Source organism: Achroia grisella, unplaced genomic scaffold (assembly GCF_030625045.1).
Source record: "Achroia grisella isolate CSIRO2021 unplaced genomic scaffold, CSIRO_AGI_Agris_v1 utg1433, whole genome shotgun sequence".
Taxonomy (NCBI): Eukaryota; Metazoa; Arthropoda; class Insecta; order Lepidoptera; family Pyralidae; genus Achroia; species Achroia grisella.
In genome coordinates this window covers 260662-1123135 of record NW_026712632.1, presented here as the reverse complement: position 1 = coordinate 1123135, position 862474 = coordinate 260662, and the positions used below count along the sequence as shown (strand labels likewise).

Below are 862474 nucleotides of genomic sequence, written 5' to 3'. Positions count from 1 at the left end.
ACACAAAGTATTACCTGGTATAAAAATTTTCCCGAATTTAGGGTATTTTTTGAGATAGGTCCTAAAAAGTGGGAAAATATTTTTTGGACATTTCAAACAAAAAGAATGATGAAAATCTGTCAAAAACAATCCCTTTATTGATTTTAGGTGGTTTTTGTCAGAATTATCTGGCAACACCTTACATCAGTTTTTCTTAGAGAATAGTACTAGAAGGAGTCACCAGAGGCTCTATACAATGTATGTACGAAATGTTTCTGTCACTATGGTGAATATGTCAAAAGTATTAAAAAGTAAAAATCTAAGATGGCGGCCGAGTTATGGTACTTAATTTATGTCGACATTTTTAGGGACTTTTTAAAATTCAATTTTGGGGTACCATTAATCTTTGCAGCGACTGACAGTTGACTTTTATGGAGCAGTGGGAACTCTCGATGGGAAATATTACCTGGTCTAAAAATTCTGATTTTAGTAGTTTCGGAGAAAAAAATTAAAAAACGTGGGAATTTTTTTTTCGTTAAGTTGAACAAAACAGTTATGACCGTTGGTCCAAAATCATCCCCCAAAGGGTCCTAGGTAGGTTTTTGTCAAAATCAGCTGGCAACACCATAACTCGATTTTCATAGTAAACCGTACTCAAGAACTACTAAGTGTAACATGGGCTCTGTACAATGTATACATGAAGTGTTTCTGTCACCAAAATGTATGTGTTAAAGGTATTTAAAAAGGAAAAATCCAAGATGGCGGCCGAATTAGATCTATGATGACAGTTATAAGAACTTTTAAAATTCAGTTTGTGGCACCTATCATCCCTGCAGCGAATTGACTTGTATTGAGGAATGGAAACTCTCGGTGCGAAGTATTAACTAATTTTCATAATAAACAGTACTAAGGAACTACAAGAAGAAGTCACCTTACCTCTGTACAATGTATGGACAAAATGTTTCTGTCACCAAAGTGGATAAGTTAAAAGTACTTAAAAAAGGAAAAATTTGAGTATTTTATCTCTGGTGATAAATTTAGGAATATATTTTGGGGTACCTGGCTTCCTGCAGCGAGTCGACCTTTATTGAGCCATGGCAGATTTCGGTTTGAAATATTATCTAGGCTACAAATTTTCCCTGATTTTTGGGTAATTTTGCAAACCCAAAAATGTGGGAATTTTTTTTCGACATTCTAACATAAGAGTGACGGGGATCTATAATAAATCTCATCTTAATAGTTTCATGCGATTTTTTTGCAAAATTAGGTGGCATGACCAAGCATACATTTCTGTATACTAATACAGAATGGTAGGTAATGTGAGGTTCTATATTGTGATCATTGCAATAAAAATTAAAGCCACAGGTCCAAATGGTATACAGAAAGGTAGGTTAAGTTAGGTTTTGTATTGCGACTCTTACAGTAGAAATTATGGCCTCAGAATAATATAGTAAACAAAAAGGTAGGTTAGGTTAGGTTTCGTATTATGATCTCTACATTAAAAACTTTGACCCCAGACTAATATATACAGAAAGGTAGGTTAGGTTAGGTTTTGTATTGTGACCATTACAATACAATGTTTCGCCACAGGATGGTACACGATACGTACATGGAACAGAAAACCGTCTTCACAAAAAAAATCAAAGACAACGCCTCGCGGGCCTCTTGAGGCCCGCGCACACACGCACCCGCTAGTCTATAATATATAAAGCTGCATTACGGTGACTCACTCACTGATTGACATAGTTGTTCTCCCAGAAGGAGCGTCCGGGGGTCGAGACGATGTATGGGGAAAATGTTCCTTTGGCTAGGGTGACCACGAGAAAATTCCGAAATTTGGGAAAATCCAAGATGGCGGACAAAGATGGCGGCTAACTTTTACAGTTTCGCTCGGATCGATTCCGTTCAAAGAGTGATTTGGCACGTCTCGGCGGGACCCAGAATATGGCGTAGAAACAAAAAAATAAAATCCAAGATGGCGGCGAAAAAATTGCCAAAAACTGGTTGAAAATTTTCTAGGGTTTCAAAAACCGAAATTCCCAGGGTAGTTGCGGGGGTGCTGGCGACTCCGATTGTGTGGCTTAGGAAACTCGAAGGACCCGGCCTCTAGGGAAAATTATGAAATTTCGAAAATCCAAGATGGTCGCCGAGTTGGGGGCGTGTGAATTTGGTCCTAAAAATCCGGATTATTTTCAAAATCATTTTTTTGGTACAGGGCAACCCCGCAACGAGTCGGCTTCTATGGGGCGATGATGGGTCTCGGTAAGAAGTATTGCCAGCGCTAAAAAGAATTCCCGAATTTGGGGTAATTTGGGAGAAATGGTCCAAAAAGTGGGAAAATTTTTTTTCGACATTTTTGACAAAAGAGGCATCAAGGCCTATCGAGAAACATTCCCTAAAGGGTTTTAGGTGGGTTTTGTTGGAATTTGCTGGCAACACCCATACATGGTTTGACCAAAATAGAAATTGGGGTGTCTCTCTCAAAAACTGAAATTCCTAGGGTACTTGCGGGGATACTACCGATCCCTATTGTAGGGCAGTGGGAGGCTGAAAGACCCGGCCTCTAGGGAAAATTATGAAACTTCAGAAATCCAAGATGGCGGCCAAGCTATGGGAGATTTAGTTTTTTGGAAAAATTTTGGGATATTTTCAATCGCGTTTTTGCTGCACATGGCAACCCCGTAACTAAACGCCACCTACTGACATGGGTAAGTCTCAGTAAGAAGATTTGCCAGGGCTAAAAATTTTCCCCGATTTTGGGTTAAATTTGGAGAAAAGTCCCATAAAGTGGGAAAAATTTTTTTCGACATTTTAAATGAAAAAGTCTTGTTGGTCTACCAAAAATCGTCCCCTGAAGGGGTTTAGGTGGATTTTGTCAGAATTTGCTGGCAACACCCATACATCATGGGACAAATTTTGAAATTGAGGTCTAGCTTTAAAAACTGAAATTGATAGGGTACCTACGAGTGTGCTAGCTCAACGCACTGTGCGGCGTCGGATAGCCGAAGGACCCGGCCTCTAGGGAAAATTATGAAATTTTAGAAATCCAAGATGGCGGCACAGATAGGGGAGTTTTGCTTTTCGGATAAAATTTGGGACATTTTTAAATGTTGTTTTAGGACACATGGCAACCCCGCAGCGAGTCGACTTCTATGGAGAGATGATGTGTCTCAACACAAAGTATTACCTGGTATAAAAATTTTCCCCGATTTTAGGGTAATTGTTGAGATAGGTCCTAAAAAGTGGGAAAAATTTTTTTGGTTATTTCAAACAAAAGAATGATGAAAATCTGTCAAAAACAATCCCCCTATTGATTTTAGGTGGTTTTTGTCAGAATTATCTGGCAACACCTTACATCAGTATTCTTAGAGAATAGTACTAGAAGGAGTCACCGAGGCTCTATACAATGTATGAACGAAATGTTTCTGTCACTAAGGTGAATACGTCAAAAGTATTAAAAAGTAAAAATCTAAGATGGCGGCAGAGATAGGGGAGTTTTGCTTTTCGGAGAAAATTTGGGATACTTTTAAATGTAGTTTTAGGACACTTGCCAACCCCACAGCCAGTCGACTTCTATGGAGAGATGATGTGTCTCAACACAAAGTATTACCTGGTATAAAAATTTTCCACAATTTTAGGGTAATTTTTGAGATAAGTCCTAAAAAGTGGGACAATAATTTTTGGACATTTCAAACAAAAGAATGATGAAAATCTGACAAAAACACTGCCCTCTATTGATTTTAGGTGGTTTTTGTCAGAATTATCTGGCAACACCTTACATCAGTTTTCTTAGAGAATAGTACTAGAAGGAGTCACCGAGGCTCTATACAATGTATGAACGAAATGTTTCTGTCACTAGGGTGAATATGTCAAAAGTATTAAAAAGTAAAAATCTAAGATGGCGGCCGAGTTGGGGTACTTAATTTATGTTGACATTTTTAGGGACTTTTAAAAATTCAATTTTGAGGTACCACTAAACCTTGTAGCGAGTTGACTTCTATAGAGCAATGGAAACTCTCGGTGGGAAATATTACCTGGTCTAAAAAAATTTCCCGTTTTTGGGGTAATTTCGAAGAAAAGTAAAAAAACGTGGGAATTTTTTTTTTTTTCGTTAAGTTGAACAAAACAGTTATGAGCGTTGGTCCAAAATCATCCCCCAAAGGGTCCTAGGTGGTTTTGTCAAAATCTCCTGGCAACACCATACATCGATTTTCATACTAAACCGTACCAAGGAACTCCTAGGTGTATGTAACCTGGGCTCTGTGTATATGTTAAAAATATTTAAATATGAAAAATCCAAGATGGCGGCCGAGTGAGGACACTTTATCTATGATGACAATTTTAAGAACTTTTTAAAATTCAGTTTTGTGGCACCTATCATCCCTGCAACGAATTAACTTGTACTGAGGAATGGAAACTCTCGGTGCGAAGTATTAACTAATTCTCATAGTAAACAGTACTAAGGAACTACTAGAAGGAGTCACCTTAGCTCTGTACAATGTATGGACAAAATGTTTCTGTCACCAAAGTGGATAAGTTAAAAATATTCAAAAAGGAAAAATCCAAGATGACGGCCGAGTTTAAGTAATTTATCTCTGATGATAAATTTAGGAATATATTTTAGTGTACCTGGCTTCCCTGCAGCGAGTCGACCTTTATTGAGTCATGGTAGATTTCGGTTCGAAATATTATCTAGGCTACAAATATTCCCCGATTTTTGGGTAATTTTGCAAACCCATAATGTGGGAATTTTGACTAAGGACCGTGTTTCTGTACAATATATGGACGAAAACGGAAAAACGGTATGAAAATTTTTCCCGTTTTTAGGGTAATTTAGAAGACAAGTCCAAAAAAGTGGGAATTTTTTTCGATATGTCAAACAAAATAATGATGGATATCTGTCAAAAATCATCCCCTTATGGGTTTTACGTGATTTTTATCAGAATTATTTGGTAACACCTTAGATTAGTTTTCTTAGGGAATAGTACAAGAAGAAGTCATCGAAGCTCTATATAATGTATGGACGAAATGTTTCTGTTACTACGGTGAATACGTCAAAAGTATTAAGAAGTAAAAATCCAAGATGGCGGCCGAGTTAGGGTACTTTTTTAAATTCAGTTTTCAGGTACCCATCGTCACTGCAGCGAGTTGACTTTTATGGAACAGTGGAAACTCTCGATACGAAGCACTATCTGCTCTAAAAATTTTCCCTGATTTTAGGGTAATATCGGAGAGAAGTAAAAAAAACGTGGGATTTTTTTTTCATCATTTTAGACCAAACAATGATGACGATCTGTCAAAAATAATCCCCAAGGGGTCTTAGGTGGTTTTTGTCAAAATGAGCTGGCAACACCATACATCGATTTCCATTGTAAACAGTACTTAGGAACTACTAGAAGGAGTTACCTTGGCTCTGTACAATGTATGGACGAAATGTTTCTCACCAAGGTGTATATATTAAAACTATTTAAAATGGAATCATTCAAGATGGCGGCCGAGTTAGGGTACTTTATTTCCGATGACAAGTTTAGGGACGTTTTAAAACTCATTTTTGGGGTACTATTTTATTCCTTACAGCAAGTTACTTCTATGGAGCAAAGACGTGAAGTATTATATAGGCTACAATTTTTCCCCGATTTTTGGGTAATTTTGCAAACCTTAAATGTGGGAAATTATTTTTCGACATTTTTAAACATAAAAGTGACGGGGATCTATAATAAATCTCATCTTAATAGTTTTATGCAATTTTTTGTAAAATTAGGTGGCAACACCAAGCATAGATTTTCGTAGAAAGTAATATTTACTAAGGACCCACTAAAAGGACCGTGTCTCTGTACAATATATGGACGAAATATATTTGTCGTCATGTAATATATGTCAGAAGTATCAAAATGGAAAAATCTAAGATGGCCGCCGAGGTTGACTTTGAACAAAATTTGGAAGATATTTTATTTTGGTACATGGTTACCATGCAGCGAGTCCTCTTTTATGGGATGGCATTGAATCTCAGTATTGCCAGCGCTAAAAACTTTCCCCGATTTTAATATTTATGATATTTTAAAAGAGTGTTGAGTGGTTATTATTTATCATAGGTCCTTTACCTACGATAAATAATAACTAAGGCTTTTATCAAAATTATTTGGAAAACTTTACTATGAAAACCGATGTAAGTTGTTACAACGGTTTTCATAGTAAACTATTAGAAGAAGTTGACAATGTATGGACGAAATGGTTTTGTCACCCGGGTAGCTAAACCAAAATAAAAAAAAATAAAAAGTCGAAATGGTATATAGAAAGGTAGGTTAGGTTAGGTTTTGTATTGCGACTCTTACAGTAGAAATTATGGCCTCAGAATAATATAGTAAACAAAAAGGTACTTTAGGTTAGGTTTTGTATTGCGACTCTTACAGTAGAAATTATGGCCTCAGAATAATATAGTAAACAAAAAGGTAGGTTAGGTTAGGTTTTGTATTGCGACTCTTACAGTAGAAATTATGGCCTCAGAATAATATAGTAAACAAAAAGGTACTTTAGGTTAGGTTTTGTATTGCGACTCTTACAGTAGAAATTATGGCCTCAGAATAATATAGTAAACAAAAAGGTAGGTTAGGTTAGGTTTTGTATTATGATCTCTACATTAGAAACTGTGAACCCAAATTAATATAGTATACAGAAAGGTAGGTAATGTGAGGTTTTGTATTGTGACCATGCAATAAAAATTAAAGCCACAGGTCGAAATGGTATATAGAAAGGTAGGTTAGGTTAGGTTTTGTATTGCGACTCTTACAGTAGAAATTATGCCCTCAGAATAATATAGTAAACAAAAAGGTAGGTTAGGTTAGGTTTCGTATTATGATCTCTACATTAAAAACTTTGACCCCAGACTAATATAGTATACAGAAAGGTAGGTTAGGTTAGGTTTTGTATTGTGACCATTACAATACAATGTTTCGCCACAGGATGGTACACGATACGTACATGGAACAGAAAACCGTCTTCACAAAAAAAATCACCGACAACGCCTCGCGGGCCTCTTGAGGCCCGCGCACACACGCACCCTCTAGTCTATAATATATAAAGCTGCATTACGGTCACTGACTGATTGACATAGTTGTTCTCCCAGAAGGAGTGCCGGGGGGTCGTGACGATGTATGGGGGGAGTGTACCTCTCGCTAGGGTGACCACGAGAAAATTCCGAAATTTGGGAAAATCCAAGATGGCGGACCAAGATGGCGACTGAACTTTGTCAATTTCCATCGGATCGATTTCTTTCAAGCGGTAGTTCGTAGCGGGCCGCAAACGGTTGTATTTCAGGTTAAAAGAAAAAAATAAAATCCAAGATGGCGGCGTGAAAATGAAAATGAAAATTGTAATTTTTCGAGGGTTTCAAAAACCGAAATTCCCAGGGTAGTTGCGGGGGTGCTGGCGACTCCGATTGTGTGACTTAGGAAACTCGAAGGATCCGGCCTCTAGGGAAAATTATGAAATTTGGAAAATCCAAGATGGCCGCCGAGTTGGGGGCGTGTGAATTTGGTCCTAAAAATCCGGATTATTTTCAAAGTCATTTTTTAGATATAGGGCAACCCCGCAGCGAGTCGGCTTCTATGGGGCGATGATGGGTCTCGGTAAGAAGTATTGCCAGCGATAAAAATAATTTCCGAATTTGGGGTAATTTGGGAGAAATGTCCCAAAAAGTGGGAAAAAATTTTTTCGGCATTTTTGACAAAAGAAGCATCAAGACCTATCGAGAAACATCCCCTAAAGGGTTTAAGGTGGGTTTTGTTGGAATTTGCTGGCAACACCCATACATGGTTTGACCAAAATAGAAATTGGGGTGTCTCTCCAAAAACTGAAATTCCTAGGGTACTTGCGGGGATACTAACGATCCCTATTGTAGGGCATTGGGAGGCTGAAAGACCCGGCCTCTAGGGAAAATTATGAAATTTCAGAAATCCAAGATGGCGGCCAAGCTATGGGAGATTAAGTTTTTGGAAAAAATTTGGGATATTTTCAATCGCGTTTTTGATGCACATGGCAACCTCGAAGCTTGTCTCTTCCTACGGACTTGGATAACTCTAAGTAGGAAGGTGTATCAAGCCTAAAAAATTTCCCCGATTTTGGGTTAATTTTGGAAAAAAGTCCCAAAAAGTGGGAAAAATTTTTTTCGACATTTTAAATGAAGTAGCATTGGTGATCTAACGAAAATCGTCCCCCGAAGGGGTTTAGGTGGATTTTATCGATATTTGCTGGCAACACCCATACAACATGGTACAAATTTTGAAATTGAGATGTAGCTTCAAAAACTGAAATTGATAGGGTACCTACGAGTGTGCTAGCTCAACACACTGTGCGGCGTCGGATAGCCAAAGGACCCGGCCTCTAGGGAAAATTATGAAATTTTAGAAATCCAAGATGGCGGCACAGATAGGGGAGTTTTGCTTTTCGGAGAAAATTTGGGACATTTTTAAATGTTGTTTTAGGACACATGGCAACACCGCAGCGAGTCGACTTCTACGGAGAGATGATGTCTCTTGACACAAAGTATTACCTGGTATGAAAATTTTCCCCGATTTTGGGGTATTTTTTGAGACAGGTCCTAAAAAGTGGAAAAATTTTTTTTCGACATTTCAAACTAAAGAATGATAAAAATCTGTCAAAAGTCATCCCCTTAAGGATTTTTGGTGGTTTTTGTCAAAATTATCTGGCAACACCTCAGATCAGTTTTCTTAGGGAATAGTACAAGAAGAAGTCACCGAGGCTCTACATAATGTATGGACGAAATGTTTCTGTTACTAAGGTGAATACGTCAAAAGTATTAAGAAGTAAAAATCCAAAATGGCGGCAGAGATAGGGGAGTTTTGCTTTTCGGAGAAAATTTGGGATATTTTTAAATGTAGTTTTAGGACACTTGGCAACCCCACAGCCAGTCGACTTCTATGGAGAGATGATGTGTCTCAACACAAAGTATTACCTGGTATAAAAATTTTCCCCAATTTTAGGGTAATTTTTGAGATAAGTCCTAAAAAGTGGGACAATAATTTTCGGACATTTCAAACAAAAGAATGATGAAAATCTGTCAAAAACATTCCCCCTATTGATTTTAGGTGGTTTTTGTCAGAATTATCTGGCAACACCTTACATCAGTTTTCTTAGAGAATAGTACTAGGAGTCACCGAGGCTCTATACAATGTATATACGAAATGTTTCTGTCACTAGGGTGAATATGTCAAAAGTATTTAAAAGTAAAAATCTAAGATGGCGGCCGAGTTAGGGTACTTAATTTATGTTGACATTTTTAGGGACTTTTAAAAATTCAATTTTGGGGTACCACTAAACCTTGCAGCGAGTTGACTTCTATAGAGCAATGGAAATTCTCGGTGGGAAATATTACCTGGTCCAAAAAATTTTCCCGATTTTGGGGTAATTTCGAAGAAAAGTAAAAAAACGTGGAATTTTTTTTCGTCAATTTGAACAAAACAGTGATGAGCATTGGTCCAAAATTATCCCTCAAAGGGCCCTAGGTGGTTTTTGTCAAAATCTCCTGGCAACACCATACATCGATTTTCATAATAAACCGTACTAAGGAACTCCTAGGTGTATGTAACCTGGGTTCTGTACAATATATGGATGAAATGTTTCTATCACCAGTGTATATGTTAAAAGTATTTAAAAAGAAAAAATCCAAGATGGCGGCCGAATTAGGATACTTTATCTATGATGACAATTTTAAGAACTTTTTAAAATTCAGTTTTGTGGCATCATCCCTGCAACGAATTGACTTGTATTGAGGAATGGAAACTCTCGGTGCGAAGTATTAACTAATTTTCATAGTAAACATATATAGGAACTACTAGGAGTCACCTTAGCTCTGTACAATGTATGGACAAAATGTTTCAATCGCCAAATGGATAAGTTAAAAGTATTCAAAAAGGAAAAATCCAAGATGGCGGCCGAGTTCGAGTATTTTATCGCTGATGATAAATTTAGGAATACATTTTGGGGTACCTGGCTTCCCTAAGCGATCGGTCTTTACAATATATGGTAGATTTCGGTTTGAAATTATGGCTACAAATTTTCCCCGATTTTTAGGTAATTTTGCAAACCCAAAATGTGGGATTTTTTTTTCGACATTCTAACATAAGACGGGGATCTATGATAAATCTCATCTTAATAGTTTCATGCGATTTTTTTGTAAAATTAGGTGGCAACAGTTTCTGTATACTAATACAGAAAGGTAGGTAATGTGAGGTTTTGTATTGTGACCATTGCAATAAAAATTAAAGCCACAGAATAATATAGTAAACAAAAAGGTAGGTTAGGTTAAAATTAATCTTACAAAAAACTTTGACCCCAGACTAATATAGTATACAGAAAGGTAGGTTAGGTTAGGTTTTGTATTGTGACCATTGCAATAAAATAATAATAAATTAAAGCCACAGGTCGAAATGGTATACAGAAAAGTAGGTTAAGTTAGGTATGGTATTGCGACTCTTACAGTAGAAATTATGCCCCCAGAATAATACAGTAAACAAAAAGGTAGGTTAGGTTAGGTTTCGTATTATGATCTCTACATTAATAACTTTGACCCCAGACTAATATAGTATACAGAAAGGTAGGTTAGGTTAGGTTTTGTATTGTGACCATTACAATACAAAGTTTCGTCACAGGATAGTACACGTGAAACAAAAATTCACTGTTACAATAGGAAGTCATCTAATCGTATCAAAACAGACAACTCTACTTGCCAACCAAGTCTATTCGAAAAGAAAACCGTCTTCACAAAATAAGTTTAGTGACGTTTTAAAACTCATTTTTGGGGTACTATTTTATTCCTTACAGCAAGTTACTTCTATGGAGCAAAGACGTGAAGTATTATATAGGCTACAAATTTTCCCCGATTTTTGGGTAATTTTGCAAACCTTAAATGTGGGAAATTTTTTTTCGAAATTTAAACATAAAAGTGACGGGTATCTATAATAAATCTCATCTTAATAGTTTTATGCAAATTTTTGTAAAATTAGGTGGCAACACCATGCATAGATTTTCGTAGAAAGTAATATTCACTAAGGACCGACCGAATTTTTAAAAGGACCGTGTCTCTGTACAACATATGGACGAAATATATCTGTCGTCATGTAATATATATGTCAGAAGTATCAAAGTGGAAAAATCCAAGATGGCCGCCGAGGTTGACTTTGAACAAAATTTGGAAGATTTTTTTATTTTGGTACATGGTAACCATGCAGCGAGTCCGCTTTTATGGGATGGCATTGAATCTTAGTATTGCCAGCGCTAAAAACTTTCTCCGATTTTAATATTTATGATATTTTAATTAAAAGAGTGTTGAGTGGTTATTATTTATCACAGGTCATTTACCTACGATAAATAATAACCCTAAGGCTTTTATCAAAATTATTTGGAAAACTCTATGAAAACCGATGTAAGTTGTTACAACGGTTTTCATAGTAAACTACTAGAAGGAGTTGACGAAATGTTTTTGTCACCCGGGTAGCTAAGTCAAAATAAAAAAAAATAATAAGTCGAAATGGTATATAGAATGGTATAGTAAACAAAAAGGTAGTAACCTACCTAACGGTTAGGTTTCGTATTATGATTTCTACATTAAAAACTGTGAACCCAAATTAATATAGTATACAGAAAGGTAGGTAATGTGAGGTTTTGTATTGTGACCATTGCAATAAAAATTAAAGCCACAGGTCGAAATGGTATACAGAAAGGTAGGTTAAGTTAGGTTTTGTATTGCGACTCTTACAGTAGAAATTATGGCCTCAGAATAATATAGTAAACAAAAAGGTAGGTTAGGTTAGGTTTCGTATTATGATCTCTACATTAAAAACTTTGACCCCAGACTAATATAGTATACAGAAAGGTAGGTTAGGTTAGGTTTTGTATTGTGAACATTACAACACAAAGTTTCGCCACAGGATAGTACATGTGAAACAAAAATTCACTGTTACAATAGGAAGTCACCTAATCGTATCAAAACAGACAACTCTACTTTCCAACCAAGTCTATTCGAAAAGAAAACCGTCTTCACAAAAAAAATCAGCGACAACGCCTCGCGGGCCTCTTGAGGCCCGCGCACACACGCACCCTCTAGTCTATAATATATAAAGCTGCATTACGGTCACTGACTGATTGACATAGTTGTTCTCCCAGAAGGAGTGCCGGGGGGTCGTGACGATGTATGGGGGAAGTGTACCTCTCGCTAGGGTGACCACGAGAAAATTCCGAAATTTGGGAAAATCCAAGATGGCGGACCAAGATGGCGACTGAACTTTGTCAATTTCCATCGGATCGATTTCTTTCAAGCGGTAGTTCGTAGCGGGCCGCAAACGGTTGTATTTCAGGTTAAAAGAAAAAAATAAAATCCAAGATGGCGGCGTGAAAATGAAAATGAAAATTGTAATTTTTCGAGGGTTTCAAAAACCGAAATTCCCAGGGTAGTTGCGGGGGTGCTGGCGACTCCGATTGTGTGACTTAGGACACTCGAAGGATCCGGCCTCTAGGGAAAATTATGAAATTTGGAAAATCCAAGATGGCCGCCGAGTTGGGGGCGTGTGAATTTGGTCCTAAAAATCCGGATTATTTTCAAAGTCATTTTTTAGATATAGGGCAACCCCGCAGCGAGTCGGCTTCTATGGGGCGATGATGGGTCTCGGTAAGAAGTATTGCCAGCGATAAAAATAATTTCCGAATTTGGGGTAATTTGGGAGAAATGTCCCAAAAAGTGGGAAGAAATTTTTTCGGCATTTTTGACAAAAGAAGCATCAAGACCTATCGAGAAACATCCCCTAAAGGGTTTAAGGTGGGTTTTGTTGGAATTTGCTGGCAACACCCATACATGGTTTGACCAAAATAGAAATTGGGGTGTCTCTCCAAAAACTGAAATTCCTAGGGTACTTGCGGGGATACTAACGATCCCTATTGTAGGGCATTGGGAGGCTGAAAGACCCGGCCTCTAGGGAAAATTATGAAATTTCAGAAATCCAAGATGGCGGCCAAGCTATGGGAGATTAAGTTTTTGGAAAAAATTTGGGATATTTTCAATCGCGTTTTTGATGCACATGGCAACCTCGAAGCTTGTCTCTTCCTACGGACTTGGATAACTCTAAGTAGGAAGGTTTATAAAGCCTAAAAAATTTCCCCGATTTTGGGTTAATTTTGGAAAAAAGTCCCAAAAAGTGGGAAAAATTTTTTTCGACATTTTAAATGAAGAAGCCTTGGTGATCTAACGAAAATCGTCCCCCGAAGGGGTTTAGGTGGATTTTATCGATATTTGCTGGCAACACCCATACAACATGGTACAAATTTTGAAATTGAGATGTAGCTTCAAAAACTGAAATTGATAGGGTACCTACGAGTGTGCTAGCTCAACACACTGTGCGGCGTCGGATAGCCAAAGGACCCGGCCTCTAGGGAAAATTATGAAATTTTAGAAATCCAAGATGGCGGCACAGATAGGGGATTTTTGCTTTTCGGAGAAAATTTGGGACATTTTTAAATGTTGTTTTAGGACACATGGCAACACCGCAGCGAGTCGACTTCTACGGAGAGATGATGTCTCTTGACACAAAGTATTACCTGGTATGAAAATTTTCCCCGATTTTGGGGTATTTTTTGAGACAGGTCCTAAAAAGTGGAAAAAATTTTTTTCGACATTTCAAACTAAAGAATGATAAAAATCTGTCAAAAGTCATCCCCTTAAGGATTTTTGGTGGTTTTTGTCAAAATTATCTGGCAACACCTCAGATCAGTTTTCTTAGGGAATAGTACAAGAAGAAGTCACCGAGGCTCTACATAATGTATGGACGAAATGTTTCTGTTACTAAGGTGAATACGTCAAAAGTATTAAGAAGTAAAAATCCAAAATGGCGGCAGAGATAGGGGAGTTTTGCTTTTCGGAGAAAATTTGGGATATTTTTAAATGTAGTTTTAGGACACTTGGCAACCCCACAGCCAGTCGACTTCTATGGAGAGATGATGTGTCTCAACACAAAGTATTACCTGGTATAAAAATTTTCCCCAATTTTAGGGTAATTTTTGAGATAAGTCCTAAAAAGTGGGACAATAATTTTCGGACATTTCAAACAAAAGAATGATGAAAATCTGTCAAAAACAATCCCCCTATTGATTTTAGGTGGTTTTTGTCAGAATTATCTGGCAACACCTTACATCAGTTTTCTTAGAGAATAGTACTAGGAGTCACCGAGGCTCTATACAATGTATGAACGAAATGTTTCTGTCACTAGGGTGAATATGTCAAAAGTATTTAAAAGTAAAAATCTAAGATGGCGGCCGAGTTAGGGTACTTAATTTATGTTGACATTTTTAGGGACTTTTAAAAATTCAATTTTGGGGTACCACTAAACCTTGCAGCGAGTTGACTTCTATAGAGCAATGGAAATTCTCGGTGGGAAATATTACCTGGTCCAAAAAATTTTCCCGATTTTGGGGTAATTTCGAAGAAAAGTAAAAAAACGTGGAATTTTTTTTCGTCAATTTGAACAAAACAGTGATGAGCATTGTTCCAAAATTATCCCTCAAAGGGCCCTAGGTGGTTTTTGTCAAAATCTCCTGGCAACACCATACATCGATTTTCATAGTAAACCGTACTAAGGAACTCCTAGGTGTAGTAACCTGGGCTCTGTACAATATATGGATGAAATGTTTCTATCACCAGTGTATATGTTAAAAGTATTTAAAAAGAAAAAATCCAAGATGGCGGCCGAATTAGGATACTTTATCTATGATGACAATTTTAAGAACTTTTTAAAATTCAGTTTTGTGGCATCATCCCTGCAACGAATTGACTTGTATTGAGGAATGGAAACTCTCGGTGCGAAGTATTAACTAATTTTCATAGTAAACAGTACTAAGGAACTACTAGGAGTCACCTTAGCTCTGTACAATGTATGGACAAAATGTTTCAATCGCCAAAGTGGATAAGTTAAAAGTATTCAAAAAGGAAAAATCCAAGATGGCGGCCGAGTTCGAGTATTTTATCTCTGATGATAAATTTAGGAATACATTTTGGGGTACCTGGCTTCCCTGCAGCGAGTCGGCCTTTATTGAGCCATGGTAGATTTCGGTTTGAATATTATCTAGGCTACAAATTTTCCCCGATTTTTAGGTAATTTTGCAAACCCAAAATGTGGGATTTTTTTTTTCGACATTCTAACATAAGACGGGGATCTATAATAAATCTCATCTTAATAGTTTCATGCGATTTTTTTGTAAAATTAGGTGGCAACACTAAGCATACATTTCTGTATACTAATACAGAAAGGTAGGTAATGTGAGGTTTTGTATTGTGACCATTGCAATAAAAATTAAAGCCACAGAATAATATAGTAAACAAAAAGGTAGGTTAGGTTAGGTTTCGTATTATGATCTCTACATTAAAAACTTTGACCCCAGACTAATATAGTATACAGAAAGGTAGGTTAGGTTAGGTTTTGTATTGTGACCATTGCAATAAAATAATAATAAATTAAAGCCACAGGTCGAAATGGTATACAGAAAGGTAGGTTAAGTTAGGTATGGTATTGCGACTCTTACAGTAGAAATTATGGCCTCAGAATAATATAGTAAACAAAAAGGTAGGTTAGGTTAGGTTTCGTATTATGATCTCTACATTAAAAACTTTGACCCCAGACTAATATAGTATACAGAAAGGTAGGTTAGGTTAGGTTTTGTATTGTGACCATTACAATACAAAGTTTCGTCACAGGATAGTACACGTGAAACAAAAATTCACTGTTACAATAGGAAGTCATCTAATCGTATCAAAACAGACAACTCTACTTGCCAACCAAGTCTATTCGAAAAGAAAACCGTCTTCACAAAATAAGTTTAGTGACGTTTTAAAACTCATTTTTGGGGTACTATTTTATTCCTTACAGCAAGTTACTTCTATGGAGCAAAGACGTGAAGTATTATATAGGCTACAAATTTTCCCCGATTTTTGGGTAATTTTGCAAACCTTAAATGTGGGAAATTTTTTTTCGAAATTTAAACATAAAAGTGACGGGTATCTATAATAAATCTCATCTTAATAGTTTTATGCAAATTTTTGTAAAATTAGGTGGCAACACCATGCATAGATTTTCGTAGAAAGTAATATTCACTAAGGACCCACTAAAAGGACCGTGTCTCTGTACAACATATGGACGAAATATATCTGTCGTCATGTAATATATATGTCAGAAGTATCAAAGTGGAAAAATCCAAGATGGCCGCCGAGGTTGACTTTGAACAAAATTTGGAAGATTTTTTTATTTTGGTACATGGTAACCATGCAGCGAGTCCGCTTTTATGGGATGGCATTGAATCTTAGTATTGCCAGCGCTAAAAACTTTCTCCGATTTTAATATTTATGATATTTTAATTAAAAGAGTGTTGAGTGGTTATTATTTATCACAGGTCATTTACCTACGATAAATAATAACCCTAAGGCTTTTATCAAAATTATTTGGAAAACTTTACTATGAAAACCGATGTAAGTTGTTACAACGGTTTTCATAGTAAACTACTAGAAGGAGTTGACGAAATGTTTTTGTCACCCGGGTAGCTAAGTCAAAATAAAAAAAAATTAAAAGTCGAAATGGTATATAGAATGGTATAGTAAACAAAAAGGTAGTAACCTACCTAACGGTTAGGTTTCGTATTATGATTTCTACATTAAAAACTGTGAACCCAAATTAATATAGTATACAGAAAGGTAGGTAATGTGAGGTTTTGTATTGTGACCATTGCAATAAAATAATAATAAATTAAAGCCACAGGTCGAAATGGTATACAGAAAGGTAGGTTAAGTTAGGTATGGTATTGCGACTCTTACAGTAGAAATTATGGCCTCAGAATAATATAGTAAACAAAAAAGGTTAGGTTAGGTTTCGTATTATGATCTCTACATTAAAAACTTTGACCCCAGACTAATATAGTATACAGAAAGGTAGGTTAGGTTAGGTTTTGTATTGTGACCATTACAATACAAAGTTTCGCCACAGGATAGTACACGTGAAACAAAAATTCACTGTTACAATAGGAAGTCACCTAATCGTATCAAAACAGACAACTCTACTTGCCAACCAAGTCTATTCGAAAAGAAAACCGTCTTCACAAAAAAAATCAGCGACAACGCCTCGCGGGCCTCTTGAGGCCCGCGCACACACGCACCCTCTAGTCTTATATATAAAATTCTCGTGTCACAGTTTTCGTTCCCATACTCTTCCGAAACGGCTTGACCGATTCTCATGAAATTTTGTGAGCGTATTGAGTAGGTCTGAGAATCGGCCAACATCTATTTTTTATCCCCCTAAATGTTAGGGGTAGTCCACCCCTAATTTTTTTTTTAATTTTTTAGACAAAATTTTTAGTTTCTATTTTTTTATGATACAACATACAAAATACATACAATCCTAAATTTTCGATAAGAGCAGACCAGTTCCTACAAGCAGCACCCGTTCACGAATATGACGGAAGAGCCAGCCATCACTGCACTGGACAATATTTTAGGGAGCCCAATGACTCGGCCCACCACGCCGCCACATGTCTGGTCATTTTAGTGAGCATGACTACTAATTCCACTCGACCACGTTAAAGCTACAAAAATTACTATATGGTAGTTACAGTATTCGCACTTTACATGAGGATGCATGCGGCAATCAATACAAAAGCCGCTACGCTATCAAAGGGCAATTTTACTTCGCCATCGGACCTTACGACCAGGGGTCCCTATAGATTATAGTACAGTCGTGTTCAACAACTATAACTGCATTAGTGTAGTAGTAGATTGATAACGCCGCAAGAAGTTAAGTCGGTCATATGTATAGAACTTATGTGTGACGGCCTCGGTGGTCTAGCACACCGCTTTACGTCCGATGGTCGCGGGTTCGATTCCTCGCACGCCACAAACATTTGTATTCATGAGTATGATTGTTTGTATCGGTCTGGGTGTTTTCTATGTATAATATGTGTGTATTTACGAAAAAAAAACATATCTGTGTATTTGTATCAGTTGTACCCATAACACAAGCTTTAGGTAGCTTAATTTGGGTCTAGATGGCGCTGTGTGAATTGTCCTGAGATTATTTATTTATGTGTGTGCATTGATGTTAAATAAATAAAATAAATATCATTTGGATATTATATCCCCACTCTATATTATTAAAATCATAAAACTTACATAACATTTGACCCAGTCTTGCCCCGAACATGTGACTTTGGGCATCTGCTTGTCGAACTGCGTTACCTCTTTTGCGAAAGGGTCCAGCTGTGGGATATCACAGCCTGTACCTTTATCCAATTTTAATTCTTCTTGTAATCTATTTTCAATATACCTGTAAATATAGAGTTATAATTAAAATCATTCTTTCTAATATTATAAACGCGAAAGTTTGCGAGTATGGATGGATGTTTGTTACAGTTTCACGCAAAATTGCTGAACAGATTTTGATGAAACTTTACAATAATTAATTTAAAAGATATTACGTAAATTGAGCGAAATATAAAGTAAGTGCGATGCAGACGAAGTTGCGTGGGTCAGCTAGTGCATGTGTATATATATCACGACATTTCATACGGTTAGTGAGAACCATTGTCCACCTCAGTTTTTTAAACGACAATTATGTGACACACAACAAGATAACAAACAGACAGATATATTTTTAAACAAAACATTTTAAATTATGCAACTACAATAAACTATTGACAAAAACCAAATGTTCATGCAACTTACAGAATTACTAGTAAATGGTATACCACACAAGAGACTGAACCATTATCATAAACAAATAAAGCTTAAATTTGATTGACGATAAATTTTGAACTTTCCGTACTAAATTGGTATACCAATTCCATAACACAGGAAACTGAACCATTAGTACAAACAAACAAAGCTCAAAATTGATTGATATAAATCTATGAATTTTCCGTACTAAATTGATCACGTGGCCAATTTAGTACGGAAAGTTCAAACGCGGTTATATAAAGGTTAAAATGAACAATTTTAATATCTACTTTGCTTTATTTTTTTATGCATGATAATGAATTGGTGCACCGTATGCGCTAAGAGTTCACGCTGGCGGGACACCAGTGTAGGGTAAGATGAGCATGAGATCAGGTCAGTTAGCAAATTGTGACCAATTTATTAGAGCACAGCTAGTACCTGTGCCCACGACTTCGTCCGCAAGGAATAGAGGACGAACGAGGAATTTCCCTTTCATCCCTATTTTATTTTACCCCCTTATGGGTAAAATTCGGACAAACTTTTAATGTCATATTGATAGTCAAAAGATTAAAATATAAGTTTCAAGCTTCGAGCTTTAAAAATAACGATACTTAAATAGAACGTTTCATCTCCTCTTTCAACCCCTTACAACCCTTTCTTTGCATTAAAAAGTAGCCTATGTCCTTTCACGGGGTCTAGACAATCTGTATACCATTTCATTTAAATGGGTGCAGAAGTTTTGGCGAAAAAGCGAGACAGAAAGACAGACAGTTACTTTCGCATTTGTAATATTAGTAAGGATTTATCACAATGGTTTCCAGAGGGAACCGCGTGGAGGATAACTTGATATAGCACTTTGCTAGCAGTGGGGTTATTAATCCACATTACTAAGAATCCTGATTCCCCTACTTTGCTTTACTGGGACAGGTGTTCGGTTCCTTGAATTGAATCAATGACGTTCATCCGTCATACTCGTGAACGAGTGCTGCTTGTAGGGACTGGTCTGCTCTTAACACTACGACTGATTTAATCTTATTGTGTTTTTATATTTGAGCCTAAATAAATTAGTGCTGGTTGGTAGTTTGTATTCACACGTTTCGACTTGTAAAATGTGAACTTACAAGGATTGTTTAAAAGAGCAACACGCAAGTGTTAACTATCGTGTGACGCACCATTAATTAAAAATGGTAAAGTCAATAATCATGTAACCTGAAACGGAACGTCAGAGGCCAGAGCCAAAGTAATCTATGTGACATTGACAAGTGGATGACGGATGATTGAACGGAGGCAGCAGGAGTTTTGGAGCGAAAGTGTTGATATTATTATAAAAACAAATAAGAGATAGATAATTGTGAATATTGTAGGCATTGAGGTGTTTCTCTCCCTGACTAATCGGCATTACGCCTAAGTCGTCAGGATACTAGTGATTTTAAAAGTTCAGAAGCGGTACCAATCCCGCCTACAAATTCGACTGTAAGGTAATTCTGACTAGAAGTTGTGGTAAGTGAATTTACGTTAATAACACGCATACCATTAAACGCAGTTTCTCACTTGTTTTATTGAACTTTTGGATGAATTGCTTTCTACATATTAAATAGATTTAGTATGTACGATAACTTGCGAGAGTAATGACATGACATGTAGCACGATATTGAGGTATACAATATACCTAAGAAAGAAGTATTATGAATACATTAAGTATAGAACAACATGGCTATCTAATTAGTTTAAAATACAGAGTAACTATTGTTATGTTATTAATGCCTATGATAGAGTATGATAGGATATCAACAGATTAGAAACAGTTACATTAACTATGTTGACATACAGGTTGAACATGAGAACACATACCATGTTATACATATAAACAGTGTAATGGTATTGCTGAGTTTGTTGCTAATTCACAGTAAATTAGTCTAACTTACTGTTCAGTTTTGTGTGTTTGTTCTACGTGAATTGAATTGAAGAATTGTTATTATTTCTTTACATAGGTACACATATATGTTTGATGATCCCATTTCAGATAAATGACAATCACAGGCATAGTCCAGGTATATGTCTTGATGGTGGTTATATTCCCAAATTGAGACACTGTCATATGTATATATATTATATTGGTTGATATTTTGATATGTGTTTATTAATGAATTAATAAAGCATATTAATATAGATAGACACAGTACATTGTTGACATAAACTGATACCAGCAACATAACATGTTATATTTCATAATATTAGATATTAAAGACATTTTAGATGCTATCTCTTGATTAGCTGTGAAGCTCTCAGTGAAAATAGTACTTAACTCTGATAGTACAATTATTATATTTATTTCTTGCTGTGTTTTGAATTTTATATATATAGCAATGGCTAACAATTGGTAGTAAACTCCAATGTTAAAAAACCGAATAACTGTAAACTATTATTATTAATAGTTCCTTATTTAATCATTATTTAGTATAAAATCCAATTGAGATCTATTAGGATCCTCAAGGTTATCATAATCATATGATATTGATTATTAATGTGTTGAAAAAGCACCTAGAAATGATATCAGATTCCTCAAAGGTGTCATATTATGCTGGAATTATATATTATATGTATGCTCAGATTGAATGTATTATATGTTTGAGCAATTGGTTCACTTCTTTGATGCTTCTCTTGAAATTCATTAGAATGGCCCTTAGCAGCCATTGTTGATCAATAAAGGTACTTAAAGGTCCTGTGCAGGTACCTGTAGCTATGTACATTTGTCATTTGAGACAATGTTTAGTAAGTGAGTGTTGGAATTTATAAGCACCACATTAATATGTGACATGTTAGAAAGTGATAGATTACAGGTAAGACTATTCTTACATGGTTCAGTTTTATAATTTATGAAGTTGTCTTTTAACCTAAAGAAAAGCTTTTGGTAACTCCAGAAATGAATGTTGTTGGCTCTTGATTGTATTATTGATTGTACAAGAAACCTGTTGAATTTTCTAAACAATACTTGAGCAACAAGCTTGTCTTTAAATTTACTATTAGTGTTATGAATATGAATAAAAGTTTTTGGAAATAAGTTAATATTTGTGTACATACAGAATGTTTGGATATATATATTGAGTCGCAACAGTGAGAGTATTTGCCTTTTGATGAGTTATAACTCTCCATACAGTAAATTGCACAAAATGTCATGATTTTATAATATGAATATGCACAACATACGACAATTGTTATCACAATAATGAAAATAGACTATTGTAATATATTGCAATGTATTGCTATATTGTCCAATCTTGTGTAGTGCATAAGCTAATGAACTGAAGATTTGCTGCAAGGATCTGAGCTTAAGTTATCCATTGAGTTTTATTATTTAGTGTCATTTGTAGAATGACAGTACTAAGAAACTATAAAGTGGACAGATTCATTGTTAAATCTGTATTGGAATTGAAATGTGAACCAAGGAGGAAATCATTGTTTAAATTCAAATTGTATTATATATTTGTGAAGTACAGATAATAAAAAAAAAAACAAGTAGAGTATATTATTGAATATTAATATAAATAAATGTATATCAGAAGATAATAACTGATTTAAAGCATTCATGAGTTAATAATGAACTCATCTTGAAGTTAGCACATGGATTGTGTCAAACAGTGTGGTCTAGAATTGTGAAATTTGGATAATAAACTTTATAATTCAGATATTATGGCAGGAAAATGGAAATAAATGAGTGCATAGCACTCTTTTGTTGTATATAGGTATGGACAGATGGGAGAGAATTAAGTGAATACATGTAAACTGTGATATGGTGAAATAGAGGAGAAAGGAAAAATTGGATACTATTTTTAAATGGTTTATGTAACTTACCTTCTATGTATTTGTAGACTACAGGATTATAAAATATTTTATGATTTGACTAATGAAGTTTCTGTATATTAATTAGTTATTATTAAATAGTCTCTGTGGGAGGCAATGTTAAGATATTCAAAGTACATAAGCTTTAAAATTATTATAGAGGAATATTATGAGACACAGACAGACAAGATTGTTAGGAAAGTAAAGAGATATGGATATTCTAGAAAACTTTGCTGATGACCTTGGTAATGTGGTTATTAATAGGCTGCATAATTGTCCATGCATGGAAATTCGTTCCCATTCTATACAACCGTTATATATTTATGAGAATTCCTGATTGTTGGTGTTTTATGCTATGCCTTTATAAGCATGTCGTTTGTTTTATTTAATATAACTTTATTACCAAAGAGGATGAGACTGAAGTTAGTCGGTTTTATGAAGATAGCACTTCTATACTGTGGCAAGCTTCCAATTATCTTCTGTGAATCTACTGTACTGTAGAGGACAGTGCATGGTGATTTCGGTATAGCTATGACAGGAATATATAAGTAAAAAAAAAAAAAAAGAATAGGAAAAATCCTCAATATCTTGTGAACACAAGTTAATCACTGCAAATGTAACTTAGATTGAAAGTGAGATGTTGGTATCCGTTGGGATGAACAGTGATTCACAAGCACAGTATCAGTATAATTTATAGAAGAAAAAAATATATAAATAGTAATGATTCAAAAGAAAATTGTATCATATGTACAGGTATAAATACATATAGTAATGCCTATTTAACATTTAAATAGTATTGTGATTGATTGGATTGTAGGACGCCATATAATGAAATGAAAAATTTATAAGCCATATATATATATATATATATAAGAAAATGGCAGAGACGACAGACAAAAGAAACGTAGGACAGCAGAAAAAAAGATAAGCAGATGACATAAGAAAAAAAAAGGAAACAGCAGGAGAAGACTGGATGCAAACTTCCATAGAGAGAGACATGGATAGTCAGTATGGACGAGCTGGTTTATGAATATGGATACTGGCGTAATTTATGAGATTTTTATATGGTTTACTGATGGATAATAAACTACTTTATGAATAGCATATATGTAGAATGAAAAATAAATACTGCATGGTCTAAGTTGTAAGTTTTACATGTTATAGAGAATTATTTGTTGAGAAAATGTTTGCGAGCTGAGCCATTGTTCTTTAATTATAATGGTATTATAGTGAATACAAATTTAAGAAGCACAGGTAGTTAAAAGAAAAACAAAAACAAAAGGACAATTGATTGTTGTTAAATGTATGAGCATTAAAGTTTTGAAAAGTGTACATGGGTATACTAGATTTAAGTTGAAAGGATCCTATTGAACCTATAACTGTTTTAAGAGACCTTTATATCCAATGCAAATAAAATGAGAGACAATATAAGTTGTGGAAGTAAGGCTATATCTGTCAATTTAATCCCAGGAATATATAAGAAAAGTTACTAGAGGATATAAATGAAAGTTAAGATATAAGAAAGTTAAATATTGTTAACAATAGATTACAGTTTACAGTTATAAATTACTGTTGTAGATGGTTTTGCCAATTTTATTAATTTCTAGTTAACCTTTGTTAAATCTTGAGATATTGTATCTATTAAGATTTTAATTGGTTGAAAAAAAAAAAAGAGTATAATCGAAGCGTATAATGCTAAATTAACGAGCATGTAAGAATTGTTGGTATACATGTTGACTCAATTGACTGGAATATGAGATTGGATGTGTTGTATTTAGACCATTGTCACTTTTGACATAACTGTTGAGTTGAAGTAAAATAAAAGTGTTAACTAAGGCTTTTAATAGTAAACTCATCAACATATAAGAATTGATGTTGTCACTTGCATAGCATACGAGAACGGATGTATTAAATAAGTGAGGGTGTTTTAATGTTGAATTGTACAAAATTACAGGTGTAGAGATATTGGAAGTTTATAATAATAACGGTGATGTTGTTTTCAAATATTTGGTTGATATTGATCAGATAAATAAGATTGAATTAAATTTAAAGCGTTGTCTTTGACGACGACGGAAGTTAAAATTTTTATAAGTAATGATCAACGCAATCAAATGCTGGGCATTTGATTGCGTTGATTTGCCTTTGGAGAAATCGGATTGACTATTGTACTAACTAAATAGTTTAAATTGAAATTAATCCTTTCAGAATTGATTTTATGTGTCTGTTGTAATTAATGGGAAATTAGAAGAGGTGCTAATTTATAGAACCCAGACACCGTATACAGACACTTTAGAAATATTATGAATAAAGCGCTCGAGGTGTACAAGATAGTTACACTGCAAGATTGTAGTAAGGACGATCACAAGGTAAAATTTGATACACCTCTATGGAAAATAGTCGGTAAATATACGCGGTGAAGAGTTGTACATGAACGAATAGATCTGAAAGATTAAGGAATGCTAGTGATACAATGATGAGTTACAATCGATGACAAGCTGAATTATGAGCAAAATGGCTAATAGAACGGGCGGTTGATATGACAATGAAAAATGATTTGCAATACTTTGATGAAATTATGAGATTAATATAATAATCATATGACTATGAATACGATTTATGGATTTTAAGGTAAATGATGGTGATTTAGATTTGATGATATACTGATGAGATGATTGCGCTGAGATCGCGGCTGATGGTTCCGTATACGTTAGTTCACGGAGAAAATGGGGATCCGCGTGTGCTCAATGCGACGTACAACGACCGACTCGCTTTTTGTTGATGCTACTCAAGATTTGGTAGATACTAGATATATATCAACCAGATATATAATTCGAATTTGGTACATAATTAAATTGAATTAACTTATGATTAAATGTTATAAAGTCCTTTAAAGCGTTGGAGAAATAGTAAAATGGAACCAGGAAATCCAGTTCTTAAAGATATGTAATAGAATAAAAAGTAATAGTAAATTTTGATGGGAGTGCATATAACCCATAGTTGAGTTGCAATGTAGAGCACTTGAGGCTGAAGTAAAAATAGCATAGTACCATAAAGAATATGACTAGTTGGAGGCCGTAACTCCTTGCGTGCGCAAGCGGTGAATGCCTCATTGAGAAAATGACCAGTTGTTAAATATTTGATGTGTTTCAGTTGGAGGCCGTAGTTCCTTGTGGCGGCAAGCAGTGGCTGAGTCTAATGAGAATCTGACCAGTTTGAGGCCGTAGCTCCTTGTGTGGGCAAGCGATGGCTGAGTCTAATGAGAATTTGACCAGTTTGAGGCCGTAGCTCCTTGTGCGGGCAAGCGGTGGCTGAGTCTAATAAAATCCAGATCTGTTGAGACCGTAGTCATAGTGGGCAAGCGGTGGCATTTTTTTAATGTTTTGTTTTAACAGGTATTTCACTAATTAGCTAGGCAGCCGTGTTTGCAGAGATGCTGACTAGTACCTGGTGTGAAAAATTAAGTGATACAACTTAAGGCGGAAAAATATAACAAAGACTGAATTCATGATGTTGAAATGTAATGTGTAGTTGTCAGTGGCAACTTTCATATTTTAAGTATGTAAAGTATCTCAAACTAAATTTTATATGATTTTAATTTTATTATATTACCCGATGTTAACTGTTATGATAATATCGAATGAGGCCCTTCGATAACGTTGGATGGCCGAAGTGGCTACGAATACCATCGATAAAATATAAAGTGAATAGTAGGCTTACTAAACTCACGTTCGTTTGACGAAAGTTAGTAATTCGTTTTATGGAAATTGCGCAAGGTTTTACAACAAACTCCCAGAGTCTGTACTCAATTTGCCAGAAAAAGAAATCAAATGTGTCATAAAATATTTTCTTTGAAAAAAAAAAAGCTTATTATAAAATTGAAAAATTTATAAATGTCATCATTTATAAATCAGTGTTTTTTTTTAGAAAATATCTAACTTGAAATTCATAGCGCTGTCAATGTTGTCTGATTGAACGGAGATTAAGTGCGTAGTGGTTTTTATGTTGATTGCCGCACGCCTAATCCTTGTTGTTAATTAAATATAAGTAAATCAATATTTATTTACAAGAGCAACACACAGGTTTCTTGTTTGTTCTTCTTGTGATGAATCTGCGTTCCGAATCAGCGATAGATTCAAAAATCTTGACTACTCAAAAGTGCTTATATTAAGTTTGTTTGAATAAAGATTATTTCTATTTCACATTAATCTGGAACAGTGGGTTTTGGTTTATGTTAAACTGGTGTTGTAAAGAAAATTGAGATCAGTATCTACAATCATTTATAGTTCCCTAAATGTACAGGGTTCAAAGGGTGCAATAGATTACTTGACCAGTGAGCTGATGGTATTGTTAAGTAAATCATAACTGAAATTCAATGAATTATGTTACATATATTAAAATAATTCTCTGGTAAATCAAGAGTATCGTCGAAGTAAAATAGTAGTAGTAGTATTGAGGGTATTAGATCCACTTGAATAATATTGACCTGTTATTTTCTATTGGTGAGGTGAAGGCAGGCAGCGATTTTGTTCTAATTTTATGTCACGAGAATAATACTTTCTCTTTATATTTTTTTCTCTATATATGTAGGTAATTAAGTTTTACCTTTTGTAATGTGATATGTTAAATTTATCCGTTAAAATATTCATGATGAGAAATGTCAAGTTCTATTTTGGAGGTATAAAAAAAAAAAATGCAATGTTCATCGGATCGGAAACTTACATTGTGATGGTGATATGTTACAGTCTGACTCATAGAAGTCAATCACCGCCAAATAATTGTTTGTTACTCTAAAAGGTTGTTCATGTTTTTGGGTGATTTGGATTATGTAAATTAATATATGTTATGTGATATTTTGTGCATTCTGAATGCATGCCGAAACTTAGCTCTGTTAGTATTGATTTTAGATTGTAAACCTTTGACAGTATACTAAGATAGTCAATGTTATGAAAGTAATGTGTATCTTTAGTTTATTTAGTTAAGTATTTGTTATATGATCCTGTAGACACTATATCTTTTGATAAGCATGACTACGCTCATCAGTTACCTATGTGTCTGGGCCAGACACTATTGCAGGATGGCCGACTGTTAACTATCGTGTGACGCACCATTAATTAAAAATGGTAAAGTCAATAATCATGTAACCTGAAACGGAACGTCAGAGGCCAAAGCCAAAGTAATCTATGTGACATTGACAAGTGGATGACGGATGATTGAACGGAGGCAGCGGGAGTTTTGGAGCGAAAGTGTTGATATTATTATAAAAACAAATAAGAGATAGATAATTGTGAATATTGTAGGCATTGAGGTGTTTCTCTCCCTGACTAACCGGGATTACGCCTAAGTCGTCAGGATACTAGTGATTTTAAAACAAGTTTCTTGCTTATTCTTCTTGTGATGAGACAGCTTTCGCCTTATTGTAACGATATATGTGTCCTTTGTTATATTGTTTGTGCTTCTTCTTTACTGTACGTTGCAAATAAAGTATGTATATTCTATCTATCTATTCTATCTTTCCGAATAAGCGGTAGATTTAAAAAAATGTTGACTATTCAAAACTGCTTAAACTAAGTTTATTTGAATAAATGATTTTCTATTCTACTCTATTCTATTCTATTCTATTCGTTTACCAACGCTAACCCTGTGTAATAGGGGGAAAGGGGATTGTTAGTAATGTAGACTGATGATCTTATTGCTAGCAATGTACCATGTCAGGTTGACCTCCACGCGGTTCCCCCTGGAAACCATCGTGATAAATTCTTGGTGAATTTGTCACGATGAGCTAACTGACCTGACCTCATGCTCATCTTATCATCTACTAGAGCCCCGCCAGCGTAAACCGTTAGCGCAGGCGGGTGCACAATTCCATTATCATCCTTTAAAAAAAACCCTGTGTAATAATGTACAACTGGGGACAGGGGCGGATCGTGAATTTGTTGGGCCCTGGGGTAAATCTACTTAGAGCCCTACCTAATTAGATTACTCAACTAAAAAAATACACTGATCAAAAACAAACGACTAGAAATTTCCCGTTCCTTTCAATAGACACTTGCACGTAGATAGATAGATAGATAGATAGATCGTTTATTTGTTTGTTACTAATCACACACAACATGTTCATAAGAATATAAAATACATAATACAACATAAGATTTATAAAATTGTGTTATTATGTGTGATCTGTAGCAATACAAAAGGGTCGAAGCTCAGCGTGGAACATTGTTCAGGGAATGTATGTGAACATGTGTTGATTGATCTCAGGGTTGCCAATCTTATCATAGGTTTTTTAACATTCTAGATATTTTTTTATATTCTAAATATCGTTTCAGTGGGGACTGGGGGCCCTTTGTATCCTCGGGGCTTGGGCTGCAGCCCACAGAGCCCTTAGATGGATCCTCCCCTGATTGGGGAGAAGAGGATTGTTAGTAATGTAGACTAATAACCATTGCTAGCAATGTAAGGTACAAGGTCAGGTTGACCTCCACGTGGTTCCCTGGAAACCACCGTGATAAATTCACTGTGAATGTACCACAATGGGCTGAGATGACCCCAAAATTCAAAAATCATTTATTCATGTAGGACATTTTAGCCGCTTATGAACTTTAAATTTTTACATTATCGTTTTAATTTTTTCCCTACCATCTTTACCCCCATCATGCTCATGTTGTCATCCTCTACTGGTGCCCCGCCAGCGTAAACCGTTATCGCAGGCGAGTGCACCACACCATTATCATATCATTCATTAAAAAAATGTACACCTTAATACTAATCTATACTAAATAAGCAATAACAAAACTACTTACTGAATAATGGACTCTCTGAAAAGCAAAATAAAGAACAATCTCATTAAATCTCAATTACAAAGAACACTACTATTAGAATGCATGCAAAATATTGCAAACTATTTTAACTAAGCAAAACATACAGGGTACATACCATGCTACTGTTACATATATATGCGTATGTGTATATGTGTAAATATTTATTTAATATTATGTATTATATATAATTATTTTAAAGAGGGTATGACATATGAATGTGGATGGTTATAAGAGTGGAGAGAGGAAGATCGAAAAAGAGATGGATGGACTGTGTGAAAAATATGGTAAGAAAGGGAGTAAAAAATGAAATGGTTGCGAACAGAGATGAATGGAAGAGAAAAACATATTACGACAACCGCAAATAAATGTGATAAGGAAGAAGCAGATAATGATGTATTATATGTATATGATTATGAACTAAATCTGAATCATAGTTTTTTTTACATAGTTATTTTAAGTAATATACATATATTTTTTTAAGTGCTGGTTGACTAGGAGAAAATGCTTCAAGGGTCCGCCATACGCATTTATATTTGTGTAATTGTGCATTAGTTTTAATGATATATATAGTTTTATGGAAAAAATTGTGTTAATACTGGCAATTACATACAGCAAGGTGGCAACACATAAGTAGATTGATGGAAAGAGTTTTAAAAGTTTAATTCCAATTACAGTAAAAAAGTTTTTTCTAATGTAATTTTAATGCCAAATAAGCTTACGGCCTATCTGATGGTAAGTGGTAACAGTGAAGATAAACAGCATTATGGACATCACGTTATCATGTGATATCGACGATACCAATCATGTTAATGCTATTTTTTTAAATACATGATGGTGATAAATAAAAAAAATTAAATATTAGGACCCCAAGATACCACAGTCAATTTAAAAAAATATTTGATTGGTGGATTTTGCCACCACCATGAAGATGAAGTCACGTCAGTTAACCCATCATGACAAATTCACCGTAAAAAGTCCGGTAAAATCCGATATACAAGTAATTTAAGCTGTATATTTACAATTATGCATTTGCAATCCACTCATTCCTGGGGTGTCCTGAATTATAAAAAACCAATCTATAATAATCTTAAAAAATAATAAGAAGTGTTTGTTGGTAATTTTAAATTAACAGCTTTTCACTAAATGCATATGAAAGTATATACAGTACTTACCTACATCGAAAAATGTATGACTGTTTGTTCTTGTTAATCTCTGAAACCAATTTTGATGGGACTTTCACTCGCAGATAGTTAATGATATAAGATGTAAGTCAAACTAATTTTATTTAAGAAATTTTAATTATTTTCATAAAAAAAAATCAAATTCCAGACAGAGATAGACAATTCAGCTAGTTTTATAATAATGATTGTAAACAAGCAAGAGTAAAAGCTGAGTTTCTTGTCAGTTCTTCTCACCTCGATAGCACTTTGAACTGACGGTAGATTTAACATATCAAACGTCTGTAATAGACTTACATGAATAAAGATATTTTAATTTGATTTTTTATTTGATAATTGACAAATCAGCCCTTATAAAATTCCTTTCATAAGCCACCTTTGAAGCTATATTTTTTTATTTATTTTAATCATTGTTACTCAGGACACCCTTCAATACCAGAATATGAATCCATTACCTGTTCAGTTTGGTCGGTTCTAAAATATTAGAGATGTGTTGTCCAACAATTCTACGAAGACTAACATTCCCAAGCTTTGCTTTGCTGGACAGAGTTAAAACAATACAATGCAAAAAAAAAACAGTGTAAAAATAGCTTGCGTTAATCGAATAAGTTATTTAATTTAGAAAATATATGATTAGACTATAACCAATAAAGTTTAGAGAAAAAACATTGATTATTGGTTAAAATGAATAAAACATAAATGTTACTGAAAAACAAAGGAAAAAGGAAAACGTTAGAGAAAAAACATTTTTTCAATGTTAAAATTATTAAATAATAAATGTTATTTCTCTTATGTTTTTCTTCTTTTTTTTTCGGGCAATATTTTATTATAAGCGCATTTTTTTCAGTAAAATAAATATCTTTACTTAATATAAAATGAAGTCGCTTCCGCTATTTGTTCACTTAGATCTTTTCAACGACGCAACGGATTTTAATGCAGTTTTTAGCAATAGATAGAGTGCTTACGGAGATAGGTTTATATAACATATACACCCATGCGTAGTCGGGATGGACAGCTAGTTTATTATATATTCTAAATATCTAACCTTTATTTAGAACTATTATAGTAGTACAATTATTGTAAAACAATTCACAATTAGTTCATTTATCTATTAAAAAAACTATGTTTCGAATAACTACGTTATTTTAGTTTATATTAAAGGAAAACTGTTCAATTAGTAATGTTGGTGCCCACCACCAATAAAAAGCATAAAAAGCGGTAATTCTCAAAAAAAAAGTATATGACTACACAAAAGTGCTTATAATATGTTTATTTGAATAAAAACTATTTCTACTTCTTAATTTAATGTAAAGAGTAGATAGATGATGTACAAAAAACTGGAATTCGAATTTGTCGGTTTGTTTGTTTCCTTAATTAAATACTTGTTATACATATTCCAAACACTAGGGTATTAATTTTATTTATTTGTTATATTATATTATAATATACGATTTACATACAGTATATTTGAACGTCCCTTTGCATCTTGTTCTTTGTCTCCAAAATTTTAATTAAAAAAATAAAAATCATTTTTAACATGCCTGCAATATTCTTATAAATAATTCGAATTCCATTTTTTTTTCTATTCAACAACAAAAACAAACAACATCTATTTATTTATCAAAACAACAACAGAATCATGCACATGATAAACAATGTCAATGAGAAAATCGGCTTTTAATAAAAAATATATATATATATATTGTATATATATTTAAAAAATATCTTTCGCTGATTTTATTTTTAATTTATTGTTCTGCTTTTTAAAGATATAATTTCTAAAAACATGTTTTAAACGAAATAATTTTAAAATTTAAATAAAAAATTTCGATATTAGTCATTTCAGTATTTAAAAAAAAATCGTTAAAGTAATATTCGTTTATAAGGGCTAGGAAATATTCATAAAACTGTTTTTGGGATGTTCAAACATTACTTCGCTTGTGTGAACTACGCCTTATGGGCATGGTATTCATAGGGCCATCTGGCAAATGATAAGCTGAGCAGTAGGTACCAATATAGAATAAAAAATAGAGATGTATGCATTATCAATGTTTTTTTTATAAATTGAATATATCCACTCTCATCAAGTGCATGATAAGCTCATGGGTCAAATTAGACTAACACCCTAATACGAATAAATAAAATAGATTTCTTTCGGACTACTCTAATGCTGTTGGCCGCAGCTGGCCTTTACAGCTTCACCGGACGATAGGGGGCGAGTGCAGATGGCACTCCAAACCAAAGGAAGGAGTTATGAAGCGGCTGAAGGCCAACTCCCGCCTGACGGATACGACGCCAGTCTGAGGGCTCCGCTAGGGGTTTTAACCTCGGCTCGGGCCGAATTTCGATCCCCGTTTGAATTCGATGGGACGAATGTCTTTTTGTAATTTCAAATTAACAGCTATTCACTAAATGCATATGAAGACATGTACGGTATAAATGAATATTTATTTTGAATATTAATTAATTATTATAATTTTACTGTACATCGTTCTAATAATGACGCTATTGAGTATCACGTGTCTTATGTTCTTATTTTTATGAAAAACCGTTATCATGAACAATATTTTTCATTTTTATTTAAATTAAATTATATTAAATCAAATCAAATCTAATCAATACAAATCAAATCAAATAAAACAAATCAATTTAAAATAAAGTAGCAAAACCATTGCGGTCTGGGTGATACCTTCTGGTGATGTCAAGATCGGCTTCCCTTGAAGGTCATTGTGCAAGCTAACGTACACAATCAGCCCCACTATACAAATGATGATGAAGACCTGATTTCTTCGCGACCTGTACCATCGCTTACTTCTTGCCCCCATCCGGAAACTGAAACGAATAAATATTGCATGTAATCTATACATATAAATAAAATTGGAGTGTCTGTTTGTAATATTGAAATAACCGTTTTTTACTACATGCATATGAATATAAATACGGTACAATACGCCAAAATAACATTTTTTTAAATTTTGTCTGTTTGTTTGTTCCGGATAATCTCTGAATTGGCTGGACTGATTTTGACATTGACATTCAATATTAGACACCTATATAAATGTACAATGTAAATAAACTGGCTTTTAAAAAAATATAAAAATCCATTGAGTTTCTTGCCAGTTTTCCTCAATTGAATCTCCATACTGAACTGGACGGCAAAAATATTTATACAAAAACTTGATGTTCAATAAGTACTACTGTACTTTACAACACAAGTGCGGGACTGAATAACAGTTAAAATAAAATATCATAGTATCAGAGAAAATAATCCATTATTTAGATAAAAAAATTGCAAATTGAGACTGCTCCTATTTGAAACCGGTTGAAGAAACTTTAGTACAAAAACATATTGCCTTGAATAATAAGCACTAGTCCTGTGTAGTTAACTAACTGAATAGTTCGGAAGTGAGTCGAACTACGTGAACTAGTGCGCAGAATCTTTGAGTTTAGTTCATTTCGTGAAAAAATATAAGCGTACCAAAAAATAATACAACATTGACGTTACGAAAAAATACTTCAATCCCATTATGGATTATGGATTATGGATATCAAATTGTTGAGAAACTATTTTGATATTAATATATTTAAAGTTTTCTTCTATTCTTTAATCAAAACTAAAAAAAAAATATGTATTATGTCCTTTCACTGTCTACCATCTTACCATTAAATACATTTTCCCAGTCATAAATAGTTCTACTACATATTTCTACAACACAAATACTCAAAAATATTCCCAGATCTTGATCAAATGTATATGAACCCAGATGAGAAGTACTAACTTGCAAACACAAGCAGAATTGTTAAAATAGGTTAAAATCTTTTTAAGATTATGTACTTTACATTTATTATATAGTGTATAGGAGACATTTTTGACATTTGAATTATAATATTATGAGGTCCTGTTGTATATGAATATATATATATATATATATATATATATAATATAGGTATGTTGTGTCATATTGCCATGCCCTTTCAGGGCGTCACAAACAATTGAAAAAACTTAACCACACTCTGTATGCATGTGCTTAAAAATATATCTTATCATACTGCAATAAATAAATAAAAAAATCTAAAATAGTTACGATAAATTTAAAAATACCGAGTCGTATCGAAAATCCCTTTTTTATAATCGCTTGAAAAACCAAGAATATTATTAAAACAAGGCTATTTGCGAGCTAAAAACATGACTACACATTTGTTGCCTAAATAATAAGACCATATTTTTATTCACAGCCTAAACAATTTAAGTACACATATTTACAGGTCGGCCAAGACTCAGACTTGTAAGGCCTATGTCATCAAATTCAAATTCAAAATATCTTTATTCGTGTAGGTCTATTACAGACTCTTATGATATGTCAAATCTACCGTCAGTTCGGAATGATTTCGAGGTGAGAAGAACTGACAAGAAACTCAGCTCATATTTTCTTTAATGTTGAATCATGGCTTAAAACAACGTGAACATTATTAAAACAAGACTATTTGCGAGCTAAAAAATATGACTATACATTTGTTGCCTAAATAATGACATTACATTTTTATTCGCAGCCTCAAGAACTCAGGCCTTACAAGTCGGCCAATCTTTCCCGACTGGTCGGTTGCAAACGAACTAATAGACATAAGAGCTACGAACTAACTTGACCGTTCTGAATCGCGAACTATTAAGCACAACGCTCAGCAGTAACAAATTCAGAATTCTATTGTTTATGTAGCATATGTATATAACTGAAGTAACTCATGCATAATACTGTTATGCTTATTATGTGGTGTGAAGAGGAAAACTTAGATACAAAGTGGAATGCTATTTTACACTCTATAATCTTTGACGAAAATAACGAAGTAGTTACATAGATAGATTGTACCTTATGCTAAATTTTGATTTTTAAAAGCATATATTGTTTAATGCTTTTTTTAAACTTTTTTTCAGTCATGTGCCGCCTACTTTATTCTTAGCAATACTCTCTTTCTCTATGGTTGTCTGGAGGATTAATACTTTTTTTTAACTTTTTTTCAGTCATTTGTCGCCTACTTTATTTTTAGCAATACTCTCTTTCTCTATGGTTGTCTGGAAGAGATTGTGTTGAGGACAGTTTCTGCACTTGCTTCTTTTTTTATTTTATTTCTCAATGTATCTACTTTCAATATCGGTGCAATAACAGTATTATAAATAAATACATAAAATTGACTTTGCTTATATGGACAGATACATATAAACATTTTACATGGTATTCTTTAAAAGAGCAAATTATAAATATAAAAAAATCAAATACAAATATGTAAAGCTTCCATTTATAACCTAGCTTCCCTCCAATTTGTTTATATGTCTACCAAAGTGATGCAAAAAGGCAGTAACTCAGTGTTTTGACTGCTCAGGGAGACAAACCAAAGGTCTTCAATTACAAAAATTATAAGGAGCATAATGTAAGTAACATTATGCTCCTTATAATTTTTTGCATTCTAAACTTTGGATAATAAAATATAAAGCTACAATTAAATACCATAATATGAAAATTCATATATGTTCATATAAGTTAAGCGACACACAAAACTAAATAAGACTGTCTACCATTATTATTACTATTTGTTGATAATTTTGCCTAAAAAAATTTTGCCCTTTTATATATATTGTGATATAAATCTAAAATATTATTTATATTACTTATTATTACTCCTGTGCTCACCACCTCTCAAGTCTAAAGCTCATAGTTTTTTATAGGTGGATATGGTAGGGATATAGGGGAAATAATAACCAAATAATAATATTTTGTAAGAAACAAAATATTATTATTTGGTTAATTGATATAAAATTGATATAAATAAATACATCATCAACATGAATTGCCTTTATCCCATTATTGGGTTGGCTAAGTATGTCATCCTTTACCACTAATCTCTATTGGCCATCATATCAGAGTATACTCTCATTTTACACCTAACATCTTTCACACAATCCATATATTTTATTTGGTTGTCCCCTTACTTTCTATTGTTAAAAATAAATATTTAAAACGAAGAATAACATAATATGTACATGAATGAAGTATTAATAATTGAGATACAGAAGATCTGTTTATGTAGATAAAATTGCAAGTGAAGGGCCTTCTGACAGTAAGTGTGTTTCTGACAGTAATTTATGGTACTCCTTATGAATTGCCATTCCGGAATAATCCAATGTTGAACCCTCAATATTATATGTATCAGGTTAGGTTGACCACACACTCTTATCACTGGAAGTCATAGTGATATATTCCCGATTTATTTTCCAGGGTGAGTGAACAGACCTGACCTCGTATTCATCTGATCAACCTACTGGTGCCCCAGTGTAAACCTTAGCGGGTGCACCATTCCATTACCATCCATAAAAAATTACATTATTCTAAATAATTAAATTCAATAAATGTAAAAAGATAGGAATTATTCGCTGGATAATTTTAATTATTTGTATATTGTAAAAAGCGATTTCGTTTAGTTGTGAAATGATAAAAAATAAATAAACATACCGACACTTTCGCATATAAATTAGTAATGACAAATATGTTACGTACTTTAATGAAAAAATTGTAATATTAATATAACAAGGAAACAAGAAATTAATAATAAACATATTTTTTTACTTTCCTGTTAGTCAAGGTAAATAATATACTTTCAATAATTATTATAATTTCTAGAAAATAATACAAATAAATTTGTTCTTACCGCCAAATGTATATATGGAATAAAACAAACGTAAGCGGCGGATGATTTGTCTATATGCGATTAAACTGTTTATCAAGCATTGACAAAATAAACGAAAAATTAGAAATTATTTATACTTATCACATTCCTGACTGACTGAACTGAAGTAGAGTTCACTGATGTCTGACTGACTGAAAGTGTTGCCAATCCCAAAAAAACTAAAAATAAACGTTGGTCAATAAAAAAAAACAGAGGAAAATAGTAGCTAAAATAAAAAACGGTAACTTCCTCGCATTTGGGAATGTTGCAGTGTATCTCTAGTAAGTTTACTAATATTATAAACGCTAATGATTGTGAGTATTGTAGTAGTAGTGAGGCTGGATTGATGTTTGTTCCTCTTTCACGCAAAAACTACTGAACTAATATTTATGAAACTTTACAGTAATATAGCTTATGCATCAGAATAATATATAGGCTATAAATTTTACGTGGGTGAACTAGTCTTATATATAAAATTTTTGTGTCACAATGTTAGTTTCCATACTCCTCCAAAACGCCTTGACCCATTTTTATGAAATTTTACATGCATATTCAGTAGGTCTGAGAAGAGGCTACTATCTATGTTTTCTACCCCTAAGTGATAATAGTTGTCCACCTGTAATATTTTATTTTTGGTAATTTTTTTTATAATGTGGTAATAAAAAATATATACAACCGTAAATTTTTACATCTTTATCACCAAACCCCTATTTTTAATAGCGATTTTAATTGATATGTCAAAACAACGTTTGCGGGATCAGCTAGTAATCCTCTAGTATTGTTTAAACAAATTTAATCATAAACCGCGATCGCTGTTCGCAATTTACAATGGCAGAGTCTCTTTCATTTCCTGCCCAATTCACTCGCTTTAACAATGGGTAAATACGTCATGTTTCATTGAAACGTTGTAGGTGAACTTACATTATACTAGCTGACCCATGCAACTTCGCCTGCATCACGCATACTTAACATTTATCGTTATATTTTGCCCAATTTACATAATATCTTTTTTAAATTATAGCCTATATGTTATTCTGATATATAAGCTATATTACTGTTAAGTTTCATCAAAATCCCTTCAGTAGTTTTTGCGTGAAAGAGTAACAAACATCCATCCATACTAACAAACATTCGTCTTTATAATATTAGAAAGATAGCATAGCATCACATAATGTAATTGATATGCGGAGAGAAAGTCATTGGAATGTAATTTTGTAAAACCTTCATACAAGTGGGTGTGCTTCATCAATTCAATACGAAAAGTTCAACACTTATTTTCACATTTCTTTCGTAACTTATATCGGTATCATTTGACCATTAGTATTCTGTCTGACTTTCGGCTTGGTATAACACTAACCCTGTGTACAAAACTCACAAAGGTATCAGTGTAGAGGTTTAATACACTTTTGATAAATATATTGAAATACAAAAGTAAAATATATATATAATTGGTTAAAAGTAAAAGGCTTACAACATATCAACAGGAAAATTTACAAACAATAGAAGGCACCGAATACACTGTTTCTAAATATAAATATAAATAAGCCAAAGAAGCATATAGCCAAATAAGCAAAAGAAAAAAAAATGAAACAAAAATAAAATTGAACTTATGTCTTCTATTAATAAAGGCCAGATGTAAATTTAACACAGTTCCAATATTGAACAACTAAGCAAAGCCAGGACAGGCCAAGTCTGTCGATAAACGGGATTGTTTCAGAAATGGAACCTAGTGCTTTCTAAACCATCGTGCGTCGAGGTTAATTCCCTATGATTTCGCGCCAAACATCCCATCTTGGCGCGAAATCACAGGGAATTTACCAATTAACAATTAACTTAATCCTAACATCCCCCACTAATGTCCAACGTAGGTATACAGTTAACGCAGGCATATGCGCCATTTTATTATCAACCATTAACAAAAGTCTATAAAGAGAAATGGCCCTATCAAAAAAATAGTGAATACTTGCTCATAGCTTAATGTACATAAACATATTAAACTCATTATATAATCAATTCTCAAGTCACGCCCGGTAGGTATATTAAGCAGGTAGCTTATTACATCATCATCGACATTCACAATTCACATGTGAGCCAGTGAACCGGACCGACGCTCCGACGAGCAGTGTACAATTTACCTTCGAAAAATACAATTCAATGTTTTGTTTAACAATCTGTGATATTATGTGACTGTATATTTTTATTCCTGTGCCTACAGCTTTTTTATTACGGTAAGTTTAAAACAATATTTTGCTTTTTAATTGCATTTAAAAAATAATTGATTAAGTTGCAGGTAAAGGCACAGAGTAATTAACACATAAAGTTTGCACCGCCTTTTTATAAAGAATTAAACCTAACCTGTTAGGTTAGTCTGTTCGCTTATATCTTTTAAATTTTGCAACGGATTTTTATGCAGTTTTCAGCAATAGATAGAGTGATTCAAAAGGTTTATATGTATAACACATGCTTGTTATAACATAGAACAAGTCGAGAACTTCAATGATTTGTAATGCTGGATGTAATAAGCACAACAAGCCAACAAGAAATTCAATTATTTGTAATGGAGGGGTCGCTTGTTTATATATGTAACAACCCGTACTGGTTTTAAAAATATGACTTACACAATTTCACACAAATATTGTTTTATTGAGACAGGCATTGTTTTGTTTTAATGAAACATGCAGACAAAACCAAGTATACTGTATATGTAAATAAATAACTCCTTCTAAGCAGCTTTATCGATGTTTATGACATTTTTTGTGCATTTCGGCTAGGTTTGGGAATCGACCAACATATATTTTCATATCCAATATTTTATTTACTTATCTAATATTTTTTAAAAATCAATCTGACCCTAAATTTTTACCCCTCTACCTTAACCACTATTTTTATAAGCGATTTTAAAATATATGGCAAAACAACATTTGTGGGGTCAACTATGTAGAAACGGGGGGAAGGGGATTATTAGTAATGGGGACTCATGACCCCATTACTAGCAATGTACCATGTCAGGTTGACCTCCACGCGGTTCCCCCTGGAAACCATCGTGATAAATTCTTGGCGAATTTGTCACGATGGGCCAACTGACCTGACCTCATGATCATCTTATCATCCTCCACTGGTGCCCCGCCAGCGTAAACCGTTAGCGCAGGCGGGTGCACTATTCCATTATCATCCACATAAAAAAAAAACTATGTAGTATACAATCTATACATATAAATAAAATTGGGTGTTTGTTTGTAATATTGAAATAACCGTTTTTACTACATGCATATGATTATAAGTATGGTAACACCAAAACAAAATATTTTGTCTGTCTGTCTATTTGTTCCGGCTAATCTCTGAAACCGCTGGATCGACTTTAACGGGACTTTTATTGGCAGGTAGCTGATGTAATAAGGAGTAACATAGGATACTTTTTAGAAATATACAGTTGAATTCCACGCAGACGAAGTCGTGGGAACAGCTAGTTTATATATATATCTACATTGATACAAACTTAACTTATTTTCTCTTAGTCAGATGATTTTTTGCTAGATATTAAACAACAAACACGTATTTTTATTAACAGCCTAACTACATTACAAGCATACGGTTCGCCGTGTATTTCGATATAATAACTTGTTTGTTGCTCATTATCACAACATATACCTACACTACTTATTAAACACTAGCGACCCATCCCGGCTTCGTGCATAATGCATCTCTCATTACAAATTTTTAAATGTCTTGGCGCCGGAGTGATTTTTACTTTATAGTATAGAAAACTTCGGCGCCGATTGTACATATGTATATGTACACATGTATTATACATATAAACTATCCTCTTGAATCACTCTATCTATTGTAGAAAATATATTGCATTATAACCCGTTGTGTAATTTAAAAGATATAAGCGAACAGACAGCGGCGACTTTGTTTTATATTTTTTTTTTTTCTTTTATTTTTTTTTTTTTTGGGATTTTTGTACACATAATGTGACGATGACAATCCCATCGTACCTATACTAAATAACAAAAATAAACTAAAAAACTTAATCTAATATGATACCATCCAGAACAATAACTTGGCTGCATCGGAAGCTGGTTCTGCCAATATTTCATGAAATGAAATATGTTTTATATTATGTAAAGAAACACATACATCACGACTATTTACACGGATAGGGTAGTCAGAGGCATTGTCCAAAGACCTTAGGATGAACGCAACACTAAACGTATCCACATTACATATATTTAGAATATAATAATTTATCCGGGACTGAGCCTATCAACGTCTCTTGTAATAATTTTTGATTATATTAACGGTGTTTCTTTCACTGGAAAGTTAGTCAGAAACATAAATTAACACACAAAGTTTATTATGGTTTCGACCAGATTTGAACCCTGAACTCACGGCGTAGAGTTTAAGTGAGGTATAGATGACGGTTATGATTTAATTCCGTCTTATAGTCTTGATGCTGACCCAAAAACATAATGAAGTGTTAATTACATTAAATTGAAAGAAACCAATCTGGGAAGTATTGTGAAATATTCGTATAGACTGATTCCATATATATCAAATTCAAATTCAAAAATTCAAATTCACAAATTCAAATATTCAAAATTATTTTATTACATTCTACAGTAGTTGAAGCATAAAGATGCCTGAGAGCCTCCACTCTTCCATATCACACATCAAACATTTGTAAAATGTTTCTTGTACAATTCCATATATATCTTCCACTTTTTGTTATTCTTATGTATAAGCAGTATTATTATATATATTACTGTAAAGTTTCATCTAAATATATTCAGTGACTTTTGCGTGAATAGAAATACAGAAATAGAAATAATCTTTATTCAACTAAACTCATTACAAGCACTTTTGAATGGTCATATTCGGAATGCAGATTCATCACAAGAAGAATGAGCAAGAAACTTATGTGTTGCTCTTTTTAATAGATGTTTTTTTATATAAATAATTACAGTATAACAAGTAAGAGGCATGCGATAATCAACATGAATGAGTAACAAACATCCATTCATCCATACTTACACACTTTCGCGTTTCTAATATTACTAAAATTGAAATTATGAAACAAAACCATTAAGGAAAATTTCAACATTTCAGGAGATGAAGTTACTGCTTCTACTGCTGGGCTGCATCATCTCGACATCGGCTAAGAAATGCAACGGTGTACTCTTCGACCAAAGATATTACGAGCCAGAAATACTGAAAGACGGTCTCAATAAAGTTAGACAACTTGTATATAGTAGGAAAGATAACACCGTCTACTTCCTATTCAATCAAGGAGTTTTAGCTTACGATGGTTCTGTAGGTTATATTAATTTAGATAACAGATTATCCGGTTATTATAAAGGTATTAGAAACGCAACCAGTATTTCTATAGATGATAAGAAGAATAGAATTTATATAGGCAGTATAGATGGACTGTACGCTATAGGTGATAGGAGGATACCTGAGAAATTTCCACTATACGAACCTATACAGCATTTGTTTTTTAAAAACGTTTTATACTTTACAAACATGAGAAATAGGATGTATAGTTTCGACAGTGATGGCGTAAAAGTGGTTGATGATATGAGGGATTATGTAGCAGAAACGTTTGTTGTCGATAATGATGGGAATATGCTGTTTACAAATGGAAAGAAATTGTACAAACTAAAATTAGGTACAAGATCTTCCGCGTTCGAGATTATAACACGGTCGATAACGGCGTTGTCCAATGATTTAGAGGACAGATTGTTTGCAGCGTCCTTGGATGGTATATTCGTGTACAATAAATACAAGTATGCACTAGACAAAATGTCAAATTTACATGAGATTAAAGCTTTAACTTTTAATAATATGCTAGATCCTATCTATGTAGTATTTGATTTGTTAGTCAAACTTAAGAATCCTGTGAATTGTGTTGAGGATGATTTCTTTTTGTGATATTTGAATGTATTAAAATTATATTTATTTGATTATTATCTTTTATTATAAAGGAGTTAAACAGAAATAGAAATTCCTAAATGTATGTGTTTACAAAAACTATTTATTGTAATTTTATTGAAATTATTAAAGCGAAAATGTGTGAATATGGATGCTTCGATGTTTGTTACTCTTTTTCTTTAAACTAGGATTTTCATAAAGCTATAAGGGCATAGCAATCCGACAATATCAGAATAAAACAGTAGGTGTATATTTGTTAAGTTGGACTAAAAAGGACATGCATCTACAGCCGTAAAACATATTAATAAAAAAAAAACTCAGGCTATAATTTCGTGAGGGTGAATACGCTAGGTTTAGTATTGATATGGTGCTATATCTTAATTTGTATTCAAAGAAAACCTTAAAATATAAAGTTGAACAACATTTATTTTAAAGAGAGTTTGTATAACATGTTCCAATCTGTTCAGATGTTCAAACCTTTGACACATGTCTTAATCCAATGAATATACAAATAAGGTTTATGAAGCTACTAGTTGTTAAAAAAACTGTTATCAAAATAGGTACGTGGACCTATTCAGAATATGTAAACTATTAGATGTAAAAGATAAAAATAAATTATTAACATTATTGGAGCATTTTAAGAATAATATATTTAAAATGTTATTCATAAATTACACGTAAAGTTCAAAATAATGAATATATTGTACCTGTAATTATTCCGGAATAAGAACTAGAAAATATTTAGTTCCAAAATATTATAATATGTTACCAAAAAATATAAGACTATTAGATAATGTAACGAAAAAATTATTCAAAATTAATTATTAAACTTTTTTGTGAACAAATCATCAAATTAGGACATAAAATGTCTGGTTTTACAGTAAGGTTTTTCTAAAAATATACTTGTATGTGGATATGTGTCTATATGTACATTATAAGTCCGCGTTAAGCGCTTTTGCAGACAAACTGCTTAGCAGTTTTACGACTTGATATTTATATTTTCTGTTTTTGTATTAATGAGTGTGTAAATAAACAAATAAAATGAAAATAAAAGTATCTTCTTTTACATATTCAGTCCATAATATTATTAAATATTACTCCTTTTTAGTCAGCAGCTGAGTAAATAATAGGGTTTCAAAAAATAGATCATATAATGAGAGTATAGGATCATAGTGCAGAGGCGCCATCTGTTATTAACTATCATTGGAGATAATTACGATAATACTATACAGGCAAAAATACTAATATTTCTGTAACAATAATCAGTCATAAATACAAACTACAATTAAAAGAGTTGTATCTAATATTAATTCAAGAATTCTAAACTCTAGATTATATTCCTTTACTAAATTAATTATTGCCATAACGAAAAATATCGTACGTCAGTCTTGGTCATTCAAGTTATCATATATATGTCTGTGTGCCAATATGAGTCATATTTATTGTACCCACACTTCTTTAATTAACTGTTTAAAAAAATTGGTAAATATATTTGTTTGTTTTGTAATCTTGTGTTATAATGCCTTTGTAACTTGAAAACAATAGTGCGTCGTGATGTTTACTATTTAAACATTGTAATCTAAACAATTCGGTAAATATAAATTACAAACATGTGAATTATACAGTGTAATGTTGTTTCGTTATTCCTTATTCTAATATCACTTAGAATCATATCACATTATGAATAATAGCTTCTCAAATAAGTTTCAAATCATTCATACATTAAATCTTGTCTGTGGGCTGACCACAGAATTAAAGTTTCCAAACATTTATGAGACTTCTTAATAAAGCTGTAAAGTGCTAATCGAACTAATTTACGCAATCGATTTTTAGCAAAATCACAGTTAATTAAGCCTAATATAATTTTTCACATAAAATACGAAGCCGAAAATCAAAGGATGACTTTAACACAATTAAATTATTAAATATAAGAGTATTAATAATATTCTCTTGTGTTCATGAAAAATTAGCGCCATCTGTGCATTAGTTTATGTATTAAAATCACAATTGCTTCAGGAAAGTTTAATGTTAAAGTCAGGCCAATCCCACTAAATTTGTTTAGAATCTGCTTACTATGCTGTAGCACTAAAAGACATGGAATAGAAAGGGAGGAAGCCAAGGCAAAACCTGTTTATTGCTCTTTACTGCCTCCTATCAGATTTAATGTTACACATTAAATCATTAACTAGCGCCATCTATTAAATACTTCTTGAACTTAAACACTGACCTATCAAAGGAACTGAAGGATAACATATTATCGCTATAAAATCTTATATTACGAATTAAATAAGTACCAGACAATGAAACTTTTATAGATAATGCTAAATTAGTCTCGAAGTTTATACCAGAGAAATGATATCGGACGTCCTTGATGGTCTAGCGGTTTAGCACACCGGCTTTCTTCCGATGGTTGCGGGCTCGAAACCTGTGACCAACATCTGTACTGCGCGGTACAGACATTGGTATTCATGAGTATGATTATATTGATATGGGTGTTTCTATATAAAAAATGAATTTAAGAATATCTATGGAGTAACACAGGCTCTGCTTAGATTGGGAATAGATGGCGCTGTGTGAATTATCTGTGTTATTATTATGTCACATTAATGAAACAACATCCACATAGAAATAAAGTGGAAATATGGGTATAAATTAAAAAAAAAGTCGACCTGCAAAAATTTTGCTGAACAAAACTTTCTTTTTCTAGGCAACGACTGAAGGGGCACAAGAAACTAGTGATATGACGACAGCATCCGAAGGCATTTACATCGATGGAGTCCTGTATGAGAAGGAGATACTGAAAGCAGATCTTATTCGTCCATCTTTGTTAACTGTCGACCGCAATACCAATATGTTATACTTCAGTTTCCTTTCTGATGACGAAAATGAATGCAACTATAAATCAGCTAAAATAGATCTTAATACTAAACAATTTACTATCACAGATGTTATAAAAGAAGGGTATGCTCACGCAATAGATCAGAAAACGGGACAAGTATATGTAGGTTCTGATGATGGTATTTACAAATATGATCCAATAACAAAAAATACTGAACTCATAGGTGCAAAAGGGTGTAATATTTTGAGCATTTACTATAAAGATTTATTATATTTCACAAAACTTGACAAATTGCGTTTTTGCATACAATCACGGACGGCGAAACATCTAGATATGATGAATTGCAAGATTTGGAGGTGGAGAATTTCCTTATAGATAATGAAGATGTGATGTTTTTCGTTAATGAAAATGGTCTCTATAGTCAAAAGAAAGGTACATGTAATGCAACTTTATATGAGGGAATACCTGACTGCACTCCAGAAAGTCTAGCAATTGACATGAACGGTGTTGTACATGTATGTTATAGGGAAAGTATTTTTAAGGTTAACAAAGAAACTGCCAGTATAGAACTATTAGTGGATTTAGGAAGAGATTTTATAGCAACTGCGGCGTTTGATAAGAATAATAATATTGTATACGCAGAAGGTACAAGAGTTGTACGACTGGTGCCTAGTGCCGATAGAAATGGTGGCATCTAATGGTGAATCTGAATGGTGGCAAAGAGTATAAGATTAAAACGGGCAAAGGACGTTTGATGCTTCGTGGATCAGATTTCATCTAGGAGGTTCAGATTGTTGTTTTTTTTTGTTATTTTCTATCTGCTGTTGCTATTTCATTGTCAGACTATTAAGTATGTTATATGATATGTATATGGTATATTTAGGTATGTATTTTATACCTATTTATCTATAGCTTTATATATACTATATGTATGTTTACATGTACTTACGTTTAGTAAATATATATTATTTATGACACGGGTATTATTTAATTATTTTTCATATTGATTACATTTGCACCGCCTACAGTTTCCCTGCACAACCTGTGGTTGACTGGTAGAAAATGCCGTAAGGCGTTAAGTCCGCCATATTTACCTTGGTATTTTGTGCATTGAAGTTATATAAATAAAAATAAATAAATTGAAGCGGTCAAAGCACATTTGATGCTTTGATGAAACTACTTAAAGTGATTAAAAAAAGTAATAAAAATAATAAATAAAGTATCTCTTGTCTATTATTGGCGAAACCAATGAAATATTACCTCTTATTGTTATTGAAAAATGCATGATATTGAAAAATGATGCATGCATGCAAAAATACCATTTTGTTAAGGGATGATAATAGAATGGTGCACTCGTCTGCGCTAAAGGTATACGCTGGCGAGGCACCAGTGGAGGATGATAAGATGAGTATGAGGTTAGGTCAGTTTTTTTTTTAAGGATTTAATGGGACGGTGCACCCGCCTGCGCTAACGGTTTACGCTGGTGCCCCGGTGGAGGATGATAAGATGAACATGAGGTCAGGTCAGTTAGCTCATCGTGACAAATTCTCCAAGAATTTATCACGATGGTTTCAAGGGCAAACCCCGAGGAGGACCACCTGACGTGGTACATTGCTAGTAATGTTAGGTTATTAAGTCCACATTACTAACAATTTTACCCCATTCCCCCCGGACAGGTCAGTTAGCCCAACGTGGCTAAATTCACCAGAAATTTAACATGATGATTTCCATGGGAACCGCGTGTAAACCTGACCTGGTACATTACTAGCAATTAATCCACATTACTATCAATCTCCTTTAGGGGGATGGGGATTGTTAGTAATGGTATGTAATATTATATTATCTGTGATAATGGGAACTAGTAATCCCTATTGCTAGCAATGTACCATGTTAGGTCGACCTCCGCGCGGTTCCTCCTGAAAACCATCTAATAAATTCATAGTCATTTTATCACGATGAGCTAACTGATCTGACCTCATATGCATCTTGTCATCCTCCTGAGAATGACATACTGCGCCGACCCCAAATAATAGGATAAAGGCAAGGCAATGATGATGACATGTACCAACTCTTAATAAAATGCCCTCCGATCGATCCCCCGATCAATTCAAACGGGGACCGATGTTACGACGGCCTGAACCGAGGTACGAAACCCTAGCGGTGCCCTCAGACTAAAGTCGTATCCGTCAGGCAGGAGTTGTCCTTCAGCCGCTCCATAAGTCCTTCCTTTGGTTTGGAGTGCCATCTGCACTCGCCCCCTATCGTCCGGTGAAGCTGTAAAGGCCAGCTGCGGCCAACAGCATTAGAGTAGTCCGAAAAAAACTTAATTAATAAAAATATCATTCTATTCTCAATATTTAGAAATTCATAAAGCAAGGTTTTTTTGTATTAAATGTTTATTTCTCGTATAAAAAGTAATACTAGTACAAAAACTCTTATTTACCTAAATTAGAAATGTACACGCAGTTCATACATTTGGCTTGAAATTTAAGGGAATCATACATTACTTCACATCAATCAAATTATCTCAACTTACAATATAACATAATAATATGTTCTATTATTTTTCTAATAAATGAATGAGTCTTTTAATATTTATACTTTGTTTCCATAATGGATTCAAATTTGGAATTGATTTGTAATTTAAATTTAGACACAAATTTGCTATTAAACATTTAAAAATAGAACAATCTTAAATTTATTTATGTAATAACGGATTTAAAAGAAAATTTACATTAGAGGCACATTTTCAAACATAAATTACATTTCAAAAATAGAACAATAACTGTCCAAATTTTAAAATTTCTATTGTGTTCCAAAATCTGTTTCTGATATTAATTTTGTTGTCATTTGTATGTCTGTTTGAAACTTCCCTAATATCAGAGATACATTTTCATTTGAACACAGATACATTTTTGAAATTCTAATTTATTTTAAAAATAGAACAAATATGTGTTCTATTTTTAAAATCTATATTGTGTTCCAAAATCTGTCTCTGATACTAAATTTGTCGTCATTTGTTCAAGTCTGTTTGAAACTTCCAAGCCATTCGATGACAATATATTCAACATTTCTTTGCTCGCAAATAAACTAGGTCATAATTAGTCTATGGTTGTTTCGTGGTGGTGAATCAATGGTAGCCTGGTGGTCCGTACGCTGTCGACGGTCTATACCCAGAGTTCCCGTTGTGGAAGCCAGTTAAGGAACCGCTGAAATCACTTGGAGCGTTGTAGTTGTAACCTGAAATAAATTAAATTAAATAATACAGTTACTGTAATTTTTTTTCTTCAAGATTACTCTCACAGAGCCATCTAGTCCCAAGCTGGAGTTTCCTCCGTGTACACTTAGATTGTGGAATGAACATGGCTTTTCAAGAAGGGTATATTAAGGTTTCTTAAGAGTCTGTAACGCGCACGTGATACCCCTGGTGTATCAGGCGTCCATAGGCTACGGTAACTGTTTACCATGATGAATTTACCGAGATGGGCCGTATGCTTTGCTACCTACGTAGTATAAAAAAAGCTAAGCAGAGCTTGTGTTATGGGTGATAACTGATACAAATACGTACATAATATACATAAAAAGCATGCAGACCGATAGACAGACAAAAATTGTAAAAAATGTTATTTTGGTTTATGTACCGTATTTATATTCATATGCAAGTAGGGAAAAATTGTTATTTTAATATTACAAACAGACACTCCAATTTTATTTATAGACTCGGCAAACATTGTTTTGCCATATAAATTAATAACGCTATAAAAAAATAGGGGTTGATGATAGAAGGGTGAAAATTTTGGATTGTATGTATTTTTGTATGTTGTATAAAAAAATTGAAATTAAAAATTTTGCTTAAAAAAAAAAAATTAGGGGTGGACTACCCCTAACATTTAGGGGGATGAAAAATAGATGTTGGCCGATTCTCAGACCTACTCAATACGCTCACAAAATTTCATGAGAATCGGTAAAGCCGTTTCGGAGGAGTATGGGAACGAAAACTGTGACACGAGAATTTTATATATAAGATATAAATTATGTTATCTGTGATATACGTAAGAAAGTTCATACTCGAGGTAAGGTATCGGGCATAGTTTGCCAGTTAATTTGTAATATAATGCGAAAAAATAATATTAATGAATTATTACTGAAATTGTAAAATTGTAATGTAAGTTTATATAATACTTTAATTCTAAGTTTGTTTAATTATTATATTATCTGTGCTACTTACATAATATTTTAGTCAATTTGCCAGAAAAAAAATTCAATAGTGTCGTAAAATATTTTCGTTGTAAAAAAGCTTATTATAAAATTGAAGAATTTATAAATGATAATAATGTTTTTGTAGAAAATATCTAACTTAAAATTCATAGCGCTGACAATGTTATCTGATTGAACAGAGATTAAGTGCGTAGCGGTTTCTATGTTGATTGTCGCATGCCTAATTCTTGTTGTTAATTAAATATATGTAAATCAATACTTATTTAAAACAGCAGCACACAAGTTTCTTGCTTATTCTTCTTGTGATGAATCTGCATTCCGAATAAGCGGTAGAATAAAAAAACTTGACTATTCAAAAGTGCTTATATTAAGTTTATATTAGTTTTTGAATAAAGATTATTTCTATTTCTATTTAGTCTGCGCCCCACCCTGAGCCCACGGCTGGTTATATTTGTGGCTATGTTTGTATTGAGCAAAACTATACTATACCTTGTTGAACGTTGTGGGTAGGTTCAGGATATCTCGCCTCACCCTCGTACCTGACGTCAGCGTGGAAACCAGTCTTCCAGTCGGCGTGGTACGTCACTGAAATCACAATACAGTTTCAATACTCCCAAAATGGATAAGAACAATGTAGTAGCTCATATAATTTAGTTTGGCATTTAGTTCGTCATACTCGTGAACGGGTGCTGCTTGTGGGACTGGTCTGTTCGGGTTACGAACACTGATTAAACTATTTACTTTCGTAGCATATGCTGGTGGTCACTCTATTAATTCTATTAATATTCTCCCAAATATTAATTCAAAAATGAATGTATATTATTGTAAACATGTACAACATTTATTTGAAAAGAATACAAGTTGACTTGTCAGTTCTTCTCATCTCAAAAGCATTCCGAACTGACGGTAGATTTGACATATCATAACAGTCTGTAATAAACCTACATGACTACAGATATTTTTACTTTGATTTTTTTTAATCTGCAATGGCCTTGGTGTGAAAATATTCACGTACCTATCGTAATTGGTCATATCTGCCTACCCTGTTTTGGGAGTGGCGTGAAGATATACGTACCTATCTGTGTGCGTCCATCAGGAAGTTGTACCCTGTACTCCCCACGTACTACGTTACCATCCGAGGTCTCTCGTCGGTCGTAATCATTACCAGAATGAGCATCCTTCACGGAATACCCGAATTCATACGATTTTGGCTGAAAAAATGAAATTTATGTAATAACTAGCTGCACGCGCGACTTTGTCCGCGTGGAATTTAACTTTATTTTTTAAAATAAAAGTAGTAAATAAGTAGCACCTTATTAAATAAGCTACGGCTACAGTTATTAAATGAGATACATAATATCTTTTTAAATTATAACATAAGTAGAAGGGGATTGTAGACTAATAATCCCATTTGCTAGCAATGTACCATACTTTGCTAGTCAGGTTGACCTCCACGCGGTTTCCCCTGGAAACTATCGTGATAAATTCCTGATAAATTTATTCTGATATCCATAACGAGTAACAATCCATATGCCCAATTTACACTCAGCCCGAGTGGGCAGGGAAGTGAGTACGGAAGTGAGCAGTGCGAGAGTGTAAACACGAGTGGAAACACTTCTCATGCCATTGCCGCTGCCACTCGCGCTGCCCGGCGCTCTCTGGATTGTCGGATTTTCGTGCGCGAGTCAAAGGACTGGCAGCGCGAGTAGCAGCGTGTTTTTACATTCAGCCCTCTCGCTCAGTTGTCGCCCGGCAATATTTCCGGCAGCGCGAGTGGCAGGGGAAGCGGTTGAATGTAAACGTAGCTTATATACATCCATCCAACCATACTCACGAACTTTCGCGTTTATAATATTAATAAGATCTATTGCCCTCTGTGACTTTTATCGGCGCCAGCGCTGATTAAAACGAGACGCGTGTACATTGATAATTTTTTTTTACATTTTTTTATCCGCGAATAGAACATTCGCGCATCTTGGTGCCTCATCACTGTGGTCACAGCATATACTCAAACGACAATTACAGATAAATTCATCTTTATATAGTGAGCTGTACTTGCGTCTTAGTCTGCGTGGCAATTAACTTTATTTTTCTAAAATAAAAGTAGCATAAGTTACCTTATTACATCAGCTACCTGTCAAAATCGGTCGATTCAGAGTCCATTTCAGAGATTAGGCGGAACAAACAGACAGACAGACAGACAAATATTTAAAAAAATGTAATTCTGGTGTATATAACATACCATATGCACGTAATTAATAACAGTTATTTAAATATTAACAGACACACCAATTTTATTTATATGTATAATAATAATAATTCTTTATTGCGCATAGACAAACAAAGAACAATAAAAATAAAGATAAAGAACAATATAAATAGTATATATGAAGTCGCTTCTGATTTTTTTTCGGACTACTCTAATGCTGTTGGCTGCAGCTGGCCTTTACAGCTTCACCGAAAAGGGGGCGAGTGCAGATAGCACTCCAACGCAAAAGAAGGCTGAAGGCAAACTCCCGCCTGACGGATACGACGCCAGTCTGAGGGCACCAATAGGATCTAGGTGTAGTCTAGGGCTAGGTTCGAACCTCGGCTCAGGCCGTCGTAATTTCGATCCCCGTTTGAATTGGAAGGGGGTCGGTCGGAGTGGTTCCGCAAAAAAATATTTTATGTCAAAAAGTAATCTGGAAAGGGGTGAAATGGGGGATGAAATTTTCATGTAGACGACCTATATAACACTTGAATATGGAATAACTCTACTAAATTGTTCCGACACTGAAAGTGGCGCCAGTGTCGGAGATTCCGAAAAGTAATCATCTGTTATGGGCATGTAATGCGTAGAAATGAAGAGAACATATTAAAGAAAGTATTACATACTAACTTTTACCTGCGGCTTCGCTCGCATTGAATAAAAATATTTGTTTTATTCAATAAAAAATACCCTATGTTCATTCTAATATATTCTTTTTGCGTGAAAGCGTAACAAACATCTCTACTTTCACATTTCTAATATTGTTAAGGATTAAGGATGAATGTGGATGGTTATAAGGGCAGAGGAAAACCGAAAAAGAGATGGATGGATTGAGTGAAAGATGATATAGCAAGAAAGGTACAATGAGATGACTGCGAACAGGGATAAAAAGAAGAGAAAAACATATTACGCCGACACCAAATGGCAGAAGAAATAATCAGATCATGATAAACTCTACTAAATCCTATAATATAATTAAATACTTATAAAATTCATATTAAGCACTGTATTAAATATGTATAATTGTTTTAATATAATATTGATAACCTATAGATATCGCCCGCACGTAGCCAGACTGGAACAGAGAAACCGTAGAGTCGATTTCATACTAACTATTACCTTGACGTCTGCTTTTTTCTATAAAACTATACATATTTAGTGGATGGACTCACTACCCCCTCTGAGTTTTAGACCGTTTTGTCTCGTTCATTGCTTTTAAATTTTATTATTACATAAGCAATTGTATTCCATTTTATTTGAGACAAATAAAGATTATTTTATTATTATATAACTCTATATATACAACTCATCTTCATGTCAGATTTCATGATGCATTCAGCCGTTTAGTCATGAAAAGGTAACAAAACAAGCGAACTTTTCTATTTATTACAATAAATTACGTCATACCATAATTTCAGTAATCCAATAAACTTAGTTTGGAACGATATTTATATAGACCTGTGGTTAAAAAATCGGATGAAATGACAGTTTACAACTTTTCGAAGATCGTGACCTAACCCTAACAAAAATAATTATTTCATGCGCTTTATTCCCTTTCTTTGCCTATATAATGACGCATATTCAATGACTTATTCTAAATATTACAATGAATTCCTAATTCCTTTGACCGTTTTTAAGTAAAACCGTAAGACACAAATAAACAGTTTTACAATTCTACTGTATGTAATGATGAACAAAGTTGTGTTCACTAAAAAACAAATAGAACATATAAAATATGACTACTCCATTGCACTGTTTCATCCAAAAACGAGTACATTATCTGGTCTATTGGAATGTTTGTTATTTTAGTCTTCAAAAGGCTACAGTTAGACGCGGTAAGTTGAAATTAATTTTATTTATGAATTGCATTTTTTTTTTGTAATAATAAATATTTCACAAATTGTATTAGTAATGTAATCTAGTATTTGTTAGATAGATAGATAAGAATTATTATTTGTGTCTTAGTATATACATACAGGTTCAATTACTGGCAGTACATTACAGAATATTTGGGCTAGACAATTCATCATTACTTCATTACATTGCAAGTATATGCATATATATACAGACGGCCTCGGTTAAGCAAACCGCAACACAAAAAAAATGAATTATCAGTTATCTAGTACCCATAACACAAGCTTTAGCTAGCTTAACTTGGATCTAGATGGCGCTGTGCGAATTGTCCTAGAATATAAGTATCTATAAGTACATATATAATATATAGGAGACTATATTTTCGATAAATTGTTCAAATTCGCCTATCATAATGCTGATTGATTGATTGATTAACTGTATGTTAGTCAATCAATCAGTCATCATTATGATGAAACAGGAACTAAAATGAGCACCTACTTATATATACAATCGTTTATCAGTAATATAAATAGTTTTGCTGTAGCGTGCTGTATCATTGTCATTATCATCGACTTCACGTGCTTCCCTCTAGTCATTAAGAACTAGTTATCCGCCCCGACTTTCCACGGGTACATTAATAAAGAAAATGAGACTAAATCGTGTCTTTTTTACATCACAGTGGTGATAAATCAACACGCAACCCATCTGATGGTAAATGGTAGTTGCCAAAAATTTAGGGATGACATGAGCGTAAAACCCTTTTGAAAAACCCTATACTGCCTATAGAGTAAACCTCAGCAGGTAAATAATTCCACACTCTGAAATGCTCACGTTAATAGCTAAACGTTGATATATATTTTTTTTTAAATACAATTTTTTCACACAAATCTAATCGTCCTAAAAAAATCCTGTTTACAGATAACAATGAAACTAATCCTCGCACTGTGTACTCTGGTCATCGTGCAGGCTGGTGTTATAAAGGAAGACGGTCCTTGCGACGGTACCATAATCAATGGTATCTACCACGAAGCTGAAGTCCTGAAAACAGATCTGGATAGACCATACTTACTAGCCGTAGATCTCAGTACTAACACACTATACTTCAGCTATAGTGAATCGAAAGACGACGATGTCTTCAAATCTGCAAGATTAGATCTTAATACAAAGCAATATGGTACTATAGACGATGTCACCAATGGTTTCGCTCAAACAGTGGACCAGAAAACTCATGAGGTCTATATAGGAGGAAATGATGGTATTTACAAATATGATCCAGCTTCGAATAAGGCTGAGTTTATTGCTGAAAGAGGAACAAATATTTGGACACTTTACTACAAAGATGTGTTGTATTTCTCAGTATTTCCATCGCAGTTTTTGTACACACTCTCAAATGGTGAATCATCTAGATTTTCAGATTTGCAAGACACAAAAGTAGATCATTTTATAATTGATAACGATAATATCATGTTCTTTACTAACGCAACAGGATTGTACAGTCAAGAGAAAGGTACAAATAATGCCATTTTATATGAAGGGTTGCCAGAGAATGGAGCTAGAGGTATAACAACAGATGTAGACGGCAATGTTCATGTTTGTTATCAGGAAGGCATATTTAAAGTGAACAAAGAAACATCCAGCTTAGAGAAACTTGTGGGTTTGGATGATTCATTCGGAGTGGCGTTTGACAGTGACAATAACATTATATATGCGGACGCAACGAGAGTGGTGCGACTGAAACCTAACAAAAATAAAACTTGTTAATTTTACATATATATATAAATTCCTGTCTGTACTTAGCATACTTGAGGATACTCAAGTACGATTGGATTGCCCTGATTCGAATCGATCTCCGTCATATGTTACGATCTTACAATTTTTGACTCTATTAAAATTAATATTACTAAAATATATTTTTTTATTTGTTTTACTATTTTCTATTTATTCAAATATATCATCTTCAGTATTAATTGGATTCTCTAAATTAGTTGTAATTCTCAAGTTCTCAGTTTTTATTTACGTGGGAGATTATATTTTTTTATATATCTGTTACTCATCTAGTTTGGCATGGTTGTACGAATTTGATAGATTATAACACGTACTTTTTATTAGATAGGCAGCGTTGTGGCCTATATTTATTCATCTAGCTTATTATAATTGTATGTGTATATGTCGCTGATTAAATGCCAAAGGGCCACTGCCACTACGCAAAAAAAACTAAAACTATTTTTTTTTCAGAAATGAAATCAATCGTTATAAGTTTTATATTAAAAAAAGTGAACATGACAGTGAAAATTTTTATGAGCTCTCTTGTAAAATTTACCATTTGCGTCCTGTGGCCCTTTGACATTTAATCAGCGATACATATATTATAAGATGTATCTGATAAAGGTCTTTCATTTCCAAGGAATATAAAAAACAAAATATTGATACTTGAAGATATAACTTTTCTAAGTGTCTTCCTTTCCTGTAATTTAATCTCACACAAGAATAATTCGTTTTCCAAGTCAATAAAGAAAATAATTGTTATATCTTTCCTATTCAGTGTAGATGATGTTACAGACATCTCTACAGAGTTAACATTTGTACTATTAGAGGAATTGATTTGTATATAGACTATGGTCGAGTGACCTCCAAAGTTGTTTGTTACAATATCACACTAACCACAATACGAAGATGCGCAACAAAACACTGCTCAAATAACAAACATTATTAATCTTATTATTATCACGCAATAAGTTCATAATTGAACGGCACTCAACTCGGCGGACGCAGATAAAATAAGGTTGTGTCATTTGATGATTCTATATTATCAACACATCAATTAAATCAAACGCGATTCAGTAGCTATCGTGTGGGAACGAACGCAACGTGTGTGTATCTTAAAAACTAATATGTCAAAAACTATCAAAAATATATTCCTGATCATTATGTTGAGTGGCGAAATCAAAATGGAGACATACAAAACTGATAGTCCCGTAGAACGGATCGGAGGAAGATTTTACAAGAAGGTATTACTGACAGACCAATTTGCCGCTCCAAAAGAGTTGTGTTACGACTCGTCGAGTAGAAACCTATTTTTTATGTACATGGATGACGTGATACAGAATTCGGGTAGAGCTTCCATTAACGTGGTAACAAAAGAAGCTGTAAAAATCAAGGGCATAGAAAGAAATAAAGCTACAGCTGTGGATCCAGACACTGGTGAAGTTTATTTCGGATCTGATAATGGACTTTATAAATACGATCCCATAGATAAAAAAGCTGTAAATATAGGCTTGTACAATGTGAATATAATGAAAATTGTAATTAGGAATAACGAAATGTATTTAATTGATGCAAATAATCATAAACTTTATAAAGTGTACGATGAAGGTACAAGAACAATTTCGGTTGGTAATTACAAAACTGTGATGAATTTTGAAGTGGACAGTGTTGGACACTTGCATTTTGTTACAATGTGTGGTTTATTCTGTGCAATTAACAGAGGACTTGCAGTGAAAAATAAAGATTTGCCAACGGCGCACCATTTGATAGTGGGTGAAGATAAAACATATGCGGTCTATAATGACGGGTTGTACAATGTTGATTGTGTTAATGGTACCGCAGAGAGAGTTGCTGATCTTAATTTCGATGCGAGGAGTATCGTGTTTGGTGATTACGGTGATGTGTTTTATGCGGAAGATGATAACATATACGTGTTGAAACCTATACGATCATATCTATTATTTTGGAGGAAATCTCCATGAAAAACATGGGATAGTATATGAGATAAATATATTTATTAAAAAAGTAATAACATATATATTTATTGCGCTCCATAAAATCTATATATATATATAACTCAAAGGTGACTGACATAGTGATCTATCAACGTACAGCCCAAACCACTGGACGGATAGGGCTGAAATTTCTTCTATGATTAAAAGATTTTTGGATTATGATTTAATGTAGGATTTTGCTAAGCAAAAAGAAACGCCACTACAAATTCTATGTGGTTGTAGTTCACTCATGCACAAACGAAATATTTTCATCTCTCCTGATCCTCTCTCAAGAATATCCTTCAATTCTTGTCCCTGAGAGGTCTATAAAAGTCTATAAATTTTGTAAGGTATTATTCAGGTCGTTACGTGTCAAATTTATTACAATTAATAGACCCCCCCCCCCCCTTGTCAAAAAGATTCAGATGGAAATTAAAAGTAAGCAAAATTCTAACCCCGTCCCCCCGTGCTTACGTAAACATTTTTCAATTAAGGCATTGTTTTTTTAGCAAAGACAATGTGAGGGTTGCCATTCGTGAAAAAAGACTAGGCTCCCCTACCCAAAATAAGGATCTAGGTAGCGAACTCCGAAAAATGTCGAGCACAATAGGTCGCAGTGTTACAGATCTTACCTGACAATAGACCAAAACCAAAATGTCGTTGCACAATAGGTGAAGTGAAGAAGACAATAGACCAAAACCCAATTTCATATGGTTCATATGTAATTTTTTTTTTTTAATTTATTTTGGTACAAACAGTCATTACAATTATAATTACAAATATATATATATATATATATAGATAGTTGATAGACAACGAGTACCGAAAAGTATTTAGTAGTATTATATTAATAAGTAGTGTTGACATAATGAGCCTAGATATTAAGGTTAGAATTTTTTTTTTTTTTACATTTTATATTTTACTATTATGTAGGGTATTTATGTAATATTATACTATCTGTGGTATTACTTACAACTTCGTTGTCGTGGTGGTGACCATGGGAGTCCCCGTGGCCGTGGTCGTACGAGTCGTGGCCGGAACCAAGCGAATTAGGCGGTAAGTAGTTATTACTCGGTGCTGTAAAACCTGCAAATTCAACAAATTCATCTTTATATTGAACTGTTCATCTGCGTGGTATTAAACTTTTTTTTGTTAAAATAAATATAATAAATCGGTCCAGTCGTTTCAGATATAAGCAAAAACATACAGATTTTTTTTATTTTAATTCGTTGATGTAAAAACTATTTATATCCATATGTTTATTTCTATTTCTCTATTGCTGTTATTACTTACCATCAGGTAACATTCTTATCACATGAACAGTTTTTTTATATTTACACTAGCTACTCGCCTCGACTTCGCACGGATGTGAAACGAAGTCGCTGTTCCTTCCTCTTGAATCACTTTATCTATTAAAAAAAACCGCTTCTAAATCCCTTGCGTCGTTTAAAGATTTAAGCATACATAGGGACGGACAGACAGCGACAGCGACTTTGTTTTATACTATGTAATGATATAAAAATGGCCAGATCAAATAAGCAGATTCATAACTACGAATATTTGTATTGTGCAGCAATCGAACCCGAGACTATATAAAATAAGGCAGTATGCTAAACATCTAGACCACCGAGGTCGTCATGTAGTAAACAAAATTACCTGTGTTTGGAGGGAGGTAACTGTTGCTAGGGGTGTTGTAATTATTAGTGTGGTAGTTATTTTGGGGAGGTTGGTAGTTGTAAGACACTGGTGGCTCGCTGCTCACCATCGTGGCCAATACAGCGATACTCAGAACCTGAAGAAAAAAAAAATAATTAGGACATTTTTTTTAAGTTAAAATTATAAATACCTTAAGGCAGTACTTTGACTATGAATAGAATGAACCACGCAATAAAAAATCTAGTAAAGTGAAAAGCACTTTACTAATTACGGTACTGACATGAAAAAATGTTGAAATAATGTTTATTCTTCCTAATCTTAATTTAGAGTTCCTTAGGCTACTTATATTCTAGAATTATAATTTATTTTATAAATTAAACGTTTAAAACCTCTAGTCTGTCTGTCAGTCTCAAATCTCTGAAACGGTAGTACCCATTTTGACGGTATTTTCATTGGCAGATAGCTAATGTTACAAGAAGTAACTTAGGCTACTTTTTTTACATGATTTGATTTAAATCCACGTACGATAACTAGCAAGTTTAAAATAAAAAACTGGGCGATCACTAGTATAAATATAAATGTAAATGTAAATCTAAATATGTATATATAACTCAAAGGCGACTGACGTAGTGATCTATCAACGCACAGCCCAAACGACTGGAAGGATCGGGCTGAAATTTGGCATGCAGGTACATGTTATGACGCGGACGTAGGCATTCGCTAAGAAAGGATTTTGATAAATTCCACCCCTAAGGGGATTAATTAACGCGAGCGAAGCCGCGGGCAAAAGCTAGTGTAAATATAAATATAAATATCACAGATAACATAATTGTAAATATAAAAGATAATAATAATATTTATTTATTGCCAGAAAAAACACCTAAATAGACATTTGTACCTACACTGTTTACTTAAAGAAATCAAAACAGAAATAAACCTTATTTAAATTATTAACCGGGACTTAACACGAATAATTTTATGGCAAATAATATGAAATAGTAAGCCAAAAATAGCCGTGGTCACTAGCTAGTGTAACCTAGTCGAAACGTCGAGAGAGGTAAATAACTTTATTTGCCATAAAATTATTCGGTTAATAATATAAATAGTGTATACTAAACACAAAAGTTTAAAAAGAAATAAACCTAATAAAAACCAACCAGAAACCTCTATTTACCTAAACTGAAATTTATACTTAATTAGTAACAAGATAGGGTTCAAAACCAGTTTGAGAATGAGATTAAACAGTAATCAGGCACCTGACCAGTTCCCTGTTGTTATCTGATACAATTATGTTATTACGGCGCCATTTCTCACGTTTAATTAAGTCATTCCCATGAGGTTACGTATGCCTAAAACTGGGACACAAGCACTGAATCATTGGCAAGAAATGCCAGGATTAACACATTCAAAAGCCCTAATATCGGGCTACTCGAACAAATACTCCAATAGACTACTGCTATTGAGTAAAAACAACATATGCATGATGACTAGGGCCCTCACAGGACACTGCTAATTAAACAAGCATATGGCTAAACTAGGCCTATGCACGACAAGAATCTGCAGATTCTGCCAAATTGAAGAGGAAACGCCGCTTCACATCCTATGTGGTTGTAGTCCACTCATGCATAAACGAAATATCTCCTTTGGAAAGTTTACACTCTTTCCCGAGGAGATAAAAACCATCGCTACTAAGAATATCCTTCAATTCTTGTCCCTGACGGGTCTAGGTAGCGAACTTTGAAAAAGGGCGAGTACAATAGATCTATGTAGGTCGCAGTGCTACAGTGCTACAAACATCAGACAATAGCCCAAACATCCCAATAAAAAAAATGGGGTTACGTACTGGATTGCAATACCATAATGCCTTAACTGAATAGCCAGCCGCTAGAACTACCTAGATAAAGATAAATACATGCCGTTTTTTTATCTACATATTAATACGTAAAGCAAAAACTTTGTACTTCCCGAAGATTGACTGGTAGATAGATATAAGTCCGCCTCTTGTACCATAACTTATTGGTCAACTAGCTACTCGCCGCGCCGCGGCTTCGCACATGTTTATACATATAAACCTTCCTCTTGAATCACTCTGTCTATTAAAAAAACCGCTTCAAAATCCGTTGTGTAGTTTTAAAGATTTAAGCTTACATTGGGACAGACAGTGACTGCCACTTTGTTTTATACTATGTAATGAAAAAGTTTAAATAAATAAATATACAAATTTTATAGGCAAAAATATCACTCTAGTATTTTTATTTATGTATGCGAGTTTTAGTTTACTAATAATAGCTAATACCTACTAGCTTTGCCCGCGGTTTCATCCTATATGTTATTCTGATGTACAAGCTATATTACTGTAAGGTTTCGTCAAAATCCGTTCAGTAGTTTTTGCGTGAAAGAGTAATAAACATTCATCCATACTCACAAACTTTCGCGTTTATTATAGATTATCTTATCAGTACTAGTAACTAAACTCATGTATGTAAGTACCCCTCCGATCCCCCGTCCAATTCAAACGGGGATCGAAATTACGACGAGCCGAGGTTCGAACCCTAGGTGCCCTCAGACTAAAGTCGTATCCGTCAGGCGGGAGTTGGCCTTCAGCCGCTCCATAGTCCGTCCTTTAGTTTGGAGTGCCATCTGCACTCGCCCCCTATCGTCCGGTGAAGCTGTAATACTACGTTTATTCAGCGGCTTCCCCTGCCACTCTCGCTGCCGGAAATATTGCCGGGCGACAACTGAGCGAGAGGGCTGAATGTAACAACACGCTGCCACTCGCGCTGCCAGTTCTTTGACTCGCGCACGAAAAACCGACAATCGAGGGAGCACTGGAAAGCGCCAATGGCATGGGAAGTGTTTCCACTCATGTTTACACTCTGGCGCTGCTCACTTCCCTGCCCACTCGGGCTGAGTGTAATGCCCAATTTACACTCAGCCCGAGTAGCGTTACAGTAAAAAAAAAGTATATAAGTACAATAGTTGTCAATAAGTAGCGTGACTTTTAATTTACAAAATGTTAACTTACGTTTAAAAAATGTAAAAAATGTGTGTTTCAAATCCATTGTTATAGAATTTAATGATTATTATCAGATATATAAAAAATTGTTGATTTGCATTTTTATTTAAATTAACAACGGATGTTACAGTAACAAGGTACTATTTAATCCATTTATCCGGGATTATTGTTAATGTGAACTTCTAAACCCACACAAATAAATATTTTGTTCGGACCCAATGCTAGCTAGCAATGTACCATGTCAGCTTGACCTACACGTGGTTCCTCCTTAATACAATTGTAAAAATAAATAAAAAAATATTGTAATAAATTCCTCTTAATCTGCTGCGATGGGCTAACTGACCTGACCTCATGTTCATCTTATCATCCTCCACTGGTGCCCCGCCAGCGTAAACCGTTAGCGCAGGCGGGTGCACCAATAATATTAATAATAATAATAAATGATAATATAAAGATATGGTTTTTAATTTTTAAATGTTATACTAAAGCAGAGCGCAGTGACAGATGTGTGTAACAAAGCAATACATGAAAAGAATGCTCATATTTTAAACTAGCTTTTGCCCGCGGCTTTGCTCGCGTTAATTTATTCCCTTAGGGGGGGAATTTATCAAAATCTTTTCTTAGAGGATGCCTACGTTATAGTAACTTTATGCATGCAAAGCCTCAGCCGGATCGGTTTAAAATTGACAAAGTTTCGTACAAACTTTCACCCCCTATTTTATCCCCTTGGTGGTAGAATTAATCAAAATCCTTTCTTAGCGGATGCCTACGTCATAACATCTACCTGCATGCCAAATTTCACCACGATCCGTCCAGTGGTTTCGGCTGTGCGTTGATAGATTACTATGTCAGTCACCTTTGAGTTATATTTATTTAGATATGGATAAACGAATATAAAAAACTGCCAGTGATTCTCACTGTATGTCTAACGATGGTTAATAAAAAAACTATATGGGGGTTGTTAGTAATGTCATATTATGTTATCTGTGGTAATGTGAACTAATCACCCCTTTGCTAATGTTGCTACCAATCAGAGGTACAAAATCACATTTATTAGGCTGGGTCGCAGTTTTAATATTTATTTTTAAATCTTAATTGATAATAGATCATTACTAATATTATAAATGCGAAAGTAAATCTGTCTGTTTTGTCAGTCTCTATTTCACGCCAAAACAACTGAGTGAACTGAACCGATTTAAATGAAATTTGGTACACACATAGTGTAGACCCTGAGGACTTACGGACATACGGGCTACTTTTTAATGCGAAAAAAGGCTTACAAGGGGTTGTAAGGGGAGATGAAAGTTTGTATGGATATATCGTAATTTTTAAAGCTAGATGCTTGAAACTTATTATTAAGACTGTTGATTAAATATAAATAAAAATAACAAAAATGAAAGATTTTATAGAAATTCGTTATTTTTATAAACAAGACTGATTAAATTTTTAATTTGGAATTTTATAATTAACCTAAATAATTTAAAATGCCATCAAATTACTATTCCACGCACAGGCACAGCTAGTATATTATAAATAGTACCATTTTCATGGCCCTGTTCCGAGTAACTCATAGATGTGTACTCGTATGTTACTACAACTTCAAGGACTACCTTTATTTGTACAATCTACTATGGGATCTGCATATAATTATTACACAATATTGTTATTATCTTGTCGATAGCCTTCGAGCCTACCATAATGCTTTGACTATAGCAATTTAGACTTTCTTACAGCTTTATATAAAGGTTCATTTGCAATGAAAGCGTTTAGATATTAGGATTGCAGTCACAAACAAATAGAACGTTGAATAGAAATGGTATTAGATGTTGTGCTTGTTTGTTATAGGGATTGGTTCACATGGCGCGTATAAGAATATATCAGGACAAAACCCGGGTAGAGTACATATAAAACTGAATCATATGCACTAAGAAATAAAGTCGTAATAAGAATTTTACATTAGCTGTGCCCGCATGAAATTTATAGCCTATATGTTATTCTGGTGTGTAAGCTATTACTTTAAAGTTACATCAAAATCCGTTCAGTTGTTTTTGCGAGAAATATCAGGTAGAGTTCGCAGTTCCACCTAGAAAGCATGTTAAATTCGTAATACCACGATGGGCTAACTGACCTGACCTCATGCTAAGATGAGCATGAGGTCAGGTTCCTCCTCTGATGGGGGATCAGCAGCAGCATCAGCATCAGTTGACCCATCGTGGCATCAGGAATTTAACATGATGGTTTCCTGACGGTACCGCATGGAGCTCATACTGATATTTCTCGCAAAAACAAAAAACAGTAAGTATAAAAAAAATAGGAACTATAAATAAATTTTATTTCTGTTTTTGGGAAACGTGACGCAGACAAAGTTACGCAGGTTAGCAATATGTCAAATCAAATCAAATAATAATATCTTTATTCATGTAGGTCTATTACAGACTCTTATCTATACATCTATACATATAAATAGTGTCTGTTTGTAATATTGAAATAACCGTTTTTTACTACATGCATATGAATATAAATACGGTACATACACTAAAATAACATTTTTACAATTTTTGTCTGTCTGTCTGCCTGTTTGTTTCGGCTAATCTTTGAAATGGCTGGACCGATTTGGACGGAACTTTTTTTGGCAGGTAGCTGATGTAATAAGAAGTAACTTAGACTTCTTTTATTTAAAAAAAATGAAGAAAATTTAATCTAGTATATCTAGTATTAAAAATGGATGGTATGGAAAACATATGAATAAAAATATACTTTCATTAGCGGCCAACTTGTCCTACATGAATAAATGATTTTTGATTTGACTTGATATGACATGTCAAATCTACCGTCAATGTGGGGAAAGGGCATTGTTAGAAATCTGGACTGATGACACCATTGCTCCTCTACGGGGTTCCCCCTGGAAACCATCGTGATAAATTCTTGGTGAATTTGTCACGATGGGCTAACTGACCTGACCTCATGCTCATGTTATCATCCATTGGAAGGATCAGGTTCCCTTGCGTCAAGTTAATATGATGGCAAAGAATAGAATAGAATAGAATAGAATAGAAAATCATTTATTCAAATAAACTTAATTTAAGCACTTTTGAATAGTCATAACAATTTGTTTTTTATCTACCACTCATTCGGAAAGCTGTCTCATCACAAGAAGAACGAGCAAGAAACTTGTGTGTTGCTCTTTAAATAATTCTTGTAAGTTTACATTTACAAGTCGAAACGTGTGAATACAAACTACCAACAAGCACTAACTACTACTACTTTTTTGGGTCAAATATAATCATGCAATAAGATTAAATCAGTCGTAGTGATAAGAGCAGACCAGTCCCTACAAGCAGCACTCGTTCACGAGTATGACGGATGAGCCAGCCATCACTGCGCTCGACCATATTTTAGGGAGCCCATTGACCCGGCCCATCACGCCGCCACATGTCTGGACATTTTAGTGAGCATGACTAGTCATTCCACTCGACCACGTCACAGCTACAAAAATTACTATATGGTAGTTACAGTATATTTACATAAGGATGCATGCGGCAATCAATACAAAAGCCGCTACGCTATCATATATCAAGAAAGCAGTATGAAAATTAAAATTATAACGTTGTCCGCAATTTTACAAAATATTGCAATAAACTTATTCTTGCTATATATTGCTATCATCTATAAATTCATCTATCTTATAATAGGCTTTTTTACATAACATTTGTTTAATATAAGATTTGAATTGCCTCTCTGTAAGATTTAGCGTAGACTCTGGCAGTTTATTATAGAATCTTACGCAATTACCATAAAATGAATTACTAACTTTGTGTAGACGGCATTTCGGTAAAATTAGCTTATTTTTATTGCGTAAGTTTCTACTTGTACAGTCTTTAAGTTTCTTGAAACTATCTAAGTTTTTCCTGGTATACATAATATTTTCATAAATGTACTGTGAGGCAACGGTGAGGATATTTGATTGTTTAAAGCATTGACGTAATGACTCTCTAGAACCCATACCATAAATAGAACGTATGGCTCTCTTTTGTAAAATAAATATAGTATTTATATCGTCAGCTTTACCCCATAGCAGTATGCCATATGACATAATGCTATGGAAATAACTAAAATATACAAGTTTTGCCGTCGCCACGTCTGTTAATTGCCTTATCCTTCTAACTGCATAAGCAGCAGAACTAAGTCTACTGGCTAATTTTGAAATATGGGGCCCGCATTGTAACTTCGAGTTCACTGTTATTCCTAAAAAAACTGTATCATTAACAAAATTTACTATTTCATCATTAAGCAATAGCTGCGTATTTACTTGTTTTACATTAGGCAGCGTGAATTTAATGCACTTAGTTTTATTGGAGTTCAATAATAGATTATTACATGTGAACCAATTTAGTATAGCAGAGATATATTTCATATTTACATCGTCTAATTGATTACATTGGCGATCAATTTTAAACACTAACGAAGTATCATCCGCAAATAACACTATATCTGCAACTTTCTCTACCATGTAGGGAAGGTCATTTATATAAATTAAAAAGAGAAATGGGCCTAATATTGCAAAATTCAAACTCGTCAAGGAAAGTGGCTGGGCACTGCTCGCATTTTTGCATTTCGCTATGAGTCTAAAGTAAATATTTATTGACATGAATTATAAATAAATTTAATGTATTTATAATTTATGTAAATTTAAAAATACCGACTCTTATGATATGTCAAATCTACCGTCAGATCGGGGTGCTTTCAAGCTAAGAGGAACTGACAAGAAAGGGGCCGTTCAAGTATTACGTAAGCAGATTTATTACAATTATTTACCCCCCATCTCCCTTGTCAGCAAAAGATAAAAAGCTCTTACACCCTCCCCCATGATTACGTAACATTTTGGAATTAATGTATTGTTTTTGTAGCAAAGACAAAGCAAGGGTTGCCATTCGTGTAAAAAAGTAACTATAATATATAATAACTACCGATGACGGAATCATTATCTAGACTCGCGTATCCCCCATGTCATCCAAAATAAGCAAAGTAAAGACCCAAGTAAACACGAATGGCAACCCTCGTATTGTCTTTGCTAACAAAACAGCCGTAGATAGGGCGTACTTACTTCAACGGCCCCAATTTTTTTTAACGTAATATCTTGGAAACTTTACCCTCTTTCCCGAGGAGATAAAAACCATCGCTCCTAAGAATATCCTTCAATTCTTGTCCCTGACGGATCTAGGTAGCGAACTCTGAAAAAGGGCGAGCACAATAGATCTATGTATGAAAATCGATGCAGGTGCTACAGTCACCTGACAATAGCCCAAACCCAATAAAAAATAAGGCCCCAAACTTAGCTCTTATTTTTTTCGCATGTGCTTGTATATGATTAAAAAGATTCGTTTGTATAATATGTAGATGTAATACATATCTACATATTTATTATCTCTTTAAACATGCGCGTTCTAACGCCATATACGCTTTGTTCCTGCTGTTTAATCGCATCATTCTTGTGAAAGTAATTCGTAGCTGCATGTAAAACTGTCCTAAATCCATAAATTCACGAGCTACACAGCACTGAGCTGTATTAATATGCAACTTTAATCATGTAGGTGTTATGTTGCATCATATAGATTGGATATGTAGCCTATTTTATCTGTGGCGAACACTGTTGCCTAGTTAAAACCACTAGTTCTGGTGACTTAGGCCCTGTTGCCGGTCACCGATGGTTCAGGGAGAGACCCCAAGTAGTACCCGAGACTTGTGACACGGGTGTGGGTTTAAAGGGCCCTTTTAAATGCAATAACACTCATCACTACTTATGGTACCCTCCTAGTCCCAACTAATAAACCTCCAAATGCCTACAATATTCACAATTACATATCTCTTATTTGTTTCATAATAATAAACACTCCAACCTTTCGCTCCAAACTCCCGCTACGTCAGTTCCATCCATCCATCAATCTACTTGTCAATGTCACAAAGATTACTTTGGCTCTGGCCTCTGCCGTTACGTTGCAGGTTACTTTGAATGCCTTCCATAAAGGAACATGATTGTTAGTTTTTTATTTAATGATGCCTCACACGATAGTTAAATACATCCTCACACCGAACAAGAATATATCCTCTCATCTGCAAAGGAGCCAATTATTGGACTTGGACACTAGCGTATACAGCATTGACTCCGGAAGCAACAACCTCCGCGTGGCTGGATTGAAGCGCTTAAAGCGAGTATAAAATTAAGAACAACTTAACCTAACATACATTGGGGAGGGGATGGTCAGTAATACCAGTTCGACCTCCACGCGGTTTCCCCTGGAAACCAACGTGGAAAATTTTCATTTGCCAAGATGGGATAGCTTATCTAACTTCATGCTCATTTTATCATCCTCCACTGTGGTGCCCCTCCAGCGTAAATTGTTAGCGCAGGCGGGTGCATAATTCCATTATCCTTACTAATATTATGAATGGAAAAGTAACTCTGTCTGTCTATCTGTCTCGCTTTCACGCTAAAAGTACTAAAACGATCTAAATAAAATGTGGTATCCAGATAGTCTAACCTCTGAGAAAGGACATAGTTTTTAATGCGAAAAAGGGATTGTAAGGGGTTAAGAGATGAAGGATTATTAGGAAATATCATTATTTTTAAAGCGAAACTTATTTTTTAGGCTGTTGATTAAATATAAATAAACATTTTGCTTTATTTCGTCAAGATCACTATATTATTATTGGTAGGGGGGGGGGACGGTTATGGATGATAATGGAATGGTGCACCCGCCTGCGCTAACGGTTTACGCTGGCGGGGCAACAGTTGATAGGCACGGAGGATGATAAGATGAGCATGAGGTCATGTCAGTTAGCCCATCGTGACAAATTCACCAGGAATATAACACGATGGTTTCCAGGGGGAACCGCGTGGAGGTCGACCTGACATGGTACATTGCTAGCAATGGGGTCATGAGTCCACATTACTAACAATCTCCTTCCCCCCCCCCCCCCCCTGGGGTTTGGACTATTGTCAGGTGCTAAGACCGATCTGTATAGATCTTGTCATCCATAAATTAACAATCCCATCTTCCCTGAAGCTGGGGTTATCTCCTCAGACCGGTAGTTGACATTGACCGTAGGTTACAAAAGACCAATTACATGACTGCACAACCACCATCAACAATGTTGGTTAATATATAATAGCCAATATGAATAGCAGTGAAGTAGAGCAATTGCGCAATATTATTAATATCAGTACAATGTATTTTTATTATCTGTATTGCGGTTTGCGTGTAATGAATGGAAACAGAACTAGGTTCTTCATGAAGGTTATTTTATATAATTAAATAATAATAAAATAAAAACCAAGAATAGAATAGAAAATCATTTACCTGCATCATATTTTGATGGTATGTCTTCGTAATGCATCTAAAAGAGAATATACCAAGCTTTAAAGTTAAATATTGTTTTTTTTTATTGGGAAGTTTGGGCTATCATATACCTGCACCTGTAGCACTGCGACCTACATAGATCTATTGTGCTCGCTCTATTCAAAGTTCGCTACTAGACCCGTCAGGGACAAGAATTGAAGGATATTCTTAGGAGCGATGGTTTTTATCTCTTCGGGAAAGAGTGTAAACTTTCCAAAGGAGATATTTCGTTTATGCATGAGTGGGCTACAACCACATAGGATGTGTAGTGGCGTTTCCTAAAGTTAAATAGATTAGACATAGGAATATTTAATTAAATATTGGAAGAACCAGCTTCTGATGCAGCCAAGTTGTTGTTCTGGATGCTATCATATTAGTTTTAGTTTAGTTTATTTTAGTTATTTAGTACAGGTACGATGGGATCGTCATCATCATCATGACATATCATTGTAATGATATATTTTATTTTGAAAGTAACAAATTTGTTACAAATTATTATATGACGGGAGGTAATTTTTATCTTCCTAAAAAACAAAAAAAGACTATTGCTAGTTTACTAGCGTATAACATTTATGATATTATAAGTAGTATAACGGATTTAATTAGTAATATTAGTAATTATACTAATAATGTGACATGTGTTAATTTAAACTAACATCTACGACATTGGTTAAGCCACAGGATATGGTCATTATTCATCAAAATATTCGTGGCTTCTCCAGCAAAGAATTAGAATTAAGTCTTTTCTTAGAATCTAACAATGTACGGGTGTTATGTCTGACAGAACATTGGCTTAAACAATATGAAATAATTTGTCCTTTTGAACATTATAATATAGCTAGTTTTTTGCTAGGAACAATGCCATTCATGGCGGGTCAATTATTATTTTAAAAAATGATGTAGAATATAAAAACCGTCAAGACATTGTAAATATTTCTATTGAGCAAACAATTGAACTATCTTGCGTAGAATTAGTTACTTGTATAATAATTTGCGTTTATCGTCCGCCATCGGCTTGTTTTGATTCTTTTGAACTGGCTATGGAGGAAGCATTGAGACGAGTCGCACGGAGGAATAAAACATTATTTGTATGTGGCGATTTTAATGTTGATTTATTATCGGAATGCTCAATAAGCTTAAGATTGATTAACTTATTTAAATCATTTAATTTTCACAATCTTTTTTTAGAACCCACTAGGGTCGCAGGAAATTCTGCCACTTGTATAGATAATGTTTTTTGTAATTGTGAAGTAAAGGTGAAAATGAATTTCGACTGTCTTGGATCTGATCATTATGGACAAAAAGTTATAATTGAAACTAAGGGATCCAAAGGGACTCAAACAATTACATGCAGACAAATAACACAAAAGAATTTGGCACGTTTTAAAAATAAAATTGAACATAAAATATCTAGTGTCATAGTACCTCAATATGACCCGGACATTGTATGTGAACATATTTTTAATTTAATTGAACATGAAGCTAGCAGTGAATTTAAAACAAAAACCTTTTCAACTAGTGTTAAATCAAAGTTTTGTGACTGGGCCACGTTTGGTATTTATAAGTCTAGGGCTAATCTTTACGAACTTTACGAAAAACGAAGCTATATATCCGATCCCTTATTTCATGAACATGTAAAATCTTATTCGAAAATATTTAAAAAGGTTTGTCATACAGCTAAGTCTCTCTATTTAGGTAAAATAATAACTAAATCTAAAGATAAAATAAAAGCCACTTGGAAAGTAATAAATAGCGAAACTGGAAAAGTTAATTTTCAAAATAGCAAAATAGCTTTAAATATTAATAACAAATTGGTAAATTCCGACACAGAGGTCGCGGATACATTCGAATCTTATTTCACTAATATTCCATTAATTACGACACAGGCTCTAAAATCTTCCCCGTCTGCTGCTGAAACTTTACTAACAGACAATGTTAGCAAGTCATCAGCTGTATTTAACTTTAGACATACATCATCAGTAGAAATAATGAAAATATTCAAACAGCTTAATAATAAAAAAACAGAGGATCTATGGGGTATATCTGTTAAAATACTGGATAGTATAATGGAAATTATTGCGCCCTCTCTTGCTTTTATTTTCAATAAATGTATAGATGAAGGTAAATTTCCTAACATAATGAAAATTAGTAAAATCATACCGCTTTTTAAATCTGGAGATAGGAGTGACCCAATAAATTATAGACCTATATCTATACTCCCAGCACTCAGTAAAATTTTTGAAAAAATAATCCTTATGCAGCTTGTCAGTTATTTCAATTTAAATAATTTAATCCACAATAGTCAATTCGGTTTTTCCAAAGGTCGTTCAACTACAGACGCAGGTGCAGAGTTGCTTAGACACGTATTTGCTGCATGGGAAACTAAAATGGATGCGATAGGTGTTTTTTGTGACCTTTCTAAGGCTTTTGATTGCGTTGATCATAATACATTGCTAAAAAAACTTGCTTTTTATGGCGTCAAAGACAATGCTTTAAATTTAATAAAATCTTATCTATCTGATAGAATACAGAAAGTGAAGGTTAGCAACGCTACGTCTGACGGGTCACTTGTGCAAATGGGTGTACCTCAAGGATCTATTCTCGGTCCATTTTTATTCCTAGTTTACATTAATGATCTCCCATATACCATGCAGGATAGATGCGGCATAGTATTATTTGCAGACGATACTTCATTGATTTTTAAAGTTAATAGAATGACTAATAATTATGACGATGTAAATAGTGCTTTGCGGCGTCTCCTGCACTGGTTTACAACTAACAATCTTATGTTAAACGCTAAAAAAACAAAATGTGTTAATTTCTCTCTGTCTAAAAGTTTTAATACTAATTGCAATATTAAATTAAATGACGAATCTCTCGAATTTATAGAATCTACTGTCTTTCTAGGAATCACACTAGATAATAAAACACAATGGGGTGCACAAATTCAAAGCCTTGCAGCGAAATTAAGTTCAGCAGCTTTTGCCGTGCGTAAGGTTAGACAGTACACCGATACTGATACTGCTAGATTAGTCTATTTTAGTTATTTTCATAGTTTACTTTCTTATGGAATATTACTATGGGGAAAAGCGGCAGATATTAAAAATATATTCATATTACAAAAACGTGCCGTTCGAGCGATCTACTGTATGAAGAGTCGTGACTCATTAAGAGAGAAATTCAAAGAGGCAAATATTCTCACCGTTGCTTCTCAATTTATATATTCAAATATCCTATATGTTCATAAAAATCTTGACTTATTTCCAAAAAACAGCAATATTCATAATATTAATACAAGATTTAAAGACAAACTTGCTGTCCCCAAGTATCGTTTAGAAAAAGTTAATAGGTCTTTTATGGGAATAGGTATAAAAATTTACAATAAGATACCAAAGGATATGTTGGAATTACCCTTAAATAAATTCAAAACATCTGTTAAATCATATTTACTGAGCAAAGCCTATTACTCACTAAACGATTACTTGAATGACGAGTGTGCATGGCAATAGTTGTTCATGCACTGAATTTTCATTTAATGTTAGACATAGACACCTATATAAATATACATTGTAAATAAACTGGCTTTAAAAAAAAAAAGTAATTCAATTGAGTTTCTTGCCAGTTCTTCTCAATTGGATCTATATACCGAACTGGACGGTAGGGAAAAAAATAAAATTATAATGTAAAAATTTGACGTTCATAAGCGGCTAAAATGTCCTACATGAATAAATGATTTTTGAATTTGAATTTGAATTTGAATTTGAATCAAATTTTGTGTACAAAAATCCCAAAAAATAAAGAGAAAAAGAATAAAAGAAAATCATTTATTCAAATAAACTTCATTTAAGCACATCTGAATAGTCATTATCATTTTTTTAATCTACCGCTCATTCGGATAGCTGTCTCATCACAAGAAGAACGAGCAAGAAACTTGCGTGTTGCTCTTTTAATAACCATTGTAATTTTACATTTCCAATTCGAAACGTGCGAATACAAACCACCAACTAGCACTAGTTTATTAGCTTCAGATAACAAGTACATAATAAGATTAAAACTCATTTATTCATGTAGGACATTTTAGCCGCTTATGAACATCGAATATTTTTTACTAGTTCATCTGCTTGTTTCAGTTGCGTTAAATTTCAATAAAAATACATCCTATGTGTTATTCTAATACGTAAGTTATATTACTGTAGAGTTTCATCAAAATGAACGGATTTTAATGAAACTCTACAGTAATATAAATAGTTAGTGTAGTAGTTTTTGTGTGAAAGAGTTACGAACATCCATCTATACTCACAAACTTTCGCGTTTTTTTTTTTTTATTTATTTTATTTGTTTCACTGACATTATTATTATTATTTTTTTAATAACATGTATTGACTTCAGCTGCGATTTGATACAGCAGAAGTTTTCGTAGGGCTAGTTGTGTTTCACTAGGTGTTTATCATATATATTTAAATAGATGACACACATACATATTTACAAACTTTCGCGTTTATAATATTAATAAGATATTGAACATTTCCAATAAAAATAAAACAACGGTTCACCATTTTATACACTGAGAGCTCTTTTGGGGTTGCACTTCTACAGTAATGTTCCTAGCTGACTAATATATATATAACACAAGGTTCACTTAAATTTTTTGTTTGTTTTATACCAATCATTTCTGTAAGTTTGCAAGCGCCAAATTCAAAAACGGCTAAACCAAATTGGATGAGGTTTCCACTAGTACATTGTGGTAAGCTTTACATAAAATTTTGTGTTTATTTTATACCAATCAGTGTACAAACGAAAAAGTTATATGAGCACGAAGCCGCGAGCTCAGCTAGTGCCTACTATAATTTGAAACAATCAGCTGATTATGCAACTGTGCTCATACCGTGACATTGCTTATTATGTCAGCGTAATGAGATGATCTAATGATATCATAATATACGAAGATGGCATTAAGTAAGACAAATAAAAAATTCTATATTATAGGTTACAATATATGGACGACGGTATGTTGACGACCGCGGTGGTTTAGCGGTTCAGTACACCACTTTAATCCCAATGGTTCCGGGTTCAATTCCTCGCATGGTCCAAATATATGTTGTACATTCATGATTATGATTGTTTGTATCAGTTTGGGTGTTTTCTATGTATAATGTGGCTGTATTTACAAAAAATATTTAACTAATTTTTACAATTGTCTAGTACCCATAACACAAGTTCTACTTAGCTTGGATTAGATGGCGCTGTGTGAATTGTCCAGGGTTGTTATTTCTATAACATTATGGGATTGTAAAAATATAGATGATAATGGAATTATTAATAATAAATAATAATAATATTCTCAGGACAATTCACACAGCGCCGTCTAGACCCAAGTTAAGATACAAATACATAGATCTTTTTTTTCGTAAATACATACATATTATACATAGAAAACACCCAGACCGATACAAACAACCATACTCATGAGTACAAATGTTTGTGCCGTGCGAGGAATCGAACCCGCGACCATCGGACATAAAACTGTGTGCTAAACCGCTAGACCACCGAGGTCGACCAAATCGTTGTCAATAAATTATTAAAATAAATTAATTAATTAATAATAAACTACGTATTAAAATTAATCAATTAATAATATACTAAAAAATTAATCAATTGATTAACAATAAAGTATTAAAATTAATCTATTAATTAATAATAAATTACTCCATCTGATTTAATCATTCAAATGACCTAAAAGCCCATGTCCATGCTCATATTACATCGTCTTTTTCGGTCGGTTTAGCAGTGACGTATGATGGACAGACGGATACACTCATTTACAATATTGATTTAAATTAAAATACCTGTGAAAATATTAAAAATTACAAACTGACTGGGAAAACTTGTTGACTGGGAAACGTTCATCAACCACAATTTTTTTAAAAACAATATTAATTTATATAAATTAATATTGGTGGTCAACAAACATGGTCCACATTTTTGATGGTCAAATGGTGCTAATTTCGGGTTGTATTTATTATTTATTAGCGGATCATTAAAAAAAAATATTCCACCCTTATCACTTATGTGTATGAAAAATATTTTACTTCCTAATCTCAGATCTATTGACTACACACACAAAATCTCATAAGAATCGGTTAAGCCGTTTCGGAGGAGTTTTGTTACAAATACCGTGAGTAGATAATTTTTTATATTAGTTTTACCTTGTAATACACCGTCATGATGATGTCCAGAATGTCCTGAAAAAGAAAAATATTGTTAACATCAATATGTACATACATGATACTTACATACGACCTCGGTGGTCTAGCGGTCTAGCACACTGCTTTACGTCCAATGGTCGCGGGTTCGATACCTCGCACGGTACAAACATTTGTATTCATGAGTATGGTTGTTTGTATCGGTCTGGGTCTTTTCTATGTATAATATGTAGGAAAAAAATATCTATGTATTTGTATCTTAACTTGGGTCTAGATGGCGCTGTGTGAATTGTCCTGAGATTATAATTATATTAATTATTAAAAAATACATTGGACCTTCGAGTATAACGTAGTATAACATACGTACAATAACCTTAATAGACCTTAGGCATTTAGTCCGCCTTGCAAGGGCAGATCCCACTTTGGCGCCAGGAGGGGATCACACAGTCGTAGTCAAGTCAAGAACTTATAATTTAATTTTGATAACATACATTGTACATAAGTACATTTATAAAATACCTACTTTTTACTTGTGTCTACTAAGAAAGAATAAATATTTTTAGGTACTGTACTTATGTACAGTACCTAAAAATATTTATTATTTATTGTACACTTGAAAAACTTAATACATAATAACTAGTATATATTGCCATCTTCTCTTGAAGACATCCAGAGAAGCACTATTTAAACATAATTAATTAATATGGAAGGGATGTAGTTACATAAAATCTGTATGGTGACTTAATATATGAATAAAATCATTATGTTCAATTAGTGGTTCACCTAAGTCCTGGGCTCAGGGGGGTCATGACCCCCTCCCCCCTGGATCCGCCATGTATACAATTTTGCATGCAAAAGATTAAATAAATAAATCTAGGATGGATATGAAATATTAATTAATGAATCTTGATCTGTTCTTTGTCAACGTATATCGTCACACAAAAATCACATAATAATTTGATTGGCTGTATGGGAGTACTTCCTTTTGCCTTTCCTTTAAAGGATAAATGAAACAAAAAAAAAAATTACTAAATATATTCCTTTTTTCTATACACTGGTACATAAGAAATTAAACAGATGGTGTGAAAGATGGTGACAATCATACTCATGAATACAAATGTTAGCACCATGCGAGGAATTGAACCCGCGAATATCGGAATTAAAGCGAAAGCTAAACCGCTTGACCACCGAGGCCGCGAAAAAGTTCTCTGATTACTGCTGCAGTATGGAATGGATGGAAAGAAGTCCGATGATAATGCTGATGATGAAGCAGCCAGTACCACATTATTACAACAGATTCATCCCGTGAGACACAAGCAGATGCAAATTACATTAATTAACAACAAACAATTTTCATGTTACATCACCGAGATTGTATCTTGGACTTTCCTCTCGTGAGAAAATCGTCCACAATTGTGGACTATTTGATTTCTGCGCTGATAAACGGACGCCGTCCACATGAATCTATTCGCGTAGCTGTGTACAGAACTGGCGGGTTTTGATGACTCTTTTTTTACCCATTAGACCCACTTGATGGTAAGTGTTACTTTTTGTAATGGATGATAATAGAATAATGCACCAAACTGATACCAGTTTGGTGAATTATTCTATTGGTGCCAGACACCAGCCCCGCCAAAATTATACCATTAGCAATGATAAGTAAGAGGTCAGGTCATTTAGCCCACCGTGGCAAATTCATCACGAATTTGCCACCACCATCATGGTTTCCATTAGACTCTGCCTAATCTACACCCCACAACCGAAACACAGCTTAACGAGGGGTAAAAAAATTTGTTAGTAATGTGGATTGATAACTCCATTGCTAGCAATGGACCAAATCAGGTTGACCTCCACGCGGTTCACTAAGAATTTATCACGATGGTTTTCAGGGGGCTAACTGACCTGACCTCATGCTCATCTTATCATCCTCCACTGGTGCCCCGCCAGCGTACATAAACCGTTAGCGCAGGCGGGTGCACCATTCCATTATCATCCATAAAAAAAACTGCTTACCAAGCCAGCTGCTTGGCGACTCAAATAGCCGAGACTGGGGTACACACGCAGACGACTTTTTACAAAGTCTACCAAAGTGTATTAGTTATAGATTTCCAACATATACATATAGTACGCACCCGTCCAAAACCGAGAAGATATATAATAATAATCATATTTATTTGTCTCAAACAAAAACACAGCTGTTGCCCATACAATAGTTAAATTTAAAAGTAATGAAGAGAAAATAATAATAATAATATCCCAGGACAATTCACACAGCGCCATCTAGTTACAAGCTAAGCAGAGCTTGTGTTATGGGTACTAGACAACTGATATAAATACAAGGATACATTTTTTTTGTAAATAAATACATATTATACATAGAAAACACCCAGAGAAATACAAACAATCATCACATATTCATGAGGAATACAAATGTTTGTACCGTGCGAGGAATCGAACCCACGACTATCGTATAGTAAAGCAGTGTGCTAAACCACTAGACCACCGAGGCTGTCAAGGTAAGAATAAAAAGTAAAGATCGCTTATTATTAGTAAAAAAATATTTTTAATTAACCATTTACTATCATTATTACATAGTATAAAACAAAGTCGTTGTCGCTGTCTGTCCGTCCCTATGTATGCTTAAATCATTAAAACTACGCAACGGATTTTGAAGCGGTTTTTTTAATAGATAGAGTGATTCAAGAGGAAGGTTTATATATATTATACATGTACACCCGTGCGAAGCCAGGGAGAGTAGCTGGTAAATAGATAAAAAAAACGCATGTGTTGATCTTTATCTAGATAGATTAAGCGACTGGCTATTAATTATGGTATTGCAATCCAGTACGTAACACCATGGGAATATATAATATATGTACATCCGTGCGAACCCGGAGCAAGTAGCTAGTAATCTATATATTAATATGTGCAGCAAAAAGTTTGTGTTTGTGTATCTCAAAGGTGGCTGACGTAGTGATCTATCAACGCACAGCCCAAACCACTGGACGGATCGGGCTGAAATTTGGCATGCAGGTAGATGTTATGACGTAGGCATCCGCTAAGAAAGGATTTTGATTAATTCTACCCACAAGGGGATAAAATAGGGGATGAAACTTTGTCAATTTTAAACCGATTGGGCTGACTTTGCATGCATAAATCTACTATGACGTATGCATCCTCTAAGAAAGGATTTTGATAAATTCCACCCCTAAGGGGATAAATTAACGAGAGCGAAGCCGCGGGCAAAAGCTATTAGTTTATATAGAGGAGGACTGCAGAATGTTAATATTTATTAAAATTATGATAAATTATACTTATACATTAAATTAATTAAAAACATTACACTCTCTACCAGGGTTGTCATGGATAAGAAATTTCGAATACGGATAGGTTTCGGATATAGGAAAGATAATTATACCAGGTACGGATACGGATACGGATATGAAATTATTTCGGATTATCTGTTAGTTTCGGATAATTTCGATTACTGATATTAATGTTTTAAGAAATTTCAAAAGTAAAATACAAATAGCTAATAAAATGGTTACATAATGTGTCTCAATTAGGCTCCGCTCCTATCCGATATTGTCCGGAACTTTTATTTCGTATTCGGTTACGGTTACGGATATTTTTACATCGGATATCCGATAGTTTCGCTTACGGTTACGAAGCTCCTTAACATCCCTGCTCTCTACCATGTATTTGACACACACACACACATATATACTCTTATATTTATTGTTATAGTATATGGTCAAACTATGAATATATTAAAATTGTTTGTCTTTAATATTATTTGGCAACAGAATCTCGGTATCGTTTAATTTGAATTATGTACGAATTTCGACATGTATAATATATGTTGCTGACTGTACACGGTGATTAGAGCTGCTTATTGTAGAGGTAACGAATCCACCAAGATTCATCTTAGACATCGCGTAGTCTTCCGTACATACAAAGTTTCTTGTTCGTTCTTCTTAACTCTCTTCTCTTCTTAACTCTCCGAATGTGTAGTAGATTAAGAAAAGTGTGACTGTTATAAAGTGCTTAAATTTAAGTTTATTTTAGTAATATAAAAAAAAAGATATATACGTACTATAGCAAAAACTTACAGGACATAGTTTTTTTTCGGACTACTCTAATATTTGACACATACATATATATGGCACTCCAAACCAAAGTTTATGGAGCGGCTGAAGGCCAACTCCCGCCTGACGGATACGACTTTAGTCTGAGGGCACCGCTAGGGGTTCGAACCTCGGCTCAAGCCGTCGTAACATCGGTCCCGGTTTGATTTGGACGAGGGATCGATCAGAAGGGAGGAAACTGTCTTGTGATAAAGGAACTTGTATTTAAATTTAATTATGATCTCAATAATAAAATACGAAAAAAATTACTTTTTTGTAACTAAGAACCATATTGATCACGTCATCATCCAAAATAAGTGCTAGGTGTGATTATGGGGTGTTACAAGTGTGTCTGTCTCTGATATCGTATCTCCTAAACCAATGGATTCATTTTTTGTCTGTATCTTAGAATAATTGTCACATTTATAAAAATAAATGTAACCATTCATTTCATAAATGCATTTTTTGCATGACTTCATAATAAAGTTATTGGAATTAATGAAGAATGATTGTAGAAATACAGTTGTTACTTACTCTAAGAACTGCATTTCTACAACCATTCTATATACAATATAGAAATAGAAATAGGAATAGTAATAATCTTTATTCAAATAAACTTAATATACGCACTTTTGAATAGTCATATTTCATTATTCGGAACGCAGACTCATCAAAAAAACTTGCGTGTTGCTCTTTCAACTAAATATAGTTCATAATTACAGTCCTAAGATTTATGTATGAGTTTTTAAGTTTCAAATATTTCATTTCATTTCAATACATTTCAATTATTTTGGTACTGCAATTCCTGTATATTGTGCAGATTTGAAATATATATCAATTTAAAAATATCTGTTGATTTACTTTTGCTACTGATGCTGACTATGGATTTAACATAGGTATAAAGTTGTCTTTAAGAAATCATTTTAGGAATAAGACTGCCTTTTGTATCTTCACACAACATATATATGTTGTTTGTTATATGTTTATAGGTGCAGTAAAAAGTAACAAATAAATAAATCAATAAATATATTGTTATATTCTGTTTCATTTGTTTATTATTATTCAATAATTAATGTCCAGTAATTCATGAAATTCTTAATTTTACTACTCGTACAATAGTAATGTTTTTTATAAATTAGTTTTAATTATTAATTTTGTTTTTCTTTATTTGTTTTCTGTGGTATATTATGTATTACCCGGCTTCGCACGGGTGTACATGTATTATATATATAAACCTTCCTCTTGAATCACTCTATCTATTAAAAAAACGCTTCAAAATCCATTGCGTAATTTTTAAGATTTAAGCATACATAGGAACGGACAGACAGCGACAGCGACTTTGTTTTATACTATGTAATGATATACAAAAAGCAAGTGCATACTCATGATGTAGTAAAAGCTCAGATAAGACAATATGTATTGTAATGTTAACAATAATACAAGTTCTGGACCTAAAACAGAGTGACACATTCTATTCTCGTACTAAATTATGCTTGAACTTAGATTTCGGCGTGTATTAATTTAATTTTAAAGTTAATTCAAATATATCTAAATAAGATATTAATCTACTATGACATGATATTATTCTCATTTTGACGTTCAATTAGCTATTGTTTAAAAATGTAAAAAAATATGAGTATCTCTGCACTCCCTAAGGTTGGCTGGTAGAGAATGCTATTAGCATTAAGCCCGGCTATTGTACAAAATCAATAAAGTTTTAAATAAATAAATAAATATAAAAATATCGTATAAAATTATATTTAAAAGTAAAACAATAATATTATTGCTACATCTTGTAACTAGCTACTGACCCCAGCTTCGCCCGGAGGTACATGCATTAACATATAAACCTTCCTCTAGAATCACTCTATCTATTAAAAAAACCGCTTCAAAATCCGTTTCGTAGTTTTAAAGATTTAAGCATATATAGGAATGGCCAGACCAACAGCGACTTTATTTTATACTATGTAATGATATCGCACACTTATTATAATAATGGCTTATCTCAAAAATTACAAATTTGGTAAAGTCCACTTTGTAACTGTGATGTTAAAGTCGAATTTCAAATTTCTGAATTACACCAGTATTGTACTATATATGCGATATAGTATATTTGGCTCACTGATTGATAAAACATTGAATAAATACACATAAAAATAACCAACCTCCTTATAAAAAATAGATTCACACAAATTTTTTGTTTTAAATAAAAAATAAACACCGATAACTTTTTTTCAAACACACGAATTTTGGCGCGCAAACTCGTTCGAAAACCGCAAACGCACTGCTCTAGTTTTACGGACGCACTGTGATACATTTCGCCAGGTGATGTTTATATAGACCACTGATGGCGGGCACATCTCTCTGCTGCCCATTGTGGTGTTTTTTTTTTTTTAACATTACTGGTTAATGACCTCAATGGGGTTACGACATAAATATGTATTCTGCCATAAAGTATGCATTTATAAATTATTGTTACAAGCAGATATTGCAAATTACAACTAAAATTGCATTTGCCATATTAGGTTTGACAGATGTACACACAATAAGATTTTAAATGGCACTTTTGATATTATTGTACAGCTGTTGCATTTTCTAAACTAATATACCAAAAAGGGAATATTTTATGTTGTGTTTGTAATAGATAAATAAAGTACACTCAAACGATTTCAAAACCTAGCAAATATGGCTGCATGTTATTTAAAAAAAAACTGCAGTATTCTCAACCATATATGAAAGTCACTCTTATTTAAGAAAATAAAGATATATGACATGACGGCCTCGGTGGTCTAGCGGTTTAGCACATCGCTTTACTTTCGATGGTCGCGGGTTCGATTCCTCGCACGGTGCAAATTCATTAGTATGATTGTTTGTATCGGACTACGTGTTTTCTATGTATATTATATGTATGTATTTACAAAAAAAATATCTAAGTATTTATATGAGTTGTCTAGTACCCATAACACAAGTTCTGCTTAGCTTGGGACTAGGTGGCGTTGTGTGAATTGTCCCGAGATATATAATATTAATATTTTTTAATAAAGTATAAGTTAATAATGTGTCTGTAACTAGGAAATGAAAATCATAGACTTGTCAAAAATCCTTCCTATATGTATAAGTGATTTTTTACTTCGAATATATATTCCAAACCGCAGATAAGTAAATATTACATATTCTAAATTAACTCCATATTTACGTTTCGTATCCTGTTGGCAAAATATTTAAAAAAAAATATGACCAAAAATCTTTTTCTTAGAAAGTGAAATAAAAAATACAAAGCTATCTTTACGAACCTATATTACAGGATTCCGTATACGAATATTTTTTTATAATTTGCAGAATTTTTTTTTAATTGATTGTAATGTTGCCAAGTTGGAGAATAATAGTGCTATGATGGCCCAAACTGCGAACCTAGATGGGCAGGTACAACTTGGTATAATGGGTTGTCTCTTCAAGGGAAGCTTGTGACTGCGGAGCACCAACCCAGACTATAGCCCACCTATTGTCCTGTCCTTTGTGCCCAGCATCCTGCACAAAGGAAGATCTGCAGAATGCGCAAAAATCTTCGCAACATTCTTGGGAAAGTTGGTTGCCGTTGAAATGAAAGAAGTGCCCATGACGCCATGAAGTCAAGTTAGCCAGCCCATTATGACGATTTCGTCATTAATTTATCATGTAGACGAGTTTGTATATTGGTAATTGGAGTAGACTTTGTCACGAGACTACAGCATGAGGTTTTTAAGAAAACCCTATTGCTGTAGTTTCTTAAAAGACGGCAACACGCAGGCGACTCCCCTGGTGTTTCAGGCGTTCTTAGGCTACGGTAACCATTTACCATCAGATGGGATGTAGAAGTATAAAAAAAGGTCACAAAAAAAATATTAATACAAAAAACTTGATGTTCATAAGCGGCATATAATAAAATGTACTACATGAAAAAAATATTTTGGATTTTGAAGTTCCGTTTCAGGAACCCTACCCTAAAGGTAAAGTGATTTTCTTACCTCTTCGTCAGTACACTGATTTCATCTACATAAGGATCATGATGGCAAAAGACACCGAAACGGCAGCGGATTACGATAACACGATCGTGTTTGTATTACTTCTTGTTAAGTGTTAGACACTCATTGTGTACAGTCAATCCCGTAAATAAGTAGGTGCATAAAACAAACGAAGTAGATGAACTGTGAGTAGGTGTGTACCTAAGATAGAATCAGAGCAGTGCCTAAAGCGCGAAATATTGCTGTAGTTATTTTATATATAGAAAACTTTTTTAACTATTTTTTTTACAGGTGCACTTATAGAGCAGTGCCTCGCGACTGCGCGCGTAGTTATTTTTTTTTTTTAATCAACTTATAATGCACTGCGCGCGTATTAAGTTATTTTTTCTATTTTTTTTACAGTTCGCTATTTATCTGATAAATATAAAGTTACTTAGGTAGTTATTACATTATATTTTTTAAGCTTTTTAATTTTAGGTTGTAGTTGTACAAATAAAAATTCAATAGTAAATACAGAAAGCGAAATATTGTTAGTTCGCCAAGAAAATATAAATAGATGTAGGTGTCACATAGACGGCGATAAATCGTTTATGTCGACGCAAAAAATATTTTTTTTAAATCGATTCTATATGTACCTATATATGTATATATTCGTATGTATATGTATTCTATTCGTATATGTATATATTTAACTGACTGTACACGAGTAATTGAAGTTCAACGACCCGTTTACTGCTCATATTTTGTTTGTTTTTGTCATTTTTATAACGCAGAAACACTCCACAACTTGTTTAATGGACATCTTTCAAAGAATCATAAATCTGTATTTACTAGGAATATTCTAATAATAAATGCTAAAATGAGTTTGTTTGTCCCGCTTTTACGACTAAATTGTTCCGATAGATCCCCTGTTCTAATCCAACGGGGATCGGAATTAAGACAATGTGAGTCGAAGTTCGACTCCTAGCTGTGCTCTCTGTATCTGTCTGTGTCTGAATTCGTAACTTTTAGGAAAAACTTGGTCTAAAGCCACTCCATAAGTCCTTTCCAGTTTGGAGTGCCCTCGTTAGTAAAGTTACGGAGTGCTTCCATAAACGGAGTATGCTGGAGTGGAGGATGATAGGATGAGCATGAGGTCAGGTCAGTTAGTCCACCATTCACAAATTCGCCAGGAATTTGAGTAGAGTATATTGATGCTCCATTGGTAAAATGTTAAAAAAACCAAAAAAAATATTTCCATTCTCGTATCTTTCCGAATGAGAACAATAGGTGTAACTATTCCTATATTAAAAGTGCCTATATTAGGTTTTTTTTGTTTACTAGCTGTACCCGCGACATCGTCCGCGTGTAATTTAACTGTATTTCTATAAAAAATAAGTACCCTATATTACTTCCTTATTACATTAGCTACCTGCCAAAAAAAGTTCCGTCAAAATTGGTCCAGCCATTTCTGATATTAGCCGTAACAAACAGACAGACAGACAAAGTTGCTAAAAAAAAAATTTTGGTGTATGTACGGTATTTATATTCAAATCCATGTAGTAAAATACGGTTATTTCAATATTACAAAACACTCTAATTTGATTTATATGTATACATAAATGCATAGATAAGTCTACATTTCGATGTCCATCTTTAATTAATCTGACAATCGCGGATTATCTGCTAATGAGCGAGTGGCGGGGACGCGCGGGTGGATGGGTGACCGTTGAGTGATTCCAATTCGATAAGCAGATTCGACGTCACTTAGTACATTATTTTACAGTTTTATACATTTCATTGCTATACTTTTATTTGTTTAATAAACAATTTATTTCTAAACTTCATAATAAAAAAGTTTCAACACCTGACTAAAGAAAACATTACAAACAGAAAATGAAATGAAAAAATGTTTATTTCTTTAAAAAACAATTCGATTATAATAACAGTGTTGGGATGACTATGATTGGGATGAGTAAGCATAGAAATGTCTGTGTCAGGTACATCCCGCTCTTCCATATACTTTATCATATGTGTTTGTTTTTTTTTATATTATTTAAGACATTAGATACCTAATATAATAAATTAAAGTAAAAATTACTTATTAGAAAATAAATATAAAAAAAAATTACAAGCGGTATGTTTGTATTAATATCCATGTCATCATCATCATATCAGCCCGGAAGACGTCAACTGCTGGACATAGGCCTCCCCCAAAGATCTCCACGACGATCGATCCTGCGCTGCTCGCATCCAATGCCTTCCAGCGATCTTGACCAGATCGTCGGTCCACCTTGCTGGAGGCCTTCCCACGCTGCGTCTTCCGGTCCGTGGTCGCCACTCGAGGACTTTACTGCCCCAACGGCCATCTGTCCTACGAGCTACGTGCCCTGCCCATTGCCACTTCAGAGTCGCAATTCTTCGCAATATCCTTGTAATAACAGAACGCGTCAGTCGACCTCCACGCGGTTCCCCTGGAAAGTTGACCTCATGCTCATCTTACCATCGTCCACTGGTGCCCCGCCAAAAAATATAAACATACTTTTAAATAATAATGTATTTCTAATAATTGTCTTCCAAAGGGATATAGAGAATTATATATCTATCCATAGAGAATAATTACACTGCAACCTTGTACTGGTTAACTTACTTGTCTTTGATGCGACTATAGGCGTTCTCAACCTTTTTGGTCTTGACTTTCGTACATAATTATTAGTTTACCTACGCTGTTATATGCTTTTTGTTTGTACCTAAGCACATATTTACTACATATTACCACCTTGTTCTCTGGTTCTAACTACCTACATATAATATGATATTTTCTATTTTTATATTTTACTAGCTGACCCTGAAAACGTTGTTTTGCCATATAAATTAAAATCATTATTAAAAAATTGGTTTCATGCTAGAAGGGTGAAAATTTAGAATTGTATGTATTTTTTAATCCGAATATATGTCGAACAAATAAAAAAAATATATTTTGGGATGGATATCCCTTACCTTAGTGGTATGAAATGTAGATAGTAGCCGATTCTCAGACTTACTTAATATGCATATAAAATTTCATAAAAATCCATCAAGCCGTTTGGGAGGAGTATGGTAACTAACATTGTGACACGAGAATTTTATATAATGTTACTAGCTGTTCCGGCAAACGTTGTTTTGCCATATAAATTAATAACGCTATAAAAAAATAGGGGTTGATGATAGAAGGGTGAAAATTTAGGATTGTATGTATTTTTGTATGTTGTATCATAATAAAATTACAATCAAAAATTTTTGTCTAAAAAATAAAAATAAAAAATTTAGGGGTGGACTACCCCTAACATTTAGGGGGATGAAAAATAGATGTTGGCCGATTCTCAGACCTACTCAATACGCTCACAAAATTTCATGAGAATCGGTCAAGCCGTTTCGGAGGAGTATGGGAACGAAAACTATGACACGAGATTTTTATATATAAGATGATGGTACATAAATAACAAAGATTTCTCATTGGGTGTGTGCGTACGTACGTAGATAACATACTAATGTTTTTCCTCGCAATAAAATCAAATATAAATGTTAATCCTTGACTTTTCAATAATCTCGCCTTTGAAAAAGTAATAAAAGTTTCATATCTATACATATAAATAAAACTGGGGTATCTAGTTGTATTATTGAAATAACTGTTTTTTACTACATTTATATGAATATAAATACGGTACATACACCAAAATAACATTTTTTATAATTTTTGTCCGTCTGTCTGTTTATTCCGGCTAATCTCTAAAATGGCTGGACCGATTTAGACGGGACTTTTATTGGCAGGTAGCTGATGTAATAAGGAGTAACGTAGGCTACTTTTATTTTAGAAAAATAGAGTCATATTCGACGCGGACGAAGTCGCGGGTATAGCTAATGTAATATAATGTTACCTGTAGTTTAACTGTGCTGCGACTTCTTATATATCGTACACGAATTAACAATATCAGTAATAATATAATTATTAACATAGATAATAATTTAATACGAAATAGTGATAATCAAAATATAAAATAATATATTCATGTAGGACATTTTAGTCAGTTATGAACGTCAAATTATATTTATCATAATTTTTACCCTACCCTACCAGTTCAGTATATTATTTTTATTTATTCTGTTTTTTCTTTAAGTTTTATTTTAGAAGAGTTTTTTTTAAGAATTTTAGTAAAATAAAGTAAAATTCCACAAATTCAAATTTTTTCAAATTCAAATTCAAAAATCATTTATTCATGTAGGACATTTTAGCCGCTTATGAACGTCAAATTTTTACATTATAATTTTATTTTTTCCCTACCGTCCAGTTCGGTATATAGATCCAATTGAGAAGAACTGGCAAGAAACTCAATTGAATTACTTTTTTTTTAAAGCCAGTTTATTTACAATGTTTATTTATATAGGTGTCTATGTCTAACATTAAATGAAAATTCAGTGCATGAACAACTATTGCCATGCACACTGGTCATTCGACCACACGGACGCAATCTCGAGTGTAACTAGTAAAAATATAAATAAAACTTCTTAAAAGGTTGCCGACCACTGTCCATTCTCATAATAAATCATATGTTCGACATACGAACAATACCCATGGAGCCCTAACTTTAACACGGTCTACTGTTGTTTTGTAATTTTATAATTACTCTAACGTAAGACTGTATCTATCTTGTTTATAAAATTTAATACTTTTTTGATGATTATTTTTACAATTAATAAAATAACTAGAGATATAGATACTTCCGGTTTTTTGTTGGTACATATTTCGCTGTAACATTAATCTATAGGGAAGGGAATTACTAATAATAATTGTTATGAAAACAGCTAACGTAAAATTTTGAATTCAGCTGTCTTTAGTGGACTGTATTTACGACAATTGGTTAGTTAAGAAATCTATATAAAATAATTTAGTTAAGAAATCTATATAAAATATCGACAATTACGACAACACACTTACGACAGCGATCATCAGACACACTTTTTTCGACAACGACAAAAGGCGAAACGACTCACACAGCCTCTAGACCCAAGTAATCTCTTTTTATCTTTTTACTTTTTTTTTTTTCGTATTATTTACGGCATTGGATATCATCAATAATGTTTGTGCCGTGCGTATTATTGTGAATAGTGAACAATAATAATAATTATGATATAACACCAGTCACACCAGGCACACAATAAGTACACACACACTCACGCATGCATACACGCGCATACACACATACACACACTCTGCACTTACTTGGTTTCGGTCCGTAAGTGTGGAGAAAACCCACAAAAGCTGAGAAAAAAAAAAAAAAAATCTCAGGACAATTCACACAGCGCCATCTAGACCCAAGTTAAGCTAACTAAACCTTGTGTTATGGGTACTAGACAACAAGCCGATACTTACTAGGTCTAAGATTAAGAATTCTGAGCTTGAACGAGCAACTGTAATTGTTACACATCCGGACTACAGTATGTATGTATGTATGTATTACGCATAATATATCTATAATGAGTTTAACGAAGTGTTAAATCTTTAACGACCCGATTGTTGTATCGTGCGATAGGCCTTGAAACTTTCGCTGTTTCTGTACAAAACACCATCGTTTAGAAATAATGAATACCATTGACGTAACTGCGGTAGACTTTATACAAAGTCTTATGTCTCACCTATTTCAACGCCCAGCTGTTTCCATTGTGAGATGCCGATTTAATGTTGAGATAAGGTAGGCGAATTACCGTGTACTGACATGGGTGAGTGGGCATGCCATCTTAATGCATAGAAATCAACGCATGAGTTGTATTGTTAATGGCTGCAAAAATACCTTTATTTTGTTAAATTAATTAATTATTCTAATACTTCATAATACCTCTTAATGAATAGTGGTCCACCACAATGCGCGTTTCTAGAAACAATTGCCACGCACAAACATATCGTGGAATCACCTTCCAGCAATAATATTTCCAAACCTATATTGAAACCTTCATGTAAAGAGTTTATTCCTTCTTAAAAGGCCGGCAACGCACTTGCAATTCCGTTGGTGTTGCGGGTGCTCATGGGCGGCGGTAATCACTTACCATCAGGTGACGTGCATGCTCGTTTGTCCCCTGTGCTATAAAAAAAATGGCTCACCCCCGCCCTGTCATATATCGCATACACTAGCTAGTCACACAATTGACAATATCTGTCTACCCCATCTGGGGTAACAGTCATGATAATAGAATAGAATAGAATAGAAAATCATTTATTCAAATAAACTTACATTGAAGCATTTTTGAATAGTCATTACATTTTTTAATCTACCGCTCGTTCGGAAAGCTGTCTCATCACAAGAAGAACGAGCAAGAAACTTGCGTGTTGCTCTTTTAAATAATTTTATTATTACTTTACATTTTTAAGTTCAAGTGTGTGAATACAAACCACTAAGTCATGATAATTTATTTATTTATTTATTTATTTATAAACTCTTTATTGCACCAATCGAATTAATACATAAGAGAATTAGACAGAAAAGAGATATGGAAGTACAAAAGGTCTTATCGCAAGAAGTAATCTCTTACAAGCAACCTTTAGGTAGAGAAAATACAACAAAAGTGGTAGGTGGCGCATGAATAGAATGGAAGAATATATATATAAAGGTAATAATAGGGATAGGATAATAATACCAATAAATATTAGAAAATAACACACATTATATATACTATATATAAAATATATACATACATAGATATAAAAATATAAATTTACAAAAATTACAAGCAATATATACATACATATATAAATATATAAATACAAGTACAAAACAACAATGTCATATGCAAAGAAATAAGATAATATATTATGATTACTCTAATATAGCTGACCACTGTACTGTATACATACATACTCATCATCAGCTGCTTTTTCCTTATCCCATTGGTCGTTGTAATATGTTTTTCTTCCATTCTTCCCTGTTCACAGTCATCTCGTTATTTACTCCATTTCTTACTATATCATCTTTCACACAGTCCATCCATCTCTTTTTCGGTCTTACTCTACCCTTATAACCATCCACATTCATATGTAACACCTTCCTTAAAACATTATCATCATTCCTACGTATTATTGTACATACATACATACTATATATAGAAAATACCGGAACGAATACAAACAATCATACTTATGACTACAAATATTTGTGTCGTGCGAGGAATTGTACCCGCGACTGTTAGAAATGTAGCATTGTGTTACCGCTACGCCACCGAGACTGTCAAATGTTTTTAAATAGAATTAGTAATGTAATATTCTCTTATCTGTGATAGAAGAAAACTCCGTATTTTATTTTATTTTATTTTATTACCTTATTTAAATACGGAACTATAACGCGTTAGCTACTTACTTACACGCCTCATATATTTACCTATGTACGTAACGTTTTTACTTATTATTTACGTCCCTAACAACCAGGGCCGGAATCACCATCAGCAGAGTAGACAACAGCTTAGGGGCCCCGCGACGGTTAGGGGCCTCGTACAAAAGACTAGAAAATATTTCAAAGACAGAAAAAATGTATCCCTAATCCCACCTGCGTTAATGGTTTACGCTGGCGGGGCACCAGTGGAGGATAATAAGATGGGCATGAGGTCAGGTCAGTTAGTCCATCGTGGCAGTAATTTGTCACGATGGTTTCCAGGGGGTAAACTGACATGGTACTTTGCCAGCAATTAGGTTATTAGTCCACATTACTAATAATCTCCTTTCTTGACTAGAATATTATTGCTTTATTTATTTGTTTCGAACGACTTTATGGCTAAATCTATATATATAAATCAAAGGTGACTGACATCAATTCCTCACATGGTGCAAACATAAGTACATACTACATTCATAAGTCTCATTGTTTGAATCGGTATGAGTGTTTTCTCTCGAACCCTAGACCATCTATATATATATATAACTCAAAGGTGACTGACATAGTGATCTATCAACGCACAGCCCAAACCACTGGACGGATCGGGCTGAAATTTGGCATGCAGGTAGATGTTATGACGTAGGCATTCGCTAAGAAAGGATTTTGATTAATTCTACCCCCACGGGCATAAAATAGGGGATGAAAGTTTGTATGAAACTTTGTCAATTTTAAACCGATCGGGCTGAGACTTTGCATGCATAAAGCTACTATGACGTAGGCATCCGCTAAGAAAGGATTTTGATAAATTCCACCTCTAAGGGGATAAATTAACGCGAGCGAAGCCGCGGGCAAAAGCTAGTATAATATATACCCTGAAGAGGCATCGAACGGCAGATCTAATAATACGTGTTACGTACCATATACCATTTGGATATCATTCTAGAATAATCTAAACTCAAGAATTATTATTATTCCATAATCTAGAACATGCTAAAATGAAACTAAATGCTAAAAGATCATGATAAAATGATGCCTAATTGATAAACAGATGTGAGTATTTAAAAAAATGGAGGTGATGATATTTTTTAATACTTTTTTTTAAAGCGAAGGCAAAGAATTGTTTTGCCTATGGTCCCTGCGAAGTAAATCCGGCCCTGTCAACATAACCGCATTCCATTTTAATTTTTTTAAAGCTCCTTCACTAGCTACGACCGTAAAATCGGATGTAATTTAAATGCGAATGGCAACATTTGTATGTAGCTGCATAGTTGTGTAATTATGATATTTAGTTTACGTCACGTAACTACAATTATAATTTATGAATATTAAAAATCCGATTGTCTATGGTAATTGGAACACTGCGGTTTGGGACCGCAACAAAGATGCGTTAGCGACTTTACTTTGTACGACAAAGTAAATAAAATAGAAATAGAAATAATCGTTATTCAAATAAACATTATTCAAATAGTCTATGGCAATACTATAAAAAAAATATGGTGCATTGAGCGCCATATTTTTTTTATAGTATTGTAATTCGTAAATTTGTTCATACTGAAGATTTGGCAAAAGAATCTCTGGTGCCTGTTCATAAAGGGTTTGGTATCAGATAAGGTGATCCATACATCCAGCCTTATATTATAAATGCGTGAGTGAGTCTCTCTGTTTCTCACCTTTTACGGCTGACGATTAATGAAATTTCATATAGCATTTTTGTTATCTAAAACAGAGGAAGTCGTCCGTAATCTATACATCTATATCTATACATATAAATAAAATTGGATTGTCTGTTTGTAATATTGAAATAACCGTTTTTTACTACATGCATATGAATATAAATACGGTACCTACATAGATAACATTGTTGACAATTTTTGTCTGTCTGTCTGTTTGTTCCGGATAATCTCTGAAATGACTGGACCGATTTTGGCGAGACTTTTTTTGGCAGGTAGCTGATGTAATAAAAAGTAACTTAGGCTACTTTTATTTTAGAAAAATAAAGTTAATCTCCACGCGGACGAAGTCTGGATACAGCAAGTAAATAATAAATCCTAGTATTTTGAATCAATACACATTACATAGCACTAAATGATAAAGCCATCAATATGAGTATGAAGCTCCGTTTAATTTTAAATTAGTTGTAATGTAATTACTGCACTATTGTTTGTGTTTGCACAAAGTTTTAATTTGAGTATACTAGTCCCGTACAAGTTTGGAAAAAAAAATCTTATAGTTTCTAGTGCCATAATATACCTAAACCAAAATATATTTCATCATTACCTTTACCAACCTATACAACGTACAATCATAACCAAAAGCTGTTGTTAATATCAATGCCAATATGAAAACCGCACGAATGATACTCATGCGTGTTTTATGCCAATTAAAAAAAATAAAATTGCTACTCCAATTGTGAAACTCTAGCCCTCGACAGCACGAGCCTAATCTTCAGCCATTAGCCGCCATAATTTAATCCACTATTCAAATCTGCTCTGATTGCTGATAATTCATTAATCTTATCGTCCAATTTGTGCAATGCAAATCATAGACTATGTATTCTTGTTTATTACCCCCTTACCATGTACCCAGTTATAAAAGACACATCAGTGAACCACGGATTTGTATGCAATAAAGGAATCATCGGAGGTCTGAATAAACTTGCCGCGTAAACTATTTTATTACTACTCCCATACATGGTGAGTACTCGAGAACAAAGCAATAGATTTGTAGCAGCCAACATCTCTCTACCAAGGACCAGTGAAACACGACCGTTCGAATTTCAAACAATTAAGCGCGAACGCGTTCGGAATTTCGAAATTTGAGTAATGGATGTTTTTATTTTTTATGAACGCAAATTTAAGGTATGTGTTATTAAAAAAAAACGAACATGGATGTTCGGTTGCTAGCATTTTTTTTTTTAGACAGATTGAGGCTAAGCGCAGTTTATCATGTGTGAGATGTAACAGATAATAATCGAATTTTTACAATATTTGTGTATTGAAATATAAATTTAGAAATATACATCCTTAATGTATATTATCTATTATGTATATTTCTAAATTTATATTTCACCTATTCACTTTTGATTTTTATGATAGTATTTTAGATTTTATAATAATTTAACTTTTACTTTTATTTCTATATTAGTTGTAGTTGTACTATTGTTATTGAACTAGCCCATTGTGTTTTCAAATTAAAAAATTCAAATAAAATTATTCAAATAATCTAGTGTTGCGGGGTGGGGTGGGTGGGGGGAGAAGAATATTGTAAGTAATGTGGACAAATGACCCCATTGCTAGTAATGTACCATGTCATGTTGACTCCATGCTGTCACCCCTGGAAACCATCGCGATAAATTCAGGAATTAAAAAATAACCTCTGACTGACCTGATTACCAGGCTGGGTGGCCTACCTTTAGTACAACAGTGGGAACTTTGAATTTTCATCTCATAAATCTATAACTTCTGTATTAATAAAGATATGTACATGATTTTTTTTCCTGATAATCTTAAATATATATACTTTTAAATAATGTATGCTTTGTGAGTAAAAAAATATTTCTAATAGTTATAAATAATTTAGGAATACAAGAAATATAGAATTTGTAGACTTACATTTATGTCCTAAGAAGTTTATACAGAAATAAGTAAAAGTATCAGAGTAAAAAACCAAAATTCTTATAAAGATAGCTTACAAGTCACTCAAGACCTCCTTTTCTTCATCAAAAAGAACTAAATATTTTTAATTGGAAGGTTTTCTTAAACTTGTTATGTATGGGTCAGAGGTATATAAAAATGTGTAGAACATCTTTGTTAGAGGCTACCCTCGAACATTGTCTTGCATGATGAAGCCTGAACTGTTTATAGTCTTTGTTCCGTGACTCTTCATCTTAAAGTTGCCCGAGAGGCAAGACAGAAAATGACGTGTCACACGTTCACATTTCATTTCATAACATAAAACAGTTTTATTAATTCCTCATATATACTAGTAATTTCTGATGCACAACGATAATATTGGAAAAATCTTGTGGCTGTATTGCCGTCATTAGTGTTGCCACTAACTTGTTTCGGTTTATCTATATTTAATCCAAGTTCTTCTCTGAACCTTCTTTGTACATAAACCTTCTTTTGCTTTTTTAAATTTTTATTTTCTGTTGTTGTGGCAGACCATTTTTATTGATTTGTATTTTAATTGTAAGATAAATGTAAAATAAGTTCCACGAATGCAAAGTTGAAAGGCCATATTGATAGGAAGTTTCATCGACAGGTTTATTTTGTACTTTTTCTAAATTGTTCATCTCTGTGGGTTTTGCACTGCAAATGGTACATACATTTGATCTGCTTTAACGTTAGTAATTTCTGTACATAATTTTGGCGGATAGCACGATTCTTTAGCTTCACGAATCAACCTGTATGATGGAAACAATAAGTAATTCTTTGCTATCAAACAACTTCATATTTTCGTACTGTGCCTTGTTCAGATCCAATTTTATAAAAATGCTAAAAGCTTAATGTTTTGAATATGCTGTTATATATGCCGGTTCATTAATAAGATTATTCATTAAGATTGCTCAATTCATTCTAGTTTTCTGGTGGCAATGCTCGTAAAATATCAATGATGAAAAAACCCTGTACATATGAGTTCAGTATGAAGTCCACAAGTATCAAGCAAGCCTTGTTTTTTCGTTTCTTTGTCCGAACTTCGTACCTTTTTTTTTCTTTTTTCTGTCGAAGTAGGAGGTTCAGGTTCGCATGTACTTTTTTCTAGATTTACAGTGAAAATACCATCCTATAAATTGCTATTTTATTTAAAAACTGTTCTTTCTTTCGACCACATTTCGTATAGCGTTGACGAAAAGTTTATGAAGAACTGTAATATTTCATATGCAAATACATACACTATTTTATACTTAATAATATATATTACGTGTGCAAAATTACTTGATAAAAAATATTTAACATTATGCGGTATAGAATAGGTCTGTATGGGAATGGGAACTATATACTGTGTGAAATAGTTGATAAAATTAAGGCAAAAGATAAAATATATAGTAATAATTGTCCAAAAAGTATTTTTTTAAGTATTCAGACAGAAAATCTCATATATTTAATATACGTACTTAGAAAAAACAAACCTCACCATGATATTATACTCGATTTAAATATTTTACGCAGTGAAACTGCAAAAAAAAATGTTATGCCATCAAATTACATTATATTTCCTAATAAATAAAACCAAATTTAGAACTTCGGCAAAACTAATCTCCAGTGAAAGTCTGAGAAAAGAAAATAGTACATATAACGATATATGGATTTTTAGTTAAATAATATTCAACTAAAATAAATATATTTTCATTTTATAGTAAAGTACACATTCTAAGCATTCTAAAATGGTATCACACTATATGACTTGATATTGTTTTGATACTATAAATTTATACCAAACAAATTTAAGTTACAAAATTATTTTTGTATTTTTTTCATTCCTTGACTTTAGAGGCTCCATTCTATGAAGTATGAATAGTCAGAGATTTGAATCATATTTATAATGATAGAGTAACTCTTTGGCTACAATTTGAGGTATTTGATATCCACGGAGTTTTAGAAAAAGTATTTATGAGATGGCTTTCTTAGGCGAGTTCCCACTGTGCACCGCCTTACTTCTGATGGTCGCAGGTTCGATTCCTCGCACAGCACAAACATTTATATTCATGAGTATAATTGTTTGTATCGGATGTTTTCTATGTATAAAATATATCAAAATATATATATGTATTTGTATCCGTTATCTAGTCCCCATAGCACAGGCTTTAGTTAGTTTAATTTAGGTCTAGATGGCGCTGTGTGTCCTGAGATGATTATTGTTATTTTATATAACCGTCGTGAGAGTATATTTGAAGCCATAATGCGTAAAAGAGCTGCATCACTGATGTCTAGAATTCGGGGGAGCTCAAACAGCATCCTAAAAACTGTTGCGAATATACCTGATTGTCCGCTCCAGAGGCACTGGATAACGTTGCATTGTGGACCCAGTGCTTCTGGACGTGGACACAGATATATGAATTAAATATATCTACGTATATGTATATTATAAGTTACTAACATAGTTTTATAAGTTTTTACTAACACAATATGGATGTAATCCGAATTAAAATTAAATAAAAATATCATTAGAAATCAAACAGATCGTTAACAGTTTCAATGGATTCCTCACAATGACTATTATTTGATATTGATTATGTTCTCCGCCAATACAATGATCGTTGATGATCATTAATATCTGTGCATACTCTCACGACAAACTTGGGCAATGGTCCTTCAATGTAAAAGGAAAGATTCACATAAAAAAAACGTTGACTTAGGCTCCACTCACACTGCGAAGCGGAGTTCGTGGGTTCGATCCTCGAATAATATAATCATTTTGTTCTTTGTTTTGTTTATTTTAGCGTCATTGATTGATTAGTAAAACTTTTTGTATATTTTTTTTTTATCAATGTACTTTATTACAAAACTCAAAAGTAAAGTAATTTATTATTAAACTAACTTTGTAGTTTTTTTGTTAAATCCCATGGATTAAAGTAAATACGAAATTTTAATTGTAAATAAAAAATTAAGTAAAGCTTACATCAGTGTAAACCGTATTGATCATTATCATTTCCATTGAATGTGCACCCGCCTGCGCTAACGGTTTACGCTGGCGGGGCAACATGAGGTCAGGTCAGTTAGTCCATCATGATAAATTCACCAAGGATTTATCTCGATTTCCAGGGGGAACCGCGTGGAGGTCGACCTAACATGGTACATTGCTAGCAATGTACTAGTTCCCATTACTAACAATCCAATTCCCCCCACCGATAGCTGTTTATAACAGAACACAAAGGTAAACAAGTTTATTGTTAAACTAACTTAAAAGTTTTTTGTTAGTACGTTATATAAACTAACGTACTAACAAAAAACTTCGTATGGATTAAAATAAACACGAAATTAATATAGTAAAACTTACAATAATGCATAAGTGAAAATTGCGCCCAAATAACCATGACTATTTCTGTGATTAGGGCGCACAATATCATAGACGTACATACAAAAATTCTAACAATCTATGTTCTGGGTTCTATAATAATATAATAATAACAAAGTGGCAAATAAATAAAATTTAAATGTCTGTATGAAATTTCAAGTTACACAACAGATTTTTCACTGAATGTTTATGAGAGAGTATATGGCACATTAATTTAATAAAATCTGTCTGGTTGTTTGTTCTTACGCCATATATATATTTGTTTACAAACTTTAAATGTCATATTTATTTATATTCAACAAGCAGTCTCTAAAATAAATTTCAAGCTTCAATCTTTTGAAAAGACAATACATACCAACTTTCATCTGCCCTTTCAACCCCTTACAACCCTTATTTCGCATTAAAAAGTAGCCTTCTCAGGGTTTAGACTATCTGTGTACCAAATTTTATTGAAATCGATTCAGTAGTTTTGGTGTGAACGCGAGACAGACAGACAGACAGAGTTACTTTCGCATTTATAATATTAGTAAGGATTTCCCAACGTTTTACCAATGTAAACTATACCTAAACGAATGGCCATTTGTGTTAGATGGTAAAGATGATGCCAGACGTAAGATTGGCCAAATCTGTTCATACGATCCCCTACATAGAGATAAGACGAGACAATGTTTCTACCACAATGCAGACACAATGGTCCATTTCAGTTAGAAATGGATTTAAACAACGTATATATATATATTTGCCAAGCAGTAAGATTTAAAAAAAAAAGCATATATATATCACGCTTACAAAACACCCAGAGAATTACAATACATATATTTTCCAAGCGGATAATTTAAAAAAAAACATATATATTATACTTAGAAAACACCCAGACCGATACAAACAGATTCTGAGGGATTGTTCGGATTAATACCAGCTGCTGAGTTTCACCACCGTACCACCCGCCAGAAACTAAAATACCATCCTGATCATCTGGATGAATGGCCTCCACAGTGCAGTTTTCTAGAAACTTCTTCAACGTACAACCACATTGTGGAATCTCCTGTCAGCAATGGTGTTTCCGAACCGATACGCTATTGAAACCTTTAAGAAAAGAGCTCATTCCTTTTTAAAAGGCCGGCAACGTACTTGCAATTCCCCTGGTGTCGCGAGTGCTCATGGGCGGCGGTAATCACTTACATCAGGTGAGCCGCATGCTCGTTTGTCCTCTGTGCTATATAAAAAAAACAATCATATTTATATGAATACAAATTTTTGTACCGTGCAAAGAATCGAACCTGCGATCATCGGAAGTAACACGGCGCTAAACCACTAGACCGCCGTGGTCGTCAAAGTATAAAAACACAGATCATCTCTCAATGATGATGAATTATCATGCGCGACGTAAGACTAACATTTTTACAAAAGTTTGTACCGCGCGAGGAATCGAACCCACGGCTATCTGAAATAACGCAGTGGCAAACCGCTAGACCACCGAGGCGGTCAAAGCATAAAACATAAATTAACAATCATAGATGCATTTTCACATTCGAACTCACGACCACTCTGAGTAACTACTAGACCATATGCCAATATGATATGCGTCGGGGGCGGTACAGCAAACCTCATCACTTCCTTCACAATGGCAGGAAGACTGCACAAACAATAGTATTAATAAATTTAATTTCAACTTGCCATGTCATTAAGAATAAAAAATATTAGTAGCATCTGTGGACCAAGAACAAATCTCCGAAAAACATAGGTCATCTCTCAATGATGATGAATTCCAGTCGAATGTATGTATTTTTTTTTAAACAATGCACGACGTAAGACTAACTGGACGTACTCTCATGAATACAAAAGTTTGTACCGCGCGAGGAATCGAACCTACGACTATCTAATGTAAGAAATGTTAAACCACTAGACCATTCTACCGCGCGAGGAATCAAACCCACGACTATCTGAAATAACGCAGTGGCAAACCGCTAGACCACCGAGGCCGTCAAAGCATAAAACATAAATTAACAATCATAGATGCATTTTTATTCAGCCAGATTCGAACTCACGACCTCTCAGAGCAGTAGGAAGCCGCTAGACCAATGTGGTCGTCAAAGCATTAAACATAAATTAACAATCATAGATGCATTTTTATTCAGCCAGATTCGAACTCACGACTTCTCAGCGCAGTAGGAAGCCGCTAGACCAATGTGGTCGTCAAAGCATTAAACATAAATTAACAATCATAGATGCATTTTTATTCAGCCAGATTCGAACTCACGACTTCTCAGCGCAGTAGGAAGCCGCTAGACCAATGTGGTCGTCAAAGCATTAAACATAAATTAACAATCATAGATGCATTTTTATTCAGCCAGATTCGAACTCACGACTTCTCAGCGCAGTGGCAAACCGCTAGACCACCGAGGCCGTCAAAGCATAAAACATAAATTAACAATCATAGATGCATTTTTATTCAGCCAGATTCGAACTCACGACCTCTCAGAGTAACTACTAGACCATATGCAAATATGATATGCGTCGGGGGCGGTACAGCAAACCTCATCATTTCCTTCACAATGGCAGGAAGACTACACAAACAATAGTATTAATAAATTTAATTTCAACTTGCTATTGAGAACAAACGAACATACATACATCATTTGTGTGGTCATAATGTAACAATTAAAATGTCTTCCTCTCCACAAGGATAAGGTCAAAATCATATACTAAACTAGCTGTTCCCGCGACTTCGTCCGCATGGAATTTAACTTTATTTTTCTAAAATAAAAGTAGCCTAAGTTACTCCTTAGTACATCAGCTACCTGCCAAAAATGGTTGGTTGGTTTATGTGCCGTATTTATATTCATATGCATGTAGTAAGAAACGGTTATTTCAATATTACAAACAGACACTCCGATTTTATTTATATGTATAGATCCGTGACAAGTAAATCGCTGGAATTGAGCAGCCAAAGCATCATCTGTCTGTTTGTTTCGGTAAATCTCTGAAAGAGCTGGATCGATTTTGACGAGATATTTTTTCGCAGGTACTTAGCTCATCAGCTAGGATTTACTCCTTATTACATCTAATAAGGAGTAACTTAGGCTACTTTTATTTTTGAAAAATAAAGTTAAATTCCACTCGGACGAAGTCGCAGGAACAGCTAGTAAAAATATTATAAAGATGCTATAGATGAAAATACCCCTCCCATCGATCCCCCATCCAAATTAAACGGGGATCGATATTACGACGGCCTGAGCCGAGGTTCGAACCCCTAGCGGTGCTCTCAGACTAAAGTCGTATCCGTCAGGCAGGAGTTGGCCTTCAGCCGCTCTGCTCTAGCCATCTGCACTCGCCCCCCATCGTCCGTTGAAGCTGTAAAAGCCAACTGCGGCCAACAGCATTAGAGTAGTCCGAAAAAAAAGTTGAAAATAGTTATTCATATATATATATACATACATATATATATATATATATATATATATATATCTTAATTTAAAATGCAAACACGATAATGTACTAAGACAAGGATGTATTGTGAAAATCCAGTATGTTGTCTGTACACAACTGACATATACAGGATGGTCTTTGTTCTATAATACAATATTCCTATTACAAACTATATGCAACACGTCCTTGCTTTCTTCAATAAATCTGTACATCTAAAGATGTCAAGTTACACGTACCATCACAAGAACACACTTGGAAACAATAAACAAAACGTTTATTGTATGTTTTGATCCGTATCTGTGGTCCATGTCATGGGAAACGAGCGGGGAATTAATGAAGTGTAACATTCTAGTATTGTCCACCTAATAATGAAAACTCTACTAATAACGCTAGCCATCAAAAAAATAAAAATTGTTTGTTTCTTTCGATTTTTTCCGTTTCTACCTCGAATTAATGCGTATTTTTTTAATATAACAGCAATACTTCCATCATAGCTTTTGTTTTTGAGTTCCAGCTAACTCACCTCATTTTCTATGTTCAACTTAGACTGCGTTTTTTATATGACTTCGTCGATAAGATGTTGTGTAATGAATCCCGATTGTTTTTGCTATATTGTGGTAAATATGTGTACGTAAAATATCGGAAACCTATATCAAACTCGATGTTTTTTCGTCAAAATGTTAAATGTAAAAAACTGTTGTTGTTAAATATAAAAAATTTAAGCTATTAGCTGATCTCCCAGTATTTTCTTCATAATGTACCTCATTAAATTAAGGACCAAAAAACAGACATCAAAAATTACAGGTCAACAAAACTTTGTTGATTTTTTTTGTTGTCCCTGGTGTTTGCTGTTTTTATGCCCCGAGTATGAAGAAAATACTGGGATATATAATGTACCTAACCCAAACGAAATTGTCAAACTTTACTAAGAAACCTGAAATAAGCCACAGCTACAAATTACACTGTATATCTCAAACCATGACATTGGCAAAATCACCCATCAAAATTGGTGGCGGCCATTTAAAATAAAGAAGAAGTGTAACATTATTGATTTTTTTTCTTCGGATTACCTCAATGCTGTTGGCCAGCTTTTACAGCTTCAAAATAACTGATACATGTTGCATACTCTGTGTCAATTTCATTATTGATTTTATATTATATTGTTCAACCAGTTATTGTGTATTCAATATTTTTTCTATTTAATTATTTTATTGAATTAGTGCTAATCGGTAGTTTGTAACACACACTTAAACTTAAATTATAAAGTAAGAATAAAATTATTTAAAAGAGCAACACACAAGTTTCATGCTCGTTCTTCTTGTGAATGAGCGGTAGATTAAAAAAGTGTGATGACTATTCGAAAGTGCTTCAATGTAAGTTTATTTGAATAAATGATTTCTATTCTGATGAGCTTATGCATATTATTGTAAAGTTTCATCAAAATCCGTTCAGTAGTTTTTGTGTGAAAGTATAACAATATTCATCTATCCATTCATACTCATTCATGACAAATTTCCTCATTCATGATATTCATCATCATCATCATCATCCTCAGCTACGAGTACAAAATGATCATTTATTTTTTATATCTCTTTTTTAACTATTGCACACACAGTAACAGTAATATTATAAAAGTTTACCTCTAAAAAGAGATTTCTTCCAACAAACCTAGAAAACGTTACAGAATAGTATGTCAACTGGATCAGCCATGCGAGTACATACGTATACCAAAAAAAGAACTGACTGACACATCAACGCACAGCCCAAACCACTAAACGGATCGGGCTGAAATTTTGCAAGCAGGTAGATGTTATGACGTAGGCATCCGCTAAGAAAGGATTTTGATTAATTCTACTCCCAAGGGGATAAAATAGGGGATGAAAGTTTATATGAAACTTTGTCAGTTTTAAACCGATCGGGCTGAGAGTTTGCATGCATAAAGCTACTATAACGTAGGCATCCTCTAAGAAAGGATTTTGATAAATTCCACCCTTACGGGGACAAAAAAACGCAAGCGAAGCCGCAGGCAAAAGCTAGTAAATAATAAACATTCAAGCCGATAAACAGACCACAAGTCCACTGAGACCGTCATAAAAGATTGAAGTTCCGCTTCCGCTGCCGCCTGTGGCCTGCACCGCGACCACCATCGTCGATCTCCGGACACAATCGGTATATAATTGCGGCCGACCTTGCTCCACATCTCATCTCGTACTACATTTCGTAGATTGAACAATGAATACGCATCCGCAGACATGTCAAATGTACTTAAGTGCCTAATCGCACATCTAATACAAAAATAAAAAAAGGAATTCTTTAGAATGGTAACATTAGAGTCTAATTTTGAAATTTGAATTTTTTCCTATATATTGTTTTTGTACAGCACGAAGGTGGTAAGTAGTTGTGCGATATGTAATGTCTCTTTAAATGAACTAGCTACTAACTCGATGAGCCAACGACTTTCTAGTTTCCTACTTACGAGCTGGAAACCAGGTAGACGTTGGTGTAACTCTGTGTTTTTATAAAGTTATTGGAATAAGACGAATACTAAATTATGGCCAAGCTTGCCTCAATATATCAGTTATAATTGCACACAAATCGATTATAGAAAATGGTAAATACTCATAATGAAGGTACAAACAGGCAAAAAATATAACAATTCTAAAACTGTGAAACAAATGCAAAATACATTCAAAATTGGTACAAAAATATAAATATGTGCAAAGAGTTTGCAACAAGCATAGATTTGAGTTCTATTACATTTTACAATTATATTTTTCTCACAAATCATCCCCGTACATATATATGTATATATATAAATTTTGTTATATGTAGAGACGATGCGCAATGGTACTTAATGCCAGGCAGTCTTGCGCTAGTGGATGATAATTATACAAGGATAAACAAAATGAATTCACTTACTACATTCAAATACTCCAATAGACTATTGCTACTGAGTAAAAACATCATGCATGATGACTAGGGCCCTAACAGGTGTTAGCTTCAATACATAAAGAACACTCGGTTGACTAATTTGTTACTTACATTTCATTCATTTAAAGCCATAGTGAGTCACGTGATGTTGGTGGCGTCACGAGTATGCCGCCACCAATAGTAATAGAGATAAAGAGGCCGGGAACAAGGAGGGCGCGGGCTGTTCTCTCTTTGTTCGAGGCGACGCGCGACGGAGATGACCAGACGTGAATGTACAGCGACGCAATTTATGTGGAGTGTAATTTGAAGAAAGGACTAACTAAAAGTACTGCTGGATCGACGTATCATTTCTGAAACTTCCCAATACGGGTTACTGCAAATTAAATAAGCATATGGCAAAACTAGGCCTATGCACGACAAAAATCTGCAGATTCTGCCAAACTGAAGAGGAAACGCCACTACACATCCTATGTGGTTGTAGCCCAATTATGCATATATCTCCTTTGTAAACTTTACATTCTTTCCCGAGGAGATAAAACCATCGCTCCTAAGAATATCCTTCAATTCTTGTCCCTGACGGGTCTAGGTAGCGAACTCTGAAAAAGGGCGAGCACAATAGATCTATGTAGGTCGCAGTGACAGTCTACAAACACCAGTCAATAGCCCAAACAAAAAAAATAGGCACTAAATATTAAATTAATGAAGTAACCCGTCTGTAACATATTTATCATTCTAAATCAACATATTCTATGATTAATATAAATATTGTAATGGAAGATCACATGCATTAACTGAGATAACTATAGGGGCGTGTAAGCTTTCAATACTTACATGTAATCTGACAATCATAATCTTTGTTACAAAATATTTTGATTATATTATTTTGAGAAACTTGCCGTCTTCAAGTGCGACTGAGTGTAGCCCTTTTATATTTTTAATAACAATAATAATACACTGATACAGTTACACAATTATTATTTGTGTATCTGTCTCTCTCGATATGGTTATGGTTATGATTATGGTATGGGTTCCAGGAGTCACTGCGAGAGTGTTTTAATCCTCACCGTTGCTTCTCAATACATTTATGAAAATATCATCTATGCCAGAAGGAATATAGACAGTTTCAAAAGAGTTAGTGATTGCACTAATAAAAGCTTACGTAACAATAACAAACTGATTTTACCTAAATTTCGTTTGGCTAAAGTTAGTAATTCGTTTTATGGCAATTGCGTAAGGTTTTACAATAAAATACCAGAGTATGTTATAAATCTGCCAGAAAAAAGATTTAAATGTCAAATAAAACAGTTCTTGCAAAAAAGCTTACTATAAAATTGAAGAATTCGTTAACGATAATAATGTTTTTATAGAAAAACTTTAAATCCATAGCACTGACAATATTATCTGATTACATTAATAATGAGTGCGTAGCGACTTCTATGTTGATTATCGCATGCCTCTTACTTGTTATACTGTAATTATTTATATAAAAAAAAACATCTATTAAAAAGAGCAACACACAAGTTTCTTGCTCGTTCTTCTTGTGATGAATCTGCATTCCGAATGAGTTGTAGAATCAAAATATGACTATTCAAAAGTGCTCTCTCTCGATTTCGATATGTTATTTGAGTAAAATAAAAACTTGACCACGGTAAACAGAGCTTGTGTTATGAGTACTAGACAACTGATATAAATACATAGATACATTTTTATCTAAATAGTCGCCTACAAGTAACTGGTCAGAAAAAATTGTTTCGGTTTAGTATGTACTACCATTTTATTACAATTATTTTTATTCGAATATATTGTTGGGGGAAAGTTGGAAAAATTAATTCAATTTTAGAAATGCTTGACAGGTCGGATGATATTTTTTAGGGGTTGTAAGCGGCCGGCGGGTAGCGTGTTGCTTATGTAGGACATTTTAGCCGCTTATGAACGTCGACTTTTTGTACCTATTAATATTTTTCCTTACCATCCAAACTAAAGTCGTATCCATCTGGAGTTTGCATTCAGATTCTTCATAAATCCTTGCACGGTTTTTGAGTACCCTCTGCACTTGCCTCTACTTTAGTCCATTAAAGCTGTAAAGGCTTGTAAAGTTGCGGGCAAATAGAATACGTAAAGCTCTAATAAAAAAAAAAACCTAATGCAGGGGTGCCTCTTTTGTAACTGGCATCTAATCGAGTTTCCACGGTCGCCTTCCGTGTGGACTGTATTCACTATAAATTAGAGAAGGCAGCAAAGTGTATGTTTCCATTGTCGTCATTTGTCCGTGATTTTTAGATTAAAAAAGAGTGGGAGGGAGGGGGATCTGTGTAAGAACCGCCACTACAATAGTTTGCAGAAAGAGCCGCGAGGAGTTTTTTTTTTATTTAATTCATCAATTAATAATATGTAATGCAATTTGAACGAAATACTGCAATATTGTTATAACTAAATAATTAGACAAAAGACAAAACATATGATTAAATAAAAAAATAAATATTACATTTCAAACAGTGGAGTTTAACATTATTCATTTCGGGCGATGCGGCTAAGGCAATTTGTTCACTGGTGAGGTAATGGAGTGATTGGTTTTAGGGTACAATGGGACTGACATGTACTTAGATGGTACAAAAGTCCCTAAATTTAAAAAGAAATAAAAAGAAACATTATTAATAGTGATACGAATCAGTTTTTACCAGGTGGGATATAAGAGAGGGCTTTGTTAATAATGGGAATTAATGACTCCATTTCTAGCAATATCGTATCCGGTTGACCTCCACAAGGTATCATGCAGATTCTGCCAAACTGTCACATCCTATCCCTCATGTAAAATATCTCCTGGAAAGTTTAATTTGAGGAGATAAAAACCATCGCTCCTAAGAATATCCTTCAATGGACTCTATCTGAAAAGGGCCTAACATCATTTTATCATGCAATAGCCAAACAACCCAATAAAAAAAAAGCATCATTTTGTGTAAATCCCCCATGGAAATCATCATGTACAATTCCTGGTGAATTTGCCGCAATGAACCTTCTGACCTCATCATTTTATCAAGCAGACGGATGGACCATTCTATTATCATTTATTATAAAAAAAATATCTATATAGACACAGACCAATACAAACAAACATAATCGTGAATATAAATATTTGTGTTAAGCGAGAATCAAATTCGCGGCCATGGGAAATAAAGTGATACCTATGCTAATCTACTAGACAACCGACGCCGACTTATCCGAGCGTGTTTAATCTTTTAAATCGTGTCGTACACAACAATGGAAACACACAAAGATGATAATCGTGCTTTACATAATTGTTCCACTTACGCATTATCAAGATGCTCAGATCGAAACAAAACATAAAACATTGCGAACCCGTAACTAGCTCTTAATTAATTCTATCTAATAATTTTGCAAGAGTTTAAGAGCTCTCGAAACTTTGATCTGGATGGTCTTTCTGTGATGGGGAGGGATTTTTTTTAATGTATGATAATGATACACCCGCCTGCGCTAGCGGTTTACGCTGGCGGTGCACCAGTGGAGGATGATGAGGTCAGGTCAGTTTGCCCATCGTGATTAAATAACCAGAAATTAACCACGATGGTTTCCAGGGGGAACCGCGTGGAAGTCGACCTAACATGGTACATTGCTAGCAATGGGGCCACTAGACTAGACTTAGACTAATAACCCCATTGTTGCAATGTAACAGGTTGTCCTCCACGTACCCCCTGGAAACCATCGGGATAAATTCATAATGAATTTACCACGATTAATTAACTGACCTGATCTCATACTCATCTTATCATCCTCCACTGATGACTGGCGCCCTGCCACTGAAGACTATTCAAGACTAAAAGCACAGATAACATGCTAAAAGTATTTTCTAAATCAAACCAGTACCTGGAGTAGTACCACATCGAAATCTCACGAATAGGTCTTTATAAATATTACTATAGCTTTTTAATGTAGAGATGTTGACACATCTCAGACGTTATCACATCATCAGAAGTTACTAACTTCAGTTGCGGTGAATTCGGCCAACTCGAGTTGCAACAATTCAACTGGTAAATGAACGAATCAAGTGAAAGAGCGAGAACATGATTCTGTCGTCGAACCGACAATGACATGAAATTTTCCTATCATTTCATATCATACAATTTTTACTCGTCACAAATGTTTCAATATTGGTTTGAAGTCGTTATCAGTTTTTTTTTCGCATTTTCGTCCGGTTATGTTATAATTAAAATGATTATGCGTTCCATAAGTCCTTCCGCGGCTTTGAAGTGCCATTTCTACTCGCCCCCAATGATTCGGTGAAGCTTTCAAGGCTAGCTGCGGCCAAAAAGTCGAGTCAACTCGAGTTACCTGAAAATAGTTATGTTTATTACGAGTTAGCACATCTCTATTTTAATGCACGCCATCTAGCGAAAAAACTGAGAAAAAAGCGGTACTATCATCGAGAAACTTTACACGTGTCGTTTTTTCCTTTGACTAGCGCCGCGGTCTTTGTCGCTCTAGGCGGCTTTTCCTTTGGACACACGCCGAAAGTACCGAAAACCACGCCGTGCCGAACCCACTGCGCCGGACGAGAAAACAGTGACACAATGTAGGTGGTCACAAATTATAAAAAATATATATAATGTACATTAATACGTGAAGTAAAAACTTTATAGGTACATTATGAAAAGTGTGAGATACTTTACCATTGATGTAATACGTGCCCACATTTGTTATTTTAATACTCCAATAAAGCTTATTATGTGTATAATAAATAAGTAGGTGATAATTGAAGAATTCGTTAATAATAATAATGTTTTTATAGAAAAACTTTAAATCCATAGCACTGACAATATTATCTAATTACGCTAATAATGAGTGTGTAGCGATTTCTATGTTGATTTCGCATGTCTCTTACTTGCTATTGTGTAATTATTTATATAAAATAAACATTTATTAAAAAGAGCAACACAAGTTTCTTGTGATGAATCTGCATTTCGAATGAGTGGTAGAATCAAAATATGACTATTCAAAAGTGCTTGTAATGAGTTTATGTGAATAAAGATTATTTCTACTTCTAAAATTATCTTGTCATTTATGGTGTTTTTGTATATAAACAAATAAACTTTATTCATTACAAGCACTTTTAAATAGTCGTATTTTGTTGGACTACCACCCTTTCGGAACGCAATTTGCTCATTACAAGGAGAATGAGAAAACTTGTGTGTTGCTCTTTTGAATAGATGTTATTAAAAATAATTAATTACACAATAGCAAGTAAGAGGCATGCGATAATCAACATAGAAACGCATTAATACTGAGTGTAATCAGATAATATTGATAGCGCTATGATATTGAAGTTTTTCTACAAAAACATTATCATGTACAAACTGTTCAATTTTAGAAGAGGTGTTTTTAAATTAAATTTAATTATTTAATGAAAATAATCTTTAATGCAATTTTCATTGAACTAAAAGCTGTAATATATATCTTATTATAATTAAATAATTTGATACAAGACAAAATATATAATAAATTAAAAATTCCTTTTTTTTTTCATTTGACCTAATTCGCTCCACTGGGACTCCGCTTTAATATCGCCGACTACATAATTTTCGCACCGATATATTTTTATTTTTAAATTCATTTCATATTCGGCAGCCGAACTGAATACTTGTGCATATTTTTTTGACTATTAAATAAATACATTGTGTAATTTTACAATATTATTTAGATAATATATTTAATTATTCATATTGCGTGTTATTAAAAATCATTACCAATGGTAAGTATAACTAATTTGTGTAGGTATACCCTATTTACAAAATACAGTTCTCCATACATTTCTATTATATTCAGATCCTTGAATAAATTATTAATTGTTAATCATAAGTCCACGTGTTTACTAAATAAAAGTATTTCTTTCATTTTGGAATATGTCGCAGTTTTGCGACTGTATTCCCCTCTTCTTAGTGACTCCTTTTAATTTTAATGTGTTACAAAAAATATTCAATATCCCGTTTATATATGTACAATTATTAAATATATGATATACTGATATATTTTTTGTAGAATGTATTTATTTACGGAGCGTAATTAATTTTGCGTAGTAACTACGTCACTTCCTTTATTTCATTCATAAAAAAATATATTTAATGCCGGAACGGAAATGCACGGCTGGTGAATTGAGAATTGAAAAAATCAATTACGTAAACATTAGGGAAAATGGATTTTAAGTTATACGCATGTAATTTAATATGATATTGTTGTGAATTTCAGTTGAAAATGTTCCCGTCCAAACCTGTGGTTGACTATATGGACGAAATTTTTAGATTATTTCCAAGGACAACAGAAAATGGTAAGTTACTCATTCGAATAACATTAATTATCTTATCTGTAGTGAGTAAAAAAATCTAGTTCTTTTGTTTGGTTAGAAATAAAAAAAAATAAAGCCAAAAACAAAGAGGTCCAGTTATTATTCGCACAAAAAAATCCCAATAAACATGTATCTCTCAAACCCTACTTCGGATGAAAATATCATTTCACCGAATTATCGTCACGCTAGATTACATAAAGTGGTATATGTTGATTTTCCAGTATAATAGTCTTTTCTTGGATACTATCTGTTAGCCCCAACGCCACTCGCATAGAAATATCTCGTACTGCAGTATCATATAATTATTCGTAACTCATTAAAACATAACTTGCGATACATTCCGATGTTTTTCATATAATTTATTTGCTACAATTTTTTTTTTTTAATTTTAATTTTCCCAACTAAAAGTTATGTTTTCTCTAAACACCACATATTGCATAAGCAGCCAGGGACATATTATTAACATATAAAATGTTCTCTATCTGGATGTCTTTCACATATTTATTAAATAATTTTATAGCCAAATACATGTTGTTTATGTATACTAAGTTTTACTTTAAGGGATGAGTCTACTTGTGTTCTAACTGGGTGCTTAAAATACAGGTAGTATCTATGGCATGCATGGCTGTTTCGGTATTGTCTTTGATTATAGTTTATAAAAATTAAAGAAAAAATTAATCAAGGCAGAGTTAGTACTTTGTATCCTGAACAACTGATAAATTATATTTAAATATATTATCTTCATAGGAAAATACCTTGAACAATACAAATAAGCATGCTCAAATTTTAAATTCTAAATTCAATAATAATTTATTCATTTATGACATTTTAGCTGCTTATTGATGTCAAGTTTTTTGTAATATTTTTTCCCTACCATCCAGTCCAGTATATGGATGCAATTGAGAAAAACCAACAAGAAACTCAAGTTTTTAAAACCGAGTCTATGTATGTCTAACATTATATAAAAAGCCTGCATGGACAATTATGTTATGCACATTTGTTATTTAAGTTTTAAGTATTTGTAATCTGTTACATGTCTTAATTTATTTTTCAGACTTACTCTCATCACCACCCACATACAGTACCAGCTTTCTATCTTCTCCAATAAGCTCAGGCGCTGTCAACAGATCTTCCAGTTCAGCTGATTCCACATCCCCCGAATCATTTCCCCATATTTCCAATTATCAATCACCTGACTTAACAATTGCACATCAAAGCACATCCCCTGATACTCCATTTATACCAAGATACCGTCCTATTGTTGGTAGAAAATACCCAAATACCAAACAGCCAGCCTATCATGATGTAGTGGATACACCTGCATATCCCAACACATGGGACAGAGACCAGGAACTGGCTATCTGGCAAAACGATGAATTCACATTCTCCCAAACACCACCAAATAATCCCATGTTTCATGAGCTAAGGAATGTCACACCGAATACATACTATGAACTTTTTCCACCAGAGAAAAAATTCGAGAATAAAACTCCTGTCAAATCTAGACATCCAGTCAGTTCTTGTAATACATCACCAAATTTCTCCCAAATGAGTGAGATGTCTCCTCGTCGTTCTCCCATCATTCCAAGTCCAATACGATCCAATGCCATTGCTATTTCACCAATGTACAGTGTGGCTCGCTCATCAAATTCTCCCTCAGGCGATACAAAAGTGTGCACATTTTGCCGGAAAAATGGGGAAACTCCGGTCGTGTATATGACGCATACTGTTAAGGAGAAAATTGGGAATACCTTTATTGTAACCTGTCCCATTTTAAGATCACATGTTTGCTCAACTTGTGGTGGTACAGGGGATAATGCTCATACTATGTAAGTTAATAACAATCATTATTTCATTTATAAATGTGAAAGCAACTGTCTGTCTGTCGCGCTTACACGCCAAAACTACTGACTCGCTTAAATGAAATTTGGTATACAGACTCTCTAAACCCTGAGAAACACTTTTTTTTTCATTAAAAAGCCTATAATGATATAGGCTTTTTAATGAAAAAAAAAAGTGTATACCGATGTGTATGTGTAAAATAAAATAGAGAATTAAAGTTTATATAGATATTTTTTAAACTAGAATGATTAAACTTTTATTTGGTCAAGGAACTATTCTACGTGGACGAAGTCGCGGGCACAGCTAGTTAAAATTATAATAGGTATGCAGTCACGACTGTTATCCCCGATGGGGTAGTTAGAGCCATTGTCAATTGTTGACATTATGGTGAACGCAAAGTTATGCCCAAATTTAACTGGGTATATTTGAATGCAGCGTAGCAGGTGGTCATGCTACGCCCATCTCTTGGAATATAATTGCATATTATCCTAGTTTCCTTCACTGGAAAATTGATTATCTTTTATGCATTATAATGGAATGGTGTACAGTCTACGCTGGTGGGCCACCAGTAGACGATGATGAAAATGAGGTCAAGTCGGCTTGAAGTTTCTGGTTCATCCTTTGTAGCTGAATCTGCATTAAGTATAGGAATTGAATAAACAAATGACTATTCAAAAGCTCTCATATCATGTTTATTTGAATAAATATTTTATTTATAATATAATAATATGAATAACCAACATATATATATAAAAAATATATTGAAATGTGCAGAATAAACGCTTTATCTTTGTGTGTTAAAGTTATAATAATAAATAAATAACTAATACACTAATTCTATTTAATTATATTACAGAACCTACTGTCCAGTGCTTCGCAATAGAAACAACGGACAACCACTACAGTCCACCACCATAACGCTGAAAAACACACGCATCAAGAGCAACGGTAGAAAAAGATATTAATTTTATTGTCTATGACAGCTTATACAATTAATTTACTAACTGCATACTCTATATCCAAAGATTATATTATGTGCCAAGAATGTCATTGCATCTAAGGGACCGTTCAAGTATTACATAAGCACTAACCCCCGGTGGGGGTAAAGAGCCCCCACCGGGGGTTAGTGCTATGTAATACTTGAACTTTTGCTTATTTTGGATAACATGGGGTGTAGGGGAGTCTAGATGATGATTATATCATCGGTAGTTAGTTACTTTTTTACACGAATGGCAACCCTCACATAGTCCTTGCTAAAAAAAGCAATACATTAATTGAAAAATGTTTACGTACTCATGGGGGAGGGGGTAAGAGTTTTGCTTACTTTTGCTGACAAGGGGGATGGGGGGTAAATAATTGTAATAAATCTGCTTACGTAATACTTTAACGGCCTTTAAAGTCTTAACTTATCAATTCTAAGTAGATAAGTTCTATTCACGTATATAACTGGACCTAAAGGGTATACCAAGCCTCAAGGTATACAATTAATGAAAATGAAACTGCACAATCTTCCTCAAAAAAATCGAGTGTAATATGTTTTTTTTATATTTATACAAATTGCGAAATTACAGGATTAATTTAGACTTTACATAAAACTTAAAACAAAGTCACAGCTGCCTGTCTGTACGTTTAGATCTTCTAAATTATACAGCTGGGTTTAATGTGTTTTAACAATAAATATCATTCAAGAGTAAGGTAGACAAAAACAGCCAAAAAAATGTTTGTATTGCACCCATTCGAAACCGGAACAGATCACTAATCATTACATAGTATAAAACAAAGTCGCTGTTGCTATCTCTCTGTCCCTATGTATGCTTAAAACTTAGAAACTACGCAACGGATTTATATATACATATAATATATGTACACCAGTGCGAAACCGGGACGAGTAGCCAGTAATATTATAAAGAGGTAAACACTGAGTTTGTATGTTAAGAGTAATCCTCGGGAGTACTGAACCACTTGGAATAATCTTTTTTTTTTGTTAGATCTCTTATTTACCTAGTATAGTAATGAAGCTGCTATAAAATGTTGCTAAAATGATCGGCTAGTAATAAATTCAATTCAAATACATATATATATATATATTTATGTCATATTTCCACTTTGTTTCTGGATGTTAGTTTCTTAGTTAGTCTACCTTTGACTTGGTATACCATTAACAACTATAAATATATTGTCAAAAAAATATGACTAAAAGATGAGTTCAGTCTGAAATATAATGTATAAATATTACAGAAATTAATTAAATAATGTGTTCCAAAAATGATCTACGATTCTAAGCTTATCTATATGCAATAACAGAATGAAATAGTGCTTAATACAGTATTATTGGCATGTAATACTAACATTCAAATACTATACTAATGATTTTCTAAAACATACTAGCATTGTTATATCAGATTGAAGTTGACTTTGCTTTTATAATGAGTACAAAATTTCATTATGAAAAAAAATATCATCTTGGTTTTAATAGTCAGTATAAATTTCAAAATATAGGCTTAAAATTGGCTATATAATATGATCATCACCGTGATGTTGATGATCTAATATGATATTTGTCAATAATGATAATTATAATATAGATATTTTGATCTGTGGCTATATCAAAAGTTGACATTAATTACTTTATTATTATATTGAGTACAAAATTTTCATTAAAACAATCGACTTGATTTTATAGTCAGTATAAATTTGAAAATATATGTGTTTAATTGGCTATAGTATATAGTATATTTGACAATAATTATAATTATAATTTAGGTATTTTGATCTGTGGCATTGAAATTAATGACTTTATTTTTATTGACTACAAATTGTCATTACGAAAATAAACATCTTGGTTTTATGGGCAGTATAAATATGGAAATATATGCATAACAATTTATATATAATATGATATTTGACTTTAGGTCATTATTCATTTAGTTATTTTGATCTGGGACTATATCAATGTTTAAAGTTAATGACTTTATTTTTATATTGACTACAAAATCTTCATTATATTAAAATCTACTTGGTTTTATAGTCTGAATAAAATCTTAATATATTTGTATAACAATTTATGTATAATGTGATATTTGACAATAATGATAATTATTATTTAGGTATTTTGATCTGGGACTATATCAATAGCTGAAGTTAGTGACTTTTTTATAGCGACTACAAAATTGTCATTACGAAAAATAAATCATGGTTTTATGGACAGTATAAATTTGAAAATATTTGCGTAACATTTTATACACAATATACATTTGACAATAATGATAATTATAATTTAGTTGTGTAGTTATATAAATGATATTTATATGTTTTAAATAATTTATGTTCTAAAAATTTTACATGGTTGCAACCATGTAAAAATTTTGACATGGTTTTATGGAAATATAATTATTTTCGATTCATACAGTTTTATGCTAAGAATAGAATATAAGTTTCATATTACTGACTTTATGTATAATTTTACGTTACTAGTTAGAACTTTGACAAAGTAGTATTTATATACTAACTAGGTTACTTTTTTTGTGTTAAGAATAGAATATAAGTTTTTATGACTAACTTTTTATGTATAATTTTACGTTACTAGTTAGAACTTTGACAAAGTAGTATTTATATACTAACTAGGTTACTTTTTTATGTTAAGAATAGAATATAAGTTTTATATGACTAACTTTTTATATATAATTTTACATGTTACTAATTAGAACTCTGACAAGATAGTATTTATACAACTAGGTTGCTCATGAATGATCAAAACAGGGTATTACAAATAATTGGAACTAACTTGACTTCAAATATATAGGTAAGACATTTCACTTACTTTATATACAATTTTTATATCATGTATACTATAGCCTCATGAGTAATGTGCCTTATAGTTTATTATTTTTATTTTATTCCTTGACAATTATGACAATAATAATCATATTTTTATATTACCATTTTTTTATTCTTTTGATTTGACGATTATTAAATTTATTCTATTGACAATTTTTATTTTTATGAATCTTGACCACATGTTAGTTATAAGATTTTATGTACAATTATGACTGTTTTGCGAAACTTTTTATTTTATACTTTATGGACCATGGGGAAGAACAATTTTAAATCATGTTTTCTATATGACGAATAGTTTCTATCACATTTAATCCGAACATTACCACAAAAATAAGACTTGTTTGATTGTAAATAGTTATAATAAACATACTTTTGTTGATATTTAATTATATCTCTAAAATTAATAAATAAATATTACCAATTTTAGAAATCATTTCATAGAATTGCATTTTAGAACTTTTATTCTTTATTTTTACTTATTATTTTGATAATGTTTTTGTTCTTTTTACTAGTAAATCTAAACAGAAAGTATATTAGAGGGATTGGTCTATTCTTTATGTACATACTAGAATACTACTAATACATGGAAATATGGACAAAGCCTACGGCTATAGTATTGCCTACATTCTTGTTACTGCATGACGTGTATAACAAAATAAAACTTAATTTTAATGTAATTGAGGTAAGATTAGGTAAAAGACGATTTCTTATATAGCTTGTAACTGTTTCTTCGAAATTAAATAGAATAACGCCATCTGTTGTGAAGCTTGAGCAAACGTCGAGTCAAGTTGTTAATTTTGATGATGTATGTTTTAAATAATATTTGTTCAGCTATTAATTCATTAACCTGTTAACCGAGCGGTACGTATTAATACGTCAAAACACTTGCGTATACGTAGGAGCTATGAATACCTACATTTTTTAAATTTATAATCTCAATGTAGGTACAACAAAGATTTTGTATATTCCCTTATTGCTTATAAATAAAGGAAAACATGTTTCATATTAAATCACTACATAGTATAAAATAAAGCCGCTGTCTATCCGTCCCTATGTATGCTTAAATCTTTAAAACTAGGCAACGGATTTTGAAGCGGTTTTTTTTAATAGGTTTATATATATGCATGTAGACCCGTGCGAAGTCTGGGCGAGTAGCTAGTATATATATATATGAAATTATATTGTTCTGTGACGTACTAGCACGTCTTAGTGAAAGTCAATGCCCGTTATATGTTGCGTAATTACTAAATTCCCAGTTAACAGGTTAATTTTATAGTTAGACGAAACACTAATGTTTGTGTCTATTTTAAAGATAATTCTACTTTCGTACGTTGTATTACACTCGAGATTCTGTATGAAATTGTAACGCTTCAATTAATAATATCAGTATGAAATAATTATAATGTGAATTAAAATTATGGTTGATTAGAAAGAAAGAAAATAATGTTTTAGTTTGATTATTTCTCGATTATTAATTATTCTAAATTTGTTGGATTACTTTAAATGTTTTGTACACTGAGTACTTTTTATATTGCATTTGTATTGCATAATTTGATATAATATATTGTGTTTATTCTTATGTTTTTTTTTTCATTTTATTTTGAATTATTTTATGTATGATAATGGAATGGTACAGCCGCTTGCGCTGGTGGGGCACCAGAAGAGGATGATAAGATGAACATGAGGTCAGGCCAGTTAGCCCATCGTGACAAATTCACCAAGAAATCACGACGTTTTTCTGGGGGAATCGCGTGGAAATCTACCTGACATATACATCGCTAGCAATAAGATCATCAGTAAACATTACTAATTTATTTAGTATCTACATTATTAGTGTCAGTTGTCAGGCTTACTTTTAATTGACGTTCATTAATAATACCCTTTACCGGATAGGCTAAATATATTTATGCCAGCTATATATTAAATTCAACGACAAATAAGTCTAATAATAATATCTCAGGACAATTCACACAGCGCCATCTAGACCCAAGTTAGTTAAAGCTTATGTTATGGGTACTAGATAACTGATACATATACATAGATATTTTTTTTGTAAATACATACACATTATACATATAAAACACCCAGACCGATACAAACAATCATACTCATGAATACAATTGTCTGTGCCGTGCGAGGAATCGAACCCGCGACCATCGGTTGTAAAGCGGTGTGCTAGACCGCTAGACCAATTATATAATTGAAGGAGTACTACGGCAGACGTTTTCTATTTTTAGGACTAGTCCATGGTCAAATCATCACAAGCTATTTTCATCTAGTGTAAACGCACGCACGTGCTATTTTCTTTTGTTTCTCTTGAAAATATCTATCCAATTTTTAGTATACAAAATATCCAAGTAATATCCCATTGTGATAAATCAAAATGGCGCCATACGATTGGCCCGTGGATAGCGAAAATTTACCTGTTATGAAAATAGTGACTCCTCGTAATGTGTTAATGTGTGGCATTTATGGAATGTGAGTAATTATTTATTTTACTTTACAGTTAGTTATTCAATCTATTTAATAGTTTCCTAATTTTTGATTTATTATTCTCAAGCTCTACAGAACCTGTACAATTTAAATTTAAATTATCGCGCTGGTCACGAGACACGTTTATAAAGCCTGATTATAGTCTGAGTATACAGAATATTAATAGTTACGTGAATACTGAAAAGTGAAACCATATTATATTAATCATATTTAGAACAACCATGTCTATATTAATATATACAATTATTGAGTAAATAATAACATTAATATTACTTTCTCCGTAGTCTTAAATAAAATAATCAGTCACAGTCTTCGTAAACTGGACACTTTAACAGTATGTCAATCGCATGAATGTAATGTCAGTATCACTTCAATCGCTCAGTTAACTATCATTCTCATCTTATTCTTACTGTCAATCTGTCTGTTTTCTATCTATAATTTTCATTTATAGTTCATTTTTACATTTCAAATTATATCAAATTCTCGGTTCATAAAATACATACATATTTGTTATGGCATAACAAAATTTTAATAAGTTAAAAAAAAATAGTTAAATATACAAAAGACATGAGTTCCAAAAGTGTCGCTTTGTCTAAAACCACGGTACAGAGTGAGAATGCGGGAAATACGAATGAAGATAGTACAAGTCCAGATTTTATTTACGGTGGTCCCTTTATAAAAGTGGACAAACCGGACCCTTTTTTTGATACTGCGACTCCCATAAACTTGCTTCTTCAAGGCACATTCAAGAAGTATGTAATATTTATTACTCTACAATTGATAATTAGTTCTTCAACTTGAATATGGTAACTAACTGATCTGACTGACTTCCTCGTCATACCATCACCTTCCACTAGTGTTCCGCTAGCATATACCTGCCTTTAAGGCAGATAGGAGCATTTTATATAATAAATAACTTGTCATAATTGACTATATGACCAGAAACCTATACCAAGTTTTCTGATCATCCTCCTTTATCAATAATTTTTATGTAGTGAAAAGATCGGGCTGATATTAGTATTATATAATTGATTTATATTTATATATATAATATGAATATCAATTTAAAGTTTACATGTGTATTTTCTTCCATGAATATTTAATTTTTTATATGTTACACCTAAGTAAAGATTTAATTGTGTCAAACATCCTTTGTTTTCAATAATAAAATATATTGATTTATTTGTATCAGTTATCTAGTACCCATAACACAAGTTTTAGCTAGGTTAACTTGGGTCTAGATGGCGCTGTGTGAATTGTCCTGAGATTATTATTTTATATATGTTTTATATATCTCCCTTTTTACGGGGGTTATTATTATTGTTGTTTTTTAACCTTCACCATTTAATTAGTTCATCATTTTTTGTCATTCATTCCCTGCTTGGTAGGTTACCTCACTGAATATTTTTTGCATAATAATTAGTGATAATTGTTATCAACACAGTACTTCTTATCATGTTTATTTACGACCAGCATTAAAAAAATAATATGGAAAACTTTATGACTTATTTACCTACTGTTCATCTGTGTCTATACCTAAAGTATATTGGTATTAGTAATCAGGTAGTAAAATTGCAGGATTGTTCAGGTAGTCCATTTTAAAAAAAGCTATTTATTTACTGTATTAATAGACTCATCTAATCTATGACTCCTTTCTATGTGACATAGACAGGAGGCTGTCAAAAGTTACATTTTCCCATTTTTGCAATATTTTTCTGCTCCATTGCTATTGCTAATAGTGTGATGTTATATAAACTTAATTTTCTAATGAGACATCCTACAATAAAATAATAATTCAATTAAACCAGTATTTCCTGAGACTAGCATTTTCAAAACAAACAAACTTTCTAATAATATAGATTAAATTTACCATCTTACCGTGCCCTGTCTGTGTTACCAGTATAGTCTATTATCTCTAGGACTTAATTTACATTTACACCTGTCAATCTACCCTCAGTGATTAAAAAACAGATTACAATGTCTAGTGCAACATATGTTTTTTTATAATAAAATTTGAGCACATTTTTCCATAATCTCACCTGATGTTATGTAATGATGTGGTCTAAGCTGTGATATGCAAGCTCAGACTGCCTATTCACACTTGACACTTGAAAGACCCAATATTGTAAAAGGCAAGAAAAATAGTTCCTCTGCACTCTATAAGAAATAATATTTATTACCATGTTATTATGGATTAAAATACGTTTAGATTTTAGAATCAGGTTTTTAATATGACAGCTTGTATTGAGGCTTACATAGAATTTAAGTACCGTACATATTTTACTTTTTTGATATAAACTTATATTGAGGGTGACAATGAAAGACACACACAATTATTGTTATATTGTTATACAGCACATGTTTAATACTATATTTCAATTTGTTTTCCAGGAGTTTTGCATATTATTCATTGAAGGAAAGACTGCCAATTATATTAACTAAAATTATAGACTACTTATCTAGAGAAGGTAGTAAAATTAAATCCACACATAAAGCTGTAAGTATTATATGATACTCATTTAATTTACATTCATTTATTACACACATCATAACATATAACAATGTTAAAGCTCACAACAGCATATAAATTGTTATATCATATAAATTGTATTAAATCTGCTCATAACACTTTAAGTATTAAATGATTTAATAAATTAATTAACTTAATTTATTACACAATATATAATGTTATTTATATAATTTAACTTAATTACAACACATATATAACTGTGATAAAGTTCGCAACAGTATATAAATTAAAAAATAAAATTAATATATTGATTTGATAATAAAAAAAAGCGCAATATTGTTTGTCTCTAAGAGATTGCTTTAAGGGATAAGTGTAGTAACTCCTTGATTGATTTTTATATTATTTTGGAATTTATTATCATATAATCTTGATCTATGTTTTTTACATTCTTTTTTTTCTTTTACATTATACAATAAGTCTTCCAGACTGCAAACAGATTTGTTTGTAACATTCTATTATATATTGCTGTCGTATTAGTCGTATTTTCTTTTATCTCCACATTTACCCTCATAAATCCTCAATACCTCTTACTCATCAGGTACATCAGATATCTCCGCTTCAAATGTAATGTTTGTAAAGATTTTTCTGTCTGCAATAATGAGTTATATTTTTAAAGCTAATATATATATCACATTATTTAGCAGGTATACATTTCTGTTTTCAGAATGACGAGGACATAAGGGGTTTCATACAATATATAACAAAGCTCAAGAATGACTTGGTCACCAACAAAAAGTACGACCTCCTCACGGTCGACACGCCGGAAGCCAACAGGTGGAACGAATGGATCAAGGAATCAGAGAGTCCCTACTACTTCACGAATACTTGGGTGTTCTCCGAATGTTATGTGTATAGGAGGCTGCGGGAAGGTTGTGAGTTGAGGTAAATATTTTTTTTAATGGATAATAATGGATTTTTCGACGCCGCCGAACGCCGACGAGGCACCAGTAGATGACCCTGTACAAAATGTGGAACGCGCTATTAAGTGTCTTATCTTTACATATAGAGCAAGAGCCCACGACGGCCAGACATACGTCTTATTAGTAAATGTTAAAGTTTTTGTATGTGTGTCCCCAACAAAGGTAAGAACGATCCTCAAACAGAAACTTGAATCGTGGTTGCTTTTGGTGGTAACAGGTGACAAAGGTGTAAAAATTTTCATATCAAATTAATTATTTTAAGAAACTAAATTTTTTTCATATACTGTTCGTAGCATTATTATAACTTGCGCTGCTCATTGCCAGACACTTAGTATGGTTCCAACCCCCGCCGGACTCTCAAATTATATTATTTTATAAACTTAATTTTAATAAAGCTGAAATTTATATATATTATTCAGAGTACATGCGAAGCTGAGGCAGGTCGCTAGTATATATATAAAACCTTCACAAAACAATGTAAGCTGTTAACAATTGTTTATTTTCTTTACAGCAAAAGTTTGCAAAACTTCGACCCGTTTGATGCTCAAAAGGAACAAGCACTAATGAGCAGCTTTGAGCCGAAGTGTGTGGTTGCAGACAAGTTAGTCACCATGCTGCCCACTGGCGATAAAGAGAAGAGGAAATCCGATTTCATCACATTATTAAAGGTACAAGGTTTTAGACATTTGACGACCTCAGTGGTCCCTCCCTAAAATATGGTCGAACGCAGTGATGGCTGGCTCATACGTCATACTCGTGAACGAGCGCTGCTTGTAGGGACTGGTCTGCGACTACGACTACGACTGTTTTAATCCTATTATGTACTTAATATTTGAAGGTAATAAACTAGTGCTAGTTGGTGGTTTGTATTTGTGCACGTTTCAAATTGGAAATGTAAAGTTCCAATGATTATTTAAAAGAGCAACACGCAAACTTCTTGCTCGTTCTTCTTGTGATGAGACAGCTTTCCGAATCAAAAGTGCTTAAATTAAGTTTGACTAAATACTTTATTGTATACTAAGCGATTAGCACTGATGGAGATATTTAGTAGTTATGCAACAGTAAATACAATTTTTTCTTGATTTCATCAGGCGCACGCAAGACATGACTGTTACTTAACAACGAGAACTCTAATTTCAAATGTGATCTGATAATCATACTCATAAATACAAATGTTTGTAACATGCAAGGAATGGAACCCGCGAGCATTGGAAGTTAAACGGCGTGCAAAACCACTAAACCATCGACTCCGTAATATAAGTTTTATCAATCTTGGATTTGGGTCCTATTTCGTTAATAAAGTTCCGCAATTGTAGTATTTCTCATATAAATATTTATCAAGTAGATAGATATTAATTTAATTTTTATTATGTACTATAATAAACCTATGTGTTATTCTTTTGCATAAAGCTATATTACTGTAAAGTTTCATCAAAATCCGCTCAGTAGTTTTTGCGTGAAAGAGTAACAAACATCTATACTTACAAACTTTCACGTTTATAATATTATTAAGATAAGATGGATATATTTTCCACAGCCTAATTCACGTAGATGTAGTATAATCATTTCTATTTCTCAGATTTGTCTATGGTCAAACAAATGCGACCTCTCGCTGTCTGTGGGCGAGCCGGTATCATTGTCGGGTGGAAATACAACAAAAAGTCAAACTGAAGTAGTTGCGCCTGTAATAGATCCGTTTCAAATGGTTATAGACCTAAAAGATAAGGTAAGGAAGTATTAATTGCTAAATCCATAATTTATCTCCTTTTTACTTATCTCATTTATTTGTGGTCGTCGTAATGTTTTTCTCTTCCATTCATCCCTGTTCGCAGTCATCCGTTATTTACTCCCTTTCTTATCATGTCATCTTTCACACAGTCCATCCATCTCTATTTCGGCATTCCTCTGCTCTTATAACCGTCCAAATTTTTAGAATATCCATATCAAATCGAATCATATAGAACCTTTTTTCTTACTAGCTTTGCCCGCGACTTCGTCCGCGTTGAATCACTATTCAATGTCAATGTCACTACATTCGATAGCTTTTTATTATACCCTCTTAAAGGTAAAGTTTTTACAAACTTCGAATGTCATATTTATTTATATTTAATCAACAGCATAAAAACAAGTTTCAAGCTTCTTGGTTTAAAAATGACGATAATTTCATACAACTTTTCATCCCCCCTTTCAACCCCTTACAACCCTTTTTCGCATTAAAGTAGCAAGTGTAATTTTATTTAAATTGGTTGAGTAGTTTTGGCGTGAAAGCGCGACAAACAGACAGACAGAGTAACTAACTGTCCTATTTATAATATTAGTAAGAATTTTAATGACTGCGAACAGAGATGAATGGAAGAGAAAAATATATTACGCCTACCCCAAATAAATGGGATAAGGAAGAAGCAGATGATGAGTAAGAATTTTAATCGATAAACAAGTAGGTGTAATATAAAGTAATTCTTCAAAATGATTTATCACACTTATTATCACTATTTCAGTTGCTGGCAGACGATTCAGCGAAAGTAGCGGATCAAGTTATAGCCAAGGCTGAGAACATGGCGAAAACCATTGAAGGGGTCAGTATTTTCTTTATTTTTTTCATCACCATATATTTTTTTATTTACAGTACAATCGATCGATTAAATAGAAAAAATTTTCAAAATTAGAATCTAGAATTGCCTCCTTTTATATAAGTCAATTAAATTAACCACGCCGTCTTAATCATTAAAAGGATATATAATATTTTTGTGTAAATTTAAAACTTTAAAGGAAAAAGTAATTTAAATACATTTTAAATATTTAAATGCTTGTCTACAAGACAGCTACCTACGTGGTATAAAAAAAAACTGAGCATACTCTCCTTCTATAGATATCATCTTTCACACAATCCATTCATCTTTATTTCAGTGGTCCTCTCTCTTTCTATCCACGTCCATGCTATATACTTTATTTGCATCTATTTCAGTCGGTCTCTCTCTCTCTTTCTAACCATCCGCGTTCATGTTATATACTATACTAGCTACTCGCCCCGGTTTCGCATGGGTGTACATGTATTATATATACAAATCTTCCTCTTGAATAACTCGTATCTATTAAAAAAAAACCGCTTCAAAATTCGTTGCGTAGTTTTAAAGATTTAAGCATAAATAGGGACGGACAGACAGCGACAGCGACTTTGTTTTATACTATGTAATGATTTAAGACTCGGTCCTCCATGTAATTACAGAATACAATATTCAAATACCAGTGCAGTTGCCACAGACTGGCAACACTGGCGGGGATGCCGTTGCAAAAAGAGGTGCACTGTAGTTCAGTCAGTAGTTAGATAGTAGATAGAGTAATGATTTTGTGACTCGTGAAAACAGCAATTTTATGAACGGCCTTGGTGGTCTATCGATTTAGCACACCACTTTACTTCTGAAGTAGCGGGTTCGATTCCTCGTACAGTGCAAACATTTTCATTAATATGATTGTTTGTAGGTCTTGGTGCTTTCTATAGTCAGTTTTTTAATCCCGGAGACTAGTGACAGGTGTAAATGTCAAATTTTCAAATAATGTTACCGCCTATAGCGGGGTAGTGCTGTACCTCCGATACCGATTTGTTTAATCGGAAAATTTTATTTTATCATGGTAGTTTTTGATGACGTTTCCACAGTAGATCCATTACTGTCATTGTAATATACAATGTAAAAATACATTTCTGTGGTTTTCCGTACATATAGAAATTGTTTATAGTATTAAACTAGAAACCAACAATTTTTTTCTGTTAGAAAGCTAAATATTTGTAATAGATGTATATTTTATAATATATAACAAAAAACCAAGGTCATTTGTTGTTATTTTAGTGAAAAATAAATCTATTAATCTAAAAAATATATCTATTATCTATACAAAGAATACTTATTAGAAAAACAAATTTTAGGCATTCCACAGAAATTTCTTGGCTTTGTAATCTCCGGTAAAGGTTCTTAAAAAAAAAAAAAAAAAATGTTTTTTATTTCTCTATGTTACTCTTATTAATATTTTCTTTTTTTTTTCTTTTTTGATAATTGCCACTTACCACTCAGTTAAAATTATATCAAATTATACTCTGAACTATTTACATTATTTTTATTATAAACACACCACACAGACAATCCAATAATATTGCTCTTTTTATTTTATATTTATTTTAATTATTATTTTCACGTACCCTCAAATGGGTTGAAGCTGAAAATCAGTGTTTTGTTCCCTGAACAATGTTCCACGCTGAGCATCGACCTTTTTGTATTGCTACAGATCACACATAAAACACAATTTTATAAATCTTATGTTGTATTATGTATTTTTATATTCTTATGAACATGTTATGTGTGTGACTAGTAACAAACAAATAAACGATATATCTATCTATCTAACTATCTATCTATCTATTTTGATACAAACCTATATTTATTAATGTAACTGTATCTTGTGACTTCGTCTACACAAACTTTCATCTGTAACGTTATCCCAATCCAGATTATTGCCTTACTAATATTATAAATGTGCAAAAACTACTGAACCGATCATCATGAAATTATGTACACATGTTCTTGGAGGCATTAGAATGAACATAGGGTACTTTTTATTTAAAAAAAAAACATTTTTTATAAAAAAAAAACAAAAAATCAAAATATCAACATTTTACTACTTCAGCGCCGTCTAGCAGCCAGTAATGAAGTTACTTATTGTAATGATCTCCAATACTTATTTGTCGGTTTCAATGCGAGCGAAACCGCGAGTAAAAGCTAATCTTATATAAATAATTCAAATAGAATGTTATTTATTCAATTAGAGTGAGCTCATGATGGATCAGTAATTCATATAGAAATGATTCAAATTCTGAATCCTATTATCATAACATTTCCAGCCGCCGCCACAACCATCCAGCAAGAAGGGTTCACCCACTGGCAGCACGAGAGGTTCCCCCGTCCCTTCTCCAGCAGAACTTGAGGATGGCGTGGAACAACCGAAAGTACCCTGCCCTGCCAAGATGACTGTACCTCAAGCCGCAATATTTGGTAAGACAATACACTAATGGTTATTACAAATTAGCTACCCCCTCGACCTTACGACCTTGATACGAAATTAGACCTCGGCCTCAGCCGAGGTTCGAACCCCTAGCGGTGCTGTCAGACTGGCGTCGCATCTAAAAAAAATATCTAAGTATTAATATCAGTTGTCTAGTACCTATAACACAAGCTCTGTTTATCCTGTGACTAGATGGCGCTGTGTTAATTCTCCAGGGTTATTTATTTATGATTAATTTGTTATATTAAGTGTTGTAGTAATAAGAAAAAAGACTTCGTAAAAGGGAGAAAATATATTAATAATAGAGAACTAACATATAGACAACAGAAAGAATGAATTGAAGTATCAAAAACAAGAATGTAATATAAAAGAACTACAAATTCAAATACAAATTTAGAATATAAAATACATATCTGATTAGCCAGTTACAACATTAAGTATATACGTTGTCCCCAGATATCGTATGCGATAATTCTGCCTACGAGTTGTACACAGACTTGTGTTTGGCGCATTTCCTAGTCTCCCAGAAAATTGTACAAAAGGTAAATAGTTTTATTAAAGAAAATCTTAATAAATCTTAATAATCTTAATAATAATTTCTTAATAGTTTTAAATGAACTACGCATATACACAGATGGCTTCAAAACACATAACGGTTCAGGAGCAGGAGCACACTCCCTTGACCTCAACATGAACTTATACATACCACTCGGCCCACACAGTTCGAATTTCCAATGTGAATGCGTTGCCCTGACTGAGGCAGCACGAACAGTGCAAAAGTTAGGTGTCAATAATTTCAACATAAAATTTATATCGGACAGTGCTGCCGTGCTAAAAGCACTACAGAACAGGAAATCAAACAACACATTAATAATCGAATGTCACAATATCATGGACAAAGTGGCAGAGCACAACGGTGTAACCATCCAGTGGATAAAAGGGCATAGTGGATCATATGGAAATGATGCCGCGGACGAATTGGCAAGAAGAGGATCAGGCATGACGGTAGCAGGCCCCCATCCGTTTCTGTCAATACCATTCTCACAATTTCGATCCTGGATTCGCCAAAGATCCACTGAGGTACAAAACAAAAGATGGAAACAAACCACCGATTGCAAACAATCAAAAGTGGCAATTCCTAGAACAAATCAAAGAATGACAAAACGCCTAATAAATCTGGACAGGCATAACATAAAAACAATGATAGGGACAATGACGGGCCACTGTCCCTTAAACAGACATTTGTACACAATAGGTGCTACAGACAGTCCTCTATGCCGGGGCTGCTTTGTAGCCGAGGAAACGGCCGCTCACGTAATCCTGGAGTGCGAAGCAGTGACCACACAGCGAAATCAAATCCTCGGAACGGTGAGGTCGCTCCGAAAAGCCTGCGAAGACACCAGGAGACTTCTGCGCTTCTGGGAGGAGCTTGGCTGGCTACATTAGTAGCCTGGCTCTACACGCACAACGGCCCGAATGAGAGGCCAATTGCGGAAAATGGAGTCCAACCTACACTACACTACACTAATAGTTTTAAATTGTAATGACTGCAAAACTATTATTTGCGTAAAATGTATAATTATATACCCTCAATTACGTTCAGATATATATAGGCGCTTATTCTCTCTCTTTCACATACTCATACAAACACACATGCACGCACGCACGCACGCATATACGCATGCGCGGATCAACTAGTGTGTAATATATTTCTTCCGCTAGTTATATATATAAACTGGCTGTACCCGCGACTTCGTCCGGTACTAGATATAAAAGTAGCCTAAGTTACTACTTATTACATCAGCTACCTGCCAAAAAAAGTCCCGTCAAAATCGGTCCAGCCATTTCAGAGATTAGCCGGAACAAACAGACAGACAGACAAAAATTGTAAAAAATGTTATTTCGGTGTATGTACCGTATTCATATTCATATGCATGTAGTAAAAACGGTTGTTTCAATATTACAAACAGATACTACAATTTCTTTTTTATATGTATATATACTTATGTATAGATTAAACCAGTTCACGACTTTAAATCTATAAACTGATCGTATATTCAGAGACATTTTAATTGTGACACTCATATATGTCACTCACAACATGGAGTATTGTCACAGTATGTCAAGAGTTTGATATCTTTGTTTTCAGGTCAGATTTCATGTGAAAAAAATACCCTGGTTCGTGTCGGACGTCACGCCTAGGGATTTCAAGTGAGTATAGAATGAACTTTATGGAATTGACAATACCAATTCACACAGCGCCATCTAGATCCAAATTAAACTAGCTAAAAGCTTGTATTATGGGAACTAGAAAAATATGATTTTTTTCGTAAATACATACATAGAAAACACCCAGACCGATAAAAACAATCCTACTCATGAATATAAATGTTTGTGCAGGGTATCGTATCCCCTCCCGTCGAAAGTAAAACTGTGTGCTCAACCGCTAGACTATAGAGAAAATAATAAGAAGGCAAATAATAATCTCTGTTTACCTCATGGTCGACTGGGAGAAAATGCCTTATGGTGTTAAGTCCGCCATTTGCACCTTTATATTTTGTACTAGCTGTTCCCGTGACTTCGTCCGCGTGGAATTTAACTTTATTTTTATAAAATAAAAGTAGCCTAAGTTACTCCTTATTACATTAGCTACCTACCAAAAAAAGTCCTGTAAAATCGACCCAGCCATTTCAAAGATTAACCGGAACAAACAGACCGACAGACAGACAAAAATTGTAAAAAATGTTATTTTGGTGTATGTACTGTATTTATATTCATATGCATGTAGTAAAAAACGGTTATTTCAATATTACAAACAGACACTCCAATTTTATTTATATGTATAGATGTATAGATTTGTGCATTAAAGTTTTAATACATAAATAAATAAAATAAAATAATGGAATGATGCATTAGTAGTAGTTGTTTTGCGTGTTTTTGTAACAAACAATTTCCGTCCATCCATCCATCCATACATCCATACAAAATTTCGCATTTATAATATTAGTAAAATGAATGTTTTGTTAGTTTTTTTTGTCACATATCCATATTATTATCTCTGCTATGTTATGAAAATAAGAAAAACGGTAGGGGAAAAATATCAATACAAAAAACTTGAAGTTCAGAAGCGGCTAAAATAATCTGCACGAATAAATTATTTTTGATTTTGATTTTGTATACCTATGCAATAAGATATTTAATATTTATTATTAATTAATATCTCTTTTCAGGTATTTAATACAACAATGCAAAAATGCTACTTACAAGAGAGAAGTGCCATCGCAGCCAAACCCAGGTAAATTGATGTAGCAAGTTTTTTATGTAATCAGAATAGCAACGAAGCTGACGGTCCACTAGATGGTAAATGGCAATTGGCGTCGCCAACATGATAATCTTGGTACCACTTATACATTGCTATTATAATAATAATTATATCTCAGGACAATTAAAACAGCGCCATATAGTTCTAAGCTAAATAGATCTTGTGTAATGGGTACTAGACAACTGATATAAATACATAGTTAAGTTTTTTTGCAAATAGATACGTAATCATTACATAGTATAAAACAAAGTCGCTGTCGCTGTCTGTCCGTCCCTATATATGCTTAAAACTACACAACGGATTTTGAAGCGGTGTTTTTAATAGATAGTGATTCTAGAGGAAGGTTTATATATATAATACATGTACACTCGTGCAAAGCCGGGCGAGTAGCTAGTTTATAAATATACGGTTTCGGCTAACTTATTGGCTAAGTAAAGCAGTGTGCTTTACTTCCGATGGTCTAGGGTTCGATAAAAAACACTCATACCGATACAACCAATGATACTTATGAATGTAGTATGTACTTGTACTGTGTGAGGAATTGAACCACTGACATTATGAAGTAAAGCAGTGTGCTAAACTGCTAGACCACCGAGTTCTGTTATTTTATCATTTAAAATGTTATGTTTTTCGTATTCCAGAGAGTGCTGAAGGTGCAGATGATTCTCCTCGAGTCGTTTCAGCAGACAACCTCCGGGCGGTCGCGCAACAGTGGCAACAGTACGTCAATGACGGCACCTTCCTCGTTCAGGTATAACAAGCAACTTAATATATATTCAAATTTAAAATATCTTTATTCATGTAGGTCTATTACAGACTCTTATGATATGTAAAATCTACCGACCGATCCGATCTACCTACTCTATATAAACTATCCACCAATTAGGTATATATAAAGGATAGCTGAAAAGTAATTTTATTTATTATATAATAACCTAAAAATTTGCAACTGGAGCCTTGAAAACAATAAGCAATAAAAACAAGTAAATGGTAATATTTACGTACGAACAAAATAAATGTTAATAATAAAAAGAAATTGAAACATATATAGAGATAAAAAAAATCTCAATGAAGAGATTCGCTTAATCACAAAATAGAAGTATGGCGATGCAATTGATAATACTGTTTAAAAAAAAAGTTAATAATAAAAAAAAAAAAACAAATAACCTAAAAATATTTCCATACCTGTATACTTCATTAGTTTGTTTTACAAAAACTTGTGATATCGTTTTTATATTTCCAATAATTGCCTCGTATTCATGTCTAACAATTTTGTCACTGTCTGTACCGTCCAGTTCGACTAACTACTTCAGTTGAGATCTGAAAAAAAATTATACTTCCTTTTATATATGTAAATTTTGTTACCTATCATTTTCTTTATTATCCCACTAGCTGTCCCCGTGTCTTCATCCATGTAAAATGACGATACTTACATATAAACTTTCATCCCCTTTCAACCTCATACAACCCTTTTTTTGCATTGTAAAGTAGCCTATGTCCTTTGCCAAAGTCTAGACTTTCTGTGTACCAAATTTCTTTTAAATCGGTTCAGTGGTTTCGGCGTGAAAGCGAGACAGACAGACAGACAGAGTTATTTTCGCATTTATAATATTAGTAAGTATTTATAATATTTGTGGTCGGCGTAATATGTTTTTCTCTTCCATTCATCCCTGTTAGCAGTTTCACAGTTTCATACAGTCCATCCGGACCGCAGCAGACATCTCGTTGTTTACTCCCTTTCTTACCATATCATCTTTCACACAGTCCATCCATCTCTTTTTTGGCACTTATAACCATCCACATTTATATGTAACACCCTAAAAAAAGAAACCTCTGTTATATATGTATATATAGAATTGTGTTATATAAATGATAAAAAGTTTTCAGGTAGTCCTAGCAGAAGACTTTACAGTCTACCTCTAGTCAAAATGATTTAATCAATGAATTCAATCCAAAACTCTATTTATTTATTCATAACAATAATTGGGAAAAATGGGGGAAAATGTTGGGGCACTTGATACGACACGAAACTAATTAACAACATTATAGAAGGAAAAATAGATGGAAAGAGAGGAAGGGGAAGACAGACACAGTTATATCAAGCAAGTTTTGGAGTCATCAACAGCTAAAGGGACTGACAGAAGATCGTGGAAGGTGGCGGACCCACCGACAAGAGCACAGCTCTTAAATTATGAATGAATGAATCATCATCTGCTTCTTCCTTATCCCATTTATTTGGGGTCGTCGTAATATGTTTTTTGCTTCCATTCCTCCCTGTTCGCAGTCATCGCGTTATTTACTTACCATATCATCTTTCACACAGTCCATCCATCTCTTTTTTGGCCTTCCTCTGCCCTTATAACCATCCACATTCATATGTAACATCTTACTTAAAATATTCTCTTCGTTCCTACGCATTACATGTCCATACCATGATAGAAATTATGAATGAATGAATGAACAATAATTATTCTGTCGAATTTCAAAGTACAAAATGAAGTAATCTAAAATAAAAATGTCAAAATAATAATAATAACATGAAAATCAATAATATATTTCCCTTTATATATTTTCTATGGTTTATTCAATATTTGTTTATGTTCTAGTGCGACGATTTCTGGACATCTCCGCATGTTTACAAAGACATGAAGAAATATGACTATAATGTGTACAGAAAGTTGCAATTCGCCGTCGCAGTATTGTTCAAGGGCGATTTGAACTACAGAAAGCTATTAGGAGAGAAGAACTGGAATCCTACCACTGGATTCGAAACGGCATTACAAGGTAACATTTTGTTATTGGAATGAACATAATACCTTTTACAATTTACACAGCACCATCTAGTCCCACGGTGTTAGCGGTATGTTTATGGGCTTTATTTATATGCCAGTTTTGGTTGTATAGAAGTAGTTTATTAAAATAATAGTAAATTTCGAACATATATAGTTATATAGAAGAGTTTAAGATAAGTAGTGATCAGAAGTACGATAGTTGAAAAAGTTTTTTTAAATAGTTTTTTCCCGCGCAAACGCAACGCGCCACAGATTCAAAATATACGGCGACGCGCAGCCGCAGTAGGACGATAAGCGCATTATGGCAGTATGCGCGATGTTAATACTATGAGTATTAACACACGTAAAGGTACTAGACAACTGATATATACACTTAGATTTTTTTTGTAAATCTAAATATATATAACTCAAAGGTGACTGACATAGTGATCTATCAACGCACAGCCCAAACCACTGGACGGATCAGGGTGAAATTTGGCATGGAGGTAGATGTTATGATGTAGGCATCCGCTAAGAAAGGATTTTGATTAATTCCACCCCTAAGGGATAAATTAACGCTAGCGAAGCCGCGGGCAAAAGCTAGTACAAAATATACATAGAAAACACTCAGTACAAACAATCATACTCATGAATACAAATGTTTATACTGTTCAAGGATGGACGACCAAGATTTTAGAAATATAATTAAGGGTAGATAAAACTGTTTTTGACTCCTGAAACATACTGGAAAATTAATTATGACGTTATGGTTTCTTCAAAGTTTGGAGACCCCTAGTCTAGTGAGCTGTGTTATGGGTACTAGATAACTGGTATAAATACTTAATTAGTTTTGTAAATACATACATAATATATATAAGAAACACCTAGATGAATACAAAACAATCATATCAATGAATACAAATATTTATACTACGCGAGGTTGGACTAATTTCAAAAGATTATCTAATCTCTAGAAATATAGCTAGGGGGAAAAAAATTAAAATTGTTTTTGGTATAATATATACACAAGAAACATCCAGATGAATACAATACAATCATAGCAATGAATACAAATGTTTGTACTATGCGAGGACAATAAATATCGAGAAATATAGCTAAGGACACAACAATTTAATTTAATTTTAACTGTTTCAGTGAACACAATGTTTTTTTCTTCAAAAACTGAAACAGATGAATACATATTTATGTACATAAAATACCAGATTGTTTAAATCTTTTAAATGTCAAATAAAACACTCCTTTGCAAAAAAGCATATAAAATTGAAGAATTCGTTAACGATAATAATGTTTTTGTAGAAAAATTTTAAATACATAGCGATATTATCTGATTAACTAATATATTAAAAGATTTCTATGTTGATTGTTTTTACTTGTTACACTGTAATTATTTATATAAAAAAAACATCTATCAAAAAGAGCAACACACAAGTTTCTTGCTCATTCTTCTTGTGATGAATCTGCATTCCGAATGAATAGAATCAAAATATGACTATTCAAAAGTGCTTGTAATGAGTTTATTTGAATATTTGAATAAAGATTATTTCTATTTCTATTTCTATTTCTATGTGACCGCTTAGTCTAGTGAGCTTGTGTTATGGGTACTAGACAACTGATGCTTAAATCCAAATACTTAAATCCTTTTTTTTTTCCAAACAGATGAATACAAACATGATTGTTTAAATCATGAATGTTAGAATTCACATCATTATTGTAGAAATATTCCGATATTTTAAAAATATATTAAAAGAAGCTAGTTTTTAGTACTAATGGCTTCAAAGCTTCAGTCGTCCATCATAAGTAGTGCTTCTTACATGAATACAAATGTTTAATGTGATGTTATTGTATTCTTTCAGGTTTCATACCAGCGCCTGTCATAGCGCTGAGGACAGTGAAGGCAGACTTAATATGTGGACTACCCAAAGGGAAATATGAACAGCTGACGAAGGTCGATGAGAAGTGGATGCAGAGCGGAGACTATGGGTAATTCTTTGTTTTTTCTAGCTAAGCAGAGCTTGTGTTGTATGTGTATTAGACAACTGATATAAATACATCGACAGATATTTTTGTTGTAAATACATACAGAGTACACATAGAAAATAAACAGACGGATACAAGCAATCATCAAACGAGGATACAAATGTTTGTATAGTGCGAGGACTCGAACCCGCAACCATCGAAAGTAAGGCGGTATGTTAAACTGCTAGAACACCGAGCCCTTCATCATCGTCAACTTGCATAGAGGATTAAGTTATTAATACACTGCCATATCTCACCCTTCAACCCAAATACTGTTTTCAAAGCAAGGTATTTAGTAAGCTGAAATACGAGGAATCGAACCTACGACCATCGGAACTAAGGCGGTGTGCTATATACCGCTAGACCACCGTATAATTATTTAATAGCTCCCGATATTGCGACGTTGCTACAAACGTCTCGGTTTTTATTATATACTATCTGTAAATGGGATTTCGTCCGCGTCGAAATTAACTTTATTTTTCTAAAATAAAAGAGTCCCCCAAAATCGGTGCAGCCATTTCAGAATTAGTCGGAACAAACAGACAGACAGACCAAATATTTAAAAAATGTTATCTTGGTGTATATACCATATTTATATTCATATGCCTGTAGTAAAAAACGGTTGTTTCAATATTACAAACACTCCAATTTTATTTATATGTATAGATAAAGATACAAATACTGTCTACTAAAAGAATATTCTCCAAATTATTAATATAATTATTAATTCCAGACTGATCCAGTTCTGTCCCAAATCTGAACCGCTGAAGGCGGACGAGAAGCCATGCCCGGACTACGGCGACTCATGCTTCGGGACTGTGTGTCCCACACACGCAGATCTATGATAGACGATTATTACTTCTAAACCAAATGGCCAACAGCACTTGTCTATGGTACTGTCCATAGACAAGAATAATACCGTATTTATGCCACTAAGAACCCGACTTTGATCGTAAAAAGTGTCCTATTTATATCGCTGTAATTATAAGAATGCGTTACTCCTTCTGGATGAAGTTTGCAGCAAGTAAATGAAGATATATATATATGTCTTATCCAATTAGATGTTATTTTGCAGAGGTACTCAACTAAAAATTAACTCCATCAAATGTTATTGAGACCTAAAAGAAACACCATCTTTCAAATAAAAGAAATAATTATTAGAACCGATTTTATTTATAGTTTTCTATTTGCAATGTAGAATTTTTTAAGATTAACCTATACATGTATAAAGAATGACAGACAAATTAACTACTGAATTAAAAAAAAGAAAGTTCTAAGTATGGCGTTTAACGTTCTTGTTCTGATGAGTCTGCTTTTCTGTGATAGAATATAAAATATTATATAATTAGTCAAAAGTGCTTGGTATTATGTTTATTTAAATAAATATTATTTCTATTTTTGTAACTTTTTCTACAAAGAAAAACTTCAGGACAATTCACACAGCGTCATCTAGTCCCAAGCTAAGCAGAGCTTGCACTATGTGTACTAGACAACTGATATAAATACTTACATACATTTTAAATACCTACATAACATATATATAGAAAACACCCAGACCGATACGAACAATCATACTCATGAATATAAAAATCTTTTCTTTTCTACCTGAATCGATTTTGATAATTATATTTTTATTAGAATGTTGGTGCCTCACGTGTGGTCTTATATAAATTTGATGAAGGTTTTTGAGTTATCCATAAAGAACTACCATTGTAGTAGCTTTTTTTCGTGTAAATACGGTATTATTTTGAAGTTCTTCGAAAAAGTTAGATAATACAATTATATCATATTTATAAGAAAAATCAAATGTACAACTACTTTATTTGTGTTTATGATATTAATACTATACTGATAAGAAATAAGCAAGAAATTATTTGGGAACCAATGATGCACATGTACATAAATCTAGATGTTATCCGCGACTTCGTTCACATGGAATTTAACTTTATTTTTATTGAAATAAATAATTTTTCTAAAATAAAAGTGCTTAAATTACTCCTTATAACTTTTGCTATGTGCGAGTGGCTACCAAACGACTGGGAGAAGGGGATTACTAGTAATGGGAACTAGTAACCGCCATTGCTAGCAATGTCCCATGGTAGGTCGACTTCCACGCGGTTTTTCCTAGAAACCATCGTGATGAATTTCTAGTGAATTTTCACTATGGGCTAACTGACATGACCTCGTGGTCATCTTATTATCCTCTACTGGTGCCCCGTCAGCGTAAACAATTAGAACAGGCGGGTGCACCATTTCATTATAATCCCATAAAAAATAAATACCAGTCAGCTATTCCTACTTGAATTATATCGCTCGGGCTATGGGACCGCGAGGCATTCGCCCAAAACATTAGCACAACGCTAGATTTACCGTTTTTTTAATGCATGAGGTCAGGTCAGTTAGCCCATAGTGACACATTCACCAAGAATTTATCACGATGATTTCCAGGGGGAACCGCGTGGAGGTCAACCTGACATGGTACATTGCTAACTATATGATCATCAATCCACATTATTAACAATCCTAAATCTACCTAGATCTACCGTTTGCTCTGCGATATCGTAAGAGTTGTAGGGATATAGTATGAACTAGCGAAATTAACAAAAAAATATATACAAAATCTATCACAATACTTCTAAGGAATAATTATACAAATTTAAACATAGAATAGAAGTAATTTATTAAAATAAACTTACATTAAAGCACTTTTTCATACTAATCACATTTTTTTAATCTACCGCTTCGGAAAGCTGTCTCATCACAAGAAGAACGAGCAAGAAACTTGCGTGTTGCACTTTTAAATAATTTTATTGTTACTTGACATTTTAAGTTGATCTGTGTGAATAAACTACCAACATATAACATGTTTTAATTACTCAGGAGTATCTTAGTGATAAACTCTTTACTGATGCAAATACAAAATTAATTGCAGAGAGAGATAATCGTAGTTTCGGTCCATGTTATAGTGGGCATGTGAAATGATTACCACGAAGTCTTGGCCATCTCAGCTAGAATAAGTCTTAGTATAGCATAATACTTACTAGATGGCGCTATAAGTAATAAATTCAGTTCAAATTATTTCCTATGCAGATCCAATAGATGGCACTGTACAAAATGTAAAACGCGATATAAAGTTGCTTTCGCATCTTGTTACCTACGTGGCTCGGAATATTGCTCGTCAGCTTGTTTGCCATTCAATAATTATTGAATGATAATTATATAAACTTTTTGGAACTCGGTATTGCACTGGGTTTTATTAAATTCGATGATTATTTGATTAAATAAATTTAACAATGGTATTAAAAATGCTTTTGTTTTACGCAACCTACACTACAGGGTTAGTTTTAACCAACCCTGTACTGTAGGGTCAATAAGAGAACAATAAAAATAACAAATGAATTTATAAAGTAATTATAAAACTGTATACAGTTTATAATTACTTATTTACATATTTTTATAAAAAATATGCTTATATATTAACATTATATTAAGACGTTAAGAAACAGTTTTTACCCATTTCAACTTGAAAATTGCGTAGAAGGAGGATATCGCATATTTATGGTTTGTATATAATAATTTTTTTTTTTTAAATACTTGTAAAAATATTTTAAATCAATAAAACTGACATTACACCTTATTTTTTTTAATTGTTAAACATTATGCTGTGTTATTGAAAATTATTTAAATGGCTCAACAATTCGAATCTATCTATGTATATTGTTATCTCTTTTTATTTCTTAAAAATAATATATCTCTAATTAAATAATTATGTATTTTATTTTTAGAATTAAACGTTTAATGCAAATGGCTCGTAAAAAACAAACTACCTGATTTTCTTAGCTTGAATAATAATTATATTATGTTGTAAGTAATTCCATTTTGTACATTGTTTAATCAATATATTTCCGTTCAATTATAGAAAAGAAATAAAAATAATCTTTATTCAAATATATCATAAACACTTTCCAATAGTCCTATTTTTTATTCTATTCTGATTTGGAAATGAGTTAATTACTCATAGCACGGGGGTTCACTGGAAGCATGGCGGTCGACCAGACATCGTAAATTGTTAGCAATTTCCCTACTACTACTGTTCCCTATTACCTATTACTATGTAATATTATATTATCTGTGCTATTACTAACAATCCTTTCAGCCCTGTGTGAAAGACTAACAAACATCTATCCATCCACGCACGCTCAAACTTCCGCTTTATAAAAGCGGATGTAGGTATATTAGCACAGATAATAATAAGGCTGGGTAATGTGGCCTATTTATGACTGCTACTCCAGTCAATGATACAACGATTTCATTCCAAGAATTATCACGAGAGACGGCCGCGGCGCGACGGTAGGCTCAATTCTACCACGTTAAACATTGAAAACGTACAGACCAAGATGTGGGAATATCAAATTTAATACTGCGATCTCCATTTGACTAAGGAGGGAACGGAATTGTTAGTAATGTACTAACTACACATGGTTAACCTTCACGGTTCTCTCTGAAAACCATCATGATAAATTCCTGGTGAATTTGTTAGGATGTGCTAACTGATCTCATGTTCATCATATCATCCTTTACTAAAGCCCAACCTAGCCGGCGTAAACCGTTAGCGCAGATGGGTGTACCATACCATTATAATCTATTAAAAAATACTTCTGACTACCACATATAGGATTATAGTCGCGACGGTATGTTGTATGTACGTGTTGAGTTCGTAGTCTAGTACCTAGAAACTTCAGAAATTTGTGGCCGATTTAAATATGCATCGATAAGTATTAATGTACCTACATAGCTTACTATGTCATTATTATGATGTGCATGTGAATTTTGTGAGATTTTTTTAGTGTGTAACTTGGTACTATGAGCTGTATCAGGATTATATTTATGTATCAAATAAAATTGCAGAGGCAACGTATATGTAATTTAATTTTCTAAGAGACCACAGATTAACAACTATCAGTTGCGCGCGCAGCTTCATATGCGCGCTGCCTATGCAATGTGTTTATATGAATAATACGTGATTAAAAAAAACGCTACGAACGACGAATCTGAAACCTTAGAGATCGAATAAAAAATTCAAAACAGTTTAAATTGTCATGAAACACATAAATTTAAAGATTTTTTTGCTGAACCGTATACTACTATTTATAAGATTTTATTATTGACATTTGACACAATCACACGATTGTTGCTGTCAATGTCAAACAAAAATTTGTTTACTGGACCGCGCTCATATAACCTAACAAATTGTTTATTTTTCAACTTAATATTTATTATGAAAATCTAGTTTTTATTCTGTAAAATGTTTCAGTCAGCGATTAAACGAATTATTACAACATATAATTATAAGACTCTTAGGATGATAATGCCGTTACAAGTTAAACAAATACATCTAACGTCAGGTGAAAAAAAGTTTCATGAATTTTCTTTTAATTGTGCTGTTTTGAGGCAATAATTACGTATTTTACAGGTTTATGGCATGGAGAATATGAGTGGCAGGATCCCAAATCAGAAGACGAAATGTAAGTAATTTTTACGTAAATTCTTTCATATATCTTTTTGAAACTTTTTATTTTATATAAGTTTAAACTATCAGATAACTTATCTAAATAGAAACCCACTGCCATAAACTTTGTATATTATATTGTTTTATTTTTAAATTTGTATATTTGATATGTAAACAAATGTAACCTCTATTTTGCAGAGTAAATGTTGTGTACATAGATAAAGATGGCAAAAAGACGAATGTTAGAGGCAAAGTCGGAGACAATATTCTATATTTAGCTCATAGATACGGTATAGAAATGGAAGGTAATGAAGTCAAGATGTGTTATTAAATATTTTTTCATAAAATCCAACATATAATGTATTTACAAGACTAATTTAATTTGTACATGAATTGAATTGAATAGAAAATTATTTATTGAAATAAACTTAAGCACTTTTGAATAGTCATAGTTGCCTTTTTTATTATCTTCCACTCATTCAGAAAGCTGTCTCAATAATTTTTACTGTTATTGTGTATTTAAAGTATTATATTTGTAACTAGCTGTTCCCGTGACTTAATCCTTATAACATCAGCTACCTGCCAATAAAAGTCCCGTCAAAATTGGTCCAGCCATTACAGGAACAAACAAACAGACAGACCAGAATTGTAAAAAAAATTATATTGTGTATGTACCATATTTATATTCATATGCATGTAGTAAAAAACGGTTAATTCAATATTACAAACAGACATTCCAACTTTATTTATATGTATAGATTACACTATTAACCCAACAAATAAATAATTTTCAGGTGCCTGCGAGGCATCATTGGCATGTACAACCTGTCATGTGTATGTAAATCATGATTACCTTGACAAGTTACCACCATCTGAGGAAAAGGAGGATGATCTATTAGATATGGCGCCATTTTTAAAAGAAAATTCTAGATTAGGTAAATGATATTATGTTCAATTTCATTATAATTGTTATTGTATACCTAATAAGTGAAAGATTTAGAAACTAGGAAATAAGTTTTAAATTTTAACATTAGACACATTTGTTTTATATTGGCAATTGTATAAAATTTCATGTGTTAGTAACATTAGAAAGATTTATGAAACAAACAATTTTGGTTTTGTGTATGCTTGCCAGCCACCCTTTAGACCTAAGAACTATGAAACTAAAACCTACAACTAAACAATTGATAGAAACATTTTTTTTTATGAATGCATATGTAATATACATATCACACAGCCAGATCAAACAATCATACAAATATTTGTATTACTTTAGAAATCGAACCTACAACCATTGGAAAGAAGGTGGTGTGCTATTCCATTAGACTACCAATGATCAAATTAGCAGATTTCTTATCAATGTATCTTGTGAATACAAAGACTAATATTGTAATTTTTTTTATTAGGATTTTAAATAAATGTATATAATATAATGTACTCAAATCGTAAATGTTTTTTATTCCAGGTTGTCAAATAGTGCTTACAAAAGAACTAGAGGGCATAGAGCTAACTTTACCAAAGGCAACTCGTAACTTCTATGTAGATGGACACAAGCCTACACCACACTAAGAACAAAGTTATCTGTTGTTCTAATTTAAGTGTTGATTTTGTTTCACGTTAGATCCCATAACAACTATTAGTCTTGCATAGTTTGCAAACTAACTAGTCCGGAAGAATGATCCTAATTGTTTCAATTGAAGGTTTTGGGCTATTGGCCGGTGTTAAGACTTGTAGCACTGACCACACATAGATCTGCTCACCCTTTTTCAGAGTTCACTAGGACCAGTCAGGAACAAGAATTGAAGGATATTCTTAGGAGTGATGGTTTTTATCACCTCAGGATATAGTGTATACTTTCCAAAGGATATCTCTTAATGACTAAGTTCATGTATTTGTGAGTCTTCAGTTTCTAAGTTCATTTTAAACATACACCTGTTGAGAAATTGTAGTTTTTTTCGTATTATACTTGAGGAACAGTGTATTTTGAGCCCAAAAAAAGGAACATTTTGTAGTCTAGTTGCAAGATTAGGAACTCTGTAATAGGTATGTGTCTGAGATATTGTAGTTTTTTCCTTATGTGTTATAAGGAAAAAACTACAATAAGGAACAAATAGTGTATTTTAGCCTAAAAGAAGAAACACTTGTAAGTCTAGTTGCAAGATTATGAACTCTGTAATAGGTATGTAGATCTAACTACAATTACAGTAGTTGTAGTCAGTGGTGGATTAAACCAGACTGGGTGCTGTAGTTAATACCTTAAATAAACAATGGTATTGTTTTAGTTTTTTTAAAACAACAAAATCTTTTATTCTGTTTAGACTATCTACAAACTAAAGTTTTTTTAATACTGCTTATTGGTAATCTGTTTATTTTTTAACAATAATCCAATCTGATTTTCTTTTTAAATTATATTGTATTGTGTCCGTTCAATTAATGAGTTTCATCCAATAAATCGGCTCTTAGGCACTGTTTGGGAATTTTTACACTAAAAAACATTACTAAAATAACTTTTTGTTGTATTATGTAGAGAAAATAGTGAGTATGCAGGATCTATTATTGCACGGGTCCATAGCATTGACTATTAGGGTCATCCGGCACTGATTGCAGTTAGGATCTGAAGTCACTGGAACTTATTACTTTATTTATATTCTTTATTGTATGACATACAGAAAATAATAGATATATATGAACTGATATAAAAGACAATCTTATGGCTAAGCTCAGACTCTTCCAGACCACCTTTGGTACAGTAATGATAAGAAAAGAATGAGTGATCTGTGATATATTGGCATATTGCATATGAGATGAGGTGATAATCAAAACCAAAAGACTACAGTTGTATCAAACAACAGGTACATAAGGGCCATGATAAATTCTAGAAGATGCTAGAATGAAGCCAGGGTACAGAAAATTTAAAGTGCATTAGAATAAACTCCATAGACAAAATGATAATGGTGATAATGTCAATATTGGTAATGAACAGCTGTTCTAATATACATATATATTACATACTATGTAAGGAAATGAAGGAAAAGTAGGTATATATAAAATACAGTTGGCATATACTTTTTTCCCTCCACAATTAAATAACTGACCTGGAAATATAAATATGGACTCCCTATAAATTTGTAAAATAACATTAGTTTTTCAGTATTTATTAAAGTCTCATACTCCAATCTGTAACCCTAACTTCCTTTCCTATTTATTTTCAATTGTTCACCTTCAGATTTTTTTAAAAATATGTTCACCTTATTTGACATAGCGGATTTTTGTGATATGCTTCTTGAGTGATTCTCCACTGTAAGCTATGAGCTATTTTGTATTTCCGTGGCACAAACATGCAAGTTTACTAATATTCTATTGCATTCTGTAATTTATACAGCTTATATTAGTCTAACAAATCAAAATAAAGTATCTATAAACTGTTATAACAGATTTAATGATATAAAATCTGAGTGTATCTGCGAATATTTTATGTAAATAGTTGTTTATATTTTAAGGATTACAAATTAGATTATAGATAGCAATAAAACACTTTATTGTATATTAATATACAGTAAGTATTTCATTTATTACCCTACAATAATGGAATTAATGTAATTTTTGTTCTTATAGTAGAAACTAGCTGTGTCCCCATGAATTTTATAGCCTATGTGATGCAATATTATTGCAAAGTTTCATCAATTAATTTAGGCATCGGTTTGATTAAATATTACTGAAACTACAGATATAGCTTATACATCAGAATAACTCATATAACTATAATTTTCACGGGGAAACTGCGGGCTAGCTAGCTAGCTGAGGAATGATAAAAATTCACAGGCCACCTGATGGTAATTGATAACAGAATCATATATGCAACGTGACTCACGTTGTTACTTTCGCTTTGCTATTCCATAGGACTAAAATATGGTTTTCTACCCTGTAACTTCACTTCCATATCTCACCCTTTGAACTAAAACAGCATAGAGTCAGCCGGCAAGGTTAGAAAAGCTTTTCGGCTATCGGTATCCACGTAGTAACTATACTATAACTATACTATACTATAGTTAAAGTACGCCCTTTATTACCTATATGAACTGAAAAAACACACTAATTTTGTCTTAAAGATCAGATATTTTCGATACTTCGTTATCCGTAAGTATATTAAACTACTCTTTTTGTAACTTTCAATTCCTAAATTTTGTTTAATTTATACATTTGTCCCTCAAAGAGTTCCGTTCAAAATGTTCGTTACATATTACTTTTAATTCCACATCGCAATCGTTAGACATTTTAATAAAATTTAATAATAAATGTATTAAGACGATCTAAAAAAAAGTCAACAATAAACAAATCAGCTGATTTTGTGACAATTGACAGTCAAATGACATTTTAGTTCATTCACCCGTTGTTCCGTTCCGTTTACAAGGATTCAAAGAAAAATAATTATAGAGTCTAAGATTTACTCAGGACGATACAGATATTATAGAGAGTGTCAGAAAAATATCAATTAATAAATTGTAATTTGCTACATTCTATGTAATTGTAATAATATAAAAAATAATTAATCATATTTGTATCTGTGGTTTTACATCGCCCCGCCTCCGCCCGCGCGTCTACTCACTCATTCACGGCTTGTTTCTTTTTCATTCGTTCAATCAGTCTGCTCGCGACCGTCGTCGAAAGTGGTATACTAGTTTTGTACTCCGCGAAACGCGTTTCGGTGTGATTTGTGTTTTGTTTTGTGGTGCACGATGGCTTACAACGGTAGTGGTGGCAAGAGACTGTGTACTACGACCGATATCGACGTTGAAAGGGTGAGTTCAACAATATATATTGCAACCATCGAAACATTGAACAGACCTAGACCCGACGAAAATGGCCGTGTTTTTGTCCAATTCCTTTACGTGTTTCGCATCAAATTCGCGAAATATCCATCTAATCTTTACTGTGACTATGTTAGAAGTAATATTAAAGGTTTCTGAGTATAAATAATAGTCGCTCGGCAGGTATGTTGTCATTTCCACGTTTCGATGTTATTTTTGTTAATTTTGAGGTTACATTTTGTTGACATGCGAATAAATTTTTATACTCGGTACCGTTAGCTTTTTAAACGGTATAATTGTGTGCTTTTTCTATATTTTTTAGTTGCCATAGCGTGTGCTTTCCAAAATAGTTTTCTGTCTGTCTGGGCAGACGCTGTCAATTATCGTGATTGACTGACGTCCCTCGGTTGTGTATACGCGGGAAATACCAATGTTTTCAGGTCGCGAACAATATCTGCTCGATTATAACCTGAAGTATTATTATTATTGTACTTTCCACTTACCGGTAAAGTGATTCTAAATTTTACACGTCCAAATTATTAATTTTCTTATCAGATTAAAGACGAATGTTTTTATGACTATTTTTGTTTTAAAAAAATGCAATATACCACAGATAAGCATTAAGTATTTGTCCATAGTTGTTCTCTATGATAAATATTGAAGGAAAAAATAAGGCACAAAATGCCAATTTCCATAAATAAAAAATAAAAAAAAGTACTTTATTATTATCAGATATAATTTAATTGCAGTGTATCTATTATATTGGAAAAATAATCATATGATATAAGTTTTTTCGCTGGGCTAACACAGAGTATGGTAAATTTCTATCTGTGTTATGACAATATACCTAATTATGCCTATAAAAAAACTGATAACTTTAGCCATTTCTCTTATAAAAAGATACATTATATTTACCTGAATATTGGAATATTTCAGTAAATTATTAATAGTTAAAGTATACATATTATTCTTTATTTAATGTGTATTAATAATATTTTTTAAATGACATCTATGGGAACCCATTAGTTCCACTTAATGTAGTTTTACTGATATATTTAAAAATATAAAACTCTGCTCTTTGACATTATCTACAGCTGTTGCTACTAATTTTGATCAAAGCATTACGGAGACAATTCCAAACAAATTTAGTACTCATTATAAACTTTAGACGTACAATGGTGTTTTTTTTTTAATTCAGTGGAAGGCAAAGACATTAAATTGTCTGTGGACAGTGAAGACATGATTAATTTAAAGGTTAATGGGGTAGAAATTAATTTGCTTTATGGTTGACATGTGTCTTTGTAAGTGATTTGTTTTACAACATGTTAATTCTAAACTTCCAAGCTGTATTCTTTGATGATAGTTCGAATTTAATAATAAAGTTTTCTTCTAATTGAAACTTGACTTTTATTGTTTTAGGTTTATAATACTTTTATGAGGGATAACTACATTGCAAGTCTTCGGTTTGTTGAGTATGCATGTGTTGTACAGGCATATTAATGTTATACTTGTTATTACACTTGGAACCTAATATAGTTAAGTATAAAGTTAAAAGTTTGTTCAACTTATAAAAAGCAGACTAATATATCTTTACTCTTCCTCACCAGTTACACTATATGCTATAGAGTATGTGTAAAGTGGCTCAAAAATCTTACATTAATAAATACTTTTTAATATTGTAGCACAGTATTATAGGTATATATTGGTTTAGGTTAGTGCAGAAAGATATTTTATCTTCGCATATCTGAACAAAAAGTTCAGATATGCTGATTCTGATTCTTTTCTTTCTTTTTTTTCTTTCTTTAATGAGACTTGCCATCCATGGGTTCATCATGCGGGTGCCGAGTCCGTCGTGTGGCAGAAAGGAAAACTTCGAGCGAGGACTCGTGACCCGGGTGTAGGTTTAATGGTTTTTGGCGACGTATTCAAATCTCACCTTCATCGCTCGTGTTTTTCTGGCAGGACTCCGCTAATGCAGCTTTAGTGTAAAACGTTCTAGTGTAAAACTTATTGCAGTTCACGACAGGCCAAGATCTTTCAGGAGATTGTACAGAAATACCTCTCGTTCCCACTTCGACCGCATATCAATTAACCATAAAGTAATTTGTCGTTAATTCGATTAATATTTCGTACTCAAATGCAATTTAAATCGTGTAAATAAGCACATAGTGTAGATGCAGCTGTGTTATGTTTGCATTCATCTTGTGGTCACGATTCAGCAATTATTCCTGAATGCTAGACGTTATGTCTGTTGCAATTGTGGTTCATGTGACACTCGACTTGGCCACATTTCCAGGATGGCGTATTAGAGAACAATATGGCGTTTACACAGGGTTGCTATCAAATTGCGAGTATATTTAATAGAATTAGGTGTTACTTTATTCTTTTGTTTAATTCCGCTACAATTAACTTGTGTGAGATCACAAATATTCTGTGTCGAAACTTGACTACCGTTACGACCTTCTCTAATGGCGATCAAATTCCGACGATTATATATAGCCTGTTACACAAGGATAATGCAACATCCTAAAGGTGAAATATTTTTGAAATCGATCCAACAGTTTTTAAGTTTATTCGTAACAAACATACAAAATTACGAATCTTTGCTATTTATAATATTGCTGTAGATAATTCAGCAAATAGGCCTTAACACAATAACCGGGTTGATGCAAACAATTCTAAAAATCGCACGGTTTGTAAACGCGCGTCAAAGTAAGACAAATTCGGTGTAATCCAGAAATGGCAGCCCTACATAACCTATATTTACACTAACCTATATTCTCTATAGAAGCAGGTAATGCTGTTACAAGTCCATCAGCATACGGTTACATCTGTGGTTAATTCTCGTGAATTCAACATGTCGGTCCGGGGGGGAAGGGCATTGTTAGTAATGTGGACTGATGATCCCATTGCTAGCAATGTACCATGTCAGGTCACCTCCACGCGGTTCCCCCTGGAAACCATCGTGATAAATTCCTGCTGAATTTGTCACGATAGTCTAACTGACCTGACTTCATCCTCATCGATTTATCCCTAAAAACCACATATATACCATATTTTTGAGCAGTAATGAGTGAGAAAGCGAGCGTTAAATAAGCGGTTAAAATGTCCTATATGAATAAATGATTTTTGAATTTATTAGATAGTAATAAATATTAATTTAATTTCACTTGTGCCCTGCCAGCGTATATCATTAGCGCTAACGAGTTCACCATTCAGATTTGTTTTAGACCTCTTAAAAGTTTATAGGGTAAGGTACTACACCTTTAGTATAGTATGAATTCTAGTTAGACATATTTTTTATGCCACAGATTATATAGGGTCATCATTTCCCGCCAACTCGCCACCTAGTAGCACTCCTGTATTTCCGCTTTCATTGATTTAAGTTTTTAGGGTAAGGTAAGTATTACAGCTTTAGTATAGTATGAATTCTAGTTAGACTTATTTTTGTGCCACAGATTAGATAAGGCCACTGATATTTCCCGTCAACTCGCGACTCAGTAGCAGTCCTGTATTCCCGCCATTATTGATTTAAGTTTTTGGGGTAAGGTACTACAGCTTTAGTATAGTATGAATTCTAGTTAGACTTATTTTTGTGCCACAGATTAGATAAGGCCACTGATATTTCCCGTCAACTCGCGACTCAGTAGCAGTCCTGTATTCCCGCCATTATTGATTTAAGTTTTTGGGGTAAGGTACTACAGCTTTAGTATAGTATGAATTCTAGTTAGACTTATTTTTGTGCCACAGATTAGATAATGCAACTGATATTTCCCGCCAATTCGCGACTCAGTAGCAGTCCTGTATTCCCGCCTTTATTGATTCAAGTTTTTATTTAGACTTATTTTTTGTGCCACAGATTCGATATGGCCACCGATATTTCCCGCCAACTGGCGACCAATTCGCACTCCTGTATTCCCGCTTTTATCGATTAAATTTTTTTGGGGTAAGGTTTAGTATAGTGTGAATTCTAATTAGACTTATTTTTTGTGCCAAAGTTTAGATAAGACCGCTCGTATTTCCCGCCAACTCGCGACCCAGTAGCACGCCTGTATTCCCGTCATTATTGATTTATGAAACTTTGTGTTAATACTATTCATAACATGAGAATAATATTAGTTAGTAGTATTCTCACCTCATGAATAACATTGTTAGTTAGTCCGAGCACGCATTGTTGATTGTTGTAAACCAGAGACTATATTTCTTTTTTTTTTATTCTGTCACTTAAAATAGGCAATGAACATAGGCGATTCTGCTTAGTCTTAGTAGTAGTGCTTGTAATGATTAGACCAATAATATCTTAACTATAATATGTTTAAAAAAATCTGAAATATAAAATTAACAGACAGACAAACTCGCTATTTGCGATTCTGTTTTGTCTTCTTGACTCAGAATCCTTAAAATAACAATGAAAAGTATTTTTTTTGTAATTGTCGCCTATATACATAAACAATATCACCCTTTATGCATTGTCAATTTGGAGGACTAAGGTACCATGCATGTACAGCTTTCAAAGCAAGATAATTGGCGGCTAAAATTATTATAGTAAAGTAAAACCCACGGAGACGAAAAATTTGAGATAGACTGCTTTTAATTATTTATACCCTTCAGATTTGTCAGGCCAGTATGGCCAGACAAACGTGACCACTCGTTGTCTATGGGTGCGTCGGTGTCGTAAAACTTCCATATATAGTCAAGGGTATATTAAGATTTCTTATGGGTTAACAACGCGGACTTGACACCACGGGTTTTTCAGGCGTCCATAGGCTACGGTAACCGTTTACCGTCAGATGGACCGTATCCTTGTTTGCCACCATCGTAGTATAAAAAAATATGCTGACATATCAGTTACAATTTTATGACTGTAATATCTGTGGCCGTATCCACAGCATCTAAGCAATTCATCGGATCTGTAATTAGCAGTGCAATTTAATTTCAATTCCCCGTCCAGATGTGCGCATCAATTTGTGGTGGAACTTGGTGGAGCCATCTGTTACCGTAATGAATGTTATTTCAACTTACTTGTTTTCGCTCGCAATCTTAGGTGGATATCCAAAGGTTCTTGTTCAAATGGAACTGTCGTTATAAATTTAAAAAGGGTGGTTGCAAACTTGGGAATCTCTTTTATATAAGAGCGTACTGGCCTAGTAATTTACTACCCTGAAGAGGTGAGGTCAAATCTGGATGGCACCAGAAAAACTGTTATATTTCTGATTGATTGTTCGGTGCATAAAAGAATGGTTGGATGGACTGTGAAAGATGATATGGTAAGAAAGGGAGTAAGTAACGAGATGATTGTGGACAGGGATGAATGAAGAGAAAAACATATTACTCCGACCCCAAATAAATGGAATAAAGAAGACGCAGAAGTAGATGTTCGTGTAGGAAACGACGATGCTAAACCAAAAATTATCTTAAAGGTAGGCTCGTTGAATTTAAATATACTGACTAAATTGTAGGCTGTTAAATGTTGCGTTCTCCAATATCGACTGTTGACAATACCTCTAACTATCTACCCCATCTGGTATGACAGTGCTTACGATTGTTTTTGTTTTCTAATAATCTTTTGGAACAGACCGGTTCTGATAGTCATATACTTACTACTATTACTCAGGGGGAAAGTGGATTCTTAGTAATTTGAACTGTTGACCCCATTGCTAGCAATCATGTCAAGTTATCCCTGGAAACTATCATGACAAATTCTTGGAGATTTGTCAAGATGAGCTAAGTCACTTGACTTCTTGCTCATGTTATCATGGTCCACTGGTGCCCCGCTAGCGTTAATCGTTAGCGCAGACTGGAGCATCATTCTATTATCATCCATAAACAAACTACGTCTACTCTAGTACTAATTCTGCTTTAAATACTAGTTCAGATTTAATGACTTGATTGCTCCGTTTCGCAGCACTTTATACTGTTTAATTATACACTAGCTATATTTTAATTACATACTTCGTGTTCAATGAAAGACTAAATGACATTGTTATCTATCGATGTATCTATTCGAGTAAATAAAATTGAGGTATCTGTATGTAATTTTAAATTAACAGCCTTCCACTAAATGTATATGAAAGTATATACGGTGCATACGTAAATAAAAATCTGTCTGTCTGGATTTCACTTCTGAATTTCTCTCGCAGATGGCTAATGTTATAAGACGTAACTTAAACTAGCTAGCTTTAGAAATATTATTTATTTTAATAAATAAGTTAAATTCTACGTAAGTGAAGACGCAAGTACGAGCTGGTTTAAAATAAACATATCCATGTCTATTACATACATCATAACTAAATTTTCCTCTATAATATTATCACTTTGTATTACTTGGTCTTTTAAAAAGTATGTCTCATGATTTCTCATTAACCGACCTCCAGTTGCTGGTAATCGATGTAGAATTTCCTTTGTTCAAGTTTCTAGCATCAAGATATCTAGAGTTTGACCCACAAACCCATTTGTTGATACCCGAGGTTATTTCCGTCGAACCCGAGCAAAAATCATAGATAGGTTATAGGTAGCTGGAAATAGATGTTCTAACTTGTCTAACGGCACGTTATTGTATTGTGAATATTTAATAATGTCTGTCTCTGGAGTCTGTATGTCTTTGGAGATCTCTTGTTTATTCATTGGATTATTTTCGTATTTAGGTTCCGCACTTTCCATCTATTGTATAGTAGGGCACTGTGTTAAGAAGATAGACTATTGACGGCAAATATCTGACGGCCTCGGTGGTATAGCGGTTTAGCACACCGCCCTACATGGTCGCGTGCTCCATTCCTCGCACGTTGCAAACATTTGTATTCATGAGTATGATTGTTTGTAGACCAATACAAAATGAGGTGTTTTCTATGTATATCATGTATGTATTTATAAAAAATGTATTTATATACTTAAATACATTTCTGTTAGTTGTATAATACATATAACACCAAGCTCAGCTTAGCGCTGGAGTAGATGACGCTGTTTGATTTGTCCTATGTTATCATTATTAATACAAAAGGCAGTCATCGCTGTAAGAAATCTTTTACAGCATCCTGTGAATATGAATCGGTCAGAGGAATAATGTCTACATCATCAAAATCATCATTTCAGCCAGGAAGACGTCCAATGATAAACAAAGGCCTCTCCCAAAATTCTCCACGACGATCGGTCCTGCACTGCCTCGTATAACGTCTTGCTCCTCTGGAATGCAGCGCATGAGGACTATCACAAACATCGCGTAATGATGTGATCTCCGTGTTGTTATTGACGTATATAGATGACGGTTGATAAGTACTTACCATCAGGTGGCCGTCAGCGTGTCTGGCGTTCCAATTACAAAAAAAAAAATCATAATAGCGTAAACATGTCCCCAATAAAAACAATTGGCTTTTGTACTCAGCTAAGATATGTGTTCAGATGTATTTGGGAAAAGGCCAAGCAATAACTAGCGATTAGTGAAACTCTTAGGCTACTCCTCGGGAGAGATATGCGAGACAGATGATCGGTGAATCAGGAGCATTCTAATTTCTGACGCGTTACGTTGTAGCGTACACAAAGTATATATCTTTTATCACGTACGTAGATCATTTAATTTAAAAAGTTTGAATATATTTTTTGAACTTTAAACGAATATGTTTTGAGCGATGATTCAACTTGCAGACGAAATGACATATTGACTTCTTGAATAACATAAAAAAATGGACCAGTTGAGTTTTTTGCCAGTCGTTCTCAACTGAAATATCTAGCGGAATTGGACGGATAGAGGTAGTGATAAAAATATGATTTAGGGTCGACAATGCGCACGTGACACCTCTGGTGTTTCAGGCGTCATAGGCTTCGGTAACCGTTTACAATCAGATTGGCCGTATGCTTTATTGTTACCTATATAGCATAAAAAAACTTGTTAAATGGCTGTAGGTATCCTTGAGTGAATAATTACACTTTGATTTTGACTGACACCTATCCAAGAAGGGCCATCAAACTGTAACAGAAGTAGGTATATGTGATGGCCCTAATATTGTTATTGTCTAGTGAAATAATTATTACTATTAGGTAAGACGACACAAGTGAATCTCGTCATAGCGGTCGTCTTCAGGGATGTCAACCGTAGGAAGACTATAGAGATTTTTGGCTTTCAGTATCACGACTTTTCATCCTTGTCGTACAAGATTTTGACCTACAAATAACGGTCAAAATTCTATGACGTAAACAGGTTGGAGAGCCAAATTGAGCGGGATATGGATTTTGTCAAATTGATTTTTGGTCTTAACACATTATGATTTGTACGAGGTATATATATTTTTCCCTTGTGTCATTTAAAATTACTTATTTTAAACGGGTACTAATATTCTTCGAACGTGTCTACTACCTTATAAGTGGCAATACGCTTATAAGTGGCAATCCTCGGAACGGGTACAAATACTTGCCCCGCTCATAATGTGTTAAGGTTGGCAACCCTGGTCATCTGTCAAAACGCTGGAGACCGATCAACTGACATTTCCGAATGATTCACTCGCACACCATGCCAAGAGGGCGTGGTTCTTGTACTACGAGCCAGAGGATCCCGTCATCCCATTGGTCAGTAATAATGTTTAAACATCAGTTACGCCCTTTCGTCGGTTGTGCGTTGCGTAGAGCATTTTGGAAATTGTTGGGATGCTCGAGCTATGAGTGAGCTTGCTGACCGGGGAGTTCCGATGGTGATTACACTCTTATTTTCGTCTGTTGGCAACAATGACCACACATGTTTCCTGATATTTTATTGTGTAAGACTTAATTGCTTTGTAATTAATTACAATTAAAAATATTTTGTTTATATATATATAAGTAATTGTAATTTGTTGACAAACCCCATAAAAGGGTTTACACGAAAAAGTGACCTCAACTATCTGTTTGTATATTTGAATTAAAGAACTTAAAATATCATCACGGGTAGATTAGTCTTTGATAATGTTTAACGTCAGTTTATTCCCTTTCGTCGTTTGTGCGTTCCGTAGGGCATTTTGGAAAATGCTGAGATGTTCAAGCATGACCGGGAAGTTCCGATAGTCTTATTTCATCTGTTGGCAAGAAGGACAGCACTTGTTTACTGATATTTTATTATATAAGACTTAATTGCTTTGTAATTCATTATAATTACAAATATTCTGTTTATATTATTAATTGTATTGCACTGTAATTTGTTGACAACTCTCATAAAAGGGTTTACACGAAAAGTAGTATCAACCGTCTTTTTTTTTTGAGAAATGATAATGGAACAGTGCCTTTGACTGCGCTAACGGTATACGCTGACGGGGCACCAGTGAAGGATGATAAGGTGACTATGAGGTCAGGTTAGCCCATCGTGACAAATTCTCCAGGAATTTAACATGACGGTTTCCAGGAGGAATGGCGTGGAGGTCAACCTAACATGGTACATTGCTAGCAATGGGGTTATTAATCCACATTATTAACAACAACTGTCTGTTTGTCTACACGGTAATGTAGCCTTACACAGCAAGCTGGAGCTGCAGTTTAGAATCACAGCTTACAAAGCAAGCTTACTTCTGCTTTAAGGCAGAAATACGCAGAATTTACAAAATGTATCTCGGATATTTAGTCCAATGTTCAAAAGAATCTTTTATCGTATCTAAAACACAACAATTAGGTTATTAAACTTCACAGAATATGTCCTTCAGTTGATAAACAACTGATAGGATGAATCATCAACATCGAAACATTACTGTGAAAATGAAAATACACATATTATTACAAATGTAATTATCGTAAGTTTACAAACGAGTTTGGATGATATGCAAAATCTGTGAACGGCTTTTGGGGTTTCGGCTGTGGTCAGGTGCTTAGACCTGTAGCACTGCGATCTACATAGATCTATTGTGCTAGCCCTTTTTCTGAGTTTGCTGCCTAGACCTTTCGGGAATAAGAATTGAAGGATATTCTTAGGTTTGTGTCTCCTCAGGATAGAGCGTACTTTCCAAAGGAGATATTTCGTTTATACATGGATGGGTTATAACCACATAGGATGTGTAGTGTCGTTTCGTCTTAAGCTTGGCAACACATGCAGATTTTTGTTAAGCACAATCCTAAGTGTGCCACGTGTTTATTCAGCTTGCAGTGCAAAACGGCTTACACATGACTCTTTATACTTTTGGCGGCCTCGGTCTTGCCGATTAGCGCGCCTTACTTCTGATGATCGCGTGTTCGATTTCTCGCACGATGCAAAAGTTTGTATTAATGAGTATTTTTGTGTGTTTGATAATGTATAATGATACCCCTTCCCTAACAGCTAATTAGGCACTGGTGGAGGATGATATATATCTATACATATAAATAAAATTGGAGTGTCTGTTTGTAATATAGAAATAACCGTTTCTTACTACATGCATGTGAATATAAATACGGTACATACACCAAAATAACATTTTTTACAATTTTTGTCTGTCTGTTTGTTCCGGTTAATCTCCGAAATGTTTGGACCGATTTTGACGAGACTTTTTGGCAGGTAGCTGATGTAATACGGAGTAACTTAGGCTATTTTTATTTTAAAAAATAACGTTAAATTCCACGCGGACGAAGTTGCGGGTACAGCTACTATATAATATAATCCGGACTGAAGCACGATTGTTTTCATGGGGAATCCCGTGGAGGTCAAATTCAAATTCAAAATATCTTTATTCATGTAGCTCTATTACAGACTTATGATGGGATTGTCATCGTCACATTTTGTGTACAAAGATCCCAAAAAAAATCTGCCGTCAGTTCGGAATGATTAGAAATGAAATGAAATGATATTTATTCAGTAGAAAAAAAAAACTAAAACACACATTAAAAAACAAAAAAAAAGAATGACAAACAGTGCGACAATTACAAAAAAAAAAAAGAAAAAAAAAACAGTACACAAATTTCGTGTATGCGCGTGTGCGTGTATGTGTATGTCTGTCGAAGCATCTACTGAATAGGTCCGTGCTCAGCATATCGAGATGAGAAGAACTGACAAGATACTCAGCTTTGAGGACGACCAGTTATGGTATATTGCTAGCTATGCGGTCACTATTCCCCATTACGATCAATCTCCTTTCCCTGTTGAATTTGAAAGGTACACTATGAGTGATATGGACTATGTATTCTATGAATATGTACAAAACTTACAAAGTTTAGTTGATGTTTATAAGCTAACAGAAAAAGTTGTGGCTTTGCTTCGAGTGCCAATACAGGGCAGTTAACTATTGAGTAAGTCGATTGGTTACTCCAATCCAGTTGTATTTCTACGTTCGTTTAAATTAAACAACTCCATAAAATACATTAGTGCAGGAATGCACTATCTATACATCTTTGTACAGTATCTACAGTTGTATATTTATTGCGACCTATTCAGTTATTTATAATATGGACTTCTCGATTGACGACTTAATTTTTCTGAAGCAATAACATTGATTGATGTTTGTTTATTTAATCTACGCATAAATCTTGCTAGTTTGTATCATCTCAAGGCACCAAATGAATGTATTTAACTGTAATTAACCCAAATTATATCGGTGTACATGATGAATTCACCAGATAACTGAAACATCAAAGCAACTAATTGATTTTAATAGTTTATGGATGATGTCAAATTGAATTACTTGGTGTAACTCATATTTGAATCATTGTTAATAATGGGTTTTAAATGTAATAATAGTTTTAAAGTAAAGACGAAAGACGACTGCATGCAACTGAAATGCGAATGTTGAGGTGGATGTGTGGTGTGATAAGAATGGATAAGATAAAGAATGAATACATCAGAGGAAGTATGAAAGTGGCACCGGTGTCGGAGAGGTTGAAGAGTCGTCTATCGTGGTATGGACATGTAATGAAGATAATATTTTAAGAAAGGTGTTACATATGAATGTGGATGGTTTTTAGTGTATGATAATGGAATGATGCACCCGCCCGCGCTAACGGTTTACGCTGGCGGGGCTATCGTGGAGGATGATGGATGAAGTCATGTAAACGTGACAAATTCACCGGTAATTTATCACGATGGTTTCCAAACCGCTTGTGTTACACATATGAATGTGGATGGTTATAAAGGCCGAAAAAGAGATGGATGGACTGTGTGAAAGATGATATGATAAGAAAGGGAGTAAATAACGAGATGCGAACAGAGATGAATGGAATAGAAAAACATATTACGCCGACCACAAATAAATGGGATAAGGAAGACATAGGTGATGATTTTGTACACATTATTTATGAAGTCCCTGACTTTTGGGGTATATAGAAAGAGTAGTTTCCCAAACAACATGTGTTTCAGGATACTGTCGTCTTCTGTATTATGGTGTACATATAATAATAATAATCACAGGACAATTCACACAGCACCATCTAGACCAGAGGTTCCCAAACTTTTTTGTGTCGTAAACCCCTTGCTATATTTCGGTTACGGGTGGACTCGCCATTCTTACCTGGTATGGATTTTTTGTAAATTTCTAACTGTAGTAAAGTTTGTTAAAAACATAAAGTAAAAACAACAAGATGACCGCTGTCGTAGAACCCTTGCAGATTGTCATAGACCACTTGGGGTCGATATAGACCACTTTGGGAATCACTGATCTAGACCAAACTTAAGCTAGCTTTATGGGCAGTAGATTTACATTAGAGGTTGTTAAACATTTATAAATTACTTGTGGAATTAAAAGGTGTGCTCTAAAAGTTCAATTACACAAAGCAAATTAAAAATTGTTTATTAAAGAAATGATTTAAATAAACTTACTGCAAACCATATATAAAATATATATTTTAACAAATAAGATTTCACTTTCGTCATCAAAAGAGTGTATGTGGTCGAGATTCGATAAATTTGGTTGTTTACCTACAAATTTGTGGTCGTATCACACGTGGTCAAATATCAATACATCAAAGACAGATCCCGGTCGGTGGGCGATAGTTTTGAGTGAAGCCAGCAGTGGATGTGTCAGGATCGCTATTTTTACCACGCGGCCACCACGTGTCGTTAACCGTTTGCGGTTTAGTTGCGATAACTAATACGATCTTGGTAAGGTTTACCTTATGCGGTAGGTATATATGTACTCATCTACATTTTTAATGTACTATTTTTATAACGGGAATATCATTACATAGTATAAAACAAAGTCCCTCCCCCGTTCCTTCCCCGTCCCTTCCCCGTCGCCTTCATGTATGCTTAAATCTTTAAAACTACGCAATTTTGAAGCGTTTTTTTTTAATAGATAGAGTGATTCAAGAGTACATGTATACCCGTGCGAGGTCGGGGTGGGTAGCTAGTATATATATGTGTGTGTGAGAAAAGGACTGTATTAAACTTGTTTAAAATGACATACTTTCCTAGGTGAGGTAAAGTATGTATATTCAGCTAGCTAGCAAAACGTAAAGACAAGGAATATGGTGTTAGAAATCAATCGGTCTATGAAAACAGAACGTCAAAATATACAATTCAAAAATATATAAAAAAACTTTAAAAAACATATCAAAAAGTTGACCAAAAATTTTTTTGATTGTTTATATATATTTTTTTGAATCCTAGACAATTATCACAGTACCATCTAGTCCCACAGTAAACAGAGTTTGTGTTATGGGTACTAGACAATTGATATAAATACTTAGATTTTTAAATACATACTTATGTATGTATTTAAAAATCTAAGTATTAAAATGCCAGACGGACATAAACAATCATACTCATCAATACAAATGTTTGTGCCGCAATCGAACCGGCGACCATCGGAAGCAAAGCAGTGTGCTAAACCACTAGACCACCGAGGTTGAAGAGGCATATATATAATAATAATAATAATAATCTCAGGACAATTCACACAGCGCCATTTAGTCCCAAGTTAAGCTATCTAAAGCTTGTGTTATGGGTACTAGATAACTGATACAAATACATAGATTATTTTTTTTTCGTAAATACATACATATCTTCATTTAATGTACAAATGTTTGTGCCGTGCGACTATTTTAATAACCACCGGATATATGAATGGATTTAACTATGTTTTTTTGTAGTAACAATTGAAGTCGTTTTGACTGTTTCAGCTGTCAAGTGGTTTGCCTTGTAAGATGTTTCGGTTATAGTGAAATTATTGCGTATTACATATCTATTCATCAGTTATACATAGATGTAATTGGTAATTACATTACTTTATAATAATTCTAATAACTTAGAACGCTATTGTAAGTACCTATTATTATCTATATATAAAAATGAATTGCTGTTCGTTAGTCACGCTAAAACTCGAGAACGGCTGAACCGATTTGGCTAATTTTAGTTTTGAAATGTTCGTGAAAGTCCAGGGAAGATTTAAACGGTTATAAAACATGAATGAAATGAAATGAACAAAAATAATAAAAAAGTAATTTTATTTTCCCATACAAATTGTTGAATGAATGAATGAAACTATTGTTCCTCTCACAGAAAATACAGTTTTTGACTGTTTCAGCTGCCAAGTGGTTTGTCTAGTAAGATGTTTCGGTTGTAATTAAATTACAGAATATTACAGAGATCTTAGTAATCTGATATGACTGTAGACTTTGTATATAGTCGTATCGTCGTTGTGAGTACCTCAGTCCCTTTTTCAAACGTCAACCTGTTTTTATTTTATTGAGGGGTTAACCACATTGTACCAAGTCAGGTTGAACACGCGGTTACACCTGGAAACCATCATGATAAATTCCTAGTAAGTTTATCACAATGAGCTAACTGACCTGACCTGGTGGTTTTATCATCCTCCACTGGTGCCTTGCCAGCGTAAAATGATTATCTCAGGCGCATGCACCATTCATATTCATACATTAAAAAAATCTTTGTAATGGCAGAAAGGAATTGTTAGTAATGTGGACTGTTGACCACATTGCTAGCTATATACCATGTCAGGTTGACCACGCCCGTTGCCCTTGGAAACCATCATGATAAATTCCTAGCGAGTTTGTTACGATGGGCTAATAGACATGACCTCATGTTCGTCACATCATCCTCCACTGGTGCCCCGCTAGTGTAAAACATTTGCGTAAACGGGTGCCCCGCTGATTTTCATACATTAAAAAAATCTTTATAATGCGAGAAAGGAATTGTTAGTAACATAAACTTCGTACTAAGAATTCTTTTTTGAAAATCAATGGGGAAATCGTGGTTGATACCATGGCTAGCAATGTACCGCGCGGTTACACCTGGAAACTATCATGATAAATTCCAAGTAAGTTGGTCACGTTGGTGACGACGGCGAATTGACCTGACCTCATGTTCATCTTATCATCCACGATGCCCCGCTAGCATAAAACGATGATATGTTCCTAGTAAGTTTGTCACAATGTGCTGACCTCCTGGTTATCTTATGCTCCACTGGTGCCCCGCCAGCGTAAACCGGCAGCACAGGCGGGTGCACCATTCCATTATCTGTCATGTTCTGTTTATAATATTGAAATAGCTTAATTTCTGAATTTTTTTTACTATATACATATAAATATAAATACGGTACATATACCAAAATAACATTTTTTATAATTTTTGTCTGTCTGCTCCGGCTAATCTCTGATATGGCTGGAACGATTTTAACGGGACTTTTATTTTAGAAGAATAAAGTTAAATTCCACGCGGACGAAGTCGCAGGAACAACTAGTTATATATAAAAGAATACACGTTGAACTGTCCACGTGTGTGGTCAGAAATGAGTGTTCAAAATACCATCGCGTCGATTTCCAATTTAACAATGTGCTACATGTGATATAACAGTATTGAACTAAACATATTATCGAGTATTTTTAATCGACTAGCGACCGACTCCGGTTTTGCATGTATCTAATTATTGTAGATGTTTTTGTTGTGAGTATAATATGTATATTTTTTTTATGGATGATATTGGAATGGTGCACCCGCCTGCGCTAACGGTTTACGCTGGCGGGTTCACGATGGTTTCCAGGGGGAACCGCGTGGAGGTCAACCTGACATGGTACATTATTAGCAATAGGATTATAATTCCACATTTTTTTTTTGTGGATGATAATGGAATGGTGCACCCGCCTGCGCTAACGGTTTACGCTGACCAAGGATGATATGAGCATGAGGTCAGGTCAATTAGCCCATCGTGACAAATTCACCAGGAATTTAACACGGTGGTTTCCAGGGGGAACCGCGTGGAGGTCCACCTGACATGGTACATTACTAACAATCCCCTTCCCCCCACCCATATAGATTGACTTTTTACATATCACCTATGTAAATTTTAAATAATTCACATAGTACCCATAACACAAGCTTTAGTTAGCTTAACTTGGGTCTAGATGGCGCTGTGTGAATTGTCCTGAGATTATTATTATTATTTGTTTTAATATAATACAGCTGTTGTTATGTAGTCATTATATTTTATCGAATCAGAATTTCACTAGTTAATTGATTTATATTATTTTGTTGAATAGCGCTGCAATTAGCATGTGTGAGATTATATAGCTTACAGTTTGGTAAATATGTATATATAGGTGTAGGACAGATGGCCGTTGGGGCAGTAAAGTCCTCGAGTGGCGATCACAGACCGGAAGACGCAGCGTGGGAAGGCCTCCAGCAAGGTGGACCGACGATCTGGTCAAGATCGCGCGAGCAGCGCAGGACCGATCGTCGTGGAGATCTTTGGGGGAGGCCTATGTCCAGCAGTGGACGTCTTCCGGGCTGCGATGATGATGATGATGATAGGTGTATATAAATTTCCTCTTATTCCTACCTAAATATAGTACATCTATACATATAAATAAAATTGGAGTGTCTGTTTGTAATATTGAAATAAACGTTTTTTGAAACATGCATATGAATATAGATACAGTACAAATATAAATAGTAATAACATTTTTTACAATTTCTGTCTGTCTGTTTGTTCCGGCTAATCTCCGAAGTGGCTAGGCCGATTTTGACGGAACTTTTTTCGGCAGGTAGCTGATGTAATAAAGAGTAACTATAAAATTAAATTCCACTCGGACGAAGTCGCGTGTACAGCTAGTTTGTGTATATAATGTAATGTAAATGTAAGGTTATATATTTATGTATATAAAATGTATGCTTCTCTAAACATGTTCCACCTTCTCTCTCTATCTAATTCTCATCTCATCCGGATTGTTTGTAAGAGATTGTTTATAGCGTTAAGAACGCCTTCTGTAGTCCACTTTTGAATTTTTTTCTTTGTTTTTTGTTCCGAGTTATTCTTCTTATTTTTTTTATTTATAGCCACAAAGTTTAATTAATTCTTGCATTATTCGTAAAACATACAATTATAAACTATGTACATATAGATTTATCAATTATACATACATGTAATTATACATTACTTTGTAATAATTCTACTAATTTAGAACTCAATAGTAAGTACCTATTATTATTATATATATAAAATAGCTTTATTGTGTTTATGAATTATTGTCTTGTTGTTGCCCGAGTGTACATGTATTATATATATAATAAACATTTCTCTAGAGTCACTCTATTAAAAAAAATCGCTTCAAAATCCGTAGTTTTAAAGATACATAGGGACGGACAGACAGCGACAGCGACTTTATTTTATACCATGTAATAATGATTATTGCCAATAAAATATTCCTTTCCATCTTTACATTGTAATATTCACACTATCCACCTGCAAAGCTTTATTTTTAAAAGCGCGCGTGCTTCGCGTCTCTTGACACTGGATCGTAAAAGCTCGGCTGTCACTTAAAAACGCATCATGTTCTGTTATGATCTATTTGATTTACAGCGATACCGAGTTGTGTATGGCTATGTACATGTTCCGACATGTGATGAATAAATTATACCGTATTATTATTGTACCGTATCGTGATTATATTGATACGATCTGAAATTGTTTTTATAGGTAGCTGTTATTTAGTAGCCGGGATTTCGTTGGTTTTTTTTTTTGAGGTATATAAAAAATTGTGTCTGTTGTGATATTGAGGGGAAAATAGAAGGAAAGAGGGGGAGGGGAAGACCAAGGAATAGCTACATCAAACAAATTGAGGACAAAATGGGAGTCGTGTCGTATCAAGAATTAAAGAGCATGATGGAAGATCGCGGAAGGTGGCAAGAGCTGGACAAGAGCTCTTTAAATTATGAATGAATGAATGAATGTGATATTGAAAGGAAATTGATTGGAAACTAACGTATATTATTAGTTACCAATCAATTTACTTCTAAATTGATTGGTAACTAATAATATACATTTTTCAAATTGCTACAAAATTACACTTGTACATTATTAATCAAAACATGTGTAATATTTATTTGAAAATAATACGAGCTCAGTTTCTTGTCAGTCTTTCTCATATCGAAATCATTCCGAACTGACGTTAGATGTGTGATATAAGATTCTGTAATAGACCTACATGAATAATGATATTTTGAATTTGAAGTAATCGGCAATGTGGTCTACACTCAGTACTCAGTATACGCTGTGACAGCTTATTGTCACAGCGCTGTTATTCTGTGTAGGCCATAGGTGACCACACGGACGGCGGATGACCATAAGCTTGAAAGATAGAAAGAAAATGAAAGAAGAATATAATATATATACCAGTAAACATGGTTACGACCCCTACAAATATTCTCGTGTCATAAATTCGAATTGAAAATTCTTCCAAACATTTTATATAAACAGACAGACATACATGTATCATTTATAATTATAGTCCGTAGTATGTTCATAATTGTGCCATCAAAATTGAACAGATTTTCTGATTGTACTATATTCAGATAATACGTTAAATTTTTATGTCACAATTATGAATTGTTAAAACTGTTTTATATCAGATTCGAACTTATTACTTTTAGTATTTGTTCGGCACAGTGAACCACTAGGTAACTATACTCTCAATATTATTCTGGATTTCATAATTTTTGATAGAAATAATTTTCGATCCATCCAAACGGGTCGGTCACGTGATCGATACAGTATGAATGGACCCATAATGTGTTATTCAGCACATGTCAATTTACAGGGCTAACGAAACGACACTGTTATCGGGTACGGACAAAATGGCGTATAAATAAAGGTGCGTTTGTCGCGGGAAGCCGCCCATTAGGGCGTAATAAGCTCGCAGCACGCCAACCCCACACGTCACATGTATATTTGGTACTACATAAAAAAAATAGCATCTCTGACTTAGTACCATGTATATTTGTTACTACATAAAAAAGAGCATCTCTGTACAGAAGAATTGGTACTAAATTAATTCACGTAAGTGCGGTTTGATGAAAGTACTTGTTATGTTGTAATGTTTTTTTATATAAATTATAAAAAAACATCCCCTAAGAAAGGATTTTGATAAATTCCACCCCTAAGGGGATAAATTAACGCGAGCGAAGCCGCGGGCAAAAGCTAGTCTACTATAAAACCATCCACTGTATGTCTGTTTGTTACATAAACAAATATCAGTTTCATCTCAATCGTAACGTACAAACAAGAAACAATAAATGTTGTGCAACACATTTCGCATGTGCATCGATATTGAATAACAACTCTAGTTATACAATATGTTATTTAATACATGCAACATAACACATGTATCCCCACGACTGCAGTCACAGGTGGGGTAGACAGAGGCAATTAAAGTTTAATCAGATTGACGGTAAACGCAATATCACAGTGAGCGCAGTGATGGTTGACTCATCTGTCATGAATGAGTGCTGCTTGTAGGGACTGGTCTGCTCTAATCACTACGACTGATTTACTTCTTTTTGTGTAGTGAATATTTTGACTGGCTCTAATGAGTTAGTGCTAATTGGTAGTTCGTGTTCACACATTAGAACTTAAAAATGTAAAGTTACAATTATTTGAAAGAGCAACACGCAAGGTGCTTGTTCGTTTGTGATGAAACAGATTTCCCAATGAGCGGTAGATTAAATTATGTATGACTATTCAAAAGTGCTTAAACTTAAGTATGTTTGAGTGAAGAACTTTCTCTTCTCTTCTATTCTTTGAATCCAACGAGGCTGGGGCAACACTAACATTTTGTCATAGATCCATCGGAGAGTAAGATATGCAATTTCTGTTTCTGGTAACCAGATTTCAACTCTCTTAAGGGTCTATAAATTACAGTACTAAGGCCGCGACACTCAAAAATGTTGCTATAATTCCTGTAACGCGGCCAAGTAACGCAGTGAGAGATATTAATAACTTGTTATAGCATTGTGTACCAGGGTTGCCCAACCTTAAATTATTTTGATTTTTAATTAATTTTGGCTCTCCAACTTCCTATATTGTTATATTTCCCTGTCCGATCGGTCTCCTTTTACAAGGTTACCTTAAATCTTTTTGTTTTTGGCTTAATTTGACTCTTCATTTTCCTACACCGTTATATTTTCCTGTCCGATCGGTCTCCTATATTTACTAGGTTACCTTAAATCTTTTTGTTTTTTTGGCATAATTTGACTCTTCCTATACCGTCACGATTACCGTTACGACTGGTTCTCCAACTCAAAGTCGCTCATCGAGCTATGGAAAGTGCTGTGCTTGGAGTTTCATTGAGGGATAAAATCCGAAACGGAGTAATTCGCCAGAGAACTAAGGACACCGACATAGCTCTTCGTATCTGTAAGTTAAAATGGCAGTGGGCAGATCATATCTGTCACAGAACCTACGATCGCTGGAGTAGACGTATTCTACAGAGGAGATCGCGAATTCTCAATCGTAGCGTAGGACGCCCCGTAGCCAGGTGGAAGGACGACATAAGTAGGGTTGCGGAAAATAACTGGATGAGAAGTGCTGAAGATCGTGCCCAGTGGCGGGCCTTGGGAGAGGCCTATGTCCAGCAGTGGACTGCAGTGCTGATGATGATGATGACACCGTTATATTTCCTCGTCTGATCGGTATCCTAAATTTACTTATAAATAAAGATGTACAAGGATGATAGCCTAGTCCCTCATACCAATAATTTCTTATCAGTACGAGATTCTCCATTGCGGTGGCAACCCTACTGTGAACCCACACAATTGCAGATGCACCGCTATTTATAATATTGAAGCGGAACGTTCAATGTTTATATTCATTAGAAGCATTTTGTAAATGTTTGCGCAATTATTTATAATTAAATTGTGGAAACATCCTGTATACCACTAAGTGGTACATTGTAGTTATTTGCATCTATCTGTCTGTTTATCTGAGTATAGTCATACAAGGCACCTGCCCTGGCTTTGCACATATTATACTAGCTACCCAATCCGGCTTCGCACGGGTGTACATGTATTATATAAACCTTCCTCTTGAATCACTCTATCTAGTAAAAAAAAACCGTTTCAAAATCTGTTGCGTAGTTTTAAAGATTTAAGCATGCATAGGGACGGACAGATAGCGACAGCGACTTTGTTTTATACTATGTAATGATATATAAACCTTCCTCTTGAATCAATCTATCTATTCCTAAAAACTATATTAAAATCCATTGCGTAGTTTAAAAATTGTCAGCGAAGAGACAGCGAAAGCGACTTCATTGTATGCTATGTAAAGATATAGTTCATCCGTCATACTCGTGAACGGATGCTGCTTGTGAGGACTGATCCGTTAGGTTTACGGAGTTTCTTGTCAGTTCTTAGCTTGAAATCAATCCAAACTGACGGTAGATTTGACATATCATAAGAGTCTGTACCAGACCTGCATGAATAAAGATATTTTCATTTTGATTTAGATTTTTATGACATTCATGACTTTAATCCTAAATGAGATAGCCAGAAGCATTGTCAAGTTTATACATTGTATTTAACACAATACTTGACAAGCCCACATTTCGCTCAGTAGATTATTTGAATCTAGAGGTGAGTCTTTAGGTGTGTGTTTAATAGTGTTTACATTACTGGAGAGTTATTAAGAAATTTGAAGTAATACCGTTTTTTGGTGTTTTAGTAGCCTCGGTGGTCTAGCGGTTTACACACCGCCTTATTAACGATGATTGCGGGTTCGATTCCTTGGACGGTATAAACTTTTTTATTCATGAATATGATTGTTTGTATCAGTCTGGGTGTTTTCTATGTATGAGTTTACAATCCACTGTTACACATAACATAAGCTCTTGATTATCTTTGGACTATATTAGACAATATTCAGTATTATATTATTATTATTATTTTTGGTGTCGGCCAGATTCGAACCCTGAGTGTAAGTCGAATGAACCGAAGTGAAACCATCCATCCCAATTAGTAATTGTATCACAAATTCTCCACTGAATGCAATTACTTGTTTTTATACAGTTTCCCTTTGTCCAGTAAATATTTAGAAAAAAAAATATTTTCCCGCCGACTGTTCATTTCAACAGCAATAAATCAAGCGTCGACGGTCACTGTTGACAGTCCATGACTGATGTGACGGTATTTGCGAATAGAAATAGATATAAGTATTTTAAAAATATGTAAGGTTTAAATGCCATAGGATGTGTCATAACCATTTACTGATAGATACTATTTTAACTGAACTTCAAATTTAGTTTTTCTGTTGGTTGACATGACTCTACATTTTACATATCTTATATATAAAATTCTCGTGTCACAGTTTTCGTTCCTATACTCCTCCGAAACGGCTTGACCGATTCTCATGAAATTTTGTGAGCGTATTGAGTAGGTCTGAGAATCGGCCAACATCTATTTTTCATCCCCCTAAATGTTAGGGGTAGTCTACCCCTAATTTTTTTTCGCACAGCACAAACATTTGTATTCATGAGTATGATTGTTTGTATCGGCCTGGGTGTTTTCTATGTCTAATATGTATGTATATATAAAAAAATATATCTATGTATATGTATATATATGTATATCTAGTACCCATAACACAGACTTTAGCTAGCTTAACTTGGGTCTAGATGGCGCTGTGTGAATTGTCCTGAGATTATTATTATTATTACCCACTAAACGATTACTTGAATCACAAGCGTGCATGGCAATAGTTGTTCATGCACGGGATTTTCATTTAATGTTAGACATAGACGCCTATATAAATAAAATAACTTTAAAAAAATAAGAAATTCAATTGAGTTTCCTGCCAGTTCTTCTCAATTGGTTCTATATACTGAACTGGAGGGTAGCGAAAAAAATATAATATAAAAAATTTACGTTCATAAGCGGCTAAAATGTCCTACATGAATAAATGAGTTTTGAATTTGAATTTGTTGGTAGAATAAAATGACATTTAATTTGACTACATACTCAATTATTTGATAAAACAGTGATTGCGAGTACTGATAGCATAAATTGATTGGCATTTTCATATTTGATCCCCACAATTACATGCTGTTTGTGATTTTCATAACGAACCGCGTTCAAATGAAACTATTTGTTTATGTAGTGTGCATATATGTAGTTTAAACATCACTTGTAGAAATGCCAGTTATAGAAATCTGCCTGAAAAAAGATTTCAATCTAAATATATATCTTAAAGGTGACTGACTGATATGACTGATCTATCAACGCACAGCCCAAACCACTGGACTGATCGGGCTGAGACTTTGCATGCATAAAGCTACTATGACGGAGGCATCCCCTAAGAAAGGATTTTGATAAATTTCACCCCTAAGGGGATAGGGGATGAAAGTTTGTATAACTCTTTAGATTTTCGACTTTGAACTGAAATTAAAGATTGGAGCTACTATGCTAAAGATTGTATCAGTTATCTAGATAACTGATACAAATATATAGATATGTATTTTTTTCGTATATACGTACATATTATATAGTAAATACCTAGACGGATACAAATAATCATACACTTGAATACAAATGTTTTTACCATGGGAGGAATTGAACCCGCGACCATAGGAAATAAAGCCGAGGCCGTAATATTAAAACTGGTAAACAACCCCATTTAATGGTAAATGGTTATCGTAGTTCTATGTGTTGCACTTTAGTTTTTGACAAGGTGATAAATAGACAATCAAACGCATTCTTATCTATACATATAATCAAAATTGAAGTGTCTGTTTGTAATATTGAAATAACCGTTTTTACTACATGCATATGAATATAAATACGATATAGACACCAAAATATCATTTTTTACAATTTTTGTCTGTCTGTCTGTTAATTCCGGTTAATCTCTGAAATGGCTGGACCGATTTTGACGGAACTTTTTTAGAATGTAGCTGATGTAATATATATTTCTGTTAGCTTGTTTGTTTCAGACTATCAGTAATCAAAGTTAGGTATTATGAAATGGCAAACTTTAACGTTTAACATCTAAGTAAACAAGAGGATTAGTGGATTTCCCACAGTAGAGTGGCGTCATTCAGTTCATTATGCGAGTGCCGGTGCTGGATGTAAACTATTATTAATTACAGACTTCGCAGCGGCTTTAGGCTGTTTACAGCGGCTTAGTTAGATTTAGTAGGTACGCGGCGGCCATTTGTTAAATTTCGTAAACACTTTTTAACAATCAAATAGAAATCGTATGTATTTTTAACACGTTGGAGACCGGAATGACAAATCTTATTTCTCACATAGGGATCGACATTTTTTTTTATAGTTTATTTTTTAAATATCAGCAGATACGTTGCTGTGGCTAAGGTTCTTCATTAAAATAATATTGCGACTATAAATTGTGATGTAAGCTATCTTGGATCAAATTGCACACAATGTGCAAATCAAATTTGTAATCGGTTCAGTAGTTTAGAAGAAACAACGTGACAACAAAATACAACAACAACAAAACACTTTAAAAAGAACAACATTGAAATTTCCTGTCAGTCCAAGTTTCAGTTTTATTTAAAAAAAATTGAGAAACTGAAATGAATGATGATGAAATGAATAACTGAAACATGAACCAGAAAGCTTTTACACTTGTTCTATACAAGTGTAAAAGCTTTCTAGTTCAAGTTTGACCTTCGCAAAATTAGTTTAGTAACAATGAGATAGTGGCTTATCATAGCCGTAATCTCGTTATCCCAATGTCCTGCACGGACAAATCCATTCCGATCCTACCAAACATGGCCTCCCGAAATATAATAATGTCGATCTTACCAAAATATCTCGGTAATAACTAGAGTTGCCACATTTTTTTCAGCCTAAAAGGGGCTTAAATAGGCAAAAATCTACGGGAAGTTGTCTTTTGATTTTTCCCGTTTAATAATTTCTCCCGGGTAAAAAACTATTTTACAGATTACTTTTAGACATTATCAAAAGACAAATTGCCTAGCGTATCGATTTGATCTGATTCTGTATCGATGATCGATCGATTTAATAATAAAAAACGGAGCACGATTCGAATATAGGAGTCAGTCCCGCCGGGACATTTTAAACTAACCCTAAAATACGGGACGTCCCGGGAAATGCGGGACGTCTGCAACGCTAGTAATAACCATTCAAAAACTCCCAGAGCCGGGTCGGTAATAGCCTATTATCAGACGTCACATAAAAAAGCTAGGTTCATCCCAGTACCGAAAGATTTGGCTACATCAAAGGCCTCTAATGAAACCGTACCTCGGGTATCCTGAACATCAACGGGTTCTAATTAATGTATTGCTGTTAATGCCCCTAAGGGTTTAATAATGGATATTGTTTGGCAGAACAAAAGGGTTGTTTGCTCGGAGGGTTGTATTGAGATTGAATCGTGGAATGCCAAATCGTGAGTGGTAATGTTAATATCTTTATTGCCGTTATGACAATCTGTTATTGTCCCACTGCTGGGCTTAGTGCTCACTATTTTGGATTAATCTAAAAGGCATGGAGTTCGAAACTGGCTGATAGTAAAACTTTTTAATGACTTTATTTAAAAAATTATCACAATTGTTTCTGTTATTTTATTTTTTTTAGTTTAATTGGAAAGGTAAACAAATCGTTGGCCTATCTGATGTTTTTAATGACTGAGGTTTCTAAAGACTGTATACTTTATATTTTATTTTTAGTTACGAGAGAAATTACGGTCGCTAATGATAACAGACAGTGCTAACCGTAGCGTCTATATATGAACAGTACATACATATGTAGATATCACTTCATGGTGAGCTCGTGGCACAACTCATGGCACACTCATCAGCCTTTCTGGGGAACTAATAGGGAATTAATAACCAATTAGTTCACATATGAACACAGATTTAATCAATACTGTGTAAGATATTTTTCACATTAGTCATCTTAATTAAGAGACACACATTTCATTCATAATTTAAGAGCTATGCTCTTGTCGGTGGAGCTCTTGCCACTTTCCGCTATCTTCCATCATACTCTTTAATTCTTGATACGACACGACTCCCATTTTGTCCTCAATTTGTTTTATGTAGCTATGCCTTGGTCTTCCCCTCCCCCTCTTTCCTTCTATTTTCCCTTCAATAATAATTTTCATGAAATCATCGTACCGTAACAAGTGTCCTAACATTTTTGCTCGTCTATTTTATATTGTGTTCAACATCTGCCTTTTTTCTTTTACCCTGTGTAGTACACTTCTTCCTGTGTAGTACCCTTCTTCGCTTTTTACTTGAACTTAACTTAAGAGACACACATGAGTCTAAAACAGTCCAATACATTAATTAAGTTAGTATGGATTGTTTTAACACATATGATGTACAGTCACGGTGGTCCAGCGGTTTAGCGCACCGTCTCACTTCCGATGGCCGCGGGTTTGATCCCTTGGTCGATGCTAACATATGTATTTACGAGTACGGTTGTTAGTATCGATCTGGATGTTTTCTATGTATTTTTAAAAAATTAGTCTATGTATTTACATCAGTTGTGTGTAGTACCCATAATATAGTCTCTGCTTAGCTTGTGACTGTTGTCGTTGTGTGAACTGTCCAGGGCTATTGACATTATATATTCCCAAATTTCATATCTTCTTTCTTACATATCCATAGACTTTCCACAAATTTTATGTGAAAATGTCAAATTTAGTGCGGAGTCGATAAGTTCTTCTTTCCTTAAAATAGTCTAAAATTGACACTCGGAATATTTGCAGTTACGACATTTCATATCTATATATGTGCACTTTTATAGCACATTACAAACAACCCTATGTATATGTACGTACATTCAACCGAGTATGTTTATCACAATCCCGTTTAATGTGGACGTTGTGAGCAAAACTTCTTATCGGGGGGATGCACTCGCTATATAGGGTTGTACAGCTTTAGATTATAGTTACGATATCATGCAGCTGTAACTCTGTAGTGTGTTATGTTCGGTGCAATCTCAGTAAAGGGACTCAGATAAATGTACTTTTTTATACAGATTACTAACTGCTACCCGCAGTATTACATGCTTGTAAGGCGGTATGTTTAATCGCTAGATCACCGAGGCCGTCAAATATGTACACTTAAATATATAATAATAAAAAAGAAAAAGAGAAAATATCTCGACCTGGCTCACGAGATGACCGAAATGTGGGGGGTGATGTCCACCGAAATCATTCCAATCGTTATGTCGGTGAACGGTCTTATCCCAACCAGTTTGGAACAACATCTCAGACGGTTGGGATTCCGGGGCGGCTCACTCCCGGGAAAGATGCAGAATGCGGTGCTGTTAGATTCTGCCCGTATTGTACGCCGGTTTCTCTCCCTGGGGCCCTGAACCCCGGACGACTGTGCTTCTGCCGGGGTATGTTACCATCTCCTCTCCTTAAGAGGGGAGCTGAGAATTTTTGGAAAAAAAAAAATAATAATCATTTATTCAGCATAAAAAATAGTATAGAGTAAAAAAGAAAATTTAAAAACTAATAATCGCCTATGCTGAAAAGGCTTCCACTCAACTGGTGCCGCAGCGTGTCTCTACAGCGGTGATTTTCAGTGGAGCCACTTGAAAAAAAAAGAAATAGCATTCGTGATGAATTTAAATATCTAAAATGAAGAATCAGTTATTATATATAAATGTACTGTGTCCTCAGACTAAAGTCGTTATCTGTCAGGCTTGACTTGGCCTTCAGTCGCTCCATAGTCCTTACGAGGGTTTGATTGCCTTCTGCACTCTTCGATATTTTCGTTCGGTGAAGCTATAATATTGACAACAATAAATATCTAATATCTAGCGACAATAAGGATCAATTTTCTGTGCTATATTCAAAACTAGTGTTACTTGTGCATTCAAGGAAGCACGCACAAAAGATGTTTTGTTTATTTTCAAATTGATTTGTCTAAGACAAACTAATAAGCTCTTTTTAAGTTGCTAGTAACATCTAGCAGGCGAGTAATGTAGCGCAGTTTTAAAACAGAGATTTAGAAAAAAGGAATCTGATTGATCCCCCGTCCAATTCAAATGGGAATCGAAAATATTACGGCCTGAGCCGAGGTTCGAACCCTTAGCGGTGCCTTCAGAAAAAAGTGTGCGTCAGGCGGGAGATCGCCTTCAGTCGCCCCGTAAGTCCTTCCGCGGGTTTGGTGTGCCATCTGCACTCGCCCCCTATCTGAAGCTGTAAAGGCCAGCTGCGGCCAGTATTACAATAGTCCGAAAAAAAAAGAGTTCTACTGCTTTGAACTGCTTTCAAAAGAATGAAGAGATTTTTATTTGTTGTGTTTTTCTAATGTTTTATATCAGAATTTTTTTACGTGATTTTAGTAAAAGTAGTAAAAGTTCAGTAAAGTAAAAGAAAAATAGCTGTGGTCGAGCATAGTACGAAAAAACCGGGTATATGCATCTTCTTGTGAACACAATCGATATTTTTTTAGTTTAATGTAAAATTGCCGAAACAAATATTAACCCCAGTTAAAATGATGTTTTTATCTGAACTGTCACGCAGTTAAAGGTTTCGGTTTGCGTGTACAATCGATAATGTCGCTTGATTAACGATTTTCCGCCTGTCGTACCGACCGCACCTTCGATTCGCAAATATGTAAACGAGCTGTGTCATTATACTTCTTTTTACCCTATTGCTATCAGGAATGATGTTTTTCAGGTGTATTTTCCTGGGTCCTAATTATGTTATTAACAGTTTTTACATGTTCATCCTATTATTTTTTAATAGCTCAAACGGAGGTTGATATTACGATGGCCTGAGCCGAGATTCGAACCCCTAGCGGTGCCCTCAGATCGTATCCGTCAGGCGGGAGTTGGCCTTCAGCTGCTCCATAAGTTTTTCCTTTCGTTTGGAGTGAAGCTGTAAAGGACAGCTGCGGCCAACAGCATTAGAATAGTCCAAAAAAAAAATCTTTAATTCTACTAGGACTAGTTGTCCTGAGAAATTATTTGTTACAATTTTGTTGGTTCAAGCTATACCTATATAATATATAATTTTATAAGCGTTCTTTTGTAACCTCGTGTAACCTTGGTCTGAGGTCTGAATTGTCTTGGTTCTAAATAATTAATTATAAATGTTTGTAATACTGTACATCTCATCTTATTTATTTATTATATGTTTTGTATGCTTTAAATAAATATATTTTCTTTCTAAATTTCAAGTTTAAATAGAAAATGAATAATATCCTTCCACAAACTAACGTCTCGAATGTCATAATGAAAACGTCAATGCGACAACCGAGTCACTGGCGACAAACTAAAATCGACTATAATTAGTGTCACATAAAGTACAGATTGCGGATTTTGTAAATCTAATGCGTTGTTGTAGAAACAAAAATAGACTTTAATTAGTGCATTATTAAGTCGAGATTCCGGATTGTACAGGGTAGCGGGCGTTGATTTTAGCTCACCATCCGCGCTCATTTGTCTTATTAATGGTCAGTCACTTGATGCCTGTCCGTCTTGCGTCTACACGCTCTCGTCTATATTATGGCATCGGGTTAGGGCTAAGGTTATAGGAGACAGCGGAATGTCACCACTCGTTGTCAATCTATATATATAAAAATTAACTGCTGTTCGTTAGTCTCGCTAAAACTCAAGAACCGTTCAACCGATTTGGCTCATTTTATTCTTGAATTTTCGTGGAAGTCCAGAGAAGGTTTAAATGGTAATAAAATATGAAGAAATTGCATGTAAAAACAATTTTATTTTCCCATACAAATTGCTGATACCTGTCAAACAGGGTGTGCTCAGAAATTTATAGCTAACTAAAAAACGTTTGACATATTTAATTTTGCGGCGGAACGCAGTTCGAGGGGTTAGATAGTTTAAAAATATATATATTATAGGACCATTTTAGTATGATACGCCGACCACAAATAAATGGCATAGTGAAGAAGCAGATGATGATTTTAGTATGATAAACATAATAATAATACTTGAACATAATAATTACTTGCAAGGAACATTCAAAGTAATGGATAGGTCATCCAGGATAAATTGACTGAGTCCAGATTACGTTGGTACGGCCACGTCATGAGCACAGAAGACCATATGACCCAAAAGATACTAAACGTCAATACGAAACAGAAGAAGCGTGGAAGACCTCGACTTACATGGATAGCCGCCATCAAAAAAGACCTAACGCGTGAAAATTTAGACCCAATGACGATCCAGACACGTGTCTCTGGTGAAGGATGATTAGAAGAGTCTACCCCAATTAAGATGTGATAAGGCCGGGATAGAGAGGGAGAATCATAATAATAATAACTTAGTTTTAACATATTTTGTACAAAGTATTTATGAAGTCACACATTACTTTCTCTTCTCTTCTATTCTCTGAATCCAACGAGGCTGGGGCAAGTCTAAATAAATAAACATATTTATTAACCCACCTTGTGCTGTGATGGTATAGCTATGTATAAAATACCAGACAATTATTTTACTTATATATTACGATAATATATGCCTTCTGTAACATACTATTTAAACAATCAATGCGACGCGTATGACGTAGGAAAGAACGGCTAAGCACATTTTTTACTCAGATCTTGAGGAAGGCAAGGAAGGTATGGCGGACAACTCCTCAGGTACATAGATATGCTGAAGCAGTGCGACATCAATCCTTCGCTGTGGGAGCAGCAGGCTGCCTGACGGAGTGGAGAGCGCTTGTTAAATCTAGCTTCAAACCCTTTGAAAACCGGCGGCTCCTTGAGCTGGATGCCAGACGCGACGAGCTGAAAGCCCGACCACCTGCGGCTATTAGCTATAATTAAGTGAACGGTGTGCTCTCATACCCGCAATCTGCGAGGATTTTTATAAACAAAATTGGCTACATAAGTCACATGCGAACACATCAACGGCAAAAACGGAGTTGAAGACAGTCGCCGTGGATGAAATCGGCCGGGATTACATCATCATCATCATCATCATCATCATCATCGTCGTCATCATCATCGTCGTCATCATCATCGTCGTCATCATCATCATCATTTAAACAATCAACAGTTAATGGCGCTAATTAGGTTGCGTTACCTCTAACACGATGTTATACACTGTCAGGTTGACCTACATACGGTGCTCTTAAAAAAAAGGAATCTTAGAGGCGACAAAATTATTATACTAAAACTAGCTGTCCTGGCAAACGTTGTTTTGCCATATAAATTAATAGCGCTATAAAAAATAGAGGTTGGTGATAGAAGGGTGAAAATTTAGGGTTGTATGTGTTTTTATTGACACATAATGAACATTTAGCCAAAAAAAAAATGTTAGGGGTGGACAACCCTTATCACTTAGGGGTATAAATGAATTTTATAAAAATCGGTCAAGCCGTTTCAGAGGAGTATGGTAAGTAAGATTGTGACACGAGAATATTATATATAAGATAACACGCTGTTACCTTGGCCACACCCCGAACTCTCAGCTGTTCAACATAACACTGAGTGGGCCGGCGTTACACTCACGTTTTACGTGGACGCGACTCGTGTAGGGTTTATTATAAATGCGTGGGGTGTTTTTAATTAGTCTCTTAAGCTTTTTGCCCGCTCATACTGCGTAGTGGATGCGTTATCTATATATATAAATAAAATTGGAGTGTCTGTTTGTAATATTGAAATAACCGGTTTTTACTACATGCGTATGAATATAAATACGGTACATATACCAATACAACAATTTTTACAATTTTCTCTGTCTGTCTATTTGTTCCGAATAATCTCTGAAATGGCTGGACCGATTTTGATAGAATTTTTTTTAGCAGGTAGCTGATGTAATAAGGAGTAACTTAGGCTACTTTTATTTTAGAAAAATAACGTTAAATTCCACGCGATCGAAGTCGCGGGTACAGCTAGTTTTAAATATAAATAAAGTTAAAATTGGCGGTAAATGAAATGAGTTGTCTAACTTTCTTGTTTACCTGAAATGTAAGTGGTCCTTCCGATGGTCGCGGGTTCGATTACTCGCACGGTTCAAAAATTGAAATATTTTAGAGTTGATTGTTAGTATAGGTCTAGGTGTTGTTTTCCTTGTATGTATTTTTTATGGATGATAAAGGAATGGTGCAGTCGACTGTGCGCTTACGGAGTACCAATAGAGGATGATAAAATGAGCATGAAGTCAAACCATCTTGGCAATTTACCATTATGGTTTCCAAAGGGTTAACGTGACATGGTACAGTGCTAGCAATGGGGTTATCAGACCACAGTACTAACAATTCACTTTCCCTTACATATTATGTATGTATTTGAAAAATAATATATTTAACTATTTCTATCAGTTGTCTAGTCCCAATAACACAAGGTCTGCTTAGTTTGGGACTAGATGGCGTTGTGTGAATTATTCAGAAAATTGAAAAATCATTTATTCACGTAGGTAATTTTAGTTTTTTGTACTATTACTTTTTTCCCTACTGTCTAATTAAGGCTACATGTTGATTAAGGGGACGGTTGCCACGTACCATCAGGCTGGCCGTAAGCTGAATTAAATAAATTCCCATTACAATTACTTAAGTAACATAAATATTTCGGATATTTATCTTATTTTTTAAGTATTTGAAATTTTGTTTAGTTTTGAAAATTGAGTTATTAGATGTGTGTTTATTTTTTTTTAATAACTGTTACTAATGTTTGTTTTCTTTTTTTTTCAGGTAAAGGCCGTTTGATCTCACGTAATGGATGCAGTTTTCATGTCACGGTATTTTCTATTAATGGAGAGTTAGTTGGAAATGTAAATGACGTTTAAAATTGTTGGTGTCGGGCCAAATTCGAACTCGCAACCATAACACCTGTGGAGTTTATGAGTCGCAGTGGTAAACCGCTGAGTACCAACGCTTCGCTTTAGTCAAAAGTGGTAATGACGTTGAAGTTTAGCAAGTTTCTTGCTCGGTCTTCTTGTGATGAGTCTTCGTTTCGTATGAGTGGCAGAATAAAAAAATTGTGATGACTATTCAAAAGTGTTTAAATTAAGTTTATTTGACTAAAGGATTTTATATTCTATACTAATCTTTTCCTAATATTAAAATAAAAAAGTATGACTATTTAAAATTGTTTAAATTAAGTTTATTTGAATAAAGGATTTTCTCTTCTAAAAGTAACTGCAACATCAATCAATCAATACTTATTCAGTAATACTTCTGTTTTCAATCAATTATTCGAATTCAATCCACAATCGGATTTGGTATCAATAAGCACTCGATTCATTTTTAAACTAAATCCCCCTTGCATAGGGTTGCCATCAGTCCGGGTTTCTCCGGATTTGTCCTAGTTTAGAGGGCACCCGAGAATCGCCCGGGGTAAGGTAAGGTAAGTAATTTTTTAGGTTTAATATTAAAGGTACAAAAAAGAAATAGAACTGATTATTAAAATGTTTTGTAACAAACTGTAATAAGATTCTGTATTGTTAGGTACATATAAATAATAATAAAAAATTTCTACATTTAATTTTAAGGTCTGAAAATAAATAAAAACGTGATTTATGACATTTTTAATTGTTTTTTTATATTACACTGACTATGTTAAAAAACCTGTTGACACGTTCGGGTTCTGGACTCTATAATTCGGAGTTTAGACGAGTCTTGTCCTGGTTTCCAAATTTTCAAGATGGTAACCCTACACTTGCGTAATGTAACTAGGGTTGCCAACTTTTTTTCCAGTTAAAGTACAATGGTTATTATAGAAAATATTATAAGAAAAAAAGAGCATAGTTTCAAAATAAAGTACAATTTGTTTTTCTTTATTATTACGTTTAAAAACATATTTTTATTGCTTATTGCAGTTTGTATCAAATTAGTATATCTGTTAAATAATTTCACAGCATCTTTATGGTATATATTTAAATTAAAATAAATATTCATTATTTATTTTAACTTCGATAAAGTCAGCACCAATCAATAAACTTCGCTTAATGAAAAGATACATACGACTAAACTTTTCAAATGAAATCATGCGAAATAAGGTATTTCCGTGTACTTTATTTATTATTACATAGTATAAAACAAAGTCGCTGTCGCTGTCTGTCCGTCCCTATGTATGCTTAAATTTACAACTACGCAACGGATTTTGAAGCGGTTTTTTTAATAGATTTAAGTGATTCAAGAGGAAGGTTTATATATACATATATATAATATAATACAATAAATATATGTATCATACATGTACACCCGGGTGAAGCCGGGGCGAGTACTCACTTAAAGTATAAAGTACAATTACGTACAGTACCTGAAATTACGTACAGTATTTACCCCAAAAGTACGGGTGGCAACCCTAAATGTAACCGGATGGATACGAGTATGGATTGTATCAAACGAGATGCTACTGTACATCAATTATTTTACGTATGCCTGTACAGGATTGGAATATTTCTCAATCGTTACTTCAAACTGAAAGATAATTGTGTAATCATAGATGTAGGAGATTTGATGGCTTTGGTGATAGGTTTAGTACCGTTTTACTTCCAATGGTCGGGGATTGGTACTCGCACGGTGCAAACATTTGTATTCATGAGTATGATTGTTTTTATCGGTCTGAGTGTATATAATAATAATAATAATCTCCAGACAATTCACACAGCGCCATCTAGACCCAAGTTAAGCTAGCTAAAGCTTGTGTTATGGGTACTAGATAACTGATACAAATACATAGATATTTTTTTTCCGTAAATATATACATATTATATATAGAAAATACCCAGACCGATACAAACAATCATACTTATGAATACAAATGTTTGTGACGTGCGAGGAATCGAACCCGCGACCATCGGTCGTAAAGCGGTGTGCTAGACCGCTAGAGCACCGAGGCCGTCGAATATATCAGTTGTCTAGTACCCATAACACAATGTGTACATCAATCGATCGAACGTTAATTAATCGGCCGATCGCGGGTAACCTGCGAATAAGAGGTGGGGACGCGTGGATGGATGGGTGACCGTTGAGTCATTCCAATTCGATAATCATATTCGACGTCACGTAGCCTATTTTTTCACAATTTCAAATGTACGTATCATTGCGCTAGAGGGCGCCGCATAGTAAACATTGGCTCCGCGTTAATTATCTTTATAAAATACAAACCAAGCTTATTTAATCAAAATTTATTAAATATAACTTAACAAGTTAGTTATTAACTATAATTGGATATTATTTTTGAATGTAAATTGTGGATCGAAGTGCCAAACAAAAAACAACATACGAAGTACCGGATGAGTGAATAAAAGGACACTTACTTGAATCGTAGTGAGTACTATGCATCCATATAAACACTAAAATAAACCTGTATTAATCACATAATAACAGTGAAAATAATCTGCACAAATAAAAAATAACACTACAAACTATCTCCATACGCAGAATATTTAAATACCGTCAATAGTACTCACAACTAACAGAACACGATAAACTGACCTTTGGACTTTAATACGATTCCATTAGAGAGGAGTGTAACGACAAGAAATTGTAACTCAATACAAAGGAATCGGTATTTTTACTGCTTATGATTATACATTGTTGGTTCAGTTTATAACTGGCACGAAAAAACTTTTGCGCCGAGAGGTCGTGCGTTCGAATCCCAACCAGGCGTTATAGAAAAAATAATTATTTGTTCATATAATGGACAGAAATTCAAAGCAAACATCACATGTATCTTCGGTTATTGAAACGCGTATGCTAAAGCGTCTACAAAATAATACAATTAACGAATTAGAAAAACAAATAGAGGATAAAAACGATAGTATTAGGACATACGAGAAATTAATATGTAATATTGACATAAAATTGAAGGAAAAGGAAAGATTAGTACAAACATTAGTAGAGGAACAGGAACAGAATAGTATAGAATTTGAAAAGATATGTAAAGAAAATCAACTTTTAAAGAAATGTTTGGCAGACAAAGAAGCCGTTATTATAAACTTACAAAATGATCTCATTACTATGGAAACATTCAACAATAAAGTAAATGACGACTACGAGGAAGCCGTGAACATAAACAACAAGATATTAACTCCCTATAAAAAACAATTAAATGATATAAATGTTCAAAATAGATTACTACAGATTAAATTGAACCAAATCACAGAGAGTTATAACAACCTTAAGACCAATTTGGAATCCAGGAAGACGCCAATTACAAGTTTTATAGGCAGTAAACTACATAAAAACAGAAAACTTTTTAAAAAAATTAGACGGCAGGCTAAACTTATCAAAAAGATACATAAAGAATATACAAAATTAAAAAGAGGATCAGCCCACCCAAACCTAATTATAACAAATAATCCAAAAATAAGAAATATTCAAAATAAATATATAGACAAAATAGACATTGATATTAATAATTTAAACAATCGGAAACAAGGAAAACTTTTAATTTTCTCTGATGAAACAGGACGAGGAGTAGGCGAGTATTTTAAGCGAAACTGTCCCGAATTTGACGTCACTAACATATGTAAACCCTATGCTAGTACTGATAAAATATTGGAAAACTTTAGGAAATATGTTTTGGGTTACGGAAAAAATGACTTGGTTATTATATTGATTGACGAATTCAGTACGAATAAAAATATAACTAAATATCCTCAACTTTTGAGTAATATCTTACATACTGATAGCTCCCGTGAATATGGAATAATGTTTGTAAGTTTAAAGTATAATAAAAGGAACGACTTACATATATATGATATTAATAAAAAGTTATATTCTTTAGCTACCAATTATAATAAAATAAAATACATTGAATCAAATGATGATAATGAGGGTATCCTTCCACGTAACAGGAAGCTTCTGATAATATCAAATATGATCAACAATAAGTTTCAAAATTCATCTTCACTCAGCTTTCTCAAGTATCATAGTGAAGAATACAACCCTGAAACCCAAAATTTTACAATGCTGCCTCCACTAAGGATGAAGAAATAATAATTTTACATTCTAATGTACAAAGCATGAATAATAAAATAGAAGACATTGAATTATTAACAAACAGTATGAATTGTGATGTGATGTGTTTAAGTGAAACTTGGGTGTCCGAGTTGCAAATTAATATAATAAATATTAATAACTTTCAATTAGGGTCATATTTTTGCAGAAGAAAAAATAAGCATGGCGGTGTTGCCATATATGTCAGAAATGAAATGAAATATCGCACTAGAAATGATATAGGACGTTTATCTGAAGAGTTACACTGCGAATTAACAGCAATTGAACTGAAGTCATCAAATACTATAATTGTTTGTATATACCGGGCAAATTATGACATAAATATATTTTACGACACGATTTCTAAAGTTTTAAATAAAATCAGTAAAGAAAATAAACAAATAGTTTTGTTAGGTGACTTCAATTTAGACTTCCAACTTAAAAGTAAACATTTAACAGACTTTAAAATAATACTAAATAATTTCGGCATGAAACACGTTCTTATCAAAGAGCCTAATCGTGTTACAGAATGTACTGCATCTTGTATAGATAATTTTGTAACTAATTTTCATGACAAATCTGTGAAAAGCAGAGTTCTAGACTATAAAATATCAGATCATAATGTTATTAAACTTAGTTATACATGTAAATCAAAACATAATGGTAAAAAGGATGTTAATAATATTTTTATAGGACGTAATTTCTCTAAAAGTAACTGTTATTATTTTCACTATCTAGTAAACACTGACAAACATTTTTATGATGAAGTAGATAATTGTATTGACTCAAACAAAAAAGCTGAGATTTTTATACTTGGATTAAAATATTTTTATGATATCGCATTCCCTAAGAAGAAAATGTATGTAAGAAAAAACCAATCTAGATGGGAAACCAAAGGAATACTCAAATCAAAGGACACTTTAAATAAACTCGAATTATTACAATGCATTTACCCATGCAATAGACGAAAACAAAAAATTAATAAATTCAAAAAATGTTTAAAAAAAGTAATGGTAACTGCGAAAAAAATACAGATATCATATAAAATTAAACAATCCAATAACAAGATAAAAGAATGCTGGAATATAATTTCTAAGTTGACGCGAAACAATGGAAAACAATTCTCAAAAGGTACGATTGACAAAATTAAAACAGAAAATGGAACAGTTGCTACAAACCCGATTTTAATCGCAAATTTTTTAAATAATTTTTACTGTAATGTTGGAGAAAAAATAAGCAATACTGTAAAGATGGACAAAATAAAATGCTCGAAATTTCTATCCATGATAAAAAAACCATGTACATCACTAACTTTTCATGGAATTACTTTACAAGAATTGGAATATATTATGCGCTCTATAAAGTCTAAAAAATCTAAAGATATTTATGACATGGATTATAGAATAATTGAATTAATATTAAATAATGACAAATTAATTAATTTATTACTTATTGTTGTAAATTCATGTATTGACGAAGGAGTATTCCCGGATGTTTTCAAATTTGGTAAGATTATCCCAGTATTTAAAAAAGGTGACGCTGAAGAACCTACAAATTATCGTCCAATATGTATTTTGCCTGTACTTTCTAAAATTATGGAAACAATATTAAAGAAATATATGGTGCAGTATTTCGAGGAAAATAATCTCTTCACTGACAAACAATATGGTTTTAGATCAGGAAGGTCGACAGGTATGGCAATTACTAACACCATGGAATTTATACTGGAATCTCTTGATAAATCTATGAAATGCGGTAGCATTTTTTGTGACCTCACTAAAGCCTTTGACTGTTTGAGACATGACATATTATTTGATAAATTAGATTACTATGGACTTAGACATAATGCTATTAAAATAATGAAATCATATTTAAATAACAGAAAACAGATAGTATCGTTAAATGACAATACAGTATCAGAAATGCAGAACATTAGTATTGGTATTCCTCAAGGTTCCATCCTTGGACCTATTCTTTTTCTTATATATGTAAACGACCTGCCAGCTAATTTACCAGAAGAGGCGTTTGTAACTTTATTTGCAGATGATACGCATGTAGGAATAAGAAATACAAATAAAACGGAACTAGATAGAATGATGACTAACACTGTAGAAACGCTGCATGAGTGGTTTCAATCGAATGGTATCGTATTAAATGCCGCTAAAAGTATTTTAATGTCTTACTCCACCAGACGTAAGAAGCAAAATTCTGTCTGTTCTGACAACACATATAGTCAAAGTACCACATTTTTAGGATACACTATTGATAGTACAGTAAGTCATGCATCACATATCGAAAGATTATGTAATAAATTAGCATCAGCCAATTATGCTTTGAATAAACTGAAGCAAGTATTATCAAAAAAAGTACTGAAAACTGTGTACTTCGCATATTTTCAGTCTTCATTGTCATATGGTATTACAGTCTGGGGTAATGCAAGTCTCATAGCAAAAGTCCTGAGGCAACAAAAAAGAGCTATCAGAATTATATGCGGAATCCATAGACGCACCTCTGTGAGACCGTATTTCATTGAACAGCGTATAATGACAGTTACATCATTGTTCATATACTATTCCTTGTTAGACATACACGAAAAGAGCAAAACACTGCGTAAAAAGGCGGATAACCATAATTACATGACACGAAATGGACATAAATTAGAATTACCAAGATTACGACTTACAAAAACAATAAAACAAGGTATTTACTTAAAAATAAAAATGTACAATAAACTATCAAATAAAACAATGCAATTAACATCAACAGAATTTAAGAACAAAATAAAATCATATTTCGAACAACATCCTTTTTACAATGTGACGGAATATCTGAATTCCAATGTACAATTATGACATTTTCCATTAAGTGACTTTTATTACTATGTTTTATATTATTTAATTTATTATTTTGAATACTTAAAATTGTAATTGTGACATAATTATCTTGAAAATGTAATTACTATTGACATGCTGTTGTGTAACGAGATTTGTTACATTTGTGAATAAAGTAATATGAATATGAATATTTGACCCTAATAAATTAGTGCTAGTTGGTAGTTTGTATTCACACGTTTCGACTTAAAAATGTAAACTTACAACAATTATTTCAAAGAGCAACACACGTTTCATGCTCTTCTATTGATGAGACAGCTTTCCGAATGTGCGGTAGATTAAAAATATGTTATGATTATTCAAAAGTGTTTAAATTAAGTTTACTAGAATAAAGTATTTTCTATTCTGTGAACGCAAATAAAGCTTCTAGATCTAGCCTCGTCTGGAGTAACGGTGTACCGACCTTTACGCAGGTATTTCAACCGGTAATATTTATAGAGCGCCTGAAAAATGTACGTATACGTAGCACGTGCGTTGGCGCTGACGACTGTGACGAAACGTACGCGGAGCCGTGGAATGGAGTTGTTTTGTTATCATTTTTTTTAAAGCAAGCTGACTACTCTTGTACTAGCGCGTGCTACTATGAAAATTTTCTACAATAACTAATGAAACTCGATGAAATTTTGTTCATATCATAAGGCCACCAATATCGACATATTGGTGGATTTATACGTTTTCAGTTGATATACCTAGCCTTATGATATGGACTAAATTTTCTGGCCACCAATATGATCAGCATATTGGCGGCCTTATAAATTTTCAGTTGATATTAGTGGCGTGATTAAAAAAAATTTTAGCACGCGTTTTAGAATTACGCACTGAAAATCTTATTTTAACTAAAAGAAGAATAGGTTATATTTTTAGTTAAAATATGATAGTTTTGTATTACAGCAATATTCATAATATTAATACTAAATTTAAAGACAAACTTGCTGTCCCCAAGTATCGTTTAGAAAAAGTTAATAGGTCTTTTATGGGAATAGGTATAAAAATGTACAATAAGATACCAAAGAATATGTTAGAATTACCCTTAAATAAATTCAAAACATCTGTTAAATCATATTTACTGAGCAAAGCCAATTACTCACTAAACGATTACTTGAATGACGAGTGTGCATGGCAATAGTTGTTCATGCACTGAATTTTCATTTAATGTTAGACATAGACACCTATATAAAAATACATTGTAAATAAAATGGCCTATAAAAAAAAGTAATTCAATTAAATTTCTTGCCAGTACTTCTCAATTGGATCTATGTACCGAACTGGACGGTAGGGAAAAAATAAAATTATAATGTAAAAATTTGACGTTCATAAGCGGCTAAAATGTCCTACTACTATGAATAAATGATTCTTGAATTTTGAATTATGTATTTTGAATTCACATTAGTCAAATTTTCTTTAAACAAGTTAGTTTTAGGATTGCTCTTACAGAAAAAATCTAATTTAACCAAAAATGATCTTTAGTTCATTCATATGGACAATCCAAGTTTAAAACTTTGAAATAATCGGCAAGACATTGGAATTATTAGTATTGGGACATTAGTAAGGTAAGGTAAGTAGTTTTTTAGGTTTAATATTAATGTATATTAATAAATTGTGTTTAATTTTAGGTACAAAAAAGAAATAGAACTGATTATTAAAACGTTTTGTAACAAACTGTACTAAGATTCTATATTGTTAGGTACATTTAAAATAATGATAAAAAATTTCTACATTTAATTTTAAGGTCTGAAAATAAATAAAAACGTGATTTATGACATTTTTAACTGTTTTTTTATATTACACTGACTATGTTAAAAAACATGTTGACACGTTCGGGTTCTGGACTCTATAATTCGGAGTTTAGACGAGTCTTGTCCTGGTTTCCTAATTTTCAAGATGGCAACCCTACACTTGCGTAATGTAACTAGGGTTGCCAACTTTTTTTTGCAGTTAAACTACATTGGTTATTATAGAAAATATTATAAAATCTAATTTAACCAAAAAGATCTTTAGCTCATTCATATGGACAATCCAAGTTTAAAACTTTGAAATAATCGGCAAGACATTAGAATTGTATTAAATTTTCATAATAACGGAAAAAATACCTTTATATTTACTGTAACCATAGCGGAGCAGAACGGGTCGTAAATATTTACGACAAGATTTCGATCGAAAGTATTGCTTATCACGCTTCGGTGAGGGAGACGCAAGGTCTCTGAATATGGATAGAAAGAATACCTACAATGTAATTTTTTTTGAGTGTATAAATATAAAAGTATATATATTGATTAAGTATGAGTATAAAACCTTCTTGGACATCTTTTTTTTTACTTACACAATGATTCGAAATTTGAAATTTGTTAATTATAAAAGTTTGATACCGTAACATGGCGTATTAAGAATTAATTTTTATTTTGTAAATTACTCAATATTAAACACTAGTAAATAAGAAAGTGATATTATTTTTAGGATCCGTTAATCAGTCTCTGAATATACTGTAGATAGAAGGAATGCTGAAGAATATCTACAAGGTAATTTTTGTGAATGTATAAATATGCTTTTAATGAATGAATATGAGAAATGATCTGATGTTATAGGTATACTCTGGTGAGGTAACAGTGGACGATGATATGATAATGGTAGAAATAGCTATTTAGCAATAAGCCCATTGTTTACTCTATATTGTAATTATGAAGTTTCTTTTCTATTTGGTATATCTTCATTACATGGTATAAAACAAAGTCGCTGTCTGTCCGTCCCTATGTATGCTTAAATCTTTCGTTTTTTTGATAGATAGAGTGATTCAAAAGGAAGGTTTATATATATAATACATGTACACCCGTGCGAAGCCGGGGTGAGTAGCTAGTCTATCTATAAAAATGAATTGCTGTTCGTTAGTTTCGCTAAAGCTTGAGAACAGCTGAATCTATTTGACTAATATTAATCTCAAAATATTTGTGAAAATCCAGGGAGGGTTTAAACGGTGATAAAATATAAAGAAGTCGCATAGAAAATAGTAATAACAACAATTTTATTTTCCCATACAAACTGTTCGTGCCTATCAAACAAGGTTCGTTCAGAAATTTATTGGTTTAGTAAACTTAAAAAAAAAAACAATAATTCTGAGACGGAATGGAGTTCGCGGGGTCAGCTAACAACAACGACCTCGGTGGTCTAGTGGTCTAGCACACCGCTCTACGTCCGATGGTCGCCGGTTCGATTCCTCGCACGGCACAAACATTTGTATTCATGAGTATGATTGTTTGTATCGGTCTGGCTATTTTCTATGTATAATATGTATGTATTTACGAAAAAAAAAAAAATCTATGTATTTGTATCAGTTTTCTAGTACCCATAACACAAGCTTTAGCTAGCTTAACTTGGGTCTAGATGGCGCTGTGTGAATTGTCCTGAGATTATTATTAATTGTTATTTTAATTCTGTGAGCGGAACAATAAAGAGTTTTTAATTTAATTTCATAATGTTTAATTAGTTGAGTTAAGTCAAACATAAATTATCCAGGAATTGATCATAGTGGTTTCCATCCGTGTGAACGTCATTTTGACCTCATACATCATCTATAAAAAATAGGGCCACTAGTTAATGATTACCATCATGCTCATCTTATCATCCTTACTAGTAACTTCCTTACTGATAACTTGCCGTCTCAAGTGTTGCATTCACCATAACATCAAAAATTGATAATGTCTCTGACTACCCCATCACAGAGAACGGTCAGCATGGTATATTGTTGTTAACTCGTACATAACAATCACCGTTCATTCAATAATACTTAACTTCGCTGATCGACTAAGGTTAAAATGGTGAAATGGCCTGCGAATTGTGTCTAGACTGTGTCTAATAATATACGGCTTCATTTGGGTTCAACTTAAATAACTCAGCCCCTTATATTAAGGTTATTCTCATAACTTGACACCTCTATTTTTGTATACTTGATAACTTTTATTTACTTATACGATATTGAAACCTTCAAGAAAAGAATGTACTTGTTATTTTCCTACATATGGTCTAGCGGTTTAGCACGCCACCTTACGTTCTATGGTCGCGGATTCGTTTTCACGCACGGTTTTCATTTGATTTATTAAGTATGATTGTTTGAGTGTATTCTATTTATGCTTTCATAAAAAAATGTGTTTAAGTATTTATATCAATTGTCTAATATAATGATAATATCTCAGGACAATTTACACAATGCCATGTACTCCTAAGCTAAGCAGAGCTTGTGTTATGGATACTAGACCAATGTGATAAATACATGATTTTTTTTATAAATAAATACTTACTATACATAGATAACACCCAGACCGATACAAACGATCATATTCATGAATACAAATGTTTGTACCGTGCGAGGAATCGAACCCACGACCATCGGATAGTAAAGTGGTAAGCTACACTACTAAACCACCGAGGCTGTCTAATACCCATAACACAAGCTCTGCTTAGTTTGGGACTAGATGACGCTGTGTGAATTGTCCAGGCTTACTATTATTATATGTATTTAATCAGAATTGTAATATGTTGATTTTTTTAATACGAATAATAATTTTCTTCAATACAGATGTAATTGTATAGTCTTATAATGAAATTCCATTATTCAAGTAATAAATGAATGAATGAATGAAACTCTTTATTGTTCCTCTCACAGAAAATACAGTTACATACACAATTATAATGATAATAATAATGATAAAATGATAATAAAAAAAACAATAATAAACAAGACAAAGAGATAACAATTGGAGGTCTTATCGCTAAACAGCGATCTCTTCCAGGTAATCTTAGGATGGATAGAAGTGATTAGATTTGCTTCTGGTGGAGGTGTAACGATGGTAACAATATTGGAAGCAATGTTATTAATATAATCTAAATATATATAACTCAAAGGTGACTGACATAGTGATCTATCAACGCACAGCCCAAACCACTGGACGGATCGGGCTGAAATTTGGCATGCAGGTATTGTGGCAGGTGTTATGACGTAGGCTAAGAAAGGATTTTGATTAATTCTACCCCCAGGGGGATAAAATAGGGGATGAAAATATAAACTTTGTCAATTTTAAACCGATCGGGCTGAGACTTTGCATACATAAAGCTACTATGACGTAGGCATCCTTTAAAAAAGGATTTTGATAAATTCCAACCCTAAGGGGATAAATTAACGCGAGCGAAGCCGCGTGCAAAAGCTAGTTATATATATAACTTAACACAATACAAAGTGATTTCACGCTTAAACCAACAAAGGAGCTATAAAACATGTTTTCACATAATGGAATAACGATATGACCTCATATGTTCCAATGTATGTATTTACGGGGACCGTGGATGGGGAAACTGAAAAAATAACTGCCTGGCTAACGTGATTTATCATTCTGTACATCGTCGCGGGGCATGAAATACTCATAGTGAAAAATGAGTTACGTATACTACGTGGAAATTGATACACGATACAGCCTCTTTGATGTATCTTTACGGTGCTCTTTATCAGGTTGTTCCAAATAGATGATTTATTATTATGGCTAGACCGTCCATGGTATTATTGTATACTAGTGGCTCGCCGCAGCGTCGTCCTGGTATTTTTCTTGGAGTGCTTTGGGCTATCAGGTGTTTAGACCTGTGGTACTACGACTTAAATAGATCTATTGTGCTCGCCCTTCGTCCAGGTAGTAATAAAGTTTTATAGATCAGTAGCTACTCACCCCAGGTCAACATGTATTATACATATAAACCTGCTTCTAGAATCACTCTATCTAATAAAAAAAAAAACAGCTTCAGAATCTGTTGCGTAGTTTAAAAGATTTAAGCATACATAGGGACGGACAGACTGGGATCGCGACTTTGTTTTATACTGTGTAATGATATGTTATGATGATTTCGGTGGTCTATCGGTGCGCTACATAAACTTTGCTTCCAACGTTGGCGTGTTCGATTCCTGATGCAACCACTTGTATTCATTAGTATGTAGTAGAGATGGTTGTTCCTGACAGCCTGCATAAATTTAAAGATAAAGAACAATAATTATGTCTTGAAATCTTAAAAAACTTTATTATTCTATCTTGCTGTTAATGTAAAAATATATATAAACAATTGAATGTGTTGTAGTAATAAGAAAAATACTAGGTAAAAACGGAGAAAATATTTTAATATAGACTACTGACAATTAGGAATAGAAAGAAGGAATTGAAGTATCAAAAACAAGATTGTAATATAAAAGAATTATAAAATCAAATACAAATTTAGAATATAAAATACATATCTGATTAGCCAGTTACAACAGAATGTTCGCAATCATAAGCTAGATTTTCAATATTCGTGAAATTACCTCATAAGAGGCATGACGTCTTAATCCTCCAGAATCGTAACGCCTGAGTTCATGTTGATAGGCGACGCTTAGCCTTTCATATTGATACCATACCAAAATAAAAAAATACATAGATTTCCTTTCTTTTATTTTATCTGTTGCCCTTTCGCTTCTATTTAGTTGGATCTGTGTGCAATACAGGTTACTTAAGACTATTATATTCATAAGCTTTATATTTCGAATACCAAATTCTTGATTGTTACTTTTTTCTATTGTTCTTTTCGGTTTCCCTTCCTGGGTCTAGTATGTAGGTGTAATTTTTAGTAATGATGACGTGGTCGAGTGGATTGAGTAGTTACGCTCACTAAAATGTCCAGACATGTAGCGGCGTGATGGGCCGGGTCATTGGGCTCCTAAAAATATGGTCGAGCGCGGTGATAGCTGGCTCATACGTCACATTCGTGAACGAGGGCTGCTTGTAGGGACTGGTCTGCTCTAATCATTACGACTGGTTTAATCCTATTGTGTATTTAATAGCTCACCTAATGAATTAGTGCTAGTTGGTGGTTTGTATTCGCACGTTTCGAATTTGAAATGTAAACTTACAATGATTATTTAAAAGAGCAACACGCAAGTTTCTTGCTCGTTCTTTTTGAGATGAGACAGCTTTCCGAATGAGCAGCAGATTAAAAGAATGATTACTATGACCATTCAAAAGTGTTTAAATTAAGTTTATTTGAATAAATGATTTTATATTCTTTGATAACATAATATACATGTTACGTCAATTCCTTGATTTCCTTTATCGCCCACATTATGTTTACCTTACACAAACTCCTCAAGGTTTCTAAAGGTATGCTGACACACCTCGTTCCTATGTCGTATGTCTAGGCAGAAAGTATTTAGTGTTATTTTTAAAGGCATGACTGACAGACATCTACACGTGCCTGACCAATTATTTTCAGCATTCTTCGATTTTTTTGTTCGTCACCGAAGCATTGTCGGTCGCTCACTAGACATTCGGTAATTGGCGTCATTATTGGATGTTTACTTTTGTTTCGTCCGTCCTCCAAGTGTCGCCACAAAAATTGTAATAAAACCATGCGCGTGGGACACCGCAGTTGTAAACACTACTGTAGCTATCCACGTTTCACCGGAATTAAACTTTTCATGTTGTTTATGTTTAGACTATAAATCTTCTATCATTAATGATGTTGTTATACATTTAGCTTTCAGCAGCCATTAATCAATTGAAGGTGTTTCGTTTTACTTAAACATCCGCTAAATTATTTTATCGTATGGCTTTATCAGGTTTTGTTTTTCGTTTTTTAACTATTGTCACGAATTAAAGTTGTTGAAACGAATTAACAAAAATTGCTGTGGTTAATTTATATGCGGTCCGATAGGACGCGAGAGGTATACCAGCGAATTTTCTCTACAATCTTCTTAAAGATTTTGCTCTGTGTGATTTCTAGAATTGCAGTAAGTTCTATACTATACGTGTACCAAAAGCTACTCCCACAAGATTTGGCTGTTCAGGGACTATACAATCCATCTATTTCTTTATACGTCCTCTGCCTTTTCTTTCATTCACTTCGTGTTAAAGACTTCATATATTCTTTATTGAATTTTTATGTGCTAAATTGAAATAAATGTTAGAAATTGTTAGCAAAGGAGGACTTGTCTCTAAAATAGATCACTTTCAGACAACCCAAAACACCGTGACACACGAAGTGGAGCGTGGGTCACAGTAGTGCAAATTATAATCATAAGAAAAGACAAAGGTAAAGTAATTCAAATCATAATATCTTTATTCATGTAGGTCTATTACAGACTCTTATGATATGTCAAATCTACCGTCAATTCGGAATGCTTTCAAGATGAGAAGAACTGACAACAAACTCAGCTCGTACTCGTTTCAAATATTGTTTACAATAATACACATTCATTTTAAATCCACATTTGGGAGCTTGCAAATTTGGATTTAAAAATGAATCTGATGAAGAAATGGAAAAGAAAATGGTTTTGTTCATTGTTTTGGTATTAAAATTCATGGTATTTAAGTACTTTTGTTATCTAGCCATGTGACGTATCGATTATGCTAAACGCGAATTACAAGGTCAGCAGTGGTTGATATGGTTACTGAAAATATTGCGACCTCACCTTGGGATCGTATTTCTCGATTGTGATGTCAATATTGTATTGGAATTCGGAATGGAAAATTAATATGATAACGAAATGTGGAATGTTTTAAAAGAATTCAATCCAGCTTATTGTCAGTTCGACTAGATTGAAAATGTTTGCTGAGTTTGATAAAGAAACAACAAGCAGTGAATTAATTGGACATTATGGTGTCGGTTATGTGTATTGGCAACACCATGAATATTATTTCGTTTTATCATTACCGTCTTAGTAGCTGTCATGAGTGTGGGATTGTTAGTAATGTACCATGTGAAATCGACCTTCACGCGCAGTTCTTGGAACCACTATGGTTAAATTTTAGTGAATTCGCTAGGAGAGGTTAACAGATTTGTACCTATACTCAGGAGGACGATGGGAATTATCCTCCGATGATGTTCCGCCAGCGTATATCGTTAGCGCAGGCAGGTGCATCATTCCATTATCACCCAGTTAAAAAATCTCAACTCTTACTACCATTATAAACGCGAAAGTTTGCGAGTATGAATGCATGGATGTTACTGTTTCACGCAAAAACTACTGAACGGATTTTGATGAAACTTTACAATAACAGGCTATAAATTACATGCGGTTGAAACCGCGGGTATAGCTAGTAGTTAATACACAGCTCGATATGTACAAAATTTCCCTCGATGTAAATATTGACTTGCAAAAGTCGGATGTTAACAGCCGGTGCCGGGTGTCGAGACCGTGCACAAAGGAGTCCCCCTTATTTTTCGTCGTCTTTTATACAATTAATTTGTGAATGTCATTTGTTGAACTTCAAACGATTTCACGGAATCTAATTTGGCTCCTCTCTTCATGGATGAAGGACGCCACAATATAAATCAAGTTTATTATTTTTACACAATATGTCTAACTTCTGATTGGGATTAGATTCTTTACTGTTATATTAATACACTACAAAGATTTAATTTTTTATTTGTAAAAATTGTGGACCGGTTTTAAACAGAATGTTCATCTGTAAACACTTCCGGTTTTTCGAGAGTAGTGGGGCAAAAGATGGCGGCGTATGAACAGTGACTTGGATAAAGAACGCATTTTACGAGCAACCCTCTACCAACCCATGGCCATTCCAACCTCTCGGTTATACTGGCCGAATCTACGGGGAATGCGCTCTGAAAAGCACGCATTTTCTTGACCCTACAAATTATTTCTACTCGTGTCCCTTTCGCCCTTCTGGGGCAGCGGACGAAACATGCACGGCTTCGGTGCGGGGCAGCAGTTCTTCAGCGGCGGGGGGAAAGAGATTGTTAGTAATGTGGATTGATAACCCCATTGCTAGCAATGTAACATATCAGGTTGACCTCCACGCGGTTCCCCCTGGAAACCATCGTGTTAATTTCCTGGTGAATTTGTCACGTTGGGCTAACTGACCTGACCTCATGCTCATCTTATCATCCTCCACTGGTGCCCCGTCAGCGTAAACCGTTAGCGCAGGCGGGTGCACCATTCCATTATCATCCACAAAAAAAAAAAGTTCTTCAGCGGCATTCTCTCTTGAACGCGTACCACCCATTATACGAGCAGACGGCAAATGGAACGGACAAGTTCTACGCGTGTCGAATGTTTAACATATTTACTTTCATATCCCTTATTTAAATAAAAGTAATAGCAATTCCAGTAGCGGCCAAATCTCCGCACTGAATATCTGTGGTCCCACACATACTAGTAGTAGCGGTATTAAACAAAATAACATCTTACTTACTACTATTATAAACACGAAAATTTGGTAGTATGGATGGTATGTCTCTTTCACGCAAATCTACTGAACGGATTTTGATGAAATTTTACAATAATATAGCTTATATAAAAAACACATAGTCTATAATTTAAAAAGATATTATGTAAATTGGGCGAAATATAATAATAAATGTCAAGTAAGTGTGAAGAAGACTAAATTGCACAGGTCAGCTAGTAAATCAATAAATCTAAATATATATAACTCAAAGGTGACTGACATAGTGATCTATCAACGCACAGCCCAAACCACTGGACGGATCGGGCTGAAATTTGCCATGCAGGTAGATGTTATGACGTAGGCATCCCCTAAGAAAGGATTTTGATTATTTCTACCCCCAAAGAGATATAATAGGGGATGAAAGTTTATATGAAACTTTGTCAATTTTAAACTGATCGGGCTGAGATTTTGCATGCACAAAGCTACTTAGACGTAGGCATCCTCTAAGAAAGGATTTTGATAAATTCCACACCTAAAGGATGCATTAATGCGAGCGAAGCCGCGGGCAAAAGCTAGTGATATGATTAATTTTTTAATTCGGATAATTCCTAATGAAAATTATAATAAGGATTTTTTTCTCACAACATGCTATTGGCCTTTATCTATTTCCGGAGAAGGAATTTCAGGAATGTGGCTTATTAAACTATCGACCTATTGTTTTTTCAATAACATATTATATATAGCGTGCGCTAACAAGAATATCAGATAATAAAGTACTTGCCTGGCTTTCAAACAGAAATCTGTGACCTAAAAATATGTCAGAATCTAATTGGGACAGATCTGCTCTGATCACTACGACTGATTTAATCTTATAGAGTATTTAATAGTTACTCTGGTAGTTTGTATTCACACATTTCAGCTTATAAATGTAAAGTTACAATTATTTTAAAAGAGCAACACGCAAGTTTCTTGCTCGTTCTTCTTGTGATAAGACACTTTCCGAATGAGCGGTAGATTAAAGAAAAATAAGTATGACTGTTCAAAACTGCTTCAGTTTATTTTAAATAAAGAATTTTCTATTCTATTCTATAATTTATATTTAAAAAGTGCTTCACTGTCTACCAACAGTGGAAGATAATATGATGATAAAGGCAGAAAGATCTGATCGACTTCATCCTCGTCTTATCATCATCCAGTTCAGTTAGCTTATCCTTAGATATTACCCCTTGGATATCCCACGGGAAAGACTATTTAGCTGTAGATTAAAGATAAGTAAGTATGACTATTCAAAAGTTCTTAAATTTAAGTTTATTTAAATAAATTATTTTATATTCTTTTAATGTACATCTAGATTCTATAATTTATATCTAGAAAGTGCGTCAGTTTTGTATAATAAATAGTATGGGAACTATATATATACATAGTAATATTACAAACACTAAAAAATAACCTAATTTATATGCACAAAGTATAGCAATACTAAGAAATGGAGCCAGAACAAATTGCCCCAAAATCCGTTGCAAATAAAAGCGCGCGGCGACCTGTCGCTCAAAGCCACTCAGCTCAACGAGTCGTATTGCGTTTAAAATGAAATAATCTTGTATGAATCAACACAGAGCGGCCCGCCGAGGTATGCACAGTATCAAACCTTGGACCAGCGCCAGGAGTGGGCTTTCAGCCGTAGGACCATAACAAACTGTCGACTTTTTGGAAGCGCCTGATTTGTGTAATCTCTTATATGAAATTGTATTAGCGGTGTTTCCTGTTTGGGAGATGTAGATAGATAGATAGGTTAACCAATTGTTTATGCAATATTGCGTTAGCGAACCGGTTCACAGCATTCTCCTGTGATTTTTTTGCATAGTTACTTTTAGTTGATTTAATATTTAGTTTAGGGTCGGCAACGCGCACGTGACACCCCTGGTGTTTCAGACGTCCGTAGTCTACGGTAAACGTTTACCATCAGTCGGGCCGTATGCTTATTTGCTAATAGAATAGCATAAAAAAAAGTTCATAATATATGAACTAATTTTATTAAACTTTTAAGATTACAATGACCATATTATTTTATATTCTGTATTGCACTCGGAAAATACAGTAATAAAATAATTTTGGGACATCATGAAACAATTTTTTCACTTTAATAAGACATGCAGGATGCCTGCTAGGTTACTATACTAGGATGCTACAACTCTTTGCTAATAGAATGTTTCAGAAACAGCGGTATTTGAAGCGTTCTGTAGCTCCTACTCCTCTAAAGACTACATTCTTTGCACTTAAAGGAACATTAATAACTTCTTTTAATTTTTATTAATGATTTATTGTTGCAAAATTCTGTGATAATTTGTTTGATAACAATAAATTTGTAGTCTTAATAAATTCAAACTGTTAAAGCGATTCCCTAGGGATTTGTATTCTGAGAGATATTTTCCTTCGACTAGACTGTCATCACAGATCACGATTCGGGCTAAGTAAGGAGTTAAGAGCGTACCTGGATTCTGCTATGGCGGCTGCTGAAGAAACCTATTAACTGGTCACCACACAACACGCGCGGCGGAATTAGTGTATACGAGTATACACCTTGAACATTACACGCTACCACTACATAATTCGATAGTTTATATTAAATCTCAGTGATTCAATTATTATAAAACGTAATTATGTGCAAGCGGCGTTTCTCAGACACGAGCGGGAAGAACAGAAATCGCCATCTTTTTTCCCAGCAACGGCGCGGGTGTACTCGGCTCCTTTCGGCCGTAGATCGTGAAGTATGTCTGTCCTTATCTATTACACGAGATGTGCATTTAAACCCATTGTGGCCCTCGTGTATGCGATCGCAAATAGCCATTTAATATATTTATAAATAAAATTATAAAATTCAAATTTGTAACGTATGCATGGAACATCGATGTTGTTTTGTTTATATACAATGTTTCACTTCTTCTCGAACATTCTGTGGCATATTAAATTCTGTCTACAATACATTAACCTTAATTAATATTACTAACCATTTTTTATTTCATTAATTCAATAAATTAAACATTGCAATATTTCACCAGCAGACACCTAGAAGAAATTATAGTCACTCTTTCAGACTGGAGCGTTTTGTAGCTCTTATTCTATATTCATTCATTCCTAATTTAAGAGCTGTGCTCTTGCCGGTGGAGCTCCCGCCATCTGCCACGATCTTCTATCAGTCCTTGTAGCTGTTGATACGACACGACTCCAACTTTTTCTTTAACTTGCTTGATATAGCTGTGTCTTGGTCTTCCCTTTTCTCTCTTTCCATCTATTTTTCCTTCTATAATGTTGTTAATTAGTTCATCGTGTCGTATCAAGTGCCCCAACATTTTTCCCCGCCTATTCTCAATAATATCTATGATCTGTCTCGTTTATCCTCTCAAGCACTTCTTCATTCCTTATTTTAACTTTCCATTCTATATATACATCACATAAAGATTAGACTCTTTGCATATGCAGCAATATGACTAGCTTTCTTTAATTTTTATTGATGAGTTTTCCTACCGATATTTTGCTATAAAACCCATAAACTAAATGTCAGTCTGAACGAAAACTCGGGATACGAACTAATTTGTTTGATAGCAGTAAAAGTTCCCGTACAACTTTGAATCACTATTTGTAGCTTCAATAAAATCAAACTAACCTACTTGAAAATAAAAGGGTTTTTATTTCTACAAAGGTACATGCAATTTGGACCGCAGTTACTGAAGGTATATGTTGATGTACGCAATACAATAGTCTTGTATCTAATAGTTCACGATTCGGCAGAGCGCTCAGTTTAGTTCATAGCTCTTTGCGAATTAGTTCGTTCGCTCTCGATTCGAGATAAAAAGTAATGGCTAAATAAGCTTACTTTGTTGTTCAGTTTTCTTCTAAATATTTCTGTGACATGATTTAATAATTTCTTACCATAAACACAACATATTTCTTCTAAATTCAAGTTCAATGCTACCCGAAATATCTTGGAATCGGTTATTGTTCCTTGGGCAGCTCACAAAATCTGTCACATACAGAATTAGCACCTGTAATGTATTGTGTAACGTTTATCGCGTGTACTCGTTTATTTTATTTTTGTTATATATTTTATTTTATACTAGCTGTACCCGCGACTACGTCCGTGTGGAATATAACGTTATTTTTCTAAAATGAAAGTAGCTTAAGTTACTCCTTATTACATCATTTGCAGGTAGCGCCAAAAATCAGTCCAGCCATTTCAGAGATTAGCCGGAACAAACAGACAGACAGACAAAAATTATAAAAAATATTATTTTGATGTATGTAGCGTATTTATATTCATATGCATGTAGTATACACGGTTATTTCAATATTACAAACAGACACTCCAATTTAATTATATGTATAGATTATATATGTATGCTAAATATGCAAATAAATAATTTACCTCACTATTTACTATCTACTAGTCTTTCTTATTTCTTTTTGCTATCGCAAATATGGTCTAGTTTTTTTAGAACTCAAATGTATATCGTTCTTGTTTTTTTATGATATTCCAATTTTGTATTTTTTGTTTTAACAAGACCTCGATGATTTTTCCTTATTCGCGTAAGAAAGAAAGATCTCCGAACTAGTGAGTTTAGTTCGTAGTTAGGAGCGCTCTTCTGAATCAGTTCGTTCAGGAACTACACAATTCCTACAATACAATGGTAACAGAACGGCCGCTCGTCTGTTTTTATGTGCATCGGACCTGGTCTCCCGAGGATACGATTGTGATGCCCCACGATCCGGTATTGTTTACTGCAGGGTTTTAAGTGTTATTGAATTCGGTTCATTACGGTTATGTTGGTTTATTGTTTGGATTGTACGGTTGTTGATCCCCGTTAGAATGGTGTGAGTTTTGTAATATTAATTAAGTAGTTGAGTTAGTGTTTATATGAATGTAGACGGCCTCGGTGGTGTAGTGGTTTAGCACCGCCTTACTACAGGTCGCGGGTTCGATTCCTCGCATGCCACAAACATTTGTATACATGTGTATGACTGTTTGTCTAGGTGTTTTTTATGTATGTAAATACATGCATATTATAATGTATGTATTTACAAAAAAAAATCTATGTATTTGTATCAGTTATTTAGTACCATAACACCAGCTTTAGTTAGTTTAACTTGGGTCTAGATGGCGCTGTGTGTTGTCCGGTGATAATTATTATTATTATGAGTAGATTTTTTTATACATAAACAATATATATATAGAAAACACCCAGACCTATACAAACAAGCATACTCATGAATACAAATGTTTGTATCGTGCGAGGAATCGAACCCGCGACCATCGGACGTAAAGCGGGGTGCTAAACTACTAAGCCACCGAAGTTGGCAATATATCGTAGAATTTTCTAGATTAATCGGAGGATGAAATCAAAAGATAAATACAAAATGTTGTATGTTCAAGTTTGTTGCTGTCCTTTCATGAATGTGACTAGTTGAACGGAACACGTGCTTGAGTCTCCCACGCCCGGTAATTGTCAATGCCAATTCACTAGAATGCATCTTGAAATGTGTTATGTTTTGTTGACAAACCGCTGTGATTCACCTAATGCTGTTTCATAGATTGTTAGAGAATATCTTTATGAGCTTGAAAGATGAATGATGCAAAACGCGAGAAAAAAAAATGCGAGAAAAAGTGAACGCAAAAAAATTGTGAAATGCATTCCGTCCCGATTGTCCCCTCCAATCGATGCCCCGTCCAATTCAAACAAATTTTTCAAAACGACCTCGGTGGTCTAGCCGCTAGCACACTGCTTTACGACCGATGGTCCCGGGTTCGATTCCTCGCACGGCACATTTGTATTCATGAGTATGATTGTTTGTGTCGGTCTGGGTGTTTTCTATGTATAATATGTATGTATTTACAAAAAAAATAAAGAAGAATAAAAATAACACAAGCTTTAGCTACCTTGACTTGGGTCTATATGGCGCTGTGTGAATTGTCCTGAGTTTATTATATTATGTATTAAAAAAATATAAGTATTTTAGAAAGGCTACGGTTACTTCCCAAAACATGTCATGTAAGTTTGTTACGTGAACGTTTAAATTTTTTTATAATAAATATACATGTGTGCCTTAGCATTTCTAAAAATTTTAAAGCTATGTATCTGGGTGTTCTCCAAAATACCCCGACCTGACAAATAAAACAGTAAAAATAAGGTTTAAGAAATTTTAGAAATGTTAAGGCACAAAAAATGAACGGAATAGAAAATCATTTATTCAAATAAACTTAATTTAAGCTCTTTTGAATAGTCATAACAATTTTTTTATCTACCGCTCGTTCTGAAAGCTGTCTCATCACAAGAACGAGCAAGACACTTGTGTGTTGCTCTTTTAAATAATCCTTGTAAGTTTACATTTACAAGTCGAGACGTGTGAATACAAACTACCAACCAGCACTAATTTTTTTTGATCAAATATACAATAAGATTAAATCAGTCGTAGTGATAAGAGCAGACCAGTCCCTACAAGCAGCACTCGTTGACTAGTATGACGGATGAGCCAGCCATCACTGCGCTCGACCATATTTTAGGGAGCCCAATGAATGGTTGGGAAACACAGATTCAGGATATACCAGTGTTACATTTCGCATATCATACGAATTGCATATGTCAATTTTGAAGCGGAAAGTATGGAACAACATGGCCCAAATTCTACATCAAAGAAGCCAAAAACAACAAGTTTCGTATTAAACCGCAACACAAATAGTGACAGATATATTTCGTTCATGCAGTAAGCATTTGGCATATCTGCGAGCTCGGTGAATTAATCACCAACACTCACCAAGAGCAACATTGCTGCTACTTGAATTTCAGCGTTTCACTCTTGCGTATAGGATCGGTAATTATTATAACATAAATATATATATAGTTATTAATTTACATCATCATCTGCTTCTTCCTTATCCTATTTATTTGTGGTCGGCGTAATATGTTTTTCTCTTCCATTCATCTTGTTATTTACTCCCTCACATCCCTCACATTCTTATATAACGTCTACCTTAAGATATTATCTTCATTCCTATTAATTTTTTTTACATCAGCATATGATATATTTTATGATATGTTATATTTTACAATATAATAAACATTTGTAGAAAGAGATATGTTATCATAATCAGTATCAAGACACTGTATGGGCAGCCCGCGAATGGGACGCAAAAGTCTTGAAGGGGGCGGGGGATTATAGATTAAAAAAATTACCATAGGGCAATTTTTTTATTTCTTTTAAAATTTAGGGACTTTTGTATAATCTAAAAGTACATACCCATTGTACCCTAAAACTAACTACTCCGTTACCTCACACCTGAACAGATTGCCTTAGGCGTACTATCTGAAGCATCGGCTATATGCTTTGTATAGCATCAACATCCAATTTATTCTATGGTCTGACGTTATTCTATGTCAGAGGTTCCCAAACTTTTTTGTGTCGTAAACCCCTTGACAATAGTAGTCGTAGTAAAGTTTAGTGTTAAATACATATAGTAAAACCAACAAGACATAACCCATGGGGGTCGATATAGACCATTTTGGGAATGTCATGATTTGCTATAAATACTGCCTTAATAATGGAATAAATTGTGGGTTGTTGCCGCTATCGTAAGAAAGATGATAGAGGGCGCCACTGTGTTATGCCGTGTAGATAGCAACGCCATATTCTCCAGACTACCTTCCTAGAATGAATACCTGTGCCTGTGGCTAGTCTCATGCATGCCATGTCACATTGGTGGTGGGGCAATAGCGACTACTGGGGAGAGAATACATCTGAGAGGACACTTAGGTCTTGATAGTCGAGTAGTGAACAACTAATTAGGACCATTTACAGTTAATATAATAGGAAGCACTGTTCTATGTCGTAGGCCAAGGTTCTTAAACCCGTGGCTCACCTATGTGTTTTCTGCGGCCCGCCAACAGCGTAGGCCTCTCAATAACGTAATAAAAAGTAACTTTAATATAAAATTTAAAAATCCTTATAAAAATAACTATGGTGCGGAACCCGCTGTGCAGAAAAAAAATTCTTTGGCCCTTGATTTGTAAAACGTTGAAGATCGCTGTCGTAGACTGTCGAGTGCAAAAGTTGATTTTTATGTTTTCCTGCTATGGACGAGGTATTGAGCCAACTGCTGCTCTTCCATCATCCCGCGTTGACAAGCGCAGTGGCGTCAAATTTTTATGTTTCTTATAACACCCGGCGGGCCTATCGCAACGCTTCGCAAACAATAAATTGTTCTTTTTATTATTGTAAAAAGTCAAACTGCCATGATCAGAGGCTTATTATGAGATGCTCAGGGCATAGTGTTTATTTTAACGGCTGGTGTGGCTATAAAATACAATCACGCGTGCCGTTTCTAATAGGGTTGCCGATCATGTAACTTTTTGTCTCATATATAGTCCTTTATATTTATAATGAACTGCCAGAATCTGCACTAAATCTGACAGAGAGCCAATTCAAATCTTATATTAAACGATTTTTGTGTAAGAAAGCCTATTACAGGATAGACGAATTCATAGATGACAACATATCAAGTAAATAATTTGTTTATTAGCATACAATCTTATAATTTGGTTATCTCATTACTTTCTTGATTTCATTATTTTAGAAATATGAAAGCGTAGCGGTTTTTGAAATCATTGCCGCATGCATTCTTATGTAAAATGTGAATACTATAACTATCAGATGGCAATTGTAGGTAGATATGACGTGGTCTAGTGTTTTGAGTAGTCATGTTCATTAAAATGTCCAGATTTGTAGCGGCGTGGTGGGCCGGGTCATTGGCCTCCCTAAAATATGGTCGAGCGCAGTGATGGCTGGCTCATCCGTCATACTCGTGAACGGGTGCTGCTAGTAGGGACTGGTCTGCTCTAATCACTATGACTGTTTCCTCTTATTAATTGTTTAACCAGTTGGTTATAATTTATTTTTGGTTTTTATATACATATTGGTTTAATTGAATATTTTTTCTATTTGAGTATTTAATTGAATTAGTGCTAATTGGTAGTTTGTATTCACACACTTAAACTTAAAAATGTAAAGTAATAGTAAAATTATTTAAAAGAGCAACACGCAAGTTTCTTACTCGTTCTTCTTGTGATGAGACAGCTTTCCGAATAAGCGGTAGATTAAAAAAATGTAATGACTATTCAAAAGTGCTTTTATTACTTATATTATATATATAGTATTCTTTAAAAAACTCGTACATTAGCTTTCCAACTTCCAATGATATGGAGATATATTTTATTTAATTAGCATCAGACGGTCTTTCTAATGTAACCATCGCCTAGGTGTATGAAAGTACCATGACATGTGACCTTAGCAATTAGTACCTCACAATTTCTTCAGTTCCCGTGATCATAGCGCTTGTAACACTGCCGAAATCTGGAACTCGTTAAAAATAAAACGTGGTAATATCCCGAGATTTACTAATTATACGTATAAATAATGATCGCGTAAAATTTAAAACAACATACAACTGACCAAGCCATGCTGCAGGATATAATTGTGATAGAGACTGTACAAATGTAATGCTAGGCAAAGTGTTTTTACAGTTATTTTCATTATATATTTTTTACTTTGTGACTCGCGCGAATTGTGTATTCATGTTTATATCATTTACTAAAAAATACTGGTTGTAGTGTAAAAATAGTCATAAATTTCTGTAGCTCAAAATCACGTACAAAAGTCTACGAGCGGAAAATCAAAAAGCTGATACTCTATCTGAATTCTCGCACGGTTGACAACCCTATTTCTAATCTATTAATGACATCGCTGTATAGACTCGCGGATCTTGTAGTGTAACTAGTTTCTGCTCTCTTGTTTCTTTTGTATCTGTGACTAATACGTTTCAATTGTATTTTTAATTTTTAATATTAGTTTCAGCCAAATAATAAAGATTACAAGTAATTCGTTGGCTAGTTGACTCATACAACATTTTTTGATTGGCGTCAATTTTCATACGTTTATCACTAGGGTTTTTATAATAGTTTAATTAGTCACTCAGAGTTCTTCTGGATGCTTATATTTTTGTGCATTTTGTATATCGTTATTTTTAAACTTTGGTGTTTAATATACATTATTTATATTATTAATGAGCTGACTACTTGTGACCACGGCTAGTGCAACCTAGTCGACACGTCGAGAGAGGTAAATGCCTAATATGTTAAATCTACCGTCAGTTCGAAATCATTTCGAGATGAGAAGAACTGACAAGAAACTCAGCTCGTATTCTTTTCAAATAAATATCTACATGTTTATAATAATGCAGATTCAATTTTAAATTCAAATTTGGGAGAATAGAGTGCCCATAGCACAGTTGCAGATAGTATTAGTTGGACCTACAAGTCTATATTACATGTTTTTTTTTGCTACAATGGTGGTAAATAAACTACTGTAAATAAATTAGAAGAGTGTTTTATAACTATATACGAGAATTTTGTGTATTTACTATGATATAAAATTTTATATGTGCTATAAGTTTTAAATATTAAATATAATAAAAAAAATAGTATACAATTTGTAAATAACTCTAGACATGTCTTTTGTTAATTCTTGACTTAAATCTGAAATCTGGCGGTATGACAGATGAACATAATATTAGTTGTTTCTATAAGCAAACAAGCAAATGTAAATGGATTAGAAGATTATTTTATGCATGGGAATGTAATGGATCTACTGTGTTTTCGACTACTATGAATTCTTAAAAAGATTTGTGCAAAATGAAGAAGTTTTAAGAAGAATAGAAGAAGTGAAATTCAATACGATGTTACCACTGATCAGTTTAGTGTAAAACAATGAAAATCCTTTAAAAGCAACCGGAAACGAGTAAGGAAAGCTCAATAAATTTAACTTAGAATGACAGATTAGCTCGGCCGAAAGGCGTTGGAATAAAACATTGTTTAGTTAATTTATTAGCTCACCAATTTGTTATAGAGTTTGAGTATAAATTTGTTAAGAAATTATAACTAAATATAATGAAATGAAATGAAATGAAATGAATATTTATTGCTTAAAATGTGGTACATGTGTGGTTTTTAAGATCTTTAGAACTAGTTTCACACATTTTGTCATTTCTGACATGCAACAGACAAAACAGATGTCAATTTTGGTTATTATTCGTTAGTCAATATTAAGTACGTACATTATTTATAATATGAGTATGTTAACTTCGTATTAATGAAATATTTATAAATTGTAACAATAAATATATTATATATTATATATATATTAATTGTAACAATAAATTTTACTCGCAGTTTTCGGGCAACGTCCACGTGACACCCCTGGTGTTTCAGGCGTCCATAGACTACGGTAACCGTTCATCATCAGATGTAGTGTAAAGAAAAAACATAATATTATAAACGCGACGTTTGCTACTCTATCACACAAAAAGTACTGAACGGAATTTGATGAAACTTTACAGTAATATAGCTTTATACATCAGAATAACGTATAGGCTTTAAATTTCATGCGTGTGAAATCACAAGCACAGCTATTTTGTATGGTATAGGTAAAGGTTTATATAGTGTAGGTGAATAAGAGTATTGTAAGTCGCTAAGCAAAAATGCAATTTTTATTTAAAATTTGAATATATATTTATACTTCCTTTTATTGTACATCAAATATATATAACTCAAAGGTGACTGACTGACATAGTGATCTAACAACGCACAGCCCAAACCACTGGACGGATCGGGCTGAAATTTGGCATGCAGGTAGATGCTATGACGTAGGCATCCGCTAAGAAAGGATTTTGATTATTTCTGCCCCCAAGAGGATAAATTAGGGGATGAAAGGATGAAATTTTGTTAATTTTAAACCGATCGGGCTGAGATTTTGCATAAGAATTTTGATAAATTCCACCCCTAAGGGGATAAATTAACGCTAGTTTTATATAATTAAATCTATTCTGTCAATAGTTTTCCCAATACTTGCGTAATATGCATACAATCCCATACACCCAAATTGCGCAAATGAACATGTTGGTACTTGTTTAATGTAATGACGTTGATGTTTTTTTAAAGCTTAGGTTACAAGCTTTCAAATGACTTATTATTTCTATTTAAATGTTGTATAGTTTTAGAACAATGTTTGAATGTAGAGGTAGCGCTTGAGTCTATTTGGTTGCTCGCGAGTGTAAGGTAAAACGAAAAGACTAGACTTTTCGTTTTACCTATACACGTATGTTAGAGTTCTCATCAATATTGAAGAAAAAATCCGATTGAAAAGATATTAAATGAAGGTAGTTTGTGTTTAGTACTAATGAAGTACCCAATGTAAAGATTATTACAAATGTTGTAAATAGCGCCATCTAGTATTTATAGACCGACTTACTACACTGACTTCGGTCTATAAATACAGTGGTCGGTAGTTGAATAATCCTCTTTCGTTGGGTGAGCCGTGGCATTCAGTCGACGAACGCAGGGCGTGCCAGTTGTTTTGAATACTAAAGTGAATTGTATTAGAAATGGGTTTATCCCGGTCTGTTGGACCTGGGGGAAGCTGCAAGTAGTGAAGGTGAGTGTTAATGCATTCTAAAAGGGCCTTTTAAACATACACCCGTGTCACAAGTCACGGGCGCTACTTGGGGTTTTACTTGCGGTAGCCGGCAGTCAAAGTCTAAATCGTCATCATTATTAGTGCTTCTTACACGTATAAGATAAAACTACACCAAAGAGTAAATGCTTCTCACAGTTAGCATGTGGCTCATCTTCAAGGTGATTGTGGAACTATAAATTAAAGGAGCCACTGAGTTTCCGGAGCCGAGCAATTATTGGTGGTCTGCTATTAATAACCTACCTCAATATCAAAGTTTCAAACTTCTTGAATTACTCTAACTTCGCGTCTTGTATTATTTATTGGATTATGATGTTTATCTAGATTATTATTGCAAAGAGGAAAGATTTGGTATTTTGGATGACTGTTTGTAATGACCAACAAATGTCATCTATACATCTATATATATAAATAAAATTGGAGTTACAAACAGACTGTAATATTGAAATAACCGTTTTTTACTATATACATATGAATATATATATAAACCAAAATATTATTTTTTATAATTTTTGTCTGTCTGTCTGTTTGTTCTGGCTAATCTCTGAAATGGCTGAACCGATTTTGACGGGACTTTTTTGGCAGATAGCTGATGTAATAGCAGTCAATTGGCCTACTTTTATTTTAGAGAAATAAAGTTAAATTCCACGCGGACGAAGTCGCAGCCAATAAAAGTTTCAATTGAAAACACAAATTCGCACTACTCTAGACCATTTACAAGATAATGAAAAACCAGTAAAACACATGTTCGTACAAAACTGGCATCCACAGCTGAATTATTGACATATGTATACCATCAAACATGAGCCATTACCCAATAAACTTTGTACGGAGAATCTCAAAGACTAAATTCGAATGTAATCTCGTTTTCTCTGAACATATATTGGTTTATTTCAGTCTTTCATACTACTGTAACTGTGATGGACGGTATTGTCCGTTTTGCAGCAGTAACCATCCGATTTAGACGTTTATTGGACGTTCAATATCGTATATTTTCCATACAGACGTAGAAATTAGTTTTAGTCAGGGTTGCTATTTTGTACGAAGATTTTTTTTTTAAACTACGAAATGGTACTAACGTGGGTTAGAGCCAGTTACCGCAACCTGTGATAATCATTACATAGTATAAAACAAAGTCTCTGTAGCTGTCTGTCCGTCCCTATGTATGCTTAAATCTTTAAAACTACGCACAATTTTTTTAAATAAATAGAGTGATTTAAAAGGAAGTGTTTATATGTATATTACATGCACATTCGTGCGAAGCCGGGTTGGGTAGCTAGTATTATAAATGTGAAAGTATTGATGTTTGTTACGTTTACACGCAAAAACTACTGAACCGGTCATCATGAAATTTTGTACACATATTCTTCAAAAAGGAGATGTGAAACTGTGAAAGTTTGATTGTTTTATTGTTATCTTCATAAGATTTGTTTCGATTTTTAGGCTGTCTCATCCGTCATACTCGTGAACGAGTGCTGCTTGTAGGGACTGGTCTGCTCTAATCATGCATGTATTCACACGTTTAGACTTGTAAAATGTGAACTTACAAGGATTGTTTAAAAGAGCAACACACAAGTTTCTTGCTTATTCTTCTTGTGATGAGACAGCTGTTCGAACGAGCGGTAGATTTAAAAAAAAATTGTTACTATACTGTTTTAAATTTGACGCGGTCATTATTTATACGTATAATTAGTAAAAATCACGGGATCTTACCGGGAAGAAATATCGGGAACTCAGCAAATAAATATAAAACGTGGTAAGATCCTGTGATTTTTACTAATTATACGTATAAAATTGTTACTATTCAAAAGTGCTTAAATTAAGTTTATTTGAATAAATGATGAACGGTAGGGAAAAAAAAATTCTAAAGTAAAAACTTGACGTTCATAAGCGGCTAAAATATCCTACATGAATAAATGATTTTTGAATTTTGAATTTCTATTCTATTCTATTCTAAAATAACAAAGAGGCGGAGTCTCGTACATAATTCTTTATATTGTTTTAATAGTTTCTACATAATAAATAAATTCAGAGGCGTACACTTAGATTGTGGAATGATGCCGAGGATTTTCGAGAGACTACAGCATGGGGTTTTTCAAGAGGTATTTTAAGGTTTCTTAAGGGTCGGCAACGCGCATGTGACACCCCTGGTGTTTCAGGCGTCCATAGGCTACGGTAACTGTTTACCATCAGATGGGCCGTATGCTTGTTTGCCACCTACATGGTATAAAAAAAATGTAAAAGTTTTATTCCTATTTTAGTACTGCGATAATTACTTTTTATTATGTAAAGTCGTGTTTTGGAACAAAATCGAAAACATTAATTGATTAATTATCTGCAAACGTGATAAATGATCTGCATCGCATACATAAGAGTTCACACGGTTCGTTTGGGTGGCTTCCAAATTATGAGTTCCGTTTTCCATTGATTGTTCCTTTCATCTATTTCAGTTCGCCTGTATTTATTGACAGATACCTCGGTTATGGTGGTCCAGAATTTCATATAGTTAATATCTTGTATAATGGTAGACAAACTTGTTAAACCGTCATACTCGTGAACGGGGAAGTTGTGGGGTGTCATTTTTTCCGATTACGGCCACTGATTAATCTATTTCCTTATCGATAACAAAGTAATAGCATATGCTGCTCAGGCTATTATTCTTAATTTAATTAAAAAATGATGTATTTTGTAATCATGTTCAAGATCATTTGAAGAGAATAAGAGCGTAGCTTATTGTCAGTTCTTCTTAGCTCGATAGCGATCTGAACTGACGGTAGATTTGACATATCATAAGAGTCTGTTATAGAATTAATAATATTGTCTTCCTGTTTAGAAATTAAAAAGGAAACCATCTTCTTTATGGAGGATTATGCCACTATGCCACACTGTAAGGTTAGTCAACCTAACAGTGTGGCATAGGCATCTTTATGCCCAATTTACACTCGGCCCGGGTGGGTAGGGAAGTGAGCAGCGCGAGAGTGGAAACACGAGTGGAAACACTTCCCATGCCATTGGCGCTGCCACTCGCGCTGTTCGGCACTCCCTCGAGTGTCGGTTTTTCGTCGAGTCTGGAGTAAGGACTGGCAGCGTGTTTTTACATTCAGCCCTCTTGCTCAGTTGTCGCCCGGCAATATTTCCGGCAGCGCAAGTGGTTCATATCCATAACATCCCTGTGTGTTACTACTAATGTAAACAATTCAGTTTCCATTTTCGTTTTATTGGAATATTTGTTTCGTCATCCTATCATCCAACATTCTCGCCGTATGCCAGAATCAACGTAGCTGTTTTATAGCAACACTTAATAATTTACAATACTGTTATTACCTTGTTACTGAATGGTATGCTAGCCTTGAACGGTATAATATAAGATCAAGAACATAATAAATTGTTTGTAACGTCTGTTTCTTCCATGTCTTTCCATGTCCAGACAATTTGTTGATTTCCTATTTTGAACTTTTGGATTTCAGACTTGTACTGAGATCTTTAAGAAGCCATCAATAAATTTCGTCATACATTTAGGGTTTTACAAAATATACTTAGATATTTTTTTGTATTTTTTTTTGTATACCACTTAGGTGGCAAACAAGCATACGGTCCATCTGATGGTAAACGGTTACCGTAGCCTATGGACGTCTGAAACACCAGGGGTGTCACATACGCGTAGCCGACCCTTAAGAAACTTTAATATACCCTTCTTGAAAAACCCCATGCTGTAGTCTCTCGAGAAAACCTCGGCAGGTAGTAGTAAGTAGTAGTATTAAATACACAAAATAAATGCTTCTTATTGATGAGTTTGTATATGATAATAATGGTTTGGTAGAAAAAAAAATATATTTAACTGATTACACTGAGAAAGAATTCGTAGCGTGTTTTTATGTTGATTATCCGAAGCCTCTTGTTATTGTGTAATTCTCTATTTAAAGTTACATACTCGTATATTCAAAAGAGCAAAAGACAAGTTTCATGCTCATACTTCTTGTAATAGAAATAGAAATAATCTTTACTCAAATAATATAATGAGTCTGCGTTCCGAATGAGTGGTTGAATAAAAAAATATGACTATTCGAAAGTGCTTGTATTGAGTTTATTTGAATAAAGATTATTTCTATTTCTGTTTCAGATATATAATATACATAAAAAACACCAAAATCAACAACAGTAACTTCACTGTCGATGAAAATAGTACATTTTAATCCGGTTCACAATTTGCAAAGTTAGCTTCTGGCATCAGAAGTAGGTGACTCAATAATAGCCTCTGAGACAACTTTATAAAGTTCAGTTTCAGATTCGATTAGTGTCTATAACATGAATTGTTGCAATTTGTGATCTATTTGCAGCTCAATCTAAGTTGCATCTTAAACAACAGCCCCAGCAGACGAGTGCCTGGAATAAACATTTGACAAATTCGAGCGAGTGACTTTGTACCCATATAACTTTTTTGTTTTTAATCCGATTGGGATGAAATAAACATACAATTTTAAGTGATGCATACTATAATACATTAGTGTAATCCTCACACAAATTGATTAAGCCGTTTTTTAGATTAGCTCACACAAATGCACAGATAAAGAGCCAAAAATTTTAATATTTGTTGTTTAGGGCTATATTCCATTGATCAAGTTCTCCAATTATAAAGTTTTTTAATGTCTTTTTTTTTTAAACTTACGTTCTATTTGCACTAATATTTTTAAATTATGCATACAGATATTTAAAGAGCTTATTAGTGAGCTTATTAGTAAGTACCGGGAACAGCTAAGAGTTTTCCTCTCTTGCTACACAATGGACCGGTTCCCGCACGGTGTATCCATGGAATGCTTAAAAGTTTGTTTCCACTTTTGTTTATCGTGACAAATGTTATGTCATATTTTATGCATAGTTATCGATTAGATCAGTGATTCCTAAAGTGATCTATATCGACCCCCAGGGGTCTACGACAGCGGTCATCTTGTTTTACTTTATGTTTTAACACTAAATTTTACTACAGTTAGAAATTTACAAAAAATCAATACCAGATAAGAATGGGGGTCTAGCCAAAACCGAAAAATACTGCACGGGGCCTACGATTTTTTTAAAAGTTTGGGTACCTCTGGATTAGATAGATAGATAAATTTATCTATATGATTATTACAAATCGCATTCAATTACACTAGTTAGATTACATTTTTAATTTATGCTTGGATAATGAATCGATATTTACAGCATACGTGAGACAGAACGAGACAGCAACGTGTGACCTTTTGTTCTTTCTCGCCCTCGATTATTATCCACTTATCTTTAAAATCGACTAACTTTAATTGAGGTTGTACTATTTATACAGTAAATTATCTAGTATTTTAACGTAAAGTATAGTAATCGAGACTTCATTAGAAATTTAAAGGTTTGTTTTATATTTATTTTTGTATATTTTTTATTTTTGACGTTGGGTTAGCGCTTGGGCGCCTTTACAATTGATAGAAAAACTTGGATGTCGCGATATTACCTATAAATATTTGATGTCGTATTAGTATTTTTTTTTTAAGTATTTCTAGTGATAATCTAGGCCATCTGATGGTAAACGATAACCTATCTGCCGTCTAAGTTTATAAACAGGATCACGCTCATCACGTTAGCATATAATGCACGTGGAACCTTCATTGTGCGTTGCTAATTCCGCAGAGCTCAGACGTTACGCCTCCATACCTCATCCGAAACATCTTACAAAGCAAGCTGCTTGAGGTGTTCACGCAGAAGACATCGTATAAATTTATTTATTTATAAAATTACATGCTCTCAGTGAGTATTACAGTACAATACCAATGCAATTAATAATAATAATGATGATAACAATATGGTTATAAAAAAAAACAAAATTACGAAAATAAAAACAGCAACTATTCAAATTACAATAATATTAATAATCTAGAAATATAGTAATACTGTAACTGCACAAAACTTGTTACTATTTAACTGATAGTCATAAAAACTGTGCATCTCTGATAGTCATAATAACATTCATATGAATTAGAGTTTGTGTGCTTGCAATAGTCAAATTCCCTGCTACAAGAACTTATCTCACAAATGTAACGACTATCAAAAGTTTTTAACTGAGACTCGAGTAGTATCTTTTGGATGAACGTCTCAACATTATGACCCACTTAAAATATCTAAGCGCTACACTTTTATATCCACTACAACTTAGGTTTCATTGTCAACAGCTCTAAAACTTCTCAAACCAAGTGGAGTCTTATCGGATCGTGTTCGGGAAATTAATTAAACGTAGCTCCATAAAGCGGGCCACGCTTTGTTCCCAGAAAACTTGGCTATACCCCGCGTTTCGTTCATAACTGCCATTGTTTAAAATATTTAACCTCAATTCCCGAATATAAATTTGATTGGTTATTCAAAACTGGCTTTTGAGTAATCTATAGATACAATAGGTAATTGCTTTATGGTTACTGTGTACGATGCACCTCTTTGTATATTATTTACATATTTTGTCTATTATCTATATCTATATATATAAATAAAATTGGAGTATCTGTTTGTAATATTGAAATAACATACACAAAATGTCATTTCACATTTTCTACAATTTTTGTCTGTTTGTTCCGGCTAATCTCTGAAATGGCTGGTCCGATTTTAACTGGACTTTTATTGGCAGGTAGCTAATGTAATAAGGAGTAACTTAGGCTACTTTCATTAAAAATTCCATGCGAACGAAGTCGCGGGAACAGCTAGTTTTATATAGAAAAATATGTACGTCATTGCCATTCTTCTTCTGCTATTTTACTTTTGTACATAATATTGTACTATTTGTTTCTAAAACCCGTGTTTATATAATTATATCTACCAGCCCTATATATATATATATATATACAGTCCTTCGTTCACATTTACCTTTCTGTACCACACAGTGAATATTCTTTTAGGATAATTGATTCTCTTCGAAGACATGTAACATCTCTATGCCTACCTTCCATCGTATAAATTCTAAGAAATTGTGTGGACCCACAATCTGCCTCTAATTTAAGTGAAATGTTTTCTCGAACATCTGATGTATCCCGATCCTTCACTTTGCGCTTTTAGAAAAACTTTTTTCCACATAGATCTAAACTTCCAGCGGAAGTACTTAGATATACACCGCGTATAAATCGTTAAGTAAAGTGCTTATATCTACTTCCTATTTTACAAAAAGTCCAATGGGAATTTATTTATAGTTGCATGTGCGATGGTACGGTAATATCTTACCATCAAGTCTTAATTCTTTGTTGCAATAAGTGGAAATAATTAAAGAATTGCAATAAATACGTGATAATGGAACGTTCTTCATTGAGGGGAAAAGGAATTGTTAGTAGTATGGAATGATAATCCCATTGTTAACAATGTGTGTACAAATGCAGTTTCTCTTGGTAACCATCGTGATAAATTCCTGGTCAATTTGTCAGGATGTTCTAACTGACTTGACCTGATGTTCATCTTGTCATCTACTGGTGTGCTGCCAGCGTAATCTGTTGGGGCAGTCGGATGCACCATTCTAATATCTCCTTTTTGGAATGTGTCAAAAATTAACATGATTTGTAATCAATACAGTCCTTCAGATTGAGAAATACACTGTAATAATATTTTTCAAGTATTTATCTCTGCGACAACAACTTTACTGGTTGGCTGCAAACTTTTAACTTTTAAGTCTCAGCTCGCGCCTTGTGCCGGCTTATTGGTGTTCCTTCCTGAGATACCAATCTTTAATTCTCATTTAATGCCGGACTACGCTCTAATAAGTTCCAGGCCTTTACTTGAAGAAGTTTGCAGTCGGCTGCATAACTTGGTTGTACTTGTTGATTTATTTTTTTTCGAATATTTATAGCGTTCTTGGAAAACAAGCTGATTTAAACTACTAAAGTGGATATAGGTAGTAATAGAAGACTAGACTGACCTATCATGATCAGATCGTTCGTGTAATCTCTAGGAAAAGAAATGAAAGCTACTGGATCAGGTGTTTGTATCAGAAAGAAGATTTTGCTAATGCTCATCAGTCTTTGTTTCCTTTGTTGATGGTGATAAGGTTTGGTGCGCCAAATGATTCACACATGCCAGTAATAACGGTAATAAATTAAATAATAGTGCGTTACCTACCAGTTCATTACTCAGTACTGAGTCAGTACAAGTTTCAGTCAACCTGGGATTGTCTGTAAAAGATTGCTTTTAGCGATTAGACAGCCTTTTATATAGCACATTTATACGAAGTTCTTTTCATTGTAAATAGTTTTCTATGTACAATAAAGAGTTATATTATTACTACTCGGATTTATATTATTTTGTTTAATTCCGCTACAATTAACATGTGTGAGACTACGAATATTCGGTGTGGAAACCTGACCAGCGCTACGACCTTCTCCAGTGGCGATCAAATTCCGACCGTTATTGAGTCTACACCCATATCGCGACACGTGTTTCGCCTCTGAACGAGGCATCATCAGGCGTTAAATAGAGTTCGGGTACAGCTCGATCACACACCGAATATTCGTAGTCTCACACATGTTAATTGTAGCGGAATTAAACAAAATAATATAAATCCATGGAGTAATGAAATGGACTTCCGCCTAGCACACCGCTTTACGTCCGATGGTCGCGGGTTCGATTCCTCGCACGACACAAACATTTGTATTCATGTGTATGATTGTTTGTATCGGTCTGGGTGTTTTCTATGTATAACATGTATGTATTTACGAAAAACATATATCTATGTATTTGTATCAGTTGTCTAGTACCCATAACACAAGCTTTAGCTAGCTTAACTTGGGTATAGGTGTCACTGTGTGTATTGTTCCGAGATTATTATTATTATTTTTACAGCTCTTGCTGGTTTTTTTACGCTTTATAGCGTATATTTATTTATTATTGTTATCTTATTTAAGAGTCTGAGTCTGAAACTGTAGACGCTATACTTATGCAAAGTAACACTCGATTCAACTCAACTTCTTTATGATAAATCTATGGACTACAATACATAGTGAACACAGTATGTGTAACGTATAGAATTGTAAATTCATTTAAGCCAGCTCCGAGATATATTTTCAATAGACTTTTACTTTACAGCGCCCGAGGCACGAGATAGCCGAGTTGTAAAATTGCAGTAAACGACGAAACCACTAAATCTTGAATCACTACCCTCCCGGGTGCACCTGAATATTTACCATCTTCGACACAGCTTTCCACCTGTAATAAGCTTTTGCACAACTTCATTGGATGCTGTGTAACTTGAGATAGCATTGTAAAATAAATTGTAAGGAACTGAAACTTAAGATGTTTAACTGCAGGGTTGCCAGACGTCTCGTGTGAGATTTTGAGTGGCGTACTCCACCGTTTGACCTATGGAGAAATATTATTAATAATAATAATTACGCACTACACTAATCTCGTTTCGTGCCTTAAGTGTGGTATACGCCACAAAGCGTAAAAAACCAGCAAAAGTTGTGAAAATAAAGCGTACAAATAATAATGTTTTTGGACAAATCACACAGTGCCATCTAGTCCCAAGTTAAGCAGAGCTTGTGTTATGGGTATTAGACTACTGATATAAAACTATACATACTTTTTTAAAGATATAGGTAACACCCAGACCATACAATCATACTCATAAATACAAATGTTTGTTTCGTACGAAGTATCAAAGCCGCGATCATCGGAGATAATGCTAGGTGAGTTATGGTTTAAAAATCATTAAAAAAAGTCAGCACGTCTAAGTAGTATATCTAACCTTTAAAGAAATAATAATTGTAGACACTGTAATGAGTAAACAATATAACTGATTTTGTAATTGAAGTCGGAGGTTTTTTAAGGATATATTAAGGTTTCTTAACATGTTAAAGATCGCATGTCTACCGGTGAGTCACTGCGCGACGAAAAGTAGTAAATTTACACGCTAGGACCGGGTGATCACTTTAATTTAAATAAATCTAGGTGTTAAATTATGTCTACCTCAAACTATTGTACATGGTAAACTCACAGTCAAAATGTGACGTCCTGAGAGGTTGGAAAGTATCAAGATTTTTTGGTTTTAAATTTTAAATGTTGCCAACCCTGGTTCACTATCAAAACCCGTAACGTCTGCTTTATCTTATTACTTAAAAAGTGCTTTTGTAGCAAACTAGAACATTAGTCATGCTATTTATATTATATTTCTATACCTTCTGTATCATTTAACTATAGGCAAAACAGTTATATGTGGCGAGCAAGTAATAACTTCAATAGATTAAGTAGGGTGTTAGATATTGATTTGTTTTCCGATAGAATATCTTTAGCGAAGGCCGTGATGAGCAGGCAATTCTTTGAGTTATAAGTATTGAATTTAATGTTACTTATATGCATTTCCATTATTCAAAAATGTTTGTTTGTTAATTTCAGCATATGTTTTAATTTAGTGGATTGTTATTGTTTGATATATGATTTTATGAGTATTTATGACACAAACACGCCTCTCGTGTTAGTACTGTAATTTATTTTATATTACGTTTCTATCCGTGAAAACCTATAAGTGGCCGTTATCATTTAATTATGTTTATAACTATGTTTGTAAATAGCCTTGCTTTTCCGAAAATAAATAAATAAATATATATTATTATCATTTAATTGTGTTGATGGTAAAAAAGTATTTGGCGTCTATGAATCGCAGAGAGCAATAGAATATACGTAGTTTATATGATTAATATCATATATTATATAGTGGACCCACGATCTGGTCAAGATCGCTGGAAGGCGTTGAAGGCGAGCAGCGCAGGACCGATCGTCGTGGAGATCTTTGGGGGAGGCCTTTGTGCAGCAGTAGACGTCTTCCGGACTGAGATGAATGAATGAATTATAAACCTTGTTAATAATAATAATATGTGTATGGACTACCAGGGTTATCCCTGGATAGTCAAAACAGCGCCATCTAGACCCAAGCTAAGAAAAGCTTGTGTTATGAGTATCAGACAACTAATATTTATTGTAAATACATACACAATCTCAACATCATACTTTTGAATACGATAGTTTGTATCGTGCAAGGAATCGAACTTGCGACCGTTGGAAGTAAAGCGGTATGCAAAACCGCTAGACCATTGAGGCCGTCAAAAATACAGATATTGCTTAATTTTTGTGATAAAACCTCTTTTCTATTAGATCATTATAAGTCAGTACCTGACAGTAAGCAAAATGGCTATTCTGTTCCGAATGGAGGACGTTATTTTTACGGAATAAAGTTTATTTTTATCTCTCACAGTTGCATGACAGTTTATTACATTTATAACATCTATAACATTGTTGTTTTTAATTTTCAATCTATAAACGGACCAGGAAGCTTTTCCAATACACTTCCAGCGCGGACTATCACAGTCTGCTCCCAATTTACGGCGTTAGCAAACCAGTCACTATTTATGGTCCCCTGGTAGCTATAACGTTGGCTACTAATATTATTTATTTTTCATATCCTCACGATGTTTCCCCTGTGGGACAGGCAGAGCAATGCAGGCGGAATTTATTACCCCATCATAGTAATTTTATTTCATACAAGTCTCTGGACATTTTGTCTGAGAACATATGCCAGTGTTTTCAAGTCTATACTATTTTTATAAGCATAGCAGTTTTGCTGTATGAAATGAAAATTCTCGATTGTTCTCCTTTCAGAAATAAAAATAAACATTTCTATACACTATCGCGACGACCTCGCGGTCGTCGGCCGATGGCCGCAGGTTCGATTCCTCATACTGTACATACATTTGTATTCATGAGTATGATTGTTTGTATCTGGGTATTTTCTATGCATACTATGTACGTATTTACGGGATAAAAATTATCTGTGTGTTTGTATCCGTTATATAGTAGTAGTCCATAACACAAGCTTTAGCTAGCTTAACTTGGGTCCTGATGGCGCTGTGTGAATTGTCCTGCGTTTATTATTATTATTATTATGAGTACTATTCAAAATTTGAAAAAATCACACTTTCTTTATTCATGTAGATCTATTACAGACTCTTATCAGAGAGGAATCGAACGTAAAGCATCATCGGACGTAAAGCAGTGTGCTAGACCGCTAGACCACCGAGGTCGTCTAATATGTATAATCATACAACAATGAGCAAGAGAAAGACGCAACAATGGGCGGCCTTATAGCTGAAAAGCGATTTCTTGAACCTTAGTATGTAGAGGAACGGTTAGACTTGTGTCTGGTCGAGGTGTAACAATAATAATCAATATAGTTAGAATTCATGTTAAAATAACTGTATATGCGAATTACATATATCGAATACACACATATGTACAAAAGAATCTGTCACGTTTGAGGACAAATATAATAAACAATAAAAAGAGAAGAATGGGGAATGAAATTTATCTATACATATAAATAACATTGAAGTGTCTGTTTGTAATATTGAAATAACCGTTTTTTACTACATGCATATGAATGTAAATACGGTATATACACCAAACTAACATTTTATACAATTTTTGTCTGTCTGTCTGTATGTTCCGGATAAACTCTGAAATGGCTGGACGATGTTAACGGGACTTTTATTGCCAGGTTGCCGATGCAATAAGGAGTAAATTAGCCTAATTTTATTTTAGAAAAATTTTATTTATTTGAAATATAAAGTTAAATTCCACGGCTAGATTTATATACATGTGCAAATTTACCAAGAATTTATCACGATAGTTTCCAGGGGGAACCGCGTGGAGGTCAACCTACCATGGTACATTGCTAGTAATAAGATCATCAGTTCACATTACTAAGAATAATATTGTATTTTATACCGGTATAATAGTACGTTTATATATTTGCATATAATAATATATATAATGTTATTTTTCTGTATTTATACATTAATTGTTAAATTGCACCGCCTTATTATTATCTCTGATCAACGCGACTGTTGACTGGTAGAGAATGCCATCAGGCATTAAGTCCGCCATGTATACATTTTTGTGTGCAAAAGAATAAATATATATACATATAACTACATACAATAATTAATAATTATATAAACAATTGATAATTTAATTAACTAAAAATTTGTACGCTTGATATAAGCAGATTTTGCAAGGGCCATGTTTTTGTATAACATCATATATGTATGTACCCAAAATCTATTGCAAATAAATTTATTATTATTATTATTATTATTATTATTATTATTATTATAAATAAATAAATAAATGCCCTCCCCCAATAATCGGTGTTATGTTAATCATACATTCTTTCCACATAACCCGTTCACCTTGCTCGCCCTTCGCTGTTTTCCACATGTTGAATACTCGACCCAAATATTTATAACAATGAATTTCATCTTGTTACAGGTACGTATGATGGTGTGGTTAGAATCAAAGAACAGCTTGAAATTGTGTGGTGACGTCAACGGTGCTGGGAATATTTTGTAAGTAAATCATCACACGATATCTCAGATACGGCTGCTCAACGCCGGTACAGTGGGTTACATTTTAATTTTATATCAAATCATATTTATTTGTGTTAAACGTAGATTTAAATTGGTTGTCATTGTAGAATATAATGTCTCATTATGTTTTGGCTTATTAGGTATTGTGCACGACGCACCTTTTTAGACTTTTATTATATTTTTTATATATACATTCTAAATATTTTATGTTTTGTTCCATTTTATTTATATAGTTCTGCCGCTTACGCGGTAAGAAGAATTAGACAATTAACAGACGTGGCAACGGCTAAACTTGTCTATTTTAGCTATTTCCATAGCATTATGTCGTATGGTATTTTGTTATGGGGCAAAGCAGCTGATATAAATACAATATTTACTTTACAAAAGAGGGCCATTCTCTCCATTTAAGGTATGGGTTCCAGGGAGTCATTGCGAGAGTGTTTTAAGGAATCAAATATCCTCACCGTTGCTTCTCAATACATTTATGAAAATATCATCTATGCCAGAATGAATATAGACAGTTTCAAAAGAGTTAGCAGATTGCACTAATAAAAGTAACAATAACAAACTGATTTTACCTAAATGTCGTTTGACTAAAGTTAGTAATTCGTTTTATGGCAATTGCATAAGGTTTTACAATAAAATACCAGAGTCTGTTATAAATCTGCCAGAAAAAAGATTTAAATGTCAAATAAAACAGTTCCTTTGCAAAAAAGCATACTATAAAATTGAAGAATTCGTTAACGATAATAATGTTTTTATAGAAAAACTTTAAATCCATAGCACTGACAATATTATCTGATTACATTAATAATGAGTGCGTAGCGACTTCTATGTTGATTATCGCATGCCTCTTACTTGTTATACTGTATTAATTTATATAAAAAAAACATCTATTAAAAAGAGCAACACACAAGTTTCTTGCTCATTCTTCTTGTGATGAATCTGCATTCCGAATGAGTGGTAGAATCAAAATATGACTATTCAAAAGTGCTTGTAATGAGTTTATTTGAATAAAGATTATTTCTATTTTTTTCTATTGTCAATTTGAAATATGTCTTTTACCATCAGCGACCGTAGTTTCTCTTAAAACTAAAATTAAAATATATATTAAAAATACAGTCCTTAGAAACATTAATAATTAAAAGGTATGCAATATTTAAAATTATTTAATACTAGTTTTTGCTCGCGGCTTCGCTCGCGTTAATTTATCCCCTTAGGGGTGGAATTTATCAAAATCCTTTTTTAGGGGATGCCTACGTCATAGTAGCTTTATGCATGCAAAGCAGCCCGATCGGTTTAAAATTGATAAAGTTTCATATAAACTTTCATCCCCTATTTTATCCCTTTGGGGGTAGAATTAATCAAAATCCTTTCTTAGCGGATGCCTACGTCAAAACATCTACCTGTATGCCAAATTTCAGCCCGAACCGTCCAGAGGTTTGGGCTGAGCGTTGATAGATCATTATGTCAGTCACCTTTGAGTTATATATATTTAATATTTTATACAATTTTTGTCTGTCTGTCTGTTTGCTCAGGCTAATCTCTGAAATGGCTGGACCGATTTTGACGGGACTTTTATTGGCAGGTAGCTGATGTAATAAAAAGTAACTTAGGCTACTTTTATTTTAGAAAAATAATGTTTAATTCCACGTGGACGAAGTCGCGGGAACAGCTAGTCTATACATATAAATAAAATTGGAGTGTCTTTTGTAATATTGAAATAACCGTTTTTTACTACATGTATATGAATATAAATACGGTACATTTTGCAAAAAAAAATTTTTTTACAATATTTGTCTGTCTGTTTGATCCGGCTAATCTCTGAAATGGTTGGACCGATTTTGACGGGACTTTTTTTGGCAGGTAGCTGATGTAATAAACAGTAACTTAGGCTACTTTTATTTTGAAACATTCTTTTATATTAGAAAAATAAAGTTAAACTCCACAGCGGGAACAGCTAGTAAATAATAAAAATGAATTATTTTAGATTAAGTATATACTCGTACTAGCTTTTACCCGGAGCTTCGCTCGCGTTATGTATAATGACTAATTCCACGCGGATGTAGTCGCGTGTACGGCTAGTATAACATGTTAAAGGTTTCTTTGATTATTACTTATATAAAAATAACTTTATTTATTGCGACTGAAATTTTAAATGTCTAACGACGGGGTTGCTTGGTTGTTTAGAATATACGTCTCTAACTTTACTTAGTTGGAATTAAATTACAGTTTGCAAAAGTTTTGCAAATAAGTTATCCCACAGAGGTTTCTTCATCAGTTTAAGCCATATTGTATTGTAATGTCTAGTTTTTAGGGTTTCATATGTTTTGATTAAGTAAATTAATTGTATATACTGAAGTTGGTTTGCTTTTGCAATAGCACGTGCTGGTGGTCACTATATTCTCGCAAATTTGAATTTAAAAATGAATCCGTATTATTGTAAATATGTATAAAGAAAACGAGTTTCTTGTCAATTCTTCTCATCTCGAAATCGTTCCGAATTGACGGTAGATTTGACATATCATAAGAGTCTGTTATAGATCTACCTTTTTTTCCTGAATAAAAGGATTTGTTTTTTAATTTACTAGCTACTCTCTCCGGCTTCGCTCGGGTGTACATGTATTATATATATAAACCTTCCTCTAGAATCACTCTATTTAAAAAAAAACCGCTGCAAAATCCGTTACGGAGTTTTAAAAATTTAAGCATATATAGGGACGGACAGACAGCGACCGCAACTTTGTTTTATACTATGTAATGATTATCATAATCAATTTGGTCAAGGTTACTATTCCATACGGATGAAACGCGGGTACAGTTAGTTTACTATAAGTTCTTAAACGAATCTACAAGTACAATAATATTCACATAGAGTATTTATTTCATAACACTGCACAACTGATACTAAAATTTGCAAAATAAACGAAACGTGTTAATCCAGTGTCACAAATACAAGCTTGTCAAAATGTATACGAACATGAATGAACGGAACAAACAACTAAAAACCACAATATAACACTGCGTCGCTGCATTTTTTTAGAAAAAAAATAAAATCACAAGAGTACATAGCTACCTCATTTAGGATGGATTATTTGTCCTATTTGGGACAGTTCAAGTATTAGGTAAGCACTATAGGGATTTTATAACAGTTTTTTAATAGACAGAGTGATTCAAGAGGAAGGTTTATATATATATAGTATAGTATATATATATAATTTCTTATCATATATATATATTATTATTTCTTAATTACAATTTTAACTTATGTTATGAGGTATATAACTTTCCCATTGACATAGATAATGTAATAAACACTAAAGAAACTTATTCTAAATTATATATATTGTAATTTAAATAATGTAAATTACATATTGTAATGGATGAAAACTGTGATTGGTACAGTTTATGCTGTAAATAATATAAATGACATAGTGGAGTGACTTGAAACAGTCATGCTCGCTATAAAGAGTTTCATTCCAGTTATTCTTAACTATAGCAGCTATCTAAATTTCAAGATAAGGTAATAGTAATAAACTCTAAAAAAGGGCGAGCACAATAGATCTATGTAGGTCGCAGTGCTACAGGTGCTACAAACATCTGACAACAGCCCAAACAACCCAATAATAAAAAAAAAATGTAATAAAAAATTGCCATGCTAAAGTGGTGAATGTCCTTTATCAATGAATGTTTTTAACTCTGTAACTATTTGTAGAACTGATTGTTACATACTTACGTATTGATAGTTGCGTTGGCGATAGAAGATAAGTTTTATGACCGTATAAAACGTCCAAGTTTAGTTTTAATAATCTTTTTACGACTTCAATAATGTGTCAGTAATTATAATAGTGTTTTACCACTACTCAAGTTGTACTATGATTGTGGAATGTACTACAGCATGGGTTTTCAAGGACATTGAGGTTTCTTAACACGTTGAAGATCGCATGTCCACCGGTGGGTCACTCCGCAAGGAAAGTAAATTTACATATTGGGACCGGGTGATCACCTGTGGGCACTTTAATTTAAATAAATCTAGGGATTGAATAATGTCTACCTCAAATTATTGTACGCTAAAAATACAACTTGGGGTTTTACAAGAAGGACATATTAAGGTTTCATAACACGGTAAAGACCGCATGCCCACCGGTGGGTCACTTCGCAACGAAAGTAAATTTACACGTTGGGACCGGGTGATCACTCGTGGGCACTTTAATTTAAATAAATCTAGGGGTTAAATAATGTCTACCTCAAATTATCGTACACAAAAAACAGATTTAAAAAAGAATATATTAACAATAAAAATGTCGGTCCCTATATGAGAACTAAGATTTTTCAATGCGATCTTCAGCAACGACAACGCGCACGGGACACCTTTGGTGTCTTTGGCGTTCAGACTACGGAAACAGTTTACCATCAGATGGGCCTTATGCTTGTTTGCCACCATCGTAGTATAAAAAAATAAAAACATTCTTTAGTAGTAGTTATTCAACGATCGCATTTAATGACTGAAATGCACGAGATGATTCAAATTCCAAAATCATTTATTCATGTAGGACATTTTAGCCGCTTATGAACGTCAAGTTTTTATATTAGAATTTTTTTCCCTACCGTCCAGTTCGGTATATAGATCCAATTGAGAAGAACTGGCAAGAAACTCAATTGAATTACTTTTTTTTTTAAATCAGTTTATTTACAATGCATAGGTATTTATATAGGTGTCTATGTCTAACATTAAATGAAAATCCCGAACATGAAAAGTATTGCCATGCACGCTCGTCATTCAAGTAATCGTTTAGTGAGTAATAGGCCTTGCTCAGTAAATATGATTTAACAGATGTTTTGAATTTATTTAAGGGTAATTCCAATATATCCTTTGGTATCTTATTGTAAAATTTTATACCTATTCCCATAAAAGACCTATTGACTTTTTCTAAACGATACTTGGGGACAGCAAGTTTGTCTTTAAATCTAGTATTAATTAGATTCGGTTACCCATCCTAAAAATGCCGGAGTTAACGTTGCTTGACCTCGTAGATTGACGAATATTAATTAAATCGGTGTAGTAGTTTCTAGACTGGTGCACTAATTCATAATAATCCAGTAAAAAAAAATATATCTGCACGCTTGAATAGAAAACTAAGCACCAATATTGACCAAAGATAAATTGCCCGCTCCCAAAGCCGAGATCGTAAACATGGAAAACATGGCCGATATTAAATTCCACGATGTGAAATATCGTCGACACAGGAGCGATTTAAAATTGCAACATGCACATTATGGCCGTATGCACATGTGGGCGGTACATTTAACAAAACCTGCACACTTGATAGTGCCTCTAGATTCATCTGGTTTAATAGTCGTTACGCCTCTAGACTCGTCTGGTTTAATAGTAGTTACCCCTCTAGACTCGTCTGGTTTAATAGTAACTGATTGTATATCTAATATATTGACTGTAATGAATTTGTACTAGTTGGTAGTTTGTATTTATACATTTATATGTACCAACAAATGTAGGAGCTATCAGTGAACTCTTTATTTTTAGTAATTCTTTATTTATTATACGCATTCTTCATATCTCAGATTAATTATTTATCAGTATATTGCATTAAGTGTCCTAGTGTAATATTATATTATTTGTATAAAGAATTTTCTTTTCAATTTAACGTTTATACCATGCGAGGAATGGAAACCGCGACCATCGGCAGCAAAGAGGTTTGCTAAACCGCTGGTCCACCGAGGCTGTCAATCTATGTACATATTTAAGCTGAGCAGTACATGAACAGTGTCAAACCTCACGTCATACATACATATGTACACATTTTTACCTCTATATTGTAATTATGTTTTTTTTTAATATTTGGTATATGTATATATGATTTATGTAATTGTTATTTTCATTTATCATTCCGGAGAATTAAGATACCATACCGGTGGTAACTAATGAATTAATTAATAAAAACTATATTGTTCCTCTCACTGAAGGAAGTACATATACCAAATATTAAAAAAAAACAACAATTACAATATAGAGGTACATATTACAATGGGCGGCCTTATCGCTAAATAGGTATTACTTCCAGGCAACCGTAGGATTAAATGTTCACTAGAAAAACTCCGATATAAAGTTATTGGCTTTCATTTTTCTTTGACACATATTTTACTTGGACATTGGGTATTAATTGATTAAATCGAGCTCTCCCATAGGAGTCGTGCCGTATCGTTAGCAATGAATTAATAAATGTGTAGCAGTTAATTAAATTATTACCATTCGCAAAAGGGTAAATATAATTTTAATTATATTAAGTTTTCATATTATTAATTGAATGGTAAACGAAGGTAACTTTTTTTCTAACACCATCTGCTGTTATTAAAGTGACTAAATTTATACATATAATTAGTGAAAATCATGGGATTTTAACATGTTTTATTTTTGTTGAGTGTCCGATATTTCAGCTGTGTTTCAGTCGTCATCGGTTGGAGGTTGAAATACTGCCTAAGTAGCGGTTTTGATCGATTTTTTTTCGCTACCATAAACCGTTAGCGCATTGGATCATTCCATTATCATCATCTGCTTCTTCCTTATCCCATTTATTTGGGTTCGGCGTAACAATATAATGTATCATTCCATTATAATCCTATAAAAATAGAAATAGAAGAATCACAGACTAATTTAATAGAATTGAAATTAGGTGAAATTACCACGATTCCCTAGTTTTTTTTTCTGATAACTCTAATGCCGTTGGCCGCAGCTGGCCTTTACAGCTTCACCGAACGATAGGGTGCGAGTGCAGTTGGCATTCCAAACCAAAGGAAGGACTTATGGAGCGGCTGAAGGCCAACTTACACCTGACAGATACGATGCCAGTCTGAGGGTACCGCTAGGGGTTCGAACCTCAGCTCATGCCGTCGTAATTTCGATCCCCGTTTGAATTGGACGGGGGATCGATCGGAGATATTTCACAAATTGTTCACATCACAGCATAACATTTACTCTGATTTATATCACTGAGACATTACAAATAAAAGCTTTTTGACGTTTGTTATAAAAACAAAGGAACGTCGGCAGAAATAGCGCAATATATTTGAATTTAAATGGCGTACAAATGAATACACGTGTAGATGCGTTGATGAAAGAAAGACGGGTCGACCGGTCTAGTTATTTATTTATTCTTTTGCACACAAAATTGTATACATGGCGGACTTAATGCCTGATGGCATTCTCTACCAGTCAACCGACGCGTTGATCAGAGATAGTATAGCGGTGCAATTTTACAAGTATTAAATAGATTAATACAGAAAAAATATGTATATAGGTGTATATATATATATATATATATATATATATAAACGTACAAATATACTTCTAAAATTATATAATTACATAAATAAAGCGAAATATATAAGCTTAATAATTATCATACAATTTAAATATAATATTAAACTATAATAAATATACAATATATATGATTTCATGACATATATCTTGAGACAGTGGTTTGTATGAATATTGCTATAAGAATTTCGAGTAGTTAGTCTGGTGCTTAGTCATAAATATAGACAAAAATATCTTTATTTATGTAGATCTATCACAGACTCTTATGACATGTCAAATCTATCGTCAGTTCGGAACGCTTTCGAGCTAAGAACTGACGAGAACGTCACAGCTTCTCTTTTCAAATGAGCTGGTACATGTTTACAAGTAGATAGATTCATTTTTAAATTCGATTAGGGATACACTAGCTTGTGCAATACTAGCTACTCGTCCCGGCTTCGCACGGGTGTACATGTATTATGTATAAACCTTCCTCTAGAATCACTATTAAATACTATTGTGTGTGTGGTCGAGTAGTCATGCTCACTAAAATGTCCAGACATGTGGCGGCGTGGTGGGCCGGGTCATTGGGCTCCCTAAAATATGGTCGAGCGCAGTGATGGCTGGCTCATCCGTTATACTCGTGAACGAGTGCTGCTTGTAGGGACTGGTCTGCTCTTATCACTACGACTGATTTAATCTTATTGTGTTTTTATATTTGACCCTAATAAATTAGTGCTGGTTGGTAGTTTGTATTCACACGTTTCGACTTGTAAAATGTGAACTTACAAGGATTCTTTAAAAGAGCAACACACAAGTTTCTTGCTTATTCTTCTTGTGATGAGACAGCTTTCCGAATAAGCGGTAGATTTAAAAAAATGTTGACTATTCAAAAGTGCTTAAATTAAGTTTATTTGAATAAATGATTTTCTATTCTATTCTATTCTATTAAAAAGAACCGCTTCAAAATCCGTTGCGTAGTTTTATCTATAAAAAAGTAACATGTCTATCATTTATTACACATACACTACATTATTTTATTTACTACAAAGTCGCCACCGCTGTTCGTCCGTCCGTCCGTCTGTTCGTTTAAATCTTTTAAATTTATTTTACTTTTAATGCACTTTACAGCAATATATAGAGTGATTCAAGAGGAATGTTTATATGTATAATACATGCATGTTATAGTATAGAACAAACCGAGAAATTCAAAGATTTGTAATACATACATGCGAAGCTGGAACGGATCGCTATTTAATAAAAATAATCTTTATTAAAATATAATAATACTCTTCTAATAGAAATAAAAATAATCTTTATTCAAATAAACTTAATATAAGCACTTTTGAATAGTCACATATGTTTGATTCTAGAAAGCAGACTCATCACAAGAATAAGCAAGAAACTTGTGTGTTGCTCTTTTAAATAAATACTGTTTAAATAGATTTACTATTATTTTATTTATTAATTATATTATATTTTCTTAGCATACGAACAAATTAAAAGCAGTAAGAATTGACCTGTAATTAATTTATTTAGGTAACAAACAGTAAGCAGGCACGTTGGCGCCGGGTCCAAGATCGCTTGCCAAATGGCCAGCCCAGTAATCTGTAGTCTTAATTGAATTTACAATCTATATCAGAAAACAGGACCGATTGTAGTGAACATTTTTGGGGGAGGCCTTTGTTCATAAAAAAAACAGATCTTACAAAAGTCATGTGTAAATAATTCTCTAATAGTACATAGCTATGCTGTATCGACATTATATTGTGTGTGTAGATACAATATTACTTATAGATGTATTCGTCTGTTTTTCGGTACTAAAAAGTATATACCCCTAATTATTCAGAAAGAAAGAAAAATATTTTATTCAGTGCTTTTCACCATTGTTACAATATAAAGACAAACAAACAAAAAATGAAATCAAATAAAATATATATGTTATATAATTAAATACTTACATACGTTTCTCCCTTCTATATACTTATACATATAATATATATATATATATATGTCGTATCACGTTGTTTGTCCGCAATGGACTCCTAAACTACTGAACCGATTGCAAATTTGATTTGCATATTGTGTGCAATTTGATCCAACTTGAAAGATAGGATAGCTTACATCTCAATTTATAGTCGCAATATTATTTTATTCAAGAACCTTAGCCACAGCAACGCGTGGCCGGGTCTGATAGTATATATATTGGTTTTTGAAAAAAAATATTTACTGACATTCGTAAACCGATTGGAATGAAACGAAAATGTTAGCAGAAGCATACCCCAATAATGTTGTAACCACAATAGTGTGGTATAAAACCGCAACCAAATTATTTAAAGTGTTTCTGAGATTAGCGCAAATACAAAGACAAATAAACAGACAAATATTTATTATCTATTATTGTGTTATATAAATATCAGGGAAGTTAGTGACCTCCGTAACCGTAACCGAAACTATCCGATATCCGAAATAAAAAAATATTCGTAACCGTAACCGAAATAAAAAATTCGGATAATATCGGATAGGGGCGGAGCCTAATAGAGACACGTTATGTAACCATTTTATTAGCTCTTTGTAATTTACTTTTGAAATTTCTTAAAAAATAATATTCGTAACCGTAATTATCCGAAACTAACAGATAATCCGGAATAATTTCTAATCCGCATCCATATCCGTATCCGGTATAATAATCATTCCTATATCCGAAACCTATCCGTTTCCGAAACTTCATATCCATAACATCCCTGATAAATACACAAAAGAATGTAATACAATTCAGTGGAGCACATGCACTATTGCGAATTAATTTGTCTAACTAATATTAAAAACTGTTTATTTTGAATTTTTCACTAAGCATTGTGAATTTTACATCATACCTCAAAGTTGCTACGGAGAATAGACTGCTTCTAGTCCATGAGGATGGACGAAATCGCGGTCACGAACTAGTGTAGTATAAATTGCAATTTGTGAACATTACATAATTTTGGTCAGCCACAAACGTTATCAGTCACAATTCAGACCTTATCGTGTAGAGAATAAGTCTGAGTTATGCTTGTTGACCTGCCTCTATGGTTGGAGTGAACGCAGGTGGCTCATCACGATTGCAGTCACGTGTTTCAACTCTTATTTACTGCTTTATTATTGAATCTTTGCGGCCCGAATACGGGCCGGGTACCCTACTGCTAGGGTTGTCAAAACCGAATTGTAGGATTTATTAGTTTAGGACATTATGACTACTTATGCACGGTTATTTTTTTTTGAGACAAATTTTCAGATGTCCCAAAAGCTGTTTTGACATTCCTATTATATAAAGAAAAATGACCACATCAAACAAAACCCAAAATGACAGAAGACCAATACGTCTGATTAATTTAGTTTTATAACTGTATTTCCATCACTGGAGAGTTAATTAGAAATATTAATTGACACACAACCGTGTAGGTTCAAACTTAGTACTTTTCGGGTAAGATGGTGGGCCACTGCGATACATCTAATTCTCTATTTTTTTTTAATTTCTATATTAAAATATACAAATTTACATAACTGTTTCTAAACCCAATAACCTAATTTTAATTTTTTTTTAATTATCCTATATTCTAACATACATATTTACATAACCGTTTCTCATCAGCGACAACCCTGACAAAGGATACTACATAAATCCAAAGAGATATAGACTAATAAATATTGGGAAGGGACATTTGATAATAAAAAAAACATTTGTAGTGGCCGTACGGTATGAACGGTGTGTAAAATATGTTTATGATTCAAATGAATGTTTATATGTTCACCATTGACCTTCTACCAGTAGGGTACATGCTCGAATAACCGTCACCGCAGGCGATCCAGATGGAATTAATAATAATAATAATAGTAAATAAAATACGACAATAGTGAAAATAATCATAATAAATAACGTACTTGAACGTAATACCACTGTGAAAAGGGATATATATATAAATAATAATAATAATAAATAAACCTGGACAATTAACACAGTGTCATCTAGTCCCACGGTAAGCAGAGTTTATGTTATGGATACTAGATAACTGATATAAAAAAGAGGATTGTTAGTAATGTGGACTGATCATCATATTGCTAGCAATATTGACCTCCACACGGTTCCCCCTGGAAACCATCGTGATAAATTCCTGATGAATTTGTCACGATTGCCTAACTGACCGGAACTCATGCTCATCTTATCTTCCTCCACTGGAGCCCCGCCAGCGTAAACCGTTAGCGCAGGTGCGTGCACCATTCCATTATCATAAAAAAAATAGTCATGACTTGCAACGGATGATGTGTACAAATTCAAGCTGAGAAATTCAAACATTTGTAATGCTATCTTGAGACGGGACGAGTCGCTAGTTATGTATAAATGTATATACATCTAGGCATCTACAATCATACTAAAGTCAGTCTAAAGTCAGACTCATGGGCGACGGTAATCACTTACCATCAGGTGAGCCGGATGCTCGTTTGTCTCCTGTGTTATAAAAAAAAGTATATCATATCTGTTATTATATTAGCTATATCTTCCAAACAAACTGCTCTGCAGACTGGCGAGTTACTGGTTTTTAAAAACCATCACCATCAGGTGAGCCGGATGCTCGTTTGTCATTTGTGTTATAAAAAAACAGAGTATATCATATTTGTTATTATATTAGCTATATCTTGCAAACAAACTGTTCTGCAGACTGGCGAGTTATTGGTTTAAAAAAAAATGTTCACCATCAGATGAGCCGGATGCTCGTTTGTCCCCTATGTTATAAAAAAAGTAGATCATATCTGTTATTATATTAGATATATCTTGCAAGCAAACTGCTCTGCAGACTGGCGAGTTATTGGATTAAAAAAAATGGTTAACATCAGATGAGCCGGATGCTCGTTTGTCTCCTGTATTATAAAAAAAAGTATATCATATCTGTTATTATATTAGCTATATCTTGCAAATAAACTGCTCTGCAGACTGGCGAGTTGTGGTTTAAAAAAAAATGGTCGTCTGCTCCAAGACATGTACCCAATGCTCGTTTTTTTGGTACCTTGCCGTCGCCATTTTTTAATTCAGCCAACCCTTTATCACTGTTATTTATAGTTATTATTTAATTATCCGTGTTTTAATTATATCAGCCCGTCTGGATACCGCGCGCAGACGTACCAACTTTTTAATTAACAACCCTTAAGTGAAGGCACGTTACTTTATGGAGTCGAAATTAAATGAAAAGTCCCAAAACCGACATCCGTAAATAAACGACGAATTATGAAATATTCAAAATAAGTATCGATTAGTTTTGAAACGAATTATTTTTGAAATTAGAATGTTTATTTTTTTTTCTTGTAATCGAAATATATATAACTCAAAGGTGACTGACGTAGTGATCTATCAACGCACAGCTCAAACCACGGGACGAATCGGGCTGAAATTTGGCATGCAGGTAGATGTTATGACGTAGGCATCCGCAAAGAAAGGATTTTGATTAATTCTACCCCCAAGGGGATAGAATAGGGGATGAATGTTTCTATGAAACTTTGTCAATTTTAAACCGATCGGGCTGAGATTTTGCATACATAAAGCTACTATGACATAGGCATCCCCAAAGAAAGGATTTTTATAAATTCCACCCTTAAGGGGACAAATTAACGCGAGCGAAGCCGCGTGCAAAAGCTAGTACATATATTGTTTATTTTTTTTCGAGATAATTTTACAGCATCATTTAGTATCCAGTCTCAAACTAAGCAAATTTTTGTCTTACACGGGTACTAGATAACTAAATACTTAGACATATTTTTTGTAAATACATTCGTAAATAGAAATATAATACTCGTTAATAGAAATGTTTGAATCCTGCGGGAATCGAACTGGCGATCAACGAAAGCAAGGCGGTGTGCTAAATCGCTAGGCTAACGTTGGACTCAACTTTTGTAAATTAATTTACGAGATCACTGTCAGACTGGACTGTTTATAGGTGAACCATTGCTACACCATATCTGATGGAGTTGTGCAGCAATGGCTCAAGTAGAGTCTGATTTTGTTATCTAATTATTTTTTTTATTTCACTAAGATTAACTGTAAGAAATAGTTACTAAAATATTGATAAATATGGCCTGAATTAAAAAAAAAATAACAAACAAAGTTCGACGACGGCCTCGGTGGTCCAGCGGTTGAGTACACCATCTTACTTCCGATGGTCGGAGGTTCGATTTCCCGCACGGTACAAACATTTGTATTCATGAGTATGATTTGCGTCGGTCTGGGTGTCTTCTATGTATATTATGTATGTATAAAAAAATATCTATGTATTTGTATCAGTTGTCTAGTACCCATAACACAAGCTTTACTTTAGACTAGATGTCGCTGTGTGAATTGTTCTGAGATTATTTATTTATTTAAAGTACAATCGAATAACTCGGTTTAGTAAATAAAAAAGTGACTGTACATTTGTATTCGCATCACTAAGCTCTGCCTCCCGCCACCTTCCGCTCTGTCCGTGTTTACTGAGGACGCGGCCAGACCACGCGGTCCGCATTACGGAGCTTATCTCCGGATCTAAGGCGAACTTATAATTTTCCTCCAATTCTGTTTAGAGGTTAAACAATGGAGCGAGATGGATTATATCATTACTCCTATGATAGTATACATTTTATTTCTTCAGCCAGTTCAATTAATATCTTATATATAAAATTCTCGTGTCACAGATTTCGTGTTTTTATATGTACATTCAGTAGGTCTGAGAATAGGTCTATAATTAACGTTTATACCCTTAAGTCTTAAGGGCTCACCCCAAAATATTTTTTCAACAATTTTTTTATTTCTGTGTTATTATAATTTGGCTTTAAAAATACATACAACCCTAAACTTTCACCCTTATAGCACCATCCCCCATTTTTTAACAGCGATTTTAATTTATGTGGCAAAACGTTTGCTGGGACAGCTAGTCTTAAATATAAAATTCTCGTGTCACAATGTTGGTTACTATACCTCCGAAATGGTTGGACCAATTTTTATGAAATTTTATATGCATATTCAGTAGTAGGTCTGAGAATCGGCTACTATTTTTCAGACCTTAGTAATAAGGGTTGTTGCAACATTTCTTTATTTTTTTTATAATGTGGCATTAAAATTACAGCCTTAAAGTTTCACCCTTTTATCACCAGCCTCTAGAATATATACATTTAGTAAGATCCTAACCTGTACCATGTAGCAAGCAATTAAGCAAATTATTGTTATTGTTATAAATCACTTTTTTGTATGGCACGCCGGGAATTTTGTTTTTTTTAAGGGATGATAATGGATTGTTGCTTCCGCTTACGCTGGCGGGGCACCAGCGGAGGATGATAAGATAAGCATGAGGTCAGGTCAGTTAGCCCATCGTGACAAATTTACCTGGAATTTATCACGATGGTTTCCAGGGGGAACCGCGTGAAGGTCAACCTAACATGGTACATTGCTAGTAATGGAGTCATGAGTCCACATTACTAACAATCCACTTCCCCCCGCCGCCCCCCGCCGCCCCCCGTCGCCAGGAATTGGGTAAACGAGAACATTGCGACGTTGATCTTAATACCAATTAATCACATGTAATCTATCAATCAGAAGCTCTGGCTGTGATGGATTAGTTTGAAATTTATTTTTTCCTTGGATACACCCTGCGTTGCTTCATGTAAAAAATGTCCTATGTGTTCATTTGGAATAGAAGTGTACATATACATCCGGGTGTACATATATATAACATCCTCTAGTATCTAGAAAATAACTAACTATTAAACTAAATTTTAATTTAAATGAAATAGTATTATTGTAAATATGTACTACATTAAAAAAAAATACGAGCTGAGTTTCTTGTCAGTTCTTCTTATCTCGAAATCATTCCGAACTGACGGTAGATTTGACATATCATAAGAGTCTGTAATAGACCTAACATGAATAAAGATATTTTGAATTTCAATTTATTAAAAAAAACCGCTTCAAAATCTATTGCGTAGTTTTAAAGGTTTAAGCATTCATAGGGACAGATAGTGACAGCGACTTTATTTTATACTATGCAATGAAAATTACGTGATCAAGTTGTTAGTCCGCGATGGACTCCTAAACTACTGAACCGATTGCAAATTTGATTTGCACATTGTGTGCAATTTGATCCAACTTGAAAGATAGGATAGCTTACATCTCAATTTATAGTCGCAATATTATTTTATTCAAGAACCTTAGACACTGCAACGCGTGGCCGGGTCTGCTAGTAGAATATATTATAAAAATTACAAAAAGTATGTACTGAAATATGATATAATATTTATTTAACAAATATAATATTTTAGATCACCTATATGTCCGGTGACTCGTAACTGAGGAGTTTACAAAGATAAACTAAACTATAGTTTGTAATATTTTTGACCCGTATACTTAATTGTTACCATCGTGGTATAAAAAAACATTTGACACACCAACATTTAGTTCAACACGCCATCTCTCGGATTAAATTGTTTTAACGGCATTTTGTAACACTGGTGAGTCAGAAGTCTTATCTCATTAAGTCAAAGATTTTTTTTCCTGAAAGGCTAATTGCGGAAAATAGAGTCCAATTATTACATTACAAGTCAAAGTTTTTTGGTTTTGACCACATTCGATTTATGATCATTAGAACTCTAAAAGAGTGCGTATTAATCCATTAAGCCACGATATTCTCTAAACGCCTGCAATGTTATCTGATGCTAATCTATAAATGGAAAATCAAACAAGTAACATAATCCCAGCATTACAGGAGGTGCGCAATGTTTATCTTGCTACGGAATTCCGAGTAAACCCACTCGAACCCGGATCGGCGAGTCAAAACATCGATTACTAAAAGCAGTATCCAATATGCCAATGTACCGATGATAAACAAATCGTACATCTTTATCGATTGATCGGAATCGGTATCGAATGATTGCTATTCGATTCCAACATTCCAGATGTTTTTTTCCCAGCTAATCTGGATGCCGATGATTGGTGAATTGACAGGACAGGTAAACGTTACTGATCATTACACGAAGGGTTATGTCTATCATCATGGGAACTGTCAGATTACCAGCATTATTAGCAGACAAGGTAAAAAAAAACTAAAGTAGATAAATTGTAAAAACTTGTCTGCATGGGTAACTCAGTCGCACCAACTTCAATCGCCAAATAGCATATTTTGTAAGATGATGAGTTGGTGAGTGAAATGCGCTGAAATTACGACAAAGCTGGTAACTAGCATGACATGGCAATCCTTAGAATAAGTGATATTCAAATTAAAAAATCATTTATTCGTGTAGGACATTTTAGCCGCTTATGAACGTCTAATTTTTACAATCTTTTTTAATTTTTTCCCTACCGTCCAGTTCTGTATATAGATCCAATTGAGAAGAACTGGTAAGAAACTCAATTGAATTAATTTTTTTTAAAGCCAGTTGATTTATAATGTTTATTTACATATATTGATGTCTATGTCTAACATTAAATGAAAATTCACTGCATGAACAACTATTGCCATGCACACTCGTCATTCAAGTAATCGTTTAGTGAGTAATAGGTTTGCTCAGTAAATATGATTTAACAGATGTTTTGAATTTATTTAAGGGTAATTCCAACATATTCTTTGGTATCTTATTGTGAATTTTTATATCTATTCCCATAAAAGACCTATTAACTTTTTCTAAACGATACTTGGGGACAGCAAGTTTGTCTTTAAATCTAGTATTAATATTACGAATATTGCTGTTATTTGGAAATAAGTCAATATCACGGGTGTCATGATAACGTGGTATCTATAGTGCTCTTCAAGTATATAAGGAATTGTGATTCCACAATGTGTTTATGCGTGACAAAAAGTTTGTTCATAAACATACGGTAGAGTAATTCAACCGAAATGATCACGATGGTATTTTAGTGTCCCGCGGGAAGTGCGATCGTGAAATTCAGCAGCTGGTAATAATACAAACAATTCCTCAGAACATTCTCCCGTAATATGCGGTAGAAAATGTACAGTCATGCAAAGTCTATGCGTGGAGTCTGTTAAAAAGACGTTGACTACTGATTCTGGCTGCTCGGTTCTGATGCGGTCGATTGCGGTAGCTGGTATTGTATGCTCCCGCCCAGAGATGAGAATAGTATTCCATATGCGGCCGGATCTGTTCCTTGTATAGTTGCGACGGCTGGCCGTGAAATACCGTCTCACTCTACTGATGTTTTTTGGCTTCCTTTGTGATATAAAAAGAAGGTTATTAAACTATTCATATGTATATAATAGGAAATTTTGTATTCAATAAGGTTGGCGTGGAACGTAATTGACGCCCACGTCTCTCTCAGTAATCCTTCACTAATAGAGTTTGTTCAGCGACTGTTCATAATGTAACGTAAAATGTAGAAGAAGTAAAGGTATTTTATTAAATAAATGGTACATGATAGGAATACGAACTATATGTATTTATTATGTACAGCTAGCTACCGCCCAATAAAAGTGCCGTCAAAATCGGTCCAGCCATTTCAGAGAGCCGGAACAAACAGACAGACAGACAAAAAATGTCAAAAATGTTATTTTAGCGTATGTACCATACCGTATATTCATATGTATGTAGTAAAAAACGGTTATTTCAATATTACATACAGACACTCCAATTTTATTTATATGTATAGATTCTCACCTCACGCATTTTTTTTTAATATAAGAAATAAACTAAACCGTAATGCTGTAATCTGTTTTTATCGCTGTTTTTAATATTAACTACATATAATATACATATACATTTTCTAATATATATTTCTTTTCTTTACAGGTAAATATCCAATAGCACGTGCATACGCAAGGTATTGAGGCATCTAAGGCAATGGTACTAAGATTGCAAATACTATGAAATCGCAAGAAGCGACTTTTTTTATGTTACAAGTTTCATGTTACAAGTGTATGTTCCTATACGCATACTTACAACGTTTTTTTTTTTCAAATTATATTTATATATTTTGTATGATAAATGATTACAATTTATTATAAATGACTGATTTGATATTGGTTGGTTAAAATATGTACCATGACATTTAATCAGTCGTTCTCAAAGTTCTCTAGACCCATTTTTGGGTAGGTACACTTTTCAGGGAAGCTACATATATATATATGTATTGTACAGTATGTAATGTGGTACATTTCGTCAGTTATATATATATACTACCTGTCCCGGCAAACGTTGTTTTGCCATATAAATTAATAACGCTATAAAAAAAATAGAGGTTGATGATAGAAGGGTGAAAATTTAGGATTGTATGTATTTTTGTATGTTGTATCATAAAAAAATAATAACTAAAAATTTTGTCAAAAAAATAAAAATAAAAAATTTTGGTGTGGACTACCCCTAACATTTAAGGGGATGAAAAATAGATGTTGGCCGATTCTCAGACCTACTCAATACGCTCACAAAATTTCATGAGAATGAGCCGTTTCGGAGGAATATGGGAACGAAAACTGTGACACGAGAATTCTATATATAAGATATATTTTTAACATTATCCGCAAATATATTTCACAGAAACATAATTGCCGTCAGGTTAGGCTTACACCAAACTGTAATAACTGCGCATGCCGCGTACACTTTAAAAATGCATTTAATCGACGAGACCGAAGCCCACGTCCTTATCTTCTGATTCAGACTCTTCCTTGTCGGTTTCCTTATCTTCTTTCTTTTCCTCATATGCTTTTGTTTGTTATGACGTTGATTTATTTCTTATTTATATATTAGTGTTACACTTTATTTCTCTATAAATAAAGTGTTTATGAAGGAAGGAGGCGTTGCGTAAACTATAAGCCTACCTACTAAAACTAAATCTATACATCTATACATATAAATAAAATTGGAGTGTCTGTATGTAATATTGAAATAATCGTTTTTTATTACATGCATATGAATATAAATAGGGTACATACACCGAAATAACATTTTTTTAAATTTTTGTCTGTCTGTCTGTCTGTTTGTTCCGCCTAATCTCTGAAATGGCTGGACCGATTTTAAGGGGACTTTTTTTAGCAGGTAGCCGATGTAATAAGTAACTTGGCCACTTTTATTTTAGAAAAATAAAGTTAAATTACACGCGCGCACATTATTCTAAACACGCATTAAAGAAAAGCAATGTCTGAATGACGTTTGTTAATTGTAATTTTGTTCTTTACTAACAAAATAATTTACCAGAATAAGACATCCTAGTATTAAACCCTGTACCAGGATTTGAGAGATAGTTGGTTGATTGTAAAAAAGAATTTTATTAAATAAAAGCAATTTCTCAATAACGTTTGTTAATTGTAATTTTATTCTTTATTAACACAATAATATAACAGAATAAGACATCCTAGTATTAAATCCTGTACCAGGATTTGAGATATGTTTGGTTGATTTTTAAAATGAATTTTATTAAATAAAAGCAATTTCTCAATAACGTTTCAATAAACGTTATACGTTAACGTTAATTTTATTTTTGTTCTTTTTTAACTTATTTATTATAACTTACCGGCATAGTACATTTAGGCGGCCAGTTACAATTTTTTAATATAGAATTGGAAACTTAGCAACCAAGTTATTTGACCTAAACACTGTCGATGTTGAGGGGGTCTCACTGAATTCTTATTTAGCCCAAACTCTATCCAAGTGAGGGGTCCCACCGGTGGTAGGTTTGAGAATCTTTGCTTTAGACAAATGATAATTTTCATGCTCGCTTCGAATGACTAACGTTATGCAAATGATGTTGTTTTTAATATTCGTGGAGATGTCACGATCTTTTCTATTTGTAATGGAATTTGTTATGCATGTTTTTTATTTACTTAGCATCATGCCGGATCATCAGGCTTCATTTGATGCTGGCGGAGTCGCGGTGGACTGTTATTGCGATTCCTTAGCTCTGGCAATAGTAGCTTCAATACCTTGGAGTTTTTAATGAGTGGGATTCTCACAGTACCGTTACAGTTTACCACTCTAAGTAAAAAAGTAGTCCCCCCATTGAATAGGACCTTTAAAACTAGTCCTTTATGGTAGAGGTAGCGAATTCATCGTCATAACCACATACTCATTACTAGTGGACGCCCGCAACTTCGTCTGCATCATACTTACTACTGCTTACTAGAACTAACGTATTGTCCATATTTATAATAGTGTAATTGTGCGAAGAATTGAACCCGCACCTATTTATAGTAAGGCGGTGTGATAAACCGCTAGACCACCGAGACCGTCAGACATTTCAGTGCTTAACAATTGTAACTTATTCCTGTATTGGAATGTTTATTCATTATTATTGGAAAGCTATATTTACGGACGTTTTCAATAGAGCTTACAAAAGCTCAAGTTTTAGAGTCAAGTAAGCTTAGTACCCATTTGAATTGTACATTTATTGCGCGTTGGATAGCTTGTTGACACCGGTTGCCATGGCGACCGACCAGAGTAAGAGGCTGCAGGGATCATTGTGTAGCCGTGATGCTATAATTAACAAAACAGAATGGCTGTTATAATAGATAGCAAATAAAATTGTTAGGAATGTAGGAAATGATTTGATTTGATAAATTAATCGTTACATAGTATAAGACAAAGTCGCTGTCGCTGTTTTTCCGTCCCTATGTATGCTTAAATCTTTTAAACTACGCAACGGATTTTGAAGCGGTTTTTTTAATAGAGTGATTCATGAGGAATGTTTATATATATGACTAGCTTTACACGCGACTTCGTCCGCGTGGAATTTACCTTCATTTTTCTAAAATAAAAGTAGCCTAAGTTACTCCTTATTACATCAACTACGTGCCAAGAAAATTTCCGTCAAAATCGGTCCAGCCATTTCAGAGATTAGCCGGAACAAACAGACAGACAGAAAGACAGACAAAAATTGTAAAAAATATGACCATATTTATATTCATATGCATGTAATAAAAACTTATTATTTCAATATTATAAACAGACATTACAATTTTATTTAAATGTATAGATATATATATGTATATACTAGCTGTCCCGGCAAACATAGTTTTGCCTTAAAGTAAAAAAAAAAATTTAGGGGTGGACTACCCCTAACATTTAGAGGGATGAAAAATAGATCTTAGCCGATTCTCAGACCTACTCAATACACTCACAAAATTTTATGAGAATCGATCAAGCCGTTTCGGAGGAGTATGGGAACGAAAACTGTGACACGAGAATTTTGTATATAAGATACATATATATTTATTTATTTATATAACTTTAATGCACACAGTACAAAAGTAACAGTGCATTTGGCGGACTTAACACCATGCGGTATTTTCTACCAGTCAACCATAGGCAGTACAGAGAAAAATTGTTGGTGGTGCAAAAATAAACATAACAAAAAAAAAATTATATATATATATAATAATATATAGGTATAGTGTAAGGGGTTACTAACCCCGTTAATGTCCCAGTTACTCGTGCATACTCATACGAGACGCAAGGCATCTTAGAATTTAATATAACACACCATGTTACATCTTATGAACATTTTAATGACCGGTTGTTTGACGTCAGGATTTATCGCGACTAGGGTTGCCAACTATTTTTGACAATAAAACATACAAACAGATTTGGATAGGAAATAAAGTTTGTATGTTTGTAATACTTGTGTGGTGTGACAAGAATGGATAAGATAAAGAATGAATACGTTAGAGGAAGTATGAAAGTGGCGCCGGTGTCAGAGAGGTTGAAGAGTAATCGTCTATCATGGTATGGACATGTAATGCGTAGGAACGAGGATAATATTTTAAGAAAGGTGTTACATATGAATGTGGATGGTTATAAGGGCAGAGGAAGGCCGAAAAAGAGATGGATGGACTGTGTGAAAGATGATATGGTAAGAAAGGGAGTAAATAACGCGATGACTGCGAACAGGGATGAATGGAAGAGAAAAACATATTACGCCGACCACAAATAAATGGGATAAGGAAGAAGCAGATGATGATGTTTGTAATACTTTATTGTACAATAATATTATAAATAAAAGGACACAATTGACTTAAAAAAATAAGTGCGTACAATGGCGTAATAAAGTCATCATCATCTGCTTCTTCCTTATCCCGTTTATTTGGGGTCGGCGTAATATGTTTTATAGCGTAATAAAGTATTAGGAAAAAAAATTTTGCAAATTTTTTTTTGCATTCAGTTCATATTTTGTGTGCTTTTAACACTAGAGCTGTGACAATTGTCACAACTCACAATTGATATCTAACATTTCGTTCAGTATTATAAATCGTTAAGTACCCATAATGAGTATTTTGTTTTACGCATCACAGTAAAGGTTGGAAATAAAGTATTTTCGCATACTAAAGTATAAAGTATAATTACCAAAAATAAATTAAGATCGCCAGGATGATCGCCAACCTCCGGTAGAAGACGGCACATAGAAAAAGAAGAAAGTAGGATATGTTATTATAAAGTATGGTTGGCAACCCTAATCGCGACCAACCTTACTTACCCTGAGTTCTAGATTTAATTAATACTACCTCCTAGCCCCTTTACACTACTACTACTTTCACAAGTACTTTAAATTTTGTTATGAATGGTTTGGAATATTATAACATGGCAAATAGGACATATTATATAATACGATACATTATATAATCCGATGTGACATTGAAACCATCAAGAAGGGATATTATTCCTTCTAAAAGCCGGTAATGCAATTGCTGTACCCCTAGTGTTGTGGGTGCACATGGGAGACGGTAATCACTTAACAATTGTTCAGGGCTGTCCCTGGATATTATCCAGGGACAGCGCCATTTACTCCCACGGTAAGCAGAGCTTGTGTTATGCGTACTAGACAACTGATATAAATACTTAGATGTATATTTTTTTGTAAATACAATACAAAATGTATACATTTTTGTGTGAAAAGAATAAATAAATAAATAAATAAAATGTACACAAAAAACACCCAGACCGATACAAATAATTATACTCATGAATACAAGTGTTTGCACCATGCGTGGAATCAAACCTGCGATAATTGGAAGTAAAGCGGTGTGGTAAAACGTTAGACCACCGAGGTCGTCAATATCCGCATATTGAGTAGGTATTTACAAAAAAACATGTATTTATATCAGTTAACTTGTAACGTATAACAGAGGGTCTACGTGGCGCTGTGTAAATAACCCACTGTTATTATTATTCTATTATTTTGTTTTTTAGAAAAATAATAAACACGACTAATGAGTCCAATATTTACAATCTGTACACTAGAATGCGGTAATACGAGTCACGGGCTTTTGCCTTGGCAGAAATAGTTTAATTGGAATCGAGGAGTTCCTAAAACAATACCCTGAGGCACTCCCGACAATTTACAAACACACTCAAGAGCCTGCACGCAACAGGCGGAGTTGGAAAACAAAACGAGCCAATTTGGCAAAGGACGCGAAAACATACGTATTTTTGTACAAAGTTATCGCAAACATGGATTTTATATATTGAGTTTTGTTTAAACAAGTGTTAAATTTCGATAAACAAATTAGGTGCACAAACTAAGAAGTAAGAATACGTTAAGAACGTTTAATTTTTTATGTTTTGGAGATGTAAAAAAAATGTGTTTATTTTCTGACAGCTCTTAAACTGTATTTAGTTCTTAATTTACTGTATTTTTTGTTAGCAGATACTTTTGATCAATAAAATGAATATATCATCATGACTCGGTAGAAATTTCTCCATCTGGAATTATAGCGCAAAGAGTTAGTCAAAAGCATTCTTAACTGTCGATTTTGTGGTGATGGTAGTCAACGTTTTGCTGAGCAAATTTTAATATAACGTCGCAGGAGCTAACAACTAATCTATGTCCTTCAAATTCGTTTAGTCTGTTACAAATGTTTCCGTTCTTGAAGGGTCAGAAGGATCAGAAGGGTATACAATTGGATTCGTCGTGTTGGTGTCGTCGTTGTGTCGGCAAACTTAATCGTTACTGTGTAGTCTATATTGTCCGAAACAGATGTGAAAACATGTGACATATTAATACAATTATTGGCGTTTTGACAATAGTATGTTTATAGAAAAGAATATACAAAATAGATAACTCGATAGTTTTATATTATTTTTTTAAGTCCTCTATCATTAGCATCTGTGAGATCAAATATTCAATGTGGAAACTTGACCACCGCTATTGAAAGTATTACGACCTTCGCTATTGGTGATCAAATTTCGACCGTTATAGAGTCTGATAATTGTAGCGGAATTAAACAACATAATATAAATCCATGAAATAGACTTCCACAAAATAATACCTAATTTGATAAAATATTTAGGTATAGATATAACAATACCCAAAATTTTAACCTGGAAGATAAGTCTAAGTTGTTTGGGTCATCTTATGTTGGACAATCTAGTGACGGTAGTTGAAAAAAATGTTGATATTTACCTATATTAAAAAAATATCGAAATGTTGTAGGTATCAGCTAGTTAAATGATAAAACCTGATTAACTAACATTAATAAATAATGTCTACTAATCGCGAAAGTTCTTTAGTAACATCACTAGTTGAGTACTATTATTATATTTCCAGCCTTCTCTCAGCCATAATACGTAATGCGGATTTATTTCTAGATTTCGCACCTGATCAGAATAGGAATGTTGTTTTTTCTATGTTTGGACTATCAATGGCTTTTATAGACTCCGGAATCCTAGTTTTATGATCGCGTCTTCACGGCGCAACATGTTCCCCGTCGTAAAGTAGGTTATTATGCTGCCATTTGTAGTATAATAGTGAAAAATCTCTTTTGTTCTTTTAGGTGGGATTATATGCGTAGTTTCATTTTGGAAAAGAAACTAGTTTTTGACGGTACAATTGGATCATCCTTAATAAAGTAGGATACCGATTTCGGTAGCCGCAGGTTCTTTGCCTCACGGCAAACTGAAGTCTCTTTGAGGATCAACTATGACGACATCGGTATGTTGTTTTGTGATGTTACGTATGTGTATTGTTTGGTAGTTTGTATTCTTAAGGGGTTACATGGGTTTCCTCGGGCAAAAAACGGCCTTTTTTCAATAATTTTTTTTACATATAAAAAATGAAATATTTTAATGATTTTTTTTTTATTTAAAAGATACATATTTAATAAACATTTTGCAAAATTGTCAAAAAAAAAAAATCAAAATGGCGGTCATTACGACGCCATTTCCGGTAGTCCCTCGAAAAAAAGGTGCCTCCGCGTTGTCAGCAGAACTTCTTTCAGGATCATCTGAAATAAAAATAAAAAATACGTGTTTTAGTAAAGACAATAAACTAGGTATTGGACGAAGGAAAAAAAAAATAAATGAAAATTGGATTTTTGGCAGACGTTTTTATAAAAAAATGCAAATTTCGATGAAAATTTCTCGACATTTTTTTTTTTTAAATAGTTGTAATTAAAATAAAAAAAAATCCTTCGTTCAAGACCTTGTAAATGATATCTCGAAGACCTGTGTAAAATTTCATCAAGATCGGTTGAGTAGTTCGCGAGAAATCTTGACAACCGTCTTTGAAAACATAGTTTTGAGAAAAACGCGTTTAAAGTTTTAAGAGACAATAAAAGTGGGAATTTTTGTTTTTTTTAACTTACATTGAATCAGGCCATAAAGTAGAGAACCTGCTGCACCTGTATTGTCCAGGGCATCCTTTTGCTCCAGTCTATGACGAATCCTGGCTTCACGAGTCTCGCTGGTAGATTTCTTTTCGGCTGCGGTCACCCGGTTTTCATCCATATTTCGGGCATATTCATGGGAATTTGGGCCAAGTTTTAGGTCCATACCGTGCATAATTAATAATAATGCTGATACGAATACCTTCCGTTATCTGAGTTATAGACACTTTAAACGGCATTTTTTATCGAATAAAATTCACAACAAACACTTATAACCTCAAAATGAACTTCGTAGTTTAACGAGAAATCACCAAATGAAATATTTTCCAGTAGTTTACCTTATATAAAGAAAAAAGGGACAAGAATTACAGCTAACAAACAATAGATGAGCTGCAGCTGCGTTTTACCTACTGCGCCCTCAGCCTATACCTGACCTCGAGCGTCCACCTTTTCAAGGCTGTATCTCCGAAACTATTAGTCGGATCAACTTGAAAATTTAGGACAATATTCTAGAGATGTTATAGAATTTAATAAGACAAAAAAAAATTTTTCGTTTTTATGAATTCGTGAAACCTATGTAACCCCTTAAAACAATATTAACTTTATGTTTGCTTAAAAATAAAAATCAAATATTAACCATTCTTCTTTTCTGAATCTGCATTTTGACTTCAGCGATAGAATGAGTACTCAATAAACTAAATGTACGTTTAGTTTATTCTATCGAATTTAATCAGTAGCAAGAATTTGGACCTGTCCACCAGGAGCAGGCGAAATGTTTACGTAAGGAATACTTTATTAATAACCGTATTAAAAAAGTAAATGTGCAACAGATTGAAGACGTATTCTTTGAAGTTTTTAAGATTTATTAATATCGCAATATCTTTGATGACAAACGAAAGTTGTATGTCTAATTTATTCGACTTTTTGCCTTTGTGTTGATCTTAATTCCAAAATGTCGACGTTACTCGGTCATTGCATCTTGCGTTTTGGACGCTGAATCATTGGCTATTATTATTAGTGTTGTCAGATACACAGAAATAACAAATTTCAGTCTCGGAATAAAATCCCTAAGAGGAAAACATTGTATATGATTATAATCGTTTGAATATTTTCTAGGTTTAGGAAAAAATGTATTTCAATATTTATATCAGTTGTGTAGTAACATAATGCAAGCTCTGCTTAGCTTGCGACTAAAGTACGCTGTGTGTTATTTTTCTATCCGACTTCTAAAAGGAGGAGTTTTTCAATAATCTGCTCAAATTCAAATTCAAATTAAAAAATCATTTATTCATGTAGGACATTTTAGCCGCTTATGAACGTCAAATTTTTACATTCTAATTTTAAATTTTTTCCCTACCGTCCAGTTCGGTATATAGATCCAATTGAGAAGAATTGGCAAGAAACTCAATTGAATTACTTCTTTTTTAAAGCCAGTTTATTTTCAATGTATATTTATATAGGTGTCTATGTCTAACATTAAACTAAATTAAACTAATTGAATTGCTCCTTTTATACAACGAACTTGTCCCTGACGGGCCTAGGTAGGGAACGTTGAAAAAGGGCGAGCACAATAGATCTATGTAGGTCGCAATGTTACAAGTCTTAACCCTGACAATACCACCAGCGTATACTGTTAGCTAAGACGGGTGTCCCATTCCATTATCATACAAAAAAAAACATCTGACATTAGCCCAAAACCTGTAATAAAAAAAATACCAATAGAACTTTCCAAAATACAGTTAATGATGAAAATAAAAAAACGTAATACAAGTCCAAATTAGTCGCCGTGTAGGGCCTGCGTGCCCGTAATGATGACGTCAGTATCCAGTATGGCGGACACGCTTGGAAACGGCTGGGTTGTAAAGTTTGATGAGCACAGTAAACGGACGGTTTGCAAAATGAAAATGTCCCCGGCCCTGTTACGTACGAACATTCTTAATTCACCTGCAACATTGGATAACCTCCACTAACAAATAATAATAATAAATGTATAAAAGAAGAAAAAAAAAAATAATCTTAGGACAATTCACACAGAGCCATCTAGCCCAAGTTAAGCTAGCTAAAGCTTGTGTTATGAGTACTAGATAACCGATACATACATACATATTATACATAGAAAATACCCAGACCGATACAAACAATCATACTCATGAATACAAATGTTTGTGCCGTGCGAGGAATCGAACCCGCGACCATCGGTCGTAAAGCGGTGTGCTAGTTCGCTGGACCACCGAGGTCGTCGCGAAATATATACAGACTTGCCCAAAAGTATTAGGCACCCCAGAAAAATCTACAATACATGTTTACCAATTGAACAACGAATAAGTGCCTATATTAGATATCATGCCGGGGTCACAATTGGTCTTTTTGATTGACAATTTGTAAATTTGTGTAAAAAAAAAATCCTTGTATAGGGCGTAGTGTTACATGTAGAGGGATAGAGGGAATTTCGCGTTTTTAATGTCCTTAAATTTTACATCTTTAGGTACATAGTATAAAACAAAATCATAGCAGCTGTCTGTTCGCTTATATAAGTTACGCAACGGATCTTAATGCAGTTTTTAGTAATACATAGAGTGATTCAACAGGAAGGTTTATATAAGACAGGTAATGCTAGACTAGCTACCAATTACGAAGCCGGCTAATTAGATGTCACCAGCGTCTATGTTAAGGTATGTGCACATGCACACGTGTCCCGATATCACGCCGCGCTAATTACGGACGGTTCGACAGCGGCTCTAATTAGCGAGGACCCTTAATACACCACCGTTGATTGGAGCGATGTGTCAGTTTTAGATAGGGTTGCCACTTTAATTTCACTCTAGCATAGTATATATAGCACATAGTATAGCCGTAGTAGGGCTGTGCCTTGCAACAATGACAAGTAAATGAGAGCTCAGGACAATTCACATAGCGCCATATATTCTGAAGCTAAGTAGAGCTTGTGTTATGGGTACATGGGTGGTTACAACTGATACAAAAACTTATTTTTTTTTTAATATACATAATATACATAGGAAAGGTCCGGACTTATATAAGCACTTATATTCATGAATACAAATATTTGAATCGTACCTGCGATCTTCGGAAATAAAGCGGTGCGAAAAGAATGTAGATCACTGTGGATGGAGATATTTGTTTGTATCGGGTCTGGGTGTATTCTATATATATTACATATGTAATTGAAGTATTTATATGAGTTGTCTAGTACCCATAACACAAGTTCTCACCTCCGATCGATCCCCCGTTCAATTCAAACGGGGATCGTAATTACGACGGCCTGAGCCGTGGTTCGAACCCCTAGCGGTGCCCTCAGACTGGCGTCGTATCCGTCAGGCGGGAGTCCGCCTTCAGCCGCTCCATAAGTCCTTCCTTTGGTTTGGAGTGCCATCTGCACTCGCCCTCTATCGTCCGGTGAAGCTATAAAGGCCAGCTGCGGCCAACAGCATTAGAGTAGTCCGAAAAAAAAAACACAAGTTCTGCTTATCGTGGGACTAGATGGCGCTGTGTGCATTGTCCAGGATTATTTATTTATTATTACTTTGTTTGATCTTCCAGTCACATGAATAAAATATTGTATTTTTTAAGAGTAAATAGTCGTATTATTTATAAAATTCAAAATTCAAATTCAAAATTCAAAAATAATTTATTCATGTAGGACATTTTAGCCGCTTATGAACGTCAAATTTTTACATTATAATTTTATTTTTTCCCTACCGTCCAGTTCGGTATATAGATCCAATTGAGTAGAACTGGCAAGAAACTCAATTGTTTTTACTTTTTTTTTTAAAGCCAGTTTATTTACAATGTATATTTATATAGGTGTCTATGTCTAACATTAAATGAAAATTAACTGCATGAACAACTATTGCCATGCACACTCGTCATTCAAGTAATCGTTTAGTGAGTAATAGGCTTTGCTCAGTAAATATGATTTAACAGATGTTTTGAATTTATTTAAGGGTAATTCCAACATATCCTTTGGTATCTTATTGTAAATTTTTATACCTATTCCCATAAAAGACCTATTAACTTTTTCTAAACGATACTTGGGGACAGCAAGTTTGTCTTTAAATCTAGTATTAATATTATGAATATTGCTGTTTTTTGGAAATAAGTCAAGATTATATAAATGTATTGAAAATGAGTTAATCAAACTGACATTTCAAAGAGTAATTCTATTACTATTTAAATGTTCTTTAATCAAATTGAAGACTTATACCATAGAGTTAGAAATTAAATTAGCAGTTATGAGTATTTGATATCGGCTACACATGCTTGAATCGCTTAATCAGAACCCAGGAATCCCTCAATCAGGATCCCTGGCATATAGGATCGACCCGCCGTATTCCAGATGCAAATAGCAATTCCACTGGTGTTATATATTAACACAGATGTTTGATGTCCTAGAAATGGCTTACTTTCGTGAAAAAGCAATGTATCAATTCGATGACACTTTGGGAGATCCAATGTAAAACGATCACACACGCCAGTCTTTGTGTAGACTTACATATCATATTCCATAGGCAACGGTAACCATTTGCCATCAGATGGGCCGTAAGCTTCTTTGCCACGATAGTAGTATAAAAAAAAATCGTCAACTTCGGATGTTCCCTTGAAGAGCCAGGGGTCGATTCTCCCTTGTTGCGATTTACTCTTCTGGTATCTGGTATCACTTCGGATTTGCTGTCCACGTCAGGTTACACTACTGTATGAAAGGTTCATAGGGTTCTTTGGGTTATATTAGTTAAATTTGGATTTTATGAAACTCAGCTACGTTGCATCGAATAGAGAGATACTTCGGAAAGTTGTCACGTGATCAGCCGATTGGTGTTACGATTGGCTATAGTACGACGAAACCGGTCAGTGATTGGTCATTTCAATTCACTTAAACTGCGTGTGCGAATCGTTTTAATCTATACGTATAAATAAAATTGGCAGACACTCCAATTTTATTTATATGTATAGATTTAAACGATTCGCACACGCAGTCTAAGTGAATTGAACATAGGTTACTTTTATTTTAGAAAAATAAAGTTAAATACCACGCGGACGAGGTCATGGGAACAGCTAGTGGTATGTAATTTTATACCGAATGAAGTCCAAAAACTGTCGCCAAATACAAAAACATAGTAACTTCAGTAAAAGACTGCATCTATTATAAGATAAGATCATATTTTGGCCAAAATAACAGAAAGTCCTGTATTTTTAGTATATTAGTTATTTCAACATTATAAACAGACTCCAATTTTATTTATATGTATAGATTTGTGTAATTATAAAATAGGCTATAACGTAACAATTAAGTTTATTATCCTTTTTTTTACCTCCTAGTTACGTTAACTGGTAACTCGGCGCTCGGGAAGTGAACCCGGTGAGGCGTGAAATGCGATTAGCTGTCGCATATCTTTTGATGCAAGTTGAGTAGCTAATTCTTTTTCAATCTAGTTCAAAGCTCCATTTTTATCCTGGGCCTTCTGTATCGCTATAGGGATTACGCTCTTGTGAATGCACACGACTGTTTTTTTTTTAATATCTTTTTAATATTAAAAATGATGTTGTTAAGGGATTATTAATAATGATGTCTATGGATGTCCTATTTTGAAAAATTATTTACTGTTAGATAGCTCATTTTTATAGAAAGGATTTAGGGTAAATATAAAAGCGGAGCTGCAATGTAATATGTTGTAAAAACGGGGAAAATGCAGATGCAGCGCGGGTGAACGTAGGCATAAAATTTTTTTTTTTTTGTATAAATTGTCTTTTAAAAAGAGCTGTTGACTGGGATCGAAATTACGACGGTCTCAGCCGAGGTTCGAACCCCTAGCAGTGCCCTCAGACTAAAGAAGTCATATCCGTCAGGCGTTTAAAAAGAGCTGTTCACTGGGATCGATATTGCGACGGCCTGAGTCTAGGTTCGAATCTCTAGCGGTACCCTCAGACTAAAGTTGTATCCGTCAGAGTATGGCCTTCAGCCGCTCTATAACTCCTTCCTTTGGTTTTGAGCGCCATCTGCACTGGCCCCCCTATCGTCTGATGAAACTGTAAAGTCCGGCTGCGTTGGAGTAGTCCGAAAAAAGCTGGTTAATTTGTAAAAAAATATCTCTATAAGAAAATTTAATGCGTTTATTTGAACTATTACAGCGCTAAGAGGTAACGAACTTTCTTGTTTATAATATTAGTTAATATTACCTAGTATAATAAGGTTCCATCGGGATTTCATGACAGAGAGAATGACGGAGTATGTGTGTGTGGGAAGGAGATAAAATGTCGTTTCCATTTAATGTAAATCAGTGTCAACCCTTAATTAAGTAGGACGGTGGTAACGACCCCTTATGTTTGCGCAGCCCTACACGGCCTAATGTGTAATTATTGAATGAATCTTTGAAGTACAGTCTAATATTTGCATGACTGCGAGATATAGAGATTTTTTATTTTGTGTATTTGGAATTTAGACAAATTCAAATTCAAAATCTCTTTATTCATGTAGGTCTACTAACTTTTGCCCATGGCTTCGCTAATTTATCTCCTTAGGGGTGGAATTTATCAAAATCCTTTCTTAGGGAATGCCTACGTCATAGTAGCTTTATGCATGCAAAGTCTCAGCCCGATCGGTTTAAAATTGACAAAATTTCATACAAACTTTCATTCCCTATTGGGAATGAAAACGTCATTACATCTACCTGCATGCCAAATTTCAGCCCAATCCGTCCAGTGGTTTGGGCTGAGCGTTGATAGATCACTATGTCAGTCACCCTTGAGTTATATATATATATAGATATAGATTACAGACTCTTATGATATGACAAATCTACCGTCAGTTCGGAATGATTTCGAGATGAGAACTGTGTTATAACCACCACAGTCATTAAACCTTCCCATTAGGTAAGCCGTTAGCTTATTTACCATTTCAAATGTATAAAAAAACCTTACCGTCAAAGAAAGATACGGAACACTGCAACAATTAAATTGGTTTATTACACAGTTGACGTTTTTATGATGGACGAGAGTTGTAACTTTTATTTCCCTGAGAAATTAGAAAAAAACTACCGCTTTCCTAGCGCCATCTTTCGACTTGATGGATTATGGACTCCTAAAGTTGGCTCCCGAAACGCGGGTGGTAATAACACTCGGATGTTATCATTTTGTGGTAATTTTAAACCTCGGTTTTTATACTCTATAACGCATTTACTGTTATTGCCACATTGCAACTTTGTCGTGATATACTTCCAATACATACATATGAACACTGGTTACGACGGCTTGTTTGGGTGTATGATTGGATGGGTTTTTGTTCTTGTTTCGGCAATAATTACTGAACGGATTTTGATGAAAATTTACAGTAATATAGTTCACTAGCTTTGCCTTAACCAAATAAAGAAAGAATATTTAAAATCTAATTTAAAAAAGCCAAAATAAAAGGTTTCATCGTAGTAGCTTCTAAAATAACGAATATCTATATAAACTTTAATCCCCTTTATTTTATCCCGCAAGGGTAAATTTTTTACAAAAGTTGAATATATTTAGAAAACAGCTAAAAAATAAGTTTCAGGCTTCTAAATTTAAATTTAATTGACGATACTTATACAACCTGTTGTATCTCCTTTCAACCCTTTACAAATGGGTAAAATTTTTACAATGGTTGAATATATTTAATGAACAGTTTAAAAAATAAGTTTCAAGCTTCTAGTTTTAAAAATGATGATAATTCCATACAAACTTTCATCTCCTCCTTTCAACCCCTTACAACCTTTTTTCGCAATAAAAGGTAACCTATTCATTTCTCAGGTTCTAAACTAATTGTGCACTAAACTTCATTTAAATAGGTTTTGGCGTGAAAGGCTTTCGAATTTGTACTATTAGTAAGGATTTAGCAGTATAACAGTTAGGATATCTTCTGCTTAATACGAGTATATATAACTCAAAGGTGACTGACATAGTGATCTATCAACACACAGCCCAAACCACTGGACGGATTGGGCTGAAATTTGGCATGCAGGTAGATGTTATGACGTAGGCATCCGCTAAGAAAGGATTTTTATTAATTCTACCCCCAAGGGGATGAAATAGGGGATGAAAGTTTGTATGAAACTTTGTCAATTTTAAACCGATCGGGCTGAGACTTTGCATGCATAAATCTACTATGACGTAGGCATCCCCTAAGAAATGATTTTGATAAATTCCACCCCTAAGGGGATAACGCGAGCGAAGCCGCAGTCAAAAGCTAGTGGTTTATAAAGATGTTGCATTAATCAACAATGTTACAGCTACCATTATTTGATATACATATATTTTTCTAGAAAGTGTTATAGTCAACTTTTATTAGTTTCGCTTTTTATTAACGTGTATTGACACTGTGTACTCAGCATCCCGCATCCCTGTCAGTTCCTACCTCGCTTACGACGGGAGAGAGTGACAAGAGAGATTGGCGTCGACTGCGTCGTCCCGAATTATCATACATAGCTAATTCGAGTGTAAATTGTATCGAATTGGATTTATTGTATCACACTCGTCCACAATACCCGTGTATGGATAGGTTTATGTATTTTTTTTATAGAATAGAATAGAATAGAAGATGCTTTATTCAAATAAACTCACATTTAAGCACTTTTGAACAGGCATTACTTACTTTTTTAAACTATTGCTCATTCGGAAAGCTGTCTCATCGCAATAACGAGCAAGACTCTTGCGTGTTGCTCTTTTAAATATTTATTGTAACTTTACATTATTAAGTTGAAATGGATGAATAGAAACTATCGTTATATTTTGTAATAAACGATAATGGAATGGTGCACCCATCTGCGCTAACGGTTTACGCTGGCTGGGCCCTAGTGGAGGATGATAAGATGAGCATAAGGTCAGGTCAGTTAGCCCATCGTGACAAATTCACCAGGAATTTTAATATTCATTTAGTGAAATTACAAACCGACACTTCAATTTTATTTATTATCACCTGCTTCTTCCTTATCCCATTTATTTGTGGTCGGCGTAATGTTTTTCTCTTCCATTCATTCCTGTTCGCAATCATATTTACACCCTTTCTTACCATGTCATCTTTCACACAATCCATCGATCTCTTTTTCGGTCTTACTCTACCCTTATAACCATCCACATTCATATGTAACAACTTCCATAAGATATGATCATTCCTACCAATTTTATTTATTTGTATAAATATATAACATAGAAAAGCTCACAGTTTGTTACATTTCTTTTCTACTAGGTTTTCTGAGTCGTCATTTTGCAGAATAAGATCTTCTGCAAGACATGCCACTTGCCACTTTTACAGCCAAAAAATGACATGGACTGTGGGTGTGGCGCTAACAAGCCTCCGAAACGATGTTGTTACACTGTGCGTATGTCTGTAAAACGGTTTCTACTGAAGTTTACTGAATCAGCAAAACGTGATTTAAGTGATTGATAACTACTGACAATGTACTTTTAGATAGGTGTACACTCTCGAGCAAAAGTATGGAATCACTTACTTGGAATTGATTCCGCGCGATCTTGTGCTTAATAACTGGTTAAGAATAATAAAACCTTTTGAAAGGTAAAACTGTTCAAAATTCAAAATATCTTTATTCATGTAGGTCTATTACAGACTCTTATGATACATCAAATCTACCGTCAGTTCGGAATGATTTCGAGATGAAAAAACTGACAAGCAACTCGGCTCGTATTCTTTTCAAATAAATGTTGAACATGTTTATAATAATACAGATTCATTTAAATTCAAATTTGGGAGAATAGAGTGACCACCAGCATATGCTATTGCAAAAAACAAAAATCTAATCAGTGTTCGCAACCTGAACAGACCAGTTCCCACAAGCAGCACCCGTTAACTTTAAATTAATACCAAATTCATTTAAATCACGTCATTATTTAAGAAGTTATCCCGGATTATTTGGAGAAGTAGGGAAAGTGCAACCGACCGAGTTGACCTATTGAAGGTCTCAACTCGTCACGTATCAAAAAATTGTAACATTTCTTTTTCCTTACTTTAAATTCCAAGTAAATGATTCCATACTTTTGCTCGCGAGTGTAGTGTTTTCATTAAAGTTTTGTCATCATTCAGCACAGATTTTAATGATTCTTTTTATAATCGATAAAATATAAATGAGTTTTAAAATGTGTTTATGTAACTGGAATGGAAAATTAAGTGATAACCGCTGATTATACGGACATCATTTTATGGTCTCAACTCGTGACGTATCAAAAAATTGAAACATTTTCCTTACTTTCAATACCAAGTATGTGATTCCATACTTTTGTTCGCGAGTGCAGTATATTTTGCATTAAAGTTTTATCTAAGGACCGATTTTAATGATTCTTTTTGTAATGGATAGTATATAAATGAGTTTTAAAATGTGTTTATGTAACTGGAATGGAAAATTAAGTGATAACCGCTGATTATACGGACATCATTTTATGATCTATTATATTGTATATTGTTCAATTAAAATATAAAAAACCGCTGAATTTGACCCGCTTGACATTTATATTGATTGATTATTTATATAGCCTATGTGTTATAAGTGTGTGATTACTGTAAAGTTTCATCAAAATCCGTTTAGTAGTTTTTGCGTGAAAGAGTAACAAACATCCATCCATTATCACAAACTTTCGCGTTTATAATATTAGTAAGATAAAATAACTTAATCTAGGGTGCTAAGAAATTCTAATTTGTTTTAAACTAGATTAATTTAAAAATTTTAAGATAGGACTTGGTTAATATTAAAATTTTTATGAATAGTTTTTTTTATTCTATTACTTTGTTTTTTTTAATAAACGTTAAATAAACAAAGTTGATTATTTAATTATTTTTTACAGAAATAAACAAGATTGATCCAGGTTTGATTATATTCTGTTTCTAAATTATCGCAGAGGTAAATAAATTACTGATTATAAATATAAACTTTCGTGTTTAATATACATTATTTAAATTATTAACCGGGTCTTAACACGAATAATTTTATGGCAAATAAAGGTATATACGGAATTTCGCGACTATTACCCACGAATGGTCCGGGAGGCGATTGAAATTAAAAACATCCCAATTTCAACAGAGAGGATGGCTTAAAATTATCATCTGCGTGGAATCCAGTCATAAATAAATTCAAGCAAAGTTCAGTAGCATCAATAGTCAATAAGTGTACGGATACCGTGAGTGCTGTGTGTCGCGAACTTTCGTTAAACAATCTAGTGACGGTAGATGAAGAAAAAACTGCTGTCACCTATCTACATTGACATCGCTGTTACTCCAGTCAGCTCGTGACCACGGCTAGTGCAACTTAGTCGAAACGTCGAGAGAGGTAAATACCTTTATTTGCCATAAAATTATTCGTGTTAAGACCCGGTTAATAATTTAAATAATGTATAAATATAAACTCATTATTTACCACATGTAAGAGATTCGAAACATTACTAAGTAAAAGTTAATAGTGTTTTTATGGGTATCGGTCGAAAGATATATTGCGTAGACTATATAAAACTGTATGAGTAACGCTTATTACTCACTAAATAATAATTTACTAGCCGTACGCTCAACTTCGTCCGCGAGGAAGTTAACTTTATTTTTCTAAACTAAATGTAGCCTAAGTTACTCCTTATTACATCAGCTGCCAATGAAAGTCCCGTCAAAATCGGTCCAGCCATTTCAGAGATTAGCCAGTACAAACTTACTGAAAGACAAAAATTGTAAAAAATGTTACTTTGGTGTATGTACCGTATTTATTCATATGTATGTAGTAAAAAACGGTTATTTCAATATTACAAATAGACACTCCAATTTTATTTATATGTATGTATAGGTATACAACATGTTGATATATATATAAACATAAACAAACTTAAGTAATTTGAACATATTTTACTGGCAGGATTTTTTACTAGTTGCCGATTAAGAGAATGACCAGATAATGTTTTTCGAATAATATATTTCTGGATTTTATGAATATACATTCACAGATTCATCATCATTGCCTTGCCTTTATCCCATTATTTGGGGTCAGCGCAGTATGTCATTCTCTTCCACTGCTCTCTATCTGTCGTGATATCTGAACATACTCTTCTTTTATTCATATCATCTTTCACACAATCCATCCATCTTTTCTTAGAGCGTTCCCTCCCTTAACATCCATCCACATTCAGATTATGAAATGAAAATAATATATTTGTTTAAAATGTATAATAAATAATAAAATGATGGATTGTTAGTTTAACGAAATAGTCCACATATTTAGAGATTGTTTTGACGACCTCGGTGGTCTAGCGGTCTAGCACACCGCTTTACGTCCGATGGTCGCGGGTTCGATTCCTCGCACGGCACAAACATTTGTATTGATGTGTATGATTGTTTGTATCGGAAATACCCAGAGTATTTTCTATGTATAATATGCATGTATTTACGATTTACGATTTACGAAAAAAAAATTATCTATATATTTGTACCAGTTGTCTAGTACCCATAACACAAGCTTTACCTAGCTTAACTTGGGTCTAGATGGCGCTGTGTGAATTGTCCTGAGATTATATGTTTTGGCATGCGAAATTTTAAGAAATAAACTATACATTTAAATGTCTTAAGTTGTTAGGTCATAGGTAAGAATCGAAACTAAGACCCCATCTTCACTGTCCGCTAGTTCAGTGACCAAAGCTGTTCTTTTATCATAGAAATATTCATTATCTGCGAGAAATATGGCGGAACATTTAAAAAAAATGTAGTACCCGCAATGATTACACTCGTGCGAAATCGGGACGGGTCACTAGTAATGTATACGCCTCTACTCGTAATAACGACGGTACTTCTGTTCTAGGGTACACGCTCCATGTTTCCAGCGTCGCCTCGCACCTCCCCCTGTCGAAATAAATCCACTTCGGACAAGGGTTCCGTTGAATCAACAAAATGTAATACTAATTCCAATCCAATCGTACATTTTGAGAGAGCAACAGTTTTGGTGCAGTTACCTTGTTTGAAACATTCATTTTGCACTCGGCTGGATTGCACCAATTGCAGTATAAACAAGTTCAAGGAAACTGAGTTCAGTGTAAACTCGAAAAACATGTCGATGTTGATCTCGTTTTACTTTAAATGGAATTCACCAGAATTATACAGATAGCGTTTACTAAAATCTAGTTTAAATTTTCATTAGTTCACAGTGTTACACGCTAATAAAATAATATTTGATGCAATGGGTGATTTAACTAAAATAATATTAAGAAATATTTGTAATTAAATCATGTGATAATTAGGATAAGTCTTTTAGTTTTTAATTTAATACGTACTGTTGACTACAAAATATATAACCACGACCTTTACCTATAAACAAGGTAAAACATTATTTTATTGAGGATTTTTTCTTCACTACTGGCAATTTTATTTTCATTTCCGATATTATATTGTCAAAATTTTTATTGATAAAAAGATAAGCTGCTTTAAATACGTTTAAAGAGTTAATCGTTGGAAATCGGGCGTTCAGAATTTGTAAACGTGTTTAGCGAAAACTAGTCCAGTTTGTAGCGGTGAAATGCAAAATGAAACTTTGAACTCGTTTAAACGTTTTACTAAACGCGATCAGTTTCCTTGGTGAAATCCGGCCTAAAGCTTTAAATGGATAAATAGTACTTTGTCATAGTGACATTGTTGTTGGTTCTCGACGTTTTTAAACAGTGTTAGTGGAGTGTTATTGTGACAAGGTACAAAGCGTTTATTTGTTAGAAGTTTAACACCATTCAGCCGAGTCTACTTGTTGGCTATTATATAGAAAGTTTTCAGTCACATAAAAAATTTGTTTAGTAATTTTTTAATGTATTGGGAACAGTCTGAGCACCTACGTAATCACGTAAATAGTTACCGTTGCCTGAGCTAGTATTGCTCGTAGCTATTATAAACTAGCTTACCCGCCAAACTTTGTCTGCATCACACTTACTTCACATTTATCATTATACTAGCTACTCGCCCCGGCTTCGCCCGGGTGTACATATATTATATGTATAAACCTTTCTCTAGAATTACTCTATCTATTAAACCGCTTCAAAATCCGTTGCGTAGTTTTAAAGATTTAAACATACATAGGGACAGACAGCGACAGCGACTTTATTTTGTACTATGTAATGATTTCGATTTAATACATACTAAATTACATATAAATAAAATTGGAGTGTCTGTTTGTAACATTGAAATAACCGTTTTTTATTACATGCATATGAATATAAATACGGTACATACACCAAAATAACATTTTACACTTTTTGTCTGTCTGTTTTTCTGTTTGTTCCGGCTAATCTCTGAAATGGTAGACTGATTTTGACGGAACTTTTATTGGCAGGTAGCTGATGTAATAAAGAGTAACTTAGGCTACTTTTATTTTAGAAAAATTATCTAATTAACTTTTTTTGTTAAATTACACGTGGACGAAGTCGCGGATACGGCTAGTTATATTTATAAAAGATAAGGGTAGTTTATTTGTTTAATCTGAATATCATTCCACATGTATCTGAGTGACGCCAGTTCCCGCCAGAACATTTGTGAGTCCCTTAAGTGTAGGGTTGCCAATATCAATTTTAATTTTTACCTTATTTATTTCAGGCAAGTAATAGCTCATATAATAAATACCTTACATACTAATATATATATGTAATAATAAATATATATAAACATATAAATCGTCTGTGTGGTCGCGGCACATAATATATAATTCTATAATATAATTTATCTCATATCGTTGAAACAATGTTATATTTCCAGTGTAGGTAAATAAGCTTTGAATTACAGAAAGAGTCGGTAAAATCGGTTTGCAGCAGTTTAATAAACTTTCGCATTTAGTTCATATTATTAATATAGTTAATTGAAAGCCTGGTCGACACGCCTAGAGAGGTAAATACCTCATTTACGGTAAAATTATTCGTGTTAAAATACGATTAAGTATATTTTCTTGTGATGATGACTGTGCATTCCGAATGAATGGTGGAATAAAAAAATATGGCTATTCAAAGAGTTTATATTAAGTTAATTTGAATAAAGATTATTTATATTAAGTATATTATAATAATAAGATCGGTTCAGTATGTTTTAAAAAACGTTATGGTATGAAACGTACGTATATATATATATATTGGTAAGGACATGTGATGCGTAGGAATGAAGTTAATATTTTAAGGAAGGTGTTACATATGAATGTGGATGGTTATAAGATCAGAGGAAGTCCGAAGAGATGGACGGACCGTGTGAAAGATGAAATGGTAAGAAAGGAAGTAAATAACGAGATGACTGCGAACAGAGATGAATGGAAGAGAAAACATATTACGACGACCACAAACAAATGGGATAAGGAAGAAGCAGATGATGATGAGTATGTTTTAATAGTATTAGTTAAATAGAAAGAAATACCGTAACAAAAATCCCTTAAGCAAAGTAGAGATGCAAAAATAATTATAGTTTTCTTTATATTCTGTTTTTTAGACTTCCTGGATGTAGAAATGATATTCCGGGTTTATAGTTAGTCGAGAGGTATTATATTAATAAAGTTAAGATCGGTTCAGTATGTTTTAAAGGAATTAGGTAAAAAGAAATACGTACGGTAACATGAAATATGTAGTAAAAATACCTTTATAAGCAGCGAAGTAGAGTTGCAAAAATACTTATAGTTTTCTTTATATTCTGTTTTTTTAGACTTCCTGGATTACGGCCTGTAGAAATGATATTCTGACTTTACAGATAGCTTGGGAGATAGGAGTTCAAGATTTATACTTTAATATTTATTTTTACACTAGTGGTGCCTTCGTCTTTATTCGCGTATAGATTTGTGTCACAATTTGACTTCGTTTGCGTCACAATTTCTATGCGCTGTGTGAATTGTCCAGGGATATATATTATTTTTTTATTATATTATATGTAAAATAACATTCATATGAAATAATTATATAAATATCATTGCATAGTATAAAACAGTCGCTGTCTGTCCATCTCTATGTATGTTTAAATCTTTAAAACTACGCAACAGATTTTAAAGCGGTTTTTTTTAATAGATAGAGTGTTTCAAGAGGAAGGTTTATATGTATAATACATGTACACCCGGGTGAAGCCAGGGCGAGTCGCTAGTGGGTTTATAAGGTATTTTTAATATGATCCATTAGTCTGAAATAGAATAGAATAGAAAATCATTTATTCAAATAAACTTAATTTAAGCACTTTTGAATAGTCAACATTTTTTTAAATCTACCGCTTATTCAGAAAGTCTCATCACAAGAAGAATAAGCAAGAAACTTGTGTGTTGCTCTTTTAAACAATACTTGTAAATAATAAATAAATATAAGGAGTAAAAGATTGTCAACCCTGTTTAGTGCCTTAGTCACCACTCGGGGACTCCGCGACACGATTAAATCGTTGCCAGTAAATCTACCTCGTTTAACTCCTCTGTACCATTACTTTCCTAGTTTTAACATAGACAACTATTTACAGAGTGCAAGCCTGTGTTTGTAATAAAAGCCACTGGAGTAATGTCAAAATAATGTATTGGTCATTTTTGTATATTTCACCACTATACAAAAATAAAACTATGAAACAAAAATATAAAACAGCATCACGTTTGTTTTTTAATATAATTAGCTAACCCAACATATGTTGTTCTGTCTAACTATGAATATTGAGCTTGCAATTGACTGTTCTAACGAACCCTGTAATTTTCTGGTTTTTTTTTTCATAACCTTTTTCTAACAATAACAAACTAGGATTAGGGAAATAGGTCCAGCCGTTCCGTGATCAAAAAAAATACGGGTTGGTGATAGAAGGGTGAAAATTTAGTGTTGTATGTATTTTTTAATGCCACGTAATTTTTTTTGTCAACAAAATGAATTTTTTTTTTGTTGAGCCACCCTTAACACTTAGGGGTGTAAAAATTAATTATAAACCAGAATATACATGTATAGTTTCATAAAAATCGGTCGAGCCGTTTCGGAAGAGTATAAACGCGAAACCTTTTATATATAAATAAATAATTTAACGAGTACAGAACCCGAATAAATTTACGTGACGTACGATCATAACAATTGTAGTGAAAACAAAATAATACATCACCCGACATTCGGAACCAATTAAGATTATTGTTTTAACCGTAACTAGGCCAAAACGGCTGCCCATGAAACGGTCGTAAATCAAACGAACATTATTAACTTATGAAAAGCGTTACATGTTACTATTCGCGGATATACGGGCTTCGTTTAAAGTTAAGAGGTCTGTGTACAGAAACGGTTATTTATATATTAGTGGTCGCTAAGTTAATTTGATTTAATGGACATTAAATCAAAAGGAAAGAGATAAACTGGAGGCTTTTGAAATGTGGTGTTGGAGGAGGATGGAAAGAATTAGCTGGAAGGATAAAGTAAGAAACGAAGAAGTACTACACAGAGTAAAAGAAAAAAGACAAATATTGAACACCATAGAAAATAGACGAGGAAAAATGTTAGGGCACTTGATACGGCACGATGATTTCATGAAAATTATTATTGAGGGGAAAATAGAAGGAAAGAGGGGGAGGGGAAGACCAAGGAATAGCTACATCAAACAAATTGAGGACAAAATGGGAGTCGTGGCGTATCAAGAATTAAAGAGCATGATGGAAGATCGCGGAAAGTGGCAAGAGCTCCACCGACAAGAGCGTAGCTCTTAAATTATGAATGAATGAATGAATGAAGTTAATTTAAAACCCATCAAAAACATAACTGTGAAATGAGAGCCAAGTTCAATATTATGATATATGCCTTGGTTGTTGACTTTCACGACAAAAGAAGTGAGATAAATTTACCAGTTTCTGATTTATTTCTTTGTATTCATCTAATTACCTATCTGCATGCCAAATTTCAACTTTCTAGGTCATATGGAACCGGATTTTAATTTTGATCTATAGTTGAGTCAGTGATAAACTGATATCAAAGAGATCAAAAATAAAACGCAAAAATGATGATTTTTGGACGTTAATATCTAAATAACCGTTTGCGATGTGTTTCTGAAATTTAGAGCACATATGTATCTTGCAAGTCCCAATATATGAGCCAAATTTGACACGTCTCAATTTATGTGAAAGAGTTTTTGATTTATGAGGGGTCGAAAGTAGCTCCAAATGGTTCGTGTAAAATTACACACGGTGCTGCTCGCCAGTTCTCTTACTTGAACTTGGTTTTGACACGCTACCGTGTCTAGTATTGTAAGTTTGAACATTATTAAGGTTCTATTGTCAAAGACTATACTTCTATGTGTGTGTCAAATACATGGTGTTGTTTTACGGATTTTATGTATACTTTTAATAAAATACTAGCATTCTGCACTCCTCCTCTATCTATACATATAAATAAAATTGGAGTGTCTGTTTGTAATATTGAAATAACCGTTATTTACTACATGCATATGAATATATATATGGTACATATACCAAAATAACATTTATTATAATTTTTGTCTGTCTGTCTGTCGGTCTGTTTGTTCCGGCTAATCTCTGAAATGGCTGGACCGATTTTGATGGGACTTTTTTTGGCAGGTAGCTGATGTAATAAGGAGTATCTTAGGTTACTTTTATTTTAGAAATATTCTTTTATTTTAGAAATATAAAGTTTAAATCCACGCGGACGAAATCGCGTGTACAGCTTATACGTAAGCGAGTCTTTCATCACGTAATTAATGAACCGCCAGTGAAATGCAATTGTTCGCTGTTTTAACTATTAAATTAACGGGAATTGATTTTATTTTCGTCCGCAGTTTGAGGCGCTGAACGAACCTTGATTACGTCCTTTGTTTTCACCATTATATGTTTTTTTTTCGGACTACTCTAATGCTGTTGGCCGCAGCTGACCTTTACAGCTTCACCGGACAATAGGGGGCGAGTGCAGATGGCACTCCAAACCAAAGGAAGGACTTATGGAGCGGCTGAAGGCCAACTCCCGCCTGACGAATACGACTTTAGTCTTAGGGCACCGCTAGAGTTTCGAACTTAGGCTCACAATACATTTATATATAAAAAAATCTATTATTCACTCTTAAAAAATACAATATTTTATTTATGTGACTAGAAGATCAAACAAGGTAATAATAAATAAATAATCCTGGACAATGCACACAGCGCCATCTAGTCCCACGATAAGCAGAACTTGGTGTTTTTTTTCGGACTACTCTAATGCTGTTGGCCGCAGCTGGCCTTTACAGTTTCAACGTACGATAGGGGGCGAGTATAGATGGCACTCCAAACCGTAGACAAACTTATGGAGCGGCTGAAGGCCAACTCCCGCCTGACGAATACGACTTTAGTCTTAGGGCACTAGGGTCTTAGGGCTAGAGTTTCGAACCTCGGCTCAGGCCGTCGTAATATTGATCCCCGTTTGACTTGGACGGGGGATCGATCGGAGGGGACCATTATATGTATGTATATTCTGTTCACAGCCCATTCGGTTTTTATGGCCCGCTTTAAAATATAGTACTGTGAAACGTTTAGTTTTGAAGTAAACGGTTTACCTTTATAACTAACTGTTACCCTCGAGTTTTTCCAGGTGGAGTTTAGCTTATTATTTTTAATAAAATATTGTTTGTACTATCGTTTTGTTCTTGTGAAAATAAAACAAATATTTTGTACTAATGTAATGGATTTGTATTTTCCCTCCATTGATTTAGCTCAGAATGACAAATTTAAAATTAGAGTGTTGTGTTCTTTTTTTTAAAAGTAATATATTGCAATGTAATAATAATAATAATAAAAAAAAATAATAAACTCAGGACAATTCACACAGCGCCATCTAGTCCCAAGTTAAGCTATCTAAAGCTTGTGTTACGGGTATTAGATAACTGATACAAATACACAGATTTTTTTTTTCGTAAATACATACATATTATACATAGAAAACACCCAGACCCACACAAACAATCATCATGAATACAAAATGTTTGTGCCGTGCGAGGAATCGAACCCGCGACCATCGGACGTAAAGCGGTGTGCTAGACCGCTAGACCACCGAGGTCGCGCTGTGTGAATTGTCCTGAGATTATTATTATTATTTTTTTTTATATATATATCTCCCTTTGATGGGGTAATAGACTGATCATTGCGGGTAAAAATCACCAAACACTGACAGTATAAATTATGGATAATTTTAATTAGGATGGATTATGGAATTTAATTATTATTACTATTATTATTATTAGTATAATAGGATCTCTCCAGTCGACCTTATATATTGTTAAAAAAATCCTTTAAACTGTAAAATTCCTTAATTTTCAACGATTCTCGTAATGTCTTCTATTCATAAGTTATAAAAAACGTAATTAAACAGTGAAATCGGACATTTAGACATATCTGTGGAGCCCACAACCGATGTTGAGGGGCGCCACGATGCCCGTAATTCGAGGTACCACTTAATGAACCCGCGCCCCAATCTCCGATTTACGTCTTCTGAACTGGCGAATAAACAAAATTGGGCCGAACTAATGATCGGCCATTGCTCTCGCGCCGAGTTAATACTCACCCCCTGTTTGCTCTTGACGTCCACATTTGTCTTGTGGATGAGGTTTCTAATGATTTTTTGACAATTCTATTGGTATGAGTATTTTTTTTTTATAACACGGGACAAACGATCATGCGGCTCACCTGATGGTAAGTGATTACCGCCGCCCATGAGCACCCGCAACACCAGCGGAATTGCAAGTACGTTGTCGGCCTTTTAAAAAGAGGCCGACAACAGGAATATGCTCTTTTCTTGAAGGTTTCAATATCGTATCGGACATATCAGTGCTGGAAGGTGATTCCACATGTGGTTGTGCGAGGCAAAAAGTTTCTAGAAAACCGTACTGTGGAAGACCGCCATTCATCCAGATGATCAGGATGGTATTTCAGTTTCTGACGGCCGGTGGTAAAACTCAGCAGCTGGTATTAATCTGAACAATTCCTCAGAACACTCCCCGTGATATATGCGGTAGAAAATGCACAGAGATACAATATCTCGCCGCAAAGCCAATGGGTCGAGTCTGTCACATAGACGTTGATTACCAATGATTCTGGCTGCTCGGTTCTGAATGCGGTCAAATGGAAGTAGCTGGTATTGTGGTGCTCCCGCCCAGAGATGAGAACAGTATTCCATGTGCGGCCGGATCTGCGCCTTGTCTCGCTCTACTGAGCACACCAAGCTTTTTTGAGGCTATTTTAGCCTTGTTCTCCAAATGACCGCAAAACTGAACGTCACTGGATATATCAACGCCAAGGACCTCGAGATTTGGCTTCACATCAAGGAGAGTGTCTTGAAACTGATGAGATACCATGAATGGAATCTTTTTAGCGGTTATTTGACGGCCTAGGTCGTTAGCGGTTTAGTACACCAGCGTGGTCGCGGATCGTTCCTCGAGCACAGACATTTGTATTCATAAGTATGATTGTTTATATTGGTCTGTGTTTGGGAAACTACTCTGCTACCAAAATGTTAGGGAATTTACTTTTATTTTAAAGGTGGAAGCGTCAGTCACGTAACTGTACGGTTCTGCGGATTTCTTGGGCTTCTGGGTCTCGAAGATATCTTCGCTAGCTTTCACACACTTTCACAATAGGTTTAACACAGTAGGTTTCACAGTTCTAATTTATTTTAATTCACAACACAATGCGCGCGCGTCATGGCCGCTGTACAGTCTGTTCGTACTAGTTAGGGAGGGGAAGGGAACGCACGGGAACAGAAAACTAACGGACCCTAATATAATATAATATCTGTGCTTACGATGATACAGGGTAGATTTTGAACAGTCTGTATTTTTTTTTTATTCTTGGTCTTTTTTTTTATTTATTTGACTGCCTCGGTGGTCTAGCGGTTAAGCACCGCCTTACTTCCTATGGTCGCAAGTCGGTTCTGTGAGCTCAGACATTTGTATTCATGACTATGATTGTTTCTATCGGTCTGGGTATTTTATATGTATAATATGTATGTATTTACGCAAGAACTAATGAACAGATTTTAATGAAACTTTACAGTAATATAGGTTATACATCAGAATAATACATAGGCAATAATTTAATAAGATATTATGTAAATTTGCGAAATATAATGACAAATATACATACACCAAAATAAAATTGTGAAAAATGTTATTTTGGTGTGTGTACCGTATTTATATTCATATGCATGTAGTAAAAAACGGTTATTTCAATATTACAAATACATACTCCAATTTTATTTACATGTATAGATAAAGGTTACACTAGCCGTGGCCACGTGCTGACCTCAACCTAGTCGATACGTCGAGAGAGGTAAATACCTTTATTTGCCATAAAATTATTCGAGTTAAGACCCGGTTAATAATTCAAATAATGTATATTAAACATATCAGTTTAAAAATGAATAAATAATAATAATAATAATAATCTCAGGACAATTCACACAGAACCATCTAGACCCAAGTTAAGCTAGCTAGAGCTTGTGTTATGGGTACTAGATAACTGATACATATACATAGATATTTTTTTTTGTAAATACATACATATTATACATAGAAAACACCCAGACCGATACAAACAATCATACTCATAGAAATGTTTGTGCCGTGCGAGGAATCGAACCCGCGACCATCGGACGTAAAGCGGTGTGCTTGACCGCTAGACCACCGAGGTCGTCAAATATATATATAGATAAATGAATATAGTAATGTTCTCGGTATGATAAAATAATGTTTTCCCTAAACCGTTTGTATTTGCGTCTGTCCCAATAAACACCGGAACGGTCCCATATATGCCACACTAGCAATTTCCCGTCCTTTGGACGACGAAATAAACCGTAATGAAGCTCCATTCATGCAGAGCTGCCGAGTGTACCTATATACTATACTAGTACTCTCCCGCAGGTTTGTTTAATTTTTTTTTTTAGAATTGTAATGGTTGGTATTTGCAAGTTGAAGTGGCAGTGGGCAGGTCATATATGTTGCAGAACCTATTCAAAATTTAAAAATTATTAATCATGTATATTTTAGCCGCTTATGAACATCAAATTTTTTCCCTTATTGTCGTAACAATGAAAATTCAGCATTTCCGCAATCAGCTTCTGATCTGGGCCATTGCATGTGTACGACATACATGCAATATATATATCGACGACCTCGGTGGTCTAGCGGTGTAGCACAGTTCCTTACTTCCGAGATACTTATCATTTATCGCGGGTTCGATTCCTCGCACGGAACAAGCATATATATATATGACGTGTACAACGGGCCGAAAGGTTTTGTTTGTTGAGAGCGCGGACTGTAGGTTCCTGATGATAAAAACACCTTTGCTGGACCAAACTAATTATATTTAAATTATACAATAACTTACTTACACTGAGCAGCATATAACATATGTTAGATAATATCGTGGAAGCAAGTGAGTTAAAAAGGAAGTCAATGGTGCCACCCTCAAAAATATATAATGATTATTTGTTGCTAGCAACAATGTTAATAAATAATAAATAAGTTTTAAGTTTAAAAAAATGGGACAAATCACTATATCAGCACCTTCACACTCTCCAATCATAATCCACTGCTGCCCTGCCAATGTGTACCGCAGACAGGATATCCATTCCATCATCATCGGTTAGAAAAACTGAGCTTTCTTATGCCTTCAATTACTTCTTGGAGGCTGTGTACAAATCCCGTAATCTTTTCATCCGGTAACTCAACATTCTACTATTTCCCTACTCTGCACCGTGGCTTACGTGCCGGGATTTTCCTGTAGGGGTCGTAATTTATTTAATGATAAGGAAAAACGAATTAAATTAACTTAACAGCGAAGGGACAGTTACTTTCTCCTGTAACATTGTAGTTATAAACACGGATGCTTATGTAAATATACTACCTGCTCGCCCCGGATTCGCACGGGTGTACGTATATCTATACATCTATACATTGGAGTGTCTGTTTGTAATATTGAAATAACCGTTTTGTACTACATGCATATGAATATAATTACGGTACATACATCAAAATAACATTTTTACAATTTTTGTCTGTTTGTTAATCTGTCTGGTTAATCTCTGAAATGGCTCGACCGATTTTGACGGGACTTTAAGTTCCACGCGGACGAAGTCGCGAGAACAGCTAGTTATATATATATAAACCTTCCTCTTGAATCACTCTATCTATCTGAAATGGCTGGACCAATTTTGACGGGACTTTTCCACGTGGACGACGTCGTGGGATCAGCTAATTATATATATACCTAAACCTTCCTCTTGAATCACTCTATCTATTAAAAAAACGGCTTCAAAATCCGTTGTAAATCTACCTAACTAATCGACGTCTCTGGATACCTTATTTAGGATTACATTACCCGGAACACAAGCTCTGCTTACCGTGAGACTAGATGTCTTTTTATTAATGTCCAAGGATAATTATTTTATCTTTTGTTGGTTTTTATTTCTATTATAAATAAAAAGCACTGAATAAATATTTTTCTTTCTTTCTCTGATTACCCTATTTAAGATTACGGTCGTGAATATATATGACTATATCTTTTAGATATTTGATGCTTACGCTAAAGTAGTTATTATGAAGAAAAATTTATGTTATCCCATCCTAATATAATAGAAAAAACAGTTTATTCGAGCACTCGTTGATAGTATAATGTCTATATATTTGTCACTCCTCGAATTGATAAAAGCTTGTCTTTTATATTATAAAAATGATGTTATCGTGGCCATCGATCTTAACCACTAAATATAACAGTCAGCGTCGAGAACATTCAGATATAAATATTACATGTTAAATATTGAAATGTATTTTTATGTTTCCTTTACGATGTGTGATGTGTGTTCTTGTCTGTTTGTTTGTTATAACGGTTTGTTGATGATTCACTGTAGAATCTGTTTAGTAGATTTGGCGTGAAAGCGAGGCGGACAGACAGACAGTTACTTTCGTTTAGGTGTCTCCACTTAAGATGGGAATGTTAGGTTTTGTTTAATCTTATATATATAGATATAAACGAGAATGAGAGGGTGAAAACTGTGATTGGTTGGTGTTATGCTGTAAATAATATAAATGACGTAGTGGAGTAACTTGAAACAGTCATGCTCGCTATAAAGTTCAAACTTGTGGCGGCGTGGTGGGCCGGGTCGATGTGCTCCCTCTAATATGGTTGAGTGCAATGATGGCTGGCTCATCCGTCATACTCGTGAACGGGTGCTGCTTGTGGGGACTGGTCTGTTCAGGTTGCGAACACTGATTAGATTTTTTGATTTTTTTTATATAGCATATGCTGGTGGTCACTCTATTCTCCCAAATTTGAATTTAAATGAAATAGTATTATTGTAAATATGTACAACATTAAAAAAAAATAAGAGCTGAGTTTCTTGTCAGTTCTTCTCATCTCGAAATCATTCCGAACTGACGGTAGATTTGACATATCATAAGAGTCTGTAATAGACCTACATGAATAAAGATATTTTGAATTTGAATTGAATTTGAATTTGAAGAATGTTTGTGTGTATGGATGCATGTTTATTACACTTTCACACAAATGCTACTGAACAGATTTTGATAAAACTTTACATAAATATAGCTTATACATCAGAATAACACATAGCTTATATTTTGTATTAAAATTTAACGCGAATGAAACCGCGGGCATAACTAGTGTGCTAATAATTCTCAGTTGTCTTGTAATAAAACTTCTTTCGTTTCAATGGCAACTAAATGTATTTTCCCGAGAATGTTGAGACGACTGTAATAAAACTATAAACGACATAATTATTACAGTTAATTGTTTTGTTTTAAGTAGCTGAATTGACATTTTTATATATAGTTGGGATGTGGTCAACATTGGTGGCGATAAAGCTTACGGACCATCTGACGGTAAACGGTAGCCAACGGCCCTATAGACACCTGAAACAGGCGTATCACGTGCCGAACCTAAAGTAACCTTAATATAAATAAAATAAATAAAATAAAAAAAATAAAAAAGCCTTTTATTTCCTAAAATGACAAGAATATTACATGCACTTACTAACTATTTATAAACATATCATGTTATTGATCTTTTTTAACCTTAATATACCCTTCTTAAAAACCACGCTGTCTCAGTCTCTAGAGATAACATAACTTCTCATATGGAAACAATACCTCGAGTAACAGCTGCTTCGTTGTAAAAAACAAACGGTTATCAGTTTTCGATATTTTTCCAATTCTAATTATCGTTATTTTACAACGTGGAGGACCACTGTCTGACTGTTACTGTCCGCTCACATAAAAGTTGTTAAAACTATTTCAATGCGTCACCAATGTGTACTACTCAAGTCACAGACAAATATATAAACAGTAGTGTAACTACAAACAAATCTTTGATATTAAAAATCTTTATTAAGCTCACTTCGTATATTATGAAATTAACTACAGTATTTGCAATAAATAATATTTACTATTAAATAATTCCTTATTGAACTAGGAATATAATTTACAGAGCAGTAAAGTACAGAAGGGAGTGTAATCGCCCGAGCCATCTCTTCATGAGAATAAAACTGAGACGTGAAATGCATTATAAATCTTTGAATTTGTCGACTTGCTCTATACTATAACATGCGTGTATTATACATATAAACCTTCCTCTTGAATCACAATATCCATTATATATAACGTCAAGTCCGCGATCCTAAAACTAAAGAAACCTTAATATACCCTTCTTGAAAATCACACGATGTAGTCTGTAGAGAAGACATAACTTCTCATATGGAAACAATACCTCGAGTAACAGCTGCTTCGTTGTAAAAAACAAACGGTTATCAGTTTTCGATATTTTTCCAATTCTAATTATCGTTATTTTACAACCTGGAGGACCACTGTCTGAGTGTTACTGTCCGATCACATAAAAGTTGTTAAAACTATTTCAATGCGTCACCAATTTGTACTACTCAAGTCACAGACAAATATACAAACAGTAGTGTAACTAGAAACACAATAGCGACAGCTGGTCGACAAGTTAGTTTTTTTTTTCGGACTACTCTAATGCTTTTGGCCGCAGCTGGCCTTTACAGCTTCACCGGACGATAGGGGGCGAGTGCAGATGGCACTCCAAACCAAAGGAAGGTGTTATGAAGTGGCTGAAGGCTAACTCCCGCCTGACGGATACGACTTTAGTCTGAGGTCACCGCTAGGGGTTCGACTCTCAGCTCAGGCTAATAATCGATCCCCGAACGAATTGGGGGACCGATCGGAGGGGCGACGAGATAGTATTGAGTCGCGATCCTCAGCAGTGAGTGAACGATTAAGAGAGAGGAAGTAATTCCAAACAAAACATTAAGCTTAAAAATCTTTATTAAGCTCACTTTGTATATACTGAAATTAACTACTGTATTTCAAAATGCAATGAAGAATATATATTATTTAAGAAGGCTTTATTCAACAAGGAATATAATTTACAGAGTAATAAAGTACAGAAGTGAGTGGTGTAATCGCCCAAGCAATCTTTTTATGAGAATAAAAATGAGTCGTGAAATCAGAAAAGATTAAGATATCTTAAAAAAAATTTGCTTATTTAAACAAATCTATAGAGTAATTCTAGATTCTATAAATTAGTTGCGATGGGATTATTAAAGAAGACATATGTTTCTTTTGACAGTAAACGATAATTTACGAATTTTATGTGTCACAGAAAGATCACTTGGGCGCTGTACCCACGTGAGATTTCCTATGATATCTTTATGTGGTCTATCGACCGTTGCTATATATCTGACTAATTTCAAACCGAATTCAGTATGAGCACTGTAAAAATGTTTGTTTATTTATTTATATGTTTTATAGACCAATAAAATAAGGTACAAATGGAATGCTATAGCATTCTCTTCGAGTCAATCTTTTGGGAAATAAAGAGATACAGTTAAATATACATACATACATTAATAATGTTAAGTACCTATCAACAGATTAGTTTCTGATTTAATCTTATTTAGATACTAAAATTAATAATTTATTAATTTATATAACAGAACCAAGTAATCGTTCAAATAATTTCAGTATATACATATAAATAAATAAATATAAATAAACACTACGTTATCTAGTCCCATGGTATGTAGAGCTTATGCTAGATAATAGATATAAATACGTTGTTTTTTTTTAATACGAATATTTGCACCGTGCGAGGAATCGAACCCGCGACCATCGGACGTAAAGCGGTGTGCTAGACCGCTAGACCACCGAGGTCGTCAAATATGCATACAGTGTGTATAAATACAACGTTTCAATATAAATATATATGTATATATACTTCGTAAGTCTGTTCGTACTTCAACTACTGCGTAGTGTTGTCTACACTGTGGTCCAATAGTAAAAATGTCGTCACATTGTAAAACGACTATTTTAGCATACGTCTGCAATCAGCGTGTAACTTTGCCAACAACTGCCATAACATTTAGTTGGATAATAGTTTTATTTAAATTAGGTAATACTTTTCACTCATGTCACAAATTACAGTCGGCAGACTGTTAATTCAAATTCAAGTTGAAAATATCTTTATTCATGTAGGTCTATTACAGACTCTTATGGTATGTCAAATCTACCGTCAGTTCAGAATGATTTCGAGGTGAGAAGAACTGACAAAAACTCAGCTCGTATTCAAAATATCTTTATTCATGTAGGTCTATTACAGACTCTTATGGTATGTCAAATCTACCATCAGTTCGAAATGATTTCGAGGTGAGAAGAACTGACAAAAACTCAGCTCGTATTCAAAATATCTTTATTCATGTAGGTCTATTACAGACTCTTATGGTATGTCAAATCTACCATCAGTTCGAAATGATTTCGAGGTGAGAAGAACTGACAAAAACTCAGCTCGTATTCAAAATATCTTTATTCATGTAGGTCTATTACAGACTCTTATGGTATGTCAAATCTACCGTCAGTTAGGAATAATTTCGAGATGAGAAGAATCCAGCTGAGGTGATTAGCCGTCGGAGCTGCGGAAGCATTCTCGTGTACACCAGTAGCTTTGGCATTAAGTGGTAAGGTACACTTTGGGGTTTTAGGAAGGAGTCCGGCAGTCCGTTCCAGAGGTAACGGGAGGGTCACCATGACGGATTTCCCCGAGAAAAAAAAGGTGATGTATTTATATCAGTTATCTAGTACCCATAGCTTAACTTGGGTCTAGATGGCGCTGTGTGAATTGTCCTGAAATCATTATTATTAAATGTTAAAACTATTTTAACTTTACATTTTTAAGTCGAAACGTGTGAGTACAAACTACCAACTAGCACTAATTAGGGTCAAATATTAAATACACAATAAGGTTAAATCAGTCGTAGTGATTAGAGCTGACCAGTCCATACCTATGTTTATATAATACACGTGTGTTTTACATATAATTGTTATAGTACAGAACAAGTAATGAAATATAAAGTTTTGTATTGCATGACTCGTGACGGATTACTAGTTAAAATTAAATTCTGTTATTTTATACATGTAGGATTTTAAACTTGGCGGTATGAATGAATGAAACGAAAGAGTATGAATGAATGGAAATGAAAAAGTGAATGGAAAGGAATGATTGTGAAAAGGCAATGGTCACCACTCTCTTCTTCGTGGACTGCTATATAGTGATTGTTTTATCTTAATTTTTTTTTCTATTTATTTTTATCTATTTTTTTTTTTATTTAAATAAAATGATTTCTTGCAAAAATCATAATCCTATTAATTTAGGATACTCATTCCGATATCTATACATATAAATAAATTAGAGTGTCTGTTTGTAATATTGAAATAATTGTTTTTTTACTACAAGCATATGAATATAAATACGGTACATACACCAAAATATTTTTTTTACAATTTTTGTCTGTCTTTCTGTTTGTTCCGGCTAATATCTGAAATGGCTGGATCGATTTTGACGGGACTTTTTTTGGCAGGTAGCTGATGTAATAAGGAGTAACTTAAGCTACTTTTGTTTTGGAAAAATAAAGTTAAATTCCACGCGGACGAAGTCGCGGGTACAACTAGTTTTTTTTTCGGACTACTCTAATGCTGTTGGCCGTAGCTGGCCTTTACAGCTTCACCGGATGTTAGGGGCGAGTGCAGATGGCACTCCAATCCCGCGGAAGGACTTATGGAGCGGCTGAAGGCCAACTCCTGCCTGACGGATACGACTTTAGTCTGAGGGCACCGCTAGGGTTCGAACCTCGGCTCAGGCCGTCGTGGGTACAGCTAGTACATTATACGAGTATTATTATATATATATATATATATACATTACAGCTAGTACATTATACGAGTAGTGTAAAACAGTGTTTTTAGACCAGTGCGGTTGAAATAAGCTACCGATTTGAACCAGTTACGTAATTACTTATTGTAATCGATATTTTACATTTTAATAATTGCTTCCTTATTGGCGCAAGTTATAAGCTTTTACTGTTGCTTACTAATATTACAAACACGGAAGTTTTTAGTGTGGATGGATGAATGGCTGGTTGTTTATTACACTTTCACGCAAAATGCTGAATGGATTTTAATGAAACTTTCACAATATATTATATACGTATATTTACATGGGTGAAACCTCGCGCATAGTAGTATTATCATATTTCTTAATGGAAGGAACTGCATGGTGGTCGATCTGATATTGTACTTTGCTGCCAATGGGGTCATTAGTCACATTAGAATATAGTAGAATAGAATAGAAAATCCTTTATTCAAACAAATTTAATTTAAGCAATTTTGAATAGTCATAATATTTTTTTTTAATATACCGCTCATTCGGAAATCTGTCTCATCACAAGAAGAACGTGCAAGAAACTTATGTATTGCTCTTTTGAATAATCTCTGCGAGTTTCCATTTACAAGTCGAAATGTTTTACTAACAACCCTTCCTTTTTTTACTGTATGTTACATATAAAGTATAGTTTATCTAATTATCTAATATTAGAATGGATTATCGAGATTGTAGCAGGTAGATTCTGTGATGTAAATTTTTTTTCTAGCTGCAATAGCTCGTGATTTGCAACAGAGCGTACCCAGAGCGGTGTCTTGTATTCATGATGATGTCATTGTTGCAGGTTCTATGATGTAACATTTATATTTTTTTTAGTACATTCGCTCGTGATTTGCACCAGAGTGTAACCAGAGCGGTGTCTTGTATTCCCGACGATGTGATTGTTGCAGGTAGGTTCTATGATGTAACATTTTTATTTTTTTTTAGTTACAATCGCTCGTGATTTGCACCAAAGTGTACCCAGAGCGGTGTCTTGTATTCACGATGATGAGATTGTTGCAGGTAGGTTCTGTGATGTAACATTTTTATTTTTTTGCTGCGTTCGCTCGTGATTCGCACCAGAGAATACCCGAAGCGGTGTCTTGGATTCACGATGATGAATATTCATACAGCGTCGCCTTATTACGTTTGCTCGGCATTATAACTAATTGTTTGTTGCAATTAATTCTGCCCAAGTGTACGCATTTACAACGCTCTCTCGTCTGTCTTACATTCGCGGCGTACACTGGCAATACTGGTTTTAAGAGGGGGGGGGGGAGGCAGGTTCAGGGTGTGGGAAAATTGGAAACTTTCGGAACCAGTGACTTTTGCTAATAACCAGCTGGTACCCGCGACTTTGTCTGCGAATTTAATTTTTGCTCTATTTTATTTATAACGCAAAACATTAATTCTAGCAGTCAGCCATAAGTGTCGAGAATGATGCAAAGAATAAATTAAAATAATATGCCATAAAGGGTTATAATGATCAATTCACAGAAATATATCAAGAAATAGATATTAAACTTCAGTGTGCAAATAGTGACGGAGTGGAAACAAGATCACAACAAGCAGCACTCAAAACAAGTACAGTAAATGAATGACTCGACACTCGCCCGGAGACACCTCGGCCTGTCGCAGTGTACACACACGCGTGTACGCAGCCTCTGACAACTGCAGTGCTTCAATGCAATTGTATTTGTATTCTATTTTGTGTGGAATGTTACGTGAATTGATGGATTTATTGGGAACACTACATTTTGCGACAGTAATAGGTATTTAAAAAAATTGTAAGTAGAGTTATGTTTATCCTTATAAAATTAGCTATCTACCAGTGACGGGTCCCGTCAAAATCGGTCTAGCAGTTTTAAAGATAAGCAAGAACAAAAGACACAAAAATAATTTAAATTCCTTTTTAGGTAGCAAGTATAAAAACAGACAGGTAGACACAATTTCTATTACAATTGCACATAAAACAAAAGGTAATACTGCCTTTGGCGGAGTTACTCCGTACGCCGTTATTTCTAGCAGTCAGCCATGGATGTCGAAAATGATGCGAACATAATAAATTAAAAATAATATGCCATAAAGGGTTATAATGATCATTTCGCAAGAAATAGATATTAAGGACCATGTGTATATTATTAAATTCAGTGTGCAAATAGTGACAGAGTGGGAACAAGATCACAACAAGCAGCACTCAAAACAAGTCGAGTAAATGGATGCGAACATAATAAATTAAAAATAATATGCCATAAAGGGTTATAATGATCATTTCGCAAGAAATATATCAAGAAATAGATATTAAACTTCAGTGTGCAAATAGTGACGGAGTGGAAACAAGATCACAACAAGCAGCACTCAAAACAAGTCAAGCAAATGAATGACTCGACACTCGAACGGAGACACCTCGGCCTGTCGCAGTGTACACACACGCGTGTTCGCAGCCTCTGACAATTGCAGTGTTTCAATTCAATTGTATTTGAATACATTTTCATGTGCAATTTTACGTGAATTGGTGGATTTATTGGGAAAAGTACCTTTTGTGACAGCATTTCAGGTAAAGTGTCTTGAGTCTTTGCGTTTGAGAAATTGTATTCATATTTTGATATTGAATTTTGAATGATTTGCGTTGATTTAAAAAACTATGTGCAAAACGAAGTACATATATTTTTGTCGAATATTTCTGTAGAGAGTATGATACGAATTATGAAACTTTTTTAGCTTCATCATCATCATCTACTTCTTTCTTATCTCATTTTTACTTCAAATCAAATAAAAAATCATTATCAAGTTAAAACGTTTTAGCCGTTTATTAAGAACAAGTTGAGTGACCACCAGCATATGCTATAGCAAAGACAAAAGTCAAATCAGTGTTCGTAATCCGAACAGACCAGTCCCCACAAGCAGCACCCAACAAAAAAAAATCACTACTTGATGGAATTATATTATTTTGTTTAATTCCGCTACAATTAGCATGTGAGACTGCAAATATTCGGTGTGGAAACTTGACCACCGTTACGACCTTCTCTAATGGCGATCAAGTTCCGACCGTTACTGAGTCTACACCCATATCGCGACATGTGTTTCGCCTCTGAACGATGCATCATCAGACGTTGAATAGAGTTCGAATATTCGTAGTCTCACACATGTTAATTGTAGCGGAATTAAACAAAATAATAGAAATCTATCATGTAGTGAAATGGACTTCCGCAAAATAACACCTAAATCGATTCGATATATATTAAAAAAAAATCGCACTACTGCCTGTAAATGATACTGTGACGCGTTTAACACGGCAACTTCACGCTGATTTATCGGTCGGCGCACGGACGTTTAATTGCAGCGGCCGTACGTTTATTTTGATTTATTGTATGACGATAGTCTAATGTCGGTCTATTTGTGTACGCATTACTCAGTACTTTATTGTTGAGATTTCTGACGGAGTCAGTAATAAAAGGAAAAGTAAGTTTTTGTTGTGAATAAAATTGAAGCGTGTGTCCTTTGGACGTTTGAATATATCCTTCTAATATTCGTAATGCGAGTAACTGTCTGTCTCGCTTTCAATCCAAAACTACTGAACCGATTACAATGAAATGTAGTACATATATAGTCTAGACCCTGAGAAAGGACATAGGCTACTTTTTAATGCGAAAAAAGGGTTGTAAGGGGTTGAAAGGGGATATGCAAGGTTGTATGGAAGAATCGTCATTTTTAAAGCTTGAAACTTTTATTTAAGTCGTTACGTAAATATAAATAAATGACACGTGCAATTATATTTTTGTATAAGTATATTATATTACGCATTGTGTTCTGAAGAATTTGTTGGTATGATGCCTACGGCTATCTTTTGCTATCTCACACGCTAGAACCTATGTGGTCTCGGACAGTGCGGTTTCATAGGAGCTCTTTTTTTACTAGATTGTAGAATGAGTTACCTGCCGAGGTTTTCTCGAGAGACTAAAGCATGGGGTTTTTCAAGAAAGTTTTATTAAGGTTTCTCAAGAGTCGGTAACGCGTACGTGACACCCCTAGGTGGCGGTAACCGTTTACCATCAGATAGGTCGAGTGCTTGTTTGTCACCATCGTAGTATAAAAACATTCTTTAGTAGTTATCTAGCGATCGCATTCAATGATTGAAACGGTCGAGGTATGACTCGGTCACCCATCCTGAAAATGACCGGTGCCAACGTTGCTTGACCCCGTTGATTGACGAATATTAATTAAATCGGTGTAGTAATATATTAATTATAATATCTTTAATGTGAATATTTCTATTGTTAACAGAGTAATGGCAACAATTATATGGCTGGTGAGCCGCGGCGCAAGCGCGAACTACCAGCGCGGCCCAACCACATACTACTCTACACCATCATAAACCCGGCATATCCCATCACTGTGGTAAGTACAACGAAATATATACTGTATTATAACGGAATTGAAGAGAAAATTGCCAATCAACAATAAGTACGAATAAATACTAATAGGTATGTTCTATACTACTGCAAAGTTTATTTAAAATCCGTTTGGTAGTTATTGCGTAAAAGAGTAACAAACATTCATCCATACTCACAAACTTTCGCGTTCAAATTCATATTCAAATTATCTTTATTCATGTAGGTCTATTACAGACTCTTATGATATGTCAAATCTACCGTCAGTTCGGAATGATTTCGAGATGAGTAGAACTGACAAGAAAGTCAGCTCGTATTTTTTTTTTAATGTTGTACATATTTGTTAATGCATAAATTAAATGTTTAATGTGTATATGTTGTTCATAATAATGACTAGCTTATACCCGCGGCTTCGCTCCCATTGAATCCATTAAGTATCGGAGATCATTGAAATATACATGATTGAATATGCTTTGTAACAAAAAGTTGATATCTTATTATTTTTTTCATAATAAATATTTGTTTTTTTTTTAATAAAAAGTATCCTATGTTTATTTTAATATCTCCAAGAACATGTGTACAAAATTACATGATGATCGGTTCAGTAGTTTTTGTGTGAAAGCGTAACAAACATATCTACTTTCACATTTATTATATTAGTAAGGACTTATCTACAAATTGTGGTTTATTGGATTGGGTAAGCTGTTAAAACATGTAGGCTAAACATATATAAACTATCAATTTCATATATATTATATTAATTACAAATTAATCAATTTACAGCTGACTGATAGAGCTATAAATCAGCTGGCATATAATGAAAATATAGAAATAAATACTAGTATAGAAGCAAACAAAATCCATTTCGAAATAGCTCGGACTTGGTTTGCATGCAACAGGTTGGCTGGCAGATGTGATGTTAGCTTGTTATATATATGGAACATTAGCTTCGTGGTAATGTAATAACTAAATTGTAATTTAAAATGTATTGTAGAGAATTATTAGTTACTACCTGTGCCTGCGGTTTCACCGTCACGTTAAATCCTTACTTCTTACTAATATTATAAATGCGAAACTAACTCTCTGTCTGTCTGTCTCGCTTTCACGCCAAAACTACTGCACTGATTTAAATAATATTTGGTATACAGATAGTACAGACCCTGAGAAAGGACACAGACTACTTTTTAGTACGAAGAAGGGTTGTAAGGGGTTGAAATGGGAGATGAAACGTTCTATTCGTCATTTTTAAAGCTAGAGGCTTAAAACTTATTTTTTATGCTTTTGACTATCAATATGACATTCAAAGTTATTTACCCTTAGGGGGTAAAATAAATAGGGGATGAAATGGAAATTTCTCATTCGCCCTCTATTCCTTACAAACGAAGTCGCGGGCATAAATATGAATAAAATATTTTCTTTCTTTCTTTCTTTCTTTCTTTCTTTCTTTCTTTCTTTCTTTCTTTCTTTCTTTCTTTCTTTCTTTCTTTCTTTCTTTCTTTCTTTCTTTCTTTCTTTCTTTCTTTCTTTCTTTCAACTAGTTTCAATATAAAATATAGCCTGTGTTAGTCTGATTCATAACTATATATACTGTAAAGTTTTAAAAAATCCGTTTAGTAGTTTTTGCGTGAAAGAGTAACAAACATCCATCTTTACAAACTTCGCGTTTATAATATTATTAATATTACAGATGTAACAGTAACATAATCTTTCTCTTATATATATATATAAAATTCTCGTGTCACAGTGTTAGTTACCATACTCATCCGAAACGACTTGACTGATGAAATTTTATATGCATATTCAGTATGTCTGAGAAGCGGCTACTATCTATTTTTCATACTCCTAGTTGATAAGGGTTGTCCACCCCTAATATTTATTTTTCTTTTTTTTTGTACATATATAGGCAGACAAAGAGACACGTATGTATATAAGGTACAGATCAATACAAATCGTCATATAAATGATCACAAAAGTTTATATTCTGCGGGAATCGAACCCCATCATAAGTTATGTGGTAAACCTACACCACCGAGGTCTTATTTGTTTTTATGGCGTGTGAGTGAAGTCAAACGTAAGCAGATTCAATCTTATTAATCAAGTGCCCCAGGGAGAGCTTGCTCTAACCCCTACAAATGGATCCCCATTTATCTCGTACGCAAACGGTTTTGTTATTGTGTTTATTTAGTTAAAATATACTCATAAAACTCATATGTAAATATTTAAGTAGCTTTGTATAAAAATAGATTGATTTCTAAAGTTAATAATACTAAGCTTAACATTTTTGTTATATATCTTACGTATCTATTTTGGGTATTTTTATGGTGTTTTAAAAATGGTAACGTCATAAACACAATTTCTAAAGTTAATAGTACATATTTTGGAAAAAAGTACTGTTATTTTCACATGAAAAAAATTACACCTTGGATAAAAAAAACATCACACAGCACTGGTTTTTTGTAATTTATAAATATTGTTTAGAATTCAAATTTCATTTCGAAAATATTTTTGAATTTAGAATGCTTTTGTCTTAGAATTATTAAAAAAAATTATAATAATGATATGCAATGTTTATTATCCGGAGAAAATATTTACAGAAAAAAAAGAACTTCATATAAATATGCTAAACAAAATGCGACCTTATAGCCTAAAGCAATCTCTTACAGATGATCTGGTAATGCATTCGAAATTTTGAAAAATATTTTAAAATACGAATTAGACTTTTATAAATGAAAAGTTTTGCTTAAAAATCTGTTCTGTGCTCCACTTAGGTAGGTATCAAATATTGGATATCGTCCATAAAAGAAATGGAAAATTCCGATATAAAACTGTAAAGCCAAATAGCACGCTTGATGGGACTTCATCTGTGTCTATCTGCCGTCTGATAGCCAAGTCTGAAGTTGAAATGTAGTCAGCCAGTGTTACAAAAGAAGTGCTAACTCCAATAGCACGGTCGATAGAACTCTATCTACGGATATAATGTGTCATACGGCCAGTCCGAATGCTGAGATGGGTGTAGTGGGCGCGATCTGAGATGCGCGGAGAGAGAACAGTTCGCGGGTTCGATTCCTCGCACGGCACAATCATTTGTATTCATGAGTATTGTTTGTATCTATCTGGGTGTTTATTATGTATATTATATATGTATTTTCGAAAAAAATCTATGTGTTTGTATCAGTTATCTAGTACCAATAACACAAGATTAAGCTAGCTTAACTTAGGTGTAGATGGCGCTGTGTGAATTGTCCTGAGACTATTATTATTAGTTACGTCGCCTATATACTCGTATATACATGAACAGTACTAGGGCTTTTTTTTAATATTCTAATGCTGTTGGCCGCAGCTGATCTTTACAGCATCACTGAACGAAAGACGACTTTTTACAAAGTGATCGCAGTATGATCGTACCGGTTTCACCAATGTTTTGAAAGTCATTTAATTTAATTTTGTTTCCATGATAATGTGTATTTTTTTATTTTTTTTATTTTATTTAATACTGATACTACATTACATTACTGGTGCACAAACATTTATTTTTATTCAATGACTCGCTAAACTGCAACACAGTTTGTTGGCAAGATATATCTCAGATTTTTAGATACCTCAATTTATACAGACATAAAATAATTTACTAAGTTTTTTTTTAACTTTAGTACTGATCTGATCTAGTTTGAATTTTGTTGATTCCATCTAAATTGTTATATAAATTTCGAACCCATTACCCCGTTCTACCTGTACCTAATTACCGTCGAAACCAATATTCTTTCGTCGTAATAATTAATAGATCTCTGTTGAACAAATTTACTCTAATATGGTATTTCTAGTATCTAAATATATATAACTCAAATGTGACTGACGTAGTGATCTATCAACGCAGAGCCCAAACCACTGGACGGATCGGCCTGAAATTTGACATGCAGGTAGATGTTATGATGTAGGTATCCGCTAAGAAAAAATTTTGATTAATTCTACCCCCAAAGGAATAAAATAAGGGATGAAAGTTTATATGAAACTTTGCCAATTTTAAACCGATCGGGCTGAGCATTATTACATGCATAAAGCTTCTATGATGTTGGCATCTCCTAAGAAAGGATTTTGATAAATTCCACCCCTAAGAACGGCGAGCGAAGCCGCGGGCAAAAGCTAGTTGTTATATAATTTTGGAACCCAAAACCCCGTTCTATCCGTACCCAATTACAATCGAAACCAATTGAACAAATTTACTCTATATGATATTTCTAGTGTTATAAATATTTTTTAATACAATTTTGTGAAAAACCTAATTTATGCTATATGGTTATTAAGCTTAATAATCTGCGAAATCTGAACATCTTTACTATTCGTGACATTTGGCATCCAAAATCGCTACAGCGAGAATAAGTGACCGCATCCCAACCCCCGCCGCTGACTCACTGGGGCTTCATAGGGCGTGAAATGTGATATACGCTCGACATGTAAACTTAAAATTGTATTCCGCCTTTGTGCATTGTTTGCAAGTTGTTATTACGTTCTGAAAATACCAGCCCGTGTTAGAATGTTTGGAGTGGTGCGTCCAGGGTTGTCACATGTCCGATATTGTGTCGGTGTCGTTCAGTATTGAGCATTGTTTTAATGAAAGTAGTGATGTGTTGAAACCATAATTAAATTATTGTATTGCATATTTATATGCAATATATAAATTCAATAATTAATGCATGTTTATATAAATTCCATAATTACGGAAACGTAACGTAGTAATGATTGAAATGATTGAACAGTCATTAGATGGGTTCACATAACGCTAAATGACTAAAATACGAGTTCAGTGTAATCTATACATATAAATAAAATTGGAGTGTCTGTTTGTAATATTGAAATGACAGTTTTTTACTACATGCATATGAATATAAATACCGTACATATACCAAAATATTTTTTTTTACAATTTTTGTCTGTCTGTCTGTTTGTTCCGGCTAATCTCTGAAATGGCTGGATCGACTTTGACGGGACCATTTTTGGCAGGTAGCTGATGCAATAAGGAGTAACTTAGGCTACTTTATTTTAGAAAAATTCCTTTATTTAAAAAAAAATAAAGATAAATTACACGCGGATATAATCGCGGGAACAGCTAGTATATTACTAAAAGAGTAAAAAGGGAATAAGAAAGAAAGATTTTTATTCTTTATTTGATGTTTTTTTTTAAAGACCTGGCAACCCTGTGCGTATCTCGAAGACGTAATACTCGTTGTGGAGGGATGTCTTTGGTCCTCTGTAATCGGATAAGGAACTTTGCTGGGCTTTTATCTTGAACGGGGTCCTAGCTTGCAATTCAATGATTATTGCCGACCACGTAGGCACGTGAGTATTGTATTGTACAGGAGATATATATATATATATGTATGTATGTATGTGGGATAATAAAATCGTCTTTACACCGTCTCACGTCGTTCTGTCAACTCCTTCAATTGTTTATTTAAAAATAAAACTATATTTGAAATAAAACGCATAAACCTTTCCACATATTCTACATAATTATATACTAACCCGGCAAACGTTGCTTTGCCCTATATATTAATATCCCAATTAAAAAATAGGAGTCGGTGATAGTACGTGAAAAATTTAAGGGTGTGAGTATTTTTTATGCCACATAAAAAAATCAAAATAAAACTTTTTATCGAAAAAATGAATTCGTCTGCATCACACTTCTTGACTTTTTTTATTATATTTGTTGTAACTGGCTAATGAAGAAACGTTTTATATTCTAAAATTGTATTTAAATTTATAGTTTTTTTATATTACATTCTTGTTTTGTTACTTTCTTTCTTTTCTGTTTTATGTTATTTTTCCAAGTCTTTTTTTCATTATCTATACATAAATAAAATAAAACTACTACAATATTTCGCCAAATTTACATAATATGTTATTAAATTATAGCCTATCTCTTATTATAAGCTATATTAATGTTATTATTGACGACCTCGGTGGTCTAGCGGTCTAGTCTACCGCTTTACGACCGATGGTCGCGGGTTCGATTCCTCGCACGGCACAAACATTTGTATTCATGAGTATGATTGTTTGTATCGGTCTGGGTATTTTCTATGTATAATATGTATGTATTTACGAAAGAAAAATTATCTGTGTATTTGTATCAGTTGTCTAGGACCCATAATACAAGCTTTAGCTAGCTTAACTTGGGTCTAGATGGCGCTGTGTGAATTGTCCTGAGATTATTATTATATTATTAGTAAAGTATCATCAAGATCCATTAAGTATTGTTTACGTAAAAGATTAACAAACATCCATTTATAATTTAAGAACCACGATCTTATCATCCAAAGATCCATCCAAGAATATTAGTAATATCATAAATGCGAAAGTATGTGAGTATGGATGGGTGTTTGTTACTCTTTCACGCAAAAACAACTGAATCTATTTTGATGAAACTTTACGGTAATATAGCTTAGCTTATACGTAAGAATAACACATAGGCTACAATTTAAAAAAATATTTTGGGCTATGAAATAAGCTGAAACAAAATAAGAAATGTAACCCGTATAATGTTAAATTACTGTGAAAATGCAACGTTATTTTACGTTTTTTTCTGTATTTCAATGAAGAAAATTTTATATAAAAAAATACGATAAGACTTGGAAAGAAAATGTACGCGACAGATCCGTGAAAAATAGATCCCAAACAAAAGGAATGGAATGCTTTGTCATTTTTATAAACGTTCACCGGAGAATATATTTTGGAAACATTTTCCATGGCCTCGGTGGTCCAGTGGTTTAGCACACCGTCTTAATTCCGATGGTCGCGGGTTCGATTCCTCGCACGGCAAAAACATGAGTATAATTGTTTCTATCGGTCAGGATGTTTACTATGTATATATGTGTGTATTTACAAAAAAAATATCTAAGTTATCTAGTACCCATAACACAAACTTTAGCTTAACTTGGGTCTAGATGGCGCTGTGTGAATTGTCCTTAGATTAGTATTATTATTTTGTAAGATTCTGTATATTATATCTTCCACCTATTTTGGCCTTTGTAAAAATGAATTTAAAAAAATAACACATTTTCTTGTGGAAAACATCACCGTGCGGTCGCCGGGTCTATACAATGGCAAAGTGGGAAACTCCGAACAGTTCCCGGGATATGGACCCGGGTGTAGGTTTTAGATGTCCCAAAGAGGGTAACTCCGAACAGTTCCCGGGACTTGTGACCCGGGTGTAGGTTTAAGGTGTCCCATTTTTCACGCCGTTTTTGGGCCGTTATGGCCCAAATGAGAGTGTTCAAAATCTACCCTGTAACATCGTAAGCACAGATTATTATATTAGAGCCCGTTAGTTTCTGTTCCCGCGCGTTCCCTTCCCCTTCCTTACCTAGTACTGAACTGACCGTACAGCGGCCTTGACGCGCGCGTGCATTGTGTTGTGAATTAAAATAAATTAGAACTGTGTTAAACCTACTGTGAAACTGGAAAGCTAGCGAAGATACCTTCGAGACCCTGAAACCCAAGAAATCCGCAGAACCATACAGGTACGAGACAGACGCTTCCACCTATTTTTCCCTATATATATACATAGTAAATTCCCTAACATTTTGGTAGCAGAGTACTTTCCCTAACAGAGAGACTGATTGCGGAAAATGAAGTTCAATATACACTACAAGGTGTCCCATGCCGACGTATGTACGTCAACACTCACCTTCACGGCTCGTGTTTCTCTCCCTGCCCATACGAAACTGGTAGGAACCCGGTGATGCAGCTTTAGCTACACGATCAGTAGTCTGTTTTTTATTGACACCACTTAAGTGAAAAATATATTATTTTTACATTTGTGAAAAATAATATATTTTTCACAATTTTGGTACAGTATACCTATACTTTATTAATTTTAGCTGATTTTATGATAAAACGTTTTATAAACAAACACCCACATATTATTTATTTAGTAAATTAAAATACCCTAATTAAAAATTGCAAAAACCCCGTAATGTCAAAATTGTCTCCGAGATTAAAAAAACAGACTGTAGCATAAAAATTACTGCAGTTGTAGATAGGCCAAGATTTTTATACTATGTAGGTATTTCTGCGATTTGATTAGTACAGTAATGCTTACTTTGGGACTAGATTGCGGTGTGAATTATCCAATGTTATTATTGTTAGAGTTCACATCGATATTGTAGAAAAATCCGATATTTTAAAAATATATTAAAAGAAGGTAGTTTGTTTTTAGTACTAAGAAGTACCCAATGTAAAGATTATTACGAATATTGTAAATAACGCCATCTAGTATTTATAGACCAATCTACCACACTGACTTTGGTCTATAAATAGGTAGGTCGGTAGTTGAATAATCCTCTTTCGTTGGGTGGGCCACGGCATTCAGTCGACGAGCGCAGAGCGTGCCGGTTGTGTTTTGAATACTAAAGTGAATTGTATTAGAAATGGGTTTATCCCGGTCTTAGTTGGGCCTGAGGGGAAGCTGCAAGTAGTGAAGGTGAGTGTTAATGCATTCTAAAAGGGCCTTTTAAACATACACTCGTGTCACAAGTCACGGGCTCTACTTGGGGTTTCCCTTACGGTAGCCGGCTTCAAAGCCTAACTCGTCATCATTTATTAGTGCTTCTTACATTATTATTTCATAGTATTGATCGTATAACGACTTTTTAAAGAACAATTCTCATCCTGTCGTCCAACTTCATAACATGTGTGCTATTGGCAAACTTTCTCCATACTAGACCATTAAACTCGGCTTCCCGATGTCTCACATAACTTTCATTCGACTTTGATATTTTCCCGGCGATCGCTTTTTTCTCCGTTTCCACTAAATGTGAATTAATTCTATTATATTACTTCTTCTTCGTGCGATATTGCCGGCGACGGATGGAGTGTCTGATTTGAATTTATATAAGGCATTATAATTGTACGCTTTGTCTTTGGAAATGCGGAGGCAATTACGGAGTCTTTGGTGCATTAATTTAATGTTTCACTCAGTTTTGCTATTATATATATCGTCTTTACCCAAAGTGGGGTTCTTGGTAACTAAATATATGTAAATATACAAATACATATTAGTAACAAATAGATAAATAATAATAACTATGTATAGTAAATAATAATAAAAATACTTACGGTCTTATTCCAACCAGTCTGGAACAACATCTCGGACGGTTGGGATTCCGAGGCGGCTCACTCTCGGGAAAGATGCAGAAAGCGGTGCTCTTAGATTCTGCCCGCATTATACGCCGGTTTCTCTCCTTGGGGCCCTGAACCCCGGCCGACTGTGCTTCTGCCGGGGGTAAGTTGCCATCTCCTCTCCTTAAGAGGGGAGATGAGAATTTTTGTAAAATACTTGAATAATTATAAATTAACAAGTAGTGATAAATATATATTTCTAAGTTACTAACACCATAATTTTGTAATAAGCAAAAGCAAAAGACTTTTTTTTATTTTTTTTTATTTTATTTATTTTAATTTATATCGTCATATCGGTCGGTCTGTAATAGATTTTAAACACGAGTAAACTTTGTCGTGTATCTACAATCTATTATTATTTTAGCGAGGTAGACAGACTTTGTAAGTCTTCGGCGTAAGTATCTCACTCTCAATGATTTCAACTGCCAAACAACTTTGCAAGATTTATTTCGTTGGTAGGCTTCAGTTTAATTATACATATAGGTAATTAATTTTATAGCCTAACAATAATAGAATTTCAAAAACGTGCTGCTTGTAGGGACTGGTCTGCTCTGATCACTACGACTGATTTAATCTTATTGTATACTAGCTGTTCCCGCGACTTCGTCCGCGTGGAATTTAACTTTATTTTTTCTAAAACGAAAGAAGTATTCTAAAATAAAAATAGCCTAAGTTACTCCTTATTACATCAGCTGCCTGCCAAAAAAGTCCCGTCAAAATCGGTCCAGCCATTTCAGAGATTAGCCGGAACAAATAGACCGATAGACAGACAGACAAAAATGATAAATATCATTTTGGTGTACCCTATATATGTATGTAGTAAAAAACTATTATTTCAGTGTTACAAACAGATTATTTATATGTATAGATTTAATATTTGATACTAATAAATTAGTGCTAGTTGGTAGTTTGTATTCACGCATTTCGTAAGTCGAAATGCGTGAATACATACGTGAATAAGAGAGCAACACAGATTTCTTGCTCGATCTTCTTGTGATGAGACAGCTTTCCTATTGAGCGGTAGATTAAAAGAAGACTAACTGTGACTATTCAAAAGTGCTCAAAGTAAGTTTATTTGAATAAATGTTTGTGCGAAATGTGCATAGCTAGTAATTAATACCGTCCACGTGTATATAATATAGGACTGGCTTGTATGTGAAGTTTTAATGTGTATTTGAACAGCCCTAGATGTTATATGTTGTAATGGGCTATTTAGATATAGTGTACGGACGGTGTGGCGAATTGTAGTGTGGTAAACCGCACCATGTCATTCGTGTTGATTGTCCTGTAACGCTTTGGTAAATGGATTCGGTGACTATTGTCCGATATTGTCCGACATTGTCCGATAATGGTCAGTGCCTATTTCAGGCTGTTTCAGTAACTATTACTGTAGTTTAAAGTTATATATGGAATGTATGATAGACGGCTTCTGTGATTTATCGGTTTAGCACAACTGACCTTCTGATGCCTGCGGGTTTGATTCCTGGCGCGGTGCAAACATTTGTATTAATGAATGTTGTGTTGAATATCCTGTAACGCTTTGTAAGTGGTTTCGGTGACTATTGTCCGATATTGTCCGACATTGTCCGATAATGGTCAGTGCCTATTTCAGGCAGTTTCAGTAACTATTACTGTAGTTTAAACTGATATATGGAATGTATGATAGACGGCCTCTGAGAACAACTGATCTTGTGATGCTCGCGGGTTCGAATCCTGGCGCGGTGCAAGTATTTGTATTAATGAATGTCGTGTTGAATGTCCTGTAATGTTTTGTTAAATGGCTACAGGGACTATTGTCCGACATTGTCCGATAATGGTCAGTGCCTATTTCAGGCAGTTTCAGTAACTATTACTGTAGTTTAAACTGATATATGGAATGTATGATAGACGGTTTCAGTGGTTTACCACACGGTTTTACATCCGATGGTTGCGAGTTCGATTCCTCGCAGGGTGCAAGCATTTGTATTCGTGTGTATGACTGTTTGTATCAGCCTAGGTATTTTCTATGTACATTATGGATGTATATGCAAAACAAATAAAACCTAATCTTAATAAATATTCATGAATGTTATGACGTAGGCATCCGCTAAGAAAGTATTTTGATAAATTCCACCCCTAAGGGGATAAATTAGGGGTTGATACATTTGTATTTTCTAGTATGATTGTTTGTATTGGGTGTTTTATATGTATTATAATATGCATAGAAAACACCCGTATGTATGTATTTACAACGTGTGCTAACCTCACCGAGAATTCAATAGGAGTAAACTTGGAGTTTAAGTCGAAAACTGTACAGCATCTGTAGTACTGTTTTAAATATATTGTAAATACTGCACTAAGGAATTGGTGCCTGTTGTTTTAGTGATTATTATGTCATGTTTATTTTATACATAATAGATTTAAGTTAGTTCTATTTACAAAAACATAGTCCATCCGTTACTGGAAACCGAATTTCAATCATCCGATAATTCGGTGGTGATTGAGTGATCCGGGAGAGTCATTAAGACGCCATGACACGTTAAGTTCCCTGCGGCTTCCCAAAAGTTGGTATGACAAATTGAACCTTGAATTAGAAGGCATAAATCGATTAAGTTACGTACGGCCAGAGTAATGTCACGTGACAGGCCGATGATTGTTACTAATGGGAAATAGTGGTCTACCAGTTTCCCCTCCGATCGATGGACGGGGTCCAATAGAATAGAATAGAAAATCATTTATTCAAGTAAACTTACATTGAAGCACTTTTGAATAGACATCATATTTTTTTTAATCTACCGCTCATTCGGAAAGCTGTATCATCACAAGAAGAACGAGCAAGACTGCGTGTTGCTCTTTTAAATAATTATATTGTTACTTTATGTTTTAAGTTGAAGTGTGTGAATACAAACTACCAATTAACACTAATTCAATTCAGCACAAGAATATATATACCACCAACATATATACATGAACGGCAAGCACCACGGTCAGCATGAAAAGCAACTCATCGAGACAACCTAAGCAATAATATTGTTATATTATATTGTTAGTGAAGTGAGTGGAAATACTCAAATAGTTAAATCAGTTGAGTATTAAATATTTTTCTAATTGGTTAAGCAACTAAATAGGAGTAAATCAATCGTAGTGAGAGCAGTTAGAGCAGACCAGTCCCTACAAGCAGCACTTTATCACGAGTATGAGCCAGTCATCACTGCGCCCGACCATATTTTAGGGACCCCAATGACCCGGCCCACCACGCCGACACATGTCTAAAACCACGTTTTATTTATTTATATTGTGTTACCGATATTTTAGTTTTAACCAAATTATCCGTTATCATGGTTGAGACACTGCCGAAATATCGAAAACTCAATCAAAATGAAACGTGGTAAGTGATTTTTACTAATTATACGTATAAATAATGATTCAATTAAATTTAAAACAATTGTCTTTAACATTTAAATTTTTATAGCATTTGATTATTTTATATGTTATTTTCCACGTTATCAGTCTGTAACTATTTAATAGATTGCATAGTGATTTAAAAGATGCAATTTATAAAAACAATTTGAAAATTAAACTTAAAAAATATTTATTAAAAAAATGCTTTTACTCTGTAGACGAATTTTTGATGAATGACCGTTACTGTGGCTCAATTTGGAAATTATTATTGGTTTATTATTATTATTACTATTACTGATTTTATTGTTATTGGTATTATTATTTTGACATTGTTATTTTAGATTTAGATTTAATTTTGTACTTTGAAATTCGACACAATAATTATTGTTATGAATAAATAAATATGCCATCTAGGCTAAACAGGCCGGACAAATACGTTCTATATATAACATTTCTTTAAGTATTCACGCATGTTTTACAAATAAATTTAATCTTGACGGCTTCATCAGTCCACAGTACTAACAATAACCTTCCCTCCTCAACGATACGATTGGCAGGTAAAAAATTAGACTTTGAATTGGCTGCCTTTACAGAAGTGGGATCACAATAAGCAACAGCAGTAGCAACAAATAAGGAAACTGGGGCAGTAAAAGGATAAAATACAAAGAGAAACATATCCAAGTAACAATATTGTGACAAAACGGTCGCGGTGCGGTGGCGGGCGCTGTGACAATAAAACATAAATTGTGACAATTGTGGCTTAGGGGGTGTGTGGTGTGATATGTTTCTAGCTAGAGGTGGGGTGTGAAGGGATTTTAGATTTTTAGAAAAAGTATTCGCAAATTAATGGAATGTTATTTGTAGTGGTTATAATTTTTTTTTGGTAATATTGATTATCTATAGTCTTACTGATTATTAAATTAATAACGGTTGATTTTAGACTACTGTGTGACCATTGGTTAAAATCAGTCCGTCAAACCAGTACAGGTGTATGACAATAGTTGTTCATGCACGAGATTTTCTTTTAATGTTAGACATAGATACCTATATAGTATACATATGAATAAGATGGCTTCTAAAAAAACTACATAGGAATACAATGTAAATAAACTGGCTTTTAAAAAAAAGAAATACAGTTGAAGACCTTGCCAGTTCTTCTCAATTGAATCTGTACAGTGAACTGGAAAAAGAAATTTAGTTGAGTTACTTGTGTTCTGTTTTAAGTTTCACGCGGTCATTATTTATAAGTATAATTAGTAAATCACGAGATATTGCATCTCTGTGCATCTTCTACCGCATATATCACGGGGAGTGTTCTGAGGAATTGTTCGGATTAATACCAGCTGCTGAGTTTCAACACCGTACCACCCGCCAGAAACTGAAATACCATCCTGATCATCTGGATGAATGGCGGTCTTCCACAGCACGGTTTTCTAGAAACTTTTTGCCTCGCACAACCACATTGTGGAATCACCTTCCAGCAATGGTATTTCCGAACCGATACGATATTGAAACCTTCAAGAAAAGAGCTTATTCCTTTTTAAAAGGCCGACAACGTACTTGCAATTCCCCTGGTGTTGCGGGTGCTCATGGGCGGCGGTAATCACTTACCATCAGGTGAGCCGCATGCACGTTTGTCCCCTGTGTTATACAAAAAAAAAATTAACCACGTTTTATTTTTGAGTTCCCGATATTTCGGCAGTATTTATATATCGGGAACTCAACACAAATAAAACGATACTTACTTGTGTTCTTCTCAATTGCATCTGTAGCCTGACCTACATAAAACTATAGGATAAAAAATAAATATTAATACAAAAAACTTGACGTTCATAAGCAACTACAATGTTCTACATGAATAAATGATTTCTGATTTGATGAGAGTAAGTTATCAAAACGTTAAAGTTGTAATAACATAGTAGTGTGGGTACGGGACCGGTGGAGCAAATCAAATAAACCACAGTGAGACAGTAATAAAACTAAAGCCAAACTTTCCGGACGTAATCCAATAATAACTTGTACCACTTGAAACTTGTGCCGGCCTTAAATTGAAAACGGCCGCATGAAAATAATCGTGGACACGGCCGTTTAGTGTTATTGTTTGTAACTACTATTGTAGAAATATAAATTATTTAATGTTTATATAAATAAACTTAATATAAGCACTTTGAATAATCAGACAATTGTCTGTTGCATGTCAGAAATGACTAAATCTGCTCTGATTCAAAATATCACACTCAATGTATGCTACAATCATTTTATGCAATAAAATTTCATTTTATATTTTTGCATTCTACCACTTTTTGCGAAAGCAGATTCATCACAAGAAGAATGATCAGGAGAGATGCGTGTTGGAAACCTACTCTTTTAAATAAATGTTTAATATATTCTTTATTGCATGTAATACATTAGAAATAGAAATAATCTTTATTTAAATAAACTTAATATAAGAACTTTTGAATAGTCAAGTTTTTTTATTCTACCGCTCATTCGGAATGCAGACGCATCACAAGAAGAATGAGCAAGAAACTTGTGTGTTGCTCTTTTAAATAAATATTGATTTACTTATATTTAATTAACAACAAGGATTAGGCAAGCGACAATCAACATAGAAACCGCTACGCACTTAATCTCTGTTCAATCAGATAACATTGTCAGCGTTATGAATTTTAAGTTAGATATTTTCTACAAAAACATTATTATCATTTATAAATTCTTCAATTTTATATAAAGAAAATATTTTATAACACATTTGAATTTTTTTTTCTGGCAAATTGAGCATGGCAATTCAATGACAATGGCATTCATATTATAATTTAGAGACAAAGTGAGCAAGTGGATTTACCACTAGAATAGATCTCTTGACAGTAGCATAGGTGGTATTGAGTGGGTAATGACTGGTGCAAAACTTGTAGTGTTGCTTATATTATAACTGTATTATATTCTAGAAATAGAAATCTAAATAATGTTTATATAAATAAATTTAATATAATCACTTTTGCATAATCATATTTTTTATTCTACCACTCATTTGGAACGCAGACCCGTCACAAGCATGAGCAGGAAACTTGCGAGTGTTGCTTCTAAATAAATGTTGTTCAGGATTTTTTTTTTAAGAATTTTGCTTGAATACAAACTGCCAAATAGCAAAGTTGATATAAATAAATAGTTACTTGAGTAACAAAATAAATGAGTCATAGTATTCAGAGCAGGTATTATTACCTATCAACATTTGACATTCACTGTTACTCCAGTCAGCTTATGACCACAGCTAATGCAACCTAATCGAAAGCCGAGAGTGGTAAATACTTTTATTTACCATAAAATTATTGATGTTAAAACCAGTTTAACTATATTAATAATTTTATACTTATCAACATTTGACATTCACTGTTACTCCAGTCAGCTCATGACCACAGCTAATGCAACCTAATCGAAAGCCGAGAGTGGTAAATACCTTTATTTACCATAAAATTATTGATGTTAAAACCAGTTTAACTATATTAATAATTTTATACTTATCAACATTTTACATTCACTGTTACTCCAGTCAGCTCATGACCACAGCTAATGCAACCTAATCGAAAGTCGAGAGAGGTAAATACTTTTATTTACCATAAAATTATTCGTATTAAAACCTATTTAACTATATTAATAATATGTACTGAACGCGGAATTTTGAAAATAAGTAATAAAGTAATTGTATTTCAATTACTATAATATTGTTTTTTTTTATGGCAAGAATACATGTAGTATGTTTATAATAAGGTGCTTAAATTTATTATTATAATCGATATACTGTGAGGAGCTAGTCTCTGAAATAGGTATAAACTGTACAATTAACTGAGACATCTGTAGTAGTCTCCAATATTTAATTATTTCTATTGTATTTCTATTCTGGTCTGAGTACCCCATTTTGGACTTATAGGCGTGAACCCTTGAGGCACTATGTGGTATCATTGATGGAATTGCTAAAGTTTCCAGGAATAAGGAGCCAATCAAATAATCCTTACCGACTTCAATAAAGTCCACATATTTTGTGTGTACAACTTTGTCACGAGGGGTTGAATTCGTGTTGGGGGAACTTTTGAGGGAAGTTTGATTACGCCCCAATTGTGGGGGATGGGTCGTAGAGAAATATGAAAATAGTTATAAAATGACAGGGCTGTTTTTATGTAATTTTATTAATATTTTCATTAGTCAGATCTTAGGCTACATTATATTATCCTAAGTTATAAGAAATGATATTTTATATTGTTATAAATACATTTCAGGACAGACCATTGAACTTGGCACCCATTTAGATCTCACCTCTTTTGTTGTAGAAGTCAACAATCAAGGCATATATCATAATATTAAACTCGGCTATCATTTCACATTTATGTTTTTGATGGGATATATATAACTCAAAGGTGACTGACGTAGTGATCTATCAATGCACAGCCCAAACCACTGGACGGATCGGGCTGAAATTTGGCATGCAGGTAGATGTTATGACGTAGGCATCGGCCAAGAAAGGATTTTGATAAATTCTACCCCTAAGGGGATAAATTAATGCGAGCGAAGCTGCTGGCAAAAGCTAGTACTAGTATATACCTAATCTAAAATAATTCATTTTTATTATTTACTAGCTGTTCCTGCGACTTCGTCCGCGTGGAGTTTAATTTTATTTTTCTAATATAAAAGAATCTTTCAAAATAAAAGTAGCCTAATTTACTCCTTATTACATCAGCTACCTGCCAAAAATAGACTCGTTAAAATAGGTCCAGCCATTTCAGAGATTAGCCGGAACAAACAGACCGACAGACAGACAGACAGACAAGAATTGTAAAAAGTGGTTTTTTGGTATATGTACCGTATTTATATTCATATGCATGTAGTAAAAAACTGTTATTTCAATATTACAAACAGATACTCCAATTTTATTTATATGTATATATATATTGTTACACACAACGTTGTGTTACAAACAACGATTCTATACTTATGTAAATAATAATACACAATTGTATTGAGGAAAATATTTGTTTTCTTTGTTGCATAATGAAATATGGGAAATGTGATAGGTTTCCAGAATTCATCTATACATATAAATAAAATTGGAGTGTCTGTTTGTAATATTGGTATAACCGTTTTTTACTACATGCATATGAATATAAATACGGTATATACACCAAAATAACATTTTTTACAATTTTTGTCTGTCTGTCTGTCTGTTTGTTCCGGCTAATCTCTGAAATGGCTGGACCGATTTTGACGGGACTTTTATTGGCAGGTAGCTGATTTAATAAGGAGTAACTTAGGCTAATTTTATTTTAGAAAAATGAAGTTAAATTCCACGCGAACGAAGTCGCGGGAATAGTTATCTATTTTATATAACATGAGCCGTTTTAAGTTGAGAATATTATTTTTATACAATTCCAGGAAACGTTAAGCGCACAGCAAGCTTTGAAAGCCAATATTTGTTGATTTGTTTTCGACTTGTAACGTATGTATGAAATTAAAACGGATATTTTGTGTTTTTTTCTATACGATCGCTAAGTTAATGATTTCTCGATGTGTCTCTGTGTAACAATTTTTTCAAGAGGGAGCACTGCAATATATATATTTGACGACCTCGGTGGTCTAGTGGTCTAGCACACCGCTTTACGACCGATGGTCGCGGGTTCGATTCCTCGCACGGCACAAACATTTGTATTCATGAGTATGATTGTTTGTATCTGTCTGGGTGTTTTCTATATATATAAAATAGTCATGTATTTGTCACAGATGTTTAGTACTCATAACACAAGCTGTGCTTTGCTTGATAGCGCTCTGTGATTTACTTGTTTAAATTATATTTTATAAATGTACCTTTGAAATGATCAAAAAGAGACGTCAGAATTGTTAAATAATTTATGTTATGTTAATTTATAGAATTACAAAAACATAAATTGCAGTGAAGAATCATGTCGCTTACGTCAGCTTTTAAACAAATTAAACAGCTTCAGAATTAGTTCATTTAGGAGCTGCAATGACATTACTCACAATCCCCATTCCCACCGCCTTAGATGTCAAGATCACTATATGTACATTTGTATACTGTATTTGTGCATTAAATAGAATAGAATAGAATAGAAAATAATTTATTCATAAACTTACATTGAAGCACTTTTGAATAGCCATATTGCGTGTTGCTCTTTTAAATAATTTTTGAATAGAAATAGAATAGAATTATTACTTTACATTTTTAAGTTTAAGTGTATAAATAAAATTACAAACAACAACAAATCTTAAATGAACACGGAAACGAGTGTACACAATAGGTAACTAATTCATTCCGTTGTCGCACGATATTGGTACAACGATGCGGTTGTGTAGTCGCGCGTCGCGTCGTGTCGCGCGACAACGCAGAGGAACAGCGCGACAAATAGTACGGCGTCGCTCAATATTGCGGCTTGTGAACTGTTTGTCTAGCACATACGTAGAATAGAATAGAATAGTAACAATGTTTGTTTAAATTAAATTGATAATGGTTTAGCACCGCCTTACTGCCGATGGTCGCGGTTACGATTCCTCGCACGGTACAAACATTTGTATTCATGAGTACGATTGTTTGTATCTGGGTGTTTTCTATGTATATAAAATAGTTATGTATTTGTCACAGATGTTTAGTACTCATAACACAAGCTGTGCTTTGCTTGATAGCGCTCTGTGATTTGTTCTAAAATTTATTATTACTAAAATACCATCCCGATCGTCTGGATCTGGATCAGAATCCATCCAGAGAGAGAGAGAGTCTTCCACCGTACGTTTTTCTAGAAACTTGGTACGCATTGTGGAATCAGCTTCCAGCACTGGTATTTCGAACCGTTAAGATATCGAAACCTTCAAGAAAGACTCCTTCTTAAGGGGCCGGCAACGCACTTGCAAGTCCCTAACTAAAAATGTACAAAGTAGAATGGAATAGAAAATTCTTTATTCAAATAAACTTAAATTTAAACAGTCTTGAATTGTTATATTTATATTTTTAATCTACCGCTTATACGGAAAGCTGTCTCATCCAAAAAGAACGAGCGAGAAACTAGCGTGTTTCTCTTTTAAATAATTGTTGTAACTTAACATTTTTAGGTTGAATTGCGTAAATAGAAACTAGCAAATAGCACTAATTCATTAGACTCAAAATATAAAGAAGAAGATTGATTTATTTTCTTCTTTGCTGTTTATCTAATTTAAAAGAAATTACTTAGTTAAAGAAAACAGTGTATTAATAAATAGTATCATAAGAGTGAAAGTACTCGTAAATGCTTGTAAAGTATTCAACTTTTAAATTTTTTAACATTTTTCTCGGTTCGTGCATTCGGTTCATTGTCTCTTACTATCGGTAGTTGATATCTAAAAGTCTTTTATTTGATACAAACCTATCTTTTCGTATTTATATAATATTAATTTCTTTATACGTACTACGTTTTCAGTCAACAATAAGTTTTATAATGAAAGTAAAAGGTTTCGCACGGGTGTACATGTAAACCTTCCGCTTGAATCACGATCTATTAAAAAAACCGCTTCAAAATCCGTTGAGTAGTTTTGTTTTTTACTATTTAATGATATGGTGAGAATGATTCGAGTTCCAATAGTTAGATACGTAATCAGGTGGCGTACTGCAAGACTGTTTATCGGCTTTTGTTCGAGATGCCTTTGTCTCAATTGCAGCTACAGCGTCGAGCTATCTCATTTTAAGATAACTAGAAATATACTTGTTGATATATACATCTGTTGTGTTTCATGCACTTAGTGAATCAAATAATGTTTTTATAAAGTAAATCTCACTGAAGTTGTAACGTCTCAATCAATCTTTGTGAAATTTTTACTAGTTTAACTCATATTTGTATAGAACGATGATAATCGTAATTTGGTATCCACGCAGACAACTTATTACAATATACCACCTAGGTAATTTTGCATTATCCAACAAATAAACAAGCAACTTGTTAGGATTTATAATATTGCAAATGTAGTGTAGCATATGTGGGAAAGAGAAGAAAGTATTATGTCGTCTCTTGTGCACACTGCTGGCGTCTTGTGACATTACGCTGCAACCAGTGAGTGACAACAGTGAGAGACGATAATTAGGAAGACAAACTATACATGTATTGTTTATAAAATATGTAACTAACATTGTCCATTAAATTTGTAGTGGACGAAGTTTCGTCCCAGTTGTGGGACATCAAACTATTTACAATTTTTATTATCCAACCATTTCCATAACAATATATCCTTTGTGCATTGTACTTTTAGTCGGAGGACCGACTTTCCAATTAACTACTGCCGCAGATAATCTCGGTCTTAACTAGTCACATTGCAATCCATTATTTATCTGACTGCGGTTGGTTATAATTAAAACTGTTTCAAATTAAACATTCTATTATTTATGTAATTAATCGGGTCTTTATAGTAAATACAGGTATTTAACTCTGATGTTTCGACTAGTTTTAACTAGTCGTGGTCATGAGTTGACTGGAGTAGAGATGTCAATGTCCAATCATGGTAGTTTGATAAATAAAATTTAGCGGATTTTATTAACTGGTAATGTAAGCTATATACCATGGGTGAAAAATTAGAATAAAATGGATTATAATGTAATACATGTACTACTATTAAATGTACTTACAACTTATTTGAATAAATTGGTCATCACAAAAAGAAAAAAACATGAAATGTTGCTCTCTCTTTAACAAATATTGTAACTTTACATTTTTATGCTAAAATATATGTGAATAGAAACTTAATAGCACTAATTTATTGTTTTTATTATTATGCTCAAACACAAAGGTGCCCTTGTGATTTAGTTTATATAGTGGTATTGCCAGTGTAAAAAATAGCTAAAGTTAAAGTTCTAAAATAAAGTAAATATAAAATGACAATAAGTTTGTTTCAATAACTAAATATATTTATATTAAAATTTGTCATGTATTAATAATAATCTCAGGACAATTCACACAGCGCCATCAAGTCTCAAGTTGAGCTAGCTAAAGCTTGTATTATGGGTACTGGATAACTGATACAAATACATAGATATATATTTTTTTTCGTAAATACATACATATTATACGTAGAAAAAATCCAGACCAACACAAACAAACATACTCATGAATACAAAATATTTGTGCAGAGCGAGGAATCGAACCCGCGACCATCGGAAGTAAGGCGGTGTTAAACCGCTAGACCACCGAGGCCGTCAGATAGATTATCTTAGTTTATCCATTTTAATCAATCAACTTTCATTTTTGTAAATATTCAATGTTCCGGATTGTTGTATGGTTTATTGACGTATCAATTTCGATATCAAAAAGGAATGTATTTTCACAAAACTGTCATATTTTCCCTCCATAATAGTTTTACTGATAGATTTTCAATTTATCCCAGTCACGTTTTTTCAAGAGCCCTTATTTGAAGAGGATTTTTTAATAAAAGACGTGAATTGGTATGGATGGGGTGGTAAACTGATATGATATTATAATACTGAATGGTATATAATCAATAATACATATAGTCTCCAAGGACTCAAATATATTTGGTCGGCGTCGTCGATCACACGTACTGCATTTCGAGTATGTCTATGTTTCGAGTATACTTATAACATACTAGCTTTTCCTCGCGGCGTCGCTCGCGTTAATTTATCCCCTTGGAATGGTGGAATTTAAGAAAATCCTTTCTTAGGAGATGTCTACGTTATAATAGTTTTATGCCTGCAAAATCTCAGCCCGATCTATTTAAAATTGACGATAATATATATTGACGATAAAAATTTATGATAAAATTAGCGAAGTCTCATACAAACTTTCATCCCCTATTTTATCCTCTTGGGAGAATTAATCAAAATCCTTTCTTAGTCGTCATAACATCTACCTGCATGCCAAATTTCAGCCCGATCCGTCCAGTGGTTTGGGCTGTGCGTTGATAGATCACTATGTCAGTCAGTCACCTTTGAGTTATATATATTTAGACTAGCGAAAACATGTCTGTCTGTTTGTTATCTATTAGCAACTAAACTGCTGAATAAAATGAACATAGTTTGAACACAATGACAGAAGCTTGTAAATCTTACGTCGTACTATGTATTATCTATATTTAAGAATATGTAATTGTATTTGATTAGCAACGATCAAATAAACGATATATCTATATTTGATCTCAAAAACGAATCTGGAAATGGGTGTAATAGAGAGAGAAAGCTTCTGTAGACGAAGTTATGGTTAACACTTAATTTTTCATTCGCAATTGTTATACTCGAGGAGTATCTGTATTTTACATATCTCTGCTTTTTGAAACAGCTTGCTTTGAAGCTGTTTTCTTTTTACTAGGCTGTGGTGTACTGTATAATAATCATTTCACATCATTACTATCATTTATAAACTCTTCAATTTTATTATAAGCTTTTTTACAAAGCAAATATTTTCTAGCAAATTGAGTACAGACTCTTGGAGTTTGTTGTAAAACCTTACGCGATTTCCATGATGACTATTCAAAAGTGCTTTAATGTAAGTGTATTTGAATAAATTATATTCTATTCTAATTTGTTAGAAGAGATAAAAAGCAAGTAGGCCGTATTATACTGTTTTTTGTTTAACGTTATACAGAAGTCCTGTGAATAATATTTGATCTCATACAAACTGGAATGGAAACTCCTCGGCCCCGTAATGGGTTAAATTTACGTGTACCCAGAAACACGTGCTTCATTGTGTTGTGGTTTATATGTACCGAGTTGAAAATTTATAGAAATTTCTCGTTTGTTTTCCTCCTTGTAAATTATAAAGGCTTCGCTAATAATTTTGCCGGTTTTATATGTGTTGTAACATGTTTTAATCAAACGTCGTAAACAAACTTCACGTTGCGATGCAGAAAGATCAGTCCACTTAACTAACTTCAGTTATTTAAACTTCAGTTATATATATATAAAGTATAATCAACATCATTATCATTACATAGTATACAATAAAGTTGCTATCGTTGTCGCTGTCTGTCCCTATGTATGTTTAAATCTTGAAAACTACGCAACGGATTTTGAGGCGGTTTTTTAATAGATAGAGTGTTTCAAGTGGAAGGTTTATATGTATATAATACATACACCCGTGCGAAGCCGGGATGGGTAGCTAGTACACTAATAATATATATTCGGTCGGTACTTGGTACGGTCTTGGTAGTCTAGCGGTTTAGCACTTTACTTCCGATAATCGCGGGTTCGTTTCCACGCATGGTACGAATATTGATATACATATGTATGATTGTTTGTATGGCTGTTTATATGTCTGTTTGGTCTTTTATTGTCTACGGAATATGGAATTACTGTGTTGCAATAATATAACTGCGAAACTGAAGTGACAATAGGTAGGGCACATAGCTCGTAGGACAGATGGCCGTTGGGGCAATAAAGTTCTCCAATGGCGACCGCGGACCGAAAGACGCAACGTGGGAAGGGCTCCAGCAAGGTGGACCGACGATCTGGTCAAGATCGCTGGAAGGCGTTGGATGCGAGCAGCGCAGGACCGATAGTCATGCTGATCTTTGGGGGAGGCCTTTGTTCAGCAGTGGACGTCTTCCAGATGATGAATTGTATAATTTAGGAATACAAAAAGTTCAGTTAAAAGGCGCAATCTAATGCCGTAGGATCGGAATTATTTATAAAGAACCGCAGAACGTGATCCTCTCCCTTATTTGCCGAGTCGAGCGATCTCTTTGATTAATGCCAATATGTGGGTGCGACTAACCCGACTGGCTTATTCTAGTGGCAGTTCTTAAGTAGATAACAGATGAAGCAGCTCTGCACTCTCTAAAAAAAAATACAAAATTGTTCAAAATCTACCCTGTATCATCGTAAGCACAGATTATTATATTAGAGTCCGTTAGTTTTCTGTTCCCGCGCTTTCACTTCCCCTCCCTTACCTAGTACTGAACCGACTGTACGGCGGCCATGACGCGCGCGCATTGTGTTGTGAATTAAAATAAATTAGAACTGTGAAACCTACTGTGAAACCTACTGTGAAACTGGAAAGCTAGCGAAGATATCTTCGAGACCTTAAAGCCCAAGAAATCCGCAGAACCATACAGGTACGTGACTGACGCTTCCACTCATTTTTCACTATATATATACAGAGAGTAAATTCCCTAACATTTTGGTAGCAGAGTAGTTTCCCAAACAAAATTAAAGAATCATTTATTTCATGTAGGACATTTTAGCCGTTACTATGAACGGTAGATGTGTGATGAATGCTATTAGCATTAAGCCCGCATATTGTACAAAGTTTAATAAAGTTTTAAATCAATAAATAAATGAACAATTTGGTTGCCAGCAGATTTTCAGTTTTCTACAATTTTGGAAATTTCTGCCGGTATATTTATTTGTACTAGTGGTATTGGGTTGGCCCAATGGTCGAAATTATAATTTAAAAAATTTGACGTTCATAACCGGCTAAAGTGTCCTACACGAATAAATGATTTTTTAATTTGCAGTTTGACCATTATTAACTTTAATTATAAGTTTTAACATTATTAACCTTCTATTGTCAAATACATATCTTCTATACATATGTGTCAAATACATGGTAGTGTGTAATATATTTTTTATGTATAATTAAAATTAGCGTGTAGAATACACGCCTTCTCTATATAAACATTTTATCTATCTATCTATAAAATATAATTGTGCGTTTCATACTCTTCCGTCCGCGCAATTTTCATAATAAACGGGTACAAAGATTTTGCATCACGTATTAACATATTGATAACTCTTTAAACAGAGTCCATGTGTGTTTTTAATTTATTTGTATGGCTAGCTGTACCCGCGGCTTCGCTCGCTTGAGATTTTTAGCCTATATATTATTCTAATGGTAAGCTATGTTACTGTAAAGTTTCAATAAAATCCGTTCAGTAGTTTTTGCGTGAAACATTAACAAACATCCATACTCACTGTTTATAGCCATGCAAATAAAAAAAAAAGTTTGTTATGATCTCACGCAAAAACTACTGAACCGATCATCATGAAGTTTTGTACACATGTTCTTGGAAGTATAAGAATGAACATAGGATACTTTATATTAAAAAAAAATTATAAAGAAGATTCAATACGAGCGAAGCCGCGGGTAAAAGCTAGTATATCGGTGTGAACGGAAGTAGGTCGATAGTTATGAATAAGGGGTTTAGCATAAAGATGATAATATTCGCGTCTCTAAACGTTCACAAACAGCCTAAAATCTTGAAACATGAGTGTACTTAACCCTAGATAGCAAAACGGCGGAGTTTCCGCGTCGAGTTATTGATAAGCCCATCGTGTTGAAGACGTCATCAAGCTCTCGTTATTTGCAAACCGTAAAGCTTATCCGTCCGGAATATCCGGATTCGTATCTGTCTCCCTATCTTTCTACCGTACGATGATCTAGATGAGGGGGGTATGGTAACGCCGTAGTAGAAAATTGTGAGGGGAGTATGTTATGCCGTAGTATAGTAGGGTGATATTAGGTCACGTTGCTTATCTTTTATATGACTTGGTGTTTGGTAAACATCGTTTAATGGACCCCTGAACGTTTTAATCCCATTTAAGACGGGATGCGGGGGTCTGCCGTGTCGTTTGTTATGTGAGTGTGCGGTGAGTTATAACTTAATCTCTTTGTAGGAATGGATTGGGAGCAAAAACTACTATATTGTTTTTTTATTACACTTCAAAGAGTAATGAGTTAGTTACACAATTATTATTTTCAATTTGGAAAGTTTTAATCATAGCAATTAAATTTTATTACTAATTTATTTATTTATTTATCTATTTATTCTTTTGCACACAAAAATGTATGCATGGCAGACTTAATGCCTGATGGCATTCTCTACCAGTCAACCGTCGCGTTGATCAGAGATAATAAGGCGGTGCACTTTAATAATTAATTAAAAGAAACAAGAAGGAAAATTATAACAAATAGATACAGAAAAATGTATATGCAAATATATAAAAAAATACTAATTGTACCTTGTCTTAGATACTCGTGAGTTAAAAAATCAGCGACATGGTGACCATAAATGACGAAAGAAGCTCTGGTTGGAAGAGCTTACGGTTTTTTTAAATGAAGCGAAATGGCTAAAGTCCTCAAATCTTAAAGTTGCCGGTGACTGTTTATAAAATACATGTATATGTTAAAAAGAAATACTATTTCAATAATAAAAAATGAATGGCTTAATATTCTAAATTAATAAATAGTTTTAATTTTTATTGGATTGCGGATTATTAGTTCGAAAGTGCGAAACTCTAGAACTATATGATATTTTGAATTTTATATATTTTTAGTTTAATGGCTTGATAGATCCTTTCTCAGGATATATATTAATATTCGATATTACAACATGTACTACCTTAAAGAGTAAAAGGAAGTATAATCTCCAAGCGAAAACGACATTGCGGACCGAAGTCGGTAGCTCTTCCTTTAAATTAAGACTGTTCATGAAAACGCGGGACGTAGGTACATCATGTACATTACTAATATATAAAGCCTAAGGCACTCCATCGAGCCATGAATATTGCAACCACTTAACAGCCCTTGTGAAACAGCGCACCCCTTTTGTCCGCTGTGAATGTGCCGACTCACTCACAAGCGTGTTACGTGGACGCGTATGAGTCAACACCTGTGCCCCAAATCGTGTAATCGATTACGTTCGCCCGTGACGGCTACATAAAGGCCCGTATCTGGATAATCCGCCATTGTGTTGCCGCAGATGTAAATACAACTAGAATTGATGTGACAAATGAATGAAAGTTGACGTTAAATCGCAAATCGAATTAAAATTTAATTAATTTAAAAAACTATTGATGTATCAAACTATATGTCGTGCAATCTATAAAATGGATTTTAGGTACAGGTTGCGGCTCATCTGATCGTGATTACCACCGAATTGCAAGTGCGTTGCCGGGCTTTTAAGAAGGAAAAAACTCTTTACTTGAAGCTTTCAATATCGTATCGGTCCGGAAATACCATTGCGGGAAGGTAATTCTACAATATGGTTGTGCATGGCAAAAAGTTTCTAAAAAACCGCACTGTAGAGGACCGCCATTCACCCAGACGATAAATATAGTATTTTAGTTTTTTGCAGGTGATACGGTAGTGAAACTCAGCGGCTGGTATTAATCCGAACAATTCCTCAGAACACTCACCGTGATATATGCGGTAGAAAATGCACAGAGATACAATATCTCGCCGCAGAGCCAATGAGTCCAGCCATAATGCATAAAGATCTTAAGTAACTTCTTCCACCCATGAATATTTCAAACACCTGTTTCACAAGATGCTGCATATAAAACAGCGCAATCCTTTTGTCTTCTGTGACTGTGCCGACTCACGAGTGTGTTACGTTGACGCGAATGAGTCCACACCTGTGTCCAAATTATGTAATCGACTGCATTTGCTCGTGTCGGCCGCCCGTATCTAGATAATTCGAAATTGTGACGTCGCAGATGTAAATTCAACTAGAATTGATATTTCAATAAGCGACAATGTTCACCCATTCATTATTTTATATCATCCAGGAACAATTCCTAGGTAGGGTCATCAGAGGCAATATAAATTTTTGACGTTATGGAGAACACAATACTTAACATACCCAAACTTTACTATTAACCATATTGGTTGTTGAACAAAGAGTTGAATCCATTCATCCATTTAAAATTTTTTAGTACGCAATAGTGGTGCCAATGAAGCATGCGGCCCATCTGATGGTAAACAGCTACCATAGCCTATAGACGCCTGAAACATCAGAAGTGTATTATACCTATTCACAGGGTAGATTTTCATCGAACGTGGCTAGGACCATATCTTTTAATGCACAATAGTGGTGCCAATGAAGGGTGCGGCCCATCTGATGGTAAACAGTTACCATGGCCTATAGACGCCTGAAACATCAGGAGTGTATTATACCTATTCACAGGGTAGATTTTCATCGAACGTGGCTAGGACCATATCTTTTAATGCACAATAGTGGTGCCAATGAAGGGTGCGGCCCATCTGATGGTAAACAGTTACCATGGCCTATAGACGCCTGAAACATCAGGAGTGTATTATACCTTTTCACGGGGTAGTTTTGTATCGAACGTGGCTAGGACCATATTTTTTAATACACAACAGTGGTGCCAATGAAGCATGCGGCCCATCTGATGGTAAACAGTTACCATAGCCTATAGACGCCTGAAACATCAGGAGTGTATTATACCTTTTCACGGGGTAGTTTTGTATCGAACGTGGCTAGGACCATATTTTTTAATACACAACAGTGGTGCCAATGAAGCATGCGGCCCATCTGATGGTAAACAGTTACCATAGCCTATAGACGCCTGAAACATCAGGAGTGTATTATACCTATTCACAGGGTAGATTTTCATCGAACGTGGCTAGGACAATATTTTTTAATACATAATAGTGGTGCCAATGAAGCATGCGGCCCATCTGATGGTAAACAGCTACCATAGCCTATAGACGCCTGAAACATCAGAAGTGTATATACGCGTAGCCAACCTTTAAGAGTGAAGTGTAAGAATACAAATGCATAAATACCTTCAGCTGTAGTCTCTATTTATATAGAGCTTATTTTCTGATGTAAACCAGGACTTAGGATTTTTCAGCAATAACAGACCCGGAATATTTTCATCGTGGATATTTAATAGTATTCAATGCCATAAAAAATAATAACATCTCCAAGAGTTCATTTCGACTTCCTTTTCGCCTTACACACCGTATTATTAAGGTCGTAAGAATTTAGGGGCCCCTTTTGTTTTTGTTATACTCGTGCCTAACGTCCACAAATGACGGCCAAATGTACAAAAGCAGATATATATTTTTTTTTCACATAAATATTTCGTTATGACTGTTCTCCCAGGTGGGGTGGTCAGAGACGCAACGCTAGACATGTGCAGATTTCGCTGAGTATGTTTGAATCTAACGTGATGTACGGTTTAGGTATTGATCTTATTACATCTTGTGACTACCTTTTACCGTTTTAGTTAAAAACTATATGTACATCTCGCATCTTCGCCCATATCGGAGCTTATTTCTTCACATTTCCACCCATTGTACAAACTTCATTTCTAGCTCATTCGCCATTCAGTCAATTAAACATTGGAATGCAGAAACTTGACATTAAATCTATTAAAAATAAATCTCATTTTAAAGCCAAATTACGGGTTAATTTTCTTTGCTACGTACGTAATCATAATAAAAATGTTTTGATTCTCCTTTTTCTTTTTCTTCTTTAAAGAGAGAGTGAGATCTTAGTTTTTGAGATAATGAGATTGATTCTCCTGACTTACCTTTTTTCTTTTTCTTGTGTAAAGAAAGAATGAGATCTCAGTTTTTGATGAGAGATTTTGAGATAATGAGATCTTAGTCGAGAGGTTTTTAAATGTGATTAAGCAAATCGCATTGAGAGTGTAGGAAGTTCTAGAAGCTTGGATAGAGAAGGAGTTAGAATAAAATGTGGAGGAATGAGCAAGGATACTTAAATACTAATTAGCTAATGATTTATAAACGTCTCAAATAAGTCGGTTCTGGTCTTGATTTATCTCCGCGTCACCACCATCGGAGGCTGTGAAGTCTAGATACGGTACGTGGCCGTTAATAATGATTGTTATTGCAGATCGAGCGCTCCGCTCTCTTGCTGATAAACGCTAATGGTCGCAGACTGGCGTTACTTGATACGGAGTTACATGTAGGTTGTGCGAGACTAATTAATATAGCTATCATTCAGATTGTGCGCGACAGTAGTTAGTTGCAGTTACTATGTGAACATATAACGATTTGTGTGCTCCCTCTAATATGGTTGAGTGCAATGATGGCTGGCTCATACGTCATACTCATGAACGAGTGCTGCATGTTCAGGTTACAAACACTGATTAGACTATTTGCTTTTGCAATAGCATATGCTGGTGGTCACTCTATTCTCCCAAATTTGAATTTAAATATGAATCTGTATTATTGTAAACATGTAAAACATTTGTTAGAAGAGAATACGAGCTGAGTTTCTTGTCAGTTCTTCTCATCTCGAAATAATTCCGAACCGACGGTATATTTTGCATATCATAAGAGTCTGTAATAGACCTACATGAATAAAGATATTTTGAATTTGAATTCGCATGTTTGCAGGAGTCATCTGGGGTAGATGGTAGATAGTCAGAGGCATTGTCAGCTGTCGGTGTTGTAGTGTACATAACACTTAACATGCCCACATTTCGCTCGTATATTTTGATAAAGGTAATTCCGTGAAGCCTATGAAGCCAGCAGGAGCTTCTGCGCTTCCATGTACTGAAGTACAGAATTATGACACGCTATTCCTCAGGAAAATAATGCTCTAGGTGTCTCCAGGAAGTCACATGATGACGTTCAATTATGTATAAGTTTTAGGACCTAAGTTTAAAGATTAATACGTTTGACACATCAGGTGGGCGGCCAATAGAATAGAATAGAAAATCATTTATTGAAATAAACTAATTTTGAGTACTTTTGAATAGTCATAGTTATCATTCTTTTAATGTAGCGCTCATTCGGAAAGCTGTCTCGTCATAAGAATAATGAGCAAGAAATTTACCTTTTGTTCTTTTAAATAATCATTGTAACTTAAAAACTCTTTTCAAGGTGAGAAATTTTATGTTTTAACTTGTTGAAGTACCTAGTATACAGAATAAAGGATATTCTGCAATATCCTAGGATTAGTATGAGGATTCGATATTGAGCCGATTTCGCAGCGCTATATGTTAGATCGACGCTTGAGATTACAGAGTTTATCGTACGAAATAATCTCCTCCAATGAGATCGTTATACCGTCGTTATTAAAGTCGGGGTACATAGGTAGCTACGCGATGCAGCTTTTTTTTCAGCCTACTTTAATGTTGGCCGCAGCTGGCATTTACAGTTTTACCGGGGCGAGTGCAGATGACACTCCAAACCAAAGGTTAGAGAGCGGCTGAAGGCCAACTCCCGCCTGACGGATACGACTTTAGTCTGAGGGCACCGCTAGGGGTTCGAACCTAGACTCACGCTGTCATAATTTCGATCCCAGTTGATTTTGTTGGAATTGATCCCAGTTTGAATTGGACGGGGGATCGCTCGGACGCGACGGAGCGTAGGCAGAGATTAAGATTCGACGCGGTGTGGACTCGAGAAGAGAGACGGGTACTTAGTCGTCTGCGTGAGTTGTTATCAATTTGTCTCTTCGCCAGCTGTTTGTTTTGCCTTGCCTAAAGGGACTTTTAATAATATATTTTAGTTATTATATTATATTTTTTAAGGTTTTTAATTTTAGGTTCTCTGTGTATAATTAAGTTATGTATATATAGTATGATTTGTTTCAAATTGTCTATTGTAATGTACTAGTGTTGTTAATTTAAGGGTATGTACTATACATGAAGTTACAAAAAATATATGTTTTTAGATATATATATATTTGGTGCCCATAGTATAAGGTCTAGTTAGTTTGAAATTAAAAAGCGACTAATATCTTATTGTTTCCTAACAGAATAAAAAAAGAAAAATATATAAGTTCGCTCAGTTTAAGTGTATCATTATATAGTATAAAACAAAGTCGCTGTCGCTGTCTGTCCGTCCGTATGTATGCTTAAATCTTTAAAACTATGCAACGGATTTTGAAGCGGTTTTTTTAATAGATAGAGTTCAATAGATTTGAGAGGAAGGTTTATATTTATAATACATGTACACCCGGGCGCAGCCAGGGCGAGCAGCTAGTATTATATAGAGAAGGAAATCACCTGTTTTTTAATATTCAAAATAAATTAAAATATATACTCATTTGTTATTGAATATCGGAGATATTAGCTGAACAGCTTCCAAAACAAACTGCTACTATGTTTTTCCTAAGACTCGAAAGAAAATAAATAAGTATTTTTTTTTATTGCTTGTGAATTGGTTTTTCATTTATTTTGTTATGTACTGAAGCTATTTGCGCTACTCTACGCTACTTCCGTGATATATTTTAGTGTGCGCCTAACTTTAAGGGATATTGGGAACATTATTATGTGAATTTATAAGAGTTGTAACTTCTGATAACCATTACAATGATGACCCCACCTCCGCCCGCGGACGGAACTTCTTTGTTGCTCACCTGATTGTCCGTTGTTCGTCCGTTGTTGATTGAAATAACCGTTTCTTACTACTTGCACATGAATATAAATACGGTGCATACACCATAATAATATTTTTTACAATTTTTGTCTGTCTGTCTGTTTGTTCCGGATAATCTCGGAAAGGCCGGGACCGATTTTGACGGGACTTTTTTTGGCAGGTAGCTGATGTAATAAAGAGTAACTATATTAGAGATACCTACGTGTTTTTTTAGATTTTAGAAGATACTAATTAGTATTTATTTTGACGGTCTCAGTGGTCAAGGGGTTTAGCACACCGCTACCAGTGAAGGATGATAAGATGAGCATGAGGTCAGGTCAGTTAGCTAGCACATCGTGACAAATTCATCAGGTACTTAATATGGTGGTTTCCCGCGGACCCGTGTGAAGGTCAACCTGACATCGCTAGCAATGGGATATTGCGAACATTATTATGTGAATTTATAAGAGTTGTAACTTCTGATAACCATTACAATGATGACCCCCGCCTCCGCCCGCGGACGGAACTTCTTTGTTGCTCACCTGATTGTCCGTTGTTCCCAAGTTTTTGTATGCAAATAATTTTAAATAACTTTGCCTTTATACCGTTGGTTCGTGAAACAAAAGCTTTAAATAGCGAAGTGTTATAATGATTTCCTTTTGAAATTACTTTTATAGTTGTTACGGAAGGAAGGAAGGACTGTATTAAGGCTGGTTAAAAATGAGACACGTTCCTAGGTGAGGTAAAATAGGTGTAATCAGCTCGCTAGCAAAAATATATAGACAATATGGCATAAGAAAACAAACGGTATATAAAAACAGAACGTCAAAATATAAAATTCAAATATATATAAAAAACATAAAAACTATCAAAAAGGTTGCCATCGGCAACAATAGTCTTTGTTATATACTTTGTTATTTATAGTCGCTTAGTATGTAGAATTTGCATATTTAAGGTCATAGAATGACCAAAGATGAATAACAAAAGAGTATATACTTTTATTTATTTTGAAAATTATGATTTATTTATTTATTTACGTTGCGTTACACAATTATGGTATAACAATGAATTATTTATTAATTATTATAATATATTATTAATGTGTATTATTAATATATTATAACATGCATGCTTTTAGGCACTGCAACGTGGAAGTGAGGAGGACGTTTTAAATATAATACTAATCAAAATCTTGGAAGTATTCTTCAATTTTGTAATAAGCGTTATTTGACAACATTTGTTTTAATTGGATAATAAATTTATTGTATCTATTCTAATTTTTTATAGTATTAGATAATTTATTGTATACTTTTATTGCCATGGAATAGGGGCCAGAAATATGTACTTTTAATTTTGATACGGGTTGTACTAAATCGTTTTTATGACGTGATTCCTAACGGCGGGGTATTTCACTCAATGTTTTGAAAAAATTTGGGTAATTTCTTACAAATTTGCATGTTTCCAAAATATATATATTTCCTTTTATATAATACTAGCTGCTTGCCCCGGCTTCGCCCGGGTATAAATGTATTATACATATAAACCTTCCTCTTGAATCTCTCTATCTGATAAAACCGCTTCAAAATCCGTTGCGTAGTTTTAAAGAGCTAAGCATACATTGGGACGGACAGCGACAGCGACTTTGTTTTATACTATGTAATGATACACTTAAACTGAGCGAACTTATTTATTTTTCTTTTTTTATTCTGTTAGGAAACAATAAGATATTAGTCGCTTTTTAATTTCAAACTAACTAGATCTTATACTATGGGCACCAAATATATATATATCTAAAAACATATATTTTTTGTAACTTCATGTATAGTACATACCCTTAAATTAACAACACTAGTACATTACAATAGACAATTTGAAACAAATCATACTATATATACATAACTTAATTATACACAGAGAACCTAAAATTAAAAACCTTAAAAAATATAATATAATAACTAAAATATGTTATTAAAAGTCCCTTTAGGCAAGGCAAAACAAACTGCTGGCGAAGAGACAAATTGATAACAACTCACGCAGACGACTAAGTACCCGTCTCTCTTCTCGAGTCCACACCGCGTCGAATCTTAATCTCTGCCTACGCTCCGTCGCGTCCGATCGATCTCCCGTCCAATTCAAACTGGGATCGAAATTACGACAGCGTGAGTCGAGGTTCGAACCCCTAGCCTTAAAAACTATAATATAATTAAAAAGAGTCCCTTTAGGCAAAGTTCCGAAGATACTAGTACATATTAAATAACGCCCCGTCCAAAAATAACATCATACATGTGTGATTGAATGGTGAATGTAAAATATTTATCCCATCAAAAACATAAATGTGAAATGATAGCCGAGTTTAATATTATGATATATGCCTTGATTGTTGACTTCTACGACAAAAGAGATGAGATCTAAATGGGTGCCAAGTTCAATGGTCTGTCCTGAAATGTATTTATAACAATATAAAATATCATTTCTTCTTATAACTTAGGATAATATACTGTAGCCTAAGATCTAACTTGGCCAGTTCTCATATACCAATTATTACTTTCGATTGCTAGTTACTATTAATATTAAAATAGGAACCGACAAGTAACATGTTTAGAACTTGCGAAGGCTACAGTATATTTCGTCCTATTTCCTTTATATTCACCTAATTACCTATCTGCATACCAAATTTGAACTTCCTAGGTCATCTGGAAGTGGGTTATAATTTTGATCTATAGTTGATCAGTGATAAAAATGACGATTTTTGGACATTAATATCTAAATAACCGTTTGAGATATGTTTATGAAATTTGGAACACATATTTATCTCGCAAGTCTCAATATATGAACCAAATTTGACAGGTTTGTGTGAAAGAGTTTTTGAGTTATGAGGGGGTCAAAAGTGGCTCCAAATGGTTCGTGTAAATATACACACGGTGCTGCAAGCCAGTTTACTTCAAACTCGGCTTGACACGCTGCCGCGTGTCTAGATGTTGTACTGACATCGAATCTTCAACCATAGCAAAGTGAGCCAATATAACCGCCAAACCGTCGAGGTCATAAAAAATATTTCAACCAACCAATCGCCCTATTAAATCGTAAAAAATGTATCAACTTGATAATTTTAACGCCTCCTTTCAACTTGCCGTAAAACTGTAGCAGTGCACTAAATCATTTACGACGTCCTGTTGTCATTACGACGGTAGATTGCGTGAATTATGACATTTTTACAGGCTGTAAAATATTCGCGGTAGTGGAACGAGTGAACACTAATAAGTAGAAAGAAAAATATTGATTGACAACCATTATTGATATAAATATATATATACACATTTAAATTACATATTACATACATATATATATATATATATATATATATATATATATATATATATGTTTTGCGTGTATATGTGTGTGTACACATACACACGCAAAACAATTACAAAAAACATCTATGCATACATTTAAAAAGAATTGGAGTGTATGTTTGTAATATTGAAATAACCGTTTTTTACTACATGCATATGAATATAAATACGGTGCATACACCAAAATAATATTTTTTACAACTTTTGTCTGTCTGTCTGTTTGTTCAGGATTATGTCTGAAAGGGCGGGACCGATTTTGACGGGACTTTTTTTGGCAGGTAGCTGATGTAATAAAGAGTAACTTAGGCTACTTTATATTTTAGAAAAATAAAGTTAAAAACCACGCGGACGATGTCGCGGGAACAGCTACTGTATAATATATTAGAGATACCTACGTGTTTTTTTTAGATTTTAGAAGATACTAATCAGTATTTTTTTTGACGGCCTCGGTGGTCAAGGGGTTTGCACACCGCTACCAGTGAAGGATGATAAGATGAGCATGAGGTCAGGTCAGTTAGCACATCGTGACAAATTCATCAGGTACTTAACATGGTTTCCCACGGACCCGTGTGGAGGTCAATCTGACATCGCTAGCAATGGGTTCATTGGTCCACATTACTATCAATGGGTGGTCTAGGGGTTTAGCACCGATGTTTGTTTTAGTTCCGATGGTCGCGGGTTCGATTCCTCGCACGGTGCAAACATTTGCACTCATGAGTATGATTGTTTGTATTGCTCTGGGTGTTGTGTAAGTATGTTATGTATGTATTTACAAAAAATGTATATCTATTTATTTATCCGTTATAATAGTAATAATAATAATAAGTACACACACACACACACATACATACACACACTCTGCACTTACTTGGTTTCGGCCCGTAAGTATGGAGAAAACCAGCAAAAGCTGAGAAAAAATAAAAAATATTTATTTGCTTGCTACATGGTAATTTTGATCTTACAATATAACATAAGTACACGACACGCAGAACCCCGTAGGGGTATGCAAATATTGAAATTGATATCATAATTATTTTAATACTTTAATGTTTTAATATAATATTATAACCATCGCCTAATTTTATTTATTTATTTATTAAAACTTTAATGCAGAAATAAAAAAAAAAAATGGCGGACTTAACACCATAAGGCATTTTCTCCCAGTCGACCATGAGGTAAACAGAGATTAGTGGGCGGTGCATTATTAAGAAAATAACATGAAAATAAATACAAGTAAGTAGGAATAAATAAAGTAAATATATATATCCAACTACATACATACTTATATATCATGCATAATATATCTTCTGTAATATAAAAATGAATTGCTGTTCGTTAGTCTCGCTAAAACTCGAGAACGGCTGAACCGATTTGGCAAATTTTAGTCTTAAAATATTCGTGGAAATCCATGGAAAGTTTAAACGGTGAGAAATTATGAAGAAATTGTATGTAAAATAGCAAAAACAACAATTATATTTTCCCATACAATCTGTTGATATCTGTCAAACAGAGTGCGTTCAGAAATTTATTGTGTAGTTACGCATACTTTGTTTACGTAAACTTCAAAAAACCTTTGACATGTTTAATTTTGAGGCGTAACGAAGTTCGCGGAGTCAGCTAGTAAATATATAAATTTATACACAAATACATACATACTAAAAAAAAAACATCAACAATGAATAGTCCGGTAAAAGCAAGAGATTACTTTGACAATTTTATATATATGAACACTACGACGTCACGTTAACATGTAACAACTGTGATTCCACTCATGCATTCCAGAAGACTAAGACATCATGCCTCTTGACCTGTAATTTCTCTGCCTAACTACTGACCCTATAACTGAAACACAACTTACAAAGTTGCTTAGTGGTTTAATGAAATTTATATGTCATTACATTTCATTAAAACATTATAATAAATAAATAAATAATCTCTGTACAATTCACACAGCACCATCTAGATCCAAATTAAGCTACCTAAAGCTTGCGTTATGGGTACTTGACAACTGATACAAATACATAGATATGTTTTTTTTTTTCGTAAATACATACATATTATACATAGAAAATACCCAGACCGATACAAACAATCATACTCATGAATACAAATGTTTGTGCCGTGCGAGGAATCGAACCCGCGACCATCGGGCGTAAAGCGGTGTGCTTGACCGCTAGACCACCGAGGTCGTCAATGTAATAGATACCACAATAAAATAAATGTTACAATATTCCACTAATGTCAATATTATTAAAACTATAATTAGTGATGTCGGCGCACAACACTAGCGATCGGCTCGCTGTAGGTCCAATCCGGTTGAGGTTGGCTCGCCTGTACCCTTTTCGACGTCCACTACATATGACGTGCGCATAAACTTTATTTATAATCATTTAAAATTGGAGTCAGATTATTATTCATATCCACCTCGGAACATTGTGATTCCGACGTGCTGTAAAGTATATCTGTCCATTGATGGAGCCATCCGAGGAGACTTCATTGGAAGCCGATGCTTCCAAGGCCCCAGAGAATGTCGGCGCACAACATTAGCGATCGGCTCGCTGTAAGTCCAATCCGGTTGAGGTTGGCTCGCCTGTACCCTTTTCGACGTGCGCATAAAGTTTATTTGTAATTTTTTTAAATATAATCATTTAAAATTGGAGTTAGATTATTATTCATATCCATTTCGAAACAAGTGAAGTCAAAGTTTGTTATCTAGTATCCATAACACAAGTCCTGCTTATTGTGGAACTAGATGGCTATAATTGTCCAGGGTTATTATTATAGTATGACCACATTTCCAATTTTCGCAGTCAACTCAGGTGGCTTCCCATTCGTCTTCGCAGGAATTTTCATATAATATCCCTCCTTTACTCTATTCTTTTCCACCCCTCCACCCCTGAATATCTAAAAACCAAGTTCCAATTTCATATTAAATCCCCCGGTTCTGCTTTGCGCAGTACCAGAAGCCTATGTTTGACGATCTCTGCTCACTCCTCCACATATTATTCCAACTCCTTCACTGTCCAAGCCATTCGCCTCTGGAAGTCTCTACCACTCTCCATTCGATCAGCTCAAACACATGCATCATTTAAAAATAGACTAAGATCTCATTATCTCACTTCATAGTACATTCTTTTAATTTTATTTTTTTTCTCATTTCTTCCAATATGTAGTATATATGTATATATGTAGGTTTATATATTTATCCCTAATGTAAGTATGTATATCTAGTAGTATAATAAATAGTGTCTTATGTGTGCCACTTACCCTATTCTATGTACATAAGTCCTCTCTTCTGGGTTGTCAGTAAGAGATTGCATTTAGCGATAAGACCGCCTTTTGTTATTATTTTACTATTTACTGTATTTTCTCATTATTTTATGTGTACACAATAAAGAGTTTTAGTATTAGTATTAGTAGTAGTAGTAGTAGTAGTTATTTATTTAGTAATTGCCAATGTAAACGGGCCTCGTATATGTTCAAGATGCTTGTCAAGTTCAGATGCTGTAAAGTATATAAAAATAGTTTTCCGGTTTAGTTTTATTAACATTGTATCACACACAATATCTTCCACACCTGTCAGTTGTGTACTGTTGTGCCGCGCAGATCTATAACTTGTTACAATCCAATAAGATCCATTGTAGCAACTGGTGGAGTTGAAATTTTTGATGTCTCGCCATTTCAAGATCTCGGTAGCAATAAATAGGAATTAGGGCAAGTTTTTCGGGATGCCTGGCTCGTATATCAGGCGTTTTATTGTTAAACCGCCATGTTTTATTTTAGACTTTAGCTTCTGGTTGGGAATAGCTTTTAATGGATCATAAGAATAGAATAGAATAGAATAGAAAATCATTTATTCAAATAAACTTACATTGAAGCACTTTTGAATAAATTTTTGTTCTCTTTCCTCAAAGTGCTTTAGGTAGTGTAATCTCGAGATGGTTAATTCGGTAATTAGCTAACGTCGGATAATGTTTTATTTAACGAAGTTGACCTCGCTATTGGTAAGACAACATTTAGTTGAAAAGAATACGAGCTGAGTTTCTAGTCATATCTCATATCGAATTTATTCCAAACTGACGGTAGATTTAACATATCATAAGAGTCTGTAATAGATAGACCAAATAAACCTTCATGGACGATTACTGTAAGGTAAAGCGACTGGGCTACCGGGGAGGATTATGGAAAGAAGCTCAAAGAAGGTCAGACAGGTCATAAAAAACTGAAGCCAATACCTCTCGTAATATGAATTTCAGTGAACAAATTGATGAAGAGTTTGTAATAGACCTACAGGAATAAAGATATGAATTTCAATTTGAAGAATGTACGATGGAACAAATTTATGCTATTTTTTTTATTATTTTATATTGAATTGACTCTATGGTGTAGAGATACCATAGAGTCAATTAAATTTATATTTTACATAGGGATGTAAGTACGTATGTGACAAACAAGCATAAGATAGATAGATGAATAGATGTTTATTACTCATTTACGCAAAAATGGATTTTAATGAAACTTGACAATAATGTAGATTATACATCAGAATATAGACTATAAATTTCACGTGGATAAAACTACGGGCACAACTAGTAATTTCATGTTTTGCTTACAGTATACACATAGGTAAGAATAGAATAGAATAGAAAATTATTCAAATAAACTTACATTGAAGCACTTTTGAATAGTCATCACATTTTTTTTAATCTACCGCTCATTAGGAAGCGATCTTATTTCTATTTAATATGATTATTTATTACAATTATATTTAAAAAATATTAATTTATTAAAACCAAACCTAAGTTAATCTACCGCTCATTAGGAAGCGATCTTATTTCTATTTAATATGATTATTTATTACAATTATATTTAAAAAATATTAATTTATTAAAACCAAACCTAAGTTAATCTACCGCTCATTAGGAAGCGATCTTATTTCTATTTAATATGATTATTTATTACAATTATATTTAAAAAATATTAATTTATTAAAACCAAACCGCCTACGAGTATATCCGCACTCCTTAAGGTTGGCTGGTAAAGAATGCTATTAGCATATAAAATACAATAAAATTTTAAATAAAAAAAAAATAGCATAGAAACAAGATGGTGGAAGCGCGCGAACAAGTTTTCGATGGCACAAAAGGGAAGGAAGCATACTTAATAATGTACTCTATAACTTGTTATCGTTAATATTAACGAATAACGTAATTTTCAGACGTGTCCCTGCCTGTGTACACGTTACGTTAAATAAACAGGAGCGCGGAGCGCAGTAACTTGTTGACTTGGATAACGTTATTTTACGCGGATACATAAAACATCGTTACCATTAAAATGTCATTATGTAACTAAGGGGTAGTAAGGTAAGGGTGGTACAGCGGGTCGGGAGCACAGTTTAGTTACCTAAATATATATAACTCAAAGGTGACTGACATAGTGATCTACCAACGCACAGCCCAAAGCACTGGACGGATCGGGCTGAAATTTGGCATGCAGGTAGATGTTATGACGTAGACATCCGCTAAGAAAGGATTTTGATTAATTCTACCCCCAAGGGGATAAAATAGTGGAGGAAGGTTTGTATGAAACTTCGTCAATTTTAAACCGATCGAGCTGAGACTTTGTTTGCATAAAGCTACTATGACCAATAAGATAGGATTTTAATAAATTCCACCCCTAAAGGGATAAATTAACGCGAGCGAAGCCGCGAGCAAAAGCTAGTCTTGTATATAAAAGGACCTGCCCTTAAACATACGAAAACTGCACTCGACGAAATTGAAGAGGTTTTTTTTAATAGAACGGATTTAATATCGCAAAAATTTTATAAAATATTATTATTTTTATAAATAAAACCAGTCTTCAATATTATATATAACTTGCTTACCGGCACAAGACATATCATTATATTTTGTCGAATTTCCACAATATGTTTTTAAATTATAGCCTATGTGTTGGGGAGCATTATGGATTTCTCAGTTGGTTATTATGGTGATTGTAATAAAACTAGATAATTGTGGATAAATGAAATTAATTTGCTTCCGTATATTGTGAAAAGATCAAATGCAATGAAAAAACAAAAGAAGAACAGTGACAGGAACATTAAAAAGTATATGGCCATAAAAAAGTATTAACAAGGAGGTTTTAATCTCCAACACTATGTGACCCTGGTGATAGCCTGACGTATAAGATTTTTTACTGTAAAATTGCATCTAAAGCCGTTCAGTAATTTTTACGTGAAATAGTAACATCCATCCAATCTTACTAATAACATAAAAAGTTTGTGAGTATTCACAAACTTTTTATGTTATTAGTAACATTCCGAAGAATGTATATTTGTTGCTCTTTTATCACTATGACTGATTTCCTCTTATTAATTGTTTAACCAGTTGGTTATATATTCAATATTTTTCCTATTTGAGTATTTAATTGAATTAGTGCTAATTGGTGATTTGTATTCACACACTTAAACCTAAAAATGTAAAGTAATAATAAAATTATTTAAAAGAGCAACACGCAAGTTTCTTGCTCGTTTTACTTGTGATGAGACAGCTTTTCGAATGAGCGGTAGATTAAAAAATGTGGTGACTATTCAAAAGTGCTTTAATGTAAGTTTATTTGAATAAAAGATTTTCTATTCTATTCTTTAACGTAGAACCGGCTGAAAATGTCTTAATAAAAATTTTGCATAGAGAAGTACAATATGTACTTCTTTTATCAAAAATTAACAGAGAAAATTCACAAAAAGAATCATCTCAGATATCTAGTACAATAAAGATAAATGAGATCGCCATAAGCACATCAATTTTGACATATCGAAATAGTTTCCCGCCACTATCAAAGCCACAGATTAAACCAGGTATAAATTCCTAACTACGCGCATTGTGAATTACCACCGTGCCACGTGGCAGTAGGGGGTTAATGGGGGGTGGACAGGGGGATGTTTAGGGACACTCGTGACGTCAGAGTGGGGTCGCGAAGAATTCTCCCGTAATGTTATTAGTGATTTATTGTCGCGTCTAGTGACGTGTTAACATGTTGAAACGTGTTAAATATTGTGTGTTTGGAATTCTTTCGGAAGTCTACAGAAATAGCTTTCTATATCTTCACGACGTTTTTATTAGAAGGGGCAGTCAACTTACTTATTAAAAATAATGCACAAATACGTAAATATAGATGCATATGGCAGATTTACCGTAGAAATTTACGTATTCTATGTACTCTATACTCCATTTTATACGATCCAAATTCTCCTGATTATATTAAGAGTAAATTTCACTTCCATGGGGACAACACCAATCACGGTATTCGCTCAACTAGAAAATTTTTACTTCATATCCCGGCTCATTTATCCGGTTTCGTCCACTATTCTTTCGCCGTTCAGGCTATCAAACTTTGGAATGACTTACCTCTTGATATCAAAACCGCTACGAATAAAATTTCTTTTAAACATAAACTACGGGAACATTATCTCAATTTGTAACTTTTTACTACTCTCTTCTATTTCTCTTTCTTTCACTATTTTTCCATTCTACTCTCTATGGTTCTGTGACTGTCAGACTATTGAGTATCTAGTATATATTTATTTTATATATATATATATATATATGTATATAATTATTTGTATATATGTATAATATAATATTTGCATATATTTATGTAATTTATGATTGTATTCCTTAGATATATATTGTATTTATCATTCTGTTTATATTTTGTTGCTTTTTATTTATCATTTATTATATTTACACCGCCAACATTTACTCTCTGCACCACCAATGGTCGACTGGTAGAAAATGCCGCATGGTGTTAAGTCCGCCAAATGTACTTTACTATATTTTGTATATTATGTGCATTGAAGTTAAATAAATAAAAATAAATAAAAATTTAGCACCTGGACGTATTTTCTCCTTATGGTAATATAGATATTTTCCATTGAACATTGCTCTAGTTCCGGAGATAGGTGAAGTTCCACCGTATTAGTTTCGTCTCCACATACCATAGATTTAAGTTAAAAGTAAAGTCAGTTCACGTCCCGACTTCGCGTTGAATGTACGCGTTACTAATAAGCCATTTAGCACACTATCAAATAAACTTTAATAATGTAGTTCAATTATTACACATGTACACTCATTACACAGATACTACAAGAAAGAAATAAATTAAGTAGTGACACCTAATCACATCATATATAGCGTTATATATGAGTGATGAAGTGATAACCATCGCCCTACACCTGCGGGTAACTGGAAGGGAAGGGCTGAAGATCGTACCCAATTGTGTGCCTTGGGAGAGGCCCATGTCTAGTAGTGGACTGCAGTGGGCTGATGATGATGATAATAATGATGATGACGACGATGATATAGTTGATGATGATGATACCTTTTCAGAATAATTAAGCGTAAAAGCTAAATAGAACGGTAGAGATGTTGTAAAATACGAAAAACGTGGTTGTAATTAAACAAGCATCAGTGTATTTAATCAATGGCACCTGAATTCCCGTATAATTTAATTCGTCCGTCTCTTATTTGTAGCGCTGCCAGTAACTAATTGCTTTCTTCCAATTTGAGCCTGATAATGGGTAACGGCTGGCCCAGGTGACAAGCGGAGCGTGTTGAAATATTCCAAGCAACATAATAATTATGAACACATATCTATAAGTGATATATATTCACTTAAATTTGTAACGTCATTTAACAAGTTTTAAAGTTGGTAAGACACGCGGAGCTTGTAATCAACTGAAAAATTCCAAGAGAGAAAATATTTATGAACACTTACATTACATTGTCATTTAACATAATAAACAAGTCTCAAAGTCGTAGTAAATTTTACAATATTGAAAATAACGTGAAAATGCCCTCTAAATTTATTAATTATATTTTTAGAATCTATATACCATCAATTTTAAAGACTTCTGAATTCATGCCAATTTTCATTAGGATCCGTTCAGACGTTTAGTAATAAATAAACATACACATTTGTAATGCTAGATATAATTCACGACTTCGTCTATATCGACTTTCATTCTTTATTTCACCCCTCTATTGCAACTTTTTATATAGCAACACTAAAATAAAATTTATATTTTATGTAATATGGCAACATTATTTTCTTCTTCTCGCCGCTATATCGGAGACAATACAGTGCTGTGAACAAATTTGGATTTTTTTTTAAATATCACCATCTCATCACGCCAGCTTCCTTCAAAGCACCCACAAAATTCCGCTGCTGCTCACCTCACAGAATAGTTTTGGGTGAAATGATAGCCTTTGATATAAGTTTTGTTCGACGTCGAGATACTGTTTTAATTAGTATTCGTTCAGCTATATAGCCGTGAAAATGTAGTAAACATACAGACAGATAATTTTGTATCTTACTAATAATATAAAAGCGAAAATTTGGAAGTACGGATGGAGGGATGTTTGTTACTCTTTCACGCTAAAACTACCGAACCACCCCTCCACCTCCAAGGGGATCAAATAGGGGATGAAAGTTTGTATGAAACTTTGTCAATTTTAAACCGATTGGGCTGAGACTTAGCATGCGTAAAGCTACTAAGACGTAGGCATCCCCTAAGAATGGATTTTGATAAATTCCATCCCTAAGGGGATAAATTAACGCCAGCGAAGCCGCGGGCAAAAGCTAGTCTTGTATATAAAAGGACCTGCCCTTAAACATACGAAAACTGCACTCGACGAAATTGAAGAGGTTTTTGTTTTGTCATGGATGTAACTCTGATAATGATGTAATTAATTAAATAGCACGTTACACGCGAGTTCCGCTATCGCTCCACACTTGCGCCGCGCTCATTATTTCGCCAGTTTTCCTTAGACACCGCCGCGGTTTTCTTGTCGCGCCCTGTGTTTTATAGTGCGCTTTAATTAAATTCATCCCTTGCCGGCCGGCCGTCCATTTTTCATGTTATAAATTTTATTACGCGTCCCAATCAAATTATTTATTGTCAAGCGAACGGACCGGTGCTGTATTCGTGTGTAATGAGAGCAATGTTGCCATTTGACGACCTCGGTGGTCTAGCGGTGTTAGCACACCGCTTTACGTCCGATGGTCGCGGGTTCGATTCCTCGCACGGCACAAACATTTGTATTCACGATTATGATTGTTTGTATCGGTCTGGGTGTTTTCTATGTATAATATGTATGTATTTACGAAAAAAAAATATCTATGTATTTGTATCAGTTATCTAGTACCCGTAACACAAGCTTTTAGCTAGCTTAACTTGGGTCTAGATGGCGCTGTGTGAATTGTCCTGAGATTATTATTATTATTTTATAAATTTTACGGCCGAAATTGGTAGTTTTGGATTCAGTTTGGTGGGCACATATTGTTTAATTAAAACTTTGAAAGTACTTAAGAAATTTAAAAATATATGTTGTGAATTTGTGTAATTCTTTTGTATTATTTTGAACTGTATTATCTAATTTAAGTTTCCGATGATTAATAAACTTAAAAAATGAATACGTTAAAGATGTTGTATGATATTTATATTATAAGTTATAAGGTGTTTTTTTTTAATGACTTTCAACATACGTTGTTCGTGATAAGTGTAATACAGTGGATTAAACACTATATTAAAATTATAGAATTCGTTAACGTAATATTAAAAATGTGGTTGTTTTAATCGTTTTAAAAGGATCAGATAACTTGCTCAGAACGCAATGGCAACACTGGATCGGGTGATTTCGTTTCGCGCGCTGGCTTTATTAAATATCGGCTTTTATCATTGCAGTCCACATGAATTTTAAATCAATGGTTTTTCCTTTTAACTCAATAAAGAATCCCTCATACGAGGTAGCTATATACCAGTAAATTAATTTCAGTCCAACCTTTGTTGAGTGTGTGTTTTTTTATGGAAGACTAGCTGTTCCCACGACTTGTCCGCGTGTAATTTACCTTTATTTTAACTAACATAAAAGAATTTTTATAATAAAAGTAGTCTAAGTTACTCCTTATAAATCAGCTACCTGGCAAAAAAAGTCCCGTCAAAATCGGTCCAGCCATTTCAGAGATTATTCGGAACAAACAGACAGACAGACAGACAAAAATTGTAAAAAATGTTATTTTGGTGCATGTTCCGTATTTATATTCATATGCATGTAGTAAATAACGGTTATTTCAATATTACAAACAGGCACTCCAATTTTATTTATATGTATGTATAATTGAATAGAAATAGAAATAATCTTTATTCAAATAAACTTTACAAGCACTTTTGAATAGTCATATTTTTTATTCTACCACTCATTCGGAACGTAGATTCATCACAAGAAGAATGAGCAAGAAACTTGTGTATAGCTCTTTTGAATAGATGTGTTTTTTTATATAAATAATTACTGGCTACTCGCCCCGGCTTCGCCCGGGTGTAGATGTATTATATATATAAACCTACCTCTTGAATCACTCTATCTATTAAAAAAAATCGCTTCAAAATCCGTCACGTAGTTTTAAAGATTTAAGCATACATAGAGACAGCTACTTTGTTTTATTCTATGTAATGAAGAGAACAGAGGAGAAGAGAATCTATATCTAGTTATATATATATAAGAAAGATAGAAAAGATACTTTTCTTTATTATCTTTCTTACTCCTAATGATGATGATGTGTCATTTGAAATGTCTACCCGCAGGGGTATAACCTTAATTGCCGATATTAAATTCACATGCGACGATAACCGGTAGTGATAGCGTCGATTTACGATCGCAGCAATTAATGTTATCGTCAGTACAGTATCTGTCCCGGGGGTGAAATTCAATATTATACATGATAATGTTACAGCCGGATTTCTAAATATACTCCCTTCTAAAAATCTAAAGAAGTGTTTCTATTGACGATCTCGGTGGTCTAGCGGTCTAGCACACCGCTTTACGTCCGATGGTCGCGGGTTCGATTCCTCGCAGGACACAAACTTTTGTATTCATGATTGTTTGTATCGGTCTGGGTATTTTCTATGTATAATATGTATGTATTTACGAAAAAAATATCTGTGTACTTGTATCAGTTATCTAGTACCCGTAATACAAGCTCTGGCTAGCTTAACTTGGGTATAGATGGCGCTGTGTGAATTGTCCCGAGATTATTATTATTAGTATTTACGATGAGTGAAATTTGTAGCTTATATGTTAATAGCTACTCGCCCCGGCTTTGCCCGGGCTTACATCTATTATACATATAAGCAATCTTCTTGAATCACTCTATCTATTAAAAAAAAACCGCTTTAAAATCCGTCGCGTAGTTTTAAAGATTTAAGCATACATAGGGACAGACAGACAGCGACTTTGTTTTATACTATGTAATGATTCTGATGTAGAAGCTATATTACTGTGAAGTTTGCGTGAAAGCGTAAGAAACACCCATGTATACTCACAAACTTTCGCGTTTATAAAATTACTAGCTTTGCCCGCGGTTTCACCCGCATTAAATTTCAATAAAGAATATAGCCTATGTATTATTCTGATGCATGAGCTATATTACTGCAAAGTTTCATCAAAATCTGTTCAGTAGCTTTGGCGTGAAAGAGTAACAAACATACATCTATACTCACAAACTGTCGCGTTTATAATATTATTAATATAGAACTTACGATGAGCTCGTAGCTACTTTATTTAATTGGTTTTATTTTGAATTAAAAATCCTATTATGAGATAACTAGCCGAAGTGATAAAAAAAATTACATGCGTAAGAGACAAATTTATTAACGCACGCATATGCGAATATGAAATTTTGACTGTGATTTTGAAAAAGATTCTCCAGCTTATTAATTATTTTTACTATTTAAAAAGTATGTTATATTATTTCATACACACATATTTTAAAATTGTTTTTATTTATTTTACAGGTAAGTAGCACAGTTCGTTCGTACTGATAAGCAGAAGATTTCACTTGCGTATAGGTAAGTATAAAAATTAACGAAACAATTACATATTAATAGCTTAAAACTTTTTATATTGCTTTACTTTAAAGAAAGCATAAAACACTAGTTTTTATCCGCGTCCCCATTTGTGTTTTTGACTTATATATAGGTAGCATTTGTCCTCATGAAAAAATAACTTAATCATCATCACGTCAAATCGTTTTAAAATACTTTCAGCCGTTCAGTATGATAAAAGTAGGTGACAAATAGACAGACAGATATAATTCGCATTTGTTATATTACTGTGGTTGGATTCATCTTCTAAATGACATATTCGTTCGGAGAAAGCCGCGGGAAACAGCTTGTATTTAATACCTACAATGATAAGGTTATTCAAACAGTCGCGTTGCTCATTAAGAAAAATAAATAACAGGGAAATGGCTCCTCGCGCCGCGACAAAAGGATGGAAAAAGTTAAACAAGTAAACAGTTTCTCACTGTAATGACTTCATATTTCATTGCAACGCGGAATTGCATCTCGTATACTAGAGAGAAGAAAGAAAGAATAGAAATTTGTCCGCCATATTTGAGAACGAGTGCTGCTTCTGCGAACTGGTCTTCTCTAATCACTAATGATTTATGCTTCTTAGTTACTGGACCAGTTCGGTTGTGTATTTATTATTTTGACTCATTTGTTTTTCGGACTACACTACTGCTGTTGGCAGTTTTGGTCTTTACAGCTTCACCGGACGATAGGGAGCGAGTGCATGGCACTTCAAACCAAAGGAAGGACTTATGGAGCGGCTGAGGGCTAACGCCCGTCTGACGGATGCAAATTTATTCTGAGGGCACCGCTAGGGGTTCGAACCGCGACTCACTTGCCGCAGCCGCCTGCGCTAACGGTCTACGCTGGCGAGGCACCGGTGAGGATGATAAGATGAGCATGAGGTCAGGTCAGTTAGCACTATTGTAAAAAAATATTAACAACACGTATTGGTAGACATTAGTGAAAATTGTAATACAAGAAGTAGAGTGACGATCGACGTCAAAATATTATAAACCATAAGCACATCGTGGCAAAAAGACCAAAAATTTATCACGATGGATTCTAGGGGGAACAACGTGAAGATCAACTTGACATGGCACATTGCTAGCAATAATATCATCAGTCCACGTAGTAACGTGGATAAATTTGGCATGCAGGTAGATGTTATGACGTAGGCATCCGCTAAGAAAGGATTTTGATTACTTCTACCCCCAAAGGGATAAAATAGGGGATGAAAATTTATATGAAACTTTGTCAATTTCAAACCGATCGGGCATGCATAAAGCTACTATGACGTAGGCATCCCCTAAGAAAGGGTTTTGATAAATTCGACCCTTATGGGGATAAATTAACGTGAGCGAAGCCGCAGGCAAAAGCTAGTTATTAATATTTTTCTAATATGAACTAGGGTGTGCTTATGAGATTGGGTATATGGGCTGAAAGATATTTCTTCCAACCAACCCAACGCTGTCTTCGTAGTTCCATCATCGCGAATCAAAAATATAAGTATATAAACCGTGAGAGGAAAGGGGATTATCAGTAGATAATCCCCTTTCCTCTCACGCAGACGTTTTTTTGTAATGGATGATAATGGAATGGTGCACCTGCGTGCGCTAACAGTTTACGCTGGCGGGGCACCAGTGGAGGATGATAAGATGAGCATGAGGTCAGGTCAGTTAGCCCATCGTGACAAACTCACCAGGAATTTATCATAATGGTTTCCAGGGGGAACCGCGTTGAGGTCAACCTGATATGATACATTGCTAGTAATGGGGTCAAGAGTCCACATTACTAACAATCCCCTTCCCCCCTCGCTCAGACGTGGCCCGAGTCTGATAGGTCATTAAGTAATATAGTTATTATAGAAGGTAAACATTATAAATGTGAAGTATCAGCAGAGTACGGGACAGTTATATTAATGAGGGCCCATAATTTTAAGCTGGATGTCGCGATGGCAAGAGTGGCCCATTAATTATCGCGCACGTGTAATAATTAAAACCATCAGTCGTGTACCGACCCGCCCCGCGTTCCTGCAGCACCCTTCTCACGCGGAAAACTTTTTTTAATGGAAGGCCAAACAAGCTGACGTCATCAGATAGGCATCTGATTAAGTGGCAACCGTCGACTATAGAAGGAATGAGAGAGTCATCATCATCATCATCATCAGTCTTCAGCAGTCCACTGCTGGAAGTAGACCTAGGCACGCCACTGGACACGATCTTCAGGACTTCTCTTCCAGTTATTACTCGCAACCCTACATATGTTGTCGCTCCACCAAGATGCTGGGAGATTGTTAGTAATGTGGATTTATGAACCCATTGCTAGCAATGTACATGTCAGGTTGAGCGTCACACGGTTTGCCCTGGAAACCAACGTGATAAATTCTTGGTGAATTTGTCACGATGGGATGACCTGAGCTCATGCTCATTTTATAATCCACTGGTGACCGCCAGCGTGAACTGTTAGGGCAGGTGGATATACCATTCCATTATCATCCATCATCATCATCATCATCACCTTCGTTATTTACTCCCTTTCTAATCATATCAACTTTCACACAGTCCATCCATCTCTTTTTCGGCCGTCCTATACCCTTATAACCATCCACATTCATATGTACACCGTCCTTACGTTATTTATCTTATATATAAAATTCTCGTGTCACAGTTTACGTTCGCATACTCCTCCGAAGCGGCTTGACCGATTCTCATGAAATTTTGTGAGCGTATTGAGTAGGTCTGAGAATCGGCCAACATCTATTTTTCATCCCCCTAAATGTTAGGGGTAGTCCACCCCTAATTTTTTTTTTAGTTTAAGGCAAAACAACTTTTGCCGGGTTAGCTAGTTTAAATTATATAAACATATAGTTGAATTTGACCATTGGGTGACCACTACAAATAATATTAATATTTTCAATTCTTCGTTATCCCTTCTCTTTAAGCAAAATTCTAATTTAAGTAGACCGGTACTGAAGTCGAAATTAAAAAGAGCACTTTTAGATAAAGTTTAAAAAATAAATTGTAACTAGATTATTGCTAAATTTCTGTAATAACGTGTATTTATGTGTATAGATGTATATAGGTGGGTAAGTATTAAGATAACTGAGCTATCTTGCCAACAAACTGTTTTGCAGTTTGAGGAGTCAGTGTGTAAAATAAATATACTTATCTTTATTAAATAAAGTAATAATATATATATATAAAATTATATTAGTCTAGACGTATGCTTCTTGCATAGTTTTCCACTCTTCCTGATGTCATCACACCGTCTCTTCTTTCTCTTCGGTGTTTAACTTCGTTACGGTCTGTAATTAGTTAATTAAATATGAACTCCATTGAAATCGAGGTTCATATTTTCAAAGTAACAATGTTAAGTCGTTTAAAAATAGTGTTTCATCTCGCATATTAGTCGGCATCGCGTAACATCCTACACAGGCGGATGCAAGCCGTCGGACAGGCCGTGTCAAGATTGACACGCCCGGCGCGCGGAGTCTGTTCTGTAGTTTTTTCTTGTTAACTGTACTCTATTCTTGGATAGTTTCGTACTTGGCCATGTAGTTAATATTTGCACTATTTTTAGTGATGGACAGCATTGTATGTAGTGTCAGGTAGACTTCATGGAAACCAATCACTACGCGTCGAAAAATTTCAAGTTTTATTTGACATTGCTAAGTGTACATAAAAATAATGAATGCAATATTCTCTTTGTATATAAAATCTATTTAAATAAAAATGAATTGCTGTTCGTTAGTTTCGATAAAACTCAAGAACGTCTGAAATGGCTAATTTTAGCCTTGAAATATTCGTGGAAGTCCAGAGAAGGTTTAAACGGTGATAAAATATGAATTGCATCGAGAATAGTAATAGCAAGAATTTTATTTTACAATAGAAACTGGCAATTTATTGCGTAATTGATCACAGCCGGCTGCTGAAAAGTAGTAGGCTTCCGGCCTGCCGTAAACGAACGACGCTGGGGTGGTTCACCCCAGCAGCTCGGACAATGAGCTTAGGCTCGAGGCCCGCCCAGTGGTCCATAACGGACCAGCAGACGACCAAAGTCAGCGTGACTAAATTTCAAAAAATCTTTAACATATTTAATTTTGCGGCGGCGGAACCGTGCACGCGGCACGGGTTTGTTCTGCCGTAGTTGTTTCTTGTTAACTATACTCTATTTCTGGACATTTATGTACTTGCCCATGTAGATAATATTTGCACTATTTTTAGTGATGGGTAACATTGATCTGAACAGTACGTTCAGGTCTACCTCATGGAAACCATCCACTACACTTCGATATATTTCAAGTTTTGTTTGACATTGATAATTGTACATAACAATAATAAATAATAGAAATTTTTATTTCATTTGAAATTAAAAAGCTGATCCATACCTTTTTTTTTTAATAAATATTTAAAAAAAATTGTTTACACAAATAATACTGTTTTATAAAGTAGTAGGGTTATTAATATCGTTAGTCAAATGTTAAAATAAAAAAAAATAAATTATTTACCTCACTTGATATTTGGGTGCTAATATTATTTTTTAAATTTCGTGTTGTAATTTTTTTTTTAAATATTACTAAGTATTAGTCATACCTACCTATGAACTTTTGCTACTTTTAGCGCATAATCTAAATTATCTCCCATTAGTTCTACAATATCAATAACCTGGCGTCTGTCGAGTGTGGCGAGTTGTTAATAGCCGTGAAACGAACTTTTGATCTACTCAACCGTCGGCGCTTCTCGTATAAAAAACGTATATATTATATTTGTACATATATATATTGTCTGTTGGCTTGCTTCGTCAAAGAGGGTTTCGATTTTATGTCAAACAGAACTGAACAGATTGTGATGAATTTATATCTATATATATCAATAAATTTGGAGTGTCTGTTTGTAATATTGAAATAACACGTTTTTTCACTACATGCATATGAATATAAATACGGTACATACACAAAAATAACATTTTTTATAATTTTTGTCTGTCTGTCGGTCTGTTTGTTTAGGCTAATCTCTGAAATGGGTGGACCGATTTTGACGGGACTTTTTTCGTTAGGTAGTTGATGAATTAAGACGTAACTTAGGCTACTTTTATTTTAGATTTTTTTTTATTTTAGGAAATTAAGTATAAAAATAAATTCCACGCGGACGAAGTCGCGGTAACAGCTAGTTTTATATACAATTTTGCATTCCTAGAAAATTCCGTGGCGTCATTATTAAAATCTGTGTACAATATATTCTAATTATTATATTTATTACAATTAAAACAAATTAAACATTCCGATATTCCTCCAGCAAACAGCTAAAGATGAATAATTTTCCTCAAGAACTCACACAGCGCCGTTTAGTCAGTGAATAAGGCATGAAATAATTGATATATTATAAATATGTTAGACAAACACTATTTGATGGCTTTTGGTATTATTTTATTCGAATACATGATAAAAAAATCATGTATTAAGTTTTTTATATAATGGTTTTTAATTACTAATGGGGGCTGCCTGAAAACCAAGTTCTTTTTATACTATGTTGGTGGCAAACTACAGCTTTGAAACTCGTTTTGTAACTCGATTCCAGCTGCGTCACCCTCAATGTCAGATTACTTTTGGTCCGGATATAGTCCACAATGTCCTGTTCCTTAGTGGCGTAGTGTAGGCGGGACAGGTACATATACATTTTAGAATAGAATAGAAATTCAAATAAACTTAATTTAAGCACTTTTGAATAGTCATAGCAATGTTTTTTTTTTGTAATCTACCGCTCATTCGGAAAGCAGTCTCATCACAAGAAGAACGAGCAAGAAACTTGTGTGTTACTCTTTTAAACAATCCTTGTAAGTTCACATTTACAAGTCGAAACGTGTGAATACAAACTTCCAACCAGCACTAATTTATTAGGGTCAAATATAAATATACAATAAGATTAAATCAGTCGTAGTGATAAGAGCAGACCAGTCCCTTCAAGCAGCACTCGTTTAGCGACCTCCTGTGTTGAAATGTCAATTATTTTAATTGCACATAATCGAACTGGCTATATCGCTTCATTTTCGAACTTATGAGATTAATATGACCATCACAATGCGATTAAAACTCAATTCATTTTGTTAATCGCATTATCATGAAACCGATATCGCGTAAATCGATTTTATGCAATTTCATATTGCAAAATTATTGCAAAATCAGATTTTTTATTTTAGTAACATAGAATATACTTTTTTTTTACACTACGATAATGGCAAACAAGCATACGGCCCATCTGATGGTGAATGGATTACCGTAGCCTACAGCATACAGTAAAAAAGGCATGAACAATATATTAAATGACACATGTATAGTTACAATAAGGCGGCCTTATTGCTGAAAGCAGTTTTAGACAGCTCAGTTGTGTAATACCATTATGCAATAGCAAATTCAGGGTTCTCATTTCAGTAACATAGAATGTACTTTATTTATACCATACAGTAAAGAAAGGCGTAAACAATATATTAAAGAACACATATATAGTTACAATAAGGCGGTCTTATTGCTGAAAGCAGTGTAGATAACTGATAAAAATCAATTGTCTAATACCCATAATAAAAATGTGTATAAGTATTTATATGCTTTGATTTTTTTTGAGGTAATTACATAATATACTAGCTGTCCCGGCAAACGTTGTTTTGCTATATAAATTAATAACGCTATAAAAAATAGGGGTTGATGATAGAAGGGTGAAAATTTAGGATTGTATGTATTTTTGTATGTTGTATCATAAAACAATAGAAACTAAAAATTTTGTCTAAAAAATAAAAAAAAAATATAGAGGTGGACTACCCATAGATGTTGGCCGATTCTCAGACCTACTCAATACGCTCAGAAAATTTCATGAGAATCGGACAAGCCGTTTCGGAGGAGTATGGGAACGAAAACTGTGACACGAGGATTTTATATATAAGATATAGAAAACCCAGACCAATACAAACAATCACACTTATGAATACAAATATTTGTACTGTGAGAATCGAACCCGCGACCATCGGAAGAAGGCGGTGTGCTAAACCACTAGATCACCAACTCATGTATATAAATATTTGTACAATTAATATGTGCTAAGAATTGAACCCGCGATCAACGGAATTAAGGCGGCGTGCCAACCACTAAACCACGGAGGCAGTTTATATGAACACATTCATATAAATTCTTTTAAAGAACATTTAAAGAAACTTGAATCCGGTTATGGCTAGACATGGGTGCGGTTTTAAAAAAAAAATGGCATTAAAAATGCAGTCATAGATTACAAAATCTGTTATAAATAGATGTAGCATTCCTAAAACGCTTTCGTAATATTGTCACGAATTTATTAGTTTTTTTTTTTAATAAAGTTATTCGGTTTAAACCCCAAACTAAACGGTATTTTTTTTTATACTACGATAGTGGCAATCTAGCATACGGCCCATCTGATGGTAAATGGTTACCGTAGCCTATGACCGCCTGAAACACCAGGGGTATCACTTGTGCGTTTAAGAAACCTTAATATACCCTTCTTGAAAAACCCCATGCTGTAGTCTCGTGGGAAAACCTCTGCAGGAAGTTTCATTCCACAATCTAAGTGTACGCGGGAGGAAACTCCTCTGAAACCGTATCCCAAACAACAACTAAAGCAGATGTAGCAGTTACGTGACCTACGGGAACGGCTGTCCGAATTTCAATAAATATAGGTTTAAACTGGATATAATTTCACCATTGTAAGTTAAAATCGTTGTATAGTTTTATATAATTACATAGTATAAAACAAAGTCGCTGTCGCTATCTGTCTGTCCCTATCTATGCTTAAATCTTTAAAACTTAACGGATTTTGACACGTTTTTTTAATCGATTTAGGGATTCTAGAGGAAGGTTTATATGTATAATACATGTACAACCGCGCGAAGCCGGGGCGAGTAGCTGGTTACTAATATTATAAATGCCAAAGTTTGTGAGTATGAACGGATAGATGGAAGGTGTTACATATGAATGTGAATATAAGGACAGAGGAAGTCCGAAAAAGAAATGGATGGACTGTGTGAAAGATGATATGGTAAGAAAGGGAGTAAATAACACGATGACTGCGAACAGAGATGAATGGAAGAGAATAACATATTATGACGACCACAAATAAATAGGATAAGGAAGATGATGATGATGATGATGATGATGATGATGGATGGATGTTTGTTAGTCTTTCACGCTAAAACTACTGAACAGATTTTGTTTAAACTTTACAGTAATATAGCGTATACATCAGAATAACACATAGGCTATTTTATGCGGGTAAAACCGTGGGCACATCTAGTTAAACAAAGTATAACAATTATAGAATAGAATAGAATAGAATAGAATAGAAAATCATTTATTCAAATAAACTTACATTGAAGCATTTTTGAATAGTCATTACATTTTTTAATCTACCGCTCGTTCGGAAAGCTGTCTCATCACAAGAAGAACGAGCAAGAAACTTGCGTGTTGCTCTTTTAAATAATTTTATTATTACTTTACATTTAGATCGGAGCTGAAGTTCTTAATATATCATTACATAGTATAAAACAAAGTTGCTGTCGCTGTCTGTGCGTCCCTAAGTATGCTTCAATCTTCAAAACGCAACGGATTTTGAAGCTATTTTTTTAATAGATAGAGTGATACAAGAAGAAGGTTTATATGTATAATACATGCGTGTTATAGTACAGAGCAAGCCGAGAAAGTCAACGTACAGACGGCGCTGGTTACTTCTTTTTATACTATATAAATATGTAGACGAAGTTCTGAATAGGTTAGTTTAATATCAGAATAGTATATATATATATATATGTATATATATATATATATATATATATATATAATATCCCCTTGGGCACTTTGTGGCTCAGACGTGCCGTATAGGTAGTTTTTTGTTGATCCTTTTTCACTTGTTGATCCGGAGGCCTTTTGTTGATCTAATGCCAGCTGACCATATATAAATGTTGATCCGTTTTGAGCCACAACTGTCACGACGAGTAATAATAATAATTAAGCGATTTATACACGATTTTATACAAATCCACCTTTTTGGCATACGAGCAGTTCTTGATCCAATTTAAACGGGCCAATCAGGGTGCAGCATTTGCCAAGGGCTTCCTCATTGGCACGTTTGGGCTACTACATTATGGCTACAGTAACTTAATAATGTCTAGCTAGTATTTCAAAAATAATAGTCTACCTAATCTAAATATTTATAGAAATCAGTCTGGAGTAACGTGACTCCAGATCAAACCTCAATACTTGTTATTTTTTTGATGGGAATCTTTTCTTTTGTAACAACGTTACTGAGCGAATAAAGAGAAGACGCAACGGCGGATCCAGGGGGGAGCGTCATGGAGGTCATGGGAGTCATGGGGGCGTCATGACTCTCCCCCCCCCTTAGCCCAGAACTTAGGTAGACCACTAATTGAACTAAAAAATAATGAAACAGCAAATTTTTTTTGCACGATCGTAGTGTTGGTGCAGTAGTATTAATTATAATTAAACATTGTTACTTAAAACATAACAGTTAAAGTACTATAACACTAAAAGCAAAATAGGTATTTTCAAAATACTTTTTCAAAATAAATTACCCTTTGAGTTTTTGTTCAAACCTCAGATATTATATTTATTTTAGGTATATCAATCAATACATAGTATAGCATAGTACAGTCTGTCTGTCTGTCTGTTTGTTCCGGCTAATCTCTGAAATAGCTGGACCGATTTTGACGGGACTTTTTTTGGCAAGTAGCTGATGTAATAAGGAGTAACTTACGCTACTGTTATTTTAGAAAAATAAAATAAAATTTCACGCGGACGAAGTCGCTGGGGCCAGCTAGTCTATAGATATACCGAGATTTAATGTTTAAGTTGCTATTATGTTATTGACAAAATTTTACTGTAATGTTACTATTACGTTATCCTACACAATTTGTATTATTTTGGATGAATAAATAAATAAATAAATAATAATCTATACATCTATACATTTAATAAAAATTGGAGTGTCTGTTTGTAATATTGAAAAAACCGTTTTTTACTACATGCATATGAATATATATAAGGTACATATACCAAAATAACTATTTTTATAATTTTAGTCTGTCTGTCTGTCTGTCTGTTTGTTCCGGCTAATCTCTGAAATGGCTGGACCGATTTTGACGGTACTTTTTTTTGGCAGGTAGCTGATTTATAAGGAGTAACTTAGGTTACTTTTATTTTAGAAAAATAAAGTTAAATTCCACGCGGACGAAGTCGCGGGAACACCTTGTTTTTAATAAAAACATCTTTTTTATGGTACTTGAGAATGTTGAAGCCTGTTGTTTGTAATATTGAAATAACCGTTTTTTACTACTTGCATATGAATATAAATACGGTACATACACCAAAATAACATATTTTACAATTTTTGTCTGTCTGTCTGTTTGTTCCGGCTAATCTCTGAAATGGCTGGACCGATTTTGACGGGACTTTTTTTGGTAGGTAGCTGATGTAATAAGGAGTAACTTAGGCTACTTTTATTTTAGAAAAATAAAGTTAAAAACCACGTGGACGAAGTCGCGGGAACAGCTAGTGTATAATATATTAGAGATACCTACGTGTTTTTTTATTGATGACTAGCTGTACACGGGATTTCGTCCGTGTTGAATTTAACTTTATTTTTCTAAAATATAAGAAGTTAAATTCCACGCGGACGAAGTCGCGTGTACAGCTAGTTGTCGGTAGTCTAGCGATTTATCTAGCACACCGCTTTGATTCCTGCTTGGTAGTCGAGGGTTCGATTCCTCGGACGCTGCAAACATTTGTATTCATGAGTATGATTGTTTGTAACGGTCTGGGTGTTTTCTATGTATAGATAATATATATGTATTTACGAAAAAAAACTTTGTATTTATATCAGTTGTCTAGTACCCATAACATAATCTTCAGCTAGCTTAACTTGGGTCTAGATGAAGCTGTGTGAATTGTCCTGAGATTACTATTATTACTATAATAAATCTTTTCAAATCAGCCGATGTTTATTTTTGCCATAATACGTGCTGTTACCATGTGATAATATTACGTACGTACTTATTAAACTATTAACTTATTATTAAATTGTTTGTAACGGTCTGGGTGTTTTCTATGTATAGATAATATATATGTATTTACGAAAAAAATCTTTGTATTTATATCAGTACCCATAACATAATCTTCAGCTAGCTTAACTTGGGTCTAGATGAAGCTGTATGAATTGTCCTGAGATTACTATTATTATTAATTGGTACACAGGTAAACTACTAACTAGGCCATATTGGTGTTGTTTGTTATGGTGAAAAAACTAGTAGGTATATATATAAGTTACACGTACAATTTCAAAGACTTATTTCTTGAAAACTACTGGCTATTCTGAAATAAAACTTTAGTGTTTGTATATGTAATGTTTGCATATAAAATATGATTAAAGGTTACCAGTGTATTTACACTTTTACTGAACAAACAGAGTTGTTTAATACTGAAAATATTGTGTGGAAGGCATCAATTACTTTCAGTGCATGTATAGCTTTTCTCTTTTCCTAATTATTATTATTATTAAGTTTAAAGTGGTTGAATTTTACGTAAGGGGTTTTTATACATTATTTCTAATGTACCATTTATTTTAAGTTTTTTAAACTCTATTCATCGAGACCTATCTAATGAGTCCAAACATGATATTTCTGCTGTAAGTTTTCGAAGAGTATGTTCATCATCTGATAATACTGGTGCCAGCATGAAGTCAAGGTTAACAGATAACTAATTACTTTTATTTCGTCAAAATCTTTAGATTACGTATAATAAATTCATAATATCGCTACCTATTCAAATCAAAACAAGTATTAGGTACTTCATGTACTAGTATATAAATTCATCAACACACAAGTAAATGATTTTTAAATATATTCAGAGCCAAAAAATCTTTGTGCATTTAAAAAAAATGCCGATACGGATTCACTATTGCAGGAAATTGTTGAAAAAATATATATCGAGTATAGGTATCTACTACTATCGACGAATACATTTGGCAACAACGCATGGTCTCGGTCGGAACGGCAACATCGCATATTAGAATACAAAGATAGTGGTAGAACGCGGAACGGCAACATGTTGCCGTTCCGCCACGCTACCGTTATAGGGGTAGAAAGAGAGAGACAGTGGAATCAGCAATATCTACGGATCGTGGCTGGATCAACTAAGTGTGCAAATGTAAGTATATATATATATATACTTACATTTGTCTTTAATTCAAAGGAAATATAAATAATGAACGCATCACATTTAAAACAGTAATAAGTACGTACGTAATATTATCACATGGTAACAGCACGTATTATGGCAAAAATAAACATCGGCTGATTTGAAAAGATTTATTATAGTAATAATAGTAATCTCAGGACAATTCACACAGCTTCATCTAGACCCAAGTTAAGCTAGCTGAAGATTATGTTATGGGTACTGATATAAATACAAAGATTTTTTTTCGTAAATACATATATATTATCTATACATAGAAAACACCCAGACCGTTACAAACAATCATACTCATGAATACAAATGTTTGCAGCGTGCGAGGAATCGAACCCTCGACCACCAAGCAGGAATCAAAGCAGTGTGCTAGCTAAATCGCTAGACTACCGACAACTAGCTGTACACTCGACTTCGTCCGCGTGGAATTTAACTTCTTATATTTTAGAAAAATAAAGTTAAATTCAACACGGACGAAATCCCGTGTACAGCTAGTCATCAATAAAAAAACACGTAGGTATCTCTAATATATTATACACTAGCTGTTCCCGCGACTTCGTCCACGTGGTTTTTAACTTTATTTTTCTAAAATAAAAGTAGCCTAAGTTACTCCTTATTACATCAGCTACCTGCCAAAAAAAGTCCCGTCAAAATCGGTCCAGCCATTTCAGAGATTAGCCGGAACAAACAGACAGACAGACAAAAATTGTAAAATATTTTATTTTGGTGTATGTACCGTATTTATATTCATATGCATGTAGTAAAAAACGGTTTTTTCTATATTACAAACAGACACTCCAATTTTTATTAAATGTATAGATGTATAGATTATTATTTATTTATTTATTTATTCATCCAAAATAATACAAATTGTGTAGGATAACGTAATAGTAACATTACAGTAAAATTTTGTCAACAACATAATAGCAACTTAAACATTAAATCTCGGTATATCTATAGACTAACTGGCCCCAGCGACTTCGTCCGCGTGAAATTTTATTTTATTTTTCTAAAATAACAGTAGCGTAAGTTACTCCTTATTACATCAGCTACTTGCCAAAAAAAGTCCCGTCAAAATCGGTCCAGCTATTTCAGAGATTAGCCGGAACAAACAGACAGACAGACAGACAAAACTTGTAAAATATGTTATTTTGGTGTATGTACCGTATTTATATTCATATGCAAGTAGTAAAAAACGGTTATTTCAATATTACAAACAGACACTCCAATTTTATTTACATGTATAGATGTATAGATTAAAAAAAAAGTAACAGTCATAAGGCTAGTCGTATGCCTAATATATATAATAATGTAATAAATTCATTTAAACAGAAATTGCGGGAACATTATTTAAATTTGTAACTTTTTTACTGTCCTTCTCCTTTTTTCACATCTTTCTGTTATATCCATATAGTTCTCTCTATATTTTCTGATTTTCTTACTTTCAATTTGAGACTGTACTTATAATTTGATTATCGGATCATTATGTATTTACTTATATATAATATTTATACATTTATGGGTTATATTTAGATATATATTTATGTATGTATATTGTTATTTTTTTATAGAAATGTATATTTTGCTTATCTTTATTATCTTTATAAATCTTTTTTTGACATTTCTTATTTATATTAGTGCACCGCCAATAATCTTTCGCTGCACCACTCATGGTTGCCTGGTAAATAACGCGGCAAATATTAAGTCCGCCACATGTACAAATTTTTTTGTGCATTAAAGTTAAAGAAATAAAAAAATACAATACTGTTTAATGAAAATGCGTGTTGTCTAGTGCTTTGAGATGTATCAAAATAAGGTCAACAAAAAAGTCCGTGATGGTATATGTCTATCTCTTAAGGATAACCAACAATAACCATTTTTTATCTTTTACATTTTACGGGATTTTTTTTTATCGTATGTTTCCCTTAAAATCATGTAAACTATGTTATTATGTCATAATCTAAAGAAATAATAATATTTTATAGTGACATATCCACTATAAAATACCAAAAAATAGCAATGTAATTCGTTACGCGCGAATCAGGTGTTATAAGGTCAAAGGTCGGTGCACCCCGCGTATTTGATAAATAGTGCTTCTCTGGATGTCTTTAAGAGAAAATGGCAGTATGTACGTGTATATGTACAAGTCCTTAAGTGTTAAGTTTTTCAAATGTACATACAGTAAAGAATAAATATTTTTAAGTACAGTACTTACGTACATTAATATAATACCTACTTTTTACTTGTATCTATTGTTATCAAAATTAAATTATAAGTTCTTAACTTGACCACGACTATGTGACCCTCTCTTGGCGCCAAAACGAGTGAAAAAATGAACAGCATACGACGACGACGCAGTACCTATAGAGTGGAGCAACTGCTTATTCAGTTTTATTCAACTATTTAGTCCCTCCACCGTTACAATGAATGGAGGCGGATATTACAATGTACGTAGCATTGCGAATATAAAATATCTAGATTAGGTATAATAAATTCATAATTCATAGGCCGTTACGGTATCAGAGCCAAAGTCTTCTTTCTTTGTTTATGTACTGTTAGATGCGACAGCGACTTTGTTTTTATATTACTATGTAATGATTGATATACCTAAAATAAATAAAATATCTGAGGTTTGGACAAAAATTCAAAAGGTACTTAATTTTTAAAAAGTATTTTGAAAATACCTATTTTGCATTTAGTATTTGAAATACAAAACACAAAACTATTTTTGTTTTTAGAGTGACATTTCTATGAATTCACTGTCGATAGCGAGCGGTGCGATGGAAAAAGATAACCGTTTATAAAAATATAATAAATAACCCTGGACAATTAACACAGACTGATACTGAACTGATATAAATAGATATTTTTATTTTGTAAATACATATATAATATACATATAAAACACCCAGACCGATGAAAACAATCGATGACCGATGAGTACAAATGTTTGCATCGTGCGAGAAATCGAACCCGCGGCCATCGGATGTAAAGCGGTGTGACCACCGAGGCAGTCGAAATATATAAATAATCTTATGAATTTAATTTATTCTAATTTGTTTATGTGCGCGGGGTGCGGTGTACGGTGCTCCCCCTGCCTCCACCGTTGCTGGAGCTTGCATGTATGGAGCATTGCGAATATAAAATATCTAGATTAGTAAATTCATAATTGATAGACCGTTACGGTATCTATATATATTCGGATTAAAATAAGTATCGCAGTAAGGACCAGTATATAAAGTGATCAACACAATTAACTGATTTTTGAAATATATATACAGAGCCAAAAAGTCTTTGTGTATTCAAAAAATATCTAATTTGTTTGTGTGCGCGGGGTGCGGTGTACGGTGCAGGGGGACCCTGCCTCCACCGTTGCTGGAGCTTGCATGTATGGAGCATTGCGAATATAAAATATCTACATTAGTAAATTAATAAAGTCATAATTGATAGACCGTTACGGTATCTATATATATTCGGATGAAAGTAAGTATCGCAGTAAGGACGAGTATATAAAGTGATCAACATAATTAATTGATTTTTGGAATATATTCAGAGCCAAAAAGTCTTTGTGTATACCAAAAATTTAGCCGTTCGGAGCCATTCAGTCACGAATTATTTATATATATATTATATATTAATATATTTTTTTATTTTTCTTTAAATATTTCCGTGTCTTCTACATATAATTGTCTATATTATATATATATATATATATATATTAGATATATATGCGAAAATTTGCGTGCGTGATGCGTAAGATTTAATTTATAACTTTTATTTTCTTATCTTTGTGTGTATACTTTTAAGGAAATAAAGATAGTTTTATCTATGTACATCTATGTCGCATATCTATCTTTTAAAGTTGACAGCAAAAGTTAAAAATAATGATTGCAACTCGTTCGATCTATGTCTCGGTTTAGTTTCAGTCTCAAGTTTTGAGATAGTTACTTAGCAAGTTAAGTTTACTCAGTTGAGTAGTCGAGAACATACCTGCCGTTATTGTACTCAATAGATACTCCTATCTATCTACATTTTATAGATAGACATATAATCTATACAAATAAAATTGGAGTGTCTGTTTGTAATATTTAAATAACCGTTTTTTACTACATGCATATAAATATAAATAGGGTACACACACCAAAATAACATTTTTTACAATTTTGTCTGTCTGTCTGTTTGTTCGGGCTAATCTCTGAAATGGCTGGACCGATTTTGACGAGACTTTTTTGGCAGGTAGCTGATATAATAAGGAGTAACTAACGTACGTAAAGTACCCTAACTTTTATTTCAGAAAAGTTCTTTTAAATTAGAAAAATAAAGTTAAAGTCCACAGACGAGGTCGCGTGTATAGCTGGTATGTAATATACTTTATTATTACATCAGCTACCTGTGAAATAAAATCCAGTCAAAATCGATCCAGCCATTTCAGAGATTAGCCGGAACAGATAGACAGACAAATGTGACAAAAATCGTAAAAAATGTTATTTTGGTGTATGTACCGTATTTATACTCATATACATGTAGTAAAAAGTGGTTATTTCAATATTACAAACAGACAAACCAATTTTATTTATATGTATAGATTACTGAAGCCAAACCACACAATATCTGATGAAACTGAATTCAACTTACCTTTGTAGTGTTGCAATTGTGTTCGTATTGGATGGTAGTGATCGAATTTAAGACGATTTAGGAGAAATTGAAATACTCACTACCACTTCAAACGTGAAGCAATGCATTTAATTGTATATGGAATAGGTCAATAATAATTCAATTCAATTCAATTCAATTCAATAGGTAAATAATAATAAACGATTGTTATTTCAGACGAATCATTACATAGTATAAAACAAAGTCGCTGTCGCTGTCTATCCGTCCCTATGTATGCTTAAATCTTTAAAACTACGCAACGAACTTTGAAGAGGTTTTTTTAATAGATAGAGTGATTCAAGAGGAAGGTTTATATGTATAATACATGTACACCCATGTAAAACCGGGGCGTGTAGCTAGTTACATAGTATAAAACAAAGTCGATGTCGCTGTCTGTCCGTCCCTATGTATGCTTAACCCTTTAAAACTATGAAACTGATTTCAAAGCGGTTTTTTTTAAATAGATAGAGTGATTCAAGAGGATGGTTTATATATATATGTATATATATATATATATATATATATATATATATATATATATATATATATATATATATATATATATATATATATATATATATATAAACACCTCTTTGGGCACTTTGTTGATCACGCCACAACCTAAACACTTGCTGATTCCACCTTTTGCACTGAATAACTTGACTCCTATTGCGTATATCTCAGGCGGTATGGCAACGTCGCATTCTATTTTGCGATGTGGCCATATATATTCGTCGATAGTACGATATACTCGACACTTTTTTTACTAATAATTCGTGACTGACTGGCTCCGAACGGCTAAATTTTTGGTATACACAAAGACTTTTTGGCTCTGAATATATTTCAAAAATCAATTAATTATGTTGATCACTTTATATACTCGTCCTTACTGCAATACTTACTTTCATCCGAATATATACAGATACCGTAACGGTCTATCAATTATGAATTTATTAATTTACTAATGTAGATATTTTATATTCGCAATGCTCCATACATAGTAACTCCACCGTTGCAGGGGGGAGCACCGTACACCGCACCCCGCGCACACAAACAAATTAGATATTTTTTGAATACACAAAGACTTTTTGGCTCTGTATATATATTTCAAAAATCAATTAATTGTGTTGATCACTTTATATACTGGTCCTTACTGCGATACTTATTTTAATCCGAATATATATAGATACCGTAACGGTCTATCAATTATGAATTTACTAATCTAGATATTTTATATTCGCAATGCTCCATACATGCAAGCTCCAGCAACGGTGGAGGCAGGGGGGAGCACCGTACACCGCACCCCGCGCACAAAAACAAATTAGAATAAATTAAATTCATAAGATTATTTATATATTTCGACTGCCTCGGTGGTCACACCGCTTTACATCCGATGGTCGCGGGTTCGATTTCTCGCACGGTGCAAACATTTGTACTCATCGGTCATCGATTGTTTTCATCGGTCTGGGTGTTTTATATGTATATTATATATGTATTTACAAAATAAAAATATCTATTTATATCAGTTCAGTATCAGTCTGTGTTAATTGTCCAGGGCTATTTATTATATTTTTATAAACGGTTATCTTTTTCCATCGCACCGCTCGCTATCGACAGTGAATTCATAGAAATGTCACTCTAAAAACAAAAATAGTTTTGTGTTTTGTATTTCAAATACTAAATGCAAAATAGGTATTTTCAAAATACTTTTTCAAAATAAAGTACCTTTTGAATTTTTGTCTAAACCTCAGATATTTTATTTATTTTAGGTATATCAATCATTACATAGTGTAGTATAAAACAAAGTCGATGTCGCATCTAACAGTACATAAATAAAGAAAGAAGACTTTTTGGCTCTGATACCGTAACGGCCTATCAATTATGAATTTATTATACCTAATCTAGATATTTTATATTCGCAATGCTACATACATTGTAATATCCGCCTCCATTCATTGTAACGGTGGAGGGACTAAATAGTTGAATAAAACTGAATAAGCACTTGCTCCACTCTATAGGTACTGCGTCGTCGTCGTATGCTGTTCATTTTTTTACTCGTTTTGGCGCCAAGAGAGGGTCACATAGTCGTGGTCAAGTTAAGAACTTATAATTTAATTTTGATAACAATAGATACAAGTAAAAAGTAGGCATTATATTAATGTACGTAAGTACTGAACTTAAAAATATTTATTCTTTATTGTACATTTGAAAAACTTAACACTTAAGGACTTGTACATATACACGTACATACTGCCATTTTCTCTTAAAGACATCCAGAGAAGCACTATTTATCAAATACGCGGGGTGCACCGACCTTTGACCTTATAACAACTGATTCGCGCGTAACGAATTACATTGCTACTTTTTGGTATTTTATAGTGGATATGTCACTATAAAATATTATTATTTCTTTAGATTATGACATAATAACATAGTTTACATGATTTTAAGGGAAACATACGATAAAAAAAATTCTCGTAAAATGTAAAAGATAAAAAATGGTTATTGTTGGTTATCCTTAAGAGATAGACATATACCATCATGGACTTTTTTGTTGACCTTATTTTGATACATCTCTAAGCACTAGACAATACGCATTTTCATTAAACAGTATTGTATTTTTTTTATTTCTTTAACTTTAATGCACAAACAAATTTGTACATGTGGCGGACTTAATATTTTGCCGCGTTATTTACCAGGCAACCATGAGTGGTGCAGCGAAAGATTATTGGCGGTGCACTAATATAAATAAGAAATGTCAAAAAAAGATATATAAATACAAAGCAAAATATACATTTCTATAAAAAAATAACAATATACATACATAAATATATAACCCATAAATGTATAAATAAATACATAATGATCCGATAATCAAATTATAAGTACAGTCTCAAATTGAAAGTAAGAAAAACAGAAAATATAGAGAGAACTATAGGGATATAACAGAAAGATGTGAAAAAAGGAGAAGGACAGTAAAAAAGTTACAAATTTAAATAATGTTGCCGCAATTTCTGTTTAAATGAATTTATTACATTATTATATATATTAGGCATACGACTAGCCTTATGACTGTTACTTTTTTTTTAATCTATACATCTATACATGTAAATAAAATTGGAGTGTCTGTTTGTAATATTGAAATAACCGTTTTTTACTACTTGCATATGAATATAAATACGGTACATACACCAAAATAACATATTTTACAAGTTTTGTCTGTCTGTCTGTCTGTTTGTTCCGGCTAATCTCTGAAATAGCTGGACCGATTTTGACGGGACTTTTTTTGGCAAGTAGCTGATGTAATAAGGAGTAACTTACGCTACTGTTATTTTAGAAAAATAAAATAAAATTTCACGCGGACGAAGTCGCTGGGGCCAGCTAGTCTATAGATATACCAAGATTTAATATTTAAGTTGCTATTATGTTGGTGACAAAATTATACTGTAATGTTACTATTACGTTATCCTACACAATTTGTATTATTTTGGATGAATAAATAAATAAATAATAATAATCTATACATCTATACATTTAATAAAAATTGGAGTGTCTTTTTGTAATATTGAAAAAACCGTTTTTTACTACATGCATATGAATATATATAAGGTACATATACCAAAATAACAATTTTTATAATTTTTGTCTGTCTGTCTGTCGGTCTGTTTGTTCCGGCTAATCTCTGAAATGGCTGGACCGATTTTGACGGTACTTTTTTTGGCAGGTAGCTGATTTATAAGGAGTAACTTAGGCTACTTTTATTTTAGAAAAATAAAGTTAAATTCCACGCGGACGAAGTCGCTGTTCCCAGCTTGTTTTTACTAAAAACGGTTTATTTGATAGAAAAAACATCTTTTTTGTGGTACTTGAGAATGTTGAAGCCTGTTGTTTGTAATATTGAAATAACCGTTTTTTACTACTTGCATATGAATATAAATACGGTACATATACTAAAATTTATTTTTATACAATTTTTGTCTGTCTGTCTGTCTGTTTGTTCCGGCTAATCTCTGAAATAGCTGGACCGATTTTAATGGGATCTTTTTTGACAGGTAGCTGATGTAATAAGGAGTAACTTAGGCTACTTTTATTTTAGAAAAATAAAGTTAACAACCACGCGGACGAAGTCGCGGGAATAGCTAGTGTATAATATATTAGAGATACCTACGTGTTTTTTTTTTATTGATGACTAGCTGTACACGGGATTTCGTCCGTGTGTAATTTAACTTTATTTTACTAAAATATAAGAAGTTACATTCCACGCGAACGAAGTCGCGTGTACAGCTAGTTGTCGGTAGTCTAGCGATTTAGCTAGTACACCGCTTTGATTCCTGCTTGGTGGTCGAGGGTTCGATTCCTCGCACGCTGCAAACATTTGTATTCATGAGTATGATTGTTTGTAACGGTCTGGGTGTTTTCTATGTATAGATAATATATATTAATTTACGAAAAAAATCTTTGTATTTGTATCAGTTATCTGGTACCCATAACACAATGTTCAGCTAGCTTAACTTGGGTCTAGATGAAGCTGTGTGAATTGTCCTGAGATTACTATTATTACTATAATAAATCTTTTCAAATCAGCCGATGTTTATTTTTGCCATAATACGTGCTGTTACCATGTAATAATATTACGTAGTTACTGTTTGATAATGTGATAATATTACGTACTTATTACTGTTTTAAATGTGATGTGTTCATTATTTATATTTCCTTTGAATTAAAGACAAGTGTATATATATATATATACGCGCACTTAGTTGTACACTTTGTTGATCCAGCCACGACCCGTAGATACATTTGCTGGTTCCACTGTCTATCTCTTTCTACCACTATAACGGTATCGTGGCGGAACGGCAACATGTTGCCGTTCCGCGTTCCCGCGTGTTCCCTAGATAAAGTATTCGTCGATAGTACCTGTACTCGATATATATTTTTTCAACAATTTCCTGCAATAGTGACTCCGTATCAGCAAATTTTTTTAAATGCACAAAAACTTTTTGGCTCTGAATATATTTAAAAAATCATTTACTTGTGTGTTGATGAATTTATATACTAGTACATGAAGTACCTAAAATACTTGTTTTGATTCGAATAGGTAGCGATATTATGAATTTATTGTACGTAATCTAAAGATTTTGACGAAATAAGAGAGTTTAAAAAACTTAAAATAAATGGTAAATTAGAAATAACGTATAAAAACACTCTACGCAAAATTCAACCACTTTAAAACTTAATAATAATAATTAGGAAAAGATCAAAGCTATAAGTGCACTGAAAGTAATTGATGGCTTCCACACAATATTTTCAGTACTAAACAACTCTGTTTGTTCAGTAAAAGTGTAAATACACTGGTAACCTTTAATCATATTTTATATGCAAACATTACATATACAAACCCTAAAGTTTTATTTCAAGTAAATAACTAGTTTATTAGCATACAACGTTATAATTTAATTTTCTCATTGCTTTCTTGATTTAATTGATTGATTTTAGAAACATGAAAGCGTAGCGGTTTTTGTATTGATTGCCGCATGCATTCTTATGTAAAATGTGAATACTATAACTATCAGATGGCAATTGTAAGTAGCTTTGACGTAGTCTAGTGTTTTGAGTAGTCATGCTCACTAAAATGTCCAGACTTGTGGCGGCGTGGTGGGCCGGGTCATTGGGCTCCCTAAAATATGGTCGAGCGCAGTGATGGCTGGCTCATCCGTCATACTCGTGAACGGGTGCTGCTTGTAGGGACTGGTCTGCTCTAATCACTATGACTGATTTTCTCTTATTAATTGTTTAACCAGTTGGTTATATATTCAATATTTTTTCTATTTGAGTATTTAATTGAATTAGTGCTAATTGTTGGTTTGTATTCACACACTTAAACTTAAAAATGTAAAGTAATAATAAAATTATTTAAAAGAGCAACACGCAAGTTTCTTGCTCGTTCTTCTTGTGATGAGACAGCTTTCCGAACGAGCGGTAGATTAAAAAATGTAATGACTATTCAAAAGTGCTTCAATGTAAGTTTATTTGAATAAATGATTTTCTATTTCTATTTCAGAATGGCCAGTAGTTTTCAAGAAATAAGTCTTTGAAATTGTACGTGTAACTTATATATATACTAGTTTTTTCACCACAGCAAACAACACCAATATGGCCTATTTAGTAGTGTACCTGTTTACCAATTTACCACATAGATACTCCGAGTTCGAATCCTACACTTTTTTTTCATTATTTATTTTTTTGTTTTTTTTTTATTTTATATTTTAATAATTAATTTATGATTATATACGATTATGAATTTATAATAAAAACGTAGTTAAGTATTAAATTAATTTTACTAGTTAGGAGTGTACCTGTGTACCAACTTACCACACAGACACCCCGGGTTCGATTCCCACCATTGACTATTGTTATTTACTCCTTTTTGTTTTTTTTTAATTTAATATTTTAATAATTAAATTAATTTATACGAGAAAAACGTAGTTAAGTATTAAATTAATTTTACTAGTTAGGAGTGTACCTGTGTACCAACTTACCACACAGACATCCCGGGTTCGATTCCCACCATTGACTATTGTTATTTACTTCTTTTTGTTTTTTTTTTTTTATTTATTATTTGAATAATTAAATTAATTTATACGAGAAAAACGTAGTTAAGTATTAAATTAATTTTACTAGTTAGGAGTGTACCTGTGTACCAACTTACCACACAGACACCCCGGGTTCGATTCCCACCATTGACTTTTTTTTTTGTTTTTTTTTTAAAGTAATATTTAAAATTAACTATTTTAATAATTAAATGAATTTAATCGATAAAAACGTTGTTTAATATTAAATAAATTTTAAGTGACATTAACTATTATAGCATGCACAAAAAATATTTTGTAATAATAAAGAAAATACATTTGAAATGTTGTTGTGTTCATTATTTATAAGATCTTACTATAATTGTTAGCTGCTTTACAATTTAGAAAGTATAATAGTTAATGTAAATTAAAATTAATTTAATACTTGACAACTTTTTGTTCGATTAAATTCATTTAATTATTAAAATAGTTAATTTAAAATATAACATAAAGTCAGAACAAAAAAAATTCTATGGCGGGAATCGAACCTTGAGCGTCCGTTTGGTAAGTTGATTTGAAATTCAAAGGCTTATTTCTTCGAAATTACTGGTCATTTTGTAATAATACTTAGGGTTCGCATACCCTTATCGGATAATACTAATACACGGAGTTTCGTCACAATAAAATATCTAGGTTAGGTATAATAAATTCATAATTAATAGACCGTTACGGTATCTGTATATATTCGGATCAAAACAAGTACTATGATATAAGAAAGAGTATATAAATTGATTAACACAAGTAAATGATTTTTGAAATATATTCAGAGCCAAAAAGTCTTCTTTCTTTATTTATGTACTTGTTAGATGCGACAGCGACTTTTTTTTATACTATACTATGTAATGATTGATATACCTAAAATAAATAAAATATCTGAGGTTTGGACAAAAACTCAAAGGGTAATTTATTTTGAAAAAGTATTTTGAAAATACCTATTTTGCTTTTAGTGTTATAGTACTTTAACTGTTATGTTTTAAGTAACAATGTTTAATTATAATTAATACTACTGCACCAACATTCCGATCGTGCAAAAAAATTTGCTGTTTCATTATTTTTTAGTTCAATTAGTGGTCTACCTAAGTCCTGGGCTAGGGGGGGAAAGTCATGACGCCCCCATGACTCCCATGACCTCCATGACGCTCCCCCTGGATCCGCCGTTGCGTCTTCTTTTTATTCGCTCAGTAACGTTGTTACAAAAGAAAAGATTCCCGTCCAAAAAATAACAAGTATTGAGGTTTGATCTGGAGTCACGTTACTCCAGACTGATTTCTATAAATATTTAGATTAGATAGACTATTATTCTTGAAATACTAGCTAGACATTATTAAGTTACTGTAGCCATAATGTAGTAGCCCAAACGTGCCAATGAGGAAGCCCTTGGCAAATGCTGCATCCTGATTGGCCCGTTTGAATTGGATCAAGAAGTGGTCGTATGCCAAAAAGGTGGATTTGTATAAAATCGTGTATAAATCGCTTAATTATTATTATTACTCGTCTTGACAGTTGTGGCTCAAAACGGATCAACATTTATATATGGTCATCTGGCATTAGATCAACAAAAGGCCTCCGGATCAACAAGTGAAAAAGGATCAACAAAAAACTACCTATACGGCACGTCTGAGCCACAAAGTGCCCAAGGGGATATTTATATATATATATATATATATATATAAACACCTCTTTGGGCACTTTGTTGATCACGCCACAAGCCAAACACTTGCTGATTCCACCTTTTGCACTGAATAACTTGACTCCTATCGCGTATATCTCAGGCGGTATGGCAACGTCGCATTCTATTTTGCGATGCGGCCATATATATTCGTCGATAGTACGATATACTCGACACTTTTTTTACTAATAATTCGTGACTGAATGGCTCCGAACGGCTAAATTTTTGGTATACACAAAGACTTTTTGGCTCTGAATATATTCCAAAAATCAATTAATTATGTTGATCACTTTATATACTCGTCCTTACTGCGATACTTACTTTCATCCGAATATATATAGATACCGTAACGGTCTATCAATTATGACTTTATTAATTTACTAATGTAGATATTTTATATTCGCAATGCTCCATACATGCAAGCTCCAGCAACGGTGGAGGCAGGGTCCCCCCTGCACCGTACACCGCACCCCGCGCACACAAACAAATTAGATATTTTTTGAATACACAAAGACTTTTTGGCTCTGTATATATATTTCAAAAATCAGTTAATTGTGTTGATCACTTTATATACTGGTCCTTACTGCGATACTTATTTTAATCCGAATATATATAGATACCGTAACGGTCTATCAATTATGAATTTACTAATCTAGATATTTTATATTCGCAATGCTCCATACATGCAAGCTCCAGCAACGGTGGAGGCAGGGGGGAGCACCGTACACCGCACCCCGCGCACATAAACAAATTAGAATAAATTAAATTCATAAGATTATTTATATATTTCGACTGCCTCGGTGGTCACACCGCTTTACATCCGATGGTCGCGGGTTCGATTTCTCGCACGATGCAAACATTTGTACTCATCGGTCATCGATTGTTTTCATCGGTCTGGGTGTTTTATATGTATATTATATATGTATTTACAAAATAAAAATATCTATTTATATCAGTTCAGTATCAGTCTGTGTTAACTGTCCAGGGTTATTTATTATATTTTTATAAACGGTTATCTTTTTCCATCGCACCGCTCGCTATCGACAGTGAATTCATAGAAATGTCACTCTAAAAACAAAAATAGTTTTGTGTTTTGTATTTCAAATACTAAATGCAAAATAGGTATTTTCAAAATACTTTTTAAAAATTAAGTACCTTTTGAATTTTTGTCCAAACCTCAGATATTTTATTTATTTTAGGTATATCAATCATTACATAGTAATATAAAAACAAAGTCGCTGTCGCATCTAACAGTACATAAACAAAGAAAGAAGACTTTGGCTCTGATACCGTAACGGCCTATGAATTATGAATTTATTATACCTAATCTAGATATTTTATATTCGCAATGCTACGTACATTGTAATATCCGCCTCCATTCATTGTAACGGTGGAGGGACTAAATAGTTGAATAAAACTGAATAAGCAGTTGCTCCACTCTATAGGTACTGCGTCGTCGTCGTATGCTGTTCATTTTTTCACTCGTTTTGGCGCCAAGAGAGGGTCACATAGTCGTGGTCAAGTTAAGAACTTATAATTTAATTTTGATAACAATAGATACAAGTAAAAAGTAGGTATTATATTAATGTACGTAAGTACTGTACTTAAAAATATTTATTCTTTACTGTATGTACATTTGAAAAACTTAACACTTAAGGACTTGTACATATACACGTACATACTGCCATTTTCTCTTAAAGACATCCAGAGAAGCACTATTTATCAAATACGCGGGGTGCACCGACCTTTGACCTTATAACACCTGATTCGCGCGTAACGAATTACATTGCTACTTTTTGGTATTTTATAGTGGATATGTCACTATAAAATATTATTATTTCTTTAGATTATGACATAATAACATAGTTTACATGATTTTAAGGGAAACATACGATAAAAAAAAATCCCGTAAAATGTAAAAGATAAAAAATGGTTATTGTTGGTTATCCTTAAGAGATAGACATATACCATCACGGACTTTTTTGTTGACCTTATTTTGATACATCTCAAAGCACTAGACAACACGCATTTTCATTAAACAGTATTGTATTTTTTTATTTCTTTAACTTTAATGCACAAAAAAATTTGTACATGTGGCGGACTTAATATTTTGCCGCGTTATTTATCAGGCAACCATGAGTGGTGCAGCGAAAGATTATTGGCGGTGCACTAATATAAATAAGAAATGTCAAAAAAAGATTTATAAAGATAATAAAGATAAGCAAAATATACATTTCTATAAAAAAATAACAATATACATACATAAATATATATCTAAATATAACCCATAAATGTATAAATATTATATATAAGTAAATACATAATGATCCGATAATCAAATTATAAGTACAGTCTCAAATTGAAAGTAAGAAAATCAGAAAATATAGAGAGAACTTTATGGATATAACAGAAAGATGTGAAAAAAGGAGAAGGACAGTAAAAAAGTTACAAATTTAAATAATGTTCCCGCAATTTCTGTTTAAATGAATTTATTACATTATTATATATATTAGGCATACGACTAGCCTTATGACTGTTACTTTTTTTTTAATCTATACATCTATACATGTAAATAAAATTGGAGTGTCTGTTTGTAATATTGAAATAACCGTTTTTTACTACTTGCATATGAATATAAATACGGTACATACACCAAAATAACATATTTTACAAGTTTTGTCTGTCTGACTGTCTGTTTGTTCCGGCCAATCTCTGAAATAGCTGGACCGATTTTGACGGGACTTTTTTTGGCAAGTAGCTGATGTAATAAGGAGTAACTTACGCTACTGTTATTTTAGAAAAATAAAATAAAATTTCACGCGGACGAAGTCGCTGGGGCCAGCTAGTCTATAGATATACCGAGATTTAATGTTTAAGTTGCTATTATGTTGTTGACAAAATTTTACTGTAATGTTACTATTACGTTATCCTACACAATTTGTATTATTTTGGATGAATAAATAAATAAATAAATAATAATCTATACATTTAATAAAAATTGGAGTGTCTGTTTGTAATATAGAAAAAACCGTTTTTTACTACATGCATATGAATATATATAAGGTACATATACCAAAATAACAATTTTTATAATTTTTGTCTGTCTGTCTGTCGGTCTGTTTGTTCCGGCTAATCTCTGAAATGGCTGGACCGATTTTGACGGTACTTTTTTTGGCAGGTAGCTGATTTATAAGGAGTAACTTAGGCTACTTTTATTTTAGAAAAATAAAGTTAAAAACCACGTGGACGAAGTCGCGGGAACAGCTAGTGTATAATATATTAGAGATACCTACGTGTTTTTTTATTGATGACTAGCTGTACACGGGATTTCGTCCGTGTTGAATTTAACTTTATTTTTCTAAAATATAAGAAGTTAAATTCCACGCGGACGAAGTCGGGTGTACAGCTAGTTGTCGGTAGTCTAGCGATTTAGCTAGCACACTGCTTTGATTCCTGCTTGGTGGTCGAGGGTTCGATTCCTCGCACGCTGCAAACATTTGTATTCATGAGTATGATTGTTTGTAACGGTCTGGGTGTTTTCTATGTATAGATAATATATATGTATTTACGAAAAAAAATCTTTGTATTTATATCAGTACCCATAACATAATCTTCAGCTAGCTTAACTTTGGTCTAGATGAAGCTGTGTGAATTGTCCTGAGATTACTATTATTACTATAATAAATCTTTTCAAATCAGCCGATGTTTATTTTTGCCATAATACATGCTGTTACCATGTGATAATATTACGTACGTACTTATTAAACTATTAACTTATTATTAAATTGTTTGTAACGGTCTGAGTGTTTTCTATGTATAGATAATATATATGTATTTACGAAAAATATCTTTGTATTTATATCAGTACCCATAACATAATCTTCAGCTAGCTTAACTTGGGTGTAGATGAAGGTGTGTGAATTGTCCTGAGATTACTATTATTATTAATTGGTACACAGGTAAACTACTAACTAGGCCATATTGGTGTTGTTTGTTATGGTGAAAAAACTAGTAGGTATATATATAAGTTACACGTACAATTTCGAAGACTTATTTCTTGAAAACTACTGGCTATTCTGAAATAAAACTTTAGTGTTTGTATATGTAATGTTTGCATATAAAATATGATTAAAGGTTACCAGTGTATTTACACTTTTACTGAACAAACAGAGTTGTTTAATACTGAAAATATTGTGTGGAAGGCATCAATTACTTTCAGTGCATGTATAGCTTTTCTCTTTTCCTAATTATTATTATTATTAAGTTTAAAGTGGTTGAATTTTACGTAAGGGGTTTTTATACATTATTTCTAATGTACCATTTATTTTAAGTTTTTTAAACTCTATTCATCGAGACCTATCTAATGAGTCCAAACACGATATTTCTGCTGTAAGTTTTCGAAGAGTATGTTCATCATCTGATAATACTGGTGCCAGCATGAAGTCAAGGTTAACAGATAACTAATTACTTTTATTTCGTCAAAATCTTTAGATTACGTATAATAAATTCATAATATCGCTACCTATTCAAATCAAAACAAGTATTAGGTACTTCATGTACTAGTATATAAATTCATCAACACACAAGTAAATGATTTTTAAATATATTCAGAGCCAAAAAAATCTTTGTGCATTTAAAAAAAATGCCGATACGGATTCACTATTGCAGGAAATTGTTGAAAAAATATATATCGAGTATAAGTATCTACTACTATCGACGAATACATTTGGCAACAACGCATGGTCTCGGCCGGAACGGCAACATCGCATATTAGAATACAAAGATAGTGATAGAAAGAGAGAGACAGTGGATCAGCAATATCTACGGATCGTGGCTGGATCAAATAAGTGTGCAAGTGTATATAAATATATATATATATATATATATACATTTGTCTTTAATTCAAAGGAAATATAAATAATGAACGCATCACATTTAAAACAGTATAAATAGTTAATAATTTAATAATAAGTTAATAGTTTAATAAGTACGTACGTAATATTATCACATGGTAACAGCATGTATTATGGCAAAAATAAACATCGGCTGATTTGAAAAGATTTATTATAGTAATAATAGTAATCTCAGGACAATTCACACAGCTTCATCTAGACCAAAGTTAAGCTAGCTGAAGATTATGTTATGGGTACTGATATAAATACAAAGATTTTTTTTCGTAAATACATATATATTATCTATACATAGAAAACACCCAGACCGTTACAAACAATCATACTCATGAATACAAATGTTTGCAGCGTGCGAGGAATCGAACCCTCGACCACCAAGCAGGAATCAAAGCAGTGTGCTAGCTAAATCGCTAGACTACCGACAACTAGCTGTACACGCGACTTCGTCCGCGTGGAATTTAACTTCTTATATTTTAGAAAAATAAAGTTAAATTCAACACGGACGAAATCCCGTGTACAGCTAGTCATCAATAAAAAAACACGTAGGTATCTCTAATATATTATACACTAGCTGTTCCCGCGACTTCGTCCACGTGGTTTTTAACTTTATTTTTCTAAAATAAAAGTAGCCTAAATTACTCCTTATTACATGAGCTACCTGCCAAAAAAAAGTCCCGTCAAAATCGGTCCAGCCATTTCAGAGATTAGCCGGAACAAACAGACAGACAGACAATAAATGACAACAGTATTATTTTGGTGTATGTACCGTATTTATATTCATATGCAAGTAGTAAAAAACGGTTATTTCAATATTACAAACAACAGGCTTCAACATTCTCAAGTACCACAAAAAAGATGTTTTTATTAAAAACAAGGTGTTCCCGCGACTTCGTCCGCGTGGAATTTAACTTTATTTTTCTAAAATAAAAGTAACCTAAGTTACTCCTTATAAATCAGCTACCTGCCAAAAAAAGTACCGTCAAAATCGGTCCAGCCATTTCAGAGATTAGCCGGAACAAACAGACAGACAGACAGACAGACTAAAATTATAAAAATAGTTATTTTGGTATATGTACCTTATATATATTCATAGGCATGTAGTAAAAAACGGTTATTTCAATATTACAAACAGACACTCCAATTTTTATTAAATGTATAGATGTATAGATTATTATTTATTTATTCATCCAAAATAATACAAATTGTGTAGGATAACGTAATAGTAACATTACAGTAAAATTTTGTCAATAACATAATAGCAACTTAAACATTAAATCTCGGTATATCTATAGACTAGCTGGCCCCAGCGACTTCGTCCGCGTGAAATTTTATTTTATTTTTCTAAAATAACAGTAGCGTAAGTTACTCCTTATTACATCAGCTACTTGCCAAAAAAAGTCCCGTCAAAATCGGTCCAGCTATTTCAGAGATTAGCCGCAACAAACAGACAGACAGACAGACTGTACTATGCTATACTATGTATTGATTGATATACCTAAAATAAATATAATATCTGAGGTTTGAACAAAAACTCAAAGGGTAATTTATTTTGAAAAAGTATTTTGAAAATACCTATTTTGCTTTTAGTGTTATAGTACTTTAACTGTTATGTTTTAAGTAACAATGTTTAATTATAATTAATACTACTGCACCAACACTCCGATCGTGCAAAAAATTTAGCTGTTTCATTATTTTTTAGTTCAATTAGTGGTCTACCTAAGTCCTGGGCTAAGGGGGGGGAGAGTCATGACCCCCCATGACTCCCAAGACCTCCATGACGCTCGGATCCGCCGTTACGTCTTCTCTTCATTCGCTCAGTAACGTTGTTACAAAAGGAAAAATTCCCGTCCAAAAAATAACAAGTATTGAGGTTTGATCTGGAGTCACGTTACTCCAGACTGATTTCTATAAATATTTAGATTAGATAGACTATTATTTTTGAAATACTAGCTAGACATTATTAAGTTACTGTAGCCATAATGTAGTAGCCCAAACGTGCCAATGAGGAAGCCCTTGGCAAATGCTGCACCCTGATTGGCCCGTTTGAATTGGATCAAGAAGTGGTCGTATGCCAAAAAGGTGGATTTGTATAAAATCGTGTATAAATCGCTTAATTATTATTATTACTCGTCGTGACAGTTGTGGCTCAAAACGGATCAACATTTATATATGGTCATCTGGCATTAGATCAACAAAAGGCCTCCGGATCAACAAGTGAAAAAGGATCAACAAAAAACTACCTATACGGCACGTCTGAGCCACAAAGTGCCCAAGGGGATATTTATATATATATATATATATATATATATATATATTTATATTCCATAATGCGAATTGAGTCGACACTTTAATGTTTAAAAATAGCATTAAATATATGCTGGGGATTTCGTTTAAATTGGTCCAGCTCATCTGGCCGGATATTACTTCAATATTGAATGACGATCCATCTGTCCATTGCGGGAGGTATACATATATATAATCGACCTCGGTGGTCTAGCGGTCTGGCATACTGCTTTGCATCCGATGGTCGCGGGTTCGATTCCTCGCACGGCACAAACATTTGTATTCATGAGTATGATTGTTTGTTTCGGTCTGGGTGTTTTCTATGTATAATATGTATATATTTACAAAAAATATATGTATATATCAGTTATCTAGTACCCATAACACAAGCTTTAGCTAGCTTAACTTGGGATTAGATGGCGCTGTGTGAATTGTCCTGAGATTATTATTATTATAATATAATAAATATATAACTAATAGCTTTCCGTACATCTATAGATATGTAGAACAAAGTCCCCTGCCGCATCTGTCTGTATGTTTAGTATAGTCTCAAGAACTAGTGATATGGATGTTGATTCGCTTATGTGTTCTAATTAATGAAGAAGATTTAAGAGATATAGATCTCTTAAGTGTAAATATCCATACTGTTTTATTTTACACTAGCTACCCCGTGCAACTGTGTCTGTATCACATTTGATATCTATTATTATATACTTCTCGCAAAAATTAAGAGAACAGAAAAATAATCCAAATTTTATTTTCCAAATCACCATCCTAGATCTGTTTATATCAATTCCCTTGGATAAAACAAGCTTTATTTCTCTTAAATTCCTCGAGGCGACTAATTGAGGTGAAACTTTGAGAAAGGATTTACCAGTATTATTACACGTAGTCATCATTTTTAATGGATAGAGTGATTCAAGAGGAATGTTTATATATATAATACATGAGACCTCGGTGGTATAGCGGTCTAGCACACCGCTTTACATCCGATGGTCGCGGGTTCGATTCCCCGTACGGCACAAACATTTGTATTCATGAGTATGATTGTTTGTATACATCTGGGTCTATGTATAATATGTATTTACGGAATAAAAATCTATGTATTTGTATCAGTTATCTAGTACCTATAACACAAGCTTCAGCTAGCATAACTTGGGTCTAGATGGCGCTGTGTGAATTGTCCGGAGATTTTTTTTGTTTGACAATTCACACAGCGCCATCTAGTCCCAAGTTAAGCTATCTAAAGCTTGTGTTATGGGTACTAGATAACTGATACAAGTACATAGATATTATTTTTTTCGTAAATACATACATATCATACATAGAAAACACCCAGACCGATACAAACAATCATACTCATGAATACAAATGTTTGTGCCGTGGGAGGAATCGAACCCGCGACCATCGGTCGTAAAGCGGTAGACTAGACCGCTAGACCACCGAGGTCGTCTAATATATGGTCGTCTATTATTATAGTACATTACATTTTTATTTATATTTCTACTCCTCCACTCTCGGCCTGGAGCACGAGAACGACAGAACATAGGGAATGTTTCACCAGTACTACTGATTTCATAATAAACCCTGAACAAACAAAAACAACGGTAATTAATCAGACAATAAACTTCCAGAGTTCGAATCGCTAGACAAAGCAGGATCATTACATGTAATAATATTAGTAAATCCTTTCATAAAATTTCACCTCAATTAGCTTAGTCGCCTCGATGAATTTAAGAGAAATAAAGCTGTTGTATCTAAGTGAATTGATACTCACATAGATCTAGGCCCTTTGTAATACTAAACACGAATCTGTTGATTAGACTTGTATAAGATAAACTAGCTACTCGCCCCGTCTTCGCCTGGGTACACATGTATTATATATATAAACCTACCTCTTGAATCACTCTATCTATTAATAAATATCGCTTCAAAATTCGTTGCGTAGTTTTAAAGATTTAAGCATACATAGGGACGGACAGACTGCGACAGCGACTTTGTTTTAGACTATATAATGATAATGATATGGAGTTAATTCAAATAAAAAAAAAGATACTAACAAATATTTTCCACAGACTCTTTTAAACCAAACATAGTACATTAGATCTGTTTAATTAGGGAATTTTCTATAATTCCAATGAAAAATTGTAATCAATATACTTCTTTATTTTGAAGCCTTAAATACTTGTACTGTAGGTACTTTCAACCATTATATCACTTAAAAAAACTTTTAAAACTGTATTTCAGTAATAAATACGACAATATATATATTTTCTCTATAGTTCGCTTATGGTCTCTATATTATTATGTATTTTTTTACATTTTGGCGCCAAAGTTATTTCACCTTTTTAAAAGCAACGGAACAAACCCAAACAGCTATAATAGTGAGACAATATTCAAAGTGGGATATTTAACAAGATCTTTATTTATTTTTCCACTCCACGCTTGGCCGCGAGCACGACAACGACAGAACATTCCCCATCAGTACTACTGATTTCATAACAAACCCTGAACGAACAAAAACAACGGCAATTAATCAGACAATAAACTTCCAGAGAGTTCGAATCGCTAGACAAAGCAGGATCATTACATGTAATAATATTAGTAAATCCTTTCATAAAATTTCACCTCAATTAGCTTAGTTGCCTCGAGAAATTTAAGAGAAATAAAATTGTATCTAAGTGAATTGATACAAACAGATCTATGATAGAAACAGATCTTGTTCCGGCTAATCTCATGTAATAAGGAGTAACTTAGGCTACTTTTATTTTAGAAAAATAAAGTTAAATTCCACGCGGACGCAGTCGCGCGAACAGCTAGTATTATATATACCTCAAAGACTAACATATATTGAAAATAGTGAAATATATAATGGAGACTTTGTAGAAAGTCATCTGCGTCACTTTGTCTTTGTCTCACCTATTTCAGCCAAGCAGCTTGCTTTGTAAGATGTATGACGGTTGAAACACATAAGTTTTGAGATAAATAGTGAAGTCTCAGGATAATAGGCAAGACATGATATCATGATACCGTTCAGCAAAGGACTACGATGTCTTGCCTATATCATGATATCACGTTATCAATTAAACCCATGGATTTAATTGATAACGTGATGACATGATATCGTTCAGCAAAGAACTACGATGTCTTGCCTATATCAATTAAACCCATAGGTTTAATTGATAACGTGATATCTGTAGTACTTTTGATGTTTTAATTGTTTGTCGTTACATTAAAAAGTGTAAACGAGGATATTATGGAAGTATTCATGAAAGAAACACTTGCGAATAAAGAGGAAACATATAGAAAGAACATAAGTGTCTAATTTAATTAAATATTTCCGTTCCTGTTTTGGGAGGCTTCGAAATAAAATGGGATGGCCATTTTAGCCGTCTGTTTGTAGAGCTTTACAGGCGTGGACTTGTAAATATTTTCAACGATATTGTTCATTCAGATACACTTGCCCGTTTTTAACGGATTTGGCTAATGCTTTTGTAAACAAAGTGTTTTTTAAGTTAATTCTGGTGTTAAGGCAATGATTTTGAGGCTTAGGCTTTTTTAAATAATTAATCTTGGAACGTGTCAAATAAAGCGATAAATCTAAATATATATAACTCAAAGGTGACTGACTGACATAGTGGTCTATCAACACACAGCTCAAACCACTGGATGGATCGGGCTGAAATTTGGCATGCAGGTAAATGGGTGCTGCTTGTTGCTTGGGACCGGTCTGTTCAGATTGCGAACACTGATTAGACTTTTTGCTTTTGCAATAGCATATGCTTGTGGACACTCTATCCTCCCAAATTTGAATGAAACTGTATTATTATATGAATAAAGATGTTTTTAATTTGAACTTTGTTTTATGCGTCCTTAAGGGATTGCTCTACCAAGATATGGGTGGTGTACAGGGAGTTATTAGGGGTAGTTCTTGTTATATTTTTAAAAACATCTAGTTAACTATTACTAAAATCTATATACTGTAATGGTCGTCAGTTCGGAATCTGACCATTACCTTAATTTTTTGTGTCTCTGCTAGCTAGTGTTATACAGACTCTTATGATTTATGGAATCTACTGTCACTTTGGAAGAAGAAATCAGCTCTTATTTTACATTAAAGCTGAGTGGAGCCATTTCAGTGCATTTTTGGATGTAAAAAATGATTATTTTATGTTTATTTTTAAGTATCTACATGGTAAATTAAGTTTAATTGTATGTACATTTTATTTGCTCTTTTTTTTTCGTTTGTTGTTTATATTGTATTTTTTACATTGCACTGAAGAAAATATTTTTCTTTCTTCTTCTTCTTTCTATGTTTTCAAATGAGTTTGTACATGGTTATAAAAATAGAAATTCATTTTTAAATTCAAGTTTGGGAGGACAGAGTAACCACCAGCGTATACTATTGTTAATATAATATAATAATCTCAGGACCATTCACACAGCGCCACCTAGACCCAAGTTAAGCTAACTAAAGCTTGTGTTATGGGTACTAGAAAACTGATACAAATACGTATATTTTTTTTCGTAAATACATTCATATTATACATAGAAAATACCCAGACGTATACAAACAGTCATAATACTCAAGAATACAAATGTTTGTTCCGCGCGAGGAATCGAACCCGCGACCATCAGAAGTAAGGCGGTGTGCTACACCGTACATTACCTTATCTTATACTAATACTAAACGCATTCTCTACCAGTCTTTGGGATCAACAGAAATTCATGGTACTTTTAACAGAGTTTCTATTCCATTAGATTTCTTTTCGATTGCGCGGAAAAGTGAGTGGGCTGTTTTTTATTACTTTTTGTTTTTATTGTCTGTATACATGATGTTGCCAAAATATCTGTAGGTAATCCCTGATTGTCTCGGGCTCTTTCTTATCCCATTTATTGGGGGTCGGCTTACCATCTTTACACAGACCATCTATCTCTTTTTCAGTCTTCCTCTGCCCTTATAACCATCCACGTTCATATGTAACACCTTCTTTAACGTCCGGTGAAGCTGTAAAGGCCAGCTGCGGCCAACAGCATTAGAGTAGTCCGAAAATAATAAAATAACTTGATAAATTCTTTAAGATATCATCTTCATTGCTGACACATTACATGCGCATATCACAACAGACGATTACTCTCTAACCTCTCCGACACCGGCGCCACTTTCGTACTTCCTCTTTAGTATTCATTCTTTATCTTAACATTGTCCTAATATAATATACATCGAATATATTAGTCCGGTGAAGCTGTAAATGCCAGCTACGACCAACAGGATCAGTATAATTCTAAAAAAATACTCTACCAGGATTTGAGAACAGCCTGTATAAGGTGTGTGGCGCAAGTCTCAGTTAATATAAATAAACTGTATCTATTTACACAATCATCCCCGAAGTAGGGTAATGAAAACAAGAGGGAAGTACTCTTGTTTTGATTACCCTATCTCCCATTGCGGGATATGACACACAGCATTAGAATAATTCTAAAAAAATACTCTACCAGGCAATATAGATTTTGAGAACAGCCTGTATAAGGTGTGTGGCGCAAGTCTCAGTCAATATAAATAAACTGTATATACTTTACACAATCTTCCCCGAAGCAGGGTATCACTCTTGTTGTCATTACCCCATCTCCCATAGCGGGGTATGACATGTTAAATATAAAAATAACGTTATCCGAAAAATGTTTATTGTTACCCGCCTCCCGAGTGGTACTTTGTGTTATTAAATGCTTAGCAATTTATACCCGGATGTAGAATTAAATAGATGTCGCAACTGCTTAGTAGCCTTATCGTTGTTACCTGTACTTCAGGAATCAATTGCAATTTCGATTTCAATAACAATTGCAATTTCAAATTCAATTGTAATTTAATTTCAATTGCAATTGCAATTGCAATTTCAATTTCAATTGCAATTTCGATTTCAATAACAATTGCAATTTCAAATTCAATTGTAATTTAATTTCAATTGCAATTGCAATTGCAATTTCAATTTCAATTGCAATTTATTTCAGGCGGTCGCTGGTTCGATTTTTGACCCGATACAAACATTGTATTCACGAGATTGATTGTTTGTATTGGTCTACTATGTACATTATGTATGTATTTACAAAATAATGTATTGAAGTATTTTATCAGTTATTTAGTTGCTATAACACGAGCTGTGCTTAGCTTGGAATTAGACATACGAATGAGTTTTACATAAGAATGAATGAATGAATGAATGAAAACAGTTTATTGTTCCTCTCACAGAAAGATATAACAATTACATAAATTAATATGAACATTAAATATAAAAAGAAAAATAACACAATTATAATATAGAGGTAACAATGGGCGGCCTTATCGCTAAATAGCGATTTCTTCCAGGCATCCTTAGGATGGAGAGGAGTGATTAGACTGTGTCTGGTCGAGGTGTAATAATTAGTTATTTACTGTTTTAAATTTGACACGGTCATCTATATATATAACTCAAAGGTGACTGACATAGTGATCTATCAACGCACAGCCCAAACCACTGGATGGATCGGGGTAAAATTTGGCATGCAGGTAGATGTCATGACGTAGGCATCCGCTAAGAAAGGATTTTGATTAATTGTATCCCCAAGGGGATAAAATATGGGATGAAAGTTTGTATGAAATATGTCAATTTCAAACCGATCGGGTTGAGACTTTGCATGCATAAAGCTAATATGACTTAGGCATGCCTTAAGAAAGGATTTTGATGAATTCCACCCCTAAGAAGATAAATTAACGCGAGCGAAGCCGCGGGCAAAAGCTAGTTATTTATACGTATAATTAGTAAAAATCACAGGATCTTACAACGTTGTATATTGATTTATTGAGTTCCCGATATTTCGGCAGTGTTTCAACCACCATGATAACAGGTAAACTAAACTAAACGAGTTTACCCGTGATGATGGCTGTTGAAACATTGTCGAATAGTATAATAAAATTAATAATAATCTCAGGACAAATCACACAGCGCCATCTAGACCCAAGTTAAGCTAACTAAAGCTTGTGTTATGGGTCCTAGACAACTGATACAAATACATAGATAATTTTTTTTCGTAAATACATACATATTATACATAGAAAATACCCAGACTGATACAAACAATCATACTCATGAATACAAATGTTTGTGCCGTGCGAGGAATCGAACCCGCGACCATCGGACGTAAAGCGGTGTGCTAGACCGCTAGACCACCGAGGTCGTCAAGTGTAAATAACTTGTTGATTTAAGTTGCAAGGTTGATGTAGCATTTTCTGTCTGTTTCTATGTCCGTGTCTCTGTCCCAGTGCGTCCCAGTGTAATACATAGTCGTAAATCTGTCGTCGCTGCAAAGTGTCTCGCGTGCTTTGTACCTCGTTTACATAATGGACCACGCCGGGGGGAAGGGAATTGTTAGTAATGTGGATTGATAACCCCATTGCTAGCAATGTACCATGTCAGGTCGACCTCCACGCGGTTCCCCCTGGAAACCATCGTGATAAATTACATGTGAATTTGTCACGATGGGCTACTGACCTGACCTCATGCTCATCTTATCATCCTCCACTGGTGCCCCGCCAGCGTAAACCGTGAGCGCAGGCGGGTGCACCATTCCATTATCATCCACAAAAAAAAATGGACCACGCCGGTCCGCGACTCGTGGCGCATGACTGTAGCCTATAGGGACAGGTATGTTATAAACGGAAAGTGTTATAAAAATGAATGAAAATGTAGCAAGTTCACTGTGTTACCAGTCAGAGATTGTTATATTAATCATTACATAGTATAAAATAAAGTCGTTGTCTCTGTCTGTTCGTCCCTATGTATGCTTAAATTTTTACTACGCAACGGATTTTGAAGTTATTTCTTTTAATAGATAGAGTGATTCATGAGGAAGGTTTATATATATAATACATGTACACCCGTGCGAAGCCGGGGCGAGTAGCTAGTATATATATAAAGAAATTCTTCATAATAATATAATTTATTATTATTATTATTATATTAAATATTTCAACAATTCAAATTTTGCTGCGTTACGCGCTGTTGATTGCAAGGTGTGTCAAAAGAAGCTGGCAGTAGATATGAATAAAAATGGATCGTGTATGTGTGTATGTATGATAAATAAGTGTGCGTGAATAAGGTTATATAAAATATATTATAAAAAGACAGTAATAGTTGAATAATAGTTGTAATAAACTTTAAATGTCGTTTCTTTATTTACAAGTGAGTTATATGTGTGATTCATTATTTGAGTGTTAAATAATTGTAGTGTTTTAAAATTAAATAAAACATTTCTTTGTTTACAGAGAAACAAATTCTAGTTTATTTTATAAAGAAATCCTAAAAATATCATTATATATATAATATATAAAACAAGAAACGTATGCTGTTGGTAGTAACTGTTATATTTTACCGTAGAGTGATATAATCATGCAATTAATTGCATGGTATTTGATACACTTTCGCTTCGTTGATCGGCGCATGCGTGTTCACAGCAATTTGATCATGCTCACGCTATTTCCGGACTGTTGTAGCTATTTACTACATATACCGGATATGAGTGGGGATTGTTTGTAATGGGGTATCGAGAAATAATATATAGAGGCCTCGGTGTCTAGCGGTTAACCACGCGTTATTTCCTGTGGTCGCGGGTTCGATCCTCGCACGATGCAAATATTTGTAATATAAATTATGTCTATTTGACGGCCTCGGTGGTCTAGCGGTTTAGCATACCGCCATGCTTCCCATGGTCGCAGATTCGATTCCTCGCACGGTGCAATTTGTATTCATGAATATAATTGTATCGGTTTGGCTGTTTTCTATGTATATTATGTATGTATTTACGAAAAAAATGTATCTATATGTTTGTATTAGTTATCTAGTACCCATAACACAAGCTTAAGCTAGCTTAACTAGTGAATTCGAATCTAGTCAAGGCCAAACAAAACTTTGTGTGTAATTTCTGTCTCTGATCGACTCTCCGGTGATGGAAACACCGGCAACTTGTAAATGTAAACTTACAAGGATTATTTAAAAGAGCAACACACAAGTTTCTTGCTCGTTCTTCTTGTGATGAGACAGCTTTCCGAACGAGCGGTAGATTAAAAAAACAATTATGACTATTCAAAAGTGCTTAAATTAAGTTGATTTGAATAAATGATTTTCTATTCTATTCTATTTGATTAATTTACCCCATCTAGGATTAAAGGCGTGAAGTACCAATTCTGGTTCCGTTGTCATCTCGCTAGATGACAACACACGTTCATGCTCTTCATAAAAATACGCTCTCACAGTAAAAGGACATTTCAGAAAATTTATACAACGCAGATTTGCCGTTCCGACATTTTTTATATAGTGTGTTTTATTGGCAGATTTTTATTTACTTCCTTCCGGTTCGTTGGGCGATCGATTTTGCGTTACTCTAGTTTCTTACATCTTATCTGAGAGCGTTGTGGATAAAGGATTTTCATAGGAATAAATTATTTTAGGTCGGACTATAAATGAGATTACTGCTCTGTCGTATTCGGAATTTATTTGCGGATACTAGTGGACTTCTATTACTGATGTAGGCTGTCATATAACATATGTATACTAGCTGTGCACGCGACTTTGTCCGCGTGTTTGATCTTGACAAAATATAGAAAATATATTTAATAAATCTAACCCAATAAGAGCAAAGATAAAAAGATTCCTCGTTATGTTTTCAAAAATGACGATTTTCTATACAAACTTTCATCCCCTATTTTTTACCCCCTTAATGGTAACAATTTTACAAACTTAGTCATATTTATTTACATTTAATGAACAGCCTAGAAAATAAGTTTCAAGATTCTAGTTTTAAGAATGCTGATACTTCCATATAACCCTTCATCTCCTCTTTCAACCCCTTACAACCCTTTATTCCAATTAAAAAGTAGCCTATGTCCTTTCTCAGGGTCTAGACTATCTGTGTACCAAATTTCATTTATCTCTGTCTGTCTCGCTTTCACGCCAAAACTACTGAACCAATTTAAATAAAATTTAGTAAACAGATAGTCTAGACTGTGAGAAAGGACATAGGCTACTTAATTTAACTGTTTCTTTTATATTATGAATTATGCTTATTATCTATTACTTAATCGTATATAAAATCATAATCGTATGTATTATACTAAAAAACGACCCTAAATGATACAAGTGATAGATAAAAATCCAATAAACCGTAAACGATACGATTTTCATCATTCGAGTGATACTTACCGCGTGATCGAATCCACCTTAATAACGCCAGTTATGCATGCCCCCGCCCGTGATGTATAAACACGTAGCTGAGATTTATACTGCTTGCATAAACGCTTATCGGTGCCCGTCGCCAGTTTTCAGCTGCCGTCGTACGTTGTAACGACATATTGAACGACTTATCTCCCAAGTCAGCGAGGCTAGGCTAGTTGCATAACGTTCTTTTTGAGTGTTTTCAACCTCGTGTTTGAGAAGTAGAAAGACGTTTATATTGTATGCTATTCAAGATTTCAAGGATTATAGATGGCGATGTTGTATTGTCCTAACTTAATAAGTCTGTAGTTTTAAGTTAGGCAGAGCTTGTATTTTTTTATACCACGTAGGTGGCAAACAATGATATTGCCCTATGAGAAGTTCGTATATAATGTTTCATAACAATAATAATTAATTTTCAAACAACATGATCCATACAGACTGATTTAATCTTATTGCATGATTATATTTGACCCAAAAATTAGTGCTTGTTGGTAGTTTGTATTCACACGTTTCGACTTGTAAATGTAAACTTACAAGGATTATTTAAAAGAGCAACACACAAGTTTCTTGCTCGTTCTTCTTGTGCTGAGACAGCTTTCCGAACCAGTGGTAGATAAAAAAAAATTGTTATGACTATTCAAAAGTGCTTAAATTAAGTTTATTTGAATAAATGATTTTCTATTCTATTCTATTCTATTCATATTGTTAGTTTGTTATTAACATAACAAACGTATAACATTTATTTGAAAAGAACATACTCTTAGCTTAGCTCTTAGCTCATAAGTTTCTTGTCAGTTCTTCTTATCTCGAAATCATTGCAAATGCAGCAGATATACAAGTTCTAAAGCTACATAAAGGATCAGTTCGAATAATCAATGGTATATATATAAGGGGCATTATTTATATGCCAGTTTTGGTTGTATATAAGAAGTTTATTAAAATAATAGTAAATTTCGAACATATATAGTTATATAGAAGAGTATAAGATAATTAGTGATCAGAAGTATCGATAGTTGAAAAAGTAATTTTTTTAAATAGTTTTTTCCCGCGCTAACGCAACGCACCACAGATTCAAAATATACGGACGGCGCGCAGTCGCAGTAGGATGATGAGCGCATTATGGCAGTATGCGTGATGTTAATACTATGAGTATTAACATAGGCAAAAGTCAACGAACATCAGTTTTATATGTATATTACGCATGTATTTACGAAAAAATGTATCTATGTGTTTGTATCAGTTATCTAGTACCTATAACACAAGCTTAAGCTAGCTTAACTAGTGAATTCGAATCTAGTCAAGGCCAAAGAAAAATTTTGTGTGTAATTTCTGTCTCTGACTGACTCTCCGGTGATGGAAACACCGGCAACAAATCCAATTAATTTGACAGACGGCGATAATTAAGTCTCCTGTCATATTGGATTTAAATATAGCGAAATGTGACTCTAAAGAAAGATTTTGTGTCGATTTATATTTCTGATTGACTCTCAAGTGATGGAAACATCGATAACAAGACCAAGTAACTTGAAAGATGGTAGTGGTTACGCTTCCTGTCATATTGGATTAAAGTCAATATGTTAAGAAATGATAAAAATACTATTGCAAATTCAAATTCAAAAATCATATTCATGTAGGAAATTTTAGCCGCTTATAAACGTCAAATGCAACGCGCCACAGATTCAAAATATACGGACGGCGCGCAGTCGCAGTAGGAATGATGAGCGTTTTATGGCAGTATGCGCGATTTTAATACTATGAGTATTAACATAGGTAAAAGTCAGCGAACATTAGCTAGAAAATATTTTGTGATAAATAAAATTATGATGGTGGTGTCACTCTTTATATTTCATTTATTAGAATAGAATAGAATAGAAAATCATTTATTCAAATAAACTTAATTTAAGCACTTTTGAATAGTCATAACAATTTGTTTTTTATCTACCACTCGTTCGGAAAGCTGTCTCATCACAAGAAGAACGAGCAAGAAACTTGTGTGTTGCTCTTTTAAATAATCCTTGTAAGTTTACATACATATTATATTGTATTGTTATACATACACAAAAACAAGGAGAATCTGAAACAAAACCGAGATAAACATAATTATAACACACGATAGAAAAAGAAACTTGTCATTCCAAAAAAAAGACTAGCAAAATCTATGAAGCAGGGACACCCATTAAAGATAATATTGTACAATAAATTGCAAATAAAGAAAGAAGTAGCCGATTTACTAATTTTAAAATTTTGAAAGAACTACGAGTATAAAGTCATTTTTTAAAATAATCCATTTTATCACACAAATGAATTTATGTCAAAATCAAATTTAAATTTATGTCAATGATTAATGTTGGTTGAAGCGGATGTATCTAATGTGTCTGATGAGTGAGAGGTGCTGAGGGTGAATGAGGAAAATACGGAGATAAAATAAAATGAGTCTAATATGACAGCGATATGTAATAGAAAGTAACAATATATGTCAAAAAATGACGATTATAAAATTAAAAAATAATATAAAAACCTATCTGTCATCTGATACTGTAATTATTTATATAAAAAAACATCTATTAAAAAGAGCAACACACAAGTTTCTTGCTCATTCTTCTTGTGACAAAAAATCATTCCGAACTGACGATAGATTTGACATATAAGAGTCTGTATGAATAAAGATATTTTGAATTGAACTAACTTATCCTATGTTAGTACTAAAATCCTTACTGCCTTACTAATATTATAAATGCGAAAGTAACTAAGCATACATTGGGACGGACAGACAGCGACAGCGACTTTATTTTATACTACGTAATGATACACTACGAACAGATTTCATCAAAATATGGATATAATATCCTTACTTATATTATAAATGCGAAAGCAACTCAGACAGAGTTGCTGTCTCGCTTTCACGCCTAAACCACCTTCGCGTTTATAATATTAGTAGCTGTGCCCGCGACTTCGTCCGCGTATTATAGTAACCTTGACCAAATAAAAAAAAAATCAATAATGTAACCCAAAAATCCCAAAGCAAAATTTCATCTTCTCTTTCAGCGCCTTATAACCCTTTTTACATATTAAAAAGTAGCCTGTGTCCTTTCTCAGAGTCTAGACTATCTGTTTACTAAATTTCATTTAAATTGGTTCAGTAGTTTTGGCGTGAAAGCGAGACAGACAGAGATAAATGAAATTTGGCACACAGATAGTCTAGACCCTGACAAAGGACATAGGCTACTTTTTAATATGAAAATGGGGTTGCAAGGGGTTGAAGGGGTATATGAAAGGTTCTATGGCAGTATCGTCATTTTACGCGGACGAAGCTAGTATAAAATAAATATGGAGCATATACTTTTGTTTATGACAATAATTGTTCACAACTCTCGCCATATCTCTATTAAAAGCGCATTCGTGAACAATTTCATGAAACGTCACGTCGCGGCGTGTTGTCTGTAAACATATTGTGATGGGAAACCATTATGGTGGATCGATCGTAGCGTATAAACACGTAGCTGGAATGTATGGAGTTTGCGTGTATATAAAAATGTATAATTTTTTTTGTAGTGTGTTATCTAAATATATGTAACGCAAAGGTGACTGACTGACATAGTGATCTATCAACGCACAGCTCAAACCACTGGATGGATCGGGCTGAAATTTGGCATGCAGGTAGATGTTATGACGTAGGCATCCGTTAAGAAAGGATTTTGATTAATTATACCCCCGAGGGGATAAAATAGGGGATGAAAGTTTCAGCAATTTTAAACCGATCGGGCTGAGACTTTGTTTGCATAATGCTACTATGACGTAGGCTAAGAAAGGATTTTGATAAATTCCACTCCTAAAGGATAAAGTAACGCGAGCGAAGCCGCGAGCAAAAGCTAGTTTTATATAGTTTTGACGACCTCGGTAGTCTAGCGGTCTAGCACACCGCTTTACGACCGATGGTCATTGGTTCGATTCCTCGCAAGGCACAAACATTTTGATGAATACAAAATGAGAATGATTGTTTGTATCGGTCTGGGTATTTTCTATGTATAATATGTATGGATTTACAAAAAATATATATCTATGTATATCAGTACCCACTATCAGTTATCTAGTACCCATAACACAAACTTTAGCTAGCTTAACTTGGGTGTAGTTGGCGCTGTGTGAATTGTCCTGAGATTATTATTATTATTATTATTATAAGTCCCTATGATGATTGTATACTATGATAGATAGATAATAGTTTTTATTTGTATGGACATTTTACTTTATTTGTATGCACGCTTATGTCGAATATCTATATTCCCTGTTGCTTAGATACAAACATATGTGTTAACATTAATTATCATTATTTAATAATATTTAATTATTAATTAATTAATTATTTTAATAATAATAAAAACTAAATTATTAATTTAATTCCAATTTCTACTATGAATAATAGCAGACGTCAGCTGTCATTTATCAAAACGTAATATTTGCAATCAGTAAGAACTGAAGTCGTGACGTGAAGAAAATTGAAATATACTAACTCCCCGCTCCGGCTTTGCACGGATGTACATATATTATACATACAAACCTTCCTCTTGAATCTACTAGAAACTGCATACTGCTCGATACCGCCAGAGAGATTGAGATCATCGACAATTCTCATTGCACGTCTTAGTCTTTGGTCGAATTTCCTCATTTCGGATCATGTCCTTAGAGAAACTCCGAGACACTATCGCCCTCTGTGTAACTTTTAATTTATGAATTAGGCCTAAATGTATGAATACGTAACTGATTTACGCTGTTCATTGCAGATAAGCAAACAATATTTACGTGTGCCCCTGGACGTTAGCCTAAGATAACGTAGGGATGATATCTCCAGGGGCATAGGGATGAAATCTCCTAATATTTTATACGTTTATTACAAAACTCACTTACTGTAGTTACAGTAATAATTATGTTAAGGAATAAATAATAAGTTGCATTATTAAGAGCGAGTGAGGATTTTGTTTGTTTGTATGTGAAGAGCTCCGTAAAAATGGCATCTATTAGAATAGTTGTTTCAACTAGAAATGTATTTGATGATCTCGGTGGTCTATCCGTTTAGCACATAGCTTTATTTCCGATAGTTACGGGTTTGATACATGGCACGGTGTAAACGTTTGTATTCATGAGTATGATTGTTGGTATCTGTCTGGGTGTTTTCTATGTATAATATGTATTTTTTTTTATTCTTACATTTATTTAGGGACTTTTATCATAATATGATAGATAGATAGATAGATAAGATAGATAATTGATTTATTACCAACATAACACAAATAATACAATTTACAATAAGACACAAAACAAGAAATAAATAATAACATGGAAGTTGGCAATAGGAGCTGCCTCAGCTGTTGCTGATATAAGCACAACCTTAGTGAGGTGCACCTATACAGCGCTGGTTTTCAGGCAGCCCCCATTACTCATAAAAAAAAACTAAGATGCGGATTTTTTACTACATACAGATACATATAATTTAAACACAAAAAAAAATATATTAAATAAGATCTAGGATACACAAATATAAATATATATAGAACGAATTACAATATTCAATGATAATGCCAGTCCCATCGTATCTTATTACTAATCTTATCTTCTACTGCACAATGAAAATAAAAATGTTGCTGGCGATGATACAGAATCAGATAGTACCGTGGTACATACCAACATCAAGCCGATTCAGTCCAAATTTTTTCAAAAACAATTCCCTTTTAACAGCGTCTCGGACACACTCCATTAATATGTGATGCAGATCTTCTATAGTATTGCATGTTTCGCAGTTGGGGAATTTGATTTATGCATTAAAAAGGCAAATGAATTTAATGGATAATATCCGGATAATATGTTCATAATATTATATCTAAGTATATATATAAGTTGTTAAGTACCCATAACACAAGCTCTGCTTACCGTGGGACTGGATGGCGCTGTGTTAAGTCTTCAGGTTTATTAGGGTTATTTATTTATTTTTTTTAATTGGACGTAAAAGATATACATATATATCTATCTTAATATATATATATATAGTCGTTTAGTAGTCACTATATATATATATACTAAATTTAGTAAAAAAAAGTATTAAAATAAGAAAAAAGAATCATTAACTTTGTTCTACATGTATTTGTAATATTTTTAAAAGGAGTATGCCCACCGGGGGATGATTTAGCCGTCGCTTCAAGTTACGTGTAAAATTAGGGTTGCAGTTAACGACTGAACTTGGCCGAGTCATTCAAGTTTTAACCCCGCTTCAAACGAGCTTTTAATGTATTATTTTTTTTGTTTGTGTAAGCTTTCGTTCTTTGTAATTTAAAAGTATATTAACTTTGTTATACTAATGTACTTTTATTATAAAGTTTGTTAGAACGTTCTTGTTGTTAAATTAAAAATATAACATTGTTTTTAAACCAATCGGGTTATGGTTCGTAATATGTTATTCATATTAAACGGGAATGTTTGTGAAAGTTTGCAAAAACTACTGAACGGATTTTGATAAAACTTTACAGGAATATAGCCTATATATCAGAATAACATATAGTCTATGATTTAAAAGGATATTTTGAAAATTGGGCGAAGTATAATGATAAGTGTTGCAGCAAAGTTACGCGTGTTAGCTAGATTTATATAGTTAAATTTTTTTTATTTTATTTGCACTATATGTATATATGTATAATAAAAATAATAATTGTTTATTTAGTGTAAGAAATTTAATTTTTGAACAGCAGAAGCACACTTTCAATTTCAGCTTAGCTTTTGGCTAGATGGCATAACACATTGTTCTGGGCACTAGACAACTGATATAAATAATTAGATATTTTTAGTTATTAGATATTTGTAAATATGTATATAGACCGATACAAACAATCATACCCATGAATATAAAATGTTTGTATCGTGCGAGGGATCGAACCCGCGGCCATCGGAAGTAAGTGTGCTAACCCACTAGACCACCGAGGCCGTCTACAGAAAATCCAATTCGGATTACGTGAAGAGTGAATCTAATATTCGGCAGTGAGTAATATCCTGACAATTGTCTCGAATAACGAGTATCGAGTGATTTCTCGTTTAAATTCCCCGTGACGAGGGTCGGACACGTGTCGGCAGGTGTATTACCTGTTCACTAATACGTGCAACGTACGCTATTGATGGGTCACGTTGGTCACTTGCGTACCCAGTTTTACATTCTAGACTTTTTAGAAACATTACGTATCAGTATCACCTATTTTAGCAGCCAAACACCCATCCGATCGATCCCTCGTCCAATTAAAATGGGGATCGAAATTACGACGGCCTAGCCTAGGTTCGAACCCCTAGCGGTCAGACTAAAGTTGTATCCGTCAGGCGAGAGTTGGCCTTCAGTCGCTCCGTAAGTTTTTCTGCGGGTTTGGAGTGCATCTGCACTCGCTCCCTGTCGTCCGGTGAAGCTGTAAAGGCCAGCTGCGGCTAACAGCATTAGAGTAGTCGGAAAAATGCGGCCAAACAGGTTTCTTACAAGAAACACAAGTTTCTTGCTAGTTTTTCTCGTAATGAGACAGCTTTCCGATTGAGCGATAGATTCATAAAATGAGTTTTACTATACATAAGTGCTTAGATTTAAGTATATTTGAATACAATATTTTCTGTCCTCTATATTTGACGGCCTCGGTGATCTAGCGGTTTAGCACTCCGCTTTACTTCGGATGGACGCGGGTTTGGTTGTGATCCTCGCACGGTTCAAACATTTGTATTGAGGAGTATGATTGTATGTATTAATTTGGGCGTTTTGTATGTATATACTTACGAAAAACTATATATGTATGAATGTATTTATATCAGTTGTCTAGTACCCATAACACAAGGTAAATAAAAACAAATAAACGGTGAAAATTTCCTACATGAATAAATTATTTTTCATTTTATTGGAATTGATGACGCTGTGTGAATTGTCTTGAGATATTTATTCATTTTATTGTATTATATATTTTTTTAAACTGGTATGGTGGCAAACAATCATACGGCCCATCTGATGGTAAATGGTTTCCGTAGCCTATGGACGCCTGAAACACCAGAGCTGTTACGTGCGCATTGCCGACCATTAAAAAACCTTAACATAAATATTCTTTATTGCACTTAAATACATTTGTAAGTATATTAATTACAATAATGTTAACAAAGGAGGACATATTTCTAAAAGAGATCTCTTCCAGTCAACCCAATAGAGCGTGGCATAGGAAGTATACCCTTCATATAAAAACCCAAGCTGTAGTCTCGTGAGAAAACTTCAGCAGGTAGTTCATTCCACAATGTAAGTGTACGCGGGAGGATATCCACGGTACATTGCTAGTAATATACTGCTAGATGCAATGTAACCAGACTAGTTATTATAACTAAACAACAGGTTTACTTAACTTAACCCGGCATTGAATTAAGCACGCACCGCTAACTTGCCAGTGTAAGGTATCTCGAAACTAATTTAACTTTAACCACAAGCGTTATCCGCTACATCTGTTAATAAACGTGATATATACGACACTGAATCTTACAGATATCACGTTTGCAGGTGCGTACGATTGGTAAACTTACAGTTAACTACCTGATGGATTTATTTTATTTTGTTTAATTCCGCTACAATTAGCATTTATGAGACTACAAATATTCGGTGTGGAAACTTAACTACCGTTGCGACATTCTCTAATGGCGATCAAATTCTGTCCGTTATTGAGTCTACACCGACTTCCTCGACACGTGTTTCGCCTCTGAACGAGGCATCAGCAGGCATTGAATAGTGCGGATGTAGCTTGAAAGCCTAGTGTTAACTCTTCAGCGACCAAACCGCGACTTGGTAGTCGACGACTCTTCGGTAGTCTCACACATGATAATTGTAGCGGAATTAAATAAAATCATATAAATCCATCAAGTAGTGAAATGGACATCCGCAAAATAACACCTAATTCTATTAAATATTTACAGTTAACTACTTATGAGATATGACCTCTTTGGTGGTTGGAATGGCAACAAGTGAGTGGAATCATAGGTTACAAATGTCCGTCGTGCTATGCATGTATCTATCTAACTAGATACATATCTAACTATATATATATACACGCCTATTTGTTGTTGTTATTTAATTATCATTAATAGATAGTATCTTCAAAAGTTGATGTTACTATTTCACAACATTTTGATATTGACATGGCATTGTGACAAATTATGTCCTCACACCAACATAGAGAGTGCATTATTGATTAACAACTACCGAATGAAATATTACAAGTTTATCTTTATGCCACCGAAAATTTGATTCGCCAAATCTACAGCCGTGGCCTTCCAAATCGCAAGGGAGAGACCCACGCAGCTCAGAAATTCATGTTGTTTTTGCAATTTCATGAGTCGAAAATGTAACTGGGATTTCTCTGATTGATTTGACCTCCCAATGGAGGTAAGTGCACGTTACCAATACCTTGGGTCTTCAGTTGAGGGTTGCCACGTGGGTTCTCGTATAAGTTTTAGATTTTTGACCTTCTGGACGAAGAGATTTATAACCTCGTACAAGGTTGTAAGAGATATTACTATTCGAACAATTTTTGTACGACAATTAGTCAATTTATATTGTATAAGTTGTAGGAGCTTTTACTATTCGAACAATTTTTTGTACTGCCGTTACCAATACCTTGGGTCTTCAATTTAGGGATGCCGCGAGGGTTCTCGTATAAATACGAGATATTTCTATTTTTGTACAAAGAGATTTTCAACCTCGTACAAGGTTCTAAGAGATATTACTATTCGGACAATTTTTTGTATGGAAATCGATCTATATTATTTACGAGGTCAGAGAGGAAAATGGATATAATGTACTCCTCGAATAAATACGATATTTTATCTTCTGTACGAGGAGATTTTTAGCCTCGTACTAGATTTTAAGAGCTTTTACTATTCGAATATTTTTTTGTACGTAAATCGGTCAATATGATTGACGAGGTTAGAGAGCTAAATTGAGCTAATGTACGACATTTTATTACATATTTTATATATATATGCATTTATAAAAAACAACCTAAATATTTATATCAATTGTCTAGTACCCTTAAACATAAGCTGTGCTTACCGCAGGATTAGATAACATCGTGTGAATTATCCAGGGTAATAATTGTTATTTTAATCTTGCTTGCTGGTCTAAATGTTTTAAGGTGGCCAACCCTGTTTTTGTTACAAGTAAAATCAAACCATTTTTGCTTTATCTGACAACGCTATCGTTCTCTGGGTAATGTTACATATTTTAATCGACAAAGATCTTGTTTTGTTTTGATGAACATGAAGCATCACTTTATGGTTTTCCGGAATGATACGATGTCCGCCCTCCAGTTCATGTAAATAAGCGACGGTTACTATTTACCATCAGAAGAGCCGTATCTGTTTCCCACAACTATGGTATAATAATCATAAAAATATATTTGTCTATGTTAAATTAACGGTTTGTTTATGGGATTCGAAGGGGTTATTTCATGTTCAGTAGCTTTCAATTCTGATGATGATCTTTTGATTCCCTCTTCTCGAGAATTTCATTGTCATCATTATTGCGACTATTATAAGATATAAGATGTGTCGTTAAATACATAATACAGATAAGAATTATATGTTCCTATAAAGCAGACAAAACATTAATAAAGTTAGTAGTTCAGTAGCTATGAGAATGAGTAGTTATGCTCATTAAAATATCCAGACATGAGGCGGCGTGGGCTGGGTCATTGAGCTCCCTAAAATATGGTCGAGCGCAGTGATGGCTGGATCATCCGTTATACTCGTGAACGAGTGCTGCTTGTAGGGACAGATCTGCTCTTATCACTACGACTGATTTAATCTTATTGTATATTTATATTTGATCCAAATAAATTTGTGCTGGTTGGTAGTTTGTATTCACACGTTTCGACTTGTAAATCTAAACTTACAAGGATTATTTAAAAGAGCAACAGACAAGTTTCTTTCTCGTTCTTCATGTGATGAGACAGCTTTCTGAACGAGCGGTAGATAAAAAAAAATATTATGACTATTCAAAAGTGCTTAAATTAAGTTTATTTGAATAAATGATTTTCTATTCTATTCAACGAAACATATTAATAACTACAAATCTTCAAACTAGGAAACTCCAGTCTAAACTACCCCTCATAAGCCCTTAAATATATAATAATTGACATAATGAAAGTTCTACAAAGTGACTAAGGCTCTATTCTCCATATGTCGCAATCAAAGGACTCTGAAATTAAGTCGTAATTTACAGAAAATCGTTGCGAAGCGGCTGCTCAAGTTCCACACAATCTTGTTAGTGAAGTTTTGGAATGCGTTGCTTTTAATGTTCTCAAGTTCTTAGTTGTTGATATGAAGCGCTTGTTAGTTTAATATCTCTATCTCTTAATGGTATTTAGAATATAATGAGACTAGTGTATTGTACAATAGATAATAATCATCGATTGTATGTAATAACTAGCTGTACTTTGTCCGCTTGGAATTTAACAAAAAAGTTTATTTACTTATTTTTTGGTTTTGGAAGAATTTTTCTAAAATAAAAGTAGCCTAAGTTACTCCTTATTACATCAGCTACCTGCCAATAAAAGTTCTGTCAAAATCGGTTCAACCATTTCAGAGATTAGCCGGAACAAACAGACAGACAGATAGAGAGACAAAAATAAAAAATAAATGTTATTTTGGCATATGTACCGTATTTATATTCATATGTATGTTCTGTTATGTAATTTTCCAAACAAACACTCCAATTTTATTTATATGTATGGATGTATGTTTGTTAAGCAATATTTTTCATATAATTACAAATTGACGGTAGTCTAGCTTTCGTTTCTAATGGTCGCGTATTCGATTCCTCGAACGATGCAAACATTTGTATTCATATGTATTGATCAGTGTTTGTATGTTTTTAAATATGTCTAGTGCCCATAACACAAGCTCTGCTTAGCTTAGGTTTGATGACATGAGAATTGTCCAGTATTATTATTATTTTTAGTTGTGATGATATGTCCCGTAATTAAAAATAGTTAGCACTTATCATTACGTTACTTGAACAGCTTCGAAGATCCTTTAGATAAATTGTGACGCCCTTCCTGCATTGGCATTCCTGAAGACAGAAAATTGTTCTCCTCCTCCCCTCCTCCACATCCGTCCTCAATTCGTTTTCCTGGTTCCTGAGGATCGTAACAGCCTCCCAAATTTACTTTCTCTCTGACTACATCCTCCTTCTGTATCGGTCTTTTGCGTAATAGAGGTCATCGTTGAATGTGGTGTCCAGAAATGAACGGATTTGGTCAGACCATCTTTTGGGCGCCCTCTAGGGCGTTTGCCATCCACCCTGCCAGTCACCGTCAACTGTTACATGTTCTGACCTACTTTCCAGGGGATGTGACAAAAACTGTCTAATATTTTACGAACACGGAGAAATCAATCAAAATATCTTTATTTATATAAGTTTACTATAGAATTCTTCTGTCATTTCGAAGTGCCCTTATTCGTTTCAAATAAGCTTGCACATGTGGTCATTGTTACACAGATCTGTATGACCATTTAAACCGGAAAGCTAAATTGTAACGGTAGAAATAGGTGTAATTTATATGACCGTTGGTTTTCCTGGGAATTTACACCGGACACCACCGCACGTGCCGTTGGTGTGGTTAGCTGTACAGATGTACAGATGCGGAATATGCAGTGCTTAGAGTTGTGGTAAAGTCTTACTTAGGATTATCCGTATAATAGCACAAAACACCTGAATTATGTAAGTGTCGCTGAAGCTAAAAGTTTGGAAAATTCGCTGAAAGCCTTTGAATGGCCCAAAGTTTTTTTGCTATAAGCGGTTTGCCACTTCGTCCGCAAGAGTTTTTTGATGATATATCTTAAAGTATATGAAAAAGGAAGTTGTTGTTAATTAAATATAATTAAATCAATATTTATTTAAAAGAGAAACACACAAGTTTTTTGCTTATTCTTCTTGTGTTGAATCTGCATTCCGAATATGCGGTAGAATAAAAATAACTTAACTATTCAAAAGTGCTTCATCATCATCATCATCGCAGCCCGGATGACGTCCACTGCTGGACATAGGCCTCCCCCAAAGATTTCCATGACCATCGGTCCTGCGCTACTCGCATCCAATGCCTTCCAGCGATCTTGACCAGATCGTCGGTCCACCTTGCTGGAGGCTTTCCGACGCTGCGTCTTCCGGTCCGTGGTCGCCACTCGAGGACTTTACTGCCCCAACGGCCATCTGTCTAATTCAAAAGTGCTTATTTAAGTTTATTTGAATAAAGATTATTTCTATTTCTGTATTGGATAAATCGGAAAAATATTGACTTCATGTTGGAAATGTATTTATCTTAATAGACATCTGATAGTGTTATAAGCATGTAATTTACGCTGGCAAGGCTTCTAGGTCTGCAATACATAGTTGCAGTTTTATACTTATACTTATAGTTGCATATTAATATTAACAAACCATACTTATTGTTTCAGGTAAGTTGCGTGGAACGTGAAATTACTGAAGAGTATTCGTCTTAATGAAATGGAAACGAAATAAATGGCTATACTTTAGGTGAATATTATCCAAAGTCGTCTTCGTTGGATCTCTGTCTAGTATATTTTTGCCACGAGAAACTGCCATAACGTGAGTTGTATATTGTTATTTTTTTTAATCTTTCATGTTTATTACACAAAATTTTGTATTGTTAACGGGGTTTTGACACGAATAATTTTGTGATCTTCTCTCAACGTCTGCTGCTGTCACCTACCAACACTTACATTGCTGTTACTCCAGTCAGCTCGTGATTACGGCTGGTGCAAACTAGTCTAAACTTGAGAGAAGTAAATACCTTTATCTATACATATGAATAAAATTGGACTGTCTTTAAATAACATTTTGTAATATTTAAATAACATTTTTTTACTACATGCATATCAATGTAAATACGGTATCTACACCAAAAATTTTTTTTTTTAAATTTTTGTCTGTCTGTTTGTTTCGGCTAATCTCTGAAATGGCTGATCCGATTTTGACTTTGACGAGACTTTTTTTGGCAGGTAGCTGATGTAATAAGGAGATAACTTAGGCTACTTTTATTTTAGAAAAATGAAGTTAAATTCCACGCGGACGAAATCGCGGGAACAGCTAGTTTACTATAAAATTGTTCGTATTAGACCCGGTTAACAATATACATAATGGGTTATGTATCACTTAATTTTTTTAACAAATTCAAACATTGGGACTCTGGGCATACGGACTAAATCGCTTGTCGCTACTATAATAATTATGTGACATTTCTCAGCCACTTTTCATACAACCAAACTCGTTAAACAGTTAGCTGAATTTCGAATTAACGACCACAACTCGCAACTAACTCGCTGCCGCTTAAAATATAAACTTTATGATAAATGTCTAGTTTCGGTAGCTGTTTCCGGTACTCTGCAATTATATCCAAATAGAAGCGAGCTGCATTATTAAAACAGTAGCGTCAAGTCGCTCGGACTTGACAAATTGCAGCGACGAGTTTTGTTGTTTTCCAACGAGTGCTTTTACTGTACATTTCAGATGACTCTTTCGTATGGATGATTTATATTAATTTAATCCACAATCCACTCAAGATTGGACTTGTCAGATCATTGTCTATCTTATTCTTTATATAACTAGAATCAATATTCCGTAATACCGTAGTAGACTTTGTTGAAAATCGTCTGCGTGCGTACCGCTGTCTTTTTATCTGTTACCGGCTTCGGTGGTCTAGCTGTTTAGGTCATCGCTTTATTTCCGATGATAGAGGGTTCGATTCCTCGCACGGTAGTTTTGTATTCATGTGGTATGATTGTTGGTATCGGTCTGAGTGTTTTCGATGTAGATTTTATTTGTATCAGATCTAGCACGCATAACACAAGCTCTGCTTAACTTGGGACTAGATGATTCTGTGTGAATTGTACTGAAATGTTATTATTATTTAATCGAATTAGGTGTTATTTTGCGGAAGTCCATTTCACTACTCGATAGATTTTTATTATTTTGTTTAAATCCGCTACAATTAACATGTGTGAGACTACGAATATCCGGTGTGGAAACCTGACCAGCGCTACGACCTTCTCCAGTGGTGATCAAATTCCGACCGCTATTGAGTCTACACCCATATCGCGACACGTGTTTCGCCTCTGAACGAGGCATCATCAGGCGTTAATTAGAGTTCAGATACAGCTCGGAAGCCTAGTGTTGACTCATCGGCGACCAAACCGCGACTCATCGGAAACCAAACCGCGACTCAGTTAATTGTAGCGGAATTAAACAAAATAATATAAATCCATCGAGTAGTTATTATTATTATTATATCATTCGGCAAACTGCTTGCTTTGCTGCGGCAAACTTATTTCCATAGTAGGGATTTTTTCGAACTATTTTAAAACTGTTAGCCGCATCCATACTTTACAGCTTCACCGAACGATAAAGTGCGAGTGCAGGTGACACTCCAAACCCGCAGGACTTATGGAGCGGCTGAAAACCAAATCCCGTCTGTCGGATACAAATTTAGTCTGAGGGAACCACTAAGTGTTTGAAACTTGGCTCGGCCCGTCGTCATTTCGACCCCCGTTTGAATTGGACGGGGTACCAATAGAAGGGGTTTGGTAGGGTTCAGATTTGGCAGTAAAATTTCAGGATTTTTTTTAATCTACCGCTCATTCGGAAAGCTATCTCATGACAAGAAGAACGAGCAAGAAACTTGCGTGTTGCTCTTTTAAATAATCCTTATAGGTTCGTTTTTGTAATCTTGTATATATTGTTTATCCATGCATCCATGTTATCCTGTTGTCAGTGTAATTAACTATAATCTGTGACAATTAATTAAATGGATGTCATTATGTGATTAGTACAAATTGGGTGTCTGTCTTGTTATTTCTGTCAATATCTCGTAAATCTCCCATTGCTCGTAAAGTGCCTATGTAAATATTGATTTGATTTATCTCCCGTGCAGTATAGGTGGCGTGGTATCTTTGATTGGATGTTTGGAAACTTTGTGTTAGGCTTGTTTAATTGGAACTCGTACTTGGAATTACACTATGTGTTCTGTGATGGCACAGCTTTTAGTCGTTTGAACACACACACAGTTTTTATTTCGATGGTCGTGATTTCGGTACCTCGCACGGTACAAGCATTTGTATTCATGAGTACGATTCTTTGTATCTGCGTGTTTTGTATGTATTTATTTATTTATTCTTTTGCACACAAAAATGTATGAATGGCGGACTTGATGCCTGATGGCATTCTCTACCAGGCAACAGTCGCGTTGATCAGAGATAATAAGTGTGTTATATATAATAATGTATGTTAGTATTTGCAATACAACTTTATATTAGTGTTTTGGAATTCATTTGCATTATATTTGGAATTAATTTGGTTTTGGATTAGCACACCGCTTTACTTCGTATGGTCGCGACTTCGAGTCCTCGCACGATGCGAGCATTTGTATTTATGAGTATGATCGATATAAGATCTGGATGTTTTGTATGTATGTTAGGTATGTATCTACAAAAAATGTATCTAAATACATTGTTATATCAGTTGTTTGTACTCATAACACAAGCTTGGTAGTGATCTAGTAAAGTATTTTTTTTCTAAGAATATTCTAGGATGGGCGAGCAATTTATTAGGAAGAAATAGGTCGCCCTAACAATGATGGGGCCTGTCCTACACCATCTACAAGGCAGCCCAACGCCACCGGAGTTACGGTAGAATGCCAATACGACCTCGCGACTCCAGCAATGAAACCCACACACAATCTCATTTCATCTCCTATGGAGTACTGTATTTTGATTCTGACCCTGACAATAATGCTCGTGTACCTAACCGTGTTGTTCTAGAGTGGGTAAGAACCCCACATACAACCTCATCTCAGCTCTGATAGGGGACAGCCTTTTGAAGTTTTTTCACGCGATAACAAAAAGGATGGGCGCGCTACCGTTAGGAGCGCCTCTGAAAATGCATCATAACATTTCTTGACAAATTATTTAAAGTTGCACGGAAGTTGTACCACCGCGAAATTTTGTGCAACGGATTTGTTTCAAAGTAGTTGCAGCTCGCTCCAACTTGTCTAAGTTTTAAGATTTAGAACGCCTAGCTGACACTTGGAGCACATACTCGTTACAAGTAACAGGATACTGCGTTCAGTAACGACCTCAATAACCGCAACTTTGATTGCCACTTTTTATTAGGTAAATCGTAAATGGACTAATTTCTGTCGCACTTTCAATAAATGATTAACTTAATTTAAGCACTTATAAATAGTTATACTTCTTCTTCTTCTGTCGTTCAGTAAGACTGAACGACTTTTTTGATGGTATCTATTCGTATATCGAGTATATTACCAACGGATTTGTTTCAAAGTACTTGCAGCGCGCTCCAACTTGTCTAAGTTTTAAGATTTAGAACGCCTAGCTGACACTTGGAGCACATACTCGTTACAAGTAACAGGATACTGCGTTCAGTAACGACCTCAATAACCGCAACTTTGATTGCCGCTTTTTATTTGGTAAATCGTAAATGGACTAATTTCTGTCGCACTTTCTATGTCATTTGAACCATTTTTTTTTATTAAATTTGGCGACTTTTTTGATGGAGAATCTTTATAAATCAGCGGTGTTCTGGGCATGACAGCATAAATATTTGTCATACTCGTGAACGGGTGCTGCTTGTGGCGACGTATTTGAACATTTTTTTTTATGAAAGTTGGCGAATAAATTAGCGATTTACTTGATAGAATTTTTTTATAAATCAGCGGTGTTCTGGGCATTACGGTATAAATTTTTGTCATACTCGTGAACGGATGCTGCTCGTGGCGACGTATTTGAACATTGTTTTTTTATTAAAGTTGGCGAATAATATAGCGACTTACTTGATAGAGATTTTTATAAATCAGCGGTGTTGTGGGTATTACAGAACAAATATTTGTCATACTCGTGAACGGATGCTGCTTGTGGCGACGTATTTGAACATTGTTTTTTTATTAAAGTTGGCGAATAATTTGGCGACTTGATGGAGAATGTTTGTACATTGACGGCGTTATAGGTATTACAGAATAAATATCCGTCATACTCGTGAACGGGTGCTGCTTGTCGCCACAAGACCAGTCGCCGACTGGTCTGTTCCAGTTACGGCCATTGATTAGATTATTCCCTTTTGACAAAAATACTTCGTGATCACTCAATTCTCCTAGACTTGAATTTAATAATGAACCTGTATTTTATAAGCTCGTTTCGTCTCAGTTCTTTTAGTCAGTCTCAGTTTTTACATATATTCTAGAATTACATAAATATGTTTTATTTTAATTCTCTTTTTAAGTAAATTGGTCGCCCGTGACACTACTTATTCGTTGCCATTCGTGAGGAAGCACTTGTTAAACACACAAAATAAAAACAAATGCTCCTTCTAATGAATACTTAATTATTTTTGGTGGGATATCGTTGGCACGAACAAGACAGATCTGTATCTATTTTGTATATTTATATTTGACCCTAATAAATTAGTGTTATTTGGTAGTTTCTATTCCCACGTTTCGACTTAAAAATGAGAACTTCAACGTTTATTTAAAAGAGCAACACACGTTTCTTGCTCGTTCTTCTTGCGATGAGACAGCTTTCGGAACGAGCGGTAGATTAAAAATTGTGATGACTTTTCAAAAGTGTTTAAATTAAGTTTATTTGAATAAAGGATTTTCTATTCTATTCTATCAAGTTTTGGCTGTAATTTATTCACAGTAGACCCTAAATGATACCGACTAAACAATTTGAAATTTGCACATACAATTTATGTTGAAAATAGTTTAGACGATTGATCAAAACTTAATTACTGATGGTATTTTAATGCAGAAAGGGTTTGTTGTTAAGTAATATGTTTTGTAAGTTTAAGACAAATAGGGCTGACAGGTTTAGTGTTAATTTAAATTGTTGCATAAACCTTTTTTTGTACAACATACTCATCATGTTTGCAACCTACGTGGTATAAAAAAACCTATTTATAAAGAAGAAAACTTATCACTTAAATCTATCTATCACAAAAAATATCACGATGATGAAAAAATATATTTAGAAAGAACATAAAAATATTGAAATCAAAATGTAAACCATATTATCGAAAAAAACCAAATTGTTGCGGATCAGTCGATCATCACACACACTTTCTTATTAAGCGGTACATCGTTGCATGAACCACTTTCATAAATATGACGTATTCTTCTCGAAATCTAATAATAAAGAAGAATAAGTAGTAACGATATCTTATTACTATATAAACAATCAGATAATGAGAAAAAACTATTAAGAGATACAATAAAAATACTGGATTCAAAATGTAAACAAACATATCGAGAAAATATGAGATCAGTCAGTTGTCAGTCTGGCACATTTCTATATACTGAACTGGACGGGAAGGAAAGGAAGGAAGCGTGGGAAGGCCTCCAGCAAGGTGGACCGACGATCTGGTCAAGATCGCTGGAAGGCATTGGATGCGAGCAGCGCAGGACCGATCGTCGTGGAGATCTTTGGGGGAGGCCTATATCCAGCAGTGGACGTCTTCCGGGCTGCGATGATGATGATGATGATGATGAACTGGACGGTAGGGAAAAAATTGTAATATAAAAAATTAGTTCATAAGCGGCTAAGATGTCCTACATGAAGAAATAATTTTTGAATTTGAATTTTATTTCGTATAATTTATGGTCGATTTTCGACCACCGAGCGATCGCTAGTATATGTAAATATTGCATCGTAAGTAAAGATCTTTCGCTATCTTTCTTCTTGCCCTGAAATATGCCACGCAAATATATCGAACTGTCCGTGGAATATTGTACGACAGGCACAAAGGATATGGTAATAAAGTTACCATCTATCAACTCGCCCGTGATCCGCATGTTTTCATGCATGTTTTACTGCTGCTGCATCATGGTCCATTCATGCATGGATGCAGCATCACAGTCCACTATTTTTTTTTTATTGGGTTGTTTGGGCTATTGTCAGATGTTTGTAGCACCTGTAGCACTGCGACCTACATAGATCTATTGTGCTCGACCTTTTTCAAAGTTCACTACCTAGAACCGTCAGGGACAAGAATTGAAGGATTAGGAGCGATGGTTTTTATCTCCTCGGCAAAAGAGTGTAAACTTTCCAAAGGAGATATTTCGTTTATGCATGAGTGGGCTGCAACCACATAGGATGTGAAGTATGGCTCTATTAATTAATTATCTGACGGCCTCAGTGGTCTATCGGTTAGCATACTGCCTTACTTCCGATGGTGTGGGTTCGATTCGTCGCACGGTACAAACGTTTGTTTTGTTGAGTATGACTGTTTGTATTGGTCTGGATGTTTTCTAAGTCTAATATAGCCATACATAGTCCAGTAAATTATTACAGTAGTGCTAATTATAGTAGTCATATATATTTTTGTTCATTACACGCGCCACCTAAACTACTCTTATTTTTATTTCTCCATCCATCCAAAGGTAGTCTGGAAGAGATTGCTTAGCGATAAGACCGCCTTTTGTATGACTCAATGTATATTTTCTATTTAATTTTTTTTGTTTTGTAATTGGTGCAATAATGAGTATAAATAAATAAATAAATTTTATTTCTGCTGTCCTTCCTTACTACCAAATTATCTCTTTCTTAATTGCGTATTTTAATAATGTTTTTTTTACATTTTTTACATTATTTTAAGATGGAGTCATAAATTAAATAAAATGGTTTGTTTTAGATTAGCTGACGTTTTAATTGCATATTTTGTATTCCTAATAAGTTTTCTTCATTAAGTTTTTATTTCTATGAGTCTTAAAAGAAGTTAATGTAATTACTTAATTTTGTGCTATAGGCCATTATGTATTCAACAGTAGACAGAAGAAAGAATTAATTATCTGACGGCCTCAGTGGTCTATCGGTTAGCACACTGCCTTACTTCCGATGGTGCGGGTTCGTCTCAGACGGTTGGGATTCCGAGGCGGCTTACTCCCGGGAAAGATGCAGAAAGCGGTGCTCTTAGATTCTGACCGCATTGTACGCCGGTTTCTTTCCCTGGGGCCCTGAACCCCGGCCGACTGTGCTTCTGCCGGGGGTAAGTTGCCATCTCCTCTCCTTAAGAGGGGAGATGAGAATTTTTGTATAATAATAATAATAACACCCCATCAAAGGGAGGATATATAATATACATAAAAAATAACAATAATGTTTATAGTAATAATAATAAAAACCAGCAAAAGCTGAGAGAGTGAAACGATGATAGTAATAAAAAAAACTCTTTATTGAACATAAAAAAAAAAAATTACAAAAAAAAGAAAGAAAAATATGTGAACAAAAGGCAGCCTCAAAGCGATCTCTTACAGACAACCTGGGAGATAAAAGTATTGGGTAAGGGAAAGATAGGTGGCGCAGTATAAAAAGAGAGTTAAATGTTATATGAATACTAAATACATATACTTGGGGCTGTTCAAGTATTACGTAAGCAGATTTATCACAATTATTTACCCCTCAACCCCCGTTGTCAGCAAAAGTAAGCAAAGCTCTTACCCCTCCCCCCAGGCTTACGTAAACATTTCTCAATTAATGTATTGTTTTTTTAAAAAATACAATGTGAGGGTTGCCATTCGTGTAAAAAAGTAAATTACGACCGATGACGAAATCATCATACACACTCCCCCACCCCCATGTCATCCAAAATAAGCAAAGAAAAGACCCCCCGCCCCCCTTTAGTGCTTACGTAATACTTGAACGGCCCCCTTACATATATTTTTAGTATACTCAAAAAATTGTCGCATGCATTCTTATATAAAATGTGAATACTATAACTATCAAATGGCAATTGTGAGTAGCTATGACGCGGTCTGGTGTTTTGAGTAGTCATGCTCACAAAAATGTTCAGACTTGTGGCGCCGTGGTGGGCCGGGTCATTTGGCTCCCTAAAATATGGTCGAGCGCAGTGACGGCTGGCTCATCCGTCATACTCGTGAACGGGTGCTACTTGTCTGGTCTGGTACTGGTCTGCTCTAATCACTATGACTCATTTCCTCTTATTAATTGTTTATCCAGTTGTTGTGTATTCAATATTTTTTCTATTTGATTATTTAATTGAACTAGTGCTAATCGGTAAGAATAAAATTATTTAAAAGAGCAACACGCAAGTTTCTTGCTCGTTCTTCGTGTGATGAGACAGCATTCCGAATGAGCGGTAGATTAAAACAAAACAATATGATGACTATTCAAAGTGCTTCAATGTAAGTTTATTTGAATAAATGATTTTCTATTCTATTCTATTCTACTCAAAAAATTGTCTGAAGTACATATCGCCATAGTATATTATTTTATTAATTCTATACATATGCAAACATATTATAATAGCTAACAAGAATTTATTAAAACACCCTTGTGAGCTGCGAACGTATCAAATTTACACATAATACCTTTATATGATAATATAATTATTCTAAACCTTAATGTAATAATGTATTCATTTCTATTTTCGTATATTTTGATGTGTTGATAAATAAATATTTAATTTTATGATACCTCTATGATGTGAAACCAGTGTTCAGGTTTGTTTAATCTTAACCGCAACATTGTAGAGGGTGAGATGATCGTTTTCAGGAGTAACCGCGTGGAGGTCAACCTGATATGGTACATATATACAACATATATACAGTACATAATTAATCTGTTATCTTTATCATTACATAGTATAAAGCAAAGTCGCTGTCACTGTCTCTCCGTGTTCTATGTATGCTTAAATTTTTAAAACTACGCAACGGATTTTGAAGCGGTTCTTTTTAATCGATAGAGTGATTCAAGAGGAAGGTTTATATGTACAATATATGTACACCCGTGCGAAGCCGGGGCGAGTAGCTAGTATAGTATAAAATGAAGTAGATTCCGCGATCTGTTCGCTTAGATCTTTAAAACTACGCAAAGGATTTTAATGCAGTTTTTAGAAATAGATAGAGTGATTCAAGAGCAAGGTTTATATATATAATAATACATGTACACACGTGAGAAGCCGGGGCGGGTAGCTAGTTGTAAATGAAGTAGATAAGAGATACAAAATAAAAATGCATATTATAAACCCATCGGCGTAACATCAAAACCGTATTAAAAATAACATCCCCCGCCACATTAAATGATATCAACGGGGGGTGACTATAAAAACTGACCCATTTACGGGCACGCGACGGTCCGGGGTGAATTATTCAAAAGGCATCGCCTTTTAGAAATTCAACAAGTATTGTAAGCGGTGCCACCCCGCGCGTAATACAAACAAACAGGACCCGTGCAAGGGGTGAGCGGGGAAACAATTAGGGGTTGCGTTTTTAAGGTCACTTGCCACGAATTATAGTTTTCTCTATATTCAAATTCAAAATATTTTTTTTATGTTGGACATTTTAGTCGTTTGTGAATGTATTTTTTTCATGTTATAATTTTTTTCCTGACAAGAGGTGTTAACTATTTTATATTCACTACTACCGACTCGTCCCAGGTTCGCACGTATCTTTTACAAATCTTTGAAACTCACGGCTTTTTCTGTACTGTAACACGTATAAATTTTATATAGCTATAAGTATTATAATTGTAAACCTGTTTATGATCGTAAATAAATAAATAAATTTTCGAGCCACTTGACGGTAAGAGGTAACCGTTGTGTATGTAGGTAAACAGTGCTACGAACATCATAGAAATAGAAATAATCGTTATTCAAATAATCTCAGTACAAGCACTTTTATTATAATAGTCATATTTTTATTGTACCACTCATTCGGAACGCAGACTCATCACAAGAAGTATGACCAAGAAACTTGTATCTTGCTCTTTTGAATAGATAATTTTTTTTTGATAAATAATTACACAATAACAGGTAAGAGGCATGCGATAATCATAGAAACCGTTAGCACTCATTCTTAGTCACGTTCTTAGACGTCACGTTATCACGTGCCCTTGGTGTAGCCATTCGATAGGAATGTGATGTTATTCCGTACTAAGCAATTTTAGATAGATAGATAAATTCTTTATTCAACAATTACAGACAACAACATACATGAGATAAAAAAAAACATGAGTTAATAAAAGAAATCTTGGTGATTGTTTTTTACTGTCTTTCTCTGACACTGATACTTTAACTCCACCCCGACCACACTTTTACACACACACACGACACCGTCCTCGCCGGCGAAGACGACGACCTCAAACACACAATATCGCGCATTCAACCGGGCGCCTGCGTGCGCCCGGGCGCTCCACACCGGCCCCCCGGGCGCCCCTCCGATCGATCCCCCGTCCAATTCAAACGGGGATCGAAATTACGACGGCCTGAGCCGAGGTTCGAACCCCTAGTGGTGCCCTCAGACTAAAGTCGTATCCGTCAGGCAGGAGTTGGTCTTCAGCCGCTCCATAAGTCCTTCCGCGGGTTTGGAGTGCCATCTGCACTCGCCCCTAACGTCCGGTGAAGCTGTAAAGGCCAGCTACGGCCATCAGCATTAGAGTAGTCCGAAAAAAAAACTGACACTTTAACTGAAACACAGCTTACAAAGTAATCCTTTCGGAGGTATATGACATCAATCATCTGATATGGTTGTTCATTGCGTGCAAATAGTTAAATAGCTGAATATTTTTCAGGAACAAAGAGAATCCAGTGCATTGTGACAGGCCTCGTTTAGTAGAGAAATGGCACGGAAACAACGCCGTTTTGCAACGAAATAAAAAGTCGCACGTGTGTTTCATGAGGCCAGATGTAACGTACGAACGAAAAAAATACGGATTTGCTGATTTTAAATTTAAATATGAACGATAAAAAACTGAGTTGTTTCTGTGTAATATTCAATAGTTTAATTGTTTATTATTATTTACTAGCTTTTCCCGCGACTTCGCAAGCGTGAAATTTATAGCCTATATGTTATTTTGAAGTATAAGCTATATTACTGTGTTGTACATCAAAATCCGTTCAGTAGTTTTTGCGTGAAAGAGTCACAAACATCCATCCATATTCACAAAGTTTCGCGTTCAAAATGTTTACTAGCTACTCTCCCCGGCTTCGCCCGTGTGTACGTGTATTATATATATATATACCTTCCTCTTGAGTCTATCTATTTAAAAAAAACAATTCAAAATCCGTTGCCAAGTTTTAAAGAATTAAGCATATATAGGGACGGACAGACAGCGACCGCGACTTTGTTTTATACTATGTAGTGATAGTTGATCATATCCTAAGGAAGGTGTTACATATGAATGTGGATAGTTATAAGGGTAGAGGAAGACCGAAAAAGAGATGGATGGACTGTGTGAAAGATGATATGGTAAGAAAGGAAGTAAATAACGAGATGACTGCGAATAGGTTTAATAAAAAACGAGATGAATGGAAGAGTAAAACATATTACGCCGACCACAAATAAATGGGATAAGGAAGAAGCAGATGATGATTTGACCACACTTAAGTGATTGGTCGCTTCCACATAATTCTTACTCATTCCAGATGCCCAGATGTCAATTTCCAGGTTTCCTACTTTTTCATTTACACATACACAGATGGATGGACTGTGTGAAAGATGATATGGTAAGAAAGGGAGTAAATAACGAGACTAAATGACTGTGAACAGAGATGAATGGAAGAGTAAAACATATTACGCCGACCACAAATAAATGGGATAAGGAAGAAGCAGATGATGATGATGATATGTAGTGATAGTTCAATTGTTTATTTTTATTATTTATTAGTTGTGCTCGCGGTTTCACCCACGTTAATTTTATAGCCTATATGTTATTCTGATGTATAAGCTTTAGTACTGTGAATCTCATCAATGGATTCATCGTTAATTAGCTGCACTTAGGATATGTTTAACCCTTATTATGCACCCTATTACAGTTTATTTGTTATATTTAATATAATAATAATAATCAGGACAATTCACACAGAGCCATCTAGACCCAAGTTAAGCTAGCTAGAGCTGGTGTTATGGGTACTAGATAACTGATACATATACATAGATATTTTTTTTTGTAAATACATACAGATTATATATAGAAAACACCCAGACCGATACAAACAATCATACTCATGAATACAAATGTTTGTGCCGTGCGAGGAATCGAACCCGCGACCATCGGTCGTAAAGCGGTGTGCTTGACCGCTAGACCACCGAGGTCGTCGATATTTAATAGAATTATTTTGTTTAATTTCGCTACAATTAACATGTGTGAGACTACGAATATTGGGTGTGGAAACCTGACCAGCGCTACGACCTTCTCCAGTGGCGATCAATTTCCGACCGTTACTGAGTCTACACCCATGTCGCGACACGTGTTTCGCCTCTGAACGAGGCATCAGCAGACGTTAATTAGAGTTCGGGTACAGCTCGGAAGCCTAGTGTTGACTCATCGGCGACCAAACTGCGACTAAAGTTTATTTGTTAGTTAATTATTAATCATTTTTTAAACGTCATATTATCTTACCCATAAATGTTGTACGTTCAAATAAAAGTATTAAGTAATAATCGTTAAATCCACCCCACAACTAAACCTTAAACGTTAAGTTGTCGGCTTATAAAACGGTAGAATGACCACGTAATCTGTCGTGGTGACAAGTAGATGGTATCGGTTCAACACCGCCACTGGTTAACAGTTGCTCCTGTCGGCACTGATTAGGATTTTAGATTAGACGTTAATTGTTAATGTTTCAGTTACGGTGTTATGATTGACGATAGTGGGTAGGGGAGTGGGATAGTGGTACCATATTTGTTGTATAATGACAGACTCGACCCATTGGCTTTCAAAATCTAATCAAAATATCTTTATTCATGTCTGTAATAACTAAACTGAACTTCGAAGTTTTATACGATCGTAAAACTTATCTTCCATTACCAATGCAACTATCAAATTCAAAATATCTTTATTCATGTAAGTCTATTACAGAGTCTTATGATATGTCAAATTTATCGTCAGTTGCGAATGATTTCGAGATGAGAAGAACTAACAAGAAACTCAGCTCGTAATCTTTTCAAATCTGTTTGTATGTTTACGATTATAAAGTCTAATTGCTGTTCGTAACCCGAATAGAGCAGTTAACCAACTTTACCAAAAATAGTAATAGATAGATAATAGTTTTTATTTGTATCTTAGTACATACATATAGGCCTAATTAGAACATCACATGACAAGTACCTATAATATAACAATTCAAATAAGCGTTAACCTGCGTGTGTGTGGTACAGCAATACAAAATTGGTAGCTCAGTGTGGAGAATCACTCAAGGAGCACAACACTGATTTTCAGCTTTGTCCTCGAGGGTGAATAATGTACTTTTACTAAATGAAATATACTATATTATCAGAGAAGAAGAAATATTCTTGAAAACCAAGTTTTTTATTTCTATTACTCCTTTGAATAAAGAAAGTCTCTGTTGTAAAAAACGCAGAGCTTGCACTTTTGTGATATTTTTTTTAATTATGCTACATTGCTAATAAAAACAAATATAAGTGTAATATTATATTCTTGTAGTGCTAAATGAATATAACGAAGCATATATTGCCACGTTTAATTTTTCCCACCACAAAATGTCCCATTTATTTATATATATATATTTATTGTACTGGATACAAAAAATATTAATAAATTTACATAAACTGAAACAATAGTGTTATTAGTCAAGAAATCTCGTCCAGACTACCAATCTATTTGTTACACCAACACATTTTTCTCTATCGCCACAAAAAGTCCCCCAAAGTGAGTGAAACCTTCTATCTGGCAATTTTTATACGACTTCATACACAATACTATAAGAACGCTATAGATGTAATTAATAGTTGATTTATATTTGTAGAATGTAATTGTTTGGCTGAAAGGAGATTTCCAGGGCCGTAAAATACTTAATAAAAAAAAAGTAATAGGTTTTACTACGTCCATGTGCTTGTTAAAGCCAGTTCGATCATTACAAACGCGTGTTTGTAATTAAAACAAATTAATCGTATGCATTTCTGTTTGTCGCGTCCGGCTTTTGCTGTCAGATTGAGTGTACTATGTAATAATATAGTTTTAGTTGAATTGGTTTGGTTTACGTTGCTTTTTCGATGAGAAAGCATTTTTTTCTTTTATTTAAATTGCATTGTATGATATGACGGTAGGGGAAAGACATATTAATTACAAAACACTTGTCGTTATAAACTGTTAAAACTCCTACATGTATAAATAACTGTTTAATTTACAGTTTTGATATTTCAGTTTTAAATTTTGCATATTGTATTTTGAATTTTAAATTTTGTATTTTGAACTTTGAATTTGATATATTTCAACAATTTTATGAAACGTTCAGTATCTCGGTCCATTGATTTTATATTTACGGTTTGATAAAAATGCAATAGAGTAAGCGAAAGAATGAGTAGAGTTTCTTTTCAGTACTTCCTCAACCACAATCCGACGGTACATTTGCTTATACACTTACGAGTATGCAATAGTAGGTCTATAAATGAGTATTTTGATTTGTTTTTAATTTTTACAAAAAAAAAAACAACTAACACTGCATTTTTTTATTTAATAACTGTAAGATTTTGTTTAAAAAAGCATCTACTGCTTACACACAAAGTAGGAACACAAAGAGAATATTAAAAGGGAAACCATAAGATGTGAAATGTGACCGCGAGGCGCTTCCGAGTCGGCTGTGGTGTTACTACTTATAAGACAGAGATTTATGCATTAATTTTTTTTTATTTAACACGAAACCAGTCGACTCTATAGACGTTGTTGTTCTGTCTTAGTAAATGAACTGTCAAACTAGAGTTAAGCTTGAAGTGAAAAATTTTAAGTAAGTAGTGCAAATGTTAATTGCAGGGCAAATGCTATAATTAAAATATATATAAAAATACATTAAATCAATAAAAAAAAACACACTCGACACACGAATGTATACTATTTTGTTTATGGTTAATGTCTGTGGTCGAATTGAGAATAATTTTACTAAATGTCAAATATAACCATAATAAATTCACTGAGAACAATATATCTAAATATCTATTATGATCGAATTTCGAAGCACTAAGCGATCACTAGTACAAATAAATAAGTATATATGCAACTAAAAACGCTTCTTGCTGGCATAAAGACATCAAACTCAATCATTTACGGCACCTCAAAAAGAGGTTGAGAACTTGAGACTGAACGTCGACTCTCAGAGAGCGTGCCTGAGGCGCTAGCAAACCTTGCAACTATGATATGAGTAAAAATGTATACGTATAGTCTAGTCTAGTCCTACGGTAAGCAGAGTTTGTGTTATGGGTACTAGACAACTCATATAAATACAAAAATTTTTTTTGTAAATATGCATAATATACAATATAAAATATCTAATAAAATTCTCGTATATTAGGTCAATTTAGATAATTTAGGGAGCTCCCTAACCTCGTAAAAATACATCGTCGGTTAAATAGAAAAATGGCAGTATTCAAAATGTACATTTTTACAAGACAAGCATTTTAAGTTTTTAAATTTATTTAATTTATTGTTTTTTCCTTTAAAGTTTAAATAAAAATTTACGCAAGTATTATATACATTTTAAAAGTATTTAGATAATGATTAAGACGGCGTAGTTAATTTAATTGACATATATAAAAGGAGGTGAATCTAGAATTACCTCTAATTAAATTACTTATATAATTATTATATAAGTTAATTTTGAAAAATGTAATTTTTCTATTTTATCAACGATACGTGATGACTATTCAAAAATGTTTTAATACAAGTTTATCTTAATAAATAATGTTTTTTTCTTTAGTGAGAAGAGAGTCGTTGATGGTGTAATGAAAATCGGAGATTCCTGGCTAGTTGTTTAATTTAATGAAAATGGTTTACAATGTGGTTGCGTGGATAATGACGACCTCGGTGGTCTAGTGGTCTAGCACACCGATTTACGTCCGATGGTCGCGGGTTCGATTCCTCGCACGGCACAAACATTTGTATTCATGAGTATGATTGTTTGTATCGGTCTGGGTGTTTTCTACGTATAATATGTATGTATTTACAAAAAAAAATATCTATGTATTTGTATCAGTTATCTAGGACCCATAACACAAGCTTTAGCTAGCTTAACTTGGGTCTAGATGGCGCTGTGTGAATTGTCCTGAGACTATTATTATTATTATTATGGATGAATGGATGATAATGCGTATGCGATCATTGACATATTTTGAATATGAACGTGTAACGGTTAACATATTGTCTCTGGCCCGCTGAAAACTCGACGTTGCAGGGTTGCTATATTAAAATAATATATTTGACCAAATATTCATACAACCGCGCCTAAACATTATATTCTATTGTAGATACTGTTTGTTCGCGCGTCTTCTAAAACCATAAAAAAATAATAATAATAATAAGTTGGTAAGCTGCCACACTGCTTTTTCCCGCCCCACCTTCCCCTGCACAATATGGACAATTCATTATTCGCCGCCATCTAACAAGTGAAACAACCACCGCATGCATCAATTTTAATTAATCAAGGAGCTCCTTAAATATTATAACAAACTGTATTTGTGTCGCGAGTGTAAGAAAGAAAGAAAGAAAGAAAAATATTTTATTCAGTGCAATGTAAAAAATACAATATAAACAACAAACGGAAAAAAAAGAGCAAATAAAATGTACATATAATTAAACTTAATTTACCATAATTAAAAAATAAACATTTTTTACATCCAATAATGTGTGGTGTATTGTTATTGAAAACTTCAAGTGCTTCACGTCGCCGACGCAGATCATCTATACTATAAATTGTGCAATTTGGGTGAATTCCTTAATTTCCCTTTTCCTAAGATCATTGCAGTGTGGCTAAAAAATACACCACTGTTATTGTTTACCATCAGGTAGGCCGTCACCTTGTTTACCATTCGTTTTGTTGTTTATCATTCAATTACATAAAAAAATCTAGTCCACGCCGTTTCTTCGCCCGCTTTATCGCTAAATCTCTTGGACAATTAACACCCGTTATTTTCGGGTGGCAGCGGAAAAAAAACAATACGACCGCAATAAGGAAATTCTCCGTTTAGATAACAATCGTTTGTAATGACCCGACGAAACGTCCGGGGGGTGAATTAGTGTAAACCCCCAGTTTATTGTGCAAATGATTTATTATAAACTGGTGTTAAAAAAAAAAATATTTCAATTGAGTTTCTTGCCAGTTCTTCTCAATTGCTGCTTGTAGGGACTGGTCTGCTCTAATCACTATGACTGATTTCCTCTTATTAATTGTTTAACCAGTTGGTTATATACTCAATATTTTTTCTATTTGAGTATTTAATTGAATTAGTGCTAATTGGTGGTTTGTATTCACACACTTAAACTTAAAAATGTAAAGTAATAATAAAATTATTTAAAAGAGCAACACGCAAGTTTCTTGCTCGTTCTTCTTGTGATGAGACAGCTTTCCGAACGAGCGGTAGATTAAAAAATGTAATGACTATTCAAAAGTGCTTCAATGTAAGTTTATTTGAATAAATGATTTTCTATTCTATTCTATTCTATTGTATCTATATACCGAACTGGACGGTAGGGAAAAAATAAAATGATAATGTAAAAATTAGACGTTCATAAGCGGCTAAAATGTCCTACATGAATAAATGATTTTTGAATTTGAATTAAGCGGCTCTAATTAAACTTGTAACGGTAATGATATAGCTTGTATAAAATGGTACTCCCATGTCGGCTCAATACAAATATATATAATGAAATACCGCAGGTAATTCGAGGGATGAAAACCTGTAAGATTTATACTATGAACTAGCTGTTCCTGCGACTTCGTTTGCATGGATTTAACTTTATTTTTCTAAAATAAAAGTAGGCTTAAAGGACCAAAAATTATTTTGTTCGTCTTAATTTTTTCGATTAATTAGGTACTGATAGGTTTAAACTAATACATTTACATCCTGCATTATCCCTTATTTTATCCCCTTAGGGATGGAATTTATCAAAATCCTTTCTTAGGGGATGCCTACGTCATAGTATCTTTATGCATGCAAAGTCTCAGCCCGATCGGTTTATAATTGACAAAGTTGCATACAAACTTTCATGCCCTATTTTATCCCCTTGTGGTAGAATTAATCAAAATCCTTTCTTAGCGGATGCCTACGTCATAACATCTACCTGGATGCCAAATTTCAGCCCGATCCGTCCAGTGGTTTGGGCTGTGCGTTGATAGATCACTACGTCAGTCACCTTTGAGTTATATATATTTAGATGTTCAAGCAAATAAATCGTCTTATCTTTTAAGTTGGGACTAAATGGAGCTGTGGATTGTACTAAGATATTTTAAATATTATAATAATGATACAGTGGTAGATTAAGTACAAAAGAATAGTGTTTGTGAATTCCATCATCTATAGAAAATATTATCTGAGAGTTAATCTGGGAGCGTATATATATATTATTGTTATTTTAAATATACAAAACTCACTAAGCTATGAACATCCGGACAAGACCGCTAGTTGTTGATAAAGACGATTATATTCTGTGTCCAAAAGCTAGAAAGTTCTAGATAGATGTGCAGAACAAGCCAGTGCTTTCCAAACTGTCCAAACAATGAACGGACGCTAATAACCGTGGCGGCGGGTGGTCACAGCACTCCACAGTTTCGAATGCACTGTCTCAGCCTGAATTAAACTTCAGTAAGTTTAATTCATTCAGTTGCATTTATGTCAGAAATGAAACCACGCGTGTTTCAGACGTCTATAAGCTACGGTAATTATTTACCATCAGACAGGCCGTATGTATGCTTGTTTGCCACCATCGTAGTAATAAAGTAACTGGTGTTTAGTTTTGTCTGTATGTACGTCACGTGATGTATATTTTTATGTGACAGTTATGGCTAATAATCTGACGGCTCGCCGTATGGGAAGTGGTAAGCGTTTATATACATGATTAGTTTGTACAAACATAAAAACAAACAAATCTATTTAGGTCTAAGCTAAAGTTTGTCTGTCTGTCTGTTTGACATCTATTCAAACCTGCTGAAATCGTAACTCCGCCCTTACCTCAGTCGGGTAAATCAACACAAATACAATACAATTTGTGAACATGCTGAACGGTAAAAAAATACTGTAATAAAAAAAATTTAGTCTTTTTTTCTTAGAGTATTTTTTTCATATCAATTACTATAAAACAAAAACTGTTTTTCTTTATTATAGTTTTTTTTCTAACGTCCAGCTCAGCGTCTTCGCAAATCGTATTTATAACTACAAAGATGTATGTAGTAATTTACACAGTACAGTTGGCAACATGTACAAGCAAATAATATATATGTATCTTGTACAGTCATGATCGCATCGTGAGCTACTAGTTGGAGCGTTAGCAAATTACAGCATTTTAGCCAGCTGCAGCCAACCGCGGGTCGCATGCACGTAATAATAAATAAAATAAATAATAATAATAAATAAGCCTGGACAATTAACAGAGCGCCATCTAGTCCGATGGTAAGCAGAGCTTGTATTATGGGTACTAGACAACTTATATAATAATAATAATAATAATCTCAGGACAATTCACACAGCGCCATCTAGACCCAAGTTAAGCTAGCTAAAGCTTGTGTTATGGGAACTAGACAACTGATACAAATAAATAGATATTTTATTAATAGATTTATATTATACATAGAAAACACCCAGATCCATACAAACAATCATACTCATGAATATAAATGTTTGTGCCGTGCGAGGAATCGAAACCGCGACCATCGGACGTAAAGCGGTGTGCCAGACCGCTAGACCACCGAGGTCGTCACAATATAGATAACGGAGGATGATAAAAAGACCATGAAGTCAGGTCCTTTATGCTCTTTTTATCATCCACCACTGGTGTCCTGCCTGTGTGGGTGCATCACACCATTCCAATCTCATCCATAAAAAAAAATATTGCTACCTCCAGTCGGTCGATAGTTGAAAATCAGGGTTTTCTTAAATTTAAAGTAAGACAAATCATATTTGACAGCCTCGGTGGTTTAGTGGTTTAGCACACCGCTTTACTTCCGATGGTCGTGGGTTCGATTCCTCGCACGCTACAAACATTAGTATTCATAAATATAATTATTTGTATCGGTCTGGGTGTTTTCTATGTATAATATGTATTTATTTATAAAAAAAATGTATCCATGTATTTATATATCAGTTGTTTAGTACCCATAACACAATCTCTGCTTAGCTTGGGACTAGATAGCGCTGTGTGAATTGTCCTGAGATATTATATTATATTGTTATATGATATGCAATAAAACTCTAAAAATATCAGCATTAACTATTGTATACTCTGAATTTTTTAGATTGTTATTATATGTATAACATACTAGCTTGCCCACACAACTTCGTCTTCATCACACTTGCTTGACATTTATTATTATATTTCGTTCAATTTACATAATATCTTTTTAAATTATAGCCCATGTGTTATTCTGACCTATAACCTATTATTGCTGTAGTTTCGTCAAAATTCGTTTAGTAGTTTTTGCGTGAAAGAGTAATAAATATCCATCCATAGTCACAAACTTTCGCATTTATAATATTAATAAAAGTAAATATTGCTTAATGAAGTCGGTTGGACTATAGCGGGCCATGCGATGTATAAGTTGACAACACCTGCGGTCTGAATGCAACGTCTAATGTCATAAACGATTCCCTTGGGTACGTTATATACATATATTAAGTAAATACGTACGTCTGTATATGTATATTACAGGTCACAATACAGATTTATAATATACTAGCTGTCCCGGCAAATGTTGTTTTGCCTTAAAATAAAAAAAAATTAGGGGTGGACTACCCCTAACATTTAGGGGGATGAAAAATAGATGTTGGCCGATTCTCAGATCTACTCAATACGCTCACAAAATTTTATGAGAATCGGTCAAGCCGTTTCGGAGGAGTATGGGAACGAAAACTGTGACACGAGAATTTTATATATAAGATAGAGCGTCTCGTAGAATTTTCTTTACGTAAAATGTGTTTACGTACAATGTTATGTGAATATGCTAGTGCCGATTTTTTAAAAAATTAATAATGATGGAATAGTACACACCCTCCTGCGCTAAGGGTATACGCTGACGTGGCACCAGTGGAGGATGATAAGATGAGTATGAGGTCAGGTCAGTTAGCACATCGTGGTATTTATAAGGAATTTATCACCATGTATTTCTGGGGGAGGTTAAATCCGTGTGGAAGTCAACCTGACATGGTACATTGCTAGTAATGGAGTTATTAGTCCACATAACTATATATACCCAATCCCCTTCTCTTCTAATAGGACTCCGTTCATACATACCCGTTTGTCGACTTTACTTTCTGATGACGCTTTATGAAATTTTATTTTGTGAGTTTTATAATTTAGGGTGTTGCATTAATTATTAGTGAACTTTTAAATTAGAACTGATGCCGTCCACTGGGGCTATCACGAAAGTGACCAGACATCCCGTTTTGGACGGGACTGTCCCTTTTTATAATTAGGAGTTCCGGTGTCCCCAAAGTCAATTCTGGCGGCACCCAGAATTGTTGTTTTCGCAAACTCGAGTGTGTAGCTGAGTCGAGTTGTGATGGTGATTTCAGATTTCAGGTTTATTTATTTGCCATGTAAAACAGGTTACATTTAGCTTATCAGTTACAAAATTATAATTGCTTGCTTACGGCTGCTTCTTTTGGCAATTTATTGTTGATAATTAAAGTGAAGAGCCAAAAGTTTCAGTCATACTTAAAAGCTTCACTAGCTATCATCATCTCAGCCTGGAAGACGACCACTGCTGAACAAAGGCCTCCCCCAAAGATCTCCACGACGATCGGTCCTGCGCTGCTCGCATCCTATGCCTTCCATTGATCGATCCATTACTACATTTATTAAAAAAAATTTGTTCATCCAATAATACTTAACTTTTAAGCTAACTTTTTCTGAATAAATAGCTTAAGGAAATTGTTTTTTCATTGCCTGTCTATTAATGGACTTAAATAAACCAATGTCCCGATTTGAAGCAAATAATAAATGGTCACATTAAGTATCACCCTTCAAATGCCGGACATAATCTAACTCGGCAGGTCGGGTTTGTCCGGCAAATTTCCCAAAGGACAATGCCGAGTGTAAAATTTCCGCGGTACATCAAGTTGGAACAAAAAAAAAACATCGGCTAATGACGGCCTCGGTTTCGCAGGTCTTACTTCCGATGGTCGCGTGTTCGGTTCCTCGCGCGGTACAAATATAGTACTATATTATTGACTATGATTGTTTATATCGGTCTGGGTGTTTACAAAAGAATGTGTATACGTTTTTGTATTACTTGTTTAGTATCAATAACATAAACCCTGCTTACCTTGAAGTTAGAAGGCACTGTGTGAAGTGTCTCCAAGGTTTCATTCCGGAGGTCATGCCAGCACTGTGTGAAGTGTCTCCAAGGTTTCATTCCGGAGGTCATGCCAGCACTGTGTGAAGTGTCTCCAAGGTTTCATTCCGGAGGTCATGCCAGCACTGTGTGAAGTGTCTCCAAGGTTTCATTCCGGAGGTCATGCCAGCACTGTGTGAAGTGTCTCCAAGGTTTCATTCCGGAGGTCATGCCAGCACTGTGTGAAGTGTCTCCAAGGTTTCATTCCGGAGGTCATGCCAGCACTGTGTGAAGTGTCTCCAAGGTTTCGTTCCGGAGGTCATGCCAACACTGTGTGAAGTGTCTTCAAGGTTTCATTCCGGAGGTCATGCCAGCACTGTGTGAAGTGTCTCCAAGGTTTCATTCCGGAGGTCATGCCAGCACTGTGTGAAGTGTCTCCAAGGTTTCATTTTGGAGGTCATGCCAGCACTGTGTGAAGTGTCTCCAAGGTTTCATTCCGGAGGTCATGCCAGCACTGTGTGAAGTGTCTCCAAGGTTTCATTCCGGAGGTCATGCCAGCACTGTGTGAAGTGTCTCCAAGGTTTCATTCCGGAGGTCATGCCAGCACTGTGGGAAGTGTCTCCAAGGTTTCATTCCGGAGGTCATGCCAACACTGTATGAAGTGTCTCCAAGGTTTCATTCCGGAGGTCATGCCAGCACTGTGTGAAGTGTCTCCAAGGTTTCATTCCGGAGGTCAAGCCAGCACTGTGGGAAGTGTCTCCAAGGTTTCATTCCGGAGGTCATGTCAGCACTGTGTGAAGTGTCTCCAAGGTTTCATTCCGGAGGTCATGCCAGCACTGTGTGAAGTGTCTCCAAGGTTTCATTCCGGAGGTCATGCCTCTTATACTGTAATTGTACTGCCTCGCTGTACAAACTGCTGATGAAATTTTACCAAGTCAACCTCGGTAAATCTAAATATATATTTAATACACTAACTACTCGCCCCGGCTTTACACGGTTGTACATGTATTATACATATAAAGCTTACTCTAGAATCACTCTACCTATGAAAAAAAACCGCGTCAAAATCCGTTGCATAGTTTTAAAGATTTAAGCGTACATAGGGACGGACAGACAGCGACAGCGACTTTGTTTTATACTATGTAATGATGTACACCCGTGCGAAGCCGGCGAGTAGATAGTCTTTTATAAATGTTTGTAGCGCACGAAGAATCGAACCCGCGAACAAAGGTAGTAAAGCGTTGCGCTATAACACCGAGTCTATCGATAGTTACAAATAAAACACAACAAGAAGTTGAATTTATGTATGAAAATTGTAGAAATGTATAGTAAAACTATTTATGATTAGAAAAATGTACTTAAATGGTGCGATGGTAGACAGTGAAGTAACATAATATGTAATTTTGTTTTTATAGTTTTGATCATAGAATAAAAGAAAACTTTAAATATATTAATATCAAAAGAGTTTCTCAACATCATATCCACCCGTAATCTAAATATATATAATTCAAAGGTGACTGACGTAGTGATCTATCAACTCACAGCCCAAACCACTGAACGGATCGGGCTGAAATTTGGTATGCAGATAGATGTTATGACGTAGGCATCCGTTAAGAAAGGAATTTGATTCATTCTACCTCCAAGGGGATAAAATAGGGGATGAAAGTTTGTGTGAAACAAAAGCTAGTCAAAATATATTTTTGATTATAGAGTACAAGAAAAATGACCTCGTTTGGTCTACTGTGAAACCATAGGCCACATTGATCATTTTACTACACGACAATAACTAATTACAACAATTAACTAAACTCCCACGGGTGCAGTAATTAAGATGTATTCTCCTGACCGTTCCCGGGGGCGTAAGTTTCAGGCTTATCGCTAAAAGGTTGTAATATAGTAATATTTATTTGTGTAACACGATATATTCCCATCGGGCTATCCCGAGATCGCAAAGCGTCACTTATCTTCTTTTAAGCATATTTATGAAGCAGGAGAGCGTAGCCTAGTGACTTATTATCATGATTTATCCATGATTATATTATAAACTAGCTGTACATGCGACTTCGTCCGCATGGAATTTAACTTTATTTTTCTAATATAAAAGACTTTTTCTAAAATAAAAGTAACCTAAGTTACTCCTTCAGCTACCTGCCCCAAAAAGTTACGTCAAAATCGGTTCAGCCATTTCAGAGATTATCCGGAACAAACAGACCGACAAAAATTGTATAAAATGTGATTATGGTGTATGTACCGTATTTATATTCGTATGTATGTAGTAAAAACGGTTATTTCAATATTACAAACAGACACTCCAATTTTATTTATATGATCTTTACAAATAACATATTCGCAAATAATTTCATTGTGTTTAGAAGAAATTTGATTATCATGAAAAGTTGATAGTAAGTTAACCTTAAAAGATACGTTGTCGCAGTTGTAATACATGATTTTCTTTAAACGCCTTTTAGTGAGAAGAGAATGGTGTAATCAAACTCGGAGTTTCTTGGCTAGTTTTTTAATTACTTGAAAATAGGTTACAGTGGTTGCGTGTGATAATGCGTATATGATCGTTAACGAATTTCGATTATGAACTGTAACGGTTAACATGTCTATGGCCCGCTGAAATACCGTCGTTCCAGGGTTGCTATAGTAAAATAATATATTGGGCCAAATATAGTACAATCGCGCCTGAACACATACTATATTTATTCTGGTTGTATTTGTATATGTGTTTTACGCGAATATATATAAATATCTTAAACAATTCATATGACCTGAACAATGCCAACATATATTTGGAACCAATTCCTGTATTCAATATTGGGATATGGCGTATCATACCTTTTACCTTTTCATACCTTTGAATTCTATACTAGTAACATATTAGTAACATATTCATATTCATTGAATAAACTAACCGATATAGTAATCGAATTATTCAGTTCACTCTTCATTGCGTTTCGAAGGAAGGCTACAGCAAAAATCGTATTGAAATCGATATTGAAATTAGATTCAACTGTCATCCATATCATCACTTCAGCTCGGAAGACGTCTATTGCTGGAAGGTCTCCCTCAAAAATCTCCACTGCGATCGGTTTTGCACTGCTCGTATCCAACGCTTTCGACCAGATCGTCGGTCCATCTTTGGCCTTCCCACAATGCGTCTTCCGGTCCGCGGTTGAACTCGAGGACTTACTGCCTCAATGGCCATCTGTCCGTTTGTGATTCAATTGTAGATCTGATGAACTGAGGTTGGCTATGGGCTCGAAGTGGGAGCGAAACATCTCTCTCTACAATTTAAAAGATTTTGACCTATTTTCTGGACCGGAAGACGCAGCGTGGGAAGGCCTCCAGCAAGGGGGACCGACGATCTGGTTAAGATCGCTGGAAGGCATTAGATGCGAGAAGCGCAGGACCGATCGTCGTGGAGATCTTTGGGGGAGGCCTTTGTTCAGCAGTGAACGTCTTCCGGGCTGAGATGATGATGATGATGACCTGTACAGAACTGATGTAAGTTCTATACTAGAACGTGTATCTAAAGCTGCATTGGCAGGCTCCTACCTGAAGGAGAGTGTTTATGTACGTCGCTAAAGGGAGACTATACACCTACACCCAGGTCAAAAGTCTCGGGAACTGCTTGGAGTTTCTCTCTCTGCCACTCTGGACCCCGTCTTCGCGCTGTGAATGCTAAGAAATTCTCTCTCATAAAAAATGGCATGTATATGTATGCGGCTATCAGTATGCTATCATCCCCATAATTGTGCATCGTTGACGTAAGCGGGTGCACCATACCGTTATCCATAGAGAAATTCAGTGAATTTAGAATCGCATTAGAAAGAGTAAGACGGCGGATATTGCCGTCCTTTTCCTTTTCATTTGTACTGTAGTCGATTTGTTATTAATGATTCGTTTGTCTAGGCCCTCTGAATGGATTGTTTTTTAAATCGAAACGATTTACTCAACCCTATTTGGGTCCATAGATACTGAAAGTCAATAGTTCTGTTTTGTTAAAACATAAATAATATCGTCATTAGTATCCGTCTGTATGTCATTATATCATAATTCTTGCAGTTGACATCTAACGTTTATTAGTTTCGTTTCTTGGCAGCACAGTATATCTATATTTTGTCTATGACAACTTGACTAACGGTCATAAATGGTTCTCTATCTTGAGAAGTAACACGTTGGATATTCACACGTTTCGCCTTTTTTCTCAGTGATAACTGTTAATATTAGTTATTAGGACAGGATTGTTAGTAATGTGGATGAACGCATTGTTAACCTACACGAGGTTCCATCTGGAAACCATCGTGATAAGTTCCTGATGAATTTGCCACGATGCGCTAACTGACCTGACCTCATGATCGTCTTATCGTCCACTGTTTGCCTGCCAGTGTAAAGCGTTAGCTCATGCGGATGTCCCATTCCATTGTTATAAATCATAAGAAAATGTTTTTAATAAATATTTTTATTGTTTCAGGTAAGTCACGGATATTCCTGAAAGTAATTTCATCGCAATCAAGGTGATTATTGTAATAGTGATATTGTGTTACGTGAAAGTTCACTGCTTCATGACGGTTTCGGAGATCTGGCGACTTGAACGCCGGTCTACCGATGAAATTAAATCAAGTCAAAAATTCATGTAGAACATTTTAGCCGCAGTTATTTAACGCAATTTTTTATATTTATATTTTTTCCCGCTATTATGTAACGCTATTTTATTTATTTCAATTAGTTCAGTATACAGATTCTGCGAATAACTGGTAGGGAAAACAACTGAATTTCTTTTTTTTAAAAGCCAGTTTATTTACAATGTACATTTGTTCTAACATTAAATGAAAATCTCGTGCATGAACAACTATTGCCATGCACGTTTGTCATTTTGAGTAATACAAAAAAGTTTTTAAATATTTTTATAAGTTGGCATGGTACAAGAGCACCTAAGTTGGAACTAGATGGCGTTGTGTGAATTGTTCAGGGTTGTTATTATATTTAAGATTGTACAACTAATATAGTTTTTTTTTATTTGGGGTTTTGGGCTATTGTCTGGAGTTTTACCTGTGACACTGCGACCTGTATAGATCTATTGTGCTCGCCCTTTTTCAAAGTTCGCTAACTAGACCCGTAGGCGACAAGAATTGAAGGATATTCTTAGGAGCGATGGTTTTTATCTTCTCAGGATAGAGGGAGATATTTTATGTATACGTTTATGCATGAGTGGGCTACAACCATATAGGATGTGTAGTGGCGTTTCCTCTTCTGCTTGGCAAAATTTGCAGATTGCTCTTAATCTAAGGCCTAATTTCGACATATGTTCATTAAATGTTCAGTGTCCAGTTAGGGCCTAATCACCATGCATATGTTATATGCATATGTATTATGTCGTAAATGTTTGCTTTGTGTTGTCCGCCTGGATTTATGTATGTATGTGTATTATTATTATTATTTTATTATATTTATTGTATATAAGGTGTCCGCTGAAAACCAGCGACGTGGCACCCCGTCACGACATATGCTGAGCGGAGACCTAGTTGGTACTCCAATTATTAATATAAAATGTAAATTTAATTTTAAAAATTATTTTCAGTGTACCAATTAAACAATTTTCTTCTTTCTTTATATGCATATGTTTTACTCAATAGTCTATTGAACTGATATAGTAAGCAAAGTCAAGGTATTGTGTTAGTATTAGCCGTGATATCATTTCCGTCTGTTCGCCCACGAGAATGGAACTCAGTCAACCCTTCAAATTCTCGCAGGGTATCACAATCGGAATATTTACTGTACCGTAATATTGGGACAGGACTGTTCCTGGGTATTGGGTAAAATAAATGCGTATTTATAGACGGTTACATCCGTGCCAACGATCACGGGTTCTATTCCCGATGCAAGATATTTGTTTGGTAACGTTGATTTGTTTTTAAATCGAATATATTTTGAGACCTCGATAGTTCAGCGGTTTAACATTTTAACTTTGAGCGAAGGGGATTGTTAGTAATTTAGACTAATGATCCCATTACTAGCAATGTCAGGTTGACCACCACGCGGTTCCCCCTGTAATCCATCGTGACCTGGTGTATTTGTCACAATGTCAAGTGACCTGACCTCATGCTCAACTTATCATACCCCACTGGTGCCCCGCCAGCGTAAACCGTTAGCACAGGTGGATGCGTAGCGCATCATCATCCATAGAATAAAAATTAACTTACTTGCGATTGACTGGTTCGATTCTTGCGCAATGCAAGCATTTTTGTATTGTTTTATGTTTGTATTGGTCTGTATATTTTGCTATACAATTTTATTATTATGAATAACTAACTCTCTCTCGTATCTATTTCTGGCACTTAACAGCGTATTTTATAAGATGTTTTTTTTTAATAGAATAAATATACATAAAGTATGACACTTTAGTCCTCCAGAATAGCAACGGGTGGTACCCGAGTGTGGCATAATGACGTCATGTCCACTTCGCTATTCATGTATACTATTGCCTCGGTGGGCTAGCGGTTGGTCGCAGGTTCGATCCTCGGTCAAAAAAAATTGTATTCATGAGTATGATTGTTTGTATCGGTCTGGGTATTTTCTATGTATATTATGTATGTATTTACAAAAAAAATCTATGTATTTATATAAGTTGTCTAGTACCCATAACACAAGCTCTGCTTATCGTGGAACTAGATGGCACTGTGTTATCCTTATTAATATTATAAATGCGAAAGTAACTCTGTATGTCTGTCTCGCTTTCACGCCAAAACTACTGAATCGATTTAAATGAAATTTGTTACACAAATAATGTAGAACCTGAGAAAGAACATAGAGTACTTTTTAATCCAAAAAAAAAGAGGGTTGTAAGGTGTTGAAGGGGAAGATGAAAGCTTATATGGAAGTATCAACAATTTACGCGGACGAAATGGCGGGCACATCTAGTTTATTATATATGCGACGGTTGCAACTTACCATCAGGCGAGCCAGTTCGTTTGCTATTCTATTTACATAGCATTGACTTTGTATTTATAGCAATAGTTGAAACTTTGACACAAGTTTCGCAGTCGTGTGACGGTAACGTAATGGACGGTGAATACCACGGGATGGTACCGTCGCGTGAGACTGTTTTAGAAGGTAAATCAGCGCAGACTGGTGGTAGGTATCTATCGGAATAGTTCTAAAGTTTAACAGTAACAGTGTATGTACGAAATCAAGTCAAAAAGATATTATTTATTTATTTATTTATTTTTCCACACTTACATCTATTTTTACAGGTCTTAGCCTAATACAATAGTGCAGCAAACATTATTTTTTAAATTAATTATAACTTAGTGATCTTCTACCACTGACGCAGGTGTAGCGCTGATAACACATATTTTCCAATCATGTGAACTCATTCAGAGAACAAGAAAATAGATCTATTTGCTCCGTTATATGATTTAATGTACGCAGTGCTCTTGTGACCGGTGCTTTGCCTAGTAAGTTAGAAATAGAAAGTAATTTTCCTAAATAGATGTACAAAGTTACTGCTTCACGTATTAATATATAGATATAACTTATGAGCAATGTTTACTTGTATAATATTACATTCAAAGCGTATTCTTGTATAAACTCTAATTAATTTTTTTTTTCAAAATTTATATGGCCATAAGTTTTTATTGGTGGCCAGTATTATTTATTTATTTATTTAAAACTTTATTGATTTTGTACAATAGGCGGGCTTAATGCTAATAGCATTCTCTACCAGCCAACCTTAGGGAGTGCAGAGATACTCGAAGGCGGTTTAGTTTTAAGAAATTAAATGTAATTATATTAAATAGATATAAGATCATACATATACATGATAATATACTACATACAAACAAATTATGAGCATACATACATACATATTTATATATATTATAAACATAATAATAATAATAATAATAAAAGTCTTTATTGTGTAAACATAAAATAATAAGAAAATACAATAAATAGTAAAATAATTACAAAAGGCGATCTTATCGCTAAATGCAATCTCTTACTGACAACCTAGAAGAGAGGACTTATGTACATAGAATAGGGTAGGTGGCACACATAAGACACTATTTATTATACTACTAGATATACATACTTATATTAGGGATACACATACTACACATATAAATAAGATAATGATGATGATGAATTTTGCAGTTCTATGTTAGACTTTTTAAAAGGTAAGCATTAACTCTTTTTTTAAAACTATGTTTCGTAGGAAGTGTACGAATGTCTTATTATCTTATCTTATTATTACCGAACGATCTTTACTCTAGTAAGCAGTAGTTGAACAGTACAAAACATCTGCTTACAGGATATTCTGTTATAATATATATATGTATATATAAATTATGTATGTGCAATATATCACAATCGCGCCCCACAAGTAGCAGGCAATAAATCAATATCGGACGTTTTACTTAACGTCTAGTTCGGTTATCACATCGCGCCCGCCCCGTGCCCGAATCCGCAGACAGACAAAACGTGCGTATCTCAGAAAACAACAATTTTTATTTCGTTCATTCATTCTTGACGACCTCGCTGGTTTAGTTTCGCACATTTAACACATCGCCTCATTTCCGATGGACGCGGATTCGATTCCTAGCAAGGCATAAATATTCGTATGAGTTCATGAGTATGATTGTTGTCTGAGTGTTATCTATGTGTATTATGTATGTATTTACGAAAAAGAAAATATCTATGTATTTCTATTATTTATCAAACATTAGTTAGCTTAACTAAGCACTATATGGCGCTGTGTGAATTGTCCTGAGATTATTATTATTATTATATAGCAAACAAAATCACTGCCTTCCTCCTTACTTCTTACTCACTTAGATTGTGGAATAAACTATCTGCCGATGTTTTACCTAGAGACAACAGTATAGAGTTTTTTAGGAAGGTTATAATAAGATTTCTTATGTCTCAGGCAACATACATGTTACGCCCCTGGTGTTTCAGACGTCCTTACGATAAGGTAATCGTCTACCATCAGATAGTATGTCACCGACGTAGTATAAAAAAATTGCTTCTACTTATAATCATCATCATTGCATAGTACAAAACAAAGTCGCTGTCGCTGTCTGTCCCTATGTGTGCTTAAATCTTTAAAACTACGCAACGGATTTTGAAGCGGTTTTTTTAATAGATAGAATGATTCAAGAGGGAGGTTTATATATATAATACATGTATAAGCGAGCGAAGCCGGGGCTAGCTAATTAGTTAGTAGTTAGCAAGAGAAGCTAGTTGATTAAATAAAAAAGATAAAATTTTGAAAATGACTTACACCACTTCTCTCAGTGGGTCGCAGTTACAAGGGGAAAAATATCCTTTTTCCTGTCCTGCTTAAGGCTGTTGAAAGTTGGAGACAATGATTAGGGGACTCACCCCCGGACGGCGGAAATAGATTTTTTTTTACCGTCTTCATATTAATACTTATAGGATTATGTTATTATTTAGATGACGTAATTTACATTTAAAATACAAAATTAGTAGTCAACTGTCTGTTTAAACCTGGTCGAGGATTTGAGGAATTGTTCATAGATTTTAAAATATATTTATGATATAAAAATGCAATTTTGCGTTTATGTCTGTTAATTTGAATTTTTTTTTTAACTTTATATTTTATTATGTTTTACGGACACAGCAACGCATATATTAAAGGCTGCCAGTTACAATTTAGTATTTACTAGCCACTCGCTTTGCAGGGTGTACATGTATTATATGTATAAACTTTCCTCTGGAATCACTCTATCTATTAAAAAAAATCGCATCAAAATCCGTTGCGTAGTTTTAAAGATTTAAACATACATAGGGACAGACAGACAGCGACAGCGACTTTGTTTTATACTATGTAATGAAAATACAATGTTGTGTATTTTCAATGTTATATTGTTTAATGTCTGTTAATTTTTTTTTAACTTTACTTTTTACTAGTTGTACCCGCGAATTTGTCCCCGTGGAAATTAACTTAATAAAAGACTTTTTTTAAAATAACAGTACCCTAAGTTACTCCTTATTACATCAGCTACCTGCCAAAAAAGCCCAGTCAAAATCGGTCCAGCCATTTTAGAGATTAGTCGGAACAAACAGACAAAAATTGTAAAAAACGTTATTTTGGCGTATGTACCGTATTTATATTCATAACCATGTAGTAAAAAATGGTTATTTCAATATTACAAACAGACACTCCAATTAGATTTATATGTATAGGTTATGTTTTAGGGACATAGTAACGCACATATTACAAGGCTGCCAGTTCCAATGTAGTATATGTATATAGAACTGTACACTGTATACATTTGCTCGTTGATTTTATACTAGCCACCCAGCTTTCCATGGTTTCAATTATTGCCTGCTTTGCCATTCCATTCACGACACCAATAAAAACGCGTAACAAAAAGACCGTAGGACAAATAAATTTCAAGTAATTTAAATTAAAACATTTCCCGAAATGACACTTGGCAACACTATGTATTTGCTTCTTTGCCTCTAAGACTATTGACATTTCGCGCACGCCGTCGTGTGGGTCGCGAGATTGGACCTCCCGGTGTATTTGCAGTTTACACGATCCCTTGAACAGGCACGGACTATTATTAAATCGATATATTATATTAACTGTCATCATCATCATCATCATCGCAGCCCGGAAGACGTCCACTGCTGGACATAGGCCTCCCCCAAAGATCTCCACGATCGGTCCTGCGCTGCTCGCATCCAATGCCTTCCAGCGATCTTGACCAGATCGTCGGTCCACCTTGCTGGAGCAAGGTATATTAACTGTAAATGGTACTAATTAATTGTTCACTACTCGAATATCAAGACCTAAGTGTCTTCTCAGATGTATTCTCTCCCCAGCAGTCGTTATTCCCCCACCACCAATATGACATGGCATGCCATAGACTAGCCGCAGGCACAGGTATTCATTCTAGAAAGGTAGTCTGGAGAATATGGCGCTAATGTCTACACGGCATAACATAGTGGCGCCCTCTATCAACTTTCTTACGATTGCGGCAACAACCCACATTTTATTCCATTAATAATGGAGGCAGTATTTATAGCAAATCATGACAGATATTTACGGGGGCTAATATTTTTAAGTTAAGTTTAAAGTGTATTTGCAGTTTGCACGATCCCTTAAACAGGCGCAGAGTTTTATTTAATCTATATTTACGGGGGCTAATATTTTTAAGTTAAGTTTTAGTTAAGTTTAAATATGATGGCTGATAGCCGTCAGCGACCACGAGAGGTCAGCTCGTGACCACGGCTAGTGCAACCCAGTCGAAACGTCGAGACCCGATTAATAATATAAATAATGTAAATATATTAAACACGAAAGTTTTAAAAAAACTTTAGCTCTTTATCATATTAGTATAGATACAATATTAATTATTATTCTGGATCCTAAGTCTAAGTTCTGAATAAGTCGTTTTTGAAATTTTACACTGATTTTTTATTTCACCACGAATTTACGGTATGGGCCCCACTAATCGGCCCTTTAGTTCAGCTCTGTACAGTCAATAAGATCTGAAGCTAAGCTCCGACCCGGACTTTTGCCCAATATTTACACTTGGCGACCAAGAGCCAATACAATTTTATAGTTTTTTAATTACTTCCTACCTTTGTGGTGTTCTCTGTAGTCAATCTGACTACAACTCTTTTAAAGTTGGTACCTGGCAGTTTGAGATCCACTAGTTTTTTTTTTATTTTAATACCTTTATTTCCCATAAAATTGGTTCGTGTTAAGACCCGGTTAATAATATAAATAATGTATAGTAAACACGAAAGTTTAATAATAGTGATACTTATTTTTTTTAATCTGCCGCTCATTCAAAAAGCTGTCTCGTTCTTACAAGGAAAACTAGTTAGAGACTTGCCTGTTTTGGATTATTTTTTTTAATATTTAAATACATTTTTCCACAGACATATTCGTCCGTGCCTTTTTTAATTTACTTTAATATTATAATATTTATTTAATTTCCATTTTTGTACAACTCCAGCCGAGATGTTACAATTTGCCTAACAGTGACACCGAGGCAGACCTTATCCGTCTGGCCCAGAACCACCGCTGGCCGGCCGGGTGAGTTGACAACATGCAGTGTCACCCATATTTATTTGGAAGATTAGATTTATCAATATGCATATACAATTATATAAATCTTACACTACTACTAATTTCACAGTTTTCATTACATTGTGCAATGTAAGAATTCATAATGTAACAATACACATTATGAATTCTTACACTGCATATACAATTATATGAATTCTTATTTTAACACTATTTTCAAAGTTCACTATTTGTTATAGTCCAGGTTTTGTTTAATTATTGATTGTTTAATTTCACAGTTCACTTTTTGTGGTAATTCGGCAATTTTTTTTTTTTTCCCTTTTTCACTTCCCTTTCCCCTTTTTTCCTTTCTTCCTTCCCTTTTCCCTTTCCTTCCTTTTTCCTTTTTTTTTTTATACTTTTAGCGAGCATGTTCCGGCCTTTCCAGTCCAAAGCGCCCCGACGATGCATTAGCTGTTCTGGCTTGGCCTGTTTTGGATTATGAAAGATACCACTGATATATATATAGATAATATTAAAAATATAAATACAAAATTTGTATGGAATCGCTACATTGTTTCCTATCTAGGAACCTTTTTTTTATACTACAATGTGGCAAAGAAGCATACGGCCCGTCTGATGTTATATGGTTACCGTAACCTATGGACGCCTGAAACATCACGGGTATCACGTGCGCGTTGCCGACCCTTAAGAATCCTTAATATACCCTTCTTGAAAAACCCCATGCTGTAGTCTCGTGAGAAAACCTCGACAGTACAATCTAAGTGTACGGATGCTGTACAAAAATAACTCACAGCTGTATGGATTTTTTATAATTTCCTCATATTTTTGACAATTAAATTAAATTTACAGTCTATTAAACTGTGCAGATGTCACAGTTTATTGGAAAATCGTAGTCATACGGAATACGGCATATTTACAACCGGGCCCGGGTTTCGCTGGCCATTACGAGCACCCGGTTGATATTGTTTTTTTTTTTTACTTGATTAGAACAGAATTGAATTCGAACAAGAGTTTATAGTGGTAAGGATCGCTATTTTTATTTGAATTTCAAAATGAATCTGTATTGTAAACTTGTACGACATTAATTTGAAAAGAATACGAGCTGAGTTTCTTGTCAGTTCAATACTCAATACTCAATATTTATTGCATTCCATAATATTACAATGAAAGATGTTTATGATTCGTTTTCGATCATTATGGACCTTGTTAGGGCACGCAAACATAACATTATTATTACTATTAATATAACTAGTTATAACATATAATTTAATATTATTCATATTCATGTTTATGTTCTTCTCATCTCAAAAGCATTCCGAACTGACGTGACGGTAAATTTGACATATTATAAGAATCTGTTCTAGACCTACATGAATAAAGATATTTTGAATTTGAATTGAATTTTATATATTTCAGTGCGGCTCATCGAGGTTACTTGTGACCTGAGAGCTGGTAGCTACTTTGCCCAAAGGCTAAGTATGGCCATTCAAAGAGGCAACGCTGCCAGTATCTTGGGTACGCTGCCTCGATGTGCCGCGTTGGATAACAATGATTGTTTTTTGTTATTGTTTGTTTTAATATATAATGTTAATATAAATATAGATATATAAACTAGCTGTGCCCGCGACTTCGTCCGCGTGGAATAGACCTTGATCAAATATAGAAATATTTAATAATCTAACCCAAAATGGGAACGATTTCTTTCCAACAAAAGATTCCTTGTTATAGCTTCAAAAATGACGATTTTCTATACGAACTTTCATCCCCTATTTTTTACCCCCTTAAGGATAACAATTTTACCAACTTAGTCATGTTTATTTATATGTAATGAACAACCTTAAAAATAAGTTTCAAGCTTCTAGTTTTGAAAATGACGATACTTTCATAGAACCCTTTATCTCCCTTTTCAACCCTTTATTCGCATTAAAAAGTATGTCCCTGTCTATGTCCTTTGTCAGGGTCTAGACTATCTGTGTACCAAATTTCATTGAAATCGGTTCAGTAGTTGTGGCGTAAAAGCGAGACAGACAAACAGACAGACAGAGTTACTTTCGCATTTATCATATTAGTAAGGATATATATTGAATTTTTGAATTTGAAAAATACTTATCTTAATATACAGGAACAATAGTTGAGTTTCAACCAACTGCTATCAAATTCTCCAAAACTTAGACATAGCAAGTTATGTCTTAACAAGTTACGTCCGTTTATTTAGTACCTATTTCGTTCTAAGAGTAAGTGAGGAGCCCCGGTCCGCTCGAAGTGGCCTGAACAAACTCGCCTTGTTAACTTGCGGGTATAACTTTGTGTTAAGCGTTCGCACAGTTAACACGGGCCGCTGAAAAATGATTTATGTGAGCCGACAGTATAGAGCTTTGGGCAACGGAGCTTTTTCCAATGTAAGTAATATGGATTTTGTTAGTTTTCTATTACTAATTTTGAATTAAGCTTTTTTTCTTTTTTTATGACGTTAAAAAATTATATTTAATATTTGTGATTTTTTTTGAGGATGTGTTTTTTTTTGTTTTTGGATTTGTAATCTGTACGTAATGTTTTATTACAGTTATTCATGTAAACTTTCATCCCCTATTTTATCCCTTTGGGGGTAGAATTAATCAAAATTTATGCTTAAAAGGAGGTTTCAATAACTGGTTATAATTAAGTAAAACTATATTATCCAATAAAGTATTATGAATGTTTTTAAATATAATATTTGTATTATATAATAATAATAATTTCAGGACAATTCACACAGCGCCATCTAGACCCAAGTTAAAGCTAAAGCTTGTGTTATGGGTATTAGATACTGATACAAATACGTAGATTTTTTTTCGTAAATATATAAATATTGTACAACAATCATACTTATGAATACAAATGTTTGTGCCGTGCGTGGAATCGAACCCGCGACCATCGGTACGGCGGTGTGTTAAACCGCTAGACCATCGAGTCCATCATATAGAAACTATTAGTCGATTTTTCAAATTCTTTCACTTATAAATAACTATATACACAACTAGTAATTACTGAAGCAGCGTTACAGAAGACAGTTAGACTGGCCATAAACTGTGCAGGTGCTCTCCTGAGACGCATCATTGCCTCACGCAAGGATTTAGCGAACTAATTAATTCAAAGCACGCACCATAATTAGTTTGTGTTCAGATAATGTCGCTCCATCTCCTTATACTGGTTATTCGGTCGTCTGGGAGGGTGGAGTTGTTGATAACGGTGTCTATGAACCCCATTGGTAAGTAACCAGTGTTCTGGTATGTTAGATGGAACTCTGCAGGTTTTTTGTTTTGTGGATGATAATGGAATGGTGCACTCGCCAGCCCTAACGGTTTACGCTGGCGGGGCACCAGTGGAGGATGAAAAAACAAATTCACCAAGAATTTAACACGATGGTTTCCAAGGAGAACCGCGTGGAGGTCGACCTGACATGGTACATTGCTAGCAATGGGGTTATCAATCCACATTACTAACAATCCCCTTCCCCCCACTCTGCAGGGTTCATAGTCATCGGCAATGCGCACTTGACACCCTCTTTCAGGCGTCAATAGGCTACGGTAGCCGATTACCATCAGATGGGCTTGTTTTTTGCCAGTATGCTTGTTTGTTTGCCACCATTTATATATATATAAATGAATTGCTGTTCGTTAGTCTCACTAAACTCGAGAACGGCTGAACCGATTTGGCTAATTTTAGTCTTAAAGTATTCGTCCAGGTCCAATATAGTAAAGCGGTGTGACCACTGACCACTAGACCACGGAGGCTGTCTAATAATTAAATAATGAAAAATATTTACTTTTTCATAACGATTTTCGTTTTATAATATTAAAGTATAGATTAGAATGAATCTTTATTTACAACTTTTAACACCATTGGTAACGGGGAAGAAGATGGGAAGAAGTAGAGAGCTAAGTAAGCTGATACATTTGTAAGTAAAATAAAATTATTAATCTCATTTCGAGGGTAGGTACATTGGCGTGAATATTTCAATCGGTGCAGTTACACTGGCAATTCGAAATGGAATGACTGCCATAACTGTAAAAGCTTGCAAACATCTTGTAAAATGAAGTTTTTCAATTTCATTCGCGCCCGAGTTGCGCTCGGTCGATTGCTCCCCAAACTAAATGCCAATTGGTAAGGGAAAGCGTATTTATTATATAGTTTTATACTCTCGTTGGTAAACAGTATAAACATCTTCAAATTCGTGTTGACTATGACTCGGTGGTTTAGCGATTTAGCGGACAGCTTTACTTCTGATGGTCGCGGGTTCGATTCCACGTACGTTAGAGTCATTTGGATTTGTCAGTATGATTGTTTGTTCATATCGATCTGTGTGTTTTATATATATTTTACTAACTGATTTTACCTAAATGTCGTTTGGCTAAAGTTAGTAATTCGTTTTATGGCAATTGCGTAAGGTTTTACAATAAAATACCAGAGTCTGTTATAAATCTGCCAGAAAAAAGATTTAAATGTCAAATAAAACACTTCCTTTGCAAAAAAGCTTACTATAAAATTGAAGAATTCGTTAACGATAATAATGTTTTTCTAGAAAAATTTTAAATACATAGCACTGACAATATTATCTGATTACACTAATAATGAGTGCGTAGCGATTTCTATGTTGATTGTCGCATGCCTCTTACTTGTTACACTGTAATTATTTATATAAAAAAAAAAACATCTATTAAAAAGAGCAACACACAAGTTTCTTGCTCATTCTTCTTGTGATGAATCTGCATTCCGAATGAGTGGTAGAATCAAAATATGACTATTCAAAAGTGCTTGTAATGAGTTTATTTGAATAAAGATTATTTCTATTTCTATTTCTATTTCTATTTCTAGCCGAGCCCGCGGTTTATTTAAAATTTATAGCCTTTCTGTTATTCTGATGTTTAAAACCATTTTTGTATAAAAGTATTTAAAGAGCATTATAAACCAATTGAAATATACTCTTAAGTGTCAACAGACAACAGTCTTTGATTTAAATAATGTATAATATATATATATAAAGTACTGGCAGTTACGTACAGCAGCTATATTACTGTAAAGTTTCATCAAAAACCTTTCAGTAGTTTTTGCAAAAATGAGTAACAAACATCCATCCATACTCACATACTTTCGCGTTTATAATATTAATAAGATGTAGTTTTAGATACTCGTTGGTAAACACTATAGAATTGTCATATACATATTATGTCCATATAGGTTTCAGTGGTCTAGCGACTTAGCATACAGCTTTACTTCTAATTGTCGCGGGTTCGATTACTCGCACGGTACAAACATTTGAATTCATGAGTATGATTGTTTGTATCGGTCTGTGTGTTCTCTATGTATGAATAAGTAAATAATAATAATAAATAACCTCTGGACAATTAACACAGCACCATCTAGTCCCACGGAAAACATAGCTTGTGTTATGGGTACTAGACAATTGATATAAATACATAGACTGTTTTGTGTAAATACATATATAATTTCCTTTGCAAAAAAGCCTACTATAAAATTGAAGAATTCGTTAACGACAATAATGTTTTATAGAAAAACTTAAAATCCATTCCACTGACAATATTATCTGATTACACTAATAATAAGTGCGTAGCGATTTCTATGTTGATTATCGCATGTCTCTTACTTGTTATACTGTAATAATTATATAAAAAAAACATCTATTCAAAAGAGCACCACACAAGTTTCTTGCTCATTCTTCTTCTGATGAATCTGCATTCCGAATGAGTGGTAGAATCAAAATATGACTATTCAAAAGTGCTGGTAATGAGTTAATTTGAATAAAGATTATTTCTATTACTATACTAGCTTTTGCCCGCGGCGTTGCTCGCGGTAATTTATCCTCTGCGGGGTGGAATTTATCAAAATCCTTTCTTAGGGAATGCCTATGTCATAGTAGCTTTATGCATGCAAACTCTCAGCCCGTTCTGTTTAAAATTGACAAAGTTTCATATAAACTTTCATCCCCTATTTTATCTTTTTGGGGGTAGAATTAATCAAAATCCTTTCTTAGCGGATTCCCACGGTATACCATCTACCTGCATGCCAAATTTCAGCCCGATCCGTCCAGTGGTTTGGGCTGTGCGTTGATAGATCACTACGTCAGTGACCTTTGAGTTATATATATTTAGATTTCAAACCTAAATTCAGCTTTTAAAGCTGCTTAGCGTTGGATAGAGTTGGGAGTTGTGTGAGACAGAGATACCCACGCAGTGTAGGGTACGCCACCAACAAAGTTTGGCTCTGGTAATTATTACAAAACTTATTAAGACTCACGCCTACTTATGAAAATCTGTTAAAGGCAAATTTCTGAAATAGATTGGTTTTATATCTGTGTGTATTATCATATATATATATATATATATATATATATATATATATATATACTATATATACATATATACTATATATACATATTTATAAATAAAATTGGAGTATCTGTTTGCAATAATGAAATAACCATTGTTTATATGAATATGTGGTTAGGTTGGCGTGTTGATATACAGGAGTGATATTAATAAAAGATTGAATATATGACGGTGTATATAATATCAGAATTAAAAATAACAAATAATAATTAATTTAACAACTTATTTAGATCAGTAATTTGCAAGCGAATGAATTTGACATTTCGACAATATATTTTTTATTAAATGTATCTGTGTTATATGGCCAGTTTATGCAAGGAGGTTGATAGCCTACAAATATAAATAAGGTGGTACATACACCATAATAACATTTCAAAATTTTTCTCTGTCTGTCTGTCTGTTTGTTTCGGCTAATTTTTGAAATGGCTGGACCGATTTTGACTGGAATTTTTTTGGCAGGTAGCTGACATAATAAGCAGAAACTTAGGTTACATTAATTTAAAATAAAATAAGGTTATATTCCAAGCGGACAAAGTTGCTGGTACAGCTAGTCATATCATATGCATATAATAATAGTCTCAGGACAATTCACACAGCGCCATCTAGACGCAAGTTAAGTAACCTAAAGCTTATGTTATGGGTACTAGATAACTAATACACTTTTTCGTAAATACATACATATTATACATAGAAAACACACAGATCGATACAAACAATTATACTCATGAATACAAATGTTTGTGCCGTGCGAGGAATCGAACCCGCGACCATCGGAATTAAGGTGGCATACCACCGAGGCCTATTCCAGACAATTAATAGTAGAAATACGATAATTTAAGATGGTATTTTTACCGAATAATGCAAAACAAACGTAATCCTGATTGCACGCCAACCGTAAATACGGATCGGTGTACTGCACCGATTCGATCCGATTAATTCCGATACCGGTATCGGATTGGGGCTTAATTCCCGGACGGTGATGCTGCGCGGCTGATTAACTGCGCCCCGGATTAACGTCCAACGTTGGGATTGTGGTGGTGGTCAGTGCTGGGCTTTTGTCAACTTGGATTTTTATGTAAATGGAATTGTATATGTGTACTCTTATATTTGTATCTTTTTAATATATTAGGCGGACGCGGTGGTGTAGTGGTTTAGCACACCGACTTACTTCCGATGGTCCCGGGTTCGATTTCGAAAGCACAAACATTTGTATTCATGAGTGTCATTGTTTGTATCGGGTGTCTCTGTAAGCGAAATGTTTAGTTGTTTACATAGATTTTCTACACTCATGACTGTAAAATGATTAGGATGAAAACAAATTCAAATTCAAAATATCTTTATTCATATAGGTATATTACAGACTCTTATGATATGTCAAGTCTACCGTCAGTTCGGAATGATTTCGAGATGAGAACTGAGAAGAAACTCAGCTCGTATTTTCTTTTTAAATGTTGTACATATTTACAATAATACTATTTCATTTAATTTCAAATTTGGGAGAATAAAGTGACCATTACCATATACTATTGCAAAAATAAAAAAAATTAATCAATATTCGCAACCAGAACAGACCAGTCCCCACAAGCAGCACCCGTTCACGAGTATGACGGATGAGCCAGCCATCATTGCACTCAACCATATTAGAGGGAGCACATCGACCCGGCCCACCACGCCGCCACAAGTTTGAACTTTATAGCGAGCATGACTGTTTCAAGTTACTCCACTACGTCATTTATATTATTTACAGCATAAACTGTACCAATCACAGTTTTCACCCATTACAATATTTAATGTACATTATGTCATTACTAGATTTGTAATAAGTTTCTTTAATGTTATTACATTATCTATATCAATGGGAAAATTATATACCTCATAGCAAAAGTTAAAATTGTAATTAAGTCCACGCATTGTAATAATTCTAAATATTATATATATTAGAATATATATCTTTAGTGTTTTTTTTTTAATAAATTTACATACGAAAAGAAAGTTTTTCCTTCTTTTTATTCTGACATTATTCGCATATTTTTATTACTTACGTATTGCATTCAATTGAAGAGGGAAAATAATGTTACGTTGTGTACACGCGATACGATCTTGTTCCCTATGGCTATCGACTTATGTGTCATATTTGCTCGTATGAAACTAGAAGTCGCGGTTTAATGAAATACGTGGGAAGACGAGCGCCCCGGTGAAAGTTTCTGCGTTTACAGAAAAAACCTGTGATGGGTGTATGGTGTAAGTTATGGGAATTAGCGATTTAAAAGCGTTATCTGATTAGGTGTGTAATAACGCCAATACGCGAATCGTAACGTAAGATTTGTTTCGGACGCGCTGGAGTCCGTCTTCTAGTTATATTAAAAAACTCAATCTTAATAGCTCTAAAAATATGTTGAATTTATCATTTGATAGAAGAACAGCCGCAGTGTGAAAGCACTCAGCGCGGATAAGGGTTCGAGTCCTGTCGGATCAAGATGTTGGAAGGTTAAATTTATTAATATTTAAGGAATCCTGAAAGAAAGGCATGCATTTTAGAACTTTTTCAAATATTCCTAGGTGTGTAATAACGCCAATACGCGAATCGTAACGTAAGATTTGTTTCGGACGCGCTGGAGTCCGTCTTTTAAAGTGGACTGTTTTTAAATATATTTTTTTTTTATTTATACACAAACCAGTAATAATATAAGGAAGCGGCAAGCTTTGATATTTGAAGACAGCTTAGAGTGGAATCTTCTTTCTCTTAACGCTCACCTACTATGCCGAGACGTGATGTGGTGTTTCAAATAAAATATATATGATGTCATTTTTATGTACACACCCAAAAATTATGATATTAGATATATTGCGTAATAAACGCGATTTTTTAAACTCTGTGAGCGTCTCATTGATGTCTCTTCAATGCGATCCATCGCAAAACAAAGATGGCTCGGGAAGCAACAATGGAATTGGTGTATAAGAATAGGATATTGCGTTAAATTTGTGATTATTTAATTGAATTAGTGCTAATCGGTGGTTTGTATTCACACACTTAAACTTAAAAATGTAAAGTAAGAATAAAATTATTTAAAAGAGCAACACACAAGTTTCTTGCTCGTTCTTCTTGTGATGAGACAGCTTTCCGAATGAGCGGTAGATTAAAAAAAATATATTTAAATAAATGATTTCTATTCTATTCTATTCTTTCGATAGATGGCGTATAGTACAGGCTCGCTATAACTCCTACTTTAATAAAACTTTTATATTAACAGTGTAATGTTAAAACTTATTACGCCGACCCCAAATAAATGGGATAAGGAAGAACTAGGAACTCAAGAACTATTTATTTACTTATACAACTTACTAAATTCTTAAAAATGTTCTAAATTCTAAATTCTTAAAAATGTCTTCAGAACATCATTTAGTTAAAAGAACAACACGCAAGTTTCTTGTCCATTCTTCTTGTGATATGTGAGTTTCGAAGTGGTATAATAAATAAATATGACTACTGAAATGTTGATTTCAATAAAGATTACATAATTTACAAAGAAAAACACTCAAACAGACACAAACAATGCATCAGAAGAATCAAGAAGCAAATAATGATGTTCATGATGAGGATAATGTTAACACAATAGTTAATCGGCAATTCTATATATATAATGTATATTATATGTTTAAAAAGAAATCAGAAATCAATATAAATGTATGGAAACCGATGTGACATATTCCAAAATTAATAATTTATGTGAAGAACACTGTTCGCGCCATTTATAAACATATCAAGTGGTACGGTATTATTCCCCATATCCTAATCCCTTTCCCGCGCACAGTATGTCAACTGAGGTCGCCCGACGACCTCGTCTACTAACGTGAATGGTGACATCTCGTCCCAACCGCTCCGCTTTAAATTAATTAATATAATATTGACATTAACAATAAGTAACTTTGTGTGCGAGCCTGTGTTAAACTTAGTATTCATCGAGTGCAGCAGCTGTGCAAGAATAAACCCGCTCTGCAGTCGCAGGTACGTACTGTGCGCCCCCTTTATTTCATTTCCATACAGTCCACTTACCATACCCGCTACCCCCCATTTCTCCAAACACCATTGTAGTTTCAAAACTAACTCGCTATATGCAATGACTTGTACCACACTGAACCGTCTGGCGCATCGAGTCGGGTTGGTTGTATGTGTTAACATTTCTTGCATGAGTTACGCCAATCTTGTGTATGTAATGATTGCTACGGATTATTATTTTATACAGTGCGTTATATCATGGCACAGTGTTGCCAGATACAGCTATTTTAATATTAATTTCCCGATTTTGTAAAACTAATGCTGCAATTTTGTGGTTGAACTTGTGGTTTCACTTTTCACTTGTTTTAGTCAATTTATTTTCCTCTATGTTTGTCATTTGCTTCAATCCTTATCCCATTCATTTGTGGTCGGCGCAATGTTTTTCTCTTTCATTCATCTCTGTTCGCAGTTATCTTGTTATTTTATTGATATTAATAATATATTATTTATAACTGTAGTAACTCAAATGGATACAATTTTGGAAATTAATAATGATAATATAATAATCTCAGGACAATTCACACAGCGCCATCTAGTCCCAAGTTAAGCTAGCTAAAGCTTGTGTTATGGGTACTAGATAACTGATACAAATACATAGAAAAATGTATACATAGAATATTATACGTAGAAAATACCCAGACCGATACAAACAATCATACTCGTGAATTCAAATGTTTGTGCCGTGCGAGGAATCGAACCCGCGACCATTGGACATAAAGCGGTGTGCTGGACCGCTATACCACCAAGGTCGTCAACCTTAATATAAAGCATTATAGTTGAAATTCCGTAATTTGTATATTCTGAGTTAATGCAGTTATTATTAAGAGTGCGATTTATTTTATTTTATTTGCTTAATGGTGCTTCCACCTGAGCTAAGGCACCAGTGGAGGATGATAACATGAGCATGAGGTCAGGTGAGTCAGCCCATCTTGGCAAATGGCAATTTACCTCGATATTTCCAGGGGCAACCGCATGGAGGTCAGCTATATTGCTAGCAATACTAGTCCGCATTACTAATAATCGCATTCCCACAGCGTAATTTTTTTTTATTGGGGTGTTATCAGGTTCAATGACCTGTAACACTGCGACCTGTATAGATCTATTGTGCTCGCCCTTTTTCAAGGTGCAATATTATCTAAAGAGATTTGAATAAAATGTAGTGAAACTTAAACGTAGAGGGTGCTGTATTCACCCCCCTGTACATTGTTAACATCATAACACCCCCAGATCAGCGGCAGTCGAGTAAATAAAGCAACAAGCCAATTTTCAACATCGTTTCCTGTTACGATCTGGAGTTTACGAGCGCCCACTAAGGATGTGAAGAAATAACGATTTTTTTTCTAATCGATTTTTATGATTCAAAACTATTTTTTGAATGAAAAGTATTTTGTGGACCTATGTTTTAGCTTAGTGGTCAAAACAAAGTCGCTATGTTTGCTTAAATCTTTAAAACTACGCAACGGCTATTGAAGCGCTTTTTTTTTTAATATATAGAGTGATTCATGATTGAGATATTGACATATATAGCTGTAAATATAATTTACTTTCGTTCCGATCGCAGTTGCACGTTACATACAAACTGTTACTCAGCAACAATACTTATTTTAAATGTGATGGATTATGCTTATTCTTTTTAAATCAATGTGCCTAATACGGTCCCTTAATCCATTACATTTAAGACACTCTACATCTCTACATTTAAATAACATACATAATATAAAACAATATACAAAAGAGTAAACAATAGAACAATAGTAGAAAAAACATATCCAAAATTAAATCTGTTAAAATACTAATTACTGTTGGACCTATACCGCCCCCTTAACAGAATAATTTTGTAATATTTGAGTCACAACTACCTTTAACTTCGGACCTGATACACATTGATAGAGATATTGAGTGGGTTATATATATAGCAGTAAATATAATTTACTTTCGTTCCGATCGCAGTTGCACGTTACATACAAACTGTTACTTAGCAACAATACTTATTTTAAATGTGATGGATTATACTTTTTCTACTTCAATCAATGTGCCTAATAATTCAAGAGGTAGGTTTATATATATAATACATGTACACCCATGCGAAGCCGGGGCGAGTAGCTAGTTCATTCATAATTTAAGAGATGCTCGCTTGTCGGTGGAGCTCTTGTTATTTTCCATGATCTTCCATCAACCTCTTTAGTTGTTCTATACAATACGACTTCATTTTTTCCCTAACCTGCTTGATGTAGCAGCGTATAAATTATAGGTCTTAAAAAAAATTATATATCAGCATATATGAGTGCTATATCAATAAAAAAAAAATATATAAATGATTACCTAAATGAACGTACAGTTCACGGGGTCCAAATATGATGGTCTTAGAATAGAATAGAATAGAATAGAAATAGAAAATCATTTATTCAAATAAACTTAATTTAAGCACTTTTGAGATCTTTGGGGGAGGCCTATGTCCAGCAGTGGACGTCTTCCGGGCTGCGATGATGATGATGATGATGTTACTATTCTCATCATCATCATTTCTTAATCTACCGCACATTCGGAAAGCTGTCTCATCACAAGAAGAACGAGCAAGAAACTTGTGTGTTGCTCTTTCTTTCTTAGAATCTCGATTGTTGTTTAATAAAATCTACTTTTATTTAATCGATTACTAACGTGATACTAACACTCGATTTTTATCGACATTGCAACATCCCTAGTACTCACTAACTGCTCTTGTATTCAGCCCTAAAAAGTATTCTAAGTATTGTATAAGAAGCGTAACACACAATTTAACTTTACACGGTACAAATTGTGCCGTCCCTTACAGAATTAGTAATATAATTATTTCCAACAAAACTGTGTTTCGAAGTACTTCAGTATTTGTTACTACGTGTAAATTATTTTTACTTACATTTGTATTCCATTTAAAGTAAAGACATTTTCTAACTATCTTATATACGAGATATTATAAACGAGAAAGTTTTTGAGTATAGATGGATGTTTGGTACGATCTCACGCAAACACTACTGCACGAATTTTGATGTAACTTTACAGTAATATACCTTATACATCAGAATCATTACATAGTATAAAACAAAGTCGCTATCGCTGTCTGTCCGTCCCTATATATGCTTCAATCTTTAAAACTACGCAACGGATTTTGACGCGGCTTTTTTTTAATAGATAGAGTGATTCAAGAGGAAGGTTTATATGTATAATACATGTATACCCGTGCGAAGCCGGGGTGGGTAGCTAGTGACATGTAACACTGTGCACTATTAACATTGTTATAATTAGTAAAAATCACAGAATCTTACCACGTTTTATATTTATTTATTGAGTTACCGATATTTCGGCTGTGTTTTAACCACCATTATCACGGGTAAACTGTTTTTTTATACCACGATGGTGGCAATCAAGCTTACGGCCCATCTGATGGTAAATGGTTACCGTAGCCTATGAACGCCTGAAACACCAGGGGTTTATAGGCTACCCGTTATAGGTTGTTTACCCGTGATCAGTAAATAAATATAAAACGTAGTAAGATCCCGTGATTTATACTAATTATACGAATAAATAATGACCGCGTCAAATATAAAACAGTATATTAACATTCGGTTTATATACTATATAATTTTTCTTTTAGTTTATCTAAAAGATTAGATTATATATATGCAGTCTGCTGTCTGTATCGTTGTTGACCTGGATACAGTGAACTAATTGTGTTCTGTACGAGCGCCGCAAATGAATCAGATTAACTTATAGCTATGTTCTCTTTGTTTCAGGTGAGTTTACTCGACGGCTCGTTAATCTGCGCCCATCAAGCCAATGCTGGTATTACAGTCCTAAGTAAAAGGTTTTTTTAAGTATAGTTGAAGTGATGCCACCAGTCAATGCTAAGGGAATACCCTGGTGAAGCATCATTGGACAATAATAATAATAAATTCAAAAATCATTTTTTCATGTAGGACATTTAGCCGCTTATGAACGTGAAATATTTTATTTTTATTTATTTATTCTTTAATGCACAATATAACTTGTACAACGGCGAGCTTAATGCCTTTTTTTAAAAATTAAACATCCTTCCATTGTCATGTATGTATATTAAAGACATTTGTATATTTGTAAGGGAACATACTGACTATTTTAAGAAATTAACAGACACAACACTGCGAGTAACGAGACCTAATGATTATATACACGACTACGACTATACACACCAATGTGTCGATTAGACTTACATAAGAGAAATGTATACTGTATGGCAATCAAAGTGTACAACAATCTTCCAAGAGAGATTAAAGAACTGGGGTCTCATACGTTATTTAAACGCAAACTAAAGAATTGGCTGTCACTTGGTAATTCTTACAGTGTCCAAGAATATTTAAGTAACACAAACACCTTTTCGTATACATGCCTGTATGGTAAATATTGCTGATCAATCAATTTCATGTAACATCATATTAATTATAATGAAGAGTAATCGTCTATCATGGTATGGACATGTAATGCGTAGGAACGAGGATAATATTTTAAGAAAGATGTTACAAATGAATGTGGATGGTTATAAGGGCAGAGGAAGGCCAAAAAAGAGATGGATGGACTGTGTGAAAGATGATATGGTAAGAAAGGAAGTAAATAACGCGATGACTGCGAACAGGGATGAATGGAAGCGAAAAACATATTACGCCGACCCCAAATAAATGGGATAAGGATGAAGCAGATGATGATGATGATGATGATGACCAATATTTCGCAAATAAATTATTTCATTTCATTTCATATGGAATTCTCCACCAGCTAACCTTTAGGTATACAGAAACCGTTGTGGGAGAGTTATGACGACAAGTGTTTCTAATGCAAATAAATATATAGATATAATAATATATATTATATACCTGATATTATATAATGTCATACATTAATGTCAAATATAGATAAATATATTTATTTTTTTATTTATTAATTTATTAAAGGAAAACCAAGGCTATTCAAGTATATCTTAAATAAATAATATAATACCAATACAATGCAATACAGTTATAAATCATTTTGGTGATTCAAAAGATAATTAAATAATTTCTATTTTACATTATTATTTTAATTTTCCAGTTCGGTATATAGATCCAATTGAGAAGAACTGGCAAGAAAATCAATTGATTATTTTATTTATTATTGTTAAAAGCCAGTTTATTTATAATATACATATATATGTGTCTATGTCTAACATCTGCATGAACAACTATTGCCATGCACACTCGTCATTCAAGTAATCGTTTAGTGAGTAATAGGCTTTACTCAGTAAATATGATTAAACAGTTGTTTTGAATTTATTTAAGGATAAAAACTACCGTACTCAGATACTACTACCGAAAACTACTGTAATCAGAACATATTGTTCTCTCCAACTCGCTTACATAGCCGGCTGGTTCAAGAAATGCGCTTAATGTACAAGATTTCATCTCCCCGGATGCAGGCGGTATCAAATATGTCATTTCTCTAAAGCATTGAAATATTTACTTACATATGAGAAAACTAATACTAAAATTTATATTAGAATATGCCCCATATTCTAATATAAATTTTAGTATTAGTTATAATTTTAGTAAGTTTTAGCTTGTTTTATTATTATAAATCTTAACATATATTAGATTTCTCCTTCAGTCTGAGTTCAACCCCCTCCGATTTATCCCCCATGCAATTATAACAGGGATCGAAATTACGACGGCCTGAACCGAGGTTCGAACCCCTAGTCCTAATCCTCAGACTAAGATAAGTTGGCCTTCAGCCGCTCCATAAGTCCTTCCTTTGGTTTGGAGTGCCATCTGCACTCGTCCCTAATCGTCCGGTGAAGCTGTAAAGGCCAGCTGCGGCCAACAGCATTAGAGTAGTCCGAAAAATGTCTGAGTCTCATTCAGTTCACATAAAAAATTGTACCAGTTGTATTTAACGCCAATTCTTACCATCCGAGGTATAACATATTTAGACATAGCATAAGTGTTTATGTGAATAAACTAGCTGTTCCCGCGACTTAGTCCGCGTGGAATTAAACTTTACTTTTCTCATATAAAAAATTTTTCTCAAATAAAAGTAGCCTAAGTTACTCCTTATTACATCAGCTACCTGCCCAAAAAAAGTCCCATCAATATCGGTCCAGCCATTTCAGAGATTAGCCGGAACAAACAGGTCGACAGACAGACAGACAAAAGTTGTAAAAAAATGTTATTTTGGTGTATGTATATTTGTATTCATATGCATGTAGTAAAAAACGGTTATTTCAATATTACAAACAGACACTCCAATTTTATTTATATATATAGATGTATGTTTGTTAAGCATTATTTTTCATAATAATTACAAATTGACGGTATTCTAGCATTGGTTTAGTAAAACACTAGTTCTGATGGTCGCGTATTCGATTCCTCGGACGATGCAATTTTAAGTTTGAAGCAACATGAGAGCTTGTAACCTGTTCTTACTACGGTATCTATGTTATTTGTAAAATGCATATGTTAGTAACAAATGAATTCGCAACAGCTCATAATTCGCACTACATCTCGACAACAATGCAGCGTTCCATCCACACGAGTAGCAAACAAAGTGCACGTTCAATCTGCCTAATGGAGGGAACTGATAAACTAGCCGCCATTACGGTCACTCTTTTATGAGATCTCTAACAGTTTTGTATATAAGCAACACAGGTGCGGATATAAGAATGTGAAGAACCTCATTAACTCGCATCATGGAATAGAAAATAATTAAATCAAATAAACTTACATTGAAGCACTTTTGAATAGTCATCACATTTTTTTTTAATCTACCGCTGTTTCGGTAAGCTTTCTCATCACAAGAAGAACGAGCAAAAAACTTGCGTGTTGCTCTTTTAAATAATTTTATTCTTACTTTACAATTTAGGTTTAAGTGTGTGAATATAATCTCAAGTAATACCTAGATGATAATCTATAATCTAAATATATATAACTCAAAGGTGACTGACGTAGTGATCTATCAACGCACAGCCCAAACCACTGGACGGATCGGGCTGAAATAGTATGCAGGTAGATGTTATGACGTAGACATCCGCTAAGAAAGGATATTGATTAATTCTACCCCCAAGGGGATAAAATAAAAAAGTTTGTATGAAAATTTGTTAATTTTAAACCGATCGGGCTGAGACTTTGCATAAAGCTACTTTGACGTAGGCATCCCCTAAGAAAGGATTTTGATAAATTCCACCCCTAAGAGGATAAATCAACGCGAGCGACGCCGCAGGCAAAAGCTAGTAATAATAATATTCTAGAATATTTCACACAGCGCCATCTAGTCCCAAGTTAAGCTTGTGTTATGGATACTAGACTATTGATATAAAAACATAGATACCTTTTTTGTAAGTACATACATAATATACATAGAACGCACTGAGAAAGATACAAACGATCATACTCATGAATACAAATGTTTGTGCCGTGCAATCAATCGAACCCACGACCATCGGATGTAAAGCGGTGTGCTAAACCACTAGACCACCCAATCCGTCTAGATTCATTGTTACATTCATCTTGTGATGAGTCAGAAAAATATGACTATTAAAAACAACTTGGGTTTTTTTAAATAAAGAAATTTCTATTTATATTTCTAAGTTTCAAAGGTAATATTTAACTTTGGCTACATTTTATATTAGAAAAATAAATATTAGTTAAATTCCACGCGGACGAAAATTATTACCAAATAATTAGGATTGCCATATCATTTAAAATTGCCGGATTATATTATCAGTGATGGAAAATACTGAGAATTTAATATATGCAATCAAATTAATCTCACGGGCATGTTGAATTAAAATATTTGCGGTGAAATGACGACCTCGGTGGTCTAGCGGTTGAGCACACCGCTTTACGTCCGATGGTCGCGGGTTTAATTCCTCGCACGGCACAAACATTTGTATTCATGAGTATGATTGTTTGTATCGGTCTGGGTGTTTTCTATGTATGTATTTACAAAAAAAATGTATGTATCTGTATCAGTTTTCCAGTGCCCATAAGACAAGCTTTAGCTAGTCTAACTTGGGTCTAGATGGCGCTGTGTGAATTGTCCTGAGATTATTATTATTTACACTACATTTTTCCAGCTTACGGTTGCTTGCTGGTTTATTTACCGCACTTACGGGCCAAAACCAAGTAAGTGCTGTGTGTGTATGTGTGTTATTATTATTATTTACACTACATTTTTCCAGCTTACGGTTGCTTGCTGGTTTATTTACCGCACTTACGGGCCAAAACCAAGTAAGTGCTGTGTGTGTATGTATGTATGATTGTGTTATTATTATTATTTACACTACATTTTCTCAGCCTTTGCTGGTTGTCTACGCTTTATAGCGTATACCACAATTATTACTATTAAATTTGGTCATACTTGACATGTGTTGCGTTCAAAACAACGTTGTTAATAATGCATCTGACTATACCATTTGATATAACAGTCATGAAGATATGCAAACGTGTTGCTTCTTACAGAACATAATGGAAAAAATAGATCGCTACATATGTAAGACATTTTTTTTTCAATTCAGTTCAATTCAAAATATCTGCATTCATGTAGGTCTATTACAGATTTTATGATATGTCAAATCTACCGTCAGTTCGGAATGATTTCGAGATCAGAAGAACTGAAAAGAAACTCAGCTCGTATTCTTTTCAGATATATGTTTACAAAAATACAGATTCGTTTAAATTCAAATTCCTATTCGTATTGTTAACCTGATTTCAATTTAAAAGGTTAAGTTAACACGAAAGTTTAAATATAATATACTTCATGAGATGGTGAGCGATGCTGGTGGCACGAGAAATGTCAGTATATAAGATATGTATTGTGTTTAGTTGAAATTATTGTTACAACATTATTTATTTTTTTATCTTAATGTTGTATAATACTCGCCCCGGCTTCGCACGTGTGTACATGTATTATAAATATAATCCTTCCTCTTGAATCACTCTATTAAAAAAAACCACTTCAAAATCCGTTGCGTAGTTTTAAAGATATATATATGTAGCATACATAGGCACGGACAGACAGTGACAGCGACTTTGTTATATACTATGTAATGATTATAAACGCGAAACTTTGTGAGTATGGATGGTTCTTTTACTCTTTCACACAAAAACTACTAAACGGATTTTGATGACACTACAGTAGCTGACGCATTTGAAACGCACGTAGGCTATGTTTTTATTGAAATTTAACGCGGGTGAAATCATAGGCATAGCTAGTATAGTACAAAAGTCGATACCTCTGTCTGTACGCTTTGATCTTTTAAGTTACACAACTCATTTTACTGCAGTTTTCAGCAATAGATAGAGTGATTCAAGAGAATGGTTTAAATGTATAATACATGCGTGTTATAGTATAGGACAGGCCGAGAAATCTTAGATTAGTAATGCATCCGAGCGAAACCAGGGCGCGTAGCTAAAATACCTATAAATATAGGTCCTTCATTGTAACATTACTTTCCTTTACCATAAATGACACGATATTTATCTAAATAGCTTTGGAAAATAAAGTTTAAGTCGATTTAGATAAAGTTACATTTTAAGTGGCTGATATGATTATACTAAAGACAAAGTAAATTGACTTATTCACGGCTTAACTGCCGGCTGCGGCTGCCTAGTCTCAAGTTTTAAAGAAATGAAATGAAATGAAATGAAATGAAAATGAAAATGAAAATGAAATGATATTTATTCAGTAGAAAACTAAAACACACATTAAACAAACAAATAGAATAACAAATAGTGCGAACAATTACATACAAATAACAGTACACAAATTACGTATGTGCGAGTGTGCGTGCATGTGTATGTCTGTCGAAGCATCCACTGAATAGGTCCGTGCTCAGCATAATGCTGCAGCGGCTGGAGCGCTGCAACGCTGTTTTTCAGCACAAGACCTGGGGTGGTGTATTGCCGTGTTGTACACGATTTATGATATGATACAATACTTAATATATAATAAATTGATATAAATTAATATACATAAATACACATTTAGCTAAAATAGAGATAGTACACAAATGACAAGGCGATAATAGATATTAATACAGTCAAATAAAAGAGATACAGGAGAGGGTATATAAAGATACAGATATATAAATTGGTAATGTATTTTTGCCTAGATTGATTTTTGTACCTGCATGAAGTATTTTTTTAGGTGTCGTTTAAAAGTGTGAATTGATTTGAGATCTTGAATAGGTGGTGGTATGTTATTCCAGCAGTGAGTGGCGGCATATTTAAAACTTCCCCTAAATGCAGCTGTATTATGACTTGGAATTTTAAGTATATTAACATTTAATCGTATCACGTATTGGTAACAGTTTTGCCTCCAGGTTAATTTATGGTACAGATAATGAGGCTGATTGGATGCCATTATACCGAACAGCAAAGTGGCCAGGTGGAGATTTCTCCTAGCGGTCATTTTGAGAATGTCATTATTATTCAAATATGGTGTTATGTGACTTCTGGGCGGTATTCTAAAACAGAAGCGAGCACAAGCGTTTTGGACTCGTTGAATTAAACGTTCTGTTCTTGATAACAAACATGGTCCATATGCTACATCTCCGTAATTTAATTTTGACAAAACCAGTGAATCCACTAAGCGTTTACGTAACTCCACTGATAGAAAATCGCGCATTTTATACAGGACTTTGAGTCTATAAAAACATTTCTGTACAGTGTTATTAATATGATCCTCGAACCGAAGTCCCGGGTCCATTTTTAAGCCCAAAACACGCACTGTGTCTACACGTTCTATCGTCTCGTCCATTATTTTGACAACTGGTTTACCTGACATTATTTTGGTAATTTGTTTCTTGCTACCCAAAATTACAAATTGAGATTTTAGCGGGTTTAAGACCAGTGAATTCAATTCTGACCATTTAGAAATTCTATTTAGATCTTCATTTATATGTTGAATAGCAGTAGATGTCTCACTAGGCATAAATGATATATACAGCTGCAAATCGTCAGCATATAATTGGTACTGACAGTAATGTATGCACTTAACAATATCCGCCGTATATATTATGAACAGCAATGGTCCCAGAATCGAGCCCTGAGGAACACCCCTACGTATTGCAAGTGGCTGTGACGATAAAATAGTTCCGTCCTCTTTTGTAATTTCAACAATTTGTTTTCTTTTTGAAAAGTAACTGTGAAACCAGTTTACCGTAACAGTGTCAAAGCCGTAATAAGCCAACTTAGAAAGAAGCAGTTGCACTTGAATAGCATCGAATGCTCGAGAATAATCCAAAAGAGACAATAGCGTACCCCTACCAACGTCTCGTGCTTCCAGGATGTTACCTATCACGTCTAATAAAGCTGTGCTTGTACTACGTTTCTTCCTGAAGCCAGACTGCAAGTCAGGCAATATAGCATTTGTCTCTAAGTATTCTACCACCTGCGAATGTACCACACGCTCAATAACTTTGGACAGACAAGGCAATATACTTATAGGGCGAAGATCTTTAAATTCAGTGGGATTATTATTTTTGGGAATTGGCCGCACTACAGCCATTTGCCAAGCTTCCGGAAAGCAACCACTTATAATGGATTTATTTATAATAGCCGTGATTGCTTCCAGCGAGTAAGGCAGAGTTAACTTTACCATTTCTAGGGTAATGCCATCATTCCCCTGCGCATTAGATTTAAGGTTATTTATAATTTTGAGTACGGCTGCCTGACTAATTGGTTTAAGGGTAAAAGTACAAGTACCATATCGATTGAACTCATAGAAAGTTAAATAAGATACACTGCTTATATTATGATCACCTGGAATATTTAAAAATGATTTATTAATTTTATCTGGGTCATCAAAAAATGAAGGTAATTCATGTTCATTAGCTAAAGGCAAAAGATCATTTTTAATATTCTGCCACAACTTCTTTGAGTTGTTTATATTATTATTTATGTATTGATTGTAATAAGCTTTTTTTTCAGTATGTAAAGGACCGTTTAAATGTATTTTGCAGTGCTTAACTCTATTGAATTAGAAATGCACGTATAATCTATAGAGATCTTTTTCATGTAGTTTCAATGATAAACAAACTGACGGTATATCTGATGGTAAGTGGTAACCGTCGTCGTCTATATACATGAATCATTACCCATGCGATGGAGCGACCAAGTCAGCAGCAGTAGGCGGTCTACTCCACGAGTATACTAAGTTTGAAACGTGTGTGTTGTTTACGCACCAGCTAACATGTGGAGTCAGCGGAGCGCGTATATTCTTTTCCGACATGCTAAGTCTACGGCAACCTTTATGACCGACCGAATTTAATCGAGTGGTAATCGATGTAGACCCGAACATATTACGCCGACCCCAAATAAATGGGATAAGGAAGAAGCAGATGATGATGACGATCGATGTAAGCCCGAAGGTAGATCTGCGATGAAATTTTGGTCTCGATAGGTCAAGCCGTTTCGGTGGAGTATCGTTACAGTGCAAATATGATCTCTAAGATGCTTCGCGCTCCTCTCAACCAAATATGGAAGACAAGAGGGAGAAAAGTGAGCTGTCGCAAGGCGGATAGCATCACCATCTTACCCCACTACATAAAGACCACGACTGTTCTGTCAAGAACGTATCGAATAAAAAGAATAAATACAAACGGTACGATGGATATCACGTTGTCCGCAAAACACAGCTTACAAAAGCAAACTGCTTGGCAGCCTAAGTAGATGAGACTGAGCAATATGCAGTCTGTGAGGGAAGTTGCCACTTTAATGGAGTAACAACTGGTGTACAAGTAAATATCGTAGAATAACAGATGAACAAAAATATATTTCCGAGCAAGATAATATTATATAGTGCAGATACATTAATATGAAGGGAGACAAGATGTCACATCGTCTGGCATACCAGCCGGTGTGATTATCGATTGCTAACCTCTTTCTAACACCGACGATTTTTCACAGTCTCAACTAGTAGGTACTGTTTGTAAAATTTACATTCTTTACATTTTTTTTTGTAATTCTTGAATGCATCTATTTTATTTATATCGCTTAGAATAAATTTTACCTCGTTGCAATTTTATTCATCGCCATCTCATCATCTGCATTTTCCTTATTCCATTTATTTGGGGTCGGCTTAAAGTTTTCTCTTCCATTCATCCCTGTTCGCAGTCATCTCGTTATTTACTCCCTTTCTTACCATATCATCTTTACACAATTCATCGCCATCTATTGGTACAATAATAAAATATTATATATATTTTTTATATCTTAATATCTAAAATCTTATCTGTTTTTATATCTTAATATCTATTATTAATTACACCGCCTTATTATCTCTGTTCAGCGCGACGATTGACTTGTAGAGAATGTAATGTAAAGCTATCAGATTTTAAGTCCACCTTGTACACAATTTTGGATGTAAAGTTAGAAAAGTGTAGAAAATTTGTGATCCAACTTTAAGTTAGTTTATTAAAATTGGATGTCCAATTATAATCATTATTATGTACGTTCGTGTTTGTACCCAAGTGCCCAAAAGGTAGCGACGGCCGGACCAATTCTGAACGTGATAATATCTTAATACAACCAATTAAATTTTGTTTACTCGACAGCTCCAAGGGATTATTAATTTACTCTCATTCGTCTATTATAATTACATTAGCCGTTTAAATGAGTTTGCTGTTTTTTATGTCACCGTTGTATCAACTGGGCTTTATTTACTTACTTTTATACTTTCGCGTTCAGTAATAATTTTTAATGTATTTTTTAGGGTCTTAATATTAATAATGTTTTCATAGTATAAAATATAGTCACCGCTGCTGTCTTTACGTTTAGATATTTAAATTACGAAACGGATTTAAAACAGTTTTCAATAATAGATAGAGAAATTCAATCATTTATAATGCACCTGTGCGAAGTCAGGCAATTCCTATTTTATTGAGAAAATATTTACCTTACTTGACGTTTCAGCTACGAATACTACGTAAGGTTAAGTTGAAGTAAATCAGACATAAAGATTTTGTTGCAATTAAAATAACTCTTTATTTTATACATAAGTGTATACGGTTGACCTTATCAAGGGGAAACGATAAACCAAAATAAGACTCACTTATCAGGAATTGTTATCTGTTTACTTTAGTTATCAGTTCCACTGCTTGAAGTATTCGCTCTGCAGTATTCAGTATACAAATACAATTAGAGAGAGATACATGGATTTTACGGGGAAGGTGGCATTAGTGACAGGAGGGAGCTCAGGTATAGGAGCTGCCTCCGCCAAGATACTCGCCACTCATGGAGCACAAATCGCTTTAGTCGGAAGAAACGAGCAAAGACTAAATGAAGTTGCCAAGTTATGCTACAACGCCAAAGGTTTGACGCCTCTGCAATTGAGACTAGATCTGACAGAAGAGGGGAATTGTCAAAAAGCTGTTGAAAAAACGGTTCAGAAATTTGGAAGACTAGATGTTTTAGTAAATTCAGCCGGAAAATACGCTGTGGGATCTCTGCTAGATGAGACAACTGAAGTGTTTGATGAACTGACGAAATTAAACCTTGGAGCGACGTACAAAATGACGCATTTTGCTATACCACATTTGATCAAAACAAAAGGCAATATAGTCGTGGTTGCAGCAGCTCAGTACGAGAAGATTAGACATGGTTTTGTAGCATTTTCAACTATAAATGCTGCACTGACTAAATTCACTAAAATCGCTGCAATCGAGTTGGCCACATTGGGAGTTAGAATCAATTCTGTGGCTATAACAGTGACCAGAACTAACATTTTATCCAATATTAATATTGAAAGTCAAGAAGAGCGAGAATCAATATACAGGGTGATCGAAAGTCATAATAATATGAAAATACTGGATCCTGAAGAAGTTGCTAAGATGGTTGTTTTCATTGCTAGTAACTTGTGCCCAAGTATGAATGGTGCTAATGTTTGTATTGATAGTGCTGCGACGTCCAGGTAGTAGACGTTACTATAAGGAGACATTACGTGCCAATGCATTTTGCTTTACTGTCATGACTATTTGTGTTTTCATTAGTAAGTACTGATATTCCTTACTGATTATCCTATTTTTTATTTTTTAATTCAAAACGATCCCACCAATAGGTATCATAGTTAGTACATAGTAGTATTTAAATGGAACTTAAATATCGTAGTTACATAAATGCTGCTACTATATTATAGGCCACTTCGTACGCTTATCACACGATACTCTTATCATACGATCTTTGTACTTACGTGTAGGTAAAGCATTGACAGTTTTTTAACAAATTTTGTTAAGTTTTACCATTAAATAAATATTTACTATGGATGTTATATTCACATTTTGAGATGACCCGTAAATATATGAAAATAAATATTATTTCTTCAAGTTACAATTTTGCATTAACATGTTGAATCAAGTAAATGTTAATTATGAAATGTTACTGGACTATCTACGTAGTATCAATTCCAAACAATAATACACGCATTCCTTCCACGGCTACAATATGCACAGCGGTGATAGCTGTGATGGTATTTGGTAGTTGTAACTATATGTGTTGTAGCCTTTATATAACCTTAAATGACTAGCCTTATCAATACAAAACGATAAGCCAAAATAGAACTCCTATGTAAGGAAAGGTATTATCTATGTACAAATGTTATCTAAGGAATTAGTTTCACGCCTTCACACTTTTGATGGCAGTAAGAAAACAACATTGAAGAGCGCAACATGGATTTTAGTGGTAAGGTCGCTCTTGTAACCGGAGGTAGTTCTGGTATAGGAGCCGCTTGCGCCAAGTTATTAGCTATTCATGGAGCACATGTGGCTTTGGTTGGAAGAAACGAGGAAAGACTCAATGAAAGTGCGATGGTATGTCACCACGCTAGTGGCAGTCAACCTCTGCAATTGAAAATGGATCTAACAGAAAACGGCAAATGCCAAGAAGCTGTTGAGAGAACTATAGAGAAATTTGGGAAGCTTGATATTTTAGTGAATTCAGCAGGAAAATGTACAGTCGGATCACTTCTAGATGATACAACGGATGTGTTCGACGAACTAACAAAATTGAATCTAGGTGTGACTTACAAAATCACACATTACGCTATACCACATTTGGCCAAGACGAAGGGCAACATAGTGATTGTTGTAGCAGCGCCATTTCAGAAAATCAGACATGGTTTCGGAGCATTTTCCATGATGAATGCCGCTCTTATTAAATTCACCAATATCGCTGCAGTGGAGTTGGCAAATTTGGGAGTGAGAATAAATTCTGTAGGTGTAACGGTCACAAGAACTAATATACTATCCAATATTAATATTCACAGTGAGGACGAAAGAGAAATGGCATATAAAATAATTGAAAGAGACAATAAAATGAAGATATTGGACCCCGAGGAAGTTGCTAAAATGGTCGTTTTTATTTCTAGCAATTTGTGTCCTAATATGAATGGAGCTAATGTATGTATAGATAGTGCGGCGACGTCTAGATAGCGGACTTTTAATTTATAAATAAATATATGCGATACAAGACTCATTTTGTTATCTAAGTTGATAAATAAATACAAAATTCGAAACACGATTCAAAATGTATTTTGATTTATTTAAACATGCAAAGTGGTTGATGATTATGGAAATTCTAATTCTAGTTTCAATAATACTTATAGTATATTTGCAATGAGTAATATTTCAAACTACTTTAAATTTCAAAGACACTTCATTAATAGTTGCTTTTTGACACAGAACTTACATTTTTATCTCTTATCCAAATGAATTGTTCGCCATGACCATTACGATAATACAATAAATGTATGAATGCATATTGTATATTACCATTTTTAAGGTTTTGAAACAAACAAATAAGGTTTTTGTTACAAACAAAAAATAAGTACATTAAATAAATTAACGTTTGTCCTTAAGCATTTGTTTCAAAACCTTAAAAATGGTATCTCACATGTTTAAAACTACGCAATGGATTTTGAAGCGGTTATTTTAATAGATAGAGTGATTCAAGGGGAAGGTTTATATGTATAATACATGTACATTTGGGCGAAGCCGGGATGGGTAGCTAGTGTTTAATATTTTTCACCCTTAGTATTATGAGAAAAGTAAATTTAGTTTAGGTAAAGTGGTTCCCGACCAATGCATCAATTTCAAATGAATTGTTGATTTTCTAGTTGTTAGGCAATAAAGTCATCACTTGCGGATATCATTCGAGTCCAGGCCAATGTCCAGATTAGATAGTAACCTTATAAAATTTTTAGGAGCTGTAAGATTTATCTATTAATTATAATTGGTATTAGCAGGCCCGAGTAACTTCGTCTGCGTCAGTTGCCCCGTTTTTGAAACATTTTTCATTAATGCTCCACTAGCATTATTAGCCGTATCGTGATCATAGTCTTCCACGATAAATGGGTTCTCCAATGTTTGAAGAATATTTCAATATGAAGCAGTACTTAGTTGGAAAATCTATAACGGACGTTGACGAATTTCTTAGAATTTGCTCATGTCATCCTTGTCAACTCATGCAGTTCCCGGGACTTATGACCCCGGTATAGATTTAAGGGGCGCCTTTAACGACTTGTTCTCGTGGTACCTTTTTTTCTTATATACTATCTGTACACGCGACTTCGTCTGCGTGGAATTTAACTTTATGTTTTCTAAAACAAAAGTAACGTAAGTTACTCCTTATTACATCAGCTACATGTCAATAAAAGTCCCGTCAAAATCGGTCCAGCCATTTCAGAGTTTAGCCCTAACAAACAGACATAAAAATTGTAAAAAAATATTTTTGGTGTATGTACCGTATTTATGTTCATATGCATGTAATAAAAAACTGTTCTCTCAATATTGCAAACAGACACTCCAATTTTATTTATGAAAATTAATTAAGATCCGTTAAAGTGTTTTTACGTATAATCAAGAAAGAGACAATTCGCAATTATAATATATTTTTGATTCAGTTGCTGACCATCATTAATGGAAGGTCACTTGGCTGACCTCTATTATCACCACAGAGTTCATTCTTCTTAGTGAATGATCTTGGGGAACGCTTGCGACACTCTGATTTTATTTCTTCAATAACTGCATATGGTTGTAGGTACTAATTGTATATTTATTTATTTAACAGCTCATGGTAACATAAATTATTTATTAATTTTATTACGATTAGTTGTTAATTTCATTTACAATACTCAATAAATTTATTAATGATATCATTGGAAATATCAACCTCTGGCCGCTCAGAAGCCAAACCATTGAGCAAGCAACGATTAGGCTTTCTTCTTTCTCCCTCTGCAATTCCTGTAATAATTTGAAAGTTGATTTTAAATAATATAAGACACATGTTTGTTGCTGATAATATAGCTTTATATATGTGAATATTTTTTTTAATTTCTTCATTATATTCGAGTAATAAACTCAAACATACTGAAGAAATTCAAAAAACATTTTTCCGTAGATCGTAAGGTTAATTTTTTTTAGCCAGGTTATTTATATTGTACACTTATATAAGTGCTTATGTCTAACATTAAATGAAAATCCCGTGCACGAACAACTGTTACCATGCACGTATGTTGTTTAAGTAAAATAATAACATATAACAATATGTTGTTTGTTATAATACATATTACGATTTTACAAGTCAATGCTGATAGTAGTCGAGGATTGTGTTGTTGTTATATATACGATAAACTATCTGTGGTCATTAAGTTTTTTTTTCTATCTCTGGAATGGTAAACAAGTTGACGACGCCCACTTTTTTATTTTTATTATTTTTATCAAACTTAATATTATAACACCTAAAATTTGTAGATTGTGATGAAATGTTTACTCATACATTTTTGTTGGTCGTTCATTAAAAATTCGTATAAGATTATACGAGACTGATCATGTTTTCTATTCTATTCTATTATTTATTCATTTATCATTATCAGCATCACCATCATCATCATCACCATCATCATCAGCCCGCTGCAGTCCACTGCTGGACATAGGCCTCTCCCATTCATTACGTTCGGTATATTTAACTTGCCCTCTTCCATCATGTTTTGAAATAATTTGATTTCTTAACGGTGTTCCATCACCAGAGAGTCAGTAAGAAAAATGAATTCAGATAATTTTTTTGGTCCCACTCAAATTAAAACTCACGATCCTTTAATCTATATAGTTTGCTTATTGATAGTTTGCTTGCTTGCTTGGATGTATGCATGCTTGCATGCATGCTTTTTGGTTACCGCATCTGAGATCAGTCGTTTATTAACTTTTATACCTCTTACCGCTCGTTTATAACCTTTATCGAGTGGAGGGAAAGAGTATTGTTAGTGATGTATATTGATGATCTTATTACTAGCAATGTTCCATGTCAGCTTGACCTCCACTCGTTTTCCTGGAAACCAAACCATCGTGATAAATTCTTGGTGAATTTGTCACGATGGTTTCCATGGGGAACTGCGTTATCCTGACATGGTATATTGCTAGCAAGGGGGTTATTAATCCACATTACTAATATTTCAATTGTCCCCTATGCCTACGGTTTGAATGAAGCGGGTGTACCATTCATTGTCGGTAGAGCTCTTGCCACTTTCTACGATCTTCCATCCTATGATCCATCCTTCAATCCTCTTTAAACCTTGATGTGACTCGACTCCTAACCTGTCCTCATGTTTTCTTATCATCCTTCACTGGTAGACCGTTAGCGCAGGCGGGGTGCACCATTCCATTATCATCCATAAAAAAAATTCCTTTATCAAGTTGTACACCTATATCCTTTTAAAGTATTAAACGTATAAATATTGCTATATCATTGTGACTGCTGATTTTCCTCGTGCGCTATCGTCACAGTTAACGGTATGGACGGTTAGTACCTAACACGCTAATACTACTTGTAGTATGACGACACTGAATAAACAAATGTTTATTTATAATCTCACTAGCTGACCCGCGCTACTTCGTTTGCATCACACTTGGCTTGACAATATATATATATATTTTTATTGAATATATATTTGGGGCCGTTCAAGTATTACGTAAGCAAATTTATTGCAATTATTTAACCCCCCCCCCCATCTCCCATCCCCCTTTATCAGCAAAAGTAAGCAAAGCTCTAACCCCCTCCCCTCATGATTACGTAAACATTTTTCAATTAATATATTGTTTTAGCAAAGACAATGCGAGGGTTGCCATTCGTGAAAAAAGTAAATAATTACCGATGACATAATCATCATCTAGACTCCCTACCCCCCACGTCATCTCAGCAAAAGTATTGTTAGAATTTTTGTCACTTTGTGTGTGTGTTTTTATGCAATAATCTCCGACACGGCGTAACCAATTTGTGTGAGGTTTAAACAAAGGTATCGTGGTAAACTTTAAATGGCACGGAGTCTTGGGGATTACTTGTTACCCAATAAACAACAAATGATGACGTCAGTGATAAAAATAAACACGTTGTTTTGTACAAAACAAGTTCTATTCTTGACTAATTCAAAGATTTTTTATTGAATCGTGGTTTTGTATAGAGAATTTTTTATCACGATTTCTTTATACTGCATGTATTTATAGTAGATTATTAGAATTATAATCTTTACTTCAAATGAGTAACCATTTTATCACACCGTCTTTGTATTCATGAGTATGATTGTTTGTATGGTCTGGATGATTTCTATATATATGAGGTATGTGTTTACAAAAACAAAAGTATATTTATGTATTTATATCAGTTGTCTAGTAACTATAACCCGAGCTCTGCTTAGCTTGGGACTAGATGGCTGTGTGAATTATCCTCAAATACTATTATTATTAAACTACATTAACGAACGTGCATCCATCTTAGTTCTTCAACATGCGCATGTAACACAAGTAACGTTACATTGACCCGTCAACTACAGCGCGATAACAGAGGTGAAGGTCAGTACGAGCCTTCTACTAGTACCATTATGTAATTACCGTAACAAACAGGTTCTATTCACACAGACTCAAATTTCTCAGTTTTGCATCACAGTACAGCGTCCAACTCTGAGGACAGTAGACGTGCGCGCGTTCACAAAATGGATTTCACTGGAAAAGTTGTCGTCGTGACGGGAAGCAGCTCTGGTATAGGTGCGGCTACTGCGAAATTGTTTGCAGAACACGGAGCACTGCTGACTATAGTCGGCAGGAATGAAACGAGACTGCTATCTGTGGCAGATGTCTGCGAACAGGCTAAAGGAAATAGACCGTTATGTCTGCTATTAGACTTGACTCAAGAAAACAGTTGCGAGGAAGTTATAAGGAAAACGGCTGAGATGTACAAACGGATCGATGTGGTGGTCAATTGCGCTGGTTCAGCAACAGTGACTTCTCTATTCGATACCACGATGGATGTTTTCGATGAATTAATAGCTCTGAATTTACGAGTCCCGTACAGACTTACTCAACTATGTTTGCCGTATCTGAAAATTACTAAAGGCAGTATTATCAATGTATACGGTGCTCCATTGAGGACCAGACCCGGCTTTTTAGCCGTAGCCATGATCAGGGATGCTCTCGAGAGATTCACGAAGTCTGGAGCAGTAGAGTTGGCATCGGAAGGTATACGAATGAATGCTGTACGCCCGGGGATTACCAGGACAAATTTTTTGGAGAATTTAAACGTGGATCACGAAGCAATGGATCGGGCCTACGCAGCTATTTCGTCGCTAGTGCCCAATCAAGTTATAATAGAACCGGATGAAATAGCCAGAATGATTCTGTTCACTGCAAGCGACGTGTGTCCCAATCTAAACGCCGCTAGTTTGATAGTTGATGCAGCGTCATCTAGTTATTGATGATGATGATGATGATTTCATATTTATATATTGATGGTAAACATCATTGGAGTATGCGATGAAGATATAAGACTGTTTAGTGTATAAGTTGGTTTTGTTTTTGTATATTTTAATAAAGGAAGTATTAAATGACAGTGGTTTTAGTTTTTGTTCGTATAGTGATGGAGTAAGATGCAATATGTCATATATATGAAAAATGATTTTTTCCTTTAGCCTGGGAGAAAGGGACAGATTTACGTTTGTAAGATATTCAATACAGATAGAATTTTATCATGATATTTTTGAAAGTAAAGTAACAAATGAAGGAAACAATGTTTATTCAGTGCTTTTCAACAGTGTTACAATATAAATAAAATCAAGATAAATTTATATAAAATATTATATTACTTAACTAGTTTTTGCCCGCGGCTCCGCTCGCGTTTATTTATTCCGTTAGGGGTAGAACTTATCAAAATCCTTTCTTAGGGGATGCTTACGTCATATTAGTTTTATGCATGCAAAGTCTCAGCTCGATCGGTTTAAAATTGACAAACTTTCATCCCCTATTTTATCCCCTTGGAGGTACAATTAATCAAAATCCTTTCTTAGCAGATGCCTACGTCATAACATCTACCTGCATGCCAAATTTCAGCCCGATCCGTCCAGTGGTTTGGACTGTGCGTTGATAGATCACTATGTCAGTCACCCTTGAGTTATTTATATATAGATTTAACATTTAGATAATTAAAAATAAACATTTTAGCTTAATTGTACCTATGTTCTATGTGAATTCACCACTGGTTTTCAGATGTAAGCCTACGCTTGATATATTTATGTATTTGTTATATAGGATACCTGTATCCATTTAAATATATTTAAAATATACAATACCTGCTCGTGGCGTCGCTCATGTGTTACCATTACTGAAGAGTGTCTGTATGGTGTCATTTCTTCATGCTTTATTATTTTGTGGCCACATTATCCCTTTCAAATGGGTATACATCTTACATAGCAGGCTGGATAGCTTAGATGTAGAAGTTGGTTAGATTAGGATCAATACAGACATTATCTTATCTTATTAATATTATAAACGACGAATGTTTGTGAGTATGGATCTGTTACTCAAAAACTACTGAACTGATTTTAATTAAACTTTACAGTAATATAGCTTATACATCTAAGTGACGACCTCGGTGGTCTAGTGGTCTAGCACACCGCTTTACGACCGATGGTCGCGGGTTCGATTCCTCGCACGGCATAAACATTTGTATTCATGAGTATGATTGTTTGTATCGGTCTGGGTGTTTTCTATGTATAATATGTATGTATTTACAAAAAAAAAATATCTATGTATATGTATCAGTTATCTAGTACCCATAACACAAGCTTTAGCTAGCTTAACTTGGGTCATCTAGACCCAAGTTAAGCTCTCATGAATACAAAATGTTTGTTCCCTGCGAGGAATCGAACCCGCGACCATCGGTCGTAGAGCAGTGTGCTGGACCGCTAGACCATTGAGGTCGTTCAAATTGACTGAATTGGCCTCCAAATTAGGCAAAAAACTTAACTATCATAAACGACTAATGTCCTATATGAATATGATTTTTACTTTGATTTCAGTACATTAAAGAAAAAACGGGTTTTGGTAAACATAAGGTCTCTTTGCCACTGTTGGGTCAAATAATCCGAGGCAAATATGGATTTGTATAAATAGATGCAATAACTACTTCAACCTTCACACATTAGTAACATCTATATATTTTTTATCTATTTTCTTTCTCCATACACACAATGACCTATTTATTTAGCTATATACAGTATTTTTTTGGCTTACGATAATAATGCGGTGTGTGAATTGTCCTGAGATTATTATTATTATTATTAAGTAACATATAGGCTATAATTTTAGAAGATTTTATGTTAATTGGGCCCAATATAATGATAAATGTCAAGAAAGTGTAATACAGATGAAGTTGCGCAGATCAGCTAGTTATACATAATGAGGTATGTCGATATATAAGCATTTGCTTATCTTTAACATATTGTTTATATGAAATCACTAAGTATAATTTGCTGTTGTTATATTTATATTATTATTATATACAAGCTGTTCACGACGAAGATACATAATGAGGTATGTCGATATATAAGCATATGCTTATGTTTAACATATTGTTTATATGAAATCACTAAGCATAATTTGCTATTGTTATATTTATATTATTATTATATACAAGCTGTTCACGCGACTTCGTCCGCGTGGAATTTAACTTTATTTTTCAAATATAAAAGTAGCCTAAGTTACTCCTTATTACATTAGCTACCTGCCAAAAAAAGTCCCGTCAAAATCGGTCCAACCATTTCAGAGATTAGCCGGAACAAACAGACCGACAGACAGACAGACAAAAATTATATATAAATGTTATTTTGGTATATGTACCGTATATTCATATGCATGTAGTAAAAAACGGTTATTACAATATTACAAACAGATACTCAAATTTTATTTATATGTATATATTAGAGGAACAGTTGAGGAAAATATGTTTCTACTAATAGATTGAATGCGAAGGAGTCCTAGCACAGGTCTGTTGTTTTTGTTTGATAACACCTTGTCATTCCAAGGGCAATTTTGTTATATAAATAGTCTAGTTGACACGCGCAACATCGTCTGAATCACACTTACTTGACATTTATCATTATACTACCGTTTGCCCGCGGCTTCGCTCGTGTTAATTTATCCCCTTAGGGGTGGAGTTTATCAAAATCCTTTCTTAAGGGATGCCTACGTCATATTAGCTTTATGGATGTAAAGTCTCAGCCCGATCGGTTTAAATTTGACAAACTTTCATCCCCTATTTTATCCCCTCGGGGGTAGAATTAATCAAAATCCTTTCTTAGCGGATGCCTACATCATAACATCTACCTGCATGCTAAATTTCAGCCCGATCCGTCCAGTGGTTTGGGCTGTGCGTTGATAGATCACTATGTCGGTCACCTTTGAGTTATATATATATATGGATTTAGTCCAATTTACACAATATATTTTTAAATTACATCCTATGTGTTATTCTGATGCAAAGTTTCATTAAAATCTATTCAGTAGTTTTTGTGTGAAAGAGTAACAAACATCCATCCATTCATACTCACAAATTTCAGCGTTTACAGTAATCCTCCTAGAGCTTCGTACCTTCACTACCCTGAATTACACCAGAGAGGTCGCGAATTCATATTCACAAACATCCGTGTTTATAATAATCACGGGGAGTGTTCTGAGGAATTGTTCGGATTAATACCAGCTGCTGAGTTTCACCACCGTACCACCCGCCAGAAACTGAAATACCATCCTGATCATCTGGATGAATGGCGGTCCTCCACAGTGCAGTTTTCTACAAACTATTTACTACGCACAACCACGTTGTGGAATCACCTTCCAGCAATGGTATTTCCGAACCGATACGATATTGATACCTTCAAGAAAAGAGCTTATTCCTTTTTAAAAGGCTGATAACGTACTTGCAATTGCCCTGGTATTGCGGTGCTCATGGGCGGCGGTAATCACTTACCATCAGGTGAGCCGCATGCTCGTATGTCCCCTGTGTTATTAAAAAAAATCCTCTAAGAGCGTCGTAGCCTATACTACCCTAAATTATACCCGAGAGGTCGTGAATTCATATCAGGCAGACACAAAAATAAACTTTGAGTATATATACACAAAGTTTATTTTTGTGTAACATAATCATTGCTTATATAAGCAATGATTATGTTAATACAAAAACTTAGTATTAATATAATCATTGGAATAGTTCGAAATAAAAACCACGGATATTTCGTGGTTATTTGAGGACCGAGGTACCGTGTATGTATGTATAATAATAATAATCTCAGGACAATAAATACAGCGCCATCTAGACCCAAGTTAAGCTAGCTAAAGGTTGTATCATGGGTAAATAACATTTGTAGCATAAAAATATATAGATATATTTGTTTTTTCGTAAATAATAATAATAATAATCTCAGGACAATTCACACAGCGCCATCTAGACCCATTTTAAGCTAGCTAAAGCTTGTGTTATGGGTACTAGATAACTGATACAAATACATAGATAATTTTTTTTTCCGTAAATACATACATATTATACACAGAAAACATCCAGACTGATACACACAATCATACTCATGAATACAAACGTTTCTGCCGTGGGAGGTGTCTTGCGTTGTGAGGATAGCCGCTTGGGTTTTATATAAAATAATAAAGACGGACGACGACGATTGTATGTTCTTTATTCGAGCACCGGAAACGGACGACAACATTAGAAAAATAATCTAAGCACAGAGTACATCATAATAAAATAACTTTTTCTAAATATTAAGTATTTGGATACTCTAACAGGAGGAATCGAACCCGCGACTATCGGAAGTAAGGCAGTGTGCTAAGCCACTAGACCACCGCGGCTGTCATTATGTAAGTATGTATGTATGATAATTATTATTGCCCAATACGATATAAAAAATATAATGAACCAAGAGTGTCGTGATAATTACTGTAACTACAGTTCAAGGTCACGTCCAGTTGTGATAAACAGACGTACAGACATACAAACAAGTTGGATTTGAAATTGTTAGATTTAGTTTGGAAATGTATGAGAAATTTAACTTGACGGTAGGGAAAAAAAATTATAGCGTGGAAACTTGAAGTTCACAAGTGGCTAAAATGTCCTACATGAATAAATGATTTTTGAATTTGAATTTAATTGAATTTAATCCTATTAGGTGCGCTCAATGTCTTGCTAGTTTTAGAGTATTAGAAAATGTAATTTTCTTTCCTTTTTGTTCTACATTTCATTTTCTTATATTCCCTTTCTTTTCTTCAACCTTCCATGAGACGTGTATTCTTATGTTTATGTATGTTATGCTAGATATATTGTATTCTATGTATTTTGTTATGTCGTCAAATTTATATGGGAATACATGAGAAGCACAAGATTTTAATAAAAAAATTTGACATCAAAATGTTTTTTTTTTACTGTAAAAAACTATTTTTTCTTCATAGCTGACGTAGTATTCTGATACCCAGAATGACGTGATATTGAGGATTGACTACGTTTTTTTAAGGCGGTTGAAAATGATAATAATCCGGGTTTTTCTAATATACAAAACAACGGTGCTGTAAATTTGTGGACGTCGCGAGAAATGTGAAAACTGTGATGTTTTAAACGTTGAGTTTTTATATATTTGAGAAGAATAAAAAAATAATCATCAAAATTGTTTTTTTTTAAGTTGGTTGAAAATTATAATTATATATATGAAAAGCACACGATTTTAAATAAAAAAATAATCATCAAAATCGTTTTTTTTGACGCAACTTTTTTTACATAGTTACGTTTTTGTACGTATTTTACGTAGTATAACTAATATACATTAAAAAAACATGATATTGAGAATAGACTGCATTTTTTTAAGTCGGTTGAAAATTATAATTATCCGTTTTTTTTTTCTAATTTACAAAACAACGTCGCGAGAAATGTCAAAACTGTGTATGTTTTAAACGTTGATAAATACAGGCCCCTTTCACTTTTAATATCATGCTCCCGTGCTTCGTGATCTCCCGCTACTGTTATTATTCTTTGGGCCTTGCTTCTCTGGATGGTTTTCCATATTTTCCGTCTCCTAAGATTTTCTTTTGTCTCGTTTTGTTTTATATATCCATAGCGATGTTATATCATTTTTATTTAATGTATTATGTAATAAAAAGTACGTAAAAATTAAGAAAAAAAGGAAGAAATTAATGGAAAAAGATGAAGGGGAAGCCAAGACAGATACATACACTATGTATATGAGGGAGATGAAAGAAAAAGTTGGAGTCGTGTCGTATCAACAACTAAAGAGGTTGATGATAAATTGTGGATAATGGTAAGAGCTCCATCGAAAAGAGCGCGGCTCTTTAATTGTTAATGAATATAAATGCGAAAGTGTGTCTGTCTGTATATTTGTTAACTTTATACGACAACACGGCTGAATAGATATCAATGAAATTTGATATGAACTTAGATTTTATAAAGATACTGATAACAGCTAATATTCTAAATACAAGAGTGTATATGTCTGTCTGTCTATCTTCTGAAGAAATCTTAATGAGATTTGACAAGAAGTAGATTGTGTCTGAAGCAGAGAAAATTTTATTTAAAAGGCAGACGAAATTACGAGTTACTGCTAGTGTAATATGGATGAAAGTAAAACGCAGTAACAACTTATTATTGTTTAATATCAGAATCTTACTACGTTTTACGGTCGTTTTCGGGTTATCGATATTAACAAAGTATTATACTATACGTATATCTTGTTATCACTTATCTATTATACTTTGTGTTAAACGAGGAAAGCAGATGATATTGGTCTGTTTTTATAATATTGATTTGTATAAATAACAAATTTAATACAAGATTACAGTAAGAAAATGTACACGACCAAATTATCTACACTGATAAACACGAACTTATCAGTGTTTGTGTGGCTATGCTTGAAGGCAGACATATACAGTGAATTGCTAATAAAATCTGCCAAGCAGCCAACATAACTCATATAGATTTACCTTCTGATATGTGTAGTGATAAGATTTAACGTACACAAAATGGACTATATAGACTTCAAGGAAAAGGTGGTGATTGTAACGGGTGCCAGCTCGGGTATTGGAGCGAACGCGGCGAAGGCTTTTGCAGTTTATGGAGCGAAACTAACGCTAATAGGAAGAGATGAGTGCAGGCTGCTAGCTGTTGCGAAGCACTGCGAAGCTTGGAGCAAAACGGAACCTCTTTGCTTACTCCTAGACTTGACGCAACCGGGAAGTTGCGAGATCGTCATAGAGAAGACCATACAAACATTCGGAAAGATCAATGTTCTTGTCAACTGCGCAGGGAAACGCATAAAATCATCAATGTTTGATACCTCAATGGAATCTTTCGATGAACAAATGAATATAAACGTAAGGGTACCAGTGTTTTTGACGAAATTGGCGTTACCACATTTGGTGAAGACGAAAGGCAACGTCGTAAACATTGTATCGTCTTTTACGAAACGTTACAAAGAAGATTACGTGCCGTATACAGTAGCGAAGAGTGCTCTGAAAAAGTTTACAAATATAGCAGCCCCTGAATTAATGCCACATGGTGTTAGAATCAACGCGGTTAGTCCAGGGATCACCAAGGAGAGTCTAGCCAATGATATGGTTATTAGAAGCGAGGTCACTAATACCTTTGAGACATTAGAATCACAGCTACCTTCTGGAGCGGCGTTAGAAATGAAAGATGTTGTACTAATGATAGTAATGGTAGCCAGCGATATTTTCCCAAACATGAATGGCTCCAATACGTGCATAGATGGCGCTACGTGTATGATGTAATCTGTTATTCAAAATTATCTCCTTTGTTTATATATGTTTAAGTCTACTTTTGTAATTAAATAAATAAACATGTTACTATCTTATTTATTTATAGTAATTGCGCAATTGTTGTTGTTTTAGATAGTGTTATGGATATAAACATAAACTGAAGGTTTACGTGTGACACCTAAGATTTGGAATGGATAATTGATCACCATATTAAAGGATCTTTTGAAGTAGAAAGATATTTGTTTGTGGTTACGTATGCTGTAACATTACAAATATTTAATACGAAGCCGATTATTAAGAACTAGCTTTTGTTAGTGACTTTGTCTGTGTGATCATGATTAATTAGAATAAACAGTCGATGTATGTGTTCTCCATTACAAATTAAACTTATATACTAAACTAGCTACTCGCCCCGTCTTCGCACAGTTATCCATGTATTATATATATATATAAACCTTCATCTAGAATCACTCCTATTAAAAAAAACCGCTTCAAAATCCGTTGCGTAGTTTTAATGATTTAAACATATATAGGGACGGACAGACAGCGACAGCGACTTTGTTTTATACTATGTAATGATGATTAGTAAGTCGTTGTACGATGTCTTTAGCATGACTGTCTATTGCTTTGTAAGAGATGTCTCGTTTTGTGGTATGAGATAGTGAAATTACAGGATAATGTAGGCATACCATAGTAGTTTATAAGATCTAACCGAACAGACAGCAATCATCAACATAAACAGCATATCAACGCACAGCCCAAATCACTGGACGGATCGGGCTGAAATTTGGCATGCAGGTAGATGTTATGACGTAGGCAACCGCTAAGAAAGGATTTTGATTAATTCCACCCCCAAGGGGACGAAAGTTTGGATGAAACTTTGTCAATTTTAAACCGATCGGGCTGAGATTTGCATACATAAAGCTACCATGACATAGGCATCACCTAAGAAAGGATTTTGATAAATTTCACCCCTAAGGGGATAAAATAGAACACACTTTCATCACTTATTTTGGTGATGAAAGTACTGTAAATCCGCAAAAACTATGCCTAATAATACTTCTTAACGAGAGCGAAGCCGAGGCCAAAAGCTAGTGTTATATAAAGATATATGGTACGTCCTGGAATATTAGTAAATTTAATATGTTTATAAACAAAGATTGTGATCGATAAAATATTAGCTTTGCCTTGTTGAATTATATATCTTTCGATTAGAAATTATTATCGTAAGCCAAAAAAATACTGAAAATAGCTAAATAAGTAGGTCATTGTGTGTATGGAGAAAGAAAATAGATAAAAAATATATAGATGTTACTAATGTGTGAAGGTTGAAGTAGTTATTGCATCTATTTATACAAATCCATATTTGCCTCGGATTATTTGACCCAACAGTGGCAAAGAGACCTTATGTTTACCAAAACCTGTTTTTTTTAAATGTACTGAAATCAAAGTAAAAATCATATTCATATAGTACATTCGTCGCTTATGAAAGTTACGTTTTTTGCCTAATTTGGAGGCCAATTCAGTCAATTTGACGACCTCAATGGTCTAGCGATCTAGCACACTGCTCTACGACCGATGGTCGCGGGTTCGATTCCTCGCACGGCACAAACATTTTGTATTCATGAGTATGATTGTTTGTATCGGTCTGGGTGTTTTCTATGTATAATATGTATGTATTTACAAAAAAAAACTATGTATATGTATCAGTTATCTAGTACCCATAACACAAGCTTTAGCTAGCTTAACTTGGGTCTAGATGGCGCTGTGTTAATTGTCCTGAGATGATTATTATTATTATTATTAATAGATTCAACTGAGAATAACTGTCAACGAATATAAGGGTATTTTTTTAATGTGTTAATATTCTTTATGTCGTAGGTTGATGATGGGGAAATATTTCACCTTCAGAGACGAGAATGTTCTTTGGTTACAATTGATTAGGTGGCTACCGTAACTTATTCAGCGATACATAAGTGTATCGCTGAATAAGTGTGAGATTTGAGGCCAATCATAGGTTTCCGCTCCTATTGATCGTCGAGTAATGTCATCATTAGGTTATGGATCTATATTATTTTGTATAAATTTGCTAGTATTAGAATAGAATAGAAAATCATTATGCTATACATGAGAATAACATAGGCTATAATTTAAAAAGATATTTTGTAAATTGGCCGAAATATAACAATAAATGTTAAGTGACACAGACGAAGTTGCCTGGTTCAGCTAGTATTTTCATATGGCAATATAATAGAATATAAATCATTTATTCAAATAAACTTACATTGAAGCACTTTTGAATAGTCATCACATTTTTTTTAATGTACCGCTCGTTCGGAAATCTTTCTCATCACAAGAAGAACAAACTAGAAACTTGCGTATTGCTCTTTTAAATAATTTTATTCTTACTTTACATTTTTAAGTTTAAATGTGTGAATACAAACTACCAATTCAATTAAATACTCAAATAGAAAAAATATTGAATATACAACCAACTGATTAAACAATTAATAAGAAAAAATCAGTCATAGTGATTAGAGCAGACCAGCCCCTACAAGCAGCACCCGTTCACGAGTATGACGGATGAGCCAGCCATCACTGCGCTCGACTTATTATTTAATACAACCAACAGTCACCAATAGACTTTCAACCTACTTAATCTAAACTCTACATTCCCTGACGGTACCTCGTTTAGAAGCGGAACACGTCTCGCAATGTACACAGATCTGATAACGGTCGGATTTTGATCACGAGTGGGGTAGGTCGTAATGCTTCCAGTAGCATTGGTCAGGTTTCTGCACTGAATGTCTGTGGTCTCACACATCCTGATAGTAGCAGAAATAAACAAAATAATATTAATCAATTAAGTAATTAAAATGGTATTTTATGGAATATATATTTTTTACACAGAGCGCCATCTAGTCCCATGCTAAGCAGAGCTTGTGTTATAGGTACTAGACAATTGATATAAATACATGGATACATTTTTTTGGTAAATCATATTATACATAGAAAACACCCAGACCGATACAAACATACTCATACAAATGTTTGTACTGTGCGAGGAATTGAACCCACGACCATCGGATAGCAAAGCGGTGTGCTAAACTACAAGACCACCGAGGCTGTTAATATATAATGTTATGTCGCCTAAAACCTTTTTAGATAAATTAACCGTTCGGTTTTTTCGGACTACTCTAATGCTGATGGCAGTAGCTGACCTTACAGCTTTACCGGATGATAGGGGGCGAGTGCAGATGGCACTCCGAACCAAAAGGAAGGACTTATGGAGCGGCTGAATACCAACTCCCGCCTGACGGAGCTGTAGAGCTCATTGAAACATTCAGAGCTCATTAGAACATTGGAGTAGTTCGAAAATATATCAATAAATGGATATATTATTTATATAATAACCAATTTATTACAACAAAATCTTACTTGTTGCTTTCTGTGTTTGATTTCTCTTATTTCTCCATTGCTTATATCACATTTCCTGTTACTTATCGCAATGAATTTAAAAATTAAAACCTTTACCTAAGATTATCACGTTTAATCAATCAAACAAACCATTCAGTTTTATAATATTAGTATAGATAGGGAGTTGATATTACGATAACAGCAAAACTGACCTTAACAATTGTCTGAGTGTTCCTTAAGTATCAGTTACATTATACGAGTACGCTACCTTCCTTGTTTTGTGGACTACTCTGATGCTGTTGGCCGCAGCTGGCCTTTACAGCTTCACCGGACGATAGGGGGCGAATGTAGATAGCACTCCGAACCCGCGGAAGGACTTATGGATCGGCGACGGATACAACATTAGTCTGAGGGCACCGCTAGGGGTTCGAACCTCGGCTAAAGCCTTCGTAACATTGGCCTCCGTTTGAATTGGATGGGGCGTCGATCGGAGGGGACGCTTTCTCCCGCGTACACTTACATTGTGAAATGAAATACCTGCCGAAGTTTTCTCGCGAGGCTACAGCATGGGGGTTTTCAAGATATTTTCAGGGTATATTAAAGTTTCTTAAAAATCTGCCTGATACCCCGGTATTTCAGGCGTCCATAGTCTAGGGTAATCGTTTACCATCGGATGAGACGTATGCTTTTTGCCACTGTAGCGCGGTGGTTATCACCTCACTACTGTAGCGTTATATATGATGTGATGAGGATACAGGTGAAGGAAGGATACAGGTGAAATTATTGTATGTACATTAGTTAGTAAGTTTATTTGGTAGTGTGCTACATGGCTTATCAGTAACGCGTACATTCGACGCGGAGTCGGGACGTAGGCTAACTTTAGACTCAATTTAAAATTATCTGGAGAGGTACTTATGAAAGGGTCTCAAGTGTTAACAGAAATAGTACAATGGTAGGCACAACACCATAGTTGTATAAAAAACAGTGAAGCTACTGTGTAGCAGACACCGTGAGGCGGTGGAATTCGATCGTCTGCCACACTCTGGTATCACTGCAGAAGCGATCACAATAAATAAGAAGGATACGTGCACTTCTTGGATGGAGTCTTGTGCGACGTTCTGGTTTTACCTTAATTCCAACGAGATGCTTCGAAGAGTATTCTCCTGGAGTTATCCTGGTCAAGCCAAGTGCATGCGTGGGTTCACCGCGCAAACCAACGATTGTGAAAGCGAATAAATAAAATAATTTAACATAATTTAATTAACCGCGACGATGATGGCTTCGTCGTGGTACAAAAGAAGAGGCGCACAAACAGGGTCAATAGGAATCATTGTGGCACTGCACTCAATGGGCCCAACTTTCTGCTGCGTGCTGCTACACCGACCACGACAATGTACCTGTCCCGTCTACATTACGCCACTAAGGAGCAGGACATTGTCGATTATATTCGTATCAAGAGTAACCTGACATTGAGGGTAACGCAGCTGAAGTCGAGTCACAACGCGAGTTTCAAAGCGTTTGTGGCCCTGGTCCCCACCGACTTGCTGCCCACCTTCATGAAAGAGGACTACTGGCCGAAAGGTGTGGTGTATCGGCGCTACCGTGGCAGATTTCCGTCTTCAGTGCCGTGATCACACAGACAATATCGTTGTATTGGTTTTTAAATATTATATTATATGTATATTAGTCTATAAGGTATTTATAATATGGGCCTAGTTGCCTGAAATAAATGAATAAATAAATAAATAAAGTAAATAATTAATAGATAACTGTTAAGAGTACAAATGAAGTGGGGGTAATTAATGAGTGAGTATTATATGTTTATTAAAATATTAGTCGATAGTAAATTTCAATATTGACAATATTATCTCTTATCTATGAAGTTTTTATAGCAAAAATCTGAAACAAATACAACTGATAAACCGGTATTGTTATGTAAACATGACTGGAAAATTGTGATGTTGCTTAGTAACATAGTATTGAGTATTTTAAATAAATTGTCTAATATTATAAGTTTTACACACGGCATAAGAATTTGTGGGGCACCAGTGGTTGATAAGATGAGCATGCGGTCAGGTCAGTTACCCCATCGTGACTAACAGTTCACCAGGAATTTGTCACGATTGTTTCCAGGGAATGGCGTGGTATACCTGACATGGTACATTGTAGCCTTCACCTGCGACTTCACTCGCATTTTTTTTTTTAAATAATAAGTATACTATTTTCATTTAATACCTCTAAGAACATGTGTACAAAATTTCATGATGATCAGTTCAGTAGTTTTTCCGTGAAAGAGTAACAAACATCACTTTCACATTTATTGTTAGTAAGGATTAGTATTCAGTAACCATACGTCCATCATCATCATCATCATATCAGACCGGAAGACGTCCACTACTGAACAAAGGCCTCCCCTAAAGATCTCCACGAAGATCGATCCTGCGCTGCTCAATCTTGACCAGATCGTCGGTCCACCTTGTTGAAGGCATTCCTACGCTGCGTCTTCCGGTCCGCTGTCGCTACTCGAGGACTTTATAGCCTCAACGGCCATCTATCCTACGAGCTATATGCCGTAGCCATTGCCACTTCAGTTTCGCAATTCTTTGGGCTATGTCGATCACTCTGGTTCTTCTGCGGATCGCCTCGTTTCTGATTCGATCACGCATTGAAAGTACAAGCATAGCCCTCTCCATTGCCCTCTGAGTAACTCTGAGCGTATTCATGAGGCCCATAGTTAGCGACCACGTCTCTGTGCCGTAAGTCGCCACTGGCAACACACATCTTAACGTTAATGAATATAGTTTGTATCGGCTCCACTGTGGGACTACTATGTTGCTAATGAGTGTTCATAAACCTATCGTTTCGAGATAAACTACCAAATGCCCCAGTTAGCTGTTGCAATCCCATAAATAATCGCAATCCACTAGTTACTATGTTGCAACGCAGTAATGTTATGGGAATATTCAACAGCCGGCCTCTCGAGTACGTCGTAATCTATCTTTTTACGATAGGAAATGTTCGTACAGAACCGCCATTTTAAGATACTGTGAAATTCTTACACACTCAGCAATCTGCAGATTTGGCCAAGCTAAAGAGGAACGCCACTACATATCCTATGTGGTTGTAGCCCACTTATGCATAAACTAAATATCTTCGCTGGTAAGTATACAATATATCCCAAGGAGATAAGGCTATAGACTGTTGGCCGCAGCTATCCTTTACAGCTTCATCGAACGACAGGGGGAGAGTGCAGATAGCACTCCAAACCAAAGGAAGAACTTCTCTTCTTCTTAGTCGGTACACTCATGTCAGAGTGGTCGTGGTCAACATTTTGAATCACCATGTGTGGGGTTTTTGGTAATACGGCGCCATTCGTCACGGACTGTAGCTTTCCGGGTACATTCGTAAACTGAGCACTTAGTTGCGGCCTTGATCTGGTCTGTCCATCTCATTGGTGATCTACCACGTGGCCTGGTGCCTTCCGGGAAGAACTTATAGAGCGGCTGATAGGCAACTCCCGTCTGATGGATACGAGTCTAGTCCAGTCTAATATAAGTTTAGTCTGAGTGCACCGCTAGGGGTTCGAACCTCGGCTCAGGCTGTCGTAATTTCGATCCCGTTTGAATCGGACGGGGTATCGATCGGAGGGGGCCTTATTGCTCTCATGTGATACCATTTAATAGAATTAAGGTGTCGTGCTTACATGCCCTTTAATTTCACTATCGAAACTCACCCTTAAAACCGGAACACAGCACGTGAGCAAGCTGATTAGTGGCAAATGATGAGATGAGCATTTCAGACGACATCTTGTGATTTATGATGGAGTCTCTCTTCTATGAAACAATGCAGCCACACGATCCTAGTAGGGTGACTACACGTTTAGTAGTCTGTGAGATTTTCAATTTATTTTCGACTCATGTTGTTGTATCATCTTGATCTTAATAATATTATAAACGCGAAAGTTTGTGAGTATGAATGTATGTTTGTTACTCTTTCACGCAAAAACTACAGAACGGATTTTGATGAAACTTTACAGTAATATAGCTTATACATCAGAATAACATATAGGTTATAAATATCACGCGAGTGAAACTGCAGGCTCAAAGCAAAAGCTTTGAAAACAGAACATAATAATAATAATAAAGGTAAGAAAGGGAGTAAATAACGAGATGACTGCGAACAGGTATGAATGGAAGAGAAAAACATATTACGACGACCACAAATAAATGGGATAAGGAAGAAGCAGATGATGATGATGATGATGATGATGATGATGATAACAGGATCAAAATTTTTTTTTATATTACATGGTCACCCTATGGGTAGTTATTTGTGAATTTACTTTGAGCGGTGTATTTGTCTCGGCGTTTAACCACTTAGTAATATGTGTCTGTATGTATATTGTATGTATGTATACACATACATATTGGATGATTTATGAGGTGCTCCAAGCCACTTTTGGGTTGAAACGCTCCTACAGTATGAAGTAGAGTGATGTAAGATTACGTTTTGGGTTATGAGCCCCTTTTGTTGTAATGTCGAAGTGTAATTGATTCTTAACCGACTTTATTCAAATTCAAATTCAAATTCAAATTTTCAAATTCAAATATCATTTCTTCATGTAGGACATTTCAGCCGCTTATGAACGTCAAGTTTTTACATTATAATTTTTTTTCCCTATCATCCAGTTCGGTATATAGATCCAATTGAGAAGAGCTGGCAAGAAACTCGATTGAATTACTTTTTTTTTTAAATCCAGTTTATTTACAATGCATAGGTATTTATATAGGTGTCTATATCTAACATTAAATGAAAATCCCGAACATGAAAACTATTGCCATGCACGCTCGTCATTCAAGTAATCGTTTAGTGAGTAATAATAGGCTTTGCTCAGTAAATATGATTTAACAGATGTTTTGAATTTATTTAAGGATAATTCCAATATATTCTTTGGTATGTTATTGTAAAATTTTATACCTATTCCCATAAAAGACCTATTGACTTTTTCTAAGCGATACTTGTAAAAAAATGTATGAACAATTCGTAAAAAAAAAAGATTTAAATGTATGAATATATATAGCTTATGAGCTCTGCTCGCGATTTCGACCGCATGAACTTTATAGCCTATATTATTCTGATGTATAAGCTGTATTACTGTAAAGTTTGTAAACTTATGAGTAACAAACATTTTATATATAGTATATATAATGTGTGTTATTTTCTAATATTTATTGGTATTATTATCCTATCCCTATTATTACCTTTATATATATATTCTTCCATTCTATTCATGCGCCACCTACCACTTTTGTTGTATTTTCTCTACCTAAAGGTTGTCTGGAAGAGATTGCTTCTAGCGATAAGACCGCCTTTTGTACTTCCATATCTCTTTTCTGTATAATTCTTATGTATTAATTCTATTGGTGCAATAAAGAGTTTATAAATATAAATAAATAAATAAACATACATCCATTCTCACAACTTTGACGTTTATAATATTAACTAGCTACTGACCCCGACTTCGTACAAGTATTATACATATAACATATATATTATACATGTATTATACATATAACATAAATGTATCATATACGAATGGCAGCTCGATTTCGGTCCCAAACGATATCGCATTCATCTTTGCTGTAATTAAATGTCAGAGAGTACTACAAGCGTGAACTATCTAAGTTTTTCCATAAATGATCAATACATATATTGTATATAATGACTCTCTAGAACGTATGGCTCTCTTTTGTAAAATAAATATAGTATTTATATCGGCAGCTTTACCCCATAGCAGTATGCCATATGACATAATGCTATGGAAATAACTAAAATATACAAGTTTTGCCGTCGCCACGTCTGTTAATTGCCTTATCCTTCTAATTGCATAAGCAGCAGAACTAAGTCTACTGGCTAATTTTGAAATATGGGGCCCCCATTGTAACTTCGCCTAAAAAAACTGTATCATTAACATATATATCATTAAGCAATAGCTGCGTATATTGTTTTACATTAGGCCTGAATTTAATGCACTTAGTTTTCTGGAGTTAATATAGTTATTACATGTGAACCAATTTAGTATAGCAGAGATAGCAAATTTACATCGTCTAATTGATTACATTGGCGACCAATTTTAAACACTGGAAGTATCATCATATATGCATATATAAATTAAAAAGAGAAACGGGCCTAATATTGAACCTTGAGGAACGCCCATTTTTATATTAGTTCCCTTAGACTTTACACCATCAATATCTACAATTTGCACCCTATCCTCTAGATAAGTTTTCATTAGACTTAGGTCATTTTCTCTAATACCATAATGTTTGAGCTACAAAAGTGTTTCATGATCTACGCAATCAATATAAAAAACGCCGATATGAGTTTTCCCATGATTCGAATATATGTGTAATAAGCGCTACGCCTATCAGTAGTAGACTTGCCGGCAGTTATTGCTGACTGTTTAAGTTATATATAACATTTGGTTAAACATAATCTTTTCACTTTACTTAAATTTCAATATATATATTATATTTTGCCTACGTGTTATTCTGACTTATATGTATACTAGCTACTCGCTCTGGCTTCGCATATAACCCTTCCTCTTGAATCACTCTATCTATTAAAAAAAATCCGCTTCAAAATCCGTTGCGTAGTTTTAAAGATTTAAGTATATATTTTATATATCTATGTAATGATAAGAATTATTTTTAGTATTTTTCTAGATATATCTTTATTTTTAATAATTACTTGTGCAAATGAAGCACCTGGCATATAACATTAACTGCTACGGTAAATTTCAGAAATCTGGCTAAAATAACTATTTCATTTAATCACATTATATTTTTAGCGGCTATGATGGAGCAGCTATTATTTATGTATTGAGTTTTCATCTGTTACTTGAAATGATGAGTCCAGTTGTAGTTATGTACACATTTATATTCATGAAATATCTACAACTAACTGTACTCTAAAATAAAGATTTTTCTAAAATAAAGGTAGCCTAAGTTACTCCTTATTATATCAGCTACTATCTAAAAAAGTCTCATCAAAATCGGTCCAGCCATTTCAGAGATTAGCCGGAACAAACAAACAGACAGACAGACAAAATTGTAAAAAATGTTATTTCGGTGTATATACCGTATTTATATTCATATGCATGTAGTAAAAAACGGTTATTTCAATATTACACACACAGGCACTCCAATTTTATTTATATGTATAGATTATTCTGCACAGTTATCAAATAGGTTTATTAAAAAGTTCCACAAACAGTAGTGTATCGGACGAACATAGTAGAAAAAATGAACAGTGGCTCGACAAACGTGCGAGTCAGACAATCTGGTCGCTTGGTGTGCCAAGGAACGTAACGGGACAATGGAGACGCGTGTCCCTATTTTTAGATTAATAACCCGTACAAATCATAGCTGTGAAGCGTGGAGCAATAAAATTAATCAGAATAAAGTAATGTGATGAATTTAATAGACAGCCTGTTGGCGCGTCGTAATGAAGATTGTTATGTAAGAACGTAGTCGAGGCATTGGAAATGATACTCTGTGACAATACAGCAGAAGGATAAGATTTATTTTAATAACAATAATAATCTCAGGACAATTCACACAGCGCCATCCAGACCCAAGTTAAGCTAGGTAAAGCCTGTGTTATGGGTACTAGATAACTGATACTTATATATAGATATTTTTTTTATAAATACATACATATTATACATAGATATAGATAAGATTTATTTAATTTATTAAAACTATTAAAACAAATACATAAATGAAAGTGCACATGGCGGAGTTAACACCTTGAGGCATTTTCTCCCAGTCGACCATAGGGCAAATAGAGGTACATGTAGGCCGTGCATTAACAAAATTTGAAATTCAAATGTATAAAAAGAAAATAATTTTAATTTATTAAATATGCGAATATACTTATATATTATCATACATAATATTACTAAATAATTACACATATATAAGTACTAGCCCAAGACTTCGTCCGTGTGTTATAGTGGACCTTGACCAAATATAGAAAAAATATTTAATAATCTAACCCAAAAAGGTAAAGACCAAAGATTCCTCATTATAGATTAAATTATTTAATGAAATTTGGTACTCAGATAGTCTAGATCCTGAGAAAGGACATAGGCTACTTTTTAATGCGAATAAAGGGTTGTAAGGGGTTCAAAGGGGAGATGAAGGTTTGTATAGAAGTATCGTCATATTTCAAACTAGAATCTTGAAACTTATTTTTTATGCTGTTCATTAAATAATTGTTACTCTTAAGGGGGTAAAAGTAGGGGATAAAAGTTTGTTTAGAAAATCGGCATTTTTAATCAGCAATGAGGAATCTTTTTTCTTACACACGTGCGAAATCGGGGCAGGTAGCTAGGTAAAAGGTAATGTTGGCAAAACAGTGAAATAGATATTTTAGTTTAATAAGAATAGATTTATATTAATGTATGTCATTTGTAACATTACGACAAGATTAGATATGATTTGACACGTTTAGTAGTAACATAAATTGAGGTACTCACACCGTCTATCTCTATCTATAGATACGATTCAGCCCCATTGTCCAACCGTACAAAGCTTGATTACAATTTAACACGGGGACATAATGATCGACGATTTCCGTAATTGTGTTAGCACTCCCATCATGTATAATAACCATTATTGCTACGCTAAAACCGATTATAATTGTACGCATATATGACTGGTATTTGTTTATCTTTACGCAAGATCTGTTATAGGATAGACAGAGTGAAATAGATATTTAAATAAGGAAAATTAACCGACTCTATTTTGCCGTTTTCTACTCTAACTCACTCAACTCATCCACTTAAAAAAGAAAATTAACTCACTCTATTTTGCCGTCTAGTTCTAGTTGTTTTCTACCTTAACTCACTCGACTCATTCACTTATACAAAGAAAATTAACAGACTGTATTTTGCCGTCACGGTCTAGTTGTTTTCAATCCTAACTCACTCAACTCATCCACTTAAACAATGAGAATTAACCGACTCTATTTTGCCGTCGGGGATTAGTTGTTTACTGCTTTTACTCGCTCAACTCACCCAGAGGTAATGAGTTATTTATAAAACTGTGTCAGTTTATATTTCTGATTGACTCTCCATCTAAACAAACTGCTTATTCTTCTTATTTATTTAAAAGAACAACACACAGTTTCTTTCTCAATCTTTTTGTGATGAGTCTGCGTTCCGAATGAGTGGTGGAATAAAAAAATATGATTACTCAAGTATGCTTACAAATTATTTTATTTATATAAAGATTACTTCTATTTCCCCAAAGAAAATTAATCCATTTATTATGGGTGGGCCTAGTGGTTTACTAACCTAACTTTCACTCAGAAGTCGCAAGTTCAAATCTGGCAGATTGTCAAAAAATAAAAAAAAATACAAATCTGTGTAAATTATTTTATAAAATAAACTTATTTGCTTTTATATTAAATTAAAACATATTAATGTTTATGTTCATTACGTGCACTACCTACTCTTTTCTTATCTTAATGTTATTTTCTGTATCTGGTGCAATATAATAAGTAAGACCCAGGAGAAGGAATATCTGGTCTATCAGAATCAACAACTATAACGAAGACAGCGGAGGATACTCGAGCTGATGATATGTTAGTTACAGAAGCAGTGCCCAATGTTATAAATAGAGGCCGTAATCCAATAAGATCCACTAGAAACAAAAAAGTTAATTATAAGTATTAGTTTTAAAATGTAATTTGTTGTAAAAAAAAAACATTTTGTATTATTTTCAAATAATTGGGGGAGGGATTGTAGTATATATAGTCTTTGGCATAATTAATATTCTTCATAACGTACTCTGTGCAGTTGACAGAGCCTGATTGTAAAAATGGCGGGAACGGCCTAATTAAATGTGAAGCGCAATTTAGCATTTTATTTATTTAAATATTTAAATACAGTACAAGTATATAAAAATAAATCAAATAAATATAAACGAAATATTTAAATAAAATATTAATGAAATGACTATAAATTAATAAATGAAATAAAAGTAAAAGTATTTAATTATACGAATTTATAATTTGATAAACAAGTTTCTAACTAACAAACAATCAAACTTCATCCAGATGAAATAGTTATCGTTCTAATTTATATCAGCACAATATTTCCTGCAGCAAGTCGATGCGATAGTATCTGACAATATTAAATTAGTTTCATTTCCTAACTGCACTACACGTCCGCTCACGTCCGTATACGACGCGCGAATGCAGTGTGACGGGAATTCACGGAAACAGTGCTGCCAGATAATATTTTCACTTTTTCGACAAATGTTGCCAAAATTCTGACTGAATCTGATTTTGAAGAAATCTTAATACAGTTTGTGTTAGTAGTATTATAATATATGAACGTGTAAATATTAAAAAAACTATACAAAAATAACCTTGAAAGATCAATTGTTGTTATTGTCTTTTACAATGTTACTTAATTTTTTTTATGTATCGTTAAACAATTCACGGCTCTAGTTTCTCAGTAATCAGCCAACCATCTGTTTGTTGTGTTATTATTTTTTTTGCATTTCTGGTGTCTTCACAAAATCTCCCACTTGGTGTCAATACAGTTAAAATACCTATAAAATTCTACTACATGGTAAAAGTATGACGAGATACTTACCAGCTATCGTCATCTGGCAACCTTTCAAGAAAACTTTTATACCAAAATCGCGTCACAGCAAATAGGGTCGTATACGTACGTGATAAAGTTATGAATTTATTCTCCAGTTGACGTGCGGTTATATTTATTGCTGTTTGATAGTTTAGCGAGGTTTCAGCAAGTTGGTGACGTGATGCGGGAAGATGGAGCGGGTTATGATTTAAACTGTTGAATCTGAATTATTTCCGGGGTTTGTTTCGGCACGAGTGGATCAGCTCGGATTTTGCTCGGTTGCACGTAACTTTGTGATTTTTGTAGAATAGAATAGAATAGAAAATCATTTATTCAAATAAACTTACATTGAAGCACTTTTGAATAGTCATTACATTTTTTTTTTAATCTACCGCTATTTGTATTATGTATTATCATAATGTGTAGCCTATATACCTGCGCTGAAAATTATATTTTCAGCATTATGCTGAGTTAGACAACATGCATATATTGTTTATATTATTATTTTATTTTAGTTTTTTTTTTCATTAATGTTAATAATATAAACGTGAAAGTTTGTTAGTATGGATGTTTGTTACCCTTTCACGCAGAAACTGTTGAACGGATTTTGATGAAACTTTACAGTAATATAGATTATACAATTCAGAAAACATATGTTTTCATCGATAAGCTAATATATGTATGTTATACAAGTTTTTTTTCTATTTTGAAAGTTAATTATGATATATGTATATTTATAATATTGTTACCATCGTTACACCTATACCAGACGCAAATCTAATCACTTCTGTCCATCCTAATGTTGCCTGGAAGAGATCGCTTTTTAGCGATGAGGCCGCCCATTGTTACCTCTTTGTCTTATTTTTTTTTATCATTTTATACATAATTGTATATTCTGTGAGAGGAACAATAAAGAGTTTCATTCGAATGAATGAAACTCTTTATTGTTCCTCTCACGAGTATGAATGGATATTCATTCTTGTTTGTTAATAAAATATTAAATTGTATTTTTTTTTTGTTTACAGGTAAGTTATCGACTTTATTCAATGTAAACCACATCGAAGTTGGAGGTATGTGAATTATGTTAAATAATATAATTTTATAGTAAAGTTTGTGAGTATAGATCGGATAATTGTTACTGTTTCAAACAAAACGTACTGAACGGATTTTGATGAAACTTTACAGTAATATAGCTTATACAATATAGTAAACATCTATACGTAGCATAAAATGAAGTCGCTTTCGCTGTCTGTTCGCTTAGATCTTTTAAACTACGCAATGGGTTTTAATACAGAGTTTAGCTGTAGATAGAGTGATTCAAGAGGAAGGTTTATATGTATAATAAATGTATACAGGTGCGAAGCTGGGGCGGGTATCTAGTAGGCAAAAGTGTAAAAAGCCATACGATTTTAATTAAAAAAAATTAAGATTTTAATCAATCTAAAAGGTGACTGACATAGTGATCTATCAACGTACAACCCAAACCACTGGACGGATCGGGCTGAAAATTGGCATGCAGGTAGCTGTTATGACGTAGGCATCCGCTAAGAAAGGATTTTGATTAATTCTACCCCCAAGGGGATAAAATAGGGGATGAAAGTTTGTATGAAACATTGTCAATTTTAAACCAATCGGGCTGAGATTTTGCATGCATAAAGCTACTGTCATGTAGGCATCCCCTAAGAAAGGATTTTGATAAATTCCACCCGTAAGGGGATAAATTAACGCGAGCGAAGCCGCGAACAAAAGGTAGGTTTCGTATAAAAGTATCAAACGAATAGAGATTTATGAAGTAAAGATGTGAATTACCTTATCCAGATGACCTTTCTATAACTAGTAGTTGTGATTGAGTAAATAAATATGCGAATTCCTCTAAAAAACATTTTAGTATCAACGTTCCCACAAAAGTATCAGCGAGTAGAGATTTATGAAGTGAAGGTGTGAATTGGCCTTATCCAGATGTGGAAATTCGCGGGCTGCTGTTTTAATTTGTTTTGTAATCTTCACAGAACGATTCTCTTACAATGTAATACAATTATTGTTGTTTCATTTGCTTTTACGCATATTGAGTAATCTTTACAGAACTCTCCTCGTACAATGGAATATAAATATTATTATTTTATATGCTTTTACGCATATTTATATCAACGTATCAGTTACGTTAAGTCTATACATATATTGTAACTTTATATAAAATTCAGCAAATTTGCATGTTTATTTCCATAAACAAAGAGATTTATGTTAAGGTGTGAAGTGCCCTGTCATGTTTATAAAAAATGTTATTCCGATTCTTTAAAAGATATGTTGAGAACGTCGAACATTTTGCCGCATCATTTCATCGCAGTTTTGCAACACAAGCATATGAATTCATGATTGATTTTTTATGTGAATTCATATAAAAAAATATTTTGTGAAAATATTAATTAATATAAAAATATGTATATACAATGAGATTTATGTTAAATGGTGTGAAGATGACTGATGGCGACTGTCCAGATGTTGCAGACCATCCCCGACAAGAGTTTTGCAGGACACTTGTAAACATTTTTATCTAAATAAATAATCTCAGAACAATTCACACAGCGCTATCTAGACCCAAGTTAAGCTATTTAATTAAGATATGATTTTTTTTTCTTATTCTGATTACAGGGATACAAACAATCACATTCATGAAGATTTTATTTCGGATCTATATATTTTATTTATCTATATATTATAATTGTATTTGCGACCTACCGGAAATAAATTGAGAAGTGCTGCCCCAAAGAAAATTGCACGGAATATTAAATGTCAAGTTAGGACATTATCATAAAATCGTGGTTTTTAAGAGCTTAATGCTCTGAAGGTATTTCTGTGTTAAATAGCATCGAGATTTCGCGGCTACAAAAATATCTGTTTGTATAACATTTTACTTGTTTCATGACTAAATAACAGACGTTGTTCCGTGTTCTGACCTCCTTAGTCTAAGCTAAGGTTGTGTCACGGGCTTGCTTACTGTAGCAAAGAGTACTTGTTAATACTGGCTAGTAAATAATAATAGCTAAGGACTATATGGCGCTATGTAAATTGTCCTGGGTTTTTTACTACATGCATATGAATATAAATAAGGCCAAAAAAGAGATGGATGGACTGTGTGAAAGATGATATGGTAAGAAAGGAAGTAAATAACGCGATGACTGTGAACAGGGATGAATGGAAACGAAAAACACATTACGACGACCACAAATAAATGGGATAAGGAAGAAGCAGATGATGACATACACCAAAATAACATTTTCTACAATTTTTATCCGTCTGCCTGTTGGTTCCGGCTAATCTCTGAAATGGCTGGACCGATTTTGATGGGACTTTTTTGGTAGGTAGCTGATGTAATAAGGAGTAACTTAGGCTACTTGTATTGTAGAAAAAATAATATATACGCGTATATATATATTTAATTGGTCTGTCACTTCGTCATACCTAGCAATACTTAGACACTCGACGCTCTCTTTTTCAAAGTACAAAGAATTTTATGTCGTCTCTGGAATGAAAATTTCATGAGCATATTAATTACTGGATTTTAATTAAAACTGAAAAGGAATTCGATTTAAAAGCGGCGTAATAAAAATTAATTAAAGATATCATTAGTCAACGTAGAATTGTGATATTTTACTAGCTTTTGTCCGTCACTTCGTTCGCGTGACCATGGTGACCGTGTCAAAAGCCTCTGAAGATCTATCTAGGGTAGAACTCCCTGTACATTTGAGCTAGAGCATTTTTTAGGTGGAATAATTTTTAACATTGTTTAAGTAAGGTTTTTATAATATTTGAAGAAAGGTGTTACATATGAATGTGGATGGTTATAAGGGCAGAGGAAGGCCGAAAAAGAGATGGATGGACTGTGTGAAAGATGATATGGTAAGAAAGGAAGTAAATAACGAGATGACTGCGAACAGAGATGAATGGAAGCGAAAAACATATTACGACGACCACAAATAAATGGGATAAGGAAGAAGCAGGTAATGATTGTTTAAGTAAGTTTTTGGTATTTAACCATAACAAACAAACGTATATAAAGTCAAATCTTTCTTTTTTATTATATTATACATAGATATTGGTACCTGTAGTATATATTTTTTCCAGAAACTTCTGTAAATTTATTTCAATTGGCATACGTACTTACTATTAATTAGGCAACATGGGGTTCAAAGCTGTCATTGATCATGTTATAAGCAAATCATAGTTAGTCACAAAGTATATTATTTATCAATATTTCTGTGACACCTTTTACCCATCTTCCTCTTCTTAGCACTGTCTCACTTTATTTGTGGTCGGCTCTCCTAATTTTGCGACGCCAGAACCATCTGCCCTGGCTTGTCGAAGCGGGAAATTTTTCCATCTCGATGAGATGGAAGATTTTTAGATGTATTAGTTTGTATTGATTTTTTATATGTGAGTTTTGTTTTGAATACATACATACTACATTATTTATAATGTTAACAAGAATAGAATAGAATAGAAAATCATTTATTCAAATAAACTTATATTGAGCACTTTTGAATAGTCATCACATTTTTTCAATCTACCGCTCATTCGGAAAGCTGTCTCATCACAAGAAGAACGAGCAAGAAATTTGCGTGTTGCTATTTTAAATAATTTTATTCTTACTTTACAATTTAAGTTTAAGTGTGTGAATACAAACCACCGAGCACTAATTCAAAGAAATAACCGGGTCTTAACCCGAATTTGTTATGTATAATACCTGTATTATAACAGGTTATTCGATACATATTTTGTTTTCTAAACATTTATAGAGTACTAGCTGTCCCGGCAAACGTTGTTTTGCCTTAAAATAAAAAAAATTTTGGTGTGGACTACCCCTGACATTTAGGGGGATGAAAAATAGATGTTGGCCGATTCTCAGACCTACTCAATACGCTCACAAAATTTCATGAGAATCGGTCAAGCTGTTTCGGAGGAGTATGGGAACGAAAACTGTTACACGAGAATTTTATATAAATGATAAGTCGAGGTTTCTAAATAAATTTATTCCCCAAAATAAAGACGTTACTCATTAACATAAATTGAATTCAAAATGCCTTATTTGTGGTGGCTGTGTCGCCTCCCGTTAAGTATTTTTGCATGTTTTCACTCACTGAATAGAATTAATGACAATAGCACAGTCCTAATTATTGTTTTGCGTGCTTCCATCTTAATTTTGTCCCGGAATGATTTATGAAAATGTCCCATTGTCGTAGTGATGGGACTCATTATGAAATTTAACGATAAAATTAATTTATATTTAATGTCAAACTAGCTACTCGCACGGCTGTACATGTAATATACATATAAACCTTCTTCTTGAATCACTCTATCGATTAAAAAAAACGCTTCAAAATCCGACGCGTAGTTTTAAAGATTTAAGCATACATAAGGACGGACAGCGACAGCGACTTTGTTTTATACTGTGTACTGATGTAATGTAATAAAATTATTTATTTTGCCTGTTTTTTTACTCACTGAATAGAATTAATGACAATAACATTAATTATTGTTTTGCATGCTTCCATCTTAATTTTGTCCCGGAATGATTTATGAAATTCGTCCCATTGTCGTAGTGATGTGACCCGTATTGAAACTTAATGATTTTTTTTATGTAATGTCTAATTTAGTAAATTCAATTTATATGTTTTACATCGACTTATTATTGTTTATTTTTTCTGTTTTTTATGTGTAAAATGGTACGCAATTGCTTTATGCGTTTAACGGCATTTGTCTATTATGTTGAATAAGTTCATGATTTTTAATTTCACAGACGAATTAGAATTTAATAATATGAAGTATATTATTAGATTCATATTTTTTTACTTATCTTCGAATATGAACGAATTACATGTCTCATAATCTATAGCAATGATTAAACTCAATGTAAAATAGGTTTGTTTTAATTCAAATGTATAAACAAAATTTGAAAATTCGATTACCCTCAGTAAATTTCGTTAATTTTGAACTTACAATCGTTTGGATTAAATATATCACTAAATTTTAACATATACCCTCAACAAATTTTAACATATTTAAACTTGTGACCGTTTGTGTGTAAGTCGGGATGGTAAACTATCATGACATGATATGCTGACTGCATAATGATATCGAATTTATTTCGATACGTTTGTCGATATCGAATTTATTTCGATATCGACAAGACCTGTTGTAGCACACGCCATCACTAGCATTTATACATTGCACATTTTCAACAGTATTGTTAAATAAGTTTGTTTTAATGCAAATGTATGTTTATAAACAGAATTTGAAAATTCGAACACCATTCAGTAAATTTCGTAAATTTTTTTTTTATATTAATGATGGGATTGCACTTGGTCTTACCTCATCTGATGGTAAATGATGACAAGACCTAGGATGTAGCGCATGTATTACTAAATTTTAACATATTTAAACCCTAAACAAATTTTAACACATTTGAACTTGCGACCGTTTGTGTGTAAGGCGGGATGGTAACTACTATGACATGATGTGCCGTCTACATAATGATATCGAATTAATTTCGATATCGACAAATGTGTAGCACACGACATCACTAGCAACGCCGTCGGTTTGGGGTTGTTTAAGTTGATTCCTCCGGTAATTAGGTTGGTGATGATTTATTCTATGAATATTTACTTACTGTTTACATTAGTATAATTCATTTCCGAGCGGCCGCTGATGAATCTTAGAATCTTAAGTATTATGATGAAAATTCACGCGGTCTCGAATAGAATATAAAGTGGCATAGTTTAGTAGATTGTAATGAAGCCTTTGGCAAAAGAATTATGTGATTCTCTGTCAATTTAAATGTAGATGGAAAATTCAATGTCTATTTTTTTTTAATCAATTGATTACAATATTTAATATCATGAAAGTTCAGAGTCACTCGGAGGGCAATGGAGAGGGCTATGCTCGGAGTTTCAATGCGTGATCGAATCAGAAATGAGGAGATTCGCAGAAGCAGAGTGATCGACATAACCCGAAGAATTGCGACACTGAAGTAGCAATGGGCAGGGCACATAGCTCGTAGTACAGATGGCCGTTGGGGCAAGACGCAGCGTGGGAAGGCCTCCAGCAAGGTAGACCGACGATCTGGTCAAGATCACTGGAGAGCATTGGATGCGAGCAGCGCAGGACCAATAGTCGTAGAGATCTTTGGTGGAGGTCTATGTCCAGCAGTGGACGTCTCTGGGCTGCGATGATGATGATGATGAATATCATGAAATACGGTATAAATTAGATGTTTCAGATTGTATAGTAGTAATATACTGCTTTGCGTTTCGATAGTTGTAGGTTCAATCCTTTTTCAATTTTGAATGTATTTTCTTTACAGTTTTTTGAATTGTTATTTTTTTATTGTCAATTTTGCCTTGTTACTGTTTGTATTATAAGTATGTATTTATCATTTTAAATGCATTATTTGATCAATATCTCACATACAGTACATTATGTCCATCGCCCACGAATACAATAATCCATGAAGTGTTTCTGTACAATCGACCGAGATAGTATTCGTTATCCTTAGTTTTAAAACTAAACCACTAGATGGCGTTAATAAGTTTCATTAATTTTTGTACATCTCGATGTCAAGATTTCCGCGAGTCTCTGTATAAGTATTTCGTTAATTGTTTAATACAAAGCAGGATTTTGCCTTCAGCCGCTCAGAAGTCCTTGCTTTGGTTTGGAGTGCCATCTCCACTCGCCCCCTATCGTCCGGTGAAGCTGTAAAGGCTGCGGCCAGCTGCGGCCAACAGCATTAGAGTAGTCCGAAAAAAAGGGTAATACAATGAAAAAAGACAGCATCCAGTTTGGAATGATTTTTGAAGTTTAATTTATTAACTACCCTTAGTACTCTCTTGGACATCAGTGGATAAGCTTATTAAAATCTATACATACAAATAAAATTGGAGTGTCTGTTTGTAATATTGAAATAACCGTTTTTTACTACAGACATATGAATGTAAATATACAACATACACCGAAATATTTTTTTTTCATTTTTGTCTGTCTGTCTGTTTGTTCCGGCTAATCTCTGAAATGGCTGAGCCGATTTTGACGGGACTATTTTTGATAGGTAGCTGATGTGATAAGAAGTAACTTAGGCTACTTTTATTTTAGAAAAAATAAAGTTAAATTTCACATGGACGAAGTCGCGGGTACAGCTATAAAAAAAATTGTGGAATCTCGACGTGGATAAGTGGTTCTCAAAGTCGCGATACGTCGTGATCGGTAAATAAAACCATTAGTGCTGTGACTCAGTCGAGTGACAGATATCAAGATATCGATAATTTTTCACGGAGCCCACTCTGTCGTCGACAGACTCCCGGTCTATTCATACGATCTGAGGTATTGAAGATACTTTTTAGATAAATAACAGTTGGAAGTCGATCCGTGGAATAACAGTTTCTGTTAGTTTCGTGAACTATACAAATGTGTTTTAGTTATTTCTTGAGTTTTTTGTACATACGTATGTATGTATGTGTTTGTTATGGTACTGGAAGAAGCAGGAAATGGATGGTGAAAGGATGAAACCAGTGGTGGTTATTTGTATGTAAATATGTATATTTCTTAAAGTATTTACAAGTTAATAATAATAATAATCTCAGGACAATTCATACAGCGCCATCTAGACCCAAATTAAGTTAGCTAAAACTTGTGTTATGGGTACTAAATAACTGATACAAATACATAGATATATTTTTTTCGTAAATATGTATATATATATATATATAATATACATAGAAAACATCCAGACCGACAGAAAGAATCATACTCATTAATACAAATGTTTGTGCCGTACCAGGAATCGAACCTGCGACCGTCGGAAGTCAGGCGGTGTGTTAAACCGCTAGACCACCGAGGCCGTCGAGTTATTTAGGGTTGTCGCGTCCAGCGAAAATAAAAAAACCATGTTTATAATTTCATTGCCGACCTCGGTGGTCTAGCGGTCTAGTCTACCGCTTTACGACCGATGGTCGCGGGTTCGATTCCTCGCACGGCACAAACATTTTATTCATGAGTATGATTGTTTGTATCGGTCTGGGTATTTTCTATGTATGATATGTATGTATTTACGAAAAAAAAAAATATGTATGTATTTGTATCAGTTGTCTAGGACCCATAACACAAGCTTTAGCTAGCTTAACTTGGGTCTAGATGGCGCTGTGTGAATTGTCCTGAGATTATTATTATTATTATTATTATTGCCATTCTTATTATCAAAACTCTTGTACTATTCTATTCTACCGCCAAAACCCCCTATTACTAATTTTGATTCCTGTAGAATATCCAGTGCAATTAAAAGTATAGTGAGTATTTATACCATTATACATATAAATTTAATCTTTATTAAAATAAACTCAATATAAGCTACTTTTAAATAGTCATATGGTTTTACTCTACCACTGATTCTGAACGCAGAGTTAACACAAGAAGAGCGTACAGTAATAAGTGTGAGGCATGCGATAATTAACATAGAAATCGCTGCGCACTCATTCTTTATGCAATCAGATAATATTGTCAGCGCTATGAATTTTAAGTTTTTTCTACAAAAACATTGTCACTTACAAACTCTTAAATTTTATAATAAGTTATTTTATACCATTATAATTTAGGAGATATATGTACTATGATATAACAGATACACATACATCGTAAAATATACAAATTTTATAATGAGCTTTTTTATACCTATAAAGGTATAAAAAAGCTACTAGCATAAACTAAAACTAAAACAAATTATAAAATTTGTTTTAGTTTTAGTTTTAGTTTATGCTATCTCCTAAACTGTATATAAATACAGTTTAGGAGATATACTAGGATAGAACAGATACACATACATCGCTAAAACGTCAACGCACCGCAGTAAGGGGTAATTAAACCTCATTAATATGCCTATCTTAGCTCGTGTGTGATACGGCTGGATTTATGCGTTTCCTGAGAGACGACGGCCGAGACGGACGGACAGATAGCCGCGGGTAATGTCCCCAGTTCGGTTCCGGGCCGTTGACATTATTTATTGCCGTGTAATTACTTTAATTATGTAGTACGTTTGAATTTTAGTGATACTGGCATTAGACGTAGTGTCAAATGCAGTAGAAAGTAGAATATATGTGGAACTAGATGTGCCCGCGACTTCGTCCGCGTAAATTGTTGATATTTCCATACAACCTTTCAACTTCCCTTTCAACCCCTTACAACCCTTTTTTCGAATTAAAAAGTAACCTATGTCCTTTCTCAGGTTCTAGACTATCTGCACCAAATTTAAACTTTCACTTAAATCGGTTGCGTAGTTTTGGCGGGAAAGCGAGACAGACAGACAGACAGAGTTGCTTTCGCATTTATAATATTAGTAAGGATATATTATATCCATATTTTGATGGAATCTCTTCGTAGTGTATTATTACGTAGTATAAAATAAAGTCGCTGTCGCTGTCTGTCCGTCCCTATGTATGCTGAAATCTTTAAAACTACGCAACGGATTTTAAAGCGGTTTATTTTAATAGATAGACAGATTCTAGAGGAAGGTTTATATATATAACACATGTATACCTGTGCAAAGCCGGGGCGAGTAGCTAGTTTAATAATATCATCCAAGCTCTAAAGTTAAATTGTTTTTTTTATTGGGTTGTTTGGGGTATTGTCAGATGTTTTTTTTTTTATGTGGATGATAATGGAATAGTGCACCCGCCTGCGCTAACGGTTTACGCTGGCGGGGCACCAGTGGAGGATGATAAGATGAGCATGAGATCAGGTCAGTTAGCCCATCGTGACAAATTCGCCAGGAATTTATCACGATGGTTTCCAGGGGGAACCGCGTGGAGGTCAACCTGACATGGTACATTGCTAGTAATGGGGTCATGAGTCCACATTACTAATAATCCCCTTCCCCCCTATTGTCAGATGTTTGTAGCACCTGTAGCACTGCGACCTACATAGATCTATTGTGCTCGCCCTTTTTCAGAGTTCGCTACCTAGACCCGTCAGGGACAAGAATTGAAGGATGTTCTTAGGAGCGATGGTTTTTTTTATATACAAGCATAGTGGCAATCTTTACAGTAATATAGCTTATACATGTGAATAACACATAGGCCATAATTTAAAACGATATTTTGTAAATTGGCCGAAATATAACAATAAATGTTAAGTGACGCAGACGAAGTTACGTGGATCAGCTAGTATTTTCATATGACAATATACATACATTGAAGCACTTTTGAATAGTCAATACATTTTTTTAATCTACCGCTCATTCGGAAAGCTGTCTCATCACAAGAAGAACGAGGAAGAAACTTGCGTGTTGCTCTTTTAAATAATTTTATTATTACTTTACATTTTTAAGTTTAAGTGTGTGAATGCAAACCACCAATTAGAACTAATTCAATTAAATCTCAATCTAATGTTGATTACCGCTAGTCTACTTAAGTTATAAACTTAAAGATATCCACTTATAGTCGCAAATCGTTTATTATTCAGTACTCCGCTATTCCAGTTTCCGGGATATATTTTAAAGTTGATTTACATATGAAAATAGCTGCAAATAAAAGAATGTGATAACGGAGTCTTCGTGACTGGACGCTGAAGCGACTGCAATTTTTTTTTTCAAGTTACGACTTGTTTTTCAAATAGTAACTGGGAAATATTGTAGCATTTTCTTTTGTGTATTTGTTGATTTTATGTTAATGATTACGATAATTAAATTACTATTAGGAAGAGAAAACATTCGATTATCTATACATATAAATAAAGTTGGAGTATGTATTTGTAATATTGAAATAATCGTTTTTTACTACATGCATATGAATATATATACGGTACATATACCAAAATAACATTTTTTATAATTTTTGTCTGTCTGTTTGTTTGCTAACCTCTGAAATGGCTGGACCGATTTTGACGGTACTTTTTTTGGCAGGCAGCTGATGTAATAAAGGGTAACTTATGTTACTTATATTTTAGAAAAATAAAGTTTAATAACCACGCGGACGAAGTCGCGGGAACATCTAGTTTGTTCATATAATTAGTCAAATAAACATAATGTAAGACTTTTGAATCATATACTCATTGGGAATGCAGACTCATCACAAGAAACTTGCGTGTTGCTCTTTAAATAATTGTGACTCATTAATGTATGATGGATGAACACCTTGACGTTTTTACACATATACTTTGTATTAAGGACCGTATTGAAATCTCTTGCACCGTTTAAAAGTAAATAATTAAATAAATAACTCTGGACAATTAACATAGCGCCATCTGGTCCCACGGTAAACAGAGCTTTTGTTATACGTACTAAACAACTGATATAAATACTTTGATATTTTTATTTGTGATTTCCTCTTATTAATTGATTAACCAGTTGGTTGTATATTCAATATTTTTTCTATTTGATTATCTAATTGAATTAGTGCTAATTGGTGGTTTGTATTCACACACACTTAAACTTAAAAATGTAAATGTAGGGACTGTGAGTTGAATAATCGTAGCTCTGTCATAAACATTCGCTTTGTATAGAATAGAATAGAAAATCATTTATTCAAATAAACTTACATTGAAGCACTTTTGAATAGTCATCACATTTTTTTAATCTACCGCTCATTCGGAAAGCTGTCTCATCACAAGAAGAACGAGCAAGAAGCTTACGTATTGCTCTTTTAAATAATTTTATTGTTACTTTACAATTTAAGTTTAAATGTGTGAATAGAAACAACCGATTAGCACTAATTCAATTAAATAATCAAATAGAAAAAATATTGAATACACAACAACTGGTTAAACAATTAACAAGAGGAAATCAGTCATAGTGTTTAGAGCAGACCAGTTCCTAGAAGCAGCACCCGTTCACGAGTATGAATAAAATAAACTCTTAAACTATTCATAAATAAAATATTAAATAGTTACCACTACTACTGCACTCGTACAAAAACATACGTCTACAATAAATATCACAAGATCAATAATATTGATTTTCCTAAAAAAAACACTATCAATTAGTCGTACACAAACAGAATATCTTCACAAAGCGATTGTACAAACATGATGGAATGTAATTAGCACAACAAAGAAGCCCCCTCGATGTGTTATGAAAGCACAATGAACGGTGAGATATCAAAAAGCTAATTGGACGATACAGGCCCAGGGGAGTCAGGCCAGGGGACTCCAGTCGCCCAGGGGAGTGACGGCTTAATGTCGACTTTACTAATAACACGCCAAATCGTTTACACAGGCTACGTTGTTTCAGTAAAGTGAATCTTTTATTTTTGCAAGCATTTCGGGTGAATAGATAAATAAAAGAACCTTGGACAATTAACACAGCGCCATCTAGCCCCACGGTGAGCAGAGCTTGTGTTGTAGATACTAGATATGGGACACAGTTAGTTAGATACATAAAAAAAATAATTGCATTTAATAATGCCTAGTAAGACACATCCAATATTGTGTACTAAGCACTGCTGTGTCTAAACTGTGTCACCCCACCTTACATTTTCCTATTGTCATTTAGTATATAAGATCAATATTTTTATGTATATATTGTCAGTATATTATCATCTGTAATATACATCGTCTCAACCAACAACATCGTATCATTTACCCGCAACACAAGACAACTGATATAAACAGTTAGATATATTTTTAGTAAATACACAGAAAACACCCAGACCGATACAAACAATCATACTTATGAATACAAATGTTTGCACCGTGCGAGGAATCGAACCCGCGACCATCGGAAGCAAAGCGGTATGCTATACCGCCAGACCACTGAATCTGTCTATTAAAGACTATACGAATGGACAAACATATAAATAAGTACAAATTTAAAATATGTTTTAAACTTAATAAAAGAAAACAATATTTTACACAATGCCGAGTGCATAAAAAAATGTGATGACTATTCAAAAGTGCTTCAATGTAAGTTTTCTATTATCCTTCTATTCTATTCTATTCTATTTATACTCTTTATAGCATCAATTAGAGAACAAAAAAACAATTAAAATAGAAAATGTACATTGAGTGATACAAAAGGCGGTCTTATCGCTAGGCAATCACTTCCAGACTATCTTTGTGTGGATAGAGAAATAAAAATATGAAGAGGATAGGTGGCGCATGTAATGAACAAAAATAAATATATAGAAGCTGTGGAAATCGGTCAGAATATTTATGTATGTATTTTATTACCACTAATACGGGTATATTCAGGACAGGGGATTGTTACTGATGTGAACTGATGACAGCATGGTACAATATGGTACCTGGAAACAATCATGATGAATTAGTTATGATGGCTAAACTTACTTGATCTCATGTTCATCTTATCATCCTCCACTAGTGCCAGCCAGTTCACTGTTCCGTTAAAAAGAACATAGAAAATAGTTTAAATAATTTGAGTGTTTGAGTAATAATTACTGATATATTTGAGTCGTTACATAAATTAAAAATGCATTGATGTATGAGATTCGAGAGTCAAATGTAATATGTAATGTAAATGAGATAAATGTAATAAATATACGAGATTTTATCTAATTTTTTATTACTCTATGCATGCCTAAATATTATAAGTTTGAATAAATACTCCAATAGACTATTGCTATTGAGTAAAACAACATATGCATGATGATTAGCCCTCAGAGGACGCTGCAAATTGAATAAAGATATAGCAAACCTAGGTCTAGGCACAACAAAAATTTGCAGATTTTGCCAAACTGAAGAGGAAACGCTACTACACATCCTATGTGGTTGTAGCCCACTCATTCATAAACGTAATATCTCCTTTGTAAAGTTTACACTATATCCTGAGGCGATAAAAACCATCGCTCCTAGGAATATCCTTCAATTCTTGTCCCAGATGGGTCTAGGCAGCGAATTCTGAAAACGGGCGAGCACAATAGATCTATGTAAGTCGCAGTGCTATAGGTCAAAGCATTGACAGTAGCCCAAATACCCCAATAGGTAAAATAGGTAAGTATGATTGCTAACCCTATTAACAAGTGCGTACGTTTAAATTCCAGTCATCATCGTCATCATGATGATCCCCAATAAATAAAAATATAAATTTGATTACTAACCTTGTTAACAAGTGCGTATGTTCTAATTCCAGTCATCATCAACATCATCGTCATCATGATGATCCCCAATAAATAAAAATATAAAATTGATTGCTAACCTTGTTAACAAGTGCGTATGTTCTAATTCCAGTCATCATCAACATCATCGTCATCATGATGATCCCCAATAAATAAAAATATAAAATTGATTGCTAACCCTGTTAACAAGTGCGTATGTTTAAACTCCAGTATCTATTAAATTCTCGGCAATATTACCCAATAGCATACGGTCGGACGCCTAGTCGGATTTCCCTTCGAAGGCGCCTCGCCTCAATTTCCTGAGCTGGCCTGCTTTGGTATAGACACGCTCGTGATCGATCGATGTCGGTGTGACCTGAATGATAGAGCAGTATATTATCCTTAAAGTCAAACTCCTCGGTGGTCTAGCGCTTAAGCTTTACTTACGACGGTCGCGAGGTCAATTCCTCGTACGGTACAAATATTTGTATTCATGAGTATGATTGTTTGTATCAGTTTAGGTGTTTTCTATATATGTATCAACAAAAATTTAATGTATAAGTATTTATGTCAGTTGTGTAGTACCCATAACGTAAGTCTGTTAATTGTGCAGGACAGAGTTCTCTATGTGGAAATTATTAACTAAATTATTAATGAGGTTTTAATAACTATTTTTGTTGTTTCCAACATCCACGGCGAGTGTGTAACTATAAATAGGTATAGTTATACGAACCTAGGTATGTACCCGTAACAGTCTCGATTACCAATATTAACGGAGGAAACTGGTAGAGAATGGCATATGGCATTAAGCTCGCCTCTTGTACACTCTTTATAGTGCAATAAAGAATAAATAATTAAAAAATTAAATAAAAAAAGAAATTTCCAAACGTATATCATTGTCCCATGATATCCCTAACAAGCACGGCCGTGTGTACGTATAAATACACACGTCAAATGTATTTTTTTTATATATTTGTCTATGCTTTTTCTATTGTTTATCTTTCTTATTATCAGTTCTTAGATACACGCTACTGTTCTCACTCGCGTTGACGGCAGCTGTGTGCGATAGAGAGGACTATACTTCCTTCTCTTTCCCACATATACTATGCATTTGTTACTTGTTGGGGGAAGTGTATTGTACAATTTCTCCTTGTGGGGGTAAAGTGGATTGCTAGTGTTGTGAATTGATGCATTGCAAGCAATGTACCATGTCAGGTAGACCTCCATGCAGTTTCTCCTGGAAACCATCGAGAGTTCTTTAGGAACGTGTATTATCCCGAATGCGGCTTTACAACATTACACTATGCACATTGAAAATATGTGGCAAAAACAAAATGCAACAGTAGGTATAGGTATACGAACCTAAGGGGTATGTACAGGGGGGAAAGGGGTTGTTAGTAATGTGGACTGATGATCCCATTGCTAGCAATGTACCATGTCAGGTCGACCCCCACGCCGTTCCCCCTGGAACTAATAGTGATAAATTACTGGTGAATTTGTCACGTTGGGCTAACTGATCTAGACTTCATGTTCATCCTATCATCCTCCATTGGTGCCCCGCCAGCGTAAACCGTCAGCGCAGGCGGGTGCACCATTCCATTATCATCCTCTAAAAAAAAGGGGTATGTACACGTAACAAACTCTATTACCAACATTAAAAGCAGGAAACTTATTTCCAAAAGGATATCATTGTCCCACGATATCCCTAACATGCATTTTTATATGTACACACGGCAATATCGTCGAGGCAATATAAGCCAGAGGCACCGATAATTTCCGTATCCTTACACGGCAACAATGCCCTGCCTATAACGCTCATACGTGTACACTCCCCTGTCTATAACGAACAGGACGCGTACCGTCCCCTGTCCTTCACGCGACACTAAATTGCGAGATTCGGAGTTGGGGTGACCGCACGCTATGTGAGACATCTGGATAATTAGCTTACTTTATACTGTAAAACTAGTTTATGTATTCGATTTCTGGTGTGTTTTGTTGATTCTTTATGTAGTTAAAAAAGTGTATTTTTTTTATATAAGATCAAGTTTGGCGATCTAATAATATTGATACATTTTATTTAGCTACTAAGATAAGTCTTTATCGCGATTTATTTCGTTTAACTGATTTTAAAAGTACATGAAAATTAAATATTTTTTTAAATAAATTTAATGTAAGCAATTTCGAATAGTCATATATATATATATTTCTTATTCTACTGCTTATTGGGAAAGCGGATTCTTGAGAAGAAGAACGAGCAAGAGAGTTGCGTGTTGTTCTTTTGAGTTAATGTTGTTCAGCATTACATATTTAGATATTTGTGCGAATACGAACTGCCAAATAGCAAGATTGACAAATGTAAATAAATATAATAGTTACTTGAGTAACAGATTGGTCACGGTAGGGAAATAAAAATTACAATGTAAAACTTAACGTTCATAAGCGGCTAAAATGTCCTACATGAATAAATGATGTTTGAATTTGAATAGAATAGAATAGAATAGAAAATCATTTATTCAAATAAACTTAATTTAAGCACTTTTGAATAGTCATAACAATTTGTTTTTTATCTACCACTCGTTCGGAAAGCTGTCTCATCACAAGAAGAACGAGCAAGACACTTGTGTGTTGCTCTTTTAAATAATCCTTGTAAGTTTACATTTACAAGTCGAAACGTGTGAATACAAACTACCAACAAGCACTAATTTTTTGGGTCAAATATAATCATGCAATAAGATTAAATCAGTCGTAGTGATAAGAGCAGACCAGTCCCTACAAGCAGCACTCGTTTACGAGTATGACGGATGAGCCAGCCATCACTGCGCTCGACCATATTTTAGGGAGCCCACTGACCCGGCCTACCACGCCGCCACATGTCTGGACATTTTAGTGAGCATGACTACTCATTCCACACGACCACGTCACAGAATAGTTATAATGTCAGATCAGTCCCTACAAGCAACGCCGTTTGCCGAGTGTATAAATATACATATAAATGTTTACAGAAAACTAACTTAAATAGCAAATCTCACGATTATTGGTTACTCTGTTAAAGTCTGAAGAGGTAACCAACACACAAACACATTTTACATTTTGTTCCTACAACTAACTTTCCCCCGTAAGTTCATCCGCGTGACTTTTATTGTCCGGAACAAAGAGTATATCGGTCTCCAGCCCAGCATGCTTTTAATATCGTAGAGTTAAGCTGATCACAGCTTACCCATAAGAGTATCGAACAAACTTACTCTCTCGTTTATAATATTAGTTTAAATTTTAATGTGTGCAACTACCACGTGCCACGCCGGATTTAACGGATAACCCTTGGTTTAATATCTTAGTTTAAATCTGCTCACTAAACCCTGCTTAGTCATAATTTATGGCTGGGAAAGCTTATGGCAATTTTAATTGCTAAAATAGTAAGTAGTATAATACAAGTAAAGCCGGTCACTGTTATCTCTTTGTCTAACTCATTGTTTTGATGTATTTTTATCCTTTTTATATAGTTAGTTAAGTCCACGCTTTTTCGCATCGTTCTGACTGCTTTTTTATTTTGGTTGTCTATTGTAGGAAAAAGTATGTTATTAAGTACGTTATACCATCGTTCTTAGGCATTATATAGCTCGCAATCTATAAACATTGTATTGCCATATAAATTAAGTCTTTGTATAACCCTTATAACCTAGGTATATGAAAAACAGCCTACGACGTATTTTCAAGCATACACAAAATATATCCAGCAGTGGACGTCGTCCGGGCTGCGATGATGATGATGATGATGATGACAAAATAATTCATAAAATTGGTTGTTGTTTCGGAGGGGTTCGGTAACAAACAATGTGACACGAGATAGTTGACCATTATGATCAGCTGCGTCCTTAGCCTTGCCATTTCAATTAAATAAAAAAAAAACAAAAGATCACACCTCAAGCCGAAACACAAAATACAAAGCTTTCTGTTAAAAAGCCAAAATTGGTGCACAAATGTAACTCACGCAGATCACTTTGTAGAAAGTCTACTCAGTCAAATGGGAATAGTGTTTGCCTGATATAGCTTAACAACGAAATGGTAACTGGAAAACAGTGTACGGGATGAGTGTACCCCATTCCCCTGGCTCCGAAAGTTCCCCTGCTATTAACCGGCTTAATGCAACTTAGTAACAACTTAACGGTTTTTTGTTGACCGCAACCTACTCCCGGCTTTTGTTGCTTAATCTCTTTTGAATGGAGGACTTTGGACATGTCGACTACTCGCATTGTGTTTTTGTCAATTGTATTTTTTTTATTCATAGCCTCAATGTTTGTTTATGCTTTTTGTATTGTGTGTCTTCCTAATTATCCGCTCTTAAACGTACGCCACTGTTCTCACTCGCCGTTCACATCTTAAAGGCTCTGTGATGACAGCTGTGTGCGATAGAGACTACTATGTTTCCTTCTCTTTCCCACCTATACTACACTTTTGTTACTCGTTCGGGGAAGGAAGACAGAACAAAGGGAGAACAAAGTAAATTGCCAGTTTTGTGGCCTGATGACCCCATCATTGCTAGCCATGTCAGGTAGACCTCCATGCGGTTTCTCCTGGAAACCATCGTGATAGAAAGGTATATTATCCCCGAGTGTTATAGGCTATATAACATCACGCAACGAACAATGAATATAAGTTATTTGGTTTTTTATTCAAATTGTATACAATGCTCTGGAGATGGGCGCAAATAATTGCAACACAGTTTTTGTATACTAATGTAGTTGTTTACGTTTAACAAGTTATTGTTATAACTTTGTTTTTGGTTTAAATAAATTCTTTAATTCTTTAAAAAAAAATATGTGGGAAAAATATTAATTTTAAGTGCTTCTGCTGCGTGCGCTTCTTAAACGGTTAATGTTACGCCAAAAATGTATATGACAGATTTGTGTGTATAACAAATATAGGGCCCGTGAGAAGGCGGGTGGGGCTTGCTTATAGTCATCCATAAAGAAAAAAATACTGCTCGACTAAATTATATATAGATAATATTTTGTAAACTGGATATGGTCCACACTGTTGCGTAACTGGTTTCAAACCGATATGTAATTGGATGCTAATGTACGGACAGTCAAGTATTAAATGGCACAAAGAAAACACAATATCATATTTAGCGTCACGTTCAACAAACGGAATCACATGATTGCGCTGTACACAATCTCTGGCACTGATTCAAACGATAATAACGTCTTTATTAAAGCTTTTACCAGAGGTAAATTTCTGTTCGGACTATTCTAGTCCTCGTGACCGAAGATGGCTATTACAGCTTCACCGGACGATAGTAGACAGGTGCAGATGGCACTATATACCGCGGAAGAACTTACGCAGCGGCTGAAGGCGAACACTCGGTTGACGGGTATGTCTTTAGTCTGAGAGGACTGCTAGAGGTTCGAACCTCGGCTCAAGCCGTCATAATGGCACTCCAAATAAAGGAAGAACTTAATGAGCGGCTGAAAGTGAACTTTCGGTTGACGGATATGTCTTTAGCCTGAGGGCACTGCAAGGAGTTCGAACCTCGGCTCAGGTCGTCATAATGGCACTCCAAATAAAGGAAGAACTTACGCAGCGGCTGAAGGCGAACACTCGGTTGACGGGTATGTCTTTAGTCTGAGAGGACTGCTAGAGGTTCGAACCTCGGCTCAAGCCGTCATAATGGCACTCCAAATAAAGGAAGAACTTAATGAGCGGCTGAAAGTGAACTTTCGGTTGACGGATATGACTCTCGGTTCACGGATACGACTTTAGTCTGAGAGCACTGCTAGGTGTTCGAACCTCGGCTCAAGCCGTTATAATGGCACTCCAAATAAAGGAAGAACTTATGGAGCGGCTGAAGGCGAACTCTCGGTTGACAGATACGACTTTAGTCTGAGAGCACTGCTAGGTGTTCGAACCTCGGCTCGAGCCGTTATAATGGCACTCCAAATAAAGGAAGAACTTATGGAGCGGCTGAAGGCGAACTTCCGCATGACGGATACAACTTTAGTCTGAGGGCACCGCTAGGTGTTCGAAGCTCGGCTCCGGCCGTCGTAATTTCAATCCCCGTTTAAATTGGATAGGGAATCGATAGAGGCTAACGTCCATACTACGTTTGAAAACATCGGTTCCGTCCGGTAAGGAGATATCCATAGAGCTTCTCTTGTATATAGGCGACGGCTACACTTACCACCACTGGCGTTACACGCATGAAATAACTATCCTTGTTGCTAATGAAGATATGTATGTATTTGGAGTTCGTTATCAGTGTTTCTATCGTCGTACAGTGAGTAATAATTGCTATTGGAATTTAAGGCCAGATTGAAGTCACTACCCTCAACTCAGAATTGGGGTAGTAAACCACTATGTCAAGAGGACTATGAAGAATTTGTACGTCTACAAATACAGTACTTACCATTTGACAGCGCTTTATGTTAAACTTCGAACAATAGCGACCGTTGCAATCGTGCTCGTGTTCGGAGCGCCACTCGAACGAGATTTAAATTTAGAACAGCAATCCGTTCGAAATTCAAATCGGGAGTCTGTCGGATTACGAGCACAGAACTACGAGTATGTTATGTTTCAATGTGGTAACTAGTTTGTTCTTACAAATATTCTTAATTCAAAATTTTAAATATATATCCTAAAATGTTGTTTCGAAGTCAACGAGGTCGGTGAATTTGAACGACCACAAAATAGAATAGAAAATTCTTTAATTCAAATAAACTTAATTTAAGCACTTTTGAATAGTCATAAAACCAATAAAATCCCAAGACTTCAGAACGATCTTATTATTATAATACGAGTAAACGTGAAAGACTGTGAGTATGGATGGATCTAGACACGCGGTAGCGTGTCAAGCCGAGTTTCAAGTAAGAGAACTGGCGAGCAGCACCGTGTGTATATTTACACGAACCATTTGGAGCCACTTTTGACCCCCTCATAACTCAAAAACTCTTTCACATAAACCTGTCAAATTTGGTTCATATATTAAGACTTGTGAGATAAATATGTATTCCAAATTTCATAAACATATCGCAAACGGTTATTTAGATATTAACGTCCAAATATCGTCATTTTTAAACTATTTCAAATCAAGCCAAGTCAGACCTTAGGCTACAATATATTATCCTAAGTTATAAGAAGAAATGATATTTTATATTGTTATAAATACATTTCAGGACAGACCATTGAACTTGGCACCCATTTAGATCTCACCTGTTTTGTCGTAGAAGTCAATAATCAAGGCATATATCATAATATTAAACTCGGCTATCATTGCACATTTATGTTATTGATGGGATGTTTGTTACTGTTTCACGCGAAAACTACCGAACGGAGTTTAATGATACTTTCAGTAATATAGGTTATACATCAGAATAACACATCATTACATAATATAAAACAAAGTCGCTGTCGCTGTCTGTCCCTATGTATGCTTAAATGTTTAAAACTACGCAACGGATTTTGTAGCGGTTCTTTTTTATATACAGTGATTCAAGAGGAAGGTTTATATATATCTAATACATGTGTCCGTGTGAAGCCGGGGCGAGTAGCTAGTAGGCTATAATTTGAAAAGATATTATGTTAATTGGGTGAAATATAATGATAAATATTAAGTAAGTGTGATCAGACGAAGTTGCGCGTGGCAGCTAGTATTTTATAATTAATTGAATATAATAACTAGTATTAAGTAATGTTTAGAAAAAAAAACACAATACAACCAATATTGATCGTTCGAGCAAGCACAGAAATCATAAATTATTAAAATATTGTATCATTACATAGTATAAAACAAAGTCGCTGTCGCTGTCTGTCCCTATGTATGTATGTTTAAATATTTAAAACTACGCAACGAATTTTGAACCGGTTTATTGTAATAGATAGAGTGATTCAAGAGAAAGGTTAATATATAAAATACATGTACACCCGTGTGAAGCCGGGGCGAGTAGATAGTTTTATAAATTTCAATTTATGAAATATAGGATAATAATTTAAATAATAGTTTACACTTTTTGACGCTAGATGGCATTAGTGAACATTTTAAAATACACCATTTTTTTTTTTGTAATTTTGTAAGCTGTATTACGTACTGTAAAGTTTTAATAAAACTTCGTTTAGTAGTTTTTGCGTGATAGAGTAACAAACATCCATCTATATACTTGTCTATACTCACAAACTTTCGTGTTATATTATTGTATGATTATTCGTGGACTGTTAACATTTTTTATATGTAAGATGAAAGCGTAAATTCCGTGATGTAATCATGATATATATCAGCTAAACGGGCTCCAGGGCGCGGTCACGTAGATCCCGCTCGGATGCTGCGCGGCGTGTATCTCTATGTACCCGTATTATATACCTAAACGTGACATTTCTAATTTCCTGTATTAAAAAAAAACACTTTCTATAAAGTAGACCTGTTTACCTTTTTTTATGTAAGTGGTATGTAATTTTTTATCTATCTATCTATCTACATATTTGCTTATATATTTGTTTTTTTTTTTATTATTATTTTGCTTACGTAAAATTAACCTGGACGGATGGCTACTCTATATATATAACAACTGCCTAATCCCAACGTTTGAAACTTACAGAGCTTACAAAGAGCTTCCAAACTGCTTTGTGGCTGAAACAGGTGAGACGGTAACCTACGACCTTTTTACACTATACTCATCATCATCTGCTTCTTCCTTATCCCATTTGTTTGTGGTCGTCGTAATATGTTTTTCTCTTCCACTCATCTCTGTTCGCAATCATCTCGTTATGTACTCCCTTCCTTATCATATTATCTTTTTACACTATACTATTTGTGTAATATTTTTATGCAGCTCTGTGGTAGGTAACAGTACAGTCAGTCACGTACTGTCTCTCGACCGTTGATCCCGCGGAATTTCGCGAACGTGCGAGTTCCCATCACTAGATATATGTATATGTAAAGTTTTAGGGTTCCTAAAGCAAATATCCGAAATGATCACAAAATATATTTATATACTAGCTGTGCATACCACACCTTTTTATATGATTACTATATTTTTTTTATATATATATTTAAATATTTTATGTTTCGTTCCATTTTTATTGTCAATTTGAAATATATGTCGTTACCTTCAGTGACCGTAGTTTCTCTTTAAACTAAAATTAAAATATATTAAAAATACAGTCCTTAGAAACCTTAGTAATTAGAACTAGCTGTTCCCGCGAATTCGTACGCGTGGAATTTAACTTCATTATTCTAAAATAAAAGAATTGTTCTAAAATAAAAGTAATCTAAATTACTCCTTATTACATCAGCTACCAGCCAAAAAAGTCCCGTCAGAAGCGGTCCAGCCATTTCAGATATTAGCCGGAACAAACAGACAGACAGACAAAAATCGTAAAAAAAATTATTTTAATGTATGTGTCATATTTATATTCATATGCATGTAGTAAAAAACGGTTATTTCAATATTACAAACAGACACTCCAATTTTATTTATATGTATAACATTTATTCAAAAGAACAACACATGTCTGTCAGCGTACAATTACGTTCCGTTTTACCAGAAAACTGAAAAGATCAAAAATAATATTAGTTCAAAGAAAAATGTACAAACTAATAATAAATTTATTTCTATTTATCTAGGTCTTCATTATAACTATTTCATTAATAATATTTATTAATGTACTATTAAGCTGAAAATCAGTTTTGAATTACAAGTACGAGTCCTATACGGAGAAAAGGAACGGCGAGATATTTTTATTGGATCGATTCGAATGGGTGACTATTTCAAAGTCAAATGAGTGAAAAAATAACAAATAACGTCTTTTATATATTTTTATTGTCGTAAAATTTGCTTTAAATATTTTTAGTTAATATATTTTTAATTTAGTTAAAATATTTTTCCAAAAACTACAACTTACAATAGAATTTTTAAAATGGAGTTTGACTTTTTGCATTTAGACCACTGTTAAACTAGGGGCATCGCAGGTCTAACTTTAGACCATAGACGAATCACGATTTAGAGATAAACTTCATTTTATAATAAGGAATACATTTATGAATGGTTTATTACTAGTGCTATACCAGGTTTATGAGTCTCATGGCATGCAGTCGCTTACCGCTGGAAACCATCGTGATAAATTCCTGGTGAATTTGACACGATGGGCTAACTGACCTGACCTCATGTTCTTATCATCCACCACTGGTGCCCCGCCAGCGTAAACCGTTAGCGCAGGTGGATGCATCATTCTATTATCATCCATAACCCTCTAGGGGCGGAATCGCAAAGGATAAACCATTCATTTCTATAAATTAAATCGGAGACTCGATATATCATACTATCGTTAAATCAGATTTCGAATTGCAACTATATATATATATATTATGTTATATATATACTGGACGGTTGCAAACAGTGCACCTGTCCGGATGCCCCCACGGAATATAAATCAGCTGATCGGCCAGCGGATCCAAATGGATGCTGCAATAGGGTTGGCACGTTATTTGTTCAAGTTATTATTTTTTGTATACTAGTTATAGTCGAGTGTTCGAAATTGAGCCATAATTTCTGTATCTTTGAAAGTTATTAAGAATAGAATAGAAAATAATTTATTCAAATAAACTTACTTTGAAGAAATTTTGAATAGTCATACATTTTTTTTAATCTACCGCTCATTCGGAAAGCTCGTCACAAGAACGAGCAAGAAACTCGCGCGTTGCGCTTTTAAATAATTTTATTGTTACTTTACATTTTAAATTGAAATGTGTGAATTGTACCACCGTACCACCCGTCAGAAACTAAAATACCATCATCATCATCTGGATGAATGGCGGTCCTCACCAGTGCGGTTTTCTAGAAACGCATAACCACATTGTGGAATCACCTTCTATAATATAAACCTTCAAGAAAAGAGCTTAATCCTTTTCAATTCCCCTGGTGTTGAGGGTGCTCATGGGCGGCGGTAATCACTTACCATCAGGTGAGCCGCATGCTCGTTTGTCCCTGGTGTTATAAAAAAAATACTAATACTTTTTTATAATATAGCTTAAAACATACATTAAAGTAATACATAAAAACATATACTCACTATGCATTAGATATCCAAACACATGGACATATTATATATACATTTAGTCTTAGACAATAACGGTCTTATTACAAAAAATCTGTTAAAACTCGGACGAAACGTGGTCTAAATGGTCGTGGTTTAAACCATTCCTAAAGTTAATACTTGGAATAAACCTAACATTATTACGAATCCAGATCTAACAGAGGACTACTTAGTACTACAGTTAAATCGTTCATTATGTATTCCATACAGAAATCAGTCACTCATGTCTGTTAGCGTAAAATTACGTTCCGTTTTACCAGAAATATGAAAAGATCAATAATAACATAATTTGAAATAAAAATGTATAAACTAAAAATAAATTTATTTCTATTTATCTATGTCTTCATTATAACTATTTCATTAATATATAATATTTGTTAATGTACTATTAGGCTGAAAATCAGTTTTAAATTACAAGTAGGAGTCCTATACGGAGAAAAGGAACGGCGGGATATTTTTATTGGATCGATTCGAATGGTGACTATTTCAAAGTCAAATGAGTGAAAAAATAACAAATAACGTCTTTTATATATTTTTATTATCGTAAAATTTGCTTTAAATATTTTTAGTTAATATATTTTTAATTTAGTTAAAATATTTTTCCAAAAACTACAACTTACAATAGAATTTTTAAAATGGAGTTTGTATTTTTGCATTTAGACCACTGTTAAACTAGGGGCATCGCAGGTCTAACTTTAGACCATAGACGAATCACGATTTAGAGATAAACTTCATTTTGTAATAAGGAATACATTGGTGAATGGTTTATTACTAGTGCTAAACCAGGTTTATCTTTTTGTAATAAGGCCGTAAAAGTTTAACACAATTTTTTTTATTACACAGGGGACGAACGAGCGTGCGAAATGCATGCAAATTTTTAATCATATTTTTTCTTTTTCATGCTATTTTATTTATTGTTTAGTTAGTTCAATTTGTGGCAACCCTACGTTGTCGCAATGCCCTTACCGGGAACGAGCATTATGCTGATGCAGAATATGTATTGTGTTAAGCTTTGATCTGGGTATCTGATTGTACTCAGAGCTGCACCGTACTACTGTAGTATACCTTTGTGTGATTTAAGACTTTAATATGTATTAAAACAGTATATTAATATGTATGGATGGGATGTATGTTTATATATATGTGGACGACCTCGGTGGTCTAGCTGTCTAGCACACCGCTTTACGACCGATGGTCGCGGGTTCGATTCCTCGCACGGCGCAAACATTTGTATTCATGAGTATGATTGTTTGTATCGGTCTGGGTGTTTTCTATGTATAATATGTATGTATTTACAGAAAAATATCTATGTATATGTATCAGTTATCTAGTACCCATAACACAAGCTTTAGCTAGCTTAACTTGGGTTTAGATTTTACTCTTTCACGTAAAACTACTGAACGGATTTGAATGAAACTTTACAGTAATATAGCTTATACATCAGAATAACACATAAGCTGTATTTTATATTGAAATTTAACGCGAGTAAAAGTGCGAGCACAGCTAGTTTATATCATCATTACATAGTATAAAACAAAGTCGCTGTCGCTGTCTGTTCGTTCCTATGTATGCTTAAATCTTGAAAACTTCGCAACGGATTTTGAAGCGGTTTTTTTTATAGATAGAGTGATTCAAGAGGAAGGTTTATATGCAAAGCCGGGGCGAGTAGCTAGTATACACATATGTCAGAATAACACGTAGGCAAAATATAATCTATATATTGAAATTTAACGCGAGTGAAAGTGCGTGCAGACCTAGTATATACATATATGTATTGATCGGTACAGTTCACGCTTGGTCACTCTCTGACATTTAATTACAGCAAAGATGAATGCGATATCGTTTGGGACCGAAATCGAGCTGCCATTCGTATATGATACATTTATGTTATGGCAATATGTTGCGATATAAAGTTCTTGGCGGTCGCAGTGGTCTAGCGGTTTAGAATGAATAGAAAGTGTGAGGAATCAAACCCGCGACCATGGGAAGAAAAGCGGTATCCTATACCGCTAGACCACCGAGGCCGTTAATTTATATATTGTAACAAATGATATTCTATTATATTGTAACTTATAAATATTGGAGCGTCTGTTTGTAATATTGAAGTAACAGTTTTTTACGACATGCATATGAGTATAAATAAGGTATATATACCAAAATAACATTTTTTACAATTTCTGTCTGTCTGTCTGTCTGCCTATTTGTTCCGGCTAATCTCTGAAATGGCTGGACCGATTTTGACGGGACTTCTATTGGCAGGTAGCTGATGTAATAAGGTTACTCCTTAGGCTACATGCGGACGAAGTCGCGGATACAGCTAGTATATATATATATATATATATATGGGTGAAACGTAGGTCCATACGCATACGATTTTATACAAGGTCTATCTCAGTAAATAATACTAACAATCTTATATATATATATTTTAAGATCGTGTATCTGTAGTTAATTTAAATGTATTTATTATGCAATAAAGTGTTACAATAAAAAAAAAACAATATCTCGGGACAGGTCACACAACGCCATCTAGTCGCAAGCTAAGCAGAGTTTGTGTTATGGGCACTAGACTACTGATATAAAGACATAGATTTTTTTTTGTAAATACATACATTATATACATAGAAACCCCCAGACAGACAGACAAACATACATCATACTAATCAATACAAATGTTTGTATCGTGCGAGGAATCGAAGCCGCGACTATTGGATGTAAAGCGGTGTGCTAAACCACTAAGCCACAGGCCGTCAAAATCAGGCAAAAGCAGGTTAATGCTATTAGCTGTAGCTTGGGCGCTATGTGAATTGTCCAAGCACATTATTATTATTATTATTATTAACCTAAAATTAAAAACCTTAATAATATAATATAATAACTAAAATATATTATTAAAAGGACTCCCTTTAGGCAAGGTTCCGAAGATACTGGCAGCGTTCACTCTTTGAATAGCTAGACTAATTCTTTGTCCGAGGTAGCTGCCAGCTCTTCGGTCTTCTGTGATGTCGACTTACCTTTTTGTTATTTCCTTAAAGTAAATTAATTATTTATTTTAGGAGAACATGTGCTAAGTAAGATGCACTCACGTCTCCTTCTATGTAGGTAACGTTTCTTAGATAATCGGCTTTTCTTCTATAACACCGTCTGTTCTGCAGTGCTCCGTGCAATAGGTTGTTCTTGGAATCACCTTCTATAATATAAACCTTCAAGAAAAGAGCTTATTCCTTTTTAAAAGGCTGAAAACCTACTTGCAATTCTCCTGGTGTTGCGGGTGCTCATCGGCGACGGTAATCACTTACCATCAGGTGAGCCGCATGCTCGTTTGTCCCCTGTGTTATAAAAAAAACTACTTTTTTATAATATAGCTTAAAACATACATAAAAACATATACTCACTATGCATTTGATATACAAACACATGGACATATCATATATATTGCAATATGAAAATTAAATTATTAGAAAATTAAATAAATTGAAATGCATCCAAATTTTTGATCATATTTTTTCTTTTTCATTTTATTTTATTTATTGTTTAGTTAGTTCAACTTGTAAGAGGCACTTACATCTCTTAGGTAGGTAACGTTTCTTAGATAATCGGCTTTTCTTCTATAGCACCGTCAGTTCTGCAATGCTCCGTGCATCAGGTTATCCTTGGAATACTAAGCAGTCATAATTACCATTATCTGGCGCATGTACCTTGCGAATTGTTTTCTTCTCTATACAAATACTAGTTTCAAAAAGATCGCCCTGGTTTCGCTCGGGTAACTGTCTGTCTGTAATCGCTACGACTGATTTAATCTTATTGTGTACTACTCATCCCGAGACTTCATCCTTTACTTTATTTTCTAATTTAAAAGAATACTCTAAAATAAAAGTTGCCTTTCTTAGATTTAACGAATTCTTCGTAATCTTTTATAGATTTAGATATATACTAGCTGTTCCCGCGACTCCGTTCGCGTGGAATTTAACTTTATTTTTCTAAAATAAAAGTGGCCTAAGTTACTCCTTATTACATCAGCTACCTGCCAATAAAAGTCCCGTCAAAATCAGAGATTAGCCGAAACAAACAGGCCGACAGACGGACAGACAGAAATTGTAAAAAATGTTATTTTGGTGTATACCGTATTTATATTCATGTGCATGTAGTAAAAAACGGTTATTTCAATATTACAAACAGACACTCCAATTTTATTTATATGTATAGATTTATATTTGACCCTAATAAATTAGTGCTAGTTGGTAGTTTGTATTCACACGTTTAAAATGTAAACTTAAAAATGTAAACTTACAACGATTATTTAAAAGAGCAACACGCAAATTTCTTTATAATTCTTCTTGTGATAAGACAGCTTTCCGAATGAGCGGTATTTTAAAAAAAAAAATTATAGTGACATCAAACCATTTCGATTGTTGTAGAGTATTAATAAATTGTTTCTTTTGTTTCAGGTAAGTTGATAAAATCAAATATATTTGATAGCTATGGTTACTACAATAAAAAAAAACAGGTATTTATACCTATATGTATCATTGTCTGCTTCTTCCTTATCCCATTTGTTTGTGGTCGGCGTAATATGTTTTTCTCTTCCATTCATCTCTGTTTGCAGTCATCGCGTTATTTTCTCACCATATCATCTTTTACACAGTCCATCCATCTCTTTTTCGGGCATCCTCTACTCTTATAACCATCCACATTCATATGTAACACCGTCCTTAGGATATGATCTTCATTCCTACGCATTACATGTCCATACCATGATAGACGATTACTCTTCAACCTCTCTGACATCGGCGCCACTTTCATACTTCCTCTGATGTATTCATTCTTTATCTTGTCTATCCTCGTCACACCACACATCCATCTCAACATTCGCATTTCAGTTGCATGCAGTCGTCTCTATACTTATACTCTATACTTCTCGTCTTTATACCTATATGTATATTGTAAGATATATTGAACTATATTTAAGGGTACATATGCAAGAATAATGTAAATATTAATTGTTTGTGTGGTCGTGGCATTGACGATGGCAACGGTAGCGCCGATACACCAGCATGTTGGTGGGGACCCGGGTCACCATTTGTGACCCGTGAAACTCGCTTTGTAACTTGACTCCATCTGCGTCACCTTCAATAATAATAATAATAATAATCTCAGGACAATTCGCACAGCGCAATCTAGACCCAAGTTAAGCTAATTAAAGCTTGTGTTATTGGTACTAGACAACTGATACAAGTACATAGATATTTTTTTTCGTAAATACATATCATACATAGAAAACACCCAGACCGATACAAACAATCATACTCATGAATACAAATGTTTGTGCCGTGCGAGGAATCGAATCCGCGACCATCGGGCGTAAATCGGTGTGCCAGACCGCTAGACCACCGAGGTCTTCATCAATATCTGGTTACTGTTGATTTGTGTTGATTTATATATGAGTCGATGATGTCGTGCAGGTCATGTGTTTTTTTATTCATAATTTATCGCTACTAAGCATGGGGACCCAGGCTACGAACACCAGACTCCAGCTGCGTCACCCCCAATGTAAGTTTACTCCTGGTTCGTATGTAGTCGACGATGTCACAAGTTTTTTTTGTAATAATAATTCACACCTCATCTTGAACATGCAAAGCAAGCTTCCCAGAGGCGGAAATAGGTGACGACTCAACTCGGTATTACGTTTATTAATTTAAATAATTAATCAATTGTCTGCGAAGGAAACTTTGTTACAGTTTGTTTGTTGCGAACTCTTATAACTCAGCTCGGTTTGAATTTAATTAATTCTACCTTGCACTCATCTCGCGTGCATCTCGCGAACTGTTTTAAAGTCTCGTTTTGTTGGTAAGAGCATAAGTATAACTATCTGTCTGATAGTTGTTAGGAACTTAACTTTTATAACGTCGAGGTAGAATGAACTAAGATGCGGGTTGAATTTTTATTCGATAATATAAATATATATAACTCAAAGGTGACTGACATAGTGATCTATCAACGCACAGACAAAACCACTGGACGGATCGGGCTGAAAGTTGGCATGCAGGTAGATTTTATGACGTAGGCATCCGCTAAGAAAGGATTTTGATTAATTCTACCCCCAAGGGGATAAAATAGGGGATGAAAGTTTGTATGAAACTTTGTCAATTTTAAACCGATCGGGCTGAGACTTTGCATGCATAAAGCTACTATTACGTAGCATCCCCTAAGAAAGGATTTTGATAAATTCCATCCTTAAGGGGATAAATTAACGCGAGCGAAGCCGCGGGCAAAAGCTTGTATAGAATAAATAGCGAGTGGTTAGCAAGGTAGGCTTAAGACTCGTCTGAGTCGATATTGGATGCCTTTTCTCTCTTAACTCAATCACCAACTAGTCTGCGTGCTGCGTCGATACTAGATATCTATTTTCTCTTGTCTCAGCTATCAATCAGCTTGCTTTGGTTGAAGGGTGAGAAGTGGTAGTGAAATTACAGGGTGAGAAGGGATGACATCTTAGGATAGAGTCCTAAGATGTCATGATGAAATTGAATACACTACTACTACGAGGTACTAAAGTACTGGATATTCGTGTTTGTATCGTATATATCTATGCATATAGACCTCGGTGGTCTAGCGGTCTAGCACACCGCTTTACGGCGGATGGTCGCGGGTTCGATTCCTCGCACGGCACAAACAATTTTATTCATGAGTATGATTGTTTGTATCGGTCTGGGTGTTTTCTATGTATATTATGTATGTTTTTATACAAAAAATCTATGTATACGTATCAGTTGTCTAATACCCATAACACAAGCTTTAGCTAGCTTAACTTGGGTGTAGGTGGCGCTGTGTGAATTGTCCTGAGATTATTTTTTTTTTGTGCAATTTTTTTAATAATTAGTACAAACAATAACAAAAAACAATCATTATAATCCAACGCGGTACATCGAGGCAGCGTACCCAAGATACTGGCAGCGTTGCCTCTTTGAATGGCCATACTTAGCCTTTGGGCAAAGTAGCTACCAGCTCTCAGGTCACAAGTATCCTTTTTAGTATTATTATTATTATTATATAGTATATATATATACATATATGAATATAGTATGTAAATGCTATAATTGTTAAGGAATATTTATCAGTCTTTCTTCTATAAATCTGTCTCGGAAAAATAAAAAGTATCGCGAAGGAAAATAACAGTTCAATAGCGGAATAGGCTTTATTAAACGGTTTTATGAATAAGACGGTATATAAACACGTAATTTGATTTCCTCGTACTTAAATAAAAGAGGTTTCGCCACGTTTTATTGTCAACAGTTAACAAAGGACGAAAGGGATGGTCTGCCAACTCGGCTAAATTGAAAACGACGGTCGTAAGTTGGGAACTTTATTGCAAAGTCTACTTCGGACACGGTCTGGTCAAGTTGGCAGAGTATTTCGGTCAGCAGTAAATACATATATAGTCATCAACATCGCGCTGTGTTAGAATTACATGTCACATAATACTCAATTCTTTTTATTTAACACTGAGCTGAGTTACATTTAGTCATCGCGTAATACTCAATTATTTTTATTTAAAATTGATCTGAGTTATTTTTTTTATTTAACACTGAGCTGAGTTCAATTTACTCATCACGTAACTCTCAATTCTTTTTATTTAACACTGAGCTGAGTTACATTTAGTCATCGCGTAATACTCAATTATTTTTATTTAACATTAAGCTGAGTTAGATTTACTCATCACGTAACACTCAATTCATTTTATTTAACACTGAGCTGAGTTACATTTACTCATCATGTAACACTCAATTATTTTTATTTAAAATTGAACTGAGTTAGATTTACTCGTCACGTAACACTCGATTCTTTTTGGTAAACATTGCACTGAGTTAAATTTGCATTTCACGTACCAATCAGTTCACATTGCTTAACATTGAGCTGAGTTAGACTTACACGTCATGTAGCACTAAATTATTTTTATTTAACATTGAGTTCAGTCATATTTACACGTTACATAACACTCGACTCTGTTATTTAACACTGCGCTGAGTTATATTTACATGTCACATGACACTCAGTTTTTATTGTTAAAAATAGTAAACGGGAAGGAATGAGAGTATTCAGTAATGGCTTAAAGTAGATAATAATAATAATAATAATAATAACACACACTACTTACTTGGTTTCGGTCCGTAAATGTGTTATATGCCACAAAGCGTAACAAACAAGTAAAAGCTGAGAAAATGTAGAGAAATAATAATAACCTTAGAGAATTCACACGATGTCGAGCTAAGCAGGGCTTATGAGTACAGACAAGTTATATAAATACTTAGTTACATTTTGTTTTGTAAATACATATTCGTACATGATGTACATAAAAAACACCATCGATCCGTTCTCTATGTATATTATATATCAATTGTCTAGAACCATAACAAGCTCTGCTTACCATGGGACTAGATGGCGCTGTGAAAATTGTTCAGGATTATTATTATTATTATCTAAATATATATAACTCAAAATTGACTGACTCATTGACATCACTATGTGTATGCGTTGATAGATCACTATCTATCAACGCACAACCCAAACCACTGAACGTATCGGGCTGAAATTTGGCATGCAGGTAGATGTTATGACGTAGGCATACGCTAAGAAAGGATTTTGATTAATTCTACCCCCAAGGGGATAAAATAGGGGATGAAAGTTTGTATGAAAATTTGTCAATTTTAAACCGATCGGGCTGAGACTTTGCATGCATGAAGATACTATAACGTAGGTGTCTCCTGAGAAAAAATAATACTTCTTAACGCGAGCAAAGCTGCAGGCAAAAGCAAGTAATTTTATATATGTATTATATGTCTCCCTTTTTACAGGTGTAATACGCACAAACACGCGGGCCTTAGCCAAGCGTGGATGAGTTTAAAAGTTATATGACGATAATAAAGTGATGACGAAAGAAATTTCCTATTATTATTGTTTACACTATTGTCGCATTTTTTCATCTTTTGCTGGTTTTTACCACACTTAGGGGCCGAAATATGTATGAGTGTTGTTTGTGTGAGTGTTTATTATTATTATTCTTATTTACACAACATTTTCTCATCTTTTGCTGGTTTTCTACTACTTATTATTATTAATATTTACTCGGACGGTAGGAAAAAATATTAATACAAAAAACTTGACTTTCATAACCTGCTAAAATGTCCTACATGATTTTTTATTTGACTTGATTCATTTAATTTATTGAGGACCTCGGTGGTCTAGCGGTCTAGCACACTGCTTTACGACTGATGGTCGTGGGTTAGATTCGGCACAAACATTTGTATTCATGAGTATATGATTGTTGTATGTGTGTATGAATGTGTATGAATGTTTTCTATGTATAATATGTATATAAATAGAAAAAAAATTAGCTTAACTTAGGCCCTGAGATTATTATTATTTATCGACTGTTATTTATCTACAATCGCTTTGTGAATCTCTCCCTTTCCGATGTCGGTCGAGAAATGCCTACGTTGTTCGCATGCGATATAAATATAATTTTATACTTTTATGTGCAAATATTTGATGTTATATGTCATAAAATATATGGTCCATTTTTATTATGCCCCCACAAATCATATATTTTTGCTGATTTTTATCACCCTCCCATAATACTCTCGGCTGATTTTATTTAGATACGGTAGCCATTGCGTTGACGAGTTAATGGTGGCCATAAATATTGTGCAATATACCTACTTGGTTTTACTGTTATAGCTATTTTTTTTAATTATTACCATACGCTTGTTATGGTATCCAACTGTGGTATTTATCAATAGGCAGTGATTACAGATTACTTAAAAGTTTATGCTATTCATATGCGTGGTAAAATACCACTCTTCAGATTTTTTGTTTTTTTCCACTTAGGTAGCAAACAAGCATACGGTTATGGTTGGTTGTATATAATGGTTATATCTTAATAAAATTACAAACGTGAAAGTTTGTGAGTAGGGATGTATGTTTGTTACTCTTTCACGCAAAAACTACCGTACGGGTTTTGATGAAACTTTACAGTGATATTGCTTATACATCACAATAAATATAGGCATGCATTTCACCCGCATGAAATTTATATTTCATACTGGTGAAACCGTAGGCACAGCTAGTATGTACAACAATTTTTCGGATAGTTACTACTCATTTAGCGCCACCTAGTCCCAACCTAAGTGGAACTTGTATTGTGGTTACTAGACAACTATATATACATAGATACATTATTTGTAAATACACACATAATATACGTAGAAAACACCCAGACCAATACAAACATTCATACTGAATATAAAATATTCATACTGCTAGGAATCGAACCCGTGACTATCGGAGCTAAAACGGAGTGCTGGACATTTTAGTGAGCATGAGTTCTCAAAATAGTAGTATGAAATCAATAATCATTTATTAATGTAGGACATTTTAGTCGCTTATGAACGTCAGGTTGTTCAGTATTCATAAAACGGTTTTACCGTCACAAAGCACCATTACACCATCAACTTAGAATTAACAACGACTATTGATGTACGTACGTACAAAAATAGTATCTCTATATTATTCATCGCCAACATTTTGTGCGATCGAAACTATATGATTGGTTTGGTATCGATCAATGAGGTTAAGCAGTGCAGTCACCTTTTGGATGGATAGCCTAACCATAGCGGGAAGCAGAAAAAGCAAACAGTGTCCACATAAGGTTGACGGCCTCGGTGATCTAGCGGTTTAGTACACCGCTTTATTTCCAATGGTCGCGGGTTCGATCTAAATAATATAGTAATAAAGTCTACAGAGAGAACCTGAGTATCGGCTGTCTATACTTGCATTTCATCTCGTCATTCAATGACGAGATGAAATGCATGTATATTTTTTTTAATCGTAGTCTTCAGAAGAAAAGTTGTAAAAAGTTGTCTGTAGAGAGGAAACCTCAATCTCGCCTATTTGTTGCTAGTAAAGTAATGAGATGAAATGCATGTACCTATATGTTGGTAACTAAATAAGAAAATCATCATCATCTGCTTCTTCCTTATCCCATTTATTTGGGGTCGGCGTAATATGTTTTTCGCTTCCATTCATCCCTGTTCGCAGTCATCGCGTTATTTACTTCCTTTCTTACCATATCATCTTTCACACAGTCCATCCATCTCTTTTTTGGCCTTCCTCTGCCCTTATAACCATCCACATTCATATGTAACACCTTTCTTAAAATATTATCCTCGTTCCTACGCATTACATGTCCATACCATGATAGACGATTACTCTTCAACCTCTCTGACACTTTCATACTTCCTCTAATGTATTCATTCTTTATCTGTATTTGTATAACTAAATAAGAAAATATGAGCAAATAAAGCGGTTAAACATTTAACTAATAGTTATACTACGTATTATGTTCAGTGGGAGCTCTCAGCAGTGGAACGTTGATAGCTTCCGTGTCGCCACAGAATAAACTTGCACAACAGTAGCTCAACGTTTTAATTTTAAGTTCGATTTCAAATGATCGATCAAATTCCGTGTATCTAAAGCTGCACTAGCAGGCTGTCTCCCTGCCCAGAGAAATAGGGTAGACCGTATTTCTCTGGGCAGGGAGAGGAACGAAGCCGTCAAGACTCACTTTCACTGCTCGCGTGACAGTGAGTTTGAAGTATTTCGGCATAGCCCTTAAACGTACACCCGAGGACCTGCTCGGAGTTTCCCTCTCATTTATGGAATGCTAAGAAATCTGTCTCATCTAACAATGACTACTCCATAAAGGATATGGCGTAAAGATAGATAGATAGTAAACTACAATAATTGAGGCCGTCAGGGAGCCGAGGCAAATATTCAAAATTCAAAATATCTTTATTCATGTAGGTCTATTACAAACTCTTATGATATGTCAAATCTACCGTCAGTTCGGAATGATTTCGAGATGAGAAGAACCGACAAGAAATCAGCTCGTATTCTTTTACATGTATATGATAATACAGATTCATTTTTAAATTCAAATTTGGGAGAATAGAGTGACTTTGATCGAGATGAAAAGTAGCGTACCGTCTTCATACGAAATACAACGTATGTTATGATCATTATTACTGTTGTGGACTTTATAGTATATTGCTGGCCACTTAAAAGCCACTTTTTTTACGTTTAAAAAGTATTGTAGAAATTTAAGTAGTTAATTGTGTGACATAAGAAAAATATATGATTTTATTTTACTCTTTTTTGCATCGATTTATTTTACGTAATTATAGAGTAGATGCAATAGCTTTCTGCACATAAAGAACCGTCATAACAAACAATACATATAATATTATCCACCACAATTACTATTATATTATAATTGTTTAAGCAGGCGTTGTAACGTAGTAAATAGGCAAACATAAAACTGTCTGTAACTCATAGTACCGCCGGCATCGTAATATTTTATATGTATTTATCTTATATATAAAATTCTCGTGTCACAATGTTAGTTACCACACTCCTCCCAAACGGCTTGATCGATTTTTATTAAATTTTATATATATATTCAGTATGTCTGACAATCGACTACTATCTATTTTTCATACCCTTAAGTGTTAAGAGATATCCACCCCTAAATATATTTTTTTATTTAGGATTAAAAAATACATAGAACTCAAAATTTTCACCCTTCTAGCGTGAACCCCAATTTTTTAAATGCGATTTTAATTTATATGGCAAAACAACGTTTGCGTCAGCTAGTATTCACATAAAAATATCAACGACCTTATTTAAGTTACTCCAGTTGGGTCTTACTTTTGTTATATTCACGAAATGTTTGATAATAATATTGTTTTTTGCAGAGTGGTTACTTTATCTTAGTCTTGACTAGTTGTGCTCGTGGTTTTTTCCGCATATTTATAGCCTATGTGTTATTCTGATATGTAAGTTATGTTCTCGGTGAGGTACAAATGAACACACGTCTAAAAACACCTACCCATATATCCTCGTTCTATACTACATCCTCGTTCTATGCTACATACAATACTACATCCTCGTTCTATGCTACATCCTCGTAACTATCCTCGTTCTATGCTACATCCTCGTTCTATGCTACATCCTCGTTCTATGCTACATCCTCGTATGCTACATCCTCGTTCTATACTACATCCTCGTTCTATGCTATTATATACTATTCTATTTCCTCGTTCTATACTACATCCTCGTTCTATGCTACGTCCTCGTTCTATACTACGTCCTCGTTCTATACTACGTCCTCGTTCTATACTACGTCCTCGTTCTATACTACGTCCTCGTTCTATACTACGTCCTCGTTCTATACTACGTCCTCGTTCTATACTACGTCCTCGTTCTATACTACGTCCTCGTTCTATACTACGTTTTCGTTCTATACTACGTCCTCGTTCTATACTACGTCCTCGTTCTATACTTATATATATATACGTCCTCGTTCTATACTACGTCCTCGTTCTATACTACGTCCTCGTTCTATACTACGTCCTCGTTCTATATACGTCCTCGTTCTATACTACGTCCTCGTTCTATACTACGTCCTCGTTCTATACTACGTCCTCGTTCTATACTACGTCCTCGTTCTATACTACGTCCTCGTTCTATACTACGTCCTCGTTCTATACTACGTCCTCGTTCTATACTATTTATTCTATACTACGTCCTCGTTCTATACTACGTCCTCGTTCTATACTACGTCCTCGTTCTATATATATATACGTCCTCGTTCTATACTACGTCCTCGTTCTATACTACGTCCTCGTTCTATACTACGTCCTCGTTCTATACTACGTCCTCGTTCTATACTACGTCCTCGTTCTATACTACGTCCTCGTTCTATACTACGTCCTCGTTCTATACTACGTCCTCGTTCTATACTACGTCCTCGTTCTATACTACGTCCTCGTTCTATACTACGTCCTCGTTCTATACTATATATACTACGTCCTCGTTCTATACTATACTACATCCTTTTCTGTACTGGCTGTTCGTTTGTGGAACTCACTTTCATCGTCTATTCGTAGCGCACCATCACTGTCTGGTCTCAAGAACTCTATTTAATGTCACTATCTCTCCAACTAAACTTTTCATATTCTGTCGTCCTTCATTAACTCGGCTTTCTCCAAATTGCGTGTAACATAATTAGTTGGTACTTGACACTCTTGTGTATTATGTATTTATAATAATAATAATAATCTTAGGCCATCTAGACCCAAGTTAAGCTAGCTAAAGTTTGTGTTATGGGTATTAGACAACTGATACAAATACATAGATATATTTTGTTTCTTTTTTGTAAATACATACATATTATATACATACGTGAATAGAAATGTTTGTGCCGTGCGAGGAATCGAACCCGCGACCATCGCTCGTAAAGCGGTGCACTAGACCGCTGGACCACCAAGGTCGTCTTTATTATATTTATATATAATATGTATATATATGTAAGTAGTATATGTAAATTATTATTACTTAGTTTTTAGTATTGCTATGACTTTTTTATTTCTACCATCTACCATCCTACCAGCGCCATCTACCACTTTTTATCTTCTCTTCTCTACCCAAAGGTTGTCTGGAAGAGATTGCTTATGCGATGAGATCGCTTTATTAGTTATTATGTACTTATGTACTTTGTAATATACTTCTGGTGCAATAAAGAGTAAATAAATAAATAAATTCCTGTAAATTTTTACTGAAATACATTCAGTATCCTAAAGTTTTGCGTGAAAGAGTCCATCATCATCCATCCACCCATACTCATCATCATCATCATCGTCCATCCATCCATATTCACAAACTTTAGCGTTTATAATATTAGTAATGTTAATCTCTAACGATGTCTGACTCTAATGATGTCTGGAGCTACTGCCAACAAATACACTGTGACGTCGGCATATTGCATCCTAACTAATGGTTTGAAACGGTGCTAAATTTTCCCGCTGGCATTTAATACTAGTACATTGTATATATTGGCATCATGAACAATTCCATCACACTCGCTGTCTGTTTGTGTTGTGTCATTGTTCTTTATACGTGATGATTTATTATGAGTTGCATCGTTTCTAGCGAAGTCGTTAGATGGTATACTCCTTTCACTTTACAAAAAGGTAGTAGGCACAATTTGAAATGAAATCTAATTAGTAGTGTTGGGGTTCATATCGATATTGGAGAAAAATCCGATTCAGGATTTCCCAGGACATGTCAACAACTAGGACATGTCCTGGGAAAACAGGACGGTTGGCAACTCTACCGTAACCTATGAACGTCTGTAATAACAATCATATAAAGATGAATCTTAAATATATAAATAAAATTTTGACGCCTTCGGTGGTCTAGCGGTTTAGCCTTACTGCCGATGGTCGCGGGTTCGATTCCTCACACGGCTCAAACTTTATCAATCTGGGTGTTGTTACTCTGTTGTGCTCTGTACTCTGGTGATGGGTTGTTGTCTGGATGTATAGTTTTTTTTTATGATAATGGAATGGTGCACCTGCCTGCGCTAACGGTTTACACTGACGGGACACCAGTGGAGGATGATAAGATAGGCATGAGGTCAGGTCAGTTAGCCCATCGTGACAAAATCACCAAGAATTTATCACGTTTCCAGGGGGAACCGCGTGGAGGTGAACCTGACATGGTACATTGCTAGCAATAAGATCATCAATCCACATTACTAACAATCCTTTTTCCCCCCTACTATGTAAAGTACGTATGATTACGAATAATATAACTATTTGTATCAGTTATATAGTACCATAACAAGCTTTAGCTAGTTTAACTTAAGACTAGATGGCGCTGTGTGAATTGTGCTGAAATTATTATTATTATTATTTAAAATAAATAAGTATGTAAATATGTACGTAGCATTATACACACAGTATAAAACGAAGTCGCTGTCGCTGTCTGTCCCTATGTATGCTCAAATCTTCAAAACTACGCAACGGATTTTTTTTTAATAGAGTGATTCAAGAGGAAGGTTTATATATATAATACATATACATCCGTCGGGTAGCTTATCTAATAATAATGATTTTACGTTACATGTTTTGAATTTGCTGTACCAAAGCTTGATATAGAAATACCCAAACTTAGATTCATTATAACGAGCACAGTGATATTCGAGATACCCTCAGATATTACTAGGTAGCATCGAAATACAATTGTAATACATACGTAAAATTTGCTGTAGAAATGAGGATGCCGATGTTATCAGATATTCCATATAACGACGATTGATATGGGTACCTGTCAAAGAGTGTATATTCCACCTATTTTTAGGGTTCCCGACAAAAAGATTCCAATTTTTATATCGATATTTCGACGCATGTCAGCCCTGATTTTGATGTGTGATAATTTGATTAGGGTTTTCAAAATCATGTTTGATTATTTAAGTGAAGTTACTTTGAGCAATTAAGTCGGCATGTTTTGTAAAATTTGTTTGAATAGAATAGAATAGAAAATCATTTATTCCAATAAACTTACATTGAAACACTTTTGAATAGTCATTACATTTTTTTAATCTACCGCTCGTTCGGAAAGCTGTCTCATCACAAGAAGAACGAGCAAGAAACTTGCGTGTTGCTCTTTTAAATAATTTTATTATTACTTTACATTTTTAAGTTTAAGTGTGTGAATACAAACCACCAATTAGCACTAATTCAATTAAATATTCAAATAGAAAAAGTATTGAATATATAACCAACTGGTTAAACAATTAATAAGAGGAAATCAGTCATAGTGATTAGAGCAGACCAGTCCCTACAAGCAGCACCCGTTCACGAGTATGACGGATGAGCCAGCCATCACTGCGCTTGGCCATATTTTTTAGTTTGGGTTTGAAGGGGGACATTTGGCAGTAGAATTATTTATTTATTTATTTATTCTTTTGCACACAAAAATGTATACATGGCGACTGATGGCATTCTCTACCAGGCAACAGTCGCGTTGATCAGATAATAAGGCGGTGCATTTTAACAATTAATATATAAATAAAAACAAATATAGATAAATACACAAAAATAATATATATATGCAAATATATAAGCACACTAATGTACCCTTATAAAATACATATATAATTACATAAATGTACAAAAATTAAGGCTTAGTGACTACATACAAAATAATATATATATATTAATTTATTTAATAAAGATAATTGTACAGTTGTTTTTATGCATTGACTATATATAACAGTCATACAGAAAATAATCACTGGCTAAGGAAATAAGTCATACGGATATAACAAACGCCTCCTATATTACAGAATCGAGCAAATAAATTGGTGTTATTACTGCAAATCTCTGAATCCAATAAGAAATGGAGTCTGGCATCGGATTTCCAATATCATTGGATAGGTGGCTTTTAATTTTGTGAATAAATTAATATGAATCCACTACCTCGCGGGAATTGCGCCCTCTGTCCTCGTGTACTGGATTTAATTTTATAAAATTGCAATTTAAACACTTCATCCTACTATTGTAATGCAATTAGGAGGCAGTTAATAAAACGGATTTTCATATTGATGTGATATAGTGATGCAAATCAGCACGTTCGATAGTAGATTGTGCCAGTGTACGTTTTGTATAACGTACACTGGTACACGTGACACGTAGGTCACGCAGTACCTTATATATATAGTTTATGTAATTAGTCTAAGCTAGAGTAATTCAAGATGTAACAGTTAATATACAAGTTACACCCTACTGTGTGTTTACTCTCACCACCGCTCCTGTCATCACATTGATTTGCCTGAAGTTGTTTTTTTATAGCATTAATGTTGTTTAACAGACTTTTAAAATAACAGGAGGTTCTTATATCGCTATGTATGTTATAGTTGTATATGTCTGCGTGTAAAGCGTATAAATGACTTGCTTATACTTACTATATCTTCATAGATTGTAATGTCGAGTTAGACTGTAAAAAGTTGACTGGGTCATACATCTTGCAATGCAAGCTCCCAAAAAGGTGAGTCTGAGCCATCCAGTCCTATCTACGAGTATATTAGCAACAAGCACGTTTATTTTCTTGGATGTGTTTGGGATGTACAGTACGATTAGACGGTGAATAAAATAGAATAGAATAGAAAAATCATTATTTTTATATTCTATTCTATTTTTGAATAGTCATACTCATTTATTAAATCTACCGCTCATTCGGAAATCCGTCTCATTACAAGAATAACGAGTAACTTGTGTGTTGTTTTAAATAATCGTTGTAACTTTACATTTTTAAATGGAAATGTGTTAATACAAAGTACCAACTAGCACTAATTCATTAGAGTCTAAAATAAAGTTATATGATAAGAGGGATGAGGCATTTAGTCCTCTAGAATGTCAACGGATCGGTGGTATCACGGGCGTTATATGATAATGAGATGTGTTGATGCTACTCATATATTTAGGCGATTGTGTGAAAGATAATATGTTAAGAAAGAGAGTAAATAACGAGATGACTGCGAACAGGGATGAATGGAAGAGAAAAACATTACGTCGACCAATAATTGACGGTCTCGGTGGTCTAGTGGTTTAGCATACTGCTTTACTATCCGATTGTCGCGGGTTCGATTCCTCGAACGGTACAAACATTTGTATTCATGAGTATGATTGTTTGTATCGGTCTGGGTGTTTTCTATGTATAATATGTATTTATTTAAAAAACATGCATCCATGTATTTATGTCAGTTGTCTAGTACCCATAACACAAGCTATGCTTAGCTTGCGACTAGATGGCGCTATGTGAATTGACCTGAGATATTATTAGTAGTATTATTAAAATACAAATAAATGGGATAAGGAAGAAGCAGATGATCAGGCAACGGCCATTCTGGTAATAATAATAATCTCAGGACAATTCACACAGCGCCATCTAGACCCAAGTTAAACCAGCTAAAGCCTGTGTTATGGGTGCTAGATAACTGATATAAATACATAGATATATTTTTTCATTAATACATATTATACATAGAAAACCCCTAGATCGACACAAACAATCATACTCATGAATATAAATGTTTATGCCATGCGAGGAATCGAACCTGCGACCGTCGTAAGTAAGGCGTGTGTTAAACCGCTAGACCACTGAGGTCGTCATTAATAATTAATAAAAATGAAATTACTCTAGATTTTTTTCGTCTTTCTTTCTTTAGTACCTGCTACTGCTGGTATTGATCCTGCGACTCTTATAATGTTGTCATTGCCGCCTTACGTTGCTAAATAAGTTTACCAAGCTACTGTCATCTTATAAGTATTAGAAAGAACTGTCTGGTAAAGCGATCGAGTTAGAATCGCTATCATCAATCACTCGAATGAGATCGCGTATCGATTACCTAGTTATATATATGTATAATAGATATTGAAGGCGTCATAGTGTAGTAGTGCACTGCCTCTATTAATAAACCGTAATGGTCGTTAGATCAAATCTTGGTACAACAAAATTTTAAAAATTTTTGAGTTCCACTCTATATCATCTGCTTCTTCCTTATCCTACATATATATGTAGGATAAGGAAGAAGAAAAACATTTGTTGACAACCATTATTGATATAAAATTTTACATTACATTACATACAAAAATGTATATTTCACATATATATATATATATATATATATATGTAAAATGTACCTTTGTCAAATGTGTAAATAAATATATATTTATTTACACAATTACAAAATTTTTATAGTATTTTTTATATCAATAATGGTTGTCAATAATGGTCAATTCCTTGCACGGCACAAACATTTGTATTCATGAGTATGATTGTTTGTATCGGTCTGGGTGTTTTCTATGTATAATATGTATGTATTTACAAAAAAAATCTATGTATATGTATCAGTTGTCTAGTACCCATAACACAAGCTTTGGCTAGCTAAACTTGTGTGAATTGTCCTGAGATTATTATATTATTATTATTATTATAAGGTCCCTTAATCCATTACATTTAAGACACTCTACATCTCTACATTTAAATAACATACATAATATAAAACAATATACAGAAGAGTAAACAATAGAACAATAGTAACAAAAATCCTATCCAAAATTAAATCTGTTAAAGTAATAATCACTAATTATAGTTGCACCTATAGCGCTGAATATCTCCATTATACATCTGTGCACTGAAATGAATAGTATCTGTATGCAACAAATTTCATGTTCATAAGCGGCTGATATGTCCTACATGAATAAATTATTTTTGATTAGATTTGAATAAATAGATAGGTACGAAGACATGTTCAACCTCATTACATCGTCAAAAATAGATATAACTGATATTTACATCTAATCAAATCAAAATATCTTACACTTACTAAATATGAGAAGCGAATTCTAACGATATCCGACAGTTTGAAACGTAGTCTCAGCCAAGAACTAAAATGTAACTCGACTCCATTGAAAAGATAATGCGTAGCTACAATCATCATCATCATCATCATCGCAGCCCGGAAGACGTCCACTGCTGGACACGGACCGGAAGACGCAGCGTGGGAAGGCCTCCAGCAAGGTGGACCGACGATCTGGTCAAGATCGCGGGAAGGCATTGGATGCGAGCAGCGTAGCTACAATAATACAGATCAAATATTAATACCAATTAAAAAATATATTTAGTCTAATAGCATCGATCTATATTTACAAAAAAAAAAAAAAAGCATCGAAGTATTTGTATCAGTTGTCTAGTACACATTTTTTTTAATTGGTTGTTTGGGCTATAGTTTGTAGTGCCTGTACATAGATCTATTGTGCTCGCCCTTTTTCAGAGTACCCATAACACAAGCTCTGCTTACCGTGGGACTAGATGGCGCTGTGTTAATTGTCCAGGGTTATTATAAAAAAATATATTCTGTTTAATATGTACCTATAATAGTAGTGCATTAATTAGTTATTTACCTGTTCATTTTTCAAGCCGTTTCTCTAAGGTTGCCTTGAAAAGATTGCTTTTACAATAAGGCGGCCTCATTAGGCCGCCTTATTGTAACTATACATGTTGTCCTTTAATATATTGTTTATGCCTTTTTCTTTACTGTGTGTTACAAATAAATTATAGTCTATGTATCTATCTATCTACAAGTACAAATAAAATACGAATTCAAATTCAATATATATATTTTAGTCCTATAGGACCTATCTATCTCTTAAGTAGTTCATAATTATATCACAACCGTATTGTGGAATCCTTCTAGCAATGGTATTAAAAAAATATTCTTTTGGGACTATTGGCTTCTTCTTTTTACTACCAAGTTTCGTAATCATTCTTCTTGTGACGACTCTGTTTTCCGAAGAGGTAGAATCAAAAACTGTGACTATTCTGTGTTTATACTATGTTTATTTGAATAAAGATTATTTCTATTTCTTTAATCATGTTTTTTTGTCACTGGATCGAGATTTATCACAATTATTTCCCCCCCCCCCCCCCCATCCCACTTCTCAGCAAAAGTAAGCAAAGCTCTTACCCCCTCCCCATGCTTACGTAAACATTTTTCAATTAATGTATTATTTTTTTTACCAAAGACAATGTGAGGGTTGCCATTTGCGTAAAAAAGTAAATAACTATCGATGACATAATAATCACCTAGACTCCCTTATCCCTCATCCAAAATAGGCCCCCTCCTTCCCCCCCCCCCCCTATTGTACTTTCGTAATCCCCTAATCCCCCTCGGCCCCTAATCAATTTCAGATTAATATTTTCAATATAGTCGAGCAGTTCAATTTGTTTGCGTGTACATCCGCGTACTTATATCATCTCATCTAATAGGCTTAACACAGAAATGGTTTTTTCTGTCACCTAGTTAGAATAATATGTGGGCCACAAGAAATTGCGGGACGTTTGCTAACCTCACGAAATTGACACAATCAATCAGTTTTTTACGTGTTGGAATCAAGGGGCGTGCTGATCGCGTTGACAAATGAGCCGGAGCGGTAGTCCTCAGGGAGGGACTGCAGACTCAGATAATTCAGTTCTTTGCATGAAATATATGGACACGTGAGACAAAGTGTTGTGTACAATTTTTTAAGAACACGAAGCAGCAGATTCGTTGAGGCTAATTAGTTCAGTTGAGAACTGACAGGAAACTCACCTGTTTTTTTTTTGCGCATGATAATGAAAAATTTAATCTGGTAATACTATTGGCGAAGATTATTAATTGGCATAGGACAATTTTATATGACAAGTAACATGTAAAAATACACCGTTAATCTTCCTAAAAAAAAAAAAAAAAAAATAAAAAAAAAAATAAAAAAAAAAAAAAAAAAAAAAAAAAAAAAATAAAAAAAAAAAAAAAAAAAAAAAAAAAAAAAAAAAAAAAAAAATTTTAGAACACGAACAGACGGGATCCGTTGAGACTAATTAGTCAAATTTCTTATTAACTGTGTGCTGCGGTTTCACCCGCGTTAATTTTCAATATAAAATATAGCCTATGTGTTAGCCTATTTAATCTTATTGCATATTTATATTTGACCCAAAAATTAGTGCTTGTTGGTAGTTTGTATTCACACGTTTCGACTTGTAAATGTAAACTTACAAGGATTATTTAAAAGAGCAACACACAAGTTTCTTGCTCGTTCTTCTTGTGATGAGACAGCTTTCCGAACGAGTGGTAGATAAAAAACAAATTGTTATGACTATTCTTAAAAGTGCTTAAATTAATTTTATTTGAATAATTGATTTTCTATTCTATTCTATTCTATTCTGCATAAGCTATATTACTGTAAAGTTTCGTCACAATCCGTTGAGTAGTTTTTGCGTGAAAGAGTATTGTATTGTATTGTATGTTGGACTCCATGTATATTGGACTCCAGTCTCCACAATTAGCCTCTGTTTTGGGCCGTTGTGCGTGCAGAGCCAGAGCCAAGCTCCTCCCAAAAGCACAGAAGACTGCTGGTGTCTTCACAGGCTTCACGGAGCGACCTCACCGTTCCGAGGATTTCTTTTCGTTGTTGGGCCACTGCCGCGCACTCCAGGATTACGTGAGCCGCTGTTTCTTCAGCTTTAAAGCAGCCCCGAATGGGGATCTGTAGCATCAATTGTGCATAAGTGTTTGTTTAAGGAACAAAGCGTGAAATAGTAACAAACATTCAAACTTTCACGTTTATAACATTATTAAAATTAATATGTACATATATTATAATTTGACGGCCTCGGTGGTCTAGCGGTCTAGCACACCGCTTTACGTCCGATGGTCGCGGGTTCGATTCCTCGCACGGCACAAATTTGTTTTCATGAGTATGATTGTTTGTATCGGTCTGGGTATTTTCTATGTATAATATGTATGTATTTACGAAAAAAAAAATTATCTATGTATTTGTATCTGTTATCTAGTACCCATAACACAAGCTTTAGTTAGCTTAACTTGGGTCTAGATGGCGCTGTGTGAATTATTATTATTATTATTATATTTATTTTTATTTTATTTATATAACTTTAATGCACACAGTACAAAAGTAACAGTACATTTGGCGGACTTAACACCATGCGGTATTTTCTACCAGTCAACCATAGGCAGTACAGAGAAAAATTGTTGGCGATGCAAAAATAAACATAAAAAAAGAATCAAGACATAAAAAATGATATAATAATATTTATACTATTACATTTACAATATACATAAATATAAACATATATATACGAGATATAATATAAACATATTTATATGTATTGTTACGTAATAAATTTTAAGTTGCCTGAAGTAGAGTAAACGAATGAAATATCAAAGAAAATATTTTTCAAAAGAAATAAATTTGCATTCAAATAGTGTGTACTTGAAATATATTTAAAATATTGAAAATACTACGTCTGAACAACTGACGGCTGGGAAGATAGTCTACCAAATAATCGTTTACAGTGTAATAGGCTTTGCTTGTTCAATAAGTATTATAAGTCTTAATAAAAATTTGAATTTATATAAAACATATTAAAAAATTCATAATTTTTAACATTTTTGTAGAATTTATTGCGCATTCCAATAATTATTTCGAATACCTTTGTCTGAATGGCATTTAGAGACTGCAAGTTTGTAAGGTTACTGAAATCACTAATTTTGACAAATATACTTTGTACAGTATAGGACCATTTCTTAAAGAAAGCATTTAACATGATGGAGAGGACCATCGAAAATAAGATGGATGGTTGTGTGAAAGATGATATGTATAAGAGGAGAGTAATTTTAAATAAAGTAGAGATAAGAGTAGTAAGAGTAAAATTAAGATAGGATCGGATAAAAGAGAACTAAGGGACATCCAACTTGAGGTAGGATAAGACAAGAGAGTGAAAGAGAACTAAGAGAGATGCAACTTGAGGTAGGATCGGATAAGATAGTGAAAGAGAACTAAGGGACATCCAACTTGAGGTAGGTTCAGATAAGAGAGTGAAAGAGAACTAAGGGACATCCAACTTGAGGTAGGACCGGATAAGAGAGTGGAAGAGAACTAAAGAACATCCAACTTAAGGTAGGATCAGATAAGAGAGTGAAAGAGAACTAAGGGACATCCAACTTGAGGTAGGATCGTATAAGAAAATGAAAGAGAACTAGAGAACATCCAAATTGAGGTAGGACCGGATAAGAGTGAAAGAGAAAGAAACGTTTTGTCAAAAAACCGTACAATACCCATTTCTTTCTTTGACCGTTGGATAAAAAGCGGTGGACCAATTTTCATAGTAACATTTCGCACAAAACTCAAACAATAAATTTCGACTAGATTTATGTTTTCCGTGCGTTTGTTTAGCTTTGCGGGGAGAAAAAACGTCGGATTGTAAACCAAGCCAGTGCGATGAATTATATACTGTATTTTTGATAACAACACAAGCCGATTTTACCTTTATGTCTGGCAGTATAGAGTTGGAAATACATGGGTAATAATTGGATCGTAAAATGGGAATTGTGGTAAGAGAAATGTTAGTAGCTGATGATGGCGTCTATTCAAGAGATCGTGTTAAGTGTTTAATGTCTGTTCATTCATGTATTTTGGAGTTATTTTACATGTGTGTGAATGATGAATAGATTAATGTAATATATGTTATTTTTTAATGCCGTACCATGTCAGGAATCGAACAGTGTGCTAAACCGCTAGATCATCGAGGCCATCTATAATGTTTACAAAGACTCAAATGTGGTATAAAACAGTTTCTCTGTAAAAGTGTTTAGTATAAAATGGAAAGTTTGTAAATGATAATAATGTTTTTGTAGTAAAAGCTATTATATTAATACGCATTTAGCATAGCGCTGACATTTATCTAATTATCTCTTACTTGTTATTGTGTAATTATTCAAACAAAAAATATTCAAAAGAGCAACACACAAGTTTCTTGCTCATTCTTCTTGTATGAGTCTGCGTTCCGAATGAGTGGTGGAATCAAAAAATATATGACTCTCCAAAAGTGCTTGCATTGAGCTCATTTGAATTAAGAATATATCTATATCTATGAACGTTAATTATTTACGATATTTGGGTAAATCCAGTTTGTTAATAACACGCAAGCTTATGTTATTGAATAGATCAACTAGTGGAGTGTTTTTCCACGGCGCGCAAAACAAGCAGGTAATGAACTCAACAAAGGAAGCTAAAAATATCAGAACACGAAGCAGAGGATCATATTAATCGGGCACTCGTATCGTAAAGTATCGCCCGCTGTATCTCAAAGGTACAGGAATAAACCACAATTAAAGTGCTCCCGGTATTTTTGCGGGAACGAGAACCAGCTCGCAGGAATGTGTGGTCCATGTTACAGGCTTTTGTTTTATGTATATTTGTGGGTGGTCCAATTGAAAGTCGATATACATAAACATCATGAAATATGTTGCCTTGTCTGAGGACTGAGGCTTAGATATGACAGTGAAATTACAGGATAAGGAGAAACTACTGATACGGTAGCTAAGTGCATTTTCTACCGCATATATCACGGGGAGTGTTCTGAGGAATTGTTCGGATTAATACCAGCTGCTGACTTTCACCACCGTACCACCCGCCAGAAACTAATATACCATCCTAATCATCTGTATGAACGATGAAATTTCACATAATTATGGTTTATAGAGAAGTGCATTAAAGCAAATGTTTTTTTTATCTAAATATATATAACTCAAAGGTGACTTGACTGACATAGTGATCTATCAACGCACAGCCCAAACCACTGGACGGATAGAGCTGAAATTTGGCATGCAGGTGGATGTTATGACGTAGACATCCGCTAAGAAAGGATTTTATTTAATTCTACCCCCAAGGGGCTGATGATTGATGTTTTAAAACATCGATGTTTTCTTGAAAAACATCGATGCGAAAATATATCTTATTATTTTTATTATAAACTAGCTGTTTTTATATTATTATTATAAACTAGCTGTTCCCGCAACTTCGTCCGCGTGGAATTTAACTTTATTCTTCTAAAATAAAGAGGAGGTTCATCCCGTGTTTATTCATATTCATATTATTATTCATATTGTTTTATTTACAAAAGTAACAAATCTCGTTACACAATAGCACGTCAATTGTAATTTCATTTTTTTTTAAGATAATTATGTCACAATCACAATTTTAATATATAACAATAACAATATAACATATCTATAAAACTAATTAAAAGTCACTTAATGGAAAATGTTATAATTTTACGTTGGAATTTACATTGTAAAAAGGATGTTGCTCGAAATATGATTTTATTTTGTTCTTAAATTCTAATGATGTCAATTTCATTGTTTTATTATATTAGATAGTTTATTGTACATTTTTATTTTTAAGTAAATACCTTGTTTTATTGTTTTTGCCAGTCGTAATCTTAGTAATTCTAATTTATGTCCATTTCGTGTCATGTAATTATAGTTATACGACTTTTTCGCAGTGTATTGCTCTATTTCGTGTATGTATAACAAGGAATAGTATATGAACAATGATGTAACTGTCATTGTACGCTGTTCAATGAAATACTGTCTCACAGAGGTGCGTCTATAGTTTCCGCATATAATTCTGATAGCTCTCTTTTGTTGCCTCAGGATTTTTGCTATGAGACTTGCTAATACTGTAATACCATACATATTTATTATTATGAAATATAATACTTATTACAACGAAATTCTTGTCTCGAATAGAAATATAGATATTTTCCATTCAACGCTGGTCCAGTTCCGGAGACAAGTAAATTTCCACCGTAAAGAGACAAATTATACTTAATATCGTACCAATTTTTTTTTGTTTAATATAAATAAAATTCTGTTAACATGATAATTCATTGCATTACGTAGTTATATATCATTTTCTATTTAGTTTACTTTTCATTATATATCTAGCGTATATTGAATGCGTCTATATAATTTAGCTCTTAGGCATACATAGTGTTGGATTACAATCCAGTTTTGTACTGAACTACACGCTCCTAGTTATATTATTATATTGACTGTAATCTGTTTTGTATGCTAATAAATAAATAAAATTATATATTCGCTGAATCCTGTAACATGTGGCGTGTTTTGCGTAATCGGGCGCATCGAATACACGCCGAGACAACCGGCCGATCCGTACCGATGCCAACTATCGATCTCACATACTTCCGGGCCCGTATTTAGATCTAGTTACTGGTACGATTAACTGTCTCGTACGTTGACTGTCTGATGCGGTATTGATAAATGTATGCTAATTTGTTGATAGAAGTAGTGTCACATTCATTTGAGGGTGAGCTAGGGTTATATTACAGTATGTATACTGTACATACTGTAATATAACCCTAGCTCACCCTCGAATGAATGTGACAGTACTTCTAACAGTGTGTACATAGGGCATGCGTCTGTACTGGAGTACAGACGCATGCCTAAATCATTACATAGTATAAAACGAAGTCGTTGTCGCTGTCTGTCCCTATATATGCTTAAATCTTTAAAACTACGCAACGGATTTTGAAGCGGTTTTCTTTAATAGATAGAGGGATTCAATAGGAAGGTTTATATATATATAATACATGTTTATATACTACTCAAAACAAAATAAGGGAAAGTAATAAAATAGTACTATAAACTAACATTACTATTGTTTCAAGTTTGACATTGTAGTTTTTTTTTATAACACAAGGAACAAACGAGCATGCGGGTCACCTGATGGTAAGTGATTACCGCCGCTCATGAGGGTGCTCATGAGCGGCGGCAACACCAGGGGAATTGCAAGTACGTTGTCGGCCTTTTAAAAAGGAATAAGCTCTTTTCTTGAAGGTCTCAATAGCGTATCGGTTCGGAAATACCATTGCTGGAAGGTGATTCCACAATGTCGTTGTATGTGGCGAAAAGATTCTAGAAAACCGCTCTGTGGAGGACCGCCGTTTATCCAGATGATCAGGATAGTATTTTAGTTATGAGTGGTACGGTGGTGAAACTCAGCAGCTGGTATTAATCCGAACAATTCCTCAGAACACTCCCCGTGATATATGCGGCAGAAAATGCACAGAGATGCAATATATCGCCGCAAAAAAGGTATAATTATACTAGTTCTCCCGGCAAACGTTGTTTTGCCATATAAATTAATAACGCTATAAAAAAAATAGGGGTTGCTGATAGAGGGGTAAAAATTTAGGATTGTATGTATTTTTGTACGTTGTATCATAAAAAAATGAAACTAAAAGTTTTGTCTAAAAAATAAAAAATAAAAATTTAGGGGTGGACTACCCCTAACATTTAGGGGGATGAAAAATAGATGTTGGCCGATTCTCAGACCTCACACTCACAAAATTTCATGAGAATCGATCAAGCCATTTCGGAGGAGTATGGGAACGAAAACTGTGACACGAGAATTTTATATATAAGATATGTAGGTAGCTTCTTCAGAACGGTTAAAAGAACTGCCATCTCAATGATATCTTTACTTAACAACATAAGGATATAAAGACGGATATATTAATACCCAGAATATTAATGATTATAACCAACCATTATATTAACGTTTCAGTCATATATATTAATATCATGTTCAGTGTATTAATGAACTGTAGTCGGTCGTGATAAAGTGGAAAATGCAGTGGTGTGTGGCCAGAGTTATGATCTCCTGGTGTTCTGTGGGTGACAATAAAGACGTGGGTGGGTATTGATGTTGTCTACAATCAGTCAGTGATCGGAATACGCCGCCTCGATCTATCAGGATGGAGGGATGCTATTGTGATAGTTCGTCAAGGAAAATGTATAGCGATACATATTGTCTAACAGAATAGATATTATTCATTATATATACCAACTAGCTACCCACCCTGGCTTCGCTCGAGTGTACATGTATTATACGTATAAACCTTCCTATTGAATCACTCTATCTATTAAAAAATACCGCTTCAAAATCCGTTGCCTAGTTTTAAAGATTTAAGCATACATAGGGACGAACAGACAGCGACAGCGTCTGTCCGTCACTTAGGGGTAGGAAAAATAGTAGCCGATTCTCAGACCTACTGAATATGCTTATAAAAGTCGGTCACCATAATATACATACGGTTTCGGAGGAGTATGGTGACTGACATTGTGACACGACAATTCTGCGAAGAATCGAACCAACGACCATTGGAAGTAAGGCGGCGTGCTAAATAGCTAAACCACCGAGACAGTTAAAGTATAAAACTCAAAAATTCAAAATTCAAAAAATCATTTATACATGTAGGACATTTTAGCCGCTTATGAACGTCAAGTTTTTACATTATAATTTTATTTTTTCCCTGTCGTCCAGTTCGGTATATAGATCCAATTGAGAAGAACTGGCAAGAAACTCAATTGAATTACTTTTTTTTTAATCCAGTTTATTTACAATGCCCTATGCATTGTAAATATTGAGAAGAACTGGCAAGAAACTCAATTGAATTACTTTTTTTTTTAATCCAGTTTATTTACAATGTCCTATGCATTGTAAATATTGAGAAGAACTAGCAAGAAACTCAATTGAATTACTTTTTTTTTTAAATCCAGTTTATTTACAACGCCCTATGCATTGTAAATATTGAGAAGAACTGGCAAGAAACTCAATTGAATTACTTTTTTTTTTAATCCAGTTTATTTACAATGCATAGGATATACATATTATTACATTTCAGTGGCATCAGTATGAAAATAATAAAAGGGAGAGAGTGTACACTTTTTTCTGCTGTAATGTCATATGTGTGACATAACATGACGCAGTGGTAACAGTCGTCTGGCCGTCGGCATCTCAACACGCGACTCAGTCTAGCAATCTAATTCTGACAAGACACGCTAATAGCTACATGGCGTTGTACATGTTGAGAACTATTTGTCAGCGTGTTCAGGGAATTGCATGTATCGTATGTCCTCGTATTATATCTTATATATATATATATATATATATATATATATATATATATATATATATATATATATATATATAACACATTCATAATTTCTATAAGCTTATATATGATATCCCTGTAAAGATACTACTTTAGAGGTAGCTTCGTTTATAATAATATTCTGAAATGTTATACATTAGTGATGCCTAGTTAACCATTCATATAAAAGCAAGGAAAATATCTCAATATGAATTTTTTTAACACAGGGGACAAACGAGCATGCGACTCACCTGATGGTAAGTGATTACCGCCGCCCATGAGCACCCGCAACACCAGGGGAATAGCAAGTACGTTGTCGGCCTTTTAAAAAGGAATAAGCTCTTTTCTTGAAGGTTTCAATATCGTATCGGTTCGGAAATACCATTGCTGGAAGGTGATTCCATAATGTGGTTGTGCGAGGCAAAAAGTTTCTAGAAAACCGCACTGTGGAAGACCGCCATTCATCCAGATGATCAGGATGGTATTTCAGTTTCTGGCGGGTGGTGCGGTGGTGAAACTCAGCAGCTGGTATTAATCCGAACAATTCCTCAGAACACTACCCGTGATATATGCGGTAGAAAAAAATTCTCGTGTCATAATGTTACTTACCATACTCCTCCGAAACGACTTGAGCGATTTTTATGAAATTTTACATGCGTATTCGATAGGCTGAGAATCGGCTACTATCTATTTTTCGTAACCCTAACATTTTTTATTTATTTTGTACATATTTTCAACAACGAAATTATTTAAAAGAGCAACACACAAGTTTCTTGCTTATTGTTCTTGTGATGAGACAGCTTTCCCAACGAGCGGTTGATTAAATGTGAAAAAGTGATAACTATTCAAAAGTGATAAATAGATCCCTCGGAGTTGGCAATTATTTGATTGTTTATTATTTTTAAGAATTGTTCAGATTAGTTTGCAATAATGGGGTTGACAAGTCTGAAAACAAAATCCCCAAAATCTAGATTAAAAAAAAAAATTCAAAAGTGCTTTAATGTAAGTTTATTTCAATAAATGATTTTCTATTGTATTCCTTAAGTATTTATGTTAATTAGATAATTTAATTATACTGTTCAAATGTTAGATGCGTTAAGTGCTACATAAAATTATACAACGAAGCGGCCTTCTAGAATATTCTACCCGATTGCAACCACTCCTCAAAGATTCAACAGTAAACACGCGCCGCTAGGGCTTCCTTGTTTCGACTTGAAAAATTCAAAGCGCCCTACGCGGTCCTGGGGATGCCCCCAGCCCCGATGTGGACGAGGGTGCACTAATTTATTTATAGTGGCGGCCATTGAGTAAATTATACGCTTTGTTTATTAAAGGGCAATTTGTTATGCAGCGGGAAACTTGTAATTTTGTATGGGTATATTGTATTCCAGTGCTTCACAAATGTGCATGGCAATTGTTGTTCATGCACGGGATTTTCATTTAATGTTACATATAGACTACATAAGTACATAATGTAAATAAACTAGGTTTAAAAAAAGTGATACAGTTGAGTTTTTTGCCAGTTCTTAATTTAATCTGTATTGAATAGTATAATAGTGAATTAGTGCTGGATGGTAGTTCGTATTCACACGTTTCAAATTGTATAATGTGAACTTACAAGGATTATTTAAAAGAGCAACATATAAGTTTCTTGCTCGTTCTTCTTGTGATGAGAGAGCTTTCCGAATGAGCGATAGATTAAAAAAATACATTGTTATGATTATTCAAAAGTGCTTAAATTAAGTTTATTTGAATAAATGATTTTCTATTCTATTATATTCTTTATACTGAATGGAACGGTACGGAAAGTTAAGTTAATACAAAAAAATTGAACCTATATAAGTAAGTGTAAATAAACTGGCTTTAAAAAAAAATCAGTTAAGTTCCTAGACAGTTGTTATCAGTTACTTCTGTATACTGGATTGTAGGGAAAAAATATCTAAATATAACTCAAAGGTGACTGACGTAGTGATCTATCAACGCACAGCCCAAAAAACCACTAGACGGTGGATCGGGCTGAAATTTGGCATGCAAGTAGATGTTATGACGTAGGCATCCGCTATGAAAGGAATTTGATTAATTCTACCCCCAAGGGATAAAATAGGGGATGAAAGTTCGTATGAAACTTTGTCAATTTTAAACCGATCGGGCTGAGGCTTCGCATGCATAAAGCTAATATGACGTAGGCATCCCCTAAGAAAGGATTTTGATAAATTCCACCCCTAAGGGGATAAATTAACGCGAGCGAAGCCGCGGGCAAAAGCTAGTTATAATACATAAAACATGACGTTCATAAGCGGCCAAAATATCCTACACATGAAATTGACTTATTATTTCATTTGTTTCCGACTATAAGTTATTTTATATATTTATTTGTATATTTGTCTGATATTTATAAAGTTACTAGCTACTCGCCCCGCCCCGCTTCGCACATACATGTAGTATATGTATATTTATAAACTTTCCTCTTGAATCACTCTATATTATTAAATAAAACCGCTTCAAAATCCGTTGCGTAGTTTTAAAGATTTAAGCATACATAGGGACGGACAGCGACAGCGACTTTGTTTTGTAACAGTAGTATATTTTGTAGACTGTTAATATGAGAATGATATATCATTTTTCATTAAAATATCTTATCTAGATCAGCATGCTCATCTTCTTCCTAACACAGATTACACTGATGAAGTAGTCTCGGATTAGAACTGCAATCCTTTGTGCATTTCACAGCATTCGGGTGCTGATTGGTTAGTGTGAAGAACGCGGTTTATATCTAGCGAGTAATTGTTGTAATAACTTTATTACGGTCGATAGTAACTAAGTTTCTTGCTCATTCTTCTTGTGATGAATCTGCATTCCGAATGTGCCGTAGAATAAAAAAACTTGACTATTCAAATGTGCTTATATTAAGTTTATTTGAATAAAGATTATTTCTATTCTATTCTATTCTATTATATTTACAGAATAGTGTTACTAGAAATTAAATGATATAAAAGATATATATTAAATACTGAATATATCTTAAAATATTATCTGCAGATTATTTTAAATGATTTCTCTAAAAATTTTGTTTGAGGGAAATGTATTAACGAAGTTTAGTGAAAATTATATACACGTTATCAGTACTTTAGTTTATTGAATACTAGCTACTCACCCCGACTTCGCATGCTTGTGCAATGTATTATACATATAAACCTTCCTCTAGAATCACTCTATCTATTATAAAAACTGCTTTAAAATCCGTTGCGTAGTTTTAAAGATTTAAGCATACATAGGGACAGCGACAGCGACTCTGTTTTATACTGTGTAATTATTTTTGTTTTTCTTTATCCAAGCTGATGTTAGAATAAGAGCTAACAATAAAATTATGTTACATGCAATCTTTCGTTTTTTTTATTAATTTAAAGAGCTATTTCTACTTAAAAGGCCGGCGACGCAATTGCAATTCCCCTGGTGTTGGTGCTCATGGGCAGCGGTAATCACTTACCATCAGGTGAGACGCAAGCTCTTTTGTTAAATGCTATAAAAAAAGTCATCTGCTTGGATACCTCAGTCTCACCGATTTCAGCTTGTGAATCTTGCTTTATAAGTGGTGTCTGGGTTGAAGTTATATAAGGTTATAGAGTAATTACGAGATTCGAATCCATGATGTCGTAGTCCTCTGATATGGATACGTGGTACCACAGGCGTATCCATATTACTCATGTCATTGACAGCAGGTTCCAACGTACCATCAGGCAAGCCGGCAACTGATTCGCGCTTAAATTACAGAAACGAATTTTGCTCATTTCATTTATGCTTCGCCTCAACTTCTCTGTTACGAAGATACGCTACGCTAATAAGGCCGCTTGTGAATCCGCTACAGCGCATGCACAGCGTTACGCACCTTATTTTTGGCGTGCGTGAATTACACTTGAATAATTGAATGGCCGGCTTTATTTGGATTTGTTCCTGACTCCGTACAAGATTGTAACACGAATAATATATATGTCTGGGATAGTGCTGCGTTTTTTTCGTAATACAGACTTATGTTCTGTTCAGTTGCATTCAAGTTTGTTATGTATTTCTGTAACTGTAAGGATTATAATTGAGTATTTGCCGGTTTTATTAATAGATTTTCGGGACGGGTTTGAATTAATATCGGATATAGAGGGTATTGGTAATTGGAATTGATGGTGGCATAGGTATTATTAACTTGTTGAGTCCAACGTACAATACTGGTGGAGCCCGTAATATAGTACGAGTTGTTAATATATATAGCATATATATGACGCTATGTTATCTATATGCTTGATCAATGAATTCATAACATTAATACTAGATTTAAAGACAAACTTGCTGTTCCTAAGTATCGTTTATAAAAAGTCAATGGGTGATTAATTGGAATGGGTATAAAAATTAACAATAAATTACCAAAAAATATACTGGATGAAGTGGAGGGAAGTATGTATGTCTGATGAGTGAGAGGTGCAGAGGGTTTTGATAAGGAAAATACGGAGATAAAATAAAATGCGACTAATATGACAGCGATATGTAATAGAATGTAACAAAAGACAACGGCTGTATGGGCTCAGACTCTTTGCCTTTCCTATAAGGATATATAAAACAAAAAAAAAGAATGTGTCAAAAAATATGATTATAAAATTTCAAAATGGTATAAAATCTTATCAAGGAGTTCGCTACACTAGAATTACATTTAAATTGATTTAAAATATCTGTTAAGTCATATTTATTGACCAATTACCTATTGCCTATTACTCACTAAACGATTATTTAATTGACAAACGTGGATGGCAATAGTTGTTCATGTATGGGATTTTCATTTAATGTTAGACATAAACACCTATATAAGTACACATTGTAAATAAAGTATCTTTATAAAAAAGAAAGTCAGTTGAGTTTCATGTCAATTCTTCTCAATTGAATCTGTATATTGAACTGGATGGTAGGTAAAAATATTAATATAAAGAATCTAATCATAAGCGGCTAAAATGTCCTATAATTAAATGACTAATTTAATTTATGTTAATGTAAGTGACATATTGATGATTTTCACAAAATTATTTGCTCCTTTGTTGACTCAGATTAAACGAAATATTCTCTGAGAATTTCATAGCAAAACCTCCAAAAATTTTATGTGAAACATCAACAGATGGTTTCAGAGGAGCTTCCTCTCTTAGATATTGGAATGAACTACCTGCCGTGGTTTTCTTGAGAGATTACAGCGTGTGGTTTTCCAAGATATATTAAGATTTCTCAAGGGACGGCAACGCGCACTTAAAACCTCGGTGTTTAATCGTCTACCATCAGTTGGGCCGTATGCTTGTCTGCCATCATAGTATAAGAAAAAGATGTCTCGTTATGATTTTATTGTAACAATACCCAAGACGATTTAGACAGCGCCATCTGGTTACAGGTTAACAGTTAGTAACTGATATTCAGAATTAGACGCTGCTGTAATTAGTTTAAGGACAAGAATTGACAAGCAAAGCGCATGCAGTTGTGACATCTAGCCATGGGACAATACGGAAATTGAGTTACGTCATTCAGGTGTCAATCTCGATACATTTGAATTGTTCTGTTAGCGATGCCGTTTGGGGGTGTCAATTAATTACTTTAATGCAAAACAGGGGAGGGGTCCAGGAAATCGTTTGGGGAAGGAGACTTTTCAATTTAGACAATGTACCTATATTACAGACATCAAAAGTTGTAACGTCGAAATGAAGTTAAAAGTCACTGTCATAATAATAATCTCAGTACAATTCACACAGCGCCATCTAAGCACTAGTTATGCCAGCTAAAGCTTGTGTTATGGGTACTAGATAATTGATATTTTTTTTCGTTAATACATACTTATTATACATATGAAATATAAAAATTAAGCACACGAGAATTGCAGTACTGGGTCTTCTTCAAACTCGCTGTCGCTGTCTGTCCGTCCCTATGTATGCAAATCTTTAAAACTACGCAACGGATTTTGAAGCGGTTTGTTTAATATATAGAGTGATTCAAGAGAAAGGTTTATGTATAATATATGTACACCCGTGCGTAGCCGGGGTGGGTAGCTAGTAGTAACATAAATATGCTAATATTTATAATGTTACTATAGATATAGTTCGAGTAACTAAATGAGATTTAGTCGCAGTAAACAATACATTGTCGTAGATACAAGCGGCACCCTGATTAATAATTTCAGCATCGAAATACCAGGATAGCAGAAATCAACGCAGCTCTTATCAAACATTCAAGTGGGGCCACTTCGCCGTTATCAGGGCCGGGCATCGCGGCCCGCGCTCAATAATTAAACGATTGATTTATTGGCAATCTCTCTTTGCTGGTAACTCTAGTTAACATTTCAGATAGGCTTTTGTAGTCTTCTACAGTGTAGAAATAGAAATAGTAATAGATAGAGTGATTCAAGAGGAAGGTTTATATGTACAATACATGTACATGTACACACGTGCGAAGCCGGGGTGGGTAGCCAGTAGTAATATAAATAAGCAAATATTCATAACATTACTATAGATATAGTTCGAGTAAAAAAAATTTATTTAGTCGCAGTAAACAATATATTAGTAGATACAAACGGCAATCTAATTAATAATTTCAGAATCGAAATACCAGGATAGCAGAAATCAACGCAGCTCGTATGAAACATTCAAGTGGGGCCACTTCGCCGTTATCAGGGCCGGGCATCACGGCCGCGCTCAATAATTAAACGATTGATATATTGGCTATTTCACTTTGCTAGTGTTAGAATTCACATCATTATTGTAGAAAATATCCGATATTTTAAAGATATGTTAAAAGAAGGTAGTTTGTTTTTAGTACTAATGAAGTACCCAATGTAAGGATTATTACGAATATTGTAAATAGCGCCATCTAGTATTTATAGACCAACCTACTACACTGACTTTGGTCTATAAATACAGAGGTCGGTAGTTGAATAATCCTCTTTCGTTGCGTGAGCCGCGGCATTCAGTCGACGAGCGCAGAGCGTGCCGGTTGTGTTTTGGATGTTAAAGTGAATTGTATTAGCAATGGGTTTATCCCGGTCTTAGTTGGGCCTGGGGGGAAGCTGCAAGTAGTAAAGGTGAGTGTTAATGCATTCTAAAAGGGCCTTTTAAACCTACACCCGTGTCACAAGTCACGGGCGCTACTTGGGGTTTCTCTTGCGGTAGCCGGCTTCAAAGCCTCAGTCGTCCATCATAATTAGTGCTTCTTACACTAGTAAGTCTAGTTACCATTTCAGATAGGCTTTTCTACAGTATGGTTCTATTAGTCTTATTATGGTTTTATTTATGTTTAGATACTTTTTTTTTAATGGATGATAATGGAATGATGCACCAGCCTGCGCTAACGGTTTGCGCTGGCGGGGCACCAGTGGGGTATGATATGATGAACATGAGGTCATGTCAATTAACCCATCGTAATAAATTCACCAGGAATTTATCGCGTTGGTTTCCAGGTGGAACCGCGTGGAGGTTAACCTGTCATGGTACATTGCTAGCAATAGTCAACAACAACAACAGGTCATCAGTTCACATTACTAATTTTTTCCTTTCCCCCAGTTTAGATACATTATAACTTTACGTTCGAAGTACTTTCGAGTTAAGAACTGACTGTAACACTTATTCTTTTCAAATGAGATTTATACATATACAAAAATACAGATTCATTTTTTTTATATTTAGCTGTGCTCGTGATTTCACTCGCTGTGTTATTCTGATGTATACGCTATGCTATGAGAATAACACATTGGTTATAAGTTTAACGCGGGTCAAACCGCGAGCACAGTTAGTAATATATTTTTTTAACAGCAAAGAATTATTCTCTGCACCACTATTGTGATATGATCTATTAAAAAGAGCAACACACAAGTTTCTTGCTCATTCTTCTTGTGATGAATCTGCATTCCGAATGAGTGGTAGAATCAAAATATGACTATTCAAAAGTGCTTGTAATGAGTTTATTTGAATAAAGATTATTTCTATTTCTATTTCTACTCATGGTTGCCTGGTAGATAACGCCGCAAGGTCCGTAAAATCTGACGTATATATTTTATTTTTGTCGTTGAAGTTAAATAAATAATAAGGAGTTCAATGCATGTAATCTGTAGAGATGAAATAAAAACATAGTTATTATCATTAAAATATATATACGCGAATCTAATTTACGGGCATATCAAACAACAGAACCAAAGGGCCCGGCCGGCACCTATCAAAAATTCAGCCTGCAAAACGGTAGACAAGCGGATTTCAGCTCTGTTCCGGCAGTCGTCTCTGAAATTTTAAACTGAAAAGATCTTTTAGTGCGAGCTAGGTTTTGCCGAATGTATAGCTGCATAGGGTATATTTATTATTTATAAAGAAAAACATTTTTTTTTTTTATTATAAAGTAAATAATATACAAATAATAATTAAATTCTGTTAACGCCACTGTATCTCATTGTAGCTTGCTGCGCCCATCAGGGTCCATGGTGCTCTTATAATCATATTATGTCAACCATTATTGTAACACTATGGAATGCAAATTAATAAATAAATAAATATATTTTAGCATTTTTTTATACTAATCTCTTGTAGATGGCGCTCTCACACAATTAGTAAGGCAGTGTTTCAACCATGATCACGGGTAAACTGAAGAGCAGCGGGTAGATGGAAAATGAAATCTTTTTATGGGCTGACATATGCGTCTACCTTTACACGTCTTCGTTTGTTGCTACTACTGGAACTCGCTCGATATTCATCCCGGCAAACTGTACTCACAGTATCTTCACGTACATCTAATACACTTTTCGATCGCGTTTTTTGTTTTTGTTTAATTATACCAATCACTGGATTGATTTAAAAAATTGGTTCAAAAATCCAGTGATTTAACTAAACCATTAAAAAAACAAAAAAGACTATAGGAAGTAAGGCAGAATACAAAACAATTCCAGCACTGAATTCATCAAAACCAGAGGTAGACATTATTTGCGTAATAATAGTAGAATACAATAGAAAATAGTCTTATTTAAATAAAACTTAATATAGACGTAGGATAACCTCGGTGGGCTAGTGGTTTAGCATACCGCTTTACTATCCAATGGTCGCGGTTCCATTCCTCGCACGGTACAAACATTTGTATTCATGAATATGATTGTTTGTCGGTCTGGGTTTTTTCTATGTATAATATGTATTTATTTACAAAAAAATGCATCCATTTATTTATACTATATCAGTTGTCTTAGCTTGAGACAAGATGGCGTTGTGTGAATTGTCCTAAGATATATATCTTAAATAGATGTAATTTTTAACTCCATCGCAATTTATTATTCGGAATACTGCTTCAACCAAAAACTTGGATGTTGCTCTTTTCAAACAAACGATTGTGCAAATTTAAATGTTTAAGATTTAACAATTTGCATAATTCCCAGGACATTAAAAATTATATTAATTAAAAGTTTTCAGAATGGTGGAGATAAAGTGGGCAAGTGTTTATCGGGGCAATTAATCTTTGCGTCGTATTCTTTTTTGGTAGCAAAATGTGAGCCTTTTCCGATAGTCGATAATGGGGGGCGATTTATTTTGCTGAACCAGGGACTAACGTGTATCGATACGGACAGGAAATTGTTTCTCCAAGAACTTTAGTAGATTTGACACCTCGTTCCCAATTGACACCTTATTCTCATTTGACGTACCTATACGGCATACGGAACCAGTGCTGCTTGTAGGGACTGGTCTGCTCTAATCACTAGGACTGATTTATTATTGTGTCTTTTTATTGGATCCTAATAAATTAGTGCTAGTTGGTAGTTTGTAAAGTTACAACGATTATTAAAAAGAGCAATACGCAAGTTTCTAGGTCATTCTTCTTGTGATGAGACAGCTTTCCGAATAAGCGATAGATTAAAAAAATTATGATGACTATTCAAATGTGCTTAAATTAAGTTTATTTTAATAAAGGATTTTCTATTCTCTTCGTGAATGAGTGCTGCTAGTAGAGACTGGTCTCCTCTTATCACTACGCCTGATTTAATCTTATTGTATATTTATATTTGACGCGAATAAATTAGTTCTAGTTGGTATTTTGTAATCACGTCTCGACTTAAAGTGTAAATTTACAATGATTATTTAAAAGAGCAACACACAAGTTTCTTGCTCATTCTTCTTGTGATGAAACTGCTTTCCGAATGTGTGGTGGATTAAAATTTTTGTAATGACTATTCAAAAGTGCTCAAGTTTATTTGAATAAAGGATTTTCTATTCTATTCTAACGTGCAGGGTATTGATGATTGTTTGTATTCGATGTCGTGTCTTTGTTACTTTTAATTAGATTTCCTTCTTTTGAACTTGGTATTGCGTCTTCATTATGTGTGTACTCCTTTCAATCTTTCACGTTTTGTATATACTTATTGTCACCTTCGACTTTTGCTGTCTATAATAAACCACAGCCATATCTTGTGATTCTTCATATTATATTTTACTGGTTACTCGCCCGAGTAATGTCTTATATAGATTAGGAATTTTATATAGAACATGAATAGAAGGTTTATATATATATATATATATATATAAACCTTCCTCTAAAATCACTCTATCTATTAAATAAACCGCTTCAAAATCCGTTGCGTACTTTTAAAGATTTAAGCATACATAGGAACGGACACTCTGCGACAGCGACTTTATTTTATACTATGTAATGATTAAGATTAGTTTAGCCCTTTAGTAATAAAAAGATAACGAATAGATTATTAAATAAAATAATGCAATTGAAAAATATATTACTGATCCTTATACAAATCCACCTTCTTTGACACTAATTTGAAAATTACTTTAATTTTACGACGATATTCCTCAACATAAATTGATTCACTCTTATGAACACTATCGCGTCTATAAACGCCGGTGATGACAGACGGACAGACATCGTGTTGATAATCTGCTAAGTGGTGCAGTGTTGCGCAAATGTGGATTCGCGTCGTGAATTAAAAAACCTGAGTCACTCGGGCGCCACGCTCCCGCTACGCTATTCCGGTCGCGACACTGGTGCTATTTCTGTAAGCGGTTGTTTTTGTTGAGTGACTCTCTTCATCAGGTCTTGTTGTTGCCGAGGGGTTTTTGTCTGGATGACCTTCTGCGAAGTCATCTACGTAGACGCTTTGCTTTATAATAATAATAATCTCAGGACAATTCACATAGCGCCATCTAGACCCAAGTTAAGGTAGCTAAAGCTTGTGTTATAGGTGCTAGATAACTGATACAAATACATATATTTTATTCGGAAATGTTATACATATATATAGAAAACAGCAGTAGTATTTTCGATAAGATACGGTATTGAAACCTTAAAGAAAAAAGTTCGTTCCTTCTTAAAAGGTCGGCAACGCAACTGTAATTCCCCTGGTGTTGCGGGTGCTCATGGGCGGCGGTAATCACTTACCATGTGGAGAGCTGCAAGATGTTTTGTTTATAAAAAAAATGTTCCGTCATTACTCTGTCTAATAAATAAACTACTAAATTATGCAAAGCAATAGAGCTGCAGGAAATTATGGTTTTATTATCACATTATTTCGCAATGTTATTAATTTCATCTAGGGTTGCCAAATTTTTTGACAAAAAAAAACGTATAAACTAGTTTGGATAGGAAAAAAAAGTTTATTTCAAATTTCATGTTTTTATTTCTTTAAAAATGTATTTTTCTTTGCTTTTAACACTAGAGCTTTGACAAAACTTACAATTGACATCTAACATTTCGTTCAGTATTTATAAATCTTTAAGTACATAATTTACTCGGAGTTACTCTGCGTGATCGAATCAGAAATGAGGAGATCCGCAGAAGAACCAGAGTGACCGACATAGCCTGAAGAATTGCGACTCTGAAGTGGCAATGGGCAGGGCACATAGCTCGTAGGACAGATGGCCGTTGGGGCAGTAAAGTCCTCGAGTGGCGACCACGGACCGGAAGACGCAGCGTGGGATGGCCTCCAGCAAGGTGGGCCGACGATCTGGTCAAGATCAGCGCAGGACCGATCGTCGTGGAGATCTTTGGGGGAGGCCTATGTCCAGCAGTGGACGTCTTCCGGGCTGCGATGATGATGATGATGATGATGAAGTACATAATATAATGAGTATTTTGTTTTACGCAGCGCAGTAAAGGTTGGAAATAAAGTATTTTTGCATACTTTATTTTTATTGTTGTTGTTATGTTGTTATTTTTACACTTTGTGTTGGGTAGTCCATTTGTCAAGAAAAGCTTTAAGCTATATAACATTACGCTACGACCAATAGGAGCGGAGCTGCAATGAAAAATATTTGAATAGATGGGGAAACACAGGCGACGTTGCGACGTTACGTGATTTTTATGAAATTTTATGTCCATATATTCAGTAGGTCTGAGAATCGGCTACTATACCTGACATTAATTTTAATTTTTCGGATAAAATTTTATTTGGAAATAAAGTATTTTTGCATACTTTATTTTTAGGTAAAAGTATTAATTACCAAAAATAAAGTAGGATACGTTATTATAAAGTATGGTTGGCAACCCTAATTTCATGTGCAGTAAATGTCTTTGTAGTTTAATCTTGTTCGTCTGTATCTCATGTAATGTGTTAACATATTTCATTGCAATTGAGTTATGAGTAATATGTTATAACGATACACTGTTGCATATTTTATGAGACACGTGATGCGTTGGAGTTCTATACGCCTAGTGGAATTATTGTTTACCTTTTTTTTATACCCTGGACATATATACAGCGCCATCTAGTCCCACAGCAGAGCTTGTGTTATGGATATTGGACAACTGATATAAATAGTTAGTTTGTTTTTGTTAATACATATATAATATACATAGAAAACACCCAAGTCATTACCTCCTTAGTATATATTTTTAGCACACTGTTTTACCTCCGATGGTCGCGGGTTCTATTCCTTGCACGGCACAAACATTTCTATTCATGAGTATGATTGTTTATATCAGTCTGGGTGTTTTCTATGTATTAATATGTATGTATTTAAGAAAAATATCTATGTATTTGTAACAGTTATTTAATACTCATAACACAAGCTTTAGCTAGCTTAACTTGAGACTAGATAGCGCTGTGTGAATAAATTTGAGATTATTATTATTAGTTCTTTTTGAGTTTTTTTTTAACTTTTGTAATGCTGGTGGCCGCAGCTGGACTTTGCAGCTTCATCGAACGATAGGTGGTGAGTCAGATGGAGATCTAAACACGCGGAAGAACTTATAAGTCCAACTCCTGCCTGAAGGACACACCTTTAGTCTGAGAGCACCGCTAGGGATTTGTACCCTCGGTTCAGGCCGTCGTCATATAGATCCCCGTTAGATTTTTCTATCGACAGAGGACTGGGAATCGATCGAAAGGGGCTTAATTGAGTTTACTTATCTGTATGCTTGAATACTCTGATGACGCTGACTGTAGCTAACTAATCTTCAATCTTGTCAGTTCTCATCTCGAAATCATTCCGAACTGTTGGTAGATTTGACATAATATGTTTCTAATAGACCTACATGAATGAAGATATTTTGAAAATGAATTTGTATAGGCATGAAAGAAGACCTAAGTTGCTTATCATTAAAATGTCTATTTTATGTTAAAGTATAAATTAGTGCTAGTTGGTGGTTTGTATTCACACGTTTCGACTTGTAAATGTAAACTTACAAGAGCAACACACAAGTTTCTTGCTCGTTCTTCTTGTGATGAGACAGCTATCTGAATGAGCGGTAGATTAAAAAAAATGTTATGACTATACAAAAGTGCTTAAATTCAGTTTATTTGAATAAAGGTTTTTCTATTCTATAGTAATATTTATGTCGATGTACATTTAATATTGCCAGTTTCGAGTTTTATTAGTAATATCATTGCAAAACTGGTGGAGTGGGTTTAGAGAAACAAATAATTCCGGAAGCTGGAATAATGTTCAGTTAAAGCCAGGCCTGTATTTTATTGTAATACAGTTCCTGGAAACACTGAAGTGTCTACAAACAGTATTGCATAAACTATAGTTGGTATTAGTTGGTTTCCTTATATTAATAAAGTGAATAGTTTGTTTATGATATTGTTGAAAATATTCTATATCATCATCTGCTTCTTCCTTATCCCATTTATTTGGGGTCGGCGTAATATGGTTTTCGCTTCCATTCATCCCTGTTCGCAGTCATCGCGTTATTTACTTCCTTTCTTACCATATCATCTTTCACACAGTCCATCCATCTTTTTTTCGGCCTTCGTCTGCTCTTATAACCATCCACATTCATATGTAACACCTTTCTTAAAATATTATCCTCGTTCCTACGCATTACATGTCCATACCATGATAGACGATTACTCTTCAACCTCTCCGACACCGGCGCCACTTTCATACTTCCTCTAATGTATTCATTCTTTATCTTATCCATTCTTGTCACACCACACATCCACCTCAACATTCTCAACATTCTTAAATATTATATATATATAATATAAAATATTATATATCTTAATAATAATATTATAAAGCTGAAGAGTTTTTTTGTTTGTTTGAACGCGATTATCTCAGGAACTACTTGTTCAAATTAAAATATTCTTCTTATGTTGGATAGTCCATTTGTCAAGGAAGGTTTTAAGCTATATAACATTACGCTACGACCAATAGGAGCGGAGCTGCAATGAAAAATATTGAAATAATTGGGGAAACGCAGAGGAAGTTGCGCTGGTCAGTTAGTTTACATACAAAATTCTCGTGTCACAATGTTAGTTATAATACTCCTCCGAAAAAGCTTGACCGATTTTTATGATTCACACAGCGCCATCTAGTCAAAAGTTAAGCTATCTAAAACTTGTGTTACAGGTACTAGATAACTGATACAAGTACATAGATAATTTTTTTCGTAAAAACATACATATTATACATAGAAAACACCCAGACCGATACAAACAATCATACTCTTGAATACAAAAGTTTGTGCCGTGCGAGGAATCGAACCTGCGACCATCGGATGTAAAGCGGTGTGCTAGACCGCTAGACCTCGGTGGTTTGTATTCTTAAACATATCATGAAACGAAATATGTTTTGTGATATACATGAAGCTGTTCATGACATTTTTAAAACATTCAGATTTTAAAATAAAAAAGATAAAATTAAGGAATTCATTCGTACTAAGAATAGAAGGATTTCTTCCAGTAAACTGTAAGAATCTTATTCTGCACAATATTAACCTTCAGTGTAATGCGGACGACCAAATATAACGGGACAGACGATCCGACAATTTGGCAACTAAGTAATATAAACATAGCACAATAACTATAATTTAGGCATATTTATACGAACGCCATAATAAAAACTTGGCCAACTACGAACATCGGGGTAAGAGATACGAGCTTTTACGGCGCACCGACGCTTGTGAACTTTGCAAAAGCACCCGTGTTTACTTTTATATCCAACTAGCTACTCGCCCCGGTACGCACGGGTGTACATGTATTATATATATAAACCTTCCTCTTGAATCACTCTATCTGTTAAAAATAAACCGCTTCAAAATCCGTTGCGTATTCATATTCTTTATTGTACACACACACACATAATAAAAAAAATTATACAGAATAAATGTAATGTACAAGGGCGAGCTTATCTCTAAAAAGAGATTTCTTCCAGCAAACCTAGAAAATGTTATAGGATCGTGTATTAAATAGAATAGTCATACATACGTGTACGAAAAGAGGAGATATTAAAATATTGTTTTAATGATATTAACTATAAGTATAAATAGACATACATAAATGGTACATAAATAAATTATAAGACATAAACATAACATTTAAGCATACATAGAGACTGACAGACGGCGACAGCGACTTTGTTTTATAGTAACGTTAATGATAATGATTTTGTCCCTACCTTCCAATTTAATCTACATATATGCAGATAAATGAAAAATATATTTACCAATAATTACAGAAATGAATGAAATGACTAGCTGTGCACGCGACTTCGTAAGCATGGTTATCAAAAACACGATTATCTTTGGAAGCCCTCAAATATGAATAATTTTCCCCATTTTTGCAAAATTTAACACCGATTCTTCGCTTCTATTGGTTGTAACGTAATGTTTAGCTTAAAGCCTTCCTCGACTAATGGACTTTCTGACACAAAACGATTTTTTCAATTCGAACCAGTAGTTCCTGAGATTAACGCGTTCAAACAAATAAACACTTCAGTTTTGTAATATTAGAATAGAATAGAATAGAATAGAAAATCATTTATTCAAATAAACTTAATTTAAGCACTTTTGAATAGTCAACAATTTTTTTAAATCTACCGCTTATTCGGAAAGCTCATCACAAGAAGAATAAGCTAGAAACTTGTTTGTTGCTCTTTTAAACAATCCTTGTAAGTTCACATTTTACAAGTCGAAACGTGTGAATACAAACTACCAACCAGTACTAATTTATTTAGGCTCAAATATAAAAACACAATAAGATTAAATCAGTCGTAGTGATAAGAGCAGACCAGTCCCTACAAGCAGCACTCGTTCACGAGTATGACGGATGAGCCAGCCATCACTGCGCTCGACCATATTTTAGGGAGCCCAATGACCCGGCCCACCACGTCGCCACATGTCTGGACATTTTAGTGAGCATGACTACTCATTCCACTCGACCATGGATGATGGATTTCTTGATATACTATCATGTATCAAGAAAGCAGTATGAAAAATAAATATTATTATAGATTTCTTTGTTTATATTTGGAATGCCGTTATACAGCTAGGAATCGAACTCCGTTAGTTGACTTTCGAACCCTTTAATGCAGAGAATTCATCTAATAGTACTTACCTATGTCGTTGCTGAGGATGCCTCATGTGATCCAATTTTTTTTATGGATGATAATAGTATGGTGCACCCGCCTGCGCAAACGGTTTACGCTGGCGGGGCACCAATGGAGGATGATAAGATGAATGTCAGGTCAGCCCTTCGTGACAAATTCACCAAAAAATCAACACGATGGTTTCTAGGGAGAACCACTTGTAGGTCAACCTGACATGGTACATTGCTAGGAATAAGATCATCAGTCCACATTACTCACGATCCCCTATGTGATCCTATTTAACGGATTCAGAGCTATAGCGGTTTAATTCAACCATCATACTTGTGAACGGGTACAACTTGTGAAGGAAATAAATTAATCAACAGTCATAACCGAAAGATGGACTAGTATCTTTCGGTTACGACTGTTTATTAATTTATTTCCTTTTATCATATGCTGGTGATTACATGCTCCCTAATTGAATTTTAAATGAAAATTTTTAAATTAATAATGAATGTTTTTGTAATCATGTACAAGCTTATTTGAAAAGAGTAAGAGATCAATTTCAGTCTCCCATCACTTCTTAGCTCACTAGGACTTCGAGCTGACGGTAGATTTGACATATCGTAAGAGTCTGTAATAGACCTACATGATGCCCACGGCTACCTTTTACCCCCGCACCGCTCGCCATCGACAGGGAATTCATCCCCACACCCAGAAAAGTGGTTTCGGACAGTGCGGTTTCAGAGGAGCTTCCTCCCGCAAACACGTAGATTGTGGAATGAACTACCTGTCGAGGTTTTCTCGAGAGACTACGGCATGGGGTTTTTCAAGAAGGGTATATTAAGGTTTCTTAAGGATCGGCAACGCGCATGTGACACCCCTGGTGTTTCAGGTATCCATAGGCTACCATCAGATGGGACGTATGCTTGTTTGCCACCTACGTGATATAAAAAAAAATGAATAAAGATATTTCTGTGGTCTGTAGTACCTATTTTAGGTGCTAAAGCTATTGCTTTATAAGATTTCCATTTAAGAGTGACATATGGTATTGTGGCCATTCTGTGTAGACATCAGCATCTTGGACCTTACCCAAAAACGAGCTTAAGAGAAGGAATTCTCGAGCAGTGAAACATTTATTTTTTAAATATTTGCACCACCGCAATTGCAAACAGTCGGACACGACGACGGGTGATACTTCTCATTTAATTTAGTGGAGTATCAAATCCTATATATTCTACTAAATAACTTTAATGCACGTCATACATAAGTAAACGAGTACATATGGCGGCCATAACACCAGTCAACCATGAGTTGTGCAGACACAAATTGTTGGCGGTGCAAATAATATTGTAATATTTTTATAGAATATACATAAATACATATATATATATATACAGTGGACCCCCGGTAGTCCGACAATCATTTTGCAGGGCAGTGTCGGACCATCGTATTTGTCGGATTATAGAGTGCTGCTTAAGGGTCCTCTGCTTATAGTCCGGAATTTTTTACAAAAGAGTATTTTGTAATCCGACAAATTACAGATCCAGTGATAAGATTCTATGTTATATATGTATGTATGTATATGCACGATTACAAGGGGGGCCGGATTACCGCGGGTCCACTGTATATATATATATATATATATATATATATATATATATATATATATATATATATATATATATATATATATATATATATATATATATATATATATATATATATATATATATATATATATATATATATGACAATAAAATAGTGATTACAGCCGACAGTGTAAGTATATTTAAGATAGTTTAAGACAGTGTCAGTAGATACAATATATAGATGAGATAGTAGAAATTTTATTCGCAGTGGTCTTGATGTCAAGAGGTAAGTTGTTCCAAAAAATTTAGTTCAACATGTTTCCAATTCTAATTACATGAAAGAAACTTAAGTATTTAAATAACAAAATCTTAAATTACATAGTATAGTAATCCATTAATGAGACAATGATTCTCACTTTGCTGAATGTTCTCGCGAAGTTGAAATCTGTTCAGGTGATTTATCGTAGCACTTAGTTAATTTGCAAGTTGCCGAGGTGTTTGAGAAGCAAACTCGTTCAGTGGAACGCAGCCAGCTCGATAAACAGAAATGAACGATTCCTTTGCTATCTTAACGTTTTTTTTTTATTTCTTTGAGATTTCGAGGCTATCGTAGAAATTTAAATTCAAAAATCATTTATTCATTTAGGACATTTAACCGCTTATGAACGTCTATTTTTTTTCTTACCGTCCAGTTCTGTATATAGATTGAGAAGAACTGGCAAGAAAGTCAATTGTATTATTTTTTTTTTGAAAGCCAGTTTATTTACAATGTATATTTATATAGGTGTCTATGTCTAACATTAAATGAAAATCCCGTGCATGAACAACTATTGCCATGCACGCTCTAAGCTTAACTTCACATGTAGTGAATAAACATTAAAAATTCAACAAATTAAATAATATTATGATTATATTATTATTTATGACTAGCTGTACTCGCGACTTCGTCCGCGTGGAATTTAACTTTATTTTTCTAAAATAAAAATTGCCTAAGTTACTCTTTATTATATCAGCTACCTGTCAATATAAGTCACGGCAAAATTAGTATAGCCATTTCACAGATTACCCCGAACAAACAGACAGACAGACAAAAATTTTATAAAATTTTATTTTGGTGTATGTATTTATATTGAAAGAAAGAAAGAAAAACATTTATTGTCAACCATTAATTACATATACACATTTGACAATTGTACACTTTACACATATATATATATACATATATATATATATACGTACACATTTCACACATATATACATACACACTTAGAACAATTACAATAATTCATCTTATATTATTTCTACATATGGTTGGCAACATGGCTGACACTCAGCATATGCCGTGACAGCTAACTGTCACGGCGCTGGTATTCTGTGCCTGCCATTAGTGACAACACGTACATATGCATGTAGTAAAAAACTGTTATTTTAATACTACAAACAGACATTCAAATTTTATTTATATGTATAGATTCATAACTTCATCGTATCGTATCAAACGATTGAACATTTCCCCCTCGCCTATTTTCAATAATATTTATGATATGTCTCTTTTGTTTGACCTTTTCTTTCTACTTCTTCATTTCCTGTTTTATCTTTCCAGCTAATTGATTCAATTTCAAACTAATTAAGGAGATTATTTATTATTTAATCAGTAGCCGTTATCCGACTAGTACCTACTAAAATGCGGACTGTCTTTGTTTGCCATTCTTGTTAGTATAAAAATAATGATATTCAGCCTCGAACGGTGGCTAAAGACCACAAATGCAACACGCGGGGGATGTTGGGGAGAAAGTATCTTAGTTAGCTTAGAGTAAACATCCGGACGGGTTTTAATAACTGGCGACCGGCTATGACGACGCGGCGACCCTTTGAAATGGTACAGTTGTGTGAAATGCGGTGGTAGTGTACCGGATGAGTTTGGTTAAGGACCGGAAAGTGTGACATCCAACGCAGTACAAAAATATACAATTGTAGCCGATGTTAGGCCTCGTGACTAAAAATACTAATAAAAATATATAGAAATCTAAATATATACTCAAAGGTGACTGACATAGTGATCTATCAACGCACAGCCCAAACCACTGGACGGATTGCGCTGAAATTTGGCATGCAGGTAGATGTTATGACGTAGGCATCCGCTAAGAAAGAATTTTTATAAATTCTACCCCCAAGGGGATAAAAAAAATTTTAAACCGATCGGGCTGAGACTTTGCATGCATAAAGCTACTAAGCTACTAAGCTGATAAATTCTACCCCTAGGGGGATAAATTAACGCGAGCGAAGCCGAGGGCAAAAGCTAGTAATATGTATATTTATGTGTATTAATAATAAGGAAATGGTGCACTCGTTTACACTGGCGAGGCACCAGTGGAGGATGATAAGATGAGCATGAGCTCAGGTCAGTTAACCAGGAATTTATCATGATGGTTTGCAGCGGGATCCGCGTGGAGGTCAGCCTAATAGTTAGGGTTCATGATTTCTCGAGCTTTTCAATTTCTCGGGTCTCGAGAATTCTCGAGGTCAATTTCTCGGGTCTTCTCGGGTTGTCGAGAAATTTACATTTACGTACGTTTTCTCATATTATTTGGTTCCAATAACGTCAAAAAATTCAGTGGTTTTGCTCTCAAATAAAAGTATCAAATTAAACTTTTATTGAGTATATTTAAAAACATTAAGATAATGAATTTTTTTTTTAAATAGAAAAATAATATTAGATCCTTACATATGAAATTGGCGTTTTGTCGTACTGGTCTCAAATATCTCCTCTTTGGTTAGGAATTCCATTTCCAAATTTATACAGCTATTCACTTTGGGTCACTCACAGCATACAAAATGAAAAAACTTAAAATATCGCGTTATTTACGAGTACGAGTTCCGCTGTGGCACCAGTACCAGTGCTACACGGTGCTAAACGGCTCGAAGTATTAATGATGTGTATGGCAGTGGTCTCGCAAAAGAAAACACGTGCATTTTTGGTTCCAACGTTTTCGTTCTGGAAATTTCGACCTGCAAAGCAATCTCCGTGGGCGGCCGGAATCCAAGGTTAATAATGAAGAATTGAAGGCTATTGTGGAAGCGGATCCATCGCAAACTCGTCCGAGTTAGCTGCAGGCTGCGGTGTTAGTGACAAAACTGTTTTAATCCTTTAGCAAATTGGGAAGGTGAAAAAGCTTGAAAAGTGGGTCCCTCATGAATTCAATGGAGTAAATCGACAAACGCGCGAAGCCTGCTGCGTTACATTAATCAACCGGCATAATAATGAAGGGATTTTAAATCAAATCATTTCCTGTGGTGGAAAGTGGATCTTCTACGATAATCGGAAACGCTCATTGCAATGGCTAAACCCTGGAGAACCAACCAAATCCTGCCCCAAGCGAAAATTGGCTCAAAAAATGTTACTTGTGAACGTTTGGTGGACTATTTCCGGTGTTGTTCACTTCGGCAATGTGTATTGTCAGCAATTGAGAAACCATGATGGGAAAGCTACCTGCTAAACAACCGAGGCTGGTCAATCGCCAAGAACGCTTGACCACATACTGCACAACAGACAGTTACCAAATTAGAAGAGCTTCAATTGGAATGTCTAAGACAACCACCGTACTTCCCGGACCTTGCTCCAACAGATTACCATTTTTTTTCGAAATTTGGATAACTTCTTGCAAGGGAAAAAATTACACTCCGATGGGGCAGTCCAAAGTGCAAAAACAAAAGGCAAAAGTGCATAAATAGAAATGGTACATACTTTGATTAAATAAATATATTTTATACATTATTTATTTTGAAAAAAAAAATACTTCAGGTTATTCCCTTACAAAACTCCAATTTCAATTTTTTAGGACCTAATTATTCAGACTTATATTTATAATGATAGCACCATTTTTAGCTGCTTATTTAGAAATAAAAAAAACAATGTAAACATAAATAGTTTCTACAACATAAAAATTTAACATGATAGAAAACAAAAACGATAATATCTTAAATTATTGCGCCGCCACGCAACAAAACAAAGGGCAATTAATTTCTATATATGTACATGATTTCTCGAGTTCTCGACTTTTCTCGAGCTTGATTTCCCGGGAACAAAACCCATGAATTTCCCGGGAATTCTCGAACCGAGAATTCCCGGGAATGAACCCTAGATACGTACGTACGTAGTATATTGCTGGCAATTAATATCAAGATTATTAAAAAGAAACTCGAACGGAATCTTGTGGGAATAAACTTATTTTAATGTAAAATAAAATAAACACGTGTATCCTTTATATAACAATATGTCACTCCAAACCTCAAAAACATAAATGCACGCTTTAATCATTATCAAAACATGTGTCCAAACATCTAAACAAGTATTTCATCTCGTTTCTACATCTCCACATGTTTCTATATAACCAAACGATATTGGACTTTAAAGCTATACGTATAAAGTACAAGTTGACTTTTATAAATTTATATATAATCGAATGTTAAACGAATCTGTTCCTTATGTCTAAATTATAGAGTACATTACATTTAGACAGTTTGGTAGTAACAAATTTGAATTGGTAAAGTAGCTATACGATTTTCAACTTTATGTTGAAAGAAATAGAGTTGAATATGTTGAGAAGTAGTTGTACAAGTAAAGAGTACTTTCTAGGAAATCTGATTTATGCCTCTGTGACCTATGTTTTGACGTTAACGTAGTCTTGTGTCAACCGAACATGATTTAGTGGCGTTGATGATTCGCAACATATTGTCAAGGTATTTTCAACTTTATTTACATATCTATAAGGACGAAGCAAGGAAAATGAATATGTTCTTTTCAAAATTTTGATAAATACATATTACAACGTATTTTCGGAAATTTTCAAATCTTAATCATTACATAGTATAAAGCAAAGTCGCTGTCGCTGTCTGTCTGTCCGTATGTATGCTTAAATCTTTAAAACTACGCAACGGATTTTGAAGCGGGTTTTTTAATAGATAGAGCGATTTAAGAGAAAGGTTTATATATATAATACATGTACACCCGTGTGAAGCCGGGGTGGGTAGCTAGTGTTATTATAAATGCAAAAGTTTGTGAGTATGGATGTTTGTTACGCTTTCACGCGAAAACTACGGAACGGATTTTGATGAAATTTTACAGTAATATAGCTTATGCAACAGAATAACGTATAGGCTGTATTTTTTATTGAATATCTATATATTGAAATTTAACGCGGGTGAAACCGGGGGCACAGATAGTCATTATCAATATGAATATTCCTTTTATGTATTGTTTAGAGTGCTGGCCCATAAAGGCGATGGATGAGAGACGACTGCATGCAACTGAAATGCGAATGTTGAGATGGATGTGTGGTGTGACAAGAATGGATAAGATAAAGCATGAATACATTAGATTTTGACGACCTCGGTGGTCCAGCGGTCTAGTACACCGCTTTACGACCGATGGTCGCGGGTTCGATTCCTCGCACGGCACAAACATTTGTATTCATGAGTATGATTGTTTGTATCGGTCTGGGTGTTTTCTATATATAATATGTATGTATTTACAAAAAAAAATATCTATGTATTTGTATCAGTTATCTAGTACCCATAACACAAGCTTTAGCTAGCTTAACTTGGGTCTAGATGGCGCTGTGTGAATTGTCCTAAGATTATTATTATTATTATTAGAGGAAGTATGAAAGTGGCGCCGCTGCCGGAGAGGTTGAAGAGTAATCGTCATGTAATGCGTAGGAATGAAGATCATATCCTATGGAAGGTGTTACATATGAATGTGGATGGTTATAACGGTAGAGGAAGACCGAAAAGAGATGGATGGACTGTTTGAAAGATGATATGGTGTGAAAGGAAGTACATAAATAACGAAATGACTGCGAACAGAGATGAACATATTACGCCGACCCCAAAAAAAATGGGATAAGCAAGAAGCAGATGATGCTATTGTTTTGTTTTAACACTTCTGCCACTGCCTTCTCCTGTTTTAAACGTCTACAAACATCTCTCTTTCTTACCATTTATTATTACTCTAATTCCTTTAATATATTTATTAACCGTATTTTACGATTCATCAATACTAAACCCTCGTGCAAGATTCAAATTCAATCGGGCAATTCTCTCTCACGCGGTCAAATACAGTCGGGCCGATCCCGCGGGATGCCGATGTTGTTCCTTCATTTATATCCGTACAAATAAATAATAGATTCCCTTGCGTTTTAAAGCGTTGAATTTTTTATGCGACACATTTTGCGATTTGCAGATATAAAGTCTCATATCGATGTTTCAAAGATTGCATTATATTGGAAAAGATTTTGTCAATAAATAGGTTGTCATTGGACGATTAGCACAGCGCCATCTAGTCCCACGGTGTTCGAGTTGTACCGAAACTATAAATATTCTGATATACTGATAAAAAAAGGTAAACCTGATGATACTGATAGAAACTTCATTATAAACAAGGAGCAGGTACTTTGGAGGTGAGTGTAAGAGTGACTCGCCTGGTTCTAGCAGATAAGTTTCTTTTTCCATTCCTATGTTATTGGAATGGCAACAAAGCTGATCGAAAATATAACATTTTTGCAATTTTTGTCTATCTGTTCGTTCCGGCTAATCTCTGAAATGGCTGGACCGATTTTGACGGGACTTTATTTGGCAGGTAGCTGATGTAATAAGGTATAACTTAGGCTACTATTATTTTAGAAAAAAATATTTTATTTTATAAAAATAAAGTTAATTTCTACGCGGACGAAGTCGCGACAGCTAGTGACGTCTAAAGGAGTAGGTGCCACACAAATATAAACACCCTGTGTACATCGAGTTAATTATTCACACGGTAATTTGTACGGCGCGTGTGGCGACCCTAATACCAGGGTTGCCACGGAAATGAGGTTTTGAAAAGTTAATTAATTGGAGTACAGTAACGGTTTGGCTATTGGCGATGGAAATAGGGCGGAAGGGTACGCCCACGGGTAGATTTCAGGGCGGGGGGGCAGGTAGGTGGTGACGGTGACGATGTCACTGTGTCGGAATGGTAGTGTTATGTTAACCGACTTTAAAATAAGAAGGTATGAGTACGTGTTTTTTTATCTAAATTAATATAAAGAGAAAATATTTTTCCTACGTTTTTCTTTCTAATTTTTTTCTGGACAATTCTATTGCTGTTGGCCACAGCTGACCTTTACAGCTTCACGACGCTAGAGACGACTGCAGATGGCAATCCAAAGATAGATTAAGTGCAAATTGTACTCCAAACACCCAATGGAAATTAGATTATAATTATAATAATTACTGTGTTAAATTCACACTACGCCATCTAGTCCCAAGCTAAGCAAAACCATGTGTGGGTAATAGACAATTGATATAATTAATAATTACTTAAAATATTTCCTTTTTTGAAAATATGTACATAGAAAACACCCGATAAAAATAATCATACTCAAGTTGTTAATAAATAAAGGTAAACTAAAACAGTAATTACAAAGCTATCTGCTTGCCATCTAAAATACTGGAATATAATTTACTAATAAATATAGAATTAATGAGATATTTTTGTTTGTTTCAGGTAAATATCGGTTGTTCAGAACAGAGCAGAACACAGCAGATCTTACGACTTTTGTGAAGGGAGTAACAATCAATGTTTAGTACATATTCTTCAAATCAAATAAAAATCATTCAAATTCAATTAAATTTAATAATCATTTTAGCCGCTTATAAACGTATTTTTTTTATATTATAATTATTTTCCTTACCGTTTCCATTTTGTCATGTAAGACAGTTTGACCTCTTATGAACGTAATTGTTTTTTAATAAGTTTCGGTGAATTTGTCACGATGGGCTAACTGACCTGACCTCATGCTCATCTGATCATCCTCCACTGGTGTTCCGCCAGCGTAAACAGTTAGCGCAGGCGGGTTCATCATTCCATTATCACACACAAAAAAATGTGACTCCTAAAGCATAGTAACGTATAAGTGATACGACAAGTGTCACATGATGATGATCCTGATAAAGCTGTTCATGTATATGGGTTACAGTTTTTTTTATAGATGACTACCCGCTCCGTCTACGCACGGGTGTACATAATAATAATAATAATCTTTATTAAATTCAGAAGAATCGTTACAATATTATTTATACAATAGGTACACTTTTTAGACAATATCAGTCTTTTCAGTATTTACGCGTAGTCCTGGCTTCTGAACTAGCATTAGCCGTATGACATAAGCCAGTTCCTTCCCAATACATGTACTTTTATTATAGAAGGATGAAAATTATTATAACATGATATATATAAACAATATTTTATCACTAGATCCATATTTAAAAATCTAAATTAGAAGAAAAACAAAGATATTGAAATAAACATAACATTTTGCAATATATTGTGTGTGTCTTATGTAGAAGTATGATGTATGTGTATGTTTATATGTATGCATGATGGATGTGTAGGTGAGCGTGTATGTACGCATATGATGCGTGTGTGTTTATATGTATTATACATACAAACATTCCTCTTGAATCACTCTATCTATTGCTAAAACTGCATTGAAATCCGTTGCGTAGTTCAAAATATCTAAGTGAACAGACAGCGAAAGCGGCTTTATTTTATACTATGTAAAGATTTAGATCTAGATGTTCTATGTGTGATTTTTTTATGGATGATAATGGAATGGTGCACCCGCCTGCGCTAAAGGTTTACGCTGCCGGGGCACCAGTGGATGATGATAATCCCATAATTATTGGTGACCTGACCTCATATTCAGATGAACATGTCAGGTCGCCATCGTAAATTGTTAGCCTAGACGAGAGTGAGATCACGTCGGTTAGTCCATCGTGACAATTTCACCAGAAATTTATCAGGATTGTTTCCAATGTTCTTTTTCTTCTTGTGATGAGACAGCTTTCCGAACAAGTGGTAGATAATAAACAAATTGATATGACTATTCAAAAGTGCTTAAATTAAGTTTATTTGAATGATTTTCTATTCTATTCTATTCTATTCTAACGAAGAACCGCGTGGAGGTTAATCTGATATGGCAAATTACTAGCAATGGAGTCGACAGTCCACAAAACTTACAATCTCTTTGTTCTTTGAAATTTATTTAGTATCTATCCTTTGACATTTTTTTTTTGTTTGCACCAATTATTACCCACTCAGTACCACATATCCCACTGTTTTAGGTTGACACTGGAAGAGATCTCTTCTAGGGATAAGTCCACCTTTGCTCACATTGTCTCTAAATTATAATATCTTTTTCTTATCTGTGCAATAAAGAATATATATAATCTCCTTCCACCTATGGGTGACAGTCATTTCTCTTATATCTCATCGCTTACTTCATATTTGTTACGTGCGTCTGAGTGCTAAATTAGAGTTTAGCACAGTACTTTTTTTTCTTTTTTTTTTATATTAAAATTTGACCGCGTTTGACCGCAATCTCATCTGATGGTAAGTGATGATGTGGTCTAAGCTACACGCAAGCTCAAATAATGCCTATTCACTCGACTCTCAAGTCAATGACTTGAGACCCAATGTTGTATGTTGTTGTTGTTTTTTTTTATTCTTAGGGACTTTTATCATGTTTAACACTTTGTTGTTTTGGTATATAAATAATATACGATGCTTTTTGTAATTGTTCTAAGTGTGTATGTGTATATGAGTATATATATATGTATGCATATGTGTATATATATATATGTAATATGTATCTTTAAGTGTGTAAATGTAATAATGGTTGTCAATAAATGTTTTTTCTTTCTTTCTTTCTTGTTGTAAGAGGCAGGAAAAATATACGCTGGTAGAGAGTTCCACTCCTTAGCTGCTCGCACAAGGAAAGATGATGCAAAACGATTAGTTCGAGCAGCTGGGATGTCTATAGTGTAGGGATGGAGCCACCCTCTACGTCTTGTTGTAGTGGTACTGGTTTCCCTCGAGACGGCTGACCCCGACAGTCACTTAGATTCTTCTTCTTTTTTTGTATCAATGACCACCTAAATATTATTAGATCATAACCTAGCTAACTTTTATGGTTTTTTGGTGTAGGCTAATTTAGAGTGGAGACTACATTAGTTATGAGTTAATAAGTTGAATGTAAAACGTGGTATGTTTTTATATTAGACAACTTTAGAGATATAAATAGATTTTCAAGGTTATTGCTATTCTAAGGGATGCTTGAAAAATAATTTATAAGAGTGAATCAATTCTGAGATCGCCCCAGATACCTGTGGCTGAAGTTGTCAGGACGGTCAGCATATTGGATATTTCATATTATGTATATATATATATATCTTAATAATATTAGAAACCTGAAAGTTTGTGAGTATGGATCTTTGTTACTCTTTCACGCAAAAACTACTGTACGGATTTTAATGAAACCTTGCATTGATGAAGCTTATGCATCAGAATAACATATAGGCGTGAAAGAATAACAAACATCCATACTCACAAACTTTCACGTTTATATTATTAACAGGATTAAGATTATAAAACTGTTTTACTGATCATCATCATTGCCTTGCCTTTATCCCATTATTTGGGGTCGGCGCAGTATGTCATTCTCTTCCACTGCTCTCTATCAGTCGTCATATCTAAACATACTCTTCTTTTATTCATATCATCTTTCACACAATCCATCCATCTTTTCTGTTTTACTGATATATAAAACATGTGTGAATCTCAACGAGTTGCGTGGATGTATTCGTTGCAAAATAATTATAAAACACCAAATTATAAATTGAATCGTAATTATATATATATATATATATTTATTAAAATGGCGATATAATTTGCGGTGTAACAAAATATTGAAGCACAGAAAAACAAATGACAATTGTAATTATTAGAACATAGCGTTCTATATTTAAATATTATGAAGTAAATAATTAAAAAGGTTTTAATATCTATTAGTTTCCAATAATATAGTTATTATATAAAAAACATAGACCACAAAAAAGGTATATAAAACAGTAACAAAGTCACTAATCCCCATAACTAAAAATCCGCTCTCTCTATTGAAAAAGATTTTAGTTACGGTTAGAATTTGTCTTATCAATATTCAAATTCAAATTCAAATTCAAAAATCATTTATTCATGTAGGACATTTTAGCCGCTTATGGACATCAAGTTTTTTATAATACATTATAGTTTTAATTTCTTTCTCTACCGTCCAGTTCGGTATATAGATCCAATTGAGAAGAATTGGCAAGAAACTCAATTGAATTACTTTTTTATTAAAGCCATTTTATTTACAACTATTGCTATGCACGCTCGTCATTAAAGTAATCGTTTAGTGAGTGATAGGCTTTGCTCAGTAAATATGATTTAACAGATGTTTTGAATTAACTGGCCTGTTTGCTGGAGGAATATTGCAGTGGTTGTTTTGTTTTAAATTGAATTAAAAAGAATATTTTGAATGTATTGTACGTTGATTTTAATAATGACGCCACGGAATGTTCGATAAAGAGTGCGCAAAATCTTATATATAAAATTCTCGTGTCACAGTTTTCGTTCCCATACTCCTCCGAAACGGCTTGACCGATTCTCATGAAATTTTGTGAGCGTATTGAGTAGGTCTGAGAAACGGCCAACATCTATTTTTCATCCCCCTAAATGTCAGGGGTAGTACAACCCTAATTTTTTTTTATTTTAAGGCAAAACAACGTTTGCCGGGACAGCTAGTAGTACATATAATAACATGACGATGTTCTGTGCCTGACGTTCGAAATTTGAAATTTGAAATTTTGTTTTTTAAATAAAGTAAAGGGCTATTTTTTTTTATGGATGATAATGGAATAGTGCACCCGCCTGCGCTAACGGTTTACGCTGGCGGGGCACCAGTGGAGGATGATAAGATGAGCAGGTCAGGTCAGTTAGCACATCGTGACAAATTCAAAACCAGGAATTTATCACGATGGTTTCCAGGGGGAACCACGTGGAGGTCAACCTGACGTAGTACATTGCTAGCAATGGGGTCATCAGTCCACATTACTAACAATCCCCTTCCCCCCAGGAAAGGGCTATTAGCGATAGCAAACATGGCCCTCTCGCTTTTAAAATGGATATTTTTTTTACTATATTAATTTGACAATGTGCACGTTGACGGTACAGCGAGTGGATACAGCCATACGTTATACTCTTTGATCGCCGCCGCCGCACCCCTCTCCCCCTGGTCTACCCCTCTCCACCCCTCCACTTTGTCTCGGCAGTGTTTCATATTACGTTATACTTTTTTTTCTTAAAACAAGCGCTGTTTTGGTTGATGGATGCGGAAGAATTCAAATGCCTTTGTATTTTTATTTCTATGCACGAAAGTGTGTTTGGAATTGTTTTTTTTTAAGTGTATATATCTCGCGGTATAAGGTATCGAAGATGTTAATCTATACATCTATATATGTAAATAAAATTTGAGTGTCCGTAATATTGAAATAATAGTTTTACTACATGCATATGAATATAAATATGGTACATACACCAAAATAACATTTTTTTACAATTTTTGTCTGTCTGTCTGTTTGTGTCGGCTAATCTCTGAAATGGCTGGACCGATTTTGACGGGAATTTTATTGGCAGGTAGCTGATGTAATAAGGATTAACTTAGGCTACTTTTATTAAAAAAAATCTTTTATTATAGAAAAATAAAATTAAATACCACGCGGACGAAGTCGCGTGTGCAGCTAGTAAGTATATAAATGAAAACACTGACACAAACAATCATACTCATGAATACAAATGTTTGAACCGTGCGAGGAATCGAACCCGCGACCATCGAAAGTAAGGCAGTGTGCTAAACCTCTAGACCAACGAGACCGATATAAATATATAAATTAAATTATGCAATGTTATCAATAATATCAAGTTGAACGGTGTTGCTGTATAACGCGAGATCCCCCGGGTACTGGAAGCTGGGAATTTACTCTCCGCTAATGAACAGACTAACTGACGTCCGGGCTCGGATGGTTCACTAAACTTACTAATAAAGACACTAACCAAGCAGTTGCAAGTTACTCGAGTCTGCTTTAACCTTAATTGAATATTCAAAACTAAATTGTCTTTTTAATAGGGTTTTGTTAACTGATTATATTTGTTGGTTTATGCGATATCTTTGATGGTGAAGTTACTATATTGAATGACGGAGGAGATTGCCTATTCCGTCATACTCGTGAACAGGTGCTGCTTGTGGGGACTGGTCTGTTCAGGTTGCGAACACTGATTGGATTTTTTGTTTTTTGCAATAGCATATGCTGGTGGTCCCTATTCTCCCAAATTAGGATTAAAAAATGAATCTGTATTATTGTAATTATGTACAACATTTATTTGAAAAGAATACGAGATGAGTTTCTTATCAGTTCTTCTCATCGCGATCTCTCATGGACGGTAGATTTGACATATCATAAGTGTTAAGTGTCTGTAATAGACCTACATGGATAAAGATATTTTGAATTTTGAATTTTTGCCTCGGCTCTCTGACGGCCTTAATTATTGTAGTTTACTATCTATCTATCTTTACGCCATATCCTTTATGGAGTAGCCATTGTGAGACTAGATAAACTTCTTAGTTTCAATGAATCCACCATACGTGTGCCGGGTCCATCATGTGGCAGAGAGGGAAACTCCGAGCAGGTCCCGGGAGTTGTGACTCGGGTGTAGGTTTAAGGGGCTCCTTACTGAAGTCCGTCAAGACTCATTTTCACTGTTCGAGTTTCTCTCCCTGCCCAGACAAATATGATAAACTGCTAGTGTAGTTTTAGATGATCGCTTCTTTCCTTATGCGAGCAGCTAAGGAGTGGAACTCTCTACCAGCGTCTATTTTTCCTGCCTCTTACAACATTGGGTCTGTGAATAGGTATTATTTGAGCTTGCGTGATCTTAGACCACATGATCACTTAACATCAGGTGAGATCAGACGCAAACATCAAACGTGCTCAAATTTTAATATCTATATAAAAAAAAAGCTTTAGATGCACAGTCCAGTATAGAACTTGCTACAGTTTTGGACAGGCCAAGATATTTTTAAGATTATAGAGTGTTTTCACGAGTAAATCTCTCGTCTGCACTCCGACCGCATATAAATTTGCTACATATACATTTTTTAGTATTAATTTATGAGTAAAATGTTACTATAAAATTACTTAAATGACAAGCGTGCATGTCAGTAGTTGTTCATGCATGGAATTTTCATTTTGTGTTAGATGTAAACGTTAAACGACTATAAGTAGGTACACAATGTAAATCATCATCATCATCATCACAGCCCGGAAGACGTCCACTGCTGGACATAGGCATTCCCCAAAAATCTCTACAACGATCGGTCTTGCACTGCTCGCAACCAATGCCTTCCAGCGATCTTTACCATATCGTCGGTCCACTTTACTGGAGGCCTTTCCACGCTGCGTCTTCCGGACCGTGGTCGCCACTGGAGGACTTTATTGCCCCAACGGCCTATCTATCCTACGAGCTATGTGCCCTGCCCATTGCCACTTCAGTGTCGCAATTCTTCGGGATATGTCAGTCACTCTGGTTCTTCTGCGGATCTCCACATTTCTGTCACGCATTCGATCACATAGAGAAACTCTCTCTGAGTCACTCTGAGCTTGTTCGTGGGGCCCATAGTTAGCGACCACGTCTCCGTGCCGTAAGTCATCACTGGCAACACACATTGGTCGTAAACCTTCGTCTTGAAACGAGACACATAGTAATGTGAGTTCAAATAAAAAGAAATTAAATTAAGTGTCCTGCCAGATCTTGAATCTGTATACTGAACTGAATCGTAGGGAAAAATATTAACAGGTAGCGGAGCAGACGTATTTGTACCCGTTCCGAGAATTGCCACTTATAAGCGTATTGCCACTTATTGCCACTTATAAGGTACTAGAATTCGTTCCGCACATTGCCGTTTAAAAGCTGGGTAGATATTAGTACCCGTTTAAAATAAGTAATTTTAAATGGCATAAGAGAAAAATATATGTATACATATAATATATAGACGACCTCGGTGGTCTAGTGGTTTAGCACACCGCTTTACGTCCGATGGTCGCGGGTTCGATTCCTCGCACGGCACATTTGTATTCGTGAGTACGATTGTTTGTGTCGGTCTGGGTGTTTTATATGTATAATATGTATGTATTTACAAAAAAAATATATCTATGTATTTGTATCAGTTGTCTAGTACCCGCAACACACGATTTAGCTAGCTTAACTTGGGTCTAGATGGCGCTGTGTGTATGGTCTTGAGATTATTATTATTATTATTTATTTATACAAGTATAAATATCTGCCCCGCTCATAATGTGTTAATATAAAAAACTTTACGCTCATAAGAGGCTAAAATGTCCTGCATAAAATGCGAAAGTTTGTGAGAATGTATGCATAGATGTTTGTTACCCGTTCCCGCAAAAACTACTGAACGGATTTTAATAAAACTTTACAGTAATATAGCTTATACATCAGAATAACACAGGCTATAAATTTGAAACTGGTGAAACCGCAGGCTATGCTATTAAAATCTAAATTTCATACAAATGTCGCCGCGATGCCATTGCAAGGAAATAGCAGTGGAATAACAGAAAACCGTCGTCCACGTATTGAAGTTGGATTTTATTAAAAAAGTCCGCGGCGTCACTTGCAAATGTTATTGGTCCGCCATTGTAAGAACCCAATGCAATTTCAACAAGTGGCCTGAACTATATTGGCTGGTATAGTCGTAGCATGCGTGCAGTATTGGAACCTCCAATACACTGGCGTGCAAGATTGTTATACACTATTTATATTGAATATCTATGTTTAAAGAGGCTATTGCTGTATGACAAGCTAACTGTCTTTGGTCTAGCCGTTTAGCACATCGCCTTAATTCCGATGGTCGCGGTTCAATTCCTCGCATGACACAAACATTTGTATTCATGAGTATGATTGTTTATCGGTCTGGGTGTTTTCTATATATAAAATGTATGTATTTACAGAAAAAAATTCTATGTATTTGTAACAGTTATCTAGTACCCATAACACAAGTTTTGGCTAGCTTAACTTTGTCTTTAGATAGCGCTGTGTGAATTGTCCTGAGATTATTATTATTATATAAATCTATATGTATTTTTCTCATTTTTGCTCATCCGTCATACTCGTGAACGAGTGCTGCTTGTAGGGTCTGGTCTGCTCTTATCACTACGACTGATTTAATCTTATTGTGTTTTTATATTTGCTGGTTGGTAGTTTGTATTCACACGTCTCGAATTGTAATGTGAACTTATATGGATTGTTTAAAAGAGCAACACACAAGTTTCTTGCTCGTTCTTCTTGTGATGAGACAGCTTTCCGAATGAGTGGTAAATTAAAAAATTGTTATGACTAGTCAAAAGTGTTTAAATTAAGTTTATTTGAAATAAAGGATTTTCTATTCTATTTTACCTTTCTGAATAAAAATTTAAATGTATAGATATAATTGCGATAGCTTTCATCCCCCTCTCTGCGACTAATCTCTATGGAGAAATAATTAATTAAATTTGGTTCTGTAATTACGAACCAATTATGTGAATTTTAACGAACCAATTATGGTATTAGTAGGGTCAGGTGTGCCGAAGTAATTATTGCGCTCCAGGGAGGGACGCTGTTCAAATACACTTAATACGTACTAATATGTTAAATTGTTATTATATATTTATTTATTTAGGAAGATTAACGGTGTAATTTTACATGTTACCTGTCATATAAAATTGTCCTATGCCAATTAATAATCTTCGCCAATAGTATTACCAGATTAAATTTTTCATTAACCAATTTTAACATATTGAAGTAATCACGTGACAGTGTTTCAGTTGTAGTTATACAGTACAAGTAAATAGACCAACATACCCACAAGTAGCGATGTATCCACAGAATACACAAGTAAAGTACGGCTATGTACCGTCAAAGAAATTATATTCTATGATAATTTACATTTAAAAATGTCGGAGTCTAGATATGAAACTCTCTTACTTCGAAAAATACGGTTTTTTAACGTAATTACTACATCTAATATCTTCAAATCTTTAAAGTTACAATAAGATACAAAAGGATATGTTGGAATTACCCTTAAATAATTTCAAACATCTGTTTAGTCATATTTACTGAGCTCTTCGCTCAGCAAATATGACTTACTCACTAAACGATTACTTGAATGACGAGCGTGCACGGCAATAGTTGTTCATGCACGGGATATTCATTTAATATTAGACATAGACACCTATATAAATATACATTGTAAATAAACTGGCTTTTTAAAAAAAAGTAATTCAATTGAGTTTCTTGCCAGTTCTTCTCAATTGCATCTATATACCGATCTGGACAATAGGGAAAAAAATAAAATTATAGTGTAAAAATTTGACGTTCATATGCGGCTAAAATGTTCTATATATGAATAAATGATTTTTAAATTTTAATCTGAATTTCAATTTGAATATATTATATATATAATTCTCGTGTCACAATGTTAGTTACCGTACTCCTCCGAAACGGCTTGACCGATTTTTATGAAATTTTATATGCTTATTCAGTAGGTCTGAGAATCGACTACTATCTGGTTTTCATACCCCTAAGTAATTAAGTTGTGCGGACGGAGAAGTATGAAATTTCGAACACTTGTAGTTTATATAGAGACTAGCTACTGGCCCCGGCTTCGCACGGGTGTACATGTATTATATATAAAATCTTCTTGAATCACTCTATCCATTGAAAAAACTGCTACAAAATCCGTTGCGTAGTTTTAAAGATTTAAGCATACATAGGGACGGACAGACAGCTACCGCGACTTTGTTTTATACTATGATTGTCTTTTGCATTTCATCACCAGCATTTGATGTTATATCCCATACATACTTCTGGTCATGACCTTAGCACCAATAAACCAATTTGTCTCTATATTAAAAAGACGTATTTGTAAAAGACACGTCATAAAAAACTATAATTGCATGACGTTAAAGTTGAATTTTTAATGACATCGACGATGTATAGGAGATATATTTAGCTACAATTTTAGCGTCAAGGTTATTAGAAGTTCTAATTATAACTAACTATGTATTACGCGTGACTTCATCCGCTTTTTTGATACAAAATGATACTTTATGTAGGATTTTATAACAATCTAACTTCACTTTAAGGTGATTCGTAGAGTTAAGTTGTGTGGGGTCCTGAAAAGGTATAGCAATATAGGCACAGAAAGAAAACAAGAAATATTTAATTGTAGAATAGAATAGTTCAAATACATTTACTTACTTTATTCAAATACATTTACTTACACTTTATTCAAATATACTTACAATTTACTATACTTAATTCAAGAAATTTAATTAATTATTTCTCCATAGAGATTAGACGCGGAGAGGGCGATGAAAGCATCGCAATTATATCTATACATTTAATTTTTTATTTAGAAAGGTAGAATAGAATAGAACAGAATAGAATATAGAATATAATAGAATCCTTTATTTCAAATAAACTTAATTTAAGCACTTTTGACTAGTCACAACAATTTTATAATCTACCGCTCAGTCGGAAAGCTGTCTCATCACAAGAAAAACGAGCAAGAAACTTGCGTGTTGCTTCTTTAAATAATCGTTGTAAGTTTACATTTTTCAAGTCGTAACGTGTGAATACAAACTACCAACTGTCAATATTTTATTAAGGTCAAATATATATTTATATAAATTTAATATTATAAATCTGAAGAGTTTGTTTGTTTGAGCTCAGAAACTGCTGTTTCGAATGGAAAAATTACTTTTGTGTTGGATAGTCCATTTGTCGAGGAAGGCTTTAAGCTATATAACATTACGCTACGACCAATAGGAGCGAAGCATCAGTGAAAAATGTTGCGAAAACTGAGCAAATGTAAATATACATAACTCAAGGTGACTGACATAGTGATCTATCAACGCACAGACCAAACCACTGGACGGATTGCGCTGAAATTTGGCATGCAGGTAGATGTTATGACGTAGGCATCCGCTAAGAAAGGATTTTGATTAATTCTAACCCCAAGGGTATAAAATTGGTGATGAAAGTGTGTATGAAACTTTGTCAATTTTAAATCGATCGGACTGAGACTTTGCATGCATAAAGCTACCATGACGTAGGCATCCCCTAAGAAAAGATTTTGATAAATTCCACCCCTAAGGGGATAAATTAACGCGAGCGAAGCCGCAGGCAAAAGCTAGTAAAATATAAACTTCTTTGTCCCCTATGTTATAAAAAAATCTTCAATTTAATAGCGACCCACCAGTAGTTCATGTAGGAAGCACTGGTGTAATCCAATATAGTTTGATACCAGCATTAGGTTCAAGACTTGGTCTCAATTCATCTCGTTTAAGTATATACAGATTTACGCCGCGACCTGCCGTATGAATACTGATTTCCTTGAGGCTGTGGTCATAACTTAGATCACGAACTTGCTATTAGTGTCTCGTTCTGTTTATACATATTTATTGACACGTAAAAGATCTAGACTGCCGAAAATAATGCCCTAAAGCAAAATTGACACGTGTGGAATGAAACTTAGTTTTATATCTACACTAGCTGTCCCGGCAAACGTTATTTTGCCTTAAAATAAAATAAAAAATTAGGGGTGGACTACCCCTAACATTTAGGGGCATGAAATATGGATGTTGTCCGATTCTCAGAACTACTCAATACGCTTACAAAATTTCATGAGAATCGGTCAAGCCGTTTCGGAGGAGTATGGGAACGAAAACTGTGACACGAGAATTTTATATATAAGATATTATAAAATTCAAAATATCTTTATTCATGTAGGTCTATTACAGACTCTTATGATACGCCAAATCTACCGTCAGTTCGGAATGATTTCCAGATGAGAAGAAATGACAAGAAACTCAGCTCGTATTCTTTTCAAATAAATGTTGTACTTATTCACTGTAATACAGATTCATTATTAATTCAAATTTGGGAGAATAGAGTGACCACCAGCATATGCTATTGCAAGCAATTATACTCATGAATACAAATGTATGTACTATGCGAGGAATCGAACCCGCGACCATCGGAGAGTAAAGCGTTGTGCTAAGACGCTAGACCACATAGGGTTTTGATGTACATAAACAGATATGATGGTTAATAAATACCGACGTAAAAAAAATAAAAAAAATTCCGTTTAAGCCTGAAAGCTCGTAGAAAGTTACATCATATTGAGATGTTTTCCTTCCTTTTATATGAATGGTTAATTAGGCGTCGCTAATGTATAACATTTTAGAATCTTACTAGCTACTCGCCCCGGCTTCTCACGGGTGTACATGTACTCATATAAACCTTCCTCTTGAATCATTCTGTCTATTAAAATTAATGATTATTAATGTTTTATGAATGATAATTAATGATTTTCTATTCTATTCTATTCATTCATAAGGGCGACAATATACTTGCAATTCCCCTGGTATTGCGGGTGCTCATAAGCGGCGGTAATCACTTACCATCAGGTGAGCCGCATGCTCGTTTGTCCCCTGTGTTAAAAAAATTCATATTGAGATATTTTCCTTGCTTTTATATGAATGGTTAACTAGGCATCACTAATGTATAACATTTCAGAATATTATTATAAACGAAGCTACCCCTATAGTAGTATCTTTACAGGGATATCATATATAAGCTTATAGAAATTATGAATGTTTTATGGTACGTTAAAAGTGAAAAGCCGAGCTATGGTAATTATTCACTCATTGAAAATTCCTTTTAAGGTTGTCTATACTAAATTATATTTGTCTATTTCATAAATTACGGAGTCAGTGGTCTAGCGCTTTAGTTCCGATGGTCGCGGGTTCGATTCCTCGCACGGTGCAAACATTCATGAGTATGATTGTTTGTATCGGTCCAGGTGTTTCTATGTGTATTATGTATGAAAAATGAAAATCTAAGTATTTATATTAGTTGTTGAGTACCTATAATAAAAGATCTGCTTAGCGTGGGACAGTGCTTACAGTGACCACCAACCCGAACAGATCAGTCCTCACAAGCAGCATCCGTTCACGGATATGACGGAAGAGCCAGCCATCTTTTTTTAATGATGATAAAGATGGAATGTTGCATCCAACTGCGCTTATGGTTTACGTTGGCAGGGCAACAGTGAAGGATGATAAGATGAGCATGAGGTCAGGTCAATTAGCCAATTGTGACAAATTCACCAAGAATTTATCACGATGGTTTCCAGGGGGAACCGCGTGGAGGCCAACCTGACATAGTACTTTGCTAGCAATGGTTCCAGCCAGCCATTTGTCATTGCACTCAACTACATCGACCCAACAAATTATTACGTGCATAGATTTGAACTCACGGCCTTTTAGGTTTAACCTTTTAGAGGCAGTAAAAACCAGTGACAGGATGCCCTTTTATGAAATTAAACCATCATCTGAAGCAAGTGAATGGAACTGAAATAAATAGGATTTTATTACGTTAGCAGTAAAGTCAATATTAGGTATTGTTTATAGAATTAATTACATTAACATTATAACCTTGGGGTTTATTTAACTGTAGCGTTTCACGGGGCGGAAAATTGGCCCGCCCTCAAAGAAAATAGACTTAACTACCTTAAATATTAAATACTAGTGTTGCACACTGGCTTTGATCTGTAATGGGTGGTAATATTGTACGATTTTTTTACCGATATATGTATATCTATTTATATTTAAATTTATTTCTACATTACTATGAAAATCATTTATTCAAATAAACTTAATTTAAGCACTTTTGAATAGTCAACAATTTTTTTTTATAATCTACCGCTCATTCGGACAGCAGTCTCATCACAAATAGAATAAGCAAGAAACTTGTGTGTTGCTCTTTTAAACAATTCTTGTAACTTCACAATTTACAAGTCGAAACGTGTGAATACAAACTGCTAACCAGCACTAATTTATTTATGCTCAAATAAGAACACGATAAGATTAAATCAGTCGTAGTGATAAGAGCAGACCAGTCCCTACAAGCAGCACTCGTTGACGAGTATGACGGATGAGCCAGCCATCACTGCGCTCGACCATATTTTAGGGAGCCCAATGACGGCCCATATTTTTAAATGTACAAATATATTATTTTTATTTTACTGTATGTATATATTTTTATCTCTATATTGAAACCTTCAAGAAAAGAGCTTATTCCTTTTTAAAAGGCCGACAACATACTTGCAATTCCCCTGGTATTGCGGTGCTCATGGGCGGCGGTAATCACTTACCATCTGGTGAGCCGCATGCTCGTTTGTCCCCTGTGTTATATAAAAAAAATCCAATAATCATGTCGATAACATCATATATATATATATTTGTTTTTATTGTTTCAGGATGTTATACACACAATCAGCACACCACATGGGCAGGTGCAGAGGATCGTAGTATTCAAAAAAAACGGTGTCCAGGCCATGGTTGAATATCCTTTTCAATTACTCAAATAGATCATAGCTATCTTTTATAATTTTTTTTTTAGAAAAACGTAATTTACGTTGTAGTAATAATTGAGAGGAATTTACACAGCGCCATCTAGTACCAAAGTGAGGCAATATATTAGTTACATTTTTATAATTAATTATTTTAGAATAATTCAAATTTAGTTATAATAATAATGGAGGACAATTCACACAGCGTTATCTAGTAACAAAGTTTGGCTAATATATAATTGTTATGTTCTTATAATTACTTTTGTAGACTAGTGCAAATTTGTTAATTTTTTTCAATTTTAAATTAAGCCCAAAAACTGTTTCAAAAATTTATAACTCATATATACCGATATATATATTTTTTTAAATAGGTTATATACATACCAATCTTCAACTTTCTGTCTACCTATCAATAAATTTAAGATATATTGAATTTTTGAAATAGAAGAATATTTTTTTTTTTGTAAAGTTGGATATTATAAGGTATGACAATCCGGTTTCTTCCTTCAATACATATTAAACCTCATGCCAGTTTTTAAAAAATATCAAAAGTATCTTTATTCATGTAGGTCTATTACAGACTCTTATGATATGTCCAATCTACCGTCAGTTATTTCGAGATGAGAAGAACTGACAAGAAACTCAGCTCGTATTGTTTTCAAATAAATGTTGTACATGTTTATAATAATACAGATTCATTTTTAAATTCAAATTTGGGAGTAACCATAGATAATTAATCTATTCGCGTAATTCCTCATAAATATGTGAAAGTCGTGTATGATTATAGTTACTTAATTTATAAATGATGAGCAGGGAGATAAAAATTCTACTTACAGATACTTGTTGCTCTAAATTCGGGTAACGCCGCGGTATATAGCTAGTAGATTATAAAACGTGAACTATAAAAGTGAAGTTGTATATTTATCTATCATTCCCAGTTGTCGGGTCGCAGTGTTAGCGAGTTATTTAATAAGGTGTGGCCGTTTTTTTGCGGACTACTCTAATAATATTGGCCGCAGCTGGCCTTTACAGCTTCACAGGACGATAAGGGGCCTAATGCTGTTGGCCTTTACAGCTTGGCCGGACGATAGGGGGCGAGTAGATGGCACTCCAATCCAAAGGAAGGACTTGTGGAGCGACTGGAGGCCAACTCCCGCCTGACCGATATGACTTTAGTCTGAAGGCACCGTTAGGGGTTCGAACTTGGGCTCAGGCCGTCGTAATTTCGATTTTGAATTGGACGGGGGATCGATCAGAGGGGAAAAGTGTGGCCATCTTTGCTTCTATAGTTTGTATGATAGTAAAATTTGGAAAGTACGATTATGATATATATATATATATAACTTTTTTTTATCTATAAACGACATATTTACCATAGTAATGTCGTTTATCAACTAAAGATGGTTGGATGCTGTGCATCTTGATCTCAGATCGATGAAAATTTGCATTGAAAATTTATATAGATAAATTATCTGTATTCAAAAAGTTACTGTAAGCGATTGAAGTGTTTACAAATTGATTATGTAGTTGAGGTAGTTAATTCAGTAATATTACAGTTTGTATGTCTACCTGTCTATTTGTTACCTATTACCTATACCAAACGTCTGAACGGATATTCATAAAATTTAACGTAAAGGTAGATTGTATTATGGGGATGGACACTGACTATGTTATCTAAAAAAAACAGATGCAGTTGAGGGAAACAGTTATGCACCCAGGTTTTCGCCACTCTCGCAGTGGGACCACACCTTTACCGACTACACAGACGGTGGCCCAGTTTGGGAGCAGTAAAAAGACAGATAAATAAACAAATCGCGCCATAGCACCTAAGATTCTCTTGTCTATCAAATTTGGGTTGAGAATTACAAAAGTTAGTTTTTATAAGTTGACTTGTAACCCGACCCGTCTTCGCTCGTTTGTTCATAACTTTAGTAGTGTTGTATATATTTAAATGTGTAGCCTATATTAAGTTTCTCTTGTTTAGCAAAACTGGGTTGAGAATTACAAAAGTCAGTTTGTATAAGTTGACTAATGTACTGCCCAGGCTTCGCCCATATCCACTTTAAGAGTTTTGTATATATTTACATTATATATAACGTATATCACTCAAGATTATTAGAGCTTTTGAATAATGAAAGAATTTTTAAAATCGGTTGTGTATTTAGTTGCGGAAAGGTAAAAACAAACGGAAGGCCTCCAGCAAGGTGGACGGACGATCTGGTCAAGATCGCTGGAAGGCATTGGATGCGAGCAGCGCAGGACCGATCGTCGTGGAGATCTTTGGGGGAGGCCTATGTCCAGCAGTGGACGTCTTCCGGGCTGCGATGATGATGATGATGATGAAAAACAAACGAAATTACAAAATCACAATTAAAATATTTTTATGTGCATATATATACATATAGACGACCGACTTCAAATAAATGGGATAAGGAAGAAGTAATGATGATGATGTAGATAGACACTTTATTATGTTTTGGTTTTTATTTATACTACGATGATGGCAAACAAGCATACGGCCCATCTGATAAAACGGTTACCGTAGCCTATACACGCCTGAAGCACCAGGGGAGACACGTGCGCGTTACCGACCCTTAAGAAACCTTAATTATGCCCTTCTTGAAAAACCCCATGCTGTAGTCTCGTGAGAAAACCTCGACAGGTACTTCATTCACAATCAAAGTGTACGCGAGAGGAAGCTCCTCTGAAACCGCACTATCCGAGACCACTTAGGTTCCAGCGTGTGGGAATGAATGCCCAGTCATAATATATCCATTGCAACTGTATTAAAAAGTTATAAAACAACTTCCCGCTTCGAGCTGTGGGTGAATCACAGACTATGTATGAACAGATCACGGTAAAGTTTAATTAAAATAAAACACACTTACCAGTGGAACTTTACGACGGCCACTGTATTCAATGCGGCGGACATAAAATCACTCGTTGCCGTACATAAAACGCTGAACTAGCCGATAAATTAATCCTCGTTTGTAAAAGAAATAACGTTTTGTAGACGGGAGACTTTTTGTCGCGCCACTTTTTGTTGTAATGTAATGTCTACTAATAAAAACGCTGCAACAAAAAGTCGCTTGTTATTAGGTGATTGTTGCTCGTGACTTAGTTTGTTTACTGAGAGAAATGGTTAGTTGGCTATCGCGCGACATTTTGTCGTAGTGTTTGTATTAGTCATATACTGTTTTATTATTAGATGATTGTTACTCGCGACGTAGTTTGCTTTTAGAGATGAATGAAGAAAATGGTTAGCTGGCTAGAGAATGCTATATGGCGTTCCTGAGGATATAAAAACCATCGCTTCTAAGAATATCCTTCAATTCTTATCCCTGACGAGCATTGGAGCGAATCTATTTTTTATTATTGAAGGTTTTGGGCTATTGTTAGGTGCACTGTGATCTGTATAGAACTATTGTGCTGTTGATGACAATAAAAATGATAATAGATCTCTACATGTCGCAGTGCTAAAGAGACCTGTCTCTTTAGCACCAAGCAATAGTCCAAATCTTAATAAAAGAAAGAATGTCTGGCATTAGGCCCGTCAATTCTACAAATATGAATTGTTTATTTTGCCTGAAAGGTGGTTTCCAGGATGGAATAATCTATGATGTATGAATCACACAATTTAGCAAAATCTGACGTCAAATTAATAATATATTTTATAATTGTATATATATTTTCTGCGACTTCATCTGTATTTTCTTTAACATTTATTTTGTGGGCGAATTATACACATGTTTGTAGTAATAGAGCAATAAAGAATCAATACATATATAAAAAATAGCCTGTGGCTGTCTCTTGATACAACTTGTCTTCTTGTGAAATTTCATTAGGGTACATTCAAATGTTTAGTGGGGAAAAAGTAACAAGCCCTGAAAGCAGTCCGACAGGACTGACTGCTATAACTCAATCCTCGAGTCTTCTTGTATTCTTAGATACGCGTTTTATTACAAACGACAAAATAATCGTCGAAAAGTTGCCCGTGTGCGCTGTGCTTAGGCCAGATACCTGTTGGATTTGAAGATGAAATGTAAATTATAAATAGCACGAAATCTATTTAAAAAGAAAACATAAATGATTCATAACAATATTAAACGCTGCGGATAACGTAAGGAGAACAGCTGGCATGTCTTAGAATTGATCTGTATTTAACGTAGGAGCTCTTTTTAAAGTTTCTCAAATGTAGACTATAAAAAGTCGTGTGCGTACTTCAGTCTTACTTACTTCAGCCGCCAAGCAGCTTTCTTTGTAAAATTTGATTTAATTATAGGGATTAGAATGTATTTACGAGATAAGATAGTAACCGCAGATGAATATAATCATATTCATGAATACAATTTGTAATTCGAACCCGCGACCATCGAAATCAAGGCGCTGTGCTAAACCACTAGACCACCGAGGCCATCAATATATTATAATAATTAGGTATTAGCATTTCCCGCGACTTCTTTCGCTTATAGTACTGAAAAAAAATAAGTTTCAAGCATCTTCAAAAATAACAATACTTCATCTATTATATACAACCCTTCATCTCCCCTTTCAACCCCTTACAACCCTTTCATCCCATTAAAAAGCAACCTATAAGTTTCAAGCATATATCTTTAAAAATAACGACACTTCTATCCAACCTTTCATCCCCCTTTTCAAACCCCTTACAACCCCTTTTTCGCATTAAAATGTCTAAATCCTTTCTCAGACTCTAGACTATCTGTGTACCAAACATTAAAATCCGTTCTGATAGAGTTATTTTCGCATTTATAATATTATAAGAATTATAAAAATTAAAGCGTGAAAGCACAACAGACAGACAGACAGAGTTACTTTCGCATTTATAATTTTAGTAAGTATTATAAACACCAAAGTATCAAGGTACTCGTATACAACAACCTCGCTCTTGCAGCACCCCTCACGTTTCACCAAAAAGTTTCCCAACAAACATGTTTATGGATGTTTTTTTCGATATAACAAAATCACAAAGTAAGCTGTCTCTTTCTAATTATGTTTTTTTATACTTGGAATTTTATTCAAATTACTTAGGAGTTGTAACCAAATTGGGAATCGTAGAGCGCCGTCTGAGATATAAGGTTGTGCACACAGGTAATCGGACTAGCGGTTTATTTTTACGTACTGTCTTATTTTTTGGTGGGCCAACAAAACATTTGTTTGTATGTATTCATGAGTTACTGGTTATATTGTTCTCTCTACACTATATATTAGATAATTGTATTTAATTATTACTGTATCTTACTAATACTATAAATACGGAAGTTTGTGAGATTTGGATGAATGGATAGAGATATTTGTTACTCTTTCACGCAAAAACTACTGAACGTATTATGATGAAACTTTACAGTAATTTATATATGAGACTAACACAAGCTATAAATTTTATGCGCGTAAAAGGTCCCAGAAAAATGTGAATTAAACAAAATGGTAATTGGCTTTCAAAATGACTATTTAAAACGTATTGTACATAATATTTAGAGCTGCAACTGTTCCATATGCTATACATATAAATAAAATTGGAGTGTCTGTTTGTAATATTGAAATAATCGTTTTTTACTACATGCATATGAATATAAATATTTTTTTTTACAATTTTTGTCTGTCTAGCTAATGTCTGAAATGGCTGGACCGATTTTAACGGGACTTTTATTGGCAAGTAGCTGGTGTAATAAGGAGTAACATATAGTACTTTTATTTAAAAAAATAAAGTTAAATTCCAGGCGAAGTCGTAAGTACAGCTAGTAAATAAATAAAAATATTTGTTGTAAATATGTATGTATGTACAAAAAAAAAGTGTTCAAATGTGTCAAAATGTATGTCTAGGGATACATGTTTAAAGATAGTTTTTTGGCGTTAGTGTGCAGTTTAACAGAGTTATCACAATCCCAAAACTTCATGGCATCACATTATAACATGAACTCCATAGTGCTGTTCATGTATGTTAACGACAGTTACCACGTACCGTCAGTTAGCTCATTATCTTGTTTCCATTTCATTTACATTAAAAAAACTGTATTTGACCAGACCGCTCACTCCCGTCACATTGGTCTCACCTTAAAGTTATTATATAAAATTAAGTAGCACATCGAGTCGCAGCCGTTTGAATAATCTCGACGTGTTTTAAACTTGGTCGGGTAATAACAGCTTAATGTTGAAACTGAACATTAATCCATTCAGCTCTCTGAAACTCAACCATTCAGTAATGATTATACAGGTAAATCTATATTTGATCTGGTTTGATCTGTAGACAGAGTTTAAAGGTCGTTATTGGAATTATCTAGTAGTTGTGCCTGCGGATTCGTTCGTGTGGTATTCGGAATAAGAATAGGTTATATTAGACGGCCTTGATGGTCTAGCGGTTTAGCACACCGCTTCACTTCCGATGGTCGCGGATTCGATCTCCCGTACGATGCAAATATTGTATTAATTAATATGAATGTTTGTATTGGATTGATGTTTTCTACATATGTTATAGATAGACAGATAGATAACAAATATAAAATATATGTATAAGTATAAATATGTATTTATACTTATACATATATTTATTTTTTAGACGACCTCGGTGGTCCAGCGGTCTAGTACACCGCTTTACGACCGATGGTCGCGGGTTCGATTCCTCGCACGGCACAAACATTTGTATTCATGAGTATGATTGTTTGTATCGGTCTGGGTGTTTTCTATATATAATATGTATGTATTTACAAAAAAAAAATATCTATGTATTTGTATCAGTTATCTAGTACCCATAACACAAGCTTTAGCTAGCTTAACTTGGGTCTAGATGGCGCTGTGTGAATTGTCCTGAGGTTATTATTATTATTATTATTATTTGTAAAAAAAAAATGTATTTGTACGAATTAACATACGCTCAGCTCAACTTGGGACTGAATAACGCTCTGTGAATTGTCCAAGGATAACCCTGGACTAATTATAATAATGTAATTATTATTTTGCTATGCACTTTTTTGGATTCCTCCTTTGATGGAGGATAGTTTTGTCTTTGGAGATAGAATTTATTATTATTATTTTTATCTTTTTTCTCTCTCTTCTTTTATAAATTTAAAAGAAAGTAATACTCACCACGGGCCCTAGTCAAGTGTGGGAGAGGTTGTGCTGTGAGAAGATTATTATTATTATTGTCTTTCTTATCATCATCATCATCATCAGTGTTATATTTGATTGCAATGTTTCCTTAACTCGTGGTCACAAATTCGAGAGTGTGGAGTCCGCCACAAGAGCAAAGGAAGCACTCCACGGTTGCGACATTTACTCAGGATGCTGTACACTGAAAATAGAATTTGCTAAGGTAAGTGCACAATCCTTATTAGTATCCTTATTTAATTGACTACTAAAATGTATTATAAGATATTAATAATTCTTCTTTTTATTTCTTAAAAATCTTATCTTATCTGATTGAATTGAGATCAAGTGCGAAGCGGTTTCTATGTTGATTGTCGCATGCCTAATCCTTGATAATGTAAATCTAATTTAAACAATAATTTTGCCGTGGAAACGTTGGGCCCATGGAGCCTGGAAGCCAAATTGTTTTTAACATATTTTTCAGCGTGGCTCGTCGAGGTTACTTGTGACCTGAGAGCTGGTAGCTACTTTGCCCAAAGGCTAAGTATGGCCATTCAAAGAGGCAACGCTGCCAGTATCTTGGGTACGCTGCCTCGATGTGCCGCGTTGGATTACAATGATTGTTTTTTGTTATTGTTTGTATTGAATTAAGATTATAGCTGAAAGTAGAAAATAAAAATATATATACATTTAAACAATATTTATTTAAAAGAGCAATACATAAGTTTCTTGCTCGTTGTTCTTGTGATGAGTCTGCGTTCCTAATGAGCGGTAGAATAAAAAAGTGTGAGTATACAACAGTGCTTATATTAAGTTTATTTGAATAAAGATCATTTCTATTTATATTTCTTCTCATCTGATTGCTGTGTCCAACAGGGTCCATAATGGATCTTCTGTGAATTTAACTACCTACCAATTATTTATTGTAAAATTATAAATAAATTAGTGCTGGTTGGTAGTTTGTATTGACACGTTTCGACTTGTAAATGTAAACTTACAAGGATTGTTTAAAATAGCAACACGCAAGTTTCTTGCCCATTCTTCTTGTGATGAGACAGCTTTCCGAATGAGCGGTAGATTAAAAAATGTTATGACTATTCAAAAGTGCCTAAATTAAGTTTATTTGAATAAATGATTTTTTATTCTATTTTATTCCAATGCTTAAATAAAGAAATAAAGATTACTAAGCTGGTAGAAAAAGGAATTTAGGAATTTCAAAATAAGTTTTAAACCTCAATTAAAAGGGCGTTGTTTTATGTAATGACTATAGCGAACAAGATGATAGTGCTCTTCATAGTAAGCAGTAAGTCTTATATATATAATATATAAAATTCTCGAAGAGAAAATCACTTTACGTCCAAATAAATGGGAGATAAGGAAAGTTTGTTACCAAGCTCCTCCGAAATGGCTTTACCGATTTTTATCAAATTTTGTGTGCATATCGGGTAGGTCTGAGAAATACCAACATCTATTACATATACATTTGTTGAGAAAACTCTTTTGATATTAATATATTTAAAGGTTTTTTCTATTCTATAATCAAAAATATAAAAACAAAATTATATTCTGTCACCTTCACTATCTACCATCTTAACATTAAAATAATTTTTTCAGTCATTAATAGTTTTATTACATATTTCTACAACAATATTTCATACCCTTCAGTGGTAAGGGTGTACCATTACCACGTTTACTGGGACATCTAGTATATATATATATATATATATACTAGATGTCCCAGTAAATATATATCATTTTATACGGTCCCTTCGTCCTTCCTACATATATAGTATACTAGCTGTCCCGACAAACGTTGTTTTGCCATATAAATTAATAACGGTATAAAAAAATAGGGGTTGATGATAGAAGGGTGAAAATTTAGGATTGTATGTATTTTTGTATGTTGTATCAAAAAAAATAGAAACTAAGAATTTTGTATAAAAAATAAAAATAAAAAATGTAGGGCTGGACTATCCCTAACATTTAGGGGGATGAAAAATAGGTGTTGGCCGATTCTCAAACCTACTCAATACGCTCACAAAATTTCATGAGAATCGGTCAAGCCGAAAACTGTGACACGAGAATTTTATATATAAGATATATATTAAGGGACCTCTTTTTTTTTAAAGGTAGTTTATTTTTGTAAATAAACTAGCTTTAAAAAAAAGTAATTCAATTAAGTTTCTTGCCAGTTCTTCTCAATTGGATCTATATACCGAACTGGACGGTAGGAAGAAAATTAAAATTAGAATGTAAAAAATTTGACATTCCTAATCGGCTCAAATATCCTACATGAATAAATGATTTTTGAATTGAATTTAAATTTGAATATCTCCGTCATGTTATGACATTGAGGCCGTCTGTTTGTACATTCTAAAAACACCTCGAACAACAATTTCTTTTGATATCTATATATAGGATCGGTGTGTCCGTCAGTATGTAATAGGAGACCGGTCGGTAAGTGGCATCTCGAGTTAGAGGGCGTGTTGGACACGGTGTGGAGTTACCACTTAATATTGCCACTTTGTGGTACGAGTGGTACTTTGTTTAATATTGCTGTGTCGACATACATGATTGAGATATTTAGTGGATATCTACACATATAAATAAAATTGGAGTGTCTGTTTGTAATATTGAAATAAGCGGTTTTTACTACATGCATATGAATATAAGTACGGTACATATACCAAAATGTCATTTTTTTTAATTTTTGGATATTTGAAAATAGCTGGACCGATTTTAACGGGACTATTTTTGGCAGATAGCTTATGTAATAAAGAGTAACTTAGGTTACTTTTATTTTAGAAAAATTAAGTTAAATTCCACGCGGAAGAAGTCGCGGGAACAGCAAGTCTTTATATATAATAATTACGTGTCACGTTGTTTGTCCGCGATGGACTCCTATACTACTGAACCGATTGCAAATTTGATTTGCACATTGTGTGCAATTTGATCCAACTTGAAAGATAGGATAGCTTACATCTCAATTTATAGTCGCAATATTATTTAATCTTAGCCACAGCAACGTGTGGCCTGGTCGCTAGTACAATAATAAATAACTCTGGACAATTAGCACAGCGCCATCTAGTTCCACGGTAAGCAGAGCTCGTGTTATGGGTACTATACAACGGATATAAATACTTAGATTTTTTTGTAAATACATATATATTATACATAGAAAACACCCAGACCGATACAAACAATCATACTCATGAATATAAAATGTTTGTGCTGTGCGAGGAATCGAACCCGCGACCATCGGAAGCAAGGCGGTGTAAACCTACCGAACCCATCAACATTGTACTGTAAAAGTACATAGCAAGTTGAATTCGGCAATTTGCAAGTTTTACCTTACCACTGGGTGATATTATTGTAATTTACCATTCACCAACGCAGTCTGCCCCCGTTGCATGCGGCGGGTCGTTACCAAAAGTATTTTAGCGCTCGTAATGGGGAAAATGGAGAAATTCGCGTCCTTTGTGGTGTGTTTAATAAAAAGGAAACTTAAAAGAATGGCATCAGAGCTTCATTTGACTGTATTGTCGAATGAGGAGGTTTTGTTACTCCATTTCGCGTGTGAGTGTTTAGCGTGGAGTAAGGAACTTGAGCGGTTTCCGACGTGATACGCTGTATTATTACATTTGGAAGATTCTAGAGTGTTCTATATACGTTGAGGATGATAGTCTAGTGTACGAACTACAGAATTAATAACAATAATAATCTATAATAATAATAATCTCAGGACAGTTCACACAGCGCCATCTAGACCCAAGTTAAGCTAGCTAAAGCTTGTATTTTGGGCACTATTGTAGATAACTGATACATATACATAGTAGTAGTAGTCCACCCCTAACTTTTTTCTTTTTTTTAGACAAAATTTGTAGTTTCTATTTTTTTATGATACAACATACAAAAATACATACAATCCTAAATTTTTACACTTCTATCATCAACCCCTATTTTTTTGTAGCGTTATTAATTTATATGGCAAAACAACGTTTGCCGGGACATTAGTATAGTATAAAACAAAGTCGCTATCGCTGTTTGTCCGTTCCTATGTATGCTTAAATCTTTAAAACTACGCAACGGATTTTGAAGCGGTTTTTTTTAATACATAGAGTGATTCTAGAGAACGTTTTATATATATAATACATGTACACCCGTGCGAAGCCGGGGCGAGTAACTAGTATTAGATAAACGAAAAGATATAACCACCACGCGGCGTTCCCCAACAAAAGGTATCATAAAAAAAAATGTAATTTCAGCAAAATCTCCACAATGAGTGCTGAGTTGGCACTTTTGTGGTCTTCGCGAAGTCGTGTTACCTTCGTTTACATCAATCATAAATGTTTATGATGACAAAATACAAGGCTTTTGTACGGTTATTGTTGATGCGAATGGAAGGTTGTCACGAAAACTGTGAACTTTGGAATTGTTTGTGTATATTACTCTGTATAAAACATTGGTCTATTTATTTGCTTTATATAGGTTGCATTCTTCTTAGGAATAAATACACAGTTCCATATTTAGCTACGTTTCGAACTTAAAAATTTAGATAAACTAAAATATCATCCTGATCATCTGGATGAATAGCGGTCAACCACAGTGCGGTTTCCTAGAAACTTTTTGCTACGCACAACCACATTGTGGAATCACCTTCCAGCAATGGTATTTCCGAACCGATACGATATTGAAACCTTCAAGAAAAGAGGTTATTTTTTAAAAGGTCGGCAACGCACTTGCAATTCCCCTGGTGTTGGTGCTCATGGGCGGCGGTAATCACTTACCGTCTGGTGAGCTGCAAGCTAATTTGTCCCCTGTGCTATAAAAAAAATGTCAATATTAGTCATCATCATCTGTTTGTTCCTTATCCCATTTATTTGTGGTCGGCGTAATATGTTTTTCTCTTCCATTCATCTCTGTTCGCAGTCATCGCGTTATTTACTTCCTTTCTCACCATATCATCTTTCACACAGTCCATCCATCTCTTTTTCGGCCTTCCTCTGCCCTTATAACCATCCACATTCATATGTAACATCTTTCTTAAAATATTATCCTCGTTCCTACGCATTACATGTCCATACCATGATAGACGATTACTCTTCAACCTCTCTGACACCGGCGCCACTTTCATACTTCCATACTACTACTTAAAATATCAATATTGGTATTGAAATGAAATTTAACTATGATAATATTTGTTACCGTTATAAATTGGAACCGATAGGAGGACGTATATACTCATACGTCCTCCTATCGGTATCCTCCTATTTTTGGTTTGATACCAACATGATATAATTATAAAATTAGTTTTTTTTATCGGACTATTCTAGACAGACGGACTGTTCTTTGTTACTCTTTCACGCAAAAACTACTGAACGGATTTTGATGAAACTTTACAGTAACATAGCTTATACATCAGAATAACACATAAGCTATAATTTAAAAAGATATTGTATAAATTGGGCGATATATAATGATAAGTGTGATGTAGATGAAGTCGCACGGTTCAGCTAGTATATGATAATGGAATGATGCACCCGCCTGCTCTAACGGTATACGCTGGCGGTGCTCAAGTGATGATGAAGATGAAGTGTTCATCACTATGGTATCCAGGGAAGACCGCGTGGAGGTCGACCTAACGTACGTTATTAGCAATGACCTGACTTCATGCTCATTTTATGATCATTAACTGATGCCCCGTCAGCATATACCAAACCACCATTTCATATCTGTACCGAATAAAAGTCGTAGGGATCTTTGGGGGAGATCTATGTCCAGCAGTGGACGTCTTCCCGACTGCGATGGACCTCAAAAAAAACCAAAATCGTTTTATTATATATACTTTATTGCACTTATTACATTAATATACAAAGACAGTTATACTAAATTGTGAGCAAGGGCGGGCTTATCTCTGCAAGAGATCTCTTCCAGCCAACCTAACGCTGTGACAGAGGTGGTAATTAGGAGGCAACGATAGTGCTTGAGTTTTTAAGTGGTTGTAATATTAGATATTCCAATGTATACTTAAAGAACAAAAAAACATTTATGTCTAAACTCTCAAGTTTAAGCATGACCCCGGAAATCTGTTGTACATTTTTGTAAAACTCGCTCTATCGCCGGTTCGATTCTGCGTCCCGTATAATGGACGCATGTTCTGACCCTAGGCGTGTCCCAACGTGCCCCCACTTGTTGGCGCTATTTGTATGCTAAACGCTGGATAATAATGGCCAGGGGGATGAATGCTTCATCCCCGTTTGTGGAGGATTTATTGTGACACTAACAATTGAGGTGCTTTTATAGTTAGTTTTAGACCGGAACTGTGTCGTGGGGAAGTCAAGTAGGTTTTTTTTTGTTTTTATATTAATCATTACATAGTGTAAAACAAAGTCGCTGTCGCTGTCTGTACCTATGTATACTTAAATCTTTAAAACTACGCAACGGATTTTGAAGCGGTTTTTTTTAAATAGATAGAGTGATTCTAGAGGAAGGTTTATATGTATAATACATGTACAGCCGTGCGAAGCCGGGGTGGGTAGATAGTAATATTATAAACGCGAAATTTTGTCAATATGAATGTATGTAACCTTTTCATGCAAAACCTACTGAACAGATTTTGATGAAACTTTGCAGTAATATAGCTTATGCGTCAGAATAACACATAGGTTATATTTTTATTGATATTTAACGCGGGTTAAACCACGAGCACACCTAATATATATATATGGCTTCGCGGTTTAGAATACTTTTAGGTGTTCCGATGGTCACAAGTTCGATTCCTCGCATATTATTACTAGTATTTGTATTAATGAGTTTGAATTGGTTTGGTCGTAATTAGTTACAGGCTACGGTAACCGGTTACCATCAGATGGGCCGTATGCTTGTTTGCCACCATCGTAGTATAAAAAAAATAGTCAGGTACTTCTGTTGTTGTCTAATTGTTTATTTGCGATCAGACTGTGTAATGCCACACCTGAATCTTGTAGGTTCTAGTAGCGTATTTAATGTAACTACATATATAATGTAACTACATATATAATGTTTACTGTATAATTTGATATTTAAATAAAAAAAAATTGCATTGTGCGAGGAATCGAACCCGCGTCCGGCGGAAGTAAGGTATGCTAATCCGCTGCACCACCGAGCCCATCATATGCTGTTATCCATACACACTCGTATCGAAATACTTTTGTATAATAAAATTCATATAACGAGACGATTTAAATTTTAATATACCCATTAAAGTGTACTCAGACGGTTTTGTTCCATATTCCATTATATTTTGAACGCTATGCGAGGTTTTATAGAGTTTGTTTTAGTATATCAGTTATTTTGAATAGCTTTGTAGTGCATACATCATATTAAATACATGAAATTAATACATTTTTATATTACTTAATTGTACAACTAAGAACCTAAAATTAAAAATATAATATAATAATAATAATAATAATAAATAAATTTTATTTCATATCCACAAATTACATAATTTTAGTTTTGTTATATAAATGCTAATAAATAAAAATCACAAATATAATTTGTGGGAGATCTAAACTTCAGAAACCCAAACTAAGCTATAGCCTGTAACTTAGACACCAGGTCTCCCCTTATCAAAAGTCCCTTTAGGTAAAGTTCCGAAGATACTGGCAGCGTTCACTCTTTGAATGGCTAGACTAATTCTTTGTCCGACTAGACTAGACTAATTATATTGGACTGTAGTATAGGCGGGGAAAAATGTTGGGGCACTTGATACGACACGACGAACTAATTAACAACATTATAGAAGGAAAAATAGATGGAAAGAGAGGAAGGGGAAGACCAAGACACAGCTATATCAAGCAGGTTAAAGAAAAAGTTGGAGTCGTGTCGTATCAACAGCTAAAAGGACTGATAGAAGATCGTGGAAGGTGGCGGGAGCTCCACCGACATGAGCACAGCTCTTAAATTATGAATGAATGAATGTAGTATAGTAATAATAATCTAAATATATATAACTCAAAGGTGACTGACTGACATAGTGATCTATCAACGCACAGCTCAAACCACTGGACGGATCGGGCTGAAATTTGCCATGCAGGTAGATGTTATGACGTAGGCATCCGCTAAGAAAGGATTTTGATAAATTCCACCCCTAAGGGGATAAATTAACGCGAGCGAAGCCGCGGGCAAGAGCTAGTAAACTATAAACTTCTTTGTCCCCTATGTTATAAAAAAATCTTCAATTTAATAGCGACCCACCAGTAGTTCGTGTAGGAAGCACTGGTGTAATCCAATATAGTTTGATACCAGCATTAGGTTCAAGACTTGGTCTCAATTCATTCATCAAGAATTTTGATTAATTCTACCCCCAAAGGGATAAAATAGGGGATGAAAGTTTGTATGAAACTTTGTCAATTTTAAACCGATCGGGCTGAGATTTTGCATGTATAAAGCTACTATGACGTAGGCATCCCCCAAGAAAGGATTTCGATAAATTTCACCCCTAAGGGGATAAATTAAAGCGAGCGAAGCCGCGGGCAAAATCTAGTAATAATATAATAATAATAATCTCAGGACAATTCACACAGCGCCATCTAGACCCAAGTTAAGCTAGCTAAAGCTTGTGTTATGGGTACTAGATAACTGATACATATACATAGATTTTTTATTGTAAATACATACATATTATACATAGAAAACACCCAGACCGATACAAACAATCATACTCATGAATACAAATGTTTATGCCGTGCAAGGAATCGAACCCGCGAACATCGGTCGTAAAGCGGTGTGCTTGACCGTCAGACCACCGAGGTCGTCTGACTCTGAGGTAGGAATGACCGGTAATTTAAAAAAAAATTGTTATGGCTGTTTAAAAGTGCTTAAATGATTTTCTATTCTATTCTATTGAATAGAGTTCAGATATAACTTGCAAGGCCAGTGTTGACTGTTCGAAGATCAAATTCAAATTCAAATTTCATTTATTCATGTAGGACATTTTAGCCGCTTATGAACGTCAAGTTTTTACCTTATAATTTTTTTTCCCTACCGAACCGCGACTTCGCAATGTTATACATAATTATTTTGTAATTTAACTCAAATATAAATATTATAAATTATTACGTCACTCGTTTAAAATCTTCAGATAACGTCTTTGATACGGAACAAATTAAGTATTCCAAGTAATCAGTAATTATGTACCACCACGTCTCTAGATTTCTCGAAACCGAATCGAGATTGAGTTCCGTGTGTCAATGTTTGCTGGCGTTTGCTTACACAAATATTTGATGTTCTGTGCCTGGCAGAATACATTCGTTAAGGCACTATTCATATCTACAGACTCCGTACACTTGAGACGAACTTCTTAGCATTTTTTTTACGGATGATAATGGAATAGTGCACCCGCCTGCGCTAACGGTTGCCGCTGGCGGTCGATCGAGGTTCGAAACCCGAGCGGTAAAGTCGTATCCTATAATTTTACTTCCATATCTCATTGTTTATATTATTAATCGGGTATTCAAATTCAAAATATCTTTATTCATGTAGGTCTATTACAGACTCTTATGATATGTCAAATCTACCGTCAGTTCGGAATGATATCGAGATGAGAAGAACTGACAAGAAACTCAGCTTGTATTTTTTTCAAATAATAATGGAACATGTTTATAATAATACACAGTCATTAAAATTCAAATTTCGGAGAATAGAGTGACCACCAGCATATCCTATCACAAAGAACAAAACATTTAATCAGTGTTCACAACAGACCAGTCCCCACAAGCAGCACTTGTTCACGAGTATGACGGATATTAATATGAATATTATATGATAATAATATGAATATTTGGAATAATAAAGGTATTTATTATTACCTCTCTCAAAGTTTAATAACATAAATAATAATATAACGATTAACAGTAATAATATAGCTGAGTTTCTTCTCAGTTCTTCTCATCTCGAAATCATTCCGAACTGACGGTAGATTCGACATATCATAAGAGTCTGTAATAGACCTACATGAACTGTATCTGTTAAGCTGTTGCCAGTTGATGTGAAACGGGCTTAAAGTTTGTCTAAGTAAAACGATTTCAATATTACGGTTATTGATTTCAAATTGATATTAACTTATCAAAAATTGTATATTAACTTTTACTATATATCGTAAAGTCAGACGTAAAATTTATGAAAAACTTTTATATGTATTTATTTTTTAAATACATCTTGTTGACAATGTGTCATAACAGTAAGCAGTAATAAATAAAATAAAATAAAATAAAATAATAAGTTCTCAGTTAATAGAAATACAATATATATAATATACACAGGAAAACATCTAGTCCCAAGCGCCCTAAGAAAAAATGGATGGATTGTGTTATACCCATAAAAGAAGAGTATGTTCAAACAGATTAATAGAAATACTTAGATATATTATTAAATACATAAAATACATGGAAAACACCTAAACCTAAACAATTATTCTCATAAACACAACTGTTTGTGCCGTGTGAGGAATCGAATCCGCGACCATCGGAAGGCGGTGCACTAAACCGCTAGACCACCGAGGTCATCAAAATATGTTACACTAACTGATCCGCGCAACTTCGTCTGCTTTTCATTTTCCCCCTTTTGCAATATTTTTCATTGCAGCTCAGCTACTATTGGTCGTAGCGTAATGTTATATAGCTTAATTCCTTCTTCGACAAATGGACTATATTACAAAAAATATTTTATCAATTCCAACCAGTAGTTCCTTTAGGAGATTAGCGCGTTCAAACAAACTTTATAATCTTTATATGTATATATATAAAAATGACGTGTCTCGGTGTTCGTCCGCGATGGACTTCTAAACTACTGAACCGATTTCAAATTCGCACATTGTGTACAATTTGATCCAACTTGAAAGATAGGATAGCTTACATCTCAATGTATAGTCGGAATATTATTTTATTCAAGAACCTTAGCCACAGCATCGCGTGGCCGGGTCTGATAGTATTTATTAGTATAGGTATGTATGTGACTACCGTAGCTCAGTAACTTCCGGTTCACTCTTTCGTGTTGCGAATAACTCGATATCCGTTCAGGAACCTTGTTAGTGATGTGTACGGTCACAGGAGTTCGCTACATGCACCCCATCCACCCTCCCCGCACCCCCCCGCACCCCCCGCCACCACTTCCCTTCAGTGGCTGCAGGCTAGCAGCTCGATTTAGTTAAAGTAGATGGGTCTGACTTTTCTAGTTGATGTTTACTATATTCATCTATACATATAAATAAAATTGGAGTGTCTGTTTGTAATATTTAATGAACCGTGTTTTACTACATGCATATGAATATAAATACGGTACATACACCAAAATAACATTTTTTACAATTTTTGTCTGTCTGTCTGTTTGTTAGTTCTGGCTAATCTCTGAAATGGCTGGACCGATTTTGACGGGACTTTTTTTGGCAGACATGTAATAAGGACAAATTATTTTTATTTTAGAAAAATAAAGTTAAATTCCACGCGGACGAAGTCTCGGGTATATATGAGATAAATGTATGAATGTATATACTAATTAATTCACGCAACTTCGTCTACATCACGCTTACTAGATATTTATAATTATATTTCGTCCAATTTATATATCTTTCCAAATTATAAACTATGTGTTATACTGATGTATTAGTTATATTAATGTTATATACTGTTTTAAACTTGACGCGGTCATTATTTATACGTATAATTAGTAAAAATCACAGAATCTTACCACGTTTTATATTTATTTGCTGAGTTCCCGATATTTCGGCAGTGTTTCAACCACCAAGATCACGGGTAAACTGGCAGTTTATATATAAAACGTGGTAAGATCCCATGATTTTTACTAATTATATATTAAAGTTTCATCAAAATCCGTTCAGTAGTATAAACATCCTACCATTCACACTAATAATAATCTCATAACAATTCATACAGCCCCGTTTAGTCCCTAGTTAATGTAGCTATCTACTACTTTTAACATCCAAATATGTATAACTCAAAGGTGACTGACTGACATAGTGATCTATCAACTCACAGCCCAAACCACTGGACAGATCGGGCTGAAATTTGGCATGCAGGTAGATGTTATGACGTAGGCATCCGCTAATAAAGGATTTTGATTAATTCTACCTCCAAGGGGATAAAATAGGGGATGAAATTTTGTATGAAACTTTGTTAATTTTAAACCGATCGGGCTGAGACTTTGCATGCATAAAGCTACTATGACATATGCATTCCCTAAGAAAGGTTTTTGATAAGTTCCACCCCTAAGGGGAGAAACTAACGCGAGCGAAGTTGCGAGCAAAAGCTAGTAAATCTAATCGGTATTCCTAACCCGAAGACCAGTCCCCACAATCAGCACCCGTTCACGTATATGACGGATGGAAATTAGAAGATCTTCCAAGATACGTAGCATAATTATTATTCAAGAGAGAGTACAGTGGCGTGCAATAAAACAGCCCAACAAAGTGCTACGTTCCTTTTTGTACACACACTAGATGTAGTAGTCGAGGAGAGTCTAGAAGCCTCCCTCGCCACGTACGCGATGTTATGTGCACTGTGTGCCAGCAAAAGTGTACACTAAAATTTTATTGACTCGCGGATAGAAGAAAATAAAATTGGACGGTGCTCGCCATAGGTGGAATGGTCACAAAAGGCGTTTACGATGCAGTATAAAATGATATTTGTGTGTACAATTATAAGGTGTGTTTTAAATTGATATCATGTAGTTGTTATTATTCAATGTACTCAAGGCACTTTGTAATGATTTTTGAGTAAATTGACATATAGAAATAATCTTTATTTAATACAAGCACTTTTGAATAGTCTCATTTTTTTATTCTACCACTCATTCGAAGCGTAGACTCATTACAAGAAGAATAAGTAAGAAACTTGTGTTGTTCTTTTAAATAAATCTTGTTCTATCTAAATATACATTGACAAGGATTAGGCATGCGATAATCAACATAGAAACCGCTATGTACTTAATCATTGTCAATCAGATAATATGTCAGTGAATTTTAAGTTAGATTTTATTCTACAAAAACATTGTTATTGAATAATATTGAATAATTCCGTATTTTATACTCTATCTGCAGAATACCAGCGTCGTGGCACAGCAACGACATATGCTGAGCGGAGACCTATTTGGTACTATCTAATTGGTACAATGCTATATATAATTAAAAAAAATTAAATAACTTTTGTTATTGTTATGTGTACCAAATAAACTTATTTTGTTTCTTTCTAAAAAATATATACTTTCACGTACACCAAGTGTACAGAGTGCTGCGCACGTCACAAAGCACGCGAGACAATCTGCCAGCGGTTGTCTTACCAGAGAGCTATTTTGCACTTGAGAGCTAAACCCGTTTGTGGAAATGGAGCCGCGGATACTTGTTTCATAACACCACTCATTTCATGATGGGACATACATACATACATAGAAGTTGAATGTAAGCGCAAAAGATGAAAAATACATTGTGTTGATGGTGAACTTTTTTTTTAATTTGATGGAGTGGTATCAGATGAGTTTCAAAATCGTATGATAGTGGTTACCTTGATTGGAATGGTAGTGAGTTCGAATCTCGCAGTTAGAAATAGAAATAGAAATAATCTTTATTCAAATAAACTCATTACAAGCACTTTTGAACAGTCATATTTTGATTCTACCACTCATTCGGAATGCAGATTCATCACAAGAAGAATGAGCAAGAAACTTGTGTGTTGCTCTTTTTAATAGATGTTTTTTTATAAATATATAAATAATTAACATAATAATCGCTACACACTCATTATTAGTGTAATCAGATAATATTGTCAGTGCTATTTTTAAAGGATTTCAAGTTTTTCTATAAAACATTATTATCGTTAACGAATTCTTCAATTTTATAGTAAGCTTTTTTGCAAAGGAACTGTTTTATTTTACATTTAAATCTTTTTTCTGGCAGATTTATAACAGACTCTGGTATTTTATTGTAAAACCTTACGCAATTGCCATAAAACGAATTACTAACATTAGCCAAACGACATTTAGGTAAAAACAGTTTATTATTGTTACGTAAGCTTTTATTGGTGCAATCACTAACTCTTTTGAAACTGTCTATATTCCTTCTGGCATACATGATATTTTCATAAATGTATTGAGAAGCAACGGTGAGGATATTTGATTCCTTAAAGCACTCTCGCAATGACTCCCTGGAACCCATACCATAAATGGAGCGAATGGCCCTCTCTTAGAGATTCGCTTTGTTTGGCAATTATTATTGTTGATATGGTTGGATCGAGAAAAAGACGATAACTTTTAATTCTTCTTATATTTTAGTTTAAACACATATTTTGAGCAGTACAACGCAAGTGACAGATGGAATGATGGATGCGTAGGAATGAAGATCATATCCTAAGGACGGTGTTGACATATGAGTGTGGATGGTTATAAGGGTAGAGGAAAACCGAAAAAGAGATGGTTGGACTGTGTAAAAGATGATATGGTGAGAAACAGAGATGAATGGAAGAGAAAAACATATTACGACGACCACAAATAAATGGGATAAGGAAGAATCAGATGATGAACGCAAGTGACAGAGATGAGAGACATGGAAGAGAAAAACATCATTACTTAGGAGCCGATCCCAAAACAACAAAGGAGATAAAAAATAATGGAAGAAACATTATCATCTGCCCATTATAACCACACAGTCCACATCTCATTTGTAAACACCTTCATATGTAACTTAAAATATTATCCTCGTTCCTACGCATTACATGTCCATACCATGATAGACGATTACTCTTCAACCTCTCTGACACCGGCGCCACTTTCATACTTCCTCTAATGTATTCATTCTTTATCTTATCCATTCTTTACCCAGGCACGTTGACCCCATAAAATGTTAAAAGTTATTGCATCCACTGAAGCATTGTGCGCGTTTCAGTTCTGGCAGCCGCGTGGGTGCAGACAACCGAAAACAGTATATTAGAGTGCGGTTGTTTAGCACGTCGGAAGAATGCTCGGCGAATTTACAGTGCACTGGAATTCTTTGTGACAACTGCGGTCGGCCTCGGTGGTTTAGTGGTTTAGCCTTACTTACGATGGTCGCGGGTTCAATTATAATTTCATGAGTATGATTGTTTGTATCGGTTTGGGTGTTTTCTATGTATATTATGTATGTATTTACGAAAAATATATGTATTTATATCAGTCATCATATATAACACAGGCTTTAGCTAGATTAACTTGGGTCTAGATGGCTCTATATGTAAAAAATACTGCTGTTTTCTTATGTAATTATATATTAATATATTAATTATATATTCTTATTTATTAAATGGGGCTTTTATGGGAATGGGTATAAAATTTACAATAAGATACTCAAAGATATACTGAAATTACTTAACAAGCTGATGTTTAGAAAAAGTTAATGGGTCTTTTATGAGAATGGGTATAAAATTTACAATAAGATACTCAATGATATACTGATATTACTTTTAAATAGATTTTGCTTAGTAATCCGATAATAATGTTGTTTATTTGATTTAAAGACCATGCAATGTGAACCTAATGTGTCGCTAGTTTACAGAAAATAATATTTTTTATAAGGTATTTTAAATATATATAATATTTTAAACAATGATAATAATAATGTCTCAGAACAATTCATACAGCGCCATCTAGTTTAGTCCCAAGCTAAGCAGAGCTTGTGTTATGGGTACAACACAACTGATACAAATACATGGATACATTTTTGTAAATACATACATAATGTACATAGAAAACATCTAAACAGATACGAACAATCATACTCGTGAATACATGTTTGACCTTGAGAGGAATCAAACCCGCGACCATTGGAAGTAAGACTGTGCTAAACCGCAAGACCACCGAGGCTGTCAAAAAGAAAATATACATAGTCACCAAAATTTCACCATAACATTATGGCAGTATGTTTTAGTATGTCCCACAGTAGTTGTATGGTATCTAAATCATGGAGTTGGCGCCTCCACGACGGTCGCAATTGCCAAATTTTTGATTAATACAACCATGAGGAAAGCATGGAATTCTTTATGTATTACCATAAAATAAGAGTTACTGTGAACGCCGCAATGCATGACATTTTGTTCCTTAGAATGTGTTTCTAAGCAACTAAATGTTTTATGTTATAATATTAATATTAACACAAACACAATACATAGATAGATCACAGATAGATAAATTCCGGGTGAATGGGAAATAGAAATAATCTTCATTCAAATAAACTCAATATAAGCATTTTTGAATAGTCATATTTTTTATACTCGCACTCATTCGGAATCCAAACTCGTCACATGAAGAACGAGCAAGAAACTTACGTATTGTCTGGTCTTTTAAATAGAAGTTGTTCTAAATAAATACACATTAACAAGGATCTAATCCTTGCAACAATGAACATATATAGAAACCACTATGCACTCAATCTTTGTTCAATCAAATACGATTGTCAGCGCTATGAATTTTGATTTTTGAAGTTAGATTTTTCTATAAAAAATTTGTTTAGTCTCGATGGCCCCAGTGACGTTCCCTCATGCTCATCTTATCATGTTCCACTGGTGCCCCGCCGCCAAATCATTAACGCAGAAGAGTGACACCCCCCCCCTGACCAGCATAAATCATTAACGCAGAAAGGTACATAATTCCCCCCCCCCCCCTTTCTTCCGGTCGAACTAAGACAGTCTGCCAAATCGTCGAGATCCTCCTTTATTGATTAAGTAACACATTTATTAGACACGATGGATCAAGTGACCTGACAGTTCATCCATATCAGTATCATCCTCCATTGCTGCCTGATAAATCCAGCATAAATCATTAACGCAGAAAGGTACATAATTCCATTAAAAAATTCCTTATTACCAACAATTATCTCCCCTTCAGTCGAAGTAAGGCAGTCTGATAAATCGTCGAGTTCCTCCTTTATTGATTAAGTAAATGATCACAGATTTGTTAGTCACGACGGGACAAGTGACCTGACCTTGATGTTCATCTTATCATCCTCCACTGGTGCCCCGCCAACGTAAATCATTAACGCAGAAAGGTACATAATTCCATTAAAAATTCCCTATTACCAACAATTATCTCCCTCTTCAGTCGAAGTAGGGCAGTCTGATAAATCGTCGAGGTTCTTCCTGTATTGATTAAGTAAATGATAGATTTGTAGTCACGATGGGATAAGTGATGTGACCTCATGCTCCACTGGTGCCCGCCAGCATAAATCATTAACGCAGAAAGGTACATAATTCCATTAAAAATTCCCTATTACTAACAATTATCTCCCTTTTCAGTCGAAGTAAGGCAGTCTGATAAATCGTCGAGTTCCTCCTTTATTGATAAGTAAATGGTCACAGATTATTTGATCTGATTATTTCATGTCACGATGGGACAAGTGATGTGACCTCATGTTCATCTTATCATCCTCCACTGGTGCCCCGCCAGCGTAAGCCGTTAGCACAGAAGAGTGTATCATTCCATTAAAAATTCCTATTACCAACAATTATATGCTGTCGCCTATCAAAGTAAGGCACTCTGCTAAATCATCGTGGTTCTCCTTTATTGAAATTGATCGAAGATTATTAGTTACGACGGGACTAGTGTGTTCATCTTATCATCCTCCACTGCTGCCTGGCCAGCATAAATCATTAGCGCAGAAAACTGCATAATTCCATTAAAAATTCCTTATTACCAACAATTATCTCCCACCACCTGTCAAAGTAAGTGTGGTACATCGTCGAGATCCTCCTTTATTGATTAAGTAAATGATCACCGATTTTTCCAATTTAGACGAGGCAAAGCAATATCCATTTGGGTGGGTAATAGACATTCTGGACCCAAATTGGGGTCACCGGCGTGCCCCAGGGATTTATCCCGGCCCGGCTATTAGTCCCGGCGATTAACACAATCGTTGACATTACTTGTTTTCCCAATTAAACTCATTTGGGAGAGATTTAAAATCAGTGACAGCTGTGGATGTAATTGTCTTATCATTAAGATTCAATCATTGTTAAGGTTGATGACCTCTGATCTAGTGGTTTAGTACGTCTAGCCTTACGTCCCGCGGGTTTGATTCCTCTCATTGAGATTGTACCTACTTATATCAGCGACAGCTGACTCAGCTCCTATAGCTAACTTTGTATGTTATTTTTTTATTACCTATTGTGTGTATTATTTGTATATTATATTGTTTTAAGTTGGCAATTCAAATTCGAATTCAAAATATATATATGTAGGTATATTACAGACTCTTATGATATGTTAAATCTACCGTCAGTTCGGAATGATTTCGAGATGAGAAGAACTGACAAGAAACTAAAAAATACATATTCAGACATACTTGAATCTCTTTTTTTGAAGTCTGTTAAATATAGTATATGGAACGACCCCAGAGTGACCCCGACGCCACCTAAAGTACATAAACACAGTAGATCAAGCCCCCACTAAATAAATCAGCCGGCTGCGTCCGCATGTTAGTTTTTTTTTTAAGAGTAATGGCCTGAAAACCAGCGCTCAAGAAACAAGCAACAACCTCAATGAGGGTCACGTACAGGTGCCCTGATATCAGCAACAGCTGAGGCATTCTCTATAGCCAATTTTATATGTTATTTTTTTATTTCCTATTTTGTGTATTATTTGCATTAAGTTGGCAATAAATTAATTGTCTGTCTATAAAAGATTTAGACGTACTTAAGAATCTCTTTTTTTGAAGTCTGTTAAATATAGTATATGGAACGACCCCAGAGTGACCCCGACGCCACCTAAAGTACATAAACACAGTAGATCAAGCCCCCACTAAATAAATCAGCCGGCTGCGTCTAACCGGCCGGGCCGGGCCGGGCGGTCGACCACTCTTACCGTCGCTCGTTTAATTAATCCACCTACTTTCAATTTACCATTATACACTATGTTTGTTTTTAGTTTTAACTAGCTGTACTCGCGATTTCGTCCGCGTGGAAGTTAACTTTAAATTTCTAAAATAAAAGTAGCCTAAGTTACTCCTTATTACATCAGCTACCTGCCAAAAAAGTCCCGTCAAAATCGGTCCAGCCATTTCAGAGATTAGCCGGAACAAACAGACAGACAGACAAATTGTAAAATATGTTATTTTGGTGTATGTATCGGATTTATATTCATAGGCATGTAGTAAAAAATGGTTATTTCAGTATTACAAACAGACACTCCAATTTTGTTTATATGTATAGATTATTGTTATGTATAATAATATATATTCCTTCTATTGTTTCAGCCTGAAAGATTGAATGTGTTCAAAAATGACCAAGACAGCTGGGACTACACACGTAAGTAATTCCTATCATATACATATGTATATATATGTATATATATATATATATATATCGCAACTCAACTCAAATGCTGTCACAACTAAAAAAAAATCTTACATTTGAGTTTGATAATATTGATACAAAAAAAATTACTTTAAAAAAAGACCTAACGAAATTTGTACTATAGTACAGACATAAATTAGTGTAATTTACAATTAAATATTCTTTATTGCACTTAAATAAATTTTTTAGATATGTTAATTATAACTAATGTATAACAATTTAACATACTAGCGAGAAATGTGTTTTAAAATCCTACCTTCATTTTGCTCTCTTCTCAATCTAATCTGTGTATATAAAAATGAAATCATCACAATCATCATCATCTCGGCCCGAAAGACGTCCACTGCTGGACATAGGCCTCCCCCAAAGATCTACACGGCGATTGGTCCTGCGCTTCTCGCATCCATCGCCTTCCAGCTTCCTTCCAAAAATGCTATTAAAACTCGAGAACGAAATTTGGCTAATTCTAGTCTTGAAGTATTCGTGAAAATACAGGAAAGGTTTATACGGCGATAAAATATGAAGAAATTGCATGTAAAATAGTAAAAACAACAATTTTATTTTCCCATACCAACTGTCAAACAGGGTGTGTTCAGATATTTGTAGACTCACAGCTAGTATGTTTATATATTCAAAATTTAAATGTATCAATACTTGGGCGAAACAGCCAATAGGTTTTGACATTATTAGAGTGGAGTTCCGATGTATGGTTATAGATTTGTTATGTGACGCAAGAATCATTGTTTTTTAACACGTTCAAGACCGCATGCCCATCGGTGGGGCACTACGCAACGAAAGTAAAACACGTTGGGACCTGGTGATCACCCGTGGGCACTTTAATTCTAATAAATCTATGACAGATTCCCAATTTTTTTGAGTCGTAGACCCCTTGCCATTTCACCCCAAATTCTTACCTTTTATTGGTTTTTTGTAAATTTCTAACTGTACTACAGTTAGTAAGTTTAGTGTTAAAAACATAAAGTAAAAACAACAAGATGATCGCTGTCGTAGACCCTTTGTAGTTTGTCATAGACCACTGGGGGTCGATATAGACCAGTTTGGGAATCACTAATGTCCCCTAGATTAAATAATGTCTACCTCAAATTATTGTACACTAAAAAAAGCCGGTCTCTAAGTGAGAAATAAGAATTTTCAATGCGGTCTACAACGTGTTAAAATCTAAACTCTACGTACGATACGATACGTGTATAAATATGATAGGCTTTTAATCTCCAGGAGCCAAAAACTGTGGTTTCCATTAAGAATCTCGTAAAAGTCTGTATATAGTAACTTTATACTGAACTGAACGGTAGAGGAAAATTATTAATACTAAAAAGTTGACGTTCCTTAGCGGCTAAAATGTCCTACTTGAATAAATCATTTTAGGTTTGATTTGAGGTGTTATTTCCTAGGAAAGATATATTTATTATTACTAACCATTTTAAAATTGTAAAGTAGGAGGTGATTTCTTTGAAAAAAAAAATATTCTTGCGTCACATATATATATAATATAACAATATATAAATGATAATATGTGATTATTTCCTTAACTAATCTTTTTATTATTATACTATAATTTAAAAAAAAAACTTACTTGTTTATCTTTGAATTACTCTATAGGTAAGTCATAAGGTGGATTTACACTAAACTACCGCTGGTACCATTTACTCCGTTAGTCTAAGTCCGCCTTTAAATTGCATGTATTTATTAACACAACGATTTTAAATTACAATGAAATACATAACAGAACTCAAAACTTTACAAAATGTCTTTACATACTGAATTCTCTCATATGATTAACTAAGTAGTGTCATTAAGTAAACAACTTTGCATATTCGGCTAGTCATAATACACAATTTAGATATTTTGCAAAATCACAATTAGAGTGGTTTTTTAAACTTTCGTGAGACCCAGTTAATAATATAAGTAATAAACAACTAGAGTGAATTACGAGTTAAAATCTGGCCGATACAATCTTCGTGTATCATATTATATATCTGACTGACTCCATCATCATCATCTGCTTCTTCTTATCCATTTATTTGGGGTCGACGTAATATGTTTTTCTCTTCCATTCACCCCTGTTCGCAAGTCATCTCGTTATATATATCTGATTGACTCTAGTGAACGTAATAGCAATGTTAAACCAAAAATTAATCCGAGAGACAGTAGGTACGCCACCTGCGGCTTTGGATTCGAATACCATATACAGAAATGTGGACATGTCAAATGTTGCGTGCACCACAACATCGACAATTGACAATACCTCTGACAACTCCATCGTGAATTGTAGTCGTGATGGTATATTTGTAATTACAGTTGAATTACAGGCACTGTAACAAATAAAATAGTTAGATAATAAGATTAAACTTAATAAGACAGTGTAAATTAAGGTGGACATATTTTGCAAAAACCCGAAAACCACGTAGTGAAGAAGTGCCTTCCCATGACTGCAATAAAAAAAAGAGAACAAGGCAGACTACTAACTACCTGGCTGACCAATACCCATAGGGACATGAAGGAGTTGGGAATGTCAAATGACGATGCTTACCAGCGAAATGTATGGCGCCATGGATGAAGAAGAAGACTAAAAAGCTAAATAACTTGAATTATTTAAATACATACATAGGACATTTTACTATACAATGGAATAATAATTTGTCTAAAGTATATTCAGAATATAATTACGTTTCGTTGAAGGTATTTTTAGAAACTGTGTTTAAAAGAAGTAAAGATTACTCTTCTGCTTCGAAATACCCTAAAGGTGTGTCAAAAAGACGGACAAAAGGGTATTGTGTCGTTGTAAAGACCGCTCAGTTCCTCTAACAATATTCAGTTAACGCGCCGGTACAAGAAACTGGGGAAAATTCGTTTTAAAACTCGTGTCTCGAAAGTTTACAAAAGCTGTATCGTCTTTTGTGGGACTGTTTGGCTGTGAGTCATTATATTTTTCGTTATTGCATCAGTTAATGAGGTAGATGCAATTTGTGTCTGTATATTTGTTATTGATGTAACGATATCTTCAGGACAGCTGAGTGATCAGAGGTATTTATATATAATCGTAAAGTTTTTAAAGATAATTGCCAACTTTTGACGTCTTAATGAAAGCTATATCTAACATGAGATTTTGCTAGGTATGTTTGAAGTCAAGGTGGCAAAGAGCGAGACAGTGACTCGGATAGATTTTAGTTTGTTATCGGTGTTTCCGTCATCGAATGTTCAGTTAGACTTGTAAATTGGCTCGCAAAATTTTTGACGTTGCCCAAATTCATACTCTTTTAGGTCTGTGTTGTAGAATTAGGTCACCATGTAAATAGCTTACGTATGTTCATTATTTAAAATTACTGGATAAAGAAGAATAATTTAAACTTTTACCTTTCTTCTCAACATCTTATTACTGAGATGATTAAGCCGTCAATTTCGAAAGTCGATTTCCACAAACTAAAGTCGCAATTTCCGCATCCACGGTTCCGACCGCCCACAGAACGGAAGCTTCTTCAGAAACGGAATCTATTTTGAGGATTATGTTTATCGCATCAATTAGGTTTGTGGAGATAAAAAGACAGCGTAAAATGTTGTAGTTATCTGTGCCAAAAGTCTACACGATATAACTCTACAACTGACAACGAGAATGAGGAGAATCTTATATTATAGTTACAACGTTGTAACTAAATTATTAAGAGAAGGTGTAGAATCTAGATCCAAATTAGACTCTAGATGGATGGAAATAATGATCCTATACCTATTCCAAATTTTTGCTCCGATTCGAACGTAAAAATCCGAGAATCCACTTGAGTATACAAATTAACGTGCGAAATGTGCTAGAATGTTCCAAATAAAAAGGTTGCGTTCTCAATTTAAAGATAAAGATAAAGATTTTTTAAAACAATCATAAAAAGTTACAATTGATCTTTCAATTTAAAAAGCAACGCAATTATATAAATGCCTATTGTCCCTTTAGGGGGAATAATATTTTCTCATTGTGTCCCGTCAATCGCAAAGTAAAAGTAAAAAGTCGGTAAGCCCTATTGTAGCATCCATTAAATTCTCCAGCCGCAAACCGTGACAGAAATGGAAAAGTTCCAGTTAAGTGCCAAATGTTGATGCGCTCTGCATAAATTTGCACTTTTTCACATTGGCCACAGCAATAATTCAGATATCGTTGACCAACGTAAATTGAGCTTTATGCTTCCACTCCACTATAATGTATAGTTGTATTGTTCTTTACACACGTCGTTTCCAATTAAACACTTGGTTTTGTAATTGCGTTTGATAGTATACTGAGTTTTATGGTTTGGAGTGACAAATAATATAGTTCTTAAATTATAAAAATAATACCCCTAGATAATTCACAGAACGTCATCTAGTCCCAAGGTAAGCTGAGCTTGTGTTATAGGAACTAGACGATTGATATAAATATGTATATATAGACATGTTTGAAAGACATTGTAAATTCATACGTAATACACATAGAAAGCACCCAGGCCGATACAAACCCGCAACCATCGGAAATCATGTGCTGTTCTAAACCTCTAGCCCACCGAGGCAGTCAAATTTATAAAATAACCTTTCTTTTTTGTCAGTTATATTAATTCAATAACATTATAAAGTATCTGTGTTCACTGGTCACAAAATGTTCCTCTGTGAATAGTGTAATAATTCATGCAGATTCCGAATGCAATGGCCATTGGGATGAGACAAAGGGAATTAGATTAATATTCGTACGACTACCGATCGGTATGCGCTGCGGGAAAACATTGCTCGAGGAAGATACTCGCGCTTCAAATGTTCAACGAATTCCAGATATTAACAATTCTGTTCGAAACAAATTTCGCAAAGGAAGGATTAAAATAAAATATTCAAATTTAAATAATAACTATGGAAATCTGTAACCATAAAGACTTCATTGTAGAAAACGACAGAGTCAGGTTTAGGATCGGCAACGCGCATTTGACGCCATGGTTTTTTAGGTGTCCCTAGGCTACGGTAACCGTTTACCGTGAATACGTATGCTTGTTTGCCACCATCGTAGAATAAAAAAAAACATAAAAGGACGAAATAATAAATGCATGACATGCTTGGTCCTAAACTTATTCCAGAATGTTATGGAATCTTAGATTGTTTGCCAATGGCTATTATTTCATTCGAAAAGTAATTGCTGTGCCTCTATGCCAAGTCAAATATATTTAGTAACCATTTTTGATACTGCAATCTATATAAAGCATAAATTAATGTAGTATTTTGACTTGGCCATCTGGAAGAATGTATTAAAGCAAGAATATATTAATATGTTCATATACCATCCTGCTAGCTGTTTAGCACGCCACTTTACTACCAGTGGTGGCAAGTTTGTTTCTTTGCACTTTACATGCATTTATATTTATGACTATAATTGTTTGTATTGGTATAGGTATTTCCTTATGTATATTATGTATGTATGTATTTACAAAATATATTTAACTATTCCTGTCAATTGTTTAGTATCCCTAGCAAAAACTCTACTTTAGAATTATATGGCGTTCTGTAAATTGTCTAATTTTATATCACTTGTGTCGAAAGCCCATTTTATACAGCGCTCGTCAAGATTGAATACAAAAACCTTTCTTAATGTCCAGTGTTTGAGTTCTTGTTGCATTATTTATGCTGCGTGCATATTATATAAGAGTTTCCGCTCTCTCAAGTCTTATTTTCTTAAAGAAAATCGTATAATTCATACAAACGAGCATTGTTTGCACTTTGTCTATCGCAGTTTGTCTACAGTTTGATTTGTAGCAAACTGCAAAAGCTTATCTGCTATGGATTATTACCGTGATATTTTATTTACTCTTTTGTTGAAACAATCTCGCTCTTGTTTCTAGAGATTTGTTTCATCTCAGATAGGTGTTATTACTTTTACGATTTCATTACTCCTAAACTTGAAACTTTTACCGTTTTACCAGAAAACTGAAGTGATCAACAATTATATTACTCAAAGAAAAATGTACAAAGTAAAAAAATAATATTTGTATTAGTCTATGTCTTTATTATAACTATTTCATTAATATATAATATTTATTAACGTAATATTATCTAAGAAGCTAAGAATCAGTTTTAAATTACAAGTACAAGGAGAAAAGGAACGGCGAGATATTTTTACTGGATCGATTCGAATGGTGACTATTTCAAAGTCAAAAGAGCGAATAAAATAACAAATGTCTTTTATATATTTTTATTATTATTAACTAAAAATATTTAATGCTAATTGTACAAATTAGCTTTAAATATTTTTAATTCAGTTAAGCTATTTTTTAAAAAACAACTACTTACAGTATATTTCTTTTAAATGGAATTTGACTTTTTGCATTTAGACCACTGTTAAACTAGGGGCGTCGCAGGTCTAACTTTAGACCAGAGACGAATCACGGTTTAGAGATTAACTTCTTTTTGTAATAAGGAATACTTTGGTCAATGGTTTATGACTAGTGCTAAACGGTTTATCCTTTTGTAATAAGACAGTTATACTTTAAGTATTTTACGCTCTCGCCCGATCTTCGTAATCTGAAGGGTATGTCGGATCTTCAGTTGTCTAGCCTTTTCTAAACGTGTATCCTAAATTGATTAATGCCAATTGAAACTAGACTTTGTTAAATAGTGTAGTTTAATTTAGATTTATCATAGACGTGAATTTTACCAGGATTGTTCTAGAAGACGAAGACAAATATTATTTAGTTTAATTTTAAATAGTGGAAGTAATATATTGCTAAGCATTTCGATATGAGTAAATAATGAATGAATACTTCTATCATTCTTTCCTTATATATCATTTGTTTTAATATTTTTTTCTCCAAGCTAATACATTTTTATTAGTTATATCTCATCAGCTCCGTCGGTATTGTCGTATTCCTCCACGGGTAGAATAATATTGGCGATAAACAAAAGATAACTACAGTGCTCCGTTTCGTTTGGAATAATTCCAGAAGTATCCAAGATTGTCTCAACAATGGAGTGTGGAGTTTTCCAGGGAGTGCACAACGCCAAATCGTTATGATGCCAGTTCCGATAAATTATTTTTATGACGGCTAGCCTTATTCAGGTGCGCCAATGTGCCTAGAAAGAGCCATTCACCCGAACTGGAAATTAATTCTGCTCGGGTTTATTCATATTTAAATTATGTGCCGGACTTGGTAATTTTGGAGGGAATTATATTACGAGTTTTACATACTGATAAAGGAGTTATCTCTGGAAGGGATTTTGGCTGTAATTTCTAAATAAACATAACATTTTCATTTAATGTTTATTTTAGGACCATAATGAAATCAATCCGCTGAATGGATACGCAGTACTTCTATTTATGTATTTGTTTCTATCAACCTTTTTCCTCAACGGGTGGATAAATTTTAATATGTTTTCTTTTCCTGAAGGCTTTATTAATCTGAATGATACTAGATACTATTGATAAAAAATCTTTTCGCTGTAATTTGTAATATATTGAAAATTTAAACATTCGCACGTAATTAATATTGTCAGTAGTAAATAAGTATTGGTTTAGCAAGTATTTTCTTTTAATTATTTATTTCTTAAATCCCTACTATCACTAATGGACTTTCAAATAGTGCATCTACTAAATGTTAATTAAAACCTTTTTCCTGGATCTTTAATTAGTAATATCTGAGTCATCAGATTCGTATCCAGCTGGAAGCGGACAACAATTTCTTATTCTAGATTAGATTCTATCTCCAGCATTGTAATAGATCTTGGACGAGAACAGCACGCGAAGTAAAACAAAAGGAGCTCGTTTTGTTCAAGATTGGAGCGCATAACGTAGTTTCTACTAAGGATATTTGAAAAATATTAAGAATTAAGAGAAATGTTCATATATCACAGACACCATCATGGTATATTGGTTTATTGCCCCTATTTATATTAAAAGGTCGTAAAATCTGAACAACACTAACAAGCTAATAAAACAAAGAAGATCCAGAATAACTACAACAAATTAATAATTTCTTTTACTTTATTACTAAAAATCCTCTTCTCTCTATACTATTATAGTAAAGATGTAAATTTTGTGAGGTTAGGTATTCGGTTTAGAATCCTCCAATCAGATTTTTAAAATTCTCTTAGTGTTGGATAGCCTTTTTGTCGTACAAGCCTATCCACAAGCCTCCTATTGGTCGTAGCATCATGTTGTAGGCTATTTACAGCATCACGCTACCAATAGGAGTTGATATGGAATTTAAAATGTTGCAAATATGGGAAAAATGTGACGCAGAAGAATTCACGCGGGTCGACTAGTTATGTAAATATATACAAAACTCAAAAAGTTATTCGCAGTCAGACGAAGCTACTAATCTGATAATAATCTTTTTGATACTATTTCTTTAGATCTTTTTAAAGCTTAAGGGCATTTTTTGCCGGCTTTAGAAAAGGACCGCCCCCTACTAACGGCACTACCATTAGTAGGCAGTGCGACGCCGTGGCAATTTCCATACAATAAAGAGGTCAGGAGTCAGGAGTCGGCAAACGTCGCGGAGTGCAATTTCCTACTCCCACTCATTCAGTTTCCGTCCATTAGACGCGGTTAGGGGTGTCTACGCGATGACTATTTAATTGTCTGCCTACCATAGGTTATTCTGATGCAAAATTAGGGCTTCATTCAGAGATTGTCTGAAATTAAATACTTCATATAAAACTGGTATATATATATTATTACTAGCTGTCTCTGCAAACGTTATCTTGCCATATAAATTAGCAGCCGATTCACAAACCTACTGAATATGCATAAAAAATTTCATAAATATTGGTCAAGCCGTTTCGGAGGAAGAGAAGAGTATGGTATCTGATACGAGAATTTTATATATAAGATAAATTATTTGATATAGTATATACCCGTGTAATTATTAGGCACATTGGTTGTGGAATAAGAAGTATACTCCATCACATTTAAAATTAGTGCAGTTGATGAAATCAAGAAGGAATTGTATTTACTGCTGTATATGTTTGATTATTAGTGTCATCATCACTCGAGAATCAGGAATATTAATTTACATATTGGTGCCCAAAGATTTTTGGCATAGACCATCTTCGATCATAGAACTGCCGCTATTTATGGCCCCTCCGATAGATCCCCGTCCAATTCAAATGGGAATCGAAATTACGAAGGCCTGAGCCGAGGTTCGAACCCCTCGCGGTGCCTTCCGACGAAAGTCGTATTTGTCACGCGTGAATTGGTCTTCAGCAGTTCCATAAGTCCTTCCGCGGATTTGAACGCCAACTACATTAGAGTAGTCTGAAAAAAAAGCTATTTAGAGTCTATTAGCCAACTTAATCAGACACTGGGTCATGAAGCTATCCAATAAGTTTTATTTAATGTGACAACCCTACAAACAACGAACAACGAAAATGGGTATAACTTTTTATGAAGGACCTTTGTTTTGGAGTGTTTTGTAGGTAATGCGAGAGGAAATGACTCTATAGATACACGTCTGCGTTCTCCAAATTTCTTTCTGTACTCGCTGTTCTGATATCTATATATATATATAATATGACAAAAAACGTAGCCTTCAAATAGTAGACCGCCCTAAAATATTATTATATTGGTAATACAATGTGTACCGTATTTTATTTGTCGATAAAGTTTAAATTACAAATCACGACTATATTATCTCATTGCTTAGTCCCAAATTAGAAGTGCTGTTACTATGAGTACTAAACGACAGATATAAATACAATTTTTATAAATAATTACATAATATACATAGCAACAATCTAGAGCATATACAAACAATGATAGTCATGAATACCAATTTTTATATCGCATGATTTAGAAATGACATATTTATAAATTTACAATGAATTGTGAAATTGCGCGTTCTACATCACGGAAAATTACCGCCATACTATCTACTTCTGCCGCCAAGCATGTTGCTTCCTGTTGATGTTTTGTTGTTGATTTGAAAGATAGAGATATAGCAGTAAAATTACAGGATACAGAGGCATGACGAAATACAGGAATGAGCATCATTAAATCATCACTAAATGCTTTGTGACCCGTCGAGATATTCATGTATATAGGCGACAGATATCACTCACTGTCCATCAGGTGGTCTGACAGTTTGTTCGATATTACAGTTACATAAAAACAATAGCAATTTCTATTGTTCATACGAATGTACTGATACAATCGCGTGAGATAACATATCGTTTTCACCCTAAACAGAAATGGCACGTAACATAGTAAATTCCTGTACTTTGCGCGCAGTTTCTATCTTTTTGTGTTCGTGACGAGTGAAATATGAATCGGAAATAGTAATGACAATCGGTGATGCCAGGTTGTATATTTCCCCCTCAAATTCAGGAGATTCTGGGAGCAAATGAGGAACAAATATTTGATGGTATTTATGTAGGGATATATTGAACCTTAGGAGATTCTGCGAGGGAAAAAGGACAAATTTTTGGGCCATACAACTAGAACGCAACCCTACGGGCTAAGTTCAACAAACAATGTACCTAAAATAGTCATCAGATATAGTAGTTATCATTATGAATCCATTGAAATACCAAAACTATACGAATAATATTATATTGGAAAATGGTCACTGGACATTTGACCTTAGTTTAGGGAAAAAGCAGTCATCTGACAATACTGTCCGCGGCGATACAGTGTCTATATTAAACAGAAATTAATACTTTTATGTAATATAATTGTAACAGTAAAGAAGCTGACGGCTCTCGTAATGGTACGTGGTTACTTTCTTCTATATACATGAACAGCAACATACCAGAAGACCAAAATGTCATGCCTATTATCCTGTAATTTCACGGCCCTGGTGAATCTACAATCGAAATAGCTTATAAAGCAAAATGCTTGGCATTTGAAAGAGGTTGAGACTGAGGGGACACAGAGGACTTCGTATAAAGACGATCTCTGGTAAAATAACGAAATAGACAAAAAAAGTCTTTTTTTTGTCTATTTCGTTATTTCACTAGAGATCTTTTGTACAGATTTTTCTTGTATTAAAGATAATACAAGAAAAATCTGTACAAAAGAACTGTAACATAAATATAAATGAATTTGCCGAAGAGATTGTAGGAATAAATAAAATGACTGATAATATAAATGATAATAAAGTATAGTTTGCTTTTGATCCGTGCGACGCGGCTAGACGGGGCGGTGTCGTAAATATTACGAATTGAGCGTGACGGGCCGTGCCATGCCAACTCGCAGACCACGGATTATTTACACATCTAGATGGGACACTAAGGAATATAATAGATAATTATTTTAGTCACAGAAACTTAAATTTTTATAGATAGATATATGGGCTTGATCTGGATTATATTTATATATATTTAAATAAAATAACAAAGCAAACGTTTATCAAATTTAATTTTTATATGAGACAAGAATAGTCCATAACTGGTGACCCCGACGTGATTTGAACACGCAAGGATATAAAATACATATTTTTAAAGAACAAAATTACATATAAAACACCGACGATCTACAGATACATCTTTTACCAACACATAGCTTACATGAAGTACAGAATCTTCTTTTTTGCACTATGATACTCTACGCGGGGTCTGCTCTCCTAAATTTGCGGCGCTCTCTGTCCTGGGTTGTCGGGTCAGACAATTTTTTTCAATTTTTCAAAGAGATATTTCATGCCAGTCTACCAGGTAGCTGCAGGACATTTTCTGCATCTTTTACGTCCGGGCAGTTGTAAATCTTTTTGACCAAATATTAGTCATCTCTTCGCATTATATGGTTATACCCTCTGGGACAGCTTTCTGTGAGTTTTTGTACCTTAGTACAGAAAAATATATGTACCAATAAAGGAAATGGAGTGGCTTTATGTGCCGCAAAGGTGAATAGGCAGCCAACTCAGCATAAAATTACAGATAAATCTGCAACGCCGATATTCTGTTCAAGGCACCAGTGGAGGATGATAAGATGAGCACGAGGTCAGGTCAGTTAGCCCATCGTGGTAAATTCACAAGGAATTTATCACGATGGTTTCCAGGGGGAACCACATGGAGATCAAGCTTACATAGTACTAGTAATGGGGTTATTAGTTCACATTATTAACCATCCCCTTCCCTTAAGAGGCCTATTACAAAATGATGCCGCTCAACTTTAGGTTTAATCGCATGGATTTACGCACACATACAGTAATACACGCACACAGACGCAAATAACCGTGTAGCTCAATCGGTGTGGATTTAGTATGAACCATTTTGATCCTTGTAATATTTTAATTAATAATGTGATATGTTTCTACTTAACTAAGTAACATAAACTACTTATTGTATTTTTTTAAATAACGTGATTTATCTTAATTATCAAAGTGCTAATAATGACCATATTTTTTTATTATATTATTCCTAGAGGGTTGATGTCAGGATGCTGGCCGATTGTACAACTAAAAGCCAAAACCTTAAGTAATATGAGTAACAAATAATTGGGACAGGAAGACGAAATTACTATAACATAAATTTACTAATTAATTCTTCTTACGTATTAATTCAGTTTATTTATTAATAGATACAATATAATTTATTATAAGAGTCGGATACATTATTGCCATATTCACTTGTTCTAAATATTATACTTAGCAAATAATTATTTTATTTATATATAATAGTTGTGTTTTCAAGGCTTTGTTTTGATTTAAAGGTCCCATCCTTATATGTATATTAGGTGTGTCCGCGACTTCGTCAGCGTGGTATAATGAAATTGACCAAATAAAGGAAATATATTTAGATTATAACCTAAAAAAGTTTCTTTGTTTCACTTAAACAATGACGATACTTTTATACAACCTTTCATCTCCGCTTTTAATCCCTTACAATACTTTTTTCGCACTATAAAGTAGTCTATGACCTTTCTCAGGGTATACTATCTGTGTATATGTATATCTATCTATATAGACTACCTGTGTATATATATGGTAGTGAATTTACAAGGTACAGGGGAATAACACCCGAGTTTTCAGGAATGGCAACGCATGAGGGAAACAATGTGCTGATATGAACATGTCAGGTACTGCTCATGTATATAGGCTACGGTTACCCCTTTCCATCAGGAGAGCCGTCAGCTTGTTTGCCATTCTAAGTTGTAAAAAAAAAGCTTCAACTGCTATCATTGCTGTTCCTGCATCATTGACGTCGCCGCATGATATTGGCTGATATTGCAGCTTCTCGTTCTTGGTTGGCCGATTCTTGATTCTTGATAAATAATTAATTGTTAATGTCCAACCTTTTTATAAATTATTATAAGACGCCTCATTGATTATATGTAATGAAATCACCATGAGCTATAGAGATTTTGGACAGAACCTTAAAAGACCTTAGAAACACCTCTGCTCTCATTGGCGGGATTACTTTTATACTTTTGCTGGAGATTTCTGAAAGACTCTCTGTGTCATTAACATCGTCTCCCTTATGGACTTTAATTGAAAGTTTAAAACTACTGACAAATTTGAAAGCTCATTATTATGGAAGCACAGATAGTGATTTCCCACACTAACTGCTCAAACTTGAGGAAGGAATTTCTCAAAAGCATGATCCAGTCATGAAATTTAAGCCCGCCGAACATGTGCAATGGCGTCCCATTGGATATATTGCTTACTAAAGAATTGAAAGACAATTTAATTGTAGACCATTATAACCGGTACGTTAGCTGGGCAACCAGTTTATATACCAAGAATACCGATGATTCCAACTGATCTGCCAATACCATTTTAACGGCTTCAATTTCCGATTAAAATGTCATCTACACATGTAATAGATCTATGTATGTTTTGATCTTAAAAAACTACGCAGATTTTGATTCGTTGTTATTTAATAGACAGAATAGATAGACTCAAGAGGAAGGTTTATATATAACGTCCCAATACTGTACACGGATCTTTAAACGCGCGATAACCTATATATCTCATATTCACGCGGGCGAAGCCGCGAGCTAAAAGCTAGTCTCTAAATAAAAACATTTATAATGTTGTTGACTTTTCACCCAAACACGCATAATTATTTGACATAACTGTACAGTAATGAAAGTCCAACGAGTATAATAACAGAATAGCTGCAATTTAGAAATATCTGTATTGTGTAAAATAAAATAAAATTGGATAAAATATCTCTAAACATTAAGGAATATAATTTATATATAATTTGGTAATTTATTTACAATCCACATTGCATACTAGATGATATACACTATATAACACAAGACAAATGTACGTAAAAATAATAATGGTATTTTTATAAACAATAACCCTATTTTAATTTAGAAAAAAAAACTACAAAATAAACATAGAGTAAAATTGGTTTACATTTTCTTACATTTTTCTCTCAGATAAGCGTTATTTTTAAAAATACTAAAATGTTCTCTTTTTTAATTTTAACAATTAATTGCCATTAGTGTGACGAAATACCATGCTCTTGTGCTTTTCATAGTCCAGCAGGGTAGGTAGGTTTTATTTGTAGCATAACTGTACTTTTGTCTTGGCATGCTAAAATAAATATTATATATATATATATATATATTTAACAACAACTTTAAATTAATATTCGTAGAAATAAGTATATATTAGCAAAATTAATTAAATATTACTTAAATTATCAAAATGGTTTAGTCGCTCTATACTAATGTTCACTGACGTAGCGGTGTTGTAAAAAATGGCATAGGTCCTACCTCGACGAGCGCTAGCGCAGCACTGAGAATTTACTTTTGGCGCAACGGAATTTATACAACTTTCAATTATTATTATTGTTTATTTTTTTCTTAGAAACTTATATATTTTTTTTATATTTCTAATTTACAAGTATATTAACTTTATTATTATGTTTTTTTTATGCAAAAATTTCGTTGTATTTATGAGAAAATTAGAAATGATTATGGCAAAGTTTTGTTGAAATTTCGGGTTTCATTATGATCAATTTTTTAGATATTTAAGTTGAAAATGAAAAAAAGGACGATGCTGTCTCAATTTATAAAGTAATTATCAAGTTTTAGTACAGATATCATATCAATTTATGTTTGTTTATTAATGAACGACGACCCCAAACTTCTGTCTCTTAGCGTTTTTGAATAAACTATTTTAGAAATTAGGAAGACTAACAAAGAGAAAATTAACATTTCAAAGATGTTGTTTTTAAGATTAGATATCTATCTATATAATTCAGGAAACAAAATGTATATCCGACTCTTAATTTCTTAGAACCAGAACCCCAAAGACACTGCTTTTAGGCCAAAAAATGTGAAAGGCCTCTTAACGCTTCCAGTAGCGGTGGTCAGGTTTCCGCTCTAAATGTTTGTAGTCTCACACATGCTAATGGTGACTTTATTTAATTAATTCTATAAAATATATTATTTAATATTGCAGTTATATTAAAAAAAATATGTCATTGTGTTTTCTATCTATACGTACGTGGTACTTCCATAGTAACAACCTCCTGGTAACTTCCGTGACAGTCTGAGGAAGGGAAAAACGTCACTACACTATCACGCCACGACTCGCCTCACTCAAATATTTATTCCAACTACCCCCACAATAATACAATTGATACGCGTCCTTACCCCACCATATTTAAAGTCCAATATCTTTTACACTACGCAACTAGTATTATTGTTATCACTCGTCATACGAATTTGATCTTAAAGTTATACGCAATAAGGTAGATTTTTGTTTGAGGATGTATCAGGGTTGTCCCGATCGAGTAGTTTATTGGATTACAAATTAAATGAATTGTAATGAAGTGGCTGACATTTGGACGGAACAAACTAATGTATAACGGAATAGGGTTGTAATTTACTGATTAACCGGTTTAGGTCCGATGTGGAATTTAAATGAAGGGAAAAACAATAAGATGGTACCCTGATTTGAATTCGAGTACGGAAAGGTTTGCAGGAGTGAGAAAGTGAAATTATTTGACGACCTCGGTGGTCTAGCGGTCTAGCACACCGCTTTGGGGGGAAAGGGGATTGTTAGTAATGTGGACTAATGATCTTACTGCTAGCAATGCACTATGTCAGGTTGACCTCTACGCGGTTCCCCCTGGAAACCATCGTGATAAATTCTTGGTGCATTTGTCACGATGGGCTAACTGACCTGACTTCATGCTCATCTTATCATCCTCCACTGGTGCCCCGCCAGCGTAATGCGTTAGCGCAGGCGAGAACACCATTCCATTATCATCGTAAAAAAAAAAAGCACACCGCTTTACGCCCGATGGTCGGGGGTCGATTCCTCGCACGGCACAAACATTTGTATTCATGAGTATGACAGTTTGTATCGGTTTGGGTGTTTTCTATGTATAATATGTATGTATTTACGAAAAATGGAAATAGAAATAGAAATAGAAATAATCTTTATTCAAATAAACTCATTACAAGCACTTTTGAATAGTCATATTTTGATTCTACCACTCATTCGGAATGCAGATTCATCACAAGAAGAATGAGCAAGAAACTTGTGTGTTGCTCTTTTCAGTATCAGTTATCTAGTACCCATAACACAAGCTTTAGCTAGCTTAACTTGGGTCTAGATGGCGCTGTGTGAATTGTCCTGAGATTATTATTATTATTTGACCTGGTATTGGAAACTAGCTTTCCGCCCCGACTGGCTCTTAACGAATGAGATTACTAAAAGTACATAACTCAACTGAACTGAACAATTGTATGTCAATCTGTCATATATTATTTTATTTCACTTTATTTTTACTACCGATTTTGACTACTTTCTCATCGATCTGACCGTCCAATTCAAACAGATATCTGAATTTGTACTTTGAGTTTTTGTCGAGTTATTGTTATTGTACGGACATAGATTAAATACACTAAAATAAAGTAAAATTAATTAATCACAACATAAATAATATTAATATGTATAATTAGTAAAAATCACGGGATCTTACCACGTTTTATATTTATTTGCTGAGTTCCCGATATTTCAGTAGTGTTTCAACCACCATGATCACGGGTAAACTGATCATGGATGATATAAAACGTGGTAAGATGCCGTGATTTTTACTAATTATACATATAAATAATGACCGCGTCAAGTATAAATAATATTGTTGAAAGTATAATGCTGGTCAATGTAGAATAATTTTTTTGTACATTTTTATAGAATACTAGCTGTCCCGGCAAACGTTTTGCCATATAAATTAATAACGCTATAGAAAAAATAGGGGTTGGTGATAGAAGGGTGAACATTTAGGGTTGGATGTATTTTTTAAGGACACGTAATAAAAAAATATAAATAGAAAATTTTGGCCAAAAAAATTATAATATTAGGGGTGGACAACTCTTATCACTTAGGAGTATGAAAAATAGATAGTAGCCGATTCTCGGACCTACTGAATATGCATATAAAATTTCATAAAAATCGGTCAAGCCGTTACAGAGGAGTATGCATCTTATATATACTTATTTATATATAAAATGTCACTTTTCTATCTCAGAATTATTTCTTATGTTAAATAAATATTATGTAATTTAATTTACTTCTGAACTCTCTTATTTCCAAAATAAATAAATGAATTATTATTATTAAAAATTAATAATCTCTGGTATGACGACGAAGTCGCAAGCAGTAACTAGTGTTACATAAACACAACTCGCGATGCTAATGTAAAACACGAGCAGTGTACGACGGTGAACGTTGAAAACAAAGGAAAAGGGGTTTTTACATATAATTGAATAAAATATTGAGGGTAGTGGAGTCAATACGGACGCAGCGTCGCCCGCTATGAATACTAAACTGCGCGTGACACACGGACAATAAGGATGCTGAGCATTTGCTCGGTAATTTTACTTACAAAGAATAGTCACTTACACGGTTTTAATACAAGGTATAAAAATAAATTAAATATGCCTAGTTTTCGTCTTAAAAAAGTAAGTACTTTCATGGGACATTGTATACGTTTTTATAATAAATTGCCAGATAATGTTTTGAATTTAAGTGAAGGGAAATTTAAGATACATGTAAAAAATACACTTTGCGCTAAAGCTTATTATAAAATAAACGACTACTTGAATGACTACAATGCGTGGACTTAAATACAATTGTAACTTACGTTATGACTATTATCTATGTCAATGGGAAAGTTACATATAACTTTCTCATTGACATAGATAATGTAATAAACACTAAAGAAATTTATACTACATTTAGTAATTTAAATAATGTAAATTAAATATTGTAATGGGTGAAAACTGTGATTGGTACAGTTTATGCTGTAAATAATATAAATGACGTAGTGGAGTAACTTGAAACTGTCATGCTCGCTATAAAGTTCAAACTTGTGGCGGCGTGGTGGGCCGGGTCGATGTGCTCCCTTTAATATGGTTGAGTGCAATGATGGCTGGCTCATCCGTCATACTCGTGATCGGGTGCTGCTTGTGGGGACTGATCTGTTTAGGTTGCGAACACTAATTAGATTTTTTTACTTTTTTTTTATATAGCATATGCTGGTGGTCAACTATTCTCCCAAATTTGAATTTAAATGAAATAGTATTATTGTAAATATGTACAACGTTTAAAAAAAATACGAGCTGAGTTTCTTGTCAGTTCTTCTCATCTCGAAATCATTCCGAACTGACGGTAGATTTGACATATCATAAGAGTCTGTAATAGACCTACATGAATAAAGATATTTAGAATTTTAATTTGAATTTAAAATTGTAAAGATGTACTGGTTGTACATTGTACTGGTTTACAATGTATTTGAAAAGAATACAAAACTGAGTTTCTTGTCAGTTCTTCTCGTCTCGAAAGCATTCCGAACTGGCGGTAAATTTGACATATCAAGCGGGAGGAAGCTCCTCTGAAACCGCACGGTCCGAGACCACTTCTCCAGCGGTTCCAGCGTGTGGGGATGAATTCCCTGTCGATGGCGAGCGATGCGATGATAAAAGATAGCCGTAGGCATCATGTCAAACAAAAAAAACTACCGATGGCATCTCTAAGTCTTATACCGTGCTCCGAGCCTTGTCATCAAGTCCGCTCGCTGTTTTTCCGATCTGTGTGTCCGCAACATGAAGAGATTACGTACGCGATAATAAAACGACGTATTTACATAGAATTATGGATCTGTATGTAATTAGATAATAATAATAATAATCTCAGGACAATTCACACAACGCCATCTAGACCCAAGTTAAGCTAGCTAAAGCTTGTGTTATATGTACTAGATAACTGATACAAATACATAGATTTTTTTAGTCTAATCTCGGTAAGTCTCGGTGGTCTAGCGGTCTAGCACACCGCTTTACGTCCTATGGTCGCGGGTTCGATTCCTCCCACGGAACAAACATTTGTATTCATGAGTATGATTGTTTGTATCTGGGTGTTTTCTGTGTATAATATGTATGTATTTACAAAAAAAAGTATCTATGTATGTATTTGTATGAGTTGTGTCTAGTACCCATAACACAAGCTCTGCTTAGTCTGGGACTAGATGGCGCAGTGTATATTGTCCAGGGTTATTATCATTCTTGCGATACAATGTCTTCACTTTCAATTTCTTCAAAGTCAAATAATTCGGTTCGGCACTCATGATAATATTAATAAGCATACAGACAGACAGACTTTAGTATAGCATGGAATAATGGATATTTTTGAACAGTAAAAGTATCCAATAATTAACAAGTGCCTCATTAAAAGTTTTAATGAATGGATGAATTAAGACTCACAATGACACTGCGTTAATATCATTTTTAGACGGCCTCGGTAGTTTAGCGGTTTAGTACATGCGTTACTTTCGATGGTCGCGGGTTCAATTCCTCGAACGGTGTAAACATTTGTATTCATGAGTATGATTGTTTGTATCGGACTGGATGTTTTCTATGTATTTATTTACAAACCAAATCGTATTTGTATCAATTGTTGGTGGTCTAGTTGGCGCTGCGTCAATTGTCCAGGGTTATTTATTTATTTAGGTTCTTAAATATAACATTACTACCCCGGTCCCGAATTTGCATTATGTTGGTCCAAATTTCTTTTTATAATATATCAACTCATGGTAGTCGCTCATATTGCTCGACGACTCCTCTAGTGTAGCGGTTTAGCGCACCGCCTTATTTCCAATGATCGTTGGTTCAATTCCTCGCACGATGCAAATATGTTTTGAGTGAATTAATGTATAATATATATGTATTTACATAAAAAGATCGAAATATTTATATCAGCCAGTTTTCAATGTTTGTACCTCGCGAGAATTCAAACCTGCGAACATCGAAAGGAGAGCAGTGTGCTAAATCGCTAGACTACCGAATTATATTCATGACTTTGATTGTATTTATTGCTCTCCATGTTTTCTATATATTTACATTGATGTAAATATTCAGTAATTTTTCATGAACCGTGCGAGGAATCAAACCCGTACCCATCGAAAGGAAAGCTGTGTAATGAACCGCTATACAACCGAGGCCGTCAAAGTTGGTGTAGTCAGAGGAGTATCTACGTTAGAACAGCACCAGCGCTCTCTTACAAGTACTTCGATAGGAAAATTTCGGTCCCTACGCCTCCTTAGACTTAGTACTACGGTGCAGGAAAATTCGGTCCCTAGCGAATAAATCGTTTCTCGTGTACAGCCGTAAAGCGAAACGGCGGATAACTTCCAAATCTGTTCCCAATTTATTCGCGTATCATGTTGCACGAGCGTTTTATATTGTCTCGGGGTGAAGGGGGTCGTTCAGTCTCCGATGTACAAACACATGGGACGTGTCGTCTTCACACAGTTAGGGTTACCATATTTTTTACTAATTCAAGCTAATAATTATCTATATTATAAATACCTTACAGACTGACTTAATACATATGAATATCCCTCTTTTCAAATTCAAAATATGTCATATCTACCGTCAGTTCAATGATTTCGAGACGAGAACTGACAAGAAACTCAGCTCGTATTCATTCTTCTAGCTTTATAATTAGTAAGAACTATAGTAAGATATCCCTGTTGCTGGCAGCTTGTCTACTATTCTTTTTATAAACTTTACTTTTTATATGTCACTTTTGACTAGTTGTTGTTACTTTCTTTTCGCTGAGAGCCCTTGTGGGAAATATACACATTTTTACTATTATTTGATTTTTAATTAAAAAAATCGTCACCTTGTAATTTCAGTACTGTACTGATTACCTATTTAGTTATCCCTCTGAAATATTCGTCGTTGTTCTCATTCGCCATTCACTGCTCAATGCCTGCATGATGCCAGCTGTGTGCGCTAGAGACGACATGACGCTACCTTCTCTTTCCCGCATATACTACCTTATAGACTAACATGCAAATGAAAGAGTAATATAAATTGTCTGTGTGATCACGGTACTGATGACGGCAATCTGCCACGATAGTGGCCAGTAGTCCTCCTTTATGAAGGTAGGCAGCATGTTGGTGGGAACTCGGGCCACAATTATATATTATTATACAAAAAAACATTTATAGAAAAGAGCAACACACAAGTTTTTTGCTCATTCTTCTTGTGATGAGTCTGCGTTCCGAATAAGTGGTAGAATAAAAAATGTGACTATTCAAAAGTGCTTGTATTGAGTTTGTTTGAATGAAAATTATTTTTAATTGTATCAACCCCAAAAAGAAGTTTTCATGTGGCTTGTATTATTCGTGTGTATTATATACTAGCTAACCAGCGCATCTTCGTCTGCGATTCTTTTCACCAGCTTTTGCAATATTTTTCATTGCTGCTCCGCTCCAATTGGTCGTAGCGTAATGTTATATAGCTTAAAACATTCATCGATAAATGGACTATGCAACACAAAAATATTTTTTTTAATTTCGAACCAGTTTTTTTTTTGTTGTTAATATTAATAATAACACACACACTGTGCCCTATATAAAAGTTCAGGACTTGTCAGGATTTTTTACAACGTGTGGTAACTCTACCATCATGTGATGCGATGGTATTTTATATTAGATAACGCACCGCGTCTCGTAATAGCCTGATGGTGGAATCGTGTTATTGAATTGATGTATAAGGTTACTCTACAATATATTGTTTCTGAATTTATTATACACTAGCTACTCGCCCCGATTTCGTCCAGGTGTATATGTATTACATATAAACCTTCCTCTAGAATCACTCTATGTATTAAAAAAACCGCTTCAAAATCCGTTGCGTAGTGTAAGATTTAAGCATACGTAGGGACGGACAGACAGCGACAGCTACTTTGTTTTATACTATGTAATAATGATTAATAGACTCGGTTTTCTATTGGTTTAGAAAGAAGAAAGAAAAACATCTATTGACAACCATATTAACATACATATATAGCACTCCACTTCACCTCCGATAGTCATGGGTTCGATTCCTATCACGGTACAAATATTTGTATTTATGAGTACGATTGTTTGTTTCGGTCTGGGTGTTTTCTATGTATATTATAAATATACTTTAGAATTTTACTTGAAACAAATCAGATACAACTGCCATTGAAACTTTATACTAAAACTTCATCCTACACAAAGTTGAAGCGTACAAACAAATATCTCTAGACCCGAACTGCGAACAGCAGAAACTGATCGCGGCCTTATGACGATGAATATAAATTGAAAATCAAACGGTGCTCGCTGGATACCCAACGGATTTCATGAATAATTGCGTTTGTTTACCGAAAAGGAAGTTTAAGTAATCGCTTTTTAAATACGCCCCCCATTCGCAGATACGAATCCAGATATGATGGAAATACTACACGTAGACAGATAGACAGAATATACTTTATTTAAATAAGAATAGAATAATATTTGTTACATCTCATATCACAACACAATCATAATGATCCTCACAAGCAGATACGAATCTTGATATGCAAATGCTACACTTAGATAGATAGAATATGCTTTATTTGAATAAGAATAGAACACTCGAAAATAGAATACGTCATACTCGTGAATGGGTTGCTTGTAAACACTATGACTGATTTCCTCTTATTAATTGTTTAACCAGTTGTTGTGTATTCAATATTTTTTCTATTTGATTATTTAATTGAATTAGTGCTAATCGGTGGTTTGTATTCACACATTTAAACTTAAATTAAATTTTAACTTAACTTAAACTCACACATACACGTAAAGTAAGAATAAAAATATTTCAAATGCACACAAGTTTCTTGCTCGTTCTTCTTGTGATGAGACAGATTTCCGAATGAGCGGTATATTTAAAATATGTGATGACTATTCAAAAGTGCTTCAATGTAAGTTTATTTGAATAAATGATTTTCTATTCTTTTATTCTATTCTAATAATATTTACTACATCTCACATCACAACACAATAATAATGATCCTCACAAGCAGATACGAATCTTGATATGATGTAAATACTACACGTAGACAGATAGACAGAATATACTTTATTTAAATAAGAATAGAATAATATTTGTTACATCTCACATCACAACACAATAATAATGATCCTCACAAGCAGATACGAATCTTGATATGATGTAAATACTACACGTAGACAGATAGATAGAATATACTTTATTTAAATAAGAATAGAATAATATTTGTTACATCTCACATCACAACACAATAATAATGATCCTCACAAGCAGATACGAATCCAGATATGATGGAAATACTAGACGTAGACAGATAGACAGAATATACTTTATTTAAATAAGAATAGAATAATATTTGTTACATCTCACATCACAACACAATAATAATGATCCTCACAAGCAGATACGAATCTTGATATGCAAATGCTACACTTAGATAGATAAATAGATAGAATATACTTTATTTAAATAAGAATAGAATAATATTTGTTACATCTCACATCACAACACAATAATAATGATCCTCACAAGCAGATACGAATCTTGATATGCAAATGCTACACTTAGATAGATAGAATATGCTTTATTTAAATAAGAATAGAATAGTATTTATTACATCTCACATCACAACACAATAATAGTGATCGTCACAAGCAGATACAAATCTTGATATGCAAATACTACACGTAGACAGATAGATAGAATATACTTTATTTAAATAAGAATAGAATAATATTTGTTACATCTCACATCACAACATAATAATAATAATACTCAGAGCAACATATAAAGTACTAGCTACCCACCCCGACTTCGCCCGGGTGTACATGTATTATACATATAAATCATCCTCTTGAATCACTCTATCTATTAAAAAAACCGCTTCAAAGTCCGTTGCGTAGTTTTAAAGATTTATGCATACATAGGGACGGATAGACGGCGACAGCGACTTTGTTATATAATATATAGTGATCCTTACTAATATTATAAATGAGAAAAGAACTCTGTCTGTACGTCTGCCGTTTCACGCCAGAACTACTGGATCAATTTAAGTAAAATTTGATACATATATAGTCTAGACCAGTGTTTCTAGACCATTCTAGGCTATGCCCCACCTATAGTCTTTCTAAAATTCTTGTGCACCTATTCTTTAGGCTGTTGATTAAATATATGACATTCACAGTTTGTAAAAATGTTACCCTTAAGGGTGTAAAATAAAATAGGGGATGAAAGTTTGTACGGAAAATCGTCATGTGAAGGTAGAACGATGGAACTTTCTCTCTTCATTTTTTGGGTTAGATTGTTGAATATTTTTTCTTTATTTGGTCAAGTTTTATAGGTCGCAATAACACGCGGACGTAGACGCGGGCATAGCTAGTTTCATACGAATAGAAATAAAAGTGTATTGAAATCATTACATAAAAAAAAATATTGAATGACAAAAGATAGGTACAATTAATTAATTAATTGACAAGCCTCGGTGGTCCAGTGGTTTAGCATACCGCTTTACTATGCGATGGTCGCGGGTTCGATTCCTCGCACAATACAATTATTTGTATTCATGAGTATGATTGTTTGTATTTGTCTGGGTGTTTTCTATCTACAAAACAAAAGTCTCTAAGTATTTGTATCAATTGTCTAATACCCATAACACAAGCTCTACTTAGCTTGGGACTAGATGGCGCTGTGTGAATTCTCCCGAGATGATTATTATTATTATATATTTATATAGTGTAAATATTCCTGCCAGTTGTTTAATACACATGATACAATGTTATATATATATATATATATATCAATTAAATATATAGCTTGGGACTAAATAGCGCTGTGTGAATTGTCCTGAGATATTATTTAAGTTAAGTCAGTCTAGAATGACTACAAATACACAAATATGAAAGTTCTCAAAGAAACAACTTCAATAAAATCTACCACCTAACACCGGGTCAGCATTTTCTGGCGGTTCACTTTACACCCAGCAATTTGTTAGGGTTACCCGGCTCATCGGCCGGGTATATTGGCATCTATCAATCGTACACGGTATTATAGATAACCGGATACTCATCTTGTTATTTTATTATTCACATAAGTGTACGGATAGGTGCGGATATCTTATCGTTTTTGTGAATATATATATATATATATAACTCAAAGATGACTGACATAGTGATCTATCAACGCACAGCCCAAACCACTGGACGGATCGGGCTGAAATTTGGCATGCAGGTAGATATTATGACGTAGGCATCTGCTAAGAAAGGATTTTGATTAAACCCCCAAGGGAATAAAACAAGCGATGAAAATTTGTATGAAACTTTGTGAATTAACCGATCGGGCTGAGACTTTGCATGCATAAATCTACTATGACGTAGGCATCCCCTAAGAAAGGATTTTGATAAATTCCCTAAGGGGATAAATTAATGCGAGCGAAGCCGCGGGCAAAAGCAGTAGCTTTTGCCCGCGGCTTCGCTCGCAAATTTGAATTTTGAATAATTTTATATAACACTAGTTATATAAAATTATTCAAAATTCAAATTCAAAATATCGTAATAATAGTTTGCGAACACTGATTAGATTTTTTATTTTTGCAATAGCATACGTCCGTGTTGTAAGACTTGCTATTATATAACATAGTTTCAATATATATAACGACCAGAACACGCGATATCCTCTGATTTACTTATTTACTGGTCTGTTCAGGTTGCTAACGCTGTAAATTTTTTTGTTGCTATAGCATATGCTGGTGGTCACTCTATTCTCCCAAATTTGAATTTTAATGACTGTGTATTATTGTAAACATGTACATTTATTTGAAAAGAATACGAGCTGAGTTTCTTGTCAGTTCTTCTCATCTCGATATCATTCCGAACTGACGGTAGATTTGACATATCATAAGAGTCAGTAATAGACCTACATGAATTGAATTTGAATAGAAATCCTACGTATCCATGTGCTGATCAAAATTTGCCAGGGGTGAAATATTTTTTTTATTTATTTATTTAACTTCAATGCACACAATACACAAAATATAGTAAAGTACATTTGGCGGACTTAACATCATGCGGCAATTTCTACCATTGGCTGGTATAGATTTTTTTCAATTTCTACCATAGGTGGTGCAGAGAATATATGTTGGCGGTGCAAATATAATAAATTATATATTTGCATCGACAATAATCCCTGAATTTGCCTGTAAAATAACCGAGTATAACACAGATGGTTAATGCTAATCGCTGAATGAAATCTTTACATACTTTACTGTCTGTCCGCTTATATCTTTTAAACTGCAACGGATTTTAATACAGTTTTCAGTAATAGGTAGAGTGATTCAAGAGGAAGGTTTATATACTAAATACTCAATATTTACTGCATTCCGTAATATTAAAATGGAAGCTGTTCATAATTGGTTTTAGATCATTATGGACCCTGTTAGGGCACGTAAACATAACATTATTATTATTATAACTAACTATAACATGTAATTTAATATTATTCGTACATTGATCTATTATAATATAATAATAATAATAATAATAATCTCAGGACAATTCACACAGCGCCATCTAGTCATGAATACAAATGTTTGTACCGTGCGAGGAATCGAACCCGCGACCATCGGTCGTAAAGCGGTATGCGACCGCTAGACCACCGAGGTCGTCAACAATGCGTTTGGATATCTAATTTACTAAGGAATATGACATTAATTAAATCTATACGTATGAATAAAATTGGAGTGTCTGTTTATCATATTGAAATAACTGTTGTTTACTATATGCATATATGGTACATAAAATAACATTGTTTGTCTGTCTGTCTGTCGGTCTGTTTGTTCCGGCTAATCTCTGAAATGGCTGGACCGATTTTGACGGGACTTTTATTGGCAGGTAGGTAATGTAATAAGGAGTAACTTAGGCTACTTTAATTTTAGAAAAAATGAAGTTATTCCACGCGAACGAAGTCGCGGGAACAGCTAGTTTTTAATATAACCGTTTCTAACTAAAACGTTAAGTTTAGTCTTCGTCTTCTTCACAGCGCCTTTCGTTCTCACATCTTCACAGCGCCATATTGTCCCAAGCTAGGCCGAGTTTGTGTTATTAGTACGCAACTGATAGATGTACTTATATATATTTTTTGTGTATACATATTATACATAGAAAACACTCAGACTGATACTAACAATCATACTCATGAATACAAATGTTTGGAACATGCGAAGAATCGAACCCGCGACCATCGGAAGCAAGGCGGTGTGCTAAACCGCTAGACCACTGAGGTCGTCAACAATGTATTTGGATATCTAATTTATAGTTACAATTACGAGGGAATATTATTTTTAATTTCTTATACAATATATTATGTATATATGTAATCACTAAAAGGTGGAGTAACACAAACAAACACATTTATATGTATATAGCTAGAATACAGCAAGCAGACATCCACACATCATCCGGTACGTATTGTTCAACAGATAACTAATTCACTATGCAGTTTCCATTTCTCCAGATTTTAATTGAGCGGAGCAAACTTAGAGATCACATTTGCACTCTTTGTAACGATTCTCCTCCGAAACGGATTGACCGTCGAGACTGAAATTTCATCGGAGGTCAACCTTCAGACCTCCATCGTTTATCACTCAAAAAAATCCGATCAGTCAAGGTCTAGTTTTTAAGAATTAACGCGCTCCCCTCAACATGTGACCTGGTGTGTAAACAACACACTGGCAACAAACCTAGTTATAATAATAATATATTACTATAACTTGGTCGGTATAACCACTACCTCTAACTTAAATAAACTGACTACCCACCCCGGCTTCGCACGGGTGTACATGTATTATACATATAAACCTTCCTATTGAATCGCTCTATCTATTAAAAAAACCGCTTCAAAATCCGTTACGTAGTTTTAAAGTTTTTCATACATAGGGACGGACAGACAGCGACAGCGACTTTGTTTTATACTATGTAATGATAATGATACCGGAGAATTTCGGGAATATAAAAAGAAAGAAATCTATGCAATTTTATTACACATCTCAAAACATCTAAACTATAGTAGGTTCTTAAAACCTTGGTAGAATATAAAAGAGTCCAAAAGACTCGCCAATTTCAATGAAATTATAATTCAGTTCAATTCACAATATCTTTATTCATGTAGGTCTATTACAGACTCTTATGATATGTCAAATCTACCGTCAGTTCGGAATAATTTCGAGAACTGACAAGAAACTCAGCTCGTATTCTTTTCAAATTAATAGTATACATGTTTACAATAATACAAGTTAATTTTTAAATTTATACTTGGAAGAATAGAGTGACAATATAAAGATTCTAAATAATATAATTATAGCTTACTCCTTTACCATTTCAACATGCAAATCCTAAAATTAGTTTGCATCTGTCTGCCACCAGAAGTGGTAATAACTTACCAGTCAGTTGAAATACTGATATAGTGTTTGTTATAAAGTAATTTTTTAATTAAACATGATGGTTCTGAGTACTTCTTCAGTTTAATATTAAGAACTTTCTAGAATAAAGAATAATGTAAATGTCGCATCAACCAACGTGCTAACATTAGTATATTGCTTATTAGTTGTTTTGTATCATTATATATATATATATGTTTTTTTCTACACAAACATCTCTTCATGATATATATTTAGGTATAATAAAATCTGGAGAAACTTGAAACTTTTGCAATTACACTAAACTCAATTAACATTTTATATCTTACAGTGAAGCAAAAGATTGCAAATACTATGAAAGGTTTCGTAATGGAAATTTATGCACCGTCTCTATTATAAATAGATCTATTAAAATCAATGTTTTCTATGATATATTAATGATTATGGATGATCTTAATTGTAATAGTACGGTGAATGAATTTCCAGTACAATGCCTACTTATATGACCTATAGACGCTTAACTTAATGCATTGAGAGCTTCATTATCCTACTTATAGTTTGCTTTACATAGGCTAATGCATCCACTACAAAGTTTTTACTATTAACATACAAACGTACACGAGGAAGAAATAAATTCATCTTAAATTTCGAGGAGTCGAGGACTCAATAATTAAGCGAGTTATTAAACCTCAAATGACCTTATTTCTTCTTTGACTGTGCTTTTAAAAGTAAGTCATCTATATAATTTATTTGATAGTATTTTTCCATGCACATATAAAGACAAACATACTGTTAATGGTTTAGAAGACATAAAGTCAATCAGTGAGACAGAAAACATGAAAGCTGCAACAGAGAAAGCACCGAACAGAATACAAGACAGAAAAACACAGACACAATAAATGTCTCAGAAACACGATATACAGTCGAAAGTATAAAACGACAGAGAGAACTCCTTATGACTGTTTATAATTATATATTTTGTAGCTTTGATGGAATTGGCATGCACCGTTAACGCTATGCGGGGTGACAGAGATAGAAATATTGAAGATAACAAATTGGAAAAGGATGATAAGAGTGTGTTTGTCTTTTATATGTGCAGGGAAGGCATGGTGGCTTGACAACTTCGCGATGAGATTCGCAACACAAGATTGTGGAACGGTAAGTGGTGACAGCACACCGCAGTGAGTTTGTCTACAACAAACATGTATTCTTGTATACACTAAATTCTAAAACAAATTAGAAATTTTTAAGACATATGTCTAATAAAAATGGAAATAAACATTAATTCAAATAAACTTAATATAAGCACTTCTGAATAGTCACATTTTTTTATTCTACCGCTTATTCGGAATGCAGACTCATCACAAGAAGAATAAGAAAGAAACTTATATGTTGCTAAAAGAGATCTCTTCCAATCAACCTAAAACAGTGAAACACGGGAAAAATATCTCTTCAATCAAATTTTGATTGATCAGAACTGATGCATAGTATGGTCTACTAGAATCAAGAATGTTTATTCTCGCAGGTAATCGTGGAGTCAATATAATAAGAATAGAATAATATTGATTTTAAAATTATAAACTGTTTTGGAAAACAATATTGATATTACAAAATTTTGTGGACAAACTCATTGCTGGTTTATTTTTATTTATTTTTTAAGTACTCCTAGTAATTAGTGTGGTTTATACTAACGGATAGAATTTAAGCAAAAAAGAATGTTATTGTAGTACATCATAACGTCCAATTTCAAGTATAAAAAATACAACGTTTATAATTTTACCTCCACAATATCTGTGTATAAATAAGTAACTGTGGGAGTCTAAATCTTTATAGTACACTTAGCTGTGCCCGCGACTTCGTTTGCCCGGAATACTGACCGTGGTTAGAATTAAAATTAGTAAATAGTCAAAACTAAAAGTTTCATCGGTCCAGCTTCAAAAATGAGGAACTTCCATACAAACTTTCATTCCCTATTTTATTGTAACACCGTAAGAGTAAAATTTTTACAGACTTTGAATGTCATATTTATTTATATTAAATCAACGACCTGAAAAATAAGTTTCAGTATTCGAGCTTTAAAAATGACGATACTTCCATACAACTTTTCATTTACCTTTTCAACCCCTTACAACCCTTTTTCGCATTAAAAAGTAATCTGTGTCCTTTTTCAGGGTCTAGACTGTGTATCAAATTTCATTTAAATCAGTTTAGTAGTTTTGGCGTGAAATCGCGACAGACAGATAGTCAGAGTTATTTTAACAATCTAAATATATGTAACTCAAAGGTGACTGACATAGTGATCTATCAACGCACAGCCCAAACCACTGGACGGATCGGGCTGAAATTTGGCATGCAGGTAGATGTTATGACGTAGGCATCCGCTAAGAAAGGATTTTGATTAGTTCTACCCCCAAGGGGATAAAATAGGGGATGAGATTTTATGTGAAACTTTGTCAATTTTAAACCGATCGGGCTGAGACTTTGCATGCATAAATCTACTAGGACATAGGCATCCCCTAAGAAAGGATTTTTATAAAATCCACCCCTAAGGGGATAAATTTACGCGAGTGAAGCCGCGAGCAAAAGCAAGTTGTATATATCTACAAAAAGTAATGATACAATATAGGTATCTCGACGTAAGTCTTTAGTATTCCTTCAATTCGAATTGATTCCCTAAAATAAGTTATATCACAGAAAAATGTTTGCATTTCATTATTCCGCTCGTTGGAGTGTAGTGAAATGATAAATTTGATCTGTGCCTGATCTTATTTCATCTGTAAATTTGTTTTGGAATCCGTCACGAGCAATTTTGCTATTGTCAATGGTACGTGCCTTTATTTACTGATATATTCAATGTTTGCATAAGAATTACTAAATAAAACATACAAGTTGATTTGTTTTCATCTGATAAAACATCAAGTGTATTTCTTGACTTTTTATAGGAAAATTTTAATAATCTGATTAAATTTTGAAGTACGTCATACTCTAGAGTCTAGAGTACTTCTAGATTTATGTAATACTAACTGTACCTGAGACTTCGCCCGCGTGGAATTTAATTTTTCTAAAATCAAAGATTTTTCTAACATAAAGGTAGTCTAAGTTACTCCTTATTACATCAGCTACCTGCCAATAAAAGTCCCGTCAAAATCGGTCCAGCCGTTTCAGAGATTAGCCGGAACAAACAGACAGACATACAGACAAAAATTGTAAAAAATGTTGTATTGGTGTATGTACCGTATTTATATTCGTATGCATGTAGTAAAAAACTGTTCTTTCAACAGATACTCCAATTTTGTTTTTATGTATAGATTACATCGTATAAAACAAAGTCGCTGTCGCCATCTGTCCGTCCCTATGTGTGCTTAAATCTATAAAACTACGCAACGGATTTTGAAGCGGTTTTTAATAGATAGAGTGATTCAAGATGAAGGTTTATATGTATAATATATGTATACCCGAACGAAGCCGAGGCAAGTAGCTAGTCATTTATATAACAAAGTTGCAATAGAAATTGCACTTGATGTTATTATGTGTTTATATATATTATTATATACATATTACATAACAAAGTGCTGATTAGCACTTTGTTGCATTCTTTCAAAATTGCTAAGAGTAAAAGTATGATAGAATAAAATATTGTTCTATATGGAATAATATTAGCAGTATATTTAGGTAACATTATTAATAGATTGGCATTTTACCGCGACTCCGGCTGCATTGACCCGCATGGAGATGGTGTAGGGCAAACCCCATCTCGTTTGTAGGCGACTTCAAAAGTGTGTGGACAAACGGCAGTTTTGGACGGCCCTGAATTTTCCTTGTGTTTATACTTTTTTAGTGTTTGTTTAAATCATTATTATTTGGAAGCTGTGGACTAACTGAGCTAATGGATAGTCTAAATCTGAGAGATTACTATTACCATTTGTTTATTTAATCACAATTCGCTTATCTAAACTTAAAGTGTGTCCAACGACATATTTTCAGCATTCATCACTGAAATATCTCCCGACGTTATTTATAAACGTGTCTTTGTGGTATAACGATGTTTCTTACCACTCCGTGTTGATATTTCAATCGTCCAGTCAACGTTACTGGCGGTCGCCGTAATTTTCTTTAAACATTTGGCAGCAATTTCTTTTTCAATGGTATCAATCATTTCAGTGATATTTACGATATATTATTGAAATAAATCTACTACAACAAAGTTATTAGTGTTGAGTGAATTCAAGAGAGTTGGTTCTACTGTAATACCACCAATGTCAGGCTTATTTGGTACCTGCTCTATTTTAACAACCACAGTAGCTGCTTTGTTTTGATTGATGGCTACGGTGGTCTAACGGATAGTACACCGCTTTACTTTCGATGGTCGCGGGTTCTATTCCTCGCATGGCACAAACTTGTATTCATGAGTATGATTGTTTGTATCGGTCTGGATGTTTTCTATGTATATCATATATGCATTTACCAAAAAAGTGTCTATTTATTTGTATCATTTGTCTAGTACCCATAACACAAGATCTGCTTGGGATTAGACGGCGCTATGTGAATTGTCCTGGAATATTATTATTATTTTATTTTGTTCAGCAGAAAGACTGAATTCAGACGTACAATTATTACTAGGTTTGTACCGTTGGTTGTGTTGTTTACACACCAGGACATATGTTGAGCGGGAGCGCGTTTGTTCCTAAAAACTCGACCTTAACCGATCGGATTTTTTTGAGTGGTAAACGATGGAGGCCTGAAATTAGATCTTCAATGAAATTTTGGTCGTCTCGATCAAGCCGTTTTGGAGTAGTATCGTTACAAAGAGTGCAAATCTGATTCTAAGATCGTTCCGCGATCGTTTCGCTCAGTAAATTAACATGGAGTGTCTCTTTTAGGAGACAGTTGAAATGCAGTTTGGAGTTTTAGTATCTGTTATTTAATATGCGTTAGGTTTTCTGAATTGGCTACTCTTCTTATTGGCAGTCATTTTATTTGAAAAAACACTAAAGATGTAATAAACAAGAATTATTTATATTAAGTATTAAACTGTTTGCATTTTCGTTCCGTGACATAACTTCTGCTTAGCTTGTAACTAAACGGCGCTGTGTGAATTGTAAAAAATAATATTTTTTTCGGTATCTCTACCAAGCGACAGAGGCGTATTTTTCAATTTTTCGCCTTTAATAAATCAGCCACTTAATCACATTTTGTAATATAGACAATTATTCTAGTCCCCAAAGTAGTCTAATCCCCATAACGCAAGCTCAGCTCAACTTAAAATTAGACGGCGCTGTGTGAATTGTAAATAGAAATTGCTATATTTTGTACTATAGACAAATAATCCAGTAGTCTAGTCCCCATAACATAAACTCAGCTCAACTTAAAATTAGACGGCGCTGTGTGAATTGTAAATAGAAATTGCTATATTTTGTACTATAGACAAATAATCCATTAGTCTAGTCCCCATAACACAAGCTCAGCTCAACTTAAAATTAGACGGCGATGTGTGAATTGTAAATAGAAATTGCTATATTTTGTACTATAGACAAATAATCCAGTAGTCTAGTCCCCATAACACAAGCTCAGCTTAGCTTAAAACTAAACGGCGTTGTGTGAATTGTTTTATTTTTTTCGGTGACTCAACCCAGCGACTGAGATCGTATTTTTAAACTTTTAGCCGTAAATAATGTTTGTATTAGTCTGGGTGCTTTATATGTATATTATGTATGTATTTAAAAAAGATGTATTTATATTATTCTAGTCCTCCATAACACAAACTCAACTTAACTTAAAACAAGACCGCGTTTTGTGAATTGTAAAAAGAAATTGCTATATTTTTTTTTGGTGACTCTACCGAGCGACGGAGGCGTATTTTTAAATTTCCCGCCGTATATAAACCAGGCATTTAGTTACATTTTGTACTATAGACAAATAATCCAGTAGTCCAGTCCCCATAACACAAACTCAACTTAACTTAGAACCAGACGGCGCTTTGTGAATTGTAAAAAGAAATTGCTATATTTTTTTTTGGTGACTCTACCGAGCGACGGAGGCGTATTTTTAAATTTCCCGCCGTATATAAACCAGGCACTTAGTCACATTTTGTAATGTAGACAAATGATCCAGTAGTCTATTCCCCATAACACAAGCTCAGCTCAACCTAAAACCAGACGGCGCTGTGTGAATTGTAAAAAGAAATTGCTATATTTTTTTCGGTGACTCAACCCAGCGACTGAGATCGTATTTTTAAACTTTTAGCCGTAAATAATGTTTGTATTAGTCTGGGTGTTTTATATGTATATTATTTATATATTTACAAAAAAAGTATGTAATCTAGTATCCATAACAGAAGCTCAACTTAACTTAAAACAAGACCGCGTTTTGTGAATTGTAAAAAGAAATTGCTATATTTTTTTCGGTGACTCTACCAAGCGACGGAGGCGTATTTTTAAATTTCCCGCCGTAAATAAACCAGGCACTTAGTCACATTTTGTAATGTAGACAAATGATCGCCCGCCAGATATTGCTCGGTGTTATGATGCACGCATTACACCAAATTACAACATACCCTTATTACATATTTTCGTCTTTGTGTCGGTGACCTCATTCGTTTATATCATCACGCGTTCCATTCAGCGTTAGTGCAATTTAAAAGTTATCATTTTATGTGTTGTACTAGCTTTTACCCGCGGTTTCGCTCGTTTAACTTCACTACTGGCTGCTAGATGGAGTTGAAACAGCAAAATGTTGATTTAGTCGTATAAAAAATAAAAAACGACATTAAGTCTTTTTTATACACGTTGACATCGTAGTAAAAAATCTAAAAAATCCAATATAGGTAACACGCCGTTGTTAATAGTATGTATAAGTATGATAGCGTCGGTGGTCAAGTGGTTTAGCACACCTTGCTTCCGATGGTAGCGGGTTCGATGATTCCGACCTCGCACGGTACAAACATTTATATTCATAAGTATGATTGTTCGTATCGGTCTAGGTGTTTATATTTTTCGATAAATATGTCTATGTATATGTATCAGTTATCTAGTACGCATAACATAAGCTTTAGCTAGCTTAACTTGGGTATAGATGGCGCTGTGTGAATTGTCCTGAGATTATTATCAAATTCAAATTCAAATTCAAAAATTATTTATTCATGTAGGAGATTTTAGCCGCTTATGAACGTCAAGTTTTTACATTATATTTTTTTTCCCTACCGTATTATTATTTTATATATGTTTTATATATATATATCCCTTTTTACGGTGGTAATACGTTCAACACACGCGGGCCTCAGCCAAGCGTGGATGAGTTATATGATGATGATGATGGTGATGGAGAAAAAAATTTTTTTACAATACGGCATGTGTTGAGAATGATTGCTTTCAGCTAGAACTATTACAAGTTCTATTGTGCAGGAGGGGATTCGCAATGTTATTATTATTATTATCTATACATATAAATAAAACTGGAGTGTCTGTTTGTAATATTGAAATAACCGTTTTTTACTAAATGCATATGAATATAAATACACCAAAATAACATTTTTTACAATTTTTGTCTGCCTGTCTTCAAGTTACGGCTAATCACTGAAATGGCTGGACCGATTTTGACAGGACTTTTTATTGGCATGTACCTAATGTAATAAGGAGTAACTTAGGCTACTTTTTTTTGGAAAAATAAAGTTAAATTCCACGCGGACGAAATCGCCTGTACAGCTAGTTAATTAATATAATCATATCCTTGTCCACAGTGTCTGAAGATGTCCAGCCAGTGCAGAGAAGCGCTCCTCTCCTACAATCGCCTCAATATACCGGTGGCAGACCACAGCCTTACAGTAAGTGTTCATTCTGGATACATTATCTAGTGTAGTATATAAGAAATTAAAGTAACAAGCCTGGAATTTAATGTCCAGGAATAGATATTATTATATTGAAAATTTCTGTATACATTATCTTAAAACAGGTCAACATCTTCTTCAGCACTCGAAACTTTTCTATCCATAAATCACATGACAGTTTTGTCAAAAGGTTCAGAAGACGGTGCACCAAAGCGAAATTCAGTTATAACCACAGATAACATAATATTACATAGTTATAACATTATTGAATATATTAAAAAGTATCCATACCCGCGACTATGTCCGCGTGGAACAAAGGCCTTGACTAAATAAAGAACAAATATTTAATTAGATTATTAACCAAAATTAATTAATTAATAATAAAAAAAATATTAATAATTATTACCCAAAAAAAAAACCAAAGAAAAAAGTGTCATCGTTCTATCTTCAGAAATTACGAATTTCCCTACAAGGTATCGTTCCCTATTTTATTTTACCCTCTGAAGGGTAATATGTTTCCAAACTTGGAGTGTCATATTCATTTATATTTACTCAACAGCCTAAAGAATACGTTTTAAGCTTCTAACATACGTCCTATCATCTCCCCTTTCAGCCTCCTATTTCGCATTAAAAAGTAGCCCATGTCCTTTCTCAGCGGCTAGGCTATTTGTTTACCAAATTTCATTTAAATCGGTTCGGTAGTTTTGTCGTGAAGCGGGACAGACATACAGGCAGAATCATTAATTTTTTTCGCATTTATAATATTAGTAAGAACTTATAATATTAATGTATCATGAATCAGAAAAGAAAGTGTTAAATTGAATATCATTTGCGAGTGTACATCATCAATATAGTATTATTATTATTTTTGGAATTTATTTTCAGATTTTTACTATGTTTCATAGTGATAATGGATCATTTTAATAGAGAGCAAGAGCCCACGACGGCCAGGCATACGTCATATTAGTAAACGTGAAAGTTGTTGTATGTGTGTCCCCAACACAGGTAAGAACGATCCCCAAACATGAAACCTGGATCGTGGTTCCTTTGGTAGGTAACAGGTAACAAAGGTGTAAAAAATTTCATCAAATTCGTTATTTTAAGAAACTCCATATTTTCATATATTGTTCGTAGCATTATTATAACTTGCGCTGCTCATTGCCAGACACTTAGTGTGGTATTGAGAGAACTATTAAACTGAGTTTCTTAAATTGCCAGACAGTTTTCTTGGTTTTCTTATCCTACCTAAAAATATTCAAACAGTTAAATTTAAAAAATACGGAAGATCTCTGGGACATGTCAGTTAAAGTAGTTAGTACATTCATCGATATTGTTGCTCCTTATCTAGCTACTATTTTCAATAAATGTGTTGATAATGGCGTGTTTCCTCAATTAATGAAATTTAGCAAATTAATTCCACTCTTTAAATCTGGAGATAGATTTGAGCTAGGCAACTATAGACCAATTTCTATTTTGCCAGTTCTAAGTAAAGTATTTGAAAAGATTATGTTTAACCAAATGTTAAAATACTTCAGGGATAACGGACTGCTTCACAGTCAGCAATATGGTTTCACTGCCGGCAAGTCTACTACTGATGCAGGTGTAGCGCTTATTACACATATATTCGAATCATGGGAAAACTCACAGGATGCTCTCGGCGTTTTTTGTGACTTGTCGAAGGCGTTTGATTGCGTAGATCATGAAACACTTTTGTACAAGCTCAAATATTATGGTATTAGAGATAATGACCTAAGTCTAATGAAAACTTATCTAGAGGATAGGGTGCAAACTGTAGATATTGATGGTGTAAAGTCTAAGGGAACTAATATAAAAATGGGCGTTCCTCAAGGTTCAATATTAGGCCATTTCTCTTTTTAATTTATATAAATGACCTTCCCTACATGGTAGAGAAAGTTGCAGATATAGTGTTATTTGCGGATGATACTTCGTTAGTGTTTAAAATTGGTCGCCAATGTAATCAATTAGACGATGTAAATTATGCTATCTCTGCTATACTAAATTGGTTCACATGTAATAATCTATTATTGAACTCCAACAAAACTAAGTGCATTAAATTCACGCTGCCTAATGTAAAACAAGTAAATACGCAGCTATTGCTTAATGATGAAATAGTAAATTTTGTTAATGATACAGTTTTTTTAGGAATAACAGTGGACTCGAAGTTACAATGGGGGCCCCATATTTCAAAATTAGCCAGTAGACTTAGTTCTGCTGCTTATGCAATTAGAAGGATAAGGCAATTAACAGACGTGGCGACGGCAAAACTTGTATATTTTAGTTATTTCCATAGCATTATGTCATATGGCATACTGCTATGGGGTAAAAACTAATATAAATACTATATTTATTTTACAAAAGAGAGCCATACGTTCTATTTATGGTATGGGTTCTAGAGAGTCATTACGTCAATGCTTTAAACAATCAAATATCCTCACCGTTGCCTCACAGTACATTTATGAAAATATTATGTATACAAGGAAAAACTTAGATAGTTTCAAGAAACTTAAAGACTGTACAAGTAGAAACTTACGCAATAAAAATAAGCTAATTTTACCTAAATGCCCATATGTCTACACAAAGTTAGTAATTCATTTTATGGTAATTGCGTAAGATTCTATAATAAACTGCCAGAGTCTACGCTAAATCTTACAGAGAGGCAATTCAAATCTTATATTAAACAAATGTTATGTAAAAAAGCCTATTATAATATGCAATTTTTGTTTTTGTGTTATTTTTGTTGGGTATTGAAATATATTGTTTAAGTTTGTATAAAATATACTTATTTTACGTTTAAATGTAACATGTAAAATTATAATCATATATAGTTATGTATGTAATGGTAGCAGGGATACATAATAATTACTATCGGTCCTGAACAGTCTGACGTATGCTGCGAATTATGAACTCCCATATTACGCGGCCTAGGTCATTTCAAGCATCGGAATGTATTCCTGTTATCTTTTGTGTGAAGTCCGTCACTTTGTTAAATTTTTTTACTGATATTGTGAAACCTATTATTAGCTATACTATTGTTTTGTACTTTCTGTTTTTATGTATTGTGTATGCTGTTGGTTTCAAATAAATAAATAAATAAATAAATAAGATAGATGAATTTATAGATGATAGCAATATATAGCAAGAATAAGTTTATTTGCGGACAACGTTATAATTTTAATTTTCATACTGCTTTCTTGATATATGATAGCGTAGCGGCTTTTAATATTGATTGCCGCATGCATCCTTATGTAAAGTGCGAATACTGTAACTACCATATAGTAATTTTTGTAGCTGTGACGTGGTCGTGTGGAATGAGTAGTCATGCTCACTAAAATGTCCAGACATGTGGCGGCGTGGTGGGCCGGGTCAATGGGCTCCCTAAAATATGGTCGAGCGCAGTGATGGCTGGCTCATCCGTCATACTCGTGAACGAGTGCTACTTGTAGGGACTGGTCTGCTCTTATCACTACGACTGATTTAATCTTATTGCATATTTATATTTGACCCAAAAATTAGTGCTTGTTGGTAGTTTGTATTCACACGTTTCGACTTGTAAATGTAAACTTACAAGGATTATTTAAAAGAGCAACACACAAGTTTCTTGCTCGTTCTTCTTGTGATGAGACAGCTTTCCGAACGAGTGGTAGATAAAAAACAAATTGTTATGACTATTCAAAAGTGCTTAAATTAAGTTTATTTGAATAAATGATTTTCTATTCTATTTTCTATTCTACCAGACTCATTGAAACCGTATATTGGGTAACAACGGTGTATACAATTTCAGCTTTATTAAAATAACGTAAGTTTATTTATAAAATAGTATAGTTTAGGGGGGTCCGGCGGGGGGTTGGAACCACACTAAGTGTCTGGCAATGAGCAGCGCAAGTTATAATAATGCTACGAACAATATATGAAAATATGGAGTTTCTTAAAATAACGAATTTGATATGAAATTTTTTACACCTTTGTTACCTGTTACCTGCCAAAGGAACCACGATCCAGGTTTCATGTTTGGAGATCGTTCTTACCTGTGTTGGGGACACACATACAAGAACTTTCACGTTTACTAATATGACGTATGTCTGGCCGTCGTGGGCTCTTGGGCTAATAATAGTATATTATTTTATCTATCTACGTAGAATACTCATATTCTACTTAGATAGATAAAATCTATATTCATATCTATTACACATTACATGCTACAAACAAATACGTACAAAACTGTTATTAAGAAACCTAATATACTGTACCTACCTATTGCTATGATCTGTATTTTTACTCTGTGTATCTATGATATTACATTTATTATTATTGTATATACCTATCTATACATACATTCTATCTATCTATCTATCTATCTATATAACTATTAATTAATTCTTATTCTGTTCTTGACGCTCTCGGTAGTCTAGCGATTTAGGATACCAATTTACTTCCGATGGTCGCGGGTTCGATTCCTCTCACGGTGCAAAAATTTCTATTGATGAGTATGATTGTTTGTATCGGTCTGGGTATTTTCTATTTATATTATGTATGTATTAAAAAAAATTATATCAGATGTCTAGTACCCATAACAATAGTTCTGCTTACCATGGGACTAAATAGCGCTATGTTAATTGTACACAGGAAAAAAAAACAATCGTACTAAGGAATACAGATATTTGATCGTGCGCGGAATCGAACCCACGACCATTCGAAGTAAGGCGATATGTTAAACCACTACATCATCGAGGCCGACAAATGTATGCAAAGTGTGAAGACTTAAATATTATTAACTAGCTACTCGCCCCGGCTTCGCACAGGTGTATATGTATTATATAAACCTGTCTCTTGAATCACTCTATCTATTAAAAAAAACCACTTCAAAATCAAACTGGACTGGACTGGAGTAGGGAAAAAAATAAATTTAGAATGTTAAAATTTGACGTTCATAAGCGGCTAAAATGTCCTACATGAATAAATGATTTTTGAATTTGAATTTGTTGCGTGATTTTAAAGATTTAAGCATACATAGGGACATACATCGGCAGCGATTTTATTTTATACTATGTAATGTTAATAACGGAATTATGCAAGTTGATTAATATTAATTTAAAAGTTTCCTTGTAAGAAGGTAGGGAGGGAACTTTTAAAGTTTTTCATTTCCGCCTATGACTGTTCAGTATCAGATGCCGAAGTATTTTCAGCAAAGTTTTACCTAATGTTCACTTTGATAGAGCGGAGAAGTTTCAGGTTGGACATATTGAGATCGTGGAGTTTAGTAAAGGGGAGATAAAATTTAATATCATTGAAGATACCGTCATAAAGTAAAAATGATAGCCGTCAAAAAAAACGTTACTCCTTGGGAAGTATATATGGGGATTTTTCTATATTAACCTATGCAGTTTGTATTACAACAAAATCTTAAAAATATAAAAATACTAGCTGTCCCGGCAAACGTTGTTTTGCCATATAAATTAATAACGCTATAAAAATATAGGGGTTGATGATAGAAGGGTGAAAATTTAGGATTGTATGTATTTTTGTATGTTGTATCATAAACAAATAGAAACTAAAAATTTTGTCTAAAAAATTAAATTAAAAAAAATTAGGGAAGGACTACCTCTAACATTTAGGGGGATGAAAAATAAATGTTGTTTCTCAGACCTACTCAATACGCTCACAAAATTTCATGAGAATCGGTCAAGCCGTTTCGGAGGAGTATGGGAACGAAAACTGTGACACGAGAATGTTACATATAAGATGTAATTAAAAGTGTTACACTCAAGTTTCTTGCTGGTTCATCATGTGATGAGCCAGCTTTCCGAATGAGTTATAGATGAAAGGAAAACTATTCAAAACATAAAAAAAAATCATGATACAAACAAAAGTGTTTATAATTATAATTAAAAGCAACTTACAAACGAATTTTTATGTAAGTATTACTCAAGTTTTTCTTTATATATAGAGCATATAATTTTTTCCCTATCGTCCTGTTCAGTATACAGACTCAATTGAGAAGAACCGGCAAGAAACGCAACTGATTTTTTTTAAACCTGTTTATTTCGTCGTCTTCGCCGGCGAGGACGGTCAAAAGTGTGGTCATCATTTGGGGAGGTTACCTGCCGATTTCGTCGGGGTCAATATTCATGTCAGACATTTTAGCCGCTTATAAACGTCAAGCTTTTATATTATGTTTTTTTCCTACAATAAAACATATAATATAAAAAGTACAACTACAATTGAGAAGAACTGGCAAGAAACGCAATTGATTTTTATTAAACCTGTTTATTCCAATTTCGAATTCAAAAATCATTTATTCATGTCAGACATTTTAGTCGCTTATGAACGTAAATTTTTTTATATTATAATTTTTTTACTACCGTTATCTACATTTACATTGTGTACTTCTATAGGTGTATATATGTGTATACAATTTAAATAAACTGGCTACTATTATAATGTATATTTATTTTAAAATATACTACATAAGAAAGATCGTTACAAAACAATCAATATCTATTTGGAAATAGCGTACAGTCTCCCGTGCTATCGCAGTGCACCCGGACACAGCTAAATCCCTCGGAATTCGGCGAACTTGAAAAGTCCGTAACTCCGAAAAGCTTGCAACTCGGATTTGGGCGGCCATAAGGCGGTTTTAAAGCGGACTTTGCTTCTAAATATCTGTAAATTCGACTGGAAATGCTGCAAAGTTTCAGTCTATTCGGAAGTGTGCTTCTAGTTTGAGCACAGTGACATTGTAATGATTTGGCTGGTTGAAGGTTTTGGTTTTATTCTTCAATTGCAATTTGAGTTTACTTAGATACAGGTGGAGTTTGTAAAATGTCATAAGCGTGGTTACCTCAGTTCTCTATTACAGCTACCAAGCACATGCTTTGTACGCTGAGTTACAAATGAGATACTTACAAACTGAAAGTATTTTTGGCTAGTACGCATAACACAAGCTCTGCTTAGTTTGGGACTAAATACAGTTTTTTTAGGTATAACAGTGGACTCGAAATTACAATGGGGGCCCCATATTTCAAAATTGGCCAGTAGACTCAGTTCCTGCTCTAATCACTATGACTGATTTCCTCTTATTAATTGTTTAACCAGTTGGTTATATATTCAATATTTTTTCTATTTGAGTATTTAATAGAATTAGTGCTAATTGGTGGTTTGTATTCACACACTTAAACTTAAAAATGTAAAGTAATAATAAAATTATTTAAAAGGTAAAAAAAAAACACGCAAGTTTCTTGCTCGTTCTTCTTGTGATGAGACAGCTTTCTGAACGAGCGGTAGATTAAAAAATGTAATGACTATTCAAAAGTGCTTCAATGTAAGTTTATTTAAATAAATGATTTTCTATTCTATTCTAAGAAGTGTTCTGGCATATTTATTTACATTAGCTGTGTCCGCGATTACACCCGCGTGAAATTTATAGCCTATGTGTTATTCTGATATTATTGTCATTATCGGCTGCTTCTTCCTTATCCCAATTAATTATGGTCGGCGTAATATGTTTTTCTCTTCCATTCATCTCTGTTCGCAGTCATCTCGTTATTTACTCCCTTTCTTAGCATATCATCTTTCACACAGTCCATCCATCTCAATTTCGGCTTTACTCTGCCTTTATAACCATCCACATTCATGTGTTACAGCTTCCATAAAATATTATGTTCATTCCTACGCATTACATGCTATTATGGTAAAGTTTCATTAAAATCCATTCCGTAGTTTGTGCGTGTAAGAGTAACAAACATCCATCTAATTCATATATTGGATGGATATAGTAAGAAACATCCATCCATCCACACTCACAAACTTCCGCGTTTATAATATTATTAAGTTTATTATTATTATTTCATTCTACACAAGTGTAATAAAAAACCGAATAAACTGTCATATCACTTAACTTCCACAATTCTTACAAACTTCCACATTTCAAAATAAACTATTTTCAAATGACTGTCAAAGTATTCACGGAACCAAAAATTTTCTCCACTCAGGAACAATTTAAAGCTTTTTTTTTCAATTCCATTCAAAGTGAAACCAAATAGCTCTTTCGCGCAGCACTAGGCGAGAATCTTTTATGCATGCAATTTTCAGCTAGCTAACTAAATTGTATGCATTCGTCTAGGAATTTAAAGAATGATACAGTTATTTATGCCTTATTATCATCACCAACTACAGATTTGAAGAATTTTTGGAATTGTATTTTTAAAAAGGACGATTATGGTATAGTGCGTCCACCTACGCTAACGGTATACGCTAGTAGGACACTAGTGGAGGTAACAGTTTGGGCATAAAGTCAAGACAGATAGTATATTCTGGCCAATTTACCATAAAGGTTTCCAGGGCAAACTGCTTAACCTGACGTAGTTCATTTTAGCAATAGGATCGCTATTAAGTATCTATTACTAACCACCCCTTCCCTCAAAGATTGGAGACGCAGGGTATTGATCCTGGTACCTTGATTAAATATGGAGTGATAAAAAAAAATATGGAGCATGTCACAAATATAATGATGAATTTAAAAGGGGATGTTATTTGATCTATGGCATAAAAGAGGAAAGGAGGCCCAAAAGAAGATAATTTTATACTAGAGTATGATAAAATGCAGCAACTGCATTAAATTAGGTTGACAAATGAGAAAAGCCCAAAATAACCAGTGATAAAGTTTATAATAGCATATTCCTTTTTTCTTTAGATGTTGGTATCTAATTGGTAATACCCTAAAGAATATATAACCAGGCTAGTAATTGTTAGTACTTAATATTAGAAATATTTAAATTTACAATATACCTATATACAATCTAGGGTACATATCATTTGACAAAGTAATTAATGACTTATAATTAATAATTAAAAAGAAAGTTAGAATAAGTCTTATAATAAGTAATATAAATGCAGATGTAAAAAATGTTGCTAAAAATAAAATATCAAAAGAGCAAACTCATCGACAAGAGCTGCACAATCTTACGATATTAACACCTACACTACTCAAAATGCCACCTCTTATCTTTTAACGGCGTAACCTCTTAACGTAGTGCAAAAATAGAACGCAGCATAATAAATGAGTGTTCTGAAAAGGTGCATCTGAAGTAGGTCGCGCTCTTTCAACGGTGGTGGAAAGTGGTGGGACGTTCAATACAACCGTCCGCTAGGACGCGCGCCTGTCGAATGATATCAATGTTACCTGAGGACTGTCAGGAATTCCCTAAAACTTTTGGCCAAACTCCCAAAATTTAGATTTTGAAAAAGATTTCTCCTAAATAGTCTGAATCGTGACGATCTTTTTATTTTCGGTCCCTAAATCTTACTTTTTTGATAAAATGATCATAATTTTTGTTTTTTAATACTTCAATAGGTTTTTTAGTCTAATGACCTTCCGCATTTCTTGGTCATTATAACCAGAAAGCTTGTGTTTTACTTTTTTTAGGTCCACACGGATGCAATAAACCTTTCACATAATTGTTCCTTTCAAATCTCTCATTGCCAAAAAATCCTCCCTAAATTTGTGACGACAGCCCCGGTACTGGCACCACTGAATGACACAGCGATGCGCGCGATGTTGCCACCTTTAATAATTCATAAGTTTGCGTGTGTTGCTGAATTGGAAGCGAACTTTACATTTCTGAAAATTTTTAAATTACTTTTTCAGGATTTAATATTCTCTTTTATTACTTACGTTACTTAAATAACAAAATAGGGCCTGAACGACTTTTTACGAGTCCCTCAGGCCCTATTCTGTTATTTAGGGTTTTTTATATGGATCATAATAGAGTACGCTACTACGATAACAGTTTATGCTGTCGGGGCACCTGTAGAGGATGATAACATGAGCATGAGGTGAGGTTGATTGAGTGAGTGATTGAGTCCATCGTGGCAAATTCACCAGGAATTTGTCAAAATGGTTTCCAGGTAAAACCGCGTGAGGAACCTGACATTATGACATTACATACGAGGGGATCATGTTTAAGAGAATTAAGAAGCCCCTTTGCCCACGTAGATCAACACTTACCCTCACCGCTTGTGCTGCACTCCCTGCCCAGACAAAGTTGCTTATGCAGCTGTAGATACTCGTTTTGGTATAGAACTTACTACAGTTCTGGACAGGCCAAGATCTTTTACCGCATACAAACTAACCACATAGCCATTTTTTTGTTAATTTGTTTATTAGTTCATAATATGTATTACTACTATTGTTTTGAAATAATAAAATTAGTACAAAAAAGAAATTTAAACGCACCTAATTAGATTGTATCAATTTGTTATTATATATTAAAGCTTAATTCCGGTATTCACAGTAACGATATGCAATTTTTGTACTCACTAAGTCGGGAGTCCCCATTCACATTTCGCGCATTCATCTAAAAATTAAGCAGTAAGTATAATAAAAAGAATGTTGCTTTTAATTCATTAAACTACAGAGTTTAATATAGGGGAAGAAATTAAATTAAACATTTTCCCTGATATATTTAAAAGTTTATCGTGTACCTATTGACATATGTCGTAAACAAATCATAGAGTTGTTACAACTTCCCTGAAGAAGCAAACAGGAAAACAGAAATTCAATAATTACTACGTAACATATCTATATCTATGTGATTTAGAGGGTTGGTTTTAATTGGTCTATTATAATATCTCCCACTAAAATAATTATACAATGGACCGTCCATTGTTTTCTCGTACAGCCAAAAACCGTAACCAGATGGAGACAAATTGCATAGAATTCTATCACCAAAGAGGATAACGAATAGAATCCACTGATATAATCATGATTTTTTTAGGACTACTCTAATTCTGTTTGCCGTAGCTGGCCTTTACAGCTTCACCGGACGATAGGGGGCGAGTGCAGATGGCACTCCAAACCCGTGGAAGGACTTATGGAGCGGCTGAAGGCCAACTCGCGCCTGACGGATACGACTTTAGTCTGAAGGCACCACTAGGGGTTCGAACCTCAGCTCAGGCCGTCGTAATATGGATCCGCGTTTGAACTGGACGGGGGATCGGTCGGAGGGACATATAATCATGAAAATCACGACCACTTTATAGAGTATGCACCCCTATCGGTGCCCTCGGACTAAAGTCATATCCGGCGGGAGTTGGCTTTCAGCTGCTCCATGAGTCCTGCGGTTTTGGAGTGCCATCTGCACTCGCCGCCTATTGTCAGTCATGAAAATTATGACCACTCTGTCAAGTGCGTACCTCTTGTGCCCTCAGACTAGTCTTATCCGTCAGGCGGGAGTTGGCCTTCAGCCGTTCCATAAGTCCTACGGGTTTTGAGTTCCATCTTCACTCGCTATCTCGTCTGGTGAAGCTGAAGAAGAGAAAAAATACGACTGAAGAAGAGAACTAACTTTCGTTCCAATATAACAGTATATACCCATAACAATCAGATTAGCAGAATTTTGTACAAAGTGCATTCATATGTATACAAAGCGTGTAACAACAAAGAAAACTTCGGTATCGCGTGCAACTTTGGACTTCTGTATATGGTTTGCTCAACACGTGAACTGAGCACATATTGCCTTACAATAGCAATCCTATTGCCTCAAGTTGAAATTATTGCTACAGTGATTTCAGTATGTTAAAGTAAGTCACCAAGTTTAACGAGAACTAGTAGTTTGAGGACTACTTGTTTAAATGTTTGGTTCAGGCAAGGGGGAAATGTTATAGTCGAATTCGTTTGTTCATGTAGGACTTTATAACTTTAAGCATTTATATTTATTAGTAACACTAACCTGTTCAAAATCAAACTCAAAATTATTTCTTCACTCAGGACTTTTCGTACTATATATATACATAAAACTATAGTATGTAAGTTCTAAAGTTTTTTTTTAACTATAAAAATAGTATAGGGTACTAAATATAAGTTGTTGAAAATGTATATCATTATATAGTATAAAAGCAAGTCTCGTAGTGGTCTAGTGGTCTAGCACACCGCTTTACTATCCGATGGTCGTGGGTTCGATTCCTCGCAGGGTACAAACATTTGTATTCATGGGTATGGTTATTTGTATCGGTCTAGATGTTTTCTATGTATAACTTACACATAAGTTTCTTGCTCATTCTTCTTGTGATGAATCTGCATTCCGAATGATCGGTAGAATCAAAAAACTTGACTATACAAAAGTGCATGTATTAAGTTTATTTAATTAAAGATTATTTCTATTTTGATTTCTATAATATGTACTTATTTACAAAAAAAATGTATCCATGTATTTATATCACTTGTCTAGTACCCATAACACAAGCTCTGCTTAGCTTGAGACTAGATGGCGCTGTGTGAATTGTCCTGAGATATTATTATTATTATACAAAAATTCTCATCTCTCCTCTTAAGGAGAGGAGATGACAACATATCCCCGGCAGAAGCACAGTCGGCCGGGGTTCAGGGCCCCAGGGAGAGAAACCGGCGTACAATGCGGGCAGAATCTAAGAGCACCGCTTTCTGCATTTTTCCCGAGAGTGAGCCGCCTCGGAATCACAACCGTCTGAGATGTTGTTCCAGACTGGTTGGGATAAGACCATTCACCGACATAACGATTGGAATGATTTCGGTGGACATCACCCCCCACATTTCGGTCACCTCGTGAGCCAGGTCGAGATATTTTCTCTTTTTCTCGGTTTCGGCTTTCACGAGGTTCTCGTCATACGGTATGGTGACGTCCACGTGATTATTATTATATAGATTTGCACACGTCTAAAGTGGAACGCAATGAACAATAAGTAGCTTTGACGTAGTCTAGTGTTTTGAGTAGTCATGCTCACTAAAATGTCCAGACTTGTGGCGGCGTGGTGGGCCGGGTCATTGGGCTCCCTAAGATATGGTCGAGCGCAGTGATGGCTGGCTCATCCGTCACACTCGTGGATGGGTGCTGCTTGCAGGGACTGGTCTGCTCTTATTAATTGTTTAACCAGTTGGTTATATATTCAATATTTTTTCTATTTGAGTATTTAATTGAATTAGTGCTAATTGGTGGTTTGTATTCACACACTTAAACTTAAAAATGTAAAGTAATAATAAAAGTATTTAAAAGAGCAACACGCAAGTTTCTTGCTCGTTCATCTTGTGAGGAGACAGCTTTCCGAATGAGCGGTAGATTAAAAAATGTAATGACTATTCAAAAGTGCTTCAATGTAAGTTTATTTGAATAAATGATTTTCTATTCTATTCTATTTTAATACAATCACGCTGTATATCAAACAACGTGGTGGATTGTTATTTTAGTGGACGAGTCCGTTGCTCTTTGCTGTCGCTGAAAATGAAAATAAAAGTTACATGTATATCGCGTGCCGTAACGGTCGGCTGGCTCACACCTGCCCAAATGAAGTATTTTATTTTTTTATGGACCTCGCCGCTCGTTTTTTACTATATTTTCGCATCATACCCGTACTGTCTACTACATGGCTGGATATATATTAAATTTTCAGACAACACTGAAGTTTGAAATGTCTGTAATAATTTTTATTTATTTATTTACTAGCTACTCGCCACGGCTTTGCACGGGTGTATATGTGTTATACATATAAACCATCCTCTTGAATCACTCTATCTGTTAAAAAAAACCGCTTCAATATCCGTTGCGTAGTTTTAAAGATTTAAGCAAACGTAGGGACGGACAGACGGCGACAGTGACTTTGTTTTATATTATGTAACTAGCTACCCACCCCGGCTTCGCACGGGTGTACATGTATTATATATATAAACATTCCTCTTGGATCACTCTTATCTATTAAAGAAATCGCTTCAAAATCCGTTGCGTAGTTTTAAAGATTTAAGCAAACATAGGGACGGACAGACGACGACAGCGACTTTGTTTTGCTATGTAATTATATACCAGGACGATTCACATACCGCCATCCAGTCCCAAGCTAAGCAGAGCTTGTATTATGGGTACTAGACAACTGATACAAATACTTAAATATATTTGTTCTGTAAATACATTCATAATATTCATAGAAAACAGACCGATATAAACAATCACACTCATGAATTCACCGTTCGAGGAATCGAACCCGCGACCATCGGATTTTACGTTTCGCAATTTACGGGCCATGTCGGTCACTCTGTTTCTTCTGCGGATCTCCTCATTTCTGATTCGATCACGCATTGAAACTCCGAGCATAGCCCTCTCCATTGCCCTCTGAGTGACTCTGAACTTATTCATAGTTATAACCATCAGGTTAATACCTAGTTATTTAATCACGATGGCCAAATTGACCTGACTTATCATCACCTTATCATCGTCCACTGGTGCCCCGCCAGCGCATACCGTCAGCGTAGGCGGGTGAATAATTGCATTATCATCAAATTCAAATTCAAAAATTCAAAATATTTTTATTCATGTAGGTCTATTACAGACTCTTATGATATGTCAAATCTACCGTCAGTTCGGAATGATTTCGAGATGAGAAGAACTGACAAGAAACTCAGGTCGTATTTTTTTTTAATGTTGTACATATTTACTATAATACTATTTCATTTAAATTCAAAATTGGGAAAATAGAGTGACCACCAGCATATGCTATATAAAAAAAAAAGTAATAAAATCTAATTAGTGTTCGCAACCTAAACAGATCAGTCCCCACAAGCAGCACCCGATCACGAGTATGACGGATGAACCAGCCATCATTGCACTCAACCATATTAGAGGGAGCACATCGACCCGGCCCACCACGCCGCCACAAGTTTGAACTTTATAGCGAGCATGACTGTTTCAAGTTACTCCACTACGTCATTTATATTATTTACAGCATAAACTGTACCAATCACAGTTTTCACCCATTACAATATTTAATTTACAATATGTCATTACTAAATTTAGAATAAGTTTCTTTAGTGTTTATTACATTATCTATGTCAATGGGAAAGTTATATACCTCCTAATAAAAGTTAAAATTGTAATTAAGTCCACGCATTGTAGTCATTCAAGTAGTCGTTTATTTTATAATAAGCTTTAGCGCAAAGTGTATTTTTTACATGTATCTTAAATTTCCCTTCACTTAAATTCAAAACATTATCAGGCAATTTATTATAAAAACGTATTCAATGTCCCATGAAAGATGTACTTATTTTTTTGAGACGAAAACTAGGCATATTCAATTTATTTTTATTCCTTGAAATCACTTAAAAAAATTACCCTGCCATAATATATGATATCAGTGCCATAATCAGTATACACAAAATGCATTACAACGGCCAGAGGTAAATATTTTACACATAAACAACTCGGCTAATTGTTTAAAAGCATCCACCAACCTTGATTAATTGCTTAAAAGCGTGCATTTAACGTGAAAACAGAGCATAATTTTGGTTTTTTTATCAATAGCTCGGTTGCTTACTTTATGTGATAGAATTACAATAGATGGAAAACAAACAGAGGTGGAGTCTTTGTATATATGTACATATATAGTAGCTATTAAAAATAGGGGTTGGTTATGGAAAGGTGAAAATTTAGGGATGTGTGTATATCTAATGGATCTTTTTGTCCAAAAAAATGTTAAGGGTGGACAACCCTGATCACTTAGTGGTATGAAAAATAGATAGTAACCAATCCTCAGATGTACTGGATATGCATATAAAATTTCATATAAATCGGTCAAGCCGTTTCGGAGGAGTATGGTAACTAGCATTGTGACGCGAGAATTTTATTTGTAAGACTACTAGCCCCGGCTTCGCACGGATGTTCATGTATTATATATATAAACCATCCTCTTGAATCAGTCTATCTATTAAGAAAAACCGCATCAAAATCCGTTGCGTAGTTTTAAAGATTAAGTATATATATATATATATATATATATACAGCAACAGACAGCGACAGCGACTTTGTTTTACACTATGTAATGATGTTGTAACATGTTTATTTTTAACTAAAAACTTTGTATATTTTACTTTTCTTACAATCATCAATGTAATTATTTAATCCCATTGCTTTCACCTAAAATATGGTCGAGCGCAGTAATGACTGGATCATCCGTCATACTCGTGAACGGGTGCTGCTTGTAGGGACTGGTCTGCTCTAATCACTATGACTGATTTCCTCTTATTAATTATTTAACTAGTTGGTTATGTATACAATATTTTTTCTATTCGAGTATTTACTTGAATTTGTGCTAATTGGTAGTTTGTATTCACACACTTAAATTTAAAAATGTAAAGTAACTAAATTATTTAAAAGAGCAACACGCATGTTTCTTTCTCGTTCTTCTTGTGATGAGACAGCTTTTTGAGCGGTAGATTAAAAAAAATGTGATGACTATTCACAAGTGCTTCAATGTAAGTTTATTTGTATAAATGATTTTCTATTCTATTCTATTCCAAAATATCCGGCTGCTCAACTATTACAAAAACTCTACCCTAAGCGACTAAAAAGAAACGACTTTATGTAATATTCGCAGTATTCTTAAGGACCAGATCCTCCCACTGGGGTGAACATTCCATTCTTAGTTACCACACCTAAGAGATCTGCTTATAGTTACCGGACTGATGATAGGAAAGGGAAAAAATCCCATTGCTAAACATAAAATTCTCTATAATCTTTATTTAATTTCTAGTAGTTAATAAGCATAAAAAAATACTTTTAATTGAAGAGTTCTAAATAACTTATAGTTTACTATGATATTACTTTTTTAATTGAAAAAGCTGTGTGAATTAAGTAACTTTTTAAAATAGATATAGTATCAACACATGTGCTACATCTGATATATAAAATTCTCGTTTCGTGTTTATTAAGGAGCCTATACGAAACGCCTTGACCCCATTGCTAGCAATGTACCAGGCAGGGATGACCTCCACGAGATTCCACCTGAAAACCATCATAAATTTGTTCACGATTGGCTAACTGATCTGTCCTCATGCCAACCGCAAACAGCATATCTCTCAATAACGACAATATAATAATAAAAAGTACCGTAAGTTGCCGAAATTAGTGAAAACTGTGCACGTTTTTTTTCGCTTTATTATCCTATCCTGTAATTATGCACTGAAAACAATATCACTTTTAATATATAAAATACTTATAAAAATACCTAAGGAAAAAATCGCTGTACAGAAAAAAATTGTATTGACCCTTGATTTGTAAAACATTGAAGAACGCCGGTCTAAACTATATACACTTATCATTATCCTACACGCTTTACGACGTACACATTTGTATCAAAACTATAAAGATTTTACGGTAAAAATGAAACCGAAATGTTTATTGGAGAAGTGTTTGGATATATCGGATGTCATCTGCAGATCCCAGCAGCTCCTCGACGCAAGCGACCACAAGAGCTTGCAGCGACGACTCCTGCAGTCAACACAGTCAGCATTCATGTGACCACTCCCAGAATGGTGGGTACCCGACGACCCTGGATGATGTGATGTTCAACTAATGTTTTGCCGGAATGCTTTCAAATGATTTTTATATGTTGATGATACAGTACATCCCATTAATTTTTTTTTATGATAATTGTATCATAAGTACTAGGTATTATTGAATTAAAGACGATTTCTGCTTCAACGTTAAATACAAACAACTTATATAATAATATTTATACATTTAGCCACAATTTAGCAGGTATATTTATAAAGATATATAATTGTATGGGTTTCTTAACCCATACCCTCAACCTTATATTTACAACAAGTGGATTGAAATAAAACATACATATACAATAATTACGACAATATCTTTATATATATATATATACCTGCTGTATATTTATAAAGGTATATAATCTGCTTTATAAGCTATAGGCAAGTGTTAGTTATATATATTATCTGTATCCTGAAGAGATAACAACCATAGTTCCAAAGAATATCCATTTAATATTCAGATATTACGATTTGATTTTATTAATAGATGTTTCAATGTATTCTACAGATTTCTGTTAAAAAAAATAGGTGTTCTGGGATGTACTGAAGTGATTATAGCATGTTGATTAACTATAGTTGATGTGTGTTACTAATATATATAACGATTTAGTATAAATTTACTGTTTATAACAATAACAGAATTACTGAACATGCGAACAGTTAAGATCTCTTCATATTGTACTAGCAGTAACAGCTCCGCTCCTATTGGTCGTAGCGTGATGTTCTATAGCCCGTAGTCTTCCTCGATTAATGGGCTATCCAACACTAAAAGAATTTTCAAAATCAGATCACTAGTACAGGAGATACCGCCGAACATGTAAAGTCACAAACTTTATCTCTATATAAAAAAATATAATTAAAATTATAACAAAAAACATAAGCTATACAACGTTAAAATCATTATCGACACCCTATTTCCTCTGTTGACTATTCGACTACAAAATCTGATCAATAGTACCGGAGATTACGCTGAACATTCAAACTCAGAAACTTTACCTCTCTATAAAAATATATTAATTATATGTACAATTTATTACTTATGATTAGTCACATCTACGGTCAGGTCCTAATGTTTTCTTAGGTAAGAACAACTGACAAGTATCAGTCACTTTTTTAAAATGTAATTCAAATTCATCATTATAACAATACATATTAAAACTTAAATTTAATCTGAATACAGTAACTAACAGCATATAGTAATAACACTTCATTACGCATAGAAGAATAATACAGAGAACAGAACTAGAACAATGGAAGAGGATGTACTGTGCTGACCCCAAATAATGGGATAAAGTCAAGACAGTGATTTTTGCCAAGCAGAAGAGGAAACTCCACTACACATCCTATGTGGTTGTAGCCCACTCATGCATAAACGAAATATCTCCTTTTGAAAGTATACACTATTTCCTGAGGAGATAAAAACTATCGCTCCTAAGAATATCTTTCAATTCTTATCCCTGACGGGTCTGGGTAGCGGACTTTAATAAGGGCGAGTCACAGTAGATCTATACAGGTCGCAGGGCTACAGGTCTTAGCACCTGACAATAGCCCAAAACCCTCAATAAAAAAAGATGATTAAAAGCAATCATTATTTGATTTATGCATTATATGTACAGAGATATTTATAAAAGTATATGGACATTTTGTCACTTTCTTTCACATCATGAAAGTAGTCAGAAAGAAGAAGACAAAACATATTCAATAGCTACAATTTTATTATACAAATACTCAGTTTCGGGTTTCTTAACCCATACGCTCAACCTTATATTGACAACAAGTGGATTGAAATAAAACATACATATACAATAATTACGACAATTTGTCTGTACATCACTAATTCTCTACAATAAACTATTGAAACGAATACATGACTTTGATTTCAAAATACCTTTTTTACTTGAAACCTTTGCATGCAATATAATACGAAATTTGTCAACAAATTGAGCTGAAATGAACAGATGTAGCACTAATTATTAAGATAATAATTAAATTAATGTATATTTATATTAATAATTAATTTAGTATTTAATTAACAATTAATTATTATTTAGATAATTATGTAATTTGAATTAATTTTCAATAATCGTTATTATTTATTTATTTATTTTCGGAAAAACAAGGCTATTTAAAAACATAGTTAAATGAGAACGGCCACTTATAGGTTTTCACGGATAGAAACGTAATATAAAATAAATTACAGTACTAACACGAGAGGCGTGATTCTGTCATAAATACTCATAAAATCATATATCAAAAAATGACAATCTATTGCACCAATAGAATTTAATACATAAGAATTATACAAAAAAGAGATATGGAAGTACAAAAGGCGGTCTCATCGCAAGAAGCAATCTCCCCTCTGATCGATCCCCCGTACAATTCAAACGGGGACCGATGTTACGGCCTGAGCCGAGGTTCGAACCCCTAGCGGTGCCCTCAGATAAAGTCGTATCCGTCAGGCGGGAGCTGGGCTTCTGCCGCTCTATAAGTCCTTCCTTTGGTTTGGAGTGCCATCTGCACTCGCCCCCTATCGTCCGGTGAAGCTGTAAAGGCCAGCTGCGGCCAACAACAGCATTATGTAGAGTAATCCGAAAATTTCTATTGCAACTTTGTTACATAAATGACTGGCTACTAGCCCCTACTTCGCCCTGGTGTACATGTATTATACATATAGATCTTCCTCTTGACTCACTCTATCTATTAAAAAAACCGCTTCAAAATCCGTTGCGTAGTTTTAAAGATTTAAGCATACATAGGAACGGACAGACAGCGACAGCGACTTTGTTTTATACTATGTAATGATATGAGACAGACACAGCGTGGGAAGGCCTCCAGCAAGGTGGACCGACGATCTGGTCAAGATCGCTGGAAGGCATTGGATGCGAGCAGCGCAAGACCGATCGTCGTGGAGATCTTTGGGGGAGGCCTATGTCCAGCAGTGGACGTCTTCCGGGCTGCGATGATGATGATGGTGCTTCTTCTAGAAAGTCCTATCAATGAATATCATATCATAAAAAATAATTATTCAAAAGTGCTTACGTACTTCGACAAAGATTACTTGCTCTATTCTTTATCTGTGAACTCGACTCAATTTGATTTCCAGTCGACTGAACGTCGTTATGGGATTAAGCACTTGAATGATGCACGTTTTTTTTTATACCTGACAAGTATTTATAGGTAAAACTAACTTAGAAATGAATCTGTGAAAGTCGATAGAGTTTCCTTTAAAAACTAATAGAATTATTATTTTTTCTTTGTTTATTATTCTGTTTAAATTATTATATTGACAATTAGCAACACGCGACTTCGTCCGCGTGGAATTGTACTTTATTTTCCAAAATGAAAGAAATTTTCTAAAATAAAAGTAGCCTGAGTTAGTTCAGTAGTATACTAGCTGTTCCCGCGACTTTATCCGCGTGTAATTTATCTTTATTTTTTTAAATAAAAGTAGCCTAAGTTACTCCTTATTACATCAGCTACCTGCCAATAAAAGTCCCGTCAAAATCGGTCCAGCCATTTCAGAGATTACCCGGAACAAACAGACAAATTGTAAAAAATGTAATTTTGGTGTATGTATCGTATTTATATTCATATGCATGTAGTAAAAAACGGTTTTATCAATATTACAAACAGACACTCCAATTTTATTTATTTGTATAGATAATTTCGTATTTTGTACCCTCGTTAATTTAACAACCGTGTTAAGATGTAAATTAGTGGATAATCATGTATAATTTAGTTTAATTAATTGCACTAATATATTATAATTACTCTAGAGTAATTAATTATTATTAAACATTACATACATATAACTTAATGATATGTTAAATAATGGAAAGTTAAGAGTTAATTATAATAATTATTCTATTTTTGGAAATTGTTTTGAAGTACTTTGTTAGGGAAAGTACTATGTATATATATAGGGAAAAATATGTGGAAGCGTCTGTCTCGTACCTGTATGGTTCTGCGGATTTCTTGGGCTTCAGGGTCTCGAAGGTATCTTCGCTAGCTTTCCAGTTTCACAGTAGGTTTAACACAGTTCTAATTTATTTTAATTCACAACACAATGCGCGCGCGCGTCAAGGTCGCTGTATGGTCAGTTCAGTACTGTAGGTAAGGGAGGGGAACAGAAACTAACGACTCTAATATAATAATCTGTGCTTACGATGGTACAGGGTAGATTTTTAACAACTTATTTCCCTATAATCGTACAAAAATCTTATTTTAACTGGGGTTGAATTTGCAACGAGTTGAGACTTTTTTGTTATTAAAATATTGTTTCTTTGGAGTAACTACTTTTCTAATAATATTAGTATTTATATATATTCTATAATATAATAATTTTGCTTCGGATATTTCATTTTTGTTAACTTACTAGATACCCATCTAGGCTTCGTACGAGTGTACATGTATTATATACGATTCGCGAGTCCGCGTGGAAATTAACTATAAAAGTGGCCTAAGTTACTCCTTATTACATCAGCTCCCTGCCAAAAAGTCCCGTCAAAATAGGTCCAGCCATTTCAGAGATTAGCCGGAACAAACAGACAGACAGACGAAAATAGTAAAAAAAATTCTTTTGGTGTATGTACCGTATTTATATTCAAATGCATGTAGTAAAAAACGGTTATTTCAATATTACAAACTCCAATTTTATTTATATGTATAGATAAAAATTCCTCAAGAATCACTCTATCTGTTAAAAAAATCCACTTCAGAATCCGTTGCGTAGTTTCAAAGATTTAAGCATACATAGGGACGGAAAGACAGCGACAGTGACTTTGTTTTATACTATGTAATGACTAGTAGACCCGGCCACTCGTTGCTGTGGCTAAGGTTCTGGAATAAAATAATATTGCGACTATAAATTGAGATGTAAGCTATCCTATCTTTCAAGTTGGATCAAATTGCACACAATGTGCAAATCAAATTTGCAATCGGTTTAGTGGTTTAGGACTTCATTGCGGACAGACAACATTACACGTAATTTCTATATATAATGATTAACTTATGTACGTCGTCCCATTGGGACTAATTGGCATTAATTATTTAAGCATTTGATAGACTTTTGTAACTGTAATTTTTTTTTTTATACTACGATGGTGGCGAACAAGCATACGGCCCATCTGATGGGAAACGGTTACCGTAGCCTATAGACGCCTGAGACACCAAGTGTCACGTGCGCATTGCCGACCCTTAAGAAACCTTAATATACCCTTCTTGAAAAACCCCATGCTGTAGTCTCGTAAGAAAACCTCGGCAGGTAGTTCAATCCATAATGTAAGTGTACGCGGGAGGAATCTCCTCTAAAGCTGTCTTGAGACCACTCAGGTTATATGTATGCCTGTATTTACAGATATGGAGTACGGCAGCGGCGGGCCTCCGCCCCCGGGGATGATGAAGGACAGACATGGACCGCCTCCGCCTCACCACCAGGTAATAAAATAAACTAGGTCTCTTTCTCTCTTGTCATTTGTACAATAAACTAGCACTATTTCTCTGTAGTAATTTACACAATAAACTAGCTCACTAGCTCTCTTTGTCACTAGTTATTTATACAATAAACTAGCTCACTAGCTCTCTTTGTCACTAGTTATTTATACAATAAACTAGCTCACTAGCTCTCTTGTCATTTGTACAATAAACTAGCACTACTTTTCTGTAGTAATTTACACAATAAACTAGCTCACTAGCTCTCTTTGTCACTAGTTATTTATACAATAAACTAGCTCACTAGCTCTCTTTGTCACTAGTTATTTATACAGTAAACTAGCTCACTAGCTCTCTTGTCATTTGTACAATAAACTAGCACTACTTCTCTGTAGTAATTTACACAATAAACTAGCTCACTAGCTCTCTTTGTCACTAGTTATTTATACAATAAACTAGCTCTCTTTGTCACTAGTTATTTACACAATAATCTACCTCTCGTTTTCTCCAGTCATTTATACAATAAACTAACCTGCGGTGATACCCGTCTGTAATACGATCCACATTAGATTAAATCACCAGTCATGGAAATATCGGTGACAAACTTAAATTAATCTTTCTAATTTAGATTTGTTAACGGTGTTTCCATCACCGGGAAGTAAGTCAGAACAGTAAATTAGGGGCATGCTCACCTCCTGCCAGCTTGGATTCAAATATAGGTATATTCCTATCCACGTGATACTATATTTTTTTAATATACAATGTTGGTGTCTGTTATTTTTTATCATATGGTCATTTGGTGTATTTCAGCGTGACGGTCGCGGTTACGGACCTGAAGGGTACGGCGGCGAAGGCTTCGTGCCGCCACCACCCATGCACCACCCGCCCATGCCGCCACAAAACCAGGTAATTCACATCTCACTCAATTAAATTCTCTCATTAAATCTCACTTAGTGCTAGTTAGTAGTTTGTATTCACACACTTCAACTTAAAAATATAAAGTTTCGGGAGCCAATCCAATCGATCCGCTGTCCAATTCAAACGGGGATCGAAATTACGACGGCTTGAGCTGAGGTTCGACCGCCTAGCGGTGCCCGTAAAGTCGTATCCGTCAAACAGAAGCTGGCCTTCAGCCGCTCCATAAGTCCTTCCTTTGGTTTGGAGTGCCATCTGCACTCGCCCTCTATCGTCCGGTAAAGCCATAAAGCCCAGCTGCGGCCAACAGCATGAGAGTAGTCGGAAAAAAGAAATAACTAAATTATTTAAAAAAACAACACGCAAGATTCTTACTCTTTCTTCTTGTGATGAAACAGCTTTCTGAATAAGCGGTAGAAGGAAAAAATGTGATGACTATTCAAAAGTGCTTCAATATAAGTTTATTTGAATAAATAATTTTCTATTATATTATATTCACATATCTAATGCACGATCTTAGAAATCTGACGCACCTATGGATGGTCGTGGAATCGCAAATAAAGGTATTTCCCAAGATTGAACTACCCGTTAGTTTAAATCTAACTAACTTGACCTCATGCTCATTTTATCATCCTCCACTGCCCCGCCAGCGCATTACTCGTATACCGACAGAAGTGTAGATCTTAAATTATGAATGGAAATTAATGAAAACCTTGTTTATTTTCCAGGGTGGTCCACCACAGCAAGGCGCAGTGATGATGGTGTATGGATTGGACCCGCAGACTGCCAACGCCGACCGCCTGTTCAACCTGTGCTGCCTCTACGGGAACGTTGTCAGAGTGAGTGCCATCATTCAAGAGGTCTTTGGGGTGTAGGGATTGTTAGCAACCAGGATAGAAACCCCATTGCTAACAATGGACCATGTCAGGTCGTAACGCGCGAAACCATCCCCACTGAAAACCATCGTGGTAAATTTCTGGTAAATTGGCCATGGTGAGGAAAAACGTTGTCAGAGGTCATTGGAGGTGTGGGGATTGTTAGTAATGAGGATAGAAACCTCATTGCTAGAATATACCATGTCAGGTCGTAACGACGGAACCATCCCCTCTGTAAACCATCGTGGTCAGTACAGTAAATTCGCCACGATGGGCAGACTGACCTAACTTCTCGCTCGTTCTATCATCCTTCCCTGGTGCCCCCATGTATACCGTTAGCGCAGGCAATTGCACTATTCCATTATCATCTCTGAAAAAATAGATACTTGAATGACGGAGAACATAAAATTCGGATAATGAAGAAGTCATACAGCGATTATTGCCAGCTGCTAAATTTCACTTATCGTTACGCAATGGAAAGCGTTGGTTGCGAGCAGCGCAGGACCGATCGCCGTGAAGATTTTTGGGGGAGGCCTTTGTTCAGCAGTAGACGTCTTCCGGGCTGAAATGATGATGATGATGATGAAGATATAATACAATATATTGTTATTAATATTATATAATATGGTGTTTTTCGTTTGCAGATAAAATTCCTGAAGACAAAAGAAGGCACGGCGATGGTGCAAATGGGTGACGGTGTGTCTGTGGAGCGCTGCGTCCAGAACCTCAACAACGTCACCGTCGGAGACTACACGCTCACACTCGCGTAAGTCACTCACCACATTCGACACGCTCGTCACACTCGTCACAATAGTCATGTTCGTCACACTCATCACACTAACTATCTCATCCGCCTGTTAACGTCATCAATATTAGTGGTGCAACCACGATTTGTATCACAAATTATTGTTTCAATAATTCCGTCTCACGAATTTAGTCGTTTTTTACCCCTTACCAACATCCTTGTCACAAATGGCCTTTTTTAAAATCTAGCTTGTATTACTTAATGTAGAGATACAATAATAAATACACCGAGAATGAAAAAAAAGGGATATTATAAATATATTAGCTACAACCAATATCACTATTAAAAAATAGGGGTTGGTGGTAGAAGGGTGAAAATGTAGGGTTGTAAATGTAGAGGTATGTATTTTTAATAACAAATCATATAAACAATTTTTTTTTTATATATTTTTGAAGTGGGTCTCTCTTATCACTTACTAGTATGAAAATAGTTAGTAGCAGATTCTCAGACCTACTGAATATGCATGTAAAATTTCGTAAAAATTTGTCAAGCCGTTTCGTAAGAGTAACATTTTGACATGAGAATATATATAATATAGAATAGTTATTCTCACATACGATTGCAGGTTTTCAAAACAAGCGTACCTGTCTGAGGTGATGAACCCGTACCCGCTTCCGGACAAGAGTCCCTCGTTCAAAGACTACGTGGGCAACAAGAACAACCGCTTCCTCACTCCGGCCTCCATACACAAGAATAGAATACAGCCGCCCTCCAAGGTAACGTGTTATTGAGGCAAAAAAGCCACTGAATTCATTCCCACATGCTAGAACGAGTTTGCAACTCGTTTGTCCACTATATTATATTCTATTCTATTCTATTCTATTCTTACTATAAAAAAAAAGTATTTCGATTTTATATTTTGATTGGAGAATCTATATTCTCCAATCAAATTTATTTTTGTAAATAAACTTTAAATTTATAGCTGTACCCGCGACTTCGTCCGCGTGGAATATAACTTTATTTTTCAAAATCAAAAGATTTTGCTGAAATAAAAGTTACTCCATATTACATCAGCTACCTACCAATAAAAGTCTCGTCAAAATCGGTCCAGCCATTTCAGAGATTAGCCGGAACAAACAGACCGACATACAGACAGACAAAAACTGTAAAAAATGTGCATATGCATGTAGTAAAAAAACGGTTATTTCAATATTACAAACAGACACTCCAGTTTTATTTATATGTATAGATAAAAGAGTTTCTCAACAGCGTTGTGTTACTTCCAGGTGCTGCATTTCTTCAACACGCCACCAGATGTGTCCGACGATCAACTGCTGCAGGTCTTCAAGGATTACGGCGTGATGCCACCACACACCATCTCCAAGTTTCCCCTCAAAAGTGAGAGGTAAATAAAAAATCTCACCTTAAGAAATAAATACAAAATTCATAATATATAAACCTCTATAGGAGATTTGAAGGACAAAGATTAAAAATGAAGCATTTTATCAATTTTTTTAAATATAATAACTCTTTTAAGTATGTATTTATGTATTATTTATTTAATAGAGCAACACGCAAGTTTCTTTTTCGTTCTTTTTATAATATTGTGATGAGTATGTGTTCCGAATGAGTGATAGAATAAAAAAATACTTTCAAAAATGCTTATTTTAAGTTTATTTGTCTAAAGATTATTTCCAAATCTATTTCTGTAGTTACACACCTCTCGCTTCATACGCATCTCGTTTTATATATCCGAGCGGTTTTAGGACAATAACTGAAGTTGTTTATAAAAAATTTCAGGTCGTCATCAGGCCTGATGGAGTTCCAGAATATATCGCAGTCCGTGATGGCGATTATGGCGTGCAACCACGCCACCATACAGCATCCTGGTGAGTACATGTCTGTTTTTAGTTTATCAGGTCTGTTGATCTATATAAACCTCAGGCAGTGGTATAGGATGAGCACCAGGTCCCTTTTCAGGCAATCACTCAAATAATCGTTTAGTGAGTAATAGGCTTTGCTCAGTGAATATGATTTAACAGGTGTTTTGAATTTATTTAATGGCAATTCCAATATATCCTTTGGTATCTTATTGTAAATTTTATACCTATTCCCATAAAAGACCTATTGACTTTTTCTAAACGATACTTGGGGACAGCAAGTTTGTCTTTAAATCCAGTATTAATATTATTAATAGTAATTTGTCAGGTCTATACCTGGTATATAAACCTCAGGTTTAGGAGCACCAGGTCCCTTTTAAGATCGCCAACCCCATATAGGAGATGGCACCTACAGAAAAAAGATATACCCAATAGGGAAGGGAACTATTAAATATAACAGTGTATATAATAAATACTTTATTTATGAATATTTATTTATACTTTATGAATTATAAGTATAGTTCGCATAACGCCATCTAGTTAACGCCAACGCAGCGATAGAACAAGTTTTTTAGGAAGTCCTTACTCTAAATTAATTACACAGCCTGATCTAGTCCTGAGCTAATTAATTTTTTTTTAGAAATTTCATATTACACAACGCTTTCTAGTCGTAAGCTAATCAGAGATTGGTTTGAGACAACAGTTTTTTATGAAGTATAAGCTTTGGAGAATTTACACAACGTCATCTAGAGCTAATCAGAACTTGCTTACAGAACATAATAGATAATAATAATCTCAGGACAATTCACACAGCGCCATCTAGGCCCAAGTTAAGCTAGCTAAAGCTTGTGTTATGGGTACTAGACAACTGATACAAATACATAGATATATTTTTTTTTTGTAAATATATACATATTATACATAGAAAATACCCAGACCGATACAAACAATCATACTCATATATACAAATGTTTGTGCCGTGCGATGAATCGAACCCGCGACCATCGGTCGTAAAGCGGTGTGCTAGACCGCTAGACCACCGAGGTCGTCAAGATATATCGTCAATAGAACTAATAAAAACTTGGTTTGAGACGACTTATTCTTGTTTTAGGAAGTAACTCTAGAGGATTCACACAATGTCATCTAGTCCCGAGTTAATCATAACTTGTTTTGAGACAACAAATTTATTTTTTACACATATATCCTGATCTAATCAGAGCTCGATTTGAGATTTATTTTATTTTAGGAAAGTTTAGCGGTAGAACTTTTTATAGTTTGTGGGTAACTCGGTCTCAAGTATTTCAGCCGCAAATCAGTTTGCTTTGTAAGTTGTGTTTCGGTTGTAGAGTGCAGATTAGGCAGTCACGTTACTGGATTAGAGGTGTGATCTCTTAGTCCACTGGAACTGCATTGCATATCTGATAGTGCAGGTCTGATATGAGAGAGCTATGTCCATAGTGCTGTTTATGTATATAGGCGACGTTTAGCACTTACTAACAAACCGAAGGGGGTTGTTAGTAATAATCCCCTAATTAATAGTAATAATAGATATATTTCAGCATTATGTTAGTATTTGGGTTTGGTTAGATATTAATTACTTCTGTACTAGTAAATATTGCTAATTCTATTTTTGTTTTCAGAAACTAGTAAAGTAGATTCTAATATAAAGCTTGTATTAAATTATTTCTGCCCACAAGTAGCTTTCTTTTAAGCTGGACACAGCTTTGAAGGCTGCTTCTTTTGGTTTAGAGTGCTATCTGCACTCGTACCCTGTTATCCAGTGAAATTCTAAAGGCCAGCTGCAGCCGACGATATATTGGTAGCTCCGAGAAAAACTTTATATTTCTGACTGGAGGCAAACAAGAATATTTCAAAACAATTCACACAGCGCCATCTAGTCCCAAATTTGTGTTGTGTGTATTGACACTGATATAAATACATTTTTTTTGTAAATACATAATATACATAGACCAATACAAATAACCATGCTCATGGATACAAATGTTTGCACTGTGCGAAAAATCGAATCCGCGACCACCGGAAGTAAAGCGGTGTGCTAAACCGCTAGACCACCGAGGCCCTCGGAACTAAATTATCTTCAACAGTCATATAAAAATAAAGTCATATAACAGTCGACTAACGACACATCTAAACACATTTCCAGGTGCGAAATTCCCGTTCGTAATGAAGCTGTGCTTCTCGTCGTCACGACAGATCGGACAGGCGAAGGGCGTGGGCCTGAAGAACTTCGACCAGAAACAAGATAGCAACCAACGGCAGCCGCAGAACAACGGCATGGCAGAACACGAATACTAGTAAGATATCGACCCTATACTCTAGGTAGTAACGTGTATATTCGAGGAACACGCAAGTGGTTTAAAAAAAAGACATGTAAATTGTGCTTTAGGGACGACGGACCAATGTTATGTCGGTTAGCACGCGGTCGGCGCTGCCAACCGTCCAAGTGGAATCCTTATTGAGAATGTTACCAGCTTAAAAAAATATTGTTGAATATAGTAGATTATTTATCATAGTTGTCCAATTTCTGTTGTAATTTTAATGTAGCTATTTGTAAAGCTGAATTGCTTTCCTGCACAAAATAATTTGTAATAGCGAAAATTGTAATGTTTTATAGTATTAATGTTTCTGTGTCGGGAAAATTCGGCCTAAAATTCTAAATATTATGTTGTTTATTGAATAGATCTATATTTTATTGTTTATTAGTAACGACAGCTTTTGCATAACTATTCTCAAATGGATTTGTTCTCTAGTCAAAATTTAATAGGGTATACGCCATCATTTTCTATGTTCTAAAAACTTCATCAGTACACTTCTTCAGTTATAATAGATTGCCATGAGAATAAATTCATCACCATGGGTCTTGCATGCCCAGGATGATGAATTGTGTACCACAATCGATGATGACCAGCAAATATCAACCTGGACTCATAGAAATACTACTATCTGTCTTAAATTTCACTTGTAATTATCTAAGAAATTAATTTAATTAGAGAAAAAGTAAGCATGGAAACAACAGGAAGTATGGAAGCTTCCAGAATACCAGGAGGAGGTTGCACTCCGTGGTAGTAAGAGACAATAACGAAAACTTTATGGTGTAATGTACCATATATTGCATAAAGTGATATTGTAACATTCTATTAATAAGATTTTATTAATTGGAGAGAAAAATTCTAAATATTACTAACTTTGTTCAAATTGCCCATGGATTTTCCAATGGTGGGCATAGATCTCTCTTAATGTTATTAGTGGACGATTACCTTACTGGCCATAAGGTTTGGTATAGTGTCTTTCTTAGTTATTCTTAGTTTTGATGTTTTATACAAAATATAAAAGTTTACGCTCATGGCTTACGTGTCACTCGGTATAAAACAGTGTTGCCAACTTAGAAAACGTTACGTTTGGTTTTCATTTAATTTCGTAATAGCATTTTGTTCAATGTTAAATATTGTTAATGTTCAATAATGAACACTGTTCAACATTGAAAAATGGGCGCCAAGGCGTCAAGCCTTACCGAGCCTTATGATATTGAGTAACGGCCTTATAAGGTCGCTAATTGCTTGGCGACAGAAGTGAACGAGGGTGGGGTATCCATGCTTTTTGCTTAAACTCAGGAAATGTTACAACAATAGGCGTATACCCTATCTATTGCATAATATTATATTTACGCGAAAACTTTCGACTGAAACTATACTCTTGATATTTTATGAATTTTAACCAGATGTTGTATGAATTTGACATTTTAATGTTTCACAGTAGGGACCATAGTTATAATAATGTAAACGTATTGTATATTTGCTTGAAATTTCATATATATATATATATATATATATATATTGTGACAAAAGTTTCATGACGCAAAATTAGTTTCTTCAAAATCAAGGAGCTATAATTGTGTATTGCAATATGAACTCAATGTTGTGTCCAATAAAGTTGACCTTAGAAAAGTCTTTTTTCAAATAGTTTTATTGGCATTAATCGTGATTGGTATAAATTATTTTTTATTTAAAAGATATAATGGAGTTGCAATTATTTCGTTACATGATTATTATTTTGTTTAATGATGGATTATTTTGTTAATTAATAATAATATTGGAATTTATATTTGTGAATGTCGATCAAGTAAAAGTGTAAAGGTAATTCGATATCTCCCATCTCTTTCTATCAATTACTCAACAAGCGAGCGAGCGTATGTTAAACTATATGTTGTGATATAATAGAGAAATCGTCACTTACAGCCAGTAGACGCTTCCTACATAAAATAATATAGATTTTTTAGTTTTTACATCTATTTGGTTTAGTATTTGTGAGGAGTTTGTACTATTATAACATAGTGATTACTTGCTCATTGAGAGAAAGAAAGAAAAAAAGAAAGAATATAGTTTATTTGGTACATAATAAAAATAAAAATAATTTTAATGTTTTTAATCACATACTGGTTTATATCAATTACATAGTACCTGTAGAATCCTACACTACACTTTTGAATTAAAAGTTGATTATGGACTGTAATTTCGTGTCATAATTTATATATTTAAATACAGAGAGTGAGATAGAATATTGAGCGACCGTGTAGTATTGGGTGGCGAGATCAGAAGTGAGGGTGAGGGTCGGTGCTATTCGCACCTCGAGCCTCGCCCCGCAGCGGTGCTCGCGGACTACAGTCCAGCGAGCCGACGGTGTCCAAACAGTACCAATTTGTTAATTTTAAACTTTCGTGTTTAATATACATTATTTAAATTATTAACCGGGTCTTAACACGAATAATTTTATGGCAAATAAAGGTATTTACCTCTCTCGACGTTTCGACTAGGTTGCACTAGCCGTGGTCACGAGCTGACTGGAGTAACAGCGATGTCAATGTAGATAGGTGACAGCAGTTTTTTCTTCATCTATTTCTCTGACATCGCTGTTACTCCAGTCAGCTCGTGACCACGGCTAGTGCAACCTAGTCGAAACGTCGAGAGAGGTAAGTACCAATTTGATCCTTTCAATATTCATATTGCAATATATACATCATTTGTTAATATATATTTACATTTACTTATTTTCTTTATTGATAAATTTTAATATAAAATATAATAAATTAGAAATTCGAGCGAATATACAATATTGGTTTTTATATAATATACCATCTTCGTTACAGTTGAATAATATATATTCTTATAGTGAAATTCTACACTATTTCCATGAAGCTACCGTTTCACGGGTTTTTTTAAAAATATGTAATTAATCTCTGACACTGGAGCATTTGACGGCAACACACATTTTATGACTGTCTTAAAGCATTTTATAACATCTAAATTGTAATTCATAATTCAATTCAAAATATCTTTATTCATGTAGATCTATTACAGACTTATGGTATGTCAAATCTACCGACAGTTCGGAATGATTTCGAGATGAGAAGAACTGACGAGAAACTCAGCTCGTATTCTTTTCAAATAATAGTGGAACATGTTTATAATAATACACAGTCATTAAAATTCAAATTTGGGAGAATAGAGTGACTTCCAGCATAGAGTGACCATATAAAATATATATTTTTGCAGATATATCATTTTCTCTAATATTATAAATGCGAAAGTTCGTGAGTATCGGTAGATGGATGTATGTATGTTTGTTGCTCTTTCACGCAAAGACTATTCTATGGATTTTAATGAAATTTTATAGTCATACGACCAAACGGCTCAACTGATTATAATAGAATTTGGTATGGAAATAGATCGCAGCACTAGGAACGGACATAAGTCGCCTTTTATCTTAAAAGTGCAGATCAAATTAAAAATATATCGCTAATTTTATATTACTACAAGCTGTACCTGCAGTTTGACGTGCGTTAAATTTATAGCTTACTAACTGTGCCCCTCGGTTTCACACGCATTAAATTTCAATATAAAATATAGCCTATGTGTTCTTCTGATACATAAGCTATATTAATGTAAACTTTCATTAAAATCAGTACAGTAGTTTTTGCGTGAAAGAGTAACACTCATTCATCTATCCATCCATACAAACTTCCACGTTCATAATATTAGTAAGATGTTTTATTATAAACTACCTACCCGCCCCGGCTTTCTTTCTTTTCTTTCCGTCGTTTTTCGTAAAATAAGTAGCCTACATATGTCCTTCCACACGGTTCAGTGGTTTTGATGTGTTTCCCTAACATTTCTCTTCACTGCTCTGCTCCTATTGTTCGTAGCGTGATGAAAAGTATACTATAACCTGCCGAGGTGTATGAAGAATAATTGTACCAAGTTTCGTTAAAATCCGTCGAGTAGTTTTTGTTTCTATAACGAACATACAGACAGACAGACAAACATTTTGCTGATTGCACTTTTGGCATCAGTATCGATCACTAACCCCTGATAGTTATTTTGGAAATATATTTCATGTACAGAATTGACCTCTCTACAGATTTATTATAAGTATACGAGATGATAATACTTTTAATATACCATTAATCATTAATCTGATATTGTCAATCGAAAGTTAACCTTACGGTACTTATAGACGTTGTTAGAAATTGAACCCTGTTGATTAATGTCACAAAATTCATTTTAATTACATTATCAGTGAACTGGAAGTGCGTATTTAGTTTGGTTGAGTTATAAATGCTTTGAGCAGTCGTAGAGAATAAATTCATAAAGCTTTTGTACCTTCATAATCTCGTCTAAGCCAAATACTAAAGCCAAAGTTATTTGATATATTAGAATTAAAGTATGCAACATATATATATGTATATATATATATATATATATTATATATTATATGAATATATGAAATGTGAAAAATTAATATGTACATATAGCTGTCGATACAATTGCTTCGCGTCAATAGTTTTAATGAATGTACAATCAAGTACTCAAGTGTCATGTTCAATATATAAAAAAAATGTCAAATGTTAATATATTTAAGAATGAGAAATTTTATCTGATTAGTTTAATGGACTCAATAAAAATAGTAAGATTTTAATGTTTATATAAAAAAATGAATGACATATCTTTGTGACTAACTTGGTATGTATTTATATGCGATGGTTGAGATGTCAATTTTAGAACAGCTATGAGGGGGTCATCCGTATGTTACGTCACACGTGGGGAGCGGGACGGTCACCAAAGTGTGACAATGGGGGTATATTTCGCAACGTCACATATCAAAGTCAAATATATATCGAGTGTTAGAACGAAATTTGAAAGAAGGGCTGAGGTTCGTGCCTTGGGAGAGGCCTATGTCCAGCAGTGGACTGCAGTGGGCTGATTACGAAGCTATTAAATAGTATTTATCATTCATTCAACTTTAAAATGTAAAGTTACAACAATAATGTAAAAGAACAACACGCAAATTTCTTGCTCTATTTTCTTTTGATGTGACTTTCCTTGAGCTTTCCGAATCAGCGGTAGATTAAAAAAAATAACATGACTATTCAGTGCTTAAATTAAGTTTATTTGATAATTAATTTTATATTCTATTCTAGTAGAGTTACAAAATTATTAACTATTAACGTCACACAGGGGGGTCTCACAAAGTGACCAACTGTGACAAGGGGGGTGAAATGATGAAATTCGTCTGACGTGATTTGTGGATGGCCTCTAAGCCTGTAGATAAGTGTATATCTTATTGTACAATCGCGCACAGCTCATATATTTTGTGAGATGGGTCACTGGAGAATGCTTTTTAATCTTAATGAATTTAGATTTATATTTGAATCGCTGAGATAGTTATTGGTAGATGATAATAATTATTGATAGGGTGCGGGTGTGCGCGATTGTACAGTTGCTTGCCCCGTCTGATATATCGTCAATTGTATTTTTTTTTATACGTGTCTAGGCAATGTGGTGGTTGTATAATGCTTATAAATATTGTAATCTACATATCACAGTGACAAATAATTACTCGTATAATTGTAAATATGAATACGCTGTGACTATACGTCTTTTCTACAAATATCCACAGAGTTACATAAATTTGGTTTGCTCAATTTTTGTTTTTGTCTATGTTCATTTTTCTTTTTGGTTATTTTTATGTTTTTTATTTCTATTACTCATTGGAAATTACAGACATTTTTTACATTACAATATATACAAATGTCACGGCCGGGACTGGGAAAGGGAGCGTGTTTAATTTTTTTTTTAATTTTTTTCTTTTTTTTTTTTATAAATGGCTACCCTTTTTCGGTTCAAGGCCCATTATGTACAACATAACTCACATAAACGTATTTGCTTCTAGCTAACGGAGATGCGGCGGTCTACACACACTCACACATATCAAGACGGACGGCACACAGACACACACAGGCACACCACTACGAGTGTGGGGGGACTGGGGTTGCCATTGCTAACTACAAATATACCCCACAGATAAAATATATCCTTCATGAACATGAACTCTTAACTTATAAGTTAGGGGTAGTTTGCGAAGGGTAACATTTGAGCAATGGCATTATTATAATTCCTTATTTATACATTTTGTGACCTAGATCACTCTTATAAAGACATTAACAGTTAGTTTCTCTTAATATAATTATAGACAGAATTAACAATTCTCATGTTAAAACACATTATTACATTTCCATTGTATGATTTCTTTTTTTTATGTTTACTTTTTTTTTCGAAGCCACGCTTCGTTGGATGCAGTAGGCATTTTAGGTTTCCGAGTAACGGCCAATTAAGTAATATTCCCATATTTTTCAGTTGTAATCTTAGTGTTTAGTTTTATATTCTTCGGTGCCATTTTCAAACACTCTACGATGTGAAGAATTTTCAATTTTTTTTTATATTACGACGGAATTAATTTTAGATGATTTAGAGTTTTGAGGATGGTACTACGTTATCCGATTTTTTTTAGTGATTTTTTTTAGTAAATCGATATTAGTTTGTGAGTTTGTTTTAAGATTAAGCAAGTTAGGAGCTTTCGTTTTTTATTCATCTCCATCCTAAACGTGCGTTCATGAGTGATATATGTACTTACATATATTGGACTGATACATATAGTTACATATATCGGGATCGGATGCACGGATATTGTTTCCAACGGTTGTTTTCTGTAAACGTAACAGTTGTGACATGTACAAGTAATAAAGAAACTGTGGTATAAGGTAGAACATTCGAGTTTCATTTTTATTTGTTCAAATACAAGGCTTGGAGTTTGCATGTTTTCAAATATTATTTGCATGGATTTTACGAAAGCGGTAATAGTAGGGATGATCGATATTAGGAAAATATCGATATCAGAAAACATCGATGTTTCATTATATCGATATTAGAAAATATATTTCGTTGTGATCAGCGTTCTTGTTTTATTTAGGCTGCTAATACACGGCCTCGATATATTTGGGACTGCAAGCGTTGTTTTTGCGATGTACAAAGTTCTTTTTTTACGGCGATTTAAAATCGATGTTAGAATATCGATATTTTCCTATTAATGTTAAATATCCGATCATCGCTTAATAGCTGGAAACATTGTTTGTTTGACCACTTTACTATTGTGTAAGAACCAAAAGTATGTAAATGTAAGTAAATAGTTTAACACTCTATAGGTTAGTAGTAAGCGTCATTGCAATGTCAATTATATTTGATTAGTGAAGAATTGTGACACTACGGATTTTCTATAAATTTTCTTAAAAGTAAAAAACAAAATTAGCGGACTATTGATCATGGATGTTGATTAATAAGCTATGCACACGGAGTAGTGTTAGGTCGTCGACGACAACGCGGGGCACCGCTAGTGCTCCACTTGTCTATGTTTCCGTTCTCGTCTCTATGGATAGATGTTTGTATGGTGTGACTTGTGCTAGCTTGACTATACTACTGTTTATGATATGGCTCTGAGATAAATAGCAATTCTCCTTCGCGAAGATACATCACAAATATTTTTTACACGTTTATTAGATTTAAACAGTCGGGCGGCCGAATATATATATTTGAATTGCCTTCCCTTGTAATAATATAATATTTATCGAAGAGGCTTAAATATATTTACTATATCTTACTTTTAATGTTCCAATGGTAAATAATTTACCACTCATTGTTTTCATGACGTAAACAGTCTTATAGGCTGCCGTATAAATTACTAGTTAAATAAAATAGCTGATTAAAAAAAAACTTATATTGTTATCAGGTAAATAGATGCATATCTTTTTCTCTAGAGGTATTTTCGAATGGAAAATTAATGTTTTAGTGTTAGAACATGGATGTCGTGATAGCTTACAACTGTTTTGTGTTAAATGTACAGAGAATATATTGAGATTGTTTACAGTATCTATATGTTTATGAAACGATTGTACCGTTCTTATGTTTGTGTAACTCTATGTTTTAGACATTTGACATTATATGTATAATTAGTAAAAATCACGGGATCTTACCACGTTTTATATTTATTTGCTGAGTTCCCGATATTTCGGTAGTTTTACAGTTTGCCGAGATGAATATCGAGCGAGTTCCAGTAGTAGCAACAAACGAAGACGTGTGAAGGTAGACGCGTATATCTGCCCATAAAAACATTTCATTTTCCATCTACCCGCTGCTCTTCAGTTTACCCGTGATCATGGTGGTTGAAACACTACCGAAATATCGGGAACTTAGCAAATAAATATAAAACGTGGTAAGATCCCGTGATTTTTACTAATTATACGTATATAATGAACGAGTCAGGTTTAAAACAGTATATTTGACATTATGACACTATTCTACTACAATATGACAATTTCAAACATATTTTACACATAAAAATATCTAAATATATATATATTTAGTGATATATAAGGTATTTTGTGTGTAAGATCACATACGAGAACAATACGCCGATAGACGCGTACAAAACGACACAAGAAACCGCACTTTAGTTTTGTCATATATTTAAGATAATTGTAATGTTTTAGTTTTACCCTTTCCTTTTTCAATATTTTAGCTTACCTTCATTGGACTTAGGTACTTGTAGTAACATGGTAAACATTAAATACATGTCAACTCACAAAATATTCTTTCATTTAACACGACTATTATTGTCTACCACGAGTTTATTAGTTATTGAGCGGAACGTGAACTTAGAAATCAGATTTACGCTCTTTGTAACGATACTCCTCCGAAACTAGACGGAACGAGAACAAAATTTCATAGTAGTTGGTTCATAACTCAATCGTTTACCACTCAAAAAAAATCCGATCGATCAAGGTTTTTAAGAATAAATGCGCTCAACTCAACATGTGACAAAAACATCGGTTTTTTCAGACTACTCTAATGCTGTTGGCCGCAGCTGGCCTTTACAGCTTCACCGGACGATATCAAGACATCGGTAACAAACCTGGTTTATACTAGGTACACGCTCCGACTTCTCACGGGTGTACATGTATTATACATATAAACCTTCCTCTTGAATCACTCTATCTATTGCTAAAACTGTTTTAAAATCCGTTGCGTAGTTTAAAAGATATAAGCGAATAGACGACGGAAGCGAATTTTATACTATGTTAATATGTACTATTTAATTATTAAATTCTTCTATAATAATACGAAATAAACTCGTGGTAGACTCACAGAACATGCGCATGAAAAATGCACCTATACCTGCCCTATACTACCAAATAACACAAATAACAAATTATGTTTTATTTTTATTTGTAATAAAACCTTAAAAGTTTTGTTGGCGACTGTCCTAATATAAAAATGTGTGATTTTGTTTTATTATTTGGGATGAGTAATATAAATATTAAAAGTTTCGTTCAACAACAGAAAAATGCACTTTAAATTAAGATTAAAAATGAGTCATTTTGTTTGTTTTTTTTAATCTGATATTTAACAAAAAGAATCTTTAAAATTGATTATAGAGTTTATTAAAAAATGTAAATAACTATTCAAATATAAATTATATACAATATTTTATGAAGAAATCAGGATTTTTTTAAATGCCTCAAGATGTAGTGCACTTTTTGATAGATGAAAAGTTTCCTATCGCATTGGACTGATTTTGTGTTCTCTTTTCTATTTATATATTGAAATCAAATATATATCGAAGTTATGCCAAATGTGAGAAAATAAAATTATTTATATTTTTTATAGAATTATCATTCTTATAAACTATTAAGGAGTGTTTGATTTTAATTTAATAGTAGGTTTCTATATAGTCTGAAAGAATTTGCATTTCTACATGTTTTATATTTCATATAAGTTTTCAACTGCAAAGTAGTAGTGTTGCCCTCTTATCGATTAAAATATAACTATAGGTATAAAAATTCTCTTTAACCATTAGACTATTGCGTAACTTTCTTTCAAATTAAGAAAAAAAATTGAATCAAATAATATTAACAGCTGAAATTGGTTTGTTATTAACACAAATTACAATTTTGCATCACAATTCAGTTATTAAATAAGTAGTAATTATAACAATAATGGGTACAGACATACAGAAGTATTTATTACTATATATCGCATATACCTAATACAATATTTGAATAACTAATACATTACAAATGTTAGAAAATATACCCTAAAGTTATAGCTCTAAAGTCTAATTTAAAAATATATAATTATTTGATGTGTTATATATCAGTTTTATAATTATGTTGGTACAATATCCACAACATAATTTTACTCAACTAAATATCAAATATACTCAACAAAAGTATCACGAAACAAAACAATGGTGCCGCTCAGTGTTGCCAGATGATCATCATTTACCCCTAAATATTGCTCAAAAACTCCCCAAAAATCATGCACTATCCAAATGCTACCAATTTGCTAACCAAATTCATTAAAAATCTCTTCCATATAATTGATCTTCGTCTCATGTGGAGCGGGGGACCTCCAGCTTCTATTCCCCTATATTTGAGAATTTTATTCCCCTACATTTGGGAATTCCCCCCATCTGGCAACACTAGTACGGGCGGCGAGAATAGCTACTACCAAACTAACTTACTAAAACTAAACTCAATTAAAACTCATCCAACGTGATGCAATTCTTGGCATGACTTTTAATTGATGAAATCTCAATCTGACACAAATAAACGGTAAATTTTAATTACCAATTTGTCGTAAAAACGTACTTGAGAAAAAAAAATATTTACAATTTTTATTTCGTGTATTCCTATACCTGATTTCTGTAGTTCTAATCTTGTTTTATGGGGATATTAAACTATCATATATTGCAGACTCAATTCCTTAATATTATTAGACCTGAAAAAAATTGTGTTCCACAAATGATATTATATGTATGATAGTGTAATGATTCCTGTAAATGAAATGAAATGGTGACCGTCGACTAAAAACTTATGTCCGAGATTAACAAATTGGAGTATCAGACCTTAAAGACAAAGTGACATTCTGTTATATAAGTAGGTTAAAAAATGTTTGAGATTGACTTGACACATATCAATCTCATACACAGCATAATTATCATACATACATCATATATACATACACTTATACATGTGAAATGTTTATACCAATAAACCTACGAATATCCTGAAAATAATATATGATGTACATATGTTATACATACAAAGTTTCCCCTTGAATCATTATTTATAGTTAATAACTACATTAAAATCCGTTGCGTATGTTAACTTGAAAAGAATTTATTAGTTAGTTAGTAATTAGTTTATATATGAAAGGGGGCAAAAAGTACTATATATGTGTAACTATGTAGTATTTTTTGGCCCTTCTGATTGAAACCCCGTTCAAATTCAAAAGGGGATCGAAATTACGACGGCCTGTCCCTAGGTTCAGACCCCTAACGATATCCTCAGGCTGGCGTATTCGTTGGCGGGAGTTGGCCTGCAGCCGCTCCAAAAGTCCTTCCTTTGGTTGTGCCATCTGCACTCCGTCAAGCCTCTCCGATTGATCCCCCGTCCAATTCTAACGGGGATCGATATTACGACGGCCTGAGCCGAGGTTCGAACCCCTAGCAGTGCCCTCAGACTAAAGTCGTATCCGTCAGGCGGGAGTTGGCCTTCAGCCGCTCCATAAGTCCTTCCTTTAGTTTGTAGTGCCATCTGCACTCGCCCCCTATCGTCTGTTGTAACTGTAAAGACCAGCTAGAACAGCTTTAGAATGGTTAATATATATATATATATATATTTGTGTAACATGTAAAATTTGGTATAAATATATTACATATATATGTTTTATGTTTGATGGAAACTAGAAACAACATGTTAGAATGTTACTTTATTAAAGTAAATTGGAATTGTATGGAAGTACGCGTATGTAAATTGGTTGTATGAAAGCGGAGTGGCGATGTTCATTTGTAAATAGTAAGTACATATACCTAGTTTGTTGTTTTATATCTTTTTAGGTTTACTGTAAAGTTTAGACTACGGAAATATTTATACGATAGATCGCTGCACACGATACGCGGAGATGTAAAGTTGTATAGAAAATAAACATGTTTTTTTATTGACCTAGTATTATTTTGGAGATTTATTCGCGGCCCAGTGGTTTACTACCTGTCTTCGAAACTAAAGGACGTGGCTTCAAATGTGGTCGACACAAAAATTCTTTCATTTTATGACGGAGAATTATTAACATCCCGGTGATGGATACACCGGTAACAATCTAAATTACCAGTGAGAGGATGGCTCTAGATTACACTCCAGTTACTTTGGTATCTAAATACTCCGTGAAATGTAAACGTATATTCATATATTATATACTATAACAAGCTACTCGCTCCGGCTTCGCCCAGGTGTACATGTATTATACATATTAACCTTCCTCTTGAATTACTCTATATATTAAAAAACCGATTCAAAACCCGTTGCGTAGTTTTAAAGATTTAAGCATACATATGGACGGACAGACAGGAACAGCAACTTTGTTTTATACTATGTAATGATAATGATGTTGACAATTATCAACGACTGACTACCCCCATACAGTCTATATTTGAAAGGTACTTGACTCTTCTTAATTTAAAATAATAGACAAATTTACATATTTTTTTATTTGTTTTTATAATGGAAGGGATGCATCAATCGGCTCTAGCGATTTACACTAACGGGACACCAGTACAGGATGATGGGATGTACATAAAGTCAGGTCGGTTAACACATTTCGCCATTTCACGATCACGAGCATGGAGCTCAATCTGACATGGTACAGTGCTAGAAATGGTGAAAACGTTACTAAAAATAATAACTAGAATTCTAGGAAATTGCAAAGACTAAAGGTAACATGTAGAAAGTATGATGTAACAGATGTTCAAATAAACAGGCACACGAAATCACAGGCATAGTCAGGTTAAAGTAATGTCTACAAGCTGACCCACGATACTTCGTCTGCATCACACATGCTTGATATGTATCATTATATTTCTCCCAATTTAATTACTATCTTTTTAAATTATATAGTCTGTGTTATTCTAATGTATAGTCTATAGGTACTAATGTAAAGTTACATCAAAATCAATTCAACTATTACGTAATCAGATTTATTACAATTATTTACCCCCCCCCCCCCCCTCCCCCTTGTTAGCAAAAGTAACTTTTATCCCCTCCCCCATGATTACATTTTGTCAATTTTTATAGCAAAGACAATATGAGGGTTGCCATTTTCGTAAAAAGTAAATACCTACCTTAAAGCAAAGACCCCCCCCCCCCCATAGTGCTTACGTAATACTTGAACGCCCCCCCACCCGTAGTATTTGCGTGAGAGTAACATCATCCATACTCACAAACTTTCGCATTTATAATATTAGTCAGATGGCTGGATTCATGTCCCTCATGACCCACCAGGCAAATAATCACTACATTTAGAACACAAATAAACTATTTGACAGTTGCTGTTACAATTACAAAGTTATACGGTTTGGAGTTGAAATGGTCATACTATTTGCTAAATAAATAGTAAAATAAACAGTATAATTTAATTTGTTTCAAAATAAAACTTTCAGAAGCTATATCATACATATAAGCTAAAATTCGATGGATGAATAGAGGTGATCGATGTTTTTAGAGTGATGTCAAATCTTCGATATATATATAGAAATATCGATGTTTCGATATTATGGAAATATCGATGATTATATCAAGGTTTGGTTATTAAAACGGATTCAATACTTAAAAACCAAAAGATCAATCGAAACCCAAAATTAAATCATATCAAATAGACAAACTGAAAACATCAACTTTTTATCGATATTTATCGTATTCGATACTCATAGACCTATGTCAACATCGATATTTCTCTAATATCGAAGAATAATCTCTATTTACAAATAACGATCGGTCCCATTTGTCACCACCATTATTGTCATTTCTTACTAGAATTGAAAATATTTATAAAATAGTTATAATTAAATTAAAACCCAATTTTCCAAAGTTCCAAATACTTAGTAAAATCTCTTTTTTTTACTCTTTTATAGCCATGGGTACTAGCTCTTTTATTTGAATGATCATAATTTAGGGAATAGTGTTGCAAGTTTATATTTTTCCTTATCAATAGTGGTATAATTGTATTGTTTGCATTAAATATAAATTACAAAATAATTAATAATTAGTTTCAATTAATTTCCCCTACATATTTAATTAACAGGTCATGAACAGGTTATAAACAGGTCCTTAGGTAGCTCTATTATAGGGTTCATCTATTATTTTAAATAAATAGTGAATACAAAATACTAGACTCCAAATTTCCGCAGTGTCTCAAAACGAAGGTTTACGACCAATGTGTGTTGCCAGTGATGACTTACGGAACAGAGACGTGGTCGCTAACTATGGGCTCCATCAACAAGCTCAGAGTCACTCAGAGAGCAATGGAGAGGGCTATGCTCGGAGTTACTCTGCGTGATCGAATCAGAAATGAGGAGATCCGCAGAAGAACCAGAGTGACCGACATAGCCCGAAGAATTGCGACTTTGAAGTGGCAATGGGCAGGGCACATAGCTCGTAGGACAGATGGCCGTTGGGGCAGTAAAGTCCTCGAGTGGCGACCACTGACCGGAAGACGCAGCGTGGGAAGGACTCCAGCAAGGTGGACCGACGATCTGGTCAAGATCGCGGGAAGGCATTGGATGCGAGCAGCGCAGGACCGATCGTCGTGGAGATCTTTGGGGGAGGCCTATGTCCAGCAGTGGACGTCTTCCGGGCTGCGATGATGATGATGATGATGACAAAATACTATGTAATTTTTACGTTATAGTTTAAACTAAGATTAAAATAATGCAAACTAAATATCTAGTTTTCTAGTAGTTATATAGAAAAGTATGATGATATGTGACAATTAAAAAATATTTGTTGTATACTGAAAATATATTGTTGTTTAATCATTTATCACCAAATATTTAAACAATTAATACCGAAATATTTAAACAATTACAGCATTTTATTTTCATTCGTTTAATTCTATTTTATCGATTTTATACAATAATAATGCACCTACTCTGGTCTACAAATATGTGTCTTTAGGAAATCTAAAGACACATATTTGAAAAAGGTATAAATGTATGTAAATTTTTATTATTTATAATTTATAGTTGACCTTTTAGAATTCAATTAATGTTTAGAATAATAATTATATTGATATTTTATTTTATGATACGTTTTTTAAGACCATAGATAAATAATACTGGGAATTTATTCCTGTGAAATGGCAACATTGAGTAAAAAATTTAATACGTAATGGTGGCTGCATGTGTGTCGAAATCATTGCTGACAACTTATTTATTTAAAACATTGGAAAACATTCAGAAAATAATTTCTATACCAATCTAAGCATATTACAGGTAAACTTAGTGAGATAAATATTTTTATTTCAACATTTAGTTGATAGTTATATACTTTCGTGCATGAAAATGGCTGCCATTGGAGTGGAAACTTCATATTATAGTCGTATTTCTTCTCAAAATAAGAATTGGAGTAGTTTTGTATTAGTAAGTATAGTGACAAATTCTCTATTGATAAGGATGTAAACAAATCAGCTGTCAACAGTCACTTGGTTTGGATCTAAAAATATATTTGGATCGATTTTAAATCAAGTAGGTAATCTAAAAATCAATCTTTAGTGGGTATATGATAATAATTGAAGTATTTTGTTTGTTTCTAATTTGTAAGTATGATTTTATTGTCACTCCGGCATCGTCCGGCTGCTCAAAACGTGAGTTTGTATATCTATATACAAATAAATAAATTTTAATTGAAATGTCTGTTTGTAATTCAATTTAACAGTTGTTCATTAACTGCATAAGAAAGTGTATGGTACTTATATAATGCAAAATTGTAAAAAAATTCTCTGTATGTTTATTGTTGTTAATCTCTGAAACGGCTGGTCCGATTTTGACGGGACTTTCACACACAGAAAGATATTGTTTTAGAGAGAAACTGAAACTGCTACAGTTTCGAATTTTTATTTATTTTAATTATAACAAAAGTTAATAAGGATGAAATTGCGGTGCTATTAAGATATATTTACATGCCCTGTGTTACTCTGGAATAACGTCTTTCAAATCGTGAATTTCTCAAATTAGTACAATAGTTCAAAGTTAACTGTAGATATTAAATATTTAACACATCAGAATCATGTTTTAACGTGAATAATCATATTCTTACTTAATTAATACATATTTACTAGCTACTCGCCCCGGCTACGCACATGTGTACATGTATTATACATATAAACCTTCCTCTTGAATCACTATCTATTAAAAAAATAGCTTCAAAATATGTTGAGTAGTTTTAAAGATTTAAGGATACAGTGACAGTGACTCTACTATGTAATGATATACCTTACATAAAATTGAGTGCAGGCTAGGCTGACTTGTAGATTATACTTGTGAATTAACAGTTTGTGTTCACACAAAAACATAAATATGTAATGCTGAAAACAGAGCTACCGCCAGATTCTCTCCTTCTTGTGGTGAGTCCTCTTTCTGAATGAGTAGTAAAATAACATATATAACTTCAAAAATTTGTTCTGTGTTTGTGTACGCTCATAAAAGGAATTTAGTAAATAGATCCCTCGCAGTTGGTAAATATTTGATTGTTTATTATTTTTAAGAATTATACCGATTAGTTTGTAATAATGGGGTTGACATGTCTGAAAACAAAAACCTCAAAATAAATGTAATCTACATTGTAGTTGTAGTAAATGTAGATTAAAAAAAAAACTTTAAAAGTGCTTATCTTAATTTTATTTTATTTTATAACAATAATTGTATGTTTTTCATTGTTACCCTCAATATAACTTTTTATCAAAAAAACCCTACTAACTACTACAAGCATTCATATTAAAAACATGTTTCTAAAATCTAAATGTGTTTTAATCCATAATATACTACCTGTTGCAAACATTGTTTTGCCATATAAATTAAAATCGCTATTATAAATATGGGTTGATGCTAGAAGGGTGAAAATTTAGAGTTGTATGTATTTTTTAATGACACATAATAAAAAATTTTACCCAAAAATTAAAAATTATGTTAGGGGTGGACAATCTTTATCACTTAGGGGTATGAAAAGTAAGTAGCCGATTCTCAGATGTACTAAATATGCATATAAAATTTCATAAACATCAGTCAAGCCGTTTTGGAGTATGGTAACTAACATTGTGACACAAGAATTTTATATAAGATTAAATAAAGATTATTTCAATTTCTATTACTGGTACTTTCAGAGATTAGCATGTACAAACAAACAAACTCTTCAGCTTTTTATAGTGGCATAGATTATTGTGTAATAATATAATTTGTTTCAGGATGAATACCAATTGTTTCATCTGCAATGTCTCGTCACAGGCATCGCCAAAAACAACTATAAATATATTCGACAACACAGTAAGTATTAAGTTTAGACTCATTTTCAATCCTCTAATAGTGAAAATGTGAATCAAGGAAGAGCTAACAAGAAGCTTTTACTGTAAATATGAGTATGGTTGTTTGTATCGGTCTGGATTTTTTTTATGTATATTATATCAGTTGTCTTGAACCCATAACAAGCTCTGCTTAGCTTGGGACTAGATGGTGCTGTGTGAATTGTCCTGAGATATTATCTATACATATAAATAAAATTGGAGTGGCTGTTTATAATATTGAAATAACCGTTTTTTACTACATGCATATGAATATAATTACGGTAACTACACAAAAATAACATTTATTACAATTTTTGTAATTTTTTTTTGTAAAAATTATTAATTCCTGGATTTAACAGTCCATGAAGCTCGCATAATTTTATATTTTTATTAAATGAGAGGGACTGACTGATAATCAGCGCTGTGCAGCGTACCTGTAAACGTTACGTTCACAGCATCAGCTGAGTCAGCCCCTATTGTCCAGAATACGCAGTGTGAGGTACTACTGTTGCTATTTTATACGTAGTTTAAGAGGTCCTTTTTTTTTTATAGTTTTTGTTCAACAAAAAGTGTACGAACTCAAATGTATACTGTTTGTTGTATCTTTTGTTCTGGCAATAAATATTATTAAGACGTTGTGTGTATTGACCTGGAATAGAATAGAATAGAAAATCTATCATTCAAATAAACTTACATTGAAGCACTTTTGAATAGTCATTACATTTTTTTAATCTACCGCTCGTTCGGAAAGCTGTCTCATCGCAAGAACGAGCAAGAAATTTGCGTGTTGCTCTTTTAAATAATTTTATTATTACTTTACATTTTTAAGTTTAAGTGTGTGAATACAAACCACCAATTAGCACTAATTCATGGAGTATCATTATTATTATTACATGCCTTGTACCTTAATTAATTTTTTTTATTGACTCTTTCAGTGTGGACTACAATCTGGAAGGAAAGTACCTGATATATTAACGGAAGTCATAGAGAAACCAATCAAAGTAGATCATTTACATTCAAATGTCGTCTGCAAGAACTGTTATAAGATGTGTAGCGAGTATGACTCCATCCAGGTCAGGTGAGTGGTATGATGTGGTATGCAAGTGGTACGAACCACCACATTGTAAAATCACATGTGGAATGAACTGTCTGCCTACCTGCTGAGGTTTTCTCTAAAGACTACAGAATGGGGTTTTTCAAGAAGGGTATATTAAGGTTTTTTTTATGGATGATAATGGAATGGCGTATCCACCTGCGCTAACGGTTTACGCTGGCGGGACGGAAGGCCTCTAACAAGGACCGACGATCTGGTCAAGATCGCTGGAAGGCGATGAATCGAGCAGCGCAGGACCGATCGTCGTGGAGATCTTTGGAGGCCTTTTTTCAGCAGTTGACGTCTTACGGACTGGAATGAATGAATGAATGAAGACAGTCATGAATGTTATAAGTTAAAGAGGCTTTTTTAATTGATGATAATGGAATGGTGCACCCTCCTGCGCTAACGATTTACGCTGGCGGGGCACCAGTGGAGATATGGATGATAAGATGCATATGAGGTCAGGTCAGTTAGCCCATCGTGACAAATTCACAAAGAATTTATCACGATGGTTTCCAGGGGGAACCGCATGGAGGTCAACTTGACATGGTACATTGCTAGCAATAAGATCATCAATCCACTTTCCTAACAATTCCCTTTCCCCCCAGTATATTATGACGACCTCGGTGGTCTAGTGGTTTAGCACTCCGCTTTACGTCCGATGGTCGCGGGTTTGATTCCTCGCACGGCACAAACATTTGTATTCATGAGTATGATTGTTTGTATCGGTCTGGGTGTTTTCTATGTATAATATGTATATATTTACGAAAAAAATATATATATTTTTTTCGTAAATATATATATCTATGTATTTGTATCAGTTGTCTAGTACCCATAACACAAGCTTTAGCTAGCTTAACTTGGGTCTATATGGCGCTGTGTGAATTGTATTGAGATTATTATTATTATTATTATATTAAGGTTTCTTAAGGGTCAGCAACGAGCACGTGACACGGTAACCATTTACCATCAAATGGGCCGTACACTTGTTAACCACCAATGTGGTATAAAAAGAATCACCTTCCAGTAATGGTATTTCCGAACCGATACGATATTGAAACCTTCAATAAGAGCCTATTTCTTTTTAAAACGCAACTATCTCGGGTATCAGGGGTCGGCCCTGTGCTATAAAAAAAATGCTTGCATAAATAGATAGACATATAGGTAATGGGTATTTAGTACATAGAGGTTTCTATGTTGATTGTCCCATGCCCAATCCTTGTTAATGTATATATACTCAGAACTAATACTGTTGGCCACAGCTGGTACAGACTTTAGGGATCAAGTGCAGATGGCGCTCCAAACCGCGGAAGGACTTATGGAACGTCTGATGGGTACGATTTTAGTCTAAGGGCATCGCTAGGGGTTCGAGCCTCGGCTCAGGTAACTTCGATCACTTCGTTTAAATTGGACGGGGTATCGATCGGAGGTGGGTATTTAGAAGAGCAACACGCAAGTTTCTTGCTCATTCTTCTTGTGATGAGTCTGCGGTCTGAATGAGTGGTAGAATAAAAAAATAGGATTATTCAAAAGTGCTTATTTTAAGTATATTTGAATACAGATTATTTCATAAAATGAATATTATTATTTTCAGATTAAATGTAATAAAATCAAATTTACTAAAAGATTTCAAGAATACACTGGAGAAAGTTGACCTAGCATATGACACGTATGGAAATTCACAAATCTCGATCAGACAACCCAAAGTGAAATATGAAGAGAGGAGAATTATTGTCCCAGCATCCAAGCTTCAGCCGTTACCGGCCGATTTCGTTTTAGATGTTAGCAAAATGGCGTCAGTTTCGAAATGTCTACCTAACAGGCTGAAGGTAACCTAACCTAACCTAACAGGCTGAAGTTATTTTATTTTTTTACAGTTAAGACGACGACGCTGGTCCAGTTCCGGAGACAATTAAATTTCCACCGTAAAGAGACAAATTATATTTAACATTGTCCCAATTTTCTTTTCTTTAATATAAATAAAATTCTGTTAACATGATAATTCATTGCATTACGTAGTTATATATCATTTTCTATTTAGTTTACTTTTTATTATATAACCTTACCTAGCTATCTAGCGTATATTGAATGCGTCTATATAATTTAGCTTTTAGGCATACATAGTGTTGGATTACAATCCAGTTCTGTACCGAACTACTCGCTACTATTATATTATTATATTGACTGTAATCTGTTTTGTATGCTAATAAATAAATAAATAAATAAATTAGAGTCAAATGATAGGGGTATGTAATAATAATAATAATAAATCCATTTATTTCCAACATCAGTATAGTAATATAGTTACAGATTTATACATATTTATTATAATTGGCAATAGGGACAAACTCAGCTATTGCTGGACTGATGGGCGTCCAGCGCTGGTATTCAGTTTGTACCTCCGCAGGCGTACCTAATCACACGTGCTAGATGACCATACCATAACATAATGAAATAAAAATTTAACAAATTAATACATAAATAATAATATCCATACGGGTACACACGTGACATGTGACGTCTATCTAATATAATTTTCCTTAGAGAATTTTTAAATTTTAGCGGTATTGTGTGGTTTTTTTAATGGATGATAATGGAATGGTGCACGCATTTAATCCAATGATTTACTGTAGTATTTTTAATATAAATGTGCATTTTACAATATATATATTTTATATTGATGAATCATTTGAAATATATTTATTAAAATGAGTAATTTAGTTTATGATATGATATTTGAAGAAGATTTAAAAATACTGCAATGTCGGAAATTTTTCTGGAGCGTCTGCAAAAAGTTGAATGGCGGTGACATCCAGCTAATTCTGGTGCTGAATCTTTTAAAATAAAAAAATCAAAATTAAATAACGATATATTTCAAAACATCATCATCAAAAAAATCAAAATTAAATAACTGTTTGGGAAACTACTCTGCTACCAAAATGTTAGGGAAACGTCAGTCATTTACCTTTATGGTTCCGCGGATTTCTTGGGCTTCAGGGTCTCGAAGGTATCTTCGCTAGCTTTCCAGCTTCACAGTAGGTTAACACAGTTCTAATTTATTTTAATTCACAACACAATGCGCGCGCGCGTCAAGGCCGCTGTACAGTCGGTTTGTTACTAGTTAGGGAGGGGAAGGGAACGCGCGGGAACAGAAAACTAACGGACTCTAATATAATATAATATCTCTGCTTACGATGATACAGGGTAGATTTTGAACAATAATAATAACAAGATATAATCGTTAGATCACTTTGTCCAAGTAACACTATACATGATTCAATATTCTTAAGATATTATGTATTCATTCAAAATTGAAAAAAAAAAAAATTATTAATTAAAAAAAAAAATATTTCCCCTTAAGTAGTGAAATGGACTTCCGCAAAATATAATTTAAAGTCGTTTAAAATTTTTCTTTACAGGCTTTAACGACTGAATCGTCAACAGTAAACCTCAGAGTCACCGTCGGATCGTCTGTCCTCACGCAGTCCGTCAAAACCGTTATGAGCCCAATAATTAAGGAGATATCATCAGCGAAACCAACAGACACGTCGAACGTCATCGTGACAATGTTGCCAACGTTAAATCAAAACGTAGAGAAAATTAACAGCACCAAAAATCCAGTGTTAAGTTTTAATATTAACTCGTTACCGAAAGATTATTTAACTTCAGCCGTGCTGACGAAAATCAGTGGTAACGATAAGGAAACAAATAATTATGTTATAGAAGAAAATACAGATGGACAATCTATGGAAATTGATGAAGGTACTGTCACGATTGACTTCTTTACAGTTCGTAGCGGTGGGTGCAAACATTCGTATTCTTGAGTACGATTGTTTGTATCGGCGTGAGTGTTTTGTATGTATAATATGTGCTAGCTTTTGCCCGCGGCTTCGCTCGCGTTAATTTATCCCCTCAGGGGTGGAATTTGTCAAAATCCTTTCTTAGGGGATGCCTACGTCGTAGTAGCTTTATGCATGCAAAGTCTCAGCCCGACCGGTTTAAAATTTACAAAGTTTCATACAAACTTCCATCACCTATTTTATCCCCTTGGGGGTAGAATTAATCAAAATCCTTTCTTAGCGGATGCCTACGTCATAACATCTACCTGCATGCCAAATTTCAGCCCGATCCGTCCAGTGGTTTGGGCTGTGCGTTGATAGATCACTATGTCAGCTTTGAGTTATATATATTTTGATTTACAAAAAAACGAAGTATTTATACCAGTTGTCTAGTACCCATAACACAAGCTTTGCTTACCATGGGACTAGATGGCACTGTGTTAATTGTCCAGAGTTGTTTATTTAGGTATAATATGTATGTATTTACTCTGTGAGTTTGTATCCTTTTGATCTATCGAGTTGAGTTTCTTGTCAGTTCTTCTCATCTCGAAATCATTCCGAACTGACGGTAGATTTGACATATCATAAGAGTCTGTAATAGACCTACATAGATAAAGATATTTTGAATTTGAATTTGAATCTTGTAAAATGAATATTTTGTATTAATGTAAACGATTATTCTAGTATTATTTAGTATTTTCCCTCCATTGATTTAGCTCAGAATGACAAATTTAAAATTAGAGTATTCTGTGTTCTTTATTTTTAAGTTATAAAATACATGTAGCAGAGCTTGCATTATTATCATTACATAGTATAAAACAAAGTCACTGTAGCTGTCTGTCCGTCCCTATGGTATGCTTAAATCTTTAAACTACGCAACGGATTTTGACAATAGTTAGAGCAGTGATTTTTTTCAATGGCAAAAATTCGTTCTAGTAGCAAAAAAACTTGTATAGTAGGTAGGTAGGTAGTATGTTAAAAAGCTCCGTAACCATAACCGAAACTATCGGATATCCGATATAAAAAATATCCGTAACCGTAACTGAATCCGAAATAAAAGTTTCTGATAATATCGGATAGGGGCGGAGCCTAATTGAGACACGTTATGTAACCATTTTATTACCTATATGTATTTTACTTTTGAAATTCCTTAAAAAAATTATATTCGTAACCGAAATTATCCGAAACTAACGGATAATTCGGAATAATATCATATCCGCATCCGTATCCGGTATAATAATCATTCCTATATCCGAAACCTATCCGTATCTGATATTTCATATCCATAACATCCCTGATTAGAACAGAATACAATAATTAGACGGGACAGTCGTGGTAAATATTTAAGTAAAAGAAAGTTTTTGAAGTAAAAGAACATCAAAGCAAATTGTCTATTACTCGACTTTATATTATTTGTTATAGATCATCACTACATAGTATAAAACAAAGTCGCTGTCGCTGTCTGTCCCTATGTATGCTTAAATCTTTAAAACTACGCACCGGATTTTGAAGCGGTTTTTTTTAATAGATGACTGATTCAAGAGAAAGGTTTATATATATAATACATGTACATTGTACACCCATGCGAAGTCGGGGCGAGTAGCTAATACACTAATAAATTACCACATTTAACGTCTTTGACACTGCTACAAAAAGAAATTGTAATGTTTTAAAAATATATTATTTGTCATGTTGTAGACTGCTCGTTAGTTGTGCCGGTCACCACAGATGACAGTGGGAAGTTGGTGTTTGAAATTGATGCACTAAAGGTACGTATAATATTGTTATTAAGTAATTCTTTTATCTATATATATAAATAAAATTGGAGTGTCTGTTTGTAATATTGAAATAACCGTTTTTTACTACAAGCATGTGAATATAAATACCAAAATAACATTTTTTACAATTTTTATGTAGAGAGATTAGCCGGAACAAACAGACAGATAGTGTCTGTTTGATGATTTGTCGATTTTGATGGGACTTTTTTTGGCAGGTAGTTGATGTAATAAGGGGTAACTTAGGCTACTTTCATTGTAGAAAAATAAATTTAATTTCAGTCGTGGGTATATAATAAAATCGTAAATCCGTTTACCTGTTTATGTTAAGTGCGTAAATACGGTTGGAGGAATTAATAATAATAACCCTGGACAATTAACACAGCGCCATCTAGTCTCAAGTTAAGCAGAGTTTGTGTTATGGGTACTAGACAACTGATATAAATATTTTTTTTAGTAAATTCATACATAATATACATAGAAAACACTCGGACCAATCAAAAACAATCTCGGTGGCCTAGCAATTTAGTACATCACATTACTTCGATGGTCGCGGGTTTGATTCCTCGCACGTGTAAACATTTGTTCATGAGTATGTTTGTTTGTATCTCTCTGGGTGTTTTCTATGTAAATTATGTATGTATTTACAAAAAAAAATAAGGATTTACATCAGTTATCTAGTATCCATAACACAGGCTGTGCCTAGCTTGGGATTAGATGGTCAAGATCGCTGGAAGGCGTTGGATGCGAGTAGCACAGGACCGATCGTCGTGGAAATATTTGGGGGAGGCCTTTGTTCAGCAGTAATTGTCTTCCGGGCTGAGATTATGATGATGATTTACAAATTATGTATATTTAACACAAAAAAATATAAATAACCAAATTCTTATTCTATTTGATTACAGAACGCAAAAGAGAAGACAAAATCGAATTTTTTCGATATGGGGCTACTACTCTCGGACCCCAATGAGACCCCACAACCAGACGAGAAGGACAAGTTCATACTGGACAAGCTACACGTACTTAAAACTGATGATGAAGCCGATGGTGAACGTGAGTTTTTTTATAATCTAACCTAATCAGAAATAATTTATTAATGTAGGACATTTTAAGACGACCTCGGTGGTCCAGCGGTCTAGTGCACCGCTTTACGACCGATGGTCGCGGGTTCGATTCCTCGCACGGCACAAACATTTTTATTCATGAGGTCTGGGTGTTTTCCATATATATTATGTATGTATTTATAAAAAAAATCTATGTGTCTAGTACCCATAACACAAGCTTTAGCTAGCTTATCTTGGGTCTAGATGGCGCTGTGTGAATTGTCCTAAGATTATTATTATTATTATTTTAGCTGTTTATGAACGTAAAATTTTTAATATTAATATTTTTTCCCAACCGTCCAGTTCAGTATACAGATTGTACTGATCTGGCAAGGAATTCAACTTTTTTTTTTTGGTAGTTAGGTATCTGCAATCAGTATAAGCAGGTGAGTTGTTGGTAGTAGGCAAATATTCTCTTTAATTATCCTTGAGCTGGAGGAAAGATTTCTAGCTAGCTGAAACATGGGGACCTTGTCAAAGGAATTCAACTGAATTACTTTTTTTTATAGCCAGTTTAAGTTTATGATTATCATATAGTTATAAAAAATAAAATGACAAATAACACGTATTGGTAGACATTATTTGATTGTAAAATAACGCAAAAGAGTGATCGACGTCAAAATATTATAAACATTGAGGTTATATGCTACAACAATAGTCCCATTTGATGATAATAATAATCATGACCATCATCAGACGAGCTGGACAAGTTCATACTGGACAAGTCTACAGATAATAATAAATATAAATATTTGTTCTCGCCATTTTTAAACCGATTGACTGGTATGGTACCATTTCCCCTATCTCCATCCATCATTCTACGAGCAGTACATAAACCGAGGTCACCCGATTGGACTGCTAATTTATTAATGCTCCGACATTTTAAACGAATTCCTCGGTTTCACCAGTTTTAAAATTCAATATAAAATATAGCCCATGTGTCATTCTGATGTATGAGCTATATTACTGTAAAGTTTCATCAGAATCCGTTCAGTATTTTTTGCGTGAAAGAGTAACAAACATCTATACTTACAAACTTTTGCGTGTATTATTTGAAAAGAATATCGGTCATGGGTTCTTCTCATCTATATATAATATGTTAGATTTGACATATCATAAGAGTCTGTAATAGACCTACATGAATAAAGATATTTTGAATTGAATTGATTTTGAATATCATATTGATATGTAGAAATGTCATGTACATAATAATACATCGACAACAATTAGATGTTTTTTTTTTTAAATTGTCTCATTGATAGCAGAAACTTTGGTGATGGAAGACGAAGATGGTACGACCATCATCCGCATGGCGGCCGGACAGCGCGTGTTGTACGATGGCACGAAGTTCGTGGTCGCTGATGAGGATGAACAGCCGCACGACGGTCTCGAAGTAACAGACAGTCAAGGTATACATATATTTTAAACAGGGCTATGCGAGACAGTGCCCAGGGCCCTCAAGCTCAGGGAGCCCTCGAACCCATACCAGAAAATCTCAATCGATCTGAACTTTTGAAAATTTCTCCCATTTTCAAAATAAATATGACAGATTGCAACCCGACTAATCATGGCAACTCAGTTCAGAGAAATTTGAAAGTTATACCTTCGGAGTTACCCTAAATTCTTTCTGTGGGTTGGCAGTGTTGTCAATTTGACAGATATGTACGTTTTAGTAAAACTGTAATCTAGGGTCCCATTTTTTTGTTTGCCCCAGGGCCCTTGGTTACCTAACTACGCCACTGATTGTAAATTCGACTAATTTAATTAATTATTTTTTTAATTATAACACTTTATTGTATGAACAAATTTCAAAACAAAAAAAAACTAAGTACAAAAGGCGGTCTTATCGCTAATGCAATCTCTTACAGACAAACTTTGGAAAGAGAGTAGGTATTTACAAAAAAAAAAAAATAGAGTAGGTGGCGCATTAGTGGAAACATAAAAATTGTATACACTTAAATTATAGTACATACACAAATTTACATACATATGAATACATAATAATATAATATAATAATATAGTATACATCAAATAATATACATATAAACCATAACATCATACTAGTTAAAATGTCACAGGTAAACAACAGTGTAGAAGAAGGAAACATATTTACAAAGAGAGAAAATAGGATTTGACTAGATGCTTAAAAATGGCTGGGGCTAATTTAGTGATAAGGCCACCTTTTGGCACTTGAAGTTACAGGGTATTTTTATTAGAATAGAATAGAAATAATCAGTTTTGAAATAAACTTAATTTTATCTTCCTTATGAAGGAAGACTACTGGCCGAAGGGTGTGGTGTACCGGCGCTACCGTGGCAGGTTGCCGTGGTCAGTGCCGTGACCACAGAATCAATTTCAATATATTACTTTTATAATATTATATCATATGTATGTTCGTCTATAAGGTATTTATGACTAGCAGTACACGCGACTTCGTCCGCGTAGAATTTAACAAAAAAGTTTGAGAATTTTTCTAAAATAAAAGTAGCTTCAGCTACCTGCCAAAAAAAGTCCGGACAAAATCGGTCCAGCTATTTCAGAGATTAGCCGGAACAAACAGACAGACAGACAAAAATTGTAAAAAATGTTATTTTGGTGTATGTACCATATTTATATTCATAAGCATGTAGTAAAAAATGATTATTTCGACATAATTGCTTGACAGCTGATATAGGCAAGAGTGAGATATCCACGCAAATATATTTATTCAAAAGTCGACTTTATAGGTTTTGGATGTGTATGTAATATATATATATATATATATTTTTTTTCTAATTTCAGACTCAAATGAGGAGTCCCAAATAGAGTTGCAGGTGTCTGGTGATGAGGAAACAGCCAACGCGATTATAGCCGCCGCGCGGGAACAAGGTCATATCATTGTTCTTTTCTGTTCTGTTCTCTAACTTCAATTCTGACCTGCAGAGCTATACTGTAAGCGTCAGGAGGAAAGGGGATGGTTAATAATGTAGACTACTTATTTTACTGCTAGCAATGTACAAAAACAATGGGCAGGGCACATAGCTCGTAGGACAGATGGCCGTTGGGGCAGTAAAGTCCTCGAGTGACGACCACGGACCGGAAGACGCAGCGTGGGAAGGCCTCCAGCAAGGTGGACCGACGATCTGGTCAAGATCGCGGGAAGGCATTGGATGCGAGCAGCGCAGGACCGATCGTCGTGGAGATCTTTGGGGGAGGCCTATGTCCAGCAGTGGACGTATTTTTTTTTTTTATCTTCCGGGCTGCGATGATGATGATGAATGTACCATGTCAGGTCGAACTCCACGCGTGGCGCGCTCCACTTCCTGGGAACCATCGTGATAAATTCTTGGTAAATTTGTCACGATTGGCAAGTATTATCATCAATCAAAAATTCTCTATTACCAACGATTATCTCATGTCCGAAGTAAGGCACGGTGCTAAATGGTCGAGGTCCGTTAAATGATCACAGAGTTATTAGTCACAATGGGACAAGTGACCTGACCTTATGCTCATCTTATCATCCTCCACTGGTGCCCCGCCAGCGTAAACCGTTAGCGCAGAAGAGTGCATCATTCCATTATAAATTCCCTATTACCAACAATTATCTCCTCCTTCAGTCGAAGTAAGATAGTCTGCTAAATCGTCAATCGTTTTATTTACAAAAAAAAAAGTAGTACCCATAACACAAGCTTTAGCTAGCTTATCTTGGGTCTAGGTGGCGCTGTGTGAATTGTCCTGAGATTATTATTATTATTATTATACATGAACATGAAACATACATAAAATCATGAATGCAAATGTCTGTCCCGTGCGAGAAATCGAACCCGCAACCATCGGAAGTGAAGCTGTGTGCTAAACAGCTAGACCATCGAGGCCATCTTGACTTTAAAGTTCTAAATTTTACGCTTCAGGTGGTGCATTCATAAAGGTGGAGTCTGGTGAGATGTATAGAGTGAAGTCAGTTCAGAGCAAGCCTGATACTGCTGACGATGATGATATGTTGGTGAGTGTACTATCACTTACTAGCTGTGCCCACTCAAGATGGGTGATGATATTAGGGTAGTGGCAGGAGTAATGTGGAACAGAGTAGCTCAAGAAAGAGAAGAATGGAAACGATTGGAGGAGACCTTTGGTGATTGGCAAACAGATCTGAAGAAATTAAAAAAGATTCAAGTAATAGTATAATTTTTTCGATTCTAAGTTTTAAAGTATTATGTTTGTTTTAAAATAATGTATAAGTTGATCTGAATGAAGGCTATAATAATAATAAAGCTGTGGCCGCGGTTTTTCCCGCGTGGAATACCACCAACATTTACAAAATTGACTCCTTACAAGTTGACCAGTATCATCACGAAACTCTGGCTTCTTATGATGCACTTGAATGAATATTTCTTCTTAAAAATATATTTTGTGGTTTCCGTAATAAACAAACTAATGGAAGGGTGCCAAGTGTTGACAGAAACATTACAAATGTTAGGTACATTGCAGACTTAATGCCTGACTGCATTATCTACCAGTCAACAGTCGTGTTGATTAGAGATGTGCTAACTCGTAATAAACATGACTCGAGTTAACTCGAGTTGACTCTAGTTACCTGGAATAAACATTTTTCGTTGTTTTTTTTTATTTTTCGAATAAATCTAATGTTTTTGGCCGCAGCTAGCCTTGAAAGCTTCACCGAACCATAGCGGGCGAGTAGAAATGGTACTTCAAAGCCGCGGAAGGACTTATGGAACCCTAATCATTTTAATAAGATTATATGAATCATATTAATGATAACATAACCGGACGAATATGCAAAAAAATTAATAATAACGATCTCGAATCAATATTGAAACATTTATGACGAGTGAAAATTGTATGATATGAAATGATTATGCACTCGCTCTTTTACTTTATACGTTCATTTACCAGTTGAATTTTTCAAACCCGAGTTGGGAGAATTCAACTCGAGTTAACTCGAGTTGACACATCTTTAGTGTTGATTTTGTGTGTGTTTGTATTATTTATGTATATGTATTAAGTGTGTATATATTTAATTTCCAGATACAAACAATGGTGGAAGAAGTGAATGGCCAGTACAAATGTTTGCTGTGCGCGAATAACAAAGACACTGGTAGGAAATCTATACTAATATTAAGAGTTTGTTTGTACGCTCTAATCTCAGGAACTACTAGTTCGAATTGAAAAATTATTCTTGTGTTGGATAGACCATTTGTCGAGGAAGGCTTTAAGCTATATAACATTACGCTACGACCAATAGGAGCGGAGATGTAATGAAAAATATTGCAAAAGGTGGGGAAATGAAAAGCAGACGAAGTTGCGCGGGTCAGCTAGTAGATTATATGAAGATACCTAAACAGACGACTTTTTACAGTCTAAAGTGTTTTTACAGTCGTCAAAAATTATTAATTTTTGAGATATTATAATGTAAATAGTTTTACATAGGATCTTTTTTGCACCAGTTATTACTCAATGAATACCACTGTCAAGGCCCTAAGGGATCTTCAATAGAAGCTGACTGTAGGTTTAAATATAATGTATTGCTAATATGAATTTATAAATTAATCGAATAAGAATGACGACGCGCGTCCTTGAAGCCTCTCGTGATGGCGTTCGCGTGAAGAGATCGCCGACCGACCACTGTGATGTGTTCCATCTGGTCCTACGGCTTTACTGCTTTTCATACTTCGCACAGCTTGTTTTACTTCTTCCATTCTTACTTCTCTGACTAAACCCACATTCACTCTTTCCTCTCCTATCGATTTATTCCATGAATTTTCTTCATTCATTAAGTTTTCAAAGTAATTTTTCCATCGATCTTTTATATCATCTTCTTTCATTAGAACCTTTCCTTTATCATCTTTTATACATTTTACATATACTCTATCGTTTGTATTCTTATCTCTCATTTTTGCTAGTCGAAAGAGCTGCTTTTGGCCTTCGGAAGTATCTAATGAGGCGTAGAGTCTATCTTGGAATTCGCAACCGCCGTTGCCGTTGCAACAGCTTTCTTTGCCCTCTTTTTGCATCCTAAATACACTTCCTTTTTTTTCGTCTTTTGTATTATTCTCTTTACAGCTCTTTTGCCATTCTTTAAACGCTCTTATCTTCTCTTTCAGTATTTGTTGCACACTTTCATTCCACCACCAAGTATCTTTCTCTATCATTTTCGTCCCTTTTGTTTCGCCAACAATATGTTTTGCTATACCTCTCATTCCATTAGCTATTACATTCCAACATTCGTTAATAGATTTTCCTTCCATATTATTCATTTCTATCATCATATCATTCAGTTGTTCCCTAAATTTCATTGCATTCTCATCCCTTTCGAGCATGTGCCATCTTATTTTTGGGGGCGGTCGGTTTTTTTTTTATTATACTGAACCCTAATTTTTGTATCAAGTACTAGTTAGTCTATGTTGTGATATCAGATCCTCACCCGGTAGGACCTTACAGTCTCTGACACAATTGATTTTATTTCTCCTGAGTAAGAAATAATCAATCTGTGTCTTATGGTGTCCACTTGTGTAGGTAATTAAATGATCCTGTTTCTTTTTAAACCTTGTATTGGTGATGGCCAAGTCAAAAGCGGAAGCTGCCTTTAGTCTCTCCTTCGTGGTTGCGATTTCCAAATCCCCATTTTCCATGCATTCTCGTATAATCTTCCCACATGCCCATTAAAGTCATCCCTTATATAAATATCTTCTGTACTGGCAATGTCCATCATTACAGTATCGAATTCCTCCCAAAACTTTTCTCTCATTCTATCGTCACAACCGGCCTGAGGAGCATATACACTAACCACATTAACGATTATGTTCTGTAACATTATTTTTATTGCTATTACTCTATCACTCACTCTTTTTACATTCATCACACTTTGCTTTAAATTACTATCTAACACAATTCCGACTCCGTTTCGTTTTCCATCACTTTCACAGTAATAAAACTTATATCCTTCACCTATTTCTCTAGCTTTTGACCCTTTCCATTTAGTTTCCTGTAAACAGCACATTTATTCGTCTTCTTTTTAGTACATCCGGTAGTTCTCTTCCTCTTCCAGTCATCGTGCCTACATTCCAACTTGCATACCTTAGTCTGACATCCTGAGTTTCCCGAATTTGCCTCATGTCGCATCCATACGGGATGATGCGACAACCCTGACTCATTTCCCACAGGAGCCGGGTGCTGGCTCTGCGCGTCGCCTCTGGGGTACGCCCTAGCCCTTACTCGCATCGTATTCATATTTTCCATACTGTAAAGTTTTTTGGCATAAGTGTTTTACGGCCGGCCGCATGTTTGACATCAACCCTTCTTGGGAACGTTATTGTTGGTTGTTTAACGCTAAGGCGAAACACGTGTTACAATATCGGTGTAGACTCAATAACGGTCGGAATATGATCTTCATTAGAGAAGGTCGTAACGGTAGTCATGTTTCCACATGGAGTATTTGTGGTCTCACAGATGCTAATTGTAGCGGAATGTCGATGGATATTGATAGACTTCGGCAGCACGGTCCCGAGGACTGGTGTGTTAGAGGTGAGACGGTATAATGCAGCGAGTGTGGTGGTGTCCTCAGATTGCGTGTTGCTGGATGGTGAGGTGATGATGCAGCACCTGAGGCAGCAGCACGCGGCGCGGCTGTACATCTGCCGCGAGTGCGGGCGGGTGCTGCGGCGGCGCGCGCACTACTCCGCGCACCTCGGTCCGTACACCACACTACACCACACTACACCACACTACACCACACTACACCACACTACACCACACTACACCACACTACACCACACTACACCACACCACACTACACCACACTACACCACACTACACCCCCCACACCACACCCCCCACACCACACCACACCACACCACACTCTTCACACCACACCACACCACACCACACCCCCCACACCACACCACACCACACCACACTCCTCACACCACACCACACCCCCCACACCACACCACACCACACCACACCACACCACACCACACCACACCACACCACACTACACCACACCACACCACACTACACCACACTACACCACACTACACCACACTACACCCCACTACACCACACTACACCACACAACACCACACACACACACACACCACACCACACCACACACACACACACACCACACCCACACCCACACACACACACACCCACACACACCACACACACCACACCCACACCCACACCACACCCACACCACACCCACACCCACACCCACACCACCACACCCACACACCCACACACCACACCCACACACCACACCCACACCCACACCCACACCACACCCACACACACCACACCCACACACACCCACACACCACACCCCACACACCACACCCACACCACCACACACCACACCACACCCCCACACACACCACACACACCCCTCACACACACCACACCCCTCACACACCACACCACACCACACACACCACACACACACCTCACACACACACACACACCCCTCACACCACACCACACCACACCACACCACACCACACCACACCACACCACACCCCCCACACCACACCACACCACACCACACCACACTCCTCACACCACACCACACCACACCACACCCCTCACACCACACCACACCACACCACACCACACCACACCCACCACACCACACCCCCCACACCACACCACACCACACCACACCACACTCCTCACACTACACCACACTACGTTACGTTATACTACATTACGTGTCACACTACACGCTACTCCACGCTACATTACACTATGTGTCTCTGTACTTCACTAGATCACGCTACGCTACACTACGTCTAGCTACATTACAAAACGCCACGCTACAATAAACTACGTTTCGCTACACTTCATTAAGTCACACTACACTTCATTAAGTAACGTTACACTTCACTAGGTAACGTTTCACTACACTACGTCACACTAATGTTATAAGTCAATCCATCTTCACTATATAATTTCGAAATTATTCCACAATAAATATTGAACACTAATATGTATTTACAAACTTTACTTTATAAAATTACACTTGCGTTGCGATTGTAGGTGTTAAGACCTTTTTGAATGTATTATAATAAGTTAATAATGAAATAAATATATGACATATACAGCGGAGCACGCGGCGGGTGGTGCGGGCGGTGCGGACGGTGGTGGCGGCGCGGTGCGGGTTCGAGTCCCGGGCGGGGGCGCGGCCAGCAGTGCCGGCCCGGGCGGCCACACCTGCCACCTCTGCGGGAAGACCTTCGCCTCCAAGTACACGCACCAGGCGCATCTCAAGACGCACCAGGTCGCCGTCCACCTGCACCGATCTGGTTTTATAATACGACACACTTCATTGCGGGAATCTTTATTTGTTATAAGATTTTTTGCTTCCTAATGAGGTTTCCATCTAACTTTAACAGCATTAACGGCCTTTGTAGTCGTAGCAGCATGCAGCCGCCCCGATCTTATCTGGTCTTCGACAGACGAAGAATAGAATAGAATAGAAGATTCTTTACTCAAATAAAACTTAATTACTACCGCTCGTTCGGAAAGCTGTCTCATCACAAGAAGAACGAGCGAGAAACTTGTGTGTTACTCGTTTAAATAATCCTTGTAAGTTTACATTTACAAGTCGAAACGTGTGAATACAAACTATCAACCAGCACTATTTTTTTTGGGTCAAATATAAATATACAATAAGATTAAATCAGTCGTAGTGATAAGAGCAGACCAGTCCCTATAAGCAGCACTCGTTCACGAGTATGACGAATGAGCCAGCCATCAATGCGCTCGACCATATTTTAGGTCAAGCGAAGTGTCATTGTGCCTGATTATAGTACCAGATAAAAACATACGGCCTATACCAAGCTTTTGAAGTGTCTGGAATATAATGGCTTCATACCCACTTTCTGCAAGGCCATCACAGCAATCCTATTTTCCTTAACATCCCATTCCATTTTGTAATTTGATAATGAACACGGAAAAAATATGTGAAATGGCGCAAAATCGAAAGTTTTTAAAATAATATACGTATACCAAATTAAAAAAATAAAAATTCTATGTAACACACGAGACTTTGTTCGCGTGGAATTTAATTTACATTTTGTAAAATAAAAGTAGTCTAAGTTACTCTTTATTACATAAGCTACCTGCCAAAAAATGTCCCGTCAAAATAAGGACAGCCATTTCAGAGATTAGCCGGAACAAAGAAACAGACCAGACAGACAGACAAAACTTGTAAAAAAAATATTTTGGTGTATGCACCGTATTTATATTCATATGCATTTAGTAAAAAACGGTTATTTCAATATTACAAACAGACACTCCAATTTTATTTATATGTATAGATTATTAATGGCCAGATTAGTTATACATATAATAGTTTATAAATAATTAATTATGAATAGAATAGAATAGAAAATCATTTATTCAAATAAACTTACATTGAAGCACTTTTGAATAGTCATTACATTTTTTTAATCTACCGCTCGTTCGGAAAGCTGTCTCATCACAAGAAGAACGAGCAAGAAACTTGCGTGTTGCTCTTTTAAATAATTTTATTGTTACTTTACATTTTTAAGTTGAAGTGTGTGAATACAAACCACCAATTAGCACTAATTCAATTAAATACTCAAATAGAAAAAATATTGAATATATAACCAACTGGTTAAACAATTAATGAGAGGAAATCAGTCATAGTGATTAGAGCAGATATGTTATTCGTTCACAGGACAGACCGCGGCCGTTCAAATGTAAGGAGTGCGATAAGAGTTTCCTGACTCAACAAAACCTCACTCAGCACGAGAAGACGCATCTTGGCATCAAAGATTTCATCTGCAAAATTTGTGGTGAGTTACAATTTAGACGGCCCCGATGGTTTTGTAGTTTAACACACCTTTTTAGTTTTAACGGCCGCAAGTTCGAATCTTCTACTGTTTAAACATTTATATTTAATGTGTTTCTCTGAAGCTGATTGTGTTTTATACTAGCTATGCTCGCGACTCCATTCGCGTGTTATAGAGATTTTGACCAAATAAAGAAAAAATATTCAAAGTTATAGCTTAAAAATGGCAAGATTTATATAAATAGAGGTTGAGAGTTTGTACTCATTTTTATTTTATTTAACCCCTTAAGTCTAACATTTTAACGAATCTTGAATGTCATATGTATTTATATTTAAACAATATGAGCCAACAACAGACAGACAGATGATGACAGATGACAGAACAAAATGATTACCAAGCTCCTCGCTTTAAAAATTACGATATTTCTATACAAATTTTCATCTCCCCTTTCAACCCTTTACAACCCTTTTTTCGCATTAAAGAGTAGGCTATTTCCTTTCAGGGTCTAGACTATCTGTGTACCAAATTTATTTAAATGATCCAGTAGTTTTGGCCTGAAAGCGAGACCAAGCAGAGTTAAGGATATATTTATTAATAGTAATTCTTAAATACGAGTATATTTGGCAAGCGGGTACCGTGAGACTCGTACCCACTAAAAATCTCCAAGGTATCCTTACATTGAAGCGCCTTTTGTCGGAGTCACGGGATCGAGTGTCATAACACCGGGGGGCAAGACCAGGGGTAACACCGGGGATAACACCGGGGGACAAGACCTAGATAATACCGAGGGGGGCAAGACCGGGGATAACATCGGGGGGCAAGACCGGGGGTAACATCGGGGGGCAAGACCGGGTGTAACACCGGGGGGCAAGACCGGGGGTAACACCGGGTGACAAGACCTAGGTAACACCGAGGGGGGGCAAGACCGGGGATAACATCGGGGGGCAAGACCGGGGGTAACACCGGGTGACAAGACCTAGGTAACACCGAGGGGGGCAAGACCGGGGATAACATCGGGTGTAACACCGGGGGACAAGACCTAGATAATACCGAGGGGGGCAAGACCGGGGATAACATCGGGGGGCAAGACCGGGGGTAACATCGGGGGGCAAGACCGGGTGTAACACCGGGGGGCAAGACCTAGGTAACACCGAGGGGGAAAGATCGGGGATAACATCGGGAGTAACACCGGGGGACAAGACCTAGGTACACCGAGGGGGGCAAGACCGGGGATAACATCGGGTGTAACACCGGGGGACAAGACCTAGATAACACCGAGGGGGGCAAGACTGGAGATAACATCGGGGGTAACACCGGGGGACAAGACCTAGATAACACCGAGGGGGGCAAGACCGGGGATAACATCGGGGGCAAGACCAGGGGTAACACCGGGTGACAAGACCTAGGTAACACCGAGGGGGGGGGCAAGACCGGGTGTAACACCGGGGGGCAAGACAGGGGGTAACACCGGGGGGGGGGGGGGGCAAGTTCGAGGGGAGCCGCGCGCCAACTTCTCGGGCTTTTCTTGGAGGTGGGTCCGACCCGGCGGTCACACCTTAAGTCCTTACGACCATCGGAGACGCAAGTGTGTGGCTCTCCACCTCGGATCGCCGAGAATGGACTACCCTATTGGGTGTCCATTCCATCTGGCCGACTCGGGCGACTGGGGGCTTTTTTACCTTAGGTAGATGGGGACCACTCCTTTGCCCCCACTCTATGGTCTGCCGATCGACCTTTGGAGGCGCACACCACACACACTTCGGGCTCCGCTCGATATGATGTGATTTAAGAGAAGGCCAAGGTCTACGAGGAGGAGTAAGGCTCGGTCGTGTGTCGGCAGGCAAGGCGTTCGCCAGCCAACACAACCTGGAGGTGCACGGCGTCACTCACAGCGGACGGCGGCCCTTCGTGTGCTCCGTCTGCGGGAAGGGGTTCGCCAGGAGACCAGAGCTCAGCGACCACGCACGAGTACACACAGGTACGACGCGACCCCGTCCGCGCACGGCACCACCTCCACCTACAAACCTCATTGTATCACGAATTACATTAATAAAATTGGGTTCGCCAGGATTATACACAAACTCAGCGACCACGCACGATATATTACAGGTACGACGCGAGTCCGCGCAAAACTGGTGTCTTTCATCCACCTCCCCTCATTGGATCTACGAGTGGTTGTTCGCCAGGAGATTCTGATATTCAGCGACCACGTTTGAAACGAGTCACACAGGTACGACGCGACCCCGTCCGCGCACGGGGACACCTCCACCTCGACCTCCACCTCATTGTATCACGAGGGGTTCGCCGCGCCACAACTCAGCGACCACGCACGCCTGTACACACAAGGGTACGAAGCGACCCCGTCCGCGCATTAATACGGAGTGTCACTCCACACTCCACCTCCACCTCATTGTATCACGAGGGGTTCGCCAGGAACCAGAACTCAGCGACCACGCACAATGTACACACAGGTACGACGCGACCCCGTCCGCGCACGGGGACACCTCCTACCTCCACCTCCATTATCTCATTGTCTCATGTAAGGGGTTCGCCAGGAGACCAGAGCTCAGCGACCACGCACGAGTACACACAGGTACGACGCGACCCCGTCCGCGCACGGCACCACCTCCACCTACATGTAAAAATTTGTAACAGAATTACACTAATAAAATTGAGGTAAACTGTAATAAATTATTATACACAAATCAGAAAATATATTATACAAAATAGTTAGTCTCTCTAGTGTCTTTCATCGTAACTATGCCCATCAGGATCTATAGTGTTGTTGTAAAAATTATCTCAAGGTTTATTCTGATATTTCATTTCGTAACGTTTGAAACGGTGTCCTTACAGGCGAGCGTCCGTTCGCATGCGACATCTGCGGAGCTGCTTTCTCTCAAAGATCGAACCTGCACTCGCACCGCCGCGCCACACACCTCGGCGACAAGCGACACGCCTGTACACAGTGCCCCAAGAGGTTCAAGAGACGCAGGTACCATGAATGAATACTGGAGTGTCTGTATCTAATACACTGCCGTAATCAAAAAGCGCCACTTTATTAAGTGGGGAGAAGATGAACTCATGACCCCATTACTAACAATGTACCATGTCAGGTTGACCTCCACGCGATGGTTTCCCCCTGGAAACCATGATAAATTCCTGGTGAATTTGTCACGATGGACTAACTCCCTAAAATGTTAAACTTCCCTATTATCTTGGATTTCTAAAATGTCATAATTTTCCCTAGAAGCCGGGTCTAGTATACTTGCAAGTATTCTAGGAATTTCAGTTTTTGATAAATTCCGACAAAATCCACCTGTAATAATATTACCCTTTCATTTATAATGTCGAAAAAAAATTCGCACTTTGTGGCACTTCGCTATAATTAACCCCAAATCAGGGAAAAATTTAGGGGTTTCAAAACATTACACGTCCTTACTGTGAGCCATAACACCGGGGAGAAACCCTACGTCTGCGAGGTGAGCCCCGCCCACACCTTGCACATCAACAAAAATGCAAAGAAAATAGTCCGAGCATTTTTTCCAAGAAGCAAGCGAGTGCACACCGGGGAGAAACCCTAGCTTGGCCGCCATCTTGGATTTTTTAAATTTCATAACTCACCCTATAGGGAAATTTAAATATCCTCTTTGAATTCTTCAAGACCTCGCAAGTACACTAGGAACTTCAGTTTTTGAAGTGACACCCCAATTATAGTTTTGGTCAAGCCATGTGTGTGATGCCAGCAAATTCCGACAAAACCTGCCTAAAACTTTTTACCGGGATGTTTTTAGATAGACCTTGATGCCGCTTTTGTCTAAAGTGTCGAAAAAATTTCCCCACTTTGGACCAAGCGCCTAAATTACCCTAAATTCGAATTTTTTTATTAGCGCTGTCAATACTTTATACCGAGACCCATCATTGTCCTATAGAAGTCGACCAGTCGTGGGGTTGCCTTGTATTTAAAAAATGACTGAAAATAATCCGGATTTTTTGGAGAGGCGCCCAACTTTTGTCGCTTGGTATGGTCGGTCGAGGACGTCGTCTTCGCTGGCGAAGACGGTGTCGTGTGTGTATGTGAAGACGTAGTAGGCACACCGGTATCTGCGGTGGACTCTTACCCCGATATTATCGGATACTACAGTATACTATGGGGTACTACGAGCACTATAGAAGCACCAGCGAGTGCACACCGGTAGAAAGTGTAACATGTCGGAAGTTGTGTGCCGGGTGGCCGGTCACACTACAGTGGTGATTGTCCCCGAGCACTACAAGAAGCACCAGCGAGTGCACACCGGGGAGAAGCCCTACGTCTGCGAGGTGAGCCCCCACCCCGCCCACACCCACACCTACACGTACTCCTCGTGTACCCCGAGCACTACAAGAAGCACCAGCGAGTGCACACCGGGGAGAAGCCCTACGTCTGCGAGGTGAGCCCCCACCCCGCCCACACCCACACCTACACGTACTCCTCGTGTACCCCGAGCACTACACAGTTCCACAGACCACAGTAGTGGTCACGTTGGTAATATTGTTGACGGTGTTGCAGGTGTGCGGCAAGTCGTTCAACTCGCGCGACAACCGCAACACGCACCGGTTCGTTCACAGCGACAAGAAGCCCTACGAGTGCTTCACCTGCGCCGCCGGGTACATGCGCAAGAGACAGCTGCTCGCGCACATGGCCGCCACGGTAACACCACACACCACACACCACACTACACTACACTACACCACACTACACCACACTACACCACACTACACTACACTACACTACACTACGAACACAGCCACAAGAAGTAATAATACGTAATATACACAGAAAACACCCAGACCGAAACAAACAATCATACTCATGAATACAAATGTTTGCACCGTGCGAGGCTTCGAACCCGTGACCTTCGGGAGACCGTCAGTAGAGGGAGTAGCCTCCTGACAATTTATATTTAACTTTCAATCAACTTAATTTTAATTTTTTTGTTTTAGTGAAATAATAATTAAATAAATTAGGAAGTAAATAACGCGATGACTGCGAACAGGGATGAATGGAAGCGAAAAACATATTACGACGACTACAAATAAATGGGATAAGGTAAAAGCAGATGATGATGAGTGAAATTAATAATTTTTGATTTGTTTTTAATTACAGGGTCATGTCGCGGAGTCCATTGTCGTGAATCAGCCGAGAGTCATAAAAACTATAGAAAATGTAAGTCATTATACAATCACTAATGTTGAATGTTTAGTTTCCTAATGTCTTGTCAATTGAAACACCGGTTTGAATTTGACGTGTTTATACAGATACGTCAAATCCAAACTAATCTTTAATACTAAAGACTTAAGACTTAAGAGAGCATTAATAAGTCATTTTATTTATGATTCGTCCTAGTGTTACTTTCATTCCATTATTTGTCGCTAGAGCGCCGTCTATAGACAGGCGTGGTGGGCCGGGTCATTGGGCTCCCTAAAATATGGTCGAGCGCAGTGATGGCTGGCTCATCGGTCATACTCGTGAACGAGTGCTGCTTGTAGAGACTAGTCTGCTCTAATCACTATGACTGATTTTCTCTTATTAATTGTTTGACCAGTTGGTTATATATTCAATATTTTTTCTATTTGAGTATTTAATTGAATTAGTGCTAATTGGTGGTTTGTATTCACACACTTAAACTTAAAAATGTAAAGTAATAATAAAATTATTTAAAAGAGCAACACGCAAGTTTCTTGCTCGTTCTTCTTGTGATGAGACAGCTTTCCGAACGAGCGGTAGATTATAAAAATGTAATGATTATTTAAAAGTACTTCAATGTAAGTTTATTTGAATAAATTATTTTCTATTTCTATTTCTATACTGAAATATTGTTGTGACTAATTTTAGCAAAAGGTTTATATTATATATACTAGCTACTCGGCCCGACTTTCCCCGGGTGTACATATAAACCTTCCTCTAGAATCACTCAACAATCTATTAACAGAAACCGCTTCAAAACCCGTTGCGTAGTTTTAAAGATTTAAGCATACATAAGGACAGACAGCGACAGTGACTTTGTTTTATACTATGTAATAAATAATATGAAATGTTGTTAACAAAGGATGACTTTTCTCATTTGTAAATATTAATAGTATCAAACATTTGTATTCAGAATTTTGTATCGGTCTCTGAGTTTTTTCTATGTATATTATTTATATTTCGAAAAAAAAACTAAACTAATTTAAGTATTTATATCAGTTGTCTAATTCAAATTCAAATTCAAAAATCATTTATTCATGTAGGACATTTTAGCCGCTTATGAACGTCAAATTTTTATATTATAATTTTATTTTTTCCCTACCGTCCAGTTCGGTATATAGATCCAATTGAGAAGAACTGGCAAGAAACTCAATTGAATTACTTATTTTTTTAAAGCCAGTTTATTTACAATGTATATTCATATAGATGTCTATGTATAACATTAAATGAAAATCCAGTGCATGAACAACTATTGCCATGCATACTGGTCATTCAAGTAATCGTTTAGTGAGTAATAGGCTTTGCTCAGTAAATATGATTTAACAGATGTTTTGAATTTATTTAAGGGTAATTCCAATATATTCTTTGGTATCTTATTGTAAATTTTTATACCTATTCCCATAAAAGACGTAACTTTTTTTAAACGATACTTGGGGACTAGTACCCATAACAGGTCTGCTTAACTTAGACCTAGATGGCGCTGTGTGAATTGACTTGGCTTATTATTATTTTCAGACGACAATGGAAGTGGTAGATATCACAGATATAAACGGAGATACCAAATATGATGATAGTGTAAGTATAAATGTAGATGATAGAATGAGACTATATGTGATGTAAATCAAACAATGGATAGAAAATGGTAAATACTTATAACGAAGATACGACTTCAAACATATGTAAAGCAAAAAGTGACAATAAAAATATATCATAATTCTATAAAGCTAATACATTCAAAATTGATAGAAGTGTTTAAAAAAAAATAGAAACTTGTAGAGTTTCTTGTCAGTTCTTCTCAATTGAATCTGTATACTGAACTGGACGATAGGGAAGAACCGACACTCCGTCGACCCATACGCGGCCTCCACTTCATAACCTTTGCTCCATCTACCATCCCTGACTCTGCCACTTCAGCTGACATTAAAAACTTATTTTAAATATAATATACGTAATCTATACATCTATACATGTAAATAAAATTGGAGTGTCTGTTTGTAATATTGAAATAACCGTTTTTACTACATCCACATGAATATAAACACGATACATACACCGAAATACATTTTTTACAATTTTTGTCTGTCTGTCTGTTTGTTCCGGCTAATCTCTGATATGGCTGGTCCGATTTTGACGGACTTTTATTGGCAGGTAGCTGATGTAATAAGGAGTACCTTAGGTTACCTATGTTTTAGAAAATATGTTTTATGTTAAAAAAAAAAATTAAATTCCACGCTGACGAAGTCTCGGGTACAGCTAGATAACAAAAAAAAATGTCGGACCCTATGTGAGAAAAGCCCTAATATCGGGCTACTCGAATAAATACTCCAATAGACTACTGCTATTGAGTAAAAACAACATATGCATGATGACTAGGGCCCTCACAGGACACTGCAAATTAAACAAGCATATGGCTAAACTAGGCCTATGCACGACAAAAATCTGCAGATTCTGCCAAACTGAAGAGGAAACGCCGCTTCACATCCTATGTGGTTGTAGCCCACTCATGCATAAACGAAATATCTCCTTTGGAAAGTATACACTATATCCTGAGGAGATAAAAACCATCGCTCCTAAGAATATCCTTCAATTCTTGTCCCTGACGGGTCTAGGTAGCGAACTTTGAAAAAAGGCGAGGCACAATAGATCTATGTAGGTCGCAGTGCTACAGGTGCTAAAACATCTGACAATAACCCAAACAACCCAATGAAATTTTGCCGTTAATGATTCTAAGGTTACTTACCATCGGGTAGGTAGTTTTGTTAACCACTCCAGTTGGGTAATAGAAATCTAGTTAGGTATATAATATTTGAAAATTGACTTTTATAACTGGATTTATGGTGGTTTGTTAATTAAATATACGAACGAAATTACAGTATATAATATTACTAGCTACTCGCCTCGGCTTCGCACGGGTGTACATGTATTATATATATAAACCTTCCTCTAGAATCACTCTATCTATTAAAAAGAACCGATTCAAAATCCGTTGCGTAGTTATAAACATTTAAGCATACATAGGGACTGGATCTTGTTTTATACTATGTAATGATAGTGATATATATACTTACAGATATTGTACGCTACAAAGGAAACAGATTTGGATGTTAGTCACATAGGCACAGTGGGTAAGTATCTAATCACATTATACTAATATTAGAGTTTAAAATCTTCAAAATAAACTCTATAGCTGTTGACCGCAGCTGGCCTTTACAGCTTCACCGGAGGATAGGGGGCGAGTGCAGATGGCACTCCAAACCAAAGGAAGGACTTATGGAGCGGCTGAAGGCCAACTCCTGCCTGACGGATACGACGCCAGTCTGAGGGCACCACTAGGGGTTCCAACCTTGGCTCAGGCCGTCGTAATATCGATCCCCGTTGAATTGGACGGGGGATCGATCGGAGGGACGCGCGCGTTGTCCGGTTGAATGCGCGGTATGAGGTGTGTCTGTCTGTCACCGCTGAGGGCACCGCTTGGGGTTCGAAGCTCGGCCCCGGCCGTCGTAATTTCAAAATGAAGTTTTGTGTACTTTACAAGATAAAACAGCTTCTCATTAGAGGAACTTTAACTTTAGGGTCGGAAACGCGTATGTGACACCCCTAGTGTTTCAAGCGTCCATAGGCTACGGTAACCGTTTACCATCAGATGGGCCGTATGCTTGTTTGCCACCTAAGTGGTATAAAAAAAAAACTCACACCATACAGACCTTGAGATCCTCACGCCCATACCTCGCGCTATATACTAATATTTAGTTTTTTTTTTCTAGATAAATCAACTATCAACCTAATTGCGGACGGCAATGAGTCTATATTGACATTACGTGAGTACCCACATGTTTAATTTATGGAACTTAATTTTTTTTATTACAGCTTATAGTTTTTATACCGTCTGTTAAATAGAAAAATGACAGTATTCGAAAGGTACATTTTTTACAAGAGAAACATTTAAAGTTTTTTTTTTCATATATTTTTTCCTAAAGTTTTTAATTTACACAGAAGTAGTATATTTAAAAGTGTTTAGATAATGATTAAGACGGCGTGGTTAATTTAATTGACTTATATAAAAGGAGGCAATTCTAGATTCTAATTTTGAAAAATGTTTTTTTACTATTTAATCAACAATATGTAGTTGCAATGGAAATTTATCTGATGGTTTAATGATTAAGGTTAGTAAAATTGACAATTGACTTGTGCCTACACTTGTGATATTTCTGCCAACACTCGACACCCTTCCATTGGTACCTCTCCAGATACCATAGATTTAAGTTAAGTGTAAAGTCAGTCCACGTTACTAATAAGCCATGTAGCACACTACCAGATAAACTTACTAATCTATACATATAAATAAAATTGGGGTGTCTGTTTGTAATTTTGAAATAACCGTTTTTTACTACATGCATATGAATATATATACGGCACCTATACCAAAATAACATTTTTCATAATTTTTGTCAGTCTGTCTGTCGGTCTGTTTGTTCCGACTAATCACTGAAATGGCTGAACCGATTTTGACTGGATTTTTTTTGGCAGGTAGCTGATGTAATAAGGAGTACCTTAGGCTACTTTTATTTTAGAAAAATAAAGTTAAATTCCACGCGGACTAGGTCGCGGGAACAGCTAGTATACAATAAATATAATAGTACAATTATTACACCGATATACTCACAGGTAGTGAGTATATCGGTATATTTTTTTTTTTTTTTTTTTTTCGATTGGCAACACCAACGACAGTTGTCTTTATCAGCTGGCCGTAATAAATAAATAATTTTTAATAGTTTATCACACGAATATTATAGTTCCGATATCATTATTAGTGATTTAATAGTGCAATAAGTGTCGATTATTGTTTGTGTACAAATTGGAGGTGTATTATTTGCAAAAATCGACATTAAAAAATAGTGTACCGGCCATCTGTCCCCTAGCGGTGCTGAGGGCACCGCTAGGGGTATGGGTACTGGCGTCGTATCCGTCAGGCGGGAGTTGGCCTTCAGTCGCTCCATAACTCCTTTGGTTTGGAGTGCCATCTGCACTCGCCCCCTATCGTTCGGTGAAGCTGTAAAGGCCAGCTGCGGCCAACAGCATTAGAGTAGTCCGAAAAAAAAATCTTCGTGTGAAGAGTCTGCGTTCCGAATGAGTGGTAGAATAAAAAAATTTAATAGAATAGAAAATCCTTTATTCAAATAAACTTAATTTAAGCAATTTTGAATAGTTATCACAATTTTTTTAATCTACCGCTCATTCGGAAAGCTGTCTCATCACAAGAAGAATGAGCAAGAAATTTGTGTGTTGCTCTTTTAAATAATCTTTGTAAGTTCACATTTTTAAGTCGAAACGTGTGAATACAAACTACCAACTAGCACTAATTAGGGTCAAATATAAATACACAATAAGATTAAATCAGTCGTAGTGATAAGAGCAGACCAGTCCCTACAAGCAAATATGTGACTATTCAAAAGTGCTTATATTAAATTTATTCCAATAAAAAATATTTATATATCTATAATTATAATTGTACTGTATTTAAATATTCATTTGAATAAAAAGTTTTACATTTTTTTTACTTTTGTTTGACGACCTCGGTGGTCTAGCGGTCTAGCACACCGCTTTACGTCCGATGGTCGCGGGTTCGATTCCTCGCACGGCACAAACATTTGTATTCATGAGTATGATTGTTTGTATCGGTCTGGGTATTTTCTATGTATAATATGTATGTATTTACGAAAAAAAAATTATCTATGTATTTGTATCAGTTGTCTAGGACCCATAACACAAGCTTTAGCTAGCTTAACTTGGGTCTAGATGGCGCTGTGTGTGTGTAATTTGGCCATTCCCGACATTTACAATACAGACTATCAACTGCTCAGATTATGTTACAAAGATCATAGACTATATTTATACTATATGATTATATCCTAGACATAGATTATACCAAAGACTATATATACTACAATAATAATGTTTTCTTTCTATTACAGAGGATTTGAAAACAATAAAAGTAGACGAAGCGACCTTAGACACCAATGTAGATGGACAGACTGAGGTAATTATGAGCTCTTCCAGTTAGTCGCGGGTTCGAATCCAGCACTATAATTTTTTTTATAACTTAAAAACAGCAGATACACAATCAAGCTCGGCCCATCTGATGGTAAATGGTTACCACATAAACGCCGGAAGCCCTATTACTAACATGCACTTTGACCCTTAAGAAATCTTAATATATGCTTTTTGAAAAACCAAAGAGAAACAGCAGTTAATTCAGTGTGAGTGTACAAGAGACGGAATCCTCTATTTAAAACAATATTTGTATACATATGTTTATTTTGAATTAGTATATTTCAGATACTATCTGACTAAGTAAGCTAAGTATAGTTTTACTTTGAGACTAATTATTATATTACATAAGCCCTGTTAATAACTGTCCCACCATCCGAGTTTTGCATCTCTTGAACTTAATTTTGGGTAAAATCCAAAATGCTGACGTGTATACAGAAGCCTTGTCTTTTATAATAGATAAAATTAGAATGTACTCTCTTTATATAGTTAAGTCGTGTTTATAGTTAAGTATAATTTGGGAATTGTACGTTTATATTGTATGAGTATTTTCGTTGCAAATGTATGAGTCTGCTGTGACTCAGGAAATCTGGGTACTATAATAGTGTAATGCATGTATGTATTTAGAAAAAAAAGTATCTAAGTATTCATATCAGTTGTCCAGTACCGATAAAACAAGCTCTGTTTACCGTGGGACTAGATGGCGCTGTGTTAATTGTTATTTCTTTTTGTAAATCTATAATATTTTTTAATTCGGAAACTTAAGAGAAGATTTTAATTTAAAAATTACATATAAATTAAGATAAGGCACAGTAACAAGAAAATAATATCAAATTTCGCGTCAAACTCTATTCACAGGTATTCGTATCGGACGAGAATGGCAGTGTAATGAAGCTAATACAAATACAGCTGCCAGATGGAAAGACTGGATGGGTTTCGATCAACAAGCCACTTGAGGGATCTCTTTAACATGCAAACTAGACGTGCGAGCAAGCAACACGCGGCAAATCTTAGTGTTACACAGTGCGTGTATAAATATCCTAAGGATATTTGACGATTAGTTATTTTTGTTTAGTATATTCATTAACTCTAAAACAGAAAATTTCAGTTGGCGTATTCCTAATTAATGGAACTCGTTATGTCTATTACAGACTCTTATGATATGTCAAATCTGCCGTCAGTTCGGAATGATTTCAAGATGAGAACTGACAAGAAACTCAGCTCTATTTTAAATAAGCTTATACATGATAACAGAAATATAGATCTATTTTTAAATTCAATTAGGGAAAATGTCGTGGCTACCAATAGAGGCTATTCTATTTTTGTCAAAAGGAAATAAGTCGCTCACGGACCAGTTCTTAACAATCATTCCTGACCTGACCTGACCTCATGCCATTCAATTATTATCCATAAGATACTAATAAGTACTTTTTTTAAATAGAGGTAACAAATTTTACACGCCGATTTAAATATCGAGTCTTATCTATTCCTATAATTATTAAGTAAGATGTTAAAATTTTTTTAGTGGCATGTTTAAATTATCGTTATTTTTAGTAACCTGTAACGAATTTGTATATTAGAAGTTATAAAGTAGTCAATGTTATCATGAGTCACCATTACTATTAAGTAAATCATTTGTATATATTGTAAATAATTTATATTAAAATATTTTTACAATAAATGTTGTTTTATTTATTAAAAAATACATATGTTCTTGCACGTATACTCTGGCAGGCAAACGAGTGGGTATTCCAGTTATGTAAAATCATTTCTTATCTGTGGTACTATATACTCACATAAACCATAATTAATAGCTTGTTTTTATCTGTTAAATGGTCCGCATGTAAGTGCAAAAGTGCATGTTTTGATCCTTTTGAAATAATTATTAAAACCACGGTATTGTTTATTTTTAGACCACTAAATTTATTGAAAAATCATGACCAATAAAAAGAAATAGAAATAATCTTTATTCAAATAAACTCAATACATGCTTTTGAAGTCATATTTTATTATTCTACCACTACTACTCACTCGGAACGCATATTCATCACAAGAAGATTGAGCAAGAAACTTGTGTGTTTGCTGTTTTGAATTGATTTTTTTATATAAACAAGTAAAAGGCATGCGACAATCAACATAGAAAATGAGTGAGTAGCGGACTCATTCTCAGTGCAATCAGATTATATATTTAAGTTTTTTCTACAAAAACTATTAATATTTACAAACTCTTCAATTTTATAATAAACAATTTTACAGAAAAGTTTTATAAAGTGAAGAGAATTTTTTAAGTTTTTAAGTGACATTGATATCTTTTTTCAGACAGATTTAGAACAGACTCAGGTAGTTTATTGTACAAGCTTAAGCAATTACCATAAAACAAATTACTAATTTTAGTCAAACGACATTTAGTTAAAATCAGTTTGTTATTATCAAATTATTTATTAAAATAACTATAATATCGAATGATCAACGATTACGTATTCACATCACTGCTTAACATTTTATATAAACATCGTAAGTTGTCAATAAGTAGTTGTCATTGTCAAAAATCTTGAAAAATGAGAACGTCAATAGCTCAAAGGCCATTTTGATCATTCCATTTTTTTATAATGAATTATAATAAAATTATTGATTTTTATCACTGAGGCGTCTGTACATAATACAAAGGTGTTTTCAAATATTTCGTCAAATATGTTATGTATATACAAAATCTACATTATTATAAAGTTGTGAATGTTTGTGATAGGAATCTAATAAGAGATAATTTGGTAAGTTTATGACGTGTATATTTGAAATATTAGTCTAATCGCTATCGTAGACATCCAAGAATGTTTGCTTTGAACAAAATTAGCCATACTTTGAAAATTTAGTACAATGAATATCTGTTTACAAAAATAAACATAGTTAAGAATAACTTTTTAATTCGTTCTATATTTAAATGAGTTAAGTAATAAATGGATACAGCTATCTCGATTGGACAGGATAATAACTGGTTTTTTTTTATACCTACCAGACAAAAAAATTGTGAATTGTATTAGAATTTAATAGACTACTTCAATGCAACGTTGTTAGGTTAGGACTATAATAATACTGCATTTGTAGGTAAATATTACGTATTTTATATATTGCTGTATTAGTTATCGTCCTTGTAGTTGCATGGGTGCATTTATTGTAGGAATCTCTAATTTATAAAACATAAAATGTTGTCTATCCTAGTTGCTAAATAAGTAAATTAAAAAGTATATAAGTCAAACATGTTTTTAAAATTTGTTATCTAATTATACAGTTTATCTATCACAAATATAAAAACAAGTCTTTATACTGCTACTTATATTTAATTACGGGAATATCATCGTTTTTTTTTATGTTTTTGTAGAAAAAATAACATTCATAGTGCTGACAATGTTTAATATTGTCTGATTGCACAAGGAATGAGAGTGTAGCAGTTTTTATGTTCATTATTGTATGCTCTCTGCTATTCTGTTATAGCTTTTATCAGTAAAATAATGCAATAAGAGATTGACAATGTTAAGTTCGAAACTACAACTATTAACTACAAAGTAAACATAAAAATTGACAATAACAAAATTACAAACTATATTTATATACAAAATATATTTAATATAAGCAATTCAGCTTATATTGAGTTTATTAGAATAAAGATTATTTTGTGAATGATAATGGAATGGAATAGTGCACTACTGTGCATAAATTAAGACTAATATATAACACTAATGTTAAATTGAATTTTAACTAACTGTATAAGATGAAGTTAGTTTCACACGGCTTAAAATCACATGTATTTTTAGTACCTACAAAGAATCTTAAAATTTATAGATGTTAACTTTAACTACAGGTATAAAGTATAATCTAATTTTATTCTAGACAAGTCAAGGTAACTACATGCCCCTTTAGGGAGACAAAACTCTATTTTTGGTCTAATTTTGGTTTAGAAATGAAAAAATAAATACACTTGATATCATACTACAACCTCTTCCCCCCTAGTGATATTTCTTGATTTTCACTTGATTCAAATTCAAATTAAATAAGAATTTATCCATGTAGGACAATTTAACTGCTTATGAACGTCAGATTTTCTATATTATAACTTTTTCCCTACGATCCAGTTCAGTATATAGGTAGGCTGACCTCTAATTAATAATAATAATTTATTTACCCAAAAACACAGCATAAAAGATAATAATTAAAGCATAGTATCATGTGTTTCGCAGTAGTAATGGCATGCAAAAATAGTATTGTTTTAAAAATTATACATAACTAGCTTTTAACCGCGGCTTCGCTCACGTTAATTTATCCCCTTAGGGGTAGATTTTATCAAAATCCTTTCTTAGGGGATGCCTACATCATAGTAGCTTTATATATGCAAAGTCTCAGCCCGAACGGTTTAAAATTGTCAAAGTTTCATACAAAGTTTCATCCCCTATTTTATCCCCTCGGGGGTAGAACTAATCAAAATCCTTTCTTAGCGGATGCCTATGACATAATATCTACCTGCATGCCCAATTTCAGCCTGATCCGTCTAGTGGTTTGAGCTGTGCGTTGATAGATCACTATGTCAGTCACCTTTGAGTTATATATATATATAGATTAACTATACAGAGAGAAATAATAATAATAATAATAGTAAAATAGGATCTCTCCAGTGGATAATATATATTGTCAAAAAATCCTTTACGAAATACTTTATATGTATAAATAAACTAGATACTAGTTATTATTAAAAACTGTTTCCTTTGTCTACAGACATCTTAATTTGTACTTAAAGTTGTATATATGATAAAAAGTGGAGTACTTAGTCACACAGTGAAATAACACAGGGGTGTATAAGATGATTAACATCAGTGATGGCACAGGAACAAATGATATAGAAGGAAGCGGAGTTCTGTGCCATTTGGCAACCCCCAGTTAAAAAGTATCAGGTAATACATCTTTAAAATGAAACTTATATAGCGTTGCAGCGCCACAGCCGTTACAGCATTATGCTGAGCTCAGACCGGACACTGGACCAGTTCGGTGGATGTTTTGACACATATACACATGCACACTTGTAATTTTGTAATGATGAATGGTAAAAGGACTTTCTTTTTTTGTAATTGTTGCAATATTTTTAGTTTTTTTTGTTTAGTATGTGTTTTATTTATTTTTTTAACATCTGCCCAATAAATATATTTTCATTTTCATATAAACTGAAATATTTTAATACACCCCTTTTCTGTGTCTAATACACCCTGTATTAGGATTTTTCGGTCACGAAAAAGCATTCTGCGTGAAAGGATTCGTGGTCAAAAAACTGAATCATAACCGAGTGCTCCCGAGATGAGACGAGACGACGCGAAACGACATGAGCGCCGCAAGTACACTCTCGCGCTCGTTCGGTCTCATCATGTCTCCCTGAGAGTGTGCTGCTGGCATTATAGAGATACATTAAGTTAGATATCTATAGACAGGTCTGTGTGCACATAAAGCTAGCCTGCTTTTTATCAGACAGTAATTAATATAATTGTAAATAACTGATGTTTTTGGAGAATAAAACATTAAATTACATTTCCCATGAGTGTTATTGTATGTGTCACATGATAATGTAATGTTTACAGTGGTGTGCTAGGCGGGGCAGTGCCCCGGGGCCCTCAAGCACAGGGGGCCCTCGAACCCTTACCAGAAAATCTCGATTGAACAGTACTTTTGAAAATTTCTCTCATTTTCAAAATAAATATGACAGGTTGCAACTCAACTTTAATCATGGCAGCTCACTTGAGAGAAATTCGAAAGTTATACCTTCAGAATTCCCCTAAATTCTTTCTGTGGGTTGGCAGTGTTGTCAATCTGATGGATAGCGATATGTGCGTTTTAACAAAACTGTAATGTAGGGCCTCATTGCTGAGCAGTGGGGCCCCATTGATTGATTAGCCCCGGGGCCCTTGGTTACCTAACTACGCCACTGAATGTTTGTAGTGGTGTTTGTGTAGGTAGGCAATATTTACCACTTGACATAAAAAAAACTTAGTATTACTTTACCTATAATTAAGTTTCGAATTTATTAAGTGTCTAAAGCATCTAAATTTTCACTTTCCAGGTTAATTAGATGTAAGTATCAAATATGTCTGTAAAAGAAGAATTAGATGTAAAAGTAAAAATAAAAGTTGAGGATGACAACAAAAGTTCCAAGAGGAAAGATCCCACCTCTTTCTTGCCAGATGAACCAATGACATACGAGATAAAACAAAAGAAGAAGAGAAGAAAGAAACGGCTCGAAGATCCATTTAAAGATATAGATGAGAAACCAGCAGTGACGATAACTAGAGAGATCACTGATGCAGAGGATGTTGTAGCAACAGACAATGTGAAGTTTGATCCTGAAGTTAATATTAAAGTTGAGAATATTGAAGTGGAATTAGATTTTAATGATGTAAGTATCTGATGTCGTCCACCAGCGTTGAGGCCTAATGCTTTATTTCCCCGAATAACCCAAGAGGTTGTTAATTTAAATCTACAGGACATCTAAGAAACTGTGTGTCTGTTCATATTTCTACCTGACTGATCAATGAAGCAAACATCTATATAAAACAAAAATTAACCAGAGTGAGGGTGTAGCGTAGTTCCCTTGCTTGTTGAATATACAAAGCAAAATGTTGACTTGTTAAATTTTATCTCTGACTATTCCATTTTGGATATGTATGTTTGTTGCTTTTGTTTTTTATCTACTGGAATATTATAGTTTGTTAACATTTGGTGGAATTTTCCATTGAATAATAATAAAGTTTTTATTGCTAGATAAGTTATGTTATATATTATTACACCTTTTTCTCGTTTCCTAATTTTTATCTTTGGCTTCTCCTTTTATATGTAAAAGGAGAAGCCAAGGCCTATGGGCTTTCCTTCTCTTCAAGATCTTCCCGTTTTGCTCCCCTTAAGCCAACAGTACTATGTAGCAACCCAAGCTCTTTGTAAATCTACAATCATATTTTTTCTGTGTTCCAGTTTGCTAACAATGGAAGATTAATGCTGGAAGGTCCTCATAGTGAAGACAGCCAGGAACCAGAAATAAAAATCGAGCAGCAAAACCACGAAGCGGTCCTGCTGACATTCGAAAGCATCATCAATGATAAATCTGTATTCGGGTACAGTCAGGGTGCTGAAACTGCGCCCACCAACGTCTGCAAGGTGTGCCATCTAGTCTTTCAATCGCCGAAAACCTTGCGGATGCACCAGAAACGAAAGCACAAAGCATTTAGGAAGTACTTTAAACATATATGTGATTATTGTGGTATGTCATATGAAATGAAAAATAGTCTAGTCGCGCACATTAAGAGGAAACACGGGCCCAATGCAATACCTGATGACCTTGAGGAGCGGACATGTGATGTCTGCGCTTTAGTGTTCAAAGGGATGACCAGATTACGAATGCACATGCGAAGGAAGCATGGTTCATTCGAGGAGTCATTCAAGCACATATGTGACGATTGCGGTCTAACCTACGACAAATATCGAAGTTTAATAGTACATATGCAGAGAAAACATTCGGCCACACCAAAACCAGTCGTGGACCAGTGGTACAACTGCCCGTTTTGTCCGAAGATATTCAGTAAGAGGGAGACTTACGCGCGCCACGTCCAGAGGAAGCACAAAGTACCCGACGAGGACAGTGAGGATGCAGAAATAAAAAAGGAACCACTCGAGAATTGCATGAACGAGCAAACCGGCGAGATTACATGCAAAGAGTGTCCGCTAGTCTTCTCCTCAATCAATTTCCTCAAGTTGCACATGAGAAGAAAGCATAACGCTTTAAAGGAAGACTTTAGACTTAAGTGTAGGATTTGTAATTTGTCCTATAATAAAATTGAGAGCCTAAAAAGGCATGTGCGGAGGAAGCACGATAAGGGTTCGCATTGCGAAGTGTGCAATAAACAATTCGACACCAGGGAAATGTATCTAAATCATTCCCATGTGAAAGTTATAAAGGAATGTTCTTTATGTGGACTAATATTCGCCTCTGAAGGTGGTCTCGCAAAGCATTTGAGGTGCACGCACAAGTTAGACCTGCCCAAGACTGTATTCTGTAGTATATGCAACGAGGGATTCCACGATAAAAGACAACTCAAGCCGCATCTAATGAAAGTACACCTGAAAGTGTCCTACACTTGTAAGTACTGCAAGAAAGTGTTTAAAGCTAGAGAGAGTTACAGACGGCACGTGTTATTCAAGCATCCAGTGAGCAATTTGACTCATAGCCAAATGCAAAAATGCGAGCAGTGTCCAGCCACTTTCCTTGACGAGTTTGAACTTTGCCGTCATATTAACTTGACGCACAGGGAACCTGATCCTTCCGAGCCGTTTTTCGACGTTAAAAAGGAGGAGATGGATCTGAAAGATCCGTTTCAATGCACGAAATGCTCTGAATCGTATCCAGCATGGGAGCAACTGAGGTTACACTTTGAGCAGAACCATCATCAATCTGAAGATACGCAGTGTCAGATGTGTGGGGAAATATTAGCTGCGAGCAAACTGCAGGCGCACATAAAGAGTCAACACACGGATATAGAAGTTATAACTTGTAAATACTGTCCGTTCCAGACGACAAACAGAGCGAGCATGACCCAGCACATGTTACGGCACAAGAACGCTACAACACTACACTGTGATTACGCCGGATGTCGTTATAAGACGTTCTACGAAGGTGCTATGGAGAAACACAAGCAGAAGCACGTAGAACAAGGTGTTAAGTTGCAGTGTACAAAGTGTCCCTTTCAGTCGATGAATAAATATATCTTGAAATATCACGAAGAGGCACATATGACTGGCAAGAAGAGATACATGTGTGATCAGTGCGATTATGCTACAATATTACCAGCGAATTTAGTCCAACACAAGTACAAGCATTCCGCTGAGAAACGGTTCAAGTGCGAAGTGTGCCCGTTCGCAACGAAATACAATACATCTTTACGTTTCCACGTGAAAAAGAAACACTGTGATCTACCCACAATCAGCTGAGCTGTGAAATGGTTTTGTTTTTTATTATTATAGAGTATTTGGTGTTAAATTTGTTTCTTTCATTTCCTCAGTCATCAGTTATCATTAGCTATCAGTCGTGTCAATTTTTTTTTAATTTAAAATTACACTTTTGAACAATCCTTTTAGTAATCCAGGCTTCTGAACTAGCATTAGACGTATTACAGAACCTAGTTCCTTACTAATACATGCGCTTTGATTATAGATTGATGAAAACTATTATGTCATCTAAAAGATAAAAACTAAAGTTATAAAAAAAATGTTGAAATAAACATAACATTTTGCACTATATTGTGTGTGTGTCTTATGTGCAAGTATGATGTATGTGTGTTTATATGTATGTATGTAATTAAATTTGTTGTCAAAAGTTACCGCGGTAGAGTTAGTAAAAATTCGCCTACCTACATAGCTCACCTCAGTCTCCTGTTTCAGCTGACACGTAGCTTGCTGTGTAAGCTGTGTTATAGGGTGAGATTTGGCAGTGAAATGTGCTTTTTTTTATAATGGATGTTAATGGAATGCTGTACCCGCCTGCGCTAACAGTACACGCTGGCGCACCAGTGGATGATGATAAGTATCAGGTCAGGTAGCCCATCGTGACAAATTCAAATATCACGGGGAGTGTTCTGAGGAATTGTTCGGATTAATACCAGCTGCTGAGTTTCACCACCGTACCACCCGCCAGAAACTGAAATACCATCCTGATGATCTGGATGAAAGGCGGTCTTCCACCGTGCGGTTTTCTAGAAACTTTTTGCCTCGCACAACCACATTGTGGAATCACCTTCCAGCAATGGTATTTCCGAACCGATACGATATTGAAACCTTCAAGAAAAGAGCTTATTCCTTTTGCAATTCCCCTGGTGTTGCGGGTGCTCATGGGCGGCGGTAATCACTTACCATCAGGTGAGACACGTAGTCGTCTGTCACGTGTTATAAAAAAAAATCACGAAGAATTTATCACGATGGTTTCCAGAGGGAACCGCGTGGAGGTCAACCTGACATAGTACATTGCTAGTAATGGGGTCATTGTTCACGTTACTAACAATGCCCTTTCCTCTCTTTCCTTAGGTTAATTTGGTATTGAGTCGGTCAGAAATATAAAAATATTTCGGTCCTGATCACATTCGAACACATAACCTTTTGCGGTCTAAATCGAGGTAGTAACCACTACACTACGATGCTCTCAGATCTATAAGAAACATGACTTTGGGGAACAACATCAAAATCGGCCATAATGTGTGTAAAAAGGCATAAATAAAATTATTGGCATATCCGAATTTTTTCTTTAATTATTAAGCCACATCATAAATTTAATTTAGTGCTAAAACTAGATATTACAGATAAGAGAATATGACATCTCTACATGATTCAGGGACACTACCAGAGATATTCGCATATATAAAATTTCATCAAAATCGATTAAGCCGTTTCAGTAAAGAATATACTGTGTGTGACACAAAAAAATTATATATTAGATTACTTTTAACTACAATGAAAAAGAAAAACAATAGATTTCAATAAGAAGAAGGTTATTATATTGTAGACTAGCTGTTCTCCGCGACTTCATCCGCGTGAAATTTAACTTTCATTTTCTAAAATAAACGTATTTTTCTAATATAAAAGTAGCCTAAGTTACTCTTTATTAGATCAGCTACCTGCCAATAAAAGTTCCGTCAAAATCGGTCCAGCCATTTCAGAGATTAGCCGGAACAAACAGACAGATAGACAAATTATAAAAATTATAAAAAATGTTATTTTGTTGTATGTACCGTACTTATATTCATATGCATGTAGTAAAAAACGGTTATTTCAATATTACTGATATTACAAACAGATACTCCAATTTTATTTATATCTATAATCTATACATGGTACCCATACATTTTGTTGCTGTGTATAGGTCATAAGTTCGATGAACTTAATGATTACCAGAGCACATAAGAGATGGCGCTGTTCCTTTAAATTACTCTCACATGAGCTGTCAAACACGTCAAAGCAAAGCTCTATTCCTGCTTTGTTATCGAATTTTTCATCTCTTTTTAACACGTTCTATTAACTCAACATCAGAAGAAGACAAAAGTATTTGTTTAATTACTAAGCCAAGCTGACTGACGGAGAAGAATCGCGAATAAACCACATCGCTTTTGTTTCAAAACTTTAATGTAAACACTAAACATTGTTTATATTGGTTTTCTACGCGTTTGATGTGACACACTCGTTTTAGTTTATTGAAGGATGGATCTCCTGGGTCTACCAGTTGTCGTGGTAGAGAAAATATTTTCGTATCTCACTTACGATGAAATTGCAAAGAATAGAATGGTAAGAAATTATTCTACATTTATTTATAGTTATGAGCAATTATAACCCTACTTGTTATATAAAATGGATTCTGTTTCCCTTGCGTCAGCTGACGAAGTCTTCTTTTGGATGTCTTCTTATAGAGCCATTCAAGTAGTTTCTAAGTACAAAATCGTAATTTAAATACTTTAATTACGATCCAACTTTCTTTTAAATCATATTCGTTGGATGTTCAGAATTCCAGAATTAAACAAATACATAAATCTAATAATATTTGTTGGTGTGTTGGTCAGTGTATACACGCCCATATCTCACTCTTTCTTATATATCCTTTAATTACACTGTATTTTGAAATGTAGTGGTAAATCTTGTTTGATTCAACAATAGATTAATAAGTTATTAATTGAAGAGGATTGTTAGTAATGTGGACTAATAAACATATTGCTAGCGTTGTATGATGTCAGGTTGACCACTCAGTGCCCCCTGGAAATCATCCTGGTAAATTGCCATTTGTCAAGATGGGTTAACTGACCTGACTTCATGCTCATTTTGTCAACCTCCATTGGTGCTCTGCCAGCATAAACCATTTGGGCAGGCAGGTGCGTCAGTCTACCATCCATAAAAAAACATGTCTAAAGCCTATACTTTATTTCTGCCTATATAAGTTTAAATACACCCTTATGGTATTTATAATAAAAAGATACAAAAGGGTAAAAAGATAAAAAAGATACCAATAATATAATAAAAAGGTACAAACCCTTATATACCTTTTTAACTCAGAACCCTAAAATTACACAACAAAATCTGTCTTATTTAAAACATTTTTAATGTAACAATGTTGGAACAATGTTTGAACTCAAAACAATCAATAAAATTACAATTTATAGCTGAACTATAAATTTATCTGGTGTTTCATCTCTACTCTGTATACACAAGTTATTATTTGTATGGATGATAATGGACTGCTGCCTAAGGCTTGTGGAACATAAGTGTGATTAAGTATGAATATTTTTTTTTTATACCACTTAGGTGGCAAACAAGCATACGGTCCATCTGATGGTAAACAGTTACCATAGCCTATGGACGCCTGAAACACCAGGGGTGTCACATGCGCGTTGCCGACCCTTAAGAAACCTTAATATACCCTTCTTGAAAAACCCCATGCTGTAATCTCCCGAAAAAACCTCGGCAGGTAATTCATTCCACAATCTAAGTGTATGCAGGAGGAAGCTCCTCTGAAACTGCACAGTCCAAGACCATTTAGGTTCCAGCGTGTGGGGATGAATTTCCTGTCGATGGCGAGCGGTGCGCTAGTAAAAGGTAGCCGTAGGCATCATATCTAACAATTCATCAGAACACACTCTGTTGTATATTCGCTATATATAATATAAAACCTCCTTAGCCATCTAAGTATATTTTACTTTTTTATTTAATTTTAAATAATCTTAAATTATTATAACAAAAGTTTGATACCAAAGCATGGCATATTAATAATTCATTTTTATTTTGGACATTACTTGATTATTAAACACTAGTGGATAAAAGGAATTGGTATTATTTTATTGGATCCGTTAAATATAAGCGAAGGATGATATGTTGAATATAACTTTAGGTCAGTTAGTCTATCAAATTGTTGTAGAAATATGTAGTAAAACTATTTAGTCATAAATAGTTTTACAAAAAAAATGTATTTAATGCTTAAGATGGCAGAGAGTAAAGTGCCAATTATATAATTTTGTTTTTGTAATTTTGATTAAAGAATACAAAAAACCTTTAAATATATTCATATCAAAAGAGTTTCTCAACACAAATTAACAAAGAATTTATCGCAATGGATTCCAGGGGGAGCCACAAGGTTTACCTGACATAGTATATTGCTAGAATAGAATAGAATAGAATATCATTTATTCAAATTAACTTACATTGAGGCACTTTTGAATAGTCATCACATTTTTTTTTAATCTACAGCTCATTCAGAAAGCTGTCTCATCACAAGAAGAACGAGCAAGAAACTTGTGTGTTGCTCGCATTGAAGTCATCAGTCCACATTACTAGCAATTCCCTTCCCTCCATCATGTACTAAATGTACATGAAAAGTTAATTTGAAATTCCAAACAGACACATTAATTTTATGTATTTCTATGTATTTACAAAACATATTTATAGGAGTGAAATGTGGTCATATGTTTATCATGTTGATAATATCTGTGATCCGTGCGTTGCATTCAGATATATAATCTATATATTACTAGATGACCCCGCTAACATTGTTTTGCCATATAAATTTAAATTGCTATTTAAAAATAGGGGTTGTTGATAGTAGTGAAAATTTAGGGTGGTATGTATTTTTTAATGACACAATAAAAAAAAAAAAATTAAAAAAAAAACTAAAAATTCATAGCGCTGGCAATATTATTTGATTGCACTACGTACGAATGTGTAGCGGTTTCTATATTGATTATTGCATGCCTCTCACTTGTTATTATAAATAACATCTATTCAAAAGAGCAACACACAAGTTTCTTGCTCATTCTTGTGATGAATCTGCGTTCCGAATGAGTGGCAGAATAAAATATGACTATTCAAAAGTGCAAGTATTGAGTTTATTTGAATAAAGATTATTTATATCGTTACATAGTTTATATCATTACATCAGTGTTTTGTTCCTTGAACAATGTTCCACGCTGAGCTTCGACCTTTTTGCATTGCTACAGATCACACATAATAACACAATTTTATATTCTTATGAACATGTTGTGTGTGATTGTAACAAACAAATAAACGATATATCTATCTATCTACATAGTATAAAACAAATTTGCTGTTGCTGTCTGTCCCTATGTAAGCTTAAATCCTTAAAACTACGCAACGGATTTTGAAACGGTTTTTTTTAATAGATAGAGTGATTCAAGAGGAAAGGTTATATATATAACTAGCTTTAGCTTCCCGCGGCTTCGCTCGCCTTAATTTATCCCCTTAGGGGTGGAATTTATAAAAATACTTTTTTAGGGGATGCCTACGTCATAGTAGCTTTATGCATGCAAAGTCTCAGACCGATCGGTTTAAAATTGACAAAGTTTCATACAAACTTTCATCCCCTATATTATCCCCTTGGGGGTAGAATTAATCAAAATCCTTTCTTAGCGGATGCCTACGTCATAATATCTATCTGCATGCCAAATTTCAGCCCGATCCGTCCAGTAGTTTGGGCTGTGAGTTGATAGATCACCATGTCAGTCAACTTTGAGTTATATATATATTTAGATACATGTACACTTGTGCATATATATATATGCACAAGTGTACATGCTACTATATAGTAAAGTAGGATGTGTGTAACACATACCGAGCCTGTCACGACGAGATAACCCAACAAACATACTACTTAATGTTCAGTTGTGACCTATTGTAGTACACAAAAATAAAAAAAAATAAAAAAATGTACACTTGTGCGAAGTCGGGGCGCGTAGCTAGTTTCTATAATAAATATATGTATAATGTTACAGGTATCGAAGTCATTTAACGATATATGTGTGCGGCTACTCAACCGCGGTTTCCTGATGATTGAGAGAAGGCACGCGCTGGCGTTGAAGAGTGTGAAGGCGCAGCTACCACGAAGAGAATCTGAACGCAGGTCATATAAATAAAATAACATAAAATAAAAAGGTCATATATCTTATTAATATTATAAATGCCAAAGTTTGTAAGTATGGATGTTTGTTACTCTTTCACGCAAAAACTACTGAACGGATTTTGACTTTACAGTAATACAGCTTATGTGTCAGAATAACACATAGGCTATATTTTTTATTGAATTTTAACGCGTGTAAAACCGCGGGCTCTGCTAGTATATCTTATATATAACATTCTCGTGTCACAGTTTTCGTTTCCATACTCCTCCGAAACGGCTTGACCGTCAGACCGGTCAGAGAAACGGCCAACATCTATTTTTCATCCCCCTAAATGTTAGGGGTAGTCCACCCCAAATTTTTTTTTTATTTTAAGGCAAAACAACGGTTCCCGGGACAGCTAGTATATAATATAAATAAATAACCCTGGACGAATAACAGCGCCATCTCATCACAGCGCCAGCGCATTCCCGCGTGTTATGCGTACTAGACAGATATAAATATTTGATAGTTTTGTAATTACATACATAATATACATAAAAAACACCCAGACTAAACAATCATACTCATGAATACAAACGCTTTCACAATGAGAGGAATCGAACCCGCGATCATCGAAATCAAGGCAGTGTGCTAAACCACTACTTCATTGAGGTCATAAAAAAACCGATGTGTTGCAGGTACCACCCGTTGTCTCGTCACTGCGACATCTTGACGTCCATAGAGACGAGGATATCGATGCTCAACATGACCTACTCCAAGTTCATAGACAGCGGCATGTGCTGCTTCATACCGGGCAGGGTGAGTGCACATCAGTTTGTATTGTCCGGGGATCGAACCAACGACCGTTTGAAATCCAATCTGGCATGGCAACAGTTGTGTATATATGTTGGGGTATGCTTAGGGTTGCCATCCGTCAGTGTTTCCCCGAATTTGTTCTAGTTTACAGGACATCTGGGGAGCGTCCGAGGTAATATAAATGGTGTTTTATCTTAAGAACAAAAAATCGAATTGATTATTAAAACAATTTGTAACAAACTAAAATATTCTGTTTTGTTATAATTGTAATGATGATAAAAAATTACTACATTTAATTTTAAGTACTGTAAATAAATAAATACACTGATCATGTTTCAAGCAAGTTAAAGAAAAAGTTGGAGTCGTGTCGTATCAACAGCTAAAAGGACTGATGGAAGATCGTGGAAGGTGGTGAGCGCTCCACCGACAAGAGCACAGCTCTTAAATTATGAATGAATGAATGAATGATCATGTTTAAAAAAACCTGTTCACATGTCCGTGTTCTGAACTCTAAACTTCAGGGTTTTCACGCGTCCTGTCCTGGTTTCCAAATTTTAGAGATGGCAACCCTAGTTATGCTGAAATAATGTCGTGATGAAAGATTGAAAAAACATAACCCTTTCAGTGCCAAGAAGCACCGTCGCATTGATCTCGCAAGTTGTGAGAAATATATGGCACTAAAAGGAGTAGTTTTTTGGTTGTCTCTACCCACCCCGTAACAGGCGTGTAGATAAGTTATTTGATAATATTTTTATTTTTAAAGACTCATCTGAGATAAATTTAAAAACGACACATTTGAAATAATAGTTTTGGCAATTATAATTATTTAATTATTTGCTAGCTACATAATAGCTACAGATTTGGATTTAGGCAAGCACAAGCTGGCCTTCAGCCGATTCATAAGTCTCTCCGTGGGTTTGGAGTCCCATCTGCACGTACTATCGTCCGGTGAAGCTGTAAAGGCCAGCTGCGGCCGACAGCATTAGAGTAGTCCGAAAAAGGTTGGGATCTTACAAAATAATAATAATGTAGTACCTTTATTTACTACTAGGTGATAGATGAGATGCGGCGCGTGCTGTACATAGTGGAGACGATGAAGACACCGCCGCGGGCGCACGAGGTGCTGCAGGAACTGCGCGACATCTCCAGCATGGCCATCGAACACTTCGACGACAAGGTCTCGCCGGCCTTCCGCAAGCGACTGCAGGAACGGGCGGCGCAGCCCCCGGCCCGCGCCCCACCAGGTCAGCATCACTCGCACCAGGGGAGGTTGGAGTGGCTGAGGTCAGCATCACTCGCACCAGGGGAGGTTGGAGTGGCTGAGGTCAGCATCACTCGCAGCAGGGGAGGTTGGAGTGGCTGAAGTCAGCCACACTCGTAGCAGGGGAGGTTGGAGCGGCTGAGGTCAGCCATACTCGTAGCAGAGGAGGTTGGAGCGGCTGAGGTCAGCCACACTCGTAGCAGGGGAGGTTGGAGCGGCTGAGGTCAGCCACACTCGTAGCAGGGGAGGTTGGAGCGGCTGAGGTCAGCCATACTCGTAGCAGGGGAGGTTGGAGCGGCTGAGGTCAGCCACACTCGTAGCAGGGGAGGTTGCTGCTGAAGTTAACCACACTCGTAGCAGGAGAGATTGGAGTGGCTAAGTTCAGCCCTACTCGCAGCATTAGCACTATTACAGCGGTTATTAAATGCGAATTGATTTTGGTGAAATTTTAAATGAAATTTCAACGCTTCGAAATTATGTAAGAATCTATCTCCCATACTGATATGTTGATGTGATGATGATGTCGATAATGATGATGAATTAGATTATAATGATGATATCATCATCATCACATCGACGTTATACACTCATATAATATTAAGTATAAATGTAACTAGCATCTCATCTTTATATAGCAGGTGTCCTAGCTCCGTTAGCGATTAGACAAGAGATGCTGCAGCTCCGGAGACAGTCCGTACTGAACGCGAAACTGTCACTATACCTCGCCGGGCAGTACAGCAAGTTTTACAAACGGGTGAGTTTGTAAACAGAGTTATTTGTTTTTTTATACAACTAGGGTGGTAAACAAGTAGACGGCCCGTCTGATGGTTAATGGTTATCGGACGCCTAAAACACCAGGGGGGGTCCCTGGTGTTTTAGGCGTCCGATAACCATTTACCATCAGACGGGCCGTCTACTTGTTGTTCTTGTGCGTGCGCGTTGCTGACCCTTAAGGAACCTTAATACATTAATATGAGAAAATATTTCACTCATGGTAACTTTATAAATGTATCAAGGAAACTGTTAAAGGGAAATATATCACAGAATTTTTTTTTGTGTCGCATATATGACTGATATGGCCCTATAATAAAACTTATTTTCTCGACAAGCCGTGTCAGTCTTATATGTCTGACGCATCCTGTTAACGGTATGATTTTAGGGGCTTTATTTATATGCCAGTTTTGTTGTATATAAGTATTTTATTGTAATAAAAGTAATTTACAGACAGATAAAGTAAAGAAGAACAATATAAAAAAATTGTGATCAGAATTACAATAGTTTAGTAGAATATCTGCAGAAGAAGCCATTTTTTGTAGTTAGATTTTCCCGCGCAAGTGCAAAGCGCCACAAACGCACAATATGCAAGGCGCGCAGCCGCAGTAGGATCACGAACGCGTCATGGCAGTATGTGCGATGTTAGTACTATAAGTATTAACACATCCAAACAAGATATAACAAGTATTAACCTGTTGTTCAGAACACAGCGCCTTCTACCAAATCGCGTACATCAGACATATATGTCTGACATGCCTCATGTAGAACTTCTTAGCGTCAGACACATATGACTGACTTGGCGATTAATGTGTTAATATACCCTTCTAGAAATACCCCACCAGTTGTTCTAAACCCAGCGCCTCCTACCAAATCGCGTACGTCAGACATATATGTCTGACATGCCTCTTGTAGAACTTCTTAGCGTCAGACACATATGACTGACATGGCGATTAACGTGTTAATATACCCTTCTTAAAATACCCCACCAGTTGTATCAAACACAGCGCCTTCTACCAAATCGCGTACATCAGACATATATGTCTGACATGCCTCATGTAGAACTTCTTAGCGTCAGACACATATGACTGACATGGCGATTAACGTGTTAATATACCCTTCTTGAAGTACCCCACCAGTTGTTCTAAACACCGCGCCTCCTACCAAATCGCGTACGTCAGACATATATGTCTGACATGCCTCATGTAGAACTTCTTAGCGTCAGACATATATGACTGACATGGCGATTAAATTTTTAATATACCCTTCTTGAAATACCCCAATCATTCTTCGATGTATAGAAAAAACCATGTACATAAATCATATTAAAATTGTTTTCAGACAATGGATTATAAGAAACTTGCGTGGAGGCAAAGCAAGACTATCAGAACTCTATTGAACAAGCAGAGAGAACAGGACGCGGCTATAGGTCTGTACAATCATATATATATATATATATATTGTTAGGAATTACCTCTAAATTTATTTAAATAAAAGAAATTTATAACAAATCCTATAATTAATTTTAACAATATCAGTACAAGGTAGAACTTAAATTATATAAAGCAAATACGGTATGATACGGAGATTCGTTCGAGAGCACGTCTGTCGACCAAAAGAGACTGCACACAGGGTTTCGCAGCCTTTTATAGACGCGCCGCACTACGGTGGCGCCACCAGCGGAATTTACACCTAACAATATATATATATATATATATATCATTACAAAGTATAAATTAAAGTCGCTGTCGCTGTCTGTCGCTATGTATGCTTAAATCTTTAAAACTACACAACGGATTCTGAAGCGGTTTTTTTATAGATTGAGTGATTCAATGGGAAGGTTTATATAATACTAGCTTTTGCCCGCGGCTTCGGGGGTAGGGGTGGAATTTATCAAAATCCCTTAGGGGATGCCTACGTCATAGTAGGTTTAGGTACGCAAAGTCTCAGCCCGATCGGTTTAAAATTGACAAAGTGTCATCCCCTATTTTATGCCTTTGAGAGTAGAATTAATCAAAATCCTTTCTTAGCGGATGCCTACGTCATAACATCTACCATATTATGACGTATAGCATGCCAAATTTCAACCCGACCCGTCCAGTGGTTTAGGCTGTGCAGTGATGGACTCTTAACCCCATTGCTAGAAATGTCTCTCAGTACTCTCAGGTTGACCTCCACGTGGTTCCCCCTGGAAACCATCGCAATAAATGCATGGTGACCTCATGCTCATCTCATCATCCTGCACTGGTGCCCCGCCAGCGTAAACTGTTAGCGCAGGCAGGTGCACCATTCAATTATCCATGCACCATTCCATTACATTGTCGATTATATCCGTACCAAGAGTAACCTGACATTGAGGGTGACGCAGCTGGAGTCGAGCCACAACGCGAGTTTGAAGGCGTTCGTAGCCCGGGTCCCCACCAACATGCTGCCCACCTTCATGAAGGAGGACTACTGGCCGAAGGGTGTGGTGTACCGGCGCTACCGTGGCAGATTGCCGTCGTCAGTGCCGTGATCCCACAGACAATTTCAATATCTTAATTTTATATTATATCATATGTATATTAGTCTATAAGGTATTTACAATATGGGCCTAGAATCCCGAAATAAATAAATACAAATAAATAATCATCCACATGAAAAAAAAATTATATTATAAAAGCATTGTGGTCAGGTCAGTTCATCGTGACTTAGGAAGTATATCACGTAAGTTTCTAGGTGGAACCGCGTGGAGGTCAACCTGAGAGTACTGAGAGACATTTCTAGCAATGGGGTTATAAGCCCACATCACTAACACTCACCTTCTCCCCATAAACGTAATATTCAGAGCCATTGTTAAATGTTATAAACCCAATATTTAACATACTCAGAGTATATTTCAATATAACTGAGTAGGGATCGACCCAAACCGTGTTACCATCGCCGGAGAGTTAGTAACGGTGGTTTCTGTTGCAGCCGATTTAAAGCGACGCATCGAGGAGTGCGATATAAAGTACAGCGAGCTGACGCATACCAATCAGGCCGTTGGCGGGAAAGCTATTCCGGGTAAGCATCCATCTATCTTCAGAGAGACTCTATATCTCTCTATATCTTCAGAGATAGATAGAGGAGAGGAGAGGGGATTGTTAGTCAGACTGACTAACAATCTTCTCTCCCTTCTGATGATTCCTCCAGCTTCATTGCCGGGCAGCACATTTTTCAGCGGTATCTTGTCTTCTTGAACGAAGCACCAGTGTAAGGATGATAAGATGAGCATGAGGTCAGGTCAGTTAGCACATCGTTACAAATTGACGAGGAATTTACCATGATGGTTTCCAGGGGGAACAACGTGGAGGTCAACCTGTTAATAAATTACCAGTGATTGGATCGTTAGTTTCTCGCAACTGCAACCGCTCGATACAGCCGTGTGTAGATGATGACTTGAACAGCTACGAAATAGAAATCATTTTTATTCAAATAAACATAATACAAGCACTTTTGAATTTTTTGTTCTACCACTCATTCAGAACGCAGACTCATCACAAGAAGAACGAGCAAGAAATTTGTGTGTCGCTCGTTTAAATATATGTCGTTCTAAGTAGATTTCTATCAACAAGGATTAGGCATGCGACAATCAACATATAAACCGCTACGCACTCAATCTTTGTGCAATCAGATAAGTTTATGTTAAAATTTTAAGTTTTTCTACAAAAAACATTATTATCATTTATAGATGACTAGACTTTGCCCGCGGCTTCGCTCGCGTTAATTTATCCCCTTAGGCGTGTAATTTATCAAAATCCTGTCTTGGGGATGCCTACGTCATAGTACCTTTATGCATGCAAAATCTCAGCCCAATCGGTTTAAAATTGACAAAGTTTCATACAAACTTTCATCCCCTATTTTATCCTCTTGGGGGTAGAATTAATCAAAATCCTTTCTTAGCGGATGCCTACGTCATAACATCTACCTGTATGCCAAATTTCAGCCCGATCCGTCCAGTGGTTTGGGCTGTGCGTTGATAGATCACTACGTCAGTCACGTTTGAGTTATATATATTTAGATATGAACTAGCGTTCACCGCAGGTGTTAACGGTTCTATTCCCGGCAGGTGGAGGGAGCGAGGCGGTGTCCCCGCCGGGGGGCGCGGGGGTGGGAGGTGGTCTGCGACACTTCGGCAGTCAGATCAAGCTGGACCTCTCCGTGCTGCCCATCGGCACGGGGAAGAGAACCCGTGGACCCAGTCAGTATACTCGCACTACCCACGCACCACTCCAACATGCTACACTGGGCAGAAGGGAGTTGTTAGTAATGGGAACTAGTACTTTGCTAGCAATGTACCATGTTAGGTTCTCCACGCGGTTCCTGGAAACTATCGTGATAAATTCCTACTGAATTTGTCACGATGAGCTAACTGATCTGACTTCATGTTCATCTTATCATCCTCCACTGGTGCCCCGCCAGCGTAAACCGTTAGCGCAGGCGGGTGCACCATTACATTATCATCCATTAAAAAAATATGTTACACTATTACTTAAATCGCTAACCGAGATTTAACACTTAAACTACTTAACTTTATGGTAAACTACTCGCCCCGGCTTCTCAAGATGTACATGTATTATACATATATATATAATAATTATAATTTATTTAGTGTAGTATAAGCATCATAATTTGTTTAACTTGTATCAATTTTCGGTTGGGGGCCTGGTGATCTGTATTACAGGTTATGCCTATCTCAGACACCAGCTCCTCACAGCAAATCGATTAAAATAATAAATTTAAGTATTTTACTATAAAAAATACTACATGTATTGTTGCCATTATGTTTGTGAGGAGAAATAATTAAATCATATTATTATTATATTATTATTATTACATATAAGTTTAGTAGTAGATAGAGTGATTCAAAAGGAAGGCTCTTGAATCACTCTATCTACTACTAAAACTGCATTAAAATCCGTTGCGTAGTTTAAAAGAAATAAACAAACAGATAGCGGAAGTGTCTTAATTTTGTATAATGTAAAAATAATAATAATAATCTCAGGACAATTCACACAGCGCTATCTAGACCCAAGTTAAGCTAGCTAAAGATTGTGTTATGGGTACTAGACAACTGATACAAATACATAGATACATATTTCTTCGTAAATACATACATATTATACATAGAAAACACCCAGACCGATACAAACAATCATACTCATGAATACAAATGTTTGTGCCGTGCGAGGAATTGAACCCGCGACCATCGGTCGTAAAGCGGCGTGCTAGACCGCTAGACCACCGTGGTCGTCGATGTCTCAATGTTTGTTTATATGTAAAGATATAGGTCTATAAACTATTCTACGTATGCTAAGTAAATACACATTAACAAGTATTAGGCATGCGACAATCAACATAGAACCGCTACGCACACAATCTCTGTGGAAGAAGATAATATTGTCAGCATCATTACATAGTATAAAACAAAGTCGCTGTCGCTGTCTGTCCGTCCCTATGTATGCTTAAATCTTTAAAACTACGCAACGGATTTTGAAGCGGTTCTTTTACCGGTTAGTGATTCAAAGGGATTTATATAAATAACACATGTACACCAATGCGAAGTCGGGGCGAGTAGCTAGTTATGTTATATATACAACTTTTCATACACTTTACGAGCGAAATGTATTGAAACGTAAAGTTATAAAACATGCCTAAATATGTTTTTCCAGTGTTACCAAACATCAAGCCACGCAAGGCCCTAATCAAACTGCCAAGTCTCTCCGACGAGCCCCCCGCCAAGCAGATGAAGATGGACGACAGCCCATCAACCTCGCAGAGTCCCAGAAGCAAGTCACTGTCCACCATCGCCAAGATACGAGGCATCACCAACGAGATACGACACCTCACCAACCTAACCAACTTCGAGGGGAAACTAAAACGCACTTTAAGTTTAACGTCATTAGATCTAATTGAGCTTGAATGCAAGAAGCAGAAGTTAGATTAGGTTAGTAAGTTTGGATGCGGCATCGACCAACTTCGAAGCGAAACTAAAAGGCACTTTAAGTTTAACGTCGTTAGATCTAATTGAGTTTGACTCCAAGAAACAGAAGTTAGACTAAGATTGTAAGTTTTATGGATGCGGCATTGTGTGCCATCAACCTCGCAGAGTCCCAGAAGCAAGTCACTGTCCACCATCGCCAAGATACGAGGCATCACCAACCTGACCAACTTCGTGGGGAAACTAAAATGCACTTTAAGTTTAACGTCGTTAGATCTATTTGAGCTTGAATGAAAGAAACAGAAATTGTATTAGGCTAGTAAGTTTGAATGCGGCTCGCGTGATTGGGAATCGTACTATCATTATCATCATCTCAGCCCGGCAGACGTCCACTGCTGGACATAGGCCTCCCCAAAGATCTCCACGACGATCGGTCCTGATCCGGCGCTGCTCGCATCCAATGCCTTCCAGCGATCTTGACCAGATCGTCGGTCCACCTTGCTGGAGGCCTTCTCACGCTTCTGAATATTTCCTTCTTAAGATTGTAAATTAACAAAATTTAGTATATATGTTAGCCAACTCCGAATTCAGAACAAACTAGTTTTTCCTATAGTCCTATAGTGTGTCTCGGAGACAAATGTGTCATTTACGATGTTGCCAGGGTTTTTAAATAGGGTTGTGGCAAATTACTAATTTCCGATAGTGCCACAACCCTATTTGAAAAAAAAGCAAAACCTAACAATATTGGAAATGTCACGTTTGTCTCCGAGATTAAAAAAACACACTATAGGACAAACTAGTTTGTTCTGAACTCGGAGTTGGCTAACATTATATACTAAATTTCCGGAATTAAAAAACACACTATAGGACAAACTAGTTTGTTCTGAACTCGGAGTTGGCTAACATTATATACTAAATTTTGTTAATTTAGAATCTTAAGAAGGAAATATTGTGAACAAAACTGTACTTTGTGAACTTTCCAATAAGGTTCATAATCTGTTTTGTATCCGTCGTGAAATTAAGAACGCCTTCTGGTTGTTTTGATGGAAGATAGTACTGTGTTTATGAGTAATTTACAATTATACAAATACAAAACATAATAAGCGTGTAAAGGCATTACAGAACGCCAGCTCTGATTTAGTTTTTTTTTTGACAATTGATTTTTTGTTTTTTTTTTTTATAGTTTAAGAATTTTCCATAAAAAAGTTATGGGAAGACTTGGTCTCATATTGTTCATTATAAAGTTCTTATAAGTTTAATGAAATACATTCGTGTGAAGTCGGGATCTGGAGCTTGTTTGTAATATTACAGCCAAGTAACTCCAATGTTACTATATAAAAATTCAACATAAAAAAAATGAACTATTGCAAATTTGTTTAAAATTGACAGTTATTTAATAACTAATACTGTTAAACGAATATAGCGTGTATTATGATATATATATATGTCCCCTCTGAACAATCCCTCGTCTAATTCCAAAGGGGATCGAAATTACAACGGCTTGAGTCGAAGAACCCCTAGCGGTGCCCTCAGACTCGTCGTACCCGTCAACCGGGAGTTGATCTTCAGCCGCTCCATAAGTCCTTCCTTTGGTTTGGAGTGTCATCTGCACTCGGCCCCCATCGTCCAGTAAAGCTGTAAAGGCCAGCTGCGGCCAACAGCATTAGAGTAGTTGAAAAATGATGTACTTCACGACCGTTGTACCAAATGGGATAGTTAGAGGTATTGTTAACTGTTGAACATAACACTTGAAAGCAATAAATCCATTCACAGTTGTCTCTCGCGGCAATTTGGTTTGGTAGCTATCGGTATGTTTATCTGAGAGTCAGAATTGACAAAGTCTAGAATTCAGTTCTGACTAACACTAAAAGTGTTGGTCAAAATTGAATTCTTGACTTTTCGATCTCAGTCCGGGTATCAAACTACTACGTTGTATCGCGACGTTGTCATTTATATAAGTTACTAGCTTTTACCCGCGGCTTAGCTCGCATTGAATACATTAAATAAGTATCTGAGTATCAGTATCCTATGTTAAATAGTTCCAAGAACAAGTGTACAAAATTTCATCATGATCGGTTAAGTAGTTTTTGCGTGAAAGCGTAACAAACATTTCTACTTTCAAATTTATAATATTAGTAAGCATTGACGTAAAATAACATGATTTATCTGAGGATCAAAAAATTTAAATCGACACAGTTTTTTTAGTGTTTGTCAGAATTGAATTCTTTACTTGTCGGTTTAATTCTGGGTAACAAATCACTATGCCACGACGCTCATTGTCATTTATATAGGTTATAAACATAACATGTTTTATCTGAGAATCAGAAATATGAATGGACTCAGTTTTTTAGTGTTGGTCAAAATTGAATTCTGGACTTTTCGGTCTCAGTCCGGGTAGCAAACCACTAAGTTGATACGCGACGTTGTCATTTGTATAGGTTATATTAATCTGATATATTAAACAAACCAATGTCAATACGTTAGTGTATTTTTTTATATATCTTTAATTTGTAGTTATAGTTAACAGTTTTGGGAAGTTATTAAAACCAAAACTACATTTAATTAGGTATTAACTCAGGTTGTAATAAGGTTTTGACTGTGTTTTCTTCAGTCGAAATGATTTTTGATCGTTAATTAAATTGAACTGTGGTATGACTTTATATTAAGTTATATAATTTTTTATACATCATAATCACCAATGTATGTATGAGTAGAATCAGAGATATAAAACCTTTTTTATTTCATACTAGCTGTAGCCGCATAATATTTATAGTCTATATGTTATTCTGATGTTATAAGCTATATTACTGTAAAGTTAAATTAAAATCTGTTTAGTAGTTTTTGCGTGAAAGAGTAACAAACATGCATCTATACTCACAAACTTTCGTTTTAATAATAATAAGATATCAGTGTTTTTAAACTCTTTGTCGCGTAATTTTTATAAGAAAAATACATTATAATAAAGGAAACTAGATTTCTATTACATTACGATGGTGGCAAACAAGCATACGGCCCGTCAGATGGTTACCGTTACTATCTTTACAATAATTGATTTAGGTCGTTTCAGCCTGGAGCTTTAAAAGATCATCTTCACTTTAGAATTTTTTTATAAGCTTTATAAATAAAGTTCAAAAGTCCAGGTGACTTCTTAAGTGACTTCCGGGTCGCGCAATTAATAAGTTTGCAAAACACTGCCTCTCTACTCTCCCTTCATCTGTATCCAGACTTAAAGCACAATTATATAAGTTGATATAATTGTTGCAAATTATATAAGCTGACCCTGCAAACGTTGTTTTGCTATATAAACTAAAATCGCTATTAAAAAATAGGGGTTGGTGATAGAAGGGTAAAAATTTAGGATTGTATGTATTTTTAAATGCCACATTATAAATAATTTAAAAAAAAGTAGATTTTTTTTTGCGGTATAGACACCCTTAATACTTAGAGGTAAAAAAAATTGTTATAAACCTATTTTCAAACCTACAGAAGAGAACAGAATATATATATAAAATTTCATCAAAATTAATTTGATATAAACCTATTTTGAAATCTACTGAATATATAATTATATAAAATTTCATCAAAATTTGTCAAGCCGTTTCGGAAAATACGAATCCTATGACACGAGAATTTTATATATTAGTTTTAAAGGGATTTAACGATAATACTTTTTTTTTGTGATCTCCCGATATTTCGATACTATTACAACGTGTGGTGTGATGATCAAGATGTTGATAAAAAAATTTGTGATGTACATAAGAATTATTTAAATTTGAAATTTAAATAAAATGTGTTTGATTTTTATATACTAACTAGCAGATCTGGCAACGCGTTGCTGTGGCTAAGGTTCTTGAATAAAATAATATTGCGAGTATAAATTGAGATGTAAGCTATCCTATCTTTCAAGTTGGATCAAATTGCACACAATGTGCAAATCAAATTTGCAATCGGTTCAGTAGTTTAGGAGTCCATCGCGGACAAACAACTTGATACGAAATTTTTATATATAAAGATATTTATATTACACATAGATACATATATAATTAGTTATATAATCCGCCTACTTGAAGCTCTATATATTATTTGGCTATATGAACACCAATATAAACAATGGTGTGATTCACTGTATTGTACAACCCCTTAAGGTTATTCACATAAGAAATCCAATGTAACTGTTAAACATTTGATATTATATTTATCGTACGATTTTATCGTTATCGTACATGATTTAACTAATGGATTTCAAATTGTTCTTGGTCTTGTAATGATTTGATTATCATGATATTTTGCATCTTGCAAAATTTTATGGAGATGATTTTAAGTTTTTATCGATAGTAGCAGTTAAGCCGTGACCACTGCTGGAATTGTGGACGCCTACTGTAATATAGCATCATACTTCGACGATAGTTTCAATATCGTACGATAATGTATATACGATAATATCAGAATATCCAACGGTAATTGATAAAAACAATATATTGTTTAACGTTTAATACAGTTTGTGCAATGTAGCATAATAATTCGACGATAATCTCAATATCGTACGATAATGTAAAAATATACGATAATATCAGAATATCCAACGGTAATTGATAAAAACTATATATTGTTTAACGTTTAATACAGTTTGTTATATTTGTCACATAAACTAACAGATTTTTATTAGTGGATTGTTTTATTTTTAATAGTCATTTGCTGACTTACTGTTTTAGTCTCAACTTTATATAAATGGGATACTTGCTATGATAATATTAAATAAATATATTTTTTCTGATGATTCCTCAAGGCTGACGGTCGTGACCATTAGGTATGCATCTTTCGACCAATATTCTCCAGTAGAGAGACAGATTACAAATATTATTGAGAATGGGCGGGGAAATGTTGAAGCACTTGATACGACATGACGAACTTATGAATAATATTAAAGAAAGAAAGGGGAAGGGGAAGATCAAGACACAGCTATATCAAGCAGAATAAGAAAAAGAATAGAATAGAAAATCATTTATTCAAATAAACTTAATTTAAGCACTTTTGAATAGTCAACATTTTAGCTTATTCGGAAAGCTGTCTCATCAAAACTTAGATTCATAGCAAGAAACTTGTGTGATGCTCTTTTAAAGAATCCTTGTAAGTTCACTTTTTTCAAGTCGAAACGTGTGAATACAAACTACCAACCAGCACTAATTTATTTAGGCTCAAATATAAAAACACAATAAGATTAAATCAGTCGTAGTGATAAGAGCAGACCAGTCCCTACAAGCAGCACTCGTTCACGAGTATGACGGATGAGCCAGCCATCACTGTGCTCGACCATATTTTAGGGAGCCCAATGACCCGGCCCACCACGCCGCCACATGTCTGGACATTTTAGTGAGCTTGACTACGTATAAGTGAAGGGAAACAAATGAGCGAGTGAGTTGAACGCTAGAACGAGGAACGACGAATATTTCTTGCTGGATATTAGTGCTTTCAGGTAATAGCTGATAATAAATTGGTAATGCATAGAAATTCTATTTCCACTGCCTTACATATGTATAGTATACTAGCTGTACCCGAGACTTAGTCTGCTTGGAATTTAACTTTATTTTTCTAAAATAAAAGTAGCCTAAGTTACTCCTTATTACATCAGCTACCTGCCAATAAAAGTTCCGTCAAAATCGGTCCAGCCATTTCAGAGATTAGCCGGAACAAACAGACAGACAACAATTGTAAAAAATGTTATTTTGGTATATGTACCGTATTTATATTCATATGCATATAGTAAAAAACGGTTATTTCAATATTACAAACATACACTCCAATTTTATTTATATGATAGATAATTGATTTATTGCCAACATAACACAAATAATACATTTTACAATAAGACACAAAATGAGAAATAAATAATAACAGAGAAAGTTGGCAATAGGAGCTGCCTCAGCTGTTGTTGATATAAGCTGAGATATAGCTATGTGTATAGATATATCATAGTAAATATCCCACTTGTAAAAGTTTGGATCCCCCACAAGAACTATTACGAAGGATTCATATGAATAACTGTAATATTATTTCTTCAGTTGTAAAAGGTTAGTTATATAGTAGACATAGTTTAATTATTGGCAATTCAGTGGAGTATGACTGAATAAATTAGCCAAAATGTAAATGTTATAAGAGGTACTAACAATTGTGCGATATTATATTATATTAACATAGTTATAGTTATATGTATTAAGGAAACATATAAATTGTTATATAACACACTGTATTTAAATATAAAAATTTGGTATATATTAAAATATTGTAATGTTAAGTCTTGGAAATTTTGGCGCCAAATTACAAATGTCATGGTTTTATTATTTTGTTTTATTTTTTATTTATTTATTAAGGCTTTGGATACAAGTCCTTTTGAGTCGTTAACAACAAGTATACTAAATAAGTTTTATAACTGTTTCGTGTGACATTTCTCTATGCTAACGAATTTTTTTTTAATTAATATGTGTAGTGTCGAAATCCATTGATGGTGCATTCAGAGCATAGACAATAAAGTACTGTTATACTTGATCTAAATTCCAAATGTTGGCTAAATCATCAACCATCTAAAGCCACAGATTTTTGAAATGCAGTTCCTTGAAGTAATTTGTAAGTTAAGGATACCTATTTGATTTTTAATACTAAATACATTTATTTAAAATATCCGTTTTTTTTATTCAAGATTTCTATCAAACATTAGTAAATTACAATAGGATTCTTGTATAAAATATTGTTATATACATATATACAACGTTCCTCTTGTGTCACTCTATCTATTGCTGAAAACTGCATTATAATCCGTTGCGTAATTAGAAGAACAAACAGCGGCAGCGACTTTTTTATATTATATAAAGATGATCTGTATTTAATTAAGTAATAATGTTGCAATAAAATATATATTAATGATGTTGGGACACTTGCTAAAAATAAATAAAAGAACTTTATATTACTGTCTCTCATTGGTATTAACGGCCTCAGACGTTCTGATTGTCGTGGGTTCGATTCCTGAAAGGATGCATATTTGTATTCATGAGTATGATTGTTTGTATCGGGTGTTTTCTATGCATTTACGAAAAAAAATATCTGTATGTACCCGTTATCTAGTACCTTTAACAGAATCATTGGCTAGTTTATTTAACTTGGGTCTAGATGGCGCTGTGTGAATTGTCCTGAAATTAGTCTGCACTTACTTAACATTGGCCCATTCAACATAACATTGTATTTCGCCCAATATACATAATATCTTTTTAATTATAGCCTATGTGTTATTCTAATGTATAACCTATACTACTGTAAAGTTCCATTAAAATCGGTTCGGTAGTTTTCGCGTGAAAGAGTAACAAACTTCCATCCATACTCGCAAACTTTCGCGTTTATAATAATAACTAACTACTCGTCCCGGCTTCGCCCGGGTGTACATGTATTTTTTTATACTATGTAGTTTATACTTTGTTTTATACTATGTAATGATGATTTTCAATATTTACATCGCATCTAAATGATTGTGTATTTTTGGTTCCAAACAAATTTGAGCTGACCAGTCTTAAAATCAAAATTATTTGTGCCTATCTTTTGCCCGCGGCTTCGCTCGCGTTAATTTATCCCGTTAGGGGTGGAATTTATCGAAATCCTTTCTTAGCGGATGCCTACGTCATAACATCTACCTGCATGCCAAATTTCAGGCCGATCCGTCCAGTGGTTTGGGCTGTGCGTTGATAGATCACTACGTCAGTCAGTCACCTTTGAGTTACATATATATAGATATTTTTAAATACATAGTTGAATGAGTTTTAATTCTTGGGAAAAACTTTAGAGGTACTAAAAAAAATTACAATAAAATGTTTTATATTATTTAAATGTTTTATACTATGTAATGATAATAAGATAATTATTATTACAATAGCCATGTGATGATATATAATCAAATTGCACTTATATATAGAATTACTCATATATAATAATCTTTGTTAATATTGACTTCTTAACAAGTACAATGACCTATTGATCCCATCTTATCTTGTCTGCCAAGTAATATTTTAATAACCAATTCATTGCAGTTGTTTTGTTGCAGAGTTCTGCTAAAAACTGGTTTCTTATACATTTTGTATATTTGAATTATGTTTTGTTAGAAATATAGCGTAGCGTAGCGGTTTTTGTATTGATTGCCGCATGCATTCTTATGTGAAATGTATATACTATAACCACAGGTAATATAATATTACATACTATAACCATCAGATGGCAATTGTGAGTAGCTATGACGTGGTCTTGTTTTGAGTAGTCATGCTCACTAAAATGTCCAGACTTGTGGCGGCGTGGTGGGCCGGGTCATTGGGCTCCTTAAAAGATGGTCGAGCGCAGTCGTGGCTGGCTCATCCGTCATACTCGTGAACGGGTGCTGCTTGTAGGGACTGGTCTGCTCTAATCACTATGACTGATTTCCTCTTATTAATTGTTTAACCAGTTGGTTATGTATTCAATATTTTTTTTCTTTTTGAGTATTTAATTGAATTAGTGCTAATCGGTGGTTTGTATTCACACACTTAAACTTAAATTGTAAGTAAGAATAAATTATTTAAAAGAGCAACACACAAGTTTCTTGCTTGTTCTTCTTGTGATGAGACAGCATTCCGAATGAGCGGTAGATTAAAAGAAAAATGTAATGACTATTCAAAAGTGCTTCAATGTAAGTTTATTTGAATAAATGATTTTCTATTCTATTCTATTTCGAGACGCATTAAGAATACTGAGACTTTAAAAACCCGTCTGCGAGGGTATTTCGTAGTACATATTAGAACAGAAAATCCTTTATTCAAATAAACTTAGTTTAAGCCCATTTGAATATCCATAACATTTAGTCATAACATCTCCCTTTGGAAATTCAAAAAAGTCCATCTAGTGGTTCTTTTAAGAGAAAGTTAAAATCATACTACCTTTCTACTGCTATGTGATTAGTGTCATCATTGTATATGTGGCGAATTAACTATTAACGCGCGGCAACAGCGTTGCCTAGTTACGACATAAGAATAGATCTTGTCTTTCGAGACCGAATCACTTTCTTTTATATATATTCATTGTAAATATTTCGTTATTATAAATATGTAAATAGACATCACTAGACTCATCATTTATAATAATACTAGCTGACCCGGCGAACTTTGTTCCGCCTTAATGGCAATAAATAAGCAGATTTTTTTTAATTGGAATAAATACAAAAAAATTAAATACCTACACTAATCATTCATAATTATTTCTGTATTTTAGTACATTGGTTGCTCTTCATTTAAGTACCTTGTGATACACGACATTTTTTGTTTTATTATCAGTCGCAAAAACAAACAACGCAGATGGTCTTCCGACCCGTGAACATGCCACGTATAATTGACCATGGAAAAAACATGAATGTTCTAGATTTAAACCACAAACTTTTAAGGATTGGTCTTGTGATTTGTTGATGGTCATGGCAAATGCAAGACGTATCGGAAATTGAAGTCTTTTAAATTCAAACGGCATATCGGTTGGGATCATCGGTATCCTCGGAATGAGAACTTCCTCACCTTTGAATTTTCCTATCATTATCGTAGCGTAAATTACATTGTTCATCAATGTAAAATGTTGCACAGTTTTGGTTGGTTTATGTTTCGAAGCATGATTACTACGGAGCCAACCTTTAGGCGTAAATTGTGCGGTGGTAAGCCAGGCACGTCCAAAGAGTTTAAAAATTAAATTGGATAGTTGGTGGCTTCATCTTCATTTGTGACGCAGTCAATAGATTTGAATGAATGCATTGTTCCAATGATCTTATTTTGAATTATGTAGTTTAGGTCATCTACATCTTTATTCTTAGCCGTAGAAATAGTTTTATTATTGATTTCTTACAAATATCAAATTGTCATCCATACGTCATTACATAGCTGTCATTTGCGTTTTGTTATTCCAAGTCTGATTCTCATTGTTATACCACGTTTTATAGTGACTGACGTTTCATGTCAAGTCACACGGGAATGCTGTCGAACGGGATAAAAAGTATCCTATGTCCTTCTCCTGGCTCTAAACTATCTCCCTGCCAATTTTCAGCTAAATCGGTTCAGCCGTTCTTGAGTTATAAGTGGAGTAACGACTTTCTTTTATATATATAGAAGATAGATAAAATATAAAAAACATAAAATGGAAATTAAAACAATATTATACACCTACTTATTAAATTATAATATGAATAACTAATAATATACAATTTACATCTTTTTATGAATTGTGATATAAGTATTTGAAACAATCAACAATCCAGACGTACACGACCGGTACTGATACCTACCCTCGATTATTTTACCTCAACTGAACTCACACATACCCACTCAATTACTAATAATTGTTCAAATATTATTCTAGATTGTATTGCTTGTTTACTAATCATAAAAGCATTTGTTGGCTGGTTTAAAATGTAGTAAAGTAAGTTGTAATAAGATTTGTATACCTGTCATAAAACTAGCAGATAAGTAATTATTGTATTATATACGGCCCTGTGTGCGCACAAAGCATTCATGCTTTTTAGTACACAGTCATAATTTTGTAAGTCATTGTTATTTTTAAATTAAATAAATAAAAAATAAAAAATTTCACCTCCTTTCCTGATGCTGCTTCTACATTACACAACATAAATAATAGCGGCCCCATCTTAGCCGCTAAATATATATATATCTTTGTAGTATTTATTGTTTGATTTAGTATATATTTATGTTTATCATATATTTATTATAAATGTAATTTTTTGTGTAGGTATTCAAGTACATATAATATATTTTTTTATCTTTATGTATATTGTATTAGTATCTGTATTTTGAACATTATATTTTTATGCTTAGTTTTAATTATTTATGACATTTTTATAAAAAATATTATTTGCACATTTTGACCCACTCAACACTTCCTATGCCACGCTCTATTAGGTTGACTGGAAGAGATCTCTTTTAGAGATAAGTCCTCCTTTGTTAACATTAGCTGTAATTAATATACTTACAAATGTATTTAAGTGCAATAAAGAATATTTAACATTTTTTTTAATCTACCGCTCATTCGGAAAGCTGTCTCATCACAACGGAAAGAAACTTGTGTGTTGCTCTTTTAAATAATTCTTGTAAATTCACATATTTCAAGTCAAAACGTGTGAATACAAACTACCAACTAGCACTAATTTATTATTTTATTAGGTAGTTCTCCTCATTCGATTCGTTCTTGACAGAACGGTTGTGGTCATTATGTAGTGGGGTGTGAGCATGCCTCTCTTCCCCACTGGGTACATTGGTCACGTGCCCAGGGCCCCGCGATGGATTTTTTTTTCGATGATAATGGAATGTTGCCCCGCTAACGGTTTACTCTGGCGGTTACACCAGTAAGATGAACATGAGGACAGGTCACTTAGCCCATCGTGACAAATTCACTAGGAATTTATCACGATGGTTTCCAGGGGGTACCGCGGGCGGTCAATCTAACATGGTGCATTGCTAGTAATGGTGAGGTAATGAGTCCACATTACTAACAATCTCCTTCCCCCCTCCCCTCCCCGCGATAGATTGGGGTCCCCTAGTCTAGTCTAGTCCCTACTCCATTACCAAACGATAACCGATAGCTTTACTCTCGTTTGCTTACCAACTATGGTCAAATTGTTCTTTTATGTTAATAATAATAATTGTAATAAATATGTCTAGCGAGAATTTGAACCCCTCATTACAATGTCTTTAAAAAATATTTTTGTCTGGTTTGTTTGAAGGAAAAACTACCAAACCGATAATCATGAAATTATGTACATATTCTTGGAGGTATAAGAACGAATATAGGATACATTTTATTTAAAAATAACAAATATTTTATCAAAACCAAAAAATAAAATGTTAACATTTTGCTACATCAGCACCATCTAGTAGCCTCTCCGATACTTATTTAATGAATTCAAAGAGGCAAATATTCTCACCGTTGCTTCTCAATTTATATATCCTATATGTTCATAAAAATTTTGACTTACTTCCAAAAAACAGCAATATTCATAATATTAATACTAGATTTCAATACAAACTTGCTGTCCCCGAGTATCGTTTAGAAAAAGTTAATAGATCTTTTATGGGAATAGAATTTTACAATAAGATACCAAAGGATATGTTGGAATTACCCTTAAATAAATTCAAAACATCTGACCAAAGCCTATATCTCACTAAACGATTACTTGAATGACGAGTGTGCATGGCAATGGTTGCTCATGCAATGGATTTTCATTTAATGTTAGACATAGACACCTATATACAAATACATTGTAAATAAACTGGTATTAAAAAAAAAAGTAATTCAATTGAGTTTCTTGTCAGTTCTTCTCAATTGGATCTATATACCGAACTGGACGGTAGGGAAAAAATTAAAATTAGAATATAAAAATTTGACGTTCATAAGCGGCTAAAATATCCTACATGAATAAATGATTTTTGAATTTGAATGCGACCGAAGCCGAGGGTAAAAGCTAATTATAATATAGTCGTATGCAGGCGATAAATTTCTAATTTTTAGGACTGTGACGTCGACCATATAACATTCGTATCTTTTGAATCCTACTGCGTATTGTGCTTAAAATTGTGTGTTCATCGAACAGAGGCCAGTTCTTTCTGCGTCCATAATCTTCTACATACGTCAGGAGTGCCATTTTCGCATACTCGTTCAATCCAGGTCGCACATTATCATTTCGATTTTCATAAGCATTCGGCTTTTTACCAGTAATTGAACACACACTCAACGCGTTCCTGCTATACACTTCACTCAACAACATACGCGCTAGTGTTTTACAATCTTCCGACTTCTGCTTGCAATTGGCTAGCCCTAAAGCGTTCACGTAAATACCACTATTGGGTACCAGCTCAACTACCCCTGTTACACGTTTCCTGTACTTTAACGTCCATTTTGTGTCTTTCGGATCATATTCTGGTGGCAAAATGAAAGAGTGTCTCTGCCTTGCGTATTTTTTCTTAGGCTCGTTAATTTTGGTAACTTTATTTCCGACGTTATTATTAGATTTTTTAATTTTATCCACTTTATTTTGGCTTTCAATAGTGATATTTTGATCTGGTGTTGTATTAGTTTCAGTTATGTCATTTACACTGTTTTCTATTATATTAAATTTATTGAAATAATCTAACAGTTTCTGGTACATCTCGCGAGATTTGGGCATTGAAGTATGTATATCATTGAATATGTCACACGTATTAGAAATAGTAGAGCCCATTGATTTGAAGAGAGTAGCAAAAGAATCTAACATTTGCTGCTCTAGCATGGCTTTGCGATTCTCAATCTCTTTGACTGATGTAATATTTTCTTCAGGCTTTTGTACATCCTCTGTAACATGTTTAAGAGTATTTGTTTTAGCATGAGCAATGTCCGTATTTATTTCAATAGGTGATGCATTTGTTTGATTTGTAACATGTTTCCGGTCTGATTTAACTTTGTGACGTGGTATATTGTTATATTCTCTAACAACATCATGATATACAGCAAATTCTTGATCTGATGATTCTTCTATCAAGCATTCGTCTGTTTGACATGATTGATCTACTGCTATTGTTACGGAGCTCATAGGGGTAGAACGTTTTCGAGGAGAGTTATCTGCAAACCGCACGCGTTTTACATTGGAAATGTTCGGATTCATTTCGGTACACTGATCGACAACCTTTCTTTGTGTTTGTGGATTTTGGTACACATGATTTTCATAATCTGCTGTAAATTGTCTTTCGTATGAACGGTCATATATATATGGTGGTTGTGCTATCAAAGATGGCATAGGAGGACTTCGTTCTGCTTGGATATTTTGAGTAGCAGCTGTTTGATATTTGTAATTCTGTTGTAAAACCTTTCCAGTTGGTCTTACATCTGTAAGTTCTCCAATTACATTGGTATAATTTTTTTTAAGAGAGCCTCGTGATGAAGTCGGTATATCGGCCATATCTATAGATGTTCCTTCAGTCACATTTTGAGGGTCGACTGTTATATGATTAGTTTTACCGTCATTATTACTTTTATTGATAGATATATCAACATATATTCTGGATCTGAGTAAATCCTGGCTTTCATCTTGATAATCGGAAGGAGTCTGTTTATACGGATGCTCGACTATTTCATTGCATTCGTTATATGCGTTTGAATAATTTTGCATTACATTTGTATGAATCGACTGATTGGATGGATTAACCAGAATACTTCGAGAATGCGAACTATGGTCGGTATAAGTACACTCAGTAGCTTTTCTCTGTTGGTCGTGTCTTTGTTGTTCTTGTGAGTAATATTGATCAACATGTCTATATTGACTGTTATATGATCTTGAAATGTGTTCATTATTTCCATCGATACTTTGTGCAGTATTGGGTCTTTTATGTATGTCATGAGAATACACATTATGCCCAAAGAAAGCTTGAGAGCCTGGAAAATATTGCACTGGGGGTGATTTCTGTAAAAACTGCGGAGACTGCTGAGCCAAGTATGCTAGGTGTCTAGCAGAAGATGCATTAATTGTCATATTATGGTTAGTCCTCTGTTTTTCTAAGTTAGTTTGTTCGATGGACTTTCCAATATTAACTCTAGACAGTCGCGGATCTTTTTGAGAATAGGCTGGAATAGTCCTATTTGGTTGTAAGGGTTCATGCTGCCTTATTGTCTCCGATGAGCTATCCAAAGCTGTTGTTATATTATTTGCAGTATTTTCAACATTATGTTTTTTACCAAATGGTTTTTTATAATTTGATGTTGGTGTTTTTTTGCATAAATGTTCATACAGTTGAGACGATACATTAATTCCATCGTTAGCATGTGTTGCATTATTTGTAAATTCTTGAGAATATTCTTCTCCAATATCATTATTATTACTAGAAGACTGTTTAGTTTGTGTTTGCATAATTGCAAAAGAATTTTGACCATTTATTGTTGAATATGGCAGTTGATTATAAGATGCAGTAGCTTCAGTATCATTCCGAATAACGTTTTGGTTAAATACATTAAACTTATCAGGTCTTTTAACGTGTACTTTTTGCATATCAGACTTTGGAATTGGTTTATCAATATAAGTTAGTGAAACTTTGTTTTCCTGTACAGGTTTGGATTGACATGGCTGGCTGGATGTTATAGGACGAATATGTACAACAGATGAATCTCTTTTTAAGATGAATTCAGGTAGGTCTTGATCAGTGCTAGTAGTTTCGATTGGTTCATTTATATTTATGTCTGGCATACTGCGATTTTGGTTATAAGTTTGACCGTGAATAAGTTCTTTACTATTTGAGTGGTCGTAGGAATTTGATGGTTTATTATTCTGGAGATTAAATTTATCACGAGATTTTTTTGCTTCACTATCTGATTCATTCCTTTGTACGGAAGTCTCTTCCTTATTCATAAATATGGTAGGTTTATCTGTTGCAGGACTTTGTATTAATTTCTTTTCGTATAATATTATAGATTTTCCACTATTAGAACATTGAAGTGTTTTAGTATATTGATCACGAACAGGACCACCTGACTGAATCTTAGTTTTTAACTGTTTTCTAACAAAATCTTTTAAAGGTATTAAGCCTGGTCGTTTGATAGGCTCGAGAGGGTTTTTGTGAATCATCTCAGACATCTGTGGTTTGACAATGAGACTGGACGAGGAGTTTGGAGTGAAACCTCTCCTAGTGATTACCTAAAACAATTAAACAATCAGATTAGCATTTCGAAAAGGTAATTTTTTAATGAAGGTTATATACCTTAGTGGTCTAGCTGTTTAACACATCGCGTGACTTTCGATGGACACAGGTTCGAATCTTCCCACGGTTTGATTGATAGTTTGTATTGGTCTGGGTGTTTTCTATGTATAGTTTTATATATACTTATTTGTTCTTTATGTCTTCTCGTATCTCCTGGGACGTAAGTTTTTATCGACATAATATCGGCTCGTTAGCCACAGCTCCACGTCTTTACTCCGCGGCGCTTGCGCAGAAATATCTCCCCTCTTGCGCATGGCGGCCCGTGTACGCTCGGCGCGAGACGACAGATAATAAAACTCTAGTGTTTCCACATACACTACACTATGTATATTATCTATGTATTTAGAAATTAAATTGAGTTGTTTGTATGATATTATATACAGTGTTTTTATAGTGAACTTGTGCCTCTTTTGATGTAAGATAAGTGATTTCCACCGTCCATAAATATTTTGTTACAAGTGTGTTGTCGGCCTATTAGTAAGCTGCAGCAGTCATTCAGATCCCTCTTTGACAACACTAATAAAATTCGATTTTGTCTATTATAATCTAATATATAAAATTCTCATGTCACAGTGTTAGTTGCCATACTTCTCCGAAACGGCTTAACCGATTTTGAAATAACTTTATATGTATAGATCTGCAAATAGCTTGTTACTCGTATCCCTATACCCTAAGTTTTTATATTTTATGACTTGTCATTAAAAAATACCATACTAATTCACGCTAATTTCACCCTTCTACCACCACCCTTATTTTTTATAGCAATACTTTTATTTATATGGCAAAACATGACAGCCTCGGTGGTCTAGTGGTTTAGCATACCGCTTTGCTATCCGATGGTCGCGGGTTCGATTCCTCGCACGGTACAAATATTTGTATTCATGAGTATGATTGTTTGTATCGGTCTGGGTGTTTTCTATGTATAATATGTATTTATTTACAAAACAAAAATGTATCCATGTATTTATATCAGTTGTCTAGTACCCATAACACAAGCTCTGCTTAGCTTGGGACTAGATAGCGCTGTGTGAATTGTCCTGAGCTATTATTATTATTATTATAAAACAACGTTTGCTGGATCAGCTAGCAGCTTAGTTAGCTAGTTAAAACAGATGAGACTATATACATATATATGTATAGGTATATATACACATATATAAAGTGTCACTTGTTTTAACTTGTAATCTTGAAATAATAAAAATAATGTTTTAAATTAACTTGATTTATTTCATCCAACAAATATGTTATCCTAGGATAGGTAATTATGATAACTTATCAGTAATGAGTACTATGTTATTGCAGTGTATATATTTTAATAGATGTATATGGAATGCTGCACGCGTAGTACCAGTATACTACCAGTATATACCGAAGGATGTATATAGAATAGAATAGAATAAAAAATCCTTTATTAAAATAAACTTAATTTAAGCACTTTTGTATAGTCATAGTTTTAAAACAAAATTTATTTTAAAAAGCAACACGCAAGTTTCTTTCTCATACTTTTTGTGATGAGTCTCCGAATGAGTGGTAGAATAAAAAAATAGAATAGAATAAAAAATCCTTTATTAAAATAAACTTAATTTAAGCACTTTTGTATAGTCATAGTTTTAAAACAAAATTTATTTTAAAAAGCAACACGCGAGTTTCTTGTTCATTTTTTTTGTGATGAGTCTGCGTTCCGAATGAGTGGAAGAATAAAAAAATAGAATAGAATAGAAAAACCTTTATTCAAATAAACTAAATTTAAGCACTTTTGTATAATTATAGTTTTAAAACAACATTCATTTTAAAAAGCAACACGCAAGTTTTATGCTCATTCCTCTTGTGATGAGTCTGCGTTCCGAATGAGTTGTAGAATAAAAAAATAGAATAGAATAGAAAAACCTTTATTAAAATAAACATAATTTAAGCACTTTTGTATAATTATAGTTTTAAAACAACATTCATTTTAAAGAGCAACACGCAAGTTGCTTGCTCATTATTCTTATAATGTATGTGCGTTCCGAATGAGTGGAAGAATAAAAAAATAGAATAGAATAGAAAAACCTTTATTAAAATAAACATAATTTAAGCACTTTTGTATAATTATAGTTTTAAAACAACATTCATTTTAAAAAGCAACACGCGAGTTTCTTGTTCATTTTTTTTGTGATGAGTCTGCGTTCCGAATGAGTGGAAGAATAAAAAAATAGAATAGAATAGAAAAACCTTTATTCAAATAAACTAAATTTAAGCACTTTTAAATAGTTATAGTTTCATTCTACCGCTCATTCGGAAAGCTGTCTCATCACAAGAAGAACGAGCAAGAAACTTGCATGTTGCTCTTTGAAATAACCGTTGTAATTTTACATTTTTGAGTCGACATCTGTGAATAGAAACTACCAACTAGCACTAATTTATTCTGGTCGAATATTAAATACACAATAAGATTAAACCACTCGTAGTGATTAGAGCAGACCAGTCCCTACAGTATGTTAGATTAACAATCCTTATAAGTTTAAAGTCAATACAAAATAAATATAAATTTACAATTGAAACCTAAACTTATTCTGTCTGTCGCACTTTCACATCAAAACTACTGAACCGATTTAAATGAAATTTGGTATACATATAGTCTAGACCCTGAGAAAGGACATAGGCTATTTTATTGCGCAAAAGGGGTTGTAAAGGGGAGATGAAAGGTTGTATGAAAGCAATGGAGGATCCAGATTTGGCGCCAGGAGGGGGTCACATAGTCATGGTCAAGTCAAAAACTTATCATTTTTGATAACAATAGATACAAGTAAAAAGTAGGTATTTTATTAATGTACGTAAGTACTTGAAAATATTTATTCTTTATTGTGTGTACACTTGAAAAACTTAACACTTAATAACTTGTACATATTGCCATCTTCTCTTGAAGACATCCAGAGAAGCACTATTTAAATATAATTAATTAAATATTGAAGGTATGTAACTATGTAGTTACATAATATCTGTATGGTGACAAAATATATAAATAAAATAATTATGTTCGATTAGTCCCACCTAAGTCCTGGGCTCAGGGGGGTCATGACCCCCATGACCCCCAACATTATTTTATGGACCCTGGATACGCCGTTGTATGGAAGTATCGTCAATTTTTAAAGATTGAAGCTTGAAACCTATTTTTTAGGCTCTTGATTCAATAAATATGACATGCAAAGTTTCTAAAAATTTTACCCTTGAAAAAATAAAACAAGATGAATGTTTGTATGGAAATTCGTCTAATCCACACGGACAAAGTCATGGGCACAGCTAGTTAGTTATAAATGCATCATATACTCATTATTTATTATATTAATAACTAGCTGTTCCCGCTACTTCGTCCGCGTGTAATTTAACTTTATTTTTCTAAAATAAAAGTAGCCTAAAGAACTAAAAATTATTTTGTTCGTCTTAATTTATTCGTTCCATTATGTACTGATAGGTTCAAACTAACACATTTACATCCTGCATCATCCCTTATTTTATCCCCATGGGGGTTGAATTTATCAAAATCCGATTTAACGAGCGAACGTCTTCGTCATAGTAGCTCCAATCCTTAATTTCAAATCAGTTAGTCGAAAATCTAAGAAGTTTCATACAACCTTTCATCCCCGATTTTATCCCCTTGGGGGTAGAATTAATCAAAATCCTTTCTTAGCGGATGCCTACGTCATAACATCTACCTGCATGCCAAATTTCAGCCCGATCCGTCCAGTGGTTTGGGCTGTGCGTTGATAGATCACTATGTCAGTCAGTCAGTCACCTTTGAGTTATTTCTCTTTTAAATACTTAATTCTCATCTCCTGGATTTTGTTAGTCATGGCACTTATGACATTGTGATGATCAAATTGAGACCAGCCTTTTAAACGACTGTGTTCTTTGATGAACGACAACAAAATAATCTTTGCATTTTGATCTAAAACTGGCCTAGCACTTTTAGAACGTTTCTCTAAATCTGTATAACATTTTGCCCCTAATAAAGAGCAAACACGTAAAGCGTTATCAGAATATGTCTCCAATAGCAACATTCGAGCTAATGAGTTGCAATCTTTCGCTGCCAATTTACAATACGCCAATTTGATTGCGTTAACAAATACACCGCTGTTAGGTACCAGCTCAGTTAGACCTGGCTCTGAGTGATTATTACGATGCCTGAGAGTCCATCTTGCATCATTCGCGTCGTATTCTGGTGGTAGTATGAACGAAGAGTCATGTTTGCGGGCCCTTTTTGGAGTTTTATATTTGTCATTCTCATTATTAGAATCTTCTTCTTCTTCTTCGGTACTATCGTTGTCAACTATGTAATCAGAATCTTCGTTATCATCACTATCCTCGCTGCTACTTGATATATCATCTTCTTCATCATCATGATCATTATTTTCATTAGTCTTATCACCTTTGTTGTCTCCTAACTCTTCGATTTGTATCTCAGTATTTTTTCCTTCATTATGTGAAGTGGTCTTTGTAGTCGAAGTACTTAGCTTGTTAACAACGTTATTCAATTTATTGAATATTTCAACTGACTTTGTAAATGAGTTTCGCACATCTTCAAGTCTTTTGCAAGTATTAGAGTAATCCGTATTAATATTTGCAAGAACATTTATAATATTTTCATTAAACCAAGCAGCTTCAACGTTTGTATAATTCATTGATGCATTGACTTCTGGAGTATCTCGGTTACCATCAGCTGGTTTCTCTGTACTACAGCTGGTGGAACGATTATTGTAATCATCATAAATTCCTCTGTCTTTTGCGGATGACATTCTTTTAGACATTCTCTTGAAGTGTTGTTACTTATACCGTTATCGCAGATTTTTTATTTTTCTTTTAGTTTAATAAATTTAACATTCAGTTTACTAGCCCCAATTATCTTTGCTTTAATAAATTTGTTATATATATTTATGTTTCGAGTGGCGAAAATAATTTTTGAGCCATACACAAAACATCATCAGTATTGATTTCATAAATTATAATTTTTTAATGATTTTGATCTGTATATATAAAAATCTTCTTGACCATTGATTTTTTTTCCAATTCTGTTATATTTTCGATATTGTCTTCTTGTAAGTCTTCTCTCTCCCGAGCTGTCGTGTCTTCGCCGATACAACTGCAAGTCAGAGTGAGAATACTTGTGAGTGTCTGGAGTCTGAACTAAGTCGAAACCTACAGATCTCCAGGCTCTCTCCGATGAATTAAAAATAAGTTCTTGCCAGTTCTCAATCGAAATTTCTCTCAAATATCCTAATTGAAGAAATCATTACACTTACTTAATTACTTAATACTTTACAGTAATATAACTTATACATCAGAGGAACATGTAGGCTGTAAATTAATTTATTTATGTAATAAATACTTGTGAGTGTGTGGAGTCTGAACTAAGTTGAAGATCTCCAGGCTACAGATCTCCAGGCTCTCTCCGAGGACTTACTGTGTTATGTAATAAATTTAATAGTCTATAATAATCTAGTTGGTTAAAATATTTATTATTATTATTATTAACTCCCAACTTCTATAAGAACTTTGAATAAGAAGCCTATTTATAAAATACTTAAAGGATTTACTATTTAAAAAAAAATATTATAATGTAAGTGAATATTCAAATGATATATTTTAGTTTTTATGTAATATTTAATTAATGTCATATTATAATAGATAAATGTATGAATAATATTAAATTGTATATTATAGTTAGTTATAATAATAATAATGTTATGTTTACGTGCCCTAACAGGGTCCATAATGATCTAAAACCAATTATGAACAGCTTCCATTTTAATATTATGGAATGCAATAAATATTGAATATTGAGTAATAAATATTAATATAAATAGAATAGAATAGAAAATAATTTCTTCAAATAAACTTAATTTAAGCACTTTTGAATAGTCATAACAATTTTTTTTTATCTACCGCTCGTTCGGAAAGCTGTCTCATCACAAGAAGAACGAGCAAGAAACTTGTGTGTTGCTCTTTTAAATAATCCTTGTAAGTTTACATTTCCAAGTCGAAACGTGTGAATACAAACTACCAACCAGCACTAATTTTTTGGGTTAAATATAAATATACAATAAGATTAAATCAGTCGTAGTGATAAGAGCAGACCAGTCCCTACAAGCAGCACTCGTTCACGAGTATGACGGATGAGCCAGCCCTCACTGCGCTCGACCATATTTTAGGGAGCCCAATGACCCGGCTAACCACGCCACCAATATATAAATATTACGCCGCCAACATATAAATAAATGTTAAAATAAATAAATAATCCTTACTCCTTACTCCTTACTCCTTATTCCTTATACCTTACTCCTTACTCCTTACTCCTTACTCCTTACTCCTTACTCCCTACTAATATTATAAATCCGAAAGTAACTGTCTACTTTTGAATGCGAAAAAAGGGTTTAAAGGGGTTGAAAGTGGGGATGAAAGATTGTATGGAAGAATCGTCATTTTTTGAAGCTAAAAGTTTGAATCTTATTTTTGAAGCTGTTGCTTAAATATGAATAAATATGACAATCAAATTTGTAAAAATTTTACCCTTAAGGAGGTAAAATATCATATAGGCTGTAATTTAAAAATATATTATATAAATTGGGCGATATATAATGATAAGTGTGATGCAGACGAAGTAGCGCGGGGCAGCTAGTATGTAATATGTACACAATTAGATAATACATCTGTGTACTTTTGTAGAAAGTTGTGTTATTGCTCTCTTACCGAATTCATGTCATGTTTACTTATGCAGCTACTTCATTCGAGTCTTTAAAAATAAGTTATGTTTCTTGTCAGTTCTCAATTGAAATGTCTCTCAAATGTCCTAATTGAAGAAATCATTACACTTACTTAATTACTTAATACTTTACAGTAATATAGCTTATACATCAGAGGAACATATAGGCTGTAAATTTTATGCTAGTAATTGTATATTATGTAAAGAGATGATAAAAGATATGCGAATGCTCTGTAAACAGAGTATCCCGTATCATATAATTTATCGCTTGGTTTTCCCAAATGTCTAAAATTAAATATGCTCATACGAAATATTTTGTATGTATAACAATTTAAACTAATTTTATATATAAAATTCTCGTGTCACAGTTTTCGTTCTCATACTCCTCCGAAACGGCTTGACTGATTCTCACGAAATTTTGTGAGCGTATTGAGTAGGTCTGAGAATCGGCCAACATCTATTTTTCATCCCCTAAATGTTAGGGGTAGTCCACCCCTAATTTTTTTTTATTTTAAGGCAAAACAACGTTTGCGGGGACAGCTAGTATCTATATATTTATGACAACCTCGTTGGTCTAGTGGTTTAATATACTGCTTTACTTCCGATGGTCGCGGGTTCGATTCCTCACACGGCACAAACATTTGTATTCACCGCTCGACCACCGAGGCTGTTAATTATTATTATTACAATGTTTTGGACATTGTAATTATTATTATTGTAATTTAAAGAGCGTTAAAAGTTAAGCATGACAAATTCCTAGTGAATTTGTCATGATGAGCTAACTGACCTGACCTCATCTTATCATCCTCCACTGGTGCCCGCCAGCGTAAACTGATAGCGCAGGCGGGTGCACCATTCCATTATCATCCATAAAAAAAAAATCGTACAGACGTTTTTACGTAAAGCCTACTTTACACAGTTTTCGCTCGTCACTATTATTATTATTTATTTGGTTTCAGCTTTAGTTTACAGTTGTAGATCTGTTATATAATTTAGCATATGACACACTTATATACAGATACCAAGAAGGTATCTATATATTATTATACGCAACTAGATTTATTACCTACTATTATTAGAAAAAAAACTAACTGTACATTACAGTACTTGAAGGTAGTTCGGATTACGTGTTTCATTCAATCTTTACACTATCAAATGGGCCATTAATGCCAAAACAATAATATTTATTATTATTAACTGCAATCGGTAAGTAAGTATTAAAATAAAAAATCACAACACTAAAAAAATTTGAGTTCCAACTTCACTAGCATTATCTCCGGCACAAAAAAAAATAGTCAAATGTACTTTGAGTCTGTCCCCTTTAAAAACTTAAGACTAAAAAAATAAATACGCAATTTCCCGCGCTTTTCGTTTCGGCAAAAATAAAAAAAACATTAGCCAATTGATAGATGAGTCTTTGCCTGCTCTTTAAGGTTTAGAAACAACATGAATACAAACAAAGAGATATAAATAAATAACTTACTTGTATTTTACAACAGCTCAGAGTTATCACATTTGCTATCCGGTTATTAATTTTAATAGCTGTTTTTTACATTGAATTCCGCAACCAAAATCCGCAACTAAATCAGATATGTTCAAAACGCAATACGCGTTTCAATACACATGCAACAAATCTTCAATCATTTTCATAAATTGATTCACAAATTCAAAGTGCGTTGACATCACTGTCTGGAAGTAAAAAACAATCGCATTGCAATAAACAAGGTCAAATAAATGATAACTGATTCAAAACATTGCGGTCAATCTATTGCAATGCAAATGAGAGACGCGCATGGCAAGTTGTTCATATACGGGATTTTCATTTAATCTTAGATATAGGCACATTTCTTTTTCATTGCATTTAATGTTAGACAGACATTTTTTTTTCATATTCGTCCATTCAATTCCAATTTAAGTCCAATTTTCAATTGAATTTGTACACTGAACCGTCCAGTTCAGTATATTAATACAAAAAACTTGATGTTCATAATCAGTTAATATGTATGAATAAATATTTTTTATTTGATTTGATTTAATTACTCTCGTATTATACCTACACATGTAATATTATCTTATCTGTCTGCCTACATGGACAGAATATATATTTTGTTGGAGTAGAAAATATTGGCGGGAAAAGTCTTACCGTATTGTTGTATTAAATTGTCGATTTTAAAATTAGAATATCACAATTCCTTTGCCGGGATTTTTTGTATGACACATATAAAAAAAAAATTTTTTGTAAGTTTAAGTTGTTTTATATTTAAATGTAAAACTGTTTCTGTTTCGGAACAACATAAGTGGATTTCATGCAGAAAATTTATTATTTATAAACATGTCCACAGTAGTCCGAGTTACGACCTATACTGAGTCACTATAAACGAGCTTGATGCATGCAAAATCCATAGATAACCTAACACACTATTTTTACAATTCCAAGAATCCAAACTTTGGTTGATAATAGAATTTATCACTACATATTTTTTGTTAAAATCGAGTTACATTTGTTATTAGTCGCTTGCAGTAGGTGTTCCATTATTTGGAGGGAATTGAATACCAAATTTGAATTTAAAAATTAATATGTATTATTGTAAACATGTCGGTACAACATTTATTTGAAAAGAATACGAGCTGAGTTTCTTTTCAGTTCTCGTTTCGAAATCATTCCGAAGTGATGGCAGATTTGACATTACATAAGAGACTGTAATAGACCTACATGATATTTTAAATTTTATATTATATTGGGAACTAGTGAATCTATTGACAGTGCTTTTATGATATACTAACTAACCAGCGCAACTTTGTCTGCATCACAGTTATTTGACATTTATCATTATAATATTAACAGTAGTTTTACCTAAGTGCCGTTTGACGAAAGTTAGTAATTCGTTTTATGGAAATTGCGTAAGGTTTTACAACAAAATCCCAGAGTCTGTACTCAATTTGCCAGAAAAAAAATCAAATGTGTCATAAAATATTTTCTTTGTAAAAAAGCTTATTATATAATTGAAGTTTTTTTTTATCTGTGTTTTTTTTTTATTGTAGGTATTAATGTAATTAATTTTAGGTAATTTTATTTATAGCTTTAAATATATATTATAATATTTTGCATTTAGTAATTGAAGAATTTATAAATGATAATAATGTTTTTGTAGAAAATATTTAACTTAAAATTCATAGCGCTGACAATGTTATCTGATTGAACAGAGATTAAGTGCGTAGCGGTTTCTATGTTGATTGTCGCATGCACAATCCTTGTTAATGTAAATCAAATTAAAAAATATTTATTTAAAAGAGCAACACACAAGTTTCTTGCTCGTTCTTCTTGTGATGAATCTGCATTCCGAATAAGCGGTAGAATAAAAAAAATTGGCTATTCAAAAGTGCTTATATTAAGTTTATTTGATTAAAGATTATTTCTATTTCTATTTCTATTTGGTCTAATTAAAGTCAGAGACGTGCTATGAGAATTGTTGATGATCCCAATCTCTCAAACGGTATCGAGCCACTTCGCTTGAGGCGAGATTTCGCATCGCTTTGTGTGTTCTACCGAATATACAACGGACTGTGTTCTGAGGAATTGTTTGACATGATGCTTACGGCTACCTTTTACCATTGCACCGCTCGCCATCGACAGGGAATTCATGCCCACACGCTGGAACCTAAGTCTAAGTAAGGTCTCGGACAGTGCGGTTTCAGAGGAGCTTCCTCCCGCGTACACTTGGCTTGTGTAATGAACTACCTGCCGAGGTTTTCTCGAGAGATTACAGCTTGGGGTTTTTCAAGAATTAAGGTTTCTTAAGCGTCGGCATAACGCATGTGACACCCCTGGTGTTCATAGGGTACGGTAACCGTTTACCATCAGATGGGCCGTATGCTTGTTTGCCACCTACTTGGTATGTAAAAAAAAATCGTCGTATGTTACAAGTGTAAGCACAACAGAAATAAGTTTTCAGCAATAGATGGAGAGATTCAAGAGGAAGGTTTTATATGTATATGTATATGTGGGTAGAAGGTCATAAATAAAACATAATATGAGTTGTTGCAGAATGTATGAATTATTGCACATTCCCATAAAATATTTATAATAAAAAATTAACAATTAAATAAGAAATACAACAATTTCGCCTCAAATTTAACTTCTCAAAACAAACTTATTCATTTATTGGATTACTCTTTATACAAGAAGTAAATAATTTATACATATAAATTAAGTTGGAGTGTTTGTTTGTAATGTTGGAATAACCTTTTTTTACTACATGCATATGAATATAAATACGGTACATACAATAAAATATTTTTTTTTACAATTTTTGTCTGTCTGTCAGTTTGTTCTAGCTACTTTCTGAAATGGCTGGACTGATTTTGACGGGACTTTTATTGGCAGGTAGCTGATGTACTAAGGAATAACTTAGACTACTTTTATTTTAGTAAAATTGTTGTAGAAATTAATTAACTTAACTATTTATAACTGAAAAAATGTTTTGAATGTTAAGATGGTGGACAGTGAAGTAACATATTATATAATGTTGTTTTTATAATCTTGATTAAAGAATACAAAAATAAACTTTAAATATATTAATATCAAAAGAGTTTCTCAACAAAAATTCTTTTATTTTAGAAAAATAAAGTTGATTTTGGTAGATAGCTAATGTAATAAGTAGTAACGACGTAGGAAGTCGCGGTAACAGCTGGTTTATTTATATATTTACTCTTTATACAAGAAGTAAATAATAAAGAATGTAAATAGTAGTAATAAAGTAAAAAAGGCGGTCGTATTGCATGAGAAATATCTACCAGACAGCCTCAATTTAATTTAACCTTCATTTGAACCGAACTTAATTTCATAATGACGATAGTGATTCACAATATGACAGTGACCTTCTTGTTTTTGTTCTCTATCCACATACATATTATATGTGCAGATTTTTTAAAAATAAATTAAAAAAAATACTCCTCCTCACTCAGAGAACTGTGCCGTGATGTGTCTGCACTCCAAGAGCGGGGTAATACAGGGTAATACTAGTGTCACCAGAATTTATATTTATTTTATGTTTTCAGTGTGTAGTTTATGTGTGATGTTTATTTATATATGGTAGTATGTCGTAAATGTTTGCTTTGTGTTGTCCGCCTGGATTTATGTATGTATGTGTATTATTATTATTTTATTATGTTTATTGTATATGAAGGTATCCGCTGAAAATCAGCGTCGTGGCACTCCGTCACGACATATGCTGAGCGGAGACCTAGTTGGTACTCTAATTATTAATATAAAATGTAAATTAAATTTTAATAATTATTTTCAGTGTACCAAATAAACAATTTTCTTTCTTTTTCTTTTCTTTTCATATAAATATTATAAAGCTGAAGAGTTTATTTGTTTGTTTAAAAGAGTTAATCTCAAATCGGTTTTTGATACTCAATGAAATTAGGTCTCTTTGTTTATATTAATACTAGTTGACGCGGCAAACGTTGTTTTGGAATATAGATTTATATTGCTATTAAGAAATAGGGGTTGATCGCTACAATCAACCTCTATTTCTTATACGGGTTGATTGTAGAAACGTGAAAATTTAGAGTTGCATATATTTTTTAATGCCTAATCACAAAAAAAATTATGTAATTTTTTTTTGTATATGGTCTTAATTCTTAGGAGTATAAGATATAGAGCAGAGGTTCCCAAACTTTTTTGTATCGTATCCCCTTGCCAGTTTTTTCGGTTTTGGGTAGACCCCCCATTTTTACCTGGTATTGATTTTTTTTTGTAAATTTCTAACTGTAGTAAACTTTAGTGTTAAAAACATAAAGTAAAAACAACAAGATGACCGCTGTCGTTTGTCATAGACCCCTGTGGTCGATATAGACCACTTTGGGAATCTATAATATAGAGATCCTTTTTTAAACTTTTAGGGGTATAAAAAATAGATAACAACCTACTCTCTAGATCTACCGAGTCTAAGTTCATCCGGATTCCAACGTGGAAAAACAACGTAACAATTTTTTATATATTACTACCTATGCCCACGTTTTGACTCGCATAAAATTTACAGCCTATATGTTCCTCTGATGTATAAGCTATATTACTGTAAAGTATTAAGTAATTAAGTAAGTGTAATGATTTCTTCAATTAGGATATTTGAGAGACATTTCAATTGAGAACTGACAAGAAACATAACTTATTTTTAAAGCCTCGAATAGCTGCATAAGTAAACATGACATGAATTCGGTAAGAGAGCAATAACACAACTTTCTACAAAAGTACACAGATGTATTATGTAATTGTGTACATATTACATACTAGCTGCCCCGCGCTACTTCGTCTGCATCACACTTATCATTATATATCGCCCAATTTATATAATATATTTTTAAACTATAGCATATATGATATTGTACCCTCTTAAGGGAAAAAAATTTACAAACTTATAATGTCATATTTGTTCATATTTAATCAACAGCCTCAAAAATAAGTTTCAAGCTTTTAGCTTCAAAAACAACGATTCTTCCATACAATCTTTCATCCCCACTTTCAACCTCTTACAACCCTTTCTTCCCATTCAAAAGTAGCCTATGTCCTTTCTACGAGTCCAGACTATCTGTGTACCAAATTTCATTTAAATCTTGTATGTAGTTTGGACGTGAAAGCGAGACAGACAGACAGACAGAGTTACTTTCGCATTTGTAATATTAATAAAGATTGATCATCATGTTTAAAGTAAACACAGTTTATGCTGTAAATAATATAAATGACGTAGTGGAGTAACTTGAAACAGTCATGCTCGCTATAAAGTTCAAACTTGTGGCGGCGTGGTGGGCCGGGTCGATGTGCTCCCTCTAATATGGTTGAGTGCAATGATGGCTGGTTCATCCGTCATACACGTGAACGGGTGCTGCTTGTGGGGACTGGTCTGTTTAGGTTGCGAACACTGATTAGACTATTTGCTTTTGCAATAGCTTATGCTGGTCACTCTATTCTCCAAAGTTTGAATTTAAAAATTAATCTGTATTATTGTAAACATTTATTTATATTAATTTGAAAAGAATACGAGCTGAGTTTCTTGTCAGTTCTTCTCATCTCGAAATCATTCCGAACTGACGGTAGATTTGACATATCATAAGAGTCTGTAATAGACCTATATGAATAAAGATAATTTGAATTTGAATTTAAACATCGTAGAAGATAATATTAAATATATTATATATATTTTTACTAATAATATAAAAACGCAAGTTTGTAAATTGGGAAGGAAAGATGTTTGTTACTCTTTCACGCAAAAACTACTTTACGGATTGTGATGAAACTTTACAGTAATATAGCTTATACATCAGAATAACACGCTATAAATTTCATATGGGCACAGATAAACACAGCTTTGTTATTTTTACAAGTAACACGAAGATTACAAGCTTTTAGTATAAAATTAAGTACCATTTATGCAGAAAGAAAATCTATCATTGTTTTATAATTGGTCTTACATATCAAACTTGTATGATTAAAAAAATCTATACATATAATTAGTAAAAATCACTCACTCGATCACAAACATCAAGACTGATCAGTCTACCCGTGATCATGGCGGTTAAAACACTGCCAACATATCGGGAACTCAATAAATATAAAACGTGGTAAGATCCCGTGATTTACTAATTATACATATAAATAATGACTGCGTTAAATTTAAAACAGTATATAAAAATACTATTCCTAAGTATAAAATAGGATTTGAGAAATTGCAACGAAATATGGTATTTTGTTATGTCCAATTTACACTCAGCCCGTGTGGGCAGGGAAGTGAGCAGCGCGAGAGTGTAAACACGAGTGGAAACACTTCCCATGCCATTGGCGCTGCCACTCGCGCTGCCCGGCGCTCCCTCGATTGTCGGTTTTTCGTGAGCGAGTCAAAGGACTGGCAGCGCGAGTGGCAGCGTGTTTTTACATTCAGCCTTCTCGATCATTCGGCAATATTTCCGGCAGCGTGAGTGGCAGGGGAAGCGGCTGAATGTAAACAGCATATATATAGTCATTATTTAATCATATGAACCGCGGCAGTTCATCCAGTTATCAATAAAACGTAATATCCGGTATTATCTGAGCATCGCATATTGGTTTACAGTAAAGTACCGTGTAAAGTTAAAGTAATGCTTACTATTTGATTTAATCAGCACAATGACGGACAGTAATATTATTACATTATTAACAATAAACTTTTATTGCATAATAAATTACGTGACATTCGTAAAGTTAATGTTAACCGGGACGGTTGTCGTATGTAGTTAACTTTCTTAGAGTTTTCACTTTTCATAGACCACCGGCACAGGTTTTAGCGAGTTGGTGACATATAAATATAGTTACAATATTTCACTTGCCGCATTTCGACGGTGCTCTTCGTGGAGGGTCGTCGATTTTTGACGCGTTTCTGCATTGAAGGTCACAGTATCATTTGCATAAAAACTGTTTTTAATACAACTTAGCTTGTTGAATTATTTGTAGTGTTTACTTGGATTGAATATTTGCTTTGAACTTTTTTTTGTTAATGTGTTGTAGATATATTCAGTCGAATTATATAGATATATGTTTTTAAATAAACATATAAAATATTTAAAAAATAGAGATGTAGTTTTATAAATTAGTTCTTATATTTTTGTTGATATGAAATGTCATTTTACATTCAAAAGAAACTAAAAAATTTCTTAAAAATCTACTTTAGTAGATATATTTTTAATAAAATAAATATTTTAGTACTCGAAAGTACTATTTCAATTTACGCCAATTTTTGTATTGAGTATTTTAATTTACACAGTGGCAAGATATGGTCTGTTAAATAAGGAAATTGATGTTCATGTTTGTGAATTTCATTGTTAATTTAAACAATGTATAAAATATTGAATAAATAATTATTACTTTTCTGTGTTTTATTTGTACTTTTGTACTTAAAGAATATAGAAGAATGTATATTCTTTTTTAAGTTGCATTTGAATAGATATTTTACGTTAATTGAAATAAATAATTTATCTATACAATTACACTTATGCAGGTATTGTATTATTATTACAATTTAATATTACATTAAATTAACTCACTGAGATAAATAATTCATCTTATAAATTATGGCTTGTCACATTTATAATTAACACTAATAAATAGGACTCATTGTGACAAGATCTGTCACACTCTACTTCGTGTCAAATTGAATTAAACTAACAAGTGTAATGTTTTTGTTTATAATTTTGATACGACGTATATATTAATATTTAATTCAATTTGACATTATTCTTATCGTGACGAATTTATAATAACCCACTTGTAAATATTTAAGTTTTCTTTCTTTAAATACCTAATATTTGAATTATGAAATTCTTTCTAATTTCAATTACTGAAACAGTCTTGATAACAATGTGTAGAGAGCATTTGCTTCGAAATATAATGTAATGTAACGTTTGCTTCGAAGTGTAATGTAATGTAATGAATAATTGTTGACTTGGCCGCAGCTGGCCTTTACAGCTTCACCGGACGATAGGGGGCGAGTGCAGATGGCACTCCAAACCAAAGGAAGGACTTATGGAACGGCTGAAGACCAACTCCCGCCTGACGGATAGGAGTAGTGTAGTGAGGGCACCGCTAGGGGTTCGAACCTCGGCTCAGGCCGTCGTAATTTCTATCCCTGTTTGAATTGAACGGGAATCGATCGTAGAGAGGTCGATTACATTACATTACATTTAGTTTATATAATCATTTACATGTCAAGTTTTCGCTAATGTAAATGATCATAGGTGATGTCAGCATGGAATCCACTGGGTCCGGCTGAGTATTTGACTTTCTGCATTCTACCGTCCGGTAGTAAGACGTGGTAATGCCCGTTGGTAGCTTTGCCGTGCTTCGCTTCTGAATGCCCGAAGTCATTGCCGCTGTGGTGATCTCGGACTCTATACCCGAATTCGTAGTTGGCTGCGTAGTGAAGCTGGAATTGGAGAAAATTTCATATATTAGTTATAGGACGTAAATATATTATAATAGTTTATTATATTATATATTTTATATTATTATAATAGTGCATCAATAATATTTGAAGAACTTTGAAATCACACTAACTGTGCCTACGATTTCACCTGCGTGAAATTTATAGCCTATATGTTATTCTGATGTATAAGCTAAATGAATAGAGACTGAGTCTCTTGTCAGTTCTTAGCTCCAAATAGAATTTTCTTGTGATGAGACAGCTTTCCGAACGAGTGGTAGATAAAAAACAAATAGTTATGACTATTCAAAAGTGCTTAAATTAAGTTTATTTGAATAAATGATTTTCTATTCTATTCTATTCTAAAAATTAGAAATAGAAATAATCTTTATTCAAATAAACTTAATATAAGCACTTTTGAATAGTCAAGTTTTTTGATTCCACCGCTTATTCGGAATGCAGATTCATCACAAGAAGAATAAGCCAGAAACTAAAACTAAAGCACTCCGAATTGACGGTACAGCAACTGATTACTACTCACTACATTCTCCTCAATTTAAAAGTGAATCTGTATTTTTACAATCATGTACAATCTCATTTCAAATGAATAGAAACCAGAGTTTCTTGTCAGTTCTTAGCACGAAAGCACTCCGAACTGACGGTAGATTTGACATATTATATGAGTCTGTAATTATTAGACACATTGATTGTGGAATAAAAACCTATAATTCATCACATTTAAAATTAGTGTGATGAGATAGCTTTACGAATGAGCGGTTGATTAAAAACAATGTTATGACTATTCAATGTAAGTTTATTTGAATAAATGATTTTCTATTCTATTCTATTCTTTTTTAAAATTAGTGTTCCTGTTGCTAAGTAACATGTGTAACGTGCAACTGTGATGAAATCCATATTAAATTATATTTGCTGTTGTATATCTATCCACTAAATATTACTTAATATTTTTAGTCATGTAAGTCTATTACTCTATCAGTAACAGACTTATATGTATGAATAAAAATATTATAATTAGATTCAAATATCGGGAAACTTCACATATATTACACTAACTACCCGAACGGCAATGCACGGGTGTACATCTAAACAAACATATAAATAAAATTGGAGTGTCTGTTTGTAATATTGAAATAACCGTTTATTACTATATGCATATGAATATAAATACGGTACATAAACCAAAATAACATTTTTTTTAAATTTTTGTCTGTCTGTCTGTTTGTTCTGGCTAATCTTTGAAATGGCTGGACCGATTTTGACGGGACTTCTATTGCTACCTGCAGCTGATGTAATAAGGAGTAACTTAGGCTACTTTTATTTTTTTGAAAATTAAAGTTAAACTCCACGCGGACGAAGTCGCGGGTACAGCTAGTGTATACATTCTGAAAAGCTTCCTCTAGAATCACTCTATTGCTAAAATGCAATAACGTTACGTAGCTTAAAAGATATAAACAAACAAACAGCGGAAGCTACTTCATTGATATTACTATTAGTCGAATTTAAACATGAGTAAGTATTATTTATACTTGCATTAACTTTATAGGAAGAGAAAGTAGTCAGCACTAGTCTAGCTTGCACTATGCTAGTATTTTGGAGCGGTTACCAGTTATATAAGGACATATGGTTGTGATTAATAAGTATTTTTATAAAACTTGCAATACCAAACTAGTTGACAGGGAACTGATGGAATGTAACTATTTCCTGGCGACGTGAACAGCGCCAACAGGGATGGCAACCGAATCAAAAAAATCCGCGACATTTTGCCATTGGGACGAGGGCATTTTCATATTCGGAAATACGAGAATTTGGTCTTTTTACGAGAGCATTTTTTCTTTGTAAAATCTTGTACAAGATTTGGACTTACGAAAATTTGTCTAAATAGAATAGAATAGAATTTTTTTTAATCAAATTAACTTGTTCTTCTGTATTTTAATTGGCTGCCATAAATTTTGATTAATGATTTTGCCAAACGATCTACCATATGAAGAGTCGTAACTCATCTAGAGAGAAATTCAAAGAGGCAAATATTCTCACCGTTGCTTCTCAATTTATATATTCAAATATCCTTCATATATTCATAAAAACCTTGACTTATGTCTAAAAAACAGCAATATTCATAATATTAATACTAGATTTAAAGACAAACTTGCTGTCCCCAAGTATTGTTCAGAAAAGGTCAATAGATCTTTTATGGGAATAGGTATAAAAATTTACAATAAGATACTAAAGGATATACTGGAATGATCTTTAAATAAAATTTAAAACATCTGTTAAATCATATTCACTGAGCAAAGCGTATTACTCACTAAACGATTACTTGAGTGACGAGCGTGCATGGCAATAGTTGTTCATGCACGGGATTTTTATTTAATGTTAGACATAGACACCTATATAAATATACATTGTAAATAAACTAGCTTTTAAAAAAAAGTAAATCAATTGAGTTTCTTTCCAGTTCTTCTCAATCGGATCTATATAGGTACTGAATTGGACGGTAGGAAAAAAATATAATTATAAAGTAAAAATTTGACGTTCATAAGTGGCTAAAATGTCCGACAGGAATAAATGATTTTTGAATTTGGAATGTTATGGTTTGAGAGTAATTTTGTAGCTGTGGCTTTAGTTTGCTCGGTAAACTTTGACAATTTCGTTTGGGTATCAAATTAACTTAACTCAAACTCTTTGAATAGTCATAGTTATTTATAAACTACTGCAATATTTCCCCTGAAACTTATGTAATATGTTTGTGACTTAATCAGTATTAATTAATTAAATTACATTAATATAATATACATAATCTTCAAAACACATTAGATAATGTTTAAAATTTGCAAAAATGTAACATTAAATTCTCAAAATTGCTTAAAATTATGCATTAGTGAAATCATGTTTATCTTAAAGATCGACTTTCTAAGACCAATTATGGATGACAATAAATAAACTCGTTGATTTATCATGTGACTTTTAATGCTTCAAATAAATAATAAATTAAATATTAAATAATTATAATAAAATGTATTAACATATATTAAGTAAGTGCTAGACAAATGTCTGTTAAAATATCTAGAATATTTGTAATATAATCATAATAATCTCAGGACAATTCACACAACGCCATCTAGATCGAAGTTAAGCTAAAGCTTGTGTTATGGGTACTAAATAACTGATACAAATACATAGATATTTTTTTCGTAAATACATACATATTATGCATAGAAAACACCCAGACAACTTTTGCATTCATGAATATGATTGTTTGTATCGGACAAACAATCATATTCATGAATGCAAAAGTTTGTGCCGTGCGAGGAATCGAACCCGCGACCATCGGACGTAAAGCGGTGTGCTAGAGCACCATAACATTATAAAATCGAGTGATGATAAATAAATTATATCAAATTAAATATAAGTACTTATCAACTATTTATATAAATAACTTAATTATCATTTATTTTTACTTACATTTAATTTTCTCTACATTAATTTTAATTTACTAAATAATAATTACTGACCTCACAAGCAACTCTCGAGAAGAGAATTCGCAAAGCTTTTAAAATAATTTTATGCAATAAATATTTTTATAACGTAATAAACAATAATTTAATTAAAATGCAATATTTTAATACTTAGTTCGTTGTATCGCCTGGATCTTGAAATATGATTATATATTCAACTAGTTACTCGCCCTGGCTTCGACCAGGTGTACATGTATACATATAAACGTTCCTCTTGAATCACTCTATCTATTAAAAAAAAACGCTTCAAAATACGTTGCGTAGATTTAAAGATTTAAGCATACATAGGGACGGACAGACAGCGACAGCGACTTTGTTTTATAAAGACATACAATTCAGTTTTCTAACATAATTGTAACACTAATATAATTGTGTTCTAATAAAGACATATAACTGTATATATGTTCTTAATATGATCATATTATTTTAAAAGATGTTTAATTTATGAAGTTTTTGTAAGTGTTTCTTCAGATTAGGCCTATAATTTCTAGGTTTCCTTTTCCTGTACTTTCTGGAATACTGACTAGCATGTTTAGAAGGCATTTGGTATAAATCTAAGTGCTGAATGTTCAGATTATGGTGGCCCATTAGTTGTTTTAGCTGGGACTGACTTATCATATATACGGGTTCGATTACAGGTGATGTGTCCTCGAAATGACCATGAAAATGTGGTACACCATAAGATGCTGCTGGAATTTTAGGTACGTTATAGGAATATACACTATGAGGGTAAGAAGTGGGAGAGAAAGTTGGACGCGGTGAATATTTCCTATATTTACGGGAAAAACTGCCATCCAAATCTATATTATGGTTATAAGCAGCAGAAGGCGCATAATTATAATATGGTCTATTTACCACTGAGAACATTTGTGATTGTCTTGCATTAGGAAGATCATATCCATAGTCAAGTGAGCTAAAATCGTCAGTATAATCATCGAATTCTTCATCGTTATATGCAAAATCATAATTTTCTCTTTTACTAGGTCTACGGTAAGGTACATCTTCATAATCATCAGTAAAGTCTATAGCTTCACCTTTAGGAAAAGGTGGGGTAACTAGGAAGGTTTGAATTCTATTACGTCTACTGCTAATTAATGCTTGTGGTGTAGGTAAAGTACTATTAGGAGTAACTACTGTAGAAATGGACGGTTCTGTTGAAGTTTCAGTTTCGTTTCCTAAAAGGAAAGGAGTCTTATCTAAGATAGCTCTTTTATTCCGTGAGGAAGATTTTACCACATTAACAGAATTATCAGTTTCAAAATTTAAGGGACCAATACTTACATTATCTTCACCATAAGCAGAAACGCCTGTTCCATCTTCAGACAAATGTTGCACGCCTGTGTATTGCGCGTTATGATGAAGGTATCTTTCACTTTGGTCTCCCGAATTATCTTCATGTGGATTGTAATACTTTAACGGTTGAACATGTGCTAGAGCACGGGGCCTCTCTTCTTCATGACTTTTTAAATAATATTGTACTTTAGGTTCACTAGGTTTATTATATCCTGATGTAATAGTCTGACTAGCAACTTCGACTTTATAATAATTATTACTTTTCACAGTGGTAGTCTCAATATCTTGTGGCTGGGTAGCTAACACGGTTTGAATACCATATGCCTGCACTTTTGTATTTGCGTTTGGATTAGCAATATCATCCACTTCTTCTGTGATAGGGGTGTGATCTTTTGTTTCAGTTGTGTAAGCACTTGCATAAGTTGGTGGTACTTGTCCATAAACTGAATGTTCGTTATGTTGTGCGGGATAATCTTTTAAATAAAAGTATAGATCAATAGGAGTATCCAGTTCTTTAGGTGTTTGGTTTGTATTATGACCAGAACTGACTAAAGCATTTAATTCTGATAATTGATCTCGTGGATTCTTCTTAAGTATAGAATTTAGTGCAGAAATATCTTGAGCAGACTCGTAGTTTTGCATTTGAGTGTATTGTTTAGGATAAACGTATTGAGTTTTACTTGGAACAGCTTCTGTATATAAGTTATGACTTTCCTCATCTGATAAACCATTATTTCCATTAGGTTTTATCGTAACTCCTTGGTCGTAGGTCGGCGCTGGAGACACATAAACAGTCTTATATCTATTAGGCTGTAAGTATTGTTGATATTCAACTGAACCGTGAGATCTGTGGTTTCTATTTTTTTCGGTCTTCAAAGCAGCATCTTTATTTAATTTAACAATTTCTGGTATAACCTTCACGCCTCTTCTTAATGTCTCTTGTTTATTCTGGGATGATCTAGCCTTTAGTTTAGTATCAGTGTTACCCTGTTTTTTATCTCTTAGATTGGCCTGCTGTTTTTCTAGTTCTATTTGGTGACTTTCTTGTGATTCGTGGTATGCTCTCATGTAACTATCCATTGGTCGTGGTACATTGGCCCATCTTTGTAACTGAGCTCTGTGTTGTCTTACTTTCTCAGCATTGAACATGGCTTGTTGATTTTGTGCGTGCAATCTAGCGTTTTGTTGAGAATTACCTGCTAAAGGGTTGCCATATGGTAAATTTCCTGGAATGTTTGATTTGAAATCGTCTATTCTGTCAATTGGTTGTTCGTTGATGATCTCAAAGACTGGTCTGGCATTGGTTTTTGGTGGTTTTGCTGTAGTTTCAAGTACGAGAAGTAGCAGTGTTAGGAACTTTATGCTTAGTACAGGAGATTGCGCCATTATATCTGGAAATATAAAAAAGGTTTTTTTACAATTTTGAATTTTATCCCTTAGCCTGAGAGGTGATAATTTATTAACAGTGGTGATACGTGATTGAACATGATTGATGAAAACTGGTGGAATGTGGCGGAACAGCCGCAACCCGCGATCATTGGAAGTCAAGCGGTGTGCAATACCGCTATATCTCCGAGGCCACATACACATTATAAGAGCTATAATATATACCGAAGAGCTGGCAGCTACCTTGGACAATGAATTAGTTTAGTTATTCAAAGAGGGAACGCTGTCAATATCTAAATACAATAGTACTTTTAACTACTAAAAGAGGGCCATTCGCTCCATTTATGCTCCGGGTTCCAGGGAGTCATTGCGAGAGTGCTTTAAGGAATCAAAAATCCTCACCGTTACTTCTCAATACATTTATGAAAATATCATCTATGCCAGGAAGAATATAGACAGTTTCAAAAGAGTTAGTGATTGCACCAATAAAAGCTTACGTAACAATAACAAACTGATTTTACCTAAATGTCGTTTGGCTAAAGTTAGTAATTCGTTTTATGCCAATTGCGTAAGGTTTTACAATAAAATACCAGAGTCTGTTATAAATCTGACAGAAAAAAGATTTAAATGTCAAATAAAACAGTTCCTTTGAAAAAAAGCTTACTATAAAATTGAAGAATTCGTTAACGATAATAATGTTTTTATAGAAAAACTTTAAATCCATAGCACTGACAATATTATCTGATTACACTAATAATGAGTGCGTAGCGATTTCTATGTTGATGATCGCATGCCTCTTACTTGTTATACTGTAATTATTTATATAAAAAAACATCTATTAAAAAGAGCAACACACAAGTTTCTTGCTTATTCTTCTTGTGATGAATCTGCATTCCGAATGAGTGGTAGAATCAAAATATGACTATTCAAAAGTGTACAAGCACTTTTGAATATCAATCAACCCTTATTTTTAATAGTGATTTTAATTTATATTTCAATACAAAGTTTGCGGAGTCGGCTAGTATAATTATGTATATACGTATGTATATATAAAATTATATATATATTTATTAATTACTCTGTCATCTAGTGTCACAGAGATCACAGTGTACGGCAAGTGGTATGCCCACTACCGTTACCGTCCAGTTAGGCGCAATGTCCATTCGCACTTTCACCTGTTATCTAAGTACTCATGTGCGTCTATGTACATATGTACATATATATGTGTATATACATATATATGTATATACATATATATGTATGTAATAGTCAATAATTTTTATAGTAGTCCCTAAGATAAATGCAGTTGAAACAGTTAGCAGGTAACTTAGCAGGTGACGGTCTCGGTGGTCTAGTGGTTTACACCGCCTTACATCCGATGGTCGCGGGTTCGAGTCCTTGCACGGCACAAACATTTGTATTCATGAGTATGATTGTTTGTGTCTAGATGGGCGGTGTGTGAATTGGCCTGAGATTATTATTATATATTACGACTCATTATTTATATTATATTATGTATGTATTTACGAAAAAAAAACTATGTAGTTATATCATTTACATTTGTATGAGTGTTTTTTAAGCAGAGCTTGTGTTATAATAGAATATATAGCTTATAATAATATATGTAATATTATAATTATTTAAATTATTAACCGGGTCTTAACACGAATAATTTTATGGCAAATAAAGGTATTTACCTCTCTCGACGTTTCGACTAGGTTGCACTAGAAAATGTATATTAAACACGAAAGTTTAAAATTAATATTATATATTAATATTAATATATAATATTATATTATATTGCATTACATATATATATATATATATATATATATATACTTAGCCCATATTACAAGCTCTGCTTGACCACGTACCAACACCTATACAAACATTCATACTCATGAATACAAATGTTTGCACCGTGCGAGGAATTGAACCCGCAACCATCGGCCGTAAAGCGGTGTGCTAAACTGCTAAACAACCGAGGCTGTCGAATATTGTTCTCATTTAATTTAGTCACCAAAAATCCCACTTTGATAAAAAATAAATACACAAAATAAGTTATTTCTTAAATGTCAGGTAGTTCCAAAGACAATATTTATAGGGAAATAATATTTATCCTCAATAATAACACGGCACTAAGTGAATATATCAGCCAAATCAGTGTCCAATTTAATTGGACCATTCAAAGAAATTGAATGACTAAATAATGACCCAATCCGGAGAACAGATATGTGGTTTTTCTGAGAATTGTTAAAGCTTATAGCTTTAGTATGCTTAAAGCTTGTGTTATGGGCACTAGATAACTGATACAAACACATAGATTTGTTTTCGTAAATACATAGAAAACAGCCAGACCGATACAAACAATCGTACATTGAATATAAATGTTTGTACCGTGCGATTAATCGAACCCGCGACCATCGGGAGTAAAAGTGTTTTGTGTAAGCACAGCTTGTGTAATACAAGCTCTGCTTACCGTGGGACTAGATGGCGCTGTGTTGATTATTATGGGACACAGTTACCTAGAAATAATAATTGTATTTAATAATGTCTAGTAAGTCAAATTCAATATTGTGTACTAGGCACTGCTGTGTCTAAACTGTGTCACCCCACCTTACATTTTCCTATTGTTATTTACTATATAATATCAATATTTTTATGTACATATTGCCCCCTCCGATCGAACCCCGTCCAATTCAAACGGGGATCGAAATTTCGACGGCCTGAGCCAAGGTTCAAATTCAAAAATCATTTATTCATGTAGGACATTTTAGCCGCTTATGAACGTCAAGTTTTTACATTATAATTTTTTTCCCTACCGTCCAGTTCGGTATATAGATCCAATTGAGAAGAACTGGCAAGAAACTCAATTGAATTACTTTTTTTTAAATCCAGTTTATTTACAATGCATAGGTATTTATATAGGTGTCTATGTCTAACATTAAATGAAAATCCCGAACATGAAAACTATTGCCATGCATGCTCGTCATTCAAGTAATCGTTTAGTGAGTGGATTTGCTTAGTAAATATGGATTTAACAGATGTTTTAAATATTCTGATGTATTCATTGAATCTTCATAATTACGATGTCCTGAGCCGAGGTTCGAACCCCTAGAGATGCCCTCAGACTAAAGTCGTATCCGTCAGGCAGGAGTTGGCCTTCAGCCGCTCCATAAGTCCTTCCGCGGGTTGGAGTGCCATCTGCATTTGTACCCTAACGTCCGGTGAAGCTGTAAAGGCCAGCTGCGGCCAACAGCATTAGAGTAGTCCGAAAAAAAAATGTACATACATCGTCTCAACCAACAACATAGTATCATTTACCCGCAACAATTATCCAGCGGTATTTTTTTTTAAACCTGATATAAATACATATATTTGCAATAATGGACGGTAAATTAAATTAAAATTTTTGTAACTTGATGACCTCGGTGGTCTAGCGGTCTAGCACACCGCTTGACCGATGGTCGCGGGTTCAATTCCTCGCACGGCATAAACATTTGTATTCATGAGTATGATTGTTTGTATCGGTGTGGGTGTTTTCAATGTATAATATGAATGTATTTACAAAAAAAATATCTATGTATATGTATCAGTTGTCTAGTACCCATAACACAAGCTTTAGCTAGCTTAACTTGGGTATAGATGGCGCTGTGTGAATTGTCCTGAGATTATTATTATTTTGCCGACTGCACACAAAAAGATCAATGTCATTCATTATGTAACTCACGTGCTCTACTAACTTGAGAACGTTGCGTTTCCGTGTAGGTAATAACCGACTACGAAATTAAAGAGGGTATTGTATTTACAACTGTTAAAGCTTTGGTGCTTGTAGTATTTTTAACGGACTCGGTGGTCTAGTGGTTTAGCACAACGCTTTACTTCCGATGGTCGCGGGTTCGATTCCTCGCATACTAACATTTGTATTCATGAGTCATACTCATATTGTTTGTATTGGTGTGATAAAAGGTTGTACGGAAGTATCGTTATAACTTATTTACTGAGCAAAGCCTATTACTCACTAAACGATTACTTGAATGACGAGCGTGCATGGCAATAGTTGTTCATGCACGGGATTTTCATTTAATGTTAGGCATAGACACCTATATAAAAATATTTTGTAAATAAATTGGCTTTAAAAAAAAAAAAGTATTTCAATTGAGTTTCTTGCCAGTTCTTCTCAATTGGATTCATATATATGGAACTGGACGGCAAGGAAAAAAATATAATATAATATAAAAAAAATTACGTTCATAAGCGGCTAAAATGTCATACGTGATGAATAAACTATTTTTGAATTTGTATTTGAAAATTTAGGCTGTTACATTAAATATAAAAAAAATGTCATTCACAGTTTGTAAAAATTTTACCCTTTAGGGGGTAAAATAAAATAGGGAATAAAGTCATTTTTGAAGCTAGAACGATGAAACTCTTCAAAAAGACTTTTTTGGGTTAGACTATTAAATATTTTTTCTTTATTCTGTCAAGTACTTAATATCTATACATATAAATAAAATTGGAGTGTCTGTTAGTAATATTGAAATAACCGTTTTTTACTACATGCATATGAATATAAATACGGTACATACACCAAAACAACAAATTTTACAATTTTTGTCTGTCTGTCTGTCTGTATGTTCTGGCTAATCTCTGAAATGGCTGGACCAATTTTGACGAGACTTTTTGGCAGGCAGCTGATGTAATAAGGAGTAACTTAGGCTTACTTTCATTTTAGAAAAATAAAGTTAAACTCCACGCGGAAGAAGTCACGGGAACAGCTAGTATTTAAGTAAGAGAGGAAATAACCTGTACATATTATGTTATCTGTGCCTGTACGGAAGCGTCAGTTCGCGCCAAATCCGAATGGCCGCGTTCCGTTACATCACAATTATGTAACTTGTCATCCGCGCATTTAGTGGTAACGGAACGTGCCTACCATTGAATTATATGATAATATGTTTTTATGTAGGCTAATGTGTTAACGTTATGCATTTTATGAGGCAAAATGATTATACTCCAAGCAATTTAATTTAGTTTAAATGTATAATAATAATTAGATAATTATAAATTATAATTGACTAATATTAATTACAAAAGGAAATCAGATGATTTCCTTTTGTAATTAATATTAGTCATGTCAAGTTTTGACGACCTCGGTGGTATAGTGGTTTTACACACCGCTTTAATTCCGATGGTCGCGGGTTCGATTCCTCGCACGGCACAAACATTTGTATGTATGAGTAAGATAGTTTGTATCGGTCTGGATGTTTTCTAATTAGTGCTACTTGGTGGTTTGTATTAGCACGTTTCGAATTGAAAATGTAAAGTTACAATGATTATTTAAAAGAGCAACACGCTTTCCGAATGAGCGGTAGATTAAAAAAAATGTGATGACTATTCAAAAGTGCTTCAATATAAGTTTATTTGAATAAATGATTTTCTATTCTATTTACATAAATATAATATGTATGTATTTACACAAAAAATATATGTATGTATATGTATCAGCTATCTAGTACCCATAACACAAACTTTAGCTAGCTTAACTTGGGTCTAGATTGCACTGTGTGAATTGAGCTGAGATTATTATTATTATACTAGCTGCGCATGCTGTTTCACTCGCGTGAAATTTATAGCCTATATGTTATTCTGATGTATAAGCTATATTACTGTAAAGTTTCATAACAATCCGCTCAGTAATTTTTGCGTGAAAGAGTAACAAACATGCCTACTCAAAAACTTTCGTGTTTATAATACTAATGAAGTAAATAGTAAGTTTATTTAATAACTAGCTGTACTCGCGACTTCGTCCGCGTGGAATTTAACTTTATTTTTCTAAAATAAAAGTAGTCTAAGTTACTCTTTATTACATCAGCTACCTACCTACCAAAAAAAGTCCCGTCAAAATCATCGGTCTAGCCATTTCAGAGATTAGCTGGAACAAACAGACAGACGTCTGTCTGTCTATTTGTTCCGGCTAATCTCTGAAAACAAAAATCGAACTGAAGACAAAAATCGAAAAATGATTTTTTTTTTTATATACCGTATTTATTCATATGCATGTAGTGACAAATGGTTATTTCAATATTACAAACAGACTCTCCAATTTTATTTATATGTATAGATGTGCTGCATGGCTTATTAGTAACCGTACATTCGACGCGGGATCTGGAAAAAGTCTTTGAAAGAGTAACAAACATCCGTACTCACAAACTTTCGCGTTTTTAATATAAAATTTTAGGATTAAGAATAGAATAGAAAATCATTTATTCAAATAAACTTACATTGAAGCACTTTTGAATAGTCATCACATTTTTTTTTAATCTACCGCTCATTCGGAATGCTGTCTCATCACAAGAAGAACGAGCAAGAAACTTGTGTGTTGCTCTTTTAAATAATTTATTCTTACTTACAATTTAAGTTTGAGTGTGTGAATACAAACTACCGATTAGCACTAATTCAATGAAATAATAAAATAGAAAAAACATTCAATATACAACAACTGGTTAAACAATTAATAAGAGAAAATAAGTCATAGTGATTAGAGCAGACCAGTCCACACAAGCAGCACCCGTTCACAAGTACGACGTATGAGCAGCCACCATTGCGCTCGACCATATTTTAGGGAGCCCAATGACCCGGCCCACCACGCCGCCACAAGTCTGGACATTTTAGTGAGCATGACTACTCAAAACACCAGACCACGTCATAGCTACTCACAATTGCCATCTGATAGTTATAGTATTCACATTTCACATAAGAATGCATGCGGCAATTAATACAAAAACCGCTACGCTTTCATATTTCTAAAATAATTGAATCAAGAAAGCAATGAGATAAACAAGATATTTTCTGTTCTAGTATACGACTCGCACTTGGTCGGTTTTTTAAAGGTTACAATGTCATAGTGTTAGGTTCATAAAGATGCACCACACCGGCGCAGGCGCAGGAAAGTTGTGCGCCTTGATTGCAAACGACTATCGGAGGAGAACTGGTCTAAACACGCCACTTTGTATGATTCGTAATATGAATCGCTTTTGACACCCACTCAAAAATTCATTACTCCTGTAAAGGTCTGAGCAGGAAAGTAAAATGTAATACTGGCAGTAACTGCAATCGTTAAAGATGTGATTTTGTGTTATATAATAATTAGAAATTAATTGTCCTATAATGAGAATTACTGGCAGTTTTATATTCTTTTATCCATATGACAGCCTCGGTGGTCTAGTGGTTTAGCATACCGCTTTACTATCCGATGGTCGCGGGTTCGATTCCTCGCACGGTACAAACATTTTGTATACATGAGTATGATTGTTTGTATCTGGTCTGGGTGTTCTCTATGTATAATATATGTTCATTTAAAAAAAGGCATCTATGTATCTATATCAGTTGTCTAGTACCCATAACACAAGCTCTGCTTACCGTGGAAAAAGATGGTTTCATGTTAATTGTATACTAGATGGCGATTTTTAATTGTCCTGTTGCAAGATGGCGCAGGGTTGTTCATTTATTGATTTATATATCCAACTCTGTCTACAAAGCAAATCCTATTATGTTTCTTGTAAAGTGGCCTTTTTAGACAGCGAATTCGTCATCGCTAGTTCTGTACATGTACAATAAAATACGATTCACAATACAGAGTCACGATTTCAGAATTACCGTCCGTTTCAGTACATTTAGCATTTAATGTGTATAGGTTTTATGTTAAAGTCATTATTATACGATATTTTTAAGGCATTATAATTTTTTTATAACACAGGGGACAAACGAACATGCGGCTCACCTGATGGTAAGTGATTACCGCCGCCCATGAGCACCAACACCAGGGGTATTGCAAGTGCGTTGCCGGCCTTTTATGAAGGAATTTATATCATACCAGCTACATACCCCGGCTTCGCACGGGTGTACATGTATTATACATATAAACCTTCCTCTTGAATCACTCTATCTATTAAAAAAACCGATTCAAAATCCGTTGCGTAGTTTTAAAGATTTAAGCATACGTAGGGACAGACAGCGACAGCGACTTTGTTTTCTACTATGTAATGATGTATAAGAAGGAATAGCTGTTTTCTTGAAGGTTTCAATATCAGTTCATATATCATTGCTGGAGGTGATTCCACAATGTGGTTGTGCGCGGCAAAAAGTTCCTAGAAAAAATGCACCAATAATCCACATTATCAAGATGCCATTTTTGTTTTTTATCAATTTTACTGGCAAATAAGCTAACGGCCCGTCTTATGTCCATTATTTTCGTAACAGACCGTCTATTATAATATTAATTGTATTTACATTTGTTTGCAATAGATAAAAAAAATATACTCGACCGATTAAAAAAATATTTCACATATCAAAAGCAACACTATCAGCGAGTAATATAGGCTGTATTCACGCAGGCAACCCCGCGGGACATAGCTAGTTGCTACATTAATACAATATTGTCACACGCAACATTTCACAACTTAGGCCGTAAACTGGTGATTTTTTTTAATGTAGTTCACCTTGTACCAACTTCATTAAAAAAGTAACCTTAATAAAAAATCGGTTTTTGTTGTCAAAGTTACGTATTGGTACGTATAGACAATTTTTTGTTTGGTACTTACGACCTTTATTACAAATGTGGTTTTTATAAAAAAATATATAAACAGACTAAATTAATGTTGGAACTTAAATTTATATTTGGCCGTTATTGGTAAAAGATAATTTGAATTTTATATAAAGAAAATATCATCTATTGTTTGTAAGATTTTCCATTCACATATCGTATGTGAGCCTTGTTACTTTTACCAAATATATATATTTTACTTTCATATTTAACTATATTTACTGCTGTTGCTCATTCAACCCGTACAGTTAATAGAAAAAGAAATTTGCTGTCCCCAAGTATCGTTTAGAAAAAGTTAATAGGTTTTTTATGGGAATAGGTATAAAAGTTTACAATAAAATACCAAAGGATATGTTGGAATTACCCATAAATAAATTCAAAACATCTGTTAAATCATATTTACTGAGCAAAGCCTATTACTCACTAAACGATTACTTGAATGACGAGCGTGCATGGCAATAGTTGTTCATGCACGGGATTTTCATTTAGTGTTAGACATAGACACCTATATAAATACCTATGCATTGTAAATAAACTGGATTTTAAAAAAAAGTAATTCAATTGAGTTTTTTGCCAGTTCTTCTCAATTGGATCTATATACCGAACTGGACGTTAGGGAAAAAAATTATAATGTAAAAACTTGACGTTCATAAGCGGCTAAAATGTCCTACATGAATAAATGATTTTTGAATTTGAATTTGAATTTAGAAATAGAAATACGATGTCTTTGTTAAAATAAACTTAATATAAGCAGTTTTGAATAGTATTTTTATTCTGCCACTCATTCGGAAAGCTGTCTCATCACAAGAAGAATGAGCATGAAACTTGTGTGTTGCTTTTTTAAATACATATCACTACATAGCATAAAACATAAAGGCGACGGATGAGAGACGACTGCATGCAACTGAAATGAGAATGTTGCGGTGGATGTGTGGTGTGACAAGAATGGATAAGATAAAGAATGAATACATTAGAGGAAGTATGAAAGTGGCACCGGTGTCACAGAGGTTGAAGAGTAATCGTCTATCATGGTATGGTCATGTGTAGTAATGAGGATAATATTTTAAGAAAGATGTTACATATGAATGTGGATGGTTATAAGGGCAGAGGAAGGCCGAAAAAGAAATGGATGGACTGTGTGAAAGATGATATGGTGAGAAAGGAAGTAAATAACGCGATGACTGCGAACAGGGATGAATGGAAGCGAAAAACATATTACGACGACTACAAATAAATGGGATAAGGAAGAAGCAGATGATGACTACATAGTATAAAACAAAGTCGCTGTCTGTCCCTATGTATTCTTAAATCTTTAAAACCACGCAACGGATTTTGAAGCGGTTTTTTTAATAGATAGAGGAAGGTTTATATGTATAATACATGTACACCCGTGCGAAGCCGGGGTGAGTAGCTAGTTATTTATAACACTAACTTTTATGGGTATGTGTATAAAACTTTACAGTAAAATACCAAAGGATATATTACCAAGAAACTCAATACAATTTCTTTTTTTTAAACCAGTTTATTTACAATATGGGTGTTTATGTCTAACATTAAATGAAAATCCCGTGCATGAACAACTATTGCCATGCACGCTCGTCATTCAAGTAATCGTTTAGTGAGTGGATTTGCTTAGTAAATATGTTTTAAATATTCTGATGTATTCATTGAATCTTCATAATTACGACGGCCTGAGCCGAGGTTCGAACCCCTAGAGATGCCCTCAGACTAAAGTCGTATCCGTCAGGCGGGAGTTAGCCTTTAGCCGCTCCATAAGTCCTTCCTTTGGTTTGGAGTGCCATCTGCACTCGCCCCCTATCGTCCGGTGAAGCTATAAAGGCCAGCTGCGGCCAACGGCATTAGAGTAGCCCGAAAAAATCTTCATTAAATCTATACATATAAATAAAATTGGAGTGTCTGTTTCTAATATTGAAATAACCGTTTTTTACTACATCCATATGAATATAAATACGGTATATACACCAAAATTACTTTTTTTTACAATTTTTGTCTGTCTGTCTGTTTATTCCGGCTAATCTCTGAAATGGCTGGACCGATTTTGACGGAACTTTTTTTTGGCAGGTAGCTGATGTAATAAGGAGTGACTTAGGCTACTTTTATTTTAGAAAAGTAAAGTTAAACTCCACGCGAATGAAGTCGCAGGCACAGCTAGTTCTAAATAAGCACAGCCAGGAATCGTTCAGCATTCACAACTGGTAAGACTGGATCTAAGTCTAGCATAACTGGTTCAATAAAACACGATTTTATAATTATTATAATGAAAATATTAACTTCTCGCGTACTTTACAATATTTGGTGTTACGTAAATGTAATATAACGTAATATATTACATGATTGTAATTTTTTTATTAATATTACATCCGGCAAACGTCATTCTGTCTGGGGAGCATCGTTAAGACAATGAAGTCAGTCTGTCAATTTGTGCAGATTTAATATATAATAATTATAATAATAATAACTCTTTATTGCGCATACATAAACATAGGACAGATATAAAACAATGAAAATAAATGTTTTACAAAAGGCGGTCTTATCGCTATCAGCAATCTCTTACAGACAACCCGGTGCTAACAGAGAGTATTTACATAAACAGAGAAGGTAGGAGGCGCACTAAACACTCTATTTATTATACAATTATAGATAAACATACATTTTATAAACATAAATAAATAAACTTATACACCAATACATACAATATACATACATATACTACATAATAATGGACGAGATATATATATACAGGGTGTAAGGTACAGTTTGGCCAAAACGAAAACAGCTGATTAAGATGAATGGTCTGAATCAGATGGCAAAGTAGTTTCCCATCGGAAATGCACCACAGCCATATAGTTAACGATTCTTAATTGTGACGCCTCGCAATGTGAATTTACAACGAGAAATATCGCGGTGACACGTCAGTTCAGAACTGATCAGCGCGGGGAAGGATTTTAAATCGAATATTATTATTTCTTTATTTATTTATTAATAATAAAAAAAAAATTTACATGATTTTAAAAGAAAAAAAAATTCAGGTAAGAATTTCCACTGGTTTTCAGTTCAGAATAATGGTCTGAATTCACAGTTTCAGTTTTTGCCAACCTGTCCCTTACACCCGGTATATATGCGAGCAATACCGTCTTTACCATAAGGGCGGGGCTCGTGCCTAGGGCCCCCATTCTCAGGGGGCCCCCGAAGGACAGTCAATTTTTCTCACACATTCATTCTCAAAAGATTTTTGTCGGGCACACTACACTTTTTTCACAAATCGGTGATGTTATTGTTCTTATATCTAATGAGCTTTTCTTTTACTTTCCAAAAGGGCCCCTTATTCTTGTGTGCCCAAGGGCCCCTAGTTTAAGACGGCGGTGTAAGCATTTCTTAATGCCACATCATAAAAAATGCCTTAAAAATTAAAAAAGAGGTATATAAAATATATAACCTATTTCAGATCTACATATACATATAAAATTTCATCAAAATCGGTTCATCTGTTTTGGAGAAGTATGGAACACTGTAACTTGAGAATTTTATATATACAGATAAAAGGTTATTTTGTATATATTCGTATAATTATGAAAATTATTCATAAAAAATTGTCTTCTTTGTTTATTCCTTATTCACATCCTTCTGCCATTGAGTTTAAGTTCAATTTCATTCATACATTCAACTAGTTGCACCTGCGACTTCGTCCGTGTGGAATTTAACTGTATATTTCTAAAATAAAAGTAGCCTAAGTTACTCCTTATTACATCAGCTACCTACCAAAATAGTCCCGTCCAAATCGGTCCAGCCATTTCAGAGATTAGCCGGAACAAACAGACAGACAGACAGAAAAAAATTGTGAAAAATATAATTTCGGTGTATGTACCGTATTTATATTCATATGCATGTAGTAAAAAACGGTTATTTCAATATTACAAACAGACAATCCAATTTTATTTATATGTATAGATTATAATGCATATATTCGTAAAAATATGCAAATTATTCATTAAAAAAATTGTCTTGTTTGTTTATTCGTTATTTACATCCTTCTGTCATTGAGTTTAAGTTCAATTCATACATTCATTCATACATTCAATAACTTTATACATTTTAAGTACAATGGGAACCGTAAACAATTCAATTGTAAGTAGAAATAATTAGGTAATAAAAAATAACAAGTTTCTTGCTCATTCTTCTTGTGATAAGTCTGTATTCCGAATGAGTGGTAGAATCAAATTATGACTATTCAAAAGTGCTTGAATGAGTTTATTTGAATAAAGATTATTTCATTTCAGTAACTAGTATCTACCAATGGTCGAAATTCGACCGTAATACCAAAACATATTGGAAATTCACATAATAATAATAACCCTGGTCAATTAACACAACGCCGTTTAGTCGCAAGCTAAGCAATTATAAACAATAAACGACGCAGAAATACTTAAATACATAGTTTTTGTAAATACATGCCTAGATCATGTGCATTGCCATCCGGAAGCTTAATATGTCACGCCTCGTATCCTGTAATTTCACTGCCTTATCACCCTTTATCTGAAGTCGATGTGACTGTGATACTGATGCAGACTTATCTGATATTACAGATATTGGCAGAATCAGCACAGAAAATGTACGGACGAATACAAGTTCCCAAACTGACATACCCAGATTTGGCACAGGCATCGTTGGAGGCATGCCCGTGGGAGAGATTAAAGAAATACGCGATGGCGTTTAGGTAAACATATTGCAAAAAGTTATTTGTTTTTCTAACTGGAATAATAGTAATAAAATTCCTAGATAATCCACACAGCCCCATCTAACAAAATAGTATATATGCCTGTATGTTCATATTGACTTAATAGTAGCATTCTGAATTCCATCTCTATATAAAGTGTTATATGCAAAAACTACATATAAAAATTAGTTATAAACCTATTTTCAGACCTAGTGAATATAAAATTTCATCAAAGTCGGTCAAGCCGTTTCGGAGGAGTATAAACACGAAACTGTGACACGAGATTTTTATATTAGACTAGCTGTACACGCGACTTCGTCCGCGCGGAATTTGACTTTATTTTTCTAAAATAAAAGTATCCTAAGTTACTCCTTATTACATCAGCTACCTGTCAATAAAAGTCCCGTCAAAATCGGTCCAGCCATTTCAGAGATTAGCCGGAACAAACAGACAGACAGACAGACTGACAAAAATTGTAAAAAAAAATATTTTGGTGTAAGTACCGTATTTATATTCATATGCATGTAGTAAAAAACGGTTATTTCAATATTACAAACAGACACACCAATTTTATTTACATGTATAGATTTAACACGGGATGTAAATAAAAATACATTTCCTTCAAAATTATTATAAAATATATATAAATTAATGATTGAATTGCGCAATAAATATACTCTTACGTTGTTAGGAAGTCATAAATTAACTTCAACACGGTACTTAAGCATTGAATTGTTATTTATATATAGCTACTTAATAATAATATCCTTGTATTCACACAGCGCCATCTTGTTTCAATCTAAGCAGTACTTGAGTTATGAAATAGAAATAGAAATAATCTTCATTCAAATAAACTCATTACAAGCACTTTTGATTAGTCATTGTTTGATTCTACCATGGGTACTAGACAACTTATAGATAAACCTAGATACATTTATTGTGTAAATATATACATAATATACATCAAACTGATACAAATTACAAACAATAATATTTCATGAATATAAAAGTTTGTACCGTACGAGGAATCGAATCTGCGACCATCGGAGGTAAAGCGGTGTGCTAAACCGCTAGAGTACCGCAGCTGTCGAAACTCAAATGTAGTTTATTGTAACACATTTTGTAAATGTCTATCATAAAAATATCTAAATTTTTTAATTAGTTATACAAAATAATAAAACTTATTTTATAGTCCAAATTATGGCTGTTTGTTCTCTATGACGATTACGTACGAAAAAAATAATTAGATATAGAATTAGTGACGTTATTCCTTAAAAAAAAATGTCATACATTAAATTAATGCTATCCATACATATAAATAAAATTGAGGTGTCTGTTTGTAATATTGAAATAACCGTTTTTTACTACATGCATATGAATATAAATATGGTACATACACCAAAATAACATTTTTTACAATTTTTGTGAGTCTGTCTGGCTGTCTGTTTGTTCCGGCCAGTCTCTGAAATGGCAGGACCAATTTTGACGGGACTTTTTTGGTAGGTAGCTGATGTAATAAGGAGTAACATACATAGGCTGTTTTTATTTTATAAAAATAAAGTTTAATTCTACTCGGATGAAGTCGCGTGTACAGCTAGTATTAAATAAAATAAATATATTTTCTTATCAACTTACCCATTATCATTCCTGTAAATAGATTTATAAATATATTAGATTCCTAAATCTCGATTGATCACTCATTGACAGTCCAAATTATAGCTGTATGCACTCTATTCCTTTGATGAACACTTAAAACATAAAAAAATATAATAAAAAGTGTAGCGTTCACGACAGATTAAAAAGTGGAACTGGCCGGTATTCTCGCTGTATATTCATTTTAAATCAACTGTACACGTGTGGAGGTGGCGTTCTAGCTTTTAGAACGTCATTCTAAAATCATTTAGTTTCCATTGCCGCAAATGAACGTATATTTTAATATACTTCTGTTTTTGAACGAGCAATGGAAAGATAATTGAAAATATAATTTAAATAATGGATTAATAAATTGATAGGTATATTTAAGGTATGGAAAGATTCTTTTAAAACGTACGTATTCATTGTCGTTTAAGTATTGGTTTATGATACTGTGTCAGTAATAAAAGAAGCAATGTATAGTGTGTATTTAGAAGCTGTGTTTATTAAAAGTGAATGTGTTTTGCTCTGTAATCAATTACTAGACTCGTTTAAACTGAATTGGGTTCATTTGCAAGTCAAAAGTTCATACATAATAATGTCTGCCACGTTGTTTTCAAATTGCATTTAAAATAGAGCTTTTCATATATATTACAAGCTAGCTCCGCAAACGTTGTTTTGCCATATAAATTGAAATAGCAATAAAAATTAGGGGTTGGTGGTAGAAGGGTGAAGTTTTAGGGTTGTATGTATTCTTAATGAAAATAAATCCACATAATAAAAAAATAAAAATAAAAATTTGTCGAAAAAAATAGTTATAAACATATTCTCAGGCCTACTGAATGTACATACAAAATTTTATCAAAATCGGGCAAGCCGTTTCGGAGGAGTATAAAGACGAAACTTGTGACACGAGAATTTTATATATTAGATTGTGCCTGGACGTGGACATCATGAAAGGAAGGATTTATGGAGCGCTGAAGGCCAACTCCTACCTGACGGGGACACCACTGGGGGTTCGAACCTCGGCTAAGGCTGTCGTAATTTCGATTTCCGTTTGAATTAAATGGGGGAATATTGTATACAGCACGAAAGAAGTATAAAGTCGTCTCAAATTCCCGCTCACGGATATGACTTTAGTCAGAGGACACCGCTAGGGGTTCGTTTTTTTTATGATGATAATGGAATGATGCCTCGGTTTACTCACCAGTGGGGATAAGATGCAATTGCCCATCGTGACTACTTCACCAGGAATTAAACACGATGTGGATTGATAGTTACCCCATTGTTAGCCCCATTGCTATGTATCTTGTCAGGTCGACCTCCACGCGGTTCCCCTGGAAACCATCATGTTAAATTCCTGGTGAATTTATCACGATGGGCTAACTGACCTGACCTCATGCTCATCCTATCATCCTCCACTGGTGCCCCGCCAACGTAAACCGTTAGCGCAGGCGGGTGCACCATTCCATTATCATCTATAAAAAAAAACAAAACCTCGGCTCAGTCCGTCGTAATTTCGATCCCCGTTTGGATTAAAAAAAAAAATATATATTCATGTAGGTCCGTAACAGACACTTATGACAAGCCTAATTATAATCAATATATATTGTATATACGAGATAGTGTAACAATTCCACCACTACTTAGAGAACATATTAATATAATAACTTATACATCCAGGAACAAATCTTAGCCTAGTCTTACATAACAAAGACAATAAACAAAACAAATAAAATAAACAATAAATTAAATTGTGGCAGGCTGTGCTTCATTGCATCCTGTTAGACATTAGAATCTAATATAATAATAATTATTAGATGGGGAATATTGTATACAGCACCAAAGAAGATAATGCCGGCACGGATACGACTGTAGTCTGAGGACACCGCTAGGGGTTCCAAACTCTGGAGACGGAGGCGATGGAGGCCGAGTCCGGCCCGTTGCCACCGACTCTGAGCTTCTCGGAGGTAGACGCGGGGGCGTCTGCCGTCACCTAAGGAGGATGAGGCTAGGAGTTGGCGTGGTGTCCGCGCGCGCCTCTCACGGAGGGGGCTGCAGACCCCCGCTACGGGGGTAACGGTGAACTGCAATGTCGATCCCGTAACCCCGGCGCTAGTAGCGAGCGTTCACTAAGGGGTTTTAGTGATAGAGATATTCAGTGGATTACATATACAGTTGTAAATATAATTTATTTCGTTCCAATTGCAGTTGCACGTTACACACAAACTGTTACTTAGCAACAATACTTATTTTAAATGTGATGGATTATACTTTTTCTACTTCAATCAATGTGCCTAATACGGACCCTTAATCCATTACATTTAAGACATTGTACATCTCTACATTTAAATAACATACATAATATAAAACAATATACAGAAGAGTAAACAATAGAACTACTAGCAAAAAACATATCCAAAATTAAATCTGTTAAAATACTAACAATTAAAATAACAGTGGATTACGTATACAGTTGTAAATATAATTTATTTCGTTCTAATTGCAGTTGCACACAAACTGTTACACACAATACTTATTTTAAATGTGATGGATTATACTTTTTCTACTTCAATCAATGTTAATACGGTCCCTTAATCCATTACATTTAAGACATTCAACATCTCTACATTTAAATAACATACATAATATAAAACAATATACAGAAGAGTAAACAATAGAACTACTAGCAAAAAACATATCCAAAATTAAATCTGTTAAAATACTAACAATTAAAATAACAGTGGATTACGTATACAGTTGTAAATATAATTTATTTCGTTCTATTGCAGTTGCAACACACAAACTGTTACTTAGATGGATTTATACTTTTTCTACTTCAATCAATGTGCCTAATATTTAGCCGGTAGGTGTCCGGCAGTATCCGCAGGCCTCCCCCTGGGCGTGCGGATCTCCATGACGGATTTCCCCTTGTAAAAAAAAGGGGTTCGAAATTCGGCTCGTCGTAATTTCGATAGTTTGAAAATTGATAGGAAAAATTGTATACAGCACCAAAGATGCATAACGCAGTCTCACTCTTGACTGCACGTTGAACAATACACCAAAGATCACATCTGACTTTTTAGAGCCTGAGACCCATTTTCACTTGAAACAATGCGTTGAACCCCACTGAACTATTAGGTAGATGTATTGTTTGTAATTATATAATTGTTGATAACAAGATTTTAACCTCAGCGTGATGACCTAATCTTTTCTTATGGGGATTGTCAGTAATGTGGACTAATGCATTGCTAGCAATGTACCATGTCAGGTCGACCTCCACGCGGTTCCCCCTGGAAACCATCGTGATACATTCCCGGTGAATTTGTCACGTTGGGCTAACTGTTCGACTTCATGTTCATCCTATCATCCTCCACTGGTACTTTAATTTAATAATTAGTAAAAAAAAAACTAGTGAATAAATCAGTAAAAAACTTAGTAATTTAATTTAAGCACTTTTGAATGGTCATAACAATTTGTTTTTTATCTACCAGATACCAGGTAGATTTGACATATCATAAGAGTCTGTAATAGACCTACATGAATAAAGATATTTTGAATTTTGAATGGGAATTGAAGAGCCTATTCCTAGCAATGTACCATGTCAGGTTTTTTTTTATAACACAGGGGACAAACGAGCATGCGGCTCACCTGATGGTAAGTGATTACCGCCGCCCATGAGCACCCGCAACACCAGGGGAATTGCAAGTACGTTGTCGGCCTTTTAAAAAGGAATAAGCTCTTTTCGTGAAGGTTTCAATATCGTATCGGTTCGGAAATACCATTGCTGGAAGGTGATTACACAACTTGTGTTTTCTTGGGGTTGAATTGAACACAATTTTCCTGACCCCAAACCGAAACTTGGTGGAGTGAAGTTTCGATTTCAGACACAAGTTTGTTCCGGTACTCTATAACTTTTGCCTGCGACATATTAGCATGGCCGCTGTACAAGGCATCTCCGGTACTGTCATCCGCATAGCAATTAATGTTGTTGATTAGGTCTGGAAAACATCAGGAGAAGTTCTTCGCGATGTGCTAACTGACCTGATCTCATGTTCATCTTATCATCCTCCACTGGTGTCCCGCCATTGTAACAGTTAGCGTCCCACCTGCGCTAACGGTTCATTATCATCCATAAAAAAAATATATTTTCTTATTAGGGTAGGAGGGCATTGTAAGTAAACGGGACTTCGATCGACAGTGAATTGGTGTATCCGTTTGCCCCAATGGTTTACGCTGGCGAGGCACCAGTGGAGGATGATAAGATGAGCATGAGATCAGGTCAGCTCGCACATCATTCGCCAAGACTTTCACAGAGGAGTTTAATAGGAGGGAAAGCGTGGAGGTCGACCTGCCATTACGTGCAAAAACTGTATAAATTCGAAAATTTGTTTCCGTGTATTACATTTTCAGGGCTAAAAGGCTGAACAGATTGTAATGAAATTTGAAATTAAGATAGAGGGTATCACGGGTTTTGCCTATAACTGACATGCAGGCGTTATCATACTTTTAAACTCCTAATTTCTAGTTTATAGATCTTCTGCCGTTGTCAAGGGACAGAGGAGCACCACTGGATGAAGTATTTATATCAGTTACGTGGCAGACTTCATCAGATCCAATATATAATATGATCTAAAGAAAGGAATCGATACATATAAAAAAAATTGGAGTGTCTGTTTGTAATATTGAAATAACCGTTTTTTACTACATGCATATGAATATAAACACGGTACATACACCAAAATAACATTTGTTACATTTTTGTCTGTCTGTCTGTTTGTTCCGTCTAATCTCTGAAATGGCTGGACCGATTTTGAAGGAACTTATTTTGGCAGGTAGGTGATGTAATAAGGAGTAACTTAGACTACCGTTATTCTAGAAAAATAAAGTTACATACACCAAAATAACATTTTTTACAATCTTTGTCTGTCTGTTTGTTCCGCCTAATCTCTGAAATGTCATGGCCGATTTTGACGGGACTTTTATTGATGTAATAATGAGTAACTTAAACTACTTGTATTTTAGAAAAATAAAGTTAATTCCACGCGGACGAAATCGCGGGAACAGCTAGTAAATAAATAAACTATAAGCAACAGGAAATAAAATGACGGACTGAACACTTGTTACAAATAACCAATGATTACAAGATTTCCTGGTCATCAGCATCACAAAATGATAAATTAGCATAAAAATTATAATAATTAATGCGTTTTGTTTAAACTTTATAGTTATGTGAACGCAACACTTCCATAATAAGTAGGTGGTTGTAAGAACTACGGTTATAGCGTTCCGTAACCGTCAAATTTATATAAATAGAAAGATTACGTGTGTACAAGAAGTACACATATAAAAAAAGATTATAATCTATGAAATGTAAATGAGATAAACTGTTAAGGATTATTCAAAACCTATGTAATATTACAATTACTAGCCGTTCCCGCGACTTCGTCAGCGTGGAATTTAAATTCATTCTTCTAAAATAATTAGTAGCCTAAGTTACTGCTTATTAGATTAGCTACCTGTCAAAAAAATTTTCGTCGAAATCGGTCCAGCCATTTTAGAGATTAGCCGGAACAAACTGACAGACAGACAAAAATTGTAAATAATGTTATTTTGGTGTATGTACCGTATTTATATTCAAATGCATGTAGTAAAAAACGGTTGATTACTATTTTATTACTATTATTACTTTTTTATTACTAGCTATCCGCCCCGGCTTCACACGGGTGTACATGTATACATAAACTACGTAATATCTTATCTAAGGTTTAAACATTTGTCTTTAATCACTTTATCGGGGGAAGGAGATTGTTGGTAACGTGGATTGATGATCTTATTGCTAGCAATGTACCATGTCAGGTTGACCTCCACGCGGTTCCCCCTGGAAACCATTATGTTAAATTCCTGGGGAATTTGCTAAGATGGGCTAACTGACCTGACCTCATGGTCATCATATCAGGTGATCACCTCCACTGGTGCCCCAGCGTCAGCGCAGGCGGGGGTAACATTCCATTATCATCCAATAAAAAATTACTCTATTATCTAAAAACAAACTTAAAAATACAGTTTCAAAGATCTAAGCGAACAGACAGCTTAAGCGAATTCATTATATTCATTATATATTAAAATATAATAAAAATTATACAGCAATTATATTAAGATTACGATTGTAGTATGTGTACAGCAATTTCAATAAAATATCCACTCGGCTCGTTGGTCTAGGGGTATGATTTTCGCTTAGGGTGCGAGAGGTCCCGGGTTCAAATCCCGGACGAGCCCAAACACATTTTTGTTTCTTTGCCATTTTATTTGATTTAGTTTTATATTACTTTTTATTATAAATATGCATTTTTATATTAACAAGTGGTACAAACTGTTTAAATAACAGATTTTCGGTATTGTTGTTAACTGTAATAAATATAAACTAACGGCTAATTTCTAACAATACTTTAGAATATAAAATGTTTAGAAAGAACAAGTATGTAGGTAGATTAGAGTGATATCATGTGTATCTTATAATAATAAGATTATTAATACCACAGATAATATAATATTACATATTAATACCAAATATTTTGTCGCTGGTTGAGTTTACTTATTATATTGGATACAATTATAAATATTTCGTATATAAACGGTGATCTATTGTTGTTAACAAATGTAATCCAATTTAGTTTAGTCTGTAAAATTCAGTCAATAGAATGTGATTGAAAATATTGAAGTTAATACTTCAATATTTAATAATTAGTTAATATATATTTTTTAAGTAATAGCGCCATCTATTGAGTTTCTCGCGTACTTATTTGGCTTGATGTTAGATTTGCTTCTTATTCTGTCACTGCTATCACAAGTGCTAAAAAACATTACGAATATTTTCATTTATGTTTTAAAATACACGCCTCAGCTTAGCACGTACATGTATTATACATATAAAACTTCCTCTTGAAACACTGTATCTATTGCTGAAATTTGTATTAAAATCCGTTGCGTAGTTTAAAAGATCTAAGCGACCTAATTTATTTTATTTGTTCTCATATTGCGTCTAAATGTTGTTAGCAACATCTTGTTTATAGTAGTTAAAATTGTCTTTGACTTGGATATACTTCTTAGGAGATTCAAGAAAATTTCCTTCATGAAATAAAAACTTTTACCTATGTAGAATAGAATAGCATAGAAAATCCTTTATTCAAATAAACTTAATTTAAGCACTTTTGAATAGTCATAACATTTTTTTTACCTACCGCTCATTTGGAACACGAAACTGTCTCATCACAAGAAGATGGAGCAAGAAACTTGTGTGTTGCTTGTAGGAATTTGCAATCATCATTACCTACCTCTTAACTTAAACCCAATAAGTAACAATATTTACTTGTTTTAAACTTTCGTGTTTGATATACATTATTTAAATTATTAACCGGGTCTTAACTCGAATAATTTTATGGCAAACTAGCTGTGCCGGCGACTTCGTCCGCGTGGAATTTTATTTTATTTTTCTAAAATAAAAGAAATCTAAGTTACTCTTTATTACATCTACCTGTCAAAAAAAGTCTCAAAATAGATCCAGCCATTTCAAACATTAGCCAGAACAAACAGAGAGACAAAAATTATAAACAATGTTATTTTGGTGTATGTACCGTATTTATATTCATATGCATGTAGTAAAAAACGGTTATTTCAATATTACAAACAGACACTCCAATTTTATTTATATATGTTTAGATTGTTGTGTATGTATTGTCACATAGGGAATGGCAAACTTATAATTATTACCTGCCTCTTATTTTATAACCAATACCTAAGTTACAATATTCACACTGAAATTTTGCAGCCCAACTCTCACTGTTAAACGTCATTGTATGAAAGTTGTAATAGGTTCCCAAAACGCTATGTCATATATCAAACAGAAAATTTACTATTATGTCAATGATTCGGGTCATGTAGATACTTCTAAGTCATCATGATGATTTGGTAATGTGTTATGTGGTAACATCGTTGACTATTTGATAACAATTTTTTTACACTATCTTTTTTTGAGAACTTATGATTTACCAGAGAAACTAATCGGTCTACACTTAGGTCGGATATCACCAAAGAAACTAATCACGTTTAGTTAAACTGAACTTAATTAAAACGAGTGTTAGCACATGAAACCTCTTTTTGTATAAAAGCCATAAAATAATTGTAATTAAAAATAAAATAAAAACTTCTTTTCTTTCTGTCAAAAAAAAAACCTTAATACTATCAATGGTTCACCACCTCAGTAGCTGTTGGGTAAGATAATCAGAAATGTATACATCAAAAATTGTAATTTTACCTACCAGGATTTAAGTTGTTATTAATATTAAGATTATTATTAATCTTAAGCTAATAATTGCATTTTAATAATTATAATGTTCTTTTATTATTATTTTGCCCTCATGAATATGGTAGCACATGAAACCTCTTTTTGTATAAAACCATAAAATAATTGTAATTAAAAATAAAATAAAAACTTCTTTTCTTTCTGTCAACACGGTCTATCATTTATTATTAATTTTATTGATTTTAAATGCATGATAATTAGATCACAGTTAGAAACACAAACAACGAGTTCAAAGCTTTTGCATTTTGCCGCTGCAATCTGAACTAGTTTTCGGTAAACAAATTCTGAACGCCTGATTTCCGACGGTTAACTCTTTAAACGTGTTTAAAATAGCTGGCACTTGTCAAATAGTAATCAATATAATCATATAATATTGGGAATAAAAAGAAAATTGCCAGTAGTGTAAAAAAATCCTTAATAAAATAATGCTTTACTTTGCTTTGTTGTTATATATTAGGTAGTCAACAGCTCTTATTAAATTAAAAACTAAAAAAACCTATTTTTTATCACATGATTGAATTACAAATATTTGTTAAAATTATTTCAGTTAAATTACTCATTGCATCATGTGAAGAATTAATCGAAAGTGTGTCTTTTGTTAGGCAAAATATTAAAATAAAATAAAATAAAACTGTGATAACTTACCAATAGTAGTTAAAATACTTATTTGTATTATAGTTAGGTAAATGGATAGGATAATGGTATTTAAATAAATAATTGAAACCTTTGAACTTTGTTAATACGTAAAATTGTCGTTATGTCAAATAACACTGTTATAACTTTTTTTAACATGTTGAAGAACACATCTTATTTCTCACATACGGACTGCCATTTTTTATTGTTAACTACATATATTATTATTTAAATATGTTTTTAGTGTACAATCATTTGAGGTAGACATTATTTAAGATAATTTTATTTGCTGATTTTAATATAAAAACAATTTAATTTAATTATCAGGAATATTTTGAAAATTAATTCAATTCTTAAAAGTAATAATGTACATACATTTTGCACGCCTATATGGAGACTGCAGACATTGAACAAATATTCATATTATAAGACCTACTTGTAACACTGTATTCTGCAGACAAATTCAAATTCAAATTCAAAAATCATTTATTCATGTAGGCCATTTTAGCCGCTTATGAACGTCAAGTTTTTACATTATAATTTTTTCCCTACCGTCCAGTTCGGTATATAGATCCAATTGAGAAGAACTGGCAAGAAACTCAATTGAATTACTTTTTTTTAAAATCCAGTTTATTTACAATGCATAGGTATTTATATAGGTGTCTATGTCTAACATTAAATGAAAATCCCGAACATGAAAACTATTGCCATGCACGCTCGTCATTCAAGTAATCGTTTAGTGAGTAATAGGCCTTGCTCAGTAAATATGATTTAACAGATGTTTTGAATTTATTTAAGGGTAATTCCAATATATCCTTTGGTATCTTATTGTAAAATTCACCGTCCAGTTCGGTATATAGATCCAATTGAGAAGAACTGGCAAGAAACTCAATTAAATTATTTTTTTTAAAAGCTAGTATTTACAATGCATAGGTATTTATATAGGTGTCTATGTCTAACATTAAATGAAAATCCCGAACATGAAAACTATTGCCATGCACGCTCGTCATTCAAGTAATCGTTTAGTGAGTAATACACAAATAAATAAATAAAAATAAATAACTCCCACATTTATTTCAGTTAAAATGCCCAGGGGTGATCACCGGTACTAACGTGTTTTACTTTCGTTGCGGAGTTTCGTTCCGTCCACCGGTGGGCATGCGGCCCTTAACGTGTTAAAAGCATGGAGACTGAGTTATATGCTGGACATAAAGTAATCATCAGCAGGGCAAGGATCATTGCCATCAATCGGTTTGTACCTATATATCTTGCCTTTAGTTCCAACTATAATATTATTCTTTTTATCGAACGCCATACCCGTTATTTTGAAGCCCAACTCTCCTATTTTAACTGGAAGTATACTTTTCGTGAACAATCGGAACAGTGAACCTTTTACAGCAACAATTGCCTCTTCATTATTATTCAATTGGAGTATATATTTCAATTCCCTAGTGAGACCTTTATATTGTATTGGTTCATACAAATCTACTGAAAAGAAGTACAATCTTCCATCCACATATTCATAAAACGCATTGCCTTTAGCATCCAGAATGAAACTGTATGCTTTTGGTATTTTATCATACCTTTTAACAGCTGCAGAACCATTCATAAATCTAAATATTTCGTGATTAGGTCCAGTCGTTATATACATTCTGTTATCACTTTTATCAATAAATATATTTTTCACATCATCATCACCTATAGGTCTCTCCGCTGTGATTTCAGTTCTGGAATAATCATATGTTATTAGTCCTTGATTTGTTCCAATATAAATGACATTGTTTGCTGCATCTATACCAATACATTGTCCAAGTACATCATCTGCTATCGGCAGTTCTTTTATCCCTAAGGATCCATGTTTCAAAAGATGTATCCCTTTGGTATAATTCCGTTTATGTAGAATGAAAAATACATGTTCAGTTCTTGGGTCTATGACCATGCCGGTCGGGTAACCATTGATGTTAGCAATAAGTTGACGTTTGTAGTATTCGTTCCCAATTCTCGTTCGTTCACATTTCTCTGCGTTGTGGTTGTGTATGATGATGAAGATCGGAAGTGTTGCAGTGATGATGGCTTCTAGGAAACGCATTTTCGATTCATCACAGTCGGACAGTCGTGCTCTGTAAAGGAAGTGTTTAACATTTGTTATGCGATTTCACGTGAATCGAATTCAATCAGTGAAAGTTAGTTTTATGTGTCAAGAAGTTTCAAACCATCTTCTCGTGCTTGAATATTTTAGTACCTAATTATACTGGCATTGACATTTTGAGTTTATTTTTCTCAGAACAATTCGCACAGCGCCATCTAGACCCAAGTTAAGCTATCTAAAGCTTGTGTTATGGGTACTAGGTAACTGATACATATACATAGATATTTTATTGTAAATACATACATATTATACATCGAAAATACCCAGCCCGATACAAACAATCATACTCATGAATACAAATGTTGTGTCGTGCGAGGAATCGAACCCGCAACCATCGGTCGTAAAGCGGTGTGCTAGACCGCTAGACCACCGAGGTCGTCAAGAACTTTTTAGAACAAGATGGAAGATGTGTGTTCATTACACATTCAATTACTGTTTCCAGAGGTAGACTGCAAGAAGTCGTCTGCAAGGATACCTCAGTGACAATAATTTCAGCTTCCAGGCTTGCTTTGTTAACTGTATTTTGGTTGTAGGATATCTGGCCTCTCCGATTGATCCCCCGTCCAATTCAAACGGGAATTGAAATTACTACAGCCTGAGGCGAGATTCAAACCTGTAGCGGTTATCTCAGATTAAAGTCTTTGGCAGGAATTGCCTGATGGATTCGACTTTAGCCTGAGGCTCCGATAGTGGTTTGAAGCTCCGTTTAGGCCGTTATCTTGATCCCCGTTTGAATTGAGAGGATGATCTATTTGAGGAGAGTATAGAGTGTATGCTTTTCAAAGGAGATATTTCAAGACTCTATTTAGCTACTTTTTCATGATAAATTAATGTTAATTTACCTCAATAACGTAGTATCGGTCACTCAGCGATGGTGTAATAACATTATTGAATTGTAGTATTGGATCGGATCTCTCTTATAAAACATACAACCATTGTGTCAGGTGACGACGATGCTTGTAAACATACGCCCTGTTTAGTTTATAATGAAGGTATAGGCTGATGATTTTTTTCTTAGATAATTTAGAACTATCCCTGACAGATATTTTCAGATTTTGGCTATGAATATTCAACATCCTATTGTTAGAGATACCACTGCCATACACATTATTAGTCCTTTTTATTTAGTATCTAGCGTCTGATATTTTTTTGTTTGCATCAGTTATTACCCACTCAGTACCACATATCCCACTGTTTTAGATAGACTGGAAGAGATCTCTTCTAGGGATAAGTCCACCTTTGCTCACATTGTCTCTAAATTATAATATCTTTGTATTATCTGTGCAATAAAGAATATATTAATCCTTCGAGCCGTTTCTGCAGCACTGGTGCCTCGGCGGAACTCGTACTCGTAAATATCGCGATTTTAGGTTTTCCATTTTGTAAACTGAGTGTTTAAAAGAAAAAACCAATGGATTACGGTTTTGGAAAAGCAAATGCATGCGTAAATAACTGTATAAATTTGAAATTGGAATTTCTAACCAAAGAGGAGATATTTGAGATCAAAGTGGCCAGTACGACAATACACCAATTTCATATGTAAGGACCTAAATACGGGTACTGTCAAACACAAGAAGTTAATATACATATTATAAACAGTCAGAAAGGTTTCTGAAATTTGTCATTTAATACGCAATTAAAAAAAAATCTTCCGTAAGAATCTTCTACGAAGTATTAGAAATCACAACAATATACTTTAGAAAGTACATTTGAAATTTGGTAAAAATACTTTTGTGGTCCTTAAGGATAGGACTCAAAATTTGTAGTTAGTCCTTCATATTCATCTAATGATATAGAACAACACTACCTTCTTATGTATGAGGGACTTGAAGGCTTAATATGATAATTGCAGGAAAAATATTATAATGTTTTTAACTAGTGCAGTGGTTCAGAAATCATCATTATTTCATTATCTTCTATAATAAACACCCGCAGTAAGATCGTCGTTTAATTAAACAGATTAGATTGAAACATCCTGTATAAAAATAGATAATACAGCAAAAATAATTGTGACGTAATTGTTCTACATTTTATGGGAGAGTATAATCGTTGAATTAGACTTGATTAGACTAGTATCTGTCTAAATACTAATGTAATAGGACATCGGAGCATCAGATGGTAGTGGTGTACTTTCTGAAGGTAAGTATATGTTAATTTTATATTTATATTAGCTACTAGCCCTGGCTTCGCACGAATGTACATGTATTATATACATAAACCTGCTTCTAGAATCACTCTACCTATTTAAAAAACCGCTTCAAAATCCGTTACTTAGTTTTAATGATTTAAGCATACATAGGAACAGATAGCGACAGCGACTTTGTTTTATACTGTTCACAACCTTAATACATGATCATCATCACGGAAATCACATCACAATATAGAACTAGAACTAAAGGTACGTATAATAGTGCGTTGACATTCTGGAAGCCTAAGACGTAATGCCTTACAGTTTTAAAGAGATATTTAGCCTACAAGTAAAACATAGCTTACAGATAAAATAGGGGACATAGACGACTTTGATTTGAATTTGATTTTTTTTCTATTTTTTTTATTGAGGGGTGAAACCCCTCAATATAAAAAATATTTAATGATATTTATATTTAATATTTATATAAAAAATAAAATATTTAATAGCCGAAAGGCTATTGTCAGTGCTTTAGACCTGTAGCACTGCGACCTACATTAATCTATTATGCTCGCCCTTTTTTCAAAGTTTGCTACCTAGACTTGTCAAGGACAAGAATTGAAGGATATTCTTAGGAGCGATGGTTTTTATCTCGTCAGGATAAAGTGTAACTTTCCAAAGGAGATATTTCGTTTATGCATGAGTGGGCTACAACCACATAGGATGTGAAGCGGCGTTTCCTCTTCAGTTTGGCAGAATCGGCAGATACTTGTCGTACATAGGCCTAGTTTAGCCATATGCTTGTTTAATTTGGGTTTAAAATGGGTTGTTATACAACATTGCTTTTTCATCTCTTACCACTTTTGGTACGTGTACATTTTCCAAGGGACACATTTAGTTTATGCATGACTGGCGTTTCTTCTTCAGTTTGGTAAAATCTGCAGATTTTTGTTAAGAATAAGCCTAAGTTTGTCGTGTGTTTATTTAATTTGCAGTGTCCAGTGAGGGATTTACTCACACTGCAATATTATTTTTACTCAATAGCACTAGTCTATGAGAGCATTGATTAGAGTAGCCTATTATTAGTGCTTTAGAATGTACTAATCTTGGCAGATTTCACCAGTGATTTAGTGTTTCCTATTTCTTTATCCCAGTTCCAGCAAGCAGCAGTCCCAGTTTTAAGCAATGAGTCGCACCACAGAAGGGTTCAGGGCGATTGGTAGTTTAATGTCCCTAATTTTGCTAGTTGGGATTAAATAAGTATCTTACAAATAGAAATGTTTCAGGCATGCTACAGTTAAAATCAAAACAGGTTACAAAATAACTGAAAGCGAGCCAAAGTAATCTTTATTTGGTTTATCAATAAATTATATTAGCACTTCATTCACATTCTGTCTGACTATACTTGTATATTATACTATTTGTAGATATATACAAATCATCCTCATTAAAAGCAATACCAGCTGGTATAAAGTCTAGTTGCATCAACTTCTTAGGTATCACACTATCAGGTCTCAATTGATATAGACCATCGTTGGTTGCTAAAATAACTCTATTATTACTATCCACTGTAATAGCTCTTGCTGTATTCTTAGCGATACCAACAAATTCAATAGGCTCTTGGAAATCTTTCAACAAAACTTTAACATATTTCGAATCACACTCATAATAAATATTGTCTTCTTCATCTACTGCTATTATATACGCACAAGGTACATAATCAACCTTCTTCTTTTCATTCCTCTTGAGATTTATAATATATACTTCATTTTCAGGATATATAACTGCATAAATCTCATCCTTATTGCGGGGTTTATATATTTGAACTATATCTTCATCTTTTAAACTAACAAAGTTCGCTTTATTAGTTTTATTGAGGACATTTAAGCCATCGTCACTGGCTATATATACTTTGTTGTAGTTGATATCTACAGCCGCATCCTGACCGTTTACATTGTCAATTTTGATTGGCTCTCCATTCCTCAGTATGTATTGGTCCATTTTAGTTTGGACTTCGTCATTTTGTAATGATTCGAGATCAATTAATGTGAAAAGGAGGTCGTTGGTGTGTGGATTGACAACTAAGTTGGTTGGTAGGCCTTTTATAGTCAGTATTGATGTCCTCGTGTAGGACTGGTTGTCGTACACGTAGGGACAAAGCTCTGATGTGACTGATGATATTACTATCAGTAGTAGATACGGCAGCATTGTTGTATTCTGTAAAATAATAACATTTTCAATTATTATTATTGACTAGAGATAACCCAACTTCGTGAGACTGGAATTTCACCTTGCTTTTTGTTAAAATTAAAAAAAGTAGTAGTAATTTTGCTATATTTTATCTGCTAGTGAAAGTCCCGTTAAAATCGATCCAGCCGTTATCGATATTGACAGGAACAAACAGACAGACAGATATGTTTTTTATTTTCTAAAAGAGACATCTATAGAGCAGACTTCATTGAAATTGGTGATTAGATTAAAATAAACTTTATTCAAGGAATTTAGTACAAGTTAATATGTTGTAAAAGAAACTTAGTTGGTAATCTTTTAAAATAAACAAACAAAAAATATATAATAAAGAAAAATCTTTGGGGTTCCCCATATTACATAGGTATATAAAAATAATAGATACCTACTGAGTATACATACAAAATTTCATCGAAATCGCTTCAGTAGTTTAGGTTCATCGCGGACAAACAACATGACCACAAATTTTTACATATTAATATATAAAATTACTTGTTTAATAAAAATTAAATCAGTGTTAGGTATCCTGAGTTGATTCGACTATATACTACTGGCTACTCGCCCCGGCTTCGCACGGGTGTACATGTATTATATATATAAACCTTCCTCTTGAAGCACTCTATCTATTAAAAAAAAACCGCTTCAATATTCGTTGCGAAGTTTTAAAGATTTAAGCATACATAGGGACGGACAGACAGCGACAGCGACTTTATTTTATACTATGTAGTGATATTCTATAAATAGTTTTTGGAATATAATAGGAGGAATCTACAATGTAGGAATATTACAAATGTAAAATTTATTTTAAACACTTTTAGGATATACATATAGTCATTTCCTATCTATTTTAGACACTACATACATCTCCCTATGTTGTCACACTATGTTGTATATCTTTGACTCCTAAATTACTGAATCGATTGCAAATTTGATTTGCACATTGTTACATTGGCCTTCGACTTCGTCTCGAATCGTCAGTTCAAATCTGGTCGAACCAGATTTGAACTGACGATCTTCCAATTTTGTACAATGCCGATATCATAAAATTTATGATATCGGCATTGTACAAAATTAGATTAGATTTAGAAATAAATAGAATAGATTTAGAATTACAGACATGCCCAGACTATTGATTGCCATCAGGCGGGCCGTATGCTTTTCTCTCGTAGTATAACTCGTCTTGCAGATGTTGCAGCCCTAACAGATTGTATCCACTAAATTAAAAAATTGGATTTCTTATTAAATGTACAACACAGTGAATCACACCATTCTTTATATTGGTGTTCATGTAGCCAAATAATATATAGAGCTTCAAGTAGGCGGATTATATAACTAATTATATATGTATCTATGTGTAACATAAATATCTTTATATATAAAAATTTCGTATCAAGTTGCTTGTCCGCGATGGACTCCTAAACTACTGAACCGATTGCAAATTTGATTTGATACTGTGTGCAATTTGATCTAACTTGAAAGATAGGTTAGCTTACATCTCAATTTATAGTCGCAATATTATTTTATTCAAGAACCTTAGCCACAGCGACGCGTGGAAGGTCTGCTAGTATATATTATATGTATATTTTTAATTAATATTACATACAAGCCGTGCCCGCGGTCTCACGCGTATGAAAATAGCCTATCTTTACATCTCAAGTTATAGTCACAATATTATTTTATTGCCTTAGTCTGCTAGTGTATTATGGAATATTGAAATGTAATTATTTATATACTCACATTAATATTGATGTTGTGTCCAGTAAATATGCTATCACTCAGTCAACTGTACGATTATAATATCTTGCCAAGTTTATTATTACCCGCGTCCTGCTTTTATCACAGTTCAATGTTCTGGTATCAAATTAGGACATATATCTACTAACCCTGTTTTAAAAGTATGTTTTTCTAAACTTCCTGGATATTATTTACATTTTATGACTGTGTGTGTCTGTTCGTTTTTCTCTTAATGCTCAATTTACAGTCATTGCCTTCTATATATTTGGTTTTCAATGGAAGGAAGGAAGTATTCTTTGGTGTTTGTTTCCATTGTTATATTATCTAACTTTGTTTATATATTGTGACGGTCCGGGATTGTAAATATAGGGTTTAAAAAAGATTTTACTTTTTTTTTCTCTTCTTTTGGCCCCGGCAGTTTGTATTGTCATTAGCCATAAGTTTTTACTTATATGTTGAATAAAGTCGCCTGCGTTCTGCGTTGGTACCTGTCTCTCATCTTACGGTAAAGAGCTGAATCTTGAATCTATCTCTTCTTGCAGGAAACTGTAGCCTCGCAGAAGATCCTTGGACATAAAATCAGTGGGCAGCAGCTGTTATGCAAAATGCATCATCCTGTGACAAATCATTAGGAAAAAACGGCATGTTTTAGTTATTGAGTATTAGAATAGTGTCAAAAAACAAAATTGGGCTCCAACTAGCCTTGTAATCTGTGATTCGGTGAAAAGATGTATAAGAGGAATTATAGGATATTGAGACAATCTAAATCCTTAAAAATCTTAAGGTATGTCGGACTGGCATCACGTGATAGCGTGATGTCCGCATTACTACTCATATATATAGGTGACAGTTACTATTTTGCATTAGTTTATGATGGTCTTCATATAAAAATACTGACAAACAAAGTGTTCATCACGTTCATACATTCTAGTATCTATTCGTCAGTTGAGTTTCTTGCCAATTCTTCTCAATTGCATCTGTATACTGAACTGGACGGTAAAGTAAAATATTAATACATAAAACTTGGCGTTTATAAGCAGATAAGATATTTCATCTTACATCAATAAATGAGTTTTTAATTTTACACCAAATATACTGCAATCCAAAAATATAGCGCATGAATCTCGTGTATAAGTATAAATTATCGGAAGTAAGTACGATATCGCCGTGTGTTAATGGAAACGGTGCTGCGCATACGAACCGTGACGTTTGCGTGAGGAAATACCACTCTTCAATGAACGTTTGCTCCAGTGATGTGCTAAGTTATATTTATCAATGTTACCTATTAACACGTCAATCACATAATAAAATTATTGTTTACAAGTACCATATAGAATTTTGAGAAGTTTGTCTGCAAACCAAATCGACTATGAAAAACTTTTTGAATAAATGATTTTCTATTCTATTCTATTTAGGCTAATTATGCAATAGCGAGACACACAATGTTTATTTAAGCACTATTGAATAGTCATAACAATTTTTTGACTTACTGATACTTTGATACTTTCTGTATATTTCCAGTAATAAAACTGCTCTGAAAGCCCCAGCATCCTAGATTACATGTGATGGGTTGTAAGCTTTTAAGCTATTTCTGTTACGTTAAAATAAATAATATAAAATTTTGCTTCAGATTTCAGAAGCAATGTGGGAATTAATATTAATACTTATTATAATAACATCTGTTTCATCAAAACAAGAAATAAATCCCAATAAAAATGAAATATTTAGAAATGAACAAATAATATTTTCTTCCGAGTTCAATATTACTAAAATATTGGTACCACCGGATGGCAATAAATACATACAGACTGAATCTTCTGAAACGCCATCCATATTTTTCACGATATCAGATCCTAGATTAGAAGGAGATAGTTGTATTTACGTATTAGAAGGATTTGCAGCTTACGAAATTCTAGAAGGAGGTCGAGATTCAACAGCAGACTACAGCCTTGATAAAACAGTATATTTTGGTGCGAGAGATGGTATTTACAAATATAATCCTGAAACGTTATCAGCTAAGAGATTTTGTCCTTTCAGAGACGATATCATACAGATACAGAAAGCAAAAGGTGTTGATGTTATTTATATTCTAAATTCAGATCATAAGATGTTTAAGGTCGAAATGAACGGGACTGTGAAGACTAGAGTGCAAGCAATAACCTGTGCATTAGAATTTGTTTTGGACACTTCTAATAATATATATTACGTTTCCTGTGATGACCATATGCCACATATTGTTAGATCAGATGGCAGTATACATAATATAATAGCAAGCGTGATAGAAGACTTCAAAGATATAAAATTATTAAGACCTGCATTCATTATGGAAAATTGCGTGCCATTTTTTGGAGACGGTAACTTGTATATACTATATGTTAATGGTACAAGTGAAAAAAAGGATTTTTCTATTAGAGAGGAACCATCAGCTTTCAGTGTTGATGCTACTTTATATCTCGTTGCAGCATTAAATGGTAAAATCTATGAGTTTAATGTAATGGAGGTGTTATTAAAATCAATGTTTGGTGTCGTATCAGATTGGCCGAAAGATGTCACTAAAATTATTATGTCTATAATAGAAACGGCTAAAGAAAATATGTTCTAATATTACAAAGACTAAACTCAAGATTTGTACTAACAATTGATAAGATTGTTGAAAGAATATAACAAACTAATAAAATAAGTACAGGAATAAAAAAAGAAACAGTACTTTTAAGAATTGTTATATAACTTTTGTAGGTTACTTTGCAGGTTGTGTTCAGCTATAAGTAATTGTCCATTTAGATCATAAACAATTACATGTAAATAAGTTAATTTGTATGTATGTAACAATTATTGGTGATCCTAAATAAATGAAACATCAAATTAATAATTATATAATGGTCTATGTATTCTCCCAAATTTGAATTTAAAATTAATATGGATTATTGTAAACATGTATAATTAGATTTGAAAGAACACGAGCTGAGTTTCTTGTCAGTTCTTCTCATCTCGAAATCATTCCGAACTGACGGTAGATTTGACATTTCATAAGAGTCTGTATATATCATAAGAGTATGTAATAGACCTACATGAATAAAGATATTTTGATTTGATACATTTATTGTTGTTAACCATTGTTAATACTCATAGTATTACCACAGATAATATATATTACCATTGCGCATACTGCTATGACGCGCCTTGCATATTGTGCATCTGTGGCTCATTGCGTTTGCGCGGGAAACTAACTACAAAATGGCTTCTTCTGTAGACATTCTTATAAACTGTTGTACGTCTGATTACTGCTTATTTTATACTCCTCTACATAACTATATATGTCTGCAAGATACTTTTACATGAATATACTACTTTTATACAACAAAACCTGTATATAAATACAGCCCCTATAATCATACGCTAACAACCATAATAAGAAAACGGTCACTTTTTTTTTTATTAAATATAACTAGAGCTAGAGCTGAGATCGTGTGTATGAGCAAATTTTAAAGTAACATTGCAGAGTGTATTCGATTGTATAACCATCAATGTTATTGGTAGTAAAAATAAGAATTACTTAATTGTCAGTGATCCCACACTAACAGATGAAAAGAAGGCATCTAACCGCAAGAAAGATATTATTTTGGAAGCGACAAGGTACAATACAAAACTTGCATAAATAAATTTCGTGTATCTTATTATCATAAACTGCTGGTTCTTAAGAAGCCTATCATACCTGTGGTGGATAATATTGTATGTATTATGTTTGTATGTCGGTTCTTTATGTGCAGAACCTATTGCATCTACTCGATAACTATATAAAATAAATTGCAAAAAAAGAGCAAAATAAAATCGCATATTTTCGTATGACAAAATTAACAACTCAAAATTATGTACATTTTTTATTAATAGTAAAAAAGTGGTTTTGAGTCCATAACAGTACCTATTTTATTTTTCTTTGTTGTAAATGTTAAATATTTCCCACGACGTTGATGGGAAGGCAAAGTTTTATAGCATATCCGGTCATAAATTCCCATAGCTACATGTGCTAAATCTGGTCATATATATAATTACTAGCTGTGCCCGCGACTTCGTCTGCGTTATAGTTACCTTAACCAAATATAGAAGAAATATTTAATAATCGAACCCAAAAAAGGCAAAGAAAAAAGATTCCTCGTTATAGCTTCAAAAATGACGATTTTTATACAAACTTTCATCCCTTATTTTTTACCCCCTTAAGGGTAACAATTTTACAAACTTAGTCATATTTATTTATAGTATTTAATAAACAGCCTAAAAGTAAGTTTCAAAATCCTAGTTTTAAAAATGATGATACTTGCATTCTACCCTTCATCTCCCTTTTCAACCCCTTACAACCCTTTATTCGCGTTAAAAAGTAGCCTATGTCCTTTTTTAGGGTCTAGACTATCTGTGTATCAAATTTAATTTAAATCGGTAAAAAGTTTTGGCCTGAAAGCGAGATAGACAGACAAACAGAGTTACTTTCGCATTTATAATAAGGCAGTAAGGATTCATTATTTATATTGTTTTGTTTAATTCCAATATCCACGTGTGAGACTAGCAATACTTAGTGCTATAACCTGACCACCGTTACTGGACGCGTTACGATTTTCTCTAATGGTTATCAAATTCTATCCGTTGTTCAATCTATACTTATATTGCGGCATGTGTTTCGTCTCTGAACAAAACATCATCAGACATTAAATAGAGGTCGGATATAGCTTCGAAGCCTAGTGTTGCTTGTTCGATGACTAAATTTTTTGTTACCTCTGCTGCAAATACATGAGTACTTTTGCATGAAATAACGTATACCTTTAAAAGAATAGAATTGGGAACAAATGGAAATCATAGAATAAAACGTTGACGTAAATTTGTTGCATTTTTTTATTTACATTTGTATAATAATTGAGTTTCAATCCACAGTATTGGAAAATAACATTGCAAATCAACAATTTGATTAAATTCGATTGCTATTGACAGAAATTAGGTAGAGTGTAGTTTTAAAATCTTTTAATTTGGAAGGTGTTTTATCAAGCATTTTTGAAGGAAAATACAATAATGGTATTTACTATTTCAATACATAACAAGTAAAATTGAAGAACGAAAGTTATTTATGGATGTAATTGACTTCTCGATCGCGTGGCTAGAGATTTAACGGATTCCTTTTTATCTTTAAGAAAGCCAAGATCTAAAGAATTTTTCATTTCCCCTAATATCAGTGCCACGATATTTATTTCGTATATACGTTTATTGTATGCGAAATATTGAACGAGCGTAGCCTCTATACCGTACGCAGTGGGTTTTGCTTCCAAAACAAATTCAGTGAATCTACTTGTCCCGTTTGCATACAAATAGTAACCTTTATCATCAGAGACAAACGCTACGCAATCGTCTAAAACAAATGGAGGTTTTATTAGAGTGACTGATGAAGGATTTTCTGGTAATCCTGAGATTTTCTTTACTCCTTCAGCGTTTATTACATAAGGTTGCTTATCTTCTCCATAATAATAGATATTATCAGAATAGTCCAATACTACTCGTTGAGCATCACCCACTCCCTCAACTTTAGTTTTCTTAGTACCTTCTTCTGTAACTTTATACAATTCATGATTCGCTGTAATTATGTATAATACACTACTTGAATTTTCTTTTTCAATGTCAATGATGTTATCATTGAGCGTTCCATATTTTTCCGCTTTATTTTCCTTAACATTGTAAACGTAAAGACCATCGGTGGCAGCTAAGAAGACATTTTTCGAATCATCGTTAACCGGGGCTGCGCCTCTGCCATTTTCTAGCAGTTTTGTTGCAACATTTTTTTTAAATACATACAAGCCTTTGTAATCTTTATTGCCTTTGTCATCTATATCTGCTTCCACAAAGAATATAAGAGCCGACCCATCATCATTTTCTGTAGAGAAGTTATCGGAATCATCATCAAAGTTTAAACCATTAAGCGGCACAACTAGTCGAACAATATCATGTGTGCTTGTATATTTTATTATGTCTTCAGAGAAGAAATCTTTAGTAACGACAAGAAGATCTTCATTCTCACTGGATGGAGCAGCATTCACTGCGATTAAGAGCAGAGTTAACGCGAATGTTGTAGAAATAATCATTATGGTGTCTGAAATATAGAAAATATTAACTTTAGAATACATTTTTACTTTAATACATCATTACTGATATCATCTATACATCTATACATATAAGTAAAATTGGAGTGTCTGTTTGTAATATTGAAATAACCGTTTTTTACTACATGCACATGTAAATACGGTACATACCCCAAAATTATATTTTTTACAATTTTCGTCTGTCTGTCTGTCTGTTTGTTCCCGCTAATCTCTGAAATGACAGGACCGATTTTGACGGGACATTTTTTGGCAGGTAGCTGCTGTAAGAAGGAAGAACTTAGGCTACTTTTATTTTAGAAAAATAAAGTTATTTTCCAGGCGGACGAAGTCGCGGGAACGGCTAGTTTTAAATAAATCAAATATGTGTTAGCACCCGTGGAATACGATAGTAATAAACTTTATTGATCTAAGAAACTTCTTTTTGCCAAGAAAAAACACATTACGGAATCTCTTCCGGCTACGATATTTCCGAACCGATACAATATCGATACCTTCAAGAAAAGAGTTCATTCCATTTTATTTTGGAAAAAATTAACTCCACACGGACGAAGTCGCGGTAACAGCTAGGACTGTATAAGAAATTTTTTTTTTTTTGACATTAATAATATGAATAATTCTGAACATGTTTCGTAATTTTTTATCGTTTTTATCGTATACGATTTAACGATAAATAAATTAGTGGCTTTAGAAGAATTGAGAATTTCATAATTTTGAATAACTTTGAATTTTAACAATTAAATAATTATTAATTATTAAATTCAAAGAGGCAAATATTCTCACCGTTGCTTCTCAATTTATATATTCAAATATCCTATATGTTCAATAATAATACTAGATTTCAAGACAAATTTGCTGTCTGCAAGTATCGTTTAGAATAGGTCTATTATGGAAATAGGTATAAAAATTTACAATAAGGATACCAAAGGATATATTGGAATTACCCTTAAATAAATTCAAAACATCTGTTAAATCATATTTACTGAGCAAAGCCTTACTCACTAAACGATTACTTGAATGACGAGCGTGCATGGCAATAGTTTTCATGTACGGGATTTTCATTTAATGTTATATATAGACATCTATATAAATATACATTGTATATAAACTGGCTTTTAAAAAAAAGGAATTCAATTGAGTTTCTTGCCAGTTCTTCTCAATTGGATCTATATACCGAAGTGGACGGTAGGGAAAAAAAATAATGTAAAAACTTGACGTTCATAAGCGGCTAAAATGTCCTACATGAATAAATGATGTTGACTTTGAATTTGAATTAAGTCCTAATTTGTTCATCATTATTATTGTAATATTCATTTTCTAGTACATTTCTGCATTCTGTGATAAACATAGCGTTTATCTGGATACGTTTATCTTTGTAGTTCGACCCATTCCGTGTAATGTTTTGAACTTTAATAATTAACCTACAGATATTATTATGTTGTTTATGATTACCAAGATCATACTTTGTTATGTACATAATATTCAAATTTAGTGAAATAAAAAAAGATCTTGATTTTAATGGAAAGATTTTAACTCCTCGCTACGCACAAGGACCATTGCGGGTGTCTAAAAGATGTGTGCTGACTTGCATTCCTTATTCCCAAGTATCCGAATATTAAACTAGTGGTGCCATCTATACGCTAATACAAGAAACCTTTTATCCCTCATCAACTCACAGCTGCTCTACACGTCACAGGCACTTTCAATACGCAACAGAACTTCTTATTTATTTAAGCTTTGCATTCCATAATTTTACAGTAGATAGATAGACAGGTACATTTCAAAGTAGGTTAATTATGGACCCTGGTGGGCACAACAAGCGGAAGAGAAGAGAGGAGGACGAGTTATTTTTTATATAATATATAATAATGATAATAAAAATAGTAATAATAATTAATAATTTGAAATTGTATATATTTAATTACTAAAATTGTATAATATTTAATTCAATATGTCATTTTTATATTCTAAAATTGTATAATAACATTTTTTAATCAACAATGTCTCGAGATTACTTATAAATATTTTATCATATTTTATCTCTTTTAAAGAAAGTGGTAAGTGATTATATATATTTATGGATTACACCAGAGGATCAATTGAATGTAGTGCTAACGAGCCTATTTCTGTCTCGTAAATTATATTTTTCACACCTTTCTTCGCGTGTTTTATAGAAATTGGGGTACTTTCGGACGAATTTACTGGTTTCTAGAATATAAATGCAAGTCAAAGTAAGAATATTATGTTTTTGGATATTCTTTGCGGCGCGATGCGGTAACGGCGGAAGTGTTTCAATTTAATTATTAATTTAAATAGCTAATAACAGTTTGTAGTTTGCTAGCCCTTAGGCAGTGAAAAGTGTAGTCAAGCTTTGGAAGACAAGCTTCTGGATTAGTTCCAGTGAATTCAAGCCTTCAAGAGATCGCCCCAGCCATCAACTGTGAGTCTTTCCTTATTTCTACCTTATGCAAGCTAGCCATTGTACGCATCCCTACTAGGTTAAGTACATCTCAAAACTGAGCTAACTTCTTTTTACCCCCCCTTGTCGGGTTCTAGGTTCTAAACGGAGGCAATCCTTTCCAGGCCCGACCAAGATGTCTGTGGTGCTGTTCATGTCTATAGGCGACGGTGACCACTTACCATCAGGTGGGTCGTCAGTTTGTTTGTCAATAATAAAATCGGTTTAGTATTTACTGAGTTTCTCTATTACAAACTAATAAAGTTACATAAATACACATATAAATGAAATTGGAGTGTCTGTTTGTAATATTGAAATAATCGGCTAATCTCGGAAATGGCTGGACCGATTTTGAGAGAGCCCATTTCAGAGATTAGCCGAAACTAACAGACAGACAGACAAAAATTGTAAAAAATGTTATTTTGATGTATGTATCGTATTTATTCATATTACATGCATATTAATATATACTATACATACACCAAAATAACATTAAAAAAAAACAGTTAAAAGCAGTTTTTTTGTAAAAACAGTTATTACAATATTACAAACAGACACTCCAATTCTATTTATCCTAAAGAAGGTGTTACATATGAATGTGGATGGTTATAAGGGTAGAGGAAGACCGAAAAAGAGATGGACGGACTGTGTGATAGATGATATGGTGAGAAAGGGAGTAAATAACGAGTTAACCGCGAACAGAGATGAATGGAAGAGAAAAACATATTACGACGACCACAAATAAATGGGATAAGGAAGAAGCAGATGATGATGATAATTATATAGTACTTGATGGAAAGCTAGACTTACCACTGTGGTACTCACACGCAGACTAATTACTAAAGACACCCAGAGGTCATTCTTAAATCACTCACAGACAGATAAGGCGAATTTGCTTTTATGTAAACATGATAATAGCATTGTGGCCTAGTGCCTTAGTATACCGATTTGGTTAGAAATGACCTGTGTTTGAATCTGATGACACAGAAAGATTGGTTGAAGATATCCACTGTATCCGTGGAAATTCATACAGCGCCATCTAGTCTCAAGATAAGCTGAGCTATTGTTATGAGTATTAGTGGTACTAGACATCTCATAGATATACTTAGATATTTTTTTGTAAATACATACATAACATACTATTTTATTATCTAACTAACAGTTCCCGCGAGTTCGTCCGCGTGGAATTTATTTTTATATTTTTTTTTCTGAAATAAAAAATAAAACCAAAATAAAAGTAGCCCGAGTTACTTCTTATTACATCAGCTACCTGCCAGAAAAGTCCCGTCAAAATCGGTCCAGCCATTTCAAACATTAGCCGGAACAAACAAACCGACAGACAGACAGACAAAATTATAAAAAATGTTATTTTGGTAATTGTACCATATTTATATTCATATGCATGTAGTAAAAAACGGTTATTTCAATATTACAAACAGACACTCCAATTTTATTTATATGTATAGATGTATAAATAATATTTATTCAAAAGTGCTTATGTTGAGTTTATTTGAATAAAGATTATTTCTATTTACATTTCTTCATGTATCGAATAGGTAGACTTCTTGACGATGTATCTGTACAGGAAAATGAGTAGAGCCTTGTAATATATATATACTGTATTTTAATAAAAATATAATATTTTTAAACACGTATAATTTATTAAATATTTGTTTAATCACACTGTACAATACTTGGTCTTCAATTAAATTAAATTTACTATTAAAATTACATTAACATTGGATATAGCATTTTTTTCTTAATCTAACATTAAATATATTTATTTTATGGAAGGGTAGAGCACATAGCTCGTAGGACAGATGACCGTTGGGGCAATAAAGTCCTCGAGTGGCGACCGCGGACCGGAAGACGCAGCGAGGGAAGGCCTCCAGCAAGGTGGACCGACGATCTGGTCAAGATCGCTGGAAGGCATTGGATGCGAGCAGCGCAGGACCGATCGTCGTGGAGATATTTGGGGGAGGCCTTTGTTCAGCAGTGGACGTCCAGGCTGAGATGATGATTTTATGGAAGTAGGCGTTATTTTGTGGAAGTACATTTCATTTATTTTGTTTAATTCCGATACCATTAGCATGTGTGAGAGCACAAATGTTCAGTGCGGAAATCTGATCATCACTACTGGAAGCGTTATGACTTTACGACCTTCTCTATTAGTGATCAAGTTTCTAAACTAAATTTTCGTGGTCTCACTCGTGCTATTGGTGACGAAAATAGAGGTAATAGAAGTAAGTTAAATTTCGCTACCATTACCATGTGTGAGGCCACAAACATTCAGTGCGGAAACTTAACCCCCGCTACTGGAAGCGTTACGACCTTACCCTATTGGTGATCAAATTTCCAAATTAAATATTTGTGGTCTCACACTTGTTAATGGTCACAAAAATAGAAGTAAGTTTAATTCCACTACCATTTGCATGTGTGAGACCACAAATATTCAGTGCGGAAATCTGATCATCACTACTGAAAGCGTTATGACCTTACGACTTTCTCTATTAGTGATCAAGTTTCTAAACTAAATTTTCGTGTTCTCACATGTGTTAATGGTGACGAAAATAGAGGTAAGTTTAATTCCGCTACTACATGTGTAAGGCCACAATCATTCAGTGCGGAAATCTGATCATCACTACTGGAAGCGTTATGACGTTCCCTATAGGTGATCAAATTTCCAAACTAAACATTTGTTGTCTCACTCGTGTTAATGGTGACAAAACTAGAGGTAAGTTTAATCATGTGTGAGACCACAAATATTCAGTGCGGAAATCTGATCATCACTACTGGAAGCGTTATGACTTTACGACCTTCTCTATTGGTGATGAAATTTCTAAACTAAATATTTGTGATCTTACACGTAATGGTGGCGAAATTAAGATTAAATTAAATTAAAGGTACGGTTATTTGAATAATCTTTTATGTAATGTAACTTTGACCGTTAGACTTGCTTTGATTTAGGCATACCCTAGTCATAGATAAAATGTTACTTCAGTTAAGTTTTCCGAAATTCAAGTTACTCTTAATCTTTATATATTTTTATATTAAATATATATATATATATATATATATCTTATATATAAAATTCTCGTGTCACAATGTTAGTTACCATACTCCTCCCAAACGGCTTGATCGATTTTTATGAAATTTTATATGCATATTCAATAGGTCTGAGAATAGACTACTATCTATTTTTTATACCTCTAAGTGGTAAGAGATATCCACCCCTAAATTTTCACCCTTCTAGCATCAACCCCTATTTCTTAGGGGGTAGCTAGTATATTTGATATATTTTATATATTTGACTTGGTCAGATAGGATTCTTTATTATAACAACTTTTTTAATAGTTTAGAGGTTAGACCGTCTCAGGTTATAACTACTGGCGTTGACACCATATAGACTTCTGAGGTATTCATTTTGGTACCTGAAATATAGAAAGATGGAATGTTAATTTATACCTATTCAAAATTCTGCTTTATCTATATATACATGGTGTCCTAGAAGGTAATTAGAGTATATACATCGGGGTAAATAAAACTTTGAAAAAAAAAGAAATTTTACTTGAAAACTTTGCAAGTAAAATTTCTCTTTTTGTATCGTCTTGATCTCTAAAAAATGTCACTGTTCTATTAGAGATCATCTCTAATTTACGTCACACGTTACCTCCAACGTGGACCGCAATGTTACACTTTGTATAAACTATCCAAAGTGTGACATTGTGTAAAGGTGCTGTGGTAGTCACAAACTCCGTGTAAAAATATTTAAAAATAATTCTCTAATTAAATCGGTTCTGTCTATTATTAATATTATAAACGCGAAAGTTTGTGAATATGGATGGATGTTTGTACCTCTTTCACGCAAAAACTACTGAACGGATTTGAATGAAACATTACCTTATATGTTACAATATATTGTGGTAGGAAATAACATCTGTAACACAGAGATTCCCTAGCACAGATGTTACGTCTATAAATTAGTGACATTGTGTAGAAATTAATAAATATATTATCCTACATGTTGGCTATAAATTTTACGCAGCTGAACCGCGGGCACAGCTAGATCTCATAATATTGTTAATAAAGTACATTAACTTAAATAGTGATACATAAATGAATAAAACGATATTTGTATAACTCTGCCAGCGTATATAAACAACAGTAACATCACATCAGTATTGGCATCATCATCATCAGAAAAAACAGAAAAGATGAGAATGTTTATATAATTCATCAGAGGAACATAAAATCGTTTACACGTGTAACTCCGTATCACACTTCATCATCAGTATTGTTATTCATCATCATTATTTTTATCAATGTTACTACTATAATGGTAAATATGACCATCAGAAAAATAAAAATGAGAAGTTATTTATATAATCCCCTAGAACAGGATAGGCGAAGCGATATGCATCAACGTGCCATTTTTACCAAAAAACGTTTAATTCATTGACGCGCCATCAAATAATTTTAACTTTCTGATTATTTGGAAAATAATAATAATAAATACTAGCAAAACTCTCTATGAAATAAAGTAAACAAAAGAGATACATTTTGGATTGCTTTCATTACACGCATAAATTAAATTACTGTAAAATTAGTGTGACTTCTGTTGTTGCAGGTTAGATGACAAATGATTTATGTCAGGCTTGTACTATGTTACTCTTAGCAAAATGCATGCTGAACTGGATTCGTCTGTCAAACGGTTTCTAACAGAGTTTTTAATGTTATTCATCTCTGAAAATAATGACTCGCAGGCATAGGTAGATGAAAATAATTTTGAAATAGCATGAGCCAGCTTCTTCAAACAGTTTTATGATCGACGACGTGCCCAAAATATTGAAATAGAAATAGAAATAATCTTTATTCAAATAAACTTAATATAAGCACTTTTGAATAGTCAAGTTTTTTTTATTCTACCGCTTATTCGGAATGCAGATTCATCACAAGAAGAATAAGCAAGAAACTTGTGTTGCTCTTTTAAATAAATATTGATTTACTTATATTTAATTAACAACAAGGATTAGGCATGCGACAATCAACATAGAAACCGCTACGCACTTAATCTCTGTTCAATCAGATAATATTGTCAGCGCTATGAATTTTAAGTTAGATATTTTCTACAAAATCATTATTATCATTTATAAATTCTTCAATTTTATAATAAGCTTCTTTACAAAGAGAATGTTTTATGATTGTGTCGCTATGAACTTTAAGTTAGATATTTTCTACAAAAACATTATTATCATTTATAATTTCGATTTTATAATAAGCTTCTTTACAAAGAAAATGTTTTATGATTATGTCGTTTGCCGTCAATGGCACACATGCCATTGGTTCGCCTACCCTGCCCTAGAAGGATCAGACAGTGTAGCCTGGGTGCGTGTAATTCTGCCATCAACCAATTTGGCTTCGAGGCTGGTTTAAAGATGATGACGGAAATTGGCCGGTACAGCTGGCTTAATATTAGTCCTGGAATTAGTGATACCACAGATAACATAATAAGGTAATATTAAGGTTTCTTAAGGGTATATTAAGGTTTCTTAAAGGTCGGCAACGCGCACGTGACACCCCAGGGGCTTCAGGCGTCCATAGGCTACGGTAACCATTTACCATCAGATGGGCCGTATGCTTGTTTGCCATCATAGTAGTATAAAAAAAAGGTGATACGAGCGTAACTGCTCATGTCAATGGGTGATACGTTATATTATCTAAAAATATATAACTCAAAGATGACTGACATAGTGATCTATCAACGCACAGCCCAAACCACTGGACGGATCGGGCTGAAATTTGGCATGCAGGTAGATGTTATGACGTAGGCATCCGCTAAGAAAGGATTTGATAAATTCTACTCCCAAGGGGATAAAATAGGGGCTGAAAATTTGTATGAAACTTTGTCAATTTTAAACCGATCGGGCTGAGACTTTGCATGCATAAAGCTACTATGAATTAGGCATTTCCTAAGAAAGGATTTTGATAAATTCCACCCCCTAGGGGATAAATTAATGCGAGCGAAGCCGCGGGCAAAAGCTAGTGTTCAATAAACATAAAAAACTAGGGAAAAAGAAAAGAAGAGAACTTCTTTCGCAGTTAACGTACTTTCTGACCTTTTTCTTTTGGGTTTTCCAACGGTTTGGTGATACCAAGCGAGGATAGTATCCGTTTCTTTTAAAGAGAAAATTATATTTAAAGCTAATGTAATTTAAAATTCACAATTTTATTTACAAATAACAATTAGATTATTTTTAAATTAGTGTTTGAAAACGGGAGGCAAAGCTAGACGCAAAACTAAAGCGAATTACTATGTTTTTATGAGTATAATAAATAAAAAAAAGTCGGTTGTAAAATAAAAAACAATGTAAACTTAAAATAAAAAATTTATTTATAAAACATATTAATTCTCTGGAATATATAAATAACATTGGCGTCAAATTCGTACATTCACATTGTATATAAGGCATCGCGGATAGTCTTACAATTAATAAAAATAACTACAAAATATCATATTCAATTTAAATTACTAAATACATTTATATATTTCACATTGCAAAAATGTCAAGTATCAGCCATAATGACTTGAGATTTTTACATCCAACACAAATAAAACAATTCAATAAAAAAATTGTCGTATTTTTTTTATATTAATTTTATAAAAAGTATTGTACTCAATAATATAATAAATTTAATTGGAATTGAGGGAATTATGGTAATTTTGGGCAATAAATTTCTTACCAAAATTCCCTACTTTTTTTTTTAAGTAAATTTATTGTCATTTCGTTTAACAAAGTCTTAAAAATATATCTAAAATAATAGAAAACATTTAAATGACAGAAAGCATTAGGAAGCATAATAATCGGCAAGTAATAATCGCTTAATAACTACGGCAGTTAGATTTTTAAATACTGTTATTTGAGCTTAAAATTAAACCTATTTAAAATCTGTATTAGAATTATTGAATATATATTTATATATAATTAATTTATAATTCTGTTAAAATATTTATATTATATACGTTACAATAATGGATTTAATTGTCATGATTTTGTATAATATACTATATATTGTAACTTAATATATTATACAAAAATAAATACAGTATAAAATCATCATTATGCCATTTAAATATATATATAAATGTATATATATAATATAGAATAGACATTTAAAGCTGTACTTAAATTAATCTTAACAAAATTGCAAATATTTAATATATAATATATACTTAAAGTTACAATATATATTTGATAGAAAAACATTTTTTTCGAGATCAAACAACGAATTAAGGATACTTTTGTTCCATAATAAAGAGAAACAAAAAGTGCAACAAACGAAAATAAATAAATAAATGTAACGGAAATAACGAAAAGTTAATGAAAATCGCAAATTATGTACAACGATATTTATACAATTTTAATGAAAGAAAATAATGAAAAGTACTTGAAATTAGAATAGTCGATGTGTTTGAATATTAGATAGTTTATTAAGTCATTAGGAAGTTCTTTTTTTAATGCAATATTGGTAAAATTTCTGTTTCCATTACATCTCTACCGTTACTGTGCCTTCCATATTACTTCTAATAGTCGCAAATAATTCATTTGCAGAACAAAAATTACGTATTAAATTAATTTAAAATAAACAAAATAAAATAGGAAACAAGTTTAACGAAATTTGTTTCGTAATTTGCATGCTCGCAATAAATGACGAAATGAAAGTAATGGAAATGAATTAGAGGCAACTAAGAGAATAATTTGAGAGGTCCCGTAGGTGGGAACATGTCGCTGCCTCACTTGGAGTGGACGAGGTTGAGGAACTCCTCCCTGGTCTTGGGGTCGTCGCGGAACACCCCCAGCATGGTGGAGGTCACCGTCTTGCTGTTGATCTTCTGGACTCCTCTCATCACCATGCACATGTGTCTATTGACAATAATAATAAACATAATTTAATACATTTAGCCCTAGTTGTCGAAATAGATGAGGCTCCAAAACCAGTTCCCTCGAAAAATCTAAAAACACTTTAATTACATTTGTAGATAGTCGAGTACGGACAGGATAAAAAAACACATATATATTTTTGAATACAAAATAAAAAGTATAAACTGTAACCATTTTTCGGTTATGGTGGTTATTTTTTTTATTTTTGTCCATTTAAACTTTGGAACCGAAACACTAAACAACATTTCTAGAGCCACAGTCAAAAATTACACAATTGCACCAAGTTTTCTAGAATTAAGACTATTTGTTAAACAATGAATTTAAATTTTCAAAATTTGTCGACTTTGAAATGCCGTCTTTAAAAAAAAATGTATTAAAGTGTCTAGGGACGTGCCATGAAAAGTTCGCGCATTTAATCAGGATTGTAAAATGGTAGAAAGAAAGTTTTTTATTCGCACAAGGTTTAGGTTCTTAATTTTACGGCAAAATGGTGAGAGAGATGGATAGTGGACATGTTTGCCATGAGTGAGCGAGACAGATAGTGACGCCACTTTTACCAAAGTCTAATAGATATATATATATACTATTTAATGTAATTAATAAAATTTAATTGAATAACAAACAACCGTGATGGCCGCGTATATATGAATATATGAATTGTTATTGTATTATGAACTCTTATTGAAGTATAATATACTACATCTAGGTAATCTGAATCATGTAATACTAAAAATAAGTGAGTCTCTATCATACTTCTAAATAATTCGAAGACTAAAAAAAAGTTTAATCAAAATATAATTATTCGAATAACGCCATCTAGCTCTTCTAAATAGAACTAAAATACTAGTGCCATCTATGCGCTAACGTGGACACTAAATGGCAACTAAGTAATATTTCGCACAAGTTCAACAAAATGTTCTCTCAGTTGGTTTTATTTATGTAATTACTAGCAAACGTTAACATTATCTATACATATGTATAAATAAAATTGGAGTGTATGTTTGTAATATTGAAATAACCGTTTTTTACTACATGCATATGAATATAAATACGGTACATACACCAAAATAACATTTTTACAATTTTTGTCTGTCTGTCTGTTTGTTCCGACTAATCTCTGAAATAGCTGCACCTATTTTGACGGAATTTTTAATAGCAGGTAGCTGATGTAATAAGGAGTACCTAACTTAGGCTACTTTTATTTTAGAAAAATAAAATCATATTCCATGCGGACGAAGTCGCGGGTACAGTGGTGAGGTGATAAAAAATTTGACTTTCATAAGCAGCTAAAATGTCCTACATGAATAAATGATTTTTTAATTGAATTTGATGACTACCGCGCTACATAAAGAAACATATACTAACACTCCTTCGATGACAACTGCGACGCCAGCCGGGCGCACAGCTTGTGTTACGGCGATTGCTATCTGTTTGGTGAGACGCTCCTGCACCTGCAGCCGACGGGAGAATATCTCCACGATCCTGGAACAAGCCTTACTTATTGTAAACACCTATTGACGACCTCGGTGGTCTAGCGGTCTAGTACACCGCTTTACGCCCGACGGTCGCGGTTTCGATTCCCCGCACGCACAAACATTTATAAAATATTCATGAGTATGATTGTTTGTATCGGTCTGGGTAATTTCTATGTATAATATGTATTTACGAAAAAAAAATTATCTATGTATTTGTATCAGTTATCTAGTACCCATAACACAAGCTTTAGCTAGCTTAACTTGGGTCTAGATGGCGCTGTGTGAATTGTCCTGAGATTATTATTATATAATTTAAATAAATTCAAAATATCTATTAAATCATATTTACTGAGCAAAGCCTATTACTCACTAAACGATTACTTGAATGACGAGCGTGCATGGCAATAGTTGTTCATGCACGGGATTTTCATTTAATGTTAGACATAGACACCTATATATATAAGTATAAATTGCAAATAAACTGGCTTTTAAAAAGAAAAAATAAGTAATTCAAATTGAGTTTCTTGCCAATTCTAATCAATTGGATCTATATACCGAACTGGACGGTAGAGAAAAAATTAAAATACAAAAAAAAATCTACCTGGCGAGCTTGCTAAGGCCCAAGATCTTGCCTTGGGGCAGGTAACCAATGGAGACCTTCCCGTAAAATGGCACCAAGTGATGCTCGCACATGGAGAACATCTCTATATCCTTCACCACTACCATTTCGTCTGTGTCTTCATCGAATATTGCATTGTTCAGGACCTCTGCAATTATAATTATTACATAGTATAAAATAACGCTGTTGCTGTCTGTCCCTATGTATGCTTAAATCTTTAAAAGTACGCAACGGATTTTGAAGCGGTTTTTTTAATCGATAGTGATTCAAGAGGAAAGTTTATATGTATAACACAGGTACACTCTTGCGAAGCCAGGGCGAGTAGCCAGTAATAGAATAGAATAGAATAGAATAGAAATAGAAAACCATTCACCGTATTTTATAGTACATACACACTACATGATGATCTCGCTGTCTAAAAACGCTACTTTACATATGACTTGCCTCGTAGACAGAGATAATAAATAACCCTGGACAATTAACACAGCGCCACCTAGTCCCATGCTAAACATAAATACATAGATATTTCTATACACATAGCAAACACCCAGACCGATACAAACAATCATACTCATGAATACAAATGATTGCACCGTGCGAGGAATCGAACCCGCGACCATAAGAAGTAAAGCGATATGCTAAACCGTTACACCACCGAGGCCGTCTATCTCTTCAAGATTTTTTGTGTTTTACGAGTATAGTAAACATGAGTACGCAGAGTAATTTATTTATCACCAGATGATCATACCTTCAAGGCTTTGGTCGTATCCCTTGGTGAAGAACAGCATCGCTTTGGCAGCACGTTCAGGTGTCTTCAGCAGGCCCTGTCTTTCAGGATCTTCACCCAGACCTGTAAAATATAAATTTAATTTTCTTTAATTATATTAGCATAGCCCACTGTTTATGGTTATATAAACGCGAAGGTTTCTGATGCTACGTTTACATTCAGCCGCTTCCCCTGTCACTCTCGCTGCCGGAAATATTGGCGGGCGACAACTGAGCGAGAGGGCTGAATGTAAAAACACGCTGCCACTCGCGCTGCCAGTCCTTTGACTCGCGCACGAAAAACCGACAATCGAGGGAGCGCCGGGCAGCGCGAGTGGCAGCGACAATGGCATGGGAAGTGTTTCCACTCGTGTTTACACTCTCGCGCTGCTCACTTCCCTGCCCACTCGGGCTGAGTGTAAATTGGGTATGAGTATGGATGGATGTTTGTTACTTCCACTTATGAAACTTTACAGTAATATAGTTTATATATTAGAATAATACATAGGCTATAGCTTAGGCCGGAACAAACAGACAAACAGACAAAATTGTACAAAATGTTATTTTGATGTATGTACCGTATTTATATTCACATGCATGTAGTAAGTAACTGTTATTACAATATTACAAACAGACACTCTAATTTTATTTATATGTATATATGTATAGATATATGTGCAATCATTACATAGTATAAAACAAAGTCGCTGTCGCTGTCTGTCCCTATGTATGCTTAAATCTTTAAAACTACGCAACGGATTTTGAAGCGCTTTTTTTAATAGATAGAGTGATTCAAGAGGAAGGTTTATATATATAATACATGTACACCCGTGCGATGCCGGGGCGAGTAGTTAGTTATAAATAAATAGCTAAAATAGATGAGAGTGAGTTACCCACTTTTATAAAGTTACTTCGGTAACAGTTATAAGGAAATAGTAGTTACCTGTCAGCAGGAGTCGGTAGGAGTTGGCCATGTCAGGGAGTAACGCTTCTCTTGTGGGTGGTCTGTGATCCAGCTCCAGGTCATGGTGGAATGTGCAGTTCTCGTGCCCTGTGGAAGAAACAGAGAATAAATAAATAAATGCGACAACGTCACATAGGAACAAACTATGCAGAGCTTAGTGTAGCCAACTTTTGATTTTACCTAAATGTCGTTTAACTAAAGTTATTCGTACGCAATTGCGTAAGGTTACACAACAAAATACCAGAGTCTGTTATAAATGTGCCTGAAAAAGATTTAAATGTCAAATAAAACACTTCCTTTGCAAAAAAGCTTACTATAAAATAAAAGAATTCGTTAACGATAATAATGTTTTTATAGTTATACTAGCTGTCCCGGCAAACGTTGTTTTGCCTTAAAATAAAAAATAAAAAAATTAGGGGTGGACTACCCCTAACATTTAGGGGGATGAAAAATAGATGTTGGCCAATTCTCAGACCTACTCAATACGCTAACAACATTTCATGAGAATCAGTCAAGCCGTTTCGGAGGAGTATGGGAACGAAAACTGTGACACGAGAATTTTATATATAAGATTTTAGGTCTTTGCTTTGCTTGTTTTAGGGGGTAGGGGAGTCTATATGATGATGACGTCATTGGTAATTATTTACTTTTTTACACGAATTGCAACCCTCACATTGACTTTGCCAAAAAAAACAATACATTAATTGAAAAATGTTTACTTAAACTTGGGGGGAGGGGGTAAGTGCTTTGCTTACTTTTGCTGACAAGGGGAAGGGGGGTGGGTGTAAATAATTGTAATAAATCTGCTTATGTAACACTTAAACCCCCAATATAACTAACAACCCCCTTTCGCCCTATGAGATCAGGTTAGTTTGCCCATTACTTTATGTGGATGTGGTTTAGCACACCAAGCTACGAATCCTGGAAACAGATCCAAGGGACATAAGCCTAACGGTGGGCTACCTCATGCTGAAGAAGACGATGACATGAAAGGAGGCGGTTACTCTTTATGACATTCGCAATCTTTGTACCATCAAAATCTGTCCATCCGTTTCAGAGATCAGTAAGAACAAACAGCCGGACAATTTTTTATATTTTTTTTATGATTGTTTTTTTAAACTATGACGGTGGCAATTGGGCATACGGCCCATCTGATGGTAAATGGTTACCGTAGCCTATGGACGCCTGAAACACCAGGGGTGTCACGTGCGCATTGCCGACCCTTAAGAAACTTTAACAAGAAGAACTAACAAGAAACTCAGCTCGTATTTTTTTTTAAATAAATGCATGAGATTTTTCAAGAAGGGTTTCTTGAAAAACCTCATGATATTTTGTATACCTATAAACTTAGTATGGTTATATGCATTTAATGAAATCTGTATTATTGTAAATATGTACAATTATTTAAAAAAAAAATACGAGCTGAGCTTCTTGTCAGTTCTTCTCATCTCGAAATCATTCCGAACTGACGGTAGATTTGACATATCATAAGTCTGTAATAGACCTACATAAATAAAGATATTTAGAATTTTTTTTAATGTTTTAAAAAGCTATCAATTTGAAATAACAAACAGACATTTAAACTTTATTTGTTGTATATATTTGTGGTTTTTTTTTACAATGTAAACACGATTTGTAAAGCATGGCATACAGCAATCTGATATTATTGAGGATAAACATTCTGAATAATGTAACGAAATACAAATATTTACCATATATTGACATTTTAGTATGTATGCTATCATATTTATTGAGCAAAACCTATTACTCACTAAACGATTACTTGAATGACGAGCGTGCATGGCAGTTGTTCATGCACGGGATTTTCATATAATGTTTTTTTTTTTTCATAACACAGAGGACAAACGAGCATGCGGCTCACAAACTACCAACGAGCACTAATTTATTAGGGTTAAATATGAATACACAAAAGATTCATAAACAATAATTCATAAATATGAATAAACAATCATACTCATGAATACAAATAATTGTACCGAACGACGAGTCGAACCCGTAAGTTGTGTGCTAAACCGTTAAACCACCGAGGTCGTCAGTTTTACTCACAATTATGTGCAAATTCGATTGGAAATCACAGATTCGTTCCGAACAGACAAATTATGTTTATTTAAATCTTTAACAAGTAAAATACCGACACATTTATAACAATATTCAAGTCATCCGATGAATATTAATTACCTTTTGATTGTTGATTTAATTAGAGATGAAATCATGCCAGTTTTATTATCAAACATACCTTTTTTATGGCCTTTGAATGACTTTGAAAACAAAATCTTTGTTTCAATTAAAAAATTACTTGAAAACAAAATCTTTGTTTCAATGAAAAAAATACTTGAAAACAAAATCTTTGTTTCAACGAAAAAATTATATTGAAAACAAACTTTTCTTTGCACGAATAAAGGACTTTGAAACCAAAATCTTTGTTTCAACGAAAAAATTACAATAAAAACAAAATCTTTGTTTCAACGAAAAAATTACATTGAAAAAATAACTTTGTTTTGACGAAAATTGCATGGAGTGATTGGTGGATATAAAAGATTATACTGTCATGCGAGGAATCGAACCAGCGACCATCGGAACTAAGGCGGTTTGGTAAACCGCTAGACCACCGAGGCCGTCAACAATAATCAATATTAATTACTGGAACTATCAATTACCCATACAATTAACTGCCATTTAATGACAAAGAAAAATCTTTGACACGGAATTCAACCTTAGACGAACGATTCTAAGAAATCATCACGGCTACATCCATTTTAACCAGATTAAATAGAACAAATATTAGGAATGCAAACGATACACCGATCAACCGAGTTATCGAACATAACTCATATAAATAAAATTGGTGTGTCTGTTTGTAATATTGATATAACTGTTTTTTACTACATGCATATGAATATAAATATAGTTCATACACCAAAATAACATTTTAAAAAATTTTGGTCTGTCAGTCTGTCTGTTTGTTGCGGGTAATCTCTGAAATGGCTGGACCGATTTTGACGAAACTTTTTTTGGCAGGTAGCTGATGTAATAGGGAGTAACTTAGGCTACTATTATTTTAGAAAATTAAAGTTAAATTCCACGCGGATGAAGTTGCGGGAACAGCTAGTTTAATAATATATTTATATCATAGAAGTATCGATCATAAACATCGATATTTGGTCGATACATCGTTCCCACATTCACAAACATCGACATGACCATAGTTGTTCAGTCCGTTCGGAATTTCAGAATCACTGTGGCGTTGCGCATAACTCATTATATATGTATATGTGTATGTGTATATTTGTGTATTTTTGTGTATATATATTATTGTTGTCTATGACATAACTTTTTAATTGTCTATTTTTAATATAATTGTCATTGATTTCTTTGTAGTGTAACGATGACAGTTCACGTACCTATATTAATTATATATCTGATCTAAAATAATTAATTTTTATTATTTATATATATCTATTGTTATACACAAAGTTGTGTCAGAAACAATTGTCTATATATTTAATTGTGACGCGTATTATTTATTGTACCTATTTCTACCACTCTGCAATTCCTCTCAGTAACTCAAAGGTTGACTGGAAGAAATCCCTCTTCTGGGATAAGTCCGCCATTGTACGCATTTTTTTTTAAGTCAAATAAATGATACATATAATTTATGAGCATTAGAGTATGTGTGTGTGTGTATGCGCGCGTTTTAAAGCTGTATGCGTTTTGTGTATTTTTTTTTGTATTCACGTCCATAACTTTGCGTCTGTTTTATGTGAGTATATACAAAAAATACAGCAATTAAACTATTAAGTTTTCGGTTTCATCATAAGAGAGGTTTAAAACTAATTAATTATTTTAATTTTTAAATTGGACGAGTAATGTGCTCATTCCATCATCATCATCATCAGTACATAGTATAAAACAAAGTCGCTGTCGCTGTCCATCCCTATGTATGCCTAAATCTTTAAAACTACGCAATTAAAAAACATCTGCAAAAACATCGATATATCGCTCTTATTAACAATATTTTTTCATATCAATGTTTTTCAAACAAACATCGATCTTTTTCACGATGTTGCATCTCTAACAAATATTGAATCACTCTTATCCACGGAACCCCAAGGGTGTACTTTGATTAGGGTAGTTAAATAAAATAAACTAAAATGAAACTATGAAAATATTTCCACAGTGGTTGTTGTATTATGTGTTGTTATTTTTATTACGGACTACTCTAATGCTGGCTGCAGCTGGCCTTTACAGCTTCACCGGACGATAGGGATGGCATCCCAAACCCACGAAAGGACATGGAGCGTCTGAAGGCCAACTCCAGCCGGATGGATACGACTTTAGTCTGAAGGCACCGCTAGGGGTTCGAACCTCGGCTCAGGCCGTCGTAATTTCGATCCCCGTTTGAATTGGACGACGGATCGATCTGTGACTTTGTATGTCTGTATATATATCAACAATGTTTTTTAATTTATGTATAATATTATTATTACATTGTAACTTACTATGCTTTACTAGCAAACGAATTAAAAAACAAAATGTACTCCACGCAATGGCTAGTTCCTCATTAAAATAAGTTCAGATGACATTAGATGGATGATGCACCGGAAAATTGGTACCAACCTGGTGTGGTGGAAGTCCTCGGCGTCATCGGAGTACCAGGCACCTCCAGCTCACTCTCGTCATTCAAGTGGAAACTCTTCAACGCCTCCGGTGTTTTCTTGTATTTACTCACAAAAGATTTGTTCGTACTATTCTCAACTCCATTCTCTTCTGATATCGAATTCCTTATTGATCGAGAACTGACTCTTCTTATTAGTGCTGATGGTGGAATGGTAGGTTCGTTGTTGTCTTTTCCATTTATAGCGGACATTTTTTTTCTAGAATTGTTACGAATTGTTTTTACATGTGACCGTTACGATAGTACTGAGCGGATTGCGATGTTGTAATGTAACAATTTGTTATAACAATTGACTCCTGTTAAAGGTTATCGATAGATACTAATATGTTTGGAAAGTGTGTGTATACGTCTGTTTATCAGTATTGTATATATTATTTATTAGAATTATGTATTATTGATAGTTTTATAAGGAAATGTACGCCGACAGTAAATAAATAGGATAAGAAAGAAGCAGTTGATGAGTTTTAGACGAAGATGTAAAGGCAGAAGTTTGGTTATGTCGAAAAGTGTTTTATTGCCATATTGTCCACTAATAGTTTTTTACTGTGCATATTGGGCAAATAGGCTATTATATATTAGATTTACAAAATGAGTACAGTAAATTTTATATCATAAAAATATGATACTAATATAATAATATATATATACTAGTTGTACAGGCAAACGTTGTTTTGCCTTAAAATAAAAAAAATTAGGGGTGGACTACCCCTAACATTTAGGGGGATGAAAAATAGATGTTGGCCGATTCTCAGACCTACTCAATACGCTCACAAAATTTCATGAGAATCGGTCAAGCCGTTTCGGAGGAGTATGGGAACTAAAACTGTGACACGAGAATTTTATATATAATATTTGGGGACAGCAAGTTTGTCTTTAAATCTAGTATTAATATTATGAATATTGCTGTTTTTTGGAAATAAGTCAATATTTTTATGAACATATAGGATATTTGAATATATAAATTGAGAAGCAACGATGAGAATATTTGCCTCTTTGAATTTCTCTCTTAATGAGTCACGACTCTTCATACAGTAGATCGCTGTCTGTGTTATTATTGTAAAGATGACGAGTACGTTGGTTTGTTTAGTTGAATGTTATCTCAGGAAATATTGGATCAAAATTAAGAAATCGTTTATTGCTAGCCTACTTATCGAAGAAGTGTCCTGTCGAAGAACTGTCGGCCCATCTGATGGTAAACGGTTACAGTAGCCTATGGACGTCTGAAACAGCAGGGGTGTGCAGGGATGAGGATTGTTAGTAATGTGGATTGATAACCCCATAGCTAGCAAGATACCATGTCAGGTTGACCTCCACGCGGTTCCCCCCGAAACCATCATTTTAAATTCCTGGTGAATTTGTCATGATGTGCTAACTGACCTGACCTCATGCTTACCATCCTCTACTGGTGCCCCGCCAGCGTATACCGTTAGCGTAAGCGGGTATGGTGCACCCGTCCATTATCACACAAACAAAACACCAGGGGTGTCACTTGTGCATTCCGACCCTTAAGAAACCTAAGTATACCCTTCTTGAAAAACCCCGTTCGATATATTATATTCATATTATTTTCGTATATGTACTTGAAGGAAATCCAAATGTTTTCAATAGTGTTTATCACAACGTGAAACAAATTCTTCCACGTGTTGTTTATCTAATAATAGGGTTGTAACAATTATATTTATTACGTTATTACTGTCAATATACAAGATCAGAGCGTGGTTTTGTTGCTATGTTGCCTCGGTGGTCTAGTGGTATAGCACATCGCTTTACTTCCGATGGTCGCGGGTTCGATTCTTATCCATCTAAATATTTATATCAGTTGTCTAGTAATACAAGCTCTGCTTAGCTTATGACTAGATGGCGCTTTGTAAATTGCTCAGGATTGTTATTATTATATTCTCTATAACAATATTATAGAGGTAAAGTTTTTAAGTTTGTACGTTCGGCGTTATCTCCAGTAAGTACTATTCGATTTTGAAAATTACAAAAAAAACTGTAGTAAAATGACAAAAATATGATCAAAATTAACATAATATTAGTTATCTTACAATTGTGTGGTTTGTACAAGTGTTTTAAGGATTCAAATATCCTCACCGTTGCTTCTCAATACATTTATGAAAATATCATGTATGCCAGGAAGAATATAGACAGTTTCAAAAGAGTTAGTGATTGCACTAATAAAAGCTTACGTAACAATAACAAACTGATTTTACCTAAATGTCGTTTGGCTAAAGTTAGTAATTCGTTTTATGGCAATTGCGTAAGGTTTTACAATAAAATACCAGAGTCTGTTATAAATCTGCCAGAAAAAAGATTTAAATGTCAAATAAAACACTTCCTTTGCAAAAAAGCTTACTATAAAATTGAAGAATTCGTTAACGATAATAATGTTTTTATAGAAAAACTTTAAATCTATAGCACTAACAATATTATCTGATTACACTAATAATGAGTGCGTAGCGACTTCTATGTTAATTATCGCATGCCTCTTACTTGTTATACTGTAATTATTTATATAAAAAAAACATCTATTAAAAAGAGCAACACACAAGTTTCTTGCTCATTCTTCTTGTGATGAATCTGCATTCCGAATGAGTGGTAGAATCAAAATATGACTATTCAAAAGTGCTTGTAATGAGTTTATTTGAATAAAGATTATTTCTATTTCTATTTGATCACAACCGGTAGTGATCCCGCGTTTTTTTTAATCAAAGTCAACCTTGATATTGGTACGTTAACCTACTTTATTAAAGTGAGGTTAGGCGCAAGGTCTGTACACTTCCGACAGGTCGAGATTTTTAACGATTATGCAATTGTTAGTTTATTTATTGTAATATTAGTTATGCTAGCGGTATTCAATTCAATTCGTGCGTTTATAAATGACTAGCTGCGAATTTGTCCGCGTGGAATTTAACTTTATTTTTTCTAAAATAAAAGTAGCCTAAGTTACTCCTACCCAATTTTTTTATTTCTTGAACTATTTTTGTTGTATAATTCGTCATTAAAATATATACAACCCTAAAATTTTAACGCCTCTACCATCAACCCCTGTTTTAATAGTGATATTAATTTATTAAACGAAACGTTGCCGGTTGAGTTAATTTAATTATATATTAAAAAAAACAGAAAGTGCTCACGCAACATTAACGAAAGTTGATTGACAGCGTGACTTTTACCAAAATTGGATATTAATTAAGAATGGTATTTGGATCGAGAGGTTAAATTACCTTATTTATTTGGAAAATGCACAGAATTATATTACTACAGCCGTTGTGGTATATATATATATATATATGTTAGGACACTTGATACGGCATGATGATTTCAAGAAAATTATTATTGAGGGGAAAATAGAAGGAAAGAGGGGGAGGGGAAGACCAAGGAATAGCTACATCAAACAAATTGAGGACAAAATGGGAGTCGTGTCGTATCAAGAATTAGAGAGCATGATGGAAGATCGCGGAAAGTGGCAAGAGCTCCACCGACAAGAGCGTAAAAAATGTCCTATTTGAATAAATGATTTTTTAATTAGTATGAGATGTTTAGAGAAACAAGTTTTATTAGAGAATAATTCAATGGTGCACCCTTCTGAGCTGTTTACGCTGGCGGGGCACCAGTGGAGGATGATAAGAGCATGAGGTGAGATGAGTTAGCACATCGAGACAAATTTACCAGGAATCTAAATATATATGACTCAAAAGTGCTGACTGACTTAGTGATCTATCAACGCACAGCCTAAATCACTGGTCGGATCGGGCTGAAATTTGGCATGCAGGTAGATGTTATGACGTAGGCATCCGCTAAGAAAGGATTTTGATTATTTCTTCCCCCAAGGGGATAAAATAGGGGATGAAAATTTGTCAATTTTATACCGATCGGGCTGAGACTTTGCATGCATAAAGCTATTATGACCTAGGTATCCCCTAAGAAAGCATTTTGATAAATTCCACGCCCAAAGGGATAAATTAAGGAGAGCGAAGCCGCGGGAAAAAGCTAGTGTAGCTAGCTATATATAAACCTTCCTCTAGAATCACTCTAGCAAAGGATGTTTGTTATTTTTTTTTACGCAAAAAACCAATTAATGGATTTTCATGAAACTTTACAGTAATATAGCTTATCAGAATAACACATAGATTATTTTCATGCGTGTGAAATCGCGGGCACGGCTAGTATGTAATGTTAATTAAAAACATATAAATAAAAGCAAACCCGGGCACGCGTTGCTGTGGCTAAGGTTCTTGAATAAAATAATATTGCGACTATAAATTGAGATGTAAGCTATCCTATCTTTCAAGTTGGATCAAATTGCACGCAATGTGCAAATCAAATTTGCAATCAGTTCAGTAGTTTAGGAGTCCATAGCGGACAAACAAAGTGACACGTAATTTTTATATACAAACTAATTACTCACCCCGGCTTCGCACGGGTGTTCATGTATTATATATATAAACTGTAGGGACTGGTCTGCTCTAATCACTACGACTGTTTTAATCCTATTGTGTACTTAATATCTGACCTTAATAAATTAGTGCTAGTTGGTGGTTTGTATTCGCACGTTTCGAATTGGAAATGTAAAGTTACAATGATTATTTAAAAGAGCAACACGCAAGTTTCTTGCTCGTTCTTCTTGTGATGAGACAGCTTTCCGAATGAGCGGTAGATTTAAAAAAAATTGTTGACTATTCAAAAGTGCTTAAATTAAGTTTATTTGAATAAATGAATTTCTATTCTATTCTTAAACCTTCCTATGAATCACTCTATCTATTAAAAAAACCGCTTCAAAATCCGTTGCGTAGTTTTATAGATTTAAGCATACATACGGACAGACAGCGACAGCGACTTTGTTTTATACTATGTAATGATAATGATATAAGTTTGCTAGTAGGTTTAAACAATATAAGGCTGTTAAATATAGGTATAAGGTCCTTGCTATTAAAGTGAACGTGCGTCCTTCTTGTACAGTGGCTACAGTCCACAACATTAAACTGACGCAAATATTATTCTAAGATAACGTAATGTTGGTATATATGTTAATTCAGATATTAGCTAATATATTATTTTTATTTCTTCATCATTGCCTTGCCTTTATCCCATTATTTGGGTCTGCGCAGTATGTAATTCTCTTCCACTGCTCTCTATCGGTCGTCATATCTGAGCATACTCTTCTTTTATTCATATCATCTTTCACAGAATCCATCCATCTTTTCTTAGGGCGTCCCCTCCCTTTACATCCATCCACATTCATATTACACACTTTCCATAAGACATGGTCCTCATTCCTCCGCATAACATGCCCATACCAGCTCAATCTGTTACCTCGCAACTTTTCTATAACCGGCGCAACTTTCAAACTTCCTCGTATATACACATTCCTTATTCTGTCATTCCTGGTAACCCCACACATCCATCTTAATATTCGCATTTCTGCCACATGCACACGCCATTTTTCCGTCCCCTTTACGGTCCAACATTCAGATCCAGACAATATTATTTTTATTTCTTATATAATTAATATGAATTTATTTTTTACTAACTGACAATTTCGTTTGTATCACACTTACTTGACATCAATAATTATATTTCACCCAACTTACATAATATCTTTTTAAATTATAATCTATGTGTTATTCTGATGTATAAACTATATTAGTGTAAAGTCTCATCAAAATCTGTTCGATAGTTTTTGCGTGAAAGAGTTAAAACATCCATGCATACTCACAATCTTTTGCGTTTATAATATACTAGCTACTCGCCCCGGCTTCGCACGGGTGTACATGTATTATATATATAAACCTTCCTCTAGAATCAATCTATCTATTAAATAAACCGCTTAAAAATCCGTTGCGTTGTTTTAAAGATTTAAGCATACATAGGAACAGACAGCGACAGCGACTTTATTTTATACTATGTAATGAAATAATGAAGTAAGAAGGCCTGGCGCTTTAGCATACCCCTTACTTAATACCAATGGTCACGGATTCGATTCCTCGCACGGTACAAACATTTGTTTTAATATTATTTTTGAGCTTTTCATACTAAGTTGATGGCTTGATATTAATTCTTACGTCTAATAGAAATTAAAAAATAAAAATTATTTGAAATGTTTCCAAAGTAAACAGAGCTTGTGTTATGGGTACTAGACAACTCAGATCAATTCAAACAATCATACTCATGAATGTAAGGAATCGAACCTGTGAACATCGGAAGTGCAGCGGTGTGCTGAACCACTAGACTATCACTGTCACTAATGTGTTTATATATATTTTATATAATATTATATTTTATATACTAGCTCAGCCCACAACTTCGTCCGCATGGAATAGACGACGAATGAGCAATTTCCATTTCATCCCCTATTTTATTTTACTAAATTTAAAATTTTTTATTTACATAAATTTCTGAATATAATAATTATTTACATTTAGTCAGGAATCTAAAAAATAAATTTCAAGCTTCTAGCTTTATTAAATGAAGATACTTCCATACAACTTTGCATCTCCCCTTTCAACCCCTTACAACCCTTACAACCCTTTTTTTCGTCTCAAAAAGTAGCCTATGTCCTTTCTCAGGATCTAGACTATCTGTTTAATTAATAATGTATATAATAATTTTGTTAAATTTCATTTGAATCGGTTCAGTAGTTTTGGCGTAAAAGACAGACAGACAGACAGACAGACAGAGTTACTTTTGCATTTGTAATATTAGTAATGATTATATAATAATTTATATGCTGCTGTCAGCATCGTTTTTATTGTGTTGTGATGTAATAAATGTTATTCTATTCTATTCTATTCTTTATGACAACTATAGTCGTAATTGAAGAATTTATTTCTGTTATAAAAATCATTGCAAAACAAAAGGAAACATTTGTCACTATAATATGTATTGTTTTAAGTTTGACGCGGTTATAATTTACATGTATAACTAGCTGTTCCCGCGGCAGCGTCCGCGTGGAACTTTATTTTTCTAAAATAAAAGTAGACTAAGTTACTCCTTAATATGTCAGATACCTGCCAAAAAAAGTCCCGTCGAAATCGGTCCAGCCTTTTCATAGATTAGCCGGAATAAACAGACAGACAAAAATTGTAAAAAATGTTATTTTGGTGTATGTACCGTATTCATATGTATGTAATAAAAAAAATTGTTTTTTTTTAAATAAAAAGCATTACAAACAGAACATGGGTACAAAATCAATTTTATTTATGATGAATATAAATACGGTATATACACAATATAAATAAAATTTTTTACAATTTTTGTCTGTCTTCTGATTCTTCCGGGATCTCTAAAATGGCTGGACCGATTTTGACGGGACATTTTTTGGCTGTCTGTTTGTTCTGCTGATCTAATAAGATTAACTTTTTTTGGCTACTGTAATATTTTAGAAAAATAAAGTTAAATTCCACGCGGACGAAGTCGCGGGTACAGCTAATTTATACTATCATTAAGGGTATATGTTATCTGTGGTTTTATATAAATATAAATTTAATTGGACACAGGGAAAATCGATTTTGTGTGATATCTGAATTACTGTTCATTAACAAATTGCCGTAATTGTCTGTGACGAAAATAAGGTAAAATCATAAGGAAACAAAAGGTTATTTTTTGTTTAATTATTGCCAGAATGTTTACTGAACCTAAACGAGGAATTACAATAAAGCAAAAAATTCTTTTTTTTTCCTTTTTTTACCTATAACTCCAAGGTGACATATAGTGATCTATCAACGCACAGCCCAAACCACTGGACGCATCGGGCTGAAATTTGGCATGCAGGTAGATGTTATGATCTAGGCATCCGCTATGAAAGGATTTTGATTAATTCTACACTTAAAGGGATAAAATAGGGGATGAAAGTTTGTATGAAACTTCGTCAATTTTTAACCGATCGGGCTGAAACTTTGCTTGCACAAAGCTAGTATGACGTAGTCATCCGTCCGTCCGGGCCGTGTGAAAGATGATATGGTGAGAAAGGGAGTAAATAACGAGATGACTGCGAACAGGGATGAATGGAAGCGAAAAACATATTACGACGACCACAAATAAATGGGATAAGAAAGCAGATGATGAAGAGTTACAAACTGACATAGAAATAATATTTATTCAAATAAACTCAATACAAGCACTTTTGAATAGTTATATTTTTATTTTACCACTCATTCGCCCCTCCGATCGATCTCCCCTCTCCGATATTACGACGGCCTGACCCGAGGTTCGAACCCCTAGTGGTGCCCTCAGACTAAAGTCGTATCCGTCAGGCAGGAGTTGGCCTTCAGCCGCTCCATAAGTCCTTTCGCAGGTTTGTGCCATCTGCACTCGCCCCCTATCGTCCGGTGAAGCTGTAAAGGCCAGCTGCGGCCAACAGCATTAGAGTAGTCCGAAAAAAAACCACTCATTCGGAACGCAGACTCATCATAAGAAGAATGAGCAAGAAACTTGTGTGTTGCTCTTTTGAATCTTATATATAAAATTCTCGTGTCACAATGTTAATTACCATACCCCTCCGAAACCGATTTTTAGCGGGTTTTTTTACCGATTTTTATAATTAGCGGTGTAACAAAAATATTGACGAACAGGTAATCAAACGCCAATCGTAATGTAGAGAACACAGCGTTGGAATAGAATAGAATAGAATAGAATAGAAAATCATTTATTCAAATAAACTTACATTGAAGCACTTTTGAATAGTCACCACATTTTCTAATCTACCGCTCGTTCGGAAAGCTGTCTCATCACAAGAAGAACGAGCAAGAAACTTGCGTGTTGCTCTTTTAAATAATTTTATTATTACTTTACATTTTTAAGTTTAAGTGTGTGAATACAAACCACCAATTAGCACTAATTCAATTAAATACTCAAAAAGAAAAAATATAGTTGGCTATTGAATCTTATGAAATAAATTATTGAGGAGATTTTAATATATATTTTTGATGGAATTTCCAACAATCTTATATGGATGTTAAAAAGGAAACTACTCAATTCTCAATCTCTAACTTCAATACAAGTAAAATATTATCTATACATATATATAAAATTGCAGTGTCTGTTTGTAATATTGAAATAACCGTTTTTTACTATATGCATATGAATGTAAATACGGTACACTAAAATAACATTTTTCACAATTTTTGTCTGTCCGTCTGTCGGTCTGTTTGTTCCGGGTAATCACTGAAATGGCTGGACCGATTTTGAAGGAACTGTTTTGGCAGGTAGCTGATCTAATAAGGAGTAACTTAGGCTACTATTATTTTATTTTAGAAAAATAAAATTAAACTCCACGAGGACGAACTCCCGGGAACAGCCAGTTAGAATATATAACCGGTCACGCTGCAACACTGCGCTTTGTTTACAAACGAGTGATCACCATTTTTCTCATGTTTTATTGCGGGCAACTGTACTTGGCGTAGGTCAAGATATACCACTTCTATATAGGAAATGATTCCGATACTGACACTGTATATATGTGTATTATATATCATTACATAGTATAAAACAAAGTCGCTGTCTGTCCGTCCCTATGTGTGCTTAAATCTTTAAAACTACGCAACTTTTGAAGCGGTTTCTTCTAATAAATAGTCACTCTATTTAAGAGGAAGGTTTATATGTATGATACATGTACACTGGACGAAGCCGGGGCGAGTAGCTAGTATTACATATATGCTTACTAATATTATAAATGCGAAAGTAACTCTGCCTGTCTGTCTGTCTCGTTTTCACGTTAAATCTACTGAACCGATTTAAATTAAATTTGGTACACGGATAGTCTAGAGAAAGGACATAGGCTACGTTTTAATACGAAAAAAGGGTTGTAAGGGGGGATGAAAGTTGTATTGAAGAATCTTACAATAATAATAATAATAATAATCTCAGGACAATTCACACAGCGCCATCTAGACCCAAGTTAAGCTATCTAAAGCTTGTGTTATGGGTACTAGACAACTGGTACATATACATAGATTTTTTTTGTGAATACATATTTATTATACATAGAAAACACCCAGACCGATACAAACAATCATACTTATGAATACTGTGTGAATTGTTTGTGCCGTGCGAGGAATCGAACCCGCGACCACCGAGGTCGTCAAGAAGCTTGAAACTTATTTCGAAGCTGTTGATTAAATACAAATAAATATGACATTCAAAGTATGTAAAAATGGTACCCTTATTGTTACCCCCCTTAAGGGGGTAAAAAATTTAATCTAAAGGGTATCGAAGTTTGTATGGAAAATTATTTTTATGGTTAGCTTAATTAATATTTTTTCTTTGTTTGGTTCGAGGTCACAAAAACGCGGACGAAGCCGCGGGCACAGCTAGTATATATATGTTGTACACGACATTGTTTCATGTAATGATTTTATACACTCACTTTCCAAGGTCAATTCCGATTTTATATCCAACACTATATATTTAATTTACATTAAAAACAAACAATTATTTACTAAAAAAAACATTAATCAATAATAAATTTTATTAAAGAAATAACATCGCAACTCGTAGGTAATTAAGTTTGAAAAAATAAATAACTTTTACTTACGATTCTCGCGATATATTCCCACTCTGTATTTTATGAGGTAAATAATATATTTAATTCAAAATAACATAAATATATATATATATATATTCAAAAACGTGTGTCTAAGTTCATAACTCTGGGCTGACTGACTTGGAAGTCGAGCAACAGATGGGGTATTGAATGGAAGTGCGCCTGTGTGCCACAGAAATCAATATATGCGTCACACAACCATACTATCAACGTCACAATATCAATCACATCCGATTTACAACCCTATCACATAGATATAAGATATATATTGTCACACAAGCATGCTATCCATGTCACAATACCAACCACAATCGATTTACAACCCTATCGCATAAACAATAAGCGATATTTTAGCAAAAATTTGTTTTACCAGCTAATGTTTTGATTCGTTATGTCAGAAATTTTGGTTTTTCTTAATTGTTTTCAATTATTACATGTTAATAATTACTCACTAAACGATAACTTTAATGACGAGCGAATTTAATGTTAGACATAGACACCTATATATAATATATACATTGCAAATAAACTGGCTTTCAATAAAAAAAGTAATAGAATTGAGTTTCCTGCCTGTTCTTCTCAATTGGATCTATATACTGAACTGGTCGGTAGGGAAAAAATTAAAATTATAATGTTAAAAATTTGACGTTCATAAGCCGCTAAAATGATCTATATGAATAAATGGTTTTTTAATTAGTATGAGATGTTTAGAGAAACAAGTTCTATTAGACACCAGAAACACCACGGGTGTCACGTGCGCGTTGCCGACCCTTAGGAAACCTTAAAATACCCTTGAAAACCCCATGCTGTAGTCTCGTGTGCAAACTAAATTGCAATAAGGAAAGTACAGTCCTTATAAAATCTAAATTGGTTTTTCCTCTATAAGTAAAGATTTCGCGATACTCACTGCAGAAATCTGGTTATGTGCAGAGGGGATATACGCTACGTCAGATAAGGTGTGAATCACTATGACGCAACGCGAATATGACGTTTCATGTGAACTGACGAGTTTACCGTACCAATTTTATGGTTAAGGTAAATTACCATTAAAATAATATATGTTTACTTACCATACCGTTATTAGATTTGTTTCTATCTATAGGTACAAATCTATACATATAAATAAAATTTGAGTGTCTGTTTGTAATATTGAAATAACCGTTTTTTACTACATGCATATCAATATCATACGTACTAAGTAAGAATCTTTAATGTTCAATGTACAAATAAAAATTGTATCAGTTATCTAGTACCCATAACACAAGCTTTAGCTAGCTTAACTTGGGTGTAGATGGCGCTGTGTGAATTGTCCTGAGATTATTATTATTATTATAACATGTGCATATAATCACACAATCTCTGATAAATACATTGTCATTACAGTCGTGCGAAGTCGAGGTGGTTTCCTAGTTACAATATTATTTTTTCTATGGCTGTTATTTCCTTATAGTTTACTAGCTACTCGCCCTGACTTCGCACGGCTGTACATGTATTATACATATAAACCTTCCTCTAGAATCACTATCTATTTAAAATAACCGCTTCAAAATCCGTTGCGTACTTTTAAAGATTTAAGCATACATAGGGACGGACAGACAGCGACTGCGACTTTGTTTTATACTATGTAATGACTTCCTAAAAAGTTTCGTGTACATAAATAGATAATCAGTTACCTTAATTAACATTAAAAACTGTTTATTGAATTTTTTTTTATGTACACTCATTGTTTTAACATTATTATCTAAAATGAATTTAAATTGAGCGACCTCATCGTTCCGAGGTTCTGTTTTCGTTGTGTGGCCACTGCTATGCATTCCAGGATTACTTGAGCAGCCGTTTCTTCATCTTCAGAGCAGCCCCGACAAGGGACTATGTACAGACTATGGACAGTGGCCCGTGCCGTACTGTATGCTGACGTCGTAGAATTAAAATAAATACAAAAAAATCTAAATATATATAACTCAAAGGTGACTGACATAGTGATCTATCAACGCACAGCCCAAACCACTGGACGGATCGGGCTGAAATTAGGCATGCAGGTAGATGGTATAACGTAGGCATCGGCTAATAAAGGATTTTGATTAATTTTACTCTTAAGGGGATGAAAGTTTGTATGAAACTTTGGCAATTTTAAACCGATCGGGCTGAGACTTTGCATGCATAAAGCTACTATGACGTAGGCATCCGCTAAGAAAGGATTTTGATAAATTCAACCCCCAAGAGGATAAAACAGGGGATGAAAATTTGTATGAAATTTTGTCAATTTTAAACCGATCGGGCTGAGATTTTGCATGCATAAAGCTACTATCACGTAGGCATCCTCTAAGAAAGGATTTTGATAAATTCAACCCCCAAGAGAATAAAACAGGGGATGAAAGTTTGTATGAAATTTTGTCAATTTTAAACCGATCGAGCTGAGACTTTGCATGCATAAAGCTACTATCACATAGGCATTCTCTAAGAAAGGATTTTGATAAATTCTACCCCTAAGGAGATAAATTAACGCGAACAAGAGCTAGTGCTATATATCTATATATGTATAACAGTTGTCTAATACCTTACTTAAACTCTGCTTAGCTTGGGATTAGATGGCGCTGTGTATATTTTCCTGAGACATATTCTACTAGGGGAAGTCTGCGCATATAATACCCTCTTAGGTAAGGGTGAGTATTTATCCAGTAAGTTTATCTAAAGAATTGTAACCTAATACGAGAATAAACCAAAGAGAATATTCAAGATTCACCATTACATTGAGTTTGCTTTTAAGATTAGGACTCTCTTTCAGAATTGAATAGAAATAATCTTTATTCAAACAGACTTAATATATAGAGATACTAGATGTGCCCGTGACTTTGTCCGCGTAAATTATCGATACTTATATAGGACCATTTATCATCCACTTCAACCCTTTTTTCGGATTAAACTATCTGTGTTCTAGACTATATGTGTACCACATTTCATTTAAATTCAGGTTCAGTGGTTTTGTCGTGAAAGCAAGACAGACAGACAGACAGATAGAAATAGAAATAATCTTTATTCAAATAAACTTAATATAAGCACTTTTGAATAGTCATATTTTTTTATTCTACAACTCATCGGAGTCGGAACGCAGACTCATCACAAGAAGAATGAGCATGACTCTTGTGTGTTGTTCTTTTGAATCTTATATATGAAATTCTCGTTTCACAATGTTAGTTACAATACTCCTCCGAAACAGATTTTTATGATTTTTTTATGCATATTCAGTAGGTCTGAGAATTGTCTACTATCTATATTTCATACCACTAAGTGATAAGATTTGTCCACCCCTAACATTATTTTTTATCTTTTAGATAAATTTTATTTTTTTATAATGTAGCATTAAAAAATACATATAACCGTAAATTTTCACCCTTCTAGCATCAAGCCTACAATCATTTATATATGTTTCACATCACTAAGTGATAAGGGTTGTCCACCCCTAATATTTTTTATTATTTGGACAGAATTTTTATTTATTATAATGTAGCAATAAAAATATATACAACCCTAAATTTCCTTTTCTAGCATCAACCCCTATTTTTTTTAATAGCGATTTTAATTTATATAAAACAACATTTGCGAGGTCAGCTGGTAAATAAATAAAGTATACTGTGTATTAAACTGTACCATTAAAATATACATACAATACTATACACATACAATACTATAGAAATTGAGGTAATTTCAACTTTTCTAGCATCAACCCCTATTTTTTTTAATAGCGATTTTAATTTATATAAAACAACAGGGTCTAGCTGACCCCGCAAATGTTCTTTAACTTTAATAAGTTTAATTAGTTTTATGGCAATTGCGTAAGGTTTTACAATAAAATACCAGAGTCTGTTATAAATCTGCCACAAAAAAGATTTAAATGTCAAATAAAACAGTTCCTTTGCAAAAAAGCTTACTATAAAATTGAAGAATTCGTTAACGATAATAATGTTTTTATAGAAAATCTTTAAATCCATAGCACTGACAATATTATCTGATTACACTAATAATGATTATCGCATGCCTCTTACTTGTTATACTGTAATTATTTATATAAAAAAAAATCTATTAAAAAGAGCAACACACAAGTTTCTTGCTCACTCTTCTTGTGATGAATCTGCATTTCGAATGAGTGGTAGAATCAAAATATGACTATTCAAAAGTGCTTGTAATGAGTTTATTTGAATAAAGATTATTTCTATTTCTATTTAACGAAAATAAATAAAGTATAAAGTATACAGTATATGTAGGTGTGAGGGTAACACCTTCGTTGAGTATCCGGTTGCAACATACAATCTTGTAATTTAAGATATATGGTTAACCAAAACCTCAGTATCTATACAGCAGTTAAGTTACAAGTGTTGTGTAACACTGCCACAGATTATGTAACTAACTATATGTTATGATCTCCATATGTTTACATAGTATATATATCTTATATATAAAATTCTCGTATCACAGTTTTCGTTCCCATACTCCTCCGAAACGGCTTGACCGATTCTCATGAAATTTTGTGAGCGTATTGAGTAGGTCTGAGAATCGGCCAACATCTATTTTTCATCCCCATAAATGTTAGGGGTAGTCCACCCCTAAATTTATTTTTTTATTTTAAGGCAAAACAACGTTTTCCAGGATAGCTAGTATATATATAACAACAGGCGTAGATTTATTTTTATGTATGACTAGCCGTGCCCGCGACTTCGTTCGCAAGGAATAGAGGACTAATGAGAAATTTCCATTTCATCTCCTATTTTATTTTACTCCCTTAAGGGTTAAATTCGTACAAACTTTGAATGTCATATTGATAGTCAAAAGCTTAAAAAAAGTTTCAAGCTTCTAGCTTTAAAAATGACGATACTTCCGTAGAATGTTTCATCTCCCATTTCTACCCCTTACAACCCTTTTTTCTTATTAAAAAGTAGCATATGTCCTTTCTCAGGGTCTAGACTATCTGTATATCAAATTTTATTTAAATCGGTGCAGTAGTTGGCGTGAAAGCGAGACAGACACACAGACAGACAGACAGACAGACAGACAGACAGACAGAGTTACTTTCGCATTTATAACATTAGTAAGGAAGTAAGGATAATGGAATGGTGCACCTGCCTGCGCTAACGGTTTACGCTGGCGGGTCAGTGAGCATGAGGTCAGGTCAGTTAGCCCATCGTAACTAATTCACCAAGAATTTATCACGATGGTTTCCACGGGAAACCGCGTGGAGGGCAACCTGATATGGTACATTGCTAGCAATAAGTTTCATCAGTCCTCATCATCATCATCAGCCCACATTACTAACAATCCCCTTTCCTCGCACAGAGGGTTATATTGTGTACGATAACCAGTTACCCATTTAGACGGGCCGTATGCTTCTTTGCCGCTTAAAAAGTTGCCTATGTCCTTTCTCAGGGTTTAGACTACCTGTGTACCAAATTTCATTTAAATCGGTTCAGTAGTTTTGGCGTGAAAGCGATACAGACAGACCTCTGTCTGTATCGCTTTCACGCTTACTTTTGAATTTATGATATTAGTAAGGAAGTAAGGATGTAAAACATTTTTTTCAATTCTGTAGTTTTTGAGATCAGAGTATTCAACCAAACAAACATACTCTTCAGCTTTATAATATTAGTATAGATATAGTAAAATCGTGACGGGGCGAAACCTTATGTCAGTTTATTTATTAATTAATGTTATATGTTATATTCATAATGTGACCAAACATAAATGTAATTATAGGATAACCTAAATTTTGTTATAATAGTCATTTTTACTCTAATGCTGTTGGCCGCAGCTGGCTTTACAGCTTCACCGGACGATAGGCAAGTGCAGATGGCACTCCAAACCAAAGGAAGAACTTATGGAGCGGCTGAAGGACAACTCCCGCCTGACGGATACGACCTCAATCTGAGGGTACCGCTAGGGCTTCGAACCTAGGCTCGGGTAGTTGTAATTTCGACGGGGGATCGATCGAAGGGTGTTATAATAGTATTTCAATTTTATGTATCTACTAGATTTTTTTTTTGTTTGAGCATATTTTTTTAACTCTTAGCTTCTGCTTTTGCGCTTTCGGGTTACGCTCGCTTTAGCAGAGTATGTGTGTTTGTTTGATTTTAAGACGAGTGATTGGATTTGCGATGTTGTTATTTTTTAGATGATTATATATTAGGAGATGGATTATTCACACTGATGAAATTGCGGTTCTTGGTATGTATCCTTTTTTTTTTAGTTTTTTTTTGTTTTGCTATTTTTTATTTTTTTTATTTTTTAAGGTTGTTTTTTGTGTGATTATGAATTAATGAATTATTCGTGATTGCCGGTATGTATCCTTTTTTTTATTTTTTTTTTTATTGGTATATACAGTTTCAATTTACAGTTTATTTTTATATATAGTATATATACATTTTTTGATGCTTTTACATTATAATTACATGTTACGTTTGATTGTATTGTTTAAGATTACGTATGATATATTTTATGTGCTCTGAGAAGGTATTTATAGTTGTTTCTTTTTTGATAATTTTTTGGAAATCGTATGTATCTACTAGTTGACCCACGCAACTTCGTCTGCATTTCATTTCCGCACCTTTTACAATATTTTTCATTGCAGTTCTGCTCCTATTGTTTGTAGCGTAATGTTATATAGCTTAAAGCATTCCTCGATAAATGTACTATCTATCACAATTTTTTTAAATTCGATCCAGTAGTTCCTTAGATTAGCGCGTTCAAACAAACTCTTCAGCTTTATAATATTACTATCTGCTCGTCCCGGCTTCGCCCGGGTGTACATGTATTATACATATAAACCTTCCTCTTGAATCACTCTATCTATTAAAAAAAACCGCTTCAAAATCCGTTGCGTAGTTTTAAAGATTTAAGCATACATAGGAACGGACACACAGCGACAGCGATTTTGTTTTATACTATGTAATGATATGTATGTAGTATAGATTTGCAAGCACGGTAAACAGTTATTTACATTATTACATAGTACAATAGCAGTTCCTGAATCTACCTTATAAAACTTTACAAAATAAATTTCAAGTGAAATAATTATATAAAAAAAAAACTACAAATTATAATGTCATTAAAAAAAAACGAATATCATCAATCAATCATAGAGTCATTGGGCTCCCTAAAATACGGTCGAGCGCAATGATGGCTGGCTCATCCGTCATACTCGCGAACGAGTGCTGCTTGAAGGGACTGGTCTGCTCTAATACTACGACTGATTTATTCTTATTTAGTTACTCAACCAGTTGGTTGTGTATTTATTATTACGACTCTAATGAATTAGTGCTAATTGGTAGTTTGGTAGTTTGTATTCAGACATTTCAACTTAAAAATGTAAAAATACCACAATTACTTAAAAGAGCAACACGCAAGTTTCTTATTCATTCTTGTTGTGATGAGACAGCTTTCCGAATGCAGCGGTATCTATTAACTATCTATCTTATTATCTAGGTTATCTATTTTATTCTAATCAGTATTTAAAAAAGATAGAGTTTAAGATAATAATAATAATAATAATCTCAGGACAATTCACACAGCGCCATCTAGACCCAAGTTATGCTGGCTAGAGCTTGTGTTATGGGTACAAGACAATTGATACAAATACATAGATGTTTTTTCATAAATATATACATATTATACATAGAAAACACCCAGACCGATACAAACAATCATAATCGTGAATACAAATATTTGTGCCGTGCAAGGAATCGAACCGGCGACTATCGGAAGTAAGGCAGTGTGTTACAGCTAGACCACCGTGACCGTCATTCTTACGATAATTTCAAAATTACAAAAAAAAAATCGAAATATCTTTATTCATGTAGGTATTACAGATTTATGATATGTCAAATCTACCGTCAGTTCGGAATGATTTCCAGATGAGAAGAACTGACAAGAAACTGTTAAAGAAATTTTCTATTTTCTTTTTTTTACACGAAACAAAAAAAATATGATGTAGTATTTATTATTGTACGTTATAGTAATTGTCTAGAATGAACATTACATGATATCCTATAATCACAATAAAAGTTGCTCAATCCATAATCTAATAACTCGACCTTCGTGTTAAGTAGACCATAAGTCTGAACTCGAGTGAGCACAAAATGGCGTTTCATTCGCACAGTCCGCGGCGACCTTCGCTTCGAGTGGTATTGTTTAACGGTAATTAACGAGATTGGTATACTTCCTATGGTGTCTTTAATGCAATTAGTCATCAATACAACTTGGCTGATATAATTTTTAATACAGAAATAGGAATCATCTTTAAGTCTAAGCAATAAGGAGCACGCAAAAAAGACTAAGAAATATTACGAGCTAATAAACGAGTTAACTAAAAATTACTATATAGTTACACTAGATTATTCCCGCGGCTTCGCTCGCGTTAAGAAGTATTATTATTAAATCCTATTTAAGCGAAAGTCTTCATCATAGTAGCTCCAATCTTTAATTTCAGTTCAATTAGTCGAAAATCTAAGAAGAATTGTACAAACTTTCATCCCCTATTTATATCCCGTTAGGGGTGGAATTTAACAAAATCATTTCTTAGGGAATGCCTACGTCATAGTACTTTTATGCATGCAAAGTCTCAGCCTGATCGGTTTAAAATTGACAAAGTTTCATATAAACTTTCATCCCCTATTTTATCCCCTTGGGGGTAGAATTAATCAAAATCCTTTCTTAGCGGATGCCTACGATATAACATCTACCTGCATGCCAAATTTCAGTCCGATCCGTCCAGTGGTTTGGGCTGTGCGTTATATATCACTATGTCAGTCAGACCTTTGAGTTATATATATTTAGATGTTGGCCGAAGTAGAGTTAAGACATATATCAGTGAAATTTTACTAACTCAATGTACAAATATAACTAAAGATCAGCAAATAAATATTACGAAGTAATAAATGAATTAATTAAAAATTGCAGTTACTTTATACGCAGTCGAAGTGGAATCGAGAGGTACAGTAGCGAAAGATTTCTACGATCATCAGGGTGATCTTGGTATTTTTTTTATTATTATATTTGTTTGTCTTCTGTTGTGTTTAATTTCTCATTGTATAATATAATAATAATAATAATAATAATAAAATTATCCATCCTCATCATTCATAATTTGTACTGTCATTGTTTGGTGATTTTTACCCGGAATGATCAGTCTATTACCCCATCAATGGGAGATATATAATATATATATATATATATATATAAAAAAAATTATAATAATAATAATCTCAGGACAATTCACACAGCGCCATCTAGACCCAAGTTAAGCTAGCTAAAGCTTGTGTTATGGGTAGTAGGCAACTGATATAAATACATAGATAATTTTTTTTTTCATAAATACATACATATTATACATAGAAAATACCCAGACCGATACAAACAATCATACTCATGAATACAAATGTTTGTGCCGTGCGAGGAATCGAACCCGCGACCATCGGTCGTAAAGCGGTATGCTAGACCGCTAGACCACCGAGGTCGTCATTGTATATTAATATAATTTTCTACTTTACCCGCGTCTTGTTACGGTGAAAGTTTTGATAGTTTAATACGTTTCTCTGGAAATGATCTTGGTATAGCTAGAACTGCAGTAAGTTCTATACTAGAACGTGTATCTAAAGCTGCACTAATGGGTTCCTACCAGATTTGTCTGGGGCAGGGAGAAACACACGAGCTGTGAAGGTGAGTTGACGTACCTAAACCTATACCCGGATTACAGAACTGCTAGGAGTCCCGGGAACTGCTCGGAGTTTCTTTAGCTAGCGAATTCGCACTACACATTTATTTGACGCTTCCCGCCATTTTAGAATACAGACTTCGCTTCTGTAAAATGCAGAGTACTTTATAAACATCTGATGAGGTATATAACTTTCTCATTGACATAGATAATGTAATAAACACTAAAGAAACTTATTCCAAATTTAGTAATGACATATTGTAATTTAAATAATGTAAATTAAATATTGTAATGGGTGAAAACTGTGATTGGTACAGTTTATGCTGTAAATAATATAAATGACGTAGTGGAGTAACTTGAAACAGTCATGCTCGCTATAAAGTTCAAACTTGTGGCGGCGTGGTGGGCCGGGTCGATGTGCTCCCTCTAATATGGTTGAGTGCAATGATGGCTGGCTCATCCGTCATACTCGTGTACGGTTGCTGCTTGTGGGGACTGGTCTGTTCAGGTTGCGAATACTGATTAGATTTTTTGATTTTTTTATATAGCATATGCTGGTGGTCACTCTATTCTCCCAAATTTTAATTTAAATGAAATAGTATTATTGTAAATATGTACAACATTAAAAAAAATACAAGCTGAGTTTCTTGTCGGTTCTTCTCATCTTGAAATCATTCCGAACTGAGGGTAGATTTGACATATCATAAGAGTCTGTAATAGACCTACATGAATAAAGATATTTTGAATTTGAATTTTGAATCTAGTAGATACAAACGTTATAGATTCTTTTTTTAAATGTATGATAATGGAACGTTGCACCCGTTGCACCGATAATGGTTTACGCTGGCGGGGCACCAGTGGAGGATGATAGCATGATGAGGTCAGATCAGTGAGCTCTTCGTGACAGTGCATCAGGAATTTATAACGATGGTTTCCAGGGGGACCCGCGTGGAGGTCTGACATAGTACATTGTGATAGATAATCAGTCCACATTACTAACAATCTCCTTTTCTCCTAGAGATTAAATAGGTACCTATACCAAAGACTATATATACTACAATACAATCCTATCCCAATACGAGATCAATAAGCTTAATCGACTACTTAACAAATAAAAAAAATTACTCAATTTGTTTTCATAAATTGTAACTAACAACCTTGCAAACAAAAAACATCGTCATAATCGGTCATTTATTTAGGAGATTCAATGCCACAGAAAGACACAAAGTCAAAGAGGTGTGTTATAAACACACCTTTTTTTGCGACGGGGTTTTAAAAAGATATTAATCACTAGTCTGCAACCTAAAACGTTATCTTAGAGGTTATATTGTAAGTTAAGGCAGGAAGCCTGTTACATTGAGTTCAAAATCATGGTCATTATTATACAGACATATAAGTTTGTACACACAGATAGTAACTTACATCTACAGCTATGAAAGTCATTACATAGTATAAAGTCGCTGTCGCTGTCTTTACGTATGTATGCTTAAAATTTTAAAACTACGCAACGCATTTTTAAGCAGTTTTTTTAAATAGATGGAGTGATTCTAGAGGAAGGTTTATATATATAATACGTGTACACAATCAGTACAGTCCCCAGTATCAACAAGCGTTGATATTGGGGACTGACTTGGTAATCAGCTACGAATTAATATACAAACGACAATTTGCTAACATATCTAATTTACTAATTATAAAATGACAAATAAATTACTAACAATAAAATATCGTGATGAACTAATAGCTAAAGAAAATGCAGTTAAATTTTCAGGTATTACTTTAAACCATAACTGTAACTTTAAGTACTACTAGTACTAACTTCTAACATGTGAAGGAGCATATGTTATTTTTTTTTTTTATTCTTTATTGCACTTTAAAAGAGTGTACAAGAGGCGAGCTTAATGCCATATGGCATTTTCTACCAGCTAACCTTTTGGTAGAACTAGAAAGCGTTGTAGGGCAGTAATGGCGAAAATTTGTGATATTAATACTGTAATAAATAATTAGGCAAACAAAATCTATGTACATATATAATTTATGTTATATAAATATAATAAATACTTTAAATATATATATATATATATATTGAAATATATAAATTATACAGAATAAATACATAAATACGCTAAATATAGTTGAAAGTACCTACTTAACTCAACGCCAAACAGTTAAAGCTCATTTTGACGACTCGTTATTAACATGTTCTTTCACATGTTAATAACACATGCTCTTAACTTAATAAATTCGTGGATGCTCTCAGACGCTTACGAGAAACAGCAAGTGGGAAAGCAGCTATTACAGCATATCATGGCTATGTTGATTCTGTTTTAAGGTATCCGATATTACTATGGGGTAACTCAACCTACATAAATGAAGCTGTAATCGTATAAAAAAAATGAATTCGCGCAATTTGCGGTCCGGGGCCCATTGACTCATGTAGGCAGTATTTTAAGAAATTGAAGATCTTAACAGCAGAAATCGGTCTTTTTATAAAGAATCATGCTGGATTATTTAAAAAAATTGAAGAACGTAATTTATATTTGACCCAAAAAATTAGTGCAGGTTGGTAGTTTGTATTCACACGTTTCGACTTGTAAATGTAAACTTACAAGGATTATTTAAAAGAGCAACACACAAGTTTCTTGCTCGTTCTTCTTGTGATGAGACAGCTTTCCGAACGAGTGGTAGATAAAAAACAAATTGTTATGACTATTCAAAAGTGCCTCCCCCAAAGATCTCCACGACGATCGGTCTTGCGCTGCTCGCATCCAATGCCTTCCAGCGATCTTGACCAGATCGTCGGTCCACCTTGCTGGAGGCCTTCCCACGCTGCGTCTTCCGGTCCGTGGTCGCCACTCGAGGACTTTACTGCCCCAACGGCCATCTGTCCTACGAGCTATGTGCCCTGCCCATGCCACTTCAGAGTCGCAATTCTTCGCAAATTACAAGCATACATAATATACAATTTTGTATGTCTTCATATAAGGCGGATTGTATGTATTGTATACACCACATTCCTCGCAAAACAAATCATTTCATTTCATTTCATGAAGGATTGTGTGGAAGTATTGTTATTTTTAAAGCTAGAAGCTCGAAAGTTATTTTTGATTAAAGATATAAGGCTGTTGATTAAATGTAAATAAATAAAACTTTCAAAGTTTTGTAAAAATGTTACCCTTAAGGGTGTTTATATACGAACTTTCATCCCCTATTTTATTTATAGGGGATGAAAGTTAATATACAAAATTTTAGTTTACGAAGCTAGAACGACGAATCTTTTTTTCTTTCCTTTTTTGGCTTAGATTATAGAATAGTAGCTACTCGCCCCGGCTTCGCTCGGGTGTACATGTATTATACATATAAACCTTCCTCTAGAATCCCTCTATTTAAAATCCCCGCTTCTTCCGTTGCTTAGTTTTAAAGATTTAAGCATACATAGGGACAAACAGAAAAACCGCTTCGAAATCCGTTGCGTAGTTTTAAAGATTTAAGCATACATAGGGACCGCCAGACAGCGACTTTTTTTTTTAATGGATGATAATAGAATGGTGCACACTCCTGCGCTAATGGTTTACGCTGGCGGGGCACCAGTGGAGGATGATAAGATGAGCATGAGGTCAGGCCAGTTAGCCCATCGTGACAAATTCACCAGTAATTTATCACGATGGTTTCCAGGGGGAACCGCGTGGAGGTCAACCTGACATGGTACATTGCTAGCAATGAGATCATCAGTCCACATTACTAACACTCCCCTTTCCCAGCGATTTTGTTTTATACTTAGTGATAATAATAGTAATTATTTCATTATTTGGTCAAGGTCGCTGTAACCCGCGGACGAAGTCGCGGGCGTAACTAGTTTATTATTATTACATCATTATTATTGTTTAAGTTAATTATAAATATCTCAATGGAATTATTCAGGACGTGTTTTCTTTTGTTCCCAGGAATTTCCTTAATTACGTTACGTTTACGTGGTATGTTCAGTCATACGAGGACAATAAATATGAAACTATAAAACATACAGTTTTACATAAACACTAGCTGTACACGCGACATCGTCCGCGTGGAATTTATAACAAATAAAAGTAGCCTAAGTTACTCCTTATTACATCAGCTACCTTTCAAAAAAGCCCCGTCAAAATCGGTCCAGCCATTTCAGAGGTTAGCCGGAACAAATAGCTAGTCATAGAATAAATGTTTTGTAATTTTTTATAGACTTATACGTCTATAAATAATTACAAAACATTGGAATTTATAACAAATAAAAGTAGCCTAAGTTACTCCTTATTACATCAGCTATCTGTAAAAAATGCCCCGTCAAAATCGGTCCAGCCATTTCAGAGGTTAGCCGGAACAAACAGACAGACAAATATTGTAAAAATGGTTATTTTGATATACTTTTTTACATAAAGTATTGAGATACCTCAATAATTTTGTAATTTATTTATTTATATTAACTCGGATTACATCCATATTGTATTAGTAAACAATTTAAAAAAATTGTTAGTAACTTATTATATACAGATACAGAGATACACTTAACTTGTATATCTGTGTCTACGTCCAGAAGCACCAGGTCCACATGCATCATAATAATTTTAATATTTAATTTACTTCATAATTCACTATTTCCAAAAAGACCTCTTTATCTTCTTGAGATGTACTTTGTAATTTTAATATATTCGTATGCATTTTTAAACTTGTGATATATAATTTGAGTTTAAATTACTTAGTTTCTTGCCAGTTCTTCTTGGTTCAGACTGATGTCTAACCTTTTTTATCACAAAGGTTTGTTATACAGGAAAATGATATGCAGCCGGTTTGATTTGGTGCTGAAAATATGAAATACATATAAAATACACTTACCATTATCAGACTTCTTCCCATTCTTAGCCAACATGACCGCGCCATTCCCATTCTTCTCCAAACACTGGCTGGTAGAAACACCAATAAGCTCCTTCATTTTTTTCTCTGTTCGAAATTCAAAAATCGCAAATGCAAATCGTTTCGCGCGCTTTCAAACGTCACTTTGACAGCACAAAATTATAGACTAATTTACAATTGGACCGTAGAACCGGTTCTGCTGCTATGGCCAAGGTAAACGTTATTGAATTAACAGAGAAAAAATATGTAAGTAGAACGAAATAATCCTAAGGTATTAAATTAAAAAAAACAGCAGAGCTGTGTCTACGGCGACCGCCGGGCACTAAGTGGTGTAGTTAACTATGGTAAGTTATATTTATACAAAAATTATAGTCATTGTAGTTGAGGTAACAATATTACAATACTCGTCTCTAATTACAAGCCAAAGAGTTCGTTGACATTGGAGTGATCTATTACGAAATATTTGAATAGAATAGAATAGAAAAATATTTATTCCAATAAACTTACATTGAAGCACTTTTGAATAGTCATCACATTTTGTTTAATCTACCGCTCATTCGGAAAGCTGTCTCATCACAAGAAGAACGAGTAAGAAACTTGCGTGTTGCTCTTTTAAATTCTCTAATCAAATACTATAAAACAAAATATATGTTACTTTACTATCTCTACCATTTACCATTAACATATTATCCCTTAATAAATAATAATAATCTCAGGACAATTCACACAGCGCCATCTAGACCCAAGTTAAGCTAACTAAAGCTTGTGTTATGGGTATTAGACAACTGATACAAATACATAGATAATTTTTTGTTTCGTAAATACATACATATTATACATAGAAAACACCCAGACCGACAGAGGTCGTCAAAATAGTTTTAGTATATATTTCTACAACAAGGATTTATGGAACGGCTGAAGATCAACTCCCGGTTATGCTGTTAAGTTGTGAAACTGCAGTGAGTTCTTCTCTTTTCTTACATTTTTTTCTTTCAGCTTTAGCTTAGCTTGCAATCATTTGCCAATTTCAAAGTCTCCTTCAAATCCCATCTTTCCCTTTTATTTTCTTATTTAACTTTTAAATAATGGTACCTTTTTCTTCATTCTTTCTAAATGTATGTACGTTAGGTATATGTGTGTTCTTGAATTATTTGTATAACTAATTATATCATTTACATACCTTAATTGTACAACTAAGAACCTAAAATTAAAAAGCTTAAAAAAAAAAAATAATCCCTTTAGGCAACGTTCCGAAGATACTGGCAGCGTTCCCTCTTTGAATTGCTAGACTAATTCTTTGTCCAAGGTAGCTGCCAGCTCTTCGGCCTTCTGTGATGGCGACTAACCTTTTCGTTATTTCTTTGAAAAGTCTTGTAGCCTGTAGACCAAGGGTCTCGACACGAGCTGAGTTTCTTGTCAGTTCTTCTCATCTCGATATCACTCCGAACTGACGGTAGATTTGACATATCATAAGAGTCTGTAATAGACCTACAGGAAAAAAAATATTTTGACTTTGAATTTTTATTTGGCACATATAAATATTTTTTATGTTAGGTGCAAATTGTGTACGTAATAAACAAAAACATTTATATATATTTATATGTATCCTTTTGGTATCTTTAATTTCTCTATCCGCCCAAAGATAAATTCAAATTCCAAAATCATTTATTCATGTAGGACATTTTAGCCGCTTATGAACGTCAAGTTTTACATTATAATTTTTTTCCTACCGTCCAGTTCGGTATATATGTAGATCCAATTGAGAAGAACTGGCAAGAAACTCAATTGAAATACTTTTTTTTAAAATCCAGTTTGTTTACAATGCATATTTATATAGGTGTCTATGTCTAACATTAAATGAGAATCTCGTGCATGAACAACTATTACCATGCACGCTCGTCATTCAAGTAATAGGTATAGAAGACATTGTTTACTATCTTAATTTTTATTTTAACAGCGTCGGTAGTCTAGAGGTTTAGAACACCGCCTCACTTCCGATGGTCGCGGTTTCGATTCCTCGCAGGGCACAATCATTTGTATTCATGAGTATGATTGTTGTATACATAGAATATATTGTTATATATATAATATCCTATGTATAACATGTACGTATTTACGAAAAAAAATTATATCTATCTATTTGTATCAGTTATCTAGTATTTATAACATATGCTTTAGCTAGTTTAACTTGGGTCTAGATGGCGCTGTCTCAATTGTCCAGGGTAATTTATTTTGCATGTATATTTATAGACATATAAATATTTTTGTTTATTACGTCCGCCACTTATCTTTTCTTATCTTTACTTTCTTTATCCACTCAAAGGCAGTCTAGAAGAGATTGTTACACATACTAGATATGTTTACAATTTTATTTTTTTAATTATTAGATGCAATAAAGAGTATTAATAAAAAAAAAAGTTGCTAAAAAAATTAATATAAAAAAATGATCGATTTATACAAGTTTGTGTGTAGTTTTTTTGTATGTACGTCCGTCACGTGCGCCAAACACAATCACTTTTTGTTGGACATTGTCGCGAATTCACGGTCGGCTGTTATATAACACACATTGTTTGGCTGGCTGACCGTTGCAGTCGTTCACGGTCACTGGAACAATATCACGAGTGATTCATTACATTGATACACTAGCTGCGACCTGCTGTTTCACGCGTAGTTTCATTTATAAGAATTGGCCGCCGCGCCCGTCCGCTTCTCGGTTAGCGTTATGATTAGCTAGGTTCTTGAGTCTTTTGTTTCACGTGCAGTTTAATTTAAAAGAATTGGCCGCTCATGTACTTGTATCTGCGTGGCGTTATAATGTATTGCTCGGTTCTTAAAAGTCTGTTACTAAAAGTAAATCTGTCATATATCAAATTGCTATCAAATCAAATCAAATCAAAATATCTTGATTAATATTTTTTCTATTTGAGTATTTTGTAACCGTTTACCATCAGATGGGCCGTATGCTTGTTTGCCACCTAAGTGGTATAAAAAAAATATTTAATTAGTGCTAATTGGTAGTTTGTATTCACACACTTAAACTTAAAAATATAATATAAGAATAAAATTATTTAAAAGAGCAACACGCAAGTTTCTTGCTCGTTCTTCTTGTAATGATACAGCTTTCCGAATGAGCGGTAGATTAAACAAAATGTGATGACTATCCAAAGTGCTTCAATGTAAGTTTATTTGAATAAAAATGATTTTGTATTCTATTCATGCAAGTCTATTACAGACTCTACCGTCAGTTCGGAGTGCTTTCGAGCTGAGAGGTAAATTTTTTACAAGACAAGCATTTAAAGTTTTTTAATTTATTTACGGCGACCTCGGTGGTCCAGCGGTCTAGTACACCGCTTTACGACCGATGGTCGCGGGTTCGATTCCTCGCACAGCACAAACATTTGTATTCATGAGTATGATTGTTTGTATCGGTCTGGGTGTTTTCTATATATAATATGTATGTATTT

The 862474-nt window shown here is 34.2% G+C and overlaps 23 protein-coding genes, 1 non-coding gene and 1 pseudogene across 27 annotated transcripts; 17 read left to right on the top strand and 8 right to left on the bottom strand.

The window, feature by feature from the left end:
- The first annotated feature begins 39384 nt into the window (after positions 1-39384).
- LOC131855485 (ommochrome-binding protein-like) lies at positions 39385-43220 on the top strand. Its single transcript, XM_059206764.1, has 2 exons — positions 39385-39514; positions 42396-43220. The coding sequence occupies exon 2, from the start codon at positions 42399-42401 to the stop codon at positions 43218-43220; it is 822 nt and encodes a 273-aa protein (XP_059062747.1). The 5' UTR covers positions 39385-39514; positions 42396-42398.
- A 2740-nt stretch (positions 43221-45960) lies between these two features.
- Positions 45961-46767, top strand: LOC131855486 (ommochrome-binding protein-like; annotated as a pseudogene).
- Positions 46768-48961: 2194 nt separating this feature from the next.
- On the bottom strand, positions 48962-84559 carry LOC131855482 (pro-resilin-like). Its single transcript, XM_059206759.1, has 7 exons — positions 84544-84559; positions 76416-76451; positions 59797-59932; positions 59114-59226; positions 51353-51488; positions 50767-50862; positions 48962-49299 (listed from the first exon to the last, which is right to left on the bottom strand). The coding sequence occupies exons 2-7, from the start codon at positions 76431-76433 to the stop codon at positions 49190-49192; spliced, it is 609 nt and encodes a 202-aa protein (XP_059062742.1). The 5' UTR covers positions 76434-76451; positions 84544-84559; the 3' UTR covers positions 48962-49189.
- LOC131855479 (ommochrome-binding protein-like) lies at positions 54322-56143 on the top strand. The gene is made up of 2 exons (XM_059206757.1): positions 54322-54363; positions 55301-56143. Exons 1-2 carry the CDS (start codon positions 54322-54324, stop codon positions 56141-56143), a joined length of 885 nt encoding a protein of 294 aa, XP_059062740.1.
- On the top strand, positions 57233-58144 carry LOC131855481 (uncharacterized). Its single transcript, XM_059206758.1, has one exon. The coding sequence runs from the start codon at positions 57274-57276 to the stop codon at positions 58126-58128; it is 855 nt and encodes a 284-aa protein (XP_059062741.1). The 5' UTR covers positions 57233-57273; the 3' UTR covers positions 58129-58144.
- A 26998-nt stretch (positions 84560-111557) lies between the features above and the next one.
- On the top strand, positions 111558-114547 carry LOC131855498 (uncharacterized). The gene is made up of 3 exons (XM_059206778.1): positions 111558-111630; positions 112703-113477; positions 114347-114547. Exons 1-3 carry the CDS (start codon positions 111558-111560, stop codon positions 114453-114455), a joined length of 957 nt encoding a protein of 318 aa, XP_059062761.1. The 3' UTR covers positions 114456-114547.
- A 5681-nt stretch (positions 114548-120228) lies between these two features.
- LOC131855471 (damage-control phosphatase ARMT1-like) lies at positions 120229-137419 on the top strand. The gene is made up of 14 exons (XM_059206748.1): positions 120229-120572; positions 122212-122317; positions 123015-123232; positions 123782-123938; positions 124850-124996; positions 125769-125846; positions 128162-128312; positions 128779-128864; positions 130472-130533; positions 131553-131617; positions 132286-132395; positions 134251-134428; positions 136290-136416; positions 137186-137419. Exons 1-14 carry the CDS (start codon positions 120388-120390, stop codon positions 137295-137297), a joined length of 1782 nt encoding a protein of 593 aa, XP_059062731.1. The 5' UTR covers positions 120229-120387; the 3' UTR covers positions 137298-137419.
- Positions 137420-141680: 4261 nt separating this feature from the next.
- LOC131855483 (adrenodoxin-like protein 1, mitochondrial) lies at positions 141681-143891 on the top strand. The gene is made up of 5 exons (XM_059206760.1): positions 141681-141857; positions 141926-141977; positions 142160-142266; positions 142756-142896; positions 143427-143891. Exons 1-5 carry the CDS (start codon positions 141758-141760, stop codon positions 143528-143530), a joined length of 504 nt encoding a protein of 167 aa, XP_059062743.1. The 5' UTR covers positions 141681-141757; the 3' UTR covers positions 143531-143891.
- Positions 143892-146617: 2726 nt separating this feature from the next.
- Positions 146618-675536, top strand: LOC131855473 (heterogeneous nuclear ribonucleoprotein L). Its single transcript, XM_059206751.1, has 16 exons — positions 146618-146760; positions 283295-283408; positions 574199-574286; positions 581524-581618; positions 600660-600711; positions 637186-637269; positions 654524-654619; positions 660000-660079; positions 660884-660979; positions 661717-661827; positions 662508-662629; positions 663234-663384; positions 663895-664013; positions 664409-664497; positions 666653-666803; positions 672736-675536. The coding sequence occupies exons 1-16, from the start codon at positions 146698-146700 to the stop codon at positions 672737-672739; spliced, it is 1515 nt and encodes a 504-aa protein (XP_059062734.1). The 5' UTR covers positions 146618-146697; the 3' UTR covers positions 672740-675536.
- Positions 448065-448962, top strand: LOC131855476 (meso-2,3-butanediol dehydrogenase-like). The gene has a single exon (XM_059206754.1). The coding sequence runs from the start codon at positions 448070-448072 to the stop codon at positions 448829-448831; it is 762 nt and encodes a 253-aa protein (XP_059062737.1). The 5' UTR covers positions 448065-448069; the 3' UTR covers positions 448832-448962.
- LOC131855475 (meso-2,3-butanediol dehydrogenase-like) lies at positions 449175-450417 on the top strand. The gene has a single exon (XM_059206753.1). It carries the CDS (start codon positions 449582-449584, stop codon positions 450341-450343), a length of 762 nt encoding a protein of 253 aa, XP_059062736.1. The 5' UTR covers positions 449175-449581; the 3' UTR covers positions 450344-450417.
- Positions 454856-455786, top strand: LOC131855477 (3-oxoacyl-[acyl-carrier-protein] reductase FabG-like). Its single transcript, XM_059206755.1, has one exon. It carries the CDS (start codon positions 454894-454896, stop codon positions 455650-455652), a length of 759 nt encoding a protein of 252 aa, XP_059062738.1. The 5' UTR covers positions 454856-454893; the 3' UTR covers positions 455653-455786.
- Positions 462142-463113, top strand: LOC131855474 (uncharacterized oxidoreductase SSP0419-like). The gene has a single exon (XM_059206752.1). It carries the CDS (start codon positions 462263-462265, stop codon positions 463028-463030), a length of 768 nt encoding a protein of 255 aa, XP_059062735.1. The 5' UTR covers positions 462142-462262; the 3' UTR covers positions 463031-463113.
- Positions 675537-684867: 9331 nt separating the features above from the next.
- On the top strand, positions 684868-715326 carry LOC131855497 (uncharacterized). Its single transcript, XM_059206777.1, is given in 24 exon segments — positions 684868-684876; positions 685220-685362; positions 686975-687209; positions 688800-689142; positions 690903-690988; positions 691900-692047; positions 693360-693506; positions 694880-694966; positions 695989-696080; positions 697124-697193; positions 699660-699785; positions 701197-701372; positions 702798-702915; positions 704753-704890; positions 705766-705931; positions 706358-706405; positions 707270-707339; positions 707459-707599; positions 708056-708115; positions 709652-709711; positions 711207-711261; positions 711901-711954; positions 714109-714173; positions 715043-715326. Coding segments are annotated over 24 exon segments (2748 nt in total). The 3' UTR covers positions 715154-715326.
- A 1429-nt stretch (positions 715327-716755) lies between these two features.
- LOC131855472 (zinc finger protein 791-like) lies at positions 716756-723236 on the top strand. Its single transcript, XM_059206749.1, has 4 exons — positions 716756-716952; positions 718949-719124; positions 720279-720611; positions 721184-723236. Exons 3-4 carry the CDS (start codon positions 720303-720305, stop codon positions 723191-723193), a joined length of 2319 nt encoding a protein of 772 aa, XP_059062732.1. The 5' UTR covers positions 716756-716952; positions 718949-719124; positions 720279-720302; the 3' UTR covers positions 723194-723236.
- A 2048-nt stretch (positions 723237-725284) lies between these two features.
- On the top strand, positions 725285-738241 carry LOC131855478 (F-box only protein 28). Its single transcript, XM_059206756.1, has 9 exons — positions 725285-725533; positions 729019-729146; positions 729822-729942; positions 730991-731183; positions 731839-731954; positions 733313-733400; positions 734927-735016; positions 736062-736193; positions 737665-738241. The coding sequence occupies exons 1-9, from the start codon at positions 725450-725452 to the stop codon at positions 737937-737939; spliced, it is 1227 nt and encodes a 408-aa protein (XP_059062739.1). The 5' UTR covers positions 725285-725449; the 3' UTR covers positions 737940-738241.
- Positions 738242-750272: 12031 nt separating this feature from the next.
- On the bottom strand, positions 750273-762790 carry LOC131855487 (uncharacterized). 2 transcript variants are annotated; one of them, XM_059206766.1, is made up of 2 exons: positions 762589-762790; positions 750273-753645 (listed from the first exon to the last, which is right to left on the bottom strand). In XM_059206766.1, exon 2 carries the CDS (start codon positions 753583-753585, stop codon positions 750487-750489), a length of 3099 nt encoding a protein of 1032 aa, XP_059062749.1. In that variant the 5' UTR covers positions 753586-753645; positions 762589-762790; the 3' UTR covers positions 750273-750486. The 2 variants fall into 2 exon arrangements, with proteins under 2 accessions (XP_059062749.1, XP_059062748.1); XM_059206765.1 differs by lacking the exon at positions 762589-762790 and adding an exon at positions 761929-762127.
- On the bottom strand, positions 757489-758493 carry LOC131855496 (protein PFC0760c-like). The gene has a single exon (XM_059206775.1). It carries the CDS (start codon positions 758491-758493, stop codon positions 757489-757491), a length of 1005 nt encoding a protein of 334 aa, XP_059062758.1.
- Positions 762791-770034: 7244 nt separating the features above from the next.
- LOC131855488 (uncharacterized) lies at positions 770035-791687 on the bottom strand. The gene is made up of 3 exons (XM_059206767.1): positions 791589-791687; positions 775216-776618; positions 770035-770401 (listed from the first exon to the last, which is right to left on the bottom strand). Exons 1-3 carry the CDS (start codon positions 791596-791598, stop codon positions 770195-770197), a joined length of 1620 nt encoding a protein of 539 aa, XP_059062750.1. The 5' UTR covers positions 791599-791687; the 3' UTR covers positions 770035-770194.
- A 6105-nt stretch (positions 791688-797792) lies between these two features.
- Positions 797793-797864, top strand: Trnap-agg (transfer RNA proline (anticodon AGG)). Its single transcript has one exon. It is a non-coding gene; the product is annotated as a tRNA-Pro (tRNA).
- A 3694-nt stretch (positions 797865-801558) lies between these two features.
- Positions 801559-802690, bottom strand: LOC131855492 (uncharacterized). The gene has a single exon (XM_059206770.1). It carries the CDS (start codon positions 802667-802669, stop codon positions 801776-801778), a length of 894 nt encoding a protein of 297 aa, XP_059062753.1. The 5' UTR covers positions 802670-802690; the 3' UTR covers positions 801559-801775.
- Positions 802691-806178: 3488 nt separating this feature from the next.
- On the bottom strand, positions 806179-808946 carry LOC131855493 (uncharacterized). Its single transcript, XM_059206771.1, has 2 exons — positions 808842-808946; positions 806179-807074 (listed from the first exon to the last, which is right to left on the bottom strand). The coding sequence occupies exon 2, from the start codon at positions 807063-807065 to the stop codon at positions 806238-806240; it is 828 nt and encodes a 275-aa protein (XP_059062754.1). The 5' UTR covers positions 807066-807074; positions 808842-808946; the 3' UTR covers positions 806179-806237.
- Positions 808947-810480: 1534 nt separating this feature from the next.
- On the top strand, positions 810481-811440 carry LOC131855491 (uncharacterized). Its single transcript, XM_059206769.1, has one exon. It carries the CDS (start codon positions 810481-810483, stop codon positions 811438-811440), a length of 960 nt encoding a protein of 319 aa, XP_059062752.1.
- A 2483-nt stretch (positions 811441-813923) lies between these two features.
- LOC131855489 (uncharacterized) lies at positions 813924-814962 on the bottom strand. Its single transcript, XM_059206768.1, has one exon. The coding sequence runs from the start codon at positions 814952-814954 to the stop codon at positions 813947-813949; it is 1008 nt and encodes a 335-aa protein (XP_059062751.1). The 5' UTR covers positions 814955-814962; the 3' UTR covers positions 813924-813946.
- Positions 814963-824803: 9841 nt separating this feature from the next.
- LOC131855469 (GTP cyclohydrolase 1) lies at positions 824804-844502 on the bottom strand. 3 transcript variants are annotated; one of them, XM_059206745.1, is made up of 7 exons: positions 844421-844502; positions 833829-834085; positions 829170-829277; positions 828210-828311; positions 827444-827609; positions 826733-826849; positions 824804-825349 (listed from the first exon to the last, which is right to left on the bottom strand). In XM_059206745.1, exons 2-7 carry the CDS (start codon positions 834076-834078, stop codon positions 825220-825222), a joined length of 873 nt encoding a protein of 290 aa, XP_059062728.1. In that variant the 5' UTR covers positions 834079-834085; positions 844421-844502; the 3' UTR covers positions 824804-825219. The 3 variants fall into 3 exon arrangements, with proteins under 3 accessions (XP_059062728.1, XP_059062730.1, XP_059062729.1); XM_059206747.1 differs by lacking the exon at positions 833829-834085 and having other exon boundaries at positions 844421-844462; XM_059206746.1 differs by lacking the exon at positions 844421-844502 and having other exon boundaries at positions 833829-834125.
- Between the last annotated feature and the right edge of the window lie 17972 nt (positions 844503-862474).

Excerpts from the sequence above, each read along its gene's own strand:
- LOC131855476 (XM_059206754.1), top strand. The coding sequence starts at position 448,070 with ATGGATTTTACGGGGAAGGTGGCATTAGTGACAGGAGGGAGCTCAGGT.
- LOC131855482 (XM_059206759.1), bottom strand. Across the intron at positions 50,863-51,352 it reads TGATGGACGCACACAGATAG|TGACGTACCACGCCGACTGG; the intron begins GTACGTATATCT and ends TTGTGATTTCAG. Across the intron at positions 49,300-50,766 it reads TACCCACAACGTTCAACAAG|GTTACAACTACAACGCTCCA; the intron begins GTATAGTATAGT and ends AATTTATTTCAG.
- LOC131855477 (XM_059206755.1), top strand. The coding sequence starts at position 454,894 with ATGGATTTCACTGGAAAAGTTGTCGTCGTGACGGGAAGCAGCTCTGGT.
- LOC131855496 (XM_059206775.1), bottom strand. The coding sequence starts at position 758,493 with ATGTCTAAAAGAATGTCATCCGCAAAAGACAGAGGAATTTATGATGAT.
- LOC131855483 (XM_059206760.1), top strand. The coding sequence starts at position 141,758 with ATGTTTCAGTCAGCGATTAAACGAATTATTACAACATATAATTATAAG. Across the intron at positions 141,858-141,925 it reads ACAAATACATCTAACGTCAG|GTTTATGGCATGGAGAATAT; the intron begins GTGAAAAAAAGT and ends CGTATTTTACAG. Across the intron at positions 142,897-143,426 it reads AAAAGAAAATTCTAGATTAG|GTTGTCAAATAGTGCTTACA; the intron begins GTAAATGATATT and ends TTTTTATTCCAG.
- LOC131855481 (XM_059206758.1), top strand. The coding sequence starts at position 57,274 with ATGTCAAAAACTATCAAAAATATATTCCTGATCATTATGTTGAGTGGC.
- LOC131855471 (XM_059206748.1), top strand. The coding sequence starts at position 120,388 with ATGAGTTCCAAAAGTGTCGCTTTGTCTAAAACCACGGTACAGAGTGAG. Across the intron at positions 122,318-123,014 it reads TTAAATCCACACATAAAGCT|AATGACGAGGACATAAGGGG; the intron begins GTAAGTATTATA and ends TTCTGTTTTCAG. Across the intron at positions 125,847-128,161 it reads TGGCGAAAACCATTGAAGGG|CCGCCGCCACAACCATCCAG; the intron begins GTCAGTATTTTC and ends TAACATTTCCAG.
- LOC131855475 (XM_059206753.1), top strand. The coding sequence starts at position 449,582 with ATGGATTTTAGTGGTAAGGTCGCTCTTGTAACCGGAGGTAGTTCTGGT.
- LOC131855491 (XM_059206769.1), top strand. The coding sequence starts at position 810,481 with ATGTGGGAATTAATATTAATACTTATTATAATAACATCTGTTTCATCA.
- LOC131855474 (XM_059206752.1), top strand. The coding sequence starts at position 462,263 with ATGGACTATATAGACTTCAAGGAAAAGGTGGTGATTGTAACGGGTGCC.
- LOC131855472 (XM_059206749.1), top strand. The coding sequence starts at position 720,303 with ATGTCTGTAAAAGAAGAATTAGATGTAAAAGTAAAAATAAAAGTTGAG. Across the intron at positions 720,612-721,183 it reads TGGAATTAGATTTTAATGAT|TTTGCTAACAATGGAAGATT; the intron begins GTAAGTATCTGA and ends TCTGTGTTCCAG.
- LOC131855498 (XM_059206778.1), top strand. The coding sequence starts at position 111,558 with ATGTTCCCGTCCAAACCTGTGGTTGACTATATGGACGAAATTTTTAGA. Across the intron at positions 111,631-112,702 it reads TCCAAGGACAACAGAAAATG|ACTTACTCTCATCACCACCC; the intron begins GTAAGTTACTCA and ends TTTATTTTTCAG. Across the intron at positions 113,478-114,346 it reads GGGGATAATGCTCATACTAT|AACCTACTGTCCAGTGCTTC; the intron begins GTAAGTTAATAA and ends ATTATATTACAG.
- LOC131855492 (XM_059206770.1), bottom strand. The coding sequence starts at position 802,669 with ATGCGTTTCCTAGAAGCCATCATCACTGCAACACTTCCGATCTTCATC.
- LOC131855478 (XM_059206756.1), top strand. The coding sequence starts at position 725,450 with ATGGATCTCCTGGGTCTACCAGTTGTCGTGGTAGAGAAAATATTTTCG. Across the intron at positions 729,147-729,821 it reads CGAAGAGAATCTGAACGCAG|GTACCACCCGTTGTCTCGTC; the intron begins GTCATATAAATA and ends GATGTGTTGCAG. Across the intron at positions 735,017-736,061 it reads TGGCGGGAAAGCTATTCCGG|GTGGAGGGAGCGAGGCGGTG; the intron begins GTAAGCATCCAT and ends TATTCCCGGCAG.
- LOC131855488 (XM_059206767.1), bottom strand. Across the intron at positions 770,402-775,215 it reads CTGCTTATGGTGAAGATAAT|CTTCACTACGCAGCCAACTA; the intron begins GTAAGTATTGGT and ends CTCCAATTCCAG.
- LOC131855469 (XM_059206745.1), bottom strand. The coding sequence starts at position 834,078 with ATGTCCGCTATAAATGGAAAAGACAACAACGAACCTACCATTCCACCA. Across the intron at positions 828,312-829,169 it reads CTACCGACTCCTGCTGACAG|GTCTGGGTGAAGATCCTGAA; the intron begins GTAACTACTATT and ends TATATTTTACAG. Across the intron at positions 827,610-828,209 it reads ATACGACCAAAGCCTTGAAG|AGGTCCTGAACAATGCAATA; the intron begins GTATGATCATCT and ends TTATAATTGCAG.
- LOC131855493 (XM_059206771.1), bottom strand. The coding sequence starts at position 807,065 with ATGCTGCCGTATCTACTACTGATAGTAATATCATCAGTCACATCAGAG.
- LOC131855485 (XM_059206764.1), top strand. The coding sequence starts at position 42,399 with ATGAAGTTACTGCTTCTACTGCTGGGCTGCATCATCTCGACATCGGCT.
- LOC131855487 (XM_059206766.1), bottom strand. The coding sequence starts at position 753,585 with ATGTCTGAGATGATTCACAAAAACCCTCTCGAGCCTATCAAACGACCA.
- LOC131855473 (XM_059206751.1), top strand. The coding sequence starts at position 146,698 with ATGGCTTACAACGGTAGTGGTGGCAAGAGACTGTGTACTACGACCGAT. Across the intron at positions 581,619-600,659 it reads TGAAAATAGAATTTGCTAAG|CCTGAAAGATTGAATGTGTT; the intron begins GTAAGTGCACAA and ends CTATTGTTTCAG. Across the intron at positions 637,270-654,523 it reads TGGCAGACCACAGCCTTACA|ATCCCAGCAGCTCCTCGACG; the intron begins GTAAGTGTTCAT and ends TGTCATCTGCAG.
- LOC131855489 (XM_059206768.1), bottom strand. The coding sequence starts at position 814,954 with ATGATTATTTCTACAACATTCGCGTTAACTCTGCTCTTAATCGCAGTG.
- LOC131855479 (XM_059206757.1), top strand. The coding sequence starts at position 54,322 with ATGTTTGTTATTTTAGTCTTCAAAAGGCTACAGTTAGACGCG. Across the intron at positions 54,364-55,300 it reads AAAGGCTACAGTTAGACGCG|ATAACAATGAAACTAATCCT; the intron begins GTAAGTTGAAAT and ends TCCTGTTTACAG.